The 1126703-nt window shown below is 47.9% G+C and overlaps 40 protein-coding genes and 5 non-coding genes across 169 annotated transcripts; 25 read left to right on the top strand and 20 right to left on the bottom strand.

Annotated features, from left to right (window-relative positions):
- The first annotated feature begins 14349 nt into the window (after positions 1-14349).
- PRRC2B (proline rich coiled-coil 2B) lies at positions 14350-65932 on the top strand. Of its 10 annotated transcripts, none has more exons than XR_012590029.1 (32): positions 14350-14566; positions 28484-28651; positions 29639-29816; positions 30038-30140; positions 31143-31215; positions 35404-35547; positions 36210-36451; positions 36855-36976; positions 37429-37571; positions 38179-38269; positions 38682-38874; positions 39263-39578; positions 40212-40402; positions 42925-43132; positions 43881-44097; positions 44746-46809; positions 48346-48545; positions 49376-49521; positions 50778-50919; positions 51543-51625; positions 52334-52525; positions 52665-52859; positions 53294-53380; positions 54334-54438; positions 55085-55277; positions 56559-56656; positions 57304-57431; positions 58300-58540; positions 60010-60186; positions 60471-60562; positions 60870-60961; positions 61583-61664. XR_012590029.1 is itself a non-coding variant. In XM_074608664.1 (32 exons), exons 2-32 carry the CDS (start codon positions 28537-28539, stop codon positions 62194-62196), a joined length of 6741 nt encoding a protein of 2246 aa, XP_074464765.1. In that variant the 5' UTR covers positions 14350-14518; positions 28484-28536; the 3' UTR covers positions 62197-65932. The 10 variants fall into 10 exon arrangements, 8 of the variants coding, with proteins under 8 accessions (XP_074464765.1, XP_074464771.1, XP_074464769.1 ...); XR_012590028.1 differs by having other exon boundaries at positions 61544-61664; XM_074608664.1 differs by lacking the exon at positions 60471-60562 and adding an exon at positions 62056-65932 and having other exon boundaries at positions 14350-14518; positions 61544-61664.
- LOC141751867 (small nucleolar RNA SNORD62) lies at positions 55532-55619 on the top strand. Its single transcript, XR_012590127.1, has one exon. It is a non-coding gene; the product is annotated as a small nucleolar RNA SNORD62 (small nucleolar RNA).
- A 1245-nt stretch (positions 65933-67177) lies between the features above and the next one.
- Positions 67178-82814, top strand: POMT1 (protein O-mannosyltransferase 1). 6 transcript variants are annotated; one of them, XR_012590030.1, is made up of 22 exons: positions 67178-67311; positions 68019-68143; positions 68815-68958; positions 69254-69360; positions 69950-70000; positions 70334-70480; positions 71468-71579; positions 72289-72354; positions 72987-73080; positions 73524-73679; positions 74291-74421; positions 74670-74765; positions 76138-76230; positions 77226-77322; positions 77414-77506; positions 77998-78118; positions 78392-78489; positions 79000-79113; positions 79621-79747; positions 80133-80283; positions 80423-80600; positions 80830-81165. XR_012590030.1 is itself a non-coding variant. In XM_074608673.1 (21 exons), the coding sequence occupies exons 3-21, from the start codon at positions 68837-68839 to the stop codon at positions 81002-81004; spliced, it is 2178 nt and encodes a 725-aa protein (XP_074464774.1). In that variant the 5' UTR covers positions 67178-67311; positions 68019-68143; positions 68815-68836; the 3' UTR covers positions 81005-82814. The 6 variants fall into 6 exon arrangements, 5 of the variants coding, with proteins under 5 accessions (XP_074464774.1, XP_074464777.1, XP_074464776.1 ...); XM_074608673.1 differs by lacking the exon at positions 80133-80283 and having other exon boundaries at positions 80830-82814; XM_074608675.1 differs by lacking the exon at positions 80133-80283 and having other exon boundaries at positions 67181-67311; positions 68825-68958; positions 80830-82814.
- UCK1 (uridine-cytidine kinase 1) lies at positions 81036-87748 on the bottom strand. The gene is made up of 7 exons (XM_074608678.1): positions 87624-87748; positions 87352-87511; positions 86385-86481; positions 86117-86259; positions 85924-86018; positions 84749-84797; positions 81036-84348 (listed from the first exon to the last, which is right to left on the bottom strand). The coding sequence occupies exons 1-7, from the start codon at positions 87708-87710 to the stop codon at positions 84161-84163; spliced, it is 819 nt and encodes a 272-aa protein (XP_074464779.1). The 5' UTR covers positions 87711-87748; the 3' UTR covers positions 81036-84160.
- A 954-nt stretch (positions 87749-88702) lies between these two features.
- PRRT1B (proline rich transmembrane protein 1B) lies at positions 88703-90621 on the top strand. The gene is made up of 4 exons (XM_074608641.1): positions 88703-88888; positions 89095-89404; positions 89557-89697; positions 89798-90621. Exons 2-4 carry the CDS (start codon positions 89108-89110, stop codon positions 89942-89944), a joined length of 585 nt encoding a protein of 194 aa, XP_074464742.1. The 5' UTR covers positions 88703-88888; positions 89095-89107; the 3' UTR covers positions 89945-90621.
- An 890-nt stretch (positions 90622-91511) lies between these two features.
- Positions 91512-180891, bottom strand: RAPGEF1 (Rap guanine nucleotide exchange factor 1). 9 transcript variants are annotated; one of them, XM_074608190.1, is made up of 27 exons: positions 180652-180850; positions 178830-179069; positions 146805-146944; positions 142108-142286; positions 138765-138921; positions 133576-133664; positions 133030-133182; positions 131455-131578; positions 130001-130184; positions 128990-129505; positions 122231-122433; positions 119595-119753; positions 109996-110277; positions 108532-108624; positions 106814-106902; positions 105382-105493; positions 103657-103732; positions 100335-100419; positions 98907-98999; positions 98349-98534; positions 98108-98192; positions 97785-97879; positions 97299-97377; positions 97055-97156; positions 96516-96613; positions 95358-95486; positions 91512-94761 (listed from the first exon to the last, which is right to left on the bottom strand). In XM_074608190.1, the coding sequence occupies exons 2-27, from the start codon at positions 178846-178848 to the stop codon at positions 94611-94613; spliced, it is 3678 nt and encodes a 1225-aa protein (XP_074464291.1). In that variant the 5' UTR covers positions 178849-179069; positions 180652-180850; the 3' UTR covers positions 91512-94610. The 9 variants fall into 9 exon arrangements, with proteins under 9 accessions (XP_074464291.1, XP_074464292.1, XP_074464295.1 ...); XM_074608191.1 differs by having other exon boundaries at positions 119595-119750; XM_074608194.1 differs by lacking the exon at positions 178830-179069 and having other exon boundaries at positions 180652-180891.
- Positions 180892-218638: 37747 nt separating this feature from the next.
- MED27 (mediator complex subunit 27) lies at positions 218639-313653 on the bottom strand. Its single transcript, XM_074608325.1, has 8 exons — positions 313406-313653; positions 310554-310698; positions 275646-275776; positions 247110-247203; positions 236713-236820; positions 230311-230352; positions 221394-221471; positions 218639-219143 (listed from the first exon to the last, which is right to left on the bottom strand). Exons 1-8 carry the CDS (start codon positions 313609-313611, stop codon positions 219009-219011), a joined length of 939 nt encoding a protein of 312 aa, XP_074464426.1. The 5' UTR covers positions 313612-313653; the 3' UTR covers positions 218639-219008.
- Positions 313654-343235: 29582 nt separating this feature from the next.
- Positions 343236-395010, top strand: NTNG2 (netrin G2). Of its 4 annotated transcripts, none has more exons than XM_074608321.1 (8): positions 343236-343748; positions 346382-347492; positions 366923-367566; positions 378826-378998; positions 380794-380820; positions 392733-392900; positions 393347-393481; positions 393818-395010. In XM_074608321.1, exons 2-8 carry the CDS (start codon positions 347280-347282, stop codon positions 394039-394041), a joined length of 1584 nt encoding a protein of 527 aa, XP_074464422.1. In that variant the 5' UTR covers positions 343236-343748; positions 346382-347279; the 3' UTR covers positions 394042-395010. The 4 variants fall into 4 exon arrangements, with proteins under 4 accessions (XP_074464422.1, XP_074464424.1, XP_074464423.1 ...); XM_074608323.1 differs by having other exon boundaries at positions 393757-394943; XM_074608322.1 differs by lacking the exon at positions 343236-343748 and adding an exon at positions 343798-344187.
- A 5963-nt stretch (positions 395011-400973) lies between these two features.
- SETX (senataxin) lies at positions 400974-432017 on the bottom strand. Of its 9 annotated transcripts, XR_012590115.1 has the most exons (27): positions 431833-432017; positions 430947-431135; positions 429926-430106; positions 428394-428604; positions 428090-428199; positions 426598-426817; positions 426173-426292; positions 425015-425186; positions 423424-423514; positions 417996-422546; positions 417075-417174; positions 416372-416548; positions 415469-415698; positions 414755-414922; positions 414041-414197; positions 413309-413410; positions 412698-412810; positions 411938-412009; positions 410936-411085; positions 410302-410409; positions 409242-409429; positions 408785-408877; positions 408003-408167; positions 407503-407601; positions 405001-405088; positions 404077-404170; positions 403824-403961 (listed from the first exon to the last, which is right to left on the bottom strand). XR_012590115.1 is itself a non-coding variant. In XM_074609356.1 (26 exons), exons 3-26 carry the CDS (start codon positions 430103-430105, stop codon positions 403176-403178), a joined length of 8451 nt encoding a protein of 2816 aa, XP_074465457.1. In that variant the 5' UTR covers position 430106; positions 430947-431135; positions 431833-432017; the 3' UTR covers positions 400974-403175. The 9 variants fall into 9 exon arrangements, 7 of the variants coding, with proteins under 7 accessions (XP_074465457.1, XP_074465461.1, XP_074465459.1 ...); XM_074609356.1 differs by lacking the exon at positions 404077-404170 and having other exon boundaries at positions 400974-403961; XM_074609360.1 differs by lacking the exons at positions 404077-404170; positions 425015-425186 and having other exon boundaries at positions 400974-403961.
- Positions 432018-433677: 1660 nt separating this feature from the next.
- TTF1 (transcription termination factor 1) lies at positions 433678-443897 on the bottom strand. Of its 3 annotated transcripts, none has more exons than XM_074609352.1 (12): positions 443823-443897; positions 442858-442956; positions 441817-442709; positions 440708-440958; positions 439358-439543; positions 437760-437838; positions 437356-437486; positions 436610-436838; positions 436187-436276; positions 435908-435973; positions 435148-435233; positions 433678-434704 (listed from the first exon to the last, which is right to left on the bottom strand). In XM_074609352.1, exons 3-12 carry the CDS (start codon positions 442695-442697, stop codon positions 434544-434546), a joined length of 2160 nt encoding a protein of 719 aa, XP_074465453.1. In that variant the 5' UTR covers positions 442698-442709; positions 442858-442956; positions 443823-443897; the 3' UTR covers positions 433678-434543. The 3 variants fall into 3 exon arrangements, with proteins under 3 accessions (XP_074465453.1, XP_074465454.1, XP_074465455.1); XM_074609353.1 differs by having other exon boundaries at positions 443754-443848; XM_074609354.1 differs by lacking the exon at positions 436187-436276.
- Positions 443898-443934: 37 nt separating this feature from the next.
- Positions 443935-505505, top strand: CFAP77 (cilia and flagella associated protein 77). Its single transcript, XM_074609355.1, has 6 exons — positions 443935-444246; positions 480344-480443; positions 481009-481237; positions 493958-494060; positions 495658-495753; positions 505282-505505. The coding sequence occupies exons 1-6, from the start codon at positions 444121-444123 to the stop codon at positions 505348-505350; spliced, it is 723 nt and encodes a 240-aa protein (XP_074465456.1). The 5' UTR covers positions 443935-444120; the 3' UTR covers positions 505351-505505.
- A 5522-nt stretch (positions 505506-511027) lies between these two features.
- BARHL1 (BarH like homeobox 1) lies at positions 511028-517266 on the top strand. The gene is made up of 3 exons (XM_074608635.1): positions 511028-511931; positions 515169-515391; positions 516972-517266. The coding sequence occupies exons 1-3, from the start codon at positions 511490-511492 to the stop codon at positions 517264-517266; spliced, it is 960 nt and encodes a 319-aa protein (XP_074464736.1). The 5' UTR covers positions 511028-511489.
- A 6157-nt stretch (positions 517267-523423) lies between these two features.
- Positions 523424-573559, bottom strand: DDX31 (DEAD-box helicase 31). 2 transcript variants are annotated; one of them, XM_074608320.1, is made up of 20 exons: positions 573252-573559; positions 571466-571719; positions 571205-571280; positions 570684-570727; positions 570154-570224; positions 569501-569565; positions 568618-568662; positions 567021-567062; positions 565220-565284; positions 564283-564402; positions 563774-563880; positions 563114-563349; positions 562588-562764; positions 559954-560013; positions 553969-554019; positions 551814-551953; positions 546183-546264; positions 540075-540186; positions 534341-534521; positions 523424-523847 (listed from the first exon to the last, which is right to left on the bottom strand). In XM_074608320.1, the coding sequence occupies exons 1-20, from the start codon at positions 573324-573326 to the stop codon at positions 523700-523702; spliced, it is 2151 nt and encodes a 716-aa protein (XP_074464421.1). In that variant the 5' UTR covers positions 573327-573559; the 3' UTR covers positions 523424-523699. The 2 variants fall into 2 exon arrangements, with proteins under 2 accessions (XP_074464421.1, XP_074464420.1); XM_074608319.1 differs by having other exon boundaries at positions 571466-571716; positions 573252-573482.
- A 41-nt stretch (positions 573560-573600) lies between these two features.
- On the top strand, positions 573601-587905 carry GTF3C4 (general transcription factor IIIC subunit 4). Of its 4 annotated transcripts, none has more exons than XR_012589998.1 (7): positions 573601-573966; positions 574749-576569; positions 578414-578544; positions 579477-579565; positions 580652-581103; positions 583118-583276; positions 587051-587905. XR_012589998.1 is itself a non-coding variant. In XM_074608318.1 (5 exons), exons 1-5 carry the CDS (start codon positions 573634-573636, stop codon positions 580714-580716), a joined length of 2439 nt encoding a protein of 812 aa, XP_074464419.1. In that variant the 5' UTR covers positions 573601-573633; the 3' UTR covers positions 580717-582604. The 4 variants fall into 4 exon arrangements, 1 of the variants encoding a protein (XP_074464419.1); XR_012589999.1 differs by having other exon boundaries at positions 583118-583284; XM_074608318.1 differs by lacking the exons at positions 583118-583276; positions 587051-587905 and having other exon boundaries at positions 580652-582604.
- A 1933-nt stretch (positions 587906-589838) lies between these two features.
- Positions 589839-665351, bottom strand: AK8 (adenylate kinase 8). 11 transcript variants are annotated; one of them, XM_074608310.1, is made up of 14 exons: positions 665195-665341; positions 662545-662629; positions 659645-659745; positions 658453-658502; positions 657623-657736; positions 650579-650647; positions 641540-641621; positions 639853-639924; positions 638808-639008; positions 635841-635972; positions 632893-632982; positions 619600-619741; positions 592945-593025; positions 589839-590442 (listed from the first exon to the last, which is right to left on the bottom strand). In XM_074608310.1, exons 5-14 carry the CDS (start codon positions 657731-657733, stop codon positions 590196-590198), a joined length of 1227 nt encoding a protein of 408 aa, XP_074464411.1. In that variant the 5' UTR covers positions 657734-657736; positions 658453-658502; positions 659645-659745; positions 662545-662629; positions 665195-665341; the 3' UTR covers positions 589839-590195. The 11 variants fall into 11 exon arrangements, with proteins under 11 accessions (XP_074464411.1, XP_074464412.1, XP_074464413.1 ...); XM_074608311.1 differs by lacking the exon at positions 665195-665341 and adding an exon at positions 664885-665086; XM_074608312.1 differs by lacking the exon at positions 665195-665341 and adding an exon at positions 664535-664623.
- A 42-nt stretch (positions 665352-665393) lies between these two features.
- Positions 665394-672930, top strand: SPACA9 (sperm acrosome associated 9). Its single transcript, XM_074608571.1, has 4 exons — positions 665394-665521; positions 666136-666291; positions 669162-669364; positions 669918-672930. Exons 2-4 carry the CDS (start codon positions 666148-666150, stop codon positions 670300-670302), a joined length of 732 nt encoding a protein of 243 aa, XP_074464672.1. The 5' UTR covers positions 665394-665521; positions 666136-666147; the 3' UTR covers positions 670303-672930.
- Positions 672931-675181: 2251 nt separating this feature from the next.
- Positions 675182-727835, bottom strand: TSC1 (TSC complex subunit 1). Of its 12 annotated transcripts, none has more exons than XM_074609285.1 (26): positions 727724-727835; positions 704738-704914; positions 704353-704498; positions 703236-704217; positions 696312-696374; positions 695048-695222; positions 694074-694177; positions 693283-693435; positions 691348-691492; positions 690161-690315; positions 689770-689843; positions 688136-688314; positions 687575-687684; positions 687220-687343; positions 686723-686838; positions 686336-686408; positions 685030-685128; positions 684363-684930; positions 683564-683607; positions 682783-682949; positions 681723-681905; positions 681219-681329; positions 680512-680634; positions 679321-679508; positions 679047-679208; positions 675182-678280 (listed from the first exon to the last, which is right to left on the bottom strand). In XM_074609285.1, exons 6-26 carry the CDS (start codon positions 695151-695153, stop codon positions 677794-677796), a joined length of 3471 nt encoding a protein of 1156 aa, XP_074465386.1. In that variant the 5' UTR covers positions 695154-695222; positions 696312-696374; positions 703236-704217; positions 704353-704498; positions 704738-704914; positions 727724-727835; the 3' UTR covers positions 675182-677793. The 12 variants fall into 12 exon arrangements, with proteins under 12 accessions (XP_074465386.1, XP_074465384.1, XP_074465391.1 ...); XM_074609283.1 differs by lacking the exon at positions 727724-727835 and adding an exon at positions 726326-726503; XM_074609290.1 differs by lacking the exon at positions 727724-727835 and adding exons at positions 694844-694952; positions 720302-720521 and having other exon boundaries at positions 703236-704498.
- On the top strand, positions 707455-720295 carry GFI1B (growth factor independent 1B transcriptional repressor). 5 transcript variants are annotated; one of them, XM_074609302.1, is made up of 8 exons: positions 707455-707833; positions 711001-711166; positions 713118-713242; positions 714777-714923; positions 715476-715738; positions 716010-716147; positions 716592-716757; positions 717134-720295. In XM_074609302.1, exons 3-8 carry the CDS (start codon positions 713128-713130, stop codon positions 717310-717312), a joined length of 1008 nt encoding a protein of 335 aa, XP_074465403.1. In that variant the 5' UTR covers positions 707455-707833; positions 711001-711166; positions 713118-713127; the 3' UTR covers positions 717313-720295. The 5 variants fall into 5 exon arrangements, with proteins under 5 accessions (XP_074465403.1, XP_074465402.1, XP_074465404.1 ...); XM_074609301.1 differs by having other exon boundaries at positions 713114-713242; XM_074609303.1 differs by lacking the exon at positions 711001-711166.
- LOC141751832 (bile salt-activated lipase-like) lies at positions 720625-737423 on the top strand. Of its 6 annotated transcripts, none has more exons than XM_074609294.1 (14): positions 723261-723389; positions 723680-724318; positions 729217-729412; positions 730077-730181; positions 731800-731950; positions 732387-732509; positions 732854-733051; positions 733152-733282; positions 733725-733832; positions 734052-734169; positions 735013-735199; positions 735755-735958; positions 736435-736632; positions 737154-737423. In XM_074609294.1, exons 2-14 carry the CDS (start codon positions 724068-724070, stop codon positions 737362-737364), a joined length of 2181 nt encoding a protein of 726 aa, XP_074465395.1. In that variant the 5' UTR covers positions 723261-723389; positions 723680-724067; the 3' UTR covers positions 737365-737423. The 6 variants fall into 6 exon arrangements, with proteins under 6 accessions (XP_074465393.1, XP_074465398.1, XP_074465395.1 ...); XM_074609295.1 differs by having other exon boundaries at positions 723264-723389; positions 724023-724318; XM_074609292.1 differs by lacking the exon at positions 723680-724318 and having other exon boundaries at positions 720625-723389.
- A 523-nt stretch (positions 737424-737946) lies between these two features.
- Positions 737947-748502, top strand: LOC141751686 (bile salt-activated lipase-like). Of its 2 annotated transcripts, XM_074608848.1 has the most exons (15): positions 737947-738096; positions 738573-738795; positions 739021-739219; positions 740290-740485; positions 741150-741254; positions 742873-743023; positions 743460-743582; positions 743927-744124; positions 744225-744355; positions 744798-744905; positions 745125-745242; positions 746092-746278; positions 746834-747037; positions 747514-747711; positions 748233-748502. In XM_074608848.1, exons 1-15 carry the CDS (start codon positions 737947-737949, stop codon positions 748441-748443), a joined length of 2502 nt encoding a protein of 833 aa, XP_074464949.1. In that variant the 3' UTR covers positions 748444-748502. The 2 variants fall into 2 exon arrangements, with proteins under 2 accessions (XP_074464949.1, XP_074464950.1); XM_074608849.1 differs by lacking the exons at positions 737947-738096; positions 738573-738795; positions 739021-739219; positions 740290-740485; positions 741150-741254 and adding an exon at positions 741458-742361.
- Positions 748503-749025: 523 nt separating this feature from the next.
- Positions 749026-759578, top strand: LOC141751739 (bile salt-activated lipase-like). Of its 2 annotated transcripts, XM_074609043.1 has the most exons (15): positions 749026-749175; positions 749652-749874; positions 750100-750298; positions 751369-751564; positions 752229-752333; positions 753952-754102; positions 754539-754661; positions 755006-755203; positions 755304-755434; positions 755877-755984; positions 756204-756321; positions 757171-757357; positions 757913-758116; positions 758593-758790; positions 759312-759578. In XM_074609043.1, the coding sequence occupies exons 1-15, from the start codon at positions 749026-749028 to the stop codon at positions 759520-759522; spliced, it is 2502 nt and encodes an 833-aa protein (XP_074465144.1). In that variant the 3' UTR covers positions 759523-759578. The 2 variants fall into 2 exon arrangements, with proteins under 2 accessions (XP_074465144.1, XP_074465145.1); XM_074609044.1 differs by lacking the exons at positions 749026-749175; positions 749652-749874; positions 750100-750298; positions 751369-751564; positions 752229-752333 and adding an exon at positions 752537-753440.
- Positions 759579-760247: 669 nt separating this feature from the next.
- On the top strand, positions 760248-769490 carry GTF3C5 (general transcription factor IIIC subunit 5). The gene is made up of 11 exons (XM_074609035.1): positions 760248-760441; positions 760918-761140; positions 761366-761564; positions 762635-762830; positions 763200-763304; positions 763840-763954; positions 764660-764740; positions 765308-765405; positions 766072-766154; positions 766343-766485; positions 767154-769490. Exons 1-11 carry the CDS (start codon positions 760292-760294, stop codon positions 767309-767311), a joined length of 1551 nt encoding a protein of 516 aa, XP_074465136.1. The 5' UTR covers positions 760248-760291; the 3' UTR covers positions 767312-769490.
- RALGDS (ral guanine nucleotide dissociation stimulator) lies at positions 769473-834226 on the bottom strand. 5 transcript variants are annotated; one of them, XM_074609034.1, is made up of 18 exons: positions 834007-834226; positions 780029-780139; positions 779307-779500; positions 778844-778918; positions 778477-778670; positions 777950-778071; positions 777579-777794; positions 777345-777448; positions 776906-776990; positions 776142-776219; positions 775958-776044; positions 773838-773870; positions 773252-773373; positions 772989-773084; positions 772641-772842; positions 772053-772412; positions 771794-771908; positions 769473-771628 (listed from the first exon to the last, which is right to left on the bottom strand). In XM_074609034.1, exons 1-18 carry the CDS (start codon positions 834025-834027, stop codon positions 771453-771455), a joined length of 2391 nt encoding a protein of 796 aa, XP_074465135.1. In that variant the 5' UTR covers positions 834028-834226; the 3' UTR covers positions 769473-771452. The 5 variants fall into 5 exon arrangements, with proteins under 5 accessions (XP_074465135.1, XP_074465130.1, XP_074465131.1 ...); XM_074609029.1 differs by lacking the exon at positions 834007-834226 and adding an exon at positions 797532-797973; XM_074609030.1 differs by lacking the exon at positions 834007-834226 and adding an exon at positions 797532-797973 and having other exon boundaries at positions 772053-772379.
- A 2662-nt stretch (positions 834227-836888) lies between these two features.
- Positions 836889-846751, bottom strand: GBGT1 (globoside alpha-1,3-N-acetylgalactosaminyltransferase 1 (FORS blood group)). 7 transcript variants are annotated; one of them, XM_074609036.1, is made up of 8 exons: positions 846590-846740; positions 845722-845837; positions 844897-844959; positions 844522-844615; positions 843523-843573; positions 843389-843424; positions 841209-841343; positions 836889-840750 (listed from the first exon to the last, which is right to left on the bottom strand). In XM_074609036.1, the coding sequence occupies exons 3-8, from the start codon at positions 844943-844945 to the stop codon at positions 840066-840068; spliced, it is 1050 nt and encodes a 349-aa protein (XP_074465137.1). In that variant the 5' UTR covers positions 844946-844959; positions 845722-845837; positions 846590-846740; the 3' UTR covers positions 836889-840065. The 7 variants fall into 7 exon arrangements, with proteins under 7 accessions (XP_074465137.1, XP_074465138.1, XP_074465139.1 ...); XM_074609037.1 differs by having other exon boundaries at positions 845821-845837; positions 846590-846693; XM_074609038.1 differs by lacking the exon at positions 844522-844615 and having other exon boundaries at positions 846590-846751.
- Positions 846628-875653, bottom strand: CCDC180 (coiled-coil domain containing 180). 7 transcript variants are annotated; one of them, XM_074609024.1, is made up of 37 exons: positions 875313-875653; positions 874551-874735; positions 873637-873719; positions 872991-873100; positions 872766-872894; positions 872465-872575; positions 871415-871510; positions 870995-871158; positions 870639-870758; positions 869885-869964; positions 869114-869202; positions 868473-868589; positions 867645-867818; positions 866993-867108; positions 865824-865950; positions 865358-865397; positions 865013-865257; positions 864196-864413; positions 863540-863715; positions 862241-862421; positions 861565-861711; positions 861148-861292; positions 860821-860937; positions 860309-860407; positions 859852-859965; positions 858985-859184; positions 858182-858252; positions 857282-857348; positions 856096-856170; positions 855214-855280; positions 854736-854877; positions 854194-854354; positions 853282-853419; positions 852144-852255; positions 851795-851900; positions 851081-851219; positions 846628-846778 (listed from the first exon to the last, which is right to left on the bottom strand). In XM_074609024.1, exons 1-37 carry the CDS (start codon positions 875379-875381, stop codon positions 846761-846763), a joined length of 4548 nt encoding a protein of 1515 aa, XP_074465125.1. In that variant the 5' UTR covers positions 875382-875653; the 3' UTR covers positions 846628-846760. The 7 variants fall into 7 exon arrangements, with proteins under 7 accessions (XP_074465125.1, XP_074465122.1, XP_074465123.1 ...); XM_074609021.1 differs by lacking the exon at positions 846628-846778 and adding an exon at positions 848357-849686; XM_074609022.1 differs by lacking the exon at positions 846628-846778 and adding an exon at positions 848357-849686 and having other exon boundaries at positions 865028-865257.
- A 657-nt stretch (positions 875654-876310) lies between these two features.
- On the bottom strand, positions 876311-879666 carry SURF6 (surfeit 6). The gene is made up of 4 exons (XM_074609309.1): positions 879257-879666; positions 878383-878598; positions 877657-877748; positions 876311-877184 (listed from the first exon to the last, which is right to left on the bottom strand). Exons 1-4 carry the CDS (start codon positions 879348-879350, stop codon positions 876513-876515), a joined length of 1074 nt encoding a protein of 357 aa, XP_074465410.1. The 5' UTR covers positions 879351-879666; the 3' UTR covers positions 876311-876512.
- A 111-nt stretch (positions 879667-879777) lies between these two features.
- On the bottom strand, positions 879778-886649 carry MED22 (mediator complex subunit 22). 3 transcript variants are annotated; one of them, XM_074609314.1, is made up of 4 exons: positions 886484-886649; positions 885834-885914; positions 885281-885489; positions 879778-881127 (listed from the first exon to the last, which is right to left on the bottom strand). In XM_074609314.1, exons 1-4 carry the CDS (start codon positions 886604-886606, stop codon positions 880935-880937), a joined length of 606 nt encoding a protein of 201 aa, XP_074465415.1. In that variant the 5' UTR covers positions 886607-886649; the 3' UTR covers positions 879778-880934. The 3 variants fall into 3 exon arrangements, with proteins under 3 accessions (XP_074465415.1, XP_074465413.1, XP_074465414.1); XM_074609312.1 differs by having other exon boundaries at positions 879778-881032; positions 886484-886641; XM_074609313.1 differs by having other exon boundaries at positions 879779-881133; positions 886484-886642.
- On the top strand, positions 886618-890993 carry RPL7A (ribosomal protein L7a). The gene is made up of 8 exons (XM_074609315.1): positions 886618-886756; positions 887335-887455; positions 887891-888040; positions 888795-888935; positions 889293-889372; positions 889703-889833; positions 890256-890325; positions 890824-890993. The coding sequence occupies exons 1-8, from the start codon at positions 886754-886756 to the stop codon at positions 890926-890928; spliced, it is 801 nt and encodes a 266-aa protein (XP_074465416.1). The 5' UTR covers positions 886618-886753; the 3' UTR covers positions 890929-890993.
- Positions 887749-887821, top strand: LOC141751865 (small nucleolar RNA SNORD24). The gene has a single exon (XR_012590125.1). It is a non-coding gene; the product is annotated as a small nucleolar RNA SNORD24 (small nucleolar RNA).
- Positions 888655-888720, top strand: LOC141751866 (small nucleolar RNA SNORD24). The gene has a single exon (XR_012590126.1). It is a non-coding gene; the product is annotated as a small nucleolar RNA SNORD24 (small nucleolar RNA).
- On the top strand, positions 889053-889129 carry LOC141751864 (small nucleolar RNA SNORD36). Its single transcript, XR_012590124.1, has one exon. It is a non-coding gene; the product is annotated as a small nucleolar RNA SNORD36 (small nucleolar RNA).
- On the top strand, positions 889554-889626 carry LOC141751857 (small nucleolar RNA SNORD36). Its single transcript, XR_012590117.1, has one exon. It is a non-coding gene; the product is annotated as a small nucleolar RNA SNORD36 (small nucleolar RNA).
- SURF1 (SURF1 cytochrome c oxidase assembly factor) lies at positions 890762-896104 on the bottom strand. The gene is made up of 9 exons (XM_074609310.1): positions 895936-896104; positions 894865-894946; positions 894617-894744; positions 894171-894253; positions 893772-893963; positions 893407-893479; positions 892868-893030; positions 892340-892421; positions 890762-892095 (listed from the first exon to the last, which is right to left on the bottom strand). Exons 1-9 carry the CDS (start codon positions 895996-895998, stop codon positions 892029-892031), a joined length of 933 nt encoding a protein of 310 aa, XP_074465411.1. The 5' UTR covers positions 895999-896104; the 3' UTR covers positions 890762-892028.
- Positions 896105-896112: 8 nt separating this feature from the next.
- SURF2 (surfeit 2) lies at positions 896113-899380 on the top strand. The gene is made up of 6 exons (XM_074609311.1): positions 896113-896268; positions 896634-896788; positions 897032-897135; positions 897573-897764; positions 898350-898516; positions 899266-899380. The coding sequence occupies exons 1-6, from the start codon at positions 896161-896163 to the stop codon at positions 899347-899349; spliced, it is 810 nt and encodes a 269-aa protein (XP_074465412.1). The 5' UTR covers positions 896113-896160; the 3' UTR covers positions 899350-899380.
- Positions 899381-899689: 309 nt separating this feature from the next.
- SURF4 (surfeit 4) lies at positions 899690-913745 on the bottom strand. The gene is made up of 6 exons (XM_074608651.1): positions 913526-913745; positions 905892-906078; positions 904653-904729; positions 903987-904030; positions 902825-903011; positions 899690-902577 (listed from the first exon to the last, which is right to left on the bottom strand). Exons 1-6 carry the CDS (start codon positions 913571-913573, stop codon positions 902311-902313), a joined length of 810 nt encoding a protein of 269 aa, XP_074464752.1. The 5' UTR covers positions 913574-913745; the 3' UTR covers positions 899690-902310.
- A 106-nt stretch (positions 913746-913851) lies between these two features.
- Positions 913852-930223, top strand: STKLD1 (serine/threonine kinase like domain containing 1). 4 transcript variants are annotated; one of them, XM_074608484.1, is made up of 19 exons: positions 913854-914088; positions 914622-914717; positions 915206-915250; positions 916567-916641; positions 917174-917278; positions 917486-917556; positions 918199-918314; positions 919362-919474; positions 919575-919735; positions 920186-920316; positions 920960-921043; positions 922396-922512; positions 923090-923224; positions 924155-924283; positions 925422-925550; positions 926487-926615; positions 927141-927278; positions 927597-927676; positions 929534-930223. In XM_074608484.1, the coding sequence occupies exons 1-19, from the start codon at positions 914074-914076 to the stop codon at positions 929537-929539; spliced, it is 1875 nt and encodes a 624-aa protein (XP_074464585.1). In that variant the 5' UTR covers positions 913854-914073; the 3' UTR covers positions 929540-930223. The 4 variants fall into 4 exon arrangements, with proteins under 4 accessions (XP_074464586.1, XP_074464585.1, XP_074464584.1 ...); XM_074608483.1 differs by lacking the exon at positions 929534-930223 and adding an exon at positions 928655-928964; XM_074608485.1 differs by lacking the exons at positions 917174-917278; positions 929534-930223 and adding an exon at positions 928655-928959 and having other exon boundaries at positions 913852-914088.
- Positions 928563-933981, bottom strand: REXO4 (REX4 homolog, 3'-5' exonuclease). Its single transcript, XM_074608487.1, has 8 exons — positions 933661-933981; positions 932964-933322; positions 932516-932671; positions 932104-932297; positions 931602-931690; positions 930935-931009; positions 930147-930221; positions 928563-929402 (listed from the first exon to the last, which is right to left on the bottom strand). The coding sequence occupies exons 1-8, from the start codon at positions 933835-933837 to the stop codon at positions 929301-929303; spliced, it is 1227 nt and encodes a 408-aa protein (XP_074464588.1). The 5' UTR covers positions 933838-933981; the 3' UTR covers positions 928563-929300.
- A 3-nt stretch (positions 933982-933984) lies between these two features.
- ADAMTS13 (ADAM metallopeptidase with thrombospondin type 1 motif 13) lies at positions 933985-954410 on the top strand. Of its 10 annotated transcripts, none has more exons than XM_074608475.1 (29): positions 933985-934457; positions 934773-934839; positions 935687-935970; positions 936170-936311; positions 936684-936823; positions 937578-937661; positions 937747-937871; positions 938666-938812; positions 939125-939259; positions 939802-939952; positions 940619-940723; positions 941198-941349; positions 941477-941540; positions 942084-942210; positions 942407-942555; positions 943914-944034; positions 944752-944832; positions 945111-945292; positions 945735-945870; positions 947614-947743; positions 948399-948588; positions 949301-949418; positions 949771-949900; positions 950733-950937; positions 951435-951747; positions 952127-952273; positions 952735-952911; positions 953247-953431; positions 953719-954398. In XM_074608475.1, exons 1-29 carry the CDS (start codon positions 934317-934319, stop codon positions 953875-953877), a joined length of 4287 nt encoding a protein of 1428 aa, XP_074464576.1. In that variant the 5' UTR covers positions 933985-934316; the 3' UTR covers positions 953878-954398. The 10 variants fall into 10 exon arrangements, with proteins under 10 accessions (XP_074464576.1, XP_074464577.1, XP_074464574.1 ...); XM_074608476.1 differs by having other exon boundaries at positions 934149-934457; positions 936687-936823; positions 953719-954410; XM_074608473.1 differs by lacking the exon at positions 933985-934457 and having other exon boundaries at positions 934793-935020; positions 936687-936823.
- A 1266-nt stretch (positions 954411-955676) lies between these two features.
- Positions 955677-967905, top strand: CACFD1 (calcium channel flower domain containing 1). 2 transcript variants are annotated; one of them, XM_074608726.1, is made up of 6 exons: positions 955755-956077; positions 960977-961049; positions 961538-961663; positions 961811-961918; positions 962505-962614; positions 962869-967905. In XM_074608726.1, exons 1-5 carry the CDS (start codon positions 955954-955956, stop codon positions 962596-962598), a joined length of 525 nt encoding a protein of 174 aa, XP_074464827.1. In that variant the 5' UTR covers positions 955755-955953; the 3' UTR covers positions 962599-962614; positions 962869-967905. The 2 variants fall into 2 exon arrangements, with proteins under 2 accessions (XP_074464826.1, XP_074464827.1); XM_074608725.1 differs by having other exon boundaries at positions 955677-956077; positions 962505-967905.
- A 155-nt stretch (positions 967906-968060) lies between these two features.
- Positions 968061-974635, bottom strand: SLC2A6 (solute carrier family 2 member 6). Of its 3 annotated transcripts, none has more exons than XM_074609387.1 (13): positions 974620-974635; positions 974285-974417; positions 973359-973471; positions 972948-973133; positions 972155-972317; positions 971853-972059; positions 971138-971237; positions 970388-970599; positions 970078-970230; positions 969616-969724; positions 969204-969377; positions 968766-968911; positions 968061-968677 (listed from the first exon to the last, which is right to left on the bottom strand). In XM_074609387.1, the coding sequence occupies exons 2-13, from the start codon at positions 974366-974368 to the stop codon at positions 968522-968524; spliced, it is 1803 nt and encodes a 600-aa protein (XP_074465488.1). In that variant the 5' UTR covers positions 974369-974417; positions 974620-974635; the 3' UTR covers positions 968061-968521. The 3 variants fall into 3 exon arrangements, with proteins under 3 accessions (XP_074465488.1, XP_074465490.1, XP_074465491.1); XM_074609389.1 differs by having other exon boundaries at positions 968061-968673; XM_074609390.1 differs by lacking the exon at positions 970078-970230.
- On the top strand, positions 973414-1042012 carry ADAMTSL2 (ADAMTS like 2). 21 transcript variants are annotated; one of them, XM_074609373.1, is made up of 21 exons: positions 1013215-1013590; positions 1013794-1013885; positions 1014313-1014382; positions 1015090-1015201; positions 1016259-1016401; positions 1017029-1017104; positions 1017510-1017612; positions 1019319-1019464; positions 1019576-1019699; positions 1020646-1020726; positions 1021734-1021909; positions 1022874-1023216; positions 1023921-1024302; positions 1029575-1029678; positions 1031513-1031639; positions 1034330-1034543; positions 1036580-1036735; positions 1038027-1038197; positions 1038336-1038512; positions 1039701-1039845; positions 1041096-1042012. In XM_074609373.1, the coding sequence occupies exons 4-21, from the start codon at positions 1015091-1015093 to the stop codon at positions 1041212-1041214; spliced, it is 2898 nt and encodes a 965-aa protein (XP_074465474.1). In that variant the 5' UTR covers positions 1013215-1013590; positions 1013794-1013885; positions 1014313-1014382; position 1015090; the 3' UTR covers positions 1041215-1042012. The 21 variants fall into 21 exon arrangements, with proteins under 21 accessions (XP_074465472.1, XP_074465469.1, XP_074465468.1 ...); XM_074609365.1 differs by lacking the exon at positions 1014313-1014382 and having other exon boundaries at positions 1013214-1013590; positions 1013794-1014037; positions 1017032-1017104; XM_074609369.1 differs by lacking the exon at positions 1014313-1014382 and having other exon boundaries at positions 1013214-1013590; positions 1013794-1014037; positions 1022874-1023138.
- MYMK (myomaker, myoblast fusion factor) lies at positions 996973-1004819 on the bottom strand. Its single transcript, XM_074608683.1, has 5 exons — positions 1004622-1004819; positions 1001960-1002074; positions 999738-999886; positions 998622-998738; positions 996973-997568 (listed from the first exon to the last, which is right to left on the bottom strand). The coding sequence occupies exons 1-5, from the start codon at positions 1004754-1004756 to the stop codon at positions 997422-997424; spliced, it is 663 nt and encodes a 220-aa protein (XP_074464784.1). The 5' UTR covers positions 1004757-1004819; the 3' UTR covers positions 996973-997421.
- A 1624-nt stretch (positions 1042013-1043636) lies between the features above and the next one.
- Positions 1043637-1068119, bottom strand: FAM163B (family with sequence similarity 163 member B). The gene is made up of 3 exons (XM_074609391.1): positions 1067807-1068119; positions 1045131-1045246; positions 1043637-1044948 (listed from the first exon to the last, which is right to left on the bottom strand). Exons 2-3 carry the CDS (start codon positions 1045221-1045223, stop codon positions 1044559-1044561), a joined length of 483 nt encoding a protein of 160 aa, XP_074465492.1. The 5' UTR covers positions 1045224-1045246; positions 1067807-1068119; the 3' UTR covers positions 1043637-1044558.
- Positions 1068120-1080941: 12822 nt separating this feature from the next.
- On the top strand, positions 1080942-1097150 carry DBH (dopamine beta-hydroxylase). Its single transcript, XM_074608622.1, has 12 exons — positions 1080942-1081404; positions 1084100-1084246; positions 1085622-1085879; positions 1087455-1087631; positions 1088076-1088178; positions 1089706-1089872; positions 1090607-1090750; positions 1090863-1090901; positions 1091893-1091952; positions 1092546-1092673; positions 1093787-1093946; positions 1096424-1097150. Exons 1-12 carry the CDS (start codon positions 1081024-1081026, stop codon positions 1096556-1096558), a joined length of 1899 nt encoding a protein of 632 aa, XP_074464723.1. The 5' UTR covers positions 1080942-1081023; the 3' UTR covers positions 1096559-1097150.
- A 2041-nt stretch (positions 1097151-1099191) lies between these two features.
- Positions 1099192-1125685, bottom strand: SARDH (sarcosine dehydrogenase). The gene is made up of 22 exons (XM_074608823.1): positions 1125630-1125685; positions 1125442-1125552; positions 1124328-1124649; positions 1123531-1123709; positions 1122818-1122997; positions 1122095-1122218; positions 1121809-1121909; positions 1120300-1120404; positions 1119704-1119833; positions 1117360-1117446; positions 1117142-1117232; positions 1114595-1114736; positions 1112860-1112943; positions 1112025-1112138; positions 1111344-1111482; positions 1110654-1110767; positions 1108376-1108523; positions 1107949-1108042; positions 1102956-1103118; positions 1102470-1102638; positions 1101868-1102003; positions 1099192-1099750 (listed from the first exon to the last, which is right to left on the bottom strand). The coding sequence occupies exons 3-22, from the start codon at positions 1124641-1124643 to the stop codon at positions 1099625-1099627; spliced, it is 2742 nt and encodes a 913-aa protein (XP_074464924.1). The 5' UTR covers positions 1124644-1124649; positions 1125442-1125552; positions 1125630-1125685; the 3' UTR covers positions 1099192-1099624.
- Between the last annotated feature and the right edge of the window lie 1018 nt (positions 1125686-1126703).

Here is a 1126703-nt window from a genome sequence, read left to right as displayed (position 1 = left end):
TTCCAGCCCTCGGTTGCTGGTTGTGAGAAGGAGGGTGGATGCGGTGTCCCTGTCCCTAGAGCCCTGCAGCCAGAGGAGGGGGTTCTGCCCCCTCGGAGGGCGTTAGAGGGATGGGGCTGGCTCTCAGCCCTGGCAGCACTGCCAGACCCTGGGCTCCTGTTGACGTGCTGGAGGCATTGCCCTCAGATTTAGCTGTAGGAAACACCAGTGGGTCTTACGGGCACATGTCACTAGTAAGCCAGTGGCTGAGGCCAGTAATTTTTGTGCCTCGTTCTCCCCTCCCCTGGAGCTCGTGCTGATGCTCACACAGAGGTTTGGCCCCAGCTGTCCCGGAGCAGGACGCCAGGGCTGCTCTGTGCAGATGCTCACCATGGCCATGTGGCTGTGGGGAGGCAAAAAGCCAAAGGTTTGAGCTCCTTCAGGCTTTCCCAGGAATGTGACTGTTTTCCCTCAGCCTTCAGACCCCCAGATTGAGCCATGCAAGGCTCAACGTGGGGCTTGGGGAGCAGTGGTCCTTCCCAAGCCAGGACACCCCTCCATCCCCCTGACTGGGGCATCTTCTGCCTTTCAGTTCGGCTAACAGATGAATTAAGAAAATGCCCCAGAGGAGGCAAGTGCAGCACATGGGTTTGGGGGCTGCTGCCATCAGCTGCGTGTGTCCGTGCTGCCGGCAGAGTCCCAGCCTGCAGCGGCGGTGATTTCATTTTTGATTCTGCTGCGTACAGTGAAAAGCTCCTCCTCTCCTCGCCCTAATGCTGATTATGCTCGGCAGCAAAAAGAGATTTTAATTTATTAAAAAAAAAAAAAAGGGTGCCAGGGCAAGCAGCAAATCTGGATTATATCTTTGGGCATATGTGGGAATCACAACTGGAGTGTTTAGTTCCCCCCTCCCCAGCCTAAGCTGGTGTTTTATTCCAACAAGCTGTTTTGTACCTTTGTGGCTGGGGCTCTGCTGAAATGAAGGCGGGATGAAACCCTTCCCACATCAGGGCTGCGCTGCCCTCCCTGCCATGGGGCTGCCGGGGGGGGTCCTCTCTGCTGTCCCCCAAGAAGGGGTGACTCGGGCCCCATGTCACCCCCCAGGGCGAGGCAGACAATGGGGAGGGAAGCGCGGGCGCTGGCTGGCACCCAGAGAGCAGGTTGGTGGATCTGGGGACTCGGGGGGAATTAGGAAGCTGTTACTCAAGGTCTCCCTGCGGTAGCACAGGTGTGGCTCTACTTCACCCCATGCTGGATTTTCTTGGGCAAACCCAGCCCTTTTATTCACTCGGGATGTTTCTGATGGGGGTGAAGGGACCCATGGGTTTACCCGTCTCCCAGCAGCTCGGCGCAGCAGCCCCAGCTCCTGGCACGGCCCCGGCACTGCTCCCTGCACCACCAATTCATGCAGGATGGCCCCAGCAGCCACAAACTCCTTTCTGGGACTCAAACATTTCTCCCCAGTTAGGGAGAATCATCTGTGTGATTTTCAGTTACGTTTTGATACTAAAGTGATAATTAACCATGTCATTTCCAGGCTAAAAGTTTCATATATTGGGCAAAGCCTAAAGAAGTAGGAAGGCTGCAGAAGGAAGATGCGGGATCGCAGCTGATGCCGTTTTCCTGTGTTTGGCCATCTGAAATAAAAGACGTGGCCGGTTCTTGCCTCGGCACAGCTGGCTGCAGGCCTGGGCATGGACACATTGGCTGCAGGGTGGGAGCAGGTGGCTGAAGAAGTGTTATTCTCTGGTGTCAACCCAGGAGCCCCTGGCTGATGTGCTTTTATCTGAATACAGTGCCTGATTTAAGGTGGTGTTATGGGCTCAGCACCCCAGGCAGGCAGGGACGGGGTTGCTTCGTTCCCCGCCTTGCCGGGACTCGGGGGCAGCAAAGATCTCCATGTTCGTTCCACAGGATGCAAGAGTCAAAGCGGATTAAGAGTCCCTTGGCTGATCACATTTATTTCATTATTTGAGTGAAATCCCTTGTAAATACCGCCTCCCCCCCTTTTCTTTTTATAAAAATAGAAGGCAAAGAAGAATTGGAGATTTAGGAAAAGTTAATCACAGGAGTTGCTTGAAATCCGTTAACCTCTCGCAGCCCGAGCAGGTCCAGAGCTGGCTGCAGTGGGGAGACACTGATGGCCTGGGGGGGCCAGTGGTTTCCCCCCCAAAGCAGGGTTACCCCCAGAAAATCGCTGGTTCTTAGCAGGGGAGGCCTCTCCGGCTGAGTGGCATTACAGATGCTTTTTTCACAGCTTGGCCGTGATGAACTGCTAATTGTAGTGTTGGAACAAATTGGCTCAAGTGCCCAGGCGACTCCAGGGCGCTCGGCGGCAGGGTTGCGTCTCGGCAGCCGGGAAGCCCTGTGGCAAATGCTGCTGGCCCCCGCCTGGCGGGCTCAGGGCCATTGGAAATGCCAATGCTCTTCCCTTTCTGTGGTTCCTCAGCCTCTCTGGCAGATGGGGACCTGGGCATTGCACAGGGATCTCTGCCAGTTTTTCCAAAAATTTCAAGCAGGCAGAGCTGGTTTCCACTCGCCAGAAACTGCCCTGTCCTTGCAGAGTCCCCGTCCCTCTGATACACCCTCGCCCATGGGACCCTCTCTGCCTTTCTCACTTCTCCCAGCACCAGCAGCCTTGTGTGGGACCATCAGTGCTGGAAAGTCAGACCTGCAGAGATTAATTAAAATAAAAGCAATGGGAAGAGAAGCTGAGAGCTACAATGACGGATGTTCACAAAACTCTTGCCCGGAGGCTGAAGTGCTCTGGGCGTTTGGTGCTGTTTGCGTCCAGCCAAGGAGCTGTGCAATAGTTAAACACACTTGATGTGATGGGGATTAAGGAATCAGCCTCTGACGTCTGGGTGCAGGTGCACTGTGAGGAGCTTCGATGCACCCAGCGCTGATTCCCTGTCCTCGCTGGGATCTGCACCTTGGAGCTGCCAGCACTGGTTTGTCATGGTTTGCATCCCCTGGCTGCGAGGGGTTTTTTATTTGCTTTAAATCCTAAACCTAAAGTCATGTATTTTTGTTAATATCACGGCAATGCATAGCTTTTGTGTCCAGCGCAAGCCAGGGCTTATATAAAACACAGATTAATGGGAATCAGCAAAACAGAGGAGCACGTGGAGGGATGCCGTGGGGATGTCTTGGAGGGGAGGCAGGAGGGAGCTCCAGAGGGGAGGGAAGGTGGCTGAGCAGATTCAGAGCACTTCCTGGCAGGATTTGCTCCAGTTATTGTTCTACAGTCCCCGATTCAGGACATTTCCTGAGCCAGCATTGCTGCGATGTGGGGTCTTTTGTCCCTGGGTGATGACAAGAAGGCAGAAAGGGGTCTGCGAATTTGACTGAAAATGGCTCCTTCTTTTTTTTTTTTTTTTAGATGATGTCATTTCTGCACCTGCAAACAAGCAAACAAACCACAGGCCGGAAGACAAGTAACGAGCAGCCATCCAAAGGAACGGCACGTTTTTCACTAGTTTGTAAATGAAATTCCCCCAACGTGACTTGTTTCCCCTCTCTCATCCCAAAAAGCAAGGTGATACTTGGGTTAGGAAAGGCTGGGAATTGTCAGAAACTCCTTCCCACTCTTGCTCCTCGGTGATGGGTGGGAGATCGGTGCTGGTTTCCAGGGACCACGTGCACAACCCAGAACAGCAGTGCCCCAGTTTGGGGCAGAAAAGTTCCCTCTTGCAGACTCCTCAGCCCAAAAACATTCAAAATGTGCTGAAGGGGCAAGAGGGACATTAAAGCAAACCCTCCTTTTGCAGCTCCTCAGAGCAGGGGCAGGGCAGGAGAGATGAGCAAGACAGGGAGAGCAACAGGTTTTTGGGCACCTGCCTCGGATCGTGACCTTCCCTGGGAGAGCACGACCATCTCCACAGCTCTCCCTGCTGCCGTACGGGAAGATGCCTCCCACCCCAGGAGGAAGGCACAGCTGGACTCCGACCATCAATCATATCCCGCCGGGAAGGGCTTGTATAGGTTGTGGGATTCCTGGTGGGGTGACTTTTTTTTCAAAGCCTCCTGCAATAACAGCAACCGTTGCTCGGCTTCCTTTCTAGATAACCTTTTTCCTGCTGCCCAACATGCTTATCTGCTGCAGACAGACTGGCAAGATGAACCGGAAAGCTGATACCTTATCTCTCCCTCTCAAGGAGCCTATTTAAGTGCTGGAATGTGTTGCGATGGTAAATGATTGTTAAAATCCAAGTGAGGTACATGGACCTAAGGACAGGTCCCTATGGGAGGGAGCACCTAATCAACAAGGAGACTTTGCGGGACTACAGCCTTTCTGGGCTTTTCGGTCTTTTATCTGCTAAAAGATGCATCGCCTAAAACGTAAAGTGCTTGTTTAAAACCAAAAGGCGTAGACTGGGTTTCTCGCTAATCTGTGGGTTAATGCTGCAGGCTGCTCCCAGCTCTGCGAGGTACGATGTGTCCCTTCACTCACACCGTGTCCCTTCGATACGGCTTTATCTGTGTCTCAGTTTACTCATCGTAGGAAATACACTGCTGTGGGTTGGTCTCGCAAGGGGTGCAGCGAGGGTTAACAGTCAGCGTGTGATACCGTGTGGCACATATTCCTTGCTCACCCTTTAATCTGGACCGGGTGTGGGAAGCAGCAAGATGCTACCACATCCATAAAGGTAAATAGGATTTGAGAGCTATTGGGCTAATTGAAATGAACGGGGCTCGGCTGCTCAGAGAGCCTGATACGACGACATGAGACCTCTCGGGGGACACAGAAGTCGAGCAGAACTTCAGCACTTCGCTTATTTCAGCCACTGCGAGTGGCAGCTACAGCAATAGCAATTGCAGACACTGTGACAGCAGAGGGGCCAGGGAAAACCGGCGTGGCTGGGGTGATGTCCGTAACAGCTGCTGGGGAGGGGTGAGACAGGCTTATTTTGGTACTGTCCTGGGTGAAAAAATAGACGGTGGTGCTGGGTGCCAGCCTGGAGGGAGCACAATGCCAGCAAAAGCAGGGGTGCTCTCCCTCCTGATAGGCAACTGCGTCCCAGCGCAGCCGGGGGTAAGATGGGGGAAAGGGGAGCAGGGTCAGGCAAAACCACAGGGGAACAACACCACGCCAGTAGGTTCTGTGGCCCTAAAAAGCTCTGGGTGTGAGTGTCCGGATCACAGCGCACAGACCAGCAAGCAAGGGGTACTCACATGTGTGAGGGGTCCCTGCACCTCCCCTGCTCTGACAGCGCCGCTGAGGGCCAGGCTCAGACCTGGGGATGGCTCTTGCCACTCCAGCTGCTCTTGCCCGGTAGTTGCTGGAGAAACTGTAGGTTGGCAATGCATGCTGCTACCACGGGCTGCTGCATCTGAAAGTTAATCTGTTCCACATCACCGACTACTTTTCCTTAGCGATGCATAAGGAATCACCATCCCAGAGCAAACCTCAGCCTGTCTGTGTGATGATTCTGAGTGCTTCAACGGAAACACAGGTGACCCTGTGGCAGCCAGGATGGGACAATGCGCTTTCTGGGAGATCTGCTCCAGTCCCATGCTAGCTAGAGCTGACCCATCCCCTGAAGCTTTTCATGCCTCGCAGAACCCTTGCAATTAGATGCTGTGGTGTGCGCGTCTGCAAGATCCTTCTCTTTGCATCTTGCAAGGTCCTGGGCTCCATCCCTTTGGGTAGCATCAGGACACCAACCCCACTCACAGACTTTTTGGGGTTGCAGAGAGGATCCTGCAGGGGAGCAGGACCGACAGCAAAGCCCACAGTACTCATTTTTCTCCCCATGATGTGATTTGATTATGCTGATGGGGAACGGGGCTGGTATAGCTGCTACATCCTGACATAGCTGATCAATGCTGTGTGTCCCTGCCCCAGCCCTCCTTGCTTAATTCCTTTAGGGCAGTTCTCGCATTTTGGGCACATCACAGACCCAGTCCTTGCCCGGTGTCCCTGCTGGGTGCAGTGACCGTCAGGATGGGGCCAGGCTGCCCTGGGAGGCCCAAAGGCACCCAGCTCCAGCTGCAGCCCCCACCCCACCTTACCAGTTGTCCCTGTCAATGTAAAAAGTAGGAACGGGGGGGATCCATCTGAGCCACTCGGCGTCTGTGTCTTGTGATCCTGAAACCCAAGAGCCCCCCCTGACTCAGCAGGTTATTAATAACCCCCTGGCTGTGCTGCTGCCAGTGCGCCTGCCAGCCCTGGCATCGCCTGCCTCTCCTCCACGGTGAGGCAAGACACACAGCCTGGGCAAGGTCAGGGGCTCCTTCCCGACGGCCCCCGCACCCCATCACCACCCACAGGGCTGGGCAGAAGTGGTGTGAGGCTTGTGGAGGGGCCTGGAGAGGTGCCGAGGCCCCTGCACCTCCCACCAGCACAGGAGAGGCTCCTGGTGCTGCTGAAATTAGCCCCATCGCACCCTTGTCCCAGGCCCTCTGTTTTCTTGTACCTAAAATCAGCCCTGGTCCAACCTGCAGGGCAGGTGGCTTGGACTTGACCGTGGCATCAGTACTGATGCCTGTCCCTTCCCTGGGCTGGGACACACCGGGTGTCCCCAGGCTGCTGGAGATCCCGGTGGCACCTGACCACCACATCTGTTTGGACACGATGGGATGCAGGCAGCCTTCTGGGGGTCCCTGAGCACTGGGGGTGGGGGGTGGGGTGTCTCTGACAGCCCTGGGGCACACAGACCAAAGCTGCCCAGGTCTCCTCCTGCCCGGGGTGGGCTGTAGCACACCCACATCCCCTCCACATTAAACAGACAACCCTGGCCCCAGGGGGCTCAGCAAATTTGCAAGGTGATTTGGTACGAGGATGAGACAGGCTGTGTTTACCAGGGCTGGTGCTCATTAACCAGATTCATTAGCACTCCCTGGGCAGGTTTTAAATAGCAACATGGGAGCTGCCCTCCAGGCCTGGGGTAGCCCTGGCTGCAGCTGGAGAACTGATTCCTTCCCCTTCTCCCTTCCTTCCCCAGTTCCTCCTTCTCTGCTCACAGACCCCCACATCCTGCAGCCGTTCCTGATGGGAACCTGCTCTGCAACACCCCGATGCGGAGGTGGAGGCTTTGCTCTCCCCAATGTAAATCTCCCGGCACTAGGAGCAGTGTCCCAAACTCCCCCGACCTGCCCATCTCCCTCGAAGAAGGCTGCGTCCTCTCCAGCCCTGCAGCTCATGGGAAGCTCCCAGAGCCCTGCTGGCTCCGCCCATGGTTTATTTCCCGCTCAATCTTCTCCTTCATCCTTGGCCCTTCTCTCTTGCTCTCCTGCTGAGCCCAGTGTGCAGACTTGTCCCTGCCATTGGTAGGGACCAGAGCTGGGACTGGAGCCAGGGAAGTGGACAGCAGTGATTTCCCCACCTGTACTCCGGGCTGCCCCAGCACTTTAGCTCTGTTTCATGTCCTGAGACAGGGAACTTGGTCTTCTCACCATTGATGTGTCTGTTTCCATCCTACTGTGCCCCGTTGTAAGGCCATATGGATAGAAAAGGGAACTTCTCTGCAACACAGTGTGGCCCCTTCCCTTTTCTCCCTGTTGCTCTTTCATCCCCTTCTCCTTCCTCATTTCCCTCCTAAGGCTGTCCCCCTTTTTCACCATCCCCTCCAGCTTTCTTGCCCCCATTTCCCATTACCTTCTCTTCCCCCGTGTCCACTCACGTCTTATTCCTGCAGTGGGTGAAGGGTTTTGGCCCACAGCACCAGCCAAAAACCCACTCTCACACAGTGGAGCAGCTACTCAATGCCTTAGGTTCCTCTGTGAGTGCCGGCGGTATGCGTGGGACTACCACGCAGCAGGTAAGCTGAGCTCTGTGTGTTTCCCCCCCAAAACACAGGCGTTTTGCCCCCGGGGAGGGATGCAGGGGACGGGGCTGGCTGCTGCCGGGTCCCTGCCCGCGGGACGCAGCGCTCGGAGCTCCCGGGGCACCGGGAGACACGGGCTGGAGCCCGCCCGCCGCCGGCTCCCAGGGCTGGATTTGTCGCTCCCTCTAGTGGGAAAACGGGAGGATGTCGCCGCTCCCCGGGAGCCCGGCCCCGGGAGGGGGACCCCGAGCAGCCTCCGGGACAAAAACGCCCGGGGCTGCGTTACACCCGGTGCCCGTGTCATTGCCGTGGGGAGCTGCGCCCTGCGCAGCGTGTCCCCACGCCAAGGGAGAGTCCCGCGGGAGGTGACACGCTGCGCCCTGCAGCTATTCCCAAGGGACTCCCCAGAAGGGTGTCGGGAACAAGGGGCTTCCGGTGGCTGGATCTTTTTGGGGATGAGGCTGCGTTCTCCTGAGCAGCGATAGTTAGTACCCACTGAAATACTTAGGAATTGTGTTAATAATTAAAGAAGAGACTGAACTCAGAAAGGGAATTTGTGTGATCTCATGAGACAGAAGGGACAAATCTAGTCATGAGAAAAACCTCTCACTAAAGCCTAGCATTATTTCATAAATTCCCCCCAAAAAAAGGAAATGCTGTGACTCTGGAGACGTTCCAAACAATGGCCTTTGCCTGGGGGCTCTGAAAGTGAATCCTGCAACCCCTGTTAATCACAAATTACCGTTTCTGTCTCTGCACATGTGCAGGATTCACGCGCTGGCCAGGCTGTGATCATCCCATCGCAGATCAAAGCCATGCTTGGCAGGGACAGAGAGTCTGCTTCCTTACAGCAGGGGTTGCAGTTCTACCAAAATCACTTATTCTCATCAGCTTCATCACGCTCAGAAGCAGCTGATGGTTCCCTTTGGCGGAGTGAAGCAAGATATTTTTGTACTACGAAACAACAGCTGTCTCGCAAGGCGTGGAGCAGAGGGATCGGATGGGTGGGATTGAAGGTTGGAACCATGAATCCAAATATGTCAGTGAACTTACATTCCTGCCACATCTGTGGTGATTATGAGGGTTTCAAGGTAGGAAACAAAATCAGGTGTTAGTTTAAATCTTGACTAAATATTAGGCATTGCAAAATCCATTACTTTAAAGTAGCTTAAAAAAAAAAGTATGGATTTGCCTATCCTTGTTTTCCATTATGGGGAGGTTTCCCCCTCTTTGCCAGTGCAGGTCTTGTGGCTAACTCCAGCTTCAAATATGTGGCTGAGTTTGTCCCCAAAGTAGGCTGCAGTTTTCATGACTGGACATACTAGTGAATGAAATGGCATTTTCGAGACTGGGGCTTGTTGCTAAAATATCTGGATCAGCGCTGCAGAGGTTTGGCTCTAGTGTTGTTTGGGATAATTGCTGATATAAAAGGTGTTAACTAGAAAAGCAGATGCTTCTAGCGGTGTGTTCTGGGATGAGTGTTGCATGGAAAAAAAAAAAAAACCAAAAAGATCTTCACCTGGCAAAACTTTAGTAGTTGCACCTCCATCTCCCTGTTTTCTCCTCCTTTCTGAGTGTGCTGAAAACTCAGCATGTCACCAACAATCTTTGGAGTCCTTTGAAGAAAACAAACTCACATTGTGAGAAAGATGCATGGTGGTCCTTGAATTTTTCTTGCACCTCTTGCTATTTAGGCAACCAAGGCTGTGCGAGGGCTTCTGAGTGGATGTAGTAAGAAAGAGTTTGGGCTTTAAGAGCTGCCCTAAGCACAGCCTTGTTAGCTTCTGAACTGCACAGCCAAAGGAAAAATCACCAAGCCAGGATGAGCAGCAGAAGTAGTCTTGTTTTGCAGTCACACACAAGGAAAAACTGAAGTCATGGCTGACAAAGTGCCTCCAAAATACTTGCAGTATCAGGCAACTGGTATTTGGTTCTCATTGCAGGCAAAGCTCAGTGCTAAAGCCAGCTGAAAGCAATTCACTTCTCATTGGAAGAATAGTTTCTTCCTTTTAATCAGCTCTGTTTTAAATGATTTCCTTTTTTAGTGCCTTAAATAGTCATTTTGGTTTGTCCTTCAGGCAGCCAGCATTTGCTCATGAAGAATGGTGTGGGTCTGCAGACTTTAAAAGGAGAAACAATAGTCTGGCAAACAGAAATGCTTCAATGGCATCTCGTTTTTATACAGAGCCTGAGACTCCCACGGGCCACAAAGGAATGAAGAAAAGGAACAGCATCTACCTGATCCAGCAGCTACAAGGAGCAATAACTAACTACTTGAATCTGCTTTCACCTGGTAAATTCGGGGAGAAAAAAAAGGCGGGGGAGGGGGGAAGATAGCAAATAAGACCACAGTTTGGGGCACACAGTCTCCTCTGCAGTGGGAAGGACCTGAAGTCAGTGGCTTTGTCCTGCCTCAATGGTGAGATTTGGTGGAGAGGGAGAATGGGATGCTCTTAACTAAAGCAGATTTTTTCACACCCACCTGTAAAGTACATTTTTTTACGTATAACGGTTCAGCAATCGCAAGGCCAGGGATGTATTCGATACCCTGTGAACTGGTCGGCTATTCAACAAATGCTGGGGAAAAAACCTGAGACTACAAACCATCTCAGAAAGCAGAGCCATCATAACCGCAGTGCCAGACACCGGATACTTAAAGCAGGTGCACAGAGGGGACCATGCTGTGGGTTTAGAGCAAGCGCGGTGTTGCAGTCTTTGCTTTCCCTGATCTCATTTAACCCAGTTTGGAGTAAAGGCCAAGATTCCTGGGTTTTCATACTCTTTTCCCACTCCCAGTATTTCAGCTTAGAGAGGTGAGAGGCTCCAGCCTCCTCTCTCATCAGAACACCTCTTTATTCTTCTCAAAAAAAATTTTATGAAAACATCTCTAAGGATATTAGGTCTTAAATAAGAGGGGCGGCAGAGAGGGGGAAATAAACTTTTTATATTCGAGACCCAATGGCCCTTTGTTCTGTTTGAGGTCTAGCTTTCAAAGCATTTCCTTATATTTGGATATCAGAGCATCCTACATGGGATTACAGAGAACTGCCAGAGCTACTCACCTCTTCTCTCCCACCTCTCATATATGACAGCTTAACTTTATTGATGTTCTTGCTGACTGGGTTTTGGGTCCTCAGGCCCTGTTCACTTAGTTGCAGGCTTGAATTTCCCTGCAGCTCTCTCAGATGAGCTAATGAAGCCAGCACAGACATGAGGCATTCTTGATTTAGACACAACTGAATTTGAAATGGATTTTTCATGCTTCAGGGCATAAACCAGCTCCTACCTCATGGGATTAGAAAGCATATTCTCCAGTGGACAGGTTACTCCACAACTGTCCACTGCGTGTTTCTTCTGTAGCAGCTGATGTTGGCTGCTGTCTGAGACAGAGGGAAAACTAGAAGGACTGTGACCTGACCAGGACCTCTGGAAGGGGAACAGAGCAGGATTGCTTTGCTTTTTCCAAAGGGATGGTGAAATCTTGTGAATGACCACGAGGGCAGTAAGGCCCTGTCTTGTGCTGCAGGCTGCCATATACAGCTGAGCCAAGAGGGACCAAAATGACACAAGAGCATTTAGCCTTCAGTTTGCTCCACTGTAAATCACCCTGCGTGACGCAAGCCAATGGTCAGGAATTTATAGATTCAGAGCAAATTTTTGTGGAAGCTGTAGAATATAATAGTAATTATATTATTTCTAGGAAGCCTTAGACCACAAGATGTTTCTGTAGATGCAAATTCTATACTAGAGTTGTAAGCCCTCTACAATGGTTATTTTCTATTTGATAGGATTCTTCATTAGTGGAAGGATGAAGCACACAGCAGGGTTTCTGCTCTCACTTGTAATTAATTCTGGGAAGGGGAAGCAGAACTCTTCCTGCTGCAAGACAGTTTGACTCTCTTGTCCAGGGGATAATTTGCTCAGCTCTCTGGAACAGGTCAAAACTCAGAGTGGGCGAGCAGTCCTCCCAGAATGGATTCTGCATAGAGGTGTGCACTGAACTTCATCCAAGTGAAACCTGTTCATCAGTCTCTGTCCAAATCTCTTCTTGCTGTCGACACTCCTACCTCACAGTCTGTTGCGGGTCTAATCCCACCAGCTCTCATCTTACACCGGTTGTTTTGGTTTGTACAGGTGCAGGTCTTTTGAAGAGCAGCAGAGGAATTCATCACCTTATGCCAAGGTCTGATGGTGTCCCCATGGACCAGGATGTAGTGGTCATGCTTCCCTTTCGTGGTAGGTACAGACTACTTTCTTTCACTATTCAGATCATGCCCAGCTCTGAACAGAGAAGAGAAGCCCAGCCCCAATGCAGTCCTGAGCCATGAGACTTGCAAAGCTCTGAGGGTTTGGCCTCAGCACATGGCTGGGCACAGGCGGAAAAGCCATGAGTTTGTGGGGGCTGCAGTGTATGCACCTGGTAATGAATGGAGAATTGTCTTTAATTTGTTTTCTTTGGCCTTTTGATCTCCACAACAGGTTGCATTAGTTTTTTCTTTAATTGGCGCATCTATTTCCTTGGCCTTGGATTGTTGCCTTGGAGATGCACAAGAGACCTTCGGAGAACTGCTTATTACAGCAGCAGGTGTGCAGAACACTGACCTGGACAGGCCCGCCTGAGTCACCTGCTGATGGCTTGGCTTGTAGGTGGCTGCGTGAGTCACTGGAAGTGAGGGGATCCCACACTGCCCAATCTCCTGAGGGCAACGTTAATGCCTTTGGGCGCTTCTTGTTATTGTGCATCGACAGCACATAGAACAAGATGGTTCAGCTGCAGAGGAAGGCGGCTGAATGTGGAAAGCAGCAGCCCAAATCAGAGGTACTCTTTGGAAACCTTCTCTCATGGAGGACATTGAGGTTTTTACAGGCAGGAAGCAAGTTAGAAGAGCTATTTGTGTGTGTGTGCGTGCACATGTGTGTACTTGTCTGGCCTGACAGGAAGACCAACAGAGAAGGAAAAAACAAACACACCAGACTAATGCCCTGGCTGCCCGGTGAGTGGGTGTGAATGGGAGTTTGTTCACATCAGGAAGGAGTGTGGGCTCCTCCAAGTGAGAGGCTCTAAGGAGAGAAGTGGAGGGCATTGGCCTGCTGTCCCTAGACAGAAAAAACACACTGCAGGAAAAGGAGAGATGAGACACCAAAGGGCAGGAGTAGAGTGTAATGCTTTGATACCCAGAAAAGGAGGGGATCTGACAACCAGATGATGGTTTTCAGCAGCGCTGGTGCATCTCTTGGTAGCTCAGTGCCTGGCAACTTCGCTAGCAGTGCAGATCAACTGTAGGAACATCACATATGGTCCAGAAAGCTGTTCGTGCCTTTCCTCCCTCTGCATTACTCTTGATGGTTGTTTGAGATCAGACACATCTCTCATGAGCAGAGATCCAGGTGCCAGGCCTTACGCTGTTCCTGTAACCTGGGAGAGGTGGGGACTGTTCCTCCTGAGGAGGAACGCTGCACCAGGGAAACGGCAAAATCCCTTTGGAGCCACCTCCCCTTCGTGGGCAAGGACACGCAGGGTGACAGCATGTGAATGGGGACCCATGAATAAGCTAGAGTGCACTTGCACGAGGCCAGCAAATGCCCAGGTGCTTGCCCCACATATCTATTATACACATCCCACATATATATGTGTCTGTGTGCCATTTTTGCAAACTGCTGGACAGTCCCCAAGCAATACATGCACGTCTACTTGTAGTCTGGCCTCAAGGACATCAATTTGAGCTTGTTACAGAACAGGGAAGGAGAGTTAAAGGGAGAAGGGTCTGTCCTTGCATGTGAGACCACCACATCTCACAAGCTATGAAAGATCCCCAGGGCAAAGGAACTGTGCTTCAGAGCAACTTCTACAACAATCTCTTTAGCGCCCGTTTCTGGTCAGGAGCGCTGCTCACATCGTGTTGGCCTGAAGCTCTTTTTGGCCTGAGACACCACCTTTGCCTCGTGAGGCTACTTGTATTTTATGTCTGGGTAGAGTTTTTTGAGATAGGAGCATCTGCCTTGCTCCACTGCATTCCTTTCCATCATCATTAATGAGCGAACACATTAAAAGGTATTTCTGGACTGAAGTCCTTGCAAGGGGCTGTTGCCTTTGAACCTGCTGCCCATGAAAGCTGGGAGGAGTACCAAGCAGCCTTCACCGTCGTTCTCCTGCCGGACAGGAATCCCCATGCCCCTGCCATCGCCCCGCTGCCATGACCAAGGAAGGAGGAGGTGGAAAACCTGAGGGAGAAGCCCCCTGTACCCTGCTGGAGGCGGCCTCCCTGACGCCGCTGTCGGGGGAAGGACCCTACGGCCGTGAGCTCGGGGTCTCCCTCAGCACCGTGAGGCCCGAGCCTGGCGCCTCAGGGGCTGACAGGAGCCGGGTGCGTTTGGCAGAGTCCGGCCACCCCGCCAGGCTCAGCTCTGAGGGAAGATCTCCCTCCTGGCGTGTGGGGTGGCGAGAGGGGCTGGAGGCAGCCGCCATGGCGCCGGCTCTGCCCCTCATCCCTCAGCACGCCCACCACCGCCTCCATCTTGGGCCGCCCCTGCGGCGCCGGCGGGGCCCTGCAGGGGGCGCTGTGCGGCGGCGGCCTCCCGCGCGGGATTGACAGGCCGGGCCGGGGGAGGAGGGGGAGGAGGAGGAGGAGGGAGCGGCAGCGGCAGCGAGAGCCCGTATCGCCCCGCAGCCGCCGCCGCCGCGCAATCCGCCGCCATCCGCCGCGCCCCGCGCCCATCGCCCCTCCGCACCCGGCTCCTCAGGCACTCCCGGCTCCCCGCCACCACCACAGGTGGGTAACGGGGGCCGGCGGCGGCGGCGGCCGCGGATATTTGGGGCGGTGAGTGGGGCCGAGGGGGGAGGGAAGGAGGAGGAGGAAGGGGGGGGGAGGGAGAGGGAAGGTGGGACGAGGCAGCCCTAAAATGGAGCCGGAGCCAGCGGCTGCGGCACCCCGCGGCCTCCCGGCGAGGCCCGGGGACCTGGCGGTGGGGGGCCGGGCCGGCTGTGGGGGCGACCCCGCCGTGGCGGGCTGTTGTAGCCGGCTGTGTTTATTGTGCGACACCCCCCCCCCTTTTCCTTCCTTCCCCCCCCGCCGTGGGGATGGAGGCGCCAGGGGCAGCCGCGGGGCCTGGCCGGCCCGGCTCCATCCCCGCTCCGGGCCTGGCGGGGGCCGCCGGGGTTCGGGGCCCGTTCTCCGGCCTCCTGTCGGTGGCGAGGGAGGGGGCGGCCTGCTGTGCGGCTGTCCCTGTGTACGGCGGGGTTGGACCCCCCCACATACCGCCCCGCTCCGTGGGCTGGGGGTGAGGAAGAGCGGGATGGAGGCGGGGGGGCTCCCCGCCGCAAAGGCAGGTTGTTTTTCTTCATCGTCTGGAGTGTGACACAAAGATATTTTTGTCGCGCCGTGTGTGTGTGTGTCTCAGCAAAACAAGGGGCGGGGGGGTGGCGTCCAGAAGGCTCGCTCGGTGTGTTGTTGTGGCTACAAAAGGGCCGCTGAGGCTGAAACGCGGGTCGGGGGTGTGTGTGGGGGGCGGCGGCTGAGCCGGGGGAAGCAGGGATGGAGTTTGGACGCTTTGCTGCTGGGGGAGCTCGTTAGGTAGGTTTGAAAAGATAATTTGATAATCTTTTTAATTTTTTTTGTTTGTTTGTTTAGGAATGAGTTTTTCATCTCTGGGTGGGAGCAGATGGGTGCAAGGTGGGGAAAGCCTAATGCCGGTCCTGGGACACATGTGTGTGCATCTTCTCCGGGGGGGGCCGTTTCTTTAGTAGCATTGGTCGTGAACTAGGAGGGTTTTTTCCCCTAAGGTGGCTACGAAGCCCCCCCCCCCGCCTCAATCCCCAAAATCAAAGCTGGCGAAAGGGGGTTTGAATGAGCTGGGAGTTGTGGGTTTTGTTAGGAAAGTTGTTTTGTTTTGCTTCTGCCTTCTGAACCTGCAAAGGGTGAGGTACTCTTCTGATATCAACTCATCAAATATTTGTATGTTGACATTACTGGTGTTTGGGGAAATAACATATAATAAACATAAATGTGTAGGGCTTTGGTAATTTTGTTTCTTTCTAGGAATGGTCTTAAGTATAAGCCCATTGCTGTGTCTGCATGGTCTGCTGTAGTCTGCTAAGGGGGAAGGCATCCCGCCCCTTCCAGGGCCGAATCGAGGTTTATAGTGGAAGTTTTGTTTGTGTTAAGCCTTGTCTTGCTCTTGCACATGGGGCCTCCACCGGAATAGGCCCTTTGATCCTGTATAAATAGCTGATCCCTGACTTGGATAGCCCAAGTTTGGAGAATCAGCTCCTGACAGGTAGATTGTCAGATATAAATTGGCAAGATTTTGGACCTGCCTTTTCCACGTTCAGTTGGCATTGGGGTAGATAAACCCCAGCGTCCTAAAAGCTTGTGCTCTGGGCCAAGGACTGGGGAGTAAGGTCACTTGGAAGAGGTGGGAAGGGGGAAGGCTGAGACCATATTCTGAAAGTGGATGGAAAGTGACAGTTTTGGGATGATCTCTGTCTGAAAAGTTGAAATAGGTACCTGCATCTTTCACTCCAAATGAAGTATTGTAAAATGGGCCTGCGTTTATCAGGAGCGCATCTGGGGTCCTCGAGATCTTTGTGGGTCCGTCATGGGCGATGCTAGTTCTTTCCGGACTGTGGCCTAAGAGGTTCTTCCTAATTAGCAGGGTCTATTTTTGGGGTATGATAAACAAGACCTCTCCCATGTGAGCTCTTTGAAATGGTCTCCTGTTTTTCTTGTTACAGTTAGGAAGTTCAGATTAAAAATCAAATTCAGACAAACGACAAGTACTGTTTGAGATTGATGGTTTGTTTGGGTTTTTTTAAATTACATGTTTCCTCAAGCCAGTATGAGTACATCTGCTGTTAGCTGTATTTTGGTTGTGTGCTTAATTTGATATGTACATTGAATATAAGTTGATTCCTGTTTTTTTTTTTTACTTGTTGGTCTGATATGCTTTTCTGCAGGGCTTGAGTAGATTAGATCTCACATATTTTAGGATGCTTTCAGCAGTCTTCACTGATAGGAAAATATATTTCTACATGACATGTACATGTACATTTTCTACGTGGAAAAAAAAAATAAAAGAAAGTAATAAACCATAAGTTTTATGTAGGTTTCCAAAGTTGTCATTATATAGTGCCTTGGTGCCTTGTTTTTTCTAAATTCAGGGAATTTTTATTTGGTCTTACAGTGCATTTTTTGATGAACTCTGGGCTTTTTTTTTCTTTGTGTGCATGAGAGCTTAAAAGTGAAACTCAGCCAACTGGCTGAAGCTGGAAAAGTAAGTAAATAGTCCATACAAATGCTGGAAAGGAGATGCAGGGTTTAAAAGTATTTTAGTTTTAATAAACATGAGTAAGGTTCCTAAAGAATTTTTATTAAAATGATTTAACTTTATGGTTACATTTTAATAAAGCCTTTTATTAAAGCTTTGTGTAAAACCTACTTCAAAGGCTAATTTAGTTGAACAACCTCCTTCTAAAAGCAGGGGTGGCATTAGAGTCCATATTTGCCTTGTGCCTGACGCAGCGTGCCGTGGTATCTGACTGAGTGATGGTATAAAGACAAACAATTCTCAGTCCTCATGCATGTGGCACTGATGCATTTGCAAAGGACCCGGTTCCTGTACCGCATCCTCCTCGTCCTGCGGAGTCTCGCGTCTGGGGTACAACTGGGAAAAATCAGGATGGTGGTTTTGGCATGTCTGGTAATGCTTCCAGTGTGCCTGAGCTGTACAGCACAGAGCCTGTTAGATTCTCCATTACAGAATTACCTTCCTACTTAAGATTCAAAAGTGTTGGTTGCTCAAGGCCTTCATTGTACTTACCTGAGTAATTGGAAGTATTTAAGGGTGAGCTGGGCTAACTTTCTTAAGTGGTGCTGCGTTGAAAATAATAGTAAGCCATTTTACTCTTTCTTTTATGAGGATAGTCTGCACAAAGAGATTTTGCTGTAGTGGCATTTCCACTTGTAATTGTGTTTTTTCTTGTTGTAGGAATAGAAGCAATATGGGCAGGAGAAACTTACTGAATACAGGATGGTAACTATAGGGGAGGGAGGGAAGGAGGGAGGGAGAGGGTTTATTCCAAGGGCTGGAATATCACTCTCTGGTGGTCCCTGCTCTTCTTTAGTGGATTCCTCATTTATTCTGCGACTTGGCACTGAGCGTGTTGTCTCAGTATCAGGCCTTGCTCTTAAGCTAATCGTGCCTTGTAAGTGGGTTTTATTTTTCATGTGGCACTGACTCATTCTCCTAATAGGTCGATAATTTCACAGCTCCTTATCACTAGTTTGTCATTTGGAACAGAAGAACTGCAACTGTGAGTCTGTCAGGTATCAGACAGTGAGGTGAAAGCACAGTGAACAGGTAAAGGATGGGGAGGTGCAGCTCTCTCCTTTGCAGAACATCTTTTTGTAACTGCTGAAATTGAGTGACTTTGTTATAAAAGTTACGATAGCGTGCTCCTGGAAAGCACCTTCTGAAGGGGGTTTTGCAGATATGTGCAAAACCCATCTGGTTTGGTTATAGAGTTGTTCTTTCCCACAGGAGGAAAAAAAGGGGCTAAAATGGGAGATTGTATTAAATGTTGTCATGGTTTAGGCTGGGGTTAAGCCTCATTGAAATGTAACTTGGGCTTATCTTTAGTTAGTAACTTGTACTGGTATTCAGGATGTTCTGTGTGTGTGTGTGTGTGTGCTTCCTGCGCAGAAGTAACTGAGAAGTTTGAGCTTGAGCTGTTTATTTCAGAGCAAACCTGTTTGGATGTGTATAGCTGTAAATCCTGATTTCTTTTGGGTCCATAACTGAAATGGACCAGAGGCTGGTCTAGTAGTCCTGGGTTGTTCAGTATTTACCTGTGGCGTTGGTTGTGTAGCTGCTTGACTTGCAGTGCTGTTGGGTCTGTGAGGACAGAAGGTGGTTTTGAGGTGTTAAAAGGTGTATGTGCAGTTCTGCAGCGGGTCATCGTACTTACAGTGTCTATATTTTGGTTCCGAACACTTAAATTTTCAGGAAAGTGCTGATAAACTGGAAGGGGCAAGAGAGCTCACTGTTAAATCTTTAAGAGACTATGAGTGTTAATTTGTGTAGGACTGGTGAAGACAACCATACCTTGAGTGAAAGGGCAAAGGTAATGGACAGATTTGAAACATGCAAAAGTGAAGGAGAAGATGAAGGTGAGCCAGGCTTAAGTGTGAAGAAATACAGGAAAAACACCAGGAAGAAAGCAAGAACTTGCTAACAGCAGCCTAGGATCTGGCCAAGAGGACTACTGTCTTGGACTGTAGTACTTCAAATGTCCACAGGGCTTCAATTAGCTGTTGTGACCATCCTCAACAGCCTTTGAATTTCAGGTGAGTAGCACTTAAGAGGAGTGAACTATATAGTATTTGCAGAGTTTGCACCCTGTTGGAAGACGCTTGGTGGAGGAATCCTTGCTGGGTGGCTGTTGACACATTTTGGGTAGGAATTGCAGTGATAGTGCTGCACAAAGTGGATAGAGACAGGTTTGAAGAGCTTGCAGTGGGACTGCCTCCCACAGGCGCTTCTTGTGTGGGAATATAGTGATTTTTTTGGAAGAGTTCTGCTGTGGGGTAGGCTCTTCAGCTCTTCCTACCTGTATGTGGGCTGGGAGCCCGTACAAAAGCCTTGAGTGCTCTTGTTCAGAGTTTGGAGTGGGCTGTGAAGCAGGCAGGGGAGTAGGGACATGCTCAAGAAATGCTTCTTTGTGGCTGGAATAGTATGGAGTATGGGTTTATCTTTTTCTGAAATAACCAGAGAATCAAGCTCCCACCTGGCAATTGAAACTTCACAAACGGTCATTTAGGAGTGGATTCACGAGATCTGAGTGTTATTACTGTGTTAGTGTTCTGCATCTGAGCAAAATGTTGCCTTTAGTGATGCCTGTGACCCTGTTGCAGGGAAAGCAGTGTATGGGGTGGTTCATTTACGAGGTGTTTGCAGTGTTGCCCATCCTGGCATGCAGACCAGAACTCCTCTGGAGCAGGGCTTTGTGCTGCTCCTGGTCCCACAGCATTAAGAAGGCGCTGTGATTCAGAGGGTGGTTTCCAGCCCCAGAAAGTAGGAGATGAGGGGTCTGTTTCTTGCTCTGCCACTCAGCATAGCTGCAGAGTTCTGCAGTATCATTTTCCTATCTGGAAAATAGAAGTGATGACGCTTAAACACCTTGTCAGTTATGCACTGCAAATATCCATGTAAATTAAAGCATCTGTGAAATGTTTTTACTTCCTGTCCGGCTTGGCGTAGTCCAGATGTCTCGTGCATAGTCTGAGTCGCTTAGCACTCCAGAAAAGCTAAAGATACCTAAAGATACCAAAGGCACCTTTCTTCGGTGTACTGAACCACACCGCATTTAACGTTGCGGTTTCTTACCACTTGGTACGCATGTCCTTTTCCCATCAGATTCCTGATAGCATCCTTGGAGTTCATTTGTAGTGTAAATGGCTCCTATGAATAGGCTTCCTCTATGAAAGGCTACTGTGAAATGCTGCATTGCTCTAGTGTTTTTAAAATTGGGGAATCTGGAGGAATACTTCTTGGAAGCTTCAGCATCTGCAGTGTTTATGAACTGCAGGATTGTCTGAACTGCTTGTAATCTTATTAATGGTTTGAACTGACTGCATCAGTCTTGATGGCTGTGGGAAATCTGATAGAGAAGGTTCTATTCAGCTCTTGCCAGGGCAGCTTTGTACCCTGCAGTGTGTGTGTTGGTGCTGGCCTGGCTGGCAGTAAAGATACCTGCCAGAGGAGCTCACATCAGCGCCTCGTGGAAGAACAGGACTTGAGGGAACTGCTCAGCAGGGGTGTACAGGAACCCTCTCCCTTGGGTGTGCAGGGAGGGATTGGCATTTACTGCCTGCCGATCAATAGCATCGGATTTTCTCTCCAGTCTTTCTCTTCATGAAGATAACCTTTAGTGTATAACCTGAGTGGGAACTGAGGCCCTGAAGTCAGCAGGCAGCCGGAGAGCGTGGAGAAGTGTTACCGAAGCCCAGACCTGGTAGCGTGAGGCTCATTGGCACAAGGTAAACACCCACCTCCCCATTCCAGTATGATCCTTCCTGAGACTGCAGAGAAAACAGAGCCGCTTAGTCAACAGCTGATGGCATTTGTGTGGAAAGAGCTGTATCTGTTCCTGAAAAAAGAACTGTTAACCCTAAATACTGCCAGCTTTTCTGTGATTTCATCTCTTGGAGCTGTGACATCTCTGATTTCCTCTCTGCCTGTTTGCTATAAAACCTATGTTCATTGCCGAGAGACTGAGTAAATTGCTGAGCTTGGTACCAGGTGAAGGATTTGTGAAATGTTTGACTGGAGGAATTTTTGTGGTCATTCCTCAGAATGCATCTTTTCTCTGGCAGCAGCCGATCGTGGTCCTTCTGCTGGTCCTTGCCCTGGCTGTGTAGGGCTCTCTGAGGTGAGCGATGCCTAACGATTCAGAGGCTTACATTTGGGTTCTGGAGCTGCCAGCTTAGGTGTTTCACCTATGCTGCTCTTGCTGTGTCTCACCTTGGTTACATGGGTATCATCACTGCAATGATTTTTAAAAGTCGGTGTGGCAGAAATGTTGGTACAGTGTTCAGCTTAGTTGTTAAATGATGGAAGCATCTTTGCTTTGAGCTCTGTCACTCCTAAGACCTGGTGAAGGGCATGAGAACAGTTCATGCTGTGTAGGTGCCTCCTGTCCTGGTGGGCTCCTCTGAAGCAGTGGGCAGGATTGGGTCCACTTTCTGTGCTATTGGACGGACAGTCTCTTCTACTGGAAGAGGTGGTTCTAGACATGGCAGATGTTGCAGCAATGCATTCTCTCCTCGTTTGACCCTTCTTTACAACTCTGCTCCTTTGTGATCAAGAGCTGCCTTTTCTTTGAGGGTCTTGGTGGTGCACGTTTGGGTGGCCGGGGATGGAGACCTGAGCTCTGGGCCCTCTGTCCCTGTTACTTGAGCAAGTTGTTTTCTTTGCCTTGGTTACCCAGACTGTAAAATGGGACTGATAGTACCAACCCTGTTACCCACAGGAAATCCCTACCAGCTATTGGCAGACTTGTTGTTGCTCAGATACCTAAATGCCCAGTTTACCTTACAGTTCAGCTGAATGTTGCCAGGAGCTTTCTGAACAGGTTTTGCCAACAGAGCATTGTGCCAGGGATTTCTTTTGTGTTTGGATTTAAATTGCTTGCTCATGATGAGCCTCCTTGCTTTGGTGTTGGGGGAATAGGCTGTTGTATCTGTGTATTCTCCCCAGACATTCAGCTCTCAGAGGAACCTGAACAGTGCAAAGCCGAAGGCAGAATCACCTTGGAGGCTGTAGCTAGCATGCTTCTGCTCTGGGCCTTGGCTGTGGAGGAGCCAGAGCTGAAGTCCAACTCTTATGGGTAAAGATTTGCATTTGAATGTGAGCCCTCCTTCGTGCAGGCAGCCCGCAGAGATCACTAGGTCACTTCCCTTTCCTCTTGTACTAGGGCGGTTGGGGTCTGGTTTTGATGAAGCCACAGGTGGTTCTTGCTGAACTGAGCTGCTCTGTACTCTGTTGGTTTTGCCTCTGAAATGTGAAACAGCAAAGAAATAACACTCCTTTATTTCTGTTGTGTCTTGCTGCAGAAGTGTCTAGAGGAAGTCATTGCTTCAGAGTCTGGTGAGGTTTATAGATAGGGGCATTGGAGTCAGTTTGTGCCGGAGCTGGTCTCATTTAACACCTTTATGGCCTGGATGAGAGGGCAATGAGTGTGATGTTGGTAGGCGGTGCTTCGTAAGGTACCTTCCTGCCTCCCTGCGGTAATCAGTTCCTGATTCTAAGGGGTATGAAAGCCCTGCAGCGCTTCTTCTTGGGTTAGAGGTACAGCTCTTCCTTCCTGACAAGGTGACACCATCAGTTCCTTCTTTACAGTATGATGGGGCAGATGGGCAGAAAACGGGCTCCGTTCCTCTGGAGTGATGCTGTAGACAGACACTCCTTTCAAGCAAGAAAAATTACTACACACTTTGGGTTTTCTGCTGCTTGAAAAGGAGGGGGAGTTGCATGAGCACAGGATCTTGTATGTACTTTCTGTGAGCTGTGGACGAGCTTTCTGGATGGATTTTTTTTTTTTCTCTCCATGCCGTAGCCTTGCATCCTCAAGATGAAATATTTCTTATCTTTGTCTGCATCCTCAATTACTGGAGGTTAGGGCTCCTTTTCAGGGTGTGGCGTTGTCTGTCCAGCCCTTACAGAAAGGACCACGGAACTTGTTAATGTTTTTGTGTAAATACAGTTGAGCTCTTCTCCAGACTCCAGTCTGCTTTATCTGTTTTACAGTAAGTTGCAAATCCACTCTTTCTGGCTGCCTTTCTCTGCTGCCTGCCTTCCCAGCACTGGGAAAACTGTTTAGCAGAAAGGTAAGGCTTCTGTATTTCACAGGACAAACCTGAGGTTATGGAGATCTGTTTTCTCTAGAACTGTGCAGTTGTTCAGTAACAGCAGTTGTGATTCCCAGCCTGTTGGTACATTTATAAGAGGGGGCAGCAGGTGAGCTTGGTGAAGGCAGAGCTGAGAAAATGAGGTCAGGTCATCTTACAGGACATGCCCTTTCTGTCCTTGTTGTTATATTTTATCTCTGCCTGTACAGCTCCATGCCACAGAGTTAATGATAGATGCGCTCTCCAGAAGGCTGCCTCTGCTCTTCATGGTCCTGCTGCATGTCTCAAATCCAGGGTGGTTTGGCCTACAGAGGCCTGATGATGGGGCTGGCCAGCAGGCAAGTCTTCTGGCAGACAGCCTCCAGCGGTATTACTCAGCTAGCAGCATACCTCTGCAATAAATCATGGGAGATGTGATCCTGATCTCCCATTACCTGTTTTCACAAGGACTCAGGATTCATGGGAGACGCAGAGAGAAGCTGGAATTGTGCAGAATTAAGCAAACTGGTAGTGCCAAATAAACCTGTTCAGCTAAGCAAGGAGGGTCCCCCCTTGTGAATCAGGAGCTTTGCTATGGGGTATCTATCTTTTCTCTGCACTGCAGACTGCTGACTTGCTTCTCCCTGTCTGGCAGGACTTGGCGGCACATTCAGGATCTCGGCAGGCCCTTTTTCAGGTGTACTAACAAATCTTAGCGTCTCCCTTTGGAAACAGTACAACAGAATGACAGTAGTCAGCTTCTTGTGGCCTAGACTCTTGCTACACACAGCTCTTCATTGATCCTATTGACTTTGTACTTCGATGCTGATATTCTCATGTTGCTCCCCTCCTTGCTATGCAGCCTCTCCTAGGAACTCAGTGCTCATCTGGCCCCTTGCCCGCTAGGCTGATGATCCCTGCCTGGCCCAAGCAGGCCTTCTACAGGATATAAGTGCATCTGGCACCAAGCCCCGAGGGCAGGTGGTCACACTGTTTCACCAAAGCTCTTCTAAGGGCAGCCAGTGGTGTCTTTCATCACTGAGACAAGTGGCCACCGTTTCGCAAATAGGAGATTGTTGGTGAGACACGTTCCAGGAGAAGTGGTGGTATCTCCCTGTTGACAGATAAACATTTAGCTATGAGAAGTACCAGCAAAATTGACTGTGTGTATTTAAAGAAGAGTGAACATCACTAATCTGTAAAACTATACTATGTTTTTTTAAAGGTTTCATGTTACCAGTAACATTAGAAACCACAATAGAATTCAGTTTAACATCAACTTCACTTCTTTACTTCTATTCTCTATTCTTTTGCTTTTGCAACCTGTGAGTTTCTGGACAATTTGTTTAAAATTTCAGGTCAAAAATCTTCCCGCTTCTGGAGTAAAGCCTTTTTGCTGTTAATCTCCGTCCTGTTGCTTTGTTTTGTGTTTGTGAGCGCTGCTGTGAAGTGAGCAAGGAGTGAGGGTCTGCAGTGGTCCTTTGGCTCGGTGATTGTGCTCAGCGTAGAGCTCAGTGGTGTGCGAGTAGCTGAAGTGCTTCTTTCTAGTGTGTGTGTTACCTTTCATAAATCTGTTTGCCCTGCTCAGTTAAGGCTGGCTAACTTCCAGATATTCAAGCTCCATTGAAGTGTTGTGAATAAAACACCAGCAGCCCAGCCTCCTTCGTACATAGATTTACAAAGAGCTTTGCAGACAATCCTGTTTGTCAGGAGTCTCTCCCTTTTGCTCTGTTTTCAGCTTGGGGGTTTCCTGAGTGCCAGTAACTCGAGGTTTTCTTTTTACAGGGCAGGCTCCTCGTGCTGAGTGGATCCCTGTTGTATCTCCAAGATTCACATACTCTGAAAGTTAAAATGTCATTGTTGCTTTCTGGATTAGAACATACCCCTTTAGAAGGCAGTCAGATGGGGTCAAGGCCTGCATGTCAAATCCAGGGCAACGTGGTGTGGACATGAAGACTCCTGGGTAGGGGAGCTCTCTGACCAAGAAGCAATACTGATGCAGTTATTTGTACCCTGGGGCCTCCAGTGTAGCTGGTCATGCTGCAGTATTTTCTGATTCCTCCAAGACACTCAGTATTTTGCACTCTGGTGCTGTCCCTGGATGGTACGGGAGATATTGCTAGTGCTGAGAACGGGAAGAGCTAAGCTCCGTGCTAAAACTGATAGCGAACCTTCCCCCAAAGAGCTCTATATATCCTGAGAGAAACTTTGCAAAAATGATGGTGATTGTTTATTTTTTTAATATATATATATTTGTTTATTATTTATTTCTCTGTAATGGGATAATGCTTTCTTCAGGGTCAGCTATGAGACATGGGGACCCTGAGCATAGGTCAGAGGCTTTGCTGAGGCTGTCAGTTTTCAGTTGTCATCATCGGCATGTCTTCTGGTTCTACCTCTCCCAATAATAAGCATGTAGGCTGGCAGTTCAGTTCATAATGAGCTTGATTTTTATCAGAAATGGCCTTGCTCTGCAAGACTGGAAGGCCTTGATGATCCCTGCCAGGATTCCCTGCTTCACTGTGTGATGGGAGAATACTCCAGTGTTGTAGTAGCCTTTGGAGGCTCCGTTGCCTCTCCAGAGTGCTGTGGGTGACCTGGTTGCCGAGTGATGTCTTTGGCCAGTGCACTGACAGACTAGCTCAGGTCTGCAGGTGGCTGCCGTCGGGAGGGACCGGCAGCAAGGTCCTGCCTGCGGGACGGCACCGAGGGGGCTCAGTGCCTCTGCAGCCGCTTTGCACAGTGACCGAATGGAAAGTGCCTCACCTCTCCATGGACTTGTTTTCCCCTTTGGAGCACACACATAACACACAAACAGAGCTGTGTTTCGCCTTTTCAGCTTCAAAGCCTTGAAGGAGTTGAAAGTAAATTTCACTTATCGAGACAGCAGTTGTAGCTGTCCCAGAAAGTTCAAAAAGGGGCTTTATCCCGGCATGTCCCCAGCTCCTCTGCTCTGAAGTGGTTGTTTATTCCTCCTGCATCCTTTTAATGATATGAGATGTAATCAAGAGGCAGCTGAGACCCAGTTACATAAGTGGTTGTCAGGGTTTCTCTTTGGCAGCATTACCCGCCGTGCTGTTTGCATGCTGACTTTCAGGAACTTGGGGATTTTCTGTTAACCAGCTAACTCCTAAACCTCATGTGGTAGTAGTTCTTTTTGTCTAGTGCCTACTAATTTTGTCTGGTTCCAGTTTTCTAAACCTCAAAGTGGATTTTATTGCTTGGGATCGTGTGAGGTTGGTCCAGGATTGATGTGGATCGACCCCGAGCCAGGCTCGCTCCGCAAGGCACAGTGTACCTGTGAAAGCAGGTGGCTGTGCTCTTGCCAGTGCAGCTGAGGGCTGCTGTGCAGCATCCTCTGCTATTTGCCCTGGTCCAGGGCTCCCCACCATTCTGCTGGTTCAAGCAGGTCATTGTTCTCAGTCCAGCTTCTGCGTCCCTGCCAATCCGTGCTAATCAGTGTTTTTTCTCCCTTTCTCTCTTATGTCTGTCCTACTAATAAAATACAGTGGAAATAGGCAAGTGAGGGAGGAGCTATTGTTTTCTTTGGCACATGGTGACCATCTAAGCAAAGATTCAACCAGACAGGACTCAAAGATCTGTTTGCTATTCTGTAGAAAAAGGTGCCTTGAGAATGCTGACCGGCCCTGTCGCCTCCGCAGTGCTTCGTGCTGCAATGCCGTGTGGTGATCCAGCAAAGGTGGCTGTGAGGGGCTTTTTGTGGAGCCTGCTGTTTTTCGTGAGCATCCTGGGGATGCTGTTGCTGAGTGACAGAAAATACCCTTTTTCCTCTATCCCCGACTGTGCTGCTTGCTGCCTAGCACACAGCTTCTTGCTCCTGCCAGGTCTGATTTATATCCTGCAATGCAAGAACAAGCTCTGCATGGTGCCGGGTTTATTGGTCAGAAACTTGCCCCCTGGCAGCAGCCTTTAGATGGGCTTTACTCAGCTAGTTGCAGATTGCAGTGCATTCTCAAACTGGCTGTATCCAACTTGTTTGTGGTCTGTGCTTTATTTTGTACATAATGCTTGATGGACTAATCCTCTTACGTTCAAATCACGTTTGATAAGGTGTTGCTGGTGGAAGTTGTAGCCTCTGGTCAGATACAGTTTCTTTCAGAAAGAGTGATTTCTGACTGTGTTTGAAACATGCTTTCAGCTGGATAAGTTTCAGAAAGAGCGAAGGGTGGGAAGGTCTGATGTGTGTAGTGTTTTATTACTCCAGCGCAGAGTTGCAACCCTAAGATGGGACCTAGCAGATGGTATAATAAAGCTGCCAGCAGTTTTAGGCTTGAAGTGGAGGCTTTACAACAAGAAATCTGGAAATCTAAATTATGAGCGAAAAGGTTAGATTAAGCTCCTAGATTAGAGAAAAATTAGAACAAAGAATTACGCTTGAAAGAAATGAAAGAAAGATCCATTGAAAGTGAGCAAAGTTTCTTTTCTGACATAAAAATTGACCTTTACAGTGTGTGTGTTCCCATGTCTCAGCTTTGTCCTAGGCTCCAAGAGCCAAAAAGTGAAAGTAAAGAGACTGCATGAAGGGTGTTAATCACAGCATGTTACGCCAGCAAAGATTAGAATGGAAAATGAACAAACTACATCCATTCTGAAAAGTGTATTTATAGCTAAAAAAGGTGTTGAAAGTGCCAGCAACAGAGAAATGTAATCTTTTTTTATAAAGTGTTTTCAGGGTTCCTAGTAGAACTCCTGAACTCACGGGTTCAAGAGTCTGAACCTGTTCCATTTGAGCAGTGTTTTTTGGACTCATTAACTCTCTCTCATGGCCAGCAAATGGGAAAAGGGAATCTGAAGAAATAAATCTGTTGCCTTCAAGTGATACTTTCAACGCATTAATTGCCGGTATGAGTCATTAACTGTGGCCAGCATGGAATCATAATCCTAAACATTACAAATCTGGCTACCAGTGCTTCAGTAGGAAACTCAATGGTAAATTCCAGTGTGGAATAAGATATAGTGCTTTTATGTCACTTATCTTTAGGGAATTCTTCTGCATAGCTGTTTATTGTTAGACTTATTCTTTTAAAGCAAGGACTATGTTGATCACCCTCTCTCGTATTCTCATAATTAAAGAAGCACACTTCTTTCAGCACTGGAGTGGCAGAAAAAAATGATGCTGTGACAAGTGTGTTCCTGCAGTTCTTTTAATTTTGTTTATGAATCTTAAATCCCATAAACTTCTTGCAACTAAAGAGGAGGGGTTTAAAACCTTGTTAACTTAGTGTGTCTGCTCACTGAATATCTGCAGTTCTACAGGTTGTTTTACTTCTTACTTGTCTGTGGCTGAACAATCCATTTGATGGTGTTTCCCTGGTTCTCTTTCATCAAAAGGCAGATCGGGAGCGGCGCAGAGAAATTTCCTTACTAGATGACATTTCATCGCAATGTCCGATCGTTTGGGGCAAATAACCAAGGGAAAGGATGGGAAAAGCAAGTATTCGACTCTCAGCCTGTTTGATAAGTATAAAGGAAAGTCAATAGAAGCTATCAGAACTACAGGTAAGGAATGTCTTCAGAAAGGTCCTATTGGGGTCTTCTAAGAGTGTTGTTGCAGAGCTAATTCAGGTTGTTGGCCCTCTGGGTAGGATGCCCAGTGGGAAGCAGCTGGGGTGCAGAGCTGTTTGTGCTGGTGTCTAAGCCTGTGTTCTATTAGGACTTCAAGGAAAATGTCTGTGGTGTTTTGTGCTGCTGTTATTTTAGACACCTAGAGGAATTAAGGCAAAACAGCTGGGGGACTGTTGGCCCTTTCATTTAGGCTGTATCCTTGCTGAAAAGTGGTCACTTCGCAGACTTGAGTGAAAGCCTTACTGGGGCCTTAGGCTACACCAGGATGGGGCATTTAAGCTGACTGAAGTGCCTTAAGTTGGTCAGACCTTGTGTGAGGTGGGAGTCAAGGACTGAAGGCCTTTAGGGTAGAACCTGAGTTAGTTTTGCAGTGGAGATGTGACCAAAAGTAGATGGTGGGGTCAGAAAAAATGAAACATTGCCTGGACTGGCTCTGGATTTGGTGTGGGAGTCAAAACCAAAAGAAAATAAAATACCAGCTTAATAAATGTGATCTGGTGGATAGAGCTGGAAAATCTAGACCTCAAGACTGCTGGGTTAGATCCAGTCTGTCTGCTAAGAGGTGGACTTAGATGGCCATTTCCGCAAGCTGTGAAATGGCGATGCTGCTTCTCCGTGGTGAAATGAAAGAGGAGTATCTGCACAGGTAGCTAAAAGACTCTGTGGGCATTTTATGTTCGGGAGAATTATTTCTCTCTCCCTCATGATTGTGGTAGGAGGCTGCCTGGTAGCCAGCTGCTACAACAGACGGCTGCTTCACCATGGTCCTGTGGGAAATGACCTGTATGTTGACCTAGCAGCAGTGGTGCTGCTTGTCATACAGCTCTGTTGGGACTGCACCCAGCCACAGTATGCTAATTAAGGTTACATATCTAGCATGATATAGCCCTCCATGACCTGCCGTTGTTCCTTTCTCACTAGTTATACCTAGACATGGCTTACAGAGTCTTGGGAAAGTTGCTGCTGCCCGGCGCATGCCACCTCCTGCAAACTTGCCTAGCTTGAAGTCTGAGAACAAAGGAAACGACCCCAACATCATTATAGTACCCAAGGACGGTACAGGATGGGCAAACAAGCAGGATCAGCCAGACCAAAAGAGGTAAGTAGAACTACCCTTTTCTAAGTTTTGTCACGCAAGCAGCAGCAGTTGTGTACTGCTGTGCTGTGTGTTGGACCTTACAGTGGTCAGTTCTCTGTTGTCCATAGCAGTGTAGAGCCAACGTTAGTTTCATCTTTTAGCTGCTGCTATATTGCTAGAGTTGTTTGTCTGTCTTTTTGCCTTCCTTCCCCTTTGATCTCACCTCTGCTGTCTCTTTTCAGTTCCAGTGCGACGGCTGCACAGCTGCAGGAGTCGCTGCCGCAGCAGGGTTTGCAGAAATCTGTCTCCAATTTACAGAAGCCGACACAGTCAATCAGTCAGGAGGTGAGCGCAAGCAGTCTTTGTGACTGCCATCGTGCTTCCCCTGTTTCCAGACAGCTTGAGGGTTTTCTCTTGATTGTCTGTGTTGCCTTGCACAAGTAGGAACCAGCAGACTGCAAGTCACAGAACAGTTCCTGTATAATCAATTGTAGAACTGACTGTCTTGACTTCAAGTTACTGTGCCCCAGGAATGCTGTGCTGCAGTTAGAGTATAATTCTGTGCACGTTACCTCTGTACCTTTCAAGTGTGTGCAGAAATTCTAGCTTCAATCTAGAAAGAATGGCTGGAATGTGGGATGGCTGGTTAGCACTTCTAAACTATTTTACTTTGGGTCTAATTCAAGTGTTGCTTGGTGACAACAGATCCAGCTCTTGCTCCCAGCCTGATGAGACTTGATAACAAGCGATCTGGTCATGTGGGAGAAGTTGCCAGTGTCAGGACCTGAAAAAGCTACTGGCAAGTAAGAAAGCATCCCCAGAGAGTGCAGGGACCTGGCCCCTCTTGCTGCAGATTTCACACTTTTAGTTTAAAAAGAATTTCCAGCCCTTGAGGTTCAGGGAAATCAGGACAGGAGTTATGTTTTGAAGAGGAGAAGAGTGGTTAATGCATGAGAAAATAGGGTAGCCTTTAAGCTGAGGTGTAGCATGGAAAAAATCTAGAAGTTTAAGAGGGACCATTTGGGAAAATGCAACAGAACAAAGGGAAAGCTTGATTAGAGGGAGAAAAGCAAGAGGAATGGTTTGAGGAAGTAGTTGATGAAGATGAGCGAAGGAGAGATGAAGGACAGGGCAGAGAAGAGGATTTTTGCTATAGCATCATAGTACACTGGAGTAGGGAGCGGGTGACGTTAGTCCCAACAAGAAGCTGGGGAGACCTGTGGCATCCAGTGACATCTGGGTGATGTAGACACCTGAACTGTAGCAGGTGCCAGCCAGGAAATGAGAAACAGTCATAAGACTTCACTGATCTTTGGGTGTTGGGTTTTGGTTTTGTTTTGTTTTCAGAGTACAAATTCAGTGCCAGGTGGACCAAAGTCATGGGCACAGCTGAATGGAAAGCCAGCAGGACAAGAAGGTGGTGAGTATGACCAACAGAAATGGAGCTGGGTATGTGCCTGCTTCTCCCAGACAGGCATGAGGTGAGATCGCCTGCATTTCTTCCTGCCCTCCCTGTCTAGACTGGTGCGGAATGGGACACAGCTGTCTTTGTTACAGTGCAGTGAGGCCATATGATTCTTTTTTTTTTATCTGCGTAGTGTGTTGGCTGGAATGGTGCAACTGCATCTGTTCAGGTTGGCCAGTGCAGGACACAGCTTGAACAGAATGTGTCCCGTCACCATCTTGAACCAGAATGTTTCATGCGCTTGTGAAGCAGCAGGGAGTTCTGGGAGGTGAAGGTTTTGAAAGAGAAGGAAAACATTTGTCCCCTCCTAACAATCCTCCATCAGACCAGAGCAGTGTGCAGAAGACAGTGGGAGAGGGGAGGGATTGGTTTAGGACAAGAGAAGAGAGGACATGATGACTGGAGGGTCACTAATGTGACGCCCATCTACAAGAAGGGTCGGAAGGAGGATCTGGGGAACTACAGGCCTGTCAGCCTGACCTCAGTACCAGGAAAGATCACGGAGAAGATCATCTTGAGTGAGCTCTCACGGCAAGTGCAGGGCAGCCAAGGGATCACGGCCAGCCAGCATGGGTTTAGGAAAGGGAGGCTGTGCTTAACCAACGTGATCTCTTTCTATGACCATGTCACCCACCTTCTGGACGCAGGGAAGGCTGTGGACGTCGTCTGTCTGGACTTTGGGAAGGGCTTTGACACCGTCCCCTGCAGCATTCTCCTGGAGAAGCTGGCAAATCATGGCATAGACAAGTGTACTCTTCGCGGGTTAAAAACTGGCTGGATGGCCGTGCCCAGAGAGTTGTGATCAATGGGGTGAAATCCTCTTGGCGGCCGGTCACCAGTGGTGTCCCTCAGGGCTCAGTTTTGGGGCCGGTTTTGTTTAATATCTTTATCAATGATCTGGATGAGGGGATTGAGTGCACCCTCAGTCAGTTTGCAGATGACACCAAGCTCGGTGGGAGTGTTGATCTGCTTGGGGGTAGGAAGGCTCTACAGAGGGACCTGGACAGGCTGGATCGATGGGCCAAGGCCAACTGTATGAGGTTTAATAAGGCCAAGTGCCAGGTCCTGCATTTCGGTCACAACAACCCCAAGCAACGCTACAGGCTTGGGGAAGAGTGGCTGGAAAGCTGCCCGGCAGAAAAGGACCTGGGGGTGCCGGTGGATGGCCAGCTTAACATGAGCCAGCAGTGTGCCCAGGTGGCCAAGAAGGCCAACAGCATTCTGGCTTGTATCAGGAATAGCGTGGCCAGCAGGAGCAGGGAAGTGATGGTGCCTCTGTACTGGGCACTGGTGAGGCCTCACCTCGAGTGCTGTGTTCAGTTCTGGGCCCCGCTGTACAAGAGGGACATTGAGGTGCTGGAGCGTGTCCAGAGGAGAGCGACCAGGCTGGTGAGGGGTCTAGAGACCAGGGCATATGAGGAGAGGCTGAGGGAGCTGGGCATGTTTAGCTTGCAGAAGAGGAGGCTGAGGGGAGACCTCATTGCCCTCCACAACTACCTGAAAGGAGGGTGTGGAGAGGTGGGTGTTGGCCTCTTCTCCCAAGTAAATAATGACAGGACTAGAGGAAATGGTCTGGAGTTGCGGCAGGGAGGTTTAGGTTAGATATTAGGAGGAATTACTTTACTGAAAGAGTGGTCAGGCACTGGAACAGCCTGCCCAGGGAGGTGGTTGAGTCACCATCCCTAGAGGTGTTTAAGAAACGTCTAGATGTGGCACTTCAGGGCATGCTCTAGTGGCAGAGATTGTAGGTTGTTTGGTTGGACTCGATGATCTCAAAGGTCCTTTCCAACCATGAAGACTCTATGATTCTATGACATTGGAGGCTGGAAATGTAGGCATCTCCACGGCTAGTAGCGTGGGGAGCTGCACCTAATTAGGTGGTCAAAAGTGAGGCTGTAATGATAATACCTCAGGGAGGCTGTACACAGCATCCTTGGTCCAAGGGTATTATGGTGTCAGTGGGAAGCTGTTGCAGGATGCACTCGGTTACACCTTGGCTGAGGCCTTTTTATTAAGTCTCCCTGAGTAACTGTGCTACTAATGGCTTCTGCTTGACTAAGGATCCCAAAGCAGTGTTAATGTAAATTGGGAGTTTAGTTGTCTTCAGATGCATTCATTCCTACACAGGAGGTGGCTTCCAGCTGCACTGAGTACTACCATTAAAACCGTAGTGAGAATACTTTAATGTGAACAGACCTGGAACCATTCAGTTGTCAAGTGAAATTGCAGAGAGGCTTGAAAGAATTGAGACAGGTGCAGATTGCAGAAACGGAGGGGACAAGCTTATCCTAAATTAAATGAGTCCCTTAATGAGGGGGTGTTTCTAAAAGGCTAAATGTTAAAGCGGGGACTTGTGCTTGCCTGAGGTTGGTGGCCAGCACAAAAACTGTCTTGTTTGGTTAATAGGTACTTTTTTGAGACTGTCGCTGTGTGGACCTCCTGTTTTGAAATCTGATCATCTAACAATGTTCTTAAAGATTTTTTGAAAACTCATTCTAGGTCACACTTATCAATATAGAGTTCTCAACCCAAGAAAAGAGTTGCATATGTGGCTAAGCGCAGCTTAATTAGAAGGTAATTGAAACACAGAAGCATCAGAAATGTGGCTGAAACAACTTCTTAGGCCATTCCATCCTCGCACCTCTTCTCCAGTGACATTGAACAATTGCTTTTCCTTCTGAGATAATACTGCAGACTCTGATATTATCGATGAAGAGGGAATTCTTCTGCTTTTTGCTCTCTTTTAGGTATTAACTGCTGTAAAATCTTTTTGGAGGCCGTATCCTGAAAAAATATGGTCTAGTAAATTAAGTGTGAAGTGCTCCATGCCTGCGTCTTATGTATAAGGGGCACTTGGAGGAAATAAAAAGATGCACCAAGCTTCTATCAGTGTGATGCTGCCTGGGGTTAGAGTGCAGACTCTGAATGTGTGCACGTTAACAGTCGTTATATTGTGCAGCCTTACCTGGGAGGTGGAGGTCTCCCCAAAAGACACTTAAGTGTTTTTAATATTCTCATTGCCATTCTAGTTCAGTAGAATAATGCAGTAAAAATCAGAACTCTCAGCACATCTCAGATGTTCTGTGGTGTATTTGAGAAATGTCCTTCTTGTGTATTCTCATCTGTCCAAAATGTTTGAAGATGTTACGTGCAGCAGTTGCAGTGTCTTCTCTGGAAATCTTCAGATGGAAGATCTTGTGCAGTGTGCAAGTTCCAGAAAGTGAAAATGACTTAAAGAAGGCAATCCTTCTTGACTTTTTAGGGCAGGGAAGGATAAAGATAGATGAGATTCTTTTGTCAGGTCCTCAGTACTCATTGCTGATACTTCCAGCGTGGTAATTTTGAAATGCCCATTTTAAAAAGAGCGTTAGCCAAGTAACACCAAGAAACAGTTCTCAGAAAATCAATTTTTTAAATGTTTAGTAGTGCAATAGTGGTGACAGTTTCCTCTTACTCAGTGTTATCTTGCCAGTGGATTTAGGAGAATTGGTGTTTTTTGTTTTGCAGTCACTGGCAGATCTTTAGAATGGACAGAGAGCTGTCATTCTGGGGTGGCTGATGATTCAGCAAGACAATTTGCCAATGACAAGAAATGAACCTGGCCTGATCTGGCCAGTAATCTGCATCTTAAAAATAATGCAGCAGGGAGGAGAGCGTATAGCATTTGGTCCTTATCTGTGGTCTTTTACTGAGTATATTGCCAGAAATATCAACAATGGACTTCCCCAGAGATCTGAGCAGAAAGAGTCTGAATAGAAATGTCAAATACTTGATAACAGCGTATCATCTATTAAGAGATCTTGCAGAATGAATATCTCTGCCTCAGTCTGAATCTTGTACTTTACAAAAATAATTGGAAACTGAGAAAGTTCACTCTGACTTCATTGAACATGAGAATTTAAATGAAGATCCCAAGTTAAGAGTGTGGGAGTGCTGGGTGAGGACGTGTGTTGTCGTGTTGGTGACAGTGTCTGAGAGCATTTTGGTTGTGAGCTGAGGTGCTGGTACGATAGTAATTTGGGTTTAAATATCCTGGAGGCCCAGATTCTCAGGAAACCTGTTTCCTGATCTCAGGCTGATCTCATAAGGGAATTGAAAGAGTGGAAGGATCCTCTCTTAGTCCCACACTTATTTGTCTGACAGGTTCAAGGGCCTCAAGCCGACTGTTATCCTTCTCTCCCGAGGAATTTCCGACGCTGAAAGCAGCTGGCGAGCAGGACAAGGTTGGCAAAGAAAAGGGCGCCTTAGATCCGTCGTATGGGCCAGGACCAAGCCTCCGCCCCCAGAGTAAGTTAAGGATTGTGTCTTTCTGCCTTACCCCAGCTCATAACCCCATAGACTGTCTGTTGGGCAGTGGAATGCCAGTTCGCGGTAGGATCAGATATTCCATCCCTACATTTCCTTTTATCTTTTTATGGGCTCACATGTGTCAAGCTGCTTAGCAAATGATCACAGGTTCTCATGTGTGCTGATGCTCACTGCCTGAGTTCTGTGGTCCAGACAGCCAAGTATGGACTGTCATCTACTACGTTGTTTCATAAAAATTGCTGTGTGGTGTTGCAAAGCAGGCCGCTTTCCCCTGGGCGAAGGGAGAGTCACAAGTAAAATGAGTGGGTGGCGTACCCTGGCTTCTCTTTGAGTATTTGTGCATGATCTAATTGGCCTTAATTCTGCAGGGTTAGGATGGTGGAGATGGGGAGCAGAGTTGGTTGGAATTTAGGCTTATTGACAAATAAGGATACCACTGGTGCGGCAATTACTTAGTAATGGCTGATGCTGCTAGTCTCTTAGGAAAATAAACGCTTTTGGAAACTTTTCTTGGTCCCTGATGTTTTTCTAAATGCTCAGTGTAATTAGGGATTGACCAGAGTATTTGAGCTTTGAGACTTTTTGGCAGAGTGACTTGTCTGTATTTACAAATGTAACATAATTATTAACCTCCTTTCCAGATGTCACCAGCTGGAGGGAGGGCGGTGGGAGGAACATAACCTCTGCCACATCTCTGACCGCCTCCCCTGCTGAGCTGGGCAGCAAGACCTCTAGCACGGGAGATGGAGCCCCCTCCTCAGTGAGTGCCAGTGATCCGAAGGAGCCATCTCTCCGCCCAGCTCAGCCTGTCCGCAAAGGGGCTTCACAGTTCATGGGAAATGTCTACCAACCACCTACATACCATGACATGCTACCTGCTTTTGTAAGTTGCCCTTTCCCCACAGCTGCGTGATGTCCTTGGTTCTTGTAGTACATGCGTGTGTTGAAGTCATCTCAGAAAGCTGTTTCCTGGACTCTGAATTGGTTCCCAGGGCTTGCTCAGGGATCCTTCTCTTGATCTATTTTTAGTTTCTCCTGTTGTGCATTTACCCTTTTGTGCTAGAATAGCGTAGCAGAGCCTTGCTCAGCCCAAGGAGAAGTTGATGCTTTCCTTCTAGAGCTGGAGAAGGGTAGCCATTAGCATGTGGCCTGTTGGGCAGCCAGACATGAAATGTTTGTTTTCCCTTTGCACGGATGCAGCTACTGTGCTCATGTATAACCTTATCTGGGTAAGCCTTCCTGTATCAAGGAGAAAAAACAGACTATTCTGCTTTGCCTTGTTCCAGATGTGTCCACAACAGCCATCTGAGACCCCTGCATCGCTGGACCGAGGGTCTTTCCCCCTTCCTCAGCTTCGGCTTGAGCCCCGGGTACCTTTCAGACAATACCAGATGAATGACCAGGATGGGTAAGGCTGCTGTGACTGTCTCAATTGAGAGGCAGGTTCAGGGTGTGACATGAACCTTAAGCTATGCAAGAATTTGGGCCAAGGATCCAGTGGCATAGGTGAAGCTGCAGGCAGCCACAGAGGAAACTTGAGTTTTACCCGAAGAAGCAGTGCTCTAACTCCAGCAGCATTTGAAATGTTGCAGGACTGTAAGCACTGTGTGTCTGAAGAGCAGGTAGACATGAGAAGTAGTGATCCTGGACTTGAAGGGTCGCAGCTTTGATCTGTAAGCCCTAGGCAGCAGGTACCAGGTACACAAGGGAAAGAAACTTCGCTGGACAGGGAGAGAAACTTCGAGCCCTTGTATACAAATGCATGGTAGAAAAGGACTGATTTCACTGTTACAAACCCAGCTCTACGTTCTTTTCTTTACTGTTTACTGTTTCTAACCATTTCTTTGTATTTCCCTATAGAAAAGAGAACAGGCTTAACCTGTCTCGCCCAACACGTCCACTTCGGCAGCAAATAGAGAGAGCACCTCGGCCCACCATTATCAATGCAGAGAACCTAAAGGGGCTGGATGAACTAGACACTGATGCAGATGACGGGTGGGCAGGTAAAGCGCTTCTCTTCTCTACCTTCAGGCAAGAACTTAGGAGGTGAAGCAAAGTAATTACTCCTCCCTGAAGCATGAAATAGCCAGGATATTCTGGTGGCTCTGTTTCAAAGGGAGGAGAAGCAGCAAAGAGTGGTCTGTCTAGTTGTGAAATTGCTGTTGGTGTAAATGATGACACAATGGATCCTTCTGATCCTTCCATCACGCTATGCTCAAGGAACTGGATCTGAAGACTCCTAAAAGCTGAAAACACCAAACAGCAGGAGGATAGCAGTATGGCTGCTGGGACAGAGAGTTAGTCCCACCCTTGAGTCGTGGGTTCAGTATTCAATTACACAGTCTAGCTTTGTGACTGTCTCCTCATTTGCAGCCCCCATTCCCAGATTGGTTGCTGTTCCTCTTCTGGGACCAGCCCAGCTGTTCAGCATTGTGGATCCACACTACTTGCATCATTTCCAGTAGCTGTGCCGGAAGTCTGGCTTTCTAAGTAGTTTATGCCAAGCCTGTGCATTCTTTGGTTTAATGGCAGAGAGGGCATAAGCTTTAACAGGACAAGGGACCTGTTTCTTTCCTCTCATATATCCCTTCTCCAATCCTGCCTTTGTAGGCATTCATGATGAAGTGGATTACTCTGAGAAACTGAAGTTTAGTGAAGATGAGGAAGAGGAAGAAACTCTTAAAGATGGACGACAGAAGTGGTAAGAAGCATCTGTATTCACACCTACAGTTGTTTCAGTAAAAGTAAATGGTACCATGATCTTTTTAAAACTTGCTCTAAAGGTTGAGGTTTGATCCCCCTGATTCATACTGTGACTTTATTGATTCCACTGACCTTTGTTTGAGTGGGCCTCAAGGGTGTGCATGGGTCTTGAAGATGAGTGTCAGGATGCTGGGCTTTTTTCCTCCTCCTCTTTCTGTGTCTTACCTTTATCCTGCTGCACAATAGTGGTGTTAATCCTTAAGCACTTTGAGAGGAATAGTGCATTGCTTGTTCTGGTGTCTGTTTTTTCGATCTTTCTGTTATAGTCAGTTGCCTTTGTGACTTGATAAGACTGCAAGTGCCTTTTGAGTCAAGTAGCAAATGTAATAGCAAAGCTGTTTATATGACAGGAACAGCTGGGATCCCAGAAGGCAGCGACAGTTGTCCCTGAGCTCTGCAGACAGTGCAGATGTCAAACACACCGTGGAGGAAGGAAAGAATTGGGGCGACTCTGTGGGCTTGTCCCGATCAGTCCGGAAGGTGCAGGATTCACAGCAGCCACCGAGGAAGCTGAATGGCTGGAGCTCAACATCTGAATACCAGGTAGGCCGAACTCATGTGAGTGGGCTTGTGCTGCTGGATGCAATGAATCACTGTCCCCAAGAGGCCAGTTTGACATATTATTGAAAACGGGATGCTGATGAATTTCTCAATTCTTTGTTTATACCCAGCCAGAGAGAAATCCATCTGCATAGCACTCCCACTAGAGAAAAGAAATTGAATCTGGTCCAGAGCAGTGGGATTGTCAGACAGTGAGAAAATAGAGTTATTGAATCAGATAGCAATAACTCCCCACCAAAAGGGGGATTTGTGTGCGTGAGGATAGAGGGGAGGGAGTCAGGAGGGGATTTTCTCGTCGTGGGATGCAAAGTTCAAGGTACAGGAGATGTTTGGGTCATACTTATTGAGGAATGTTTTTTTCCTTTGGCAGAAGCCCACCCTGGGAAGTATTCTCAGGCAGCAGTCCCTTGAGGATAAAGAAGAAAAGGTGCCACTGAGACAGAAGTTTGTGCACTCTGAGATCTCAGAGGCTGTCGAGAGAGCCAGGAGGCGACGGGAAGAGGAAGAGCGGCGAGCCAGGGAGGAGCGTCTGGCAGCCTGCGCTGCAAAGCTGAAGCAACTTGATCAGAAATGCAAACTGGCTCAGAAAACCAGCGAGACCCAGAAACACACAGAGAATGAAGATGTGCGACCCCCAAGCACAGAGAAAAATGCTGTGCAGGAGAATGGTCATGCCTTCCGTAGAGGTACAGAAACATTGCTTGCTTCGCCTTGTAAAAGCTGCTTTTTTTGTTATTGTGCTGATCTCTTACTGGAAGTGTGGGGGAATTCCTGGGAGGGAGCGTTCAGAGGGTACTTCAGTTGCACTTGAGAGATCAGCTGCTTCACATATTCTGCAGAGTATTTTGGATTGGTGATAAAGGTTCATTCAAAAAAAAAATCCTACTAAAACAAATGTAACCATGTTACATGCTTAGTCAGTTGTGCTGGCAGAGATCTTGTTGGAACAGGTCTCTTGATCTTTTCATGATATTAAGAAAGTGCTTATGGGCCACAGATCAGAATATCAGTTACCAGTAAGTGCTAGTAGGTTTAAGGAGTAACAGGGGAAATGGACTTTTTTCCCCAGTGCTTAAGCACAAGGCTGATGGCAGAGGGGGAATCTCGGAACTTACCACTAAAACAAGGTGGACAAAGCCCTCTACAGCTGTCAAGGCAAATCAGGGAGATTGTATGTGGGATACTATATATGATTATAATAAAGTTAACCACGTAACGCAGTCAGGACATGCCCACGCCTGGGTATGTTGTGGTGTGGTGGTGCATGCACAAGCCCTGTCATGAGCAGGGCTCATCAAGGCTTATTTTCTTCTCTGCAGCAACCCCTGAGTTTCACACACAGGATGTCTCTGTTGGCTATCTGGAAGAGGAGACTCCTGCCCCAGCAGCAGCAGCCCAAAGCAGCAGTGAGGAGGAGCTCAGAGAAGCTCCCTCTCCGGCACAGGAATTCAACAAATACCAGAAGTCTCTTCCCCCACGATTCCAGAGGCAGCAGCAGCAACAGCAGCAGGTAATAGGTGTGACATTCCCACCCCTCTTCCTTTGGACCCCCACCAACCTGTTGTGTTTGCTTGGTTCTCAACACCATCAGCACTGACCAACTGTTTTTGGACTGGGGGGTCGTAAATGGGGGTTTTACTCTGGCCTTTTTCAGTACATTTGATCACACGTGTATCCTGTCTGACAGGTGTAAAAGGGCTCTATATATGTTTCATGAATTTTACGTCCACCCTGTGATGCTGGAGCTATTGTGGTTAGGGCTTTCTGTGGCTGAGGAGAGGCGTGGGCAGGCCAGGTTTGTCACTTGCCTGGGAGAAAAATAGACACAGCTGTCAGAAATGTTGACTTGTCTTGTACAGTTGTCTGAGTGTCTCCTGATAATGTGAAATCTTAGGACTATGTAGTTTGTAGCAGAGCTCTGTTTTGCAAATGTGTGTATGCAGGAGAAGCTGGGGATATTCTCCTTCCCACGTCCAAAGTCAAGACAGCAGTTGTGGCTACCTTGGTACTTGCTGTAGGCCTGATCTAGTGAAGTCTCTGATGCCTTTGGCTGGCACTGAACCTGGTGAACATCTGTTCTGATTCCCTGGCACAGGATGAGAGAGACACTGTTCTTCAGCGCTGCTGCAGTGACAGGGAGATGAATATACAGGCCAAGGGAAAGGAAAGCCTTTGGGGACCAGCTGCTTCCATTTTACTTTGCACTTGCTGTGCCCTTACCCTGTTAGGTGCGGGCAGCTGTTTGCTTGCCAGGGGCAAACTATGCTTAGGTTGGCAGGTGGTAGGACTCTGCTTCTGGACTGAACGTGAGGGTTGTGAAGCAGCACCCTTCTCGTTCCACCTCCTGCCTTTGTTGAGTGGTTGTCTCCTACATCTGCTCTTATCTTCTGCCTAGCCACGTTTTCCTCTGTGAGGCTCTTCCAAATCATTACTCTCTTTGCATCATAAATGTTTGGTCTTCACTGTTTCATTTTTGTTTTATTGAAAACTCTCTTCTGGGGTTTTGAGAGACCAGCCTGAACTGCTTTATGTGTCTTGCATCTTGCTCAGCTTTACAGTGCTGTATGCCCTATGCGCTGTTCAGCTCTTCTTCTAGATGCAATGGGCCTCCTTAGGGCAGCAGAGTCAAACCAAAGGGCAGAATATTCAGGCTGGAGATAATGCAAAGTTAATTGCCATTCTTCATAGAATAACCAGTTGAAATGTGATATAATCAACGATGCTGCAAACCTTAGTGAAGAGCTCACATTTGGCTTTTGCTTGGAAGCTCAGTAATTGCTCTTTTATGAATGTTGCCCTGTGCTTGTTACTGGGCAGTTGACATTTTCATGATTCAAATGTACAGCAGCAAACGCTGCTAATGTTACTCTTTAAAAGAGATGCTCTTAAACTAAAAAGAATTGGATGCCTTTGCTGTCATGCTAATAATACTGCAGGTCATTGCTACTGGAAGAACATGAAATTTTCATTTTAATTTCTCTTATCCACTGTGTCATTAGTATGTATGAGGCAGTTTGTATTTTGGGTGACTTGTATTGCTGCTTTGGTGGCAATGGTTCCATGAAAATAACAAAATAATAGTGTTGGTACCATTAATGAAATATTTTCTCCAAGGTACTGGAGCACTAGATAACTCTGATATAATCTTTGCATTTATCTGAGTTTCTGTCTTGCCATAATGATGCATCAGGCCCAGATTTAAGGGTGTCTCTCTTGGTCTGCGGTAGGGGATTGTCTTTTTTTATAAACAGTTACAGCATCTGACACCATTATAAGCTTAGTAAGAAAATGTGGTGGAAAATTTGACAGGTAAATAGACATATTTCATGTTAATTGGAGCTGTTTACCTTTTGAAAGCTTTCTTTGATACACAAAGTTCCCTTCAAATATAGGTTCTTCTTGGACCTTTGGCAAAAGTTAAATGTCAAATCAGATTAACATCATGACAGTCTTCAGCTAAAGGAAGGTGGACTGGCCACATGGAGATGGGAAACAATGCGAGGGTGTCACCCATCTCTAGAGGATGCGCAGAAAATACTATAAAATATTAATAGCTCTCTGTTCTTATCTAATTGTTCAGCTAACAGGAGTAGAACGAATATATGCGCACTAAATAACTTATAATTGCATTTCTTCCAAATAAGAACATCTTCTAAAGTATTTGGTTCCAATTAGGAAATTTGTTTGACTGGAAAACCGTCCTGGATCTTATAGAAGTGTTGAGAAAATGCAAACTCCAGTCTTGAAGGTGATCCCTTGCATATGGCCGTGTAGCGTGGCCCATACTGGTGTGAGATTCTGGCTGCACTTCTGCCTGCAACTTATTCTGGCTGTTCTGGGTATTTAGAGATAAGAACAACTGCCATGTTCCCAGTTGGTGGCGAATTTCCCTTATCCACTCTACCCACCCATCTGATCTGTTTCTGAGCCTCTAACACATAGAATGTGTTCCCCTTCGGCTGGCCAGTTTGCAAATGGCATTCCTGGCACCGTGACCATTTGTGTCAAATGGCCCATCCCTCTTCCCTGCAGGAGCAGCTGTACAAGATGCAGCACTGGCAGCAGCAGCAAGTCTATCCTCCCCCATCCCATTCCCATCCCCAACGGACGTTCTACCCGCCGCACCCCCAGATGCTTGGCTTTGATCCTCGATGGATGATGATGCCCTCTTATATGGACCCTCGCATGGCCCAGAGTCGTGCCCCTGTGGATTTCTACCCTTCAGCCCTTCACCCTTCAGGTAAGGTGTTTTCAGTGTTTCCCTTTGCCGTGGCTGTTCGGTTGGTCCGTGTCTGTAAAGTTGCAGTGCTTTACCCATCTTACCTCTGTCCAGACTTTGCATCTTGGCTGGCTGTGACTGACCTTTTCTAGGGATGAGGAGGAGTCAGTTGTAGTGAGGGCTGGTGAGGGAACAAAGGAGGCTGGGAGGGAAGACACCTGCCTGTTGCTGCCCTGCCCTGCAATGGGAGATCTTCCCTAACAGCTTTGGAGCCTTAGTTGGGTGTAAAAGCAGATTTTGCCCTTTGGAGGAGAAGGATCAGTTTGGGGGTTGCTGTAATCATGTGAAATCTTAATAGACCCCCTTCAAGAAACATGATGGAAAAATGCTGTAGTTCCTGAGCTGTGTGCTCCTAGCACCTTCCTGCCTTGTTTCTGATCTTCAGAGGTGTGAATATAAACATCAGGATGTATAAATCTTTCCCTTGAGTTTGTAGTTCGTTTTCACACACCTGCTTGCTTCCAAGCCAGTGATGGTGTGTAGCGTTCTGTGTAGGCTGGGCTCTGAAAGCTGTGTCACCTTCTGTATTACTCCAGGTGTATTTCCCAGATGTATATTTCCCAAACAGTCTCCCCTCTACCAGAAAGGTTTCCATGGCTGCAGTTGCCTGCTGCCCTGGAAGGAAGGGGGGGTCAAGCTAGCAGCAGGTTGCTAATTCTTCTTGGCTGCGAGATCCTAGTGTTAATGATATGAATTCTTTTGTGACCAGGAATTATGAAGCCCATGATTCAGCAGGACTCCATTGGAGGAAGCAGTTGTCGGTCTGAAGATCAGAACTGTCAGGCAGGGCAGGTGGAAAGGAAAAGTGCTCCCTTGGACCCTGTGCCAGTGTGGGGCCAGGAGAGCTACACATCTCTGCAGAGCAAAGGGTACTCCCTGTCACATCAAAAACAGGCTGACATGACCATGGAGGGGCTGCATGCCAGGTGAGTGCAGAACTCCCCTGTCCTCATGCTGCAATGGGAGGTGCTGCCATAAGTCATCTCCTACTGAAAAGCAGGTGTAGAGTTGACCCGAAAGATACCTCTGAACAGGCCGAGTACTGATCTGGTAGCACCCTTAACACTCTTGAGTGTTTAAGTTGTGGAGGTGCTTATGGACTGAGCTATTCAGAGTTTTTCTATCTGATGCCAGTCAAGGTTGACCAGCTTGGAGCCTGTTCGGTAGGAGAGGCACTTGTCACCTACGTGGGTAGGTACAAAAAACGACGAGTCAAAAATTCTGATACTTTCTAGTTTGTCTCCTAATTTTTTGGGACTTCCTGAAATCAGTTCCTTGTTTTCAGATCTCCACATATGTTGGAGGCTGAATCTCCCTTTATTTCTTAAGTTTGCTGCCCATCATAGGAACTGCTTTCTTTATCATCCATTGATTTGACAAAGAAGGCAGTACGGCCTGGGGCCACAGCAGATCTGCCCAGCATTCAGGTATTTATAGGCTCATTCCTCATGATTTAGAACAAACTCCAGTTTATTTATTTGTTTCCACCTCTTGTGCCCAGCATGAGGCCTTGGAGTTGTGCTGTCCTCTGTGTTAGCTGACTTTCTTTTGTTTGTTTTTTCCTTCCTTCTCAGGAATGACAGTTACTCTCCTTCTTCTGGAAGGCCAGAGGGTCTGAGCACCCAGCGAGATCTCTTTGAGGAGAGAGGGGAGGAGTACTTGAGTGCTTTTGACAAGAAGGCCCAAGCAGACTTTGACAGCTGCCTGTCGTCTCAGAGGATAGGCCAAGATCTCCTGTTTCAGCATCAGGAGACCGTGCAGGAAACTTCTACTTCTGGCAACCGCCATGCAAACTTGAGGTGTTCACCTCTGGAGCCTGATTTTATCCAAGCAGAGAAGAAGCCTGAATATAATGGTTGGGATATCAGCCACCATCAGAAACCTGCAGAGACTGCAGCAGAGGTTGCTGAAGAAGTGCCCAGGGATGAGCAGTCATTCAATGCTGACCCGTGGAAGAAAGAAGGAGCCAATACCAAACAGCCGGCTGAAGAGACAACGGAGTGGGCTCCTGAGAACCGGAACACCAGTGGTCAGCACCAGGAGCAAATGGGGAGGACACGGCGGTCAGGCCCAATAAAAAAACCAGTTCTGAAAGCCCTCAAGGTGGAAGAGAAGGAGAAGGAGATCGAGAAGGTTAAACTGGAGGGCGAGGACACCTCGCGCCCACTGAAGGAGAAGGCGGCTGTTCAGAAAGTAGAAAATGAGTCAGATGATTCTACAGCCTTACTGAACTCCACACGCTATCTGCTGGATGACAAAGGTTCTTCCCAAGCCAGCCTTGCCCGAGAGGCTGAGAAATCTCAAGAGGAAGAGGAGGAAGAGGAGGAGGAAGAGAAGCCAGAAAGAACCTGGGAGAACAAGCTATGCAGAGAGTCTGGTGATCTACCTCCCACGAAAAGAAACAACTGGATCTTCATTGATGAGGAACAAGCCTTTGGTGGGAGAGGTCAGGGGCGTGGGCGAGGGAGAGGCTTCAGAGAGTTTACTTTCAGAGGCCGAGGCACTGTTGTGGGCAGCCGGGGAGTCTATAACAACCAGCGGAGTAGCCGAGGGCGAGGGCTTCGGGAGTTCAACCAGGCAGAGGACTTCCCCAGAGGCAAACCAAGGCGCCGGATTGCAAGTGAGACACACAGTGAAGGGTCAGAATACGAGGAGCTCCCCAAGCGTCGCCGGCAGAGAGGATCAGAGAACAGCAATGAAGGCTCTGTGCTGGACAGGGAGGACAGTGATTTGAAAAAGGGAGACTTCAAAGAATCTTGGAGGTCCAACAAAATCTATTCAGATGATCACACTAGTCTGGATCCTAAGATGAGGGCCCCGAGAGCTTTTGGGAGATCACTGCCACCAAGACTGAGCAACTCTGGCTATGGGCGAAGGGGTTTCATGGGTAAGGAGCCCACCCAGTGGCAAGGCAGGAGTGGGGGAGCAGGGTGGCAGGAGTACAGCCACACCTCTCCATCGGACACTTTTGGGAGCAGGCAACAGTCCGACAGGGAGTACATTCAGGATTCTTATAAACACGTGGATTCCTTCTCTAGCCGGGTTTTTGATGAGAGCCATCTGGATGACAAAAGGCACTTTTTCCAGGAAGATTACTCTGCGGATCAGGAGAACATAGAAAACAGGCCATTCAGGAGAAGGCGTCCTCCCCGCCAGGACAAACCACCAAGATTCAGGCGCCTCAGGCAAGAGAGGGAATCAGTCGGCCAGTGGAACCCTGAGGAGGGAGTCCCCAACGTGCTGCCCAGCCAGTGGCCTGGAAGACCCAAGCTGACCACCCCAGAGAAGAGCAGCATCTCGGGCAGACGGTCTCCTGAGCTGTCCTACCAGAACTCATCCGACCACGCCAATGAGGAGTGGGAGACAGCATCTGAAAGCAGCGACTTCAGCGAGCGGCGGGAGAGGCGAGATGGAGTTGCAGAGAGCGAAGGCCAGCTAGAGAGTGGCCTCGGGAACGGAAGCCTGGGAGAGAAGAGGGAGCTAGCAAAGAGGAGCTTCTCAAGCCAAAGGCCGATTGTTGACAGGCAGAGCCGCAAGACCGAGCCAACAGGGTTTGTGGAGCAGTCCGTCAGGACTGGTGTAGGAGCAGCTTCCAGATACGACAGCCAGCAGAACGGGACACTGATTAAAAGCAAAAGGTAGAGTTGCATTCTGATGTACAGATACCTCATCTGATATCGGAGGATTGCAGAAGGGCTGGGCTGTGGGTGAGGAGCTGTTGGCTGTGTTTCTTTTTATGTAGTGCGGGTGACTTCCAGCACTGTTAATCCAGCCGTATGACACCCAAGGGCTTCATCGTTGTCAGTTTTACAAACAAGTGATGCCTTTGCTTCAGTGCTGGGAATTCAGGTTTATGGAAGTTGCTGAGACACTGTGGGCTTGACGTGTGCTGCTCTTGTCGACATAAGTTTTGTGCCAAGGCAACTCTCTACTCTCTTGACTGCCTCTCACTAGAGGCATGAAAGATAAGGACCAGGATTTCCTTTGTTTACTCTAAAGCTGTTGTGTCCTTCCACTGCTATCATGGGTCCCTAGTGGAGTGTAGCAGCGCACAGAAGTGAGGGCTGGGTTTTCCTGGGATGAGTTGCTGTGAGCTGTGCAGACTGAGCATCACTATCCTGGATTCCTAGTAGCGTGTTTCTGGCATGAGTGCAGTGTGTGACATTGCCAGCCCTAGCTTTGCCTGAGCAAATATTTTCTTAGACCTTAGTGGAGACCAGTGATAGACGGCAAGCAGTGCTGTGTGTTCCTAGCCTGGTAGGAGGAGTTCCTCCTCAGAGTATTTTAAAACAGCTGTGACACCAGGGATTTAAGTGTTTCCTTGCAAGTGTCTTGTGAAGAATCTGATGATCAACAGGGTGCTGGGTTAGGTGGGCCTTGGTTCTGGGCCAGTTTGACAGCTTCCTTGTTATCCTCTAACAGGCAAAGAAGAAAAAAGGGTCTTTTTGTATTGGGTTTAAAGCACTGAGAAATAGCCAACTTGTTCGGTTTTTTTTTCTGTCCTCTTATGACCCATGTCCCCCAATTCCTTGATGTAGTAAGTAGTAGTAGTTTATGTGGAATTAAAGGAGAGGAGAGCTGATGTATGGAAAGATGCATGCAGGTAGAAAGGGAAAGTAAAGGAAGGGGGAAGCTTCCCCCCGCAACCTGTCTGTCTTGTGAGTTGCATGCTGGGGAGCTATTGGTGGATGGTGGTCAAAGGAGCAAAAAAACCACGGGAGAAACAAAATAGAACTCTTTTTATTTTCTCAATGTCGTCAGGCTCTCGCCGTCTCCTTTCCCCTCACCTGGCGCTTGTGAATAAATGCGTGTTAATTGCAAGGAGGGGCAGGGGATCTGTTAGAGCAGAGTCATAGGAGGGTAGGAGACACTGTATAGAAGCACAGAGCTCTCCCTGTGGGGACAAGCTAGGGTAATATATTGTTGCGGGGGCAGCATGTTGGTTGACTCATGAGTACAGGTATTGTTCTGTTTCCATCCCACTTGCCCAGTAACATCCTTGTAATGGGTTTTGTGCTCAGAATTTAATGTCTGCTTCAGTTGAGCAAAAGCTAGGGAAGGATGAGATGTGATTAGAAACCTGGCAAAGAAAACACAGCCCATATGTTTTCTTCTTGCTACTTTTACTCATCTTCTAGTGACAAATCTAATTCCTTTCCCTTCTTTCCTCGTAGATCTCCAGAAGAAGGAGGGGGCCTTGGCAACGCCAGTGGTGGGAGCAGCCACTCCATTTACAGCTTGGATAGGGCTTCCCATGGCAACTCGGAGAGTGCTGAGGGGCCAGGTAAAAAGACAGAGAAGGAGCCCAAATCCACTGCGCAGAGAGCAAGCGAGAAGGGAGAGGCCTTGTCACAGTTTGAACTGAGCTACGGAAGTGAGTGCCTTAGTTCATTTGTTTTTTAAAAGGGATAGTACATTGTGACAACTTCGAGCAAGGCTCATTCAATCCAGTATAATGTTAACTATCAGGTTAGATTATTTTCCATTTCCCACACAAGCAAGAAACTGAAGTGTATCTAAACAGGGAAGACAAAGATGGCTTTAAATTTTAAATGCAAACTATCAGCCAGATCTGGCAGTCTCTCTAATGTCTCTTCTATAGAAAATTTGGTTTTAGGGAGAAAGTAAGATTTTTCCATATTTCTGAAGTGTTAAATTTCAAGCCCAAAATACCTTATGTGGCACAAAGGAAGTTGAAAGAGCATCCGGAGTGGTGAATTTGAGCCTGAGCTCATGGCAAGAAGGCAAGAAATGAGTCTGAAACCGCTGGCATTAGGCCAGCTCAGCTTTTTGACATTTGTAGGACTGAGGTTTTACATCCAGAGGTGATGGGTATGTTTTCAAAAGTACTTGTACCTGCTTTGTCCTTAGTAGTAGCATTTGGAAAGGTGTGAGGTTTGTTTCAACTGATACTATACCCAAAGTTACCCGAGTTACCACACAGCTCATGTTCCTAAGCTCTCCCAGCTGGAGCATGCTTATATTGAGGCAGAGGAGAGCAAAGCTCTGCAGGATAAAGTGACTGGTACATGTCAACAGACTACCCTGGCTTAGTTTTCAAAGCTTAGGTGCAGTGCTGCCGGCTGAACTGGTTTGCCTGTAGCATGGATCCCATTTGGAATGCATTCTTTAAATTAGTGCAATTATAAAGCTTTATATGCGTTCACATATGCACAGTTTCTTCCTGGTATATGCTTTGTTCAGGTACCATCATCGATAATCGGGTGTCGAACACAGCGGAAGAGAATGAAGTAGGTTCTTTGGCAGGTGAAGGCTTCATTGAGGTTCTTACTAAAAAGCAGCGTCGTCTGCTGGAAGAGGAGCGAAGGAAGAAGGAACAGGCTGCTCAGGTGAGGAGTGGGAGGCAGAAAAATCTTAACATGATAAGCTATTTGGAGTGCAGCCAGAGGAACAGGCCCCCAGAAGTGGATAATCAGAAAAACATGCAGTTGGCCAAAGCAGGATAAATCCTGTATTACGCCCAGGAAACACATTTTGGCTTTGATGGGCAGGGGCCATTGGTTTGAAAAGGATGGATGGTTAAATTTCTGACTGTTCTTGTTTTCTAGCAGAATTGTTACTTGTGAGTTAAGGAGGGTTTTCTAAAGCAATCCTCATCCAAAGCAACTGGGCTCGCTAAGCCAAGTGGTTGGCTGTAGTTGGTGGGATATTGGGCAGCGTGAGCAGTGGAGGACCTCTGTGCCCTTGCTGTGTCAACAACGGGTTATTGGTAGAGCAGGGTGTGGTAGCTTCCTTGCCGGAGGTGTCATGTTTGTGTCTGGGCACCTGACCAGAAAGCATTTAACAAACTGGAAGAAGCGCTGACAATTTAATGTTCGTAACAGGATAAAGGAGTTGATTTACAAGAAAAGATTTAAGACTGCAGTGTCGATAGCTTAGTTAAGTAATGTTTAAGAAGGGTGCATTTATCTACACATATTGGGAAGACTGCAAATTCTAGGGGGATACGAGAATATTTTGACGTGAAGGGAGACTTAGTGAAATCTGGAGGACTAAATGCAAATGAAAAGCTTTGTTTGGAAATGCTTCCTGACAAGGAGAGCTTGTGGTTGGTTCAGAGAGTCTCACAAGCAAAGTTATAAAAGCCTGGTTGCTTGGCATATTTAAAATTCAGCTGAAGACAATGTGAGAACGTGCAGTGGGAAAGGTCTTGCAGTTGCAGGTATGTGCTTCTCTTTCTGTTCAGATCTTGGCTCTGTGAAAGAGCCATCTCTGTATTGTGAAATTATTAATTGATTTTGCTGTAGCTGGAGTAAAAGAGAGGAATTAAGCAGAGCAAGTCTGTTGTAGTGTTAATTTTGCTTTGCTTTGTATCCTATCCTCTCAACTCCCCAAAAGACAAAAACCTGATGCTGCTGAAGGCAGCTTTTTTCACTGACTGGGGGAATCTCCCTGTAGCCACAGGGTCCATTAAAAAAAAAAAGACCGGGGGGGCAGTCGGAATTACTTTGTATGGTTCTGTTACATGAGTTAGGGGCTTCTCACATTACACCATGTAGAAATCCAGTGTTTGAACTTGCCAGGAACAGGCCGTGTTACCCCAGTGCAGTGACAGGTCTTACAGCCTGTGCCTTTTCTCTCTCAGGCACCAGCTAAGGCCCGTGTCCTTCAGTCTCGCATTCCTCCTCGATTTGCTAAGAAGCAGAACGGCTTGTGCTTGGAGCAAAGTGATGTAACAGTGTCTGGAAACAGCCTGGGCACAGAGATCTGGGAGAGCAACAGTCCAGGTGAGTTTGGGTCTGTCTGTTCCGAAGTGTTTTGCAGAGCTAGGGAATCCTCTGGTGTGTGCAGGAAGGACAGGGTGTCCGTGCTTAAGAGGAGACAACCTTCTCTTGGTTGATGCTGTAAGTGGGAGGGGAGCTAGCAGGCATCTGGAGTAACATCTGTTCAAAGCTACACTGTTCAATCAGCCGCCTCCTGTTGTTGACCATGTCAGTCTCCTAATCTATTTCTTGAGTCTTTGTGTAACATTGAGATCCTACTGTATAGCATTTTCTAGCCTGTTGGGCTGGATCTACTTCAGCCATTTTCTTATTTTGCCTTCCTCTGTTTTCTCATCGTCTAGCACTGAATAGCTAGTACTTCCCTCATTTCTATCTCTGCCCTTTCTTTCTCCTGTTGTTTTCATGTTCCCAAAGAAATCTCTTCGCTGCTCTCTATTCTCGCTCTCCATACCCTGTGTTCTCTCTGTTGTATCGTGTCTCAGCTGATTAGGCAACACTAGCTTTCTGCAATGGTGAAAATGTCCTATCTCAAGTCTAGAAATGGAAAGTTAATAGTGTAACATGCACAGCATACAAGATGTGCTCACAGTTGTGTTCTAAGCACCCTGCTCTCTGTTGTCTTCCAGCTCTTTCCGTTCAGTCTCCTGGCAGTGACTCCTGGAGCAAGCCTGTAAATACCTTCAATGGTACTGAATCTAGCACCACTGAGGTAAGTGGCACCCAGTATGCCATTTCAGGTATTGTGTGTATAAAATATTAACATAGGTGGCTTATGCTTCTCATTGCTCCATCTGTGCCTAGCGACTCTCAGCTCTGCTTGTGCAATTTTAAACTGTCTCTTTGCAATTCTGATCTTTTAGCTTGATGCTGCTCAAATCTTGACCTAGGGAGCCAAGCGCTGCTTGGTGTTACATGTGGGTATAAATCTGGAGTAACTGTCTGCTAGAGCTATTCCAGGGTTATGCTCCGACCTGGACGCAGAGTGTGGTTGAGGATGGTGGAATCCCATAGGTCATGTTTGTGTGCCTGATGCCTGTGAGCAGTGTGTAGCTGTAGCCTTAATGCAGGGAGGGCGGAGGAGGTTCCTGAATGCTTCACCTCTGGGGACCAGCATTCAAATCTGGTTTGGGTCACAAGTGAAATGAGGTTGGCAATCTCAGCCTGGTTGCTGTGTGGGACACTTTTTCCTTATTCTAAAGCCATGGTGTGGTTGGTGCACTGGTTAACCTGTCTCAGAGTTGTGTAGAGCTGAAGCAGCAGCCCAGGGATGCTGCAGGTCAGGCCCAACTCCTTTGCAGTTAACCAAGAATGCGATTTGAAAAGGGGACATGGTCTTGCTGTTTTCTGGGATTTTTTTTCCTCCTTTGTGGAGCTGGGTCGGAGTCCGGGGCTTTAACACATTTCGTGCTTTGCATAGCAGGGTTTTAAAGGCAGCCAGGGGGATAGTGGCATTGACTTGAGCGCGGAGTCTCGGGAATCCTCCGCTACCTCCTCTCAGCGCAGTTCTCCATATGGCACCCTCAAACCAGAGGAGATGAATGGGGCTGGCCTGGTCGACCCAAAGCCTGACTGCCAGAAGGAGCAAGTGCAGAAGCAATCTGATAAAAAGGTAATCTGGATTTGCAGCCAAGCCAGAGCACATAGTGAGAGATCTTGTGAAGTGGTTGTGCTGTTCTTGATAGCGTTTTTAAGGCTTGAGATTGGGTTATTCAGTCTTTGTGTCTCAGCCTCTCTGCTTTCCTGTTAAGGATTCAGATCAAGGCTCAGGACAGAACAAGGAACACAAGCCTGGACCAATCGGCAACGAACGCTCCCTGAAAAACAGAAAGGGTTCGGAGGGAACGGAACGGCTGGAAGGGAATATTCCCCCTGTTAACGGGGTGGAAATTCACGTGGATTCTGTACTTCCTGTGCCACCCATTGAATTTGGAGTAAATCCTAAAGTGAGGATTGAATTTAATTTTATCTTCTTGGTGATTTGAGCTTGTTGAGATATGAAAGGTGGGTTGAGGCAGAAGGATTATTTAGAGGAAGCTTCCGGCTGTAGATTTGCCTTAGATTTTGTTACTGACACAAACCGGGTACTCAAGATGTCTTGGCAAATGTGTAATATCCTTTTGGAAATATTATCCTAGGGACCAGCTGGGGTGGTAACAGAGGTGAGGGACAAAAATATGGCCATCTAAGCCTTTGTGTGCCTCTGGGGTTTGCCTGCTGCTGCGTGCTGAGAAGTGTCTTTTTGTTCTTTTCAGCAAGGCTTACTGGAGGACAATCTTTAGTTTCTAGTGTCATGATTCAGGCTAAAGTCATTAACCATGAGAAGCAGACGGGTGGCCCTTGGCCCTGGATTTGAATTTTGTGTGTTTTGATTTTTCAGGACTCTGACTTCAGCTTGCCACCTGGTTCTGCCTCTGGCACTGCAGCTAACCCAGTCACCAAATTGCAGGATGCCTTGGCCAGTAATGTAAGTATTTATTGTTTTTGTTGTTTTGTTGGCATTGATTAATTGGAAATGCTCCTTAGTTAAACCTCAGATGCTTCCAAAGAGAGCAAGCATATTTCTTTGCAGTTGACTTCACACTTAAAGCTTAGGCAGCACATGTGACTGAAATCCATAATGGAAATCTGTGCCCTCAAGGTACCTTGATGGAATGAGCATCACTAGCTCAGAAATGACATGGGGACTAGCTCCATTATCATTCAGTGACCTGTGTAAACCAAGAGGTATTGCAGATCTCCGAGATCACCATTCTCCTCCTGTGAGACACGAAAGAGTACTGGTAATGGACATGATGCAAATAGTGGTGTGTTTGGGCCCAGACTGATGGCTTCCTCAGAAGGTCTCATCTGCCACAGCAAGGCAGAGAACTTGTTAGTCAGGTCCTTTGGGAGGTTTCCTAGCTTCTTCCAGCCATTTGAGTATTTCATTATAATATGTGAAAGAGCGACCACACTGAAAGCCCAGCTTGTGGTTCAGCTGTGGATGGCAATGTGAGAAAACTCACAAAGCTGCTTTTGAAATGTCTTTGTTTGTAGGCTGTTTGATTTTGGAGGTTTGTCTTAAAAGGTGTTTCTTTTCAGAAGTGCTCTTTCAGAAACAAGTTTTGTCTGAAATTTAGGTAGGTTCCAAGTATGGGACAGGAGGGGGAACTCTTCTGCAAATTGAAGTTACTGGGTCAAATTGATGCTTAAGTGGAAGCTGGTGTAACTCAACATAGAAGTTGTCATTGCACATCACCGAAGCTTCACTTACTCCAACAGCAGAATGGATCATGGTTAACACCTGCAGTACCACTGAGGATTAAATCCTTTGAGGTGTAGTTACTAGAGCTACCAGCTGAGTCTCTCAGCCTTAGTAGCTCATGGCATTCTCGGAAGAGTTTATAAAGTATTCACCATTTACGAATCTCCCCTCAGGCAGGATTAACGCAGTCCATTCCCATTCTACGAAGAGATCATCACCTCCAGCGGTGCATTGGCCTGAACCCGATGTCCTTCCCCACTGCAGACCTTACCCTTAAGGTAAGCAAACTGGCATGCGTGTTTGTCCTAGGTGTGGATGCCATGTCTCCGTGTAGTGGGGTATGGAGAGAGTAGTGAGGATGGAGAGATCTTTCCCAGAGTGTTCTGTTAAGTACTGCTAAATCTTTAATTAGCTTCTGTAAAAGTTGTGCATATATGCTGTTTAACATGGGTGGAAGGGCGTGTGTTTCAACAGTCTGGGGTGCTGAAGTCCTCGCCAATTGCAGAGCAAGTGCAGCAGAGCTTTCCTGCTATTTCAGTATCTGGGTAAGATGGCTGGTCAGGGATCCTAGGTGCCTGATGGTATAAAGAAGAAAAGAAAAACAAAAAAAGGGCAAAAAGCCCCCAGAACAAATGAAAGAACCCAAACATACAAACAGCAACAACAAAAAGAAACAAACTAAACCAAAACAAAAAACACCACCACCCCAAAAGCTCAGCAAATCCCAAAGGGGACTGAGTGTTTGTGAAGGATGCTTGCCCATTGGAAATTGGTGTGAAACCCCTTGACCTGAGACCTGCCGGCTTTCTGCTATGACTAGACTAGATTGAATTTCAACTAACAGGTCACAGATGAGCAACTGTAGGCTTCAGTATTGTCCTCCCTATTTGAACTGTCTGTAGTTATTGTCCTTCGTTTCCATAGATGGAGTCTGCTCGTAAAGCTTGGGAAAACTCTCCTAGTTTACCAGAACAGAACTCCCCAGGAGGTGCAGGCTCAGGCATCCAGCCTCCTTCCAGTGTTGGAGCTTCCAACGGTGTCAGCTACAGCTCTTTTGGTGGAGTTTCTATGCCTCCTATGCCTGTGGCGTCCGTAGCACCTTCTGCATCTATTCCAGGTACCTGCAAACTGCAGCAGCAGTATTTGCATTGTCTGGTTGGTATCTAGGATCCTCAGATTCTAGTAGACGAAGAGCATGGTGAGAAGGGCTTCCAAGTAAAGTAACTGTCTGGCTGGTATCTAACAGATTCTTAACAGCAATTGAGGCAAGATAGAAAGAAGGGACCGTCTGCCCGCTTTGGAGAATGTTACTTGAGTGTGACTGATATAAACTTAGCACAAGGACGACTTTCTCTGTGTAGTAGCAGCAAGTCTCTGTGATGTCTCAATAGATCCTGCTTACCCTTCACTGTGCGCTCAATAGAATAGAAGGGAAGTGAAGAAACCGATGGCTGAGAGACTTCAAAAGTCCCAATATCAACCATACCTCTGCTCATTTTGCTATTTAAATCACAGGTTCTGAGCACCTTCTGCTTTTTGTGCAGAATAAAAACTTGCTTACAGTTTGCAAAACTCTGGGAGATGGGAAGGTGTGGCTATCCTTCAGTTAGAGGGAAAGCTTAAGCTCAGTCATGTTAGATAGTGTGTATAATTAAGGAGAGCATTTGGAAAAAGCAAATATATTTGGATTCTCTGACTCCTGGATCCCGAAGAACCTCTTGTGCATGCGCTGTCCTTCTCACTCCTCAATTCAAGGATGGAGTAGAATACACTGGGCAGAAGCGATAGTGAGTTGGCCACTGTAGTGACTCTTAGTAGCTTCCACTTGGAAAACAGTTTGTTCCAAGTCAGCTGATCTCCCCCACACACACACAATTTTGCTTGTAAATCCCGTGGTTCAGATCAGATCTGCATAGAACCACAGGAGCAGCACAGCACTTTCTAATTGTTGCCACCCTTGGGGTGAATATGGTCTCTTGAGTGAAAGTCTCAAACATCATGTTTGTGCTTTCTGTCCCTCCTAGCTGCAAAGATGAGGTGATTGCAGAGCAGGTTTCTGGCGTTTAGGAACAGTTTGGAGTGCAGCACACCAGTTCCTGAACTGTTAGTGTATCTGTCTCTCTTTGTGGAGCTGGAAAATCTGGGTTTACATGTAGCCTCTTACAGAAAGGTGTGATTAATTCTTAATAAGCCCGCTGCTGTAAGTGGGCTGCTGGCTTTGGTATGTGCACTCATGAGCTTTACAGGCTCTTTTGAATGGGTACTATGTTTGTGTTGACTTGCTGAAATGGTCACTGTGAGAAGTAGGACATAGTCTTGACCTGCAGGTCTCTGCAGCATACTGTGTCTGTATCTCCCCTGTACCTTGAATTTACAGCCTGCTTTCTCTGGTGTTTAGGTAACCATATTCCACCCCTGTATCTGGATGGCCATGTGTTTGCAAGTCAGCCCCGCCTGGTCCCTCAGACAATACCTCAGCAGCAAAGCTACCAACAGGTAAGAGAAAGTACAACTAGCTAGTGGTTTCTCAAGGAGCCTTCAGGGTGGCATTAAGAAATGAGGAGTCATTCATTTCTCTGATGGCCCAAAGGAGCTTAGGTGTGGCTCCCTTTAGGTTCCTTGAATGCTCCTTCCCAGTGGGTGTCACAGGTTAGTGAAACTGAAGGGAGTTGAGGGGGATTTTCCCTTTTGGACTGGGCTTAACTGAAGCAGATGCTGAGGCGTCTGTATGAGGTAGTGACTTTCAGTAAATTCCACAGCCAGTCAATACTGATGAGCAATTTCACTAGCCTTAGTAAATAGGTTGTTAATAAGGTCGGGGAGAGCCCCTTCAAGGTAAGAGTGCAGGCAAGTGAGGGGTGGGATTGTCAGTGCAGTGCCTGTTCTGTGTGGAGCACGTTGGTCCCCTCATGTGTCCATCAAATGCCTCTTGCAGGCGTTGGTCTTCGTTCTTGGGTGTCTATGCAGTATCTTCCCCTGCCAGTGTCTGCTGTTCTGTCGAAAGATGCAGGGGCTTGGTAAAGATGCAGAACAGCTAATTGTCATGGCAGAGTGACTAATGGAGGAAACTGATGGATTTTTAACAGCCTGGGAGAGCTTCTGGCTCCTCTTGTACCTCTCAGTCATCTTATTTTCTTCTGCAGGCTGCTGCTGCTCAACAGATTCCCATTTCCCTCCACACATCCTTACAGGCCCAAGCTCAGCTTGGGCTGAGGGGTGGTCTGCCTGTTTCCCAGTCCCAGGAGATGTACAGCTCTATACAGCCCTTCAGGTAACTGCTTCCATTGCCTTCTGGTCTGAACTCTTCTGTTCCTGATGGCCATGTACATTGATCAGATACTCCACACCCATCTCTTCCCCCTTTGTTGACATCCTGCTTCCCCTAGTAACGTTGCCGAGGTGGAGAGCAAAGATATCGGGGCACATAAGTACCCCGGGGCATGAGTACCTGCATAGCAAAATTAAATAACTTTTTTTATTAGATACAAACCAGAAGACCAGAACAGAATAAGTACCTGCACTTTGGAAAAAAAATTGACAAATTCAAATTAGGAAATCAAACACAAGTCTAACAGCAACAGTACTTGGTTACAGGAACTGCTTACTAGAATTGAAGGAATGAGACATCCACTTCAGAGTTGTGCTGACTGTGGGAATCATACTCTGTACCCCCTTTCCTGCATGAGATGAGAGTGAATGATCAGAATAGTCCTTCAAGGCCACAAAAACCTAGACACTGAGGTTTAAAAAAAAAAACCCTTATTTTGCTAGAGCTGTTTGAATATGTAACTTCTTATTCTTTTTTGCTTTGCAAAACTGCTGCAGACTTCTGGTAACCTGAATCCTCCCTTACTACGAACCCAGAGCTTATTGTGCAGGATATTGATATATACATTTTGGATATGACACAATGTCATTCTGTTGAATATTTTTACAACACAAGGGGCTGGTTGTAAGAGCTTAAGAGTGGAAGTAAAAACCGCTGTAACTAAAATGGAAAGTGGCATCACAGTTTACCTCTCAGCTGTCAATTTAGTAGAGTCTGAGAACTGCTTGCTGATATGGTTTGGCAGAGTGTGTGTGTCTATAGTCTCCAGAGGTTTTCTGCATAATGACTTGAGTGTATCTTTCTTCTCCAGGTCTCAGGTGTATATGCACCCCAGTCTGTCTCAACCCAGCACCATGGTCCTGACGGGAGGCACTGCTCTGAAGCCTCCGTATTCCGCCTTCCCAGGCATGCAGCCCTTGGAGGTGGTGAAAACCCAGTCTGGGTCCCCCTATCAGCCCATGAATGGAAGCCAGACGCTGGTTTATGAAGGCCAGATAAACCAGGCGGCTGGTATGGGAGCTTCCCAGATGATGGACTCTCAGCTTACACAGGTTAGGAGCAGGGCTTGCAAGCCACCCCCTTGTCCAGGCTGTTTCACAGCCACTTGTTTCTGAGACTGGGTTGAAACTAGTATTTGTGCCGAGTCATGTGTTTGTGTAAACTAAGCTCCTTGTAAAGAGGCAAAAGAATTCCCCAAGAGGCTCTGTTCTCTTGGGGAGCAATGTTTCAAACGTGCAGCACCTTATTTAATGAGATTCTTGCTAATTACTTGTCTGTCCCTGCTGAGATGTCATGTTGTAACTTGGAAGTCCTTGCCCTCGATGTACATGTTTTGTGCAGATCAAACCTTGCAGTGCTTCATGCATAAGAGGCTGTGATGCAATAGTTGTCCTAAAAGTACCTCTTCTGAGAGCCGAATCACAATTGTCTCCAGGTTTAACTTGGCTTCCAGGGTAACTAGGACCTCTTACTAAAAAGCTCATAAGTCTTCTCAATTCATTTGTTATTCAGGCCTTACTTACAACTTGTGCTGATCCGTTTGGCGTCATTGTAGCAAGAATTTCATTGTGTGAAAAAGTTTTTGTAAAGCATGGTTCAGATAAAGACACTGAATCCTACTGTGAGCATAGCTGTTATGTGTGGACCTGTGTTCTGAGTCTCTGGAGAAGTTTGATACTTTCATTAAACTCATCTTACATTTATTTTGTGCAACATGTTAAGGTTTATTTTTTGTTTAAAGTGGGATTTTTACATTGTGACTGACTTAAAAATAAAGAGTTAATCCTGAAAGTAACTTAGCTGAGGAAAATACAGAGGCAAACTAAATATCTGAAGAAATGTTTTATCTGTCATAAACTAGTAACTTGGTCTCTTGTGTCACCCTTAGATTTATCTTTTTTATTTATTACAAAGTGTTATCATAGAACTTCCCAAACTGTGAGAACTGTCAGATGAATCGGAGGGAACAGGAGGCTCATGAGTCCCGAGCTGCACTTTTTTTAAAGTACTCTTAATTATTACCATCATCAGTTTGAAGCTCACTGCAGGACATACGGCTGAGGTCTCTATCGCTTTCTCTGGAGGTTCCAGTCCCCAAAATGCTTTGGCATGAATGTGTAGCAGACTTTCTGGTTTGGGTATCAAAGCTGCGAACAAAACGCCTGACACTGAGCTATCTGACGTTGCCATCATATAAAGAGAAAACGCGCTCATGCAGTGACCATGAGGAGGACTGAAACTGGGTGAAGGTTCTAGGCAAGGAGAACGGCCCTGTGTCTTGAGTGCAGTTAAGTTAATTTGCCATGTGAGAAGCCCAGCTGATAGGGTATTGACAGCATTACCAGAAGATGCGTTTCAGTGTGAAAGTCCCTCTGTTACACTGATTTGCATTTATTCTGTGCCAGACTGCACTGTTTGTGAGCTTCCTTTAGCAATGCTGTGCTTTCAGGGTGTTGGGAGATGACGTGTCAAACACAAGACTCTTATTGCCATTAAGTAACTGCGTGTCCTTATCACACAGCTAACAATGCCTGTGCCTGGCTCCCAGCTTCCTCTGCCCCGCTACGGCTCTGGCCAGCAGCCCCTAATTCTACCACAGTCCATCCAGCTCCCTCAGGGGCAAAACCTTCCTGTAGGAGCTCCCCGAAGAATCCTCCCTCCTGGATCCCAGCCTTCTGTTCTTGCTACCAGCAGGGAGGTAAGGATCAACTCCTGTGTGCTCGTCTTGGCATTCGTTAACCCTCCTGCATTGAAGTTCTGCCCCTTGATCTTGCTTGCTAAAGGGGAGACTGGCTCGTTTGGGATCCTTAAATATCAAAGCTAAGGACTGGTGTTAAATTGAAGGAGCCCTCTTCCCCTCATCTCCAAAGCGGAGGCCAGCAGTTTTTCAGGTTTTGCTGCTGGTCATCATTCTGTTTCCAGGGAGCCACATCCTGCCTTCATCCAGTTTGGAGTCTCCAGTTTTATTACATGTTTACACAGGTTTCCCCAGAGTGCTTGAGGGGTGGTGAGCTCCAGACACAGTTGGAATACTGCCCAGATATTTCACACTGTTGTGAAGCTTGTCCATTTGAGTAGGTATATTAATGTCATGTCTGGTTTGATGGATTTGTATCATAAGTTTGTCTATAATAGAGGAGAGAGAGCACAGCAGTTAATTTCCAGGTTCTGTATTTGCTTGTGCTGCTGGCTTGTTGATTTAATACAAGCAGATTATCTCACTTAGAAGCCTCACTTTCTTCACCTGAAAAATGTTTCTTCTTTTAACGGGTGCCCATTAATGGGTAGAAGGGCAAAGATTTGGTTTAAGTGTTTATATGAAGTAGTGAGTGATTTGTGAATGCAACAACGATACTCTCTCTCTCTCATTTTTCTCTGTAGTCCTCCCAAATGGAAATGAAAGGGTTTCATTTCTCCGACGGTAAACAGAATATGTCCTCCGGAGGGTCTGTACCAGCACCACATACGTACAGGTAAAATGTTTACAGAACTTGGCCTCTGTAGTCAGAATGGGGAAGAAGTAGTGTTCCCCATCTGCAGTGACATGGTGCACGCATCATCCCTGTACAAGATTCACTTGGGTTTTCATGTGTAGAATGTGCTTACTGTAGTCCAAATACTTGTATCAAAATCCATGATCATGGCTTTCATTTTTGGGTGTGGGCTAGTGTGTATCTGACTTGGGCCTTTGTGCTTGTGGGAAGTGCATGAAGTTATTTGTTTACTGAGTCTGAAAGAGAAATTGAAATTGGTCTGTGCTTTTGAGTGTTCCTTGTTAAGGTGGAAAATTTGAGGGACATTGAATAAAGGTTTTAGTTTCCAGCATGGTCCTCTCAAGATGAGAGGTGCTAATGTCAAGAGATACCAAACCTTCAGGTCATTGAGCTTTTTGGGACGTGGAATTACTTTATTTTTTCTCCTAACCAATCTATATGTTGTCTTTTGGTCTGGGGAGCCCGCTGGTCTGCACAGCACAGACTCATGCCCTGTCTACTGCTGCTTTCTGCTCTCTTTTTTTTCTTTCACACATGAATAAGATTCTCATTCCATTGTAGAATTTACTCCATGAATATTGTCGACTCTTCGATTTCCAGGCCTAGCTCTGCCAGCCCAAGCGGGAAGCCGGCTGGACCAGCAGTTAGTATGGGCTCTGTGCAAGGACACTATGTACAGCAGGTACTGTAGATCAGTGCTTTGTTTGACCCAACATATCTGCTCTTCTATACTGTCAGGCATGTGCCTTGGACTTAAGAGGGGTGGCAGAAAGGCATGTGTACTGAAGCTGTATGTGGGAGCTGTTATTTTCCCTGCAGTGGGGGTGGGTGGGTGTTATACTGAGAGATTAGAGGACTACCTGTTGTTTGTTGTTTTTATGGGTTATTTGCATTGCCAGACCTGTGAGACGCTTTATGAGGTGTTTTAGGACAGCAAAGTGTGACAGAATAGAAGAAATACCTGATTTTTGGAGCAAGTTTGAGGTCTTGCATGAATGATGGTCACAGTTTGTTTTTTATATCTGCCTTGAGGTCTCTGTGCTAGCTAATGCTTTGTTTCTGTATGTCAAAAGGCAAAGCAGCGGGTGGATGAAAATAAAGCCAACCTGGGAGCAGTAAAGCTGCAAGAAACAGCTTCCACAAACCAGATGAAGCCAGTGCGCACAGGAGCGATCAAACCTCAGGCAGTCAAAGTGGAGGAAAGCAAGGCCTAGGAGCACGTCTGATGCCCAGCTGGTCCTGCTGCCTGAGGGGCACTGCAGCTTAGACTGGAGCCCGCTGGATCTCCTGAAAATCTCACCAGATTACTCCCTGCCCCACGTTGACTGACTACAGTGACATCATCCAAGCCCCTCTCCCAGCAAAGCAGCTTGAAACAGTGGATATGACATTGACCTGCTTGCTTTAAAACAAACCAACCATGTGACTTCTAAGTGGCTCGAGCCATTTTATTTTTCCCACCCCCACCCCCCACCCCTCCAGCCCCATCCACAGGTAGCTGTGATCGTTCACTTGGCAAAGCCCATCCTTCTCCTTCCCTACTTCTGTCTCAGCAGAGTGGCAACTAGGGGAGAGGGGTTAGTTTGAGGTTTTTCATTTTAAAGGCAGCTGAGGTTTTTACGAAAAAGCTGTATCTTTGTTTATAGCAGAACTTTTATATGTTCTCTTATTTCCCGCCCCCTTCTTTCTGCTTCCAGAAAAGAATTCCCTTCAGCTAAAGTTATGTTCTGACAAAACTCTGCTTAGTTTTATATATGGTTCTGCGCTACGTTGAGAATCTTGACCCTTCTAAATTGAGTGAGTTTGGGTATATTTTTTCCCCAGATGGTTTAGCCTTTCGGATTATTTGATTTTAAAAAACAGGACGGTTATGGCATTCATTAATTTTTCAGTGTTTTTGTTTTAAGCTAGGAGCAGCGCTTGCATTAGAAGTAAATGTGTACTAAAGGTATATAGTAGATCAGTGGATTAATCTTGTAACTTGCACCACTTTAACTGTAGCTTTGGGGTGCCCTGTGCACAACCAAAAGTGGCATTTTTGTTTTAAGGAAAAAAACCCACCAAATTTCTGTTGCAAGCCCATCTGGATCTAGGTTTTGGTTTTGTTTGTGGGTTTGGGATTTTTTAGTGACTGCCAAACACACAACAAAATGTGAATCATAGATTTACGAACTGTAGAATCTGTTAAGAAAAAATCTCCTTACCACACATGGGTCAGAAGAGTTGGCTAGAGCCAATGGGTCTGTATGGACTACTTTTTGTAGTTGTGATGCTCTTATGCTCCCTACCTTGGCCGCTCTAATTCTCTGTGTCTCCTGAGACTTGTTCTATATTGTGTTTGTCCCTTGGGGCTGCTCTCCTAAGCTTTGCTCTTCTCCTTTTTCCCTAGATCTTGCTTTCTGTTCCTCTAAGTCATGGCCTTTTGTAAAATTTGCGTAGAAACGCATTGGTAAGGGAGCCCCTCTGCGAAGCAGCTGTTTTAGCACACTTGGAACCTCCTTTTTTGTGTTGGAAGCGCATGGTTACAGAGGCAATTTGGAATCATCCTTTTACGCTCCTTCCCCAGATGAGCAGCAAAGGATTCTTTACTTTTGACGCAGTTGCATATAGTGTGTATACAGTGTCATCACCTTACGCTTTCTTACCAATACTCAATGATCTATGAAAGGAAGGTCCCAGTGGGAGGGGGTTGGGGTTTTATTTCTTCAGTTGTTTGGTTTTGGTTTATGTGCGTGTGTGTGCGCGCGTGTGTGTGTAGATTTTAGGATGGACTTACAAGTTCCTGAAAGTGCTTGGAGTCCTTCAGCTGACAGTAGTCTTAAGTATACTCAGCTACTTTCAGCTAACTTGGTTTGTGTTGTTTAGCTGTTTCAAAATGTAAAATAGGCTGGTCACTCTGAAGTGAGGGAAAGAAAACTTCATTTCTGTGAGACATGATAGCTTGCTACTGGCTGTGCCGTCTGCGTCTGCTAGGTGGCAGCAAGTCATTTGGTGGTGGTTCCAAAGAAGATATTTTGAACAAAGAATGTATTTGGGAAGGGATCTGAAAGGTGTTCTTGTTTCTTCGTTTGCTTCCCCCCCCCCCTTTCTAGGAAAGATCCTTCATAAATTTCTAGGGATGCTTTTGAGGTTTTAAGCTAAGTATAAATAAGAATTTTATACAGTAGCTTTAAAGAGCTTAGAAACCTAAACTAACTTAGACATAGTAATGTCCCCTCTCCACAGGTGTCCCCATTGACCATGGCAGAGAACCCGAAGGGAAAGGGATAGGATGGTACTTTAAGAAAAATAAAAGCTCTTTTTTTCTTCATGTTTTAGGGATTTTTAACTTCAGAGCAGAGTGTGCCAGCATCTCTCTAGCGTCCTCCTTAAAGTACAGGGTTTGAGATTTAGCAACAAATATTTCCCCGGCCTTCAGACATCTCCCAGACCTGCATCCTCATCTGCTAGTCCTGCTCCCAACATTTTCCAAAGATTGCTCCACCAGTAAGTCATCCCATCTCCCTTTCTGTTTTCTTCCTTGGAATACCATGAACAACAGAATTGTCTGGTTTTTCTTTATTATCCTTCTGCCCAGCTGGCCCTAGTTAATATCAGCCCAGAATCTAACTGTAATGGCTAAAGAGACTTATCCGAGGCCCCCTCTTCTCATCTCTTTCCTACCCTAGACACACTACTTAAGCTTTACAAAGACACTAACCTCTTTCCTCCCACCTATATGACTTTAAAATGGTCACATGTGTTGGAGAAACTGGGTTATTGCTAGATAAGAGTTATTGCAGTCCCTCTGGTGTAAATGCCATCAGAACTACTTCCTGTTGAAAAAGGTCACCCTTCTTTCTCTTTTAACCCCTCTGTTCCTTCCCCCAACAGAATAAAACACTAGAATTTATTTATACGTATTTGATGTTGTAGGTCTAGGTGAAAAAGTAATTGTTTCACTGCTCTATTTATATATTATGTCTGAATTATTCTGTGCAGGAAAGGCCAAGAAATGCATGTGAGCTTCATTCCATTCCTCACCTTTGCGTGACTGTCAGCTGCAGTTGGCAAGACTCTCTTTCACTTAATGGAGTTTTGTGTGATGGAAAGCAGTTTTAGAGCCCAGGTTTCTTAGGTGCAATATCCTTCTTCTCTAGCTTATATTTTTGTTTGTTTGTTTAAAGCTAGTAGAAGGCTAGTGCAGTTTGTGGTGCTCTTGACTCAAAGTAGTCTCTGATCTTCAAGGTGCAGAAATGCCAGGGGTGCTGATACTAGTTCAGCTTGGGGAAGAGGAGAATGGAGATGTATAGAATGTGGATACGGTTTATACGGGGATAATTCTGCTTGACGTCTCCACTGCTGAACGGTTGGGCCCTAATGATCTATTCCTTTGCGAGTTGCTTTTGCTTTGACTGGAAATCAGCTACCAAATTGCAGGCTCCTTCTGCTAGGAAAGGTGCAGTGGGAGGGAGAGGTGGAATCCATATTTTCAGCAACAATGGGTGAAGCAGAAATATTCAGAGGCTGACTTTGCTGCTTTTTGTTCAGCTGCAGGTCTGAAGCATGTGTATAATCAGTTCTCTTAGCACGCAGTGATTCGTGGCCTAAGCAGCTGCAGTCAGTGCTGCTTTCCTCTCCACCCTGCTTTTAGCTTTTAATTAAAAAAAAGAAAAGGTTAGGGAAATAAAAAAGGAAGGAAAAAAAGAAAGAGTGCTCCAGTATATTTTTAAATGACAAGTGGAGGCAGCACAGTCACCAGTGAAACAGGTATTAATGTTGATCTTCCATAATCCGCTCCTGGCGCTGCCGTGTGGCAGCCGTGCAGCGGTCGGTAACTCTGAATGTGTTTGCAGCCCATTGGACTGCATACGTGTTTGTGTTCATGCAGAGGCACTCCATTTAACGGTTTCCTTGCAAGAATGCTGCAAAGCTACAAGCTGCTCTGTGGTTCCTGTGTATTTATAGATATATATTAAAAAAAAAAAAAAAAAAGCCTAGCATTTTTGCTACGTCTCACCTTTTGGCAGGCTGCTATATTCACTTTCAGGCGAGCACCACTGCATGCCAAGATCTTGTTCTGTTGCGTTTTGTTAACCTTCCCTTTTGCTTCTGACTGGTTAAGCACAGGTTAATTCCTTGTAGCGCAGGTTATTTTTGACATACAGTAGCCCAGTTTCCTTGTAAGGAAGACGCATTTGTGAATAAGAATTAATTTATAACAGGCATCAGGATACTTAGTTGTGGCCCATCGACAGAAAAGGTGCGTTTTGCAGAAGCAGTGGAACTGCTGACTGTGAAGAGACAGCAGCAGTCCAACTGCTTTTCTTTTTGTTGTTGTTGTTTGTTTTAATCCAAAGACCACCAGATTTTTCTGGTGGCCACAGACACCCCCTTGGGTTTAGTGGCCCGTCCCGGCTCCTCAAGATGTCTGCAGCCACAACTTGGACGTTCCCCTGGGAATCACAGCAGCGGCAGTGAGGCGCTCGCCCTTTAGCATGTCTCCAGGCGTTGTCCTTAGCTGGAATCCTTCCTCTGGTTCTGTATAAATTGCATTTGTTGTTTCTCAAGGGGATACTGTACTCCTTAAAGCTTTTAACCTCATGACATGTATAGTAAATTTTTTTTGGCCTTTCCTCTCTTTGTCTTTTCATGTAGACCAGATATTTGAAAGGGCAGACGATGGATAATTGTGTAACGTGCAACCTGTTTATATTTTTTGGAAACTTTTACTTGGACCGGAACTCGAATCACGGAATCACCAGGCCAGTTGCGGCACACTCTTTATTGCCCTTTTTCCTCGTTTCAGTACCTATTGTTTCTCCTTTCAAATATGTGATTGTATTAGCTCTTTCCATATGAAAGAATTCTCCTTATTTAAATAAAAAAAATAAAAAAAATTAAGGCAGATTATGCTTTTCTCAAATTCACTTGTACCTTGTCTGGTTCTTTCAGTGAAAGACTTGATTTTTAAGATTTTTTTTTTTTTAATTATTTTTTAAAAAAATTCTTTCTTGACCGGAGGTGGCCACGGCAGCAATGCTCGTGGCCGTGCTCTGGCGGGGGCACAGCGGGACGCTGGGGCTGTGGCCCGGCCCCGGGGCTCTGGGGGCCGCGGCGGGTCCCTCACGGCCGCCATGGCGGGGCACGGCGGCCACACGCGGGCGTTGCCATAGCAACGCGACGGGGCTCCTCCTGGCGCTGCGTGCGCCTGACGCCACATCCGGCGGCGCCAGGCTCCGCCCTCCCGGTGAGCGGGGCGGGGCTCGCCATCCTCTCGGGGCCGGGGCTCCCCGTCCCGCTCCCTCCCCCGGGGCACGGGCGGGCCGGGCGTCCTGCTGCCACCCTCCGTAAGGCTCAAGGGCGTGGGGCGAGGCCTGATGGCGGGGTTAGTGGCGCCGCTGCCACCACCCCGAGGCTCGAAACGGCGTACGAGGCCTGTTGTGGGGGGTGGCTGGTGGCCTCGCGTCTCCCATAAGCCTCGAGGGGAGGGTGGGAGGCCTGGGGGCGGGCTAGTGGTGGTCCTATGCCCCCCCCAAAAAAGGCTCAAGGGAGGGTACAGGGCTGGATACAGGGTGGCCGGTGGGTCGTATTGACTCTATAAGCCTCAAGGGTGAGGCCTGGGTGTGGGGTCCATGGTCCTGCTGCCCCTCATAAATCTCAAAAGAGGGAACAAGGCCCTGGGAGTGGTTAGTGGTCCTACCACCCCCTCATAAGGCTCACGGGATGGGATGCAAAGCCTGGTAGAGAGCTTAATGCATCCTTGAGGAGGCGTATGAGGTCTTGGGGGGCAGGTGGTGCTGCAGTCCTGCCCCAGGGTTCAAGGTGTGCCTGTGCTGCAGGGAGGAGCAGGGTCCTCTCCAGCAGGGTGTTCTTTGGGGTTCCAGGGCATGCAAGGGGATGGCATAGCGCAAGTGGTGGCCTGCCATTGCCCGAAGGCAGGTGGGGCAGTGGTGTGGTGTCCCCAGTGCCAGTGGAGAGCATTGCTTTGCAAGGGGCTTCTTACAAAAGTGTTTCACGGCGCAGTGCACAGCTGAACAGCACTTGTGTTTTGTAGGTAGTGAGAAACAAGGACGGTGGCACCGCGCTTGATGGTGGTGATGTGCTTTCTGTCTTGCTTTGTTCTCCCCTGATCAAAGCCATGCAGATGGATTTATTCTGGTAACTTTCAGTCATATTGAGGTGAGGAGATACAACACTGATGCCCTACTATTTTCTGACCTAGCTTTTAGCAATTCTAACTGGAGGAGTAGAGTTCGGCCCTGCTTCCTGCAGCGCTCCCCCCTAGGCTGTGCTAGAGCCCCACAGCACTTACACCCATGCTCCAGTAGCCAGCTTTTTAAGACACAGGATGTTTACAGGTTCTGCCCGCTGACCCCACCAAGAAATACGCTCGGTTTGCAAAGAAGTAACTTTGTTTTTTTTTCCAAAGCTGCCTGAGCGGCCTGGTGCCTGAGCATGTGGTTTGCCTGTCACTAACATCAGAACTTGGGCTGGGGGGTTTGCTTAGTGCAAAGCGGAATTTTGATTGAATTAAGCTATTGTGTTTCTGCAGAACCAGTGTAAGAATAAACAAAAGTTTCTAGCGTACTGTTGGTGACAGAGAACCATACACATGTAGAAGCAGGGCAGATGAAAAGTTACGTGTGTTAGTTTAGTAACTTCATTTTTACAGTTATTCCTGTAAATACAGCAGAAAACACATAAACGTGGAAGGTGAGAGAACTTTGGAAGATCAGTTACCGTGAGCTGACTGTAGCAGCAAATAGTGGTGCATGCTTTCTGTCAAATGATCTTCAGCCAGCTTTGAGCAAAGGGGTGACTGCTGCGTTTCTCTCTCTTTGCCCTTGGAGGTTTGCACAGACCTTTGACAGGATGTTGCGATGTCTGAAGAATCCCATTGTGGTTACTGTGGAGATAAATATGAACCTTGTGGCATTGACTGTGATTGGATTAATAAGCCGTCTTTGGGGGCTTTCCTATCCACGGGCTGTAGTGTGAGTAGAATAGTTTATTTTCTACTTGAATAGCACAGACTTTTGTTTTTTAAACATTTGTGAGTAAGAATGCAGGAGCGGAAGAGCAGAGCTTGCCTGATGTTAACCTCTGTAAAGACGGTGATAGTGTTTCCCTAATAGAAACTCCCAAGGGGAGGGCGAAGGGGCAAAGTCACTGTGCTTCACTGTGTTCTTAGCTTTCTGCCAACACATCAGCGTTTCCTTTCTTAGTATCTCTGTAGCCTCCAGGATACTTCCAGTTAGATTTGACATATTTCTGCCTCTTGTGTTTCAGTTTTGATGAAGTTTACTATGGCCAATTTGTTTCTCTCTACATGAAGAGGATCTTCTTTGTGGATGACAGCGGCCCACCTTTTGGCCATATGCTGCTGGCTTTGGGAGGTAGGGCGGCTCCTGAAGTTGGGAAGTCTCTGTTGCCTGTTGCTGTGGAAAAGAGAAGTGCTGGTTAGAAATGAGTTGTCAGATCCTGTGTCTGGTGAAAAGCACAAGATAGCTGAGAGATTTTTATGTAGCAAGAATTAGGATTTCCCTTATTTAGTATTGTTAGGGGGCTGTTGCATGAGTACTGAGGAGGTGATGGAGCCGTGTATCTATTACCTCATTGTTATCCAATCCTTTGGATAAAGAGAAAGGCAAGATGAGAAATAGTAGGCAACAAGCAGACTTTCAGGCCTGAGTTCCTTTCTGTAGCTGAGATACGCACAACATAAAAGTATCTGTATGGGAGAGATTAAATATACATGTAACTTTGTCATTGGGAATCTGTTGTTCCCAATTTATATTCCTCGTGCCTCTGCACATTATCAAGCACTGCTGCAGGCAAAACAGTATGAAAGAGGAACCTTTTGGGAAAGAGGGCTGTCATGCGTGGAAAAGCTATGTGTTTGGGAAATGGTTCCAGGACCGATTTAGCACCAGTTTTTATACTTGTTTTGAGACTGGAAATTATGAGTTGTTGCTTATGTTGTAGGTTACTTAGGAGGCTTTGATGGAAACTTCTTATGGAACAGGATTGGAGCTGGTAAGAGCTGATTTTAACTGTCTCATTCTTCTGAGAAAATAAGCAGTATTTCAGTGACTGACAGATTCCTTTTGCCTAAGTAGTGGAAATAATACTTTATCTGAGACCTTCATTTCTTAAATAAGTCTTCTGCAGATCTTTAACAGAAGTTTAAGGCATTATGATTCCATAGCACAGATTTTTTAACGGGTTAAAACAGTTTAAGGAGTACAAGACAGACAATAGGAGTTAGATTCGACAACTTGTTGTAGTCATGAGGAGTTCTGTATTGATCCATACTCTCTGCAATTAATAGTTTCCAAATTTATGCAGCACTGTTGCCTCCTATTTCAGAATATAGCATGAATGTTCCTGTTTGGTCCTTGCGACTTCTGCCTGCACTGGCTGGTGCTCTCTGTGTGCCTTTAGCATACCAGATCTTGATAGAACTGCAGTTTTCCCACTGTGCTGCACTTGGAGCTGCTCTTCTGATTCTCTTAGGTAAGGTTATTCCCCTGGGCCCCATTCTTCACACAGGGGAAGGTCCCTTTTCCCCTTCTGAATTTTTAGGGCACATAAAAGGCTGGAGTAGCATCTCCCCGCAGAATGCTAACAACATGGCAGAGCCCACTTTCAGCCCTGGCCTGTGTCAGTCTCTGCGGTTCCTCTCTTACAGCTCTGCAGGGGGCTGCCGTTCTAGGCTGAGTCTTCATAGAAGTTCATTTTATTATTGAGCAAAGTGGGCAGCCTTATCAGCCTCACAGAAAAACATGTTTCTGGTATCCAGGGAGACCTGTACTCTCTTCCTCAGAGTTTTACAGGATGAGTTACAACATACTCATTTTTTTAACAGCAGGACGACCCTACTTACAGTTAGAGCTCATCAAATTTCTTCATATCCATCTGCAGCAAACCAGTCTGTGTCCTTAGCACCATGATTTGACACTGTTCTAGTGTGTATAACTCAGTTGTGGTTTTTTTCTCTGAGGGTCTGCTGGCAGCTGCCTGAAAGGGAAAGGGCCTCTCAACAGCCCTTTAGCAGTCTGATAAGAGAAACCTCTCCTTGCTACCAGCTGCCCTGATTCTGTCTCAGGGAATCCTGCACAAAGCAGCTCATTGCTCTCTTGAAGATTTGTCATCGTGCTCATTGCTTCCCAGGGTCACCGCCTTGACTCTCCTTGCCTTAAGAAGCCCAGCATTGATTTCTTTTGCCTTTGTAGGCAAGCACAGTACCTTTATCTGCCAGGCTTTACTACTTGCCCACCTCTTTGTCCTTGGAAACAGTTACAGACATGTACTTTGCTCCTCCTGGAAGGATTTTGTCCCTTTAAACCAAACACCTCCCTATTACAGCCAGGAAGATTGCAAGTGAATTTGCTGTTCTTAAAGGGGCAGGTACTTCTGGTGGATAGTGATGTGATTGTCTGAGGTAGCACTTGCCAACAGATAAGTTTCTCTAATTTTGTGTCTGTCTCTCTTTTCCAACAGAGAACTCTTTGATCACTCAGTCAAGGTTCATGCTTCTGGAATCGATATTGATTTTTTTTATCCTACTTGCAGTTTTGTCCTACCTGAAGTTCTACAATTTGCAAAGAGACAGGTAAAGCTGGATTGTCTCCCATCCTTTTGGATATTCTTTTGGTGATTCTTTTTTTGTCACAGACTGTGTGGGGTTTTTTTCTGTAATACAATTTACCATTCTGCAACTCATTTAATCTGTCTGTAAAATCGAATGCTTTGACCCCTCATATGGCCGCCCCAGAAGTTTGCTCTTCTGAGCAGTGTTAAAGACTATTTTACTGGTAGCAAGATTGTCTTTTCTATTTTAGAATAAACATAAAATCCCTTGGGAGCACTCCTTTGCCCACCCAGATTTTTTATGGGAAGGTTTCCGTCTGTGCACAGAAACACTCTTTTGTTACTGTTTACAGGCACTGAATTTAGAGATTTTTGTTTCTTTTCTTCTGACTTCAAATGTTCTCTGATCCTTGCAGAGGATAAAATAATCTTTAGTGAAATAAAATTATCTTCAAACTGAGCCCAGCAAGTGATTTAACACATGTATTTTATCTATAGTATGAGAAGGCAGGTAGCATTCAGTTTTGCATACAGGGAAGTACAACTAACAACACCCTGTAGGTCAGGGCTGAGAGTGGTGGCATGGGAGGTTCAAAATGAGTTACCCCTGAGCAGAATAAGGAATAGTAGAATCCTGCAAGTTTCTTTCAAGTTAAATTACCTGAATTCAGGATTCGAAGAAGGTGCCCAGATCTCACCATAGCATCCTTTCCTTTGTCCTTTTATTTAAGTTTCTTCTCTGGAAGCTGGTGGTTTTGGCTTCTGTTGACCGGAGTAGCTTGTTCTTGTGCAGTTGGGTAAGTGATGACATCTTACTTTGGTTTAATAAACTGACTTTCCTGCCTGCCATCAGAGGTATCAGGGGGGCTTTGAATTTTGAAGTGCTGTTCTGAGCAGACCTCCCCATGACTTTTTAGTGACTTAGATCGTTCCTATAGAGAGGATGTCAATTCCCAGTGGGCAGTACCGGGCATTAGAGGGTACTGTCCTGGGAAGAACAAAACGTGTTTCGCAGAGATGGCTTTATGTTAGAAATTAGCATCAGCATTTCACCCCTCCCTCCTAGTTGCTTCAAGCCTCACTAAGTCGAAATTTAGGGACTCTGTGATCTACCACCTTGTTATCAAGAAGGTTCTCTGTCACTGTGTCTGTAACGTAATTGGCAAACAAATGATTTCTTCTAGTGTCAAAGCCTTGAGGCTTATTTGTGTTGTTGTACTAAACTTGTCATGGAGCTAAGTCCTTGGACTTTAATCAGAGAATCATAGAATTGTCTAGGTTGGAAGGGACCTTTCAGATCATTGAGTCCAACCGTCAAATGCATCCTGTTAATGCATCCTGTTCAAGAGAAAGTTTGAATGTTTATATCTTGTATTAGGTAATTGTGTAATTTTTAACCATGTTCTTTTTTTATGCACTTGCTTCTCAGAGTGAAATATATGGGCCTGTTTACCTATATGTTGCTCTTGACCATCGCAGGAGTCCACTTCTGGCACATGATAGGAGACCGAAACTTGTCAAATGTAGGTAGCACAATATATGAAAAATATTATGTGTAACTTTTCAGTACAGGAGCCAGCTAGGAGCCTTGCAAGCCCACAGATAACCGTGTTGTCTGTAGCTGTTTTTTGTACTAAATTCCTTGTCATAGTCTGCAGTTTCCCAGCTCAGCTGCTGGAGAAGGTGGAGTTAAATTTAAGATAAGCATGTGTGTGTGACTGGCTTTTCTGCTCTTATCCATGGCTTGGTGATTTGTGGCTCAAAACCTATACTGTTTCACATACCTCCCGCTGGCTCCAGTTCAAATCCTCAGTGGAAGTTATCCAGCTGTCCACGAAGTTACAGCTGAATAAGGGTGGTTGCGGAAACTGAAAAAAAGACAAGCAAAACAAGCCAAGTGCACTGGTATTTTTAATATATTTAATATGTGGAGCATGAAACCAATGAGTTCTCTGTGTTCTTCTAGGTTTCCTTGATGTGCCATTTTCTAGCTAGGGGACTGGCCCTCGTCATCATCCCAGTGGCAATGTACTTGTCCTTCTTCTATGTTCACTTGACTTTTCTGTATCGCTCTGGGCCTCATGACCAGATTATGACAAGTGCTTTTCAAGCCAGTTTAGAGGTAAAGGAAAAGTGGTTATGAAACTGATTTATTAGGGGAGAAGAGGGGGAAATTTGTCTTGTGTTCACTATTAGAAGAAAGGTGTGCAGTCTTGTCCTTTGATCCGGTATATTTGTTGCTTTTATGCCATTTAACTACTCTGCTGCCGTAGTACTGCTTTAAGATGAAGCAATAATGACTGAAATCCTAATAACGGATGAAAAGCTTATCCCAGTGAACCAAGAACAATATGTTCACTCTTGTGGTGAGGGTTTGTCCCTTCCTACAGGATACCCCACAGAAGTAGATACAGTACTGAACTCTTAAGTGATGATGTTGTATACTACAGGATGATAGTATAATTTTCTGTAGAAGAGTGCATAGTCTTTTAGAAGAGTCTTTTAGAACAGCATGGATTTAGGGATATTCCCTAAGATCATGTAGTCTTTCAGGGATTGGAGTATTTACTGAGTATGGTGCTACAAGACTTGATTTTTGTAGATACAGCCAAATGAGAAAGCATGGTGCTAAGATACTGCTATGCTAAAGTGACAGCTGATTCTTAATAGAATTTAAACAGCCTCTGGGTTGTTTCTTCTTCTTTCCACTTATCCTATCATTATACTTCTCAGGGTGGGCTGGCTCGAATCACTCAGGGTCAGCCCTTAGAGGTGGCCTACGGCTCTCAGATTACTCTGCGGAACGTGTTGGGCAAGCCCGTGCAGTGTTGGCTCCATTCTCACACAAATACTTATCCCATCAGGTGAGGAATCTGCTTGGGTCTGTACTGTTAGGGTGAGAGTGTGCTCTGGTTCTTCACCTGCCAGTCCAAATATCTTAGTTTGGGCCCTGGCAATCTCTTAATCCTTCAGAGCACAGTGCAGATGAACAAATTCTCTGTGCTCTATAGGAATGGAGCCAGCGATCTGGTGCTGGTTTGTATTGCTGTGACTGCTGAGCACAGAAATGTACTGTCAAACACCGGTGGGTTTTTTTTAACCTTCTGTACAGGTATGAGAATGGCCGAGGTAGTTCCCATCAACAGCAGGTGACCTGTTATCCCTTCAAGGATGTGAACAACTGGTGGATTGTCAAAGATCCTGGCACGTGAGTATGCAAGAGATTTAAATGCCAAGCTGATGCAAGTATAGCTTCTGTATGCTTCCATACCCTAACCAGGGCTTGGATTGGAAATAACTCTTCTCTGCTTATGGACGTAGAGGCCATGTGTGATCCTGAGCAAGTAATTTCAGCTCCGGGGTTGGTAGGGGTGGCTGTTTGCACAGTCCTCCTCAATATGGTAAAAGCATTATCGAGGACTCCGAAATTCTGTCTGAACCGCTCCTGCCAGAGTGTGGGCTGTGCTGTGCCCAAGGGGAACTTTAAAGACTCATGAGACCAGTGGGAACTCTTCAGGTGCTTTGCATGAAAGGGAAGTTCTGCTTTTTGAAGTGTGTGAGCCATGGCATTAGAGTGCCTTGACGAGTTTTGTCAAACTTGAGTGGTCTCAGAAGAGAGTAGAAATCACTTTTGCAGAAAGAGTATTTCTTTGTGTTTAAAGCGTGGGATGAGCTGTAGAATCTGCCACATGGGGAGAGATTCCAGGTGGGTGCCTATGCCTGAGAGGCCTAGTTCGTGCTGAACTGTTTTGCCATTTTAACTGTCAGTGGAGAGCAGGACTCTTTGTTCTTGCAGTTTTGCCAGTAAAAGCCCTTGTGTGATATTTCATACTGATCAAAAAGTACGTTGCTTTTGCACGTTTCTTATATTGCTCTGGCAACTGTATAAGCAGTCCTACCAGAAAGACTGTGTGCCTTTATAAATCATACCCACATTGGAAAGGTTTGTCCATAGTGCAAACCTTTCAAACAGGGACTCTACCAGAACCACAGAAACTGAGTATATTCTTGAAATTCTTCAAACTCAAGACTAGCATGAGCCCTGGAGGATATAAAGTCCTGCTGTAGAACAGTAAAATACAGGCAGCAGTTAGGTGAACTGCAGTGTTCCCCCTTGCCAAGGAGGGAACATGCCGTAGCCCTGTCCGGAAGCAAGATGAGAGTTTGGTCTTCATGGTGGTGATAGCCATTGATCTCTTGTATAATTCTGCCAAAAGTGTAGTACGAACACCTGGCAGACCTCACGGAAGCAGTTATTTCACAGAAGCCAGCGAACACCTGTGCGATGGGAATAGTCTGAACTCACTCCTGACTGACCTGGATTCAGACCACTGACCTAATGGCCGCAATATCAGTATCCCATTACCAGTCCTCTGAGGCATTCTGTCCTTATCTCACCTTTGCCTTGATGAGCTTCGTTTCCATTCTGGTGTAATCTATAGATGGCTTGAATTTCTCATGTTGCTGCCTAAATGTCTGTCCCTGCCTGCAGCTCCTTAACCTAACGGTTTGGTCATGACGAGGTTGCATTATATAGAAAGAAGAATTTAACCGCTTCCTCTTGGGTGTCACTCCCCTAGGCAGCAGCTGGTGGTGAGTAACCCACCCCGTCCTGTCAGGCACGGACACATCGTGCAGCTGGTCCACGGCATTACGACTCGGTACCTCAACACGTAAGTCGTGTCCTCATCCTCTGCTCTGATGAGCCTGCTGGCTCATTCTACTTTTGTGTCTCTCAGAATAACTATTAAGGAGTTGAAGCGCAGTGACCCTTGCATTCAGATATATTATAAACTGCCTGTTACTCATGGATTTTTAAAACGGTGGGGCTAGGAGGGACCTCATGTGGTTAGTTGCACAAGCCATCCCTGTGGCCCAGAGAAAGGATGCTGTATGCTTATTTATTTTTTGCAGTTGACTTGGCAGTGGGATTTGATGCTAATCACGAACTGTTGTGGCTGCTAGCTGTTTCTGGTCGTCCTGCTAGTGGCCTGTAGAGGGGCTACTGGTGGTTACACCCGTGTTCACAATTCATAATCATTCCGCAGATTCCTAAATACATAGTCCCCTTGGTGAGTCTTCATCCTTGCCCCTTCGCTGCCTCTGCTCCAGGAAGATATTTAGTATTTTGTGTGTGTGTCAGGTCCACTGACTTCGATGGCATAGTCCTGTGTGAAGGATGTGCTCTGAAAGTTAGGAAGATGTGTTGGAGAATACAGTGTGCTGTGGCTGATTGCCACGGATTCTTGCCTGTTTTGCAATGAAATTGCCTCCTGATTGCTTCCCGAAGGGCGTCTGCGTGTACTCAGATTAGGGAGCGAGGTGTTTTGAGCTTAGGTTTTTGCTATGTGCCTTCCAAACCTAATTTGTTCGTTATTGGAAACCCCAGTGAACAGTGTCTCTGTTTGTCACAATCAGTGCTTGTTCTTCACCCTGGCATAGCAGGCATCGTTGTTGGCTTCCTCGGAGCCTGTTCCTGGCAGCTCTTGGTAGTGGGGAGTGTTCTCTTTCAGAGTAAACAGTGCAATCTGTATAAATGAGTTACTAGGGTTTGCTTTATTTCTGAATCTGGTCTAAGCCAATTCAATACCTTTATGGGTTTGGTTTTATATGAACAGGGGAAACAGTGTTTTGGGAAATGATCTTTCTTACTTTACTTGTCTTCTAGGCATGATGTTGCTGCCCCTCTTAGCCCCCACTCCCAAGAAGTTTCCTGCTATATTGATTATAACATCTCCATGCCAGCACAGAACCTCTGGAGAGTGGTGAGTGGTCAAAGAGAATGGAGGAGCTCATCGTGTTCCAGCAGAGACAGCTGAGAAAATGTGACGATCAAAAGACATCTTTCTGTTGTAGGAAATTGTAAATCGGGAGTCGGACACGGATGTGTGGAAGACAATTCTGTCAGAAGTGAGGTTTGTTCATGTGAACACCTCTGCAGTGCTAAAGGCAAGTGGATTTTTGTTTATTTGCCTATAGCTTTTCCTCCATGCAGCTCTCGTAATCTCATAAACTACTAATCTTTCTGCTCTGAAATGTCTAAACCAAATAAATAAATAAAAGGAAACAATAAACTTGCTCGATGTGTTAAAAGGGCAGTGTGTGTTTCAGGTAGTCACACTCATACTTTATTCCTTTTCAGCATGCAGAGCTGTGCAGGAGGTTGTGTCCAATGTGCACAACTGGGCCTTAAATACTGCCTCAGAACCTGATGCTGAGTCTGTGTGTGGTATGTGGCAGTGGCTGGAATAGTTCAGAATCTCTTCACAGAGTTTGCCAGAATCACTGACTTTTTATGGCTGTAGCGTTTGTTGAGACAGTATTGTGTGGTGGCTCTTCACGTACTTTCTAGCAGTTCATTGCCCAGGCAGGCCTAGGAACTTCCAGCCTGAGGTTCAAATTGGCAGGACTCTCAGTTTACAGTCATCTTTCACTTTCAGCTCAGTGGAGCGTCTTTACCCGAGTGGGGATACCGGCAGCTGGAGGTGGTTGGAGAGAAGCTGTCCAAAGGCTACCACCAGAGCATGGTGTGGAATGTGGAAGAGCACAGATATGGGAAAAGTACGTCTCAGCCGTGTTCTCAAAGCACGTTTCTGTGACTGGGGGAGGCTTCATGTAGATGGAAGGTGGTATCGTGTGTATGTGTGTTCAGCAGGCTCTGGCTTTCTCATGAATCCTTACAAATCCTCTTAGAGCACTCTTGCAGTTGGACTGTGTATTGGAGAAGGGCTCCCAGGAGCATGAAGAGCCAGGGGTGTATCATACGTGCTCTCTCCCCTTTCTAGCTTTCTACCTTTTACGTGGTTATTTCTGAGCTATGCTGTTTTCTTCCAGGCCAAGAGCAAAAAGAGAGGGAAGTGGAACTCCACTCTCCCACGCAGATGGATATAAGTAAAAACCTCAGCTTCATGGCAAAGTTCACGGAATTGCAGGTGTGTCTTCTTACTCCCTTCATCTTTCCTGCTACAGAGCAGGAACCTGAGCATTTCTGCAAACTCTGAGGCTCCTTTGTTTAGTCCTTCCTGATAGAGTAGATTGGCTTCCTCACTGAAATAAAGTATTTCTGAGTGCACTTAGAAGGGCATTAGAGACCCGTGCTACCTTCAGTAACGAATACCAAAGTGGTTGTGTAAAAAAAGAAGGGGGGGAAGATCAGTTCGGCACCCAGCAGCTGTCTGAAACTGAACTGTAGTGTTGTATATGCAGTCAGTAGTGTTGATGCCCCTTACTACCAATTGTAGAAATTCACTAAGGAAGGTGTGTTCTATGAGAACAAAATAAAACCATTGGATTGCTCAGTATCCAGTATGAGATACGCGAAATCTTTCTCCACTCCCAGATTAAGAACGGGCCATCTTACATCTGGAGCTGTTCACCTGTGTTATCCCACTTATTGTTCCAATTCTGAAAGCCTTCTGTTTACTTTTTTTTTTTTTTTCTAGTGGAAAATACTCACATTAAAAAATGAAGACACAGAACATAAGTACAGCTCCTCTGCTCTTGACTGGATCACAATGGACACTAATATTGCCTACTGGCTCCACCCGACCTCTGGTGTAAGTACGAGAGGTAGAAGTAAATGTGAACCTGGTGAAGAAAACAGACTTCAGATCTGAGTTCCACGAGTGTGAGTGAGAGCAGGGCTGCGGTTCCAACCAGGAGCTGCTCCAGGATGGACTCTTCCTGTATTAAGAATTTATTTTCCCTGAGGATTGGGGATTTTTTTGGCATGTGGTACAGCTTTGACAGTAGTTGCTTTTAATTAAATCATGTTTTCTTGCAGATTTTTTTTGTAAAGGAAAACTGCTATTTAATCAGTTTCATTATTGATTCCATTTAGAAGATGAGTTCATCTTCAATAGCATCTTTTAAATGCCTTACATTGCAAAAGAGTCTTGAAGCAGCACATTTGATCAGCTTGCTTTGTTCCAGGACAGATGAGGTTACTGGCCAGGCACATGCTGAAGTTTAATTTAGCAAATCTGTGTAAGCAGTATTTAAACTAACCTAAAAGAACTGCAGCATGTTCCTGCTTCTGGCTTAGACCGTCTTCTGTTCTGCAGGCCCAGATCCACCTCCTTGGGAATGTTGTCACCTGGGCTTCAGCTAACGTTGCTGCTCTGGTCTACACGTGTCTGTCCTTGTGGTACTTGATACGACGAAGGAGAAAAATTTATGACATTCCTGAAGGTCTGATTCCTTTATATATGTGTGTGTTGAGGTAGGGGGGTTGTCAGTGGGTCTGCTATACTTTAATGGCCCCAAAGTCACATTTTTGCAACTTTGTACTTGGCTACGCTAGTGCTTTTTCCTGCCCACTAACCTTGAAATTTTTATTAGGGACACACAAACATCTAGAGTAGCCCACGAAGAGACTGATTATGGTTATCGTAACATGACCATCACCTTATGAGACAATATAGTAGCCAGCATAATATTTGAATCATTCCCTGGATCTAAGAAATCTCCAGGCATCAGATTTGGATCCTAATGAGCCCTTTTGTGATGATTTAAAAGAGGTAGGTACTGGCTGTGTAGGGAGGGGTTTATTTTAGATGTGTTCGTTCCAACCAAGGTACCATCTCCTCTGCGTGGCCGGGCAGTTTTACGCTGACCCTTCTGGCAGTACATTTTGTTGTCCTGCGGTGAAGCTGCTTCACGTTGGCTGTAATCTGTCTTGATGGGTCCTTCATAAAAGTGTGACAAAATTTAACCATTTCCCTCAGGTGAGTGTGGTCAAGTTAAACGTCATATTAGCACAAACTGTAGCCGGGGGGGAACACACCAAATCATGCAAGTTGGCAACCTCTTAGAGACTTTACGTTTCCAGGGCCTGTGCTTTGAGGTCTCTCCTGTCTCCTGCAGATGCATGGCAGCTGTGGGTGTCAGCCGGGGGGATCTGTGTTGGAGGCTGGGCTGTGAATTACCTGCCCTTCTTCCTGATGGAGAAAACACTTTTCCTGTACCACTACCTGCCTGCCCTCACCTTCCAGATTCTCCTGATTCCCATCGTATTACAGCATCTTGGCAATCATCTCTGCAGGTATTTGGCTTTAACAGCTAGATAGACACACAAGAGAAGTGCCGCAGTTCTTTTCTCCAGGCTTCTCACCTTGCCAAGCTGCTGCAGGGAAAGCAGTGATTTTTCCAGCAATGGCCATACTTTGGCGTTTGCCTTTAGAAAAGACAGGCCAGATTTAGGGCTTCCTTTTGGATGAAGTGTGTGGCCAGCCTTGATGTAACTTGACTGCTCTTTCCCTCTCTCGTACCAGATCTCTGCTTCTCAAGAGCATGTTCAGTGCATTGGTCGTAGCCTGGTTCTCTTCGGTTTACCTTGTCTATCGCACTTTCAGCCCTGTGACCTATGGGGAGCCCTCGCTGTCCGTTACTGAACTCAAGGACTTGCGCTGGAAGGACAGCTGGAACATCCTTATCCAAAAACAGTAACAATTACAGTCTTGTTACAGGCAAAAGGAAATGCCTTTTATGCAAAGCCAAGAATTTATTGTTAGTATAATTGAAATCTTAACAGTCTGATCAAATAATTGAGAGTTGTCCAGATCTAATTGTTACAGAAAAAGAAAATAAAAGAATACTGTTACAGAAAAGGTCTCGACAGTAATACAGCTGTTATGAGCACAGTTCTCCATCTCTACCCCTGTTACGTTCACCCTTCCACTGCCTCTCAGGCTCTGAAGATTGCGGACTTCAGTCAACAGCATCCCAGGTCCTTTGCTGGGAAGAGAATGCTGCAAGGGTTTCTTTGTCTTCTTTCCTGGGAGTGTGATGTTGAGTGGTTCTTCCTTGCACTGCATTGCACTTGGGGCTGTTTTGTATGGTCCCTAGCATCTTGGTCTGCAATTCACGTTACAAGTTACTATAGGTTCTTTCCAACATACCGGATACTCTTCTCTGGTTTCTTTGTTACTCCTAAAAACTGAGTTTTCCCACCTCTAAAGCTTACACATCTTTATCAGTAATTGGCCCTGCAGTCTTTAGCATCATCCCATGACGATATTCCTCAACAATGCATTATTTGCCCGCACTTTCAATGCTCTGCTGTCATCCCTATGTCATTGCATTGCAGCATGAAGCTAAGTTTATAAATAGTTCATTCTGCATAGAATAATGACTTGTTACTATTATCTATGTATAATCATTTGGCATAACCATAATTTTTATGAAGCTAAGCAAAAATAAAACAAATAATAGACATTAAAAATATCGCTGTTACAGCTAAACAAGCTAAAACAAAGCTTTAGGCAGGCCAAGAAGTCAGCCAACACCAGAAGAATCCTTCGGCCCTGCGGTGTTCACGCGAAGCCTGTGGCCTGTTAGTAGCGATGGCAGTATTGTATTTACCGGCCTGTGGGGTTACAGCCCAGGCCTCATAGGAAGAGGAACTCCGAGCAAGGTAGAACTGATCATGCCGACAAAGAAACCTGCTCTGACTTGTACACGTGGGTGCAGGGTACAAACACTGTAGGTAGCGCAGCCCGTGCCGGGGCCTGCACCACCAGAGGAATTCACAGGATCGGAGAAGGCGCAAGCGAAGGACCGGAGCGCTCAGTGGGGGATTTGCAATAGCTCTGTACAGGGATTCAGCAAGGGTTATAGTACCTACGCCACCTTTGAGGTTTTCTTTCACGTGGCTGCAGCAGCAGGATCTTGCAATACAGCTCGAAGCTGACCAAGACCAGTCCTGGGCAGAGCAGGGTGCGTTCCACTGGAGAGCTGCGTACTGCTCTAATGAACGCTATTCACGGCGGCTCTGAGCTCCCGCCTCCCCCAGAGGAAGGTATGATCAAACACCACAGTCATTCAAAGTAGGGTTTAGTGACTATGTTGCTCCTACTTAAATCAGCCCCGATAGCTAATGCTTCAGTGCAGTAGCTCATAGTCTAAGTCCGTCACCCTGAGCTAAGCAGCACCCAGCTTTCTCCTCAGCCCTACAGCAGTGTGCCACTGACCTGCCCCTGAACCGCGCTGATCACGCACAGAGCATGAACCATTACCGAGTTCCAGTGTTGAAAAGACTGTAGGGGTGACAGCGCAGACTGATTTTTTTTTTTTTTTTAGGGCTTTTTTTCCTCTAAAGCTTCAGCCCTTACAGAACTAAAGCTAACAATTCTGAGTTAAGGGGACAAAGACCTATTGAGTATAAAACTATCTCCAGAAATGTTCCTTTCTGTACCTTTGTGCTGGTGGAGTGCAAGCAGCACAAATATCTTTTATATAAAATGGTCATTTCTGCTCACTGTTTGTTCGTTTGTTTATTATTAGCCAAAGAAGTAATACACCCACAACCAACACAGCCAGACCCTGGCTTTTAGAAGACTAGCAAATATGAAAAAATTCCTCATAATAATGTTTCCCCCCACCCCCATTCTTAAAATGACACTGTAAGTCCAGACTCAAGATGGACACCACACGGACGTTGTCAAAGGACCAACCAGCACTTCATTTCAGAAATTTTTTTCCCCAGAAACTTCATGTTGCTGCAGTATCACTTATCTGGGGTAAACTATAGAAACTGGGCTATCACTGTTTATACTTCCAGCCTCTTGTCTGCTCTTTTTAGAAAACCAGACATTCTTGAGTTTAAACTCAAGATCTGCCCTGTGTGAGGGCAGAAGCGTGGCCAGAGAGCTGTGTGCCAGCAGCAGGAGGGTCTTGCACTTCACAGCTTTCCCCCGGCTGATCTTTCCACCCGGCTCTGGAAGCGGACGGATTCCGCCCAGCAGAATCTGCAACCAGCAGTACGGACATGCCCTAAAAGACACTAATACTGACAAGGTCAGGTTTCTGTTTCCATGAGCAACTCAATCCAGTTGGAGCTCACACATTCAGTAACTGGGGTAAAGGAGACTATTTGGGTACAAAAAACAATCATACAGTGTAGCAACTGTTTGGGAGCCCAGAAAGGAATAAATTAGGAACCAAAATCACACAACTGCTTGGGCCTGTCCCCCCGATGAACTGCAAGTTCCCGTTTGTCCCAGTCTCTGTTTCATCTCTAGCTCAGGGGAGAGACTCCTCTACAGGTCAACCCCCCCTGCTAAAAAGGAGGCTGCCCAGCAGGAGAGCAATGCCAGAACGCACGGTGCCAACGAGGTGGCAAAGAGTAAGAACAGCACCTGCTTGTTGAAGTTAACAGGGTGTGAGCTAGTCTTGGATAAAGAGACTGGCTTTTCTTTCTAAGAAACAGGCAGATAATATTCCTGCTAAGGAAGACCATCATCAGGGAAATGGGGTATCATCTTGCCAGTCACCTGGTAGCGCTTAATGTTCAGGGGAGACTTCAGCATTACATCTAATTTTGAAAATTAAAAAACGGCAAGTAGCACTGCCTTTAACCAGTTCATCAAGTAACAGCATAACTCCAGACATCGCCAGGAGAAAAGGAAGGGGTCTTGGAGGGGAGAGGGGCGTTAGGCCAACTCCCTCCTCTCCCCTCTGTGAGAAGTTTCAACACCAGTATCCCCTCCGCTGCTAGGACGATTTAAAGGGCACTTCACCAACCATTCTGTTGAAGTCCTTCTTTCCCAAAGTGGTCTTCAGTGTTGGGCTGGACCAGAGGCAAATCCTTCAGATGCCGAGGGGTTAGTGCGGGCGGCTGCTGGACTCCAGGTGGGAGCGTTTGCCGGCCGCCAGCACGCTGCTGCTCTCTGTTTGTTCAGGGAACGGGCGCTTGTAGGTCCGACCGTGTCCGTTCATTGCCCCTCGCTGCCACTTGCAGATGTCCCCGTTTAGGATGTCTTGAATGTGCTGCACGATGAGGTTTATCGCAACTGCAGAGAGGAACGGGAAAGAGAGGACATGTAGGCTTTCTTGGCCGAGCTATCTAGAAAATGGGGAGCATCCAGCCCTGTTCAACTCAAGTTTTAGCAACAAGCCCTTAAATGAAGCTATGCCGGCCCTCTGCAGTGAGGTCAGACCGCGACACTAACACCAGCTTTAACCCTGGCGTCCTGCTCTGCATCTCCAATCGCGTGTCACTTTTTCCAGCCCTCCCCAGGCTGAAGTTGCTCACCCCGGTCAGGCTCCGAGCAGCTCCCTCCCTGCAGCCCCCCAGCAGAACACCTCTCCTTAGAAGACGCAAACAAGGCTGTGGTGTGCCACCTCCTCCCTCCCCAACCCCACGGGTGGTGTCCCCAGAGAAATCAGACGGAAAACCCAGCTCCCTTTTACCCATGTTGTCAACTCCTCGGGGGATGATCACATCCGCATACTTCTTTGTCTGCAAAACACAAACAGTTGTGGAGACTGTTAATGGGAAAAGCCAGCTGTATTCTAGGAAGAAGCTACCAAACGCCAGGAAGATGAGAGCAAAGATGGAGGGGGTTCCATGCTCCGGGACCGTAAGTTAAAGCTCTCAGTCTAGGTAACGCCTACGCAAATTGAGAAGTCATACTGGCTGACGTGCCCTGGATTTAAGGTCAGGGGCTGTTCTTGCTGCCCCTTGGCAGAGCATCAGCAGGTAGCAGCAGCAGGTCACGCGTGGAGTGCTCGTTTTCACGCTTCTGAAGAGAACGCTGCCTTCAGACGGCTCACCCGCTGCCAGGCTGAGCTCTGTTTGCCAAGAGCTGCTTCTGATCGGCATTTCACAAGCCACTGCTAAATCTCTGCCGAGAGCCGAAGCACCCAATGTGCGTGTGAAATTCCTTCCCGCCTCTGATGACGCTTTATTGATTTTTACCACCGTAGGGGCCCCTGCTGTTTCTTTTCCCCTACTTATAAAAAGGCTGGAAAATTCAGCATTTCTAACGAGTACTTTTACAATCCCAGAACTGCTTTGATCTAGAGCAAGAGGCGCCTGAGTTAGCCTTTTCCATTTTTTAATCCACGTACAGGATTTTGTTCTCAAAGGCTTGGTTTTTTTTACAAATTAATTTGATTACATGAGCACCTAAATTGGCCCCGCATTATACGGCCTAGCAGGCAGACGCTCTAATGGTCTGCCCCAGCCTTTCACCCGGGTTCCCTGTTGAGAGCGAATCTGCTGGAAACCCAGCTCTTCTCTTCCGTCTTCCTGCGAGGCTGAAGAATAAATGCAGAGTGGGAGTGTCTGAGTCAAAGGGACCCATGGCAAAACAGCTATGGCAGCCAGCAGCGAGAAAAGGAGCACAGCCTCTAGGGATTTCCATGGCTGCAACACAAGGAACCATGGGTTTCTCATGCAACACAACCATTTAAATTCCTTAGACAAGCAGCTTGTAACGGTTAAATAGCTGAGGCAGAGGGGAGAGCAGGGGACTCATGAAAAACAAATATCAAGAGCCACCAGTGCAGCTAATCCCCAGGTGTCCCTGCTCCTTCCCTCCCCCCAGAAAACCACAAACCAAATTAGTGAAATGGTTTCGTACCGGTAAGCAGAACTCCTCAAAGGCAGGCTTGACGAAGGTGGTGTACTGGGTGAGGATCTGCTCAAGGTCCCTCCCGCGTTTCATGTCTCGCAGAACTGGGATGGGAAGATAAAGCCCCTGAGTTCTACCACCTGGCCGAGGGTGGGTGAGGAACGCGAGCAGGCTGAGGCTGCCCGTGACGGCCGAGCATTACCCCTGCGGGACAGCCGGACGTCGGAATCCGTGTCGACAAAGAGCCGGAGATGGAACATGTCCCGAATGTCCTGGCTGTAGAAAACCAGGATCCCCTCAAAGAGGACAACGTCAGCAGGATAGACCACCGTCGTCTCTGCCAGCCTGCCAGGAAAACACACCCAGAGCTCGTCGCTAAATGGGTCTCACACCAGTCAAGCCATCCGTCCCCAGGCTGGGCTGGGGACACCCACACACACCCCAAGACTTCACACAAATCCGAAACCTACCTAGAATGCGTCACGAAGTCATAGGTTGGTACCTCAACCGTTTTCCCCTCAACGATGTTTTTCAGGGTTGTATGCATCAAATCGTTATCAAAAGCGTCTGCAAAAGGAAGGCGTTCAGATGCTGCTGTATCAAGTGTTCTCCTCAGATTTTCTAGACCTGAAGGGAAATCTCTCTTCCTGGTATTACAGCAGGAAAAGGGGAATTTATGCTTTATTCTTTCCTACCAGCAGCAATCTAACACTCCCTGCCCAAGCTATAATTGCTGCACTTCATTAGAGAGATAAGGAAGAGAGAATTTGCTGTTCCTAAGCAACTACAACACAACGAAATTAAGAACCCAATGTGAAGCTGGTAATTGTGTAATTTTACCAAACCACTTGGTAATTGTATAAATTTGTGCAACTCTTTTAGCCTGTTAGCTAAGAGTAATTTAGAAAACCTCAGACATCTTTCATGCTTTTCATTATCCGCTCTGCTTGAAGCTGCGGCGGGCTCCGGACTTCAGGCAAGGGCAGGTCCCTGTCCCACTGCAACGCGCAGCAGCCCCCGCGCAAGGGCAGCAGCTCTTCATGTGGAAGAGGCGCATCAGGAAAGGATTGGGGATGGATGCAGTTTATTCCAGAGCCTCTCGTCGGCCGGGGATGAGGAGGCAGCACCGTGGAAGCGGGATGCTCTCCAGCATCGCTCTCTGCCAAGGTGCGGTTACCACCGGCCGCGTTCATGGTGGGAACGTGCCCGAGCGTCAGTCGCGCGCTGAATCACTTCGCTTGGAAAAGACCTTTAAGATCATCCAACCCCAAGCCCAAGGCCGCCCAGCCCAGCGCGCGTCTGGCGGCGGGAAGGCGCGTTCCGTTACCCGACGCTCCTCGTTTCCCGCACGCCCTCCCAGCGAACCCCCGGCCCCAGCCACCGGCCTTAAAGCGGGGGGACGCCGCCGGGCTCCGGCCGCGGCCGGCGGGGCCTCACCCGGGTGGTCGAAGTTGTACTGTCCCTTCAGCGCCTTGGCCTTCTGCTCGGCGGTCAGCACCTTGTAGAAGCTGTCCTGGCTGAGGATGAGGACCTTCCGCTGCCGCTGGTCCACCTCCTTCTGCCCCAGCAGCTCCATGATCTTCTCGCACACTGTGGACTGAGCGGGCCGGGGGGGTCAGACGGGGCCGGCGCCACCCGCCGCCGCCGCCCCCCCGGCCCCGCTCGGCTGCCCCCCGGCCCCGCGGGCTGCCCGGGCCGGCGGGTCTCACCTTGCCGCTGGCGGTGCCGCCGCTGACGCCGATGAGGAAGGGCCTGGGCCGCGGCCGCTCGGGCTCGGCGCCGCCGGCGGAGGCCATGGCGGGCGGCGGCGCTGCGCGGGGCACGACGGGAGCTGTAGTCCGGGGGCGGGGCGGGGCGGGCACACGTGCGCTGAGCGCGGCCGGCCTCAGCCCAGGCGGGCAACGGCGGGGGCGGGCGCGGGCGCGGGCGGCTGCACCGGCCGGAGACCCCTGGGCGCGGGCAGCTGTGCGGCCAGGGCAAGAGGAGACGGCCTCGAGGTGCGCCGGGCGAGGCTTAGGACGGATATCAGGAAAAAACTTCTACACCAAAACGGTTGTGGAGCATTGGAACGGGCTGCCGAGGGAAGCGGCGGAGTCGCCATCTCCGGAGACATTTAAAAGATGGGCAGACGCGGTGCTGAGGCACATGGTGTAGCGGTGGTTTGGGCAGTGTTGGGTTCATGGTTGGGCTCGGTGAGCTTAGAGGTCCCCTCCAACCCAGACGATTCTGTGATTCTCATTCTATCCCCGGTGACACACGGCTGTGCCCGTGGACGTACGGCTGCCAACGTGTGGGCGCGCGTCGGGGTGTGCGAATACGTGTCTGTGCAGAAATATGTATGTGAAGAAACATGAACGCACAGCAGATAAGGACATATAAACAGAAACACGTATAAGACATATATAGAGTGGGCACACACACTATGTGTATGGGGATATCTTTAAATATCTATCTCTATATAATAAGAGAATCGTCGAATGCCAGGTTGGAAGGGACCACAAGGATCATCTGTCCCAATATGCACACACACATTAAACATTAATAGATACAGCTACGATGATACATTTTAACCCACTTTTTGTATATCGATAGGTGAGGACAGAATACATAGACGGCGCTTTCTACATGTAAACACGATACTTTACAATAAAGCCTAACGCCACACACACAAAAATACGTTTAACCACGTGTAAACGCGCACCGGAGCCGCGCGCCGCTTCTGGAGGCTGCAGCACGACGCACGCGGCGCCGGACACCGCCCCCGCCCGCGGTGGCCCCGCGGGGTCCCGGTGACACCCCCGGTCCCCGTCCCCCCCGAGTCCCCCCGCCGGGAGCGGCCCCCGCCCGGCCGGGCCCTGGGCAAACAGCGCCCGGTCAATCATTAACCCGCCGCCGGCGCCGCGCTCCGGGGCCGCGGCGGGGCCGCAGCGGGGGGAGCCCCGAGACACCGGCGGGGGGGACCCCCGGCACCGACGTGAGTGGGGACACGGGGGGTGGCGCTGGGGGGGGCTCGGCGGTCCCGCGGCGGGAGGGAGGGGGGTAAAGGTGGTGGCGGGGAGGGCCCGTCCCAGCCCCGAACTCGGCCCGAATTACGGGGGTCGCTCGGGGCCGGTTGGGCCCGGGCCCGCGCCGCCGCCGGGGGGGGACACGGGGCAGCCCAGCGCCTCCCTGTCCCCGCAGGCCGCTCCGCGGGATGGCGGGACACGCAGCGGCCGGGCCCGCAGCCCAGGGGGCGGAGCGGGGGCTGCCCGCGGCCGGGACCCCCCGGCAGCGCGGGGACGGGCTCGTGGTGGTGGCGGCGGTCACCAACGCGGCCTTCGAGGGGGACCCGCCGCCCTACTCGCCCCCGGACCCCAAGAGCGTTCACCTCCTCTACCCGCCGTTCCCGGCCGGCTTCTCCCAGCAAGTGCCCGTCGTCTACCAGCCGGGGCCGGGGCCGGGGCCCTTCCCGCCCCCCGGCGTCCCGCCCGCACCCCTGCCCTACACCACCGTACGTACCCCCACCCCGACGGGTCACCCGTCATCCCCCCAACCCCGGGTTCGTGGCGTCCCAAGCAGCGCCTCGAGCGATGCTGGAGCACCACAGCCCTGGGGGACACACGGCGGGGGTTGTGCAGCTCTAACCCCCGCTCCGTGTCGCAGTACGACGGGCAACCGAGCACGGGGCCATCGCCCGCCGGCCACGGGCAGCCCCTGCCCAAGGACTACATGGTGGAGTCGGTGCTGGTGACCATCTTCTGCTGCCTCCTGACCGGCGTCATCGCCCTCGTCTACTCCTACGAGGTAGGGACGGTGCGGTCCTGATTCACACCGAACCCACCTCGACCCCCCCTCCCGGTGCCGCGGGTCTCCTCTAACCTCTCCCCTTCTCCCCCCGCGCCAGACCCGGGCTGCGATCGGCCGCGGGGACATGGCCCAGGCAAACGTGTCATCCAAAAAGGCCCAGTCACTGGTGCTCTTCAGCCTCCTCTTCGGGTTGTTTGCCTCCATCAGCTGGGTCATCTATGTCCTGGTGGCCCTGTACCTATGACAGGGACTCCCAGCCCCAGGGACACGGTGCCGGGGGCTCCTGGTGGCTCACCACGGCCAGGGGGACATGGGCAGGCTGCAGCCCCCATGTGGCATCACCGGGGCTGCTGCGGGAAACAGGTGACCATGAAGTGTTATTGATGGATGACCACGAAGTGTTCTCGGGGCTGAGGGGCAGCATCCGTCCTTCCTGGCGGGATGAGGAATCGCTCCAGAGCCGTACGTGCCTTTGCCCACCGGCTCTCAGCCCCACGAACCACAGCACGGGCAGGATGAACCCAAACCGAAGCGATGGTGGTGCCGGTCCCGTGCCCTGCTGGAGCCGGCTCTGGACATGGAGCCGCGTGGGAGCAGCAGCACCACGTACGGCACCCGGCTCTGCTGCGGGGTGTTGAATCCCGTTGGCACGAACTGTCACTGCAAAGGGGACGGTGTCGCAGGGGGAGCATCCTGCAGTCGGGGCTGGAGACGGAGCAAGCGCCCGAGGCAGAACGGGGAGGCCGAGGCGTGCAGAGCTCCAGGCCTGCAAGACGCCCTTGCCAGTAATAAATAATGTGAGAAAATATAAAACCACTCATTTAGCTTCTACGGTAATTTTGCACACACAAATACACACACATGCTGTATCGCCACCTTCTTGCTGCTTCCAGATTGAAATAAAATACAGGCGTAGCCAAAGCTCCTGTTTTCTGTGCACACCAAAGACCTTCTTCCAAACCCCGCCCCCACGTGGCTTTTGTCCACCACACAATTCAGGGCAAGTTCTCCTAGAATCGGTCAAATCAGGGTTTCCCGCCCCAGCAGGCAGGTGCCAGGGCTCCAGGAGACCCTGGGGAAGGGGAGCCCGCAGCCGAAGGGGAGGCAGCGGCCCCAGGAATGGGGGTGCCCCACTGAGCTGCTGCGGGGAAGGGGAGGACGAGCCCCCGGGTCTCTGAGCCGAGCGGGGATGCGGATGTGCCCCGTGTGAGGACTGCCCTCCTGTCGGCCTCCCAGGGGGCTGTGACACCCCACAACGCCGGGGCGGGGGGACGCGGCGCCGCGGTGCAGCCCCAGCGAGGGAGCGTGTGCTCGGTCCGTGTCTGGGCATCCTCCTCCGGAGCTGGCCCACGCCGATTATTTCCAGAGGAATTTTGAACCCCGTCCAGGACTGAAATAGTGCAGGAGCGTGCTCAGCCGCCCAGGCCACCGCAGGGGCTATTTATAGCCCTTGGCCACCCAGCCCTCGGCCGCTGCACGGGCTGGGCTGTGGCCGGGCACGAGCCTGCCAATGTGGGCTTTGGGGAGGGGAAGCCCCCCGAGATGGGGGACGCGGTGCCCGGAGGAAGGTGACAGGAGCAGGCATCCCTCCCCCCGGCCAGTGCAGGGCTTGTACTGGGGCGAGACCATCTCGCTGGGAGGCGAGGAAGAGGTTTATAGGGGAAAAATAAAAGGGAGAAGGGCCACGGGCAGAGGAAAACCCCGAGGGGCACATGAGAAAACACGAGGCCACACCAGCGCCAGAAGCGGATTCGATTGTCACTTTAATCCACAGACTGCTGCATGCACTGTAAACAGGATGATCAGGCGGGTTTGTTATTGGTGTTTATTTGTCTTTAATATAAAAGTTACAGGTCTGAAATGTTCGCAGGAAGATGCCACCATCAGGACCGGGTTAGTGGTAAATACGTAACACAACCGCACGGCTGGGGGGGAGGCCTGGGAGCGGGGCAGGGGGCTGGTGACCGGGGGCATCGCTTCTGCCCCACGCGCGGAGGGGATCGAGACCCCTCTCTCCCCCCAAAAAGGGAGGTGACGGCCTCAGGGATGCTGCCTGCAAGACATGGGAGCACGCTCAGGGCCGGTCTTGCCAAGGGCTGCTGTTCGGGGCTTCTGCTCCCCAGGGGTGCTGCTCCTGGAGGGGGGGTCTCTGGTCAGCAAACCTGAAGCTGCTCTGGGGGAGGGCAACCTTCGTTAGGGCCCCTCCAGCCCTGCAAGCCCGGCCAAGGTAGGGACACGGGCCAGGAGCCGTGGCTGGGACACCCCGCTCGGCTGGGGATGATGGCAGAGCAATGGGGAGAAGGGGGGGAGCCGGGGGGCTCGGCCCCACCGCGCTGGACGAGGTGCTGCGGCCGCGCAGCCCTCCCGTCCCCACGCCACGGGCCGAGCCGCCGGCTCGGGGGGGCTGAGGGAGAGCGAGACCCCCCTTTGTCGGTAAGAGGGCTCGTGGTTCCAAGCGCAGGCAAGAACTGGACCAGGGAGAGGGGGGGCGAGCCCCCCGGCAGGGCTGGGACAAGGCGCACCCCCCTGGCCCCCGTGGCATCCAGCCCCACGAGCGCTGCACCCCCATGGCCCCCGCACGGGGCAAGCGGGGCCACGGGCCGGGGTTTCAGTGCCACCAGCACACGGCACTCCTAGAAAGAGCCGAGGGCACGGCCCAGCACCGAGGGAGCTGCTCGGAGCCGGCGGGGGGAAGCCTGTGCTGGACACCGCCTGTATTTGCCTTTTCATAGTCTTGTCATATTGGGTTAGGTTTTTAAAAAAAATCTTATTTACAAAGGAAAACACAAGCATTACTTCCTGCGTGGAAGGCTGGGAAACCTTTGGGGATTGCAAAGCCTTGGCCAGACACAACACACGGCTCCAATGCTCTTCGTGCCACAAAAATAAACCTGTTTTGAAGAGTTCTGGCTCGGACGCTGCATTTCGGCACAGGAAGATCCCCGCTCTGCTGCTCTGGGGTTGCACACCACGGAGCGGTGCGGGACCGCACGCTCGCCTTCCCCAGAAGACGCCCTCGCGGGCAGGGGGGTCTCTCTGCGCTTCAGCGTTTGGCCGCTGTGCGAGTCCTGTGCCTAAATCTGCAGGAAAACAATCGAGCTGGGTATAATCCTGCGACCGGGGCAACGCCGCTGTCGCTCCCTCCGGCCGCCCGCCAGGCAGGGCTGCGTCTGCCCACAGCCGGCAAAGGCTTTGCAATCTGGAGAAGGAAGTGCTGGCAACTCTGATTCACCCAGAATAAACAGCGGCTTTAGCAAACACGGAGCTGCTATTGAGAAATAAGTTAAGGATGCTCTGCGAAACACCCCGGCTGTGTTCCTTGCAGGCTGCTGCCCTAAAACCGCAGGATTTTGTTAGAGCTCTGTAAAAACCTGTGACCACGCGACACAGTGCTGAGAAAGGCCTCACAGGCTGCTAAAACCTACAGCGTACACTCAAACCCACGATCCATGCCGTAAACCATGGGGCGAGGACAGAGGGGAGGGCTGTGAAATGGTCCGACTGGGGCCGAACTGGGGAGGAGGCGGCAGGAGGGACACGGAGAGGGAATAAGGCACACCGAACGGACTGGGGTTAACGCTGCCTGTGTGGGAAATGAGGACCCCCCTCGCTCTTCCACGCCGGGCTGCCCCTGCCCTGCTGGCTCCAGCACGGCGGGACGGGGAGCTGCCGGGGCTCCTGCCAAAGCGCGGATCACAAAGCACAGCACCAAGGGGCAGCCGGACGGGAACCCCCCGAAAAAACCATTTGGCACCAGTGAGAGCAGAGCGGAGCGGGGCGGAGGGGACAGGGCGGCTCGGCTGGGCACAGGGCTCCTTCCCGGTGCCCGTCTCCAGCCCCAGAAAGGGACCCGCTGGCTCCTTCACCCGGCTCCTGCACCCGCTCCGCAGCCAGCACCCACGCGGCCACCCCGAGCCTCCTTTCTTCCAGCACTTGGAACATCATCACTGGTTGTGAATTTTATACATACTATTTTGCACTTTTCTTTTTTTTTTTTTTTTCCTATAAACCCATCGGTATTCAGACATGCATCAAAAAAATCTCCAATGGATTCTAAACACTAATATTTACAGTCTCGTATACTACAGCATTTCCTGTGCAAAAGCTAGTACCATCGCTAAAAGATACGGGTTCACGGGCCAAGCGAACCGCGGTACCTCGGGTAGTCAATGTTTCCAGGGTTTGGAGGGATTACCGTTGCTTAAATAACGAGATCTGAGAGGAGGAGGGGGATACGATGACTGGAGATGGCGGGTCCCTGCCCACATTTTCAGTGCCTTTTCCATATCTACGACCGGTGCCTTCCTCCTGTGGAGGAGGCGCGAGAGATCTGGGGTAAACCGAAGACCCCTGTAAACACAAGCAGCTCTCCGAAAGCTCCTCCGGCAGGCAGCGGGAGACTCCTCCATCCTCTCCTAGGGATGAACACGTTTCAAGGTGGCATTGCAGGGGAGGCTCAAACCCTCGGCTTCCAGGGCTGCTGCCTGCTGAACACCGCTCCGGAGACAAGTTCGAGGGTGCTGAGCTCTTGCCGACCCTCCTTTGTGGACGAAAACAAAAAGCCGGGTATTCCCGGATGGAATCGGCCAGCAAACCAGTAACACGCTCGCACGGGACCCTCCTTCCACAAAGCTCTCTCCCCGGGTTTAAAGCTGATTCATGGCACAGAGGGACGGGAGGAGGAGGAGGGCGAGTGCAGTGAGCACCGGCTGATCTCTGCCCTTCGCGGCCGACGCGCACCATCACTTCTCGCCTGCCGCGACAGCCCGACATTCGCGCACCCAGGGATGGCTGCCAGCTGGGAGGGAGGGTGCGTCATCCAGTAACAGGTACAAACATTGAACTCCAGTCTCATAGCTGCCCTCGGTGCGTCTGCGGAGCAATTCCCCTTGCTCGCACAACCCCTCCTCCTAGGTTTTCTCTTCTCGGTCTGTTTTCCGCCTCGTAATGTTCCGAGGTTTGATTTTGAGGGACAGTTCCCACAAGGCCTCCTCAGCCAGGTGGTCGCTGAAATCGTTGAAGAATGACACTATGTCGTCATTTCTTTTGATGTCGTAATGTCTGGAAAACCAAAGAGCAGGCAGCCGTTAAACAAGGGGCCACCTGGGGCTTCCCTCTCCCAACTTCGAGCCACCCCCGCCCTGCTCTAAGGGACACCCAGCGCTGTGGGGGCTGCATTTACCTGAGCCCACTACTCGTGACTGTGGTGTGACACCAAAAAGGGGAAAAAACATCATGCCCGTCGCTGAACTGGGGGAAGAAAAAGACCCTATCACAGTGAAATCAGCTGTTAGATCTGCTGTTGTATGTTGAAGAAACCCCTCCATGACCTAGAGAAGCTAGAAACCAGCAACAGCAAGACCTGGAGGAAAAGCTGTTGTCTGAAAGAGAGCAGTGGGAAAACTTCACTGCACAGATCTCAAAACTACTATAGGAAAAATGCTTTCACAACTTTCAGTCATATCTAACAGAGAGAGGGAAGGGGACTGTGACCAGAGCCCTGTTGTTGCCACGTCTCCTTGCATCTCCATCATGCTGTTTTGACCTTAGACTCCTTCCCCTTCCACAGGGGCGTCCCTGCCCCAGCCACGACCCCCCCCCAAGTCCCCACTGTGGTGCCTCGAAGCCAGCTCTGACCCCCCTGCTGCTGCACTTACACTTGTTGGAAGCACCTCATGCTGTCCAGGATGTTAAACTGCTGCCAGCGCTTGGAAAAGTTCACTTTGCTGTCGATGTAATCAGGGTTTCCCAGATGAACAAAGGTCAGGTCCTGCAGAATCAGGCCTCTGAAAGAGAGGAAGGGGTAGCAGGGAGCAGGCAAACAGTACAGAGGTCAGTCACACAGGGGCAGCCACAGGCAACCTAATGGCCTCCTGCTGCTGCCAGCATCAGCATTGCAACTTTAAACCAGAGGGGAACGTCTCCCCCGGAGCAGATCCAGTGGTGTTCAGGTGCCAGGTGGCCACCATGCACAGCTGGGAGACCTCTGAGCAAGGGACTCACGGTCACACCAAGGGCAATGAGGTTGCTCTTTTACCCTCCATGGGAAGGAGGCCCAGGCTGGAAGAAGGTCGCAAAGTGAAGTGCCTGCTAGGCGTTAAACCTTCCTTCCCATTTTATACACGAGGGTTTCCCTCATGTGGAGGTTTTGCCAGCAAGGGGGTCTGCGCTCCCTTCCTCCCGCTGCCCCCCCGCTCAGCCTTGTCTCTGCACTCTCCTGCTGCAGCCCCGCCAGAGGGGATGCCTTGTGCCCACGCAACCTCCTCCTACGGAACTCTTTCCATGGAAGAAAGCAAGACCAGAAGTTTTACTGGTGAAAATCCAGAGCAAATCTGATATCTAGACCAGAAGGCCCTCACAGAGAAGGGTAAGGGCTTCAACCTTTCGTCTAGAAACAGAATGACGCAGCACGTTTGACAAGGCAGGCTCCTCATTTACCGGCTCTTGCAGTCAGCAGAACCAGAGCTGCTGCAGAGGAGCAAGCGGCAGCTGGAAGTTGTGTGATCCATTGGAAAACTTGTCTCCCCCCAAAAACTCTATTTAAGAAGCTAAAAAAAACCACCCTAAAGATCCAGGCACTTGCCCTTTCCTTTGCCAGAGCCAATTCACAGAAGCTTTCTTCACAAAAAGCCGCCACCCTGCTTTCCTCTGCCACAGGACAAACTGCTCCAGAGAGGCTGGGCTGGCGTGGCACATCGCCGCTTCATGTAGGGCAACAGGCAAGTGCTGAGCTGAGCAGAAGCCGCTGAGAAATCCTTGAAGGAACCTTTTGAATGTGCAGAAGTAAGGGCAGAGGAAAGAAACTACCAACTCACAGGTAAGGTATGCAGGGGGGCTCCACATCAGCCAGCGCTGCTCGGTAGGCGCGGAAGGAGGAGGAGCTGTCGATCAGTGTGCAGTACTCAGCCAGGCCCTGCGGAACACAAAGCCCACGGTGGCACCACTGCTGCAAACCTGCTTTGCTGGTAACATCTCCTCAGAGTGCGATGCCGGCCAGGGAGTTAATGCCGTGCTGCAAACGCCTCCAACTGATTTACTCAGCCTGACCCCGAGGGCGTATACACAGAGCCCCGCTGCCTTCGGCCTCACCAAGCCTTTAACTTGCAGGGAGGAGGAGGAGGAAGAGGAGGCGGCGGGGTCCCCCGTGACTGCGCTGGCACCCCTCAGCTGTCAGAACGCCCAGCTGTGCTGCAGGCTTCCAGCGCTGTGGCACTTTACCCATTGGGGAGCAGCTCTCCACCAGCCCTCCACCCTGGGGCGTTGCTGAGCTGTTAAATCCACCCAGCTGGTTCATCCCGTAACCACGGTCATCCTTTTCCCCTGAAGATGACAGCTCTCGCTGCCCCTCCCTCACCTCTGAGGTTTGTTTCTGCCACTCCAGCCTTCGGATGGGTGCAGAATCCAGTGCAGAAAGAATGGCCAGATAGGAATTAAAATTATTCAGCTTTCTTAAGTGCTGTGAAGAGGGAGAATATAGCAGTTACTCTAGAGATCTGAAAAGCTTTCTAGCATCAAACAGCTCTACCAACCAGAAGGTCCGGCTCCGCTCTCCTTTAAGGAGCAGTGTGTGTGATTCACAGCAAGAGCCAAGCTGATACCTTCATAATCTTTATGAATTTAAGGAGCAGCCTCTCTCGGTCTTGGGCTTTCTCTTGTAGCATAATTATTGAACGGACCCTGGAAGAAGAGACAGAAAAAAACCCAAGAAAGATAAATCCACTTAAGCAGATCTCAGTTTTCTTGTTGTTTCATTGACAAAACTGCTAACTAGTAGGGATGAATCAACAATACCAAAAAGTTCATGATGCTTCCAACTTAAATGGAGCACTCTAATTCACAACAAAGAATAATTCCAAGGATGACCACAATAACCCTTCACAGAGTGCAAGGGGAAGTTTGTCTGAAGGCCCCAACGGTACTGACAATAATTCCTCCGGGTTACGGCACCCTCCAAGTATTTTCTTTCTTTTCTGCTCTGGGCTCTTTAGTAAGTGCCCTGCACCTACTACCTGGCCAAAAACATACATCATCCTGTTTGTAACATGGGAACCAGCGCACACTTCAGTGCCACTGTTGCTCCTTACCAGTAGGACATGTTATTAAAGTGCTCTGTGAACTGTGTCAGGTTGGGGCTCTTCTCTTCATTTTGCTCCTTTGCCCAAAGCAAAACTTCTGGGATCTGCCGAGGAAGAAGAGGAGAAGGGGGTGGGAAAATGCCACACATGAAAATAGGATTTCTCCCTCAAGATTCCCAGTCGCAGTCTGTGGTCACAGCCGTTTGCTGACACAAGTTCAGCTGTCTCTACAAGCCAAGATGTGCTTGAAGAACCGACAGGGAACACCAGAGATTGCAGAGGGTACATGTTAAAATACCCCCCCCGCCCTTACCCCATCCTCGTCTCTGTACCTCAATTTTATAGAAGAGTTCGGCATCTAGGAGGGTCAGCTGCTCGGCTATTTCATGACTGTGGAAATCATGCAGGGTCCCTGGCCTGTAGGAAACAGGGATGAAGCGTAAAGGCTAAGAAAATGTGACCTGTTGTCTTGCCTTTCTTATATTTTGGACTGAAAAAGCTCTTGTGTCCACAAGAAAGGGATGCCCCATCTCTCAGAAGGACCAAGATACGGTTATGTGCATCTTTCCTCACCTGGCTGCCACCCCACGGGCTGCAAGAGGTTTGATGGAATTGGCGTAGCTCAACATTTTCTTCTGATCCACTTTATCAAGGATATTCTTGCGCAACACTCTGGCGAGGCTCAGCTCCCCATTGCAGACCAGTCGGAAGACCAGGTCCATCAGCAGCTTGAGAATTTCCTCCGTTAACTCCACTAAGCTGAGGGAAAGATGGAAAACCCAGGGAAGGCATCAAAGCTACGCCGCCGAGCTAGAGACTCTGTATCTGTACCCAGTCGTGTTGCTCTTTCCCACGAGCAGAACTGAGTCACTGAAATTCCTCCCCTTGCCACCTCTTTTCTTCTGAGAGATGCCCCTTTGACTAATTATTTTAAAATCACTGACAGAGACAGGACACACTGGGAACCTGCTGAACAAGAGGGTTCAGCACTATTGGCGTCTCCCTTGTCAGGGTAGAGGATTTCAGCCGTCATCATAGATGAGGATTAAACAACAAATCTTCATAACTGCCAGACCTCTGTACTGTTACTGACCCCACGTCTCCCATCCCGTAACAAGGAAGGCAACTCACCACAGCTCATCCACCACTCGCACCAGCACGAAGAAGGTGTTCTTACTGACTCGTTTCTTAAACGTGTCTGGGAAGTGGCAAAACTTCTCATATGTGGTTGCAAATTAAAGAATCAACTTAGTGTGGTCAGACCAGCGTCAGCGCAACTAGCAGCTGTCTTGAGGAACATTAGACGCACTGTTCTGTCTCGACTGAAACTGGTGTTCAGTTTCCAGGAGATAAGGGACACCGATATATCTCTAATTAACGTGGTATTAAGCTGCTGCCAGCTGCAGGTAGCAGGGGTGTGAGGAGGTGCTTACACCTCGCAGATCTGATGCTACAGGAGCAGGTGTACCCTGAAACTGTTCTCTCTCAGGCGGAATTTAATGAGCTGCACTCCTCTACTGTCATCTCCCCCACTGGTCTGTGACACCTGGTCTCAACAGATCTCAGATGTCACCTCTACCTTCCTCACTGCCCAATTTGCTGCCAGGAGAACGGTGGCAGGGGAGACGGCACAGGTTGAAAAAAGCTTCTGCCAGGTGGACAAAGGGAAAGAGAAAAAGGTTATCAGTAAGTCGAGTATTGACGAGGGCCTGCAGCAATGCCCCAGCCACTATTTTCAGTGACAACCGCTCCGCAGTGAGATCTGCTGTGTCCTTGGCCGCGCTGATCCCAGCAGGAGCAAGGGGAGCAACAGCTCTGCTGCAGATGGCAGTGATGAGCTGCGACGCAGGACAGGGTGACGTCAGGCTCCCTTTGACGTGCGTGTAGAGGACCAAAGCCCACGAGGCCTTTGCACTGCCTGAACGGAGACACTGACCCGCTCAGCTGACAGCAAAGGGAGCCACGGGAACAGAGCCAAGGGGAAGGAACTGCAGCAGGGTGCTCAGCAAGGAGCCTTCTCCATACTCTGCCAGAAATGCTAACGCTCACCCTGCCACGAAGGGGCCCTCGCCTCGTTAGCGGTTACAAGCTCGGTTCAGAACTGGGAAGCCAAGAGGACATTATCTTCTGTGCCGCATTTCTGGTAAGAAGAGAGAGAATAGGTCTTGATGGTTTAGTCTTCTCTAGTACTAAACTACCTCTGCCCAAGCAGGCAATCCCGACGGCCCCTCCAGAAGGCAGAGTGATCCCCATTGTACAAATGAGATGTCCCAAACAAATGACCAATTCCCTGGTGATGTACAGAAAACCCAAACGGCTCTTCTCCCCTGCCAGGGCTTTCAGGAGGCTACTCTCAGGTCCGGCACTCCACCCTGCCCGGACCTGCCCCGCAGCATTTCCCATTTGCAGGGTGCAGAGGTGAAGGAAGTCCTGCTTGGGACGCCTCCAGGGCAAGCACATTACTGACCACACTGTCAGCAGGTTTTTGACCAACTTGCCACCAACTCCTTTGGCTCTGATTCCTGGTGCGGGTGAACCGCCACTCATGCAAAAGGATATCTGTACTGCAGCTTCTTGATGAGCTCTTCAGGGGTAATAAATGTCCTGTATGTGGTCAGAAAGGCTTCGCAGTACAGCACCAGATCTACAAAGAAAGATAAGAAAGCCTCAGTCAACCCCGCTTTCAGAAAAAGGAAGCTTCTTGTATGGTTGAATCCAGTCTTAGAGGAAGAGGACACGACACATGTTGACACTAACGGACGTTACAGAAATGCTGTGCTGTTGTTTCTTACCAGCAGATGGACCCTACGGCATAAGAGCAACAGTGAAAGTGCCCTGTCCCCACTGGCCTGGCTCCCATTTGCAGCACTCAGGCCTGCTGCTTCGTTTACGTGACCACCAAAGGGGTCAGTGAAAAACACGTTTGTGGGACTGGAACTTTCGATATTGGGTCAAGGGAAAATGTGGTTTAGACCTCGGGGATACTTTAAAATCTGATGGTGAGAGGTGGGTGCCTTTTCTCTGTCCGTGCTTAGGCAGCGTGGAGCCAAGCAGAAAGACATGGTCGCTCTTCCCTCCTGATCAGGAACGCACGTGTTCTGACATGATGATACGGTGCTGCAGACCCTCTGCCCTCGCTATGTTCCAGGAGATCTGCCCCAGGACAGTCTAAATATAAGATCATTTTCAGCCAAAAGAAGAGTAAATTGCACTGCAAAACCCGATGCTACCATGACCATGACCCTGCCACAACACAGACTCTGACGTGGTGCACGCAGCCAGCTTTTCTTTATTAATGTGCGGCAGTGGGTGCTACGGGCCCTGGAATTGCAAAGGCTTTGGCCATAGTCATGGGCACAAAGGAGGGAATTTGAAAAAGCAGAAACTGCAAACGGGAAAGAGGATTTCAGGTCAAGACTTCGGTACACTTGCAGTCGCAGGCAGGGCTTAGTCACTGTGGACAGAGCAGCGGTCAAAATGGACACTTACTAGCCCGGCTATAAAAGCATGCAGCACTGTGGGCAGCACGTGCAGTGGCATGGCAACCTGTCCCTGTCCCGTGCACTGCAACCGCCGGCAGAGCCTTCTTAGCGCAGACGGGGAGAAAAAGCTTCTACCCTGCCTGCCCAGGCCGGGCTGTGCATGTACAGCTTCTTTCAGCCAGGACAGGGACCGCCCCAGGGCCGTGTGCTGAAACGTCCGTCCATCGCACATGAAGGGTGGGAAAGAGCAGGGCAGGGTGTGCGTGTGGTGCCCCTACCTGCGGTGTTCCCCTCGGCGGGAGCCCGACAGAGACGCCGCCTCCTCCTGCTCTTAAATCAGAGAGCGCTGCTGCCTTTTGCTTCAAGACAATCAGACGTAAGCTCTAAAGCCAGAGGCTGGGTGGTCATGTCAGGGGTGAGTCCTAGGCCTCCTCCAGCTGTAATCCTGCACTCGCAGCAAGCGCGTGTGGCTGCGAGCACTTAACTGACCATGGATTTTATTCCTAAAGACCACAAGTCTCTCTTTATCCCCTATTCCATTTAGCTCTTTTAGAAAACTCAAATGGACAAGAAGCATCATGCAACAGGGCGTGGAGTTACATTTATTCTGGGTTCCCATCTGCCCAAAAGGCAACGTGAGGTAATACAGCTGGTCTGCTCTGGCACTCAAAGCTGCCAAGAAATTCATCTTTAAAGGAAAGCCTCTTAACTATACCCCTCTGTGCCGTTTGGATGATTGATTTACAAGCCCTAAATTCTTCTCATTGTAAGCTTAATTCATTAACCCTCTCAGTCACCCAAACACTGGGTTAGCATAGCACAAATTCCTCTGTGCTCCATTCAGCTCAGCGGCTTGGCAGAGCCCGTGGGGCTACACTCGGCCACTGTGAGAAACCTACCGCGCAGAGCTCCCTCCACCCAGCTGCCCTCCCATCTGCACCGCTGCATTTAAAATCCCGCTCTAGCTTTTCCTGGTCTTGAGAGGTTCTCCCTGGCCTTCCCCTCACTGCTCGCAGCATCCTCAGAGCTCCCCATTCACGATCTGGAGGTCCAGCACACATCCCTTTACCAAGTAGCTGTCTCTCAACAGAAATAGAAGGGAAGTTCCTCCAATGTGACGACGCTTGTTCCGGAGAACGGCAGGAGTAAATCAGAGCTTCTCTATTCCAGTTTCAGCATTTTTGTAAGGGGTATTTCCACCATCTCATTTAGACTATTTTTTGTTAAATATACACATCAAGCCATGGTGCTATCAGTTGCCTCCTCCTCTCTAGTACATTCCTAACTTAGGTCCTTTCTGCCTGGATTTGATGCCCGACGTAAACAGGGAAACATAGCTGTCAGAGGAAGGATTTTCTTGCTAGCTGAATGGTGCCGGTAAATAATTGCAAATACTTTATGCTACAGTAAAACCCCTGCCATTTAAAAATGCACATGAAAGATATTTCCTCTTTGCCTATCAAACCTCTAAAACATGAGTGCTGAGTGGTTCAGTGGGTTAGTGCATTTTGCCTTGCATCCCTGGAGACAAGGAGATCAATTCTGGTTAAGGCCATCAGCACAAATGGGTTTGGCAGGTTCAAAATCACTCTCTGGAAACATTGCAAAGACTGTCTTTGCCACAGGTCTTGGAAAGGAGCTGCTTCACGTGGGTGGTGACTGGGTTTGGAGAGATAAAGTGGGGTTTTAATGAATCTAGAGCTAAGGGTTGCTAGCCTCCCTTTTCCTCTCCCACAGCTCCTTTCTTGTACTGTGGATTCCCACTCTGAACTGGTCTGGGTGCCTACCAGCATCCCAGTGGTAGAGAGCGGGACTAGGAAGGGACACGGTAAGTTGAAAATAAGGGGCGTCAGCCGACCAGCGCCCGGACAGCTTGCCCGGTGCCCACGGGTACTGCATTAGACCCAAAGCAACATCTCTCCTCTTCTACTTTGATGCAACAGTCGCTCCAGCAACTCCTCCATCATCCCTGCCCTGACGTTCCAAGGACGAGGAGCACCTCTGAGAACAGGATCCATGCCACAGCAGGCTGGTCACACCTGCACTCGCAGGAGGCAGTGGCCTACCTCGGCAAGTACAGAGCACCACAGCACTGTCACCGACTCCACTGGTGCGCCTCGCCTCCCAGATCTGGACAAGGGCTACAAGGAGTTAATACCGTCCCTGCTGCTAAATGGAATGAAGAGGCGCTTATCCAGCTTACCTCCATTTCACCAAAGACAAGCACAATCCCCCCGCCCCCCGGCAGCTCGGAGGATCATGGATGCAGTCCTCTCCTCCCTGGCCCAGCTGCCTGCAGCCACATCACGACCGCGCACACTGCAGAGACGCAGAAGACCAACAGCAAAAGGCCAGCCCAGGCTGAGCTCCTCAGCTCTGTTTTGGTGCATCCACCGTACCTTTCCTGTCGGTCTCTGTTGCGTGCACTAACAAGATGTCTCCAGACCCACCACGAACATCTGGCCCGTCATCTCCCTGCAACGAGAACAGAAACACATTAGGCATGGCCCGAGCTGCCTTCGTCCCTGGTTTACCATCTCTGGGATTCAAGCTCAGCAACAACTGGCAACAGTGCGCAATGTTCCTGGCACTGCTCACAGCACAAGCTGGGACATGGTCTTCAGTGCTGGGCTAATCCTGGAATTTGAATAAAGCGTTTGGTGTCCCAGGCAAGGATCTGGGCTGATCCTTACTCGGAGTCCCTGACTCCTTAAAGCCAGGCTGCGAAGCTCAGCGAAAGCTGAACCTTCTGGCCACAGAAGAATGAACAGAAACGTCCCAGACTCCCAAACGCTCCCAGAAGGCCACTAACAGAGCAGTAATACTGTGTGAACTGTCTCAAAGTGCGGGGTCACGTACCACAGCAGCTGTGGAGTGAGAGGTCACACATTCAACTCGCGCGTTCCTGGAACATCAAAACCTAGCAAGTTAATTCCCTAATCTGGAACTATTTGGCTAGAGGTCACCTGAAATGATCCGATAACCAGGAGCAGAAAACAGCCCCGCTAACTGCTTGGCCCCTGCCTTACCACTCTTTAAAAACATCTTTCTTCTCGCTACTGCAATTCACAACTAAAAATATGCAAAACTGATCTATCACTCAGCCAGCAGTTCCCACGCTGCACGAAACACTCGCAGTGGCAGTTCTATACCGTTTCAAACACATAGACCATAGAGAAAAGAAAGCAAAAGGAAGTTAAGGGTTGACACAGATCTGCTAGTCCCAAATGTTCAGAAATCACTGTTTTTTAATTGTTTTTTTAAAGGAAATATTCCTGTAGAGGAGAATGGAGTCGTGCCTGGCTTCCCCTAGCAATGTCTTTGTCAATTCAATATGCAAAACACTGAAAAAAACGTGGATTACAGCCATGGAGCAGCTATGTCTAAGATGTGAATTTTTCAGGTGACCCTCTGGCAAGACTCATTAAATACTACTTAAGGAATGAGTAATAGCTTCTCACTCTCTCCTGCACATCTCAGCTGACCAAAGAACACTCCTAAAGTGCCAGTAAATGACACATTCTCTCTGTTTTTCAGACTAGCCCCCTGACAGTCTGAAAGCTTCAAAAGCCTGCATATTCTCTCAAGCTGCATGTCAAGGACAGCTTGGTTTGAGAGCACAGCGAGCAAAGCCGTCTGGGAGTGCACCCAAGGCTAGAAACAAAGCCATTGCTCAAATACAGAAACGTACTTTGGCTGCTCTTCCACATCAGTAATATAACGCCCTGCTCGGGAAATCTGCTAAACCTGCCTTCAGACTGAAAGGCCAACGCCATAAACCTGCGCCTGGATTTGCTGTGGCCAGGCTCTCAGGTGCTTCAATTCAGACTGTCGCAGGCTGAAGAGGTGGGAAGGGGCAGACTGGGAAAAGGGCACAAGATGCACTGGTTTGTAGAGAGACATCTCGCGTTTTGTTAAATCCTCCTTCACTGCTGATGCTCCCTGCCCGTACCAGCATCTCGTGCTTTCACAACAGCCTGCACGCATCAAGCAGCATACCACTTCTGCTACAACCTAGTTTTTCCTATCAAATAAAAGCTGATGCCTTGCTTGTGCACACAGAAAATCAGATTTCAATGTAGCATAAACCAAAGAGTATGAAAGCAAACCCTGAAAGGACTTACCTCTTGCTTCAGTGTTAACCTAGCCATAATTTCACTGTGGTCGATGAGGGACAGTTCATCTACCTCTTCCTCCAACTGTGACGATTCCAAAGCATCTGGTGACTGCTGCTGCCTGTAAAAAGCAAATACCCATCAGTGTCATTGCCCATCCAGGGGAAGGGATGCTGGGTCCACCCAAGCTCTCAGCGTACAGACCTTCTTTAAACGCCAGTAAGTACACAGACAGTCTGGAGGTAAATCTTTTGCAAACAAGCCCAAATGTCTAGCTCTAATTCTGTTGCTTTGTGCATCTCTTGAAAAAGAGAAAGATGAACCTTTAGGACCTGAACACTTGTCTGCCCGCATTTCTGGCAGATGGGATTTTACTATGCTCTGCGTAAGTACACACTTCCATGTCTCCTTAATCCACCAAATTTTTAGCGCACACAAATCTAAGCCCTTCCTCAAATGTATAGAGACTGAGCACACTCTACACATACACATCTCATGTGCTGCTACAGGGGGAGAGGACAGGCTCTCTTTTTGCGGAAAGATAGACCAGAAAGCTCTGACCGCATTTTTGGTGTACATCCGCAGCTCCAGTATTCCTACCCCCACAGGCTACTACTCTTGTGCCTGGACGTATGCTCTCTGTACCTGTATTCCTAAAAAAAACCAACCCAAAACCCCCGCATATTCTTCATAGTTTTCCACCAAGGCACAGGCCAATATCCCGTGCACCAGTCAGTATTTCAGCAGAGAGTGAGCTCTGCAGGGCACTCTTGCATTGTCTCCTTCACTGCAGGGATTAAAACCCTCAAACCAAGTGCAGGAAAATGGGGGAGGGAAGTTGACTGTCACACACAAAACAATGCTGTTCTCTATTTTTGCTTTAGAAATGCAATTGAAGAGCAATCTCAAGCAGCAGGGAAGCACTCACTCCACTCCTCCTGAAGCCCATCTGTTACAGCCTGCATTTCTTCATTTACATACACAAATGATAGCTAAGAGCATTAGACGGGATACAAAGCCTCCTGCTCTGGGGCCTCAGCCAGCCTCTAACTAGCAGGGTTAGGAAGAAATTCCCCTCTGGAAGACTATTTCCCAGCAGCCATACAGACTTTTTTTGCACATTTCCCTGGAAGCAGGAGGGAGCAGCCAGTGTCAATGACAGGGCTGACAATCAGATGGACCTAGGGCGGCCAACACAGGCTGCATTAACCCCTACCGGCTCCCTGAGTTAAGTAACGACATCTTGCCAGGATCCTTCTTGTTCACCAGGATCTCATCGCTCACCAGTTGGGCTAAAAAAGTGGGCTTAGAGTTTAGAGAACATTGAGAAGGTTGAAGGTGGAACAGGCAACCCCAAGGACGGTTTGGGCTAACGGGACGTTGGTGAGACTCTGTGCCCTTGCAGGCTGGGAAGCAGGAGGACGACGGGAGCCAGGCTCACCTTTCAGCAGCGTCTTTGCCTTCCTTCCCCATGGCACTGCTGCTTGAAGCGGAGTCTTTGGAGTTGCTGTCTTTGACCGAGGGAGATTCCTGCGAAGAGAAGGAAGTTTTTCGTTACTACATGGAGCCCTACACCACAGCCAGTCTTGTATTTACAGTCTGACTGCCTCTAAATGGCCCTTTACTGTAAATTCCTACGGAGCGGTTAAAGATTGATGCAAGTTAATGCCAAATGCCAGGAAAACACAGAAGTTAATTAGACAGGAAATTTGGGACCATCTCTGGAGGCTGGTGTAATTAGTACTGTTTGCTTTTAACATTGCGAAATGATGCTGAAAGTTACAACAGAAGTCAGCTGTTGTCTTGGCTTTTAACCCTTTCATGACTTTTTTTTTTTTTCCTCCAGCCCTCACACTTGCTTCTTCTTTAATCAAAACGGACACAGCCAGCTCTAGGCTCTCCAGTTTCAGTTCCCCTCCTAGTCACAGCCCCCAAATCCAGCCTGTCCGAGGGGGTGGATGCACGCTGCTGTTCCTACCTCCCTTCTCTCCCATCAGAAGAGGTTACACAATGATGCAACGTTTCCACTTCACAATTCACGGCTGTGGAAATGAGGCGAATGCATAAAAGCAGAACCAGCTGAACCCGCGGCACGGAAGAGCAGGTAGAGAGCTCAAAGCAAAGATACAGCATTTTAAATTAGCCATTTATTAAGGAGAAGAATACCCATGAATGGCAAAGGGGAATATTAACCTAACAGTGTTGGAGTTCAGAATTATTTAACAACATGCAGAGTGAAACTTGGAAATTCAACCTACTGAACAGACAGGGCTGAAACTACCTACACGCTATCCACTTGGCCTGGAAAACACGCTGGTGAGTTTAGGTTTCTTGGTGTCTGCAGAATTTTTCCAGACTGTATCTGTAAAGCCCTTTGCTTCAAAGTTGAGAACCAGCCCGCAGCTGCCCAAAAGGATGGGCCTGCCAAGACGTGTCTCCTGAAGGGAAGTGATGGGAAGTGCTATCTCTTGGCGTATTTAACACCAGCCTGGATAAAGGTCTCGGAGACATCCTGTAGGAGATGTGCCTTCCAAGATGAGGGCAGGCAAAGAGATCACCACAGACCTCTGCCGCCGTTTCCTATGACCCACCAGGAAGGCAGTACCTCCCTGCAATGGAAAACGCCCTGTCTCCTCTAGAAAATATCCAAGATATGAGACTTGAGTAAAGGAAGAAACAGCGTGCGATTACAATGCCAAATCAATCACTTTGTATTCAAACAGTGAAGGAAAAAAAAAATTTAGTGCACAAGGCTTTCTGTAGTAACATGGGGAAGCCAAAGCAGTTACAAGAATAGACACGGCCCAGGACGGTGCTGGTGCAGCTTTCCGGGAGGGAACCTCTCGCGAGCAGCTCCAAACGGACAGCGAAGCACAAACGAAAGAGCGTGGCAGGAAAAGCTGTCCCTACCTCCTGCTGGGGACCCCTGACCGCAACCCTGAAAGCATCGCCTGCTCTCCGCCTGGACCGGGAGGCCCCCCGAGCCTGCAAGCCAGGGGTGGGCAAGCAGAGGGACGGCCAGCGAGGGAGTCGGGGGGGCAGGATGGACACGGGAGCTCCAGGGTGTGCAGAAGAGGCTGGTGCAAAGCGTGTCAGCCCCGGCGTGAGCTCAGCATGCACCAGGCAGCCCCTTCCCCGTGTCCTCTCCAGGTTACTTACTCCTTCAGAGCGAGGGAGTTCCCCGTTGCTCTGGCCAGAGGAATACAGATTGACGTATTCACCCTCACCAGCCTCCTCACTGGCGTTTTCACTCTGAGGGAGACAGGATGAAAGGAAATACGTGATGGTGCCCCCTGTCAGCCCTTGGTGTTAGTGAGAGGACGTGCCCATGGGCTGGGAGGAGAAGCGCTCTCGGTGGCTGCTGTCATCTAACTGGGAGCCCCTCCTCCGGCTCGGTGGCCAACACCAGCCACTGAGGTGGCACCTTCCCAGAGGTAACTATTTTCTGGTTCTTGAGGACTATCTGAAGGCCCTGAGCTACAGCAGGTGCGCAGCAGGCTTTGCAAGAGCTGCCATGGACTCCACATGAGACTGCGGAGGTGCAATACGCACGTGGGGATTTCAAGGTTACAGAAGCTGAGTGTTGAGAGCTTGACACACAAGTGCCCGTCCTACCCGTGCTGGCGTCCTGCCGCTAAATGCACATCAGCCCTGTAGCCCAGACGGTATCAAATCTATCTCCCAAACTATGCTATGAGCACAGACCAGAGCCATCACGCCAGGCTAAACCAAACTCGAGGGCTTCTGGGCTGCAACAAGGACCCAACGCAAGGAAGATGGAACAACGAGGTCAGGTCCAGAGTGTGAAAACCTCGTCATTTACCCTGCAGTCAGTGTCCCTCTTCGAAACTTCGTGAAGAGGCAGCACTGGCATGCACTGTGCTGACAGCTCTAATCCCATCAACTCGAGGCTTTGCGGCAAATAAAAGAGGAACTGCCTTGAAAACCAGGTGTTTAAAAAAGTAGCTGTGATAGAGAAACCTGCTCAGTGATCTGCAAAACTGATCTGGGACCTCAAACTAGTAGTGCCATATCAGCGTGGGAAGAGCGCTAGTTTAACGTCACCAACACGTGCTGCTTTGCAGCGACGTGCGCTGGCACCAAGCGCAGTGCCAGGGCTGCTGGTAACCGGGGAGAGCAGGAGCCTGCAGAGCGCAGGAGGTTTATGCACAGGAGAGACAGAGCTGGACCGAACCCACCGCTCCCGGGGCTCAGGAGGGAGCAGGGCAGCAACCACCACGTCCTGCCACCACAACAACTGCAGGATGCCAACCGCTGTTAGGAGCCCGTGTTTAGAAACAACCACCCTCACAAAACCCTCCCTTACCTTCCTCAGCTTCGTATTACAATCGCAGGAAGCTACAGCAACTCCTCCTCTCCCCCTCACCAGCATTTGACATTTTATGTTTCCTACGTATGTGCTAAGGTTTTCTCAAACCTGCTGAGGTTGTTCATTTTTTCTACCCGTTTTTAAATGAAATGACCTCTCTGCAATTCACACACATGTTTGGAGACCGGACTAGATCACATTAAGCATGTATTAATACGAGAGACATTTTCTTTTAAAAAACAAATAAACCCAGCCTTGCGTTAAAGGTGCATTTTCTCTTTGGATAGTCTCACCGAAGGCGTCTGGAGAGAATCAGTGAAAGAGGTTTCAGAAGGAAGGCAGACAGGAGCATTCCCGTTAAAGCTGCTCTCCTGAGAAGAGGAGTTTGGCACATCCACAGTGCTGGGTGACTGGCTGGCTGCAGCGGGCACCGCTAGGTCAGAGCTCTGGGATGGATGGACGGTTGGGAAAGGCGGGGTGGAGCAGGAGGAGGAGGTAGAAGAGAGGAAAGGAGGTATGGAGACTTGGTTGTGAGGCACAAAGTCCTGGGAGTAGGACCTAAACACAGATTTGTACTACAGGATGCAGAGACGTACAACACAAAAACAAGGAAGACGGGGAAAGGAAAGAGACAGACAAAAGAAAAAGTAATTAGATCGGCAGTAGCGTAGCAGTGACAGCACGCGGCATTTCTAACACAGGCACATCTACGTCCAGAGGCCACCCCCAACAGCAGCAGCGCTATTTTATCATCCACACGCTAGAGCAGGAATTGCTACCTGGGACACGTCAGGCGGGTTTTTTCACGGAGAGGCATGTTCTTGCACAACCAGCAGCCGGGCTGCACATCTCCCAGGGGGGCAGTGGGCACCAGGGTGCTCCCTGCAGGTAGCCAGCCTTGGCTAGGGAGGGAGAAAGCCGGGCTATCTCAGGACTGCTAGTGACAGTGACCCTGAAAAGCACTTGAGTGGATGAAAGGATGCGAAGGCATACAGGAACCACGACTGTGAGCATGCTGGAAACATCTAGATAGAGAAAAGTACTCTGAGCGCTTAGTGCTTTTCTGGGATTTTCCACAGGATCCAAATTTAAGATGCCATTTGCTCCAGCCCTGTAATTTAGCAGCTACTGTGTCAAGTCTGTTCCAGAACACACAGCTCCCGGGGAGGAGTGGCTGGATACTATCCTTCAGTGTAACTTTGAAGACAAAGGAGATTACACTGCTACTCCTTCCCATTTGAGAAACATAGGGAGCAAAAATGATAATTGCCCTCAGGAGCGATGAATTCCTTATCAAACCAATCCTTTAATGCAGTGCCTCGAAGAGTCAGCTGAAGAGATGAAACGAGATCATCTGCGTAAAGCTTTATTTCGCTATCTCTCCTAATCATCAGATTACTGTTCAGATAATATTAAACAGGGTGCAGTGGGAATATATTGTGCCAAGAAAAACAAGAGCAACCCTCTGTCTTTTAACATCTGGTGCTAGTAAGATTTGCCATCAGGGTAAGTCCAAAACAAAGCTGACACCCACCAAAAAGAAAAAAAATAAAAGACAATAATGCTACACCTGCTGGAGAGGAGTTCATTTTAAAATCCGTAGAGCTCAATCACTAGTGAGATCTGTCTCATAGCCAAGTGGACCGAAGGAAGAATCCCATCATCCCCAAAAACCCACGCTGGAATGAAGCTGTGGCGGTTGCCGGTGTGAGCGATGTGCTGCGGGACGAGGGTGCGCTGCAGAGCTCTCACCGAGCACAGACACAACTCGCTCCAATCAGGCTGAAAAGCGATGATGTCAAAAGGAGAAGGGGAAACGAAGGCATGAAATCGGTGAATTCAGGCTACGTTTTCTCAGGAGAGTTGAGCGGGCAACAAAAAGCAAAGCTGAGTCTGTCACCTGAGCCGCCGCAGCAGCAGCACCCATTCGGCAGTGGCAGTTTTGTTTCTATCTAGGAAAGATGTGAGCTTAAAAATCTAAACTGAGAACAGCCTCGGGCCAGAAGCCTGGGCAAAAAAAGCTTTGCCACTACAAAGGAAAGGAAAAGTAAAGGTCAATGGCTACACTTTACCTTCCACCAACCACCTTAATCCTCCAGTGGTCGCCCTCCGCCGTGTGTGGAGTCCGGCGGTGCTCTGGGTGTATTCTCGGGGCCCAAAACAAATTGTGGGCCGTAATACAGAGGAACAGAGGGAGATGCTTTGGAAAGAGAGCTTAAAAGACTACTGAAAAATAATTAAAATGCAAATCCCTGCTACATGCCTGTGGCTAAAAGGAGCCTGGCTCTAGGACAGGCTCCTCTCTCTTCCTGCCCGTTTCTTTCCGGATGAGCAGCCCTGGCTCCAGGGACGCTGTCAGCTTTTGGTGCTGCCTCAGTAACAATGACAAGTCTAATCTCCGTATTTACTTTCTGCCTGGATAAATGCTCTACATTTATTCATTTTCACTTGCATGGTACAAAACACTAAATCCCTCGTAAGACGCCAGGCTCATGACATCATCTTGGCTCAGCAGATTTATTATGCCTGCCCCGTCTCCCTGGTATTTCATGATCTCACCGGCGCTAATATGCCAACCATCGCCCCAGGTCCCAGGCTAGACCCCAAAAAAGAACAGCAGCAAAGCAAACGGAGAACCACTGCTGCAGCGGCTCTCGAGAAGGCACTCAACAAACTGCTGTCCCGATAATGAGATCCTCTGCTCCAGTAACGGAAATAATTTGCTCAAAGAGGACCCATGTGCCAGCTCCCCTAGAGCTGAGCTTCCTGCGCCCACAGGAGATCGGCGGCATATGCTGTCCCTCGCTTTGTAGTTGATGGACATCTTCCACCGAGGAGTCCCAAGGGGTTTTTGTCTCTGACCTGCTGAACCCAGAGAAAAAGCCAGGCTTTTGCCGAGCAGCAGCGGAGCTCACGCAGGGCACGAGTGAAAGGAAATTACTGTCCTCAATCAAGTGACTCTGGGACAGTCGGCACCCCGCGATGCTCTCGCGCCGCGTGATGGTGCCGGCAGGTTAGTTCAGGCCAAACGCCGGGCGGGAGGCTCGGCAGCTGAGATGCTGCCTGGTACACTGCTGGCAGGCTGAGCTGGAGCTCGGGGAGAGGAACTATTGCTCCTGGGGCAGGAAAACGTGCACAGCTTCTGCCTTGCATACTTCCAAAGACATTAATCCCAACTCAAAGGCAATTTAGACCTAACTATAACATAACGTTGCATAAATTTAAAAAGTTTGAATGCGGATACGTTACTACGGACGATCACTATGAATTCATCTCTCCTCGGCCTCATCAATGCACCTTTGAAAACAATATCTTGGCATGAGATGGGTTGAAAATGCCGGTTTAAGGCCCAGGTACCCAGGAGAATGCATTCATCTTCATTATGTGGTCCGCGAACAACCATTTAATGACGCAGACATGCTCTCAGCATGCTGTTAACAAAGGCAACAGTGCAGAGAAGCCTTTGGTGCACTGGCATTAATTAGCCGGGCTGCTCTCAACTTCCAATCTTGTCGTAAAGTTGCATCTTGTAGAAAGCGAGCCAGGGAGCCCCCTCCTTCCTCCGGAGCCTGCAAGCAGCTCTGGAATTCCAGCTATGCAGCCGTGCTGGGACAAGAGCCAAGAATGAAGCATACTTTTACAGGGGAAAAAAACACCCTGCGGTGGAGATGATGTCCATATGGCACCCACTCCTGCTGCTCCCCAGCCCGACCCAGCCCAGCCAGCAGCTGCAGCAGGAATTGTGGCAACGGCTTCCATGGGGTTTGGGTGTTGTACATCTCTTGGAAGCCCTGTCATCCTTTAAAAGACATACTTTTTTGGGGAGGGGACAGTCCATTCAGCAGAACTGTCACAAGAAAACTAGTCACCCTCTCATCCTCCCCCCAAGCAATCACAGGCAACACTTTATCTCGGAAACAAATCAGTGCTTGTTTTAATCTGCTTCTCAGAGGTTTCTTGCAGGGTCAGTAAGGCCTCGGTTATGGCTGTACTGACACAACCTCCTACTCCATGGCTTTGCTTTAAGTGAAGTATTTCAAAATAATCTCGGGGAAAGCCAGAAAGCAGTGTGCACCCAGATCCTTTGAGAAAGGATGCTTTCCTTTTCCCAAACTCCGGCCAAGCTGCCAGGCTCCCACCACAGGACCAGAATACGATCTCCCAGCACAAGTGATCCTGACCTACGACGGCAAATGGCCAACACAGGGAGAAGAGAGAGACCCCTCTCCTCTCACCAGTAAAGTGGATTTAAAAACACCCCAAAACCTATGTGCTGCTTGGTAAGTACTTCCACAACGCACGCTTTGAGCTTGGCTCAATCTTGTCTCCTGGGAACAGCAGGAAGCCAACGTGCCCGGACCCGAGTGTTCACCGCACACCGTGACACACAGAGGTCCTCCAGAGATGGCATCTCTCAACGTCTTCAATTTGCTGCCTTTGATTTTTTGTAACGGTCAATATTTTAGAACAGCTTTCCATCACTAGCAGCAGTGTTACAGGATGTCCCAAAGGTCAATGACGTTACGACCGTTTATTTGGATTAGATGGCAGGGGATGAGTGCTCTAATAGAAAACTTATTTCAAGAGTGACGCTCCCCTGCGTTCACTAGGCATGGCTGACCACAAGTAACAGGGAGATGGGGTGTTTATATGCGGGCAGTCACTAGTTGCGAGTAACGGCAGTCTCCATCCTAAATTCAAAGTTGCCTTCAATTATACGGCTGTCCGAGCAGCTGCAGCATCAGCAGACACAGTCCTTACCTTTTGAGCACAGCCCTCTCAGTTACCCTACGGACGACTTCTGCCAAATTAATCTGCGACCCTGCCACACACTCCCAGGTCAGACAGACCATCAGGCTTCCAAAACATGGAGCAATCAGAGGAAAGGATCAATCTTTTAGATCTCCACTGCTAATGCTATTGAGAGAGCAACGTGGGCAACGCGCCAGAACTGGATGCCCAAACTCTAACACTAGAGAACTATGTTCCCAAAATACTGGGTGTTGCACAAAACTGCTACACCCTTAGAATATAATTGCACAGACAACTATTGGAAAAGACTTCCTATCTCATGACACAATGCTGGGCTTCCAGGTACTTTTGCTAATGAGGAAGGAAATGCTCCTACAATGAATGGCTGGAAACACAAGCTGCCAACAGAACGGCTTCAAGCGCTGCCACAGGAAAGGCAGCAACTCCCCACGCTTGAAGGTTTCTCAGCAAAGGCTCTGACCCGGCCACACGGCTGACCTCCCTGCTTTTACGCAATGGCTAGCACAGCAGACGGACGGATGGGGCTTGCTGTTCCCTCGGGAAAGGGTGTCCTGGCTTCTGCACGAGAAAACACACAATCCAAACTTCTCCTAAAGCGGGAGGGATTCTTCTACACCTTTGCAACAAAACAAATAAAGGGGCAGGGATGGAAGAAAACATTTGTACGATTTATTAACGATGCTATCGTGCACCTCTCTCTTTGAGGCTATCAGGAGTTCAATCTGATCACACCTACAGTGTCAACTCTGGTTTGGCTTGTGGACAATGCCACCTTATCTAGCCAGCAGATCTCTAAAACGCTGAGCCTGGAGACAAAGACAAGACTCCTAAAAAGTCAGTCACACAAAAAACGTGGTGCGTGTGGCCGATCAAGTCAACAGGGGACTGCTTAGAGAGACCTACACAGAGATCCATAGTGCTCCAACTGCATGAAAAACGTATAAACCACCGGAGGAAGTGGTTTTCAGCAGGATTCAGGGATGCCAGCATGCAACAGCACTATTAATACCACCATCCAGGCCTGTTGTGGGCAGTGGAAATGAACACAAACGCAGAAGGAACGCTAAACAGGAAAGGCGAAACAATACCTAGAAGTCAGCAGCCGGTTAAATGCATGCAAATCTTTTTTTCCTCCTTGCCTCTGCTCTGACCTAATGAGCCAAACCCTACTTAGGACAGAAATGAACTCACACACTACAATCTCTCAGCCCGATCATGGTTCCCACCATCGGACCACCATATGAATCAAACCAGCACGGTCCCTGCTGAGGACCAGAGCGTGTGTTGCAGACTGGAACCGAGTTACTTGAACACAACTGAGGCGGGGAAAACATGCGAAGCACATGTCTGCATTGCGTGCATCTTTAAACACTTATCTGACCCTCCTTTTCCTGAACATACGTTAGTGCACGCACACGAAGGAAAAACAGTTGCTGTGAATTTTCTGGGTGCTTGCTCAATTTGCTCAAGAAGAGTGTGAACAAGTGAGAACAGAAGCGTTGAGCTGGAGCTTTCATAAGGAAATCACTCGCGCCTTCTGCTGGAATCCAACAGCCAATTTGGTTTCTGGAAAATTACTGGAAATGTTTCTTAATTAAAAAGAAAACATAAGAAAAAACAGCTTTTTGAGAAAGGCACGTTATTTCTCCATAGTGGAGGATGCAGCCAAATTTCCACCAGTGGCATGTACATGCCTCGGAGAACAACCACGTTCCTTGTTTCAGTGAGGAAAATGTTCCTAGCTGTAACGGAATGCAAGACTTTTGACAGTCTTTGGTGGAAAACCTGTGGAAGCCAGCAGTACAGCTTGTCACCGGACTGATTCCCTCTATCAGCGCAGAGTTCCCCAGCTGCCGGGAAGTAATGAGATTTGATTCCTGCCGCTTGGATACTTGCCCACCCACTTCCAGTCAAGCAGCACAAGGAGTTGAGAAACTGAAGGACAGTGTCTCTGCCTTCACAAGAAGGAAGGAGGGAAGTGATCAGCTAGAGAAAAACTACTGCCAGCAATTACCAAGGAGGATGCTTTCTTGTCGCATACCTCCTTTCCTACCGTCTAGCAACAGAAAGTACTTGCAAAAGAGATGGGAATCCCTGAAATGACTCTTGACAGTACAGTCCGGCTGTCCCTCCGATGCGCGATTTAACGTCTGAGCTGTGCACGGGATGGGGAACACGATGCTGCAGATCCTGACAGTATCGGCCCACGCTACAAACACGACCCTTCCTGGCACAGAGGCCAGACGCGAATCAGACTGGGTAAAAAACAAGCTCAACTTGCCAAACCTATGAGGCTTGATCCAGTTGCTCAAGATCTGCCTCTATCCAGTAAAAGCTATTACCTCTGACACAATTTCCTGCAAAGAAGGGAAAAACGTGATTAGCGGGCTGACAGAGCAGCAGCGGCTTCTGGACTGCAGCAGCGACTGCAGTGCTGATCGGAAAGGAAAAAGTCGGGGTTCTAGAAAAGAAATTCGTATATTAAGAGAATAAAGATGTTCTGAACAACTTCACCTCTCTTTTTGCTTCAAAACACTGTCTGAAAACTGTCTTTCTAAGCCCCTGAAATCAGTAGTAAGGCACTAGTCCCTCACCTGCAGCACAGAGCTAATGGGCTAACACGCAAAACATGGTGTAGGCTCGGCTGCGTGTGAGCAGATGGGTACAAGGCCAGGTCTTCCCTCTGGGACTGACTCCTGCTGTCCACTCCAGGGCAGGAAAAAAGCACAGGGCACTTTCTGAAAATTGGCTACGCTCGGCAAACCTGCAATGCATCGCTCACGTTGGGTCAATGGAGAGCAGCTGGTTTATCAGCGCTGGCTTCCTGGTAGTGATCTAGGGAGGTTTTTGCTTCCTGTCCAGAATGGATAACGATTAACGTAGGAGACATATCATTTTAAGAGATTTGATAATCACCACTGATATTGGGCACACAGGAGGCCAGCTCCCCAGCTGGCCGGTATGCGAAAGGCGTGCTCTCCCTCGCACCAACTCCCTTGCTGGGGCTGGTGGAAAGCTACTGCTTATTTTTTGACATGTTTATCGTTCACCACAGTGCTCACTTGAGTGGCCTTTCTCTGGTGAGAGGGGAAAAATAAAGAATGAGAATAGGAGGAGCAGAGCCATGTGCCTAAAGTGTTACTGGTGCAGCTTGTGGCATCCCCCGTGTGTAACCTCACGGTCCTTCCAGCCACTGCTCGGGAGACCCTGGTCCATCCCAGCGCTGAAACGCAGGGTGTCACCCTGGGGACGATCCAAACCTTGACAGCTGTTGCACATCTCTGTCTCATTAGGGACAGGGAAAATGGGATAAACCACGGGTATGGTATTACATCGGTCAGCTATGATGCATGTAAGGACATTGGTATTTTGCAGCTCGCAGACAAAGAGGCACTGTCGTAGCGAAAATCTCATTTTTGCCTGTGAAAAAATAGACCAGCTAGAGAATTGAGCAAGTATGAGATTATCATAATTTAAAGGCATTAATGAAAAAAATCACCATTTTTAACTCAGTTTATTTCCTTTGTGCACTGTCTAATTGTTCTCATTGTTCCTCACGCTCCAGCCATTTATTTTCCCCTCACCAAATCCTTGCAAGAACAAGTAAGGATTTTTGAATGAAGTTTTAACATTTCATAAAATAATATATTCACAATAGTACAGTCCAAAGCAAAATGAGAACAGGTCAGAACAATTAAGTAGGTAGTAACCATTTAATCCAACCAGGATGCTTTTTTAAATGAGAAGCGCCCATGTATTTTTAGAACATTATAGTATCATATTTATAGCTTCCCAGTTAAAACAAAAATAGTGAAGTGCTTTTACCAAGTCTTACAGTTGCTTGCAAGGATCACTGTCAAACAAGAGAGCTGTACAATTCAGAACTTGTGCATTACTTCAAATTTTAGAACTGTTTACCACAAATTTATGCAAGCAGTAACCTTTTCATCTGTGCAGCAGAACTATGATGCTGCTCGCTCTCACGCAAGTGGAAGCCAAAAGCTTTAATTCACTGCTTGTGAAGTAGCACTACTTGTAAAGTACTTGAATACTTTCTTCTTCTTCGGATCAATGATTACCGCTAATTTTTAGAGAATGAGTAAGTGTGGAAATGGGAAGATAGCAGTGGCACAGTGGGAGGATACCATTTTCAAATATTTAGTATTACACTAATTGAACACTTCTAAATTTTTCTCAAGTCTTGTCTGACAATTTCTTCTCCAGAAGAAGTCTAATTTACTAAACATCCAGGTCACTGTTAAAAAATAGCCTATTCTCAGTTGTCATCACACGGCAATCAGAGCATAACCACGTAGTTTTACATGCAAACGAGCCCCATACTGATGAGCTGTTGGAATCCCACGGTTAGATTTAATTTCATTACATTAACACTTTGTCATTACTACCATTTAATTTAAGCAGCTGATCGCAGATTTAACAGTGCTCTAGGATTATTCTTATTTTGATTTAAAGCATTCCCAGCTCCTCCTGCCGCTCTCTCTTCAGGCTGCTCACAAGTGCCGTAGGAGAGCAAACCCTGCTCATCTGTCAGCAAATCACACAAGCTTACTGAGCTTGTCTGGGACCACGGAGACGTGAAGGGAAGCAGACAAGCAAATACGAGATGAAAGATCTGGCAGAGGCCATTTTCTAGAAAAAAACATAATTAAGGAGCTGCAGCCACTGTTCCGTACGTTTGACTAAATCCATGTATTTTGGGGATGGCTTCTTGTTATTTCTCCAAAGGCCAGGCTCACACAGCAGCCTTTAATCAACTCATCCACATCGCTGACCTTGGCCAACGGAACAAAAAGACTTTGCAGCTCCAACGTGCAGCCTGGGGAACACGCAGGTCAACGGAGTGTGCCTGGGCACACAGGCCAGCTCTCCTCGCCGCAAATGTCAATACTGCCATGTATATAAAGTAATGAAAGCCACAACCCCCCCATGCCTCATTTAATAAGATTTACACACAGTTTTTCACACCTTGCTGATTACTACGCGGGTTCAAAAGCCCCCAGAAGGACCTTTACCTTTACCCACGTAAGCACGGAATTGGCACACCGGCGTTTCACCGACACAAATACACACACGTGTTAAAGTGCGGAGAGCAACTCACCGACTGCACAGGAAAGGAGCTGTGCCGGCTGAGAAAGGAGTTAGAGACTGACATAGTGAGGCCCTGAGTGGCACCGGTGTCCTCGGGGGTGAAGGGCACTTTAGTTTGCTGGACACAGTAGGAGACAGAAGAGAAAGAAGAGGCAGCATAGGAGGCCTGCTGAAGAGGGGGAAGAAAGCAAGAGACAGAAGACACAAAGAAAGAGAGCACAGAAAAGGCTATGAATAAAGGATAAGAAATGCTAACTGTAAAACAATGCATATAATGGCTTGCTAAACGAACAGCTGTTCACACAGTTCATCAAAGCCAGACACACCAATATGCCTTTCTTGAGCTCAGGAGGCATGACAAAAATCACTGTTCAAACCTTCTTTGTTTCACAAATCCCTTAAAAATAAAGTCTCGCCTCCCCCTTCCAGTTCACCCCTGGGCAGCTGCTGCGGCGAAAGGCAAGCTGTTCCTCGCTGCCCTTTTTCCGCCGTGGTGTGGGGGGCAGATGCCCAAACTGGCTGTTAAGCAGCCACCTCTTGCTGCTACTTTTTTGTGGCAGCCTGCAGATTGGGAACTTGGTCTTTCCAGTGTGATCTATGGACCCTCACTGGTACTGCCGAGCCATGGGATAATGGTGATGTCCAGCCATTGTTCAGTCCAATCCAAAATGATATATCACTTGCACAAGAGGGAGATATTACACTGCAAGTAACAAATACTATCAAGGAATTTCTCCTGAATCCCACTATAGTAAGGAGCATGAGGGAGGCTAAGGTATATCTAGATTTTCTCAGCTCTGACTTGGTGAATATAATGTACAACTGTTTCATAAATAACATCTGAAGCTCACAAGAAAGGACTTCCTAATTATTATTTTATAGAGCAGTCCATCCAGCAAAACTTGCCTACTGCTAGAGCAGCTGATGCCCGTGTGATCTGCTGTTTCAGAAACTCTCACGGCAGCAGGAGCAGAGGAACAAGAGTCTCGTGGCTTTTATGGTGATTGCTGAATAAGCCATCGTCTGCTTGCACCACCTCCCTACCAGCGAGATGAAGGTAAGGGTGGGAGGCTGCACTTGAAGAAACCTTCACTTCAGGGGAACTGCAAGCAACACCTCGATGGCATCAGCTTGCAAGATGACAAAAATGCCTAGTGGGCAAACCAGTGACAACTTGGCTGCCTAGATAATGATTAAAGGGCAAAGAAATGCTTTGCTTCAGCCCACAAATTCAGAAAAGGAGCAGAATTTCCTTCCTGCACAGCGGCTACAGTAAATCTGTGTGTTACACACCTCCCTCGTGACCTTGTAGACCAAGTCACCACTGGAAACCATCACTAGAGAGTAGGGCGAGGGACTACAAGGTACACGTGTCAGTGCAAGGCTCACACTGACAAAGGGACCACAGACTCTGGAGAACTCCCTGATCCTTCAGAGAGGACTCCTGTAGATGCTTCAGTGTCCCCGCAAAGCAGACGGGATGCTGGTGTTTAAGGTCTCATCCCACAAAGCAATAATGCATAATGCTCAGTTTAGCTTAGCCAGAAATGCTACTTTATTTTTTTAGGACTCCTACCTGCATCACAGGAATGTAGTAATGCAAAGCCCAAAATTAGAGTTCTCGGTTGCTTTTTCCATTTGATTAAAAAGTAACACCCTAGGGACAGTCAAACTTTAGCACAGATAGCATGAAGAAATATTGCAACAGCCGCCCTCATGATGGTAAGACCGTGGCTCTGTTCCCACATTTCCTCCTCTTTTGTTAAAGCCGTGGCCAACTTAAGTTAGCTACAACAGCACAAAAGATGCATTTTTTTAAAAAGAGCAAATCAGATAATTAATATAAACAAACCCCCAAGGCTGGAGTTTAAAAAAAAAAAAAAAAAAAAAAAAAAGAGTTAAAAGAAAGGAGGACCCTTAAAAAGAAATATGACAAAATCCCAGCTCCACTGAGGCTATTGCCATCACTGCGGCCAGGATTTCATCCCCCACATGGAAAATCACACTCGCTGTACTGTTAAACCCAGCACACATACACTTGTGGATGTGCCTTTTTGTGGTGGCAGGCTGGAAGGGCCAGCAGAGCACTGAAAAAACAGGTAAAATCCTGAATCACGCAAGGGGACTAACGTGGAGAAAACACGCACAAGTTAATGGCTATACCAAAGTTCTGCGTCTCTGGCGAAGACTGAGCCATAAAAGCAGTTATTATGTTTAAACGGTTATTATTAGTGGCATCCTTGACACCAGTTTCAAAACAGCACTGGGTACAACAGTGCAGCAATCTCCTGAAAATCGCGTTGCCCCGTGTGTCAAAATCTTCAAAGCAGCTGTCGTTACACAAGCCTGCAGTCTGGCATGGATTCAGCCACGCCATGTGGAAGACTAATGTTTAATTTTTAGGGCATTTTAGGACTTTCAGTGCTTATGGGGAACAGTCTGAATGTGGGGTTAGAAAGGAGCTCAAAGTAGATGATGCAAAATGCCTAAAAACATGTTAACGAGACGACAAGGAGCACGATGTGGTAACACCAACGAGACATCCTCCCACCACCGCAGCCTGTCAGAAACAGGAGTAGCAAGAGCAGAGCTGCTCCTGGGAGGGTGGTGGGCCCTGCCAGGGAGGGCACCGCGGATCTCACTCACCAGCTGCCGCTGTTTCGGTGGGAGAGCAGGAGGAGGTGCCAGATCTTGAGAGGGGTCTAAGCTGATAAAGGGGTCATTGAACCCATAGACTTCCATGAGGTGCTTGTTCTTCTGCTGGTAGATGTGCTCGTTCTGAGGGGTCTGGTAGAACATGGACGGCTGCGGCTCTGAGTAGTCTTCTACAAACTGCATATACGCCATCACTGCAAAAAAAGGTCACATCACTGCTGCTGGTCCACAGGCTGCAGCTGCAACAAGCAGGCATTCTCAAAATAAAGTAGCAGTAAGGCCATGCCACTCTTACTCGGGCTTTGCGGCAGGCCGGGAGCAGCAGGCTGGCAGGTAACACAGTCAGCTGCCATCCTCCTTGCAGGAAAGGATCTGAATATCCCGTCCTCCAAACCAGCGCACGACAACCAACCACAGGCCACAGAGGTATCTGGCAAGAGTTTTGCTCAAACCAGTGAGATCTCCAAACAGCTACTGGAGAAGGCTGATTCACTGCCGCTTAGCCCAAATCCCGTCCTCACATAGTCCATGGCAATTTTGAGAGTATTCCTCAACAGCTAATGCCCAAAGTCACCAAAAGAAACAGAATAACTTCAGTCTGCTTTCTAGGAGCCACAAATCATCCTGCACAAAGATGCAACCTTGACAATACATCTATAATAAATCCTGTGCCTATAATAAATCTCATATGTGTAGTCAGCAAGATTTTGAGAACAAGGAGGCTTACAGCTTTTCTCCATTCTAGCAAGCTGATAAAAGTGTTATCGGAGAACACCTACCTGTGAGACTGGGTGTACCTCTCCCTCAGCTATTTATATGCCACTGCCAATGCTGGCACAAGAGACTTAGCTTTTAAAAATGCCACTGAATGCCTTCCTACCTCCCTAGCTCAAATCCAACACCCTTTGCTACCATCTCTTTCTAAAAGCATCTTATCATCTCCAATTCTTGAATCCAACTGATTCAAACGGATTTCTGAGATGTGCTTCAATGGCAATGCTCAATGGCATCCAATCTCCTTTAGAGGACTCTTCCATCTGTACAATATCCTTCCAAAATCTATGGAAAGGCCCATGCAGGTCTGCCTACGCAGCTCTGACAGGGGATTAGTTACTGCTGCAATATTTTAGTGTTGGAGGGGGAGAATGACACACAGTGTCATAGAAAGATTACTACAAAACCCCAGAATTATTAAGGATCAGACGTGTACTTAATAAATGTAAAATAAAGAAAGAACTCTCTTCTATATACCTGGGAACGGGAGCAACAGATGTATTTAAGCATCATAAAAAGGACTAACCAAGGCTGTCACGTGCAAGATGCTCTGTGATCATTGCTCCCACCTTCCTGATAAACAAGCAGTTGTCAGTTTTTGTAAATCTGGTCATTAGGCGGCAATTATTCAGCTTCTGCTGGCATTTCAGTCGTACAGCTGAAGTGAATGGACGACTTCAGTGAAAGCTATAAATACAGCGACCACAATGCAGCACTCGCACATGGTGAAGCCGGTTCCCACACTAGCTGCAAGGCAAAGCCCTCTGTTCACCTGCCAAGGCAGCTCCCCGGGCCAGCCGATGTCAAACAGGATGCAGCCGTGCAAATGTGTTGGCAGGAAGGAGTCGCTTCGCACCTGTCTTTTGCACCTTTTTTCAGATTTCCTCTAATATTTTAAACTCTATTTAGAATTGGAGCTAACGCAGCTGCCCCTTCCCACAGAATGATGTCCCTCCTCCAAAAAAATAGAATAAAGAATTAAAAAATAATAAGAAGAAAAGGTTGTGGCTGTCAGAGCACAGGAAACCTCAGCTGACGGATTTCAACCCCCACCGGTAACAGCTGCTGTCCCCATCCTGTGACCCCACACGGTGCTGCCAGTGGACAACGTGTCCGTGTCCCACAGCACCGCCAGCTCCCGCACCACTCTGCCAAGGCTGCTGAAATTCTGACCTCCAATACCCCCGGCTACCCCAGCCCTGCTCCTCTTCGTCCCCCCGCCACCCTCCTGCCTTCTCGGCACCACTTCACAGAGGTAAGTCACCACCCTTGCTGCTTCGGACCTCTCCTCCTGGAAGGGGGTGCGACAGAGGTTTCAGACTGCAAGCACACGCGTGCCGGTGTGCGTCTGTGCCCATCATCTGCTGCTGTTGAACTCATGTTAAAGCCAAGATCAAATCTGGTCATGCAAGTGAATTTCAGCCTAACAGGGAAAAAAGAAGCACATTCTGGCAATACTCTCTTATTTGACATAATGGTGAAGGAGTCTCGATGTAGGAAAGATAGAATTGCCAAAATACTGTTTTCAAATATCAGTGATCTGGTTGACTAAGGTACTCCTATTAATACCTGTGCCCTGAAAAATGCCTTGGTATCGTACTACAACTTTAGAGGATAAGATCCAAAGAAGGCTTAGGAAAGATAATTCTCCAGCAGCAAAAGTGAACTAAGGCTCAAGACTCCTTGCAGAAGTGTAGAGGACAAGAGCTCGAGGGAAAAGACCGCATTTTGAGAGCTCATCAACTGAGCAGGACAAAAGCCAAGAAGCCAGGCTTGGCAGTCCTGGTATAACACAGCAGACATTCTAATTCAGAGCAACCCTCCACGCGGAGTTACCTACAAACCCAGTGCTTCACTGTCCACATCTGGAGACAACACTCAGGGTCACGCTGTGAGTTCCTGGGTTCAGACGCCTGCGTGACACTACAGCTCGGGAAGTGTTGGCGCAAAGGGCATCACATTAGACACTTCTGTAAAATTAAATTACTGTTAACTCAAGGTAGTAAGCCTGAATGCTGTAGAGAGCCTTAACTCAATCTGCAACGGAATAATGAAGAGCTCTTTTATCTCAGCTCTTTATGAGGCTAATGCATCCCATCGCCATGGCAGCTCCCCTGCCTTGCTTGTTACAACTAGTCCAGGGCGGGGGAGCACGTCTGCCTCTATTTTGTCATCTTCTCTGGTTTTAGGTGAAATGAAAAACAGTTGGGATGGTGAAATACAAACCTGGCTCAGGAGTAGAGACTGCAGAGCACAAATTAAAATGGGCACCCCAAGAGAGAAAGGGAGCAAGGACCACTCCTGAGACTGCTGTTTGCAAAGGGTCTTCTCTCCCCCCTCTCCCTCCATCCCCTTCCCTCTCTGCTGTGGTTTTTAACAAGGCAGAAAATTTAAAAAGCAGATGGGAAATTACATCACCAGCTCAGACCAGGCTGCACGCCCTGCAACGACTCCGAGCAGAGGGAGAGACAGGGCCGCAGCCTCCTCGGAGAGCAGCCAGGGTGGAGCGACACAGTCTGAAGGCAGAGGAGGCAGGCGTGAGAGAGACACCTCTCCCGTCACAGCACCGTGCCCAGCTTATGTCAGTTCTGAACCCAGACAGAAAATATTTGAAATTAAAAAAATAAAAGCTTGAGACTGAGGCTAGGAACACCTTCCCAGCAATCTGCTTGCAGTGCCTCGGCCATCATTTCTGAAGGAGCTGAAGCTGCCCCGGGATTTCTAGCACACACCAGTTCTTCCCACATGGTAGAAGTCACGGCTATTGCTCGGGGCGCACCAGCAATGCCCGAGCCAGCTCACCGCGCGGCCGGTGCGCTCAGCTGGGGAGAGCGGCTGCAGGAGAGGAGCGACGGCAGCGAGCCACCTCTTAGCAGGGAAACACCCTCGGACCAGCAGTTGTCGGGGTCTGCAGGGAACTGCTAGAAGCTTCCCAGCAACAAGGCACATCTGCAATACAGGTCAGGCACAGCAGCGTCCCGTGCAGAAGGCTCACTGAAGGTCCAGCCCAGCTCCTGGCGCCGTGTCAGCAGCCTGTGTTACAACTGGCCCCCAACAAGTGCAACAGATTCGTGTGCATGGGCAAGAGCCAAAATAACGGAAATTCTTAAGCTATACTGCACATCAACTCACTGGAGAAGTCAAGGTCAAATAAGCCCGTCTTTGCTGTCACCTCCGGGAGGAGAGCTGTTTTTCAAAGAGCTGGCGTTGTCCGCTGGCGAAGCCCAGGCTGCCCTCAGCATGGTTCCTGCGGTTAAATACCAGCTGCTTACGGGGCACCAGGCTGCATTTTGTTCCCACTGACAGGAGGGAAACATGAATAAGTGCCTCACCACTAGTTTCCAAGCTGTTTGGGGGGAGGATCTTGTTATTTCTGACTCTGGGCTCTTCGTGGCAGAAGCTGCTCCGTGTCTGTGTCTTGTACAGCAGGAGCACGATGCTGGAGCACGAGTCTGGAGTAATTTGCCCTTAGCACAATAAGACGTACTCTTACAGCACAGTAAAATAACAATAATTCATGCCAGACTAAAAGGCTTATCACTCCTCTGTTTAAATTATACAGAAGTCAACTCTTGGAGGTCCCTCTGAGCACAGCTCACACCACCACACGTGGTTAACTCAGGCTGGATTTGCTGTATATTATCAATTACAAGACCAAAGTCTCTGCTGCAACATTTCCCACCAGCCACCAAAAGATGACCCACAACGAAGGGACTACAACCAAGTCCCATCTGCGAGATCTCTAGATCTTTTTAATGAGTTCATGCATCAGCTCCGGACCCCAGGAGTTTGCTGGAGTTGTGGAAGCAGAGATGCCTCACGCATGGGATTACACACGAATATCTACATGCATCAGCCTCCAGGCAAAAAAATCCTGGGTGCTACCATACAGCCTGAGTAATGTTTTACTGCCCTTTTAATGTTGAAAATAAAAGTAAAACTAACAACCACAGATCTGCGGTGTGATATACTATGGAGTAAAGAAAATCTAAAACGAGTTCTCAGTGTCACCTGAATGCAATTAAAAAATCCACAGCAGTAAGGAATTAGCACAAATATTAATACAAGCTTTGCAGCAAGGATGCTTTATCAAACCATCACAGCTGACAACACAGTAGATAGCAGCTTCTACCTTCCCTAACAATGCAATCTGATGAATACTCCAAGAGCTTCTGATAGTGCCAGATTACAGATGACAATTAACTCTATTCTAACATCAAAGAAAATTCACATACAAGGCCTTGGTATTGAGGTTAAAAGTGTGCACAGGCAATAAAAGAGAAGATAGCTTTTAAAATTGTTTTTAAGTAATTCCTTGACATCTCACATGATAACAGAAAACAAAGACGTGAGGCTTAAAGAGAAAAGCAAACAGCCCAGGTCTCCCTTTCAACTGTCAGATTGGCTCTTAGCCAAGATTCACGCAGGCGGCCCCCCGCTAAAGCTGCCTACGTGTACAGGGATGCATCTCCCTGCATCCATCCCAGCCTTCAGGGTGTAAAACCACTTGGAGCCAGCCCTCGTTATTAATATGCAGAGCCCACAAGGACCTGATCCTGCAGTAAGGGGCCTCTGTACCAACCCCCTTGCAGCAGGTACTGCCAGAGAGTATTTTGAACAGCACGAGCCGTAACAACCAACCCTGGACATGCCCTGTGCCAGCATTTATTTCCTTTCTGGTGTCTACAGACAAACATCTAAGCTCCTTTATAGCTGCTTTCAGTATCTTTTAACTGCGTGCTTACTGGAGAGGGACAATAGTGATTTCCTGCGTATGGGGACACTGAACTACAAGACCTCCACTTTCAGGTGGGTCAAGCCTTGTGGTCTGATTAAAATCCCAGAGGGTTACCAATATGGACTTAAGTAGGGATAATGGCAATGCTTTCAGCCAATGATGTACTTTAAAAAAACACCTGGCTGGCACAGTGAACTATCACAGAAACAGACAGAACACCAACCCTGCTGCATGACACACCGATCTCACTTCCACCTTATTCTCAGCAAAAGAGACTATAAACTACAGAAATGAGTCAGAAGGTCAACTCAGCATTTTCGAATCAGCTCTTCACTGGGGCTGCCGGCCATACAACGTAGCGCTGTTGATCCAGATGCAACATCCAACTGCAAAGCGAGCCAGTGACTAGTAAACTAACATCGACTAGTTAAGCTAACATCTGCTGGATCTCACTATGTAGTCCACAGCCTTCCTTGGAGGATCGGTATGGCTGCTTTTTTGGCAAGAGGTTTCACATGTTTTCAGCCACGAACAGAAAATCAGGAAATCAGAAGAAGGTCGTGAGCGTGAGTCAGAGTCAGTACTGGTGTGCCAGGAGTCTGGCTGGGGATGGCGAGCCTTCGCGTTTAGAGGCTGCTCATTTTAACGATGTGGGAAATTCTTAGGCATCCAAAGGAAATGAGATCTGTGACAAAACAGCAGTACTGGACACTAGGTTAATAGTGTTGTCTTGCACAGCTATGTGGGTGACTATGTTCCTATTGCCAAGTAACTGCTCTGGCAATGCTTGGTTTTGGACAGAAAAGCAGCCCTTTCTCCGAGCTCTTGGAGAGTACTCAATTCTTTTCTGCAGTGGGAAAACATTCATAAAATGGGGGCAGGGGGGAAGGAATGGACATTAAAGGGGAGGATAAACCAGGAAGATCTGTAGGGCAGTGTGCCTTAAAGATTCGCACTCAGGTAAACAGAGAAGTCAAATGGTCTCACTGTAGTAATGAAGATGCTGCGGGATGCCAGCTCCCCTGGGCCTGGGTCGTTCCTGGCTCCAAGAGTCACTCCCTGCCCATCAAAGGACTGACACTTCCCTTCCATGCCTTTGACACTGACTGATTTTGAAACTCAGCCTCACATAAGCAAAGGCATGACCTTGGGTTCACCATTACTTAGTGGTCATCAGAAGCGCAACTGCAAGGAAAGGGAAAGGTAAAAGTAAAACGCAAACACAAGAACTTCCTTACTGTGTTTGTTTTTCTTCTCTGGCAGAGGTGGTGGCTTCTCTGGGTCACTGTTAGAATCTGGAGCAGCAAAGTCGGCAATGAATTCAACGGGTGCTGAAGAGTTTCCTTGCTGGAAAGGCAAAACAGCAGCAAACGGCGTGAAGGGTACTGATGGGACAGACACTGCATTCTGCATGTCATCCTCCGAGATGTTATCGTATTGGGAAGGGTGCCTCTCGTAGGACACCCTGCAGCCTGAGTTATCTGAAGTCTGAGAGGCTGCGCTCCTCCTCTTCTTTTCTGGTAAAGCTGGAGGAGTCTCTGTCGGCTGTGCTGCTCCCGAGAGGCTGCAGAATTCCAGCGGAGGAGAGCTGCCCTGTGGGAGCTGGAAAGCATGTCCATGGAAAGGGGAGCCAGACTCACCCAAGGACTCTGGCAACGGGCTCAGGATACCTGGCACCTGCTGAGGGATCTGGTCGGCATTTGAGAGGTCCTGCTGCAGGAATTCGTAATCCGGATCATAGTGATCCGATTGATCTGGTTAAACAGAGGGGACAGGAGAATGATGCATTAGTTTCTTTCTTTTACTGTTTAGCCCTTTTGTCAGTTCTGCCCCTCCCATTCCATCAGTTAATTAATCAGTTCATTTAATCAGAGTGGTACTTCCTTGCTGCAGGTAGATCATTGCAGAGATTATTTATGTTTCACATTTATATTTTTCTTTCCTAGTACATAGAAACAACATCGCTTTAGTCTACCAGAACTGTCATTTCTGCAGACAAGGCTGAAATCAACAAAACATTCCACTTGAGAGCTGAACTGACTTTGAACACAATCATCTATAGCTAGGGAAACACATTCCCTCGGGCTTTTTCCTATCCGACAGAATATAATTCTGCACACAACCGCCTGCAGCAACGACACGGTGACAGCTGCAAGCACAATCCATTTACTGCTGCATCACAGCTACGACAGCTCCCAAACGAGAGCGAAGGGGGCTCCTCCAGCGGCCCCGGACAACCCCCCGCTTACCTAACGTTTCACAGCTTGTGTTGCGTGAGCACTGACCACTGTCGCGGTCCAGGGAAGAGAGCTGCTCGTCAGACTTGCTGAGTTTGCCGATGCTACTGCACGGCGAGAGGCGAGGAGATTCCCCCCCGTAGGAGTGGCTTCCCCCCGACAACCTTCTCTGGGCGTAGCAGTCAACATCAAAATCCTTAAGCAAAAAAACCAAATCACTGTCATTCTTGGCAGCTTGCTAGCAAGCACGAGGTCAAGGAGCAAACACCTCACGTTAAGAAAACCAGGAGGGGAGAGGATCACTGCTGCTCACCCTCTCTGGTTAGAAAAGCTCGTCAGGAACACAGAAAACCTGTGATTTGGTAAAGGGCCCACGCCAGGGAGCTCTATGTGTTCTTGCTTCCAGGCAGGGCATGCTGTGACCCACAGTGGACTTCACAGACGCTGAGAAGATGACCATGTTCCTCACCGTTACACACACCTGATGACTGCTTGTCGGATCACTGATACTAGGTAACCAGAATGCAAGATTTCTGATCAAATACCTGGGGCTCTAGCAAACATTTGGTTAGCTAAGGTGCATGCAAAGGGGAAATATGCTACAGTGAGACACAACTTTGTGCCTGTGACTGCATTTCTATTTTGGAAATTACCTCACGCTTATCAACCTGCAAGTGAACCCCTCAAGTATTCCCTCTCCTGCAAAACCACCTAAATGTGATTGTACTAGTGACTGAAGAACTGCCACGGCTTTTTCTGGGTCAGCCAACCGACAGCAGAGGCTCCCCAAGCCAGAGCTGAGGCTTTGGGGACGAGGACAAGATTTGATGTTGGTGCTATTTAATAGGATTCAGGTCCTCACTGCTGAGTTAGTAAGTTCCTGAATGTGTAAAGCAAACCCAGCCATTTACAATCTCATAAACACCAGGCTAGCACAAGCGATGGAATATGATTAACATGTGCAGTCCCAAGTTTTCCATTTTTCTGCCAGAAAATTTAACAATTTCCCCAAAGCACCAGCAGTGGTCAGAGCAGTTGCTCAAACTACCACTTGGATTAAAAAATGTTTTAATTGTGACTGGATGAATACGGGTTTCTAATCTCAATGTGCCACACGCTCCCTGGCCTGTAAGTAAACCCTGCTGAGACCCCGGCAAGCTCAGCAAGCCCCTCTGCACCCCCAGCTATCCGACCACTCGCATCCTCACACTCTGCCACAGCTCAAGGCAACGAAGTTTGTAGCAACTTGTTAATTAAATCCAACAACACTGTAAAAAAAAAAAAAATTATCTGTTCACATTCTTTATTACACTGATGTTCCTGCCACTAAAACTCGCGCTCCAGAGCTCTCCCGTACGGGGCTGTTTGGGACGAGCAGCCGCGTGCAGGGAACGGCACCTCTCTGAGCTTCTGCTAAAGCTCACAGCACGTTTCCCTTGGCTTCCACAACGGGGTTACACCGTTACCTGTCTGTTGATTCCAACTGGTAAACTGGACCCACTGGTGGCTCGGCTCATGGGGGCCACAACTGCCACTCTGGTTGGGGAAGGTGCTGACTGCCGTTTTTTAGGGGGCAACGCTGGTGGAGGGCTGCAAGACACAACAGGCATCAGGGCTTCCATTACTCCCTCAGCAAAAAGACTTTTAGAGCCTTCACAAGCTTGTTTTCCAGAAAGCCTTTGACTTGCCAGGCTCAAAGCTGACAGGTCCAAAGCTGGCCAGAAGCTATTCGGCAAAGCGTATCCACTAACAACTATTAATTTAAGAATACCCTCACAGGTAAGGTCCTGTTCAGCGATTTATTTTTTAAGGTTGGAAAAAAGTTGGTATTTCTCAACAAAAACAACTGCTGTTTTAAAAATTATTTTAAATGGAGCTAATTAGCACAGCAATTATTTCTTAATAAAAGCGGTAAAAATCCAAATTAAATGTTTTGGTTGACCCAAATATTGTTTCCATTCACAGAAGTCCCTACTCCTCAAACCCTCCAGGTTTGAAAAATATTCAAAGTTTCAAAAACTTACAGGAAAGGAAAATTCTTTTGGTGAACTCTCTTGGTTCGAGTAAGAGAGTAAGTAAAGAGTTCAAAGTAAAACTCTCTTGGTGAACTTCAGGGAAGAAGATGGCCTGTGTTGCTCTCACCGTGTGTACCGTGAGGGCCCACGTTTTGGCGTGAATCTTTTTCAGATACACACATTAGCAGTAACTAGTGAGATTTTAACCCCTGTACTGTACTTTTCGGTTTTGCTTCTAATGACACAGAATTCTGGTAATCATTGAGCCTGCGAGGTTCCCAAGAACCCACATATTCTGTTCCTGGAACATACCAGGAAATTTTTATATAACCCGTGAGAATTCATAAAAAATGTGATTCTTTTTGCCAGCCACAGCTCTTGGTGCCACATTTTCAAATTAGCACATGACACGTATTTTTCACGCCATTCATTAGCGCCAGTACAAGAGAAGAAAAACATCATACGCCCAGACCAAAAACCTGCAAACTGGGGGTTTTCTCTTCCTTCTCAAAATAGCACATAGAAACTTTCATGTGGTTACTCGTAGAATGGGGTAAGAACAACCAAGTAAAAGATTTTTTTCACACACTATTGGCTCCTTTCACTCTTGAGCTGATAAGCAACACAGAACAACCTGGATCTGCAGGACAGAACATCTCCCATTGGATACAACAGCACAGGACGCTGCTGTACAGTGTGGTATTCACATAGTTTTAAATAAGGTTCTCATGCGTTTATGGGATGCCTCTCACATATGGATCTCAGGGCACAGCTCTATCCTCACATAAAAAGAGGGAAAGGAAAAACAGATAGTAAAGTGTATTGCTCAAAACAGGACAGAGAGAACACAAAGTCATAAACAGAGTCCAGGAGCAGGGAAGAATTACTCTGGAGAACTGTAAATTCAGAGGCATCACTGACCCTCCTCATGACCTCTCTTGTGCCCATTTTGCCAAGATTGTTCAAAAAACAAGAAGCTGGTAAGAGCCACTGGTATTTTTCAGTCAGCTGGTTGGCCAGTATTACCTGTTTTCTGCCACACGAATGCTAGGCAGAGGGGGTTTAGGTGGTGCAACTTCTTCATCCATGGAGTCGGTCAGTAGCTCGTTGGATTGAGTCATGTTAGTTGTTTTGTTGAGGATCTCCATTTCTCGGTCTGTAAGGGGAAGTTCTGATGGGCTGCAACAAGCAAAAGACAGATTGTAGACCATAAAACACAGCTGGAATGCAGCAGGCTGACAGATTAATACATATTTTAAATCATATGCAATATGAGAGGCGCCTACAGCAGAAGGTGGAATTTGCAGCTGCAGGTGGAATTCCATGTATATGCAGAATACCATGTGCACGTGTCACGGCCAAGTGATGTTTCATTGCCAGATTTTGGTACCTTCCCTATCACAGCATATAATTCTCTGTAAGTGATCCCACTGCAGTGGATGAGGCTACATAAAAGACATTACGCTACCCTCTGTGAAGAATAACTGAATGCTTTAACTCAACTATCACCAGTCAGAAATTATCCCTTCTGTTTAGTCCTGCATGCAGAAAAACTCCTTGTCAGTGACCCACCTGTCAGATTTACATGCTGGTAAACTGGGTTTAACTGGGCTTGTGGGGGAGGGATGCTCCTGCTTTTCAATCGTGAGTCTGACCAGCTCCTGATGGATGGAGAGAAGAAAAAGAGAATAATCGTTATTTGCTGAAATCTGCGCTCAAACATCCTAGGGACAGAAAGGGATGGTACTGCAGGAAACTCTCGGTTACCCAGGTCATGGATTAACGAGGGCACAGACACAGCGAGAGCTGAGCTGGGCTTAAATCTCGTACAGAGCTGTGCCGACGATGCAGCGCTGCTTCTAAGGAGCAGCTGCAGCCAGCAGTAGTTTAGCCATATTTGAGTTAAGTTCATAAACCCTGGCCCTATGGGGATTCTGCACAAACCCACATCTGTGCCTTTTTGTTGTGCTTCCTCTTTCCTCTACTGTCACAAATGTGTTCCAGTCCCCACATCACCCTAGAATAATGGCAAATTGACTTTACGTACATAAATATAAGTCTTACACAGAGTAGTTCACCTAGTCAGCAAAAAAGAAAAATAAATAATTGCTTTATATTTTATAAACTAGTATGTATTTGTTTCAAAAAGCAAGCTTTCTGTAAGATACCCAAGAACAAATTAAATAGTGAACACCTTTATGAAAAGGCCTGCTTTCCCTGAAGCCATCTTTTAACATATTAGCAATGGAAGTCTCAATCAGTCAAGGAACTACTGCAGTGTATCTGTTATAGGCAGATAAGGCTCTGGATAAAGAGATAAGGGCACGATAATCCTGCCCTACAAGTCTGCCAGCAGTCAAAACAACAATCATTCACGCCAGAAAGGAGAGAACATTTTATGGATGTTTGAGGCCGACAAATAGATCTACTGCTCACAGATACAAACACGCGCCCTCTCCCAGGCAGGCTGGAAAACTGGCATGGCTTCCCGACAGTATTGGCTTCCCAGCGTATTATGCAAAGGAAACTATAAGGGATCAATTTTAATTTATTTTTTTTAAAGCAGCCCGAATACAGTCGTCATTCCAGTATCATCTTCACGTCCACATCTGCTGAGCTTGGGAACAACTGCCATTGCTCTCCCAATGCAATAACTGCAACTGGAATGTCGTTGTCATCATCCTTCCGAGGAAGAGAAATATTCTAGCTGAACTTCCATGGGTCAACACACACACACAACAAGAGGAATACGCTACGGCACTGGATGTGCAAACGACAGCAAACACAGCCCAAGTGTCCACCACAGCTGGTACTGGTTTCCATGTTCTATTTACATTCTTGGTGTGCTCAGAAATAATTTATACCATGTCAGCCAAAAACACAACAAAACACTGAGCTTCCTAGAAGTTGTCCTGGAAAATCCCACATGTGGAGAAGGAAGGGAGAGCACAAACAGCACGTGTACAGATGTCCATGTGGGCTAACGCTATGAAGATGCTGCTGGCTGGGACAGACGGACAAGAGCCCTGGCGAGGAGCAGCGTGTTCTGAGAAGTGTCCTGATGAGAAAAAGCACAGCACCAAGGTGACCACAGCTGACCAGCCTCGCCAGCTCCCACCTCCGAGGAGGGCCACGTCCCCCAACGGGGAAACACTCTGTGAGAAGGAGCAACGGACCGACAGGGCTTTTGACAGTCTATCAGCTCCACCGCAGCAGTGTACATCTCACAGTATACAGAAAAGTAAGATGGTTAAGGCCCTTCAATCACAGAAGAACTATGGTGGTAACACAGACACTGAGCTGACCTCAGACTTCTCTGCTGAGTGTCCCCAGTTACTCAACAGAAACTATTTTTAAAAAAATGTACTTTCCTCTGTTTCATCCCCTCTTTCAGGATGAACAATCTTTAATTAAAAACTAGCTATTCCTTTTAGACTTTAGAAATTCCCATACAAAGTTTACAGAACATCACTAGGAAAAACAAACGTAGGACCTGGGAGCCTACAAACCCCAAACAAGGCTTTTCTGTAAATCAGACGATTTGGAAATCACACAGTGACACCATTTGACTCTTCTGGCTGCAGCTGGCACCACGCTGAGTCACTGTCAGGAGCGATGACACCATGGATTGCCACCTTCCTGCCTTCTGGACAAGCTTCCACCGCTGAAGAAGTTTCTGGAGACTCTCATGCACTGGAAGAGGCTCAGAGTCAGACGCCGCAAGGCTATCGGGTACTCGCCAGCAAGAACAGTTGACTCCACACAATGCTTAAGAGCACAATAAGGGAAATAAAATGTATGGGCATTCAAACCAAAAGCCAAAATAGAATGTGTTGGGTTGGAAGGGGCCTCTAAAGGCCATCTAGCCCAACCCCCCTGCAGTCAGCAGGGACATCTTTAACTAGATCAGGTTGCTCAGAGCCCCATCCAGCCTGGCCTGAGTGTCTCCAGGGGTGGGGCCTCCATCACCTCTCTGGGCAACCTGGGCCAGTGTCAGTATGTTCCAATGTCATATATATAATATATATATATATGTCGAAAATACTTCTTAAACATCCTCCTTGAACGGGCTATGGAAGGGAAAATGTAATGTCTCCTTTTCCCCACCTTTCTTCAGCATGTTTCACACCTAAAACCCAGCCACGGCCAGTGTTGCAGACCATGGTGGTGGCAGCTGTGCCACCGCGGCGCTGATGAGCCCCTGACACTTGGGGCTGAAGTGCTCGGTTTTCCTATTTTGCCAGTTGCAACGGACACATCCTTGTCCACCACATGGGAATGTACATTACAACAGGGGAGAAAAACAATCAGATTTGGCTCAAAAGTATCTTTAGAACGATTCAAACCATTGTGGCTGTGAAAAAAACCCCAAAACACCTCCCACCAGAGACACCGAGACAACATATGATTGCCAATATGTGAAAGGATCACCTGGACTCCGACTTTTTCTCTTCTCTACTAATCCCAAAGTGAGAACTATCATTTGAAAATCAAGCCAAGATCTTCAGTGTACACAGAGAGGTAATCAGCACGCAACCGAGCCAGATGCACATTATGCTATTCCTTATCAGCAAGTAAAGAGATTCCTGCAGCAGTAATTAGAGATAATTAAAGCCTCTCTACAAACTTATGCTACTTCAGCAAGCTGGAAATTCCAAAACGAGATGGATTTTTAAGAAGTTACGTAACCAAAACAAGGATTTTTTTTTTTTCTTTTTATATATGCTAGCAAGGCTAAAACCTGAGATCAAACCAGTAAGTAACACAAGTGAACAAGTGACTCCTCTATGCTCAATTTTGAAAACGAAGGGGGAAGTAAGCACTGAAATGTGGAAGTGGATCTGGTGTGATCTGCCAGAAAAACAAAAAAGACTCTCCACAGCAGAGAAGTCTCCAACTTCTCAGTTCTGCTTCCAGATCTTGGCCCTTCTAAAATAAACCTCGTTCCTCCCTGTGCAGATGAGTGCACGCCGCTCCCAAACGCTGACCTGCTGATGGGCAGGCACGTTCACATCTACCCAGACGGCCACACATCTGCTCTAACCACGCTCCGAGCTGACCAGACGTAGGCCAGCTCCAACTGAAGGCCAAAATAACTTTTAGTCTAACAACAAAGCAGAGACGGATATAACCGTGCCGCCCAGCGGGGCTCAACAGCTCAGGCTTAGCGCTGCGTGGCCGTGCCTGCGTCGCTCCCAGCCCAGGCTGGCTCCCAACTGGGAGGCAGCAGGTACCAGGAGTTTGAATACTACTTAGCGTGAAAGGACAGTGCATGTTCAAGTCTCATGCAACGAGACTACACGACTCTATCCCGGATCTGTTGATAACACAGCTCTCCGTGGGATCGTGCAGATTCATTAAGTGATAACAGAGGGAACTGTCTCGCTATTTGCTGGGTATTAGAGCTCAGATACCACAGATTTCCACAGACTGCAAGTTGCTGCTGAATTCCAACAGTAACAGCAGCTGAGACATTAACCTAAACTCCTTTTCTCTATCCTGCTGTGCAAATTTAAGACCGGCTTTACTTTTCAAATCTGGAGCTTAAAGTTAAAGGGCATAATGTGCAAAATAATCCTGGAAAATCTGTCTTCTTTAGGTGATAGGAGTGTTTTGTTTCAAAGATATTTGCTTAAAACGCTCGATAAGTAATAGCAGATTTTAGTATCTGTGTTTGAGCAACATTAAAGAGATATTCGGAGCATGCAAACACCACATCAAGACTCCTGAAAATGTGACAGCCAAACCTTGGGAGATCCACTTCACTTTCGCATTCAGCTTCTTAAGAAAAACTGAGCTGAGTTTGAGTACAGTGAAAGATGCCTCTTCCTGACACACTAATCCAGGTGAAGCACCCGCTGCAGTTCTTAAAACAGCAACCTTCCCACTGTACTTGATCTAAACATTCACATTTCGATTCAGCCCTGCTGTTGAAAGAGGCTTAACTTTCTCTACAGTTTGTGAAACAAGGTTCTCAGGAGATATGATGGTCTCTGCTGGTGCCCCGAGCCCAGCTCAAGCCAACTTTCACCTGCAGCGCCAGGACAGCCGAATGACCAGCCTCCATGGCCATCAGCCCAGAGACAAGCCCGGGAAACAGAAATAATGGGCACCAAAAGCTTACCGGGAGGTAGAAGGAAAGCCAACAGCTTTCCCCGGGTGGGGCGGGGAGGGAACGCTGTAAGCAGCTCCCACAAAGCTTACAAAGGTTTCTGTTAAACGTTCCCATTAGTTATGTAAAATTAATCTCCAGAAAACATAGCTTAGCTCATCACCTGTTCCACACCCTAATCCGACTGCTGAAAGCGGTGATGTATCACTGACGAATCCCTTGAAATTTATGTTAAAAGATGGAGCTGGAGTCTTTGATTCTCTGTGGCCATGAAGCACTTCCATTATATTTTACCTAGACCAAAAATATGCAAACTCTGTCTTGTAATCTGCATGGGAGACTGGGAATGACTTGCTAAAAATTTAATGCAATGCTCAATAAAGATTTAGCGTTTCTTCCAATTCATCCAAATGCCAGGGAGAGCATTTCAGAAGTGCACACCAGTAGCCAACCCGTTGATGACAGTCTTTGACCAGCACACCAAGCAGGATCATTTTGCTTACAGAGCGGTTGATCTAAGAGGTAGTTTACTGAAGGCAAGAATTGGATCTTTATATTTTACCGGCTCTTAAAAACCTCTTTCAACTGTATCTCTTCTAAAATACATTATTATATACTTTATAGAATATAGAGTATTTGTCTCATGTACCTTGACTCCATCCAGAACAGCTTTTATTACACCCTTCACTGTTGTCACCATCTCCTTGTCTTCTGAATTCACACCTTCCAGCATCACTTGATCAGACCAGCGAATTAGATTGGCCAGACTCTGGTACACACGGCTATAGCAGGACGAGATGGCAGAACTGGACGGCAGCGGAGGAAACAGTTGAGGAAAAAAGAACAAAATGAAATTATGGAAATACTATCAAATGTTATGAGAGTGCTTGATTTAAAATTAATTTCACACTGTTAAAAATGTGATTGTTCTCCTCTTCTCTCTGACGTTCAGAATTTGCGTTTAGCAGGTGCCAAAGCCCAGGTTTCTCCTCCGCTGCAGCTGCTCTCCCGTTCTCCAGCACCAAATGGGATGACACGACGGTACAATCAACAGCTCACTCCCAGCTAGCTGAGAATGAATCATCTGCGCTGCAGGTTAACACAGCCATGCTAAAAAGAACGTGCTTTCCCTTTTAGTTTACAGCTCCATCCTATGCCTTAACTTCAAAGGTAAATATTTAAGTCATATATTTAAGTCTAATTTATATTATTTCAGTATTATCTATGCTTTCCTTCATCCTTATTAACTTTCCCCAAAAACGTCTCAGATAATTGAGAGCTGACTGTACTCATTCCTTCACAAATCATTTCCTCACTGTTTATAATGCCTGAAATCATGTAATTAAAACCCGCTTCTGTAGAGAAATTGAACTGAATGAATTTCAGGTTTGGAAGAGGAAGGGTGTTGCTTTGTTTTGTTTTTAATGGGAAACAGAATTGAAGCTATTGTTCTGAAGGGGAAAAAAAATAATTTGGAAGGATGACAACTCTAAATAAAAGTTAACTGTAACAACAGTGCTCAGAGGCATTTCCTTGGCCATTCTGAAAACACTTACTTCATTACTAAACAAGGTGTGTTAAAGGCACCGCTGATGGCAACGATTCAACAGCTCTTTGTAAAGTTGAATCAATTTCAAACTGCACCGAAACCATAAACAGATAAGAGAAGGTGTAAACTTGCAATCATTACTGATACAAGTGTTCCAAATCTTCCCATTTCTCTCCGGTATCCCTTTCACACTGGTTTAACTCCAGTAATTTCATTCTCTGTGAGAAGAGAATCAAGCCCACAAGCTTCAATGAGGTTATTGAGGTGAATGAGGTTTGCAGGACTGGGGAAAGAACTACTGTCGACTGACAACCAGGGGGATAACAAACAGCAGCAAATACCTTTTTGTTTGGTTGTCCTTGTTGTTTTTTTTGTTTTGTTTTCTGGTTTTGTTTGTTTGTTTGTTTTGTTTTGTTTTCTTTTAAAGCATGCTGCTTGCCATTTGTTCTAGTTTCAAATGAAATTAGCTTGGTAAGAGCTATTTCCTAAATAGGGTCCTCCCCCTTCGCTTTCTAAGGCTTTGATTTCTTTGCCATTAATCTTCAGTCTGCTTCCTTCTAAGGAGGCAGTAATTGAAAGCCCATTTTGTGCTAGATTTAATTACTTTTTTCCTTGATGCAAATGCTTCCCCTAAAGCAAAAAGAAGTCCAACAATACTTGTAGGGCTTTCTTCCACACTGACACAAGTCTTGCTCACTTTTCTTGAGGGGCATTTGTTCTCAAGATCACCCCTTTGTGCCCTGCCACTACTCAAAAGAAATAAAGTGCAAAGGTAGGCGTGAAAGGACGTGGCTTTTTGAGAATGCCAGATCCCCTTTTTTTTGTGAGGCTAAACGAGGCAGAACATACATATGGGATCTGAGCTTTAATACATACCATTTCCAGAGAGACTTATCACTACGTAGAGTCACTGACTACTGACTATGAGAATTCTGCTTATATGGGTAAATACGGATATCTAAGAGAGAGGGTAAAAGAAATTTGAAGAATAGAACTGTCTGCTGAATACCATTTAGTTGATACTTATTTTCAAATATATTCTTGGAAGGAAAGATCACCCAGTGAACACCCAGTGGATACATAAATCAAAGCAAGTGACTATAAAGATAATATGTTCTATCCTAAAAATATTTGCTGACATTTTACATGTTCTTCTGGTGTACAGGGAAAGTTTGTTCTTTCTTTTATTAAGTGAAAGCAGGTGCTTGTCAGGAATTTAATGGCGGTGGGAAACCTGATAGCAACTTTTGTGTCTGTACGCAGAAGCCTGATGCATGTTCCCATTCTAACAGCTATTGCTCTTTGGAGTTCTGCAGATCTAACCCAACCTGGATCCCTCCTGTCCCCACCACTGCCTCCTTCATTCTGTAGTCAGGTACGACCCTGACCTGTGCTTTAGGGCCAAAGACAGCTAAGCATCTCTGTTTGCAGAATATTTGGCACCCTGCTGCTGTCCCGACCATCCTGTAAGCCTTTCTTGCACCAGAACTGAAATAAGCATTTTGAAACAAAAATTTTGGACATACTCAATAGGAAAACAAATAGGAACAGCAGAAAAACTGGGTGGATTTCAGGAATCAAACACTGCATTTCTCTGCCTAGATTTGTGCTTTTCTCTGTCTGTGTTAATTTTGCACTTTACAGATTATTCAACAATGTTTGCTTGTTTGGTGTAAATCAATTGCTCCAGCATCTATGGGATGAACAGCAGCTATGTCTTTATGGCTTGACAGCTCCACAAATTCTTATAATCCATGCTGAGCTTTGCTTTGCCAAATTTCTACTTCTTTTCTGGTTTCAAACCCACCATCTAAGTGGTTAAAATATAATACACATAATCTGTTAAAACATAAAATAAATAATCTGTTGAGAGCGCCCAGGAATGGACTCGGACTGGTTAATCTACTGAAGTACATCTGTTTACTCCTCTTCCGTATCTGATCCAGTAACATCCAAAAAAGCAGTTAAGAGTGCAGGCTCAGACTTCTCCACTATCAGGGTGGATAAATTGACCGCAGAGAGGGATTAGTCTGAAGATAAACTCTTTTTCAGGTAAAAGCTATTGGATTTGTTAGCTTTTAGGATACCACCATGGACTGCAGACACAGTATAGCATCTAAGGAGACTCTTCCGCTAGCAAACGATCAATTTCCAAGTTTATGCTAAGAATCAGCCCTTCCTCCTCTCTGAAACCATTCTGATTTGCTTTATCTTTGCACAGCATGGGCTTCTTCACAGCAGGGAATCTGCTTTTAAATTATGTTTGAAAACTACCACATAATTAGTAAAAATAGCAGCCACTTCATTAGCCACTGCAGCATTTCCTGTCTCCTGCGCGATGCGATTCTTCAGACACCAGGAGAGAATCTGGGAGCCTGCTGGTCTGCCACTGCCCCAAACCCAAGAAGGGTTTCCTACCCTTCCTTACGAGAGGGAAACTCACCTTTGCTGGATGCGTGGATCGGTTTGCACCAAGGGCAGGATGGCTTCCAGCACTTTACTTGCTGAGCCTGGCAGCATCTCTAACACTTTCTTATCAACTGCCATTTTGTCCACAATAGTCTTAAAGTAGCGCAATGCACTGACGACCTCCTTCTCCTTTTCTTCTAGCCATGATACATTCTAAAGGGGAGGAAAAAAAAGGAGAGAGATGTTAAAGCCTCGGGATTTTTAAGGGCAAGGTTACTTTATCTTACCCGAAGTATGACAACACTGAATGAGGTACATTCCACGAGGGCTGGAGAAAACCCCTTCTACCACAAACACTTTTAAATTGAATCACTACTCTTTCTAAAGAACAGTCACTGCAAAACTGCACCCACACTTTAGCTTTCTGAATTATGTGCATTCCAACCTGAAAGCTAATCTTGATCAGTTTTAGGCCAAGATTAACACTACTGATGAAGTTAAGGGCACTGCTTGAAACCCACGCGCCAAACGGGGAGGGTGAAAGAAAAGAATATATGAAGTGCAGATAGTAATGATAATGCAAGAAAGGAAGCAACAGCTACTGGGTTTAATAGAGTTGCCCCTCTGATGCAACCAAAATCCAGCCCCCCAGTCAGAAAAACTTCCAAACTCCAGAACAATCCAAACAGAATCCTCCATTTTTCTGCCCACCCCTGACAGTTTCAATGACACACATGATGTTGAACCTTATTATTCTGAGTAATTCTGCTGACGCCAATGAGCCTACTTGTACGAAAGTGGGCTACAGTCTTGTCTCTCCATTCACAAATAAAAACCTCCCTCCGATCAGCCCCCAACCGGAGTCATTCTGTGATGCTGCTGAACAAGGGAACTCACAGGCTTTCCGTGGGGACAGACTGAAAGCTAAATTTTGGCATCAGTGAACGAATGTTGCGGAAGGGAACAATTCATTGGAACAAAGCTGAGTTGTGGTCACCAACTTCTGTGCCACCACCGACAGCAGACGAGGAAATTCAGAAGTGATACATGATATCTTAATGGCATTCTGGACAGGGATATGTTATAAAAGTTTACCAGAGCATGCCTGGAGGACTTTCAATGCCACAAGTAGTTCCTAAGTGAGATTTAAATTAACTACTGAAGACCGCTAGAAAAGGAGTGGAGAGCTTAGCAGAGTCAGGTTTCATCCATTATCTCCTCAGTAAATTCAGCTTCAAGAATTAATGACCTATGGGCATTGTGTGCTCCCCATACTCTTGTCCGCCGTTCTACTGCCGCTTTTCTGCAAAACCAGGTCAGCAGCCCAAACAGTTTTAGGAAGAACAATTTATAGGCAGCACTGGTTAGTAATTTGGGGGCAGTTGCACAAAGGGATTAGAGTCCCAAATTCCATCTAGCTCCAACTTTAGAAGTCGAAGTCCCAACCCAAGATCTGCAAACCACCCTGTCATTTTCCATCTCATCTGGGAAGGGCCGAAACTCCGCTGCTGCTTCCACTTCTGACAATAATCCTTGCCAGGCACCTCAAGGTCTGATCTGCAGCTCCCAGAGCTCCATCCATCCCCAGCTCCCTCGCTGAGGAGCATCCTGGCAACTCGCTGATGTCAAAAATGACATTTCCCATTTTTCAGGCCCTCACCACCGCACGGTTTATTCCAGGATATGGAGCTCAGTCCCTCCCATGAATGTTTTGCACTAATATGAAACGACCACACGTTTCAGGGATGAGAGAGCCCGTACATTCCCCAAGGAAGCATGACTACGGCCCAGCGGCCAGAGCTCACAAACAGAAGTGAAAAAATGCGGATTGCAGTTCCTGCTCTGATGGCTGTTTATGTGTTTCATTCAACAAGTGTTTCCTGTAGAAAGGCTTGTGACTTAACGGCTTAAACACTCTCCTGGCCCACAGGAGGGATGGGCTTGACTCAGAGTTTGGGCTGAGAATGACAAGTGGAAGCACAAATCCTTCCTCTGAGCACATCAAGGCTTGCAACTCCAGCTACCGGACACTACTTGGGACACAGCCCTCTTTTTGCAACTTCCCTGCTAGCTCCTTGGGTGACATTCCCTAAGGGCACTTTTTACGAGGCCCAAAGGTATCAGACGTTTGCGTGTGTACACGCGCACGCAAACACACCCAAAGAAAGCCTAGGCATCCTGCACAGGATTGCAGGTTCTGCTACAGAGCTCGGACGGATAAATGTCAGTTGCTGCTACGAGGTGGACGTTTCTCGCGTTCAGTGCTTTACTCACTAAGGCCCGAGAACAGCAGCAATAAATCTAGGGAAAGGAGTAATCACCTGGTGGGATGGATGGATAATAATATATTCCAGCGTGCGCAGCTCACAAGAGCAATGATATTAAGTTTTTCCACCAGACATTTTAGTGTGTCCCTAAAGCCAAAGTACACATGCAGTGGTACCCCTCTGGGTTGGCAGAGAGGACCTGAACTAATCTCTCACTTCACGTCTCAGCTGGGGTGAACTTGCCCCAGCAGCGACCTTCCCCCGCGAGAGAGCAGGTCGTGGGAGCTGCTACTGCGGCAGGATCGCCCCGTTCACCCGCTGCCCTTTCGGGCATTAAATGAGATAAACTTAACATTCAGGAAAACAGCAGCTCCTCGCCGCTCCCCTGCCTGCCTGCCACATACAGGTATTTTCGCATGACTTTCGAAGTTTTCCCTTAATCGTTACAAATGCATCATGTATGAGCTACAGCTGACCCAGAAAGGGTTACGGCAAGCTGTACAGAACACACCCAATGACAAAAGCTGCAACAGTCCCTTTTCCCCCTGCATTTTGGCAGTGAAAAACCTATGATAACTTTGCATATGGTGTTGAAGGACGCTACTGTTCCTACACTATGCCCTGGGGTAAGAATCAAATACAGGGTCCAGGGGACAAAAGGAGGCTCTGAAAAAAACTCCCCTTAGGTTGCCCACGTCTAGGTGTCCAGGGGAAGAAGAGGAGATGACGTCTGCATGGGTTAAGCGTAACCTTCAGGTTACACGTAGTGATTTTACATTAATTTTTAGTACTGCTATTTCTGCTCTACAGTGATTAGCTACTTCAAGAGTATAAAAATAGCATCTTAAGTACTTAAGAGGGAGGAAAGGATGATATTTGGTTTATCAAGTGTGTCTTCTGACAGAAAATCTCCTGTTTGTCAACTGATGTCTGTATTACAGTCAAAGAACCTGCTGACAATCCAGGCGTATCCTCCTCTCCGCTCCCTCCCCACGAAGCTAACGAGCTGACTACATCCAAATAATTGACTATTTGGACAGTAGCTATTAAAATAGATATGGAATGAGCCAGAAATCAACAATATTTCATAGTATAAAAATATCCACGGCTTAAATAATCATGTACAATAATAAAAATTGTTGCAAGTGTTTTGTTTCCCAATAAAAAAAAATACCAATCTGTACATGAAAAAAAAAGGTTTTATATGTTGAGCATGCCTTATCAGTAAATCCTCTAGTATTGTTTTTTTAGAGAAAAGAAAGAAAAGCAAAAACTTCACCTATTATTAACATGCTAATATATATTTGCTATAGAATAGCATTTTGAAAAGGGCTCTTCATTTTCTAATTTATTTAATATGTGGTTACACATCAATTTAAAGAAATACCTCCAAATTATCTCAGTTTCCCATCCTGAAACATCACTGGAATTAAAAGCCTTGAATGAGTACTCCCAGATATTTTTTTATTTTTATGTTTTAGTAGCAGTCAGAAATACAAGGTGCTTGGCTTCCTGGAAAGCATATCCATAGCCTCCCAGGGAAAAAAAGACCCTACAGCCTGGGAAAGAAAAGCCCCATCATCTCCCACCTGACGGTGCAGAACAGGGCTAGGAAGCCCTGCAGCGACTTCTCTGGGTGTTAAGCACATCACGCACTGCCGGATAACTGTATCTTGCTGACTGCTCTCAGTAACACTCCAACAATCCTCAGCAGAGATAATCTAAAAAAGTTTGCATGTCTGGCGCTGCACACTGGGTGAGACTTTCAACAACTGGGAAAGACTTTGAATTATCATAAATAACCTTGGCTGTTCTTAACTTTTGGCTTAGATTTATACTTGAAAACTGACTGCAGCAGTATTGTTACAGAGATAGTCTCCATAATCGGGTCACAACAGCAGAGGAGATAACACTTATAGGTTTGTGCCGGGAGAAACGGTGACCTCAGCTCGCGGAGGACTTGGAGCATGTTGGGTCCGAGGAACAGCGTGCTGGAATCAGCAGCTGCCTGAGCGCATCTGTTTGCCTCTCCCTGCTGACGCCGTCAGAGATTGAACACGTCTTTGGACCCGCTTCAAGGAATTGCTCGCCTGGGTTTTGGGGTTTTTTTTAATGATCACACCCCCAAACCAGGCAGTTGTTTGGAAGCTGGAAGCATAACCATAGGGTGTGCATGTTGGGAGCATGTGTCAGGCCATAAACTACATTCCATAATGAGATATTTAAATGCCTATGGAAGGAGGTCTCATCAGGGTCTCCAAAGGGAAGTACATGCCTTGGATGCTCTTATTTTATACTACACAATGCAGCTTATAATTAACCATAAAGTAACCCTGAGAACCCCTGAAAAATGTGTAGAATTCTGCAGTCACGCACTGAAAGGAGGGCTGCACATTTTGATAAACCCAGTACCAGCAAACAAGCAACCAGCAAGACTAACAGAACACGTCCTTCATCTGCTTACTTTGTTCGCTGACTTCTCTGGTGTTTTCACTGTCAGATCAGCTTGCTTTCCTTTCTTTGAAGGGGTTCTCTTTATTTTTGGTGAATGAAACTTGCCCTTCAACTTCATAGTGAACGAGGAGAGATGGGAACGCTCAGAATCTAGAAAGACACAGAAATGCGTTACTGGATTAGGGTAAATTTGTTGAAACCGGGGAAGTTGTGTTACAGCATTATCTGGAAGACCAGCCTATGAAAAACATTGCAACCATGTAAATTTTCTCTATTATGTTTCCAACCGCAGTATCACCAGCATGTCCTGCTTCCCCTCGGAGGCAGTGATGCTGCAGCGCAAAGGCAGCAACAGCGGGATCGCTACTGCTCTCTGCCTTGGAGAGAAAAGGAAAATCAGCTCTCTCAAAAGCACTTATCTCCAGCAGATCCCAAAGTACTTTACAAAGGAGGTAATCATCATCCCTCTTTTGCGGATGAGCAGCTAAGTCCAGGGGATGAAGTGAGTTGTTCACAGACCTCTGGCAGAGCGAGCTCCCGCCCGTGCCCTGGCTGGGGTCTGCAGCCACCGCGGGCGCGTGGGCAGGGGACTGGCCCGTGCCCAGGGCTGGTGGCTGCTTCGGGAAGGGAAAACACAGCCCCATGCAATGCCCTGCCCAGGCTGCTGGTCTCCGACCCACGTGGTGGTGTCACCTTTGAATGTGGCTCCCTCTGAACAAAAAATGCCAGCCCTTGTCATTCGCACCGGGTTTCACTTCAAGTGTACCAGACAAACCAGAGCACAGAGGAACCACTTCAATACCGGAGCATCCTTGAAGAAGCTTAATTACAGAACTGTTCAACCCTTTAAAAAAATCCTCTATTTTCATAGTTTTTTGAATATCAGAAAGCAGAAGTCTCACGGGTTTGCAATAATGCCGCATGCAGACTTACTGTTGAAATGTATTTTTATCTGTTTAGCCATGAAGCTAAATAAAACTAAGCTGCCTTGTAGAGAGCAATTTAGAACGTATTTTGAGCAAAGAGCACTTTAATAAATGAAGGTTTGAATTGCTCTCTGGTGACCCAGATAATTCAGCAGAAGATACCAAAGTTGCCTTTAACTACATTAACAAGAGAAGTAAGCAGTTTTGCTGTGCGTTTCATTTTTCTTTTAGGTTATTTGGGAATTGACTGCACCGGCCGTAATGAGTCAAACGGCCCCAGCCCCACGCATGCAGCACTGCACCACCTCGTTAGCATGCGGACGGCAAACAGAAAAGGCTGCTGAGTCAAATCTAGCACCCAGAAGCTAAATACCACACTGCAGCGCAAACCCCGCTCCTCGCGCTCAGAAATTACCTAACCACAGCTCGAGGGAAGGAACCTGTGCTGGCCTCCCCAGAAGGGCTGTCTCCCTTTAAACTCGGTTTCCTGGTAGCGCGTAAAGACCCTGCTATTAACACCTTCGCCAGAGCCAAAACTCCGGTTAGTTATGTCCTCTACATCAAAATTTTGCAGGCATCCTATTAATGGAAGCCGCATCAGCACCGATTCTAATCCAGTCTGGCTGCAGACCTGTTCTCCATTTACAGGAGTAAATGTTTTTCAAAGTTTTCTTTCTATCATAAAAGTGCCGTTTAATGCACTGAGAAGGGAGGCACTAAAAACCTTGGTCGCTGCAGATAAATCCAGACATATCAGTTGGCCTCTGAAGAATCACTTAGAGCAGCTGGCACCCTAACTTAGCAACAATTTACGTCATTGCTTTACATCCACAAGGGGATCTCCAGACCTTTAAAACCTCTCCGGATCCGCAGGGTGCCGAAGGTCACTGCTGAGAACAGTTCCTGGCTGCTGTGATAATGCTCTTGCGCTCCTCCCCAAAAAATGATTCGTACTGATTTCGTACACCATATGAGAATTTCTATACATGCACGCGTAGGCACGCTTGCCAAGAGAAGTCATGGCTCTGAATTTATTTTTCAAGAATTGGCAAACAATCACAATAATTAATCTACAGGGAAATCATGGTAGCAGCAACAAATTGCATCTGGCTCCTCCATGGGCTGCATCAAGATCCAAACTGCTAGTCTGAGTAAGAAAATGTTCAATACTTAAAAATAACCTTGGTTGCTTACGGTGATAATTTTGCCTTGTAGGGACAAGACATTTGAAAGGGAGAAAGATTTCAGAAGACTACAATTGCCTTTTCTCATTCCCACCAGACATCTCTGCCCACCTCTACGGGGCGCACGCGTGAACAGCTGAACCCACGTGTGTGCATGGTCTGGGACCTCCAAAAGGAGATGTTTTGTCAGGGGAGAAAGTTCCTCTTCTGCTGACACCAAATTCCCTTCACCGCCACCCCCAGCCTAACCATTTCCCCCCGCTCTCTTCACCCTTCTGTCACATCAAACATTGAATCATTCGCATGCCAGGCTCCGAGGGGACACACACCTACAGAGCGAGGACACGAGCAAGTGGCTGGAGCAGAACGGGAACTTCTTAAAATAGTACTAACGAAGTAAACTAGCCGACACTGGCAAAAATAATAAACGTTATTGTTAGCCCTGCTGAGTCCTACTTTGAATATCACAAATTAATGCAGCTTTTTACTACCGTGTCTTTCCATCTACAAGCAGCATTTTCCAGATCTCATCTGCTCATGAGTTTCTGATGCATTTGCAGTTAAACAAATGAGTCAGAAGCCAATATTCTCTCACACTCAATTACACTTAGCACTTAAAATAGCGCTTTTCTTGTTCCAAGCACGTTACAAACATCTCTTTCTCATCCTTAAACAGTTAGGCCTTAACCTCACTCCGCAGACGGGAAGCAGGCACAAAGGTGAAGCAACTTGACTCAAAAGAGCAGCGGGCGAGCCGGTGACTCCAGTACAGCATCCCCATCAGACGGGAGGCCCTCAGCTCGCTCCCGAATTCACGAATCAAGCGGTGGAGCTACTGTGACTATATTCAGTGAATGCCACCAGACAATTATTCGGCACAATGGGCTTTAGGGTTTTCAAGCAGGTACATCATTCAAGCGTTACAAACAGAATTTACATTTTAATGAGTCTGGATGAAGTGGTATGAAAGGGAAGTTGCACTTAAACAGGAGGTATTCTAGCTCAAAGGTGTAAGTCACCTAAGCTTTTACAGATGAAGGTGAAACTCTCCTGGAAAAGGCACAGCTGAGCAAGACTTCCTAGACTGGTTACCGTAGCACTGGTCCGCTTTGAGAAAGTCCCTTTCTTTACACTACATCCTAATCTAAATATCTAATATGTCTCATGTCTGTCCAGTTTAAAAGTTCAAACAGCACAACATGCCTTTCGAGATCAAATGATTTGGTAACGTACAGAGAGAAGCAGAAAGCAGAGCCACGGCAGTGCTCAAACCACTTCTGTCCCTCTGCTCCTGCCCGGTCTCCAGTAACCAAACCCCTGAATGCAGCATTGAGGTTGTTCCTCAGCTCGGTAGTCTGCCGCTGGAAATTGTTCGATCGTATTACCCTCGCCTCTTCGTGATGAATAACTGGCAGTGTTTAACTGGAGCCTCAGCACCGGCCTTCTGAACTTCTTTCTGGTGCACAGGAGGAGGGTACCCTGTACTTCTATGCAGTGTCCAAATATTTATAAGATAAATGGGAAAAAACAGGGTAATAAACTCAATGGAGTGATTTCAACTAGAAGGGGGGAAATAAAAAAAATTCTGTTGTATCAAAGTGTTTCTGTCTCAAAGGAACAGCTGACTTTCTGCCCCCTCGTATTTCATCTCTCTGGATGCTCTGCTGCTGCACACAACTGGAAAAAGAGATCCCTTCGAAATTACTTTGCTATGGATTTGAGTTTCTTGATTTCTGACTGGAAGCTTTAATATGTCACTTGTTTCATTGCTAATTCCATCCCCCTACTAATGAGGCTCCCGCTCCATTGTGCTTGAACATGCTCCAGCTGTTGAGTCACGGCCCTGCTCACTGCTCGGGCTCGTCTCCCCCGGCCGGCACGCGTCTGGGCTCCGACCACACACACAACACCACAAAGCTCACGTTACGCGCCTGCTCCAAGCAGCCGGAGGGTTTTTTGGGACCCCCCGAGGCAGGCAGGCCACGGCCGGACGGAAGCTGCCTCATCCCCAGCAAAGCGGTGGTGCCATCCAGCTTGCTGACAGAAAGCTAAATCTGGCGAGGAAAGAACTGCAGATTTTAAACGACAGTGGATTAAGAGGCACAAGGGAAGGCAGATAAATCAGCTTATGCGCTTGTGGGTGAAGAAACTAGGCTGCTTAGGAGAAAGCTGGCAAGTCAAAACCCAATGTCCACCACTGCCATACTCAAGAGGTCACCTTCCACTTGGGTTCTAAGGAACGCCAGAAACTAAGTCCAAACATACACATGCTGGTGAATTCCACCAACCTGACCCAGCAGCGTATTACTTACTTTGAATTCAAAATGAAAGTTCAGCCTTTTAAAGAGCTCAGTCAGGGCAGAATTCCCAGCCACAGGGTCCCCCTCGCCAGCCGTATCCCTTGCCGGCTGCGCGCGACCAGCACATGGGAGGCTTCAGAGGTGGGCAATAACCCCCGGCCGCCTCCGGACCTCCTGGACACGCTTTTGTCACTACGGCACAGCTCAGCGGCAGGCAGGCTCCAGCCGCAGGGATTTGCAATTTAACTGTTTAACTTGTCCATTGCTTGCATCATGCCAGACAAATTGAAAATAGACTTTTTTTTTTTTAATAAAAAACCTCCAACCTTAGAAGATTGTACCTTTTCTTTCTTCACCTGAAAACCTAAAACTTAAACCCTCCATCTTCTTTCACTCTATGTGTTCACACACCGAAACCCTGCAGCTTTAGAGGAGACAAAGCCTTAAAAAAGTTATAGTCCATTTTCCAGCTTGAACTGACTCTTGCAGCTTGTTAGAAAGAACGAAGTTGAGTCTAAAAATCTCATCCCACAAATGGTTCCCTTTTTAAAGGCCATTTGGGTCTCTGCTGGATGCACATATTTAAAAGCTATCAGATTAAAAATAACAGCGGACATCTCTCCCCATGTCATAACGAAGCTCTTGTGCACATTTTTAATCAACCGCTCCTGCCATTTATGCCACGAGTCCTTTGAAGGCAGAGGTGACTTACGTAATGACTTACACAACGATGCCCATTAAAATGGCATTCGTTCCCTTGGGCTCAGCTCCATCATTTGTGGAAGACAAAAGGCAAGTTGCAAGGCTTCAGCTAAACCCTAGCTGACAGGGACTTTAGGAGTTCTGAAGCAAAAGGAAAAAAATAACGAGCAATAGTTCAAAACGAGCTTTCCGCTGCGGCTGTCCGTTTGGTGCTGCGACGGATGTGCTACCCAGCGAGAGGCTGCGGGGCTGGGGCTGCGGCTACGGCTCCTCTAGACCGATTCTGCTGTCAGAAACACAGGAGAACAGGCGATTCGGGATGGACAGATGGGCACGGGAGAGCGTCCCACGATAACCATGAAGCATGCTGCAAAGCACAGATCTTTCAAGATTTTATATGCATACTACTAGAACTCCCAACCATCTTCCTCCCACCCTCTCCCCTCGCCTTAAGGCAAGGGCTGTTATCTACTACATACTTTGAAGTACACAGATCTGCGTGGCCTTTGCCCTGGCTAAAGCTTTTGGGCTCTCCTGTAATGCAAACATTAAAATAATAGCGATTGACAGAAAATCAAAGCCTTTCAGCTTTGCAAAAACGCTGCTCTAACCTGAAACTCAATCAGCCTCTCCCAACAGCTGAGTTCCTCCGCGGAAGAGCTGGCAGAGCCGATGCAGGAGGAACAATGTGAAGCTCACCAGTGGGCTGTGGGCAACGGAAAGCTACCATAGGGGCACTTTTAAAAATAATTTTAAATGATTTTGTGGTGGAGGGCATCTCTGTCTTTATTGCCACAAAACATTCAAGCCCACCAGTGTGTAGCTGTGAGGATGGAGAGGAAGCACTGGGCTCTCAAGGAGGGTTGAAGAAACAGCTGAGGAGAACCCCAGACACGTTCTTGGCCCTTTCACACCCAAAATGTAACTCAGCTCTCGCATTATGCAGCAAACGGCCTCCTGCGACATTTCACGCCCTCTTTCTCCAGAAGTTCTAGGGATGTTTGGAACTCTAAAAATGCTGATATGCAGCACTTGTGCGATGCTGTATGCTCTCAAAAGGATGAACTGGGATCCTGCATACGGAAAAGACAGAACGTGAAAGAACAGAATTAAAATATCCCTTTTAAATGTTCTGAGCATCTTCTGTTGCATCACAGATGCTACAGAAGCCACAAACCTAACACTTCCATCACCATGAGTTTACTTTTTCAACTTTGTCATTATCCCCAGAGGCTGAAGCAAAGAGAATTTAATCACAACCAAAAAAAAAAAAAAAGAAAAAGACCCAGTAGGGGATCCAGAAAGGAGAAAAAAAAAAAAAAAAAAGGGAGGGTCCGGTGTCAATCAGGAAGTTTGCCCACCCTAACCTTTGTACCTTAGGTGGAGCTGTTTGTGAGTTGCTCCAAGTCTCTCTCCAGGGAATCCGTTTGCTAGGAGAGCTGCCAGGTTTTAGAGGAAAACGGTGGAGGAAGGGCAGCTTGAGAATCAAACAATCATTCTTGAGTGCTAAAGAAACTTTTCCTTTAACATCACGTCACCTTCGAAGCAGCCAGCATTTGGGAGCGGAAAGACCGACTGCCCTTTTTCTTTTTTGGCAACATGACAGTGAATGAGCATAAACCAGCGAGCATTAATGATGTGCAATGACAGCACACAAACTTCTATGGAAAAGGGAGGCTCAGTTCCCTCTCAGCTGGCCAGGCACTGCTCACTGACTCACAGGCTTCATTATTTTTTATGCCGCCCTCCGGGGCCTCCAGAGGAAGCAAAACATTTTTATTTGTCAGAGAGCACATTTTTATTTTGATTTTTTTTCTTTCTAAGCAACCATGAATGAGGCATCTCCAGCTGCAGCAACCTCATGTGGAAAGAGCTCGCAGTGTTTGCAAGGGAATGGGGAGGCACAGAGGGCAACTTATCAATTCAGCCACGTCTCCTGACTGCAGCAAAAAGGATTGGGTCAGTCAACAACATTAATTTTAGGGTGCATTAGTACCACAGCTCTTCTTCCTTCCAGCTTCATATTCAGAAGCAAATCTTCAGGTTGCGAGGAAGAGCAGATGCACCCGACCAAGCAACAAGTTCAGAGCAGCTGACCAGGTTCCCTCCTAGTCCCCTTTTAGCCTGAAGTATTTCAGAAGAGAGAAATCCCTTGCATGCAGACATACAAACCAGGAATCCTTTAGCTACTGCAAACTCTGCAGCAATGCCACCCAACCGATTTACAGGGAGAAAAGAGGGGAAAAAAAAAAGGAAAAGGTGCAATTAATTGAACAAGGAGGGATTTGAGGGAGTAAGACTTTGCTACCCAAGTTCAGTTTCCTCCAGCAGACCAAAGCTGGCTTTGAGAATTCTTTTTGAAAAAGATACTGTAATTTATTGATAAGGAGCAGACAGGGCTTTTGCTCTGGTTTATCTGAAAGAAAGGCGCTCCAGCAGAGTGGTCCCATATCAACCCACAAGCAAAAATGTTGCCGTTTACCCGATCACTAGCAAACCTTTGTGCAGCATCTGGTGAGTCTCCGGTAATTTCCCATTTAAGTACTGATTTTGCACAGCCCTGCAAGCCCGAGAGAACTAATGGGATTACAACACTGGTAACCTGACTCGTAACTCCCCCTGTGCCAGCAACACTAAAACAACACGAGAGTCAAGTAGCCTCCAACATCAACAAGCCTGCTGTGGTCCATGCTCACCCTGCTCCACACAAAAACCACCAAGGCTGTTAACTAAACATTTAAAATTAAATGGAAGAAATAATCCAGCTACAAGGCATAGCCTCCACGTTACTTCAGCAGGCAGCTCTGAACACAGAAATTGCAACGGTTGCGAGGGAATCTCTTGAATTTCTCTGTTCACCAAACATGACTTAATATGGGGTCCGTGGGCATCCCCGCTCGTCTAACGGCTTTATGAGGATATAGTCATGACAGTGATTCAGACATCTAAAAATAAAGCCCTGCAGGCACAAGAATGCGTGCGCACCACCTGAGTCACTCCGGGCTGTAGGGAGCATGTGAGCCAAAGCTAATTCCTTTCATTGACACGGCTGCCATGGCCGAGCAAAAAGCCTTGTCACTGAGCTCTGCTTAAACTCTTTCTCCCCTCCTCTCATTTTACTCGAGCACATTCAGACTCTTTCCACACTGAAAAACCTTTGCTAGACTTGGGTTTCAGCCATACGGCTGTCAGCTTTGAAACTCAGACCTGAAAGATTATAACCCGATGTTGCTGAAGCTGTTTATCCATCTCCAAGGTGACAGAATGTCGTCACTGGCACTCTGCACGACGGCAAGCAGAAACGCATTATTTTAGATGCTTTAGGGAAAAGCCTAATTGCTCACAACCTGCCCACAGGTTCAACAGCTGAAAAACAAGGTTGTAAACGAGAGTTTTGACTTTGCATCTGCCCCACAGCACTAGTTTTGAATGGGAAAAACTCAGCTCTCTCATCCTTGGAGCGTAACCTCAGCTTTCATTCATTAGGCGATGGAAAAAAAGAGAAGCTGGCTCAGATCTGCCTGACACAATTTTCAGTTGCTTTGGACATTACTAATTATAGTCATCTTTATTTTTGACCTCTGATTACAGACTCTTTGCACATTCGGTCTGAATTGCAAAGCTAACCCCTCTTTTCTAGTAGGCTTGGGAGGAACCTTATACCCTGACCAAAAGCCGCCGCCCACGCGCATCTGAGCTGAGCACAAGAAATAAGATCAAAACATGGAAAGCATTTGCTTAAACATGCTCAGTTTTATTTCCTTCTTTAGCAAGTACCATAGATTAAGGGCAACGGTCCAGGTGAGAGTGTGATGTAAGCTCTTTTCCATGCACGTTAAGAGATGAGCTAACTTCTCTGCAAGGAAGCCTCATTTCTCACTGTTCTGACTAGCACCGTATCCTCGGGGCTCAGATGCTGAAAAGCAGATATTCGGTTTGGTAGGATTAAACGTGTCTGCACAACTCCAGTGCACCATGCTGGGGGCTCACATCTCTGCCAGAGAAAGAAAAATGAGTTTCAGGAACCAGGCCAGCGCTATCTCCTAGAGAGGCACTGCAATACCAGCGTAAACTTCCCTAATATTGCTTACTCAATAAAACAAGGCATCACAGGAGGGCGATGCAAATCACTAAACTTTGAAGTATTACTATGCTGTTGCCCCAAAGGGCCAGCTCTCTATCTCCACGTACAGACAAGCATATGTGTAGTGATACAGCGGCACCGGAGGTGTGAAATTTCTGAGGTAATCAGGTCAGAAGTTGCTTTTACATATTGTTGTGTTGCTTCCATAAAGGGTTAGGAAGCTGCAGGCCATATCCTCAGTTCCATACCCTAGTCTATACCTGATAGGATCTGCAACCAAACCACCAGTTTTATTGCCTGCCTACAGGCAGTAGGAAATCTTAGTCTTCTATAAGCACAATTTGAAACATCAGCGCCTCCAGCAAGGGGAAACCGAGATGTTAATTGAACTGAACAGCCCAGGAGGGAGAGGAAATACTAGCCCTCGTCTTTGTTAGCTGTAGGGTTAGCACATCCCTATACCATCACGGCAGGAAACATGAGGTGGCTTACAGAGTCTAAGTGAGACCTCTATCTTGTACTCTACTGCACATAAACATTAGAACCTTTAGTTTTTACTTCAGCAGTAAACAATTACCTGTGACAACTCTCTATTTTATCCTGTCTCCTCATGCCTGAATTAAAACCGCCTGGTTATATCACTCCTACAGACAACAGGTTTCAAGGAGAAGGCATACTGCTAACAAACACCCATCTTCTCAGCAAATCCCAACTTTCAAACAAACAAACAAACAAATCTGTAAAAAGATACAGAACAATAAACTTCTACAGAAGAAAACTCTAGCAGATCTGTACAAGCGTCACCAGAAACACGACGGGAAGCTGAATGAATCCACGCTAACACAACTAGGCGGCTTCAGTAGCATAGAAACAGTCACCAAAATTTTACTTGTTAATTTAATGCTGAAGACAAAGCAGCTATTCCCCAGCTATTTTGGAATATTATGTAGCCTAATACAGTGACAAGTTTGGAAACCCACTTAACAAGGGGATAGCCGAGCCTGATTTCTTTGGAGCTTAATTCTTTGCTGGCATGCAACGTTATTTCTTTTATCACCCTGGCTATCTGTGTTTAAACAGTTACTGTTATCTTTCATGGAAATTACCAAAAGTGGGCCCTACTAAGAATCAGTTTCTATTTTTTAATGAGCTGCCAGTTTGCTGATACAGGCAGCTGGCCTACATTTCAAGAAGAAGCACCTTCAACTGTGTGATAGCTAAAGGCAGCTAAGCTGAGACTGTATTTTACCAAAACCAAAGTTGAACCTTATCTCAGCATCTCTTTACAATCCTGCTGAAACAATTCTTTTATCACCGAATAAATCTGGGTGAATTAACAGCTACTTGAGTGAGGTTTTACTAACAGCAGTTCCCTTATCGCATCGCATCCCATGCAGAGCATGGCATCAGGTTTCAAAAGTTAGATCTTGCCCAGGAGCAATACTTGCCAGGGGGGCACAGGGTGCCACATGAATGCATTCAAAGACCACGATTCACTCCACGCCAAAAAGCGTGTTTTAAAACCCCATGCCCAGATTCTGTGGCAGAAAGAATTTAGGATTGTATAATAAGAAATAATTCTGTACTGTATTTGTATTTAATTTTGTTTTGACAAAGCAGCAAAACCACAACTGCCAAAGCTATTTCAGTCTCTGCAACACAAATACACGATTGTGTGGCGATCCTGCCAGCCAGCCCTGAAAGGTGAATCAATACTAATTTCAGCTTGTGGTACATTGAGCAATACTTCGGGAGCTTAGGAGGGCCATTTGGAAAACAGCAACTAGTCTGTAACGAGAAAGTTCAGCTCCGTGAGGCCCCAGGACCTGCGGCGCTGGGTCCGGCAGCCCCAGGGGGCTGCGGGTCGGAGCCCGCTCCGCTCCATCGTGTCCCGTGAGTGTTGCCTCTTCCATCAGGCCAAGACCGGTGCTCTGTCAAAGCTGCAGCGTGATTAACTTTATGCTCTTTCACTGTGAAAAACATTCAGTAACCTACTGATTTCTGCAGCGGATTTAGTATGTCATAGCAGTTGGGTTCAGAAAGACATCAAGTTTATAAAAATACCTTTGGTGCCATTATTAGATGGGTAAATACCTCCCAGACCTTCTGTGCTTAATATTAGCAACTGGTAACGCACAACGCCCCTGCACAAGCTTCATCCCTGTCGGATTTTGAGTCTTCAACTGGGCCCAGCCAATGAGTCAAAAACTTACGCTGCAGTAAAGCAACAAGAAACGCTGTAAACAACTTTCAACTAATAAGCAACCCTTGTAATGTTGCAAACACAGAAGTGACTTTTTGCATACAATCTACATTTCTTAATATTATTTTGCAGTATAAGCATCATCTACCACTAAGCTTTGTGGCAGCCTAGTTAAACAAAACATAGCTTTGTAATTGCTATATAATGTCACATGAGCTAAAAAATACTTATGCCAAAGAGATTATGTGTCTGAGACACTGCAATAATTAAAAAAAAGAAAGGGGGCAGACTGGTGGCACCACAGACCTTATTTCCTCTACTCCTGTCTGAAAACTCATGGGGGGGGTGGAAAAAAAGGAGGAAGAAGAAGAGATGGGGTGCTGCTCAGCAGAAATAGCCGTGTGTCGTGGGAGGGGGCTGAGAGGAGCTGAACACTGCAGCCATTGCCTGCAGGACCTCAGCAAACATCTGCTCCCCACGAGGAAGATTTCCAGTCTGAGCCTGGACTCCATTTATTTTACCATGTTTTTCGGGGAAACTTCCCTTTCCTTTCTACCCTGTTTACAAATTTACACAACAAAATCAATTTGCCTCCCTCCCCAAACAAACAAGTAAGTTTTGCCTTTTTTTCCTCTGTGTACTCATGAACTCTACTCTGAAGCTCAGCAAATAAACTCTCAGCCACATTGACTTCTAAACTGCTGATTTCCGTAGAAGAATGACAGATGGAAGAGATGTCTCCTGCTTCATTTTTGGCAACTCTGCAGCCAGGGAAGTCTGAATACACTGGATGTGCCATCATTCTTCATTAACCTGAACACCAGCAATGTATCTATTGCAAAGAGTGCAAAACACGAAGATGTCTCAAACAAATCTTGGAAAAGGCATTTGACTTGGGAAAACCTGCTTCATTAAAATGTGCTGAGAGTCCTTAGTTCCTCTGCAGAAGGCTTCTATAGTCTATTTAAACAATACACAGCATTTCCACGTCCATCCTGATATTACACACAAGCCATAGGTACAAACCAGCCGTGACGGCTTGATTGCTGCCATTTGATAAAAAACCCCAGCACTATATATAGCAGGCACAATGTCCAACTATGAAACTGAATTCATTCATACAGAAACTTTGAAAGATGCTCCTCACAGAAGGCATTTTCAACAGGGATTCAAATCACTTCTAAAAGAGAATTAAATATATATAGAGAAAATACTTCAATACTTCCAGCACAGTTAATTTGCCGTTCGTTGGCAGAGAACAGAGCGGGTGAAGAGCTGAGCTGGTCTTCAGCAGCTGTACGAATCTATACTTGTAGGGAGATCGCTTGAAACGATAATACAGCCGTAATTTATCATGATAAAATGATAAATTCAAAGCCACAGAACCTCATAGCTCAGACTTTATAAAGAAGAGGGCTTTTCCATCCAGGAAAGTTAATTCGAATCAAGGTGAAGGGTGGAAACTCACACACAATATTCCAAATAAACTCCTTACACGGTTTCACTTTGGAATAAGACTGTCCACTTGCAAAGTGGATTTAGCTAATTAGAAGTCAAATTGTCAATAAAGGGAAATATTTAGGGATAATTCTCATATATGTGGGAACCTGTTTCCCAGATAAACTCCAGCTTTGGCAAACAGAAGCAGATGACAAACCTCCCCGGAGGAGATTTTTCTTGTAGTCACTCTCCCTACAATCCAGTGGCCTGTTCTCAAAATTGTTTGCATATATTTCCTCTTTCCCAGTTGGTAGGAGGGGGTTTATTTTGCAATTTGTATTTCTTTAAAGGACAGTCCTGTAGTACTACAAGGAATCAGGAAAGCAGAGGAACCGAACCTGTTCCTTCAACAACATAAACCCAACATTTTCCATTGTAAAGCCGAAATTCCTGTTTTGTGCTCTCCTGTTAAGAATCGCATCTGCATTTGCAAAATAACCCAACAAAGAAGTGCCAGCTCCACTGAAATACTTTGTACTTTGCATTCACCAGCCCAGTGGAAGCCAAGTCAACTGCAGACCTGGCAGCAAAGCTCTAGGCTTACATTGAGACAAGAGTCTAATCACAGCCTAACCTAGCACCAGAGAGGCATCTAGATTCTACACAGGAGTTTGCAGAACGCTTCTTTTGCCCCTTTAATGACAGAACTGCCACCTCTGTGCCTCTGAAATGACTGTGTGATGGTTTTTCATTTTACGCAGCCAGAAATACGTGGCACAAATGGGTGAGAGGTGGGGAATCAGAGCAAGTGACACTTGCCATCAGTCACATGAAACGCTAATGCAGAACAGATGCAAAAACATGTCAGTATTGGCAGAGGACCTACCTGGATGATGGCAGCTCAATTCTTGATGCCACCGTGACTGGCATTAAAGGACAAATGGACTAACTGTGACCCTGAAGCTACGTAATATTCCTATAATCGGCTTGAAACACACTGTCAGTCAACAGGCAGCAGAGAGTAAACAGTTTGGCTGACTTGTCCAAGCAATAATCAGGTTATTGTGAAAGAAATGACCAATATTCACAGCAAATGACCCAGCATAACCAACCTCACCACCCCTAACAAGCTCTCCAGATTTAACAGTATGAATGCTTATGGTCGCTTTCAACATTTCATACCAAGAAACCACTCCCTCATATTCTTAATTGCCTCCCACAGCAAGATAGACTGGGATTTGGAGTCTCCATAAATTCTTACTAGTAGAGAAATTATCCCACTAATTTTCTAACATTAAGTCTACACGGCTTATTTTATAAAATTACTAGCCAAACCAGTGTCCAATAATGAGATGATCTATTTGGAAATAATATTTTTGCTTGGAGGAAAAAAAAAAAAGCCCTCCATTTTAATCTATAATACCCATAAATCAGTTTATTTACAGGGTACAGCATGGGGACTCGGGGCCAATCGCAGTGATAGGATTTCTCTCCTGTTTGCACCATGTCAGCATTTGCTCTCTTCATGTGAAAACAAAAAGCTGCCCAAGGACATCATAGCGCTTTCACACCCTGAACCAGCCACGTCCCAAAGAGCCTGCCTAGTTCAGTCAGTTATAAGCATGCTACATTTTGCACTTCCTACCATTTTAGTACTGAAAGTGTTTAGCTGAAGATACAAAGCTGACTGTTAGAGTAGCTCTTGCTCAAACAAATATAAAACATTTTTTATTAGAAAAGGTGAAGTCAAATGCTCCAAGACTTCTTTCAGAAAGTGATCATGCGGCAAAGCAATGGGCATACAAGGGGAACACCAGCAAATACAGTCAGAAGTACACCCTCCTCTCCCTAGACATGTTCCTACTGTTCAATTATACTGTGGTAGACATGGTTTGTTAAGGGATTTTCATGTGCCCAAGGAGCCAAGTCTGGCAGTGATTTTTTTTTTTAAATTCAAATAAACAAACATTTTACTCCTATATATACATAGTGTTTTTAAAGAGAAGATCAGATTGTGCCAAATTACTGCGTCAAGAAACAAGCATCTCCAAGGCCAAAAGGTAACAGCCAAGCATGAGAAAAATCACCGCAGGAAGAAGAGAAATTGTATTCCAGATATGAGAGCAAATGACACTGCTTTCACAGCACGCTAGGGGCCATGCAGAGCCCACTTACTGCAGATAAGAATTCAGATTGAATTTTGGGGGTCTAATCTGAAATACAGCGAGTCATAATATTCCTGGGGGTAAACAGCTCCAGAGAGCATCAGTGCTACAGGATCTTATTTGAATTCACGTCTTCTGGTTGTGTATTAACACAATAATCGTGTATTATCTTAACCTCAGTCTATCATTTTGCTTCCACAGATGCACAGGCCACAAAGGGAATTCCAGAGTTCAAGCCCATTCTCTTCCTGGATCATAAAAATCACAGCGTAACCGTATCACACAAAAGGTCACCCACTGGGACCTGATGCAAAACAAGGAAAAACAAAACAAGGAAACCAAACAAGGAAACAGAACAAACAAGGAAAATCCTTAAACATAGAAGCAAAATCTTTGAAATCATCAGTCCATCCAGTTAAGTGCTGTTAATTCATAACGATCTTGATTCTTATAACTAGTTCTAAATTTTCAACAAACTATGTGTCATTTTATTTACAAAATACGACCTACATTTGAATTTCTGAATAAGAGCACAGATGTACACAATGCTTTGCATGTTAAATATGTGGCTTTCTAGTGGCTTTGATTTCACACGTGCCCACTATTTCAATGGTAAATCTGTTCTGATACTGCTTATTATTACCGGATCTAAAAAATATGGAGACACAGAGAGTGCCTAAAATGGGAGTTTTGATAGCAAACAGGCTATCTGCAGAGAGGCTCAACAGACAGAGAAGGAAAAAAGAGGCCGATCAGTCATCAGTCAGACTCTTTTTAATCAGGTTGAAACGCTTTGCTGCAGAGAGGGGGGTTCAATCTCTCCAATCCACATTCCCATCGCTCATGCTGCTTTCTTAATTAGCAGCAAGTGGACAACAGCTGTCAGTAGCCTGGAGGCCAGAAAGTTACCAGGAAAAAAGGGGCACGAGTTAAGGAGGGAGACATGGGGGCCACAGATCGGGTCTGTTAAATGCACGTGTAGTCCATGCACGCAAGAGATCTGGGCACAGCCAACATGGCATACTGACACACGGCCCCGACAAGTGACAGCGAGAGGACACTCTTCCTGCTGGCTTCAGCTTGGTTGTTTTAACATATGACTAATTGCAATTCAATCTTTTTTTTATTAGTATTCCCATAACAGGAAAATTTAAACTGAGAATAGAAGGAAATGGGAAAGCCATCCTAATGTCTCGATGGAAATACATAGGGGTCAACTCAAAGGCCCGGCATAATAGTCTTCAAGACTGTTCCTGAGGTTTTAAGCATAAAAGTTGAACTACAGGAGAGAGGGGCGAGAAAAGATCTTTTACCTAAACAGCAGAGAGAAACTCTAGCAGAACATACAAACTCAATCAGAGACAACCAGAAGCCATAACCTTAAATAGCACGAAAGACAAAAACTCTACTCAGTCATTATTATTATTAGGGTCTTAAATCCTGTGAGCCCAAGTCATTGGCCCAGGTCACCTTATTGTGCCACATACTAGCCTAATGTGGGATCAAAAAGAAACTTCTGTCCTGAAGAGGTGGTACCCTCTGGTCAAGCCACGTGCTTATGTCACAGCACAACTCCCTGACTCTCTGGATGATCACGAGTCTGTGGATGATCAAGAAATAAAACAATTGCTTCCCCGCAGGACGTACTGATTACTGTCATTTGTGGCAATGGAGGAACTCAATGCAATTGTATACAAGAAAATGTACTCTTAAAATTTCCCACTGCCCATTTGTTGATCACCCTAACTTCAACTTCTTCCAAAAAGGCAGGCTTCTTTCAAATTTGGCTTTAACCTACCCAAAAGCATAGCTTTGGAACAATTTTCTGAGGCCTGTCTGGCAGGCTGCAGTTCTGACAGTTCTAAATATAGACCAGTTTTCTGAGCTTGAACCTACACAAGGGAAGCTGGGCTGAAGATGGAAGCATTTCCCCAAGCTGCCAGTAGACTAGCAACACATTTAAAAACCCTCATCAAATTAAGTGCTTAATTACAACTCAGACTTTGAGACTCTGGAAATTAGGATAATCTTCTGGGAAGTTTATTAGTCTCCCACAAAAGACATTGCAACATAGAAGCCAAAAAAAGCACAGAGCTTGGAGAGCATTAGCCCATCAAATTACACCTTATACTGGATTCCTCACCCTAATTCCTGGAGAATATGAAGCGAGATCCATAACCTAATGTCAGATTCTTGAGCCTCAGTGAAAGATTAGGATCAACATAACCAGGAGGCTAAATAATGAACAGTAGTCTCATGTAAAAGGTTGAGAAACATTTGTTGAGAAGAGCTGACAAAAAGCTAGCTGTGCACAGACCTTCTTGCACTTGACTTGGTGAATGTGCTAGAGGCAGGGCCACAAAGGGCACTGCTTGGAGAAGGTCTCAACGTAGCCATTCACACAGCCACCTAAATTTTGCCAGCAAACCGTGGCTACAGCCTTGCCAGCCCACTCCATTCCTCTAGGTGGCATGCTCTGTGCACACAATATTACCTGCATCTTCCCACAAATGGAGAGATGCCACCACTACACAGCAGTACATCTTCTACTCTCACTACCTAATGAGTCTCAAATGCCTTAAAAACGTGAACTAACAACCCACTTACAGCATATACAGCTCCAGTGATAAAGTGAAAAGCCCACAGAAGCTTATGGAGAAGTAGATATCATCTGACCAAAGTAACAAGTTAAATCATACCAGTACATGAAACAAGGGCAGAAGTTGTACTCACTATTCTCACCTCACTACAGACAGCATTTTCCATCACCGCCCATCATGAAGTCAAAGTACAGAATAAACACTTGCCCAATGCTCTAAAAATGTAAAGCTCTAGATAAACACTAAGCATGACACGTCTTCCTTTTTGATTCATGAAATTATTGCATGAAGGGAAATTGAGTCTTGTTCTCAAAATAAGACAGAACATCCCACATTTCCCACTGCTACCACCCTCATGAGCAGTGGGCCGAGAACTACATTTGGCAGCAAGAGAAGTTCTGCTGCTTTGGCAAGATGTGCATGTGTGGCCCTTCGCTGTGACATACGTACCGCTATTTGTTGGCACATCCCTATACATCTCCAGGACAACCCCGCTGAATCAAAACCCTGTGACACAGGCTCTTAGACAGGATGCACTACAAGCAACATGACTGTATGCATCAAAAAAACGTGAATTAAGAGAAACAAAGGGCAGTGAGAAGAAGAAATTGTGTCCTGGTATCAAAGACAACAAGGAACAATACAAAATGAAAAGCAACTCAAACACAGAGCTCAAATGAAGAATGAAGGAAGGAACTGAAGTTGGGTTGGAAGTATCTCAGAAGCTGAGCTAGGGAACTACTACACCGGGTTCACCTGTGCAATGCATCAGCTAGAGGCGGAAAGGTTTTCCCCTCCAGCCGTTTATCTCTCAGCTTCCGGACAGGTTCACATTTGGAGCACGGTAGTTCTTACTTACTCTTTTTTTTTTTTTTGAGCCAAAGTCAGCAGTTTGCTACAGCCACCTGAACCCCGGTAGAGCCCAGCGGAGCCCTGCACCGCCTCTGATCAGAGGGATTTGGGCCAAAATAATAATTTATTTTTCCAGAAAATGTCAACTACAGAAATTAAATGAAATGTCCATTAATTCAAAATAAACTTTTTGGTGGAAAGTTATGGAAATCTATGCATCAGTCTCAACAAAAGCCAGCTCTGGGATTAAAAACAGCAACAGGCTATACCAAAAAAGCCCCAACTTACCGATTAGGAGACGCAGGAGAGGGAGAGGACAGCATTTAAGGCGCGTGCCCCATCTAATACAGGCCTTGGTAGAAATCCAGTCTAAGTAAAACTGGTGCTACAATGCTAGGAAATGCTAAAAGCCATGGAGCCAGTTGAGATGCCTACTTACAGAGACAGAAACTGCTACATCAACTCAACACAGGATAAATCAAATAAAGTTGTACCCTGGAGCAAGAGTCTGGGGAGTGTCCAGACAAGCCTTCACAAATATTAACTAGCCTGAAGTTAAATACCTCTCTGTAAACTATCTTACAGACTTTGACACCGTAAGAACCTGAAACTTTTTCCAATATAAAATTCCAAGCAAGTGAAACTATGAAAGCAGTTCTTGATACAGTTTAATCACACTTTGGTGCTGATCACTTAAGCTCACGTTGCTTCCTACTGATATTAAGGCTTTCACAAGATTTTTCATATGGCTTACTCATAATGAACAGCTGCTCTGGCAACTGCTGGAGTCAGCATGTACTTCCTGCCTTGAAAAACAGTCATCAATATATCTCAGTATAGAAAATCATACTCTCTTCAAAACAATTCATGACAGGGTTTAGATATCAACTGGCTACATGCCACCGACACTCCCTTGAACAACGGTTACACCCTCTATACAGCTAAAAATGAAATAGCTGAAAGGGAAGACGTTTTATACAAGTTCCCAGGGTAAAACACATCGAAGAAGCACTAGTCTGGCACTGACATTGTTCTACTAAAAGAATAAATATCTCAGTCCAAATCATACTTCCTTCACCACCTTCCCAGACTTGCTCAAGAAGAAAGTCCATGTGAGCTTTCCTTTTCCACTTCTGGTGCTCTCTTACCAGAACAAAATCCCAGCATTTTAAAAAACTATGAAACAAATCAGAAGTTCTGCAGATTATGATGTACCCTTTTGTTAACATGGCTTGTAGTGCCAGTGAGACCATTTGCCAGCTAAGGAGAGGTCTGAAACCCTTTCAATGTTGGCTTTACGCTGGATACAGATGTTGAGTGATCTGCCTGTACAGTGAGTCCTTAACCACAGAGATCTCCTCGCGTAGCAATGCTGCTCACAATGCTTCCACAGTGAGACAGGGTGTCAAGACAAACATCATTGTACTAATTGCATCTGTTGATTAACCAGCCCAAGAACAGCCTTGTTTCAATCACAGGCTTTATAAGACAGTACTGAAATGTTACTTTAAGTGTTGAAATGGATGAGTCAACAGACAAAATACAAAAGCATTTGTAAGGAGACTCTCACTGGAGTAACTTGATAAGCAGCACTGCTACACGAAATGATGGTCTTTATTGACATCGCTTGCTTATATAGTCCGTAATTTGGTTTTATGTTTCAGCCTTGGTTTTTTGCAAGCTTTCCAGTCAAAGCTGGGCAAACACACGTGTACCGTTACCTTTGCAGAGGCGAAAGATGGGTAAAGACACGTAACCAATCTGAAAATAATTTTAAAAGTTGTATTAGATGCAAACCCTTCTCACTTGGGGAGTTTCCAATGGCTCTCCTCCGTATTTTGGAAGCTTTCCTCGACCTTGTGGACTGAAAGACCTTTCAAACCACAAGGTAAATGTAACAGTGGGGGGTCAGGGGTCAGACCAATGCAGAAAACACTGGCTGCACACCACCGGCAAAGCCTCTCCTTCCGTTCTTACTCGGAGTGCCAGTGAAATGATCTCTGCGACGCCACGTAAGGTCAGTAGATTCAGGTTACTGAAAGAATGACATTTTAAACCTGATATTTCTCTCATCCAAAACCATCTGCAATTCATCTTTGAAGGCTGAGGTTATTCATTCTGGGGGAACTATCCACCAACCAGTTTTTATTTCCAATCTAGGTCCTCACGCTTGCAGCTAGTCAAGAGCTCAGTCTGGCAGAGGTTTTGGTTCCCTCTGCTCTCACCAGAGGCCACGCTAACACGCAACAGTCTCCCACAGAACAGGCTTTAGAATGCATTTGATGACAACTCCATGACAGAAGGCAGGTCTGCGCTAAGGAAACCGGCACCAATTTACCAGCTAACATTTCCCGTAGCCCAAGGTACATAGAGACAGACCAAGTTATGAACCGCCTTTACGGGGCTGGGCCTTTGTTCTTTACATCTTCTTGCACCAGGAACTGCTGCGTGTGGCTTTGCCCCACCGTGATTTTTTGAAGTAGGATAAAACCTAAGCAAAACCAGAATGCACAACAGGAAAAGGGCATAAGGACTCCAGTATTTCCCCCAAAATACACATAAGCAGAAAGTGGTCAGCACTGACTTTGGGCTCCTAAGCACACTTGCTCATTAGCCCGGCTGCTGTTCTGTTCGATACTTGTCACAGTCAAGTGTGAAACTCCAGAGAAGCACACGGTCAAGTGAGTCAATGCCCTGGGTTCTGCGAGTCCTTCTCCTCGACGTATTACAGCTCATCCTTTTGCTACAGCCCTGCCCCTTCCAGCAAACCATTTCCTACCAACTGCTCATTTGCTACGAAAGCAGTTTGCTCCATTCACTCGCCCACACTATCTACCAGCACGAAATTAATTTACATCTCCATCTCCCAGAGCAGGTATCTCTGTTCTGCAGGGGCTCCAAAATAAGATATGTCCTTCACTTGCAATTATCATGCAAAATACCCCAAAATCCAGGCAGATAAGTTGCCTCCTGCGTTTCACCCAGAAGCCAAGGCAATTACTGCAAAACTTGCAGTTTGCATCAGTAAACACAGCAATGTTATCATTTTGGTTTAACTAATTTTCAATTTTGAGGACTGTGTAAAAACAAAACCAAAACCAAACAAAACTCAAGTGGATTTCTCCTGACAAGCAAATTGTTGAACTGGACAAAAATCATATTTTACCCGCTGCAGAGGAGAAATTCTGGAGATTCTTCAGCTGATATGATTCAGGATAAAGGGTATTTTACAGCTGTACAAGTGAGAATATTTTGGGAAAACAGATATGTTTTTAAATCCCTCTAGTTCATTCAATAAAATATAAACATCATAGCTTAAAATAATCCTGACAGAAAAGCAGGACAGACCTTCCTAACCAATACAGTACAACCGTGTACTGCATCAAAACTATTCTCTACTCTCTGCTTGGGTACAGTAGCATGGATGAAGAAAAAGAAACCATTTAAATAGAAGAGCAGAAGCATCTCTACCCAGACCCATTTGTTTTACTCTGCAAGTATTGACAGATGAGTAATGAAAACTCTGCTGCAGACACAGGCCCTTCTTCAAGGCAGCATCAGTTAATAAACCACAACCACAGCTGCAAAAATATTAAGGAATTTAACTAAATGACTCCGTCAAGGGCACAGGATTGCACAAGGAGCCAGTTTTTGTGCTTTGTTATCATCCCAAAGGTTAAGATCATTGTGTGCAGCATCAACACAAACCAGTGTTACTTTTCTGGATGTAAGGGCTTTGAATAACAATGTCATCAAAGGTATACTAGTAAGTACTAATATTTCTAGCATGATTCTTTCTCCATTATGATAACACTTGAAACTTAGTATACTGTGCTCCAAAGCTTTTAGCTGTGAAGTACCTCATCAAACAAACCCCGCAGCCTGTTTACCTCTGCCCACAGGACAAGCTGCAGCACTGGTAACATTTCCAAGAATGTTTTGCATGAGTTACGGACTTGGGATGCCAGCCTCTGATCAGGTCCTCGATCAACAGCCACGTGAACAGCACATGCACGCTGGGAATAGTTTCAGAATCAGTCATGCTTTCACTTGATGCGGGAATTTTTTTTTATATATTTCCAGTGGAGCTCCATCAGACTGGGTGACCAATGGCTGTAACCTTAGATGCTGTTATTTACACCAGCCCCAAGTACTTACAGAACTTGAGAAGTATCAAAACAATGACATAAGTGATCAATAACTCTGCAACATTGTTTTTGTTGTTACTAACACTCTTACACACCTTGTTGCTACGCTCTCTTAGGATTTATAGAAAAACTCACCTGCGCAGCTGCCAGAAATAATCCCTCAGATGTTTCCTTAGATTTTCCTTCTCTATCATGTTAACTTCAGCCAGAACAAAAAGCGTAAAATACACATTCGGGTCGTGAACACAGATAATTGTGGTAAACTGCCAGGTAAGCATTTTTTCCTTACGCACATAGTAACAAGCCACAACAAGCCCAACAGCCCCAGGTAACAACGCAGGTTACACCGATGTCTGGTCCAAATGATGGGTTTTATCCCTTGGACCTTGGCTCTGCCTAGGCTTCCAGCCAAATGGAAGCTCAGCAGAGTTCTCCTGTGTATCACTTGCGGTATACCTGATGTCTCCAGGGAGCCCTAGAAGTATTACAGTGAAATGTACACCTCAGATTTGAGGTCTAATGAACAAGGCTGTAATTCAGGGTAAAACCTAAGAGTAAAAGCTGCCAACGCATATTTAAAGAATTTATACAAGTGCTTTCACCCGAGACAGACAGGAGCAAAACCATCTTTGTTTAAAGACTACCTGGAAATATACACAGTAATGAGAAACAAATTCTCTCTTTGCAAGGTTTTTAAGAGTTCATTTGCCCTGCCATTTTTACCAGGATACTTTGGCTTTTAACAGCAAGACACCCATTCACTGCCTTCAACTGGCTCCTCTGAGCTGTCCCAGGACACACATATTTTTCCACAAAGGATTTTGCTTTTCCTTGGCATTCCCCATGCCAGGCCAACCAGTTCACAGTTCAAGCAGTCTTTGTTCTAGCAGCAAAGGGAATAAAAAAAAAAATTATCAGTGTTTTTACCTTTCAGCCTGATGCCAAATCACTGGCTAATGGAACACAATACCTCGTGTCTCCCTGGGCCAAGCAGCACAAGGGAAAGCAAAGAAATTCAACTTTAAAAGGTCTAGTGTCTGTTTCATCTTTGGGAACTAACAGCAAATTAGATGAAAACGTTGCCAGCTCGCAGACCCGCCACCAGCAGTGGGGTTAATATTAAGTGAGCTCTTGCAGGCATCCCCTTTGTGGTACGTAGGGTTCTCTCAGCAGTGACTTGTATGCGAGACGGGATTTTTTTGGAGGCACAAGGCCTTCTCCTGACCCTGGTTTCCTCTCCAGAGTCACGCAGTCCGAGGGGTGGACACGGTGGCCAAAAAGCACGTTTGCATTAGCACTGCGAAAACCAGGCATGCCAAAGCCAGGGTGGCAGGGAAGATAACTATAGTATCAAGCAATTTCTAAAATCTCTTTGAACAGCTTCCCAACAGGACAGAATCTGCCCGAGGCTGGGATTCATCTCCCTGAAACTTAGCGGGGTAAATGCTAACATTAGGGTCTACGCTAGTCACGGGCACCACAGGCTTTTCCTACAGTCTCTGATGAAAGACGGGCATTTCCAAACCAATATAACCAGTACTAAATCCTTTTGATAACGGCTGGACTCCACGAGGGACTAGAAAATTTTAGAACAAAAATTATACCTAAACAAAAAATATTGTAGACTTTATACACACAAAATTGTATCTATTTCAGTATAGGTGCAATTTTGAGCCAGCTTCACAAAAATGACTAATTCTGAGCAAGGATATTCTCAAATCACCATAAATCTCTCTTTTATGAATTTATCTTACCTTCATAAATTTAGAGGCAAAAGATTAAATGACACAATCAGTTTTTTACTAATACAAGCATGCTGGTGCAAGAAGTTTAGTGGAGAAATGAAATTTCGAGGCAATAAAGAATTTATATCTGTTCATTCTTAACCTTGCCTATACATAAACATTGCGTCAATTAATCCAGATGAGGTTAAACTAGAATAGCTCACTGTGAAATTTTCTCATATTTTTTCCAAAATATAGACAGATTTATCTCATGCCTGTGAATTTTACAGTGCAAGATAAACTAATATGAGACAAGTTTAGACTGACAAAATGCCTATGCAACTGAATGAGCCTGAGATCACAACCTGAGTTAAATCACCAAACAACAAACTACATCATCCAAGTCTTATTTAAAAAAAAAAAAAAAAAGTATTTTTCTGTGAGCAGCAAAACTAATGAAACTCTATCTATTCTTCTTCCAGCACAAGAAATCTAGCTTCCTCACATCTCCCTTGGCTCCCCTCTGAACAAGAAGAACCATGTGTGTTAGTGGTTTTGAAATGACACGTGTACCAGTTGACACTGGACTGCCAAATGGAGTATGGGACAGCTACATTTTCCCTTTTGCCATACTGAAGGCACTATTTGTGGTCTCTTTGTTCTACTCGGTCTTCTTCAGAAAACATGCAGGAACTTAAATAAGTTTCTAATATCAATTCCTCTGCAAAGTTTGGCTGAAATTGGTGAATAGGTCCGAGAGTTCTAACAGAGGATGGATGAATCATCACTATTTCCTTATGAAAAGATGCTACAGATTAAGTAAGAGAGGTACAGGCATAAGCAGCAAGCTTACCTCTGAGCAGATGCCCCAAGTTATGCATCAAGACTCCGTGGTTCCTCTTTAAAGGGATGCTGTACACCTGAATATCACAAAATTGGCCGTATTTGAGAGAGCCAGCTCACTGTAAACAATGTACTTAAAATACCATTTCTTATGTTCATTAGAACATTTTAACAGGGTGGTTCTACAACTTTTTGAAGTGTCTCTCCTGTAAACTACAACAGCGCGGACTGACAGAGCAGGAGACAGAAGTGCCACTGTTTCCAGTGACAAAGAGCAAACAGCTATTCACAGAGCAAACAGGAAAACTAAGCTGAAAACAGAGAAACTCCCCACCTCAGTTTCTGTCCGTTATGTTCTCCTAGGTATTGCTCATAAAGATACAAGATTTTTTTTTTTTTTTTTTTTAAAAAAGGTCATTTGACTTTCAGGTGTCTTTTTGGGTACAGAAACCTTCTCCCATAGAGCAGCCCTAGAGAAGCAATTCCAAGCAGTAGAAGAGTAAACTCAGCCCCTGCACCGCTCTTACTGTGCTCCACCAAAAATCTGGCATCAGACTTAACGTATGATTTCATGTGACCTTTGCAAGGATATTTATACAGATAAACCACCTCCTGCACAAACCAGTGCTCTACGTTTTCTGTAAGTCCCTGTAAATTCATAGACCTGCTGGCAGACCTCCCTAGGTCCTCAAACGTATTACTCTTGAATATAATTCAGTTTAAAGCTTCTTTTAATTAGAAAAGAAGAAACCATACACTTCAAAAAGTTAAGATGGAAAAAAAAAAATGGAGCTACGTAATTTCTCTGTATACGGAAGTTGCAGCACACATCGCTCCCACTAGCGAAATGCAAGGTTGCATTGTTAAGCACATCCACACTTTATCTCCCCATGCTCAAATTGACAAACTTCACATAGAGCACAAAATGAAAGGATAATATATCACCTCAAGGAAAAACGTGTTTTAAACAATATTGTCCTGCTAACTGAAGCCCACCATCGGATGGATTCACTGATCACTGCTATCTACGACTGGTTGGAATATACCGTACAACCAGAACTAAAATATTGACTTCCCTGGGTGCCCTCTATTACATGATGTTTGGTTCATAAAGGAAACTTTCTAAATATGGAATTAAATCCTGAGGCTATTTTACCACCTCTTGGGCAGTATGGACAGAAGCACAATAAAAACATCAAAAGGTAGGGGATAAAGCAACGCATGCTGTACATTGTGAACACGCTCCTTTTGCTCCCATTTTTAATAATTAAAGACTACCTGCAACAGACAGATCGTTTAACAGATATATAGTCTGTTGCTAGAATATTCAGTTTCTTGGTAGAATTCTATCAAAGTTTAATCAACCAACTCAGTTGCAGCACCTGCTTACTCCAACTTTACCAACTATGGGTAACTATTCTTTGATTTTAACCTCTACTTATTTTTTCCTTTCTTTCCAGAAGCCTAAAAAGAAAATTCTCATCTATTTTCTTTCAAAACCCAAGGTTTTTGTACATGTGAGGGATGAAATTAAAGATCTTGTTTAGAATATAAATGGAACTGGTTCAGTGAATATGTTAAGTACTCAACAAAGGGCATCCCCACATGAAGCCTTCAGAGACAAAGAACAAGAGCACGAGAGTGCAAGCAGGCTTTAACCTTTCTCCCTCAGCAGAATAATGACTTAATATTTCCTTAGAGGCACCGACGGCCGCACCAAGATGTTAACTTGAATCACAAAACAGACGGTATTTTCACGACACCAGAAAAGCTCTACCCAAAGCAGCAGAAACCATCACCCAGGTAAAGTAAGATAATGGAAAACTTGTGTTTGCTTAATTCAAAGAGCCTCAGCCCCGTAAGTAAGAAATCTCTTCTTCGGGTGCTCAGTCGACCCTCTCAGTGGTATGAAAGGGGAACCAAAAAAATATGAAAGAAACGTCAAACCAACATGCTAGCCAAGCCTTAGAATCTCCATACAGCTCTTGTCAATTTTCAAATCTTTAAGATTACTTTTCTAAATAAAATAAAATAGAAAGCAAGTGTAGGAGAACCGATTCTCCCAGATACCATTGATATTGTTTCTTTTATCAGTGCCAATGTCATGCACCACAAGAAGAGACTGGAAATGTATTTTTAAGAGTGGATGCTATGGGTCAGGTAATGTAGCTGTAAATTTGTCAGGCTGCAGTAACGTGAATAGCAGAACTGCAGAACATTCCTTTGGCAGCACGTCCCAACCTGCAGGATTCCTGCAGCTTTTCCGGATTGCTGAAATTCATCTTCTGTCTCTTTGCCTTGGAACAGACTCCCATGAAAGCTGCCAGGAGCCTCCTGCTTGCCCGCTTTCCCTTTTTTTCATCCGTCTGTCTTTTCCTATCTGCCCTACTTGCACGCAACTGAGCCCACCATTTCTTCCTCTTCCAACATCCAGGGCTTGGGCATCCTCTCACTCCTTTTCTGGTCTTTCCAGACATTCCATCAACATCTCCACTTGTGATGTCTCTTTTTCCTTCTCCAGCCACCTTTTTATACTTGCAAAGGTGAATAAATCTAGTGTTCCTCCAACCAGCTCTCCCTTTTCCTCTAATCTTGACTAAAGCACCGAGAACGACACAATGTTCTCTATTACCATCCCTCATCCCATTATGTTCTACAGTATTTCTCAACTGTACACCATGAAAGCCAAGCTTTGGTTATTTAGACAAAACTGACAAATAACAAAGCCAATATTCTTGCAATAGCTATGTAATTTTAATACTCCTTCCATGCTACTTCCATGACAATGACTGAATCCCATAGTTTGCTAATGTTAATAAAGAAAAAAAGACAGATGTAACGCCAAAGCAGAATTTCCCAAATACTCAGGCACTTACAGCACAATAAATTTTGAATTGTTTTCTGAGAGAAAAGCCTATTCTGTCACAAATTTGAGAAGCTGAAGGATCCCTCTCCATGCACAGTTCTTCCTCCAGATAATCTAAAGTCTCCACAAGCAGAATACCGACTGGGAGGATTCATTTCACTGCTAAGCAACAGTACACAGAGGTCAACAGCTCTGCAAACCAGCAGAACACCCCAAAGCTCCATATTTCTAGTTTCAGCAGAAAAACGTTGGGATGATTTGCCTTGGAAAATGGAACAAGTTATATCCTCTACATGTATCCAAACTATGCAAAATGATGGGTGTGGTGAGGAGCCAGGGAGAGGAAGGCGGCTATTAAATCACCTTACCTGTAGCTCTGACATGTAATTTGTTGTTTATAACATACTACATATTTTCTGGAGTTTTATCTGGCACAAAGACAGGAGATGCTCTCTATCATCTTACCTTTGCTGGGGTACAAGGATCTTCCAAATTTGATGCTATGGTAACAAACAATTCCAGCTGTCACCTCTCAGCAGCCCAACTGAGGACTATTTAGACATAGTCCCATAATACACATAATGATTGAGTGCTTGAATTAAATCTCATTAGCCAGCAAATGCCTCTGCCAGGGAAAGGTATAACATCTCTCTAGTTTCTTTAAAATAAAGTCTAGAAAGTTAACACTTCACATTCCTCCACTTGCAGTTCAGATGCTGTAGGCTTCTGAAGTGAATGCTCTCCTTTCAAGGGATTTGTAAGTCAAGGGCAAAGTTCGTTTTGCCAATTCTACCCACAGGCTTTCAACTTTGTAATAAGTTAGGTGTTAATGTTTTGGGTTTGGTTTTTTGTTTTTGTTTGGTTTTTTTTTGTTGTTGTTGTTGGATTGTTTGTTTTTTTTTTTAAAAGACCCACGTCTTTGCATCAGGGTCTATCTGCACATACAGACAGAGTTATCAGAACATCAGCTGAGGTATCAATCGCAATTCAAAACTCCCAAAAAGATGAACAAAACCCCAACGAAACCTGAAAAAGTGGTCACAGCTTGACTCCCTTCCCTAGAAACAAATACCCAGGTTTCTTCCACTCACGCGATACATTGCAGTAGGTAAAGCCACGCTGACAGGCTACAGGTCCCTTACACATAGGAAATGTTCTCTGCAAGTGAAGCAACAGACCTCCACGAGGGACATTTGTGTTACCAACTTGACTGACAGTGAACTTCCACTCATCTCTCTGCTTACCAGGAGGTTAGCAAGAGCCAGCAAGAGTTACCACCACATAAAAATCACACCAATAGATATATTTAGTCATTGCGGTTCAAGGAAAACGATTGCTTGCACTGAAAATAAATTTAGCAATTGTTTCCAGTTTCTGCTTTTTCACTGACTAAGGCACAACGCAGCTGCTTCGCATTCCAGGAGACTTCAGCTGTCTTTTTTCTCCACTCCTTGTCCTCTTCCTTCGTACAACTGCTATGACCATCTCAATTTTGCAGCAGTTATCCTGCAGGCTACATTTCTGAACACTCCAGTCTTGAAGCTATGCATCAGAACACCTGTCAGGCCTACGCCAACTTAGAAAAAATGCAAAATTCTGCTCTTTGTGCCATTTTGTACGAAACATTAAATAGTCATCATCTTGTACCTACACTTTGCCTCTACACAAAACTAGACTGAATTGTTGATACTTTTTAAACAAGTTACTCACTATCCGAGCAGCATATAGTAGGAAATGTAGTAGGTGCTAAAAGCCCAACTAAGGAAGAATTGGAACTGAATTGCCTTTAGGGATGCGAAGCGAGTCTTTAGAAGAATTTAATTTTCAGATACCAGGACAAGACATTTCAAGGAGAATTTTTACTTCATTTGAAAACCACCAGCAGAGCACTTACACTGGTCAACTGCAAAACTTCTAACTTGAAAGCCCTCACTTACACTGAAGAACATGGTACAGTGGTGAACGCACAACTGAACCGAGACAGAGGTCTGCCTAGTAACTCACCTAAGCATACCTTAGACAAAGAGAAACTCCAGAAAACTGTACAGGTGTAAAAATTATGCGGGATAATTTCCATAAAATGATCCAAGAGATGACGACAGTTCAAAACATATCCTCCCCCAAAATAAGACCCCTGGGAAACTTCACGTTAATACAAAAACATTCACAGACGCACAATTCAGAATCATGTAAATTGGCGTGGAAGAACTCTGAGCAAACATTAAGTTCCTATAAAGACGGGAATAACCTGGCCTCCTGAATCATTTCTTCTGTTTTGCCATTCTCCTTAAGAACAGAGTTTTCCTGGGATTACCTCTAGATGTTTATACCATCAATACTAAAGGAGGAGACTTCAGATTTGCTATCAGACAAATGCTTATGAGCCAAAGGTGAAGACAACAGCGTTTTCATTCTGCTGGGAATAAATACATCCAGTTGAGTCCTGATCAGAACAGAGATAACTGACTGCACTCTAGGTAGCCAACGCTTGAAACGGTTATCTCAAACAACCTTTAGCAGACAGCTACTGAAAAGCAAGTTTACAAGGGATATGAAAACCCTGCAAGAAATTACAAGATTAAGATTGAAAACATCAAGTAGACTAAACCTTCAAAGTATGGCACCCATATGTTCTTTGGTTTTAATAAAGGACATTCTTGAATGGACCTGTTTCATGGAAGAGCTTTTGTTTCAGACCTGATGGTGTCTGACTGCTCCCTTATTCTCCCTGATTGATGCAGAATAGTTCAGCTCCCTGGAGCACATAATCCATCAGGTAAATAAATACAGGAGTTCATGTATTGCCATGGTAACAGGAAACCCAAGCAGAATCTATGACCTTCTCCACTCTTTCTTGGCATCACTATTTTGGATTTTAGATCAAAACTATAAGACTAACTAGTGTGAGAGCAAATATTTTCTGAAAGTGAAGATGAAAAGTCACAGTTCTAGAGTAAAGAAAAGCCAACGTTGGATGCCATTCCTTCTCTGCAAGTCAACGCAGGTTCTGCTTTCAAAAAGTATATGGAAGTCTCCTGGCTGGTGCCTAACAAAACAGGGGGTCTGAAACTAGTGAAAACAAAATACACCGTCTTATTCTACGTTACCAGATGGCTGCTCTTCACTCCAAAGCAGTGCTCTGAATTGCTCTACAGTGACCCTTCTGTTGATTAAACAGCAGTACTGAGAGGCTCCAGAGGGAGTCGTGTCCACTCTTCTTGGTGGACAGGATGGTAGCTCTTATCTCTAATCATGTATTGTTTTTTATTTAAGTGCCGACAAGGCGTTTCATTTAAGGACCCAGGGAACAGACGTATGTAAGATGTCTAGGGATCTAACCCTGGAAGGTAACACTTTTTTTCCCAGCACTCTGACTAGATAGACAAGAGAGTCAAACCAAATCCTAGGCCAACTCCCAGGTTTGTCAAGATGGCTTGTTATCAGGCAACAGGCTATTTTATTTACAACATAATGGGTTTTGCATGTATTTCTGTTCCCATAAGAAAAAAACCAAGTTCAAATGTACACAAATACACAGACCTTAGACCTCATAGCATTTGTTTCATGACTCTGTATCCTTTGTTCTGCTACTGTATACATTTTGACAGATATTATCCCAGAATTACTGTGGTATTACAGACAGTGTTTATTCGGTAACGCTATTAACCGAACTGTTTGTGTCAATCAGAAGTTCAAACACTCAGAAACAGTGATCAAGACTGTACTGCACTGAAACAGCTGGCTTCCAGCCCTCCTTCCCTCCCCTTCCCCGTCTCTTCTCCTCAGTTTATATTTGGACTAGATTTTTTTCTTAAATACCCTTCTTAAAAAAATTAAAGAAATGAAAGTACAAGCAGTTGAAAGAGAACAGTTTCCCAGATTTACAGTTTCTCTTGGTCAGTAAATCATCACTACGATACACACCCACTAGAAAGAATGCCTCCGCCACCAAGGCTTCACCCATTGCATCTTGAAAACTGTACATTTACAGCACTGACCTGGGGACGGATCCTGCATGATGTCTTGAGTTCTTCAATGGGAGTTCAGTGTGTTGCAAGGTCGGGTCTCTAGGTTGCGCAGCGTATGACTTTTGTATGGTATTTTTGGCCTTTCTGTTCTATTGTTTATGGAACCGCACTGCGTTTGTGTGTGTCTACAGAGTCATCTTCCCGCGTTTGAACTCTTCACGCTGCTTCGCTGGTGTGGAGTTATATTTACTATTCTCACAGGGTTATTTACTGCACGCGAATAAACAAAACGTGATCACTTATTTATACATCTGTAATTACTGTCTACAGTGCTATCAGCAGTTACTAAAATCCCAAGCCGAATTCACCTCTAGCATAAACAAGTGGCAATTATTTTAGAGCTGGCCCCGGGTCTATATATGCTGCTAACACCTTCCTTATTCAGTTGCCCGCTCCCCAGACAAGCAGTTGCAGTGATATACCAGTAAGCATTGAAAAGACATAGCCAAAATCCCAAAGCAAAGCGTTATGGTGCGATTCTATGTAAGGGATCGTGCATCAGATTAACCTATGATATTTCGGGCATAACATTTGTCCCATGATGTGATGCATACTTGCTAGACAGTAACTTAGCGCTAAGAGCTGGAAACATGCCTATATACTGCACTTAAAAGCCGGCTGCCAGGCAGCCAGTCTGCTTATTCCTGGAGGCCGCTCCAGAACCCCTATCACAGGAGAACATGATCGTATATGGTGCAGTGCAGAAGCCAGAACAAACCAGGACCCAACGATCAAACCCAGAAAGCACTGCTACCAACTTTACTCCTTTGAAACAGGAATCTTTCCCAAATCGGTGGCTGCTGTCCTAGAAAGCCTGAACGCTGTACTTCGCACATCCTGACTGAGACTGCTACCAGTTCCCCAGTAGGAAACTGCCTAGCTATTCCTTACAATAAAAAATACAAAACAGCATTGATTTTTCTCTGCTAATTAAATGCAACATAATTAAACTCAATAACTTCACTGCTTGATTTGCAAAACACTAATTGAATCTTTAAACGTACTACTCCCGCTACACGGAAAAAAAAGGGGCATTCAGCCATCTAAAGTGACAACTGAGAACCAGACACGACTCCAGAAGCACAGAGAGACAATATGATCCGTGCCTGAGCGTTTTCTTGTGAGAGCAGGAGGGATCCGGGCAGCCTCCCCCGGCTCTGGCTCCAGGCAAGCGCCCCAGGCAGAGGGGAGAGCTTTGCAAGAGAGAGGAAAAAATGAGCCGGTTCCCCTCTGACATTTGCCCACGGACTCATCTTTTCTGAACGTGCACAAACACCAGATGAGGAAAGTTGGAGAAGTTGCAATTAATCATTGCGTGTAGGCCCCAAAGCGTTGCAGCACGCCCCGGCTTTGCTGATGCTTGGCTACATGGAAAGGACGGTAGCGGTGCGGGAAAATAAAATAAAGTAAAATAGGGAAAAAGGAAGCGGGGGGGGGAAGGGAAAAAGCAGAGGAGGAGACAAAAAACCTGACCCACAGGGCGCCGGGCAGCACAGGGCCAGCCCCTGGCAGCGCGGCGGGGGCACCGGGCAAAGCATCCCCCAGCCCCGGCCCCGGCCCCGCTCCGCCCTGACAGGAGCCTCCCACCGGCCCGGGGCGCCGAAACCCACCGGCGCGGGGGGCCCTGCCCGCCTCCCCCAGCCCCGCCGGGCCGCGCCAGGCCCGCGGCCGGCAGCTCCGGCGGCTCCGGCGGGCCGCGGCGGCGGGGCGGCGCTGAGGGGAAGGCGGCGAGCGCGGCCGCCCCGGCGGGTTCCCCCCCCGCTGCCTCCCCGCGGCCTCCCGGCCCGCTCACCTGCTTTCTCGATCTTGCCGGACATGTCGGAACCGGGTGCTCGGCGCTCAGGCCCGGCCGCGCAGGTTGCCGGCTGAGCGGCCGCGGCGCGGGGCTGCCAGCCGCCGCCGCCTCCCGCCTGCTGGCCGGCCGGCCGGCGGCGATCGGGGAGAGGCGCTGCGGCGGCGGCGGCCTGTGGAGCTTCAGCGGCGGCGGCAGCGCCCGCCCCGCCGGGCCGTGAGGGGAAGAGGCGGCCCGGGGGCTCCCGCCGCACACGCGCTGTCCCGGGCCGCAGCGCCGCCTGCCGGCCGCGTCAGGGCACCGCCGCCACGGGCGGGGCGGGCAGGGCCGCGGCGCTTCGGGGGGGGTCCTGTCAGGGACCGGCGGCGCCTCCGGGGCGGGAGCGACGGAGACAGGCGGTGCCTTCGGCGGTGTCCCCCGGGAGCGGGGGACGGGCCGCGGCGGTGATAGCAGCGTCCTGAGGGAAGCCCGTCACCCCGGAGCTGCCGGTGTGCAGGGGCGAGGAGCGGGGCCCCGCAGCCGTGGAGCCCCGCGCAGCGTGTCGGGGCCGGGAGCAGGTCTCGGGAGGCCGCAGAGCCCCGGGCAGCGTGGCGGGGGATGCTCGGCCCCAGAGGGCCCCTGTGGGCCCAGCTCCTCTCCCCCGGGCCTCCACCGAGGGGACAGGGGAAACCCAAAGGAAAGAGACGTCTCGGGGGCAGCCCTGGGCCTCTTGGGAGGTTTTTCCCCACGAAGTGCAGGTTTTGGGAAGAGCAGGGACCCACCGTCCTGTGCTGCCCGGGGCTTGTCCCACTGATGCTCCCGGTCCTTTGGGAACTGCTTCGGCCTTCAGGCACGCTGAATTTTCACAAATTTGCTCCTACGGCAGAATCTTTTTCATAGAGGAGCCAGCAGCAAAATTACGATTAACCAAAGGGGAGCAAGGGTGGGATTTGCACAAACACCATTATGTTTTTTAGCTTTTACCGGTGCTGCCGCCACAGAGCATCCTGGCTCCCAGCATCGTGTGCGTTCCCCAGACACCAGCACACACGGCCATCTCGGCGGATGCCAGGCCAGGGGCACCCACCATTGCTGCTGGAAGCCTGGCAGGAGCCGCGGGCAAGCGCTGTGCCCCAGCTCCCGGCTGCCTCACACCCACGCATGTGCCATGCCAACCCACAGGTTTGCCATCCCAACCCACGCATGTGCCATCTGACCTACGCGCTTTTGTTTTAACATGATCCCGGGAAGCGGTGGCAGCTCCCTGGGGAGAAGTGGGTTCCCTCTAGCGGGAAGCGACAGCAGAGCCGGTGGGGATGGCCCTAGGCAACAATAAAAGGATTGCGGTCCTATTTGAAAATTAACTCATTTCTATGACTTAATTAGGGACAAATGTCACAGGAGTACTTTGACTTGCAGGTAATGCCCTGTGCTATGTGCCAGTAAATCTCTGAAGCCTGGTGAGCCGCCAGAGGCTGTTTACTTCTGCCTCTATCAAATAAATCACTCACGAGGCTGCTATTTCTGTAACACACAACTTATTTTAAAATGACTTCATCAGCTTGTTTAAACATCTCACACACCTGGGGCTGGGCACAAGCTATAGCAGGAAATCTCTTAGAGGGAGAGAATGCATTTTTCACTTGTTAATATTTTTTTTTTTTTTTAGATGCTTGTGGAGACTTCTGAGCGCATTTGCTCATAAATCTAAACAAAAAAGATTTGGGGACAGATTCTTCTCTCACTCACGCAGGTGTAAAAGGTGGCTGTCTTGTAGCCACGCTGAGCTGTGCTGACTCACTCTTATTAGTGAGTGAGAGTAACGAGGAGCTGCAGCGGGTGATGCTAATGCGAGCAGACCCGACTGTGAGTACACATGGGAAGCAGACAGATGAAGTAAGAAGCTGCTGTTCTTACGCCCTCCCTTTGCAGACTTGGGCAAGGAAGAGGGAGCGTGTGTGCAATAACGTGCGATATGAACAGAACAGCTACTAAATTGGAAGGTCTTTTCATAGTCTCTGATATAAAAAGCCCCATTCTGCCGCTGGTGTGTTGCCTTTGGGGGATGCTGGAGTTTCTCTTGTGCTTTCTGCATTAAGATGTAACTCGCAACGCCGGGAAAACCCGATGCTTCTAAATATCCCATTAAGCCAGCCGGGGAAAAAAAAACCACCCCAGAGCTGATTGCGTCAGTGTGAACGTGTTGTTATGGACAGAGCCGGGGCCAGGAGAGCTGTGAAGGGAGACGTGACTTTTCATGATGTTACAGAGCAGTGTGAGATCCCGTGGGGATGTTTCTTGCTGCAGGCTGGGGAGAGAGGAGAGGGGATGACGGTATCTTGTTACCTTCAAGAAGCATCCTGCAAGGAGCCAATTTTTCAGGTGCCAGTGCTACATCAGGAAGAAGAGGAGAAAAATACGTCGAGTCCCGGCACTGATGTGGATACCCGCTTTGCTGTCAGATAAGAGTGCGGTGCTGAAGTTCACCCTAGGCATGCAAGGGAGGTGCAACAACTGGAACCTCCTTCCGCAAATGTTTTTTTTTTTTTTTTGCTGGGAGAAGCTATCCGGCGGCAAACCTGCCAGCAGCGCTGGGCAGCCCATCGGTCTCTGCGTGCAAACCCCTCGATTGAGTCCGTTCAGCCTCGTCCGCCCGTGCTGACAGCAGAGGGAAGGCCGACAGACACCAGCCGCAGCCCCGCAGGCTCATTTCCTGCCGTAGTCACTCGACTTTACAACTGACCCACCGGAGGGGGGAAATTGTGCAAGAAATGCCAACAGAACGGCTGAGACGTGGCATTAGAAAAGAGCTCTCCTGCCCTCTAGTGCCCTTCCCCTCTCCCCGGCGGCTTCTTCCCACCCAGCCTGTGCTCTCCTGCTCTCCTCCGGCTTGTGGGGACGGGGCTGGGGGGATGCTGTGTCTGTCCCTGCAGAAACGCCAGGAGGGAGCGGCCCTTCACCCCCAAACACAGCTGTCCAAGTGGGTTTCAGTAACAGGGAACAACTGGGCTTACGTGGGGAAATGCAGTTCAGCCAACAACCTTCTTGCACAGTGGCTTCTGCACCAGCATCGGCCTTGGTAACTTCGCTGGTCAGTGTGGTTGCAATTTGGTGGAGACACAACCAGCTCCCTGTAAAAACCTTATTCGATGTGCACGAGGATCCCCAAGTGACAGATACACTGCAGTGACCCGACGTGCCCCTGCCACCACACACGCTCGGGGTGGAAAGCTTTGCAACTGGAAAGAGCTGAAAAAAACGTAGTGCAAGCAAATTGAAGCAAAAGGAGAAGATTCTCACCTCCTGTTAATGGATGCAACTCCTCCGAGGTCTGCAGTGGTGGAAAAAATAGTAGGGACATGTCGGTATATGGGGGAGGAGAGGGATTGTTCAGGGAAGGAGCACGATTGTGGGAGACAGGCTCTGGGTGAGGGACTCAGGGGAGCAATGCAGAAAGGGCCAGAGCTGGGAGCTGCGGTAGGCAAGGGCAGAGCTTCTTATCAGTCCCCTGGAAAGAGAGATACGCGATGTGGGCTGCATCGGACTTCATGAGAACAAAAAAGCACAAATGGGAGACCTTGATTTTGGGTACATCCCCGCTTTCACCTCCCTGAGGCCGCCTCAGTGTTTTGCAGGGTTTTTTCAGTGCAGCATCTGCCTGGTTGGTGGGACGGACCCCAGTACTGTGCGTGCTGGAGTGAGACACAAGGTGTTTTTTGGAAAGCTGATGGCCTGGGCAGATGGGGCAGGCGGAGAGGTGGTTTCCCCCCCGCCCCGGATTCCACCCCCCTCGCCGGTCCCCCCGTGGGGGTCTCACCCTGTACCCGCACACTGCCGAGCCCCGGGGGGGAATTTTCTCCGGCTCAGCCACTCTGATCCATGATTGACAGGACTTGCTCTCTACCGGCTTTTTCTTCCTTTAAAAAAAAGGAAGTTTGGGTGCTGACTCTAGAGGGCAGCATATGCCGGCACATGGGGCTGGGGGGGCCGCCACGCTGACACCCCCCCAGCAAGCCCGAGCCAAGCAAACGCTTCGGTGCAAGGAGGAAAATCCCGGCACTCGTTATCCCGAGCGCGCAGCCGTGAGGATGCTCCCCGAAGGCGCCCGCTGAGCTCCCAGCCCTTCCTGCATCTCAGCACGGAAGAGGGGGCCCAGGAGTGGGGGAGACACCGGGGGGGCTCATCCCCCTCTGCAGGTGGGACATCCCAACCCTGAAACATCTTGGTCCCTCCCCTGCTTGGTCACAGACTTTTCGTTTTGGGTTTTTTTTTTTTGGTTTGGGTTTTTTTGTGTTCCTCAGGCAAATCTCCAAAAGAAATGAAGCACCAAACACAGAAAAACTCAGCCCAAATTCCCAGCTGCTGCCCAGCCCCACCAGCCAGCATCCCCGCCATCCTCTGCAGCACCCCTGCCTCGGACTGTGCCCCCCAGCTCATATCTGGCTTCAGGAGGCCAAGAACAACAGATCCTTTGGCTGTTTGAGATGCGTCGCTCACTGTTTCAGGGCTCCCCACCTGTAAAAGAGAGAGAGGCTTGTGGGCAGGAGGGCAGAGACCCAAAGATGCTTAGGCCACTGGGGGGTTTGACCGAAAAGAAATATTGCACTTTCAGATCTGTTAAGGTGGCAGCTTAAAGTGAAGTTTTTTGATGTCTTAGTCTTTTGTTAAAAGAGGTACACAAGAAAAAAATTTTTGGCCTCGCACTGCCACAGGAGGATGAGGTGGGTCTGAGGAGCAAGGCTGAGAAGAACCCCAGGCCCTGGAATTATTAAAAAGAAAAAAAAGAGAGAGAGAGATTAACAACTTCTGACAACCCCCTTGTACATTTAAAGTAATTAGGGAAGTGAGGGTGGAAGGAGAAAGGCCATAAAAGGTTCTTTCTCTGGCTTAATCTTATCCCTCTACTGGGGACTATATGTCACAGTGGAAAAAGCAGCATGTAAGTCGCCACAAAACACACATTGGCTAACAGTGAAGGGGGAGGCTAACAAGCCGTCCAGTACCCCAAGGTGTTTCTGTCAGCACCTCCTTAGTGGTCAGACGTCTGGCTGTCCCTGCACCTCACCACGCCTGGAGGTTCACATCGATAGCTCATCCTCCTGGGGTTTATCGGATAGCGGCAGGTAATTCAATAAAGATCTTTGCAGTGCATGGTTGGAGCTCAGCTGCTGACTTCGCTGACCAAGTCATGTCTCCATCCTTGCTGTCTCTGAAGAGCAAAAGCAGCTCCGAGCAGGGACTCTAGAGCCTATCCTGATTCATGTGCCATGGGTTACCTTCTGGCTCTGGAGCCGGCGTCACTGACGCCAGGAAAGGTGGGAAGAGCCCTCTTTGCTCTGCACGGTATGTCCTGGGCAGTCCTTTCCACTCGCAAACTCTGTGGGCATCTTCCCGGAGACACAGATGGTCCCAAGTCCATCCCTGTAGGATGTCTTGTACAATCAGCAAGTGCCACCCTGCATCACAGAGGCCGTAGACAGGCACTGTAGTTGGAGCTATAGGATTAAATGAAAACAAAAAAAAAAAAAGGAAAAGAAAACATGGAGGTTTTTCTCAGACCAGCAGCTGCTGCTGTTGCAAAGGGGCTGGGCTGGGCTGTGGTCGCAGTGATCCACCGGCAGCAAAACCAAGAGAGAACCCAACCCCCTGAAAACAGCACCCATGTGTTTGCCCACAGCCAGCAGCCACCAGCTCTTACCGACCTTGACCAACATGTGTGCACTGAGCGAGCAGAGGAGAGGGAGCTTTGTCCTGTCGTGGCACAGGCTGCCAGGCGCGTCGGGACTGGGGGAGCTTAACCTTAGGCTCTGTCTGGGCCAACTGAATTTTTCCTTTCTCTGAAGCATCATTACAGGTCACTGCTGGAGACAGGACACAAGGAGATGGACCCACTTCTGCGGCAAACCCTCCCTTTCGATCAGAAGCTGGTCCTGCTGCCCATAGAGATCAGAGGAGCTCCACGTCCAGACCTGCTTCATCGTGGATTGGTTCACATGCACCTCCATGAAGGACCTCCTGGAGAGGGAGACAAGTCTCCATGCACCTGGGGGCATTCAGGAGGAGCCCAATTCAGAGCATCAGATGCAAATCAGCCCATACACAAGCGCTCTTCAAAACCTTGCTTTTCTTCCAGGTCATTTTCCACGGGCAAGTGACCCTTACTGCCTCACACTACAGAGCCAGCAGAAGTTGAAGGTGACCCAAATCACTCCCTGCAGGAAAAGAGTGAAACCGAAATGACTCAAAGACGGAAATAAAAATCAATATTCCAAAGTCAAATAATAAAAATTGTGTTATGGAAACAGAGGTCACCCAGAGAAAAACGTAATCAGACATGACAGCCCATGTCTCCAGTTTCCTCTCTCTGGCAGTCCCAGGTGGGGAGACCTCCTGCCCAAGCCAAAGCGTCACCTGCCCACGTTACGAAAGCGCCACACGGTTCGTACGGCTGCGAGCAGAGGCACAGAGCTGGAAGGACGGGGCAGAGAGACGCTGGGGCGCTGGGCGAGGTGCAGAGGGTCGTGGTTGGAAATAGCAGAGGCCTTGCGGGGCGGGAACAACCTGTGTAGGCAAACCCGGCTGGGGAGCCCAGCACTGAATAAACCAGGCTGTGGCGGGTCGGGATCGGGATGTGCTGAATCCTGAGGACTGCGTGAGAGCAGAGGATCCAGGCTGGGGAGGTGCAGGGCTCCCTCTGAGCAGTGAGTGGTACCAGCACAGACGATGCGCAGGGGAGAGAGGAGCTGCGTTTCCTCGTGGAAGGGCATCGCTTTCAGCAGGCTAATTTGGGGCAGGCAGAACTTTCCGTACCTCAGTTTCCCCTTTACAAAAGGGCCTTTTTGCCTTTGCAATTAGGTAAGAAGGGCACAGACTCCTCTGGCCCTCATTTGTGAGCCTGGCAGCCAGTACAAAGATGAACCAGCAATTCTCACCCGGCCCCTCTGAGGTCCCTCTCAGAATTGCGCGGGGTGATGGGCTGCAATGTCTCGTGCAAGTCCTTATTTTGGCTGTTCTGTCCCTGAAGAAGGGACTGTCCCACACCCCTGCCGCTTCCATTATGCCGCACAAGTCCCAGCGCGCATACATTTCAGAGAGCATTGTAAATGTGGGGCACGTAGCCCTGATAATGATGCAAACTTCAAACCATTATTTCTCAGCCCAGAGCGCTTCTCTTCGTCGTCAAGCCAGTGGTGATGGGCTGTTTAGTGTAGTTTTTCCCTCCTCCCCGCTCCTTTTTTTTTTTCAAATTTGACCTCCTGATTCCGCCTGGGAATTTATGGTGGATTCTTTTTATTATTGCCCTTTTTTTTTTTTTTGCACAAAGTTATCAGCAGGGAGATAAACTTCCCATGAAGTCCATTTGCCAACAAAGCTTTCTCCAGCAGAACAGACAATGGCAAAGCAAAACTAATGCTCTGGCTGGACACGACATTTCCAGCACCATGGTGACTGCGGCGGCTGCTCTCTGTTCCCCCACAGCTGGCCCAAGGGTGACCTTCAGCTCCATGAAAAGCTGATTTCCCTGTGTCCCTGTGTCCCTGCCTACCTGGGCTGAGAGTCCCACTGCAGGAGCTGGAGCTTCTCAACTGTTTGGCAGCCGCATCTCGGCAATCGCCTCTCCAATTGCTGGTACCAGCTTCGTTATCTTGTTTTGCTTCTTTTGGTCTTCAGTGCTTCCCTGCAGGCTGGGGTATTTGAGGGATGTCTCCTGTGTGCTGGATTTAACTGAGGAATAAAGAGAGAAAGTAAAAAGTGTGGTGAGATGGAGGGGTTGAAATGTCAGTTAGAGCCCTGTCTCCATTAACCAAGGAAGCTCCAGGGCACTGGGGAGAAGGCGCAAAGCTCACAAACCTGAATTCTTGCCCCGTTTGTCTCTGCACATCCAACTGGAGCCCCTCGAAGCAGCCAGTCTGCCCAGGGAGCTGGGATCAGCCCCAGCCTCCCGGCTCTCCGGGCTGCCTGCGTCCCCGAGGCTGGAGCCCTGCCTGGGGTGACCGGCAGCGTGGTCCGGGAGGTGACGGGTGGGCACAGCCAGCTCGGGTGCTCCTGCATCTCCTGCCTGGAAGGAGAGGCACAGCCGAGCTCCTCAGCCCCCGCACTCCTGCAGGTCGTTCAGCCCTCGTTACTCTTACCACCGGGCCAGAGCCTCTTTTCTCCCCAGCTTTGAGGTGGCCAGGGTTTAGCTAATTTCTGATAAAACTGACACAGCTGCGGTCTGGATGGCAGAAAACCCAGCATGCAGCCTGTTTCGGATGGACATTAAGACCCATTTCCTTGCAGCTGTGACAGGAAGAAAATAAGCCTTTCGTTATCCCCCCCAGCAAGCTGAAAAGCAGTGAAAGCCAAGCTCCAATTTGAAGGAGACCTGAGGGATAAAATCAGGGAATCATAGACCAGTAACCTTCCAATAATAAAAAAATGAACTGATTTAACTAATAAAGTATCCAGGTGAGCAGGATGAGCAGGGACAACCCCTTGGCAGAAGGGCTTGCCCCCCCGAACACCCCAACCACAGGACACACGGCGCAGGCAGTGGGGAGCGCTGCCCGCCACCCCCGGCTTATACTATCTGCCAAGGGCCCAAATAATGGTGTATAAATTGGGCCCCTTCCCCAGTAAAAGAGGGGACTGTGCGCTGCCTGTGTCCCTCCCAGTGGGCTTGGATTTGCAAACACAAGACGCTGCTGAGGCCGTGGATGTGCTGGGAGAGAGCTGGAGCTCATCGGATGATGGGCAGGAGTGAGACAAGGGGGAACACGTCGCTCCCTGTCACGCAGGGATGCTGCTAAGGCCCCATGCGGAGCAGCATCATCGCTTCTGTGTCCGGAGGGTCTGGAGAGGGTCTGGACCACACAGCAGCAAGACCTGGGGTGGGACTCAAAAATAGCTATTTGAGTCTCTGCGATGGCTGAGGAGCGCTAAGGAGAACTCAAAAAAAGAGCAAGGGCTGGGCAACACGATGGCGGATCTCACCTCCCGTGACAACTCCAATGCAAACACAGGGAGAAAAGCACAGATCCGCTCCTTCTGCTGGTGGATGGGGTCTCATGGAGCGCTCAGCTCTCGGGAAGCAGCGCCGGGAGTGCTGCGGGCAGGTCCGGGAGCACGGCAACACAAGGGGCAGAAGCAGCCCCTTCCCCAGAGCCGGCGGGTTTGGGCAGTGCAGGGAATCATAGAATCATCTAGGTTGGAAGGGACCTTTCAGAACACCGAGTCCAACCACCAACCTAACCCTGACCAAAACCAGCACTAAACCATATCTCTCAGCACCACGTCGACCCATCTTTTAAATCCCTCCAGGGATGGTGCCTCCACTGCTTCCCTGGGCAGCCTCTTCCAATGCTTAATAACCCTTTCAGTGTAAAATTTTTTCCATCTAGACCTCCCCTGGTGCAACTCGAGGCCATTTCCTCTTGTCCCACCTCCTGTTCCTTGGGAGAAGAGCCCGACCCCCCCCTGGCTACCCCCTCCTTTCAGGGAGCTGCAGAGAGCGAGAAGGTCTCCCCTCAGCCTCCTCTTCTCCAGGCTGAACGCCCCCAGCTCCCTCAGCTGCTCCTCACAAGACTCCTGCTCCAGACCCCTCACCAGCTCCGTTGCCCTTCTCTGGACACGCTCCAGAAAACCTGCAAAAGTTGCCGTGATTTTAGAAACTTCCCCTTCAGCGGGGAAGAGTCTGCTCCCGTCACCCCATCATCTCCGCAGAGATAGAGCAGGAATGGAAAAAATCCAAAGAAGGGCAACAAATAGTATCAATAATCCATGAGAAGAGATAAAAAAGATTTAGGACTATTTAGCTTAAGAAGAAGAGGGGATGGGACGGAGGTGAAGATGAGGAGGGCATGGCAGAGGCATACAAAGCAGCGGCTGGTGTAGAGGAGGTGCCTGGGAGCGCAGATTTGCCCCTGCAGCACCAAAACAAGAGACATTCAGCGCAATTAGAGGACGATACCTTTCGAACCAAGAGCAGTGAATACCAACAGGCAAAATTCCAGGACTCTGTCGTGAGGTTTCATGGGAATGTGGAGTTCAGCAGGATCCACAACGCCAGTGGCCATAAACCAGAACACCACCGGTGTTTGCCAGGGTTAAATTGAGTAAGATACAAACCGTCCTGCCCAGGATTTTGTGGCTTTGGGGTCTCTGGCATGGTCTCTGCTGAAGACAGGACACAGGTCGGGGAACAAACCTCTGGGGGTGATTCCTACACCTCCAACAGCCTCATGTTAAATAGCCCAAGGACAGGCCTGGAGCTACCGACGGGGAAACAGGAGCTGGATTTCAGCATCTGCCTGGAATAGATCCTGTAAGTGTCCTTGAGGGACTTGGCTGTGAGACGAGAGAAATACATTTGAGGACCTATAAAAAAAGCAACAGTGAATAATAATACTTGGCACCTATGGCGTGCCCTTCATCCCTGCATCTCAAAGTGACTCTCTCGTGTCTGCCTCGAGAAACTGAGGCACGATGGCACATGGGCACCCGTACGGCAGCTCAGCCGAGAGCCCACGGCTCCTGCACACACATGCAACGCGCCGACAGGTCCCCCCCCTACAGCAGCACATCTAGTTGGCAGCAAGGTACCTAAACAGCAACGCTGCAGGAAAAGGAAAGCGAATTATAAATTCGGGGCCAGGTGGCTACTGGTGGAGGGCTCGGGGATGGAGGGAGGGATGCTGGCGTGCTGGGGGGCTCCTGCGGCATCAGCTGCGTCGGCTTGCCCCACTGCCCTGCAGCAAACGGCATCCCCAGGGCGACGTGGGGACAGCAGGGGCTGCAGCCAGAGCAGCTCGGGCGCCTCCTGCAAAGCCGGGGGGCCGGTGGCTCCGGCGGGAGCAGGGACAGGCCGCGTCTGGCTCAGGGCGAGGGGGTAGCGGGCGCAGCAGGGACCACCTGCTCCACCTGGTTTGTTCGGAGGGTTTGGCTGGTTTCTAGTGAGAGGCCAAAGAAGAGGATTATACAGGAGCCTGTCAGGAGGCCAATGACATTTATAAAGTATTAATCCCTGCAGTGTGTCACTCACCAGCGTGTTTGATGGTGGCTCTGTGCTGGTCCCGTGGTCTCTCGCCTCTCTGCCGCTCGGGAGTGGTTTTGATACGCTTCAGGGGCTTGCTGGATATTTTTTTTGCCCCAGTCACTTTTTCTACCAGGAATTCCTTCTCCTCCTGTCCCACAGCTGGTCTCTCCTCCTGGATTTACCTCGTGGCTTGCTTTGATCCGCTGCTCCCTCTCTCCTACCCCAGGCCCCCAACTTCTCCCCGCCCCCCCCAGACACAATCCCCAGTGCCGTCTCTGCCAGCTCAGCCCTATTTCATCTTTAATCGAAGCTTAAAACACTCTTTACAGGTGTAACAGCGGGAGAAACAAATATTCTGCCTCCACACGTGTGCTGATTCCTGCCAGCCCCAGCCCAGCAGCACCCGGCCGTGCCGGGGCTCAGGGATCATCACACCACGGTGACACCACGGTGACAACTTCTGTCGCTTGGCCGCCCTCGGGAAAGAGAAAATGAGCAACTGTAGCTTTAAAACAAAGATTAGATGCAATTTCCCCCCCCCCCCTTTCTCTCTCCTTTTTTAAAGGGAACTTGTCAAGGTTTCCATCAATAATAGATAATGGTGCATCACTCTGGCAGGTTACACCCTCCGGCTGTTTTGATATTTTCCAGAGAATTTGTCAGCAATCTTACAGCAAAGGAGGGCTGGGGGAGGGGTGCGGAGGGGGGGGAAGGCCTCATTAATTTTTTGTCATTTGCATTCCCGCTGTTAAATAATGTATTGATTGCTCTTTCTCTCTCCCTCTTTTAATTGTCTCCCTTCTGCGGCGTCTCGCAGCTGATGGCCCTCACTCCGTGACAGATGAGTTTGTCAGAGGCACCAGACAGCTCCCGCTCCCCGGGACGGGGCTGCGAGAGCTCAATGTGACCCTGGTGCCGGCTCTAGCGTCGCCGCACAAGTCACAGCCCCTGTGGCACCGGCTCCTCGCAGGGGGACACTGACGTCTCCCTCAAACCAGTTGCCAAGACACCCCGGCCCCTGACTTAGTGATTCACCTCCATACCCAGCTCCTGCGGTTCAGGAGGTCAAGGACAACAGCGCGTGGGTCCTGGCACGCTTGGATGTCATCAAAGGAGGAATTGCCAAGAAGTTGGAGGGATAGCAGCGATGCACAAGCAGGGAAACCATTGCTCCTGCCCTCACCCGCTGCCGGCTGAGCTCCCTGGGCAGCTGCGGGGACGGCAAGGAGGAGCCGCTGGAAGAGCCAACGTGGGCAGCTCTGGCCTCGGGAGGGCAGGGAAAACAGAAACACGGAGGGGGTTTTGCCCCTACTAACTTCAGTGGGAATCTGCTTCCCCATCCCTTCCACAGACCCGGGCCCAAGGCCTGGGAAGCCAGACACAAGGTCCATTGAATTGGCAGCTGAGCTCAACAAGAATTTGCACGTGATTAGGGCTTTGCTTGGCTTAATGTGGCTTGGCTTCCTTTTTAATTAATAAATACTTAATTACATAGTTAATATTTTAATATTTCCCTTTAAAAATGTCTGATTTAATGGAGTTACTGCCAGCTATTTGTTTTGTATGACTTTTATGTTTATCTTCCTCTTTCATTTCTCATTTCCCTCTCCGCTCGCTGCTCTAATCCCCGACGCTCCTGGTTGATCTTTGCTGCTGGAAATTAGCAGCCGGGCTTTCGGCTGGAAAGGACTCTGGCCCTTGGTGCTGACATCCACCAGCCAAAGGTGCTAATGTGAGTTATTAGCACTCGGGTACTTCACCGAGAATGTACCAGCCCCTGGGGAGGAGAGGGGAGGTGAGACCCTGCTGGGGACGGGAGGTGGGAGAGGGGCCGGGGTGGAGAGCGGGTGCGGGGCTGGGGGTACCCCCAGGGCCATCCCCAAAGCTGGGGAGAGCCCTGAGCCCGTGTTTGCCTTCCAGACAAACCTCACCCGCCTGCGCAGCTCGGCTCCGGAGCAGCACAGGGGTGTCTAGTGGCACGGCGTACCCAGGCGAGGATGGAGAAGGGCCCCAGGAGTGAGGACGAAGGGGAGATGGATGTGACCTCCTGCCACGGTGACGGCCCTGCGCCTCCTCCCCTAAGCCCTTGGCTCCTTGCTCCAGGGTGGTGCCCGTGCCAAGCCCTCCCTGCACGTGAGCGGGCAGATGGATCGAGGCAGACGCTGCTTTAAAGCAACTTTGGCTTCCCACCCTCTCTTAGCCAACCCCCACCTTGCAACCAGCCCACCCGACCGGCAAAGCCCAGCTCCCAGTCAGCATTCCCAGGGCACGGGCAGGCTGAGCCATGGGCTGTGCCTCACCTGGGGTGGGACATCTCCTCCAGCCTCTCCGGGGGACATGCGGCGGGGAAAGAGGTGTTTTTGCAGGAATCTACATGAGCAGCCTGTTGGGATAATAAAACAAATAAACAGAAGAGTTACAGCCAAGGCACTTGGGGCACCATAAACCAGGCTAAAAGCACACACAGCGTCGTTAATCCATCATAAAATAACAGCCTCTTACGATCCTGAGTGCAGCAAAATGAACGGGAGACTGAGGGGGTCGCAGTGCCACCAGGGGGGTGGTGAATGTGAATAGGGCTGTAAGCGGCGACGTGGGAACAAACCCCCACCCGCCGGGAAAATCAGGACTCTGAGAACTCACACCTTCCCCCAGAGGTGGGTTTAAAACCAGTAACACCAGTTCAGGCCAGGAAGAGAGTTGTGCTGCTCTCACCTTGGTCTTATGGTCTCGCTGCCTCCCGTTGCTGAGAACTGGGATATTCCTGGCAGGGATGGCACTCGCAGAGGCCGGCCAGCTCGGTGCACATGTGCTGGTGAGCGATGTGAGCACAGCCCTGACGAGGGGGCAGAGACATCGGCGGGGTCCCTGTGGCTGGGCAGGGGGTGACCCGCCTCCCCGGCAGGACATGAGCCCTGCACTGCTGGGGGGATGGCAGGTCCCGAATCCCCGCGGCCGTGGCAGGGCCTCGCTCCTTCTGCCAGTGAAACAGGAGGCGACGGGGCAGCGTGTCAGGAAGGAAGAGATGAAACAGGTCGGGACGGAAACTTAATGGGACTCTTAAGTGCTCCGTCTTCCCCACTAATGAGGTTTCTGCATGCGCGAGGGCGAGAGAAGAAAACCCACCGCGCGCTAATAAAGCCCCGTGACTTTGCTGACTGGAGGCACCGGCGCTAATGAAGTCACCAGAGATTTGGGATTCCTTTGGCAGGTCTGACATCGTTCTGTGTAACCGTTATTTTAATTCAGTCTGAGGAAACAACAATAAAAATAAAAAAGCCATGCAGCGGTGTGACACGCCTGGGCTGCAGAGCCCGGGTGGGTGGTGGGTTTGGGAACGGGGATGGAAGGAGCTCCTCGATGGGTGGGATGCTCAGGGCACCCCTGGAGAAGCTCAGGTTGCCCCAGAGCTGGGCTGCGAGCGCCTCCCGGCTGCTCACCAGGGACACCCAAGCCCCGTCCCAGAGCAAGGAGATGCCCCGGGGCTGTACCCGGCCGTGCCAGGCGCCCTGGGGACACACGGGAGCGGGAGATGGAGTGCATGGAGAGGAGCACAGGGACAGACAGACGGACACTTAATCACGTTTGATTTCAAAGCATTTCACAAATGCCATTCGCACACTCAGCGCGGTTCTGCAGAGCCGTCCTCGGAGGAAACACCCAGCAAGGGCCGGTCGATAACCTGCAGGTTGAAGATTGTTTTCTGAAAGCAACGGCTTTATATATACAAGTGTATTTAAATATACAACCTAAACATATTAATATATTAGTATATTTATATTTAACATATTAATATATTAATAACATCCCTAAATGCATACACACATACGTATATAAAATAAGCTCGGGGCCTTAGTCTGGCACCAACAGCAACGCCTTTGGCAGAGACTACCTCTGGAAGCCTCACCAACATCCCTGCGCACCCCACTTCTCGCTGCAGCGTCTTTGATTTGAGCAGGGACGTTAAGAGGAGCCGCTTTGCCGCCCGGGAGCCACTGGTGCCCAGCTGTCCTCGCTGTCACCTCGGCGGGCAGGGAGGAGCGGACAGACGACCCCCGGGGTCCTTCGGTGCCTCTTCTTAATTAGAAACCTCGTCTTTAATTCTTACGCGCCCTTCCGGCAGGGTTAGTCGCTCTCACCTGCTTAATCCTGGGAGATTATTTTCTGGTCTCTTTTTAAAAAAACCCAACCGCCCCAAACCCTTCAGTCTTCTTTCAATTCTTTTCATTTCACCTCATTTAATTCCCTGCCAGCTTAATGACTTGGTAGTAATGAATAAGATGAAAATTAGGGCTTAATAAGTGTTAAGAAAAGACAGCTTTCTTGCTGATGAAGGAAGCACGCTGGTGGGAAAGCAGAGCCTGGGGAGAGCACAGGGATAACCCCAAAGCTCTTCCTGACCTTGAGAGACGTGATGCCAACTCCGGGCTGTGACCGGTGACGGTGACAGGCTGCAGCTGGGACCAGGGACACACCAGTCCCGGCAGAAGGATGCTGGAGGGAAGCGGGAGGGGATGGACACAAGGAGGGGCTGGCACAGGGGCTGCCGGAGGGGGGTGACGATGCCCAGCTCAGCACCCCAAATGCCCCGTCACTCTCCGGCCAGGGCAGGGGCTGCGCTGGGGACGCAGCTCTGTGCAGGGCAGCCCCGTGGGCTGGGAAAGCTCAAAGGCTGCAGCGACCCCCACGTTTGGGGAACCCCACACTCCGCCTGGGGAGGTGGCTTTGGCCCCTGAAGCCCTACAGCTTCTGATGGGGTGGCACCCACCGGGTCTGTGGCTGGGGACCTCAGAGGCCAGCAAGGCAGCGGTAAATCCAGCCCTAAGGCTGCGGCTACGGGACCGAAACATCCCCCGGCAAGACACTGACCTGCCATTGAGCCTGCCTGCAGGGCCAAATTCTCGTCTGGTCACCTCTGTGCTGGCGTTATGCTGGGATCAAACTGGGATAAACGTGATATTGCACCCGCTGCTTCGTTTTCTGGGGAGGTGCCTGCGGGTGTTCCCCCTCCGGTGCAGCATCGCTCTCCCCCGGGGCACAGCCCGGCACCCGTGGGTGGGTGGGATGGTGGGATGGCGCTTTGTGCTGACTCAGCCGAGGCAGCGCCGGCAGCACCCGGAGGGGCTGGTGGTTACCGGTACCCGAGTACCGCTGGCACCAGCCCGACCCTCGGCGTGGGGAGGATGCCGGGGTACGTGATCAGACCAGCCCTGCCTGATCTCTCTATCTCTGCTCTCAACCACGAGTGCGGCTAACGACCCGCCAGCCGGCTGCTCACGCCGCATTAGCTGACTCTGGAGGTACGCTCTAATTAACGATGATATTGGGACTGACAGGTAGATCAGGGGAAAAGAGGTGCAGAACTAATTGACCTGCCAGAAAATGTGTCCAACAAGATTCACACCCCCCCCCTCACACTCACCCAGCCCCTCCGTAACGCCAACACTCCCCTGCCGCCCCCACCCAAACACGGGGGTGTTTTGCCCACCCAAACACGGGGCAAATGCCGCCGTCGAGCTGGCCGCACCGCGGGCGATACTGATGACTTCCTAATGGGCCCTGAGAGCCGTCTCCTTCTCTGCCGCTGGCCGCGTTATTCGAGCCAGCGGCTCCTCAATCATCTCGTTCGCGGGACCCCCGGCCGTCCCCTGCTCCCAATCGCTTTTTGGTGCCGCCAGCGCTTTTTCCTCCCAGAGATTGGTTTGCTCCTTCTGCTCCCAGGTGCTGTCACTTCAGAGATGCTGGTCATTTTTTAAGTGCATTTCTTGCTCTTTCGATCTTTGTTTTACTTCTCCTGGAGTAACTGGGCACGACCGAGTGAGCACACCAGTTCTGGATCCGCAGAGGTCTCTGAGCGCAGCCTGGGTTAACTTGGGGCAGGGCTGTTTTGGAAGGAAGGTTTTAGGCAAAGGAAAAGCAGGAATCCCAACACCCCTAATTAACCCAACGAGCCTGCCGGGGGGGCAATACCAGCGGTTCCAGCTGGGGCTGAGGAGCGGGTCCGTCTCTGCTTCTCTCGGCTGAGCGGGGCCATGCCCAGAGCTGTGCATCGCCGCGGGGCCACGGAGGAGCGGTTTGGGTTCCGTGTCAGAGCGTTTCTCAGTAAACCTGTGCACTGAAGGACCGGGATGGATGCACGTCCCTACACCCACGCTGGGACTGTGCGACATTACACACATGCAACTGCAATTCCAGCCTTTCCAGCTGCAACGAGACACCAAAACCCAAGGACCGCGAGGCGCGTGCGGGGTTTGCAGGCAGAGGAGCCGCCCTCCCATCGCCGCCGCCTTTTCCACGCGCCTTTTCCAGGCTTTGGGCAACACAGGAGGATTTTAATTCCCTTTAGGAATTAAAGGGAAGAGAAGAGAGGCTTTTAAAGGGCAGGAAGAGCGGCTTTCCCAGTGCAAGGACCAGGGGCGGTTAAAGGGGTTTTCCCATGTAAGGGTCAGCTAGGCTGCTGAAATCCTTACCAAGGGTGATGCGGGTGGAAAACAAACTTTAGGCTGAAGAGGAGAGTGGAAGAGGAGCTCAAAGAGAGGTGGGCAAACCACTTCAGCCTCAGGAAATTCCCTTAGACACAAAAAGTTGTCACTAAAGGACTATTAGAGGGCTCAAACACAAGACATTAGTGGGGATCAAACACCTCGACCTGTTCCTGCTCGCTCTTGTGCACTTGCCTATGGCTACTATGGGAGACGGGAGACCTAAAAACCACTAAAAAGCCACTACTTTGTGGCAGGTTCCTCCAGCAAACCCCAGCAGGGAGGAGCATGGGGGAAACCCCGGCCGGGCAGCTGGCGGCGGCGGTGGGAGCTGCACCGGGCTGGTGGGTGCCCACCGCCGCTGTGCCCGGGCTGGGAGACGAGGGGGTGGGTGCATCTATTTCGAGGGGAGCACGTCGTGCTGGGAAAATAACTGATTTAGATAGGGAAATTTATTCCTGCTGGCACTGTGTACTATAGAGCCATAAATAATCAGCCCTTAAAAGCGATTGCCTCGACTAAATCAGAGAGGCATGTAAACATCCCAAAGCTGCATGACTAATAAGGGGAAATCACTCTGAAGAAGAGGCTTCGCTACTTGCCTTTGTGTCCACACGGCAGAAGCCATCCTGGAGAAGTTCTCCCCATCGCTTCAATCTCGGCGGCGCAGATGGCCGTGGGGCGAGGGCTCCCGAAAGCTTCGTGCTGGCGAAGGTTGCCCCGCGGCAGGGAGGGCTGGGAGCAAACCCCCTGATGGTCCCGTTTCACCAGCCATGGAGGAAACAGGAGGCAAGGGGAAAGCAAATGCTCCTCTCCTTGCAGGAAAAAGGCAATGACCCAAGAGGGGACCTGGGATCTATCCCATCGATGTTATCCTTGTGCATCCCCTGGGTGCTGCAGCGGCGCAGGGTGGGCTGTGTCCGTCCCTCTGAGCACCTCCATGCTCGAGGCTCTGCCAGACTGGTAGCAGAAGAGAAACCCCCAGACACCTTTCACCTTTCTAGCATCCTTTGGAGAAACCTCTCCTTGGGCAGCGCGGGACATCTCCTGCGAGGGAGGTGCTGGGGCTGACGTGACGGTGCACATGGGCATGCACACAATGCTGCATCCGCGACACCTTGTCGACGGCTCAAAGTGGAGCAGGGAGGAGCCTTCCCCCTCCCCTGGGCTCTGGGTGCTGTAGCATCCCCATCCCCATCCCCGTCCCCTCCACCTGGCCCAGACCCCTCTGTGCCCTGACCCACTGCTGCCAACGAGCTTTTATTCATTACCAGACCAGAGAGCAGCACTTGGATTCAAAAGGATGCTACAATCCCCAAACTCTCTTTTTAATAATTTTTTTTTTATTATAAGTCTCCTCCGAGCCTGGTCCCACTGTGACAAGCGGCTTCAAAGAGCCCCTCCACATTAAAATCAGATATTGCTCCCGCACAGCCCAAGATCAGAAACACCCGCAGAGAGGATCGATCGCCTGATTAGGGGAAATTGATTGCCCCAGCCTCATTAGCATATCGTTAGCGCTGACCCCGTGGCTGGCCCTGCTCAAGCGGGCCGTGACCTGGATGGATTAGAAAGCGCAGAGTGCTGAGGAGGGATGGAAATCAGTAAACAGGAGAGGGGGGAGGTGAAAACCCTGCTCGATAACATCCACCTCATTACCCCGCCGGGGCTCCGAGCGCTTGACACCCATCGGCCCGGGAGCATCGCAGAGGATGCAGCTCCCCTGAGCTGGTATCCAAGTAGAGCATCCCCCGTGGGGACGGTGGAGGGTTTCTTCGGGAGCTCCAGCCCTTTTGAACGTTGACTAACAGGCTTTTTTTTTAGCGCCGTGAATCAGTAGCCCCATATAGGATTTCCATCTGTGCTGTGTGAGGCCTCGCCAGACTGTGTTTTAGGCCTCCATCCAAAAGAAGCTGAAAAACTAGTTGGGTTGGATTTGTTGGTTTTCTTTTTTTTTTTTCTTCCTAAGTTTTGCACACAAAAGAAGGGGAGAGGAATCCCGGCTGTTCCCGAGGCCCCGTCCAGCCTGAACCTCCCCAGGACCCACCTCGCAAAGGACTTACCCCGGGTCAGGGGCAACGTACAGCGGAGAGCCTGGTCCAGCCTGGTGGCCACCAACAGGTGGTGGGTGGCACCGAGGGGATGGAGAGTCCCCAGCGCCTGGCTTTGCAGGAAAATCCAGGTTTGTTCTGAAGACCTTGGCTGCAGCACATCACAGCTCTGCTATCGGCATCCGAGGGGACACGGAGAGTATTTCAGTTTGATCAAAGGACCACAGAGTCTGGGAGGGGATGGACGGAGCAGCTCCATCCAGAGACTTGGGATAGCTGCTGCCCAACACCCTGGGTGACATTCACCCCGAGCCGAGCTCCATCCCTGTCTCTGGAACCACTTCAGTCCCCTCTGGGGCTTTCAGGCTCTTCTCCGGACTGACGTGCACAGGAGTCCCTGCGCATCCTCTGCTTTCAGGTGGAGAAGCAACTCCCAGCCCTGGGGAGGGCAGGAGCACTAGAAACGCAATCGAACATGCAGCACCGGCCCTAAGATCTGACTGCAAGCCGATGAAATCCTGGCGTTGGGCAGGAGCAGGCATATTTCCAAATCTCTGTGAAGCGCCTGGGGCCGTTCGGGGGGAGCCAGTGCCAGCAGCCAGCCCAGGTGGGACCCCCGGAGAGGTCACGGCCACATGTGCGAGAGCAGGATTGTCAGGAAACTCTGTTTTCAGACACCTTTTGAGCATCCAGGATCACTTCTCTCCTATTTTTTTTTTTTGTTTTAAAAATCTGATGTGCAGCGAGAGCTTTGAGGAGCCGGGATGCTGGAGACCCATGTGTGCAGCATGGGTGACCTCGCGCAGGGCAGTTGTCCCCAGGAGGTGGCACTCAGGCATGGAGACCCAGTGCCCACCTCGGGATGCCAGGAACCAGCATGGGCCGGGAAATGCTGGGAGCAGGTGGGGTCCCCCGCAGCCCCCTGCCCTTGCTGTGCTGGGGGATTGTGGGGATCCTCCTTCACCACCGCGTCGGCCCCGTCCGCAGGGTGGAGGTGCCGGTGTGCGACAGCAGCGCTGTGGGTGTTGTTCAGGTTCATGGTGTGTTTTCAAAGTAAAAGGTGCTAACAGCAAATAAATTCTGGTTTCCCAAATAATCAGCAGAGATTTGGCAAAAAAAGGGGGTTCCTCACTTCCTCGCCGCCGTTGTTTGGGATGTTGCTGCAGTGAAGCTGCCGGCTCCAGCCTCGCGTGCAGTGGTATTCCCGCGTGGAATGAAGTCCTCCACGTGGCTGATGTCCATCAGCTCTCGTTACGGTTTGTTTTCTGTGTTGGGTGAATTATTGCAGGAGACTCCTCGCCAGCAGTCTGCGTTCAGCCCTTTGCTGGGTACTCGAACACAGCAAATTAATTAGCAGCGATGTGTTAACTACCCGTGACTCTCATAACTGTAATTGCACCGCAGTGCTCCAGCGAGGAGCATTTGATCTCTGATTGATTAATGAAACAGGTTTCCCCCTTTCACAAGATGTCTCGCTGCCCGCTGGTTTCGTGCCACCATTTTTGAAGAGGAATAACTTGATAGAGGAAGAGCCGGAGTGCAGGAATCGCAGCAGCCGGCGGGATGGATGGATGGATGGATGGATGGATGGATGGATGGATGGAGCAGCCGGCAGGATGGATGCAGCAGCCGGTGGTGGTCACCCAGTGCTTGCAGCATCGGTGTGGGGAGAGATGTGCTGCCATGGACCATGCGCATCCCGCAGCGTCTCTCAGCTCCAACAGTACCCCGGGAAACACGGGACAGAGCGCTGCTCCCTCATACTTTTTGGCTGTCGAGCCCTGGGGGGCACCTCTGAGGCACCCTGGTCACGCAGCCACCGGAGGGACGAGTAAAGCGCCCCCCTGGCACCAAGGGATGCTCTTCCCCATGTCAGTTCAGGGCCATGGGTGGGGACTGGCCCCCTCTCCCACGGGATTCAGGCAGGACCATGTTTCAAGCAGCTTTTTTAAGAGGAAAACCTTCCTGAGCCTTGTCTGTGCTGTTCCAACTGCAAGAAAGGCGAGGGGCACCGCTCCCCCCAGCCCGGTCCCCTCCTGCACCGGCCAAACCTCGTCCCACTTGGCGCGGGGCTCCGCCACCCCCGAGATGGAAACAAGGAAGCGGGATTCATCTGAATTACAGTGACCCTTCCAACCCTGAAGCTTTACAGGAATGATTACACATTATTTTATGAATAAGTAATGTCTCGCCACATATTTCCACCTGTTCTGAGCATCTCCCTGTGATCTCTGTGGCTTTCAGAAAGGGAGCTGGAAACAGAAATCTCTTTCGCAGGCAGCGGAGATGTTTGAAGCCTCCTTCATCCCGCGTTTCAAGTGTTTATCTCCTTCTCTCGGCGCAGCTGTGCCTCCTTCGTGGCAGATCAAGCTCTCCACATAAAGTTTTCGCTGCTGCAGGTCCCTCTCCCGGTCCAAAGGAAAAGTTGTTGTGAACGTCATTAAGCCACTAAAGAGAGAAACAAAACCCAGGTAAACTGGGTCGGCAGCTGGATCCCAGAGACTGATTAAGTAATTAGCTGATTAACCATCCACATGTCCAACACGGGCTTCTGCATCGCTTTGCTCGGCAGCGCGGGGATGCCGGGGCCTGGGGGAAGGTGCCGGCACGGCAGAGACGCCGCGCTGCAGCAGGGAAGGCAGAAACACCCTTGTGCACTCAGCACAGTGGAGATAAATTACTGTTGTTTAAATATCTTCCTTCTCCTCTGTGTAACAGGCCAAGAAATAAACAGCAAATATTGCTTTACTGCCCCCTACCACCTCCAACCACCTGACAAAAGGCAGGGTTATAAAAACCACCGTGGTCTTCAGAAAAAAAAAAAAAAGGAAAAAAACCAAACTAAAGTCCGCCCCTGCAAGGTTCCTCTTTCCATCCTTTCTCAAAATAAGCAAATAATAATAATTAAAAAAAAGCTGAAAATGTTTTGCCAGCACCCCTAATGTCTCACACTGTTTAGGTGTTCCCCCTCTTTATGAAATTAGCATTAGCCAGATTTAGTTATTTTAACATTTCAAAACAAAAAGGCAAGATACTCCATTTTTTAAGCATTATGAAGAAACGTTTTGACACGAAACCCAACCCCTCATTCATCAATTCCTCATCTAATTCAGCACAAGTTCATGAATAATTTCTATCAGCCTGAAACCGCTTATCACTGCTGAGGCCGAGCCCAAAGCGCCCGTACGGATGTGGGCGTCCTCTCCCCTCCCCGGGGGATGCAGCAGCGAGATGCCCATCGGCTCCCGGGGGCTGAGGACCTGCAGGACTTGCTGGGAAAGGGGACCCCAAAGTCCCTGTGAATCTTCTCCTGGGACCAACACAGAGCAGACTTCATCCCGTTTTTTCATGGAATCATAGGATCACAGGACGGTTTGGGGTGGAAGGGACCTTAAAGCCCACCCAGTGGCACCCCCTGCCCTGGGCAGGGACACCTCCCACCAGCCCAGGTTGCTCCAAGCCCCGTCCAACCTGGCCTTGAACCCCTCCAGGGATGGGGCAGCCACAGCTTCTCTGGGCACCCTGGGCCAGGGGCTCACCCCCCTCACAGCAAACAATTTCTTACTGAATCTCCCCTCTTTCAGTTTAAAACCATCACCCCTCGTCCTGTGGCTCCCCTCCCTGCTCCAGAGTCCCTCCCCAGCTTTCCTGGAGCCCCTTTAGGGACTGGAAGGGGCTGGAAGGTCTCCCCGGAGCCTTCTCTTCTCCAGGCTGAACCCCCCCAGCTCTCCCAGCCTGTCCCACAGCAGAGGGGCTCCAGCCCTCCCAGCATCTCCGGGGCCTCCCCTGGCCCCGCTCCCTTGCCCAGGCACGGCTGGGCTGGTGGAACCATCCACTCGCCGTGGGATGCCGCCTCTTGCCACAGCCACCTGCCGAGAGCCTGAGGAACAAACCATGTCTGGGTGAGGAAAAAAGAAATAATTAAAAAAAAAAAAAAAAAAGAAGAGAAAGGAGATTAGAAATTATAAACGGCAACAGACAACCACAACAACAAAAATATACAGCTTTCTCCTCAAACTGTTCTTTTAGTCCCAACAGTTTCTGCTGTGCAGAGCTCGCGTCTCAAAATTCACAGCTGCTCAAAAAAAAAAAAAAAAAAAGAAAAACTCATGAATTATTTATCCCTGCTCAGATCAATCCTTCAGCGTCCTGTCAGCCAGGAATCAAAGCCCAACAAGGCAGGCAGGGGAGGAAACGGCTTCCAACCCCCCGAGTGGCCGGCGGGTCCATCGGGCGGCACGTCACACCTCGCCCCCCCCCGTCCCCATCCCTGTCCCCATCCCCGTCCCCATCCCCGTGCGGCCGTGGGGCTGCGCCGGCAGGAGGCTGATGGAGCCCCGCACACACGTCCCATTTCTGAGCTCCTTCCAAGACCCTGCGTATTAATAATTGATGGCAAATGCTTATTTTAAAGCACGTAAGTCACCTTGTTCCGGGGAGGCTTCTCCTCCTCACCCCCAAATCCAGGCTATTCCCACCAGCACGGCGCTAATCGAGGCCGCGTTATTCCCGACTCTGCCCTGCCCACGGTGACTCCATCTCCTGCCCGCAGCCTCTGAAACTCTTACAATCCCGTACCTCTGGCTGCAGCCAGCACCTCGCTCCCTGCCGGCTCTTTCCCCTGCAAAGTGACAGGGAAGTTAAAAAAGAGCAATTGCAGCAGCCGAGGGAAGGAACCGGCCCCAGCCCCACCGGCCCCCGACTCTCTGGGGCTCGGCAGGTGTCTTTCATGGACCCACAGATGCAGGAGAGAGCAGAGGACAGGGGCACACAGGGACTGGAAAGATACCGCTCGTCCCCGTCTGGTACGGAACAGGGTTGAGGGTGGGGTGGAGGGAGAGGAACCGTTTCAGCTTATTATTTTTGCTCTTCGGAGGCAAAATCCAGCCCTGCAAAGTGAGATGGGCAATGCCCCTGCACGCAGGGATGCCCTGGGCTTCGAACGGCGACCAGGAGCACTTCCAGCACATGGAGGCCGGGCTCTTCCCTCGCCCCGCGGCGAGGCCGGCTCTGGCTGGAGGGGCTGCGGGGGGAGCGCCGCGGGGCGATGCTGGCACCAGGGCTCTGGGCAGGACGGCAGAGTCGCCCGCAAACCCATGGCCCGATGCACTGCAGCAAAGCACCCCGACGTGCTCACTGAGTGCCTGGCCCAGCTGCTTTGGAGACAGGCGAGAGCTTCAGTGGGGGAGAGCATCCCTCCCCGTGATCATTTCTGAATTTCAGGACATTTTACGTCTTTACTGACAGCAGGGAAGAGCCTCGCCCAGTGTCTGCTCCCTTTCCCAGGAGCTCCACCAACCAGCCCCACTCACTGGGGGCCCTCGAACCCCTCCCCCGTTCTCAGGGGTAAGACCTTTCCCTCCCGAAAGCGCCGGTGTCAGCCTGCCTTCCCCACCCGAGCTTTGTGCTGCCCGAGCTCTGGTCTCAGCCTCCCTCCTGCAGCGTCTCTCCTCCTAGAGCATCCCCGTTTGCCAGGGCGGATGCACGGCTGCCTAATTAGCCTCCGCAGAGCGCTGGGTCCGTCGTTAACGACCCTCCTGCTCTCAGTCCGGAGCGCGTTGTGTGATGCCGCTGCAGCTCCGCTTCTGCGGAGTCCGACCGTGGCTCGGCAGCCCCAGAGAAAGGCAAGAGCCGGCGCAAGACCCAGACCCCGACCCCCGCCATGCCCGGGGTCCTGCCGCAGTTTGCCTTTGCAGCACCCTGCCAAAACCCCCGGCAAACTGCATTTCCCACTGCCTTAACCTGCCTGGACCCCCCAAGGAGGGGGCGGTGGGTGCGCGGGTCTCAGCTCTTCCACCCCGGGGTCCCCTCCCCGCTGTCCCCATCCCATCTCCCCCCGCTCCGCGATGCTCCGGGAGAGCCTCCGGTGCAGCCCTGAATTCCCGCAGCACCTTCCCCGGTGCCAAGCCATTTATCACGGCACACAAACAGCTCGCTCGCTAAAGGCCACGCCATGACAAAACGCCAATAGGTGTATTTACATTCAATATGTCCCGCTAATCTGGCCTTCAGAAAGCGTCTGCTGAATCTGTCCTTTCGTTCCTGGGCATCACCTCTTTAATCAGTCTCTCGTTACTGATCACACATTGATTTCAGTTCCAGTAGCCAATAGGTTTTCCTTTTAATTTTCAGCATCACATTTAATTAAAGCAAGGTGGGTCCGACCCCATCAAATCATATCAAAGTCTGTCTAAGCCCCAGGTGAGTGAAAACACCAGCATAAATTATTGATTAATCTTTGTTCAGATTAATCTATCACTGCCTCTCCCTGGGCAAACGTGAGGATGGAGCTCGCGAGACGTTTGTCTCGTGGCAGCTGTTTTGTGGCTGCTGAGGACACGGTGGTGTCTCCAGACGGGGAGCCCACGGCCGAAAACCTTCTCCATGGGAGCATCGCATCCCTCACCCCCTTCTCCCAACAAATCCCAGCCCAGGGGCAGAGCGGGCGCAGGCTTCACCCTGGGAGTCGCTGAACTTCCAGAGCTCGTTATCCTCTGGGAGAAGGGTGCAAACCACAGCGAGAAGTGGGATTAAAAAAAAAAAAATCCATGTTCCCGCACAAAGCTCAGATGAAAGGCCCTTGGGCTGGAAGAACAAGTGGTTTTTCCCTCATTTGGGAGGCCCCGGAGCTGAAGGGTCAACGGGAGCGATGCTCGGGGCAGGGAAACCCTTCTGCCCTGCCCGGCCGCCGCCGCCGAAACAGAGCTCCCAGCGATCAATGGAAACCACCACAAAGCTCGTACCTGCAGGAGGTTTTATGTCAGCGTGTGGAGATGAGGGATGACGAGAGTTGTCTGTGATGGGGAGAGAAAACCGAGAAAACAGACATAAAGGGTCTTGCGAGACGAGGTTTTCCCCGGGTGAGCGCCCCAGCCCCAGCCGGGGGGATTTCTGCGCCTCCCGGGCTGGGCGAGAGCCTGGGCACAGGAATGATCCCGAAATGCTAAAAACCGTCAGAGCCTTGGGGCGCTCGAGGGGTCCTCTGCGGCTCGGCCGGAGCTGGCTCCTCCGGCACTGCAGCATCCCAAACCCGGGGAGCAAACACGCCTTTGGGATTATGAATAAAGATGGAGCCGAGGCGTCGCTCCCGCTCCCGTCGGCACCGACTCTCCTGCCTGAATACTAATTGCTGCTCCCAGCCCAGAGCACTTCAACGCAGCTTTGGGGCCGGGGTCTGGAAAAGGCCACGGTGTATTTGCACCATTTGGGGGAAAAACAGGTGGCTCTGCTGGATCCAGAAAACTTCTATTCTTGGAATCAACTTTGGATGCTGCCAAAAGGCGGGAGGGGTGAAGGGCTGGCTGGAAATCGCCGGAGAGCGGGGAGGGACTGCCAGCAGCATCCGAGCAGCTCGTGAGTCAGCAGCATTAGCTCCCACCTCAACAAGCAATCTGCAAATTGTGCAAATCTGCTTTTCACAGTTCACCTCACCTGCTAAATGGCCGCAGATTTACAGCTTGGGTGTTCAGGCTCAAAAATGACTGAGTTAATGAAGGAGCAGAAGGGAAGGGGGGCGGGGGGGTTAAAAGAAACGCACAAGAATTTGGGTCTCATTTAATCTCCTTAAACGGCTGGAGCCGTCCCGTGTGAGGGTTTATGCCACACGATGCTGGGCCGAGCTCGCTTTGCAATTACATCCCCAGAAACACCTGAGAGCGGTTCCCGAGCCCGAGCATCCCTTTGACTTCCCTATTTTTCCACCTGCAGCCCCCGCCTGAAGCCCCTGCCGCGCAGGGGGGGACCCTCTGATCAGGTAAAGGTTTCCAATCCTTCTGGATTAAGATCCTCCCGCCATCAAACACAAACCGGACAAGGGGATCACTCTACGCAAGGAGAAGATGAAAGGGGCCGTGTTTGCCCTCCCTTTGTAAAGTGGCGAGATCAATACCGCCTCTCCACCGGGATAAGAGAGGCAGCTCGGCTGCGGGGGAAATTGCCTGGGAAGGAGGAGGCAGGAGGAGAAGGAGTCGGTGCAAAGAGCCACCCCAGGGTTTACCTTTAAAGTATTTTTAGCACCGAGTCTGGGAGAAAAAGCTGCAACCAAATAGCTGCGAGCAGGACGCGTAGAGGACATCGGCGTCTCGTGGAGTTACCTTTGAGCAAAGGTCCTCAAAGCAGAGCCGGGGAACGGGGAGGGAGCCGGGGAGAAGAGAGAAAGTCGCTGCCCGTTCGGCTTGTGCTGAGCTTCTGGAAAGCGTGTGGAAGGAGGGTGGTGGCTTTACAGCGTCTCTCGGGGTCTCACCCCCTGGCTTTTAGATCTTTAAAAGAAAATGTATCAGCTCTTCCCGCAGGGCTGGGTGCGGGAAGGTACCTGTTAGTCCCACGCGTGTGAGATCTCGGTGCTGAGGCCCCCTGGGGCCTATGGGAAGGATGGGGAGGGACGCTGGATGAGGGAGTGCAGTGATAGGACACGGGGCAGCGGGTTTCAAACTGAACGAGGGGAGATTTAGATGAGATATTAGGGAGAAATTGTTTGCTGTGAGGGGGGTGAGCCCCTGGCCCAGGGTGCCCAGAGAAGCTGTGGCTGCCCCATCCCTGGAGGGGTTCAAGGCCAGGTTGGACGGGGCTTGGAGCAACCTGGGCTGGTGGGAGGTGTCCCTGCCCAGGGCAGGGGGGGCACTGGGTGGGCTTTAAGGTCCCTTCCCACCCAAACCATTCCACCTGCCTGAGAATCCTCAGCATTCCGCGGAGCTGGGCCACCGTTTGTCCCCATCGGCGCCGTCCTGGCCCCGAGGCCGAACCACCCCCTCCCTGAGCAAAAGACTTTGCTGCGGGCCAGGTTTAACGCCGACCTGTGCACCAGGGGCTTCTCCATGGGCACAAGCAGTCAGTCACCTTTTCCCACAGAAACTGGGAATGTCAATCCCATTACAATCCTTAATTCAAACAGTGTTTGCTCTCTTTTGAGATAATGCCATCTTAATGTTCTCCAACTGGCTACCATTAATCTTGCACCGCAGACGGACAGATCGTTACGGGTGGGGGGAGCGGGGGGATCTGTAGCACAGATTGATCAAGCATGTTACAAAAAGGTGATGTGATTTATGTCTATATTACGCCACACATTGGGATATTCCTATAAGCTGGGCCCTGAGCAAATACAAGTACGTGCCCCACACACACCGGCGCTGTTTCTTTAGCTAGTGGTGCAAACACACTGTGGAGACATTTAACGGGGTGTAATTAAATCCTGGTGGGAGAAACCCCTTCCTACAAACAGCGGTTGGACAAGAGGACAGTGCAGTACCCCTCTCCCCTCTACTGGGGACCTGACACCTCCCTGCACACGTGGGGCGATGCGGGGGGGTCAGGTCTCCCCACGGAGTGACCCCCACACTCCTCTTCCTGAGGTCTGGCCCCCCCTTCTCTCTTTGTCTCCCCCCGGCTTCATTCCCTCTTCCCACGCAATGCAACAGAGGGATGAGCACCAACCAGTTCATCCCTCCTCATCCAGCAGCCCTCATCCCGGAGCACGCCACCTCTCCAGTGTCCCTGTGCCCTGCGCCGTCCCGGAGGCCCCTGTCACCCCCTTCGGCAGAGCCCCGCTCCCCCAGCACGTCCCGCGCTCAGGCAGGGGCCGCAGTGACGCCCCCGGAGGTGCTGTTAAACCAAGGGTGGGATCCAGGCTCTTTGCCGGACCCATCTCCGACCTCCTACTCCTTCAGGGGTTCACAGATGCCTACCCACAATAGCTACCTCCGTTTTATTCAGCCTGACCAAGCACCTCCGCTGGTCCTAGAGCATCACCTCAGGAGGGGGAACAGCTGCCGCATTCCCTCCCCGGGATGGCCGGATTGCTGCACCCTGGGACTGGCCCACGATCTGTCGAAGCCAGTGGAAAGCTCCCATTGACATCAATCAATCCAAGATTAAAAAGGGTTTGTAAAGCCCGCAATACCTCAGGGATGAAAGATAAATATATAACTATTTTCAAAATTTACATTTTAAAGAAATCCAAGTTTCCACAGCCAATAAAAAAACAGCATCGCCCGTTGTACTGAAAAACCAGGGAATCGTTCTCGTCCTACGGACCCTGAGCACAGGGAAAAGCTGCTGAAATCTAAGCGCAGCCCTGGAGGACGGAGCGGAGCCCGTGTGCCAAAACCCACCTCGGAACTCGCCGGGAAGGATGCTGCAAGCCAGGAGACTTCAGCGCTGGCGGCCTTGAGCGCAGTAAGAAAGAATCGCAAATGCACCTGGCCTGCGGATCTTCCTCAAAATAGTGGAGGAAGAGGACAAAACGCCACGTATCCGATGCACAAGTTATTTCTTTGGAACAGGAGCCTGAAAAGGAACAGCTTTATCTAAAGTTGGTAAACCAACAGGATTAAAATAGCATTAAACCAGCGCTAACGGTCTCTCAAGGGAAAGTTTTGGTTGGCAGCACCAATTTAAAAACGCAGTTTTAAAAATCAGTGACTTAGAGGCGGGGTTTTAATTTCTGGGGTTTTTTTTGGTTGTTTTTTTTTTTTTTTTTAAATTACTTACTTTGCTTTCTGAATGCCCTTTAAAAGCTTTACTTTTTCCACGCTGCGCCTCTATCAAGTAGTTTTCACACAGTGCTTGCGCAGAGCTCCAATGGCACCATACTTGGGAAAAATAAAGTCAATCCTCTTTTAATCTCCAGGGACGAAGGTGTTACTTTTTGTTTATATCACCACTATTTAATGATAAATATTTTCAGCGCGTCTGATAACGGGTGAGGACATTACCGATTTCTCTCCCTTGTGCTATAAGGCGGCTTGTATTAAAAAAGAGAGAACTCAGCTCTTTTCTAGTTCGGAGCCTGCTCGGAAAAGGCCCGTGTTTGCTTTTTAAGTAGTGGTGACCCAGCCCCTTCCCCCACCCGCAAGAAATTTTGCTGAATTTTGTAACAGACCATTAAGAGTAAAACAAGCAAAAGAATTAGTAACAGCAGGAAACAAACCGCTTTGGAAACGGAGATGTCAAAAGTGGGCGCGTACCTGAGCAGAAGAGCTAAATTTGTGAAGAAAACGTACAGTTTTACGGCTCTTGAGCGAGCGTGGGAGCTTCTTTCTTGCAGAGGGCAGTATCCCCTACACACTGCTGTCAGCTGGGATAACATCCGAGAGCTCATCTCTAATTGCCCGGTACAATTAACACAGCCGCCAGCAGAGCTTGAGCGGGACTTTTCTTCCTTCCTGCTCACCCACTGCCCCTTTAAGGATGGAAAAACGTCCTATGGCAGCAATTTGAAACGTTTCATGGCATGGCTTCACCACGGTCTTACATCAGCAATTTGCAGTTTTAATTTCACAGGTGTCTGTAATTATGCGAGTATAGCGAGGTGCACAGGAAAAACAAAAAGAAAATCTTAAGAGCTTAACAGCTTTCTTTTTTGGCATGTTTGGTTAATTACGCTTGGTTTAATTTCTTCCTGTTTTCCAGTGGGAGAAAAATATTTAATACAAAGTAGCTAATTCGACTGGAATCTCCCCCGGCCGTTGCCCCAAAACGCCTCCAGAGGTGGAAACCGAATGAAGCGGGAGGGTGCGATCGGGGGCACATCGCGCACCGGCCCCAACCGCTCCCTGGCCCAGCCGCCGCGGGGCCATGGATCCCCCAGCCGCCGCGGGTGCCCCAGCCGCCGAGGCCAATCCAGGCGGCGGGGAAGGACGGGGACGGTTTCCCTCCCTCCCCACAGCTGGGGGCACATCTCCGTCAGAAAAGCAGGCTTTGGGACATTTAGGAAGAAGGGGGTTGGAGGTGAGTGAGCGTTTCGTCGGAACAGAGTCAGCTCTCGGCTCAGAAGGAGTTTATCTCAAGAGCAGGATTTCCACGGGAGCCGGGTAAAAACTCAGAGAAAGAAAACAAAATGTAATTAAGCCTCCTATTAAGGTCCTGCTTTGTTTTAGCGATTCTTGCTCAAATCCAGCATTTTGGGACCTCACCTGCCCCCGGCTCCCCCTGCCCCCGGGGGCTGTCCAGGCTCTTCCACCCCCCGGGGGCCCGGCTTTATTCCCTCCAGCGGGATGCGGAGAACCACCAGCTCCTGGGCAGAGCTTTCATTCTCTGCCATTCTCCGCTGACATTTCACTTTCCTTCAGCTCCCCCGGCGGGTTCCAGCCTCTTCAGCTCTCGGAACCGGGGACTGGCTGGTTTTTAGACCCAGCAGAAAACGAGCGGTGTCCAGGGGTCACCTCCCCCCGCGGCCGCTCTGCAGATTGTTCTGAACCAGGGGGAAGCCACAGCCCCATTGTCATCCCACTGCCCAGGCTGGTGGGACTTCAGCACCTTTAAATAAAAAATAAAAAAAAAAGCCTTCTGCTTTCTTCTTAGCATTTTAAAGAGGGATTGTCATCAGGAGCGAGGCTATAAGGAAAGAAAAAGGGCTAAAAATACTTTAATAAACCCCAAATGCATGCAGAAGTGCAGATGGTGAGAGCCAAGGGCATCGCAGCGCTGCACGAGCACAGGCTGCTTCTCCCCGCTATCAATTTTATTTTTATACCAAGGCTACGGTGAAGTTTCCTGCTAATAACTCTTCACCTGCGGCTGCCGAATGAGCAGCCTGTTGTGAAAACTCAATAGCTGAAAGGTTGGTACCACGGGTTAATTGTAATCGGGTAGATAAATCCCAGCCTGCGTTACTCTTTCAGGAGTGTAACTCTTATAATCACATTCTTGATGCAAGTATTTGTTCTTATGAATTCGAACGAATCTCACCATTAAGATTTTTCACATTTGTTGTTTTCTGGAAATATTCCTCAGCTGATGTGCAGGAACTCGTCGGAGATGTTGAGCGATGACAGACCCGAGCGTGGTGCACACGGGCATCTTTAAACCCAAATCTCAGCATCTGAGTAACAGAACATCTCCGTCCTTGATCCCGGCCCTCTGGTTTTCAGAGCAACTTTTTGATCAGCACAAAACCCTCTATTACCAACTGCAAGGACTCTCATTTTAAATTAGCCTCCTTATTAACATAAAAAAGTAAACAAAATGAGAAACGCTCAGCTGTCCCTAGGTTCTCACAATTCAACCTGCAATAAAAGACCATTTACATTCCTGTGTCATTCTTCTTTTTTTCGTTTCCCTCCCCTTTCATTTTTACGACACAAACCTGGTAATCAGGTATTGGTGCCACTGCTGAGCTCTACAGAAGATAAAATGCCAGATGATAAAAAAGCCCCGGTTGTCGCAAAGGCATATCACCCCTGACCTCTCCTCGTGTTAACAAGGAGCACATCTGGAGATGTCTCTTGTTTTGATCACTTGGGCTTAAAAGGGGAGAAAAAAAGAGGAACTCGAAAATTCTAGCAAGTTCATGACACACACACGTCTTTATAGGAACTAATTATCTGGTATTGAAATCAGAGTCCCTCAAAGCAAGAGAGGTGACACCAGCCCCGTTGACGCGGAGCCAGCCGTCGCTCACAGAGCAGGCGGTGCCCCCCGTGCCCCGGCTGCGTCCCACCAGGGAGCGACCACGGGCAAAACTGCCCCGTCAGGAGCGGGAGAAACCCTGCGGAAGCAAACACTTCCCACGTTTACTTGCAGAAAATCTCCTCTTCTGAAGGACACCGGGTGAGTTTGGAAGAGCAAGCGCCCTGCCTAGCGATGGTGTATTCGTGTTAAACCAGGGGAATTGGGGACTTTGGCACAGGCTGTGAGGTCCGGACCTGCTGGAGGAGCCCGTTCCCCTGCGGAGCCAGGGGAGGGAGTCCGGGCCATGGATTTAGGTGCTACATTTACTGATGAAACCTCAGCCGTGAGGCTGATCCATCACCCTATTGCAGGTTTCTGAACTAAATGTATAGCCTGACTCTGTAATAAGGTCACACAGGCAGAGGTGCAGACGGCAATCGAAATGTTGGAGGTTTCCACGCAGCGGCGGGTAACAGCTACTGAATGAGACACCGGAGCCTCCTGCGCAACCACCGCGCTGCGAGCACGGCCGGCCACATCTCCCACCTCCCCGCGAGCACGGCCGGCCACATCTCCCACCTCCCCGCGAGCACGGCCGGCCACATCTCCCACCTCCCCGCGAGCACGGCCGGCCACATCTCCCACCTCCCCGGCTCGGCCCTTTCCATGTATCGGTGCGGCGCAAGGGGCGATCGATTCCCAGCTCAACACCAGTAGGCGGCTAGTCCAGGGCAGGTACGGGGCTGTAGCGATGCCTGGTGCTGGCACCGCCTTTACGCAAACCCTCCATCGGCGGTGGCCCGGTTCCTTTGAACGGTTTTGTTCATTTTTGTAATTCACAGACCTGTAGACACTGGAAGAAGCAGTCGAGCCAACCCTCAGCTGAGGATCTCGACACGTGCTACGGCTCACCCTTTGTGCTCTCCCGGCTCGGTGCTACCCGAAGGAGCAGCTCCTGAGGCGGGACGGCAGCACCACCACGCGAGGCAGAGCTCTGAGGCTTCCAGGGAGACACAAACACCCTGATATTTAAGCTGCATTTTTACCTTGAAAAGCAATTTTCAAACCCACCGAGCGATTCTGACAAGCCTCACTGAACCCACACGTACTGTTTGCAAGAGCGATGCTTTTACCCACCTGCCAGCCCTGGGATTCAGGTCAGATGAATCTCCTCTCGCTTCATCATCATCACGGCTTCAAATTGTTCGACAAGATGGGCTGGGTCTCACGTGTACCTGCAGGAACTCCTATGGTTTCAGAGCACGCAGGCAGCCGCGTGGATGGAACCCGACGAGCCTTCGGTGGGTTGAGCTGAGAACGCGTTTTGTGGTCCGAGAACCTGCAGAGGCGCAGGCGGGTGCCCGGAGCCCAAGTGCTGGAGGCAGGGCCAGGGCTGCCGTACTGCTGCGGGGGGCTCCTCTCCTCCCAGTAACATTATGATAAGGCTGCTGGGAGAGACCAAAGAGAAAAGGCGAGCACCCCAAGTCTTCCTTAGCCCTTCTCCAAAAGCTTGGGCAGGAACGATTCTGGCCTTGAAAAAGTGGACCCTGCCTAGCACTTCCCGCTCTCCCTTATTACATTTGCTGGGTTAATATTTTAACGTGGATTGCTCTCGGTGGTGCGCGGCTCCCAATTAACCTAGGCATTAATTTAAAAAATGTATTTGTTTCCAAGCAGACATTAAAAAAACTTCGCAAGAAGGCAACAAATATACAAGAAAGGGAAGAGAACTAAAAGGCTTTGGTTAGAAAATTAAAGTTGTTTGCCACGGCTTGATGGCTTAATCAGTCGATCAATATTGTTCACAGGGCAGGCAGGGAGGGAGCCATGAGCTGTGATGAAAAATGCATGAGGGGACAAGGGAGACCTGGGAGTAGAAAATTAAAAAGTCAGCCTGTTACATTTGTCCAATATTGGCAGAGAAATTAAAGTGGTTTGGGGAGGGGGTGCTGGGAGGGAAGAGGCGAGCCGGCTGCAATAGGCACCGCGCGTCTGCTGCGGGTTCCCTTCACGAGGGAAACTTTCACATTAATTAAGTTGCTTTCTTAGCGAAAAGATGGATTTTGTAACCTTTAGCACTGCAAGCGCCACAAGCGCAGTAGGTGGGGTTTGCACATGGGAAAATAAAACGGGATTTCTTGACATCAGGGATGCGATAGGCGGCGGCGGGTTCTGATCAGGGAACGCGACACCAAGATGGTACCGACCAGGGCGAAGCGATGCAGCGTTAGGTGAGATTAACACCTAATGGCACTGCAACCAACAACGCTGGAAGGATGCAGCTCCAAAACACATACAACCTGAGCCACTGAAAGCAGCACTGCTGTTGTGGCATGTGGATTCATTTCCTTTTCTCTCTCTCTGTTAAATTTGGCTGCTACCGATTGCGCAGTTGTGCTTCGCCTGCAGGAACGAGCGCGAGGAGCAATGCGGTTCTAGAAGGGGCTCCAGAGGAGGGGGGAGCCACCGCTCTTCAGGGATCACGGTCCTTGCCGTTTGCCCTAAAGACAGGAGCGGTTTTAAAATCTGCAAGAAACTCTACCCATGGAAGAAGTAAGGTTGCTCGTCCTGCAATCGAACTGCTTTTTGCCACCCCTCCCTTTTAACCAAGGGTGGAAAAGACATAGAATAATGTCCAGTATCCAAGCCGCAAAGCGGAGGAAGAACACCAAAATGCTGCATTGTGAGAAGGGATTTTCGGTCAGAATCTCCTGGTTTCTCTTCCTCACATACAGAAGTCCGAGCAAGTTTCCGTTTGCCGTGGAAATCCCCATCTCGGCAGGAATCAGGCACCGGCACCCGGCGTTCAGAGGTGCAGGATGGTAACCGGAGACAAGCACATGCTGCAGCCGCACTGCTGAAACTCAGCAGCTTTAGAAGAATTTAGGCAGTTGAATTTCATCCCCCAAAACGGAAATATTCCAACCTGTGGCACTTAAAGGCTCGCAGGGATAAAAATCACCGTTTCTCCTGGGGCCTCTAAAGGGGGAAGATTCCTTCCTTCTGCAGTTTTCCAGGACAAAGCACGTGACAAACAGGTTTCTGTTGCACGTCCATAAGACAATTATTTTTGTACTGAGGTACCTAGTGTGAATTTTATGACCCTCCATCAGGCTCGCCAATTACAGGTTTAAAATTTCAGGCTCAATTAACACACAGACTGGTTGATGCTGTTTTCTGCAACTAATTATCTCCAAGCGCCAAGACATGATTCCACATACAATACTTTTGTGAACTTCAGGATTTGCTTTCTGCGCCATTATTGAAGTATAAACAGAAGGGAGCAGACAGCAGTGCCTAGATCAGGTTGGATACCATATTATGACCTTTTTATTAACAAAACCAAAATTGCTTACACTATCAGAAACCCAGGCCTTCTAATTAGCACAGTAACGGGACGGCTAGCAGGGCTGCTTATTTACAAGGCTCTCTCTCATCTCAGATGCACACATTGTTCTGTCTTGGCTGATCTTTGTACCAGGAAGGCTACTTGGGTCAAGTAACAGCACAACAAGTTTTCATTAGGTGATTCAACTGCAGCTGGATCTAAAACGGCCATTATCCCACTGCTGTGGCCATGGCTCTGTCTGGTGACTGGAAACAATAATAATTTAAAAAAAAAAAAAGTGAAAAAAACCATCACATCTCGCTTACCAACATCCTCAAATGCTCATTCTTCATACACAACGTTGTGCCTCCAAAGGACGTCCTAAGTGGCTACTTTCTTCCAAGTTCCTCTGTCTTCTACATGAGCCAGCCTTGCATGGATTTCCATACCCAGAAAGCTGAAATTCCCACATCACACGTTGTCCTGGCAGGAGGAGCTGCTGCCTTTGGGAGCTCAGTCTTTTATGTTACCAGCAAACACAGTTAATTCAGCAAGTACGGGGCGACACTCAAGTTTCTTCATTTTTCAGTTTCCACAGCTATGAAACGGGGTGTTTCATAAATGCTGTAGGTTCAAATTAAATTAAACAAGTGCTTTGAAAAATCTCTGAACGCCTTATTTCAATCATCTGCAAGAAAAAAAAGGGGTCCCTCCCCTTCCTGCCCTGTTTTTGAGGTCCCCCCCGCCCCCTTCTTTTTATTAAGTGTGATTAACTTCACTCAACGCTCCTTGCTGAAAACCAAACCAACCCTCGCCACCAGCAAAGCCTCTGAGAGGGATGTCTTTTTGCAACCGAAGCTTTTCACACAGGCAGAAGGAACCTCAAAAATTAATCTGTAGCACAATACCATAATGTTGATTTATTTGAAAATTAACCGAGTGACAAAGCTTCTCCAGACCTCCCCTTGCCACCTCCCGAGCTTATTACCGAAGCCTGCGTGGCTTGTGAAGGAAACGAGGGTGCGCTAGCGGGGATGACAGTTGAATTAATCAAATTGGCTACCAGGAGATGACAGATAAAACCCACAGTCCTCAAGAAAACACCAGAGAAGACACTTAACCCCAGGCCAGCGAGCATTCAGCTGGGGCAGGACCAGGGACCTTCCCGGCCTTGGGGGGAAGGAAAAAGTGGCTGGGGGCTCGTAGGAGCTCACCACTCCCCCCCACTGCACGGGCAACGATTCCCGTGGGGGATCTGACTCTTCACTGGAGTGTTGCACATAAATTTTAAATCGTTTAGGAAACATGCTGTATGTGTCTGCGCTGCAGAAGCTGTGCTTGAGGGCTGAATTATTTTACTAATTTCAGTTCTAAAACATGACGAATTATACACACTGTCACTGCTCATCACACGTTTTCTAACCACTTAATACATGCAGATTTTGCTAACATTTTTCACTACAATTTTAGTAAAGGGAAACATCTGTTTCCCCCCGCCTTAGAAAGTACATTGCATCTTCCAAGTTGCCACATGCCTTTGAAATTCCATGTTTAATCAACGCCATAATCTCTTCCAGAAAAAGACCAGCACTCAGATAAGCAGCCTTGCAACAACAACCTCCCCCCATCACAGCAGCATGCATGTTTAAATGTTTCCAGTTTTTCTAAAGAAAAGAGCAGCGTTGAAAAATCCACACCGAAACCAAGGGTTTTGTTGATCAAATAATTAAATAAATAGCACAAATTCTGGAATACAAAATTTATTTCAAGCTTATAAAAGTCTTCAACATTGTAAATTCTGTCACAAAACACAAACTGTACACTGGTATTTTCATTACCGTTTAGAATAATGATTATTACTGTCAGATCTCCCCAGACATACCATTTCAGTCTAGAAGCACAGTGATCACACGCAGCTTCTTACCATGTTCTTCAGAGTGCAGCAGGCTCACGTGTTCCCTGCAGACTGATGGCTTTTCAACAGCCAAACGCATCAGTGCAAGCTCCCTACTTAGCACAGGACGGAAGGTTCAGAAATGGAACCACCCATTAAACCCTCGGCTCCCACCCGAGCCCCAGAGTGTTCACTCCTCGGGTTATCAACAGCTGGGCTACTATTGCCTGCAAGTGTCATGAAAAGCTTCAAGTGTTCGGAAATCCCTCCATGTGGGTGGCAGGCCATCCTGCAGAAACTTTCCGCAGCGCTGGCACGGAGCCTGGAACAGCTTTATGTAACTTCGTAACCAGGTCTAAAAGGAAAAGGGAGAGAAATTAAGAAAACTGGATATGGACGTTCCCCTTTGTCATCATTCTTGTCCAAGCGATAGCAAGGACAGAGACTGTACTTTGGCGAGGCCCCAGTGAGGTGTACAGTGATTTTATAAACAGAAACATGTAGAAGATTGCAAGGTCACTGTATAGCTGAATTCCCACTTTATTCATCATCTTTTGCTTTTTTAGTCACTCAAGCAAATTTGTTAATAGAAATTCATGCACTCTGAGCAGGAGGTATTCGCAGCTAGAGAATCCCGATGGAAGGCAAATATTGTAACGCTCCTCATATTTTTACTGGAATGTAATTGTTCTTGATGGGTACCTTCTCCAACCGAATATTGGTTTGTCTCTTCCTATGATCATCTATCACAGCCCTGCTGCAATCATTCCTCAACGGTCTGAAATCTTCACAGCTGAAGATACAAGGACTTTCATGGCAAGCTAACTAACTTCCTCTCTAATGAGATTTTAAGATCAATACTCATTGGTCATAAAAATACTGTACCATTTTAAATCTGATTACACTGATAAACATATACGTATACAAAAGGCTAGCGCTGAGCAACACAGAGTAGGTTCAGGTGTTCCCATGTGAAGTTCCTGCCTCCGAAGCGGATCGTTCCCATCGTCATACACTGCAATGGACATTGCATAACTCAATTCCCCCAACTCGAGGAGATACACAACTAAAAACCACCTAGACCAGCAGATTTATACTGCGAAGGATGCGCACGAATCTTGTCATTTAAAGTCCTATTGAATTACATCGATAAGAGAAAATTGTTCTCTGAAGAAGAGGTCAGCTGAGTTTATTGAAACAAATCCTTCCATCTTCATCAGAGCCTTCTCTATAGCAACCGAACCTTTGGCCGTCAATAACTCTCCTCCAGAAGAACTAGATCTTCTCTGGGTTTAGCAGTAAGTATGTGGACAAGGGCAACAGAACACTACAAGTAAATTGCTGTTATTTACTTCAGCTTGGATGGGCTTTGCTTGCACTACAGAGAAATCGAATTTTCTGAACCATAACACAAAAATAGGTAAATGAAGTTAAATTGTGCACTTGAGACATCTGTTGAAAGAAAAAAAAAAAAGTGTTCTTCATTCCCATCAGAAAATTAGGGCTTCACTACATCCTGTCATGTGGATTGCCCAACTGACGTGTGAAAGGACCAACGTATTGACACTTCTGGTGTACTTCTGGTTTTGCTTTGTTAAAACTTTTAGTAGTGTTTTATCAAATCAATAAGGCAGGTTTGGGGCTTAAACAAACGTGCTACCCATTCTATTAAACATTAATTTTCCGAAACATGTTGAACATGGATTTGACCCGTAAGAGTTGCTTTCGCCTTTCGAAACCTATTATTTTAAGATGCACTGCAGGAGAAAAGACCTTCGCAAATCTTTCATCTTAGTGGCTTTTTTATTAAATAAACAAACCAGCACAGCAGGTAAAGGAGCCTGACTGTTCTGAAATTACACACTGGAAATTACAGAACCAGTGATACTGTACGAACCCAAAGATTATGAATGGCAAAAGCAGATGTCCGTTTTCAAAAGTCTCAGTTAAATTGCCCCAGCTGAAGGGGTAACGTAATGGAAGTAAATGAAGGAAAAAGTCCGAATCGCAGAGAAAACCTGCCCCAAAAGCCTCCTTTGGGAGAAGGCAGCGGAGAGAACAGCAAGAGTCTCCACTGCCAAAATTCATCTTGGTAAAAGGAATTCTGAAGCATAAACCCTTCTTCTCACCCTCTGATTAACAAGGCTGCTTATATATACACGTTTATTTCACAACTACAATTCTAAATACGAACAGAATTAAAAGTGATAAACTTAAATCTGCGTCTGGAGGTAGAGTAGTATGTGATTAATTTAATTCAGTACGAAAACAGCTGAGTACTTTGGTAAGCATCTCCTCGATTCTCAAAACCACCTGCCGTTGTGCTGGGCAAGTACACGCCATTGCTTCGGAACAAAGCCTGGGCTGAGAGCGGATACAGCAAAACGGACTCTTCCCCATCAGGTTCCTGCCTCTCCTAATTCTCCAAGTAACACACACCACTTCCCATACCCTTCCAGGGATGAGATACAAAGAACTACCGCCAGTCTCTACTGTCTAGCTTGTTTAAACAGGGGAAATTACAACTGCATCAGATCTGCCTAGCGCAAAGCAGCGTAAGCACGCTGAAGTCTATCTGGAAAAAGGTATTTTGCAGTAGACTTACCATGAAAGATCTGACCACCACATCTGGCATTTGAGGCAGCTGGTAGTGCAACAGAGCAGTGGTCGCGTGATCTGTCACCTGTACAGACAAAGGAGAATATACCTTTATTCATGCTGTACTTCAGACAAAGCAGTGTTAATCTGTAGGAAAACAGTATAAATTCCATGGGGAAGTCACAAACCAAGGACTACATGAGTGCGAAGACATTCTCGATGTAATTTTGGGTAGCTTTTGCCAGCTAGCTGCTGTTCCCTCTACCCACTGCATACAAGAGTCAGCTGAAGCGATCATGATAAATAGCTTTGTATGCATACAGTGAAATCAAATGCACCTCTGGAAGTTCATAACATGATAAAAGCTAACAGGGTTGGTAAAAGAACCTAACCCGGGGGCTAGCGTGAGCCAAGTGATGAGGCAGGCATCCAGCTCTGTGCCACCTGGAACAACCCTGAAGCACTTTGCTTCCCACTTCTGACTACCAACCCAGCCATGGAAAGGGAAAAAAATAAATCTTCTGTACCATATAAAATAAAAGCATCCATTGCAAATTATTTGCCTAACTTTCAAATGTCTACAGCATAAGTGCAGAATCTATGCTTCTGTGATTGAAATCTCGCATATTCTGTGAAATCACGAACAAGCAAAGTCACTAAACAAATCACGTCAGAGGAAAGCACTTTGGTTTTCTCTTTCTTGGTTCCCATTTTCTGCTTTGGTCGTTGTTTATAGGCGATATATTCTCTTAACCTCTGCTGATTTGCTCAACAAAAGAAAAAACATTGTCAATAATGGAGCTAAATTAAATCCTTCTGGAAGACTACGTTATTAGAATAGAGATTATGACTTCCAAAAAACCCAAAGCTTTGGTCTGTTTTATTAAAAAACCCAAAACACCGGGATAAAATACCGCGATTTGAAAATGCATTTTAACAGAAAAAAATAGTGTGTTCCTCTCCATTTTTTAATGGAAAACTTAAAATATTTAACTCTTGTACTCCTATGTCAGGTTGCTTACACTGAACAAACAGGAATTGAGCTCTCAGTTTCATTTCCTCTGAAACCAGGAATTAATCAATATGATTATGGTTTATAAATACTTGCATTACTAAAAGATTTCTGATAGAAAGCTTTTTAATTTCCCAGACAGAGCCATAACAATATCGCACATCTGGGAATCACAGCTAGACAGAATACATATAAAAGGTGTATTTATAATAAGAATAATTAAAGAAAAACTCAGGAAAACCACCCAATAACTTGACTTTTTTTAAAAATCATTACCATTTTTAAATTATTCTGGAAATGGGCACTTTCTGACTGCTATGATACAATTCACTAGCAGTGTTCAAGCCCGTCAGCTGTACGTTTAGAGCTTCCTAAATTATTAGCACAGTCAACAGCTTGCTGCTTCTCAGAAGTTCTAGCCTTAATGCAGAAATTATTGGCAAAATTCTTTAGGCTGGACTATTAAAGAACTCAGACAACACAACCACGAGGGTTCTTGTAACTTGTGAATCTATTAATGGTCCTCATCAGTTATATCAACGCATCCAGCAAAGTACGTGATTGTCTAGTTAGTGATTAAATTGTATTTTCTAGTTTTAACACGGCGAAGTAGTGCTTTGCTCAGGGCTTGGCTATATATTTCCCAGGGCTTGTCTATACACTATAGTAAATTTTGAGTAAGATAAAGCGCGAACTGAAGTTACAATTGCTATTCCCAGCTAACTCCACTTGTCCCTGATTTGTATTTAGTCGAATTCAGCGATGTGAGTTGTGCTGAAACACCCAGAACTTTCACTGGAGAGCGAGCGCCTCGTGCCTGAAGCTATTCAGGGAGGTGAGTCTGTGGAAGATGTATTCCTGAATAAATCCATGTATAGACGGGCTCTAATTCACACCGTACAGACTTCCTCTGCAGAACACTACATCACATCAGCCTGTCCTACACTGAATCCAGTTTTAAGTTACACTACAATTTTAGAAGCAGCTTGTGCTCGCCATGGTTGGTGCACACGCCTAGCTCCGAACGCAGCTCCGTTCAGCCTGAATATGGACGTGAGATTCTGACGTTTGGAAGGGAAAACTTTTGGGACCGTGCACATTCTGGTGAGTTTGCAAAAATATTCACCAAACGGACCTCAGCCTGCTTAAGCCATTTGTACATTACCACTGAACACATTTTAAAAAGTTAGAAATAATGTGATTAGCTGCGTATTAATAGCACAGCGTAACTCCAATCAGTCATTTCTTTTAAACGCATCTCATGTAGCGTTCAGAAATGACTGTAATCCAAGCCCTACTAGCTATGTGAATTTTTTTCTTTTAAGATAGTGCTTTTATAGGATAGTACCAGACATGTCAAAGAATAGAAAGTTCTGAAGATATTTATGAGCAGCCGCTCTCCTTCTGCTGTCTTTCTACTTCTAACAGATTGTAATTTTTTTTTCCTGAACAACAAAGTTGTTTTCTCTTGGCACTGAAGAAAGTTGCTGAAAAAAATACGGCTATTAACAAATTTAAATTGACTGGCCACTTTGGCAAAGTTGCACATATGCTATTCCTATTGTAATGTAAAGCTAATGAGATTCCACAGGGAGATAAAAGCCCTCCCAGCATTGCTAGAACCATAACGATGTTTTCTGAACAAAAAGTGGCGATTTCTACCATAAGCAAGTGCTCATAGTGTGCTTCTAAAAAAGATCAAAGTGGGCGTGGAATCTGAGGAAGAGGAGTAGGGAATGACCTCCCCAAACTAGCAAACCTGATGTCAAACAGAAAAGAGCTGGGCAAATGATAAACTGGGCAGCGCACGGGAGCGAGGGAAGAACTAATCCCACCTCCCAAGAGAACAGAGATGATGAGAGAAAGCACAAACTGCCCAAGATTGGGGGGGGGGGGGGGGGGGGGAGAAAAAAAGGGGGGGGGGGGGAATCAATACCCAGCTTTACTAATGGCAATACGATTTCACACCAAAGCAAAGCAAAAGCAAAACAAACGGCATACGCGCCAGCCCACTTAAGGGACACACCTTTTCTTCCAGCCAAGTTGTAATCACAAACTAATTTATTCTGGGTCTAGGGTGACATTTTGTACATTTCAGGGCTTTATTTTATTAACTTCACTTTTATTGCCATACTTTACCTACTGCTATCAAAGTTATCCGTCACTTTCTAATTTCTCTACCTGTTTTTATATAGGAACATATTCAGAAGAGCACACATTGATTGGGACAGCTGTTGCTCTGGACCTTGAAATAGATTTTCAAGTGATCTTGCAGAAAAGCTCAATATTTCACAATTCATATATTGAAAAGCACTTGGAATTTTTGTCTGGGGGAAAAAAAAGAAAGTTACAACAAGGCAATCTCCCGAAGCCACACTTTTGCTAAATAAAATAGCTATTGTTTACCTAAGCATGTTCCCACTCTGAGGCAGAGCAAGAGAGACTGCAGTTAAACGGAAAAAAAATTCTGGCAAAGAGATGGTCTCGGTCCTCTCCTTTAGACAAACTTGGGCTGTATGAAATGATTCTGCTTTCACAGGGCACGGTCTTGTCAATTCAAACAAGAAAACCTCCCTTCTTGTTAATTATATTGTCTGAGATCTATTTTTTTTTCTTCTTTTCACTTCCAAATACAAGTTGACTATAACCATGTACTTCTTAAATGCATCTCTGCTCCCCTCTCTGGGGCAGCGCGTATTTCAAGAACACAAAACAGACTGATACTGGATTAAACCTAATCTTCAATGCGACTCTGTGCAAATGAAATCCTACGTACTTGTCGCTCTCGGTGACCGCCGGGGCCCCAGCAAGCGCGCAGGGCTGTCCGGGTACCGGCCGGCAGCGAGAAAGTCCCTGCTGAGCCCCGGGCGCTGCTCTGCCCCGTGGCAGAGGGGACACACCGGCTCCTCACTCCCCTCTCACACCCCACCGCCCAGCCTGCCCCCTCGGTACACTCAGAAATAGCTCATGATCAACACCCTGCGACGAGCAGAAAATAAAATCCCTGTTATTTGTCTCAACTGAACCAACACCAGTCATTTCTAGGGCATTTCTTTACCCAATTGATAGTACTGGTCTGCTGAAATGGGCTTTCCAAAGGGGACACATCCAAAAAAATGGGCCTTGGCGACACCTGTTAGGCATATAGCATTCCCAAAGCTGAAAAGCCATTCAAATTTTAAAAAAGCATTCTACAATTTACAGGTTGAGAAAGCTGAATAAGTGCTTCCTCTACCTGGAATAAGAAACACACAACCAAGGACTTCTGGTATAGCTTTGCTCCACCATAGACCAGGCATGTTCCGTACATGTATGAACCCATACTGGACACAAAAACTAAACCAGGGAAATACGAACACCGTGTGACTAAATTATAGAAGCTCTCTCTCTTCTAGTACTTCATCTCACTGCCAGTAAATATGCTTTTCAGAAGTCGGTGCAAAACTTCCTTGAAGAGTCATAACTTTCCTTGCCACTTACTTATTGGCTTACTCCCTCAAGTGTGGCACTGACAACTCCACCTACTATAAAGGGATTCTCTAAATCCCCTGAAAGTTTTTTAGTTGTTTTTTTTTTTTAAACCCTGCTAAGTTCATGGCCTTAACAGCGAGTTGTGGAGGATGATCACAGAACTAAAAAAGAAAAAAAAAAAAAGGAAGTTATTTTATTAGTGTTTAGACCTTTTACAGTGTGGAAAACTGCACGAGTGCCTTTGTTCATTTCCAAGGATGCCCATTATTCAGTAGTCTCTCCAGGACCACGTCTGAGTCTCTCTGGAGGGAATCCCGTGCGTAGAACCCCGTGCCCGAGAGGCACTTGGAAGGATGATAGATGGGGCCTCTACGAACACAGCACTGATGAACTCCACACAGACCCTTTACACATCCTTCCCCGCTCCCAGTTCAGTAAAGCACTACCAGACCTTTCTGAAGAGTAGGATTTATCACTTGTTTTCAGAGCTCACAGAGTGCTTAAGTTTTTATTTCGCTTGTTCTGCTTATTTGGACTGGGTCACAGAGATTTTATTTCGCCTAAGCAGGTCTTTGAGCAGAGCCAAGCACTGCTCAGCCCAGGAGCAATCACGCGGGTGACCCTGGAACAGTCCATCTCCTCTCCTTGAACAGACATCATCAATAGCCCGATATTTGCCTCATGCATGCATTCATCCTGCACGCGATTTTATTCCACGATTATTGACAAGAATACATCTTCATACATTACAATACTTATGCGCCCTTGTAGTGGTGAAAATTGTGCTCTGAGTTGCATCACTTTGGGATCACGCAGCTCACAAACAGCTGGAGAGGCTCAAACAGCTTCTCAAATTTAAGTGAAAACGTGTCTTGGGTAGAAGCATATCAAACCAAACCAAAACCAGTCTGTGGCATGCTAAAACTGATAGGCCATTTAGGTGAAAATAAGAATGGGACCCCAAGATCAGAATGAAATACACGGGTTTAAAGCCTATGCATAGGACTTAAAGAGTTGAACTGATCATATTACACAGCTGAACCAGCTACGCTGCTCTTAACTAAGCAGCTTGATAAATGAAAGAGTTGATGTCTGCCACCGTCTCCCATTTTGATCCACTCAGAGCAGTTCCACTGTTCTATATTTTTGCCTCTTTTTTGAATGCAAAGTTATGAATATTGCCCTATTCTCTCTCTATACGTATTTTTTTTAATACTCTGCACAACGACCTGGAATTACGCAGCCCCTATGTTCACTCTTCTTCCCACCAAGACTTAAGCCCCAAAATATTTCCTTTTTTTCTGGTTTTATTCCTCCTCTTGTGCTAGTGGATCAAGAGGTGCAAGGTGTTAAAATAAGGAGGTTTAAGATCAAAACAGTTGACGCTCCTGCAGAGTTTAAATGTCAGACCGACATGGAAGTCTGAAAAACCTTTTCTTTGCTCCTTGCGCTTTTGCCCTTTCAGCCTTCCCTCTCTCATTTCCCAGCTCCATTCTCTGACTCTAGCCCTGCTGGTGCATTCAATGCCGACAAAGCTTATTCACCCCAGGACCAGATTCAAGGAGTCTCCAGGGAACTTAGAAAATGACTGTACACTTTAACAGTAATGGGCCCTCTGGGAGTCGTCCCCCATCAAATTATACACACTCGGGTATCCTGCCTAATAAGAAGGAGAGAGAAAAGGCTTGCTGACACAGCCAACGTTTGCAAACAAAAAGTCAGGACAAATTTAGCTTCGTTTGACAGGGTTGGATTGAAGATCAGAGGTCTCTGGTCCTTAACCTACAAAGTCATGCTGCAGCCCTGGGAGAATTTGACAGGCCCGCAGCTACCACCGGCAGGTATCCTGTGAGCTCCAGATGTTGTTATATTATCATTGAAGACAGAGTTTGAGAAGTCGGTCCAGCTTTTAAAGAGAAACAGCGCTGCCCTTCAGAGGGATGCTTGATTTCACACCATTAAAGGCAGCAGAGCTGCAAGGGCTACCCAGCCTCCTCGGTGGGAGCACTTACTCATCCGTATTTTTCCTTCTCAGCACAGCACTTCCACATCACGTTACTGGTGACTGCCATGAGGAACATGTTTCAGGAACATTCAGATGTGCTCTGACACACTTACTGATGATTTTTTAATGGCATGAAAACATTTGTTCTGAGGATCCTGCAGTACAGATCCTACACAGTAACAGAGTATAATAGTTTCTCTACCACTATTTTATCTATTTCTTTCATTTTGCTCTTGCTAAATCACTATTCCTGGGTATTATAAATGGATACAAGTGCAGCTTCAGAGAATAAAGAGAAAACCAAAGCAAGCACAGCACCACAGAGAGAAAACTCACTATGCTGAACCACAGCATTTTCTCTCATCTCTTTGAAAACTTGACCCGGGTCCTAGCCTTAACTTCTTTAACTATCCGCTCAATACCACAGAACGTATTGATTAGAAAATCCCATCACCCTGCTTTTTTATCACATTTTTCATGCAAGAATCTGAGTGCCATGGACCCAATTCAGCAATAGCTCCTGTGAAGTCAGCAAGGATCACCCCAGCCTGAGGGATGCGGAAAACCGATCCAGAGAGAGGTTAACTTGCCCAAGGTAACGCAGTGACAGAGCTGGGAACAAAATGTACAAAACTACTATAAAAAAAAAAACGCAGACAGCTTTTCAGCTGGTTACAGGCAATCCTTTCTCCTGCAGCCTTTTCTTTCTGATTTTTTTTTCTTTTTTTGGTAAATGCTAATGCATTTGGTATTATTTACAGGGAGAGAATCAGAGAACAGAAACTTAATATTCAGCTCGCATCACATTTTAGAGGATTAGGAAGAGAATTCTTATTTATCCATAACACAGCCACAGAGGCAGCAGTAAGAGGGGCATTTCGCCTTTTCTCACTGACCTCTTCCACTCGTGGCCTGAAGGCCATCACCTGGACCCGAAGGGAAGTTTCCTCTACGTATTTACGCTCCCCAGGTCCTTAACTTGAACTTCTAAGCAACCTATACATTTACTCTACTCTGGTATCTTGCATGAAAACAACAAATAGACAATTAAAATTATACAATCAAAACCTCACGATTTATTATCATTTAGCACAAATTATGGCAATACGGCTTAACCCTTCCAAGTTATTCTAAACCAAGCCATCCAGGAGGACAATCTTATGCCCAAACGAGCTTACAACCAAACACACGCACAGGGAAACTGAGACGATGCACTTAATTACAGAACCTTAAATTTATTCCATTGCAAAAATTACTTTAAAGCACGCTGATAAACAAGTTACTAAGATATACGCCGTTTTAATTCCCGCTGTATTACCCTACTTGACACTAAATATTTTTGAGGAGCAAGAAAAAAAAGAGAAAGAATATTTAATGCACTAATCTCTGGGGTAAAGAACTGCAGCAAAATTTTGCTTTAAAGCTAGGCAGAGAGGGAGAGCAACCAACCTCCCCAAAAGCTGTCCTTTCATCTCTAGCAGGTTAATATCATAGGTCAAACGTCTTCCCTTCTGACTGCATCTGAAATCCTGGAAGGAAGATGCACAAATACAGCCAATATACCACACTTTTGACCTCCGCTTTTATGCCCTTTCGAGTCCCTGACCCCCATTTGTTACACAAACTGCAAAAGCGGATGAAAGGAAGCTGGTGCCCTCGCAGGAGACTCAAGATCCTCGAACTGTGGCTCGAAGGTAAGGAAACCAGAACTGAAACCCGGATCAATCTCAACGTACAGCATTTTGACAAGAGGCCTTCAAAAAGAAATCTTCTTTTCCCTACCTGGAAAATAGTGAGATACACATCTTTCCAAAATACACTTTAACCTTCTTGGTAGTTTTCTACTTATCGCTCCCAGTGTCTCATCGGTCTTTTCTTACTTTCATTCATTTCTATAGGTTACTCCTTTTGCTTACACCATCATGGGAACAGACACAGGCAAAAGAATGGCATGGAAAAAATTTCCAAACTCATTTTGGAAAGTGAGTTCTACTGATTTACTAAACTCAAGTCCTCAGGAGAGGGGGGCAACCAAAACCAATGAAAACAACAAAGCAAAATCCAAATGAACCCGCACCAGTCCCTCCTCCCCCAAAAGATGTAAAAAAAAAAAAAAAAAAAAAAAAAAAAAAAAAAAAAAAAGTGCTTGAAGATTCCTCATGAAATTTTAAGATTATAGTAGTATAATCTCCAATTTCCTATTCCAAACAATGGACTGGAACTACGATGGGAAATAACTCCAAATCAAATAACAGCAGAAGTGATCTCCTTTTCTACTCACAGTTTTTCATTATTACAGATTATTGTTTGTTATCTGCAAGTTGTGATGACAAAGGAATAAATTCTGGATTCTTTTACGTAAGGGCCTAGATATTTGAAATAAACTCTGCATATCTCCTGTACACATTATGTAAAGAGAAATTATGTGAGACTTACCTTCTGAAAAACCTGATAGTTGGATTTCGACCATATGTCAAGCTACAGTAGGAGAAAAAGAAAAAAAAAAAAAAAGAGTTACATATTACCACACGTGATTACAGAGAAAAAGAAGCTAAGCAGCTGTTCAAATTAAAAGAGTAAAAGAGCAGGCAAACAGACTTACGGAGACATATTTCTCAGTTCACTATTTTGACCCACTGCCTTTACCTGCTGCAGTCCAAGAGAGGGAATTAATGCTATCCCATTTCCTTTGCACTGCAGTGAAGAATCAACGTAGTTCACCACAGTTTCAATAAAAAAAATTACACATACAAGACCTGTTGAATTAATGCGTTCTCTTTAAAAACAGCAAAATCTTCACTTGTATGGGGTTGTGGCTGATCTATGCAAATATTCAGCAGCTTCAGTCTGTTTCCAAAAGGAGGGCATTTTTACCAGCTTTATGCTTGTCTTGTGTCTGAGTAAGTGATTCAGTTACGAACGACACAAAGAACGTTTAGCTGAATTAAGCCAAAGCAGTGGTCTTCTGGGGCTAAATAAAACATCCCTCAGGAAACTGCATTTACATTTGCAGACAAAAATCACACTAAAAGAGATTTAAGGTTGCAGATAACTGCAGGCATCCACGACTTAAATGTGTGCTCAACTATAGCCAAACTAAAGGAACAAAACTGAAGTAAGTTTTATTAACCCCTGACAGCAGAAGGTAAGGCTGTCCTTGTTAAACAACCAAATGGCTCACATATTAAACAATTTAAACTGACATGCTAATGCTCTTTCAGCCCAGCCCTGTGGAATATCTTGTACTCTGACAAGGAAAAGCAGCAGGAAAAAAACAGAGGAATTTCCATCAGTCCCAGACTTGCAAATCACTTCTTTCCTACAGATCCCACTGTACTCAAAAATTCCATATGCACAAAACCTGTCCCAGGAAAGGTATTTCCTACAGCATTAACCTCAGGAATCTCAGTCTAGACAAAGGAAAATATTTTTGAGTAGGTTTTTGAAGCAGGTGTAGCTCCTCTAGTGCTTGCTAACGTGGTCAGACACACTGCTTTCCCGCAATGGGGGCTGATCCCCTTCACTATAAAGTACAACTAATTATTTTAACTCTGTCTCATGGCAGTGCCAGTAAGTTCTAGTTGAATTTACAAGTCTTCTGAAAGGCATAAAAATTAGAGAATGAAATGAAGGAAGCCATACAAAGTGAGTAAAACACACTAGAGGGGGAAGGATGCTGAACCCAAATCATTAATTCCCATTGCCGAAAAAGGTCAGAACGCTAAAAGTTCCCATTCTTTAAAGAGTAACACTCGAGTGGCCCACTTCTAAATACTGGTACAGAAGTAACTCTTGAGTGCCTAGACCTCAGTCTGGACAGGAGGTGACGTTAAAGACTTTAAAAACCACTTCAGGACACATGCTTCATGTCTTAGTACCCTGACCTTGCGGTGAGACAAGGGGCAGCTGATGGCTCCGTGCCTTTCCCAGGTTAGGCAAAGACAGAAGTGCCCCGAGGCACGTACCTACAACCTTTTTACATTTACTGGCTCTTAGGGTGGGATCAAGAACCTGCGTGAACACCCACAACACTTATACTCCAGAGTCCACCGGCGGCGGTTCAGCCTGGACTTGGACCTGAGCTTGATTTACAGTGTAAGAACAGACCTGTGCCTGTCGGGAAGGAAGCATTGCATTTCCATATTAGAAAAGTCTACACTTGAAAATAGAAAATTAATGTGTATTTTTAAAAAGCTGTTTTCATGTAATTGAAGGCTTTCTTTGACTGCAGAGTTGCTATAATTGGAATGTATATATGGTTTTGCTAATCTCTAGTGATCAAACCAAGGATATGATCCTCTCTCGTTAGACTCAAAAAAAAGAGTCCACTTCAGATGCTGCATTAAGATGAGTCCAACAGGTTCTGAATGCTCATTAGTTGGTGTGAAGATTGAAAAGCTGAAAAAGTAATGAATGTCTGTCTTACAGACATGATGTTATCCAAGTTAATAAAAAAAAGAAAAAGAAAAATAAAGCTCCCAATCCCCACCCCAACCACATGCAGACATCCTAAATGACTGCCCACCTTTCCCCCTGAAACTGAGGATTAAGGCAGAGGCGGATTAAAGAATGCATCGTTATAGGTCTATTATTCTTCAACTTTTCACTTTCAATCAAGACACACATTTGTAACTAAAAAACTGCTGAAAGCACAATTTCAGGGCATCCTCTGCATGTGAATTAAACTGGGGCTTTTTTTCCCAGTGCCCCGCTCTCCCCACCCACCCCCAGCATAAGTAACAAGAGGCCATTTTCTGAAGGTCGTCTGAACGATTTCAAAGGCGATAACAAATCAGAATGTTCCCTGCATCTAATATCAAACAGGTCCGGTGCCAACACTTATTAGAGAAATCGGATTCAACCCCCCCTTCACCCAAACACACACACATCCAGCTTTGAAGTGGAAAGAATGCAGGGATCAGAAATTACCCGAGAGACAGCTCTGCCCGTCTTTGAAGCTTTCCTTTGATACTACTATTTCTTTTCCTCTCTTACGCTAGGAGGCTAAAAGCTGCCTTTTCTTATTGATATGGGGTAATTAATGAAGCCATAGCATTAACATAACCCAAGTTCCTTAACGTGATAATTCAACAGGGACACTTATGTTTCTTTAGTTAAGTCTAACGGATGCAAAAATTGGAATTTGGCTAGGCAGCGATGTTAGGTACCCGCTCTAAATACGCCCTGTCAAGGTAGTTCTTGGTCTCTGCATCCAAAGAAAAACAAGGTATTACTATGCCAAAAATTCCCAATAAGTTTTCATTTTTATTGGCAGACTTGGGCTACGAACGGCTCAGCTGACAATAAGCCTGCCCTGCAAGGGTGAGCTGCAAGGCTTCATTTATTCAGGAATCAGGACAACACTTGTAATTAATTACCATCCGTGGTTAAATTCCAGTGCACAATGAGTATGTCAGAGTTTGAAACCGAGGGTGGCACGGTGCCATCACTAAAACTACGGGGCTAATTAAAATGCATCACTATCTGGTGGACGCAATGGGTTAGTACGGTAAGCAAGAGACTGCAGAGCCAGCAGCATCCAGAACCCACGACCTGACAGAGGCTGCCAGATCTCACCTATTGTTTTTGCAAAGTGTCACCAAAAAATGTCTAAGTTATGCAGCTGGCAACTTGGCAAAGACACATTCTGCAGGGTTTGTGAATAATTCACGAGAGAAGCGCATGGAGCACTTAAGAAATGCAATGATTCTTCGTCTGTATAAGCAAGGCTTGAAAATAAAACCCCAGAATGTAGTCTCTTATTTTACTCACTGCAAGCTTAAGACTTCTATTTTTTCACCTTCGTTTTGGAAGTATTTAAATCTGTAAGAGGGAGTACCCAATTTAACTAGACTTCAGCCCAGCAGAAACGACATGAAGCTTTCCTGTAAGTACCTGCCAACCTACAGCGCACAAGCAGACGGGAAGCTACAGCAACCTGGGTAACGCAGCGTCAGCTTTGCCGTCTAACTGCTAATACGCCACCCTGCACAGCTCCACAATGACAAGAAACACCCAGGTTTGTTTTATTCTAGACTTGCCCGACTAATGGACGAGAAGACCATCAACACCTCCGTCTGCACTCATCTCTTCCCTTTGTCTTCCCAGTAATGCAAAATTTGCTAAAACAGCCATACTTTCAGAGATAAACGATGACTCCCCTGATCTGCAAGGAAATCACTGGCCTCTTCTGTGCACAGTCCATTTTTCACTTACTGTCTGTGTGATTATTCAGTCTCCTGATGATGGCCATTTCTTCTGTTGTTGAATACTGTTGAATATATTCTGTTGCCCCAAACCCCGCTCTACTTGGGGAAAGCCCCCCACTGAATTTCACTTTTGTTACTTAAAGGACCCTCTGCCTTGTGCAGCTCGAAGCGTCACTCAACAGACCCTCATTCAGCTGTTTAAGTGGAAAGAAGCAAAACGATGCTATGACTTATCCAGTGTCTCTTACTCAACATGGCCTACAGAAGAGACGGGAACTTCAAATTGTTGTGACACCACCTAGTTAATCCTATCTCTTGCTGTTTACAAATATCAAATGCTTCCTAGGAATATATAAGCAAATCCCCAAATCAGCGATTACTGTGTAAACCGCTCACCAGAAAAAGGATCACGTCCTACTGTGATCCTGAGGGTTCTCTGTATTTTTGTTATTTAATAAAGAAGATACTCGCTGATCTCCTTTTTCATACTCTTCTGCGTCTCTTCCGAATGCTAGCGCATTTTCTCTCCTATCAGGTTTCAGGTTAGAACCTGAGAAATTAGAAGAGTACGATGAAACCTCACTGGAGTACCTTCCCAACAGCATCTGTTGTGACAGAGAAGGAACTGGAAAGGACTATGTTTGCAATTGACTATAATCGCTCATTCCCAGCAGGCACAATAAGTAAAGCGAATCATTGCAAGAGCGCAATCTTATTCTTATTCTCCAGTTACCAGCGTAGTTAATTAGTGAAAAAGAGGGAGCTCACTGTTTGTCAATATGTGCTCCAGTTGGCAAAACTAGCAAGCTACGCGTTTATTCAATCTTCCAAGCCAAACTTACTCATGATTTAAGTGGCTACAACTCCAATTCTACTTAAGTCAATTGAAATGTTCCTATTTATACCTAAAACACAGACCTTCAGGTTTGCAAAAGCCCTGGGATGGCCCAACGGAATAGCAAACTGCCACATAAAGGCCACAGGTTCAGGCAGCCTCGTGAGAGCAGTCGCACAGCCTGGCTTTGGACACAGAAAGCTAAACTGGTAGAAAACAGACTCCCCTGCAGCTTGGCTTAAAGCAAGAAAAGAAGCCAGGTGTTAGCACCGACGCTCTGGAGAAGCTAGCTGCTCCCCGCTGACAGCAGACAAAGGTTAGTGCCCCGTGCCCAAAGCTGGCCTTGGTGAGTCCTGCTCTCCCCCGGCAGCCGACGATGACAGAGGAACGGTCTACGGCTCTCCAGAGAGTTAACCCTGAGCTACACAGAAGCCCAATGCCAGATGCCGAGTTTCAGAAAGGAACTCTTTTACTTAGAGCTTTTCAGCATATATAGCATTATTATATTTCAAGGGAGCTTCAAAGGAAACTGGATTCATCAGAGAAAATGAGCGCACCCAAACGAAGTGTGACACAGGAATCCATCAGGCACTGTCAGTGCTCTCTAGGCAGACTCTCATTTCAGTTCTGAGCAGAACCTGGGGTGAAGAGGGGCTGGTGCTGTAAGTCTGTATTTATATGCTAATATACAGGGAGTGGAGTGTGCAGCTGCTTCTGCAGCAAAGTGCCATTTAAACCTGCATATTTGAATAATGCAAATCAAAATCAGGCAATTTTTATTTTACTACTTCTTAGGCCAATTCCCCGCCCTTCGAGTGAGGGTCTCTCCCGTGGGAAATACAGCTGTACTATCTCCTTCAGCAGATCAGCTCCTGGCCTCTTCCAGGGAGCGGAGGTTCAGACTCAGAGCCGCTGAACTCTGGGTCAGTACACAACGTGCTTTTCTGTGCGCTAAAACACCGTTATCACTTTTAAAAGGAAAAAAAGTCTCACCTCATTATAACATGGCCTATGGGTGCCAAGTACTCATCCTGATATAATGAACTTTTTATTTTAATAGGCTTCATAACCAGAAGAGAAAGCTCCAGAGAGAAAATGTGAAACATGGAGGTATTTAGTACTGTTACTGGCAAAGGAGAGTCCTGGTGGATGTCTCACTAAGAGAGACCGTTCCACCCTGAAAAGAGAAACAAGCTGAGCTGAAGGCCGTCAGGTCCCATTAACATCTTCTGATGCGCTAAAGAGAGCCATATGGAGTGTGTGCAGTCAGACGAAATTTGAGGGTTCAAACAGGGTGACTTGTTCATAAAACAGATCACTTGTGGAAACAGGTAACACTTGCTTTAATAGCTGCTGTTCAAGATGCACGATTACTGACAAGCAAATGATTGAGGACTACCTACCGATGATTCTCACAGTTGCATTTAGCAAGTTGAGCACAACACTAGCCCAAGATTTCCCAATGGCTCTCGGAGAAGAGAAACCTGAACCTTGGGCGATTGATGTGCTGGTACACTGAGAAAAGTTTTCTCAGCAAACACTATTAACGAGGCAACTGGGGTCTAAGGTGATAAATTAGAGATTCAAGGGCTTCAGAGCTTAGAAATCAGACACTCAGGTATGAAAAATCCAAGCAAAGCATGATAAACTTAAACCGGAACATTCTGCAAAACATCCACAGAGTCTTTTGACAGTTTTATGTTTCTAGCATACTTGTGATGGGACTCCTGTTCTCTGTCATTTAAGTACCAGGTAAAAATCAAATTTAATGTTGCTGGATATGTAGCAACCTACCTTGCCATCTTCAGTATAGACGTTCTCATTGTAGCCTTTCACTATTGTCCGGTCAATGAAGAGGCTCCGCATCACCACTATCACTTTTAACACTTTTCCTAAGGTAACCTGCGAAGAACAAGAGAAGGACAAAAACGAGCTGAAGGAGAGTCGACGGTGTCTGGATTCACGAGACCATCAAGTTAACAGCTTAAGTTGATGCAATTTCAGTTTTCAATATTTTATAGACAGACCAAAATAACAGATCTAAACCCACTGCGTGTGTTATGAGGAAGAGCTAGACTATAGAGTGCAGAACAAACAAACATTCATTTGCAACTGAAAATGTATGAATTCGCAGAATTCCCTTGGGTAGGCATGACACTGCCAAGGAACTCTCAATTTTATTAACACCGCAACTCAATAACTTGTCAAAAACAATGAGCAAATGTGATTATTTTTGATGTATTTGATATTCTCCACTATAAGCCCACTTAGAGAAAAATAATTTGAAAGAAGAATTGGACTCTTCTAATGCTAGCTTTTAAAAGCATGCCATGAGTTTAATGGAAAACATTTTAGATCCAATAAAAATGTAAAATTATTTAAAAGGAAACGACAGCTAAAAAGTAAAAACGTTACATTTTCAAAGGTCTAATTGTCTTCCGTGAAATAAGTAATGTCTAAAGAATAAAACCAGTATCAAGGAAAATATATAGGGTCAGTCAGAGTATAACAACAGAAATAAGCCTAAATTATATTATTGACAAAAATGCAATAATGAAGGCATTTTAATCTAAAAATCAATTTACATTTCAAAGATGAACTCGCACTTCAATATTGTTAAGATGTGCGTCTAACAATAATTCTGTCTTTGTGTTTTGTTATACAGAGATTACTACAGAGTTTTTCCTTACCCAAAAAAACCATAAAATTGAGATATAAAAGAAACGATTAGTTCATTTTAATATTTCCAAACCAGCAGCGGCTCATTTTCCATTGTCTGTGTTCCAGCATTTTGTCCAGTACAGATTAACACACGCTAGAACAGTTGTGTTTGTACTGCTAGCCTCAGCAGACAAATCCCCACCCAGAGCACTCGGTCAATATGCATCTTTATTGATTTGTTGCGCGTTTTTCCTTTTTAACTCCTGCTAATGACTCCTACCTGCTGCCGCCTTTCAACACCACTAACCTCACCCTGTTGCTGACTAAGAGACTAACGGGCAAATCAACTCTGAAGCGCCAGGACGCTTTTCTCCCCAAGGAGGAAGATGGAAAATCTGGCACAAAGACTCCAAGCCAAAGCTGATGCAGGGACATGCTGGAGGAGGTTAGGAGGGGAAGTGGTGGTAGGTATGGGATGAGGATACAGAATTTTGCAGAACAGTTGCCCAAACTACTGTAAATACCGCTTATTATATCACTATATAGCAGGACAGTTACAAAGCCCGAAAAGAATCGATGACAACTCTTTGGCATGGGACACGGAGAAAGCCACTCTAGAAGAGAAGAGTCTAAACAACAGGGAAGGACAAGTTGACAGCAAGAGAGAAGACAGGGAAGAGAGAAGGGAAAAAAAGAAGTCAATGACAGACTTCAAGAAGACAGGCTGTTCGGCATAATTCTGTGCGAACGTGAAGGGAAAAAGCAGGTCAGAAGAATGGGTAAAATTTTGAAGAAAAATGTTACAGGCTGAAGGAAGGTAACCTGCATCAAGGCCTGCGCAATGCACATACCAGGAACAGCTTCCTCTGATTGCGACCTTCTTACAATAGATTGGGATTTTCCGAACGTGTATGGAACACCGTATTATGATATCAGGTGCTGTGAATTTGGGTCTAAATGTAGTATCTCGCTAGGACACTCTGTAATGAGACCTAGTTGGTCTGCAAATAACGGAAATCAGCAGAGTTATTTCAGCACCTCCCACTGTATCAACTAAGTTAAAACTACAAAGTCACGACCCAGAGATGCCTGATCTATGATGCTGATGTTCCACTGGAATCAGAAAGACAGTTTTGTCCTAACTGCTAAGATGAGGAAATGGAGACATTTGGAAAAAAACTGTCAGCCCATTTAGAGTTAACAGTTTTTTATTTATTTTTCTACCTTAGTTAAGACTGGCACTTCGCTAGGGTATAGGTCTGCTGACAGAACTGACTCTTGTAACTTCACGCTAGGCATCAACCACGTACAGTAAATTGAAAGGAGGAAAAGAAAAAAATTTAAACGAAAAGAAATCTGCTTAATGGAAGAGCTAAAAGACTGCCCTACAAACACCCAGACCCAGCTTTGTGCGTAATATTTTCTACCTCCGTTGCCTTCACACGCGTTAGTGGATGCTCACTTCTTTCCTATCCCCTTACGTTCTGCATTCATGTACCTCACATTGCTGCCAGGTGGAAAAAAACTGGATGAAGTTTATCTGAAGCCTGTGTGGGATGTTCCTGAAAACCCTCAGAGTGAACAGTGGAACGTAACAAGCTGAAAAATCCCATGTTTGGCACACCAGCTTGCTTGAATGTACTTATTGCTGGCCTCAAACCTCCCCACAAGATCTACCTGCACAAATGCTTCCAAAATGCTTCTGCATGAGCTCATTGCCTTTTCCCGGGTCATCTGTTTTCACAGCCTTCCAACGATTCACTCTACACTTCCAGAATCCATCACAGCCACCCCAGCTACCATCCATCATGCAATACTGAAAGGTCATATTCTGGAGACTGGATCTGGGACAGGAGCCTTGATCACCCACTTGCTTGAACGTCAAAACCGCAGGATTAGACCGTCTCCCACGTGTGTCAGGAGCTGGGCAGACCCATCCTTAGATGGGTACCGAAGACCCTGAGCTCCCTGAGGAGGCATTGTTGTTGCCATGTCGATGGTTTGTAGAAAGGGGTCCTCTCCAGGAGAAGGGGCACCCAGGCATCGTGGTAATAAAAATGCATGATAGAATACATTGCAAATTTGTCTGGGTTGTGCTAGGTTCTCTGAATTGGCTCTTACAGTGCTCTGGCACTGAAATAGAAAACGTTGCCGTGCTGCTGTTGTTTTGACATGGGATTCCTGTAGGTCTTATACTAGCTGGAAGAGAGATCGGGACTTTAAAATTATTGTTGTAGGACTGTATCATTAGTTAAGTCTGACAGAAGCAGAAATTTTGTAAAACTACATGTAGCTTAGAGAAATTATAGTTCATCATTTTAATGGCACTGAAAGAATGAGGCTAGTAGTACAAAGAATGAACAACAGCCTGTCACTAGACTGGAGGACGCTGTTAGATTTGGAAGCCAAAAGTATGCTCCACAGCTATTTTCAGGGTAAAGCACATTCCGTATTGTACACAACAAATGGGATACACTTTTTTTTTCCTCTAATAATCACGACTTGTAACTGTTTTCAGGATTTCATCTCTTGAGGTTCACCTCAACCGTATTTTAGAAATCATGTTTTCCAGCAAACCATTTTCTTTCAATGTCTGCTCAACTTAGCTAGCTGCTCAGAAAAAGATCTATGTATGGAATATAATTTACACCTATAGTCATACAACCGTGTCCCTACAGATCACCTGAAAGAAGGTAATAAAAAACTAATGGCTCTGGTAAAAAAGTAGTTTGATAGATCTCCTCTGAGCTCCAGTAGTGCAGGTCTCTCCTTCTGGAGGTCAACTCACCCAGATGCTCCCTATTTAATGGGCACTGAAATGTCCCTGCATTTCCACAGATATCAACTGAAAGAAACTTCTTTCATTATACAGAAAAGATACCTTTCAATTGTGACAAAAAGGCAACAATTTCCTTTCTAAGCCAACTTTTCCGATTAAATTTCAACTTCTTCTGTCGATATCCTGTTAAGACAGCACTTGGCTTTTTAATATTTCGCCTGAAGGATATATGCCAACTCGTCCTTGATGTAGAAAATTTTAATTCAAATCAATACATGTACAAGGTCACTTTAAAATTCAATTAATATGAATGAAAAAATATGCCCCACAGTTCTGTGAGCTGAAAATGGAACAGTTGCAAGTTAAATACTTCTGTAGCTTCTGTTTAGGTCTGTGTAATAACAATGTATTTCTAACTTCCTTTTGACTAAAGTATACTAAATTCAGACAGCTAAGCTATTCATAAATCCCCTGCTTCCTAAAACGGCAAGCTCCAGAAGAAGGTAGGACAGGCAGCTGACTGAAATCTGCAATATTATGCAGCTTTTCTGACAAAGATATATAAAATAAAAATCTTCTTGAAATATCCCAGTTTTAAAAATATTTTATCTATCACCAAGATAATTCTCAAAGAGCATATGACAGACACTGGGTGCCAAGAAAGGGGGAGAGGGAGACAGAATAATCAGTGAGGATGGCTTAGATAATTTCTTGTAAGCCTGATGAAAAAGTTCCCATTTAGCATTACTTATGATTGGAAAAGAAATAAGTACCTCTCCAGATAAGTCAGAACTGGAGTCAAAATTAGTTCACGAAACGAGAAGGATCAAAATTAATTTACCGTGCCAGAATTCTGCCTGGAGGAAATCGCTTGCAATCCCCCCCGCTTTAATTTTGCCTCCTCACTGAAACTGATACCAAGTGAAAAGCCCTTTTATAAACAATTTTAAAATGCATTAACAAATGTTCTTTCTTAAAATTTATTTAAAAGTTGGATATTAGGAAAACGTACGCTGACAACAGCAAGCTCCAACACTTTACAAAAAATTCCCAAAGCTCCAGATTTCCTCTCAGCATCCCAGGGAATTTGCTGCTGATCTGAGCTGCAGATGCTCTGCAATGCAGAGCTAAAAGAAAGAAAACATTAGTTTCAGTTAACACGGGTACCTCCCTGCTTGTATAAAAAGGAGCACAGGTTTGTACGCTTTCTTATTCGCCTTAGAAAACAAGGCGGCACCATCCACGCAGAGACGTAACCGAGCGGTTCATATTTCCAGCAAAAGGCCAGACACCTGCTCCTTGCCGTACAGCCAGCCATGAGCTTGTCCTCCCACTCCTGTAGCTATCTTACTAATCAGTACAATGCCTGGAAATCATGTTTATATATACTGAAAAGTGAGGTTTTGTATTAAAAATAAAGTAAAAAAAAAATCCCACCCGGACTTTCAACTAGTTATTTTTTTTCCTGTGTCTTATCTCTGCTGGGCTGAATGCTGCGCTTTCCCTCACATGCTCATTATTCTTTAATGATGCCTATTTGTAAATAGCAAGATAAGATGCAATTAAGCCATTAGAGTCTAAATAAACAAACATACTAATTAGGTTCTTTACAAGGATTTCCTTTTGTATGTAAGGGCTGGAATTTACCTTTCATTAGTCTAAACTAATTGCAATAGTGCATGATAAAAAGTCAACATAAATGAAGGACTTTAAATGATTTCGCCATATTAGGGAAGAGTTGGTGGATCCTCTCCCTCGGTAACATGGCATAGTCTCTTAAGGCGAACCAAGCGGCACAGAGTACTGTTCAAAGGTTAAAAGACAGATTTTGCCAGTGTCCAGCCTCACTTAGGGAGGGGTCACCCTAGTCCAGCGTTGCTACAGATGATGAAATTAATTCCGTCTCTTTTTTCATTCTAAATTATAGCACACAGGAATTTTACAGGGATGAAAACAATTTCTGATCTTGCAGAATATGAATCCACGGCAGTACCACCACAGACCCGTGAACCTTTGGGACTGGAGAGCAGCCCTGGGGAGGGAGCAAAGCTGAGGCAATTTCTCACTGCTCTTTCTCTACTTCTCCTACTCTTGCTCGCTTGCCCATCAAAAGACCCTTCCTCACTCTTCTATTAGACAAGCAGAGACTAATTTACAATGTACTTGCCACACCCTGCTCACATACTTCATCGATTCAAGACATTCATCCTCTGCACACTTGACCTCAAATACTGGCTTAATGCTTTTTTTAAATGCCGGTTCTCAGTCTTAGACGAACTGTGAAGCCACCAAGAGCCCCACTATGAGCTCAGAAGTGATTCCTCAAGATCCAGCTCACACAAGAGATCCTTAAACATCCCAGTAGTTTCATCAGACACCAAAACCTAGATAGCGTCATCAAAAGAGTAAGTTCCTAAACGAATATTCATCCTATGTGCTTAAAATTAGGTGCCTAAGCCACCAAACGTGACCATCAGATCCATATCCCCACCAGGAACCTGCCCACCTTTATCCAGTGCTGCCAAGCGCTCGTTTCCTAATGAGCCACCAGCCTGGCAAGAAGGAACACTTACACCAAGTGCATCGGAGAAAAGAGATTGTTTTGAAAAGAAGAGCATTACATTGCTTCCAATCAAGTATGACACCAATACCGATTCCAAATCACTTCGCAGCATTTCCCCAGTTCTTCCCCAGTTCCCTCCGCCCAGTTCTTCAAGATCTCCCTTGAACAAAAATCCGTTTGGTGGCTTTTCTTAACGGGCAAACGATACATTTCAGAATCCATTTTTCCAACCGAAAATAATAACGATTTTATGTAAAACACTGATAAACAAAAATGAGACACCAGAAATTATTCCACTTTAGTGAACAGATGTCTAGCCTATTTGCAATTAATACAGCCCGATTCCATACAATCAGACCATTTAAAATGCTTGGAACAAGACTTTGAAAGTTGAAATGCAAATGTGTCTGATTCTATGGAGAATTAATAAAATTGTACAAAAACATGTTTCATAGTTTCATGAAGAGATCTATTAAAATCTAGGCATCAGTATACATTTATAAAATTAATTTCTAAGATAACATGAAAAGAAGAAATCATGTTTTCTGACATAAGCTTTGGTTTGGCAGGAACAACTCAATTTTTCAAATTGGAAGTTACTTTTACATATCATTATCCTTTAGAAACAGCTGAAATTACAGAAAACTATTTAATTATCTGTAAAAATATTTACCTAGTGTTTGTAACTTCTATAGTAGTGTTTTTATATAGCTTTACAAACACCGGGGAGACAAACGATTTCAAAGACAAAGTAGTTCCCAGATGTAGACAAGAAACTAAGTTCCTGCACCTGACTCGGACGGGCCAGGTACACGACCCTGAGGAAGTTATATCTGCCAGCTGGTAGTGGTGCTCACGTTTACTGTTCTCTAGAATATTTCTGATATTAATGAATGAATTATACACGGTAATTAAGTGCTTAATACTGAAAAAAAAAAAACATTCTGAGTTTTGATAACGGAAACAAGGTGCGTGAAACAATCATGCCATCAAGTTATTAGAAAAATAATGTGTATCTAGGAATACAACTAATCATTCAAAAAAAGCAAAAATCTAGGTATTTTTCATTAATTAAAAATCAATTCATGTTTTCTTAACATACGAGATGAAGTTTATCTATTTACAATTCCTGGCATTTGACCAACAAAATCCCAGAAAAACCTTAAGGAGTCTGCAGTTCCCTCTGCTGCCGCTGGAAATTAATTTTGCATAACACTTACTAAAGCTGATATAATTCTATGTTTAGCCTTTTTTATGCATAGTGCGATTAAAAGATTAATTGAAAAATCACTAGTGAAGATTGGGATTAAACAGCACCTTGAAATGCCACGATAAACTGCTTTTAAAATCAGTTGAGGATTTCACACAGCTCCGAAAGGTTTCAATTATTTATGTGTTTGGTCTGTGCAGCATAAATCCAGACTAATGAGGTACAACTGCTGTGGATAAATCTCAGGCATAAACCCCCCTCTCCCTATTGTCTGGAGGAAGCAGTAGCCTCAGAGGACGAGGAGGTAGCAACCTTTCAAGACACAGCATTTGTGCTCTCAGGAATAGTTTATTTTCCTTTTTGCCTCAAGCTCCGGGCTGAGGCGAGAGCTGCGCCCTGCTCCGGAAGAACCCGGCGCACACCGAGGCCACTCGCCAGCAGACTCCGACCAGCAGGCTCACAGGGCTGATGATTACTCCTCTCGAAGCACCGGAGGAACCTTAGACCGTGAAAGTCTCACCTCTACCGCTAAAGACAGAAGTTGATTTCCATCTGCATATGAAGTTGTACAGGCTGGGGCTGAAACTTTCCGCATTAGGCCTTTTGTTTCTAAAGGCGATTTATTTGGCAAAGTCTCCAGCTATTCTGAAGTTGCGAAGAATCTCACAGGCACTCCCTTCCCCTTCTTCCCCATCTCCTTCCAATCATTTGCACATTCTTAAAATATGTATGCTGCTCACCAGTGCCTTTGAAGATGAATACGTGTTTTTTTCTGGTAAATGGAATGACTGTGTTTAAAGATGTTTTAAAGTAACAACTAGACCTCTGCGTCAAAGACCTTCATGAGCAACAGCAGGTATGATAAGAACAGTGCAAGGACGAAAATGGTTCAGATTATACAGCTAGATGATTAACTCTGGACAAACAGCAAGGTTGTGAATTATTTTGAAATAAAATAAGCATTATCTGAATCCTTTGTTATTGCGGTAAACCACACTGCTGAAAGGGAGCAACTCCAAATCTAACTTGGGATAAGTTCAGAGTGAGAAATCACAAGTTCTGAAGAAACCTCCCTTCTTCTGGAGGAGGTGCTCTTCACGCTGCCCGTCCTGCAGCACCTTTCACTCAATGATTTGGGGCTGAAAACAGCAAAAGCTTTTGTAGCATTCAGGGCCAGATGGAAAGTGCCATATTGGCAACATCAACTGAGACAGATGGGAAAGAGCGAAAACCTGCCTAAAAGAAAAAAATGATAAACCCATCACACAATCACATACAAAAATACTTTAAAAACAATCTTTTTGATCTCTGATCCAAGGAAAATATGCATACCACTGGTTCAACACAGGGCTGCTGCTCTCTTGTAGCAGCAATAAGGTCCTTGATTTAGAGAGCAACCGCAACACGGAATTCAGTAAATTACTACTACTTGTAGAAGGGGCTTCTTTTACAGTTACCACCTTTCCACCCTACCTGTCAGTCACATCCGAGATAATTTACCCGATTTCCTAATTGTGCCTGAATCTTGAAAAGCATCATCTATTTTCTGACCTCAAAAAGCCGTCAGAAGTGGAAGGCACTTACTATATGCGAAGAGGGGCTCCAAGAGAACGGAAAGGGTTTCAAAGTCAGGAAGTAAACCCAGACATTTTTCTATAGAAAAATAGTTAAAAGTCAGCTTAAGAGGAAATGCAAAAGCTTCCAAGACTTATAGCTTCTTAAGACTGCACTGATTAATTCAATTCTTTTCTGGAATATGTTGTTCCACTTGGCGAATCCAACAATTGCAGATTAAATGTTTTAATGCCAGCTGTTTATTTTAACCTCTGACTCAGTTAATCTCTTGCAAATTTGGGGCTGTTCAAAGAAAGTTAATAATGGGATGTTAGACAGCTGATTAATTAAAACTAAACATAATCACAGCTATACTTACTATGGAGAAATTAACAGAACCTTTGAGATCTATAAGCAAAAATCTAACCAGAATAGTGTTTTAAAGTCAACAAACTCTAAAACCAATATAAAATCTAAGCAGCCATCCCAATGTTGATTTACATTGACTCTACAATTCTATTTTGACAAAATATCTGATTCTCAGATTCATTTTACCATTTTCTTGGAAACAAGAAATTAGTCACACGCACACTACACCCAAGCCTTTTGGAACAGCCTATGCAAGAAAGGAAAAAACAAGAGGAAGTACCATGAGAAATCTGAGATGGAAAAGACTGATCCGGTCTCAGTTCTTCACCTGTGTATACAGCGTATTTTCTAGTTTTATTCAAAATTTGACAAAAGGTGCGACTTCTGCCTTTCACCCCTTCTGCCTTTCAGAGGGAAATCAGCATCCAACTGCCACGCTACAGACTCCACTTCCATGTTGCTGACTTAGAGTGGAAGCTTTAAAGACTTCTCTTGCTATAACCACAATAGCTGCCTCTGAAAATGGATGGGAACAATAGGATCTTCTGGAATGAAATCTTGCTTGGTCAGGCAGAAATAAGTCGAACGTATTGGACTTGTTTATCTCTATTCCAGCCTTTACCGTTCATTTACTTCAAAGGCAAATTCTTGACTTCATCATATAACAGAAATTCACTGACCCAAGAACAATTTGAACAAATTTAAATCATATTGGTTTCCTCGTTTCTTTTCGTCCTCTCACCACTCTTTTTCTTCTTAATTATGATGATTAAGACTCACTCATTGCCAGGACTGCTGAAAAACATAGTGAATATCTGAGTCTGCGCTCATATTTCTACAATCATATTTAACAATAAGAAGTAATAGATCTTTCGTTTAAAGGTGAAATTCTTTTTATCATTCATTTGCGTAAGAGCAAGAAAGATCCTGTAATCCTGTGACAAATGAAGAACAGTATGTTTCTGAAAGACATAAACTTCAATAACTTGCATTGTAGGAAGAGTAATTCAATCCCTTAAGAAATCCATCTCAAAGGGTTAAACGATCCAACTTACCAGAAGCATTGCCGAGGTTCCATTTGGCCGGGACAGCTGGATAGACATTTCAGGGAACATCCTATCAATGCGATTGATCACATCGTCAACATATCTGCCAAACAAACCGAAACAACAGAATTCACACATGTGCTCCTCGCCACAGGCTCAGATTATTACTGCTTTTTGACAATGTCCACAGGACTTTCCTGAATTAAATTCTCTTTGATACCTCCATGTTCTTCAAAAACACACGCAAGCATAATTCAAAAAGTTAAGAGGAAACACACCAAAGCCCCATGTAAGTTGTTCTGAAAATTACTCTGCCCTTAAAAACATGCACTCACTTCATTTTTAGTCCAAATCTGTCACCCTCAAACTCCTGCCAGCATATTTCTATACTTTTGCCTCAGGGGGTTGAAGGATACGTTATCAAAATTACTCTTCCAGCATCGGAATTCATAGGTTGTCACCTCCTCGCCCTCTATTTGATAAACTAAGCAGATAGAGGTTTTCTCAAAGTCTTTAGACTTCTTTTTCTTTCTGAATCTTTCCAATTTATTTCATGCACTGGTGACTCTGAAATTGGCTAGTACATTCCAGGAGTTTCTCTGGGGTGATCAAACACAGAGGTAAAATAACTTCCTTTCTGCTGGGCGGAATCCCTCTGCTCACGCAGGCCAAAGCGAGCCGGCATACGCTTGTCTTGGTTCCTAGGGTCATATTAAGAGCTGGCGTCCATTAACAGCAAAACCTTCCTTTCAGAGACCTTGTTCCCAGGACACATGGCCCTATCCCATGGGCATGTCTCGCATCCTTCAGCCATTCCTCTGGACACATCAAAACGCACAGTATCTGCTTTAGCAAGAGTTTACAGAACAGTCTGTATCATCTGTGCACTCATCTGGCCTTCGGTACTATTTTAGTTCTCCTGAAGTACGCAGAGAAGGGCAGGGCGCTGCTGCCTTGTTACTGTGTGCATCTACAAACTCTGCAACTTCATCAGATTGAAGGAATTCATTGATAAAACTGTTTTCATGCTAGCCCATATAAGCGCACTGAAAAACAGATTTTCAAAAAACTGGCTGCCCCAGTTAGATCAACAGTAAAATTGAGAAATCTAATTATTTCCCTTTAACCTGCTTAAAATAAAGGCAAAAAATGTTGAATTCTTGCTCTTCAAGAAAAGTAAAACAATGAGGTGCTATGCTCCAATTGCTGCTTCACAAGGAATTAAAAGTTATCAGAAAAAAGAAAATAAAATCAAGAAAGCAACGCTGACACAGCTGGTAAAGTCAGCCCACTTCTACAAGTAACAAAAGAATGGAATTAGTTATGACAATTTTGCATAAAAATCTTAATCCGCACCTCTCGTGCGGAAAAAACTTTCCCCATTCACTGGAATGACTCATTAAGAGCTTACTTGCTGATAAGCAAAGTCAAAACATCCATAAGCCAAGAACTTCCCTCGCACGGTGGAAGGGGAGACGCGCAAGACCCTGCTTCGGGATGAGTGAATTACACACGGACAGTACGCACTTCACTAGCTTTAAATATTACTGAATCCCATGCTGTTTTTATACAGCAGAGTTTACACTATTTTGTAAATGCAATTACTCTGGGCTCCGCAAATAAATTCAGCTACTGCTTGTGCGTGAATAGAGCCTGTCAAACAGGCAGGGAGAGATTCTGCGTTTCTCGATTAGTGTGAGGTTAGGAACGTGCCTTACGGCCTCGCACGCTCGGATGCAGATTATTGCATAACTTTTCTCATTTTCCAACCTTCGGGCAATAATAAGTTAAAACCAAACAAAACATGAAGTTACATAAAACAAGACCCTGACACAGTCTATATGCATTAAGGAAGGAAAATTCAAGTAATTTTAAATTATATAAACAGCAGTTGGACTTGGGCATTTAATCTGCTTAGGTCCTCCTGATAAATCCCAGCAGACATGCACATTTATCCTTTGAAAATGTGATCCAGGCTGGTTGGAGGTCATCAATTCTTCAACTCTTTCTTCAACATGATTATTTGTTAAGTGTAAAACTTGTCTGACCACGTGCCTTAAAACTTGACTCAAACCCAACTGTCACCTTGTACCACCTGAGCAGTGTAAGGCAGAACACAGGATTCACAGGGAGCTTCTGAAGAGTCTTCCCTTTAGGTGAAAACAAACGTACAGCAAACCAGAAATCTTCTAATTTGTATTAACCAGCTCCTGAAAGAACTTAAAGGTGAGTTACTAAGATACTCTGCGCTTACAAGCCTGTTAATTTTGTGCCACTCTTCATATGTCAGTTGACAAATAAAGTTAGTTAAAGTGACACATATAAGGAAATATAATGTTCTACTCTGGCAAGGCTCAGCAACTCTACCAGGACCATCCGCACAGGTAGCCTTTTGCCTTCTCTTCTCAGCCAAAAGGATGTCAGAGAAAATCCAAGACCAATGTGATAAAAGAGCATTGATGTAAATATCATTGGTTTGCCCCTTTGCCTTTCTTCAAGTAGACACCAGGGTTTCCTGAGGACACATCAGAACAGAAGGATTCTTCAGAAATGCATATATAATTACTAAATTAGCCTGACTACATGGCGGCCTCAAATATAAAATGACAAACAGCCTAATCTAAGGCAAAATTCTTCTATAGATATGCCCTTCAGAGAGGACATCTGGTAAAACATCTTGCAAAGGGATGGATACGATAAATCAGATGCGGCAAAGTAACGTAAAAGTGTAACTGGTGATGACTTTAGAGAAAACTGAAGAACGTGTGATAAAGAGAAGATAAAGTGCACTCCTGAGGCTGGCTGGAAAGAGGGTCAGAGAAAAAGCTGCTGTCTGGAACTTATTTTATAGAACCGAAATACATTAATTTAGTGCCAAAATAAGCAGAGTGAAAATTTACACATCTCTGTCCAATACGTTTTAGCTCAAAAATACGATAGTTCCTATTTATGTTACAGAACCTCTTACACAGTCTCAGAGAAGCGCAGCACTTAAAGATGGAGAAAAGTCTAATTTTACTTTGCCAATAAGCACTTCTAACTTTTAATGTACTTACCACGTCTCAGTTTTCTCCTACTTACAAAAGATGCTGGTTGGAACGAGCATTTACAAACACAGGAGAAATAACGCAAAGCGGGGAAAAGCAAATGGAAACAGACTTGCTCAAACATTTGGCGTATCTAAATCCTAAGAAAAAAAACTTCATGGCGTTCTCAGGATTAAACATGAGCTGAAATGATATGGTAGTAGCTTCCTTTCTTGACCTAGCACGCTGTTCCATCTAGGAAAGGTTGAATAGAGGATCTAGAGGAACTCCCTCCCCATAGCTCCTCTATCTTGCAAAGGATGCTCACAAAGGTCTGAAAACAGACCACAAAGGACTGCGAAAGATCATACCCAGTAGTCTATGTATTCAATTACAGAACAGTATTTAAACTCTCTATAGACGCAATTTCATCGTACTTGTTCTTCTAGACCTCAAACAACAATACATTAACATCTTATAATCGCAACGTTGTAAATTAGTTTCATTCTATTCAAAAAAGCTTCGAGTAACTTCATCAACAGCTGCATCCTAATCCAGACCTGTACGCATCCTACTCAGAAAAGACCACAGACTCAACCGACAGGACTTCTGATCATTAAATCGTACCAAGCACTAAAGCGGTTTTCAAAGGATTCAAATTTCAGAGGATTTTCAAAGAAGCCTTAATAGCAAGTTTGTACCAACTTCCCTCTCCCATTCTTTTATCCTTCTCTCCTTCACAACACAGATTCATGATTTTAAAGGAAGTTTTAGAATTACATTTTTGACAAAAAAAATCATTATTTTAAAAATAATAAATAGTATCATTCAGGGGTGTGCATCTGAATGTGCCACGGAACCAGCCAGTAAGATCAGACCTGACATCAGGCTGTCAACACTAGAAACTGTTTTCATTTTCATGGAGTAGAATACTTTTTTCTACAAACATGCTATATTAATACTGTAAAAGTCAAAACACAACACTCTACTTAATGAATGTTAGCAAAGATGAAAATTAACTCAAACTGTTACACTCCAAATGAAGCTGTGTTATGAATACGCAGAAAGATCAACACTAGAATAAAGCAACAGAGATATTATTTCAAAATCTCTGCCCTTTAGCCAACGAGCGCATACGTAAACCCTTTAGTCCACATTAGAGCAACAATGCCTGGAACAGACACTTTTGAAGCCAGTTAGAAAATACTGTTTATAAGGGACTAATTACTTATGGAAAATGCTAAATGAAAAGTTTCATACTAAACATCAGGTTGACAAGGTAGAAATAATTCAGGAGCCACCTTTGTAGAGAAATGGTTTTCTAACATCTCTTTGATTCACACAGAGGCCCCCCAAAAGACAGCAATATAGAAAAGTAATCCATTATAAATTCCTTTCAATTCCACACTGGACAGATGGCTTAGTTCTCTAATGTGACCTCTCTTTTTTTTTATTTTTACTGGATGAGATCCAGCAATCCAATGTTAGTGTGATGTTTAACAGCTTAGACAAGATTTAAATAGCATTTATCCCACACAGTGTTTAACTTGCATACTGTTCATTTTTTCCACTCAATACAACAGTTTAAAAATTAGAAATATAGGTATTAGTAATAACTTTTCTAAGGAGGTCTTTCAGAAGAAAGAAAATTTTGATAAATGATCTTGGGAAGAAAGAGAGAGAGAGAAATACACATTTGTAATAAAAAAAGAGTGTAATCTTTCCTATACGCCCAGTGGAAGACACTGCATAGGAGACAAAGAGAAACTCTACGATTCTGGGGAATCTGGATTCATGATATTCCGGACTGCAACAGGGGAAACTCTCCACACATTCTCTCACTTGCTAGATTACTTGTTCCCAGATATTTTTTTTTGGCTTTTAGTTACTATTTTTCAACACAGCTAATACGTTCTTTTCACGTGTCTGGTATTTCAGAAGCACGGGCTGGCCCCGCAGGCTTGCACAGGCAGCGTTGGCTAATAAAGGCATCAGTGCAGAGAGCCTGCCTGCACTCGGCTAAGGCTATGGAACAGCTGTTTTTCGCAGAACCAGACTCAATATATACTTAAAGCTTTTAGCAGTGGCAGGATTTTAAGTATTACAGATTTTATGAGGAGACTAAATAGTTTTCGGGCAACCTGATGAAAGAAATATTGTATTTTGTAACATACAAGGTAGTCACAGTTCTAGTGTGTTTTAGTAATCAGTGAATTAAAGTTTTAATTTGATTCAGCTACCTGCTGAGGAAGTCTCTGCAGGTAGCAAATTCAAGTTGATAGAAGGCTTTTCAGAAGCATCAATTAACAATAGTTATTAAAACAGTGACCTCTGCCAGCTTTTGTGAGACGGCACTTCCTGCTTGGCTAGGCAATGAAGAGCCTGAAAAGAAATTCAACAACCCTCACGCTGAGAACGCAACTTCAAGTCTCAAGACTAAATTAGACCGCTGGCGCAATGTGTGACATCTGTGCATCAATCCTGGAAGTCTCTGCCTCCTTCCCCACATTCCACAGGTTTTCTTGTGTGTGTGGTTTTTGTTTGTTTGGGTTTTTTTGTTGTTGTTTGTTGGGTTTTTTGTTGTTTTTTTTTTTAAATTGTTAATTGAGACTCTTGCGCTTTTAATCTCTAGAACCTCTATAAAAATGCTCATGTTTCCTGGCTCCAGTTCTAAAATCCCTTGCTTGTTTTGACCAGCTTCTCCAGCTATAAATTTCCTTGCCAGGCTGCCTTCTCTTACAGTTGTTAACATTGTCTCTTGTCCTTTCTCAAGAAACTGCTTCAGTGGTTTCTTCTCTCTTCTCACCCAGTTTCCAGGTTTCTGTTGGTGGAAGACTCCAGCCAGGCTCCTCCTGGCTCATCTTGTTTCCTTCTGTTCCCTTCCCATCTGCACACCAACTCGGTCTTCTGCTACTCCTTCAATGCCTCTGTTCCTGCTGTGAAATCTTTATTCATGACAGGTTATAAAGGAAAAATGTTACCTCTTTCAAATAACTGACTTCTAACTACCATGAGGTAAGTCGGGGGCAGAAAGGGCAAACCTGAGTCTCTCAAGTTACGCAGTTTTTCAGTCTTGGGGCTACAACACACGATCAGCAGGAGGGAGTTTTGGCACTGGAATGTCTTGGTAACATGAATCCACAGGTGTGGGAAAAAGGAAGCCAGAACGTGTGGATTGTAAGGAACAAATCTGCTAAGAGACAAAGGTCCTAAAGAACAAACTTGCTAAGATTCACGCTTAACTCCTCCCCCCTCCGTGGTGGATAGGTGAGACAACACACATCCGAAAGCACTGAAAGCTTCTACTCCAAACGTGCAAGAAGGCAGCTTTCCCTTTATTCTTGCAAGTTACCTTGTCTTCAACCTTGCTAGGGATGTTATTTCCGTCATAGACGAACTACGTTTCGTTATTGAGTGCATGCAAAAGATTAAGTTATGTGCTTAAATAGTCTCGAAGTGTTTACATATAAACACAGGGTGGTCTGCTTCAAAAGCATATGCACATATAGCTGTATCAAACACTTAACCATCTGCACTTCTCACTCACAAAAGGCCAAACCTGGTACAACACTTAAGGATACATGGGAAGTCGTTTGGACAGTTCTCTAGAAGCCAAGACAGAGTGTTTAAGGGTTGGATTTACAAAGACATTTAGAAACCTGAGGCTGTGATTCAACAATTTTCAGACTTCAGCACCAATAGTGACATAAGGCACTGACACATCCCCTCCCGCAGGCTGCAGTGCACAGCCCCCACAACTCTGCTATGCTGGAAGAGCTGGATCACACAAGTGATCTGGCTTTAAAAAAAAACCAAAAACCAAAAAAAGAACAAAAATGTATTAGTTTCAATCTAAACCGGTTTCATGATTCAGCTCCCCGTGTGGCTGCACACATTGTGTGGCAGCACAATTCCTGCTGGGACCACACATCATGGGCCAGGAATACTGTACACTGGGGTCATTCTATTACAGCACTAAAATATTGTTTGATAGTAAAATGTGTTACTTATACTCTATTGTTTATACAACAAACATAATTCTGAATTCTTCAGGCTACTGTGAATCCATTGATAAGCGACATGGTATAAACCTACACGGAGTGTCCTCAAAGGTAGAGGCTGACAGTGAAGTTAAAGTCATGCGAGGTCTCGTGCTGAATGTGTTTGAAGTGCAAACCTGCCCCTGAATCAAACAGTCTCCAGACACCTGCTGGACATTAAGTTAAATACGAACACCTCCTTAACGCACTCTGAAAGTGGGTACCTTTTGTCAGTGCATACTTTGTTATTAAGATGGAGCAGAGACAACTCTGTTCACAAAAATCAAATTCCAGTGCACCACCTTAAAAAGTGTAACTTTAATACGGAAAACTTTAAGTTACAAATAAAGACCCTGCAGTCAAATTCCCATAGATGTTTTATTATTTTGTTGAAATATCTTTCTTTGTACTTCTGTGGAACGCTCTTCAAAATGCCTTTACTTCACAGCAGTAATCAAGAGAGGAATATGGATATTAGAATGTGTGAAAGCTGGTTAACAGAATAAGCATGCATCTACTTTACGGTCATCACCGGGATCTTGTCTGAGCCTGTTACTAGCCTGTGCTTTGCGGAAAACATCATTAACTCCTTTATACATACCTCCAGAGGAAAAACAGCCCTCCCTACCTATCAGTAGTAATAGAATTTCAGAAGCAATACTTCACAGCACATACGTATTGTTTATATTTCCACTTCTTCGTGAAACTAGATGTTGCTCCACAGCCCAACAAAAAACGCTAACAACAGTAATTTTCAGGGGCCTGGATGAGAATCAGAGTTATTACATCAATGTTTATCTATAAAGACCGTTCTTAAATTACTCCTAACTTGTCAAGCAATTTGTGCCCCGTTAGCCTAAATTTGCACACACACAAACCTGTTTCCATACCGTAAAGCTGTGCCGAAAGTTCTCAGGAAAAACTCAGGCCAAGAGATTCAGCTGGCCTTTACAGAAAATTGTTTGCACAAACTGCACACAGTTCTCCTGGCCAGGGTTTGAGAGACGGATAATCCCCACCCTCTCCAGCACCTGTGTTCGAGCAGAGCTCATCCGAGGCTGCTTGGATCCGCGCTGCTCAGTGAAACCACTTCTCCTGCACTCACCAGGCAATCACGCAGAGGGAGAGAGGAGTAGGCTGTGACATGCTGATGTTCAGTAAGCACCAGACGGTGCTTTGATAAAGGACTCAACGCACCAAGTTCAGGCCTCCTTCTAGAAAAGACGAGGGGCTGGGCTGGTGTCCAGCCCACCTGCCCAGCCAGATTCCCAAATAAAGTGGGGCTCCCTGCCAATGGGAAAGGTCCCACTGTGGGGACTGACCGGCCAACGGGACCCTGATGCTGCACATTACTCCACGCTGTCACTCCTGAATTCAGCCTTCTAGAGCTAGAATTCAGTATTTTCTAACATGTTATTTTCAGCTCTGCTATTGAAGATTACTTCAATAGCAAAGTCTTCTCACTTACTTTCTTTATGCTTTATTTCTCCCTCAACAGAGCAGAAATTACAGTACTTACCTCCTTTTATGAAAAGCAACAGATGATGCATGATACCTACTCTGTATTCTATACCTATCAAAAGCAACGAGATCTTACCTTTGGGTGGAGAGATTGATGACTAGGAAACATACCCTGTTGTGCACAGTCAGACCTTTTTATACACTATGCTTGACCATATGACAAGCACTGCTGGAAGGCAGAGATCTTAGTGATCGTTTATGTTAGCCACGACAAGTCCCAGAACTTTGTGAAGGCAACACAGGGAGGAAAGGAGGAGTAAGGATATAACCCTCTGGAGAATGGCTACATATCAAAACCGGAGAGCAGAGCAGACCACCTCATAAAACAGGTTTTGTTTGTATCAGTTAAGTTACCAAAGTGCTGACAATTTATGCTTTTAAAAAAGTGTTCCCTACTTAAATGATGCTCTGATGGTTTGCGAGCAGCATCATGTGGTTTTACAATATTCCTTACATTCACATATCTGAAAGCCTGTCTCGCTGGAATTCCTCATCCTTGCCATATGCTTCTTTTAACTTAAAACACAACAGCTTATTGCCTCTGCCATGTCTGCATCTAATGCAGGCACCAGCGTGTGTATTAGAGCTTCGGCTTCATCACTCCACGCACGTAGGGTGTGCTGTGTTGTACGCTTACTGACTCTGTCACATCTAGTGTTTTGTGACCTGTTAGAAACTACTGGGATAAAGATACTCGACTTTTATACAAAATGGTTTCATTCCTATAGATCCAAGCTAAGATGTAGTGCTGTCTATTACCTTAGAATCTGCACCAGACTCTGTGATCACCTACTTAAATTTTCTGGAGTGAATTTCTTAATTAGTCCTGATTTTTTTCTCTTCAGGATTATGCTCTGATCAAGTATTTTGATCTGCCTGTGATACTACAGAGATAAAAATCTATCTTAAAACTCAGAGGTTTATCAAAAGACTCCTTCAAGGTCATCTTTACACTCCAGTACAAAACCTGCATATAACCGGTACGATTAGGCATTTATAAACTCAAGTCTCTCCCGGTACAAACAGTCAGGAGAGAGAAGCCCTTCAAAATATTATTTTCTAAAAAATACACTGTCATCACTTCTTCCTCCAACATGACAAGCTGTTCCTTAGGTTGGATTTTTATAGGGCTCATGGAAATTAATTGCGTGGCTTCCACTGAAAGTCAACGTGGGGGAGGAGGGCTAATTCCCTTAAGCAAATTCTCTGAAATTTCTCTTTAAGCAAGAGTCAGTTAAAGGAAAGGGGTTATCATGGCAGTTACTTGGGCTTGCCAAACACAGCCCAGACACCTCAGCAGAGCGACTGCAGAAAGTCGCTGCACCTTTTTGGCCCTTTTCCCACTCTTGTAATCAGGTTCCCTCTCATTTGATGTTATTTCCCCTCGCACGTAAGGCTCAGTGTGCAACCACAGCAGAGATCAGACAGGCTTTATGTTCACCGGGGCTTCTAAACGCTGGAGCCTCCGCTCTGCCTGTGTTCCTCCACTGCGCGAACAGGCAGAGCAGAGTCTGAAGTATTTCGCAGGGCTGAAACCTGGACTAAAGCCAAAGAAGTACCATGGTAAGCAAATACAGTTCTCTTCGTAAGTATATTCTTGCACCTGCATCACTTACATCACCTGCAGAGCTCCCCTAAAACAAATAACACATAAACCAGCTTTTATGCCAACTATATCTGAAGTAGAATAGAATCATAGAATCATCACAGAATGGTTTGGGTTGGAAGGGACCTTAAAGATCATCTAGTTCCAACCCCCTGCCATGGGCAGGGACACCTCCCACTAGATCAGGTTGCTCAGAGCCCCCTCCAGCCTGGCCTTAAAAACTTCCAGGGATGGGGCTTCCACCACCTCTCTGGGCAACCTGGTCCAGTGTCTCATGGTGAAGAACTTCTTCCTAACGTCCAGTCTGAATCGACCCATCTCTAGTTTTAATCCATTCCCTCTAGTCCTACCATTACCTGACATCCTAAAAAGTCCCTCCCCAGCTTTCTCGTCGGCCCCCTTAAGATACTGGTAGGCCACTATAATAACCCCTTTACAACTACTGCGGCTGGTACTATCAGGGAGAAATGCTCAGCCTATTAAAAAATAATACAATTCTGTTTATGTAAGTATACTAACAGAGAAAACGGCTTAAGTGAAAAACAAGGAATGAAGATCTCCTTAGATAAATACCAACATGATTATTAACGCTGCCTAGCTTTGTTCCTAGATACGTTTCCCTAATTCTGAGCATCCACTTCATGAATATCAAGCTGAAAACTTGTAATAAGCAAGTTCCTTTAAGGAACGTCACGTTGGTTACCCAAAGTAAAGGAATTCCAAACTGTCAGATAATTTCTCATAGTAAATAGGTAGAGACTAAAAAAAAAAAGTCTCTATGTGTTCACAGTCCTTAATTTAAAAAAAAAAAAAAAAAGAAAAGAAAGAAAAGAAAAAAAAATAGAAAGACTGCCCTCTATAATGTGTATGAGTGGCATGAAATAATCCACCACCGGATGGGACCACGGGTACATGGCCACAACCAAGAACTTGGACTCTGCCAAATGGCATCTCAAAAGTTCTGGGACAGAAGGGACAATAGAAGATTTCTTGCAGACTCGGAAGACAATACGAGCCTGATCAACCTTTTCTAATCAGCAGCCAAAGCGTCTCGCCTGTCTGCCAGTGACAGTGTCTCTCAGCAGGGAGTGGTTTATTATTCCAAGAAGATGCTCCTAAAGAGAGGGTCAGCTATGAATCGCTACCATGAGAAGATTTAATTAGATTTTTACACTGCCTGAAGACATGCCCTGCACACAGACAAAGTTTTAAATATGGAGATAAATGACAGTGTATTTTAAGGCAAGGTTACTTTTGGATTTTTTGTTTTACGCTTACTGTCGATATTTTTCCTTTTCTTGAGATGGCTGTTTACATTATACAGTTACACCATCCAAGCTTAAATGTTTCTTGTAAAAAAGATTTCAATAGTTTTTTTGATTAAAAACTCTCCAGGCGAATCTCCCAAAGTATTCCACCCAACAGAGCGCTCTATATTTTCCTAAAAAAAAGTCCGATGATAGCATAAACTAAAAAACATACCCAATTAAAAAAAATATAAAAATTTCTGCTTCATCACAGAGTAAAAGCTACAGAATAGTTTGATATCAAACAGAGACAAAATATATACCAATATATTATTGTACTACAGTGTTTTAATTAAAAATATACTGTGTCAAGAAGAGAATTGGACTCAGCTATATTAATACATACAGCTGCAAACTATCTGTGTTAGCAGACAGAACTTTTCTTAAGAGTAACCTTATATCAAAGATTTTTCTAAAAGCAACCAGAGGAAAGTTGAAGTCAACCATGAGGGCCAGGGCTATTACAGCTATTTCGATCATTACGAAACCGTTATCTCAAATGCACGCTGCTACCAGGATACAGGTTCACCTAGTAACATGACAGCAAATTATAGGATTAATTAGCTAACATGTAGCTACTGAGAGTCGACCAGTTGAAGCTGATGCCCTACAGAAACAGATAAAATATTACCAAATGGTATCTATCACCTCAAAAGACTGTCCTGCAGTTATATTGCCAAACATCAGTGAATTTGCAGATGTTTCAGGAGAGCTCTCCATTCATGCTCACTCTGCATTCACTACTCACTGCATTGACTCCTGTTTCTGTATTTGACTTTTGTTTAACCAGTTCTTTAAGGACACCTTCCATAGAGCACAAGAGCTCTTGATCTCCGGCTGCAAGAAATCAGGAAAGGAAGGAAAGAGACCAGCATGGCCGAGCCAAGACCTGCAGGTCAAACTAAAGGGCAAGAAGAAAACGCACAGGCAGTAGAACCAGAGACCGGTATCCTAGGAAGAGTATAAGGATGCTGCCCGGTTGTGTAGGGATAGAGTCAGGAAGGCCAAGGCGTACTACATACGTACTTTTTAAAAAGAGACAAAAATATTAGCTGTTGATTGTAGTGTATAACTATCTGGCAAAAGATGAACATCGCACAACATCTCCAAGCAGGAAGCATGAACATGGGAAAGCAGAAAAAGAAAGCTTGACTAAAACCAAATGAAATGTAGTTATAGTTACATCCTCAGCTGCACTACGGAGAGGTTCGCTGCTTTGTCCTTCTGCAACCCACCCCGTTATACTGAAAACATGCTTCTTTCTTCGTCAACTGCAACTAGTGAGACGTGAGCAACCCCAAAAGACAGAAAACATGGGCAAGCAAAACAAAGGGCTCGTTTTACTCTTTTCAAGGACTTAAAAAAACCCAAACAAACAAACCCCAAACCCTAAAACATTTGTTTAAATACGTGTACATACATTTCCCAGTATCACAGGTCAGTCCAGGAGCGCTTTCTATCCTCGCACGTCACACTGCGTCAGTGCTGACACGTCTGGAGAGGCTCTATGCTCAAACCGGAGCTGAACTTTTCTCAATAGATCCTGTCCTTCATGCTCAGGAGATGGAAATGAACTACTTATTTAGGATTTGAAAGCAAAGGGAGTCAACTATTTGGACAGACCTTATGTGAGAAAGAAAACATTTTTCCTGAAATTCTGCAAAACCACCAGCCAGAACAAGTCAACAGAGAAGGAAATATTTGAAACAACCTCAAAACTAAGGACCATCCAACAACCGGGTTCTCTATGTACCCTGTTTACACCAGCATTTTAAGATGTGTGGAGAAGAACTTCAGCAGAAGGTATTCAAGAGATTTGTAAAATGCAGATCTTTAAGATCCAGTACATACTGACACTTTAACAAAGCAATTAATAGCAAAAGCAAACAGCGGGCCACTTGCATAAGAGCTTGCTGGTGGAGGACCAGCCTGAGACACAATAAAAATTAAGTGGCTTAAAAACATACAAACACAGAAACAGACGATTCAACCACGGTACTGCAGACGGATGCAAAAGTACATGGCAGGAGAGAAAGAAGAATTTTACAACACTCAAGTTTCAATTTAAGATTTTCTATCCCCATCGATGACTTAATAAAAATCAGAGGGAAGACAGCAATTGTGGAATAGCAAAAAGAAATTAGTAGCAGCAGATAATATTTTAGCTGTCCTAGCAAAAATTATAATTGATTTTCTGTCTGTGGTGTTAAAGTTGCTATCTTGGTACTGAAAATAAATTTTCATTTAAAAAGCATAATCACATGTTAAAATAGGTCTACCTGGCATTTTCTGTCAACCAGCTCATTTTACAAGTGGCATACAAGAGCCACCATTGCTCTATCATGTCAAGAAATTCATTTCACTTCCTTAGAAATACCTAAGATTAGATAGCATTAGATTTCCTTATCGTCTATTACGCTGTAAAATCACATTGTTGAAGAAGTAACCTTTGGTCTAAATGAAGAGCAACTTTCAAAGTAGAAAGGATCATGGAAGCATCAACATACAAACTGCTTTTAAGCCAAATTTTAGGTGAAAAAAAAGTGATTATCAATATTATTCTAAATCCCAAGCACTCCTCCTCCTTGTAGCGCTCCTTTCAGTTAACTCATCTGCTTCTCACTGTGGTTGTTCTAAACAGGCTACTATAATCTACAGTACTACTTAATGTAGTTTCTCTAAAAATATCTGCTTCCTCCCTCCATCAGCCACCCCCCCAAACCCTCCTTAGAACAAGGTCATTTTCAAGATGTGGGTTTCCAACAGACCTGTTTAAACAAGAACAGCACTAACTGGACCTCCAGAAGCCAGTGAACTGCTTAGATGATAGCTACGAGCGTAGTCTTTCCCCCTGGAGTTTTTCAGGATTCAGTTAGGAACCACCATGGCTAATCTGATCTAGTTGTGACAAGAGACCATCTCTGAATAGGAGGCTGGACCAGATGACCTCCCGAGGTCCCTTCCAACTCGATCTCCAGCTAGAAATCAGAGGATTCAGCGTTGAGAGTCTGGAGCACCCACTGTCGCAGCAGATTTTTCCATTAACGTCTACGTGACTAGAAAATACAAAAAGCTGAGCAGGCAGAGGGTTAGCAGAGGCGGTACCTGAAGAATAAAGAGCCAGAACAGCTGGAGCAATTACAACTACAGAGTCTATTCAGTGCGCTCAGCGGACAGATCACACTTCAGGAACTGAAACACCAAACCAATGACTGTCAACCAGGAATTACTTCCTAAGCTTTCAAATTGATGGGTTACTTGCTAACCACACACCTCAGCAACATTCAGCTAATCAGCCTAATACCCTCCTTTAACTTACATTTAAAAGTGAACCATAAAGAAAGGTAAAAAGCAATAAACGTTTAAACTGAGGTATTATTTATAATAAAAGTAAAGTACTGTTAGATACGACTATGATTTCTCAAACTATGAGTCTGCTGTGTAACCGATTAGCCCCAGATTTAGATCCAGGTTTGATTTGTCTTTCAGTCCTTCACAAAAAGCTCTTTTATAAGACCTGTCTACAAGGCTCATACAAATTTGTCATGAGCAAAAGCATCATCTTTGCTGAACAACTGTCAAAATGCAAAAGCCAAAATGAAAGAAGATTCTGCATGTAAAGTAGGAAAGGAGAAGAGCCTGGTTTTTAGCTTGAGGGGAGTTCAGTTTTATAGTGCTATTTTGGACACAGATATTAAATTCTGACTTAAAATACATCAAAACAGTAGGGTATTTTTTGCCACTTCTAGAGCACATTCGATTTTAACACTAAATACTGAATGTAACAATCAGCAAAAGAGCTCAACAATTTAGAGATTCAAGAAGTCTAGGGATCTTGACACAGACTGACAGGCTCCAGCCAAGCTCGCTGTGTAATTATTTCATGTGTCTGCACTTTGTCTTCCATCACTGAAATGAACACCTAAAGGCAAGAACACAAAGGATACAGAATAATACACCACCATTCATTTATCAGAACGAACGCTGACAGTGGATAGTTAGAACTTCCTATTAGGTCTTGCAAGTAGGAATTATACGGTCATTCATTCTTCACAACGTGTCACTCCAGGACTTTGAATTTTGTAAGAAATTAACTGGTCTTCAACAACTGACAACAGCAGACAAAAATGCAAACTCTTCCCCTGCGTGAAAGCATATAGCCTTATAGTTACTGCGTTCTCTTATCCCAGCTTCGTACAAATATTACTGGAGTCACCCTCAGCACTCCTGCGCAATTCCCAGATGACACAATTCACATAGTTCACATGGGGAAACCGAGGCACAGAGCAACTCAACTAAACAGTAACTTGCACTGCAATAACTTATTCAGGAACCTCTGTCTCTGTGAGGGCCTTCAAGCATACGTGGTACAGAATGAAAAGGCCGAACACTATTCCACAACCATGTTTTGTGAGGGATGGAAACAAAGTATTACAGGTAACAGTGGAGCAAATGATCATACACAGAATGTAATCTTCGGTTCATTTCATTCACGGTGTCCAGGTAAACTCAGCAAAGGTTAAATAAGTGATTAACTACTTTACCATGATCTCTGTTCCAAACTCTTACTTTCTTTCCAAAAATAGAATTTGTAAGAACAATCCTGAGCAACACAAAATAAAAATTTAATTTCAATGCAAAAGTTGCTTCATGGAGATGTTTTTCATTGCTAAAATTAAAGGACTTACTATGGGATTCCCCTGGCCATGACTCACAGGCAATAAAGAGAGTACACGCAGCCACAGAAAGAAGTTGAAACCAAGTCTGCCGATGTTAACAAGGTCTCCTGTCCCCAGCGGTTTACTCCCTATGTTACCCACGCAAAGCTTAAGAATCAGGAAAATAAGGAGGCAAATGTATCTGTATCCAATTAGAAATGTGCATTACACTATTAATACACTTGTTTTCAAAATGACAAACACATACTACTGAGTAACATTACTGAAATTACAAATATACTCTCTATTAGGTAAAGCCTATGCAGCAAAAAGGAAGCGCCTTGCAAAATTACACCATCAGGAATAAAAATAACAGTATATTTCATCCCTGCTGTAAAGGGATGAAAACCAAGTCACCTCACCCAGTCAAACTTGTAACGGTTGCATTTTATTTATTTTTTCCACTGGCAGTTAGGACAATTATTTAGCAAAACAATTGTATCAAAATACTTCAAATCATTACAGATGAAGATTATGTTTAGAGGAAAACTCTACGAAGTCATCAGCCGGAATTTGCTACCCAAGCTTTTTTCATTTAACCCATCCATAGGGTTCCTTGTAAACACATGAATAGCCAGAGAATGCCCTGAAGTGAAATTAAAAAGTAATAACAGTTATTTTTAACATCAAGTAAAGAAAGCAAAGCAAAGCAGTTCTCCCACTCTGTATCCCTACTCGTTAGAAGGGACATTTAACTGCCTTCTCAAACTGGAAAGCCCAGTGACGGGCACTGACTACAGCCGCGGGAGGCAGCACTGCCAGCCCACCAGCCACTGGGGTCCCCAGGGAACGGAACCGCCACTGGGGTCCCCAGGCAAATCCCCATCTGCACTTTGTTACTTAGGACGACTTTCCCTTTTTGTAGGGTCACTGTCAAAACTGCAGGGGGCTTTCTAACTGCCTTTTATTTCGGGGACGAATTTTGTTTCAAAGTTTTCTTACGGTGATACACCCAGAGCTTCCTTCTCCTTACCAGTAGAGGTTGCACACTTGAAAGTACTTTTATCCCCCCTGACAGTATCGCTGTTGAGTTTTCCTCTCAAATAGCTAAAGGTTACCTGGAATCACGTAGAGGTACAGAAATAAAGTAATTAGTAAATACATTCACAATACGTTCGTATTGCATCATATTATACAATATGATTATGCAATAATGCTGTTCTTGCTAAGCCACCGGAATACAGAGACCTTCTCCCCCCACCTTATTACAGCTCTGCTTTTCTGTTCGTCGCCTTTGACAAGGGAATATACAACCAATGCAGAAGGAAACACTTGCTGTAATGCGTTTCTGAAGTTGGCAAGCGGCAGTTTTAATTTATTCTTTTCAGATTGATTGTCTGCTGCAGTAAAGCAGCCTCTAATCTCCCTCCCCCAAATATTAAAGCTAAAAAAAAAAAGAGAGAGTTAAAGCGATCATATGATAAAATCACAGCTTTAGTAAAAGCTTTGATATCATTATTAAGTTCATACAAATTTCGCCTCTTATCTAGCTTGTTCTTCACTGTCTAATTAGTCCAACCACTGGTAGTGTATGTTCCTTTTTTCTTTTTTTTTTTTTTGACACAGAAACAAGCAGTTAAACTAGTATTTGTAGTTTTTAATTACACATTAAAATCTTCATCCTTAACTTTCTTTTTTACTGAAAGTACAGGGATTCCCTACAGTGCAATATTAGTGTTCTGCTCTAAATGCTGCAAGGGCATCTTCTAACGGTTGGGACTGCAGAACAACTTTTAATTAATTGCCACCTTTTAATGGCATGGTTCTCACACAAACATTACCTTTAAGGCAAACATACATCAAAGAGTCAGAAATTTGCTCTTTTACAACAGAGCTGCAATCCCCAGTAACACTGACATTCGCGAAGGGCTCCACACTGCTCCGGATCTGCGCGTATTCTGGAAAACGAAGATGCAGATCAAGGCTGATACACGGCCCAAGGTTTCCAAAGAGATACAGCGTTTTCATCTCTCAGCTACGGGGTGTTCCAGCTAATCTTCAGCAAAGGAGACAGGAATTATTTCAAATCACTGCGCTCAGTCACACAGGGCCGAACGTCACACTCAGAGCAATCCTATTTGTGGGATTAGTTTGTGGAATATGACACCAAAATACCAAGAGCAATCAGCCCCAGGCCTCTTTTGGCTAATGGTTTCAAGACAGATGTGCTCATGGAGGTGTTTGCTACGAGGACATTTCAGCTAAGGCTACCAGTCCATAATAGCTCACAACACACCAATAAGTGAAGCTCTACACACTGCAAAGAAACGATGAAATCTTAATTACGTGCACTCTCTTTCCACAGTGGTTGAATAGAAAATTTGTTGAAAAGTGAGTAAACCAGATTTTTTCTCAGTGTTAAAATACACTGTAAAGTTCTACTGATGCACATTTCAGTTATTTCCTAGGTCTAAAGCAACCTCCAAGATCCTTGTCTCCTGTACTTGTATGGATAGAAATGATTATCGTGTTAATAAACATTATAGGGAACATTTGGCTTTAGTCAAAATCTTTTCTCTGGACAACCTGTGTTGGTCAATGCCTGCTGGTTTTTTGTAATTACTTTGTAAGAAAATATGCAGCTGTATAGTACTTAATGGAATTAAATGAAATTCAGCATATAACCATAGCCAAAAAAAGAGCATTGATCTGGTATAATAAAACAAAGAAGATTATTACAGAAACCCTGCTGTCAGATATATCAACATATTAGGAGATTAGATCAAGATTAAAATTTTTAAAAGAATCCTATTTCTAAAGATGCACAGAACAGCAGAGGTGTTGACTCAGTACTGAGTTACCAAGAGTCACCTGTCTCAAGAATGGCAGCTGTTACAAAGAAAAAATAACAAACCAAAACCAACTCCCACACAAAGCCATGTTGTACCCAAGGAAGGGCAATGCGGGTGTACCCAGATGACCACTGGACTTCTGGCAACATTCAGTGAGCTTCCACAGAAGTCACTCCATGACCCACCTACTGACTACTGCAGGAGGGCACAGAGCACAAAGCAGGGAAGTGCCTCCTCACCCCACCACTCTTCACGTCACACATACTGGGACCAAATCTGCGAAAAACCACAAGAGTTTATTATGGAACTGTTCCCTCTTACCAGTATAAGGCCCTGGTTTGGATCCTACCCAACTCCTCAAGTCATACAGCTCTACCTGGGGCTCCAACACTTCTGCTGATCAGAGATAAACATAAATGAAAATCCAAAATATATTAACACTGTAAGAGGGTTTCTCCTATTGTCTGAATGCTGGTCTAATACTTCTGGAGTGATCAAATTTACAGTGTAAGAGACAACTGGATTTATATTGTATTACAATATGCCATACAAAAATTTAGGAGCGTCAGGGTAAGACGAAGAGGAATGGTCTTAAACTGGAAGAAGAGAGATTTAGATGAGATATTAGGAAGAAACTCTTTGCTGTGAGGGTGGTGAGCCCCTGGCCCAGGGTGCCCAGAGAAGCTGTGGCTGCCCCATCCCTGGAGGGGTTCAAGGCCAGGTTGGACGGGGCTTGGAGCAACCTGGGCTGGTGGGAGGTGTCCCTGCCCAGGGCAGGGGGGGCACTGGATGATCTTTAAGGTCCCTTCCCACCCAAACCGTTCCATGATTCTATGACAAGTCAGAGATACAGAAGTGGGCTATGGGTCCCAGCAGCTATCTGTTGTAGAATGGAGCGATGTAATACATTTTTATGATCTACAAACTTAAAAGCAGATAACATTTTTTCCCCTCAGATTTCAGATTGTCGTTAAATCTGTGTTGGTCTGCTATTCAAAATTATCCCTAACTGAAGAAACAGCATACATCATTAATAAAGCACAAGAAGGACAATCAACTCACCTTGAGAACCCCACAGACCAAACAGGGAAAGAAAGAAGGGGGCAAGAAAGGAAAAAAAAAAAAAGTCACCTGCCTGCCTTCTGTATCTTTGGCATCTAAACAGGTTACAAGACACACGTATGGTTCCAAAGTTAACATAATAGTTAACTTGAGCAAACAGCAGTGAAAACAAAGCACAGACATAAAACAAATTAACAGCATCTTATTTTGAAAGTTACCTCTTACACTGAAATCGAAAGTTCAACTGGATTACCCCCTTCTCTCTTTTTTGGATCAGAGCTTGGTAAAGTATCTTTGGCTACAAACAGTAAGATGACTAATCAATGTTATATCCCTGGTAAGTTATTGGATTTGATCTCCTTGGAGTTGTGTAATAAAGCCCCTCATGAATCAAAACAGTACTTTGGGTTTTTTCTTTCCAGTTAAATTATATTGAGTGCTAAACAGTAAATGCCACAAAACTAAGAGACAGATTGCTATTACATTTAATAGCAGACTGCTTTTTCACCGCAGTATTTAAATAAAACAGTATTTAATCAAAAGAAGCATGTCCAGCAGGGCGAGGGAGGTTGTTCTCCGCCTTTACTCCATTCTGGTGAAACCCCACATGGAGTACTACATCCAGTTCCGGGGCCCCCAGCACAAGAAGGGCATGGACCTGTTGGAGCGGGTCCAGAGGAGGCCGTGAGGATGATCAGAGGGCTGGAGCACCCATCACTGCTCTGTGTCTGAGAACAGCTGGCCACTGAGCTCTACAACCATTCGTCACTGCTGTTGACACGGACTGCTAGGAAAAAATGCGATCTCTCTTCAAAAGCTTAGAATCGTCTTTCACCCAAACGATAAGGACTGGTGAACCCGTTCTTTCTGGTTTTCAAATGTAACCCAAGCAACGTGACACCCATGTGCACAGCTGTTCTCTTGATACAAATTCAAGAAAGTTTAATGATGTGTTATCACCTAGGAATTTTCCCTCATAATTCGTAATACAATATGAGCTCAATCATGGCAGACGCTTCCCCAGCTTTGGGACAAGAGTGTCCCAGCTACTGAATCTGAAAAGAAGCAGATCATTTCCTAGCTTTGAGTGGCGGGGAAACACTGTTGAGAAGAAAATGAAGAAGTTAGGATTATGTAATCAAAACTTTTCCTCCCGTGCCCTAGGATACGATTTTAATGCTCACTGTATTTAAGGAAACCAGAAGTACCCAAGGCTCTCTCTAGAACTAAAATGAAAAGTGAGCTCTGTCTCTAACAAGGTCCAGTCTCATTTCCGTAAAACAACTTGTTTAAAAGCAGCTGCTGTCATCTCTGCTTGGCAGGCAGAAGGGAAACCTGAAGAAAAGTCCCAAACAAACCAAAACATGTCTGTACAATAACTTGAAACTATCATATTTCCAATAGCCGATGAAATTCATTATGATCCGGATTTCTCAGCACTTATCTTCCTGTAACAAAGCTGTCAAAATAGTGGTTTCCTGTTTGCTCATTATTCTCTATTAAATTCTACGTGGTTTGAAAAATTCACTTGAGGACGTTGCTATTCTCTGAAGCAGTGTTGTAGGCAGCAGTTTTAACAGGTTCATATTATTCTGTAGTTTCCCCTTAAAGACACTAAATACTATATATACACTATTTGTATTCCTTTGAAAAATTCTAGAGGAATGCATACCATCCAACCGCGTGGTTACATCAAATCCCTCCACCACCACTGTATTTAGAAAAGAATGGAATACCAGCCCCTGAAATGCACAGTATGGATTTTATAATTGAAATAGATTTGCCTCTAGAGAATGGACAAACGCTCACAAACCCACCTGTTTAACAAGCACAATCCTTTTTACCAGAGGTTATGAAGAACTAGTACTCTGCTTGGCTAGATTAGCTTCGGTAGTTCAAATACCAGTATTTGAGGGGGGGGACACCAAATATTGTGGCCTTTTTGTGCAAAATTAAGGACCTTATTAAAAAGCAAGGCAAAGAATTATTTCACAAAGATTGACGGTATACAACACCACCAAATACATGGGCAGGAAAAAAAATGTTAAGAGTAAAGAAGCAATTGGCTAAAATTCTGTCAGCGAAAGTTAAGAGTTATTTAACAACCTGACGAAGTACAGTACAGAAAGTTTTAAAGAGACTTTCTACTTAGTTGAAACAGGTGAAATATTAGAGGCTTCAGTATTAAAAGATCCTGCAAGATGTGCGCATAAACTCTGAACACACTAAAATCAGTATACCAGTTAGGGACAAATGCCATCTCACCGTACGGCAACGCACTGCAACTTACACTAAAACAGCTTCACAAAACATCTGCAGAACAGGTGTTCACTAATTTACTAAAAACAAAAAAAAATTACAACGATGTGATCCAAACCGTGCACAAGATACCAAATCCTAAAATTAACGTTCAATCTACATGGTACATGGCTGCAAAGTAATTAAACCTATTCATGTAAATATTATTGTCTTACAATATAAAGAACTAATTTTTAATCTTTTTTCTTCATATAAAAAGGGATTAATTTGTGGAGCAAAAGGGTCATGCATTTCAGCAACATGTTCTTTTACAGTTCCTGTTGCACTGCCTTGCTAAAGTCAAGCTAAAGGAAGACCGTGAGAAACTTAAACATGAACAGGGATATTAAATGAGCTCCTAGTATTGAAAGTTATTGGAAACTGATCTCTTCCTTATTAATACAATTCCCCATCATGTACAAAAAGACATCTCCATGCTCCAGAATGCAAACAGAGTTTTAATCTTTAATTATATTCTCAACCTCAACTCTTATGGAGAGAAATATAGATGCGGGCCTGAGGATTATTGCTTTATTACATTACCATCTCTGTGGTATTTAATGAATATTGATACTTAATGCAGCTTTGCCAGTAGGGGGAAAGAGGTATTTTAGAACTGCACAAAGAACTTCTGATGACTTTTCTCAAAATGGAAAATATAGCCACACACTTCACTATCCTGCTCTCGAACAGTTCTAAGAGGCCCAAATGTTCACGCACAGATCATAATGCTGAATAGGATTATTGCAATAACACCACTTGCATGTTAAATAACCACATTCCCTATGGCCTGTATACCAGGTGTCGCACTTAACTGGTACGTCGGATTCTTGGTTTCAAAGTTCGCATCCCCAGCTGGGATTTCAGACCTCTGTAACACAGCGAGGTCAGACTAGATAAGCATAATTCAAACATAAGGTCTCAAAAAAATACAAAAACTATGAACATTTATTGCCTTAAACATGCTTTGCCATTATCTTTAGAATAATCTGCCTCTTTCTTTCATAATGAAAAATCCCTGAACCTAGGAAGCAATTAGATGCTGTTTATAAAACAAAATGCTGAAAAACACCCTTTCCTTCAGAAACTCTTGGCAAAGGGCTCATCAGGATATTTCTTAATGTAAAAATGATAAATTGCACAAGTTAAATTCCGAATAATTTATTCTGGCACATCTGATGACTGGGTATGTAGTTTATATATATACACATACCTTTCAGTTAACTGTTAAAAATAGAAACTTTTTTTTTTTTGAATGCTACATCACTGGCTATTTTAAATTAAATTCCTTCCTCAAGACTCAACTTGTGTGTCCTGAAGAAAGCTCTTGAACAAATACAATAGAACCTTACAGTACTACTTATATGACAGAATCATTAAAACCAATAGGGCATTAATGCTACGAAAGAACAACGCTTTGACTACGCTGGTATTCAATCAAGCTACAGTAAACACAGACTTTGGGATAACTGGAAATTTATTTTCCAAATCCAGATGAACAGAGACCTACTGAGTCAGTTAAGTTAAGCTTTTAAAGGAGAACACTCACTAAAGAGCATGTTTTGCTAATGTAGCCCCAAGGAATGAAGCAAGTATGGATTTCTTTTTAATCTATCCAACTTCTCTAAAAGAAGAATCCAGATGGATTCTGAGGCATAGGGAGGATAGAGACCTCCTCCATCTCACCCAGAACAAGTGGCAGAAACAACCTGGCCCTCCTGAGTCTCCGCCCAACACTCTATCCTCAAGTCCTTATTATCTCCTAAAACAAAAATTATCTTCACAGCTTTTCATTCCTCATTTATCTAGAACAATATCACGGGCAGTACTGCCTTCTTCTTCTTTTTTTTTTTTTTTTTTAAATAAAGGAAAAGTAATTTTGCTGGTCTGCTCCTAGCAATAGAGTACAAATTCACAGAGATTTTTACTCAATCTATTACAGTGTTTTCACTGCCAGGTTAGGGCATACATCAGAGCACAAGAGATTTACAAGACAAGTTGAAGAGCCCTAAAACGAAAAATTGGACTCTCTTTTACTCAATCCTCTCTGTCTATTGAGCCTGAAGTTGTCAAACAAGAACCAGACTTCCACTTGTTTATTGTTTATAGTGTGCTTATTTCCCCAAACCCGCAAATGTCACAACAAATGACCCTAAAAGGCACCATAAAGGGCAAGAGTCTCAGTACCTTTTGTGGTGAGCAAGTTCTTGTTCTGGCAATTTCCTTCCAGACAGAGAAGACAGATGATTAATCTGGGAGCACTGAGAAAACAACATGCAACAGAGCTATCAGAATCACAAGGTTTTCAGCTGAGACTCCTAAAAATTCCCATTAATACTGACTGACCCTCTTGTGTGTGCCAATGAACACACCTGCAAGAATATAGGCATCGTCCTGTGCTCCCTCTTTTCTTTCTTCCTCCTCATGTCACAGTGACCCACTGCTGTCATTTTCCAGCTAGACAGTGACACACCAGAGCCTGTGGGCTCGCTGCTCTCAGCCACCCCAGACTCTTTGGGGCACAGCGTTCTACTCCTGCTGGGTCACGGAGACAACTTCGTAACTGGGAACTTGAGTTTGAGATGTGGTGCTAAGCAAAACAACGCAAAATTAATTAACTCCATCAATTACTCCATTTCAAGAGGAAAGAAAAAACTAAGAGCCATAATTTCTTAACGTATATATTTATTTCAAACCAGAAGCCATGCCGGTTTTCTGAGGGGTTGCATGTATATGCTTTCCTAGTCACTTTGGAAGGAGCTGACAGCTTTCAGCACTTCAGCAAACACTGCTTTGAGAGCCTTTAACAGAAGGAAGGAACCAGCAGCCAGATGAGAAGCATGTGAAGGAACGCATCTATTAGCAAGTACAGGGAGATGTGTTGTTAATTAGAAGACAGAAGGAGGGACAAAGCAGGGAGAGAAAGAAGCCAGCAGTTAGTCATCTTCTCATACAGATACATTTGGCTAGAAGCGAGACGCAGATCAATCTAGTATTCCTTTCTGCACTTCCAGAGCCAGTGAAAACCAATACTGAAACGCAAAACTGAACACCAAAAGGCCTCTTCAAAACTGTTCAGCGCCCTTAGAAGACCTTAGAAAATGAAAACAGTGAGAAAATGAAAATCTTCCTGGTAGTGGTTGCAGAGGGCTAAGACCTTCCATTTTTAAAAATACCTTTTCGATTCAAAATTGCTGCTGCTGTTTCAGGTATCTACTAGTGAAAAACTAGAGCTGCTGTCCTCCAAACCAAAGCACATCAAAAGATGGCCTAAGGGTGGCACAGGGCAAATGAGTGGGCCCACCAAGAATCAGCTTTGCCATGAGCAAAATCCTTTCTCCAGCTCCTTCTGCAAGCATAAAGTAGGAAGAGATGGATGAGCCTCCAAGACAGGCTAACAAGATTGTGGGTTTGGTTTGGTCTTTTTTCTAAAAAAAAAAAAAAAAAAAAAAAAAAAAAAAAAAAAAAAGCGCCGTTTTGGAGAGGAATGGAGAGGAAAGGAGAAGAAAAAGCAGAGCAGGGAGAGAGACTAAGGGCTCAAGGGAACAATGAGTTGCCACAGCACAAGAATCATGTGTTGTATCACCACCCTTAAGAGAAGAGACACCATTTGAATATGTTCAGTCTGTAGAATAAAACTCAGCTCTCACTACAGCAGTAAAGATCAAGGATATGGATTAGCAAGATAATTGCTCCGCTTGCATCATTGCCATTAAGAACGTAACGTGCAATACCAAAAGTTACCCAAGCAGTTTCCTCAAGGAACAGGAACATAAATAAATAAATAGATCAGTAACATGGTCTCTAATGCTACCTTTAACTCCCATTAAAACATGCTTAATATCAAACTACCCATATGCAAAATCTGCATAAAAATAAAACGGTTTTTAGAAGATTCTTTGTCCTAATCATCACCTATGCTACCTCCTGAGCAACAGGGCTTCCTGCATTCCTTTGCTGGCTGGAAAGGATTACCGCAGTGTTGCTATTTGCTCCAATCTGCTATCCTAAAATGACATTTTGGCACATAGCCAGTTTCAACTACTTATGTTTAAGAAAAGCTGTAGATAATATAGTGGCTTTGAACAACATTTATTATATACTTGACTCATAGAAATTGTTACTCAGCCCAAAGGCTTGTCATTGAACTTAATTTTAATAGCATACATCAAAGCAAAAAAAGACAAAGAAATAGTTACGTCTTTCTTGACTAATCAATACAGCTAAAAAAATAAAAATCCCTAAACTGCCATGGGAAAATCAGTATGCCCTTTCAAGGAGATATGTAGTTTTGCACCTGGATATTTTCTTCTTTTGCACTTTATAGAGAAAGAAGAGAAAGGAAAAAATTTGGAAAAAAATCACGGCTTGATTCATCATTATTTGCATGAAACTACAGAAAAATCAAGATATTAAAATCCATTTGCCATACTTCTTTCTTTTAATACTTTTCATAAGCCTATTTTCGTAAGTCTTTTCATAATCTGCTTCTGCCCTGCGCTGGAGACACGATATTGAACTCAACAGGTATTTGATCTGACTTAATATAACTATTATTCTCTTCTTAAGACACACTAAGATAGCAAATAAGGACAAATATGGAAAGGTTAAAGAGAAGCCAGAGAGGCGGAAACCAGGGACAGATAAAGGGCCAGCTCAGCATAAACATATTCTCCCTTTGAATAATGCCGGACATGGTAATAAGATACTGAAACATAATTCAACTACTAGCTAAAGTTTAGTTACCATGCTAAAATTGCATTTTATCTGCAAATTCTAGGTAAACGCACCATTGAAAGAAAATAATCACCTGCAGATAAAAAGACATACAATGCTTTTAATTGTGTATATTGCATACCTCATATTAAGATTTATACAGCTGCAACTCTAAGTACAGACTTTTCTATGCAAAAATAGAAACAAGCTCTTTCTCTCTCACTACATATATTTCTAGTAACTGGAAAAGCCATGATTAAAAAATATCAAAAACCAAACCCCAAAATATTTTCAGACCTCTGAATAAAACCTGTGACAACTGGTATCACAGTACTCTAGTTTATAGACTTCTAGAAGTCCGTTTTAAGGTTCAGATAACCTGATACCCCAATAAAGGAAGAAAACTAATTAGCCAGTTCGTCACAATATACCCCTGTTCTTTCACATATATAAGAGAAACAACATTTTGTTTTCAAGCCTGAGGTTCTGATAGAGCTGCCCTTCTATCCATTATTCTGACGTATTGGTAAAACAATAGAACATTTTATGGATTCTTGAATTAAAAGCCTTTAAAGTTAATATATTAAGGGGAAAGCTCTGCTTACTCCGAGTTTTTTCTCATTTCCTAATGAAAAAACTCTAAACTTCTTTTGATTCCTTCGTTAACGTAGGCCTGTGGACTCTGATGACAACAGGGACTTTTAGTATTACAACTATGAAGTTTTTAGTAGCATAGTGTTTATACATCAGTGACTCTCGCTCTGTGGGAAAAAAGCACGTGGTTTCCACAAACTCCAAGGATGCTCAGTACAATGAATAATTGCTTAGCACTTCATTTTCTACATAATAATCATTTTCTTATATGTAACTAAATATTTTAAGCAGTTTATTAATTTATAAGCTTAGTTGTGGACATCTCTGTGGTTTTGGCATCAGTACACAGACTGCCTACAGTGTTGATACTCTATGTCCTCAAACAGTTTCTAAGTGTCCTCATAATTGCTTGTCACCTGTAAAAGAGGTTTAGATCCAATGCAAAATTAACATATGGTGAACAGATGGACTCAGAACAGACGTTTGTCGAGAAAGTACTCACACCAAAGACTTTTTGGCTTCAGCCTTTTAGGACCTTCAGAAAAGTCCTACTTGAAGCTCCAAGTCATACTAATCAGGGGAACATCATTACTCAATGACAGTCTCATGTTGCAAAAACTTTAAAGACCTGCTACAAAGAAAAATCCTTGCAACTTTACTTTGTCACAGTGCCCCCAGAAACAGAAGAAACAAAAATAGTGTTTCTATAGGGTATTCCACCCACCCAACAAGAATAACCCATCTCGTATGAAAAAAAGAAATACAAGCACAAAGCTGCATGATGACGATTTTAAAAAAATAATAATTACAATAAGGTGCTTAACACCCACCCCCCGCAAACTCTTCAGAAAATTCCGTTACTTACTGAGGCGGTAAGACAAGAGTCGTTGGCTGGGCTTTTGGTCTGCGTTTGGCAGATACTCCCATCTGGTTGGCTGAACGTTTCAAAGACTGCTGATTCAAAAGGCCAGACGCTAGCCCGGCATGGTACTGCAACTGGATAATAAAAAGCATATATATTAAAATACATACCACCGCAGTACTCTGTCTATGTCAGATCTCTGCTATCTGTACCACCTGATTCAAGTTACAGCCAGTCAGTAAGTTAATGTATGGTATTTCCTATATATTGCTTGGATGGAAGACGATACGAACAAAAGCGTATTAACCAGGTCTGCAGTGAAATAGGTATTACAAGGAAATTGTGCTATAGGGCAAGTAAGATGATGAATCAAATACTTCCTCTCAAGTCCCGACTCTCCTGAAGCTTGGGCTTGCTTTTAAACGTTAAGACTGTTTCTCCTCTCAAGGGATCGAGCATTCTTACTTTTTGGAAGAAGATAAGAGGAAGAAAGATGCAACCCTTCCACTGTATAAACCAGCTTTTTAGAAATAACACTCATCTTTTTTTCTTAAACATAAAAACACAAAACAGTCACAAAGAAGTTTCTACCACTGTAAAGAAAAATCTAATCTTTAAAATACCTGCTAGCACATCTCCATCGCATTGCAGAAAGATTCACATCCAGCAGCTTTCTCCTCTAACCTTTTATTTTACTTGCCAATGAAAGACATATTTATGAAGGACACAACATGAATCTGCAAGATTTTGAGTGCATTCCCACTGCTCGCAGATTTCAGAACAGCTATAGTGCTGTGTCTGTCCTGAAACCAGCCTCAAGTGCAACAAGTTACAAGCTCTAAGCACTTTCCATTTCCATTCTCAGTTCCCCATTTGGAAGAGAAGGGGGGGGTGGAGATTCAGTGTCAGACAGCTGCAATTTTCTTCATCATCCTAGTCCTCACATCAATGTGTTCATTAAATTGTCTAAAGATTTGCTCTGAAAAAGGTGAACTGTTTAACACATTAACAACTCTAACCCCACAGCCTGCATCTAAAAAGAGAATACAGTTAGGAAACAATGACTTACAAACGTTCAGAAAATAAAGTGGTCTATTCTGCAGGGTACCGCCTGAAAATGAGGGAAATAAAGCTTGGTAAAGTGATCTACTTGAAAATGGCTATTAAAATGAGCGAAGCTATCCCGTGAGCCAATTTGACTCAAATGTCAATGCTCAGAGCATCCATAAGGCTTTTTAACAGGCTCCTGATTCACCTGGCTGCTTTGCCACGTGATCTCGGCCGTGGCGCAACATGAAGACACATCACATTCCTAATGGGAAGAGAGCTGCACTCCATCGGGGAGGGGGGATTGCATTGCCCCAACAGCTCCGCTTAGACCAATGAATTCTGCTCAGATTTGTTTTTCTCCGACAGATTTCTGAAATGAAAAAAAATCAATGAGAGCGATGGACAGTACACGTTTGAAAGGCAATGTTTCAAAGTGTCAGGGGCTTAGTTTTCAATCTTCACTACCAGAATTTGCAGTGAGTGCAATATGCAGGGAATTAAAGGGAAAGACAGCTCTGGCAGGAGACCCCTCTGACTCCGGGAACACACTTTTCCCCTTTTCTTGAATCTTCTGAAGAGTAGCCCTCCTTCAACCATTTCGCGCTGCTGACACCATTCACTTCTGCTCACTGTGCAGAACGACACTGATAAGTATTTCAAGTAAGTAACATCATTTGGAGACTTGGTCAGAGATGGTGATAATCACAGGAGCTCATCATAGATGAATTTTAAATGCAACCTTTTAAAAACATTTCATAACTTCCTGGCTAATCTGACATTTATTAGTTCGGTATAAAAAAACCGTAATCAAAAATAAATATATTCTGAAAAACAATTCTGTCCTTTAAGGCTGACTCCCAGTGTTTAAGCTATTTTTATTAATTATAAGTATTTCTTTACATCTACTTTCACTCCTAGGAATGCAGATCCAACTGTCAAAATCTATAAGGGCCATTAAATATTTACCAAACCATCCTTATAATGGGAGAAAAGGTCAAAGTTAATAAAACTGACAGGCAGCTTCTGTCCAACTTGATTTATACATTATTAAAGTATCACATACTGCATTGCACAGAATGCATTCCTTTTGGGGGGCAGAGGGGTGTTAACTGAAGAGATTGGAAAATTGTTTCTTAGTCATTTGTTCTGAGGAAGAGAAACACGAGTGAAAATAGTGCCAAAGCAGTACCACTAACATCAGAACTATAGCCGGGAGATTCAACGGTCCTGATGGATAATAAACGTGCCATTCAGTTCATTTTTTTCCTCTTGCCTGCCGGCATTGGCCAAGACAGCAAATCTCAGCTAAAAAACATACCAATGCCCTGAAAATTTTTGTTTACTAGCAAAAGAATGCTATTTCCTAACATACTATCTCCACCTTAGGGGAGCCACACGAAACGTACCGTCAGAGGATACTATGGGTGTTAAAAGGCTCACGCAGGGAAGCTGAGATGAGCTCACGGGACACAAGCCATTCGAGGGTTAACGAATACACAGAAACCACATTTATCTCAAGAAGTCCCTGAGCCAGAGCCTGCTGATGGCTGGAAGAACACTGGGGAGAACACTGTATACAGGCATGTGCTTCCAGCTACTGCTGGAGATGAGCTATGGGGCAACACCAGCCTTTGGTTTGACCTGGCAGAGCCGTTGTGTGCTTTAGTGAATGTACAGAGGGGTGGTCCACGGAGGTCTGAGAGACCCTGCAACCCAACACAGACAAAAACTGGGCACTCCTGGATGGTCATGACTGCCTTTGTGAGTGTATTCCCAACAACCTTCCATCTGCTTTTGACAACTGTGCTCATTTATACCAGCAGATCGGTAAACAGCAAGAGCTTTATCCATACAATATGCTAAACACTCACTGAACTTGAATATTGGCGCAGCACTAGGTACTATCGCAAACCATTTCTTTATCAGCCGCGAAGGAATTCCCCATCATTCAGAGGCTTTATTACAGCAAGCATCCACATATTTCAGCTTTGGGGAATTCCAACTGGTTTATGTGAAGCTAAGCTCTTTACTTCCTAATGAAATATTCCTCCGTAAAATTTCAACTAGATTGATCTTTTTTCCCCCAATACATGCAGATGAAACATAAAATCATTTTCAGAAAACTAAGAAATAAAAAACAACAAGAAAAAATCAATTTATAACACTTAGCAGCTAGGATATACACCAGTGCCAACTTGTACAGTTTTATGATGAGTCTCATGATAGCTGATATTTTTCTTAAAACTGTGGTTTCGAATAGATGTGTGAATTCCACATTTTAAAATCAGAACCGACTCTAGCTCTCAAGGATGTAGGAAAAGTACTGAAAACAACACTTCAATACATACAAAAGCCTTACCTGAAGGTAAATAAAAACAGAACTTGGATTATTTTCGAGATTCATTATTTTTCTAAGTTAAAGGCAACATGACCTATGTTTTCTAGGAGAAAACATTATCACTAATGTTTTACAGGTGTCGTAATTCATGTTTTCAGTGTTCCTGAGTACATGAAAACTACATCCATATATTAACGGCTCTCAAACTTCCTCACAAAGTGAAATACATCATAACAGAGATGGCTCTTTGGAGTCACTTTTCTCACAGTTGTAATTACAAGGAGGGCAATTTCTTCATTCAAGTAAGACGTGTTTGTCTTTCATGTGAACTATTTAGAGAGTGCGTATTAGAGAAATACAGACTGCACTTAGTTCTGAAAGCATTAATATTTTTTTTAAGGTTAAGCATATAGTATCTTTTATTTACTCTACCCTGGTGACTCTTATCAGAAACAAGGCAACATTCCCTCTAAAACAATCGAAACAAACAAAAAAGAAGCCCTCCATCCCCCCTGAAAGATCACACTGTCTGCTGCAGGTGATTTTTATGGTCTGGAGCAGACAGAGACATTCTGCTACAGCCAAAGGGCTTAAACCAGGAAAATGCAGTGAGGCCCCTTTGTTCCACAGAAACGTACTTACCGTATCGTGACAGATTCTGGTTTGGTCTATAGGCTGACTCTACAACGTATGTTATGAAACTACAAGCATGTACACAGTGCTAATTTAAAACTTTTAAAATTAAAGCTCCATCATGAGAATCATGCTGGGTCTAAAGGTCTTTTGTTTCCATAATTCATGGGTTGGAGATTTTGCATGTGCTGACTGCTGACCAAACAAGTCATTACACTCCACTTACTTACAAGGCCATTTAAAGTTGCAAAAATTGGTTGGGTAGGAAGAAGGGAAGAATCAAGGGGGAAAAAAAACAAGGAAAAAAATAATCACTCAGAGCATTTACAATTCATCATGTCAACTCACAGTTGCACATTAAATTTACATATTACTGTTATTTAAAGCTTTTTAAGGATCAATAGGTTTTCTTTAAAAACTGAAATCATAAGACTGACTTTTCTTTGTGATCACATCACCCTGTTGTGATATTTTTTCCATTCTCATGTCAATACTCACAGACCACACGCACAAACAGAAAAGCATTTTCTCAGATATAGGTAATATAAAAGAAGCTTATTTCCATTTCTCCAAGCAATGGAGTTTTACAGAAGTGACTGACAGAGTCGCCCACCATGGAATTTTCTGAGTTCACTGTAATACTGGTGAATGCATGTACATTTGCCTTCTTTTAAGATGCACAGTGCTTTGCCCCTCATCATTAAATTATCTCTCCCTTGCAGCTAACAAGGGATTTGTCTATTATGATAAAACTCTATCCGTTCTTTTGAAAAGAGCAACGAGCAAGCAAGCAGGACACTCCCACAGTTTCATCTCTGCAGACTAAAGTAGGCAAGAGAGAAATTACACTACCTTAATTGATATTTTTAAGCTTCTCTCAGATAATGAGGCCGGTTTGGAAATTCTCTTTTTCTCCAAACAATGTTTGATCATTTCAGGATAGCTGAATTCTTGACTTGGCCAAAACAGCATCAATAAACCAAAAGAGCAGTCTCCAATTTATTTACGCATTGGTTTTCCTCTTGTGGAACTGGGTTGCAGGCTTTCCAATTAATAGGAAAGCTAGACATTGTGCCTTTGCTCTAGCTTACAATTTAATTAGGACACTTTGTTCTATTTTTTTTTTTAAAGGCATTTATGCCCCCAAAACACTTTCCAGTTTACAAGAATATTTAAGCAACAAATACCTTTCCATGATGGGAACAAAAGCTACCCCATTCTGTTCTTTTTTAAAATCCCTGTACAAAAGTTCTCGCATCTTTTCCTAAACACCCTGATCCAACTAAACTGAGAAACTAATGAGCTCGCACTTCTGTTAAGAGCCGTGGCGTGCGAGAGGCTTTTATTTGCATCGCATTGAGATGCACAGTGCCACTGCCTCACCCCGGTCAATAAACCGGGAGATACAGAGCCTGCCATGGACATCTACCTGCACAATCCTGCTTTTCACTTAGGTGCTTCCTCCCCCCTCCCAAGGCTACGGAGTTGAAAAACAAAGTTTAGACATTTATACATACGTGTGTATATATATATAATAAAAAGATACAACAGTAGGAAATACTTTCATACACATCCCTGTTTCTTGTAACGTCTTGTCTTCACTACATCTTTTATTCCATTGTCTTTGAAATCCTATTTTTGCTGAGCGTGCTGTTTTAATTAGTGTCAGATTTCAGCCTTAAAGTGTGCTCTTCCCATACTTTTATTTCCAAAACATTGAAGTTGTGCTGATGAATGACTGCATCAATGTTCCCTCACTCCAATACTGCTTCCAAGTCTTTGGCTTTTTACCACGCAGAGATAGCAAATCGGGAGGCACTTTCTTTAAGGAATTGGTCAAAACTTCAGCATCTGCATCCTTGCTGCCAATAAAATTATCTGTGCTGTTTTAAGTCTCTGCAAAAGCCACTAGTCCTCCTCCAGGCTGGTGTTTGTTGGTTTGTTTTGTTTTTTGTTTTTTTTTTAAAGTATTCTATAATCCATTTAATAGTTACATTGGTGACATATTCTTGCTTTTTGGATAATGTCAACACAAAGGGACACTACACAGCCAACAGCCTCTGAGGTTTAAAGAGGTTTACTACTTGGAATGGATAAAGAGGCAGAGAATTCATAATGTGAGGCTACACATTACCTTATTTACCTCTTCAGAAGCGCAACTGTATTTTATGCTTAAGATGTTTATAAATACTTCTGGGTGCTCTGAAGGGCTTGAAAACATCTATTTCCTGAAAAATAACTAAATGAACTGGCATTTCATTGGATACACAAATACAACACAGACACATAATAGAATCACAAAAAGCAGAGTAAAATTCCTACATTGCATTCTGCTCTTAAAGACAAAGCCACATGCAGTAGCACACAGTAGTATTTTCAAGCAACCCTGAGCTCAAGGGTAGTAGTTGGTACAGAGGTTGTCCACTAATACAGAAACGAAACAGTCTTAGTGTCATCCTATGTGATATGTTCACACTTGTGCGTTCGTTTAATGGATTTCATTAAAGACTAAAGACCCGAGAAGTGCACTTGATGACTACTTGACAGAAAATCTGAATTCCTTTTTGACAAAAGTACTATCCTTGCATAGGACAAATAATATGTGGCAGGGAAAAGTCATCATTAGAACTCAAGACTGAGTAAGGACACAATTAGTATCTTCCCCCAGTGCTGCTGTGCTCCCTTAAACAGCCACCAGAACTTCAAACTGAAGACACTGCTCTCACACTAAAATTAATATTTTCTAAAGCCCTAGACTAAATCTTTGGTGTCGAGGCGCAGGTGGCAGCTATGTCAGTATAAAGAATGGCCTGCTGCCTTGGTGACGGGGGATGCTCAGGTGCTTATATAAGAAATGTGAAGACACTTTAAAACTGAGTAGTAGAATAAAGGGCTGGAATCAGCTACAGAAACACTCTTCAAATTGTCTAGCAGCATGCCATGATTTGCAGCATGGTGGTTGGGCTTTACAACTCTAGCAAACAAACTACTTTTTCAGACAAATGAAGAAATGAATACTCTTCTTCAATAAAATGTCTACAAGGTGCAGCTTACATAAATCCAATTAGTCCAGTTGCACCACCAGACAAAGGGGAGAACGACAGTGAAAGAAGAGATGAGAGGGAAATCTGTTAGTGGATAAGCAATGTAGCAGTAATGACCCCGGCTGGTACTTGCATTGCTAATCTTTTTTTTCCCCTAACTCATTAAATTTAATTATTTTAACTTCTGTTAAATGCCTTCCCTTAGCTTTGGTCACTTGCACAACAATTAAATGCACCATATATTTAGACTAGCAAATACCCACACTGAGTGTCAGACAATAGCGATTAGCCTAGCTGTGGGTCTTTCCACCAGCATACGGAAACCTGGCTTTACTCAGTCTCCTGGGGCTTCTTGAAGGGAAGTTGTACTCAAGGATCAGAACTCCAGCATACAGCTCATCCCAGGTGTGCCCTGGGCAGACGGATACACTCTGCAAAGCCATACCATACCTCTCTTCTACCAGAGGTTATCACGCTACCGTGCCCATAGAATGGGTTGCATTAATACGGTTTAAACTGTTTGAGCTGAACTCTTCCTTAAATGGTTACTTTTGCTAACCTCCTCTTTCTTTACACCTACCAGGCATCCTGGAGCAATGTTACTGGGAATGCTTATTTCCAGCCCTCTGGCAAGGACAACCAATACAAGCTTGAAGCAGGGCAGTTAGATCTGGAACAGAACGTATGTGGCCTATTTCCCTATATGAACATTCATTCCCACTATAGCTTCAGAACATTCATGATCAGATTAATTCATACTCCTTCCAAGTCAGTATGAAGTAACCCACAGAAAGCATTCCTACACAAATAAAAGCAACCAATTCAGGTCACTGTTATGAGTGGTTAGAGAAAGAGGTTTAAATTCTCACCCTCCCTTGTAACAAACACATATTTTTTTCCACAGACAAACCCTAGAATCACCGTAGGTGGCTGGAAGTTAGAGATCAGCTGCATTCTGGAGGATGAGTATCAAAAAGAAACATATCATTTTCCCCCTTTAAAACATATCACATTCAGCACTGAATGGGCATCTCTAGAATCCTTGTTGGGAAAGATGACCGTAACTACTGTACTTGCAAGCACAATGCTGAAATGTAACGGTCAGCAGAACCTGAAGCTTCCCCCCACGCCCCCCAAGGCAATTAAAAAAAAAAAAAAAAAAAAAAAAAGCTTTTCTGCCCTTACTCAAGTTTTCTGTGTTCTAAAATTAATGATGTATATCTGAATTCTGTCTTCAACCTCACATTGACTTTTGGGAGACAGAGCAATCCTGACAGTCACTACCAGCAGTATGAGCTCCCCCTTCTCCGAGAAGTCTCACTGAAAATTTTCTCCAGCTAAAACAATATTATGTATTAACCAAGAACTATAAATTAAAACTCAATTATCTTTGTTTTTTTTTTTAAACCCTTCAGAATAGCCATTTACAGCTCACAGCAGGCACTTCAAGGAATTTTGTCTGGAACAGAATACCAGAATCCAGAAAAATTAGCATTCTGCATTTAATTTGGATACTTACATGAGAAGCTGGATTATCGTAAATCTGCAATCCTTGTCATTTGTACACAAGGTAGAGAAACCATCTTACTCCATACTGCTAGAGACCAAAATGTGTTTTACTACATCAGTTTGTGCAAGGCACTATTGATAATGGCAACATATGACCAAACCTGATTTTTAAAAATAAACAAACCCCCTACCCTTAGTGATTTTTAAGTGTCTCTACTTTTAGATGACCAAGCTGCAATGCATGAAAAAGCCAAATTTTTAAAAATCAGGCTATTTCAAGTTAGATATCCAAAAACTAGGTAGACATTTATAAAAGTCTTAGTCAAATTATTTCTTTAGACTTCAAAGAGTTAAATTATGAATGTTTTTGGGAATGAAAAAAGAATCTATCAAGTTTGATTGATAAAAGTGTAGCTTTTAACTAAGACTGAAAAAACTGAAGACCGGCAACATTTTTTCCAGAATAATATGCTTCCTCTGCTTTTTTTCAGCACAGTGCACATAAATCAAAGAAATGTTAAAGAGGCCCATACATCACAAACTGGCATTTCTAAACTATTTACAAAATCTGTAATAGTCAAGAGGATGGAAAATACAGAAGTGTGACCAGCAAAGTTACTGACAGAAAAAAAGGCAGTTCTACCATCCCAGCAGGGTTAATTAAGGTTGGAAACAACCCTCGATCGTAGAATTTAAAAATACTAAGCCAAAACAATCCTGATAATGCAGGGTTACAAAAAGCAAACAAAACAGTGTTATCAGCCAAAACCAAGAGAAAGTGGATTTAAGCAACATGCTTGTTCCACAATTAAGCACAGAGTTCTGGAAATAGATAAAGCAAATGCTCTAATAAGGCTTGAAGTACGTACAAAAGCAGGGCTGACTTTGCATCTGAAAAAAGACAGCCCCAAAAATATCAGTAACTCCCGTGCTAGGCTGCGCATCCATCAAATTTCCACCCCCCGACATCTAAGCACACAACAGGCTTATACGGATGAGGTCTTCCTCAACAACTCTTTCAAATGAGAATCTCATCTCCTCTTCTGAAAAGAAAGACACAGATTATGGAAAGTTTATTTGTCCATCTGTTGAAGATGTCACACTCTGACTAGTGAGTGCAAAAAGCACAGAGATGTTTTACAACCAAATCCAAAACTTACTGTAGTCTGAATTAGTGTAAGAGCCATATGCTTTGCAAAAACACCTCTTTTGCTACACTTTTTTTTTTACCACAGCACAAAGAGTAACAGTTCGAAAGCTGCTGTAATCTTTATTTCTGAAAATAGAACACATATTCTTACTCTCATCTGCTGCGCTCAGCTAAGCTAACTGATCGGGAAGGCAAGGAAATACTACAACACTGTGCAATGAAAGCTAAAAAAGACATACTCCATTGCAAGAAGTTACCCGCAGTTTACAGGTAAAGCAGCAGCGCAGAGAGCCCGAGACCGTGAGCAGGATGAGGCGCGGAGCAGAAGGGTTTGGTGGAACGGCACATAGAGCCGTTTTACAGTTTCCTCTGGCAGCGTTGAAGACTTCCAGCAGCAGCGCTTCAGACTGAGCCAGGGGACGTCAGAAATATCTTCAGGAGTAAAACAAATGGAATACACTTCATACTATTTTCTTGGGAGCTTATAATGATATTATAATTAACTCAATTACAACACAAGATTAATAGCCTTTAAAACGCTCCCAGTCATTCATTACAGGCCTAATTAAAACTCTTTTGGTGCTCAGCCAGCAAGAAAGATGAAAATACTTGCTAACTACCTAAATGTAACAATATATGGTATTATCTTTATCATGCTGTTTGTTTCCATGTTCACAATTCAGTGAGCAGCTCAGTTGTTTTATTTATTTATTTTTTTTAATATATCAAAGACAACAAGAAAAATGGACAAGATGCCGCTTTAGAGGCTTCAACACCTGCAACAGCATATCAGCTCACTACAGCTAACCAGTTTATTTCTAGTTCTGCTGCAACAGTTAAGGTCTTCTACAATAGCAGATGCCTTTCCTCCCACACATCAATTAATTTGCAAATGCACTCAGGTTGTAGAAATAATGAAGTGCTGAACGCTTTTCTATTGGCAAGTTTTGCTGTCAGGAGGTGGATGCTGTAGGCGAGGTGCTAAAATGCACTGCTGCTATATGCATGCCAAAGGAAAGACATGCCACACGAAACTTGGTCGACAGCTAACAGGGCACATCAATTATTTGATTTACCCCTCTCTCAGTGGAACCAAAAGGAAGAAACCCTCTCCAAAAGCTTTTTATTGTATTTATCTAGGTATAACACAGCATTTACAGTGAGATCTGGGCTTTTGTGCTGACCCAAGAAACATTTTGTATTTGAAGGCTAACATACAGGAGGAGGAGAAGAGTGGTTTTTCACATGTTGTTATATATGCTAAAAAAGTTACATTAAAATTGTTGAGGTTACAAATGAAGAATTCAGTAACTGGGAAATGGCTGAATTCATATTGCCTATGCCATCTATATCAGTCTGCTTATGGTAAGGATTTAGACCTTGATTACGCGCTTCTTTCCAAAGGACGTCAAGTTACCACAGTCTGCAGGATCGCCCGGACGAAGAGGCAGTTACTCAGCACCCATTTTCATGCACAGAATGTTATTTACAGTATTTCACACAATGCCCACACTTATCTTCTCAGAAATATCTTCTACGATATTTTCCTGCTTTATCTTGCTTCTTTACAAATACTGTTAAATTTACCTCCACAATTCTTATTCCACTCATGCTGGGTGTGGATCCGAGGAATCTCAGATTTTTAAGAACACTAAATGTTTTTACTACTTACTGTATTTGTAATAGAGTTTCTATAGATAATAACTGCAGTTAGACGTTCAGTAAGTCTTCGAAGCAGCCAGAAAAGGCTTTAAAGCCAGGTCATGGCAAGGCTGGAATCTCTACCCCCACTTCTATCACTTGAAATAAAGGAGTCGTCAGCAGCAGTTCACCACTACTTTCTGTCTTGATCAGACACTAATTGGAAGCGAAGAGCATCTTGCCAGCCATTCTCTGAAAATAAGTTAAAAACTTATTTCAAATTAAATTCTGTGCTCTGGAGGACAGCATGTTCTCATGGATACAGACCCTTCTCATTTTGAGTCCTCAAATTAGAAGGCATATAGTTAGTGAGCACAGAACAGGAAAAGAAAAAAAATAAAAAACCAGAGCTACGCTCTGGTGCTACGGCTATGAGTCTGGACGGTTGGAGTTGATCCTTTCCACAAGCTTCCTAGGAAATATTAAGTCAATCTAAAAGAACATTTGTGAACATTTAGTCTTGCCTCTTACTTCTGTGTTTAAAATTTAGCAAACATAGTTAGAAAAAAGAGAATATGCATGTGCTCACCTTTCAAGTCTTCCAAGGAAAGCGAGTCCCATACTATTCCTCTCCAGTTCTTCCAGTGCTTCATTACCATGTGTGTTTAAACCATGCATGTCAGCTGTAGTCTGAATTTGTTAAACTTCTATTTTCAATTACTGATTTTTTTTTGTCTTAGCTTGCTATAATGAAGAACCCTCTTATCCACTTCCTCCCCTCAATAAAGATGTTGGTACAAAGCAAGTGAGTCATCCGTTATCTTTTCTTTCATGAGTGAAATAAATTGAACTTGTTTGATCATACAGAAGGAGCATAGGAACCCATATGCTTTTGATCACTTCTCATGTCTCTCAAATAGAAAGCCCCAAATTAACAGGCACCTAGACAAATGGTAATGAAGTAGTTTTACAATTAAAATAATGCTCAAAACCATTTTCAAATGTTAATAACTGAAAACGTTATTAGTGCAGGTACTAACAGGTAAAGAAATTTGTTGTTAAAAATAGATGATTTTCTGCTTTTTAAAATATGTGATTTTCAGGTTGACCTTGTCCCTTTTAAATTTTTATAGCACCTTCAGTTCCAATTTGAGATTTTCATGGGGGGAGGCAAACCTTCTCATGTTCTATATTAAATGCAAGACACCTTCTTGGCGTGATCTGCAATATTAATAATATAACAGTACCAATTTCAGGAGCAGCAATGTAGCATCAACACACGCATACCTACATGAATGGAAATTTAACCATGTATATCACGGAAATCTCTAATCCATCCCGAAAAAAAAAAGCAGGTCTAACACAGCTCAAACACAATTTGAGATTTCCTCTTCTGCCATACAAACACATGACCTTGTCATGCTTCACAAGGTAACACCAATGGAGCTGATGCAAGAAAACATATGCTTCTCTTTACCGGACTCAAAATAGGAATAGAGGGGAAAAAGAATGATAATCAGGGCCAAAACCGGGTTTCTGAAGACTAGACTTGCAGCTGTCACTGTGATCAGCATAAAACGTCCCCACCCACACAAGCCCTACAGTATTCCTATCACTAAGTGCCACAACAGAATTTGAAAAAATACTTTTTGGAAATTATAAACACTACAGATTCTTTATTTAGTTAGGAATTTGCTCTGATGTTAGCAGAAGAATTTTAAGACTTGGAGACTGAGCCATTTTTAAGTTGCTGTGGGACACACTTAAAACCACAGGAAAACCTAAATGATTCAATTTTATGGATTTCAAAGGAGACTGACATACACCTGACTTTCCATGCATCAGCTGTCTTACAGGCACTCTTCAATAACCCAGTTATCGCTTAAATGTCTAACGTCTAACCCACAGCCATTTCACCTCCTCATCTGAATCTGGACATACCTTATTGCTACATCTTGATAATCTGTAAGAAAATCTTACCAACCAAAAAACAGCAGTTCATTAGTACCCCAGTTTAAGGTGCCAAGTAACCAAACATTCCTCTCGCTACTTTGTGGACTTCATTATTAACGAAGCTAAAGTTGCAGACATCAATCTATTGCTTCAGGTAGCCATCATAAGAAAAATAAATAGAAAGTTAGCATGGCTGGCCACAGTGGCTTATCTGGCATATTTACGGGAAGGTAAATTAAGAGCACTAATGACCACAGTGCTACAAGCAAGGTAATAACATTGGATCGGAATAGAAAATCCTTCTATACAGCTTCATCTGACCAAGAGCTTTGTTTTCTCCCTCAAACCATAAGACAAACTTCTGTCACTGTTTCAAGTACTTCACCCTTCTCTACTGAAGGCCAGGCTGCCTACAAGCCCCAAGGATATACTAGTCAGAACAAACGGACACTACTGGCCTTTTTCTCGTTTTTCTGAATGTTTCTCATTACCAAGAAAAAAAAAATGGGGAAAAAAGAAAGCATCACAATATTACTTAGTCTCTTGAAAAAAGCTGGGGAGGTTCCAAGGAGGTTATCCTTCCCTGCACCGCACGGCAGAGGCTGCCCCGTGCAACGCTCCTTGCTGCCGTACCTGACTGAAATAGCAGCAGCAGCTCACAGGGTGTCAGCTAGATTTGAGCTGTCTGACATTGCGTCTGAAATACAGAGAGGGAAGACGTGTTTTCCTTGCTGTTCAATTCATTTTTAAGGTGTATTATCAAAACCACTCCTCTATCTTGGGCTGGAAAACTCCAAAGTCCAGCTGACTTAGAGGAACGGCATGACCTCCCTATGGACAGTTTCCACTGTACCAAAATTTCAAGGTATCCACCTTGTCTTACCAACTGCTTCCCAGAGAAATCACAATGCATCCAATATACATGCCCTACTGCCCTCCAAAACTCACCCATCTTGAACAGCCACAGAATGCTGTACTCTGTATCCTCACTTACTCTTACTTTCCTTACCTCAAAACCCAAAGCAGCCCCTTCTCCTCCAACAGTTTTAAGCTGCCCAGAAGCAAACATCTGATGGAGCTAAGCACGCCACGGTGCCCACCGCTGCAGCTATGGTGGGTGCAGAACATCAGAAGACTATTGGAAGTGACTAGTTTAGCCTGAACAGTGAATTCAGAATGTAAAAACATATTATATATATAAGAAAAAAAAAAAACACCAACCAACAAAGCCCTGCATCATTTTGGTCTTAAAGCTAGACAAGGAAATTCTATTAAAAAAATTGTGCAATTGTTACATTACAATTACATTTCAAAACAGACACAAGCTGATAAATTTCGTATTAAGTTTTCCAAAAGCATCCTTAACTCTTCAGCAGCGCACATACTTACACAGCCAAAAAGGATCTTTCTGTATGAGATGATGCCGCCAGCAATATGACAAATTGGTGTGCATTTAAGGAAACTGGGGTGGTGGGAGAGCAAAATACCACTTTTCGCAAGCCGTGATTTTTTAACTTGTTTCTATCACTTCTCTAGCTACAAAATCTTTTGTAAATGAGGACACCACCTACCTACCTCCCAAAGTTTATTTTATCAATAACTCAGCAACATGAATGACCGACAATTCACTCAACTATAGTTTTTGCCTCAGGCATTAAAAAAAAAAAAAAAAGAGCAAGGAAAACTTAAAAATAGTGCTGAAGGAGCTGAAGACTTGCTGCTGGCACACAAAACAAACAGGAACAATTGAAAGCCACAGAGCAGTTAGTAATCTATATTACTGAGCCTAATGCTTGGACAGTACGCAAAACAGATGGCTCTGCAATATGGAGATGGCTCCATGAAAAGCAATCGGCACAGGGATGCTGCAATAACGTAGTAGCAGTAGTTTGTCTGGTTGTTGCAACAGCCACAGCAAACTGAATTGTATCGTTTCAGGGTATAAAAAAAAAAGCAAAACTTAGTAAAACAAAATAGCATTTCCTAGTTCAGTAAGCTTATTTATAGTCCTTGATAAAGCATGGTCTAGTTTAAGTTTTTAAGGATAGTTTGCATATCCTTATAGATAGATCGCATAGTTTGGTGCAAATAAATGAGCCCAATCGCCCAGCACTAGCAGTGTTCCTCTTCCTGTCCCGTCCCCCTCCCCGTAATTCTGCATCACACTGAACGGCTATGAACGTCAGCTATTTAGTTCTACTTTTAGTGCTGCTTTAAATAAAAGTGTGCCGAGTGCAAGCTGCATAATGAAGGCTCAAAACCATGGAGATGGCACAAGACTGCAATTGGGCAGCATCTCCAAGCTGTGGGGGTTTCATTTTTTGTTTTTCATTCTGTCACTTAGTTAATTTGGGGAACAAAACCAAAATTTGCCAAGGGAAGTTTCCAACTACATGCTGGAGCAGACAAGCCGCTGGCTGGTTTCAAATGGAAGTCCTGTTTCAGACCTTGAGGACATACTCAGAGACAAGGGACGCGCAGTGCACACGCACACATAAACATGTGAGGAACAGGCAAAGGACTTCTTGACAAATGCATAAGGAGCTCAAACTAATTTGTTTTCTTTAAGTATTACAGTTCAAGGCCATCATGACTAAGCAATATACCAGACATGCAAGGACTTTCAATAATCTGAAAATCTAACCTGCAACTTTTTAGAAAGGTCAGATCGTTATAAACTCTTTGACCACAGGAACCTCTTAAAATATACATATATATATGCTCTCTAGGGAACCAGAACACAGATAAAAACCCAGGTTTAAAGCCAAGCGTAAGATTCTTGATCCTCTGAAACTTTCCTACGATAAACCGGGTTGTTTAAAGGGCAAGGTCAGTAGCCAGAGTTAACAGAGGACGTATCATCTTGCCCTGCACACCATGACAGGTGATGCTATTCAGCTACAGACTATGCTGACACGGTCTTTGTTTTAGCAATGAGGCTATTTTAATTTAAAAAAAAATCCATTAAACCATGTGTTTTGCTGTGGAATAAGTCTATTATTTTTCTTAAATCAAAACTCACTGACACAATTGCTGATGCTGGTAGCAGGCAGTGGAAACTGAAGGCCTCAGCATGCAGTTTTACTGGTTGGGAACAGGGAACTGTCACCAAAGCATCAGCCCTCCCATTCCTCTATCAAATATTTTCCTCATCCAAACTTTCCATACTTCAGGAATTTGATTAAAGCCATCTCCAGGTATTGTTTGATCAGTAACATTACTTATCAGTGTTTCTTAAAATCCCAATGTTTCCCTATGAGGCTGCAACAACTTCTGGAATACAAATTCCAACACAAATCCTGTTGAAGATAAGAAAAGTGCAATTTGTTGTGAGTAAATACACCAACATACACATGTTGTTACAGATTGCAACTGGAGTTAAAAAAAAAATAAATTTGGTTTGAAGTATTTCCAAAGTGGAGGGACAGTGCACTGCCCGAACGCTGATGAAGGCATGAGCTCAGCACTAACACACAACTGACCGCACCTGTGTTTAGTTTGCAAAAGAAGCATGAAAGCACAAGGTTATTATCCTTCTCAATGAGCAACCAAATATTATTGTTCCTTAAAGTAATAATCAAGAAAGAAATTAAAGCAAGTTCATTTTAAGGAAGAAGATGCTTTTGAACTATATTTCCCTTCTTCTGGACTTCAGCCTGAGGAGTACATTGTACAACAAGAACAAGAGCAGAACCTGCAAACTAATTACCAGAATGTACATTCACAGCATTTTGCCTGCCATGACTGCTGCTACTGGTATTGCTCTTCTCAAGCAAGCAAACGATTAAGAATGATTAAATACCTACTTTGCTTAAATACTCTTGATAATAAAGGTATTTTTCTTCCCCTTTTCTAATGGGTATTTTATGTTGACAACTGATGGATTGTATATTAAACTGTTTTCACTCACAACAGCAATCTGCTGCTACAGTTACCAAACCAAAGAAAGGAGGGATGCTAGAGCCCTGTGATTTGAAGGGAGAACAAGAGAAAAAGGCATAAAGTTCACACAACACTATAACAATCCTACTGATGGGGTTTTGGTTTTGTTTTTTTTTTTACTTTGCAAGCTTCCTTCCACACACAAACATTCTTTTATAACCTGACAATCCCCTGTAGCCCAGAAACTCCGTGAACATATCATGTATTCTTGTTTTTAACATCTTTGAAGTCCCTGCAATATCTTTCTCATCTACTGATCAGGATAACATGCAACTGCATACATGGAGTGCACAATCAAATTTCCAGTACCCTACACACAGTACTTCTGCACTTTAGAAAATTCATTGTTTCCATAAGTATCCTTTTAATGAAGACAGACAGCATCAAGAGTTAAAATAAATAAATAAATTTAAGCAACTTACAAGAAAACAAAAACACAGTCAGTCAAGGCACTGTTTGACTTCATCACCCGCTGGGACAAACCACAAAGAATTTACTGCTGCTCTGATTTGATCATGCAAGCCTCTGAAAACTTTGCCTGGTCCATTATTTATTTAAAAAAATATTCTTTCCATATTTACCATAAGCATAGTGTACATGAGGCACTAGTTTCCCAGACTTCACATTGTGGCTGACAAAGCAAAATGCTTACTGAAATTAGAGAGCCATCAGAGCAAGAATCTCTGAAAAAGGCCACCTTAAATAAATGCACAATAAATGTCTCCTCCGTCCACTCAAGCAGAGTCTTCAGCCACTGCTGTATGTCAGTGTCTATTTTAAAAGCAGGTCATGGATGCTTACAGAAAAGCCACAGCCCCTTGATTTCTATACATCTGGGAATTGCTACATTTTGCAAGTTAGCACATATGAAAATGAACTAAGGACAGTATCTCTGAGTTCATTTAGACTCTGGGAGTTCTACTACAAATAACCTTTGTGAAACAGTCAACATTCCCTATGACAGATTTTTTTGGGAAAAGTGATTCTTAAAAAGAATCACCTTTCTGTGTACTGTTAACTCAACAAACCCCTTACTATAGCATGACCATCATCAAATATGCATTTACTAGCCACACAAAATCATAAAGTTACTTTGAAATTTGTTTGAAGATTAGCTAAAAGCATTTGCAATGTGGTATACTCTGCAGGAACAGTTCCAATACCATTAGAGTCCATTCCATTTTAACCGCTTTTTCTCCTCTGTTGCTCTACGGAAGATCCACCCAGAAGGACAGCAAGTTTACCAGTACTGGAAAACAGCAAAACTTAACGATGAACAAAGTCCTATCAAATTAATATAGCAATAATATGGTTCATGAGGGAAAAAAAATCTTGAAGAATAATGTGTTTTGGTTTAACAACTTAAATTAAATCTTCTTTTCTCCTCCATCAACCCCTTTTTCATTTCATGACTCCTTTTGCTTTGTTGTAGGAAAAATGAATTATATCTGAGCAAGTGAATGGTTTATGTCTCTGCTGCTTTTAGTTCATGCAACCTGCTATGGCAAAGCAGTTGTCTCATTTGGGTTGTTGCAAGAAATTAACAAGAAATTTATTCACCTCTGTATGCAGATACAGTTGCCTATTACATGGAAATATGAGTCTGAAACACCGTATTTACAAAAGACAGTATTACAAAGCCGCTTGGTCTCTATGGACATCTGTATAATACCAAGCTGCCGCATAAAACACTACTAATGAGATGTTCTTTTGATTTCCCACAATCAGAGGTCTCCACCCGTTATGCCATCGCTCTCTTCCATCTGTGCCGCACTTTGAATGGACAAAATCATCCCTTACATGCGTCAACGCTAGCAACTGAATGGATCGTCTAACAAGGCAGCTAGATGGCAGCTTTCCTCACAGCCTCCCCCAAAGAGGATATTTGTTTCTTCCATTTCTGAGGAGCGTAGTGGATGACTCCTCTCTGCTTCAGGTCTTCCAGAGGGAAGGAACTGGCTTGGAGGAAACACAACTAATTAGTTCCCTCATAGACAGGAGAAAGCAAGCACATTGACTTGTGCCCTTTATGTATTGATGCTCTACCTGAGTAAATTAAGATGTACACGAGAAAAGCAAAGAGCACCAGAAGCGGGTATACGACCCAGAAAAACATAGTAGCAATTTTATATCTTCTTCAATCTTCCTGAAATGTGATTACGCTTGACCTTTAAATCTAGTAGATCAACCAATCAATTCTGCTGGAACAACCCTGTATGTGTGATCTAAGAGCACACCCATACTTAAAAAACTTCCAAAGCCTGTCTGGCACTGTCATTTTATTTTGCTGTAAAAGTTACCAAGATTTGTCTCAATTGATTTTACTTGCAAGAAAAACACATCAAAACTGCAGCATCAGCAGACACGAAAGGTCTTAGCTTCTTGTAGGATGAATGCAATATCAATAGTTATTAGGATGTATTCATACAAGGTACACAAGAGGGATGGAAAGAAGATGCTAGTAATCTCACTTAATCTTAACACAGCCCCAAGTCAGGTTCTTTAGGCTGTGGGAAAAAAAAAATGCAAGGAGAACGATAAACACTCCAAAGTATTTGCCAGGCAAAACGTTGAATTTGGAACTGAAAACATATTTAACAGCTCTTTAAGTAGTAAAGCTTTCGTGTTGTGTTATATGTTAGTTGTATTTCAGCTGCTAAATTGTGCTTTAATAAAATAACTCAAGAGGCTTCTGAATGGTATTCATCCATAGTGGGCTTCCATAGAAGCAAGATCAGCAACCCCTAGTGATCCTACTCGTATGCAGCCTCTCTCAGATTTCTCGGAGTACTTATTACGTATCACACTCATTTTATAGACAGGAAAACAAAGACATGCATAACAAAGTGACTTGTGAAACCACACCCAGCAAGCTAAGGACAGAGAAAAGGATGTACAACTCCAGGTTCCCTCCAGTCCCATTATAAACTTGGCAATGCTACCACTCCTGAACCCCTCACCCTCCATCAGAAATGTTTTGAAATGTCCACACATGGCATCATCACACAGTCAACTAGATAGCAAGTTCTTTTATGCAGAAATTTGTTAACTTTACTCCATGTTACATGCTAGGGTGTCCAAAAGAACCAGAAAATTGGAAATGAAAGGTATGAAAGGTTAGCTTTTGCTTTCCCAGGCACAAGAGAGCTTACAGAGTTGATTGGCTCTGTGATCTATGAAATTTCTACAAACAGCTTTGCAAGAGGCACCAAGCAGTGCAGCCAATCCAAAAAAAAAAAAAAAAAAAAAAGAGATGTCACTGAGCAAACTGAAAATGCTACATTGAAAATTCTGAAAATACAAGATTTCAGAGTAAAACTGAACCATAAGGCAAGCCAGAGAACTTGTTAAGTCTGAGCAGAGAGACAACTGCAGAGAAAACTCTAAATAGAACCCAACTAAAAGCATATGGGTAGGGCAGGGAACATTAGAATAAAAATCTAACTAATGGTAAAACACACAGTGATGTTTTTTCTTAAAAGTCACATAGGAAGAGAAACATATATCCAACCTCATTGAGAATAACCCTGAGGGAAGGAGGCAGCTATTATTCTTTAACTGCAGCCAAACTTAATTGTACCGTCAGTCTGACCTCAGTACCGGGGAAGGTCATGGAGCAGATCATCTTTAGTGCCATTACAAGTCATATAATGGACAAGCAGGGGATCAGGCCTGGTCAGCATGGGTTTATGAAAGGCAGGTCCTGCCTGACGAACCTGATCTCCTTCTATGACAAAATGACCCCATTATTGGACAAGCGAAAGGCTGTGGATATTGTCTACCTAGACTTTCAAAAAGCATTTGATACTGTTCCCCATAGGATTCTCATGGAAAAACTGGCTGCTCATGGCCTGGATGAGCATATGATCTGCTGGATCAAGCATTGGCTGAATGGACAGTCCCAAAGAGTGGTGGTCAATGGAGTTAAATCCAGCTAGTGGCCAGTCACAAGTGGTGTCCCTCAGGGCTCAGTGTTGGGACCATTTCTAGTTAACATCTTTATTGATGATCTTGATAAGGACATAGAACATATCATCAGTAAGTTCGCAGGTGACACCAAGTTAAGTGGGAGTGTTGATCTACATGAGGATAGGGAGGCTCTACAGAGAGACTCGGACAGATTGGATTGATGGGCCAACGCTAACGGCATGAGCTTCAACAAGGCCAAGTGCCGGGTCCTGCACTTGGGCCACAACAACCCCATGCATCGCTACAGGCTTGGGGCAGTGTGGCTGGAGAGCTGCCCGGCAGAAGAGGACCTGGGGGTTCTAATTGACAAGCGGCTGAACATGAGCCAGCAGTGTGCCCAGGTGGCCAAGAGGGCCAATGGCATCCTGGCTTGTATTAGAAATGGTGTGACCAGCAGGAGGAGGGAGGTGATTGTCCCCCTGTACTCAGCACTGATGAGGCCACACCTGGAGTATTGTGTCCAGTTCTGGGCATCTCAATACAAGAGAGATATCGAGGTGCTGGAGTGAGTGCAGAGGAGGGCAACGAAGCTGGTGAAGGGCCTGGAGAATAAATCTGATGAGGAGCAATTGAAGGAGCTGGGACTGTTTAGTTTGAGGAAGAGGAGGCTGAGGGGAGACCTCATCGCTCTCTACAACTACTTGAAAGGACACTGTAGAGAGGCTGGTGCTGGTCTCTTCTCACAGGTAATTAGTGACAGAACAAGAGGGAATGGCTTCAAGGTGCAACAGGGTAGGTTTAGGCTGGACATTAGCAAGAAATTCTTCACAGAAAGAGTGGTCAGACACTGGAATAGGCTGCCCAGGGAGGTGGTGGAGTCACCATCCCTGAATGTGTTTTAAGAGTCGTTTAGATGTGGTGTTGGGGGATATGGTGTAGGGGAGAACTTTGTAGAGGGGGGCGATGGTTGGACTCGATGATCCCAAGGGTCTTTTCCAACCTAAATGATTCTAATTTGATACAAAACTAACATTTTCTCTGAATGAAGAATTCTTTTAACTTAAAGAAAAGCCAACTTCTGAAATCAGATAAGAGCCCAGTAACACTGCAGTAGTTGAGAATGTCATGATTTCCATCAAAAAAACCTGTTTTGCAGAGATTAGGAACAGCTGTTTCAAACTGAATTAGACTAAAACTAGAAACAAGCTGTCAAGACCCAAAAAATGTATTTTATACATAAAAGAACGTATTTGATTCAGCTGTTTTATCGTGGTGGTCAGCCAAAAGAGAGAAATAAAGTAACATTCTGAGATTCCAGACGTTGTCGCAAAGACTCTCTCATTTTTAACACTCTTTATGTAGATTTATTCCTTTGAGCATTTGGAATAGGAAAAATGTCAAACAGCTCACATCACAGATTCTTGAATATTTTCAAACCACGGGCAGCTTAAAACAGTTCAGAAACACCTAAGGACTCTTTCTGCTCTAGTCCACATTCTCTGCATCTTCTGTAGCAGTAACAGGACGTTGCAATAAAGAAAATACACTCAACTGCTGTTGATATGAAAAGATTGAAATAATTCACTTCAACACACCACTTGTGAGTAACATGCATACAGCTCCTTTTTGTCCATGCTTGCAGATCCTAGGAGGCTTTAAGTGCGTATTTTCAGGATCAATTTCCACAGGAATTGCAGCTTCATATAAGGAGAAGTAAATGCATCTATTTTAGAATATACTGTAAAATGTCCCAACTAGATATAATTCCTTTGTGTCCAATCACCCATGCAGTATACAGAACACCTCTTATACTATGTTGCTTGCTACCAGTTACAGAAGGTTAGAAAATCCAAGCACAACAACCAAATTAATCAAGACTGGTGCTGGTTTTGAATAGAACTATTTGTTCCAAAGCACAACTCTGAACATCAAAGACCCCTGTGACTTTATTACATGCTGTAAGATGTGGCCATTACAGTCTGCTTTCCAACCAAATCTAAAGTAGTCTTGAAAACACCCTTAGCATTTCAACATGTTCATTACTTTGCATAATAACGATATATACTAATTCTACCCAATAACTATATTAGTAATTACTGTCAGCCTGTCAGTATACATGCTTTTGAAGAAGAGGTATCTGGGAACAAGCCAGTTCATGAGCATATAAAAATACGCAGACCGCAAGAAATGCATTTTTAACTCACCAAGACACCAGGCAAGCATGCAATTGCAGTCACGCGCCATTTCAGCTTTCAGATTACTCACACGGTCTAGCTTTAAGCATTAAAATTGAGCACTTAAGTTCTCAGCAAACTCAGTGGAGCACCAGAGCACGATTGAATGCTTCACGCTAAGCCAAGAACCTTACAAAAGAGCACAACAAGATAACCGCTGCTCAGGGTACATAAACTTTTGATCTTACTGTGAAAAGATCAAAAATGTGATCCTACCATGTGCTAGTCTTTCAATCAGCTTTCATTAAATCTTGTTAATTCAGAGGACATCTTTTTCTAGGTATACTGTAACTGAACAAGTGTCAGTGGCTAAAAGATTTTATTCACGTTTTTTGTTTCTTGTACAAGTGAAAGCCTTAGATTCAGGCATTTAAAATTAGATAGAGTGAGCTGCTATACATGCTTGAGCTAATCTTGTATCAGCAGAGAAAGTGGTAACATGTACTGGTAAGTCACCTTTATCTCCAGAACTTCAGGATTTTACAACTCTCATAGATTTATATACTAGCTCATAACGAGCTGAGGTACCAACAAGTGAAGTAGCTCTGAGTGCTATGTTCATATTCTTGTCTCTGTTCTCCTATCAACCCCCAAACCTGCCCAACTGTGGCACTACTCAAGACTTCTAGGAGAGCCAAGATACGTTTCTGCAACTACCAATCAAGCCTGACAGTCAGCCATGAAGTTACATAGCCTACTGTTCTCAGCACCACATTTAGAATATTGTTTTTCCCCATTTCTATTCCCAGCTGTCCCAAGACAAAAGAGTATAATTACAGGGGGCAGGGAAAAAGAAAAAACACAAGCCCATTTCTCAGGAGGCAGCATTTTACAACAGATACAGTCTTGGTTTTCTACAGAAGAAGAATCATTCATCTGAGCTCCTGCAGAACACCGAACTGAAGTATCCCTAAAAACTGGGTCAGGTATCTGGCCAGATCTGAAACAAAGTACCCCTGCAAAACCAGACATTTTCAGCAGAACGCAAAAATGACCACATGTATTGCAAAGCATGGACTTCCTGAGTGTTATTAGTACATCTTACAACTTTGGGAAGAACAGACAACTTGCCTCAAATTATCAAGCAAAATTTTATTTTATCACCAGGAATATTTTGGAAAGAGCAAATTCACTTTGAAAGGTCATCTGAGATCAACTGCGCATCTTTTTCAATACAACTCTATGTTAAAACCAAAAACCAGGCACAGATATGAACAGTAATGATAGTGATGTCATGGTTTGTAATTTCTTATTCATATTCTGCAATTGTCACAGCATCAGAGTGACAAAACACCACCACTCCTGCAGAGTAGGATTAATCTTTCCTCCCAGGAAAATAAAAATCAGTATGCATTGATCCCAAGAGGCAAGAGACTTCAAAAAAATCACCACATATCTTCTGGATTATATGCCTTTAACATCAGAAGCTCAGTATTAAGTACTGCTGAATATAAAACTGCTGCCATGTGTTTGCCGAACGTGCATTTCCATGAAGCAGGAGCCAAACCAGCAGTCTGAACTGCACTTTTGATTCCATACAGCTCCTTACCCAGACTATTTTCAGTTTTATTAGCTTTTAGGCAATTTTCATGTTTTGTAGCCAGTTATCAACAGTATCTGATTAATATACAATGGGGAAGAACTGAGTATTGCTTATATGCAATTCAAACAATTAAATCACTCTGAACTGAGGGGGGCAACTGTAGTAACTCCAAGAGAGAACTCCAAAAAAGATTAGAGATGAGCACACTTATGCATTTAAAAAAAAAAAAAAAAAAAACAAAAAACCTCACAAATAACAGTCACACAAAAAGACCTGACAACAACAATAGCAGAGAGCAACGGGGTGACATCATTAAATTTTCCATTTTATTTGAATTCCTCTAGAAGCTATGAAAAAAATCTTTTCCATATAAAGAGTATCAATGGGAAGCTTATCACCTGTATCATTTATATTAGTGTTCATATTCCTTGAATGCCCTTCATATGAAGGTCCCCAAACGCTTTACAAACATCATTAATTTGCCTCAGAGAAAGCGAGACACAACTCTGAGTCCCTGAAAACATCCCCTGTGCTTTCACAGTAGCCACCATCCACTAGGTAAGTTTCATCACCAGTAGCAAGTCAGTCTGAGCCACCGAGAGCTGAGATAGCAGGCAAACACAAAATTCAAAGGAATGCCAGGGTTTCTTACAATGCTCTTCTTGTTCTGCAGTCCTACATTTTCGTCACTTAATCCCTAGACAACATGTATTTCCACTTACACCTTGCTGTATTTCTCAACTTCTAAAAGTAAAGCCTTTTCTTCCGACCTAATGGTTGTACTATGACTTACTCATCTACATACTGCATTTCTGTGCCTGTGCATGGCTTAGTTTGATTCACAGGCTGTTACAGATAGAGAGCAATGCAGTTTTAACCAATCTGGTTTGATGACTACATTATGCAGCTTAGAAAGTGAAACTGATTGTTGATTTACAAATTGCATAGTTCAGCCATCAAACATGAACTGTATGAAGAGTTCTCACAGAGGAAGAAAAAAAAAAAAAAGGAGTTAGGGGAAGAAGAACAGGGAGCAGGCAGAAGTGTTTTGGTTAAACTAGAGCAACATCAATCATTTCCATCCTGAAACAGGCTAACAGCTAGAACATTAATACTTATCAAAGAAAGAGGGAAAACAACCCCACTCATTAGCAAATAAAGGTGTTGTAAAGCATTAAATAATTCCCACCAGCTGACAAGGGAGTTGTGATTTATAATAGTGTGTATTGATATATCACTTCCTATAATTAGGAAAAGTGAGACTGGTACCGCTTACAGCATTATACAACAAATACTGTTGAATAACAACAAACACCAAGCACAACAATAGAAAAACACCACATCACGCTCTTGGGCTGCTTCAGATTTGAAACAAGGCATTCTAACAAAATCCAGTAAGAAAGACAAATTCTGTCCGGACACGTATAACCTGATTTCACAATAGTATCCTAGTGTGAATTATTACTAGTATCACTCCAAGAGGATCACAGATATAAAACATTCAAACTACATAAATAACAAGCCAGAATCAAATGCTAATTATTTCTCATTTTTCTTTAAGGAACAAGTTACTCATCATCACTTTTCTCTTCCTGAAGTAACAAGCTAACTTCAGTCTACTAAAATGTCAAAGAAATTCAGCTAACTGGCAGAGTGGCACAAGGTGGCATACGTGGCAAATTCTCACCTGCCACAGCATCTTTCCAGTAGTGCAAAGAAAAAATAAATTTGTAATTTTCATTTCCTTTTGTTCCAACTAGTAGGTATCAAAAACACTTTTATAGTAACAGGCTAACAATAAAATAGTTAAGATAGCCCTGGGCTGGACTTTTGGTCAAAACCAGCAGAGGACTCAAAGGCAAAGAAACACTAGAATCCGAGAGCTGAAGATTCCAGGGGCTCCCAGCTGAGGGGGGAAGATGCATTCTCCAAAAAAGACAGACATAACTGATGTTATCCATCCCCAGTGCCCCCCCATGCTGCTTTAGTCAGGATCTCTAGGAGAATAAAACCCCTCCAACATACAGTAGCTGGTGATTCTGCCTTTATTTTTACTGTAGCTATTATTATAAGCGTCCCTGTTTTCATTATGGTTTTCATTATCATTATTTTTCCCCTCCCACTACATTCACGCTTTTTTTTAAACTATAATTGCATAGCTCAGAGACCCTCAGAAAAATTTTGTGTCCCACCTTTTCCCTTCTCCAGTAAAGTATACTTAGACTGTAGTAATTCCTGTCACACACAAACACTCCCCCTTACATTTTAGTACAAGCACTTTTTTCCTCATCATAGCTTTTCCAGTGCTTTTCACTCCATCACTGTAACATGAAGGGCAATTTGCACACTACCTGAATTTGCCACCCCTGCCATTGCTGGTCACTGGAATCAACCCTGCAATAATAAGAGTCAATATTCCCCAGGCAGACAACTGAGCAATAATTAATAACTACGGCAGTTGGAAGCAAAGAGGTAACCACCTGTTTCCTATTCATATTTTAAAAAAGAAAAAAAAAGAACATTAACGTAATTCTGAACAGCAAGGGCATTTCACCAAAACATTTGCCTAAAATCGCACAAAATTAAAAGCCCATAAAGGGCACTTTTCCAGACTGCCAGGCAAACAACATTAGTCACTGGCTGTATAATACTTGGCATCTACAAAGCATTTCTGTCCAAAGAACCCAATGCACTTGAGACACGTTTAGACTAGAAACTCTCCGAAGAAGTAGGTTAAGTATTATTATCCTATTTTATCCGTAAGAAAAATGAGGCACAGAAAAAAAATCATGCATCCTGTTCAAGGTTACAACAAAAACTAATAAGAAAAGCAAGAACAGAATCCAAGTGGCCCAGCTCCTATTTTGTGCCCCGTGTACAAGAAAACACCAGTTTGTGTATCATTCATTTCTCCGGTGACAGGAATATAAACTGCCGTGGCTTATCTGCACAGGAAAGGAGTCCACAGCGGGTAATCCCGAAGAGCCTTTCCATTCCCGCTCCCTCTAGGAAGCGCTGACTCTGGTCTTACAAAGCACATCAAAATATGCTCTTCAGAGTGCCACCGAGGTATCCTCGTAGGGACTTGACACTTTGCTTCAATTAAAATCTTACTTTATTGGTTTTTTTGTTCCCTTCTGTGAGCAAACCAAGAGATTTTGGTCACTTCTAATCTATTCTTTAAGTAACTTCTTCAGAGCTGCTGTCACTGAGAATACCAGTATCTCAGACTGCACCACTAACCTGCCCCCTCTTACCCCAGCAAGCACAGATGATCTTCAAAAGCAACCTCCAGAAGCATCAGGCAAGCAGATCATCCAGTTACCATCAATTTTCCTCAGTGCCACAGGTCTGTCACTGATATTACAGTATACCTGAAAAGAAAATGTTTCCCAATTTGGGAGGATGAAATCTCGGCAGAATAAACTGGATCTCCGTGCAACAGTATGTCACAATGTTATAACACCGCATTTTTGTAGAAAAAAGTTCTGAAAGGACAAAATCTTGGCCATCTGCCTGAACTTCCAAAGAACTGCCAACACAATAATTCAGTTACATTGTCCATGCTACTGTAAAACTACATTAAACTCAAAATGTTTGAGCACATCCAAAATTTAAAATTAATGTTCCTTGGAATGAACACTTCATTTTACAATCAAGATGAACAACACAAAAAAAATTACTTCAACAGTGTTCCTCTGCTATTATGGTTAACATTTAATGTCATTTATTGTCATTAAACTCAATATTTGTGTCTAATCAATACTAAGCTACCAAGGGCAGTCGTAACAAGTCTGGACTTTCTCTACAGGCTATATCGATTTCTCTTTTTTTTTTTTTGAGACCTACAACAAACAATTTATACAAATAATTTATCAGGCAACACAAAAATAATTTAATAAACAAAACCTATATATTCCTTTTTTCTTCTGTCATGTGACAGAAAATCATTTTAACTCATTAATGGTAATCTCAACAGTTCGATTTTAAATTTATGTAAAATAAGAGGAAGCTATGAGGTAACAAATTTAAATCCAAATATTTTTCAGTGTATTTCAACATGTAGATCAACAGTAATTTTTTTCATCTTGTATTTGCCAGCATATTACTTTTAAATAAATTTATGAAGACTCCTGTCCAGCTTGTTCACTTGGAATATTTACAATACACTGATACTGTAAAGTTTATGCAAGTTGCCATAATCTTCTTTTCACAGATGAGTAAATGAAATAATTCGATGCAAGTCCTACTAACCCAGCGAGTCAGAAAAGTTGATTTTTTTCTTTCTGCTTGAAGTGGTACATAACAGCCTTCCCAAATACATGGTTATCATGTTTTTTTAAGTACCATTTCACAATGACAGAACATTGTGAGCACCACCACCACTCACATACACCTATGCACACAGGTGCAAACTACAGAAGTGTTGGAATTGGAGTAAAGCAAACAGACAAATGCAAGTCTGAAAACAGCAGAGCATACAACACTCCAGTGAAGTAAAAATCAAGGACAAAATTTAAGATGACATCACTGGTTCAAGACTACAATTGTTCTACATTTCCCCCACTGTTACTGTTGTTAATAATATTATTTGAAAGTCTGAAAACAGTTTACTGCGAGGCAGGGGAGGGGGGTGGAGAAAAAGGAAAGATGACTTAGAGAAGACAGTATTTTCACTTGGGCAAGTAAACTCTGCTAATACTGCTATCAACCAGCAACTCAGGGAAGACTTCGTTTGCTGCTATACAATGAATTCAATGTTTCTTAAGTCTGGCAGAAAGAGTAATCCTGGTGTGTTGGTTTCGTAGTTGATCATAGAATCATAGGGTTGGAAGGGACCTCTGGAGACTATCTAGTCCAACCCCCCTGCCAGAGCAGGGTCACCCAGAGCAGGTGGCACAGGAACGCATCCAGGCAGGTTTGGAATGTCTCCAGAGCTGGAGACTCCACCATCTCTCCGGGCAGCCTGTTCCAGTGCTCTGCCACCCCCAAAGTAAAGAAGTTCCTCCTCATGTTTAGGTGGAACTTCCCATGGTCAAGTTTGTGCCCATTACCTCTTGTCCTGTCACTGGGCACCACTGAGAAGAGCCTGGCCCCATCCTCCTGACACCCACCCTTTAAGTATTTATAAGTGTTGATAAGGTCCTCCCTCAGTCGTCTTTCTTCCAGACTGAAGAGACCCAAATCCCTCAGTCCCTCTTCATAAGAGAGGTGTTCCAGTCCCCTCATCATCTTGGTGGCCCTTTGCTGTCCCCTCTCCAGCAGTTCCCTGTCCTTCTGGAACCAGGGAGCCCAGAACTGGACACAGTACTCCAGATGTGGCCTCACCAAGGCAGAGTAGAAGGGGAGGATGACCTCCCTCCACCTGCTGGCCACACTCTTCTTGATGCATCCCAGGATGCCATTGGCCTTTTTGGCCACAAGGGCACATTGCTGGCTCATGGTCATCCTGTTGTCCACCAGGACTCCCAGGTCTCTTTCAGCTGAGCTGCTCTCCAGCAGGTCAGCCCCCAACCTGTACTGGCGCATTGGGTTATTCCTCCCCGGGTCCATTTTGCATATACTTTTCAAATAAACAAACAAATGCAAACAAGCAAAAAATCTCTACCAGTGATTAAAGCTCAAATGTTGGGCATGAACTACTTGACAGCAACCCAATTAAGAGAGGTGAAACTCGCCCTTCAAAAGCATTTGCCTTGTTTAGCGGACACTTAATACGCTGCATATTTTCTGTTCCACTGGAGTCAGTGGAAATACCTTAACAAACACTGCCTTGGGCATGCACGGGGCAAGGGTATACAAATGCTTTGCCAAGGGCAAAGAGGATGAACAAATACACACTACAGGCAACAAATAACCTCACTAAAGCAGCAGATGGAAAACAGAAGTTTACACCACTCAAAGAATGAGTTCAAACTCCTGGATTCCAAAAACATGCATCTACTCTGACTGCCAGCTTTACTGTAGCTGGATCAGGCAACACCACCATCACAAGCTTTAATAAGCATTTTATATATGGATAAGTATATAACACTGGCTTATATACTTTATATACTCACATCATCAAATCTTTTGGGAAAAGACTTGGGTGACAAAACCCCTTTGTCACCCAGTATTGAGAACAAATATGAAGAAACAATTATTTGCTTAGTAAATGATGGTCTTATTGATGAGATCATGGTCTTGCCTCCTGCAGAAAACAAAAAGCACCCAGGAATGAGGAAGACTAGCAAAAGGGCACTTGTTATAGAAGCGTCATGAAAAGCAACAGAAGCAAGTTATTCCAGTGCCCTGTCACAAACATGAGGTAACACCTTTAAGAAAAAAAAAATCAAAACTAAATCAGTATTTCAGTCTAATATAGCAAGCGACTTTCAACAATTCTTTTCATCTAAACTTCTAGCAAATGCATTCTCCCCTGTGGTAGTCTCCCATGAATTCCAATACAATGCAAGCAGCGAGCACCTGGTAAGTAAAGGCAAGGCAGAGAGCAGCACCCTGCAGATCCAGTCCTGACTCTTCCAAGGAGTATCAGGCCACACACACAGACACAAATCAGAAACCCTTCTGACTGCTACTGTCATCTTAGATTTCAACTGCTCAGACACAACAATCATATTACAAAAAATTCAACAGCTGAGATACCCATAATTACTCAAACCAGAAATCAACTACAATTACTAGACAGAGACAGTCCCTATTAAAAAAAACAACAAAAAAACCACCACTGATTTCTACAAATTTCCTAACTTACCGATAATACTTTATCTGCATTACCCATACAGCATGATAGCTCTTTTTTGTCTTATCTAATATTGTATCTTCAATATTACATTAGAGGGCACATATAAATACTTCTGGGAAACAGCACTTCAACTGTAATGAAGAAAACCTCTTTTCTTAAATAACATTGAACAGGAAGAGAAAAAAAAAATTATCAAGTAGACCTAAATACTGTTCCATGGCTACTACACGCCTCCATGCACCCCGCATTCAGCAAAGTAATTTACTTGTATGATTTCTACTGATACATAAAAGAAGCTAAAGCAAAGAAGAAAAAAACATTTAGCTCTTACTTGCAATAAGATCAACTTAAACTTCCTGTGTTTTTCAGCTATAGCTTGTGAGCTCTGTTAAACACCTGGAAAAGTAAAGTTCCTTTACAGCTGCATGTGTATGTAATTAAGGCATTTGACAAGCTGTTGTGTTCCCAAACAGCTGCTTCCATTATAAGGACAACTTTACCACCTGCAAAACTATTGGGTAAACTACAGTAAGTAAATATCAGGATAGCAGGTGCTAATAAATAACAAGCACTGCCAAGATAACACACTTCCGTAAGGAAAGTTTTCATTTTTCCCACACTACTTTTCTGTACCCCCAGAGCAGGCAAACTTAAGGTAATCAGAAACAGAGGAACTAGTGTTGTGACTCACAGGAGCAGCAGAACAAGGTTCAGGGCAAATATATCTGAAATCACAATTAAATGCAACCCGTCTCTACTGCACTAAAGTCAAAGAGTTAGGTCAGTAAACTTGCACCAAAAAGTGGGTCTTCACACAATGCATAACCAGCCACAGCTACAAGTATTAACTGTGGTAAAATAAACAAGTTGAAAAGTGTCGGGGAAGTCTAATCTCCTAGTACTATGCTTTAAAGAGCTTCATGTTGTTTGTGGTACTTGGAAGGTTACCATCACTATATTCTCCAAATAGTCTATCATTTCCAAAGCAGAAATACTGTGGACCAACTAAAAATCTCAACTTTTAAACAAACAGACCATTATACAGGATAACTTTTGAAATACTGTGTTGTTGGTTTTCTTCTTTGGTTTTTGGTGTTATGGGTTTTTTTAAGAATTACCATTTCAGGCCTCTAATTGTTCTTTCAATTTCAGACAAAAATAATGCAGTAAAGGGTTTTTTTTAATATACAGTACTTTCATATACTGAACAATAATTTGCTTCCCATGAGAGCAGTCATTATTACAAACCTTACTTATTATTGTTCTACAAGCCACTATTATTACAAGCCTCCCCATGTTTTAAAAATAAACAGAATGCATTGAAACATATACAAAGCCCAAGTACTCGCTTTCCCTATATTTCATTAATGTCCTTTTGGAATTGCACCACAGCCCCAAAACTCTGCTCCATCTACTCTCCCTTGGCAGCCATGTGGCTACTCATGCCATCAGTAATGCATGAACAATCAAAGAGAGAGGAAAATGCCCTTATCTCAGCTCATCAAAAATACAAGCAAGCCAGCCACAAAGGGGTCACAAATTAAAAATTAAATACAGACAGACATAAAGTGTATTGACACATCACCACATGTAAATCCCCTCTTCAAGCAACAGAAAACACCAGACACACATAATAAGAACAGAATGCAGCCAAAAGATGTAATGAAATAACACTTATTCAAGAAACATATTTAGCAATGAAGGATTAAAGCAGCAACATAAATGAGCATCAATAGGGTCTTTGTTGCTAATGGTAAATCCAGCAGCTAATACCCTCACACAGGCAGCACATCCGCTGTTAGGAACAGGGGCAACCTACCCATGCCTGCTGGTTACTGCAAACCCTAGAAAGAATGCTAGTAAATTTCAGAAGAACCATTAGGTAGAAAGCAGCTATTTAAATACAACTTAAACAGTATCTTTTGTTTTAGCTGTAAAACAGAAGTCAAAGACAACAAAAATAAAAGAAAGATAATACTGTTTTTCTCCTGGAATATTTAACTGTGTATATGAGTGCACAGGATACTAAAACTTTCTGCTTTCTGAAATTAGAATCCAGTATTACAAAAAACTACTCTTCAAAGCTCCATAATTCTAAGCTAATAAAAAACTCCATTAGAATAACTATGTCAAAGCTATCATCAACAGAGTTTACTCTGATAACGCCCTAAAGTAGTAACTAAATCACTGAAGATTTAACTGCATTACAAGTTTAGTTTTCATGTATAAACGTTAGAGGGTTTTATTTTTTTACGAAAGTAGCAGATTAATTACTTTTTCTTGCTAACAGCAAGAAGCACAAGCAAACATGAAACAATTTCTCAATTAATAAATCTCTACTTAAAAATCCCTCCTGTCCCCCATTTTCCAACCATATCAAGTTTTATCAATGCTGAATTCTACTGGGTTTAGAAGATGTTAACACACGTTTGTATTCTGAAAAGTGACTGTACAAACATTATGGTGGTATTCATACAAACATTATTGTCGTCTTCCTATTTTAAATCTGAATTACGTTAGATTGTTTGGCTCAGTGTATAACAAGAACTGGCCTATGACCTATTTGTGTAGTCAGAAAATCTTCCTCGCTCATGTACCGTAATAAATAATTTAAAGTAGAATTGTTTCTTTTAATGCCTGAAATATTTTCAGATTTATTATTCCTGCTTACTCCTGCTGTCCTGTATAAGGTTGTTAAAAGCTACTACTCTGGAATCTCTTCTTATTTCTAAGACCAGGTGCAAATGTTTTCAGCAGCAGAAAATATGGTATGGAAAGCCACTAGGACTTCTGATGATGACAACTTCCCTATATGTTTCTCTCCCAGAAATAAATTTGGAGGTGACATAAGCTCTTGATTCTCTGCTCTAATATCCCACCGCCCTCTGCTACAGTGCTTACTGCCAGATGTAAGGACACAATATACTTTCATTTTATATCTACATAAGATGCTAAATAGCTAACAGGGAAAGTATTGTCCTGCTTGGGAGTTAACACTCTCTTTGAAAAACAAGGGCACACCTCAGTATCACAGAAAAGTCTCCTCCCAATTAAAACACCATTTTTACCCTTGAAGTACATTTAGGTACTTATTAGGCTCCTCAACTTCATAAAAAAACTCAGCAATTTTGACAGTCTCAAACACTCAGAAGTCTACTATATCACAAAACAAACATTCTGTAGGAATACACAAGTAAATTACATGGATGTATTCTGTTACCTTATTTGACCATTTGTAGGCTTGAAGAAGTTGGCTGTAAAGAGGTGTTTTGTCCTGAACAGGATCTAGGCTCAACAGTCCACTGTTGTGCAGGGGGTGGTTCTCAGACGGTTTACCAACTAGGTTGCTCAGACGCTCCAGTTCACTGAAAGAAAATAGAACGGCATTTTTTTAAAGTCAGATCTGCAGATACAGCTATCTGAGATGTACGATCCTCCTGCATGGCCAGCAATCATGCATGAACTCTATTTTGATAGCTAAGTGAGTTTTAAATACCTCCCAAATTTGATAAAAAACATAATCCCTTTCATTATCCAAACAATTTAAAGTGGTCTGTTAGTCATTAAGCTCATGGCTTCTTAGGAGAGAAAGTACAAGTCAGGAGTCTTTGTAACACAACCTGGAAAGAGTCAAACTACAGCAAATCCTGTTCACAAGCACTTACAGAACCCAGTGTATCTTCTAAGCGATGCGTACCCTCAGAAACTACAAAATTCTGATTTTAGTATTGCCTGCAATACTATAGTATATTTTTTTAGCCATCAAGCAGGCAGATGCCTCATCATTTCATTAAAGAACTAGAAATTAACACTGTCCTCATATAAATATACTAAAGAACTGTCAGTAGTCCTAAACCTGGAGATGGTCCTCCAAAGTGTGCGATTACTCTAAGCAAGTATACACATTCCAAATTCTCAGGGCAAGGAAGCATCTTCTGATTTCCATGAGCAATTCATACATTTGTAGACGTGCATAAAATATTCAACTACAGCATAAGCAGCACCATTTTCCCATGAAAAATACCTCACTGTGAAATGATCTATTACTGCTTCATATCTCATTTGTCAAACACTACATTTAATAATAACAAAAGTTAAGCAATTTTTAAAACTTGCATTGATCAACTGTAGAAGAAAGACTGGCTACTTTGCACAGATATAAAACGCAGTTTTTCAAGCAACATGACTAATCAGGAGCCTTTCCTTTTGACTTCTGAATGTTACATCCTACTTCAGATGAACTTCCAGTAAATTAGAACTAGGATTCAGACCCTTCAAAGGGCAACTTCTGAAAAATCTCTGTAAAGAAAAAACCCAAATATCTCAATTTGTATTTAATGAAGGTTACAAAAATAAACACCAACAATCAGAGAACTGACAGGTAAGAGACTTCCACACTTTACTACCACAAAATTCTCCTTTATTAACCATCATTCCTTCAAGTTTCCATGGCCTACATTCTTTCTAAGCCTCTGGTGCTGCGACTGCTCATAAATATGCCTAATATTTCTTGACAAAAAAATACAATAAAATAAATGTGAATAGACATAATAACTAAGGATTTGTTGAACAGGGATGCCAGTCAACACTTTCATGATGTGAGCCAAAGGCCAACAACAACATTAACCTCAACACACCCTGGAGTATACCCTTGCTACTTGAAATCTGTGCTTCCCAAACACGTAACGCAATACATAACACTTAGATGCTATATAAATGACAATATTTTGGGACAGTTATATTTCAAAAAAGACAAATCAAATACACTACGAAATATTTAAAAAGTTATCTTACAAGGAATCAGGAAAGAAATGGCCACCAAAGCACTGATAAGCATATCCACTCCTGCTCTGGAAGAGAGAGTGAAAAAGGAACTGATGAAGTTTGATGATGAAGCTACTCTCAGGTATGGTAGTAAGGACAGGGACTGACCGCAAAGAATTGCGCAAGAACTTCACAGCACTGAAATACTGGGTGATAAAGTACAAAGTAGAGGGCTCTAAAATACTACACACGAGACAAGATGGGTCAGAGCCAACTGCTATCTACTATTGTTTAGGAACAGGATTTTGAGGTTATACTAGATAACTCTTTAAGAAGCTACCGAGCAAGACAAGGATAACCAAAGGAATGGCACAGCTTCTACATAGGGAGCAATGAAGCCTTCTCAACTCGAAAACAATAAAAGCCAAAGGGATATAACAGAAGTCTGTAAAGCTGTGTACAACATCATTCATAAGAATGACTAACCACCATCTTTCCCAACAGAAGGAAAGAAGCAGGTAACAATTTATATTGCCACAATCAGAACCAAAAAACAGCAAGGCCCATTAGCCAGCAAGAAACAGATTCTTGTACACAAGACCATGAACACTACATCTCTGGAGGCCAGAAGATGCAGAGGAAGAGGGTGACTACGCGCCCGCCCTGCCCTTGGAGACCTCCCTGGACAGTGCTGGTGGCTCCCAGCGGGACACAGCTGAACCCAGCAGCCCTCTGGCAGGATCCACAGGGACCACCCGCCTCAACTTAGTCTCTATTTACGTGAAACACACACACTGGTACTAAACGCCTATACTTATGTGTACTAACTTCCCAGCCTTACAAGTTTTGGGAATAAAATGGTCATTCTTGAACCACTTGGGTGCTACTGAATAGCCAGAGGCTAAAAAGTGATTATTTTTTTTTTTTTTAACAAAAAACTTCAGAAAACAAGAGAAAAATCTCCTGCAACCACAAGCATTCACCTTGCCAAGGTAATCCCACCAACAGCTCCTTTTTTAAAGGAAAACAAGAACAAAACTCAGGTAAACATTATGAGCAGCACTCATCCCTCTGCAGACTCTGGAATGAAACACCACGGAGACATAACACCCACGATGCTGGGAGGAATAAACGGGAGCGTTTTCTTATTCATTTGCCTAAAACTTTCTCCGGGAGTGGAAATGGCACTGCTGGGGACCTTCAAGGGGACAGGGCCGGGGGACCCCGGGACCCCTCTCCCCACCGCAGGGCCGGGGGCCCGGCTGCACCCCGAGGTGGGGGGGAGCCCCCTCAGGGCCGGCTGCTCACCCCAGGTCGCGGCTGACGGAGTGCAGGCTCTCCTGGAAGGCGGCCACGAAGCCCTTCTCCCGGCCCTCCAGGGTCTCCTTGTTCCGCATTCCATCCTTCAGGCAGTCGAAGACCCGCGTCACGCTGGAGCGCAGCGCCTGGATGGCGGCGATGGCCTGGGAGAAGGCCTCCAGGTTCACCCCGGGGCTCAGCACCCCATCCGCCATCTTGGCCGCCCGGGCCCGGCCTCTCCCCGTCAGGAGCGCGGCGAGGCCGCGGCGGCCCCGGGGCAGGCTGGGAAATGTAGTCCGGGCTCTGAGGGGAAGCGGGGCGGGAAGCGGCGCTTCCCTCAGGCGGGAGGGACAGTCAACCCTCACTTTTAAGCCTTTTCTCCTCTTTTTCTAACCTCAGGTGCTTCTTCAGCGAAGGCGGGTCAGCCCCACGCCCTCTGAGCCCACCGCTTCTGACAGGAGCAGCCGAGGAGATGTCTGCCCGGGGTGAAAAAAATGACCACTGGCATGTGTGCCTCACTGCTTCCTCAGAAATATATTTTTTCCACTCAAAGACCTCTTTTCTTTTGTTTTCCTGTGCTGTGCATCACTCTCTATTCGCAATATAGGGTATATTCCCTCCTCTGGGTGTTCTGTGGATCTGTAGCGTGTTTTCCAGGCGTAGAGACAGAAATAAAACCATTTAAAATAGGAAAAAGGGGCCCCATCCTGCTGTAGCGACTGAGCATAGCTTTAAGCAGGCAAGAATACTTCTATAAGCCTTATGCTCATGGGCAGACTAAATTCAGACCTGAAGGTTGGGCCCCCTGTGGCAGTTCACGTCTCAGTTGTGATCCCTGCTGGAATCAGCAGGACAAGGACCCACCTTCGTTATCAAATGTTTGCAAAGCACTGGGAAGTTCAAGGGTGCTGTCATAGCACCAGCAGTACTGCTTGGATTTTGCAGGAGCTGCTTCTGTTTCTGATGCCACTGCCAGTGCTTTCCGCCCTTAGAGTGCAGCTAAAATAAACAGAGCTAAAATAAATGAAGCGCTGCGCAGGCCAATGGTCACTCCACACTGAGTAAATTGCAGCACAGGACCAGCTTTTTTGTTTTCTCAACTTGTAAAGTAAATAACAACCTCTTTTATAAAGGTATTAATTAAATTCAGTAAGCGCAATCCACACAGTCAGATCCTTTAGTCAAGGATGCTTTTTTTTTTTAATATGTAAAAGGGAAATGAATATGGCAAGGCGCAGCAGATGTGTCAGTGGCCAAGTGAAGCGAGGCTTTGCCCTCCACTTAGTGACACTTTCCTGTCTATCATGCGATGGAGTCTGAAAATTGCATCCCGATCAATTAAATGTTCTCGGACAACATGCAAGGTATTGATAAGTGAATCCCTGTTACTTAGCATGAAGAATGAGAAAATGCAAAGGCTGCGGTTAACTTCTCTTGAGCTTAGTAATGCTGTTGTATCTGAGCACAGAGGTAAAGCAAATCTGGAAGCAATATAGGCTGAAGCAGTGTAGTTCAGCCAACGTAAACAGTGAAATATATAGTGGTGTACTTCAAAGACTCAGCAATGGGCTCGGCACACTTAGTAAGGCAAACATGAACGAAACAGGAATAGTTCTTTATGTAAAAAAGCACTGAATCAAGGAATAGCAGCCAGAGGCAGAAAGGACAGGACTATCTCAGCCAGACTCACAACTTAAACTGTTTGTGGACCTATAACATTAGTTATGTTACACATAAAATACCTTTCTTTGGACTTGACTTCTTGGTCAAGAAGGTAATGTGTTATTATAAGGGAATACTTGTAGGCTGAAAGATCATTCCTGCATGGCATTATTCTTTTTTCCTCTCACTGCAAAGTTCAGACTCTGGGTGCACATTGCAGATGTAACTTAGTTTACATGTTATCCCTTGGAAATGGATGAGCCTTTTCCATTTCTTCCCCACTGTTGTAATGTTTACTATTTTTAAACGTACATTTTCAGCTGTTAATATCACATTCATTTTAACTGTCTCCAAGATTCCCATCATTGTGGTGCCCAAGTGCAAGGATTTCTGATTTTACATCCTACCTGGAACAGTAAAAGGGCTTGACAGTTGTTTTACTATTTTAAAAGTCTAACGACAAAACAGTGGCCAGAAAACAAACCCATAAACGTATAAAGAACCATTTGGAACTTGCCCCTAAAGAATAAAGAGCACAGCAGAGCTTTGGCTGAGAAACTGAAAGGAGGGCATTCAGATTTTTTGCTCCAGGAATCTGCTTTTCCTTGCATAAATGAGGAGCCAAGTTCTCCTGAGCAGACAACGGGCAATTCAGAGCACTAAGAACTCCATTAGCTCTGTGGGGAGTTAAGGCAGATTCTGCTTCAACTCCTAAAGATAATGGCTGAAGAAGAGAGCAGGAGTTCCTCTTCCTCTTATTACTCCTCCTCCTGTTTTGCCACATCTAGAAGGAAAAGGCTGCATAATTTGGTATGCTCATTTGTAGGGCAATGCCTTGCCTAAGTTGCTCACTGCTTTCTGCTTTCTTTTAAGCAATATTCCTTAAGTGGCAGCTTGCCCAAACCAAGGCAGTATGCTAATTTCATCTTCATTATAGGTATATTGTAAGTGGGCATTATGGATATAAAATACGTGAGATCAGGATATCTCCAAGGTACCAATAAAAATCTTTTTGCCTTAAAATCACAAGTAAAACATAAAAGGAAGGATCCGGCTGATGTTCAAAACATCCAAAAATCTCACTATCTGACAGCTGTTGAGTGGGCTCCTGCAAAATGATTTGGGTGGCCCAATATGGGCATGTATCCACATCTGAGCAAGCGTCAGAACTGACGTCTTTTATCCTCTCCACCAGAAGTTCAAGGATCTAGTGATCTCCCTCCAAAAAAAAGATCCCATTTGAAGCATATGGGTTATATCCACATTGCACAACGCAGTGTCATGATGTAAAGAGATGCAAGCAGCAACCGCAGTCCTGGAAGCAGTCTGCTGTGTTAGTTCAGCATTCCGACCAGACTAATAAACCCTGCCTGTCAGCATCGCTAATTAGCTCTGGCAGACCACTGGGCTAACACGGCGATACTACAGCTACCCCAGTTATCTCCACACACCGCCTCACGGTGCCGTGTAGATAGACTAAGAGATGGAATAGAGAAGACTGCAGTGAACTGCCAGTTCTGGATCTGTTCTGTGGCTAAAGAGAGAATTTCATTTTGGGTGCTGTCAGTCTCGTAATGTACATAAGCTCTGAATTCACTTGGAGAGAAAGGGGGGGGGAAAAAGTCACAATCCAAGCAGGCATCGCATGCAGCTTGACAAGAGCAGTACCGTTCTCTTCCAAAGCAGAAGCTTGACTGGGGAGCATGTAATTAAGATGAACCTTTCACAGCAAAGTATGTTACGGCAATATTACTCAAATTGCAGCTACGAAGAGCCAAGTGGGCTGTAATTAATCGGTAACATCAAAGAAAAGGGATGATTTCAGAATCCTTGCAGAGGTACTGTAAACAATTTGTTAGCGAAGAAAGTACCCAATTAGAAATGCATTCTTATTTAAGAGAAATTAATTTTGTTGTCGGGAGAGACAGCTAATGGCGACTGTTGGGCTTCATACCAAGGGCAGATAATATGTCATGAAACGTCTGGACAGGACTCAACATTTGGAATAACTGACATCATAAGAAATGATCTTTAACTTCCTCTGAGATAGATAAATGCTGATATTTATTCTGTGGCAAGCTGGACTGATATTCATCACCAGGGCCTCTTCATTTCTTCATACCTCACTGCTACATTCTTGACAGCACTTCAGATAAATATAATAAACTGGGGTTTTTTTTTGTTTTGTTCAAATAATTGTGATGCTCAGTAGTGTAATTGGTATGATATTCTTGCTATTTTTACATTCCTATTAATTTCTCTCAGGTTTTCAGTCTTCAGTTAGCCACAGAGTTTACTACACGATGCATTATTGAAACCAGAGGAGCTAGGGGGTTATTGACTCATGCTTGAGGCTTCTGCCAAGAGAAGGGAATGCAACCTGCCTCCTTTTAGACAAGACTGGAATGGCAAGACGTTTCCAGATCTGGGGGAGCCTCGATCTTCAGTGCTGTTTCTTTCCTATTGTTCCCTGAATCAGAATCTCCCGCTATATCCTACAATAGCGAACGAAAACCTTATCTGAACGCTCCTGCCAGAAGAAACAGTGAAATAATGAACTGAGCTGACAATGATGTAGTTATTATCATCAGATTTCCTGTGGGATGAATAGAGTTAGCTTAGAATTGTTTCAGGCTCTCAGGCGACCCGGCTCACATTCGGAAGGATCTTCTCGCCCAAGCTGGTGAGTGGAAAACAGACCTGGAGGCCTCCCAGCCCCCTTCGGGGGTCACTGTGACTGTAGGAGCTGCAGTTTTCAGGTGGCTATTCAGTTCCTTATCCGGAGTGTTTTGTTTCGGTTTACGGTTATGAAGTGTTCACATCACACACAGAAAGTCCAGTACGTAACAGATTTGTCTGCAGAACCACTAAGGACTGGATGGATTATGACTCTTTGGTTTCCCCTTGTCTGATGAAACTGGCACCCTTGATATCAGTTTTAAGATAATTCAAAGAGATCTGCTGTTATGCTGTGCTGCTTGTGGAGTTCCGGTCCCTGGGGAAGTCAACACCTTCTCCCAGAACTGAATTTACATGAGAAGTGTAAAGCAAAATACAAAAAGTAAACCATACCCAGCAAAACTCCTGGTGTTATTTTATGCATGCGGAATTCTGTCCCAAAATATGTCAAATCTTACTTGCAAAAAATAAAAGGCTGCTGTTTTATTCTGTATGTGTGCAATCTGCAGAGAAGTATACTCAGCCACTTCTTTTCTTTAAACATTCAGTGGTCAAGTGTGGAATCTGATGTAAAACCAAACGGGAAGAAAGTATCATTATTTAAAGGCTACATAACTGCTTAAAATTAGAGCTGTGAAGGCATCAAAAAATACCAGAAATCACAGATGGTTTGCAGATAAATTCACATTGCATTTAGTCCACTCAACATCTAAAAAAAACCCTATGCTTTTGCCTTGCTTTTCAGTCTATCTGTTGATGCCTGCTCAAAACATACTTTCTTTAAATTGGGCTTTGAGTCGTGTTTTGTTGCCCTATACGTTCAGATCCTAGTCACTTAGAAAAATCTGCACAAATACATGTATTTTTAAATTATGTAGTTAAAATTTAATGTATTTTGCACATTTTCAAAATGACAACTATCCCGAGCAGGTTAAATAAGACATTAGCAGGGATGAAATAGTAGCAAGAACAGACAAGTAGTTCTGCAATATGCAAGTGGTTGAGACAGAATGACCCACTTGCTTCTTCTTGACTATATTGATGATTCTGCAGTATTAGAGTCGGTTAAACTCATTGTTTTCCCTGTCTAAGGGCTGCAGGATCAGGCTTTTATATAATTCTGGGATATTTGTGTATTCTGTAATTTAACTAGTTAAAACTGTTTGCCTTTTTTAATGCCTGGGCTGTATCGTCAAATGTTCTGTCTTGTCCCCTGGGTTTTCTCTCTGACACTGGTTTGCTCTGGGGAAAATTCCGCTTCCATTATCATGAAGGGCCAGGGTTTGGCACAATCATTCCAGCCTCACCGCCTAGCAGCAGTCAGCAGAATTTGCTTGAATATATAATGCTTGAATTCTACTCCTTACCAGTTTCCTGCGGAGGTAGGATTTTGCAGCAGGCAAGGAGAAGCTTGAAACATGATGGTTATTCAATACATGGTTGAGCACATCCACTAGCTATTGCTCTTCATTGAGCAGGCGCATGAAAGTTTTAGATGGCAGTGTGTCCGCTGTTATGACAGTAAATATGATGGAGTTCATGGTACGATATACGGTGTTTTTTCTTGCCAGGAGCAAACTCTCACGTGCAGCTTGGGAAAGCAGAGGTTGCTTTTCCCCCGGCTCTTTAAAACATCTGACACAGTAACAGTCACTGAGAAAAGTTCAAAGTGTTCTGAAGCTCCTGATTAGTAAATATTATTTGAGAAAAGCGTAATCTCAGGACAATAAGGCCTGATATGAACCAGATTCAGGCATGATTTTGGCAGCCTTCAACTTCATTCCTCCTAAATACGAATGCAGCATGCCAAGCAACCATCCTGCCTAACTCCTGAGTTCAGCTTTCCCCATTCCACCAGCCCCTTGCCAAGAGTCATTTGCTTCAGTACTTCTTACAAAAGCCAAGCTACTTCTCATAACTCTCCAGCCCAATTAAGCTACTTGCTGGCTTTTATAATCACCTCTCCATAAACCAATCAATCTCAGCAGGATTTTTAACAGATGAAACTGGGCTGATCTCCCCTTAAAGCACCCGCCATCCTGAAACAACAGGATCTTATTTTTTACTCTTTAGCTTTTCTTGCATGCCTTCTTTCATTTCTATTCCAGCTGTAAAAGAGAGATGCCAACCACAAAAATAAATATAGTCAAATGTGCTTAAGACTGTACGAGGGCACAGAAACCTGCCGTTTTCCAGACAAGTCAAGCAGTTTGAGCAGCTGCATGGATCGGTATTTTCTTTCAAGCTGTTTCACACTCAGTATTGTTCATCACTCCATTAAGAAGGGCAGGCAACCATGCTTTTTAACAGAAATGCAGACAAAACAGGCAGAATAAATCAAAGTTCCAGGATATTCAGATCTTCAGCATTTCAGAAATTCAGTACCTCATCTTGACCTTTACTCAAGAAAGCATCTGAACCAAACTTGGAGTACATACAAAGGGACTTTTAAATCAATAAGCCTTTCTACAGCCCTGCTGCCTGCTTCAAGACCCTGTTTCTCACATCTGTAGGGCAGGTAAACTGAACTCAGTTCACAGAGTCCAACCAAAAGAGCATTTCCTCTGGAGTGGGCTCCGTGTGGAAGGCACACATCCGAAAACTGCACAGAGCATCCCAGAGTCATTGCAGCACTCCACGCATTAGCAGGACACAACTGGCATTGCTGAAGTTGCCACCAGACTGCATTTACCCAGAAACTTCTACTTCCAGAGACATTGGAAAATGTCCTGCGTGAGCAAAAAAAAAAGCTACTCAATTTGGTGTTGTCAAAGGCATTCTAGTGTGTTTCTTGCTGTCTTATAATATGGGATAAAAGGGACATCAATACTTGGAGAGAGTGGATGCACCATATGATGCGGAAATAAATTGGCTTCAAATAAAAGACTACCTTCGTTTTGTCGGGACAGAAACATGAACATGTGCAGACGCGGCCGCATTGCTACCAGCATCCCCAGCAAGCATCTGCCCCGTTGGGGCGTTGCTCCACCAAGACCAGCCGACACAAAAGCAAGACGAAGGAGCGTGCGATGTACGTGCTGGCCTGCTGCCACGCTGGCATGCCAGCTAACGACCTCCATGGGCTAGGGAAGGACCGGAGCCATGTCTGGCATGGTCAGCAGTTACAGAACAGGTTGGAATTTTTCCAAAGGCTATTATCTAAAAAAGATTTTGCTTTATACTTGGGCCAATATGGTAAACTGCATCCAGTTACCTCAGGGAAAGGTCGGAAATATTTTAAAGTAAAGAAAGACCATCTCGGCAGCTGTATCCAATTCAGAGAGATATATTATCCCCAAAGGAACATGAGGAAAAAAATCCTTATTTATTTTATTTCTGCATATTCCACTTACAGTTACCCTGCTGCATTCATGCTGTGGAATTGAGCTATGTTTTCAAGCAGAATCCAGCCAGTCTTTCCTAAAATGAGGCAGAGATTGTCTAAACAGACAATCACTTCCTGGAATTTGCAGGTCTAATTCCATACTTCAGTATTTAAGGTCTCCAAAAAAAGTGACATCCATCTTCCCTCTTAAAAAAAAAAGAAAAAAAAAGATTTTCCTTCTATCTAGAGATTATTTAGTGCTCTGTTATTGACACTGCTTCTATTGAAAGATTTAAAGATAAAAATGCAGTGTATTCAAGTAGCGATCATTTTTCACCATCACTTAGTGACAGTACAGCCTGTAGTCAATTGCAGCAGATTTATCTTTTCTGCTATCGATCGTGCGTGGGGCTAAGCTGTTTGCAGGGACCTGGCTGTACCTCTTCTGAACTGCAGCAAGAAATGCAAAAGGAGTGGCCAAGAGTGGTGCCAAGCAATCTTGTTTTCATTCTAAAACTGTTTAATTATTTCTCTTTAAGTGGTGAGATAAGCTGCTAGAAGACGATTTGTTTATGGGCACAAGGCGTTTCCTGCCAGACAAAAGGAACAGCACACAAACGGCATTTCCCTGTAGCTCGGTCTACAAGCCATCACAGGGAACTGGGTTCAAGGCACTAGATGCAAATAAAAACTTCAGCTATCTGAGGGACAGATGTTTTGTGAAAAGTAGGGGCTGCCAGTCGGGTCCCTGCAGCAAACCTCCCATAACCTCCCGTGGTGAAGATGCTCTCCTGTACTCTCATGAGGGTTCCCATCACATCATGGAAAGATTCCTTCTGTTTTTTGAAGCCCACAGGGAATGGAAAGTATTATCCCGAGGGTTTGGAGCACTCCAACCTCCAAAGTTCCATGAGCAATTTTTATGCTTAAAACACAGGGATTCATTCTGATCACCTTCTGAATTTAGTGTGAAGCTGAAGGAGAAAAAAAACCCAAAAATTTACTTGCAAGGTAGAACCTGCTTGTTCTCAAACAGTACAATATTGGATCCCAGACTCCTGTCTCAAACCCATCTACTATTTTAAACAGAGCCAGACTTCTATATATGCTCTTCTTTGCTTAAGCCAAATACATCGGTAAGTGCTGATACAGAGGCTGTGAATTTGATGGCTGAATAATGCTTGCGGGAATCCTTAAGAGACCAAGAAAGCTTTCTCTAGAAGCTGTCATGCACCTCCCTGATGGATCACAGCTCACAAACCATAAATGCACTTAATGTGGGGAGCAGTCAGGACCAGGTCTCCGGCTTCCTACAGCAATCGCTCTGTTACGGAGCTAGAAGGTGCATTTGTGCTTGTTTCTCTTACCGGGTACTAGCTGAAATGTGAACCAGACAGCTTTAAAGTTTCTATCTATCAGGTATGAGTTTTAAATATAAAGGCTGGGAAAGACGCATACAAAGATATTCAGTGAATGAACAGACCGTGGTCCCTCAGTGCTATTCGCAGCTTTCTCATCCAGGTGGTGCCATTTATCGTCAGCCCCCACTGTGACTTTGGGTCACTCTCTTTGGATATTGCCCGTATGGATTAGAAGAGGGGGAGGCAAGCACTGTCTGTTGCCTGGACAAGGAGACCTATTTTACTCCTTGTGCCCCCTGCTTTTTCCTTCCACTCTTGCTGGGGAGACCCAGCAGATTAATTCATACGACAGCAAAAAGCCCCAAATATTGTAACTGCAGGACCTACCTCAAGATGAAAATCATATACTTTATTCTAGAGGAAGTGACCTAACCAAAACCAAGCAAGCTGTACAAATAAAACACATACGTATAGGTTCACCCCAAGCATGAACTTTACAGTGTTCTAGCTCTTCTCTCCTTCCTTGTTAATCATGCGTTGAGGCTCATTTTTTAATCACTTCTGTGAAAGACATTCTTCTCCTACAGACACCTAATCCTTTACACTCCTCTGCAGCTAGTTCTGACTCCCTTGTCATTCCCTGATACAGACCTTTTTGATTAATTGTCTCTTAACGGGTTTATCAATCTGTTCTGAAGCCCTTACAAAGGAACATACATGTTCGGCAGATATTTCCTCTATAACTTTCCCTGCTACACTATTTTGGAGAACTGTTCCAAACGGTGCCAGCTAACTCTTGCTATTTGCAGAGATGGGATTCTAAACCACGAGGATTTGCCAAGGTAGCTATATGAGTGTACTAGCAAAAGAATATTTCTCCAACTGTATAGCTCATTCCCGTTCTTCAAATAAACCGTACTAGTAGAAGGACTTCCACTGCCTCAGCAGAAGGCTTTTGTTAATGGGACGTTGGTTTTACCTCTTGCATTGCAAACCAATAAAGCAACAATAACACGGCTTTCCACCAGGACCGGTTGTTTTGTCCTCAGTATTCACAGCTGCCAAAAAAAGGAATGTGATCACCATCTTAAAGAACAAAAAGTGGCTTAACTCTGTCCCCCCAGATGACCTGCACTTTTGATCCATTCTGAATTCTTTTTCTTGCAAGGCTTTCCTGCACAGAAAACAACATTAAACAAATTAGCAAATTACTCTCTCTGCAAGAGCCAGGTCATATTTCCATTCTCCATTAGAGAAGGAGCCTGATTTTTGCTTGGGTGAAAATAAATCCACAATAACAGTATTTGCTATCATTCATGCCTCGACATTCCCCCTCAAAATAGTTTCATTTTGTTATATTTAATGCTTCAGCATTACAGCTTAAAATAATGTCAATAATTACAAATCTCACTGTTTTATTTTAGGCACTGTTCTCCCAGAGTGACAGAAGCACACAGATTGAAAATGTTGCTGAAAAGATTGCTGGAAGATAAGAAAAACACGTCTGAGCTTTGCCTAACTGGTAAAAAGGAAAGAGATGCTCTTTGGACACAGTACCAAGGAGATAAAAAAGTTTCTAATGTTCATCATTTGCGTAAAGCCCAAACAGGATTCTGTGACAGTAAACTAAAGCACTGCAGTATTGTGAGGTGGTGGTGTAATATTTTGGCCTTTGTGGGATGTTATACCGCAATATTGAAATGAAGGATCATACTCTGAAGTCTGCAATCTGGTGCCTCTCTCCGGCTGTCATACCTGATTCGAGGCAGAAGAAACCCAATAAAGCCTATTGATCAATCTCCGTCTGATGTGTCAGTTAAAAAACAGCCCTTCATATGTAAACAAAAAACCACACAGACCAAAAAAAATCTTCAAAAACTTCCTCTCCTTCCAGTTATTTAAGTTCTTTCTGTTGTTATACAATGAGAATATTTTCATAAGTTTTATGAGCTCCATCACTGACCCATTCATTTTCTAATGCCTGAAAAATTACAAATCTTTCCTTGCCTATTGAATAAAAAAGCAAAGCCCTTTACAAGCCTATTAGGAAAACAATACTTACAACAAAGCACCAAGGAAAATCCTCCCATTAAATTTTACAGCAATTTCCTTGGAAGAGCCCTTTCTACTGAGAACAGCTGGACTTAATTGCAAATGAGCTGACTGAAGGAAGTACGTCTGATTGCAGAGGTAATAAAATTCATGCTTGACACCTTAATTTTTTTAATATATATTGGCCACCATCAAATCACTGCATTTGCTGGTTTGCAGGCTAAAGCTATCAAAGTTCTGGCAGGAGAAAAGACAGGGAACAGAGAAGCTTGTGGAGTCCTTCAAAGCTTGGTGCTTAAGACACAGCTTTTTAATGTTATTGATTCCAAACAATCAATATTTTTTTCAATAAGAAAGTCTCATATTACCCCTTTTCCCAACCACCCTTCACAACGAACTTAGTTAGGATGAAAAAGCACTTAATGGCTTTCTTCTGAGGTTTTGGTTTTTTTTCCATGTTCACTGCAGTCTCTTTTTTCCTTACGAAGCTCGCCTCCCTCAGCCCTGCCAGCTGACACCACGGGGTGGTGGAGGCGTTGGCCAGATTTTCTCCAGTGTAACAACCTCCCATCACCATCAGGTTATAATTTGACCCAGAAAAGCTAATTTCTTTGAAAATAATGAAATTGCAACCACATCAGCTTATTGCCTTTAAAGTTAATTGCTTAGAATCTACTATAAAAAGCAAAGACTTGTGTTTCTTCCTTGTTACTGTTGTATTTCTGTGAATGACCTCGCTAGCAATGAGGTTTTTAAGTACCTTTTTACCATCAAATTTGAACGAAAGCAGTAATTTCTGTTGGGAGTCTTACACCATGACTTTTCAAAAAGTAGGGCTGGTCATCTGCTGTTGGGAAATGCAGTCCTTTTGCACCGTGAGAATAGGAAACTTTGCTTGGGGTGGGGGGAGCAGGGACTGTGATTGCTGCCACCTGAGATTGCCTAAGAACTGGGTTTCATTGCTGACTAATTGCAGGCAAATTGCTTCTGCTGGAACGTACATGGAGTGAACAGCAGAAACGGTGTTTGCCTGTAGAGCAGTAAGTTTAACAAGGATAGAATAAACACTAAATGCTGCCTGATTCCTCCTGCAGTGGAAGCACATCATCCCCTTTCCTCTTTGGTCTGTGATATGGGAGAGTGGGATCGGCATCCCATTCTCAACGTTACCCCATTTTCTGCTGAAGAAAACACTGGGGTACTCTTTGATTCCCTCCTGTTTCCTAACCTAACAGGGTTATTCTTGGACAGAAACACGCATTTCTGTGAAAGGAAAACAGTTCTCTTTCATCAGCGTGTTGTGAGCTGAAACTAATGACCAGGGCTCATTACAAACAGAGGCTGCTTTTCCTTTCATTGTTGTTGCAGAGTAACGCTGTGTGTGGCATCCCAACACTTTAAAAATAACCTGCTGTTCCACTGGTACCTGGCATGATGCTAATAAGAGCTTCATATAAAAGATGTTGCAGACTCCATAAAAACAAGCTTCGTTTTTTTAAGGGAGTAGCATTCACTGCTTGCTTCTGCAATGGGCTGTTTAACGAGGCCTAACAAACGTTGCAGACATACACACAAATGCATTTTAATCAGCCACAAAACCACTCTGTAGCATAAGTAGTTATGCAGCTATGCCCACAAGAGCGCAGGTAAGTGGGCTAGTAAATATTTGATAAACTAGTGTTGCATGGGATAGTAAACATAAATATTTAGTATAACATTTATTTACATTTATATCCTATGTTTAGAATAATATTATGTCTAAAGACAAGTATACATTCCAATGTTTGGTCTAGTAAGACTACTCATGGACATGTGCTTAGGTAAGGTATCTAATACCGTGTGATGATGCAGGCAAGAAAGTGAAAGGATCAGTTATAAGTTATGTGCACAGACACAGAACTATATACATCTTTAGTTTTCTTCTAGAGCAATTGCGCTATGAGAAACAAATGCAATATAAATATCAGCATCTCTCTGCAAGGTGGGATATGTTGGGCTTTTACCATACGCCTCCTCAGTTGGTGGGGAATGACCTTGGGGCTTGTGTTACAAAACGCTGGACTGGACGAGGGCAGATTTCCAATGAACACAGTAAGAAGTGCAAATACCACTCCCCCAAGGCGTAGCCCCAAGCGCAGGCAGATTTCATGCCTTTCTTCTAGAGGAAAATGGAGGGTTTGGGGATTCTTTAGGGAAATGCAGGATGCAATCACTGCAAAGAGAAAAATTCCTTGCCAAAAGCCCTGGGAATGCAGGAGCTCCCTGGCAGGGCTGCGACTCGCCCTCGGCACGGCTGTCTCTTGCCTCCTCCCCGAAATAGAGGTGCCGTACAGTTTGACACATTAATATTTATTACAGCTTGCGGTGCAGCAATAGTCCTATATCAGAGCTGACTCTATTAGAGAAAAGACCTGCATTATAGCAAGAGGTGGCCCTTTACAGGGATCTGGTTTTTCTGCCTGATAACACATTTTGGATTACAGAGTCTCTGAATACGTTGAAAATCCCTTTTACAGCTACATTGCATTTAAGATGACAGACAGCCCTTATCTCCAGCTGAGGGCCTTTTCAAAGGGTATCTCGAGTTATGATTTTTTTTTTTAAATTAATTAAACAAGATTTCTTGCAAAATATATATCTTCGTGTGTCCATGCAGGCTTGGGTAGTGTTTACCACTGTTTTATTTGGACCACTGACCAAAGCCGTGGTATCAGCTTGACCGGGATATTTTGTGCCAAAGCAGAGAAGTCATCTTTGGAGGATCAGTAAAGCAGTAAAAAGCATTTAATCTCTAATTCATGGGTTTACATATGGCCTGCATTGCTCAGGACCATTTTCAGGATTGCTGCCCCATGACCTCAGGGAGACGCGGGGGAGCGGTGGTTCCGGGCTTAAAGGATACTGGCTGCCTGTTGTACAAGCAACACCGTCACCGCTGATAGCTCCGACAGAAAGACCTACACGCAGTGTTGGGGTTTGCTGCTTTCTTCTTTTTTTTTCTTAGCATACACTGTCTTTTTAACAATATGCCTGCTGAATATTAACCACCCTAACGATCCCAGCACAGTTCCACAGCACTCCTGCTTCCTTCAGTCCCGGCTGAAGTGATTTGCTGCCTTTGTAGCGGTTTCAGGAGAGGGGCCAACAACTGGCAGAACTACAGCAGCTGAGGAACCTTCCTCACCGGCAGCTCACAGCCCGGCACCAGGGCTGACACTTTGGTTGCCATTTTACCTTCTGGATAGTAATTCTGTAGTGCCTGTGCCTTTAGACCTGGGCTCCGCTCTGCCGTGCGCCACACAAACAGAGGGCAAAGAGGTGCTCGGTCCTCTCAGAGCTTATGTCTGAGAGTTAAGGACTTGCTTACCCCATCTCCTCTGGGTGCAGCTGGGCTGGCTGAAATGGTGGAAGCCCGTCCCTGCAGGAGGACACCACTCTCCCTCCTGTCCACCATCTGGCCCAGCCTGTAAGGGATGAGGGAAGGGTGTTCTGGGTCCCAGGGCCAGCAGCTGTCTGGCAGGGCAACTGGGGTGAGAGGCAGAGGGTGGTGCTGGGGGGGGATTACCTCCAGCTGGAGAGAGAGGGAGTGCAGTACACTGCAGAGAGGATACAAGGCATGGTGGGCAGGAGCAGGACAGAAAAGGAGTGAGTAGGAGGGATCTGAAAGAGCGTGAGGTGGTTTCTCAAACACTGATGGAGGAATTCCCTCATGGGGATATACTGGGAAGTCAGAGAAAGGGTGCAAAGAAAGGCAGGAAAACACTTCTACCAGCAGCTTTGGTAAGAGCACGGGAGGACAAGGCTGCATCAGCCATGGCCGAGGGAAAGGATGTCGGTGTTATCAACACACGGGAATGCAAAGCAAAAGGTTAAGTCTAGGCCTGAATTTCATCTCCGTGGATGGGTACCAGAGGCTGCGTGTTAGAGGTGCTGCACACAGATAAATGTGTACAATCTGAACTGGAGGTGAGGAGAGGGTGGGGGACACAAGATGGACGAGGCACTGCGGCAGCTTGAGCGAAGGGTTGGCGTGACTCCGATGAAGGAAAGGCTGCAGTATTTGTGTTTTGGGAACACCAAATAAACTTGCAATGACATGAAAGGGAATTTGTACAGGAAATGTATCAAAGAGCCTAATCTAGAGCAAGAGGGCTAGGAAAGTTGTCGAAGAATTTTGGAAGCCGAAACAAACAAATATAGTCAAAGTAACAGAAGACCATTTGAAGTGTCTTTTCCATGAACAGGAAATACTGAATCCATAACTGTCCTTGAGATGAGCAATGAGGAACTCCTGTAGTCTGCCAGTTTCCTGGGCGAATTAGTTATTCAGTTATTAGTAGTTGTTATTAATATTAGTTAGCCAGGTAGTGAATGAAACCACAATACCATCTGTCTCGAAAAGTGAGCAGGTCTGGGGACAGAGGAGGAAGGCTGAGCACGGATGCGTTGACACAGGGTCTGTCATCCTGCTGCTCAGATCCCAGCTGCACCTGGAAGAGTTCAGGAGAAGGAGATGTGGGAGGAACTAACCAAACTCATCTCTCCCACGTTGCTGTCAGCATTTTACCCCTTCGAGTGCTTCTGTTCCTTCCACCTCACCCACCTCTTCTGTACCACCCTGGGGAAGGAACCCAGCCCAGTCTCCTAAAAACAGGGTCCCCTCTCTCTGACTTGCCCCCCGCCTCCCTCCGGGCACACTTCATTTTTCATTGACTGACTGGTAGGATTGTGCCTGACTTCATTGAGAGGCTTTTAAAATCTTAGACTTCGCTATTAGTATTGATTAGCTTTGTCCTCTTAATGGGCTATTTTTTTGTTCCTTGGCTTGTTGCATCATCGGGTTATATATTACTCTTCAGGGTTCTTCATATGGATTCATAAATGTGAGTACAGTTGGGGACCAGCTCTGAGAAGAGATGTCAATCTTCTGAACAAACCCCCCAAGCCATCTTTCAGTGTTTAGGAGACCATTCGTAATGAGAAAAAGGATAAACAGTCTGGTCATCGCATTTTTTCTGGGGGGGGAAGAAAAAGAGAAAAGAGAGCGAGCAAATTGCTCTTTCAAAGGGAGAGTATGAGTATTTAGTAACTTAGGGAGCCAATGCACCCAACATTATCCCTACTATCCCTGCTTAAAGATACAAATGTAGTAATTAATAATTTGCACTTACATAGCGTTTTTGCAGATTAACCTCGCCACCAAAAGTTCACCTAAATCTAAATGCAGCCATTTCTGGAGTAAAAAAATAGCGGGAGTTTAATAATGCATAGCAACACCATGCAAGAACTCGTCAGGAATATTTTACAGAAATAAAAATGCAGGGGCAAGGTTCATAGTGAGGGAACTCAGTTACTCTGGCTAGAATTGCTTCGCGCGGTCCGGCTAATAGCCTGCCTTGCAAAGTTGTTGCTGAATTGTTAAAATATTACAAGTAGATATTACAAGTACACTTCAGTTCCATATCTCATCTTCCAGCTAGCATCTCTCAGAGCACGGTGCCTCCAATCTAATACCACTGCATTAATCCAATATTGATTCTAAGGAAACAGAGCTCCTGAGCCATCCAAACAATGCTTTGCAGCACAGAAGGTTTCCATTGAGATCGGTCCTCAGGCCACCGAGCCGGCGGTGCCGTTAGCTTTTGTGAGCGGCCAATACCACAGAGTGAGGTGACGCGGGTGCAGCCCGTTGATGTGATGCTCTCGTCCTCATCCTCTGGGAATGCATCCATTGCACAATTCAGCTTGGATGTCAGGAAAGTACTGCGGGTGAGAGAACTGCCTCAGAAACAGGTGACAGCTTTCCTGTGTTTTCTATTGCTAGAAAATGCTCTTTGTCATTTCTGTGCCTCATTCAAAGTCCCCAGCCCTCAGCATCGTTTGCCATCGGTTGGTTGCCGTGGGATGGGGATCAGGTGTCACTTTTTGCCCTCTTCCCTGGGCGCTTGTGCCCGGGGTTGGGCGTTCAGTTGCCCCATTCACATCAGCTCGCTGGTACCCGCCGCGGGGTGTGCTCAGCGGCGCCCAGGACTGGAGGCTACGAGCTCTCCAGATGCCTTGGTCCTTCTGCTGCAATGAAGATGTGCCGTGACATCTGGAGCTGATGTTGCTCATGTACGGCGAGTTCAGCTCATGAGAGAGGGAGAATATACTACCAAGGGGGCGTTCGCTCGTTAGCTGACCAGGTATTCCTTGATTGGACTCTGCTTCCATCAAAATTCTCTCTTGAGGGTTGAGCTCTAATCAAATTAATTTATCTGTTGGCCAGTGAGGAATAGTAGTAAAACTGAAGTCCTGAAGGCTTATGGAAATTTGCCCACATGGAGCATATAATTTTAAAATACAAAGGAGAAACCAGATTTGCAAAAGAAGTTCTCAGCTGGCAAAAGGAGCTGTGAGAGAGAGCACAGCAAAAGGGAGGACGCAGCCTGGAGAATACTGCAACACAGCCTGAACACAAGGGTTTTGTCTGAGAAAAACAGTGTCTCGTCATTTTACTGGAAAGGCATTTTACTCTGAAAATGAAACCCAGAGAGGATGTTACTGATGGTCCACATCTTATTTTCAATAAATGATGAACATTCATGTCCCATGAAATATGAAAGTAGAAAGCTGCATTCTATTATATTCAGCAAAGGGGTTTTTTTCCCCCTTTTGTTTAAATATATTTGTTATCAAAGGTATAGTGCCCTTGAGAAGCTGAGGCTGTTGCTTGTATTACTGCGCAAGGAATTTAAGATACTTACTAAAGTTTTTACGAACGATGATGCAGAGACGTGTAGCCTGTCGTTCAAGACCCCCAGTCCGTCTATTCAGAGCTGACACTTAAGCTGTAAAGAGACATCCTTGTCAAACTACTTACATATTGCATATACAATGAGATAGCTCTTCATTGCTAGCACACTAGGTGCAGGAGTTAGAATTTAAAGCAGAAGGGCTCTAGACCTCTTATTTCAGACTCTTCTGGCTCCACGTGCAGAAATCACATCGACAATGATGAAAGTTCAGCATTTACGTTGAATGCAGAGTACACGAGAGGGCATGAAAATATTTTGATGAAAAAGAATCTGGCTAGATACAATAATGTTTCCATCCTGTGCTTCAGACATCCTTCGTGTGCTAAGAGTTTGGGGGGGAGGTGTGAAGGGATGATACTTGTTTGGGCTGCAGGTTATCCCCCTACGTCCTTTGTCTGCCGTTCAGCATTAACATTTAGGAAAATAAATACATTTGTATGTGCCATACAGACCTACAATGTAAAAGAGAGAAAACTATCTCAAATGGCTGATTTCCGAAAGTCAGTAAGAATAATAAGATTCAGTTCAGCCCTTAGATACATATCAATGGTTTTGTCTTATGATTCCTTTTTACCTTTTACAGTTCCTACTTTTATTTTATTTTACTAACACTTTTCCTAACTCCTACCTGTCCTTTAGACCTGCTGATTGCTATACCATATAATATTTTAATTTTTAATATGTTATACTCTCACACACGGTTTAAAAGCAGGAAGAATTATTTGTCTTCTGAAAAAATAACACTGGTTGCTAGTAACCAGATTGTGGTCTCTGCTGCGCAGTCAAAGAAAGGGGATCAAGTGTCGTATAACCCAGGGACTGAATTAACTAGAAGTCGTTGCCTAAGTCGGCAGGACGCATTCTCCCGTGATTATGTGTTCCAAAAGAAAGCACTCCATTGACGTGAGAAGTGCCCGCACCAGTCGTGGTGGGGTACTACAAGAGCTCCATCTTGATGCCATTTTTTGGCCATGACAATCGCACCAGCAGCCATGTAAAATGATGTGAAAAATCTGAAAATGGATGTTAACAATTTGTTTTCTAAATTTACTTTGTTAATGTAACTTCATAATTGCCACATACCAACAGCTTGATCGTGCCTGCTGGAGTTCACTAGTGAAGGACTTCTCTCCGTAAGAAAAATCTCGGGGTAACACGGGCATCATCAGAACCAACTACTTCACTGCCAGGAACTGGCAAGATTTCTTAGAATAACAATGATCTGTGCAGCTTTTTTGCAAATCAGTATAAGTTCGGCTCCTGTGAAAAGGGTTTTCTGGGGAATAACTCCTGGATACAGCAGAGCTCTGTTTTGGAGGCAGGCAGGAGTTTAAAATTTCCTTCTGCCTCCATGGGAATGGTGCTTTTCCCACGGCGCCGTTCAGAGCAGCGCTAACACTGCATGGCATCGGCTCAGCATCAGACAGGCGGCCTCCAAAGGCTACTTCACCAGCTGGAAATCTTTAGAGGTGCTTAATAAATATGCCTACTCTTACAGCAGGTTCCACGTCCTATTCCACCAAGGAATTTTCCTGCATCTGCTCCACGGAGAAACGCACGCGAGACTGAAGGTCACAGCTCTGAGAAGTCCTTGCGTTAAGTGACCTCGGCTGGCTCGGATGTGGTCCCGGGTAACGTCTAATGGGTTTCGTATGACTCAGGTTTTTCTCCTTTGTCCTTCCCTCTCCTTCACCAGTGTGCGTTTTGCTAGTTAGCGGTTCTGCAGCAACAGCTGCAAAGTACCCTTTGAAGGCAAATTGGTATTAATATCACTTAGCCAAATTGCCACAAACTATTGAACGTCGTTCTCCCAGGCAGCCTGGTCACTGCAGCCCTCTCAGCAGAGCGTGCCTTTTCGTCTTCACACGCACTTCCATCCCAAAGCAGTGGTGCGTGAGGCCAAGAGCCAGCCCAGGCAGGCGGTGCCCCGCTCCCGCCGGCGGCAGTTACGCTGGGAAAGAAAAACCTGCTGTATTGAGCGAAGCTTCTGCGCTGTGCTGGTTCCGTGGGTGGCACAGGAACGCTGATGCTCCAGTGCGATACTAGAGGGCACTGTAAACCTGGCAGTTTTGGCTTCCGAGTGGGACGAAGTAAAAATTTGAAGTGTTTGCTATTTGCGGTCATTAAAGCTCTCCTGGTACTTAGCGCAAAATTAGTGCTAACCCCTGGGTCTTGAGCAAATTAATTTGTGGAATTACATTCTGCTGTGGTAGGTGCCCCCCCTTACACTTCCAGTACAGCATCCTTCTCCGTTGCCGGGCCCTGAGCTGCTGCATCCCGTGCTGGAGGGGCTCCACTTCAGCAAGCCAGCGGTCGGTGTGATGCTGGGAGGAACGGGGAGCAAGAACCATTATGAGAACTCGGGAGCTTTTTTTTAAAAGCTATCACTTAATGGTAATGTGTTCATTAATTGGCAGCCAGACCGCTCCCTGACTTCATTTAAAAAAAACCTGATGGTTTCCTTTTCTTGTGGTAGCGCAAGGTTTCATCCTGTGTCTTCTGTAGATGCCAACATCAATTTTGTCTGTGTGCCTGCTTAAGGATACGCACCTACCGGAGAGCAGGATAATTCCTGCACTGCGATAAAACAAAGCTGTTTTTAAAAGAGTCTTTTAATACATATTTAAAAATAGGAAAATGCTATTCTAAATGAAACGCTCTGATCAATGGGATCGATAGATTAATGGATTTCAGTATCTGTCTCCTCAGATATTCCTTGTACACCCATCACTGTAATTTATAATTCAGTATTCGACTTAAATTAGTAAGATTTAAACTGAAACAACAACAGACTGACAAGTAAACAAAACTTCCCAATTTAAATGTAAAGTGTTTACCCAATATGCAGAGTGAAGCTCTTGGCTCTCCCAATATCACCGCCACAGGAGATACACACAGAACCGCAGGGATAAGAGGAAAAGGGATCTTGAGAGGTCACCTAGTCCATCTCCTTCCCCCGGGGTAGGATCAGCCCTAAATCGGTTGTGACAGGAGTTTCTCTAACCTGCTCATCCCTGGAGGTTTTTGAGGAGATTCCACAAGCTCCCGGGAAGGTCTATTCCGGGTGTCAGCTATTCTTATAGGTGGAACATTTTCCCCAAAGCTTAACCCAAATTTCATTTGCTGCAGTTTAATCCCATTACTTCCGTCCTACCCCCGTGGATGTGGGCAACAGCTTATTACTTTTGGAGCATCTTTTACATTTTGGGAGATTATTACTGTATCTTCGCCAGCCTCAAATAATCGACCACCATTCTTTCCTTCTTTCTTTCTCGGTAGGTTTGTTTTCTAGAACTCTGACTCTACTTTTCATTTTCTGTGTTTTTCTGGAAGTCTGATGGCCAAAACTGCTCCTCCCCAACACTCAGTGCAGATGGGAGCAGTGTGCCATACCACCCTCCCTCTACGTACCGCCGTGTCAGCTTTGCTTCTCTCACACCAGGGTACCACAGTTGGCTCAGGGTTCATTTCTTGCGCACGATATTACCCCTTTTTCCTTAGAAATCCAGCCTACGCAGCCGTTCCCTGACACACGTTTCGATAGTTCCAGTACATTCTGCTTTGCTCTTATCCCTTTTGAACACCAATCTATTCTTTCCAGCCTTTTTCTTCAGTTTGTTAAGGTTTTTGAGTCTTTCTCCTGTTCTCTGAGAGCACTTGCAGCCCCTCTCAGCTCGGTATTGTCAGCAGATGCAGCAAGTCTACTCCATATTCCATTACCCAAGTCACTAATGAAAATATTGAGTAACACCAGACCCTGCACAGACCCCTGCGGTGCCGTACCCAAGCCATCCTTCCACTTCGACAATAAACAGCCAATAGCTTTTCCATATGCTTTCCCAGCCGGTTTGGTACCTCACAGCGTTTCTCCTCCACCGTATTCCCCCACCTTACTCCTGGGAACGCCGTACGAAACAGTGTCAAAAACCTTACTGCAGACAAGACGTATCGCATCTCCAGGTTCTCCTCTCTCCGAGACCTGCTGCCCTGTCACAGGAAAATTAGATTGGTTTGACATGATTTATTCTTGAGAAAACCACGGCTTGTGGAGCTGCTCTATACCTGTTGCCCACGCCATGCCTTGCCTTTGGATCTGGTGAGAAAAACTCCATCCCCCTTGACGTAAGGGGGACATCCAGCATCCAAGAAGGACTTTACTGTGCCCAGATTCCACCCAGCACACAGAAGCAGTGGAAATACCATTGCGCTAGGGCTCGCGTGGGCGAGCGATGGTTTGATTCCGCCAAGAGACGCAGCTGCAGAGCACGGTAGCGGGATATCACACCTGGGCTTGGGCTTTGTCCACCCCGGGTACCAGCGCTGTGCGCGTACAGCCCCCGCCTCCCCGCAACTGCATTATCTGGTGCTACATCATTTCATTCGTGTCCTCGGTGCAATGGGTCAGATTCGATATAGGTGGAAGCAGGTGTAATTTACACACGGAAGGGAGCTGGAAGAAGGTGTAAATTACCCAAGCACAGACTATCTAAGTTTCACTTAAAATTCGCTCTGAATTTGGCACCAGATATATAGGAGATAATAAACTTTTCCTTTTCGAGATCTTGTGTATTTAAAACCTGCTGTGTTTAATTTTTGCAGTCACAACAATGCTCATTCATAAATATTTTGTAATGTTTGATCCTATTAGTATGTGCAGCGCCGTGTTTGATTAATGGTCTAGAACAATGGGATCAAATATATTTTGGGCTCCAGAATACCACTTTGTAATGCCTAATATTTGGTAGGATACTACAGATAGGCTCGTCTTCTGACTAGATGTGATTGCACTTGAATTCTGAGAAACTCCGATACAGACCTCGGGTAAGATCTGAATTTCAAGTGAGTCTTAATTATGCAGCATGCTGGACCAAGCCGTGGGGTCTGCGTGCTTCCAGCGCTGGATTCTTCCCAGCTCAGATGCAAATGCTGTTTCTTAGCCCTCTCTCTCAGGAATTCATAACATATTCATCAACTTGTAGTACCTAAGAGCCCTGTCCGACTGTATTTGGAAGACCTTAATTTGACTCCGGTAGGAGTTTAACAATATTAATAACTAATATTAAACTGGATCCCTAACGGGGATGCTAGGACAATACCCTTTGATCATTGCACTAATCTGGTGCGATTGTGTTTGTATCAGCCTTGTTCATCCCGCGTGTGCTTAGTGCCATCTTGGCATGAATATGAAATATGCAAATCTGGGGGATACATGTTAATAGTGGGTCCATCTGCTAGGATCTTTTATTAAAGAGAAGTGTGAATGCAGTTGCCATGCAATACACTCTTACACACAGAGACCACGAGTTACGAAAACAAGAGAAAACATCTCCTGCTTTTGCCTTATTGGTATTTCACATTCATCGTTTCTGCAGCTGATTTTCATTTTAATTTAGAAATTTTCACAAAAACGAAATTTGAGAGAAAAAGCTCAACAGTTAGCAATGACTGTGCGTACACACGCGCGCACTTCCCTTCCTCTCTAGTGACAGACAGGATATTACTTTTCCACTGCATATGAAATTAATACCCCAAGCATAAGAAAAAGCATGTAAATTCCAACCCTTAAAGCCTGATCTGGATCTCGCTTCTGCTGCTTAAGACAGTTATAATCTAGAGGAAAATTATCTGTTCGAGTTAAAAAAAAGATAATCCAGAGCTGCTGAATGGAGAGTCAAGCCCAAACTTCATCTCAGCCTTGAATATGGAGTCATAGCCCAGTGCCTCCGTAGCGTATGGATAAACTGCTACGTGCTGCTATTTCACGTTTTCTGCAATAAACAATTCTTTCAACTCTACCCAAAAAGGAAAAGCTCCTATGGCTCACTGTTCTTGTGAACCGCCGCGTCCTTAGCTTGTCTCTCCCGTGGATGTATGCTCTTCCATGCTAATAGTTTGGGGGGAGTATGCCGTAATTTATTTAACAGTTGGCAGGTCAAACCTCGGTGCCCTAGATATGCAAGTGCTGATTCGGATGTAGAGTGGAGAAGGTGTCCCGATGACATAAAGTCAAAGTATCCATCTTGATGAGCATTCTTAATCCAGGAACTGCCTTTTGTCTACAAGCCTGCGGATATGGAGAGCTTTTGTCACCGCAGGTAGTTCTGGGTCTCACACTCATCCCAGAAGGCTGGGTTGAGCAACCGCTCCTTTCTTCAAGGGCACTGAGATCTGAAGTACAAAGAGGGCCCATATTCTCCTCCTTGCTTCACAGAGATTTGAGTAGGCAGGAGGGTAAGCAAGAGGAGAGGTTTTTTCCATATCTTCAATATGCAAATAGATTAGTGAGCTCAGCTCTCTATTCATTGCTTCCAACATACATGACACAGATGATGCTGTTCCCATTGTCAGGCTAAAACCGGGGGCTTGATGACAAGAAATTCACTGAGTTTCCATCTGCATAAAGCTGAGATGATGGTTGGGTAAGGAAAGTCACTGCACTGGGATGCGTCAGCCCCACTGTCGACATCCACAATTTATTAGCTGTGTTTGGGATCTGAAAAGCCAGCTGCACTCCCAGTTATTCCTGCGTGATCAGCTCGTAGTGCTACTTGGTGTGGCTTCATTTGTACCTGCCTGAGGGACTGCCACCAGTACAGGTGTAGCTACAGGTAGAGGTGTTTCTCCCCAGTACAGGTGTAGCTACAGGTAGAGGTGTTTCTCCCCAGTACAGGTGTAGCTACAGGTAGAGGTATTTCTCCCCAGTACAGGTGTAGCTACAGGTATAGGCATTTCTCCCCAGTACAGGTGTAGCTACAGGTAGAGGTATTTCTCCCCAGTACAGGTGTAGCTACAGGTATAGGCATTTCTCCCCAGTACAGGTGTAGCTACAGGTATAGGCATTTCTCCCCAGTACAGGTGTAGCTACAGGTAGAGGTATTTCTCCCCAGTACAGGTGTAGCTACAGGTAGAGGTGTTTCTCCCCAGTACAGGTGTAGCTACAGGTAGAGGTATTTCTCCCCAGTACAGGTGTAGCTACAGGTATAGGCATTTCTCCCCAGTACAGGTGTAGCTACAGGTATAGGCATTTCTCCCCAGTACAGGTGTAGCTACAGGTAGAGGTATTTCTCCCCAGTACAGGTGTAGCTACAGGTATAGGCGTTTCTCCCCAGTACAGGTGTAGCTACAGGTAGAGGTGTTTCTCCCCAGTACAGGTGTAGCTACAGGTAGAGGTGTTTCTCCCCAGTACAGGTGTAGCTACTGTAATCCGGGCTAGAACCAGTGAAACTACTGGCGGGAGCATTCAACCAGCACATGACTCAAGGAAAAGTCAAGTGCTGAGATTGATTATACATGTATTTATTAAGTTCCAGTGGTGCAAATGGCGTATGAGCATAACTGGGTCAATTATTTGGCAATCGGCACATGTGTGCCTGGGAGGGAAGCGCCTGCATGAGTCTGCTGGTTTTGTGCTGCTGAACACATCACCTGCTTGGAAAAGAATAAAGGTGTTTATCCCAGTGCTAAGGAAAGGGAGAAAAAAGAACAAGCCAACCTTCCGCAGCTAGCTGATTATGCATTTTCCACATCAAATTGTCAGCATTTATTCAATTACTTCACTCATTACAAGTGTGTTCTTCAACCACTAACCTAAAAACCCTCCCTGCTGCTGTCAGCTCCATTAGAAGTGACACGTTCCTTCCTCAGGTTAAAAAGCCTTTGTGGAAGGCGTCTCCTCCCAGCGTGAGGCTCGGGGCTGCCGAGGAAACACGGCCCCGCGCTGGGAAGGGAGCTCCTCTCCCGGAGCCAGGCCAGGGGGCAAAGGCTGGGGCTTCCCATGGGGATCAGCCTCGGGGTTGAGGTGAGCCCTCCGTGGGGCGGCAGGAGTCGTTTCGAAAGCACAGACGCGCTCCGAGGCAGGGATTAGAGGAATTCGCAGGCCTCTGTCAAGGATACGGAGGCGATCCCCAGAGCCAAAACTGTATACTCTCAAACACTTCCATTTTAATAGTGAGTTAAAAGGAAAGTTCCCCTTCTGAGGGGTTTTTAATTATAGATCCCTCCTTTAAACACTCCTCCTGTTTTTATCCATACTTACTCCCCCACAGCTAGTAAAGATAAGGAAAGCTCTACCTTCCCCAAAATCAAATAAATCTTAAATGCTTCCTGAGCTGATTCACTTGGCTAAGCTCTGATTTGATATATGAAACAAAAGACAAGGCAAGAGACGAGGCAACAGAAAGCAACATATTTTGCCTGTGTCAAGGTGAAGTACTTCCCATCACCCAGCCGATCTCTGCTGGGGCTAATGTGCATCAATAATATTTAAATGATCAAAGTTTTTCAGCAAAGACGGTGATGGGGGTTTTTTTCTGACTTGTCATGCTTGTTTTCCTTAAAGAGGCAATGACCTGCCGTAGTCAAGGCTTGCCGTTTGGCACGCAGGAGCGTTTTGCGGAGCCGTAGCTCCCTAACGGAACAGCGGCCTCATGTTTTCCTGCACAACAACCTTCCTCAGCCTAAAATGCTTTGCATCCCATTTCCTTGATCTGGCTAAGTGCTTGCATGCTGAAAATCCCACCCTCCCTCCAGCTGTCCTTCTGGCAGGAAAGAGACAGCATCTTCTCCCTGGAGAGCACCGGCGCTGCTCCTTTGGATATCTAATCGGGGGGGGCCACGTTCACCCCAGGCCCTGGAAAAGCGCCTGAGCTGCAGAAAATGCATCCGAGGTCTTGTGCGGGAGGGTGGGAGGCGGGGAGCCGGGGGAAGCCTCCCCTCCCACAGCAGATGCTCTCTGCCATCTCCCTGGTAGCTTTCACAAAGGGAAAAAATGTGGCGTACCCCAGGGACCCCAGGATCCGGCTCTTCCCTCTCCGGCCCGCTGCGGGGGTGTGCCTAAGGGCAGGGGACCAGCAGCTGCTGCTGGCCCAGCCCCGCGGCCAGGGAGGGCAAGAAAATAAATATCCCCCCCAGCCCGGACGGCGTGTACCAAAGCTGTCTGTTGCTCAGTTTCTCAGGCTTTGTGTGGGTTTTCCAGCGTTTCTCCTAACTACAAAATATTATGTCTCTCTTCCTTTTAAAACTCGGTGATTTTGTCTTTGTACCAGGCACGAGGAACCGGGAAGCACAAACCTCCCCGTTCCGATCAAGGTGGAAGCTTTCTTCACGTCCAGCTTGCCAGGAACAAAAGGACAGTACAGGGGTGGGAGATGAGGCAAATCTCCCCCGACAAGCACAAGGTTCAAGCAGCCTTCCCCTCCATCGTCCCCAAAACAAAAGCACCTTTATGAATTTCATCTCCTTTTCTCCGCAAACTTCTCCCCGGAGGTCCCGGCTGGCTGGAGAAAGCCACCGCTGGAACAAGGGGTCGGGCTGAGCTCTGCTTGTCAAATATAACCCGAACCCCCGCCTTGCCAAGGGGTCCCTCGCCTGCTCCTGGGCTCGCAGCACAATTATGAGCTTTGTGTTTCCACCTAATAAAATGCTTACTCACTTGCAGGAGGCACTTTGACATCCTTGGCCGCACATTGCTAGATAAGGACTATAAAAGGAACGTATTGCTATTATAGGTGATACAGCAATATGTATCCTCAAATGAAAGATCCTTTATAAGCCTGGTTATTATTCTGGCAGTAATCTTGGATCTCTCTCCACGGACCCAACTCAGCTCAAGTGTTAGCGAGCGCATCGCCACCGAGAACGGGGGCTGTGAGGTGTCACGTTTACCTTCTGTTGTCTCAGTCTATCCTCTGCCATCCCAAGTCGGGAAAACACTTCTCTCTTCTCCCGCGCATGTCAAAAGCACCATTTGCCATTTAGATTTAGGGAGCCAAATATAGCCATAGTATAAACAGGTGCGAGCCTGCATATGTCAATAGAATTACACCTGCTTATAATGGGTTTACATTTGGCCCTTGAGCCCCAGGGATCCCTTTGGGAGCAGAGGCTGTATTAAATATTAAGGGCCTTATTCTCCACCCCTGCCTATGCCGTAGTAATTAAATCTCAGTGCAGACCCATTGATTTTCAACCGCGCTCTCCTTGCACGAGAAGGCAGCGCTCAGCGCCAGGGAGGGGGCAGAGCCGGCCCCTCAAGGAAAAGCACATCCATTTTGCTCCTCACAGAAATTGCACCCAGAGGGAAGCGACAGCCAGCATTAAATATTGGCAAAAGGTGCTTGGGCAAATGGTCTAAAATTAAAGATTCTCTGCAACTCTTCCCCATTCCTTCCAGCCTGCGACAGCCGCGCTGCCGGCTGCGTTGCAGCCCTTCTTTGGGCCCCGTCTCCATGAGTGCCCCAGTCGATCTCGCTCTCTCCTTCCCAGCACAAGGACCCTTGGAGCCAAACCCACCTGTTCACCCCAGGAGCGGGAGCAGCGCGATATCCCACCCTCCAAGCTGTTCCTGGGTCTCCTGAGTCGCCCGATAACCTTGGACAAGCCGCACAGCTGCTCCCGGCCTCTCCGGGGTGTTAGGCTGATTAGTTGATTCTGGTGATTTGCCTGGAGGTAGCGCCTTTTACCTGTGTCTATACAAGTCTTAGTGCTAGCTTCTGATCCGTTGAGCTTGCAGGGCTGAGAAAAACGACTTTGGTTTTTAAATGCCGTGCAGTTTAGAAGTGTGACGACTCATACTGTGCTGTTATTCTTTCCAATTGAAACCTAATGATGCGTGCATATCACTTAACTCTGATGTCAATAATCAGCACACCACTTGGTCTTTGCCGTGGCTATTAGAGGGAATGAAAATGAAATACCAACTCCTTTTTATCCTGTTACGGTTCCATAATAACTAATAAAGGAGTAATAAGTGAGACACGGGGAATTTCCAGGGGAGTCATTACTACGGAGAAGAGCTAAAGGCACAAAGTGAAATCCAGGAATATTAGCCAGCCCTGAATTCCCAGCCAGTGCTTCTCACTTAAGTAATGCTGCTGCCGTAAAATAAGTGTTTACAGAAAAAATTACCATGAGGGAAATATGAATCTGTGCCCTGACCGGAGCAGTGGAGATCAAGCCAGAATCAAAGACAGTCTTGCAGGTAAAGACCACCCTGTGCGTCGGTGTAGCGTTTAGGCTGGGCCACAGTCAAGCTGCACGCCAGCATGTCATAAATCTCACTTATGCTCCAGTCTAAGGGAAGCGCGTCCCAGAAGAGCTCTAAATCACCTCTGCCTGGTCACAGGATGGATCGTGCGTTTTCCAGGGACTCTTGGGCGGGAGAAGCCACATAGAGACCTCAGAGCAATGGGCCAAAGGAAATCATGTAACAAAATACTGAGTCGATGAGATTGCAATCCACATGCAAGTTGGACAATGCACTTTCCGGCTTAGAAATTATTGAATTCTTGGTTAGGAAAGAACAGTCATTTTTTGGCGGTTGTGTACACAGGGGGTCGTGGGGATTCTTTGGTTTTCCTCCCCGTGAGTGGACTGTCATTTACCCCTGTGCATGTCAAAAACCCGTCGCTGCTTAGGAACGATCCTGTCTCCAACATCTGCCTGGACCTTTACCTGCCGCAGTTTTATCCACCCCGTCCATCGCTGGAGCCTCCTCTGCCCCTCAGCGTGGGCACAAGAGAGTTGACCCAAGGAACGCCTATAGCTTCTGCATCCTGCCACACCTTCCAGCCCTGCGTGTTAATCCCCTGCCTTACCAAAGAAAACCAGGTTTGGTTAAATCCCAAAGCGCATTCCCACCGTTATCAAAGCATTTCCCAGCCATCTGATTTCCCCATCTCCGAGTTCCTGCTTTGTTTATCCTATTAATTCCAACCACCCCCTCTTCCCCCAACACACACACACGCAGCCTCATTTACAGCATCTTCGCCAGCAGAAGCCTCCCCAAAATATTCAGGGCACACCAACCCAGAACTTACACGTGCGGGGAAACCCTCGTGACTAGAGCTCTTATTATTTTTTTTCTTCCTCGAGCAAACATGATCTCATGATTTTTTTTTTTTTAAGCTCTTAAAGAAAAAAAAAAAAAGAAGGAAAGAAAAAACCCACCAAGGAGTGGCACTCCCGGCCTGCCGTTATCTAACCGGAGGCAGCGGGCTCTGCCCGGCCGCCGGGACGGCGCGGATGCTGCAGCCGCGGTACCCCCGGAGCCGCCGGGGCTGAAGGCTCCCCGCTCGCAGCCTCCTCTTCCTCGGGTGCTTTTCCTCCCTCCTCCCTCCCTTCCCCTCCCCTCCCCGCTCGCATCGCCTCCCTGCACCTTTAAGAAGCACATTGCTCGCCGGTGGGATGGTGTGTGCTAAAGCTGCACAGAGGAAGTTACGCAGCCGGGATCAGGCACGGAGATAAAAGCTCCGATTGTGATTGAAAGTGAGAGCAAAAGGGATTTCAGCCTCGGCATTAACTTGCCAGGGGAGCCGGGGATTGCACAAAGCTTCCCCGGCCATCTGCCCTTGGGGGCCGGCGGCGCAGCGGCTGCCCGCCGGGCTGGGGGGGGTTGTGGGGGGGTTCCCCCCGGCCCCGAAGTTCGCTGCTCCGCCGGGAGCCCCGCACCGCAGAGCTCCCTCCCTTCCTCCCTCCCGGTAAGGACCTGCAGCGCCGAGCACCGGGGCGGGAGGGGGGAAACGGGCCGGGGGAGGCGGGGGCGGGGGAGCGGCGGGCAACGCGCGGTGCCGGCACCTCTGCGCCCATCTCCCAAATACCGACGGGCGTCGTCCCTCCCCGCGCCTCTGAAGTTGCTCAGAGGGTCTCCCGGGATGTCCGTGTGTCCCCCCCCCCGCAACGGGAGGGATTTTATTTTTCCTCTCCGGAGTTGGCAGAGGAGGGCGGGATGCGGGGACGCTCAGCCCGGGGATGCTCGGCCCGGGGACGGCTCCCCGCCCGCTCCGCCGACTTCTCGCACCGCCCCGGCAGGCTCTAAAAGTCCTTTCGTGTAAAAGAAACCGTGCAGGGGGGGCGGGGGCGCGGGGAAGAGCACCGGTTTGCCTGGACCCGCGAGTGCATTGAGGAGAGCGGCTGAATGTAAGTGAGATTCACGGGTTTTTCTGCGGGGAGCCCGCTGCTCTCTGAGCTTTGCGACGGTTTTCGGAGGGTTCAGCCTCCTGTCGCACCGCAGGCAGAGCGGGGGGTTCCGAACTTCGCTTCTAAGGCTGAGGGCAAGGGATGGTCAGCGAGGAAAAGAGGGGGAAAAACTCACTCCTGGTCGTTGTAGGGGGGGAAGAGTGGTTGGGGTTCATTTTGAAGGCAACGCTTCTAAAAGAAAATTGAAAACTCCTTCATTGAGTTTACTTTCTGCACTTAATTCCAGAGCAGCTCAGTTGTTGCTCAGCGTTGTCTCTTTATTTCAATAGGGTGTTAATCCAATAATAAAAATAAAAAAAAAAAAAAAGAAAAAGGAACAAGCTAAGTCAAGATACAATCTAATTTTGTGTTTTTAATACTCTGGCTGTCAGTCCCCAGTGATTGCTGAGTACTCTTCAAAGAAAACAAAGAGCATTGATTCTATTTGTTCCCATGAACTGCAGTTTCTTAATAATATCAGGTGAAGATTTATTTTCTAAGGATCAAACCAAATCAAGGCAGGGCAGAACCTTTAATTCGGAGAGTCCCTCTCCCCCGTTTGCAGTGTGCTGGCTTCTTTCACAGCAACATCGTGCAACTATTTCTGCAAAGAGACTGTACCGGCAAAGTGTTGCACCACAGACTTCACAGGGAACCTGCACGCCTGGCTGATTGACTGACAGTAAACACATTTTTCCGGCAAATTTTTATTTGCCTGGGAATCTGTGACATTTAGCAAGCATAACAAGAAACTAATAGATAATATAGATCCTTTCTTCCTGGGTTTTTCCCTAACAGCCATTCAAGTGCAAAACATAATTGTTAAGGCAATGAAAATGGATCCGTAAACTTAGCAGCACTGGAGTCCTCATTAAAACTACCCGGCTTGTTTTCCACACAATACTGGAGTCTCACGCCCTCCGCTGCTATTAGGCACTTGGCGGGGACCAGTTTGATGTAATAATTAGGAACTGACTTGTTATAACTGAAAAGACAGCTCTGATGTCAGCGGGACTTATAAACACTGTGTCACACCGGTTTATTATTTTTGCTACATTTACTCATAATGTAAAAATAGCAGCCAGTCTATTCTTTCTATGGGAGTTTATTCAGGTCCAACGCAGCTATAATAGGCTCTTCTTTGAGAGCTGGTGATGAAGCACGAGGGAGAGCTCCTCTTTTCTGGACTCATTCATCTCAATCAGCAATCTTTCAAGCAAAAAGTGGGGAAAGGGAGATGGCAGCACAGCAGTGAAGCCCCCGGACATGGATCACTGCATCTGTTACCCTGGAGTTTCTGAGCTTTAGTCACTGAGCTTTTACGAGCGATCAAATCCTAACCAGGCAGTTGAAGCAGACACCCCTAAATTGTGGAAGAAAAGTTGGGGAACCAAACAGAAAGGGAATTAGCCAGGGCTGAATTTCTGTTCTGGATACATGCCTCCCACCTTCTCTTATGAGATCTCCCTCCCCGGTCCAATGCTGAGAGAGGGTTTGACTCTTTTTCTTTTTTTTTTTTTTCCCCCCTTCAGCTCTTTGTCATTTTGTTTTGTAATTACTTAAGACTTTCATAGCTCTACTGGAAAGACAACAAAATTGCAGAAATGTTGCTCTAACCTGCAATGAATACTGGGAAGGTCATTGCTCTTTGTATTAGGTGAACCTTAAATGTTATTAGGACTTTAAATTGTTTTTTATTAAATGTTATTGTTCAGATAAATCATATGGGGGATGCTGGACAATGTATCTGTCTCCCCAGCTGTCTTATTTATTTGCTTATCTTTTTAAAACTATCAATTTGTCTGTCTGTCCCTGCTCTGTGTCTGCATATTCTGTCTTCTAATGACCTATAGCTGCTTCTTGATATTATTTGAAGACCCATTAGAGCTCTTGTTGTCCAGCGCTGTTACAAAGCAGATACCTTAAACGGGGCAGCGCTCCTTCTCATCTCCCAAACAGAAGAGCCATAAGCATCTTGCTATAGATTTCTTTTTATTAAAGTTGTATATCTCCCTCTTACAAAAACTTGGCTTGTGGCTCGGGAAGTCCAGCTGAGGGCTGTGACTCCTGGGGGACCCCTGTTCCTACAAGTCTTGTTGCTCCAACTGTCCCCCCAGCCTTGCTCCCAGCTCATTTCTCTGTCCCTCTGTTGCAGGTGCAGCCTGACGGTGAGCCCTCCCTTTGCCCTGACCGCGAAAGAGCGGGGAGACCTCAGGGAGCAGCATGGCTTGCAGCTGAAGGCTTGGGGACCTTGATGCTCGGTTGCCCAAAGGCAGAGTCAGACAGAAATCCTCGCCTGCGAGTGCCTCGCCACCGCTGCCAGACACAGAGGGAGAAGCGGCAAGGCCAGCGCTGCTCCTGTCAACCCAGCGCCCTGCGGGGACCACTGCGGATCTCGCCACCCAACGCAGCTACATTGACACCACCATCCTTTTGGAGAAAGGAATTCTAGCTCCAAAGAGTCTCTCTCGTCAGAGTTGTACTGATGACCAGATGCTATATTTATTTTACGTACTAATGTCCATAACCCACAATAATTATTTAAGGCAGACCACAGTTTAAGGCACTTTCCACAGCGACGCATTTGTGGCAGACAAGAAGGTTGAGGAAAACCTGATCCAGCACCATCTCACGGCCTCTCCAATTTACTCCTATCAAATTTCATCAGCAACTCAGAACTTGATCTTCCTATTGATTGACTGGAGTCACCTCTAGATATTTTCATGCTGATTTGGAAGCTTTTACATACAATAAAAGGGGGGGAAATGAGGTTAAGGAAGACTTTTGACCACTGATCAGCAACTCCAGCCAAAACTTTCCCAATCAAGTGATTTGCGAACTTGGCTCCTCTGCAGAGAGAAACTTTCCACATCCGAATACAGCGTGCAGAGTGAGATCGTTCCTGTTATTGTCTGGATCTCCTTAGACTGGATCACTTTTAAATGAGGAGTTTCCATGCTGATCCCGAGAGCAACCCCTAGCCCAGTAGCTGCCTTCCTCGGGACTCTCGGCACTGCCCTCGCCCAGGGATCCCACACTTGGCCGCAGCTGCCATGCTCTACCTGCTTGCTCTCCTCTTGCACTGTCTCCCCTTGGCCATGGGACAGTATGACATTTGCAAGTCCTGGGTGACGACGGATGATGGCCCGTCATGGGAGTTTTATGCTTGCCAACCCAAGGCCATGCGGATGAAGGATTATGTGACAGTACGGGTGGATCCGGCAGGAATCACTTGTGGGGACCCGCCAGAGAGATTCTGCACCCACGTAAGTGTTTCCCTCCTTGTTCGATGTGTTCTAAGGGACTCTGCGTGTGGGTGGCCAGAGGCAGGGTCCTGCCGAGATGCTCTTAGGAGGACATTTGGGCTCGGGGTGGTAACGGTGGCTGCCACCTTGAGCTCTCAGTCTCTCTGTCTGCAAAATGGGGAGAAGGTGTCCTGCCCATCCCGGTGCTGTGCTGCCGAGAGGTCGGCCCTGGAGCAGGGATGGTGCTGGTGCGCTGAGGGGAGGGTGAGGAGGAGCTGGGGGGGTTTAGCAAGCCCTGGCTGGGGGTGGTAAGGTCCGGGTGTTGGAAAAGCCCTGCCGCCAGCGAGCACAGAGCCTGAGCTGCTGAGCACATCCCTCTGCTTGCTGCAGTGCGTGGGCTGTGTTCACCAGCCCCATCCCAACCCGGGGTTTTATCCGCGGTGGGCGCGTGGTCTCAGCGTGAGTGAAGCCGGGGCAGGGCGGTGGGGCCCAGCGCGGCTCCGCGCACCGGCAGCTCAGGCGGTCGGTCTGACGGCCACGAGTTTCACTGAAGTTCCTGAAAATGCAGCTCTCCCTCTCTTCTGCCCTCCACATGAAAAGACTCTCTGGGCAGACACTTGCCCTTGTAGTTAGAATCTTTAACTTATTTTCTCTTAAATATTAATCATTGCATTTCATTCCGTGCACCACAAAGCTCAGCAGGAACATTTGATTTATAATTCACAAGGCTTTACATTGTTAAAAAGAGTTCGGGGGTCAAAGCAAAGAGCAAAACATCGTGGCTGTACTGTCCTCCAGGAGTGGCCCAAGCCCGCATTTAAGGCCCAGGGACCAAGCCAGCCCATGCTGGCAGGGTTTCACTGGGGTGAGCACTGGGCAAGGAGTGTCTCCTAAAAACGTATATTCGCCTATTGCCTGTAATGAGAAGGGGAGAGTTCTCCTCCCTCTAAATCAGAGGGAGAGGCGACGGGAGTCCCAGTTTCTGTTGCCAGCGTCACCCAGACTCAGATACCCCATGCCGCAGTTCCCCACCTAGAAAACGCACGTACACAGAGAAAACACCCTGGGCCCAACCAGCTCGGGGTGTCTCTTGAAAATCCAAGAGAAAACTGCTGCTTTGATACCAGGAGATGCCAAACGTTTATGGCCATCAGAACATGCCACCCCTATTTATTTACCCGGTTCTCCCCAGCCTAAGGGGTCTCATTAGTACCAGGGAAGATATTTTCCCTAATTCCCAATGAGTAGCAGTGTTTCCTTTTAAAAGATCATTTGAAAAGAAAGATTAAGTCAAAGGTTGCAAATAAAGCAGTTAACTATCGACGGGTCAGTCTGGATTTCCATTTATCTGACTGGCTGCGGAAGGATTAAAGGGTGAACAATACCAGATTGTTTTCCGCTACGTTCACTGCAGCTGTTTGCAAACACTTCCCGACTAAGGATGCTCCAGGCTTCAGCTCCACTGACCTCCAAGGAAGCAAAAGACGCAAACTGCAATCAGCTCTCTACATCTCTTGGTTCAGTCAATACCGAGCTAAAATCTTTCTATTCTGGGCGCCAGCAGTATTTCCTCGTAGCGTACGCCTGCCATGTGCTGTACACTTGCAAACACCGTGTACCGCCGTGAATGGGAGTTACACAGATGCAAAACATGGATTTGCCTTCCTGTCCCTGCCTCACCCCGGGGTGCGCGCCTGGCCCGGCTCTCAGCTCCCGACACAGAAACCAGCGCTCAGGGCAGCGTCCCTGAGCAATTCCCCTGATGAAGAACCAAGCTGAGAACACGAGCAGTATATTGCAAGTTAGTTTTTTTAGATTTTTGGGCTAGGTTTATTAAACGCCCCCTGTGTTCATGGCCCTTTCTGCCCCATCTTACACCACTGCTGTCCTCTCCGGGGGATTAAAGAGTTTTAAAAACAAAGCAGAAGAAGAAGGGTGGGCAAGGAGCCCACCCAGCGCTTAGTCCAGAGGTAGGAGATGGCTGCAGGAGAGATCCAGGCTCCGGTCCAGCCCGAGGGCTTGAGTGGTGTGTGCGGGGAGGCCATCAGGGTACATTTTCACGGCCTCTGTCACCGAGAGTGACACATGGCCATTTACTGCTGAGCATCCCCTTATGGTCAGTAGAAAGTGGAATCAGCAAGAAATGGCCCTTCCCTCGCCGGCCCGGGGTGGCGAGACTTGACACCTATCGACGTGCAGAGAGAGGCGAGTGGAGCCCGCAGGGGACGGGAGCCGAGTTTTGCCACCCCTGCGCAGAGGAAGCGCTGGGCAAAAAATCAATGTTGCTGCCCACCGATCGTTACAGCCTCCGAGCGGGGAGGGCTGGTGCTCGCACGAACCCTGCGCGGCTCCTCGACTGCTCAGATGCCTTTCAACGCCCTGTTATCCTTTCTTTTCAGGTTTTAATTATTTTTATGTAACAGGTGTGTTCTCACAGGAGCCTGGCTTTCCAGCAGAGAAGTTCTTACGGTGACTATATTGCTTTCTTAGGTGTCTTTCAAAACAGCAGGGGACTGTCCGTGCAGTTAAACTGACGTTATTCAGAATTAAGCACAGCCTGGCAGGACGCCTGCGCTGCTCGGACAACTGAAATCAAAATTAAAGACAGGCAAACATCCCTCCCTGCTCAAGGCAGCCGGACAAGAGGGAGGTGGACGGTGTCCCCGCACGGGGCATGGCTGCGGGCAGGCAGAGGGGGGGACTCCTGGTGAAAGTCAGGGCCCTGTAGGACAGGGAGCGTTTCCTACGCGGCTGCACTGGTACCGAGGAGGCATCGCACAGCCCGCAGCATCACACACTACGGGTGTACCAACTTCGAGCAGCACTCGCAGAGAGTTCTGCAAAAGGAGGCGCCCGGGGGACCGCAGGAATTATTGGGAGGATTGTCCTTTCCACTCTACAGCAATTCGAGTCACATCTGGCTGCTCCCTTCTGGTTGGGAAGCGTTTTGCTACTTGTTAAAGTCGTGGGTTTTGCTTTTTTCCACAGTTTCTGAACCTTCTCCTGTTCATGTCAATGCCTTTCTGGCAGGGTCACCTGAAAAATGAATTGTACTTTCCCTCCTGGCAGGGCAGGGGGAGCGGTGGGAGCAGGAAGACAGATGGATAAGTAAATAAAAGCCTGAATGAATCTAAAAGCGTGGCTGGAGACTAATAGGGAATGGATCTTTTAACCAAGGATGCCGAGGGAAGGGTGAGACTTCAAAGGTCACATCCAGGACACGGCCCGGGGCGGCTGAATGCAGATTTCACGTGAGGGGGTTTGCAGGACAGGCAGGGCTGGGGAACGGCAAAGCTGCACGGGCTGCGTGGGGCAGAGGGGAGACGCGACGTTACTTCGTCATCCCACCCTCCCGGGGAGGAGGAGGAGGAGGGCACAGCTGACAGGGCGCTCCCAGGTAGTAGGATGTTCTGAGATGCTGAAGCACTTCTTTGACACCGTGCAGGGACCTCGGAGAAATTCACTTTCGAGCATTGGTGTTTAGCACACATGATAAAAAAAAATTATGCAGGTTTTGTGGGCAGTTTACGGGTGGGGTGGGTGGCGGGCAGCAAGCAAGCACCAAAGCCACGGACCCTGCTCCAAACAGGTTTGCAGCTCAAGGGGTTTCCAAATCCTCCTAGCAAGGTGGGGCATCCAGGAGGGGTGTCCGGAGCAGACTCCCTGTGAGCCAGCGGCCGTCACAAACGGCTTTGCTGCCTCTTGACACCCCGGCGAGAGCCCCACGCACCCCACTGGCGGCACAGGGAGCCCAGCTCGCCCCTGGGATCGGGGCCCTTTCTTTCCCCCCGGAGGTGTGGAGACAGTATTTCTTGTTCAGACACCGCTCTTTGATGCCGGGCCGAGCTCTTAGCCCATATTGATGGGTCAGGGGTATTTTTATTTGGCGTCAGCAGTGTTTCATGTGCTAATAGAGCTTGTTGATTTTGGCACAGGTACATGAAAGGAAAAGGCTTTATTTATTCATTACACATTCAGCCAAATTTGATGTTTAGTTTAATTCTTAGCTAAACTTTTCTGAATGACCTGTGGTTATAAGGCTTGTACTAAAGAACTATTTCTCTTAGTAGACCAGGTGCTAAAATTGGAAATGCAGAAAAACTTTTGGGCACAGAAACCATTTTCTCTACATTCTTAGTCCGTGTCATACAACTCTACCCAACCATACCTTCATACGCCCGTTTAGGTGCAAACAAAGGATTGTGCATTTGGAGATGGTTTAAACTAAAGTCAAAGTTTGTAAAAGAAAGAAGGAAAATGGAGTTGCTTCAGAGATGCTCTTTCAAGAGCCTTTTTAAAGATGCAGCACGATCTGGTGACTAAAGGATGGGTCCATCCCTTCTGGTACCCCGAGCAGAGGCAAAGCCCCCAGCCCACCCCTCGCAGGGAGGTGCCGCCTTTCAGAGAGGGGACCCAGGGGGACAAAGCGCGAGGGGTCCTCAGCCTTGCGACTGCCCCGGGATTCACGGGCAGCCTTTGGGCTGAGCGGAGCCCATATACAAGTCAAATGGAAAATCCTGTCCCAGAAAAGTAGATGTTTCTGCCTCCTCCTTGAATAAACCAGCGCTCCCCAGAGTTGGCTGCAAACCCGTCCTTGGCCTTGGCAGAGGGCTGGGAGTCAGAGCTCCCCTTTGCTCTTCCTTACGGGACCTATGTGGCATTGGGGACAATTACTTTGCTTTTATGCCAAAATCCAGCAGCACAAGAAATCCTCCCTCCGCTGTCAAATTGCCGGGGACATCTCGGTCAGGGTTGTGGGGATGGAAAGCCGCGTCTTTCTTTCCACATCCGTAAAGTGCTAACAGCCCCCCTTCTCCCTTGAACCCTCCAGTACCTTAAATTAACACCTGGAAAACACTCCCCTTTCCTTTGAGGAGAGCCTGGAAAAGGCAACTGCTGCCATTTCCATCTGGATGAAGGTTTCCCTCATCCACCCCTTGCACCGGTCGCGACATTGCTTTCGAGCGTGGGAGAAAAGGCTGGGGCCTGTCGGTTTTATTCCCACCCGCAGTCACTTCTCAGCGTCGGGGCTGCTGCAGAGAACACTATTTGAAGTCAAGATCAACGGCTCCATGCCCTTGGGGCCAGACCCTTGGATTGCACGTTATTAGATGCTCAGCAAATTACACGCTGCTCCTCTCCTACCACAGAGGCTACTCCGGAGTGCGGCAGGATCTCGGTGTTATAAAAGCAGAGGCTTTACAGAAAACGAAAGAATACAATTCAGCTTTAAATTAGAGAGTGCTGAGCAAACGGGATTTCCCCTCACAGTCCGCAGCAATTTCCTTAAACGCCCAGTTCGGGATTCATCTTGTTGTAAAGTGGGATGCTGCTGCCCTAACAAGGATCATTTCCACTTGCCGATGGAAGAGACACAGCGATAAAAATCAAGCTGTCAAGTAGATTTAATTGGTACAGTGAGCAGAAAGTTTACCCCCATCTTGAAAGAAATGGGGAAGAGTAAACTGCTTTTAAGCAAAGCTTTGCTCTTCAAAGGGAACAGCGTCCAGATGGGAAAAGCTGGAGAGAACTGACTCCAAAGACTTGCTGGGGAGCGCGGCCAGATCCGGGAGAGCAGCTCTTACAGCAGCTCTTACACTCGCTCATACGCCAGCTCCATGTACGAGTTTTCCATAAGCAACTTTTGAAGCTGAAGGGATTCAGGGAAGTCCTTCCTATTTATTTTTCAAGTCCATATTGTATTCTATAGCATGGATACGATCCCCATAAACTTTCAAAGGGATTCTCCCTACAGACAAGACAGTCTGAGTGGGAAGGAGCGCTGTCCTACCACACTCTGGTTTCCCTAAGGGAAAGTCCGGTTTCAACCATAGTTGAGCCCCAGTACAGTTTCAGACCCCAGACACAATCTTTTTACCATCAGAATTTTGAAGCGTGGGGTTTAGGCTGTCCCAGCCCCATGACCCTGCCCGTTGTCCCGCACGAGTGACAGCCACATCCCCTCTTGTCCCCTTGCAGCAGCACTACCAGCTGCAGAGCCGTGGGCGGTCGGAGCCATTCAGTGATCCGTCTGAAAATCACCTCTGCAAAACAACCCAAACCGCCCCGCTTTCCGCTCCCACAGCGCTGCATGCTGAGGGCTTGGCTGCAGCGCTGCACGCAGCAACAGCCGGGGCGTCTGCAGCAGCAAGGGGCAGCCAGCTGCAGAAGTGGGGTTGTAAAATCACCTATGGCGCTGGATGGGCACCTCTTCCCCCATGGTTACACTCTGGGGCAGCGCAGCAGCAAGCAAGCAATCCTGATGCCCTCAACAGGGACCACCCAAGCTCTCCATGTGGTTTACCCCATGGTTTTGGAGAACCCAAAATGGAAACATGACCAAGGAACGCCAAAACCCCACGGCACAAGCCCACAAAAGCCCATGGCACAAGTGGCTCAGCAGAGCACAGAGCTTCCGGCAACGCAGCGATGGCCGGGGGGTCCCCAAGCTTAATGAATTCCTCCTCTGACCTAGATGATGAGCTCCATCAAGCATGAGCAACACCAGCTCGGCAATGCTTGGCTAGCAGAGCCTGAATTTCTGACTTGCTGGAGTTATTATGCACGTGTGGGCTGTTGCTGACCTGCTTAGCGGGAGTTCTCCACCGAGCTGGTGTGAGCACCGCTGCTGCTCTCTAAGGCATCCACCTCCTTGGGCACCCACCTGCAGTGCTCCATGTGCCCCAGGCACTGCCTGGGCCGTTGGACGCAGCGCGCAGGTGCCTGTGCTGGAAAACTCCAAAGGGGCTTTTTCCTCTATGCACTGCAAAGCGCTCCTTGATGACCACCCAGGAGATGTCTAGGGGGAGAAGGTGATGCCTGCAAAGCCCTGGCTAGGACCCACCAGCAAACGGCAGTTTGAGCTTCCAGCCTTCTCCACAGGCAGACGTCCCATCCCCTGCAGCCTCAGACAGGTCCTGTGAGGTCTCCCCGCAAGTCCCCTCATCTTTCAGGCAGGGTCACCAGCCCCCACAGAGGGCGCACACGGCAGCACTGACCCCGCACCCACCGTGTTCCACTGCCCCAACTTGTGCTTGCTCCAGCGTTTGGCACTGGCGCCTCCGCACATCTGCTCCGCGCCGTGAGCAGGCGGGCTTAGGGAAACCTGTGGCTTTTGGCTCCATGGCCGTTTCTCCGCTTGTCAGCTGTCCCCAGACCAGGAGCTCCGTGGGCTCAGGTGTGCAGCGATACAGAGCCCCCAGGTTGGGTCACAGCCCAGCCGGCTCCCACCCACTCACATCTCTGCAGAAACAACTAACGCAGCGGCCTCCCCTCCCCGGAGCAGCTCCACGTGCGACACCACGACTCCAACCTCCGCCAAGTCGCCTGGGAAGGCGAGTGCCAGTGTGTGATCAGAGCAGCGCGGTGATGGGTGCCCGAGCGGGCAGCGCAGTCACCCACCATGAGCCCATAGCCCAGGACCAACATGGGCAATGGGTCTCTGCTCCTCCAACGCTGAGCTCCATGTGGATGCTGCCACCACTGTGTCCCAGTCCTGCCCTCGGCACCTCCACATCCCTTTTTTGAGGCAATATCCCAAATGGAGAACTAGCACAGCTCCAACTGGTTTTTACCCCCAGCCAAAGGCTTTGTGAGCCCCCATCCCCTGGACAAGTTGGCTGCTTCAGCTCCATGGTGCTGCCATTGAAAGGGTGTAGGGGAGCCCTCTAAAGGAGAGGACGGCAGTCCTGCCCTCGGGGACTGCCCCCCGCAGCAGCCAGGGCAGGTTTCGGGTTGAGCACGGCACCATCCCGGCCACCAACAGGCACCTGCTGTAACGTTACCGTTAAAATAGGGCGTAAAGCAGCCAACTGCTTCGCATGCACCAGCAAGAGCGGAGCGCTCCGCGCAGCAGCCACGGGAGCCCTGATGGGAGGCCGGGGGAGGGTGCCGGGGTATCCACCACCCAACCGCGCTCCCCCCGCCAAGGCTGTGGGGAAGATCTGCATCTCCATCTGAGGACCACGGCAGAGCCTCCGCTCCCTCCCCTTTCCCACCCCCAGCCTCCGCTCCCTCCCCTTTCCCACCCCCAGCCTCCGCCTCCTGCCCTCCCCCATTCAAACTATCAGGGCCTCTCTTACAGAATAAAATATTAATAGCGGCGTAGCGAGCCTCTCTGCAAAGGCTGCATGTATTGAGCTTACAAGGCGCACAAGCTTTTAGAGAGCAGGACACTTTTCCTACTTCCTAAGCATTTTCTTAGTCCTGAATCAATAATGCACTCGGAGCCCAGCACACAGGTCGCTGCCGCTGTGCTCCTGCTGGTAGGGGCTGCGGCCACGGATACATCTCCGTAGCAAGACACAAGGGTTTAATAATCTGGCAGCGAAGGGATGGGGCAGGATCCAAGCAGCTTAATTCATAGACAAGTTTCAGGGAAGTGCCCTGGGAAGAGCAAAGCTTGCAACTCTTGGGTACAGAAAGTCCAGGTTTGGAGACAAGCTAAAAAGCAGTCAATGGGATTAAATCCCTGTGTCTTTGAACGTGTGTCCACGGTTGGTGGCTGAGGGGTGTCTGCTTCATCAGCTTCCAGTCTCGGGCTCTAGGTCACTCCGTAATCCACAAATTCGCGAAAGGAGCGGTCGCAGGGGTGCAGCTCCGGCGGGGAGGTGAGCGCGGAGGTGAGCCCAGGGCGCCAGGAGGGACGGGGCTAGAGCGGCTCACCGGGGGATTAGCAGTTCACAAAGAAAGAGCCGCTCAAAAATTATTCCATGGGAGGCCGGGCTGCGGGCGGTGCATGTGTGTGCCCAGCACAGACGAGATTATCTGCTTAGGAGTGGAATTTTCCAAGCGGCGTTAACCCTTGTGTCGCCCACAAATGGTCTGCACACACGTTTTTCAGGACAAGGTGCCGGGCAGCGGATCCGGCAGCAGAAGCCGAGTGGCTGCCCAGCCACCCCGGGGCTTTGGAAATGAAGTACTGCCCCGAGGTCACCCTGCAAACAGCATGCTCGGGGCCCTTCTTGGAGAGGTCACGTCTGGACAGGGCTGATTTCAGTCAGGAGGTTAAAATTCACCAGATTTTCTGACCGGTCCTGGCTTAGCCAGAGTGGGCGTGAAGGGATTTGTGTGGTGCACAAGCGGTGCCGGCTGCGCTACAAAGGTGGAGAGGTGACTTGGGACGGTCCCTGTGCGTGACGGGCAGTATCCCCCTCCAAGTCCTCCCTTTGCGGAGAGGATGCTCCCCGCCTGGATGTCAGCCTCCTGCAGAGGTTGTATCATCTGCGGTGCAAAGATCGGTTCAGACCCTTTTCATGGAGGTACTACAGAGACTAGGGGGAGAGTTTCAGAGACAGAGAGCAGAGATTTCCTTGACCCTCATTCTTTGTCTTGACCCTCACATCAAGATTGGGTGAAGAAGCCACTGCTTGGCGCAGCTGTAGGTGCCTGGGGGAGCTTGGTCTTCAGAAAGGTGGAGCCTCCGATGCTCCCAGTGAAGCCCAGTCCTGCCCCTGAAATCCCTCCCTGCCTCAGTTTCCCCATCTGGAGATGGGATGTTGTGCAGCCACCACACTACCCTGTCTGTCGCTGCGATGTTTCCCCACGGCTGGTGGGGAGAAGGGCACAGCGCTGAGCTAAGATGAAATACGTATGAGATGCTTCTCGAATTCAGAAGCAGGCTGGAGGGGGAAGGGGAAGAGCAGCCGCGAGTAGGGGTTGAATCTCTTCTCCAGCAGAGAGACGGGCCCAAGGGAGCCCGAGAGCCTTGAACAAGCGGCGCACTGCTCAGTGAATGAGTATCTGCTTCAGGCCAAAGGGAAGAGGCAAAAAGCAAAGGAAAATGTCTCGCTGAGCGCGTCCCGGCGTGTCCTCGCAAAGAGCCGGTGCCGGTTTCTGCTGACTCACGCTCTCCCGAATCCCACACGCAGGCAAAGCGTGTCCTAATGCCCATGCCGAGGGGTGACCTTGCGCTTGGACAACCTCCGATCCGGGAGGAAGGGGAAGGAAGCGGAGGAGCAATCAATCCCCCAAACCGCGGCCAGGGGGGAGACAGAGGGAGTGACATTCAGCTGAGCCAGAATTAGCAGCAGATCTGTGGAGGGACCCCATTTCCACCCTATTAATAATTCATTCCAGCTCTGCCTTTACCTGCTCATAAACAGCAAACAGCTTGTTAGCGAGGACCGGTTTCTCCCTTTTTGCTGTCTCTGCCCTAATAAGAGCCCCTTGTAGATGGCTGGGGGGGGAGGTGGTGAAGGAAGGGCACACGAGCGAGAAACCACCCCACCGGCCCACCCTGAGCACCCCAACCCATCCCATCCCCGCAGGCTCCCTGCCTCCCGCTCGGGGCTGCCCTTCCCCTGCAGAGGTGAAGCTGCGAAATAACCCCTCACCAAACCTTGCCAGAACCTGCCTACACGTACAGGCCATTTAAAACCATCTCTTTGGGGGGCTACCACGAAGGAGGGAGCGACGCCTGCGGGGTGTGGGGACGAGGGGTTTGCCGGAGCATTCCCAAGCCCCCGAGCGGCTCTCGGGCAGCAGCCGTGCAGACAGCCCCTGGGAAAACTGTATCTTCTGCCACGCGAGACAGCTTCTGGTTATCCAAAACACAGAGAGCTTGACCAAAGTGGTATTTTTAAAAAATAGGCGGAAACATAGCATCTTGAAGAAAGCTATTAAAGACATCATTTCAAAAAGGCGCATTTTGCATTCAGAGCACCCCCAGCGTCTCCACAGCCCGATGCTGCGGTGCTGGCCCATGGGGGACCCCTCCCTGCACTGACAGACACCCCAAAACGGCGCAGGCAAAGCTGTTTCCGAGACGTGTGACGGATCTGAGCCCCAGCCGTGCCGCGGGGAAAGGCTGCTTGGGCATGGGCGATGGGGTAATTAGTGCAAGAGGAGCGGAGCCCGGCCAGGGAGCTCTGTGTGGCCCCCCATGGCTCCCGGTGTCCCCCCCTGTCCCTGGGGCACCGACCGGGGACGGCACGGACCTTCACCCGGGCTCACGGGGAAGGGCTGGTGCGCGGCTGTTTGGCTCGAGAGGGGCCTCTTATTTCTCCTCAATTATCTCCCTGCTCCCAGCCATCTCTGCCGGCGAGTTATGCCACTTGCCAGCTGTTGGAAATAATCGCTGTAAATTAATTATGGTTGTTTCACCCCTCTGATCCCTCCCAGCCCATGAATAGAGCAAAAATTAATTGTCAGAGAGTATTTCCAGTTCTCTGGGAGTCCCATCCTGGCCATGGGCAGGTTATGGTTTATGCCCTGAAGCATGAGATTTAATTACCCACAAATGTTATTTTTGATCATAAAATCACCTTATCTTTTCATAAATCCAGATAGAGCAGTTGACCCCTCAGGTCAGAAGCAGCAAGAGTAAAAATATCCCGTTAATGACGTTAGGACGAGCCTGCGTTTTCTCCCGGGTAAACGCGATTCTGTTTGGGACAGAGCATCGCGTCCTGGAGCGGTTAGTGGAAGAAAAGCCAAGGAACCTTCCTGAAACGTGTATCGCTCACTGTGGCCCTTGTTAAAAATTTTTGCTGCAGAAAACAGATTTAACTCAGTATCAGTGGGGAGGATAAAGGTGGTTGTCACAGGGACCAGGTCAGGGACAACACCTTCCCTGCACCGGGGCGAACCCGCAGCCCGGCCGGGATGAGGACGGAGATCCCTGCAAAGCCCCGGCAGAGCCAGGGGAGCCGGAGCAGGGGATGGAGGTGAAGCAAAGCTTCACAGCTCAGTCCCAGCATGAACTGGGGGAACTCGGCTGAGCGTAAAGAAGCAGGAAAGCAAAAAAGCAAACAGGCCGAGACGATCATTTCAGCTTTATCCTGCAGCCTCCTGAGCAAACGGATCCAACTTGGTGCTGGACGGGGAAAGGGAAGGGGAGAAAATAAAACTTAGTGGGGAACGTGTGCCAGAGCATCTGTGGGAGTGGCAGGGATGGAGCGGGCTGGCCCCCGCTCCCCTCTGCGGATTGGGGACCCCCGTCTCCCACGGCCATCAGCCCTCCCCGTGACAGACAGGTTGTTCAGGGCAGGGGAGGCCCAGGACACCCGCGGTGGCACCGGTCCCACAGCAGGGCAGGAGGGATCAGGTGCACATGAGGATTTTGCCGATGCGGTTGTTTTGCAGGATCTGGAGGAAATTTGATAGGAGTTTAAGGACTTTGCTGCCACGGAAGACAGTGTAGGGATGTTGCGAACCTCCTCGGCTAAGATTTAAGCACAAAATCAAAGGCAGGATGTCCTGCAAGAAGCAGAAGGACCTTGGGATGCTTGTTAAGCACCACGGCTGGATGGGGCGGGCACTAAGGAGGGGATTGTCCTGCCCTGGGTGGAGGTCCAGACTGAGGACTCCTCAGCCATGAGTGCTCCTGAGAAGAAGGGAAGGAGGTTTTCGTGCCACCACCTGCCCCACTGAAATCACTCGAGCAACTGCCCAACTCACCCCTGCTTCTGCACAGGGATGTTTTTTCCCCTGAATTCCTTGGGCCGCTACGGAAAACTTGACGAATACCTAGAGATAAGAGGGGCAGCACCATGCAGCCCCTCCTCACCCACGTCTCCTCCACCTCCTGCAGAGGTGGCGCATGGTGGTGGCTGCTATCGGCACTAGGAGGGACAGCCTTCAGCGGGCACCAGACCTTCTCCTGTCTGCGCCAGGAGCCTGGTTGTTAAGCAGATCTCTCATTTCAGAGTCTGCAGGAAGAACCTCCTCGTGTCAAGGGAGCCAGACGCGGCCCTCCAGGCCCTTTAGGCTGTGGAGGGGGAGATCAAACCTCCCCCAGTCCCAACCATCGTCAGTGCTTGCAGAAGAGCCTGGAGACACCCAAGGTCTGAGAGCTCTCTGGTTCAGTTTGAGAGGCAGTTCTTGGGGAAAAAACCCTCGACAGGAGAAAGGACTCAAGAGAAACCCAACCAAGAGCATAGACCTTTGTGCCAAAGAAAAACATTTAACTTTTTTCCCCTTTGATAAAATCTTCCTGTAAGATAGGAAGAATTTTACCCCACAACTAAAAAAAAATACACAGTCTGGATTTCCAAAACTAGTCTAACTTGATGAGACCTTGCCATTACTCTTATTAGGAAACTGACTGTAATTAAAAACAAGTTGATTCCAGGGTGACCTAGGTTTTAGCAGAAGCCTTGGCTTAAACAACGCAGTTTCATCAAGCAGAAGAGACCCCTGAGAGCACAGCAACCCCAGGGGGGTCCCTGGGCCAAGACACCGTTAAACCAGTCACACCAGGTTGTGACAGCTGTGATGAGCACCCTTGGCCAAGCAGTATAAATTTTCACATCGTCCACTTATTTTTCCTTGCTCAAATCTTGGGATTTTTTCCCATTATTATTATCATCATAATCATTATTATTATTATTATTTTTCTTCATTGTGCAGCTCATTGTTGTAATCACTTTCCAGCTTCCCTTTGGCATGGAGATCTCCTAAAAGCTGCAGTTTTATCTCTGTGCAGCTTTCACCGTTCACAACAGATGTCTAGTTTGTTTAAAATATTCAACTGCTTAATGATTAATCAAGTAATTTCACCTACAAAAAAATATAATTTTATGCTATGAGGCTTAAAAATGGCATTATCTGCCAGGAAAAAAAAAGCAAAACAACTTTGTGCGCTCATTAAGAGCCCTGGAAACCAGCTGGGCTTTGTAAAACCGGGGCCTTTTATTGCGTCTGTTTTCCCCCGCTCCCTCCCTCCCCAGCAAGGTGGGGAGCAGCTTCACTGCAGCATCCCGGATCCCTGTCATCATGCCTTGTCAGAGCGATACCTTGTTTCTTAAGAAATCCTCCTCAAGGAGCCAGTCCCTGCTGTCACCTTCAGAAAGTCCCTTTTGCAGCATTTCTGCCCAGCGTTGACCCCAGGCACCGAGAGGAGGTGAAACCCAAGAGCTGGACCTGCAGTCACTGGGACCGGGACACATTTCCAGCCTGAGAAACAGGCTCGTGGGAACCTCAGGAGGTTCACCAAGGCCAAGTGCAGGGTCCTGCACTGGGTCTGCGCAACCCCTGGAATCAGCACAGGCTGGGGATGAAGGGCTGGAGAGCAGCCCTGCCGAGGAGGAGCTGAGGGTACTGGGGGATGAAAAGCCAGCCATGAGCCGGCAACGTGCGCTGGCAGCCCAGAAAGCCCTCGCACCCTGGGCTGCATCCCCAGCAGGGCGAGGGGGGGATTCTGCCCCTTTGCTCCGCTCAGGCAAGCCCCCCCTGCAGCGCTGCCTCCAGCCCCGGGGCACCAACAGCAGAGGGACACGGAGCTGTTGGAGCGGGGCCAGGGGAGGCCCCGGAGATGCTGGGAGGGCTGGAGCCCCTCTGCTGTGGGGACAGGCTGAGAGAGCTGGGGGGGTTCAGCCTGGAGAAGAGAAGGCTCCAGATTATAAGAAAGATGGGGACAAACTTTTTATCAGGGCCTGTTGCGATTGGACAAGGAGTAATGGTATTAAACTAAAAGAGGGTAGATTTAGACCAGATGTTAGGAAGAATTTTTCTTTTTATGATGAAGGTGGTGAAACACTGGCACGGGTTGCCCAGAGAGGTTGTCATGCTCCATCCCTGGAAACATTCAAGGTCAGATTGGATGGGGCTCTAGATGAACCTCATCTAGTTGAAGATGCTCATTGCAGGGCGTTGGACTAGATGGCCTTTAAAGGTCCCTTCCAACCCAAACCATTCTACGATTTGCTCCCTGGAGGCACAATATTGCTGCGATGCCATTTGTTAGGACAACTTGTCCTCAACAAGGCCTTTGCAGTTTGGCCCTGGGGTTTTGCTCCTTTGGGCTGAGCCGGGGCTAAGCAAGGTGGCAGTGCTCGTTGGTACACCCTCGAGAAATGAGCAACCAGAAGAGCATGCTGGAGAGCTGGAAACCTGCAACATCTAGTTGCCGTGAGGACACTCACGACTGATTTAATAGCGTGAGACTCAAAGTGAACTGGTTTATTTTAAGATCGCTGAGACCAAGTTTGCCTGGCTAATGCATTCTGACTTTTAGATTGAAGACGTAAATATCTTGAGACTTTGGACAGATTCTTTGGAGGACGCACAGCTCGGAGGAGGAAACCATATTCAAAAATAATACCTGGAATTGTTTCAACAGCGCTATAACTGATCTTACCAGGACCAACGGAGCAGCCAAAGTATGGCCATCTGTTTCCGCTCCCCCCTGCCCTCCCGCCTGACTTCAAACCACCCCACCAGCAGAAAATGCATTGAGCATCCCGTGGAGGAAGGACAATTCAATAAACCTAAAACCAAAAAGGAACACTTCATTTTAGCAGAGGAAGCCATAGTGACGTGACTCGCTTGGTGGCTTTTGAGGCTCTCCCCCACCTTCCAGCACTGTCACTTAGAGGTTATTTTTGCGTTTGCCATGTTACAACCACACAGATCTCGAGCCACGTGCCGCCCCAGAGCATCAGGGTGGTTAAAGAGGTCTTTGCTGCCTGCTGAGCTGAGCATGCTTCCCGGCTGGGATGTACAGGAGCCATCAAGGATTGTGCACCCCCATTCCCTCATCTCTGGGATGAGCATATGGGAGACAGGCAGAGCTCTGGCTCCGCTTCTTCCTGCTCTTGACCGCTGCCAGGGACATGCCTGGCCAGCTCTGTCCCTCCAGACGGGACACCGGGAGGGGGATCACGCTTGTCAGACTCAGTTGCTTCCCTCAGTGTTCTGGGAAACCTGTCCCGCCTCCCACCCTGGCCACCCCGTACTGGTCTGGGTAATGTTTTCTTACCGCAGCTTGGTCACAGAGTCCTTCCCTTGTGTAATTTGGCCACTGCTTAAGGAAGCCTCCAAAGAACACCTTGGTAGGAGCATCATCCCTAGCCCTGAAGGTGAAGCTGGCCACTGTGGCCATGCTGGGGACAGCCCTAGCAGCAAATACTCAGTGGAGATTCATTTTACACTGGCTCGAGGGCTTTGGCAGCCCCAATGGCTGCCGCACACAAGGAAAGGAAGCCACGCAGAAAGAGTACTCTTGGCAGGACGGCTCCGTGCACGCAGGCTCCTGCTCGTATAGAGCTGCTCTGAGTAGCAAGGGGGGGTTATTGGGGAGCTTTCTGCTGCCACCTCAAGCTGGGTCCCCACCCGAGCCCACCGAGACGCTGCACTGCTGCACCCTCCTTCAGGCGCGAGGTGAAAATGGACCTCCGGGATGGTCTTTTCAGGACCATCCTATTAAGCCATCTGTATGGCCACATTGGCAGTAGGACCATACTGCAACACAATATGTTGCCTCAGCACAGGAAGCGTGCTCAGACCCCCAGCGCTTCAGCTGATGGGGATTTTTCTTCCTTTTTCTTTTACCACTGTAAAGCTGCGCTAAGAGGCAGCTACATCCCCCAGCAGGAAGCTGTGTCTCATTAGCAGAGGTAAACAATTCTTCTGAACGTGACGAGTCAGGAGAGCATATTAAATATGTCAATATCTCAGGTTTTTTTAATCCCCGCTCCAGAACAGCGCACTGCAGCAGGAAAGGACCCCCCAGCGTGGCTCAGAGCCCTGCCGCACCCCGGCTGGCATCTCCCCTTGCTCGGGGCATCTCCTCCTCTTTGGGAGAGGAGTGGGGACCTCCTGGGCAGGTGCCCTCACCCCTCGTCCTGACCCACCCGAGCAGGCCTGAGGGCACTCCATTGATTTCCCTTGCTCAACTGGCACAGCTGCAAGTGAAAAAATAATGAAACTATAGCCGTTTGCTTTTAAAACATCAACCAAAGCATTCATTTAGTAGCCTTCCTGCTCCGGGGATGGGCTCCGGCTGCAGCCCTTCCTCCCAGCGCACGCAGAGATGGCAAAAGCCCCGCGTCGCCCATGTTAAGGCTGTAATGGGAGGAGCAAATCCCAGCACGGCACTCATGGCTTTACCGTCGGGCAGATGCGTGTCTGACAGCAAGACAATGTTGAAAACAGTAGGAGTTTTGCCCCATTTTACCAACCGCCTTCTGCTGCTTTCCCTGGCAGCCGCGCGCACACACACGACAAGACATGCTTTATTTACAGGAGTGTCCCCTTTTCTCCCCAAGGCCCCCACCGCAGCCCCTGCAAAGGAGCCCGGTGCTCACGTACAGATCAGCTGCTCGCTGTTTTGTTTTATCCCCGCTGCTGGCGGAGCAGCCTTCTGCGTTATTTACAGCGTGCTACTCACACGCTGCTCAGAAGACGGAATTATTTATGTCCTCCTGAGCTTTTCTAGGCTCCTCGGCGCTGTGGCCTCCACTCGCTGTGCAAACAGTTGCTCGCGTTCAGCGTGTGTCTCCGAGCTGCGGGGAGGCACCAAAGGCCCATTTTACAGACACAAAGCGGAGAAGGTCTAAGTACCTCCCAGGACTTTTGGCTGCCCAACTCGAGGTGGAAGAGCCCAGATTTTCCAAAGCACCTCACGTTACATGCTGTTTTCCACCTTCAAAGCAACAGCTACACTTTGCACCCAAGAGCATCCATTTGTGCAAGCCAGATCCCCTCCTCTGTTTTGCCCACATGGCACCCTAAAGCAGGTCACAAGCACTGAGACTCCAACAGATTCCCAGGTCAAAGCAAGCCCATGGTGCGGGATCAGTCCCCAGCGCCACGGACACAGGAGCAGCCTCTTCCCAGGCTCACAGCGGGGCTCTCCCAGCCCTGGGACACAACCAGCCTGCACAGACCCCGGCCCCACACCCCCTTTCTTTGACCCCCGGGTAGGAGCAGCAGCACCCTGCCCCCCGGCACAGCCCCAGTGCTGCAGGAGGTCCCCCCTGCACGCTGCCCCCCGCACACAGAACCTTCACCGACTCCCAACCACGCGCAAAGCGTTCACAAACCAAACCACAAAACCCGGCTCGGTCTTACCTTGCAAGTCCGCTGTGCTCGGGAGGGTCAGACCTCACACCCCAGCAGGGTCCTCGCCTCCAGCCATCACCTCTGAGCAGCTCCAGCTGCTTTATGACCTCCTCCTCTGCCAGGTGGCTCTGCCTCCCTGACGAGGGTCCCACCGCAGCAGAGCCCGCTGTCCTACCAATCCCTCTCCCTCCCCCATCCTCTGGACTTTGAGTCCGAGAGGGAAGTAAAGCGACAGCGAAGAGACGCTTCATATGCAAAAAAGATTTGCAGTGTGTTGCAGAGTTTTTTTGTGGATGGTACCCACTATCGCACAGCCCCACGTCATCCCCAAGGCAGGTCTGACCCACACACTCCGGAGGCAGGGGCTGCAGGGCCAGAGAGACCCCAGCTTGTAATGATGGGCTTTAACACGTGTATGCTTGAGCAATAAACCCATTGGCACGACTAACCCTGATGCTCGCCTCCAAAACGTCAACATTTGGTGCGTGACCTTGACAATACGCCCTTAATGCAGTTCAGCACGTGTGGGCGCATGCCTGTCCCCTGCAAAACATGCAAGCTTGGCCGTGCTCACTTGTGGGCAAAATTGGATGGCTGGACCTTTTCTCCCATTGCCCAGGCCTGCAGGCGAGTGACGTAGCAGCGGACATTGTCGCCTGGATGGGATGAACCATCCTTCCCTCCACGGTCCCTGCGGCTGGGCGAGGACGGTGACACCTCCTGCCTGCACCTGGGGAAGGCAGCGCGGCTTGGGAAGCGCCTGTCCCGCAGGCAGCAGGACTGCCAGGCACAGCTACGTAACTCAGCTTCTGCAAAGACAGACGTTAGGTGACAGTCCCTTCTATTTGCCATGGGTTTAGGCTTGTGGGAGTCCTGGGTTCCTTCTGGGCACTGGCAGGTGGGCACAGAGCTGCCCGTTCCCTCCCTGGTTCCTTCCCTGTCGGCTCAGGCTCTGGTTAGTTCGGGTGGGTTGAACTGCGGGGTGACCAGCAATGGTCATCGCATTGGGCTGAGCAGGTGCACCCAGAGCAACTCTGCTTGTCCCCAAGGCCAGGGTGCAGTCCTGGGGACAGCAGAGACAGCAGGAGCACAAATCTCTGCTCTCTCTGCTACTGCCCAGTCCTGCCCCAGCTCGGAGATGAGGAAATCTGTTTTCCCTCCTCCAGCTGTGCTCCGAGGCGCTGGGGTGACAGTGTGTCCCCAGCCCATTTGGCATCAGGAGCCATCAGAGGCATGGATGTGCTTCGGGGATTTCAGCCATTCGGTTTTCGCAAGGGAGCAGGGGTGGGCGCAGCTTTCTGTAGGCTTGTAACTCGGCCAAGCTTAAGTGAAGTTTCTCAGAGACCATCTCAGGGAACGAAAACTCTATGAGAACTGCCCCCGTGCCAAACTGAAAGGCTCTTTCCCAAAGGGCCTGTCAAAGGGAACAGCTCAGCTGTTCTTGTAGCAAAGCAAAGCCACCTCTTTCTGTCTTAAATTCATGCTCAGAAACAGCATCACCCAGAGCCAAACCCCCAGCAAACTCCAGTGCAGCCCAGCAGGTAATATTTGACACGAGCAGCTAAAACCAGGGCCCCATAATGTTGCAAGCTCGTCTGCCTGCCTGCGATGCCCACGCGATGCCCAGCCATTGCCGCCTTCTCTCGTGACCATTGTTGTTGTTCCAGGAGAACCCGTACCTGTGCAGCGATGAGTGCGATGCCTCCAACCCGGACCTGGCCCACCCGCCCAAACTCATGTTCGACAGCGAGGACGAAGGGCTGGCCACGTACTGGCAGAGCGTGACGTGGCGCCGGTACCCGGAGCCGCTGCTGGCCAACATCACGTTGTCCTGGAACAAGAGCATAGAGCTGACAGATGACATCGTGATAACCTTCGAGTACGGCCGGCCCACCATCATGATGCTGGAGAAGTCGCTGGACAATGGGAGGACTTGGCACCCGTACCAATATTACGCAGATGACTGCATGGAGGCCTTCAGCATGCCAGCACGGAGGGTCCGGGACCTCTCCACCACCAGTGCCAACAGGGTCCTCTGCACAGAGGAGTATTCCCGCTGGGCGGGCTCCAAAAAAGAGAAGACCGTCCGGTTTGAGGTGAGGGACCGCTTTGCCATTTTTGCTGGCCCCGACCTCAAGAACATGGACAACTTGTACACCCGGCTGGAGAGCGCCAAAGGGCTCAAGGACTTCTTCACCGTGACCGACTTGCGGATGAGACTGCTGAGACCGGCCTTGGGGGGCACCTACGTGCAGCGGGAGAACTTGTACAAGTACTTCTATGCCGTCTCCAACATTGAAGTCACCGGCAGGTAACTGTGTTTCTTTGGGCGCCTCTTCTCAGAGGGATGAGAAGAGGGTTACTGCTAGAAAACTAAGCCATCAGCGTTTCTGTCGACCGATAAGATTATCAGTGTTTCTCCCTGTAATACCCTCTCTCCCCGGGCAGGGCAGCATCGGTAACGAAACAGATGTGTCCTTGCAGAGAATGGCCGGGGCACCTCCATGGCTGTGTCTGAGAGAAGGGCTGTGTCCTCCCGGAGCTGGTGTGGGGGGAGCTGGGACATGGCTTGGATGGATGGTCGGGGTCCGAGTTCCCTCCGGTGCCCCGTCCCCAGCTGTGCAAACACGGGCAGCTTCTGCCCAAAAATCCCAGGGGTGACAGTAGTGTATCTGGTGGGGTGAGGAATGATGCTCGCCCCACTAAAGTCCAGCTCGCTTCCAGTAGAAGCAGGATGGGCCATCCCACGTCAGTCCTGCACCCCCGGAGCAGCCCCAGCTCCGGCAGATGACGTTTTGGGTGAGGGTAAACCCCCCGACAGACCTGGGGCAGGGGAAGGCAGGAGGGGGTTTGTTTCTCCGGGTTTTTGTTTTTCATTTCTCTGTACGATGCCATATGTTATGTTATGACATCAACCAAAAAAGCAAAGTAAGGTGGAAAAATGCCGAGATGGCTAATTTCCCATCCAGCTTGTGGATTCAGCTTGTGCGAGACTTTCAGGCGAGAGGGGAAAAATATCTCCCCATCACCCACCCCGCGCTAACAAGAATCACCACAGCGACAGAGGAGCCGTTTGTCTCGGTTCCAAACCATTTGCTTCTGAGACGTGCAAGCAAAAAAAGTTTTGCAGGTGCCACCGAGGCTGGCTTTGAACGGGCTCCAAGGGGAAGGAAGCTGCAGCGAGGGACGGGAGAGCCCTTTGCTCTGGCGGGGGGCGGCAGGAGGCAGCGGTGAGGGCAGCAGTGGGCAGAGGCGCTTGGTGGCCTGGCTGGGATGAGCCACGGTGCCTCTTGGCTCGGCTGGCAGCGTGTCGGGGCGCCCACTGCCAGGATTGCTCAGGGAGGAGCCCTGGGGAGCTCGGGCGGGATTTTGGGTTTCGATGCATTTTGCTTCTGTATAAATATGTGCAGAGAGACGTTTCACCCCTGGCCATAGGAAGCATTGCCAGGTGTACTAAACATCCACGGTCCTAAAACGCTCAGGACAGGGCAAAATAGCAAAGGAAAGAGGGTGAAAGGAAAGCAGGAACAGGGGAGAGGAAAGGCCAGCACGTTGCCTTCCCCTCCACCCAGACACAGCCAGTCCTGCCCCCCGCACCCCAGGCTGCCAGCAGGGACGCTTGGTGTTAGTGACAGCGGTGGCAAAGCCACAGGGATCAGTTCCCAGCCAAAGGCCACGCCGAGCGGGGCGGCTGGCACGAAGGGTTGGAGCTGGTGCATCAATTTATTCGGGCTGGTTCGACTCTGGGGCTGAAACAGGGACACAGAGTTTTCAGCTCAGAAAGTGGTAAATTAAGATTAAATGTCTGATGCCCTTGTGCAACGACCTTCGGCTTCCAAGCACGGAGGTAACGGTGCAGGTAACCAAGGACTTTGCACCTACAGCAGCTTCAGGGGACCTGATGCTTTGAGGCACGTGTTGAAATACTGTCGGTGCCCCATGAATGCCTTCCTCCCCAGAGGCTGTTACCTTTTCTGCCTGGCTTCTGCAGGACGTGCCACTTCAGTACTTCTGAATTCTGGCCGTGCTGGGGGGATTCTCCACAAACCAGCGCCTTGCTGGCTGTCAGCGGTCTTCCTCCCCCCCACCAGTCCCCCAGTGTGTTTTGAACTCACTGTCCAAATTCAATACCATTTAATAGCAGCAGAAATTTCTGCAAGAGATAAAATCCCTACAAACTTTGTGAAAAGAGGTAACTAGGGCAGGGGAGGAAAGCCCCTTCAAACACCCCTGGGAGGAGGCGGGGGGGTGGGACACAACCCCTGCGAGACATCCGAGAATCCACAGCGCTGACGCAGGAGGGTCGGGCTGCGAACGCCCGGTGGAAGCTGCAATGCTGCTTTTTTTTCTGCTGGGGCCAGAACCAGACGGGTCAGGGTTTGTTGGCCGATTCCTGGCGGCCCCCCCAGCGCTGGCGCGCTGCCGGCGTGGCCGCCTGCCCGTGGCTGCTGCAGAGCAGCGGCTCCGCTCGCCTCCGCTCCCCCCTTGGCTCCGCTTGCCGAGAGCTGCCCCACAGCCGCTGCTCCGATGCAGCAGGGCCTCTGGGAGGAGAGGGCTTTTCCTTGGCCAGGGACAAAGAAAACTCTAAAAATCTGCTTTTTCCAGCCCAAACTCCAAGTCCTGAGCTACAGCAAGACCCAGGTTTGCACAGCTCTCCCCAGCTGTCCCTGCTCGCTGAGACAGTCCCCAGAAGAAGGGGATGCTCATCCTGGACGAGGACGACATCACGACATCAATGCCTGTCCTGGGCTGACCCTTCCAGCACCGATGGGCACAGGGGAGGGCAGAACGGCCGGCTGAGGAGCTGTGGATAAGTGGTGTGTAAGGTGGAGAAGCTTCATGTGAATTAACTCTGCTCCTGTGATTATTCCGGTCCCAGCAAGCAGGTTTTTTCACTGGAAAGCAATCTAATTCCAGCTGTAAGCAAAGCCAGTTACGGTGCAGGGACTAAAACCAAATTAAATCTTGTGTGTGGCTCAACAAGGGGTGGGTTATTGAGAGGAAGACAGGAGAAATCAATGTGAGCCTGACAGGAGCGCTGCGCAGGGAAGGGGGGAGGCAGGGCGGGCAGGGCTGGGGGCACACCGTGCCTCTTCCAGGACATGGGCACGATCATGTTCAAGGAACAGGAGGAAAGTGCCTAGATAAAATGGGGGGTGGCGTTAGGGATCCACTACAGGGGTCGTGGAAAATGAGAGGGAAGGTGATTGTAAAGAACTGAATGCTCAAAGGCAAAAAGCAGCCAGAAAAATCCCACCAGGAGAGCAGAGGAGCCCGTGACTTACAGATGTGAGCAGCCCCGGGAGGTCGGAGGAGCAGTGCCCGGCCGCGGTGTGTGGCATCGGAGGAGCAGTGTGTGCCACTGGAGCGCGTGGCATCGCCTGTGCCCCCTCTGCCTCCCACCAAGGAAGAGCCTTCACCACGATCTCCCAGAGCTTTTGGGAAAAGCAAAGAGATGGAGCAAAGGCCACGGAGAGAAGGGGAAGGAGTTTGCTGCCTTCTCTCCTCCTGTAGGCCAGATGGACTGAGGGGGTTCGAGAGTTTGCCAGGATCTCCAGAGGGTCTGGTGAATCCTGAGGGCCATGGCTCCCTTCCCGGTTTTGGTGCAATAGGCTGGTGCTTCAGGGTCCCCTCTGCTCGCTCCGTCTGCATCTCCTACTCCCACAACCTCAGTCAGGTCCGTTTCTCCGTTCATGGCTGGCAGTTTATTTTTACTCTCTTTCTTCTTGGTATCTTTTTCTTGTCTTTCTTTTTTTTTTTCTTCTTCTTCCATCCTGTCCCTATTGATCTGCAGAGTAACTGGAGATGCAGAGGACTCAAGACAGGAATAGACACAAGCAAGCCCTTGGCCTGTGTGCCTGTGCTCCTGCCAGCCAGGTGGGGAAGGGAAGCGGAAAGTCTTCTCCCCGCAGATCTCTATTCACCACCTAGTTTTCTCCTTGGTGCAGCAACGGGCTCGGTCGTCTTCTCGGGAATGGGTGAATGAGCTTTCCTGGCTGTCAGGACTGACAGTGGGCGCAATGAAAGCCGGTGGTTCTCTTTCCATTACACACCGTGTCTCTCTGGAGTAATTTTTTCCCCTTCATAACGTCAGTCACCACAGTGCTCAGCAGGGCACGATCCATCACAGAGACATTAATAAGCCATAATTGAAGTTAATGTGCCATGGCCAGGACATGTGGATCCAGTTAGGAGAAATCAGATTGAGCAGAAGCGAATCAATTTTAGGCTGATTATTAAGATTTCTCTCTTTGGTCCTCCCCTGCCCCAGTGCACGCTCTTCTGTCTGTCTGTCCTGCCAGTAACGAGCAGTCCCTGGAGGAAGGCAGGCAATACCCACCACCGAGCAGCTCCGTGTAGCAGTGCCTCAGCTCGGGCTTTGCTCGAGCCAAAAAGGCTCCAACAAGAAGATGAGGTTTCCAGTTTTGTAACGGCGTTTCCTTTCCTCTCTTCACCAGTTGCTTTTCTGAGGGTTTCTTTGGCTTCTCTTTTGCTTACACAAAAGAATTGAAGGGAAAGGCCCTCTGCGCTCCCCTGCCTTGATCCCTGCCTTCCCCTTGTGCGGTTGTCGGTGCCATGCACCGATGCTCTCGGGGAGGCTTTGCTCTCCACGTGACTTGGAGTGAAGAGTTTGCGCTAGCAGAGCAGAATGAATTTGCCCAGCCACTATCCTGGTGCCAACAGCCAGGATCAGGCGCTCCAGACCTGGAGGATCAAGGCCATCCCCCAAAGCACCTCCTCCAATAAATCAAGCTGGTTAATTGTCAATGGTACCCACATGCAAGGGATACATTTTTCTACATTCTTGGTGACTTTTGAGGTGTTGCGTTGCTGTTTGTTAGACATGAAGCAATTCCTGTTCAGCCTGCTGCTGCCTCCTGTTCTGTCCCTCAGGCCAGTGCAATGACGGCAGCTCAGCACACTTCTCCTGTGATGTAGCTCAGCTCGAACTGGGGGTGCCAGTGCAAAGCGCGTCCCTGTTGCCCCCAGGCTGCTTTGCCCTGCTTGGACATTCCTTCTTCTGGTTCTGTTGGTGAAGTTGTTGGAGAGCCTCCGGTCGATCTTGACTTCTCCAACAAAGCTCTCTCTAGAAGGGAGGAAAGCAGCAGGTTTGGTCCATGGGACAGCCTCTTGTTGAGGGTCTTAGAGTTTGTGTAATGACCAGTGCCCCCATTAAGCGTCTTTCCCTGAGGGTGCGACCTGCCAGCTGCACCACCGCAGCTTCCCCAGGGGGGACAGGCAGGGACTGGGGTAAATCGTCTCTGAGAGCGTGAGCTTACCCAGCTGAGCTTGCCCAGCCCCAGTGCTGGAGCATCCCCCCCCAAAAAAGCCACAGGATCACCCAAACATCCCCCAAGAACTAGCCCAACGCCCCTGCAGCCAGCCTCCGCCCACGCTCAGCAGCTTTGGGAAGGCCCCAAAACCCAGGGTGAGCACCGCCTGCGCCTGGCCCCGCTCCTTCCCCCGCAGCTCCTGGCAGCCCGGCTTCGGGTCCCAGGAGGTAACAGCATCCTCGTGTCAAGGACGGCCAAGTCTGCACCAACCCTGCACCGCATTCCTCGGCCCGTCCTCGCCTCCGTGCTGGGCAGCCCCCGAGAGCTGGATGGCTGAATTTCCCTGGCATTCCTCCAGGCTGGAATTAGCTTGAGTTCGAGCAAAATCTTGCTCTTGGTCATATAGTTAAATTAAGTTAATGCCCAGCAACTGTTTGCTTGGTTTTCCTTGAGTCTCGTAAAGGTTTATACTCCCACTGCAGCAAGATGGAGGAGAAACTTGCTGAGTGGGAGGGAGGGAGCTAGCGAGAAAGCCAGAGAGCTCCTCCTTCCCCCAGACACTCGTGACACTTTGTCAATAGCCGGAGACGGATGCCCAAGGTCCTATTACCTGCTCCCGGCTTCGGTTTGTGAAGGTTTTTATTTCCCCTCCGATTTTGTTGCCGAGTTGCGTCCGGCCCTGAGCGGATAATAGAATTTCATCGATAGACTGAGAAGGTGATGTATGTTAAAGCACTTAATATAAAGAGACTTCTACAGGAGCCCAAATTCAATTTGGCCAATGAACTCAATTGCAGACATTATTGCATTCCAGGAGAAAGACCAAGAGCATTTATACACATTACTCTGCAAATATTTATGTTCACCTATCCCTGTGATGTCCTCTTCACCCTTCCTCCCTTCTGTTGCCCGACCCCCTAATGGGGAAGTTTGGTTTCGTGTTTGCTTTTTAAGACAGCTTTGAATGTAAATAATGTTCCACCAGTCAGCAGGATCCTGACAGCTGGTGAGTGTCAACTTATTTAAAATAAATAGCCTCTCGAATGGGAACAGCCAGCTAACGTGCGCTCCACTTTGGCATCTTTTAAATTGTCTTGTCTTTGCAACCCAAACCTCAAATCATTTCGAAGGGCAGCGAGGAGGGTTCCTCCCCGCCGGGAGGGCTCATCCATCCCTACCACACAACCAAAAGTGAGAACCCGCAAGGGAAGAAAAAGCTCTCACAACGTGTCCCTCTGACCTAACCCAGGGGTTGTTTTTTTTTCAGTGTTTTGGCTCTGCAAAAAGCAGTGAAACCCAGAAGCCTCTTTCCCTGCTTAAAAAGAAACAATGCAGTAAAATGGCTTTTCCTCCCCCTTCGGCCCCTGGACCGCAGGCTCAGTTTCGCTCCCAGCCCTGCTCCTGGCATGAATGAGCCACCACTTCTTCAGCCCTTTCAGCCCAGCTCCGGCCACTGGCAGTAGTGAACCTCTGCCGGAGCGATCTCCCAGCAAGGCGAATGCTAATATAACTGCTCGCCACAAAGGGATGGTGCTTCTTCCACGGCCCAGCCATTAGAAGTTATTTTTACCTGCTTCTACATGCACAGATGGGCCAGAAACAATCCAAGCTCAGCGCCCGTTACGCTTTGCCCAAAAGATTTGCTCCCTGCTTTTGCTGAGCTGCCAAAACAGTTGCAAAGAAGCAGGTAAAAAGTGGGTAAGTCATGGCCAGGCAGCTGCCGGAGCGTGCTGCGAGCAACGGCTGGGGATGACAATAGAAAGATGGAGAAGAGTTATTCATGTTTCCCCGAGAGCTGAGATCAGTTGAAACATCGTTTTCCTCAGGGACAGAGAGGAAAGAGCTCCCTTCAAACACATCGTCCCATGAGACTCATTAAAGGCTCATCAATTACAGTGAGAGCAAACAATTCAGGGGAAAGCTATCATAAGCCTTCCTTCGGATGGCAGTCATTAGCAGCTCTCTGCCGTGCACTGCGCTCCCCAACCCAGCTCAGGCGAGCAGAAAGGGAGCAGGGGGGTACCACTGCCAAGGCGGTGGTGGGGGGAAAGCAGGAGCCCGGTGGCCTGGGAGCCAGCAGGAGGAGACCACAGCATCCCTGAGGCCATGCAGCCAGGAGGGGACCACAGCATCCCTAGGGCCATGCAGCCGTGCAGTGGCATCCTCATGGCAAGCACAAGGTGGAGAAGAGACCACAGGCTGGACTGGAAGGAGACTTGGAGAGAAGTCCACTGTAGTGGACTTCTGTTGCCCCATGTCTTCACCCAGGCTCTATTTTAAGGAGCTTGGGGCAAGGCAGGATTGGGCCACGGTGGGAGCTGGGTGAGAGGTGCATGGGGGTGGAGCAGATCTCTGGGTCTCCACCTGGCAAGCGGTTCCTCCAGGAACCCCCGTCAGGCCTGAGCTGGGGGTGCTGGCACCCCAAGGCTGGCTCAGCCCCATGGGGAGGGAGAGGGATGAAGAAGTGCCTCTGCCTTTCTCTGCCTTAATTCCCTGCTCTGCAAAGTGGGGTTATGGAAAGAAAAGAGGTTGTAAAAGACATAAGGATCCTTGGAAGGAAAGCAAAGGGCTGGGGTGGCTTCTTAAAATTATTTCAGAAGTCACTATTAAGGAAAGCTCAGGGGCAGTGGCTGCTTTCCCACTCCCAGCACAGCTCCTGCAGGTTTGCGGCACCCACCCCCGCCTGCACCCCCTTCCGAAGCCTGCGCACGGGCATCTCCTTCCCTCGCACACGGGCTTGGCACCAGACGCCTCTCCAACCGCTCGCTGCTGTGACCTCCAGGATGCTGACTTGGAGAAATGCAGGGATGGCAAACTGTTCTTTATGGCTGTAAAGAAAAAGAAAAAAAGGACACTTTCCTGTAAACTTTCCTTGGCACTCCAAGCTCCGAGATGTTCCCTGGTGGAGGCATTGGCAGCGTCTGACCACACTGCACCACTCTGAGGGAAGGCAGCAGCTGAACGACCTCCACTAAAATAAACTCTTAAATACCCTTTTGTGCAAACGGCAACATCTTGGACCACACGTCGCTCCGGCCACTTTTGCTGGGAATGGTGTGAGCCAGTTTCTATTTAATGCAAAATGCAGTTGCGTGCACACCTGTGAACAGCCCAGCCCCGGACTTGGGTGTCCCCAGGCCACGGTGGGTGCCTGTGGGTGCTGTACCTCCCGCTGGGGCTGCGCTCCTCCAGGCTGTGCCCCACCACGGCTGAATCCTGTGTGAGCTCTGAATGCTCACCGAGAAACAGCAGCGTCACCGCTAGCCTTGACCCATGAGCTAGAGAGGAGAAACGCTCCCAGCTCTTCAGGTCTCCTCCGGAGCCAAAGAGACCATATTGCAACCAGCACTTTGCTGGAGCAGCCCCGGGACTGGAGCGGGGCCATCGCTGCCTTCTGCAGGACACAGCACAGGTGTCTGCCCCACTGCTGCTCTTTAAGCCTCATTGCTAAGTAGCTCCTAACCTTTCCCTTCATCCTCTCTTTCCTGCGATGGCTGGCCGCCCGAGGAAGATGAGCCGAGGCAAGCAGGACTAGCGGCTCCCGCCCAGGGGACCGGGCTAATGTCATTTACTCCGGTCTCCACCAGCTGGATCTTGGCTGGGGAAAGACGTCGTGCACAGACCATTGGCGAGCACACGTCCTTGGGCTGCGGGCCCGGAGGAGGAGGAGGCAGAGAAGCCTGAAGAAGGGGTTAAAGCCGAGCCGCGAGCAGCAGGGAGGCCTGGATGCAGAAACCTTTGCACAAAATGGGGTTGGCAATCGGGGCTGGCTGACGGCGCTTGGCTGTTCGCTATTAAATAATGCAGCCTGATTGATTGGGCTGAAAAGTGCTGTGTTGCAGGGTCAGCTCGCTGGGGTTATAGTTCTCTGCTTAGATTGATGAGCCTCAAAGGTCGAATTCAGAAAGCAATTCCCCGGTAAAATGGATCCTTTGGATAACAAAACTTTTGCACAGTGGCGAAGGGCTGAACAGTGAGAAATATAAGTGACCCGGGCGCAGGCAGGCAGGGTGACCGGCTGCCTCTGCTTTCTTGTTAAGTTTCCTTGTTTACACCAATTAGGAAGCGAGGGTCTCCCCTGGGAAGAGCAGTGCCCCATCACCCCTACAGGCAGTGGCTGGGGATGGCCATGAGCATACACCCCATCCCGCGGGCAGAGCTGATGTCTCCACTCGGGACTGGTGGGGTCAAGGACATGTGCCTCCACATCGTCCCGGACTTCAGAGAAAACAAGGGCAATGCCAGGCCCTGCCTTCTTTTACCCCCCTCCCCTGGGGCTCTTAAACTCCCCCTCGGCTGGATTTGAAGGCTGCATCCTGCAGCTGGTTCCCGTCCCCCCGCTCCCACCAGCGATGAGAGGGCGGAGAGCTGCATTTCCCAGACGCTGTTGCTCCGATTCAGGCTGGGCCCAGAGCGGCAGCGGTGAAGCTTTGACCTGCTTTAACCCACTACCTTGCCTGCTCTGCTCTGGTATGCTCATTTTGAAGCGAGAGAAGGAGGCCGTGCTGGGCGGACGCTGAATAATTCAGAGTCAGGCTCCGCAGCACCCCAGGGCTGGGCATCGCCTCTGCAAAGGGCTGGGATGGCTCAGCCAAAATCCTTCCTCAGCAGAGGCAGAGGGGACACGGAGCGGCTGAAATAGAGCATCCCTCCTGTGTAGGTACCAGCCAAAGCTGCTTCCTTCCGCCGGACGCTCGGATTCACAGCTTGGTCCCAGGGTACCGATGCTCGGAGGCTGTTAGTGCTTTCAGCCGTGACATGGCATCTCCAGCTCTCGCTGAGACACAGATTCAAGTGGAGCATGCTGAGTGTGTCTGCCTCTGCTCCATGGACCACATCTTCTTCCTTCCTCTCTTTTAGAGACTGCAATATTCCCTCCCTGCTTGGTCAGAGACAGGGCAGGGTTGTAAGACGAGGAGAGAGACCGTTCATCCAGCTTACGCTTAGCCTCTGAGCGGGGTTTGCTAGAATTAAGGACAGGGAGGGGAGGAGGGGGGGAAAAAATCATACGTGAGGTCAGCTTATCCAGCCATGCGTGAGGAGGAGCACTGCAAAGCGGCCTCAGCGGGTCAGGCAGGAGGCTGGGGAGCATCTCGGGGGGCTCCAAGGGAGAGCGGGGGAGGCACCAGGAGCATGCGCGGCGCTGGGAGGGACCCGGCTCACGGCTCCCAGCCTAATCCAGGTTGTTTATCCCAGTGCAGACAGAGCATGAGAAGAAGCAGGCCATGTTTCCTCTATCTTCTCTGCAAGCGGGTCGTTCCCCTCAGCTCTGCAGCTCTCGTGCAATTAGTCCTGTAAAACGAAGCGCTCCCGGTCAGGCTTCTCTACGCAGTCACATAAGGCACAGCATTACTGTCTTCTAATGGTTCTGCTTCTGAGGGTGTAAATTATTACACAAAGCAGTGAAACAATGGTGGGTTATGCTAGGGACCCACTGTCTGGAACGAAATGAGAGGTTTTGGTCCCCAAAGTCTCTGTCTGATGGTCTCAGCTCGGGCCCAGGAATTGCTAGAGCCACATGTGAGTTATGGGCTCAGCCTCTGTGCTCTGCGCAAGTCACCTCCAGAGTCTGAGCGACAGGAATTATTGTGCACAGAGATAATTATTCCCTGCATGCTGCACTACAGCTCATTAAAAGTTTGTTAATGGTTGCAAATTGCTGAATAGTGGTTTTAGTTGTTGCTGTTCTCTGATGAGGCGGGGACTAAAAGGCAGATTCTGATGGTGACTCGTTCTCTGTGTTATTTTGGTCACAGCAGGCTGGGGCTGCGCTGCACGGAGGCAAAAGGGGTTGTGTTGGGCAACTTCACACCATGGGAGAAAACACTCCTATCTTTAGCTCACTGAGCAGGGGCCGAGCGGCCAAGTCCCAGCAGTGTCAGCCATGCTCCTCCAGCCCAGGCTGTCCTCCCTGCCTCCGAGTAAATGCCTACATCTGAGCTAATCACCCAGATTTCTGCAGCAGCCTGAAACGCGTGACTCCTTCCTGGAGTCTCAGCCGGAGATGCTGACTTACCATTAAATGGCTTGTGCTTCCACAGTTGGATGGTGGGAGTAAAGTGTCTCTCATCTTGGAATAGAGCATGCAGATCCAGCCTGGGCGAGGACACGGACATCGTAACCCCAGCAGCGGGGAAAACAGCTGAGTTCAGTGAAAAACTCCTACAGAAGGAACAGGAAAGGGTTAAACCGGCCCAGCACCACCTCTACATTTTCACACACAGGACAGCACTGGCCAGGGGCAAGGAGGAGTTGCAGTAATACCTGACAGCTCTTCTCCTGCGTTCCTCTTCCAGGTGTAAATGCAACCTCCACGCTAACCTGTGCACCTTCAAAGAGGGCAGCCTTCAGTGCGAGTGTGAGCACAACACCACGGGGCAGGACTGCGGCAAGTGCAAGAAGAACTTTCGCTCCAGGTCTTGGCGAGCGGGATCCTACCTGCCTCTCCCCAACGGGTCCCCCAACGCATGTAAGTAATCTGCCCTGGCCACGCTCCCAGCTTGGGTGGCACAACGCCCACAGAGGAGAGCAGATTCTCATCTTGTCCTTCCCCATCTGGAATCAGTGCGGGATGCTCAGCTTTGGAAAGGGAAGCGGGTATTTAACCTGTGTCTTGGTACACAGAGAAATGAGAGAGGATCTGAGTGGATGCAGAGGTGATTTGTGGGCTACTGGTAGATGAGCGATGAGTCCAAATGACGGTCGGGAATAGGAAGGACAACCTTGGGCCAAGATATAGGTCCGTGGCTTTGTAGCAATGCAAATTACTGTCCCTTGCAGAAGACATTATTTAGCCACAGTAGAGCACTGGCTGTCAAGTACTCCACGGGCTCAGCGCTGGCACTGCTCAGCTGCCAGAGTGCAGGTTGGTTTCTGGATTGCTTTCTGGATCCCGTTCCGCGTGTGTTGGCGTTTCAGGCAAGCGCCGCGAGCTGCGGTCCCTCTGCGCAGCTCCAGTCTCATCCAATTGCCTGCTGGAGCGAGGCACTGACAGAAGCAAAGGCGCGCAGGCGAGATGAAGGATGCATACCCACCATCGTTCGAGCAGGGGAATTGGGGCAGGAAACATCACAGATGGGCCAGTTTCTCCTGGGTTTCTGTCCAGTCCGCGTTAGCAGACTTGTTTAAATGTCACGGAGCCACAGTAGCCACTCCAGCCTTTCAAGCAGCAGCTTTGAGCATTACCAAAGAGAATCTTTTCCCTCCCTCCCCCCAAATTTTTTGAAAGATTTATGTGCTTTAAGATGATCAAAGCTGAAATTCAGGCTCCGAAGGCCGTGACGGGAATGTTTTGTGTGTGCCAGGGCTGGTAGATGAGCAGGTTCTTTGAAAGGGAACGAGCTTGTCAGCTCCCACCAAGCGGCTGCATTGCTTCAAAGGAGCCTGGGAGAGTTTCTGGTGTTGACAGGCGCAGACATGCTGTTCTCTCTCTTTCCCTCCCCTCCGTTCCTTGTGTCTCTTCCTATTTCTCTTTCTCCTCTGCTCTTTCTTCTCCCATTCGTCTCTCTTCCCATCTGTCACTCAGTCTTCTCCCCCCCACCCCTGACTCTCTCTCTGTTGCTTCCTCCTCCCCCCATCGACATCCTCTTCCTCTCCAACAGAGACAGTTCTCCGAAGCCCTCTCCTCTTGGTGGCCCTACCTCTTCCATCACTGGTCCTGTGCTTTATGTTCATGCAAAGCTGAGACTTTCCATGATTCACCCGCTTCTTACAGTAGGGAGGAGCGTGGCCATCAGCCTTCTGGGTGCCAAATGCCAGAAGCTGGTCCTTGGATGGCTTTTGACGGGTGGGTTTGAAGCCAGTGGCTTTGCAGCATCCTGTTGAGCAAGTGCTGCAGCGGGGAGGGTGTTCAACCCTTCTCGCTCCCAGAGAACTGCCCTAGGTGCAGCAAGCTGGTTCAGACCCTGCGGTTTGTACTTAGCAGAGCGAACCTCAGAAGATGTGCTTGTCCTTTGCTGGGCTTTAATGGCAGGTCAAGGAAACTGTTAACAGAGGGGAAAAAAAATCCGAAAGGACCAAGCTGGTTTTTCTCCCCAGGTGAAAAGCTTGAGATGCCAAGACCCCAGACAGCCCTGTCTGGTTGCCTCTGTAGTTTGACAAAAGTAGCTTTTAAGATGTTGCATCAAACTGACATGCCTATGAGCAAGACCCCCGGTAATTAATTGCTGTTTGGTCCCACGTCGTGTATCTGTTTGATCTTCTGCTGGTATCAGAGCCGATGGCGTCCTGCTTCCAGTGACCGGGCTTCTTCTTGTTTTTTCCAGGTGCAGCTGCAGGCTCAGCCTTTGGCAGTAAGTAAAAACATAACTGAAATGCTGGCATTTAACACCCCAGTGCATGGCCCTTGCGGATGTCACTAGGAAAAAAAATAATGGTTGTTTTCTGTCCATTATCATTTTCCAGGCAATAAGTCTTCCCTAATTGTGCCTCATTTTCTGTCCTGTCAAAGAGTCTTATATTTTCTTCCTTTGACTTCAGTAGCCTCATTTTGTCTCTTCCTCTGGCACGGTTTCCCCCCATGAGGTTCGTTAGAATGGCAGCCGGAAAGGAAATAAAAAAAGACTCTTCAAAACCACCAGTGCTCGCTGTGAACTTTTCCCCCCCAGTATTGCAGACTTCTGCTCTGAGAAGGAGCTGGGTTTGAATTACTTGGCATAGCACCCAGTCTGGGTGACCTCGGGCTATCGATTAAAAGAAAGGTATATAGAGTGTGTGGACATCTGTACGTGCACGCGTATGTACAGGAACATGTGTCTATGAAGGGTCGGCAGCAAAGACGGTAAAGCTCAGCGGGGATTTCTATTGAAAGATTGATGGTACGATTGGAGTCCTTATTTAACAAAGCTGGAGGTAGTTTGATATCAAAGAGCCTTGAGTTTTGGGTAAGCAGAAGCCTGGGTTTGAATTTTGTGGCTCGGAATTACCCTCCAGAAGAAACAATCGGAGAGCTGAATGAATAATGGATTCTTTGGTTTGCAGGCAAGTGGAAAGAAGTGGAGGAGAAATAGTTTCAGAGAAATGCAAATGCAATTAAGCAAAGTGCACCTGATTGAAAAGCGGAGGACTTTTTCTGGGTAAATGAACCATATTTAGATTTTAAGCAGTTAAATTGAAATGGTTAAAAATTTCAAGTTACAATTAGAAGTCTTCCTCAAGTAATTTAGGGTTAAAAAAATGACGTGTTTTAACAGTCCAAAATATTCTTTGCTTTTCCGGTCAAAACCATTTTGATAATTATTTTTTTACCCCTTAACAGAGCTCGGCAGCCTGAGGCCTACTTCTGTTTCACTGGAAAATGTTTCCCGTCAAAATTTTCTGCCAGGGAGAAGCCGGGAGGGTGCTGGGAGCGATGCGCAGGAGGTGGACAGGAGGGATTTGTGTCCAAGGCCAGTTAAGGAGAGATTATTTAGCCTGCATAGAAGACTAGAAGTGACCTAAATTAAGTATTTAAACTAGCTCAGGGCTATTATGAAATTAAGCATGATAATCTGCATGAAGCAGTGGGACAAACAAGGACAGGAGGGCAGCAGGTGTAAGTTAAGTAGGAATTTGTGTTCTGAGTGTTATTTTAGTTCAGGCTGTTGTGGCGAGTGCGGTGGAGTGGGCACCGCACCGGGGATGGCTCCCGCGCGGCTCCGCGGGGGCTCGCTGACCTTAAACCATCAATTAATTTCCCTCGCGGAACGAAGGGTGCCAGCAGAAATTAATACGTGCCAATGGTACGGGCTGGTTTTGGTGGTGCCGGATATTTCGCTGCCCGTGGGGTGGCAGAAGGGACCGGTGCTGTTGATGGAGCCGGGGAAGGCAGGGCTCTGCCCGCAGGCGCGTGGATGTCAGGCAGCAGAATCCCAGCTCTGCAGAGGGGCTCCTCGGCACCTCCTGCCCACTCTTCACCCCATCTCTGCCCGGGCGTGCTTCTGTTTCCCCTTTTTCAGCTTAATTGGCAATTAGTTTATGATAGAGCTGTAAGTATTTAAGCCAATATCTGCACCAACAGAGTAAGCTGATACAGCCACAGCCTCCGGCCCCTGCACGCACACGTGCTCGCTGCATCCGGCGTCATCCAGCCGCTCTCGCCTTAATCCTCTCGGTGCCCCAGTTGTAACCGCGCTGAGAAATCGGTCACCAGTTCAGCCCCAGCAGCAGCCGCCTCGCGGGCGTACGGGCTGGTGAGGAAACCCTCCATTTGGCCCCAGTAAGAGCCTCCCACCTCTTCTCTTTGCTTGCCAGCGTATGAGCGACCGCAGCGGGTTGCCACCGCAAAAACCACCACGGCAAAAACGACCACCACAACAACGTCCACCACCACAACCTCAACCACCACCACAACCTCAACCACCACCCCCCTACCTGCCACCACCACCCAGCCAGGTGGGTGCCACATTCCCTGCCTTGCCTGGAGGGCCAGCACTCCACCGCCGGGCTCCTCTTTTCAGCTGCTTCCCATCCCAGCTCCTCTGGCGGCGGTGGGCAACGCAGGGGGCTGCCGTGGCGGTGGCCCTGGTAATCTGCTCTGTAGGATGATAAAGGGACATGGATAAAAATCACCCTGACTCGGTTCACATCCCCCAGCCTCTGGGCAGTCCTGGTTTGCTTTTCTCTCCCTATTCACTCAGACACGTGTAACACAGGCTGGGAGTGAGTATTATGGTCCCTATAAGCAGGGAGCCAGACACAGCGGGTCCACTTCAAAGCCCAGAGACAACCACACCATGGGCTGACATCCTCCCTCACCGGCTGAGCTCACTCTCCTGTCACTCTGTTATCATCAGGGCAGCAAGAAGGGAAGCCAGGACTGGACGTGGGGGAAGCAATGCTTTTCCCTTTTTTCTCTCCATTTTGTTTGGTTTTTTTTTTAAAAAAAGGAAAGGTTTTCAAAATCCATCCCCCCTAGAGCCACTTGGCAACACTGTCCTGCACAGGGCTGGCACGGCTGCAGGAGATGCTCTCTTACAGCTCCATCACGTGCGGAGCAGGGAAGCAATGACGGCTCTACTGTCCCACCCTAAAATTAAACCACATACCCCTTCTTACCTGGCTGGAAGGAGAAGAGATCTGCACCCCATCCTGCTCTATCCCTGAGCTCTGATACCAGCACGGGCAGGAGAGTTGTCCCTGGTGAACCTCCTGGGTGCTGCTCCCAGGGCGGGATGGGGAAGGCTGGCTGCTGCTCTCTCCCCCAGCCGGGGAAGGTTCCCCCGAGGGAAGCTGCCGGGGAGGGCTGCTGCCACCCCCTGCGACTCACCAGCAGACTCAGAGCAGCCCCCGGGCTTTGCTAAGCCATGCCAGGGACGGGCCGCAGGGTCCAGGGAGAAGCTGGCTCTGTCCTTGCTGGCTCTCCCAGGCCTGCACCAAGTCCCGGTGGCCAGGCTCGGGGATGGAATGCCTGATGGATGGAAGGCTGGCGGCACCTTCCAGGGTAGTTTTCCCAGGGCAGAGCCGCACTCTAACATTCCCCAGGTGGCTGCTGTACAAGCAGCTGGGGAGCGTGTGGGGCTGGAGCTCACACACACGCCAGAAACACCCTTCCCTAATTTCTAAAATCACCCCGTGGAGGAAAACTTTTGTCCTTTTTTCTGGGGGTTCCTCCTTCCCTTCTCCTGTGAACAAGGAGGCAGTGTTCTCACTTGTCTTTTGGAAATGAGCAGATAAAACTTAACAGCAGGACATTTTTTTTAAGCTTCTCATGGGGGAATTAGACACGCATTCCTCCCCTTGCCATGCTTTCTGGGCCTGATATTTCCCAGGAGGACGTTTTACACCCACAGTATGTTAGTAACAGTCTGTCTGGGGGAGCTGCCAGAAGCCAGTCAAAGGGATGAGGAAACTTGATTGCATGTTTATGCAAATATAGATATATTGGTGGAAGTACCCTGCTTGAGGGGTTAATCAGGAAGCCGAGGGTTTAGCTCCAACTTCCATGGAGTTGGAGTGACCCTGGCAAGAGAGAGCAAGTCTCTGCTCAGTTAAGAAGCGCTCCTCGCCCAGAACACGTTGCACACGTTCAGGAGGGGGCTCAGCCAGCGCCCCTGCCCGGGGCTCACACCATGGCCGTGGCTCCAGCAGTGACAGGGGACCACGTCCACACCTGCGCCACGTGCTTGGGGTCATTTGATTTTTATCCATGCTCACCCATAGCAACGTTTAGGTCTCATTTTCTTGCAAGTGCTGTGTACGTGTGGGTGGTGTGTTTAGTGTCTATCTCGTGTGTGACTTGCGGTGCTCTGCATCGCTTGTGTCCTACGCCTGGGGCGGGCAGGACGGCATCTCTGTGGGGTTGGGGGTGGTGGGGGTAGTGTCTCCTGCCGAACTGCTCTGAGGGACCTGGGAGACACCGCGCACGTCCGGGTTTATTCCTTCTCCAAAAGCTGCTTCCTGGGCAGAGAAAATACTTTCATAGTGCTTTCTTTAACCGATGGCAAGCAACTAAATAAATATTTCCCAGTCCAGCCATCGCTTCTCTGGCTTGATAGCAGGAGGGCTGAGCTCTGAGCTCCTTGCCTCTGCCTAGACCCCTGTCCGTGTTTCTGCAGAGCCAGGTCTCACCCCAGAATGGTGTGCCTGGGGATGGAGACAGGCCCTGGAGGGGCTGCTCCAAATAAGAAGGTCGTCAGGGCCACCCAGCAGCTCAGGGACCCGCTCTCTGGCCTGGACGGCATGCTGGGTTTGATGCCAGAGGTCCATTGTGTGCCTTTGACCAGCAACAGGGAATCAACGCACGGCCTAATTCTGATCTGCTTTTGACCAGAAACATTCCTTCCCCTCCAGTCCCGCAAAATGTAAAGTACTTCTCTAAATACCACGACATCCCCAAGGGGCTGTGAATCTAACTCACCTGGAACCCAAAGGAAATACCTTGTTAAAGAGATGACCCTTTGAGCTCCTGGTAAGGTGCCCATTTGCAGGAGACACAGTAACCCCAGGCTGGGTCAGAGTCCCAAAGACATTCCGTCATTACCTCCCTTTTAAATTCTACACGCATTAATTGAATCCCTCCTTCCTTTAAAGCCAGCCAGACATTTTTAAGAAGTCCCTTAGAGCCCTGCCCCATCCCTGTGCTGTTTCACCCTGTCATTTACACACTGTCTTCTGCCCTCTGAATTTCTGCTTCCCACCATCAGTGAGCATCATCAGACCAGCCTCTGAGCTCGCTGCCTCTCTGCCTGTGAGGGAGACAGAGAAAAAAACAGGTATTTAAAGCCAGATCGATGTGTTTTTCCCTTCTCCTTCGTGCCTCCGCACACTAGTGGGTAGCAGCGAGGCAGAAAGCAACGTAGCACGTAGGCTAGAGGAGTAGATTAGATTTGAGTTGTCTCTAGGTTGCATGGATCTGCTAGACATCTGCTTCCCTCGGCTGCTCGTGGTGTTTTGTGGTCAAGGTGGAGCTGTGGTCATGTTTGTAGGATGTTTTTGTGCCCAGTCGCTTGTTGTGCGGTGAGAGGGGGGAGAAGAACGAGTTCATGGGCACGGTCTGCGGTCTGAAGGCAGTCGAGGCTGCCAAAACGGGTAGAGGAAGGGAAATTGCAGAGTTACCCTATGGAGGATGAATTAAGTGCTATTCTCATTTGCCTTCTGCAGTTCTGTTATTTCGAAACCTTCCTTGAAGCCTGTCAAATTCTTCCTTGCCATTTGTTACATTTTTCCCACATTCAAAATAAGGAAAAAAAAAAGCTTTTTTTTTTTTTTCTCCTCTCTCCCCCTGCTTCCATTTACCCGCCCTGCTCGGTAACCCAGCAGTTCCAGTTCACCTCTGGGAAAAACAAAACCAACCTGCGCCCCGCTTGACGGTTTAAGAGCTCCAACAGAAAGGCAGCACCAAAAGCCTGGCTTTGTGTAGGTCCTGCAGGAACAGGATCCCACGTTTATGTTTTGAGAAGGACTTTTTCAGGGTCCTTCCCCACTACACCACTGCTGTTTGCCCTGACGGTTTTCGCTGTAAAGCTTCTTGGTTCAATTTATCCTGCTTCCCCAGAAACCCACCAAGGGCAGCGGGGGCCGATACAAACACCCAGAATAAGAGCTGCCCAGTGTTTCCCATTTGCATGAACTGGGTCCGGGGTGAAACATTTCTCTCCCCCTCCTGCACTGTGAAACTGCCCGTTAATGTCCCAGAGCTACAAAGGAAAGGTTCTCAGGATAATGAGCATTAATAATTTTCCTGGCTCTGTAAACGCGATTGAGTGGAGGTATATGTGAATGACTAAAAAGCAAAATGCCTTCAGGGCTGTTTTTTATTGTGACTCTAATTAAACCCTTGCCAATTTGCACAGGGCTTTTTTCATATTCTCTTTAACACCATATTAATATCAATTGGTTTCCAGTTTCCAGCTGAAAAGGACAATGTCTATCACCTTCTCTTAGAGCTTGTCATTAAAAAAAAATAATCTTTTTTTTTTTTTCTTTTTTATTCTGCATTGTTTATCATCCCCTTGATGAGGCTGGGAAATCACATTTCTCTCCTACTCGGGTTTGTCCTTTGAAACTTGGCAACGATCGAGAGATTTTTTTTTCCCTCCTCCTCCTTATGTTACCCAACTGGAGCTTGAAATTAATAATATGGCTTTTGAAATTTTATTCCTTGGTTTGTTTTCTAGCAAACCTGAAGACTGTTACCAATATTGAGGAGACGGGGAGGGGTACGGAGCCAGTGGGGTGAGGGCTTGCAGGGAAATCAAACAAGTGATCCATACATTTCTTGCTGGTTTGATTTCTCGCCAGTGGCTTGCAAATTCTTTAAACTGGTATTTCCGAGGGAAGAGCAGAGCCTGGGGGAGGGCCTAGAAGTTTGGATTAGAAACCAGGACTTGGTGCCTCCACCATAAGACGCTTGTGCCAATTCTCAGTTCCACTGTTTCAAAGTAAAGCTCCTCAAAGCAGAGGGTGCAGATCAGCCCCCGCGGTCCTTACGCAAACGCACGGGCAAAACGCCGTGTGTTCAGCGGGGCTGAGAACGGGCAGCTCAGCACACCACTGCCCAGCCCCTCCAGTGCCCCGGGACCCGCCAGCTCCCCAGTACCAGCAGCAGCGCTTGCATCCAGCAGGCGTGGAAACCTGCGGGGCGCAGGGCTGGGTTGGGTTGGGTTTGTCCTCCAAAGCTCCGGCCCTCCATCGGAGCTCCTCGCTGGCTGCCAGCTCCCCCCAGCGCACCCAGTGACACAGGTTTCCCTTTTGATCGCTGCAAGACTACACCGGCTTGTCGGCGGCTGCCCCGCTGCAAGTGGGCTCTCCCCCGGCCAAGGCTGGCCCTGGACCAGAAGGTAGGAGGCGCGTGGCTGAGCTGGGTCCTGCCAGCGAGTACCAGCTCCCGATGCTCAGCGAACGCTTTAGTTTCTAGTTCTGCATCTCTGCTTTCCATGCATCTCTCTCCTCCTCCCGCCTGGGAAAAAAAGCTCCGGGTTTGTCTGTGCCCGACACGCAGCTGGGAATCTGGTGAGGCTGGATTGAGCCTCAGGGTTTAGTCGTATACATGAAATATGAGGATGGTAAGTGGTAGAAGAGATTGTTCACAGCTTGCTGCTGGGGTGAACAGAGAGGATCATGGAAATCCCGTCGTCTCCCGAGACCGGAGTCTGTTTGTAGAGCAGAATAACTTTGTAAATAGATAGGCCTGTGTCGTTTGTAGCATAGATGCCTTCTTTTGTATTTCCTCGCTTCAGGTCTCCTGTGTGACTGCCTAAGGTGAGCTGCTCCCGGTGGGAAACTTGGGAGGCTTCACGCTGGCTGTTGAGGCTGAAGTTTCTCCTCCTCGGGGTTCCCACCAGCACACACCCTTCGGCAGTTGCCTGTTGCCGCTCAAGTCCCGTTCCCATCCGAGACGCCTGTAGCTCACTCCAGCCGTAGACATCAGCCCCCCCTCCAGTGCAGAACATAACAACTGCTGAAGCTGGGCCCAGGACACAACCCAGTGTTGGGAAATACTCAACTGGGGGAGAGAAAGTGCTGAAGTTGAGGCTTTTTGGAATTGTGCCTCAGAGAGAGACAAAGCTGTATTCGATACAGTAACAAGAAATAGGCCTGCACCATGGGCATCGATGCCAGGTGATGCTGACAGTCTCTGCCAAACAACAGGGCCTTTTGAGTCTTGACAGTGGTCTGCAGACTCAGCTTCTCCTCATGCATGGGCAACGTAATGACCGTATGCCAACAAGTGTGCATCCAGCAGCTCCCATGCCCTCTCCTTAGGAGTACTTTTTCTGTCTCTCTTCACACTTAAAGACTCTAACTTCCGGGAGACTTTGTCTCTCATTCCTGCTTCAACACATCCTCAACCAGATGTGGCTCCACCCTCCCACCCTAGATACCTGCCTAGAGCTTCCAGTGTCCCTTTGCCACTTTTTTAAGCAAACAAGAGGAGGATCTGTATTAAATCTGATGTTCTCTCTAACTGATGCCACCGTAAGCTGCTCAGCGCCCACCAAACACAGCAGCACTTGGACCCAAGCCGAAGCCACCAGACCCTCCTGAAAACATTCGAGGTAAGGCCATGCCCGTCCCCAGGGAGGGGCAGGACAGGTTTCTCCCCCAGCGCCCATAGGCCAGGACAACCCACCATCGTACGGTCTGCTCTCCTACTCAGAGGGTCCACCTCAGCTCAGTTCTGCTCAAAGAGATCTCCATAGGGCTGGGTGGAGACATGTTTGGGGCTGGGATGTTTGCAGGGGTCTCCCTGGACCCCAGGAGAGCCATTTCGTGCCACGGGGCAAGGGACTTGCACCTTCGCCCTTGCCCAGATTAATTGGGCGAGATTAATTGGGCTGATGGGCTGCGCTGGCCCAACAGGGCCAAGCCTCATCGGTGGATCACCCTGATCCCGACACTTCGTGGAGCCTCCTCACAGCCACGGCACCCTCCTCATGAGGGATAGGCACAACCGTGGGGGCTTCTCCGCAGGGATATGGCCCCCAGGGCCACCTGCAGCACCCACTGCAGAGATGTGGGGACTTGGGCACCCTAGGGGCCCATGGTGCTGCTCCTTCACCTCTGGGCTGCCCTACTTCCCTCACAGCAGGGACAACAGGCCCTGGTCCCCCTGAACTGTGCCAGGCCACTGCTAAACACCTGTGAGAAGGGGCCGCCACGTTCCCTGCTCAGCCATCGTGCCAGGGGATGGAGGAGGCCATGGTGGCAGAGCAGGGCCTCGGCACCACAGTGGCCTGTCATGGCTATGGAGGCTGGAGAGGCTACGCTGGTGGAGGAGGGTCTGGACACTGTGCCAGCCCACCAGGGGAAGCCATGCAGACCTGAGGAAGCCCCAACCCCACAGCAGCATCACAGATGGCGTCAGAGGCAGGAGTGGGCCCACTCTCACCATGGCTGAGCTTCCCGCCTGCCCTGTGGGTGGGGAGCACAGCCACCTCCTGCCATCGCTGTCACTGTGGGAGTGTGTTCAGGGCCGGGTTGGACGGGGGTCTGAGCAACCTGGGCTGGTGGGAGGTGTCCCTGCCCAGGGCAGGGCATCTGGAACTAGATAGTCTTTAAGGTCCCTTCCAACCCAAACCATTCCGTGATTCTATGTGACCAGCACCGGTGGGACAGAGCCAGCAATGCCCACCCAGCACCTCCCTAAGCACTGCAGGGCTGTGTAAGGGCTGGTGCACCACAAACACTGGTGGGACCTGTTTCTAAATGCCTTGTGGGGTCCCAGCGCTGCTCAACCTTGACCTTTACTGAGGTTACCAAAGCACAAAACCCCCCAAGCACCAAACCCCATCAGCTCGACTTGGAAGAGGTGGCCTTTACCCCCAGTGCCCCAGTCATTCAGTGCGGGACGGGGTCCGGCTGGCAGCACAGCCCCAAGGAAACCGCGTCCTGGCTGGGGCAGCCCTTTGCCCTGATGAAATATCCCAGCCCAACCGTGCTGGGCTGGCCCCGGGAGCTCTCTCCCCACCACAGCACTCATATATTTTATTGTCTCGCGTAGCGGCTCCGAAGAGCAAAGCAGGGCGCACAGCACACTCTGCAGGCAAGAGGCACAGGAAGAAGCCAGGTACGTGCTGGCAGGGACGAGTTGGGCTGGAGCAATGCGTGCTCGGCAGGACCCCTGCCAGATACCACCTCCGTAGCATTTGTCCTCCTAGCTGTACTCCTAGCAGCTTTTTGGGTGCCAGTTGGCATGACCTCCGTCAAACTGAGGCCATGGCCCATAGATTATCTTTTAAGCTGTTTTGACTTGTAGATCCTTGGCCTGAATAACCCGATTCATGCCACCAAACATGCGTAACGGAAGAACGTACCTCCTCAGCCCCCAGCTCTGTACACGGCAATAGCGCCGTGCATGGAGTTTTTCATGCATCAAACTTCAAGGAGGGGAGAAGAAGAGGAGAAATTTAGCAGCTACCAGCTGTCTGGTGCAGAAATAGATGCCGGCACTGCCGGAGCGGTGTTCTTGGCTTGGCATTGTTCTCGTGGCAGAGCTGCTTGTGGTAGGGTAGGACGCGGAGCGGTGCTAAGCGGTGAGAAAAAGTGTGTCTTTGATTTTTCTTAAGCATCCTCAAAGAGCTCAAAACTCATCCGGCTCAAACCAGACTCTGGCCCAGTGGCTCCTATTGAAACGTATAAAGGTAAGAGGACGGAGTGCGGTGCTTCAGGGCTCCTAGTCTTTGCCCAGGTGATGTGGTCCAGCAGCCTCCAACATGGAGAAGATAGGGAGGGTTTGCCTATCCAAGTCACGGTTAGTTGTATGTAGGAGTGCATCCCTAGGGTGAAACAACGCTTGGGAATTGCAGCAGCCAAAAGTATTTGAGGTGAAATTCTTTGGGTATTGGTCAAACAGGCAGTTGTTTCACAGAAGGTAAAGATTACAGCGGACTCAGTTCCTCCTCAGGCAGCTGTGAACCATGGGGAAACCTCTGCCCTGCTCCATCTTCCCTGGTCTTCATTTCATTGACACATGTCTCCTCCACCAGTCGCACGTGCATGTCTACCCACACCCTTCCCTCCCATCCCTCTGCCATCCTTGAACGTTTAATGTTAGAGCTTGGACCAAAACCCCAGCTCCAAGCCTTCCTCCTCCCCTCCAACAGCTGGAGAAGCTCACAGCTGGCTGACACTGTCTCTGCTCACATTGTCCCCTGCCCATGCTGGCTGGGACACCTCCTGACTAGGACAGGAGGGCCACCTCTTCTTCTCCTGTATTATACTTTTAAACTTCCAGAAAGATGCAGCACCCTGAAGCCAACACTGCCAGGTAGTCACCATCCCAAGTCATGCTAATAACAAGCAAACACAAGAAGCACGTAATCAAATTCCTCTGGCTACAAATTAAACCTAGCTGGTTGTTCCCACAGCTGAGAGAGGTCTGCCCTGGGGACAGGAGCAGTGCTTGGCCAGCCAGCGGTGAGACATCTCCCACCCCACCAGCAGCCTTTGCAGGCATCCCTGTGCTGCGCCAGGCAGCCCTGGTTCAAACCCCACGCGCTTCTCCACCATCTTTGGAAGGACCCCACACAAACCACGCTTCCTTGCATAGACTCATTTTAAGTGCTTAACCTGAGAGTCACCATATTTCACAACCAGCCCATTGGTTTGGGAGGTACAACAGCAAGGGACATGCTGAGAAGGGACACGGAGGGGAAAAAGCCAGAGAAGCAGCGAGGTTTTACCTGAACACGCAGCAGCTTCAGCTCCACTTCAGCCTTGCCCAGGGCCTTCCCATTGCTGGAGGCAGCAAACACTGCTGCAAACGCTGCTGCACCCTCTGCCAGCCCCGTCCCATGGGCCAGCCCCCCCTTGCCACAGTGAGGAGCTCCGCACCCCAGCCCAGCTCCTTGCAGGTCCTACAGCCCCCCGGAGCCAAACCCAGGCACCAAGCTGGGCTCCGCTCATTAACAAGGCAGCTCTTTAGTTAACACCTGAATCCACTCCACAGCCCACTGCCAGCTCCCATGATTACACATTTCCTTAAAGAGATTGTGTCCTGGGACAGCCAGGGGCTGCCTCCTGCCCGTCCTCCCCCTGGGGGACAGAGCCCCCTGACCCCACTCTGCTCTCTGAGCAATGGCTTCCATCCCGATCCCCCCATGCCAGTGAAGAACGGCAGTGGCTGTGCGCACCCATCCTGCCCAGTCCACCCCAGTGTTGGCAGTGGCCATTGCATTTCACTGGAGCAGGAGCCTCCTCCAAAGCCTCATGGCTCCTCTCCTCTGCCCAGCGCGAGGGAGGATGCTCCTGGCCCAGGTCCCCAGCTCTCTCCTCCTCTCCGCAGACTGCGAGTGCTACGGCCACTCCAACCGCTGCAGCTACATCGACTTCCTGAACGTGGTGACCTGCGTGAGCTGCAAGCACAACACGAGGGGCCAGCACTGCCAGCACTGCCGCCTGGGCTTCTACCGCAACAGCTCGGCGGAGCTGGATGACGAGAATGTATGCATAGGTGAGCGCTCCGGCGGCCTCCATCAGCAGCACCAGGAGGTGGGACGGCTCGTGTGGGACCTCACTCTATGGGGTGGGCTTCATTTCAGCCCCTCTGTGGAGGGTGGTGTGTCCACCTGCATGCTCCCCAAGGACAGCGGCCACTATGGTCTTTGCAGCCCACCAAGGCATCTCTTCCCTGAAAACAAATCCCAAATAATATCCTTCTAATTTGATTTAGAGGCATCATTCTACCAGGAGATGCTCAGCTCCAAAGGGGGGTGGTCTTCGCACATGTGTCTGCACTGTTGGACCCTCTCATGAAACCATGCCCTCTCAGCCCCTCGGTCCCTAACAGCCCTCCCATAGCAGACAGCCTTTTCCCAAGGCCACAACACCTCCCTCGGGGCATTAGCGGGCACAAAGCCCCCGGGCAGGACAGGCACTAACAGCCCTGTCTTTGCCCAGAATGTAACTGCAACCAGATCGGCTCCATGCACGACCGCTGCAACGAGACCGGCTACTGTGAATGCAAAGAAGGTGCCACAGGGCCCAAGTGTGACGACTGCTTGCCCAACTACTACTGGAGACAGGGCTGCTTCCGTACGTACCCGAGCCAGCGGGACTGAGGGAGGTGGGAGATGGGCCCAGACAAGACGGGGATCCCCAGCATGGCCTGCACGGGCGCCCCGTGGGCGTAGGGTGCGCAGACTCCAGCTATCTGTCCCAAGTCCAAAATGACTTGACAGCTTTGCCCCTGGAGTCTGTAGCCCCCACTATGTTCCTCTGGCCTTGGGACTGCTCTAGCATTGCAAGGGTTGGATAATTTAACCCCCTAGGAGCTAAAGAAAGCCAAAAGTTATTATTTTCTGTTGCAGTCAAGGATTTTAACACACCCCAGATTAACGTCCGCATCCTTCCCTCCCTCCCACCTCATAGCCAACGTCTGTGATGACGAGCTCCTGCTCTGCCAGAACGGTGGCACCTGCTACCAGAACCAGCGCTGCATCTGCCCCGTGGGCTTCAAGGGGGTCCTGTGCCAGCAATCCAGGTGTGAAGCCGACAAAAAGGACTGCGATGGTGCCCCCAGCGTGCACAGCAGCCTCAGCACCATCCTCCTCGGGGTGCTCGCCCTCCAGCTGCGCGGCTGGGTGGACCTCTGAAGCCGCAGAGGGGGGAGCTCAGCCCCGGCACGTCACCCGAGGGACCTGGGGAGACTAAGGTAACGGGGTGGCTCTCCCCACCGTCTCCTCCGCCTTCCTTCACGCTAGGACTTGCACAACGTCTTTTGGTCCACTTTCGAAGCAGAGGTATGCAGAAAACCAGGGGCTGACTCCTGCCCATGAACCCACCCCGGCAGCAGCTGGGGTGGCCGCAGCATGGAGCGCAGCGGGCAGCGGCGCGGGGACCGCACCAGCCTGTGCCGGGACCGCGGTCCCGCAGCCCGGCGGGGACACAGCCCCGTCCTTCCCTCCGCGCAGCGACTCTCCTTCCCTGCCGCTGACAGGGCAACCCGGGGCCGGGGCCACCGGGGCCCTGGTGAAATAGTGCTGCGATCCAAGGGAAATTTTTTTTATTACTTTATTTACTTTGGTATAGGCTGGGGTGTTCTTTTTATTTTTCCTCTTCTTAGTGTCCTGTTTGGAAAGAGCCTGTCACGACACCTCCAGAGCCCCGTAACACAACAGGCAGGGGAAGGGGAGGGAGGGAAGGGGGGACTCTGGTCCATCCTTCGTGCACAGTCCCACATCCCACCATCGGCCTGGTCTGGCCACGCACATACTGTTGCCTACAACTCTAGTTGCTGCATTGATTTTGTATTTTCATTGCTGGGTTTTGTTTTCTTGCACTTAACGGAGAACGCAGGGGCCATTGGGCATATGGTACATGAGGAGTGCAGTGTCTTATCCACCGTGTACGGTTCAAATACTTTTTTTGGTAGAGACTTATTTTTGTTTGGATTAAATGTTATAAAAGAACCACAACTTAAAGGGACGTTTTGCCATGAGCATTTGATTCTGGTGTATCCTCCTCCAGTAAAGCAACTATCAACTGCTGCTTGATCACCACGTTTTCCTTTTTGTGTGCACAGTTAATTACAGGTAAAGACTTATTTTTTGATTGATAATGTCCTCTTGTGTTTTCTGAGTCACTACCAAGGTGCACCACATGGTGAGGGAGAGGGGAGGGAGAGAGAGGTTGCCTCATCGTTGAGAGCTGTTAATTATTTCTCCTAATTACTTTGCTGAACCTAGGTTAGACTACTAACTGTTGACAATGAGCAAAGCCTGAGTGATATATTAAGCACTGGGCTCGTGCGGAAAGGCCATTTCCAAATGAGAGAAGGCTGGGGAGCCCAGGGCTGCTTCCCCAGGGGCACCTCGGCTGCCCAGCCCCATTGCAGCCCCTCCCAGAGCTGGTGCCAAGATACACCTTTGCAGAAAAAAAGCTGTTTATGTGGGGTATTTTTAAGCAGCCACAGCCGGAGACTTCAGTATAGAGCTCACAGGGACTAGATCAACTCGTTTAAGGCTCACGAACAGGCCCCTATCGGAGGAAGCATTTGCAGCCAAGCACATCGATGAAGGCAGGAGAAACCAGTCACAAGAAATGATGTAGGTCACTCACAACAACGGGAATGAACACAAGAGCTTTAACTTTGTCGTGTCCAAAGATGGACCAAGCCAAGAGCTGACGGAGGGGAGGATCGGGAGGCGCCCCCCACCTCCAGCACGGTCAGTTCTGGGCTAACTCTCTGGGCAAGGGAGCAGCCCTCGGTCACTGCCCCCGCTCTGCCCAGCCGCCCCACGCCACCCAGCCTCGAGCCTCCACTGGCATTGCCGGGTCTGATGTCCTTGCCAGAGCTCTCCTCCAAGAGCTCCTCTGTCAACATCTGTTCTGTTCCAATGCTGTGTCTCCATGGTCCTGTCCCTGCAGCTCGTCCTGCCCGGGGGGGCAGTGCTGGGAGCAGCCCACGTTTCAAAAGAGCAAGAGCCTGCAGCATCTTCCAGCCTAACACTGCAGACACCACGCACACAGCCCGTGTCCCCAAAACACAGCCACCTCCATGGAGAGGGGGCCACTGAACTGGTACTTTGAAAAAGGAGAAAAAAAACAGGAGTGAAGGCGCAGGACAGATATTGTCACATCAAAGAGCAACACAAAGAAATCGCGTGCGTATTTCAAGCAGCATTTAACATCCCAGGGGCCAGGCTCAGGACTTAGTTAATCCACCATAAAATAAATGAGGGTTAAAGTCACCCTGCTGAGAGGAGTGGGCTGGCACAAGCATCGCCTCCCTTGCTTTAACGCAGCCGGCAGCTGCCTGTTGTTATTGACACTTGCTCCTTCTTTGCACTTTCTGACTGCGATATATTTAAAATTCTTATACGTTACTGTTCTTACAAGCAATAGCACAGAACAGACTGTAACAAGATCAAGATCTCTAATGGCACTTCTGGAAGGTGAAGCAACATTCTCCTTTCCCTGCACTAGTGTTTTTCTCTGGAATATTAGATTAAGCAACAGAAAATTCACTACTTCATAAAGCTGTGTACCAGACAAACTCTGCACCCAGCAGGCTCCCTGCAAACGCGCACTTTTATTGCAATACAAGCAGGAACGTGCCAGGCAGCGGCACTAACTCCCACAGAAAATAACCTCAGAAGGGCACGACAAAGCTCAGAGCAAGCACGAAGCCTGCTGAGGGTGACGCACCACTGCAGTAGACCTTTTTGGGGTTGTGGGATTTTCTCTTGGTTGACTGGGGGTCGGTTGGTTGTTCTGGGGGGTTGGTTTGTTTGTTTTTAAGACAAGACATCATTGGCTTCCCAGCTCAGCTCCAGAGATAGTACCACCTCCCTGTGGACCCAGAATACCAATAATGGACCTTCTTTAACCAAGGCCCAATGAACAGTTCAGTAACTTCAGCCAGAAGCAGAAAGCTGCGGTGCTAACCATCCTCCAAAGGACACCTGAATAACGTTGCAGATGATGGGGTGGGGGGCAAAACCAAACCAAAACACAAGTCCACCCTCCACACAACATACACCGTTCCTAGGCTTTTACTAATCGTGCAAAAGCAAAGACCTCTGTGAAATAGTAACTGCAAAGGACAAACACAACGTGCTTCATCTTGCAGAAGAAACGACGTGGCCTTTGGGCTGTGAGCAAGAGCAGAGCCAAAAGAGGGAATTCCAGGCTTCCCTCCCGCGGCTCCGCCTGCAGCCGGGGCAGCGCAGCTCATCCTCAAGCTCCGACACAAAGCTCTAGCCCTGCGTGTTGGAGACCAGGATGGCACTTTACCCGTCCAATGGTGCTGCAGAACTTACAATTGCAAAACACAAACCACTGCAAGACCAAAAAAAAACCCACCCTCTCTCACAAAACTTCAACTTGGTGTTTAAGAAAGTAATTTAAAGCTTCTGAAAGCTTCAGCACTGAAGATCCATTAACTGCAGACGTCTGTTAGCACACTGGTGTCTAGACAAAGAGAATAGAGCATTATTGAAATAACACAGAGAGAAACCGGCACAGCAAGTACCCACAGATCCAAAAGTTCATCTTCTTTAAAACAGAAACGTTTGTACATCAGTTAATGCTTCCAAATGGGAGAAGTTGTCCAATGAGCTTGATACTTTACTGCTGGAAAGGTTAACCAAAAGGTACTTCTCTTTCCGAGAAAAGCCACTTGCGCTCTTTCAAGAGGTTTTCATGTGTATCCTGTGCCCAGCATGCAGCCAGCATTTGATTCATTTAGAAAGTTTTGAAATTACACTTCTGTCTGCAAAAAAAGAGTGACCTCTTCAAACAGTGTAAGTAGAGCTTTTGATTGTCCTTGTTCACCTCCAATTCTACTCTGATTTTAACTATTTAGAGCACTGGCAAATCCAAATCAACAAAAGACCCAAAGCAACAAAAATCTGCCTGATGCGACAGAGCGCTGTGGCCAGGCTGTGTCCACCCCAGCTGCAGAGAGTCACCCACAGACTGGCTTTATGCCTGTTTGCTCACTCGCCCCGTAACACGTGAAGCCTCCGGTCCCTGGGAGCTGGAGACAGAAGGGGGGGAAACTCCATTGGCGCTTCTCAGGTATGTTATCTGGTTTTACAAAGAGGAGGAAGCAGACATCTCATCTACAGGAGTGACTCCCAGGGAGCCTTGGGGAGGCTGGAGTAGCGAGAGCGCCAACACTTGAGCAGTAATAAAATCAACGGTCTCACCAACCAATTCTGTTCTGCAATTGGGTTTCAGGAAAAGTCCCAAACATAAATAAAACAAAGTATAAAGGAGGTGCTGAGCGTTCTTGCTCAGAAATGAGCAGAGCTGGAATTTGAAGAGCTTTGTATCACCATCTTCTCATCCCTTCTGGCAGGGAGTTGGAGAGTTTGGCCAATACCACACAGAAAATGGCTAAAACTCACACGCTGATTTGAGATGCAGAGAAGAGCTTCAGACTGCCCTAAAAGCTCCTTTATCATTCTCCAAGCATCGTAACAAGTTTCACTGCAGCGTAAAACGTGTGAGGAAAGCCTAAACCCACCCATTTTTACCATGTAACTAACTTCTCCCCTGGCCAGCAACGATACTGGGCTCCAAAAGCTCCATCCTGAGCCCACACTCTGCTATTTTAGGGATTAAAATACAAAAGAGGGGAAAGCGATGGGATTTTTTTGTAGCAAAGGGAGTTCTTGCTTGATAAAACAGTGAAAGCAGTGACAAAATTGGACAGCCACACCAGTGCAGCCTGTCAGGCTATAAAACGAGGTTTTCTACGTTTTCACAATACCAAACGTAATGGGCACTCAAACCACCTTCATTTTCCTTTCTATCACTATTTGCCTGGGAGTTGGTGGCAAATTAGTCGAGGCCTTAGCAGACAGGTACGTATGGCTGGAAGGTCTCATGTGTCAGCGATATTCGATGTACCAGGCTGCTTAGCTTACATTTATTTGCACTGAAGAATAAGGCATTGGGCTCCTTTCCAAGCATCTTAAAAAGACAAGGAGACCTTATATACGGCTTGGGAATGGACCTGTTGTGGCAAGAGACTGTGTTATATCATTAACATTATAAATTCCATTTACAATACAGCAGTCATTTCATCCATCATTTATTCATGCAGACTAGAGAGAACGTCTTGCATTTTTAGGACTGTAGTTCTGCTTTATCCTTGGTTTTCTACAGGCGCTGGGCTGTGAATGAGCAGCCCAGCTCCGGTTGGTGGCTGCTCTGGTCTCTCCCTTCTGTAGGCAAAAAGGAAACCCCAGCATCTCACCATGCTTCAGTAACTGGGGGGGGGGGGGAAGTCTCAACTCTGAAGTTACTGGAGTTCCATGTTATTTTTTGGATCTCAGCTGGGACTGGGAACGTTGTTTGCCCTCAATCAACACATCTGGTCATTATATTGGTCACTCTACGTTCTTTCTTGCTCTGGAAGCACACGCTGCTCGGTGCTTCCCTAGCACCAGTGTTGCAGGGATAGGGGCGATTCCCAGCTTCGGGACCAGCAAGAGGAAAAGGCCAAGCGCCTCGCCAGTCCACACACCTCGCACCCTCTCCCAGCTCCTGTGCCTCCATCCGTTAGACCCAGCTGCTAATCAGTCACTGCACTCAGCTTATCTAGGAGACAGTTCTGTAAAACCTCACTGCTCCGCCAGTACTACCAGCGCTGGAAGGGTGAGCGTAGAGAAGGGAGGGGAGGAGAGGCTGAGGTTGTCCTCACCCCCTCAGCAGCATGGCACTCCTCCTGTTGACACTCGAGGGCATCGCCAGCTCTCGGCCTCCACTATCCCCACCACCACACCAAGGAGCAAATGCCCTCCCTGTCACGCTTCCCAGCGTGGTTAATGCTCCTGCAAACAACTGGTTTTCCGCTGGCGGGTCCACAGACAGCCAGAGGCACAGCTGATAAAGTCACGGTCATAACCCAGCACTCCACGGCACAGCGTGGGTACAACGAAACAGAGGTAAGGAGAAGAACTGATTAGGCAAGTACCTATTTGGCTAGCATCATTATACATATGGCTCTGGTTTGTTCTCACATCGCTATAATTTGGAGTAATGACAAGGAAAACAATTACAGTAAACCTTAAAGGAAAAAGGAATCACCAGAACTATACTCCACCTTTACTAGAAAGCCTATTTCATGTACAAAGAATTAAAAAAAACCCCAAACCAAGTTTTGAACACACTATAGTCCAACACTTACAAGAGATTTCCCTTCTTAATGACATCAAAGACTAGGAATACCCCAGAGTGAACTGGTTTTGTACTGAGAATTAAGCTGCCAAGCTTGGAGGAAGTGTGGAAGCCTCTCTAAAAACCTGAACACTGCTTCTTCCAAAGGTTTTTGGCACAACCTCCAATTAAACTGTTTTACATAAAGTTGCGCTGAATGTGTTTCTTTACTGATTTTTCTGACTTTAACACTCAGCAGAAGAGAACAATCAGTGAGCAACCTCCTCCAACTGTCACCGCTTCAGAGATATTAAATGAATAAAGCAAGTCTACACTCAGCTTACCAACACTGACTCTCCATCGCTACTCATTATTTTGTAACACACAATGGAAAGGGCAGAGAAGTTATGAAAATTGTACCTAATCCATTTGTTCCCCAATGCAAATTTTATTTGAGTGAGCGAGAAGCGTGCTTTGGACTGGAGTTTGCTTATTTTTCCACGTTATAGGTTTAAGAGAGGGCAGAAAAGGCTAATTAAAACTACAAACCTAAGCTGAGTAGGTGGAAGAGGGAAAAGTGTTGTAAGTGCAACAATCCAAATATTTTTTTATTAAAGAATACACCATTAACGATACAGACTGATATGGTAGCAATAAGCTACCACTGAAAGACTGACAATTTAAGTCAGATAAATCTGGTATTAAATAAGCAAAAAAGTCTGAGCCACTAACGATACCTCAAAGATGATTTATGGAAAGATACAGGCGTTATAGAGTACACGACCTACATACTGGGTACAAAATACAGTAAAAATGAAATGTTAAAACAAAATTCCTTACATTATGTGGTAAGTATAGCTCTCAGAAGAACACATTCTGAAATGCAGATTAAGGAGAAAGAAAACTAGAAGAAAACTTTCAGAGAAACATTCTTTTGACCAAATTTTATTCAATGGCCAGAAAAGCATTTCCTCATTCACACTGTTGCCAGCATCACTTTATTTACATACAGTCTAAATGGCTTCCACAGCTATAGGATCCTACAGCCGGTTGCGGAATAGCAGCCTTTTTAATGTGCTAAGTAGAAACAGCAGGCAGGCCAGCACAGCCCTGCCAAGAGGAGCCAAGAGGTTTGGAAGATGACAGCATTTTTAAGTATTCCTAGTAACATAAAAGGAGATAACACCCAGGGCATGGATTCTGTGATGTGGGGGTGACCGAAATGTCCGACTGGTGACAGATTCATTCAGGCAGCCTTCCTTCTCACACACAGTACACAACATCAAGGAAGAGTCACAGCAGTTTCAGAAGTGCATGTACTGCTGACAAGAGAAAGTCAGGGCTCACTGAAGCGATTAAGACTGCAACATAATGAATAACTAAAGCTAAACAATGCACATATTCTGATTTCACTTCACAGGCATCTCAAAGATGCTCAGTACTATGCAGCACAATGAGCTAGACAGTCTCAGACAGCAACTAAAAGCCTCCCAACTGTCCTGGTCTGATGACACCCACAAACCTACAGTGCCGTTGGTACCAGCACAGCACATTTGTTCTGGGCTGGGATGCATTAAGGATGTAAGTTGTACTGGCAATTACAGTTTGAACCGTTACCTGGTGTTTGCACGGTAAGGCACCTGTACTTCACTGAACTGGATCACACGTACCTCTTTGCAGTGGCTTCAGAGGACAAAGCTAACACTAATCATTGCAATGAAGGTGTCGGGACAGAAACGTAACTAAAGATCATGGCTGAAGTCTGGCAGCTCATTTGCTTAGGGAAAGCCACTGCTGTTATACTGGTTGAGCACAAGTCAGTCAGCAAGGGCCATCTGTATTTTAAGACAGATGCACGGAGACAGCGACCCGATGCACTCACAATGCACCCAGCTTGTATTAACATGGCGAGGTGCTGCATTCGCCGGCAGGAGCATGCTAGACCACCTCCACGCAAAACTCTGTGCGCATGAAATGTTGCTTTCACCTCCCTGAGACAGACATATACTCCAGAACAAGAAAGTGATACTTCACAGTGACCCAAAGGCATTCCGAGTAGAAATAATTCCTCTTCTATTGTGAAATTGTACAACAAGAGGAAGGCTTTCTTAAAAATAGTACGTCCCTCCCCCCCATTTTACTAGTTATATATTCTTCATCAACACAGTGGAAAAAATCCAGTAATAACACCTAGAATGAACTGCCTGCCATTTTTATCTCTGTAGATTTCCAAAAGCTCTACACAAAAGAAACTCAAGTGTCATTACCAGTAAGCATTAACTAGATCTTTGACTAAGATTCCACAGTGCTGTTGCTTATTCCTCACATGGACTCACTGGACCACAGACCTCGTAGGCTTCAACCTGCAGTTTGTGTTGCCACTGCAACAAGGAAAGGATTCCAACTGATGAAGCAGCAGCAAGAGCAAAACTCAAGGCACATTTATATAAACGAAAGCTCTTCTGTTTCTATAAAAACAGGCAATGAAATATACAAAATAAGTAGAATTCTCTCCATCCAACCCATGTACATCTGCCTTCAGTCTTTTCTGAGGCACTAGTGGAGCATGAGGAAGAATCGCTGCGACCACGTTTTCAACATTCACTCTTTGCTATCAAATAAATTAGACTTACTAGTGCAAAGGGAAAAAGCCTGGCTGTTTTTTGGATTTTGGGGGTTTGTTTGTTGCTTGGGTTTTTTTGTTTGGGGTTTGTTTGCTTTTTTTGCTTTGCTCTGGTTCTTCATAAAAAAATTGCATCACTAAGAAATTAGCATTTGCACAAGGAAACAAGAAGCTATGTATCTGCCAAATTAAATCTTAAAATAACTGTATACTGTACAAATATACATTGTTAAACATTTACAACCTTAAGTTCCTAGATGACGAAATTCACTGCTCTTCCAAGCAATGCAGCTATCCAACTTTTCTTTTCAAAAGCGCAAAGCTGTCAGGTGTAAAGTGCCCTTCACAATTAGGGACAGGACGGGAAAAAGATGGATCTACTGATAGTAGTGGTATCAATAGAAGGGAGTTCCAGGTGTACTAAATAATTTAAAATGCAGTCCTCGCTAGACAGAAACCTGGGAATAGATTTTCAGTAATGAGCCACTAGTAAAGTCAGTGAAAGGTCTTTCTTCGCTTGGCACCGTTTGAGTCTCTGTTCTCTAGCGATTCCTCTGATGTTCTCCTTGTTAAAACACGGTAGTCTTTGTCCCACTTACTGCTATTGCTTTGACCTCCTTCGCTGTAGGCTTTTGAACCGCTTTTCAATACAGAAGCTCTCCGGTCACCCTCGTGCCGAGCTGCGTAAGGTGACGTGGAAGGCATGTCACGTTGTCCCATTGTTTGGTGGGGCTGCTTAGAAGTTTCTGTTCTGGAAATCCGATCCCTGGCAGATGAGGACACGTGGAGGCCTTGCTGCGACGTTGATCCTGGACTGCTCTGGGCTGTCCGACTGCTGTCTTTTGAGGCCTGCTCCTTCCCTTTTGTTTCAGTTCTACTAGCCATACTTGCCAGTCTTGGGTCCCGTGGTTTCTCTCGATTGGCAGGAAGCGCCGGTGCCTCCACGGGTGCAGGGGCACTGCCTCTCCTGGAGTCTGCAGCCTGAGCCCCTGGGGGCTGCTGGGGCCTTCTGCTTCCTTGGGGCACTGCATGGCCAGCGTCAGCAGGGACATCCCGCGGGCTGCTGGCCTCCCTTGGATTTGCAAGCTCATCCATCTTGCTGCTGGAAGAACAAGCCTGCAAGAGTGGAGGTTTCTTTGTCCCTGCGTTGGCTGGGAGCGGTACTGTTGGCTTAAGCTTCAAGATCTTAAGAGCATCGTTCCTGTAGCTTTTTTCTGATGTCTTGATAATGGCACCTCTTTTCTGAGCATCCTGAATCAACCCATTCCAGTCCTTATTGTCCTTTAAAAAAAAAGAGAAAAGACACCCCCCCAAAGAAAGAAAACAGTTATCAGAAAGAAGTCAACACAAACAGACAGAGGTGTCAGAGGATGTACAACCTCTTTAATCAAGATACCTGACACAACTGTCATGGAAACCACTGTTATGTTCCTTCTGGAATGGAAGAATCTTATGTTTCACTTGCAAAACAGCAATAGGCACTCTGGCTGCTGTAACACAGGGAAGGCACTTTCAACCATCAGTGAGCTACTACTTCAAATGATAATGTCTATATTTATGCAGGCCACAAGAGTTCTCTCATACAGAGTGAAACAACAGCATGGCTTTAATGCCCTCTAGTGGTGCAGCTACCACCTCCCACCCTCGGACAGAGACTAAAAATCCAGTACTGTAAGACACTGCATCTACTCAAGAGCACTCCCTACACGTTCAGTGGGCCTTTACAGTCCCCAAATACGCAGTTCTGTTTCAGAAACACCTGTTTCAAAAGAGTACAGGCAAAGAGTATCCTCAGAAACCACATGACTACACAAAGTAGCGTCAAAAACAATAATATGAAAATCAGGGGAATGTTTTGGGCTGGTTTGGGTGTTCGGTTGTTGGTTTTTTTAAAATCATTTTCCTTGCTCAAATTATCCAGTGGCAACTGCAATAGCTGGAGCAACAGTAAGGATCAAGCAGAAAATTATCTCTGCCATCATTCTATCTTGTGCAGATACACTTTTCACAACCCCCCCACTTGAATTGTAAAGGACTGCATTACAATTTAGTTACTAAAAATATTGTGAGAGTAATTTCTAATTTTCTTTCTTGGAAGCAAGGAAAACAATTCTGTTTTTTTAAAGCTTGTACGACAGTTACAGCCAAAGCTTTCAAAGAGAACCCTTCAGAGGCCTGGATTGTACTAATTTAACAATACGCTATAAAGGGTCCCCCTTTCATAGACAGGAGCAGTCTGAGGATGGTTTTCACTTCCCCAACCCTGACTTGACCTAAAAGGGTGAATCACAGAAGATCATTTGATTAACACTGTACCTACCATGAGCGTTTTCAGTCTTCCAAGGATGAAGAGGCTGTATCTGGCTCGGGTAATTGTAACGTTCAGACGCTGAAGACTCGCCAGAAACCTAGGTGACAAGACAAAACGAAGCTCATAAACTACTACTTTCATGAGGTTTAAGGGTTATGAGAAAGAGAGATAATATTCAATTTCAGTGAAACGGAGATACCAGAAGCGGTTACAAAGAAAGCAGTAGTTCATGACCCATTCCCAGATCCCACTGCAGCAGCCGTGCCTTACATGTAGGGCTTTGCATGAATTGTGTTTTCTTTCTTTCACCACTCTGATTCCTCGTAGGGAATTCCAGTTCATTCCAGCTCTTGCCATTGACGTTTCCTTTCTTGGAGCAAATCCCCTCTTAATGCCAACCACTGCTTCCTTAAATGTTCCTCAAAGTACAGAAGACATCAACCTCACTTCACCTATCAAGACTTTAAGCTTCTTTTTGTCTTGAACTAAAATAGATTAATAATACTTGCCATGATTAATGGGAAAATTTTCTACTGAAATACTGAACGCTGGACGTGAATATTTTATTTTAAAGGTGACCTGCAGTAGAAGCACACGAAAGAAGACTTTTGCTTTGTCATGCTTCAAGAGTGAAATGTATATTCCTTGCAGAAGAAAATTTTCATAGTCCAAACATGACTGTCTAGTCTGGTTTTGTGAGATCAGAAATCAAGTTACTGAAACCTAAACAAACAAATGCTTAGCATATTCTTAAAGGCTGATTTCTGTTAGGGCTTGTTTACCAAAACTCAAAAAAAAAAGTTTGTGAAACTGATATCAACTATTTCTCCTCTAATGAAAAAGCTCCCAACGCCCACAGCTTATTCTATACTAACAAAGTTGGCAATACAAAGTCAAGTCTTTGTACACCTTTGCTTGAACAGGCCCAACATCAACGCCTGGTACTGTGGGCACGGCACGGATACCTGCTCTTCTCAAATTCACAACCCCTGCAGTAAAGACTGCAAAAGCCCCAGAGCCACCCCAGAAAATTTGGGCAGCACAGGAAAAAAAGATAAGAGAGGCAGAAAGCAGACGTTGGGAGTGGCTCCAGCAGCACAGATATTAGAGTTCTCTAAGTCTTGGGGTGGGGGGGAGGAAGGGACCTGGAAAGACCATAAATATTTCTAACAGCTTTTAAACCTGAAAGACAAGAAGATTCTTTTCTCAGGAAAGGGAAAAAAAAAATCCGTTGTAAGTTCTTGGAGAATTTCCTCCTCCCTTTGCAAGTTACTTTCAGTGTAAATTTAATGCTGCACTAGCAACCTTGGAGACCAAAATACTTTCCTCAGCTACAAGACCATAGGTAAGGGGGATGTAAACTTTCCCATCACACCTTGGCAATGACACCAGACCTTGAAACAGAGATGTCCAAGTCATCAGTATGTACAGCTAAGACTGCCAAAGCTTTACTATATAAACCTTCACCACAGTAAGCTGGAAAGTTAACTTCTATCTGTTCTTTTGGAAGAAAAGTCCCATGTCAGCCAAAAGAACTGGCAGGTTCTAGCTGCCTTCAGTTTCCAAACTCCATCAACCAAATTAAGAAACGTCCAGAAAGCATCATTGTTGTTTACTATAGGATTTGGATTCTTTCTCTTCCCAACGTAGCATGGATCAGCACAATTAAAAGCCCTTTATCTAGCAATTAGAAAGTTAGTATCAGAGAAACATAAGTATCTTAAGTGAAACCTGGTGTGCGAAAACAAAGATGTTTGTTTATGTGAAAGGCTTCCCATAGTTTGACTTAAAAGCCGATGAACTATAAGAAGGCACGTTTCCATTACCATTTTTTAAATTAAAATGACCTGTAAGTTAAAGAAACAAATCAACAACTGCTGTAGCAGTCTGGGGTTAAACAGCACACCCAGTATCTAGTTCCTTCTGTTTCAGGCGTGAAAAACCCATATAAAATTACCGAATTTGTGATCTTGAATCTTCCTGCAAACCTCCTAATTCAAAAGACAAGTGCCTTCACTTACGAGTCAAAGATCCAGCTCATCTGTATCACGTTCCTAGCGACACATTTAACTAGTGAACAATAATACCTTAACAGAATGCTATATTAATAGGATAGTGACAGTCACAGAAAATTGATTTAATTTTAAAAGAGCAGCATCCAGAAAGTTACAACATGTATCAAAAGTTAGAAGAAAAATAACTGCTGCAGTACCAATGCGAAGAGTCAAGTTCCCAAGACCAATCCTGCCAAACTGGAACAGTGACAGGCTAAGGCATCCATGCAAATTCCTCAGCGTGCAACGCAGAACACAATACTTAGTGTTTCCATGTCCCTTTTGTTCAGAGATCTCGAACCAGTAACATTAATTCATGCATTAAGATACCCTTTAATTTGCTGGCTGTAGTGACTTGTTCTCTAATCTCTTTCTTACTGGTCATATTAAAAATAAAATTACTATCTCCGGAGTGTCGTTGGAAATGGGATTTGCAAATCACTGAAGAGAAACATACCCAATTGACCCTTTAGTGTTGTTTGCCCGGACACACGTCACTATGATGCAGTCTTTCTCTCGTCCCTGGAATGCATCCACTGTGTCTACTTCTCCTGGGCTGTTGAAGAAAGAATTAGCAAGCTGTTAAGTTATGTTAGTTGAATTTTTAAGCAACACACTGATGCAAATAGCCTAAACACCATCCTTAATGATCAGCTGTCAAAATAACCCAGGGTAAGTTTCTGCTTCAGTGTGTGAGAAGATTCAATGTATGAACCTAAAGCCAGATTCGCTTTTCTGAGGCCAGCACCATTGTTGAAAAGCCGTTCAGGGCCATGTAGCTTGGAATTTGAGGTTTTCTTTTAAATGCACGCCTGCATGTCCCCTTTAAAGCAATGACAAAGTACAGATTTTAGTAGTACAGAAAAACGTTTGAGTTTTTGCCATTATTTCAAGAGGATAAACAAAGGACTAACATGCAAGAGCCAAGTCCCATTTGAAAATTCATGTTCTTTTTACCTGTTATTCTTAAACACTCTGTCCAGTTGATCTTGGATTTTCTTTTTTTGTGCACTGTAAGGGGTAATTATTCCAATGCGACGAAGACCCAGATCTTTCCTTTTTTCTTTAATTGTTCTAATTAATTCCATCACCAGCTTCACTTCCTGAGGATTACTAAAAGAGCTGAACGAGATAGAGTGAAAACATTGCAGAAATACATTCGACGGCTCTTTCAAAGTCAATGCTTCAGCCCAATTTGTAGGGGGATTGCGAGTCAAAGGCCCGGTCTTGAACTTCTGCAGCCACCTTCACACAGAACTTTGCAAGCAGGCCGTGTGGAGCAGCTAAGAAGTGTTAGCAGGGACAGGCTGCACTTAACATTCCCTTAAAACTACATAGCTTTGATTTCCTTACAGACTAGGTAAAAGGGAGAACTGAGCCTGACACCTTCTGGCATTACCTCAGCGTGCAGCTGTGAAAGGAAAGTCACTGATAAGAAAATAAACTGGGAACTCAGAAACTGTTATTAGAGCCATCAGAGACCGTGTAGGCATTCACTGGCACCTAGCAGATAGTCAAACCAGGATCAAACCCAGTTTCAGATTAAAAAAAAAAAAAACAAACCACTTAACACATGCTTTAGTAAACAAGTTCCTTGTAAAATTAAATCAAATCAAGTTGAAAATGCAGTTCTGGTTACTTAATGTATATTGGGAACAATAGAGGAGAGATGACAAGTCTTCTGCAGGTAATTAATTCTCAGTAAATCTAAATCTGGCAGAGTAGAACGCAGGACTTACTCATTGTCTCGCTCCTCACGACCATCTCCTACATCAAAAATAAGGTAGGGCTGGAACGGCCACTCTGAAGAACATCTGTTCTCTTCTGTTGCTCTGTAAATAACATTTTTTACGACCAGGTAACCATAAAGAAATTCTAAGAACTGATACCTCATTTATTTACACCATGGTTATCAAATACAAGAAACTTCCTGCTTTTTTTCCAAAGTCCTTAATTTTCACTGGTACCTGCATATACTGAGGCCTGAAAATGAACTCTAAGTATGCTCAATTTTAAGTGATCTACTTAACTTATGTATCACAGTCAGCACTAGGCGTTGGAATGCAAGTTCTCTCCCATTAAGCATCTTATCCTCCCCACAACCCCAAAAATTTTTAGATTCAAAGGAATATCCTGATATGAAAAGGCTTCTTTGAAACACCCCCTGCTCAGAAAGGAGAACAGAGAGATACTCACTTGTCAGTCTTTAGAGTCCTGCCATAAATATAATTGGATGGGAAGAGGCAGATGTCAGGGTGCATCCTGTACTGCAGTGTCAGCTGCACAACTGGCAGGCTTCGTAAAACATTCTTCTGCACTTGCTCCTCCAGGTGCCTGTGCAGACGTGCCATCAAGGACTGATCGTACCCGTATTCCTGAGCTTTCTGCCAGAGGGAAAACATGAGAATAATTAGGTCCCAAATTAAGAACAGGAATTTGCTTTTTGGACTTAAAACTATTTGGTATTTTCTTGTAAACTTCTAAATCATTGACAAAATGACAGCTACTCGCATTACAGTTTTCTATTTGTGTTAGTCTTATTACTTCATTACAGATCACCTTCATAAATCTGAATATTTGTCAGGTAGTCCTCAACAAGACAACTTTCCTTTGTGAGTCACAACATAGTAAAATTTTAAAAAACATCAACAACAAAAAGCAAGATCTTCCAGGTGGCACCTCATTAAACACACACAGAGCCCCCAGACAATTTACCCTTCTAGACAAGCCAGCTTTGTTTTCCTCCTTCCTTTATCAGATGTTTAAAACATTCCTCCTTACAGTTGGACACAAGGACCTATATGTTCATCCACAGAACACACCCACAGGGTGAGGAAGTCCTCATACAAAAAGGGTGTGTTCATGCTCCATTCCTTAAGGAATGTGACACTGACTGAAGCTCGCGTAACAGAGCCTCCTGCAACACAACATCCATCACAAACCAAGCGCTGAGTTGCACCGAAGTTTGTGTTACCGTAGCTATCTTAACGGTGCGTTAAATCAGTTTCAAGCTACGCCGGGAAAGTCTACAGAGGCTGCACTGACGCATCTGTATTAGTTTTATGCACACATTTGAAGGCAGTATTGCTATGGTCTCCACATAACACAGACTAAACCTGGCAGGGCAAAAGTTATTATCTGATACACATCATGATTTGACATTGAAGCATCTTTTTTCTTTTTATGCATACTTTCTGTAGATACTTTTACACTATATCCACTATATAGCGTTAAAAAATACAGTTTGAACACTTACTATTGACTTTACAGTAGGAGGAAGCTGTTTGGGATCTCCAACAAGGACCAGTTTATTACAGCGATGGATCAGTGGAATCAGTGTTTCAACTTCACAGGACTGCCCTGCCTTTTGTATACGCAAACAGGACAAAAAGTAGAAGTTGTAAGCAAAGGACTGGAGGAAGTACGTTAAATTTCCTGTAACAGAGCCAGAATAACTCAGAAATGCTTTTTAGGGCTTCTAAAAAAAAAAAAAAAAAAAAAAAAAGAAAAATTATTCTCTCTCTCTCCCCCCTGATAAAAAGACTCCAAACAGAGTTTTCTTTTATTACTAAATAAGCAGAGCAGATAGAAATACAACACAACCATCTGGAAACCTCTACAGCAAGAGTCACACTTTAGCCATGACTTAAGTAAAAGCCATCTGCCATAAGAGCACCAAACAAGTCAGAAAAAGAAGCAAATAAAAGTTATTCTTTCTTCTTAAGGCTCTACGCGGCAGGAAAGGCTCGTGATCAGTTCAAAGGTGGGGACGGGACAGTCAACCCACAATATATTACACCAGCAGCCAAAGAATCGCAAGTAGCTTAAGTAGAGAACAAGGCAAAGCTTTAGAGGTGGAACATGCTGTAGTTTTAAATAGCCTTACTGACCTCATCCACAATGACACAGCTGAAAGGATCAAGTCCTTGCCGCCAAAAAGCAGATTCCAGCAGACTTCCTCCGCTTGTGCTCAGTGTGCAGCAGATGATGTCGGACTCCAAGATGATAGCCGTCTGTACTTTCTGAGAGTGCCCCCGAACCTTCAATACAACAGGACACCATGTCTCCTCTTCTCTTTTAGTTCTCTTGAACCACCTTAGGGCAGTTTGTAACTGCCTGGACAATTCTAACAGCCAAACAGATCACGCGTAATACGTCATCCCAACAAAACTATTTCCACCATTACAAATGAAAGTCAAAAGTTTGCTTAACTGAAGTGATACTTTTACTTTAAATTACGCCACCTTTGAGGAGGCAAACGGGAAAGAAGTATTCCTGTATCTCTCCAGCTATGCAATCTACACACAGCAACTGCAAGCAAAGATTAGTTTGCCACCACATTTGCAACTCCAAGCCTCTGACCATTAAGAGTCAGCATATATTTGTTAAAGACGAACCTTCAGTTCATCTCATGGTTCATGCTACTCAGTCTTAATTACTCATTTTGCTATCAGTGCCTATTTCTACTTTCAAACCTCTCTCTTTCCACACACACAAAAAATTCTTCCAGTTGTTGCTTTCCTTAAAAATATTTAAAAGTATCTCTCAATCCCAGGAGGATTGTAAGGGGCATGAAAGCGGTGATGAAGATACATCCTAGAACATGAGGACATGCACGTTTCTATTACCTTCTTTGCTAAATATACATTTTGTTTAAAATGAACTGTGAGAGTCAATATTCCCACCTGGGTTTATTGCATTATGCAGCCAGAGCGCACGTGGATTTCACACTAGGCTAACCATAACTTAGCTCACGATCTTTATTTACCTACTACTTTATAAATACCCCCAGCCACACCAAAACCAAATCTCCACCACAATTAAAGGACATCAAATATATAGATAGATTAGTTGATGTTTATTAAAGAGCTGCCATAAAGATAAATTCCTACCTCCTTTAGTTGAGAAGCAAGCTGCTGTCTCTCCTTTGAAAGTCTGGCAATTTCATCATCTAACACTTGACTCTAGATGGGGGGGAAAGAGAAATAAAATCAGGAATAATTAACACACGTTTCCCATATACCTTTTTTCCTCCCATACCTTAATTAATTTCCTAAACATTTAGACTTGTTCAGTCTTTTAATATCAAACATGTCTGAAAAAGCAGATCAGTTTCTTAGAAAGTGGTCAATATATTTACACTTTCCACACAATACTACACTCTACATTTCTGTGCAACTGGGAAAGTGCTTTACCATCAGTAATCTGTAATTTGAGCACAAATGCCTAAATTTTAGACAAAAAAAATTGAAAACGTCACTGCAACACACATCCCGAAATCTCAGACTGCAAGGTATCTTACTTGTTCCGGTCAAGCAGAGCTTTGAAGTACACAAGTTAAATCATTAAGTTTAATAAATATGGTTACACTGGTGATAGAACCAAGTGAAGACTACTGAGTGCTAGAGCAAGAAGCGGCATGACTGACCTGCTGAAAATACCAGTATAACTAGACACACAAAAAATCCTGATGTAAAGTTCCTCATTCCCTATCACAGTGTTAACCAACATTTCCATTACTTGAAAAAGCAGGTGAAGAGACAGTTACTGCTCAGACACAGCATTAAAAGGAGGAGTTCTTCACTCACTGTATTCAGTTATGAATACAAAAAACACACACAAACAGGATTAAAGATACTATTATCTTACTACCTCCCTCTTCTCACATCTGTGCATGGCACGCTGACGAGACAGCATGTCCAGCTTTTGATCCAGAGCTGCTTTTTTTTTCTGAATATCCTGGTCATAGTCAGATGGCATTCGTTCTATAATAAAACAAAGGCAAACAATACAGGAGGAATAGAAAAACTATGTTACAATAACACTTGCTCTCAGTCATGCATCTTAATTTACTAAGAACAAATGGAAAATTTATTTTTTGTTGCATTTTAGTTTTTTCTATTAGGGTCTTATCTTGTAAAACAAAGATAATGAGAATTGGTTCCAACTGTAGCTCTCAAATGCTGCATAGCCACATTACTTTAAATTGATGGCTTTTACATACATTTATTACAATTTCTTTTAAAAAAATAAAAAAAAGCCAAACAAGAAGCTTATTTCTTTGGTTTTGCTTAGATTTTAGGCCATATGTAAGTTAACACTTTCCCACTAAGACAGAGTAAAACAATGCTTATGAATCACTATCGCAGAAAAATCTTTTACCAGATCTTCCTTCCTTCCTAAAGGACACACAGTCCCAAGTGTAAATCATCATCAAGTTCTTAAAGACGACCGAAGAAAAGTCTGATTTACATGTTACTTACTCATTCTATGTTCAACTTGCTTATCCAGGCTAAATCCCCGGACTTCACTGTTGATTGCCTTTTCAGCACCAAGTCGCACTAGTTTGATATCACCACAATTTCCTGTTTACAAAAATGAGAGTCAAAATACTTATAGATTGCTCCAGTCATCTCTGCACTGTGGTATGAGAGAAAAAAAATTAAACATCAAACAAGGCTTTTCCTTTTCTGCTTTTCAGGGGTTCGCAACAATTTATTTGCACTTATCTAAATGCAGCTACAAAAAAAAAAATAAATCAGTAACTCCAAACTCTTAAAAAAAAAAAAAAAAGGAGACATTGCCTACATTTCAGTAGTGGCTAGCAGTTAGGAATGTTACTTTGAATTAACTGAACCACCTCTTCCCTCAGGCTTCTTTATCTAAAATCTACAGAATTCCTAAGTTAGAAAATTACTGAGTACCAATCGGTAATGCAGCCGGTGAGTCAATACTGAATTAACATCGGTATTGATGTCAATGTCTATATAATGACAAAGTGCAGTTTACTTTAAAAAAAAAAAACCAATACCTAATACACCTTTTAAAAAAGCACATTAAAATTATTAACAGTATGAGGAGGTACCAGTCATGTTCTGCAAGAGAAAAAAGCTGCTCAGAGTAGCATACAAGTATTATATGTAATCCACTGTTCCAGTTTCTCCTTCAGGTTTTGTCTATTTAACATATAAACAGAATTTTAAAATAAACCATACCCAAAGGCTCCTGTTTGTTTTGGCATTTTTCCTTAAATGCAACGATGATCTTTTTCATGAGTTCATCTACAGCAGCATTTGATGGTGCACAAACTAGAAAACGGTTTGGCTTGATCTTGGAATTTGTTTTTTGAGTTGCTTTCTCATTCCTAGTGTTCTGTAGATTAATTAACAATAAACCAAAACAGGCTCTTTAGATTGTTGGAATTTGTGATTTAAAAGCCAGACTGTACACACGTCTTAACCAGCATGCAGAGTATGGGGACTACTGCACTTGAGTATCTCTTACGGTATGCCATACTTGGACAAGTCAACTGTATTAATGCTATTTGCATAAATTCCCTTCAACAATTATGTACTTGATGAATCTACTGGATGCTAATATGAAAACCATTAAATGGGACAGGCCAAATAACGCTCTTTAATACATCAAAATATTAAGGGTTTTTTATGTAGCCAAGTGTTTATACTACTGATTGTGCCTGTTTTCCTGATTTTACTTTGTAGGAAGTACTTTTTACTTTTAAGTGTTTTACAAGATGCTCAAAAGGTATTATTTCCACCTTTACACCCTACACAGATTTAATTAAGCCAATTTAATGAATTACACCCTCAGTGATTACCAATACTACACTTCCATTCAGTTTAAGCTATCATTCACTTCCATTGGGAAACCAAACACCAGTACACGACGATCACGTCACGTTCACTTACTTCTCTCAAAACACGAGACAGAAGTCCAACAATAGTTTTTGATTTCCCTGTTCCAGGTGGTCCGTGGATGAGGCAGATCTTGGGAAGCCCTGGATGTTGCTTTATCATGGCATAAGCTGTCTCAATGGCTCTCTTTTGACCTTCATTGTATTCATTCACATCCAATGCCTGAAGGAACAGACAGAAAAACAAAACAGAAAAAAATAATTAATTACTTAATGTTGATCAGATCTTCCATGCTCATTTTATGTATTTTCAGTATGTCCCCCACCCCACTAGCTACAACTCCAAAAATTTAAGGGCATGGAAGCTTTTGATTCTAAGTTTGCTCTACATGCACACCCAATCCTGACTTGAAAGCTGTAATGAAGGTTTCATTTATTCTACACACCTTTATTTTGCATTACCTTTTCCATACTACACCTTACTTCCTGAACAGACACCTCTCCAGTAATGAAAAAAACCTGAAAGCTGCTCAAAGCGCACTACTAGAATCTATGTCAATACAGCAGAAACACCTGAGGAAATTCAGACTCCTCTCTATCCACCCAATCAACCGACTCTGAAAAGCACAGTGCCTTACTGCTTTCAAAACTTGTCTGTTTGCACTTGGTCATCTCAAAAAACAGCATGCAAAACCAGTTTCACAAAACTCATGAAATCTAAATGCCTACTTTTTCATCTCCAACTACCACTTCTAGCTGCAGGACTTACAGCGCTTTCTGAAGCTGTGGTGAAATCTCTGGGACAGAAGTCACTGTAACTTGGATTTATGATGGGTTTAGCCAGGGGACTCCTGCTCAATAGTAGTAGACCTTTGAAAGTTCGGTGTGTGGTCACCAGGGAGCCAACCACCACACACTTCACTTGCTTATTTATGAAGAATGACAAGTTGCCTCGAGTTTGCACAGAAAGATGACAGACGGTATGCTGCTCCCTTTGTCCTAATAAAAGGGGACAGAGAAAAAAAAACACAAAAAAATCACAAGTTGTTAATTCAAAAGAATATCCAAATTGTTAACTGAAAGATACTCAAACAGGTCACTCAAAGAATTCACCAGAACCAGGTGCTGCCTTCTATTATCAAGGAGCCAATGCAAGAAACCCAAAACCCTTTCCCCTCCACCCCCCAAAAACGTCCAGGAAAAAAACAAAAAACAAAAAACCACCAGCCAGTACTCTGTAAAACAACTCAGATCACAGTTTGAATCAGACAGCATTAATCTTGATTCTTGGTAACACACAACTTCAGTTCCAGAAGACAGTGAAAATTTTAGTCAGTGAGACCACTGAAGTTCACAGCACTTCGTCTCTTACAGCAATGCGCTCCTGAAGATGTATGCAAAGCACTTACTCATCATTAGTTTCTGTTCTTACACAAACTATTAACACCTGTATTGAAGGAAGTCCCTAGAAAAATGCATGGAAAGGAGGTCTGTAGCTCCAGCTCCTGGCTTTTTACAAAGCTTCTAGCACAGAACAGACATGCTACAGTGGAAAAACCACCCCACTGCCTCTGAGGTAAGGGGCACGCTACAACAAGCAACAGCCAGCTATGAAGAAGCATTTTACAGTACCAAGAAGAATCCCGCTTTTATTTCAACCCCATTTACTTACTAGTTAAACAGCCAGATGCACGAGAAAATCGTGTCACAAGACCAACGTGATTCACTATATGGTTCTCCATCTCACTTTCTTCTCCAAAGGCGTCTTTTTTCTTTTGGACCACCAAAAAGATTAAGTCGTCCTCCTTTGGATGAAGCTGCTTTGCCAAATCACCTTCTTGAAAATGAGCTACCCAGAATACATTTTAAAATTAGAACATTAAAAGGAAAATGGCTACAATTACTTTCTGACTATACTGTATAGAAGACTAAACTGCAATTAACGTATTGCATATACTTCAGTAATACCCATCTGTTAACTTCTAAAGCTATTAAAAGCTATAGCAAAAGACTGCAGAGTTTTAACTCCATCCTGCACTCTTAAGCCTGAACATAGTATTGTATAAAAATAGAGCAAGTCAAGGATTATTTTATTCACCAAAAGAAGCTGTAACAAAATGCCAAATGAGTGAGATGGAAAGTATTCCAACAGCCATCAAATAACTTTTTGTACTGAACACTTAAGGCACAAATTCCCTGCAAAATCCATAGTTCTGTTATGTACATTCTGTAAAATAGCAAATTCAAGATCCTTTCTGTATTTAAAGCAAATAAAAGAAAAAAATCTATCTGTAAGTGCTAGCTCATTATAAGGCATTGTCTACTTGAAAAATAGAAGATGGTTTTTAAAAAAAAAAAAGCCACAAAACTCTTACCTGTAAAATCTGCTGTATTCAAGTCAGCACTGAAGTTCTGTAAGTAGAAGTAGTAATTCTTCTCTCTTCCTCTCTCCTTTTCTAGCCACTCTTGTGCCAGCTACACGTTGGAAAGTAAAAGCTACATAAAAATACTTTAAAAGGTCTAGCGTATCGGAAGAATAGCTTACCATGATTCAAACGGCAAGCATGCTAAGCAGAAATAAAAGAAAGCTAACAGACCATCAAATACAAGACATTAAAGAGTCTTACTCCGTTCTTTTTTTAAGATAGGCATATACATTACATATAAACACACAGGGCAAACAAAGCGCTTCCTCCCCAGCCACCGCCCACTTAACACACTTTCTTATAAAGCTCTTTGAAATAAACGTGGGTTCCCCCTGCCTTGCATTTTTACCTTAAGATATCAGTATTATCAGTATTGACTTCATTTTCTACCCTATTTCTGCGGGAGAAGTGATGCAATGACTGAACTTGAAAGCATACAGACTTTAATTGAAGGAACATGGGGTTTTCACTATTAAACTATAAAGTTAAACTGTTTAGAAAAAAAAATACTTCTCAGATTAACCTATCCTCTCACATAAGCTCTCAACATAAATCAAAACATTAGGTTCTTAGCCTCGTTTTACAGACACTGTCATTGAAAGACCTTCATTTCCTGAAGATTTCTGGGTTTAGCTTTATATACTATAAGGAAAGAGGAACCATGTCCTTTTTCCCTCCATTTGCATGCTATTGTGGATACGCACCCAAAAAAAAAAAAAGTCTAGATTATTTCCCCCAGTTCATTCCTCTATTCAGATCTGTATCCTAACGTTTTCAGAAGGTAAACAGAGGACATAAACCAGTTTACAATCTCTTGGTAAAATCGCCTAGGGTTGATGAAAACAAGCCAAGAGGCAGATAGCTACTTACTGTTTCAAAGGCATTTAGCATCATCAAGGGGAAGAACGTATTAAAATAGTCATTGTATCCATGAAATTGGACAGGAACAGAGGCTACTACGGAGTGCAGGAGGCTGCTTGGAGGTCCAAACTGGCTGGAGCTCACAAACATTTCGTAAGTCCACTTTAGGACTGCATTAACAAAGATACTGTGATCACGCTGCTGAACGCCAGAAAAGGAAGAATAATATGCTTCTCGGGCAGGTCTGCTGTAAATATTTGAAGCGTTGTCATTCTGTCTATTTTGCGGCTGGAGGACATTTCTAGAAACAGAAGGTTGAGGTACATTACTGAAACTTGGAGGCTTGCATGTTTGATTTCCAGTTGGTATAGCCTTTGCATTTGATGGCCTGGCCACCACTGGTTTTGCTGCATTCACTTTGCTTTTTGAAGCTGGTGATAGCTTTTTAAAACCTTCCAGATCCTTGCTGAAGGCTGCATTCCGTGAAGAACTTGCTGAGCTGAAAATTTTGGTAGTGGAAGGCTTTCCTGTTTTAGAAGGTGGCAGGAGAGAAGGCTTGGCAAACAAGTGATCTCCTCCCGAGCTGGTGGCTGCATGCTTACTGCAGTACTCTCCTGGGTTTTCCACTTTTTCTATACAGTCTGTGTACTTACATTTCACAATAGTCGAGGATTCATTCTGCTGAAGGCTTTCAGCAGTATCCATTTCCTCAGGTTTTTTACTAGCTATAGCAATACCTTGAACACTTTCCTCCTCGGAACATAATTCCATATCTACAGGATCTAACTGAGTTAAAAACAGATCGTCGTCATCTTCACTGTTTTCATTTGGGTTAGACCCATTTTCTTTTGAAGTTGTCTTCTCACCCTCGGGCTGGACAATGCAACCTTTTCCTGAAGGTTCATCTTTATCATCTCCAACAAGTGCAGCAGAAGAGAGACTTGAATCCATAGGCGCAGGAGGAGCCATCATGCCGTTATCCTCTGATTTTCTGCTCCACTCTGAAGAAATAGGCATTTTAGAGAGACACGTCTCCTCCTCCACAGAGGAGATTTCAAATTTTCTCTCATTGGCAGAGGGAGAGTCAGTCTCCTCCCTTTTTTTCTCTCTTTGGTTTTCAACAGATCCCAGTTGAAAACTTTTAGGTTTTTGTTCCGTAGATTTTGCATCCACTTTGCTAACTTTTTTGTTTCTACTCTCAGAACGTCCTGCAAGATTTTTCACTCTGACACTTCTTTTGGGCCTCGTCTGCCTCAAAAACTGGAGGTCTTGGCAGGCTAGAAATTTTTTATTATGTTTTACAGACAAATTCTGAGGAGCAATTTGCTTAATCTTCTGTTTCTGTGCAACCCTCCCTGCAGCTTTACCATAGCTGCGCAATTGAGCTACACTCTCTAAGGAGCGCTGGGATAATTCAAATGCTTTGCGGGGTGCCTTTTTCAGACCAAGTTTTTCTACAGTTGATGTTGGTGCAGGACACTGCCTAACCTTCCTTGGAGGAACCACAGCAGGCGTCGACCTGACAGGTTGAAAATTTTTTGATGTACTTTGAGGTAGTTTTTTATTTTGTGCTGGTTTTAGAACAGGTTTTTTAGGACTTCTTTGGATAGTTCCTGCTACCTTAGATTTTGCTATATTCTTCCGTGGGCTCGTGCTATTTTTCTTAAGTGCCAGCTTTGAAGCTAACGAGATGTTAGATGTAGATGCTCTGGGTTCAGTCAATTTTGAGTCCAGGGTGAAGTCTTTAGCAGTAGCAGCACCTTTGTCTGCAGAATTCTCCACTTGATCTTCTGTGTTTCCCTTACTAATAGATTCTTGTAATGTGGAATTAGTTACTACTTCTGTATTACCAGCTTCTTTCTGATGAGGAATATTTTCTATCTGCTTTTCTACCAAGTTTGCTTTTGCTTCCGTGCTATCCTCACTTATGTAATCCACATCATAGCCCCACTCATTTGTGTGATCGTGCAGTAAGCCATCTGAATTACTAGCATCAACCGATGTTGAAGCGTTATCTTGTTTATACTCTTGAGTTGCTTCCATACTATACGCTTGAGTATCTTGCCAAACAGAAAAGACATCACCTTCTGTTTCAAATTCAAAGTACTGAGACTCACAGTCTTCCAGTGACACGGGAGGGCTTGGCGGCGTCTTTGATTCTAATTTGGTATTACTATCAGAAACGCTGCTGGAAGTTGAAGGTTGCTTTTCGGGACACACATTTTCATTCATTTTTTTTGTTTCCTCCTTGTCAGCCACAACTACTTCTTCATCAGAAGAGTCTGAAATTATAATGACTTGATTGTCAAGGCAATCTGCATCACAGGGAGACTTAGTACTTTGGCCATCATTGGAAGATCTTACAGCACCTTTCACTTTCCTTTTAATATCACCCACATTATGATGTACTGAGCTTTCTTGGCTTGAATCAAAGGGAAAATTGACACTTTTGGCATACGCAGCTAAAGATAATTTACTGAGTTCTCTGTCAACCTGGGAGTCTGTCGAAGTATTATCTTCAGAAACCATCTTCACAAAATCCTCCTCTTTCTTCCTCACTGAATTGTTTTCTCTCTTGAAATATTTTGAAAATTTGAACAACCTGTCACTTGATTCACACTTCACTGACAGTGGCCTAATCGGAGCAGCAGCGTGGGATATATCGCTCTGGTTTTCAGAGCTAGGTGGAACATGACCATTTGCTGAAGTTTTATCCATACAGAATGTCTTTGAAATTTGATCTTTAGAGTCATATTTAACCAAGTCATTTAAATTAGGCTGTTCCCAGTCTGAAGTTTGTATGTCACTGTCTGTCTTAAACACAGACTTCAACAATGAACTTGATTTTTCTTCAGTGGATACTTTTTTCAGTGAGGTGTCACTAATCCCTGAAAGCAAAATACCATCATCTTTATTTTCCTGCACACCAGGCTCATTTTTAAAGGAGCTAATGCGATCTAGTGGTGTTTCTTTTGACACCTGTTTAGTGGGGGCCAGTTCGAATTGAAAAGCACTGTCGACGCTTTTTTCACAACTCCTTGAAGACGGAGTATCAACAGAGATTTCATTTTCACACACAGTCTGGTGTTTATGACAATCTTTGCTCGTACATGGATAGCCAGTGCACAACTTAGGTTGCTCCATCTCTGCTTTTGAAGCACTTGTTGCTAAACTGCAGTTTTTCAAGTCACGTGGCTTTGCTGGCTGCGATACTTTTGGGAGCCATCCAATTTTCTGTATCTTGCTTTTCAAACTTGAGAGTCTATGTGCATCTACTTTAAATTTTGAAGATGAACTAGGAGACGTATTGCTTTCCTTTGTATCTGAGCTGTAAACATGTTCTGGAGAACCAATATGACTTTGAGTAGCCAGACGCATTGGTGTTATGGATCCTGCTTCACATTTGTTTGCCAACTCTCCACCTCTTCCAAAATCTGAATGCTGGGCATTTGGATTAAAGTGCTGATTATCCGTATCAAATTTCCCTGCCACAAGATAATTGTTCCTACTTTCCTGAACTTTCCCACATACTTTTGTTGCCAAAGAGTTCTGTGGACAGTCGTATTCCTGAGTTGTGAAGTCATTAAGTTCCTTTTTAATATTCACGCAGAGGCCTTCTGTGGATGTCCAAGATCTTGAACTTTTAGATGCACCTCTACATTCCTCTTCTGAGGCACTCTTTGTTCTAGGGAAAAGGTTCTCTTGACAATCTTCATCTCTGCCTTCCTTCTTGACAGCAAATGGTGAACTAAGGTCACCACTACCATGTGCGCTCATCTTGCCTCCATCATCTTGTGCGCTCTTCTCTTGCTTTGTAGAAACGGTAGGCAAAGTTGCGGAGTTTGCATTGTTTCCTACAGGCACAGAGGTATTCACTGCTCTGCTCTTTATACTTCTTATAACTTGCTTTAAACACATTTGTAATTCCTGGGTTTCCTGGATGTTCAGCTGCCAACCTAAAGATAGATTTCCTCGCAGAAGAAGATTGAGTTTGTCTAGGTATTGCTTGCAAAGAGAATGCTGCCCAATTTGATAGCCTTCTCTAAGAAGGCTGCGTATCAGCTGCACACAGGCATGCTGCACAGAGTTAGAAGCTTGTAAAGATGCTGCTGATAAACCTCTCCCACAGTGTCCAGACGCTTTTTCAGTGCACCGTGTAAATGCTATAGCTGGGAGCTTAGCACATCTCACCACTGCTTCCACCCATTCTTGGGAGCTAATCCATAGCAAATGCAGGCACTTTTTATTTCTGTGTAGTTCAATAATGGACACCAAGATCAGCAGAAAAAATTCAGAGATTCTGTCACACTGCTGGATTCTTTCATTGAGAATATCTTTAATTTCCGAGCAGAGGTAGTGAATGACTTCTACTATATATGCTACACCCAAGTCCTTGAGATCCATAAGCGACTGAACAAAAGGGATGAACCACAGAAACGTGCTATGATGGACACGCATATCTCTGCCAAGATCAGACTGAAGCACATTAGCCAGTGTTTGCATATCTTCATACATGTTGGGGCAGTAGTCTGGACAAATGGCAGCCTTCCATCCAGTATCCTGAAAAATAAATTCACCACACATCATCCTCATCACACACATCTGCACAGTTCAGTTTGCCTTTTTTTTCTACCCATCAAGGTTACTTTCTCTCAAATATATGTTGATTAAATGATAGCATCTCTTATATCCTAATATAAGTCAAAATCTAAATTTAAAAAATAAAATCAAACTAACACATGTATAAGGAACTCATTTCCTAAAATGTAACCTATGAAGTAAGTGTAAAGTAGTACTTCCTTTAAAAAATCATTGTGAAACCCTCCAAAGATGTTGTTATGCAGACATAATTTAACTTCAGATAATCAAATATACATTTAAAGCCTTTAAAAGACATTTCATAAATACAACGCACCAACATCAAGAGAACACACTCACAAATGTTCCTTCTGCTTTATAACAACAAAAAATGGCGCTATTTTGGAGCATGGTCTAACATTTGAAAGTACATCAACGCATGCATACCTCATTACTCCGTACTCAATATATTAGTTTAGAATACTGAGAAACAAAAAGTAAGACACAAGAACTCTATCAGCAACTTTTCTTTTAAATTGAATGCAGAGTTTTCATTGAGGTACCAATGTTTGTTTCAATCTTGATAGGATTTCTTGGGCTTTAAAATCATCTCTATCCAATTCACAAACACATTCTTCTTTCCTCTTACAGCCTGAAAGTACCAAGTAAACAAGAAGCGACCAGACTAGCTGCTATTTAAAGTACACAACAGCAACAGAAGTTATTTAATATTTTTTCTTTACAACACCACTAGTAGAAGTAGAGCATCTTCCTCTTTGTATTTTATAGATGGTTTAAAGTCACAGTGTCATTCAGAGATCAGAGTTCAAAGAACAGGGAAATAAAATATTTTTAATACCTTTTGAGGCTTTTCTGTGTTATAATTATACACAATCTGACTGCAAGTAACCATGTCATCACCATAGTCTGACTCTGGTTCAGATTTTGTCCTAAAAAGAAATACAAATCATTATAGACTCCACACAACTAACATAAACTATAAGAAAGCCAGGTGGCCAAGACACAGATTTCACTTGTCAGATACTGACCATGTGACTATTCAAACTTGTTAGTTACAAAACATACCTATGAAAAGACATCAAATTTAAAGTTGTAGAGCTTGTTCTATCCTGCTCATAAGAGGCAGGGAAGTGACTGCCTTGGGAAAAGGAGCTTTCTACTAAGCCATGGATTTGATTACCTAGAAGAAACATCCAGAAGAATTCCATTTTCTTTGAATTTTCTATGCATAAAGGCAGCTCAATCACGGCTACATACTCATAAATTTTGTATGCAACTATTTGAACACCACACTCAAATAGTTTGTTTAACTAAAGAAAAATCTCCTTTAATAGGCCTTCCTTGGCTCTCTGTAACATTCCATACATACGTATCTGTAGCTATCTATAACAGACCGTGTGCGGATAAATATACTGACCATTTAAGACATTGTCACTCAAAGTTGATTAAAAATATATCACAGGAAAACAGTAAACGACTGGCATGGTTATTCAGGTACTATTTTCCACCAACTTTTTAAAATTACACACAGTTTCGGTTTTCAAAAACAGCAAGTGTTCCTAAAGTCTTGGGACCTGGATTCTTATCAAATCCTTAAAAGGCACAGCATGCCACAAGATGGAGACCAGGTTTACCTAACAAAATTCTGTTCTGTAGAAGCTGTTTCTACACTTCCTAGCAGTGCACTAACCAACCGCTTCCACACTGAACAAACGCTTTACCTAATTAACTTTCTGTTCAATACTGACAACACTGTCACTCAGAAGTGACTCAAAAGCTACCTTTTCATCTTAGGATATAAGCATATGAAGACAAGATGTTTCAAAACAGTATCTGATGCCTGCTATGTGTTTTCACTATGTTATCCAAGCTACTAAGGGCCACTTTATTACCTGCCCTGAAAGGACTAAAATTTTTAAATTCCCATACGGTACCATTAAGCAAATCTAAACTTGTAAAATATTTAAGACTTAACATGAGATAAAAGTAAACTCAAATCAGTTGTCATCTAGACCCACAATAAAATCTAAAACATATCATCCACTGAAAATTCTGGAATTGCCATAATTTTACAAAGAATCTCAGACGTGGCAATCTTCGTTAAACTTAGTGCAAGTTGGTTATAGCAGGAAATAAGCACTAAGCAGTTAGCCGCCTTCCTGATTCAGGAAAAAAATCCTGAAAAGTGTAACAAACATCATAGTAGGCAAAAAAGAAGTGAGCATATATTTTTTTGAAAGAACCTCACAATTTTAGGGGACCTACTTCACCTTTTCTTTGTTTGAAGTTGGCAACACCTGATTTTTTTACTTGGCATCTCCCTCCCCCAACACAAATTAATGCAGCACTGACAAGAAAACCAAGACCAAGCTACTATGCTACCTGGTATTAAAATCATAAAACTGTTCTAGTCTCTTAATAGAACTGACCTCTTATAGCTACTGCGTATATTTTTTATTTCATTGTTGTAGCTCACACTGTTGATAATGGTTTGAAAGGCTTGGACAGGATCAATAAGCTGACCCCATACTTTAGATCCGAGCTGATCCAAAATAACCATGAAACAATGCAGCGCTGGCCAGAAGGGGTCAGTAGAATCATCTGAAACATAACAGCAATATTGGGGAGAGTTGAAATGCAAGAGTCCTGTACAGTCTTAGGCTAAGCTGAAGTTGAAAGTAGCTGTTTTTCATTGATTTTTCTTAAATACTAATATAATGATACATATTCCAGTAAGTTACAACTATACTTTTTAACCCAGAAAAAGGACAAAAAAAAAGTCAACCTCACTTATCTGTACAGACACTGCTCCTTATACAGCCCTAAATCAACAGGAACCTGGGTAACTATTACTAACATTTCCCAGCTCTATGAAATGGATTCTTCCACACTGATTTTTGCAGTTGCTCTTCTAAGAAGTGGGTACAATTTACACAGCTATGACAATTTATACATCAAATTTAAGCTAGAAGCAATTGGCTTTCCTTCAAGTGTGTTCTTCCTTCTTCACATCACATCCTCATACCATGCTATGCTTATAAAGATCTGGTCATTTAAGAGGCAGCCCTGGTCTCGAGCTCATGTGCCATTCCTGGGCTATGGCATGGCATGTGGCCTACAAGAATGGCCCAAGGGCTACTAGTTTAAAATCTAAAGTCCCAAACATATGGACAGAAGAGTCGAATTTTAAGCAAGTAGCAGCAATTCAGAAGGGTTTTTTTTATTTTAGGACTCAAAATTCAAGCTTCATGCCACAGTCAAACGCACATTCCCATACGACCTGTACATTAAGTGAAAACAATATGGTAGAAATTATAGATTTTTCCTCTCAAAACCTCTATGCCAGCCCTAAGCAAAGCCTTGCCATTCCTTCTCCACTTACAGTTTGTTTGAATGTAATTTTTCACTATTTGTCAGTATCGCCCAAATATTGTGCATTATTGGTCATCTTCCAGCAGATAAGCAAGCCTCAATTAAAATCACCTCAGCGTTATACTATTAAAGATTTACTCAATTAAACAAGGAAGTTTGATAAAGATGAAAAATAGTCTCTGAACTGTCTTAATCTCAGTATCAAAGTTAGTTACCATCTGCTTCTTTCTCCATGGTGTGAAGTATAGACTGCATGAAATCATTTTGTTTGTCTGGGCCCAGTAACAAGGAGTCCATAGCTTGTTCTTCCAGCACTGTTAGCAACATACAAATTCCTACAAAAATGAAAAAGCAAGCAACCTGACCATATATTTGCAAAAATTTGTTCTGATTTTCACCAAATCAAGGATCGTTTTCCAAATGCCATTACCAGTGTAACGCTTGACCAAAGAGATCGGCAGCAACGTGAAACTAAATAAACACTACTTCACTACTGCAGTTGTGCAGTGCTCAGTTTTGCCATTTGACATGCCCCAAAATAAACAGCACCTGTGAAACATCAGGGCTCTGACTTGAAAGAAGTACTTACAACATGGGAGAGACTACTTGCAGAAATTCATTTCTGATCATAAATACTCACCTAGCCAATAGTTCTTGTAGTTGGAAGTATCATATAAGTGAGATGGCAGAAGGATGAGTTTACCCATTTCAATCATTGAAGAGCTGTAAATATCTGGACTCTCAAAAAGCCCCAACTCAATAACTTTGAACAAGCAAGTCAGTACTTCCTGTAGGTCATAGTAATCATCCCTGTCAACCTTCCCTAAATTCCTTGCCGTTAGGATGGCCCATCGACGAATCTAAGGATTAAAACAGAAACATCGCCTATCAATAAAAATGTCATGGTTTAATCACAGCCAGCAACTAAGCACCACGCGGCCACTCGCTCACTGCCCTGCGGTGGGATCGGGGGTGAGAATCGGGAGAGTAAAAGTGAGAAAATCCGTGGGTTGAGATGAACACATTTTAATACATAAAGCAAAAGCTGCACGTGGAAGCAAAGTAAAAGAAGGAATTCGTTGTCTACTTCCCATCAGCAGGCAGGTGTTCAGCCATCTCCAGGAAAGCAGGGTTCCAGCACACGTAATGGTTAGTTGGGAAGACAAACGCCGTAACTCTAAACATCCCCCATAACTCTAAATGTACCCCCCTTTCTTCTTCTTCCCCCAGCTTTATAAACTGAGCATGACATCATATGGTATGGAATATCCCTTTGGTCAGTTGGGGTGCCCCTCCCAACTTCTCGTGCAGCCCCACAATTGTTGTTGGTAACAACTGCAATTGTAAAGTCTCTCAATCTAGACACTTCCAGTGTTCCAAAATTTCTCATTTTGTTACTTTCTTAAGAAACTGGATTCAAAAAGAAAGCAGCCTCTGCTGTGTACAGTAGCATGAATGATACTAAGATCAGCTGACACTTCTAAATATCATAAAGGATGGAGCTCTCCTGTTTACGCTTTCAAATGAACTTTTGATCTGATTGTTCAATATTAAAATATTCCATACGAATTCAGACACAGGCAAAAAAAAATCTCCAGAATTTTGAGCTATTCTACCACTTAACGCACAAATCCATTAAAACACAATATTGCCTCCTTGTAAAGACAAAATTCAGTAACGATTAAAGGGCATTTCAAAGAAAGCCTACTGCTGAGCATCTCTTCTTGCAAGTAACTACACTATTCTCACTTTTTCAATTTTTAAAGCTAAAATGTGAAAGCTTCTAGAAATGAAGAAAGAGAAGGGAAGGACAAGGGGATTGATACACAAGTTACAAACCCTGGCCCACTTTAGACGAATTCCATTTGTGAGTATAGGGCATAAATTTAAAGTTTGGTTGAACACCTCTAACTTCTCCCCATTAAATGCAAAAAGTGAAGTGATTCTACAAATTTTGCAAAGGAAGAGTAACTATATTCCTACTGAAATCTCGTTTATATATATATACTGTACAGAAAATCAAACACTTAAAATTCTGAACTCCGCTATTTTCATATTCTTTTCATTAAAAATAAGAATCTGTTCTGCTGCTAGTTAAAACTAAGTTTTAGTGGAACAGAAAAGTAACTTACCACTTCATTCGGGTGTACCAAAAAGAGATAAATTCCTGGATATTTCTCAAAGACCTGAAAGGAGCTGTGACTTTGTTCCATTCTACAGAGCACTTCTACACACAGCTCACCTAAACAGACAAACAGTTACAGTAAGGACTAATTTATACACTCACAAAGCAAAATAAAATATTTAGTGTAAAAATAAATACAAATACATATACAAACATACACTGGTACTTCAGTTTCACTACTATTTGTTATTTTCACCTCCTTCAGTAAAACCGGTATCATGCCTTTCCAACTGTATACGTAAGATACATACTGACTTTCTCATGCAGCAGCAGATATGGATATTTCAGTATTTCTAGAAGAGGCACTCGCAGGTTATTCTCAAAATCCGGGCCCACATAACCCGACAGCTGTGTCTCTCCATTCTCATCCACTATAAACAACTCATCATCTTCTCCAGCTTCTTCACTCATGGATTTCTCAATGTGGGCAACAAGACGGGAAGTTTCCAACTCCCACAAGACCTATTCAGAAGGGAAAAAATAATCAAACAATGTGCATTTGTGAAGTAAGCAACGAAGGACATTTATTATCACATTCAGAAGCCTTGACTACACTTTCAAAACTTACAGCTTCATTTTGAAAAGTTTCTTTCCAAGCACAATGTGAAACAATAAAGTTTTGACATGGCATTCAGATTGTGCAAATCACAAAACTCCCGCTTCAGAATTAAGATTATAAAATCATTTTTAAGAGAGTGGCATTGAAACCAGAAGCGTTTTTATAATTCTATTAAATACTCGTACACCGTTCTAATAATTATTTCAGGCCATAGGTTAGTCACAAAACTTTGTTCCACTGGCCAACATAAAGAAGTGCACAATACAGAAAACTATCATATTGGAGATGGGAAAAGCATTTTTATAATCTTGCCTTATCGCAGATTTTGCAATGTATCAAGTGGAAGGGAGTGAATGTAAACAATGCAAACAGACCAACTGACTTGCTGAATACTCGTAGGGGATTCAGCTCACTTAACATCACTCATCTAAATTAACTGCTCCAAACCTCCATTAGAAACCACAGTTATTTCCTACAGCTAACAGTCATCAGTCCAATCGCTCCATTATACTCAGATGGGATTGCCATTCAGATAATCTAGCTGACTAATTTAAAAAGCAACCTTTTAGACATCTGCATTATGACCAATTAGCTACAAATATTCATTTCACATACATATACACATAAGGGGAAATAAGCTTTCCAAAACACAAAAATGGATACTAATGAGGGAGAATTATAAAAGGCTTATAATAAAGCGGTTTGTAACTTTTTTGATTGTTTGTAATCACAAAAATCTCACAGGCGTACAAGACCAGATCTTTGAAATTCAAGCATAGTAGAAAACTACCAATGAAAAATGAAAGCACACAAAGAGGAACAAACCCAAAGCTGAACAGAAGCCAGAGGAAGTGAACAAATACATAAAGAAACAGAGCTGTTAGTTTATGTGGCAGGTGTTCTTTTTTCCAGATGTCAGACCATCGCAGCATGAATAAAATTCAAGTTGTAATATCTAGTCAGCAACTTCCCACTACTGTTTTAATTCTCACTAATTTGAATATATGCAAAACAAGAGGGTCCTCTTGTTTTACGATCGGCTCAACTCAATATAAAAAAAGCAGACAGTTAAAAAACAACATACACTATCCCCCAAAGCCAAGAGAATACAACCCCTGCACAAAACTCCCCCCTACACTGAGGCTGGACGACAAAAGCTTCTTCTGAAGTTTTCCTTCAGTTCCAAGTCTTCCCGCTCAGTCGCCGGGGCCAAATCTTAATTACCTCATGCAACCATGGCAATTTTTCCCTTGCTTTGTGGTATTCAACCACACACTCCAGGCAGTAACAGAGATCATCGTTGGATGCTTCAAGATCTTCCTGGGACAACTGTTTAGAAGCATAGCTCTTCAGGAACTCAGTGGTGTCAGAACCACTAGGTGTACACCATCGACATGTGCTCATTCTTTGGATGGAAAGAAGAAGGAATTAACGTAAGTCCAAAGACTGAAAGCAGCAAAATACTTCCTTTCAGCCACAATAGTACTTAATTTTCAAGTGTGATGAGTTTCAGGATTTATGTAACTCATCGGCAGCATAAAAGCATGTGTTCTTGGATGTTCTTATATCATATAGGCGTATGCAATTAAATAAAGAAATACAAATTAAAGCATTAAAAAAAGTTACAGAAAAACATTTGCTGAATGACAAACATTAAAAGTAAAGCACCAAAAAGAAGTCAACTTACATAATTTGCAAACTACAAAACAACGTGTGAAAATTCACTTTACATACAAAAAACCCCCTCATCCACGCTTAACGCACGCTTTCCAGAACTACAGTGCTAATGTTCATTATGTTTTACTGGTATCTGTGGAATCTAGGTCTAGGGAGTACAAAATTTAATTAGCTTTTTTTTCTTAATCCCATGCTAAAATTTATAGGCCAACAAATCCCTGTTGTCAAATGCAAAGGATATTTATGCAGAACTTTCCTGTCTTCATTATTATAGTTAGAAAGCACCATAAAATTCTCACCACAGACTGCTTCCTCTAAAAACAAAAGTTCTTCACTAAGCAGCAATACAGTCACCTCAGATCCTGCTAGTCGGAAAAACTCAACAGAATACCGGAAAAGCATGAACACTTGAACTAACTATGGGATGTTACACTGAACTATAGGAATAACGGTAATTGCTTCTGTTATTTAGCATAACAAAAAATGCAAAAGGAAAACCTAGATAAAGCAAAATCATAAATTTCCTTGTATGTATGTACGGGGGAAAAAAAGCAACTGTGGTGTTTACCTTTGGAAGAGGAAGCTCTTTGCCGTGCAGGTGTGGCAAGTCACATGGTGGGAAAGAGAAGAGAGCTGCCCTGTGGGGGGGGAAGGGGGTCCCGACCTTCAGCCATACACGCCCCGAGTGCAGCACAGCAACGCGGCTCCTTCAACAATCCATCCCCTGGGACACGAGTCTCGACGGTACTTCAAAGACCTACAGCAGAACAGAAATCATCAGAAAGCGGCTCAGTTCACACGCTATCGATTAAGAATCGCTTTATGACTTAGATTAACACAGGTTATATTGAACACGCATTTACTGAAAGGATAAGTATGACTTGCACCTGAAACCATTCTGGCACTCAAATGGGGGCAGTACAACATCTATCGCACCTTTTTGCAACAAAAGGTGTAAAAAAAGTCCACCTACGCGCATTAAGAAGGAAACTACTTGAACAACCGCACACAGCCACGCAAACCTCAGCTGCGAGAAGTCCCCTTTACCTGTAACGCTTTGCTTCCGACACGCTTTAATAACGGCTGCCCGCCGGGGAGTGCCGACATCCGCCCACACGAACACCCGAGCGCCGGCAGTTTCTGTTTCCCGGCTCTACCCACCCCCGCCGCCCCGGGGACTCCCGGGCACTCACCAACAGCTCCCCCGCGAGCGCCCCGGCCGCGCAGTCCCACCGCCCCGTGGCCCGCCCGAGCCGCCGAACGCGCCGCTCCCTTCCCGCCGAGCAGGCCCGGCCCAGTGGGGCAGCACCTCCCCTCAGGCGGCGTGAGGGGACCGAGACAAAAAGGGAGCCGGAGGGGAACCCGGCCTCCTCGGCGGGGGAGGCGGCGTGGAGCGCGGCCGTGGGAGGGGAGCGCGGCCCCATTGCGGCCCCGTCCCGTCCCTCCTCGCTCACCTCAGCCCGCTACCGTCGCTACCGTCGCTACCGTCGCTACCGTCGCTACCGTCGCTACCGTCGCTACCGTCGCTACCGTCGCTACCGTCGCTACCGTCGCTACCGTCGCTACCGTCGCTACCGTCGCTACCGTCGCTACCGTCGCTACCACTCCCCAGCCGCCCGCTCCGCCGCGCTTCCGGCCCACTGGCGGAAGTGGGCTCCGGCCTTCACCCCGCAGCCGGCACCGCCCCCTCGCGCCAGCAAGCCCCGCCCCTCGAGGAGAGCGGCGGGGCCTTAAAGGGCCAGTAACGAAGGGGAAGGGCGGGGGGGGAAACTGAGGCACACAGGGATGGAGGGGTCGGAGCTCCACGGAGGGCACTGCCTCACGGAGAGAATTACTTCAATACTAAAGGTGACAGGGCCAACGCCACACCCCAGGCTGGGGGGCTCTGGGGACCCCAACCGATTACAGTTTTTCAGCTCCTCAATTAAGACAAGGTGGGTGGAAAAGGCAAGTTCCTGTTTGATCTTCAGCAGCTGCCCACCAGAACACACCTCAGCTTTAAAGTGCTCCTCTACTGCAAACACAACTCTTGTAACCCGGATGTCTCCAACTTTTGATAATGACACACAGCCGAGAATTTTTTTTCTATGCCATTCAGGCCATTAACACACCAGGAAAAATGTTTGCAGCAACGTGTCTGCTTGAATCACCAGAGTTTTTAGAGGACTCGCAGTGCTTTTTAGACTCGAAGGATGTGTCATGCTCTTCTTTATAATGCAGCCTGATACACAAAGTTTTGTCAGTAGTATTTCCCTCCTCATTCGGTAGAGGCTGGCTGTTGTTTTTTTTTAAATCCCTGCATGGAGTTTGCTCTGTTTTCAACAATATTCAGATACCCACATGAAACAGGTGCCTCCCCCGCCTCTGCTCCCAGGAGCCTTAATGAGATGATGGCCAAGGGGAGAACTGCTTCCTTACACCCTCTTAAGTGCCATTATCCAGCAAGCGGGAAATGACCAAGTAGCATCTCCTCCCCCAAACCATCATTTGTCCGTGTGCAATGGGGTCACAAATACCCCATTACCAAAGGGGATGCCATAAAGGAATTGTTCCCCTACTCCCTTTTCCAGGGCTGGGGGTAAGACGGACAGCGTCTCCCTTTTTTCCTGGGCAGCAGAGGTCAGGTTTAGATCCTGCCCTGGCTTACTCACTCCTCAAAAGCAATTTCTCTGCAAAATAATGTATCAACAAAAGTCCTCCTTTAGAAGTTTCCCTTTAAAGCAAAGGATAAAATAAATCTTGCTCTGGAGGCAGAAGTTTTTTTCTGTGAGATCTACTCTACAGACTCTACAACCATACCATCATCTGTGCTCCAGCCTGCAGAAAATTCAGATCATCTCCATCTTCCAGGAAAAAAACTTCAAAAATTCAAGTTCCTCAGCTTTTAGCCTTCAAACTCGTCAAGCAACAGAAGCAAATCAAAGGCCTAAGCGCCAGGGAGCTGGGATTTGTTTCCCCCACCCTGTTCCATCTCTTGGCTGGAAAACTTACCCTTCTACCAGTGGCTGATCCCATGGCGGGTCGTGCCTGTCCCACAGAAGTCACATTGTTATCTACCATCAGAGGAACTGAAGCCAGACTGTGGTTAAATATGGAAACTTCACACTTAACATCCTTTGCTCCAAGTCACAGTCTAGAAGAACATCCAACCAAGCCTTTATTTGAAGCCATTGAAAGTTCTGCGTTTCCAATGATAATTATCAGAGAAGGCAATTATCACTTATCAAAGCGACCATCACAAAGCAGTATGTCAGAGAAAGTAATGCGAGAAGACTTGGTCTAACCATCCATACAAATACTTTAACACATACGCAGAGTAAAATTTATTTTTTTTAACACATTCATTCGGTCAATTTACAAATAATCACTCTAGGAGATAGTCAAAAATATACAATGACATGCGTACAACCTCCCTCTTATCCCTCAACTGTCTTATAAAAAGGTAGAAATTGTCCTTGGCACAATAAAAATATATATATGTATGTATATATATACACACACTGTCCATTTTGTCTTTGTATTCCAAATATTAACATTCCAGATTTTAAAAACATTTTAAATGCACTGTTCTGATTAGAATGAGATAACATTACAATTTATGAACAGTAATGGACAAAAAGCCCTTTTCTCTGGAAGGGCTGACAAAAGTACAAGTCTACATCAGAAATAAAAATCGGTTGCTTTTAAGAACAAGATATCTGCTAAAAAACCCAAACTCAATGTTGTGCTGTTTCCATCAACACAGATGTCTTAAGATTTATTTATTATAGATATTTAAAGGCAAATTGAAAGCTGTCCTTGTTTGAGCCTTTTCCCAACTCCAAGAATTTATTTTTTAAAATGGTTTAAAATTCACTGAAGTTCTGAAAACCAGGTTCATGCACAGCGGGTAAACAGCAGCTTCCAACTCAACAGAAAAAAAAAAAGTGGAAAAAATACCATTTTCGAGACATTCAGAAAGCAGCTTGGATGCTTAAAAAGACTTTTAAAACCAAAGGTAATAAAAGGTGACACAAAAACTGCATGAAACAGGGAAATCAGACACCCATATCTTAAGTTTTTCCATTATTGGCTAACCTGTGTACCTGCGGTTGTTGATCTATGCCCACTTTCAGATCCATTTTATCATTAAATACAGACTAGGAATTGTTTTTAAGGCAGTCAATTAATCGCTCTCTTCGCTGGAGTCAAAAATGTCACCGAGTCGGAAAGCCTTCTTCTGTTGACTGGCTGTTGAATTGCCAGAACGAAGGCGTTTCCCCTTCCTTTTTTCTAACTGTTCTTCAAGTTCTGGAAGTTTCTCTTCAAAAAGATAATCAATAATTTCTTTGGGGAAAAAAAAATAAGAAAAAAGTAGTCTTAATTAGATCTGTAGGGGAACTGGATGCCATGGGGAAACAGGATCTCACAGAAAGCAATTCTTTTGTCAGTGTTAAATGCAAAAAAAAATCTCACTATGCCACAGCAATCACAGTGGCTGCAGGGTAGGTCAGACACATACATACAGGCAAAGATACACTGACAAAGCACAGTCATAAAACTTTTAAAGCCAAGGTATTAAAGAGGTTGATAAGCACTGCATGAAGGTATCATTGAAAGTAAACTTATTTTAAAAAAATAAATCATTTAGTAACATAAGTATAAAGCCTGAGATTTTAGCCAATTTACTTAGGGGACAGCTGACTAAGAAAGCATTAAACTAGAATATAAATCCTCTTAGATTCAAGCAAAGACCTTAAGGAGTATACACAAACAGCTGGGATACTGACCAGAAAAAGTCTTTTTTTGCCACAAAGGAACACAGGAGACTTTTAGCTTATAAAATTTTGCTTGAACGTAGGCTTTAGGGACATCTCTGAAAAGGTAAGAGTTTGAAGAATTAGTGGTGCATGGAACTATTAAAAAGCGTAGTTGTTATTGAGTTATCCATTCATGGGAGTGATGCCGGTCAAACAATATCTTAGCTTTAGGTAGAAAGGATGGATTTCAAATCCTCATCAAACCAGTTTTTCAAGACAGCAGTTGCCCTTGCAGGTAAGAATGCAAACCATCTCATCATACATCCGCGTTGTATGTCCAGTGAAAAGAAATAGTAAATGAAACTGAAAGCATGTGGGAAAAGAAAGAAAGCAGCACAGCAGAGAAAGTACAGCACTCCCAGTATCGGTAATTTCATATTCAACGCTTGCTTTGTGTTCCAATAATTAACCCTTTTGCTATGTGCTGATTAACAGCTGGAAAAGTCTTTTATCAAAGACTTTAGCACAGACGAAATAACACAGTTCTAGTACACGGAATATGCTGGGAGCAAAATGAGGGTTGCCTGAAGTGGTTAGAAGTAAGTTTCAGAGACTACAGGCATGGCTTGTTGCTCAGTGCTATGCAAGGATATACAACTCTATGTTACCAAACCAAATTACGTTTTCTATAGTTGCAGAGATCTAACAATTTTGATTCTTTTGTGGAATTTTTAAGACCATCTGCTTCAACTATCCTTTGTATCCATAAAAAGAGAGGAAAAAAGCTTACCCGATAGCATTACTGAGTTTTTCCCAGTCTATTTCATTATCATCCTCCACCTTCATTTCATACAACCTGTGAATATAATACAGAAGCAGTTTGTAGGCAGAATTCAAGAAATAATTCAATAATACTCACAGTTCCCCCAGTCAGAAGTCATGGGACATTTCGTCTAAAGAAAAAGTGATTGTGAAACCTGTATGAAACTGCAGGCATGCCGTTCTCACCCGGCAAGTTTTGAGAGTTCAGTAAGAGATACAAAAATATTCCAGTAACTCTGAACTATACCTTTTAATAAGATTGATCTTGGCCTGTAATCCTTTGGTCCCCCTATATAGCTGCTGCCCTTTGGTCATCTTGTTTGTCAAAACTGTAGTCCTTTGAAAGCACACAAAAAAAGGACTGTATCATTTCAAGAAATTCCAAGCATCAAAAGGAAATGTCTTCAAGCTGTTACTGCCACAGAGAAGCAGAAATCAGGCTTCGCTACCACAGCAAGAAGAAAACTTACCACAGATAGCAAAAAGTTATTTATTTATCTCGGACACATTTGCAACATCTCTTCCCTAGTCTACAACTTATTTATTACCTATCTTACCAAACAATCCTCATGGTAACAAATGCTTTGGCAGAATGAAGTTAAATACTCCCAAGAGCACGTTTTACTATCTCAATTTAGTATCTCTCAATATAGTAAAGGTAAAACCTTACCATTTCTGTTTACATTGTCTCCAAAAACGAGTTCCCACTTTAGCTGCAATCTCAGTCCATGGTAGTTTATGGCACAGTGCCTCACGGTCAATCGAGATCTCTCTATGGGACTTTTCCGATGATGAAAGAGAATTTCCATCTTCCTTTTCGATTCTTTTCCTTATCACCTCCTCCACTGCATGCATTAACTTCTGGGTCTCTTCCTTTGACCAAGGACCATAATTAACAGCTAAAATTTAAAAATAAGGTTAAGGCATGATCTATCATAAACAATTAGGGAAAAAAAGGCAAAAGAGCACATGCTTCACTTTGCATTACTCTTATTTACAGGACCAGCTTCTTAATACACTTCCGAGAAACTCTTCTGCGTACCGGATCTGAGAGAGGTGTTCAGCCTAATCACTAGAGAACAGCATCGATCCCTAGTTTCAATCTTTTAAAATCTGGTCGCCAAATTCCTCCTGCCTTCCCCCTGAAAACATCTATTTAGGTGCCAGTTCCATTTAATAAAGCGTTGCATTTGTTCCACTTCTTCTCCCTTTTCTGTCAGAGACTGTTCTTATCCCTTTCGTATGAAAATGCAATCAGTGGTTTGGAAAAAAGAACCACCACCACAAATTAATTTAAAAAAACAATCCACTCTAGGGATTTTTTTCCCTAAAGTTTAAGGCACGTACAACATACAGTTAAAATAACTTCTCAAATTGCAATACACAGAATAAATGTTTTTCCTTAAAATTACATACCCGACTTGATTTCAGAGTATTTCATAGCAACTGAGAGATTAGAACGGGACATCAACTCAGAGATCTTCTTCCAATTATTCCCATGCAGAGCATGATACTTCTTTAATTTTTCTTTTTCTTCTGTACTATACCTAGTTGAGGAAATGGGCACAGCTTCAGCTGTAAATCCAAACCACGCCAATATTTTAAGAGAGCTGTAATCTTTACAGGTGTTTCGATGTTACTCATCACTACCGATTTAGGACAGAGGAATTGATAAGGACTAGTCAGAAAAACAAACTGTCAATTAAGTCACAGCAACTGGTACAAATAGGGGAGATTATCTTCATTTACATCCATTTTTAATGTACAAATAAACATCAGAGACTGAGGTTAGCACTCAAAAGCTCTTTCAAATGACTCACCTCCCTTTATAATTATGTGAGTCAAACATCTTCCTTGCTCGATAATATATCAGCCTCCAGGGTCGTGGTATGCCCTCAGCTAGAAGGCAAATGATTAATTTTTAAGAAACATTTCTCACACTGGTGAGGCTGCTTCAAAAAAGCCAGAACAAAACCAAAAACGAACAACATACATTTTCATGACCACGCGTCAACGACAGATTCTCTCCATTCAAGAGAACGTACTTTACAACACTTTGGTAACTGCACAGGAAATAGTCAGAACAGAATCTCCTGAGAAGTTTCGAAGATGTAATCGTTATGAGAGTGATAGGATTGTGAATGCGGACAGCTAGTAAATAACTGCGTACCAGCACGCATATGTGTGGGTGAGTATGGAAAAACTGACCTTTTAAACTCTCAAGCACAAAACTGTTACTCATTAGCTACAAATTGCATGGCCTGGCTGTAAATTTTGATAACATCTGGATGAAATGTACATAACACACTGAATGTGCCCATTAACCGAGAGACACGAGACAGCCACAAATCAACAGGCTGATGAGATATTGTGCTTCTGCATGTAGACTATTTCAATGAGGAAAAGCAGGGGCCAGGGGTATCCAGCAAAACTAAAGTGAAAATCTTGGCGGAAGGAAAGATCCTGGAAGTGGGGGAAGATCCACAAAGACCAATTCCTGGGAACACAAAAGTTTTGGTCAGCAATGCCCAGGACAGGGGACTCCAAGCAACTTGTGTAACACTGACAAGACTTTCTGCCCAATCTTCCCAGACGGGAAGTCAACACCAGGCAAACGTGACGATGCAGGGGGAATGATTGTGTGTGTGAAATCATCAAGGAGGAACAAATCTGTAGTCTCAATGATCCTTAATTAAACACTAGTATCCAAATCCATTGCAAATCCAAATCCATCTCTCTTACCTATGCTAATGACACAGAACAAACACGGAACGGAAAGCCACTGAGAAAGTGCACTGAGTAGATTAACCAGAGATGTTCCAAAATGAGCATGTTTGCCACACGAAGTGCGTGCGTTTTCTAGCCAAGAGAAGTCTAACAAAACGAGGAAAGAGGAAGAGAAGAGATGCTCCTCCTGCAAACAGAATCTCAGTCGTAAGAATTTTATTGGTTTTCCTCACATCTTGGAAAACTAACTACTTTGGCTAATGACCTAATTTCTTTCAGCTTCTGCCATCACTCACTCAGTCCCAAACCTGCCACCTATTTATGTGCTCTAAGAACGATTGACAATTTCAGACAGGACTTAATCACAGCTCCCATTAATAAATCACTATGCTTAACTAAAGCCTAGCAAATAATGCACCTCAAACCATAAAGCCTAAATGCAAGTTTAAAAGTCTCTAAGTGCTGCTAATCATGACGACGTTTTAACCTCTTCATAACTGAGAAAAGATATTAAGACCAGTATACCGTACAGATTATCAACTACGTCATCTCAGCAGCATGCTCCTTTTTTTGCCAAATTTGGCAACATTAGTGCTTTTCAATAAAAAAAAAATATGTTAGAAAATATCCTGATATCACCAGGTCATGGAATATAACATTCAGCTATTTGAGAAGGAACTTAAATACTTACAAAGTTTTTCACAAAAAAGATGGTCTGCTTTAAGGCGATTGATAGTGTCTTTATCTTCTGGATACCTTGAGGTAAACAGGAGTTTTTCAGCACTGTCTATTCCAGTAATCAGTAAGAACTCTTCAATATTTTTCCGGATTTGATTATTTTCCTTCTGGGAAAATCTGCCAAACTTGACAGCAATACCTAAAATATAGAGAAAGTTTTATTTAAAAAAAAAAAAAAAAACAAAAAACAAAACACAAAAAACACAAAACCAAAACAACCCAACAAACCTCAAGTACCATCTCTTGTGCATTACACTTCAGGTTTTAGCAAACATAATATCCTAGTTTGATGTAAAACAGAACCAATTTTCTTTTCAGTAATTTTACTTTTCAGCTAAGCCTCTTCTAACTAACTGAACTCTCTGAAATTAACAGCACGTTTTTCAGACAGTGCAGGCTTCTAGGAGTGATTATTTATAGTTAATACAAAGGAATGGTATGCAGAGGCTCTTACGCTTACTGCTGTAACGACCAAGGTCAGGTAACTTTTTTTATATGCCCTGCTGGAGGGTTGGAAGCGGAAGAGCACAGAGGGAATACACCTGCGGGGAGGAGCAAACAGGACCCCAAACTGACCAACAGCGTATTCCATGCCATCGGCATCATGCTCAGTATAAAAGCTGAGGGATCAAAGGGGTCAGCTCTCTTTATTCAATGGCCAGCATCCAAGGAGGACTCTCTGTGTTCATCTGCCTTCGACTGCGATCCGAGCATTCCTGAATCCAGTTCCTAAGTTCAGCTCCCATCTGCTGCCGAGTCCAGTCTGGGACTCTCCCAGGGCGTGCTGATGTGATCATTGTCCTGGGAGCTCAACGTGGTTTTGCAGGTATTGCATATATTTCATTATTTTCTTACCAATATTATTATCTTCTCTTTTTATAATTTTATTATTAATATTTCATTAGTTTAGTTTCTTTTCAACTCATAAGTTCTCTCTTCCTCCCATTCTTCTCTCACTTGGGAGGGAAAGTAGAGAGCATGCGTTGTTTTAGAAGCCAGCCCAGCCCAAACCATAGCACGTGTAATGAAAGATCAACAAATTCTAAAGGTGAAAAAAGAGAACTAAAAAGAGACAAAACAAGAGCTCGGAGCAGGGAATTTACACATACACTTTGTACTGCAATTTGACAATGAGTAAGCAGATATTATGAAGCAGAGGAACAGAAAATGTGTCCGTTGGAATGAAGTGAAACAGACTCCATGCATGTGACAGACAAGATACAAACCCAAACTACTTTCTCTGTCAAAATATTAGCACAACTGCACAGTCCTTCCTCACTGCAACAGTATTTTGAGAGCTCACCTTGCTTTTTAAACTGTTTAAACCTCGCTAGGTCTCTTCCAGCCATCTTCCTGATTGAATTGTCCGATATATTCCTCACATGAGGAATAAACTCTTCTAATTCTTGTTTTGCAGTATCCAAATCTGAGACCGAACACACGGTAGAGTTCAGGAACTCTTCATCATGCAGACTAAGCTCATCAAGGGCTGCCATTTCAGTAAAGGAACTATTCTGGTCCCTCTTTCTATTTGATGCTGAGGGCTCTGGTGTCCTGATATTAAAAAAATAATTAAAAAAAAAAAAGTAAAATTTAAGAATTAAAAAAAAAAGAGTAAAATTTAAGAATTAAAAAAAAGAGAAAAATACACCACTAGAGTTCTGAAACAGATTTTGTTACTATCTCTACCATTAAAAGAATGAACATGTTCATTAATTAAAGAACAAGAAATACTTCACACATCTACCCTGCTGTACTTCCAACCTTTTAGCACAGACATAATTTATTATCAAATGTCTATACTTACAATATTCAAAGAGCTTGCTGAAGTTTTGAAAATCTACACCTTTCCCACTCACACACGGACACAGAGAAGAAATTGCATGTCTTGCCACCATTGGCAACACAGAACTTTTCCATCTGTCTCTTACTAGTGCTCTTATTGTGGGTTCTAGACACTGCAAAAGCACCAACAGCTACTTACCTGAGCATTTGTTTGCACAGACACTGAATTCTTTAGCTGACCTAAGTATTTGTTTGGCAAAAATGCCTATGTTCAATATAAACACCAAATTTAACAAATGGAATCACTTTCTTCTCCTTTTTTTTTTTTTCCATAAAAATAAATTACTTGCACATAAATTACGTCTATACCTACAGTTTTTAAATAGAAGAAAATAATCTACATTTAAGGCAATGGTATTGCATTCTTACAGATTTTATTGTATTGATAACTAAGCTCTTAAAGTAGGCCTCCATAACACCTCAATATACTGTAAACATTTTTGAAGTTGTTTTTTAAAATACATACAATACAGACTGAAGAAAAATCTGAGACCTAGATAACATGATAAAAACATATCTAGGGGTGGGAAAAGAAAACAAACAAACCAAACCAAACCCTAAACTTACATTACATCAGATTCTGAAGAGCTGTCTTCCATGACATAAGCACTGCTTTTTATTTTCTTTCTAGCCTGCACTGGAGTTTTTTGCGGAGATTGATCATCTGCTTTAGTCAGCTTTGAAAAATTAGCAGGTACGTCCACAGAATCTTCACTCAGGGCAGAAGTAGCACAGTCACCGTCTTCATACCATCGCTGGGGCGTTGCCACACCACCCTCTGCAGGTAACGGCGAGACTGTGTCTTCCCCGTGCCTGTTTTGCTCTGGATGTGACAACAGTGACTCGTCAACAGTTACATCTGTGTCCTCCTGCATATCTTGGGTACTACTGCCTCTTTTCTTCTTCTTCTTCTTTTTTGATCTTTTATTGTCGTTTTTATCATCTGTTTCTGAGGTGGACAGCTCACGTACCTCATCCTCTTCAGGCTGTTTTTCTTTTCTTTTCTTCTTAGCAGGTTGTTTTAAGTAAACGTAATCAGCATCGATCTCCTGACAATTATCAGTGCTATGGTGATTTACTGTGATACAAGTTATATCACTTTGATCATCTGTACTATCATACTTCCGCTTCTTTTTTTTCTTTTTCTTTGGGGAACCTTCCACTTCAGTTTCAATACTAATTTCATGTTCCAGTCCTACACAAGAATTATCTAACAAAGACTGTTGCTTCTCCCCCTTGTCTTTTTTTTTCTTCTTTTTACAGCCTTCAACACTCTGTGCTGCTCGATCTTCAAACATCAGTGGAGAAGCACGGCTAGGCTCTGCATTTTGTATACTTTTTCCTTCATCATTTTCATGTTTCTTATTGTATTCTTTGCGTTTTTTCTTTTTCCTCTTCTTGAGAAAATCCTGAACTTGAAAATCATCTGCACTTGCTTTTTCTGTCATATTTTTTCTTACCTTAAATAAAAGAGATGAGTTTTACTCAAGTGCTATAATCTACGTACCGTTACGCAGTAAAAAAACAAAAACAGCCCAAGACATTAAAATACTATGGGACTACTCAATATTTATTATCTTAGAAACAGATGATAAAGATACTACTTACTTTTCAATCCAGCTAATTTTGCAAAGTGACTATGAAAAAGCGGCACCTTCTTAATCAAACAGATGTGCATCACAGCTGTATTGCCTTAAAATTGCCTCCCTATAACAACAAAGATACACTTTAATAACTATTAGTTTTAAGTCGATTTTTAATAACTAAGCAATGACAGACTGCTATATACAACTCTGCTTTCAGCACTGAAACAGCCACAAGCTAAAAATAATAAAGAAACACTAAACCAATCAGCACCAAAACCAAGTTCTCTAATTAGAAGCTTCTGACTGACTTTGCCTATGTTCAAAGAGGCCCAAGCTTAGCCGAGACCTGCACGAAGTATTTTTTAATACATTTTCTATGGTCAGCACACAAAAAACACTTACAAAACAAGATTCCATCATGTCTGAAATAAAAGACCTTGAATTTCACATCCCCAAAACACTTTCCAGTGCTGACAGGTACCAGATGTTACTTCCTCACTGCCGCTGGGAAGCGGCTGCCCTGAAACCCCTGGAGACACCAGACCCCACAAACCACCACACAGGTCTGGGCACCAAAGCCCACGCCGCCCTGGGGACGGGCGCCAAACCCGCACGGGTGTGGGGACGGGCGCCAAAGCCCGCACCACCACACAGCTCGCCCCTGCACCACGCTAAGAGAGCCAGGCCGCTGGCCACCAGGCGAGGCCCCGGCCAGGCCCAAGGGCGGGCGGTGGGACAGGCCCCGCAGCAGCCCCTGCCCGGAGGCACGTCCCACCCCCGGGCCGGCCCGCCGTTACCCCCCGCCTCCCTCCGGGACCACTGCGGGCGGCGCCCAGAGCACCCACAGGCCTTTCGGTGCCGGGAAAACCGCAGTGTCGTCAGGGACTCTGACGCCCTCCCCGCCAGCCTCTCCCCTACCCTGGCCGGGCCACCGCCTCCCACCGCCCCCGGGGGGGATAACCGTCCGGCCGGTGCCGCCCGCCGTACCTCCGGGCCGCGCACGCTCTCACAGCGTCCGTCCGCAACACCGGCCCCCCACACACACGCTGCTACCGGAACCTCCGTTCCGCTGTCCCGCCTCTCCCAGCGGAAGCGGTCCCTGCCGGGCCCATCCAAGCGACAGACCGGCGGCGGGGGTTGCTAGGAGACGGGGCACCGCCACACACACTGTCCATCGTCCCCACGCTCACGGGTGGGAGCTGCAGCTCCACCGAGAGACCCCCCTCCCCACCGGATAGCCCAACGCCGCCCGCCTCGGCCCCGGCTCCCCCCGGGGGGCGGCCACATGGCGGGCTGTCCCATGGCGGCCCCGCGGCAGCCACTGTCACTGGCCGAGGTGGAGCCGGGCAGCGAGAACGAGAGGCTCGGGGTGGCCCGGGACAGCATGCTGCGCAACCCGCTCATCCTCAAGGTAAGCCCCTGTCCCTCCCCTCCATCCCTGCTCCCGGCCCATCTAACGCCGGTAGCGGCCAACAGGGCCCCCGGGAGGGGCGGGGCGGTGTCACGGTCCCCATAGGCAGCCCCGGGCCACCACGGCCGCGTAGGGGAAAAGTTTCCTTTTAAAGCACCTGGAGGGCGACAACAGTTGAAAACAGGTTTTTTCCTCCCATTAATTTATATGACAAGGAGGGAAAAAATGTGTTTTCTTGGTGCTCCTTCGTGGTTTAGCACCGTTAACACCCGGCAGCCCCAGGATGGTGACCGGCAGCAGTGTGGGATGGGTTTTCTCTCCAAGGCTCGGGTGTTTTTTCGAGCAATAGCCCCAAGGTTTGAGGAGTGCTCAGGGACAGGGACTGACATGTCCCTGGGGCTGCTCTCTGCCACCTTCCGCAGCGGGGGAGCTCGGGCAGGACACAAACTCTAACTGCCTAAATTAGGATTTTTAGACCAGCTGTGGAAGTTACGGTCACTTCACAAACTCCCAACACTTCTTAACAGTTCACTTGTATCCTGTCCTGTGGATGGGCTGGGTGGGCTTTAGAAAGCTTCAGGCATCCCACTTGGGTTGTCTCCCCCTGATCATCACCCACAAGCACAGAAAATCAGGCTTTAACCTCCCGCCTCCCCCGCAGCCCCCCCCTCCCCGAGCCGCAGCCGCGGTACATACAGCTCTCCTCCCCTGGATGGCACTCGCCGAACGGCTTGACCAGCTGCACCTCTCCTCTTCCCCTGGTGAGGGCAGCCACTTCTGCTCAAAAGCGTGGGGTTTCCACCGCGCCCGGCGGTGACACCCACCGCGGCTGCTCAGCCTCCGCTGCGGTAGTTAAGGTCTTGAGTTCCCCCGGCACCGGCAGGCTTGGAAGTCGGCCATAGAATTGTGGAATTTGGAATATCAGAGAAAATTTGAGCCTTGCAACACTGAACATCTTCCTTTTTTTTTTTTTTCTTTCCCCCTTACGAAACTCTAAAATTTGGAAACTATATCAGGAAGGCAAAGAAAAAAAGAATAGGTTATGCGTCATAACTCAAAAGCAGCTTCACTTTTTCAAATTCAAAACTTCTACTTTCTTTTCTCTGGATCCTATAACTTTGATAGGGGTTGCTGGTCTCTGCTTAGAAGTGGAGTCAGGGGGAGATTTCGCACCCAGCTGCCCCCCAGCAAGAGCAGGGTTGGACAGACATAGGGATGGTGAACCTCGGGATGGAGGCAGCTGCAGTGCTGGGAGGGAAAGGAGGCAGGCTCACATTTTCCCCATCCCTCCAAACTGTTTCTGCCTTTCTTAGAAAAGTGTGCTAGTAAACACATTTTTAGGTGGTGCATGAACATGAATCCGAAGATTATGTAATGATATGGCATTTAAGGTACACTAAGGCATAATTGCAGGGGTTGGGTTGATCCTACTTATTTTCACGATGCATTTACATTCCTTAAATTGAAATAGGTACAAAGCACCCGTCAGCACCATAAATCCCAGGTCTATGAATATAACACTGGGGTAATCCTACGAATGGCAGCTCCTCTCCTGTAGCGTATATGTCACAAGTAGATTATATGGGGTCATTAAGATTATGTTGATTTATGTGGGAGTTTTGCCTGTCTGGGCAGGAGCATTTGGCTGAGTGCTGTCTGTCCCTAGAGCTCAGTTGTTGTCTTCTCCCCTCAGATCCAGCACTTTGCTCAGCCCCAGCTTTAGGGCTTGAGTTTTTTTCTCAGCGTAACTGTTGCAGAGCATCCTGGCAGTGGGATTTCTGAGCAGTTAAAAACCATGGGATGTTTTAATAAGACTTGATCTGGATTTCTGCTATCTGGCCAGGTGAAACTACAATTTGAGCAAGTAACTGGGCTTGCTCAAATGGGGATGTTTTTACTCTTGGAATCAGTGGCGATTACACCTCAGTAACTTACTTTGTAAAAATCTGTGCAGGAAACTGCTGACCCCTTACCAAGTACTTTCCCCACATTGCATCATGCCCCACTCAATGCTGAATTTACCAGGGTGTCTGCCGCAGCTGGGAGGTGACAGTGACGGGATGGCAGTTTACTGGATAAGCACTAGCAGTTGGCCAGTCCCGCGCACTGGCGCAGGCACCAGTAGTGGCATACTCACAGCGTCAGCCCTCTACCATGTCTCTGTGCTTCCAACTGCAGCCTGGGATCTCTTCCCCCTCCCAGGGAGCCCTGGGGACCAGGCATTTTGGAGAGAGCTGCCGAAGGAGATGGCTAGCAGGTCCCAACCCTCGTGCTGTGCAGTGACACCTGAAAACCAAGGACACAAAGATGGTTTAGAAGAAGGGGACAAAAGGTTTTGGGACAACTGCTGCTTGGACAAGTGCTTCTGGCAGCCTTGGGAGGGCACTGAGGAATGCACAGCTCCAACAGCTTTCTTTAACATTCACAGGACAGCAAATACGCAAGAACCTGCAGCCCAGCTGCGATGGATGGGACATTTACTGCCCAGTCTTCCTCCAACTAGCACTCAGTACCCAAAACCACAGTGCGAGTGTGAGGGACATCCTACTTTGCAGCAGCTAACAACAGGATCCCCTACTTTCTCTCCCAGTTCTCTCACGTTATCTTCTAAATGAGGCATCACGTATCGAAACGGAGACCACTGCACAGCCAACTGCCTTGTTTCTGGCTCACCCTCCTGCCTCAGCTCTGCCCAGCCCCATCCTCCCCCCAGGATGTGTCCACACACATTGGCTATCGCAGATTAAAAACATCATCTTTTCACACAAAGATTTCTAGGGATGAACGCTCTATTATTCTCCGGTATAATGTGTTTTAATTAATCAAGGAATTAATTTAGTTTATCAATATATATTTGCTTGCAGCATAAAACTGAGGAAAGTATTTCATCTACTGATGCCAGTAAAAATCTGAGCAAAGCATTTTTGGTTGGTTTGTTTTTACCAGTAAAAGCCTTAGCCAAGCATTTTTCTCAGTACAAACTTACTGAAAACTACTGTGTCACAAAAATAAGCCAGCTCTGGGCAGGAAACAAGACTTCACCACACTTAACCCCCAGCATGCCTGACACGCACTACAGAAAAAGTGACCCACACCCGTTTGGTTACACTTATATTAGCATCTTTCAGATAACATGCCATAATTAAGCTCAACATATCGCTGCCAAAGTCCAAAGCCGTTGTGTCACCAGCCTGACATTGCACATGTCCCTGGTGTAAATGGGAAATCACAGCTGCGAGACCCACATGCCAAAGCATCCTCTTACCACACAAAAAGCGGGGAACTGCTCTCCATGGAACGCCTTCAGAGCCGAGAGGCATCCAGCTCGCCCTCGGAGCCCCAGCCGCCGCGCTCAACGGTAAAAACTTGTTTCCGAATCAGCAGTTTGGAGGAGGATGGTGATGGTGCTGTGGAGGCTGGGAAAGGCTGACACCAAGTCGCAATCCCAGTCATTCAGGCTGCTGGAGAAACAGATTTAACAAACAGAAGTTTTCAGCACTGCTGGAATGCGCAATATTTGTTTTAAAAGCTTGTTATTTACATGACAACTGATGCCAGGCTCTTTTTATTGGTCTGAATGCCAGGCCATTTAGGGTTCTTCTCCTAAGCTTTTCTCTCCAGCCCTGAGGGCTGGAATTTTTTCTTTTTTTCCAAATAAAATTGAACAAAAGCTACAGGACTCGGGCAATAAAATTTCACCAGCTACAGTCTCCAGAGGAAAAACAGATGATAAAAAAAACCTGCAAATCCACAGGAATTGGCACATTGATAGCCTTGGTTTTGGCAATCCCAGCAGGGGAAGGATTAACTGGGCCAGGGAGGCTGAACTGCCCTTTTTAGTGGAGGAAGGGGACACATGGGAGAGCTGGCCCCACGTTCACCCTGGAGCCCGCCCCATGCCCAGGGAGAGCAAGTTGGTGCAGGTGATGGCAGGGCGCCAGCCGGGCGGCTGTGGGACTTCACTCACTACGTGGGTACCAAGTAAAGGCAGAAAATCACTCGGCACATTTTTCTTTTTCCTTTTGTGCCTATTGGACATTATCATGAAGAATTTCTGAGCCGTCTGACTTGTCACAGAGCAAGGCGCTGCTGAGAGTTGTTGCAAACTCGTTTTGGTTTCTGGAACAACCCATAGAAAGGACAGCTAGAAAAGAGAAACGGGCATTTTATCAAACTAAAATTGTGCCACATCATGAAAAAAAAAAACCCCTCTAATTATGCAAGAGGCAAACGTGGACAAATGCATGGTGTGAAAAAGGATATTAAAACTTTGAGTTGTAAACTGCATGTATCACAAACATCTCTTGCAGTATTAGTTACTGAAAGAGCAGGTTTTCCATTGTTCTGGAGTCAAAGTTTTTATTAATAGACCTGCACTGTAGCTGTACAGGGCTTTTACACTTGACTGTTGTGCTCAGTCTTTGAGCCTTTAACCCTCACCTTCCTGTTTGTTTTTTTTTAAGCCTTCTCTCCAAATCCACTCATCTTCTTTAGCTCTCTGGGTCCTGGGATAGCAAGGAGCCAAGGTGAACCTGGAATGATGATCCCATCTCACCAAGCCCTTTCTCAGGGCAGAGCTGGGAGGCACCGCTCATCTTTGTAATCCTCACCCATCTTTGTACAAGGACTGCTAACCCGCACAGGAAGGGAAGGTAATAAAATAAAGCCTTCCCTAAAAATATACCCATTGCTGGATGCTGAGGGAGCGGCTGTAGGAGCCATCAGAAAGCGTGCAGGTGTAGTGTCTGCGTTATGGCTGTGACTGACAGAGAGTAAAATCATTCCCTCTCTGCAGAGCACCTACACAGGGAGTGCGCAGAGGCAGCGCAGGTCCCCACGGTGTCCACGGCGTGCCTCTGCACTGTCTGAAGGATCTGGGGGTCACACAATGAGATCTCACAGCTCCTTCCATGTTGACCGAGAGCCCCAGGTGTGGCAAATGCTGCTGACAGCATCACAGCCCCACGACACAGTCCAGAGCGTTTGGATAACTTCCCTCAGGTGTTAGCTTTGTTGATTTAAATAACTCCTTCCCTCTCCTAATACCTGCTCTCAGCTGTTTGGAATCAATTAACCCATTGAAAACTTGGTTGGGGACCAGATTTTCGTTTGTCTGTCTGAGGTGAATAAGCCCTGTAACACAGAGCAGAGTAGTCACAAGTGCTGTGCGCCGTATTTGGAATAAGGTGGTCTTTTATTTGGTGTTAATTATACTATTTACCTCAAATCACTACATGTGCTGAGCATCCTGCCTTCTGTGCTTGCTGCTTAGGGACGCTGAGGATTAATTAGTGTTTATGCAGCATTTTGTGTGCTTATTACTATTATTATTATATCACTACTACTATTATATTTTTGCAATCTAAGGCCAGTGTTGTGCTTTTAAAAATGTATTCTGAAGTGTCTACACAGTACAGCTCAATAATTCATTAGAGAAATAAACTAATGAAGGGCTGGTTAGTCAAATAATCATTAGGTTTGGTTCTGAGCTTTGTCTTTCCAGTGCTCTGACTTCTAAGGGTTTTCTTCTCAGCATGAACTCATTTAAGATTTTAAATGAATTATTTGGTACACTAAAAATTAAACTCCTTATGAGCTTTAGTGCCCTCCCATATTTTGCACAGACATCACTGAAATAAATAAGGCATTTCCAAGAGGCAAGTAAACATTCTGCATGAATGGAAGTAGTGGGTTTTTCTCCTGGTTATTTGAAGACAGGACTTAGGCTGGAAGCTGCCAGCTGTGATTCGGTGGTCGGGGCATCCGCAGCACGGGGCATGCCTAGCTGCTCACCCCCAAGATCAGCACGCAGTATGTAAAAGCAAGCAAAAGGGCATTTTGATCCTTTATGTGAACAAAACAATGCAAATTGGTGAGACTAATAAGCCCAGAAACATTACAAGGTGAATGCCTTTTATGTTTGTGAAAATCTTCTATGTTTATTTGTCTAATACAATGGAAATAAAGCTTCAAAGGCCCTTTGATTTAAAGTGCATTATTGAAGTCAGCACAATAATAACCATTAGACCGAACTGTTGCATTATGACCCTAATAGGAGCATTGTCACAGCAGAGAACGTCTGTGCAGCCTCTTGCCTGACTTGTTGGTGATGTAAAAGCAGAAATTAAACCAAAGGAAGAGAGAATGTAGGCAGAATAGGAAAAAGAATAAAATGAAAAAAGTCACAAGTAGGTCCACGCACTCACAGTGCATTCAGAGCTGCAGCAGGCTATAAATTTTTATGATGAACCTAAACCTCAGGCTTTATTGTCTGAAAGATTTAAGAAACTTTAGGGGAGAGCCAACACCAGCAGTTTCTGGCATTGGCCCCAAACCACATTAAAACAAGAGATTATTTTCAGACTAATTCAAATCAAAGACACCACGCAGCAAGTCAGGGATATTCCCAATCCCGATAACGTGCCCTTACTCGCAAACCCTTCTCCAGAGACACGGAACCCAGCAGGCTGAGAGCAGCACCAGAGCCCCAGCTAAAACCTGTTGGAGCACATGAACATCTCTGCCCTGTTTCCTCTCCATCCTCAGCTTCCCACCCCAGCAACGATAAATACCTTGCCTTCTCTGGAAGAGGCACAGGAAAACGTCCCAAGTACAGAGGAAAAGCTGGCGGAGGCTCAGTAAGGACCGTCCTGGACAGGAGGGTGGGCAGCTGCCCAGAGAAAAGGCCAAAAGCTCTCCAGTTTTAAACCTTTGCCACAAACATTTCCCCTCTTTTTGAGTGCTGCCTAGCGGAATATAGAGCAAACGAAGTACATTCACGGCGATCACAGGGAGCAACGTTTTCAGTTCTGCATTTTTGCAAGTTTTTAGCCACACTTTCCCCAAGGGCAGATTGCTTTCCATGCAAATTCTTAGAGATGCTCTTACGCTTAATTATTGAATTTGAGAAGCCTTTGTCATCTTGCAAGGAATGTTTTGTTCTTGCTTGGCTGCTCACATTGTACAGATTAGACAGAACCTGCATTTTGAGGATATTTTCTTTTTTAACCATTTGTACTTTATAAAACACTGACTTTTCTACCCACATTTATTTGAACTAGTATAGCTAAATGAAAGTGGGACTCTATTAGTTTTTCAACAGCAGCCTTTAAGAAAACTTCAATATCAGAGGAATATCTCTAGTTTGATTTTTTTTTTAAGCAAACCAACATGCTTTTTTATGCCTGAAAATCTTACAAGTGAAACCTGATTAAAAATAATAGTGTAATTCCTAAGCTGGGGTGGTGGGGAGTCAGACAAGCAAACACAGAGAACCTTGTATTGCTTACTGAAGAGCAAACTAGCCTGAAAAATAAAGATAGTTTTAATCGCCAGCTTCAGGGCTGCTCGCCCAGGTAGAAGAGCCCCTTTGTTTGCAGCACAGCTTTTCAACTTCCCAACATCCCTTTACATTTCCCTCTCCATCACCCTCCTGCTCGCTGCCCGGCCCCTTCAGTGCTTCCCAGGAGATATCAATCAGCTGGGCAGAAGGCGACTGTAACTACACTAATTACCATGTATTACGGTGTGTTAAAGCTCTAATACACGCCAAAACGCAAGTTTCCCCGCACCGGCGCGGCAGCATCCGTCGCTGCGCGCTGCCCCTCTCCTCCCTCTCCGCAGTGCCCCGTCGAGGGGCTGCCGTGCTACCTCTGCCGCCATAATCAGGGAGCTAAAATTGTTATCAGATTAGCCCCAGCAATGAAAAGCACAGTCCCAGATCACACTCCCAGTTAGTTAGCATTTAGATAGGCTGGGACGGGGGTCTGTACAATAGGCATCAAAGCTGAACTCTTGGTGCAGCGAGAGGGATTAATTTCTTTAACCAACATGCCTGATCTGGCCTATCTCATTACCCTGCCTTGTCAGTGTCGATGTTAGATTTGATTGAAGATTATACCATTTAGGCTTTTCCCCTGTTTTCCACAGAAATCAGGCCTATTGAATTGCACATTCTTCCATGGGCCCCTGTCAATACTCAGTGGCCTGAGCCTCTAATTCTGCTTCATTTAAACTTCATCAACTTTTCCAATCAAGTGGAAGGATCTGAAATAGGCTCCGTAAGCAGAAAGGCCCTTTTTCCTTTTGTCAGATAATTTATTCTGTTTTCTCTTTCTCTCCCCCTCGCTTCCCCACCTCTTTCTCTTTTTCTTCTTTTCGCTCCCTTTCCCTGATGCTGAAAATGAGATTACAGTATTTAAATGACTATGATAATCAATCGGGGGACCTTGAGCTGAGATTGAGGTTAATTTTTCTTAGCAGAACAAAGAAGCGTGATGCCATCGGGGATTTGAAGGTGCAATCTGTGTTTCATGCTTGTATTCTTCCCCCCCCAACCCGAAACTGCAGTTTTAGGAGTCTTTTCTTGTTACTAACTAGGCAGTTGTTGTGATTTTTAACAGAGGCAAGCCCTAGGAGAGAAGAAATGTAATTTTGGGTTGATAAATAGCTAACAGCCTTCAATCAACAATTTTAATAGGAAAAAAAATTCACTTCCATGGTGTGACTACAGATGTAATGGAAGTGCTATCATTACCTTATTTGTTTTTAAATACAGTTGGAATAATTTTCAGCAGTGCTATAAGTACTCCTTCCAGGCTGCACAGCAGAGTTGTGAACTTTTAACTGAATACCCCTTTCATCCAGCCACTCTTTTTACTTAGTAGCTTTCTTGGTTGCCTGGAAAAAGTCGAGACTTTTGTCATGATTTTGCTAATCAGAAATGGAATCGCTTATGTTCATCTTAAAACCCACATTGAAATGACTTGTTAAGTCTTTAGATGATGTATTTTTGGTTGTAACACGCCAGCATTCGCTCGCCTGGATCTTTCCCCTACCCTTCTCAGGAAAAGAGAAAGAGAAAAATATGCATTTCTTTGCTTCCATCCTAGCTGTCTTGTCAGTGCTGTTTTACATGCTGCCACCCAATGTTATCTTTTATTTGTGTCAGGAGAGAGGATTTGACAAGTTCAGTATACAATGTTCATTTGGCAAGGCAAATTTTTCATACCAATTTTGAGTAGAAAATGAAACCATCTTTCAACACAACGAGCAACATCATTTTTGGACAGACTTATTATGAGAAGAAGAATTGCAAAACTTTATTTCCCTGCATGATCCAAAAAAAACCCTGGAAATGAGACATTTAAACAAAAAAATAAATACATGTATGAATGTTTGAGGCCATCAGTTTGTTTTAGAAATAAAAAATAACCACCAGCTGCTGTCAGGTAGCTGTGGCCTCCTTTTTGTTAATCAGATGCTGCTGAAATTGGTTGCATCATAATGTAGCTTTGTTTCAAATCTTTTAAGCTGTCAGAAGATTGGGAAAGGCAGACCGACTTCAGAAGTTTGTCAGCGTTCGCCAAGCAAAACACTCATTAGTCAACAGCGCGTAGGCTGGGGCTTGTAAAGATGCCCAGGGCCTGAGCGAGGGAGGGACCAGGGGCATTTCAAAGGGCTCTGTGTGCTTCCCCTCCCTCCAGAATCCCAAATGCAACTTCTGGCAGTACCAAATACCCTGAACAATCCAATTAATGGAAAAAATCTCGTTATAAATTCTGCTGTCCCATGTGTGTCATGAGTTACACAGGTACAGCAGGTTCCTTGGGAACGACTCTTGTTTTTGACAGCCCCCTAGAACAATAGGCTTCTGGTCCATGACAAGGACTTGCTGGCGCAACTGCATAGTGAAGACCCAGGACAGTTAAATAAATATTTTCTAAGGAAGACAATGCTTTGATAAAAGGCTGTCAAACCTTCACTGGGTGACAAGTTCATTTTAGCACCCAGGACCCCTGCAAGGCTGGGAGGTGCAGCCTGAGAACCGTGTAGGGCTGTACGTCCTCCGTGTTCTGCAAGTCAATGGGAAACCTCAGCCTGTGGTGGGAGTTGGGATGCTCTGTGATGCCCCAACTACGACCCTCTGTGAATTCTACCCCTAACAAAGAAGCACCAGCCCCAAGGTGCCTGTTGAGCCCCACAGACTTGGAAGTCGTGTGTCTCAGGCAGTGTTTTGCTCTAACAGTCTTCTCTCTTTAAGCAAATGTTGACTCACCATGGGGAAATTAAAACTCTATTAGACATTGCCACATTGTAGAGCAGACCCCATTACAGCGGGCGAGATGCAATTAATTGGTTTCCTCAGATATTACTTAATTCTGGGAAGGCACAGATAGATGGGAAGGACAAGGCCGATCTAAACAATAATTTCCAAAAATAACATAATCTAAATAAACTAATGAAGCGATTACATAATTATTAATCTAAATATAAAGAAGAGTCAAAAGAAAATATTGGGTATGTAACAATTCAGAAAAAACAGTAGAGTTAATACCATTCTGGTTCGACTCATCATGAGGCAATCAGCATTTGTGCTTAGGGACAGATGCTGGTTTAGCAGATTAATTATATTTCATGCAAATGCCTGCCATTTCAAAGTGTCCCATCTTCTGCTTTTGCTTGGTCTGCTGTCCATGCTACTTCACTTTTTGACACGCGGATGGAAGGGGCCACAGCCTACATGGCACTGCAGGTTTGGGGCTTGTTTTTTAACTAAGGTTGCTGTTGGATTAGGAAATATAGAGCAAAATAACGATAAAATGAAAATCCCTTGCATGTAGATGGGGTAATTAGTCATTTGAAAATATTCTGGCCCAGGGAGGGCCATCCACAGGCAGCCCCTCTGCAGAGAGGCAGCGGGGAGCTGCATGCTTGGGGCGCTCGCTGTGTCGGTGCCTTGGGCGCCACAGGGTTCCTAAGAGCCGTGCAGCGTCCCCCCAGCCTGCCGCGGGGCAGGGAGCAGGGCCAGCCGTCTCCCACGCAGCTCTTCTGTGCAAAGCTCATTCGCTTGCATTATCAGGGTGAGAAAGTATTTGGATTCAGGAGAATAAATAACTAGGCCTTATAAGTCATTAAAAATGCATTACAAGAGAAATACAGTGTGGCTATAAATAGAAAACAAAGCAACTCCTGTATAAACTTTTACAATGACTGTTACTCAGACTATTCGTCACTGTCTGGTTTTAAGCGAGCGTAGCACCCGTGATCTCTGGAGACTGCTGTCCCTTGAAGCTGCGGTTCTGCTCGGGCACCGGCAGCGTGCTGCCCTCCGTAAGCCTCCCCCGGTTTTGGTGATGAGCATTTAGTGACAGCAGCTCAGGTCTGTGACCTGCTCAGCCTGTCTGAGAGGAGAGGAGATGAGACCGGGGCAAAGGGGCTGCTCAGTCCCAAACCGGAACTTAGGTGTTTTTCCCCCCCCTTCTCTTTTTTTTTTTGTTTTAAGTGGAAATATTTCACTTATTTCTAATTCACTTACGTTCACAACAGTCTGACATGTAGCAGTTACTTCCATAAAAGATATCACCTCTCCCCGCAAACCTCCACAGGTACGGACCTTGACTTAATATCAAATGAACTTTACGTAGCAATACATTAATCATTTAGTGATACATCATTACTGTCTTCCTTTCTGTTATTACTTAAACAGTAGTTCATGTAGTTAAATTCAGGTATACCCAGTCATTTTTAAACCTTTCTTGAGGAACATGCACATTTTTTGAAGAAGCCGATATTATCTCCACATTCTGCTTAGTGCTCCAACTGAAGCCAGGGCGAGCTGGCTTTCAGGGGGACATGAACTGCACTTTGTGTTTTCAAACATCAGTGTTAGAAGTTTGTCCCTTTTGGTCTGATTTTCTCTTTGTCATGTCAAGCAGTAATGGAAAAATGAGGTGGCTAATATACCTTAATGCAACTTGGCACCCAGCAGCACAGACGACACCTCAAAGTTTCAGCTAACTTCAGCTGTGTGATGCTACAGCTTTGAAAAATCAAGTCCTGACTGTGGTCCCAAAATGAAAACTCCATGATAGAGTACTCGCAGTGCTTAAACTCCTGCGTGTAGCTAATAGGTTGCTCCAAGGGAAAGCCTGGGTTGCCTTGGCTGGACAGTGATGAACAATTAGAGATCGCAGCACCCAGGTGTACTGAAGCGTCCATAGTTACACATTCAGGTCAGGGAAAGTAGGCCACAGATCTAAATGGTGAATCCTAATAATCTGAGTTGTGGTTTCTTGGGAAGGAGGACATTTTGTGCAGCTTACGTCTTAAGAAATGTGGTGTTTTCATCACTATGCTACTGGAAGCAAAAGAGGGAGCTGCTGCAGTATGGTCCAGAACAAAAATGTTCTGTTCATTTGCAAGACTACAAAATAGCCAGGGGCTGGAGACAATGTTCAGATCTTTTCAAGTGTTGGGGTATTTCAGGCCTGGGGTCACACTCTCCTCTTTGTTTCCAATTAATGTGTCTCTGACTTAGGACCCTGCAAGAGGGTGAGAGATCTGGATTTGCGTTTAATTCCTGATTGAAATGTAATGACTCAAACTAGTTTCAAAATAAGCCTGTACGCTGCAGTGAGGGTCATTCGCGTGTTGTGTGGGTGTGAGGGAGAGCAAGTTTGCTCTTCTACATGGGCATTCACTCTGGACTGCACTCCAGGTATGCAAACTGCTGGCTGGAAACACTGGCTGAGGGTTTCTTAACAGAACAGACCCATTGGGCTCATTTCTGCAAAACCATGAAATTCAGCAAGCGATGATTGGAAAAAGCAATTTCCTTTTCATGAAATGTGGGCACTCGCTTTGTTTTCATCCTAAACTCACAAGAACCTCTTTCTAAAATGCTCCACCAGCCTCCCCCGGTTGGGGTCTCGTTGATCACCTCCCTCCCGCAAGGCTGTTAGCGTGTGGCAGTCCCTTTAATTTGGGAATTTAACAAATAATTCTAAATTGGGACGGTGGAAAACCTGTGATCCTATCTACCATGTCTATCCTATCAGATGTGGTTCTGTGCTTTCACTGCCTTGAAAACAAAGGGGAAGAAAGTTGAACACATGGTATCCTCAACTAGAAAGGGCTTTGCTGTAAGAGGATATTGAGTTGTTTTATAAAGCCCAATATTACGCTTGAATTATGCCTGAATAAGGAGAAAGGACATTGTTAAAGAGCCCTAAACATTGACCATAGTGGATCTGCTTTCTTCCAAACCCTTCAGTGGTGTTGTTTTTGGCTGTTAATGATTTGGTATTGTATTTATAAGCCAGCAGGGTAATCCAGGGAGCAGCAGGAGGGGCAGTTGCCTTAAATAAAGCTTTACAATGCTGCTAATTAAAATGATCCTTCCTCTCCCTGTGATGACTAATGAGACAGAAAGAAGAACCGGGGAGGGTTAATGAAAATGTTGCCATGAGATTCCCTATTTTTAATTGGTCTTTTTAATGTTTTAATCTTCTTTACGGTGTGGGGGTGGAGATGGAGAAATTTTCTTTCAAACTTTCTTGTACCGTGCCCAATAGGTTGTAATGCATGGCATTTGAAAAGTGCATTTCTAGCTATATATTAAGAGTCTGTAACCGAAAGTCTGAGGCAGAATGTAGCCTTGAGATGGAAGAAGCAATTTTGGACTTTAATTGGGAACAGAAACAAGAAATGTGAAACCTGTTTTTTAGCTCAAGCTTCCAAAACTCCAAGGGAGCGTTCATACCCTGAGGACCGAGGCTAAGATCTGTTGTGAAGAGTTGGCACTGATGCTTAATAGTATTTAGAGCTTTAGGTCATGATGCGCTGTTAAATGCAATATTTATCGCACGAGCATGTCACAGTTCACCTCAGATGTCAAGAATTCAATTAATATTCTATTTAATAGAATGCACCGTGACCTAACCTTTTAATACTCTTAGTGTGTCTGAGCCCTCCTTATTAGTGTCGCTCTCTCACTTTCCTTCTCAGCTGATACATCTAACAACAACTGGGATGGGGAAACTGGGAGCAAGGAGAGAAGGGAAGAGATTTAAATTACTTTTGGACCTCACTGTGAGGATTCAGCAGCTTTATCCCTTGTAAAACCTGGTTCGCAGGGGGTTAGCACACCCTACTTTTCCCATTTTTATGGGGTTGACATCTTGCAAGTTTCAGCTTTCTATCGATTCAAAACCACAAAAGGCACCGCCAAATTTTTCATGGTTTGAGCCAGTCCGGTTTTGCATTGAAACAGCATAGCCCCTGCCTCACGTCGCATTATCCAACTTCGGGCCAGGGGAAGCCATTCACATGAGTGACACCTGCAAGATGAAATCTTTGGCTTGAAATTTTATCTGTCTACTCTGATGGGGGGTTGTAAGTACTCAGAGATTTTGGAATCAGCACTGTAGAAATTTCCCTGCATTGCATCTGAGAATTGTCTCTGAAAGTGGGATCCCTTGAATGCGTCATTATTTTTCAGATCGGACTAGAAAATCACAGGACTCCTCCTGGCCTGAAGTCTAGGAGTAAGCAGGGCTGCCTCCTTTCCCCTGTGACCGGCAGCAGTGCCACAGCAGCCCAGCTTCGCCCGTTTGCTGCTGAAATCAGAGATGCAGAACCAGGCTTGGCCGTCCTTGGGTCACCTCTGATGGACTATTAGGAGAAAGCCATAAAAAAATGCAGTAAATTGTGTGTTTCGGATGATATGAAATACAAGATGGGCTTAGTAATCTGGTGGGGCTTATATCTAGCTTTTTTAAAGAATGCAATTAATTTTAAAAACTCCTAATTGGGATTTACCTCAGCCCACTATCTTTTCTGTGCGAGACCTGCGTAACGCATGAGAAGTGGAAAGACTGAAAGCGAGTAAGTGTTTTAAATTATTCTGTATCATGTAGCCGTTACATTTTGAGAAGTACTAAATAGCAAAGGCTTTTTTTAAGGCAGTTTTTCCCTGACTTTAGCCAGACGGGTAGGATGGGGTTAGCACAGCAGAGAACACCTGCCTGCAGCTGGGAGGGGGCCACGCTATTACCACACCTGTGATTTCAGTAAGATTTGTTGGGAAGATCAACCAATAAATACAGACTCTGTACCCACAGCTCCTTAGCGTGGGAGGAAGAACAGACATTGTGCCAGATATTTTCATGCAACTATATTCATTATTTATGCAGAAGAAGAGATATTTCAGGAAAACAGAGCTGAACCATGAGTGACAAGGTATCTTTCCAGAGCGTAGGGTGCAGGAAAATTGCACTGAGGTTGACAGCTTTTTAATGTAGAGTCTCTATTTCACTGAATTACTGCATGTTGGCATTTCAAAAGTACAAGATGACCTATTTATTAGCTGTGAATCAAACAGAAATTACATGCTAGAAAATAAAAGAGTTGTATGTTTCTTCCAGCTGGTAAGATGCTTATCCTACAGAAATAACATATACATAAAAGAAAACCTGCAAACAAAGGACCATCAATCACAAGGCACTAAATTTCATGTCATAGGACCTATATTCATCTTGTAATATTGCAATCATATGTGCTTGTTCCCTTACATGTGATGTAGTATTAAATGTATGTGTGTCATAATACTTTAAAATTTCACTATCCCTGCTCAGCTTAGGCTCCTACCATCCTCTTCCCTTTTGAAGGGGAAATACAGGCATGGAAACTTGGCTTCAACAGTAACATGTATCCTAGAACAACACAAAATGGCTCGCTCAGATCAAGCTCTCCGTATTCCTAGCTGACCTCTTCAGGCACGTCCCCTCTCCATGTACAGGCTGGGGACAGAGATGTCCCCAGTTTGGGGATGCCAGGCTGTCTCATCCTGCCTCTCAGTACATGCAGCACTTCTTTTAGCCCTCAAAAATCCTAGCCAAGCTTGAACGAGGGCTGCCCAACATCACCTGCAGGGCAGGAAACAGCAAGTTAGGAAGCGAGAATGTAATTGCTGTGACCAGCAGCAATGGACTATTTTATACAATATCCATCTTGCTATGCCACCGGATCTTCCAAATCCAGTCATCTTGGAAAACCCAGCCACAATTCTTTTAGATAGAGGGGTTCCTACAACACATGGAGGAGGGAGCTGAGTATCACCCATCTAATGTCTTTCAATTACACGTGGATATGCTTTTATTATCCATCTAATTGACGCAAAACCCTCTGGAAATACTACTGATCTTATTTTTCAGTGGATAATGATGCTGCATTTCATTATTTCCTTAGAGATGGCATCATCCAGTGGCTTTCAGGCCATACTTAGAGGTCAGCAATAGCTAGTGGATCTCAGAGTCTCGTTCTGCAGCCATCTTTCACGGTCCACTGTTAGAAAGGCAGCTGTTGCTCAGAGAAAAGCACGTGTTTACTGCTGCTTTAAAAATGTAACAGAGGCACAGCCAGCCCTGGGGCTTCTCTATGATGTTGTAGAAAGTAGGGATTTACTCACAGCTTCTGATACCAGGAAACCACGGGTTTCTTTTATGAAAAAGCTGAATATCAATATACAATGGAAACTAAGCACCACATATTAGGCGCCTGTCTGAGCCTGGAAGGAGGTGTCCTCTCCAGGCCTCTCTTTGCCTTCCTGCTTGTAAACGGGCAGTGCCAGAGCCTCGGGAGGAAGGTAAGAAGCTACAAACTGAGTGCTAGAAACTCCCAGGCCATGCAGATGGGGCATTTCCCTGGGGGAAAGGCAAAAGTGGGAGGAAAAGCTGCCAAAAGAGCCCAAGCAGTAGCCCTGCACATTGCCAGACGGGCAAATGCCACATCGGAAGGAAATACCCGTACGAAGCACAGCTCGTCATTTGGAGAGGGGAAATTCTGCTTTCCCTGTGAACTTTGATATCTAGGATCTGAACAAAGGCACCAGAAGGAAAATGCTAAAATTGTTGAATTTGGCAACTGACATTCAAATGAAGGTGGAACAAATTCGTGCCTTCTCTTCCCTCACGTTCTTACGTAAACAATTTAAGAGATAAGTTGCAGGAGCAAGTGTCCAAGCCCAAACCTGAAGCAGCGTTAAATAAAGTTTTATGTCTGTGTTTCATATACCTTTTCACTCAGAAAGTAAATAATTTTATTTACTTTCAATTTTTCACTCCAAGAACCACAACCATCAATATGAAGAGTAATCCCCCCACAAAAAAGAGGCCAACACATGGAATATGAAAGGGTGCAGAGAATCATTCAAGAGAGACACAGACACACACGGAGTTGCTACCAGCATGCAAGTGTGCAGGAGTAACAATGTGATGTACAGATTGATGCAGGCCAGCAGCGGTCTGGAAATACAAAAACGTGCAGTATCACAGCGAGTGGGTGGCCTCATTGCCTTCCTTCGTCAATCCCTCCTGTTCCCCCACCCTCAGTACCAAGAGCACAAAGTCTCGGTGTCTTCCCGCATGGCCTGGATGCTGTTTTCCCCCATCAGAGCAGCAGGCTTTGTGGGGAAGATGAAGTGATTGCTGACTCTTTTCTTCTCATTAAGTTTGTTTGCATTGTGGACCATTGAGGTTTCACTGGCTTTGTGTCTCATGTACTCTGCTTTGAGAATCCCCAGCATTCATAAAAGTGAAGCCAGCTAAACCTGCACAACTCTTCTATTACTTAGAAAAGTCCAGTGTGAACTTCTATCACATGACTCATTTTCCTTTATTTTTAAAAATGAAACTGAAAACTACAAATTGCCTGTGTAGAAAGAAGATTGCTGCTAGGTTTATCCGCAGACCTGGCAGTTATCATACCCAAACTCATTCTGGACCAGCAGCCTCCAGAATCAGGGCTCTGTTATATCGCAGTGACCATGGCCAAAAGCATTAAACTCATCCTGACTTTGTAATAACCTAACAGGCATTTGGCCTGTGTCCTGAAGAGGACAATGAGCAATAACCTCCCAATACAATTATCATTTCTGCTAATCCATCCATGCGTCAGGGGAGGGGAAGACAGCATGAAAAACTATTGGTCCAGACAACTACCGTGGAAGGAAATGAAGAGAAGGAAAAATATTACAAAATTCCTGTTGGCTTATCTGAAACCCATTAGCAGAGGCACGTGGTGAACCTTGTAACTGCACCTTTGGCTCTGCCACTTTGCCCTTCTGGGACTGCAGAGCAATGTCTTTCACCAACCTTAAATTCAAATCAGCTTTGCAATTCATCAGCACCACTTTTATATATGTATATATATATTCTATCAATATAATTTTCAGACTTATCAGTATAGTGTCTACTTCCTCACATTAGCTAGATAAAGCTTATTTTTAAATACATGCTGATCCAAGTATATTTGCAATAGAAGCAGGGCAGTTATTTCAGCATTGCACATTCATTCCAAGTTAACACTTAGGATCTTCAGGAAAAAAAGAAAAATCTATACATTAGAAATATTTAATTGACCACTTGATATTATTCCAATCCCTCTGTGTTGAATCCTGAACGGTAAAACTTAACGCGACTCTTTTTTGCTTGAATTATCCCCCTGCTCTTGCATATATACAAGCTATGTGCTGTAATGCAAGACTCATACATTCATCTTAGTAATTTATCTCATTTCCTTTGGAATGGTGTCCCTCAGTGGCTCAGAGAAAGTGGAGCGGTTGTTTTAATAGATTTGAGTTTTATCTGCCTCTCTATTTGCAGCAGGGCATAATAATAATAAATTATGATACTAATAAGTAGGTTGTGCAGAATGGACTACAGTGGTACCACTTCCCTCCCCCTCCAAAAAAGTAATTTATGGGTACATTCTTGTGACTTTAGGGGTGTAATAAATTATCAGGGTTCGTTTTTCCATCCAATTTGAGGCAGTGCAGCTGTGTTTTGCAAGCAATAAACTCTCTTGTTGTATTTCTTAGCTAAGCACTGAAAAACACAGTGTGATTTTTTTTCCCCTCCCTTCCCAATTATTGCTGCAACGCCTGGTAGCTTCTCTGTAGTTAAGGGTTTGCCAGTGCTTCTATTATAAACCTCAATTTTCAGGGGCCTATAACTTTGCTCTTTTAAATCATAGAGGGCTAGAACTTGGTGTACATCTCTGTCGATCTATATGCTTTTTTAACTGAGAGGAAAAGCAAATTTTCTTAAGGAGTCCAGAATTCCCAAATTGGAGCCGTGTGCGGAAGTCAGACACACATGGATGCAAGTAGTCAGTAATGCTTGGATACCTCTTCAGCTCCTGAAAAGCCTATGAGTGCCTCTTCTTTTGGACACATCTTGGGGTAATATTTGGACCTTAATTATATTTTTGACACAGTGGACAGGAAGGGTAGCACCGTCTGCCACTTTGCTGCTGGAGGTTTGGGGATCAAGTACAAGTCAGCCATCTGCAGAAGCTCCCTCCTTAAAGGTGATGCCCTGCCGCTGAGTGCTGGCCCAGCGGCTCAGCCTGCCGAAAACACAGAAGGTGTAAAGGAACCTGCAGCAGTTCACCGTTCCCAAGCACCGGGTTGCAGCCTTAGCCAACTGTATCGACTGAAATACTGTCACAAGCTCTCTGAATTCAAGGAGAGGTTAAGAGCCTTTGTGGACCTGGTCCCCATTCCTGATACCTGCCCCCTTGGATTCAGCCTGAAGCAAACAACGGTCAAAGAAGCAAGGAAGAAAATGAGAAGACATAATAACAACACTAGAGTTGCACAAACTCCCTACAGCAACCTTGGAGACCCCGGGCTGGGAAGTACAGTACGTGCTCAGCTCTGCCAAGAAACGGTGCATTCCTTCCCCTCTGCAAAATCATACTGAATGGGGAAAAAAGCCACCTGATTTTCTAATACCTCTTTGTACGGGTACAATTATGTCTTGCTTGTGGTGCACAGGCACTGCTCTGCAATGGGCACCAAATACCTTCCACTGCAAGGGAGTAAACCAGCAGTGGAGTAAAAACAGCTCTGGGTTTCCAGGGTGCTCTTCGGGGGAGCATCGTGGCAGGGAAGGAGCAGCTTGCGGCCCCTTTGTGCAGGCTGCTGCTCCAGCCGCTCTCGTATAAGGCCGTACAGCACTGCCAGACTAATGCTTCTGCTAAAGCAGCCTTCTACGTGATCGGCAATTAAGTTGTGAAGTCAGCCCCTTAATATTATGTTAACATAGTTCAGTATATTAAATGTAAAACAAGTCATAATTTTTAAAGGTACCTCGGCTTACTGAGTTTAAATGAAGGCAGCAGTAGGACTATCACAGCCATATGCAAATCACCTGCATTTTAAAGCCAACAATAGATTTTGCTTTATTGTTTTGGCATTTAACGAGTGGGAAAATAATAAATTAAGCCACATGGGGAATCCCTGGTGCTTTTACAAACTGAAGCAGTGCCCATTTGGAGAGAGAACATTCCCCATTTTTCTCCCTAGCTGCATTTCTCTTAACCCACCACCTTATTAAAGCTTATAGGGCAAAATTCTCTTCTCATATTCCTCTGGCAGCTCTTAGTCCACATTCAGCTCTCCCTGCCTTCCTGGCTGTCTTTCATCCTGCGAGCTCTCTCTGCAGACAGGGAACAGAAGAAGAGTAAAGGCTCACTGGGCCATAGGGAGTCAGAAGAAAGATGTTGTCGTAGTTTTAGAAGGGTTACAATAGATATTAGAGCACGGACAGCTTTTTCTGCCTGTTGTAATAGGGGATGGAGTCGGCAGCTACCAGTGCAAGGTCTGTGGAAGAGGCAGCTCTGGTCAGCAGTAAGCAGGATCCATGCAGTGAAAATAACAGGACTCTGCAGCTGCCTGGTGTGCCACCGTGCCAGGTACCAGCTACGACACCAGTGCCAGATTCGTGGCTCAGTGGAGCGGTGTTTGTTTGTGGCTGCGTAGCCAAAAGGAGGAAGGGGATGATGAACATCTTAGCATGACCTCTCTGTTTTGAAGTGTTTTTGAGTAGGGTGTTAGACTGCATCTCACAGGGTATGAGCAAAAAAATCCAAACAACAAAGCGGGTTTTTTTCATTTTAACTCACTCAGCTCTTGATCACAGCCCTGAGCTAAACGTCAGGCTCGGCTGTGAGGACGTTGGTCATCTCAGGCTGATTGAATGGGCAGGTGTTGGTCTTGCAAATGGCAGTGTTTAGCTCACACATTGCTAGTTATGAAATGTAGCTAAAAACGAATCACAGAATGGATGTTCGCTCCTGAACACCACGCTAGACATGTCCTCTCCAGGCAAGTCACCAAAAGGAAGATACACTGCTTCATTGCCCACGCTGCTCCTGCGTGCGAACAAGCACAGATGTCCCTTGTGCAGAGCCGGCACATGAGCACGTTCAACACATGCGTGCTTCCTGTGTTATCTGCAAGAAGTATCAATTATACATGCCCGTGAATATATCCCTGTACCTGCATTCCCCCAGGAACGCTGTTTTACCAACACCAAAGGATGCAACACAAATCAGGAACCACGGTAAACCAGCCAGCCTAAAGTTAACACGACGCTGCAGCATTAACTGGCAACAGAAAATTGCCAGGGAAAGTGGAAATTTAAACAAGACAAACAACAGGAATGTAGAGAAAATACTTTGAATGGAAACCTACAAACCTCAGACAAGTTTGGAACATGCCTAGGGATAATTCATCAGGTTCCATCTCATGGCTTTGTAGAATCTCTTAGAAAAGCCCCTGCAGTCTTGCCACACACGTCTGTTTTCCACCAAATGTGCTGTTTGTCCTATTTGATGCATTTCATCTGTTGTGTATAATGTTTGCACTTACATACGTGCCATGTGGGGAAAGTGTAGATAGAAGGTTTGTGCAGCCCTCTGAACATACCAAGTGCTGCACAAGGATTATGGTTACTTTCATAATAATTCTCCACCGCTGCCTATGTTTGAAGCCAGGGATGTCTGGTGGCTGAACCAGACAAGCAGAACACACGCAAAAGCCCAATTAGCTTCTTATCTCCAAAGCTCTTGCAAACACTAATGCATTAATCATTGTAAAAACTAAGAGATAAGCGTTGGTCTGTACTCCTGGCTCCGTTCAGTCGGGATGTAACTTGACTGACGCTGAGAATTACATGACAAATCTTGTTCATTCATCCCCACTGTGCAGGAGAGGAAACAGAAACAAAGGCAGAGCACCTCAGTGGCCACCCCGCTCTCAGCCCACAAAGTCCCTTTGTAAAACCTGACCAAGTCTCAGCTCAGGAACAAGCACATCCTAGGCTCAGGTCCCGCCGAGCATCAATCCTCCGTGTGATGCTTTCTCTTACCCTGTTAGAAAATCTAGATGCTGCTTAAAACATGGAAAGTCTAAAAATGACACGTGAATAGACAAGGAAGGGCTAAACAGCAAAATAAGTGTTTGGTTCTGAAAGAACTGCACAAGCACACAAAAGGAAGCTGGCTCTAGGAAGAGCTTTTCAGATTACTTGAATGTCTCTTTAAAAAATGGATTAAAATACAGATTCCCCCTATTATTTTTCAATAATAGAAGTGCAGCACAGAACAACTCACTAGTGCCACAAACTACTTTTTCATTTCTGTTTTTGTTTCATGCTTCAATATCTTCTTCCAGCTGCTCATGTCTCCTTTTCCTTCTCCTCACTTTGATCTATTAGTTCTCCCCAGAAATGGGGTTTATAAATCATTGTAATGCAGCCCTGGGAAAGACGGTGCTTAGTGCAGGGAGAAATACATTGCAGCTAACAGCCACGGCAGGGAGGAAAACTCTCACCTCGTAGTGGGGCTTTGGCGACAGGTTACTGATGGCGCTGGGTTATTTTATGTCTGCATTCGTGCCATCAGGGGCAGGGCCGCAGGGAGCGCTGCCTGTACCCCCTTTGCAATATTTCAAGCTTCCTTCTGCAGGCAAAAACAAACTGCTCAGGGGCTCGCAAGGGAAAGGGGGGAGGAAAAATTGCGGGAAGAAGGGGAGGGGAGGCGGGCAGGTGGGGACGGATCACTTGGCTCCTGCTTTTGCATAATTGCATCTTTTTAAAAAGAGACATTTGTCTCTAATGCACCCTGAAAAGATGTAAATGTCATGCAAGACCCATCTTTTGGCAGAGTGGCAACATCCAGCTCGCCCACGAACATTTCCACCCCTTTGTGCCGAAGCTTTTCTGTTCCCATTTTGCGCTCAGGAAACTTTGTTGCTGGAGGCCCATGGGCACGACTGACCCCAGCGTCGCTGCCCGGTGAAGTCAGGGGGTACCACAGGGGGGCCGCCTCCGGCACTGCCCCAGTTTGACTCCTGTAAGAGCAGACACAGATACACCTGCTTATGGCATTCAAAAATCTTTTTGTATTTGAAACTTAAGGGTTGGGCTTCATTTTCTAGTCAGGCTTCTGAAAGTTGCCTACAGCTATTAAAAAAATAATCTAAAATATGAAGCTGGGAGCAATGCACGGCTGTGCACCAGGTCACTGAGCAACCTCAAAACAGCCTTCCCAGGTCAAGTTGGAGGAAGGGCTGTTGTGGCACTTGTGGCACGACACTGTGGCCAGCCTGGGGTGAAGGTCTGAGCGTCCCCCCAGCAAAGGGAGTTCCCCTGAGCCCCCTGCCAGGAACGAGTGTTAGTCCTAAATGCAGAAAACCCAAGATCAGCTATGGCCAGAGACACAAACCTCTGCCAGCAGAGCTTTAGGTACTTATCTCCTGCCCTGGGGTGCAGCATGGATTAGGGGAACCTATTGCCAGCCCTATTTAATTAGGGAGGAAATCTTCATAACCTCCTAAGAGCAGCACAATCACACACAAGCTATAGGCTCTTTTAAGCACTTGCTGTGTTTTTAGGATCACCAGCTCCTAATAAGACCACCCCAGGCAGACACACCATCCTTTAGTTTCCAAAGCACACAAAAGAGACACCATGCTGGAATCTTACCTCTATCTTTAACAAAGCATTACCCCCTCCTCACCCTCTTCCCCATAATTGCCTTGTTATTGTCATTGGTGCCATTGTTCATTGGCTCGGCCCTAGAGAGGCCCGAGGGAGCAGTTCTGCCTTAGCTAAACCAATATCTCCTGCAATAACCCCCTGCAGTTTCCCCTTTGCTATCCCATGTTGAATAAATCCTCCATCTCTGTTTGCTGAATGATCATAAAGATATGATTGAAGTTTCAGATTTATGGTTTCCTTCGAATCGAGGAGCAACTCCAATAATGCCAGCGCCTGTTTGCTGACTGCTTTTGACAGGATACATGTAAAAGGAGATTTGTAAGAGCAGAAACAGGAATGCAAAGATTCGAGCGAGGTATTTTCTAGACAGGCAGTGCACACACATGCAGTCACGTATAGGGGTTGAATTCACACACACGCTTCCAGAGCATCCTCCGTGCAAGGCCCTGGCTGCAGTTCCCAAGCACCCTGCAAGGCAGAGTGTGTGCACAATATTTTACTCTAACAGTGAATCTGTCTCGAGTAACCACACAAGGGAGCCACAAGAACTGGTTGCCTAGTAAAGGAGGATCCTAACTAAAGATCTCACAGAACTGTACTGGAAACTACTCTAAAGTGGTTGCTGAAGGCTGGGAGAGGGCTGTATATTAAGGTGGTCCTTACTGTCAGCTTCGCTCTCCGTACCCCATGAGTGCCCTCTAGGCTGTGTTAATGCAATCCTCTGGGTGCCCGGGAGGCTCTTTGGGGAGCATGGAGAAACCCTCCCGCTCCTACGGGAGAACATCCCAGCCATTTCCTCTGATCAAAGCACCGACATCCATAAAAGCAACCAGAGGGGTGTTATGCTTTCAGGAAAAAGCAGCTGCCTCCCGAGGACACCCAGCACTGCACCTTCCCCATTGAGGCAACAGCCTCCCAAAGCAAACCCAGGGAATGTGGTGCACGATTGTGAACTTCAAGCTGGGGACGGTTATCACCTTCCCCGGTGCTGTTGTCTTGGCCTGGGTGCCAAAACCCTCCTTTCCCCAGCAGCATTTACTGAGCCAGCTCCATCATCCAGCTGTACTCTGGGAATCACACATCGTGGGGCACAGCACTACCCAGAGACAGGCCAATATCAGTCTTTATGAATCAACCACTGCAAAGCTGAGGTGAAATCAGTTTGTGACTTGGGTGCCAAAACCTGAACAGGGCATTCAAAATACATTCCCTCCAGCCCGGTGGCAGCAGCACATTTGCTTTTCCCTGATTCACAGCCATTTATGCTCATTCCCATTTCAACAAAAACCTATAAAACTCTTACAGCACGATGCAATCCTAAATTAAATGCACTTTAACATCCCTATGTAACAAGGGAGTCTTTGCTCTTTTAAATTAATGTGTATAGCTGAGAAGGGGACCTTTCCTGGAAAATTTATTCCACTTTATTTGGAGACAGAAAACCCCACCTCGTTCTACCTTCTCTGAGAGCAAAGATTATTTTGTGTGTTATAATGAGGAATTTGTAATAACGAGTGTTGTGTGTTAGACTAACTATGAAGCGAACAGAAAAGAAGACTTCTGTGAACAGCAGTGTTTGTGTGATGTATGGTAATATTTTTCCTCAGTGCATTACAAAAGAAAAAAGCAAGATAAAAATATCTTCCATTTTCTCCCTAATTTGTAGTTTTCTGGTGTTAGCAAGGCTTATAAGACACATGCTCCCAATTAGCTGCTCCTCTTAATTTAAATGCTTCATAAATTATCTCCTGCGCTTGTGGATTATCACTTCATAATGCGAGTTAGCATTTAAATAAATAGCTGCGATGTAGGAAATTAGAGAGGTTTACAGTCTGAGGCAGCAGCATAATGAAGGAAAATACCACAGCAGCTGAACAGGGGTTGGGAGAGATGTGATGAGACAGAGATTTTTTTCTCTTTACCTTTTAGCAGCCAGACTTGGACTGCAGCAGAGAAAATATGGGTCAGAACTCCAACAGAGCAGGAGCCTTTTGTAATGGCTGAGCACGAAGGGAACATAGAGAATTCTTAAGCGCGTAAAACATCTGATTTAGCAAATATGATGCAATTACGAAGTGACTTTTTGGAGCCAACTCTTGCTTGCCTCACAAAGTAGCCCCTTTGAAAGCAATTGGGCCACTTGTGTACGTCACCTGAGCAGTATCTGACCCCTTATATGTTCCAGCCTTTCAAAAAAAAAAAAAAAATAGGACTGGAGAGAAAAACAATAGAACAAAGCAGAGCTGAAACTGTATCGAGAAAATTTGGTGGGGAAAGCAATGAGGGAGTCAGATGTAGGATTATGGGGAATTTTAGAAATATATATATCTTGCAAAGATAACGAGCATTAATTTGTAAGACAGATAACTTTTGCCATGTTTTTAGCACCATTAATGAGATCAACCCATAGGCAACGATAGTTTTTAACCACTGGCAGCTACTTCCCAGTGCTATTTCAGCCCATTTGCAAAATTATTGTCATAAATGTAGAAAATTAGGAAAGCAGGGCAGGGAAAAACCTCACGACAACCCCTTGGGCAACTCAGACTCTCTCCAGTGCTTGCTGGTCTTACCTTTAGTGTCACTGCTGCTTTTTCTGCCACAGGAGAAAACTCTGGGCAAGATCCTGCCGGCAGTCAATGACATTTGACTGCCATTGACTTCCTGGGGAGCTGAAGACATAGAGGCACTTGTGGGTTCAGGGCCCTTTGGCGTCTCTTGCAGAGAGCCCAAGGTTGAGCACTGCAGCTCTCGGGGAAGTGCAGCTATTACAGCTCCCTGCCTGCTCGCACACAGAACTCCCAACGTGTCAAAATCATGGATATTTTTTCAAAAACACATGAAAATCATAGAAACCTTGACAGCCTTGACCAAAGTCCAGCCTTAGGCAGGGGTAAAGTTATTAGTTACCTTATTTCCCAGAGAAAGTCTGACACATTAGGATTTCACAGTAACTGGCTCTAAGTGTAATGGGCAGGGTGTGATTTTGCTCGCCAGGTTTTGCAGTTAAATTTCAGCATGTTGAATACATTTTGCTGTAGGACAGAGCAAATGATTTGGGAAGATTCTTGCATTAGCACAAGACCCTCTGTGCTTAATGGGAGTTCTGTCTAACTGACAGCACAATTTGGGTCTTCATTGTATTTAATATACTTCAAGAGCGGTGGTCAAATTGTCTCATCATTTACATCCATACAACCCTGCTAATCCCAGGAGAACTGCAGAGAGGAAGCTCAGGTCAACCTCTAACTGACTCAATTTTCTCTGCGTGGCACCTTCCAGCTAATTTTTCTAGCAATGTGCTCCAAAATGCTCTTGGTTACAATCCCAGTTCTTCCCAGGTTGATAGGACTGAACATGGCAACTGGACTGAAATCTGTTGGAAGGAGATTTCTGCCTGGATGCCTCAGGACACACTAATGGAGTCTGTAGCTGTTGCTTGGATAAGATGCAGTTCACCCTGCGGAGAGTTCAAGTCAGCACAGCAGGATCCCTGTTTCATCCTATAATTTTATATTCCCAGTGTTTAGAAAGTGAAAAAGGGTCTCATCCCACTCCAACCAACATCTGAAAGGTTACAGGAGCTCTTTGTCCCTCCAAGTTTCCAGGCAGTAAAAGGCTCTGTGGGCCAAAACTGTACCCATGCTCATGGCTCTGTCTGTCCTCGGTGGCATATTTGCCTCCCTGTTGCCATCACTGTGTCTTGTGCATCGAGCACCAAACAGCCACAAGTGCTACTGGCTTCTTCTGTGCTTAGAGCCTGAGAAGTCTCTATTTTGCTAGAATAGGAGGACACAGAAACCAGCTCTTCTACCCCAGCTACAAGGGCTCTTCGGGTCTAAGAAAAACCTAGCAGATGTGTTGGGTGCTGAACGGAGAAGGTAGGACTGGAAACCCTGGGACTGGATTCCTTCAGGGAGACGGTGCCACATTTTACAGAATCACCTTTTCCTCTGAAAGGGCATTTTAAATAATAAAATTGGAAGCTGCAGGATATATCTTTCTAACTGATCTACTAATCATATTTCTTCAAATTTTATATCCCTGACCCTTGTAAAGGGATTGCAAGGAAGGCGTTTTTTAAGCTGCATTTTAATAAGTCAATATGAAAGCTCAAAATTATTTAAAGCTTCTTAAATAGGATTATATTTGATTTCTTGTGGGAATAGTGGGGGATAGTCTAGTAAAGACGTTCTGTCCTGCTGAGGTTTTATTACATTAAAGAAACAGCATCCTTTTTTAACAGCAAAAACTTTTACCTATTCTCTAATGAAAATGGAGATTATTCTGTACATGAGGTGACTGAAGCTGGTAAGTTCCTGCATCTGTGATCGAAGATTAGAGTTTCTCCTTGAGTGAAAGCTGAGAGATTCCTGAACTAGGGGTTTGCCCAAATTTAACAAGTTGTCTGTTAGAGTGATATATTTGAATATTTTGTTCTAAAAAGTACCACAAGTGTATTGACTTCAGGCAAATTCTGCTGTGAAATAACAGGGAGCTCTCAAGGCAGCCAGTGTCTCATTCGCAGCCAGGGATTGCATCTGGCCCTAAGAATGAGAGGTCTGTGCCACTGGGGAAGTATTTTGCTATACTGGGACTGTGGCTATACTCGGTCTGCTTGGAAAGGCCCACAGTTGAATTCTCACTTGCATTCAACTCCTTTAATGTCATTGTGGCTTCTATGGATGCTATGCTGGCAGCATTTAGACTAATATCTTCTATAGCCCCAAAGAAATGCAGAAGGAGAAAATTAAAGCTACCTATATCGAGTTGAAGGAGCCAGCAGCAAATTACATGGTATAAACAGCAGCTTCACTAAGTTGAGTTGTGCTGGACATAATCTGAGATAACATCTGGCCTTGAGAACATAAGGGGATTTTTCTTGAAGTAGCAGATGGGGGAGGTTTATACAACAGATATTCCTAAGGATGAAGCGCAGAGAAAAGGTCATAACTGCTGAAAGGGGACAGAAACTTTTTTTCTTTTTTAAGATGTTGTCCCGTTCTTTAATATTTAAAGAATGTTCTCTCTCAGTCCTCAAATAACCCACACCCTGCTCTCAGCTAAACCTCAGTGCTCCTGCTGAACACAACAGACACAGCAAAAGCATTCCCAGACAGAATTTGACTTCAAGGTTTGCAACACAGCAGGTATCCCCAAGGCTGTGATTCTCTGGAAAGTGACAGTCCCACTATACCCCTTCCAGCCACTCTCTGGAAGCACCACATCCTTCTGGGGAGTCAAATTCAAAGTTGCTAAAATAGGTTTTTTTGGCCAAGTATTCTGCCCACATTCTCCCCAAAGCTCCCAGAACTGTTGCCACATTCAAGACAGAATTATTCCACTGATTTTCCCACCCTGACCTATTCATACACACCTCCTTTTTTCCCCTGAGGTTGCTTATAGGGAAAGCAAGGACTCAGGGAAGTGTCTCTCCATTCAGCTGCTCCAGGATCACCCCATGCTGTACCAAACCTTTCTGCCATTGTCCCTACGTGTCCTCAAATCTCCTAGGCTCACTCCCCCTTCGAGGCGAATAGTGGTTGTAGCTCAAGAAAGAACAGGTACTGGTAAGACCTCAGTCTGGCAGTAGCTGCAAACTGCACCCGTCTTTATCTAGCCCGAATAACCCATCCTTCCTGCCAGCAGCTTTGTCTTATGACTACAGACCACGCTGCTTCTCCAGGGCTTGCAGGCAAGCGGGGGCTGCTGTGAACTTCACAAGCTGTGACACCCACTACAGAAACGCATACGCTTCTTTGACCTTCAGCGCTGGCATGAAACCTTACACAGACACAAATTTATCTTAAAGTCAGGAGCAGATTTCATAGAGCAGGAGAAGATCGTTTTCAATATTTCCATCTCAATTATAGTCAAAAACCTCAGTGAGTTTCAGCCTTTGGGGCTGTACCTGGGCTGCCTGCTCCCAGCGCTGAGACTGTCGGCAGAATCAGCAGAAATAGCACAACTGGGCAAGGAGGTGGTGATTTATCAATGCTATCAAGTAATTCATACTGACACGGAGGCGCTGAGGAGGAGCTCAGGGTCCAGCAGGTGCCCCCAAAGACCCAAGAGTTACACGGTGCCACACGCCGAAAGCGGCAGACTTGAATCTGACTCCCTAGCAAAGAGCACCTTCTTTTTTTCCCCAAGACCACTTTCAAACAGCAGAAAGAAGCAGCCCTGTTACAGAGAAAGGCAATTTTAACAGCTGTGGTACCCTACTGCTAAAATTGTCCCTCTAACGGCACATTCTCTTCTCTTATTAAAGAGTGACTAGTATTCAATGTCTCGGAATTTTGAGGCAAACAGAATTTTTCAACAGAAAACTAGAAAGTGAATACAGCCACGAAGACAAATGAAAGTATTGTGTACGCAAGGACTTTCATATCTCTCTGGCCCTTTAAAACCAAAATGATAGAGTTCATTTGCATTTAGATCTCTTTGGCTCCCTCTTTTCATCTAAAGACAAATCCTCACAAAGGCTGCTTAATTAGACCAAATTAGATTTCCACCTAGTGGCTTGTCATTCATTAGAAAATGCTGTTCTTTTTTTCTGTTTTGGTAATTATAGGCTGGTCTCACAGTGTTCACTTCAGGCTCAAAGTATGACTTGCATTCATGATTTTGTGCAGATGAGAGGAAAATTATGCAGTCGCATCAAGTCTGCCCATTTTACAAGTTGGATAAAGATCATCGCTGGAGTCTTTTATGTAATGGGGTATACTCTTTCTTAAGTCTTTAATGATTAATTGTAATAGTGTATCTCATGGCAATTTTCAAGACTAAAAGCTAAGTACAAACAGTTTGCACGTGAAGCTGCTGTACCAGATAGCAGGCGGCTTTCCTTAGATATGGGTTTCTGTGTTGGGGACCCGGGTGTGTGGCCCTCAGTTATCGGCGTTACGGCTCCGCCATGAGCAGAGAAGATGGGAAGGCACACAGGTGCCTGGGGTTGGGTGGGTAAAACCCGGGGCTGGAAGTGCCATCTGCCTTATCTAACTGCCATATCTAACCCACGAGGGGGACCCCTGTGTCCCACCTGTCCGTGCAGTCCTCTGCTGCCAGCGTTATGCAAAACGTAGCTCCTAGAGGGCAAAAATCTTTCCAATAGACCTGACATTCAAAGGTTTCTAGCTGATAAGGCTACAGCTCCCCGTGCAGGTCAGCAAGGAGCAGAAGTTAGTGCGGAACGTGCGTGTAGACGTGCTTGGGGTTACTAGTCTCTCTAACCTATCTAGAGTCTTTGTAGTGAAAGGGCTTAAACTCACAGTAAGATCCTCGCGCTTTACTGTTACTAAGTCTGAGGGCAGCAGTCGGCCCAACCATCACCCATTCCTCTGGAAGACTCTCGCACTCCTGTGGGACACTGTAATAACTTGGTCTCCCACTCTGAACACTGAGCGGAACGGTCCACTTCTCTCCCCAGTCCAAACTCCATTCCCTTTGCTGTCCTGCATGGACACATTAATTCCCTGCCTCAGTTTCCCCACTGTTACAGCAGGATTAATGCTCAGTGGAATGTTCTGAAGCTTAATAAGCCAGGGTCAGATTTTGTGATCCTTCATCAAGCAAAGCTTCCTTTGATTTTGACCTTTAATGTTTATGAAAAGCTTCAAAGATAACTGCCAACTTATTATTAATAATCTTCTTGGAAGGGGAAGTTACAAGCAGTTAGCGGCAGGCAGCCCAGCAGCCACCAGCCCCTGCTAGGATTTCTTCTGCATTAACAAATCCAGATTTTCAGGTGTGTTTTTCTAAACAACATTCTTTTTTTTTTTGAGAGAGAGAGAGGGAAAGTAAGTTTTTCCCTCCACCTTTAAAGAAAAAAAATCTGATCAAATTTGCCTTTCTCAAAACACTGAACATTCCCTTTCTCATCTACCTAAACCTGATGTTGAGTTACTGTCCCCCAGAGGCTTTCAGTAGCTCAGTTCTGATGTATCCCTGCACTTTGTAGCTCACTGCCTTCTTAGAGTGTAATCAAACATCAAGCTAAGTAGCAAATAAATCTCCCGATCTCATAAGCTGCACAGCAAGATCATGTAAATGCAAATGAAGGGCTTGATTTCAAGCTGTCGCGGGGGGAAGGAGGGAAAAATGCTGGGCCTTGTCACCGCAATCACTTCACTCTGCAAGTGCAGTAAATCTGCAATAATAATAGTAATGGCAGCGTGACGGGAGGCTTTACTGTACGAGGGGGTGTAATGAAAAGGGGAACAGAAGGTAGGGAAGGAGGCAGGGCCTGGCGGGCTGAAAATGCACTGGCGTGGGGTTTGTAGGCGTTCACGGAGCAGGGCCATCGAGGAGGCGACCGGGCAGCCCCGGCTGAGTCAGAGCAGAGAGCGTTCATGGATTTGCCCAGCATCCCCTCCCAGCAAAGGGCTGCCTTAGATGCAGGGATTAAGAATCCATGCCTCCATCTCTCGCTGTACCTCTCGGCACAGACACGTCTCCTGCCCCTCTCGCAGTCTCAGTCATCTTTAGAAAATGGATGCAACGTGTGTCGATGGGCCATAAATACCAGGGGACGACACACAAATAAGTCTTGCAACAAAACCTGGAATCCTTAAAGGTTTTGTCCTTCCTTACACATTCGCAACACGCCCACCTCTTGCCAACAGACCCATTTCCGAGCCTCCTCCCTCCTTCACAGCAAGCATTTTCCAACACCGTTAGACACTAAAATACAAATCCAGGACTCAAACCTGGGACTGCACAAATCAGAAACTACCTGGCAAAGACTGGGGAGCTCAATACACCCAACACCGCTTGCTCTTCAGCCAACCAGGGTATCCCCGCTGATAAAACACCCCCACCACTGCGCTGTGGCCAGTCTGAGTGTGGCACCCTCCAAACCCAGTTCAGACACACCCAGTTCAACCACGAAAACTATCATGTCCAAGGGGAAAGAACGCATTAACTGAGTCCTTAAAGACAGTGTGAGAGAGTAAACAAAGCCTCAGCATACATCTCTCGCAGCCCTGGGAGGAGGCGATGATCTCTGCTGGATGCTCTGGGAATGCTTCAGGAAAAAGTCTAGAGTTGTCTTTTCCAAACAGGCTGGATAAACAGTATTTAAGATGCTGGATTTTCCTCACAGAGGTCGTAAAGGGAGAAAACTTGCAGAAGGTACCCAGAGAAAATTAGGACCGCCTGGGATGTAGAGAGAGACGGTTTTAATTAGAGCCAAGAGGTGGGAAATAAGGCAGAGAAATGACATCTTAATGAGGTTTAATGAAGTTGTCTGCTGATGGGCACAGCTGTCAGACAGATCTGTATTCCAGCCAAGCAGCTTCGTGACAGGCTAAACCTGAACGCAGGAAACGGTGCTGGAGCTGGGGAAGTAAAAAGGACCTTCTACATCAGCTTCGGCTCGCTCTCCCCACAGCTTTACAACACAGCACACCTACAGTGCCCCAGGACAAACAAATGGAACCAGCCCATGAGGCTGCAACAGCCTTTTGCTAATTTATGAATGAGAAAGGCTGTAGTCTTGGGTTACACTGAGCGAGATTCATTCCTGCTACCTCCTTCCCATTCTTTGTTTTTGCGGGTAGAAGTTGTTGGCAGGCAACCAGAGTCCTCTGAGCCCGCTGAGTTTCTTCAGGCACGGGTTCTCTCCATGTTCAACATATTGGACCAGGTTGGTTTTTGTTTGTTTTTTTTTTTTTTTTTTTAATTAATTATCCAGCACCTTCAGCTTTATTTATTCAGTGCAAAATGACTGTAAAATGCCACCCGATCATAAAAAGAAGCAGCACGCGCTCATTTTGTGATGGAGTAAATCCTCAACTGTGTTAACTTCAGGTGTTCTACAAAAGGGAATCTTTAAACCCTGGAATTTCTTCCATTCTACAGAGTTCTGCATTCAAAGGTCTGGAAGCAGCTTTGCCACGGGTTACAAACCTCTCTGCTTTCCCGCAGTTTCTCAGCAAATTTCTCCCGTCTGCCACACCTTTGCCATCACGGCACATTTCTGACCTCACTTAACTGAGCCAGTATCAGAACATGGTCCCTGGAAAAAGCCTTTTCTCGTGCATCTGGGGAATGTTACACCATTTCCCTTGTATAACAGCGACAACTAATCTAAAAATAGCTAGCGTACAAATGCCTGTAAATACAGGAGAAACAGATCAGCAATGAAAGATACTTTATCATCCCTGGCACCGGTTTATACACTTTGCGCGAGCTCCCTAACTCGCACACAGCATGCACATATGGTTTAGCGCTGCCGTGTGCTATTTCAGTTGCGGTAGCACTAAAAGCCCGCTCACTCCCATCGTGCCCAGCGCTGGACACATCTGCAAGGGACAGTCCCTTCCTCTGCTAGAGGTTCACAGGAGGCAGCTGGGGGAACGCAGCCATGTCATGCACAGGCGGTGTCAGGTAGCTGAATCGATTGCTTTCAAAAAGATCTGTTTGCAACAAAGGATCTGTAGCTTCACACAGGGCAAGGAGCCTGATGGGGTTTTCAAGCCTATCAAAGGATCTTAACAAGTCCAGAAAATTCATTTTCTGGTGAACTCGTGCACGTGAAAGCCGCAGGAATACCACACCTGCTTTATAACGTCACCAGTGCATGGATTTAACAGGACCGAGATGAAGCACTTCCCTCCCAGACCTGGGAAGCAAGACCTTGGATTTATTGTAAAGCAGCACTGTATGGGCTTGCAGACCCCATGATCCCAACGATCACAGACTGGCAAAGCTGACGGCCAGCTTGCCAGGATCTGCAAAGGAGCAAACCTGTTGTCACAACACGGACAAGTTGCTCAAGCAAGAGGGCACAATCCCACCCCGGGACACACTGCTGAGGAGCCCCGTGCCACAGCCACTGTGCCATTTTCAGTTTTTGTGTAGCTGCTTATAGAGACATAAGCTGAGAAACTCCAAACCGAATGCACAAAAAGAGGCAAAAAAGTTTGAGTAATTATGAGCAAATTCTAGAGACCTCAATGCAGAGCGCTCTGGAAAGGTGCCTATTTTGGGTGGGGGTTATTAACCCTCACTCTCCAGGTAAAACTGGCTCAGTGAGAGTTTTGCCCGAGCTGAGCCTGGTGCAGAACAGCTCAAGCTCCTCAGCAGCATCACTCACACTTGGTGAGTACCACCTAACAGCACATTGGAAAGGAGCCGTCAGGCTGGCAGCCTAAAGGAGAGCCATGGCTGCTCCAAGGCCCTGGCCAGGGTTTGCACAGAGCTGGCTGAGAGCAGAAGGTAAATTTGGGTTGGGACAATATTCCTAAACAAGCAGTTCCGGTGAGCAGTGTCGCTTATCGACTGCTGTACAGCCTCAGCCTGCCACAGTGGCATGTGGAGGTTGCTCGTTTTCAGTCGCACTTTCTTCACTCGAACCCTGTGCAAAGGGCTGCATTTGAATCAGCCTCTCCTGATCCAGAGAGCGTTCACTCTGGAGTGTAATAACAGTCATTTCAATGCCAATGTTCAACGATTCATTCACCCATGAGAAGCACTAGAGGCAGGATTTCAGCACTACCATCCTCCCAGCAAGACCTGCCAACACCTGCAACACCCCAGCTTCCCCGCTACCCTTCCCATGGAAAAAAACCTTTCCCAAAGCACCCACACCAGGCCTCGGGGTTCTGGGGTGCTTGTTGCCTGACCCTACTCCAGTGTCTCCTAGCAGGAGCGCACAGACCCAGGCTGCCAGGCTCTCGCCCCTTCCCTCCTCCACCACCTCCCTGTCAAGCAGCAATAAGGTTTCAAGACACACGCATCCTGCAGCGACTTCACCATGGAGATGGGAGGGTAGAGACAAAGGGGTGAGGGGAGGTCAGTTAATCCCACAGACACCACCAGGCTGGGACACGCATGGGCTGGGGAAGAGTTCATTTTAAAACTAAATAAAAATGAGGTTATTGAGCTCAAGTTCTCTTCTTTTCTGTGCTATAAAGCCCAGGCTCTGCTCCCCCTTCTCCATCCCCCTTATCCTCCCCCTGCAACATGCCTTGCGCCTTGATTATTCCCAGGCAGGAATGGTGACGTGATTGTGCCTGGGGAAGTTTGTGCCAGTTCTCTAGGAGGGTGCACAACTTGGAAATGAAATAACAAAGGAAAGCTAAGACTCGCTGCAGAGTCTCTCCAGCTGACAGCACGGCTGGGCATCCCAGCCAAAGGAGAAGTTAACCAAACAAGGCTTCAAGTCCGTATATATTGAGTCAGGATCCCTATTTCCAGCAAGGACAGGTGACTTTCTAACTCAGGTAAAACGTGTGAAATGCAGCACTCCCTAGCCTTCAGCTCTGGTGAAACCTCATGGCTGCGAGTTCCCCTTTGGCACCATCACACTCGCTTGTGTCCAGACGGTGGGATTCAAACCTGTGCCAAGTGGAGCCAAAGCCACTCCTGGTACTTGTGCCACGTTCTGTTACAATTTTTTATTTTCAAGGGCTTTAAATTATCAGGAAAGGTCCTTACACTTCTCCTTTAACTTCACTCTTTTGCAGGCAGAACTGGGGAAGCCCCAGAGAAACCGGTACACCCTGCCAGGCTTTGATTTTTCATATGGGCTGTACATCCAGAGGACAGATGGAGGAGTCCCTGAAGGTACAACACTACCACTAAGATATAAACCTGCAACAAAGTCCTAATGCTAATAGAGACTCTCTTCTCCTTCCCAGTTCTCTTTGATACTTCTCATCAAGCTGGAGGTGAAGAACTCCAACATTCACCCACTTTCATTAATAACACTCAAATTCCTTGGGGGCTAGTAAAGTTTCTGTATCGTAATAGAAACTTTTATAGGATGACACGGAGCCCAAGCAGTGGGTGGTATGGCATCTGCAAAGGGTAATACATGTGGCTACTTTCATAACTGTGTTAGAGCTCCTACTTCATGCTCTCAGGCCAATTTTCCTGTGAAATCAGACTTGCTGAGCAAGCCAGGGCAGAGGGTGAGAAGACATCCGACTCAAATGGGAGATGGGCCCATGTGAAATGCAGTGGGATAGGATACAAAGTCCACTCCCCAGTGAAACCACGGCAAAACGCATGCAAGCCATGCAAGACCCTTGTGCATGATTCACAAACGTCAGCCTGCCTTCACAAATGGGAGTTACCTGAGATGCCTGATCTTTTTCTCTTTGCCTCTCATGTTTCCTTCCATCTCCAGCAATAGGCCACTGGAATACGGTAAAGCCCAGGACTACTTCAGCTCAGAAGATGCCTCGAGACTTCATCACCATGAACCGTGGTGCTCTGAAGGCTGGTTATACCACAGCCCATGAATTTAATTTGTACTACAAGGCCAAGGACATTCGGCGCAAAGATGATGAACACAGTCGCTTCAAGAGAAGTCCTCCTAAAGTACCTGCAGACTTCACTTATGGCATCACATCGCGGTAAGGGGGAAGGCTTGGGGCCCTGCTCAGAATGAGATTATCCCTTCCTACCCCCACATCTCAGCTACCACAGTTCCCAAAACAGAAGTCTCCCGAACCTGGACATGCAACTGAGTCGCAGCACCACTTCCATGTCTGATTGCACCTGTGTGTCAGATAATCAACTACCTAAATCTAATCTACGTGCCACAACGCATCCCCATTACACCTCTGGCACTAAAGGCTTGGAACCTCTTAAAAGTTCGTTCAATGCCAATCCTTTAACTTAAACATGAAGAGTTGTAAGCCAGAATAATGGCTTCCCAGGGTCAGAAAATCAGAGCAACAGCATTTCTACCTGTTTGCACTGGTTGAAGTACTTTGGTGTAGTTAAGGATCAGTTCAAGTTCCTTATCCCACTCTCTCTCACTTGTTAGTTCATCTCCCTGCATTGGGCAGAAACTGGTAGTACGGCAGGATGGAGGCAAAGAAGGTTTTCACTGCTCTCTTCTGCTTTCTTGCGCTCCCGCCCAAGGGCTGGAGGGGAGCTGGTACCTGCTGCTTCCCCAGCAACCCCTCTAGAAGGGCATAAGTCTACCTGTTCGTTCCTTAAAACGCAACAGGATGTTTAAGGCTTCACACTGAGTTAGGTCTTTTGCATCGCAGCATCTTTCAGAAGATTTTTATAAAGCATCCAGCGTCTGCGAGGTTCAAACAGGTACAGTGTTTAGAAGTGACCCATTTAACGTCCCCCTCACATACCAGCTCCCAACTGCCTGCTGTGCTGATTTCTCATGGGGAACTGTGCGACAGGGAATCTGCAGGAGAGAACACCAGCACCTTGCTTAGACGGACTTCTAGGTCCTTCTGCTGCCTGTCCTCCACGGGAGCACGAGGGGGGCTGGAGGGCACGGCAGTGCGGAAGAGCCCCTGTGAGTCCAGCACAAACGAGTGCTCGAAGCCTCTGGAAGTGGCTCCGAAGCAGCTCTGATGCTGCTGCTGCAGCACGGAGGGTTTTCTCGCTCTGTGCAGGTCTGGACCAGACATTAGGCTTCATTTTAAGAGCTGGATAATAATCACTACCAGAAAAATAACAGCTACAAATTCTAAAGAAAAGACATGATGAACGGCACTGTGTATTTTACATGATAGTAAATGGGCTTTGCATATGCAAATTGAATGGATTTTAAAATGGTATTTAATGACAATTTTCGTAGCAGACATTAACATTAATTGCATCAAAATGAAAATGTAGCATTAGCTTGCTGTTAGCTGCAAATGCCCCAGCTATAAAGCTTTATCTTTATCAGTATCAGCCCTCACCGATGTGACAGGGCTGCTCTGCAAATTGCAGGCAAAAGGGCTTTTATGTTGCAAAAGTATCCCCCAATGTAGACAAAAATCAACATCAATTTTGCTTTATTTCTTCATAAACGGAGGTTAAATGGCTGCCTGTAAGTAGTCTAAGCACGTTTCAAAAGTTTTAAGGAAAATCTGCAGACCCCACAACAGCAGAAGTGGTGGGAAAGGGCTTTTAATTTAAAGTTATTATTGTACAACTTGCCTGCTCCTTAATAGCTACCTTTTATGCAGACTGATTGTATTTATCCCTTTACTTTAAAAGCATGTTATACACAAAATCAAATTACTGGGATTACCAAGGAGTTGTTACAGCAATTTCGGTAAAAGTGGGAATTTAACACACTTTTCCATGACTGGCAAGTTAAGGATAGCAGCTTTGGTGAGCACTCCCCAGCCCAAGCCTGTCCCAAATCACAGCTGACCAGGTTCAGCAAGACTTGCCCTATTAAAAATGACTCAGTTCTCAATGGATTTAAGTTGCTTCTGCTTTTGGACTCTAAATCCTGTACAATTGTGTCCTTAGTGCTGCTAATTGGGAAGGCACTCACAACTAAGATACGTGCGCGTCTGGGGACAGAAGAGAATGGTGGCATACGGTCTTTTGCCATGGCTCCACGCACTTGCTTGCCTTTAGAAATGTCCGCTTCGATGAACACCTCAGGTGCAGTGAAGTTTTTCAACAAGAGCAGAGCCTGCATGTCATTCTCTAGCCCAAGGCACAGCACAGACGGTACGGCTGAGAAGGCCGGGGAGCCAGGGTGCCTTCCCACAGCACTGGAAGTCGCAGCCACCCTGTCTGCTGATGGCAATGCTCTGGGACAGTCTCTGGAGTGCCAACGCAAACCCTGCCAGTCTGCACCCACAGCCCTGTTGCAGCTCTTCTGCACAGCTCGTGCCAGCACAGAGCCTTGGGGCCGGCTGCCGCCCTGGAAACCGCAGCACAGGGCGTTATGAGCCCGAGCAGCTCAGGACCTGTCACAGGAACATGTTTGTGGTCTTGCAGCTGCCAGTGGGGAACGCGCAGGGGGCTTCTCAAGCCCTGGCAACATATGTCCAGACCCTTCTCGGGCCCTGGGCTGCACTGCTAAAAGCTTCTCTCTCCTGAAGAGACCAAGGTCAGGAGTTCTCCCCAGGCTCACAAGTACGAACTCTCCTGGATCATCCCAAATAGAAATGAACACAAATGCTGTGGTTGCTATTAGTGCCTTATTAATCACGCCCTGGCCCTGCTGTTCCCTCCAGCACGGCAGACCGCTTATGCCTCTGCTTTCTGTTCACAGTGGACGTGTGCTGCATGGAGCATTTCACAAGGCAGCGTCAGACACTGGAGTGAGCTTTCTGAACCTTTGAGGACTCTTTCCTTTCCTGGGATATTTACCTTCAAAGGTCACCCGTACCCCTCTCTTCATTCCCCATGGGCATCTTCCAGGGGAGAGAAGCAGCTCTGGTTTTTTGCTGATTCCCCCTCGTTCTCTCCCTCCCTTTTCCCACAGAAATGTTTGCTACGAATCATGTGGCCAGCTCTGTTGTGAGAGCCATAAAAAGGACATTTTTCATCTCTCCTTTTTCCTGCTCTCGCTCCCTTCTCTCTCTCAGTATCAGACAGAGATTTATTCCCTCCCTGATGCCTCTGGCATTCGGAGCTGGGAGGGGTCAGGGGAGGCACTGATGGGACGATAATAGATAATACAGTGCTTCCCCAGGGTCTTGTCCAGCTCCGTAGCCGATCCATCAGCAGGCAGCGCTTGTGCCAAGGTCAGCGGTAACGAGGATGTGGCAGGGTCCCAGCCTCCCCCGTGGGGCATCCTCCAGTCAGGCTCCCCTGAGTCACCCTCCAGCTTCTGATCTCTACAAGAGCTTGCCTTGTGCAAGCCACAATTTGCGAGGGAGTACATCTGTGCTGAGCGCAGGCGCTGGGGTAACGACCACGTTACAGTGTATGCACGCTCAACTTCACCTGCCCCAGCCCTCAGCCCCACCACAAACAGGTCTACGGGTTTTCTTTCAAGGAAAATGCCCATCGTTGGCGATGCCTCCCCTTCCAGAGCTAAACCCATCCCATCCACCTGCTTTGTGCATGACATTACATAGCTGTAAGATGTGTGCGGATTAGGGTTTCTGTCCTCCTGGACACAAGTTCTACCTCCTTTCACTCAAAACAACCCCACAACACAGTGCTACTAGCAGGTGTATACAACTCCCATACCCTTTGTGTAATTACCTTGATTTACAAGAGGGAGGATGCAGGGCACTGAGTGGTCTGGGTTCTGGTGATACTCGAGATCTAAAGAGACACAGATTCTGTGAAGACCTCCAGGATCTTCACTAGGGTCAACCCAGCTTGCTATTGAAGGTGCATTTGCAAACCCCGATAGATGTCCAGACCCACATTTATCATCCTAACCACCTTTTCTCATTGAAGTTCACTGTGCACTGAAATTAGCAGACATTAACTGGTCGTTTTTGGAACTAGAAGTAAGCACAAAGATACAGATGCTGTCTACAGCTAGATTTTAGATTATATTGATTTGCACAAGGTCACAGAAGGAGTCTGAAGCCAAAACACGCAGTTGGTACCCCAAGCACAAGCTTTCTCGCCAGGAGGCAGCAGCACAGAGTGCATCCTCAGCAGGAACACAGCGTCCAGCCTTTCCAGGGCTGCTTTTAGAGAAGAGCTTTCATTTGCCTCTTAATAGTGCAAGTTTCCTAATTCTGCATACTATGTCCCAGAACATATTCCCGGACACAAGGACGTCACTGATGTGCCATTCTCTGCCATCCTACACCTGTACCTCCTTCAAAGCCTGCATGGCCATAACCCTGCCTCCGACGTGCTGCCATCCACTTGGCAGTTGGCCTGTAGGTTGGGCTGACCTTGGGTGTGCTGGCAGGATTTCCCTGGCACTCTGTCATACCCATGTCTCCTGCCGGGTCCCCCCTACCGTATGCCTTCACTTCAACTGTCCCTTTCCTGAATTTTACATCCCATTTTCCTTCTAACTTGATTTCCTCCTAACATTCCACCTCCCGTGCTCTAAAACTGGTCTTAATCCTTTGGCAGCTGCTTTCACCATGTTCCTGCAGCAAACTCATCTCTCTAAAGCACTTGGTCACTGCAGTCTCTCTTCATCGAATTGTTACAATTGGCCAAGGGCATCATTTATCCAGTACCTCCTTTTTTCTCTGTATCATTTGCGATTGTCCTAATGCTCCGTTGACAATTGTCTCACTGGCCTTTAGCAGCTCAGCTGTTGCCTCGGCTGTCCCTGCAGCTTCCTGGCTCGACTGACTGCTCTGTCCTTAGCTTTCACCTTCCCCGAGAAGGGGGGTTTCAATACTCCTGCTTTCCAAGTGGCCTTTCCACCCAAAGTGTCCGTGATGTTTACACGCAGCCAGAACAAAGTTCAGAAAGCTGCCCAAAAGGTGCTTCCAGCATCTCTTTGGCACAGAGAGTGCACCTGTAGGTTTCTTTTTGAGACACTTAAAGAACATTTCAGGTCATTAATATATGGCCCTGGAAAAAAGCTATTCTATCTATAAGACCCGCTGCAAAGATATGTCAAAGAAACAATATTGAAGAGCAGAGGGTGTTCCTGGAAAGAACCCACCAGGAAAAGCTGGACGGGCAAGAAAGGGCAATATTGCAGCAAGCCCACATCCGATCCACGATCACTGGAAGCCAAACAAATAACGAGAGCGCAAAGCCACAAAAATCCAAAAGACTGGGGCAAACAAAAGTTTTAGAAAAAAATATCTGAGCACTGACAAAACAAATTATGAAAAAGTAACACAGTGACTGAAACCACTGTCAGGCTGAAGGCGCCAGAAAAATGCAACCAAGCTAAAAAAATATAGGACTCCCATCAGTTCAGATAATTGCATATCCTACCCTGTTCCACTGCGAAAGGCACTTTGTGTCTCTGCCACCCTTCTCACATTGCTAAGATAAGAATTTCTATTTCAAGAATCATTTTCTTCTGCTGGAGACGTTCCAGGTGGGTATGTGCTCGCATCGCTGGTGTACATTAGCTGCTGCAGAGCTCCCAGCCGCAGCCGCCTGGGCCGTGCTGCCTTGTGCCCGGGTGGCTGCAGCATCTGGTTGGCCAAAGACCTGTTACCTCCCTCCAAAAGTCCGGAGTGCATCGTGAAGATGCTGGTTCTACTTCAGTGTAGCTATTTACTGCAGTTGTAACAGTTTCTGACTACTTCAGGCTTCTTCAGACTACTTCAGGATTAAGAGAAAATAAACAGCCAAGTCATGGTTTGGCATAACGTTCAGGTCCTGCACGTCAGCCACAGAGCTGGGGAAAAAAGATCTAAAGAAAGAGATTTAGATCCCTTATTACCAATTGCATTACACTGAATAGGAAAGTAATTTACTCTCTTACAGAGACTGACTGTTGTCTGTGGATTTATCTCCAGTTATTACATCTGGCTAAAAAATTTCTACCAAAAAGCTTTTGCCGTCTAAAACTACTTCTTGCCACAGACGGACTTTCTCCTTTGCAAAATTCTGCTTTTGCAGTCTGTGCAATGAAAACCTGGGTCAGAGGGAAACAGCCACAGAATCCTTTTTGTGAAAGCAAAGCTTTTCAGCCCTCATTGACACCTCTTCCTTTCAAACCAAGTAATGTTCCCACCCAGCCGGAGAGATTCAAGCATGGGATGGAGGTCAAGGGGAAGACCTTGCTCTTTGATTTGTTTTGCTCAGTGTTGTGGGGATTTTTTCTGGGTTTTTCACTCATCAGGATGTTTTGCATTCGTTGATGGCTGCAGACTGAGCGCTGTTCACTCTCAGCCATGGATTGAGACCTCCAGGCAGAATAGCTCTGCCCCGTAATCACATCCCACCTGAGTTTCTCACAGGGTAATGGCAGATTTCCAGTCACAGACAAATGTATTGAAGACAAATCTAAATAATCTTCAATTAAGTCAGACAAAGGGTATCTCCAAGCCAAAAATTCAATGCTAATGCACAAATTCCAGCTTGTGAAGCCAGGTATTTAATGGGTAAGAGCTGGCTTGGTATCTTCACTGCAAGACACGTGTTTCCACGTGTGCATTTAGGACCATTCCAAGTACACATCTCACTCCGGGCCTGGGAGGGAATAGTAAAGCAAATCGGTGCTCTTGTAACCATGTGTACTCCTAAGTACAGCTATGAGCATCTGATAAATCTTTTAAAGTGCGTGTTTACAATGGATTTTATTCTTTTTACTGTTCTATACATACGAGCCCTCTGAGCAAAATAACAGATCCTCTGACACTTAGAAGAAGCCACTGCCTCATTGGCTGCCCACAGTGAAATAATTTATATTGTTATTTCCTCATCCAAATTACAAGGATTGTAAAGAAGCTTCAGAAATTCAGAGTAATCAGTGCTTCGACAGGACGGATCCTGCAGTTGCCACAGGGGTGAAAGACCCACTATTTCAACCAAGAGTTTTTCCAGCCCAAAGACTGCAAAAAAAAATATTGGTCCCCGAGTGTTTTCTACCAATTTTTCCTCTTGTTATTTTCTTCAGTGGTTAATGGAAAGCGAGGACAAGTGGAGATCATTTAAAAATGATCTTTCAGGCCTCTTCATGGGTTTATTGCCAGGACCTATTTAGAGGACCATAAAGCTGTAAGGGGCCTATAACTTTACCGTATAGTCCACAAGCTGCTTAGGAAAATGAAGAGCCTTTACATTCATGCCCTGCTTGTTTTGCCATCTCTCCCTCTCCTTACAAACACACCGCACACATGTGTGCGGGGACTGCCAGCGCCGCTAATTGAATTCACTCTTGTGAAAGCGTTAACAAATTGTAAGTGACCTTTTATACAAATTTCAAAGTCAAGAATTCACCACTAACTGCACATCCCTCTTCTGCCATTCACTGTTATGCAAAACCCACAAACAATTAAAAGAAATAACGAAGAGCCCAGCGGCCCTCTTTCCTAATTAGCTGCAGGAGGCAATGCTTGGGAGTGTGGCTAAGTGCTTCAATTACCTCGGCCCTCCTCGCTGCCCTTGTTAGAAGAGGCAGGTCCACTGGCCAAAGGGGAACAATTAAGGGAAGGCAGAGCCAGGCAGTTTGCAGGGGATGCCGCGGCCGTGCCGGCTCTCGCACAAGGGCCAGAGCTGTAATCATGCCCCAGATTCCTGCTGGGCTACACAGAGACAAATTAATGGTAGATAGATTGCTAGCTCCAGCCCATCAGTAACGAGGGAGGCAGGGAGACAATATAGCAGTACAAGGGAGCTGTAATCAGAGTTTTCCTGTGCTATCAGCCCCCTTTCAGGGCAGAGGGACTGGAGCATTAACACCTTACTGCTGCCTGCATTGGCCCAAGGCCCCGAGCGGAATCACAGACCCCAGCTTGTGCTTTATTTGCTGAAGATAATCTGCGCTGTCTGCACCGAGGAGCCCCACACTCCAGAGATGCTGAGGACCAAACTGGTTCCCAATAAGAAACCAACCTGAGGTGGTAGGAGATGGCTTGGCTGTCCCAGCCACAGGCCGGGGGAAGATCTCTGTACGGACACTACTACCACAGGACAAGTCCTTCCCGTCACGAAGTACACAAGAAAGGGGTACAAAGGTGGTGCCCCCTGCAGCTGTCTCCCCCATGGAGTGAAGACCCCAAAGACAGATCCTGGCTGTGCAGTAAAAGCAAGTCATCTTACATGGAAGGACACCAGCAAGGACTTGGACTCAATCTTAAAGGTCTTTTCCAACCTAAATGATTCTATGATCAAACCCCCTTGAAGCCTCATTAACCTCTCGAGAGAGGGTTAAAGTTTCAGGATAGGCAGTGGTGTTGCAACACAGTTTTAATATCACAACTATGAAAAAAAATTCAATTCTATGATTTATGTGTTGCATAAGTGCCCATGCAGGGCCAGATCCTGCTGCCATTAAAATCAGAGCAGTGGTTTTGGCAGAGCCCAAACAGCTGCAGAGCTGCCGGGAGCTGATGCTCGTGGCACGTGTCCTCTGCTCCCCCGCTCCGGTCCCCACCAGAGCCCATCCTGACCAGCAGCGAGAAGAGGAGCCACCTGCACTGGCTGGAGAGCTACCTGGAAAATCCAGGGGCTGAAGTCAACGCTAAAATATTTACAAGCCCCTGTGCTTTTGAATTATACAAGAAAAAGGCAACCACAAGTCAAGTTTTTACCCTTTTACAACAGAACTTACCAATCAAATTGATTGTACCTTTTAAGCTGGTATAAACCCCCTTCCCGAGCAAAGCCCTTTGTATCCACTTTTGCCAAGTACCTTTTTTTCAGTTGCTATATAAACCTTTGAAAATAAGTTTGAGGGGAGACTGACAACCTTGAAACCCAAGAGCAGCATGGCATTGACGGGTGCCGCTCCCCGAGCCGAATATTATAGACAGATTTTAATTTCATTTTACAAAATAGCTGTCTCCAGTGGAAGAAGCATCAAGAGCTAAATGAGGACCCATCTTGAGCTGAATCACGTTGAACAGACCTTGGCACTGTCATTGATTTTCTGGGAAGAAAAAAAACGCCTCTGGCTACTAAACCAAATTAGTAGTCACTGATGACCAATTATTTTGCCCCACTGTGAACGGAGAGGCGTACTAAAATTCCAGTTTGTCAGACCCAAGGCTCTCTTCTCAAACACCTTTCAACAAGCGTGTACCAAAAGTCCCTCAGATGGTTCTGACGCCTTCCTGTTTTCGGCAACTTCTCCTTCTCCAAAGTTTTAATGAGCTGCTGCTCTGAGGACGGCCTGCCAGAAAGGGAGCCCTTCCCAGCTCGGTGGAACACTATTTGGCATGGCACAAATCACAGCTGTCAGAATTTATACACACATACACAAAAAAGTGTCAGCCTAATGTTTGCAAATTATAATTACCATTTCTCTTGCATGTCCCTGGTGCCTTCATTTTAGATAAATCCCAGCTCTGAGGTATCAGCTGCAAAGCACTGAAGGCTCATATTGAATAGAATAGATTTAACTAGTTTGTAGCTCATTTAAGGCCTACACTGTTTTATTTTAATATTGTTAATACTTTATTATACTTTTTAAGATTGTTTTCACAGTAAAATAGCCTATTAGGGGGCTGCAGTTTCTTTTCCAAGCAATTTCTGGCAGACTAGCATACCGCATTGTATAACCAAGTTAGCAGGCGCTTGTCATTTCAGTTGAAAATAGGTCTGTACCCTGACTCTTGAAAGTAAATTAGAGAGAGAGTCTATTAAAGAGACAGGAACTGTTTCAGGGATAATAGTTTTGAAAATGTGCACAGATAAATTTTAAAATATTTAGGAAATGTCAACATTAGAAGTGGCTCCAACTATTTGACTATAAAAGGAAGCAGCTGATTATTTTTTCCACAATTATAAATAATTTGTTACATCCTATCAAAACTTCTCTCCCTTTCCTTTCTGTGGCAGGGTGCTTGTGCCAAAACAAGGAGATCCGAGTTACTCTGAACGAGATGGATTTTAATCCACAATAAGCGTTTTCAGTGGATGCTTCCCCTGCTCTCCCCGCAGCATCCACAGCCGATAACAGCAAAATCCTCCCAGTTCAGAGGAGTGACATCTGGGCAGGGTGATAAAAGGAAACAGAACACACGAGCCGTTCATTCCTGTCCTTAAGTAACGCTAAGGTGAGAGGACATTTTCCCAAAGGCCAGCCGCAAGCGAGAAAAACTGTTGCATTGCTGAGTGGCACTGGTATTGGGGCCAAAATTCCTCATCCACTCCAGTGAGATCAGTGTTTGACCTACAAACAAAAAGCCGCCTTGCTGAAATTTCTCCAGTGCCCTTAGTCAAAGAAGCGTGTTACCTCATATCCCCTGCTCTTCCCCACTTTCTCAGTATTTCTCTCCAAGGAGGCAGAAAAGCCAGACAAAGCCTCACGTCCTACAGCCCCACCGGAGCTTACGTGTATAACTAAGCACACGAGTCATTCCCATCGATTTCAAAGAGGCAGTTCATGCGTGTATTATTCCAGGCATGATTCTATACTTTGCTGGATCAGGACTTAAATGCGATTAATCACACGGCAGGGAAGGATCTCTGAAGAGCATCAACCCAAATGTGTCCTTTCAAGCATTTACTTACAAGCCAGCTGTGGACTAATCAGTCACCAACTGGCTGGTCCACTGGAGATGGTAAAAGTCACCTCCACAGAGATGTGAAAACACATTCAGCTACCACAAAAATCAATAATCAAACACTACACACAAAGGCTCAATGTTTTTCTGCATCCCTCCCTGCTATTCCTGCACGCCAGGAAAGCTCCTGCCTTGGAGAGCAAAGGGAAAGGCCAAGGAAACAAGCCCATTTGCAAGGCTCACCATGTGCTTGTGCCAGGACTACCAAAGTTTACACCATGCCACGAGACTGGAGACCCACCCAGGCAATAAGACACTCCACCGCAGGTCTTTTATCCTTTGTAAATATTTTGCCTAGCTGTCATCAGTGTGAAATGCCAAACTGGAAGGGAAGGAGCGGGGAGAAGAGGGGAAGACAAAGGGTAAATGTCGGTGTCCCCTTTGGCATAGGGTGTCTCGAGATAACGGTCCGGAGCAGCACAGCTGATTTGTAAGCAAAGCCTTGAAAAGCCCTGCAGCATGTGATCTATGAAACAGGAGGTCTGCAGAAGGATGTCTCCTCTCATATGAATGCCCCCTTGGGATGTATATTGCTGGATCGCACATCTAGTATCATTAGAAAACACGACCATAGATTAGGCTGTTTTGAAGCATGTGGTGTGCAATAATTAAGTAATAAAAGTCACCACAGGGGTGAAGGAACAAGAAACAGAAGAGTTACTATTTGCATACGCGCTGCTGGTGCCCTCTGTGATCGTCAAAGATTCTCCAGACTGCTAAAAGCTGCCTGCTACTGATCTTGGACCCACTCCTGCCAAAAGCCTCGAAGCACCAGCTCACTTCATGGCACATGGGCTCTCTCTGCAGAAAATGACCCTCTGGTGGAGCTGGTGGCCCAGAAGTGGCCCAGCAGCTAGCCCAAGTCCCCAGTGTCTTGCAGTCGGTCCAAACAGGCAGGGAAAGCTCTGCCTTTCTGTTATGGGAGCTGCAGCTGAAGGCACTGCGGGCTACAGGTGGGAGCAGAGCTGGGGCTGATGGCTCCACACTGTCATTGGTTGCTGCCGAGGTGGAAAAATCCCTCCCCAGCAAAGCGTGCAAGGACAAGGACCAATAAAACTTCAGCTTGAGGTCCTCCATCACCTTTAAGTGTTTGCTTCTGGGGGAAAAATATAGCAGCACGACCACAGCAATAAGTGATACGCTGTCCTCAAGGCAAGAACCCTGCTGCTGCCCCTGCCAGTGGCTGATGAAGTTAAAGCATCCTCACTTGCAGGGAGCAAGGCTCAACAGTTTCAGGCTGCAGCTCTGCCACAAGCTGGTCAGGTTAATGCCAGCTCAGAGCACCTGAACAGGACACCGGCCAACAAGAAACTGCCTTTCATTTTTACTGTTTTTCTAGAATCATGGTCATCTGCAGCTCCTCTCTGCTGCTGTCTGCTCCTGGCCAGGATGCTCCATGGTACCCTCTTTCGAGGAGCAAATACACCTGGGTCTGTGCAGCTGAGGCGCTAGACCAGGGCTCAGCAGTTCAGATCCCCTCTCTGCTGCAGACACCTGACCATCTGCATTGAGGCCATTTTTATCCCTAGTCAGATGGCTTAGGACAGCACCTACTCCTCTCACCCAATCCGTCATCGCATCTGTTGGCGGCTTTTTGGTATACCACGGTATTGATATTTTAATAGCAAAAGCAGTGTTATTTTAGCAAGACGCTTTGCACCCAGTGGTTCTTCCCAAGCAGGTGCCATGGCTGTGTGGGGGCGGAGGGGACCCAGCAGGTCTGCCTTCAGCTGCTCGGAGCCAGAGCTGCTCCTCCAGGCTCCGGGGTGGCAATGCCAAGGCCCAGCTCTCTGCCTCTGCACATTGCCCCATTCAGTGCTCTCATTACCCACCATCGGGTACCGGCTGGAAATGCTCTCCTGGAGCCATAGCAGGGCCCAAGGATGAGCTGCAGCCCGTGGTGCTCCACGGTCCTTCCAGCACACCAGGGCTGGAATAGAGGTGCTGATACGGGCCCTATAAAAAGTTGTGCAAAGATAGAAACTGTGCCCATTCTGAGGAATCGCCTAGCACAGTCCTGCTACAGGTTAGCACAAGTGTGTGCAGGCTGTGGTGTAGCAACTGCAAATGAATGTGGGTTGGAGTCTTGCTTGAGGAAGAGAAAGCCTTTGCCAGTGTGAGGGTTTATTCATGTTCTCACCAGTCCACACTTTTCAGGAGCAGAGATATGAATCATCATGGGGAGGTAAAGAGAGATATTAACCCTGGAGATTATATTGTTGTCTTTTCAATGTTTTCCAGGCCTTGCACTCCCTTTTTTGACCTCCTCCAACACAAATACAAGGAGCTGTGGATGGAGCAGCAGAGAGCCCTGACAGCAGCCAAGCGAGTGGAAAAGAAAAAGGTGATAATGGTCCAGCAGTGCTTTCCCTTGCTGTGCACAGCACTGCTACCTGGCATAAGGCCCCACTGTCCCACCCCACGGTGGACAGACTTCTCACAGCCACGGGGAGGGCTCTCAGCTGGGAAAACCTCTTCCCAGCTCTACCAGAAAGCTGGTGAAGCCGAACGAAGATCAGCTGCTTCCCAGCCAAGATAGTCCTGGCCTCAGCCAGAGCACGTCCTGTGGGGTGATGCCGTGGGAGTGAGCACCAGATATGCAAATCACAATGTGTGTGCATGAAAGTGCTCTGGAGACAAAAGGGGAGGTGGGGTTTTTTAAGGTATTTTTGTATCTGAAGATATACACCGGAGCTGAGCAAGCTCTCCAGGGCAGTGGTGCTTTGGCCAAGGCCTTTCAAAGGCTTAGACACCTGTCCTGCAGAGACACCTTTCTAGCTATCATCCAGCATCTGTCTGCATCAGTGTGCCTCCAGTCACAGGTTGCCCAACGAAATTCCTGGTATCAATTAAAATAGAGGCTCTGGTTCTCTTTGCATCACCACAATAGTAAAACACCCTGCTGTAACAAAGAATTACGTTTCAAATTATCTTTGGTATTTATGTCATCCTCATGCCAGGAGCCCTGCAGACTGTCCTTCGGACAGCATCAGCGCTGCTCAGGTCACCTCTGACAGGGGACAAAACAACGGAACCGCCAACAAGTGTTCCAAGGACCAGCACCAGTCGTGATCCTGCCATGGTGTGGTTGATGCCAGCACCCGCAGCAGTTGTTAGAGTGCAACGCTGGGCTGTTAAACACAACAATATTATAATAACATTTAAAAGCAGCCAATGACTGTTTTATTAGTTAATGGCTCAAAGAAGAGTCGAGCTAATATGGTAATGACCAATTTCAACGGGCTTACTGCCATCACAAACTATGCTTTATAGTTGAAGTGCAAGAATACAGTGTTCTTAATTAGCAGCTACTTTATGAATACACAAGCCTAGGATGTTGGAAAGTGCATCCCTACCTTATCTATTAATGACTGATGCTTTTAATCACTAAGTTCCCTCCATCAAGTTCCCAAAGCCTGCAGCCACCGATTACTGAATTAAGCAACACAAACCTACATTCTAGACCACAGAGCAGACAGAGTCCCCAGGGTTTCACGCAGTGGGCAAAGCATTCACCAGGTACCTGCACTGGCTTGTACCTGCACATCAAGCTGCAATTAATCAGGAGAGTAACACACACCGGACAGCGAGGAAACACCCCCCATAGTGGGGGTGGTGGAAGTGACTCTTGCAGCTAGTGATGAGCCATTGCTCTAGCTCAGAGCACGGGGCTTCCTGCGGGCAGCAGTCGTCTCACTGGGATGCTGTATAAAACAGACACTCGGAGCTGGCAGCTGCTCTTGTTTTTCTCATCAGTATCTTTTAGATATCAGTATCAGCTGCATGGACATGAAAAGCTACCCGGATCAGGCACTTGTGATTGTCAGTCCAAAGTGACTCTTAGTCTCGTTCATCCCAGAGTCATTACATTGCATGACACCAATCTGATGACTACAGCTGTGCAGCCGTTTCAGCCCATTCTTGTTTACCTTTGGTTACAGAAGGACAAAGTGCGTGAAACTCGCACCACGTTTCTGCGAAAACACCCACTACCTGCAAAGGAGGAGTCCTTCTGGCACCTGCCCCGCTTGGAGAAGGTATGGAGCGCTTGATTGAACTCAGGGACATCTTCTAACCTTGCCCACATGCCCTGATAACACCCTTAGCACACAATGAAGGTACACACAAGGCTCTCACCTCAGAGTTCCCTGAGACCCAGACCATAAAATGCTCCCTCTCTAGATGTATCCAGACATCAGCCCCTTTTGGCCTTCAAGGTGGGATGTTTTTTGCAGCCATAAGCCCTGGAAGATAGGCAGCAGTAACCCGGGTAAGGGCTTAATGACTTATTTTCTAACTTCTTGTGTGCACTTGCATGAGCTTCATCAGATGAGAAGCATCTCTTATCTCCCTGTTAGTACTGGGTGGCCTTTGTTCTATCCTGGTAGTCCCACAACTGCCCTACACGAACAGGACAGTCAAACCAAAATGGCATTTTGGTAGCCTGCCATTTTGTCAGCTCTCACCATAACTAATTCAAACCACAACAGATGTTTCAAGAAGCATTTTCACCCCAAGAATTAGAACTTTCCAGAAAGCCTGCACTCTTGATACCTCCCTAAGCTACCTGATTGACAATATGCACCCCTAGACTGAGCAAAGAGTCTAGCCAGGTTACAGATGTGTGTGACACTTCCTTTAATTGATCCAAATAAGAGCCAAGGTGAAGATTTCTTGTTCTAGCAATGGGATCTAAACATCTCCCTGAATTCATCTGCTCATCCTGCTGTGCTCTGGGGTACTTGTTTGAATTCTGTTAGCTTTGTTTGTGGTGTAAATTACAGGGAAACTTCAAGTGAAGAGCTAGGGGGCATTTTAGGAAGGAAGGGAAAAGAGCTGGGCAAGGGGAATGGAAAGAAGACACCAGAAAGTCTGAAAGCACTGAAACCCTACAGGGAGCTTACATGGCCAAAATCATATCTGGCATTGATAGATACCACTGCAAAGAGCCTCTCAGCCCTCTGCCCCGGCCCTTGTTCTGATGGGGTTTGGTTTTTTTTGCCATACCGTTGATTTTGAACCGCAGTTTCAGTGACTTCCTGAAGCTAATTTACTTGTACAAGTTGGAGAGTTTCAACCAAGAGATGTGTTTTGCACCACCTTGATGTATTCCTCTTACGTCCTGTCTAAGACTGTCCGATTAGCATATGTCAGTAATCATTTATCCCCGCTGCCTGTCAGCACAGAGCTGCTGCTGCAGCTAGTGTCAGGGAAAGAACATGACCGATCGCTGTTAAACAGATTGTGTAAGTCACACGAGATACTGGGGCAAGCCTCCTCTTTAGAGCTCCTCTCACCCCAGACCTTTCCATCACTATTCATTTTTCAGCCTGTGTTCTTCTTCATGCTTTCCCTTTTGTTTCATCCATGACTGGGGCTGGGTTCCTCCCCCAGCCACAGCCCTCAGACCTCTGAGTCTTTTCTTCTCTCTGCCTTTCCCCTTCCTCTCCTCTTCCCTTCCTTTCCAGGAGCAGCATCCAGGGGAGGAGGGACGGCTCGTTTTGCAGAACCTCTGCAGATTTTCTGTATTCCTCCTTTCTCACCACATTAACCTGGCAGATTTGCCTTGCCCCAGCAGCAGATCTAACAGGCACAGCCAATGTTAGAACTTGGATCAGGAAATGTGTTGCTCGGTTGAGTTTCAGTGCAGGGTTTCCTCCGTGGAAAAATAAGTTCTCTTGAACATCCATAAGCATTTACCCAGTCAAAAGCAGTAACAACCCAGAGAAATTTGATGGTTCCCAAAGACACTTGGTAGCCTCCAAACTGTGCTTTAAGTGTCTCTGTAAAGTTGAGTTGTACATAGGTAGTGGTGGAATGGTCTTGAAAGACAAACTGGCCTAACCCTTCAACCAAACCCAGGGACTCAGGAGTCACTCTGTCAATCCCTCCTTTACAAAGATGACAACAGAGAGCAGTGCTCCAAAGTGATGAGGGAGATTGTTCTTGTGGTGCTTCTGTCCTCATGACCCTTTCTCAGGCTCTTCCATGGTGTTGGATAACTACTTTATGGCTTTTTTAAGACTCAGTGGCCTGTGGAGGCCAGCAGTTAGCACTGACCACTGTAGGCAGTTTACCAAAGCACTACGTCTTTAATCCATATAATGCCCCCATTCTACTGTGCAAAAAGCAGTAGGAAAAGCAACCACAAATATTATCACTTTACAGAAAGCTTGTTAGCAGACTCCCATCTGTGTATTATTTCAGCTTTCCATGACACTGTGCTGCTCTGGCCACTACAGAAGATGCTCGTGACCTGGGAACAACTTCAAACTCTGGGCAAGAATATTCGGAGACTCTATTGCCCCGACCACAGCCCGACTTTGGAGTATTTCTCCATGTGATATGAGGCTGGTGCAAGGTGCAGGGGCATGACTTTCTCAAGCCACTCATCCTTCTTGTCACTCAGTCACCCGCTGTTGTCTGGCATGATGCCTTTCAGTCTGGCCTACTCTGGGCCTGGGGGAGCAATGCAAGGCACCCAGCTACTGAGATGGTTGTGACCCAAAACAGGGGGCAGCAGGGAGATTTTGTTCCTTTAGACCCATAAAAATCAACAAGGAGGATTTTTCTGTTCCCATCCTGACCCCTTACAGAGAGCTGCAGAAATGGGGCGTGGATGTCACTACTGGCTCTTAAACTGGACCTTCCAGTCGGTCCCCATAAGACAATCTCCTGGCACCATGCTAGAGCATGTGAAGGGAGTGGAAGAGAAGAAAACAAAGGAGCTTTGCCCTCCCCGCTAACTGCCTCTGCTTGCTCCCTGCATTGCCAGGGCCGCATGACATTACGTAGTCATTCAGTCAGTAAAGTATAGACAAATTGACTATATTTTCATTTGGATTTAGGTTTCAGCCCCACTGCTTTAGAATAATGGTCCGCTCTATTAAGCTAACCGGGTGATTTGCAGGCTCTCCCACACCGGGTGATCGCTCCTGCTCTGCATCTCGCTCTGAAGGACTGACCTGGCGTGTGGTCTCCTGGGCCCTGGGCTGAGACAAACAGGTCGAAGGGAGACAGTCATGTCCTGACTGCAGTTGGGTTTCTTTGTTTGTGGTGGGGGTTTTTTTGTACAAAACCAAACAGAAGTTAACTCCTTACTCACCTCAGCAAGGTGCTTCTACTGCCCTCCTCTTCCTCAGTCACCCCTCAAGGCAAATGGCCTCTGCCTGCAGTGACATAATTCCTGGGCTCAGGTTTTGCCAACATGGCTGGAACTGTGCACCAAGACTTCACTTATTTGTAGATGTGAGACTACATTCCCTGGGGACTGTACCTCAGGCAGGTAGCATGGACATAAATAAATACTCCTGCCACCATGCTCATGGGAAGTGTCCTGTCCCCATGTCACTCAACGCTAGCATCATGCCGGTCCAGGCAGGACGGTGTCCCTGGTGTCAACCAAACTCTGGAAAGGATGTTGGTGCCGAAATACACCATCCCCACAGCCTTGCCTGTGCCAGCCCTGGGTGAGGCTCCAGCTACCTCCGGCTGAGTATTTGGTAGGCACAATCCAAACCAGCAAGTCAACACTTGCTACTCCACAACAGATTTCCAGGGCTCTGTCAAGGCAGTCCAGAAGGATTCTGGTAGCGACACCTCACGCAGCACTGGTGTAGGACGGAACTCACCCATGTGTCAAAACAGCTCCATGCACCACGTGCCACTGACACCCACCAGGGTTTTTCCTTTGCTCATTAGAGAATTCCAACCAGCAGAGACATTCAAGGTGGCTTTCCAGGGAGAATAGTCTTGTTTACTTGACCAAACAGGAGGAGGAAAGAAAATGCAGCAACTTTGGACAACACTTTTGTCAACATGCGCTGCCTTCCCGAGCAGATGAAACGAGCTGCGCTTGATGCGCGATATGAATAAGCGATAAGCAATTGACGAGCAAGTGTTCGGGTACCTTGGCAAAAGACTTAATTTGCAACCTGGCACAAAATCAAAGGCTCTGTCAACGGCTGAGCGGCTCTCCTGCGTATGCCTTGCGTTACCTGGGAAAGCTCTGTCAGGTAAATTTCCACTGAAAGTAATTAGAGGAGTCCCCACTGTATAAACTTTGCAGCAAAATTCTGGGCTCCAGAATTTGATTCTCACCAGGGATCCGATATCTGCTCACAGCCTGATCCTTCATCAGAATTAACAGTTGAGGTTTAACACATACACAAAAAAATGTTCCACATTTTTTTTTAATGCCTTACCTCTATTTTTGTCTAAAGAGCTGAACTGACAAGCACAGCTCATGTAATCTTGCAACTGTTGTCTTGTCAGAAAAGCCATAGATTCTGCTTAAATAACCTAGGCTCGATACGCGCGGCGCACGGCGGGCTGGCTTTTCAGATACAGCATTTATCCTCCCAGGTCTGGGGGCAGCAAAACTTCATGGAGTTGGAGTGTCATAAAACTTGTCTCCTGTAGTGCTTAAAGAATAAAGCAATGAGTTCAAGGGCTTTCTGTCACCATGGTCAAACCTCCCTTCAGCTGGGATTTTGGCTGACCAAATATAAAAAAAAAAAATCAGTGTCACCCGATGGCTGTTCAGTGGCCCAAGTGACATGAGTTGGTAGGTCCCAGCCCAGCAGCGACAACCAGCAGCCTTCAGTGCTGACCTGTCTACAACAGGAAACAATGCAAAAAAGAAAAAATAAAATACAATACCCTGCAGGGTACCAAATAGTCAGCAGAGACCCAGCTACCCGGGCATGATCCCTGCACACCTCCACTGGGACCACAGCAGAGATGTCACCTCCCACACCACAGCCATTCTGTGACTCCAGGCTCCAGACCCTAGTCACTATCACTACATTTTCTTGCAGATTCTTGCAGGTTTTCTTGTTTTGCCCAACAGCTGAAGCTTCCAGCAATGCAGTTGCTCAAATCACTGTGAAGCATTTCCTTGGTCCAACCTTTCCCAGTATCCCTTTGCATGTGACCTGGATGCTCAGCCTCTCCATCACAACCTTACTCTGTCCTCTGCCATGCTCAGCCCCTCCTCGTGTCTCCCTCAGACATAACCCACCATTCCTCTGCTGTTTTCACTGCTCTCCAACATCTCCAGGTTGATGCAAGAAACCACCACCCCTCCCTGTGCAGCCTTATAGCCTGGGCCATCTCCAGGGCAGGTCCCACCTACATCCAAGCCCTGGTGTCCAAAGGCAGCACAAGCCACTGTTGGCAACCAATGCCCATTCCTGTTATGGAGATATTCACCCGTGAAGGAACAAATATGGGGTGCTTGCAGCACAGTAATACCACACACGCTGTGTTGGGTTACAGGTGAGCCCCTGCTGTTACTTTCGGTGCTACCTACTTTTTCCTACACAAATCCACAGAAGTGCTTTTTAAGTGGACTTGAGTTTCATTCATGGACCTATTCTGCCTTCTGCAAAGATGCTATTTACCAACAGACAGCTCAGTTTGAAGTAAAATTCTTGCCTGGCATGAAAAGGGTCAAGATTCAAATCTCAAACACACGAGGACAGTGTGAAAGCTGCCAGCACTGGCCCGACCCCGGGACATCTGCCAAGGGGGCCACACGCTGGGCTACAGCTCCAGTGGGTTAGTTCTCCTTTACTCACGCTATTGCCCAGACCAAGTGACCAGTGAACCCCAGCAAACATCTGTGGCCCTTATTTTCAGGAGGAAAAAAAAACACAAAACACCTCCCAAATCTCCATGGGGCATTAAATACAGCAGCCAAAATTGCTGAGCACTTCTCAAAACCTTCCTGGGTTTGAAGCAAATAAAGACCATTTATCCCAGAATCTCTTGTCCTAAATTTCCCTACATTCTTGGAATTAGAAAGGTGGGGAGAGAAAAATCAATGCCATTCATTAAACTGGTTAAGCGCAGTGCCGCCAGGAAAAGCCACAGTATTTGTAACCCTAATAATCCAACACACACCTCCGAGCGCAGCTCATCTTGGACAGAATAACGTCTGTTTTAAAAATACCTGCCTCTCTCTAACTTGTCATGGCATTTGTTGACAACCCTATTGAAAGCCGCTCTCAGTGCAGCTGTGAAGGATCTTTCAGCACCTCTTTCTCTTTCCTAGACAGTTTTTGAAAGGGAGGGGAGAAAAAAAAAAGCCATCAATACAGGGGGAAAAAGGCATCAGCAGCCAACATCAGCTGATGAAGCGCCTCACCTGGGCCCCCAGCGCACCGCCTCCAATTAAATCAAAATGGTTTGTTTTTAATGGTCTTTTACACTGACAAGTGGGCTATCATTCCAGGCCTAGAGAGCTGTCAGGGAGGCGAGGCAAATCCTCCGTTGATAATGCCCAATGCTTCCAATTAGGAGCCGAGGCCGCTCCTGGCGCACTAACGATTCCCCAGCCTCCCCCAAGGCCCCTTCGGCGCTGGCTGTTTCGTCTTCCCTCTTCCTCCGCCGCAAATTACTGACACAAAACGGAGGCGCCCCGGTGCCTCCTCACCACGCCGGGCCCCGGCCCTGTTGGATTTAATGAGGCGATGGAAGTTTTTGCGGATCTTTCGCTAAATTCTTTTCTTGTTTGACAGCTGCTTGAGTGTTGACCTTATAAAAGATTTAGTGTTTCTCATTATTTTCTGTCAAGCTTTACAAGCGATAGCTTCACGGAAATCATTTGCATCTCGATGTGCGCGCGCGGTTTTTGCCTGTACGGGGATGCTCGGCGCGGTGTGCGTCTGTGTGTACACCCTGCCTCTCTCTGTATTGTGTATTTTATTCCCTCCTCCCTCCCCCCTGAAAAAATCTACAAACATGGCACTGTTGTTTTGGGGGGGGGGAAAAACCAAAACAGGAGAGGACTTAAAAGGCCCAGGATTTGTTAGACTCTTGTAAATGAGGGAGGTTTTTATAAAGGAATGGAGATTGGTTTCCTGTAAAGAGAGCTCAAGAAAGTGTTTTGTCACCCGCTAAAAGGATTCGATCAAATGGATGACGGAAAAACTAGGCTGAGTCTAGGGGCAGCTTTGTTGTTACAGTGAAAAATCGCAGAAGGCTGGGGAGCTGCTTTGCGCAGGCGGGCAGAGCCAGGCAGGTGCTGGGAGAGGCGCGGGGGCAGCCACATCTCCCTGCAGCCGAGCGGGGATCCTTCCAGGGCCAGAGAGCCTGGTGTTTGCTTCAGCCCTTTGCATGGGTTCCTTCTCAACACCTCCCACAAACCATTCAATCCAATTAAAACTTCCCCCCCTCCCAGGATGACTCATCTGCCCCCCCCAGGAGCTAACCTCACTGACCCCCCGAGGGTGCTCACAGTGCCCAGCAGCTACAGCACCCACACCCCAGCACCCACCTCAACAGCAACAAGCTCAACAGCACCCACAAAGCCCCGGTCGGTCTCTGGGGTGTGTGCTCTGCTGCTGTCAGAGGAGCTCTGCCGACCTGTATCGGCTCAGCCCTGCCTTCCCGGTACCAGCCCAGCCTTTCTGCCTCTCACATGCCGTTTATTAGCCTTCCATTAACACACCTGCTTCTGCTTCCAACATGCACGTGGCTGTATCAATGCTTGACAAGTGATCATTTACGGCCTTCCAACTTAAAATGTTATCGTAACTGAGAAACCCAAACAAAAATAACCCTCAAATACATATTTAAGTTTTAGGAGGGATAAGGGTTTTTTTTTTATTGCCCCTCTAATTCTTTGAAGCAAGCACTGACATTACAACATCCCAGCTGCAAGTGTCCTGCAGGTTTTAAGTTGTCAATAACAAGTGCAAAAAACAATAGCAAAACACTGCTTCTAATCAGCAGCTGAAAACCATTGCGGTTCCATCACCCTGCAAGGAAAACCACCAAGCTTGTGCCTACAAACTATACCCCTGTCCTGCTACAGCCAGTGCTCCAAACCCATGATACAGACTAAATCCTGGCATAACAGCCCGTAACCACATCAGAGTAATGGCAAAGATCATCAGCTGTCTCTAGAGGAAGTACCTTTGGGTTCATCATTTAAAATATGAATTAGAAGAATCAGAGATGCCAGAGAATCAGAGATTCATCACTGGCATTGACTTCTCAACACCAGTCTCTGTCATAATAAGACCTTTGGCCCGAGGACACCCTTATCTTGACTCTAATTACTGGCCTGGGACTAATCCGTACTTCTCAACTGTCCCTCATTATAAGAGGGTTTCTCATTTTTTAAAATAGCACTTGTCCCCTGTCCTACACCTGGTGCTTCCCACTCATGCTGAGGGCAGAAGCTGGCATCCCTCACAACTTTGTCAAGGGCTCTGCTAATTTTAATTACTCCCAGTTGTGGCTCAGTGTGACACTTCTCACCCGGGAGCTGTACCAAGACTGGAGTGAATAAACTGCCGTTTCCTCCCCTCTGGCTTCAACCCAGTCCCAGGCAGAAATTTCCCCCTGCCCAGTTCCCAGCACTGGTGGGCAGGGAGCACGCTGGGGAGGGCAGAGGCACACTCGAGAGAAGCAGCTCAGCTGTCCTTATCTGCAAGGGACTGGATTTTTCTAACAATCCCAGCTTTGAGGGAAGAAACTCCTGCATCTTTAATGGGAGACTGGAGTTGGCCCAGCTGGGGATTGTCCCTGACAGCTCCCGGGGGCTGCCCACCTACTTCAGCAGCCCATGGTTGTGCCTCCCCTGCCTTTCCCTCCCGGAGAGGGGTTATGTCACTGCTGCTGCTTGTGAGAAAGCAAAAACATCCAGAAACAACTGTCTGAAGTTAGGCACTCAAATGCATATTTAAGTACCTGAACGCCTTCCTCCAGAGAGGGGGAATAGCTAAATACGCTTTGTTTGTCTTGATTAATGAGATCACTAGCTAGCTTTTCAGGGCAAAGACTGCTGTGTATTTTTACATACGCAAAACCTGACGCCCAGCCAGCCTGAGCAGGGTGGGGGAAGCGGGAGGCAGCTCGGCACATCCACACGAGGCAGATGAATGGCACCAGGAATTGTGTCAGGGCAGGTAAAGCCCGTGGGCCCCCGCGGTGATCCCACTCTGTGCATGAAGGCACTCCCGCATCCCAGTAACTCCGCACCTACTCTATCGGTTTGCCGCATGTGGCTCTGCGTAAACCCACCGCTCACCCCAAAGGGCCCCTGGACCTTCCTCCCCAGGTGACTTCCCCTTTGTCTATTTGTCAGGGGCATTTTTTCACCCCCTCCCACCTCAAAGGCGATTCCTGGGGAGAGGCTGCTCGTGTGTTTGTTGGGCAGGTCATGCGCGAGTCCCTGACCCCAGTGGGGGCTTCCCCGGGAGCTCTGAGCCCATCCCAGCCCCTCAGTGCAGCACACACGTCCTGTGCTGTAGAAAATAAGTCATTTATTTCAGGGTCCATCTTAAGGCATGCCAGTATTTGAAAATGTCAGACAACCGACGCACCATAGTAGGACTACAGGATCTTGTTGCTAGAGCAGAATAAATATCCTGAAGTCAATCAGAAAAGTAGTTCTCATTTTAAACAGGTTAATTTTTTAACTTCAGCTGGAGCAACGTCTCCCAGACAGGCAAAACCCCTTGCGCTAATCTGCAGTCTCTTCCCTGTTTGTGCTACAACCTATTTTCTTTGGCCGGCTGTAACCAATCGTCTGTCTGCTCCTTTCCTTATAGGTTGGGCCTCATCTCAGTACTTTTCCAGACCGTGATGCTCGTAAAAAGGCATTCAGTGCCTCCCATTGAGAAGTGCCTGCGAGACACAGTGGGACCGCAGCACCGTGCTGGGCATCACAGCCCTTCGACCCTGCAATAGCCATAGGCAATAGGATTTCTCTCTTGTTTTAAAAAGTTACATTAATGCAGATATAGCCAAATGCATCATAAATATGAGGGGAATGATTCTGTCTCAGCCTGTTCATTGCTTCACGTCAGATGCACACCACCTTACCCTGTCTGATCACCACGATTCTCACTGTGCTCAAGGTAACAACTCTCACACCGGGAACAGGGCCGTGTTCGCACCAGTACAGCCCCACAGGGAAAGCAGGACAGTTGCCTTCACTGTCTGTTCTGAACAAATATATTAAACACAATCATAGCCCACTCAATATCAAGTCTATAATATCTCATAATCCATTAGTCCTTCTCATTGCGTTGCCAAACAAGCTTCCCATCACTGCCTGATTCAGCAAAGCCCTTGCCTGTGTGAAGGCATCCAAACACCTGCTTCAAGCGCTCTGCCAAACAAAGGCCTCACCGCAGAGCGACACCTTCGCTTGAAGACAGCCCCAGCCGGTTCCACACTCGCCCTCAAACAGCTGCTGGTGCCTGGTGTCCCTCAGGGCTGAACCTCTCCAAGGAGCTGCCAAACAAGCTCAAACTCCACCAACACCAACTCAACATCACAGCACCCAAACCCCAGCCTGGTCACCAACAGGTGACAACAGAGGCTCAGACAGGTGCCAACACGTTAAAATCCATCTCCTCCCAACAGGGTATTTCATCTTAAGAAAATACCACTGAGTAATAACTGTGATTGCTTTAGTTATATAATATTTAATTACTTCTAAGTAGTCTGATTCTCACATCTACTGTTAAATCTCAGATTGCACCAGATAATCCTTAAGTCCAATGTTAGCTTTCAGTCTTCGTATTCCTCATCCCATTGGCACTCAGAGAGCTCAGGTGTGCACGCCAGGGCCATGCTCCAAGGGGGTGACATCTGCATCCTGGGCAGCCCCACTGTATCCCCAGCTCAGGAAGGAGCCGGTAACAAGCACCGCAGAGGGGTGGATGTGCCCAGCATGACTTTGCCCCACACGCCTCGGCACTGGGGCTAGCCCAGCCCTCCTATGCAGACCCACCAGCAACCAAGGGGCACAAATAAGCCACGCCGAGCCTGGGGCCTGTCCCCCACCTGACTTCCAGCCAAACTTTTAAACCCGAACCTCAAAGATCAGAGCGTTTCATAACATTAAGCTCCATCGCTCAAGACACAAGAACAAAGTGAACTGCAGGGGCAGCTTTTCCTACCTCTCCCAGGACAAGGAAGACTCTGCACCAGCTGCTCTGGTATTTCCAGCACTCCCTCCTTAGGGGAAACTTGTGCCTCAACCTGCCCTTTATATAAGGAAGCAGCTGTAGCAAACTCCACCCTGCCCACACCTGAGCTGAGGGAGGAAAGAAATCACCTGCTCCACACCAGGGAAACCCTTGTATTTAGTTCTCTCTTTTTAGTAAAGGCCTCTAAATAAAACCCATCTAAAATAACTAGGAGGGTAACAGTAGGGTTTGCCATGCTGGCAGAAGTGCACTATAACAAGAGACTTTTCCCACCTCCCTACGGGGGAAGAAAGCCGGCCCTTAAATGACTTGTCTTGCTAAAAATGACAGTGTGTACAAGTGTGTGAGAAACCCAGGCAAAGGTTTGCCCTACTGCCTGGGGGGAGCCATGTGCAGCTCTTGCTCCAGCCACAGCATCTGTGCCCACCTGCAGCAACTGCTCAGGTCCCCGGGGCGTGCAGAGGGAAGGAAGCATCTCCAGCGAGTCCTGCATCCCCGGAAAAGGGCTGGCAAACAAACACAGTGTGAACCAAGCCCACGCAGACCTGCTGATCTGGGACAATCCAAGAAGCCACCAAAGAGACCAGAAAGCCAGAAAACAACAGCCGAGTCAAACACAGTGTGTTCAGGAGGAGACACCGCTGCGTGGGGCTTGTAGCCAACAGACCTGCCCCACTGCGCCCCGAAATCCTGGGCAGACCCGCGCCCCAAACGCCCCGAGTCCCACGGTGCCACCTCGGACTCGTCCCCATCGCGGCGCCGCTCCCCGCCGCCCCCAGCCCGTGGCCAGGCTCGCTGTGGGGCACAACCGAGCCGCAAACCGGGCATCCCCCTCCGCTCCCCACTGCCCCGGCCGTGCCGGCAGAGCCCGGTGCCGGGGTCCCGACCCGCCGCGCGGCGCCGGACGCTCCTTGTCCTGCAGTGACACCCACTGGTAAAGGGGGTTTTAACGCTGCTGCAGGTTCCCCGCCGCCGGGCCCTGCTCCTCCCCGTCGCTGAGACCCGCCGGCTGACTATCGCCCCCTCTTTCTGCCGTTTTCCCCCACCCCGAGCCGCCCTACCCTTCTCCCTCTCATGAAGATCCATTCATTTCGCTACCGGCGCATCCCGCTGAAGCCTGACGCTGCTGAGCATCCCTCTCTGCGCCTGCCTGGGCATGGCCTTTCCGAGCGCTCAGCTTGGGTTCAGAGAGAAATTCAGTACAACAGCCTCCGGGGATTTTCCTCCCTAAGCCAGACCCCTTCAGGATACCAGTCGATGCGCCCCCAGCAGATAATTCTAAACTAGCTCTTGCTACAGCCCCCCACTGCAGACCATGCCCTTCGTCCCCTGGCCCAGACATGGAGGCCAGTCCCTGACGTCCCCCAGCCCCGTCAGGACTCTCCCCACACCCCAACCCTCCAGGAACACCCTGCCCCATGGCCTCATGGCCAAACCCGCACTGGCCACTGGTGCCAGAAGTGCCTGACCCTGTCTGTCGGCAAGATGGGATGCACAGCAGCTCCCGAAGCTGTCAGAGTCCTAGAGCCAACCCTGGGGTGCGACTGGGACTTGTGAGGAGGTGAGTGGAAAAGCAACTGGCATCAGGGTTCTCCTCTTTTCTTGTCCCTGCCTGTTGTTTGTGAACAGAAACAGACTACAGACTAAGAAATGGGTTTTAAAGGCAGATGTGCACAAGGAAGGCAGCGGACGCTGGCTGGTTGTCTGCACACAGGATTTCCTACCCGTGCTGAGAGCCACGGAAAAATCATTTGGAAGCCACTTCTCCAGGGTCCAGTGATGTACGGGGGGGACACCACATATGGGCAGAATGGGGCACGTTTCTGCCTTGGGGAGTCTAGTTCTGAAACGACATAATAATAATAATAATAATAATAATAATAATAATAATAATAATAATAATAATAATAATAATAATAATAATAATAATAATAATTCTTCATTTTTATATATGTCAGCCACACCAACATTAGAACATGAGTAGCAAGTGCATCTGTAGCTGCTGGGAGCTCCAACTGTGGCCTGGGAGTGACCGTCTGTCCCCAGGGCCTTGGCTGGGGATAGCAAAATATATCGTCTGCTTAGGAACAAGGATTGGACCCCATACACATACGCCCCCAAAATCTTGCACAGCATCAGTGAGTGCATCTAATCTGGAAACTTCCTTGTGGTTGTTTGAAGGCAGGTGCTTTATTCAAGAGAAGGAAATACAGCAGTAGACTCACCAACTGAAACCTGTGCCTGCATGGCTGATCCAAATCCCGATTCTAAACCCACTCCTGATGCCAGCCCCGCTCCCTCTTCCGATCCCATTCTTGGTCCCAAACACAACCTCAGCCCTGGTCCTAGTCTCAGTGCCAATCTCCATCCCAAATGGGGTAGGACAGCAAGGCTGCCAGACCCATGAGCCAACACAGTCACACTGCAAAGAGCTGGGAAACCCCATCGGGATCTCTGCCCCATTTCGTACCGGGACCAGTTCCTGCACTTCTGTAGCTCTGGGACAGCCCAAAGCGGAGCTTGGGCCAACCCTGCCTGGGGAGGCAGACGATGCAAAATGGACCCCCAGCAGACCAGGACCCATCAGCCTGTCCCCAGGTTCCTGGCACCGGGGCAGCACCTTCGTGCTGGGAGGGAGACGGGGCTGAGCGGCAGCAGGGGTCCTTCACAAGGGACAGGGAGGACAAGCAGACCCCTGTGCCCAGTGTGTTGCACGACAGGGTGGGGGCAGGCTGGGACCGGGGCTGATGCTGATTTTGTCCCTGGTCTTATCCTCCTGTAAAGATCTTTTGTTCTCTGCCCCGATCCCAGCCGGCCCCGAGCCTGCAGGGCCGAGGGCAGGAGGTGCTGGGGGCCCTGCCTGCGCCGCTGCCCGACAGCTGGCAGCCGGGCTTCCCGGGGGGGGAGCCCTTCTCGATCGCCTCCAAGCTGCCGGCCAAGGGCGGCTTTGGAAGAGGGACAAGGTGCAGCTGCCTGTCCGGGAAGGGGGAGAAGAGAGGAAATCGAGTATTTGAGAAATAACCAGAGACATCTCTCCAAAGTGGCGCAGCTTCGCGCACCCGGGTGTGGACATTTTCCTCATCTCCGCGGCGAAGGGTCTACCCCCAGGAAAAGCCCCTAAATAAACCCCCGAGGAGGCAGGAGTCCCTCTGACCGGGAGGAAGGTGGGAGCCATTTCCGGAGATCAACAGCAGCAAAATCCCCCGACGGGGCGGGAGGGAGGAAACTTGGTGTCTCCGAGAGAAACGGGCAGGGAGCGGGCAGGGCTGTCCGCCCGGTCTGGAGCTATTGGGGTTTTATTTAAAACGGTGTTGACGGCAGGAAAAATCCGCCCTGTGCGCGGTCCCTTCCCAGTTGCACCAGTAGGTACGGCCGCTGGGCGCTGGGAGAGCGGGAAGAGCGGCCCCGGCTCCGCCGCGGCGGGCGGGGGCGATGCCCGGTCCCCGCCGTGCCGGCAGCGCTGGCTGCCCGCTGCCCCGCGTCCGCCGGCGCTAAAGGACCTGTCCGCTCGTTCACAACCGATTTCGAGGGGATTCAACGAAATTCGCAGCTCCCAGGCTCATCTCGGGCTCAGAGCAGCCGCCTCTGTGCTGGGGCTTTGGGGAAGGTTTCGGTGCTTTTCCTTTTCTTTTTCTATCCTTTTTTTTTTTTTTTTTTTTTTTTTTAAATTCTAACACCCAGCAAAACTTTCCCTGCTTGGGAGGGACCGGCAGATCGGCTAATTGCGGGGGGAGGCGAGCAGAAAGCAGCAACCCCTCGGCAACCCCCTCCCCGCCTCCCCTCCTTGCCCCCCCCCGCTGCTAATCACCCCATTACGAGCCCCATCAGCGGGATAATGACAGCAAAAGAGGGCGGAAACCGCCCGGAAAGCGCGGGGATCCGGGCGGCAATTAATTCCCGTTAATCAAGCTGCAAGGTGTCGCCGCCGGGGGAGTGACATCCCCCAAAACACCTCGCGGCCAATGGGCGCGTTCACACCGGGGGGGGTGGAGAGGTGGCGGGGAGGGCGCCTGGTTCCCCGAGCCGGAGTGGCACAAGTTCATTTTTTTCCCCCCATTTTCCCTATTTCCCCCCGTTCCCCCCCCGCGGAGGGCGCGGCACTCTTGCCGCTGTCCGAGGTGCTGAAGGCTCCGGAGTGACTCCGGCGCCGGGCTCTGTCCGACGTGCTGAAGGCGCCGCCGGCTCCGGAGCGACTCCCGTTCCCCTCCCGGGGCTGTCCGAGGTGTTGGCGGGGAAGGCGGGGGGGCGCCGCGGCGGCCCGACGGCTGGCCACCCCCTCCGCCCTCCCCTCGCCCTTCCCCATTGATTTCTGGATCATTAAGTGGTTAAGGCTCTGCGAAGCACCACTATCGATCGCTGCCTCCCCACCTCCGGCTGGGAGACCCCGGGCTGCCCCCCAGCCCCGCGCCGCCGCGGCTCCGGGCAAGGGTGGGGTGGCCGGGTAAGGGGCCGGGACCCCGGGTGAGGTTGGGGTCCGTCCGCCCACCCCACCCCCTTCGCGGCCAAAGTTTGACTCTGCCTCCCTCTCCCCCCCTCTTCTGTCTGTCTGTCTGTGAGTGCAGCTGGGCGCGATGCTGAAGACGGAGCAGCCCTGGATCTAACGCGCGTCGCCTCGGAGAGCCTTGCAGCAATTGTTGCCCGGATCGCAGGCTGAACTTTGCTCTTTTAATATATTTTTTTAATTTTACTTTTTTTTTTTTCCTTGTTTTCTTTTGCCTTTTTTCGCCCCCTCCTGTTATTGTTAATTATCATTATCAAACCGCTTCCGCCGCGCCCTCCCCGCCAATGCCCGTGTGAGCGCCGGCACCTCGCGGGGGCCATGGAGGGCTCCACTGGGTTTGGGATCGACTCCATCCTCTCCCACCGAGCCGGCAGTCCGGCCGTGCCCAAGGGGGACTCGCTGGTGGGCGACGGCCGGTCCCCGCTGGAGCTGAGCCCCCGCTCGGAGGGCAGCAGCGGGTGCCCCTCGCCCCGCTCGCCGGGCCGCGAGTGCCTGGAGGCGGCGGGGCCGCGGCCGGGCCTGGATGCGCACCTCCAGCCGGGACAGGTCTCGGCTCCCTCCCAGTCCCGGACCGTCACCTCCTCCTTCCTCATCAGAGACATCCTGGCCGACTGCAAGCCCCTGGCTGCCTGCGCGCCTTACTCCAGCACCAATGGACCTCAGGAGCCAGCGGGCAGGATCCCCACCAAGCCCGGCGAGGACTTTAGGGAGAAAATGGAAAAAAGCACCAGCAGCTCCTCCTCGGACTCGGAGTACAAAGGTAAGAGCCGCGCACCCCGCTGGGCTTTGCAGGGCGGGCAGGGCGGCCCGGACCCATAGCCTCCGGCGGCCCCGAAGCCTCCCGGTGCGCCGGGAGCTCGCTGCGGAGACGGCTCCATTGATGGGGGGGTCGCGGCACCGGTCGCCCCCGAAATGACAGCGGCATCGGCACCAACTTGGGAAAACTTGGGGGTTCGGGGCTCCGTGAGGCTCGTTCCGGTGGAAGGGATTGGGGCGATCGGTGCTTCGCCAAAAGCGCCCGGGGAATCCGCCGGGCTGGTTTCCGCGGAGAAGACCCGTCGGTTTCGTTCCTACCCGCAGGGAAAGGGGAGAGGAGAACCGGGGCCGCATTTCTGCCCAGAAAAAAAAAGAAAAAAAGAAAAAAAAAAAAAGACAAAATAATCACGGAATTGCCGGGTATTTCCCCTGCTCCGGTGAGAAACGAACAAGAAAGTCGGCGGGGTTTGATTCGATTTGTATTATTTGTATTTTTATTTCTGAGATGGTTTAAAAACGAGCACGGCAGCCAGGGAGCCCCGGGCGTCCATGGCGCCGGAGGGGAGAGGGGCTGGATGCGGCGGCTGCTCGCCCCGGGCCGGGGGCTTGGTAGCCCCTTCCCTTCCTGCGGCAGCGGGGGCGGAGGGAGGCACAGGAACAGCACAGGGAGGGGGGGGGAATGGGGTCGGTCCTGGCCCTCCGGAGCAGTTTATCCCAGGTGCCTTCGCCCATCCCGCCCCCATCACCCCTGCAAAAACTTTCACCTGGGGAAATTCTTTGCCGGGTGTTTGCGAAGGGAAGGCAAGGCGACCCGGCTCGGGGGGAGAAAAGGGATGCGATGGCACCTTACAGGGCCGCTGAATCTGGGGGAGCTGGCACGAAAAGGGGGGACGGGCCGAGCCCCGGCCCGGCTGCAAATACATCCTCGGCCCGCCCGGAGCTGCCGCGCTGAAGCCCGATTAATGGGGATAAAAATATTCGCCCAAAAGAGCCTCCAAAGGCGGCGGGAGCCGCCGGGCACCGCGGGGGAATTTTCGCTCTGAACGAAGGACGGAGCCCCGGGCGGGTGCCGGGGCTGGAAGCGACCCGCGAGAAAGGCTGGGATCGGCTCCGCCGGTTTCCAGGGCCGGGATTGAAAACAGCCGCGATTCCCACCTTGGCGTTTTGTTTTCGCCTCCTACATCCCCCTCCCCGAATTCCTTCAGCTTTTCTCCCCTTTCCTCAAATCGCCGAGACGCGACAGAAGCGAGGGAGGCGGAGAAGAAACACGAGTTCCCCGCATCCCCCTAAGCCGGCCGAGCCCGGGCTGGGGGGGCCGGGTTTGGGTGGGGGCCGCTACCGCAGCCGCGCTCGGCTCCTCGCCAGCCCCTGCCATGGGGCAGACACAGCCACAGCCACGGTAAAAAAGCGCTTAAATGGGAGGAAAAACAACCCTTAATTAGGGAGTGGAACGCGGCTTAAATCGGGGAAAAAAACACTGTTTAAAAGGGGTAAAAAACATAGTTTAAATGGGCGGGAAACCAGACCTTAAATAGGGAGGAAACCACATGTTAAACGAGGGTAAAAACAGCGCGTAGATGAGGGTAAAAACACCACTTCAATGGGGTAGTGGGTGAACGACCCCGCTCCCAACGCGATCCTTTTTTTCTGCTTTGGAAGTAGCCTTTCCTGGGCCAAAACGCCCCTGATTTACCCCGCAAAGTGGCTGCGGAGCCAGGCCTAACCCGCAGTGGCGCGGCAGGATTTGGCCCATGCCAAAATGCCAAAAACCCCGTAATATTTATATATATGTATATTTATTTTTTTTAAGCTAGGAATAGCCAGGGGAGAGAGACGGAGCCGGTCGGGAAAGCCGCCGCGGCCACCGAGCGCAGCCCTTTGGCGAGCAGGAACTTTTTAGGAGCCGAGGACCATGCGGGGGGCCGGGGGGGGATTTTCCTTCCCCGGGGCGCTGGAGGCCGGACGCGGCTTTTCTCCTCGGAAAACTCCGCACAAACTTTCGGGCCTTTCCCGGGAGCGGGCGGAGCCGGGACCCCCCGCCCTGCCCGGTCCGGATCCGGCCCCTTCCCGGGCGGTGCCGGGGCTGCCGCTTTCCCCGGGAACCGGAGACGGGTCTCCGCGGTCGAAGGCTCGTCGCCGGCTCGGGCTCTGCCTGCTTGGCCAGAGCCGGGATTTCTGGTTGAAGGATTTCGCTCCCCGGTGGCTCAATTAACCGGATTATTGTCTTCCTACAGAGAGAAATCAGCTCGCGTTCGGCTACAGCCCTGTCCCTGCTAACCCCCGCCGCCAGTAAATTTAACATAAACCCCCGTAAAAAAAAAACAAAAAAAAACAAAAAAAAGCAAAAACAAAAAAACCAAACGCCGCCGAATTGTATAAACTGAGCCTTTTTGCTACATAATCTCCTCCAGGAGGATGAGGGAGGCGAGCACTAACAGGGATTTATTTTTCCTTTTTTTTTTTTTTCCTGCTCCTATGTTTCCCATCACTTACTAATGTAAATTCCCGCGTCGCTCCGCCGGTGCGTATGTACCGGCCGCGCGAATGAACCGCCGCCAGCCCGTCTCATTCGGAATTTTTTAAGCTAAATAACAGGACGGACACGGGCTTGAGAAGCCCCTTCCCCAGTATTTCGTTGTGCGCCCTGGAGAGGGAGGTTTGATCCGTGCCCCGGCAGCATTCCCGGGAGGATGGAGGCTTCTCCGAGGAGAGAGAAGCAGCGTCACCCCGGCGATTTTCCCCTCCAAAAATATGGGCGTAAAATTTTCATTTTGGGTTGGTTTTGGTTTGGGTTTAAAAAAGAAAAAAAAAAAAAGGAGAGAAAAAGGAAAGAAAAAAAACTATCCAAGCATCGAGAAAGCCGTTGGGTTTTGGGGAACAAACCCAGAGCAGGGTCCTGCCCCGTGAGAAACGCGGGGCGAGGGACGTGCGGGGTTTTTCTGAGCAGGAGCGCGGCGGGGCCGGGCCGGGGCTCCCCGCAGCACAGCCCGGCGCTCCGGCCCCTCTCCCAGGCCCCTGGGACGGGAAAAGTCCAGGCCCGGCTCGGGAACCCCGGGAGTCCCCCGTGGGCAGCTGAGGTTAAAATTTATGGGGTTGTAAAGCAAATGCGCCGTGAGCCCGACTCGGTGCTTGAGCCCTTCTCCTCCGGTTCATGGCTGCAGTGCGTTACCCCACTCTTTTGAGGGTATTTCCCCTTCCCTTCCTGCCCTGACCTGGCCTCTCTTCCTCCCTCTCGGCCCAGTGAAAGAAGAAGGGGACCGAGAGATCTCCAGCTCCCGGGACAGCCCCCCGGTGCGGCTGAAAAAGCCGCGCAAAGCCCGCACCGCCTTCACCGACCATCAGCTGGCCCAGCTGGAGCGCAGCTTCGAGAGGCAAAAATACCTGAGCGTGCAGGACAGGATGGAGCTGGCCGCCTCTCTCAACCTCACCGACACGCAGGTGAAAACGTGGTACCAGAACAGAAGGTAAAAAATGCACCGTTCCCTCCTGCCCACAGCGCCCGGGTCCCGTCCTGCCCCTCTCCCCGGCCCCGCACCCCCAAACCGGACAGGGCTTTTGCACCCCACAGCCACCCCGTCCCTCCTGGCAGCAGGAAAGATGCGGGTCCCCTCCCGCCCCGGGGGCCTTTTATCCCAAAGCTGGGGGGAGAAAAGTGATGCCGGGGCAGGGCAGGTTTGGGGCGGGAGTGGGGGGGACAATCCGTGCCCCCAGCCCCAGAAAGCCGGGGAGGCAGGACGGGGCTTCTAGCTAAACACAACAGCATAACACATCGGCCCATTAATAATAGATACCAATTACTGCTTTGGGCATCAATAATTAACACCCCTTACAGTAATTACACAATTATTATTATGATGAATAATTTACTGGTGGAAATAGGTTTAGCGCTTCAGCGACAAATCTGTAAAAGGGCTGGAGACGTGATGGCTTCAGTGGATTTACCCGGGCGTCCCCGCCGGCGCTTCCCCAGCGCCGACCATTGCCACCGCCACCAAACGAGGGACCCCCGGCCGCAGCCCCCACCCCGTCCCCTCGCTGCCCCCAGGTTTTAACCCCTCCTCTCCCTCATTACCAACGCTGTCTGCAAAGATCCGCGACTTATCAACACGTCGGGGGTTTGGGGGAGTTTAGGGGCGGCGTGGGCTGTGCGCTCACCCCCCACCCCCTCCCCAAATCTCTTCCGCAAGGACACGCCGGAGCCGGGCCGCTGCCCCCAGCCCCTTCCCCTTCCCCAGCCCGGCTCCACGGCCAGCCCGGCCCGACGTGGGCCCGTTCCCGGGGCCGGGGCTTCTCCATGAGATCCCGCACATACACATATATATCACGCATACTTATACGTACGTATATATGCATATATATTAAATAAATAAATAAATATGTAAATATCTATATTAAAAAATATATAAATATGCATATATATATATATATATGCCGCAAACGAAAGCCCGGGACGCTGCCCTACACCCGCAGCCGCCCCGGCCCGGGGAGGGGTCCCGGAGCCCCGGGCGGCGGAGCGGGGCCGCGGCGGCCCCGGGCCGGAGCATCGCGGCGGCAGCAGCATCCCTGCCCAGCGGCGGGGCTGCCGGGCGGAGGATCCCCCGGTGTCACACACGAGATGTCAATTCTTAATCTGCTGTTAATCTGCAATCTGGAATTCACACCCCGGGGAGGGACTGAAATGTTTGTCGCGATTTATATCGCAGGGATTTACGCCCCGCCAGCGGATCCCGGCCGGGCTGTGGCTCCGGTGCCTCCGGGGAAGCTCCGTGGGCGCTCACACCGGGCTGCCGCGGCGGGGACGACAGGGAGAGAAGTTCCCTCGCCCCGTTAATGGGGTCTACGACCCCCTGCACTGGGCTGGTCCCCCCCATCCCGTCCCTGCCGTGCAGGGGGGACCGGCCCCGGGAGCCAGCGACGGGGAGAAGGGATGCACAAGGAGGCAGAGCCCGGGGAATGGGGTTGTGCAACGGGTAAAAAGAGCCCGAGGCGGCTTTTGGAGCATCCCTCCCTCCTTGACACCCTCTCTCGGCTTGTCGTCCCCCAGGACCAAGTGGAAAAGGCAGACGGCGGTGGGCCTGGAGCTGCTGGCCGAGGCTGGCAATTATTCAGCCCTCCAGAGGATGTTCCCCTCGCCCTACTTCTACCCGCAGAGTTTGGTCTCCAACCTGGACCCCGGCGCCGCTCTCTACCTGTACCGCGGACCCAGCGCGCCCCCCCCAGCCCTACAGAGACCCTTGGTGCCCCGCATCCTCATCCACGGACTGCAGGGCGGCAGCGAGCCCCCGCCGCCCCTGCCCCCGCTGCCCGGCGTCCTGCCCCGGGCCGCGCAGCCCCGGTGAGCCCCGGCCGCCCGGGCAGCCCCACCGGCACCCCACCGGGCCGGGGTGGGGGGCTGAAGGGGGCCACCCCACCTCTGGGGCCGCGAGCAAGCGACAGACTCCCGCTCATCCCCAAATATATATATATATATATATAAATGAGACCTCCCCCCCTCCTTTTTTAAAATATATATAAAGAATGCAAAAAGCAAGGGCAGGTTCGGCAGGACGGAGAGCCGGCAGAGCTGCGCCCCCCCCGCGGGGCACTCGCCGCCTTTACCCCCTTGTGCCCCCGCGGGGCAGCGGGGCCGCTGCGGTGCCCTCCCCTCCGCCGGGGACTGAGCCGGGAGCACGGGCAGGGGCCGGCTGCTGCGGGGGGCCTTTGCCTCTCCGCCCCCTCCCCAGGAACTGCCGGGGGGGGTCCGAGCCCCCCCCCTGCCACGGGCGACTTCGGGGAGCCCCCCCTCCGCCTTCCCCCGGCTCACAGACCCCGGGGCACCGGCCCCGGCGACGGGAAGGGCCGGGGGACGGGGGGCAGGTTGGCGGCCCCCGCCCGCCGCAGTGAGAGTTTGGGACGTCCGTAACTTAAAGAAAAAAAAAAAAAAAAAAAAGAAAAAGCGGCGAAATGTAAATACGGTGCGCAAAATGTATATGAATTATTTATTTGTGAACCCTGAGGGCGTATTTGTGTAAGTGATTCTTGTCAGTCTGTATCCCGGGGCCGGCCCGGCCGGGGCGGGGGGCGCGGGGAGGGGGGCTCGGGGCGCCGCGGCCGCTCCCGCTCCCGTTCCCCTCCCCTTCCCCCCCCTTTTTTAAATGTGGAAATAAAACTTCTTTACAAACAAACGGGTCTCGCCTCCGCCGGCCCTTTCTTCCCCTCCTGCTTGTTTGCTCTGCCGGCTCAGCCGCCGCCGAGGGAAAGGGAAAAGCAAAGAGCAGTTTTCCCACCTCCCGTCGCAGGGACCCCCCCCCATCCGGGGCTCGGCTCCCCCCGGGCCGGCCCCAGTGCCGGCATGCGGGGCCGGCCGCTCCGCCGCGGGGCTGGGGGCGGCGGGGAGGGGGACGGGACCGGGGCGATGCTGGCCGGCGCGGTGGTAGCCGCGGCGCTGGTGAATTATTAACGCTAATCTTAAGTGTATAATTGCCTAAGTGCTTTAAATGATCGCTTTGGAAAATGGATTGTTTCCACCCTTTAAAAGTGTCGCTCATCTGGCCGCGGCCAGCGAGCCCGGCAGCTGGTCCCCGGGACAGCCGGGCAGCGGCTCGCCGTCTCGGGGAGCCGACAGATGGGCTGCGGGCTCAGCCCGCCCGGCTCCCCGCTCCCCCCGGCCCTCCGCCGCTCCCCCCGGCCCTCCGCAGCCGGCGGGCCCGGCTGGCTGCAGAGCCGCCCCCCCGCCCCGACACCCACCGGCCCTACAGCGTCCCCTCCCCGCGGCCGGGTCCCAGCCCCATGCCCCCGGCCCGGCTCCGTCCCGGGAGCTTTGGCCCCGGCACCCCCGAGCCCCGCCGGGGGGGGGTTATTGTCGGCTCGGCCAAATGCACAGCCACGCCTGGAGGCGAGAGCCCCCCGGCCTTTGTGGAGGGGGCTTGTTCCTTTGCATGTGAATGGGGGAGTTTGGTAAATCCCCGGGCCTCGGCTGGGGCGAGGAGGAGGAGGAGGAAGGGGGGGGGGTCGCTCCCAGCTCGGGGTTAATGAAGTGGGAAAGGAGTCTTTCAGAGAGGCCTGCAAACAACCCCCCTCCCCGGGCAACAAACCCCCGTCCCAAATCCTACATGGATTGACTTAAACCCAGGGGATAAGTGCTTTAAATTAATCTCATTGAATAAGAATGAGGCCAAACAAAACTCTTTAAAATCATATTAAAAATCTATCAAAGGACAACTTGCAGTGGGTGTGCTTTTCATTTTGTGAGCGCAAAGGCAAGGAGCATACAGCAACCTTCCTTCCATTTACACAGCAGGAATGTGAATCAAAGACATTCTCTAATATTTAATTGTCCTTGTAGCCGTAGCAGGTTCCTCCTCTTACATTAATGAAGTACAAGCCTTCGTTACACGTTTGTAATTGCAATATTTAAATTTGCCATTTTACATCTGGAAGAAGCTGGAAACTCTTCTGCAACAGCGGGGCTGAGCCAGCGCTGTCACACAGTGACGGGGTCCGGTTTGGGTCACAAGGACGGTAGGAGAGAGCGGGGCAGAGCCCCGAGGAAACCTCTGCCCTGGGAAGGGGGAACGGCTGTGCTGGGTCTGGCCGGGAAGGAAACAGAGCAGGGGGGAAGCGAGGGCTGGAGCCATCTCCTCCAGGGAGATCTCAAGCACGGCAAGCTTCAAAATAAATCAGTTTAGGGAAGACACCACACGCTGTGGGCTCTCGTCAGAGCGCACCGCGCTTGCCACAAGAACAGCATCTTGTGCGGGAGGATCTCAGCAGCCTCAAAAGCTGCCGTAGGACCAGCCTCGCCTCCAGCTCGTCTGTGGGGACTGAGGCGGCACCCCGCCGCCCAACAGCAGAACCCACCAGCACCGGTCCCGCACCTACAGCAGACCCAGACCAGGCTGGAAACTCTACTCATTTCCAGAGGCTGGTACCAGGCAGGCATGGTCCTGGTGGGTCCTCAGGGCTGGGACAAGCTGTGCTGGGGTGAAATTTGACGAAGCAGTAAAAACGGTGCAGTTGAGAAGGAGCACCAGTTCTGTTGAGGAAACCTTTGCTATATTGCACTGGTTCTGCTCCACCAATTTCTCCCGGGATACAGAGACTCCAACAGACAGGCTGCTGGTGGTTGGTTTCTATCAGCTCCAGGCTCTGGATCCAAGACACAAACCAGTTAGTGCGGTGGGTTTGCCAGGACCAAACACAGTCCTGGCTCTCAAGCACCTTCTGGGCTTTCACCCAGCTTGAGGGCCATCTTCCTCCTCTCCCAACACAGCTTTAACCAGGAACACCACCCTGGGAGCAGACAAAGAACGAAAGCTGCTCCTCTGAACATGCCAGCACACGGAAATTCAATGAAATCAGCAGAATTGTTTCTAGCTGAGATATTTTATGGTTTCATCTGAACACCAAAATTATGCCAGAATGAAAAGCCCAGAACAATCGGTGCTTTTCCTGTCCTCTCCCTAGGCTTACAGAGAAAATAAATTGTGGTAAACAGGGAAGTTCTGTTGCTTTCTACCCTGCTTATTTACCGGGTGCTTCTCAGTGGTGGGCTGCCACTGCTAAGGTGTCTTGTGTTTGACCTAGACACCCAAAGTGGGTGTTCAACTGTGACTCTGGTACCCAGGTGACCTCCTCACTTCTTCCTATCCCGAAGCCTCGGAGTGTAAACTCAAGATGTTCCAGCTGCAGAGGAGGGGAGGATGGGGGCTCCTATCACCACGAAAGGACACAGAGATGGAAGAGAGCTGAGAGAAGGCACAGGAGCCCCCCTGGGGAGAGGCAGGACCCCAGGCACGAGAGCAGGGAGCGGAGGAGCAGCAAGGAAGGCAAACCCAAACTGACTCCAGGTCTGACCCACAGGAAGCTTTATATAAAAGCTCCATAGTGACATTATTTGCAGACCAAATGCAGAAACCTCAGGCTGCAGGGCAGCAAGGCCCCTACAGTTCACCACAACTAAGGTAAGGAAGCAAACCTGACCAACGCCAACGCCGGTGCAGTCAAACGAAGTTGCTCTTTCACCAACCACTGCCAAGAGCCGATCTCCGCGCCATCACGAGCTGCGGGGGCAGATCCCACCCAGCCAGGCCCCCCGCACCACACGGCACGTACCTCAGAGCAAGAGGGGACAAATTCAGGAGCAGTTCAGGGTGACGTCCGCCAGCTCCACACCAGAGCTGTGCCAGGGGAAGCCACTGTGACCCCCAGCAGCTCCGCCAGCATTCGGGTGCTCGGGGGACCCGGGAGCCTCGGCACCCACAACATCCCTCCTCCGCGGCAGGTACCACACCCTGCCCTGATGAAGAGACGCTTTGAGGCAAGTAAAATTAACTCCAAACCTACGAGGTTCTTCCCGAGTTGAGTGATGCACGAGGATAAAGCCAGCTCAGAGCAGATCCAGAGCTGCTGAACTGTAAATAAGGGCACAATTTGGTTCCTGCTGACCCAGCTACAATTCAAACACATTTTGCACATTGGCCTTCGAGTTTATTAAGAGCAAACTTGGCTTAGCTTCAGGTGCGAGGGCATTTCTTTTACCACTTTCTCTTTCTTGTTTAACAATCTCCTTTTCCCTAATCACACAAGTAATCCAGAGCTATCTGCTAAAAGATGGTGAAGCTGAAAGAACATGGCATTCTAGCTTTTTTTTTTTTAAAAACCCATTATTCATAATTGTTTGCAACACTACATGCCCAGTTAATAGAGACAGCAATGAGATTTCCCAGCGTCTCACTGATGCGCTGTTGGCCTTTATTCCTATTATTATGAATTTGCCAATAGCCCCTATTAATTCATACGTGACAGTCAGCCAGGAAAAGGTCATATATTTTCCCCTCATGCACAAGATCAGCTCTTCCCAAACTTACACTCTCCGCATCACTCTCTCTGAGTCATTTTCATCCTCAGGGGTTTCTTTTCTGCTTAAGTTGACATTTGCCTTAAACCTGATTGCTCTTCCAAACAGTAATCACAACTAAATCAGGTGGGCTTTGTTGTTATTTTATCTTAATCTAATAAATGTTTGCACCTTCATTCTCTCCGCAAAACCACAGTTAATTTTATACTTGAGCCTTTTAAACATCTTTCTTAAGAGTTCAAAAAAGCACTGCAGTAAAATCAGCATGTTTGGTAATTGCCTGTGAGGGGAAAAAAAATCATTTTAGTTCTCAAAAGTTACATTCACTTCAGAAACCAAACACTTTTGGGCTGATTGTTTCCCTCCTACAGCCCTTAGTATGACTCACTACAGCCCGAAGTAGGTGCCCTCAATTCTGTATTCACAAAGTGGGTATAATTTTCACCTGGTTATGCTGCTTTTTCAGTACTTTTTCCCTCCCAGCACCTGAAATTGCCATTGGATTTGGGCGCTTTCTTGGGTCATGGGTGGGCTGCTCCTCCTCATCTCTTGCCTTGAGGAAGGCAGAGAAAAGCTGTGTTTTGGCAAGGTTCTGCGCGGTTGTCCCACACGTACCGCTTGGCCTTAGTGCTACGGGAGCTGCTGGGAGCAGCACAGTCAGGGGCACGGGCAGAGGGAGGCGGGTGCTCACCTGTCGGTCCTGCGGGGGTTTGTCAGTCTCCCACGGGCCTCGGGGAGCACCGCTCTGCCCCCCGCAGCCCCCCCGCCTCGCCAACTCAAAGCGGGCGTTTGTCACGGACCTCACTAGAGCTCGGCTTCCATTTCACACACGCTGGACAACGGGGAATGAGTGCTCAGCCCATCCGGGGCCACACCGCACCCCTTTTTCTCAGCAGTCCCAATTCTGTGCCGATAAACAAGTAAAAAGGCACATGGGAAAAGCAAGAAGTGAAATCCATTAGCTTGGGCCGTACCACAACAGGCCCAGCCAGAGCAGGGAGAACCCCGAAAGCAGGTTACTGCTGGCAAGCGTTAGCAAGAGCCTGCAAAGGCTTTAATGTTCAGAGAGGTGAGACATTTCATACATACTCTGCGTCTTATAATTAGGTATGACAATACGCTGCAGGCAAGGAGAAGTTTGGCGACTGCTGGATTCCACGCTGGCTCCTTCCCACCGTGACAACGTTTGTTCCCAAACTTAGGAGTTTTGACATGAAGTTTTGTGCCCATGAGCTCTGCCCCAAAGGGACCATGTGTCATTACACTGAAGAGCTCTCCACAATCCTACCACTTGCACTGCACTCGGGGAGATTCCTTCCTTCCAGGTGGCAATATCTGATTAACAGTCAGTGTCCAGGGACAGACTCTGCCCCGGCGCACAAAGGACAGGAGGGAAGGTGGCAGCAACGTGGCTGCGTGACCTGAGACAGGAGCAGAAGTGTCCCTGCGTATAAATGACAGGGGAAAGGGCAGCCTTCTCTCCTCTCCTAAGTGTGCTCCTGGAACACCTCCTCTGCCACTACTGCTTATCTGATTAAAAAAAAGCCAGCAAACAGATCGTGGAGTGTTTCTACAGGTCTTTTAAACAGGAAAGCATCTCCTGTCTGAGTACACTTGTCTCACTTTCGTGTTACAAAGACATCACATTTCTCTGAAAACCATATTCAACCTTTTTTATTTTTCTTGCAAAAACCACCTTAGAAACACGGTGCATCTTCAGGAAGCCACGTTTAATTGCAGCAGTGCAACAGGACACGCCTGGATTTGATTCCATTTGGACCTATGGAATGAGGGGGAGGAGGCCAAGATCCCCAAGATCCCTCCCATGTTTGCCTGAGAAACTGAAACGCTCCTCAGTTGATTTGGCAGGTCACTCCGACCCCCGGCTGAGGCGCTCAAGCAGGTTTTGCAGCCAATGACTGGAAGGTCCTGGCTTATGTTGGAATCTGCTGGTTGCCAGGTTTTCTCTGTTTTTTCTTCTTCTTGACCTTGGATACACCAGTGTCCATCCCACTGGAATATTCGGATCGCAAGATCTCAGCGAGGCGATGTTTGCCGTGGGTCTTCTTGCGAAGGTCAGACCTGGGCAGAGGGAAGAGAAGAGGAATTACATTTCCTTCTCTCTGAAATGCTGCTAGGTGGGTTACTTATTTTACAGCTGTGGAAAGTGACATTTGCGCATTAGCAGAAGAACAGCTTCCCTTTCTTGAGGCTTGATTTGAAATTCTGTCTCATGCAAAATTAGATATTGTTGTGACAGGTTTTCACAAAGGTGGCAAAATATCATGCCGTTTTTAAAAGCAAGCCTTTGTTCTGTACAAATGCTCTTGCAGGGGTGGCGGGGAGAAGGAGGGAAGGTTGTGCGCTGAAGGTTGATGAATTAGGTGACACAGCAGTTTGAAAATTATAATAATAATAAAAAACCCTAACAGCCTTAAACATTGAACAATGGAAACATTTTATAAGCAGAGCTTAAATCCAGAGCTTGAAAACAGAAAAACCCCAAACAAACAAGCAAAAAAAAATACGTCAGGAGTCTAAACCCAACAGGCTCTTTTCTCGCAGTGTCCTGCAGACATCACATGCACCTTACAGCCTCCCTCTCCAGAGAGCAGCTTCTGCAAAGGTAGCTGCGTTCCGCCCAGCCACTAAACTCCAACATGGATCTCCCTGCAGCCCTAAACTGCCAGCTATAAATATAAAAACCCACTCAGCGTTTTTCCACCACAAGTTCTGCCACTGTCCTGCTCTGTGACCTTGGGCAAATGTCATCCTCAGTGCTGCTATCACCCTCACTTATCTGCTTTAACTGCAACCTCTTCAGTGCAGGACCAAAGAACTTCGGTGCAGTTCCTTACCATGTTCCCTTGGTCCTGGGCACAATGTCCTCACGTCCCACTCTCCTCGTCATTATAAAGACCAGTGGCAGATCTCAAAATTTACCAGAGAAGTGAACAGAAACGTATCTGTCTCTAAATATGACAAGTGAATTGAACAGAAGCCCCACATCCATGCCAGCGTGCTTTTATGACAATACACGGACCTCAGCACTCCTAAAGGTTGCAGCCCCCTGGCATCGCCCCTCATAGCTCCTTCAGGTGCCCAGAAGCATGTTGGGGATGACAGGAGAAGGAAGCAACAGATCAATCCATTCATCAGGCCAAACACACAAAGAAGGGAAGGGAAGCAAACTCTTGGCCGTTTGAGGTATTTGCTTGCCCCCTTTTCCACAGCTCATTCTCCACCCCTGTGTAGGCTCCACGGCTACAGTGGGTTTGGAAGGATGGATCAGAATCATAAGAAGGCTGGTGTGATGATTACCAATGAAAGACAGTTTGCCCTAGAAGAGAAAGCCTGGAAGACATAGGCAAGAAGACTTTGCTGCCTTCAGTGTAGTCTCCATTCTCGCACTAACTGAACAGTCAAGCTCTGCGTTGGCAGAAAGGCTAGAGACTGGACATACCAGAGAAATAAGATGCACAGCCACCCTCCGGTTTGAACCCACAGAAACTATGGGAAAAAGACTGAATCAACTCAGAAGCGACTGTGCAGCTAACAAAGCCAACGCGCTGTTGGTAAAGCCGTACCTGCAGTACCTCCACAGCAGACGTGCCTTGTCAAACTGCCTTCCTGAATGCACAAGCCGCGGCAGCACGGAGGGGTGCTCGTGGGTGCACACACAGCGCCAAGCCAAGGTGTGCCCTCAACCAGCCCGGCTCCGCTGCCAAAACTTTGTAGTGCGGCTGTATCCTCTGCTCAGCCCCCTCCATCCCCTGATAAAGTTTCTATTTGACACCTTCACTGTGTCTCCAAGCATTTACTACAGTAATTTGAGGGTTACCAAGCAACAGATCAGTTTACTTAACAACAGAGAACTATCTGCTGCAAAAGGATAAGGAATCCACCAGTAGCTGCCAGACTGAGCTTCATCTCAGCAGGGAGGTTGTCCAACACTTTATTACCGATCAGGTGAAATCATTGCCCAATTAGTAAATCAATACCCCCTGCTGTGGTGATCCGCTGCACAGAGAAAAGCAAGGATGCAGGGAAAAGGGAGGTTTCTCCCCCTAACCAGGGCCACAAAAATCAATGGAGCTGTGCTGTGGAACCTGTGCTCGTCACCAAGAGAAGCAAAGCAGCTGTCAAGGCCCTGTTTAACCACGAGATGGAAGAGCCACAGGCAACAGTCTGCAGTGACAGCACACCAGGAGAAGTGCACCAGGTCAGAATCCCTGGCCGGATCCTGATTCCTGTTGTAAACCTGTAAATTCCCTTCTCTGCTCAACTGGTAAAAGTCTCTGGAGCTCTGCCAGAGCGGGCACGATAACATCGCAGGGAAAGGCGCTCTGTGGTTATGAGACAAAGCCCAGGAGAACAGAGCAAGACCTTGACACTCACCCTCTGAGCATCCTTGGGCAAGGTATTTAATCTCTTTGGCCTTCATGTCCATTCTCCCACCTCATAACCCAGGATGACTGCATTTTCCCTGTCGCCGAAGGCTGGCGTGATGTTAATTTAAGAGAGCTGTGTGGCGATACTGTGGCAAAAAGCTCCACAGAAAGGCTGTAAATGTAAGATGCATTTGCAACACAGACAGAACCCATGTTCCCATCACTGGATAAACACATGGATTGTCAGCATCTCTTTCTGTGATCTCACGTCTAGATATCACACTATATTGAGCCCTAATGAGAACACATCATGTCGATAACGGGCAGAGAAATCCCCAGCCCTTTAAATCCCTCCCTCCAAACGCAACAGTCAGTCTTTAGGCAGGGAACTATAAAACCAGTGCAGCTAAGGGGAACTTGCAGGGAAAAAAAAAGATTCACCGACGACTGACCCATCCCAATGTGCTACAGTGCCAAGATTTCGGCAGGGCTTAAAGGAGACAGGAATGTTCAAACGGATGAGAAAATAGCCACTTTTAGTAGCTGGGGGAAAATGAGACAGGAATAGAGAAGTCATAACTCGGAAAATGAAACAGCCCCAACACCCGAGTGAGGAAGAACCTGTCCCTGAACAGAAGCTATTTGACTTCTCTGTGCTACTGTCCAGCACAGCGGGTGTTGAGTGCCGTCACATATTGGATGCCGCGCAGAAGCACCACTGGACGACTACCCTTTTACGCTAGATATAGGGTTCCAGGACTCCCATAAAAGACAGCTGGGAATTGATAAGTAGTCAGAGGAGCCAGCACCACCTTCTAACTTCAAGTTGGGGACACATCATCCCTTCATTTGCAAGGCTGAACCCTAGACCCAACCACTGCTTTGGGCTTTATGTTCCAGGTATAGGGCTAAAACCGTATCACCCCAACCTCTATCTAATCACCTCGTTATCAAGGGGAGAGAAAGGTGCTTTGCACAGTGAGGAAGGGAAGGCAGAGAGCCTAGTAATTGCTTGGTACGGTCTGAGAAAGGCCCCCTCCTCCTCATGGAGGCATAGCAAGGAATAAAAGACCCAGGTTTACAGCTGCCTGTGCACATCTGTAATTAAGCTGCAACCTCACAAAAGCTGGTACCAAGAGCCTCACCAGAGACAATAAGGAAACAGAGGAACTGTCCCCAGATGACTTTTTTACAGCCTGAAAGGCCAGGAAAGACCAGGCCAGACACAAACTTTTAAAGACAAAAAAAGCTCTGCCCTCCTCCAGAAAACTGGAATGGTTTTATTTACTCTTTAAACACAAGAAACTTGTGAATCTTGCTAAATACATCACTGAATGATGAAAAGGCAGGAGAGGAACACCTGGAAGAAACAAGAGACAAGAAGTGTCCAGCCAAGGAAAGAGAATAAAATCCTCTTTCCTCTGCTTCAGTCTCCTCCTACCTCCATCTGCAGAGCTGCTCCCGTTCCCCAGCCCACTCGGGAGCTGCAGTGTCCGCAGGGTGCCGGTGCCACCCAACCCTCCACCTCAGAGGAAATCTGAATGATTTGGACCTGTCTCTTTTCTGCTCCCTTGACTCTCAACTCTGCTCTGCTCAAGAGTATCAGAAAGGATTCAAGGCAAATCTTTTTTCACATCATGAAAAAAAAACCCCAAACCCAAACAGGTGAATGCAGTGTAGGGGATCTGCCCAAAACCCTCTCTGTTGTTTCCAGCTCTGTCTTCTGCTCTTCTACATGACACTAACGCACCACGGAAGTCCCACCTAGCTTACATGCAACACACCTTCAACACACTCAGTTTGTGACTTCCACACATCTTGGGCGATAGGTGGCTTTGTGAGCTCTGAAGACACCATCTGCTGAATCCCACAATCACTAGCAACAAGATGGTAGAGTAACAGAGACTATACTACAGCAAAAAACCCCAAGACAAGTATATTGAACTACGCTTTGAGGATGTTCAATGTAGCTGAGATCCTGTGGACAACTCCAAGGCACAAAGAGAAGAGGAAGAAAAGCATACTCAAACTGTTCTGTTCCTATATAACATCCCATTTGTCTCTCAGGCATTACTGATAAGATCGTAAGAATGATCAAGCTTCACCAGCCGATCCTGTCAGATTGAATTTGTTACAACACACAAACCAGGATCCTGGATGTGGAGACTCTCAAACAGGTGTAAAAGTACCAAGTGACAACAGTAAGAAAAGGAATGAGTACCGACACCATTTTTCATTTCAAAATTCCAATACGTATGTTTCATTGACACATCTGCTTCGTTAGAGAACTGAATCACAAGCTGATGTCCAAGCCAAACACTCCTACGTGCCAGAGTGGTGGTACATACACACATGCATGGCTTCTTGGACACCATTTGATGGCTCAGCCAGTCTTTTTATCTAAATAGTGAGCGAGCTTGTTCTTAGAGATGTCTCCTTCAACTTGGTTGGCCCTGCTGTCTGTTCCTTTGTCTTGAGCTGTGTGAAATGCTGGTGCAATGCAGCGCGGCAAGTGCAGTGACCTTTAACCAACGCACAGCATCTGCGGCAACCAAAGGCTCCCAAATTGCTCCAGCTGAGGAAGAAGGAGTATAAAGTTCTGACGCACAGTCCCAGAACTCATGGTGTGTCTTTGGAGGAGACAGGAGTAGGCTGTTTCATTTATCAGAAAATATTTCAACATGGATCACGCTATCAATCTGCCTGACAGCATCTCCAACAGCTCTCTGAAATTGTGCCAGCAACAGAGCTGGGTTACCTCTGGGCCAAGGCTGCTGCAACACCTGCTTTTTCTACTTACAGTGTTGGATGAACCATCTGCAGCCAACGCAACCCTGTTTGGGTTGGGTTTTGTATTGTTGTTTTTTGCGGAGTAGGGGCAAGAAATTCATCAGCAATCCTACACCGCTCTCGACAAGTCAACAGATGGCCTAGGTACTCTGTTATCAGCCGATGCGAACACGAGCTTGAGAAGATCAAGGAAAATTATTACCCAGTCAGACTGAGCATCAAGCGCTGCTCAGTGGAGCTGGAGCAGAGCAGTCTTCATGCAGAGACATGCTAAACAGCAAAGCCCACCTTACACCTATTGAAGTCAACTGTATTTCAGCTACACAGAAAGAGACAAAAGCCCATAGCTTCACCTTCACTACCATCCCTTGGTCTTCAGCCTAGGCACCACTGGGGTGTGAGAACCTCCCAGGATTCTAGTTTCTGTCAGGCTCTTTCCCAGCCTAAGAAGAGAATGTATTTCAATCAGAGAGAGCTGATCATTTTTTTGGTGCGTACCAAACAGCACAGAGGTTTTCCAGCTCCACGTACAAGCTCACTCAAAGATGCAGCAAAGGCTCTGTGCTGCGGCTGTGGTGGAACAGGACAGCAATAAAGGGCATTGCTGTATGCAGATAACAATCAGATGGATTTCACAATTATAAAACTTTAATTTTATAACAGGACTTTTTTATAACATCATGGCATAGTAAGCAGGACTCATCTGTGTCCCTGAACTGCCTTTATGAAGAGTGATGGCAATGTTTCTTTTCACAGCAGCCGTGTCTCTTACCCTCATTTTTGGATCCGTTCGCACTCCAGTGCATGAATCCATGCTCTTACCTGAGCTGCAGTCTGGCTTTCTAGAGCAGACTGCTCAAAACTAGTGAAATTCCTAGTGGGCAGAATTCCAAACTTGCATTTTGACTAATTAAGTGATATTAGGAAAGCTGTAAATGGCACGCAAAAACTGGCAGGCAAACTGCTTCTAATGATTAGACAATTGCTGTGCAGAGACACCCAGCTGCAGCCGTGATTCGCAAGCCCTGTCAATAGAAGCATTAGTCTTTCCAAAATTGTCAATGCCAAGACGTTCAAAAGTGGAATCAAGGATACGAGGTAGGATAGAAGGTAAAAGGCTACTAGCTTTCATCCAAAGGAGACTGCTGCTCTCTCCGTACACAGGAGAACACACAGGGCTACAAGGTGTATTCCCCAACAGGAGTCTAATTCTGTCTGACCACTAAATGCTGAAGAATGAATTCATACAATAATTTTGCAGCTAAAACCTTAAGGGCATGATGATATCCATATTCAGAGCAACGGCAGTGTAATAATGATGTAAATCAATCCCCTCAAACAACAGCACCCTGGATACCTTTTCTTGATCCCATTTTAGTTAAGAGTTAGACTTAAATTCTGAAGCATGAGGGGATTTTCACCTTAATTTTTATACTCATTTTTTGCACATGCTGTAGCAGCTATGAATATACATATACGCCTATGTAAAGTCAATCTTTCTGAGCATTTCTGGCATCAGAGACATCCTGTAGCAATGAGTTCCACAGAAACTACTGAACTTAAGGATTTATCTCTTTCTTTGTAATGGCATGAATTCATAAACCAGGCAAATTAAGTTGCAACTCCTCACTACAGTGAAACCCTTTGAGGACATACAACAGTCTTCCAGAGTGCAAAAGGAGAAAACGGACCATCCGTCGCCACAGAATCCCATAAAACCACACTGATCCAAAATGCAAAAGATTGATCGGCACAGGGATGCTTGGTGGAACGGCAATAGGTCTTCGTCAACTGCATTGTGAAGGAACCAAAAGACACGTCTATCTGGCATGTCAGCTACTTCCTGCTCATGCTGCTTCTCTGCGGTGAACGAAAGACAGTTAATCCCTCAATGGAAGAGGGATCAGCTTCCTTGCATCTACCCTCAGTAAAAGCACGAGCCCAGACACTTACTAAGCTGATGTACTGTAACTTAATACACAGTATCTGGTTCATGTGCTCATCTCTTACCTAAATACAGCATTTCAACTTTCCAAAAAATCACGAGCAATTATTTTTTACTTTTCAGACTGGGTTTTGCAGGAACCACTACAGCTAAGGGGACAGTTGGTTTGCACAAAGAGGTTTAAAAAAATACATGAAAGTTTTACACGTGCACCCAGGAGGAGAGGGCTGCTTCCACATTTCAGCACTGAACCGTCGCACACCTGGCTGCTGCGTCCTCTTCTCTCACTTTCCCCAAGCAGGCTCTCTAAGGAGGTGCTAAGCACAAAAGGAGACTTCAAAAGAAATGAAAAGTTTTCTTTGTCCTCTTAAGGAAACGTTTAATGATTGCCTTTACCCCACTTTCAACCTGGACTGCCTGTTCTTTATTCTCTGGGCAGGTGCTGAGAGATGAGGCTTTAGTGAGCAGACTGACTAAAAACAAGTATCGGATGTTTGGAGACAATGTGTAATTCGACAACCAACACTCACGGTATCATGTGAGAAATATAATTAAAAAGATTGCTCTGTGACTATGCTGTTATCATTTCAAGCCTTGCGTTTTACAATTAAAAACCCTCTGTCTTCCAAATGGCAGGCTAAATTCTGCTTTCTGCTTTGTCAGTGTCAAATCAAAAGCACTATCTTGAATTCATGCTAGTGGAGACTGAATTTAAATCTACTTTCACTCTTTCTTGAAACTATCCTATAAATACTAATATATCTGCTCTTTGGGGTTTTTTTGTTTTGTTGGTTGCTGGTTTTTTTTTTTTTTTTTTTTTTTTTTAAGCACCCACAGAGAAAGTTGATTAGAAAGTAGTTTCGCAGGCAAGAACAATTGTTGCATGTCACAACTTTGGCTATTTCTGCAGGGTCTTAACTTTCCAGATGCTCCCAAATTTGAAATCTGGAGCTTGAGCCGTGACAAACCCGTGCAAAGTCTGCCCACTTTCCCTGAGCTGCAATTATACGATCCACGTGCAAATGAGCTTTCGAATCACTCTCAGACCGTTTGTTCTAACACCTCCACATCCCCAACCCCACGCGTCCTGTGCGTAAACTACCTACTGGATCTTGAGCTTGCCTGTACTATAATAGGATGAAGACTTGGGGAGGAGGAACGCCATCTAAGAGGTGCGTAACAAGAAAAAAAGTAGCTCTAACAGAGTAGCAACATCATAGGAACAGAGAGAGGCATTGTTGCAGGCCAAGTAATCCTGTGACACGCTACTGTCAGTCATAGCTTGACACCCTGCTGGGCCAGCAAGACATCAAAGCCCACCCCATACCATCTTACATGCTCTTTATCAGCTAATCAGGCTATTCTTCCCAAAATAAAGCTCTGTTAAATCCCCTGCTCACAGGGGCATTCCCATCCTGTTGCCCATCTGCTGGTGAGGGTCAGCTGAAGCAGGAGGCAGATCAGTGGCCCGTCCCTGGTGGCTTCTCAAAGCAGGACAATGCTGTCTCCAACTTTTTATTTTAAAATCTCTTCCCCTTGCATTTTTTTTTCTTCCAAGATATGTACATGTGCAAGAGATGCCACTAGCCCAGGAACAATTATGTGGATTAGTGCTTTAATTGCACAGCTAAGGTTTGTTAATGGAGTCTGCAGCAACAATTACATGGGAAGAGTCAGAACTGATACCAATAAAAGAAAAAAGACTTCGCTTCTTTGAATTATTGCAGTGATTTTCCAGGCAAGCCAGAAGTTGGTATTCTGCTGTTGAGCTAGGGAGGACAGCGAGACCTTAACATTGCTATCTCAAACGGGAGAATTATCTATCCTGTGGAAGGAACTCCAGGGAGCCAGGATGGGACACACTGAACACCTTCAGCTCCATTTCAAGCAGAGGAGAGGATTTGGGGCTCTGCACCTCCAGGAGCATCAGGGAGCCTCAGATTCCTCACACAGTACCCAGGAACAGCCCTGTCCACACACCAGACGGGACAGAGCTGTAACTCCAAGTTTGCTCCCAGACTTTTCTGGGAGAAATCCCACACAGAAATGCTTTTGCCAGAACTACTGAAGTCTACAGGCAGCAGAGCACAAGTTTGTTCATTCCTACCAATAGACCTGCCTTTTGATTTGGGCTTGGACTTACACAACTATAGTTGATCATTTAATTAATAACTTCGAAAATACACTGCAGTCCTCCCCCTTCCTTCAGGTACTAAGCTCATGTCTTAGGGAGAAGAAGTAGTCCAAGCTGCAGCTGACCGTTCTAACAGGATGGACACAATTTGTCCCATGGCAAATCCAACAGCCAGGAAACTGCTGGTGCAACTGCAGGAGAAGGCCTACAAAAGACTGTCTGTCTAGTGTAGAAAGGGTGGAAAAAAGGTCAGGTCAAAAAGGGTCTTTATAGACAGTAAGACACATACTTTGCTCCCGATGCAGTCATACGAGCAAAGAGAGGGTGATGCGGTCAAAAAAGACAAGGCAGGAAGATTCTGAGATTATTTCTGTGCAGCAGATCGGAACAGGTGCAAGAAAGAAGAACTGGTATTTCTCAAGGCCAGGGAGGAAGAGACTATCTTGTGAGGTAAACAGGCACTCAGTCAGTCAACTTCAAATTGGAGAAGCAAAAATGTTAATTTCTCTGCTATTTCCTCGACGCTTTTAGGGCAAAGAGTTGCTACTGCAGCTGATCCTGGGCCAGGGATCACAGCTCTCTGTAGGATCATGCAACTGGACGTGGGGATGAGAATGGAAGAAGTCTGGCAGCTTCTACTATGGAGGTGCTTGGCCACAACAACAGGACTGCTGCTGGAGCTCTAGCAACCAAGACCTGTGCAAGAAAGAGAACCACTCCAAAATACGTGGAGACTCCTGCTTTGCTCTGAACACTGCCTTATCCTTCAAGCTAGCTCTGGAATGAAGCCTAAATAAATAAAAATCAGGCTGCTTCTGTTCATAAGACTCACTGGAGCTGGTGTTTTCAAGTGCTTAGAAAATGAAAAAGCTACAGCAAAACCCAGGCTGGCCTACGTAGGTGCATCCCCACACTTGGCAGCTTCCTTCAAAAAAAGAGTATCTTTATCAGAAGTAAAACTACAAAGTGAGCTGCTTGTTTGGTTTTGCTTTGTTTTTCTTAAATTGAGTTCCCACTCAAACGTTCCACCAAGTTGACTTAATAAGTGTAATTTTTAGGCTCTCTAAAGCCATTGGAAAAAGGGGAATGAAACGGCTCAGAGAGCAATGCAACCTAAGCCAATGGCTCAACATGATTTAGCCTCTCAGGAACAATCACACGTGACCTGCCCATGGCAGGGGGGTTCAACTAGATGATCTCTGAGGTCCCTTCCAACCCATTCTATGATTCATGGAGAACAAGAACCTTGGGGAGCAAAGCACACCATAGATTGTCATGTGGCATTCCTCGGCTCGAGAGCATCAAGTTGGCCTACCTTTTTGGTCTTGGTTTGGTTTTCTTCTTTGAGCCAGCAGTTGGAAGAGCGGTCAGGTTCTGGGGGGCATCTCTTAGGCCAAAGCTCTTGGCCACATGACCCAGGTGGAGAGATTTGATGTGGAAGATGTGCTTCAGGTTCCTGGGATACGTGGTATAGGCACAAAGGAAAGACTGCAGTGCTGAGGGGAGGAAAAAAAAAAAAAGAAAAGAGAAAAAAGAAAAGAGTGAATTCTGTTTGCTACTGCATTTTTTTTATATATACACATGCTTAAAGATTCAGCTGTTCCAGCTGAAAGGACACTGGGCTCGTCCTTTGGGACACCTTCTGGTCAGCAGCTGGTAGAAAAGGTTGGTATGTTAGAACTCTGTGAAGGTTGTGTAGTACTAGTACAATCCCAAGAGGAGAAGGTAGGTGGTGGAGAAGTGTTAGGGACCAAAATAAAGCTACATGAAGTTGCACTAGGTTTGCCTCTTGCAAGGATGCCCCTTCTGCCGGAAAGGGTGATGTTTGTAGCACGTCTCACAAGAAGAATCATTGACACCAAATGGCAGCAGACAGGGGGAGGGAGGGAGGGAGGGAATAGAGACACAGGGACGAAGAGAGGGAAAGAGAAGCATGGAGGTGGCATAGGAAGACTCCTCTGATATTACAGTCCCAGTAGTCCACGCATTTTTTTTCACCAGTTACTCGCTAGTCCCTTATAAATATCCAAGAGCCAGATGGATTTCCTGACTCATCATCACACTGAGAAGAGAGCTCACTTTCTCAAAAGGGAAAAATAATAGAATTGCGTGCAAATTTCCCTTCACATCTTTATATTCCTGTAATGCCCTTCCCTCAGGGATCATTGCTCTAAAGACAATCATCCACTAATACGAACACTACCACTGTTCCTCCACGTACCCAGAACGTTAACTACACCCAGGCTGTCCTCGCTGCTATGGGGAATAGAGGGACTCTTAGTAAGGAAACTCCACAGCTCAGAAAACGCCTCCCTTCAGTCCCCTGCTGCTCCTCTGCTTGCTAAACCTCCTGGGCCTCCCCAGCCCTGACTCCAACCACCACCTACATCCTTCTCTCCCCCTCAGCCCCCGACAGCAGCAAGCTCTAAACTCTAACCTCTCCTGCCCTTGCCTGTTGAGCCACCGGACCAGCAAGTTTGCCCACAGCTTATGTCTAATCTCTTGGCAGCAGCCGGAGATTGGAGTTTATGAACAGTAATAAAAATGTCATTTTAGCAGATCAGCTCCTGGAAGGACCCAGGGAATCCATCAAAGCTCTGTTTACTGAGTAAAGCGAACTCCTTTTCCCAATCGATGAGAAGAAAAGATTGAGTTTTTTGCACCTTCTTCCCAATTTCACAACGCTACTCTTTAGAAGCATCTCAGCATCAAGAGACCTGTGTTTTCCCAAAAAGAGAATGCTAAATTCCAAATACCCCATCTCGGTGTCTCATCTGAAGGCCAACCCTCTGAGGGCTTATAAACCACCTCAAATGCTCTCAAAAACCCTATTCTGCTGCTTTTTTTTTTTTCCATAAAGTTATCAGTCAAATTCACCTGCTATGAGAAGGTGTAACTCTTCAAAAGGAACAATACGCACTTGCTCCCGCTAAGAATTTGGTCCCGTTGGAGCTAATATAGCTGTCTTTCCCACAAGGTTTGAAATGGTTGATACTAAAGATCTGTTATTATGAAGGCTGAGCTCACCTTCCACAGTTCTTCAGATAGGAAAGGCTGCTGGTACCAACTCCCCAGATCAGAGTTAGAGAATCAAAGTGTCAAAGGCCTCCCTCTTCCCAAAGTCCTGACAGACAACCACCAGATCCAGTCTTGACTCGGAGCGTGCAAAACCAGGGAGAGCTGTAAGATTCTAACCCAAAGCTGAACTAACAGCCCTGCCGCACCAGCAGGTCGAAACCTCCGCTCATGAAACTGTCTTACCTCCCAGGAGCTCAGAGCTGCCAATGTTCGTTACAGCACCCATGAGACTTAAATTAAGACCTTTGTGGGTGAGATTCATTTTTTTTAAATCTTTACTATCAGGTCTTTAGACCCGTCAGCGTTGCCAGGGTCTTGTTTTCCGGCTTTTATGTGCAATTATGGTGGCGAAATATTAAAAGCTTTTTTTTTTCTTTTAAGTTCAAATTCTTTTATAATTTTGTGATCAAAGAGATAGAGCTTTACAAAAACACAAGGAGACTGGTAATAGTGTTGGTCAGGCCATAATTCACATAAAGGGCACCTCATCTTAACGCCACAGGAGCAAACTGCCCGAGCTGTTACAGTTTTTGCCACACCAACATGAGTCTAAGGCAACACTTACTGGCCTGGGGGGCGAATTCAGCCTCGCACTTGTGTAAGAGAGGGGATTTAGACGGGGCCTTTGCACCTGCGCATCCCCACTTTTCTATAGCAAGTGTAAGTGTGGAAAGTCAAGGGTGAAAAAAAGAATAGAGCTACATATGACAGAGGTTAGATAGGTTGGTTTGCTGGTTTTTTAAACAGGGGATAAGAGGGCAACGAGGTATGAAAGTGAGACAGGTGCCATAACCTGTTCACCATGCTCTCAGCTGGCAGACAGTTCCCAGCGCTTGCCCCTGAGCGCAACCTCAGCCACACGGCAGGATAAACCGGTGGAGGCATTTTGCCAGCGTATAGAGCATGTGGGAACGGGAAGGAAGAACGCACCAAAACCACCATGGATCCAAGCATCACGCCACAGCAGTGGGCTCCTGTAACTCTGCTGTCCCTCTCGACACACGGGTGGGTGCTGAGGACAGAAAGGATGAGGCAAAACGCTCAATTATAAAAGGGAGTAGATTCGGATTATATATTAGGAAGAAATTCTTTGCTGTGAGGGTGGTGAGCCCCTGGACCAGGTTGCCCAGAGAAGCTGTGGCTGCCCCATCCCTGGAGGGGTTCAAGGCCAGGTTGGACGGGGCTTGGAGCAACCTGGGCTGGTGGGAGGTGTCCCTGCCCAGGGCAGGGGGTGGCACTGGATGAGATCTTTAAGGTCCCTTCCAACCTGAACCATTCCATGATTCTATGATAAAATGGTGAAACACAGAGAAAAGCAGTTTGCTTCCTTCCCCTCTCTGTACCCGAGTGGCATGAAGGATCAGAGTCTCCTGAGCTCTACCTGTCCTCACAGCTCCAAAAGGGAGTACCTATCACCACACAACCCGCTGGATGAGAGTCCTCCATTTCCCAGAAGGGGCTCCACACTTCATGAGGATCTGTCCTTCAGGTAGCAGGGCCCAGCCGTACCCCTCCTCCCAGCCAGCTCACCGCTGATCAGTCAATCAAGTTTGAAGGGCAGCACCTTCACTGACCCATTTGATTTGAGTTTGGAAAACACGGGACCGAGAGGCAGAAGGGGTGAGTGGGCAGGGAGCCACTCGCCTTTTGAAAGCGGGCTGCAGTCAAAACACTGCTTATTAACATTGACTAGGTCAGAAAATGGGGAAAAAGAGAAAAAGAGAGAGAAACAAATGCATCTCTGGCACAGTTTCCAATTGATTGTCTGCCATGAAAGCAAAAGCCAGCTGCCGTGTTAATTATTCATGATGCCTGGCGCAGAGGGGAGGAAGAGGGGGCTTATGGAAGCCACTCATCAGTGGCACATTTGCATATGTAGATAGTGGAGTAGGAGAAAGAGGTAGAGTGCTCCTGTACAAGATAAATGGGATGCACAACATTTCAGCATTTTCTGTCCTCCTTGTCTGTGGATAAAGAAGTTATTAGTGCTGAGGGCAGCAACAAGTGTGTGTGGTGTGTATGTGTGCGCGCAGTGACATACGCTGTAGAGAGAGACCACAGAGGTTTTCTAAGTGTGACCAGAGCCATTCAGTTGTTCTCCCTGTCACAGTCATTTTAGGTTAGAAGTTCACATGGGGTATAAGGAATCCCAGGGGAGCAACAAGAAGCTCATCCATGCAGAATCAAGGATTTGATCAATTAGTCACATGCTTTGAGACTGTGGACTTAAAAGTGCAGCTATAAAAGTAATTACACCAGTCAAGCAGCACAACACACCTGAAAATGGGCGCAAGCAAGCTGCGTGTGTAGCGAGCCTCTAACACCGCCACTATAGAGGAAAGGCATTTTGAAACCCCGAGGAAAAAAATCAGCACTGCAACTGTCAGGGGTGTGCGTGAGAATCGGTACAGTGACATGCAGTGGTGGGGAGCAGAGCAAAGAGTGAAACAGCAGGATTTCAAATACCTCGCCCATCAGTATGGCCGTGCGTCATTAAACGCACGCAGAGTAATCTGGGGTAAGCAGGCAGTTATAGTATGAGCTCTAGTCGTTCCGCTATGTCATCAACTAACACGTTAGTACACGGTACACACCCATTCAGAAAAAAACAGCACCTCTGACCTCTTGAACAATCACTTCTCATGATTCCAAACAATTTTAATGCTGAACTTAACTTCCATCTTGAGAACAGCCTCCCCTTACCCAGTTTCTGTGATGACATTGTACAGCTCAAAGGCAAATTTCCCCATTTGGTTTTGGGCCCCTCAGTATGTGATTTACGTAGTTTAGGACGGCAGGTGTATATATAATGGTAAACAGAAATGACATAGATCATTAAAACTCATCTCAAGACCCCTCTCATCCAAACCTAACTGGAAACATTGCAGAACTGAAATCAGCAGGACTTCTACGCAAGCTTAGACAGCAGGATTTGACTCGGAGCAAAGTGACAAATGAGGTGAAAAAGAAAACGATCCGGAAGGGAGATATGTGGGAAGAGGAGACAAAAAAAAAGGGGAAAGGCTCTAGTCCTATATATTGTAAGCAAGAGCGATTTAGTCTCTTGCATAAAGAGCTTGCATTTTGTGGACTCGTCTCAATATTTAATAACCAAATTCCAAGTAATTGTCAAGGACCTGTGGAGCCTGACTTCCCACATTGCCCTTACAACAGCCATTCAGTTTTCAGGTGCACCCAGATCAGCCTTATTGGACATCAGAACTGTAGGTAGAAGAGTGATGCCTACGTTGCACCACCTTTCTGGCTCCTCTCAGGAGACTGTTTAGTGTTTTTCATCCCTGGCAAGTTCTTAAACTTTCCTCCAAATCCACCTTCCTTTGGATTTTCCAAACTGAGAAGCAGAAGCAAAGAGCTTCTTGTACTGCTCAGGGACAACTGCTGCGCATCCTGCTTGGCAAAGATGGGAGACCAAATCCCAGATTTGCACCTAGCTACACTTATTATTAAATCCATCCCAGTTTTTCTTATTCCTGCCTTTTTGAGTAGTTGCCCTCTCTCTCATTTTTCTCCCATCCCAAGCAACAACCTCCAGTCTAAGATCCTTGCCTGTTAACAGTTGCTCCCAAGGCATCCCGTCCTGGTACACCCCTCATCCCTGGTGTAAACTGAAAGCATCTAACGGGTATTGCACCAGGATGCGGGTAGGCAGGTCACCCATGACCTTCCCAGCAGAACACACATCAGCTATTCGCTCATGCGATTCGGTCAGAGCCCTTGGATGTAAATCCTATCAAAAGCCAAGATTAAACCTCATTTGCACGTAATATGGGAATGCAAGAAATTAACATTTAATATCATCACAAAGCCTTCTGGGCCCACCTCAACCCCCTACAGAGCCCAATGGCCCCAAAATGTTTCTTCCAGGCCTTTTCCTGAAGCTCTCCGCCAGAAGAAAACCTTGGCAGCTTCTGTGAGTCCTTCTGGAATAAGCTGAAAAGAAACACACTGACCTTTCTTTGCCCACCGGACAGTGCCCTCATTGGAGTGAACGTAATTTTCAAATTTCGTCTGCAAGATCGTGGCCCGCTCCCGGACTTCCTGAGGGTCTGTGCCACAGGATTTCTGCAAGGGCGGTGGGAGGATTAGAGGAAAGAGAGAATTTGAGTCAGGAATAATGAAGCAGTTTACAATAGATTTAATAACAGTAAAATCACACAGTAACCACCCAGGGGCCAACAAAGGTAATCCTCTCAATATTACTAGAGAAAAAAAAAATATAGATAAAGATGTTAAAGTCAAAGCAGCCAGTGAGCGCTGTGTGGTGAGGAGAGCAAATCAGTTTTAATTTTGTGTTTTCTAACATCTATCATGTATCTTCCCCCCCCACCCCCCCCGCTTTTTTTTCTCTTTCCCCAGATTCAACAGCTCAGATACCCCTGCTTATTTCTACTGGAGTTATCTGGGATAATTCCCCCCAGACTCTACACGAACAGTTTTAGACTGATGTTGCAAGTTCCCTTGTGCAGGTCACCAAAACACCTGGTCTGTTCTAGGCACGTGTGGGGCAGGAGAGCTACATTCATCCCCAAGCTCCAGAGAATGGACCAAATTCAGCACCTGTGAACAAAGCCAACTAAATGAACTTCTCACTATTGATGCCTACATGAAGTTCTCCCGCTGTCAACGAGTCGTACTTAACTGTAACTGCCATCACGCGGTTCCTCCAGAATAACACAAGTCCCTTCCATCAAAGACATGGCAGAAGAAACTTTCTTAGACCAAAAGGGCAATTTTGCATGTGCTCAAGCTTTCTCAGGATGCAGTTAAGGAAGTGTAAAGCAAACGCTCCTGGGAGCAAGCTGTAACTGGGAGGAGAAAAGAGGCTGTCTCTCTCTCTCTGAAGTACCCAGGCAGAGAAAGGAAATGTGGACCAGAAAACAAGAGAATTTTTGATGGAAAGTTGACAGCAAAGCGCAAAGCCAAGAATCCATGGATGTGAACCTCTCCCAAGAAAGGACCACTGTTCTCAAAAGCTACTCGGACAGGAACCAGCATCCAAGCCTGAAAGTGCCAGATCCAAGGCAGTAACTTGATACTGATCAACCCCCTTATCGGACCAGGGCTGACTGAAAACAAACATCCAGCTCCCAGGACTCTGTACTAGGCCTGTGCCAAGGCAACAATCCTGTTGTTCCTCCCTGGTAGATTTGCATGCTAATGCCGTAGGAGCCTCCTTCCCTTGCAGCTACGAGCATCACCTCTGCGCTGCTGCCAGTCCAGGGGAACGGTATCGCACTGACACCGCGAACCCCAGCCATGGTGGAAGCCAGGCAATGCTGCTGGCACCCTACACAAAATGTGCTGTTGACCCAGATCTGCCACTCCACAGCCTAACAGCAAATCTGCCCAGAGACGGACCCCAAACGCAGTCTAAATTTCCTGCACAGTGCCCTCTTTTGAACTCAGGATCCCACAGCTTCCAGCCATTGGGTTATTCTTCAGCAAAGCAGATACAGGGACTAGAGCTCCTGCTCGCTCACCACCTGGAATCACTGTCCATCTGCATCTCCAGCAAAGACAACGGTGGGTATTTTAAGGCTAGGTGAAGAGTCTCCCAGATTTCTGCTCTCTGCTATCTGTCTCCCAGTCCACTCAAGAAAGACAGCACAGCCCGTTTCACAGCCGCCTTTTCGTTTGACTTAACGTGCACCTATTGATCAGCTGAGACAGTCTCCAGTCGAGGGGCCTCTGTAAAGGTTTAACACACTACAAGTGGAGCTGCCTCCCCGAAGTGGACACTCGTCGCTGGGACTAACAAGTTTCCATTGACGTGAAACATAAAACTTTCTCCCCCCGCCTGCTCCTCCTCGCCCCCATCACTTTTCTTTTGTTAAGCCTCCTGGCAGCACAAAGTGTCACCTTCCCAGCGTTTTTTAATATGAATGTGAAATTAGTGAGGTTTGCCCTTTCCCCTGGCGGACAGAATCCTCTGTTATTAAAAAGTAAAGCACTTTAATAATGAAAACTTTTTCTCTTTTTCCTGTGTTTTAACTGTTTAAAATTAATGAGAAGGGCATAACGGTTGTCAAAGCGATATTGAAAGCCGGGTAGCCAGGACCGAATAAGCACGAAAATCCCTCCAGAGTGTTAAATAAACAGTGCTTCAGCCCCCTCTGAATCCCTCTGTTGGTTATTGTATACATTCTGTAACAGCACTCAGAATAGATCTGAGCACCGGGGAGGCAGAAAGGTTTCAGAATTCCAATAAAGGCCTCAAATTAAAGACAGCCTGGTGCGAATTCCAGGAGAAAATTAAAGAGACCTCAAGCTTAAGTGACAGGTGACTTGCTTCTGTGTCACAACTGTCAGGGGATTTAGTGATAATATGGCAATATATTACAAAGGACTTTTCTTATTCCCCCCTTTAGGTTTCAAAATGAGGCATCTCTTCTTCCTGGTGCTGGGGGAAAAAAAAAAAAGTAAGACAAAAATGAGGGATAAAAAACTAGGTGCATAATTTCCAAAGTGTGAGGTCAGTCCAAGAGAAATAAATGAAAAAAAGCAAATGGCAGGAAATATAATGTACTCGGAAAACAGCTTCTCCCCTCCTCCCACCTCCACCTTGTCTTTTATCCGCTTCAGCCCCTTGAGACAGATCTCATTTTAAAATTGCCCCCTAATGGGCATGAAAAAAAAAATATCTGTGTTTGATTCCTGCCTTCCAGAGAGGTTCATCTTAAAAAGAAAAATAAATAAAAAATAATTAAAGAAATCTAAATTTAAAACTGACTCAGAGCCAAACTGTGAAAATAAAACCTGCACATCATGTGAGTGCCTGGACAGATCAAATAAAGCAGTGCCACTGGAAGCGCACTGGAAGCCATCCTGTACGCACTAGTCACACAAGCAAGCTTTAATCTTGCTCGTATCCCGGTTCGGATGAACAGGACAATTAATTTGAGACCTTACAGATTTTTCCAAGACCCAAAAGATAAAAGCCTACCCCAGAGGTTTGCCTGATCTACTCTCCACCTGGATGAATGTGTTACATGTGTTAAGTAAGAAGCATTATTGCCATTATGGAGAAATAGTGGGACAGGGGAACTTTTTCTACCTTGTGTTTGCTTAGAGTTAGAGCCTGTTCTGGCAGATCCCTAACCACGAGCATAACGACCGTGATCAGGAACAACATCTATAGGCTAAAAGAAGAAATGGCCCTAGTTACAGTGTTATTTAACCGGTTTCAAGACATCAGGGGGACTCCTCCAACCACCAACTACACACGGAAAAGATGTTCAGAAGAAAGAAACTTTTGATTATAAAGACTGCAGCTTTTAGGTTTGAGAGGATGGGATAAGCCCTGAAAGCCTCTGATTTCATTAAGAGAATATGTTAATGGGAGAAGGGATTGAAACACAATAAAACTAGACTGAGGCACAAAAGTTCTTTCTTAAAACAGTACCAAAAAAAAAAAAGGAAGGAAAAAAAAAGACACCAAAAACCCAGGCTGTAACATGTCCTGCTTCCATTATACTTCAAAACAAAATGAAGGATTTTGTTTTAATAACAACTTTTTACTAACCTCCACACACCTTCTCTAGAACTCACCAAGTCCCCCTGCCCCCCTCCATAAAAGTTGAAAGATCAAATTTATTCTCTTTGTAGGCAGGTGAACATTCACACACCCAGACATAGCCACATATATATTTTATACACCTAAATATAAAATATACATTTTACAGGCTCTTCAGCTTGCTCCCTGGCTGCACACAGAAGCCCAAAAAATACATGTTCCAACGTGGTACTTATAATGGACTTCAGCTGAGGCATTGAGAACCGAAGAGCTTTATAATGAGGTTGCTGTGTGCACGACTGTAATATATACGTGCCTCGATGCATGCAGAGCTGGTAAGCAAAGCTCACGCTCTCTCGAATGGCAACATCACAAACGGACCAGGTTCAGCCCCTCATAACAAGTCCTCAAGCACTCCCTGTCCTCTGCAACGTCCCATAGCATTCCCAGCTTATTGTACCATCTTTACGGCCAACTTAAAGAATTTAACAGAGATTAACCCTCCTCAAAAGTTGGAAACATGCCCCTGCAGCTTCTGAGAACTCAGTGCAGACCACTTCTAGAGCCTCTGATGGCAATAAAATACAAAGCTAACAAACAGAATGAATCCTTGATTGCATTTAAGGTATTTTTCAATTCCTGAAGAAGCCTATTTGATACTGACAGGACTATTCCATCCCCATTAAATGGTATAGAATTTTTTCCATGAAGAGAAACTCTAATTCTCAGTCCCAGTCCTTTCAGATTCTGAGTCATACAAAAATAGGTTATTCTGTATTTATAAGTCCCTGCAGCAGATTCAGACCATCCTACGGCCAGAGTAGATATATCTCAGCCCCAGTGAAGTCAACAGCAAAATCCCGTTCACTTTGATGGCAGAGGGAAGAGAGGGAAGAGAGGAATTCAATCCCACCTTTGACTGCAAGAGAAAGGGACCAGCTCCTTCTGTACACGTACTCACGTACAGCGCCTGGCACGTTCGGGCAGCGCTGCTGAGCGGAAAACAGAGGAACAGCTACCTTCAAATACGGTTGGAGTTTTTATTTTTTGGAAGGAAAGGGACAAAGGAGGAGCATTTAGAATATTCTGTGCTTAAATGTGTAGAGTGTTTTACAATTTGAAAGCACAGTAGAAATACCAATTTGATCAGTTCTGGCAGCAAACAGGCCTGTTAGCTTTCTGTTGCTGTTCCAAAGGCAAGGATACAAAGGCACGGAGATGTTTAGGTGAGAATTTTCAAAATGTATCAACGATTTTGAACCTCTGCAAGTACTGGGCTCTGACAGTCAACAACATTCAGCAGGCATTTTCTCCTCCCACTTTTCAAAAGTCCAATCATAATTTCGTAGAAAAAACATGCTCTCTTTTTTGCCCACTTTCCGTGAAGTAACATTTGTCCTCAAGCCCAGAATAGATAATATTCAATCCCACATCGGCAACCAATGCAAAGTGCAATTTCTGCATAAATGTAATTGTTGAAAAACTCTCCAAAGGAAACCCGAAGTTACCTGCCTGTAAGTACATTCGGGAGAAAAGGAAAGTATTTATACACAGAAGAACTATTTAAAATAAATTCTGCATTAACAAAGCGCAACTAAAGTTACACATTTTTGCTGAACAAGTTAAGAGGTCGTATCCTAGGCACGCTCCAGACATTTAAAATAGAGGCATTGCAGGCTGATTGCAGTGAAAAACCGTGCAGCGGTGGGAAAGAGCTTTAAATAGAGCTGTATCTCAGATGAGCCACAGATCTGGCTTCCTGTGAAATATAGGGCACGTAGGAAAACTGAACATCTTTCAAAAGCATGTTTACCAAGAACACCACAGTTCGTAGCAGTCATTCACAGGAAGCGAGAAGGCTCATACATGTATAACAGAAAGAACGAGCAGGCAAAACAGCAACAAGAGAGGAAAAAAAAAAAAGCATGCTGCATCACGCTTGACACATTCTTAACTTCCATTCAAAATGAGCTTTCTTGGAGGATTTAATTCACCAGAATGCAGAAACACTCGAGACATCAATTGGAAATGACTGAATTCTGTGAATTAGCAACTTGAAGGCAGACCCGAAGCTTGCCAGAGTCAATGAAAAGGTGCCTGTCAACCCAGTGAGCTTTGGTTTGGGCTCCAAGTAAATACAGATGATAAAAGAAAAAGCCCTAAGTAACACATCACCAAATACATTCTCCTTATTTCTTCAGAGAAGTTTTGTGTCGTTTGTGATCACCAGCAGTATTTAGTGCAGAAAAGCCAAGGAGAACAGAAACATTGTTGGGGGAAAAAACACAAAGTTTTTGAAGCCAGAAACCTTTACTGTCTGTTACAAAAATATTTGCTGAAGATTTAGAAGTGACTGCTTTTTGGGGACAAGAGTTTAAAGATTGGACAATTGTGATATAAGGCAGTTCTATAATTACTTGCACTGCCTGACATCAGGTATATACCAACCCTCGTATTGTAAAGACAGAAGCTAAGGGAGGAATACTTACGATGTTTAGCTGGTAAATGAAAATTGGAGCAATTCCACATCAGCAGAATAACTCACCTTGCTTCTTGGTCTGTGCAATTTGAAGCGATCATCTTTCATCAGGCTGGATAACACCTTCTCCATCTTTATCTCTGAAACGCTGAAGCAACAAACACAAAAAATTACCCATTTTTCCTACTTTTCAAATATAGAGTGTAACAAGCCTCAGGCTGATAACAGATAGCAAAAAGATTGAGATTTACACATTCAACTTAAGAATTTATCCCTGAAATACATGAGGCCTTATCCCAGACGCTCACTCAGCAACCCTAGAAGTGTAACTACGGTAAAATCTCAACCCCAGCTGAACTGGTGCTTTCACTGGTAGAGACACAATTTTATCCACAATCTTGTCGCCGTTACAAGTCACCACCACACACTCCAACTCTAACACAGCATCAAAATAACTGAGGGTCGGCTTTCATTTCACTGAAAGTCTCCTCGGTTCTCAACCAGAGTACCTGATTAAAGAAAAATGTTAGGCTTTTAATTATATTTCTGTTGTTTTCATAATTTTTCTTTCCTTGCATTGAAAAGCACCAAGACAACTGGGAAGCATTTCGTTATGTTTTCCAGCAAGAGAGACTCAAAACAGAGTTGATGCAGCTCGTAACATTAATGCTTCTTGTAGAGCTTAACAACTACAAACAACAGCATCTGTAACCTCCACTTTGAACCCACAGGGCGCCAAACATTTTATTGTACGTTAGGTGCCACGGGCAAGGAGCAGAAGGCGTCTGCCTTCCTTTGCTTGTGCAAGCGTGAGCAAGAGACTGACTGAGACACACACACACAGGCTGGAAAGATGTGCTCTTCTTTTGCTGCTTCTACCCCTTGTCTCTCACCACAATTTAACACAATTTAACTCTGGAATCAGAGACACTGCTCAACCCTCGTTCAAAGGAACTAATTGCCTTGACGTTTATACACATTTTTTCCACCCAACTATGCTCCCCAAACTAAAGAGCTAAAACTAAAGCTGTGTAAAGACACAGCTCCTTCCTCTCACAGTGACTCGGCTTCAGAGGGTAACAACAGGATCCCAAGGAACTTTTCCTGTCAAGCGAACTCTCCCGCAGCTTCCTTCCCTCTGGACACATCGCTGCTCTTTCCCACAAGATCTTACATCATTCCAACTTCTTGCTAAGTTTCTTGGGTCAAAGCTCAGAGAGATGCTTCCTGACGGATACACTCACCCTTCAATTCATTTATAGCTTCAAAAGCCACCTCTGTCACCAAATACACGGCTTGATTCCCTTCCCCATTCTGAGAACTCACCTTCCCTCTCATTTGAAGTGTAACACCAAAGCCCGGCCCATTAGGGACCCCATAGCATTTTTTTTTTAATACAGGAGACTCAGTCAGCTGTCCTAGCCAGGCTTCACACTGGGCATTTATTTTCATTCTGTCAACTCACGTTCCTCCTGTAGATTCAACCAGATGATTTATTCTCCTGTCCTGCTTGCGAGACACTGCTGGGCCCAGATCCTGGAAACGCTTACCAACCTGCTTCATTTTAAAGCGAGCGGTCCTACTTAGAGGTGCATTTACAGAAGGCTACAAATTCTCCTCCTCTTTAACACTGTCTTGCAGGGCACATGCACGCCAGGTGACACAATACAGGAACAGCTGGGCAGCTCCAGGCCATTAATATTACAGCTGCATCCAAACTGGGTCCTATGTCCAAGGGAATTACTCAGACGATAAAAGCTGAAGTTTGTGGGCCCAAATTTTCAGCAATGGGCAAAGGTCATCTCTAAAAAAGAGATTATTTTCCTTTTTATACCAGAATAAATCATAAATACTGCATGGAAGCCAAGGAGTTCATTTGGGGTTATATCAGTCTAAGGCAGAGAGAAATCTAGGCGGTCCAACAGCTCTCAGGCTCCTGAATCTCAGATGGTCAGAAAGAGGTATGCGGTTTCCGAAGGAAGCGCTGCTGATATTCTTTTAGTGTAGAAAGAAATTATAATAAGGACACTCCTTTTCTCTTCACTCAAAGACCTCTAAATGCAAATGCCTGGCTGGAGGAACAGATGAGTCTTTGCCATACCGTGTAACAGGATACCGTGATCCTCGCCCCTTCCCCAGTCCTTCCCAGTTAAAGCAAGAAATACCTTCACTTTTGCAACCTGCCTTTTCAACCTCGGCCAGCTCACCACCGCAACATAAGGAAAGGAAAAGAGACGGTCCAGAGAAACAGCCATCCAGCTGGGAAGGTACAGGCCAGCGTGGCCATACGATGTCCTATATGGGAGACAACCCCATCGCTGTGCAGCTGGGACTCCCGCTGTAGCGGATTCCTCCACAGAGGACGCAGAGAGAGACAGGCGGGGGGGTGACGGGGGAGAAAGGGAAACGGAGCATAAAAAGACAACTGAGGGTTCCTCTGTTTGTTTTTGAAAAGTCTAACAGTAAATTAAAACATAAATGGCAACCACTTAAACGAGAGAAAAGTATACCACCCCATCTCCCCCCCCGCCAAAGGTTGCTTTGACACCGCTATGAATGAAAACGTCAAACCTTTGACATTGATTTGTCTGAGATGTCACCCCCTCTCCCATCCTCCTCCCGCCTGGCGCGCCGCCAGCCCGCAGCCTAACAGATACATGAACCTGGTTCCCAGCGGGGAGCATCGTGTGAGGGGAGCAGGGGAGGGGGGGCAAGCACAAGCGGGGAGAAGGGAGAGAAATGACTCGTGCCTTCACGCTGATGCGTTTTCCTTTATAAATTAGTTAGGCCGCCGTTAGGAGATAAAGAAATTATCTGATAGCTGTCGAGGCAGGTGCTGCTAGATTGCAGTTGAAGGCACTAAAAGAGACATAAGGAGGAAAAAAAAAAAGTGAACCTCACTGACTTTCTTCTGCTTCTTGCCTCCTCTCTTTGAAGGAAAATCTGTTAGTTACGCTTAGAGCTGAGACAGAACATTTTCGAATCTAACATTAAAAAGAAAAAAACAAAAAAGAAAGAGGAAGTGTACAGAAAACATGAGCGTGCGTGTGCACACACACACACATTTACAGTTCGGTAGAAAAACCACAACTTCAAGCCAAATAAAGACCGAAAAGTAAGTTGCAGAGAGGTGTGCAGCTTCCTTGAGCCCCAACGGGAATTACTGATCTCAGCAGAGCCAAAGTGAGATCGTTTTGGCAAAGGCTAACGCTGCCTTTCCACACTGGAAGCCAAGGAGAGGCTTCAGGTACCGGTGAAAATTAATTGCGAGCGATTTCCAATTTCAAAGGCAGTCATCCCTAATTCCGAAGTGAATTTTCATCCAGGAACAAAGCCACGTCTGCTCTCATTACTTCCGACGCTCAACATTTCTGGACTTACTCCCACGCATGCTGGGGTGGGTGGAGGGGCTTAAGAAAAACTCTGGGTCGGATCCTCATCTACTGTACAATCAACATGGCACCGCGCATTTACACCAGCTGAAGACTGCGGGGACCCGTCTCATGCTTTGTCTTCTTAGAAATACATATTTTATGAAGTATTTACATTTCAATAAACCCAGCGGGAATTTCATTTTAAAAAGAAAAAAAAATTAAAAAAAAATTCACAACACACACTCATCCCCAACAAAAAGCAAGAGATTTAAAAATTAAGCAAAGAATAAAAAAATGCAAACTCCAGTAACTTGTGCGGTCCAAGGCAAAAGCTACAAAGACGTAGGATAAAGAAACAAAAATTATCCGTGCTTAAGAGGATCGGTGACAGTCCAACACATGCTGTCTTTCGCCCTCACACTGAATTAAATTGTCAGGATTATCACCATAATGCTCTGTTTATGAAGGGTAACGGCAATTTGTGCTGATGGCACTTGCTGCCTTTAGCTTCAAGCTGCCTTCCTGCATCTTCTCTGTAATTCATCAGCTCTCTCTTCTATCCCGTTGCCCCTTCTCACACCATGCGCTCCTATGTAGGAAGAGCGGAGGACACATGACTGCAAACGGGCCGAATCGCCCACCCATGCCAATTAGACACTCATTTTCTTCCATCTGAAGACAGGGATCAAGGACGGCAGATTACACTCCTTTTTTGGCAAGTCCCTTATCTGCAGGGCAGCCCGTTTCATGAAGAACATAAAACAAACAAACAAGAAAAGACAATCCCCAGAGTTGTTTGGCTCTACTCATTTGAGAAGTGGAGAAAAAAAAAATAATAATTCACATAAACCTCCCTCTGCTCATTCAGCAGAGTCTTCTACAGGCTCCTGAAGAACAGTGGCCAGCCCAACAACAGGTCTCCTTAGCAGATCTAATTAGCAGCGTGAGTGATACTGCTCCTTAAACTTGCTAAAAAACAACAGAATCGGATAAGAACATTAACATTTAAAATAAAAAAAAAAAGGGGGAAATTTCCCTCTCCTTCCTCCAACACTTCCAAAAATATTATAAAATAGAAAAATAGAACTTTCCACTTGGAGTTAAAAATTCACAATTATGTGGGATTTCACCTTTAAATGTCAGTGCTGTTTGTTACATGAAAAAAACCCCTGTCAGCTTAGCCCTCCATGTCTTGCTGGTGTCTGCTTAATAGATAGTTACCTGGGATGATGGATGGCTCTTTGTTAGACCACTAAATGGCTCACAGCCTAGAATAAGCCTGTATTTACTGCCAACATTTGTTTGTTTCAAGGATGCAAAAACCAAATTCGACTCCAAGTAGCTCCACCCGACATAAACACAAGAAATAAAAGAGAACTAATTTGTGCCTGAGTTTACAGGGCTCCATCAACACTAGTACAACACGAAAGGGACTCTACTCGGCTGCTGTTCTGAAGCACCGGGAGGCAGCAGTGCAGGGAGCAAGGGGAGGCACAGAGATCCAGCTGACTGCTGAGGAGGCTGGAGACCCGAGAGCGCTCCTGACTAGCAATGCTGAGCAGCGAGTTGTGTTTTTATCCACAAAAGGACTGTTGTGCAAGCAGAACCGGAGTAAATTCTCATCATGTGTCAGCCATCAGGTAGCCGACTGCACGTTGGGCTGCTCCTTACCCAGCCTGGCTCGCTCTCCTCACCGTCTACTCCCAAGTCCAAGCTAGAGGCGGTGTAAGAGAAGCCTTCTCAGCTAGCTTGGAAGCACACCCCACTTTTGGTCTGCAGAGTCCACCCCCCCCTTATTGCCTTCCAGGACCATACCGGGCACCCACCACCTGCAAAAGCCTCTACTATTCCTGTCACAAGCCACTTACACAACACATCGCGGCCAATTACCTGCCAGATACGACCCACGGCTCCCTAGCTATTTCTCTGCCGGATCTCTCCTGAAGAGAAAGCACAATCTCTGACAATATGGTGCTATGCAGGCAGATGGCCAGTTAGCATCTGACAGGCTTGTTTGACTTGTGATCTCCACATAGCCACAATTTGAACCCAGGGCCGGAGAGATAACAACGGAGTGCAAAGGATCTCCGACTATTGTCTCCTCTCTGCCCCTCACCACACACACTCACTCAAGCACAATCTGTCACGTTGATGATTTTCACACACTTTCCTTCTCTCCTTTTGCTAGTCTGGGGCCGGTCCTGGATCACAAGAATTAATAAATTCTTATTAAAACCTGCACGAGACACAGTCCCGCTGAAAGTGCCATAGAAGGTTAATTAGCAAGGATGAGCTGAAACTTTTGTTCGCGTTTCTGACTCACTTAATCTTGTGAGAAGCCAGCAAGCTGACATATTCTGCCTCCGAAGGCGCCAGGACAAGCAGGCTGTTCCCGTGACAGCCAATGCGAGCCGTCCTCCCGATCCGGTGGATGTATTCCGCAGGTGAAGCTGGAGCGTTATACTTCAAAAAGGGAACACGAGAAGGGAAAGGAGGAATTAACAGAACACAGCATGTTAATTATAAACGAGACACTCAGCCCGCTCATCTGAAACAAAAGGGATCTTAGCGAAACCCACATGCTGTACCTCCCTCGGAACTGGCCTGTTTATAAAGAGCCCATCGGGCTCATCCCTGTAACCATCACTCAGCCTCCTCAGCCACAGCAGCTTTTTTGACATGTGAATGTGACACATTGGCCAACTTTCAGATAATAGGACAGTTTCCCCATCTCAGTGTCTCTCTTCGCCTTTTACATTTTATTTCTATACAGGCATGTCAGGAAGCTGTTTGCTTCCCTTAAAATAATAAAAATAAAAATCATCTCACAAAGACCTCAAATCAAACAACCCCCGGGACTGCCCATACAGAGCAGGAAGCTGCCTGCTCTGCGTTTGGGAGAAAAGCCGTAAAATAAAAGACAAGAGATTCAAATTTGGATGTGGGCTAAATTGCTTTGTTTTGATTAAAGGAAGTAATAGTGGTTACTGGATAGAAGAAATCTAAGAGAGAGGAGGGAGTAAGTGCTTTCGGCAGCATATGACAGAGGTAGCAATTGTCTTCCCATGTACAACTATCAGGCACTATGAAAATGTTGCTTAAAGCCCCCCCTAATATAGCGGTGCTTCTCATTTACTTCACTGGGAATGAAAACTGCCCAGCCATTTGCAAGATCTGGTAAAGGGTGACATATTTCCCCCCCTTTAACCTCCCCCTATTCTCCCCCCCCCAGCGTTTTCCTGGAAAAATGAACATGCACAGAGATACTGCTCAGAAATGAGCCCTCAGCAGTTTAACTGGAAAAAACCCAACAACCAAAGCCCACTCTAGTGTTTATACCTGTGCCCTCTGGCAAAGTTTCTACTGGCTAGAGGTGTGAGTGAGATGCTGTGAGCAATCTAATTGCTCCCTGCAGGTCCTTGCTCTTGGACACAGCTCTCAGGACAGCTGAGATTTCGCCTTCTGGACACGCAGAAGTCTCCCAGGGCTTTAGGTAATTTGCACTGCATTCTAACACTGGCAACTATATCTTTGGTTAAATTATATTAATATACAGATCTGGGAATTAAAGACTTCACTTCCCCAGCCTTCTCCAACTAGCTAGCTGCCTACACAATCTTTTTTAAAAAACACAAAATTAAAATCAAATTTGTTACCTGAAGCAATGAGGTAGAAATGAAGAGGCTTGGTTAAGGCTCTGTGACCTGTTCGTTTTACCCAGGTGTCACTCGATACACAAGAATCTCTGGATCAGTTTTTCCTCCATTCAACTAATGTTTTTTTAATTATAAATCTTTTATAAGAATGAAACCTGCCTCATGCCCCCAGCTTCCTCTTTGAAATGACAGGCTGCTATTTTTAATGTTCAATCCATCTCCCTTAGTTTCTGTTTGTTTTTTTTTCCAAAGACAATATTTCTGTCAACAGCAATGCAGCAGCGTTGCATGGGGTTTGGTTTTTTTTTCCAGGGGAAATGTGAACTATGCAGTTCTACTGAAAGCCGAACGCTTACAGCTGCCCAGCCCAGCAAAGCCTCACTTGAAACAGGCAGGTCATTGCACAGACGCTATTGGGCTACTCAGTGTTTAACATTAGCATCGCACTTAAATTCCTCATGGAACTGCCTCCCCAGCAAGCTCAGAAAATTAGAAACACAGAACTGCAAGAGAGATGGCCAGTACTTCACAAGATTTGGCTTCCTGTGGGGGGAAACGGAGGGTGTTTCCTCCCAGCCATTACACAGCTGATAACACTGGAGTTATTGAAGAGGAAAACAGACTGTCAAAACCAAACGTATGACAGCAATGCTGTATCCTAGCAAAACCCTGAGCCCCAGTCCTGCAGCCAGGAACACGCGGGTCTCCCACACCTGTAGGCATCAGCACAAAGCAAACTGCAGAAAGAGGGTCTGGACTGGAAAGGGATTTCAGCTGAGCAAGACTGCACTTAACACACAGACACACACACAGCAAACCTACCTGCACGATCCATGTAACTTGAGGCAGGTCTAGGCCACGTGCTGCAACATCCTTTAACATTAGTAAAGAAATTACTTTAGTAAAAACGCTCGGAAGATATCAGCAAAGTAAGCCCTCTTCTGGGATGGCAATTATACCAGGAAACAACTGCCTATGCAGGCAGGAATTTTTTGTTCCTAGTCTGGGGAGACATGGACTGAAGGTCAGAGATAATGTTGAGGGTTTAAAACACAAGGAATATTGTTAACAGACTAATACAATAAAAAATTATCTACTACTATGGCCCAAAGCCTGGAGGATATAAAAACACCTATTTCAGGAGAGTGGTGTTGAATTATAGAAGTCTGCTACAGTCCCTTTACATTCTATCCGAGAGAATCAACCGCCCTAATGACAGTGATACCTTTGGTTCTTCAGCTTGTTTCATTGATGACAACAGATCTGCTCACAGGCACCTACTGCCCAAACAGTGAGAGAGGCACAACGAAACCTCTGGAGGGCAACACCACTTCTGAGCACACCTTTCTCCACAGCAAGGGTAAGAACTAAAACCAGGCTGCTAATGAGGGAGAGGAAAACAGCCATAAAGCAAACGGTCAAGGATTCTAGGCCTTGAGCAGAATGTCCAAAGATGCACTGATCTCTACCTACAAGTAATTAGTTGTTTCCTAGGTGATGGTCTGAAGCTGAGGAGCAGATGACTTGCAGGTCGCCTGGCCCTATGATAAAAGGCCAACAAACAATTTATCAGAATCTGCAGGAAGCTGGAGTACAGCTCGAGGAGAGGGGACTACAGGAGAGCTCTCCCTTAGATTTTCACCACTCTGGCTTTGATTTGGAGAAATAAAACTCAGCCCCAAAGAAAAGGGTCTGAAGCTGCTGTCAGGAGTGTCATTTGATGTGCCAGCTGGTGAGAAAACCCATCAACTTGGAGAAGGACTTGAACGAGACCCCTCAGTTATCTACAGCCAGAATAGCTTAAAAAACATACCCTTTCAAAGTGAAAAGAGAGTTTAAATACTGTTCAAAATGGAGAGGGAGAGCACAAATACGTTTCAATCTCCCTTCTTGATTTTCTGTTCATTAGCAATGTCCTCACATACTCCTTGGATTTTACATTCACCACGCGCAATAACAGAGCAGGTGTGCAGATTTAACTCTGTTAGGAAATGTTTTGGAACACATGTATCTTTTAGCTAGTTGCAAAATAGAATATATTAAGAACGTAAGCAGGAGCTTAATGTACTAAAAATGTGTCAGCCACCCACTGAAGTGTTTTCATGCAACTCCCACACACGTTAAAAGACTAGGAAGCTGATGTTTTGGCAGCAAAGGCCTCCCCATAAGCACTAGCCAGGTTGCTTTGTGGCTCCAACTGCAGTAAAAGAGGAGACACTTTCCACAGCGCCCACTCTGAAGTCATATGCACTTTTGCTCCAACACGCTCATTAAGAAACGACTTGTTCCCGGAGTCAGAGTGAACAGATGTACAAAAAGCCATTTAAGGGAGGTTGGAGAAAATAAATCAAGAGAAGTCAGGGAACGTGTACAGCAGTTACCAGGATAACAAGATTATAAACTCTACAGCATGATCAGACAGGAGTGCTGACGTCTGATCCTGATCTGGCTGGGTCTGTTAGATACTTCCATGCTGACAAGTCTTTGGTCTTTTCCTATACTGTGCTCCTCACCTCCAGTATTCTGGGAAAGGCTGTGTTTGACGAGAGGGCTCTGACCTTGGGACAGGGTCAGTTCCTCAAAAACAAACAGATAGCCAAGCCGTCCCTGTGTCAGGAGTAAGCACCTCCAACGTGGGGAGAGGCAGACGGCAGGGGCAGGAGCCACCCCTCTCACCCATCAGGAGTTTTTCCCTCCTCTTTTAAGACACCTTTTCTCTACCCCTCTGGCTGGGAAACTACTGCCGCAGACAGTATTGTTCTCATGTGCGTTTGCCAAAGCAAGCGGGGAAAGCTGAAAAGGTTAACAGAAAGCCTAATAAATAGCCAGGGACAACAACATTTTAGGCGGTGGTGCTCTCCCATCATCAGCCTTGTATTCACTATTGTTTTCACAATGCCACCAACTCCACTCAGCTGCTACTGACACATATCAGCAGCTATTCTCCTGGGGTTTAGCTTGGCTTTCTTTCAGAAGTGTCTTGGGATTTACTGGTAATTGGAGTGTTTTGCAAACTCTCAAAGATTCCTCACTATCAGTCCACCTGCGTCTCCTGTAGCTCCTTTTCCTCAAAGACCATCATGGAGATCAGCAAGGTAGAACTAGGATAAAAAGTTTGAGTTGATTTGCCTTCCTCTGCTGGCAGAGCCCATGAGCTTCTTGCTTCTCAGATCTTTAGCAAATACTTGTGGGTCACTTTGCCAGGAAAGGGAATACAACTCCAGCGACAATTATGCTTTTATACTTGCACTACATTTATTCCAGCAGCAGTAATCTGCTGCTGGTGCACTTTGAAGAGGCTCAACAGATTTCCAATGTACAATGGACCACCCTCCCTTCTTTTCCACTGCCCCAGACGGCATTCCCCTTTCCATGCATGACCTCACACCACCATTCCTTAGTAACAAGGAAATCAAGAATATGACACCGCAGCAGGTCACTGCTGATTCCCTGCAATGGGCAATGGAAGGAGAATTAAGTGACCACCTCACAGGAGCAAGGAGAAATAATCTACACCAGCGTAATTTTAAAGAAAACCCAAATGCCAAGCAAACACGATGATGTGAAGCCTTAATCGTGTTCCTGCCCTGACTCCAACGGCAAGCCACAGAATGGCACAGTATCGAGGTACAATCCACCCGAGGGCCCCCAGAAATGATGAAATTTCTGCTCCTAACAATTCATGTTACCAGCCTGTGCTCCTCGTGGTGGGGTACGGAGGGGTGGGTGCAGGGGAAAGGAGGGCAGAAAGGCCACACCAAAAGCGAGGTATATCACTGCAGAAGATCAGAACCAACGCTGCCACAAAAGTTTTTGCAAGGGCCTTGGTTTGCTCAGTCCCTCTCACACAATTTAATTAGGGCAAAGGAAATTGCTAAAGTTGCTTTTGAAAGACACTCAATGGTGAGGTCTTGAAGGCCCTGAGCTTGACAATTGGCTGCCTACATGAGGCCTAGAAGTACAGATGGAAGGCAGCTTGCTCAGGTGCCAGGCTGTCAGTTGGATTAAAATGACTCATTTATTTACCAAAGAACCTCACAAAGTGCTTTAGCTAACAGGCAGAGAGGGCCTAACGGCTCTCCAAGCTGGGGAAGAAGCTCTCGCGCCTTCCCGGCCTGCCAAAAGTCATTACTGCCGAGTGTGGAAAGCCATCAGCAGGGTAGAGACCCCCGTCGGCAGGGTGACAGATTGGGCTGCGTAATCAGAGGAGGAAGGAGAGAGCACAGAAGCTGTCAGAGGCGAAAGCTCTTGGCTGGGGCCGCCAGAAAACTGGCAAGATGAGTTAGCGTGACTGAGTAAACAGCAAACAATCTCCAAATGATCTTTCCTCTCTCCCTGGAAGAGATGAACTTGTTTAAAAGGCACATCCCAAAGGAAGCCGCAAAGAACTTCAGTGAAGGAGAGAGAAATAGATCTGGATGAGACCCTCTGAGATACACGGCCCTTCTTTATTTTCTTGTCTGCCAGCTTATATTGTCTGGCAAAAATATTTTATGGAATATATTAATATACATATGACACAGAGCAAATTAATAAAAGGAACAGCAGGTCCCATTGCTTACTAGAGCGGAAAGATGGGTGGAGAACATGGCATAAGGGACAAGGGAAGGACGGTAACGTTATTGGTGTTGCTCTTTTGTGAGCCAGGTTTCAAAATTTTGTGGGCACAAAAGGCGATTTTGCAGTGAAAAGAACAGAACCACCTTTCTGCAAAACATTTTTGCTGATATGAAGAAAAGTGTCAGAAAAAGCAATGCCCTCAGAGGCAGAAGGTGGTCACAGTGCCTGGCTGCCCTTTGGACATCTGCGTTGGGGAGGCACCTGTAATGTGGGACTAGCGCAAAGTGTATCTCTATATTAAGGTGTCCATATGGTCCCCATTACTGTGGTAACAGGCCACCTCCTGGTTTCAATGCATTTGTCCTCCCAACATCTCTGTAAGATAGAGCAGTGCTACTATCCCCATTTTACAGATGGAGAGATGAAGCACGGAGAGATTTTGGACTCAGACACGCAACTTACTGTGCTTAACGTGCTAACCATGTGCCAGCTGAGCCATAGTAACCATAACTGCCAGGATTTGCATCCCTGCCTTGCAGTAAATGCAAAGTAGCTTAGATCAAAATGAAGGAGGGTTACGATAAATGCATTACCTTACAGTACCTTCATGGCAACCTAGGTTAATTCATGTTACCTCCTCTTTATGACAGGTCAGGAGCAAACACACAACTATCGCTGCTCAGCTGACATGCGGCTACTTGCCTTGTCGTCACAATTCCGCATCCACTTGTACGGAGCCTGTAGCATGGCAGGAAATCAAACCACATCTCCAGTGTCTCAAGAGGGGGATCCCATCCACTGGGATTTCTTCATCCAACTTATTTTCCTTCCTACCTTGTCAACAACTCTACATTTCCTGGCAGATTTTTCCTGCCACAGGCTGCATTTCCCCTTCAAACGGTCTCACCCAGGAACCGATATCCCAGTGATTCCGTTTTCTCTTTGTCCGAAATCGAGCATTTACTGTCTTTCCAAACTCATTAAACTGAAATTTGAGTAACAGGACACGTCCCTGAAATTTCTCGGTTATAGACAGCATGTGCATGAAGGATAACAAAGTTTAGCTATTTATTATTTAGAATTTGCCCAGCACTTTTTATGTTCAAAACACTTAACCTACACCACTGAATGATTAAGCTTTGCTATCCTCCTCAGTTGAGATACTTAAGTATTACCTCTGTATACAGGGAAATCAAGTTATAGTTGTTACACTTATGCATTGCAATGATGCATTTTGACCTTGATCCAATCACTGAAGGGTTGCACACACAAGCGGGACCAAGACTACCATGTAACAAGTACAGCTTTACAGGTGATAAAATACATAATTTGGCAGTGCAAAATCAAACATTCCTATATACACGGCAGTCCTATTTTGATAAAATTCAGCCCCCACTCTCTGAAAAAAATTGCAACTAGTTTCCTTTAAGAATAATGTGCTGCAAGAACAGGAGTCATTTCAGAGCTGGAGAGGGTTTCTCAGCTCTAATTACTCCCGATCGCTGTAATTTACAAGTTTGCGGTGGGTAGAAATCGCCAAGATTCACACATTTTCAGATCAACAGCTGCCACTATTAGAGAGCAAATCGTGCAGCCTTCTGCACCACTGCAGCAGGCTAGCTGTGGCACCGACAGGTCAGAAACGAGAAGTGGAAGGTGCCACCACAACACAAGGGTGCCAGCAAACTTCAGTAGAGGACAACAATTTCTCCCTCAGCACCCTTGAAGGAAGCTTGAAGGGCAAAGCATGGAGAGCAGCAGAGCATGTGCATTTCTAATGACACCATTCTCTGGTTGGGCTTCCCTTCCATCCCTGCAGGTTTTTGTTTTTAACCTTGGGGTAGTCATTAAGATGGGAAATATCACATTACATCCAATTTACCTGGCAGTTATGGGGCACACTACAAATTAGGACTGCGTTCTATTGACTGCATGTAGAGGGCAAGGTTCCAGATTCAAATGAACGGATTTTTCCAGGCGTTAAGACCACGCAAAATACTAAGAGGCCTCTTGTATAAGACATACACTTTTTCTGTATACAGTACCTTGCAGCAAAACATCATGTAACAGTTTGCAAAGAAGGCACCAGGCCTTATTTAACATGTGAGATGCAGAGAAAGAAGATGACTTTCCTCAAGGTCAGACAGTGAGCTTGAATTAGAGCTCAGTGCCAAATCCCCTGTTCTACCATTAGATATCAGACAGGCCCGTTAGCATGGAGCTGCAAAGGAACTCTAAGTTACTTACAGTGCAAAGCAAGATGCCGGTCTTGGATTTTAGGAACTCCTGGAAGACCTCCGTTCTTTCCTAGAGGATTGAAACAGAAAAATGAAAAGAGTGCTTATGCACATTACAATCAAACCTAAAGCAAATCAGCTAACGTAAGAATTTAACAACTACGCCTCATTCACTCTAACATGCACAGCTTCAAAAGCAGAGGAACTGACTTCACGAGTTCCAGTCAGACTCTTTCTGCAAATGGAAAAAAAAAAAATCTATGGCATATAGGTGTGGTCCCAGGCAGGAAGGCACAGCATCTGAATGTGGCAAGCCTGAAGGCATTTGGTCAAATCAAAGGAGCCAAGACCTCCATGGTTTGCACAGAAGCACGGCCTGTGTATGTCAAAAAGGAATAACTGTTTTATGCGGAGAGAGGATCCACAAAGGATTAGGCAGCAGCAACAGAATAAACTATTTCAGATGGAAGGGGCCTACCATGAAGCACTGGCATACTTTATGGGCAACAGAGGCTTTTGTGAATGCAAGAAAAAGCTGGACATCTTAACTGCTGTCTGTCCAGTCACACGATGGGCAGGATAAGCCCATTTTGTTGACACAGCGATATAGTCACATCACAAGAAATCAGCCTCATCACGTGCCCAATGGGGCGGGCAGACAGTCACTGGACTGACTGTGCAATTAATAAGTATCGGGGATGCTCAGCTGCACAGTTGCTCACGTGAACTGTTGTGGGATAAGTCTTCAAAGTAACAGGGCAGGAGAGATGAGACCTTGGCCAGAAACTCCTGCCCAAGGGGGCAACGAGACAGGACTCCTGGGCCCTGCAGGCAGCTGCCACAGAGCTCCCAGGGCACCCTCCCATGGCCTTCCCACAAGAAAACGCCTTGTCCTGGTGAGGGCCACCGAGGCTGCTGAGACAGGGATGGAGGTCCTCCCTTCCCACAAGCATTGAGGCAGGTGCTTCCCAGTCTTGCCCTCGCTGCTGGTCTGCACCAGCAGGCTTCCCACAGCCCCCACTTCTAACACAAGCTCGACCTGCATTGTCGGTCCCAAAACCTTCCTAAGCACACTACAGTTAGTTAAACTAACTACTTTGGGGTGCGGGTTTTTTATCTCAATAAAAGCAACATAAACTGATTCTCCAGCCCACACTACTACTATGGTTACAATCTCTGAGCATCAGTAACCAAAGGCCTCAGTAGCATCTGGGCTTCCCTTGCCAGTACCACCTAATCCACCTACACTCCCTGTCCGTAGCTGTGAGAAACAACCGCACGCTCACACTCCCTTGATCCGATTCCATTTACTCTTTTCCTTGTCAGAGCTCAGGCTGCCTCCGGCCTCAGAAACACCATACCCGCTTCCTTCCTGTTCCATTTGCTTCCTCCTTCCAAAATATCCTTGTTTCCATGTTTCAAGCCTTTTTCCTCAGAGTTCTAGCTGGGGATGAAGTCAATGTCCTGCTACGTTGATGATACAGAAGCAGCCTTCTGTACTTGACTCCCAGCTAGGGGTACTGCTCTAGGAAAGAAGGGAAACTTGGGCCTTGCCGACACACTGAACCCTCTGCTGACAAAAATTAAAGAAGAGAGCACGCTGTATCTTGTTGACAATGACAGCAGCCGTGCTCAGCAGTACCATATGGGATCCACAATTTAGCTCCATTAATGCTCTTAATTTGAAGACATCAAGCACTAATTACACACTGGGTACTAAAAAGGCAAAACCCTTCCCCTGGTGCCAGCTACTTAGTGGTGTTCTGTTGGCTTAACAGCTGGTCAGGGTAGAGTTGGGCCAGACCAGGCCTGCTCACTCGCTCAGGCAGGCAGGTTGAGGAAAGGCCAGACTGCAGGGACAGCAAAGCACATGTTTCTGGTCTCCACAGGATGGGAATGAGTGAGAAAAAACAATGGCTCTTCACCTCTTGCTTCCTCAGAAGAGCTCTATTCATTTACTATCTCTGCTGCACAGCTCAGAGTAGAGCGGTAACTCTCTCCATCACAGAACAAGGGAAGGAGCAGGGGTTGAACTTTCAAGGGAGGTCCCTCAGCTATTGAGAGGAACGCTGCAGTGACAGGTCATTTGACACTCTTTTGGCCTCTCAGCCCTCTGTAGCAAGCTCCAATCTCATCATCCAGGTCTATTCAGCTAAAACCTAGACCTATTTTGGGGTAATTACTGTTATATTGCTATTATTCCATCTCAGGGAAAAGAGCAGTCTGCCAAGACACTGTTCTTCAAAATCAAAGCCCAACTCCTCCATCCTTATCTAATGGGGGCAAGTTTTGAGGCTTGGATGAGGTTTTCCTTTGGCATTAAAAGCTTGTCTTGACTGCACGAGAGAGAATCATGGATATATAAACGGTTTAAGCACACCCACTGGGAATACTGAACGGCTGCCTCAGCCTGCTGAAATAACACCTCTCGCCTCTTCAGCTGTGTTTTTCAGATATAGCTACCAAGGTACTTTCCAGAAGTGGGACAATATTCTTATTCTCATTAGCAGATGGAAGACTGAGGCCCCTAGAGGTGAAATGACTCTCTGTCCTCTCTTCTGCCCTCCTCCCCAAAATAACCACACAATAAATCATAGGGAATAAGGAATAAAACTGCGTATCCTGACATTTTGAGAATGCTTACTTCCTGTTCCATGTTGCCGTGCAGTCGTAGAAAGTGTAAGCATGCAGAGGAGACAGATGAACGTTCAGGCTGTTCTGACTCTAGCCCTCCTGAAAGGACCTTCAGAAGCAGCTCATAGTAGAATTCCACTTGTTCACAGCTGGAGAAAAAGATGATCATCTTGTGGTGTTTTTCAAACTGCAAGATAAACAAGAGAATTGCACATGACCATTTCCACAGGCCTCTCCCAATTCCCTGATTATTATAAGATCTAGATGGCTTCCACTTCTAGAGATATGATTATCCAGGAAAGGATTACAGAGTTTGACACCAACTACTGAGCCCACAAAAGAAGCACAAGCACATGCTGCAGAGGTATCTCAGTGCCAGCACGCGAGACACACCTCAGCTCTCTTGTGGCTCCCTGTACACTAGATGCACTTCAAAGCCCTAGATCTAATCCATGCTACCCTTGACAGAGTAACAGATAAAGGAGGTGGAAAGGACAAAGGGCTACTTCGTAATATAAATGCAAACAGAGTCTCACCTTGCATTTCTCAAGGATAAAAGCTGCTAGCGTGACAAGCCTCAATTTGCTGGGGACCATCATGACATACTGCTTGAGCTTCTCCGGAACAGCAAAGTTTTCCTGGCCCATGCAGTTTGATGAATTATTGGGTTCTGTATCCATTTGTGATGCTGGTTTGATCCCCTTCTGGATTTCATCTGCTATGGAAATGCTGACAGGATCATTCAAACTGATATCAGCCAGCCGTGTTACTCCTGAATCACAGAAAATGAAAAATACGTGAAGACCAGTCTGGGGTGCTGATGGGGAGGGTGGTGATATATTCAAATAAAAAACCCCAACTAACACAATTCCAGTGAAAAACCGTAAAGGGCAAGGAACTGATGAGCCATGCCTCAGACACGACCGAAGACCTCCACAAACTTTGGTTTAGGGCTTAGCTGCTGCAGACTCCACCAAAAGCATCACAAGATGCTGCTTCAGCCAACTGTGTTATTTTACATTATATAAATGTCTTGACCAGATAGAGAACATTTGGCAGTCCTGTGTTTTAACCACGTATGCAGAAACCCCCCCCAGATCTTCACTCTATCAAGAGTGCAAGAGTCGTGCGGCCTGGCTCAATTCTTGCCTTAGCAACTGACTTCTTGTATGATACTGAGCAGATCTATAACCTACCTTCTGTGAGGGTGGCTGAGAGCAGGACATTCTGACGTCTCTCTCTCTCAGTGTTTAAAGCGTTGAGTATCACCGCTACGTCCTTCTCAAAGCCCAGGTCCAAGATCCTACAAAAACAGCAAAGGTGATGAAAGGTGTTGTAGGAATGAATGAGGAGAAAGTCTTAAGGCTACATGAGCCAATTAGGAGTAGGAGAAGTGCTAGAGCTGATCAGATCTTGGGCCCATTTAGCTTCATGTTCCATCTTCAACTTTTGCCAGGGTCAGACACGTCAGAAGACACTGAGAGAATCTCTGCAATTAATAATTGTACAATAATCTGTCCGAAGGGGACATTTCTTCCTAATCCCAATAATCTGGTGCTTGGCTGAGGCCACTGAGCATGAATTGTTTATGATCATGTGCACACGCGCTCTCTCACACTTTTAAAAAAAATATTTAGTGAGGTATCAAATACAGAGGCAGAGGGTATCATAATTATTTTCCATAACTAAACACTCAGAAGTTTACCTGTCTGCTTCATCAATAATCAGCCACTGAGTGCGACGGAAGTGAATACATTCTGTGGACTTGATGTGATCAACCAGGCGACCAGGAGTTGAAATGAGGATATTTATCCCTTTACGTAATCTGTTTAGATTAAAAAAAATAATAATCCACAAACATCCAAACCAACAAAAAAACCCCAAACCCCTAAAACGTACAGATCAGCAGTAACTCTGGAATAGGAACTCAGAGCGAGGAACTGGAATGTACAGAGGAAAAATTCTTGGCCACAGTAAAATTAGCAGGGACAGTATTTTCCCACTGATTGCAACAGAAATTTCTTGCACAGCTAAATTTTATCCTTGATCATCACTGACAGGTGTTGAAAGGCATACTCAGTGATAAAGGCTTGGTGGAAAGAAATATTAATAATATTAAAAAAATTGAAGCCACCGAAGCTAGTTTTCCTTTTCTAATTGAGTACTTTTTTTTTTTTTTACTGTCAAGCGTAAACTTCTTTTTGTGTATGCTTATACACTGAGAAATGAAAATTCCATTTTGGATTACCAGCTTACAATTCAATTCTTGAAAAGGGAAAAGAAAGAGACTTTTAACACCAGGAAATCTCTTCTCCAGAAAGCAATTTCCCCCATAACAAATACTGTAGACAGCACTCGGTGGTAAGCAAGTACAGGTGTTTGTCAGAAGAGGGGGAAAAAAATACTGACACAAGAGATCATCTTCTCAGAAGGCTCATCAACATTTTAGAATAGATGCAACTGGGGGAAGTGAATACTTCCTGCTGACCCAGTCACTGTGTCTGTGTAAGATCCAGGGGGATCACAGCTTGATCCAAACTCACAATCCTCCCACTAAGAAAAGCACTCTAAGGAAGAGTAACAGATAAAAAGGCTGGAGAGCAGAAGGACCCAAAATACAATTTAAGAAGTTGGCTTCCTACCTGGCTTTTTCCGATTTTCTCTTTTCTCCTCCCATTAGCACACCAGGCACAATCCAGGCAAATGGCTACAGAAGGAAAAACCCAAGACCAATATAGATTCTTCTTAATAAAGAGACAAAGCCTAATCCAAAAATTATGTTTCCTGACAAAAAGAGAAAAGACTGGAGCTGCCAGCAGCGTGCATCTGATTTGATCTAACAGATACAGTCTCCGTGCACTCTCTCACCCACAGCTACATATCAATGGCACCTTTAGTTCTAACCACGTAACTTGCTTCCCACATCGTCTAGGAAGATAGAAATGCAATCATTTTTGCACCACTTCCAATCACATAATAATAATAATTCTTTTCCTTCTCCCCATGTAGCCTAAATGTTCAAAGACAAGCTACAATGCTATTTCTTCATCTTGCCTTTAAGCAATATCTTCCTGCGGCCAAGGAAAATTTAAGAGAAGCACAGGACCTATAAAGTTTATATATGTAGGTACACAGACCTCCACGCACAGCAGTCACCGTGTCTGTGAACATTAAATGTCAGTCTCATTGATATTGGCAGGAGTTTTTGCCACTTACTTTAATGAGGTCCAACCCTTCATTGAATCCAATATTGCCCAGTATTTACAGGGGAGGTAATCAAAGCACAGTACTGCCATTGCCTCACTCGAGAGGACACGCAGGACAGACGCAGCGCACAGCTTGTATGGATTGCACAAATGCGTGACTGGTAAATAGGCTTAAGTTTGCACGGGTCACTGCTTGCCAGAAATGCTCCAACAAAATAGTTTCTACAAAAGAGTTCCTTTTTAAGGTTTAAAATAAGGAAGGCGTCTAAGCAAGATCCATACAATATCAACTCAGCAGCTGGCATTAGAGTACTTGCATCAAGAGCAGCTCACCTAGCCTTTTTCTCTCAGTAATGACACAATCGTATCACACCCTTCAGTTGTTCAGCCCTTCCAAGGTTCAGACAATCTAAATCTCCTGCTTTGGGTCACAATGACAAGTTTACACTGGACTTGATGGTTACTACACATTACACGTAACAAAGAAAAATTAAAGGGTGGGGGGGTGTCAATTCAGACTTCATCCTTTGAAGGATATCAAAAGTCCACTCATAATAACTTCTAATTACTATGGAAGAAGACTGAAGTACTTCAAACCTCAGCATGACACAACAAAATCTTCCTTGGTAATTCCAGCACTAAAAAAAGACTTGGAAAGTGCTTTATTATTTCAAAGAAAAAACAGAAGAGGGAGTGGGACTAGGGATCAGATAAATGATTTAGATACCTTCTAGCCCCACCGTAAGATACTCTGCCTCAATTAAAAGGAAAGCACTATCATTTAACGATTTTAAAAGCCTTCTAATTTCTCCAGCCATTCAATTGGCAAAGCAGTTCACCAGGTTCTACTCCCCGTCTGAAACCCATCTGTCCAGTATTAGTTTCAGTAAAACGGTACTTGTCATTGTGAGAGTTTCCATTCATAACTCAGACTGAAACAATGGTAGGCACTTCTGAAAACAAAACGCTGTGAAAATCAACTATGCTTGTTTATGAAAACACGGGCAACTAAGGTGCCATAATTAATCACTTAGTTGTTCATTTAATAGCTTAAAACATGCTACAGGGAAATCACACTTAAACGCACTTAAAGACAAACAGATTTATCTTTAAGTACCATGTATCTTGCCAGATGCTGGATTTCCTTAAACATCCAGTTGAATTCACGTGAATGAATTGTTTAGCATCCTACAGCAAGAGGCTCAAGGAATAAAAAGACAGAGCACTGAATTCTTACCTTAAGTAGTTTCTGCATTGTATCAAAACTCTGGAGTGCAAGCTATGGAAATCAACAGAAGAAAGTGAGCTCTGAAGAAATCCCGGGACTACAAAAACAGACTATAAGCCCCTTTGGCTCAAAAAGTAATATAATCTAGTTACGTATATTATCAGAATTCTAAATATGTCCTTAATTTTTCTTTGAGAAGCTGTGTATTATTTTATTCTCTTGCGTAATCCTTCTTTTATCATCTTTGGACCTGTTCAAAAACCTCTCTACTGGCTCAGCTCCACAAGCCAGCTCCCAGGACAGTACAGAACTTCTGCTGGCTTCTGTGAACGCCCCAGGCAGAAAACAAGCTGAAGCCACAGAAAATTTTGCTCCACTTGAAGGGTAAAAGGGAAAATGGCACAATTTCTGGAAGAAAACTACTATGAAAAGGAAATGCAGCCCAGAGGTTAGTTATCTTCTGGTGGTCAGGGCAGACCACTTTATTCCTTCACCTGACCCACGCAGTGATCATAGCACTAGATCTAAGTCTCCATTTCCCAGTCAGCAGAACAGAGGCGGGATGTACAAACCTTGTAAACCTGAATGTCTGGTCAGTAGCACGCATTTAGCTGTTGAGTTTCATGGCAACGAAGACAACCGAGAAACACAATGGTGCTCCCCTGATTCATTCATGGAATGAGTATGTGAGCAGGGCTTAGTTATGGGAGTAAAACTATTTTAAATGCTCTGACTACACATGCTACATGCTATTATTTGCCAGGCTCTCAAGAAAGGCCATTGCTTTCAATACAAGGTAAAAGTAATACCAACTGTGATTACAAATTATCTTCATAAGTAGTCTCAGTGGCAGCCCTTTAAGCAAGCTTACAAACACTTTCTTACGTGCTTAGTGTTCATACAGCATCCTAGAGGGGCAGTAAGTTTGCTGCTGTAAAAATTTAAACAGCTTCAGAGCTTTCTCCTTTCACGAAACTGAGCTGAGATACTGCACCGCAGGTTGTATAAAATATTGTGCCCCAAACTAGATACCTGCAATCAGTTCTCCATATGGAAGTTATTATCTTTTGACATAGGAAAAAGAAAAGAAAAAAAAAAAAAGGTTGATACCATCCTCTGAAATTGCCTTTGCAATTGCAAGTAATATAAATCAAATAAGAAGGGAGTTCAGTGGAGAAACCAACTCTCGGTAGCCTCATCTTCAGCATTCACTTACGGACTTGAAAATAGGGCTTTGAAAATGAAACGTATAAACCTACACATTCACAAAGCTGATTTTGTCGGTTTTACTCAATGCCCTGTGTGAGCTAGGCAAGCTTCTCTCTTCCATGCACTGAGCTAGAGAGTTTCTCCAGTCTTCCCAATTATTTCCCATTGCATGAGGAAAACTTAGAGCTTCCTTCTCACTTACTTTGGTATGTCACTGAACAGAAATGACAACAGGCATCCAGAGAGCAAACACTCTTTCTGTGAGGGCAAGATCCGAGTAAAAGGACAGACCACACTTTCAAAGACAGTCCCTGGTGGACACACATCTACACACTAAAAATCAGTGTTCATAAACACCCAGATTCAGACAGAATCAGAGAGAAAAAACGTCACCTACCTCTCTTGTTGGGACTAATATGAGTGCATAAGGCCCATCACTGCGCTGCAAACAGAGAAGACGAGGTCCACTAAGAAGAATGTCGCACTGATCCACAGAGCAATTCCACTTCTAACTGTTATTAGGGGACCAAGTGAATTCTGAAGGGTTTTGTACACAACAGTTTGGGGTATTCCCCTCCCAGCTTTTTTTAAAAAAAACATCAACAGTCTTTCAAATATCAATACTGCATTGCCTTCTCTTTCCTGCTTGGAGACCTACTCACAGTCCTACCCAACATTTTATTCCATACACATATTGTTTAACTCTTGTACTTCTGAGTTGCAGAAACACTCTCATGTTTGATGCACAGCAACAACCTGTAGGTAGCAGCTGCAGAAAGTAACAGTCCAGGATGGGCTGGAAACATTTCAACCCATAAGGAAAGTCAGGATAATCTCTTTCCAAAAAACACACACGAGATAGCAGATCTGCAGCAGTACTTTTTGGTCAAACAGACCATCCAAACTGGGAGCTATTATCAAATCTCCCTCCATGTCAGAGATTAGAAACTTATTACTCCTAAAGACACGGCAGTAGCCTTTGTTTTCAGTTCTCCCAGCTTCCAAGCCATTGCCTCTTTTCTGATCTACCTTCTCCAAACTTGACAATTTAGCCTGTTTAGCCGCTGCATGAAGCAATGGGGAATTCATAACATTGTTCCTGCATCATCCGTATCTCAGCAGTACAAGGGGATCACATAAGCCACATGCACAAATAAGAAGAGAGAACTGTTTAACCTTTGTGTCAAGAAGAGACAGTGATGACTACGCGATAAGAGCTGAATTTCATTTTTATTAATCTTAATATCAAAAGCAGATACATTTAATTCTAATGCGCCTACCTGTATTTTGGATTCCATTCCTTGCAAAGACTGTACAAGTGGAATCCCATAGGCAAGAGTTTTACCTTTTTAAAAGAGAGAAAATTGTAAGACTTTCCATCAAAAAAAAGTGGCAATTACAACACTCCAGTAAATTAAAAACCATTCATCCTTCCATTCTTAAACTGAGGTCAGAGTCTGGAAAAGTTTTAATTACCTAGAAAGTTTCCAGAACGGAAGATTGACAGGCAATTCACCAAAGGGTTAAATTAAAATACTGAGGCAGTGGTATCCCACTAAGATCTATCTAAATAAATACCCTCAGCCCCCCAAGGAAACGAGACATCCAGACAGTTTGCTGTAGAGCAAGTACGTAAGTTTGGATGGTGAGAGCGTGTGCTGCTCAGCTCTGCAGCCCTCCTGGATCAGCATCCCCAGCACGAGCCTCGGAATCGGCACACGTGCAACGGCTGGCAGCTGCACACCAACACTCAGCCCCACCACTGCATCCTTACAGAAGCGTGCACAGCATCTGTCTGTGTCACGGCAGTCCCATGCCAGGCTTCCCAGCCTGTCACTTCCACGAGCTTTACTGGTAACGTGAGGTTTTGGTTCTGTATTTGGGATCCAGCTGAATACACCCCAGGAAAGGAGACTGACAATTAAACACTGACCTGAGCCAGTCTGAGATCTCACTAGAGCATCTTTGCCTTGCAGGAGCACAGGAATTGTTTGCTTCTGAACGCTGTGTAACAAACAAAACAGGTTAGGAAAAATGAATGCAACACAGGATACAATCCTAAGGTTTTAGCCTACAATGACTGTTTCAAAGCTGTTTACCCCAAATTCCACGCATTTGTCTCTGCTGTGTAGCTCCATCAGCAGAGGTGATTTTGAAGGGAAGTCTCTAGATAGGCATCAGATGTGATAAATTGAAAACAGCTAGTTTTGACTCAAGTACCAAATTAGAAGGCAGGACTACATGGTTCCATCTACAGCTGTGAAAGCTGACTTACTGTCACAGTAAGTAATAACTAACAAGTTATTTCTCATCCCAAATTTTGAAAGCAACAAACCCTAGGGCGATTGGAACAGCTTACTGGGTACTGTGGTCGTCACAAACCAATTACAAGTAATGAAACAATCATAGATGATTGGCTTTAAGGGGGAGTGAAGGGTGAAGTTTTTATATGAATTTGCTTACCTGGTCATGCTACTTATCTTCAGGACATTGTTTATTGTGGAGATCTAGAGAGATAATAAAGAGCAGTAAACAGGTTTCGTTGTCAACTGTTCCTTTTGTTACTTTCTGCAGTACAAGACAGAGCAAAAACCAGAAGACTGATACTTATTCTCTACATTACTGGACTGGGGCAACTGGATGTAAAAGTTCCCATGTCCTCAAAATACTTCTTAATTAATCAGAATTACACCATTGCTGGTACATCATGCAATATCGGACTTGTTAAAATACTGCACTCCCAAATAGTTCTCTGTGGTTTTTTGGTATTACAACTGCAAACAGTGAAGGGTGCTGGGACAGCGTGTTTGGGGACAGGTCAGGACACTGGCCAACACGTCGAGCTAAGAGACTACAACAACATCAGGCAAAATACCGGCACGCCTGCCCAAGTCACCAGGAATAACGGTGCATCTCTCAGCTCTCTAACCTGCTCCCCACCCAGAAAAGAATGCTTCAAGGCGCACAGCTTTCCTGCCACTCACCAGATGCGGATGGAGGTCCAACTGGCTAAAGCAATCTGTAGTGAAAACATTTTCTTGCACCTGCTGCACTGCTTTTCTGAATTAGGGGAAACAAACCAAACAAAACACATGCTGTGGTTAAAAATTATACAGTATTCTATGTAAACAGCAATGAAAGTACTTATACCAAGCAACTACTTTGCCCAAGCAAGGGCAAGAATTCAAGACACTGAATTTCAAGGCATCGAAAGGGGTTTTTTTCCTCCCGCTTATCTAAAATACCTGTGAATTTCTGGGATATCGGGGTTGTTTCTAAACAGGCTGGATGTCTTAACGAAAGGTTTGGTTTTCTGGCTTTCATTTCGGTTGTCAGTCAACTGCTTCTTAGGAAGAGATTTTTGTGATGAACTTCCCTTCTCCCTGATGTCAGCTTCCGGAGCACATTTCTTGAAGGTGTTTATTGACGGCTTACGTTTACGTTTCAAAGGTGGGTTTCCATGTGGTGACTGGAGCTTTCTTTTCAGAGCACTAGACTGCTTTAATGTTAACAAACAAACCAGATAGCAAGAATTCATTGATGACTGAGAATTAACAACATGATATCACGTTCAACACAAACATCAGCCCACAGATATATCCCTTATTTTCAGAATGCCCTACCCCACGACTAAAGAAATTAAGTTTGATTTTTGCAGCTTCTTACTCTTAACAGATTCACCGCCATGCCTGAGACCTCTGAACACTACTGAAATGCAAAGAGAAATCTAAAGTCATCTCTAAAGGATTTCATCTGGCTTCTCCAGTAACTGAGCAGAACATGCTTTAAAAATCTCTCTCAAAAGCTCTGCAAATCTCCTGATTACATTAAAGCCATCCCGGTAGGCTTCTTTCTTTCTTGGGCAGGAGGCATGGCCTGTACTTCACTCCAACTTATGCTTCTGCCAACTTCCAGCATTTCTGAGCTCTTTATTTCTTCTTCCGTAGCAATCAGTTTATTTTACTGATCTTCCAATCATCTTAAGAGAAACTTTTGCTCTACCTGTATCTCTCCAGGAACAGTGAAGAAGAAAATTAAATTTACCTTCCTTTGGTCCCCAAAGCCCTTCAATGTCCCTCAGCCCTTTTTCCCTAAACTTGCTTTTCCCAACACGATTGCAAAAGTCCTGAAACGTGTGAAACGCCAGCACAATCTTGCTCCACTTTTTTCTCTCTCTTCTCCACTCCTAGTTGCACGCACTGATTTTCTCTGTCCTCCTAGGAACCATATTGTTCTCAAACTCTATTACTTTTTTCACTTCTTTCTTCACATTTTTGGCAACCAACCAACCAAAAAATCAACCTCCTACCACCAACATTCACGATCAGAAAAATGATGGTGGCGCTGCCCTACCTCAAAGTACCCATTATAACCTGGGCAAGCCCTGCCAAAGACTTAACTCTCACACATCTTTGCACAATGTTTTAAGAATGATTTAAAAACGTGCGAATAATAATTGAAACAACCCGGAACTACTGCAACAACAACTCTGATATTGAAAGCGTCTATTTAACCCATTCTTGTTCGCCTTTCCTTATGAGAGTAAGGCAGTTATTCCTGCAGCTCATGACAAGCCCACAATTAGAAGTTTACTCTAAAATACAGGGCTTCCCCTCCCCGGCAGCATTTCAAACATCCCCAAAGAGGCAGAGGCCTGTCAGAGCGTTGCCCGCAGCCCCAGCAGCCAGCCCCCGACAACGCAAACCAGTCAAACAAGGGCTGGCGAGCTCAGAGCGACCCCACAGCAGCCCACTGAGAGGGACCAGCCCAGCTCGCCCCCGCCGCGGCTCCCCCTCCTCAGCGGCCCCCCGGGGCGGCCGGGCCCGTCTCCCTGCCGAGCCACCCGCGCAGCCATCAGCCCCGTTTGAGGGGGGGGGGGAGCCAAAAGCTCCATTTAATAACTTTTCTGACCCTGTCCCCCCGCCGACCGCGTCTCCCCGGGCCAGCCCCCAGCCGGTGCCTCCCCCGGTCCAGTCAGGGCAAGCACCAGGACCTGAGGCCGAGCCCTCAGCCTGTCCCGGCCGCACCTACCCGGCTGGGGGCGCCGGGCCCGCGGCCCCGCGGCGCCGAGCTGAGGTTGAGGAGCAGCGTCCCTGCCGCCGCCATGGCCCGCCGCCTCCCGCAGGGCCCCGGGGCCGCCCCTGGGGCCGGGCCCAACCCGCGAGGGCGGAGGGGAGACGGACACGGGGGGGTCCCCCATGGGAAAACGGCCGCTCGCCCGGCACCTCCAGCCACAGCCGCCCCCGCTGCGGGGGCTCGGCGGGGCCCGGCCCAGCCCGGCCCTCCCGCCCGGGCCCCGTGGGGCGGCGCAGGCAGCGGCGGGGGCAGCCCAAGCCGGGGCGGCCGGGGGCTTCAGCGGCGGCGGCGGCGCATGCGCGCTGCGGGCCCGGGCGGCCCGTGAGGCGGCGGTAAGATGGCGGCGGCGGCGGAGCGCGGGGGCAGCCCCTCACTGTCGGCGGGGGAGGAGGAGCCGCCGCTGGGGCTCGACTCGCTGGTGGAGGAGGCGGCGGCGGCAGCAAGCGCCGGGTTCCGGCTGACGGCCGTGCGGCGGGAGCCGGCGGTGCGGCTGCAGCACGGTGTCAGCGGGCTGGAGCCGCTGGCCTGGTCGGAGGATCACCGGGTGTCGGTGAGCACGGCCCGCAGCATCGCCGTGCTGGAGCAGCTCAGCGACGTCCACAGCGGCGGGCAGGAGATGGTGATCCACCGCACGGCCGTGCCCGCGCCCTCCGCCGCCTGTCTCCTCAAGGTGAGGCGGGCAGCGGCCGCCGGGCCCGGGGCCGCCGCGCCAGGTCCCCCCGGGACCCCCCTGGAGCTGCCTTCCCCCCCCGCCCGCTCCTGCCCCGCACGCCGCACTTGATGCGTTTCAAAGCACGGGGGGGGGGAACATAAATAGCCCAGTAATGCCAGGGTGCAACGTGATCCAGTATCAAGTGGATTTCAGGGATTCTAAAGTTTAGCGGTTTTTCTAAGAATTACTTGAGCTCCAGTACTTTGATGACAATTACTTCATTACAATTTTAAGTAGAAATCTTTCTTGGTTTGCTACCTAAGCTGGAAGGTTTTTGCAACAGGGACTGTTTGGGGCTTCAGGGGGGCTTCTGGCTTTTACACTCCTTAGCACAGAGAGGTGGCAAGTTTGGGTCATTATCTTATGAAATAACAACTCTCTTGTTGCGGATCTGAATGTGTTTTCCAGAACAGTGCTGACAATATGTAATAACTTCAGTTGAAATACTGAGTGCTTTACAGTTTGAACGTTACGCCAAGTACCTTTAAGTACACAGTTGAGAAACAGAAGTATGAAAACAGGCTCTCTGATTCAGCAGATAGAGATTCAATAGCTGAGAGTCAAAACTATACAAATTCAGGCCAACAGTGAAGTTTATGTCTTATTTAAGAGTGAGGTTAATTAGCCATTGGAACAGTGTAGCATCAGTTGTGATAGGAGTTTCAAGTGGGAATTAATTCTGGGAAAGTCTTCCTAAAAGTTCTACAAGTGTTTTAAAAGTTCTTTTTGTTATCTTTTAGGTTGGTCCAAAAAAAGAGGTAGCAGAATGTAAGGAAAAATTCGCAAGTTCAGTGGATCCAACGGTTAGCCAAACTTTCATGCTAGATCGAGTATTCAACCCCGAAGGAAAGTCCTTGCCACCAATGCGAGGATTCAAGTATTCCAGCTGGTCACCACTGGGCTGTGACGCCAATGGAAGGTGCCTCCTCGCAGCTTTAACCATGGACAATCGGTTGACCATCCACGCAAACCTCAACAGACTACAGTGGGTGCAGCTGGTGGACCTGACAGAAATCTATGGGGAGCGTTTGTACGAAGCCAGTTACAAACTTTCTAAGGCTGACGCTCCCAGGGGAGAACTAGGAGACTTCTCGGAATTTCAGCGGCGGCACAGCATGCAGACGCCAGTGCGCATGGAGTGGTCGGGCATCTGCACCACTCAGCAGGTTAAACACAATAACGAATGCCGGGATGTCGGCAGCGTGCTCTTAGCAGTACTCTTTGAAAACAGTAACATTGCAGTTTGGCAATTTCAGCTTCCATTTCTGGGTAAGGAATCAATTACTTCTTGCAATACCATAGAGTCTGGAATAAATTCCCCAAGCGTGTTGTCTTGGTGGGAATATGAACATAACAACCGAAAGATGAGTGGACTTATTGTAGGGAGTGCTTTTGGACCGGTTAAGATCCTTCCTGTCAATCTAAAAGCAGTCAAAGGCTACTTTACGCTGAGACAACCCGTAGTCTTATGGCAAGAAATGGACCAGTTACCAGTGCATAGTATCAAATGCATTCCTCTTTACCACCCCTACCAGAAATGTAGCTGTAGCTTAGTGGTGGCCGCAAGAGGAGCTTACGTGTTTTGGTGTCTCCTGTTGATATCCAAAGCAGGTCTGAACGTCCATAATTCCCACGTGACAGGGCTTCATTCTTTGCCAATCGTATCTATGACTGCAGACAAACAGAACGGCACGGTGTATACGTGCTCCAGCGATGGAAAGGTAAGGCAGCTGATTCCTATATTCACAGACGTTGCCTTAAAGTTTGAGCACCAGCTGATTAAGCTCTCGGAAGTGTTTGGCTCTGTCAGGACTCACGGAATAGCTGTTAGCCCGTGCGGTGCGTACTTAGCAGTTATTACGACAGAGGGCATGACTAACGGTCTGCACCCGGTTAACAAAAACTACCAAGTTCAATTTGTAACCCTTAAGACTTTTGAGGAGGCAGCTGCACAGCTCTTGGAATCCTCTGTTCAGAACCTTTTCCGGCAAGTGGACTTGACAGACCTTGTACGCTGGAAAATTTTGAAGGATAAGCATATTCCTCAATTCTTACAGGAAGCACTGGATAAAAAGATTGAGAGCTGTGGTTCTACTTACTTCTGGCGGTTTAAGCTATTTCTCCTGAGGATTTTGTACCAGTCAATGCAGAAAGCTCCCTCAGAGGTCATGTGGAGACCTTCACACGAGGATGCAAAAATCTTGATATCGGATTCCCCTGGGATGGGCAGCACTGAAGATGATCAAGAGGAAGGAACTTCTAAACAAGCCAGCAAGCAGGGCCTACGTGACACAGGCAAAGGTATGGACATAGATGACACTGCAGAGGATTCACTTCCTCAGTCAAGTGACATAGGAGGCCGCGAGCCAATGGAAGAAAAGCTTCTTGAAGTACAGGCACAAATTGAGGCAGTAGAAATGCACTTGACACGAGAACACATGAAACGGGTGTTGGGAGAAGTTTATCTACACACATGGATTACAGAAAACACCAGTATTCCCACCAGAGGAGTCTGTGACTTCTTAATGTCCGATGATGGCTATGATGACAGAACAGCACGAGTAAGTGCACCTCTATGCTCTGGGGATTCGGTGTGACAAGTGACTTCTTTCTCCCCCCTCCATATCTGTCATGACAATACAACTTTGGGATGGGAAAGAGAACTGTAATCATGTCATCCTTGCCAGGCAGCGTCTATAGAACAGACAGCTTAAGTTGTCCTTCCTTGAAATTGTGGAGTAGGAGGGAATGTAAATACAGATGTTGAAATTTGGATGAGGTACAATAAAGAATAAGCATGCCTGAGATTTTGCAGAACAAGGGAGAGGACCACGGTTATTCCGCTGCTGTTCGTGGGTTTAGAACTTGTACTGATTGAGAGGGATGTTTGTTTTCATGGCTAAGTTTATTCAATCTATCCTCTCTACAAAACTAAACTTAGGTATTTGCCGTAGTCAGTTACGCCTGTAGTTCTAATTTTAAGAGTTGCAGTATCACTTCTTAAAGTATTTATAATTGGAAGTGCTGTGACTGTTCGGGTGGTACATCAGGTCTTGTCATTGCCCCTTGAGCCTCCAGTGGAAAGATCAGTTACAGAGTTTCAGAAAGTGATTGTGTTTTATGAGTTAAATCCAGTGATTCAGAACTTTATGCAGGATTTTCAATTAACCAAGCTGACTGAATGTCTTCGTTATAACATACATGACTTGAACCTTCGGGCACGCTTGCATTTATTTAACTATAATAAATAAGCATAACTGAATGCTTGGCTGGGCCAGGAACTCTTCCCAAAGTTGCAATACTCCCTACCAACAATAAAAGCATAACTACAAGGACAGTATCCTGACTATTGCAATGTGTAGAGTAAGCATCAGTGTCAGGAAATAAGTGATCATGAACCTTGCACTGAGCAGTGAAGTTTTCTCTGTATAGACATCAGACAAAGGGAGCTTCAGTGGGAACACTCTGCCATCAGCCTCCTGGCCCTTAAGACTTGATGACAGGAATGTCTCAGATATCTCTGTACCTCTTTGTATGAGCAGGGAACAGTTCTTTGCAGTACCCAAGCCCTTGAATCGCTTGAACTCTAAAAATGAACCCTTGCATTGCATCCAGAAAGACAGAGGAAGGAAGCACGTTCCCGTTACTGAGGTAGTGTGGCGTTCTCTCTGCTGGACTTACAGCCAAGCAGGCCACACAGCACGCCCGTCAGTAACTCACTAGGAGGGTATTCTGGCAGAACTGCTGTGTTTTTCTAGCATCCAATTACTATGAATTGAAGGTTTGAGAGGTTGCTTTTCTTATCTTGTAACAAGATTCTTGTTTTTATAGTGATTAAAAGCTGACTTCCAAATTCTATTTTATCTGTTCAGTTTGCTGTCACATTTTAAAGGTCCTTGGAATGTGTTTTATATCTATTGAAATGTCAAAGACAAATTTGATCACATAAATGTTCTACTATAAACATTATGTATACTTTAAGATGACTGCTGAAGACGTGCATCCAGGTAATTTCTGAACAGGATTTTTTTTAGCGCATCCATTGTGATAGGCATGTGAACGTGAAAGCATTTCTATAATGGTCAGTGGCATCCTCTGAAGTGGTGTGATACCAGTTTCTTCAGTACTTTTAAAATTTGCAAGTAGCTTAACATAACACTATTGCTCTTAAGTTCTGTGTCCCTTTACTGTAGGACAGAAACCTTTAGATGATCATAAAATGAGGCTAAATTAATACTTATCGATGTATTCTGTATCTTCTGCTTTTATTTCTTCAAATTCAGTGAAGAGCATAGATCTTGAATCCTGTATCATATTCTGAGATCCCAGTATCCTGAGGGAAGTTTCCACCTTTCAGTAGGCAGCTGTCTTGCTGTAAACAACGCTGACTGCTCTGTGTTCCCAGGTGCTGATTGGGCATATCTTAAAGAAAATGAACAAACAGACTTTTCCAGAGCACTGCAGCTTGTGTAAAGAGATCCTGCCATTCACTGATCGCAAACAGGCAGTCTGCTCCAACGGACATATTTGGCTCAGGTAATTGCTTCTTAAAAGAGTTTTTGCTCTCCTCTGGATAATTTAAACATACTTAAATAGCTAACATAACACACTTCCTAGTGTTGGAGTAAAAAGACATGAAGTATGTTATCCATGCTGCAGGTAAATGCAATTTTTGCTGGCTGTTATCTGCCCTCTTGCACGAGAGAGCAGGCATTGTAGATTGGATTTGGTTCTTTTACCAGTACGCTGTTTTTTAAAAGAAAATGCTTTTGATCATCTTTTTTCTTCAAGCAGGGGGGGAGCAGGGGGGAAGGGAGAAAGTAGGTGAGAGAAAAAATCAAGCACAAGTCATCCTTTGGAACAGCACATGGAGGAGGAGGGTTTGGTCTAGCTACTGCAGCATTTGAAAGCAAAGTAATTTAACAAGAAATGATTGGAAACAGCCACATTGAGAAGTCAGACAAGTTCTGGAACATCTAGAAAAGGAAGTCTTCCAGTATCACTGTATCAGATACATGGTGATTGTCCCTGGAGACTTGGCAAGTCAGTAATCTGTCACAAACGAAAACCTTTGCCTAGCGGATACAACGTGCTAGTTTGGCTAAATAGTCATTGCCTTACAGACACCGTGCTTCTTCCCCACTGCAGTAACCCTCAAGCCTTTCACCTCTTCTACTCTATGCTAAAACTTTTTGGCCAATGATGAAACTTTTTTCGATGGTATATTGATTTTTTGGCCTTTTTCATTTTTGTGACCATATATAATTGGGTAGACTTGTGAAATTTCATTTACCTGAATTAATAAATTATTAATTTTCATGTTTAATGTGTCTCATTACTGCCCTTGCTCTCAGCAAGGAAGGTCTGTTGGGAACAGAACTCAGCCTCCAGTCAGGGCGTAGGATCAGGTCACAAAACAACAGGACAGAACCCCAAGCCTCCTGATAAAACTACTTGTCCTTTCACAGGTGCTTTCTAACCTACCAGTCCTGTCAGAGTTTGGTGTACAGGAGGTGTTTGCTTCATGACAGCATTGCACGGCATCCAACCCCAGAAGGTAAACTGTTCCTGTGGCCAAAAGGGGCAGGATTATGTATTATTAAGATTTATTTGCAAAATGACTTGAATCCGTTTCACCGACTTCTCTCTTTCAGACAGTTACCATGTGAAGTACTAGTACTCTGCATGTCAGAGTCCTGTTGTTGTCCATGCATTAGTGGCATACGTTAATTACAAAACAGTGACTGCAGAAATTAATTTATAAATATGACATTTTAATGAGAGCTGGGTAAACACATAATCTGTGCTGGAGTGCTACAACCGTTAGTTTATATTCAAGATGAATATATTAGCATCCAGTTCTGCAAGAGCTGAGGGTCATTGAGATTCTATTTCAGTGCAAGCTGTATTGATCCAGCACAGATTAAGGAATAGTTGTCACCTTGCTGGCTTAGGTCCCAAACCTGCCAAAAGTAAGTACATCGTTCAGAGACAATAATGGCAGGCTGTGGGGGCCAGTCAACCTTTTGGCTTTGCATTTTTAGAGTTTGAGGAAGGACAAGCTGTGCAGGAAAATTGTTTTCTTCCCAACTGGTACACTTAAAAAAAATAATCATGGAATACTCTAACAGTTTGTCTTAAAGTGTAGGTGATACTTTTCCGTTTCCCATAATATGTGGGTATTCCAGTCAGCGCTAAGGATCAACTACAGAACTTAAACCTCTGTGGAGAGAGGCCGTAAACTTACTTTCCTTAATATTGGAGAGGGACAAAGAAAGAGGAACCAAGGACTGTGAAGGATCTTATATGAAGGATCTAATTTCAGTTAAGAAAATGAGAACGATGCATTTGTAGCATAGTGATCCTTTAAATTTTTTTTCCTATATAGCTATTTAGATGAGTATGTAATATAGCGTGGACTGTTTCACCTTAATTTTGTCCCCTACTGAAGGGGGTTTTAAACTGGCATTACTTAAAATGTCAAGACAGAAATGGAGGTGGATTCCTCTGAACTCTCAGTTAATCCTGCATGGTGAATATATACAAACTGTTTCAGGATTACTATTTAGTTTGTCCATCTCAGTCGTCATTCCTGTGTTCATCTCTACCTGCAGCTTTAAACAACTTGTTTTCTTATTTGCAGATCCCGAGTGGATCAAGAGGTTATTGCAAGGACCTTGCACGTTCTGTGATTCTCCTGTGTTTTAGAGAAAAGCTATGTAAAGATTGAAAGTATTTTCTCTATTGCATAAGCTCCCTTCAGTCTCGAAGGATACAGAGCAGAGGAGTACAGACTTTACTGGAGGGGGAAGACGTTGTCCGCAGCCCTGTAAATAGAACATCGGAGGTTCTAGAAACTCCTTAAGTCCAGAGCCCATTCCATGCTCCAGAAACAGGAGTACATCTGGAAAAGCGAGTTTATACAGCGGTTTGGAAATGCACCCCATTGAAGCAGCAGCAGCTGGACACGCTTCCTTTTACTGGAAGGGAACTAAAGTCTTAAGCACGCAGTGTGGACTGTCCTTTCTGCCCGACAACCGTGCGATTCCCCAAAAGCTAGGACGGGAACAGCGGAGCTGCCTTTGAATGGTCTTGGTGGGTAGAGAAGGCTTCAGCTTGTAGTGCTCTCTCTTGCTTTTTAACAAGCACCGGCACTTGGTGCAGAATATTAAATTATCCAAATAATTTGTGGTTCTAATTTCTTGCAGAGTGAAGCATATGCCAGTTACAGCCATATGAAAGAAATTGGCCATTATATTAATTTCACTTAAATCTAGAAGAATAACTGCCTCTTAGCTGTTGTAACAGTATTGCAGTCAGAAGGGTAATATTGGCTGCCTGGTCAAATACGGATCAGTAAGAATAATTTTAAAATGTAATCATTATTAAACTAATAGCAATTAGATTAAGCACTAATATATATATTACTTTCCAATGCTCTTAAGTCTCTTGCCCCACTTTCTTTTTCTGAACTAAGTTCTAATCAGTTCCTAGCTTTTGCCAATGCGTATGCCTTTTGTTTCACTTAACCCTCTACCAACAGGAATCATGTTTTCCAGTGTAACTCAGTTACCAAAAACATTACCCGTTTACCTTATTTTCAATTGAATTGTATGGCAAGCTTCTGTAAAACTCAATTACTGTATGAAGGAGACTCTCAAGTAATCACTCCCAGCTGACATTTTCTTTTTTCATAATAATGCAGTAAAAAAACCCAAACAGAACACCACAAGGCCCACCATGGCAAACATGTCATAGGTAAAGTTTCCACAGGTGGTCATGGAGTCTGGTGAAACCATTCTTGTATAATCCTGACTTTCTCATCAAGAGATTCCTAAATACGCCAACGATGTAGCATGGCTGAGCCCAGAAATTTATTCTGCCTTTTAACTGTCCTATCAGAAAAAAAACACCTTTCTCTCTTTGGCATCCAGTTCCTATGGGGAGCAGGAGAATCCTTTTCAACTTCCTATGCAGTGTTAGAGGAATATTACCTCCAAAATGTGTATAGTTATTTGGTACAGTTTGTCTTGTTAACTTAAATCCATGTCGTCCATTCAAAGTTTCTGTATTTACATTCTTCAGAGAACCAATCTGGACACTGGGATGTGTTGCCCGGTTCGTGATTCATGACACTTCTAATTGTGTGTGAAGTCCTCTTTAGCTATTTGAGAAATCAAGGAATTGTCCTGACGGTATCAGTCTCCAATGATGCATGTGTGGATTGGTGCTTAAGTTTCCTTGATTCAATGACTATGCATATTTTCTTAACGTTCCTTCACCTTTAATAGGAGCAATTTTTTTCAGCTAACATTAAAACGAGTCAGCTGTCCTTACTATTCGGTGTTTCATGCATTAAGCATGATAGTGCTTGGAGAATAATATTAATATAGTAGACTAGAATGGCAGAAGCACATTCATCTGTAAAATAATTAGCCTTGTTTGTAAATATCCTTGGAAGTGATACCATAATTGTATTAAAGAAATGTTTAGTTTTTTATTGCTGTTCATTGAAAATCGAAATTGCTTTAGTGTGTCTGCAAAGAATGAAAATGTAGATTGTGATAGCATCTAGTAAAACAAAGAGTAACCTCGACACCTAACGTGTGCATAGTTTGGGGCCAGGTTCTGTACCTGGGGCAGCATTTATCTTCTCCTTCCCATGGGGATGGGGTTTGGGAGGGACAGAACATCCATTTCCAATATAAGCGGAACAGAAGGTTTATTCATGGTGGCAGAGAAAATGTTTCAAGTGGAAGCTGCACGTCCTTGTCCAGGCAGCCCTGACCAGTTCATCAGTAAGTATTCGATTCAGAAATTCACCTGACTATGGAAGAGGTGAGAGCTCTCCGGACCCACGTGTAAGTGCTTTTCAAAAAAAGTCAGAGAACATTTCTTTGATACTGGCTTAGAAACCATAGTAATATCCTGATCTGCTGAAACGTTTAAGTCTGGCTGACCGAAGGGTTCAGCGTGATACCATTACGTTAACTCCTGCTGATTACGTCTAGCCGTTACCTTGAATTTCCCTGGATTGAGTTGTAATGCTTTAGCCACATAGAAGCTGTAGTACACCTAGCATTAATGTTTATTTTCCTTGTCTTTCAAGGCAGTAGATACTCAGTATACCATTGCCAGTTTATTTAACCTGATTTATGACTGCTGGGAGAATGGAATTTTAAAGCCAATGATGTCGGCTTTGTCTGCATGCCAGTGGAGATCCTTTAGCACAAAGCTTTCACTTCTCACCCTGACCCATTCACAACAGGTAAAGAGGTATTGTGATTTACTTTCTTTTTTTACAAAAAAACAACATTACTGGTTCCTAAGTGTATTTTTAACTAGCGTAGGCTTGCGTAGCACTGCACACCTCAGACCAGTAACGTTTAACCTCTGATGCTGATCTTACTGGATTTTTCTGCCCAGCTAACAGCCGAGACTTCCTTCAAGAAACCTTCTATCTGTCTTGGACTCGTGACTCGCAGTTTGGGAATGTGGAGGTTAGTCCCACCCCTGTTGGGGTACTGTAACAACCTGCAGGGCTGCAGCAGCGCCTCGATGCCTCCTCCCTCACGTTGTCCTAATCAAACCCCTTGCTTTCGGCCCACACAGGGAGGGCGAGCGGGTGAGGAAGGTACGAGCACCTGCTGCCAGATGCTCATGCCGTTCTGCCGTTAACAGAGCTGCCTTCTCGAACTAATACGTAGTCGAGCTATCCAATATTAAGGCCCAGTCTGTTTTGAGAAACGAAGTATTCAAGGAACACATCCCACAAAATCAGTTTTTTCTCACTAAGCTTTTGCCCTGAGTTTTGTGAGATGTCTTAAACAAGTGAATAGTTAAAGGCACTCGTCAACCGCTTCGCCATTTGGTGGTAAACACTGTGGCTGTTGATGGTGCCTCGTCTCCAGAGGAAGACTAACACCCCAGCAGAGACACTAAGCGGTTCTTCATGCACTGCTTTTTTTTTTTTTTAAAGGGTTGTGGTATTTGCTGTTGCATCTGAGAATTAATAGCCAGAGATGCTCTGTTCTGTGTCAGAAGCCAATCTGTCATTGTCCCTGACAAGTGGCTTCTGATAGCATTTAAGATTTGCTGCTCATGACGAGGACAGGAGTTTATCCCTCCTCCACTGGGACGAAGAAATCCAGGCTAATCCAGGTTCGATGGATAAGCAGAACAGCTCTGGACTGGGCAGCTGCTTAGTGCCTTGGTGCTAGATGCCGTTGTTGGAACCAAGGTGAAAGTCTGGGGTCATGAGGACTCTGTCCTGGGTCTCCACACTACACTCCTGCTCTGGAACTGGTGACAGTGGAACTCATTGCGGCCTTTTACCCCGTTCAGCTGTGGCTTGGGGACTTCATCATTCAATCGTCCTTTCCTTTTGTATGTTCCCCCATCCCGTTAATCCTATTGTATATTTCTAGAGAGGAAATACTATGGTTGCTAATGCAGACATACAGGCAATAAATATTTCCCTGATTTTCTTGAAACTTACCAGGTTTTCTACTGGCTAGTGTATCATCAGTGATTATGGGCAGCATAACACCGTTTATTCTATCCTCATCAAGGGTTCCTCGATGTAAAAGAAACGAATGCAAACATTTAGAGTCTAAGCTAAAGGCTGACAAGTCACACTTGTCCTGTTACGCCCTAAACTAACATTTACAGGAGACTTGTTTGTAAAGCTTAGTTTCTCAAAGCCAGAGCCCTTCCTTTATGAGTTGCCCAGTCTGTGAAGCAGTGGCCAGCCCTGCAGGCGGCTCAGTTGCCACCTACAGCTCCGGCATCAGAGAGAGGAGGAAGGGAGCCCATCCCCGCTCCTCAGAGCCCCACCGCGGAGCAGCTCGGGGTTAATCACTGAAGCTATTGCTCTTTTGACAACACCTGACCTTTGTGGGCGAGACAGAGGTGCAAGGCCAGTTAGATGGGGCTGTCGAGAGAGTATCTTCAAGGGGGCAGGACGGGGGCTGCAGGAAGAAAAAGGTACCTCTTCATTCTCTCTACTCTGCCTTCCTGCGCGAGTGGAGCTGGGGATGGCAGCGAGAGACCACCATGTGCCCGCTTGCTGCTGGCAGGCGTCATCAAGTGCTTGTTGGCATTTTACAACCTAGTTCATGCTGTTTATTGAATCCTTTCTGGCAGTCACCTTCTAAGGGTGTAGTTAGTAGCAGTCCAATACTTAACAATGTAATAAACTTCAGAATCTGTTACTGCAGAGCACTAGTTCATATTTTTGCAGCTGGATGTAAGGGCAATAGCAGTCTTAGCCTCAAAGCGTTGGTAGTCATGGCAAAAGTTGGATTTACAGTAAGCGTCTAAATTAACTGGAAGAAGGTGTTTATGGGCTCTCAGTACATAAAGGCAAAATGCTCAAAGCAGTTACCAGTACTACGTCTGTCCTCATCCCCCTCTTGTATTCCCTTTTGAAGCTTTCTGTATCGGGTCTGTAAACGCACAAATGACGCTGGTTGTCCTCCAGGCTCACGTCGTGGGGGGGGTTTACTCTTTAACCAGAACTGGTGCAAATGCCTGTGTGGAGATGGCTGATAGCTTACAGCTCTGCTGGCAAATACCAGGTTGGAAAACTGCTTTTTTTCCCCTCCGTGTGGGTAAACAAGGACAACTTGAGCCTGGCCCTTCATCTGGTGTCCTGTCCTGCCTGTCGAAGGAGGGGGAATCTTAACACAATGGAGCTGAGCCTTCTCTTGGAAGTCTCGATGCGGGATAGCTTTTCACAACGTGCAGAGGGTAGGAAGTGTGCACAGCGATGCCCACAGAGCTTTAGTTTTCATTTCCAACCGAGAAGGGCCTCGTATACATACTCTCACTGAAATGTCTGTCTGTGCTCATCTTTGGCTGTACTCGGTTCTCACTCCTACTTTACACTGGAGATGTTCCCAGACCCTTCACGTCAGTGGGAATGTTCCTATTCCATCACTATTTTTTAACGTGAACTCAGTTGTTAGTACTTTTCCCCCTGAAGACCTGGAACTCCTGCTGCTCTGTCCTGATGCGGGCGGTGACCTCAGGAGTGTCACAGCTGCCTGTGGATATTGGTTTCGTTGTTGCAATGCAGTGGGTACACAGGGCGCTAATTATCATTAATTACACTACAGTCAGGGGCAGAAAGTGGAGTGGCTCCCTGTGCTGTCCTAGGCTGTAGCTGAATGAACCCAAATGTGAATGTTTGGAGCCCCTTCATCACAGGAGGACTCGTGCACTACTGAGAGCCTACAGCAGGCGGCACAGGGCAGTGCCAGCCCCGCGCCATTCTTATTTAACACAAAACTAGGAGGCTGGCCCCAAAAAGGGAAAACCCAAGAGCCATCCAAATGGAACTGTTCGGAGGAGAGTTTAATTGCTCGCTAATCTAGTCGATCTCGTCGTGCTGCTTTAATTCCGTTCTGGGGTGTGAGTGTTGTAGCTGTCCGACCGCACGGTCACCAGGCTGAATGAACAGCAAAGTTGAGTTTTAATCTTCAGTTTGGGGATTTTTTCCTTTGAGACTTAGTTCATGGGAGGGTCTGACAAAGTTGCTGTGAATACTGATGCTGTGTATATGGCACATTTTGTAAATGTGAAGCAAACCTGGATGAATGCTTTCTATACTGCGACAGTAGCATTGTAATCCTGCTCCTTTTTTATTCTAAATAAATAAATAAAGTACTTGTTTGTAATGTCTGTATTTTAAGGGACTGAATTCCTGGGAGGGACCTGGGGTGCCAAGAGCTGAGACTGGCAAAAGACAGCAGTGTAGTTAAAGCACTCAGACCTTCAGCAAAAAACTTCACATTTAAAAAGAAAAAAAAGCTTAATAATAAAAATCTCACTGTGGCCAGTGTCAGAGAACACCGGTGGTAAAGCCTGGGAGGGGACCCGGCGTCTGATAGTGCCCTTCAGCCACACAACCATTCCCTTCTCGCCAGCGGAGGTTCTTTTCCCTGGCCTCCTGAACTCCAGCGCCAGAAAACAATTACGCTAAAGAACCAACGTTCTTTGATGAAAGGGGCCTGACATCACCTTTTCTTTTCTTCCGTAGAATCAAACAGTTCTTGTTGCAGGAAGAGGAGGATAACCCAGGAGAGCCTGCTTGTCGAGGGGAATAGACAATTTTCTGTGCCATGTATGACAAGGCAAGAGTCACCTTTCAGGTTCAGTTTTGGCAACTGCGACACAGATGGGCAGTTACAGGTTTGTAACCAGAGTTTGCTCCTACTTCAGATCAACTGGGCTCCAGCTGCCCCTCCGGGGAGCAGAACTGAGGCACGGGAACCCACCGGGCCTGTCTTTGCTCTAAAGCAAACCTTAAGGACCTGTACGAACGCCTTGCTGGCCCTTCCTGCATTACAGTCCCACGGCTTCTGCAGCACCTTCTGAGTGCGTGGTGCCAAAGCCACCGACATTTAAGGTTTTTCTGCTGGCGTCATCACCCAAGCAGCACCCAAGCCTTACAGGGAAAGGTGAGAAACCAAAGGAGTCGGCAGGGGGAATCTTTCAAGAGCTACAGGGGGTCCTTGCAGAGACGGTGCTGGGGGATTGGGTCTCCTGCCTCCGTTCAAGCATCCTTCCACCACAGGGCACTGAAGGATCTAGTGTTTGGAGCTGGTGGATACAGAAGTTTGTGGAAGAGCTGGACATACTCATCCTGTTGCTGAACTACGTAATTAACAGCATAATATATAGGGTGTAGCACAACCTCCAAGCAGCCCTCTCTGCAAAGCATCTTCGGAAAGCAGAGAGATAAAAGACGTCCATTTCAGAACCGGGCAAGCTCTGCAATAAGTAACGTCTGGTCCCTGCTGCGTTCTTACCACCTCCTCTTCACCTTGTTTTTCTCATTGCTCAACATTTGTTTTGCCAGAATAAGATGCTAATAAAATCAAGCGCAGTTACCAAATTGCTTTTCAAGTGTTGCATTCCAATTATAAAAGCCTAATTCCTCCTTCCACCCACTGAACCTTTTTGGTATTAACAGGCTTTACTATGCAAAGTGATGCAGGGGCTGTTTCGTTTACAGTAATTAAATGAATGTCAATTGTTTTAGTTGTTTCCGAGGGAGAGTTCTACATGAGTATTAGCATGTTCTGCTAACCCTTACGTTCTGCACTTCAGGCCTGCTGCAAACCCTTGGGGGTTGACCATTGACCTGAGACTCCGTACCCAGACATGCCAAGCGCATCTCAATGAGAGGAGCTCTTTTTCTCAGTTTCTATGGAACCAGCAGAGCGGAACTAATATAGCGTCCGCATATAGATGAAAGAATGAAGAGGAAAAAGGGCTTTACAGCTAAATTAATTAAGCAGATGTACCTGTCTAATTAAAGATGCACTGTCCCTTTTGTACCCTAGCTGCAGTACAAACAGTATTTAAATACACTCTCTATCCATTTCATCTATCAAAATATTTAGTAGGAACACTGAGATGAAGGTGATATTAGCAAGATGAGCTTCCCATGTATTATTAATAGAAGGGCTCCCAATTATGCATGAATGCTACAGCATATCTTTATAGCGATAGCATAAAAACCAGCTGCCCAAGTAGGTTACCAAACAGCACATTTGTAACAGGTCGGACTGTTAGAAATGCCCTTGCCCGGCTTTGCAGGAGGGCTGGGGCTGGGCCCTGTGCCGGGGGAGCAGCCGCTGCCTCAGCCTGGCGCTACGAGCCGGGATTTCTCAGCACAAGAGGCACGGAGGACTCAGCTGGCGTTGCTGGTGCCAGAGGATTTGGCTTTCTTAGATTTCAAAGATATTTATTCTGAGATTTTTTAAAGCTGCCCTCAAGGCTGGAAAGTCCAACTCCCATTCACTAAACCACCTAAAGGTAGTGAAAATTCTGACCTTAAACTCTCCCAAAATATCCTCATAGCCATCTGGATAACCAGGGTATTCCCACCTGAATTTACTCTGCAGGTGTGAGAAGAGAGCTCGGCATGCATACCCCACAGCACCTCACATAGACCTAGACACACACGATCAAAGACAGCAACAAAGACCCAAACTTATTTACAGCAATAGGATCAGAGAAATCTAAAACCAAAAGGCTCCTGGAGGCCTGTCCTCTCTGAAAGGAGAAGGCACGTGCCTCCTGCATCTTCTCAGACACAGAGGCTTCTAGGAGAAAGACGAAGCTCCTCCCCATGCCCAGGCCAAAGGGAATTCACACTCATACCCAAGGGAGAAATAGAAGGAGACATAACAGAGGCATCAAACTCAGGGCTCCTCTGAATCACAACAAATCACGCCCCTTTCTTAGAAGCATTAAGGATGTGCCCGTCCATAGCCAGAGTCTGAGCTGGTTAACAGTGCTGTGCTGTTCATCATGGATTTTCCAATTAAGAAAGACTTACCTGAGCATTTCCTGCAGCCAGGTCCAGCCAGAGCAAAAAAAACCCAGGCACCAACCTGCCCAGCCGCAGCTCGGTCAGGGCAGCCACAGGCCGAGGGCCTTACTCCCCGAGGAAAACAGGATTTAGTAACCTATCTGCTCCTGCAGCTCGTTATGTCCTTAATTGGGTTCTGAAAGAGATGAACCTGCAACCAGTTTTATATGGCTCTGGGTATTTTTTCCAGTTGATCTGAGTCTTCCAGCCTGGCTGCGGGTTTGGAGTGCAGAACAGGGTGACTGTTTTGTCAGAACTTGTTGAACAACCTGAGTTAACAAAGGAGTGCAAACCTCCTTACCCTGGCCTCAAAGCACTGCAGTTGCCTGGGGGGAGCGCTGCAAGCTTCCTTTTTCTATTTGCTTCCGTGTTTGCCCGCAGCAGAGTGTGCCAGTGAGGTAGGTGGGTGGTGCCCGTGCAGTTTTGGTGGAAAGCACTGAGTGAATAAGGCACAAACACATCAAACAGCTTTAATATCGCAAATTGGCTTCGTGGGTATTACACGGTTAAGGCAAAACAACTATTCACTGAACCAGAGAATCAGAAAAAAGATACTTGACTTAAACACAGGAACTTCCCTAGCCACAGTGCTTCATACCTTGGACCACAACATAAGAGCCAAAACAATTTCCCATAAAATACAGGTTTTTTTACTCTCTGCTTTGATCAACCTTGGTGAGCTTCGAATTTAACGCAGCTTGGCTGACTGCCTGTTCACTTGTGACAACTGCCACTTCAGTGACTGGACTGCAAACATAGGGAAAAGTTCAAAATCAACTGTGCCGTAAATAATCCTTATTAATTATAAGCTTTTTAATTTTTTGCATGGAAGAGGCTTAATGATACAGCTTTCTATAAACTCAAAGACAACATGAGGGTCTTGGTCAGCATTGACATAAAAAGCGTCTTCATAAAAATCCTCCAGTTCCTTGACATTCCTGTAATAGGTTTCCAACTGCTTCTCAATATTTTCTTCCTTGTCTCTAGGGTGCTGCCTGAGACGGGCTTGGATCTCCGGTGTGGGTGCTGGTCTGAATGTAGTGTGGTATCTGGAGATGAGACACAAATGCCACCGCTTCAGCTCAAGGTGAGGACACAGTGGCTATTTCCTAAGATTCAGAGCAAGTAATCTGTCATCCCTGCTCTCAAGAACGCTGGATGCTCAAAAGGCAAGAGTTTCTCTTGAGGTGACCCAGAGAGAGTGCTGCTGGTGTTCATACACTTCACACAAGGTGTGGAGAAATCCCCATCACGCGCCAAGCGCTCCAGGTTCAGAAGCATTTCCAGATCTGTTCCAGATCCAATCCCAAGGTATCCTGTTTTACTTGTAATCTTTGATTTCTATCTTAAAAAAAAGCATCCAAAAAAGCCCAACCTTAATCCTTAGCACCTGTTACAAATCTTTGCTGTGCTTTACTGTTATGCTGATGCGGGACATTAGTCAGGAAAAAACTGCCAAACTTTGCGTGCTTTCTTTGCATCGAATCAGAGCCCAAACCCAGCCCTGTGCCCAGCATGAAGGACCTGAAGGACCCGTAACTTAAAATGTGTTTTAGGCTCTCAGACTTTGGAGACTTCCCTGCCCAGATTCAGAAGTGCAGCAACACGGCGGGGATCACCAGTATTAAATTTTGCAAGTATTTCCTAGCAGCGGGCATGCGGCTGAGCTCCCAGCACACGGCAGAAGGGCAGCGGAAGCACAGCCCTTCCTCCACACGGTCTCCAAATCACCACAAGCTCGAGCTTGAAAGATTCTTCCTCTTGATAAGCCACTACGAGCAGGGTTAATACTGTTAGTGCTAAAGATCACTGGAAGAAGTTAAGAAGACACAAATATTCTACTTTGGTCTCTATTTCTGGGCAGATATCTGGTAGAATGTAATTGCTAACATCTTTATATAGTAGCTGAAGATAAAGAGAGGTTAGTTCACTCTGAGGTAGGTTTTGGCTATTTCTAATTTTCTGATTTCCAAAATGCCAGAATTTGGCTTCCCTGAATTCGCAGCTGTAGGTTCACCCAACTACTCAGGAGGCTTCAGCGAGACCGAGGGGTTTCATCCCCAGAGCATCGTCCTGTAGCAGTGCCGCAGCCCGGCTCCGCCTGCCCAGAGAGCTGACGCCAAGAAGAATTCTGACCATGTTTCTGCGTTGCCAAAGGCTCCCAACAATCGCCAAAAGCTCTTTTGCAAACACGTATTTAACTGTCCTGCCACGGTAATTCTACTTCTGAGTAAACGTCTCTTCTGCTCTAACACAAAACCAGTTTATCCCTCTTCCCGTACAGCCAAATTCCCCGCAACTGTTGGGATAGAAGCAAAACCGAGGAGAGAAGCGGAGTCTCTGTGTCTCTGCACAAACTGCATTACAGCTCGCGCCGGGACACTGATGTGGACACAGAGTTTGTCCCACATTAGGATTATGTAGAGCACAGCTGAAGGCCACCCTCTTCACAGCACTGTAGCCAGTGGTGCAGCTTTAATCTTTAGGATTAGATACAGCATCTAAAACAATTCAATTCACAATGAATTTGGGAGGAATAAAACCCAGCGTTTGGAAGAAGGAAGCGTGTTAACTGGAGCAGATACTGAAAAGGCTAATCCTAATGATAAGAAATGCAAAGATGTGTGAATGATTTGCTTCATACTGTTCACTTCTTCTGAACAACCGCATCACTTATTACGAAAACAAAGAGAACGGTTACAGCAAATCACGGTTGCTGTCACAAGTTAATGTGGCACCTCGAGTGAGACGTCTGAATAATCGTGTATCACTTTGGGACAAATCCAGTATTTATGGCCTTAATCTTTGAGGGTTCAGTATTTGTCTTTGATTCAATAGGATGCATTTAACCATTAGAAGTAAAATAGCGGTTTAAAATTTAAGTGTGGGGAATCATAAAAACAGAGCATAAGTGAAGTTGCAAATCCTCACCAACTCCAGCAGGTATTTGGGGAGATATTTCATTGTTACTTGTTCCCCAAAAAACAGGGGTGGAGCAGACAGTAAACCTGAAGGTCGCTGCTGAAACCAGGTGAGGTGACTGCCAGTGAGATGAACTGCCACGTCTGAGAACCTCAAACGACTTTGCTCTACTAAGCAGGAATTATATTAATACCTCACAGCAGACAGAACCATCACAGGGGCTGGGGGAAGTAAAACGCAGCAAGTTTTTCATTTTCCCCAGCTGGGAAGCCTTCAGAATTCCCATGGGAATGTCTGAAAACCATCTGCATTTAGGCGAGGTTTCAGACGTCTTCCCTCAGCATTATTTTACCAACCAATTTAGTTATCATTAAAATCTCAGACCTGAGCTACTTGCTACTGTAGATTTCGGGCTCCACAATTTTAAAATGCCCTATTCTGAGAACGGGAGAAGCAGGTAGGTGGGTTGGTACTCGAGTAGCTATGAACGTTTTAACTTTTCTTTTAAGGAATCCCTAAGCAAGAGTACAATATTCCCGAGTTTCCTTAGATTTCCATGAAGTCTATCTGGTGCTTTCATCTCGCTGGCAGTCTTGAAAAACGTTAAACATCAAGACACGAGTGCTAACCTTTCCCCGGTGACGGGATCAATCCTCCGTTGAGACAACCGTTCCATGATGGATTCATACGGGAGGTTAAAGAAAAATACCCTGTGGAGAACATAACAATTAAGTGCATTAACACCCTGAGAACATCACTTGTGACCTTCAGAGTAAGTTAATCCTTACCCAAATGAACAGCACACACAAATGTGGAAGTGACAGTGCCACTCAAAACTGTAGCACCAGAAAACATTAGTATATGGACAGGACCTCTTTCCTCTGGTTCTTCTCCTCACGTGGTGTTTAGTCTCCAAGCTTCTCAAGGCAGAAGCTCTTTGACACATGGTACGTGTGGTGCTGCGTCACTGATGGGGCTCAGTGGACAAAAGAGTGTGGACACCAGTGACCGAATTACAGCTGGGTCTGTCGTAGCTCCCTCACAATCCAGCAGCTGCCGCTGAACTTACGCTGGATTCAGCTTCTCAACCCAACTAGCAAACACAATGTAAATTACAAAGGTAAATAAAAAATTTCTACTGTGTCTGTCAAGGACAGAAAAAGAGCTTGTCTGCCAGTATTATGCATTCTTCCCTAATAACAGCACCGCGCAACTCAGTGCCCATGAAAGGGGTTTCCCTCTTGCTGTTATAGTGCTCTGCCACTTCTTTTGCCCTTGCCCCCCGCCCACCCCCGCAGTGTAAGTCCTCCTGTCTCCCACCTGCCTCCTGCATCCTTAAAAGCAGAATGAGTAATAAGACTTAGAATCATAGAATCACAGAATGGTTAGGGTTGGAAGGGACCTTAAAGATCATCTAGTTCCAACCCCCTGCCATGGGCAGGGACACCTCCCACCAGATCAGGTTGCTCAGAGCCCCCTCCAGCCTGGCCTTAAAAACTTCCAGGGATGGGGCTTCCACCACCTCTCTGGGCAACCTGGTCCAGTGTCTCATGGTGAAGAACTTCTTCCTAACGTCCAGTCTGAATCGACCCATCTCTAGTTTTAATCCATTCCCTCTAGTCCTACCGTTACCTGACATCCTAAAAAGTCCCTCCCCAGCTTTCTCGTCGGCCCCCTTAAGATACTGGTAGGCCACTATGAGGTCTCCTCGGAGCCTTCTTTTCTCCAGACTGAACAACCCCAACTCTCTCAGTCTGTCCTCATAGAAGAGGTGCTCCAGCCCTCTGATCATCCTCGCGGCTCTTCTCTGGACACGTTCCAGCACGTCCATATCTCTTTTGTAGTAGGGGCTCCAGAATTGGACTCAGTACTCCAGGTGGGGTCTCACGAGAGTGGAGTAGAGGGGCAGAATCACGTCCCTCGACCTGCTAGCCACGCTTCTCCTGATGCAGCCCAGGATACGATTGGCTTTCTGGATGGCTAGTGCACACTGATAGTTCAAGGTGAGCCTCTCGTCTACCAGCACCCCCAAGTCCTTTTCTTCAGGGCTGCTCTCAAGCCAGTCGCTGCCCAGCCTATATCGGTGCTTGGGATCGCCCTGACCCAGACGGAGGACCTTGCACTTGGTCTTGTTGAACTTCATGAGGTTGGCATGGGCCCACCTCTCCAGCCTGTCAAGGTCCCTCTGGATGGCATCCCTTCCCTCCAGCGTGTCAGCAGCCCCACACAGCTTGGTGTCGTCGGCAAACTTGCTGAGGGTGCACTCAATGCCACTGTCCATGTCGCTGACGAAGACGTTAAACAAGACCGGTCCCAGTACTGATCCTTGAGGGATTCCACCCGTCACTGGCCTCCACTTGGACATGGACCCATTGACAGCCACTCTTTGGGTGCTGCCGTCAAACCAGTTCTTTATCCACTGAATTGTCAGTCCATCAAACCCATATTTTATCAGCTTGGAGACCAGGATGTCATGCGGGACAGTGTCAAAGGCTTTGCTCAGGTCCAGGTAAATGACGTCAGTTGCTCTCCCCTTGTCTATTGATGTTGTGACTTAATACGTGCCACATTATGATGCTGACAATTCCCTGTCCCTTTCGTTAGCACTGACCTGCAGAGAACAGTGCCGGGGCACGGAGGCAGCTCAGTACGGCAGAACCTACTCAACAAGCCTCACTGTTGAGACTGCTAAAGAGGAAATATAAATGCTTGATTTTAAGATCAAAATCTGCAATTCCCATTGAGTCTGAACAAGACATAGTTGCTCAGCATCTTAAAAAGTCAGGCCCTCAGTGTGGGTCCCGTGCTATGAACAACTTTTCACCAGAGGATGGGATGGGACTTGCCAACTTATTTCATCCAGTTACAGAAAAGCCTTGATTTGAATCAAGACAACAGAACCAGAACACACCGTACACCCCTACTGACCCCAGTCACATTACACTGTTGCATATAAAATGTTGTGCCCGTCTCACATTGACTCCTCCTTGGCACTATGGTTCATTATAGCAGCCCTGTTAATTTTATATTCTAGTTCAAAAGCTTTTCAGCAGAAATTTCTCAACAAGCTGCTGAGAATGAGCAGAGATGTGAGTCCCATGTCCCCCAGCTATTGGAAGAGGCCACCGCAATAGGAGCCTAAAGCAGATCTGGACAAAGATCCCGTTCAAGGACTAATTCAGAATGAAATAAAAAGTAAGGCTTCCTTTGAAAACTTATGCAAAAAAACTTTTACCAACTGAGCACAGCCCTAAGGCTGTAAACACATCTTTCTTTATAATACACCTTCTCCTGCTGTTGCCTTCAAGGCCAGGCTTCCTATTTTCGTTTTTGTCTGCCTCTCACAAAAGATACTGTTTGCTTTAGACATTCACCAAAGGAACATTTTACACTGACTGGGTGGGATCAGACCAGATGAAAGGCTGAGCTTTACCTTGGCATGCACATAGCAGATTACTAGAATCCTTTGTAGGATTTAAAGTTATGAAAATCATCTCTCTTTTCAAATGTTTACAGATAATGACTTCTACTCACACTGTGGTAACAAAATAACAGCCGGGAATAAAACATTCAAGATCTCAGAGATTCCAAAGACAGGAAAAGAACAACAGTTTCAACACTCTTTTATCCCTTACACTCTTAACATTTTGTTTTTCTTTGTTTCTGTTGCCCAACAATGGCACAAAAACGTGATTGTCAGAACAGGTAACATCTGATGATATGTCTCAAGATGAATATTCTAGTAGAGAGGAACAACATTTATACAGTCATAATAATTGATATGGCTTCCTATTATATTCTGAAATAAACAAAACCACTAAAGGATTATAACCTGGCATATCAAGAAAGCTTGTCGTAATTCATAGTTACTAACTCAAAAAGTATTATGGTATTTGAAACAGAAGAGCCTAAAAAACTCCACTTAAAAAGCTGCCAACAAAATGAACTCTGAAAGCCTTGTCTGAGATTCCCTTCTTTTTTACACAAGATGCTTCTTATTATCCAGCCTGGTGTCACCATTAAAGAAGAGTGTAGGGGGAAGATGTGGGAGAGTATAGACATCCCTGCTAATATGGATTTTTTTTCCCCCACGTGCATTGTATAATGGCACACACAGAATATACTATACAACAGCACAAACTCCTAATCCAATGGTCCTTCCAGCGGAAGGTGGGATGCCTTACCCTGCCACGCCGTACATCTGTAGATAAGAGAAAACTTCACTCCCCAGGGCTGTCAGTTTAAAATCCTTCAGAAGCAGGAAAAAAAGATGAAGGGGAAAAATACTGACAGAACCACCGTCTAGACTTAAAATACTTCCAATTAGAAAGCTTTATTATCATTTTGAAGGAGACACATACCACACACAGTCTATTATGCAGCCCCAGGAGGCTTACTCACATGAGTAAAGCCGATTTACACGTATGCACTCTCTGCGAAGTGTTAGCCTTGGGTATACGACACGTCTCCTTCAGCTCCTCAAGGCACGTCTGAGCAACGTTTCACCCACATCCCCCTCTCGGGCTGCTGTGACTCAGGCCACATAAGGAACTTGACCCTCCAACAGTCCAGGTAACCTGTTTGATGGATTTCTCTTGGAAATCCTCGTAAGATAGAGGGCTGCATCCATGACCTCGATCCAGCGTTTAGAGCAGTAATTGGAACAACTCCCTATAAGTACTGGATTTGCCTCCAAGGAGAGCTTGGCCCCTTTCACGTACCCAGTGTAATTTTTTTCCACATAAATGCATCCTCTGTAAAGCTCGCTTTAGGAATCAGCCAGGCTTTGTATGTTGTAATGTGTCACAACTTCTATCAAGGGGAAATATGAAACAGATGTCATCAGAATTGGTAGACAGGGAGGCGAGGAAACACAGCCTCATATCAAAGTATACTACATTATACTGCTAGATTAGCATCTAGCGCAGCTTCTCTTTCAGAGTTGGCAAGCTGTTAGCTCAGCTCCGCAACAGGTGAATAACGTCAATCAGCAGCAGTGTGAGGTGCGCGCCGGGGAGGGCTGGGCCGAGATGCACCAAGAATCCGCACTCCTGCATCACCTACCCAGCGGCAACCAAAGCTCACTGGCATCCGGTTACAAACTGGTGCTCGGTGGGGTATAACTCGGTGGAGCCTCTCAGCCCAGGTCTCTGAGGACGAATGTCCCCCTAACTACCACCAAACGGCAACATCGCTGCCAGACGCAGGACCGAAGCCAAGTGATTCGTAAGCAAAGCTCCGTCCTCTCTCCTTTGTTCTCCCTCCCCGGAGAAGGATGTGAAAGAAGGTCCAGTCCCATCAGCCAGCTTTCACAGATAATAAAACCATGAACACAAATATTAAAGGGAAAAAAAAAATCTTGTGTCAGAATCCTGCCTGTCCCTCACTGTACTCGACATCACTTATCTAATCTATTATAGCTTTCAGATACATTAGAGAGATTAAAATCCAACAAATTAATAATGTTGATGGCACCTTCGCTGTGTACCTAGTCAAATGAGAACTAGTCGCCTTTGGACGACGTGAAATATATAAGGCCCCTAACAGCTGGAATATACTGCTGTTTTCCTACCAGCCATCTGGCATTCCAAAAGGGTATTCCAGTCGCTTCTGGCTTCTGACTATTCAGACAGCGTCGTCTACGATCTTAGAGGTCACCAGGGCATCCTGATGGCTTCCCTTCGCAAACGGAGAGAGGAGAAGGTAAAAGGATGGGTGGTAGAAGTTTTATTTCATGCCTAATCATGACACAGCCTTTTTGGAAAAATGTGTCCTGACCATACAATAAGTGAAGGAAGGTTTTTTGACGTACTCAACAGCATTCATCTAATCTGCATTTGTTCCAGATGGCAACCAGCCTAGTAAATCCAAGTTGTTAACAATTGACAGTGCTCAGAGTTGTCCTCAGGAGAATATTTTTGGTGGTGGTTTTCCTGTTTTGTGGATATAATGTCACTGAGTCAAAGCACCTATTATGGAAAAACTATGAGTATTGCCATTAGAAAAGCAAATGCTGTGTGCCTGAATTGTGATATCACTGAGCTAGGGATTAAAGCACGCTCCTCCTGTGTCACCTCCCAGGATGGCTCCGCTGCCTCGCCAGCTGCCTTCACAGCTCAAGAGAACTAAAGCTCTCCCTGTAAGCCACGGCATTCCACTGGTTTAGGTCCTGTAATTTAAACACAGCTGTTTTATGAGGCTGACCTAGATGGATCCAGATGTTGATTGTTCTAGACCGGAGCTATTTGCTTAGGTCAGATTCTCATCCTTGGCATTTCCCATTACCTGGAGTTGCTCTGGATTGACTTTGGTGGAGGGGAGCCCAAAGTCTTTTTTTGTACAAAAAGGAAAATTATTGTCTGTGAAATTTGACCTATACCATTAAATCTAATTGAATTCATACCTTGTTTTCATTTAAGGATGACAAGTGATGCAACACGATATCTGAGACAGAATCCTGACTCCCTAGCTGGCTTTTAAAAACAGAGACTACTGACATGCCTGTGGCTATACCGGGGCTAGATCAAGCCTTGAATAGACTTAGGATGCTTTAATTAAAAAAAAAAAATAAATACACCACCAAACAACACTGGGACACTTTTAATGTAGCATTTAAACTTTTGGGTTGAAACTACAACTTTAAAAATAGCAAGCTATTAATCTTTCCCTTATTTTCTTGACTCCTATATATCTTCTCCCTCGTAGGCAGGTACCAGCTGCCATATTCCCATTCTTCACGCTCTGCACTCTGCAAAAAAAAAGAGGCCCCTGCTGGCCAATTCTTGTTTAAAATTGTGCATAATTGATAGTGGCAAATCTACCCCAGCTGTGTCTAAAACCTCTCCAGGGGCAAGAAAAACACTCTCTGTGACTGTCATTAACTACTAAATTAGCAAGTGCTCCTGGCAGTTTACAACGTAGCACATCAGTCTGCTTTAAAAAAAAAAAAGAACGTGAAGATCAGATGCCTGTGTGATCTCAAAGTTACAGCAAACTTTGCTGGCAGAACTTTGACAGAGCCCTAGCTAAATCAGAGGAAAAGAGAATACAAAAGAGAGAACGAAAGAAAGAGAGAAAAAGGAGTGAAGGAGGGAAAGAAGGGAAAGGACAGGAACACGAAGTTGCCCTATTTTCCAGGCAGACAAATAGAAAATGTCAAATTCAAGGCTATAAAATTGAGCCTTTCATAAGGCTCAAAACACCTTACTCAATATGGAGATATCAATACAGTCTTATCTGATGCTATGGCACAATTCCCCATGGAAAATAACTCTCCTGGAGGATTAGTTCTGGCAATGCAATGGTTACAACTTTTGTAATTGAGATACAAAGCTGTAAAGGAGATGAGCTGCTGAAGTGTACGGATGCAGTAGCTCTCTGAAAGGCTACCACAGGTAAAATCCTTCTGTGATCATTGGCACAAACGCAAGCTCCTCCCTTTGGTTCATAAAACAGAGCCAAAGCAGGCGGAGAAGGAAATAACACAGCTCTCGCAAAAGGATGGAAAAGCCGTGGGGGGCATTATGGACTGAACTGGCAGAGAGACAAGTACCATCTCCAGCAACTGTCCTGAATTCGGCTAAACTGTAAGACCCATTGTTAAAACTGACCACACTTTTTGGTTTTAAAATTTCCAAAAATGCATAAAACTGTACAAACTTCTGGATCATACAGGGACCACAAGCCAGAGAGGGATGGGATGGCAGGCTTGACCAAGGTACAACACAAATCTGCATTGCAAAAAGGTCTTTTTCTTGGGTAGCACCATTGAATTATCACAATAAATCAAGTTAGTGGTTCAAGCTGACAGGTACAAGGAAGTTCAGATTTGAATCCAAGTGACTAATCCCAGGTAAAACCCAGGTTATCTTGTCTTTATTGATTTTCTAGCCAGAGATACCTGACTTGGATCAATCAGTTCCCCGCAAGAATGCTCCCTTTCCTGTAGCATAAAGACACCTTGAACCTGAAACCTTGGCTAATCCTCTTCTTAAGAACTAGGGGCCTAGCCACAGGATCCTGAGCACATTATATTTCCATAATTACATTCTGCATCCCCAAATCCCCTCTTAAAAATTAAACTGGTTACATAGATCTACGTTTTGCCCAATCTTGTTCAGGTTTCTCTCAATGCAGATATAAACCAGATATTTTGCCCATGGGTAACCAGACCGCAAATGATCTTCTGAGGCTGCACTACTGACCGGACACGGATCTTAGTTTAGTTTCTACCCTAAATACTGCTTCTGCATGTCTCTGCAATGGATGAAATGATCCTTATCTCTTATTTATGGAAGGAGCTGTTGGGAGGTTTTATTCACTGATGTCTTTCAAATTCTGGGATATCTTCTGATGAAAGATGCTTGATTTTATTTTGGGAAGTAATTTCACCCTCTAGGTTTTGACCATAAGGGAAAATTCATTGCATAAATGCTAAACCACAGGTTAATCGGCACAAGCGTTTTGCTCATTGAGCTCCTATAATGATTCATGTGATGACAAGCTGTTTCCAGACACTGGATCTTTCTTTTCAAATGGATGCTTTTCTGTCGAATAACTACAAAAGGCAGCTAAGTGGGGCACTATTCCCAGGACATGGCTTCTGGCCAGGGGAGCGAGATGAACAACATCCTCCATAGCTGCAGATGTTCCTGCCCTCCACCAGCAGCGCAGAGTAATGACTCTGTTAGATGTTTTCCACCCACCGGTTAGATGTGTTCAGCCTCCAACAGCCCAGGCAGCGGAGGTGGCAGGGTCCCTCCCGCATCCCACCCCACCAGCCTGGTATCTCAGCAGCATCTCAGCGGGCGCCACGCCGGCTTACGCAGGGGGAAAGGCGCAGCCCTGCGGTAGCACTGTCTGTCTGTTTTACAGAACAATGGGCTGGATCTCGAGCTGGGATCAAGCAAAGTAGCTCCACTGGCGTCACACAGATTTACACCAGCGAAGAACCCCAGGCCTTTTGGCAGCGAGAGCCATTCCACGCGACAGTGGCCTGAAGAGCTACCGGCTGTATAAACGTTACATAGGCACAGCGGAAGGCGCACACGTACAGCGCAAATGTTTTCATACTAGGGGCTTCAACACATTTTTAAAGCATCTTTTGAGAAGGCAATATTAACTCTTCCCATAAAATAAGTGGCTTGGATGCATTAGTACCTCCATTCAGAACTGCTTTACATTTCTCCCCTCATTTTTATTCTTTGCCTCCTTCTTACTCTCAGCTGTTATTCTAGCATCTTTGCATTCCCCCTGGAGTTCATTCCAGTGGTGCTTTATGAATCACAGAGTAAGATGGCAGCCAGCACTGCTTTAGAGTAATGTGGCTGGCACGGTTTCCACCACCCGCAAGGTTAATCAAACTCAGTCTCAGATAATCGAAAGCCTCTGCAGCCCCAGAGGCCCGAGGTCAGGAACCTGAACCCGCTTCCCCAAATGCAGTCATGTTTCCTCAGATGCTTGCAACCCTCCCCTGCAATAATTAGACTCTGCAAAGCAAATCTTGAGTGGAGCAAGAACTCCAGGGTTAAGCACTAGCAAACTCATATCAGAACTGATGCCTTTGCTACCCGTCTGCAGCTTTTCTCTAGTACCTCCTGCTCCTAACAAGGAAACCTATACTCTTCTTCCTTATTAAATAAATGGAATCAAATTTATAGTAAATGACGTTTAATCTTAAGTGTTCCTATAAAATGCTACATTAAGTTCCCCCCACTCCCATCATTTAAACGCTAACTTTTGTTGTTGGTAGGATATTTGGTATATAAAATAAAATAAAGAACTGACACCAAAAAAGTGTATGATTTGGGGGCAAGGGGAGGGAAGAAAAGAATGGATTATAATGTGTCATTTTATATATGTGTCAAAGGAAACCAATTTCATAATAGGGAATAAAAATTCCCTGTTTAAATACTGTCAAATAAATCCTCAAATGTAATAGGGTTCACTTCTGGGGAAAAGAAAACTAAATCCGATTAAATATTAATGTGGCGTAGTATTAATTAAGAGAGAAAAAAGTCCATCAAGAGAACCCCAATATGTTTACTGTGTCCCCAGGAAGCTGGAAAATTTCACAATCAAGTGTGTAAATGTTCTAAAAAAGGGTCCTGAATATTTTATGAATATTTGTCATAAAACAGAAATAATAACCACTGTGCAGAGCTATTAGAATTAATATTTATGCTGCCCGCCATGAAATATTCATGGGGACAGAGAAAGGGGGGCCCGTAAGACAAGAATTAATTTACATTGGGCTTGGTTTACCCGCTGGCTTGATGTTTAAAGACGGGTTGACAAGGCTCCGTATGAATCCGTCAGTCACTTGCAGCAGTAGGTGGGGTGAAGGCAGGGGGAGGCGGGGGAAACGGGTCCAAGCTGCTGACAGCTCACAGATTGAGTTTCTGACAGCCCTTAAAAAACCTAAACGGCCCCCCACCTTTTTTTCCTTCTTCCATTGCCCAAGGCGCTCTGTACTGCCACCGTTCATCCGATCTCCCCTTCCATCTGCTGAAATTAAGGAATTAATGAGCGCTATACACTTTACAGCGGGCCCCAGGAATGTTTACTGGTGATTAAATTATAATGCAGCCAAGCTGTATAATTCATGAACCAATTAAAGGAAGTGTTAGTTGATTTGATGGGATGAGGACGTACAAAAAGCATTTAACTAATAGGGAACCGTGGGCTGCCGGTCGCTTTGGCTTTCTCGGATTACGCGGCTAATTGCTCTGCTTTATAGGGCTGTCACAGATAGCCATACATATTTCATTGTTCTCAAATACTTCAATTGTTTGCTTTCGTGTTGCTGCTGTAATATGTAGGAGCCCAGCCAAACTTCAGTGTAGTTAAAGCACTACTCTGCAAAGGCAGGTTGCTCCGGGAGGAGGGAGGAACGAGAGGGGCAGAAGGAGAAGGCTGGCTGACAAAGGAGTAACTTAAAGCCTCAGAGTTAAATGTCACTCAGCAATTACATGATTAAAAGGTGCAACATATGATAGTCTTTTGTTTTACAACTTTTTGGACACTAATATTCTATGCTGACTTCACCACAGAGAAAATATTGGTACACTAAGCTGCATTTTTTTTAATACTGAGGAGCAAAAGAAGAAGGTGGAGAGGGAAGTATATTTAAAAAAAAAACCAGCAGGGAGGGGCTAGATTGCTGTGGTTATCAAGAATAATAATACATCGTGTTTTAACTTACATGGTTCGATATTCTAAAATACATGAGAGATGAAGGAGGTTGATTTCCCATCTGGGAGAACGCTCAGTGTCTAATTCAGAGAGCCGCTGAGTCGTGCTAGCTAGTCATACCAACAACTTCAGTTTATTACTCAAGGAATGGGGGAATTTACCACTTTCTGCTGTTTACAAAGCACTCCCCCCTCAGCTGACAGGCCACAGGATTTGATGAATCGGATTCTCTCTATATCAGTCAAGTTACTCCTGTCCTCAGTCAAAAACAAGCACGTTCTTCTAGCAAAGAAAGCCCCAACCCACATATAGAAGTACACGTATTGCTGAAGAAATTAGGTACTATCAGATAAATACCACAAACACGTGCACTGATTTGTGGTTAGACCCTGAAATCTATTGAATAAAAAAAAAGTTGGGTAAATATGCTATCTCCGTACCTCAGTAACGAAGACTGTGAACTTCTATGGGTCCCTATTGAGGTATATTGTCACCCACCTGAGGAACACTGTGGTAATCCTGACCTCCTGTCTAATTTAGAGCTTTACATCTCAAAGTGTTGTACAAACACCAACTCAATGACTTTCAAGATATCCTGTTGTGTAAAGCTCATAATCTGGTTCATCCCTTTCCTCGCACCCGTTCCGTCCAGGATTTGGCTTTGGAAAGCAGTCCCTGCGGAGTGCCCTCACTGACACCATGGTTTGTCCCTCTCCTCCTCACGTACTCCAGCCTACGGCGCAGAGCACAAGATCCCCCCTCCAAACCTGCCCGCTCCAGAGAAAGCAGAGTGTGCTGGTCTGCCAGAAGCAAAACTCTGTGCAAAACCACACCGGTTTCAAGAAAGGTTTCATTAGGTAGGGACAGCCAACAGCTGGTGCTCAGGATAACTCTTCAAAATGGGCCAGCTTCACTTTGACTTTCTAGTTGTGAAGCATCTCCCAGCCAAGTGCCACAACACCAAACTAAGAAAATCCATCTTAGCGCTCCTGTTGGAATTCTTCTGTTTTGTATGAAGAATTACATCAAATCACAAAAGCAGAATACCTTTGCAGTCCAATGCAGGTGTTCACCAGGGAGGCAAGAGACTTACATTCAGTGAATACTTACTTTTTTCTAAAAAGCAGGGCAAGCCTGAGGAGACCCAGCACGAACCATAGAATCGCCTAGGTTGGAAGGGACCTTTCAGATTATCTAGTCCAACCACCAAGCTAACCCATTTCCCAGGACAGCACTCAGGTATAGCAGGCTAGGGGTTGTCCAGGTGGAGAAACAGGTGAGAAAAAAAATCTTGGGATACTAAAGAAAAAAGATTTCTCATATAGCTTGACCCTGATGTTAAAAAGGTAGTATGCCAAAAAAAAAAAGAATTATTTTAAATAATTTCCTTTATTCAGAACTACTATATATAGTTTGTCCCTAACTCCTGGGTTAAGTAATGCAAAACTTTGGCTTAGGACATGAGTTTAATAGGTGGTCTCCAAAATAAGGGATAATGTCACCGGTTACACGGCAGGAAAACTGGCCATTAACCCACTGCCTGGTTGAGTAAAATGGAAATTGGACTGCCTGCTCCAGAAAATAGAAAGGTTATATTGCCTGGGAGATGAAGTTGATCTTAAATTCACCTGAGTGGGCAGTGCCTCGCATCTGGAATCTGACTGCCCAGATAATCACCTGGACAGTTATACACACAGCTGGGCGCCAACACGGGGTCTTGGCAGGCTTTGAATTAGACCATTGTTGGATTAAACACTCTGCAGTTTGGTAAAATCCACTAAATACATTCATGACACTCAGCACCTGGGATCACAACAAAGTGTGTGTGTGTGCCCATGTGTGTGTGCCCACAAACTAAATGACCTCACGCGCTGGTCCCAGAAACAGCGAGCTGCATCAGCGCGGGCCTCACATGGGGAAAAAGCAGAGGGGAGAGCAAGCCCAGGAATCGCTTTCTGCCAACGACTGCTAACAGGAAACGTCAGAACTTGGCAATGTCAAGAAATCAGAAGCACTGCAGAAAGTATTTTCTTTGTTGCTTTTGAAGTGCCCTGGATACAATCAATCATACCAAAAAAACTCCTATATTTTGGTTCAATGTGGAAAGGGCTATTTGCATTTCAATATGTTCAACTTATCCTGCCAATAAAAACATGGAATCATGAAGAAGAGATCAGGCCACTGGAGTGAAAAACAAGAGATGACATCCTGCAGACCTTTCAGATAAAACAGCTCCTTGCTTGTAACATTTCTGTTGACGTCCCAATATTTCTGAATGATTGGGTTTTCAAATGAGATCAGTCAGCATGCAAATGAGGAAACAGGATCAAGACATCTCCCGTATCTGATTGGATAGAGAAATTATCAAAAGACCCTTTTTTCATATCAAATTTCCATCACAAAAGGTCAAACTTTCAACTCCCATTACTTTTGCTAACTGCATTTCACTGTGCCTGCCAGCTCATTGCTGCTGCTGTTTTCAGAGGAAAAAAGAGAAGTAACAAACGATTACATCTTCTCCCACATCTGTCATACAGGATGGACAAACATTTTCTAATCTTATTCTATTTTTCTCTACAGCCCTCAAAATCCTTGCAGCCAAAACATCACTTCCAACCCGATTAGCTATTCCCAGGTCGGTTTTACTTTTCTTACTGTTTCTCTTCTTATTTTCTAGCCTACAGACTGACAAGAGCACCGGCTGCATCGCCAGAATGTTTTGTTCTACAATTTGGCCATTCAAAATACTTTTTGATGCGTGCTTTTCTGAAATTTATTTCCTTGTGTTGTCTGGCTGGACAGACGCCTAAATACTCAAGTAATGGATGTTCCAGAAAAACAAAAGACAGAGAGCGAGCATCATTTCCCCTCAAAGCCTCACATAGCCGTATTTTCCCTTGCAGTCCACCCCTGACAACGCCTGGCCTTCTGGAGATTTTGATCCATTCCTCTAGTGGACATCTGATCACGGCCCGAGACCCCAAGTCTTTGCCAGAAGATTTACACCCTTGTGTCCAGAGGAGCAGCTCAGCACCCCCAGGTCTCATCCACGGCTCTTCTAGCTTTAAAGCTGAATTTTGGAGCAGCAGAGACAGCAAGTGGGGCAAGCACAAGGAGGTGAAGACATTAGTAAAAAGTGCAGGACTCAATGTATTTGTTGCTACTGGTCCCATAACAATTCTCTCTCAACATTATTATCATTGCAACATATATAACCCATCCGATTATTACCTAGAGATTTCTGCTCTTCTGATTTTCTCTGTTCTTCTTATTACTCAACAACTAAATGTTTCACAAAGCCATTTCCTACAGAAATATTTATGTTCCCAAATGTTTATTGGCCCCTCTATCATGATCAAGCTTTTACGAGCACTCTGTACAGAACTCTGAATTAAATACATAATTCCTGATCTATCAGATCTTGGCTTGATACTGGGTTTGTCTATTTTATACAGCAAGGCACTGTAGTGAACTACAGAACACCTTACGGAAAAACTAATTTATACAGTAAAGATATTTCTATCCAACACTGACTGTGTGGGTTAGTGATTATAGAAAGCTAATGAGGACCAGGAGGATGTAGGGTTTAAATTCCAACAAAGGCACTTATTCATTGTGTTAGGTTTCCTGAACAACCTTTTTAGGTAATTTCTACGCAAGTACAGACATTAGGTCCTGTGCCACCACGTGCTGGAAGGAGATGGAAGATGCTCCTTGTAAATGTTACACAAACGCTTCTCCCTCACTCGCTCCACATCACGCAGGTGCTCACAGCCCCACAGAGCAATTCGCCCTCCATCGCTGGTAACTGGTTGGACTCTATTCTTGCTGGCAGCCATGGGTCAGAACCAGTAAAGAGAGCAGACAGCTAGCTGGCTCCAGGAGCTGTCCTCCCAGAGTGCTTCCTTCGTCTTTGACTTTTCATTTTTCTTCTCTTCTTCTTCTGACCAAAAGTGCCAGGGGTGATTTGTGAATATCTGCATGTATCTAGTAAACGAAAATTTTGGCGTCTTTACCACATCAGATCAAGACAATGTTCTCAGCCCCTCTGTACCCAACAAATGCCAGTCGCAGCATGCAGGGAGACTTTGTGCATGTAAGTTTTCCAACATCAAAATAACGGTGATTGTATTTTATCTATAGGTCTCTGCTCTTCACAAATCTATTACTATCGAAACACAAATCACCAGGCCACCTAAATGGATAAAAGGTAATTCTCCAAAAGGTTAAAATTAGTAATGTTCTCTTTTTTCCTGGCACAAGTCTGGTCAAAGGTTGTTCCAGGGTATCTTAGCCACTAGGTAAGGTCTGGAGTTCACATGATTTAATAATGGTCTTTTCAATATAGCTAAAAACATCTGCTGACTGGAAGCTATATTTGACATTCAGATACAGTCAGAACTCAGGTGTGGGTTCTAACGATGAGTAACCGCGGAGCGAGTTCCTCAATCTTGGATTGATCGCACAGGCAACTTTTAAACAGTGATTTTTTTCATCTAAAAGATACTACAGTTCAAACAAGACTCTCTCTGAATCTGTTGTGAATTACAATGTGTTTGGAATTAACCAGACAGAACCCGACGTTTAATCAAAAAGAAAAAGACGGATTTTTATTCTTGGAACTGTTTTAAATAAAAAAAGATTTCTGTTCCTGAAAAGGCCTAACAACTTTGCATAACTTTGTACCTAGAAATAAATTGAAGGTAAGGGCACTCACCTTCACTTGCAGTTTGTACATACCAGGAAAATGTGAAAAGCCGAATGTTTATAGTTATTTTCTCCCTAATATAACACAGAATCCCGCCTAACACCATAATGAAAAAAACCCTTTTACAAAATCAAATCATCTGGCTCTTTCAAGGGCAAAACTCCGCAATTATATAACAATTAAGGATTTTCAAAATACACAAATTCACTGGCACAGCCGTACTTCATGCACCATGTAAGAATTAGGAACATTTAGAAAGATCAGACATTCACAGCACATTTTTGCAAGGGCAGGGAGGAACCCAGAACAGGTTTTTGTGTAGGCTCCCGGTAAGGAGCTTACACTGCCATTACCATAAATCACCCCAGAATATCAGCAGTGATACAGCATCTTTCATTAAAAAAAATACTGCGGCTTCTTTCAGAAGGACTGCCACTTGCCATTTCTTTTAGGTAATCAGATAGCCGTTAATTAATAAACCTGTCAGGTGAATCATCCTGCTCCGGTCATCATTATCCATTCTGTAACAGAATCCTGCTATCATCACCGCTATCCACCCCATAGCTTCCAGCTCAATTAACTTAATGCTATGCAAATGAGAGGCTCTCCTCATCATTAGCTTATAGCCCACAAATGTTAATAACATAATTGGGCCTTCAACAGGGTAATTAGACACGATTTCTTCCATTAGTCTTACAAGGCTAATTATTGTTGATAGGAGAGAGGGGATGAGTCCCAGTGCTGCATGCAAAGAGGGGCATCTGGTTAAAGCAAATATAGACAAAACATCAACAAGGTAAAACAACAGTTCAGATCTATAGCAGGGTCAGGTAGGGGTGGGGGGAAGGAGGACAGCAGGAGCAGAAACTTAGGAACTGCTGGAGAAATTCTCTACCAGGCAGGAACTAAAAACAAATATTCAGCCTGAATATGGAGCTCTCCTATACTTAGCAGTAAAACAACATGACGCTTAATAAATCAGAGGAAGCTACTCTCCAGTTTTTGCAGATGGGACAATTTGGAAGCTGTACTGATCAAACTTCCTATGTTTGCAATGCAAATACACAGCCAAAGAAGGACACAGAAGAGACTTTAAGAAATTAATCTGTTCCTAGTTCTCCCATGTCATTATGTCTGAGCTTCTCTCCCACCGTCGTTGGTTTTACTGTGTTTTATTGGATAATTTTTCTGAGGAACAGCTACTTACCGTAAGAATTACAGAATCGGAATACAAGGATTCTTTAATAATCACTGAGCAAAACGCATTTCAGGTATTAATGGAAAGTTAATAAAAATCCGGATTCAGTATAATGGACTGGCATTTTAAACAAAAAAATGGCAGCAAGTTTTCAAGCTGAGATATATTTTGAATGGTGGAATGGAAGCCAAGGGCTTGCTCCTACACCAGTTAATTCTACGCAGTCTCATCCATGGAGGGTAGAAATGTACAACTGGAGTCAGAATTCTGTGAGGAAACAGTACTTTTAAAAGGAGAAAGTAAGCTTTACGAAAATACGGCAAATTTACCATACCAAACACTTAGCTTTGGCAGTTCAGTGTTTTACTGCAAATACTGCTAAGGAAAATATATGCCAATCTGAAGAGTCCAAAGAACTCAAGGGGTTGAAAACCCACGTGATTTCTTTATTTTGTTTCTGTTTTCTTTAACTTTGGGGCACATTCATGGCCAATACAAATCCTTCAATTCCACCGCAAGTATGTCAGGAGGAACTCTTCCTATATACTTGGCCTGAAAATCTGCTTAAATTGCGTTCACAAAAGTAGCAGCACTTTCTAGAAGGTTAAATAAAATAACTGGTTTTTAACCTGCTGCACCCTTGACCTTTGGTCAGTTATAGCAAAAGAACAGACTGTCCTCTGGATCACTCACTCAACGTATACCAGTGGGATATCAATCAGCATTCATATCAGAACAATATTAGACTACATTTTTTAAAAAAAAAATCATTTTTATCATGTGCAAAGCATGATAGCAGTCTTACTGAGCGCAGAAATGCAGCACATGCTCAAAAAGGATAACATTTAAAAGCCTCTGTGGGACAGATAAAAGCCTTACTCAAAATGTATTTCAAGCCTTACAAAGGACAGAGTTCTGTAATACAGAATTTTGTAAACGTAATGTATTTAGGGACGGAAAACATGATCCTTATGCAGCACAAAACCACTGGGTCACCACTTGCACCTGAGCCAAAGGAAGCCAACTCAAGTGATGGTGATGAACACATTTACGTGACTGCAGGTGATCCAGACCAATAGAATTAGATCCAGTGCATCTGTCAGACACGAGGGATCAGTCCCACATCCTTCCTGCAGAATAAGCTACGACAGTATTCAGCTCCGCTCTCTTAAATTGCCCTGCACTGGCTGAATTTACTTACTAGAAAATTCTGAGCAAATATCTTGTCCGAAGGCAAACAGCAGTAAATCCACTGACGTTTTAATGAAGGTTACACTTTCTAATCCTCATGGTAATGACAAACCAGTCCCCATTCAATATGCAATAGTACTTGACAGTTTTAATCACCCAAGCCGTATTATATTTGCTACAGACTGATGCACTTGTCTTCCCAGATCTTCAGCTTGGAGAACCTAAGCAAGAGCAGCGTAATGCCTGTTCTGGCTGTGGTTTCCAGTATGGGCCCGTTTTGCCAGCCACACCAGCTCTGAGCGATGGGTCACTCTGGGATTAGTCTCAAAACCAAGGAGGCTAGTAAATCAGAACACAGCTGGCACAATCTCGTCCTAAGTTTTTACTCCAGAACCCCTGAATTCTGGTAATCGTGGAGTTCAAAGGTAATGCACAGTTGTAATGTAGTTCCTCTAAAAGTACTGCCCCTGTGCTCTCAGTATCAGACAGCAAATGCAGTGACAGGCTTTCATAAACTCAGTTTTAACCTGTACAGATGTCAGGGTGACCTTTCTACATTTACTCAGAATAACGTTCAGCCAACTTTTGCTACTACACTGCTGAAGTAAATGGCAAGAGATCAACACAATTTGAGCTACCTGACAACACTGGTCAGCTCTCCTTTTCCTGTTGCGCTTTCTCAGACGCTGTCTCCATCCACAGTTCTCACACATGCAAAACTCTCATTAGTTTTATCTATATGCGTTCTTTTACCCAGTGCAAATTAAAATGCTACCACACCATTGTATTTTAGGTTTTCCTCCCTCAGTTACTTTTCAATTTTTTTTTCTGGTTCCAATCAGATCTTGAAACCAGTATCTTCCTTACAAAAAGCTCCAAAATCCTATAAAATCAGACTTGTGTGTATATGGTTCTTATTTTTGTGTGAACCACTGAGGAAATTAAGGTAAAATTGTGAAAATGGCTGCTTTAGTCCCTGAAGAACTCTTCAGAATCGACAAAGCACATCACGTTTTACCCTGCTGAGATCAATCAGTGTTACATTCCATGAAACGCACTGACGGCGCAGGACTGCGTGCAGCTACATCTTTCCTGCATACCAGTCTTAGCAGAAGTGTTCGTTAAAAGTGACTCTATACCAGACAGCCCCAGAGAAGAGCTGCAGGACGGCCCCCAGGTTCAGTGCTACAGCACTCAAACGGCACCTTGAATACTGCTGGAGCCCAACCCAGAGAGTCAGTCACAGAGCACAAGATGAACAGGGCGCAAACTGGGAGACCCGAAGGAACCCGGCTCTGCGAGTTCCGTGAGCTCTCAGGGATGCTCGTAGGTTTTTATTCACACATTTTCATCACCAAAGCAAAAAGACTTCAGAGGGGAAAAGCACAGGTTAGATCACTTGACTACTATTTAAATGGTAACACTTTGATTTCCCATGACTGTTTTGTTTCATTCCTTAAACAAAAGTTGTGTCTCAGGTGAATGCCCTGAACAGAGATTAGTACCATGAAGTTGTCATTGTGAATTAGGATGTTACAACCCTGGTTCTTCTTGCAGGCAGTTCTCAGATCTCCTCTCAGAACAACATATTTTCCCCTGACAAGAGGGAAATGTGCAACTTCCCCACACTGACCACAGATACCCTTCATCTCAGCTTCCTGAGAAATACGGGAAAGGTTTTCACTACAAATGTGTGAGAGCTTGGCTAGTTGGTTCAGTAAAAACCTTCGGTTTCTTCTACAAACTACAGACAATGTCAAATAATAATACCCATAGTAAACGGTTTTTCTCTGTAGGGATGCAAGCCAGTCCTTTGCCCTGAAGTGGCTGACACCACGTAAGGGCACAGGACTCTTGTGCAGCCGACCGAATCAGGCCTTTGGGATCTTGACTCTTTCTGCAATGTTGCCTGATGTAGCTAGCTCCTTCCAAACTGCAGAGTCGAGTATTCAAACAGAAAGTTTCCTGTAATGTTGAATTTGACATCGTTCAAAGTTCTTTGACTCTTCAAGATTCAAATACTACCCAATGCCACCTACCCAAAGTCACCTCGTTCAAATTGCTGCTGCCACACAGGCATCTAATTTTGGCAGCCAAAGGAGGAGCTAGGAGCTCTACCTTGCAAGTGTGGATACTTCATGGCACTTCGTGAAGAAGCACCGAAAGCATTAAGGCCAAAGCTTTCACAGTTTGACTGTATCTGTTCCCATGTGGAGAAAGCAGAGACGTTGCCGGTTTGGTTTGCCTTGTCTAAACCTTGCTGCCGTTGCCAAAGACCTGAAAAGTAGCCCAGACTCCACTGCCTTCAGAGTTCTCTCTCTCTCCATTTAGGTATTGAGTTCAGAAAGGCAACCTTGTAACCGGTGGCATCTTCCGAGAAAAATGGTTTCAACATAAGGGCAATCAGGATAGAAAACCTTCAGGTTTCCTAACATCTCATTATTTGTGAAAGGTTGCTACTGCAGAAAAATATCCCTCCTTTCAGCAGCAAAAAGAACTAAATGACATGGTTTTGGGTCCTTAAAAAATAAAAATATTGACTTAGAAGTAGAAGCTTTTCTTCTCTCTCTTCCTGGAGACTTAGGAAGCTTGCTGAGATCAGAGATCTCCTTAATTGCTGTATCCACGACTTCACCAAACAAACTCCAGCCATCAAAAGGAGCTTCTATGAGGTAACTTCTAAAAATAATACCTGCCTCCCACAACTGAAGCCAAATATACCTCCTATTCTTGTTGAAGCAGAATAAGAAACAAGACACGATGCTTGTGACAGCAAATGCAACATCCTACAGAAAGCCCATGGACGGATTTTAAATCTGCATTTGATGTTTTGCTGTTGTTGCCTCAAGATGCACATTAACGCCTTTCCCCAGGATAGAAAGGCTCTTTTGGTACCAATATAGGTCAGGCAGAATGTGCAGAGAAGTGACAATCTTTTTATTGTAATCATCCAATTTTCTATCTATTGGATTATTTAATAGCAATAGCTTCTATTTGGATTAGTGTTATGTTATGTGGGAAGAGAGAGCACAATGTACTAAGGACAAGAGGGAGAATGGAGAATAAGGATTTCCCACCTACGGCCAAACCTCAGAAACTGGGTAAGGAGCTGCTTCCATCAGATTTGTGTGGGGCAAAAGACTGCATGTGTGTGGCTTTTTGCACTCCACGTGGAGAATTCATTGTCACTGTTAAGTAGCCCATGGATGTGACTGCTTAGTGGAGCCTTCATGCCAGAGCAATGTATACGCTTTTACGCACAGCTGTTACACATACAGTAGTGGGAGCTTCCCAGATATATTCTGCCCATTATAGAGTGCTCAGCGATGCCTCTTGCAATAGAGGCAATTCAAGAAACAAAGGTAAATGACTTAATTAAAATCTTGTCAATGAATGGGGTAAGTCTCAAAACACTTGCATCAAGAAATAACACAATGACTGAATTACTGTAGCTTGGAAAAAGGGGTAGCAACTGTGGATTAAACTGATCCCACTCGCCCAGCGAAGCAGAGTCCAGGTGAGAGAAAGAGTTGTTAATTTTGCCCAGTAAGCAAAATCTGTAGCGGGTTTTCTTTGGGAAAAAAACTTGTAATTTTTATCACTTGGCCAGGGTGTTCTGCTGCTTCAGAGCGTGGCTACGTGTGTACTCGATGTACAGTCAGCATAGCTGAGAGGGTGAGCGCCGCCACTGGGGCGGGGAAGAAAAATAATTATTCATCACCTAAAACACACTTTCCAAAATACATTTCTATTTCATAAGCATACCATTGACCTCAAGAAGATCCGGCGCCTTTAGCTCCCACTGTCTTGCCCCTTGGTTTTTACTGAACTGGTCAGTCCGTTTGACTTTGAAGATGTGAGGGAGGAGGATGAGACTAGCTGAGACGGGAGCACTGATGTGCAAAGTGATAATAAAAAGGAAACCAATTAGCATTAGTGAAGACAACAGTCAGTAAACCAGCAGCCATATAATGGCTCTGGTAAGAGCGAGCTGCTTTCTAATCAGAAGAGACAAAAAATGAGAATAATTGAAACATAGAATTGGTCTGCCTATTATTTTTACTACTTTCTTTATAAATTAAGCTAAATCCTACATAGGTCACTTGGACTTTTCCTGCTGTTTGTCCCTCTCCCTGGTGCAAGCAAATTTTACTGTACTGATTTAGTACCTTGATTACCACATCATTTTTCTGTTTTTTTTTTTTTTCCCCTGAAAATGAGGAGAAAATAAGTAGATATAATTATAACATTTCTTCTTTGTTACTCATCAGATTTTTGTATGCCATCAATTAAAAACACATCTATTATAAATACACAATATCCATCATTTAAATTAGGCCAAAGTTTTAAAAACGCCCTGTAAGATTTTTCCATGTCAGAATAATTCAATCACTATTATGTTTCCTTGACGCAACTATTTTGGGACTTAGCTTGTTCCTTGATAGGATTTTAATTAAGTCATTTACATTTAATTTCCAAATATGTAGCTGTTACAGAAGGCATCAAGGCAATGAAAAGACAAAAAGAAACCTGACGACAGCCAATGTTTAACAAAAATATTTCCGATATAAAAATGGATCTGAGGAATACATATTCAGTGATAAGTATTCCAGTCCATGCCTGGTAAACTCTCAGATAATGGCAGCATGGTAGGGTCACTGGGGTTCTATTAGCTCAATTAATGAGGAGTAAGATAAGGCTAACACCTAGCTCTTCAAACGGCTAAAAAATAGAGCTGATAGTAATGGAGTTATTAACCTTCGCCAGCCATTGAATTTTGCTGCTGATTCAAACTCCATTTCCTAGTTCAGGCCTCCATTAATAGGCTGTTTATTATCCCTAATCCACACTGGGATCAGCTGCAGAAATAGGAAAGCCCCATGTAAAGACCAAATAGTTAAAAAAAATATATAATCTTTTTTTTCCATTCTGATTTTTCCCTTTTCAACATATTCAGATTCTACCTTAGACATTAGGAACTTCATTATCCTAAACTGTTTGAATATAGGTTCTTAGCAGTGTGATGAAAAAGAAGCTTTAAATATATTATGTAAAAAGATGACATAATTGGGGATACAGCTACATCGTTTTGAAGGCCAATAAAGCACTCCTGGAAAACTTGCATTTGAGAAGAAAGTGCTGTTTATTTTCTCTATTGGGAAATAAAAAAACTTTAATATTGGAAAAATGGGTATTTGAAATATGTTATATATGTATTGTTAGGTCAATCCTCAGGTTCATCCCTCCCCTGCCCAGCTTTGTCTTTCCACTCGTATTGTTTGTAGATGCTGCTTTAATGTAATTAATCAATACTGAAATGTAAAACAATCGACCCCGGATTCAGATCAGATGGAAAAAAAACCCAAAGGAAATGATGGAATAGAGGAACTGGAAATCCCAGGACACACTTTGCAGTAGAGCCCATTGGCACAGATGGAAGGGCTTGCTTCATCGGCTCGGGAACTCTAACACAAACCCGGCTACAACTGGAACTACGGAGGTCTTGAGTTCGAGGGTCTTTAGGCTCCTTGCTGAGGTTGCACATGCTCAATTGAGATTTGTGACACTTTGTCATTTTTCAGTATATTTTCAATGAAAGACACCCTGTATAGTTACCATAGTTTACACACACAAGACATTCTTCCAAAATCTATCACAATGACATTTAACAGCATAACAGCAATGACGAGTAACGGAGTTAAGATCAAAATAAAAAAATGTTTCTGGCAATATCACACAGCGCTATCCTCAAAACCGAATGCAGTTCTGGTTGTCCCACCTTACAAAAGAAACAGATAGAATAACTAGAGAAGGTAGAGAACAGGGGTCAGGATGATCAGAAGAGTGAAATGACTTTGGGGAAAGGGAAGGATAACCAGATCAAGGTTCTTTGCCTGGGAAAGAGATGACTGAACAGGCATATACAAGAGGCTTATAAAATCGGGAACGTTAGGAAAGCGTGAACAGAGAAGGTTTATAATTGAGTTTCATAGAAGAAAGAAGCCTGCAAAAATCACTGTGAAGTATTCTCATACAACATCCAGTGAAAAAGTAAAACCCGTTTCCATACAATTTGGTGGAGGCCAGAAGTACAGCGTGTTGAAATAGAGACTATGAAGTCAAGGAAAATGGGCTATTAGACAGTTGTCCAGATAACCCTCTGGCTCAGGGAATCCTTAAACTGCTGATTGCCTTAAGCTGGCCTGCAACCAGCAGACAGCTGGTCATGAACCAGCTGAAGCTAACGACAAGAGATATGTAACAGATGACACTGTTGCTGCTGAATCTTATTTTAACTGTAAGTTTGAGAGAGAGCAGAAGAGGATAAGAAAGATTTTGCTAGATATTAGAGTTTTCTGTGTACTATCCATGACTATACCGTATATTTCCTGTTGTTGCTCAAGCATTAACAATACAAAAGGCTAAAATACCTATTTGTACTCATTTGGATGAGAAACTGAATTCAGCCCTTTGCCTTAGTAGTTCTGAGCTTCAGACGCCAACCTGTAATCGTGTTTGGATTCCCACTTACCGTAAGCACTACGTGGTTAATGGCGTTCTTTTACTAGATAGCTGAGAGACCACTAATAGATTCAGGTTCTTATTTGCCCTAAAGGCTGCCACAGTTCAATAGGATTAGGATCCTGTCCACTTAAGCAGTAACCGCTTCATGAGGAGGAACACAGAAAGCAATACACGTCTTCTCCGAGTACAGAAAGAGCAGTTCTTTGGTAGACAGGTTTTGTCTGATACAGAAAGATTTTCATGTACCAGTCTGTAGGAAAGCCTTTGCTCTACTGCAAATTCCAATTTAAAGAAAACCCTGTACCTTACTTTTTCAGTGGAAAATGAATTATTTTCTTTTTTGTTCCAGGGCAGTTCTTTGGATGCAGTGGCTGATGCTGTATGAGTTTTTTTATTATTACATTTTAACAAACTTTATAGCCCATTTTGTTTGTTTTCAAATAACTTTATTTTCCTTCTTTTCTACCATCAATTACTAGGTTTGTTTTTCTTTTCATAAGATGGAGGAGTCGGGAGACTGATCCTGCTCAATGCTGTATAATTTAGTATTATGTGTACTAGCTTTATGAGGTGGGAGTCAGATAAAACATAGTATTTGAACACTAACCATTTTATTAGCTCTAAGGAATAGATTTATGACTTGACAAGCAGACAATAACTCTGTGTTCTGATCAGCCAAAGAGGTCTACTTTGAGTTCAAAACACAGACTAACATACTCTTTCACAAATAATTTTGTTTACTGATGTGACTAGATTTTAATAATAAACTTGATATATATGTAAATTTATTTTAATCTAATTTCATCAACAGAGCCCTCCTAAAAATGAGACTTTGTAGATTGTTCTGTGTCTGATTTATAGATTTCTGCATCCTATTCCCAGACTGATTTCAAGGCTATAATTCTATCAGGTTTTTCTCCTGATGTCAGAAACACCACCTCTGCAGATAGTGTTTTATAACTAGCATCACAACCGAAACTGAATTACTGCCCTGCTATCCTATGCTGCAATATGTCCTTTTGTTTATAATCACCCTCTCTCCCTTGTACACCTACTACTTCAGTTTCATGGAAAATACCAGCTCCAAAATCAATCAGGTAGCGTGATGTCTGGTTTTGTCCCTTACTTCAACCCCTGTATAAAATAGGGGACAAATTCTTAACTCAGACACGAATGTGCAGAGCTCTTTAATGAAAACGGAAGCTGAGCAAATGGATCAGTGCCAAATTTCCACACGTACGATTTTATGATGAGTTGCTCTTCCCCACTTGATGAGGTCTTGATCTTCCTGTAAAGGAGCACGTGGCACACATTTGAGCATCCACACTGATCTCAGCTACTCGGATACATTTTTAGGGACTCAGGACCTACCTTCTAAATGCACATGAAGAATAATCCACGGGAACTGTTATTTAACTGAATCTAGCATGTTTCAAGATTCTTTGTCCATTTTTCCATTAAATGGATTCCTGTTTAAGATGTATCTTGTCTTACTTTTAGTAAACAAAGCTACTGCTATTTTCACATACTTTAATTTTTAAACCTTGATGGCATGACTGCTAGCTCCCCCCCTTTTCACTCTCCTCTTTTCTCTCTCCAACTCAGTCTTCCCCTTTTACATCTTTCCACTGTACGCTGTACGAGGAGCGGGGGATGGACTGACTCCCACCTCATACAGCAAGAGCAACTTTACCAACGTAAACACTTCTGTGGGTAATATACCTTTTCCATCACTAGTTTTTAGACAAGAAAAAGCTTCCTGGAAGCATAAAGACTACGAATTTCCAACACATGCCTCTGGAGTGGCCATGGTGTCAGCCAGTGGTATGGACCGAACCAGGAACCGCTGGAGGGGAATGGAGAAGCCTCTCAGCTTTGATGAGTACAACAGCATTTCAAATCCTCACCACCCTTGGATCAGCTGTAAAGAGTAACTCCATTTTATTTGCCTGGCATTCATAACAATTCTCTTTTGATGCTCCTTTCTCTTATATTACATTTCTGAACACTTCATTATAGCTCAAATAAAATATAATTCTCATGTTGTTTTTAATTATTTCACAAAACCCAAAAGTCTCATAATGAGCTCTTCTAAATACTAATATATTTCCATGATATTATGCCGATGCTAAAGAAAGAAGATGCAGATCCCCCCTCCTGCTGCAAATAAAATACACCTTCTGATATAATCCAAACTTTAATCCATTTCTTATGGTTTGCCTTTAGAGGCAACTCAAACAAATAACCAGAAGAACAAACCCCTCTCTCTCCCACAGTTTGGCCATCTGGAGGATTTGTAAGGCCAATGCTCTATTTCCTACACTCCAGGAGCAAGACCCCTTTTTACAGTTAAGGAAGGAGTAAATAAATAAGACGCAACAGCCTATGCAATGTCAATAAAGACCTGTATCTTTCCATAAACAAATTTTTCACATATGTAATGTCGTGATTGCTAAATTTATAGCTTACCTGTTTGGAATAATATGCGATTTCTGCAGCTGTTCTCCCTGCTCTACGTCTCTTGGGAAGCCATAAAGCACCCAACCGTTGGTCACGCAGTCTAGCGTGTTTAGGCGTTCTGCCAGGATCTTCATAACAAGGTTGTCTGGAACTGCAAAGGATTAAAAAGATGACATTTATTTTGTATGCTGAGTCCACAATTAGGGAGGATACAAACTACTTTTTCTGGTTGGACTGCTACAAGAAGTAAAACACAAAGAATTACTCCTGTTTATGATTGATAGATTTTGGAGAGAGGAGTTATTGTTGACTTTGCACATTTACTGTGCTATCATGAAACCCCCAAACTCACAAGGAACTGTGGGACTAAAGCAAAGTATTTGGTAAAAACTGACGCCTACATAATTTTGCAATGTCCTTTTTCTCTCAGCCATATTGGGCTGACGTCACGATGAAGTGTGACTTAATCTTACCAAAATGCAAAAAATAATGACCTGAGTTGTGTAAAAGAAATCCTTAAACAGGAAAGAAATTTCTGCAGCATTCTGTATTTAACTTAGCAGATTATAATGGTTCTGCCACAGCAGGCTAGATGCGATATTTCTGCTATTTGCCCAAAGGCTTGAAGCTTTTATAACCGAAAATAAATTTCCAAAATGTATTTCAACTACTGTAATTACTGCATTGATGACTCCCTAATTTCAGAGACAGAAGTTCTCTTTCCTCTATTATTATTATTTTTCTTTAAGTCAAGAGAGCATATCAGCAAGGTGCTGACTGGGATTCTTATTACAATGCAGCTTTTAAAATTCTATTTAATGGGACACAGTGGTAAGGAGGTCTCCTGCATATTTTCACTACAGCCTTCATAAAGTAAAATATTTCAATTGAGATACTTAAACTTGTGTATCTCGTATTTTTTTTCCCTTTTTACAGAAAAATTAAATGATTGGGTTCAGTAAGAGCGACTACAAATTTTGCAAGGACTCTCGCAACGCAGCGGGTTTAGTGTCAAATATGCACAAAGAAAGGTCAGCAAAACCACCTCAAGCTACTTCCCCAAAAAGCAGCCAAAACAATTTTCCAGAAGCAATGAGAGTCCCTTCTCGTTATTTGTACAGTATGTCTAATACACTGTTGCCTCTACTGGAAACAAGCAATAAAAAACGCTACATAAATCCACACCGTGGAATGTTGATGTTCTGATACTCACCCTGCCATTGCATCTGCATACAAAAATACAACAACAAGTGCTCGTAGGAGAGCGTATGCGTCAGGTTTCTAACAATGCGATTCGCTTTAGGAGTAGCTGACAGCAACGCGACCATATTTTAGTGAAGTATATTATTATCAGTGCACATTTATACCCCAGGTACAAGCAGGTTTTAAACTGCAATAATAGAATCTATTTGCTTCCTGAAATTTAGCGTTTCCTAAAGACTTACACCTCTGTCATGAAATTCATTGCTTCTCCTTTAAGTAATCAAATTACCGAGTTTACAGAATTGCACTCAGGATTCAATGTACCAGCAAAAAGGGAGGAAAACCGCAGGGAATTAATTAGAAAACAGATTAGTGTATTAATTGAGGATACCCACTTCACATTATAAAAAAACAAGTTAAGGAGAGTAATATTCTCCATCTGCTAAAAGAAAAATGGAATGGAATAAAACCAGACACTTCTCAGAGAGCAAAATAACAATGCAAAACCAGGCATTCTGTTAAAAATGGGATTCATAAAATTAACTATACAACAGTGCAGCAACAGCAGGCAGAAGTGTTATTAGACAGATGATACTTATCTAAGACCCGAGCTGCAGGCAGGCATAGAGGGGATAACGGGAGAATTTCCGTGCTCTTGCAGGGCACTTCTCCCTACTCTCCAGGTTACAAGAACTAATACAAAACCAAGACATCCTGGTCAGAAGAAAGAAAAAACCCAACATCCCACCTTCTCTTTCCCCAAACTATATTCCATACAAAGACCAGTGGAATTTGCCTGGTAGTCTTGTATTTCTGGCTGCAGCACTAAACTTTCTGTCTTGATGCGTGTTATTTTATCATGATTCCTACTGGAATCATTAACATGGATTTACAAAGCCAAATTGTATGGTTTTTTGACACATTTTCAGAATGCTTAAAGACAGCTTTGCAAGGGATTTGAATGAAACTTGAAAACGCGAGAGTAAAACTGCACTAAGGTAGGATTCTGCTGGAGCTGACGTCCCTGTGAGATGAACCAGGAATCAGGGCAGAGGCTGAAAGCCCCGAGAACGGCACAGAGAAATAAGTGGATATACAGCACTGTTGAGCTTCCAGCAGATCGTAGGAGATTCTCCAGTTCCGGGAGCCAAATTGTTTCCATCCTGCGTATGGGAAGGAGAAACACTACAGACTACAAGAAAATTAAAAAGCAATTGTGATGGGAACTGGGCAGCATCTCCTCGATCTGATCACTTCCCATAGGCCTTCCGTGAATCCTGATGATCAAAATCCTCCACTTCAGTCATTATTTTTGAACAAAACTGAAGCAATCACAAGAGGAAAAAAAATAAATCAAGATGCAGTGACAAATAATTAACAGTTTATCTAACGGCATGCCAGGTTTGGGGTATTTTGAGTAGTACCGGGGATATGTGGTAACCCTGGCACCTTGCTAATTTCAGGATGACTGACGAGAAGATATCAGCAATGCACTTTAAGTTGTTTCTACACTCGTATACACATATACATCACTGAATAATATAGATGCTTACACATTTTCTGTGCCTCCCTCTAAAGCTTGATGGTGAGAAATAAAACATAAACAAGTCAGACAGCAAGCTCTGCTCTCCTCTTGATTAGCAAACATACCTATCACTTCAACACAATAGGGGAACATAGCTTGTTGGCTGTTCAATGGCATTACAAAGTACATCAGCTGCCCTTGAACAGGAACAGTCACACTTAAAACAGCTGCATTAAAACTGTAAAACATCTTCCACAGACCAGAGGGGAAAAAAAAAAGACAGAGAGAAAAAAGGAAGAAAAAAATCAGTATTATTCTTATTTTGCTGCGGTACAGACAGAGTGGGTAATGAAGAACTCTGCAGTAGGGTATTCCTTTTCACTCATGTGGAACTGTCTCTTGAATGTAAGGCAAATTAATAACCTGTAATTGGAGGGGCACACAGTCTGTAAGTAACTAGCCAGAGGTCTCCTGGCCTTAAGCACATGACCCAATGGGCTATATAGCAAAATAAAATTTAGAGCTTTTCTGGTGAGACAGTCAATCTACATGTTTTAAGTAGATTATGAAGCACAAGAGCTTTGAATAATCAATTCCTTTTCAACATAAGCTTGTGTGAGCTTCCAACTCTGAAAGTTGGGGGAATGAGACTCTGGAGAGGTTTTACTTTATCATTAGAGAAGTCCAAAGATGAGTTTCTTGTAAAAATTACAATGTGCTACAAAGAGATATCCAGATTAGGTAATGTGGAAGCACATCTCTATTAAGGCAAAAAATCAAGGTACAGGAGTAAAATTCAGCCCTCAAGAGTAATGCTGCAGAGCTACAGTGATACCCTGTGCTGAGAGCACCACACAGAGCTGCGGACCAAGGTCGCGGTGAACCTCAGAGATGGCATATGTGACAGAATGAGCCCACAACCAGCTCCATATAGAAATGTAATTCATTCATGCGTACATTCTTGCCTAACATCAACACCACACACCGTATCTCCCTTATCTCCCAGCCTGTCTTGACCATGTTAATGCTCTGGACTATGCAGCTGAATTAGCAGCTGTGGACCTATGAAGTGATCGAATAAATTCAAGGGTATGATCAGGCAGGGTACAAGGAACAGAGGTTTAAAGTGCTGCTGTTGATGCTGGAACTGCTGCCTGGACACCTGGAGATTTTCTGTCTCCAGGGCTGTCAATCAGCACCTTCCAGCAGACCGTTTAAAAAATAAATTTACTTCCCAGAGCTTCAAAGGTTTTCACAAGCATAAGGTAGTTCTCATGGAAAAATACGTCCTCATGAAACTCATAGGAGTGTGGCCTATTAGCTCTTACCCAACCCATAGATCTGCAGGACTAATAGAAAACCCTATCAGGCAATCAGTTGACAAAATCATACCATCTCCTCAAGACAAAAGTAAGAGAACACTAAAGGCAGTCTGAAACGCAAAAACACTACTTGAGAGACTACGGGGCACTATTCTCCAATAGCTTCAATGTTGTCAGTGCTCCAAGCTATACAATTATCATATTTAAATTGATCCCTCCTCCATATATTTCCCTTTATAACAGGCTTTTGAAGGTTATTGACTCACTTCTCCAAACCTATAAAACCTCAATTCTAAGTACAGCATAACTGTCGACTTTGTGCTGTAAAAAGTTTCAGGTCCTTTTGACAATATTGTCCATTTACCCTTTATCCTTCTCTTGGAGGTTTGTTTTTTTTTTTAGCAAGGTCTGAAGACTTTCACAGCTAATTCAGATGCCTGAGGCTTGATCCCAGTACTTGACAGTTAACATCTTGCCCAGACTATTAGCTACCGCCAAAGGCTACTTTCCTGGATTGTCCTGTCAATCCTAAATTTAGCAAAGCATGAGATTTGCTTATTTTATTGCTCTATAAACTCTGGATTATTCACAATGGGCCATTTTATTTGGGTCTTTCAGAGAAGTATTCTATTCTCTTGCCCACCTTAAGGTCCTGAGAGACTGTATCAATTTGGCTTTAACGTGTTTGAGAATGATTTAACACGTAGGCTGATCGATATTTTAATTTAATCCTGCCAACACACGGGATTGGTGAGAACGCGCCAGTTTCCATTGCAGACAGACAATTTTGCTTACTGTAAATAATAAAAAATAACAATCCAAGTGCGTCTTCAAGGCAAACCGGGGGGAGGCGGCGGGAGGAAAAGGCCCATTTTTGCCCCGAAGGCAGGCGAAGGGCAGGGCTTCCCCCCGGGGGGCGTCTCGCCCCGCCGAGCCCCGGCCCCGCCGAGCCCCGGCCCCGCCGAGCCCCGGCCCCGCCGAGCCCCGGCCCCGCCGAGCCCCGGCCCCGCCGAGCCCCGGTTGGTTGTTCTCTAGCGCCACCTGGCGGGCGCGATGGGCAGCGCGGGGCGGCGGCGGCCGGTACCGGGGCGGCGGCGGGGCCTTCGCACCCCGACATCGCGGGGCCCCGCGGCAACGGAGAGCGCTCCGCCGGCGGCTCCGCTCCTCCCGCATCCCGGGCGCCGGCGGGCCGGCACGGCAAAGCTGCAAGCGGCGCCGATTCGCCGCGTTTTAAAGCTAATCGTGAAGCCGGCAAATAAAGAGGCGACGTCGCGAATAACGACATCGACGGGGCATTTGCACTTACTCGGCGATTTCTCCAAAGGGAAGATTTGCACGGAAGAAGTCACCACTCGCGCATTGTACCTGCACAGCACTGCGGGGAATGGCTTCCTGTGAGCACCGGAATAATTATTTTAATACAGTAAGATAAATAATATGATAAAGTATTTCATTTCCACATTTTAAAAATTTTTGTTTCTTCGAATATATTAGAACCTCTCTTTTTTTTTGAGCTTTTTAGTCACTTAAAATAGGAATTAGCTATATTAAAGAGGAAGTGATGACATTTTTTAAAGTGCGTACGATCCCAAATCATTGATGAAATGACACGTGATGAATGAAGACCTTCAGAAACACATGTTAAAGGAGTGCATCGTTCTTACGCACCATTACAAGCCAGAGATTCAGGAACCTACATCTGACCACGTTTAGTGACTAGGTAAGATTCCAGCCCCTTACACTGCTTTACCTCCTAGTGGCATCTTCAGATTTAGCAATGGAAATTCTGTCCAAATCAGGTATCCAGCATACAGACACAAAAAGCTCTTTTCCCCCCAAAATAGACTCTGCTGCCGTCAGTAGCTGTGTGTGTTTGCCTGGTGGCACCGGCTGTCGGTGAGTCCCAGGATGACCCAGTGGGTGACATCAAGGTCAAGATCCACATACCTGGGGTCCCATCCACACTCGCACACTGACTGCAGCACGGCACGACTTGAATTAGGTTTCCTGCCTCAGTTTACCCATCTGCAAGAAAAAAGCTACTCTGAATTACTTCACAGGGATGTTTCTCACCTGAAAGTTTCTAAAACTAGTAACAAAATGTGTATTTGCACTATTTCTTTTTATTCCTTCAGTTTCCGCAGAGAGAATACAGCCAGACACAGGACAGCAAGCTCAGTTCTGACCCAGCTAACACGGCATTTCCATTATCAACCAAGTTCCCTATTTCCTAATAATCTTGTTGAAAAACATCTTGTCCTCCTATACCAAATACTCATTTCCCATGTGGTGAGAAGAGAGGACAGTAAGGGGTCTGTTGTCCCTCACCAGTGATGCCTGCTGCCAGCACGCACTCCAGATCCCCAACAGCGGGATCGGCTGCCCAGTCCTGTGTCTCCTCTTGACGCTCCTCCTGACACCTGCCAGCCACGTAGAATCACGGAATGGTTCGGCTTGGAAGGGACATTCAAAAATGTAAAGCAGCACACAAGAGCTATGAAATGTTTTGCTTGTCATAAAAAAAGTCTGTTCCACACAGGAGCCTGATTCTGTATGTATGGGACCCAGCGAAATAGAGCCAAAGCCAGAATTTGATGTCAAACTCCAAAGACCATAAAAGGGGATGCTGCCAATATGCAACGTGCTTTTCCTTCCAGTTTTCTTATAAAAACTCATGTGATTTCCCCATCCCAAACTGCAAACAGAAAACCAAACAGAATTGAAGTCAGCAGCTCTTTGCAGAGGAGCTCGTGCTGCAAGAAGAATAGCAGGAAAGGAAACACCACAGTTCTAAGTTTTTAAGAATGACTGTCACCAATAAAGAATAAAATAAATATAAAAGATTAATACTTAGCATTTATATTGTACTTTGCTGTTTAAAAGTCCCTGACAACCACGAGGTCCTGTATGGCCAAGGGCTACAACCTCACTCAAATCCATGAGGATTTGTGGCACCACAAAGATGTCTGCTGACCAAAAATGGGAACTTTGGCCATCTGATAATGGTTTAACTTACAACCTGTTTTATTCCCTCCCTCGTGCAAACCCACAGACTCTAGCAGCACTACCCCTGTGAGTTATGATGCCTAATGTTATGTTGGATTATCGATACTCCAGTAATAATGGTGAATACTGCTACAAAACCAGGAGACTGTCGAAATTTAGACAGGCAGGACCATATCCACTAACTGACTGATCATAGTTCCTCTAGAAAACTACCGCACTAGACTCTTAAGTAAAATCACATTTATTTTGTCTGGTCTGGCATTCAGTGTTGGTTTTTGGGGGTAATTTTTTTGGGGGGGGGGGGGTGGGGGGGGGGGTGGTGTTCGTGGTTTGTTGTGTTTTTTTGAAATCTTAAGTGGGACGGCCTTTAAAAATGTCTTTGTAGACTGAGCGTCCCCAGAGTTACTTCAGCCCTGTATATCTGCCAGCCAGATAAATAAAGAAAAATATATCCTAGATATTCAAATAAAGGAAAAAAGGGATTGTAATGTATCATATTGTTGTTATTCAACACATAAAAAAGTAAAATTTAGGAAAGAAGATGACAACCTACTGCCTATATGCCTTCATGTAAAACTTTCTATTCTACAACCTTGCATCTTTTATTAAAATATGGACACCTAAAACAGAAAAAAAAATAATTTAAGTTTTATTTAGTTCTCTTGACCACCAATTTTCTCCTAGTAGGAAAAAGACTGCTACCTATTTTCCATAAAAAAACCTTTGTAGCAGTCCCAGAGGAAAAGTCAAAAGTTTGACTTGAAAAACGGAGCTACTTCAAAAGCATTGTCAAACAGAGGTGAAGGTTTCTTAAAAATGCATAAATTAAAGTGCGGTGTATTCATAAATATCTCTGTAACTTTACACGGTATATTTGTGATTGAGGTGCATATATAGGTGAACATATAGCATCGTTCTAAAACTAACTTAAATAAAGTAGAAAATCAATTTGTTTATTAGCTACTGTTTGGGCTCTGTGTCTGTGTGTGAGTGTGTGTGCATGTGTGTGAAAAATGAAAGAAAAATGGAGAGTTTTTTTCAATAATAAAAAGGGAGTTGCACTGCAGGGCCCCTAAAGCTTGTGAAAAATTAAACTCGACGGATTCAAACTGTCCTATTTCCACTTCAAAAGAGAAGAGGCACTGAGCTCTTCCCAACTTATCTTCAAACGCCCAGCACCCTAGAAAGTTTCTTTAAAAAAAATAAAGTCTCTAGTTCCCCCAAGCACTGTACCCGTTACTGTAGCTGCTGTCTCTCCCTCTTCTAATTATACCCATGTGAGTCTATTAATCAACTTGTAAATTATTTAGAGAGCCATGCGCTGTCTTCAGCTAGTACAAACACACTGCATGCAAAGACTTGCTGAAAACCAATGGAGCTCCCAAAGGGTCTCTCTCCAATGTTCAGACAGCTTGCGGCTCGCCAGTACAGCGCTGTTAAAAACAAGAAATAACACTCAGCTTACCTCCTCAGATATAAAGATTTACTCAGCCTTTCAACTCTGAAACTCTTTGCAAGTTTTTAACAAAGAGGAAGCCGCTCTATTGTCAAATCTTTACTTCACACTTAGTGATGAGAATATTAATTTGATGTCAAAAAAACCCACAACCCAAGTGCTTTCAGTGAGACTGTGATCACAATCACCAGGGGACCCCAACTTTCAGAGGCTGCACCAAAAAGCACCCCTTTAAAACCATTCCAATTTAAAATAAGGGTAAAAAAAATTGTACATTTGTACAGTAATAGTTTTTATTAGAAAATAGGAGAAATTAGGGAATTCCAGATTCTACCCCCCACATGCAGACTGCCATCGGGGACAGCTTCAGATATTACTACTTAAAAAATAGCAAAAGGAAGGGGAAAAAACAACACCGATTGTGTGTGTTCAGCCCTAACAGGCTGCAAACAGTGCGATGTTATCTGTCTTCCACGAATCAGCTCTCTTTACCACCTCAATCCTCATTTTGGTGGAAAAACCAATTACCCAAACTAATAGCAGTTCTCCCAGCTGAAATGCAGAATCTTACTGGTTTAGGAGTGGTTCTTGTTTTTTCCCCCTGCTCTTCATGCTGTTTTTCTGTCATTTCACTTTTCGTGGCTCCATTTATTGCAGCCTTTCAAACATCTATTAATTAGCACTGACCACTCCATGCTATTTCACCATGAAAACACAGAAAATCGAAGACACAAAATGGCACGCAAATTTCTTTTCAACCGAGTGCTGACCTTTCCTATTTTTTGTGATGCCCCCAATGCCAAAATGCTTCTGCTTCTACTTTCATTAAAAACATGCAAACATCTCAAGGGGAAAACACCAGGGACATTTAGGGGGGGGAAAAAAAGCAGAAATGCTTTCTGCAGGGCTTTTTTTTTTTTTTTCCCCTCACGGGGTATCAAATTCTGACAGACACCTTTAAAATGGTGAATGTCGATACTGCAGATGGAACTTAAAATGAATGCGTGCCCGTGTTTTCAGTGAGGCAGGTCCAGAACACAGGACACGAATTCTGCACAAAGGTTTTCATCAAGCCGGTGGGGGCTCTGAAGGGGCTATCTCCATACGCATCATTTGCCCATAGCCTGAATCACCAGAAGGGGAGGAGCAGCCTACGGAACAGTCTCTTCACAACATTTCAGAAGGAATCAAACTGAACGAATTAATTAAGGTGAGCTGCCTCGCTGTCTCGGTAAGGGTTCTGACCACTATGCTCACCACTTACCCCAAATGGAAGTCTTCCTGTGCTGCCCAAGCAAACGGCGTGTGCTAAATTTAGCATTACTGACTAAGATCTAAACTGAGTGGAGTTAGTGACCAGAAGACTGGTATCAAACTCTGATGCTGGTAAATTTTCTGCCCAGAGTATAGTTAGCAATAATTGCCTAGTTTCAGTGAAAACCCCAATATCCTAAAGGAAAACTCTGTGCATTTCAGTCTGGTTGTCCAAGGAACAAGTCCATGTTTATGACAGACAGAAAGCAGGCAGGTTGCTGAACTTTTCACTGAAAACGCATTTTTGAATACCTAGTGTGCACCAACTGTAGAGTAGAATGTCCTGGGAATTAAAAAATTAATGGGCTCAAAAATATCTATGCTACCTTCATCAAGCAAAATAAATCACCATATACAAAATTGAGAAGTTTGATAAAGCAAGAGACAAGGACCTTATGAGACAGCAAACACTAGAAAATACAGGAAATGGGAATGCGCTGAGTTGCCTTCTGGGGTGAATAATAGAATTGCCTGGGCTGTTCCTGAAACACATGTTGTATACATGAAGCAGCATTACAGGAAAAAACAATGCAAAGAATGTTTGTGAATCCTAAAACTAAGAAGAAATCTGAGTTAGTCAACCAGAACTAGAACAGAATAGACAGTGGACAGCCTCAATAACTCAACAGTAAGGAGTTATGACACCACAACATAGCCCCTTGGCACATCTTAAATGACTAATTGTATGCAATCAGTTGTGTCCACAAGAAGGGAAACCACACTGAGGTCACTCCCCAGGGCAAGTATTTTAAGAATAATGAGGCGTGCCCTCAAGATTTTACGGCACTTGTTTCATTTTGACTAGTAATGATTTGAGTGCAACATTTCACTTGGTCTGTCTTTGGTTCCAGGGTATTGTGTGACAGTATCACTTGCATGATTCCTTGCCCAAAGGAACAACTATGCTTACTTGGTATGTAACTAGAAATGCAATGGAAATTTTGAAGTTCTAACTGTTTTTCCAGTTATACCACTGTCTGCTATTGACTAAACTAACTCTATTCAAATGTGATTTTCTTGAAACTGAACGTAGTCCATAATAGCATGAGAATCTTTCCTTTGTATTAACCTGGTCGTAACTCTGCAGCAAGACAGTAAGAATCCTGAATTCTTTGCTCATCTTTCCTCTTCAGTACACTATGTTCTTTCATTTTCTCCAAGCCTCTTGTGAGGGCAGTAATGAATTCTTGTTAGTGTTTACTAATGTAAATTCATTCTTTGTTATCCCTGGGAGAGGAGGATTAGCAAAATGACAGAACTTATTATTTCTGGTATTGCTATATAATATTTACTTTTATTCAGCCCTTAATTTTGAAGTATGTCCCACCAAATAAAATGTAGGTGCATACAAGCAAAAACTAAGGGAGCATATTTTAGCACAATTCACAGAAATATAGTTATGATTCCCATTAACATTCAGCAGCATTGTACAGCTTTGTCCTTGCATGCTATATTAAAAAAATTAATCTAAATCTGAAATAAGTTCTAATTTGGAGAAAGAAAGGAATTACAACTTCAATTTCATTTCTCTGAAATGAAAGCAGCTCCCTTGGACTAAGGATGTACACATATTTTAGGACTGGATAAAAATTGCAATCTATGCAATTATTTTACTCTACTGGGAATGCTTTTGGTACCTCCTTTAAGGAACTTCAGTGGTTAAGATGAAGTTTATAAAATACACAAAGAGCATTTTAGTAAAGAAAGCTCTTAAAGGAGCTTTGAATAAATAGATCATACAAACTCACATCTCAGCCATAACTGAAATCTAGAGAGCAAGGTATTTACAGTGGCTGTCCTCTACTTCACAGAGATGAGAAGAAAGGGACATTATGGTATAAACATAAGACTCTGAAATTAACAGATACCATAAAAAAGGCACGGGCCCAGAGCTTAAAACGATCTCCACACGTGAGTTAGACTGCATACATAAGTAGCCACATTCAGGTCAGCCAGACTATACACATGAAGAAGTTGCTTCCATACCTAAAGATCTAGGCTACACTGCAATTAATATATGCTAAGATCTCTTGCCTTTGAGCTAAATGGCCGTTCTGATTAGCAGTATCTCGAAATCAGAAAATCCTCTCCTAGATCTCTGTGCCTGTGTTACAGAGGAGCCAGCGTCTCTCTTCCAGGCTGCAGAGATTGATGCTTTCCATTCCATGGTTCCCACATACGCGCCTCGTCCCAGCAATATGGTGGCTGCCACAGAAAATTAATGCGTTGAACTAGCTGAGTTGCTGTATTAAGAATAAATGCAATCCATTCACTAGAGATGAAGTTTAGAGTTAAAATGTATTACCTTGTGGCTTGATAAAGTGACTGACAGAGGGATAGAATACCCACAGCTGCAGGCTGCCAAAGGTCTTTTGAAATGCTTAGAAAAGTACTGAATCTCTTGGTATGGTATCAAGGGAACCTCAGTTAATTTTATGGGCTCATGTTTCAGATCTGTGTAATTCAGTCTCAGAATTAAGCTATTGTGCAAAAAAGGGGACTTTCAAGCTCTCCGCCTCACCAAATGGCTTTCCTCGCCAAAAATAAAAGACAATGAAGATTTCTCTTTGCTCGGGGGGTTTGCTCAAAATTCCATTAATACTGAAGCTTAACCGAGATTTCGCAATCTTCGGCAAGATTGTCTCCTTATATTTGTATCACTGGTAACCATTTGGCCTGTTGCCAGAAACGGGACTCAAAACTCCTCTTCCAGGCCATTGTAATTGGCTAAATAAACATTTTTCCACCCTACTGAAATACAACTTATCCTTTACAACTACAAATCTTTTCTGATTTTTAATAGCCACCACATACAGAGAGCTATCCTTGTGCAAGACAACGAACAAACAGGTAAGTTTAAGCTGCTGCCCTAAGGAGCTTACAGTATTTATGATTTATCTGAAATCACTGCGGAGCATTTCAAAAGCAAAGTATGCTTAGATATTCTTTGTGGTAGTCCCCTCCTACAACCAAAAGTGCTGATAAAAATGAAGTGCAAAGAAACTTTACTTTTAAGTTAAAAATATTTGCGTGAAAGTAGAGGAATCTACAGTAGCATTCTACAAGTCAAAATCGACATATAAAAGCAGAGTCTTTGTTACAGCCCACTTGAAATAAAGATGGAACATGATTTTGTGCTTTAAATAACAGTTTAAACATTTTGAAATTATACATCTCTTTCAGAATTCCGATTTTGATTTAGAGATAAAAACATGGAAATCAACTTTTGGAATGTGTACAAAAAGATCTGAATTTCACAGGAACAGTGAACTACTTGCTTTGAAGATATCGAAGAGCTTCAAAATCTAACTTCTGTTATGAAGTGCTACAAATCACACGTAATGAAAGGAATTCATCAACTTCCAGAGTACTCTGACGTAACTCGGATTAGAATCTGACCAAGAAAAATTCACTCACAATTTAATTTTTGCCAAAAATTTGTAACTAGAGTGTAATGAGACAACAACGTGCCCTACCTGGGTATCCACTGTCAATATAAGGCTTAACGAGTTCTCCAAGTTTTGTCTTGTCTGCAACAGCTTCCTTTAGCAGTTGCCCACAGCAAACTAACAGGAAGGAACAAAACAAAAGACACAAGGTTAAATTTTAAAAAGGAAGCAACAAAGAAAAGAAAAAAAACACCCCAGAAGCTGCATACTGGAATAAGGTCACTGAATAAAATAAAAGTTGTAGGTTTTCTGGGTTTGTTGTTAGGATATTATTTTTTTTTTTTGGCCAAGCAGAGCAAAAAGCAAAGATACTGAGCAGGGGAGAATATTGAATAAAAAAGAATACATTTGGCAAAGAACGTATTAAAAACAGAGACAGAGAGAAAGATATTAATCAAATAGGTTCCTGAAATAATAACTCAAGGGATTGCTAGCATTTTTCACTTTTCATAAACTTATAATTACTGAATAAAGTTACACCTGCTGAACAGCATCTGAACTGCACTGTTGGAGGTGCAGGATAATACGCAGTTCAAGGAATTGACTCCCTGGATCATTTAATGATCATGCAAGAATTATATTTAAAAACCTGCACTAATCCAATATTATCATTGACTTCAAATAGACAGAACACCAGGAGATGCGGATTTAAAGTTTTAGTCAGGACAGTTGTATATGAAATGCTGCTACTTCAGGTTTGGATAACACTTTCTGACCAAAGTTAATGAGTCTTATCGTCCCACGCGAGTCAGATCCAGCAGTCCTGAGCCTTATTTGACAGGGAGGGAAGTAAGGCATGGAGAGGTTACACAACATCACAACCAGTCCCAGTTTCGACTGAGTTTTGGTAAATATTAGATAACGGTCACTGTATGCATTACTGCATGACCTTTCAATTAATAATCGTAAGTTGGTTCCACGCTTCCTGAAATCAATAGCACCCACATCTGCAGCTGTACTGACTTCAATGGAAAAGAAGCCGTCCCTTTCATCTGCTTTACCGCTGTTAACCACACCCACCGTTTGGCAAACAAGAGTAAGAATACTCCAATATTTCTTGGACAAAGCTGATAAAGTTTAACCTTTAAGTGACATGGCCTGAACACAAATTTTAACAGTCACTAATTGTCCTGCAGAAACAAATTCATATTCACAACAAACAGTGTAAAAACAACAGAAACTCTGCACAGACCCCACCTTCAGACAACTAACATGCGTACACCTAAATTCAATCCAATTCAAGAGACTATTTAAACACAGGATTAAATTTTTAAGCCTGTGGTTCAATCCCAATGGCCTAATTGGAAATTAAGTATATGCTAAGTACTCTTCAAAAAAATGATGGTCTTCCAACTTTATTTTAAATACTTAATTCTTATAATATTTGGTTTAGAGTATATTTAAAATAAAATTCAACACAGGGTAAAGCAGTGGTAATGTATTTACTGAAAAGAGTTGCAACTCTCTTATATAGTAATTACTTAAAAAAAATGCAAATTTTGACCTAGATGAAAACACTATCAAACTTGCAGTTTTAGAAATAAAGTTCAGAAAAAATATTCAGAAACACAAGAACAATACTTTAACACAATCAGACACGTTTTATTTTTCATTAAGCCAATTACACAAGTATTAAAAATATAGCTTTGAATAAATCTACAAATATTTATTTTTAATATGAAATGACAAAACACAGCAATATTAAAATAACTGATAGCATAAACATTTTACCAATTTTATTTGTACTTATTAGTACTGCAATACTGATTTTAAAATAATTTACTTTTTTCAAGTTCACTGGATATCATTTTAATCATATTCATGTATTTTTTAAAACACTAAAATAATAATAAAGATCTAAAATACAAGAATACTAAATCTAGAACCCTAAACTGAGAGGTAGGCAGTTTCACAGCTGTTTCTACGCCTTTGCCAGAACTGCACAAACCTACGATCTAGCCATTAATTGGAATGATCATATGGAAAGCAGATGGCTTTTTCTGAAGTTTCAAGTTTGAACTTGAAAAAAATTTATTTCAGATCTACTAAAATGGTAATTGAAAACAATACGGCTCAGATCCTGAAGATATAACGCACATGTAAAGTCAAATCCAGGCCCAGTGAGACCTTTTGACTTCATCAGGACCTCAGGGAGGACACGAGCACATCGCTATGGACAACGCAGTGAGTTCCACTCATTTAAGAATCTCCTGAACACGAACACCCACTACCTACTTAATTCTGATTTTTCCATTTGGTGTACACTGGAAGAATACTAATGAAATTAACTTTCATTTTACTTAGAGGATATGACTAATCAGCAAATTTTACAGATATCAGATGTCTGATGAAAATAATTTATGGCTACTCCACTATTGAAGACATCATAGAACATGGACACATATTGCATTGATCCTATCATCAAGCTGTGGATTCACGTTATAGGAATTTTTAACATGAACATGCTAACTATGAACAAGCCTCATATACAATTTTCTGGGTCTCCATTACAAAAGAAAGAGAATCCACTTTTAAATAATTGCTTCCTTTTCTAATACATTACTTCAGACGCATTGAACCTGAGTCTTCATTAAAGTTCAGAGTAAATTCTATTGTAGAAATGCCCCAATTTTCGTCAGACAGTTGAAACTGCAAAGACATTACTCATGATCCACTCATCCACAGAAGAATTCAGAGCACTGCAGGAATCTAACACACAGAAAAATACTGATGTAAAGGGTATAAAAAATGGTGACTAAAAAAATGTTACAGCTGGTTTGTCACAGAATATATGCTTGACTGGTTTATATTTCTTCATTGAAATACTTTTCACTTCCCTCAAAAATTTGACATCCATACCAACGGACAAACAGAGAAATTTTATGAGCAAGTAAGAAAGACAGACAGCAAAAGATAAATGATCAAAAAGAGAGAAAGGGGGAGTTGAGCAAAGTGCATATTTACTGAGAACTTACTGTTGACAACACTGTATTTCTGAGCTATTAGTGCTGCCTGCAGGCTCTTCCCACTGCCTGGGGGTCCACAAAAGAGAATCCGTGGTGTAAAGGGGGCGGCTGATCGGTGTCGTGTTTGGACATAGGTAAGAACTAGAACATGAGAGAAAGGCAAGAAATACAGGTGTGGTTTTTTTTTTTAAATTAATATAAACATCGATTAACTTCTCTTTTTTTTCAAAGGTCATTTTGGTCATCATTTATCTTATCACTGAAACATCTAGATACTCCAACCAAAATCAGGACTCAGAAAAAACTGCCACATCAGCAACTTACACTGAGAGGCACTTGAGAAATCTTACTATCATTATGCTCCTATACTATCTTTCATCAGTAGATGTCAAACCGTTTTAAAGAGCAGATTGAATTAATAATTGCTCTTTTATCATGTTGTTTTTAGCAGAAGTAATTTTTGCTTGATAGGTACAATTTTACCATGCAAATTATAGAGGGATATAATTACATTTAATACTTTCTGCAGTTTCTGAACAAATATTTAAGTGTAAAAGCTCAGGATGTTAAATTAATATGACATTTATCTGTCTCTGTGTGTGTGATTAACAGACTCCTAATCACAATATTCTAGACTTGTAGCATAGGATGTCACGACACAATACGGCACTGACAACACATAACTGAGTATGATTTTATTCTTTTGTCCATCATTTTTGCATAACATGTAAAGGCGATTTGAGCTTCTCTGTCTGATTCCACTCTATTTGCTGGACATCATTCTTTTATGTTTTGTATTGCATATGAAATATTACATTCAGGTTAATCTACAGATTAGAAGAGCTTTGGAAAGATGACAGGACATAGAATCACCAGGGTTGGAAGGGACCTTTCAGATCATCTAGTCCAACCATCAACCACCTTGCTGTATTGTAGAGACCTGAACTTTGTTACAGTCTCAAAAGAGAACCTGATAGATCACCAAGAAGCTACAAGATGACACGGGCTGGCACCGAGGACAAATTAGGATTGTATTTGGGCACAGCCAAAGACTCTTCCTTCCCATGCCCCTTTTATGCCTAACGATACTAGTGAAGTGAGCAGCTCAAGCTCCAGCACGAGCTATGCAAACTTTCCAGGATCATAAATTCAAATGCCAAGGCTAAAGCTCGTGCCACAGCATCCCCATTGCCACTGTTACCCATGATTAAAGCAGCATGGGCACGCCGGCACGGGCTTTGACTTCCCCTGTAATTGCAATGGATACAATTGTTAGCCCAGACATCTTCAGTTCAAATAAAAGAGTCTCTAGACTAAAAAGTCCTTGTAATAAAATAGTATTTTAGTCTAACAAATAGGTTGGGCTTAGACATTAATGTTTGTATGAATCATAAGCCACATTAAAAAACAAAAAAACCACAAAAGGACTGATGGAGAACATCATGAGGATCAGTATTTTAACTACTGTTGTTAACACCTTGCTGTATACTAAGTAACATTTTTTTCTGAGGACCCTCTGCTAGACACTTCGGTATGGTTACAAAATCTTTTGTAATAAAGAAGCATCTCCATCAAACTCCAGCCCTGCTATTTCTAGATAGCGAACCTAAAGCACTGAGAAACTAACGCAAGCTGCAACCACATGGGATCGTATCCATCTCTTTCTGCAGGGCCACAAGCTGTGCTGGGATACGACACCGTACAGCTGAATTTGATGTCACATACACCAGTTAGTAGTAATTGTATTAAAGGTTAAGAGTTTATAAAATTTTATAATCGTATGAAACAATCCACAATAATACTAATACTGATGAGAGATCTCCTCTTTCTTTTTTAACTCTCTCTGTAACAATAAAAATACTCAACAAAAAACCTGGAAAATCATAACAGAAAAGAGTGTGTTTGCTGCATAACCTCCTAAAAAACAAGTATTAGCTACCCAAGCAGTGCTCTCGTTATTCTGAACGTTTTCCATAACCCAGTGTATTGAAAAGCACAAACACTACAGGCAAAGCACCCTGCTTACAAATGATGCTTAATTTGCAGTAAATAACCAAGTTAATTAGGAGTAATGATCCCCTAGACAGTCTCCACATCTAATTATTCTTTAAAAAAAATCTGCCTGCTTGATGCACTGCAGAAAAAAGATCTAGAGAGGATTTTTTCATTCCAGTTTTCAATTTATCTCACTACATTATTAATTAATAATAATTAATATTCAGGCACTCACATTTTTATTTACAATTCAAGGCATGAATTCTTTATGAATGATGATATGAACTTTTAAATTTAATTAAGTAATTTAGAGGTAATTAATGTGTAAATTCAGAATATAAACTTCCTACTTGTTTATCTCAAAAGTGCAGCACTTGTTATTAAAAAAAGACCTTTTTGAGATGCAAAATTACTGGGATATAACAGATCATCTACAGACTGACAGCTATGAAGTACATTATCAATTGGTCTTTCCCGCAGTTTCCTTATTCTCTTCTTGAAGAATCAACATTAAAAGTCAGATTGCATTACAGTCAAGCAAAGGCAACCAAGAATTGTTGAACAGAAGAGCTACCAGCACAAACAGCTTTTAAATAATGAAATGTTGCCAGCTTTGAACTACTCCTACTTCTTGTTATCAGACTTGTGGAAGGTACTGGCCCTTTGGGAATTAACAAGTGAGCCACAATGCAGCCTTTTAGAAGAGACTCTTGCAGAAGTAACCACGACATTTGCTCTACTGAGTCAGCTGTTCCTTGGCAGGCCTGTGGAGCTAAGACTTGCCAGTTATCCGCACTTATTCTAGTCCTGTAAAATAATTTTCAGGACCAGCCCAGGTGCTGTACTAGAGAGAACACAACTCAGCTGGAAGCCGGCTGTGTTGACTAATCCTAATCCTACAAACTGTCTCTAACAGCTAGGAACTACCTTTCAAATAAAAGTTTATTAAATATCAGATTTACCATGAAGGTACATATTTACCCCGTGCGAGGACATCCACAGAAGGCTGGTCTGCATTGATGGATCTCAAAACTTTTTGGTAGATCTGGAAAACTCCAGGGAAGTTTCTGTGATACTCCAGCAATTTCTTTGATATCTCCTGTTCAGATAGATCTTCTGGTTCCACCAAACGTTGCTGTACCAGCAGATCACTTGGCCAGTTAAAGGTCGTATGGTAGACCTCTAGAAGGTAGACACTAATTAGGAACTAAGACGATGATTTGATAGGTCTTGCTCAGCTCCAAAAGTTTTCCTAAACAAAAACCAAGGTCTTTTTTTAAGCTTTATATTGTGGCACAAGCAGTAACTTGTGCTCTTCCCTCGCTACCTGTACTGACAGTTGACTAATACTCTGCAGATGCACAGATAGGAAGTGGCCAAGGTAACTGCCCACCCATGTAGCCAAGACAGAATGACGAACAAGAACCAGAACTGAGGATAGCCCTTCAAATTCTTAGACTGAACCTTAAGCAAGACCTTTGATTAGGAAATTTCCCTTATAGCAAATAAAACCATTTCTTCAGTTAAGAACATCCCTCCTAATTCCACTCCTAAAACATCCAATGTGATTTTTTTTTAAATGAGCAACATCAGGATTTTATTTCGTGATGGATGATTGATAATGATACTTAACAGACGATACAGAGCTAAGTCTATCTGACAGTCATTTAATGGAAGATACCTAAAAGCATACCCGCATTTCAGAAAAAAAACCAGGATCTAGCAAAGATGTATAGCAAAATGTAAGCTCATTCGGACAGATCTAACATTAAATATTCTGTACTGGCATAGTCTACTGCTTGCAGGCTCCACACTGAGCTTTACATTTTCCCACATTTTACTGGCGCAGAAAATAATGCAATGTCAACAAATACTTTTTCCAAACAGTTTAAATTTATAATTATAAATTCCTACTATTTCTTAAAGGGAAAGCATTTAAATTTTAATCCCACTGCTATTGCAATGTTTCTGAGACCAAGCAACACTCGAGTTTCTAGTGGAGATCAGGAACAAACACATACTACACCTTCTGTGAAGGGATCAAGCCTTTTCCCGCTGTTCCTCTCAATCAGCACAGTGTCTGGAGCATAAAGCACAACTAGGCACAAACAAAAAAAGAGAAAAAGAAGAAAAAAAGGAAAAAAGCATAACTCTTGTTAGTTACTTGCTTTATTTCCTGTAGCTGTTAAGATGTACCCTAGTATTAAGGACGGATGAATGTATTTCAAGCACATTTGCCTCATTCTCCTTTCCCAGTATTCTATCTGCAAATACTTTACTTCACTTTTAATCAGAATTTTGCTCCACCTCCTAAACAGTAGAGTGGGATAAAAAATACATTAATCCAGTCCGGTACCCATGAGTACTAGCTGTCCCCGTCATCCATACTAATTAACAAGGTTCTCCATCAATTACATTGTATCTGGAGCCTAGGACAGAAGTACTCACAGATCACTCGAGACCAATTCTCTTCTACACCACAAACAATTACTTTTCACCCAGGTACCTTGGTAGTGAGACCAGTGAAACTTATTTTTGTTAACCTCACAGAAAAGTGTTCAAACTTGATTAGAAAGCATCAAAAGATGGAGAATCTGTCAGTCCCCTAGGCTGCTTTTGACCAATCATCCTCACAGTTAAACACTGTAATTTAATTACTATTTTCAGTGCATTTGATTACAGGTTTCAAACAAGTTCTTCTCATTACTTTCTTCTCTGTATCGAATAGCTCTTTCAGATGCTTTTCTCCCTATTAAGGTATTCATACACTGTAAATCTCATCTCCTCTCAATCTTCTTTTTGATTAACTAGACAGACTGAGCTTTAAGATTCTCATTCAGGTCTTGGTTGCACAGATATAATTGTGAGCAAAACTCAACTTCAGATGTTATTAGCTATATTAAAAATACATGCAAGTACTAGACATTAAACATTTTTGCCTAACTCTATTGCAGTGATTCTGAATTCTTCATTAACAGTCGAATCTCACCCAAATCAAATCCAAAGTGACAATTCATCAAGTTCGCTAACATTCTGTTCACTGGCAAGCTCTACATTTATCATTTTACACTGTATTCCACACAATCGTAATGATTTCTTAGAATATAAGAAGTAGGTCCTCTAACTGTATTTATTTGGGACAACTGGCTGCTTCTAGATGGCAACGGCAACTGTCAAGGTCTTGTCTATGAGCACTTTGCCAGTAAATAAATGTTCCCCTCAAATCAAGTCAGAATCCACCCACGCTCTGAAAGGTCAAGCTTAAAATCATGTTTCCACTTCACTTAGTGGAGGAAAGTTTGCTAAGTTTGTGTTCTCTAATTAAACAGAAGGATGAATTTCTATTTAGTACATGAGGAATTGTTTTGGTCTGAGGAAAAAGGCTGATTTCTAGAAATGTAAGTCACAGAAAAGTTAGACCCATTGCTAGAACGGAAGCGAAGCTACATGGAGCTGCTCAGAGACACTTGCTGGAGTGGTCCTGAATTTACAGAACTCTAACGTGTAAGAAGAAAAGGGTTCACATGTGAAAGACAGGGTTTAAAGTCTCACAGGTTACCCCAAGTTTTTGAGTGAATCTGAACCATACTGAAATATTCTGCTGTGACTCCAGTGTATTCATTCTCAGTATTGAGTTTATTAGGATTTTTGGGGAGAAACACTTCTATTTTTTCCTACTGGATGCAATCACACCTAAACCTCGTGCTGCTTACCAACATGCCTGGGAATGATGCCAGATGATTGCAGCATCCATGCCTGTTCCTGATTTTCAGGGAAGCCTTCCAAAATCCATCCCTATTGAACAAAAACATGAAACAGTTATTGATCCTGGAAGAGAAAAAACAAAAATTAGCACTAAATATGAGTTCTATCCGCACATAAATTACCTTATTCTGATCCCACAACAGCACAGTATTTGGTACGGATTCTTGTGAGAGAAGGCGGCAAACACGGAGCAGTGCTATTTTTGTGAAATGGCATGCACTAATACCACTGTCACGGAGCAATGGGAACTTATGGATTGTAGCAATGAATTTTTTTTTCATGCTTCAATCTTAAAAAAACCCCACTTCTATCTTGAATAAAAACAACCCCAAACAATTTCCACAGTTTTGAAATATTCAAAAGGATACCAGCCCACACTGTGTATAAAAAAGAGGCTAAACAAATCTAAAGACAGATTTAATGCCAAGAACGCTGAGGAAAATATGCACGCTTTCATTATTTTCTTAAATTATACAGGAAAACTCACAGTAATGGAACCAGCGTTCCCAAAGCTAATGAAGCAACAGAGCAAAAGAAAGAAAAAAGAAAAAAGAGCCTTTTGCTCCCTTAAGTCCTTGTTATAGCCAGCTAAGTGTTGGATTGAGCATCTTTAAAAAAACATTTACAGATCTATGAAATACCGTAGGAGAGCTGCAGCCTCGCTCAGCTTCTGTGTGATGCAGGATTTGAAATCTAAGCCACTTCCCCGTCTCAAGTCTGAATCTTCTAAACTTTCTCTAATTTATCTGTTAGTTGCTTAACCACACGTGTCCCTGTCACTATATCCTATACCGCAAAATAACTTTGTAATACTACAATAAATCTGGAAATCATCTTTGTATTGAAATAAAGAGGATATTTTAATATTGCATTAGCTAGCAATCATTATCATCTCCCACATAAATTTGGAGCTCTGTCAGTATGGGGTCCAAAGGTTTTAGAAGTATTTCAGGGAAACACATCTCCATGACTTCTGTAGGAGGAAACTGGGACATTCCAATTACACAAGAAAATAGACTAGACTATTTAAAATTCCTTAATTAGCTTGGTTTCAGGAACATGTCATCCTGCTGATATCTGTAGAAAATAAGAGAGTCAAGTAACTGCAAGCCATTTTTGCCACTCCCCGTGTTTGCTCTATCGAATTAGAATGAACCGCTGTCTAAGGTCACACAGGTGCTGAGAAATCCATTTATCCCTCGGGACTTGCAGGAGGCAAGGCTGCACAATGTTTTTAGTGGTATGCTAGGAACTTCAACACTAGTTTTGAATATATTGTGCTTGTACAACGTATATATAGGCCCAGATCCTCTTCTGGGGGGAAATGGCATCAGAGGTCTGAAGCTAATAAATCTATGCCAACTTACACAGACTACAAATCTGCCTCATTTTCTCCGCTCTACTTTTGGAAACTAAAATAAAATAAACAAAAAAACCCCACCCCACAAAACCATTGCTTCTGATGTCAATACAGCTTAATGCTCAAAATCACATACTGAGCAACAGACAGTAAACACACAATATTGTTTTTTTAACAATGTATAGCAAACTTCAAGAGGTTTATGTACAAATTTCAAAGGTCCTTAAAACAGGCAATAAGCAATTTTATAGCTAAAAGTTTTTGCAATGTAAGAAAACATAGCTCAATAAATAGCTTCCTGCAAGAAATACGTTTTAAGGCATTAAACAAATGCAAAATAAACACACACTACAAAAATAGTTAGCATTTTGGATCTCATTTCCAAAGGTCTCTGAGTTCCAGGGTATCAGTCAGTCCCTAATTAGAATACATTATCCATCTACTTGACACTTCAGTGAAATGTCTATTCCACCACAGAGCTGCAGCTTTGTTCAGAACAGGTTTATTGATATTCTGCTGCATTCCCTCTCCATACCCCCAGTGGCTTGGTTCTGTTTTATCACACATCAAAAAGGCCGTATGCTCAGGGCACCCCATGCACAGCTCAGAGCTGGAGGTCTGAACAGCTGCAAGTAGTATGGTATCACAGGAGGGACAAGCTCCAAGCAGATGTCACAGATTAAAAAAAAAAAAAAAAAAAAGAGTAAAAAGGGAGTGTAGCTTGGGAACGAAGCAAGAGGAAGCAAGACACAGCAGAGCAAGACCTGACTTAAAATATGCCTATCATGCTTTATGCAAACACTGGTCTTTTTTGCCCTCCTGACTATCATTAAAGTGTAATTAGTAACTTCACATGCCATCTATTTTTGTTCTTGATAGCAGTAACCTTACATCCATGCATGGATTGCACCTTATCACGTCAAGGGTGGAACAAAGGCTAAAAGTGAGTAATTCCACGGTGTCTTTATGCGGTGGTCACTGTTCCCTCCCTTTCAGCTGGAAACCTCAGTCCTTTCCCACCTGAAGACTGCTGTAAATACAGCATTTGGCTGTTGCCCTAATGCCAGGTGAAGTGCTCCTTGGAGACCCATGCCATGCTGAAAGTCAGCAACAAGGAAGTACTTTCAAAGCCATCACTTTCCTCTCCGGACTTAAGGAATCTGGAGAAAAGGAAATGCTCAAGGTCATTCCCAAACGTAAATCTCATTCCTTTGCTGGTGCTACTCTCAGCTATAATACCAAGCCTACACACTTTCACACTTTCCACCCCCATAACAATAGCTTAGGTATTCGGTTATCCCTTGCTATTTGACCTGCACAGTCTGATTTTTTTTTCTTTTTAATTACAGAATCCAAAATTGACACAGAATAATGAAAAGGGGTAGCGCAAAGAAATAATGCTGAATTACATGGCATGTCTGAAAGAAATCTCAGCCACAAGCATAAAGATCAAAGGTCATGAATACTGCTGCCTTTAGGAAAATAGCTCATCACAACAGTTTTTCCATATCACCATTCAGTATTTTTGAGAACATATTACATGCCTTTCACTCCCATCTGAAGAAGGGGGACAGACAATAACGCAAAAAAGGAATTTCAGTAATAGCTTTGCCAGTATGGATGTAAAATTTCTGAGATTTTCAGAAAACAGCAGACTGAAAAGTGCAGTAAAAATATTGTCTACCCAACTCCTGCAGTCCATCAACATTAGCAGCCTGGGTGATGCTGCTCCAACTTTACCAAATTTGCCATTAGAAAGAAACCTTTTATTCCCCACATTAGTTTTGTATGCTGTGTGAGCTGCAACGCTATTAATAAAAAAAAAGCCACATTCTTTTTGGAAAACAAAAAAAGATGGTGAATAGTCAGATTCTTTCCCCAGATAAATCTATGTAACATCACTGTCCTTGAATGGAGTTGCACAGAGACAACATGATGATCTTTATCTACCGAGGTAAAACCAGAAAGAACCAATAGCCATTGTTCTCTTTTCCTTCCCTTTAAAGGATAGCCACTGCCCTTCTAAATGGTTTAACACCAATCAAAAGTAATTCTGCCACTACTCATGTGAATCACTGGCCTAAGCTTAGTTTCTAAAGGGTCCTAAGACATGCGTAAGGCTGCTCAGCTCTCTCTCTCTCACAAATTCACCATGTAGCAATCACTTCACCAGCCTTCCCCAGTTCTATAAATTCCCTTACAACACCAGCAGTCAGAGGTGCCGTAGCCAACATGTACTAACCCTGTAAGATGAAAAGTCTTCATATCAGCTTCACAAGTCCCAGGTTCTAATATAATGCTTGCAATAAGTTTTCTGCGTGTGCTGGAAGACCTACCCGTCTGATCCCTCGCAGTCCTAACCACATTTGTATTAGGAGAACACACAACGCTGACTCTCAGCAGAGCTGTTGATCAATAAAAATGTTCTCCTTAGAGAATGCCTGTGACATCTATAAACCTGTGAGTGTCAAAACAATGGCACAAAAATTTCTGCATTCCTACTGTCAGTGGGATGAAAGCTGTACAATTAATGCCAAGCCAATGACACCACAAGGAGAAATAAAACAAACAGCTGGTGGTACTATGGTCCAACATATTGCTCCTAATCTATTAACATTCGCCAGAAAAACATGCTGACTCATGCTTTGAGAGAAATGGCGTAAATCAATGACGTACAAAATCCACAGCATTAATTCTATTTCCAATCACACAAGGAAAATACTGCAATTAAAATGCATAGGTCCCCCTCAAATGGAAAAGACATACACAATGTGAGGAAGTTTTAGTGACCATGAATTACTATTAATTAAAAGATTTTTAATAACCTTCACAACTTCAAAAAGTCAATTATGTGTTTCTCCTAAAAATAGCTGAAACCTTAACTAGATCAATAACATCCGCTCAATTCTTGCTGAATGTCAGGGAAGCTTTATAAAGGGTTTTTTTTCCCCTTAGTTCTGTAACACATCCAGCACTGATTCAGTGTTGCTGGTGATAACAACAGGAACATAAAAGGTAGGCAGGACACTACGCAGCTGTTGGCATTTTAACCATCTTGTCACCTTACTCACAGTTTACGTGACCTAACGCTCAAAATAACAATATCACTTTAACAATATCACAACACTGGAAAAGTTAGCTGTTGAAAACATACCTTCATTTAACCAGGCGAAGAGCCTTATGTGAAAGAATAAGCATGTTGGAGAGGTTTTAGAGCGACTGTTATAAAAGCCCTAAACTGAAGAGTTATTCACCTACTTGCTAGTTCACAGCAACTACTGCTGTCCCACGGCTCTCCTCCAGATAGCATTAGAGGACAGATTGCCCCAGCAACTACTACCTTTGAGATCACGTGAGAAAATAGTTAACCAAAACTACTGAAAATACCAGGGGTACCCTGGCATCTTCCCTACCCTACCTGCTAACTAGTCGTAGCACAACCAGAGAAGCTGACAGTGTTAAGCTGAGGGGGGCTGTGTCTGGGGACTGGAACCAGCCTCAAGCCTAGCAGTCAGCAGTCAGAAGAACAGTTTCTCTCTTGGCTTTATCATCTTTTTAACTTACTTTCATTTCTACAGGTTTAAAGATATTTTAAACGTACGCACTAGAGCAGAAGTTTAAGACAGATGTTCACATCTTGCGACAAGGACAAGGTAGTAAATCATACAATCACCTGACTTGCTGTATATCCATGATATCTCATTGCACTACTTACATAAAAAATGTTGACGTTCATAGTCTTTTTTTGCTGCTCATTTGCTGGTATATCGAGAGCTGACAATATTGGTTTCTCAAGTGTTCCACAGCTACACTCTTTAATTCAAAACGCCACAAAAATGAACAAGATGATACACCACATGCATGTTTTTAAAGAGGCTCTCCTGCAAATCGAAAGGCCTAAGTCCTGTGTGAATTTAGTACAGACAAAAAAATACATTAACTACTACCAGATATGTGATCTGGAGTGGTAAATAATACATAAATAAAATGGCTCGGCTAAAAAGACCTTGAAGAGAAACCTGACAGACCTATATAATTCAAGCACAGTGACTAGCAATGCAAAAGTTTGAGTCTACTTTGCAAATTCAAAATTAATAGATCGAGTATGGAATAAGGTGTACAGTATTTTATAGAGAAAAATTGATAAGCCTTAGGTTTTCTGCCAATCTCTTTAATCCCTTCTTTCTAAGGATCCAAAAATCATTGTTTCAATCTCCTAGATGATGAAGCACGGAGCAAGAAACACAGGAACCTAAAACCACAAAAAAAATGGTCCACTTAGAAAAGAAGGGGAGCGGGTCATGTCCTTATACATAATGAACTAGAAAATTCTTCCACAGTCTTCCCAGGCCTCATTTGTACCAGTGTAGGAAGGGAATTCAAAGAGAAACAACAACAAGGTTTAGGAATAAAATAAGAGCTTGTGTGCATTTTGCCTAAAACCTGTGTCATATCTGCACAGTGAAGTAGATTTTATTAGTTGACAATAAGTGGAAAGAAGGCAGGAGTGGGCATCAGAAAAGTCCACACTTAGCAGTTTAGAGTTCCCAGTACATTTTAAATCCTAACATCTAATTCCCTGTGAAAGCAAATACTGGTGTAGTTTAAAAGCAGAGGGTTCGGCTCATCACTTTGTTACTCCAAAGTTGCAAGAATTCAACCCCATGAATGTCAATGGGATTTATATTTGGTATAAATCTAGACTAATTTAGAGATGAGCTAGGTTTCTGTTCCATTAATTTCCCTTCATAAAAACACTTCTTGGAAGGACGAGGAGTCCTATACTGTCATTTGTATATATGTACGGAAGCTAATAATGCACCCCAGATTTTTGTTACAGTAAGTCTCTTGTTTAACCTGGATTTAGCTAAAAATGCAAGGAAATGTTCAAAAATCACCCACCTTAACTTATTTTTACTCCTTCAGATGTTTCTCTACTGATGCAAAAGGAAGGACTTTTACAGCAAGATATTTCCCTATGCTAATAAGGGCACTGCAATGCAAATAAGGGCTCTGCCATGCACTGTTCTATGATGTGGGAAAAGAACAAGATTAGCTGGGCACGGAAAGGTTTGGTTTAGCTTAATGACTTTTCTCGGTAACATTAAACACCAGCAGGTAGTATTCTAAATTAAATTCTCTTGCAACCACCGGATTAGATAATGGGATAGGTCAAAGTTTAGCTATTGCTAGTTCTAAGCTATTGCTTAAAGAGAGCAGTGTACTACCTATTTTGCTACAGCTATATGCTTGCAATAAAAATATGACTCAGACAGATGTCCTCTAGCAAACCTGTCAGGCAAGAACAATTTAAGAGATTACATCCCCAGCTATTCATTACCCTCCTGATCAAGTTATCCTTTCCACAGTTCATACGCTGTAATTGACCATCTGATCTAGCTTACACAAGGCGGCGCCATTGAAAGCCACTTCCATCAGTGGCTTGTCGTGGTTTTGGCCAAATCAGCCAAGGGCCGGCGACAGATGCTCCACCCCAGCCACTCGTGCACGGAGAGGAGGAGGAGAGATAAAGAGATTTATGAGTTTAGAAGAAAACTAAACTACTTTAATGAAATATTAATAATAAGATAAAAAGGAAAATAATGAAATAGATACAGTATATTCAAAACCGTATTAAGCTCCCAGGATGATGTCACCGGCAGCCGCTGGGGAAGTCCCAGGCTGGACTCAGCGACGGGTGGGAACTGGGTTCCACAGATGGAGTCAGGAACACATGGATCGGGATCAAAGGCAGATGAACAGACGGGGTCCTCTTCAGACATCAGCCATTGAGGGAAGAGAGTTGACCCTTTGATCCCTCAGGTTTTATACTGAGCATGGGGCAGATGGGATGGAATACCCTGTTGGTCAATTTTTGGTCACCTGTCCTGTCCGCTCCTCCCCACAGGTGGGACCCCTCGATGCGTTTCTGCTTCCGACCCTCCAACGGGTCAAATAACGAAATTAGCTGACCTTGGTTGTCATAGCAATAAGTATAGGTAAGAGCCTCACTGCGTACCATTCCTTGGCACTGTCTTACCACTCGGAATGAACCGTTCCAGACACAACATGCTGTTAATTTCAGAGAGTTAGAAGAGGCCCAGCTAAGAAATAAAATTACTGAACAGGAAGTTGGTTCCATTTTACCTCAAACCAGGACAGGCTTAAGCTAAGACAGTTGACTTCACACTGATGCACATGAAGACTTCTTTGGCAATCATTTACACTAGCTGAGTTTCAAAAGCAGAAACCTTCAATTGAGGCAGAAAACATTTTTTTTTATTATTCTTGCTAGTTTTGTTAATGTTTGTCTGTACCTATAGACACTTCTGCGCTACAGAATTACCATTTCAAAACCCACAACGCAATGGCCCAGCCCTCAAGACGATTTTACATGGATGGAAGGACCCAGTCTGCAGATCATTGCAGACCACATCAAAAATCATGGAGAAAGAGAAAGAAGTACAGGATATAAGGTTTTCAGCATTTTCAGTTTCTTTCAATGCCTAATGCTAAGAAGCTTTAGGAAGCAATTTTCACACTTCAATGAAATGTTAATTACCAGCCCTGCTTCTTTCAACCAAGAAGGCAGATGATTATGTTGAGAAGCAACAGTTTTACACAAAACTATGAGCCTTGCAGTATCTCTATGGGGTTAGGAAGTACTAGTTAGCCCCTGACTCAAAGGTGTGGGTGTGACAGAATAACTGTTTTGAAAACATGTACTATTTATCTGAAAAAAGTTGTTTAGTCCTCCATGAACATAACACCTACTTTGGACTATGGACTTTTTCATCTCAAGAAGTGATCAAATAATCTGCAGTCCGTATTGTGGCACTGTTTAGAAACAGTGTTTTATCCATCAGATTAACCTGTCTCGTACAAATAATCCCTTATAATGGGCCGATTATGGACTCAATAAACCATAAAAACATCTGAGATTTTAAAGGAAACACATAAAAGAGATTTTGCTTTCCTTGAGTCCAGACATTAATTTCAACCAATATTAATCTACTGAAGTTCTCCTTTGGTTCTATGTTAAAAGTCTCTACTTACATTAAGGGGGACCGGGGGAGAAAGGGAGAGGAAGCTACACATCTGTGAATACAACGAAACCTATTCAGTTGCCTATTTGTGTAAACTAACACTGAACATATTAATTATTACCTAGAAGAGAATATATTCAAATGCAGTTTTTCCTAACAGGAAGAAAAAAAGACACAATGAGAAATAAAGATAATTGATATGATTGATATGACTTTTTTTCCCCCTTTCCTCAGTAAGAGTTAAAATCTTAACTCAAAATATTGATTTTTGTATATTTTCTGTTTATCTGTTTTGTCCACTATAACTCTGCCAGTTGCCCCAGGCAATCAACAAAGCTCTGCTTGTTCAGCCTTTGATCATCTCTGTGCTAGAAGATTAGCATATGCATACTCTCATCCTCCCCTTTATCCTGTTAATAAAGCTCCAAACTCCCTCTGCTGATGTTCAAGAAAGCAATCCGCTCCAGAGCCCCCAATGATTTGCCCCCATTCCCTCCTCTGCTCAGGACTCGGAATGCTAACTACTATGCACGAGTTGTGTAAGTGCTTATCCACCGGGCCCTCTGAGGAGCAATTCTTACTTGTTTGATGCAGTCCACGTTTGACAGACGTTCCTGGATCAGATTGGCCCAAAGCGCGTTGGGAATTTTCTAAAGAAAGAACAAAAAAAGGCTGAATATTCACAATTGAGTTCAAAAGGAATTTTACCATGCAGGCCTATTCCGGTTAAAGGTGAACTGAGATGTCGTCTTAAAAATAAATAAATAAATAAATCTGTGCAAGTCCCAAGTCATTAACATAATATATCAGAGAGTTAATAAGGGCACGATAATCAGTGTTAAAGGTAAGCTGAACATAAAGCCTACACCTATGCTTTTTGCACACTAGCATGGAAGCGGTGCCAAGTTTTGCACACTAACACACACGTTGGGCATCAAACCTACAAAGGGATCCGTAAGAACATCACATCCAAAGGTAGTCCTTTTTACCACAAGCATCTGACCCACTACTGCTTCTTATGTCCGTGGACTCCCCATTAGTGATCTCAACAGCTACCCTGTGAGACAAGCTGAATCTCGAACACAGAGAAAATAACAGGAAAAGTCTGATTTTCAGGAGATTTATTTCATAGTATTAAGTAACTCGCACTCTTTCATCATCCAGAAAGCTTATTTAAAGCACATTTTAATGTTAAAGTTATTTTATTTTTAAACTCAAGACCATGAAATGGGATTGAAACTGCACGTGCCAAGATTTTCAGAAGTGCTGTTTCTTTCGGGGCTATTACTTTGCCCATATCTAGAGATGTTTTGTAAGACAGTTATTTGGTGACAGAACAACAAAGTTCCTCTACATATTTAGCATTCCCCCGCCCAGTACTTCTTCCATTATTATTAGATTTCCTGACAATAAATTAACAATACCCTTCTTTTGTTCTTGTAAGAATTTTCTTCACTATCTTGCTAATTTAGGCCTTCATTCTATGCTGAACCTGGTTGAACAAACTCTGTCAGTCAGTTAAACTTGGCCATGCCAGTCAGAGCAGCTGTTAATCATTTGACTAAATGCCTTGCCTAGATCTCATTCACTTCGTCATTATTGGTAAAATGAATACTCAGAAAAAATTCGGCACTCAGATTCTGTACTTCCCAAGTCAAAAAAATTCTTTCACTTAACAATGTGAGCTTGACTCTTTGTTCCATGCAGTTCCGTACATTGTGGTTTCCCAACTCTTTTTCTAACCAAACAGTCTGAAGGGCATAATCATGAAAAAAAGAATATTTCTGCAGGTTTACGCTATACTACAGAATATAGACAGATATAATGAAAATGTGACTATGTGGAAAGATTTAATAATCTTCTTCATTAGATCACAAAACAATTTCACCAGGAGTGGTGGAAACGCTACCACACAAGTCACTTTAAAGCGTAGCAGAGCAAGCGCTCCAGAATACACAGCAGAGATCAGTCCTCGGCTAGCTGTGGAACAGAGAAGGTGGCCCAGTCAGGCAGTGGGTTTTCTTATTTTGTTTATCTCTACTGTCCCCAGTTCTCAGTGCCTTTCCTACTATCAGCCATTCATAAGGCAACATTCAAGCAGGTAAAAAAGAAAAAGGGAAAGAAATTGCTGTGTTTCTTGAAAGTCAGCAGGTCCCACAGGGTGGTGCGTCAAAGCTTCCTGCAGCCTCTCGCTGCTGGAGCTGGGTCTGTGGCTTTCAGTCTGTCACCTTCCAAAGGTGCATCATGCTGCTATCAGAAACAGCTAGCGTCTTGCTTACTTCTTTGATGTGTCATGTCAAGACAGGCTAGCAACTGCCGGGGGTCCACTCTGTTAAGCCTCGCCAAACCAATTTAAACCAAAATTATACTAAGTCCTTTCAGTGCAGTGGTATTCTTAAGTCCTCTCTTTTAAGCGGGGCTTATTGCACAAAAATAATCAAGGACACACATGCGGGTATTTCAGTGTTTTTGTTCCTTCTGCTCTCTGTGGCCCAATTCCAGTCTCATTTCCTGGATGGTTTTCCTCCTACTGAGCAGTGGCCTACAAAATAATTTTCAATAGGTTGCTTGTAGAATGCCTAATTATTCAACTAGAAGTCATTAAATTTGATACATATCAGATAGCGCATTTATAATTTGTCTCTCATAAACACTCACATAAATATATCGTGAGCCTGGTAGAAGGGACTTCACCTCCCAGAAGTCTGCAGTAATGGACAACGACACACATACATTTGATAACTGCAAAACCGTGTCTTATTTAAGGCACTCTGAGCCTGTCCCAACCTCCAGTTTAGCTAACGGAAAGACCTGCTGCTTGAATTGTTAAACCTTCCAAAAGCCACGGTATTTTATGTTCAGACCACTTTTCTATACGCGCTGGTTTAATCACTATTTCCATACTCTGAAAAGCGGTACTCAATCCTGATTAATTTTAAACATTCCATGTTACTTCAGGAGCATCATATTTCATCTCACATGCCTGATCTACTCAGAGCTATGTTTTTGCAATCTTTTCATAAAACTGCTACGCTTTCTGTTGCTGGGGTGGGGGGAGCACTTTTCCTAGACATTTCCTTCGGAAGTTTTGGATATATTTGTCCTGAAAACAGGTATGGCTAAAAACTTCTGACTTCATTTGCTTTATAGTTTGTACCCCAGACAGAAAAGCAGTCAAGTTTGAAGAAAAGCAGGTTTAGTACTTTGAAAATCATGAATGTTTAGATTTAGCTTGTTCAGAAAATACAGGTGAAAGGCCATGGTTTTTTATGTATATATAAGACTGTATATACACTTAAGACTATTCCTTTGTAGTGACTTCCTGAAACAGATTAGAATGCTGAACATACATAGATAAGGACACCTTCAGTTTTCCTCTCTTCCATTATATTTCTTCTTAAAAAGCATGAGGATCTGATGCAACAGTAGTTTTAAGTCACTACATAGTATGCAAACACCTTAACTGTAATTTAATATAGCATTAAGAGCACACCCATCCCATAAGCCCACAATTACCACAGTTATTTCAACTTCTTATTTTATCCACTTAACAGGAAGAGTGAAACATGCCATAGCTCATCATTAGACTTCACTATAGGAAAAACCTGAAGGTGCTTCCTATTAACATTATAATAACTAGAGATGAGGGAATAATTTGCAATGATTTATCCAAAAATGTAGCCTCTTTTTCTGTTCATGGAATATTTATTGATAGCTCATGGTTCTTCAAATTTATTGAATATTCAAAAAATTTGACTTCTTTTTGGAATATTTTTACATGCAGAATGATCACATTTTGCTTTGAACAGTCAGTATTTAAAATTCACTACCTGAGCTGTGCTCATTAGTAAGTGGCCAGGTGTGTGTGAGCGAATGATTGCATGTCCAAGTTTAAAAATTGAGCTTCAGAGAATAATCACGTATTTTAAATATGCCTTCCATGAATTCTTGTGCCAGGAACACTCAAATGTTTTAATGTTCACTGGAAGCGAACACAAAAGAGATGAAAGCTTGGCTAAAGGTAAGCAAAATATGTGAACAAACATTTGCGGATCTTTTTGCAGCATTCGCCCAGATCTAGTAACATTGGCCTACTGACCTAAAAATGAATGACCTTTGGCACTGGGGTTAATTTAGCCACAGTAACCTTATATGCATGAAATGGTCCTCTAATAACATTAAATTGCGTTATATGATCTTCGCACCAGACTTTCAAAAACATAGTCTTGGTTCCTGCTTTTCCTCTTTCCATTTATTAAATTGCTTTGGCCAGGATGACAACTTTTTAATGCCCTGGTTGTATCAAAGACAGTATAAACAGCTATTGTTCTGTTCCTGAACAGACATTCAAACCCTATTAGTGCTGATGGATGTTATGTATGCTAAAGGAGTCAAGTTTACCACTTGCTTCAGCAGAACTTGGGGTCAGTTACGGCAACAGTTGATTTAGCCAGCAGACATCAATCAGTAAGGGAAAATATAGCTCAAGGTGACAGTTTGGCTACATTTTAAGTAATTGTAAAGCTTGCATTGATTTAGAGGGAGCAAGGAGTTCCCTCCTAGTTTTAGGAGTTACATTTGAAGAGTCAAGCTCATATAAAAGACCAAAAGAAATGATTTAGTGAAAATGTTCTTCTAGGATCTAACATCTCAAAAACAAAGGCAAACTGCACAGTACTAAGCCACCACCAGATTCTGCTCTTTGGGCACTCCTTACTACCTGATTAGCCTTGACATTTTTGACTTTCATCTTCCACACCATCCATCTTTTTAAATCAAATAAGCCCAAAAGGACACCCTTGAAAGTGCATCTGTATAGTCTGAAATATGTTAATAATTACAGTAATTAAACCAAAGGGAATTTTTGTTTTAAATTCTCCCCCTCCGAGTTGAAATTTATGAACCTAGCAAAACAATCTTTAATAATGAGAACAAAGATTTCAAAGTACATATTCTTGATAAGAATCATTTTATATCATCCCAGCCAAAAGCAAACCTTTTTGCCAGAAGTTCAGGGAGTTCAATGAACTCTTTCCTCTCAGATCTTTAAGTATATTACTTGAGCCATCTCCAAACTTCCTTCACTAACTCAGTGTAATAAACACTACCCTATTTTCAGCCTAATTTTCTAAGGAAAAAAAAAAAAAAAATCTACGTATCACACCGTCTACCATTTCAGCAAATCATGAATTTGTTGGCCAATTGCAATCAAATTTAGCAGGGGTGTAAAATTCTCACAGATATGAAATTGCTTCATTTTTATGAAAATAGGTCACAAAGGATAAAAGATAAACTCAAATTAGTGGACTTATAAATATCTATGCTTATAAATATCTAAAGGGCAGGTATGAAGAGGATGGGGCCAGACTTTTCCGTGGTGCTCTGCAACAGGACAAGGGGCAACAGGCACAAACTGAAACACATGAAATTCTGTCTCAACATGAGGAAAATCTTCATTACTTTGAGGGCGACAGAGCACTGGAACAGGCTGCCCAGAAAGGTTGTGGAGTCTCCTTCCCTGGAGATACTCAAAACCTGCCTGGACACATTCCTGTCCAACCTGCTCTAGGTGAACCTGCTTTGGCAAGGGTGTTGGACTAGATGATCCCCAAAGGTCCCTTCCAACCCCTTACCATTCTGTGATTCTGTGACTTGCTAGAGATGGAGTCACAGAAAACCAGTCTTCTTCCATGCTATTACTCATGGAAGACCTTGACACAAATCATTCAGCTGAAAGGAATCAGCAAAAAGGGCAGGAATCAGAAGCAGAGATGATTCTGTGTATTAAGGATATTCTTTCAACATACTTTTCTGATCTACTTGTCACTAGCCTTTAATATCATTGCTGATCAACTACTCCTGTGAGTCATGACATCTGGAAAAAACATTCTTCCGACTAACTCCTTTGAATCATAGAATGGTTTGGGTTGGAAGGGACCTTAAAGATCATACAGTTCCAACCCCCCTGCCCTGGGCAGGGACACCTCCCGCTAGACCAGGTTGCTCAAAGCCCCATCCAACCTGGCCTTGAACACCTCCAGGGATGGGGCAGCCACAACTTTTCTGGGCAACCTCTTCCAGTGCCTCACCACCCTCATAGTAAAGATTTTCTTCCTAATATCTAATCTAAATCTAACCTCTTTCAGTTTAAAACCTTCATACCTCATCCTATCGCTACACTCCCTGATCAAGAGTCCCTCCCCAGCTTTCCTGGAGCCCCTCTTTTAAGTATTGGAAGGGGCTATAAAGTCGCCCTGGAGTCTTCTCTTCTACAGGCTGAACAGCCCCAACTCTCTCAGGCTGTCTTAGTAGGAGAGGTGCTCCAGCCCTCTGATCATCTTCTGGCCCTCCTCTGGACCCACTCCAACAGGTCCATGTCCTTCTTATGTTGGAGGCCCCAGAGCTGGAGGCAGCGCTGCAGGTGGGGTCTCACAAGAGCGGAGTAGAGAGGCAGAATCACCTTCCCCAACCTTATTTTGTTGCAGCTCAGGATGCGGTTGGCCTTCTGGGCTGCCAGCACACATTGCCAGCTCACGTTGAGCTTCTCGTCAACCAACACTCCCAAGTCCTTCTCCCCAGGGCTGCTCTCAATCCATTCTCTGCACAGTCTATATTTGTGCTTGAGATTACCCCAACCCACATGCAGGACCTGGCACTTGGCCTTGTTGAACTTCATGAGGTTCACAAGGGCCCACCTCTCAAACCTGTCAAGGTCCCTCTGGATACCATCCCTTCCCTCCAGCATGTCTACTGCTCCACACAGCTTGGTGTCGTCAGCAAACTTGCTGAGGGTGCACTCAATCCCACTGTCCATGTTGCCCACAAAGATGTTAAACAGCACCGGTCCTAATACCAGCCCCTGAGGAATGACATTCATTGCACATTAGTTAGGAGGCCCACAATGAAGCATGAATGGATTTTAAAACCTGTCTGGAGCAAACTGGGTACTCAGTTGGGTAGAGCGCATCAACTGAAGAACTGAACAGTCTCCTGAGTTGGCTGCTATTGCCTCAGCTTGAGAGCTTCTAGCGTTTACAGTAACTTAATCCTTTTGAGTCATACTCCTTTTCAGTTAATGCACCAAGTAAGTTATTTGTGTTGTGATACAGAAAAATCAAGCGTGCACAACTAAGTAGCACTATCAGATCAAAAAAAGTTATTTGGGTATATATTTTCCAGAGCATTTTATACCGAAGGAGACCTCAGAGATTAATGCTTATTTTATTGAGATTATCAGACATGGTGAAACAGAAGACACTTTGTTTAATGATACGATGAACCATTCTTTAAATTGCATTGTGCATACCTGGACTTCTCTCAATTCTATTGCTTATGTCTAAGGTTAATGTTTTCAAGACCTCCATTACTTCACGTCATCTTCCTCTCCTGCCCCTATTCTATGCCCTGACACATTTTCATCTTTGTTCCTATCTCCTTTTCTAGCAGAGGTTACCCTTCTTCTCTGAAAGACCCTGTACCTACATATACACAAACCAATGTACAAACCATAGATATAAGAATATTTACTCTGATTTGCTCAACTCATAGCAGTAGAAATCATGGGAATGCCATATAATTCCTCGTCTGTGACATGAGAACTACTATTATTATATCCTCTTACACACCTGTTTTCTTTCTTTACATGCCTTTGCTTCCTTTGTCAGCGCTAATATTTCCTTGAATAACAAAGTCTCCTGAGAGATACGTATGGCATCAAAATGTTTACAAAGCCACATCGCCTGAGGGAAGAAGAAAAAAAAAAATACAGGTCGAAATATTTGTAAAGAAAATGAAGCATTTTTTCAGAAGGCTGCAGAAAGACAGAGTTTTCCTAGCCTTCCACTTAAACATACAGACTATATGTGTAACTTTAAGCAGTTTCTTATAAAGATGTTCAAGAGTCTACAGCTTTGAATAAGGACTTTTTCATCTACTGCACTATAACACAGATTTTAAAAAAGAAAGCATTCTTCCTAGCACACACCACCACCATCTGCAGTTTCTGTGGTCACTTTTTCTGCAATTCAAAAACAACTTGGACATTTTCAATTAAGTGGTACCAGTGGACATGACAGACAACTGGCCATACAGATGAAGCAATCCACAATATGGGAATACCACAAACATGTAACTATGGTACTCCTCCCAGATTAATTAATCCTGCTAAAAAGCTGGGAAAACAAGGCAGGCAGAATTCTGTTGCATTACAGCAGTATCACTACCACTACCTGAGCAAGTTCTGGCAGAGCTCACTTGAACCTTTCTGTTTAACCTGTAGTGTAATACACAGGTGTATCCCTTAGGAATGCCACCCTTCAATTTGTCTTGTGCTCTTCTATCACTTAGATAATTCTGAAAATTATTTTCTCAGAATAAAATTGTCACAAGTGCTGAGCTCAGTAGAAAGTGAAAAGGTGAGCGGACAGTATTGTCACATTGAAGGTAGTATACTTACCACTGTAGTTTTCCCAGAAGCAGGGGGACCAAGTACACAGATTCTTGGAGCTACGAAACAAGAATACATGAATGTCAAGACGCAGAACAGCAAAAAATGCAACCAGTTTCCCACTATGGCATTGCATAATATAAATGTAATCACAACAAAATAATTGTTTCAGTTGGAAATCTGCCTGAATGGAGACTTCAGGATTGAGCTCCACTGAGGGGAAAAAAAGGGAGAACACTAAGTCAGTGCCAGCTGGGTCTTCCTTTAATCTCCACAGTCAATGAGATTAATATGCTGACTAAACATGCCACTTAGAGCGATATGTAAGGGATATATATATAGATATAGATATAGAGAGATATATATCTCAATCAATTTAAATACATGGTTAGTTTAGTGGGTGAACCAGAGCATAAGATGCGACCATTTCCTTATCTGGGCTTGACTTTTATTCCCAAAACATTGGTTTAGACCTAACACATTTTGTGATGAAAAAATATTTTAGCTTGTACATGCAGAACAGGACTATCTAAAAGTGACTATTATCGTAATCATAGAATGGTTGAGATTGGACGGGACTTCTTGAGATCGACTTATTCCCCTTACACAGTATGGTAGTAAAAATACTTTTTACTTCGGCAAAGTTTTTAGCTCTCATCACAAGAAATGCAATTTCACCTTTCAGTTTCATCTAAATAGGTTGTGTCAGGGTTCAGAGAAGATTTAGCTATTGCAAAATTAAGCACTCTCTCTACCCTTTTTGACAGCTACCTTCAATTTTTCTAGTCATGATTAAAAGTAATTTTCTTCATCTCTGTATCTTGTGTTTCTCTACTGCATGTCCCTCTCCTTTCCCTGAGGGGCAAGGTGGGAAAAATGCATCCCGGTTCTGAGGAATTCTTAATCTAATGCGTACAGACAACACAATAGGCATTACCATTGTAAGCTTCATTGGGAATGAGTTAGAGGCAAGGAAAACAAGGGGAAAAGGAGTAACTCTTAGGAAAGTATTTGAGACTTTTTTCACGAACACACCTTGGGCTGCAATCCCTTGAGCTGTCTTTTTATATTAACATCTTTGATGCTTTTTCCTCTATACCTCAGGGGAGAAAAACCAAAGCAAAATAGACTATACACAGAAGAGACTGATGACTATTTACTGCGAGTAACATAGGTCAAAACAAAGGAGGGATCTACTCACCCAAAAACCTCTTCAGCTCTTGATAACCAAGGGAGATACAGTGTCTGATGGCAGCAGACAGGGAAGGATGTGAAATGTATTTTTATGAGGCCTTCCATGCACTTAACAGTTATTGGGCAGGTGCAATTTTTAAACAGACATGAAATCCAAATTACAGATTCATCTTTACAAAGTTATCCGACTTAGAAGGTTTAAGAAAAACTCCCCCCTTATTGGTTCTTGCAAGTGCAACAGAACTAGTACACAATGTAGAAAAATACTTTAAAAGGATACATCAGCTGTTTTTATCACCTAATTTCTTTCAAATGTAATGTGATTAAATCCTAGGGTTTTTTTTTAATCTAACACCTTGAAACTCCAGCCCGGTACTTAGGAATTATTTATAAACAGCGTCATAAAAGAGTGCTCGGGTGCCAACACTAATCAACTTCTTCAAACCACTTCAAAGAAAATCAAAAAACCTTTCCATCCACAGATCCTTTTGAGGTTTAACTAGGAGCATGATTTAAAATTCACAAGAAAACCCTTAGGTATTGAAGCTTTAATACACAGCTTTCTTGGACAAACGTTTGATAAAAAACGAAACATACCATTATATACACCATATCATGCTTTAATATTGCCCAGGGCTACTGTAAATGCTCACTTTGTACTAAATCTGGTTTTCTCTCTGCTTAGTGGCTGGCAGCAGATGGGGCAGTGTAATTCACTGATTTACTCATTTGCACACTTGTAAGACTCCTGTAAAGCATTCTCCCTAAACATACGACACAAGGGCACAACCAGGACACCACTGTATGTAATGTTTAACCCCCTCCATTCAGCAAACAGTCAGTATTTAATACTGGAGATCTGAACCAGTAGCTAAACGAAGTCCGGAAAAATCTAGAAAATGCCTTTTTCTTCAGTAACAAATCATATTTCATTCTGCGTTTTGTCTTGATGAGATGTTACAGGATTTACTCTTCCAAGTAAAGTAAGTTTTAACATTCAACAATTATTTTAGTAATAACAAAATTAAACCTGGAATAATGCAAAAGAACAGCTGGACTCACTGAGTTGCATTTAAGTCCAAAAGGTTCTATGATTAATATTAACATGACAAAGTTTGCTTAACTTGTAAGAGAAATCCTTTGTCAAACAGGAAAAGCACATAGTACACGATGAACGTTCTTGCAGAACTTTTTTACGTCTCTTCAGAGGTTTGACTGTAAATTAAGAACTCACAGAAATGCCGCTTGGATCCCGAAAGCTTTTTTTTATGAGCAAAACCAAGATACAATGTAGAAAACTAGCGTCTTTGTATATGAAAGGATTATCAGTTTTCATATGGTTAAGGCTTTTAGAAGGATCACATGAAAGAACAATAGCACGAAGCCTTAAGCACAAACACTTAGCCACACATTCGACCTACAAAATTTTCAAGACAGTTGTAAGCTATAATCATCATTAGACTTGTTTATATTTTTAAGAGTACTTTAGATCCTATTATTAATTAAAAAGGTTTTCTAACTTCACACCTGGGATAGATGCAATGCTTCTTTTCCACACATCTCTGTTTGAAATTTCCTCTAGGGCTAAAACTGTCTAGCAAGGCAAGATCATGAAAATTCATCGCTTTACTGATGGCTCTAATAAGGTTTTTTTTCTTCTAAATAGTCAGCACCTTACGCCATGATCAAAAAGTAAAATCAACTCTGCTACAGATTTCTGTTACATTATTTTCTGTATAATTTATTCTTAAAACAACATTTATGCTTTAATTTTAATTGGAGTTCCTTCCCTTTCTTAATAGATTTTTCCAGACCAAAAGCAGACAGCATTTTTCCTTTGACAAACAACTGCTGTAGTTCTGTCTTTAGCCTCTAAATACTGAAGTAATGAAATGGAAACCTGCCTAATTTTGTTCAAATAATACTGTAGGGCTTAAGGACAAATGTTAGCTCAATGTGAAGAAATTTTATCAGCATTCTATCAAACCACAAGAAATTCTTCCACATATTTTCCATGGGTCTATAAAACAGACTGATTACTCATGCTGCCCACATCACAAAAGGCTGGACACAATTTGCAGAATTTGATTTTTTTTTTTAATATATATTTAGCAGCATTTCAATCAACATCCATCTGATCACCACCACTAAGAGCTCACAGCACCTCTAGCGATAATGATTTCATTGATGCTGCAGCAGAACTTTCATAATGGTTTACTATGGTTTTAAAGAAACATCAAAGCAACATGACACCAGCTATCCCTGACAGCTCATGCAGAACAAAAATTATAGTTCAGTTGCGCATATCCAAATATAATCTGCCTAAGGGTGAACAGTTTGTAAATCAAATAATTTGATTGAGTGTACATGCTTTTATTGTGCAGAATACAGACTTCCTATTCAATTTACCAGGTTTTGTTATACATACAAGTAGGCATGCTCACTGTTCCTTCACGTGAGATGCCACCGAGCAGTGGAACTCATTAACAGCAGATAGTAACTAACTAATCAAAAAAACCAGAGAAATCTGCCAGCCCAGGTAGAATAGGAAACCAAATTTACACCTGACAAAAGGAGTAATTAGCGAGCTTAAAGACAACAGGAAATATCAGATGGGGCACAGAACGCATTAATAATTGATACACTAGAACTCTTTGTTATTCCCTTAGAGGGTTTCATTGTTATAACTGTTAAAGTGCATTTTTTATTAGATTACCCACTAAAAAAAGAAATTAAAAGCATCTTACCCATAACTATTCCAAAATGCTCACCTTTTTCTTCCCCCCCCCCTCGCCAAGACACAGTCTGAAAAGTTTTATCCATCATTTGCCAACTGAAGCACAGCTTTCAAAGAGCTGTTTACAAATAAGGAACTGAACTATTTATGGTGTCTCAGTTTTCACTTACCATCATCATTGTTTTGCTTTAAATGGTTTATCATATACTGAATGGGATCATCTGGCTTATGAATTAATAGTTCTTCAAGCATGTTCTGAAAATAAATAGGACAAAGTCAGAGGAAAATTTAACATAGCTATGCAGTCATGATAAGACTGCATTTTTACGGCAATGTTACAATGAGGATCTTAAGAAAATGAATAAGCATTTATAAACTCTTTAAGCCCCCTTTCATAGACAAAATTGAGACTATGAAACCTATTTTAGAGGATGAAAAACTGAAGTAAATCATGGTCAGAAGATTGCCAACAAAAAGAATAAGCCATTTGCTTTAACTTATTTATGATAAATACAGACACCAGAAAGGTTTGGCTTGAGCAGTCTGGCGTCGATAACGGTTGAGTCAGCATTGACATAAAAATCATACAAGGAGTTTCAAAACTACAGTCAAGTTAAATTAGTATCTCTGCAGGGCAAGTTAAAGCTCCTTCTCAAGCACATTCCCACAAGCTTCCGACTAGGCTAGGGGACTGCAGAACCGACAAGAGCTGCAGAAAACACAAAACCAACAACCAGTCAAAGGCACAAAAGCAGCACATCTCACTTTCGTAACTGTACTAGTCCTCCTCCCACATGAAAAACAATGGGGGGAGGAAGGGGGAAAAAAAGGCTTAAAGCATTTCCTTGAATGTCCTCGAATTAAATGTTTGAGGTTATACAGGGCCTTGCTTCAGCTCCCACCGATAGCAGTGTGGATCTTACGCTGATTTCAGTGAGGTTTGTAGCTTTACGGGCAGAGAAAGGAATAACGGTAAGAAACACTAACTCCATAGACTTTCTCACAAGACATTTCAGCACAGCCAAGAATTCTGCAATTAAAAATAAACATCAAACAGCAGCTAACGTTTTGACTTAAATTACCTACTGAAATGCTCACACTGGAATAGGATGTCTTTTTCTAAAAAATCAGTCATAACACTTTAATATTTGCAAGTAAATTCCATAAAGTCTGTATATTCCATAAAATTTTATCCTCTAACCAACTGGTTGTCTTTTATTGGAGTGGTCTGTTTTCCTTTTCTGCTTCATCCACTTCATTAGAATAATTAAAACACTCAATTTTGTTTATAAACTGTTTAAGGTGCAAGTTCTGATGCTTCAAGGTCTGGGTAGCACATAGCACAATGCAGGAAATTTGTATTTTTATTGGAAGCTGATTTAAAAATTATTACTTTCCAGCAACGTTTATTTAAACTAAGAAATCTGAATTTGGGACTACAATTACCAGCAGCTTTAAAAATAAAATACCTAGAAAATCTGATCTTACTGCAGTTCAAAATTGTTCAGGCTGACAATGACTGATACTTTCACTATTTCGTGCCCAAGTCCTACCCCCACTTCCATGCATGCTTCATTTCATCCAGTGTAATTTTACACGAGCAGTTCTGTTAATCTCTGGGGGAGGTTCACGGTTTGGGTCTCGTGTTTTAGGTTTCACATTTTGGGGTTTGTAAATGTTTAAGTTTAGGACAATAATTTCAAGTCATATGTGTTTGTATTATTATGTTGCTACAACACAATTGAAGCATGAAAAGAGCAACAGTGAGTAAATCCCATAAGTGTTTTATGCAATATGAGGACCTACAGCTGCATTCAATGCCTCATAGCATGCAAAACACACCATTTCCATTAAAAAAACCACAAATATTATGCCACACTGGTCATACTAAATGGCCTTGAAGTTACATGAAAAAAAGAAGAGAGCAGAAATAAGAAAAGGAAAGAAAAATAAGCATTTGTGTGCTTTCCAGTGAGATTTGAAAAAGCAAAAAGGCCTTATACATATAAATCCAAGTTTTGAGTCGAGTTCGCACCAGCACGCAGGGGGAGTCGTCTCCAACAAGTTCTAACAGAACAGCGCCTGGATATTTAGTCGCTGGCACAAATCTCCCCATGCTCGACAAAAGGGCTTTTTCCACACTTCTAGAACAAAACGTACCTTTCTCTAAGGCAGGGAAACCAATCTTGCTATTTACTGAAATCGCGATGTTAGAAGCGTGCTTCTTTTTCTTTATTTTAGACACGCATCTCCACAGAAAGGCCACAACCGCAGCAGGAACACATGGAGAAACAATTTTAAACGCATAATGCGGATCAAGGGGCTGCAGTGTGTCACCTCAGCAGCCTCTGCCTCAGGAAGGGCAAACCCCTTCATCTCGGCTTTTCCCGCTCGATCTGTTACTGCCGCCGCCTCCCTGTCCTGCCAAGCCTGCCTTGCCTTTCACGGAGCCAACACCTTTCCCCCACAGCCTGACACTTTCTTCCGCAAAAAAAATAACATATACGAACCCCAGCAATCCACAGGGTATTATTAAAATAAGTTAATTAATTAGGAGAGCCCCCGGCCGGTGCACCTTCCCTCAGACGGCGTCACCCATCCGCCCCTTTCCACAGGAGCCCGGTGCCGGCCGCTGGGGGAAATGGCGGCGGCGCTGCCCCCCGGGCGAGCCGCCCCGGCCGCCAGCGGAGGCCGTGAGGAAACTGGGCCGCCCCCCGCAGGGCCAGGCCGGCGGTGGCCCCGCACTGCCTCCCCACGCCCCGGAGGGGATGGAGGGGGGGAAGCCCCGCGGTGCCCCCGGGGCGGGCGCGGCCCGTTCACCTGCAGGAGACGGAAGAGCTCCCGCTCCTCCGCGTAGGCGCCCACCGGCGGCGGCCACGGCCGGGCGGGGGCGTCCATAGCCGCCCCTAGCAACCAGACCCGCCGCGCCGCTGCGTTGCTAAGGAGCGCGTCATCTCCCCGCGCCGCCGGAAGGCCCCACCCCACTCACCGCCTCCCTAACAGCAACGGGGGTGACGTCATCACAGGGCGACGCGCAGCGCCTCCCCGGCGGCGCGGTTGCCAGGGAGACGGCGGCGCGGTTGCCGGGGCGGCCGGGAGAGCCCGGCTGGCCGCTGCCCGCACCGGCCCCTCTCGGCGGGGCTGCCGGTAGGGAGGGCGGGCGGGAGGACGGGGCCTGGGGCGCTGGCGGGTCTCCGGCCGGCAGGCGGGACGGCGGGGGGGCCGGCGGCAGGGCCGGGAAACGCCAGCCCCCTGGGCAGGCCCGGCCTGGGCGGGCAGGGACGGGGGTGAACGGCGCCCCGGGCCTCCCCAGCTCCGGCGCTGCCTGTGCCGCCTGCCCAGCCGGCTTCACTTCGTGTCGGAGTTTTGAAGCCGCTTGGGCAATAGTTTTACAGCGGTAAGAGAAGCCGTGTGTCCCTCCGGCCCTTTCGCAGCCCTGTGTTTGATGCATTGCCACATTATGTTTACAATAGACCCACTAGGGTTTATGGCATCTGATTGTCAGTGCTCCCCTCTGGGTTCTCTACCTCTTTTTGCAGCATCGTTACTACCTCATTGACTTACTGTTTGGGGCTCTGGGAGTGCAGAGCTTTGACACAATGTATCTTCTCTTTTTTTCTTCTTTTTCCTTTTTTTTTTTTTCCTAAAGTTTTCCACTAACCTACACAATTCCAACTCAAGTGACAGATAGAGTTACATGTATAGAAATGCATAATTTCTAAAAAGTAGCTTCCTTTCTCTCCTTCTTTCCCAAAATCCAGGAGGGAGAAAACATGAATGAGGCAAAGGAGGCTCTAAGAAACATAGAGCAGAACTACAAGCTCTTCCTGCAGCAGCAGTTTACGTTTATCGGAGCACTGCAGCACACCCGAGAGAATGCACATGACATGATCAGACCTGTGGCAAGCATCAGCCAGGTACAAAGTATACAGCAAAAAGTTCTCTGCCGACGAGACCAGGGACCAATGCAGTGCTGTCACGCACTTGGGTCCAGTTCAGGGATGAATAAATGTTTTTACTAAGGGAAGATGCACAAAAACTCTCTAGTAACATTTGTGTGTAACTCTGCAAACCAGTGGCAGAAAGATTAAGTAGGGGAGAGAAATACCTGTGTTAGGTCTTCTCATTTGCAGAGAAGAAATTTTATTGCTGAGCATCACTTTATGATTTAGTTTAACGCCATCATTTCGCTGCTGAGGCATAGCCAGAAATACAGGGTACAAGAAAACAATCAAACCAAGCGTCCTTCCCCAGCCACACATGGAATCTGTAATCCTTAACTTGTAGTAGCCAGCATACTTGCCTCTTCCCCCTGGTATTGGTGCTGCTGTAGCTTTCTATAGTGCTTATTAAAAATAATGGCTGTGTTACAGAGGTAGGATGATGGATTGAGGGCTGAAAGTCCCAAGAGTGCTAGGGGTTTTCTGGGCTAGTAAGTGAATTGTCTAGGAATTTTTATAACATGGGATGCTTTAAGTAGTGCAGAGAACTTAGACCACCGGCAGACAGAGGGGGAAGAAAAATCTAAATAAAATTAGAATTGTGGATGTGAGAGAGCAGAACCCAGGCACAAAACCCAGACGGATGCCAAAGCCAGAGTGCAAGCCAAGCTGTTGTTAGGATTAGGACGCAGAAGTGAGCTGGTTGTCTTTGCTACGGGCTGACTTTCTTTAATGTAAGGGCTTTGCTCGTAACATTGAAGAGGACTGAGACAGACATTACACTGAACCATTTTTTTCCAAAAATAGGCATTGAGATTTTGTATAACATTATGCTGTTTTTAAAAGTGACAATATTTCAGTGGTATCGAGCAAGCTTGGACTCTACTTCTTGGCAAGGGTGGAAGGCTTGCTTGTTGCGGGGGGAAGCTCGTAGGTGACTTCAGCAATTCCATTGATCCACGGCACCATTTGTGATAGAGTAACAGGTGACATATTGGTGGCAAACTGTACTGCGGGGATAGCCCTGAGGGTGCAGCCACGTTACTCCTGGGGGAGGACGGGAAAGGGAAAAGAACAAGTTACTGGTGAGAACAGGGAGCAACTGGTGCAGCACGTACTGGTGACGCATTGTGCAGGAATTGAACCACTACCAAAGAAAGCTCACTGGGGACAAAACCAGACATCCATTGTATTTCACTGCCATTCTCCTGAATCAGCCCAACCCTGTTTTTAATTTTGCATTGGAGGGCATAAGAATAAAAGCAACAAATGCAGAAATATGCGTGCTTTCGGCATACAGCTGGCTTGACTGCCAGCTTTCTTGGGGTGTAAACATGGAAACTACAGGGGAAAAAAATGCACGTAGATGGGAATATACTGCATTTCTAGCCCCTAAAAGCTGTACGTGGTACCCTTTTCAGTGTCGAGTGACGACATTTCTCAGAGAAAAGAGGAGAGCATAGTAAGGTGGAAAGGTCGAGGAGCACACCATGGTAAGAGAATGGCAACAGCTCCTGAAGTCTTCTGGATGGAGTAGGGTATAAAATCAAATCCCAAGTGGTTTTGTGAGATGAGCTCCTCAGCCATTGCTTCATCCAGAGGCTGAAATCACCCAGCGAGTCCCTGCCCTGCAGAGCCTGGCTGTGCTCATGACACCGGCCCTGCGCAGGGGCTGTCAGTGAACTCCTCCGGCTGCAGCTCAGCTGCTCATCAGCAGGTGGGTAGTGCAGAGCTGGAGCCCTTGCAAGCCGTTGTTCCTGAAGTCCTGGTCCCCATCCTGGTTATACACGTGCGTTAACACTCTCTTGTTGATGCGGACAGCAAGGAGTCCTGTTATCCCATTGGTGAACATCCAGGCTAAAACGCTATTCTCTTTAGGACTATTTCTGCTCACAGCAGCAATAAAAAAATCCTGCCACTCACATAGACACAACGCTCAGCAAACAGTGTGGAAGGAGGAATCTGTAGTGGAAATGGACCCTTAGGGGCCATTTTTTATTTTTCTTACAAACCTGCTGAGGATTTGCCCAAGCACAGAGCATGACTTTTCTGTATGCAGGAACTGTACCGATGGTGGAACAGCTACTTCATTCTTGTCTTGAAATCTTACAGAAAGCACTGGAGATGTTAGAGTCCAGCTGACTAGAGTCCAGCTGCTCAGTATTTTGTATTCTGACCACTCGTGTCTGAAGTGCCTGTAATTTCTTTGGAGAAGATACTTAATCTCTTGGCATAACGTTTCATCACGCAATGCCATTCACTCTGAGTAACAAAAATGCTCAAGGCGAATAGGGAGTATCATTGCTGCAATAGGTTAGTAAGGACAATTTAGGTTAAATGGGTTTAGTTTGCAGTCACATCTAATGATGCCAAATAAAGAACCACAAAGAACACGTGATGCAAACCATCACTCTAAACCATTCCCAGTTTGGCCGCTGCCCTCACCTCCCACCCCACTCTGCCTCGGCAGAGCCATGGCAGTGGCAGAGGGTGCCCTGCTCAGAGCAGACCGAAAACTCCCCTCACACACAACCTGTTTCTGCAGCGCTTGCAGCGGAGCTGTGGTTTTGGCTGTGGTACTCCTACACGTCTTCGAAGAGGGAGGAAGGCTCACTGGTGTGCTGATGAGCAGATCCATCACGCCAGCCTTCTTCAATCGTGATGAATGACAAGCAAACATCTCAGGCATGCTCTCGAAATCTCAATACCCGCCGCTGTATTTGTAGTTTCCGCAGTGGCTCACACCTGCAGAGCCACAAGACAAAGCAGCTTCTTGGCATTAACCTAAGCAACTTTGCAGCACAATGTAATTTAACGTGCATGACCCTGTCTTTCCCCATGTACAGGTACAGTCCTACATGGACCATCACTGTAACAATTCCACGGACAGGCGCATCCTCAGCATGTTCCTAAACATCTGTAACGATCTAAGCAAGCTCTGCCACAAGCTGGAAACTGTGCATTCTGGTAACAACATAACCAACGGCATTTTGGAGAGATGCAAGATGCTCCTTAGCCACAGCAACGATCTGAGCGCCATCCGAGCTAAGTAGGTCTCTCCATCAGCTTACGTGGAGGCAGGTGTCAATGCTGGGGGACTGTCACAAGAACGCATATTCCCACTTCATCAATTCTGTTACGGCACCTTTCTGGCTTTAGTGAGGGTACAAGGTGCTACCCAGGTTACTATTCCAGCTGTTGGGAAAACATCGCAAGCCTCCGTTCACAAAAAGGGAGTTTGTTTGTTTATTTGATCCTTTTATTGGTGCATGGAAGGGCACATACAGGCAGGTTAGTACGCTGAAGTCGCATGCAACGCTCAGGCAGTTTACCTTCTCCTATTCCTGCTCTGCACGCAGCTAATTTTTGTAAGGCAAGTGTCTACATGCTCTTGAACCCTTCCAGGTCTAGCCCAGCAGCCAGGATGGTGCGTTTGGCATGACTCGTTTAGCAGGACGTAATTCTATCCGTGCCTTTTTGTTTGGGGGGAACTGGCTGTCTGTGCATTTCTGCTCTCCCAGGGGCTCTCCGGGTGCCCCTGTGGGCTCACCAGGGTCGCGTTGCTGGGTCTGCTCTGCCAACTGTTTCCTTCTGTCCCACAGATACCCCCACGCTGTTGTGAATCACCTGAGCTGTGATGAAGCAAAGAATCACTATGGAGGCGTGGTGAGCCTCATCCCCATCGTTCTAGACTGCGTGAAGGAGTGGGTAGCCCACGCTGAGAAGCTGCCACGGCGCACGCTGTATAATGTGAGTGGTGGAAGTGCTGTCTCTGAGAAGAGGGCACCCCAGGATGCAGCAGCTAGGGCAGCCATTTCCCAAACACCACCTTCTGTGCACCTCGAGGCTCAGGTCTCAACTAGTAACAAAGATAACGTACAAGTGCAGGAGAGTGTGCATGTCCGGAAGAAGAACCTAAATGACACAGAAAATCACAGCGGGAAACTTAAAGGTCCCTGGAAACCCCCAGGTAGACACGCCTTTTAAAGGATCAAGGTTCACGCATCTTCTGCTTACCATCTTTAATCAGGTGCCCGATTCAAGACAGTGAAATGAATACTAGAGATTCTGCCTATCCGAGTGTTTCTGAGGAGTTAGCTCTGTAAGCCAGCCCTGACCAGACACATACTCTCCCTTGCTGATGTTTCCACTCTCCTACTTAAAGTCGTACCCCAACAGAAGTAGCTGTAACACTACAGCTGGTCCCTTTGACCAGCGCTGTGGTGAGAGCAGGGGACAGTCAGGAGCAATCAGGTTCTAATCGCTCAGATATGAATCTTAGGCAAGCTGCTTGAAATGGGATTTCACACGTTCTCATTTCTGAGGAGCACCCGCTCACTGGCTGAAGCCGGAGGTGTAAAGAACCTGCACGTCTGAAGGACAGGATGCAGAGCAGCAAAAGCCTCTCAGTATAGATTCAGATATTTGTTTGAGGTTCGGTCTTGTCCCTGAAGTTCCCTCACCCCCAGTGAAATTGCCTGGTTATTTGGATCAAAGAATCAAAGTCTACAGGACACTAATGATATCTCCCTTACATGCCACTGGCTACGGGAAAGGTCAGCGCGCTTTAGCTGCACCGACCGCGCTCTGCTGCATCCTCCTTGCAGGTTCTCACGCCATCGCCAGAACACACCTCTCAGAACATCTTCCCTTAAACGTTTGACTCCTCTGCTGCCAGAGCTAGAGATGCAAAGGAGGACAAACTTCACTTTGCTCTTAGTTTGGTGTACAGACAATATCCCAACTTGAATAAAACACCCCTGTCCTCCCCAGAGCTCTGCAAAGCCAACAAAGTCATTTCTCGTCGATGCGATTCATGGGAATCTGGCGGGAGCAGAGAGACTGAGAGAGCTGTGGCCATTTTCAGACCATTCCTTTTCAAGTTGCAAGTTAAAATGTCTGTGCTTTCCCTTTTTTGAGATGAGGACCTGGCTTGCCTGGCTTTCAAGGATGTTACGAGGCTTAGTTCATTAAAACTGCAAGGCGTTTGAAACAGTCTCATGCTGCTTTTATACCAGCACTTTGCGATTCCAGCACAGTGACTTTGGATCAGGGCTGAGAACAGCTTTACTTCCAGTTTGCTTAGGGAGGGTCAGCAGAGTCCCAGCTCTCCCCAGTCCCTGGAGCTGGTGTGCGTTTTTGGTGGTGCTTCTATTCAAGCACTGTTAGGTACAAACTTCAGATCTCAGTAATGCGGCGTCTTCCCTGTATCTGACTGCTCTTTTCCCCTCACACAGGCAAATTAGCTCCTGTTCTTTGCTTCTTGCTGGAAGACACTCCTGAATAAACAATTTCCCCTTGCGTAACTGGCTCAGTTTGCTAAAATTGTGAGATAGCTTTTGCCTTAAAATGAGCAGATTTTGGCAACAAGCAGCCAAAAAAGAAGGGAGAATTAATGCAGAGGAGGGAGCACAGGAAGGAACGTTAGCTCAGATGAAATGGGAAGTATTTTCAGGAGCATTTGTATTCCTCACATAACCCCACCTTCTTTGGCACTTTTTTCCCTTCCCCTATCCACGTGTGCTGCAATGCAAGACATCTGCCCACGCTGCAGCAGAAGCCTATTTTTAGGAGACATCATGACCTGACTGAATCGAACCTCGCTGAATTCAGAACGGTAACGACGTTTGCCAGGGTCACACAGAGACTCCCAGGCACTGCTGGGGCCACGGCCAGCAAAATGTGACTGTCGCCCTCTTGGGCTTTAGTTGAGCGCCCTGTTGCAGAGGCAGCTTCAGGCAGAGGCATCAAAGTTGCTCGCAGCCGCCCTGTTGTGTTTCACGCTGCAAAGACAAGTGTCCGATGACAGCTGCTGTCTCGGAAAGTTTTTCAGAACAAGTACACGCTCCGTGGGCACCGGGGGACACAAGAGACGCCATTCCCAGATCTTGTTTCCAACCTTCGTCACCCCATCATATAGTTTAAACTTGAACACGCAGGCTCTGATGAGACCAAAATTATCCTCCAGTTTGTAGTTCATTTTCAGCTTTCACAGCACAAATTGAGGGTCAGGACAGTCCCATCGAACCCTGCCTACCACCTCCCCACCCTGCTGCTCAAAATGCTGATGCAGTTGTCCATTTGCGCTTCATCGAGGTCGCGATACATGCAAGAAACACAATTCCCAAACCTTAATAATAATTTCTGCCCTGGCCTTATCCTTTCAATCAGTCTTAAGCAGACAAAAATTTAAGACACGAGCAGAAAAATGAGTGCATAAAACTTGCAATCTGAGGCTTGGTAATGACATGACCAGAATCTGTTGGAAGACTGCGAAGTTAAGTCTCACAAAAACATCTAGACAAATTACTTAATTTCCATACAAGTTCCCCTCTTCCAGAGTGGATGGACACTTCAAAAGACAAAAAGATACAGCAAGAATTGTTTTTCTCTATTACAAATCAAGCTGTTTGAAGAATTTACATAAACAGGATGTAAATGCCAAACACAGAAGTGCAATAAAGTTCTACTTTAGCCTCCGTGAGCATAAAATTCCAAGACACACAGTAAGAAACCAGGCAGGGCACCAAACTGACTCACCTAGGGATCTGCCAGGTGGCCCGGGAAATAAATGCTGCTTTTTCATTCAAAGACTGAAATAAAAACATGGGCTGGTAGTAGACGATCTCAACAGAACCCTGGTGTCTGCGGGCTATAAATTACCTCTGTGCTCCCCTGGATTCAGCGAAGGGTCAAGCCAGGCTTCTCTCAGCCTGTAGCGGGGCCAGGATGCCCTGTACGTTACGCACCTGGTCCCAGGTCCCCCAGGCCGAGCCGGGGGGGCTCAGCTCGGACCCCGCGGAGTGTGGGGTGCTGGTGGGCTCTGACGGGAACGGGGGGGGCGATTCAAGGGGGAGGGGAAACTCGGCATCCCCAAAAAATGTCATTAAAGCCGACGCGGAGCGAAGTGGCGGCGTCGTGGGGCCTCTAGTGGCCGCGGCCCGCAGGCGGCGGGGCGAGCTGGGGGGCGAGCGGGGCCAGGGCTGCCCCGGGCCGGGCTCCCCGCACCCTCCCGTTAGCGTGCAGCGGGCAAAGGCTCTCAAAAGCCATTTTTAACAAGTTCCGACAACCCGGCCCCGAATCGAGAGGGACTTCTGAGGTTTGCACAGGGGCTGCGGCCCCGGGAGACGGGGGCGGCTGCGGGACCACCCCCCCCGCGGCCGGGATTTGAGGAGCGCCGCGGGCTGTGCCCGTCCCCGTCCCCGTCCCCGTCCGTCAGGTCGCCGCATGCAGCGGGACGGCTCTGCTTTCCGAAGCCTGCTGGCCTCAGCGCGGGGCGCAGCACCGCTCCGAGCCGAGTAACGGGCCAAAGGCGAGCGGCGGCCGCTGAGGCGAGGCAGGGAGCGCCTGGAAGAATCCCGACACAGAGCCTGGCAGACGCTGAAGATCGGCCAGCGAGTCCCGCGCTACAGCCTGCGCTTGGACTGAAGAAGGGCTTCAAGGCCAAACCAAGCAGCGCTCGCAGACACCGAAATCACAAAGACCATCGGTCCAAATTATTTGGAATAAAGTTCTGTCTGAAAAGTAAAGCCTATGTGAACGTTAACTAAGCTTTACTCGTGAAGCCCCTGCACGGATGATATAGCTCAACTCCCGCTGATATTCTAAGCTATTTTGTAACCACTTGCTTTTGAAATCCACCATTGCACCAGCAGCTAGGTAGCTTCAATAAATTAAGATCAATGAGCAGATACTTTAAATTCAGGAAATAAAATTATTTCCTTCCCTCATGACTACTGCATGTTTACTGCTGGGTTATGAGCTACCAAACGTACTACCTCGCAGTAGTAAGGAAGGTACTCTGTTTGTACCCTGGTGCATATATTGCTGTGGGAGATATATATGTAAAGTTTTTTTGGTTTTTTTTTTTTTTTTTTTTTTTTTACACTGACACATGCAGCTTTTCCATGCTAAGCTTGTTCAGGGATATGCAAAATGCATTTAAAATAAAGTAACGGCAAGTCAAAGTCCCTTTCTGCTTTGTTTTCATTTTACTTACACCATGCTGTGGAACTCACCCCAATGCAGAAGGCCCAAAGACAACCCCAAGAAAACGTTTATGGTAACTTTTACATAAAGTTCTCCATAAGCACCAAAGCGTGTTCACAAACAGAGTGTATGTCGCTCCCGCCATCCCCCTGCACGTGTTGTTCAAATTTATGATTTACACTCAGTCCTCAACTGGAATGGCGAGGTTCATGGATGAACTTCTAAATTGCTTTGAGCAACCTTTCAAATATTCATTTATTTCAGAAAAAAAAAACAACCCAAAAAACAAACCAGTAAGGAAGTGCCAGGCTGGAAAAAAGAAAAAACCAAAATAAGAAAATCCCCTTAACCTACCGGGTTAAACTTACAGTAAAATGGCCCCAAAGTTCCTTCGGTTTGAGAGACTGTTCTCCTGCGTGTGCAGTGACTCTTGAGCAGGTACAGACGGGAAAAGCACGTTGACGGGACAGAGCGGGGCGGCCACATTCCGACAGTGTCCCCAGCTTTGCAAACAAGAGTCTCCGACATTTTCAGCTATTAATTTGTCTCATCACTGTGCAGTCTCGACTACACGAACAACGCCAGGCAGAGAGCTAAAACGCAGATTTGCAGTACTGGATTGTTTGCAGTTAATTTATGGATTATACCGGCATGTCGTGGTTGAGTTTGTTTTTCAACAGAAGAGAAACGGCTTTGGCTCCATGCAGAAAAGTGAGCTGCTAACAAAGAACCCTGTGCAAAAAGGGGCAGAACCACTTCTCTGCTCCGTACGATGCACATCCTGGAAGACGCTTCGCTACTGAACTTGTTTCTGCACGTTTTGTCTCAGCACGGCCCGGTCCCAAAGAGGTCGGCTTGCAGGGAATTTAACACAGAGTAGTGCAAAACAATACATTTTATTTGTTCACAGTTAAACACAAGCAACTGCCTTGACATTTTAGAACATTCTAATAAGGACAGCAAAACCTCCTTTTGGTTTAAGTTCTCTTTTAGCTTACGATTGTACCATTTCCTCGTATTTCATATTTATGGCATTTAATGTGGATTGTTTAACATGCTTACAAAGAGCGAGGCAGGGAACAGATTAACTTGACAAAGACAGCAATTTTAGATTTAACTAAAAGCAGTCAGTTAAAAAAATCTGTTTCCACTTCACTGATGGGACCCCTTCAAACAAACTGCAAGTTAACTACATACAGCAGATCCATGATTTTTTAGAGACTTACAAAAAAAATTGCAAAATTTGTTCCTCCATAATCTTTGTGGTCCATAAACAAACCTAAAGTGGTTTCCATTACTATCCCGGTGCTAAAATCCTTTTTAAAAGAAGAAAAAAAAAAAAGCCACCTTATCAATGAGCTTGCATTACCGCCAGGGCATTTTTGTAACCGACAACAAAAACCGCCTCTCCTCAGAACAAGTGAAGTCATCGCATACAGCAAGATACCTTTTTGGGCTCGGCAAAGCAGAAGGACGGGCTAACGAACACAACGGCATCCGACAGCTGAGCCGGCCCTTCACGGGCAACGAGCAAACCGTTCACTCCTGGGGCTGGGACCCGGTGGGGCAAGGGGCAGGAAACCTCCAAATCTTACCGAAACATACGCTACCACGTTTGCTACCACTAAGTCTTAGAAAGCCTATAGACATGTCGACAAAACCAGTCTGTCACTTACAACCAACTCTCTATTTTCTATTCCATGCAGATTCGAGCTTTGACAAAACCACTGAAGTTCACCTTTACTTTCAGAGTTAGGACTGACCAACCGCAAGGACACTGAGAATAATTCAGACAGGCAGAAATGTATTTAGACCCTCGCTGTTATGGAAGAAGCAGAAATGGGAGGAAAAGTAGTGTCAAGTGCAAGTTAGCATATTGCCAGCCGCTTTGACAGAGTCCTGTTCCTACTCAGGTTAAGAAGGCATGTGGACTACAAGTGCAAGTGTACTTGGACTCGATCCATATGTGAGACGACTCTTCAACAGCAGCTGCCACCCACAGAATGTTTAAGAAAAGAGGCCGCGTGTGACGCAGGGTAGCTGTGAAGCCTGATACGTCTAAGTACGCCCGGACCCAGACATATCTAACATTTAAAACAAGCACACTGCCTTCCTAACAGCGGGCTCTGTTCCGTCTTGAAGGAGATTGAGTCTGACCACTGACAAGCCCTGATCCCACAATCCTCCTTCACAGAAGGCTCATCATTGACTTAAAACATGATTAACGCAGAAAGGCTTCACGACAGAATTCTGATTCTCAGTTTGAGCAGGCTTCCTCCTCAGCCTTGTCTTCTAAGGAAAGAGGATGAGGGTGAAGGGGAGATACCCAGAGCCAAACTGACACTGCTGAGCTGAAAAATGTGCTGCAGTCTGAGCAGAACAGCTCTCAAAGGAAACCACAGTCCGTAAGTCAAGCCTGAAAACCTATTCCCAGGAAGAATTAAGCCAATTTCTTGGACTCAAAACACCGTGGTCTTGCTCAGACTGGGAACAAAGACCAGAACCATGAAGGAGGGTCAGGCGGCACAAGTATCTCCCTGATTAGAGAAACCAATGCTCTTCTGCAGATCTTCGTAAGCTTGCAATTCTACACACGTGTTCTGCACGCTCCCCCTACTTCAGTAAAGCTTCCTTTTCCCTCTTCTCCCACCCCAACTGCTTTCCCACACGAACCAGCCTGAGGTCAGGACCGGTCTGTCAGGCAAACACTTAAAATACCAAAAAGATCAGAAGCTAGTGTTTTAACAAATCTTCAGCACATACGGTCTTGTCTGCATTACAAGCTCCAGCTCCTTATTAAGTGTCTGTTCAAATGCAACTTTCCAGGAAATGTTAAGGACAATATAAACAATGATCATGAATTAGGGTGAATTAATCGTTTTGCAGAGGTACACTGTTCTTTAAACATTTAGGTATTCAATCAGAGTCCAACTTAGTGAAGACTGGGCTCTGAGGGATGTGGGACAGTGGACAGGCAAAACAGAGACCTTTAGATGAATGCACTAGAAATTCTAGTGCTGCTTCTCTCCAGGATGAAAGCAACCGAAGTCACCCGGACAGGCAGCACAATTAACTGCTCTAAATTGGAAGCTTGCAAGGAAATACAAAGCATTCAGAGTGGATTCACAAATGTTAATTTGGCCTCATATTGCACTCAAGTTCATAAACGCAGCCACTCAACTAGGGACAGGGAGAAAGGGAAAAAATACTTGCAAATGCTAACAGTTGTCCCTTCAAATTAGTACACGCTGCTAAGGCCTGAATTTGAGAAAGAAGCAGGAGTTAGGCTGGGCGTTTCACTTCCAGACCCAAAAATCCACTTTGCATTCGTTCAGCAGCCTTTTTCCGTTTCTGGACATCAATCCTATTCCGCTGCACGAGCTAGCTGCTCAGACCAAAGAAACAGAAAAGCTTTTAGTTAAACTTGCATTCACGCCTCCTGTTCTATGCCAAGAATATGAAAATAACACTGATTGACTATCTTCCTTTTTAACTGTGGTCATGATGAGTTTCATTGTAGTCCATGATATGAAGCTGTCCAACACTGCTTTCCTGGATCTTAGGCGAGAGGCTAAGGTTATCGGGGCTTGGAGGGGCCTTTGTCTCCATGTTCGGATCTTTACATAGTTCAGTCTTTAGAGCATCAGAAAGCCTGCTGATGGTTACACCCTCCTCATCACACTGGCTCTCACTCTTGTTGCGAAATAATTCTCGTGCCTTCATTCCGAGGAAGCTCTTGGAGCTGGGGAGTGAACCTACAGTCAGTGGGACAGTAGTCGAGGGCTCCAGCAACACGGATGTCTCCCAGCGGCTGCTGAATCTCTGATTCTGGGGTTTTTCTGGGGTGGAGAGCTCACTGCTGCTGCCACCCTTACTGCTACTGCTACCTCGAGTGCTGGGAGGTTTGGTCTCTCCATTTCTACCAATTGTTTCTTCACTGTATCCCGCCACAGTATCTTCGTTACCACAATCCAGCCTGTTTTGGGAAGAGAGAGGATTCAGTGCCAAGAAAACTGCAGCAACCGTGTACAACTGAAGGAGAAACGGTTGGGAAGGCAGGTTACTTCGATTACTTTCCATTTCTGCCACTGCAGAGGTACTTTAACAGTTTCCCTTTCACCGTTTTGTAGCAAAGCAGAAGTGACAGAGGATAACCAGAAAGGTAAGTGTCACACACACAGCTTTGCAACACCCAGCGTTTCAAGTCCCAAACTGACAATAATCCCAAAGCAGAACGGAACTGGATCCTGATCCGTTTAGGTAAAGGAGGATATCTATACAGCTTCCTTGGATCCTAGACCTTTCTTTTACCTAACCCAAGCCCAGGTGATCACCATAAATCTGCTGGCAGTGCAGGAAGTTCTCCTGATGCTGTAGCAGAATTTGGTGTAGGAAGAAAAGGTATGAACTGAGGGAAAGTAGAGCACTCCCAAGACACTACAGGTCGACCTATGTAAAACAGCTACTTAACAGAAGGGTAACAATTTGAATGTTAAAGAGAGCGGTCTATGAGACAAACCAGAGGTTTCTCTCAAACTTTGAGTAACGGTTCAGCTGTCTGAAAAGTACTTCATGAGCACTTCCAGTTTTGTCAACGACTCAGTAACCTGGGCAGAGTCTGTAAAAGGGGGAGTAACAGAAATATTTTGAGATGACGCATCCAAGTGCTGGGAATTCCACAAGGACATCAACTTCCAAGGAGCTGGTCATGAGTCCAGCATATTTTACATCATCACCCTTACCTTTCTTCTGCTGCTTCAGCTGCTTCTGCTCTTTCATCTTCAAGTTTTTTCAGTAGGCTGCTCTTCTCCAGCCGGCCAAACAGATCCAAGATCTCCAGCTCAAATGCCTGTGTGATTCTTTTCTGGGCCTTGTACCTACTTTCTACTGCTTGCAGCTGACCTCTGAACAGAAAAAGAAACCGAGAACCATCAGGTTCAGTGTTTCCAGATTCTGCACAACTATGACGGTGCATCTGTCAACGCACAGTTAAAATTTTACATAGGAAGCTCCTACCTTGCTTGGATTTTGACATCTTCTAGGTATTTCTTTTGCTCCAAGAAGAGGTGGTCCTTTTTAGCAAGCTGAGATTCCAGTTCAGCTATCCGTTTCTGGGAAGCATCAAGCCTTTGGCTTTGCTGTTGAACACACAATTTTGCCTTCTCCAGTTCTTTCCGAAAAGCAGCGTGCAACATTTCAACCTCCTCGAAGGAAAGAACACAATGTTAAAGTATAATTTGTGCATTATTTTCATTAATATTTAGACATGTTTCTGATGCTATAAATAGACACATTTTTAAGCAGGACGGAATAAAAGCAGCATTTCTAAAAACAGATACAGAAAACTGGATACTCTGAGGATGTACACTATTAAGTTACTGTGAAAATAACTATACATCACTGGAATTTATTAGCACATTAATGTTCCTTATGAAATGCCCTTTTCAGCAAAGCAAACTTGCCAGTTCTGCACCAGATTAGGATAAACAAAGTCAATTTTAAAACCATTTTTGCAACACGACCTTCATTAAATACCAGTGAAAGACTTTTTTTTTTTTGGCTTATTATCCACCTTCTTTAATTACTTGCTCTCACGCAGAAACAGTTATATTGTTGTGTAATTTACTTGCTTCTAATTAAAAAAGGTTTCTTTGAAGTCAGGAAGTAAAACCATATGAACCACAGAAGTTTTAGTAAAGTTAATACTAACTCTTAATAGGAAAATGACCGAGTAAGAAGACTACTTTTTTTCAAAACAGAAGATCACAAAACCTGGTAAAACCTTGGTTAAGATCTTTCTACAAATTCTAGCAACGCTACCCTGCGTTACACGCTTTCACAAATGTAAGAGCCCAATGTTACTTTACCAGCAACGGTCTGCTGCCAATCACCTTAAGAGCACAGTAAAGTCTTGGTCTTTGACAAGATAAAATTGCTAAGAATTTACATGAAGTGGCTAAAATTGACTTCAGGTGTACCCTAAGTCTTAGCTCTCAAGCACAGGGCACTCAAGAGATTCCATAACAACACGGTACCCAAAAATAGCTGAACAGATTAAATATGAAATCCAATCCCTGAAAATCATATTTCAAAGCCAAGTATCTGTTAAGTAATGAAGCATTTCCTTCATTCTGAACACAAGGCTGAGAACAGCCCGATGACGACCTCAAGTGATGTCTTCCCAAAAGGCCTCCTCTGGAATCATACCTTTGTAGTGTCTGTGTGCTTGTGCTGCAGCTGCTCCAGGTACAACTCATTGACCTCTCCAAGAACCAGAAGTTGCCTGTTCAAGAACTCCATCTGCTGTTGCACCGATTCACTGTTGGAAAGCTTTAAAGAGAAATTGAACAGAATCAAACATTGCAATGAATAGTCCAGCAGGAGAGCCATAGCTGATAGGCATTGTGTTCACAGGATATTTTTATAACAAAGGCAGACAAAAACAAGAATCCAATGCATCATAGGTAATAGGTGTTGAATAAATTAGCTTTCATAAAGCTGGTGACGGTCCATACAGAATGCCACCACATAGGCGTTGCTTCCCTTAAGACAACCATGTTTCCACTTACACGAGAAGTCCATTCAATTTCTGATATAAACAAGATCTCTAAGGCATCAAGATTTAGCAAAGCTTTAATACAAGTTCATATTGCTTAATCTGCAAATTTCTACTGTGCAAAAAGCAGACAAAATGAGACGTTTCATAAGCCTTTGAACTGAGTTCAAAGTTTCTTCACCAAAACAGGTTTCTCTCTGTTATTTTGGTGCAATTTATATCGGATTCTATGGAACTAAGGACAGGCTTCTTTCAGAACAAGCAAGAAAAAGCACCTGATAAAAATTATAAAAAAACCCCAACAAACCAGAAAGACACAAAGGGACAAAGGGACCCTGGGAACAGTAGCTATTCTTACCTTTTGAGAAACTTGGCTAAGAAGCAATTCAGTGTGACACACCTTGTTGTTAGCCTTCTTTAATTCTAACCTCAGATCTGCAATCATATTCCGGCAGTCTTCCAGCTTGGTCTGTTCAAATCAAAAAAACAACAACAACCCCACACAACCCTCAGTCAGGGTTCTGAAACTTTAGTAAGGACTAGCAATGGCATATGGCTGGAGGGCCATTAACCCCAGCACCATAAATCAAGTTATACTGAGTACTTGTGAAAGTCACAAAACCAGCTAAGAAACTGCATTTTTCTATTTCCAAACTGAAGACGGGACAAAACAGAACCATAAAAGGATGATGACTAAGTTAGGCATTTCCAATTATGCACTGTCTTACTCTGAATTATGGCAATACCTATTATAGAGATATATAAATTTCTCTCAGATATTTCATGCCATGTTATTAGGAAGGTTATTTTTAAAACCACAGTAAGTAGATAACATTATTTTGTTTGGTGCCACGCTTCATACCTGCAATTCCTGGCTCTGGTTGTAGAATTCCTCCCGGTCGTGTTGCAGCTGTCTGATCTGGCTGTGAAGCTGAGCCACTATATTTTCATGTTCCTCCTGAAACTGGTGGTACCTTGCCTGTTCTTTCTGCAGACTCAGTTTCAAGGCCTGGATTTCTTTTTCCTGTAGTTTCAGCTGATCTTTCTGTTAAGAACCCCATAGGAAGCATCAGACAAGACACCTGCTTTATCAGTTAGAACATCTGTCCTAAGTTGCTAGCTAATAGCATGCAGGCATAACACTTCTCTATTGATAGGACATTCTATCTAGAGCATGTTTTTACAGCTTTTGGGGTTTGGTTCAGTTTTTGGCTGAAAAATGGTGACAGAGTGGGCAGGCTGAAAACCCTGGTCACATCCAAAGGCATAACGAGCAACAGCAGATTATTCCACTGCAGCTCATGCTCTCAACAGGCACTTGGGCTTCATAGCTGAAGCAACAGTTCATCTTCCAACACCTATTTGGAGGTCTATTTTTGGATCTTCTACTGAATTATCAAAAGGTGAAACTGTTGATGGAATTAGCTATAATACGGTGACACAGAATGAAACATCCCTAAATCTGTAGTGAAACATCTTTCAACGCACTTAACTTGGAATTTTACCATAGTGAATAGCGCTGAAAAGGAACATTTGACTTTTCACAGTTTTTGCTATTACTCCTCAATTGAGGAGAGAAAGGACAATACCTCTTCAAATAATGCAATAAGGTGTCAACCTAGGCATTAAGTAACCACTCCACTAACTGTGAAGCCTTTAACATTATCCAAAGGTAAGTGCTGGCAGTGGTCAAGCATGCAGGCATCCATGATTCAGTTGCCTACAGTCAAACAGAAACTACTGGTTTTAATAATCACAGTGCACGTAACTCGTCCACAAATCATTCCACAAACACTGACTTTAATGAGGTGAGAAGTGAGGCTCCTTTTCTGACCAGTACTGAAAAATACTGGCCAAACCAATTAACATTTGTTCTATCATCGCTGTATTTAAATCACTGCTAGAATTGTATCCCTGCTCACCATGGCAGCATTATGTTCCTCCAGTGCTGTTGCTTTGATCACTTTTCGCAAGAGTCGACGGTTCCGAAGGGCATGTTGCTGTCTTTTGAAGCGCTCGTACAATAACTGGTTGTGCAGCAAAAGCAATTGGTTGCGCAGGGTGTGAATCTCATCTGAAGGGGGAGAACCTGGATTGGAGCGAGACGGCAGAAGATGTTACTGAACTGTACCGTCCCTCTTCCAGATATGGGAAGTATTTTTTTAAAATAGGCAAATTAGCGTTATTTGAAATTACAACTTAAAGATGTCTGCTCCATTTGATGCCCAATACAAAGTCTCAAAGATTTTTCCCAGAGCAACACGTACATGCTTCAAATACTCCTTCTACTGAGAAAAAAAGCCAAGCTCACCATCATCACAGAAGCCTAAGAGCACAGAACTATGACACACATGAAGCAGCAAGAAAAACAATCACAATTTTTAGATTCTAGTAGTATTTCAAAGGTGGAAGGGTCTGTTAGATGTTCAGAATCATTCTGAAGGCTAGCAGATCTTAAGTGGTCAAAAGCAGAAATATCTAGAACTGTGGGGAAGGCAGCTTTCACTTTTCAAAGATGAAAAAAAGCAGCTCATCTCACTGGAACACAGATGTCCATCTGCTAAGCAGATAATCCATGACTCAATGGAGGGCACCATTTTTTTTTTCCCTCAATAACGTGGCAGAAGAAGTATGCAGGTCATTGTTTAAGCAAGTCTAATAATAGAGGAACAGATTGCCAAAACACATGAGAAACTTCCTCACCTCCAAAGTGAGTCCAGTCAGCAGATTTACTTGGCAGAGACAATCTGAAAAATGAAGATGCAGCATGAAATAGTAAGTTTAAATATACAAACACTCTGCAAGTCACCTTAAAATGGAATGCCCACCTCAAAAGAGCTTACAGCCTAACAAAAGTGCAATTACACTCAGTCAGTCAGTATGAAGCGAATAAGGAGGGACCGTGCAAGCAGCAGGTTGCAAAGGCAGATGATGGAGGGCATCGTTTCTTGGAAGTTAGAAAAATTCTCTCAGGCATAGAAAACAGCATAAGGACAAAGCAGACTACAGGGTAAAAAGATGGAAAGAAGGAATACAGCAGATACACCTAAACTTTAAATCTGGTTCTCCAGTTTTTAGCTTCATATATATTAGAAAGAAGAAAATGTCGATCTCCCCTTGGCCTCAACATTTGCTTTAGACCATCTAGTGAGGGACTTAAACCTGATAACGTAAATAAATCTCACTAACAGTGGTACCAAACCCACACTTGTAGCACAGCCAACAGCCCTACTTCTTCATCCCAAGCTCTGCAGTGAAGCCAGTAAGAGTCCTAGTAAAAGTCACAGCCCCTTGTTTTTATATCAAAGCAACCACATTACCACTGCAAATATAAAAACCCTCCACCCAGAACCCCTAGCTCAGTAACAGTAACATTTCACAGAACACAGTTTCATTGTAGATTTCCAGACAGGCCTGCTTTTCAGGCACAGCTATTGGAGAAAAGACAACACAAAAAAGAAATAACAAGAAAGTATGCAAAGTAAGATCTTCAGTCACCTACTTGTTCAGCTCCTTAGTGTGTGCATCCGCTCCTTGCTGTATCAGTCTGTCCAGTACTTCCACAGGAGAAGTAGAGGACATGCAGTCGTCATCCTGGGTTCCCTTGGCTTTCTTTAGCAGCTCCTCAGTCTTCTTGCCAACAAAGAGGTAGGCAGTCTTTGGTAATGCAACCTCAAAAAGGTGCTCATATAGGGGAGGCTGCCCGCTCCCAAACACCACCCTTCTTTGTGCTGGTACTTTGCAAGGGCTGGGAGTGAGAATACTCGTCTCCCCAGAGGTTCCTTCTCTGTTACCAGCAGGGCTTTCACCAGAGCCTCCACAGGGCTTGTCTATGGGAGTAAATGTTTGTTTGGGTGTTTCCCGCGCACTCTCAGGCCCAGGCTTGTCCAGAGATGTTAAAGGCTCAGAGGTCTGACTGTGTCCCTGAACACTAGAGACTACTGAATGGGTCTTCTTTTGAGAGCCTGACAGACTTTCATTTGTGCGGTAAAACGGAGAGTCAAATCCTCCTCTAGGCACCATGTGTTCAGCATCGGTTGTGATCTCGGAGATCTCTTTAGATATTGCATCTGAGAAGGATGGGAGGGGGAAGCATAATTATGCACCTAGTATTTCGACATTATAAACATTTCCTTAGCTAAGGTTTATGTAAGGATGACAGAAATTACCTTCCTCTCTGTCCTTTTCAGCACTATCTTCAAAAGACAAACCACCTAAAAACTCTGGAAGATCACTTAGGGTTACTGAACTTTTACTACCGGGTGTGTCTGAAGAAAAGAAAAGAAAAAAGAAAAGTTAGTTGTAAAAATGCTGTTTTCTCCAGCCTTATCACAGCACAAACCAGAAGTCTTTTACTGCTGTAAGGTCCTTAGAATAAGGACCTTAGAATAAATGACTGCCTCTGTGAATAGGGATGTGCTGTTTGCAATTTAACCCATTAAATAAATTAAAAAAAAAAGAAAGAGGCGTAAGTGTAGAGTGACTACTATACTTCCACATCAGCATTAAACTCCCCTTTAGCTTCTCATCTGGCTACACAAGGACACCAACCGACGTAATACAAACTTGACAATATGAGACTACTGATCAAAACTCTGAGACAGCTGCCAGGGGGATACACACTAAGGCATGCAGGACAGAAACCTCATGCTCGCGGCTCAGTCACAGCTTAGGAACCCAGTGAAAAACCTAGCCTGTTCTTAACTTGTAATTCAGAAAGTTCAGATTCCAGTGTTGCTATAAAACCTCACCAAGAAAAACCAGTTTTAAATATCACTATCACCTCCACTTCGAGGATGGTAAAGATTCACAGTACAGAAGTCTCAATACAGTGCCAAAAACTTTTCTACAGCTGTCACAGATGTAGATGACAGAGAATGGAAAATGGAAGCTAGATTTACCTATTAGAAGCTGAGTTCCACAACCATCCACTGTTGATTTCAATATTCCACAGGACTTTAAAAAAAGGTTCAAGTACAGCAATAAAATTGTAGATAGAAAACAAAGTTTTTCCAAGCGCCTTTAAAAGGGAGCATCGTATCTATCCTTATGTGCAGCCTTACAGTTTAATCCAGATATGAGACATAAAACTTGTTAAAGACTTCATATATAACTTGCTGCTTCCAATAAAAAAATTCACCCTCAAAGAATCAGCTTTTTTAAAAAAAATATCCTTTTTCAACCTTCAGTGCTGATCTGCATATTTAAACATGCATAAGTATGCAAGAGGGCAAGTTAAAAAATTCTGCAAGCTATTTCTGAAGATGAATAAATAGAAACAAAACTAAAAGCATCACAAGAAGGTTTTAAGTTGAATCACAGGTTAAAGCAGGATCCTGGAACTACGAAGAACTCAGGAAAAAAAAAGAAAGAGAAAAACTTGTGGAAAAGTGTTTGGCAATTGGAACATCTGTCAATAAAACCAGGATTTGTTTACAACAGGTTATTGTAATGGGGAGAGGAAATGGAATTTACCCAATGATTTATCGCTGTTTGTGACATTTTGCTGTCGGTAGAGTAAAGGCCTCCCAGGATCTGGTTTGTCCTCCTGAAAAAAACAAACCAAAATAAATTCTTCACCTCAGGTATTTATTGGAAATTAACCTCTTGGACAGTTTCATAGAAAGGAAATTCCTGCAAATAGATGGCTTAAACAGCAAACCAGTATTAAAAGTCTTAAAATTGTGCAACTGGAAATGGCAATAGTTGTCTAAACTTAGAAGGAAAATGAGTTTTTTGCAATTAAATGCAACGTTTTTTGTCAATCAGTTACTCTAATTTTCCTTTCTTAGTTACGGTCACTGCATGTATGACAAGTCAATGAAAAAAAAATCAGATTTGTTTGGCAGAATTTTGTTATACCTTTTTAGGAGGCGTGGCAGCAGCTGAAGGGAGTGAAACATGCACAAAGTCATCTGAAGTGCAGGGTGGAGGAGGAGATGTGGCTGGCGTTCCCAAAGGTGTTCCTTTCCCCCCTGCTGAAAAGGAGGAGCAAGTTTTCTCAGCAAGGCTCCAACTTACTCGTTTCAGCTGAATATTGTATGTGAAGAATTATACGTTTATACACTATCTCAACCATTTACTTCTTAAATCTCTTTCAACTATTTACCAAGATAAATGCGCACAGTTTCTAAAAGGCCTGTTTCAGACTTTGACACTTAATTCACTGTAACTTATTTCTTATCTCAGTGTTTGCGCTCGTACTGCTCTGGATGACCAGGTACTCAGTTCACAGAAATAATGACTTAAGCCTATCAAATGGCATGGTGTGGCATTCCCATTTAAGAAGCAAAATTTACAGCCAGAGTTTCTATTACAACAAACCTTTTGAAGGTCTAATTCCAAAATGCAGCACGTACCAGATGTGCCAAAAGCTTTGCTGTAAGGTTGTGATGCAGACTGGGATGACTCTGATGGGACAACTCCAGGGGAGGTTGGTGGAGTGGTCATACCACAAACTGCAGATGGACTCCAGATGGTAACCTATGTAAAAGCAATAAGTACAAATCAGCGAAGCTCAGAAAAGGTGTATGTGAAACATCTGCATCCAGGTTCCGACACAGGAAATCAGATGGATATAAAATCTGAAACGCACACTGAGTTCTGAAGAATTCACTGTACTTCTCAGAAACGTCAATTTTTTAGACTGTCACAAGAAACTACGAACAAAGTGCAAAGAATTAAAAGCACGCTGGGCTTTATCTTCTGCTTTACCTGCTGTGGCTCAGTTGATGGCTGTATTGACTGTGGGCTCAAAATCTGAGGTAGCTGCCCTGGCATTTGTAATAGTGTTAGCCGAGGAGTGGAATATGGGGTAGAAGTCCCTGAAAGTTTAAAAAAAACAAAAACAAAAACAAACAAAACCAAACTTAAAAGTATCCTACACATCAAATACAAATCAACTATTCTTCTGGTTAATAATTAAAGACTTTTAAACGAAACACTTCAAATTCATTCAATATAGACAGTCACAGCTAGCAAACAAGAGACTTTTCTTCCAGCCCAAGAAAACAGCTATTGAATATTTTATTTTTTTGTTTGGTTCGTTGTTTTGGGGCAGGGAAGAGGTTGGGGAAAGGCAACTTTGCCAACATTCTGTATGTCTGCATGACCAGAGCATACATCTGTATACTTGGATTTTTTTTTAAATGATGGTTTGTTTTCTGGTGCCTAAGATTTAGACTTTAAGCGGGATAAGTTAGTAAGATGTCTTTTTCCAAAAGGCCAATTTTCCTCCAGGAATTGGGTATTTGTTAGCCGTCAGGCAGGTCTTACCATAGCTGCTCTGTGTGTCAATGTAATAGCTGGCACTGGGGTCAGTTTGATGATGTTTTAAGCTTGTGCAGAGTTTCCGAGACACAGAGTAATAGCCATCTTCATACGAGGCTTCTGCAGGGTCCAGGGAGATTTTGGCACATTCTATCACAACATCGTGAGTTTCTAGTCTTTTCCACCTGCAGACAGTTTTTGGATCCAAAAGAGTAAGTTAGTCAATTATTGTTACAAACAAAGAGTTCCTGGAGATATGAGGAATTGGATTGTTGGATGGCTCATTTGTTCCAGACAGCTTTGCATGCTCCCAGCCAAAACTGGAACAAGGCACCATATAGAAATTGCAACCAGATGACTTTTAAGAGGGGGTTTCAAAGAGGACACAAACAACTTTGACACAGAGATCCATAAAGGTCTGCCATGGAGCACTCTGGAAAGGAGGAACAGCATACGAAGACTTGGTTGGTCCTGAGCTTCAGCAACTGTAGAAATCAGCTCAACTAGACTCAGATGTTGGTAGTCAAAATTTAGACATGCCAGCAGCAAGGGAATCTTGTATTATTTAAGCAAACACCATCTGCAATGACAGTTTCAGGACTGTGTTTTCCCTCCCAACATTTAGGAATGTTTTTTGTTACTACTACCTCCTTCACTCTGAAAACTTTTTCTCACTAAACTAAGCAGCCAGATTAGATTTGCCCAATATTTCAGGGGATGGAAGTTCACTGTGAAGAAGAGAAAGCACATAAGGCTGCCTATTAAAGGCTGAGTTGCTTCTGAATGTAAGATATTATGTGCAATATACCAAATCAGAAGGCTTTGACTGGTAGTTTTGTGCCAATTGTACTCCTTAGTGCTGCCACCCTCCCCCCTGTCTGGGAGAAGTCTGCAAAATTGAGCATTGTGATATTCAATAGGTTCCCATTTAGTAGTGTTTTCCTAGTGGCTCTGAAAAGCAGGGCAAGAGCACTACTGTGCAGCAACAAGAGTCAATTTCTCCTCTTCAGTGGCTGGGCCTGTGGAGACAAGAGAAAAGCAGCAAGTGGTGCTGCTGCAGGCAAATGAGCCTATTTCTAAAGAAAACTAATACAGCTGATAATGTTAAGACATACCTGTTAAAAGAATTGATCTGTTAACTGAACCAATATCTAGGTACCAAAACAAGACACACTGAAGCCATTTTAAACACTTAAATCCCACCAAGTACTTCAACAAATGGAAAAAAAAATATGACCCAAACCTTAAGGCAATGAAGCAGGACAGTGGTAGTTTCTCTTTGTTCATTAAAAGCAAATTCTTTTAGAACTTTATGAGGACATTTGATTGTTAAACCATAAAATTAAGACAAAGTCAACTGTTAAGTAGAAGACAGATTCTATCCCAGACACAAAATTAATTTAGAACCCCAACATTGTTGTTAATGGCCTTTCACAACAGTTTTTGCTTATTCATCCAGCTGTAAGCTTGCATGAAGAAAGACTACATGTTTACCTGGTGTACCTAAGAATATGGGTGGCAAAGCACCACTGACACACACTGTTGCTGACAGAAAAGGCTTTGCCGTAAGCCTTCTGAAATAACCCAGCTAAAAGCTTCTCATTTATAGCCTTTCCTAATAGCAGAGTGAACATATATACCTTCGTGGGTCCAGTTCATGGTCCTTAGATCCAGTCACTAATTCTGGATGAATTCGCACATGTTCCATCATTGGCTGGATGAACAAGAAGTATGTATTATCAGTATAGCATCTTTTGATTGCACTAAACTATACAAAGCTGATGAGCAATCTACTGATCCCAACAGCACATATTGTTACATTTAACAGATAAAGCTAACACACATCATTACAGCTTCAAGAGATGATCTTGCTCCCAACCGATATTTCAGTCCTCCAATAGCCTGGTTTTATTCCATTTTGTTGAGCAGCCCTCAGTTAAATCCATGTAGTGTATTAAATTGGCAAATACCTGCATTTATACAGCTATGAATTCCTTGTCTCAGGTAATAGAGAGATAAGCAGCACTTTACCTTGACTACCTCTTCAAAGGTCTCCAAGTTTTCCTTCATACTGTAGTGAGAACGCAGAAAGGAGACAAAATTGCAAGGATACATTCCATAAAGACGATGAAAGAGAGCATAAACACTGGCATGAAGATGGACAAGATAAATCTCTGCCACGTGACCTGGAAAAAGTAGAATCTTTTTCATTACATCGGAGAAAAGAACAAGACTTTTAAGAATGCAAGCAAAACACTTTTAAGTTTAAAAGGTTAATTGGACAAGTCTTCTGAGATACAAAGAGCCCCTAGGAAAACCGTGAAGTCTTCTGAGAGAATAGGCAACACTTACTCACCAGCTCACAGCAAAACCAAAAATTATGATATGGACCATTAATTCCAACTGGTATCCTGTCATTCTCAAAGCACAGCATTTTTTATTCAAGTTAAAACCTGAAACTCCTCTAGATAGTGAGACAGAGTCCGCAAGACTGAATGATTAAAAATGACTAAGGTTTGCTCCACTTCAAAGGTAAAAACTAAAAGCTCGTACCCACAATAAGCAATCACAACAGACTTGAGTCTTACTAGCCATCTTCTAAGTTCCAGTCCTACTTGTGATGCAAAATGGCTCTCTAAATAGCATCTCTGTGTGCTTAACACAGCATTTGTTCATACAGCCATAAGACACATACACAGATAATGCCAGTGTTAGATATCAGACACCTTACAACAAAATCAGCAAAACCAATTCATCAGAACCAATGCTATAACTGAAAAGACGAGTTTGCCAACACTTTAATGACTATTGATAGTTGCATGTTAAAAGAAACTCTTAGATGTTGCTTCTTCCCTCTCCCCATTCGTACCTGGGAATCTCAAATTCCCAAATATCTGCCTCAAATGTCAGCATTTTCCCTCCTCTATCCATTAAGATCCATCTCTGCTTTTCGCTGACATCAGGGCAGCATTTCAGTCCAGTGAAACTTCACGTAGTAGCAGCACACAAGGAAGAATCTAAGAGACTTCTATGTTTTGAGCAAAGAAGCGCTCCTAAATGCTATCAAAGAACAGAATAGCTTGTCGGCTTAATACATTGTTTTCTGCATTTAAATAATCTCAGATCATTAAGAGTCTGAAGAACGTGCTCACCAACTGCATAAGAGTCACAAGGATACTACTAAACCATAACTGCATGCAACAAAGTTGAAATCTCACCTGGATTCGGCAAGCACCAGGCTGAGAGACGCCCAAAGATACCAAAGAAATCATGAAGGTACTGTTTGCCAGACTGGGGAATCATTGGCAACATGGTTATTAGCACTAGGACACCTGTGGTGAGTACTACTACATCTGTGTCAGTCTGCAAGAAGGGAAAAAACCTGCATTAGTCAGTTAAAAGTGTTGAACTTAAATTTTCCAAGGATGAAGCGAACACTGAATCATCATCATGGAAAAAGTTCTCTACTTTGAACCAGTCCCTCCAAAACCTAACATAACTTAATGAACCAAGATTATTGTCACTTTCATCCAGAATAACTCTTAAGAAAAAATATTTGGGATTCTTGCTCTTGGTCCTATTCTGCCACTGCTTTTCTGTACAAAGACTTGACTTAGTTAAAAAGGGAACATCACCAAAGTTCCACAACTGGGTAGAAAAAAAATTACTGGTATTTGAAGCATCTTATGTACTGCCTCCCTTCTTTCCCAGAGCTAAGAACACACAGCATTCAGAGCCCAAGAAACTGCAAATCTGATCATGGTATTCAAGGATGTTGGACAATTAACCGACGCAAGGGTCAAAAGCTTTCCTAGTAAACCTGGTTGATGACTCCGTCTGTGGAGTATTTCATAAAGCAGTAATTCAGACAATAACTAGAATCCCATGGCTTACACCAAGAGAAAGGGATGTGGCAGTAAAAATCTTTAGCTAGACGAAACAGTAATAGAGAATCAGATTTTAGGACAGGACGCAGAAAACATTCAAATGCTTTCCCAGTTGGGTCCCTATTTTCTTCCCCAGCTTAATGAGCATTTTCCTTGCTAGTACCTCTGCCTTGTCAGGATAGGGGTGTAAACAGCACAGGCATGCCTGTGGCCAGATGCCACTGAGCTGTTCTTGCTGTCTCCCAAGAGCCACTCGGCCTGACTGGACATACTCAGTGTTACGGATTTTTCTTCCTCTGTGTATTCTATGGCCTCTCTTCTCCCTGTCAGACATAACCTTCCGCAGCACATTTCACGTCCATCGCTATCGCTCTGTACACAACCCTAGCACTTCCACGTCTCTGTTCTACTCCCACCAGCTTTCTGACACACTTCGCTCCTCTCACAATCAGCCAACACTCCCATTGAAAAGGATAACAGAACTCGTCAATCACATTAGGAGTTCCAGTAACAGCACTTGCAGCTTCGTCTTTGGCAGTCACAAATTTTTTGTGGTTTTGTTTTGAAGAGCACTGGGCACTTGACTACATCATGCATTTAAATGTGACTTAAATAACTAACATGAATTCTTCACTATGCTATTAAATGATATTACTGACAATGCATTCCAGGTCTCAAAACACTTCTCATTCTTTATTCACTGTTGCAAAACTGTCCAGTATTGTAACTGATAAATTTGCAGATACGAAAAAAACAATCAAACAAAAAAACCCAAAGCATGGTGAAACAGCTACCTCCTTGTAATCCGGCATGTCTGTAGCTAAGAAGGGAAAGACTGCTAAAAGGTAATTTCACCATGGAATACTCCATTGCACGGCCCATCTACACGGCAAGTACAGTATATTACTTAACATGCACAAATTTCAGGATGCACTAATGGGAAGTTATTCTATTTCTCATTAAGTTCACATTCAAGATATCCACCAATTTCACCTATGGCCCTCTGTCTTTAACTTACTTTCAGAAAAGTTTTAGTAAACTTTCCTAACTCAAAGTTATACAGTGACAGCGCAGTAAATAATAGGATCAGCACAGAGTCTTTAGTTGATGCAATTCCACTGTGGCCCAGTATTTTAATCAACATTTTATCTCTTCTCACAGCTTAACTAAATGACATCAAAAAAGAAAACAAATGCCTTGCATTACAAGTACGTATGTTTACATCAGGTGTACAAGTGTTTTATGGACAACACTGACAGTTCTTACCTTGAGACATTTAAGCAATGAAAGTAGGAGAGGTGCTTGAGAAAGCTTATGTTTCCAAGATGGTTGTCGTCTTATCACGTGTCCCAGCAGAGAGAGAGTGGGTAAACGGGTAGCAGCTTTGCCCATGTATTCATTAATTTTGTCCAGTAGATGCTGATAGAGGATTTTGCAGCGTGGTAGAAAAAGGTATTTATATTTAACTGGTTTATATTCTTTTTTTACCAATCTATATTCAGCAGTTTGCCATTGCCAATTACGGAAACTATGGGCATTTTACAAACATACAGGATACAAGAGCAAATAAAACCCAGCAATAAGTTTAAGTCTGCTGGTAGTGAAACACAAACTATTCAATCCAGAATCAGTCACTGCACTTCAAAACATTTATCATAAATAAATAATAGAAAAATTCTGGTCAGCAGAAGTAAAACAAATTTTAGTGCCATTCTCTCAATCTATTTAAAAATCCTTACTTGCTCTCAAAATACCCAACTTGTTTTAGGCTAACACATCCAGCATTGAACAAGCAGCAGCAGCATTGCCAAGAGACAACATTAGTCCTCAGAACACTTTTATTTATAGGGGTTCTTTGCTTAATTGGATCAGTTTAAGCAACCCAAGAAACAGAGACTTTTGAAGATTTTTTTTTTTTAAAAAACTTTACAGAGATACTACACCTCTACAACAGTGTAATTCTACACCAGAATGGAAAAACAGAGTACTAACCGATGCTATTAAAAGGCTGCTTCAATACCAGGCTAAAATCTACTTAATAACAAGATTTTTTTTACCTTGTCATGGGGCTCTTGCAGTGTGGACAGTATATGCAGTGCCTGCTGAGAATTGGTTTCCAAGTAATAGTCCACCAGGTTGTTCACAAGCATAGGTCCACGGTCTATCAGTTTGTGTACAGCAAGAACAAAAAAAAAAAACATACGTTCTCAATACACTAAAAAGGAGGCGTTTGTTACAGGGACATTAGACAACTTTTTAACAACTATTACACAATTTATAACACAAACCAGTACTTAGTGTTTACCAGACCTGTAGGGAAATGAGACCTCTCAACTACATTTTCTAGTTCCTAACCATTCAAGCAACTACATTCGGCTCAAGAAGAGTAACTAGTTTTTTTAAAAACAATTACTGTCTAAACTTAAAAACCTAGAGGCACCTGAACTGCAAGAGTGTTTTACCCAGTATAGATGAAAAGTTCAGGAATAACTTTATATTCTCTCCCTTCAGCAGGTAAAGGAGAACAAATTCAAGGACAAGGACACTGACGATGCTCTCATTCTCTGAAAAGGCTCCATCAACATAAGGAATGCCTTAATAGCAGCGATCATTTTTTCACAAAAGTCTGGGTCTGCTGTTTGCGGGTTTTTCGTTGGTTTTTTGTTATTTGAATTAACAAAATCCCAATAGTTCCCATAATGTGAATAACACCTAATTTTTTCTAGATACACTTTACAAAGAAAGTTTCATCAGCTCACAACTTGAGGTTATGCCCCAGGAAAAGCCATTCATTTTATAATAGCCTTTGAACAATTATGTAACATACCTTCCAAGAGACATGCCATTAAACAAAACGGACTGAAGAGAAGCCTCAATCCTTAAAGCAATTTCAAACCCAAGTATCAAGAGTTTCTTTCAAGTTGCATTTTCAAAGACTGTGTTTGATAGAAAAAAACCCACCATGTTATTCCACCTCTATTGGTGTAAAAGCAAAAAACCCTTCCTTGAATTACGTAAAAAGGATACATACCGCAAATGAGATTATCTTTGAATGCAGCTGTTATATCTTCCAGGACACCCAGAATTGGAGAATCCAGCATTGAGAGGAGCTCACCAACACTTCCCTGCTGTGCCATGATGCACGTACTGACATGAATGTGGAGGTTAAAATTTCAGAAGTTCCTCATTGGTGCCTCTCTACCAGACTAGGAAAGAAGAGAGAGTAGATAAATGAGCTTTCCTTTTTCCCTTTCCATCTTAAATCTTACATCATTTCCCTATTTCTTTTCTGCAGTATTGCCCATTTAACAAGTTGTACACTAAAAGGATTGCTACAGTTTACACACCTGCAATAAAGGCTGTAAGAGAAAAGTTTACAAAGAGGCCAATGAGTCATAAGCAGGGTTTTCTTCACCTTTTTTAAAAAAGACATTAATGTGTTTCGCAGAAGCCCTCAGCTAGCACATACAGACTGTCACAGCACTCTGTTACGGTATTTTTTTAATTTGCTCTCCAGGTCAGTCAACCAAGACTAAAGTTTTGAATGAAATGCATATAGGTCCCTGGAATCAATTCATTCTCGCTTTCTTACAGCGATTCCTCCTCAACCAACCTTTCAAGTCCTTTGCATAGTGGTCTACACTGGAGAAAATATGCATCTCAAGATCGTTCTCCACTCCTGTGGCTAGATTAGAAATTCACTGCCCTCGGCTTTGTGTTATTGCATACCAATAGATTTCTGCTTTAATACTTGCAATGTGGCCAAGTTGCAGCCATTAGGAAACTCAGTAACTACAGCTGCTGATCCTCAGCCACCTTGTGCATACTAAATCAAAAGCTTAGCAGCACGACACACCTTGTTTTCACATGTATAACTTGTGCATTATATATTAAAAACCCCGCAGTGCATAAACTTCAGAGATTATTAAATGCAACAGTGTGCAGATAACATGATGGTCAGCTTCACAGTACTAAGCAGGAGTAAGCCTAAGCCATTTCAGGCTTTTAAGATGCCTTCCTCCCATGTACTAGCAAGGGAGGGATTCAGGTATCACATCTATTTATCCATCACAAAATGAATCAAGTTTTTCTTCATCCATAAGAATCCTATGCTGAACCTTTCCCAGTGGCAGAAAGAATATGGCTTTACATCACACCTAATTTTATTAGCAAAGGTTTCTTCTTTCCTCCTACTTCCAGCTAGTGTGCATTTTTCACTTCCTCCAAGGAAGGCAAGACTGACATGTATGAAGTTCACACACAAGATTTTTTTACTTCAATTGTGTATACAGCACCTGTTCTGTGGACAAGTTGAGCTTCTGTCTGCAATGCTGTCAGCCACACACCTTTCATGATCACTAATAAAGAAAAAGCATGAAGAGGTTAACAAAAGGCATAATTTACTTCTTCCTTATCAAACCTTGTATATTCAGAACAGCATTGAATTCTTTACTAAGAATAGCAGAGTTGTGTACCTCCTGCAGGAGGAAAGGGAGGAAAGTCAGCCCTTCGTCTGAAAAACACCCCAAGGTGTTGCACAGTTGCCCTTTCCAGAATTGTCCACAGGTTAAGCCGTGCAATTGCCTCCAACTAGACGGCTTTCACAAGATTGTTGTCTTGTACTGTGAACCCTCAAATGCTACTAAAGAGTTTTATTTATGGTAGGTAAAATATTACACACAAAGAAATCTTCTCTTATCCTACCAAATTCTGAACGTAGAATAACTACTGTAATTGTTTAAGTCTTTAGATTTCAGGCAAAACATTGTTAGACAGTAGCCAAGAACCAAATATCAGTGCTCTATTTTAAATCATAACTTTGTAATTACTTACAGATATATTACTTTCTCAGAAAGTTATGTTTAACAATGTTACTGAACAGCAGGAGTTAACCTGTCTACCAGTAAACTTTGTCATTTGCAACATACCACTCTGTAGTTGCAGAACTGCCCAAGGTCACTTTTATTAGGGCCACAAGACATCAGCTTACTTAATCTGGCACTGATTGCAAATTCAAAGGTGATAATACAGCACCACATTCGCAACAGTCATTTCATTAGCAACAAACTTTCTTGAACTGTTCCAGAATTACAGCTCCAGAAGACAAACCCCCCCCTTCAGTTTTCAGTGATCATAGCTGCATAGCTGAACAGTCCAAATAAAACTGCAGTTCATCGACAAGCAGCTAGCAGAGTCTGCTAACTGAAGGGTTTCAGATTTAAATGCTATTTCTTTTCACAATCCATGCTGGCAAGACCTTAAAAACTGCAGACTTAAAACTGGCTGGTAGCGTAAGCAAGACTTTCAACTAAGGATAATAAAATAGAAACTTGGGGTGGGGGAAAAGAGCTGCTTTTTACTCAAACACAGACTGGATCTCTCCAAAAAGATTAGAACTGGGATTTGTTGTGCTTTGGGCATGCGTTTTTGGGGTTTGGTTTTTTGTTTGTTTGGGTTTTTTTAACTCTACATTGTGCAGACTTCCAAGCTTCAACTTCTTCCTCAAAGAGCTTGCTGTTTAGAAGGCAAGGAATGTTCAAAGAGTGACACCATCCTTTCAGAAAGTTTAAATCCACGCATCCATGCAACCTAAGGAGTCAACCTTCCACTTTGTTACTCATTTTCAGGAGTCAACTGCTTTTTTAGTTTCTAGTAACTGCTGTAATATTTAATTTACTAAATTACAGTTATACTGGGATACCCAGAATGCATGCAGAACTATATAAGGGGAAACAGTTTACTACAAGTAATCTATTCCTTTATTTCTGAGAACACTTTCTTTTACACCGTAAAGAGCTTGCTAACATAGGTACCTCAATTTCTATCAGGATACAGTCTCAGCTATGGTTAAGCAATAGATTCACCAGCTTCCTAAGCAATATGAATTAGTTGTTTAAAGTCTTGTTAACAAAAGAGATGCATGACCACACCCCCAAACCAGCTGCAAGCAAAACCTGTTTTGAGAATTAAAGCAGCATAAACGCTAGTCTCTCCTTTTTTTTACCCCATAAAGACCGTGTCAACTCTCTTTTCTTTGATTCCCCGCCCCCCACCAGAGTGAAAAGAATGCTTTTATTTCTTATTTTCCTCTAGTAATACTATTATACTTGGACTGGATCTTCATCACACCAGTGAAAACCTCAACGGCAGGTTTCGCTAATTCTGATACTGCCAGAGGAAGAACTATAGCATGGCAAAGTCAAGAAACATGCATGTTTCTGGAAGTCAGGTTCAACAATACACTTGCAGACAGATGGGAAAAACACCGGTTTAAGTGTTCAGTAGGTAAAAGGATTTCAAACTTTATGCTATTGGCCTGATGGCACGCACAAACACTACAATCAGATAAAAGCAAGTTTGATAACGCAAGCTTAGCTGCCAATAACTATACACTTAGGTAACTAGTAATTTCCCAAGCTCCCTAAACTAATTAAAACAGATGGCTCAAGTGACCTTGTGGCAACAAATCCAGCATAGTTTAAATGAACTTGTCAATCAGTCGATCATGCACTGAAGTACTTTATGTAAAGTGGAACAATCTCCAGACCAAATGCCAGTATTCAAAATATTAAAAGTACTCCAAACCACGTCTAAAAATGGGACGATATTACACATAGGTACTCCACTAGGTGGAAAGTTTAACTGCTGAAGTCGTATAAACACCAATATAATGCTGTCACCCTGATATACACAAATAGTAACACTTTTAAAAAAACAAATCACAGCTTTCTCATAGCAGGATCTCTTGTAAAGTCATTTGTGACTAAGACTGAGATTCTCTAATCATACTGAGTCCGTGATGCCAAACACAAATGAACAAATCAGGAAATTCCAGCAGAAGTCTTAAATTGTGTCACACTTTTCTTAAGCAAAGACAGCTGAACAACTCGTTTACAGGCAACAGGCTTTTAACTTCAACCAGAAAACACTGTGTTCTGTACAGTTCCCAGGGCTCGTGGTGTCAGTGTGATTTATGACCAGTCCCACCAGTAACCTGTCATGCAATTTTCAAATCTTGTAGATAAGGAACCTGGGACAGACCAGGTTAAGGAACTTCCATTACCTTGTAAAGACAGATTTTAGTAAAGAGTATTAATTTTAAGTACCAATACAACTTTGGAGCCAGCTTACAGGAGAAAAAAGGAGAAGACAACAAGCCAAGAACCAATTTGTTTTAAAATTTTTTTTCAGTACCTGACTTAACTACAACACAATACAGTTGAGCTACAAACTCAAGACAAAGGAAAATACCGTAAAAATACTAATTGGAAAAGGCTAAATAGAGAAACAGATAGCAGTGTATTTCAAAAGATTATGACTTCTCTAAGTATTTCTGTCAAGAGACGTTCTTCTGTTCAGTGTATTTTTATCTCAAGCCAAATGAAAAAGCAGCTGGTAGTGCCAGTTATGCTTCTCTGAGGGGTGGGGAGGAGGGGGACACACTCAACACAAACGCACACTCCTCCCAGAACGTCCTCAGCATTTGCTGTAACAGTGTAGAAATTCAGACACCAGAAGCACTTATTCTGGAGGGTGACATGTCGGGGTTCAACATCAACATTTCATCCCTTTTCATTAATTGGAAGTTAAATTTGGGACATGCCAGTAAACGGTTATTCCTCTCCTGCCCCAAGAGAAATGGGCGATTTCAACAACACAAGACCACTGCTGACAGCAATGAAGTGAAGCCAGACCTCAAGGCTTACACTTTTCCATCTGATTTCTACTGCAGGCCTCAGACACTGCTTTGGCAGAGGCCGTGAATGAGGACAGAAGTATTTTACAGAAATCCTTGTTTTCAAAGAAAAATTCAGATTGACAACAAAGTAGGCCTTCTCCCTCAAATCTTTGAAATGTTTGTCATGAAAGGATAAGTCTCACCCTCCCCCCCCATCTGATATACAAAACTGCAGGCCTGTTTTATGTTTCCTAACAATACCCAATTTGTGTTTTCTTCACAGGTAAACTAAACATTACCATTAGAGAAGTGACATACGCAATGAATGAAAAGTGACAGTAGAGAGAAAAACCACTGGTGGCAAAAGGAAAGTAAGCAGCTGATCATTCTCTTTTTTACCATCCAGAAATAATAACTCTAAGCAATTTAAATCTCTGTTCAAACTGATCATTACAATTGGCAGTATAATTAATTTAATTTATTTATTCATATTTAAAGAATGAAGGTGTCTGGCTTCTTCTAGCAGTCCATGTTTTTCTGGATTTTAAGATCAGATTTTAATATCTGATACGATTCCTGAACTTGATAATTATTTATAATTATAACTCGATATTATATACATTCTCCCGTACTTTGCTACAACTGCTTAACTAATGCAGGAACAGGAAGATCACAAAAACCCAATAACCCTAAACAAAGAGAGAGAATCGTATTCAGCAGTTTTTAAAATTCTTTTGAAACTATGCTGTGCTAATACACTATGCTAATTGCTACCCATCAAATTTCTGTCAGAGGGAAAATTGTTTAAAAGCAATGCATGCCGAAAAAAGCCCAAACATGGTAGGGCTGAAACTTAACCCTTTGGTAGAAACCATGCTAACAAGCCAGTTACTAACATGAAAAGGAATCATTTCAATTCCTTACACACAACTGCATATATTAATAGCAAATAAATAAATAAGAACAAGCACTGGTTTTCTATGCCAATTCAGTTAACAGTACACAAGGAAAATAAGTTCAACTAAGGAATCTTTTTAAAACTATGAACAGGTAAACAGAGAGCTCTAGACTTTGCAGTAACACAAGGAGTGAGACCTCCTAAAACTCTGTAGCAGTTTTTTTTGCCACCAAGAGAAACCTTTAAACATATTCAAAGAGTTAGCCTGTAACTCAGTACATCTCGAAAGCACTGCAAACTACCTCGTGTACTCAGTCGAAGCATTTTAACTACTCCAAGAATTAAAGTAGGCATTACACAGAACAATAGCAAATGATGCATAACTTTTTAATCAAAAACAAAAAAGAAAAATACCCAGGCAAGGGACAGCAGTTCACCACTGCAAGAAGTTTGTTCTGTATCTTTACCTGCTACCCAAAGAAATGCTTATGCTAACAAAGGAAGTATTATTTGTCCTCATTATGTTTATTAAACTATATGAAAATACAGCAGCAACATACCAGACCAAGATCCCAAGCTGTAATATTCTTTCATAAAATAGACACCTGCCTGCAACATGGCATAAAATCTGGTACCTTTCCCCTGCCTCCACCATAAAAATGTGCTTTGATTATTTGATTTGCTTATTACAGAAGGTATCTTTTCCAAAGATACATATATATATATATGTACATTTGTGCATGCATTTGTGTTATAAGATATTCAGTTCTCATAGAGACTGACTTTGGTAATCACATCACCAGCTCCTATAAGGTGTTTGGCAGTTGCAAGAATTTCAGGGATCAGTACAAGTCAATATCCCAGCAGTCCAGCTCTAAACAGGGCCAGCATCCATTTTAAACTACAAATCCTTACTAAAGTCAAATGTTTGTTCATACACCAAAACATCTGCAATTGGACACTATATGTCACATGGGAACCCTTTAATAATGCCACTTTTTATGAGTCACCATAAAAGCAAATTTGCAAGTAACTAAGAGTTAAGGAGCCAGGATTAAACACTGCCAAAGATAAAACCATTTTAATTAAAGATTATCTCATGACACATTAGATATTCTGATTATATTTTTATCTGAGTAAGTCCGTGCAATTCCTCATAAAGGCAATTTAGTACGGGGTTGACTAGGCTGTTAATAAATTAAAAAAAAAAAAAAAAAAACAGAAGAAGTGAACAAGTAAAAAGACCCCTAAAGGAGTGTCTTACTGAGTAAAGGATTTTAAGCCCATGATTTTAACTGTGGCGTAGCTGTTCCTGATAAGCAGAGTACCTGACTGATGCTTAGCAAAGCCAAGTCAACTGCAGACACAAGTATGTATTCCCAATGCTTGCACTAATTATTAAAACTTCCTGAGTTTCCAAAGATTCGGTTTCTAGTTGATCATACATTTAAATTGAAGAGGAATTTTTCCACCTAATGGGATCATTTCAGTAATGCTTCAATTATGATGGATTTCTAACAACTTTCCACAGAAGTTAACCTCAGGAAACTACAGGATCAGACCAGACAAAGACCGCAAACCTTCTGTATTAGCATCCACTGGAAGGTTCTCTGGAAACAGCAGTTCTGGAAAAAGTTCCACACACAAAACCTGATCCCAGTTTCGGTGTTATTTCTATGGGGTTTGAATCATATACTCCTTTAAGGCATGTTCTTTCTTTCACTCATTGCCTTGTAAAAGACTCATCAAAAAACAACCAAAAAAAAACAAACCCAAAAAAACGAGGAGAGAAGTACTAACTGAACTGATAAAACAATGATAGAAGCTGCATCCATAGCAAACAAAGGGTGAAAACTTCAGAGCTGCAGCCATCCAAGTTCTTTGTGATAACAGGAAGTAAACTGTTTTCTTGTAGAAGTAAACAACATCCTGACTTCACATTACCTACCCACGAGCAAGGAAATAAGAAAAGCCTTCCTCAACAAGGGGACAGACTTTTAACAACTGCTTCAATGCCTCACCCCGGATGAGGGAACCTCCTCAGCAAGTGACCGAGGCAGGGGAAGTCTGGAAATCGCTACCCAGTGTCTGAAACGGAGATGCTGAACCTTTTTCCATAAACCCCACAAAATTAAAGAGGCGCGCTGGCTGCTGGGGGGGTGGAAGAGGGGGGTAGAAGGGGGGGGGCAGCGCCCCCAGCCCCCCTCCCCCAGGCAGTCGCGGTGGCGACCAAGGCCAAGTTTGGCTGTGGGGAAGGAAAGGGGCCGGGGCGGGGGAAGAACATAGCCCCCACCCCACCACCAGGCTTTACCCTCGCCTTCCCCATCCCCCCGGCCCCTTCCCTCTCTCCTGCCGCCTCCCCCCCTCTCCGTTCTCTGTCTCCTTCTCCCCGTCCCTCCCGTCTGCCTCCGCTCTCGTCCCGCTGGGGGAGGAAGGAGGAGGCCTAGCGCACTCACCTCTTCTCCTCCTCCCCTCAGCTGTTTACCACTCAGGGCTCCTCTAGCCCACAGGGCGCCGCCATCTTGGCCCTGCCTCCCCCTCCCATTCACAGGTCGCTTCTCCCCTCGAATCCCTCCGCCTCGCAAACTAGTCCCACCCCACCGATTCACTCCCCCCTCTCCCGACGCCGCGCCGGTCCCTCACCGCCCCGCTCGTCTCTTCCCCCTCAAGGGCCCTTCTCCCCCGAGGGGAGCAGGGGTGGGGTGACGGCCGTCGCGCCCACCCTGTCCCCCGCGGCGGAGGTATCCTCGGCGCGGGAGCGATGCGTCCGCGAGGAGGTCGCGTGATGCGGGACGGGGGGGCGGTGCCGCGCGGAGCCCTGGGCGGCGGGCACGTCACGGGGGCGGGGCCGGGCGGCGGCCGGTAAACAAGGCCCGGCCTGAGGGGACGGTGATGGCCCGGATTTGGTTTTCGGTGTCCGCCATAACGGCCTTGTGCGGTCCCTGTTTCTCCTCAGAGCCGGCCGTGGCGCCTGGGGCCCCGGGTGCTTGCGGGCCTCGGCTGGGCCGCCGTCGGGACAGGCCTGCTGAGGCAGCCGTGGGCTGGGCCGGGAAGCCGGTTCCAGGCTCCTGCCTGAAAGCGGTTTTTTAAAGCGTGTGAATGTGGTGAAAGGGAATAAAAAAGGTCTCGGCAGCAGCTGTGTGCGTGTGGAGTGACGTTAACGGGGGAGAGGTGCTGGAAGGAAACTCCAGGGCAGGCACCCAGAAGTCGATTGCTTTCTGCTTGATGAATATGCAAAGTTTGTTTAATAATTCCCATTTTGGACCCCATAACGCTTCATGCAAGCCATGGACAAGGATTATTTTCTTTTTTTGCTGGAGTGCAACAACTATGTGACATAAAACATTGCATCCTTCCTTCTAGATGAGGTTTATTTTTCCTGGTGGAAAATCCAGAGTTCAGGAGAGAAGAATGAAAATGACCTCAGGGCAGGTTCTCCAGCCTTCGTTTTTTTGCCACACCAACAGGTTTTCAACTCAACTTAGTCCCCAGGCTGGCGGGGTCTTGGCATTTTTCATTCTCCAAGCAGAGGCAGTTTGAAAGCTGCTGATCGAACTCTTCAGTCCATACGAATTGTCCTCAGATGCCAGTAGGAATCACGGATGTTAAATTTGCAAGGTAGAAACTAGGTATAAGAAAATAAAAGCAGATTAGTACCCCATCTGAGAAGTATCGGTTGATTTTTAACTTCTGCAGCATTAGTTGTGGTGTTTCACAGCTCTCATCCCTGCAAGGCTGAGATAGTTCCTTCACGCCCCACCTGCAATGGGTCATCCCGCTTCTGGATGAGATAGAGTTGCTTGGAGCCAGCGTGTTTTTAATCGTGCATGGCAATTAATATTTAGTGCTGTCTGGACTGAGTGATGGCATTTTTTTCCTGCTGTGCAGAAGACGTGTTTATTTAATCTGCCACAGAAAAGAGTGGAAATTAGGATGAGCTTCAGAAAAGAGCTGGAAGCAATTAGTTGTGTTATTTTACTGTGACTTAATTACCGTAACATTCAAATTGACAAAGAAAACATGGATGCTACAGGGGGGGTTTGCTGCTAGATTAGAAAGGGAGGACAACTGCATTAGAATGTACATGATGTGCTATAATTAACCTGTTTATTATTACTGAGTTAAACATTTAATAATCTATTTACTTAGGATGCACTGGAGCATATGCCATGGTAAGAACTCGCAGCAATACACAAAATTAAACTGTCGTCGGAGGGAAGCAGAACTCGCTGTACATCCACCGTGGCCCGTGTGGGTGAGGGTCAGTTCGAGCCTATATGAGCCCAGATAAGCCCTCTGTGGCTTTCCCTTCTCTGCTGACCCTGAAATGAGAAGATAGAACAGGGAAAATTGTATCACCAGGAAGAGCATAAAATAAGAATGACCACACGGGGTCAGCTCAAAGGTCCCTTTAGCCCAAAATGTGTCTCAAGCACTCTGGGGTTTTTTTCAGCTTGTGTAAAACCTTTTGCTGGTGATTTCAATGGAGAGAAGAGGTGACAAGTTTAACAGAAGCCAGAAACAGAAATCTAGGGAAGAGTAAGAACACAGCAAGCCAAGGCAATAGCTGACTGTGCTCCCATCCTGCAACTGTTTGCTCCATAGGAACTCCTGAAATAAAACAAAAGGAGAAGGGGTGAGTGAGAGCTGAAGCAGGCACAGCAGTGTCCCCGTCTCTCTTCAGGCATTCTGGTGCGGCAATAATAGTGATACTCATAAAAGAGAGTATCTGTGCCCATTATCTCAGGGATCAGTTTGTATGCAGTTACATCTGGGCTTTGCGAGAGGATGGCTTCTTCTTGGGGAAGCAGAACAGGTGATCCAGATGTTTTATTTGCAGCTGCTCTACGCATAGGTTACTGACACAGGGAGATACAGTCGTCCTCCTCCTGCAAAGGCCTGTGCCCAGTGCTCTTTGTAGCACCTCTCAAATCAGCGAGCTGGTGAGGTTTTGAACATGCTATTAGATTTTTTGCATAACTTGTTTCTCATAGTTTTTTGTGTGCCTTATTATTTTTTACTGTCTCTAGTTTGAGAGCCACATTCTGCAGCCATTTGCACTCTATGTCAATGGGAAGCCTGTGCTCAGGGGTGCTGGCAGAAGCTGGCTCCAATGTTTCATAAAATAACATCTCAGTCCTTTCAGCAGCTTGTCATTTTCCTGATTTGTTTAATTCCTGTAACTGTCTTCATATGAAACCCTGAAGCTGCAATGTACATTTTGGTTTTCTGTTACAATGCTTGTTTTTGTAGCGGGAAAAATAATCCTTCAAATGCCCGTGTTTAAGAGGATGCAAATCAGCTTGCTAGCACAATGCCTTGGGAACGTTTCTTTCATGCAAAACCCAGCTAGATAAATAAGGAGGGGAGGAGGGAGAAGGAAAGGGGATTGTTTGCTTCTGTAAACAACAAGAATTAATTACGTTCAGTAAATGACAGATGGGTTAAGATCAAAATCTGAATCTTTCTCAATGTGGGTGAAATCTACACTTCTGTCTCCAAGTTGCATCAAACCCGTGGCCTGCCCGGTGCCATGGGGCAATGACAGGGTGCGATCACAAGAGCTGTGACTTGTGGCTGTCCAGGGAGAGAGCGCTGGGACCAGCACGCCTGGCACCGCCACGTGCCACGGCGAGATACAAAATACCTCCGCTATGAATCTGAAGGGTTTGTGGACCACACTTGTTCCATCAGGGCAGCGTCACCCACCGCCCACCCCGTTGCAGGGCACAAAGAAGGTTATTTGTTCCTGGTGCTCTTCCTACACTGAGCCGCAGTGGGAAAAGGGGCCAAACCGAGTCCTGGTTTAGTGCAACCAACTGTAGAAAAGAGTGAAATGCATTTGAAAGCTCACAGTGAGGAGAAAAAACCCAGGATACAAATGCATTTCTTTGGTGGCGGTGTCCCAGTGCTTGGCACTCGAGGGCTGGGTGCATGCTTATTTTTATCTTAAATTATACACTCCTGGGAAGGCACCTTTGCTTCCCACTTCCAGCCATGCACAGAGTGTGCTCTAAGTGCAGGAGGGAATAACCAAGGGCACATACAGCTCGTGCCACTGTGCACTTGCACAGTCAGGAAGATTATGAAAATCAGAGAATAGGTGAAATCAAGGAGTTATTCCCCACTCCTACCATTTGGGGAGATCAGCTCTCCGTGTTTGTCCCCACGTCTCATCCAAGGATTCTCAAAAGAAAATCACTGCTCTCCAGCTCCTGCTCCCACCTCTGCTACACAACAACTGGGTGATCTGAGAAAAGTCACTTGGCTTCATTCTCCCTCCTTCCACCCTGCCGCTACAGGGGGGGTTGGCACTCAATTATTTCACATTTGCAAACCCATTTTCAAACCTTTTTTGAAAGCAAGCGATAGAAGTGCAAATTCTTATTATTGCTCTTGAAGAGCTTTTTGCAAGGATGCTTGTTAATGAGCTTGCTTAATGAGCTTTCTTAAATCTATATTTATATCCTATATACAGCTGTATATAGATAGGGCAATGCCTAAAATACGTGTGGATTGCACACACATATGCCTAGGAAAATGAAGGCTGATTAACACACATCTTTTTCAGTTATTACTGTGCAAGTATTTATTCCTTTTTCCTTGGAAATTGGAGAGATAAAAGATCCATTCTGGAGTAATTTTGTGCATATGTGCTAGATGGTTTTGTTTATGAGACTGAAGTGTGTGAGTGTGTGTATGTGAGACAGATGGTGTGTCTGTTTGTGAAAGATACGATGCGTGGATGAATGTGTGTAAAAATACAGGTTTCTTAAGAGCTTTTTTTAAAAAAAAAAAAAAAGACAAGGCAAAATAACAAATGCTGGCTTGGTACATTATTTCCCTGTGTCATGCTCTTTGTCAATATGACAGAGGAGTATTCCTGCAGAAGGCGAAGCTGCCCCAGAAAGCGAAGGGTGCTGCCCCTAGGGTTTCGAGCTGGGCATCGTGAATTCTCTTCAAGTTTTCAAAGTCCTGGAAAGTTTTGATAAGCAAATACTTTCTGGGCTCTGCTTCCCTATTGGCTGTTTCTTCACCGCCAGATTTTGACACAAATAATCTGATTGAAAAATCAGGGAGGGGAACAGGGGCAAAAAAACAGAGAGAAAAAAGGAGAAGTATCTATTTCAGCAGACTGCGACTCAGTGAAAAAGTGGAAGAGGAGTCCAGAGAGAAGACGACGACTCGTTTGTCTGGGGAGATTTCCAGGCGAATCCAGTAAAGCAAAGTCCCCCAAACAGGTGATTGATTTATTCTTTTAAAGACTTTTAATTTCATTGTTTTTCTCATTTCTCTGATGTGTTTTTCTAAGCTTTCTCTTCTTCTTTGCTTGTGGTTGCAAATACATAACATTCCACTGCGTAAGTCACTTGTCCTGGGGATTCCTTTATGATAATGATTCACTTAATTCAAATGAGTCAAACCTTTTAAATTTATATACCATATACTTACTTCACTCTCACATGTGAAAATGGTAATAGTAGAACAAAATATAAAAGATGTGACAATGGTCTGGGATGCCTGCGTCCCAGCAAGCTCCGTGCAGCAGGAGCAGTTTCCAGATGTAGACTTTGTACTTGGGCACTGAGGAGAGGGGGTACTGTATTTTCATTTAATTGCTCTTTTACAGGGCCAGACCTTTAAATTCAGAAAACGGCACACCTCAGCTGACTTAAATTGATCAATTTTGCTAGATGAGAAGTCTGTCCAGGGTTTTTGCTTCAAACCTATCTTTTATTTTATTATTTTCCCGTCCTTTCTAAGTATATGCTGATTAGCGTAACAATTTTTAGCATATGGAATTAGCTATTTATAGACGCTTCTCATATACCACCAGATTGATTCAATACATTTAGCAGGAAAAGAAATGATTTGCAAGTTCACACAGTAAGTGCATGTATATATTAAGGGGACATGGAATTTGTTAGATTGCACTATATAAATCTATTTATCCATGGAAGCCTAAGGCAAAGTTTGCTAAAGCCAGTGGCATTCCCAACATCACTAGGAGCTAAATGAGCTTTCTAAAGAAGAAACGCTGCAATTATAAACATTTTTGCTAGATACTACAGATGTACAAGCATTTCCCTTCCACTTCTTGGACAAGATTTCCACCATAATTTTAAATCCCTGCCATAATGTCCATTTGTCCAGTTTTACTGCAAGAATGAAAAATGTTCTGCTCATTTTTCCACTAAAAAAGCCGCATTCAAATTACTTGCCCCAAGTACATTATATTTGCAAGGGTGGACTAGTGAAGACACGATTAATTTTGTTGTAAAGAACTGAAATTCATTTTGAATATGATTCTATATTTAAAGAGCCAGGAGTCCATAAAACCTCTTGTTTCATTTGGGCTCTTAAAGGTTGTGTTCTGTTTTGTGCTTTTCTTTTTTCTTCAAAAATGTGGTTTTCTGAAAAACAAACTATTCTTTATTTTTGGAAGCTTCACTTTTGCTGGAAAGCAATATTAAGATTTAAATACAAATTAAGCAATGGGGAGGAAATAAGCCTCTTTAGCCTAACATTTTGGACACTCATCAACTTATATGAAGACATATATCAATTTTAAGTTCAAATTAAGTATTTCACTGAGTATAGTGGGAAAAAGGGTTTCACCTCTTCAATTAACCTTCTAAATTTGAAAACAGGATTACTTGAATTTAGAGGAAAATGAAAGTCAGCTTTAGAATGGAACTTACGCTGAAAAATTGGGTTCTTGATTCAGCGTGGCACAACCCTGCAAACACCTGTCCTAACTATGGTGGTTTGTGTTCTGAATCGTCTCTGAAGGAACCAGAGAGAACACCTCCATAATCGCGTTCATCAAGAATACAGTTTTCTTCGAAACTGTATCAAAGGACCCAATCCTGTATTTTTGGGTACTGTGGGCTGCCGTGCAGTGAAGTGGGAGTTGGGGCTTCACGAGGAACATAAGATCAAGTGAAATTAGGATCCTAAAGTCATAAACCACCCTGTAAAAACAAAAACCCTTTTAATTTGGTTCTTGCACTATCTCCAGTGTTCCGGTATTACATTCCAGTTTTACGTGTGATACACTGCACAATCACCAGGGAGCATCACCAAGGATGAAGGAACTTTGAGTCTGAACGTAGGAGGGGAACCCACGAATGCTGGGTCTGCTTTCAGATCTGACGGGGGAATTTATGGCTGGTAAAAGAAGCCCTTCCAGGGTGCTTCAAGTTAGGTACACAAAATAGCGAAGCAGGTTTTTTTTCCCTTGGGTCCTTTTGGCTGTCTTTTCCTCAGGGCAGATTACTACATTATTGTGCAGCTACATGAGTGGCAAACAAATAAGAATGTCAATTCTAGCCGGTTACTGATTTTATATTCAGTATTGAATCCAAAAAGCGCCACGACACTTGCATTTTGAGTAGGCACTCCTGCCCAAGCAATGAACTCCCTTGTGCACTTGCCACTCGAGGTAGAAACCACTGCCACAGGTGCTGGCAAGAACAGATGCCATAAAAATGAATTTTAATTTTTAGCAAAAGGTTGAAGCTAAATTCTGTCGGAAGCTTCAACGACTTTAAGACGTAGTGGAGTCTGTTGTCTGTAGCGCTACTTTCCCTGTGAAATATAGTTAGCCATTAGTAGCATCTGATCACTCGCTATTGATAATCTTAAGTTTTAAGGAGAGATAGTATTTTCTCTCTCACAATCTGTGCTTCCAGCTTTCCTCGAACCTGGTTGTGTGAATCACAAAGACAGTTCAATGCAGTTGTTAATTAACTATGCTTTGGGCTCCCAGTTCCTGTTTTCTCTGTAAAATGGGGTGGGGGAAGGTAACTTCCTTTTGTAACGTTCAGTAGTGCTTTAAAGATCGTTGGGCTCAGTAGAGGCTCTTATCAGCAGGCAAGATACTGGACCAAATTTGACTTTTACATAGGCTGAGGCAAACACATCCAGAAAAATCCCATTGATTCACGTGCCTCTACTTTCACCCGCCATCAGAAAAGAGGGGCTGTAGGCGGTGGGTTCATGTACTTAGTGTGTGGGTACTACCATAAAACACTTCAAGATTGCTTATGCCACCCATCTCCAGTCCTCTAACTGGCCTTGGAAGCTGTCGGGCGAATGCCATGGGGTTCTCTAGGCGGTGGGCAGAGGGACTCTTCCAGCAGGCACTGCTGGGTGCGGGCTTTTGCCCTGCATTCAGAGTTACCTGCTGACGGAGCCTCTTCCTCCGCGGTGGAAGAAGCCCAGGGAAACTAACTGGTTAATTCAGGCAGAGAAATCAGATGTCTAAAGCTTGCTGGTATGAATACCCTCCATTGTGGGCACAGTCCTGCCCCACCACATGGGAAAATCCCTTTGACATGAGTGGAAATTCCATGTCTAAAGAGCTTGTGGCAGGACTTTAACTTGGGGCATGTCTATATTGCAGAGTGCGGCTCCACGCACAGATACTCCATCCGGGACTGACCAAGATCAGGGGGACCCTCTGAGCTGAGCACTTCTGCTAGGATGTGAGGTGCACGGGCTGAGCAGAGCACACTGCTAGAAGGATTCTGCCCATCGCAGAACACTCCCGTGTTCGTACCGAGCTGGAGGTATTTCTGTGCCCACAGCCTTTTCCCACGCAGAGAGACACTTTACAATACTTAGGAAGAACCTCATTAGAGAGTTACAGAAGAGTAACTACAGCAATGTACTTCAGCGTCCCTTCCCTCAAGGGCATACTTATGGTTCATTCTCAGTATAGTTTTGTCCTCTTTCTAAAATTAAATTAACAAATCTACTCTTAGCCACTGTTTTCTCTTACTCATCTCAAGTTACACGCAAATTTCTTGGAAAAAGATGAAGAAAAACAGGTGAGTCATTTCAAAAGAAAAAATGGCTAGAGACACCAAGAGTTATTCCTGAAGTCATAGAAGAGGCAGTGGGCATCCTGGATCAGATTAAGAAAAGCAGCTATAACTGCACTTCCAAAGGCAGCTGGGCTGGGGAGCAAGAGCGGGTGGGCAATCCACCTGTCCACAGCACACCTCGCTGTGCGAATCCCACCGTACACGTACCTGCAGCCCCAGGCACCACTGTAAACGTGGCCCTCGGACCTTTAAACAAAGCACCAGTGGGCTATGTAACTGCATTTAGCATAGGGGGTGCTGCAGGCACTTCTGGACCTTAAGGAGCAGTCCTTTTCCATCCCTGGCTGTTTGGGATTCCAGGAGCCCACACTGCTCTGTCCTGACTTACACAGACGTTTCAGGTCATTCCTACTTTACAGGAGCAAACTTTGTTGTTTTTCAGTAAATAAAGAGGCTACACTTAACTGCTCTCAGGAAAAAAAAGGGCTTAATAACGCACTTTCCCATCAACAGAGAGCCAGGATTTACTGCTGACTTTTCATATGAAATATAGCAAGATTTGTTTTTAGTGCTACTATCCTGAACAATTACAAGGGAAAATGCAAACACATATGCAAATAAGGCGCCAGCTGATATTGCTGTAGACAGCATCGAGCCTGTTGTCATACTGCCTACATGAGGACAGTTACTAGCCATGGGGAGTGGGCACAGGGCGGGCTGGCTTCTGGGTAGTAAAGATAACAGATGCATTGCAAGAGAATTTGGTGTGATTAAATTTCATCATTTTATGTTTGTTCCTAACCCGTCATTTCAACGGTCTGTGATATTTGAGACGGATCCAAAAGGTAACCCAGCACTTCTGCTCTGCCTCTGCTCGACTGTTTGTAAGCCAGAACACAAAATACCAAGCCATGGCCAACAAGAAGGAAACCCACCACACATCATGGCTACAGGGATTTTCCACTGCATCCCTCCTATTATTGGTGTTATTTCTATAATTATTATTTGTGTAGCAGTTTCAGAGAGGAGCCCGTGTCATGGCTTAGGACTATGCTCTTCTAGGCGTGGTACAAACACTAAGACAGACCCTTTCTCCAAGGGGTGATCTCCAACCTGCAGTCCCCACTGCGTCCTCTCAGGGAGGGTAAGGTGGGAGATGCACCATGTCCTGTAGCCAGGACAGAGAGCTGCGAGAGAGAGATTCTGGGTTCTGATGGATCGTTGCCACAGAAGGAGTTTTGGTCTGTAACACAGCACTCGATTTAAGCATGCCTCTATTTCTCCACCTACAATATGAAGACAGCAGGATTCCTTTGCCTCAACCTAGGGGTAGGTTATGAAGTGGAATTCTTATGGGGTGTACTGTAACCTGCAATCTCATCTTCAAACTGCATTCCCATCTCTATACTCAGTGGCAGAGACTATCTGGCAGTAAGTTATTTTGCTTAGCCCCCTCCACAGCTACGTATTTTCCCCAGAGTTGAGATCCATGAAGCACCTACACTCAAGCAAGCATTCCCTGCCCGTCAGCTGGGTGGAGGGACCTTTGAGATGAACTCTGTCTCCACAGTAGAAGGGTTTTAATTCTCATCACTGTTGCATACAGAGCTGATGTACTGCGGGAACAAATGAGAAATTACCCCATAAATCACAGAGATTTACCTGCCGTTATTCTGTGTTTCTGCCCAGGCAGTGAATGGAAAATGCCACGTTCCTTTTTGGTGAAAAGCAAAAAGGCTCATAGCTATCATCAACACCGCTTTGTGGAAGATGACCTGCCATTACTCACGTGGGATCCAATAACCTCTCCCTTCACTGGTGAGTCAATTCATCCACTGGCCTTGTAAGAATACACCAAGGCAAATCAATAATTGAGTAGGCAAGCTAAGGGAGTAGGATGAGTGAGCTAAGACCAACTACGGCCTTCCCCACAGGGATGTCAGTCTGAGGACAAACTGATCCCCTACTGTGTGCGCTCTTTCTCTAGGCCAAATCTACACTCTCACTGAAACCAAATTTAGATCCTCCTTTTGTTTCCTTGCTGGGCAGATTTGAGATATAAGATTGCTGTGTGGAGTTGGTCGCTTTTGGGCAACTTCAGGCAACTGACAGTTGGGAAAAGAGCTTGCATTTGGTTGTCAGCCTTCTACACACTCACAGCTCTCCCCCCCCACAATCTCCATGTTTACTGTCCAGTTGTGAAGTTCACTGTCCACATTCTCTCTGGACCTACATCTTCCCTACCTCAGTGTGTTACCATCTCCTCCCAGTGCGAGGGAAGAAGGTTACAGCTAGAGTGAGAAGATACTAGTGATACCCTAACACTGACTGTGAAAGGAGTCCTCCACACTCACAGGTGAAGGGCTGGCTGCTACGTTCTATATTGACACAAACCAACACTGCTTCTCTGTGCTTGCTGTCCTCCCTCAGCTCCTGTTCTTGCTCTCCCACAGCCATTCATGCAGCAGCGGGGCCGGGGCAATTATCTTCTTCCTTCAGGCACCATTCAAATTTTCTTTATTCAAATCTAGGATCAACTTACCCTTTGTTCTAGCCTTGGCTATCAAACTGGAGTCCAGCCCTATGATAAGTTTGATAAAAAAGAAGGAAGGGGACATTTTCATTTAAATTCCTGCCATCTTCCTTTGGCCATTTGTTGCGTCTCTCTGGCACACAAGAAGGTTTGGACGACAGATGAATACTGTCCTTCAGCAGCTCAGTCCCATCTCCAGCAGAAAGGAGGCACATGTATTGAACCTCTGTCCATTTTAAATTCTTACTATAAAGTCTACTTAAAATAAGTGCTGGCTGGTCTCTTTAAGGGCTGGGACAAACATGGAGAAATGGGAGTGTGGGCAGGAGGAGACGAGGCTTTGTGGTCACCTTTGCAACTGCATAAGAAGTTACCTCCCCTCTCTGCTTCCCTACTTGGCTGTCCATAAATTCAGGTTAACAATACTGAACTCTCTTAGGAGAGGGGTGGGGAGGTTAATAAGTTAGTGATTGTTAGTTACGCACGCAAATTAAAATGGGTTTAAATAGGGAAATAATTCTTACAGACATATGGCCTTCTAGGGTTAATTTTAGCTAACTATATATGGTATCAAGTGTCCCATCATTTCTTCCTGCCCCCTTCTACCTTGTCTGTCCCATCCTGCTTGGAATTTCCCTTTGTCAGCAATGGACAGACCTTGATTGCCGTGCTGATTGCGCCACTCTGCACTCCTTCAGGCAATTGAGCACGGGCTCATATATCCAAGCATGAGTTCATACATAAGTGCAAACCCATCTCAATAGACTCTTCTCTTAACAGCCAGAATAAACTAACTGTGACTCTACTGTGTCATTACAGCCATAGGAGACAAGAAACCGGAGGACATCACGAAACAGGACCTAGAATGCGTGGTTCCAAAACAAGAAAAGGACCCATCTCAACTGAAAGAAGAAAGCGTCCCTGTCCAGTACTTGAGCAGGATGCTGCCAGGCCCTTCAGCTCAAGGTCTGCTATCCAAATCCACAATTGCAAAAGACATCAGGGCTGGGCTGGCTTATGGAGCCCCTACAACTGGGTTCAGATTTTCAGTAAATGGCAGCTCTTATTTTGACATCAGTGGTCAAACTTGTCCCAGGCAGAGCTCATCAAGAGCCTTCTGTATTTCCCTTTACAATTCTGGTCTAGATCAGCATCTTCCAGGAGGATGATCCTATGATTCCCAACGAGTGAGCCTCCAGATCTCAAGGACTAATGCAATTCCGTGCTCCATGGGTCAAGGCGGGTGGCCCATGATACTTGTTCAAACACCACATGAAGGAGGGCTAGTAGGGTGGTTAACATTCTCTTAGCATCCCCTCTCCCGTAAAATTTCCTCAGACTGAAGTCAAAGTCATAATAGGAACTTTGTATGGGGATCAGAGGAGGAGTTAACAACTGCAACTCCTAAGGTCAGGCAGGACATTTAATGGGGGAATGGTACCTGGGGAGCTTTTTTACTGGGGCCGAGCTGCAGGCAATGGCATGACACTCACTTCTCCCTCTTCTTTGCACACTCAGAGATGGCCATCCCAGGTCTGCAGATCAAAGACTGCACTAACACAACAAGCACCCCTACCTTCTACAAAACCGGCTTTTCTTGGGATGCTTTCCCTTTGCCATACAGCTACCGGCAGATGTCTTCCACCATGCAGTCAGCCCTCTTGGAGCATCCAGTTAGCCTGTACGGAAGCCACCTCCTGCCAAGCACTGAGCCCCCTCTGGATTACAGCATGCATTACTCCTCGGACATGGAGACCTACCACTGTGTGAAGTGCAACAAGGTGTGTGTCAGACAAGAACCTCAGGGATGGGGAGGGCCTGGAGTGATTTTCATTGCACATGTCAGTGTTTCACTGGGTCGTGACAAAGTGCAATGCATGCAGCTTAAAATGTCTACCTGTTTGTTCTCCTGACTGGGGACAAGGGCGCTAGGAATGATGCAGTTCACATGACCAATGAAAGGGAAGAATCAAATAAAAAGAAGGAATTGAAAACCGAGGTGGAGACACAGCTGCCTCATGTCAAAAAAATCACTGGCATTTTGTTTTGCAGGTATTCTCCACTCCCCATGGGCTGGAGGTCCACGTCCGAAGGTCTCACAGTGGGACCCGGCCCTTTGCTTGTGAAGTATGTGGCAAAACCTTTGGACACGCTGTAAGCCTGGAGCAGCACACCAATATTCACTCCCAGGTGGGTGGCATGTTTCCAGAGAACCAGCTCTCCAGTGCTTGGACCTTAGCTGTTGCTTACTCCATTACAAGGGAAGTGACAGTTTCTAGGTTACAAACGTGATGGTTTTCCTGTAGCACCCAGTAACAATGACATGGTCTTCTGAGCTCCTAGATCTTGGTCTCAAGTCTCAGACTGCCCTTGAGAATTCCTTGGGTAGGAGGGGAGGATCTTGCTACTGGTTCTTCTGTGCCTCGCCTCCTCGTAAAGGGCCCAGGAGTTTAGATCACAAGATGTAACCCATTTCCATAAGTAACCCTCCCCACATTCTCTTTGTACTGCACCTAGCATACCAGTCCATGAGCTGAGGAGATTTGCTTATCAAATCTACTATTCTCAACACTCTTCAAGCTCTGTCATATGTCTTGCAGCCACAGACATCCCATGATTTTCTTCCCCTAACAGGAAAGAAGTTTTGAGTGCAAGATGTGTGGGAAGACATTCAAGCGTTCCTCCACCCTCTCCACTCATCTCCTGATCCATTCAGACACACGGCCCTATCCCTGCCAATACTGTGGCAAGCGGTTCCACCAGAAGTCAGATATGAAGAAACACACTTACATCCACACTGGTAAGAAACAAAATATTCCCAATACAAAAATGCAAATTAGAGTCCATCATGTTGATGCACACACAGTCCCCAGACACAGACATATTGGACTAGGGATAAGACAGCACGTCCTCCTCTGTGCAACAAAGAGGTGGTTATCGACCAGCCTCCAGTGCGTGTCATGGCAGTACCCAGCCCTGCATGCAGACAGGGCATAGGTCACGCAGCTGGAGAGGACTGAGTCTGGTTCTTCTCACCCTCATATCGCAGATGCATTAACAGGACAGCTGGACTGGCAGCACGCTGATGCCAGTCAGGTCTGAGTCTGCCAAAGGGCATTTCTACCTCCCTTCCCTGGTCTGTTAAAGTGTTTCTTACCATTTTCTCTGCCCTGCAGGGGAGAAGCCCCACAAATGCCAGGTATGCGGCAAAGCCTTCAGCCAGAGCTCCAACCTCATCACCCACAGCCGCAAGCACACCGGCTTCAAGCCCTTCAGCTGTGAGCTCTGTGCCAAGGGCTTCCAGCGCAAGGTGGATCTACGGAGGCACAGAGAGACCCAACACAGTCTCAAGTGAGGGATGGCTCCAGGTCTTTGCAGGACCCCCCACTGCCAGTGCATGCTCCAGGGAAGAAGCCTCTCCCCAGCATCTCCATCCACCATGGGGCTGCCCACCTCATAAAGCCCCTCTAGTGTCCTATCTTCTGAGGACTGGCAAAGTCACATCATTGACTTTAGTGTTCTGGCACCCCAGAGCCTTGCACATCCCAGTAGGTGACAAAGAAACCTGTGGGAACTCTTACTCTTCAATTACAACAAGTACCAGCCCAGATCTGACAGCAGCTGCTCAAGTGCAAATCCAGAGGAATTCCTCCAAGGTCACTATTGCTCTGGATTTACACCATGTGCAGACTCCGGTTTATCAGACTGACCAGCAGTGAGGTGGGAACTCCTGGGCTAGCGGCAGCAGCAATCTGTGCCAAGCTAGTGCCGTAACCACGTTCTGCTTTGATGGTTAGGAAGATAAGACTAGGGCATGCAAATAAATTGTATTCAGTGAGTTGTGTTCAACCTGGACAGCGCTTCTGCAGAGACTTGTCCAGGTCATAAGTTCTGGCAACAGGCACCCAAAGTAATTTTCTTTCAGCAAAGCATTTACTGTGATCAAATGACAAGTTAACTGTGCTGTATTTTTAGCTTGGAGTGGGAGGAAAACACTGAAAAAACAGCTCCTATCCCTAACTGATAACAGGGGTCTCTAAATGTATTCCTCATATGCACCGTGCTGCAGAGATCCCTGGGTTAGTGGCAACCAAGCAAGCTCCAGGAAGAGCCACGCCACAGCACTAGGCATAAGCTAGTAAAGCCCATGCCTCAGTAGCAAGCCAGAGAGACCAGCTGCTCTTGGAATCCGAGTTGGTATGTCCCACAATATTTCACTGCATGCTGGACATACTGACTTAGAACTGTGCTGGGCAATCCTGTGTCACTGTATGGTCAGGAATGGCCCTTGGATATCAATGTCAAGGTCCAGAGTTCTGCTTTCCAGCCACTCTCTTAAAGGAGGAAGCGACCGAGCCTGTACACATTGGCATAGTGTGCAAGTACCTTACAAATATTGTACAAACAGAGCAGTGGTATTTCCTCCTTCTTCCAGGTCTAGGGGTTGAAGCAAAGCACTGGAACAAGTGAAGAGCCAGTTCCCCTCCAAGCTCTGCTACGTTCTCACTGTGTAACCTCTGGCAAATCACTGCGCTGGGCTTTTATTTCTCCACCCCTCCTGGGGATGTGAAATCATTCACTCAGGTTTGTAGAGTCCCCGGAGTTCTTGAGAGGAAGGACAAAGTATTATTATAGCATTAAAAAGATAAGGGCTTTCAGTTAAGTGGGGCATGGCAGCAGAAAACAGCCCACTCCATAGCTACATCCCTGAACACGTGGCCTTGGCCAGTGACACCAGTGGGCAGTAGCCTGGAGAACGGGCTGTGGCACTATCCAAATGCTTATGAAGGAAGGCTGCCATCGCAGGCAAAGAGGAAACAGTCCAAGTGGAGAATTCATTTACTGCCAGGGGAGAAGAGCTCTGTCCTGCCCTCAGTTACACTGCTGTAAATCCAAAGTTATTCTCCTAAGACCTAAAATGTACTTGCCCCTCTTTTATGCTGTGCCTCAGTTGTTAGTCATTAATATGCATTCTGGAAGCTCAAAACAGAGTCTGTACTCCTGGCTTTACTTGTACACTGTAAATATGTATTTATACTTATTCTAATGTATATTTTTATTGCACTATACCAGACAGTGACAACATGTACAGGCCTGCTGGAATTTATCCGATAAATCTGTTCCCTCTCAGTAACCGGGCTAACACAGTGTATTTCATGTTAAAAACATCCATTTCAAGAAAGGCTCATACTTGTCTCTGGAGACGCAGGCAGTGGGGATGGAGGGGAAAAGGAGAAGGGAAAGAAACAACAGTGTAGCCCCAATAAAGTTAGTTCCTATGTTGGGGTTCCAGCACACACAAGTGGAAAACAAAATGGGAGTTCACGTGCAGAACGGGGCTCCCATCAGGAACATGGGTGCCAAACTTTGAAGTGAGAGAAGAAAAGTTTGGGGAGCTGGGGCCTGTTGGCTACAGAACAGCTGTGAACAACGCTCAAAGCCTGGGATCAGGGGACATTCATCTTCAGGGACAGGCTAGTGCAGAGCCCCACACAGGAGCAAGAGGGCTGTGCAGGTACAACCACATCAGATGATACGGTGTTACCAAACCCCCCATTAAAACTCTGCTGTCCTTTCCTGGTTCATGCCAGAACCCAGTCAGGGCAGGGACTCCAGGGGAGGTGCATAACCCGTGACAGAACTGGCCTTAGGGAACTGGTCCCCAGGTCCTGACCGTGACACCAGGTTCACACACACATGTGAACACACTCACGCATGTACAAGCCTTACTCAAAGTCATTTCAGATTATTAAAACTGCTGCCAAAAATGCAAACTGTGATTGTTACCCCCCTCGTCCTCCACATATCTGTGAACAGAAATATTTAAAGAGCATGTCAGCATCTAAGCTGCTTGGGAGCGAATACCCTCCAGCCCCAAAACACATGGGCACACCAGCACAGACTTCCCCATCTGTGTCCTGGGGATGGCAGGTGTGTCTGACTCATCTGAAGTGCCCCAATTTTGGCCATTCTGGAGGGAAGTGCTGGCACACACTGATCGGCACCGTGGCAAGACTGCCTGTAAAACCACTCATAAAAACAAATCAGACAGCTGGTTCTCCTGAGCCTGCTGAACAAGGGCTGCTGTATCCATTAGATTTCCATTCCTATCTTGGATTTCCATGGGATGGAGGAGGTATAACCCTCAACGGGCGGCTGGGGTCTTCTGCCCTAAGGCTGCGCTCCTCCAGCCTGCTCCTCCCTCCTGACAAAGCACAGATCACCCCAGGCCTGTCTTTGGTTTCCCCAGGACTCTAGGCCAGGCAGCTGCTTTCACCCCTATTGGGGTGAGCCCAGAGGCTACTGAAGAGCAGTCACACCAGAGGAGACAGTGTCAGCCTTACCCTTACATTTGCAAGGAGCCCGGTGAGCACATCCCCGGGAGATACAAGGACTGCTTTAGCTGGATGGGTAGCGAGTAGAGAAACACACTGGGATGTCCTTAGGCAGTGTGCTGCTGCAGAGCCGCGCTCAGGAAAACATGTCTGTGGCCAAAGCAGCGCGGGGGGGCCAGGCTGACCCGCTCCCACAGGCGCTGGGAGCATATCTCCAGAAACACAGGCTGTGGATGGAGGCCAGCTGGCAAAGGCGCCAACGAGACAGCATGGCCAGACTCAGGAGGTGACCTGAGAAGGGAGGGAGGAGAGGGAATTTACTTGCAGAGTTTTCCCCTGAGGCACTAGTTTCTTCCCCTAGAGTAACAAGGTGCCGCTTTCAGACCAAGGGGTAACGCTGCTTGAGCACTGTCCTTCCTTCAGGACTGTGACGTCAGCAGCCCAAGGAAAATCCATGCAGAGCCCCACAGCCCCATGTTCCCTGCAATCCCCGATGAGGGACAGCTATCTCTTGAGGAAGAGGATGGAAGGACCCAGCTTGGCTCTGCTCCAGAGCAGACAGCAGCACGCTGCACAGTTCCCTGGGCTCTCATCTGCACCCCCTGAAGCTCTGGAAATGCAGGGGAAGGAGCAGGGAAGGAAGCAGACCTGGCATTATCCAAACCTCACCACACCAGGCCGAGGGAGAGCCTTCCACTGCCAACACGGCACCAGCCATGGGCAGCCTGGCCGCATGGAGCGGCCAAAGGGCTGCCCTCATCCTTGGAGCCACTGAATCCACACAACAGGTACCCAAAGATGCTCAGCACCTGTCAGGATCAGGCCGTGGCTGGCACCAACTCCAAACACACCTGGCCTTGCTCTCCAAACATGCAAATCCTCCCCAGTTCTGACCACTCTGAAAACAACCCCTTTCCCACCATTGCCCCTTGCATCAAAAAAACATTCTGGCCAGTCAATCAAGGAAACAGATAACAAAAAGCAAAATCTCAACTAATCTTTGTGGCTGAAGAAAGAGCTGATTGTTTCTGCTTCTCTCCAAGCCCGCCCCATATCCTGCACTTCCCAGTCCTCTTCACACCTTCTTCCCTTTATTGCCAGGGAAAGAAAATCCTGGTCTTTGGGCTGTTTTGTTTAGCAAATGAGGGACATGCAAAGCAATAACCCCAGGCATCTATCAGAATGAGAGAGGTGCCTCTGTGTCTTCTAGACAGCCTTCAGGCACTGAGAGCAGCAGCCCAGAAATACTATGATCAAGGGTGGATTTAAATTTGGACACGGGATGCATCTTTCTCTTCCTAATGAAGACAGAGGCACAGGACACCTGCAGGAAGCAGAGGCGTGCTCCCAGCTAGCACAGCATTACGCTGGAGCTTATCCTCAGGTTGTATTAACCTCCATGGAGTGGAATCCTAGAGAAGGCAAACCCCTTCACGTTGTGTTGGCAGTAGTTAGGGAAGGGCTAAAAGGAAGTATAAGGACAGGGAAGAATTAGGCTCCAGTTGGGTATGGGTTGTATTGGGGGAAAAAAAAAAAAAATTGCTGAATCCAGTTGCTTCCCACCCTAGACTTCACGAGAAAATGTTTTCGGTGAAAATAAGATAAGAGCAGAGTCACTTGTCCTTGCAGCAGGTCATTCCCCCAGGACCACGCAGTCGCAGGAGATGGGGTCACACCAGCAGGTTAGTTCTAACCCATCAGCCCAGCACACGAGGGGAAACCTGAAGGCTTTAGAGAATCTCCTAGCCAGAGCTGCATACACATGTTTTCTTGCAAACATTCCTGCCTGCTGTTAAGGGCCTAACCTGGGGACAGATGGGGAGTTTGACCTGTGAAGCTGCTACAGAATAAAAAAAGATACTATAAGCAATTTTTTAATCACTTATTCTGCTCAAAAGCAGAGATGTTTTTCCACTTTTGCCCTGGAATAGCACATGCGCACAGAGGAGACAACCAGAACAGACACACCAAAATTAACAAGGATAATTAAATCAGTCGGTTGCCCCTGTGCTGGATGAGGCCTAAGAAAGTGCAGATCCCTGCAGAGTTCCTGACCCACCATCTTTCAACTAACAGTCACACGGACGCACGCTGATCTTAAGGCTGCAACCCCAAACTGAGACTTGAGATCTGCCATGCGTTTCCAGCATGACCTTGGGCAAGACGTGAGCGCTGGATTTCTGAAGTTGTTTAGCGCACTACAAAGCTCACAGAAAGCTTCACTCCATCTGCGAGAGGAGGATAATAATTCCCTCTCTTTCCTTCATTTCACTTGTTTATTTCAACAGTAAGATAGTCAGGAGTGGGACTGCCCCTCCTTATCTTCTACATACAGCACCACGCACAATGGAGTCTTGATCTCAGCTGGAACGCCTAAGTGCTACTGCAATACTAATAATGAGTGACAGAAACTTAATTCAGCAAAGCAACCTAATTCTGGAACTGGCTTAGAAAGCAATCCTCCAAATGTACACAGCAAGACCCCTACATTAAAACCACTAAATTGCCAAACAATAGGAGAAACAGGGCGAGCAGAAACACACAGAGGGGATAAACCAGACATGAGCAATGTTTCCACTGGTGAATAATATTCCAGGGAGAGAGACAGAGCTGGGTATGGAGGCTACGAACATCCCACTTGACACCCTCATTTTAAAGGTGTGGCTTCAAGGCAAGCACTTTTCAATCTGGTCCTTGGGTTGATTTTGACCTGTTGGCCCCAGGGTGATCTGTGTTCACCGTACCAGACGGCAAGGCGGGCAGAGAGCAAAGAGTCCCCAGGAATGGGGAAATCTGAGGCTGGGGACAAGTTGAGCGCGTACTGGGCTCAGCTTTGGTCTGATAAGTTTATCAAGCGCTGCCGGCTGCTAACTGTCAGCCGGCGAAGCAAGCCTGTTAGGGAGGAGGAACAGCTCCCAGGGCAAGATAGGACAGCCCATGCCTTATCGGAGTGCCTGAGCCAAAGAGGGAACTGGAGAGTGAGCACTTTCCAACCACTTCATCTGAACAACAGACAGATTGGCAGGAAAGGCCTGTCAGCCCTTCGCTCTGCCACCCAGGCATCAACAGGGAGCCCCCATCCATGCAAACAACCCTGGTAAGTGCAGCATGAGAGCTGCAAATGTGAACGCAGGGGCCTGAGGGAAGGTACGGGGCAGGTTTTCTTAGGAACATTGCCCAGCAGGGAGTCAGATTTACAGCAAACAATTCAGGTGCTTGCGGAGCAAGCTGCTCCTGTTCAGTGCCCTGAGCAGCAGCTCTCCCCCATGCTGCCTTCCCTAGCTTCTGGAGGGGGAGGAGAATCTAGCATTTCGAAGTAACACTAGCCACTAAGTTTTGGCATACAGATATTCACTTTGTTTTCCCTTTACTGTTTCTGAAAAATAGTTTAAAAAACCCCTAAGTGAACAGAAGAGGGAAAATGTAACTGTCGCATCTGGGCTGCAAAAGTATGGGCCAGCAAATACCCCTTTGCACCGACTACTGGGGCAGCAATAACCCAATCAATACATCTGAAGATCGTAGCAGAGAGACTCTCCCATGTTTATATGGCCTCCCTGGACAAGTACAGCCTGTGCAAGCTCCCCATCTGCGTACCTCAGCCATGACAAGGAGGGCGATACAAGATTCCCACATGGCACACCCTCCGCTTGGTTTTCCTGCTGAGGATGTGCCATGCAGGACAGAACCAGTGTAATATCAGCAACTTCAACACATTGTGTTTCTTCAGTCTGTCAAACCGAGCTGTTAGCGGGTCGCTGCTCATCCAGACCACATGGACAGCTGTCATCCTGCATCCCGCCCACCTTTGGGTCTGTGGTTGTGTTCAAGCTGCCTATATCAGGGGATTTTACCGAGAGCTGACCTCAGTGCAAGCCCTGACCCTGTGCTGGGAGGACACGTTCACTCTTGGCTGCCTGGGTGCAAGGGCTGTCCCAAGGCCTCCAAGGGATATGAGGCAGGAAGCCTTCTGCAGCCGCTCATGTATCTCCAATGTGAGCTAGTCACTCAAAGGCTTCCTTTCTGGTAAGTAACATATCTGGGGAGTTATTCAGCTCTTCCTAAAGCACATATCTAAAATACAACAGAAGTCATGCCTTCAATGCACCTACTTCTCTCACTGAAGAGAATGGGAGCCTAGTATCTATAGACATCTAGAGTTACATGAGATGAGTCACACCCCTGTGGTTTCTGCACCACTCTCAGGCCAAGTTTCTCACAGCTGTTTCTGCTCCAACCCATAATCTCCTCCTCCCCAGGCCATGAGCAACCTCTAAGCTGTTTAATTCCTCTATGCTTCAAGGGTTTGTAAGCAAGTTCCAAGTACAACAGCCACATTCAGCACTGGCAACACAACTCTGAGGTTCAAGGCTTCCTCGTGAAGAATGAGGAGTTAAAAAAACCCTACCCCATTGATTCTGCCTTCCTCTCGAATAATTTTAAGGCAATGGGACTTTATCTTACATCCCAGGCCCTTCTATATTAGAAGCTTTGGTGGGATTTTTGGCAGTGGTCAAGTCCGCTGGTTTCTTCTCTTTATAAAATAGAAGTTATCTCTTGTCTCAGTTGGGGAAGGGGAAGTCAGAGATGATGGAGCATTCTTGTTCTTGAAAGGGGCCCATCCTGAGTGTGGACATGGTGAACCAGCATGTCAGTCAGACATCCCTGCCCCAGCTCCTTATTTAGATCCAGCCTCTAGTAGCCTGACTGTAAATCAGTCAGGCTCAGTGAACACTGGGGTGTGACACCACCTGGAAAAGGAAGGCCAGGAGCTGCAGATGCATTTTCTGACATCATAGCATCATGGACAACGCTAAATACGAGACTCAAAGAAGAAGGATTGTATTCCTGGCTTTGCCATTGCCAGCTGATCTGAGCCAGTCATTCTCCCTCTCTATCTCAGGTTTCCCATCTGCAAAGTGGGAATAACAGAGGCATGTTCTGAGATCTACAGTAATAGAAAAGTAGAATTGCTTCACATGCACAGTCATCTTATACTGGAACAGCAGATATCATTGTGAAAAATCCCACAGAAAATGCACAAAGCATCAAAGCAAAGTCTCTGCATTGTGATCTGCCAACCTGATTATGCGTTTTCCCACTTTAAGATATTAGCCCAAATTTGAGTAGGACAACTAGAAATGGAACTCAGGTCACCTGGACTTCCGGTCTTGCTTCTTAACCAACTTTCTATCTTACCTCCTTGAAGTAGAACTCAGCAGAATATCACACATTAAAACTGTGTTCTTAGGAAGAGTATCATGTACTATTGGTGAGATTTTATTTCTAAGTTCTGGAAGATACTTACAAAAATATACAGAAAACTGATTTTCTAGGGCTTTACGTAAGGGGCAGAACTGACAGAGCAGGAGAAGGACTTTGGTTTCAGCTTAGGTTTGCTGTCTCAACTGGAATTTAAGAAAACTATTAGCTAGAAAGTCAGAGAGCCATATCTGTGTGCCTGCTGCATAGTGTCACAACAGTGGTGTTGGAGGACTCAGAAATACCAGTGATACTTTGCATTTAAATAGCCCATTCCGCCTAAAGATTTCAAGATGTTCCACAAAGATGGAAGCATCTTATCCCTGTTTAACTGCAAGGAAACCAAAAGCCAGGGAGAGAGGAAGTAACTCAAGGTCATACAGAGAGGGAGTGAAAGACCTAAGAAGTGAACCAAGGCATTTTAGCTCCCAGCTCTTATTTCGATCATTAGGCAATTTGATCACTGGGCAAAATCCAGACCCGTTGTGATGAAAACAGCTGCATAATTTGTACCAGTGGAATTCGGTGTATCCTCTCCAAATAAATAGGCACGAGTGCCTTGGAGCCCTGGCATGTCCTTGCTCACACTACACCTTCCCACTGCACATCCGGAAGCAGCCACTACACACCATCACCTATTTCAAGCCAAACCCCTATTTTCTTAATTACATGTTCCCACTGAAGTGGGCACAATGTTGGCAGGATGTAGCCCCCGGCCTGCAAGTCCTCTTACAGCATCATTATGAATTTTGCAGGAGATCCAACACAAACCTTGCGGTTGTCAGAATCAATAATTTCTATTTTCGGTGCACCACCTCCTCAGCCCCACTTCCACAATCCCAAAGTCCCCAGCAATCTTAGCTCGGAAGGGAATGTGACTCAGGCCTTCAACTGAAGCGCTGTCATCTGCAAACCCTGAAGACTGGATGTGGCCATGGTTTTATCACTGGCCACCAGCTGCCTCTAGAGCTCTTGCCTCCTCCCCAATGATTCAGCAAATCTTCTTTGAGGAGAAAAACAAGCGCACAAGTGAACAAATCACAATGTCAGATTACCAAAATGAGCGGGGAAAACCTGCAGCGCAAAGGAGGGAGATAAAAGCTGGTGAAGTCGCACGATCCAAGGACTGAAAGGCCTGGCAAAGACTTGTTTTTGGAGAAGAGGCAATAATAATGTGAAAAATAAGACTGTAATTTGGAGTCTTTACCCCACGAAACATTGCTAACAATAAAAGAGAACACAACGTGGAAGGAAATGAAGCATATTCTGCCCTCCGGTATCTGGGTATTGCACAGGGCTGATAGGGATTTTTTACGGGTGTAGCTGAGAGCTGAATAGTCCATTCTGGTTTACACTGGAACAAAGTTCCCTCAAGCAAACTACTTCCAGAAGGAGTTTCTGCTCTTCATAACCAAGACTTTCAATAGTTTGAACTATTTTGAACATTCTGTGTCATTTGGTATTTAAGACATAGCACAGGGCAGTTAGAAACAACGTTTTAACTGCTACAGTTTTGGCCACTGTATCATCTTTATATAATATAACCTTTTTCCGTAAAAATTTTGTTTCCTGCTGTTAACTGCTCCTGAGGTGGAACACAGTAACAGCTTAGCAGCTCACGGTACACAGCCTATAGAATAGAAAGTAAAGGAGAAGCTTTGGCCAAACCTTAGCGAGGAGGTGTAGCGTTTCCCCTAATGGCATTGAGCCCAGACACACCGGTCAGAGCCCAGCCTTGCAAGAATGCCATGAAAGCCTAATGAAAATAAGAGTGCTTGCAATTCATGGAGAGCTCACGTCATGCTTGTGGAGCCTCTCAGCCCAGTGGGTCTCTGATATCTGTGAGAAAGAGATACAGCCTTCCACTAGATCAAACACAACACAAAAAATAAGCGCAAAAAGAAGAGGAGCTCAGGAACTGTCTATTGTGGATGGATAAACTGAAGCTGACTTTAATCTCATATTGCTTTTATACTTTTCCTGATTTACGTCACTAACCAGCACAGAGATCAATGACTTGACACTAAAGTACAGTAAGCAGGACTGACTTACCCTACTATAGGTCTGTACATTCTCCATGAATATTTATGTATTCACCCCACCAACAACTTACAGCTCACAAAACCTCCTTGCTCCTTCTCCAAGGGAACAGGGTCTTCGTGTACATACCTACAGCGCCTACTGCTCTTCCCCAGGAAACATGAAGGAGGCAACCACAGCACAAGCCAGAAGACCTCTCAAGCTCACCCAGGGAGCTAACACCATCTAAACCATGCATGAATGATTCTGGGGATGTCTCCTTTTAAAGCCTTTCCCTCTGTAGTGCTGCCACCTGCTCTCACAGGTTTGGGGGTTTCTCTCCTCTAACAATAATCAGGTGTGCTCTTAGACCTGGAGTGGCAGAGCCAAGGGAATTACGGTTTTTAAAATAAAAACGTGGTACTACTGCACCCTACAGGCTGAAAACAGCGAATATATAATTATATATTTTTTTAAATCACAATTTCTAAGCCAGTTTCATCACTTTGAGGAGGGAGACTGGCTCCCAGGTATTTGGGGCTGGGGCTTTCGCTTCTGCCCCATCGCGGATCTCTCACAGAACGAACACACCCATTGCCCACCCTGTGGGATGAGCAGGGGCAACAGCAGCAGCTGTAACATCAACACAGGAACATGCACACCCCCCACACACCAGAACCCCTGACTGAGGTGGGGGGCTGTCCCAGACACACTGGCGGCTGTGGCAGGGCACCCACAGGAAAGGCGGAGCTCAGGGACTGAGCAGAAGTGGTTGGGGGGAGAAGGTGGGATGGAGACCTTCACCAGTTTAAGCTGCCGCCCTGTTCTGTTCTGTCCCTCTTGGTTTGGCACAACAGAGGCGGGCACACTTGAGAAACTGCCTGGCAGCAGAAACCTCGGCAAAAGTCCACTTGAGGCCTTGCCAGGTGAGGGGACCTGGAGATGTGGTGAAGATGACTGCCTCCCCCAGCACAGCATGTGCAGCGTGGGGTGCAGTGAGCCCGGCTCTCTGCCTGCTGCCAGTGGGCTGGAACGTGCAGGAGTCAATGCCATATGCTCCTGTGACCACGTTCATGGGACCTGTTCCCTCCTGGCCCACGGCTGGTTTTGCCGGAACAATCTGTGAGATCTCCCACAAGAAACATCTTTCATTTTCTCACTGTAGTCCTTCATCGGCACTTTACAAGAAAAAAAAATTAATCTAAACTGCATTTCCATCTTGGCTTGTCCCTGGACCCTACTGAGCTGCAGTAATTACAGTAGAGGAAATGCAGAGGGTGAAGCCTTTTGTGCTGCAAACGCATTTCTTACAAACCAGTAGCCGATTGCCTGAGGGTTTTCTGTCGGATAGTACAGGGGACCTCTGTCATTGTGCAACTGGATGTAGCTTTGCTGGGGTTTCTTCAAATTTAAATTTTCTTGCCTCAGTGATGTCACAGGAGTCTTTTACGGTACCAGGATGTGATTCCAAAATCCATAGGGAGGTGTGGCCAAAGATAAACCAACCCATTGCTCACATGGCTGAGTCCCTTCTCTTCCAAAATCTGGGGCACAAACTTCCATTTTCGCATGTTCCCGTGAAGGCCCCGAATCCATGTGTGCCACAGGCAGAAAGCAAACCCGATCCTTTCCCCCTTTCTTAGGGAGGGATACAACAATCCCCAGGTGTCTGGTGAGAACCTGATTGGCCTCAGCAGGGCCCGTCGCCCGCACAACGCTATCTTTGTGAACTTTGATGATGAAGAAATCCCAACTAAACCCCTGGATGCTGCTGTACAGACCTGGAAGAAAGTGTGCACCAACCCTGTGGACAAAAAGGCGGAGGAAGAGCTGAGAAAGGTACGTGCCATAGTCCTGCCTTGAGCACGGTACTGTGGCATGCAGACCTTGCTGAAAATTGTTGTGGTTGTAACTAGTCTTGGCTTCTCTGAACGTTTTGTGTTTACGTTTCCTGTTTAACCTTGTTAACAAGTGAGATATGGGCCTGTGTAATTAGGCCAGGAACCTGAATCCAGGCCTTTGGGTTCCACTCCAGTGGGATATCAGCTGTCCTTTGCCCTTAGCAAAACACGCATTTGCTTTTTCTGCTCTCTAATCTATCAAACGAGAAGGGCTCTACTGGCATATTCTGCCAGGGATACAGGAATTTTTGGTGTCCTGAACAGCTGCGGCTCCCCTTGAAATGATGGATGGGATAAGACTTTGTCAAGGCATGACAATGTCACGTCAGCAAAGTGAGTGAGTGGCATGTACCTGAAATGCCACTGAGGGCTGTGAAATTTTCTACCGTAGAGTTGTCCGTGTTCTGAAAACGAATTATGCGATGTGCCTTCTGCAGGGCTCTCCAGCCCTTTTGGAGAATAGTCTGGCTGCTGGGTGGACATTGTCTGTTTTTCTGAGGATAACAATGGGCAAATGCAAAGTCTGACTGATATAACAAGTCTCAGTAGACACTACTGGGACGGCTGTATTCAGTTCCACCGTTGTTTCTATAATATTTTAGCTCTTTGAAGTCCCTCCTGTCTGGTCTCAGAATGCAGTAAAAGCCAATATCAGCGTTCACCTCGCCAAGCTGGAACTTCTGTTGCCGTATTTGGCCTATTACATGGTGAGTCTGTACATCTGCCCCTGTGCCTGTCTGGGGCTGCTCGGAGGCAGAGCAAGGGAGCGTCACCTGGGTGTTCCTGGTTCTCTTCATCTTGTGCAGGACGCTTGGTCTCAGACTTTGGGACAGAGGATTCCCCTGCTCTGATTTTGCAGAGAGTAAGGCGAGGGAAAGGACTTTCTGAGGTCATCTAATAAATCCGTGACAGAGCTGGCATCCAGTCATTAAGAGCAGATCACATCTCCCTCTTTCCAGGTTAAAGGGTTTGGTTGCTGTGACAGCTCTCCTCTCCCCACCTTGCTCAAGTCAGCATAGCCCAAAGACCACCCTGCCTCTCACACACCAGTCCAGCACCTCTGTTTCTGAGCCAGGGATATTGTGCAGGGTGCTTGCCCTCCGTTCATTGTTGGTTTTCTTTTTTCACCTCTAGGATACACTCCTAATGTAGTGTAGATTGTCCTCACTAGCTGCTGCACTTCTCAATTCCATTTTGACTTCCCCAGTAGTTAGCAAGGACAGAAGGAAGCAGGCAATGGGGCAGAGCTTCAGGCCCACAGAGGTTGGCCACTCATTAGTCTGCCATTGCTGTCTGGATTGTTACCACCCCATCACAGAGATTAAGGATCTGCTGGCATTTTCTAAACCTTGTGTATTCCCCAGTGTGTTACGAGTGCAAGGTTTCTCGTTAGTGGCTGATAATACGCTCTAACGCATGGTTCAGTCTGATTTCAGCCTCCTGCTCTTGTGAGACGCTTCTCAAGGCTTCAGCATTTTTTAACGTTTGCTGGAGTTTTGTTAGACTGAGATATTTCCTTGGGTTTGGCCTCCAGCCCACAAAGGCAACATCTGCAGGGCTCTCACACAGTGACGCCAGTCTACCTCAGCCATGGTTTGGCCTCAGCCTACTGAAGGACAAGCGTGTAGAGGCTCCACTGGTTTACCTTAGACCCAATTCTGGGTCGTGGCATTGACACACAGCGTCACTCGTAGCTATATATACGTAAGTCTCCACCTGGGGACTAGCTCCTGAGGAGTGCAGTCACCATGGCTCGCTGGGAGATCCTGTGCTTTGCCTTGTGCTGCTACCTCGGGGTAGCACGGGCTGCAACCGTAAGTACAACAGCACTTCTTAAGGCTTTGCAAGACATTTTGTCTGTTCCTCTCTGAAGACGCAAACTCCTGCTACGTCTGGTCTGGAGCCCATGAAAGAGGGCCTGCAGACCGTGACAGCCGAGGCAGGGTGTTCTCCTGCCCTAAACACGGCCAAGTCTCTCACCAACATTTTTCCAAAAGTCCCTGCACAGTTCTGTGTCAGGTCTGGCCTGGTTTACATCTTAAGACTGAAGGTCTTCTACCATTTATCTTTGGGAGTGCAGGAGAATTGCTGCTGCCTGTCTGCTTGAAAGGGCAGCTTGCAGGACATCCGCATGGGCACATCTCCAGTGGCAGACACATGTGGGCTTTCCACAAGGGTCCAAAGGGACGGCTGGGGAAGGCAGACTGTGAGTGGGTCCATCTGGGGAACTGGGCAGGGCAAAGTGTGTGTGCTGGCAACAGGGGAAGCCAGAGGTGTGAAGGACTGTGCAATGGATTTTTCTCTTCTCAATGGTACCACGTGTAGCTGGGTGTGGTGTACACCGAGGGCGGTTTTGTGGAAGGCGAGAGTAAAAAACTGGGACTCTTTGGGAGTTACATCGACATCTTCAGAGGGATCCCCTTTGCTGCCCCTCCAAAGACTCTGGAAGACCCCCGACCTCATCCTGGCTGGGATGGTAAGATCCAACTTTTGAATGCCTTTGGTTTGGGGTTTTATTTTCACTTCTCTCTCTTTAGTCCATTCTTGACAAGCAAAGATGTTGTTGCCTGCTTTCATCTACTAAGCAGTGCCAAGAAAAAGTTCTTAGTCTCATGGTGGGTGTGAGAGTCTTTGTCTAAGTGTTCCCAAGCAATGCAAGTAACCACATGAAGTAACAAACCCAAAGCATGGCACCTGCATCTCCCCTCCCCATGCCACTGCTGCCCAGAGCTAGTTCACACGGGAAGGGATCCCTCTTTGTCCGGTCACAGACCGGCCACAGTGGCTGGGGAAGCGTTGCTGCCTCTGCACTGGACTCACAGAGGAGAGAATGGATGGACAGACAGCTTGCAACCAAAGGATGGAGTCGATACCTCTAACTAGAACCTGCCGTCTTGCCTCTCTCCTCTCAGGGACGTTGCAGGCAAAAGAATTCAAAAATCGCTGCATGCAGATGACGCTCACACAATCTGACGTCCGCGGGAAGGAGGACTGTCTCTATCTGAACATCTGGATCCCTCAAGGGAAGAGACAGGGTACGTGCTTGACAGAGATCTGGGGAGGAGATTTCCAGTTGCCTTTTGTAGACACAATGCTCTGGAGCATCTCTCAGCGGCTACGCTGCCATAGTGGGCAACTGCCGGAGCGCTGATTTTGAGAGGGAAAGGTAGGAGCCATGTCAACCAATGTCCCTCAGCTGCAGCCTGTTGGGAGTTTCAGCCTCTTCTACAGAGCGTGGACTTTCTTGGCCACAGGCTATTGCAAAGCATGTCTGTTCATGCCCAGGTGGAGCGATGCTCAGCGAGTGGGTGTGGGGATGGATGGGCAGCGCCTTCTAGCTATGTAGTGGCTCACACTGCTTTTTCTCCTCGTCTCCCAGTCTCTACCAACTTGCCGGTGATGGTCTGGATCTACGGCGGCGGCTTCCTTGTAGGAGGGAGCCAGGGAGCCAACTTCCTCAGTAACTACCTCTATGATGGTGAGGAGATCGCTGTGCGGGGCAACGTGATCGTGGTGACCGTCAACTATCGCCTGGGGCCCCTGGGCTTCCTGAGCACTGGAGATGAAAACTTGCCAGGTACTGTAGCTTCTCCCTCTTCAGGGGACCCTGTCATGGGTCCCCAGTTTATCAGCTTTGCTGTGCCCTTGCTCAATGGTGGGTGCTCTCTATTACTCAGGGAACTATGGGCTGAAGGACCAGCACATGGCTATTGCCTGGGTGAAGAGAAATATCAAGGCCTTTGGCGGTGACCCGGAAAACATCACCATCTTCGGGGAATCAGCCGGTGCCGCCAGTGTCTCCCTGCAGGTGTGTTGTTCTTGTCAGAGCCTACCAGAGCCACTTCTCTTCTCTGTAAATGGGAGAGGTGGTCCCCTTGGCACTCTGCCTCTTTCCTCCACACACGCTTCCCCATTAACATCCTCTCTGCCTGGGGACAGCAATGCTCAACCTCTCTGCTTTGTAGCTGCTCCTCCTTCTTCAGTTCAATCAGTCTCACCACTGCAGGCATGTGTCCTCACTTTTGGGACCTCTGGTGAAATAGCATTTACTTGCCACGTCCCCCTGCTCTGCTCCTCTTCTCACCCTGTCACCTTTTAACTTTAACTGCTGAGACTGTTCAGTAGCACGAGAGCTGGTGGCTTCCCTGGGCCTTGTGCCGAAGGTGTGAGGCGATCGGCCGGGTCTGGCAGGCAATGGGGTCTTCAGGAGTTTGTACCTGAAACTCTCTTATATCTGTTTTGCTCCACAGACGTTGAGCCCAAAGAACAAGGGTCTGTTCAAGAGAGCCATCAGCCAGAGCGGTGTCGGTCTCTGCAGCTGGGCCATCCAGAGGGACCCACTCGCCTGGGCTAAAAAGGTAACGTGCAAGTCTTGCTTGAGAGAATGGAAAACAAAAAAAGGGATTCCCTAGAGAACAGCATTACTAGCAAGGGATTCGTCAGGAGTCATGCTGCCAAACATAGAGCTTTGGAAAGACGCTGCTTTGAGATAAAACCAGCCTCTGCCCCCGTGAAGCTGGTAACGAAGCCTGGCTTCAGAGGGTAGTGCTGGGAGGTTTCTCTCTCTCCTCCTGCAGCTTGGACAAAAAGTCGGCTGCCCCCTTGACAACACCACCGTTTTGGCTGACTGCCTGCGCACCTCCGACCCCAAAACTCTGACGCTGGCCTACCACCTGCAGCTGATCAACCTGCCCGGTAAGTCCCTCAGCCTGTGCTGTGGTCCCCTACCCACCCAGGGCTCACCATGCCTTTGATGGGACACTGGGGCGACTGTCAGGAGTTAGAAGCCATGCTTTTGCCCTTCAGAAAGGGGACAATAATGACAGATCTTGCAGTTGCCCTTCCGCAGGCAGGTGCACGTTGCGCTGAATGAATGTTGTTCGTCGTGCAACGGCAGCGGTGGCAGAGGAATTAGCCAAGGGCCATGCCTCAGCTCCAAACAGCTCTTTGGGCTTTCTCTTCTGTGAAAGCAGCAAGAGCAATTCCGGAACACAGCTTACAAAAAAGATAATTGACCGCAACCCTGCTATTTTCATTTGAGTCGCTGGGTGGAGTGTAGGACTTCTCACAGCAGGTAGGGAATGCTTCTGCTTTTGCTGCCTGTGAGAACTTTCCCAACAAGACTCTCCTCCGCTTGCTCTCCTCCTGCCCCGAGTAAATAGCCCCAGTATTTAGCCTTGCTCAGGACAGAGAGTGGCCAAGCAACTCCTGTGCAGCTGCACTGGCCTGAGCGGGTTGTCCGTAGCCAGCGGGGATGGGGAATTCTGCTCTGCCCCGGCTTTTTGGGAACAGGCTGCAGGAAGGAGGAGAGACGTTGTTACCTGCCGGTACTTGGCTGGCAGATCTCTCGTTCTTCTCCCTCACCTACAGGCATGAGGTTTACCAAACGTGGTCCTGTGGTCATGCTGAAGGCACCACCCAAGCTCTCATTCACCTCAGCCTATTCCTTCCACAGTTCCTCGAGCCATGGGATACGCCAGGCTACACATCTGCCTTTTCTCAGCTCCTAACAGACTCTGGTTTTGTCTCCTGCTGCAGTTCCACTGGTTCACACACTCGCCATCACTCCTGTCGTCGACGGAGACTTCCTTCCAGACATGCCAGAGAACCTCTTTGCCAACGCTGCTGACATTGACTACATTGCTGGGGTCAATGACATGGATGGGCACATCTTTGCTGGCATTGATTTACCTGCTATCAACCGCCCATTTGTGAAAGTCACTGCGTAAGTGAAGGATGCTCTTAAAACTCTTAACAGGAGGAACCTTATCTTTAACGTAGTCCCCAAACTCCAAGGACTTAGTCCTGAGTGGACAGGGCACTACCTTCAAAACAGGATGTCACTCTAAGCCAGGGTGCCCAGGGCATATGTTGCCAAATCCAGAGCCTTCAAGAGAAAGGACCAGCTCGTGGCGAAGCTTCCCCGTATACCTTTAAGGTGCTCCTGAACTCAGCACCAGTGATAGGCTTGGCAGCCCTGATGCTCTCTGGCCAGAGCCGGTACGTGCCAAACATGCTGGATACCCATCCACAAGAGTCCTTTCTGCGGACAAAAGGAGCTTATGGCCAATTCAGCCCTAAGCTGTTCTACCGAGAAAGCTGGGAAGCACATGCCCTCCATCTAAGACTAGGGATGAAATCACTGGCTTTTACTCCACCAAACCATTGCTAACCACAGGGTTGGATGTGAACGTCAACAGGAGCTGGGATCCGTTTCCATGAGGCCTGACCCCCTTGAAGCTGCAGATCTGCAATTCATTGATACTATTTGTCTTTCCAGGGATGAGGTCTATAATTTGATCAAAGGACTTACTGTGGACAGAGGCGAGCGCGGAGCCAACGCGACATACGATCTCTATACGCAACCATGGGGTGACAACCCGAGCCAGGAGCTCATAAAGAAGACAGTGGTGGACCTGATTACTGACTACATCTTCCTGGTTCCCACACAGTGGGCACTGAACCTGCACCTGCAGAATGCCCGGTGAGGAGCTTTTTGGTACTGAGTACACGCTTACACAGCGCTCATACAAACACTGTTTCTCTAATGCTGCAAAGGGAGTCGTGCTAGGAATTTGTTTTAAATTCCCATTCAAACAGGTGTTTGCTTCCTAAAAACTTCAGACTTCATCCTAGCAATGTTTGATGCCACGAGACATGGCAGTTGGATGATACCACGGTTAGGGTGAAAATCACAAATGGAAGTTAAAAATTATCAGGTAGAAGGATGTTGTCGTGGTTTGCGCTGGACTGGCCACTGAAACGAACGACAGATGCTCTCTCCCACCTCTCTCTCTCTCTCTCTCAAGGATGGTCCTGAGACCACCTCTTAGATGCATGTGAGCATCTTCCAAGGCTGAATCTCTGCCTCTGCTGGTATTTCTAGCATAGTTATGAATCTGCACCCCTTTCTGTGCTCTCTGCTCACAGCTGCTTAGCCAGTCTCTTTTATTTCCCCAGGAATGCCAAGACGTACAGCTACCTGTTCTCCCAGCCATCCCGAATGCCCGTCTACCCAAGCTGGGTAGGGGCAGACCATGCTGATGACCTGCAGTACGTGTTTGGGAAACCCTTTGCCACCCCCCTGGGCTACCTGCCCAAGCACAGGACTGTCTCAGGTGCCATGATTGCTTACTGGACCAACTTTGCCAGGACAGGGTGAGTGATTCCAGTTCTGTATTTCAGGCTTGCTGCAGCACTTCAACCTGCTGCTTTTGCCTATTAACTTCTCAGGAGCAATTCCCAAAGCGGGGTGTCCTCTGCCTGTACTTCTGCTGTGAGTCTCGTTCTTCGTCTCCCAGGGGTGGCGTTTGCTCTGGGTCCTCCTCATCCAGGGAACACCTGGGGACAGCAGAAGCATTTCCAGAACTTGTGAACTCTGCTTAAACTTAATCATGATATTTGTTTCTGAATCCTGACATTCAGACAGGAGTTAAGCCCCTGTCTGCAGCTAGGGACGATGGTAGCGGGGACCAAGGGAGGAGACTGCAGGTCAGCAAGTCACTCCTAGCAGGCAGAAGTGCTATTGCTTGACTCTCTCTGGCAATGTCAGACTCTCTCTTTGCACTCGCTTAAAGCCTCACGTGAGCAGATGCGGGCCCTGCCAAACTCCTCGAACCTTGCTGTGTCCACAAGTTTCCCTGATAAAACTGAACTTCTATTTCTCATTTTTTCCCCAGTGATCCCAACAAAGGGAACTCAAAGGTGCCCGTTAACTGGCCGCCCTACACCAATGAGGCCAGTAACTACCTGGAAATCAACAACAAGTTGAGCCAGAACTCTGTGAAGCAGAATCTGAAAAGCCAGTATGTGACCTTCTGGAACACGGTCTATCAGAGTCTGCCACAGGTTGCCAACATCTCCCTGGCTAATGAACTGCTGTGGAACTAAGAAAAAACACCTTTTAAATATTGGCCCAATTCATTAAAGGCTTGCTTGTTACTGAGAGATTCCAGGTTCTCTGTGTCTTTGCCGTGACAGGATTTTCTCCCTAACATTATGGTTGGCCCCAGAGCTGGAGGCAGCGCTGCAGGGGGCTCTCCCCCGAGCGGAGCAGAGGGGCAGAATCCCCCCCTCACCCTGCTGCCCACGCTGCTGGGGATGCAGCCCCTGGTGGGGGGGGTTCTGTGCTGCCAGTGCACGTTACCGGCTCACGTTGGGCTTTTCGTCCACCAACACTGCCAAGTCCTTCTCCTCAGGGCTGCTCTCCAGCCATTCTCTGCCCAGCCTGGGTTTGTGCTTGGGGTTACATCCACTCTAATAACAAACAGCTCTAAGGTAATTACAGTTGTAATATATGCACGCAAACCAACTGGTGAACTGTTGCCATACAGTTGCACCTCAGAAACTCAAAGAGGGGAAAATAAACCCAAGGGGGAAAGGGTATTATTCCACACTGATTTATGGGCACAAGTCCCCGCTTGGCAGAGGAATATTTGTGCCGTGTCCGGGAGGGACCAGGGCGGGGGAGCGATGGCGGCGGGGAGGCGGTGGGGGGAGCGGGGCTCGGCCGTGCTGGAGCTGCCCCGCACGCCGCGGATGGTGTGCGTGGAGTACCCGGGGCTGGTGCGCGACGTCGGGGCCATGCTGCTGACCCTGGGAGGAGAGCAGGGGGTGTCGCGGGTGAGGGGGGCCCGAAGGGCTCAGGGGGGCCCGGGGGGCTGAGGGGGAGGCCGGGGGATGGAGGAGGGTTTCCAGGGTGAGGGGTTGGGGCCCTGAGGAGGGGGCTGGAGGCGGGGGTTGTCGGCGCCAGGGAGCCCCCCCTGCTGTGGGACCCCTGTGTCCGAGCCACAGGGGCCCAGCAGGCCCCACACAGGCCCCACGCGTGGGTTCGGGGTGACACAGCTCACCTGGGCCGCTGCCGTCCGTGGGCGATGGGGCAGGAGGTGTCGGGCGGGATGGCAGCGGCTGTGTGTCCTCATGATGTGCTGCCCGTGTTGGCGGAGCGGGGGTTGATATCCCTGAGGCAGCGTGGGAGGAAACGGCTGATGCCCACCGCTGAGGGTGTGGGGCCGGTGGCCTGGTGCCAAAGGGAGTCCAGGGGAGACAGGCTGCGCGGGTGCAAAGCTAACAGGGACGGTGCCTACCTTTGCCGACAGATCTACGCGGACCCTGCCAAAAGGCTGGAGCTGTATTTCCGCCCCAAGGATCCTTACTGCCACCCGGTATGTGCCAATCGCTTCCCCACCTCCACCATGCTGCTCAAGGTGAAGAGGAGGACCAAGAAGAAGAAGCAGTTGGACACTGAAGAACAAATCCAGCCAGAAGTCCAGTTTGAAATGGAAATTCTTGGGACTGTCACCACCGTTTACAAATTCCAAGGTAGTACTTGGATTTGTGTCCACGTAGCTTAAAGACAGCTATGTCTGATGGGAAAGGGAAGTGCTTCCCTCTAAGAATTTAGGACTGGAAGGACAATCAAGTCTCCTTGCTGTATAAAGCGCTGCATAAAAGTATCGGACTCCTGCTCCTGAATGTTGAGTGTTGTAAGAGATGTTGTGGTATTCACAACCAACTTCACAATGTTTTAACCTTTGTTTCTCTCAGGAATGTCTGATTTCCAGTACCTGGCAATGCACTCTGGTCCCGATGGCAAGCAAACCTCCATGTATGACAAAGTCCTAATGCTCAAACCTGAGAAGGAAGAATTTTTCAATAGAGAATTACCTCTCTACATCCCGCCACCCATTTTCTCACGTCTGGACACTCCTGTTGACTATTTTTATCGGCCAGATATACAACACCGGTTAGTGCCTTTTCTCATAATGTAGTAAATAGTTGTGTTGGTTCTGGAATGGACAGGCAGTGAAACATTCTGCTGGTTTGATATACACTTGTAAGAGACAAGTCTCCAAGTTAAGATTTCCTTTTTCATCGCTTGAAGATGCATCAAATCCATTCTGACTTCGGTGTTGTTACAGGATTTGTGCTCTTGAAGCATCACAGGAGCACTAACTACATCATTCATGTGTTTTACCTCTTTAAGCTGCCGCCCTGTTCTGTTCTGTCCCTCTTGGTTTGGCACAACAGAGGCGGGCACACTTGAGAAACTGCCTGGCAGCAGAAACCTCAGCAAAAGTCCACTTGAGGCCTTGCCAGGTGAGGGGACCTGGAGATGTGGTGAAGATGACTGCCTCCCCCAGCACAGCATGTGCAGCGTGGGGTGCAGTGAGCCCGGCTCTCTGCCTGCTGCCAGTGGGCTGGAACGTGCAGGAGTCAATGCCATATGCTCCTGTGACCACGTTCATGGGACCTGTTCCCTCCTGGCCCACGGCTGGTTTTGCCGGAACAATCTGTGAGATCTCCCACAAGAAACATCTTTCATTTTCTCACTGTAGTCCTTCATCGGCACTTTACAAGAAAAAAAAATTAATCTAAACTGCATTTCCATCTTGGCTTGTCCCTGGACCCTACTGAGCTGCAGTAATTACAGTAGAGGAAATGCAGAGGGTGAAGCCTTTTGTGCTGCAAACGCATTTCTTACAAACCAGTAGCCGATTGCCTGAGGGTTTTCTGTCGGATAGTACAGGGGACCTCTGTCATTGTGCAACTGGATGTAGCTTTGCTGGGGTTTCTTCAAATTTAAATTTTCTTGCCTCAGTGATGTCACAGGAGTCTTTTACGGTACCAGGATGTGATTCCAAAATCCATAGGGAGGTGTGGCCAAAGATAAACCAACCCATTGCTCACATGGCTGAGTCCCTTCTCTTCCAAAATCTGGGGCACAAACTTCCATTTTCGCATGTTCCCGTGAAGGCCCCGAATCCATGTGTGCCACAGGCAGAAAGCAAACCCGATCCTTTCCCCCTTTCTTAGGGAGGGATACAACAATCCCCAGGTGTCTGGTGAGAACCTGATTGGCCTCAGCAGGGCCCGTCGCCCGCACAACGCTATCTTTGTGAACTTTGATGATGAAGAAATCCCAACTAAACCCCTGGATGCTGCTGTACAGACCTGGAAGAAAGTGTGCACCAACCCTGTGGACAAAAAGGCGGAGGAAGAGCTGAGAAAGGTACGTGCCATAGTCCTGCCTTGAGCACGGTACTGTGGCATGCAGACCTTGCTGAAAATTGTTGTGGTTGTAACTAGTCTTGGCTTCTCTGAACGTTTTGTGTTTACGTTTCCTGTTTAACCTTGTTAACAAGTGAGATATGGGCCTGTGTAATTAGGCCAGGAACCTGAATCCAGGCCTTTGGGTTCCACTCCAGTGGGATATCAGCTGTCCTTTGCCCTTAGCAAAACACGCATTTGCTTTTTCTGCTCTCTAATCTATCAAACGAGAAGGGCTCTACTGGCATATTCTGCCAGGGATACAGGAATTTTTGGTGTCCTGAACAGCTGCGGCTCCCCTTGAAATGATGGATGGGATAAGACTTTGTCAAGGCATGACAATGTCACGTCAGCAAAGTGAGTGAGTGGCATGTACCTGAAATGCCACTGAGGGCTGTGAAATTTTCTACCGTAGAGTTGTCCGTGTTCTGAAAACGAATTATGCGATGTGCCTTCTGCAGGGCTCTCCAGCCCTTTTGGAGAATAGTCTGGCTGCTGGGTGGACATTGTCTGTTTTTCTGAGGATAACAATGGGCAAATGCAAAGTCTGACTGATATAACAAGTCTCAGTAGACACTACTGGGACGGCTGTATTCAGTTCCACCGTTGTTTCTATAATATTTTAGCTCTTTGAAGTCCCTCCTGTCTGGTCTCAGAATGCAGTAAAAGCCAATATCAGCGTTCACCTCGCCAAGCTGGAACTTCTGTTGCCGTATTTGGCCTATTACATGGTGAGTCTGTACATCTGCCCCTGTGCCTGTCTGGGGCTGCTCGGAGGCAGAGCAAGGGAGCGTCACCTGGGTGTTCCTGGTTCTCTTCATCTTGTGCAGGACGCTTGGTCTCAGACTTTGGGACAGAGGATTCCCCTGCTCTGATTTTGCAGAGAGTAAGGCGAGGGAAAGGACTTTCTGAGGTCATCTAATAAATCCGTGACAGAGCTGGCATCCAGTCATTAAGAGCAGATCACATCTCCCTCTTTCCAGGTTAAAGGGTTTGGTTGCTGTGACAGCTCTCCTCTCCCCACCTTGCTCAAGTCAGCATAGCCCAAAGACCACCCTGCCTCTCACACACCAGTCCAGCACCTCTGTTTCTGAGCCAGGGATATTGTGCAGGGTGCTTGCCCTCCGTTCATTGTTGGTTTTCTTTTTTCACCTCTAGGATACACTCCTAATGTAGTGTAGATTGTCCTCACTAGCTGCTGCACTTCTCAATTCCATTTTGACTTCCCCAGTAGTTAGCAAGGACAGAAGGAAGCAGGCAATGGGGCAGAGCTTCAGGCCCACAGAGGTTGGCCACTCATTAGTCTGCCATTGCTGTCTGGATTGTTACCACCCCATCACAGAGATTAAGGATCTGCTGGCATTTTCTAAACCTTGTGTATTCCCCAGTGTGTTACGAGTGCAAGGTTTCTCGTTAGTGGCTGATAATACGCTCTAACGCATGGTTCAGTCTGATTTCAGCCTCCTGCTCTTGTGAGACGCTTCTCAAGGCTTCAGCATTTTTTAACGTTTGCTGGAGTTTTGTTAGACTGAGATATTTCCTTGGGTTTGGCCTCCAGCCCACAAAGGCAACATCTGCAGGGCTCTCACACAGTGACGCCAGTCTACCTCAGCCATGGTTTGGCCTCAGCCTACTGAAGGACAAGCGTGTAGAGGCTCCACTGGTTTACCTTAGACCCAATTCTGGGTCGTGGCATTGACACACAGCGTCACTCGTAGCTATATATACGTAAGTCTCCACCTGGGGACTAGCTCCTGAGGAGTGCAGTCACCATGGCTCGCTGGGAGATCCTGTGCTTTGCCTTGTGCTGCTACCTCGGGGTAGCACGGGCTGCAACCGTAAGTACAACAGCACTTCTTAAGGCTTTGCAAGACATTTTGTCTGTTCCTCTCTGAAGACGCAAACTCCTGCTACGTCTGGTCTGGAGCCCATGAAAGAGGGCCTGCAGACCGTGACAGCCAAGGCAGGGTGTTCTCCTGCCCTAAACACGGCCAAGTCTCTCACCAACATTTTTCCAAAAGTCCCTGCACAGTTCTGTGTCAGGTCTGGCCTGGTTTACATCTTAAGACTGAAGGTCTTCTACCATTTATCTTTGGGAGTGCAGGAGAATTGCTGCTGCCTGTCTGCTTGAAAGGGCAGCTTGCAGGACATCCGCATGGGCACATCTCCAGTGGCAGACACATGTGGGCTTTCCACAAGGGTCCAAAGGGACGGCTGGGGAAGGCAGACTGTGAGTGGGTCCATCTGGGGAACTGGGCAGGGCAAAGTGTGTGTGCTGGCAACAGGGTAAGCCAGAGGCGTGAAGGACTGTGCAATGGATTTTTCTCTTCTCAATGGTACCACGTGTAGCTGGGTGTGGTGCACACCGAGGGCGGTTTTGTGGAAGGCGAGAGTAAAAAACTGGGACTCTTTGGGAGTTACATCGACATCTTCAGAGGGATCCCCTTTGCTGCCCCTCCAAAGACTCTGGAAGACCCCCAACCTCATCCTGGCTGGGATGGTAAGATCCAACTTTTGAATGCCTTTGGTTTGGGGTTTTATTTTCACTTCTCTCTCTTTAGTCCATTCTTGACAAGCAAAGATGTTGTTGCCTGCTTTCATCTACTAGGCAGTGCCAAGAAAAAGTTCTTAGTCTCATGGTGGGTGTGAGAGTCTTTGTCTAAGTGTTCCCAAGCAATGCAAGTAACCACATGAAGTAACAAACCCAAAGCATGGCACCTGCATCTCCCCTCCCCATGCCACTGCTGCCCAGAGCTAGTTCACACGGGAAGGGATCCCTCTTTGTCCGGTCACAGACCGGCCACAGTGGCTGGGGAAGCGTTGCTGCCTCTGCACTGGACTCACAGAGGAGAGAATGGATGGACAGACAGCTTGCAACCAAAGGATGGAGTCGATACCTCTAACTAGGACCTGCCGTCTTGCCTCTCTCCTCTCAGGGACGTTGCAGGCAAAAGAATTCAAAAATCGCTGCATGCAGATGACGCTCACACAATCTGACGTCCGCGGGAAGGAGGACTGTCTCTATCTGAACATCTGGATCCCTCAAGGGAAGAGACAGGGTACGTGCTTGTCAGAGATCCGGGGAGGAGATTTCCAGTTGCCTTTTGTAGACACAATGCTCTGGAGCATCTCTCAGCGGCTACGCTGCCATAGTGGGCAACTGCCGGAGCGCTGATTTTGAGAGGGAAAGGTAGGAGCCATGTCAACCAATGTCCCTCAGCTGCAGCCTGTTGGGAGTTTCAGCCTCTTCTACAGAGCGTGGACTTTCTTGGCCACAGGCTATTGCAAAGCATGTCTGTTCATGCCCAGGTGGAGCGATGCTCAGCGAGTGGGTGTGGGGATGGATGGGCAGCGCCTTCTAGCTATGTAGTGGCTCACACTGCTTTTTCTCCTCGTCTCCCAGTCTCTACCAACTTGCCGGTGATGGTCTGGATCTACGGCGGCGGCTTCCTTGTAGGAGGGAGCCAGGGAGCCAACTTCCTCAGTAACTACCTCTATGATGGTGAGGAGATCGCTGTGCGGGGCAACGTGATCGTGGTGACCGTCAACTATCGCCTGGGGCCCCTGGGCTTCCTGAGCACTGGAGATGAAAACTTGCCAGGTACTGTAGCTTCTCCCTCTTCAGGGGACCCTGTCATGGGTCCCCAGTTTATCAGCTTTGCTGTGCCCTTGCTCAATGGTGGGTGCTCTCTATTACTCAGGGAACTATGGGCTGAAGGACCAGCACATGGCTATTGCCTGGGTGAAGAGAAATATCAAGGCCTTTGGCGGTGACCCGGAAAACATCACCATCTTCGGGGAATCAGCCGGTGCCGCCAGTGTCTCCCTGCAGGTGTGTTGTTCTTGTCAGAGCCTACCAGAGCCACTTCTCTTCTCTGTAAATGGGAGAGGTGGTCCCCTTGGCACTCTGCCTCTTTCCTCCACACACGCTTCCCCATTAACATCCTCTCTGCCTGGGGACAGCAATGCTCAACCTCTCTGCTTTGTAGCTGCTCCTCCTTCTTCAGTTCAATCAGTCTCACCACTGCAGGCATGTGTCCTCACTTTTGGGACCTCTGGTGAAATAGCATTTACTTGCCACGTCCCCCTGCTCTGCTCCTCTTCTCACCCTGTCACCTTTTAACTTTAACTGCTGAGACTGTTCAGTAGCACGAGAGCTGGTGGCTTCCCTGGGCCTTGTGCCGAAGGTGTGAGGCGATCGGCCGGGTCTGGCAGGCAATGGGGTCTTCAGGAGTTTGTACCTGAAACTCTCTTATATCTGTTTTGCTCCACAGACGTTGAGCCCAAAGAACAAGGGTCTGTTCAAGAGAGCCATCAGCCAGAGCGGTGTCGGTCTCTGCAGCTGGGCCATCCAGAGGGACCCACTCGCCTGGGCTAAAAAGGTAACGTGCAAGTCTTGCTTGAGAGAATGGAAAACAAAAAAAGGGATTCCCTAGAGAACAGCATTACTAGCAAGGGATTCGTCAGGAGTCATGCTGCCAAACATAGAGCTTTGGAAAGACGCTGCTTTGAGATAAAACCAGCCTCTGCCCCCGTGAAGCTGGTAACGAAGCCTGGCTTCAGAGGGTAGTGCTGGGAGGTTTCTCTCTCTCCTCCTGCAGCTTGGACAAAAAGTCGGCTGCCCCCTTGACAACACCACCGTTTTGGCTGACTGCCTGCGCACCTCCGACCCCAAAACTCTGACGCTGGCCTACCACCTGCAGCTGATCAACCTGCCCGGTAAGTCCCTCAGCCTGTGCTGTGGTCCCCTACCCACCCAGGGCTCACCATGCCTTTGATGGGACACTGGGGCGACTGTCAGGAGTTAGAAGCCATGCTTTTGCCCTTCAGAAAGGGGACAATAATGACAGATCTTGCAGTTGCCCTTCCGCAGGCAGGTGCACGTTGCGCTGAATGAATGTTGTTCGTCGTGCAACGGCAGCGGTGGCAGAGGAATTAGCCAAGGGCCATGCCTCAGCTCCAAACAGCTCTTTGGGCTTTCTCTTCTGTGAAAGCAGCAAGAGCAATTCCGGAACACAGCTTACAAAAAAGATAATTGACCCCAACCCTGCTATTTTCATTTGAGTCGCTGGGTGGAGTGTAGGACTTCTCACAGCAGGTAGGGAATGCTTCCGCTTTTGCTGCCTGTGAGAACTTCTTTCCCAACAAGACTCTCCTCCGCTTGCCCTCCTCCTGCCCCTAGTAAATAGCCCCAGTATTTAGCCTTGCTCAGGACAGAGAGTGGCCAAGCAACTCCTGTGCAGCTGCACTGGCCTGAGCGGGTTGTCCGTAGCCAGCGGGGATGGGGAATTCTGCTCTGCCCTGGCTTTTTGGGAACAGGCTGCAGGAAGGAGGAGAGACATTGTTGTTACCTGCCGGTACTTGGCTGGCAGATCTCTCGTTCTTCTCCCTCACCCACAGGCATGAGGTTTACCAAACGTGGTCCTGTGGTCATGCTGAAGGCACCACCCAAGCTCTCATTCACCTCAGCCTATTCCTTCCACAGTTCCTCGAGCCATGGGATACGCCAGGCTACACATCTGCCTTTTCTCAGCTCCTAACAGACTCTGGTTTTGTCTCCTGCTGCAGTTCCACTGGTTCACACACTCGCCATCACTCCTGTTGTCGACGGAGACTTCCTTCCAGACATGCCAGAGAACCTCTTTGCCAACGCTGCTGACATTGACTACATTGCTGGGGTCAATGACATGGATGGGCACATCTTTGCTGGCATTGATTTACCTGCTATCAACCGCCCATTTGTGAAAGTCACTGCGTAAGTGAAGGATGCTCTTAAAACTCTTAACAGGAGGAACCTTATCTTTAACGTAGTCCCCAAACTCCAAGGACTTAGTCCTGAGTGGACAGGGCACTACCTTCAAAACAGGATGTCACTCTAAGCCAGGGTGCCCAGGGCATATGTTGCCAAATCCAGAGCCTTCAAGAGAAAGGACCAGCTCGTGGCGAAGCTTCCCCGTATACCTTTAAGGTGCTCCTGAACTCAGCACCAGTGATAGGCTTGGCAGCCCTGATGCTCTCTGGCCAGAGCCGGTACGTGCCAAACATGCTGGATACCCATCCACAAGACTCCTTTCTGCGGACAAAAGGAGCTTATGGCCAATTCAGCCCTAAGCTGTTCTACCGAGAAAGCTGGGAAGCACATGCCCTCCATCTAAGACTAGGGATGAAATCACTGGCTTTTACTCCACCAAACCATTGCTAACCACAGGGTTGGATGTGAACGTCAACAGGAGCTGGGATCCGCTTCCATGAGGCCTGACCCCCTTGAAGCTGCAGATCTGCAATTCATTGATACTACTTGTCTTTCCAGGGATGAGGTCTATAATTTGATCAAAGGACTTACTGTGGACAGAGGCGAGCGCGGAGCCAACGCGACATACAATATCTATACGCAACCATGGGGTGACAACCCGAGCCAGGAGCTCATAAAGAAGACAGTGGTGGACCTGATTACTGACTACATCTTCCTGGTTCCCACACAGTGGGCACTGAACCTGCACCTGCAGAATGCCCGGTGAGGAGCTTTTTGGTACTGAGTACACGCTTACACAGCGCTCATACAAACACTGTTTCTCTAATGCTGCAAAGGGAGTCGTGCTAGGAATTTGTTTTAAATTCCCATTCAAACAGGTGTTTGCTTCCTAAAAACTTCAGACTTCATCCTAGCAATGTTTGATGCCACGAGACATGGCAGTTGGATGATACCACGGTTAGGGTGAAAATCACAAATGGAAGTTAAAAATTATCAGGTAGAAGGATGTTGTCGTGGTTTGCGCTGGACTGGCCACTGAAACGAACGACAGATGCTCTCTCCCACCTCTCTCTCTCTCTCTCTCAAGGATGGTCCTGAGACCACCTCTTAGATGCATGTGAGCATCTTCCAAGGCTGAATCTCTGCCTCTGCTGGTATTTCTAGCATAGTTATGAATCTGCACCCCTTTCTGTGCTCTCTGCTCACAGCTGCTTAGCCAGTCTCTTTTATTTCCCCAGGAATGCCAAGACGTACAGCTACCTGTTCTCCCAGCCATCCCGAATGCCCGTCTACCCAAGCTGGGTAGGGGCAGACCATGCTGATGACCTGCAGTACGTGTTTGGGAAACCCTTTGCCACCCCCCTGGGCTACCTGCCCAAGCACAGGACTGTCTCAGGTGCCATGATTGCTTACTGGACCAACTTTGCCAGGACAGGGTGAGTGATTCCGGTTCTGTATTTCAGGCTTGCTGCAGCACTTCAACCTGCTGCTTTTGCCTATTAACTTCTCAGGAGCAATTCCCAAAGCGGGGTGTCCTCTGCCTGTACTTCTGCTGTGAGTCTCGTTCTTCGTCTCCCAGGGGTGGCGTTTGCTCTGGGTCCTCCTCATCCAGGGAACACCTGGGGACAGCAGAAGCATTTCCAGAACTTGTGAACTCTGCTTAAACTTAATCATGATATTTGTTTCTGAATCCTGACATTCAGACAGGAGTTAAGCCCCTGTCTGCAGCTAGGGACGATGGTAGCGGGGACCAAGGGAGGAGACTGCAGGTCAGCAAGTCACTCCTAGCAGGCAGAATTGCTATTGCTTGACTCTCTCTGGCAATGTCAGACTCTCTCTTTGCACTCGCTTAAAGCCTCACGTGAGCAGATGCGGGCCCTGCCAAACTCCTCGAACCTTGCTGTGTCCACAAGTTTCCCTGATAAAACTGAACTTCTATTTCTCATTTTTTCCCCAGTGATCCCAACAAAGGGAACTCAAAGGTGCCCGTTAACTGGCCGCCCTACACCAATGAGGCCAGTAACTACCTGGAAATCAACAACAAGTTGAGCCAGAACTCTGTGAAGCAGAATCTGAAAAGCCAGTATGTGACCTTCTGGAACACGGTCTATCAGAGTCTGCCACAGGTTGCCAACATCTCCCTGGCTAATGAACTGCTGTGGAACTAAGAAAAAACACCTTTTAAATATTGGCCCAATTCATTAAAGGCTTGCTTGTTACTGAGAGATTCCAGGTTCTCTGTGTCTTTGCCGTGACAGGATTTTCTCCCTAACATTATGGTTGGCCCCAGGGCTGGAGGCAGCGCTGCAGGGGGCTCTCCCCCGAGCGGAGCAGAGGGGCAGAATCCCCCCCTCACCCTGCTGCCCACGCTGCTGGGGATGCAGCCCCTGGTGGGGGGGTTTCTGTGCTGCCAGTGCACGTTACCGGCTCACGTTGGGCTTTTCGTCCACCAACACTGCCAAGTCCTTCTCCTCAGGGCTGCTCTCCAGCCATTCTCTGCCCAGCCTGGGTTTGTGCTTGGGGTTACATCCACTCTAATAACAAACAGCTCTAAGGTAATTACGGTTGTAATATATGCACGCAAACCAACTGGTGAACTGTTACCATACAGTTGCACCTCAGAAACTCAAAGAGGGGAAAATAAACCCAAGGGGGAAAGGGTATTATTCCACACTGATTTATGGGCACAAGTCCCCGCTTGGCAGAGGAATATTTGTGCCGTGTCCGGGAGGGACCAGGGCGGGGGAGCGATGGCGGCGGGGAGGCGGTGGGGGGAGCGGGGCTCGGCCGTGCTGGAGCTGCCCCGCACGCTGCGGATGGTGTGCGTGGAGTACCCGGGGCTGGTGCGCGACGTCGGGGCCATGCTGCTGACCCTGGGAGGAGAGCAGGGGGTGTCGCGGGTGAGGGGGGCCCAAAGGGCTCAGGGGGGCCCGGGGCGCTGAGGGGGAGGCCGGGGGATGGAGGAGGGTTTCCAGGGCGAGGGGTTGGGGCCCTGAGGAGGGGGCTGGAGGCGGGGGTTGTCGGCGCCAGGGAGCCCCCCCTGCTGTGGGACCCCTCTGTCCGAGCCACAGGGGCCCAGCAGGCCCCACACAGGCCCCACGCGTGGGTTCGGGGTGACACAGCTCACCTGGGCCGCTGCCGTCCGTGGGCGATGGGGCAGGAGGTGTCGGGCGGGATGGCAGCGGCTGTGTGTCCTCATGATGTGCTGCCCGTGTTGGCGGAGCGGGGGTTGATATCCCTGAGGCAGCGTGGGAGGAAACGGCTGATGCCCACCGCTGAGGGTGTGGGGCCGGTGGCCTGGTGCCAAAGGGAGTCCAGGGGAGACAGGCTGCGCGGGTGCAAAGCTAACAGGGACGGTGCCTACCTTTGCCGACAGATCTACGCGGACCCTGCCAAAAGGCTGGAGCTGTATTTCCGCCCCAAGGATCCTTACTGCCACCCGGTATGTGCCAATCGCTTCCCCACCTCCACCATGCTGCTCAAGGTGAAGAGGAGGACCAAGAAGAAGAAGCAGTTGGACACTGAAGAACAAATCCAGCCAGAAGTCCAGTTTGAAATGGAAATTCTTGGGACTGTCACCACCGTTTACAAATTCCAAGGTAGTACTTGGATTTGTGTCCACGTAGCTTAAAGACAGCTATGTCTGATGGGAAAGGGAAGTGCTTCCCTCTAAGAATTTAGGACTGGAAGGACAATCAAGTCTCCTTGCTGTATAAAGCGCTGCATAAAAGTATCGGACTCCTGCTCCTGAATGTTGAGTGTTGTAAGAGATGTTGTGGTATTCACAACCAACTTCACAATGTTTTAACCTTTGTTTCTCTCAGGAATGTCTGATTTCCAGTACCTGGCAATGCACTCTGGTCCCGATGGCAAGCAAACCTCCATGTATGACAAAGTCCTAATGCTCAAACCTGAGAAGGAAGAATTTTTCAATAGAGAATTACCTCTCTACATCCCGCCACCCATTTTCTCACGTCTGGACACTCCTGTTGACTATTTTTATCGGCCAGATATACAACACCGGTTAGTGCCTTTTCTCATAATGTAGTAAATAGTTGTGTTGGTTCTGGAATGGACAGGCAGTGAAACATTCTGCTGGTTTGATATACACTTGTAAGAGACAAGTCTCCAAGTTAAGATTTCCTTTTTCATCGCTTGAAGATGCATCAAATCCATTCTGACTTCGGTGTTGTTACAGGATTTGTGCTCTTGAAGCATCACAGGAGCACTAACTACATCATTCATGTGTTTTACCTCTTTAAGCTGCCGCCCTGTTCTGTTCTGTCCCTCTTGGTTTGGCACAACAGAGGCGGGCACACTTGAGAAACTGCCTGGCAGCAGAAACCTCAGCAAAAGTCCACTTGAGGCCTTGCCAGGTGAGGGGACCTGGAGATGTGGTGAAGATGACTGCCTCCCCCAGCACAGCATGTGCAGCGTGGGGTGCAGTGAGCCCGGCTCTCTGCCTGCTGCCAGTGGGCTGGAACGTGCAGGAGTCAATGCCATATGCTCCTGTGACCACGTTCATGGGACCTGTTCCCTCCTGGCCCACGGCTGGTTTTGCCGGAACAATCTGTGAGATCTCCCACAAGAAACATCTTTCATTTTCTCACTGTAGTCCTTCATCGGCACTTTACAAGAAAAAAAAATTAATCTAAACTGCATTTCCATCTTGGCTTGTCCCTGGACCCTACTGAGCTGCAGTAATTACAGTAGAGGAAATGCAGAGGGTGAAGCCTTTTGTGCTGCAAACGCATTTCATACAAACCAGTAGCCGATTGCCTGAGGGTTTTCTGTCGGATAGTACAGGGGACCTCTGTCATTGTGCAACTGGATGTAGCTTTGCTGGGGTTTCTTCAAATTTAAATTTTCTTGCCTCAGTGATGTCACAGGAGTCTTTTACGGTACCAGGATGTGATTCCAAAATCCATAGGGAGGTGTGGCCAAAGATAAACCAACCCATTGCTCACATGGCTGAGTCCCTTCTCTTCCAAAATCTGGGGCACAAACTTCCATTTTCGCATGTTCCCGTGAAGGCCCCGAATCCATGTGTGCCACAGGCAGAAAGCAAACCCGATCCTTTCCCCCTTTCTTAGGGAGGGATACAACAATCCCCAGGTGTCTGGTGAGAACCTGATTGGCCTCAGCAGGGCCCGTCGCCCGCACAACGCTATCTTTGTGAACTTTGATGATGAAGAAATCCCAACTAAACCCCTGGATGCTGCTGTACAGACCTGGAAGAAAGTGTGCACCAACCCTGTGGACAAAAAGGCGGAGGAAGAGCTGAGAAAGGTACGTGCCATAGTCCTGCCTTGAGCACGGTACTGTGGCATGCAGACCTTGCTGAAAATTGTTGTGGTTGTAACTAGTCTTGGCTTCTCTGAACGTTTTGTGTTTACGTTTCCTGTTTAACCTTGTTAACAAGTGAGATATGGGCCTGTGTAATTAGGCCAGGAACCTGAATCCAGGCCTTTGGGTTCCACTCCAGTGGGATATCAGCTGTCCTTTGCCCTTAGCAAAACACGCATTTGCTTTTTCTGCTCTCTAATCTATCAAACGAGAAGGGCTCTACTGGCATATTCTGCCAGGGATACAGGAATTTTTGGTGTCCTGAACAGCTGCGGCTCCCCTTGAAATGATGGATGGGATAAGACTTTGTCAAGGCATGACAATGTCACGTCAGCAAAGTGAGTGAGTGGCATGTACCTGAAATGCCACTGAGGGCTGTGAAATTTTCTACCGTAGAGTTGTCCGTGTTCTGAAAACGAATTATGCGATGTGCCTTCTGCAGGGCTCTCCAGCCCTTTTGGAGAATAGTCTGGCTGCTGGGTGGACATTGTCTGTTTTTCTGAGGATAACAATGGGCAAATGCAAAGTCTGACTGATATAGCAAGTCTCAGTAGACACTACTGGGACGGCTGTATTCAGTTCCACCGTTGTTTCTATAATATTTTAGCTCTTTGAAGTCCCTCCTGTCTGGTCTCAGAATGCAGTAAAAGCCAATATCAGCGTTCACCTCGCCAAGCTGGAACTTCTGTTGCCGTATTTGGCCTATTACATGGTGAGTCTGTACATCTGCCCCTGTGCCTGTCTGGGGCTGCTCGGAGGCAGAGCAAGGGAGCGTCACCTGGGTGTTCCTGGTTCTCTTCATCTTGTGCAGGACGCTTGGTCTCAGACTTTGGGACAGAGGATTCCCCTGCTCTGATTTTGCAGAGAGTAAGGCGAGGGAAAGGACTTTCTGAGGTCATCTAATAAATCCGTGACAGAGCTGGCATCCAGTCATTAAGAGCAGATCACATCTCCCTCTTTCCAGGTTAAAGGGTTTGGTTGCTGTGACAGCTCTCCTCTCCCCACCTTGCTCAAGTCAGCATAGCCCAAAGACCACCCTGCCTCTCACACACCAGTCCAGCACCTCTGTTTCTGAGCCAGGGATATTGTGCAGGGTGCTTGCCCTCCGTTCATTGTTGGTTTTCTTTTTTCACCTCTAGGATACACTCCTAATGTAGTGTAGATTGTCCTCACTAGCTGCTGCACTTCTCAATTCCATTTTGACTTCCCCAGTAGTTAGCAAGGACAGAAGGAAGCAGGCAATGGGGCAGAGCTTCAGGCCCACAGAGGTTGGCCACTCATTAGTCTGCCATTGCTGTCTGGATTGTTACCACCCCATCACAGAGATTAAGGATCTGCTGGCATTTTCTAAACCTTGTGTATTCCCCAGTGTGTTACGAGTGCAAGGTTTCTCGTTAGTGGCTGATAATACGCTCTAACGCATGGTTCAGTCTGATTTCAGCCTCCTGCTCTTGTGAGACGCTTCTCAAGGCTTCAGCATTTTTTAACGTTTGCTGGAGTTTTGTTAGACTGAGATATTTCCTTGGGTTTGGCCTCCAGCCCACAAAGGCAACATCTGCAGGGCTCTCACACAGTGACGCCAGTCTACCTCAGCCATGGTTTGGCCTCAGCCTACTGAAGGACAAGCGTGTAGAGGCTCCACTGGTTTACCTTAGACCCAATTCTGGGTCGTGGCATTGACACACAGCGTCACTCGTAGCTATATATACGTAAGTCTCCACCTGGGGACTAGCTCCTGAGGAGTGCAGTCACCATGGCTCGCTGGGAGATCCTGTGCTTTGCCTTGTGCTGCTACCTCGGGGTAGCACGGGCTGCAACCGTAAGTACAACAGCACTTCTTAAGGCTTTGCAAGACATTTTGTCTGTTCCTCTCTGAAGACGCAAACTCCTGCTACGTCTGGTCTGGAGCCCATGAAAGAGGGCCTGCAGACCGTGACAGCCAAGGCAGGGTGTTCTCCTGCCCTAAACACGGCCAAGTCTCTCACCAACATTTTTCCAAAAGTCCCTGCACAGTTCTGTGTCAGGTCTGGCCTGGTTTACATCTTAAGACTGAAGGTCTTCTACCATTTATCTTTGGGAGTGCAGGAGAATTGCTGCTGCCTGTCTGCTTGAAAGGGCAGCTTGCAGGACATCCGCATGGGCACATCTCCAGTGGCAGACACATGTGGGCTTTCCACAAGGGTCCAAAGGGACGGCTGGGGAAGGCAGACTGTGAGTGGGTCCATCTGGGGAACTGGGCAGGGCAAAGTGTGTGTGCTGGCAACAGGGGAAGCCAGAGGCGTGAAGAACTGTGCAATGGATTTTTCTCTTCTCAATGGTACCACGTGTAGCTGGGTGTGGTGCACACCGAGGGCGGTTTTGTGGAAGGCGAGAGTAAAAAACTGGGACTCTTTGGGAGTTACATCGACATCTTCAGAGGGATCCCCTTTGCTGCCCCTCCAAAGACTCTGGAAGACCCCCAACCTCATCCTGGCTGGGATGGTAAGATCCAACTTTTGAATGCCTTTGGTTTGGGGTTTTATTTTCACTTCTCTCTCTTTAGTCCATTCTTGACAAGCAAAGATGTTGTTGCCTGCTTTCATCTACTAGGCAGTGCCAAGAAAAAGTTCTTAGTCTCATGGTGGGTGTGAGAGTCTTTGTCTAAGTGTTCCCAAGCAATGCAAGTAACCACATGAAGTAACAAACCCAAAGCATGGCACCTGCATCTCCCCTCCCCATGCCACTGCTGCCCAGAGCTAGTTCACACGGGAAGGGATCCCTCTTTGTCCGGTCACAGACCGGTCACAGTGGCTGGGGAAGCGTTGCTGCCTCTGCACTGGACTCACAGAGGAGAGAATGGATGGACAGACAGCTTGCAACCAAAGGATGGAGTCGATACCTCTAACTAGGACCTGCCGTCTTGCCTCTCTCCTCTCAGGGACGTTGCAGGCAAAAGAATTCAAAAATCGCTGCATGCAGATGACGCTCACACAATCTGACGTCCGCGGGAAGGAGGACTGTCTCTATCTGAACATCTGGATCCCTCAAGGGAAGAGACAGGGTACGTGCTTGACAGAGATCCGGGGAGGAGATTTCCAGTTGCCTTTTGTAGACACAATGCTCTGGAGCATCTCTCAGCGGCTACGCTGCCATAGTGGGCAACTGCCGGAGCGCTGATTTTGAGAGGGAAAGGTAGGAGCCATGTCAACCAATGTCCCTCAGCTGCAGCCTGTTGGGAGTTTCAGCCTCTTCTACAGAGCGTGGACTTTCTTGGCCACAGGCTATTGCAAAGCATGTCTGTTCATGCCCAGGTGGAGCGATGCTCAGCAAGTGGGTGTGGGGATGGATGGGCAGCGCCTTCTAGCTATGTAGTGGCTCACACTGCTTTTTCTCCTCGTCTCCCAGTCTCTACCAACTTGCCGGTGATGGTCTGGATCTACGGCGGCGGCTTCCTTGTAGGAGGGAGCCAGGGAGCCAACTTCCTCAGTAACTACCTCTATGATGGTGAGGAGATCGCTGTGCGGGGCAACGTGATCGTGGTGACCGTCAACTATCGCCTGGGGCCCCTGGGCTTCCTGAGCACTGGAGATGAAAACTTGCCAGGTACTGTAGCTTCTCCCTCTTCAGGGGACCCTGTCATGGGTCCCCAGTTTATCAGCTTTGCTGTGCCCTTGCTCAATGGTGGGTGCTCTCTATTACTCAGGGAACTATGGGCTGAAGGACCAGCACATGGCTATTGCCTGGGTGAAGAGAAATATCAAGGCCTTTGGCGGTGACCCGGAAAACATCACCATCTTCGGGGAATCAGCCGGTGCCGCCAGTGTCTCCCTGCAGGTGTGTTGTTCTTGTCAGAGCCTACCAGAGCCACTTCTCTTCTCTGTAAATGGGAGAGGTGGTCCCCTTGGCACTCTGCCTCTTTCCTCCACACACGCTTCCCCATTAACATCCTCTCTGCCTGGGGACAGCAATGCTCAACCTCTCTGCTTTGTAGCTGCTCCTCCTTCTTCAGTTCAATCAGTCTCACCACTGCAGGCATGTGTCCTCACTTTTGGGACCTCTGGTGAAATAGCATTTACTTGCCACGTCCCCCTGCTCTGCTCCTCTTCTCACCCTGTCACCTTTTAACTTTAACTGCTGAGACTGTTCAGTAGCACGAGAGCTGGTGGCTTCCCTGGGCCTTGTGCCGAAGGTGTGAGGCGATCGGCCGGGTCTGGCAGGCAATGGGGTCTTCAGGAGTTTGTACCTGAAACTCTCTTATATCTGTTTTGCTCCACAGACGTTGAGCCCAAAGAACAAGGGTCTGTTCAAGAGAGCCATCAGCCAGAGCGGTGTCGGTCTCTGCAGCTGGGCCATCCAGAGGGACCCACTCACCTGGGCTAAAAAGGTAACGTGCAAGTCTTGCTTGAGAGAATGGAAAACAAAAAAAGGGATTCCCTAGAGAACAGCATTACTAGCAAGGGATTCGTCAGGAGTCATGCTGCCAAACATAGAGCTTTGGAAAGACGCTGCTTTGAGATAAAACCAGCCTCTGCCCCCGTGAAGCTGGTAACGAAGCCTGGCTTCAGAGGGTAGTGCTGGGAGGTTTCTCTCTCTCCTCCTGCAGCTTGGACAAAAAGTCGGCTGCCCCCTTGACAACACCACCGTTTTGGCTGACTGCCTGCGCACCTCCGACCCCAAAACTCTGACGCTGGCCTACCACCTGCAGCTGATCAACCTGCCCGGTAAGTCCCTCAGCCTGTGCTGTGGTCCCCTACCCACCCAGGGCTCACCATGCCTTTGATGGGACACTGGGGCGACTGTCAGGAGTTAGAAGCCATGCTTTTGCCCTTCAGAAAGGGGACAATAATGACAGATCTTGCAGTTGCCCTTCCGCAGGCAGGTGCACGTTGCGCTGAATGAATGTTGTTCGTCGTGCAACGGCAGCGGTGGCAGAGGAATTAGCCAAGGGCCATGCCTCAGCTCCAAACAGCTCTTTGGGCTTTCTGTTCTGTGAAAGCAGCAAGAGCAATTCCGGAACACAGCTTACAAAAAAGATAATTGACCCCAACCCTGCTATTTTCATTTGAGTCGCTGGGTGGAGTGTAGGACTTCTCACAGCAGGTAGGGAATGCTTCCGCTTTTGCTGCCTGTGAGAACTTCTTTCCCAACAAGACTCTCCTCCGCTTGCCCTCCTCCTGCCCCTAGTAAATAGCCCCAGTATTTAGCCTTGCTCAGGACAGAGAGTGGCCAAGCAACTCCTGTGCAGCTGCACTGGCCTGAGCGGGTTGTCCGTAGCCAGCGGGGATGGGGAATTCTGCTCTGCCCCGGCTTTTTGGGAACAGGCTGCAGGAAGGAGGAGAGACATTGTTGTTACCTGCCGGTACTTGGCTGGCAGATCTCTCGTTCTTCTCCCTCACCCACAGGCATGAGGTTTACCAAACGTGGTCCTGTGGTCATGCTGAAGGCACCACCCAAGCTCTCATTCACCTCAGCCTATTCCTTCCACAGTTCCTCGAGCCATGGGATACGCCAGGCTACACATCTGCCTTTTCTCAGCTCCTAACAGACTCTGGTTTTGTCTCCTGCTGCAGTTCCACTGGTTCACACACTCGCCATCACTCCTGTCGTCGACGGAGACTTCCTTCCAGACATGCCAGAGAACCTCTTTGCCAACGCTGCTGACATTGACTACATTGCTGGGGTCAATGACATGGATGGGCACATCTTTGCTGGCATTGATTTACCTGCTATCAACCGCCCATTTGTGAAAGTCACTGCGTAAGTGAAGGATGCTCTTAAAACTCTTAACAGGAGGAACCTTATCTTTAACGTAGTCCCCAAACTCCAAGGACTTAGTCCTGAGTGGACAGGGCACTACCTTCAAAACAGGATGTCACTCTAAGCCAGGGTGCCCAGGGCATATGTTGCCAAATCCAGAGCCTTCAAGAGAAAGGACCAGCTCGTGGGGAAGCTTCCCCGTATACCTTTAAGGTGCTCCTGAACTCAGCACCAGTGATAGGCTTGGCAGCCCTGATGCTCTCTGGCCAGAGCCGGTACGTGCCAAACATGCTGGATACCCACCCACAAGACTCCTTTCTGCGGACAAAAGGAGCTTATGGCCAATTCAGCCCTAAGCTGTTCTACCGAGAAAGCTGGGAAGCACATGCCCTCCATCTAAGACTAGGGATGAAATCACTGGCTTTTACTCCACCAAACCATTGCTAACCACAGGGTTGGATGTGAACGTCAACAGGAGCTGGGATCCGCTTCCATGAGGCCTGACCCCCTTGAAGCTGCAGATCTGCAATTCATTGATACTACTTGTCTTTCCAGGGATGAGGTCTATAATTTGATCAAAGGACTTACTGTGGACAGAGGCGAGCGCGGAGCCAACGCGACATACAATATCTATACGCAACCATGGGGTGACAACCCGAGCCAGGAGCTCATAAAGAAGACAGTGGTGGACCTGATTACTGACTACATCTTCCTGGTTCCCACACAGTGGGCACTGAACCTGCACCTGCAGAATGCCCGGTGAGGAGCTTTTTGGTACTGAGTACACGCTTACACAGGGCTCATACAAACACTGTTTCTCTAATGCTGCAAAGGGAGTCGTGCTAGGAATTTGTTTTAAATTCCCATTCAAACAGGTGTTTGCTTCCTAAAAACTTCAGACTTCATCCTAGCAATGTTTGATGCCACGAGACATGGCAGTTGGATGATACCACGGTTAGGGTGAAAATCACAAATGGAAGTTAAAAATTATCAGGTAGAAGGATGTTGTCGTGGTTTGCGCTGGACTGGCCACTGAAACGAACGACAGATGCTCTCTCCCACCTCTCTCTCTCTCTCTCTCAAGGATGGTCCTGAGACCACCTCTTAGATGCATGTGAGCATCTTCCAAGGCTGAATCTCTGCCTCTGCTGGTATTTCTAGCATAGTTATGAATCTGCACCCCTTTCTGTGCTCTCTGCTCGCAGCTGCTTAGCCAGTCTCTTTTATTTCCCCAGGAATGCCAAGACGTACAGCTACCTGTTCTCCCAGCCATCCCGAATGCCCGTCTACCCAAGCTGGGTAGGGGCAGACCATGCTGATGACCTGCAGTACGTGTTTGGGAAACCCTTTGCCACCCCCCTGGGCTACCTGCCCAAGCACAGGACTGTCTCAGGTGCCATGATTGCTTACTGGACCAACTTTGCCAGGACAGGGTGAGTGATTCCGGTTCTGTATTTCAGGCTTGCTGCAGCACTTCAACCTGCTGCTTTTGCCTATTAACTTCTCAGGAGCAATTCCCAAAGCGGGGTGTCCTCTGCCTGTACTTCTGCTGTGAGTCTCGTTCTTCGTCTCCCAGGGGTGGCGTTTGCTCTGGGTCCTCCTCATCCAGGGAACACCTGGGGACAGCAGAAGCATTTCCAGAACTTGTGAACTCTGCTTAAACTTAATCATGATATTTGTTTCTGAATCCTGACATTCAGACAGGAGTTAAGCCCCTGTCTGCAGCTAGGGACGATGGTAGCAGGGACCAAGGGAGGAGACTGCAGGTCAGCAAGTCACTCCTAGCAGGCAGAATTGCTATTGCTTGACTCTCTCTGGCAATGTCAGACTCTCTCTTTGCACTCGCTTAAAGCCTCACGTGAGCAGATGCGGGCCCTGCCAAACTCCTCGAACCTTGCTGTGTCCACAAGTTTCCCTGATAAAACTGAACTTCTATTTCTCATTTTTTCCCCAGTGATCCCAACAAAGGGAACTCAAAGGTGCCCGTTAACTGGCCGCCCTACACCAATGAGGCCAGTAACTACCTGGAAATCAACAACAAGTTGAGCCAGAACTCTGTGAAGCAGAATCTGAAAAGCCGGTTTGTGACCTTCTGGAACACGGTCTATCAGAGTCTGCCACAGGTTGCCAACATCTCCCTGGCTGATGAACTGCTGTGGAACTAAGAAAAAACACCTTTTAAATATTGGCCCAATTCATTAAAGGCTTGCTTGTTACTGAGAGATTCCAGGTTCTCTGTGTCTTTGCCGTGACAGGATTTTCTCCCTAACATTATGGTTGGCCCCAGGGCTGGAGGCAGCGCTGCAGGGGGCTCTCCCCCGAGCGGAGCAGAGGGGCAGAATCCCCCCCTCACCCTGCTGCCCACGCTGCTGGGGATGCAGCCCCTGGTGGGGGGGGTTCTGTGCTGCCAGTGCACGTTACCGGCTCACGTTGGGCTTTTCGTCCACCAACACTGCCAAGTCCTTCTCCTCAGGGCTGCTCTCCAGCCATTCTCTGCCCAGCCTGGGTTTGTGCTTGGGGTTACATCCACTCTAATAACAAACAGCTCTAAGGTAATTACAGTTGTAATATATGCACGCAAACCAACTGGTGAACTGTTGCCATACAGTTGCACCTCAGAAACTCAAAGAGGGGAAAATAAACCCAAGGGGGAAAGGGTATTATTCCACACTGATTTATGGGCACAAGTCCCCGCTTGGCAGAGGCTGGGCTGGGCTAGGGAGCTCCAGCTCCGAGCCCGAGCTGGCAGAGGAGCACGACGGCCCGCTGGCCTCCACCTCCACCTTCTCCTCCATCTCGACCCACCCGAGACCCCGCGCGGCCCGGATGGCCTGTCGCCGCCGCAGTAGGAACCTTTCTGCGGCGGAACCTTTGTGCCGCGGCCGGGACGGACCGGGCAGGGGCGCTACCGGGAGGGACCGGAGCAGGGGAGCGATGGCGGCGGGGAGGCGGTGGGGGGAGCGGGGCTCGGCCGTGCTGGAGCTGCCCCGCACGCCGCGGATGGTGTGCGTGGAGTACCCGGGGCTGGTGCGCGACGTCGGGGCCATGCTGCTGACCCTGGGAGGAGAGCAGGGGGTGTCGCGGGTGAGGGGGGCCCGAAGGGCTCACGGGGGCCCGGGGGGCTGAGGGGGAGGCCGGGGGATGGAGGAGGGTTTCCAGGGTGAGGGGTTGGGGCCCTGAGGAGGGGGCTGGAGGCGGGGGTTGTCGGCGCCAGGGAGCCCCCCCTGCTGTGGGACCCCTCTGTCCGAGCCACAGGGGCCCAGCAGGCCCCACATAGGCCCCACGCGTGGGTTCGGGGTGACACAGCTCACCTGGGCCGCTGCCGTCCGTGGGCGATGGGGCAGGAGGTGTCGGGCGGGATGGCAGCGGCTGTGTGTCCTCATGATGTGCTGCCCGTGTTGGCGGAGCGGGGGTTGATATCCCTGAGGCAGCGTGGGAGGAAACGGCTGATGCCCACCGCTGAGGGTGTGGGGCTGGTGGCCTGGTGCCAAAGGGAGTCCAGGGGAGACAGGCTGCGCGGGTGCAAAGCTAACAGGGACGGTGCCTACCTTTGCCGACAGATCTACGCGGACCCTGCCAAAAGGCTGGAGCTGTATTTCCGCCCCAAGGATCCTTACTGCCACCCGGTATGTGCCAATCGCTTCCCCACCTCCACCATGCTGCTCAAGGTGAAGAGGAGGACCAAGAAGAAGAAGCAGTTGGACACTGAAGAACAAATCCAGCCAGAAGTCCAGTTTGAAATGGAAATTCTTGGGACTGTCACCACCGTTTACAAATTCCAAGGTAGTACTTGGATTTGTGTCCACGTAGCTTAAAGACAGCTATATCTGATGGGAAAGGGAAGTGCTTCCCTCTAAGAATTTAGGACTGGAAGGACAATCAAGTCTCCTTGCTGTATAAAGCGCTGCATAAAAGTATCGGACTCCTGCTCCTGAATGTTGAGTGTTGTAAGAGATGTTGTGGTATTCACAACCAACTTCACAATGTTTTAACCTTTGTTTCTCTCAGGAATGTCTGATTTCCAGTACCTGGCAATGCACTCTGGTCCCGATGGCAAGCAAACCTCCATGTATGACAAAGTCCTAATGCTCAAACCTGAGAAGGAAGAATTTTTCAATAGAGAATTACCTCTCTACATCCCGCCACCCATTTTCTCACGTCTGGACACTCCTGTTGACTATTTTTATCGGCCAGATATACAACACCGGTTAGTGCCTTTTCTCATAATGTAGTAAATAGTTGTGTTGGTTCTGGAATGGACAGGCAGTGAAACATTCTGCTGGTTTGATATACACTTGTAAGAGACAAGTCTCCAAGTTAAGATTTCCTTTTTCATCGCTTGAAGATGCATCAAATCCATTCTGACTTCGGTGTTGTTACAGGATTTGTGCTCTTGAAGCATCACAGGAGCACTAACTACATCATTCATGTGTTTTACCTCTTTAAGCTGCCGCCCTGTTCTGTTCTGTCCCTCTTGGTTTGGCACAACAGAGGCGGGCACACTTGAGAAACTGCCTGGCAGCAGAAACCTCAGCAAAAGTCCACTTGAGGCCTTGCCAGGTGAGGGGACCTGGAGATGTGGTGAAGATGACTGCCTCCCCCAGCACAGCATGTGCAGCGTGGGGTGCAGTGAGCCCGGCTCTCTGCCTGCTGCCAGTGGGCTGGAACGTGCAGGAGTCAATGCCATATGCTCCTGTGACCACGTTCATGGGACCTGTTCCCTCCTGGCCCACGGCTGGTTTTGCCGGAACAATCTGTGAGATCTCCCACAAGAAACATCTTTCATTTTCTCACTGTAGTCCTTCATCGGCACTTTACAAGAAAAAAAAATTAATCTAAACTGCATTTCCATCTTGGCTTGTCCCTGGACCCTACTGAGCTGCAGTAATTACAGTAGAGGAAATGCAGAGGGTGAAGCCTTTTGTGCTGCAAACGCATTTCTTACAAACCAGTAGCCGATTGCCTGAGGGTTTTCTGTCGGATAGTACAGGGGACCTCTGTCATTGTGCAACTGGATGTAGCTTTGCTGGGGTTTCTTCAAATTTAAATTTTCTTGCCTCAGTGATGTCACAGGAGTCTTTTACGGTACCAGGATGTGATTCCAAAATCCATAGGGAGGTGTGGCCAAAGATACACCAACCCATTGCTCACATGGCTGAGTCCCTTCTCTTCCAAAATCTGGGGCACAAACTTCCATTTTCGCATGTTCCCGTGAAGGCCCCGAATCCATGTGTGCCACAGGCAGAAAGCAAACCCGATCCTTTCCCCCTTTCTTAGGGAGGGATACAACAATCCCCAGGTGTCTGGTGAGAACCTGATTGGCCTCAGCAGGGCCCGTCGCCCGCACAACGCTATCTTTGTGAACTTTGATGATGAAGAAATCCCAACTAAACCCCTGGATGCTGCTGTACAGACCTGGAAGAAAGTGTGCACCAACCCTGTGGATAAAAAGGCAGAGGAAGAGCTGAGAAAGGTACGTGCCATAGTTCTGCCTTGAGCACGGTACTGTCACATGCTGTGCAGGAAAAAACTGCTCGCAGACATTTTCTCTGAGTTCCCCAGAAATTCTTGCTGACTGCAACTGAATGATAGAGCAAGTATCAGTAGACATCACCGAGACTGCTGTGTTAAGCTCGGTTATGCAAGTCAAGATTTGAATCTGCCTTTGCAGCCAACACAAGTTACATTCCTTTTTGTGCCACTAGTTCTTATGTTACCGTTCTGGTAGCTCATTCTAAGGGCAAAAGGCCCTGATACAAAAGAAAGTCTACTTGCAGAGCTGAACTGCCATTAGTGTAACCCACTTCCCACCATTTCCATGATTGTTTCTGTATTATTTTAGCTCTTTGAAGTCCGTCCTGTCTGGTCTCGGAATGCAGTAAAAGCCAATATCAGCGTTCACCCAGACAAGCTGAAACTTCTGTTGCCGTATTTGGCCTATTACATGGTGAGTCTGTACATCTGCCCCTGTGCCTGTCTGGGGCTGCTCGGAGGCAGAGCAAGGGAGCGTCACCTGGGTGTTCCTGGTTCGTCGCAGTTTCTGAGGTCCCACCACTAAGTACCTGAGCTTCGCGTTATGTTGAAAGAAAGATGAAAAACTCTGCTTTTTAACAGAAGTTAAAACCATGGAGGATTCAGTAACTGTTCGCTCCGTTGGTTCGATTTGGTTTTGCACTTCAGTCAGACACTCAAATTGACTGTCCATCTGGGAATGATAGCAGAATTTTTCCAAACTTTATTAATGTGACCTTGCAAGTTAGTTTGTAAAAGCATGCAAATATTTGGGCTTTGATGCACTGATTGCCCAGGTTTCAGTTGTAAATACTGGTGTGGCAAGTGAGGAAGAAGCTGGTAAAAAAACCAGTTTTGGGGCAATGAGGGGAAATACAAGAATTTTCTAAGAAACTGCAACACTGTACTGAAGAAACTTTGCAACACTGTACTGTTTTGTGTAACCATCTCCCCCATGTGTGTTTATGCAGTTAACAGGTCCTTGGAGAAGCTTATGGGTTAGGTTTGGGTATGACCCCAGAAAACACCCTGAAGCAAAGATTTATCAAGTACTGGACTTCCGAATTCGCTGTGGAATGAAATATGGTAAAAGGGCCCAAACCACAGAAACGCTCCCTCTGCTTTCTGGTTAATCCTGGTAGTACTTTTCTTTTTACTTGTTTTTCAAACTCTTTTGCCATATTTCTGCTCTGTTGAAGATGACATCTTTTGAGTTCATTGCTTACAGTATTTCTTCCTTAAACTCCTTTAATACTTTATTTCACAGTATGCAGTATGTCTTACCTCATGTGGCACATTCCAAACCCAGTGGACAGCTTGATGACTTTCCTCCTCCATGTGTTCAAAGCTGAAGTGGATGCAGATGACCATCTTCCCTCTCGCTCAGGGGAGGCAGTGAGCAGTAGATTCTGATGCTTATGTAGTAGCGTTCCCTCAAGGACCTTGTGCAGGATCTTGTGCAGGACGCTTGGTCTCAGACTTTGGGACAGAGGATTCCCCTGCTCTGATTTTGCAGAGAATAAGGCAAGGGAAAGGACTTTCTGAGGTCATCTAATAAATCCGTGACAGAGCTGGCATCCAGTCATTAAGAGCAGATCACATCTCCCTCTTTCCAGGTTAAAGGGTTTGGTTGCTGTGACAGCTCTCCTCTCCCCACCTTGCTCAAGTCAGCATAGCCCAAAGACCACCCTGCCTCTCACACACCAGTCCAGCACCTCTGTTTCTGAGCCAGGGATATTGTGCAGGGTGCTTGCCCTCCGTTCATTGTTGGTTTTCTTTTTTCACCTCTAGGTTACGCCCCTAACGATATGCCTGTGAAGGCGAAACGCAGCACGTATAACTACAGTCTGCCCATCACTGTCAAGAAGCCAGGTATGCTGTGCCAGCAGAAGGGCTGTCTGGCTCTTCTGTTTCTTTGTTTACCCCAGCCTAGTAATAGGTAACGAAGGGTCTTCCTGTGTTCCAGCTGAGACAAAATTGGAGCTTAATTTCTCATTATAATATGGTGCTGCTGTTAAAGCCTGAAGAAGAATTTTCTGCTGGGAAATGTGGGAGTCCTGGATGCATGTCTGGCTGAGCCACAGTATGTGTTAGCAGACAGAAGGGAGGTCTGCAAGCAGTGCTGTGGGAATTCAGCATTCACTTCTGTTTGGTGATGGTGCAGAGTAAGGGGAGAGCTGTTCCTTTTTCTTTGTCAAGGGAGAGTAGAAACGGTTAAAATTATGAACAAATGCACTGCGGAAAAAGCCGCCAAACTCACCACCTTTCCTGTGACTGTCCACTAATGTCTCTGAAGAATGAGCAACACATGCTCAGCTGCTGGGTTGGTCTGTTTTTTGCTGACCAGCGAAGTGGTATTAACATGGAGAAGTGACAGTACAACACCACGGAGTGAAAGATGTCCCTAATAAGGACTCTTTTTTTGTGTGTGTCTTTCAGTAAGCCACACAGTCAGTGTACACGATCTGAAACAGGGGCTTGGTACGTCTGGTGCATCCGGTGCAAAAAAGCCTGCCTCCAGCAGGTATAAACTGAAGGTAAGAATTACTGTCTTTTACCAGAATCTTGAAATAGCTGAGTGAAAAAGGTGTGTTTCCTGTTTTGTCAGTCATTAAGGCGACAGTTGTGAGTGAGTTGATGTCCTCAGGTGTACCTGGGAAGCTGCTAGTTGTACATGTCACTACAGAACTTCACCTGCTGTGCGCTGAATGTATTCTTACGTGCTGCAAGATGGGATTGGTACTCTCAGCACTCATCTTATATGTTATGAGCATTTTGTTTCAATTGATAAAATTGGAATTTTACTGGCAGTGAAGTGCAAAAAATCACCATGTGTTTATCAGGCCATCCTGAAAAATCCAGCAGGGCAAAATAAATATATAAACAGGAGTCTTTTGTTCTTCCCTTTTTGCTAGAATGAAACCTGTGATCCACTGTTACACGGTAACAGGCTGCAGACAGAGCCACAGTTTGACGAGAGGAAGCGTGTCCTCTGCACAACTGCTGTTGTGACTGACTGTAGTGAAATTTTGCTGCATTCAGCTTTATCTTTTGCCATATGCAGACTTATGCCTTGGAACTGATTTGTGTTGGAATTGCCTTGTTCTTGAATCAGCCCATCGGAAGTACTTCTCAGTTAAGCCAGAGTTGTCCTGTTACACCACAAAATGCACGTTAATCCTTTCCTTCTTTCCTCCTCTTAGGAATCCATCTACGTTTTCCGAGAAGGAGCCTTACCCCCTTATCGGCAGATGTTCTACCAGCTCTGTGACTTGAATGTGGAAAGGTATTGCACGCTGTCATCTGAGTTTTCTGTTAGAGCTATAACATTTCTCATAGGACAATTACGTGAATAACCAAATATGCTATTCCAACTCAGTAAAGTAAAATGGAAGTAAGCCATAGTCTGTCTCATTTGAAGCCTGCATCTGAATGTAGAAGGCTAGCGTTTCCTTCCCTTTTGCTCCTTTTTAGCCTTCAGAAAATCATACATCGGAATGATGGCACAGAGTCAGAATGCACAGAGCGGGATGGGTGGTGCCTTCCAAAGACTAGTGATGACCTGCGAGATAGCATGTCTCTGATGATAAAGCAGATAATCAGATCCACAAGACCCGGTAAGGATGCCTCTAAATCGCAAAGTGTATTGCTACCTTCCTGATGGTGTTGAGACGACATGGGCTGAATAAGGATGTTGCAGTCAGCACTGGGGCAGTAGCATTCCTGTATTTGCCTCCTCCTTTGTGCTGCATCTGGTGTTCTTTGTGCTGTAGCTCATTGCAGTGCGTGAGCTGAGGCTGTTGTCCTGCAGCATGAGCGTGGGTTGAGATTAGTAATGGCTGGGAGTAAAGGTTTTCTCTTTCATCTTTCCAGTATCACAGCCTTCAGGTTTTAAATGTCTTTGCATAGTGATAACTAAGATCTTATTCTTACTGCTGTATCTGTTGGTGGCATTTTACTTTTTACTGATGTTATTAATTGTCCAAGAAGTGAGGAAATAATTTTTGCACGATGCTGGGCCAAAGCGGTATCCCAGTGAATTAGGGGAGAATCAGCTAGGAGAGGAGGCACAGCACTGCAGATCCGCTGCTGTTCTGCAGGTGTTCTGGGAGTATGAAAACAGATTGCTTTAGGCTTGTTCACATTCTATTAAGATGTGCAACATCAGCTGTGGCCCTCTGGCGTCTGCCTTCCTCTCACGCGTTTTATGAACTCTACTGCAAATGCCCACAGGTTTCACTGAGAGAGGCATCACAGTGTGTTTCTTTCATTCTTCCCAATTAAGCTCTTTTTTCAAACACAACAAACAGTGAAGATGGCAAAGAGCAGCTGGCATATGAGTCTGGAGAGGATGAGGATGATGAAGAGGAGGAGGAAGAGGAATTCAAGCCTTCTGATGGGAGTGAAAATGAAATGGAGACAGAAATTCTGGACTATGTGTGAACTCAGTGAGCAGTCTGGCTGCTGTTGGAACAGAATCGTCTCTGCTCTTGTTCCTTAAGTGCTGAGGATTCAGCCACCATGCCTGGGATGTGGGAAAGAAGAACTTGCACTAAGATGCCGATGACCTGTCTGCACTGGCTGTGGTGCCTGCTGAGGGGCGTCATTCCAAATGTTAGGGAGCCAGTGTCTACGCTTTCATAATTGCTGGCTAATAAGCCCTCAGGCAAGCTCAACAAACTCCCAAGAAAGATCCCTGAATCCAAACCAGCTGGTAATACACCAGAAAAGAGGAGAAGTTGCATTCCTGGATCTCTCCATGTGTGGGAAGTTCACCTTGGCTGGGTTGGTGGCCGTGTGGAAAACAGAAAAGGTGCCTGCAGAGTGCTGGGGCAGCAGTCTAGTGCCACTGGAGGCCCTAAGGCGGGTGCTGCCCTTTTGCTCACCTAAGGGGAATGAAATACTGTGCCATGACGTCAGCATCGAGCCTTGCTCGTGATCTCAGAAATAAAGCCAGCAGGAAAAAATGTTTTCTGTCAGAGAATAATTCCTTCTGCGGGATGTAGTGTAGATTGTCCTCACTAGCTGCTGCACTTCTCAATTCCATTTTGACTTCCCCAGCAGTTAGCAAGGACAGAAGGAAGCAGGCAATGGGGCAGAGCTTCAGGCCCACAGAGGTTGGCCACTCATTAGTCTGCCATTGCTGTCTGGATTGTTACCACCCCATCACAGAGATTAAGGATCTGCTGGCATTTTCTAAACCTTGTGTATTCCCCAGTGTGTTACGAGTGCAAGGTTTCTCGTTAGTGGCTGATAATACGCTCTAACGCATGGTTCAGTCTGATTTCAGCCTCCTGCTCTTGTGAGACGCTTCTCAAGGCTTCAGCATTTTTTAACGTTTGCTGGAGTTTTGTTAGACTGAGATATTTCCTTGGGTTTGGCCTCCAGCCCACAAAGGCAACATCTGCAGGGCTGTCATACGGTAACACATCCCGTGCTCCTGGATACGTGTGTACATACACAGAAGCTGCACTTGTGGACTGGCTCCTGAGGTGTGCAGTCACCATGGCTCGCTGGGAGATCCTGCGCATTGCCTTGTACCTCAGGGTACCACGGGCTGCAACCGTAAGTACAAAGCCATTTCTTACGGCCTCAAGTCTTCATGAGGGAGGCTGGGCATCCATGGGTCTGTCTGGGGACGCCTCCCCCCAGGGTAAGGTGTAGGTCCTGGCAACGTGGGAATCCAGAGGCATGAGGGGCTCTGCCACAGACTTACCCTTCTCAGTGAAATGCAACAATCAACTAAGAAAAAAGGAGAGATGCAGTGGACAGTGGTATGTATGCGCTCAGGTATTAGCAGGCACCAAGAATAAATACTCTTAGAAATGTTACGAAAAACACCTGAAGCAAAGTTTTCTATTAACAGGAGGCCCAAGGCCAAAGCAGCCAGAAATCATTTGTGCCAGAGTTCATTTACTTCCCAACTGTTTTCAAAATTCCTCTGTCTGGGAAGACTGCAATAACTTGGATGTTTAATTCGGCCTGTGCAGGTAACGGCATTACCAGCCCTGTCTGTACAACGCACCCTTTCATTTCCAATAGCCCAGGCTTTAAACTAATCTACGTAGCCAAAGGCACAGAGAAATTCTGGATAGTGCAGCTGCATCTTTAATAGCCACACTCAGAATCGCCACACCATCTGAGTAATCTCCACTAATGTCTGTGCAATTATAACATAGAAAATAAACACGCTGGCCGTGTGAGAAAACGAGCCCTTGAGCACCAAAGCAACGATGCCTCAAACCAAGGCAGACTGCCGTATCCACACCATAAGGAACAGCCGTTGCATTTGCTCTTAAAACCATTGCTTATACCAAAAGTAGTAAAACCAGTAAATTGGATGTCACATTTATGCAACTGGAAAATGTGACAGTCCCAATAACTCGCAGGTTCAAATGAACAGGGTTCATTTGAAAATCAGGTACCGGTCCCTCAAAACAAAAAGCCTCTATCTTAATTCAAGCACAAAACAAAGCTCAACTCCGCAGTTTACATAAGGTACGAAATGCCACCTCCTGCAGTCAGGTCCACTCCTCTTTCTCCAGGAACGTGCCGGCATTTTGGGAAAGGAGGACAGGACAACCCCTGCCTTGGGGCAGACACATTTGAGCATCAGTATTTTATTGCAAAGACTAATTACATTGCTGTGTACAAGTCACACCAGGCAGTGTGCTCCTTCATTGAAGTGGTACAAAATACATATGGTACAGCCAGTCCCTGGGTGACGCTGGGCTGCTGGGGACACTGGTGGGAGGGGAACGGGGGGGAAACAGCGTGGCCCCGGGGTGGGCAGGAGCTGGCAGGCATGAAGCAGAGGGAGGACCCTGGGGTGCTGATGCCCGAGGGCAGGAGCCAGGCTCCAGGCAGGGTGGGAGGCAGGAGGCTGCCCCTGCGTCAGGGAGCCAGGGGCTCCCATCATGTGCAGCGATGGGCGACGCCACCCGAGGGGACACGGGGCTGGGAGAGCTCAGTGCCAGCCATGCTCGCACCCAAGCAGCCTCTCCCCGCCCAGAGCCCGCAGCCCAGCTCCTGCCACCAGCCCCCCAAGTGTGGCCGTGCAGCATTGCTGCATCCCCCAGGCCCCTCTCCTGGAGCCGGGGAAGGTGTTGCACCCGCCCGGCAGCGCCGACAGACGGGAAAGAGAAAAGATGTGCTGGGAGGAAGCGCTTAAAAAAAAAAAAAGAGATGGAGCCAGGAGCAAAAAAAAGTCCCCCTTCGGTTAGTGTTTCCTACAATGATTAAAACAAGCATCTCTGCCCCTGCTCGAGCGACTTAGTGGTAGAGAAAGAAGGGAGGGGGGGGCCGGCGGGTCTGCGCCCCACGAGCACAGCAGAGCAACGCTGCTGCTGCCACATCCCTCCCAGGAGGCTTAAATAGCAGGGTGGGGAGAGGAGAGGGACTGGGCTGCAGGGTCGGGGGAGGCTGGATTAGTAAAATGTACAAGTTCGTCTCTTCTATTTACAACCAATAAATATTGCCAAAAAAAAAAAAAAAAGAAAAAATCAGTAAACTTTTGTTTTATACAAAAAAAGTCTCATTGCTGCTTCTCCCATGGTCAGTGTTTGAAAAAGTCCGGTTAAAGCCCAAGGTGAGTGGCACTTTCTGCAGGTCAGGCGGTGGCAGCCAGGGCACCCGGAGCACCCCAAGCTCTCCAGCTCCTCGCCCGCCTGCGCAGACCCAAGGTCTCTATTTACACAAGTTCAGACAGAAATTCGCTCTCCTCCTCCTCGTTAGGCTGGCAGCGCTGGGGGCACAGCGCAAAGCTTCCCCCACCGGCAGAAGAGACACTGGCGTTTGATCTTTGGTGCAAGTTTGAACGCGGGCCGTCGAAGCCCAGCTGGAGGACACGCTGGATCGGGGAGAGGAGCGAGACCACGCAGGCTTCCAGTTGTCAAGAGCATGAGGCCCCCGCTCCATTGCAGCGCGGACACAGCCCTCCTCCACGGGGCTCCGAGGGCAGAGCGGGGCTGCATCCCTTCCAGCTCGCCTCCCAGCCTGGGGCGTCCGCGGCTCCTCCCACGGGAAGGACAGGCAGAGATGCGCAGCGGTGGCGATGCCCGTTATCCCGGGGAGGAAGGACGTGGCGGTAAAACAACGCCAGGAAAGCGGGGAAGGAGAGCACCCCGCCACGTGGGAGGCTTTGCAGCCCCGGGGTGATGGCTCGTGCTCTGCTCCTTGCAAACGGCCCCTCTGCGAGTCACCGCTCCCCGGCTCGCTCGGACACAAGGCACCTACGGCAGAGGCGGGCTCCAGCTCTGGGCTGGCCGGCGGCTGGACTAGTGTCGCACCGTGGAACGTAAAAAAAAAAAAAGAGAAAAATAAAACGGAGATATCCCCCCTCGCTGCCTTCCTGTGTAGAAAAAAAGACCTGATTGAAACGGGAGCTTGTGCAGAGAGAGGCGGAGGCCGACACCGGCTGCCAAAGCGCCCCAGCTCTCGGTGCGGGAGGGAGGTGCACGGCCGTCCCCCGCGGGCGAGGGTCGCTCCTCTCGCCGTGCCAGGCGGCACAAGGACCGGCCGCAGCCGAGCTCGGAGCAGCCTGCCCCCAAGGCCCCGTCGGTGATGGGTGGCAGTGGGGCTGAGGCTAGAAGATGCCTTTGGCGATCTTCAGGCCTTTCTGCTTCATCCTGGGCAGGGTGGAGCTGGAGCCGTGCTTGATCTTCACCCCCTTGGAGAAGCCCCGCTTCTTCAGCACGAAGTCGTAGTTGGCGGCAGAGTTCATGGCGTAGAAGACGTTGGCGTTGTCGGGGATCTTCAGCTCTGGAAATAACCAAGGAAGGGGGTGAGTCAGGCACCCTTTCTCTGAAAGACCCCTCTGCTGTCACCTCCCAGCCCAGCTCTGACCCGCTGCTGCCCAGACTGCAGGGCTGCGTGGCCGGCTGGGGACAGAGCCCCCAGGAAAGCCCTCCGCTCCCCAGCACACACCTCTCTCCTCTGAGATGATCTGAACGAGCTCATAGTCCTCAGGCCGGTCCCCGTCCAAGTTGTGTTTGGCCATGGCCTTGCGAATAACGACTGGGGTCTTATCCTGGCTCGTCACCTGTGAACGCAGAGTGTTATTAGCCCAGGGGGTATGAAACACTGCAAAGCCTCCCACCACCGTCGCCTCCCACAATGGGCCACGCCTGCATCCCAGCAGGGCAAGCCGCCCCTCCACCCATCACCGTGGGTGCCCCGTACTGACCAGGATGCTCTTGTACATGTTGCCGTTGTCCACAGCCAGGCTGACGCGGATGATGCAGCAGTCGTCGACCTGCTGGTTGTAGAGGGGCAGCGAGAGGGATGAGTAGCTGGAGATGCCGGAGACGGAGCGCTTGTGGGTGCGTGAGGCAGTCACCGGTGTGGAGGAGACGGAAGAGGACGAGGCACTGCTGGAGCCTGAGCCGATGCCCGATGTGTCCAGGGAGGAGAGGGAGGTGGATTCCCAGAACTGGAGGGCAGGGAGGAGAGGGGATGCGGAGGACACAGTGGTTTTAGCTTCTCCATCGGCCACAGACGGGGCGTACCAGCGCTGGGGGAGGGAGGCCAGAGGAATCTCACTGACCTGTGACAATGGGGGACCGACACGACTACAGCCGCCGGAGGCACGAGAGCCCTGCCACGCTGCCGGAGCAGCAAAGGGCAGGGGCCTCCTTAGCCCCGGCGGGTGAGAAACAGCTCCCGGGACCCCCACCCACTCCCCCCAGCCCCAGTGCCAGGGCAGAGGTGGGCAATCCCTGCGCGATGGCCGCACCTGCCTCCGGAGGCCCGGACCCCACGAGCTGCCCCGTACCTTCTTCTCCTGGCAGTCGGGAGACTCGGGGATGAAGCTGATGTTGATCTCCTCCACGTCGGAGCTGCTGGAGCCAGCAGAGGTGACACTCACGGAGTCGGTGGCGTCCCCGCTGCACAGGTACTGCCCGCATTTGAGCTGGTCGAAGGATTTCGAGTGGGAGCTGCCGCTGGCGCAGGGCTCGGTGCTCGGCGGCTGCCGGCTGCCAGGAGAGACGCGGGGCAGGTGAGAATCGCGCAGAGCAAGGACAGCGGCCACCCACGCCTCGTCCCCTGCAATCCTCAGCCGCAGTTGCCCCACACTGGCCCCCACCTCCACCCCGCACCCACCAGGGACGAGCAGACTCACTCGCTCCACCGCTTGATGATGCCCGTGTTTTTCTTCGCCTTCAATGTGTTGCTGGCTGACTCCGACAGCGGCTCGATCTCACACGACAGCCCATAGCTGGGAGGGGAGAGATGAGGGTCTGAGCTCTCTGTGCTGCCGCGGTGAGCACCGTGCCGGCAGGGCAGGGAGCGGAGCTCGGGGCAGCTGCTCAGCAGCTGGAGATGAGCGGTGGGAGCTCCCGATGCACCAGCGGCAGCACGGCCCCAGACCCCGCTCACACTCACCTCTCGGCCTCGCTGAGCCGCTCCAGGCTGTGGAACCAGTCCACAAACTGGTCCTCCTGCGTGAAGCTGTAGTTGTTGCAGGCCGACTGAAGCAGCTTGATCTGGGCGATGACTTCAAACTCCTACAGTGAACAGAAGCCATGAGACCAGATCTGTCTGCCAGCCCCAGCCTCCTCCATGAACTGCCCAGCCCCATACACAGAGACAGATATGAAGTCATGCCAGGGAGGTTTCGGATGGATATTAGGAAAAATTTCTTCAACAAAAGGGTTATCAAACATTGGAACAGGCTGCCCAGGGAAGCAGTTGGGTCACCATCCCTGGAGGGATTTAAAACACAGGTAGACGTGGTGCTTAGCGACATGGTTTAGTGGTGGTTTTGGCAGTATTAGGTTAATGGTTGGACTCAACGATCCCTTCCAACCTAGACAATTCTATGATGGACCAGAATCCTCCCCAAAAATGAAGAACATGACAGCAAAAAAGGAGAAGGATCAACCCCGAAGCAACTGGCACAGCCTGGGCTTGCACCAAGTCACCGTCCTCCCTCCACCCCGCTGTGCTGCTGCCAGGGCAGAGCTCTCACCTTCCTTCTCTTCTCAAAGTTGATCAGCCCGCCCTGGAAAACAAGGAGCCGAACGTCAGCGTGCAGCAGGCAGAAAAATATTGCTCCCATGCCTCCCTGCCCCCCCGCTCGCTGCCACTGCAGTGCGGGTGTCCCGGCCAAGGGGCAGAGCCAGAGCACCCCATTTCCATGGGCTGACAGAGGTGGGTGCGCAGGGTGCAGTGTCGGATGCAGGGTGCAGTGTCGGATACAGGGTGCAGTGTCGGATACAGGGTACGCAGGGTGCAGTGTCGGATACAGCGTGCAGTGTCGGATACAGCGTGCGCAGGGTGCAGTGTCGGATACAGGGTGCAGTGTCGGATACAGCGTGTGCAGGGTGCAGTGTCGGATACAGCGCGCAGTGTCGGATACAGCGTGTGCAGGGTGCAGTGTCGGATACAGGGTGCGCAGGGTGCAGTGTCGGATACAGGGTGCAGTGTCGGATACAGGGTGCGCAGGGTGCAGTGTCGGATACAGGGTGCAGTGTCAGATACAGGGTGCGCAGGGTGCAGTGTCGGATACAGGGTGCAGTGTCAGATACAGGGTGCAGTGTCGGATACAGCGTGCGCAGGGTGCAGTGTCGGATACAGCGTGTGCAGCGTGCAGTGTCGGATACAGGGTGCGCAGGGTGCAGTGTCGGATACAGGGTGCGCAGGGTGCAGTGTCGGATACAGCGTGCGCAGGGTGCAGTGTCGGATACAGGGTGCGCAGGGTGCAGTGTCGGACACAGCGTGCGCAGGGTGCAGTGTCGGACACAGCGTGCGCAGGGTGCAGTGTCGGATACAGGGTGCAGCGTCGGATACAGGGTGCGCAGGGTGCAGTGTCGGATACAGGGTGCAGTGTCGGATACAGGGTGCGCAGGGTGCAGTGTCAGATACAGCGTGCAGTGTCGGATACAGGGTGCGCAGGGTGCAGTGTCGGATACAGCGTGCGCAGGGTGCAGTGTCGGATACAGCGTGCGCAGGGTGCAGTGTCGGATACAGCGTGCAGTGTCGGATACAGCGTGCGCAGGGTGCAGTGTCGGATACAGGGTGCAGTGTCGGATACAGGGTGCGCAGGGTGCAGTGTCGGATACAGGGTGCAGTGTCGGATACAGGGTGCGCAGGGTGCAGTGTCGGATACAGGGTGCAGTGTCGGATACAGGGTGCGCAGGGTGCAGTGTCGGATACAGCGTGCGCAGGGTGCAGTGTCGGATACAGCGTGCAGTGTCGGATACAGCGTGCGCAGGGTGCAGTGTCGGATACAGCGTGCGCAGGGTGCAGTGTCGGATACAGGGTGCGCAGGGTGCAGTGTCGGATACAGCGTGCGCAGGGTGCAGTGTCGGATACAGGGTGCAGCGTCGGATACAGGGTGCGCAGGGTGCAGTGTCGGATACAGGGTGCGCAGGGTGCAGTGTCGGATACAGCGTGCGCAGGGTGCAGTGTCGGATACAGCGTGCGCAGGGTGCAGTGTCGGATACAGCGTATGCAGGGTGCAGTGTCGGATACAGGGTGCAGCGTCGGATACAGGGTGCGCAGGGTGCAGTGTCGGATACAGGGTGCAGTGTCGGATACAGGGTGCGCAGGGTGCAGTGTCGGATACAGGGTGCGCAGGGTGCAGTGTCGGATACAGCGTGCGCAGGGTGCAGTGTCGGATACAGCGTGCGCAGGGTGCAGTGTCGGATACAGCGTATGCAGGGTGCAGTGTCGGATACAGGGTGCAGCGTCGGATACAGGGTGCGCAGGGTGCAGTGTCGGATACAGCGTGCAGTGTCGGATACAGGGTGCGCAGGGTGCAGTGTCGGATACAGGGTGCAGTGTCGGATACAGCGTGCGCAGGGTGCAGTGTCGGATACAGCGTGCGCAGGGTGCAGTGTCGGATACAGGGTGCAGTGTCGGATACAGCGTGCGCAGGGTGCAGTGTCGGATACAGGGTGTGCAGGGTGCAGTGTCGGATACAGGGTGCAGTGTTGATACAGCGTGCAGTGTCGGATACAGCGTGTGCAGGGTGCAGTGTCCAATGTAGGACGCGTGGGGGACCAGCCCTCCACTTGTCAGCCTGGGCTCCGGGGCGGCTGTGCGGAGGAAGGAGAGGAAGGGGAGGGTAGAGATGGAGGTACATACGTCCAGAAAATCCTTCATAGCGGTGTCGAGCATCACCAGGTCCGTGAGGAAGGTGCCAAGGTAGGGAATGGTGCCCTGCATCACGCCCTGTGGGGACAGCAAGGGACAGCGGGGTCAGCAGAGCGCCGGGACCAGCCCGGGCAGCCGCCGGGAGGGGGCACGGGGGCGGCTGTGCCAGACTCACCATCTCTCGCTGCTGCTGCTGCCGCTTCTGAGCCCTCTTTGGGTTGATCTCCAAGGTGGCAAATTTGGATGTGCCCTCCTGGATGGTGGGGAGAGGCGGGGATCAGTGTGGGTGGGAAACTGCACTAATAGAGGAGCTAAAATTCACCCCTGTTTTTATCGGTACAACTTTCCTTGTAGAGGGAAAGAGGGATGAGGGGACGAGGAGGAAATCACAGCTGAGCTGCGGCCCACAGGGAGGAGAGGCTTAGTGAATAGGAACTGCTGCTCCCATTTCCAGCTCTGTATAAATGGCTCCTCAATGGGATGTTTTGTTCCCTTTTGCATTTTGTGTCCTCTCAGCCCTCAAACGGGAGCTAGGCTGGGAAGCCACGGAGAGGTTCCACTGGGAGGAAGGACGTTTTTCCTGCAGCCTTTCATGAACCCTAAAACCCCACCTGAAATCAAGAGGACTTTGCACTGAGCTGTTAAAATGCAGCTGCCTCTGGGGAGAAGCCGTCACCTGGTGCACTGGATCCTATCCCCCTGCTTATCTCTGCTTGCTGAATTGCTCTGCAAGCTTCAGGCAATGACGACATCTGGGCGGAGAAGCAGAAAGCCCAGCCTGACGCGAAATCCCTGCCTGCTCCCCAAACTCAGCAGGCCCTGCCTGCACCCACACCAGCAACCCCGGCGGCGCTGCCAGGGCTGGGGCAGAAACTGCTGCCAGCATCAGCCCGAGCTCCCTACCGGGGACAGGGCGACCCGGGTGCCGCTTCCCCATACCTTAATGAGAAGCTCCCGGCTCAGCGAGTGGTTGTTCTCGTCAGAGAAGATCTCGGAGAGCTCGTGGAAAGTGCGGAAACTCTCCCTGCTCAGGGAGAAACACGGGGATAAGTCAGCAATGGTGCCACCCTGGGGTCTCCTCCTTGGGCTCTCTTCTGCTCACCCAAAGGACCCCCGCCATGCTCACAGCTCCAGCAGGGCCTTGCTTTTGGGGTCTATTCTAGGGTGTTTCGCACGGAAAGGAGGAGGAGATCGTGGTGCTTCTATTTCCTCACCCTCCTTAGGTCCCTGACCCCTTATGTTGGTCCCTGGGTTTTGGGCACACTCCAAGAGGCAACGGTGGAGCCAAGATGATCCCATCTACACGTTCAAGGGCCACACCACAACCTCCCCCTTGAAACTTCCCCATGGCTACAGAAGCCCAGCAGGCACTGCTTACCGTAGGACCTCGTCCCAGGTCTTCTTCAGCCGGTGAACGGCGTTGCACTGCAGAGCTGAGAGGATAGCTCGGAGGGAGGAGAAGTTCTTCAGGATGCGGCACTCCTGGGGGGAGACAAGGGGAAGACAAGACTCAGCATCAAAAAAAGCCCAAGGATCTGCTGGGATTCACACAACACAAACCCTCGGCCCTTGGGCCGGGGTGGGAGGGGAGCAGGATGGTGGGCTGTCCTACCCGAGCCACTTCGATCCACCGCTCCACCACTTTAGCCCTCTGCTGCGGCTTCAGGGACCGGTCTCCGAGACACGTGGCGATGACACAGTTGGCCACACTATTGAACTGCGAGACTGTGGCACGGATGGTGGGCGCCAGGTGCTCTTTGCCTTTCTTGTCTCGCTGGGACCAGATGCAGCCCAGGCAGTGGTAAGGCACCACTTTCTTAAACAGCTCCTGGAAGATAAAGGGATGGAGATGGGTCTCTTTGGGGCCCTGGGAAGGGAACGGGCCAGGAGGAAAAGGTGGAAGGGAAGAGACAGCCTGTGCCCAGAGCGGTAGGTAGCAGACGGGCAGAGCACCATCGACCCGGCTGTCGAATGAATACTCACAGCATCCATCAGCGTGAACTGTTCTGCCACCATCTCTGGGGAGAAGGAGAGGAAATCCGGCTTCCCGTCCCCAACCCCGTTCTCCTCCACCAGCTGGAAGGTGCAGCCGCCGTGGTCCACAGCTATGAGAGACGGCGCAAAGCTGAGCCCCGCATCGCTGCCGCCAGCCGGGGCCCACCCTGACCCACGCCAGCCCCCTGCCGACACCACATCCCACCTCCCAGGCTCTTAATTCCCATCTGGCTTCACGCCTCGAGAAACGAGGCTCAGATAAAAGGACGGTCATTTTAAACCTGGGCACAAGTGTCTGCAGAGGATTAAAGGCAGATTAGCTAATCCATTTAGAGATCCCACTTCTGGTGCAGTTGGATTAGCTTCCCAGTATACCTCCATGTAAACGCGGGCAGGGTTTATGAGGGTCGGCCCCACGGCGAGACCCAAGGTTTTGGAGACCCTCGATGCCAACCAGTTGCACTCCCTCCCCCTGCAGCCCCAAACAACCCCCATAAGCAGGGAAAGGACCCCACCTTCCGCCTCCGACTCGCTCTGCTCTTGCTGCTGGAACTGGGCCAGTAGGATGCGGGCTCGGCGCTCCAGGTCCGAGCCGGGGATGTTGTGGCGCACGTAGGAGATGAGCTGCTTGAGGCAAGCGAAGTCCGGGGGCTTGCGGAAGTCCTCTGAGTACTGGTCCAGCCAGGCGCCCAGGATGGAGGAGATGGTGCTGTGGGAAGGGGGGAAACTCAGGCAAGCCTGCAGGAGAATTGGGTGCCAGGAGAAACCCGCGTGCACCTGGAGCCCCAGGCATCAGAAGCACCCCTGGGACAGCACATGCCTTTGTACGAGAACCAAAGAGCTACCATCAGAGCCACCCATCTTGTTCAGCCACAGACTTACTTCTTCAGCTCCATCCTCTCGTCCACAGCGTGCCTGGCATGGTCCCCATTTGCCTGCACGTGGAGTTTGCCGTACCTGGTGGGGCACAAAGAGGAGGCAGTGAGCATCCTGGACTCAGCTGTGTCTCAGAGCTCCCTCCACATCACCCTCCGCTCTACCAGGGGGTCAGGATGAACGTCTCCTGTACTGTCCTGCTCCCCTGGTCTGCCACGGCCCCTGTGTTAGCGGAAGAGGGAAGCAGCCAGCACTGGCCACCTTGCAGCGGGGCACCAACTGGAAGCGCTCCAGCTCACTGGGAAGTTGTGTCCTCCCTGCCCTACCCCAAAACCTTCATGCTGATGGGGTCGGAGAAGCCCACCAGCCCTCCAAGGCATGGCAGCAGAAGATGCTGGGACTCTCCTGGTCAAAGGGGCTCAGACAGCGGCCACCCCCAGCTGCATTTCGGGGCTCAGGGCAGCCTCACCTGTTAAGCAGCAGGTCCAGCACTTGCTTGGTGGTGGCGAAGGCCCGGTAAGTGCACAGGAAGATGGTGACGTAGGTGGAGTCATTGCCCTTGAAGGCTGAGACCAGGTACTCCACCAGCTTCTCCAAGGTCCCAGCTTTTATCGTCCGCACCTTACACGTCTCATAGAGGTTTAAGGCCGACTCGTTCTCAAACTGCCGGGACAAGAGCAGAAGTCAGGGGGCTGGATGAAGACAGGCACGTTCAAGCGCAATGCAGTCCCACCAGCTTTGCAAGCTGCTTTTGGGTCTAGGCTGGGACCACAGAGACCCCCTACAGTGCCTGGGCCTGGGGAAGGGGAAGCTGGGTCTCCTCTGACACCAAATACCAGTAACGCAGCTGAGAAGACTTGAGCATTTGGGAAATCCCAGGAAAGGTCTCAAGGTTGCCAAAAATCTAGATGTAAATCAGGGTTACCCTATTTTGCAAAATGGGGCTTCAGCTCATTTCCCCCGTGCCCTTTCCCATGGGGCAGAGGCCAGCAGGTGCTCCCAAATAAATACATGATTCCCAGATAAGGCGTGGAGGGACCCCCCAGGACAGGAGCGTACGGGGCAGTGAGAAGAGGGCAGTACATGGGCTGGGATCAACCCTGCCAAGCCCTGGCATCAGGTCACCACACCTCTGGCAGGGTGTATCTGAGAACGCCCCGTGGCAGCAGGCTGGTGGAGTGCCCAGCTTACCCCCAGCCACCGCTGCCCTTTGTTGGCCGTGTGATGGAGCTGCACTTTCCGGAGCGATATGCTGTAGATCACACCATCCTCCAGCTCTTCTCCGATCTCCTGTGTGGAGCTCTGCATGGGAGGACAAGATACACCATGAGATAAGGAGGGTGAAGTGTGGCAGAGGTGCTCTTGCGGCTCATACGAGGCATCTCAGCAAGCCAAAGGCAACAGCTGGCAGGCAGCGAGAGTCTCCCTTGCCTGCTCAGAAATGCAAACCAGGCGACACCAGTCCTCCCGGCCAGATTAACCCTGGGCCCACCTGAGCCTGCACACAGGCAGAGCCAAGGCTTCGGGAAGCCGCTCTCAGTCTGCTCCGTGTCCCCTGCCTCTGCGTCTCAGCCCTTCTGCAAACCGCCGCAGCGCCAGGCGCCGAGCAGAGCAGGGACCCCTTGCCAGGCAGCGAGGGGGCGGGTGGCACCCCCACACCCAGCCCTGGCTGCTTCCCCCTCCCCAAGCCTTTGCCTTTCCCATAAGGTGACATTGCCGCCCGGTCTGACCATAATCTCGGTAATCTGCCCCTGCGGGAACTGAGCACCTCAGTGCACCTTCGGTAATAAATACTAACCATGAAACCGAGCCGCCCATGAGCTTTGGCCACGCGCACAAGGCAGAAATCCAAGGGAGGAGCTCAACACTGGGGGGAAACCTCAGGGAGCGGCACTGGGGTGGGCTCGGGCACAGCCGGGACAGGACCCTGCACCCTTGGGGACAGGCACCTCCGGGTCACAGCCCGAGCTACGAGTCTCACGTTTCTGCTCTAGGGAGATGGAGACAATCTAAAATTCGGTGAGGAAAGAGGGGATGCTTCTTGTGCTCCGCGTGCCAGCGTGGGGCTTGGTGGCTGCTCCAGCCCCACAAGGATAATTCGGTTCTCTCCTCCTCCCTCCTCCTCCTCCTCTCTCACCACGCTCTGCTGAGTCAGCGCCTCTCTTAAGAGGATTTATTCAGATCCTTTTAAACACCGCGGGGATCTCCCCCACCCTCCATCCCCCACGCCAAATGGTGGGACGCAGTGGAACATGCGGCAAAACCCACTGCTCAGCAGATGGGGAAAATGCCCGAAAGCAGTAAGCCGGTTAGCGGGGGGAGGTGATGATGCACTGGGGCGCAGGGGCTCGGGGACAAGTCCCCCCGCGTAACATGCTGCTCGCCAGGGGCCAGAGCCAGCCCGCAGCTCTACCTGCAACCTGCCTCTCAGGAGCACAAAACCCCCGAGCAACGGCACCAACATAGGGCTTGCCGGGGAAGAAGCTGCCATGGGGTGACGCAGGATGGAGCCCCAGGAGCGCCGCTGCTCCCTGCAAAAAATCCTCCTCCCAAACTGCTCCCCACGAACATGGGAATGGCCGTACCCAGGGCCCCGGCTTCAGACAACGCTGCACATCTCGAGAGACACTGAGCAGACAACGCTGAACATGACCCTGAGCTGATGTGCACCTAACACACTCTTTAACCATCCTTTATCGTCACCATCACAGCAGCGGTCACCGGGCTGTTATCATACCCTGCTCAAGTCAAGTGATATGAGCAAGGAATTAAGGCAGGGAACCGCAGCCAGCTCAAAGAGTGAGGGGAAAGCTTTAAAAAGCCTCTCATTCATGGCTGTAATGCATGAGGACAGAGAATGCCCCTGGGCAGGGTTACTGGGCTTCTTCCTCGCTCTCTGCTGAACCTGCTCCTCTCACTTCGTGCCAGGCTACCGAGAGGTTTGGTTTGCTGAAGCTCGAGGGGGTGTGAAGCTCCTAACTCCAGCTGTGCTGTGAACATCGGAAGTCCTTCCCGGGCTGCGCTGCCTTCCGGACCAACCCTGACAGCACCCGTGCAGGGTGGTGGACAGACAGACATCCTTCTGGACGTCTGCATCAGCCCCCTCTTGTTCTTTGCCCTGGGATAAATTATAGCATTTTTGTTCATAGATTTATGTTCAAGTATAGACAGATCTGAACTTCAAGAATGGAAAAGGCACCCAGCAGCACGGCACGCCCTGTGCCTTCATAGACACCGTGACATGAAAATACATCTCCCTCCTGCCTGGATAAGCCCCCCGGCCTGACGATGCTGGCTGCTGGGGCTAGTGCAGATCTGAGGCTAGTTTCCCCCAGCTCAGCTGGCCCAGGCGCAGAGGGGCTGGCAGCCCTGAGCCCCCATGGTTGGCACCACCCGGCCCAAACACCAACAGTGGCACGAACAAACCTCTGAGCCCACCCCGCTCCCCACTCCTCTGCAGCCCCACGTCACGTCCACGCTGGGAGCACCCCCAGAGCGGCCGCCCATGGCCGCAGGGAAGACGAAGCCATTTAAACACACGAGCGAGGGGAAGGTGAGCTTGGTGTGCAGCTAAAGGCACCAGGAGCCAAGAGAGCTGGGCTTCTCCCCCATCACCTCTCAATCTCTCCACCAAAATTCATAGGAACGAGGTGCTCCTGAGACAGGTGAGTCACCCCCGACCCCACAAGCAGAGACACCTCAGCTGGGAATCAAGGGCCTGGCACGGCCTCGGGAGAGCTGCCGGCACTGGCAACACCTCGCGTCCGTCTGGATCAGCCACCTACAGTGATGGTACCTAACTTGAGCCCAAGTCAGTCAAGTTGTCTTTCTTCCAGCTAGAGGTGCCGTTTCCAACAAAAAGAAAGAAAAGCTGTGGGAACTCTTCCCAGTTTCTCCTGAGAGACCCCCAGACGCTGGTGCCCACAGCTATGTGCTGCCCTCCAGAAGTGACAGCAGTAGATGCCTCTTGAGCGCGCGAGCCCAAGGGGCGGTGACAGAGAAGGGGGATCGCTACCAACGGTGCTTCACATCAGCCCTCCCGTGCTCTCTCCCAGGCTTTACTGCCCAACCTGCCGAGCAGCCCTACCCTGCGGATCTTCCCGTTAGGCTGACCTTGGGCTGGAGGAAAGCTCTGGGTCCAGCGGGACCAGACCCCCGTGCAGCCTAACTCAGAAAAGAGATTTAGCCGGGCAGTTGTAAACCCCAGGCACAAATACCAGGAAAAATCTGATGTTGGGGGAGATGCAATTAAATTAATAAAGAAATCAAATCATACGGGAGGACAAAATGTCCCAGGATCAACCCATGAATCATTGGCAGCTGCTGTGCAACTACAGTGGAAAGTATTGCCGTAACCGTGCAGGGGTTTTCACTCTGTATTTCGTGTCACGTGCAGCGGATACACCCAATTTTGATGTGCGTAGACGCAAATTTTGTTTCCTTCCCATATTCAAAACTGTCAGATTCATTCATTTTTTGTCTTGCTGACTTGTGCGATATCCCCCAAAGTTCCCCCTTTGCAAACCACACACGAAGTACGCGGCTTCCCAGCAGTCTTCAGCCAGGCTCATGCCAAGAGCCAGGCGAGCTGCTACACTGGTACATTTTAAAATTTGGCTATTTATATTCTGCGTGAGCTTCCTCTTTCCTACCGCTGCTTCTCCAAGACGCTGATTGTGCATTCCGCACATGTTGGTTAAAAACCAACGAAGCAAAAAGCAGCAGCAGGAGGACGGAGCCAGTGAAGTCCCACTCCAACACCTGCCCCAAACGCACGTTTCTGCCTTCGCAGACGAGGAGACACGGGGTGGGAGCAGGGCAGGGAGAGACACAGAACCTCGGCCTGTGACTTACGTACGTGCTGGCCACCAAGGACCCTGCGATCCTAAGTCTGGCACGCACACAAGGGTTTCCAGCAAGTCAACCAAAGACGAATGTCTTCAAAATAGTCTCTAAAGAGCTCTGACAGACAAGTGTGGGTAAATATTACCACTACAGCTCCCCGTTGCCTGCCCTACACATCTGCTAGAGTTTTCTGCCCCTCACAACAGAAGGGAAAGCGAGTCGGGCCTCAGCCAGCACCACCACAGCCCAGCACCCGCGTGCAAATCCTCCTCCATCAGTGGTTCAACCTGAATAACTGAGCACCGCACCACGGCAGAGATACAGCTGAACGTCCCTTCTGCTTGCTGCATCGCGGTGGTAGGAGAGATGCGTCCAGCAGCCCCTGACAGCGCTTTAAATGGCTGCAACAAGATCCAGTAAAGCTTTTCTGTGAAAGCACTAACTTTGAGCACGTCGACGGTTACGGCATTGACACCTTCCACCAAACTCATACAGAACAGACTCCGCACCCCGGAAAGTGAGATCCAACGCACTCCAAGATGGGCAGCACAAAAGGGATGACATAGAAAATGAACATTTGACCATGATTTCTCCAGCTCAGTGTGCAATCCTGCTCCTCTCCATACAGCAGGAAAAGGCCTCTCGATGGAGGGGCACAAGGAGAAACCACATGTTTAACTTAGGGGTATGAGACGCCCAATTCTGCAGAGTCGGAGGCTTTTGCAAAAGCAGCCGTAAGTGAACTCTGCGGGAGTTCATCCCCTGAAATATGAAACTGGAGGTCTGCACCAGATGGCTCGCCTGGTTTTAGAGAGGGCCTCTTCCAAGTGCAGATAGCCCCGGGCTGCGTGAGCGAGCTCCCCACGGAGAGTTCAAAGCATTGGTGACTACACCGGGGAGGAATTCCTGCTCCGTGCAATAAACTCCTCTACTCTCTGGTGAATGTTCTAGTACACGGCGTGGTGCCGAACCCCACGTCTTCACATGGAGCTTTAATAACGAGCTCTAAGACGTAGCCAAGGTTTGCGAGCCTGGAGGAAGGGCTGCGGTGCGAGGGACCCTCGCAGGAGCCAGGCAGAGAGCAGCAGGGAATCGGCCTTCGTCTCTTCTCGCCGGCTGAAGGGAGGGGAAAACGCGAAAGCCAAGCAGCAAAGCAAAATATTGGCTAGGGATCTGCATTTTAGAAAGTGTTTGAGATCAGTCACAAAGGTGGTTTTAGTAAGACAGGAGCAAAGTACGGGATTAAGTGTGAGCATGACAGCATCCCTGCACGTTACACACAGACAATTATCCAACAATTACCAGGACTTAAGCGCTCTGGTCCCACGTGCCCTGGGTTAGCACATTGGCCTCCAAAGACACAAAATAATGAACTGTGATTGGAAAAAGGTATTAATTTCAGCACACGTGGAAGAGGCAAAACTGCTTAAAGTGCTTTTACTGATGCTCCCTGGACAACAGCTGGTTTAAAGATCAAGATGTTCGTGTTGCTCTGTTCCCTTTCGGCTGGGCTACACAAAACGCCTGTTCTACAGACAGGTACAACACGGCACCCACAGCATCTCTGCACTGTGATTTCAAGGGCTGTTGCTACCAGCCACGAGAGAGAAGCAGACGCTAACCCTGCCCATGGGAAGCTGGGAACCGGCGTCACTTGGGAATTAACACTCTCGCTGGCTAATGAGACAAGAAAAGGCAGAGCGGAGCCTCAGGGACATCACCAGGAGTTTCGCATTGAAGCTCCGTGTTTGCACAAGTTTGAAAGGACTTGAAGGAAGCTGGTAAAGCCAGAAACAGAAAGTGGGGTTTGGTCTTTGCAATCCCCAGTCCCTTCTCAGAACAACCCCTTCCCACCGGTAACGGGAAACGGGCCTTTCCAGAAATGAAAGGAACCGGCTCCACCAAGGACCACGTCCTCCACAGTTGACACAAACCCCGAATTAACTTTCGTTTCACTCCTGGGAGAAAATCCCGAACCCATGCAACGAACTGCAGCCGCTTTGGGGCCTCTTATGTCAACCGAAGCGTAGGGCTTTATGTAAAAGGAAACAGGAAAAAAGCCACCCCCATCTAGTGAAAGGAAAACAACTGCAGTTCCGTGAAGCAAAGATAAAGACCGCAAAAGCAGAAGTACCGTCTGTCCTACGCATCCAAAATAAGTGCACGCAGCACAACACCCTTCCTCACGGGGACTTCCAGGCAAAAAGCCCCACAGTGGATGCTCCCTCACGGCTCCGCCGGTCACGATCGTCCCGTCCACTCCGCACACTCTTCAGCAGTTTCCTTCCCCAGGCTGCGCTCAGGAAGGTGACAGAGACTACCCAAGGCCAGTGAGGAAGCTGCCGAATACCCGCTGTGTTCAGGGGAATGAAAGGTGCCCCGTGCTGGCGCTCGCCTACCCCGGTGACCCACGGCACGTGCTTTGGACTAGCAGCCCCATGGAGGGCAGGAGCACTCTTGCTCCCCAACACCATCCCAGCAATGGCCGTGGTGGCACTGGGGTACGATGGTTCTCTCCAGCCAACGCTGGCCTCGGGCAAGTTGACGTCCCGCTGTCTCCATTCCCACCGAGCCGCGTTCCTGTTGCTGCCCACAGAGCTCGAGTCCCCCGCGGCAGCTCGGCTGCCCCCTGCCCTGGGCACTGCTCCCTGTGCAGGGCTGTTCGGCAGATGGACGTGGTTCCTTTGGCTTTTCAGCACTCTCCGCCTTCCTGCCTGCCTGCCCAGAGCCGCCTCAAACCAGGACCGATTCCAACAGCCCATTAAAACACAGCGACAAAGGGGGGAAACAGGAAAAGAACAGAAAAAGGGCCAGAAGCTAAACTTAAACCCGCTATGAAAAGGGGGTGTTTTTGCCAGGACACCAAGACAGCGGCGACAGCTGAGAGCCTGTTCTCGCCCCATCAGCTGCTGGGCTCTGCACCCGCGCTTTCCTGACACCCTGAGCTCCGCTTTCTCTCTGCTTCAGGTGTTTCAGCCATGGAAAGCTGCACCCAGCACCCGCGGGGAACAGCCCCGGGGCCGTGCATCACCCAACGGGACGGGGCAGAGGGAGGGGACACGTCACCCCTCTTGTGGGGATTTTACACCTCCCCCCTCGGGGTCTGAGGCTGCCCGAGGTTGGCAGCAGGTCTGATCCTGGGTCCGTAACCCAGAGGGGTTAGAGACAATATTAAAAGGCAGCCTCCTCCACCCTCGCAGCTTAGGAATAAGAGAAAGCAGCGGCTGGCGGATCGGTTACAAAGGCATCTTGTGACTCGCACGCAGTGAGTCAGTGGCTGGAGCGAGGATTAGGAGCTCAGCGCTCGGGTCCAGAAAAGAGACAGAGCAGATACACAGGATTCCTCCCCCGTTTGCTTTTGTTTTGCTTTTAAAGAAAACTAAGAGCCTTCTCACACATAGAGACTTTTTTGCTCTTTTTATGGTCTGGAAACCAAGAGTCGAAGATCTGCAAAGTCGCTCCGTGTCCACTCCACGCCTCCCGGCCCCCAAGGGGCAGGATCAGGCCCCCTGACGCAGGGGCTAATGCTGGCGCTGGGGGATCGGCCTTGCTGCAGAGACTCCCCAGGGAAAAACAAACTTAATCTGCAACTGACAGTGCCACAGATGCCAGAGATGACTGTTTAATTCCAAACCCTGTGTTTCCTACACCCGGGAGTAGAAAAGACCACCAGCACCTCTAGACATTCGCATCCTATGTGAGAACACCACCGGCGCAGGACTTCCCTCGTGTTTCCTAGCAGGGGATGTGCTGGGATGGGCTCCCTTTGCAGGCTGCTGAAGGTTAGAAGAAAACTGAGTGCAGCAGGTTTTGCTTCCTCTCTAAGTTGATGGAAAAAAGATCCCGCCGACACAGCAGTTCTAGCTCTTGCTCCACAGTCCTTAGCTTTGTGTTCGTGAGCGCTTCGGCGTGCGTTTCGGCAGCATCCATGCTCAGCGCCAACGCCTACACAGCGTCAGGCTTGCCTACGAGGGACGCAGCTGGCCTTCGCTTACAGAGCAATTGCTCCGCTACAAACTCGCCTAGAGCCCGGAGCGTAATTACTGGAAGTGAAACCATAACGACATGACTGGTGAAAACTGGCGTATAAAAAATTAATACATATTGCTTTGTAAGGTTAAATAAAGATAGAGTGGTTCATAGTAAGTCATTTCAGCTCAGAACAAAGGTCTGTATTTTACCAAGATGGAACAGAAAAATCTGCAAAAAGCATAATGGAAACAAGTTCAAAAATGGATTGTGTGTGTGTGTGTACAGTACCACCCGTAAGTCACATGCAACACGACGGCTCTACAGTGCCCTGTTCAAATGCAAAGAAAAGCAGGTGCGTGTCCCAAAGGGGTACGGTTCAAGCCCTCCTGATCTAGTGTTACCCTATTGATTCCACTGCTGAATCTGGGCCCTTTTACCCCAGGCGTGTTATTTCTGCGGCACGAAATACTGCTGTATGTATCTGGAAAGGGATGGCGATGAGGTTGGCGTTCAGAGCTGACGTACCTTGAAACCAACTGGTACGCTCGCTCCTGAAATGCCAGCTATGTCTTTACACGTGCTAACCAGAACTCACAGGCTTGGCCGTTGTTGCAACTCCAGGGCAGTGCTTGTCCCTCGCACGTATCAGCACCTGCAAGCTAGTGAGTTCATCTACCCCAAAAGTCCAGTCTTCACATTCTCAGAGACGCAAAGCCTTGAATAAATCTTCTCCTGCTCTCAGCTCGTAGCCCACGTGCCAGTCCAGCCAGCCAAAAAATTAATTGTAAGAAGTATCTGCCGCTCTAAACCCACCTTCTTTTGTCAAACCTCCCCCGTAGCACGTACCTGACCCGCATGTACGAAGCTCACACCTGGGCACACACCTGCGGCACCAGCAAGGCCTGTGGAATATGCAGAAACAGCAGCACAACAACCACGGCTCCAGCAAATGCCAGGCGTAAAACATCAGCCCAAAACATCAGGAGGCGGCTTTCAGCTCCTTGTGCTGGGCTGAACCATCCCGCCAGCCCCACGCCAGCATTCCCAGGGACCTTCACCACACACCATTCCCGAGCAGGCTGGATAAGCTGTAAACGACTGCCTAGGCACTAACTCACCTGCTGTAGCTTACAGAGGGAAGAGAAAGCAGAGCCCTGTCTTTCTGCCGTTTTGACGGTGCACAGATTGGGATGGACACCCTGGAGGCTGCCCAAAAGCCACGGCCCTGTCTGGCTGCAGTCTGGCTTACGGTAACTGTGCCGTCACCCTGCGTTTCAATTTGAACAAGGTTAATTTCGATTTAGCTCAGACACATCCTCTAGATAAGCTGAACCAAAATAAGCCCTCGAGAAATAAATGTGTCCACCCATGTGTTTACACTGCCTTACGTCAACTCGCATTCCCTCTGTTTAAAGCTGGTGCGATGGAAGCGTGGGCAAAGCCGACAAGCCCAGACCTCTCGGGTCCCTCTCCCGAAAATCCCGTCTCCCCAGTCTCTGCAGAGGAGGATGCCGGGGGGGCTCCGGATGCCCCCGGCCCAGCCTGACCCCGGGGCAGAGGCTCGGGCTCTCTCCCAGCCCGGTTCAATGGCACCACTGTGCTCCGGGGCCGGAGAGGGGCTCGTGGTGCCGGTGGCAGAGGCACAGCCTCGCCGGATGGCTCGCTCTTTGTGTGCGTGTCTGCATCAGGGTGACCCAGTAAACAGCTGAAGCAGAGAAAATGCAGGAACAATCCAGCGCGGGGAGGCAGCGAGGGGCTGCCGGTGAAAGGACGGGAGCAATAAATGCCAGCCTTTGTTCTGCGGCCGTGTCCCTCGCGCCCGACTCCCACCCCGGCCGGGATGACGTAGGAGCCCTCCATTTGCTGCCGGTGTGTTCCCGGGCTGCCCCGCGCCGAGCTCAGCCCGGCTGATCCCAGCCTTCTCCTGACACCCACCACCCCAGCGTGTCCCACCGCATCCCAGCTGCGGGTCTCAGGGCATCCCCTTCGCTCCGGGGAAGGGCTGGGAGAGATTCTCCTCTTGCATGGACCCCCTACTTGTTCCCCTCCCCGGGGCGCCTGTGGGAAGCTGGATGGGGGAAGAGCAAGCACTTTTGCTTTGTAATCAAGAAAATCTCACCTTCAGAGCATTACTCAAATAGGTGTACACGAGGCAGGAGGTGCTACACAAGCAGGTACAGGGGCAGGAGTCGACAAGCCGACACCTGGGGGGCCTGCAATCAGGATGCTCAGTCAACTAAGTCTGATTTCCACAGCTAAAGCAACTGAGAGCTTAAGTTTAATTGGCACCTTTGGGGAGAAAACAACTGAAAAAAAAATTTAAAAAAAATCCAGCTGTTGTCAAGTGCCTGAACATGCACACCGGGAACCCAAGCAGTGAGATTTGGACCCAAGCCCTGCCCTGAGAGCTGGGTGTGCCGGATCCTGCACATCCAGAGGGTGGAGAGCGGCTGTGGTACGAGGAACGTGGGTCCAGGCAGGGCGCGGGCAGCCAGGGTGGTGGGATGAGTTCCCACCTCGCACCCTCAGCCCTGCACTTGCAGGTGAGGGTCCTGCCGTGGACCACGTCCAAGCATCAGCCAGAGTGGGACCTGCAGGCAGCTGGACCCCGGGGGTGGCAGGGAGGGAGCAAGCAGCTGCCCGCAGGGCTGTTCCGCCTTCCCACCGACCCTGATTCAGCACAGACTTGTGGGACCATGTTTTCTCCCGAAGACACAGCCCTTCTCCAGCAATGGCTGATGACGAGACATACCAGCATCCGCAGCAGCGCACCTGCATCTGCTCGGGCACATCGGGCATTGGGATTTCAGCCCATCACTGGGTCACTGCAGGCGTCTGCAGGCAAGCGTTCCCTCATGCTCTTTCATGGCAGGTGAAACACCACCCGAGGAAGCCTGATCCCCCTGGCCATGGCACTTTGGCGAGCCAGCACAGGCACGCTCCCACCCCGACTCGTCTGTTCCTGCCACCCTGCCCCGTTCATCCTCCGGGATCACCAGCCGCAGCTGAGCATCCCTGCAGCTCGCCCTCCCATTTAAAATGCTTTGGGGGCACGATGATGTGCACAATGACCATGGGGCAACAACAGTGTGAAGGGGGCAGAGGTGCCCACCTTCCTTCCCGGCTCCTTTCCTTTGACGTTGCCTGGACTAAGACAGGCCAAGCCTCAAACAGCCCCATCCTCTCACAGCCGAGTTTTGCTGAGGAACATGCTGAAATCCATAGGAATGAGGACCGGGAGAGATGGAGTTTGTGGGACACCCCCCCCTCCCCAAGAAGCACCTCAGGGAATACGTGTTTGTTATGACACTGGCGTGAGCCATAGCTACGCTCTGAGTCACCCCCAGCGTGCTGCGAGGGAGGGACCAGCCTGGCCCGTCTTAATGCCAGTTCCCACTGTCGCAACTGGGACTGAATCTAGTAAACGGCATCATCTAGAAACCCAGTAATCCCAGTGACAGTCACCAGCAACGGGCACCGCCGCCGCATTGCTCAGCGCGGGGATCCGGCCAAGGGGTCCCGACCAGCAGAACTGCAGCTGGGACCAAATATCCATTAAAAAAAGAGAACCAAAAGCAAACAAATAGCAACGTTTGGAGAAAAGCTGGGCTGCTTTAAGGTGATAAACCAAACCAAGCATTGGCCTTGCTCTGAAAAGCCTGCAGTTATCACTGGGGTTGCAGCATTGGAGGAATGGGGGTGACACCATCGGCCCCAGTTAACACCCCCCACATCCTCCAGTGCCCGCAGATCACTGTCTCTGCTGCTGCTCTGATGCACAGGGCCAGACCTAGCCAGCAGCAGGCCACCCGCTGAGCCTTTTAGGCAAGTGTCTTTGAACAAAATCCCTGGGGTTTTGCCCTAAACTGGAAGGTGAGGTTTGGGACTCGAACCCCGCTACCACGCGAAGGTGCGCGCTTCAGCATCCTCGTTCACTTCCCGCAGCTGAGTTTTGACCCTGCCAGTCTCGGGCAACGTGCTTCGCTTTGCCCAGCGTGGCCAAACGATGGTTTCCTGAAATTACTTCCAACTCTAAGAAGCCAACCCAAACCAAACACATCATTTCACAAACGAGGACGCTGGAGGCCGGAGTGGGGAGCCTCGCACAGCTCTCGGCTTGCGAGTCTCCATGGAGACCCGACCACTGCAAAGAGCAGGGAAAGGCCGCGTGGTTTTGCTCCATCGCATGAAAAGAAGTTCTGGTAAGACGGGTAGCAAAACCCTTTGAAAAGCAGGTTTCCACACAGGCCCTCAGCTCAGCTGCTGTTTGTTAAAGTGTGGTTAGCCGACAGAAAAGCCGCTCTAAAAATAATGCCTCAGCATTCCAGATGAAGTTGCCTCCGATGAGTTTCCTCTCCAATCTGCTCTGTTTGCAAGTTAAAGCAAGTTTTTTCCTCCCCTGTCAGCTCGGAGGACTCGGGTGGTGCCTGGCAGCTGGAGCCACCTCCATCCTGCCTCTGCCGACCCCGGGGCTCGGCTCGCCAGGCAGCCGTGGCCACCGGCCCCGCTCCACGGGCACCCAGCACCCCACGCGCGGAGCGGGCAGATGCCCTGCCCCATCCCAGCGTGTTTCTGACAGCAGGGCTCATCGAAATACCAACCGTGCAATGAAAACAAACCCACTGCTGTCAAGCTATGCAAGTGAAATGGGCCACGCATGTGCCTCTGCACGCGCTTAATCTCCACTGACATTTAGCTGTCACATAACTCCTGACCCTCAGGTATGCTGGAGAGAAACTCTCGGCGGTTACCTAATGCAAAAGCGCTGCCCTGTAAGAACCTGTACCAACGCAGCCCCAGGTACATAACCAAAGACTTTAGAGTTTATTTGCATAACACCATAAAAACAAAACAAACAAAATCAGCTGAGGAGGGACAGAGGTTTTAGGTGCTGCAGAGTTGTCACTTCACCGTAACCAAAAGAGACCGCTGTTTGCTCGCCACAGCCCACGCGGCGGCATGGCCCACGCAGAGGTTTAGGAAAGGACTCCTCACCTCTGGGAGAGCTGTTCCCAGGTGTGAAAAGAACAAAAGGCCCATCCACAAAAGCCCTTCTGCAAACACCAGATTACACCGAGCAAAGCCACCCCTGTGGCAGCCCCGGCGTGGGCTCAGGGCAGGCTCGCGGTGCAGCTCCCTCGCGCCTCTGCCCCTGCTCCCGTCCCCTCCCCTGTCTCCATCCAGAAGGCCAGCCTGGGAGGCAGAGTCCCCGGGGAGCGGCCGGGATTACTCCGTGCCGGAGCTCAGCGCTCTCTTTGCCTAACGACTCCGGAGCAAAGTCCAAATGCATCTTTAGGGAAGCTCTGCGAGCCAGGCGGGCTGGGGCTGCCGTGGTGTGCGGGTGAGTCCCCACACGGGGACAGGAGCGAGACAAACCGACAACTGAAGTAGCCAAACAGCTCGGTTCTTCCCCTGCTGCCAGAGGCTGCAATACAGTTTCCGTGTGATGTTCAGCAGGTTTCCCTGGGCACCAAGTCCCTCCTCGTAAGAGCCCTCATGCCAGCTTCATCCTTCAGCCTACAGATGCTTCCCGCTGCAGAATGAAGGCCCCAAAGACCCCCGCAGCAAACGACACGCGTTTTGGACAGGCCAAGGATGCTGCTGCCGGGTCTAACCCAGCACCGCATGCGGGACAAACAAATTAATCTACGGAGGGTATGAGCCCCACAACTCAGCTCTTTCTCCCCAAACCCAAGCGATGCTCCAAATCCGGACCCACCCCCATCCAAGACCCCGCAGGTGCCGTCCCACCGAAGGGATGCACAAACTCTGACCCGCCACGAGCTGCGCAGGAGCCCCCCGGGCCCCCTGCCAGCAGCTCGGCCAGCTTTGTATCCAAATCCCGCTCCTTAGCAACGGCATTTTTTTCCCCCCTCTTGCTGGGTCCGTGGGAGATGAGGAAATATTTGAGAACTAAAACAGCCCTGCCGCAAGTAGATATTTAAATAAAAGGAACACAGCCGCTTGAAAACAAGCCACTAGGCAGCTCTGGAGATAACGGCGTTAGAGAAAGTACAAGCAGGGGATGCCCAGCCTTTAAATGTGGTCTAGGGTGACCTAAATGAGCCCCCTGCTCCTTCAATCACACATGCCTCAGGGGACAGAGCGGCTGGCGACTAGAGAGCCGGGAAGGGTGATGGAGGAGCCGCTAGTGGTGAAGTCCCTTCCACGGCCGGACCAACTCAGGTGGCCCTAAAAACAGACAGTGCTCTGGCCCCCATTGTGGTGTGGTCACAGCCAACCCCCCCAGCTCCGAAACAGCAGCGCCAGCGGAGTGAGACCCGTCCCCGCAGGCGTAGCCGGCCTGACGCTCTTTCTGCTTGCCGCACCCCAAATCCAGGCAATTTTCCCCTGGAAATCCTCAGAGATTGCACTTGGTTGCCCCTGCCCCATAATCCCACCCCGACGGCTAGGAAACAGATGGCTGTAGATGAGGAATAGTGTGATCGGGGGGGGCTGGAACACCCCAAACTGCAGAGCACGGGACCTCCTGCCTCCCCCGTTGCAGGGAACCCCAGGAGTGAAGCCGGGGCGTGGGGGTGGCCTGGGGCGGGGGGTTGTTGACCATCTGGTCTCTGGATAAACAAAGATTTCAGTTTCCAGGGTTGCCAGTCTGGTACTGAATCCACTAAAACCTCAGCGAGATCCCAATGCTGGAGGTTTCCCACCCCTATGGAAACCTGGCACGGCAGCCTCCAAGTAAGAGGATCCTTAGGCAAACACATTTAGAAACGTCTCTCCAGCTTCTCTCCAACCATATCAAATAATAATTAAAAAATCCTTCCCACCTCTGCTATTCCCATCCTGCAGCAGCCACCAACAATCAGCATCTCAGCCTGCTCCCGGCCTCACTGCCGGCTCCAAACCCTTCTGGAAGGGAGCCAGAAGGTAGGTCCCCATCCAAGAAATACCAACAGATGATGTTCATCTGGCAAATTGCAAGGGCCATATCAGGTTGTGCCTGGGGGAGGAGAACAGGCTGGGAGAAAACGATCTTCTTCCAAAGGCACCATAGGAAGCTAAAAGAAAATGGCCTTTAAGAAATATCTTTGCCCCTCCCTTGCCTCCTTCCCGGCTGTAAAGAACAAGCACTGACCTCCAAAGCATCTGGGCTGAGCAATTCAAGTTTTCGAGGATGCATTTAGCAACTGAAAATCTCCTAATTGTTCAGAAAACAAATGGAGCCAGAATAGCAAGGACGTAAGCTTTTTTGGATCTGTCATCCCAGGCGCTTATCTAGAGGTTCGGCAATATCAGCCTCGTGAAAGCTTCAGTCTGTGCCATCTGCAGGGGGGTCCATGGCCTGCTCATCCAGCAAGGACCAGGAGGTCCAGGAGGAGGACCACCAAATTCACTTTGCAGCTGCCACTGGACAGGAAGGACGGACACTCGCTGCTGATTTGGGATGGATTGGAACTGGAAAGGTCAAAGCAAAAGGTCTGCAAAGCTGGTCCATCGCTTGAGACAGTCAGCTTAAGTTTTCCGTTCCCCATGGTTAAAATCAGGGCGAGAGCACTTGGCAACACGTGGCCATGAGACCTCGAGCAGGACCTCAAAGCGATGCCTGGGAGATCGATACCGTTGCTGTGGGATACAGGCAAAGGTCTGCCCTGCTGACATCCGCAGGGGCTCAGCCCGAGGAGTGGAAGACGAGATCCACATTCCCTGCAACCTGCCCAGCAGCTTTCCAGGGATCCTCTATTCCCTGTGGGACCTGACCATCCACCCCATAAGCTGGCCCAGTTCCACTGAAACCAGCTCTGTCCCAGGGACCAGCGGCAGCGCTGCGGGGTTATTAACGGGGCTTAGCAAAACACTGATGGTCTCTGGGGGGGTTTCTTATTCAAATAATCTCCCTTCTTCTCCTAGCGCGCATCTTGCAGAGTAACTCTACCCAAGCATTATAACCACGCCAGGCTGCTGCCAGGACAGTTGTCACAACACTGACACTCTTTTATTTTTTTTTCCTTTCCCCAGTCGTGCACTGCAATGCCGGCAAGCGCAACCCATCCAGGGGGGACTTAGAGAGCAACGGGGAGCCCTTTGCACGAGAACACACTAGAGCTTAGCGGCTCTCCGAGCATCTCAAAGCTGCTCAGGAGACAGCAGGTCACCATACCCAGCTCTGGGATGCACCTTTTCCTGCAAATGGATGGTGCAGAGAAAGGAGGAATTTGTCTGCAAGTCGTTCAGGGCTGGGAGGAAAGCCCAAGCGGTCAGATGCTGGGACTGTGCTCTGGCCATTACGCAGCACAGACCCACAGACAGAGCAGAAATGTGGGCAAAGACGACTTCAGAGGAGGTCTGTCAGGCAGCCGTCTCTCTCTGCCATGCTCAGGTGAGCGGGGGCTTGCTCAGCGCCGGCGGGGGCCACACAAAGCCACCCTCAGCACCTCACTTTTCCTTTGCAGCCCACATCACCCAAGATGCTGCCAAACCTTTCCTGAGCTCCGGAGCCTCCTCCGGCCGGGGTGCACGGGTGGGCTCATGCGTGTCAAGCTTCTCGCCTAGGGTGAGAGGAGCAGCGCGCTGCATCGCGCTGCATCACCCCCTCTTTTCCTCCCCACTCCTCTCTCTCTCCCTGCCAAAAGCGCGGCCCCCTCGGCCTCCCGGAGTGCGGCGGCCGGAGAGGCTGGACTTCCTGCCAGGCATAACACGAACCAGATGATGTACTCCAAACAATGTCAGAACGCCCACCCCCAGGAGAGAGAAGCAGGGAGGGGAAAGGGGGGAAAAATAAGCTGGATGGAGTTTTCATGAACTCTCGGCAGAGCTGACGAGCCCCTGCCACCAGGCCAGAGGTGAACCGATACAGCCGGAGCCTGAGATAATCCCTTCCCGTCCCTGGCTGACCAAGACTTTCCATCGCAGGTTATGGGGTAGATTGTTTAGCACCGGGACAAGGAGCCATCGCCCCCTGAAATGCTGGCTGCCCTCCCCGGATATCTGCAGAGTAACTCAAAAGGGTTTAGCGGTGTTTCCCCCCGCCTCCAGCGGGAAGCATCCAGAGCAGAGAAGCACATCTGCAGCTGGCTCTAAATCCCAGCAAAGCCAGACTGGCTGACCCTTGCTGATATTAACCCCTGCACCACCAGCCCGCAGGGCTCAGACCCTGCCGTTAAAGCACCACCGCTGAACACCAAAACCTTCCTCCAGCCAGGCTTCTCCTAACACACCATTTGCTCAGAATCAATGACATTCCTGGCACGCCAAAGATGATCATCCATTACTAAGAAAAAAGGCACAGCTCTGACTCAGATTCCTTCGGGTGCCGCACGCCACTGCCATCAACAAACCGCTCAGGCTGAGACCTCCAGGGGACCAGTCCGACTCTGAACCACCCGAGGTTGAATCCAAAGAAGCACAAATATTTTGCATCCTCCAGCAAAGTCCTCCCAGTGCTCGTAACCTTCCCAGAGGATGCTTTTGTGGTTTGGACAAGCCTGAAGCCTTTACAAGCAGCTCAGATTTGAGCAGACTCCTGCCTCCAGCAGCCAGAGTCTCAAATAAAATATTAAAATCCCCCGGTTTTAGCAATTGGCCCCCTTCCCCGGTTGCCTTGAGGGAGAGCGTCTCTTTGGTTTCTCCCAGCAGAGAGCCTGGCAGCCTGCCTGCCAGTCAATGGCACAGGGACACGGAGCAAAAAGACTGAGCAGGGGCCACCCATTTATTAAAACGAAAGAGTGCTGCGTGTCGCAGATTACCCACAGCCATCCCCTTACCAAACATCAGGCCTGCTGTAGCCAGCCCGCCAGCGAGGCGGAGAACGCCAAAACAGAGAGGGGCGACGCTCCGGGGCCCGCTGTGCAGCGGGCTGAGCCCCCCAAACTCCTCGCAGCAGTGATGCCCCCCAACCACCCCCCTCCCCGGCACTCACCTCCAGCGGCGGCAGGTCGGGGTCGAGCTGGGTGAAGCTGTGCAGCACCACGGGGCTGCTCTCCCCGGCCACCTCCAGCCTCACGCCGCCCCAGAGGCTCCGCGCCCGCCGGCAGCCCTCGAACATCCTCTCGGGGGCGGCCGCGGCGGCGACATGGTGCGGCGGGGACCGCCGGCGGCTCACCATGGGCAGCACCGCCGCATCCCCCGCGCCGCGCTCCGCCAGCGCCCCCGGGATGCACCGGGGAGGAGCACCGGGGGGATGCCCGGGACGGGAGGGAGGGACGGACGGATGGATGGATGGATTCCCGGGAATCGGGAGCCGGCCGCGCAGGGGGAAGGGTTCGGCGGGGTCGGGAGGCGGCAGCGCCCGCAGCAGCGGGGCAGGCGCCGGGAGCCCGCAGCCGCCCCCGCCGCCCAGCAGCCTGATGTCACCGCGGGGCCGGGACGGAGCCGGCCAGGCTGCAAAACCAGGCACTGGATTTCCTCCTCCCGCCGCCTCCGCCCGCCCGGGGGCCGGCCCGGCTCGGCTCTGCCCCCGCCGGAGCGCGGGGGGGCGGACACGGAGCCGCGGGAGGCGGCCGAGCTGGGAAAAACCCCACAAAGACGCGGGCGGGAGCGGCGGGGACGGGGAGCTGCCGGGAGGAGTGAGGCTTCGGGGGGGCACCGGGATGGGGAAAGGGGGGGCAACGCTCGCTGGAGAGCCAGCTGGAGGGGCGAGGGCCGGGGTTTTAGCTCGGGGCAGGGGGGAGCAAAGCCACACAGGTGACAGCGGCTCTGGAAGAGGCACCTTGTCTCACCAGCTGTTCAGACAGCACCTCGGTCTGGGGGTCACACACCACCACCCGAAGAAAAAGTATTAAATTCAAGTGCGTGAATATTAACAGCACGTGTTTTTGTCTGAACAGACAAGTTTTATCTTATGACATGAGCTCAGCCCCCACCAACAGTGCCGCAGTGTTCAGAGAACTGCCCATCCCTTCGCACTCCACAGCTGGGGACTCCAGGGGGTGACACGGTCACGGTCAGCGTGGGGGCAGCAGCCAGCGTCCCCCAGGGAGATGAAGGGACATGACCGAAGCCCCGCAGCGAGTCAGTGCCGGGAGCAGGGTCTGACCCCTTCCCTGTGCCAGGACCCCGATGCGCAGCAAAGGGGCGGCAGGGACCAGGGCAGCTGCATTCAGCCCCGCAGGGGCTCAGGGAGCGAGATGAGCCTGGGGGACAGGGGGGCTGCAGATCCCGCTTTAAAGAGGCCCTGAGCCTCTGAGGTGATGCTGAAGCCCCTCAACATAATTTTGTTTCCAGAGGCAAAGAGAAACAGGCAAAACTTTGTCATTCATCATCCCCCCGCACAGAGCACAGCGTGCTCTCACCCTCCCCTGGCTCTTCCCTTCCCCTCCTCACACGCTGCCGATAAACTGTATCACAAGGTCCAGGCAGTTGCTGCTGACAACACCAAAACCCAGACTTTTACGCCTCAGCTCCCCGAGCAGCTGAAATAACATCACCCTCCCGGGGCCTTCCAGCCCCGCGGCTTTATTTCCAATGAGAACACGGAGCCGAGGCTCACACATCCAGCTCTGCCGAGGGCACCAGCAGCTCCTGCCCGGGCAGGAAAGGATTAACAAAGCTGCCAGGGATGAGATATGCTTCAAACTTGAAAGTTTACCAGGCAGGAAGATGAGCGGGGACAATGTGGGCTATTCTCCTGCTTATCTGGAGCGGCAGAGGGTCAAGGGAACTTCCCGGGACACCCTGGGAAAGGGGACCCAGCCCTGCACCAGGGCCTTGTGCTGCCCGAGGCAGCCCCGCGCCTTCAGGATGCTCTCTTGGAGGCGATGCAGGTTTTGACACTGCCCGGGCACCGAGCCGTGTCCCTGATCCCTGCCCAGGTTTCCCCACAGTGCCAGTCAGGTCACCGGAGCTGCCTCCGCTGCAGCAAGGATGTGACGATGCTCCGCACAGAGCTGTCCTTAGACTCACCGGCGCGCCATGCAGCAACCGCGTGACAGTGCAAGAAGTGCTATGACATGAGATCGGTTGCACGCACTGTTTCACTCGGTACATACAGAAGTGGGAGGCAGCGCCCGGTTCTCTGGCAGAAATCGGTGTTACCTCTCTGGGCTGTAGGGATGGACTTTGGGAGGGAGACCACACTTTTCTTCGGTGTTTATCTCTTAGGGCAGTGAAATTATGGCCCATCACTGGAACTGCTTGGCACTGGCTGAGTACACGTAATAAATAAAAGCACTACTCATTTTCAGTTGGCAAAGCCCTTGAAAATCCTCCAGCTTCGTCTGACCTCTACAGAAAGATGCAGCTCTCTTTGATGGGCAATTTTCACTGGTCCCTTGGTTGACCACTAAAGATGGTTTCAGGGGAGAAACACTTCTGATAATGGATAATAAATAATATAAGGCAGGAAGGCAACTGTGAGGGTTTAAAAATAGCCCGCCAGTTTCCTTTCTCCTCTCCTGGGAACCTTCTGGGTCTGAAAAGCAAAACCCTCAAAGCGGGGTCAGGAGCCCAAGCTCAGGATGTTTGCTCAGCGCAGCTAACCCCAAACACTCAGCCGTCAGGGGCCAGGCCCTTGAAAATCGTGAGATTCAAAACAAATAATTTATTTACCTCTAAGCACAGAGCCAAAAGGGAACATGCAGATCATACCCTCAAGGTTTCTCTCCTGTACCCCTGAAGGACTAGAAATTGTTGGAAAAATGCAATTATTTTATATGCACGTGACTCCAGAAGCAAGGGATTTAAGAAAACAACCAACAATTGAGTGACTTGTTAAAAAAATAGTATCGTTAATTTACACTTGGCAAACTCTGCGAGAGCTTTTCACAACATACAACACACTGAGCATTTTGCATTGATGTCAGCTATAAACGTCCCATCGACTTCAGCAGGCGCAGGAGCAGAGGTGGGCGCAGGAACTGGGTGCTGCAGGAAACCCCTTACTCCATCTCTTTTCACCACTCTGCAATCGGCACTTGGCTGAATAAATACAAACCCGCACCGCCAACAGCGGAGCCTCTACAGATCACAGACCCACGCTGCTCTGCCGCAGCCCCCAGCCCGCAGGCTTCCCCGCGCGGTAAGTGATGCAGAGCAGGTAACACAGAGGGGCTTTTGCAAACTCTCAGCTGGTTTCCCGATTCAGTCCATTTGGGCCAGCACCCGCAGATTCAGACCTTAGTTTGTTTCTTAACAACAGGGCTCAGCGCGGACCTCGAGTCGTCTCTCCCCAGCACGTACAAGCTCGTACACGCAGCCTTTGAGCATCCCCCTCAGCTCCATCCTCCAGCCCTCCCAGCAACTGCCCTCCTTCGCTTTCATCTCACTGCTCCACTCCCGAGAAGGGCTTTCCAGCATATTTCCTATAGGACAAAACTCACGGTGACCCAGTTCCCGTGCTCTATATTGCTGGGGCTCCCCCCCGCCCCCCCCTCCATCAGGCCACGGGCTGAGGGAGCCAGGCTGCCCGCCCCAAAGCACCACTCAGAAACGCTTTCACAGGGGCTGCCACCTCCTGCACGGCGTCGGGTTGCCTGCAAACACCCTCAGTGCTCCTGCCACCACCCCGAGGGCACACACCGGCACCACGCGTCCCGAACACGTGTTTCCTTTGAGCCTCGGTGAACCTCCAGCGGGAGAGATGCCAGAGCAGAGAACTGAAAAAAGCTGATCTCAGCCCCGACCACAGAAGACCCCAAGAATCAGCCCCCCCGGCCTCTAGCTGAGCCCCTCTGGGAGCATCGCGCACCACCAGCTTTCGCTGTTCCACAAGCGAGTGAACCGGGACCCAAACCCCAGCCTCCGATGGGAACCGGGCTGGTTTATGTGGGAGTTGCGACATTACCCGGCCTCTGGCCCAAGCTCTGGCACCAACTCACACGGCGCGTCGGGTAAATCCCCGCAGAGCTCTGTGTCAGGCCGCTCGCTATAAAATGGAGACGATAACACTTCCTTCTATTGTAGGGGCTGGGGAAGCCCTTTTCGTCACTGTTTGTAAGGTACTTTGGAGGAAAAGCGCTATGGATAGAAAAGAATTATTAACTAAAAGTCAGGCTGTTCATTATACTTGCACTGACATCAAAACTTTTTGGGCATTCAGATTTTAGTTTGAAAGACTTTCATTTCCACTGCTCAGGCTCAACTGGAAGATTATTTTATAACAATAATAAATTAGTACTATCTCTTCCGCTTCAGGACCAGGAAAAAAACCTCCAAGCTTGTGCAAGAAGGGAAAATGATGCCAACGCTCCGTTCAGTACAATCTGTATAGAGATGTCAGATTAGACCCGTTGCTCCAAAAATTTGGGGACCAAGAGATCACAGCCAGCCCTCAGTCCCTCACAGACCCAATTCTCACTTGCAAACACGATCAATGCCCCTATTTAACCAGATTTTAGGGGTGAGCCACACACCACTTGCCACAGCTTACAGGAAGAATGGATTTTAGAAAATTCTCTGCCAAGTGTTTTGGATCCAGGGCAGTTGGATCACTCGCTCTGCCTCCAGGTTTTGGGTGTTTCTTGGAGCCGTTTCCCTGCGGTGAGGCACCGCGAACTCTTTGTGCTGGCAGGAGGAAGGCTGACTCAGGCTCTGCTGCACTTTGTGCCCCTTCTGCTGCTGGCACCTGTTTTCCAGCTGCAACCCCCCCCCTGCCCCCCAACAGCCCCCCATGGGCAGCTACCGATTAAGTGCCGGGTTAATTCAGGAACGCAGCTCTCCCCGAGCCTCTCTGAAACACGCCAAATGTCTAACACAGCAAGGCAAGCTCCTAATTATTGTCAGTTCCTAGCAAAGGAAGCACACCAAATCCCCAGGCAATTAGGATCTAAAAGTCTCCATCCAGCTATTCTGTGTTTCATTTCCTGCAGCCCCTGTGCACAGCTGGGCTACGGCATCTCCTGCCGAGACTGCCGGCTCCTGAAGCTCAGCGACGGCGATGCAATTATGCCACAAGCCTTGAAGTCTCAAGAGCCTGCAGGAATACTCCTCCTGGATCCTACTTCTCATGCCATCCATTTGGGTGTACTATTTGAGCATCTTGCATCGGGGCAGCAAGTAACAACACAAAGCTCTGGTTTTCGAGCTTGCTGACCTCTAAAAAACTCCGCAGAACAAGGCCAACGTGGGGGGGCTGGGGGAATCAAGACACTTTCTAAGAAACAACAGCCCACAGCACGCTTCGCGTGGGCGTTTCTGGGGTGAGGTGCCTTGACTCCTTCGCAGCAAAGTGCTGCACAGCCATTTACAGTGACAATAATCAGAAAAAATAAGAGGCAAAATATAACTACTAACAAAATACGCTCAAAAAGTCCAAAACAACAAGGTCCATCTTCTGAAAAGCACGAAGAGACCTTACAGCATTTTGCAGGGCACTGGTGGCAGGGGGATGCAGCAAAAGAAACACAAAAGCTTGCCCAGAGCTCGCTGTTCTGAGAGGACCGTAAAATACCCAGCGAGTTTTGTTACAGACCATCCCTGCATCGAGGGGGAGTTGCAGCCGCGGCTCCGGGTCGCAGCGTTCTCCTTCTCCACGTGCTTCTCGGCCGCGGCGCTCCCCCGAGTGCCGAGTTCAGCAGGCATTAAGCTGCTGAAGCCTGACATGCCGTAGACACGCCAGAGCTCCTCTGGTAAAGACTATTATTTCTTGAGCTGTTTGTCTTTAAAGGCAGCTTTTATCTCCCTATCACCTTTCTGCCAGAACGTTTCAGTCAGCTCTTTTAACAAATACCACCTAAGGTGCTTGTAACCGGAAGAAAAACAGGAAAAACATTTTTCTGTGTTGCTTAGCGATCAGCGTACGACAAGTTCAAGTCTCCCCGGCGCTCAGAGTTACTCTAATTTCCATCCTTGCTTGTATGGGTCCCCTGCACAACAGCTGGGGAAAGAAAAATCACCGGTAGAGAAGAGGAGAAAGGTTATGAAGCCACAAAAATTGGCAGGGAAAGATGGGAATGGGTGTAGCCCCTGAAGATAGAGGAAACTCCTTTCTGAAATCAAAACAGCCCTTCTTATCTACCAAAAAAATGAAATGACATAGTGAGATTTCATTATATATTGGAAACACGTATCTTATTGCTGATGTTGGGCAAGGTCCAGCGGTGGCGGTTTCATTGGCAAAGCAGCCCGAGCCTCGCAGGGTCCCTCAACAAGTCCCCAACAGCTGCAGTCGCTTCCCTGCCGTCAGCGCAGCACCCCGAGCCCCTCGCTTCCCGGGGGGCACCCCGAGCCCTGCCAGCCCCTGTCCCACCGTGCTCAGACACAGAGCGGCTGGCGACTGTGCAGATGCACAAAGCAAAGCCCACCTGCCTCCCAGCTGCATCGCTTCCCAAAAGAAACTCAACCTATCAAGGAATTTACCGGGCATAACATTCCCCTCACTACAGCCTTCGGCGAGGGAGGTTATGTGCTGGATTTTCTGTGCGCTAGCTCAGTCCAAAACACCACTCTGATAAATACGCAGAGTACGTACTGCAACACCCAGCTGGTGACTGCCTATGGAACAGGGAGCAGCATCACCCGCCGTTATGGCTTTGGGATGCTCGTGTCTTTGCTTTGCGTAGGGCTGAGCAGCCCCATCCCTCCCCAAACCCCCTTTCACCCCAGTGCAAATCCCCCGGGGAGCAGCGAGTGCCCTCCCTGGCCAGGCTCCTGAGCCGGGGTGGGAAAGAAACACAACGAAGCTCTGGCTCTGCTCACCTTTCAAAAATACATTCAAGGGCAGGCAGTACATTTTTCCACCAACGATAACCAGCCAAAATGACACGTTCAGCTGAATCGTGTAAAAGGAGACTCTCAGAAACAAGAGGCCCTGGCAACCGATCGATACAGGAATCCCAGCGGATAACCAAGAAACTTTGCTCACAGAGTGCCCATCATCATCTTCAGCTCCTATGCCAGCACGTTCTCGAGCCCTGCTCTCACTCACCAAGGCAGACGGGCTGCGCTGCTGCAGCCACAAAGCAACACGAGCAGCTGCATCCCTGCACCAGGCGACAGACAGACGGGGAACACGGACCGGCCTTGGGTCCCACTCTCCAGCCAGGGGAGCGGGAGGGCAGCTTTGGTCTGGCTGTCACCCCTCTGGCTCTCCTCCTGGGCTAGAGAAGGTGGAGAGAGGCTCACCCCCGGCCGTCTGCCCGGGCCATAGCTCCCACCAGCACGTATGGGGCATCGCTGAGCGCCTGCACTGTGCTATAGCTGGGGACGTCCTCTGACCCCACGCTGCTTGTTCTCCCTGGGGACAGGGATGCAGGTTTGCCATCTGTGTGACTACCACAACTTATGGAAACGTTGCCCCACCACGCTCAGGCTCAGCTCCCTGAACCCGATCAGCACCATACCCTATCGCTGGAATGACGCCTCTGAACACACGTAGGGGAGGGAACGGTGCCACAAAGCTGCTAAGAAGTCCAAGAGAAAGGCGATGCCATAGCACAAGCACAGGGAAGCAGCACATAGAGTTGATACACTGCACGAGATTAAATTATGTCCAAAAACCAGCTTAAACATGGGAGCCAAACAGGCTGCAAGATGCTGGGCTGCAGCGCTACAGGTAGCGGAACAGAACAGAACAGATTCACATGCAGCCTATGTTGAGCACAGAGAGTTAGCCCAGTGTAGGAATACGGTGGAACAGATTTAAATGCCAGATCCTGAAAATAAGTGAAGCAACAGTACAGTGTACCACACACATAAGGTTAATAACACAAGTAAATAGCTGAGGTTACTTAAAATAATAAATCCAGTTAAACAGGAACAAGGCCCCTTAATGGGGGATATGGAAAAGGATGTTCCAACAATGGTCCTGTATCTCCTTCGGCTGCACAAACGTCAGGGAAAGCATACATCAAAACCCAGACGCGTCGGAAAGCCGCCGTGAAAGCCGCAGGAAAGCTGATTTGATTTGAAGTGAGGAGTGAAACCTTGGAGCCAGGCTCCGGCGGAGCGAAGAGCTGATGTGATTGAAAGCGAGCGGCCGAGAGAGGAGCCAGAGGGCCTGGAGCAGACACGGGGACGCGGGAGAGGAGCTGCAGGAGCGGAGCTGCAGGAGCGCGGTGGGAGAGACATCCAGCAGCTGAACCAGCAGTCGCCGACGCTGTGCGGCCCCTGCCAAGTCATTTGGGCCAAATTCACCTCAGTTTGGGCTGGGACGCAGTGAGTGGACATGAAAATGTTCTGCTTTAACATCCCGAGTACATGCTTACTGGTGTCGGCCACGTGAGAGTCAGGAAAAGGGGCTGGCAAGAGCTGGAAAGGGAAAGTTTCATCGCCCAGCCCTGAGCCGGGTACTGCAGAGATGAAACAAACAGTCACATGGCTGAAAAGTCAATTAAGAATTGTAAAAGTCTTTTAGTATTCCCAGGTATTGTTAGACCCTCAGACAAAGGATGTTTAAAAAAAATAATTTTCCCTTCGGTAATTACCACTTTAAAAGGTTTCCGCTCCACATTGTTTTAGCGGGGAAGTTATTCCAGCGCCTCTCTCAATGGCCAGCAAAACTCTTTTTGTTGTGGGTTTTTGGCACGGAGGAGCAGTGTTCTTCCAAACAATACTGTACCCCGGTGGCCAAGGGCCAGATTTATCTCTCTGTTACAGTGGCACAAATATCAACAAACTCGGCAAGTGCCGCTGAGTCACATCATGTCGCTGAGTCCGGCCACGGCACTGATGACCCTCCCAACTTTTTGCCTTCAGTTCCATGATTTATGCTGTTTTTCCTTCAAGTCTTGGCTCCGGGGATCACGTTGAGTGCCGAAGAATTTTAGTTTTCATTAAAATAAAAAGGTCATCCCGTGAGCACTGAAACGACTTGTGTTGTTTCCTACGGTTTTGTGTCTCGAGACAGTCTTTGGTGCCTAAAAATGTATGAACTGAGAATGAAACTGGTTTTGTGGTTAAAGTGTTTGTAAGAAGCATCTCCCATGTGGATTTTCTGGTGTCTAATAATACATGAACTCATGCTACAGATGTTTTGGGGCATTTACAAGATTCTTTTCCTCCTCTCAGCCATCTTGTTTAATCATATTTGCACAGACTTAATTATTTGCGAGCCCTCGGCCAAATTTGCATGAAGCAGGCCAGCAGGTTCAGGAGTCATTTGGGGAGAGAGGACCCAGGCAGACAGACACCATGACAGCATTAGCCTCATTTTGGTGGGAAATTAGATTTTAAGAATTTTCTGCCCCTCTAATTGCAGGGGGAAAAAGGCTAGAAACCACCACCCGAGCATCGGGAGGAGGGTCAGGGACCAGACAGCGAGTGAAACAAGCTGCTCCCTCAGGGTCTCATCCAGCTTCAGCAAGACTTTCTGCAGCAGCGAGGCAGGTTCTCCCATCTTCAGCTCTCATGGCACAGAAAGGATGGGCCGATTAATCCGTTCCTGAACAGCGATCATCATTGCAGGTCAATTTTTTTTTTAATCTCAGCAGTGAACATCACATATGTATCACTGTTTAATTACCCGTTGCTATTTGCAATGCGCTGGTAAGGAGCGGTGTCAGTGTTTCCATCACACGTGGGTGCGTAACCTGGTGGCACGCAGGTGCAACGCCAGCCGGGACACGCACTGAGTCACCATTTTGCAAAAGCCAAACCCCCGGAGAGCTTCCCTTTCCCCCCTTTCTTGCCCCGGGCCCTGGCGGAGATTCACCGCCCTTTACAAAGATCTTTTCCGGAGCGGGCTGGTGGCGAGAGGGCCGGGGCAGTGGGTACGTTTAGCAATCGAGGGCCTCTGGAAATTGAGGTTTGTTCTAGGTCTCGAATGGAGTCTGGTGCCACGATGCAACCGGCTGGACTGTCAGCAGCAGCCAGGGCTCCGGTGCTTGGACACAGGGCCCCGCCTTGTGCTGACTCCAAAATCACTGGGGATGGATGGGCAGGGCCAGTACCCCCAGGGCCAAGGGCTGTGGGTGCAGAGGCATCAAGCGCTGTGCAGTGGGAAAAGGTGGAGCTGTGCCCCGTAGCTTGTCTGCCCCCTCCCTTGTGTTTCCCCCCATCCCTCCACCAAATGAAAAGGGAAATCTGGGATTTTCAGCTGCTTTTGATTCCGTCTTGCTCTGCACACAGCAGGGCGGGAAGGGATTAGTCTCCATTTCCCGGCTCCAGCCAGCTCAAAGCGCTGCCCAGGCGGGACCCCCGGGCAGGGGCTCCCCGACCCACGACCGCGACGCTGCTGGACCCCTCATCGCTGCAACAGCTGTCTCCATCCTGCCTCCCCCCGGCCGCGGCGCATCTCCCCAGAGCCCCCCGACGTGCCTCCCAGCTGCTCTGGTCGGTCAGCCCCGGGTCTGGCACCACAAACCACCTCCTTCCTCACTGGGTTGCAGTTTCTAACTTGTACTTAGCTTCCAGCATGGGAAGTAGAAGTGCTGGGGAGGGTACTATGATGAAAGAAAGGAAAACCCCAGACTCACAGAGCAAGGCACATCGTAGCCTAAAGGGAGAAGAAAAGGATGAGCAGAAACGGGCTATTTTTAAGGTGTGTTTTTGGGTGCTGTTTCCTGGCAGGCAGGAGGGCAAGCCCCCCACCAGCACTACTGGGGGTGTTGCCCTGCATTTGTTTCCCTGTCACCAACACCACAGGCGGGCACTGCCGAGACTGTCACACTGCTCATCCCAAACAGCTCCTTGACATCTCCGAGTCAAGGGTCTGGATCCTGCTGGCTGTTCTCTGGAGCTCGCAGCACCCAGCACCAAATGAAAAAGGCAGATGTCTGCTGTCAGCAGGAGGGGATCGGGGATTCCCCACTCCCACGGGAGCAAAGACCCGAGGTGCCCAGCTGCTGAGCGCTGCCACAGCCCCGGCACACCCAGATGCAGCCCCAGCACAAGCCCAGAGAAGCAGGAAAGGAGCAAGGACACAGGGCAGAGGAGATGCCTGCATGAGTCCGCACATCAGATGACAGAAGAGAAATCAATAAATCAGCCTTTGGATGTAAACAGCCTTTGGGGTTCATCGCATCAAGACTTCACTTTAAGACAGAGGACGTTTCTTACCATAGAGGCACAGAGGCGGACGAGCACCTGAGACACTGCTCACGACCAGCATTTGCGTGGAGGTAATGCCTGAAAGCCTCAGCCATGGGCGATACCAGGGTGCCCGCTGCCGCGCCAGCAACGCGCTCCCCTCTCCAGACACCATGCGTGATGCCACGCACGTGACTCTAGGAGCCGGGAGTTAAAAAACCCAACTATCACAAAGTTCTGCCCAAACCAAACCACCAGCCCGCCTGGCCCATCACGTTACAGACTGTCATATGACAGAGCGAACAGCTCGCCAGGCAGGAGGACCTGGTGAGAGCCATCTCCTTGGGGCGAGATGGAGCCAATCCTTTCAGTGATATTAATACTAAAACAACGCAATTAAAGCAGTCGAGGTTCACACTAGACAGAGCCAACACCAAGCTGCATCTGGCTGTCCTCCCTTACTGTAGTGTTTTACCACCTCACAAGCATGTTGCAGTGAAACCAAAGATGCAATTTGCATTAAAAGGGCACCCAATAGCCAGCACAGTGGCCAAATAAAGCTGTTTCAGGGCAGGGCTCCTGGCAGGGTAGTTCTTTAGCATTATTTGAAGCTCACACAGCTGAGTTCAGCCCTATCTGAATACAACAGCAGCACCCACCTGTGCTTGGAGATGATTAAATAAAACAAAACTGCTGTTTTACGCATAGGGACAGTGAGGGCACAGCGAGGGTCAGTGGATCCGCTGGAGCCACGCATTGGCTTTGGAGAGGTGCTGAAAGCCCCAAGGCATGTCAGTGCTGGCCAAGGAGCAGCCATGCACCACCTGTTTGCTGACCTGAGGACACTTCAGCAGCACCACGGACCGCAGGAGCGGAGCTTATGTCAGCAAGGAGCGGTGCCACCCGCGTCTGCGGCAGCAGCCACATCTGAAGGCAGGCAGGGTCCAGCTCAAGGCATTTAACTGCGCGTCAAGCGCAGACAGGGCACACCTCTGCTTCAGTAGTGCCACTCCTGGCTGTCTCAGCTGCAGCACGGCCCCAGGGCTCACCGTTTGCTGCTGAAATAGGGCCAGCTCTGATGGAGCCCCTGGATGGGAGATACCCAGGGCTACATCCATGCTCTACTGCCACATTTGTGGCTGTGAATGGGGCAAAACTTCCATTTCCCCTGTGTTTGCAGCTGGCATACTCCAAATCAAGTGGCTGTATTGATGACAGCCTCATCCCCGGGCCAGCCCTGCTGCAGGACGCTGCATGGAAGCTGGGCAGAGGAGGGATGGGGCCGCGCTGGGAGGCAGGAGACACCCACACCCACCGACCCATGACCTCTGCTTAGGGAGGGCAGGATAGCCAGGGCCACAGTGCCCCGTGCTCTTGAAAAGACCCTGCGAGGGCATCGCAACCCGCCTTTGATTGCCTGTAACGTGCCAAACCGGTCAGTAAACCGGACTTGCCTTATTTGAGCACACGTGGGCACTGAGCAGCACTGGCAGCCCTCGCAGCACGCTCCCGCAACAGCTGCTTCTGCAGGCGCTGCTCTGAGCCCCAAGTGACAGATGACAGCAAATTGTATTGACGGGCCCTTATTGAATCAAACCGTCAGGAGGCAGCTGCTCTGCAGCCCGCTGCCGATCTGCCGTCCATCGGGATGCCCAGCCCCCGGGTGCAGGGATGGAGCCAACGACAGCCACACGTGGGCACCGGGACCCGACCGTGCATCTGCCTCAGCGGCGCCTGGAGCCACGAAAAACGCTCTGCCGAGTTCGAGGGTCCCCATGGTATCATCAGGATGAAAAATGAGAGCAGAGAGTGAGAAAGCCTAAAGCACAGAGAAGGGATCCCATTTCACTTGAGAAAGGGAAAACGCAAGGGGCAGAGGCTGTACCTCTTGGAGATACGTGTCTACAGAGGAAAAGCTGCAAGAGGAGCAAGCTCTTGCTCGCCCTCAGATTTCAGCTGGTGCTGAAGGATGGGGAGGAAGAGCAAAGCAACAGAGAAACACTCTAGGATGTCACCTCGAACATCAGTTCACATCCTTAGCTGGAGATAGGTGGTAACACCACCAAAATTGGTGGGTTTGCCTTGATTTACACCAGTAGAGGATAGAGCACACAGTATTTTACCTAATTTTCTTTGCAGTTTCTGACACGCAGCTAGTGCTAGCAAGCACAGATCCAGCCAGGCCACTTATAAAGATATACTGAAAACAGATCAATCGAACAATTACTGGAAACGTCAGCTCCTTCTGCACTTGCAATAGATGGAGAATTAGCGTTGCTTTAATTGCACCGATCACTCCATCAGTGTGGTAGCAAGAGTTGGTTGGGCGATTCCTGCCCCTGCAGCCACGGAGCGCTGGCGAGCACCCAGCGCGGCAGCACACGCAAGGCAGCTGCCTGGAGACAGAATCACAGAATCATCTAGGTTTAAAGGGACCTTTAAGATCATCGAGTCCAACCATTAACCTAACACTGACAGAACCACCACTAAACCATGTTCCTCAGCACGTCTACTCATCTTGTAAATCCCCCCAGGGATGGTGACTCAATGCCTTCCCTGGGCAGCCTGTTCCAACATTTGATAACCATTTCGCCCTAATACACATCCCTAAACTTCCCCTGGTGCAACTTGAGGCCATTTCCTCTTGTCCTATCGCTTGTTACTTGGGAGAAGAGACTGACCTCCCCCCTCACTACACCCTCCTTTCAGGTAGTTGTAGAGCGTGATAAGGTCTCCCCTCAGCCTCCTTTTCTCCAGACTAAACAACCCCAGATGCCACTGGCTTGACAAGCCCAACCTGCCAGCTACATGTGGGCCAAGCACGGATGCTTGGTGACCACCAGACATCTCAAAATCTGCAACTGGGACTTGCCAGAGGCGATCGTATTTGGGCTGTAATGACAAAGCCTTGGGCAGGCTGTACCCCAGGGAGCTGTGTCAGACACCGGTCGAGGCTCCAGAGGTCTGGGTTTTCATTTCGCTTTGGCAACCCTCGTCTGCCTGGCTGCACCAACACAGCCCTGCTAACTGCTTATTTAAAGTGTAACCCTGATATTACTGGCCTGGCACTCCCATGGCTGTATTTCACTTGTTTATTCGGTTGGTGAACATATGCACAAGCAGAAGTGAAGACTCTGGACGCTTCAGTACCAGTGAACCAAACGTAGCAGCAGTCAGTGACCCTTTTCCCCATCCCTTTAAGCCAGTGTAAATGCTCAGCTTATCACACCAACCGTTCCCCCTCCACAGCCTCACCAAGGGCTGGAAGTGGGGACTACAACCACCCCGAAAGTTCCTGGGACAGCCACTCGCAGACACTGCCCGTGCCACCGGCCAGCCAAAGCTGCATCCAAGAGCACTCATCACCTCGCACACTCACATTTGCAGCTCTTGGGGTTTAGCGAGCTCCTGGGGCACTGGTTCGATACCCTCCCCCAGGACTGATAAAACCAGCACGGAGGTACGGACGTGGCAGAAGGGTTACGCAGGCTGCCGTGGGCGGCTGTGGCAGCACCTCACAGCACTAATGAGGGAGCCATGAACAGGCTCGAAGCTGCCCTGTACATGCACACGAGGTGTCGGATGGGCTCAGTCCTCAGCCTTGCTGGGGCAGTTCCCAGAAATCCCAAGACTTTACAGCACGCTCCTGAATTTCTGCCCTTACAGATGAGAATTCAACCTGGGTGACACTTCCCATAGTTTCTAGTTTTCTCCAAAGAAACCAAGTGACCATTTGCCCCAAGGAAAAGGAGAGCTTGGCCAAGAGCAGGGATGGAGGGATTTGTTGGTTTTGACTGTAATTGTGGTCAGGAAACAGTCCCAGCGCTCATTTTCAGCTCCTTCCTCTCGATAACATCTACCATACGCAGGCAGTGGAAAAGAAACAGCCTTTGATATAAACACAACAGAGTTTGATTCATTGCAGGGCTGTTTGCAGCTTCACCCCAACGCTTGGTGCGTGGCTTCAACCTGCGATCGACGCAAGCACCAACTCCCCGGCTCCGCTTGGCTCTCGGTGAAGCCTTTCCACCCCCACCGCACACAGGCTGGCAGAGCCGCACCGAGGGAGCGGAGGGATGCTGTCGGGGCAGCAGGAGATGTCAAGCGTCTTGGCCCCGGCAGAGCTCAGCTGCCAGCAAGCGTTTAACAGCGGGACAAGAAGATTTCACACCGAGCAACCCACCCCGCTCACCAACTCACCCCATCACCCGAAGGCACCCGCTGCGTCCGTGCCCCACGTGCATCCCCCGGGAGGAAGCTGAGCCCCACTGACCCAGCACGGGGGAAGTGTCTGCCTCCCGGTCCTGGGGATTCAGCCTTCCAAGCCTGGCGAGGAAGGTGCATTTCCAGTCCCTTTTCAGTGCCATCAACAGGGCAGCCGTCATCCCCGCTGTGGGACACGACCATCGAATGCCGGACTGAAGCCCAAGGCTGGCTCTGGTGCCCATTGCCTGAGCAGGTCCCTTCACCCCTTGGTGCGTGGGAAGTAACACCCTTCCCACCCACTCCCAGGAGGATTAATTAGTTGCCATTTACGCAGGACTCCAAGGTGATACCTGTGCTGCAGACAGGAACAACAAAGCTGGAAATTAGTAGCTCGTTACTGCTGATCGGAAGTTTTTCTTCTACGTGCCAGAGGACAACATTTCACCCAAGATGCCCAGGTTGCAGTCAGCTAAAACACTTAAAGCTCAACTGAATGAGATCTCGAATGCGGCAGGGAATAAGCCTGTGCTACAGCAAACCTGGGAAATAATCGTTTGTTCCCATCTCCAGCTCCTCTGAGCCTGGCTCTAAGGTCAAACTAAGCTTTTATCTTCTCTCCTGTATTCTGGTACACTGGGAAAAAAATAATATTAGAGGAATAAATTAGCATGTGAAATGTAATTTAACTAATTAGCCCACTGGAGTGGAAAATATTTGCTAACCACTTTGAAGTCAAACCTACTGCACTTACTAGGACGTCAGAGAGGAGAAAGGAAGGAGGCAAAGGGGGGCAGATCTCCAGGACGGGCTCCGGAGGATGCAAGTGCCTAAGCAGGACACTGAGAATTTCACCTGATCGTTTCTCTTTCCTTCTCACTCTGTAGAGCTGCATTAAGTGACCAGCTCAGACACGGCTGGGCTGGAGCAGACCAAAGGCTGCGCTGCGTTCCCCTCTGACTTGCCATTTACTGGACATTGCGACAAGAGGGTACTTCCCAGTGATTTTTCCCATGACGCAGGGCTGGGTCAGCTGCGCAGTACTAGCCTGGGATGCCCTGGGACGCACGACCGACCCGCTGGGCAGGAAGGATGCACCAGGACTGTGCGAAATGGGCCCGGGCAGCAGCACCCACCACCGCGGGACATCAGCTCACTGTCCCTCCCAGCCCTACGGCTCCCACTCGCAGGGAGCGGAAATTGCCAATTAAGCTGGTAAAACAGCGTGCCATCAAGCTCCATCACATTAGGGAGCTGCCCGAGATGCCACAAAAAGCCGTTATATCACTTGCAACAGTCCGTTCATTGATTTCCTCATTTCCCAGATATAGAAATTGTTGCTCTTTTATTAGCAAAGCTTTGGAAATCCCTACCCATAATAGCAAGAAAGGTACCCTGGGAAATTTTGCAACTGCTGTGGCTGAGTTATGAAAGAGAGGGATTGACAGCCCCATCGAAAGCTAGCAAGGGAGTCAGAAACGAGAGCCTCCTCTGCCCCACACGAACCACCATGCTGTGGGTAGCCTTGTGGGGGTTGTTCCCTTTCCAGCTGACCACCCAGTGAACACAGGGACAAGCAGCCCACATCTCTCCATCACCTCCAACGGTCTGCTGCCGGCTGGTGAAACACTCCCCAAAGGTGTCCCGCTCCATGCTGGGGCAGGGCAGTTTTCCTAAAAACCAGGAGTATGAGATGTTGACCCAACAGAGTTGCTGTCCTGGGAGAACAGGCTTGAGCTGGGGTCTCATGTCCCCGCTCTAGGCTTTGCCTGGCTCCCTTGCTCTTTTTCGAGGCTAAAGCCCTGCTCCCCTGGGAGCCCAGCCTGGAATGGATCTGCAGCACGAAGAAAGCCCATTTTTCAAGCCAGACCTTCCCACAGCTACGGTCCAACTGGTGATGGAGACTGACAGACAGGATCCTGCAGAAGAGCTCCGCTGAGGTTATTTCCATACCGTGACTTGCAGGCACGGGAGATCCAGGCCAGAGAGATGGCAGGATTTGTCTCCTGGGGAAGGCAGAGACCTGACAGCAACCCAGGCATGTCAGGTCTCAGCAGGAGCACATGCAAGGGTGCCCAGATGTGGCCACATCAAAGCAGGTGCCAATGGGAATCAGGGATGCAGCAGAGCACAGCTCCGCTTCCACAGCTTTCAGCTTTGCTCTGCACATCCTGTCCCGCTGCGCCCTCCTCCTCCCGCTGCAACACCTCCATTCCACCTCTCCTTCTGCCACCCTGTCCCTTCGCTGCCACAGGAGCCTGCAAGGCAACTCCCACTCGGGGAGATGCAAAATACTTATCCGAATCCTCACCCACAAAACCAAGCAGGGTCCTGACTGGAGGAAGGTTTCTGAGTGATCGGGAAGCACAGCTGGCTCTGACGTAGAGCATGGCACGCAAGCACATGGCAGCACATGGCACAGCTCCTCTGGTAGTGGTACCAGCCACGGGGAGAGGAGGGCAGGGAGGGCTCACCACAAGGGCTGCAGGGTGTTTTGGAAAGATGGGGCTCCTTTTGCAAAGGGCAGAAAGGGGCTGAGCAGGTTGCAAAGTGCCAACTCAACTGCAGAGGAACACCCGCCACCCCAGAGCACCTTTGCAAAGGGCAGCGGGACTCGGGGCAGGGGTTGATGCAGCCAAGACCCATGGTGCTGGGAAAACCTCTGACTCCATTCCTGTGAAGCTGATTTGTTTTACCCTCTCTCTCTCTCTTCCCTGCCTCCCGCAGACCTGCTCGAGCACTCCCGTACTTGCAATGGGTCAGGAAGGCAGCACCGGGCTGAGGCCGGCCCAGTGTGGCGCAGGCAGGGTTCCCTGGCTGAATCAATTTCTGGACCCTCATGTCTTATTAGAGCTTCCTTTGGGTGCAAGCACCCAAAGGTCCTCATGTAACACAGCTCCTAAACTTTTCCCAACCTGCTGTGCCATCTCCAAGAAGAAAGACAATTCGCGAGCCTGAAAGTCCTGATACAGAGGGGGAAATGCCAACACGGCTCCCTCCACCATGCCCACGCAGACTGGCAGAAGCAACGGCGGGGAGATGAGCAGGTACCGGCATGCGGGTAGGCGTGAGACACCAAACCCTGCCTGGCTGGGGGAACCTTTCATCTGAGAAAGAGGAGTTTCCCCAATGCTCCAGACAGAAATGCTACTCGGGACTTCCCCGGTGGCATTATCCCGCTGGTCCATGCTTTGCAGTAGAGGGAGGTGCCAGCTCTGCGGGGGTGCGTGAGATGCTACGCCCCCACCTTCCAGGAGAGGAGAATGGGGCGAGCATCCTCAGCCTGGTAGCGGCAGCACCTGAGCATGGAGAGGCGGAGCAGTCCCTAATCCACCTCCTGCTCACGGGTGCTGCCAGCCAATGCTCGCCCCGGGGGTCCCATCCTGCTCTGCCCAGTGCAGGAGAGGGCAGGGTATGAAAGCACCAGCGGAGCCCCGGGCTGGGGTAGGTGACCATGGCTGGGAAACACACACAGAGCACACGCGGAGCCTCAGTTTAAGTGGAAATGTGGATGCTGGAGACCATACTCCCAGCCTGGCCCCATGGCAGTTCAAGTTTCCACAGGAAAGCTCTAACCCTTTCCGTCCTGCACAATGGAGCTAACGCCCCAGCGATGGCCCGAGGGCTGGGGACACCCCAATGTGCCAGATTACTGACCAGTGCCTCACCACGACACAGGTCCCGGGACTGGCCGTGACCCAGCAGCTGCCAAGGGGTTAGTGGGACTCATTGAAAACCCATCCAACCAAACAAAACAAAAAAAACCCCACCTCTGATGCAGTGTACATCCCCCTTAAAAATCATTTTTCTTTTCTGCAATCAAACCAGGAATAAGATTGGCAAATGGAGATCACTCCCAAGCAACCCAGGCCAGGGCATCATCCCCCGTGGCCAGTGGCAGACGCTGCCCGGGTGAGCACAGGTCTCCAGCTCTGGCTTCCCCCTCTGCAGGCAGGGAAGCCTCCAAGCCTCCACCTGTGTCGGGCAAACCCTGAGGATCCCCCGCGCCGCACCACGGGCCGCAGGGAAATCCAGCGCCAGATTGCACTGCTGAGCAGGAATGGGTATCACACAGCGTAAGCCTTGAGAAATCTGCTGCTTGAAAAGCAAGCTAAATGAGAATAAAGCATCCAGCCGCTGGTTCACCCGCTTCATCCCATGCTCCAGCCGCCTCCCAGCACCCGCCTGCCCCCTCTCCTTCCCACGCATGCTGCAGGAGGCTCCCGCGCTTTCGGGGAGCATCTCCCACCCCCGGCACACCCCACCAGCTCTGCAGTGTCCATCAGAGGTATCCTCATTAGTGCAGCAACACAGCAGATCCCGGCAAAGCCCTGAGGTGTTTCTAAATATAGGAGGCTCCCTGCAAGTCCCCTGTCCCTGCAGAGACACTTACGGCTGCTGAGCCGGGGCTGGGGCTTCCCGCCCCTGCCGAGATCCAATACATCACCCTGCAGGAAAGTCCTCCTTCTTTCAAGGGAAGAAAGCTCATTTCTGTACCATCGTTTCACCTCTTTAAACACGCACAACGTAGAAGACAAGATAACATTAACCATGACATATTAATCGTTTGCCGTCAAGAAAATTCAGATTTAAGGCTCCTGCAGTGACAGTACAAATACTGAGTACACACAGCAAGAACATGGGCTTTCCCTGCTCCAAAATCAAAGGAAGTTTTGCCTCAAATTTTAACAGCACCTGGATCACATTCAAAACCCTTGCACAGGCAGGACACCAACCACTCACCACCCACCACCTCGGGAACGCATTGCCCCTATTTCTGGTTCTCTAAAAGCTTTATCTCAGGGTCCCTTCTTGCACCATCAGATTGGTGGTGTATTTCTGCGAGGGGCAGAGTTAAGGTGACAAGGGCAGCCCTCACCAGGAATCCCCTGACCCGAGCACATCAGGAAACCTCCGCCTCAGTGCTGCAACCAACACCAATTTTTGCATCATAGACCAAACCCTGCACCTCGTTGCAGCTGCAGCGCAGCAGCAGAGCGAGAGGGCAGGATCGATGCCCACACGGACGGCAGGACCGGGGCAGGGCAGCCACCAAGGTGTGTGAAGGCAGAGTTGAGCTCCGCAGCCCATCGCTGCCTCCTGGGTTTTCACACCCATCAGCCACCCCAGCGCGGCAGAGCCAGGACACACACAGCAAACACTCCCTTTTGCACCGAGAAACAACACAAGTCTTGTTCCATATAGGAAGGCTTCCCCTCCCTCCCAAACTCCTCCTTTCATTTTGGTACCCTGGATTTGGCAGGTGCAAGACATGGTCTGCCTCAAAATACAACGCTTCAGAGAGGAAACAGTCACATCTGGAGGCGGTGCCAGCTCTTGGCATCTTTAACTTTGCCAGAAGTTCACCACCCCCGGATAGCGCCGGGGTGGGGTCACGGCACCTCGCTGCCCCTTGCACACCCACCCCGTCCCTGGAGCCGAAAACGGGCTGGCTGCTCGCTTGCCTTCTACTTACATCATCGTCCTGCACGCTCAGGGGGATATCCAACATGCACATCTGCACAGGCTGCACCAGAGCCTTCTGCACGTTGAACAAAGGTTTTGCCTCCATCTTCCCGGGGATGGAGGGGCTGCTCATTCTCCTCTCTCTCCTCTGCCGCTCCTCTTCCAAGAGCAAGTCCAGCCCAGGCAGCGAAACAGATTGGAGACCTCTCCCTGCTCAATTTTGTCAGCACATCTTGCCAACAGCTGCTGCCTCTGCTGCTCTAAGAGGTCTTATTTCCTTCCTTGCAAATCAAAGAGCTGCGAGGAGCTGCACCAAGAGGCTGTGTGTGCGCGTGTGTGAGCAAGTGCGCCTGTCTGTGTGTGTGCGCGTGTGTGTGTAGCCGGCGATGCTCCTGAGGTCGGTGAAACAGCCCTCTGCGAGCATGCCACGGCACGCTGCCTTCCCCCTGCCTCTCCTTTCTTTCAGGGAAATCTCGGTGCTGGCTCCAGCTGCTGCTTTGCACTGGCGTGAGGTTTTCAGCCTCATCTACATGCATGGCACTCGCAAACCCCGTGCATTGTCTCAGAGACACAACAGGTCCTGCCTGCTGTGGATTTCTGATTATGATCAAACTGTGTCTGCAGCAGCTACAGCATTTCCCTCTGGCTGTTGTGGCCGACAAACAAGCAGAGCTGGAAGGATGAGAGGGTGTGAGACAGAGAGCATGAATGATCGGAGCTAGAGCCTCCCCTTTTCTTTCCTTCTCCTCTCCCATCCCCGCGTTCCATCATCGGAGGCAGTTTCAGCTCAGTGCCTTCCTGTACTCCAAGGACCACAGTAGGGCTTAAATAATTCACATCCAGAGAGTGCTTGGGAACCTTATGGCACTAAAAATACAGCGTGGCACTAAAAGGCAGTGAATATTGGTGATTCTTTTGTTTGCCGATCAGTTCTGCGTGGAAAGTTTTGCCCAGGTGAGCATGGCACCAGCTGCCTTTTCCACCAGAGAGAGCCTGCAGCTCTGAAACGGAGTTTTGCTAAAGGAAGTATGGCACAAAATGGAGTGGTTTTGCTACAAAAAGCATCTTTCTGCAGAATTTGCACCAGCAGTAGGATGAGAGTTGACATGGAGCAACATGTGCATCACCTGCACACGCACATCGCACAGACTTTATTGCTCTCACTAACAAGAATAAACCCGGGGCCAAGTCCATGGGCCATTTTCTCACCCTCATCAGCTCCAGAGATCAGGCTTAATAACTGGGAGAAGCACCCCAGGTGTCTCTCTACAGGGGGGGCGGCAGCAGAGGAGAGAAGCAGTTTGGTGGGTTCATCAAGCTGCACCCAGCGAGGTGAGTCACTGGGGCCACCTAAATACCCAACAGAGGGGCCACACAAAATGCCAAGGCCAAGTCAACAAGAACTCCTCATTGCCCCCAAACAGACAGGAGCTTACACCCTTACAGCTGCCCTTCTTGCTGGGCTCAGCAGGGATGGCATAAATGGGGTGGAACAGCCCCCACTCGAGGCATTTCTGGGTGGTTTCCCACGTCTGCAGGCAGCAGTGGGTCCCGCTCTGGGGCTGCCCATTGCTGCACGCAGGGCAAAGCTCCGGGACGGTGCAGCCCTGTCCCGGCTTTCCCAAACCCAGCCGCTGCCCGAGGCCACAAGCCCAGCTCATGGCATGCCTGGGTTTCAGAGCAGCGCCGAGGAGCCCTGCTGAGCCGGGCATTCCTGCGGCATTAGGTAAGCTGGGCTTGGCGAGCCCTGCTCAGCGCCCAGCCAGCACCAGCCCCGCATCCTCCTGGCCTCCCCGTCTGGGCTGAGTCATTCGCACAGGAGCCAGAGCCGGCCGAGACGCTGGGGTCACACAGGTCTCGCACACACATGGACCCTTCGTGCCGCTCGCAGTCAGAGCTGGGCACCTGCCCAGCACGCTGGGGCAGAGCGTGGGACTGCAGCGGGGTCTAGCCCATCGTTCCCAGGAGAAATGCAAGGGTGAGAAAACCAGTGCTTATATGCTGCAGGAATGGGAACTAGTGGACAAGCCTAGAACGTGACCAGGTAGGGATAAACCCACCATAAATAATTTTTAACTGGAAATTAGACAGAAGTTCCAAGCACCACGTGGTCAAGGCGAGCAGCAGCACAGGATGCAGAGGGCAGCACTGCAGCAGCCCTGGGAACGGCCTCGCAGCAGAGGAGTGAAAGGAGGTCGCAATTACAGCACGTCCATAGACAAAGCACTATTTCCAGGTCCATCTCCCAGCTTCTGGCTGACAGCATTTTGGCGACTGTCTGGCTCTTTTCATGGCAGAGAGGTAGTGCCACAGCCCAGGAAACACCCTGGCATCCCCAGTCACTGCCCCTCCACGTAAATGATGTCTTAGTGAGTCAATACAATCTGCACTCCCATGGAGGGCAGTCCCACATTTCAAATTACCATCACCAGCAATGAAATTTGCCCCCAGCACGGGCAGCACCCATGGCTCTGGTTCCACAGAAGGTGATTCAAACCCGTGCTTCAGCCCCAGCTCAGGTTACTCACCTCCCCACAACAACAGGTCGGCAGAGCACAGATTTCCAATAACAACTTTCCAGTAAGAAGCTGGCCAGCTGGGATTGCACCAACACCCTGAGAAGGACACAGATGAAATCTGTGGCACTCTGTGCCAGAATCTCCAAGGGCCACCATCCCCAGGAACCCACTTATCATCCTGTTCGGCAGCTAATCTTTCCCACAGGAACAGGAGAGTCTGCAAAGGTGGTGTGGAGGTATAGGAGCCCCATCATCTGCTGGTGCCTGGGTCTGCAGGGCTCCCCCAGACCTCACGGTAACAGCAAGGGATAGAGGGCAGAGGTACCCCAAAGTACACACTTCTGTCAGGGGCTCAGTCTGCCCTGCTGGTCCCCAGAGCCCAGCGATCTCCCACCAGGCAGCCGTAAAGATGCCAAGGGGATCACCCTTCTGGAAAAGTCACAAGCCACACAGGCAGACCGTGCAGGAAAGCAAAACAAGTGCAGAGTCCCAGGAGAGGTGCCAGGCAGAGCAGCAGCAAGAGGCTGGATGAAAGAAGAGCAGCTCCAGAGAACCATCTCAAACCAACAGCAGCGGGACACGCGGGGGCTGACGGGACGCGAGAGTTGCTGTGTGTGGAAGGCTTCAGCCAGAGGTAACCAGCCAGATGTTGTGGGCATTCGCACAGTCCCAGGGACAGCATGAAACCTTCCCCTCCTCACCAGGGGCCAGCTCGTGCACGTCCACCCACCAGTCTCCCCAGACACCTGCATAAGTCCCTAGGGAACGTAACGGTCCTTCAACAGAAAGCAGCAAAGTGGTTTTGAAAAATTTCCCATTGGGAGATTTTCAGCAGAAGTACAAGGTGAAGATTCCCCCAGCAAGCCAGCCCAGACAGGCCGATCCTACGCAGATATTTGAACGACAGCCTCATCCTACTCCTCCTCCAGTCTGGCTGGCACGAGTGGAAACCGTGCTACGATCCCAGATCCTCCAGCAACAGCAGCCGAGCACCTTAAACATACCGCCGCATGGGTAACAGAAGAGCCATGCCCCCAAGCACAGGACTAACACTGCTGGAGCCCAACGGCAGCAGGCGCCAGCCCAAGGAGCGGGGAAGCCCTGCGAGGGGTGGAGGAGAAGTCTCCCCCTGGTATCACCTTACCCCAGCGGCCACTTCTGGCAGACAGGGGAGCCCCAGCACAGCCACCGATTCTTCCCCATTTCATTTTGCACTGGAGGTTTATTGTTTCCTGCAGATACAGCTGAGCAGATAAAGCCCATCATGAGACCTCACTGCTTAGCAACCATTACTGGAAAAACACTGTTTTCCAGTAACAGTCTTGGCAGGAACAGAGCAACTGCAGGGCAAAGAAATTGCAATCCCTGGGCCGGGTGCATCCAACTCCAAACTGCTCCACTGCCGCCCAGGGAGATACCAACTCCTGCACTGGGAAGTGCAACCGTTCCTTAAGGTCCGAAGAGCCTCCGCTACCCTGCAAGCACGTAATTTTGGGCACACTGTGACGGACCACAGCTGAGCCTCTGCACAGGTGGATGCAGGCTTCAGGGACAGACTCACGCACTGGAGGATCTCAGTACCCAGCCTAGCTGCTACAGCGTAAACATTCAGAGCGCTCCGAGAACTGGTGACCAACCTCTCTCACCACGTTGGCCATTCCTTACACCAAGTGACTCGCAAGGACAAAGGCCCACCTAAGGAAGGCTGACTCCAATGCTTGATGCAGTCAAGCATCAAAGACTTTCACAAAATTAAAGAAATTCCACAGAAATAACAATGGCGAGTTTGTTTTTCAAAGGAAATTGCAACTCCATGTGTTGTCCGCAAGCCCAAACATCGCTGCATCCTGTACATGCACAAGAATGCTGTACTTGAAGAGAAACGACTCAAAACTGACTGGTTTATTTTCACTGCGTGAGGCTGACAGAAAGGCAAAGAGGAAACAAAGCACGAGTGAAAGGCAAATGGAAAATCCCAACAGCTCTTCCCCTTTGATAGTTATCAGTAATAGAAAGAGGAAATCTGCTTTTGAAAACACAGAAATCCCAACCTGATGGCATCCCTCTGAAGGAATCTGGCACTTAAAAAAAGCCTACGGGTAGATTTAGAGAGCCAGAAACAGGCGCGGACGTGAAGGTGGATGCCTGGTGGGACTTCCAGGAGACCATGAGCAGGTAGGACACCTATTTCCCTGTGAAAATCAAAGGCACCTTGGTATCTAAGCTCATGGGTGCTTCTGTATATCCCATTCGAAATCTGTCTGTCTTGTCACAAATGAGCGATGAGAACAAACCCCATTGATTTGTAACTGCACCCTTGTTTTTAGGCATTAATTTGAAGAAGCTGCCCTCGTTCCCTCAAAGTTACTCCCAATAATGGCCACAGCCTGTGCTGCACCTCATGTCTCTGGAAAGCCCGACTGGCATTCAGCATCGTGAGACGAATAAATTCCCATGCTCCCCAGAATAGATATGTATGCAAAATTAATTTGCAATCAAGCCCGCGCGAAGCATGAGACAGCCTTTTAATAGGTGCAGAGCAGCAATTACCAATGCAAAGTGAAAACCAACAAGCATTAAAGGGGGAGTTGGGGGAAAACCAATTAGTTTTCTTGGGATTCCTCCACACATTTGCCACTGGAGGTATTTCAATTTTCACGCTCCCCTGGGGGCCGAGAGCGCACCCTGGGAGCCATCACGTCCCCATGGGGTGGGGACGCTTCCCCACCGCTTCCCCCTCTGTGGTCCCATGATGCGGCTGTGCTGGACTGGTCTCCATGGAGACGGTCACTGCAGCAACGGAGACCAGAGGTGCAGCTGATGGGGCTGCGAGAGGATGCAAATGAGACCGAGGACCACCTCTCCACCACAGGAGAGGGACCGTGAGGTACCCACACGCCTCCTTTCTGCTTCTGAGACTGTTTCCCTGCATCGCCAGGATAAAAGGGCTCTGCCGCTTGTGATCCAGCTGCCTCATCCCATGCTGAAAGCGCTTTATCCTGTTGAAATCAGTCCCACAGGAGCTGGTAACATCGAGCTGTCACGGTGGGTACGGCATCGGGAGGGAGCTGAGCTCAAGGCTGTCATGGCAACAGTTTATTGAGTTTCCATAACCGCCCTCCCACCGGAGGTGGGGACAGAGCCCAGGCCGGGGGCACTAATGCAGCAGCCCCAGCTGCACAGGGCTGGGGAGTCCAGGGTGGGCAGAGCTGCCCAAGGAGGGGTGCCCGCCACTCCAACCACTGCGCTACTGCCCGTGCACCAGGTGGAGGAAGGACCCCATCCCTGGGCAGACATCCCGGAGCAGCTCCCCAACCCCTCTTGCCCCAAGTGGCACCAGCACCCTGTACCACGACGCTGCTGGAGGACAAGCAGGACAGCCACCATGTAACTCCTGCAGTTCACAGCTGCCCCCACCATCCACACCACAAAAATAATCTTGGTTTCCTGCTAGACTGAGGCCATTTAACATCCCCTTAGCCTCCCCATCCCACACGCACCCACTCTGTGCTGCCAGAAGGACCTGGGCACAGCGCTCAGGCAGGGAAATCCCTGGCACAAGGCCTGCACCTTTTTTTTTTTTTTTTTTTTCTTTTTTCTTTGTGTGTATTTTGTTGGGATGACTGCGTTCATGCACGGGTGCCCAGCTCCTCAGGCCGGGCATACATGGCAGGCTTAGGAGCTGAGGGCTGCAGAGGTACCGGCGTGGCAAGATGCCACAAACTGCCACGTGCCCTTTACAGCTGTTCCCTGCCAGCTCCAAACATGAGGAAAAGCCCCATCATCTCCCAAAATACCTGCCCGTCAGGAGGCCACAGCACTCCAGCACAAACAGATTTTAAGAGAGAACAGGGCCAAGAATAAGCTCCCAAAGACCAGCACACCGTGCCTCCTCTAGGGCCAGCTCCGGACCATGCCCTGGCAGTGCAGCCAGCCATCGCACTGGGACCTGGGCAGGCACAGTGCAGGGCACATTAGAGCTCAGCTGTCCCCGCACTGGACTGGCAGCATGGCTAGGCACTTCCCACCGCAAACAAACTCTTTGCTGGAGAGGAGAAAAGTGCTGGGGGAAACAGAGCTGAGGGTACCGGCAAGCCGTGACAATCCCCGCCGTTAACAATTATAATCTCTCTGCAAGGGTTTATTCCACCTGCCAACCAGACCACAGCAGCAGCCGTCTGCGGTGAGAGACCAGGCTGGCAGCAAGGCCGGGGCACCTCTCCAGGCATATGTCTGCATGCATCCAGCCCCGCATGCAAAGAGAGGGCACACGGATGTGTTGTACAGCACAACACACTACCTGGGGCATTTACCAGAGACAAGAGCATCCACTAATTCACGCACCTGGCTGAGCCTCCTGCACTGGGCAGGGTTGTTCCCTTCAGCGTATTTTCCAGAGTGTAGCTGAAGCTTAAACAAACCCGAAGGAGGAGGTTCTTGTGCCCTCATCCCTGGAGCCTGCTCTCGTCTACAGGACGCCGTGCCATGGGGTCTAAAACGCTCTCAGCTCCTCATGCATACTTTAGCCTACATAACACATGACCAAGAGGTTATCTGCAGATCCACATCACTGCTCGGTGTCACTCGGCAGACAACGAACCGCAGGCTGAGAGAGATAAGAGACACGCCTGTGGCAGCTCGGAGGTCTCCAGCCCTATGCACTAAGCCGAAGACTCTCACGATCCTCCCCCTTCATGCTTGCTTTGCAGGGTTTAAAGAAGTTTCCACCATGTGCTGTCCCCTCTCCACTAGCTTGTGTTAGCCAGGGGGATGGGAAACACTTGTTGCATGGACAGATTCCTGAAGCAGGTTGACTTTCCTGGAAGTTTCCTTCAGGATTCCCATTCGGCAGCTCCCCATCCTCCTGTTATGACAGTGAATGGTTCGACATTGCTTCCTCGGCTGCAAGGGCAGCCAATGCCTTTGGCCCACCTCTCCCAAGAGGCATGGCCCCGGGTCAGAGCAGGAGAGGCATTTCAGCCTGGATCCCGCCTCGCGGGAGGGTGAGGGGGGCAAGGACACGGCAGGGCGGGACTGACCAAACCCGAAGGCTGTCAGCTTTGGTGGACACAGTCCAGAGCGTGCAGAGGCCCTTCCCTGACCTCCCCGAGGGCTGCAGTCGGAGCTCAGCTTTCCCAGGCCTGGCCCCCGCACAGCACAGACGTGCAGCCTGCCATGCAGGGGGCTGCACCCCCCCGGCCCCATCCCCTGCCAGCTCTGCAGCCCCTGGGGGCTGGGAGCCTGCTGCATTTTGGGGACAGCGAGCTCTGAGCTCACTTCGCATTGCACAGATTAATGAGCCATCCTACCAACCTGCTGTCTCCAGATGCTTTCTTACAGCAGAGAGGAGAGAGAAGCCCCCTCAGGCGTTGCAGAGCAGTGCCTGCTCTCAGCTTTTAGGCCAAGCCACCATTTTTGGCTGCAGAAAGGGAAAACGCTTGGGTCTCCCGCACCAGCCCAGCAGCGGACGTGGAAGCTGGGAAACACCGTCCAGCGCTTTGGGACGTGCGGCCCGCACTGCCGGGCTGCGTTAGCATCCTGACCACCCGTGTGGTCCCAGACCCTTTGCAGCAGGAGAAACACGTGGCTGGCACCGGCAGACCGAGAGCATCCTCTGCATTTGCAGCAGGCCCCAGCAGAGCAGCACACCGCACAGGAGGTAGGACCAGTCTTGCCGCACACCCAGCACAGCCATCTAGTGACTGCGCTGCAAATCGGATGAAACTCAGCCCTGGAGGCCCACCATTGATTTCCGTTGCCTAACGACAGGAAAGCTTTATAATCCTATTAACTAAACACCCTTTCAAGCAGCCCTGGGAACAGCACAAAGGGGAGTTGTATAAGCAGTTAGAGCCACCCAGTGCAGCGCCTGGCTCCGGTAGGTGCTGGGCGAATTCCCCAAAAGCGGGGCTGCGACACCTGCAGCGGCAGGCGCAGTGTCGGTGGTGGCCCCCGCAAAGACACTTTGGATCCTGCCAAGAAACACGTGCTTCGGCTGCAGGTCACTGGCCAGAGCGCGAAGGAGCTAGGAGGCCTTGCACAGGAAAATGGTGCCCACACATGAAAACTTACAAGACTTGGCCCCCGAAATATTGACAGGTATCATTGCATTTCGATCTCTTCTAATTATTACCACCCTGGTCATACTTACAGATGTTGCCCAGCAAAAGATACACTGCTTTGGCCAAAATATATAAACATTTCACAGAAGAATGTGAATTTCACTCTGACTTCCTAGGGAGAAAGGATTATTTCAGAATACTTCTATTTACAAAATGTTTCAAGATTGTACCCGTCTCCCCTAGTTTGAAAAAACAGCCAGTGTGAAAAGAAATAAATAAATCAAGCTCGTAGAGGACGTACAATCCCAGTTTCCCACCCAGCCCCCGGTACCCCAGAACTCCACTGCATTTCCGTACGAGAAGCCTCCGTGTTCCGGTGAGCCCCACGAAAACGTCGCTGAGCCACACGCAGGGACGGAGACCGGAGCAGCCGTGGGCCCTGCGGCCAGCCCTCCCTCCAAGTGCCACAGGAAGGACTGTGCCACTGTGCAAGACGCAGACCCCTGGCTGATGCCTCATCTGACTAAAAGCCCTTCGGGCCCAGATCTCCTCCAAACGGCACGGTCAGGATATCTGCAGCGGTTAGCCTGAGGAGGAGGTTCTGTGCTGTGGAAGGAGGGAGATAAATGCCTTTCCACCAGCGGAAATGCACCTTCCCCGGATCGTGGAAGCATTAATCAGTCATCTTCCCTTCCCATTAATTAGTTATTCACACAGCATTGCAAGTTTCCAGGCCTAATATTTTCCACAGCGGGTTATGAATGCAGAGGCACAGGCTGAGCTCTTTGTCAGGGGACATGACGCTGCAGGCTTCCCCATCGGTGCCACGCGCAGTGACGGAGCAGGAGGCCAGGCACAGCTCTCCTAAACAAAACCCTTCCTCCTCTCAGTGCATATCCCAAAACAGAACTGCGCTCCATGAGCACTGGGGAAGGAGTGTATCCCAATACTGGGACAAGGCTGTGGGGCCACAGGCTCCGGCTTGCACACCAAGGCACAGCGCTTGTACCAGCCTCGTTATTTTGGTGCCACTGAGGACAGCACAGCCACCAGAAGCGCCTGCCTGTCACCATGGAAATGCTGAACGGGAGGGTTTGAAGCCTGCTGGGACTTTCAACCTCTGCCAAGCAAAACAGGGCCCTTAAACAACCGCAAGCCCTCAGCATTTGTATGAGGAGGAGACTTGTGCTCCCCTTGGCCTGCTGAGCACGGGGCAGCTAACGCGGGACTTTTCCCAAGAAAAAAGCCGCCCAGAGAAAGGACACCCCCTGCTCCTCCAGCCTCCACACAGACCAGCTGCCCTCTCCCAGTGTGCACCCACCAGATCTGCCCCGCAGACACCCCACAGCTCAGGCAGCAATGGTTTTCCAGGTCTGCACAGGTTTTCCAGGTCCAGCCAATGCCTTCGCATTTGCTGTGAGAGACTCCTCCATCCCCTCCCGGCAGACCTGATCACTGGCCCTCCCGCTGGGGCTGCCGAGCCTCTTTGGAGAGGGACTAGAAAGCAGCCAAGGGCACACTATTTTCCTGTTTCCTGTAACTTGGAGCAGGACACGCAGCAGCAGCCACCCTGACCAGGGTGTTTCCTCCTGCCCTGGACCTTGCCACGCCACCCATTGCCGTTTTTCACGCCATTGCTGTCTCCTCCAGGGAGGCGAAGAGCCATGACCGCATGGGACACGGCACCGAGCAGGATGGGCAGGAAACACATGGTGAGAAATCCGCTGTGAGAGGGAGATAGCGGGGCCAAAAGACCAGGGCAGGGCGTCTGCCAAAGATTTCAAAGGGGCCTACGGGCTGCCCTGTGAAGTGACCCTGACCTCCCCATCCCGTGCCGATGGCCCGCACGGAGCCAGGCGGGCTCCTTTTGTGCTGACCGTGGCCTTTGCAGTGTTTGCTTCCTGCCTTCAGGCCGGGCAGGGAGTTTATAGCAAGGGAGTGGGAAACAGATTGGGGCAATATGGAGGAGGAAAGATGAAAAGGAACAGCGGATGTCCTGAGAAACCCACAAGGGTGCAAGCCAGACACAGTTTTCAGGGTAATATCAGCCAGCACGTGCCTTCGGGGAGGCTGCAAACAGGTTCACATGGCCACATCATGAATCCCGGGCACCGCACTGCCTTTAGGCTGTGCCAGCGACCTGTCCCCCAGCCGCACATCCCCTGCTCTGGTAACACCAGGAGTGCTTCTCCAGCCACACAAGTGATCCCTCCCAACAGCACCAGTCAGCCTGCAGCAGTCAATATCTACACCACACCTCGCCCATTGTCTCTCCCCCCTCCTCCCTTTCTTTTCTAGACCCTACAGGGAGCTGTGGAGCCTTATCTGGGATGCCCTGACATCCCAGAGCTCTGGCGCCACATCTAAAGCCTCGCTGATTTTCTCCAGATCCTACACAGCAGCATGACAGACCAAGGGAAGGCTTCTCCACCCTCTCTGAGCTGCAGCAGGCGAGCAACCCATCAGGGCACTGCTGTGCCCCTTCCTTCACCCCATCCCCCTCGCCTTGCTTCTTTCCTTCCTTCCCCCCATCTTTGAAATTTCTCTCCACAGAGCGGTGAAGGACATTGTATTGTAGCTACAGCTACTCCAGGGACCATGCAATGTTCACTAGCCCCAAGCGCAGGAGGGCAGGAGCCTGCAGGGTCATGCCAGAGCACAGCTCAGTGAACCCAGGGGCTGTAAATCTTTGCAGAGGATGAACTCCCGCTGCGTTCCCGGGCCTCGAGGGAGCAGAAACTCTGTCCTGGAAGCCTGTGATGCCCCAGCACGCCACCACCAAGCTGCCTTTGACGTCAGCTCATGTCTACAAACATTGTCTTTGACCCACGGCCAAAACTTGCAATGCAGGGGAAAATCGGTGGAGAAAGCGAATATCCGCAGAGATACCCCGCAGAGAGCCTGCTCCAAGAGCGCTGGGTGGCGAGGGGCAGCGGGCCAAGGGCAAATGCGCAGGCGCAGCCGGGGTGACTTGGGAGCCAAAAGGGCCCCAAGAAATCAAGCCATCTGAAATGCAAATCCCCAAGGAAAACGGATGGGTGAACCCTCACTACAGGTCACGCAGGCTGGACTCGGGCAGTCCCAGCAGGGAAACCTGCTAACATCTGGAGGCTCTGCCGCTGCCAGCGGATCCCGCAGCAGCCAGGGGCTGGCCCCAGGCAGAGCACACTGGACATCTGGGAGACGTGGGGCAGCTCAGCACCCAAACAGCTGCCTGCCAGCGGCTGCCATGGCGACTCCAGCCACAGGGCCATCAACAGAGCATGTTCAACCACACTGCCCCACGCACGTATTTAAATACTACTATACCAACACAAAGAGCACAGATGTGGCAGCCTGGAAAGCAGCAAAGGCACTTCTCCCAACCACTACTGATGGAAAGGTCACGGGTTTGCCTGTTGTTTACTGAGCACTAGGGAAAGCTGGGGGATGGGTTGGCTGGTGACAGTGGGAACAAGCACAAAAGGGATCAGGGTTTTCTTTTTATAGGAGGGACACAGTGATTGACATGGTCTTGCTGAGGTCTAACAGCAGGCCCACGGTGGCCTTGGGATCGGACCTCAGGTCACCAAGGATGGAGCTGGCTCATATTAGTCATCACCAAGGAGTCAAACACAGCTCCTCCTCGGTCAGCAAGACGCAAACACCAAGCTCCGCTGAGCAGATCTGCTCCCGCAGTGGAGCCCAGATTGGCGAGCGCTGCTTTCCAAGAGAGCCGGGCGCCTGCCATGCCCCGGCTCCCATCACCACTGACCCTTCTGAGCACTGATGAAGGCAAAACCCAATCGCTCATAGGGAAAACAACAGTGCCATCTGCTGCACAGCCCCGCTCGGCCCCGAGCAGCCGGACAGGCCATGGCCTGCCCACACAAGGCATTCGCACAGGCTTATACCGCTCACAACAGTATGCGAAACGCATCCCCGACCAGCACCAAGACAGGCACGGAGGCAGCAGCAAGCATCACTGGAGTGGGAAGGCAACCCTGCAGCAGTCCTGATGGCTACCCGCAGCTGAATGACTGGGGACAGCCTCTGGTTTGCACAGAAGAGCTAAGGACAGCAGGATGGGGAGGCGGAGCAGAACAAGAGAGTGCCCCAGAGCCCATTTAGTGACCACAATCCGTGAAGGAGATGGAAGAAGAGGCAAGCTCACTTGGCAAAAGCAGGCAAACAACCCCTTTCCTCCATCAGCACCCTGCAGGTGAAGCACACCTTCCAGCCTCTCTACAGGCGAGGGGAGGAAGAAAAAGGCAAACTTCCCTAACACCCACCAAGCCTTGGCGAGACAGCTGACACCATGCCAAGCTTCTCCTTTGGAGAGAAATCCCAGATTCTGGCATTAGATACCACATGTACTTTGTCACCATGATATCCCAGGGAAACTCCAGGTAGTGGGGCCACCTGGGAGAGCAGGGTCAGCCCGAGGGAGCTAATAGCAGCTTCTCTGCACCTCCAGCCCCAGCAGCTGTGGGTAGTTGCCAATTAGCCACCCCAGCTCCACAAGTGATCGCGGTTTGGTGGCAGGTGAAGCAGTTTCTCTGCATACACCGCCTGGAAAGAGTGCTGGCATCCTCCGTGAGACATGTGTTGCTATAGCAATGGGAAAGGTATCAGAAGCAAAACGAGCGTTGATGGATAGCGCAGATTGCTTTTAAGATTGCCACGCAAGATCAGGACTCCTGCTTCTCGAAGTCCAGTAGCCAGGCACCATGTAGGGAATGCCACAGTGAAAACACTGCAAGGAACTGAAAAACACAACTCCAAAGATGCTCGGAATAAACAAACTCCTGAAAGGCCCCGGCTTTCTTCACATAAAGAGCCACCTCAAAGCAAACTGACCCCAAAGATAAATTGCACTGAGCTACAGGATGTCAAATCATTACAGTATCCCAGAGATTTATTCTGGAGCCCACAGCAGTCGCTGCATCCTCTGTTCACGTCTGATCAGCCCTATTTGCGGGCACATACACACTTGCATGAGTGGGAGCTCCAGATGGAGCAGCTGAACCACGCTGAGGAGGGACTTTGCATCTCTCCACCCGCTTCCTCCCAGACCCTACTGCCAGCTGGACTCTCGCTTGCTGTCACTTGTTGCCAACTTGCCCTCCTACTCGTGGCAAAGCACCACCGAGAGTTAACTCCTGGCCATTGGAGTCACTTCAGACACAGGTCCCTTCTCTGCCTCAGAGCAGATGACAGAGACAGAAACAAATTCAGGTCCAGCCCTGCTTGCCTCGGGCTCTCAGCATCCTGCCCTCAGCCAGCCCCAAGACTGCTTGTCCACCATCTGCTCCCTTCTCCAGCCCAAACGGCCAGCAAGGGGGAGAGGGGACAGTCTGGGAGTGTGGTTCAGGATGGAAGCCACCTTTTGACTCAGCTCACGTGCAGGTTTCAGTTTTAAAGGCTGAAATTCAGCCTTGCACATGAACCTTTGCTTTCACATGTCATGACACCCTGAACAACACACCTGCAGCAATTAGATCAGAGATGAAAAAAAATCTCCTTGTTTGCTCAGCTTATTTACTTTGCAGCAACTCAGTTTTCCCAGTTGTTTGTGTGGGTCTTTCCCTTAGCAACCAGGGAGAGACACATTTATGAGGCATGAAAAATGTAGCTGTACAGCCATAAGAACTGGCAGGGTGCGGCTGCGGGTGCAGCTGGAAATTCCTCTTAACTGGTAGTCACAAACGATGGGACTTCAATGAATTGCACCCCTTAAACAGCACCGTGGCTCCTCCTCTTCGAGCAAGACAAGTAGGCAGATCAGGACTTCTAACTAACCTATGCTCTCCACCTTACTACCAACCACGCAGGATCCTAGCCTTGTAACAAATACCTCTACGTGCCTCAGTTTACCCATACGTAAAATGAGGGTAAGTATAAAAAGCAACAGGAAGGCTAAATTTGAGACCTTAATACAAAGCGCTCCATAGGAATTGCAACGTGCATTCCCCAACAAGGAAGGGAAACTGAGGTCTGGACATTTTTTCTACACAGCTTTACACCTATAATTTTCTGGATCTCCCAGCAAAATTATTCACCCCAGTCCACAGCCATGGTGACAGAGTACTCTTGTTCTTGACCCTCGGCAGGGTCAGGATCCAAACCCCAGTATTTTGGTTGCCAACCCCCTTTCTCAAAGAGACATGCTACAGCCCAGCATGCACGCACGCTGTCACTAGCTGCTGCCACACACACTCACCCCCAATAGAGCTAATTTAGCTTTTTTTTTTAATAGGGCTGGATCAAGGCAAATGAGACTCAGACCAAATGGACCCACTGGGTGCAGGAGGCGGCTCTGGCATGCGTTTTCCAATCCAAAAATGGATCCCAGCCTATTTTTCCATCACAGCATCAGCCCTTCCCTGTATTCATTCTTGGGCCCACAGGAGCCATCGCTGCCCATTTACCTTCCCACCGCCCCCACAAGGGCAGCAGCACAGACCCCCCCTTCCCTTCCCAGGGTTGGGGTCAGGAAGGGAACACAAGAAGGGGAACAGAAAGTATAAAGTCAGATGAGCATCAGGACCAGAGAGCCACATTCTGATGAGACCCCCAAATTTCACGCCTTTGCTTCATCCTCCTCTGCCTCAAAAGCACCAGTGGGTTTATGGGTAGGATTTTTGTCCACCTCAGCTCAATTTAGCTTCATTTAGCCTCATAAACACACCAGGCAGAGACAAGGGACCTCCTGGTGCCACTTGGCCTAAGCGCTGCGGCCCTGGCTCGCTGGCACCGCACACAGCAGCTTCGCAGCCTGCCAGCAGCCACACAGCTCAGTAACGGCTGCAGCATCGCAGCGGCAGCTAGACCCTGTCCCAAACTGTCTTGCTTTCGTTCTCAATCCTTCAGCCCCACTTCTACATTACGCAGACAGAAAGCAAAAAAAAAATTTAAAATTTCTCCCCCCCTCCGCAAAGTCTGCTGTTTCTCCTTTGCCAAATCTCACGCTGCAGACCAGGGGTCAGGATCGCTGGCACGTACAATGTCCCCCTACGCCAGCAGGCAGCAAGGGACCGGCACCTGCGGCTACAGACCCCCAGGAAATCGCCGACAGAGCCCACCCGCCCCCTGGCACCGCGCACGCATTAGTCCCCCGTCGCGGGCACGCGTGGGCCGCCGTGAGCCCCTTCCCGCCGGGGCGCTGAAGGGGACCGAGCCCGAGCCGCGCACCGGAGCTCAGGGGGGACACCGTGAAAGTGCTCCGGGGAGACAAAGCCGACGGGCGAAACGCGCAACTCACCTGAGTGTCGATCATCATCATGCCCCGCGCATAGCCTCCGCCGGCCGCGCAGGGAGAGCCGCTGGCCGCCGCCGCCGCGGGGCTCCGCGGGGCCGGGCTCACCGCCCCTCCGCGCTGCCCGGCGGCCGGGGCCGCACCGCGCCGGCCATGGGGCCCCGCCGCCACCGGGGAGCCGCCGCCAGCGCGGAGCGCGGCCGGGAGAGCCGATGGCGGGGCGGCACCGTGCGGGGCGGGGGCGGGCGCGCCGCTACCGGGAGGGCGGGGGCCCTGCCCGGCTCCGCCCGGCCTGGCCGCCCGCATCCCCCGCTGAGAGCCCGCAGGTGGGTGCGCGGCTGCAGCCGTGGGCGCACGCACGGGCACCGGCACCCCTCCAGACGCGCACCCCACCTCTGGGTGGGTGCCCCCTCTCTCCCCCCAGAGGGGGTGCTGGGGGGTGCTGCGGGTGCCGCCGGGGGAGCAGGACCCGTGGGAAAGCACCTTGCAGGCCTCGCCGGGGAGCGGGGAGCGGTTCGGAGGGTTTTTATAGCTGTGCAAGCTATAAATAGGAGAAGAGCTTCAGGACAGAGAAAGGGGTCATTTGCTGGGCGAGATCCCTCTGCGCGCACCGCTACCGAGCTCTCCCCAGCAAGACACCTCTAACCAGGCGAGCCCAGCACCCTGCCGCATGGGGACTGGGACACCACTGCGCAAACATCCACCCCCGGCTGCCCCTTCTCTGCTCAACCCAACACTCAAAACAGGGGCACGCAGGGAGCCGGGGAAAAAGCTGCTGGAGATTTCGGTGCACAGTCGGTGTGCCGGAGCGTGAGCTGGTGAGACAGCGCAGGCTGAGCGAGCAGGGTTGCCCTGGAAACAGAGAGGCTGCATGTGAACGGCTCCGGTACCCACAGTTTATATTTATGAGGCCGATGACATGTGCCATTGCAGAGTGATGTCAGGAGAAGCAGGAGCTGAGAGAAGGCTGCGTCACTCTCCATGGCCGAGTGCACCCAACCGGTGCAATGCTCCCGGCTCAGGGGTGCAGCGCCGGCCACCGCAGTCCTGGGGACCAACACACACACCCGGCACCCACACCAGTGCCACCGTGTCTAACAGCCCCCCGCCCCAGCAGCCACCGAGCGGGAAGAACCAACTCTGCCAGGGTCGCGATGGGAATTAGTGACAAGGCACAGTCCATCACATCTGGCCGTCCCGCTCCGCCGTGGCTCCAGGCCAGCACAACCAGCAGCTCTGGACGGGGAGCGTAGCCAGGAAAGGAAAAGGTGCTGTCAGGCCTCTCCCTCTGGCACTAGATGCTGCTACAGAGCAACATCATTCTAATTATAGTAATGGTGTCAGTGCTGAACGGTGGGAAAAATACATACTTCAAAAGGTCTATAACTATGTAATTTGCTGCTGGCAAAACTCACTAAAAAAAAAAAAAAAAACAACCCAGAATGAAGCACTTTTAAAAAGTAATTTGTACTCATCTGACTTGCTTTAAATAAGCTAAAGGTTCAGCTAGGGGAGCAGGGGTGATGAGGTGGGCATACGAGCAGCAGAGATTTCTGGTTAGAACTGCCTTTCTATTCATATGGCTTTATACTAGTTTTACATGAAACAGTGACATTTGGTGAATCTATGTTTAATCTAAATATAGCCCAAGAAAAGTCAAGTCAGTACAGCATTACTCTTAGAGAAAGGAGGGAGTCGGGTGGGTAGGCAGACATTTAAAAGTCACTTCTTCGATGTGTTTTGCTAGCAATGCTTTCCTAAATTATTTGATTGTGTGGACCTACGTGTGGAGCAGAACTGCAGGATTGGGGATTTAGTGTGAGTAAAGCGCAACCCACTCCTGCAAATTCCTTCTGCAGTTCCTGCTGTTCCTGAAAGCACCCGTCACTGTCATTGTCACTCCGCCTGGAGAGTTGCTCTCTGCATGTTTCACCCCTGGGGATCCCACGGGGACTCGCTGTGGCGGTGAGGTGAAGCAGAGCAGCGGGTGGAGAAAATAGTAACCCTGGTGCTTAGAGCTGCCCTTTGAGACCAGAGCAAACCCCTGCTCAGGAGGAAACTCATTCTGTGTATCTCACATTCACTAGTGAGCAACCACGACTAGTCCCCGTGCGGACAGAGAACAAGGGACAGTCCCTTCCTTGGAAAGCCACAGGCTAAACAGGTAAGACAAGGGTGGGAGACTAAAACCAGCCGTTCCGGCAGGGAGCTCACAGCCTTCCAGCTCCTTCCCACCACCGTGCTGCTTTTGCGGCGTTAAACCAGCCAGATGCACACAGCTATTCCCCAGGCTGGTTTTGTGCAGGGGAATAGCTGATGTTCTTATCCTTCCTCATCTGTGCCTGCTCAAAGACCATCTCATTTCCGTGCCCCCCAGCCACAGATCTCACCCAGAGAAGGTTTGACTGGGCCAGTCCTTTCCTAACTATTGCTGTGCACCAAAGTGGTTCAAAATGACATTTCTGGTCAATAATGTCAGGCAGCAGCACCTGTGGGAGGGTTAAGGGAAATCCAAACAGGAGTGAAAAAGGCTGCAAGTCTGGCTTTGTGGAAATGATTCTTGTTCTATCAGCGGGGAAACGCGAGGATCATGGTCTGTCCCCACCTAGGATCATATTCGGTGCTGGAAGTTTCTGTATCTTGCCCCCCAGAGAAGTTTTCCCTTTGGGGAAAGGAAAGTCACCAGCTGGGACAAGGAAAGAAAAAGCCTGTCAGATGGGTTCTTAAATTAGATGGACAATGAATGATGAGTCTGTTCCAGCCGAGCAGAAAGGGACGGATGGAACAAGGGGCCCTTGGGAAGGCAACAAGCTACTGATCTGAGGCTTGGTTAAGGACAAACAGGGCTTGAGTCAGAAATACCTCGAAAGCACGATCAGATCCTCAGGCAGTGTAAATCGGCCGATGATTTATTTACATGTGGTGATTCCCTTTTCATGCAGTACTATGTGCGTGTTTCCAAGTACAAATTCCCTTTGCACGGGGACACATGAGATGGCATTGACCCCCTGTAGCAAATGGAGGAAGACCCCAGATGCAATAGTGCCAATTTGCTCCCTTGCTAATTGTCTGCCTCAGTTTCCCCACTGAGCAATGGATGCTGGTGGGGAATTCAGATCAGAAAGTAGGTCCTTGTGAAGCTGCCACACTGCCCACAAGTCTCAGGCTGCACAATCCAAATGAGAGAAGGAAAGCTTGCCGCTGGTGTTGGGGGAAGGGGATTAATCAGCAGGGGATGACAACAGAAGTCCAGGCTTTCATTAATTAGAGGAGGGCATGAGCTGATTCAGGGAGCATCTCCCACACTGCACTGGGGAGTGTGTTTCTGCAGTCACATTCTGCTGCTCCCTGGAGACATAGGGAGTTTCTCGGTACTGCCTCAAATCACAGCCCTGTCGAGCAGAACTGTGTCAGGTAACGTGACATAAGACCTTCCCCCGGGGAGAAGCTGCAGGCCTGCCAGGAGAATAAACATGTTTGGCACTGCACAAATCAGGCCATTATCACGTCAATCACACGGTCTTGGATTCAGCCAAAAGGTGTCGGAAGCAGAGCTGGAGACCAAGCCTTTCACAAAAGTTTTTCAGAACAGGTACCCCAGAAATATAGCCCACTCTCTATCACACAACATTTGTGCTGGAGAACTTCCTCTCATGGTGGATTTAGTATAGGCTATGGACACCTGCACAGGAATTCAAGTCATTTAGTATGGCAGAATGAAGCCCAACGGCTGCGAATACAGGCTGCAAACACAGACCAATTTAGAGCAGAATTAAGGCATAAGGGGAATTAGCCATTGGCACAGCTGATCTGTGGACTTGTGGCTGCTACATCACTTCACGTTTTTAATGGGTCTGAAGGCTTTTCTAAGCTAGCACAGCCCAGCCATATATTGTGAGCTTGATACTGACATTGGGAGATAATTTTATCTGGCTTGTCCTGTGCAGGAGATCAGACTAGACAGTTCCTTCTGGCTTGTAAAAGAATCCATATACGTGTATATATATATATATAGCAACTGGCATAATGAGACCCTGGTTTCGGTCATGGCCTTCAGACACAACTGTTTTACGAGTAAGAAATATACAGTATTAATCCTGGCTTCAGTCAGAATATATCTTTTCGGAAATATTTGGATAAAGATCTTTCTTCACCCTTTTGGCTTAACTGAGTTGCCTGGTTACCAAACGCAGACATCTTCACGGGAGATTCAGTTCTGGTTTAGTTATGAAGCAGGGTATCTTCCTCCAGCAGCACGGCACTAAGAACAGTCTGGAGAAAATATAATAGGGCAGACCCTTTGCGGGATAAAGCAGACCCATCTGCCACTGGGGGTTTGGGGCTGGAGATATTTTGTGTACCTTATCTATATTATGGATACCGTGAAAGCTTTTCTAATTAGTCGTCTGGAAGATGAAATGCCTACAATGACACTGGCAAGTGCCATTTTCAGCCTGCTCACACAGGAATGAAATGGCTCGTTAAGTTCATCTGCAATCAGTGGTGAGGCCCTAAAGCTTTGAATACTTGATACACTGCCATACAGCAATTTTCTCATGTGAGGAGAAGCAAGAACAGTCAGGCACCTCTTCCCCATTTTCTCTCTCTGACAAATGAGCCTTTTTTTTTTTTTTTTTAAAACTGTTCCCTTAGAAACAGTCTGCTTAGCCCTTTCACCCCCGCTTCTCCTCTCCGTGCCGTACAGCATGGCAGCAGCGCTCAGCATGGCCATTCCCCACTGCTCCTTGTGCTCTCTCTCCCTGCTGACATTAAAAGAGCATGGCACAGACTCGCACAGCCCTTTGGTAGCACGCCTCGGGAGATAACAGAGGAGATGTTTATGGCAGCCGTGCTGCGGCAAGGGAGGTGGCACATGAACCTCCATGCTGTGACCTCAGTTGACAATTATACAGTCGTCACTGGCAAGCCGTGGCTGTTCCCCTGTGTCTGGACCCCCCTCGCCTGTTCACGCGAGTGAGCTGTCAGGCTTTAAAGGCTGCAAAACGCCCGGTTCAGCTTCTCATCGCATTCACACAAAGAAAATGTTAACCCCAGCTTACTTCCAGCTCTAGACTGAACTCACAGTTTCACTAGAGCATTTCATTATAAAATGAAATCATCCCGTTTGCTGGAAACGCATCAGCTCTTACTGTCGGTTCCAGCAGCTTCTAGCCAATTTACTTCACGGAGCTTAGAAAAGTTGGGAAGGACTGAAGCAATGAATAGGAACATGAACCTCTCAATCCCAGATTTTCTGTGTTGGAAAAGATTACATGATCTACAGAGACACGTGAACCAGGGAAAAGGTTCAGAGCACATCTGTGATCGAAATAAACCCAAAGAATTTCAGTCTGGGTCTGAGCTGTGCCAGTTCTGTCTAAACGCAGGTTTCCATAACACAGATTGGAATTTGGAAGATAATTGCTATAAGAATTCACACTATTTGTCCTGTCAGACCAGGGTTCTTACTGGTAATGGCTGGCACCAGCTCTCAGCTCTCTTCTGAGAAGGTCCAAGAAATTCTGCTATAAACTAATCAGGGATAACTTGCTCTGAGTGCAAGTTTCCTCCTGATCCTGATAAAGGGTGTGATTTTAAATCACACTGCATGAAAATTCACTGCCCTGCCAAATTCATATTTTTTTTTAAGTGAAAAGGTCTTTACTAAAACTCTAGGTCTTCTCCTTCTCCACAGGAATGTCAAATACCGTTTTGATCTTCGTAAGTTTTTGCTAGGCCTCAAGAAAACACGCCGCAGCCTTGCTATAAGGACAGCCTTGCATTTGATAATGGGCCTTTGGGGTGCCTTTCTGTGTGCTGCAGCCTGAAGTGGGATGCTTATATTTCCAAAGATTAGGAACCTGGAAACTTTTTCATTCTCACCTCCACTTTGGCTGCTGCTTCTGAAATGCATTAAGACTCCTGTTCTCCAGAGAAACTATCCACATGTTCCTTTCTCAGTTTGTTCACACTGGGAACAAAACTTCATGGTGGGGCATATTCTGTGGGAGCTAATATTCAGTGGGTTTGGTTGTGTGGAGAACATCTCTTCAGGGATCAAGTGGTCAGTCTCTTATCTCTTTGTAGTTCTTATCCACTTTGGAGAAACGTATGAGGTGAATTTCAGGGGGCTTTGGCTTCCTGTCATCCCATAAATACTCTGGAGAAAGAACCTTGGAGGGTTTGTGGGAGAGGAAGTGCCTGTTGAGATGGCTTTCTTCCTGCCAGGCTGCCATGATCTCATTGGCTTTGTCTGTCAGGATGGTCATGTGGCAAGTCCTGGTGAACTCATAAACTTTCTTGACCAGCCCTCCAAACACGGCTCCTCCGTAGTAGAAGTCCCCTTCTCCATCAGGGATGTAGGCTGCTGAAGAGCTCCTCCTCTCATAAGGGAACTGGCTTCGAGGGACATTGAAATAGCCAGGGTGTATGGCTGCTACTATATCACCCAGGGTCTCAGGCCCCCAGGAATTGTAGAACACCATGTCAATGTCCAGGCAGAAGAGGTAGTCCACCTCCTGATGGCTCGTCTCCGCTATGTGCTTGTTTATGGCCTCCATCCTGCGCATGGAGATCGCTTGCCAGCTAGGGTATTTCTTGATGGGGACAATGACAAACCTTCGTCCAGGCTGCAGCTGGACATTGGGAATTGTCTCAGGGTTGTCAGTGAAGATATAATAGTTCACTCGATAGCCTTTCATGAAATGTTTCTCTGCTGACTCCAAGAAGCGGCCCACAAACCTTGTATATCTGTGCAGACACAACATGTGAATAGCCCAGCATAGACAAAGGGACGCATGGTGGATCATGAAGGGTGCTTTAATGAATGGAAGATGACAAGGGATGAAGACTATTGACTACCTATTGCTGCAAGGATGCAAACGCTATACATGCAACAGGTAAAGTACAGAGGAAGACAAGGAACAAGTGGATTATCTCTGCTTTGAGCAACCAACTACCTATCTACAGCTCTAATTCCCAAGACACATGCTAGTTCCTCAAAAATACTGACCATGCTTCAGGTACCTTGGGTGCCAAGTCTATTATCTTATAGGCCTGTATGATTATGGACACGACACACGAGCATAAAAGTTTACTACAGATTGGGACAGATTTCAGCTCTGCTGAAGACAACAAAAGCCAAAATGGTCTTTCCACAGAGGAAGTACACCAACCCAAGAACTGGGCCCACTGAGTAGTTCACTTACTTTCCAATGGCGAAGGCTGTCACCCCTATGGTGAGATTCAGCGGCCTGTAGGCACCGTCTAGGATCTCAGAATTGAAGGTTCCTTCCCAGATGATGGGGGCCAGCCATGGCGTGATTGTCAGCACATCCTGACGCCTGAAGGAAAAGAAAGGGAATGTTAATGAAACGTAACTGTTCCTTTTGGTTTCAAGGCCAGTAAACGGGAAAGAAACACTAAAAAGGCAGCTAGAAGAAGAGTGTGAGTATGAGCATTAACTCATTACGGATGGTATTCTCTTCAGATCTTTTTCCCTGCCCTCTTATTTAAGGTTACCAAGCATGGACATTTCAGTTCCTGGGATGAAATTAAGCACTGTTAAATGAATTGGCAAAACCCGAGGATCTACTAAAATCTCATTTAAGCTCACGGGGCTTTTCTGCTGAGGGGAGTTTAATGACCACTGAACTCACAGAATGAGAAGCTACGTGTGCTTGCTATCAGTCTGATGCATATTGCTACATACAGATTAAAACACAAGTAATAATATGAAAATTACTATAAAAATATACCCCATTACTGTGTTATTGAAACACAGCTTGTGGCATGAAAGTTTCTTTTTCCAGTATTTATATATAGCTTTAACACATTCAGATATAATTTAAAATTCTGTACGTGAGGCAGCATTCAAATGTGTAACAAAGCTATAGAAAATCCTTAATCTGCTGTGTGGGTAGCGGAAATACTGAATATCCATGCAGCAGAGTCTGATTATGCCCTATTACAGCTATGCAATGCTATTTCAACTTTCTGCTTTGTTTTCAGGTTTTCTTTCTTACCCTTTTGATTTTAAAACAAGATGTCATTTATGATGTGTAATTTACTCTAGCCCGCTCACATTCGCCCCAGACCGTGATCTGTAGCACTCTGCTAATGAAATTTGTCATGCATGGCACAGGGGCACACTTGGAGACTGAAGCAGTTTCCCCTCTGACATGGTCCCAAGGCAATAACAGCATAAAAACCAAACCCAGGGACCTGTGGGGAGCTGAGGCAGCAGTACACTTTCAACCCAGATTTAATACTTTCAGTCTGAATGCATACGAGAATAAAAATTTCACTCCCTCCTATAGTAATCCATATGATTAAAAGATTAAATTATACAGGAAAAAGAATTTGGTTTGTAGAAAATGTACTAACTGAACTGTTCTCTTTCTGGGTTAATTATCTGGTTTTGGAGGAGGGGAGAGAGAGAAGGAAAACTGCAAGTTTGTTTCTCTAAGCAGGGCTTTTTTAAATTTCATTTTACAGGGCTGCACTGGGTTTTCCAATGACTCATTCCCATGGTATGCATCCTCTCAGTGCGTGCTAGTGAACTCACTTCAGAAGACACAGAGCACTAAAAGCTACATGATTCTCTCCTCATTTAGTCCAGCATATACTAGCTGATTTCTCACATTAATTCATTGCAATACGGAAGAGAGAAATATTCAGCATGTCCTGTTGAAAACAGCAGGATACGCACTAACAGGGTGTGTTTACTAACATGCAAAAGAATGGTGGCTGTTGAAGGTGAACTGCTAGAAATAAGAGTCAGGTCATAGAAGCTGGACCAACAGAGACCACTAACAAACTCGAGCTGCCAAGGAGTGTTGGCCTAAGTCACTTCTTAACTGCCTGAAACCTTCCGTGTCTGTTTAAACTCACTGGTTTGACTGCTTCTCATAGAGACTTGTCTGTCTGAGTGCTTGCAACTTGTTCCAGCATATGATCCAGCAGGTTAGCCGAAACCATTGCTGAAGGTCATACAAGGCACCTGCTTGATTTTGCCCTGAAATGTATTCAAAGCTCTCCCACAGCTGGTAACAATTACGACACAGTTCCAGAAGGTATTTCTCACTGTCTTCCAGCTATTGTATCTCTCCCATGCCAAGAGGCGGCCCTGGCAGCAACCACGTAGACAGGGCTCTGTGTGTACTAATGTTTTAATTGGGAATTTACAGTAGGTGTGTTAGCAGTATACAGTGACTAAACTTCACCTTATAGCAGCATAGACAGCTGTAGAATACCCATACGGTTACGCTTCTCTTGGAACAAGGTACTGTTCAGTGTGTACCAGGACTTTGAAACTGTGAGTGCCACAGAGCACCCAAATCAAAAAGTCCGCAGAAACAAACAACAAAGTTCAAACAAAGAAACTTACTCTGGAGCCAGCACTCTTGGCTGCTGATAAAATAATCTGTAAAAAGGAAGAAATATCCACTGAATAATACACGAATATGCCCAGAAGAGAGGAACAACAGTTGAAAGGTCAGGACATAAAAAGCCAGTACTTACTGGGGAAAAAGCTGGACTGGCTTCTCTTCTGTATATTGGAGTTTCATGGAGCTGCATGATGAGGTAGGAAAAGAAAGGGATTGTAATACTTTTCCAAAAACAAGAACCTGGTTCAGTTTCAGGACCTGCTGGTGTACCGACAGCTGTCCGAGTTCTCGCTCCAGCTGCTGCGGACGCTACTCTGCCTGGTACAGAGAGACGCTGCCTGTACGCCCCTTCAAGGGCTGTCAGGCGAGTAACACTTTGGAAACAGCACACAACAGAACAGGGACAGAGAGAAACTGGCAGCTCTCCACGTCTAGGCAAGTCAAGTCAGAGTTTAGGGGTGAAAATCAAGGGAAGCACATGCTTGCTGGGGACTGCCACTTCTGGTCACATACGTGCTGCATTCCCTGCATACCTGTTCCTGTTCACCCGGAGGGCTGAACTACCTGAAATATATCACACTTTAAACAGCATTCACAGAAATAAGCATCTTACTAGACACAATGTTTTTTAATGACTTGAAATAATCAGAATGCTTCTGTAAGAGATCACCTTTCCTATTTGCATCTTTTTGTTTTGTTTTTACAAGATTAGTAGGTCATGACAAAGGATGGGAAAAGCCGTGGCTTGTCATGTTACAGTTATGGTCGGATATGGCAGTGAAGTCACTTAGGCCATATAACCTGTTCCTCCACAGTGTAAATTCTCTTTTATGCAGTTTTGAGGCAGATTTTAGGACCAATGCTAAGTCAGCTATCCGTACATTAGCTTGCGTGATGCAATGAAGCTGACCCCTTAAACTGTAAGATTTCTGGGGAAGCATCTTCCCTTTCTTTTTGTTCAAAATAGGCTTCTGGTCCATGACTCAAGTGCTGCCACAACGCAAATACATTCATAAAGCAAGTGAAAAGCACAGATCATAGAGTGAAGAAGATGAACACGATTAGGAGACTGGGGGATTATTTCTAACTCTGACAGAACTCCTTATAGGATCGTTCATGTCACCTCTCTGACCTGTGTTTCTCCATCTTGTGAGCTGGGATACTTGATCCACGTCTCAAAGCACAGTGAGATCCTGTGTGTACACGTGCACGTGTGTAATTACACCCTGATAACAAAGCCAATGTTAACCTGTTAGTCACGGCCTCTGTGATCCGCAATAGACAAGGCCTCACTCACGCTGTACAAATACAGAGCTGTCCTGAAGGGCAAGCAGACAAGTTTGCGTTAGAGCCATGTAGTTTTAAGAGACTGACTAATTACAGATTCATCATTGCATAAAATAAAGAACAAGTGACTACTTGTTAATAACTACTTATACTGTCAGTGAAGTACAGCTCCTGTAACAACGATCTGTGTTATTAATTACATACAAAATGGGACACTTACAAGATTTCCGGGCAAGGAAGGTAATATGGGAGGTAGCGTACTTTTCCATTCCCGACTGTAATCCTGGGATAGCAAAGAAACATTTTAAGATCAGTAATGTTGAAAGATATCTTCCTAGGATTTTGCAAGATCTCAGAATCTGGCACCGATTTTGAGAAGTAACTCTAGCTAACTGATTGTCTACTTTACTAATTAGCGTAGGAGCCAGTGTGTTCACATTTTGATGTAATATATTGCTGCTAAGGCATAAATGGGAAGCTCAGGACAAAACGAGTGGAATTAAGACTATTTTAACAATTAATAATGAATAATTTAATAGTTAATAGAAATGTTTGATCTCAGACTCCTTTCAAACAATGTTTGAATTTGCTCAAGAGAATCTGTAAGGCATACTCAGTATTTAGCATGCTCGAAGCTACAAACATTCTCAGGGTCTGAAAGCAACAACGTTTGATAGCTACAAAGCAATCCCTAGTTACACTGGAGTAAGCTTGGACTGTTTGAAGAGACAGGTAATCATCTCTTAAGGCCTGAACTGAAACGTAACTGGAATATTCTGTACCTGAACATTTGTTTGTGAGTCAGATACAGTGTTAGCACTGTAATTTAGACACAACTGGTCTTTTTTTCTCTCTCCCTTCAGAGGCTTCTCCCTCTACTAGTGTTACTTTGCGTATTGTACGAATTACTGTTCTTTCTTACAGCTCTAACGGGGACTTTCCATAAAATGCACTGCTCATATTTTTCTGCTGCTGTGGTTTTTACCACAGCATAGACATAGGCAGGATGTTTTAAATATGACCAAGCTTGCCAGCAAATGCTTACCAGATAAACACAGTAACAACAGACAGACAGAGAAGAGACCCTAACACTCTCCTGGAAATCATGTCTTCTAGAATAGAAGAAGGAAGGGCAACCACTTACTCCCAGCAGCTTTCAATCTGCAAAGAACAAAAAAGCAAGGGAAATTGGCTATAAATATCTCACTATAAGAGAAAAGGATTATTTTATTATAGAAGCATGAGGTTCCCCAAGCAGTTTCATTTTAATTCAGTCTTTCTGAAATCAGGAACGCCAAAGGAACCAGACTGTAAAAGCCAGGCCAGTTACCACTGAGACAGTTCCTGTAAACCGTTTGAGAAACCTCTCCATTTCAGTAAGATCTAATCACAGTTATAAGTGCATGGGGAGCCTTTTTGATTTGATTCTAGTTTCTGTATATTCCACTTATTCGTCTAAAGCACACACCCTTTGCAATTTAATAAACTCACCAAAACAAATCAGATCAGGTGATATGTAGAGCTAATACAATTACCATTTTAGCTGATAAACCCCATCTTTCACAGAAGTAACTGCCAGAGACAGCTCCCTCCAAAGGTGCATGTAGAAGAAAGGTAAACTGAGGTCCGATACAAGCAAAGAAACATTACATGACAATAATAATGCATATTTGGTAACAGTATTTCTCTGTAAGTCAAAGAAATTACTCCCTTTTCAACAGCCATAAAAATCAACTTCCCCTAGCTCAGCTGTCTCACCTTAAAGCTCAAATTAATCCCTTTTCTGTTCACAGAGAAGTAAAGGTTCCCAGAGCATGAACCACGGGCCCTGTGACAAACGCACAAAGCCTTTGCATGTGGCCTCCAAAGGGGCTTGTTACAAGCACATTGTTACAGGCTACGTTCATTATTACCTTTAGTGAACACAGGGCTGTGGTGCTGCAGATGAGTCTCTCGTGTGCAAGCTCACTTCCGTCTCCGCAGCATCCTCTGTGTCCACGTAAAGGGCTCTTCTGCAAAGCAGGCCCTTCCAGGCTGCTGCTGTGGGGACTGTAATGCAGTCTCGAGTTAGAGGAAAGCACTTTCTAGCATGTGACTGGAGCCTGGGGGAAAAAAAAAGTAAGGCTGTTTGTCAAAGTCCTATTTATAGACAGTCAGTAGCACTGATGTTGGTGGGAGGAACCGGTACAGGGTGCTTCTTTAGGGGAGGCCGAAGTAAGCATCACAGAGATCTTTTCTGCCCTAGCCCTTGGTAAGGCACACAACAGTGACAATGGATCTGAAAAGTCAGTGGTGATTTTCCCACTTCAATTTCTTTGGTTATTAAAACACATGTAGCAACATGTTCTTTAATTTGCTTTATCATGCCATATAGAAATCTGCTCTGGTGCTTCTTCCTCACTTTCCTGTCAACCAATCTAATCAGCTTTCACCAAGAAGCACCACAAAACCCCACTTTTAAAAAAAAAAAAGACAGAAAAAAACTTAAAAAAAATGATCTCAAGGCCTTCTACCATTTAAAGCCTTCATGGATTCATGCTGAGCAGTTCTGGATTCTTGCCTAAAAATGCTGCAGATCCACAAATGTAGAAGGATTTGCAACCAGCTTTTCCCCTCCAGCTGTTATCCTATGCTTTCACTAGTTTTATCTAATTCCTGTGCTAATTCTGTAATAAGAGCTGTGACACCAAGGCCAGGATTTTCCAGTGCCACATATCTGACCTTGTGCTTGATGCCTTTGGCAAACGCAAAATGGACAAGTGTGCAGAGGGGGGTTCAAACAGTTGCTTTTCAATCGTTCTTTGAGAGATGGCTAGAGATAGGGTGGGTAGGCAACCTATGCCAATGCTTTACTGTCCTTCACATCACGAGGCTTCCTCATTTCCAACCAGGATCTCACTCGCTGCAGTTTAGGTCTGTGCCTTTTCATGGCAGTGTTCATGCACCTGGAGGTTCCCTTTACGCACCTGAAGTTTTATGATGTTTCCTTCCCTATTCGATTCTGTGAGCTCAACCACCACAACTCCTTCAATTTTTCTTTATAGATTGTTAACTTCAAGACACGTGATTGATTATTTCTGTCAGTTGTTTGATCTCTAATCAGTCCATTCTCATGAAATGTGGTGCCAAACCCAAACCAAGTACTTCTGCTGAGCCCTCAGCAGTATTGAGTAAAGCAGGATTACCCCACAAAACTGAAGTGCCGTGACAGTTCATACATTCCCGTATGACACTTGCCTACTTTGCAAGAACACAGCACGGTGATGACATTCAGTTGGTGGCCAAATGTAATCCACACATCTTTCCTACGGAACCTCTCCTAGCCAGGTCTATGACATATAAAACCTTGTACTTGACTTTATGGAACCGTACTCCATTTTCAGGGTATTTGTTTTTCTAAAACATCAAGCTTTGACTGAATTCTATTTTCTGTGGTGCTTGAGCCCCTCCCAGCTTGATACCACTCTTCAATTTCATAAACATCCTCTGAAAATTTTCTCCCAAAGCATAAATGAAAACATAAGACAGTACCACTTTGCAGATAGTCTCCTGGGGATTCTCATTTCCTGCACCTGACCATCCTCATGCGCTTATCGCCATGGCGTACTGAGAGAGAGAGCATAGCACTTGGGTGATGGGGAAGGACAGAGGATAAGGAACAGATAGAAGAAAGGAGAATAAAAGTTATCCTCAAATTTAATAGTACAGTTAACACAAAAAAAAAGAAAACATGGGCGTTCTGATTATTTTAGTGCAGTTTCAGCTATTTTAATAGGCATAGTGTTCTTCCATGTGTCTTTACAGAGTAAACATCTAATCCCTCAGGAAAAGTAATACACATATTTTGAAATATTGCATCATTAGGAGCACAGCTGATGCATTCCCCCCTTGCTTCAATCTCTCTGTTACAAATCTGCAAGAACACTGGAGCCAGATGAGTCTGGAACATCTCCTTGCATCTAAAACTATCTCTTTGACTTTTACCGTATTTGTCCTCAACTGATTTACAACTCTAGGGCTCACAACAAATGCAAACAAAAATGAAATAGATGTGGTTGCAGTTAGTGACAGAATCTCCTAACAAACGGAAAAACAGCTAAAGCAGTTTTAATAGTTATCAGGTTCCTTGAATTTGTTCAGAGAGTTTTTTAAAAGCAAATGGTTGAAAGTAACTATATTACTCCCAAATGAACTCGCTTGACCTCCCAGAACAAAGCAGTACTTTATTTTCAAGCCCTGCCTTGGAAAGCATTCTGGATTGCAGATAAATACCTCACTTGTAGACCATTCTGTGGAAAATATTCTTTGCAGATCAACTATTTTGGATTTCTAAACCTGTTTTTCATATTTCTAAAACTGAAGTAGTGAGCTGCGAGTACAGTGTTGTTCACAATGTGAAGAAAGAGAGGATATCCGTGGGAAGGGCTTCATCTGCACTGAAGAAAAAGTTTCCTTGCTGGACTCCATTATTAAACAGGCTGCATTTAACCGTTATAACTGTGCCACGACACAGGCACACTCAATCATGCCCGACTCTAGAACGTGAACTTCCGTACAAATCCACTGCTTGGGCTTCCAGCTTTCCAGATTCTCCTATTCCAGCCAGAACCATAATGAGTTAATTTTACTCTGGCTGAGATCCAACTAGGAAGCACTGCACAGAGTTTACATTTCATTTACAGCACATTCATCAGATTTTTTATTTCAGGAGGCAAAAAATAGCTCCTTTCACCATTGCACTTGTTCAGTGCAACAGAAATTTAAAAAACAAAAAATAGACAATCCTGTTGGACTAAATCACTGACATTAGTACAAACTTGTCAGTTTACACCAACAATGATCAGAAGGACATCAGCAAGATTTGATTGTTGATTGAGCTCATGTATACAGTTGCTTAATCTTCTGGATGGATTGTTTCCACCATTCTTCCCAATGCTGGATTGCCAGCAGCTGAGCTGTACTTTCTTCCTTGATCTGGGCAAACTGCTGCTCAAGTTTACATTTGTATTTCTGTATAAACAACAACAACAAAGGGTAAAATTGGTAGTGATGAAGTATAATTTTATTTTGTCTAAATCCAGGTCCTGATCCACTGTATCAGAAGATTGCATACAGGCCACTTATTTTCTGCCTTTGACAACAGAACTATATGGACAATGAATTATTCACTGCCTTCCTTCTGTGTTCCTTTTAAAGAATTCTGAAACTAAATTATCTGCAATATTTAAATTTTGTTAAAAATGCAAGATCTTCATCTGACTTCCATTAGCTCCTAAGATTAAAGAGCTGCCTCCTCTAGAGAAGAGAGAGGAGAGCATGCATCTCAAACACAGAAGTTCCAGCAAGAGGCAGAGTGCATTCTAAGTCACAAGTATGAACTGAACTATTACAAAGCTGCTAAAAAGGTATTTCACCTAAACAGAAACTTGTAGACTACTATGAAAATTTCAAGGCACCTTAATTGAAGAGTCCATGCTCCAAAACATAAAATACTGTATTTTTAATGCAACATACATTCAGAAAATATTTCTGTGGCATGCATTTGCTGTATCACACCCTGCTGACAAACTACGTTCACTTCAAAACTGTACTGTAACCAGTGCTTAGGTACCATAACTAGATACATAAAACACTCATGCAAATTTATAGTTTTGATGGCATTTGCCATTGTTGACAGTGTATTTTATATTTCCCAATAAAAATATATATTTGAAAAATTAATTCAGTTCACTGGCAGGCAGTACAATTATTTCCAGGACGAGATGCATAAATTCTGACCATTTATTTCCAAATTATTTACTGTAAGAATATTCTCCTAAGTTCTGAACACTACTGTTTCACAAGCTATTGTCAGTGCCAGGCAGAGTCTCAGACCTGTCTGGAATGTGCTCATTCTGCTAGCAGACTTAGTGAAGAAAGAGTGATCATTTTTATGGTGGAAACAATGATCTGTGATGGTTCAGGATGTAAGTATCTTACAGAGCTTCACCTTTTATGGAAAAATCAGCCTTTGTGATCTAAGGCTAGACCTGCAGGCTTTAGAAAGAAAGGTGAGTGAAAGCAAGCAGTATTGAAACGGCATTGTGGCAGCAGCTACTTTTTGTATTGTGATGCTGCTGAAATGCATGAAGTGTTCTGTTTCTGACACCATCCGTGCTTCTCTGCTGAAACAATTCCCCATTGTAATGTATCTGAGTGAGAGGGCTCCCTGAGAAACCAACTGTCTGCTTTTGACAACATCACAAAGAAACGGACATGAGAGAGGATTTCTGCACATGGTTAATACGGCTTTAAGATCTGAAAACACTGTGTATACTAAAAACTTATACATAGCTATACTTTTCTTAACAAAGCAAATCCACAACAGTAGCAGCCCCACTCACAATCCTTTTCCACAGACCAACCTTATACGCCGCATCTCTTGCTTCTACTGCTGCTACGTGGCCCAGCGTAGTCTTCGCTGTTGTAACTGACGCAGTTTCTCTGCAAAGGATATAGTCTGAATTGTCTGTAAGAGCAGTCATGGGTATTCCTGGCCAAGTCCTTTAAAAAAAAACAAAACAAAACAAAAAAAAAAACACGTGAGAAAGTTAGATACAAGAGCAGACTATACTAATTCATGTTACTTGCACTTAAAGTACAAAAGATTAAATGTGTTTTTTTAATCTCCACAAAAGGATTACCCAATTAGTGTACAACAAACTTTTTAGTACAACAAACTATTGAGTACAACAAACTATTCTTTTAGAACTTCAGGATCCTTGCACAGTAAATATAATTCATATCTTCTGAGTGAAAATAAACAGTATATTCATAGATTTGAAAGCGTTGAAATGAAAAATACTGGCTAACAAAGTAGCATAGCAATAATACTGAAATTGTATTGCTTTACAATATAATAGATAATTCACTTTTATTTATTTGGATACATTGCTATTCTCTCTTTAAGATCATTTACCCACCCAAGCTGCCCCACAGCTGGTTAAAGGACATCACTAATGATGAACATAGTGTTCAGCAGTTTCAACAAGGCAGCAAGAAACTATGAGGACAGTTTCTGATACCAGTTTAAAGAAGAGAAATGACATAGAACAGTGTTCAGTATCTTCAAATATTACCTGCTCCCACGGTCAATTAACTGCTTAACTTCACAGATTTCTAGAGGAAGTCCTGCTTGTTTACGACGAATTAAAGTGGATGTCTTCTCTCTTGGTATATCAATTTCTGGGAGATAATAGAAGATAGACTCAGCAGCAACAAAACAGTGGCAGTAATAGCATTGCTTTGAAGTAACTGTAAGCAGCTAGATGCTCTTCACTTTCAAGAAATAGCTCTGCATGCTTGATTGTGCAAATCTTTCAATTTAAATTACCATAGCACATAAAAGTCTCCTCTTCCTAGGGATAGTCTGCTGCAATCTTTGAGAAGGAACTGGAGGCCTGAACAAGCAATCTCTTCTTTACTTACTTGCTACTTGTACATCGTTAACCGTGATACTTTCATCTAATTCCAGAAGCAGCTTTTCGGTGAAGGCAGCTAGTGCAGAAACAAAGCTCTGAGCACACTCAGCAACACAGTCCTGTTGGGATATTGGAGACAAGTGAGAGAAATTCCTGTGATAATTCGATCTCCTCTCCGTTTAGTTTATCTCCGAAAGAACTACGCAAGTATCCAACCTTGACATTTTGCAACAGCTGCAGATAACAGACATAAGGTCTAAGTTGCACATAAAGTGCCTCTCTGTAGTATTCTCAACACTACCCGATACCTAAGGTAAAATACAAAAAGCTTTAGAGTTCCCTGCATAGTTCCCAGTAGCTGTATATTTGTGTTAAGCATCTAAACCTGACGAATGCACCTGTAAATGCATCCTTTCGCCCAAAGCAAAGGCCATTTTGGAATATGGGTACTTTGGGTGGAAGTGCTTTGACCAGGTATTATTCTAAAACAGGGTATGTGGGCTTTTGTGTGTGTATGCAGAGCTAAGAGGAGAAGAAAATATTACCTCAGAATTAAAAATATATATGCTCTGCAGACAGTATAGAATTTTGATTAAGTGGCATGAGAGAAGTAAAAAAAGAGCTTTAATACTGGGGAACTGACCTTCAATAACCCTAGAGGATGGAGAGGAAAAAGAGTTTTGATTCCTGAATCTCTCCTGTAAAATTATGCTTATTCCAGTTTTTAATCTTGTGTAGAAAAATGTCAATTATTTGCACTAATGAAACGCAGATAGAAGGAACCTTTCCAGGCATCTGTTGTTGGCAAAGTAATGTAACTAACCAGAGGATGTCACTGTTGCTCGCAATTTAGACTTACATCCAATAGTTCTACCATTAAGATATGTCATCTCTTCCTCAGCGTGTTCTATGAATGATACAAAAGATTAGCTAGTTCCACAATAAATCTATGCATGTGTGTATGTATTTATTGGTCTAATGCTGATAATGCATGACTTAAAGTTAAAAGATATATGAACGGGATTGCCTAAAACTGAAAACATTTTCCAGTTTACTTTTGATGGGGAGGAAAAATGTATCCAAGATCTACTCTCCTTTCCAAATGCAACATCCAAGTTCATATTGTGGAATGGCTTTCCAGTTACCTGCAGCATCTGTGTGTTGAGACGAATACCATCAGCTTGCTCTTTTTGCCTTTTTATTTCCGCTTGGCACAAAGCGTCCAGGTGAGGTAAGTTGTCTGGATGTCCCAGAGAGGGATGTAATCGATTCTTGTGCACAGCCTTTAAGTAAATACATAACAAAGAAATGCCTTCTGTAAAGAATGTGCAATTGAATCATAGTAAGAAAGAAGTATAAAAATACTCAGAAAGACAACTTAGTGTATTCCGTGGCTGTCTACAGATAAACCTGGCAGTGCAATAAATATATACCAAATTGCCTTTCTGCTGGAGAACAGGGCCTCTATCTCATCTTGGGTTTTGTTTACAACAAATAATCTCTCCTACCAACTGGTATACAAGATATTTTTGATATCTTTATATGCGTATTTTGTCCTGATTTTAACTTAATACTCAGATCTCAAGATACTACTCTGTAACATTTTCTGCATAATCTCCATTATGATTCTATTATTAGTTCTGATATTAATGGACAAAATACACTTCTTTTTTGAAAGACAGTAAATAATATTTCATTATCCGTATGTCATAGTACCTACAAACGAGTGCACCCATACAGTATGAGCTGTATAGCCATACCACAATGTCACAGCCCTTAAAGTGTTTACAGTCCAGGTGTAAGATGACCGGTGGAGCCGTACAAGACTATAAAGAGGCAGCCCAATGCTGGAAGCAGTGAGAGAAGGGACTGAGTTTCTAGAAATACAAAGCTTCCAGTAAGAACTACACAGACTAACTGCAAACACAGAAACTAAACTGTGGCTAGCTCAGCAGCGAGTCATTAAGTAAATAGATTAATAAAAAGAAAATTTTATAATTCTGGTGCATTTAGCATTGCTTACACCGGAAGCATTCCAGTATGTCCATGATACATACCCTTACATTCTCCCAGCCTTCCAGCTGTTTACTGAAGAGATGCTGAATCTGACCAGTGGAATAGCTGAGCTTCTGCTCGTGTTCTTTTAAAAGACTATCGATTGCCAACTGGGAGACATAAGGGAGCTCCTTCTCAAACATCTTCAGCTGATCCTGAAATTCTTTTGGAAAAGACAAGGTGTTTATGTGACACAGAAACATTCATTGCAAGGAAAAAAGCCAAACACTCAGCAGAGTTGAACGTACACTGCAAGGGTGAAACAACCTGGAGATTCTGTCCCTGACTGAGAAACATACACTTGCTAAAAGATGTGACCCTGTGCAGGTCTTTCAGTTTACTCAAGGACCCTTCTGCTACGCTTTTTGTAGCTGGTAATATATAAAAAAGAATATTGGTCCAATTTCCAGTAAAATCAACAGATTTTCCACTGAGTGTGATGGATTAAGAAAGCTACATAATTCTCGATCACTTCAATTTTCAGTTTACATAACTGAAAAATTATATACACAAGAAATTAAAAGTCTTAACTGTATGAATTTACCTATAAGACAGGAATTGTAGTAATCATCTGTCTGACTTTGGTATGACAACAGATTCTGTTTGAACACTTCTGCACAATGGTCAAATGTCTCTGGGAGATCTTCAAGCATTGCGATTTGAGGATTCTCTTTTTGGTAGAACTCCTTCGGGAGGTAAAGATAAAACAGAGAAGTGGTTGATAACATAGTCAAACAAATCACTTCTAGGCATATAACAGCAGCAGAGATACATAAGGCTATCAACCATCCTCGTATTTGAGACCAGTTTTCTTCCTCTGATTCTGAAATGCCTAGTTTATATTTATAAAGAAATCTGTGATTAAAAATATGCTGTGCCAAATACTACACAACAGATGCATTGGTGAAGACAGGAAAATTTTTGGATGGCCATCCAAACATTGCAAAGAACCAAATTATTTAGCTGACACAGAAGTAGACCTACGAAAGCAAAAGTGACTGAAGAACACTGGGTTCTCTTACCTCGGCAAGACAGAGCAAGCTGTCATTACCCGTCCAAAGAATATTCATCATAATCCCCTTAAAAGTGCTGAAAACAAACAATAATAAAAAAAAAAGACAACCACATTGTAAAATGATCACATTGGCAATATTTACTGTTTTTCAAATATTCTGTTCAGGCTTATTATAATACATTTTTACACAAACAAATATTCAGAATGTCTAAGAACCACCACTCCCATTAGAACAGCTTCTCTTCAGAAGAAGCAAGGACTCTGAGACATTGTAAATGCTTACAAGAGAATACCTCCACATCACTGGGAAAAAAAAGCAATCTTAGCCAACTTCCTGTGCTGAAAACTTACCTTAAGAGCTTACTATGTATTTTAGATAAACCAAAAATATTTGAAGGTAGGTCTGGACTTTACTGGAATTATTTTTAAATACAATGTGGAACAAAATTCCCACTTAAACATCTTGGGCATCTTAGGCATTAATTTTAATAGTTTTGCTATCATAGTTTTCATATTCAATGTAATATTGAGCACAAGAATGTAAGTATAAAATTTATTGATCTTCTTAGAGGTGAAAATAACTGAACGGCAGGCTGTTTTATATTTTCCAACCCATTTTTTGTAAATGTACAAAATGGACTCCAATGATGCCACCCATTCCATTTCAGACATTAAACAGAATAAAATGCATGACTTTTCCATTCACTATTATTATGCTGCAAAAAGGAACTTCCTGTAACCACTTTGACCCATAAACATCACGGTTAAATACCTCAAAACTTAATGGTGAGCCTCTGTACTTCACAATGATAAATAAATAGATAAAAAGATACACAGGTAGGGTTTTTTTGCAGATTAACTTATATTTATGCAAATACACATGACTTACTCAGACTCTGGAGGCTTCTCTCCAAATATCTGGAATCTCTTGTCACTGAGGACTGGTCTGGTGTTTTTCTGTACCCTAGGGAGGCAAAACACGAATTTGAAACTATCATCTACAAGCATTTCCCTTCTCTGACTATTTGAGCTAGTCAGTCATATGACAGTGTCCTGGTTTCAGTTGGGATAGAATTAATTTTCTTCCTAGCAGCCACTGTGTTTTGGATTTAGTATGAGTATAACGTTGATAATAAATATTGTTTTAGTGGTTGTTAAATAATGTTTATATTAAGTCAAGGACTTTTTCAGCTTCCCACAGAAGCTGGGAGAGAGCATAGGCAGAAGCTGGCCAAAGGAATATTCCATACCACAGACACCACGCTCAGTATATAAATGGGGGTTGGCCAGGTGGGAATCCACAATCACTGCTCGGGACAGGCTGGGCAATCCATCATCGGGTGGTGAGTGCAATCAATACTGCATCCCTTTATTTTGTATTTTTTTAAATCATTGTTATTACTCTCTTCCATTACTGCTCTATTAAACTCAACCCATGAGGCTTTTTTCTCCTTTTTCTCCCTCTGCTCCCCACCCTACTGAAGAAGAGGAGTGTGAAGGAGCGAACGGCTGCGTGGTCCTAGTTGCTGGCTGGGTTTAAACCACGACAGACGAACATGACACTGAAGGAAAACTGGGAAAAATGTAGCTCTAAAACTAGTATTATGTTTATGTTCATATTAGTGTATGAAAATATTTTTTTTGATGGAAAAAAATTCTCAGGATTCTCTCCTCAAAAGCTCTTCAAATCTTTTCTGTTGTTTTCACTATTACAGTAGCTCGTTTCATTTATCTATGGCCTAAGTTGAAGACATACTATTTAGACACCAGACCTGAAAATTAAGCCATATTGATCTGAGTGTGGGGTTAGTCTATATTTCAACAAGTTCACTGTACAAAACAACAGCAGATGAAAGAAAAAAGAAGAGTGTTTGTCCAGCCAAAATCTGGAAAAAAATGCAGTGCTGATCATGAGGACATAAACAGCAAAGGGATCCCAAAGGTAGACACAGATGGAAAGAAGGCCAATACAAAAAAGCATTAAGAATTTTTCAAGGAACAGGCAGTGGACAGAGTTTAGGTAAATTTCTGCACAGGAATATCGTAAGTGGAATTTCTCCTTTCAGAGTTCTTACCTTCCTCTTGGCATCTTTTTCATAAAAGATGACTTCTTGGTGATCTGAGCTGCAGAGTTCCGAGGACCTTAATCAGATACATTTAAGTGAGAATTCTTCTTTGATATGAGAAGAATTGCTTTATATTTAACAAAGAAAGGTGAAGAACACTGTAAAAATGACACCTGAAGTCTTTTTTGTATAGTTATATAGTTTGTGTTCTCATTTCCATAATGTTTCCTTACAACATTAAGGGGACAAGTGCAGGAACAATCATTTCTGGCAGACAGAACTGAAGTAACTCATTAGCGGCAACAGCAACAAAGGTTGTGCATTGGGGCATGAGTAATGGGAATGTCATAGAAAATCCATGGTAGGTGGGAGGAGATTTAAAACAACTCAAAGGCGGGGAATAAGAAGGAGAATGAACGGGCTCCATTCATAGTCTCGGTTGTGATGGGGACTTACGAATGTGGAAGAGAGAGGGGAATATCCTTGGAAGTGACTGGAGGAGTCAAGCTCCGGAGAAGAGAGATGAGGAACTGGGAACACTAGGGAGAAGTTGGGGCCACCTCTGCACTCACCTTTGAGTGAATGATAATACACTGAGAAGGATCCCCGATCCCCTACATATTTTCATTACTTCACTTCTAATTCCTTTCTCCACCCCTTTTCTCTTTTGCTATCACAAATGTGGGTATTCTTTACAGAATTATTATCTCATTCTGCAGCTTTCATTGGTTAAGAGCCAAAAATCCTCTTACTGCAAAGTAAAGACATCCAAGAAGAACAGCTGGGACCCACAGCTCTCTCAGACCTAGCACGTAAGCCCCTGGCCTGGAGCATGCTAGACCTGCTCAGTGAAATGCTAGGAACCACAGTTTAGATTAAAGCAATATATTAAAAGAAATGCTGACACACCTGGTCCTAATGAATGTGAACGATCTTTTCTCTCCCGATTTAGGCCTGAAGATTTTCTGTATGGCTGAATTCTGAAACAAAGAAAGCGGCTACTGAATACCCTGCCATTTGATGTTAAACATTAGACTATATGGAGAATTATGTAAGTTCTCTATCCCTACCATGTGCTAAGTGAAGTTAAATTTCTGCGATAATACTTAACGGATAGGATAACTTTTACAACTGACAGTGCAAATATGAGTACCTTGATGGGAGTAACTAATTGTTTAACTGGAATTTCAGAATTTCTACAAGCAAAACCGCATTAAAATATTTATTTGCAAGTCATATGCTTGTCATACTGTTCATTTCACACTGTTTATGTTCATTCAACTATGCAGCATGTAATCACCTTCTAACTAAAATAATACTATAGCAGACATAAATTTAATATGTAAAATTTATCATAATGCTATTAACTAGATGTCACATTACTCGCAATGGGGTGTTTTTGACTATTAGAAATCGTGCTTTTAAAAAGAACGTAGTCTCAGCTAGACTGATTTTAAACCTAGACTGATCAGAAAGCATTTACTAGTATTACCTATGAAAAATACATTCAATTGTTCTGTATAGGCAAAGGTAAACCACAAAATATGAATTCAGGAAAACCTTGATATGCTTCTGGAATATAAATTTTAAAAAATACTGTAGTGAAGCCCTTTGTAGTGTTATCATGAGGCTCATGAATAGAAGAGATGTATATATAGCAAAGAAAATAAAGACAATGACAGAAAAATACCTTTAGATAAACAACTACTTACTCAAGTAAATTTTTGATAATGCTTATTGATAAATCATCAACTGCAGACTTTCCCATTCTGCTTGGATTTAACAAAGGATATTTGACAGGATCCAGCCCCATCACCATCGCTTTGTTCTCATCTCTGACACGCTCTGTTCGAATGGCAACAGCAATTGGACCTTGTAATGTAACATCCATTGCAGGAGGGGTAAAGTCCTCCTGAAATGGGAAGAAAAATGAAACCCTGTTGACCGTAGCAGGAAAGTAGTGAAAGCATTACAGGTAGTTACTGATAACAAAAGCAGATCTCCCAAACATACATTATTTTTCTTCACAGGCTGAAAGAAAGTTTTTTATAATTCTAGTAGTAATGTTGTTAGAGCTATACAACTCTGAAACACTTAAAAGTAGTTACGAGTGGATTCTCATAATTATTATAAGCAGTATTTAAGTATATACCCTTAAAAAAAAGATGCACAAAATAAAGACAGACTTTCCAGACAAGGAAGGAAAAAAAACAACAACAAAACAACAACACTTGAAAAAAATAAATCTCCTCAGGACACATTTGTTTGGGTTTTTTTAAATTATTTAAAGAAACCCAAGAAATATGTACCTATGAATAGTGCTGCACCTTGAAAATCAACTCTTGCAAAGGACTGAGCATCACAACTCATTGCGATCCTGCGCATCTTTAACATTTAGTAAACTCAGTGCTGACTGATTTACTCAGCCTCTTGAAAAAGCTGACCTACTGTTACAATGTCTTGGACAGCTTGGCATAATGCAGCATCTTTATTCAAAAATTCAAAGCACAGATTCTGAAAAAAACTTTAAAAAACATATACACATAAATAAAATACAGAGAATTTAAGTGCTATCTTACATTATCGTGAGGCCTCATTGCTTTTACTAGCAAGCAGTCAAGATACTGGCTCCTCTTTTTCAGTTCTTTCAACACTTCTTTGGCAAAATCATACCACTCTTCAGATGTCAAAGCCTGAAAGATATGATAATGTAGATGGTATTTACTAAGCTAGCTATTTCAGACTTTTCAAATATGCTGACTATTGCATACAACATCACTTGATTCTGTTCTGTCACCATTTTATTTACACGGATGTATAGAGGCTGAGGTTTTTCTTTGGCAAACAGGAAAACAGCTACAGGACCTTCCTGAGCAAAAATTCTGTGGCAGGGTACTTCTTTCCGCCCACTCCCCAGATATGTATAAACATAAGTCTGCCTGAAAATTACTAGTTTATACATTACACAAACACGCACAGTGAGTCAAATAAATACCAAGTCAAATTAAATACTACTTTGTGTTGATTAGAACTTACTTCTTTAACCGCAGTAGGATGAGCACAAGCATCTATCTTCTGATGGAGCTTCTCCAGATAAGAGTTTAATGTCCCTGCCTGCAAATTGGATTTTGCTACCTAAATCAAAAGCAGATATTGGTGAAGTGAAATCTCAATCAAGGAATTTTCAGAGGCTCCACTTTGAAACCACTAGACTTGCTGGTAAAAGCACTCAATCACTGGTACTCAAAGAAGCTGAAAACAATAATTCACAAAAGCAACACCTCATGTCCTTTACTGCACCACACAAAAATGCTGGTATATTCAGGTGTATGTACTCAACATGCTGCAAGACCACAGTGTTCCAGCATAGCTGCAGCAGTAGTAAAAACATAGTTTTAAGCTGATAATGACAGAAAGCAGGTTTTGAATGAATATAAAAAGTCACTTAACGTTTATCCACTCCAAATTCAGACAAAAATCTCTTCAATTGAATAAAAGAGAAATTATTATAATTCATTTAAACAAAGTTCTGATGTTTCTGTTTGTACCTCTGATTTGATTTGCACTTGTAGGTTTGTCAAAAATCGTCGGACCTTCTCCATAAAGACTCGATTCATGAAGAGATAACCGAACTTTGCTTCAGACTGGTTGATAAGTTCAGTAGCCTTTAAGAATGCCAGAAACAAGAAACAGTACTAATTGATTTTCACTTTTTAAAACTTAAATAATAGAACTCACCATTTCTACTTATTTTTTCCATCATGTAATTGCCATACAGAACAGCCTTACAGTCACAATCTGGGAGCAGGTTGATTGTAAACGACACCAAGTATGCCAATATAATACATAATTTGAAAGAATAAAACTCTGCACACCTGCTCCAAGCAGCTTGATTCCATTTTCTCCAAATCTGTCTTGATTAAACTCTCAAAAGAGTCAATACGCTTACTTTCTTCCTGAAGACACTTGCTGAAAGACTTTACCTCCTCAGGAGAAAAGTTACCTCCCTCCAAAAATAATCTGAAATCAACAAACAAAGTAAAAGCAATTGGCTATGAGTCTTCCTTTTCTCAAAGACTGTTTTAGCTAAGCAGCTCTAAAACATAGATATCAACACAAATGTGATGAAAACAATTTAATAATTGTGGCTTAAGAATTTATTTTTTTTTTAAATAGCAAACTAGATGAACAACAAAATAAACTTTAATTTTACCGTTCTGCCTATGCAACAAACACTGAAGCCCAGAAACAGTTAACTATTTATAGACAGCCCTCCAATGAAATCTCTATACCTGCAAGCTCTGAGAAAATCCACGTTTGAATCCCTTAATTTTCCTAAAGCTTCCTCCAAATAGTTCCGGTAACTCCTCAGGGAAACATGGATCATTTCCAGATGATTATGTAGCTCTGAGTGCAGATTGCTGCTGAAAGAAACTAACCTAACAGCAAACAATAAAAAGATTGGGAAAACATATAGGAAGAAGCACATATGTTACGATTCAGAGACTGATGGCTGTAAAGACATGAACGAAATCTGAGAACTCGAGAGTATTTTAGTGTTCTGAAAGCAACTGACTGAACTGCGACTGTTGGGATGAATGCTCAGAAGATATCAGCCATCAGTTGAAGCTATTGAAGAGGATCTTTCAAAACCAGTTAGTCAATTGCTATTACTGTGCAGGTTCAGTAAACTGGATAAAATCTAAACAGACGAAACATCTTTTCTACTTTAAGACTGCCAGCACTTTGAAAATATATTAAGATTATCATCCATTCAGTAGTGATTTTAATTTCTTCAGGGAAAGATAAAGGAAACAAAAATTCTTTACATTTTTTAAGTTTCATGAAGCAGTCATCATTGAATAGTAATGACATAAACCAGATTCAGAATCCAATCCACAGACAGAGAGCAATCAGCAGTATTTAACTATGGGAATTCGCAGCCAGCAACACCTGTAGCACACTTACTTCTCAGTCATAGGAGCACTGAGGAAGACAGATTCCATGTCACATATTCGTGAATGTAAGTTTTTGATGATGTTATTTTGCCCATCACAAAATTTGAGAAAATCAGCTCTCTCCTTTTTCAGAGCTTCCACCACCCCAGCGCAGTGGCACTCTAGACGCTCTTTGTGAAGCAACAGTTCCGCTGATAAGAAAAGAAATTTTACCATATGGTCATTATTCCCTGTTGACTGTAGACTATCATGACCACCAGCCAACCTATTATCAGAAGCAGTGGTAAAACAAACCAAGCCAGATCTCAGAGTGGCTAAAACATTAGAAAAAAAAAAAAATCTGGTTCTGTTTCTTTGACTTTTCTCCTGTGTTTGACATATATCCCTGGTAGCTCCTAATCCACTCATGTCACAGATGTCTGTTGTTTGCTCTAAGCCCTCTTTTTCCTTTATTTTTGGTCACTGATGACGCCTCTATTATCTCCCTGTTCTTAGTCTTGTAAGAAAAGCAAAGGTAAAGGAGGTTTTTTTAAATGGAAAATACACTTCTCCCTATTTTTGTGGAAAAAAAAATGATATAATTTTTGGTCTCCCTTCTGGAATGATAGCTGGATAAATCAAGAACTAGCCAATCAACCTCAAGAAAATTGCCAGAAAAGGCACTTGCCCTCTTTGCAGGAAAAGGTGGAATTGAAAAATTATTTTCCTGTTCTCCCAAAAGAGAATTTTTTCGTTTATATGTTAAAGACCAACAAACCTGTCTTAAATAATTTTTTTCCACCAGAAAAACCTGTCATTTCTCATACAAAAAAAAAAGAGTTCTGATTAGTGGCCAATCTGTATCTGCTCCATAATATTTCATACAGCTAAATCCTTCCTCTCCTGTATTCAGAAGCCAAGCCCTTGCATTTTGTCTCTTCCAACACTTGCTAATTCTTTTTCTGCAACACTTTAAAAATTATGTTTTGTACATTGCAAACTCTTGTTAAATAATTTCAAGCTGAATGAGCATTCACAAATATTTGCAGTGGAAAGTGAATGTTCTATATCTTTTACAGTCAAGTCACCGATCAAGGCACTGCTGGATATTTTCCTAACATAACAACACAGAAACCAGTATGAGCTATAGAAAACAAACATCTTTTTAAAATATATGCGTAATGTATTATACTAGGAATTAGTAGAGTCTCAACTGCTTCTTATTGTCCTCTACTACTGAGACAACTAATGCTGAAACAGATTTTGGTCCACTTATGATCATCTCTAAATGAAGATGTGTAACGCTCAGAGTAAAAAAAAAAGTCGGTACCAGCTCTAACGTTGTAGATCTTTATCTCTATGTCCTCCTGCCTTTGTTGATGCAAGTGGAGACGCAGCTGAAGTTCTGAATTCAGCTCTTCTTTCTTGGCAGCTACAATGGCACAGGAGTTGGATAAGGACTCTGGAAACCATTTCTCCAAGTGCTCAAAAAAGCAGAGGCGAATTCTATGATTAAAAAATTAATATTACATTGAGGAACAGTAAGTAATAAATTTGAATTTATTAAATATATTAATTCTAAGAATTTAACTTAGGACTATAGGAAGATACAATTTCATTACCATTTGCACAATACTAGTAGAATTTTTAAGCTGGCTGCATACTACTGAATACCAGGCATTTTACCTTCACGGTTCTGCAGAGAATTTGGGCACATTACTTGCCTTTCTGTAACATGTTTTGTCACTAAATAATTATCTGTAAAATATAAATGTTCTGTAAGAGGTAAATGCTTGTGTGGTACTTTGAGAGCCATGGATGAAAAGCAATATAAAAATATTCTCTTATTTTTATCATTTTAAAAGGAAGAATAACATCAAAATAATTAGATAATTTTTGCATCTTTAGTCTAATATTTCTTCCAAACAGCTGAAATTTGACTATTACCTAAAGGGAAATGAAGAACGTAAACTGTTTTCTACTAACCGTTTCTTCAGCTCTACAAACACGTTTTCTTTGATAAATACATATTTCAGGTACATAGGAAGCGATTCCTTTTTTTCATATTTTGTAAAATAAGTCTCCTGGATGTCAGTCTTTTCTGTCTCTTTAACTCCAAGAACTGTGTAAGTGTTTCCACTAGAAGTGGAGAAGGTCTCAACATCAATTTCAGGGCTTTCTGCCTTGCTGCTGTCAAACACAGCCTAGGAAACAACTGGAAATCATCATCTGTTATCTTTAAAGCTATAAGCATAGAATCAACAGTGCACAAGCTACTGTAGGAACCCTAATGATATTAAGAATAGTGTTCTGGTTCTCAATTTGAACAACATCCATACAGAGAACACGCTTGCAACTCTCAATAGGCAGAGTCATTAAAGTTTTAAGAAGTTTTTTGTATGGTAATAAATTCATGTAACTAAAGACCTGAAAAACTAATACTTAGATAAAAATACAGCTTAAATCATTCACCATGGGTTAAGAACGCTATGATGAATGAAAGAAAGAAAGAAAGGTATTTAAAAAAAAAATATATGGAAAATGTTTTTACAAGGGCAAAATCAGTGCATAAGGAATTGTTCTAAACTGTTTTATACACTCCATTTCCCCATAAAAAGGATTTAAAGCTCTAATAGTCCAGAAATAAATGAAAACAATAGATTCCTGCATACTTTGTGTACAAACTAAATCTAATGTACTTTAAGGAATTTAGACTTAACCTCAGCAAAAAGAAGATCTCCTACGCATCATTATTTTGTGCAAGAATTCTTTCACCTTCCAATTTATTGTCTTGTTCACTTACCTGTGTAAAGCTTACCCCCTGTCCTGGTTGCTCAGTTCCTTCCCTTTCATGAGGAATACTCTCCCGATATTTTTTTTCCTCTGTTTCTTCAGCTTCCTGAGCAAAGATCTCCTCATTCTCAGCTGTGTTTGTTTCTTCATTTTCTTGTTGATGACTATCCATCTTTTGCTTTCCTTCATTTTCTTGCACAATGCTCTCAGCTTGCTGCTCCACCAGATGTTCAGCTTCTGAAGCCTTAACTAGTTCTTTCCAGTTAAAGCAGAGTTTTACTGGTCACAATCCAAAGAAATACAGATTGAAAAACAAAACAAGCAAAAATACCTGTTTGTACCATTGAGGTATTACCTTGATCTTGAAATGTGAATTCTATCTCTCCTTGCAAGTTCTAGAAGAAAAAGAACAACCAAAAACCACATACAATTTGAAAATAAGGATTTGCTTGCTTAGAATAAATTAATATTCCTTCTCAAAATATATGTTTCAATAAGATACGATAGTCTTGAATGGATCACTTTCTAAAGGAGCTATAACACTCAAATTGATTAATGTAATTTTGTTACTTTGCATTTTTCTGTTTAAAAGGCATGGGAATTTGCTGAAATGCTGTTTGTAACAAGGACAGAGTTAAAACTGTGGGACAGAGAAAGGTTTTGTGTTTCCTCCTCTCTATTTCTACCAAAAGTACTTCAGTCCTATGGCTAAAATAATGCTTTAGTTTATATAATCTAAATTCTAAAGCTAATGTAAATTTTCCCAAAAATGAAAAATTAATACACCATTTTAAACCAGAAGTTGTTTGTTCTCTTTATACCTGTTTGAAGATTTCCTTTACGTTAAAATATTGGCTGATGGATATACTATAGGAAATCAATTTCTGCAAAATAGCTTCTGGGTAAGCCATAAGTTTATCCATTAGAACTTGGTTGAATGTCTCATACCTGTCAAATTTAAGGTCACTGTTTAAGAGACTCAAATATATATAGAAATAAAATCAAATATGACTACAGTGTCTTTAAATCCAAATTTAGCTTTTTGACCAATCTCATAAAACCTTTAGGCTAAACATTGCACTATATCTGTTTAGCCTGAATACAATCACATCCTGGCTTGTTAGTAGAGATTAGATCATTACAAATACATAAATGCACAGAAGTTAAGAAATATTCACAATTAAGTATTTCAGATCTTTCATGCTTTCAGTATTTTCACTCACATAAAAGGTGCATTACCTTTGTGTTTTCTTTTAAATCTCTCCTAATGACTATAAAGGCTACTGAATCAATAGCTCTAAACACAGTTACAGCACGAGGTGTGTGCCTCTGACTCTCAGGTCAACACCACTCTTCCACTGTCCCTCCAATCAGACAGACAGAAAAGACCTGCTGGGTGTGAAAATATAACTGCTTCCTCTCTCACTATTTAATCCTCAAACCTTCTGCTACAATCTTCAGCTGAGAGTGGTATGTGCCAATTTTGATGTCATTTTTAAAGATGCAAATGCTTGATCATGGGAAACGCAATAGAAAGATTACCAAAATATAATCTTTGGCTATCTCAAAGTTATTAGTAACTTCTAGTCCTTGCAACTTTGAAAGGGATCAAATCTGGGAGCACAGGTGGTGTGCTTTCTGATTCCTGAGATTCAAGAATCTGAACTACTACTTTTTCCTTCTGAAAATAATTATACTATTGGCATGGGTGACATGTTATACTACATAATAATACTTATCTGGTATCTTTTTAAAATGATACCAGTATTCCTTGGTCTTCCTTAGTTCTACTTCTAAAATGTGTGTATTTTATATATATATATATTTATATATATATATGCTCAATATGGAAATTTTATTTTACTTTCTTACATAAAGTATCAAGCAGTGTTTTTCCACACCTTTACACTACAGCATAAACAAGACCTAAGTAGTACAAGCAACATTCAAATATGCTTTACTTGCTAATTTTGCAGTACAAATCTCATACCTAGCTCTAATGTCATCTAAAGAACAAAGTGCATTCTCCAAATATTTATTCAGCTTTTCTTCAGAGCTCGCTGTTCTCATTTCATCCAAAATTTTAGCCAGATTGTCTTCCATCACCTAAGGCCATATAAAGAGAAACCAGTAAAAATGATTTAGTAATTAATAAAATGCTCCATAACTATTTAGAAAACAAATGATTTAACTATGTACATATATTCTACATCAAAAAAGGAAGCTACCTTACCAAAACTTGTCTATTATGAAGATCTTTCATAGATAATTAACAACATCTTTGACATTGACACCCCAAGTTGCATGATAGATCCATAATATGAGAACTTGACATACAAACAAGATTCTATACCTGCACGGTATCTTATGAGTAATAAAAACTTGCAGACACTTAATACAGAAAATATAATCTTTATCACCATTGCCATATCAAGAATAAGATATGAATGCTCATTAAGTGTCAATCAAGCAGTTCGCAAAAAATGCACCTGACAGGATGAAACTACCCTGTAGAAATTCCAGTATGAATGCCAAAGAATACATTTAAATTTTATACCAGGTTATTTCGAATTCCAGAGTGTTCTCTCCATTAAGAAGCCCTTTCTTTACATCACACCACATCCTAAATTTTATGTTTATACCTGTATTAAATTATGCTGTTTCCATCTGCATTCATCTAATTTCTTCTGAAGTTCACCTTCCTGCTGGGACAGTTTGAGTTGATGGACATCCCAGAGACCCATCACCTCCAGAAAATAGCTGCCCAAGTCTTCACAATTCTGCTCATTGTGTTTAGCCAGCTCCTCAAAGTCTCTCTAAAGAAATACATATAAGTGAAACAGTTATTAATAAACCGTTTGCTGGAAGGTGAAATGAACGCGTAAGGGGACATATGACATGATAAAAGGCTGTCTGGAAGTACAATATCAGTATTCAACACACTCTCTTATATTTAGAGAGGAAAAAATAGTCCAAGTAAGCTGGATAAGAATGCGGATTTTTATTCTAGAAGCTGAGATATAAAAACTTTCATTTATTCTTCTGGTACTGTGAAGCACAGAATTACTACGTTCTGCATCTGCCCTGAATTATGGCGATCTATCGTTTTAGGAACAACTGACCAGTCATTTTCATGTATGGAATCATAAAAGATAGGATTGAAAGAAATTTGGGAGATCATTTAAATCTATCCCTCTGCCTCCAGACAGGATGAGCTATACCTAATTCATCCCTGACAACCTATTATAAATATAAACCAAACAATTAGGAACTGTTACTCCTTGTTACTCCAAACAATTACTCCTTGAATCACACCAAACTTCTTTCATTTGTGGGGAATTTGTCCAGTCACACTATGGACCTCTTTCTAACATGACACCAATAGCCTAAGATGCATATGGCATCTCAGGGAGTATGCAGGAAGAACACACTACTCCCACGAGTAATACAACCAGATGTAATAAACGTACATCCATATGCTCCAGTTCTTCTTCAAACTGACTTTTTAGTTTCTCAGTCAACTGAAGTAACTCAGAACTCACAATTTCTTCAGCTTCTTTTTTTGTGCAAAAGTTCAACAGGTTATTCTAAATGAGAAGAATGCAAAGTTATTGACAGGAACATAACATAACATAAATCGCTGTGTGGCTTTTAGAGAGTATAGCTAAACTTAGGGTTTCTTCTTTTCTTGTGAACGGATAGAGAAAAATTCAGCCTCCTAGATCTCACATTCTGTGAGTAAGCAATACAATTCTATTTGGACACAAAGGAAGAAACTGAAGCAGGGAGGTGGAATTTCTTTCCCAAAATAAGACAGATTCATCACAAAGGCTGAGGGTTCTGACCCCGAGTTGTCTACCTAAATGTGGGACAGTACTCCTTTCATTACTGGTATTTCTTACTGCTTTTACACATTTCAGGTACAAATACCACACCCTACTATGAAGCAAAATGGACAATAAGTTTTCTAACAGAATAAGACAAAGGTTAAAAAGTAATTTCATTCCTTATCTCAATGTTTGGTGGATCCTCAAACCCATATTACTGTGACAACACATTCTATACAGTTACCGACAATCCTTCCAAGATTTCGCAAAGCTGTGATACTAACCATGCATAACTGCATTTCTGCCAAACATTTTTCCAGGCCCCTCTCATACTGGGTGTGTATTTTGATCATGCACTGCACATTGTGGGTATCTGAAGGATATGGAAGAACAGGCCGTTGTAAGCGCAGTGTGAAATGGAAACACGACAGAGGACCTCTGTCTCAGCACATGCATGAGTCTCAGCACAGATGATACCTCCCAGTAGTGTCTTCACACTACCAACCAATAAAATAAGATGTTTTAATACAAATCCTTTTATCATTATGCTTACAAGTAGTGACTTACTTACAATTGCTAGCAACTACCTTGATACTATACAGGCTGCTAACATTAAGAGAGGATGTGCTCTGGAGAAACAGAAGATAGACACACAGGGGGAAGGCACACTACAGGACTCAGAGAAAGGAAGCATCTGAAATACTTCCCCTCTCGTTCTCCAAGAGATAAAAAGGAGTATTTTTGTATGATTGAGAAATGATCTGATTTAAAGTTAACCTTCTATTTTCCCCAGATGAATTCTAACCAAGTCACCTCCTGACTTATCTCACCATGCAAAAATGCTTGCGCTGGCAAAAGGGAGGTGATGCAATAGACAGCTTATTTTGATTGTATCGGTGCTCAAAGCGACTTAGAAGGTACATGGAAACACATGGAACACAGAATACAGCAAACATACACTTTCAAAGCAACCCTCTGGCTCATTACTGCACGGAAAAAAAAAGGAAGAAAGAATTGCTTGAATTCCAGATTGTTTTTCTGATTTCCCATCTTACCTATACTTTTGTTTAAATTCACCAAAGATCTGTACCATTCATTTATGTCAGCTTTCGTGTGTGTTGGAGGCAACAAATCACTACCAAAATAGGAAACAAGAGTCAGATATCTTCAAATATAATGCAGTCACTTCTTAAAGGATAAAATTATGAATCAAAGTAACCATACTACTGTGCTTTATTTTATTTACAGTCATGTCGGCAATGAAAATAAAACAAGATGACTGCTGTTTTTCAAGGCCGCTGTTTACTGACAAGGAACTAGCTGTAATTTATCTTGTTGATACATAGATGGTAAAAGAAAAACTGTAAATATCATAATGCATTGCACACAAACCATCGTCTTGTTGTCAGGATGGACATTCAAACATAGCAGTGTTAGATTTCTAACAAGACTCCTTTCTTAATTTACTATACAAATTAAACTCCCACACAGAAATGATCCCTTGACCAGATCACTAATTTTTACTTACCTACCCATCCTTGTCTGCCCCTTCCTACCACGTTTCAAATGTTAGTATGATTCACTGTTCTGTTCCTGCATTTCTAGCCCTTGATCACCCCCTGTTTAGTGTAATGGTGCGTTGAAAACCAAGAATGCATCTTTTCCATTAAAAGAAGTTTAGGCCCTACCTTATTGCTACATTGTACAATCGCACACTGAAAGGGAGCAAAGTGTATTTTGTAGTCAAGTCCCTCTTAACTCTAGAAAGAATTCTGTTTTCCTTTGTTCTTGTTCTCTCTTTTGTCATACCCAAGGTGCTGCAGAAACTCCAGTCTCCTTTCACTAAGTAAAATCTGTTCTGTTATCATATTTTCCATTTCTGTTTTCACAGTTGGGGGATTCTGTATTTCTTCATTTGCCATAAATTCTCTGTAGGATGGAAGAATACACTGAAATAAATATATGTTTGGGAAAATTTCATATTTGAAATACAAATACAAACTACATTTTATACATACCAGGTAAAAAATGAATGCTAAGTTCTTTTAGCATTTTTGGTTTCATAACAGAAAAATTATGAAATATTACTGCTTATAGAAAACACAAGTGAACACTAGTCACTTTGTGTTATTCATACTCCAAATTATAATTGTAAAATTTCTGACCTGAAAGCGTGAACTAAAGAGTTCTTATGTATGAGCTTCCAGTCCTTGACTCTATCTTGCCATCTCAATCGATGTGATAATTCCCTCTTCATCTCTGATTTCATTAGATTAAAGAACAGCTTGGCAATTGCCCTCTGATTAGCCAACAGTGCTCTGTTAATCAGCTGCATATTAAAAAAAAATAAAACCAGGAATAAAAGCAGCATATAACATGCAAAAAAAATAATTGTCTGTTCTATGTAAAACAAGAGAAAAGGAATACAAGTGATAAATAACACTCTGCAAAACAGAAAACTCTCCTATATTGCAGTGATTGATAGGTAGAAATAATGAATTACATTTGGAAAAAAAGACATTCTGGGAATATTCAGATTGCGATCTTCTCACAGGTAAAACAGACTCTCAAAATAAAAGATTTACCATGGCCTCATCATTCATGAGCCTGTAAACGTCAGCTGACAAGAAGAAGGAAATTCCCTCCAGTTTCACAGTATACTTCCTCAGTACATCTGTTATCTGTGCAATAAAAGAATACAGAAAAAAAATAAATCTGTATAACTCAAACGCCAGTTTCCCAAGTTAAGCAACGATATGAAGAAGACAATTTTTTTCCATTACAATAAATTCAACTGGCTGATAGACAGATTGAGAAATTAATTTTAAAATACCTATCTTAAATACTGAATTTTTAATCATTCATAAAAATAGTAACTAAAATATTCCGTTTGGTTACTACTCGACTGATTTCTCTTTAATGATAATAGAGGGCTCCTCAGGCTGCAATCTGAATTTAAAAATCAAAACAATTTCCTTTCAGATATCTGCAGTGAATCCACCAGTGGTTGTTTTAAGCAGACACAAAATTTAAGCAAGTGTGTTCATCTCTGGTGTATTCATAACTAATCAAAGGGAGAAGTTACTGGTGATGCTGTTGGACGTTACAAAGAGAGGACAAACTGACACAGGTATAACAGACAGCTTCAGCTTTTGTTTGCCTACAAGGACAAAGCAGCAAGGACTTTCTTACGGACTATCCATTTATTCACCCAAACATTTACTGTGATGTCCAATGACTTTTACAGGTCAGGCTGAACCCTACATAACTGCAGCATCTCTGCTATGGATACGCAGCCTAGCCAAACTAAAATTAGCTAAGGCACATCTGTGCACGTTCTCAGCTGCAGAATAGGTATGTCCCAACAAAATAACACTAGATCTGTTGACAGTTTGACCTAAATAACCCTGCAGGAGAATAAAAGCAGATCACATATTCTTTGTGTCTTTATTATAGGTAATTATGGAAGAAACAAACACCTTGTAACTGGAAAAGACAGTAATCACCTACACAACAGAAATCCTGGCAGACCTCTTTGACTCCTGTGGAAACTAGCCTCTCTTTGCTCTGCATCCAGCATTACGAGCAAATAATAATCTTATGCTTAATTAACACCTATTAAAACTGCAGCTCACTTTATCAGCTCGACTCCATTCAACCTTTTTTAAGGATTCATCCATTTCCCTAATCCAGTTCCTTCTGGTCAAGGATTCCTGATGGATGACGTTCCACAGTTCTTTCAAATCCTGCAAGAAGGATTTACTCTCAATCTCACTGAAAAGTAATGTCAAAAAGACCCACAAACAAACAAAAAAAACCCCACCCCAAAACCAAATAAGCATTTATATCTTAAAACTACAGCAAGACATCAGAAGCTATGTTATGCAGGCCAGGTACAAATAACTGAAGATGAGACAATGGCATGGGCTGCCTTACTTCAATCAAGAAACCTTCCAGAGTAGCATCGAACTCAATCTTTTTAAATAGAAGTTCAATTTTTCTATCAGATTCCATCAGTTTTGTCAGAAGGAATTTTCCAGGCTCCAAAACAAAGGGCTCCAGCTCCTAAAAAGGTACAGAGGTCAGTCTGATCTTTTGAGTATTAGGCCCTGACCTTAATATAGCACTCTAGGCTACCTGGATTACAAAATCCAGCCTTACCCTGGCAATGCAGGCAAGCTCACGATACATTGTGGTTAGTGCTTCATCGTGACGGCCTCGCCGGTGTTCTGACAGGCATTCCAAGATATTACTGCTTGTTTCCTCAGGAACTGCCACGAAAGAAATGAGGATGATGTAGCTTGGAACTGTTGCTGCAGAATACATAACGCATGCACAATGAATCACTAAATCCACACTCTGACCCCTGCAGTTTGTGCGGTTATTACAGTGCACGACAGCTTTCCTGGGGAAAGGAAACCTATGCAAATGTAGGTTAAAAATAGTAAAGCATATTTTAAAATTTCCTTTGATTTTAGTAATTTGTGATTTTCAGAAGGATAAAAGCTTGGAAGCTATGAATTAAGTTCAAGTATGATGCAAAAAATTGCAACTTCCAAGAATGAGATCTGCTTACATCGTAACTGGAATTTACCATCTAAACACGAACTGTGATTGATTGCCAATTTTACAACCATTTTTTCTATGCGTAGACTCTTCAACTTCAAAATTACCTACAAATCATCAAAAATGTGTCAGGTCACTTCTGCGCTTGATCTCATACCTTGGTCAGCTAAAACCATTATAAGAATGGTGGCTCCTAAGAATGCAAATTAAAATATTGGACATTAAAGGAAATAATTTTTACCAACAAAATCAGGTAGGGCTCTGACTTCCTCAGCTGCATTTACATCTACACCTTTCCAAGCCTTTTGAAATGTTGTGGCTTCTCTGAAACCCAAAGAGAATAAAGCTTTGATTTGTACTAAATAGGAAAGAGGAGAGACTTGCAATGGATATGATATTCAATTTAATTAACAAAACGTAACATTTAAGTGAACATAAGGATCATTCTAACTTCAAAGAATATGATTCAAAGAATCAATGTTGCTACTTCTGAAACGAATTGAACTGAGTAATTATCTAGCCTGGGTTGATCACAACCTCAAATCTGTTATGATGGCACAAAAGAAATAAATGCTAGATTAAATACATGTAAACTACAAAGACACACATATTATCTCTAAAAGGTATAAAACTCTATGAAGTGTTAAATCAGAACTAGCAAGAAATGCGGAGTTCACCTCTATCTGCCCGCTGCTCTTCCCATCTGCTGGGCACTGTGTTTCTACTTGGGAGAAGCGAGAATAATGGTGTTGTCATCCAGCAGAAGTGTTAGAGTGAAAAGGATGGACACACTAATTTCTTTTCTTGCTCATTACATAATCGTTACTGTATCACCATGTAAACCATTAACATAGTTTAAAATATAGGTCAAAAACATGTATCGGAATGGGCTTATATCTAGATTGCGTTGAATAAAAAAAGACATAAAAAGAAAAGCCATACAATATGCATGCCATTGCAAATATTGGCTTGTTAATCTGCACTTTAACAGGCCGCACCTCATTATGCTCAATTTACATCTGGCAAGGAGACGGTCTATTACAAATCAGTGCTCTGACCAAGAATTCAGGAGTGTCTAGCTCCCAGTTCAAATCTTACAACTTCATAGCTATAGTCATGAACATATAATTGAGGTTTTACGCTTCTGTTCTCTACCTGTACAGTGGTGGCTTTTCTGTGGAGTCACTGTAGGGAGTTCTTTCAACCCGCCTCTGCTGGTAACATGGTAGTAGCTCGGCATCAGTAGAAATTTCTGAATCCCTAACCAAAGCGAGCCTTTCACTCTTTGTAGAAAACCTAGTCTTGTTCCTTACTTCATCCAAAGAGCGCACTAAACGAACCTTCAAAGAACCGTAATCAAAATGGTTAGAATTGTTTCCAACATACTGAACAGAGAATAATAAGAAAATAATTGAGAGAAACTGCTGGGGAAAGGCGGCAGAAGAGAAAGATAAAATAACGAACACTGCTTGGCAAGTGCATAACAATTTTCATCCAAGGCTGTTTTCAAAGTGAGAAAAAAAAAATCCCTTTCCTCAGAAAGGAAAATTGAAGAGAACAGGACTTTGTGCCTTGCTTATGGTTACAAGGAAAGTCAACAGCAGAGGGAGAAATGCCTGAATCTGGCTTATTACGCCTAAGTTATTTTCTACTACTGGGTTGTAATTATAATCATTCTGCTTTCAGTTAATATATCCCGATACACAATAAAGACACAGGAACACCCACAGATGTATTGGAAAGCATATGCTGAAGATCACACAATTATTTTCTAGTAAAACAAACAAAAACCAGAAAGGTTGCAACTGACCTCTGGTTTCAGGTCACCACTTTAACAACCAGCAAACAGCTGACCAACAAAATTAACTCATTTGGCTTTTACTCGTTGTTTTTTTGTGTTTTTTTTTTTTCTTTTACCTCATCCTCAGAGATCTGTTTGTAGACTTTCCCTCTGGGAAGGAGGCGCACAGCCCCCGCCCGCCGCATGCCGCCCAGGCCCGGTCCCAGCAGAACTGCAGTTTACGAGCCGGGGGCCAAGGGGAGACGAAACGTTTCAGTTCGGCAAAGTTCTCCTCCCGGAGGGCGACACTGCGCGCCTACCGCGTGGCTCCCACTCTCCGCTAACGCTACCGCAGGCGAAGCGTTCGGGTAATTTAAAAAATAGGTACGTGACGATTTACCGGCGCCCCCGCGTCCCCTCAGGGCAGCCGAGGTGGGCCCGGGCCGCGCTCACCTCAGCCGCGCGCCCGCCGCGCAGCAACCGACGAGGGGGTGTGACGTCGCCATGGCAGCGCGGGGGGGCGGGGCCTAGGTGCGCCACGCCCCCCCCCCCCCCCCCCCCCCCCCCGGCTGCAGCCTTTGCAGCGCAACGGCGGGGATTGCGCCCCTCTGGGGAGCGCCCCCTGCAGCGCTGCCTCCAGCCCCGGGGCACCAACAGCAGAGGGACACGGAGCTGTTGGAGCGGGGCCAGGGGAGGCCCCAGAGATGCTGGGAGGGCTGGAGCCCCTCTGCTGTGGGTTCAGCCTGGAGAAGAGAAGGCTCCGGGGAGACCTTCCAGTCCCTAAAGGGGCTCCAGGAAAGCTGGGGAAGGACTCTGGATCAGGGAGCGTAATGCTAGGACGAGTGGTAATGGTTCTAAACAAAAAGAGGGGAGATTCAGGCTAGATCTAAGGAAGAAATGTATCACAATGAGGGCGGTGAGCCCCTGGCCCAGGGTGCCCAGAGAAGCTGTGGCTGCCCCATCCCTGGAGGGGTTCAAGGCCAGGTTGGACGGGGCTTGGAGCAACCTGGGCTGGTGGGAGGTGTCCCTGCCCAGGGCAGGGGGTTGCAACTAGATGCTCTTTAAGGTCCCTTCCCACCCAAACCATTCTGTGATTCTATAAAATAATAATTATTACAATAAATCAACCAGAAGGTTTTTCTTTGGGATGGGAAATTTAATTAACAAACATACAGCAGGCTTTTTGTTGTTATAAGTTGGGAGGCCGCAGCAGTTACTGCCCCGCAGGTGGGCTTCCTCAGGTGCTGCCTCCGCCCCGGCAGCACTAGCCCAGATGCTCCCACAGCTCCCCACGGATCCCCCCCAGGCAGAACCCGCAGGGACCAGCTGTGTTGCTTTCACTTTAAACCAGCTTTTTTCAAGTCCTCTGGCAGAACCCGGCCTTTCTTCCGGGCCCTGGCTTTCTTCTTCTCTATCCTGTCCTTCTTCTTCTTCTGAATGTTCTTGCGACGCTTTTCCTGACGCTGTTGCATCTTTTCCACCACTCTTTCTGTACGCTTCTCCCACTGCCTTTGGCGTTGAGCTTTACGCTTCTCCTTACGCTTCAGAGCTTCTTTCAGACGCTCCTCATCATCACGAATCTTCACACCTTCTGCCTTATAGAGAACATTTGTCCATTTCATCTTGTTCTCCAGCTCCTCGGCTTTCTTCTGGTCCTTATCCTTGAGCTCCTCCAGCTTATTCTTCCTGGTCTCCAGCCTGCTCAGCAGCTGCTTGTAGTTTTTGCCCGTCAGGGGAGTGATATTGCCTTTCACCGCTTTCCTCTTCTCTTTCTTCTTCTGGATCTTGTTTAACTCATTCTCTTCATGGACTTCAACCCTGTTAAAGACAACCTCAGCTGTGCTCTGCTCCTTTTTGCTTTCTGGCTCTACTGGTACCTCCTCAGTTTCTTTCTTCTCCATTTTCACCTTCATCTTCAACTCCTTCCTTCGGCGCTTCTTTCTCTCTCTCTCATACTTCCTTCGCTGCCTCTTCTCTAGGACTGCAGGCGACAATTCTTTGGCATCATCCTAAAAAGGAGGGGGGACATGAGTCAGGAGCCTTAAAGGGATAAAGCAGAATTAAAAGTGGGATGTCCTCAAGTTCCTGATTTGAAACTTCTCCTAGGAAACACACTACTTAAGAAGCCACAGGCTCAGTTTTTAGAGATACTAAACACAGCAAAGGCATTTCAAACCCTTTCCTCTCTCTCAACACCCCGCACCTATGTTCTCTTCCAGGCTCTTAGTGCTATTCTCTTTCCTACGCCCCCCCAGAGCCACGCTCTCCTCCAGGCCAAGCCCTACCTCTTCTCACACATTTTTCCAGACCACCGAACATACACAGGTCTCCCAGCAATACCTACAGACACTTCCTTAGGAGGTGGAATTAGCTCAGACCCTGAGCCTTGTCAGATCATAGTCGTGTCCTCACATCCCCTGGGAGGCTAGGGAGAACTTATATTGCATAAACACACACGGTAAGCATTAGGAGTTCTCGTACTTGTCCAGATGCTTTTTTAATCTTCTCATGTAGTCTCTGACGCAAGAGATTAATTGCAGAAAAAGAAGGGGAACCCAGCTCACTTTTGTTCCCTGAAAACAAGAAGAAGAAAATAAAGACACTGAAAAGAGAGCACTAGGTAAACAGAACTTTCTACGGCTACAGAAAAAGCTCTGAGAACTCTTTAGATGCTGTGAATAGAAGAGCCATTCTAAAGAAACCAAGAGTTTCTATTTCATTGGTTTCTTTAAAATTCCCCCTTTTCTATCCATATTATCATTCAACACTGCCAGCCAGAGTAGCCTGGCACGCCCTGTGGCTGCCTAACAAGCCTGAAGACAAGTACCAAGCTTGTGGGACGACAAGGACATCTCTTCTTTGTGATCAGGCTTTTCAGATTCACAATGGAAAGCCGGCCTGGCATGACAGAGATTGCATCCACACAACAATTCCCAGAAGTTACCCAGATAAAGTGATGTGATTCAGTGATGTGATAAAGTCTGTGATTCAGGCTAAGTGCTATTTCCAGAGAGCCACCCAGTGGTGGCGTTACAAATGTATGTACATATGAAAAAGCTTTTAGGGCACACAGAATAAGCAAAGATATTTTCAATGCAGTTGGACTTCTTAAAGGTTTTCCAGACTATACACATGTGAAGAAAGTGAAGAGCAGCCACCTCAGCTCAGGGCGCTTTAACCAGACCACGGCAACACTGGTATTCTTACCTGTAACCAAACTCTCATTGCTGCTCTGTGCAACACCCTGTGGAGATGATTTGCTGGCTTGAGGCGCTGCTTTCTGTCCTGGAGTAGGTTTATTGGTGTTAGAGACCACCTGTTTGACTGAAGAAGCATTTATCTTCTCAGCTTGCTTCCTGGGTTTCTTCCTCTTCTTTTTCTTGGGTGGCCCACCGGCATCCTCAGACTGGCCTGGTTTAGACACTAGAAGACAAAAGACAAATTACACAAACAACTCTCTCTACAACTCCCTGAAAGGAGGTTGTAGTGAGGTGGGGGGGTCAGTCCCTTCTCCCAGGTAACAAGCAATTGGACAAGAAATGGCCTCAAGTTGCACCAGGGGACGTTTAGATTGGATATTAGGAAAAGTTTCTTCGCCAAAAGGGTTATTAAACATTGGAACAGGCTGCCCAGGGAAGTGGTTGAATCACCATCCCTGGAGGAGTTTAAGACACAGGTAGACGTGGCACTGAGAGATGTGGTTTAGCGGTGGTTTTGTCAGTGTTAGGTTGATAGTTGGACTCAAGGATCTCAAAGGTCCCTTTCAACCTAGGTGATTCTATTCTATGACAAAACAGGACAACACTACATCCCCACTTCACAACACTCAGTTACCACTGAAGGCTTAAGTTCCAGCATTGCAACGCCACATCTCAGTCTTCAGAAATTCCACAGTTCTCCCACGTCCAATCACCACGTGTACAGAAGTGCTCAGAAGCCCCGCATTTCAGAAGAAATTATTTTTTCTTAAAAAGCGGCACATCGCATTGCTCCAGGCCAAGCACCCCGCGGTAGGCCTGTCCCCAGCCCACACCCCCACGCACCGGGAGAGACAGAAGCCGAAACTCCGCATCTCCATTACCAAATTTCCTCTTCCGCGACTCCGGGGAGTGCTGCACGCCGACCTTCCTCGCCAAGGCCTGCAGGTAGGAGTCCTGGGCGGCCAGGCTGGCCATCCTCGGCGGGCCCGGCTCCCTCAGCGCCGGCAGGCCGCGGAGCCCCGGCCCGGCACCGGCATGGAGTGCCGACAGGAAGTGGCCTCAGCGCGCCGGGCAGGAAGTGACGCCATCCGCCGCCGCCGCCATGCCCCGGCAGGCAGCCCTGCGGTAGTTCCCCCGCCCCGCGAAGCTCGGGTCTGGAGGCCAGAAGCCCTTACGGGCGATGAGGGGGCCGGAGGAGAGAGACCCGCCCCGGTTCCGCCTGCCGGCCCGCAGCCGCCAACACGGCCGGTTGAACTACCGGTAACGGTGGTGTCCGGGGCACCGGGAGGGCGGCAGCCAAGGAGCGGGGGTGTCTTTAAAACCCGTGGGGGGACACTCGGCCTAGCGCACGCTCAATATTGTCGTATTTTCACAAAACCTCGCGGCTGAAAACACACGCTTTAAAAATTATACAAACGAGTTAGTTTTATTAAACCACCTAATTACAAAAAAATAAATGGAATGGAAGAAAAATAAAACAAAAAATTACACCGAAATTCACATCTGAAGAAGCGAGACATTACAGCAGGAGGCTGGGGGAGCTCGGCTTGCCCGCGATGCCGACAGCAAGCTGCCCGGACCCTGCTCCCTGCTCGGGTTGGGGCGAGGCAGAACCCCTGGAGCCGCCACACAGACCCACCACGCAGGAGAAGGGCCGGAGCCGCACCAAGCTGCCAACAGCTGCAGACAAAGCACCAAATACATTTCTCGGGAAGGGAACTGAGAGTAACTGAGCGTCCCTCACTGCTCCGTACACCCCAGTCACCTCGAGATTGTTAGACAAAACTATTAGCCAACATCAATGCTGGCTTCACGTTAGCACAGGCTGTGTTAACACTGGAAAGGGAACCAGACTAAAAGGTGTCGCTGCTTCTCTCTGCAGCCTTCGGCAAGCGGCACCAATACCTCAGTCCGATTCCTCAGTTTGCCCTTTTCTCCTCAAACAGGAAAATACCACTCATCCATAAGGGTCTCCTAAGAGCCTCCTCCCAAACGACTGCGAGTAAACGTTCAAGTTTGTGAAGCACTCTGACAGTGAAGACTGCTGTGTAACAAATACTACAAGATTCTTACTCTAATTAAGTAGAACAGAGGTTGTCAGATGCCATCCTGAGAGAGCTTCAAAGCAGCCAGAATGTCAATAACCTTGGGAAGCAGGGTAAAAACCCCAACACCATCACTGCCCCCACATTTGTCTCAAGTTTATCCCAAAGGAATTCAACTCCCAACGCTCCAGCGTGTACTTACTGAGATACACATGGAAACAAACTGGATTTCTAATGAACTCTACATGTAACAATCATGTAAAAGCAAACCTAACTCTAACTTGTTAGATCAACTTTGTATTTACTTATCACGTTCTCTTAAGGGAGAGTAACACTCATGGCAACGTCCCGGGGGCGGAGAAAGCACTGTGGCCATCCAGTGAGCAGAAACCTACAAATACAGCTCCAGTGCTTTCTCCTGACAGCGGGAGACGCTTGCTCAGTACAGCAGGTGGAAGACTTCCAGCAGCGCAGTGCCGCTGGGAGAAAGAGGTTCGGCAGGAGAGGATCCTCTTCAGGAGTGCTCCGTGGGGCCTGCCCCGTGCCCGTTCACGTGAGGGTGCGATGGTGTCGAGCTCTGGGAGGTAGCAACGCTCTGCTCTGCTGTGGCAGCTGTCAGAGGCATGGAGAGGCTTTCAGGGGAGAGCGTGGCAAAGTCTTGTCTCCAGTAGGCTTCACACAGTGGAAGATCATTGCTGTCACACAGACTGTAGCTTTCCAGAACAAACAACCCCAGTGAGGAGAGACAGCGGGTGCAATAAGAGAGGAAGGGAGTTAGGGGAAGGGTAGGGGGAGCAAGACAGAAGCAAAGCATTAAGAAAATGGCAAAAAGACGTTCATGGATGTAAGGTCTGTGTTCAGAAATTCATCACACGTCTTGTGACACTGGCCTTCCCTAAGACACCCCTTAAGGACTGGTCTTGAACCTCAAGGGCCTGGTGAGGATCACAGGAATTTCAGAGTCAAAACTGTTGCTACAAATTCAAACAGAGGCTCAGTTCTAATCCAGACGCTCCTAGTCCCTGGGAAGATCTGGGCCGAAGTCCTGGCACCCCAAAGATGGGAGTTATACTGAGTGAGGCAAGGACCTCATCCATAATTATTTTACTTGGAATTAGATCACATCCTATGTGAGGAAAAAAAATGTAAATCCTGCTCTAAATTTCAGTTCAGCAAAAAAGCTATCACAATTGTTTTAGGGCCTGTCCCTGTCATGATAAAGAAGAAACCTATTTGCACCTTTGCCCTTTCAAAAAAGTGCTTCACAGAAGGTCTGAGTCTTCTATTGGAAGCCCCCCAGCCTGACTACAAAGTACCGATGGCTCCTAACGGTTTCAGCAGAAGCTGAGTTAACAGTTCTTCTAAAAGCAGCTTGCTGGATTTGACCACCGTAGACTACAGAGCTGGATGAACCAGTGGGAAAGTAGTGTTTTTAAATAACTGTCTAATTCTCGCCTGTTCTCTGAGGAAAACACAACATGGAAGGGCCAAAACTAAAAAGAAAAATTATGGAAGAAACTGGAACAAAACCAAAACAAATTCCAAAGAGAAGAAGGAGCTGCACACACAAGAGACACCCAAGACAAAGAGCGCTGAAGCAGAAAGCAGCTTGCATTCAGATAAAAACAAACCCAATGGGTCAAGTGATTTTGTTGTTGCAGCTTTATTTACATTTTTAATGTATGGACTTGAATAGATGCTTTGGAAAATATTTTAAGTGTATAAATATGAGACACTTCAAATTGCACAAACATGAAACATGTTGAGATCTAACCCCACACTCAAGACAGCTCCTGTGATCTCAGAGGAGGGAGCAATGGAACATAAACGCAAGTTTGGGGTTTAGGATGAGAGAAGGCAAGCTGGACTTGGAGTTACCACTTTGGGGAGTAAGCGCACAAAGCACTAGTTGCAAGCATCTATGTTTGAGCTCTTTTCTGGCAACATCACCCAGCTGGTTTTGCAGTAGAAGTAAGAAGGCAGTGGATACAGGTTTTATATTTGGGGCCTTTGTAAAATCCCTTGGAACATCACCCTTCCGTACAGTCCCAAACACACAGTGAAGCTGGGTTCAATTAGCAAAGACCTTGAGGATTGAACCAGAACTACGACTCCTTTTCTGTCAGTCTTAGACCTCAGGCCATGGTTTCCAAGGAGAACCTGGCCACAGCATCCACCACATCTTGGCAGGTGAGCTACTAAGAAAATTTCAGCTGCGTCAGAAGCATAACTGCTTCTCTTGCTGCCCCAGTTAGAACAGTCCCAAAAGCCTACGCTTTGCTTCTCATGTACCACTCCTCAAAAGTCAGGGCGAATGAGCAGCTACTACACAGCCCACAAAAAGCACTGGCCAGCCTGCTACTCTGTCCTTTGACGGAAGGTTCCTTCACTATCGCCCTGAGGGCATACAGTGCAGTCCACGTGCAGAGGAACAGCTCTAGAAAACTACCTGAACACAGGGACTGAAAGCAAAGATTCCTTCAGAACTATCTACTCAGCTTTAGTTTCAGGGACCTGCTTTCAGGTCTCTTCAAAACCCCCACACACCCATAAAAATCCTAGCAATGAAAGCCAACCCTACACCTGAGGCACATCCAATTAGTTACTCACTATGGGCAAGGGGCTGTCTAAGCCCCTTTAACACAACGGCAGTGACAAACGTTGGGCAGGAGACAGTCCCTGCCACTGGCTTTTCACAGCAGCTGGGAGCAGTGCACAGGAGCCAAACAAGCTACGCAGCAGCAGCTCTCAGCTCTGCAGCTATGCTGTGCCAGGGAGTTCACTTTTCTACAGCCTTCCCTGGAGGGACAACCTAAAATAAACTAACCAGTGAACTTCAGGGAAACTGGAGCGTGGGAGAGCCATTTGGAATCCACGTCCTGGCCTCAGAGGACTGCACACCTCTTTAGAAATCCTGTGGGATCAAGCCCCATGAGAAAGTAACAGATGGTGCAGAGAGGCAACCCCAGCTGGGCTCCCAGGAAAGCACAGAATGCCCATTTGTGGGCAAACCAGATATCACATTTACAGCCATTTAAACATGATTATCGCTCAAGACATAACAAAAACCCTTTTTCCCAGATGAGACAATAAGGTTTTGTTAAAAATATTTTAGCGCTCTAATTATAAAAGGATTCTGATGAAATCACTGTTTCTATATTTACACACACACAATTTCTTTGGTGTAGAAAAAGACAGGAAAGAGCACAGGAAGGCAGTAAGTGCTAAAAGCAAATGACTAAGTGCTACATGATAACAGGTTTCAGCGGAGGGATCATAGCTCTGTAGAGCTGCCAAGATTCCTACCTTGTGACCACTCATAAGAAAGAGCATGAAGGCAAATCCTTTTGGTGTATGCCTACGTTTGTGCTTAGATGTTCTGTTACAAAGGGTTGCTTTACAAGGCATCTGGTGCCAGGCAGGTGAACAGACCACGGTCAGAGCACCTTAGTCCAAAAGTTAAAGCTCCTGACCCACAGTGGTGGCAGCCTGGTGACAGTGTGGCACGCATGAGGCACTGTGATCGCACACAGCATTGTTTTGGATACAGCTCACTGCCACGCTGTATGCAGCCTAGGTAGTGGATGCACCTTGACCTCTCAGGGCCTGGACTGGTGCTTGGGTTTGCGACCATCCCTTTTCCAATTCTGAGATACTTCTAGGATCCCTTGCCACCCCCCAAAAACCTCTTAAAGTTTGAAAAGCAACTGTAAACTTTTACCTCAAGTTTTCTTCCAATGTCATTGCAGTTCCTAAACTACGTAATATCAGTATCTTTTTACTCTTAAAATACATATATTATCCATAAATAATGGCCTAACTTCCAAAGATATTGAGCATTTAAGGTTTTAGTTGACTTAGCTGGCGTTACAGACATTCAGCATTTTTAGAAAGAAGGGAAAGGCAAAAATAGAAAAGCTGGTCACTGAAATTTTAAATAAATTTTGTAAAGTTAAGTTTCTGTTTAGAAGTCATAGCATTATTGCACTGACTTCACTTAGCTTGGATAGTGCAGCCAAAATAATCACAGAATGGTTTGGGTTGGAAAGGACCTTAAAGATCATCTAGTTCCAACCCCCAATCAGGTTCTCATTTGTTTTCTCCTGCTTTCATTTACTGCATCATCAACTATAAGTGCTGGAGTGCATGACAGAAAATAAAATTAAAAAAATAAAGTGTCTGAATTCTCAAAAGTCTGTTTTCTAAGAGTCTTTTAAAAATATTAAAAATCCCAGAAATCACTATTAGGTCTTCCTTAGAAAATCCTATCACAATACTTCATAATTCAATGAAATGGAGCATGTCTTTTTTGCTCATTTCAAATGTTCACCCCAACAGGACTCCAGGCAGCTGGGGCAGCCGACTACAAGGGAAAAGGCACATGGTGAAACCAAGTCACTTGTGGAAGAACTCACCATGAAGACATGGTGATCTCATCTAAGATCAGGACCCAGCTCAGCAAGCTAGTCTCTCTAGGGAGAGAGAGAGGGGCTCCTCCAGAGGGATACTCAGACAGAAGCCTATACCCACAAGGAAATTCACCTCCTTTTACAATGATTCACTTCCTTTTACAAGGAAGCCTAAGCAAATTATCTGTCAAATCTACCCAACTAAAGCAAGCACCTAGAGCTGGATGCTGTGAGTACCTCCTCACCATGACACTTATACCCTGTAGGATATCTACAAGGAAAAGGCAGTTGCTTTAGTTGCAGAAAAAGATTCTGACCTAATTAAAAACAGGAGTGAAATTTTGTTGGGAACATTCTGAAGACCTATACTCTATGAACTACTTGTTTGTCTAGATTAACTACCCCAAAAGGGCTGGAGTCATAAGGCAGAAGTCCACTGCCCTATTTGTACCTGGAAGAGTAATATTCTTCTTCTAGCTCGTACAGGTCAATGGAGATCTCATCCCGTAGCGCAATCAACTTCTTGTCACATTCCTCCTGCAAGCTTCTCAGCTGCTGGTTGCGCTGGTTGATAGCTTCATTCACAGAGGGGAAATCATTGAGGATCAAGAACTGCTTCAGGTCAGACACAAGTTTCATCAGGGACTCACCAGCTCGGACCTTGCAGCAAAGAGAAAAATCACATAACACATAGTATATCAAAACAGCGCTTTGCTCCAATTCTAAAACAAGATCTCCCAAGCTGCTCCTTCAGCCCAAGCCTTGAATAAAGTAGAAACTCCCACATTAGGTGAGCATTCTGACAGAAGCCTGTAGCTGACAAGCCAGGCTACCCAGCTTTCCCCCTAGAGAAGGAAATCGCCCAACAGCCACTCCAATTATCAGATTACTCTTCCAGCTGCAGCCCTAGTGAGTGTTATAAAGGCTGCCCTAGATGCAATAATGAACCCAACGGTATCTGAAGGATGTGCTGCCACCAATTTGAACAGCAGGGTGCTACTCACAATGTTTGCAGCTCTGACATGCATCTCATAGTTATCTTGTTCACCCTGGGTTGCTCGAGAGACTTGGGTTTCATCCTCAATCTAAAGAAAAAAGTATATGTATCCACCTTTACATACTAAAATCATGGTATGTGATTACTACACTATAAGGCTTCTCATTTCAGTTCAATCCACACCTGGAATCCCCGGAGCGGCCTCTGCATTTTACAGGCACCCGCAGATCGTCTTTGCTACCCTCCCTGCTTGCTTCTGCGGTTCTCCCGCGTTCAGCAGCACCGCTTGGCTGCCCGAAGCGCAGAGGCAGAGAGGCCAAGGCAGCAGCAGCTGAGAGCTGACAGCCACCTGCCCTGGGGAAGGAAGGAACCCTCTTCCCTCACGGCCGCCCTCAGCAGAACCGGGAGAAAGGTCCCCCTGCCGCCTCCCACCCTCCCCTCAGGGGCTCGACCTCCCCCCGGGGCTGTCCCCTCTCCCCTCGGGGGCCTTGCTCCCCCCTCACGGCCATCCCTTCTCCCCTCAGGAACCCTCGTCCCTCCTCAAAGCTACCCCCGGGGAAAATCCGCCCCTCTCCCCTCAGGAGCCCGGCCGCTCCGGCGGGCGCGGCCCTCTCCCCTCGGGGCTCGGCTACGGCCCAGGCCCAGGCCCAGGCCCACCTTGGCCGTCTTGATGATTTCGGTGAAGTTGTCCATGATGGACTTGATGTCATCCTTGAGGCGCTTGTTGTAGGACTGCAGCAGGGTCTCCTTGCTCTGCGGCAGCACCCGCTGCTGCGCCATGGCGCCCCGTCGCCCTCCCGCCCCTCTCGACCCGCCCCCCCGGGCCCCGCCCCGCCGCGCGCGACGCCGCCGTCCTCTCGCGAGACCTCGCGCCGCGTAGATATTTCCCAGCATGCGCCGCTCCGCCTTTCTCTTCCTCAGTCCAAGATGGTGAGTGGCGGCGGGCGCGGGGCGGGGGCCGGGCCCATCCGCCGCCATCCGCCTCCATCGCTGGGCCGCGGCCCGGCGGGGAGCGCCGCGCGGGTGCTCGGTGGCCCCGGGGGGGCGGTGGAGGAGCGTTTCGTGCCCGGTTTGCGGGGTCCGGGGCTGGTCCCGGGGAGGTTGGGTCTGGGCCTACCCGGCTGCGCGGCGCCGCCCGGCTCTTCAGTGCGGGGAGCGGGGCGGCTCGGGCAGGCCGCAGCGTTTTTCCCCGTGGATGGCGGATCCCGGGCCGGGCTCGGTGGCCGGTAACCTGCGGTGGGAGTGTCGCGGGGCTGCGGGGCGCCAGCCGCTCGTTGGACGATTGCTGCCGGGCCGAGGCGAGAACGTGCGGTTTTAAACGGCCTCGCTTTCTAGGAGGCTCATAAACCTTATAAAGTTAAAGCAAAGGATTTGCTTTCCGCGGAAAAGCGAGGCAAGGCTGGGAGGCTGCCAGGCTGGGGAGATGCGTTTTCAAGCTGGACTGAAATCTCTGTTAAGTACACGAGTATTGGAGGCAAAAGAAGGAAGAGTGTGTTTCTTACTTGCAGCCGAAAGGAAAGAAGGCCAAGGGCAAGAAGGTGGCACCGGCCCCTGCTGTAGTCAAGAAGCAGGAGGCCAAGAAGGTTGTCAACCCCCTCTTTGAGAAGAGGCCCAAGAACTTTGGCATTGGTGAGTAACTGGATATTGGGCTGCTCGCTCAACACTTTTTTTTGTTTTATAGGCAGATGTCTAAATTGTAAACAGAAGGGTATTTTAATAAAGTTATGGAGTGGAGAGAGTGATGGAGGCAGTTGACTTGCAGTTAAGTGCTGTCCTTTGTTATGTATATGAAGGTGGCTATGGACAATCTGTTGAATTTCCCATATTCTGAAGATTCCTTATATAATTCTATTGTGATTAACCTTGCTGTTTTGCGTGTGGTAAATCAATTCGGATTTCTCTAGTGCTATTTTTATACAGTGTGCAGATGATGTGAAAGAATATTTGCTATCTGAGTGATAGTGCTGACATACAACCACCAAGATCACTGATGCACCTGTGCCTGTTCCATGCTGTTGCTCTGTGGGTTTGGAACAGCTTTGAGTTAAAAGTCTGTATTTTTAGGACAGGATATCCAGCCGAAGCGTGATCTCACCCGTTTTGTGAAATGGCCACGCTACATCAGGCTGCAGCGCCAGAGGTCCATTCTTTACAAACGCTTGAAGGTGCCTCCTGCCATTAACCAGTTCACGCAGGCTTTGGACCGCCAGACAGGTAAGGATGTGCCCCACAAAATTAATGGAATATGCCTCAAAAGAGGAAAGAAACCAAAATAAAGACTTAAGGGAAGGTGTCTTTGGAAGCATTTTAGGGAGGCTTTAATAGTCTCAGTTTGCTGACTTATGTCTTGATAGCTGTTATGTACTTTGCAAAGTGGTTTAGAAAATGCCAGAGCTCCCACTTAATGAACCAAACCAGAGTTATCTTAACTGTATGTTTCCATTGTAAAACACAAAGGGTTTTTCTAGCTGTGTAAACAGATAGTTTGAGAAATCTGTGTGAGTGCAGGCTTTGGGGGGAAAGCCAGCATCCTGCAGGCTGACATTGAAGTGGGGGAAGAAGAAACTTCAGGGTCTTCTGTGAACAAGTAAATAGTATTTTTCAGGTGACAGTGTCTGTGCAAGAAACTTTCAACCTATGTAGAATAACTCCCTTGTAGATGTTGCCAAACAAGTTGCTTGCTTTAAAGGAGAAGGTGCATCACCTTTAAGGATAACTGCTGTGGGGGTCCACAGGCATTTCCTCATCCAAACAGTGAAGGAGCTCTCATTGCCAGCAGAGGTAAATGTGGGCTCTGGAGGTGCTCCGCTAGCTCTGCTCTTGCACTGTGCAAATGATGCTGACTTTTTGCCATCTAACTACACTTGATGACAACCACCAAGATCGCTGATGCACTTCAGTATTTTAAAAAGTAATGTTTAGATGTTCAGGCCATGCAACTAACTAACTAGTAGATGTTCTCTTCCAGCTACACAGCTCCTGAAGCTGGCGCACAAATATAGGCCAGAAAATAAGCAAGAGAAGAAGCAGAGGCTACTGGCTCGTGCTGAGCAGAAAGCTGCAGGAAAGGGAGATACTCCAACTAAGCGGCCGCCAGTCCTCCGAGCAGGTAGTTTTGTACATGGACTTGTCTGCTGGCGTATGTGGGAGTGTGGTGCTTTGTTAGAGAGAAAACTGATGAGAAGAGTTGGTGCTTTGCTCCAGCCAAACAGGATTGGACGAGCTATTGCAATGATGTATGAATTTCTTCACCTGAGCTCAAAGTGAAGAGCAAAATAGACGAGCTTTTTAACCCTGAGCTTTAGCAAATTGTCCATGTAATACCTTCTCTGTGTTACTGAACGGATGTGAGAAGTTTTCATAACGAAGCTGTGCTGTGGAGTCTGAGCTGGCTGTATGAGGCTTATATGAAAGCTCTGGAAATAGACTGACCGGAATCAAAGCTTTTCTATTACTTGTTTTTTAGGTATTAACACTGTCACAACTCTGGTAGAGAACAAGAAAGCTCAGCTTGTGGTGATTGCCCATGATGTAGACCCCATTGAGGTAAGTGTTCTTGCTGGTACCTGGTACAGGCTACCTGTGTGACCTAAGCTGAGGTCAGAACTGGGCATGGGGTGAAAATGCATTTTAGGACAATTTTATTGCATGAAAAGAGAATGCATAAAAAGACTTACTTAGCTATGTATGTTCGTAGTTGTCCTGGCATTACAGTGAGGCTTGGCCCTTGCAATGATGTATGAATTTCTTCACCTGAATCAACAGTGAAGAGCAAAACGAGCTTTTTAACACTGAGCAATTGCCACAGCCCAGACTGATTCAAAGAATAAAAAGGTGCTCTCCCTCAATTACACGGCGTGCTCCCTTTCTTTTCAGCTGGTGGTCTTCTTGCCAGCTCTGTGCCGCAAGATGGGAGTGCCATACTGCGTCATCAAGGGCAAAGCCAGACTGGGGCGACTGGTCCACAGGAAAACTTGTACCTGTGTCGCTTTCACCCAGGTTAACCCGTAAGTGTTCTGTGTGCCGACTGGATTCGCTGTAGCGGAGAACGCAAACTGCCTGTCAGCACAGACTGTAGGTCAGACGGAGAGCAAACTTGGGGGTCTCTAGTTTGAAGCAGTAAAACTAAAATACTGTCTCTATATAGATGTTCTTTTGTATGAAGAGCTCTATTGGTCCTGAAAATACAGATTACTTTGGTTTACCAAAAAGCATAGTTACTCTAAAATACGTAGATGAAACTATTAACCTTGATCTGAGCAATGGCAGTGCAAGTTCCTAAAGCACTGGTGGTTGGAATGATTAACCCTTTGCAATATGCTTAACCAGAAAAATCACATTGCCACTATGAGCTCTTAAATCCTGAGGCAAAAGGTTTATGGAAAAAGTTAAATTGAGGCTCTAAAGGAATTCAAACTGTCACCAACAGGGAGGATAAGGGAGCCCTTGCAAAGCTGGTGGAGGCTGTCAAAACCAACTACAATGACAGATATGATGAGGTAAGATTCTCTCTGCTGCTAGCCTTGTCTTTAGTTTGTACTGTAAACATCCCTGAAAGCTTGCCAATGAAATGCCATTTCAGACATAGTGACATCATGACATCACCTTTAAGCGAGTTGGTTGTGTTGTACGTAGATTTGCTTACAGTTTATACAGATTATTTAACTGAGGATGGGGTAAAATGTGAATGCTGTCACAAGTTACGAGTAAACAGAGCTATCGCAGGGCTAAGATTGTAGAGAGGGCAACACCTTCTGCGAGGCTCAACTGTTTACCCCATGTGTCGCGTCTGAATCCAGCACTATTCATGCGGAAAGACTTTAAACTCCTGTATCTCTCTGCTGCCCTGAAACGTAGTTCGCTGCTTGAAATATGTAGGACTTGCACATTGAGGGAGCTCTTTCCCTTGTGCAGAAAGGAGTGTCATGAAGCAAGTTGTATGAATGATGTATTAAGAGATTGTATGAGGCATCTAACCTGTTGTTACTTCTTTGCAGATCCGTCGTCACTGGGGTGGTAACGTCTTGGGTCCAAAATCGGTGGCTCGCATCGCTAAGCTTGAAAAAGCAAAGGCTAAAGAACTGGCTACTAAGCTGGGCTAAAGATGTACTGGATTGCTACCGTGTTTTCTGTACATAAAAAGAATAAACCCCCAGATTAAGTTTCAGTGGTCTCTATTAATGGGAGTGTTCCAGGCAGTGGTTAGCAGATTAGCATGGCTTTCCAGCAAATGATTGCATGCAGGTTGTTACTTGGAATGACTGCCCTTAATTAGTCCTGTGTAGTAATTCCTCTCCTTCGAACACACAGCCCATCAGCAGCAGCTCAGCAGCACGTGGTGTGTGATCATCAAGTTGGATGGGCTGGGCTGGCTCTGCCTTTAAGCCTAGCTTGCTTACGCAAGTACCTCTCATCATCCATGGGTTTTAGAGGGTATTACAGCATTTACCAGGCTAACCAGGTAGGGACCTGTGAGGAAGTCTGTAATGCCTCTTCTCCAGGCTGAAGGGTAGGGGAAGAATCTAGATCTTCTTGTCCTTCTGTTCTTTCCTGATTTGTGACTGGATCTTGTGGTGGTGTGGGAGGTTACAAAGCTTGATATGGCTCCATTGGAGGTAGCTCCTGCTTGGGTTTGGTAGCCCTTACGCTCTCATGAAGCCACAGGCTACCTTACCCAGCTAGACTTGAGTATCCACAGTAACCTTTAATGCAGGTGTGTGGCTGTTAAGATGTAAGATGTGCAATACAAGGCATGCATCTCTAAGCCCTCTTTATTTATTCTGATGCAACTGCTGTGAACCACTCCTGACCTCAGGAATGACTACGCAGTGCAAAGAAACTTGGATTCACAAAATCCCTCACCAGCTTTTGGAAAATACAGCAGTGGAGAAGTTAAAGTGGTGTAGGTTAAAACCAATGACAATAGAAAAATATATCCTTGAGATTACTGCATAAATGTGCCTCACTAGAAGTCTCAACAGCCATGTACAATTTTGAAGTTTAATACTTCCAAGCTGCAGCCAGAATCGCACCGGTAGGAGCTCAGAGTCTGTTTGCAGCTTGAGAGCTGCATGCATTGACTGAACATGTTGCTCTGAAACTGTGTGCTTCAGATAGATAGTTCAGGACTGATCAGAGTGCTGTCTTCTATAAAAGTCTGCTCTTGACCGCAGTACAGAAGAGAAGTCGTCAGCCCTTCCCCTCACAGAGGTATTTTTTGTATAAATTTTCTGTACCACAAGAATGAAGTTGCAGCACATAAGCCATACCTATGAAAGAAAACAAAACCACATGTTTAAACCTTCATTTCAAGATGGACTGAACCTCCCTAAGTCAGCTGTGGTGCAATAAAACACAACTATTTCAAATCACTGTGTAAATGTTACTTAAAACTAGGCTCTTGTAGCTTAAAAGCTCATCCAGCCTCACTGATGCAGGAGCAAGAATGCCGGGCAAAACTTTACATTCAGAAGAAACACGCGGAAGGTCAGTCACGCTGTCTGGGTAACTCACCAGGTGATGATGTACTGCATGTGCTCGTTCCTCAGGCTCACTCTTGTCTGGCCTCCAATGGGTCCCCCCGGGACCGTGCTTCCTATAGGCACAACACAGCACACAAGTTAGATCTCCAGTCCGCACTGCGAAGAGCTGCCCTTGCCGTGAGAAACGGGATGAAGGTGGTCAGTCATATGAATGCTCTGCTCCTCTTCCTCAGGAAACCTGCCCCACATCCGTGGGGCAGGTGGCCCTATGGCAAGTGGCTGGTTGTGCTCGAGGCAGCGAACACCACCTGCACCTCCGAGCATCCTACCGTTTCCCAGGGCTGGCTGCCCACCACCTCCAAAATAGTAAACCTAGCAGAGTACACAAAGGTAAGAGAAAGATGCAATATCTTGCTGGACTTGATCTGAAAGGTCTTTTTCCACCTAAACGATTCTATGATTCTACCTTTACAAATGCCATGGGGAAATAACTAACTGAATGGAAAGGCGGGGAGAGCGATGTAAATTGGAGGTGGAGTTGGGTTCCTCTGCGACTTACTGAAATCCGCATCGATAAAGATGGGCTCGGCGCCGGTCACCTTTGCCATAGCCTCCAGGTCACGGTAGTGCCAGCGGTTTTTCTCAATGTTATTTTCAGGCACAAAAGGTTTCCGGGTTTCTGATAACCTCACCACCCCGGTGAGATCAATTTCATCTTCAATCTGAAAAGAAGCGCAGAAGAGAAAAAAGGAATTTTTCAAGACTCATTACATACTCTGGCATACCACGTCCTGGTAGAAAAATACAGCACTTTGTGGGGTCTGATCATAAATCTACTGGTTGTGCCCTGCAGTGGGGCAGGGCTGTAACACAGCAGGGAAAAAGGCAGATCAAGAACAGCTCCTTGTTTGAAAAACATCGTTTACCTAACAAAAAGGTGGGAAGAAAAGGTTTGCCACCTTTGACAAGTGCAATGACTATATAAGTAGCCTCCCATGATGCTGAACACGCCTACCGCCTTTCTTGGTTTGTCAGCAGTGCCTCTGGGTAATCACAGGGCAGAAAGTAATACGCAATATTTCCTGTATCCCCCCTTACCTGTCCCTTCAGCCTGGTCTCCGGTTTCAATTTCTTTTTGGGCACAAATCCTCGGTTGACTAAAATCGTGACCCTGGAGTTACATAAAGAAGTATGGCTCATGAGTGAAAGGAAATTTATTCTTGCCGCTGCCGAGAACTAGGTACCAAAGAAAGAAGCAACCCGTATGTTTGGTGGCACGGTTTTTGTCATCTGAGTGCACATTATAAGGGAATTTAAATACAATTTTGAATCAAGCCTCAGTGACATAACAGACTGCGAGAGATGCCTTTTAAGGTAGAGAATGACTTATATAAACCCAACCACCATGATTCAGCTTTTCAAAACAAGTGAGCTGCTCACATGCTCGACTTTCAGTACCTTACCCTAGCTCTGTGCAATAGAAAGGAGTAATGACATTCGCTCCGTTTTCCGGGTGGGATGTCAGACGCCCGGCTTCTCTGGCTTCTCGCTCAGGGTCCACAAGTGACCGTGGCAAAATATAGAGCTCCTTGGAGTGGTCAAAATGCCCTCGGACCTTTACAGGTCTGTACTCCAGTTCCTTCAGTTCCATGGGGCTGCATGGAACAAGAGGAAAACAAAATGGTGTCTGTGATAGGCAAATCAAACTAGGGGATTTTATGTTAGGATTCTCCTTCTCCCTAATGCTTCACTCTAGAGCCAGTTGCAAACAGAAACAGAACACAAACACTTCATGGAATAAGCAGCTGGCTTAATATTTTGTTACTATCACAATGATAGTATCACAGTCTCAGTTTCCTTACTCTAATGTCAGAGGGATGGGCTCTGATGTAATTCTTGATGCCAGTTGTGCAATCAAGTCTAACTTCCACTTTCGTCGCTGAACCTGAAAGCACACAAACACGAAAGCAATTGCTTATGGTAGAACAGAGCAATGTAATAACCCCAGCAAGCCTTAAAATCATCATAAGTTTCTCCTCAGACTTGGCCTAACTGGGACAGGGTAATTGGAGATACAGAAATGGCTACTGACTTTATTTTGAGGAAATACTTAAACTGAAATAAAAGTGTAAAAAATAAGACTCTCTCCTTTAAAGACTTACAAATGTACACCTGGAAAACAGAAAGGTAAAATAAGAGCAAATCTTTACCCTGTATGTGATTTGAACTAGATTAAACAGCCAGAGATGGAAAAATCTGATAGCCCTCAAGTGCTCATCTCTTCAAAAAATGAAATATTTGTTTGTACCTGCCAAGTGCCGAGACAGAACGTGGTCAGAGGGACCAGGAAAAGGCCCCATTTGAGTACGATGTCCTCTCCAGATGTGCCAGCAGCTGTTGTAGAAGTTCGTGGTCTGCAAAACCTCAAACAAATATCTAGAGAAAAACAGAACAAGGAACAGGATTTGTACAGGAGAGGAGATGCCAAATTCCTGCAGAGAATGTCAACTCTTGGTATAAAGTTGAAACAGGGCAGAAATCCAAATATTTTCTTACCTTTAGTCTTCTGGACCAGACCAGAATCTGCTTTAGTTAAGGGATACCCAAAAAATGTTCTTCTGATCAAGCAATGTGACACCTATGTGAAATAAGAAACATCCTTTGTAGCATCTCTGCTTTGTAAAATGTATATCTAAATGATATGAGTTGTCTCAACGAGACATATCAATGGGTAAACCAAATTTCATGCAATCATCTTCATCTGAGCAACCACTGGTGAAACACTACAGGTTAGGTTATAATTAAAAAAAAATAAAATCACATTCGAGTTACAGAGCTGACGATAGCCCAGGAAATGATCTTTCCCTTTCCATGCACGCTATCAGCCAATGTACAACCATCTTAATTTGGTCTTGAAACAAGTGCCAGCCAAGCCCCTGCCCTCCCGCTTCCTCCCCTTCCTGCCATGCTGGAGCCGCACAGGGACACATTTACAGAGGAAGGGGGGAGCCCGGCGGGTGCAGGTACAGCGCCGAGCACCGCGGGGGGACGGGCTCCGGACAGGATCAGGATCGGGACCTCGACCGGGCCGGCCCCGCTCCCCTCGGCCCGGCCCGGGTCCAGCCCGATCCCGTTCCCCTCGCCCGGCCCTGTCCCCTCAGCCCGGCCCCGCTCCCCTCGACCCTCACCCGGCCCCACTCCCCTGGGTCCGGCCCCGGCCTCGGTCACGGCCCCGCTCCCCTCAGCCCTCACCCGCCCCGGCCCAGCCCCGTTCCCCTCGGCCTTCACCGGCCCCGCTCCCCTCGGTCCTCACCCGGCCCCGGCCCCGCTCCCCTCGGCCCTCACCCGGCCCCGACCCGGCTCCCCTCGGCCCTCACCCGGCCCCGACCCGGCTCCCCTCGACCCTCACCCAGCCCCGGCCCCGCTCCCCTCGACCCTCACCCAGCCCCGGCCCCGCTCCCCTCGGCCCTCACCCGGCCCCGCTCCCCTCGGTCCTCACCCGGCCCCGGCCCCGCTCCCCTCGGCCCTCACCCGGCCCCGACCCGGCTCCCCTCGGCCCTCACCCGGCCCCGACCCGGCTCCCCTCGGCCCTCACCCGGCCCCAGCCCCGCTCCCCTCGACCCTCACCCAGCCCCGGCGCTCCCGCAGCAGCCGCGGCCCCGCGTGCAGCAGCAGCCTCCCCGCCGCCATGGCAACGCCGCCACCGTTCCCCGCGCGCCTCCGGCCCAGACAGCCCCGGCGCGGGTGGGCGGGCAGGCCCCTCTCTAGCCGCCCCTCTCTATGGTGCCGGCTGCTACCCGGCGGGGCCGGCACCGGAAGTGGAGGCGAGCTCCTCTCTGGCCGCGCCTCTCTATGGCGGGGCCCGGGCAGGCCGGCGGCGTGGCCATGGCTGAGGTGCCCGAGGAGGAGCGGCTCTTCCTGCGGCAGCACCCGCTCCTCAGCCTCGCGGAGCCGGGCAAGGTGCGGCTGGGGCGGGGCCATGAGGGGCTGAGGGGTTCGTGAGGGGGTGCCGGGGCCGCGTCCTCGGGGGGGGCCGCGAGGGGACAGGGGCCGCCTCCCTGAGGGGTTCGTGAGGGGATGCCGGGGCCGCGTCCCCTGAGGGGGCCGTCAGGGGAGGCGAGGTGGTTGGTAGCAGGCCGGGGAGGGTACTCCGGCAGATGGGCTCGGCCCCGGGGAGCTCCCTGGCCCGGAGGCTTTTCTCCCGCCGTGGCAGTCAGAGGAGGGCCGGGGGGGGGGACGCTGGCGGGCTCTTGAGGTCCCTCTTGCCCTCCCCTGCGCTGGGGTAATCCCCTGAACTTCCCTGACCAGAGATCGTTTTTCTTCAGGTGAGATGCAGGCTGACAGGCCACGAGATGCCGTGTCGGCTGTCGGAGCTGCAGGCTTATACTAATGGCAAGAGGTATCAGCGGCTGATAAAGACAGCCAGGGAGTTTGACTATGGCAAGTTTGAGCCCCATATAGTGCCCAGCACAAAGAACCTGTACGTATTTTTCCTCTTTGTGTGTTATGCTTCACACTTGTTCAATCTCAGACATAAAGTGGTTGAGCTTTCTTGAGTGTTTATGGGTTTTGGGAGACTGGGAAAGCCTTTATAAAGTATTTATCAACTTTGAGCACAGTGCTTATAAGTGAAAAGTTATTAAATAATAAAATACTTAAACTTTGTTGCTGGTTCTTTCTTTCTTATTTTCTTTCTTTCTTTCTTTCTTTCTGCGTCTGTCAGACATCAGCTGTTTTGCAAACTGACTCTCAGACACATCAACAAGTTTCCAGAGCACGTGCTGCGTCATGTCCAAGGGAAGCGCTATCAGAAGGCCCTAAAAACATGTAAGTGGCTTTTCTGAAGATACAACCAGTTGAGTTTTTCCCTCAGCTGTTGAGATTCCAGTAGCTCTACATGAAGGAAGGGAATCCATTTTCTCTACATTGACAGTAATGTACTCTTGTTGCTGTGTGTGGTAGGAATGAGGATCCCAGGTATAGGGAGCAGTCGGCCTCTAGCAAATACTTTGGAACATCCTTACTTGAGAAGAGTGGTTTTAGAGCTTCCCCAGAGAGGGTGGTTCACGCAACCAGCACAGTCTCTGTGTTAACATCTTTCCCGTCCTTTGTGGCCCATAGTATCGTGACAGATTACATGAATGTGTGTTAGAGTTGGTGCTCGACATACTTTTGAGTTGCATTTAATATAAGCCAGAGCTGGAAATTAAAAGGAGTAAGGTGACCGGGTGGCCTTGCTAAGTGCTGCCCGATCGCACTATTAGATGAGGAGTGCCAGAAGGCAGGAGTGGAGTACGTCCCTGCCTGCCTGCGACAGAAGAAGCAGCGGACGCAGCATCCTGATGACCAAATGAACGGGAGCAGGCAGCCTTACAGAAAAGAGGAATTCTGGGAGCCAAAGTCCAGCGATGAGGATGGCGAGGAGACGGACGACAGCATGAGTGACCTGTACCCACGTGAGTAAGAACATTGGTATTATCTACAACCTGAAAGGAGTTTGTTGGCTCATGTTCTCCTGGCTCTTTTATACTGCTCCCTGCTGCTCATGTGCCGCAGGCGTGTGACTTCCATCCGGGTGGGGGTTCTTGGGTTCGGAAAAGCTTACCACCACCAAGTAAGAAATAGCAGTTATCTCTAAGAAATAACCAGAGTTGGATCACATGAGGTGTGAGAGGAGGGATATCACAGGGATTTGCTGCTTTAGGTATCTACTTTCTTCATTTCTCAGCAAGTCCTTGAGTCTGACAGAAGTAGGTCAGACCATTGTGCCGACTTACACCTGGAGGCGCTGCCTTGCTGCAGGAAGAGCAGAGGTGTAACACCACAGCACCGCCTGTGCTGAACGGTTCCCAGAACGGGGCACACTTCTAATAAAACACCAGTGTGTTTATTTCCCAGGTATTTCAGCAGTGACACGTATATGCTCAGAGGCTGGAAATAGCTTGGCAAATCACCTTTAAGATGCCCTCAAAGCATAGTTAGGGGGAGGCAGAGCCTGTCTGCACAGGGAACTGATCCTGAGCTAAATCTTTGTATTTTAGCTGCACTCTTCCCAGAAAAAAGCCCAGCAGCTCCACAAACGACAAAGGGCAGCGATGACTTTGCAACAGACAGTGAGGATGACGGGACCAAGCAGAATGGTGACATGAACGGAGAGGCTGGTGGAAGAATGGATGTCAGCAGAGCAGTTGGCAACAAACGGGGAAAGGTGGGAGTCACATGCTGTGTGCGGCAGCAGGGGAGCGTGGGACCGGGATCCCATCCTGTAGGCGTTTGTCTGATCTGTTCCTGCCTGAGAACCAGCAGAAGGTGCAAAGCTGTTCAGGAGAACAGACGTTCCCCATGTGCCAGCCACTGACTTGCATCCTGTGAGGTGTGAATTACTGCCAGTAAACATTTATCCTGTCTGGCAGCCAGGGATGTTCCTGCCTGTATAAACAGCTCATCTTTGGTGTGATCCCCTTTAACAGGGTTCTATGATCTTCCTCCCCATACACGCACGAGTTAAACCCTTTTGAAGTCACAGGGTCCTTCTAGATCCTTTTGAGAAGCTGGCCAGGTCCTGCCTTACAGGACGTACCCCGATCCTTCTCAGTTTGGGAAGCAGGCAGATGTTACGGACATAAAGATGGATAAACCTTTAACTCTCTAAGGCAGCACCTGAGGGAGGGGCCGGATCATTTATAACCAGATCAAACTGGAAACTGAAGAGTGGTTGAAGTTTAGGTTTGTTTCTATGAGGGGGCCGTCACTGTATCTAATGGAAGCACCTGCCTGTCAGAGAAAGGGCTGCTCGCTTGCAGGACAGAGCAAGGAGAGATCCTGGCTGGCTCTGCGACCAGGGCTGTGCTCCTTCTGTCGCTGTTGGGAGACCACACTCAGTTTCTCTTTAAGCTACCTTGGGCAAGGCTGGATTTGGGGTTTTAGAAAAAGCTGATTAACTTTTTTTCTCTACAGAAACAGTCAGGCCCTTTAAAGAAGAAATTCAAGTGTCATCATCGAAAACCCAAGAACTTCAAGAAAGTGACCAATGGCAAATAACCAACAGCAAATAAATTTTATGATAAATATATGGCCTGAAGCCTGTTGTATAATAATTCTAGAGGGTGCACAAGGCTGGCTGAAGTGTTTACCCTTTCCATTAACAGTTACAGCTGAGAAGGGGAATAGGCGGGTGGAATTAAGTTGTATTCTAACAGCCTTGTGCTACCCCCCACCACCACGGGAAGGATGATGACCACAGTCAAGAACAGGCAGCCCAGGGCTCAGACCTTTCTGGGAAGATGACTTTCAGTAGGTGGGAGAGAAAGCACCCAAGACCACTAACCAGCATTTCCAGGTAGCCCATCTGGAGCGTCATCGGTCACACACGCCAAGTGGATACAAAGATGCCATTGTTTTATTTTGATTGTTTCCAAAAATCAAAACATTTTTCAAACACAACTAAGGTACAAAATACAGCATAAAATGAGAATTTATACTTATTTCTTTTTCCACATAGAAAGCAAAAATATATTCAGAATGAATTCCAGAACACTTTGCAGAGCCAATTGACAGCTGACATCCTGCTTGTGGGAGCTTCTCAGCCACAGGGAGCGGTCACTGTATTTTTTGGAGATGCATGAATACAGCAGTGTATGTAGGAAACCAAAAGTCTTCTGCATCAGGACTCACAGTTAGTAAGCCTGCACATTGCGCTGCCTAGAAATATCTTAAAATGCCCTCCACCTAACTGGGCCCCTTTAGTACCAAAGTATTTCTGCTGCAAGGGACAGTATCAGTTCCTTTTCTGGGGTCTTTTGTTGGGAAGGGGACTCGATTTTCACAGAGGAAACCAGTCAATATTTCATCACCCAGCTCCATAGTTAGACAGGACACGAAGTTGAGAAAAATCAACTTAAAGGCTACTTACAGGAGTTGTTTCTGTCATTCCGTTTATAAACACTGTGAACATCAACAGCAGTTGGGATATCTGAGAGTGGCTGCCTTGATGTAGCCTAAAACCGTTCTAGGATCTGCAGTGAAACTGAGCAAAAGCATCCTGGGCTGCGCATCCGTAACAGAAAGGACCAGTTTGTTTTGCTATGAAGAGACAGGCACAGTGAACACTTGAAGCGAAAACTTCTCTTGCAAAACCTATTTAAACAGGAAGCCTTCTATGTGACCTGAACTGAAATGCTGGCATCCCCTCCCACCTACCCCCACATACGAATTTATTTCCTTCAGCAGCAGCACGTCTTGCTATGACATAGGCTATTTTCCCCTTAAGATGATGAAATCACTGGTTTAACATTCAACAGTGCTCTTCTATTTGTCATCAGTTCTTTCAGCCTAGTTTTCTCTCCTAAAATGCAACCGTTAAGCTGAACTGTCCAGGTTAGTGTCCTTACCAGGAGACCCTGGTAAATAGCTCCTGCTGGAGGTGTTCAGCTGAAAAACTCCTTGAACAAACGGTTGAGCAGCTTTCTCAAGGGAGACAACAGTGCAAGGAATCAATGTAATGTTAGCAAGTTGGTAGGGCTCATGCTTTCTAGAATTCTCTCATAATCTAGCGAAACAGGTTCACCTAGTTGACTAGCAGAGGACAAAACACCTCCTCTGAGCAGCACTAAGCATGTTCATGGCACAGAGGTCGTGGCACTGAGGTGAGAACAGGGCCTTCCTCTCTCCTCACCACTACACTGAGGAGTTCCTCCCTCTGAACACGCAAGTTACATCCCTGGCTACTTATTCACTGCACAGACTTCGCACTTGCATTCTTCAGCTATAACCGTTTGCATATGGAGTTGAGAACTGGGGCTGTGGCAGCACAGAGCTGACTTCCACGTCCCCTCCCTACGCAGCCCAGGTGTAGTCTGCGACAGCAGAGAGAAGGGGCTGCACTCGAGAGCGCTGCACCCCAGCTCTTCCGCTGTTCAGTCACCTGGGACTTTTACAGCTGAGAGGCCGACGGAAGTGAACCTAAGCAAAGACTACAGATTAGAAGGTTGACTGCTCTCATCTTGCATCTGAGTGCAGGGAAAAAGGGGAATTTCTGCAATTCTGAAAACACTTTCACCAATAACCTGCAATTCAGATATGAATTTGGGGCATACATGGATGGAAGCTGGTTAATAGCAGAAAGGAGCTTTTATTATGGAACCTGCAGCACAACTTGGCTCCCTTCTTGGGAATTCAGGAGGGGCAACGTTGGGGAAAGAATGCTGAAATAAAGAGTTCTTTTGGCACAGAATTTTAACAGAATCTAACATTCTGTCTCTTCAGGAGTATCTCCCCCCTTCCTTCTTGAAATCTGACTAGCCATACAGGATTCCCAATTAGCAATATAGGATTCTCCCTTGTTCCCCTCAAGAGCAGAACTGGGACATGTTAGAAAACCCTCGCCCTTTTCTTACCTCGAGGAGGGTTCAATTACTTTCCGGTTTTCTTTTTGCCTTTTATTTGGGGGCAGGAAAGACCTCATCTCTTGTTAAACAAAAATGGAATTACAGGCCTCTGAGCAGCAAAATAAGAAGTGATATATTTTTTTGATGCTGCTTTCCACCTTGATAAGCAATGCTATAACCAGCAATGGAACTCCTTATGCACAAGACAGTTTTGATGAGGGTGAGAAAGGGGATCCACTTTTTTTAGTTATAGCTAGAACCCAACAGCACACTGAATGATACAGCTGTATCTGCTCACAGTATTTCAAATTTTAAAACATTGCTGACATTAAAGACAGCAACTGTTCTACTGCAACTCACTGAAGCATCAGCAAAATGCAGGTTCCTTGGGTTAGTTCCAAATCTAGGAAGTTAGAATAAGCCTAGGCAACATTCCTTGAAGAAATAGGGTTTTATCTATTATATTACCAGTGCCACTGTAAATCAAATTCAAAACATCTGTGCCTTTAACTGGAAGGGGGCATGTACGTGTAAAATGCTGGCAGTTTTTGTTGAATCCATAGAGAATCAGTTCCGGACTTAATACATTATGTCCCAAGAAGTGTTGCTATTCCTGTTACCACTCTTTTTTCTTCTCATCCATGGAGACTCCACCAGGGCCCAGTGCAACCACGAGGAGGAGCCCTCCAATTACAGACATGGTCTGGAAGAAATCGTATTTGAGGAAGTCGTGCATGGGCTTGTAGGCTGGGACGGTCCAGAAGGCATTGAAGTAGATGTTGATGCCAAACAGCCAGATGACTAGAGTCAAGGCAGCCAGCTTAGTCTTGAAGCCAATTGCCACCAAGATAATCAGAGCTGTGCCCACAATGTTCTGCAGAATCTGCAAGGAAAAAACCCCACAAGCTTACATCTGCGTCTTAAATAGATGCACAAACATCAGAACAGAGCATGGATAAGTTTGTCAGAACAAGCTGTCATGGCACAGATTATTTAATAGCTTTTCCTAAATATTAATTCTACTAAAAAGTAGACTTTAATGATAAGCATTGAGTAGGTCCCGCAGGCAATCTGGGAGCTGCCACTATATTTTAGTTCCTTAACTCATACTTTTATATTTGGATACTTACAGAAAAGAAGTTCATATCAAAATGTAGCAGTGTCATGAACATGAGGACCAGCAGCACACGCCCCCCCAGCTGCATGTACTGCTTAGGAGAGCTTTCCCGCATGGTGGGGACACCAGCAAACATGCTCTTCCCCTCCGAGCGCGACTCAGCCAAAAGCAGCAGTAAGCCTCCCCCAAGGGCAAGGTTCCTACAGGAAGACAGAAATGGCGAAAAAACTCCAGTTTATTACAGTTTGCACTGATCTATAGATTTAAAGTCTTATCTGACAATTTCAACTCAGTAAGAATCTGCATGCTAGTGAGGAGTGACCTACTCTGCACCTTGCAATGCGTGTCTGCATTAGACCTCACAGCTGGAACAGCAGCATTGTCCACAATGATTTACACAAGCTTGTGTAGACATGTACAGCCTGCCAGAGAAGTCCAGCACCCACAGCTCAGGCACGGTAGCTTAGCATCTGTTACAGCATGAATTTAGTCGTGCTGAAGTTACTCTGTACCTCAGGTTTAGCCACACATGCCAAAGTAGTTCAGAGGTTGCTTTGAGAAAACAGAACAGCAGCACTGCTAGAAGTTACACATTTACAGGGTTGTAGTAAGCCCAGAGTACAGTTCCTGTGCTGCCCCTGCCCTCCCCTCAGAGGAGAGGGGTGAAGAGGTAACAACAACCAGCCATCACTCAGGATTTGACAAGAAAGCTCACATTTAAAAACCCTGTCTTTGCTTAGAGAGAAGGTGTTAGGCATTTAAAATCCCAGAAACCACTCTAATATCTATGTGCTTTAGTTTTCTTGGAAAATGGCTTCAGTCATGCATAAGCACAGCTCCTACTTTAGCCATTTAGGAAATAATAGCAGCTCGCTGATCCAGTCTAGACAATTTTTGTGAGCTCTCAACAAGGAGGTTAGTACCTGAAGCACTTAGATCCTGGTGGGTTAGGATCAGTCTTTCCTTTCTGCAGCACTGAGCCTGCTGTCTGCATTTTAACTGTGTGGATATTATTTTTAAGTGCTGTCATTTCTTGTTTAATGTAAGTGCATCATCTATAACATCTTTCTAGTAAATACTATGTACAAAGATCATTTCCTGTCAGAGATTGGCAGTGACAGACAAGTTTTTATTCCATTTTCTACTTCCATTTCTACTTTAAGAAGTAGACATACCTCATCAAGAACTTCAGGTCCCATAGAATGCTGTATGCAATAGTCTAGGCAAAGAAGAAAACAGATTAAAACACCACACAAGTTACAGGGAAGTTCTGAATTTGTCCTATGATCTCAAGCCTGTACTATCCATAGCAGAAGTCAATTAGAAGTACACTATACTGAAGGAAATAAGGTGGGTTACATCACTGTGGTCCGACGAGTCAATGTAAAACAGGGAAGGGAAGCCAGAATTTGACTTGTGCATTAGCGCCCACAAAAATTCATCAGTTTTGAACAGGAAGGATGCTATTAGCTAGGATCCTCCGTGATGGGGACAGTCCTTTATAGAAGCTGTGTGCTGAAGGCCAAAGCAACTACAAGTTCCACATTTGGCACATTACTGACATACAGTTAAAAACTGCAAGCTACTTCTGCTAAATTGGTCAAGGGCAAGTATTAAATCAAATCTCCCAATCAAAGCTACCTAATTGCAATTACAGCCAAGTATCTATTGGGCACACAGAAGATCAGAAGCAGTTCAATGCCATTGAAGGCTGGCACTAGGCCAGGGTGGAGAAAAATTCCAGGGTTGCATGTTGTATTTACATATGTTGGTAGTACTGGGGCTAAGAGAGAAGACTTGAAAGATATGATTTAGAAGGACTGAAGACTTAAGCCTCCTACCTGTAATGCTATAATTCCAAACAGTCCAAAGCAGGCATATTGCACAAAGTTCCTACTCAGCACCAGGATACAGCCGCCTGAGTTGGGGAAATTGAACACAGTTACACTTCTGGCTTGCGCAGGAAGAGATGCTGCAGGAATGCTAACTTGTTTTGAACTTAGCAGACTCCAATTTTTTTCAACTGTGCCACAGAGAACATCAGGCAGGAAATTTTAATGGCACATTGTCACAAATCAGTTTGAGAACCAAAAAGTTTTAGTGCATTTTGAAGTGTTTTCTAATTCCAGAAGTATCTTTTATTTTACAAAGGGTAAGCACATGCTGAATGCAGTCCCCAACACATAGCAGTGTACAGCAGCTATTAGTGTTAAAGCATTAAAAGGTGTTAAAAAGAAACTCAACTCATTGTGGATTTTCTTTTTTATTTTTAAATGAGGTAACTGTTAGGGCAAACATGCTGCACTCCTTTTCCTTGAAAGTTTTTGCTTTATATCCTTCCTCAAGTCTTCTGTCACAAAGCACTGACAGCCTTTGCCACTTTGACATGAGGACTGGTAACTACATTAAATTCGAAAATATGAGGGTAAAAAAAAACCAACCGTAAACACAAGACAAGAAGTTGGCAGAGTAATCAAGAACTCAGAATCAAGATCAGGCATATAACATAAACCAAAAGGAATTTTACTTCTTTCCATTTCTGATACCCTAATTCCGCCTAGCACAAATAGAGAAGCTCTGCTTCTGGGATTACTTTGATTCCTGGGCTTTGAAGGTCTGACACAAGCACCTCTCTCAGGCTTAAGCGTACCAGCTGCAGGATAAGACTTTGCCATTGAGACTAATACCCATAAAACCAGCAGGCTGAGAAAGTCTTAACACTGCCCAGTTTAAGAAAATATGAGTATTTAATTTAGAGAATTCAGGGTGTGTAGTATGTGTTTATAGATCCATGTACAGAATTGAAACAGATTGTCCTAATGGACTCTTGGCATCTCTGACTCAGAGGTAGTGTGTCACAAGAAATTCTCCAGGACTATTTCCAGGAAAGGCTGAAGCAGGTGAATTAAGAGTTCCTTTCATTCAGCCCATGTAGTACTATCAGTTCTAATCTGTCAATGGCTATTAAGAAATCGGTGAGGCATCCCGTGCTTACATGATTCACAGGGCTCAAACAAGCCACAGTGGCTGACACACTGGAGTGCTCTGGCATCCACCTTAACAGCATTAAAGCCACTTACTCAGCTGTCCGAAGAGATTTATGAACACAAAGATGGAGGCCAGGAAATAGCCACAGTTCCACGTGCCATCAATATAATCCCTCTGTTCGCTCCACTGGAACCACATGCGGATGCCATCCTCCAGGAAGGTGCTGATCAGGCAGAGGCGGGCCACGTGTGGGAGATACTGCTTCGTCACCCTCAGGAACTGCATGGGCAGACAGCATCGTTAGCAGGGAAAGAAGGCAAGTAGAATCTCAAGGCATAATAGATCCACGCACTCTGCAGACTGAGGTCAGCAGTTCTCAGGCACACAGGGTCATCAACATCTAGAGAGAAACACGCATTTGGGATTTCGATTTAACAAAATTCTTCTCCAGTTTAAGAACACTTGGGAGCAGTGGGGGAAACCTGTTGTCATGCTCCACCCAAAGAACATTTTGGACAAGGACTTGGAGAAAAGCAGAATCCAGCCAGCACCTTTCTACATAACAGGAACGGTGTTTTGAGGGAGATCTTTCTAACTGAAGGCTGACCTTGGTTTTAGTTTGTCTATCTCAGGGTTTCATGTTACAGCTCAACTATCAGATAGCCAGGAGCCGAAAGGGCAATCCTACTCCCACCCACAAGCTCAGGCACTTAACACCCTGTAGCAAACTGATTCATGGAGTCGGGCTGACAGAAGACTAATTCCATACAAATTAGAACACATTAATAAACTTTCTGCCAAGCTATTTCCCTCAACAGCTCAGAAAAGCAATGGTGCAAGGCACATGTACTTGTGTAGCAGCAGCTGTTAGATCAGTGTAGACATTGCATGAAATTGCACCCTCTATCCTCTATGCAAGTGTACAGTTTCTATTTCCATTAAAAATAGCATCTTCTGCAGAAAGAAAATAGGCATTTATGTATACAATTCAGTATAGTAGTTAAGAGAAAATTATATCATCATGCAACAGATGCTGAGCCTTAGTTCTTGGGAATGCAAGATGTATCTGGTCCCACATACCCCTTCATCCTGCAAGCCCATCGGTTAGTTTGCTCTACAATTACAATAACTATAAAGGAACAAATACAGAATTGCCAAACAGGGCCTAGACCAGCATGCTCTTTCAGACTGCGAGGTGCACAGGAAAGCTTCCTGCCTCTGGATTATGATAAATTCTTAACCGTCACCCAGTTTGCTAAACAGCACTGGTTATTACTTAATGGAGACTTCCATCAGGCTCTGCACTGTCACTCTTGAATGCAAGCTGGCACCTGGCTGGCCTGTTTCACACACAGGTTTGGCTTCAGCAGATCACCAGAAGGACACGCTTGCAGTCAGTGTATGCTACTGTTTGAGTAAGTGCAATCTAGTAGGAAACAAACCTAAGTTTAATCTAAAACTATCCACAAGATTATCCAGCAGGTTTCCACCTCCAGCTGACAGGCACAGTTTGGGCAGGCTGACACTTGTAGCAAGCCCTCATGCAGAGCTGCCAGACTCCACAGCGATCCCTGCGTTAGAACTAGGAGGAGCCATTGCACAAAACCCCATGATCCCACACAAAGTTCAATGTGTTGTAAGGCACATTGATTCATGCAGTTTATGCAATATCACAATACTTCAAGCCTGAAAAGGTGTGGGGGACATGTGTATAGGTGTCTTCCAGACAGCACTGAACTGTATTATATAAAATAAAATGGACAGAAGAGCCACACAAACCTTTTATTTCATAATTCAGTATTAACATTGATTTCAGGTTAAACAATACAGCTGATTTGTTTCTTTCTGGGCAGAATTTTTTTTTTTTTAAAGTTTTGGCAGCTTTGCATGCTTTTAGCATATATGGGAGTGCTAAAGGAGACTAAAGCCATCCCTGAAAGTTTATTCTTGTCACAGTAATTAGTAAATACTAAAGGCTGTTCCAAATCCTATGCAAATGAAAAGCCTTGCTTACTGTGTAACAGAATATTATAACATGGAAAAGAACACAGCAAACATGCTTAATAGTTAATTGAACAGTTAATATCAGAATACACTACACTAGCTGTACTGCATGCATCTAGAGTCTAAGGGTCAAGATCCAAGCTAATCAAGTGCATTTTAAGTGCAGCTGTACTCTGACTCAGGGCTGCCACCTCAGGCTTTTTTTAAGCCATGTCAACAGTTGAATGAATGAGTCAGAGGAGAATTTGTGATCTTTGTCACTGAACGAGACACACATCTTGGTTTAAAGCTTTCTTCTCTCCTAGATTTCACTGTGCATTTGGGCAAACTTGCTGAGGAATACCAAGGATAAAGTTATTTTGGAAACAGTGCAAAACCAAGACTGGTTTGTAAACTAAGTCTGCCTTGACAAGATGCAGGACAGGCAACTTTGGTCTAGAAGGAAATTAAAGAGAAGTGTTGGGCATCTGTAGGAAAAGGGAAAACACACTGCTGTGGAAGAGCTGAAAAAAAGAAGCAAACATTAGAGAGGGTATCTGCCTCCAGGCCTCCTCTTTGCTGCTTCTGAAGTGGGTCACGTGAGCTGATCTCATCTTCCCCTTCCCTGAAACCACATAACTGCCAACAGTCCAGGCAGAGAAGACATTTAACATTTACCTGTTCTAGTGGCATATAGAGGGAATTTAATACTATCTATTAAACATGAGTGTGCACATCCAATGAGCTTAAGACAAGTCAGAAAGACCAAAGCCTGAAGCAGCTGCAGTGCTAAGCAACCTTATCATGACACACATCATCTTCGGACATCCGTAACTCATGCATCTGCATTTACTGAGCTGCACACAAGCTGAAACCCCTGGACACAGCAAGCTTAAAGTAAGCAAGCTTCAAAAAAAGACTGTATGAACAAAAATCCAAGCCAAAAGAACTAGCTATGGAGATTCAGAGAGAAAAAGAGAACAATTACATGATAACAACGTGAGAGCATAACAAACATCAAGCAATTTTACAATTAGAGAATTCAGGTATAAATCACCAAAGTAATTTAACTAAGGACTGAGTGACTTTAAGAACAGGAGATCTCTAGAAGTGTGACTAAACTAATAGTACCAGACACCCTGTTTTTGTCCCTACACATCACTAGCAACATGTGGCTCCCTCACTGCACCCTGAGACCACTTCCTTTATGATTCACACAGATAAAAGCGGCACATACAGGAAACTTGGTAGCTGCAGTTAAGAAACATGTCCAGCTAAGACATGGGACTTGAAACTCAGACTCCACTAAGCACAATTACATGTAAGCCAAAACAAAACTGTTGAGATTGAGGGAAACAGCAGTGCTAAACTCATGACATGAAGTAACGGAAGGGCTTATTCTGCTATGGGCTTTGCATCAACTGTTCTTAGCACATACTGCCTCTTTGCAAGAGGCAAAGCATCTTCAGAAAAGACAACTGAATGCTATAGGGAAACTATTTTAAAGAAGAACAGCTGGTTCTGTGTTGGCAGCCAAGTCACTAACATACACCAGAGGGACTTTGTGTTGGCACTTCCCCTTCTAACAGGATTATAAACACAAAGATAAATTTAAATGCTTCTCTCAGTTTAACGAGCAAAGATACACAGGAGGATCCAGCGATCCCTAAAAATCAAATCTCTGCTCAGAACCTATTTTTCAAAAGGAAGCTTGAAATAGTCAAATCCATAGAGGCCTGCCCAAAGTGAAGTGATTCTGTTTTGACTCTTATCATGCTTTCTAAACTACATCCCACCTCTAACTGCCTCAAATTTGTTAAAAATCCAGTCCTTTTGTTTGAAAAGTATATATACCCTAGCATAATTACAGGTATTTTAGGACCAAAACACAGCCAGGAGTTGGGAATTTTTGCTGTCACCTAGGGATATTCTGTCCAAACACAGAAGACTTTTCTGTGTGCGTACACACATATGTTCTTGGATCAGAGAAGTTATGATCATGGTGATGAGCAGCAGTCTGCTAATCTACACAGAAAGCCCTCTTGTGGGCTGCACAGCTTTATTAGTCTAGAGCTTTTGATAAAGGCATATCTCAAGTATCTAGCTTGTATTCACTTAAGGGATTGCTGTGTTCTGGGAGGACAGAGACCTCTAGCAGCCTGGGACACCAGTGATCTTTTCCACAGTACAATGCTCAATCCTCTGGCAGAGAGAAAAATCACTTCCTTTCACCAATGTATCCATTTAAAGAGATACCACCAGAAAAAAAATTAACAAAAAAAAATCACGAGGACAGTAGCATCCATCACATTGGGCTAATCAATGTCTACAAGTTATTTGTGAAAACTGGGAACAGAAGCTTTCCCACTTATTTCAAAAGGCAGGAAGAGAGCTCTGACCCACCAGAACATTGCCAGTGGTCTTAAGCAGGTTTTTAATTGCAGGACAATTTCTCATGGCAATGCTTCTCACTCCTAAAGTGTGCTTTATACCAGTCTCCTCTCCCAAAAGGCTATTTATTAATCAAGTATTTAAAATGGGATTTATTAGTCATGTATTGCATTTTGCTATCTCTCTTCATTGGAAGATTCCCCACCTAACCAGAATAGGCTATTTGGCTTATAATGATAAAGGATCAGTGCACTGACATAGCTACATTATCAAGGGAGTTCCCAAATTCGTGTTTTTTTTAACACAAAAAATTTCAGACTAACAATGAAATGTTTTCCTCTTCCTTCTATTTTCTGCAAAATAGGATACAGAGATGTCAGAACTAGCTGAACAACATGCATCAGCATTTATGTTGGAAAATCAAATAAAACCCCCAGAGTCTGGATCTCCCTTACAGCCCTTTCACTGCAGTACAATGACTCAATAGTTTCCTTGCATTTTTGTCCATAATTTTTTTCAGAGTGGCAGAAATACCAGGCACCCACATTCCTAAAGATTACTAGAGACACCAGAACGTGAGATCTGCTCCCTCTTATGGGGATTACGGAAGAGAGAGAACCAGTGCTATAATCATAAACAATCAATACAGACTCCAGATACAGCTATTTTCAGTACAATAATGTCAGCAATACATGACTGCAATGAAAGGCTTAGCATTTTAACAAGAATCACTAAAAAAGGGCTTAACTTCTGAGTATGTAAATTATTTAATTAATAACATTGGGCTAGTATTATGGGGCTTAAAAGCAAACCACCCTGCAAAACCTGTAGCTGGGCATCATTCTGAACCAATATCCTGATTTCCTTGGACTACAAATCACCTAGATTTTGAGAACCCTTAGTAGCTTTTCCCACCTTCCCCAATATTTAGTAAGTTGCCTTCTCTGAAAGCAATAGGACCACCCCCCAGCATCTACCGAGTAGCTGACTCCTCCACTGCAGTCCCTTGAAACTGCCAACAACGCAGAGAGCAGAACAGCTCGCCAGCCGTACTAGACACCTGCAGGCTACAAACTCCTGCTACAGCCAAGCTAAACTAATAGCTAGTTCTCATCACAAGTGGTTCCACCACCAGCATTGGTGCTCACTTGACCTAAACAATGAGATAATTGAACTAACAGAAAAAATAAACTCAATTTTTTCTCCCCTACCAGTTGAGCTCTCCAGTCCTGTGACAGAAAAGCTCTAGTGTGAGAGAAAGGGGAACAAAGCCTTGGAAGAAGTAAGACAACCCCTTTCACTGACAGTTAGCTGTCAGGCAAGCTTAGCTGCCTTGTAAAACCATGTCTTCAGTGCACTAGTTCTCCTCTGGATTAAGAGCCACTTGTTACTACTGAGAGTCTTGGCATCTAAGGCACAATCTACTAATTCAAAGGGAAGTTGTAGTATTCAAGAAAAATTAAGCTTTAGTGTTTGAGTTTAAGGAACAGTTTATTCTTACTTTTTGTAAGAGACATTCAGTACTTACTGATAAACCGGGGAAGTAGTGTGACACTTTCCCACAGGGCTTTTATGCTACAGAAATTAAGACTCATTAGGTCTTGAGCACTAGTACAGGGAGTGGAGAAAGCAAGGTTACAATGGGAACACATTCAGCTTCCAGGACAGCCATTGCCCAGCTTCACTTCCTCCGCCTCCATCAAGGGGAATTTCAACATAATTTCAGTTCAAATGTTCCAAGTTTGGGGTTTTTTTAAATCCAAGATGAACTAACAGTTTCCTTAATGCCAAGTGTTCGCAATATATACCAAAGGTTAGTGTTCAGTAAATCTCCCCACTCCTACACTGGTGTGATACTGAGTTTTAGCCACCTATACAGTACTGAAAGTATCTGATTGAGCTATAAGGCAGCTATTTGGAGGGAGATTTATCAAAGGAGTTAGTTACTTGGAAAGTTGTAAAAATTGTTTTGCAATCTGATGGGTAAGTGCTTGCAAACACCCCAAATTCCACAGCTAAAGGAAAGACTAGTCTTTAAATAGAATGTGGCTAAGCACAAATAAAGTTGTACCATTTAAAACTCATTTCAGGAGGAAGCAAACCGCACTCTAGCTAGACAAAAGAGCTTTCAGTACGATGAAAAAAGGGGTGTTAAAGACATCTAGAAATAGTCACACAGGAATAAATAGAGAAGTGTTATAAAGAGGTCAGGACAAGTGTTGTAAATTTTGGCAAGTGATTTGAACACTGTAGTGATAGTTTAACTTCTCCTCTAAAAGGAGTGAGAGGAGAAGGTAAACAGAGGATGACAAAGATGATCCAGACACCCCTTAAAATTGAGTACTACCACACACCATAAGAAGTTCTGTCTCTAAAACAGGTCTTCCATCTGGGGCTGGGGAGGAAGTGCAGAACAGGTTTTCCCAGTGAAACTCAGTTAAAGACACAGAGGTAGCACAGCCCCCTCAGAGCTGTGACGTGTTATGGTGCACCACACAACTCACACTGCTTCAATAGTCAGAGTTGTAAGCCAGGCAGAATCAGATTTTCCAGAAAACTTGCTAAACGTGATTAGATGCTGCCTCTTATTTTCAATTAGATGAATCACCATGACAGTGAAGATCGTTCCAACACCATCACCATCAGATCTACTTACTTACACTCAAAATATTCCTGCTCTCACCTATAATAAGAAATCACAAACTTGTATTTAAAAGAAAAGTCTGTAAGGACTTCCACTGAAATAAATCTAAAAAGAGAATTACAAGACAACATCAGCTTGCTTGCTCTCCTTCTGCCCCAGTTCTAAGCACAGCACTATGGTGCTGGCAAGTCTCTTCCAGAGATGGCTCAGGATTTAGATTGTAGCTTCCCTGCCGCCTCCCCCCCACCCCACCCCGGGTCCCCACTCCCCTTTATGCCCCAATTACCAACCTGGACGGTTTGCAAGAAGACAAGAGCAGCTCGGCCTCCTGCCCTCCTTCCGTTTACTCGCTCCCCAGGAAAAGCCCAGTCCCCGAGAACCCGCCTGCTCGGCTGTACGACTGACCCCAGAGCTCGGCCGAGGGCAACCACCCCCGCAGAGACCCAGCTGGGAGCCGGAGCCCCAAGGGTCCCCCCCTCAGGGGCGTCGCGGCTAATAGAGCCCACAGCCCCACCACAGGGACAAGCCAACCCCACACCAGGCCGCCGCCGCCATCCCAGCCTGCCCTAGCTCTAGGCCCCTCAGGGCGGCGGCCCAGCGGCCTAACACCCCCCTCAGCTTGGGGCCCGCCGCGGCGCCCCCTCACAGCCGGCCCCAGAGCCTGAGGGAGCGGCCCGGCACACAAAGGCCCCTCGGGCGGGCGCCTACCTGGTCCGCGAAGTCCTCAGCAGTGCTCATGATGTCGTTCTGGCCCATGGCGGCGGCAGGAGGAGGGTACTACCGGCTGCTGCTGCGCGCCCGGGGCCCGGCCTGGCTCTGGCAGACAGCGGCGGGAAGGGCGGGCGGAGGGAAGGAGCACCGGGCCGGGCCGCGCCGCCGCTCGGCTGCTGCTGCCACGTAGGCCAGCCCTTAAAGGCGCCGCGCGGGCGGCAGCGCCGGCGCAGGCGGGGCGGGGCGGTGGCACCGGGGAGGGCGGGGCGGACACGCCCCTCCCACGCCGCGCACTGAAAGCGCCCGCCCGCCCCCTTTTCGTCTCTACGGTGAAGGGACGCGAGGCGGGTGTGGGGTGGCCGTTTCATCCCCCGTTCTGTCCCTGCCCCAGGGGCTTGTAACGGCGGTTTTTTGGTCTGAAAGTGTAAGAAAGGGGAAACGCCCCTTCTCTGCCCTACGCCTGCTGCTGATGGCTGAGGGGCTGCTCTCGCCCCTGCCCTAGGGGTCCCTCCAGGCATCAGCGGGAGGCTAGGCCCTGTCCCATCATGGAGAAATACGAGGTGCTGCTAGAAGGGCCAGGCCCTTCCCGGTGCTGTAGGGTGGTGTGGGTGGTGCTGGGTGTGTGTGTGTGGTATATGGCTCTGGGGAGGGGTCTGTGGCCTAGGGGAGGGGGCGTAGGTACCCCCGGGGGTAGTACACGACCATTGGGAGGGGGTGTAGGTACCCCTGGGGGGGCGCATAGGCCTGGAGTGCGGGCAGGTGGCCCTGAGGAGGGAATGTGTGGCCTTGGTGAGGGTGTAAGCTGCTCTGAGAAAGGGGCCTACAAGGCCCTAGGGAGGGAACTGCTGGGTTGTGGATGGCCCTGGGGAGATGAGGGTTTTGTGGTCAGCAGGGGGGAAGTGAGGGGAAATGTCCTGGAGGGGAAGGCCTGTGTGTCTCTGGAGTTGGGGTGCAGATGGGGGTGCCTGTGATCCTGCTGCTGGACTGGAGGTGTGTGCTGTGTGGAGGGTGTCTGTGGGAAAGTGGTTTGAAGGGATTTTCTGCCTTGGTTGTTCCACTTCTTAAAGATGAGTGTCTCTCCTTTGCTTTGCAGGTGCTGGAGCAGCTCCAGCCTGGAGCGCTGGGCACTATGCTGGTAGTTGAATTGAAAACGGAAAAGGGTGCGGAGAATAAATATATAATAAAGCAGGTGAGAGAGTGGTTGCTAGGAAAACAAGAGTCCATTAGCACGTTTGTCATCTGTATGGGCCATTCTGACAGAAACAGATACAAACATGTTAGGCAGCTTGGCCACTGGGTAAGAGTAGGCTTACATCTTACTGTGCTGCTGTTTGGAAATAAGAAGATTCAGATCAGTTTATCAGAGTATTGAGGTTAGAAATGGGGAAAGAGGAGCGGCTTATTTAGGGCCATCCAGTGTGTTTTCATCTTAGCTTACTGCTACTTTGACCATGCAGGAGAAAGACTGGCTAGCTGTTGCGGGCTCATTTAAAGCCCTGTTTCTGGCCATCTCCCAACAGCAAGACAGCTCCAAACATTAGACATTGGAGCTATCATTGAAAATTTATGCTAGTTCACACACAATTTGCAGTTCCAGTCATTTTGGCAAGATTGTTCTGGCTTAAAGTTTGGCTGTATCTATATTACAATCTCATCCTTGTATTTTGTTTGGTGCAGGTTGAATGCATTGAAGAAAACCAAGCAAATGAGGCCTTGAAGGAGGTATCAGTGCAGTTTTTCTTTACTACCTTGCTTACAAAGACCAAAGTCTTAACAGAACAAAGTCTTTTATCTACAAGGATTAACTAAGTAAATAGTCAAGATGTAAATCAGGTAGGACTGAGGGGTGTTCTCCCTGCCTTCTGCTTGAGCTCAGGCCAGGATTTTGTATTAATTGTTCCTGTATTTGATTATGTATATTCAAATGGATAGCTCTTATCAGAGGATAGCCCTTTTTCAGGGTTTGTATTTGTTTTGTGATGAAGACAAAGAGCAAAGCTCATCCTTTTGGCCTTTAAGCTGAAGGAGAACCTTAGTCTCTTTATAGTTTATTATTAATAACTCGATTTCTAGTTAACATATTTCATTATGTATTAATTTCTTAGAGATGGACATTTTTTGATGTGAATTATTTGACTAGTTTTCTGCCTTTACAATTTTGTGCAAACTTGTTTCAATACCTCAGGTAACATGCAACATCAGAAATACTATTAAAATAGCACAATTTGCTTCCACAAAATATGTGGAGTAACACCTGATGGATTAGTCTCACCGTTTCCAGTATGCATGACGTCTGCAGTTGAAAATCAATGAGAATACATGTCTGTACAGGTGCTTCATCCTACTCAGGAGAGGTGACCTCTTTAGGCACTGAGACTGGCTTTACTGATAGAGTTTGATTCAGTTTTTCTGTTGATGTACATATCTATTGAAATAAATGCAGTTGTGCCAGCTGGGAGTGTGGCTCTTCTTAGTTTTTCTCTGGTGTCTGCACAACCACAAACACAACTATAGGAGGGTGAGTTGAATTCCTTTTACCTTTCACATCATCAGCAAATTTGTTAAAGTAATTGTTAGAGCCCCGTACGGAAACCAGTGTCAAGGAGATAAGCATCTCACTAATGTCATCATATTTTCTGCGGTTCGAGCTTGCATAGGGATTACTGGAAATAACGTCTACACTAGAAAAATCATCTTGTCTTTCATATTCTAAGATGTGTTTTCAGGTTTGGATGTTAGGAACTGATGAAGAGGGTTGTTTACGTATCATCTCCCTAAGGATCAGTTATATCCTTCAATCTTACAAGGCTGTTCTGGCATTACATTTAGTAGAGTCTTGCTGAAATATTTTCCTTAACTTGACACTTGTACATGCAAATATATAACAGAGCTTGCACATTGAAAGGATTTGATCAAACATGCAACATGAACAAGTCAGAACTGGCTTAGGATATTATTTAAGGTCCTGTTCAGTGGGAAGGACTGTATAGCTATTTCGAAAGCTCTCTCTGTTTATTTTTTTTTTTAAACCTATGCAGGCAATGGATTTGCTAAAACTTCATCATTCAAACATCTGTGCTTACCAGGAATTGTTTGTGACTTGGGATAATGAGGTGAGATTTGAAACAAACCTGCTTTTTTAACTCCTGAATAAACATGCTGAAAAGCTGTGAAGATACATGGATTGGAGTCCATCACATGGCAGTATTGCACCCTGACTCACGGATTCTGATGTGAATGAGTGTGCAATACTGATTTTCATGTTCGCATGAAAACCCTTTTATAGGGAGACTATAGGAAGCTGAAAGCCCTGACTTACTTATTTGCAGGTTTTATTCAGTGCTCAAGCAAAATTTGTGTTGATTTTACGGATGTATATTTGACTTGAATTGTCCCATATGGCTTCGGATAAGATGCTTGATAATGTTTTGTGTTTCTTTTAAAAAACAACAAACATGCTGTATTTTTAATAAAAAAAAAAAGTAATTATTGTCTCCTCTGGGAGAGATTAATCATCTTGGAACACCTTGGTATTGGTGAACATCACACCCATCGGTTTGGCCAAGTGCTCGGTTTTATCTCTCTTACTGGATATGTTATTACCTGCGAACAATTAGACAATTTTGATGTAATGTTTTATTACAGATATCATCTCTGTTCCTCTGTCTGGTAATGCAGCACTCGGGCCAAGGAGATCTTTCATCTGTAATCAAGGAAAAAAGGCAGAAGTCAGAAAAAATAACAGACGTGGTAAAAAGTACAGAAGAGGCATCTGACTGAACTGACAGTCTCTCACTGCTTTTATATTTTTTCCCTTGTATTCCCTCTTTCTCAAAGTCCTCCCCAAAATATTGGAAGCACAGTGTTTTAGTGAAGGGTGGTTTTAGAAGCTATCTTCCAAAAGATATTTGGAAGTTATTCTGTTTGTTAGACTTTCATGTATATTTCCTTCAACAGGTGATTCTGAAGTTCCTGGGACAGATGGTGGATGCTTTGTTTTATATACACAAACAAAATATTTTCCACAGGTGAGTGGAAATCTTGTTCTCTTTGTCTGATAGGTCATTGTTCGTTGCAGTGACTGTTGGTTCAGCACAGCTGCTTGGAGGCAGGGAATTTTACAGTTCCAAAAGGGCGAGTAGGAGGTAGAAATTCCAGACTTCGTATATAGATTCATTTTCTGTGACTTCTGAGATCATCTGTTTCTTGAGTTTTTTCTAGGATTATCCATTTGAGCAAGGTGTTCTCTCTGTTTGTTTTTTGTTGTTTGTGCTAAAAATCTAATACTAATTTTAATATTAGGATACTGACCGTATCTGTAAATGCATACATTTTGGTGGCTGTGATGGACAAGGTATACTTGGTGTATCTAAAGTAAGAGACAGCCATTGCATTCCATATTCGGATAAATTTGTGTCACAATCACAAATTTTAAAGCATTTCACAGTAATAGAAGAAAATAATTGTATTGCACTTGATTATCACTTCTATATAAAAAAAAAATAATCAAAAACCACAAACAAAAAAAAACCCAGACCCCTCACCACCACTCCATCTACTCTCCCCCCAAAATACCCCAAACCTTCTGATGTGTGAGGAGGCTGGGAACCTGTAGTTATGTAGCATTAGACTCTGATTTCACAGGCTGACAGAAAATATTTGTGTTGCAGAAATCTCAAGCCGTCAAACATTCTTGTGACTGGTGAAGCATCCTTCATGCTTAGCGACTTCAGTACAGAAACACTTATGACAGATGAGATGAAATGGAAAATAAGAGTGGAAGAAAGTAGATACTTGTTTTACTTTTTTTTTTTTACTTTATGTTTAAAAGATTCACTTATGGTTAATATTTTTAGTTCTCAGAGTAAAATCAGCCAAAGAGGAAAAAAATTATCTTCCCTGCCCTTTCTCTGCGTTGTACTATTTGTCTACTGAAGTATGAATGGTACATTCATAGGCAGTTGACTGCAGCATTAACTGTGTTCACAATTGAAAACTATAGATAGAATCATAGAATCATAGAATTGTTGAGGTTGGAAGGGACCTTTAAGATCATCGAGTCCAACCTTTAGCCTACCCTGACAAGAGCCACTTCTAAACCATGTCCCTCAGTGCCCCATCTACCCTTTTTTTAAACACCTCCAGAGATGGTGAATCCACCACCTCCCTGGGCAGCCTATTCCAATGTTTAATAACCCTTTCAGTGAAAAAATGTCTCCTAATATCTAATCTAAACCTCCCCTGACGTAACTTGAACCCATTTCCCCTTGTCCTATCACTTGTCACCAGGGAGAAGAGGTCAGCCCCCATCTCTCTACAACCTCCTTTCAGGTAGTTGTAGAGGGTGATAAGGTCTCCCCTCAGCCTCCTCTTCTCCAGGCTAAACAACCCCAGCTCCCTCAGTCGTTCCTCATAAGGTTTGTCCTCCAGGCCCCTCACCAGCTTTGTAGCCCTTCTCTGGACACGCTCCAACTACCTCAATGTCCCTCCTGTAGCGAGGGGCCCAAAACTGAACGCAGTACTCGAGGTGGGGCCTCACCAGTGCTGAGTACAGGGGGATGATGTGTCTGTGAGTCTCGGAACTCTGCAACAGATACAGCTGGAATCCTTTTAGCTTGATACATATGCCGTAACAACTTAGAAAATTGTTCATTAGTTAGAGCATGTTTCTTAGTCTTTTGTGGCATATCACCAGTAAAAATTGTCTGATCTCTGCAGAATATCTCTAAATTATTTTTAGATGTAAAATGATTGCCTGCAGTTCATGCATGTGCAAGCAAAAACTGTATAGTACAGTGTCAGCAATGTTACCATATGATTCTTATTTCAACAGATAGCAAGTCTTGGATGGCTCCAGAAACATTTGGTTTTTCTTTTACTGAGAAATCTGACATCTGGTCTCTAGGCTGTATTCTACTGGACATGATGACCTGCTTTGTTCTGAATGTATGTAATAATGTTTTATTATAGATTTAAAATGTCATTTGCCCACCAGGATATCTCTAAACAAGCGTGTGAAAGCTCTACTGTTACTTACTCTTTACAGGCAGAAGAGATAACTTCATTACTGCAGAACATCAGACAGGATACCAGCCGCCTTGAGGGAGTTCTGGCACTAACACAAAATGGAGATAACAGCTCTTTGCCTTTATTTCCAATTCTACTTATGATGCTACAGATTGAGCCCAGCATGAGACCCACAACAGAGTGAGCTCTGGATGCTTTCCCTTTATTTTTTGTCCTAAACCTCACCTACCGTCACAAAGATGGGAGTGTTAGCTACTCTTTAAAAGAGATTGAGTTAAGATTGCTGATATACTGCCTTGACAAATTGAGTTATTAAGAAAGTCAAAGATTTGGTGTTCATTCAGAAGTGGCATTCTGATACGTGTAGATGTCCTTTTTTGAAGATTATAAATTCATATTGTACACAATTTTATAAGCCATTAACTTGAAGCCTAAGCATGGCTTCTCCACTGTAAGTTATTTCATTAGCCGTTTTGAAGTAAATTGCTTAAGTTCTGTCAAAAATAACCCAGTCTTCAAAGAAGTATTACTAGCTTTTTATATCAAAATGAAACAAAGCCTGTAGAAATTTTTTTTTCTAACTTACCAGTTCTAACTCATTGGTGCTGCTTTTCTCTCTTGTAATTCTAGGGATCTGACTGATGTTCCATTTATTAGGGAATGCCTGACTGTTGCTCGTGCCTCTTCAGTAAAACTGAAAAAGTCTTTGTCTCCTAGAATAATAGATACACTCCTTGAGGGAGGAATCGAAAGTGTTCTAGGTAATAAGGAAAGTAAGATTAATATTATGGTGATTTTCGTAGGAAATAAACTCATATGTTTTCCAGTCAGCATATATTCTACTTGAAAATGAATTGTTGGGCATTCATTTTACTTGAAATAAAATGGGATGCTATTTGGAGGAAGGATCACTCTGCATCCTTTTCTATAACTGGTAATCTTACCAGCCATACCGACTGCAGAAGTGAAATGGAGTCAGAAATCATTCTTAGAAAATCAGGGAGCCCCACTTTGTTGGCCTTCTAACATGTTTGCCAGCTTATGCCAACAAAGGACCTGTTCCGTTATTTTCCTTCTGAGTAAGGAAGATATTCTTTTCATCTGGAAAGGCTATTGGAATAATGCATTTAAATTTAATCCATTTAATGCATAGCCCTGCCCTGATTTAATATTCCATCAGGTCTCCAAAATATATAATACCAAAAACTTAGATTATAGAGGTGAATCATAATATTTTGTAATATTAAAATATTTGATGCATTAGGGGAGAAGTTTTTCTCTTTTCAACAATCACAAATTATATTATTTTAATTTATATGAATTCACATCTTGCACAAAACAGAAAATTTTAGTGCTTTTTCTAAGTGTTTGTATCAAACAGAAGAATTTTCTTGGTTTATGTAGAATTCATGCAGGCTTTCTGGGATATAGAAGCAGCACAGGATAAAGCCATTCAGCTCCTTGCCAGCTTTGTAAGAGATAAAAGTGGTAAGGCACTAATTTATTTATGTATTTATTCTGCTCTTTTCTTACATCTTGAGATGATAGGAAGAGGAAAAAAATTCTTATGAAAATAAATAAGAATGAAATTGTTCTCATGCTATTTCTCATTTTTGTAACGTACTGGAATAGACCATTAGTTGATGTGACTGTGTTGATGCTTGTTTTGTAAATGCTTATGTTGAACAGCAGCTGTTTTGCTGGGTAAGAAAAACGGGCACTGGAAAAAAAATTTACTGATATTTTAATTGGAACCAAGGTGAATTGGCAAACTGACATTTGAAGAAGGTAATTCATATCAGTGTTTGGGCAACTTGCAGGCAATGCCTAGGGCTATAAAACTGATAGAGCAAAAGGAAGCTACGTGTGTCTGTGTTCTGTGTGTCCAGTAAAGCTGCGTGAGTGAAGACTGTGTATTTTTTCCCAGCATCTGCACATTTTTCAGACTACTCTTTCAGATCAAGATTAGTATTTTCAAAGCACCGTGTTAACTCAGTTATAAAACGCACTACCATTTGGTAGTGGTAGCATTTTAATGCTGGCATTGGCTTAGATGTTAAAACACAGGGGTGCTCATAACTGTAATTGATAAGGAAAAAGAATAATTTGGTTTTTTCCTTAGAGTTACCTGTATCTTCAGATCTGTTCATGAAGAAGTCTTTACTCAGTAATACAGTGGGCTTTGATTTATCAATAACAAAATCAACGTGTCTTTGTCATTTCTCATTCCAAACCTATTGACAGTGATACAAGGCCATGAACACATCTGACTTGATTAGCGCTTCTGCACCATGGCTTGCTGTGACTGATGCGCAGATCTTTGAAGGTGCTCAAAATGGATCCCTAAAAAACATTTTTTTTTTCTCAACATTTTACCGTGTATTTGTGGTTACACTGAATAGCTGTATTAGCTATTGCAAAAACTCACAGTCTTCTTAGAACTAAGAGATCTGGTGAAATACTTCCCCCCACAGGTTCTGAAAAGCGTGGTTTTGGACTCATGCACAATGTTCTACCCCCCCAACTTGCTTCATGCCCAGTGAACAATGCCGGTGTGACTTAATGAGGAAGCTGCTGGCTGCACTTAGCTTGCATAGCTTTTTTTTGTCTTTAATAAGAGACATTTCCCATAGAGACTACAAAATTCACTCTGTATTGTTCCATCTGTACTTCCATTTTGTTCTCTTTGATTCAGGAATGTTGTTCTGCTGTATCACGTTACCCATAGGGACTCAAATTTATTTGAAACTGGAACTCCTGTGTTTTGGAGTATAGATAACCACTGAGCATTCTAAGCTGTGTAACTGAATGTTATCTCAAATCTTCTTTTTTCCCTGCAGCATTGCCCTACTTGCTAACGTTCACGGAATTGATCACTTTTGCCATGAAGACTCACGCAGATTCTCTCAAGATACAAGTAGATGGTTGCAGTTTATTGCTTGAAATCCTTAGTCAAGGTACAGTCATAAGACTTCCAACTTACGCTGGGTAGTACATTCTATTTCTTGTGAAGTTAGACGTAGTAGATAAGGTTTGAAATAGGTTCAGTGGTGATTTTAGGAAACAAATTTAAAGCAGTAGAGGAATTTAAACAGCTTTAATAAGAGTCTGAATTCTCATGGACTTTCTTCAGGACTGGCATATGTGAATTTGGTGTTAATTTTAAATACAGGCCGCTTGTCTTAGGCTACCAAGTTTGTTTTCATGTTATGTAGAGCGTTGCTAGAATGTATAAATAAGAGACTCTCAGTGTTCTGGTATTTGATTTTCAAACCATAAAAGTGTTTTTTGGTCTCTTGTGTGGTCCTTGCTGTCATTTTCTTGGCAATTTACCCCAGTAACACCTGATAATGATAACAGCTTGAAAATAGCAAGAATTGTGTTTCAGAAAAAGAAAACTGAAAGTAACTTTTGGATATGTTATGTGAAGAAATGCTGTTAATTGAATGTTTTATATGTGCTGACATCAGGGGGTTCAGACTTCATTCAAAGCCACTGAAATCTGTGTTCTGTTCAAATGTTTACTTTTGACAGCTCTAGAACAGGATGTGGTGGTGGCCCTGGATGAGAATGTGACCAGCTCTCTGTTAGAGACAGTGAGACAACACTCTGAAAATGAAGAGTTACTTTCGTTAGTCTGCACGTTATTGATGATGATTTCAGCCAGTGGTGGGTCGCCTTGTTCATTTTAGGGGAACATTCCTACATTTCTACTTTTATAATCTAATCCAAGATATAATGCAGAACTCATGTCTTCACTGAGAGATGTGGATGTCTGTAGGTATTAGTGTAACAGTGGTAATATTGGTAAGATTGACTAGATACTGGCAAGATAACACTCCTGAAAGTATAAGACATACTGCAGAGGCTTCAGGTGCTTACAAAAATATATCTATTAGAGTGGTCCTGTATTTAATTTTGTTTTGGAAGCAAGCACAAACTGTGCAAATAGTAGCCCTTGGGAAAATGAGGGCATAGAACCTGGATTCTATTTCTGTCTGTGCCATGGTGAATTGAAACCATTCTACCTAATTTTGCTACTTTGTTTTTTTTCTCCTGAGATTGTAATTGCCAAATATTTATAGTAATTTTTACTTGTTTTCAGTGTCAGTTCAGCAGTCATCAGAAGATTGTTTTTATAAATGGTCACAGAAGTATTTAGCAGCAAGGGGATAATCTTAAAAAAAAAAAAGTACCAAGTTTCATGTACAGATAAACTTACCATCTAAGACCAAACTATTTTTAAACAGCGTTCCCTAATTCTGAAGCTGAGGTAACTTGAATTGCTAAACTGCAAACATTTGAAAAATAGTACTGTATACCCTTTCAGTTCCTTTTCTGCCCTAAATCTCAGGGCTGTAATGAAAAAGGGTGGGTAAACATCCATTTGAAAGGGTCGCTTGTGCCAAACACTATGCTCAGGTGCATTTTGTTAAAGAATTTAGTCTGTTCTCTTACTTTCTTTTGTCCAGCTGATGGTATCATGTTACTGGTTTGTAATCACTGTTTAAATATGGTTAGTAGTGCTGTCCGTTGCGAGAACAGCGAGTGGGACAAAAATAGCAGATTGTATAGAATTTCTTTTTCTGTGTTTTTCAGGAGTTGCTGCAGAGAATCTAAGGAAAGTTGGAGTAATTCCAGACCTTCTGTCAATTTTAAGAAATTTTCTTCGTAATGAACAGATCTGCCTCTCTTGCTGTGGAGTTCTCTGGAGCTTGGCTGCGAGTGGTAAGTTAAACACAGCAAGTATTGTGCCTGGGTTCATGTGACTGAAAGGCAGCAGGTATTGTGCCTAATTGAGTTCACACATTCCTGTTGCTGGGAGTGGTTTGTTCTTCTTTCTCCCGTTCTGGAGAGCTGTCTCCAGAGCACTACTAGAATAACTTTTAAGTGATCCAGAGTTAAGTGAGATAAAACTAAAAACTAATCTAGACTTTTTAGCAACCCTTTTTGTGATAAGGTGTCAAAGTCAAATCTTTAGTGTTTAGGCCAAGATATGTCTTATGAAGGCTGTCAGAAACAAAAGGGTACAGGCACGTTTCTGCTTTGTCAGTCGCGTAGTTTTGCTCCGCGCTTAGCAGAGCAAGTGCAGTGCAAGCAGCATATTAGATTAGGTATCAGAACAGCATTTGGAATGAATAGCATCTTATTTCTTTGCATCACACTTCTCTTGGCAGCACTGGGCTAAATCTTGAGTTGGACATCTCCTAGAGAATCGCTTTTCCAAAAGAATTGTGATTGACAAGGTGGCAAGTGTGCTCTTCCCATTGCCTTAGAACTAAACCAGCATCATCCCCACAGTGTTGGAGAGCCATGGGTGGTTGCTTGAGATGACCCCTTCTCATGAGACCACACTGGGAGTTTTTTAGGGGATTTGTTTCTCTGACATGTTCTTGTGTAAGTGTATGGTGTTCTAATCATCAAGGAAGGCTGAAAGCACAAAATGTGCACGATTGCACTTTGTGTGTTTTATTCCTTCTGCGCAACAAACCACCCACTTGATTTATGTGACCAGCTAAATAGCCATCCTGCAGACCGTATTCTGTCAGAAAGGTGGCTACTTTTGGAGGTTTCTTGCTGTGATCTCCATGTACAATTTGAATGGCAGAGAAAACTAGTTCTTGGAGAAGTTCAGCTTTCTGCAATAAACGATACTCTTTATTAGTCCTGTAAAATGCGATTTGTTTTTGTACATATTAGGTTCATTCCCTCTGCTGTTGTCCGTACTAAAATAATGTTGCATTACTCCAATGCCATCATGCATTAAGGTTTTACTGATACAGTTTGACATCCAATGTGCTTATGATAGTATTAATTGATCAAGTAATTCTGCTTGATGCCTTTCCTTTTCATTATGGTAATTCAGAGAATAACGTGGACCAAGCAGTGATGAAAAGTGCTGTCCCTGTTACCTCTGCGGTCCTTCAGGAGCACCTCCGGAATGGAACAGTTACGGAGTCTGCTTGCTCGGCTCTATGGGCGTTGTCACTCCAAGGTGTGTTTTCCCAGTCCCCTTGTCCCTTGTGCACGGAGAAGGCTCGTATGCCAAACACGTCTGTCTGTCAGTGGTGATCCCTGAAATCCAGGCTGCTTGGCCTTAGCAGGCTCTGCAGATGGCAGCAGAGTTAGGAACTTGCATCCCTCTTAACCAGTCTTCCCTACACTTGCTCGCTGACACTCCCTAATGAAGCTATTTTTGACGAGCCGTAGCAATTATATAACTAGATGCTGCTGATGGGCGCTGTAACAATGGGCGGCTACAAGAACCTTGTTGTGCAGAGCATTATCTCTGGCTTATCTCTTAAGACCAAGAAATCCCATTTGTGTTACTCCAATGAACACAGCATTAGTGTTGTGCAGCGCGGCCTGGGAGGTTTGTTTTTATGCTGTTTGCTTTGCAAATTTGGAACAGTATTTCAGATTAAAAAATAAAACGCAAATCTCTATCGTGTGCACTAAGGAATGTATCCTCGCAGTACTACTCTGTCCTATTTCTTCCTCATGCAAGAATATGTTTATCTATTGCCCTGCGCTTCTGCCATCGCTCCAGTGGGAAGAGCAGAGTAAAACACCCCAAGCAATTTCATTTCTAGTACCCACCAGCAGAATAGGTTGAGTATTCAGGACTCTCCCTTCCTTTTGGCTTGGAGAACAAAAGGGAATCCTGACATAGAAGATGTGTGGGAAGTTTCTCCTAGACCCCTGGATCAACTCATGATAAGACTTTATTTGGCATTTTTTTACTGCAATGCAGGTTTTCACATGCTTTCTTTGTAATTTTATCACATAATTTAAAAGTTGTTCCAGAAACAGGGGGCAGAAGTTGAAAAGCTGATGAGTATTTTAAAGGTTTTTCAGTATATTGAAGTTTTGAGATTTTTGTTGTGTGGGTGTTTTTTTTTTTTTTTTGCTTTTTTTTCTTTTCTTAAAGGTTGCTTGAGCGAAAATGACTATGAGCCCACAACAGCACTTTTACTGGATGCGCTCAGGATGAACCCAGAAAGACCAGTGCTGGTGAAGAACGCCTGCCTGGCATTAGCAAGCCTTCTAAGGCTATCTGGTAACATTCAGCAATTCTTTTTTTTTTTATTAATTGCAAATGAGCTCAGAAGTGGATGTTTCTATGTAGTTCAAGAGTTCATAATGGGATTGGGATTGACACCTGCTCTCCTAAATTAATCTTTTCTTGCAGGACTGGAAAAGGAATTAGTAAAATTGGAGGTGTGAATTTTTTTCTTCCCATGGACCCACCGTGCATGTATGAGAAGTACTAGATCAGCATAATCTGATCTATTAATAACTTGAGAGTGTGTTTTGGTACTTATTTTATGATGAAGTTGTTTCAACTGTGTAAAAGGGAAATGCACAATCAATGTGAAAACAATAAACATTAAAATATCATTTCTGCTGTGCATGAGGGTGTCAGCTGAGTATATGGTCTTCTAGTTATTGCCCAGATATGCTTTAGAATAGCTTTTAGGAAGACTGAAAATAATGGGTAGTGCTAGCTGGAGCAGGGGATTGGAAAGCAGATAATTCAGTCTGCAGCTACCACTTAGCTTAGCAGTGTTTGTCTCCCTTTCAGAAATATCAGCTTTGAGATTTATAATGGATCCAAAAGGCAGTGGAATAAACCTGATCAAATATGCCTACCACCTTCACTTCGATGATCCAGAAGTGGTGGAATATATCTGTATGCTGATTAACGAGATGGTTCAGTATGGTGAGATGATGGTGGTGTTTGTCAAGTCTCTTCCTCTCCCCCAGCCCCAAAAGATAGTAAAGAAAACCATAACAGCAGCTGCTCAGGGATGTGTTAGTTGCTCTCAGGAGACTTACTGTGTACCTGAGAAAGGAGGATAAATCGGAACTAAGAGTTTATCCCACTTGTTCTTGAATAATTATAAATGCCTCCCGGACGTTATAATGTTGTAACTTCATCTCATCTGGCCTTCTCTTTGTGTAGATCTGTCCCCTCCCTGCTCCACTTTAGCTCCTGCCGAAACCATTTCAGCAATTATTCTGTTCATTTGCATTACAGATGACATTGTGCCGAATATGCTGTCCCAGAAAATGGAAGAACTGCTGTCTGAAATAAAAAGCTCTTTTCCATCTAGCATGGTATGTAGAAGTCACTGTGATAACAAAGGGTGGATGCTTAGTACGTTATTTCTGGTTATGGACTTCATCACTCTCAAATATCTGGAATTACATAGTGCAAAAATTTACAGAATTATATGTATATGGGGTGAAGAGTGAGTTTTTAAGAATATTTCTAACTACTGGAAACAAGTAGTTGGAAGGTTTTTTCCTTCACGCTTTATGCTGTAATTTAAAAAAAACCCACAACCCTATGTTCTGGTCTCTTGTGACACTGCATTGCATTAATTTACTACATTCTTCATACTAAAACAGGGTAAAGTTTACAGGAATAAACTGTTGAAACACCAGAAACAGTAAAGTTATTCAAGCTATTTAATGTGTTACCCTAGTATTTCCTTTGCAATGACTTGCTGTCAAGAAACCAGTAATTACAAGTGTTCTCATCAAATCAATGAAAGTGGTTTGTCTTATAACTTTGCTTTTTTTAGTTACGCAGTTAGCCTGCTTACCTAATTTGCCTCAAAGACAGCTGCATGTAAACTTGTTCCTCCGTGTCTCCTGCAGGCATTGCCTGCACCACTTTAATGGACATGCAGCTATAAGGTAGTGCAGAAAAAAATGACAAAAGAGAAGAAAGCTCCCTCTTCTGTTGTGAATGTAATTTGTTGTTCCCTGTCCCCTGTTGAGACAGCAGAGACGAGACCAGAACGCTGCTCTTCTGCCAGTACAGTGTGTGATGTGCAACTGCTAAATCTCTGAAACCCATTCCTTGTTACCTTCCAGTAACTATTTAGATTATTTAAATCACAGCATTAATATTCAATCTAGTAATTACAGTTGCTTTGGATTTTGAGGAATGAGACTCCACATATGTTTAAAACACCACTCACTTTAAAGGCCTATATTAAACACAACATTTTTATTAATAAAGGAATATAAAAATAAGTGAAGCAACAAGGTAAACTTGTATTTGACAATTCTCCCATTTCTCTCCAGGAGATAACGACCCTTGTGGATTCAGCACTTTTGAAACTGCAGGAGTAAAAGAACAACTTTTTGTATAAGAACAAGACTTGTTCACTTCTGGTTCAGATATGAAAGTCTGGATCCTCCAGAAATACTTTAAAAGATTTTTCTCACCAGAAAGATTAAAGTTGGGCCATTAATAATACATAAACAGTTACATATTCTGTTGATTTAGATACCACAACTGTGAGACTAACAGCAATAATTAAGAAGTCGCCTTACTTTGTAGACATTAAAATATTTGAAATAAAGATTTTAGTCTTGGGAATTTCAGCAAAGCAATGACAGTTTCTTCCTTCATCTATCTTAATTAAAAACCACTTTTTAAAACTTATTCAGTGTGTATATCCGTTGCAGAAATCGAACTGATGAAGTACTTCACAAATGCAGGTGTGCGTTACAGGTATTGTTTAAACACAGTAGTGGGCATTAGGCTTAGGTATCATCCAGAAAGGGGATATTACCAGGATTCTTGTCAGCAGCATTCACGTACCAGGTTAGGAAGTACTGTCTTTTGATTGATTTTACAAAGTAGCTGCTGTCAGTTCAGAGTTACCTCTACATTTGCCCTGGAATGTGACATGAAACCAGCAAACGCTGCAGATAAAAAAACCATTCAAGTTTTACAATTTTTGTTGTTAGGTTTGTTCTTAACAGCAGCTTCCCATTTCTTTTTCTCTAAGGTATACAGTCTCATAGCTGCTTGTGCATCCTGAATCTAAAAGAACAGAACAGGAGGGTTAATGAAACATAGCTGACGTGGCTTTAGAACATTCTTGTTAAGAAGCAGCTAAATCTTCTATCATTTTAATGCATCCTTTTAATTAACATTTCATAATCTCTTTCTAGCTTTAGGTTCTGTGCCTAGTGGAAGGGGATGAATATGCATTCAGAATGCATGGGCCACCACCAGGCTATGCACTTCCCTTTCTGATCGTGACTTGGAAAGCCATCATGAAAAAATACTCTTGATACAGCATCTTGGGGATACCCTCATAATTCCCCCTGTTTCTTCAGTCAATTCCCCTGTTATATCCCCCTGTCCACCAAAAGAACGGAACTAACTGCTGCGATTCAGTAGTTGGCTCTCACGCTATTTTATCCCACCTGCTGTAGTACAACAGTGCAGAATGCTGCTTTTAAGGTAAGCAGTTGATACTTTATAATTACTTTTTTTCCCCTGGGGATCTTAAAATAACAAGAATTAATATTTAAACAGAATAGAGTTGACTTGTGCAAAAGTTTATGAAAATAAGGATAAAATCCAAGCGGCATGAGACACGTAACAGTAAGTAAGCTTAGATGGCATCCTGCTGCGTGCTGGTGTCCAAGCAGAGCCTGCTAACTTTCATTGCGAGATTCGAATGAAGCCACAGCATTCTGAATTGAGCCCAGATCCTGGAGCTAATGTGTCGTACCTTACTGACCTACCCAAACATGTATGTTCTGATGAGATACGTACCGAGCAGTGCTCTGATGTCTGCACTTGAACATTTAGCAGTTTCTCACAGAGCAGTTTCAATGATGGCCGTGCAGACTAGAAATAGAAAAGATAGAATCATGCTGTCTTGCACTACTTGATAAATATATGTGTGTGTATATATATTTTTTTTTAAAAAAATATTAGCTTAGGTGTATTCTTTAATAAAGTATAGCACATCTCAGCTTCTGCTGGTGAACTGGCAAGAATACCTCATGAATTATGAGATCTATGCATGCACTGCTGAGAGGATTTTATGTGTATTACCACAACCCTAAGATTTCTGTTTGGGGTGCTTTGTTGTGAAAAAGAAAACCTGACTATATAGTTACGAAACTTAAAATATCTCCCTATAATCCGAACCTTTACTCCACCAGTCTAAGCAGAAACTTGAAGCCATCTGTTTTTATATCACTACGGAAAAGATACCATTAAGATGATAAGCCTTACTGTAAGTGGAACTCTAATGTTTTATTTTGCTGTCCAGAAAAGCGTTATGAAGACCATGCAAGTGATAAAGAATGGGAGAGCCACTGAATTTTGTGCACAGGTATTACTGGTAATGTTTGTACTGAACTAAGTAACTTACAGATGTATTTCAAACACTAAGTAAGCATTCAAGTCGACTAGTATTTTCAAAGAACAAAAAGCAGGCGTCCCTGTTTCAGGTAGGAAAGAAGGAACAGGGTCAGAGAGAAGCAAGTGTAGGAGGAGAGAGCTAGCAGCTGGGACTCGGTTAATTGAGGTGCACCTTCCCAACCGTTTCTTACCTTGACCCTCTGTTTGAAGGGCTTGTATCTTTGCGTGTCACGTATTTTCTTCTTAGGATGATCAAGAAATAGGACCTAGAAGAGATCACAGTTCCAGTCCAGAGTGTACTGTTGCATAAAACTTCATACAGCTGAATGTACAACTTCCTGCTGTTTCCTTCCGTCCATTATAAGAGATAGTTCAAAACCATGAATGGACAAGACCAAGATCATCCAGACAATGGCTGGATTCAAGAAACACAGTTCTACTTTGCATAAGAAATAGAAATGAATCTGGAGGCACCACCTGCAGAGACTACCTGCAGTGCTGGTACAGCATGACATGATGCCTGTCTCTTGTAACGATGACCAGACTGCCGAGCTTTGGGCGCTAAGCAAAGCATGCAAACAGCAGAGTTTTTCATCGTTCTGTTTCTTTCCTGGCTCTTCAGTAGGAGATCAGTGCTATTAGCAGCACAGGTTAGAAGTGGAATAACTTCAGTGGGCAAGTGACTAGGGCTATACTTGGTGCAGCATGAAATGACAAGAAACTGAGGGAAGAGCGATAAAGCTGTAGTTTCTAGGAGTTCAGGTGTGTTCATCTGATCCAGAAAGATGTATTAGAAATTTAATCAATCTTAAATTTTTGGAGCCTTGTCTTCAAAATAACAAATCTGCAGCCGTGTACCTTTAGATCATTGCGTAAAGCATGTCCAACTAAAATCCTTCCATGCAAGATGTCAGCGACCTCCTTCTGAACGGTTTGAAAATCTTCACCTAAAAATACCAAAGGAAACACTTTGCATTAGACACATCAGACTACTAAGCAAGCTACAATTATAACACTGCATTTTTTGGTGAAAGCAATTGTATCCTTGGGCCTGCGGTTACATGAATTTGTACAGTACACTAAACCCTCTGCTTGTTACAAGAGGACAGCACTAAAAGGAAATGTACTTACCATTATTCCCATACCATAATCCATGACTTAATTTCTTCTAGGGCATTAGCGACCACTCTCTAAAGACGACTACTTCTCACAATTTTTCTTAGCATTCAGATTTCATTTTGTTTTTCATTAAGTCTAAGGCTTATCCAGGCTCAGATGATGAGGCTTCTGTGATAGCCTGTTAAATTCTCCCTCCTTAAAGAACATTTTTGCAGAAAAAAAACCAAACCCCAGCTCCTACCTGTATTTATATTCTCAGGGCGTATGCCACTAACAGCTGTTCTGTAATCAGTCACCTCTTCTGTAGGCTTGACGTACTTGTCATAAATGCACTTTCCAAATTGGTTCACAAGGGACACGCGAGCCACAATACTGTCTTCCCCCTTGGGTCCCACTCCCACCATCTCACAGTCCATGGCTACAGCCTGCGTCAGCCTGAAAGAGAAAGGACAGCTTGGTGACACCTCTGGCACAGGGACCACACAGTGGAATTCACCAGGTTCACGCGTTGATACAAACGGGAAAAACTCAGCAGTTTGTCTGTCAGCAGACCCAGGGAGATGTCAGCTTACGTTGTGTACCTGCAAATCACAGTTACTAGGAGATAATCTCAATGCCTCTGCTGTATTCCTTCCCGCTGGAATGCCACTCACCCTTCAGAAGCCTTTTCTTTAACCAGCACCTGCTCCACAGACTCTTTGGATTGCCCTGGTTCAAGTCCAAGATTTCTTCTGGCAATTTTTGCTGCTTCAGGTCCTATTGCTGCTTCGATATCTTTTGGATCGACGTCATCAAACCAGATTTCAGCCCTAGTAAGTACAGATTTAATTACATTTAACGGTCTTAAAGCTGCCTTGAATCTTTATAGTGTAGGAAAAGCTTATTTATTTTTTAAATTAAGAAATCAGCTCTGTGAAAATTAGTCTAGTACTGTCACTTAGGCAAGTTTGTTTCTGTATCTGAGGAGCAGTGGCAGCACGCATCTTACTTCTCCCAAAATTTAGTTTGGAAGAGTGCAGCTGTTTTGAATGTACTGGTTGGTGCTCCTGAGGTACACTTCCGAAAGGAAATACTCAGGTGTTCGATGCGTGAAGTACTCACTCTTTGGGTTGCTGCTCCGCTTGCTCTTCAGCTTTCCTCCTCTTATGTTTTATATCACCTTTCTCCTTTAAAATATTGCCGTTTTTCTTTTTTTCTTCGCAGCCTTTTCCACTGCTTTTGGTGCCATTTAAATTCTTATCTGTTGCAACCCTCTTGGCTTTCGGCTTTGCCGAAGGAGGATTGTCTTTCGCAGAACCATTGTCCGTTTTACTTGTGGATTTGGCCTTCTCCCCATTCCCCTTCCCATTGATGGCTGGGACTTCTTGGCTATTGCCCGCCTTGAGTGGGTGCTTCTTTTTGCTGTTTGTTTGACGCGTAGAGAGAGACTTGTTGGAGCTGTCTGCCTTTTGTTTCAGTAGCTAAAGAGACAAAAAACAAAAGGAAAGAAGGATTATTTCCCTCTGTTTTTGGAGGTCCTGAGGGCTCCTGGCATTCTGTCTCAGTGCTAAATGGCCCTGGACTCTCTATCTGGCTTTAGGGGAATAACCTGCAACGGGACATCCCAGATCCCTGCCCGCACGACTTTACTTATTGGCGTAAAGGTTATTATTTTTAAAAAAATCACCACCTACACCACGGGACGGCACGCAGAGAGGGGCAGCATGGCCGCGGCCGCCCCGGGCCCCTTCCCCGGCCCAATGCCCCTGGGGGCAGATGGCTCCGGCTGTCCCCAGGCGCATCCCGACGCCCCCCTCACCTCCTGCAGCGCCTTCCAGTTGGAGGAGAACTCCCGGGGGCTGCGGGGGGGAGCCGCCGCCGCCGCCATGTCGGGGCCTTTCGGCGCGGCCGCCGCTTCCCCGCTCCCGACCTTCCTCCTCCTTCTCCTCCTCCTCCTCCCGCCCTTCCCGCCGGCCGCGGGGCTCTGCTTCGCCATGCGGCACGACCCCGGGGCAAACGCGGCTCAACCGGGCCGGGGCTGCCGCTCCCCAGCCACGCCGGGACCGGGACCGCGCAGCGCCGCACCGGCCCGGCGGGGAACGGCGACCCCGCGCTCGGGTTCCGGGGCCGCGGGGGCCCCGTCGCCCCGGTGCGGGCCGGGCGGCCGGTGGGGGTTTACCCCGCCGCCATGGCGGGGTTGTGGGGCCTGTCAGGGCACGGGCCGAAGGTCACGGAGCCCTTTTTCCCCCCCGCCGATCGCCCCACGTGTGTTTGGCTGCTGAGACTGGCTCAGAGCTCGTTATTGCCGGCGCTCTTTGGCTGCAGTAAAGTTGCAAACATTGCGCAAAGCCTCCCTTCCTTCCAGCTGTTCCTGTGTTCTTCACAGGCCGTTCCCCCCCCGGCTGCCCCTCTCTGCAGAGGATCAGCTCCCCTGTTTGTTTAAACCCTGCACCCTTTTCCCTTCCGCTCCACGTGATGCCGTGGGCCAAACATCGCCTTCATCACCCCTGGGCCGGCGCTGGGCGAGACTCCTCCAGCATGATCGTCGTCAGCTTGACGATCCGGGCGCTCGTGATGCTCCCCTTGGGGTTCTGCTGGCCGTCAGCTTTCCAAGAGGTGAGTCTGACCTCCAGAAAACTCAGTTTCCAGGAAGCCTTTTGTATTTCTAGGAAAAAAAAAAAAAAAGAAAAGAGACAACACAGTGTGTTCTAAGCCAAAATCCATCAAACCTCACTAATCAAGAAGATAAAGCTGTTTCCTCTGGGTGGCTGTTGCGCAGCCCATGCTTAGCGCAAAATAAAGCCATGAGAACTTGGCATCGGTACTTGTTGTTTGCTGGCGTTCCTTCCAGGTTAGGTTCAGTTAAGCGATAGTCTTGTATCCATTTGTTTTTCCTAAAAAACCGTAAAGCTATTCTTCTTCTTCTTGCAGAAATTTCTCAGCGCTTTGGATGCAGAAGATGTTTTCTCTTATTTTGGAACCAGCTCAGTGTCTGATGGTATGCAGGGCTCCTTCCTTGATTTTGGAACGCATCTGTCAGTTTATTTCTAATCCTGTACATTTGATAATGCTAAGAACATTTATTAATGAACCCAGATCTGACAAGCATTTAGCATTTCTGAGTCACATTACTCAGGGAGGCAATCCATGTTTCGGCGTGAAAGCAGTTGAAGAACTGGGTCAGTATTTAAAGTCTGCCACGGAGGTATGATAAATCTTTTTGCACATTTCTCCTGCGGTCCTCGTTCTCTGTATTGGTATTTTTCTATGAGATTAACATATTCAGGTCTGCTGAGGGGGTAGCTTTAGACTAAGAATAGCTTTAAGTGCACTTGATAATTTTTTTTTTTTTAAATAAACACATGGAAAGACTAATATTCTGGGTCTGGGTTGATGGTAGTTCAGAATAAAGATGCATTTTAAATTCTCAAATCCTGAAAGCAAGAATGTTGTCTACTTGTGTGTTCACCAAGTGCTCATCCCAGTGTCTCTGTGTGGATTATGATAATTCTCACTCAGTAATACTTAACGTCTGAGGAAGTAAAACTGTCTCAGCCTTTGTTAAGTGAACTGTTCTCCTTATCGAGAGAGGAAAAGCGCCAATAAATCAGGAGCCAGTTTCAAAGCTGTTATCCGTTCCCAAGCAGATTACCCTCGTTTTGGAATACATGAAAGCATAGAAGTTCTTTGTTGACCTGATCGATGTTGATGATGATCCTGAAAGGCCACAGTTGTCATTTGGAGAGTATTTTTTCCTGGGGAGATAGATCATTACATTTGTTTTCTGTGTATCATTGTTTCTCATAACTGTTCCCCTTGTTCTGGTCTTGCTTCATTTCTTTCAGTGCCTGAGTTTGTTTTTGCTGAGCCAACTTGTCCTTGTAAAGAAGAACAGATTGGGCTGATGTCCTGTCGGATTCAACATTGCTCCCTTGAGGCCTGGGGGGAACTCTATGCCTTTGAATTTCGAGAGGACCATGCCCTCCTTTCCTCTTCTTTTGTGAGCAGTCAAGTGGTGAACTCTTCCTTTAGCTTACTGAAGCGCTTCTCAGGCAGCTGCTTTGCAGGTGGAGACTCACTGCAACCTCCCGGGGCCAAGTGTAGAGTCACTTACTGTGAAGGGCAGTTGGTGAGTATGGACTAAACTTATTCTTACAAGCGTGCATAACCTTTGTAGGTTTGCAGCTTGATGCACTAAACATGTGTGAACCATGCGTTTAATAAATCTGAGCATTGCAAAGGAGAAACAGGAAGGATATGGCACACAATTGTCCATTGATAGCAAATGTCTTTGGAATAACTCAGAGATGGAATTTCATCTCCTTTAGCAAGGAGTCGTTGTTGCAGATGAGGAAAAGATTCATATCAGGCCTGTCAGAAGCAAACATATGGCCCTGCTGAAGGACCTCAGCTTCTCCAGACCCCACGTTGTCTTCAGAAGTGCGGCAAGAGAGACAAATGCAGCAAGAGGTAATGTACGTGGAGAGGAATCCCGGCTTGTTCTGCTTGGAAAAGCTATCTCCTGGTAATGGGGTTGCTTGCATGGGCTCAAAGGAAAAATTTGTATCTGCAAATATATGAGTATACTTAAATATGTTTCTCTCCTCACTGAGGTGTAACTGGTGTGTTTTCATTTAGGTATTTGCTATTTTGGTATCATAGGTGTGTTATTAAGGATGCTGGCAGGCAAAAGAAACCAAGAGTGGTGGGAAACCTGAGCAAGCAACTGGAGGAGCTGTCTTCCAGCTGGATTATTCCAGTCTTTCAGGAAAAGGGAGTGGATCTGTAGGACCCTTTATGTTGTCTTGCATTTTAAACTCTGTGTCCCTTTGTGCTGTTCAGCAGGGCGGTTTCCGTCTCGCCTGCAGAAGAGGGCTGAGGGAGCTGTCAAACATCTGGAGCTGATGGTCGTAGCAGGTCCAGATGTTTACTTGTACCACAAAGAGGACACAGAGCGATATATTCTCACCAACTTGAACATTGTGAGTAGCTTTCTGTTTGGGTTGCTGTCCCAGTGTGAGAGCTCACAGGCTGTGTCACGGGCAGACGGGCCTCTCTGCCCTTTCAGAGGTGTTTGTGGTTCCCTGCTGCTAGTACCAAGCGCTGCTTATGTGCAGGGTGTTCCCCTCTGGCACTGCCTGGCAGGCTTTCCCTTGTACAAAGAGCTGCACGAGGTAAAGTGGTTGTTAGAAGCTTTGGGGTTGTAGCCTTAAAGCCCATGTAGAAAACGTAGCTCTTTGTTGCATTACTAATATTCTTACATGCCAGATCCAGCAGCAAGAGTTTTATCACCAGAGCCTTCCTTGATCCAGTCCCTGTACCTTTTCAGATCCACTGAATTAATCTTACGTTTTACATGTCAATGTTTTATTTCTGTCACAGAATTTCTCTGTCTCCCTTTGCTATTATTAAGAATTTGTTTATGCATTCTCTGTGTGTGTGTATTGCAAAAAAGTCTTTAGCATACACTCTCCTACTCTATGAAACTGTTTTCCATGCAGATTTTTCTCTCCGCTTCAGTGTATCTGACAAGTGTATCAACAGTTCTCATCTGTTGACAGATTTATTTACATTTGTAGTGCATACTTTAATGTTGTACTTGCCAGTGATTTTACAGTTGCCCCTTGTGGTTACCAGGTGTGTCACCTTTGGCGTGAATGTAGCCCTGTTATTGCAAACAGGTAGTGGGGGTCACCGAGGTGCCTTCTTTATTGAATCCTTTCTGTCTCTTAACAGGGGGCAGAGCTGCTGAGAGATGCCTCACTGGGTGCTCATTTCAGGGTTCATCTGATGCAAATGCTTGTTTTGAGAGAACCAGAGGTGAGCAGGGAGGCCTCTGTTCAAGTGTTGTCTAAGGGGTTGCTAAAAGCTGGATGAAATGTGCAAACATGTGCCTTCATTCTAGGCAGAGGTAAACATCACAACAAATGTCACCTCCTCGCTGATCAGTGTTTGTGAGTGGAGCAAGAAGGTCAACCCCCAGAATGACTCTGACCCCCAGCACGCTGACATTGTCCTCTACGTCACCAGGTACCGAAGCTGCCCTGCCCTGGGAGGGGACCGGAGACAGGGCTGATGGTGTCCAGCTGTTAGCGCAGTGACAATGATTTGTACTGGGTCTTCCAGCAGTTGGGCATCACAGAGTCTTTGGAAATGGGTTGATTCTCCTGTTTGGGGTTCATTCTCCTGTCCTTAGTGTAACGCAGTTAGTCAGAGGTGCGGTTTCTTCAGTTTCGGAAGGAACAGGACTATTCCCCAAGCTCTGACCAGCCAGACTTGAGCGGACGTTGTGTGCTTCCAGAGCAGCACAGCCAAACCCACTGCAGCTTTTTGTGGGCAGAGAAGTCGAACAGTAACTGGAAGTGAAAACCCATTGGTATTTTCTATGGAAGATTCTAATGCTACTCTGACTCAGACATTTTGTCTGACTTGCAGGCTCCTTGCTTTAAATTGCCTTGGCTAAATTTATCGAAGGCAAACTTTTATGAGTGTAATGGCTTTGTTTTGATGCTCTTTCTTCAAAGAGATGATGATACTGCTCTGTCTTTTGCAAATAGGATTAGGTCATTTTATTCCATTCTGCTTGTCTGGGTGATGGGGATTTTTTAATGTAGAATCACCACAAATTTTGAATAGTGGGCACTCATGGGACCCTACTGCTACAGTCTTGCCCCAGGGAGCTCCGTGTGGCAAAAGACATGTTAGGTAGCTGGCAAAGTTAGATCAGGAAAGTGCAGATAAATTCAGTTGAACGTCTGGACCTGACTTTATTAGCTGCAGTGGTTCTTTGTGTTTTCTTCTGTTATCTGTCTCACTTATGTTAGGTTTGACTTGGAGTTACCTGATGGGAACAAGGAGCTACGTGGAGTGACTCAGTTAGGTGGAGTCTGCTCCTCCTTCTGGAGCTGTGTTATTACCCAGGACACTGGCTTTGACCTTGGAGTCACCATAGCCCATGAGATTGGGCACAGGTCAGTAAGAAAGCCCCAGAGCAGCCCATTATGTTTTACTCGGGTAAAAACACTCCCCAGTTTAAAGGATCTCGTGACATAACAGGGGGCTTCCCATAGATTATGCAAAACTTTTGGAAAGAGTTCCTTGCATTTCTTGCATTCTTGCATGCTCTATGACAATTAGAAACTGCAAAGAGGAGAGAAAACCTTTGTGACAATGGTAGAAGGCAAGGCTGCAGAAGGGGCTCAGCCCTTGCTTAGAGAAAAGAGGCTCTGAGGGACCCCGGCCTCTGGGTTTCTTCTCAGGGCACTGTGCTGCTTCTGTTGCAGTCTTGGAATTCCCCACGATGGCGAGGGGAATGGGTGCAGCAGCAGCGGTTACATCATGGGTTCAGCAGGAAACCACAACAGCATCGACCTCTCCTGGTCACAGTGCAGCCGAGAAGAGTTCCTGGCCTTTGTCAGGTAGGGGAATGGTCCAGTTCTGTGCGCCCCTGTGGGAGAGGTTCCCTGTGCTGGGGGCTTAGGAGAGAGGAGGGAAAGGCAATAAAATAGGACAGTCTTGGAAAATGAGGAACTGTGAAAAACTTGGGGTTTGTTTATTTCTTATCACTTGTGTCTGTTGCTGAGGTTAAACTCAGTTTTTGCTTCAAGTAACTGGAAATCACAGAGTAACATGCCTGTGCTGTGTTGGACTTCTCAGACACTAGCTCAGCCTGGAAATTTTATTTAAAATGTCAGAGCATCTAGGTTTAAACACGCATTGCGGGCTGTGAGCTGGCTGGGTGAGGAACAGGCATGAGTTTCTGTTTTAACTTCAGCAGCAGGGAACTGTGAGCATCTCCAGGCAGCTGCTGCAGCTAAATCCATCACAGCCCACAGTAAGCATGTGTTGTCTGGGAAAGCAACAGCCAACTCCCAGAATGAAACTCAGCACAAGTTTGCAAACATGTCATTGTCCTTACTGCCCACAGCTGGGAAAGTGATATTTCTTATGTTTCTATCAGCACAGGCCAAACAAACTGCTTAAATGACCTGCCGGACACGGACAGCAGCATCCCTGGATGGAAGCCTGGCTTGTACTATGGAGCAGATGAGCAATGTAAAATAGCCTTTGGGAGTGTTGCCACAGCATGCACCTTTGCTGACAGCAATGTTGTAGGTAGAAAGTTGGTCTGTCTTGCTAGGGGCAGCAGGGAAATGTTCTGGAACTGAGATTCAGGAAGAGGGAGCTGGGAATGTTTTTACTGTAAAGGGATGGAAGGTGCTTTCCTGACACAGATTTCTTGGCAAAAAACAAACCTTTGAAAGGATTTTAAAATGCTTCCCTCTCTCCATCAACTCCTTTGTCCACATAAGTCTCCTTTAAGGTTTGCACAGTGCCCAGAGCCTTCTGTCCGAACAGGGGCCTGGTGGCACTAGTGCTGGGTACACCGACTCAGGGCCCTGTCTTAGGGAGCTTTTGTTCATGGAATTCCTTCAGCTTCCCTGCCACTGCCCAAGTCCCCATGTCTGAGCAATGCAGCATGGCTAATAGCTGCCATCTGGACATGTTTTGTTAATGAGGAAGCACTAAGGTGGGTGAAAATTTAATTGCTTCAGTTGATCATCTCCTAGTATTACAGCTGGCAGTGATGGTCTTTTGACATGCCCACAACTTTCGCCCAATAGCAGGAGAAATGGAGGAACTTGCTTGCATTGTTGGGTAGCTGTGGGAAACCAAACATCTGGGACAGGCACCATTTAAACGGAGCAGCTTTTGGGACTGCTGTGTTGATGAGCCTGAGTGACTCCCCGAACTCCCTGATTTTCTTGTCGCACCAGGACATATGTGAAGTTCTCTCATGCCATGTACAACCAGGAGACAAATCCAGCTGTACTCGGCTTCTTGTCCCCCTCTTGGATGGTACTGAGTGTGGAATCAATAAGGTAAGGAGGCTGCTGATCTGATGGTCAGAAGTGGGTGTGGGTGCTGTGGAGCTCATTAGAGAGCAAGACATTGGTGGTGGCTGGAAGGTACGTGGCACTCCCTGCCTTGGCCAGGGAGCTAAGGCCGGGCACTCCGGTCACAAACTAGTACCGGCCGATCTTGCTGTTTCCACCTTGTCTGTATCTCTGGAGTTACTTTGCGGGTCTATAGCCTCACATCTGAGCTCTCCTCCAGGGCTTTGCTTTCTACTTGAAATGGCCTCTCAGGTCGTTGTTTTAATCCCAGCCTCACGTTAGACTGTAATTAGGAAGGAGACTCTTCTAGCCTTTTGAGAGAAGGTGCCTCATTCATCTTGCGATTCTGTTAACAGCAACTGCAAAAAGATGGGGAGTTGTGCCACCCTTGTGGATCCCAGCCAGCCCTGCTGGCTTCACTGTGGTGCTGCTGCCGATTTTGTATATTCTTGGTCTTAGTGGTGCTCCAAGGGACAGTGCAGCTCTCTGGAAGAACTGAACCCAATGGCTGTAGTCCATGGGCAGTGGTCTGGCTGGAGCCCCTTCTCCTCCTGCTCTCGCAGCTGCGGAGGTGGAGTCGTGATAAGGCAGCGGTTCTGTAACAACCCCAGGTACGAGGCGGGGAGCTGGGCGTTTGCAGTGCCTCTTGGCCGACTCAGGGCCACGGGGTCTGAGTCTTGCTCTTTGCTTCGCACAAAACCCGCCTCTATTGAGGAGTACTTTTCTTGTCATTTCCAGGCCTGCTTTTGGGGGACAGGAATGCCGTGGCACCAGCATCCAAGTGGAGATGTGCAATACTCAGGTAATGGAGCTGATTGCATCTTCTAGGCTTTTTTCTTAATGCCATTTAACCCTTTGAGAGCTGTATGGTTTTGGGACTTACTTCTCACAGCTGATTGCTGTGGGAAGGAGGACTAAAGATTTGTATTACAGCCGCCAGCTGTCTGACAACAGGAGGGATATTTGTTCCACTGTGTCTGAAGACAGCAGTATTATTTAATGGCATTGTTCACATGTAATCAAGCGTTTTTTCTATGCCTTCATAGCAGGAGAGACACTGAGAAAACAGTGACTCACTTAATGATAGTTTTCTTCAGAGGGACATTCTTATATTGTTCCTGTTTTTCTTATCCGTTTATTTTGTATAAATAGCAAAGATATCAGCTTCCAAACACAATTCTCTGCATATCCCGCAGCCTCCCTTTGAAGAGGTTTTCTTTATTTGCAGTTGTTTTGGTGTTTTACTTACCAGCTCTCTGCCCTTAGCTAGTGGGTAAAATGCTGTTTGGGATTCTGTGCTCAGTCACTTCCTTTCGTTACCCATACGATTCTCTCGGGGATGTAGGCCTGTTTGATGACCCAGCAGGACTTCATGGATGAACAATGTGCAGCAACAAATCTAAAGCCACTGTATCTCACTGTAGAAGCACCATCCTTTTATACCTGGACTTCTGCTGTTGGCTTTGCCAAAGGTAAGGAAAGACTGAGAAACTGTGGTTTCTTTGTGAAGGGGAGCGCTCACGGACCTGTCCGTACTGTGAAGTCAAAAGGGCATTTCGTTGATTGTTTTAGTTTTCCCGTGGAACCTGGATACCCTTTCCGTTACTTGATGGTCAGCCACGTGCCTTTGTGGAAGAGTGACTCCTTTCTTCTGTCTGCCTCCTCTAGGGGACATGCTGTGCAAGCACATGTGCAGGGCCCTTGGAAACGAATTCATGGTAAGCCGCGAAGACAGTTTCGTAGATGGAACCAGATGCGAGCAGGATGACTCTGAGCACCGTGGGGCTTTCAGTCTGTGTGTAATGGGAAGCTGCAGAGTAAGTGACTGGGGAATCCCCGTGAACCTCTGAGGTGTAATCTGCACCAAAGGGGTCAGTTTACTAGGAGCAGGGGAAAAAACCCCAGTGTCCCAAACAACAGATCGAGCTCTTCTCAAATGAAGAGAGTTTTGTTCTTAGCTTATTGGATGGACTCTAACAATCTACTCTTCTATCTGTGCATCCAATGCCCTCTAGATAAGGCATTCTGCTAATTATGCAGTAAGTACGTAAGGCTATTCATCTTTAATCCCAGAAGCAATTGGTTTGTGCAGTGGTTGAGGATACTTCATTAGCTGTTCAGTTTGCATGGTATAAATAACCCTATAAAATGCCGACCCTGTTGGAGAAAAGTTACATGATTTGAACATACAGGTCAGTGGCAAAATGAGGAGTAAAACCTGGGAATCGTAAGTCAACAAATTGATTGTTGAGGTATCGCTAATCAAAACTGAAGTTAACTTTTTTCCCCCTCTGGATTGGACATGAGAAAGGCATTCTTTCATGATGAACTTGAATATAACTCCCCCGCGCTGTCTGCATTTTAGTAACTGCTCGATGCTGCCCTGGTTGTATGTTTTCTGTTGTTTCTTTACATTCCCAGAATACACTTTTAACGTTTTATGTTTTTCTCATTATCCTCGTGTTCACAATGTTTCGTAATGCGTTTCCACCTAATGAACAGCAGAGGGTGTAGGCATAATCTATTCTGATTTCTGCTGTTCTATTGGCGACAGTGATAAATATGTATGTTACGGCAGCATCCAAAGCTTGGGATCCGTTCCTCTAGCATAAATTCAGCAGTTGCACGTGTTCTGCTGCTAAGCCTGCTGAGATCCTCCTGTAGCTTTGTGTAAATTAGTCTTGTTCATGGGAATGAGGGTAGAATCTCTTTTCTGAGCTCCGTGGGATTGAAGGCCAGGCTGGAGGATGTGAGCTAGATTTGGGTTTGCGGGTTGGGGAGCTAATGATTCCTTTAGAACCTGCCATTCATGTTTACAGTTCTCCTGGGCTTTTTTCCCCCCCCTGCACCTCCAGAAAGAGTTCATAGAAGAGAGGGAGTGCAGAGCCTTTGTTTTAGGCCACAGGAGAAATCTTTCTGGGCTACTTCATATGGGAAAGAAAATGTCACACAATTAATGAAACTTGTGCTCTCAGCTAAGACTTTCCAATCCCTGGCCTTGCATACTGCTGTACAGCGGTAGATCTAGGCACAAATGAATCTCTGTCCGTGTTGGCTTCTTAAACTCGAATTACAAATGAAAAAGGCAGTTTCAGGAATTCAGGCAATGTTGCTTTCATTCACTTATTTTCTTCTCAGAATAGGCAAATCTTGACAAACTCTCCCCTTTGCTCAGGCTTTCGGGTGTGATGGCCAGATGGACTCCAAGAAAATAATGGACTCTTGCAAGGTCTGTGGGGGTGATAATACCACTTGCACCAAAGTGAGTGGATCTTACACAGAAGGAAAAGCTAAAGGTGTGTAGCCCTTACCCTCAGGCACAACGTCATGGTGCTGTTTGTAGGATACATACTTGTATTAATGTTCAGTGTTCATAATCTTCTGTATGTGACTTCTTGTTTCTGGTTCTGCTTGATTTTATTTTATGGAGGATATGGTGGTGGAGTTTGGGGAGTCAACAGAGAAGACAGCTAAGATCTGCAGCAGGGAGGTAGCTGTTGTGTAGGCAGAGGGACTTTTTTGGTCATAGTTCTTCTCTGGACATGGACCAGAAATGTGGCCGTCTGGGAAATCCAGCAAATTACTGGGAGCTGGAAGCTGTATCAGATGCTTCATGAGATGTTAAACATCCATTTGGTAACTGATCTGGCTCTTGCAGTAACACATACAGATATTAGCAGAGAACGTAAAAAGAACAAAAGAAAAATGAGAACGGGACGCAGAATTCAGTTCAGTTTTGTTTGCTGTGTTCACCATCCCTGTGTTCAAGCCAAGCTGATAGAGCTAAGGTGAGTGTGAATTTCGCCTGCTGGCCATCGCTGTTGTATCCTTATTTTTTTTACATTAGTTATATAACCCCTGTCTGCAATTAAACCAGTGCTGCCTGCAAGGCTTGTCCTCCAATGGATGGCATGCTAGTAAGGTAAAGAGGGGTTGATCGGTAATCCCCAGCCTTTTTAACAGAGGTACAGTAATGGAAGGCAACCATATCTTCTTTCTTTCCATCCTTCCAGAGTACGTTACATTTCTCTCCCTGCCTTATAATACCACCTTGGTCCATGTTACCAATCGGAGACCGCTCTTCACGCATTTGGGTGAGTTGGATGAAAAGGAGAGGAGGGACTTACAGGCAGGGCTGAAAAAAACCTGTAAAAACACAAAAATGGAATTCAGGAGGAAAGTTCTCGATGACGCAGCTTGTTTCTTCTCAGTCACTTGTTTCTTCTCAACTTGTCACTTCTCAGTGAGAAGTGGTAGAAGCCATGCTCTTTGGGAAGCCCGACTTAGATCAAACTGGTTTTTAGCAAATGGGCAGTCTGTAGTTGCCAGCACAAGGCGATCCTTAACCTCACTGTTACTTTTGCTCCTCTAGCTGTGAAGGTTAAAGGAGTATATGTGGTTGCTGGAAAAGGAAAAATATCGCTGAATGTCACCTATCCGTCAGTTCTGGAGGACAGCCAGATCAAATACAAAGTGTTTCTCACCAAGGACAACCTGCCAAGCCTGGAGGAAGTCCATGTGGATGGGCCAACACAAGAAGAAATTGAAATACAGGTAAATTAGAATAGCAGAGTTGGAAAGGGGTCAGTCAGAACTGGCCGGGCTGAGTTTGTGTAGCTCTGCTGCGGTGCAGAATCGAGGTGTAGTACGCGTCATGTCCAAGGCCAGCGGAGGTGGTGCTAACTAAGAGTGATGGCGTTGCTCTTCTTGGGAAAGGTTGAGGATTGGCTGCCTGTAGGCTTTCTGCAGGTCTGGCGGATGGTTGTGTGGGGAGAAGCAGGCCGAGTTAAACCTTTTACTTGGCCTGCTCTTTTTTTCAGTGTCCCGTCCACAGAATTCACAGAGTGAGTGCCCTGACTGCATCTGGCAAGAACTGAGAGTCATAGTATTGAGGCTCAGGATTGGATGGAAAAGGGGGACTACTTTCTCCTGTCTCCATTCTGAGAAGTAAGTCTGAGTTGATTGGTGCATTGACCACAACTTTTTCTTTCACCAGGTCTATCGAACGTATGCAAAAGAATATGGCAATGCCACCAACCCAGACATCACCTTCAGCTATTTTGTCCCCAAAGAGAATCTGACTTATATGTGGATTCCTCAGCAGGGGCCATGTTCAGTGACCTGTGGGGAAGGTGAGACAGCAGTACTCAATCTTTACTTTTTACGGAGTAAAAGTAGGGCAGACTTCTAGTTTGGCTGGCTGGTAGTCACCTAGATCTTACTCCATCCATGGGCTCTCGTGGAGAGAGCCGTTTCTTTCTTCCCGACTGAAAGAAAAGTGACATCAGTGATAGACACTTCGTTAGAACTTATTAAACAACTGAACTGAACTTAAAAGCAAATTGCAGAAAGTGAGCTGCAGTTGCCAGTGTTAAACTGAACCAAAGAAGAGAGTGGTACAGCTTTTGAATTGAATTAGCAAGTCAGCAAATGAGACGAATCATCAAAATGATAGTGAAAATGTTTGATTGTGAAGAGGATTTTTAAATAGGTTTTAACCAAACTTTTGGTTTTAAGACTAAATAATTTTCTCAGATCTTTCGAAGTTATTGAAGACTGTAATTTGAAGTTGGCTAAACATCAAAAGTCTAAGACCAGAGTGGTATCTAGTGTCTGACTAAAGCCTCAGAGCTAATTATGAAACTTCCCTCTTAGAATTCTATTCCTGTGCCGTGGCTAATCCTTTCTGTCTCCCTGAAGAAATCATAATGCAGATTGTAACAGATCACTCTGGTAGACAGTCTGACATCTTGTTTACCAGACAATACAGATGACACTGGCAAGCCTTGCAAGATTTTTGTGACAAGGATTTAGAAAATGCATTAATGAATACTTACGGAAGTCAATCTATAGGACTGGTTATGTCTGGAGAGCTTTTCTCCAGCAGGTTCCCCAGGTGAACTGATGGCTGAAACCCTGAAGTAAGGAGCTCAAAATGCTCTAGGGCTTCCCAGCTAATGCGGTCACAAACAAGAAAATGAAAGCTGGGACTTAAAATAACAGAAAGTTGAGGATCCAAGTTGAAATGGCATCTTGAGAGCTGAAAGTGATGCTCAGGCCCTCCTTACCAATGGACGTTATTCGAAACCAAGGAGGGTAGTGAAAAGATAACGTTGCTGATTGATTCTTGACATGTGCTTCTCAGGGTCACGCTCTTTGAGATTCAGGAATGCCTGTCTCTCTGTGTGGGTAGCTCAGTCACTGCGACTCTTTACGGCTTTACTTGTAACTTTTTAGAGTTTGGATTTTTACCTACTTAACCTGTTAAGTTCAGTATTGTTAAAAATCTTGTTTATAGCTGTAGTTTATGAATATTTCATTTTTTGCATGCCACAGGCGATGCAAGCCTGCAGTTTCTCTCCCAGTACCTCTAGTCTAGTTCTGGAAGTTGGTGATCACTTTGAGGACGTGGGCACGGTGCTGTCTGGGTACAAAGGCTCCGTGATGTTATTACATGATTAGTTCTACTGAATGTCATTTGAAAATGGCTGGCTGCTAGAGCTTATTTTCAGCAACCTGTCCCTCATCAGTCAGACATCAAGATCATTAGAAGTAATTTGGACCAAATTATGATTGATATGCTTGTTCTAGCAAATGGCCAGTTTAGAGCAGTCTTTCCATTTTGGCAGTGGATTATCCATCAAACTTCTCATCTTCTGGGGTGTTCATCTTGGAAAGTCACTTTAAAACTCTTGAGGAAAAGTTATACCAGAGAGAAGGTGCTTCTGTGTTTATAGAAAGTCTGTATTCCCAAATACGCCGTTTTCCTAGACAGGTGATTTGAGTAAAGCGATATTACTGCATCGGCCTAGCATAACAGAGGTGAGCTGTTCGCTTTGTTGATGACTTCCTTTCCTTTTCCTTTTGTATCCCAGGGACACAACCAGTGAATCATGTGTGCTTTGACCAGACAAAGAATGAAACAACAGAAGATGAATGGTGTCTGGGGCTCCCACAGCCCCTTTCGGGGCACAAGCCCTGTGCCATGGAGCCATGCCTGTACAGGTTGGTGTTCCTGGAAGCTCAGCTGAATTCTTGCTTCGCGTGTCCTTTCTCTGGCAGCTAACCCCGTCTCTGCAGTCTCATTTGCACTGCGCAAGGTGAAAAAAAAGGAGAGGTATGACGTAGTTTCTTCCTAATTATAATGGCTTAGTGGATCCCAAGCCATGTTCTGTCTTTCCTGGTCGCATGAGGTAATTGAGATGTCAGCTGAACGAACGGGAGATAGTCCTTCCAATATTTTACAGTAGTCTGCTGAATGAAGATACTTTGAGGGCATGGCCAGAAGATGTCTGCTCACATTCTTTCCAAGATTGCGCCATCAAAGATTTGATCTTACTCTGGAGGAGACCCTTGTGTTAATTAGTCTGGAAAGAGAACCAAGAGCCAAACCTGCCCAGGCATTGATCTCATAGACATTTTAGTGTTTAATAAAAAGTGATTACACTGTAAATTATAGCTCCTTAGCTTTTAGCCCGAGAGAGCTGTCATTGCAAGGACTTACATTTCCAGCAGTTGTCCTCTCAATCACATCCAGACAAGGCTCTTGAAGTGGAGAAGCTGAATACTCTGTATGACCCAATTCTGTGATCAGTGGCATGAGTAATAAACCTCCATGATCCAGATGAGAAATAGGGTGATACAATTACTTCCTGTTTAGGTGGAAGGTGTCTCAGGTAGATGAATGCTCTGCTGTCTGTGGAACTGGAGTTGCCCAGCAGAATCTGACCTGTGTTCAGTTTCGTGATGGATTGGAGACTGCTGTGGATGACAGCTTGTGTCCAGCAGAAGAAAAACCTCTCTCCGTTGTGCCGTGTGTGGTTAACATCTGCCCTTTGGGCTGGGACAAAGTGAGTTTATTGGCTTGGCTTATTTCGGAAGTCTCACTGGGAGCTTTCCATTTGTGATCCACAGGAGGCTACCAGTAGGAAGAACCACCTTATTACTGGAGTCTGGGAGGGCGGTTTACACCAAGGATGTCTGCTCAGTTAAAGGTTCTTCCTGTCATTTTAGACAGCTATTTCCCTCTTAATTTATGCTGCTGGATTCATCAATTCATAGTGGTGGTTTGTGTAGGGCAGCTGTTGACTATGTTTCTTCATTTCTCCTCGCAAAGTCCAACAAAACCAGAAACAGAAATAACCCCTGGTCTACTGGGAGATGCCTCACTGGCAAACAGAGAGGTTCTGACATGGTGGGGAGGATTGCTAGCAGGGAAAAGGGCTTCTCAGCTCAGGATCACTGGTGCAATTCCGTACTGGGGAGCCACTGCCAGGTTTACATTTAGAGGTGGGGAAGATACTGCTTTAGGCATCTCCAGTCTCAGGTATCTCTCTTCAGGTAGTGTGAATTAGACAGGGTTTGGCTGTTGGATGTCCTTAGCTATTCGTGGTACTTATATGTTCTGCAAAAATGGAGAAAGTGCTTAAATGTGCCTCTGTCTTCAGTGACAGCAAATATCTTGTAGGCTTGATCTGGAAGTATCCTCTGCCTTCATTAGATCGGGACCAGTGTGGAAAGCAGGTGCCAATGTCAGTCTGGGTCTTTTTGCTCTGTTCTGAGGAGGAAGATGCACACTTACTTCAGACTTCGGAGTCACTTGGGCATATCCAACTGGAAAATCAGACCGTGTATGTCTGGACCCCTGTAGCTGGAGAGTGTTCCGTCTCCTGTGGTAGAGGTGAGATCTTGCAGTGCTGCAGGGAAATGTTACTTGGCTGTAGGTGTGAGCTCAGTGCCTAGGAACCTCAGGAACCTGGTCTCTTCCCCCCTACAGTTCTAAGTGCATGTGTAGCTGTGCCCACAATTCTTTTGAGTCTGGAAGCGGCAAGGGAGTTTGTCTCAGAGAGGGAATAGTTTAGGGAGCTGGCTGGCTGCTGCTTTGTTTCAGAGTTGGGGGGATGAGTGCAATAAGTGTGCCTGAGGCTTGGGCAAAGTTGGCTTGTTTTGTGCACGCAGATGTGACTGACACTCCTTGGCTTATTTTCAAGCCTTGCGTGCACGCCATGCAGTAAGATCACTTTGCTTTCTAGGTAAGACTCAGCTACAGTATGTGTGTGTGGCTTTTGACACCAAAGAAGAAACCCAAGAAGAAAACTGTCATCCAGTGCCAAAGCCGGAGAGCAGGATGGAAGTCTGTGATCTCAGTCCCTGCCCACCAAGGTAAAGCAGTTACCAGGAGACAATGAGCCAGTGAGAGGTCTTCCCTTCCTCTCTCTATCTCCAGGGACATGGCAAAGTAAGGGTCAGGCTACTCTGAGGATGTTATCTTCCTCTCCCCTGCTTGGAAAGCACAGACAGCTGCAAAAACAGTAACACTGATCCATACTCAGCAAATTAATTGAGAGTCTTTCCTGGGCTGGTATATTCTTAGGCAGAAGTAAGTGAAGTCTTTGGAGTTTGAGTCCAAGGAAAAACTGAAAACCTCTTGATCCCATATTGCCCCAAATCCATAACTGCAAAAGATGGTGACACATTTGCCTTGTTGTCTGTGAACATGTATGGTGTGATCTAGGATATGGCTCAGGGTTGATAAATTTGCTGTGGGACTGGGAAGCCACTGGCATCTGAACGTTTTTTGTGTGCTACAGGATGCCATTCCCAGGGTGAAATACCCTGGGTCGGTTTCTGATCGGACTGTTCAGTGGTGTGTGTTTTGGAGGGAGATAAGATTGTTTTTGCAGTTAAGCCTGTGTATGTCACCCTGGGGAAGACTGTAATGGACGCAGAGTAAGAATCAATGTATTTTTGGAGTCTGTGGGCTTACGCAAAATGTGAGTGCCCTCTGTTTGTGTCCAACTCCAAAGCTGCTCCAGCCTTGTTTCAAAGGCTGCCTTGTAAGTGCCATAGGCAGCAAAGCGTGTGAGTCGGAGGGGTGAAGAAAGCTGCTGAGAAGCAGAAGGGGGAAGGATGCAGTGCATTTTCTACAGTGAGAGATAGTAGAGGGTGGGGATTCATCACTAACTTAATTTTTCTCCTCCATGTCCTCTGTCAGATGGAAGGTAACTCCATCTGGCCCCTGCTCCTCCAGCTGTGGGCTTGGCTTAGCCGTTCAGCTGGTCACCTGCGTGCAGATTCACCAAGGCAAGGAGATTCTGCTGGAGGAGCGTTTGTGTCCTGTGGCAGAGAAGCCCCTTACCAGCGTCCCCTGTGTCATCCGAATGTGCTCTTATGAATGGAGCTTCAGTGAGTGGACAGAGGTATCTGCTCCTGTTCAGATGCAGCATTTGGTGTCTAGTGCAGCGGGCTCATAGCCGTCCACTTGCCTAAAGCGCGCGGTGAAGAAATACCACTTCTGCCTTGTGTATTTACTTCCCACAGAAATGCTAAACTGTTTCTAGGGATGTTTTCCACCCTTTCCACTGCCCTGTGTTTAGAAGCCATAGGTTTGCTTCCCATGTTTCTCGGGTTTTGGCTGCAGTTTAAAAATGGTCTTTGGCATGTTTTCTTCTGGAATGCCTATCTTTGTAATTTTTGGGAAGTGGTTCTGCAATTCAGAGATATAGTTTGGAAGATCCCATGGGAGGTGGGCCATCTTACAGCCGATGAAACCAGACCACTGAAAGGGCAAGTGATAGGACACCATCGGTGAACAAAAGATCAGCCCCTCAGATCATGCCTGAGCCAATAAGTGTATTTATTTCTAAATACCAACTGAAACACATGTATAAAGGCCTGTGGGTTTCTTCCTCTGCAGTGTTCAACTTCGTGTGGGAATGGCATTCAGACCCGGCAGGATTTCTGCCTCAACCCGCTAACCCGTAAGCACGTGAACCCCATCTTCTGCAGGCACTTCCCCAAGGCCATTGTGGTACGTGGCTGCTCGGCAGGGCCCTGTCCCGAGCAGGCACTGGGGACCGGGTCCCATGGAGCAGAACTGCAGACAGTGACACCAGCCGCACATCTGACGGCAGCTGCAGCCGCCAAAGAGGCGAGATACAAGGACCTGGATCTCCCACTGTCTGCTGTGCCAGCTGTGACTCAGGAACAGGCAAAGGAGACCAGTGGAGGTGAGGAGGACACTACCAAAAGGTAGAGATGGGTGCTTACTGCATGCGGCTGGATTGTGGTGACCCTCCTGCCATTCAGGGACAGGAGCGTGGGAGGGAATACTTCTGGTTAGGGGGGACAACATGCTGCTGCTTCCAGCATGCCATGAGCTGTCCGTGTTCTCTGAGCTAGGAATAATGACTCCTTTCCCTGGGCGTCCCAAAGCTCTTCTGACTTGGGACCCCTTGGGACAGCAGCTGACTCTTCCTGTGCTTTACCTGGAAGGTGGGCACGCTGTTGGCATTTGTCTGTTCACGGTGCCAGTAGGGAAATGGGAACTGTGTTTCAGCAACTCTACTTCCTTCTGGATGTGCTTCTCATCCGTCTCTTGTTGTACAGGTGTCTGTGGAAACCTCTTTCTTAATGCCACTGGGGTCATCAACATGACAGGTGTAGAGAGCAGCGACTGCACTGTGGCCATCGGACGTCCTCTCGGGGAGGAGATCACAGTCAGCGTCCTGCAGAGCTCCCTCAACTGCAGCGCAGGTACTGCCCAGGGATTTCCTTTTGGGAAACCTGCAGCTCATTTGCCGTGTGCTTTTGGTGCCCTGAATGGTTCTCGCTGCTTTGAAGCCTGTGTAATCTCTGAAACCATTTTACAAGATTTTCTGTCCCAGCAAGTCTTTGCCAGACAGGACTAAATGAAGGTGATGCCTTTCCTCCCCCTGTATAATGGTTTCTACCTGTTTTGTTGATAGATATTGGATGAAAGGAGTTTATGGGTTTAAAGAAGCTGATTGCTTTGGCCTGTTATAAACTCTCTCTGTAATATACCCTCTTGCTGGAATCGGTACAGTTAGATTAGTTAACTGGGCTGTTTTCATGACGGATTTTGATAAGATAGGGACAAGATGCAGAAATTACTTGATTCCAGACCTATGTAAAATAGGTTCCAGCCTTTTACTTAAAGTAAAAGTGTTTCTAGTCCCGGTGCTCATCCATTCCAGGTGAGGTAGTGCTGTTTTCCGGGCGAATGATGTGGCGGACAGGCTGCAGGAAGCTCCCTTTGTCACTGATAAATTCCAGAACGAATACACTGATTGTGAAACAGCGCGTTTTGGTGCCAGGAAATGGAGTCATTCTTCAGTACAACAGCAGAACTGCAACTAAAAAATATTACCAAGGTACCCTACTGAAAGCTTTGCTATTGCTTTAGATTAAGGCGCTCATGACAATGCCCGCAGAATTCCACGGATCATGGCTGCCTGTGGAAATCTATGGAAACCTTGACTCATCCTTAGCATCTAAAAAGCCCCTTCTTGAGGACTGTTGGAATTACTTGTGGATTACCCCTCTGTTTTAAAGGCAAGCCCTCTGCAGGTGTTTGCTGATGCTTGGAGGTTCCCAGATGAAAATCCTTAGAGAAACTTTTCTGCCTGTGTTTAATTTAAGTGATTTCTTTCTTGGAGATGCTGATTCTCTAAATCATTCTCTTTTCTGCTCCCTTTCCTCCTCTCAGACTGTGACAAGCAGCTGTTTGGTCCCCAAGGTGAAATAGAGAATCCTGTACAATTGCCCGATCAAAGGGAAGAAGTAGTGTGTCGGACCTTCATCAACGTGGCCCCGCGGCATCGCATAGCTATCCGCGCCCTATCTATTGACCTGGGCAATGAGAGCAACCACACGCATTTTAATTACGTCCTGGTGAGTCAGAAACCTAAAGGGGTTAGTTTCCATGGGTATGAACCCATCTCCTCCTTAGACGTTTCCATCCAGATGCAAAGTTCAGTCACAAATCCTGGAGGGTCAGACTCTGATCTCTGTTTTGTAAATGTAGACGTGAACGAGCGCTACTGATGTCTGCTGTATTTATTCTGACCTTTGTGTAGGGCAGCTTTTCCCCGAGTGACTGATTTGCCAGCCCCCAGTATTTTGTGGGTACTTAACTTGCAGGCTGCTAGGATGTAATGGTTTGATCTTGCCTTATGCAGGTCCGTGATGTAAGCACCATGAAGACAATGGTGTTCCGTGGGAAACAACAATTCTTCTGGCAATCAACAGGAAGCCAAGCTGAAATTGAATTTCATGAAAACGTTAAGGACCGCCGAAACAGTTTCTGGGCTGAATATCATGCTGTTGAGCCCAAATAAAAGGGTCCAGGGCCACTGCGCTGAGAAGGGCCCTGAGCCAGTTAGTCACTGGTGTCTGTTCGAGTCATTTAATCTTTTTGCAACTGCCTCCCCATCTATTGAGTAAGAACAATAATACCTACTGATTCCTTTGGGATCTCAGTTAATAGCTATAAAGGTTACGCAAAAGACATGTAACTACGAAATATTTAGCAAATGGTCCTCATACGGATTTTCTGTCTGCGTTGATTGGTATTAATGCAGTTTACATGTCTGCAGTTAGTGACTTGGGTGCTGAAGTCTCAGGGTCCTGCTTCTGTCGTACTCTGTGACCTTTTAGGATAGTAATTTGATTTCCGAGTGGCTCAGTGCTCCATCACAAACCTCTGTACACCTCTGGTGACAGCTGGTTTTGTATGGGAGGACTAAGTGACATCCGGAGGTCCCTCCCCAGCTACCCCTTCTGTGGTTCTACTATCATATAAGTGTCAGTGATACCAGTACTACTTTTCTATGGGAAAATAAAATAATTCTGTCTCTTACGTCTTGGCACCAAACCCGTCATTATTTACTTAGATGAGAACAGTAGCTGTGCTATTAATCGGCTTGTATCTTCATCTCACAGGAACTGTGCACTGAGAGATTGTCGAAACTGCATAATACAAGTTGTAGCGGGAAGAAATATTTTACAGTGGTCGCAAATATTCACTCAAGTTTGATTTAAATACGTTTAAAAGTTGTTTTTATTTAATAACTTGAACACTGGACCATGCTTTGGTCCAAATCTGTCATCCTCCTCAAAATCACAATGTACTGCTTTAGGGGCTATTCCGCACCTGGAGCCGGGCTGGACGCGCCTGCCCTCGCTCGTCACGCTGGATGCAGTAAGTGGTTCTGCCTGGGCAGTTTTAACCTTGCTTCTGCTTTCTTTCATTTGAATTCTCTGACATCTTTTAACAACCGCAAAAATCTTATTTTCTTCTGTCTTCTTAATGGTTGTTTTGTGCTGGTTAAGCCTGGAGTTTTTTGCTTGCCAGCCTCCAGATTTACGTTCCATTCCTGGGAAAGCTAGAAAGTAGATTCTTGAAGCGAGATCCTTGAGGAGCTGGATATGTCGGCTATCCCGCTGCAGTGCGTGGGTGATGCAGGCACTGGGCCTTCATTTCCTGTCGAACAGGAGATGTTAATGAAAAGACATCCTTTTCTTAATCCTTTTTTGTAACCTTTTAGCAGATGGGATCTGTCTTCCCACTCTGCTCTGGATCCCAAGTCTCACTGCTATTTATTTATTGTTCCAGATCAGCTATGCAGAGTCCCTGGTCTGCAGAGATGGGCTCTGCTTACTGACTGTATGCTCCATGTTAATGTGCAAAAAATGCAGCTGTTGTCTTTGTAATTTAAGAGAATTAAGGCTGTTTTCCTGGACCATTTGTTTGGATACCAACAGGCTGCCAACTGGGACATCTCTAACTTGCAAAGTTCTACTCCCATTTTCTAGGGAGAAAACCCGTTTACGTTCAGATTTAAGGGGAGTGTTTCCCTCTTATCTCAAGGGCAGAATTTTGTAACACTGTGAAATTCTCGTTAATGCAAAAATTCACGTTTCCTTTTCTTCTGAGCACACGCCGGCTGCCTGGATAACAGCATCTTAGCCAGGGGAAGCGGGACCCTGAGCTCCGGTGCCCCCCAGACCCTGGCGTGGAGTTCATTCCTGCGCGCCTGCTTATGAATATGTACACGACGGGCTCTGCCCACCGGCCTTTTAATGAGAGTGACATCAAAGCCCGGCCTGCTGGAGGAGGGGACCCACAATGCAATACGCAGGCAGACGTGGAGGCAGCTCCCACGGCCGCTGGCATCGCTGCTGCAGGCAGAGACCCTCCATTGTCAGCCCTGGGGGGGCCGCCGGGGGCCAGGCCCTGCATGGGGGTGCGGGGAGAGGCCCGGCAGCGGCGGGGCTGGGTTTAGGGGCTGTCCCCTGGGCTGGCCGGAGGGGAACACCGGGAGGGGTGTCACCGGGGGGGTGGCATCCTGCGCTGCTGGGGCTCAGGTGGGGAGCGGGGTGCTGCCCCCTGACCCCCCAGGAGCAGGGGTGCGATGAGCTCTCAGGATGAGCAGTTCCAAGCAGGAGCCCCTGACCCAGCGGCTTCCTCCGCCGATGATGGCATGACCTGGTGGTACAGGTGGCTCTGCAGGATTGCCGGGGTCATCGGGGGCCTGTGTAAGTATCCCCTTCCCTTGCAGCCAAAGGTGCCCCCTCGGCGCCGCTCGTGCATGCGGGAGCGCGGGTCAGGGGTCCTGCCTGCCCCGTGTTGGGGTCATGTCTGTGCCGCGGGGGCTGTGCCATGAAACCATCGTTTGGGGTTATGGGAGTCGCGTCTGCTCTAGACATTAGTTTGCCGCGTTGCGGGCAGGAGGAAGAGCCGTGGACGTGCCTGAAGCGGGACGGTTTTAGCTGGCACACGAGGCATGTGCTTTGTGCTCACCGAACTTGGGCACCTGGGAGAAGGGATGTCACGGGGGGATCCGCAAATCCTCGAGTTCCTGCTGGGATATAGAACGCTCGCTGGCAGTGGGGGGAGCAGCAGCCGGCCCCGCTCCTGCGGGAGGGCTGTGGGCACAGAAACCAGACGATGCTGTTACTGCGAGCGCCGAGCTCGGGGCGCTCAGCGGGGTCAGGTTCAGGGCTTGGAGAGGGGCCACGGGATTTGGTTCATCCTATTTCACTGTCAGGTGTTCGTACGTTCCTGCAACTTATTTTCTTTCCCCGTCCTGAATGTCGGAGCATGTTTCCCGTTACTCCTGTTGTTGATTGCAGAGGGCCTGGCTGTGTTGTTTTTTGAAGGCAAATAACGGAATTGGTTTTGTTGTGTGTTTTTAAGAGGTTTAGTCTTGGACAGACAGAAGAAGAGAGCCGGCGTACAGCGAAGCGAGTTGGCTGCGCTCGGAATTACCTGCTGCTGAAAAAAATTTTCCCAGGGAAAGAGTCTTTGCAACTTTGCCAGAAATCAGCCTGTCCCGTAGTGCTGTTTTGCTACATTCTATGGAGAGATTAATAGCTCTTAAAAGCAGGAGGGACTGTTATGACCGTTTAGTCTGATCTCCTGCAGAGCACAGGATGGAGAATTTCTCCTGCTTCGGGTCCACGACTTCTAGTAAAACAAGAGTGTTTCTCAGCCAGTGCAGTCAGCCCTGATTTATTCCCTCGGCTGTAGCCTTTCGTCCCATCCCCTCTCTCCCTGCCTGTCTCTTGCCTCGGCATTGACTGCACAGGCCCACGGCGTTTTTGCAGCTGACCTTGCAAGGTGGTGTCGCTGGTCAGGCTCGGAACAGCCCTCTTTGGCTGGGCTGGTCAAACACAAGCTGCTCTTGCTTTACGTCTTAGGTGCTGAAATTCTGGAGGTGTGAAAGGATTTGGTAGGACTGCTCTCACAGGGCAAAACGTACTGTCCTCGCCATGCTCTGATGGAGGCCCCAGCGCTTCTGGTCCCGGCAGACGGCCAAGAGACCAGCTGGGACGTGTCTTCAGCGCAGGTCCCAGGTGGGGGTTTGGGTAGCGGCGCCTTTCCCATGGGCTGGGGCTGTAGCTGGAGCCTTGGTGCCTTTTACGTGGCTTTGGCCCATGCAGAGCTCGGGGGGATGCGGATGGAGGGTGAGGAGCTGGAGAAGGGTGGCTGCTGGGTGACATTGGTGGCATTGCCCACCTCGTGCTGGAGCAGCTCATGAGTGGCTTAAAAGTGCAAGTCTTTAAAGACATTTTTTTATCCGTCTTCACGTTTCAGAGCAGTTGAATTATACTTGGATTATTTTCCCAACCTTTTGTCCGCAGCTCTGAGAACTCATGGCTTGTTTTTAAAGGAAAGCTGAGAGTTTTACGTATTTGGGTGAGTCTGGGAGAAGAAGCTTTTGGAAGAAGAGGATCTTAATAGGATCGCTGATGATTTGGGGAGTCGGACAGCTTGGTCTGTAGCCCTGACAGAATCCCTTCATGAGGTTCATCAGGCGGAGAATGGGGCAGCGAGAGACACAGGCTCCTCTCACAAGCAGGGAAATGGGGAACCGTGGAAAGAGACAACCCTCCAGTGCCCCGTGCTGGTGGCAGCCCTCTTCAAAACACCCCTTGTTCAGCATCGCCTCGTTGAAGGTGGCCAGTTTGGAGAAGGGGGTGACTAATAACACAGCAAGGCTGCTATTTTCAGAGCTTGCTATGAAAGAACAGAAATAGTTTATAAGGATTTTGAGCAACTGGATTGTGGTCCTGCTACGGGGCTGGATTATTTCTTACAGAAGGAAAAATTCCCAGTAAAAAGGAAGAGAAACTTTGTCAGCGGAGGTGAGACCGGCAGACATCATCTACCACATGCAAACACCTGCAGCCCACAACTGGCTGAAGCCAGAAAGGTCCAGGGGCCGGAGCAGGAACAAGACGAACAAGGTTCAGGTTGTGTTTGCGGCTCTTGCGCAGGCTGGCTGGGTGACCTCGGCCAAGTCCCTTCTCTCCCTTGTGTTCCTGTTTGTAACAGGACGAGGAGAGTCTGTCGTTTTTGTAAAATGCTCTGGGAGCAAAAATAGGCTTGTGTTGAGGAGAGTGAGTGACCAGCTGCTTGAAATGAATAGAGCCTCTGTGGGGGGTGGTGTTCTACCCCCCCATTTTAGCTCCCGGTTGTTTGTGCTTCCTCAGGGATTCGAGATGGGACAGCAGTTAAACAAATGTCAGAACTGTCTGTCTTCCATAGCTTACGTGCCATTGAGCATTATCTGCATTTTAAACCTATTGCGAGGCCTCTGTTTTGCAAAAAGAAGTCTCTGGCGTGGCAGCTCCAGCCCCTTTTGGCTATTGCGGCGGGAGCCGGTCCCGTCCCGGTGGGACAAGGCTGTACCAGGCTGCTGTGGGATGTGCTGCTCTGCAAAGGAGACTGAAGGTCACCGAATCGTTATCTCTGTGGCTGTTGGCAGTCGCCACCGAGTGCAGTGTTCCTGCCATTATAAACCTTTGACTCCTTTCCTGCTGGCTGGCGCTCGTGCTGACGTAGGGCCTTGCTCAGCTCAGGCTCGCTGGGTCATTAGTCCATTGGCAACCAGGGCGGTTGCTTAGCTGAGACTTAGTGCTCGGGGGTTGTTTTGGTGCATTTGCAATCAAAACCAAACCAGAACCCTGACAAAACTATCCCTGGTTGGCTAGATGCAAAAAAAGACTAGGGCCAAAAACCTGCTTGAAAAAAAAAATATTCATAGAATCATAGAATCCTGCCTCCCCGGGTTTGTTGTGTGGCCGAGGTGAGCTTGTAGCCCTGTGAAGCTCTTGGACTGCTCTGCTCCCCGTGCTGTTAAACAAGGCAGGGCTCTGCCCCAGCCCCGGCTGCGTTTTGAGGGTAGTCGAGATGCAGCTCATTTCTGCTAAAGCGCCTGAAAGTCACTTAATACGATAGTGAGAAGGTGAGAGCAAGTGTCACAAGCCGGCGGTGCTTCCCCTGAGCTCCTCTCCCACCAGCATCCAAGGGTTTGTTGGTCAGAGAAGAATTAGAAACCTCCATGTTGCGCCCCCCTCTCCGAGCTGCCCGCTGCTCCCAGCAATCCTGTTTGCCATTGCTTTTCCAGCTCTCCAGTTGTTTTCATGCGTGACCCCGAGCGGGTCATCCCACCCCAGTGTCCCAGTTTCCCCTGCAGCGTGGGGACACTGACACTGGTGCCTTTGCATTGGGAAGATGAGAGGTGCCCTTGGAGCATGGTCGGCAACATGTCCTCTGGCATTTCTCCTCTCTTGGCTGGTCTTGTTCGTGCAGGATGCTCCGAAATGTTTTGGGTCCTGTGGACTAGTCCTGGGAAGCCATTAAAAACCACCTTGTTTGGTTGTTTCCTGAAACCAGGGAGTCGCTTGCTCGTGGGATGACTTTAGATCGGTCTTATGTGGGCCTGCAGCTGTGTTTCCCAATCCGGTAAATAAGGGTAACTATCCTTAAGGGAACTTCGAGGATTCAGCAGTGATTGCTTTGAAGAAACCTTGAAACGTGTGCCAGCCTTTTGAAGGTCAGGACTGCTCGCGGCAGCGCTGCTCGGGGATCCCCTTAGCAAAACGCGAGCAGAGACCTCAAATACCCAAACCCAGGCTGGTCTCATTCTCCAGAGGTGGACTCTGCTGCTCTACGTTACGCTGCTAAACATCCCCAAGACAGCCTTTAAGGGCTATATAATTTTAGCTGGAGTTCTGTGGGGCGGTGTTGGTTACTGTGGCCTCAGCCCGGGTCTCGCTGCCCTCCCTGCCGGGCTCGGATTCCCGTCCGAGTCGTGGCAGCCCGCTGGTATCGGCGGAGGAAAAGGGCCGTATCAAGGGCGTATCAACTTGCTCTGCAAGTTTAATGAGGCAGGAGGGAGGTGTGTGCCACCTCGGCTCAGGTGCCGCTGCCTGGTTCCTCTCCTTGCGTTACAGAGTCAGGAGTGCTGGGCTATTTTGGGCTCTGCTTTATCCACTTCCATTTGTATTAGCGGAGACCCAAACTTGGCTCTTTTCTGCCCATCTCTAGCGCAGAACCAGCAGCGTGTGGCAGAGACCGGGTTCGCCTCTGCTTTATTTGTTGTTTGCCTGTGTGCCTTGGTGCTGCGAGTCATGTTTTTGCTGAACGTTCCCTGTGCTGCTCCGAGTCGGGGGCCTGCTGGGACCTCTCTGCTCATGCCGGGACAAAGCAGTAATTCCTTAGCGAATAAAAACTAGGGTGCCGTGTACATGACTCCACGTTAAAAGCAAATGGTCTGTTGTGAAATAGTTGTGCGAGTGCCACGCTGAGACCCCAAACGTTCATAGAAAAAGGATACCCGGCCGGAGGAGCTGGGAAGAAGCCCTCTGCCCTGCACCCCCGGCTCTTCTTCTGGCCACCAGCCCTTTCCACCCACCCTCCTCTGATGGTCTGGAGAGGCTGCTCTGCAGTGCCAAGAGGTGCCGGCCAAGGCAAGGGCTCTTCTGGGCAGCCCTTGCTCTGCAAAACAGCCCAAAATACGGGAGATGGAAATCGTGCTGGTGTGGCTGCAAGGTCTAGCTCCGGGGCAGAGCCGGGAGGAGCAGCCACCCCTCCGTGGGACCACTGGGTTATTCTTCACCGTCACTGAAAGCCTCTTTGCTTTCCAGCCTGTGCCTTCGCTGGTCTCTGGAACTGTGTCACCATCAACCCCCTAAATATCGCGGCCGGCGTGTGGATGATGTGAGCAGAGTTTCTTTTCTTTTTCCTGCCAGGAGGGAGGTTTGGTTAATTAGACACCACTGGGCAAGGGGCAGAGCTGCCCCCCTTGGGCAGTGGACACGAGTGAAACGTCCGTCAGGCTCTGTCAATTGCCAGATTTTGTTCCATCGGGTGGATTGAGATGCTGGGTTTATTCTATTTGTATTCTTTCTTTACCCTATCATAGAATCATAGAATGATTAGAGTTGGAAGGGACCTTAAAGATCACCCGGTCCCAACGCCCCTGCCCTGGGCAGGGACACCTCCCACTAGACCAGGTTGCAGTAAATACTTACCCAAAATAAGTCTGGGGCACCGGGGTTTGGGAATTATCAAGAAGCGGGGAGGGAGCACAGGGGGGTCCAGCCCCGCCATTCCCTTCTGCCTGAGTTTGGCCATGGGGGGCGGCTGGTCTCTGGGGGGCCGAGGTCACTGTGGGCAGGATTAACTCTGGTTTTCTCTGTCTGGAGGCTCAACGCCTTCGTGCTGTTCCTGTGCGAAGCCCCCTTCTGCTGCCAGTTCATCGAGTTTGCAAACGCCGTCTCTGCGAGGGCGGACAAGCTGCGGCCCTGGCAGAAAGCCGCTTTCTACTGCGGGTGAGGATGCTGCTGGGGGCGGCGTGGTGGGTGGTGAAGCCATCCCAGGAATCACCTTGGGGTGCCCGTGGGCGTGCTGCGATGGACGAGCAGCCCGCATCCCCTGGGGAGCGGAGCCTGGCTTTGAGGGCTGCCTCTGTCTTCCAGGATGGCCGTGTTCCCTGTCGTGCTCAGCCTGACGCTCACCACGCTCTTTGGGAATGCCATTGCGTTTGCCACCGGGGTGCTTTATGGCATGTCCGCGCTCGGCAAAAAGTAAGAGAGACCTGTCTGCTTGTGGAGGGGGAGGGAAGGGGAAGGTGGACCTCCAGCCCTCACCCCCATCTTCCCCCCTGAGGCTACGCTTTCCTCTTGTACTAACCGTGCTTTCAGGTGCGAATGCTGCTGGAGAACATCTCCCTGCCACCATCTCAAAGCCCTGGGAGGGAAGGTGCTAGGGTTGGCTGAAGCTCTGAGCTTTTCCTTGGGAGCTCAATCTAGGTTGCCCTGTGGGTCATAGAATCACAGAATGGTTCGGGTTGGAAGGGACCTGAAAGATCTTCTAGTTCCACCCCCCTGCCCTGGGCAGGGACACCTCCCACCAGCCCAGGCTGCTCAGAGCCCCGTCCAGCCTGGTGGGTCCCAGCTCTCTTTCTGGAGCCGTAGGATGGGGGGGCCCGGCTCTGGTGGCGGTGAGCACCTTTGGTGGGCTTGGACAGGGGCCAGCAAGTCTCATTTCATTCCTGGCATCCCTCGGTGCGGAGAGTCTTGGGCCCCGGTTGGGACACCTTTGTGCCAGGCACTCACCCACCATGATGGGTGCCCAGAGCTCACGTCCCCACGCTGTCCCTTCTCTCTGCAGGGGAGACGCCATTTCCTATGCCCGGATCCACCAGCAGCAGAAGCAAATGGATGAAGAGAAGCTCACGGGGGCGCTGGAAGGACAGGCTCTCTGAAGCACGAAAGCTCGGGGTAACTTCTTCTGGACACTGAGATGGTGAAGATATGGAAATCCACTCCGCCCTTCCCTCTGCCCGCTCCCCTCTCCATTACGCCATGATTTCCCCGGACACTGCAGCAGCTGGAAATCTCAGGGGCTGGGGCAGGCTGTGCCCTCTTCTCACACCAGCAGCCAGACCTCAGCGCGTTGGCCTCCCTCCTCCTCGACCCTCAACCAAATATCTCAGTCCCTCTATTTTTTAATTTATTTTTTTTTTCTGCTGCAGAGGTGCTGGCTCTTTGTGTGCTGCTTTACAAGCCCGACTAGGTAGACTTTCTTTGGAGTGACGCCTGATAACGAGCCGAGGATGCGGTGCTCATTTGGGATCTGCTCTCCGGATGGGGTGAGGAGGGACAGAGCTGCCGTGCCAGCTCCGTGCCTGCGCCGGTCTCCTGGGAGTCAGGGAGCCGCTGGCCTCGTGCCTGGGGATAACCTGCCATTGCACATTAGGTGTTTTTAGTAACTTCTCTGGCGTGGCCCTTCCCAGGTCTAATACACTAATCCAGGGTTTAACAATACATGGTGATGCCTGAGCTTGGTCGTCTTCTTCCATTGAGTATGTTTTACTGTGGGTCCAGTTAGGCCAGGTGTCAGGGGCATCGCTGCAGGGGAAAGGGCTTCCAGCAAAAGACGCGAATAAAGACAGTAACCGCCTCCGCACAGGAGCTGCCGGAGGCGCTGGGGCGGATCCTGGTACCCACGAAGCACAGTCCCCTCTTCCTCTGGGTGCAGCTGCGGGCAGTTACTGCAATTTACTTGAATTCTAAGAATTAATTTGTCTTAATAAGGGTACTTTTCTTAAGCTTCACTCTTTTAACTGGGGAAGAAGGGAAAGAAGGATTGCTTTACCTCAGCAAAAAAATTGTGCTATTGCTTGAGCCAAGCGGGACTTTTTACTGGTGTAAGCGTTACTGATGTGCAAGAGCATCCTTCGCTCTGAGCCCGGGCCTCTGCTCTGTTCTCTCTCACTCCCCGCATCTGCTCCCGTGACCCATCCCTCTGCGCAAGGGACCTGCTCTCGCTTCTGCCTGGCACGGCCTTTCTCTTTGGGCTCATGTTCTTTTTGCGCCGGTCCTGGGCTGGTTCTGCGTGGGAAGGTGGCATATCCTTCCTTTGCAAACCCAGAGAAGTCCGCACCGTTTCAGCGGGGACAGCTGGGGCGTCTCGCGCCTCCATCCCAGGCTCCATCAGTGGCTCTCGCATTGTATTTTCTGTTTGCTTTGTACCGTGCAGAACAAAACCGCTAAGTCCAGATCCCCCTCTTCTTGTCATGCCTTCTTCTGGGTTTGATTTATTTGATTTTACATTATTGCTTTTTATTTTGATTAGGAAAAAGGGGAATAATTTATTTCTAGCTATTTAAGCATTTTCATGGGACTTCTTTTCTCCGGACACAGGAGAAAGGAGTGCTCTGTTCCCTGTCCTTCAAAGGACCACCTCCTTTCATTGCGGGGGGTCTCCGGACCCAGGGAGAGCCCTGGCTGCGGTAACTGGGATGCTATAACTGGGATACTGTAAAATCCTATTTCAGCCTTGGGAGCATTTCTCAAACTTTAGAAAGTGCGTTGACAAAGTGTATTGACGAAGTTTGTTTCCCCCCCTCTTCTGGGACCGAGAAGGGAGGAAAACCGGGCTGTAACTGCTGGGCTGGAGGTTTGTGCTCGGCTCAGCAGCCACGGCAGGCAGCGGCTCTGGGGAGCCGTGACAGCGGGGAGCGCGGCCTGTTCTTGCTCCCCTGCCCTGGGAGCTGAGCTCCCGCTGCCACCAACGTTTTGTGGTCCCAGTTGAATCACGGGGGTACCAGAGAGGTGGTGCTGTGGCCTGAGAAATGCTGCTGGAGGCTGAGCGCCGTCTGTCAGAAGGGTCCGTCCTCCAGCCACTCTGCGGCTTCTGAGCAGCGTTGTCTTGGAAAATATCTATATAATCCTTTCTTTAGGCACGGTGCATATTCGCGTTAGCAGAACGACACCAGCAGCTCCCTGGCAGAGCCCGGGATGGAGCCGCTGCTGGAGGGGGTGGCAGGGTAGGGATGCAGCAGGAGCAGAGTGGTCCCTGGAGACGGGGGGCTAAGCTGCCGGCCCGCGTTAGCTGCTGTTTCTTCCTTGGAGCCCAGGGAGGTGTGAGGATTTACACCAGTCAGGAACGCGGCTTGGGTTTGTTTAAACACGCAGGCCCGTGCAGCTGGATGCTGCGTAGCCATGTTGTGCTAAGCCCCTTCCCGCCAGGCCTCTGGCCCGTGATTGCTCTGACACCGGCCTGTCGGGGACACAGAACAGGCACCGCAGCCCAGGTGCAGCTGGTTTCAATAAAGACTGAGCCATTTCAGAGCCCCCAGCTCCGGGCTGATCCCCCCAATGCATGGGGCACTGGCCTTTTGTGTGTGTGTGTATGCGGGGACCGCAGGCTCCTGCGTGGGTCACGCTGCCTGCGGTGATGGGGTGCTGCAGGAGGAACATACCGCAGCCCGCGGCATCTTCAGGGTGAAAAGAGCCCGTGCCCCTGCGCTGTACCTTTACCGGGTGGTTCACGTGCAGAGTCCTGCCTGGCACACAGGACACCTGCTTTGATTTCAGGGGGGTTTGGGGCGTTAAGTAGCGTGTAGTAGAGGAACGTCGCAGGCCGATGCACGTAGCTACGAGCATGTCTTTGGTAGTGGCTGCTTTGCTCTGTGAGTAGTTCCACGGTAGCTTTAGGGACAGGAGGCGCAAGGCAAAGCGGAGGCGACAGAGGAGCGCCCGCAGGCTGAGCTACGCCCGCGGGGATGAACCGCGGACCTGGTAGGACCCTAAAAGGTTGTGGCCCTGGTGCTGCTGGTCTATGGCATTAGGACAGTCCCTGGGGGTGGCACAGGCAGACGCTGCTCCAGGTCACCTGGAGGGCTCATCGGCATGGATGGATCCCCTCTGGTCCCTCGGCAGAAGTCCCTTGGACGCCAGCAGTGCTGTCACGCTGTGTTTTGTGGCAGCTGGGTCTGGCACTGGGGCCAAGGCAAGCGAACAATCCGCACCAGCTCTGCCGCCCTTGGCGGGTTGCAAAGCTCAGCTCTGAGCTCGACGCTTTTGTTGAAAATCGGCCTCAGGGTCGCTTCTGCGAGAGCTGAGCTGGAGCCTTTGGCCACAACGCTTGAAGACGGCGGGACTGTTCAGTGTCTCTGTGCCTGCCGCAACAGGAGGTGTCTCAGATCCGTGCTCCAAGAGTGCCGACTCCTACAGATGCGTGTCTGGAGTGGGAGCTCTTGGGAATTGCGGCTGTCTCTGGTGCAGCTGAAACCAAGCCAGAAGCTGCCATCATGGCAGACGTGGCCTGGTGACAGCACCTATGGCTTTGTAGAGTTGTAGTGACAGTTAGCGGATGGTCTCACCTCCGTGTGGGCCAGGCACTGGTTTTGTGGAGATAGAAAGGACCTTTAGAGTAGTAGCATCACAGTAGTTAATGTGCCCGTTCACAGTGCATGGTGGTTATTAATTGTGTTTAGAGGCACCATCAGGGTGCTTGGAGCTGTGTAAGGATAAATGATTTAAAAGCCCTGCTCTAGAGAGTTTGCAGGCTGAACCCAATCCCCACTGACGGCATCCAGGCTGGATGGCTAATCCATGGGGTCTCTATGGAAGAGGTTCTGCTTGCCAGGTCTTGGGAAGGCCCCTTGGGAGACGATGGGACAGAAGTTTTGTTACATGGGAACTCAAGAGGGGGTGATGCAGTGACTGCAGCGAGTTGTTGGTGAGTGTGGAAAGACACCTGGGTACTGGCAGTGTGTGTGCACTTGGCGATGGACTGTTACACCACGCACCGCCCGAGCCGTGCGCTCCTTACCCACGGGCATTTATACAGCGTGCGGCTCCTCCCTGTCCCATTCAGCCGTGAAGCTGACAGCACTTGTGCACGTCCCCTGGGGGTGTCCGTTGGGCGTGAAGAGAAGAGCAGAAGCTCCACTTTCTGCTGCGTACCCAGACCTCGCGGCTCTGGGCAGGAGCTGATTTTGTAACACCGACTGATTCTCTGTGTGTGCAGTGAATAAAAAGACCATTCTACCTCTGGAAAGAGCCACTGTGGTTTCTCGGACTCTAAATGTTGTAGCAAAAACGCTCAGACTTTCTATATTGAAGAAAGGATGTCACTCCGACAGTACTTCTCCAATGAGGTTCTCACAGAGTCCAGCCTCATTTCATATTTGGGCATTTCCTCCTCAGGCCAAGCCCTGGGAAGCTCAATTTATCTCTGTCATTTTTTTTGTCTTCAGGGAAGGGTTTCACTGAAGTGAAGATATCAAGACTTGGTCCATAGCCATGTGAGAAAGCGAATGCTCTAGCACAGGGCTGCCAGAGATCCTGATCTTCAGAAGGTCAGTGGAAACCAGAGGCTCTTGAGACCTCTTGTAATCAGGCCATGCTTAGAAATAGTCATATTCCAGCCAGAGCTGAACATCTTTCTGGAAATGGGTCTCAGCTGCAAAGGTTAGGTCTAATTCTGAGTTTTGTCTGTCGTTTTGATTTTTGGCCCATCTCTCCTCCTCTGTCCCAGGCTGCTTTAAATTAATCTTCTGATAAAGCACATCTTCTCAGGTGATTTCTCTCATCTGCTCCTGCAGGGGATCTGAGTAGTAGCTGGCATATCTTGAGATCTAGGTCAAATATGCTATGTTACCCCATGCTTCCTTGTCACAGCAGGCTGAAGGTTCCAGGGACGGGAGGACACAGGCACCACCACCAGCCCTCGGGCTGCCAAGTGCGTTTCAGGAGCTTGGGCAAACCATCTCCCAGCTCAGCCTTTGTGCTGCCCTTTTGGGAGGAGTTAGGTTGGACGTGATACTCAGCAAGACCATTTGTTCCTTGCAGCCATAGCCACCTCCTGCAGCTGTGTTTTACTTAAGGTTAGGCTCTAAAAAATTTTTTTAAAAGTCCTTAGTCTTGCAGGACACGCAGGAAAGGGGTAAGAGCAATTTGCTACTAACTATGCAGCTGAAATCTCGGAGTGATGGAGGTGGAGGCTCCACGCACAGCTGTGACGGAGGCGCTTCCACCTTCCTTGTTGTGGATGAGTAAAACCCTGGGGTGGGAAGGACCCATCCCAGTACAAAGTATTGGCAGTACCCACTGTGTCTTTCCTACAGCGAATCACTTGCACTACAGCTGAATGTTTGTCTGTTCCTGTTCTTTGTTTTGTCCTGGATTTTCTTTGTGAACTGTATTTGGTCTTGTTCATTAGGCTTCTAGTGTAATGTGTGTTTTTAGAGCAATAAAATGTGGCAGCTTTTTATACAAAATATCCGGCTCTGCCTCTTTCCAAGTCCTCAAGTACCTGAGACTCATCGGGGAAGCTGGAGGCTGCTGTGGTCCCCTTGTCACAGTCCTGGTCTGCCTCTCCCAGCCCACCCGCCTGCAGCTCCCTTCTCTGCGAATAAAGGCAACACCTTGCAGCTGGGAGGCAAAAGTGTTTTATTCTCGCAACTACATGAGGGACTTTTGCCAAAATGGCTACAGCTGTTAACTCTGTTCCAGCCGAACCCTCGGGCTCTCAGGCTGCTTTGGTGGCTGCTGAGCGAAGGACACGCGTGGTCTCTTGCCCACAGCCACGTGTTCTGTTTCCCAGGACATCTTTGTCCCCAGGCTGGCGCTGGTTGCCTGGTCCTATACCTTGGGTTGACATGTGGCCCAGAGAGCAACAGGTAGTGTTGAATGATGGGAGGAGAAGGTAAAGTTCCAGTTGGCAACTTCAGCATCCAAAGCAAGATGGTCATTGCTGCCCATTCCTCTCCTATGGCCTTTGGAGAGAGCTCCAGCCTCCACCTCCAGCAGCACAACCCTTTTCGTTTTTGTCCATTGTCCTGGTTTGAGATGCACGTGGACTGGTGGCCCAGTGCAGCTGGCAGATGGAAGCTCCTACCTCATGAAGGACCTCCGGCCAGTCCTGAAGAAGGCCTCAATCTGTTCCAGGGACCTGCCTTTGGTTTCTGGAACACAGCAGCCTGTGAATAAGACGTTCGCGGCGCAGATGATAGTGAAGAATAGGAAGGGCACCTCGAGGCCAAAGGCTTCCTGGGAAGCAGGACAGAAAGAAGACATGAGCTGGTGCAGGGAGGGTCTGAGGAGGGACTGACGGACACCTTCCTGGGGCAGTACCCACCACGACCAGGAGGAAGAACCGGGTCAGGGTGAAGGCTGTCAGCCAGCTCACAACAACGCAGAGGCCCGAGGCCACCCCGCGGGCTTTCAGAGGCAGGATCTCCGACATCAGCAACCAAGTGATGGGTCCCCAGCCCATGGCATAACCTGCAGGGAGGGAGGGGTAAGGTGAGACTGTTGAGGCCTCGAAGCCAACAGAAGAGCCCTGTGCAATCTTGCCCTGCTCCCCTGTCAATCATTATTCCCCTATTCATGCTGTCATTCCTCAAAGTGACTTCAGATGCCATCTTTCTTAGCCTTCCAGGGACAACTGCCTGCCTTCCAACTCCAACCCCAAATCTCCTTGCTCCGTATCACCCTGCCTCAGGTAAGAAACATCCCCCCAGGCTGGCACCCAGCCCTGTGCTGTGGGTCCTGGACTCCCGTTCTCTGCACCTACCCATTATGAAGAACATGGTTGCCAGGAGTGGGATGAGGGTGATGTAGTGGGTCGGCTCAGCAGGAAGGTTGGCAAAGCTCACCAGTGTCTTGTTGGCAATGGTGCCATTCTGAGAAGCTGGCACGAAGTGGATGTAGAGCCCCATGGTCAGGTTGGAGATCAACATGACACCAGCTGTGGAGATATGCAACAGCATAGTGGGATCGATGGGTGAGTGATCCCATCTGTGCCAAGCACTGAGCTCCTGGGAACGCCTCTGCTCAGGAGCTGAGCCACCACCAAAGGAAAGAGACCTCCCCTACTCCCTGCCCAAGTCCCATATGGCTGAAGTTTCCACTCCTGCACATTCGCAGAGCTCCTGGAAATCCTTAAATAAGAGCTTCCCTTGCACAACAGTGGGAGAGAGACATACCTGATACAAAAAGAAGAATCTTCCTCCCAGCTTTATCCATCGACACAGCAGCGATCACCACCGAGAACAGACGGACCAAGCCAACAAGAGCTGCATCGTACTCTGGCTTCTGCAATGGCAAAAGCAGTGGGGACGCTGAGATGGGAGAGCCAGGGACAGGGCAGGTTCCTACCTGCGTTGCCTTGACTCTGGCTGATGACTTTGTCAAAGCTATCCGCCCATAGCAAGAGACGGGAGAAGAGCCTGAAGCTCAGAGGATGAGAGCGGGGAGACAGTAGGGCCAGTCCTGCTCCCCGTCCTCATGCAGCCTTTTGCAGGGCAAGTGCTTGGCAATTGCTGACAACCAGGTGCTTTAAAAAAGGCTTCAAAGTTGGGGTCTTAGAGCTGCAGGGGATTTGGAGCATTGGGCAGCCATCACTGAAGACAGAGCCATCCGACCGTGGGCTGGAACCCAGGGCTCACCAGGATGACAGATGTTTTCTTGAATATTGACTGCAGGTACACAAGGACACAGGTGACACCAGAGAGTTGCTGCAGGAACCTCATCCCCACCGCAATCAGGAGGGGCTTGTAAATGAAGGGGTCCTTGATCTCGGCACAGGAAACCCGCCGGTTCTGGAGGGGACAAAGCCAGAAAGCTGAGGCGTTACCACCTCTGGGCACCACCACAGCACCCAAAAGATGGCTCAGGAGTTGCACAAAGGAGCCTGGATTTTGCAGTTTTCACGTTACATCTGCCCCGTGCTGGAGGTGAGCCCCGTCCCCTCCTCACCTGCTTCCTCACGCTGTCCTTGATCTGCTCATACTCCCGGGCGTAGTCCGTGTCCCTGCCCCGCAGCCAGCACAGTGACCTCAGGGCCTCGTCATCCTTCCCCTGGGAGAGCAGGAACCGGGGCGAGTTGGGCATGAAGCAGAGCAGGACAATCATGGCGAGCACGGGCACCTCCCCTGCGACGGCCAGCCAGCGCCACTCCAGGACCAGCCCTGCCGGAGCAGCACGGTTAGGAGAGGAGTCCTGGCCTTGCCTCCACGTGGGCGCCCCAGCAGTGGAGATTTAATAAATCCACGGGGGAAAATTCCCAAAAACTAGAGACAGATTTTTCTGTGTTTTTCTCCCAGCAAAGAAGCATTTTCAGCTGTTGTTCAACACGGGTAAATCCCAGCGAGCTCCCCCAAATCTTAGAGGATCCAGCAAGACCCTGCAGCGACCAGGGCACATGCTGGCAGGAGACGCGCACGCAGTCCATCGCGTGCTGCCCTTCAGACCTGACGAAACCTTGGCAGGACCCGGTTCTGCAGGCGTGGTGATGGCCACGGGTCCGTGCAGGTTACGGATTTACCCCTCTAAGGGTGGGTTATGCACAGGTGATCCTGTCCAGACCCCCTTTGCACACCCATGGTGGTGGTTGTGAGCTAGCCGCAAGGGGACGGAATCCATCAACTTGCTGAGAAGGTTGTTTAAAATAAACTCCCCTAAGGCCTTGCTGAGGGTTTCCTGCCCTCCGAACACCGAGATACTTGCCCAGCGCGTACAGGACGAGGGAGCCCAGCACTGCCATGATCTGAGGACAGGCGCCCAGCATGCCTCTGACCCCGGGGTGGGAGATCTCTGAGATGTAGACCTGGAGCGGGACAACACACGCTTAACCGAGCTGCAATATACAGCTGTCACCACCCAAACCTGTCCTCTGTCACCTCGCAGTCATCCACTGCAGCCAGGGGAACCCCGAACTGCTGAGAAACTTCCTCTCGGGGTGGAAACCTGGCCAGTCCAGCAGCGTGAGCTGGTCCTGGTGGGAGGAGAGGACAACCTTGCAGGCACCACTGCTTCCCTCCCTCACCCCAGTGTGGGAGAAGTGCTCCAGCGGCACGGTCAGCCTCCCATTACTGGAAAGACATGCCCCGGGGTTACTCAATTGCTGCCTTCCCCTCTGCGTGCAACGTGCGGTCCGCATTCGGTAAACGTGGGAGGAAATAACTGTGGGGTGGAACAGGGCAGGGATCGAGGACCTGTCTTCCCTTTTCTGCAGGCAAGAAAGTCCAGCACCACGGGGGCAGCTCGGGCTGGCTGTGCCAGGGCCGTTAACCCAGTGCATCCTCCCCATTCCCAACCACGACCAGCCCTGGAGCTCTGCTGGTGCCTCCAAAAAGCAGCGGGATGCCCCAGGCTCAACTACAGAACCACCCCGTCTCCCGCCCTGCAAATCCCTGGCAAACTCCTTCCCAGGGCACGTTACCGGGATGGAGGCGGACGTCACGCCGCCGGCGTAGCCCGTCAGCACGCGTCCCAGCAGCAGCATCCCGATCCCCTGGGCGCCGGCCATCAGCGCATATCCCACGACGGAGGGCAGCGCCGAGAACATGATGCTCAGCTTGCGTCCCAGGCGGTCATTGAGGAGCATGGCGCTGAGCCCCCCCGCCGCCGCTCCCAGCGTGAACACTGACTGTGGGGAGACGCGGAGAGGGGCCTCGGTGGGTCCGGGCTCCCCCCGTCCACCCTCTGTCCCCGGCCCCCGGCAGGGACAACCCCGCTCCTTACCCCGAACCAGGATGCTGTGTACTGGTCCAGCCTCAGCGCAGGGCTGGGGTGAGCCTCCAGGGCGGGGATGACGGGCGAGGGGTAAACCAGGGCGAAGCCGAAACTGAAATTCCCCAGGACAGCGGCAAACACAGCCAGGTAGAGCCGCTTGTTGTGGAGGCTCCTGAAGGAGGGAGCAACCAAGAAGGACGTGTTGGGTGCTCTTATCGCACCCGCCAGAAACGTTAACTCTATCTCGTGGCTTCCCCCAGCCTTCACCAAGGCTCTCGTGACACCCACGGGGCGGGGGGGGGGATTTTCCCCGGGAACGGCCCTGCAGAGCCCCCGGCTGCTGGGATTTCTCCCAGCAGAGCAGCAGCCGCTCCTGCCCTGTGGTGGGGGGCGAGAGCCTGCCCCCCGCCCCGGGCACCGCCGATGTTTCCTCTGCGCCGGGCGGTTTTCAGCAGGTTGAACAAACCGAGAAAAGCAGAAGCCGGAGCTGGGCGGCACCACGGACCCAGCCGGCAGCTGGCTCGTCTCAGCGGAGCAGGGAGGGGGCTCCATTCAAGACCCCCGTGCCCCCAGCAGGATCTTATGCTCCCACAAGAGTTGGATGCCCAAACGCGCGTGCACCCACAGCTCTGCCAGGCGGGCTCGTCCAGCACCGCGCGCCCTGGGCAGGATGAGACCCCGTCTCAAGGCAACTCGGGACTGACAGCAGCGTGAAGCCGCTCTCCCGCCAGTCCCCCCAGCCCAGCGCTCCCGGGATGGGGGGCACAGCCCACCCCGCAGCCAGTCCCAGCCCGGCCCTTACCGCAGGTACTCCTTGTCGAGCCTCTGGACAGCCCTCTCGGGGAAGGTCTGATATGAGAAGCTCGTCTTCCTCACGAGGGGCTCCCGGGCGCTCGGCTCCATGGCCATGCCGTGGCCGGTGCCCGTCCGCTGCTGCGCCTGGGTGCGGATGCTGGGGGCTGCCTCGGGGACGGGGAGGAAGAAGCAGCTGAAAGCGAAAGGGGAGAGGCTGCCCCGGCGTTGCCTAATCAGAGAAATCTGTGCCTCGTGGGCTTGCGCCCAGCCGGCCTCTGGGGAGGAAACTGGTGGGGCCAGAAAACCAGCAGACAAACAGCCACGGGGAAACGACGGTGCCCTTCGCCCCGCGCCTGCCCAGGTCTTGTCCCTCCCTGACCCCATCGACACCAAAACCCATCTCTGCAGCGGCACTTACAGGGATGATCCTTGCAGAAACTGTTCCCACTGGCAGAAACGTCCCCTTGCCAAGGCCGCGTCTCTCCCCTCAAGGCACTGGTTCCCGTTGGAATGGCTAAACGCTGCTTCTTTCTACAAGGGTAAATTGCGTCTGCGTGAGCCTCCACAGCCACCCTGGGGAAGGGTTTTCAACACAGACCAGAGCCGAGGAAGAGGAAGGAGAGGAAACAAGAGGGAGGTGAACATGGAGGGGGCACAGGGAGCAGGTGAGGGGGTTGGAGAGTGCTGATGAGGATGGAAAAGGGGAGGGTGGCATCCCTGCTTCATTGGGTGCAGCTGCTGGAGACCCCGGGCTGCCTATGGGTGCCTTTGTCCTCTCACTCTGACCCTTCCAACCCCACGGGGCTCAGGGGGCAGCGTTGTGCCGGGCCATCTGCAGGTCCTGGGGGGCTGCAAGGGACAAACTCACCCTGTAGGAAAGCGAGGGGAGATATACCTCCTGGCTTTGTACTTGGATTTAATTAGCAAAAGATGTCTTTCCTTAAACTATTGTAGTGCTGCTCTTGTTTCCATCATTCACCTTAGTCCCTGGGGCTTTTGTGACCACCCGGGTGGTTTCTGCACCCCCAAGCCTGCCTGGGGGCCCACGTGACGCTTTGGTGTCAGCCAGGAGCTGTTATGTTCTTCCCTCCGTGCAATCTGGTTCCCCTTCTGCAACCACCAAGCGCCGCATTTAGTGTCTGATCAATGCTGGGGATTTACAGCTGACTCAGGCACTCGGGGCTGTGATTGCGGGAAGAAAGGTCACGGAGCAAGGGGACGCCGGGGTGGGTGTCAGGCCAGCCCACCCAAAAAAAAATAAATAATTCCAGTGCTACGTTGGTCCCCCTGGAGCTGGTCCCTGCACCCTGGGCACCCCCTCCATCAGCAAATACCACCGGTCACCTCCCTCGTGTGCGTTTTGCTCCGTGCCTCCGGGCTGGCAGTGCCTGTTCGGTCCCACGGTGGCAACGCTCCATGCAAGGTCATGGTCCTGCATGGGGCAGCAGGGGCTGGGGAGCATCGCTGCCGTTTGCACCTTGCAGACCAAGGAAAACCTACAAATGAGCGGCCTTAGGGAATTTGAAGAGGAAGGATGCTGCAAATTCACGCAGGGAATTTGCAGCATCCTTCCTCTTCAAATTCCCTAAGGCTGCTCATTGAGAAAGTTATTCTTTATCCCCCCTGCCCTTCCCAAGCCTCAGCTTTCCCCCCTCCCCCCTCAAACCAGGTATACTGACTCTCTACAATACAATATTTGCCACATTCCACCCCAAAGCAGCTGCCTTTCAGCACTATGAGTTAAAAAAAAGGACCCCCAGAACAGCGATGCTGTAGTGGAGGGAGGGCAGGCTGGGGGTGGAGGGCTTTAGGGTGATGCTGGTGGGGCTGGTCCAGGTGAAAAGTGGCTGCAGGTGCTGAGCAGGATGGGACTCACTGGGGAATGTGGCTGCAAGGTCTTCAGGGGTTGAGGCTTCTGCAAGGTAAGAGCTTGCCTTTTCTCTTTTTCCTCCGTGGTTCTTGTTTTTGCGATAAATATCTCGAGCGAGGAAGAAGCTGTGGGCTTGCCGGTTGGTTATCTCTGGCTCGTTCCATCATGGAGCTGCTTGGCTGCTGGTTCTTTTTGGGACGGTGGTGGGGCTGAGGGTGCTGCCCTGTGCAGGGTCACACTAGCTCTCTGCTTGTGTCTCTTGGAGGGGTTTGCGTGCTGGGTGTGGGTCCCTGCTGAGAGCCAAGGTGTGAACCCTGGGCTGTCGTGTGCCTGGGGGCGAGGGGGAGAAAGGCTTCTGTGCCTGTTGGTGGGTCTGCTGTCTGGGCATCCTTTGGATGGTCGCATCCTTCAAAGATGAGGGCTGGGAGCTTCCCATTTGCAGAGGCCAACGCAGAAGCAGGGAGAAACGTTGTGCCCTGGCAGGGTGTGGGGAATGGGTGGCAGCGCTGGGCGCTGACCTGGCTGCGTGGTTTGGTGGCTTGGAGAGGGAGAAGGTGACTCGGAGCTGGCTGCCACGCGAAGTGGCCGTCTGTGCGCTGCAACGTCTCTCGCTAATTCATCTCCCCCCTTTCGTTTGTATTTGGAGACCAATGCACCCTGTAGTGAGGGGCTGCAGAAAGCAGGATCTGCATCTCTCCTTTCTCCAGGGCTTTGTGCTCTCTCAGGAGCCGGGGTGCCGAGCCCCAGGCCCTGGCAGCTCCTTGGGGCTGGGCTGTGCTTGGGGGCACAGGCTGGGGGCTGGGTGGCTGGGGACAGCCTGCTGTAGCCCCTGGGACCTGGGACCTTCTCTGCTGCTTCAGTGGGGTGAGCCCGGCCGTGCTGGTGCAGCCAGCATGGGGGTACACCGGGCTGGAGCCCCGAGTGCCACCTCCTGCCCCGAAGGAGGTCTACTTTAATTCTCATGCCTCTGGCTAAAAAGCAGCTATTAACTGAAGAGTCATCAAGCCCCTAACTGTGCAGTAGCTGGTTTTGCTGTATATATGTGATAATTTAATGACGCAGGTTTTTCCTCAAATAGCCCGGTTTGCGGGAGGCTTGCGGGAGGGAGCAGGGCGATGCAGCGAGGGCTGGCAGCGGCCGCTGCGTTTCCTGGGCTGGGAGCGGCGTGAGGATGGGGCCGGGGCTGGGAACCCGCTGCGGGCTGGGGCACCTCCTGGGCACGTGGCCACTGCGTGTGCTTGCCACAGACCTCGCAGAAGGACACGGTGTCTCTCCTAAACCTGAAACCACTTGGACATGGGACAGAGAGGGGTGTTCAACCCAACCTCCCTCCCCTTACACTTTTGTGGAAAAAAAAGTCCATTGTAGGGGAGCTGTGAGCCGCAGCCGTCGGATCTCCCTGAGACGCGAAGGGTTATCCAGTTTCTGTGCAGATTTGTCAACTGCTTCAAACAGGAAATTACTTCGTGTCTTGAAAAACCTCCAAGCACCTGTAACGCCGGGGAGTGCGGGGGAGCCGGCGCCCGCGCTGCTCTCGGCTCGGGGAGCCGGGGCTGAGCCCCTGGGCAAGTCTGTCCCTTGGTGACAGGGGGACGGTGTCCCCCGGAGGGAAGGGGGTCCCTCAGCCATGGTGTAACAGGTCCCCGCGCTCGCTTTGGCTGAGCACCACATCCTCGCTCTGCCCTCCATGGTTTCTTTCTAAGCGTGCAGTCTTGGTAAGGAATAAAGCACCCACCACCCCGTCCCCGCTCCGCATCTCCGTGGGGACTCTCCTGACTTGCTGTAGGTCCTACCAAAACACGCAAGGGGAGGAGAAGGTGGAAGAAAATGGTATCAGCGGTGTCTCCGGTGGGCTGTGCTTGGCCATCGGCACGGGGAAGGGGCTTCTGTCCCCCTCCCCGCCTCTGCGGCAAGTAAGGGCGCTCCAGGCCCTCGAGGGTGAACTGGGGAGGAAGGAGGCGCCCGCTTTGGGAAAGCGGCAGACCAACCCGTGGCCGATAAAAGGGCAATCTGGTTTTGCTGAGAGCTGTTGGCTGCCTCTGCCAGAGTGATGCATTTCTCCGGCTCAATAGGACCTTCCTCCCCCTCTGACAGCTGTGCAATAGATCATGAACATATGCAAAAAAATAAACTGCATCAAAGCCACTTGGCAACTTAACTAACCCAATTCATAAATTAATTTCTATTCCTCTTGTAAGGGAGAAATCAGTCACTCCTCAAGGCTATTCGTCTCTATTGCTCATCTGGCCACATCCTTTCATAAATCTTCCCCGTAAGCCTGCCCTGGTGATTGCTGGGTCAGGATGCCGCGATGCTCAGGGGCAGCCCCGGGGCTGGTTTGCCCTGCGCTGGGGCAGGGTTGCTTCTCTCTGCGTCGCCCGCGTCCCGTAAGGCTGTAGCAGAGCTGGTGCTTTGCAGCAGGGTGCTGCTCTGTGGGTGATTCCTGGGGAGCGCGTGGTCCCCGTCGGGGTGGTGCAGAGGTGTGATGGTGAACCAGCTCCTCACAAAACGCTGGCAAACAGCGTGTGCTGGGTTTCCAGAGCCGCTCAGGGCGCAGATGGTGGCTGCAGGGTGCTGGGGGCACGCGGAGGGAAGGTGGGTGCCCGGTGGGGGTTGGTACTGGGGTGGGTGCACCCCTGTGGCGTGGAGCTTGTAGACCTGGGGGAGCCTGAGCCCAGGAGGCAGCTACGGCTGCTCCCCCTGCAGCTTTCCAGGACCCCACGGCTTTGCAAAGCGCTGCCTTGCACCCCCGGCTCCAGACGGGCATCGTTGCCGGAGCCCAGATTAACTTTTCCAACCAGGCAGACAGAATTCAGCTCTTCCCGGCTGCATCCCTTGCCCCGGCTCCCCCCTCACAGAAAAAAATCACCACCTTTTCAGGCTGCCATCTGTTTATTTTGTTGGACTCGGAACTTGCTGAAATGTCTTTCGATGGATGAAGCAACGCAGAGTAGAAGAACAGAGCCTGGCAGGCTGCATGGTGAGTGGAAAATAGTTTTTTGGGACTTTCTGGAGTTTGAAGGCCCGATGATGGATGTGCATGCGAGGGATGGTAATGGCTTTGTAAGTATCAAAACACAGAGCAAAAGAATAACTCTGCCGAATAGACTGAGAAACGTTCGTCGGACGGGATCCGCTCCGCCACGGGCGAGGGCAGCGGCGCTGGATGGTGGAGTGCTGTGGGGCGCGGGAGCAGAGGCTTGTATTGGTTTAATGTATTGCAAAAAAAGGTACAAGTCTTGAAAAAAATATTAGATACTCGCTCTGAATGTGTTGGAAAAGGCTGTGTCTTGCCTCAAAATGAATCTCAAGGAGAGCCGTGGTGTTTGCAGGCATCCGTCCGAGGGCCTCGCAGCCGCCCGTGGGTCTGACCCGCTGGGCAGAGCTGCCGGTCCCTGTGCCCCCTGGCTCCCCTCTCGCTGCCTTCTCCCTCTGCTTCTGCCGTCCAGACCTACTGACAAAAGTGATGGCTTTATGTGGAAATTTTGTGGGGATAAATATTTGCCTGTCAGCAACGCTAGGTCAGAGCGTGATTTCTCATGTGCAGTTTGGAAATAACATTTCCAAACAAAATTAGAATTTCCCATTGAGGTTTGTTGTTGTTGTTTTTAAGTTGAAAAAGGGTTGAATTTGGGGGGGGGGGAATGTTCCTGGTTGCCACGCAGATGGGAGACTTGTTCATCCCCCCATGCTTAGAGCAAGGGGTTTTGGTGTCCCGTTTCTGACCTGGCTAATGCAGGAGCTGGGATGAGCTGCAAGACATGTGTGTGATCTTCAGCTGGGCAGGGGATTTACCAAAAGCGGTATGGTTTTTCCTGCTTGTGGGGCTTTTTTTTCAAGTCACGTGAAATCTTGCGACCCACAACTTCCAGTGCCTGCAGGTGTAAGTGCAACAGCGTCAGTGGATGAACGGGGGATGTGGGGGCGGATCCAGTCCTTCCCATGCGATGTGGTGGCTTTGTCACTCGCTGTATCTTCTGCCGCAGCTTCTGGGTGGCCGCTGGCCTGGGCCGGTGTGTGTGAGCGGTGTCAAGGCAGCGCAGAGCCACGCTCTTCTGGAGCCCAAATTTCCCCAGGGCTGTGGTGGCCCCCAAGAGAGGGAGGGATGCGGCCAGCGGTGCTCAGAGCTGGTCCCCCGCGGTCCTTGCACCCCATAGATCTGTGTCTTGCCTTGCTGGGATGATGCGGTCGATCTTGATGCACACCTGTGCAGCGATGCTGCGTGAAAGCAGGGGCTGAGTATCCCCAAGGGTGCTGTGCTTTCGGATGGGCCAGCCTTGGAAACAGCTCGGGTTTTCCACAAATCCCAGCGGTGGGTAGGACAAGCTGGGATGCGGCTGCCTCCAGGTGGGACAAGCCCCAGTGGCTCTCGGTGCTTTTGTGCTGAGCCACAAGAGGACACTGGCTGCTGGTGGTGATGGGGGAAAACTCGGTGAGTGAGGGGTGAAAACGGGCTGCACCGCAGCGACTGCGCCAGCCGGGGTGGAAATGCAGCCGAGCTCTGCCGGGCTGTGGGGACGTCTCGGGGGCAGGCATTAGGGGCTGGATGTTGTCCCTCCGGAGACCTGATGGCTTAGGTGCCCTGCAGCCTTGGGAGGACGGTTCTGCCATCACCCGGCTCCGCTCACAACCAGAACGTAGCCACAGGGGCTAAAAATCAAATGTAAAGAACAAGCACAAGGAAGTTTCCTTTCTGAAATACCCTGTACGTCGGGAGCCACATTAAGGTACCAGCAAGGTTTTTGACACCCTGTGTTGGTTGAGAGGTGGCAAGGTAAATGAAAGCACTTCCAAGAAGAATTTTTTTAAGAAATTTTTTTTTTTTAGTGTGTCCAGTTGAACTCCATGAGCTGCTGGGACAGGCTTTGAAGTGGCGCCTGTTGCGGTGCCATAACCTGGGTTTTTTTGGGTCCCCCTTCCCTTGCCCATGGGCATTTCTGCTGGGTATTTTTGGAGTGAAGCTGCTTCTGCTTTGATGGCAAGGACTGGATTTCTTTATGCATGGGACACAAATCTCCCCCCGGATTCCTGAGAGCTGCTGCCTGCTCCTTCCTTGGCTCTGTGTGGGTTTTTCCTGTTTAATATGATTTAAAAAAAAAAAAGGGGGGGGGGGGCAAAACAAAACATATCATTTCCTTGATTTAATGTGAGCCAATTATGGCTCACAGGCTGTTAACTTCATCACCGCTTCTTCCAAGAAAGACCTTGGTAAAATAAACCACCACGCCAGCGGAGCAGAGCAGAGCTGGCAGCCGTGCTGCTGCGCCGGGACCTGCTGTCGGGCTCCGCGTGCGACCGGCAAAGCCTCGGCTCGAGCCACGGTGTTTTATCCCCCCCTCTCAGCTGGAAAAAAAACCCTAATGGCCCTGTCACACACATGCCCACTAAAATATCCGACCACTTGTTGTACATCTGCTGACGGATACCAACTGGAAAGGAGATTAGGGCTCAGACTCCCGCGCTGGGCTGTCTGCCCCTCCTAATGAGGAACAGATTGGAGCCCTCGCCGGCGCTCGAGCGCGGCACGCTGCCTCCAGCGCCCGGCAAATGGCAAAATCAGGAGGGCTGGGGCGGCCGGCGGATACCAGGGTACGGGCCAGTGTTATTAGACTGCGCTGGCAGCCAGGCACAGCCGAGGCTGGGGCTTGGGGGGACGCTGTGTGGGGCGCTGGGGGTCTGCGGTGGGGCGCTGGGGGTCTGCGATGAGGCGGTGGGACGCCGGGAGGTGGGGGGCACGCGAGTTGATGCAGGTTTGCAGGAAGGGCTGGCAGCGGGTGCTGGGGATGCTCTGTGGGATGCCGTGCTCCCCCCAAGGGGGAGCTTGTCACCGTGTTGTCCCTCCTGTGACCCCCAAATGGCAGCGACTCGCGCATCTGGAGGCAGGATCTGAGCCCTCCAACCTGGGCAGCGCTGGCTCGGGGACCTGGAGCCTGATGGTGTCCAGCCACGGTGAAATCCCACACAGTATGGGTCACCTTTTGCATGGCGTTTCCCAGCCGCTTTGCCTTGGGTAGAAAAGCGCTGGTGGCATTTAAAAGCACCTCGGGGCCGCCCCCGGGAGCGGGCAGCGCGGCCCAAGCTCTTCCCACCCTCGGCCACAGCCGTTTCCCCGGAGTTTTGCGCGCCGGCTGCGGCACCGGGACGCGCAGACCATGCGTGTGTTGGGCAGTGACTGCATCGCCGTCTCCTGAATTGCTCCAGCCCCTGGCCGGGGGCCAGTGCAGGAATGTTAACGTTTTTCTGCAGCTAATTCGGGGCTGTGGGCAGGCCCAGCGCTGCCTGCTCCCTCCCTCCCTCCCCACCGCTGGCGCTTGTTTTATTTCATGTTTCTTTTCAGTAGCAGTTGAACTGAAAATTAAGATGTGCTGGGGCCTAATTCCAAATAAAAATGCCAGTGTGTTCCCTGCGGGACCCTTGGTTTAACCTCTGAGGTGGGCAGCCCCGCCTGCGGCTCGGCCGTGGGGACACATCCCCATCCCGGGGCTGGGAGCGAGGGCAGAGGGAAACCCGGATCCTTCCCTTTGGCAAAGCGTTTTCCACCAGTGGTGGGGTGGGGGTCGCTCATGAATGACTTGTCTCACTGGGAGTTTGGGGATGGCAGCCTGCGGGATGCCCTCGCTGAGGAGGAGGATGCTCTCTCAGGTCCCATGGGATTTTCGTGCTGTCCACAATCTGCCAAGCGCCTGCCGCCGCCCGCACCCTGCGGGATAAGGGACGAGGACATGGCTGTGTCCTGTCAGGGGCTGTGACACCACGGTGTCCAGCTGCCACCGATACCTGGCCGCTGGCAGAGAAGCGCAGGAGAGGAGCAGGATTGCTGCGGTGGCCTATAAAAAGGCGAAGATGGGCTGGGATTCCCATACAAGGGGGGGACAGGAGGCAGCTGCGTCCTCGAAGCAGGAGAATAAGGAGCTTTTTATAAGCCCATTTTTGCAGGCACCTTTTAACCCGTTTATCCTGCCGACAGAAAATCTCGTGGATGAAATTTGGAGTGAAAGCAGAGACCTGAAAGCACATTTCTGCTCTGCTGGCGATCTGTTAACGGGATAATCTTGTTACAGCCACCTGTTAGTCCTGGAGTGAATCTCGAGTATTCCTGGGCAGATATTAATTTGTTTTATTGGCATAACAGTACTCTGCCCCGTGATCCTGGGGTGTCCTCCAACACCCCGGCCCTCGATTGCTTTCCTATTGAAAGTGGCACTAAATACTTTCAATTGCTCTTAAGCGAAAGGAGCTTTGAGGTTTTTTGAAGATCAGGATGCAGCAGATGGACCAGGATTTTATTCAGGGGCCATTGGCCTAAGCCCTACATGCATTAAAAAAATATCTTTACGCATCTCCACGGCCTTGAGTTTCTCTGAGTTTTGTGAAAATCTGTGGCTGGATAGAGGAGAAAAAACCCAAATACGTGTCCCTGCCATGGGGGGAGACTGTTATAGCCGGCCTGTGCCCACGTTGAGAGCCGTCTGGCCGCTGCCGTGGCTCCTTTCCCTTCCCACCAGCTTTGCTGCAGCTCCTCTGGGGTTTTTTCATTGCACATTTAAACCCAACGTGGCGTGTGTGTCCCCCCCCCCAGCCCCTGAACTCTCCCTCACCCGCCCACAGCAGGTAGGGGCAGCCCTGACCCCTCGCTCCCAAAATTCATTTCCCCTGGGAAAGCCTCCTAAGCCGGTGACACATCCCGCTGCCCCCTGGGTACCTGACGGGCGAGCCAGACCTCGCAGGAGGATGAGATGGGAAAATTTGGGAGCGAGACGAGCAGGGTTTATACGGGAGAGCGATGGGAGGTGCCATCCCTCCTCAATCCCCGATTCCTCCCAGGGGCTCCCTGGCTTTCAGGGAGCACTTTCCTGGGTGTCCGGAGCCCCTGGGGCTCTGCCCGTGTCTGGAGGAGCTCACGTGAAACCCATTAAAGGCGTAAGGAAAGGGAGCACGACGGTTGGGAATCATTTTGTTTGGGTTTCTAAAACGTGCGCATGAAAACACTGTGTGGTTTTCTGACAAATTTGAAACAGCGCTGCTCAATTCTCTCCAGCGCTGCTACTGTTGATCTAGCAGACTGTAAAGCATTTATTGGAGTTGCTTGAGGCGAACTTAAGCATCTGTGGAATAACAAGTCCAGGAAGTAATTGCATCCACAAGGAAAATATTTTTATGTATAATTCAGTGACCCATTTTATAAACATTGCGGTTCCACCTTGGACTTTTTTTTTCTTTTTTTTTCTTTTTTTTTTTTTTTTTTACATCCGCAGCCTTCCCTGTCCAAGCGTCTGAGGTTAGTGAAATATGCAGGGTTGTGTTTGGTGGCTCCGTGTTGGGTAAGGCACGGCGCTGGGCGGGAGGTACGGAGGAAAGCCCCGGAGCTGCCAGGGGAGGTGGGGGTCCGGCTCTGGAGGTGGCACCACGGCGGGGGGACGCCGGCGCTGGGCACTCCGGAGGAGCAGAGAGACAGCGTGGATTGCTCCTGCCGAGCTTGGCAGGCGCGGAGGAATTGTTTCAGGGCAAAGGCTTTTCTTTCTTCCTTAGCAAACCAGCTTTACGAGAAGATGAGTCATTTACAGCCTGGGTGGCATCACACTCGGTGCAGGGCTGTGGAGCCCGGGGGGCTCTGTGTCCAGTTTGGGGGGTTTTTTGGGGGGGTTTAATTTCCATGCAGCACAAATGCACCCCCCTGCCCCACCTTTCTCACCCGTTCGCTCTCGCGGCACAGCGCAGGTGGGAGCTGGAAGGAGCCACGGCACAAAGACGCTCTGGAGGGGACTGGAGGGTCCCCAGTGTGGCAGCCTGGGCACGGCTGGTTTGGGGACCAGCACAGACACCGGCGTTTAAATAGGCGATAGCGTAAGAACATAGACGTGCTCTAACAGGACAAAGTATTGAACAGATAAAGCTGCAAAGCACCGCATTAAAATCGCGCTTAATTGTTGGGGGGTTAATCTCGTGGGGGTTTTGTAGGTGCGCTGGCACCTTAGCCAGGGTAGAGCGTCCCCTCCTGGGGCAGGGGGTGGGATTGATGGCACGGGACCTCGCTCCCCCGGGTCTTGCTTTGTGTGCCATGGATTTGTTGGTGTCGTTATTCCTGGGGGGGAATAGGCTGACCCAGTCTGGATGGCGAACGGCACGTGGGTGCTGTGCCATGAAACCAGCTGGCATCTTGTGGATCCCCCACCCTCCCTGCGGCACCCGGGTGCCTGTGCTATGGGGGGGGACCCGTGGCCCCCCAGCAGGCAGCGAAGCTCCGGCTCCTGCCCCGCTGGCTCTCCCTGCGCACAAGGCATGGCTCCGCGCCAGGCAGCGCTGAAAACTGGAGGGCAAACCTCAAGTCGGAGGTGCCAGGCGGAGCCTGCCCTGCTGCTTCCCCTTGTTCCCGTCGCCCCCAAAGCGCCGTGCCCCGGGCGCAGCCTCCCCCCAGCCCACGGAGCGGCGATGCCGAGGGCAGCCACAGCCCCAGGGCCGGGCCCCCCTCCAGGAGGGAGAAGAAAACAAAACAAAACAGGCCTGGGAGTAAATATTATCTGAATATAAAGGAACGCGATGTTTCTTCGTATGGGTCTAGAATTTCTGCCTTTTAACAGCTAACCTTGACTCAGCCAATATCCACAACATGCAGCCCTGGCCAAAATATGCTGGGCCTTAAAGTACCACAACAGCTGTTTTTCTTGCTAAAATATGACATTAAATTTTTTGGACGGCTGGATGCTTCCTTGATGAAAATGGAATAAGGGGCTATTTTTCCTCTTTTTCTCTCTCTCTTCCCCCTTTCCTCCCATCTTTCCTCCTCCTTCTGCGCAAGGCGGTAAAGCCCGAGCCTTTGCAGACATCCCGTGCGGGCAACCGGCCGATGCGCCCGCGGGGCCGGAGCCCCGGCTGCAACCTGAGCGAGGGGGGCTGCTGCTCGCTGAACCCCCCCCTTGTTATTCCTGGATCCCTCCCACGCCCCGGCAGAATCGGTGCCAGCAGCAGTTACAGCCCTGACATCTTGTTTTGCTGATGGTTTGTAGTATGTCAAAAATGTTCAGCCCTTAAGACGAGGGCACCGGCGGTGGGGCTGGTGGGTCCCCCAGTGGGTTTTGCACTTTGGACCCCCCATCCTCGCAAGAGAGACAGTTTGGGGCTTTTCAAGAGCTCCAGCTGCAGCCAGTGGTGCGGGGCAGGAGCCCAGTGGCCACATCTGGCCCCATGAGCTGGTGCTGGTCCCTGTCCCCAAACCAACCTGAATTTGGAGAAATCTCCGGTGGCGTGAGCTGGTGCTGGCCAGGATTTGGCCCTCTTTCCCCCGCCATGGCAGGGAGGGTTTGCAGCCAGGCAGGCACCGGGGTGGGGCAGACAACGCTGCGGTGGCTTTTGGTTTGGCAGTGCCACCTGGGTGTCACCTGGCATGACGGGTGGCTTTCCAGACAGTGTGTTTGTCCACGGGTGCTTTTGTTGGAGGAGCTGCGTTCCCCAGTCACTGGGATGGGGATTTGCAGTGAAGTCACTGCCCTGGGTCTTAAAACATGGGAATGGCCGCGGTGGGAGCAGGGATGCGTGGCGGGATGCGCCCTGGCTGGTGCTGGCGAGGTGGCTCTGCTTGGCAGCGCTGCAGATACCCATGACGGCATTGCCCGGTGGCACCGGGGCGTGGGGCAGCTCAAGGCACCCTGGTACGCCTGAAACCCACGCACGGGTGAAGTGGGCAGCATCAGGATGGAGTGTCCGCTCCCCTCACCCCTATCCCCACCTCTCTGGTTCTTGCCCGGCTCCCCATGCGCTGCTGAGAACAAAGTCCCTTCCCTCCACGCCTCGCCCTCCCCTTCTTTTTCCTTTTTTAAATGACCAGTGGGATTTTCAATGGGAGACAGACGAATTCTTAAAAGGAGGGAGGTGGGAACCAAAGCAGGATGGGGGTTTCACCGTCCAGAGCCTCCCAGGCTCTTTTATTTTGACTGGGGTCTGACATATCACGGGGTGATGAACCGGGAGCATCGGGGAGGTGCTGCACGGGCAGCGTGGCATCACGGCCATGGGGTCGGGCTCGGGGGCTCCATCCCTGACTTGAGGTTACTCACTGCTCTTCCTATTTATCAACAATTTTGCTGCAGTACCTTAATTATACCTAACACCGGATCCCTCGCACTTGCTGTGTGTGTATTTATTCACGGAGACCCGTGAGTACTCAGGGGGATGGGGATGCAGCCAGGGGGTGCGCGAGGCGCCGGGCAGGGTCCCCGCCGGTACCCGTGTGTGTGTGTAGAAGGTACGTGTTCCCCTCTCCCCGGCCGGCGAGCATGTGGTTGGAATTAGCGGCGCGGCTGCAGGGGGAGCGGGCAGCTGGGTTTCTCCGGAGCGTTTCAGTGCTTAATCTCTGAAGAATGCAGAATGTCTGTCTGGACGCCCCGGCCAAGATCAACTCCACGGCACGGGGAGGCCAATATAAACGTTCATGTTTTGTGTCACCGAGATTTCATTAGATGTTTTTTATGTAATTGCATAAGTCGAACTACCGTGATGAAAATGCCACAGCGAACAAACGAGATGAATTGTGAAACCTCTCCTTCTAGGAGACGCTGGCCTCCTCCGGACTGCGGGGATCCAGCTCCAGCCTCTTCCAAGGCGCTTGTGACCTTTTTGGATAAATAAGAGGCTGTTTGCCTGTGTCTCCCCCCGCTTCACCCCTCACCCTGACGTCAGGGCGAGCGCTGGCCTTGGCCGGGCAGCAGGTCTCCCCGTGGCCGGCGGAGGGGCTGGCTGACCCCGCGATCCCGTGGGCTCCCAGCCCTCCTCCGAAACCCCGGGGGAGGCGGTGGGGCAGGGGGAGAGGAAGAAAAATCTCTCCCGTTTCTTGGCCGCCCGATGTCCGAGCGCTCTGCCGTATCTGAGTGATATCACCGGCCTCTCGGTTTCTCGCTTTAAACCCCTGGTAGAGGCGGGGAGGGCGAGCTGCAGGGCTCGGCTGGCATTTGCAGCCATGCTGTGCCCCGTCCCTGTCCTCTGACCCTCTCCACTAATGATAACGACTTAGTTAACCTGTCCCTTAAGGGCCTGGAGTGTTTCCCTGATGATATACATTAATTAGGCCTTAATCAGTGCCTGCTCGGTTCAAACACAGACACAGTCCCTGATCCCAGGCTGCTGAGCGCCAGGACAGGATGGTACCGCTCCTCCCTGGGATGCAGGGGCTCAGAGGGGCGGCATCTCAGCACCCGCCACCTTCCCCGGCCGTTCCCCCATCCCGATTCTCCTTGGTGGCCCGGCAGCATGGACACCAACATGGGACGAGCAGCCGGGCCCAGCAGGACGGCAGCCTGGCACAAAGCCGGGGGTTTTGGTCCCAGGGGAGGTTTTTCTGCAGATGCCCAGTGGGGATGGGGCCAGCGGCCGGCGGCACGGGAGCCCCCGGGTGCTGTGCCCCTGCAGCAGCTTCTGCGAGACGGGCTGGAACGGTCGCCCTCGCCGCAGACACATCTGCTGGGCGGGAGGGCTTGGAATTTGGGATATTGTTTTTCTGGCGGGGAGCGGTGGGTGCCAAAAGCCTGATAAATTAATCACCTCTGACATGGGTCAGTCCAGCTTCTGGCGTGCGCGGGCTGGGCCCCCCGAGCCGCCGAGCAGAGACGGTGCTGCTGCAACACGAAAGTTCATGACGCAGCGGGGCTGGGAGCAGCTGCCCTGGGAAGGAGCAGGTTTTGGTGGGGCTGGGAGGGGGCAGACATTGCCGGAGCGGGGCTCGGCCATCGTGCTCCCCGGGGATGGCCGGCTGCGGGAGATGCGGCGGCACGACTCCTGCCAAATGTGTGTGCCTGCCGATGCCGCCACCTGACAGTGCTCATCGCCTGATTTGGAGCAGGATGCTGCACACTGCTGGCCCTTGGGAGATGGGGACGTATTTAGGATTTGTACAGCTCCTGGCACAGCGAGGTCAGGGGTTGCTGCAGTCCTACTGCCAGGGGGCACGCAGGGCCTGGGGGAGGCTGCGTGGGACGGGGATGTGCGGCGTGCAGGAGATGTGCAGGGCGTAGCAGCTGCTGCAGGTGACAGGCAGCATACTGCAGTCCCTCCCCGCAGGCAGGTCTTTGCTCCTGGGAGCTCAGGGCTGGGTGTCCCACCTGGGAACTGGGCCTGTGGGGTGATGCTGGTACAGCCCAGCGCACGGTCCATGGTGGGAACTGTGCTTACCCCCTCCCATGATGAGCGGCATCGTGGACCCGCCGCGGTGGGGCTTTGCTTTGTGGAGATCCCAGCAATCTGGTCCCTTTGCTGGTTGCTGAGGCTCAGGCTGAGCCTGCCCCTCACCACGCTCCTCCTGCCCTTGGGGAGGGGATGGGGGCTCATGGGGCTGTGCCGGTATAGGGTGTCCATCCCTGGGGGTGGCAGTCCCCGACCCTGGAAGAGTCCCCACTGCTCACGGTCATCTCCAGTGAGGTGACGGGCTTTGCTCGCCCACTCCTGGGGTCTCTGCGCTGCTGGGAAACCAAGGGGATTTTTCTGGTTTTAATGATTCCCCTTACCATCCGCCTCCTCCACATTTTACTCTCCTCTCTCGTTTGCTGCTTCCTTTCCCAGTAACCACCAGCATCTCTCCCCCTGCCAGCAGCAGAATTTGCTTTATGTTCCCCAGTCTTTCTTGGGACCATTTCTGCTCAGGAAAGGAGAAAGAGGGAAGCGGAGCGAGGAGCAAAGCTGGGAGGAAAGGGTCCCACTGGGGTCTTTGAGAGCGTTATGGGCTGCGTTTGTCCTTCTCATTCACCAAGGCGTTTACAGGCACTGCGCAGGGCAGGACTGCGCTGCTCTGGGTGGCAGGAGCCCCTCAGGGCAGGAGTGTTAAGACACACGGCATGTGCTGCCGTCTGTGTTTGGGATGGGAGCAGGTCTCATCAGGACGATGCAGAAGCCTCCCTCCATCCCTCCTTTCTTCTCAGCTTGCTCTCCTTCTCTCTTCCCCCCTCTTCTTTTTTTTTTTTTTTTTTTTTTTTTTTTTTTTTTTTTTGTCCAGACATAATTAATGTAAACCAAATGCTTTGTGCACAGCTGCTGGCATCCTGAAACCGTTTTGTGTGTGGTCTTTCCTTTAGCCTGGACAGAGATGGAGCAAAACTCTGAGCGCTATCCCAGACCTGCTTGGGTAAAGAGCTGCATCTATTGCACAAGAGGCACCTTGAGTTCCCCTCCTGGGATGAGCTTATGCGATGGCTGGTTGAACTGGTTTAAATAAAACCATGGAGCTGCCCAAAAACTTCATCTCCCAAATCCAGCCAAACCCAAGCTCAACTTTTCTTGCTGGTTGGAGGAAATTTTCTTAACTGAAACCCCAAATGTCTGTCTCATTTTCGTGGCTGCCTCTCTCTGTCTTGGTTCCCCAGGGCTGGATGTTAAAGTACCAAAGCTGCCGCAGGAAGGATGTCCTCGTGCTGCGTCTGGCACCTTCGGACCCGGGGAGCAGCAAGATCTTGTGATTTATTTTTTTCCAGCCAAAGGGACAAGTTCTGGTCACTGCTATCACTCGATACTGCCACTGGAACTTTAGGACATGAGGTGTGGGGGAAAGAAAATATCTGGCCCTACCTGTTAGGCTCCCCAAAGCCCAGGCAGCGGCGGAGCATCTTGCATCCCGAGTTGCTCCCAACCACCCGCAACCCCTGGATTCCCTGTAGCTCTGGTGCCAGGGCTGAGGGGCTCCGCATCCCACGCTCCGCTGCCAGCCGGGCCCCTGCGGCCGCCCCTTCCCACTCCCTTGCAGACGGCGCTTTTCTCCTCCATTGCTCCGATCGCTCCCTTAAAACCCCAGCGTGGCATCTGGGATCATCAGCCACAAATAGCAGCTTGCACGTCCCATGTCCTGCTTGCTCACCGGTAGCACTCTGGGTGTGCTGGGACAGGTGCAAAGTACCAAGGGATGTTCGACTTTGGAAAAATTCCTTTTTTTTTTTTTTTTTTTTTTTAGCGGACACGATCCTGCCGCGGTGCAGCGAGGGCAGCCGAGCGTCTCCGGCGTGCCAGCTCGTCCCGGGCCCTGCAGTGAGTCAGTGGCTGAGCATTTTGCGAACGTTTAAGCTAAATGGGAAGCATCTGAGGGCCCTGCCGTGGACGTGCTTTGGATTCCAGGGTGATTAGGATGCTGCAGATGCCTGGGCGAGAAGGTGGGCCGGGTGGTGTTTCTGGGAGAGACCGCTCTCACGTTTCTGCTCAAAAACTCTCCCCGTGTTGTGGCTGGGAGCTGGGGGGACTGGAGGGGGTGACACCTCTTGAGTGCATCCTCCCCATGGAGACCGGGGCACGTCTTGCGGTGGCTTCTTCTGGGGCGGCTCTGAGCAAAGAGCTGCGCAGAAAACCCTTGTGCGATGGAGCAGTCGCAGGCTGGGGCGATATTCGCAATTTACTTTTCCCTTCCTCAAACAAAGGCGTCAGTCTGTAGAGGGTGTGCATGCGTCCACACAATATTTTAGGAAAAAAAAAAAAAAATAAAAAAAATCTGACTTTCTGTGGAAGACTAGTTTCCGTGGAAAACTTTCAGGCAGCCCATGGTGGGGGGCCTGGAGAGGTTCGCGTATCCAGAAGGGGCGATTTCTGCTCTTGGCGCTTGGTCGGGTGATGCTCACAGGAGAGGGGAAGGGTCCTGACTTGCAGGGAAATGGTCCCCCCCACCAGCCCCGCATCCCCACACCCAGCCCCGCTCCGGGATGCTCCGGGACCGTGGGGCTGGTGAGCACCAGAAAAGGAATTGTCTGCACCAAGTGCCCCGCAGCGCCCCGGCGATGACAATTTTAAATGAGTGAGATGTTGAAAAATAGCGAGTGAGATTTTTTAAAAGGTCACCTTGGCCAAGGAGGCAAAAATTCTTCCTTGCGCGAGTGAGATGCTTTAGGAACTGCCTTAAAATTAATCCAAAACATGAGCCCAGCTCCAAATGAGTGGGACTTGGCAAGACGGCTGGACACATTATCTTTAAATATAGGCAGGCATCCCGGAGGGTTTCTGGTGGTTTTCCTGGTCACTTCTTATTCCTCCCTCTCCCCCTCCGCTCCCCCCTCCTTGCATAATTCTCTCTATTTTAATGCCTCTTTCCACATTTTGGGTAGTCGTTTGTTTATTGGTATGAAGTCTCCCTGAACCAGGCAGGGTTGCGACACTGCAAGAGCTTTTGTGCTGGGATATTTTGCTGGCACCATCCCTTTTCCTTGGGAGGGCATTGCCCGGGCGGCCCCCGGCCTCTGCCCAGAGGAGGCTGCGGCTCTCAAGGGATGACAAAGGTTTTCCAAAGGTGGAAATGCCTCTGGTTTTTGGGTTGGGGCTCTGATGGACCCCAATCTGTGCAAAATTAGGGTGAGACCTTGCGTGCTTCTGACCCTCTGTGCAGCGACCCCAGAGGGTCCTCATGGGCCCCAAAACTCCTGTGCCGGGGGCAGCGGTGCCTGCGTTACAGGGACGGGCTCTGCGGGGCTTTCCTGAGCTATTCGGCTCCCTTTATCCTCTTCCCACCCCAAACCCCAGGCTGGGGGCATACAGAAAGCGAAGGGGACTGGCTTTAGGCTGGGCGGGAGAAGCAAGCCCCTTACCACCGAAGCAGGGAGGCTCCGGACCCGCGCGGGCTTTGAGGAGGGCTGTTGGACATGTCTGGACGTACAAAGACACATCTGTCTTTAATCCTTCCCTCTGTAAGCGAGACCGGGTCCGGGCAGAGCCACAGCAAACCCTCGCCGCCTGCTGCAGGTATGTGTGCGACTGCGTTTGGAGGGCCTTGGCAACGCGGCGGTGCTAGACCGTTTTTAGAGCCACATGTTCTCGCTAAACGCAGCTTCCTATTGACTTGTTAAACATTTGCTATTTATCAGATTTTGCTTTTAAACTGTCTGTAACAGTCTGGGAGAACTTGTGTCAAAATCCCTTCCAGATGTGAAGGTGCTACCCGATACTTTGGTTATAACCTGGGCCCTTGCTCCTGCTCCGTTCAGATTAGCTCAACTACTGTGAAAACGAAAATGCAAATAAAGACACAGAAAGAGAGGAGAGACGCGTGTAAAACTTCCCCCAAACCTTCCCTTTTACAGGCAAAACAGATCCTGCCTTTATAAGGAGATTGTGAGTTTTATCAGCGAACATTTGCTTTGCTGGAAAACCACAGGTAAGCAGGGGAGAACAGCCACCCTTCCCCGTCTGCCCACGCGGGTGTTTTATGAAGCATTATTGACTTTTTTTTCCCCCCTGTTGAAATAATGTTTCTTAGGGTCTGGGGCTTCCAGACAGATCAGTTCGTTTTATGAGCATCAGATGATGTGTGCAGTTGGAAACCCGAGCGGTTCCCTTGCATTCGGAGCACACGGATCAGATAACGACGGTTCGTTAAAGGCGGTTGTTAAGGTTGGGAACTTTTCTTAGCGGCACCCGCTCTGCGGATGCGCTGCCCAGTCTGTCTCCAGAAGAAGCTTTGGGGCCACAAGATATTCCCAGATTAAAACAACTTCTCTCGCTCCATGGTGTCTGTCAGATCGTATACGGCCCGAGCCAGCTCCCATCGTAGCGAGGGAGGGTTTTTCCACTGACTTTAAGAGGCGCTGGACCGGGGCCATCCTCTGTGTAATGCGGATCCGGGAGTGTGCGTGATGCACTGCATGATGACAGAATTTCTGGGAGATTGGCCTAAACCAAAAACCTTGGACCGCCGTTCCCTGGGACCGCTCCGCCGGAGGAGCAGGGAGGCTGGAGACACCCAACCTGGACCCGGAGCGAGTTTTTGCAGCTGCGAAAGCATCCCCGCAAGAGCTGAGCGAGCCCGGCTGCTTCGCATCTCCCCTGCCCCGGCTCGGGGACTCGGCGCTCGGGTTTGTTCGCTTGGGTCGAGTCCACCATCCGCATCCGTCTCCGGCGCTGCCGGGGGGGAGCGGACACCTGCGAGTGTGCGAGGGGCTCCCTGGCCGACCCCCCGGGAGCCGAGCGGCTCAGCCCATCTGCGGCGCTGCAGCCGAGCTCCCCCCTGCCCCCAAAATACCTCGTCGCTGCTGGAGGCTGCCGAGCTGCTCCGGGATGGGGCTGCCCTGCCCGTGCCAACCAGGCTGGAAAGTTTGGTTGGAAGTCTTGCTGAAGGGCTGAGAGGAAAGAAGAAGAGAAGAAAAATCTCCCAGGATGTTTGTATGGCGTTGTTTTAAGCAAAATCCCGATGAGTTGATGTTTTTTTTCTCTTGCTGGTGCTGGGTTGGGCAGCTCTGCACCCACGCAGGAGGTACCGCTGTACTGACCCCCCGGCTGCATCTGCTCTAACTCCATACTGCGCCGCTGCAGAAAGGTGTTGTTTCTGCAGAGCAGCACCAGCCATGGCAAATCCCACCCGGCAATTCTTGGCTGCCCCCCGACTCCTCTGAAGTGCAGGAGATTTTCTTTGTGCACCCCGAAAAAGATATGCGTTGGGGTTGGGGCAGCTGGAGCGAAGCTGAGAGATACCGAGTGGCCCCAGATAGGTGCTTCCGTTGCTCCATCTCCCCTTTTTTCCAGGCTGATGGATGGGGCTGGTTTCTCATAGTGCATCTGTACCATGTCCCAGGGCTCCACAATGTCTGTGTAGGACATCGGTGGGGAGTCCCTTTCACCCCTGCATCCCTGTTACAGGACAGACATCTCCTGCACATCACAACTGGAGGGTGATGGAGGAACCCAGGTCAAGACCTCTCCCTTGGGCTCCCCACAGAGCTCCTGCCTCTACCTGCACAAAAAAAATCACCGGTTTTGAATTTCCAGGGAAATCGGGTTTCTTTGGTGCTCCCTGGGGGGAGGCAGGACTTCACTGGTAGTCCTGGTGGATGCATCTCCTTGGGTTGTCCATCTCTGCTTCCCATGAGCTACATCTGCCTTAAGCTGAAGCAACGGCACTTTCTGAAGCAGGGTAGCATCAGCACGGCATAAAGGGCATAAAAATGGTTAGAAGGAAAGCCATGGTCTGTGAGTTCACCTGGGAGGGCTGGCCAGGCTGTCTCGCAACTTGAGTGTGCATGGAGGAACGGCGGAATGAGGGTGAGGAGGGAAGAGCAGCGCGTGGAAAATAACCCGAAGCGGTCTTTCAAAATCACGGGGTGATAAGGCATTTTCTGGAGTGCCCCATACAGCTGGCAGCAGAAACCAGGCTTTTATGTTTTGGTCTGGCTAGTTTTTCACTTTCTGCAGCCAAAGGGATCTGGATAAAGTTTGCCTGGAAGATTAGCTGGCACCGAGCCCGACTAGACATCTCTGGAAGCCTCCCCTGGAGAAGGAGTAGGTCCTAATTCCCCTCTCATCCTGGCCCTGCTGCAGGCAAGGATGGGGGAACATGTGTCCCCTAGAGGGGACGGTTCCACCCCATCATTGCGCGCTGGCCCCTGCGCCTGCTGCGAGATCCCAGTGGGGCCAGCCCTCTCCCGCTCAGCAGGCCAGGTCCCCGTTCCTCCAGCCGTGGGAATGCCGGGGAGCACGCAGAGGGGAGCCAGGTCCTGCGAGACCCCTCCAAGCCCAGTCCCTGCGTGTGGCGGAGGCGATGCCCCGCAGCCCGAGGGGTGGGATGGGAGCACGAAGCCTCGGCACCGGCGCCCGGCTCTTGTGGCTTTGCATCAGCCCTGGCCTGGGGACACGCATCCTTCATGTGGTCTGTCCTGACGCTGAAACCCAGGGGGCAAATGGGGTGTGCGGGAGCCCCCCCGAGCAGGGCTGGCGTCCCCCAGTGCCAGCACCGGGTCCGGCACCGGCTGCAGGGCCCGACCACATCTGAGCGGCTGGCTGCGGGGCAGAGCCGGCAGGGGATGGAGGCCGTGCGATGCCGTCCCTCCGGGGCCAGCGGGCACCCCACGCTGTCACTGCGGCCCAGACACGAAGCAAATGGGCTTTTGTGCTTGGGGAGACATGGTGGAGCAGGGGGGAGGCTGGCAGGCTCCTGCCTGCCCTTCTTGCCGCTCTCTGCCGCTGCGCTGGTAGCAGATGCCGATGCCTCCGGAGCAGAAAGCCCCGTCCCTCCTCTCTCATTCCTTTTTTCCTTTTTTCTTTCTTTTTTTCTTCCCCTCCCCCCCCCCCCAGGATGATCTTAAAAAAAGCCTGGGCGGTTTGGGCTTCGCAAAACCCAAATGCCTTTTGCAGCATCAAGCCCGGATCCCATAAGTAATATCCCAGCGTTCGAGAATAAGACAGTATATGAAGTAGACGGGGAGCTATAAAGGCGCTTTAAAAGGGGCAATAAAAGTTTTGGGTTTCATATCGTCTTACCAAAGAAGAGAATAACAGAGAAGCAGGAAATTTCAGTAGCAGACATGACAAAGGTCACAGCACTCAGACTGCACCTTAGACGAAAACACCTACTCTTATGAAAACAGCAAGAATTTTTGGCAGGGGCTCAAGAGCTCTTACAGGCAAAGCTCTCGGCAGCGCTAAAAGGTTACAAGAGACTGTTTTGTCTACGTTGCTGTAAATGTTTATAATATTCCCCCCCCCCCCCCCCCGTTTGTATTGCAGGGGATATCCTGCCCCTGCGATAGCGAATTCAGCCCCGTCCACCTTCCTCCCGGGTGCTGGGGTGCCCGGTGCTGCCGCGGCGGGGGCTGATCGGGCAGGGACCCCGCGGACGTGCCCGGTTGTGATTCGGCCCCGAGGATGTGCGCTGGTCCCACAGCGGGTGCAAAGGGACGGATGGTTTGCATGGAGCGGTGCCCTGGGGCATCAGAGGGGAGAGGGAAAAAAGCAAACCTTGCCTGGGATTTTGTTGTATGCAATACACTTTTTTTGATTTTTTTTTTTTTTTTTTTTTTTGGCGTCACACCTGAATGCATGGCAGGTAGGAGCAGGAGCTTTCATTTACTCAGCTGGGCCTTAGCGAACGCGCCCTCCTTGTTTGCAAGGGGTTTGCCAACCTGTTTTCCCTCCCGCTCAGCTGCAGTAAGGCATCGCGGTCACCCCCTGCCTCTCCTCCCAGCGCTTCATCCGCTGGGCTCCCCCCGTGCCCACGCCGCCCACCAGCTGCCGGGGTTTGCTGCAGGGTCAGGCACGTTGGAGGGACCAAATAGCCACCAAATGAGTCGGGGGGGTCAGGGTGCCTCTGATCAGCCGCTGCAGCAAGTAGCAGAGGGTGTGTGGAGGGATGGAGGCTGCTGGCGGTGCTGGTCAGGCTGCTGGGGGGGGGGTCAGTGTTGAGATCTGCACGTGGGGTAATGCACACCGTGGGGTAATGCACACTGAGAGATGTGCTGAGAGACGACTCAGTGAGAGCCAGCGAGGTCCTGGCCATGGGACGCCCATGTGGGTGACCCTTTGGGAAGCATCTGCGCACCCTCGGAGCCGCCTCTTGCATATAGCGCCAAGGTGCTTCTTGCATTCAGCTCTGAATTAGGAATCAAAGCACTTGGGACTGCTTTTTGGGGATGCCCTGAGCAGTCCTTGTGTGGCAAAGTACCCCAGTATTGTGCAAGCAATGGGGGAAGTGTTGCACACAAACCCTCAGAGCATCTTGCAGAACGTCCTGGGGGCTGGATGCTGGACAAGCCCCGGTGCGCTGTGTTGGTTTAGGTGCTGGGGAACCCTTTGAAAACTCTTTGCTAGCGCTGCCTCTGCGTGCAGCTGCGGCGGCTGTGCCACCCCTAGCCAGTGACTCTTGGATGCTCGGGGGTTCATAATTCATTTATATTTTTGTTGGAAGCTCATTCAGTTTTGGTTGTTGCCCCGTCGCAGGAAGTTTCTCTGATGAATGACCGGGGTGGATTTCTCTTCCAGAGGAACCCAGGCTTAATGTGGGCTTTCTGTGGACATCACTGTATATCAATACTGCTCTAATTGTCCATGACATATAGTCTTGGCGTTTTTCCCAGACAGTCTAAATAAATCATACACTTCTGCTATAGTAAATAGTCTGTTAGAGGAGATGTTATAGGCTTACAGCCCTCCCCCCTCCCTCCAGGAGCTTCTTTTCTCTGCCTTTAATTTTCCATGTACTTTCCATACTAAGGAGGCTCTCCGCAAGCGCACCTGCTGCCGGCACTGCCCGGGCAGGTCTGCAAGGACAAAGTGCCCGCTGTTGAAGGTCCCGCCAGGCCGGGGATGGCTGCGGGCAGGGGAAGGGGTGGCCGTGCTCCGAGCTCCACTTTGGGGCTGGCATCTGCCCTCGACCGAGCGGGACCCGAGCTGGGAAGTTTCTTGCACCGCGCAGGAGGCACTGGCACAGCACACTTGCAAAGTCTTTGTTAGTATATATTATTTACATCGAGAGAATGCATAAATAAAATAGTGAACATCTCACAAAAAATAACAGGTTCTGTTAATCGGGCATGAAAAATGAAGCCCTGTGTGCTCAGGCTGGGAGAATCTGCACAGGGGGGACAACTCACGTCCTCCGGGGACAGTGCAGGGGACAGCCCAGGTGGTGACATGGCCCGAGAGCGAAGTGTCTCCTGAGGGTTGCAGCCCAGAGAAGCGCTTCTCCAGAGAGAAGCAGAGATAAATGGCAAACTGCAAGCGCAACCTCTGCTAGGGCTGATGGCGGAAAGGGAAGAAAAGCCCAGGGTGTGCACGGAGCTGGTGGGAATTGATGCCGGTGTCCCAGAGGAAAACACAACGGGCTGGCATTTTGCTTTTGCTTGCGCCCTTCCATCACCCTAGGAGCGGAAAAACAAGTGCCTCCCTCGCCCGGGTGGCTCAGACGCAGCAGCAGAGCGTGGAGCAGTCCAGCCTGGCGGGCGTCCCGGCGCTCCCGGCCTTCTTGTTCTCCTTGGGCAGCAGCAGCACGAAGGCCATGGCCAAGGCGCAGTGGTAGAAGCTGTGCACGTAGGTGTAATCCCATTCCTGCAAGCGGGGAGAGCGTTAGTGAGACCTGCTGGGGCCGCGGGAGCAGCGGTGCCCGGGGAGGCGTCTGCGTTAGGTGCAAAACATTAAGTTTCTGCACATAGTCAAAAGGAAAGGAATAAAAAAAAAATAAAAAAAATTCCTGAGCATTCTGCCTCTTTTTGCTGTCAAAGAAGAAAGGATTTCCAGCCTTAAAAAAAAAAAAAAAAAAAAGTCAAAGTGGATTTAACACATTCCAATTTGCACATTTCCCAATTCTTGAATGAAGTGTTTCATTACCCCGCAAAGGACGCGGCGGCGAGGCCGGGACGCGGGGGGAGGCGGTTTCTGCTAAGTGACATTTTTATGTTCTGCTAGAATTTGCAATTACTAAATGCTTTGAAAAATAATCCTTGGGGATGACTGTGAGGTTGTATCTAGCAGCTCCCAAGGCACAGAGCAGCCATAACGGCAGGGCTGAGCGCAGGCGCGACCGGCAGCGCTGCCGGGGGCGGTCGCCAGCCCCGCGCGGGACAGACGGACGCTTTTGCGCAGGACGGGCGGACTGGCCAAAGTGGAGAGAGCAAAAGGTTATAAACAAGGGATCGAGTGCCCCTGGGAGCCAACGGAGAGTCTTTTCTCTGGCGTGAGCCAGCTTTGGATCCGGCCATGCCTGAGTCACATCCAGTCCCTGCTGTGGCTCTGCGGGGTGTCCTTAAGTCACCCACGCCCGGTTTCCAAAAAAACCCCGCTCGCATTTGACAAAGCCATTTTGAGGACCACGTGCGGCTGAAGAAAGCGTGGCCTCTGTCCTTGTGACTCACTTAACGGGGGAGAAAGAGGGCAAGCGTCACCCTGCGCGTCACTCGCAGTTAACGGGCCAGGGGCTGGGATGGGGACAAGCCCTTGTCCCTGCCACCAGACCCCGGCAAGCCAAGCCCAGAGACCCGCCTCTGAGCTGGGTTTTTGTCCGAGGCTGGATGCAGCCCGGCGGTGCGAAGGCGGAGGTCTCCTGTCTTGGTAACGTCCTTTACACCTTGTAAAGTCAGAGGGATTGCGTGCGCAAACGGGTACCTCAAAGAAGAACCGCAGCATCAGCGCTAACGCCCCGAAGCAGAAGCCAGGACCGATCTGCTGGGTGTAGACGCTCTTGTCTGGATAGAGCCCTTTCTTCTCTTTCATCTTCTGTAGCTGGAAGGAAAAGAGAGAGCACCCCAAGTGTATTCACCTGGATTTAGCCGGTTGCTCCGCATACAAAAGATCCCATAAATGCTGAAATAAAAGCCCGCAAAGCCCGCAGACCCGCCCCCCCAGGCTGTGGGGCCTGCCCGCACGTGGGAAGCACCTCTGCCTGCCTCCTGCCAGGGCTCCTCCTGCTTCGTTCCCGTTTTCTTAATATTCAGCCCCAAACCCAGCTCAGGGAGCGTGTGCCCTCGCAATCCCAGTCTCTGGGAGAGCGGATCCCAGCACAGCATCCTCAGGCTGGGGGATGCAGGGTGGTCCCCTGCCTTGGTCCCCTCCTTGCCCATCCCCTCTCTGTCATGGCCACTTGCTTTTAGCTACCGGCCAGGTGGTAGACGGGGCTTAGGGACAGTCCGTAGCCAGGACTTGCATCGCTGCATTTCCATGATGCTCATCAGCATCTTCCTGCAATTTTTGCCCCATTACTTCTCTTTTCCCTTTTATTGCCATGCCCATTCCTGCCCATGGCTCTGCCACCCGTGCTCCCACCCGGGTCACAGCATCTGCTGCGCGTGGGGCACACGCTGTGGCACGGTGCCCCACTGTCCCAGGAGCTGCCAGCCACATTCAGGCAGACTACAGGCAGATTCCTTCCCACCTTATCACGGTGTTTTATCCCCGTCTTCCACCGGCTCCGGGGCAGTTGAGCAGACCCCTCTGCCTCTGAGTAGCTGTAAAAACTCCATAAATACGTTCCTCCTGATTAGAAACGCAGGGACAGATGTGGTAGATTGCTCAGACCGATCGAATCTGGCGTTTATCACAAAGGCTGCTTGCTGTCTGCCTGCTTTCTGCTCGGGCTGAAGGAGAAGTGATGGCCTGTGCTGCGAGAGCTGGACCTCGAGGAGGAAACCTCTGGTGGATGTCGGAGCCCTCTGTGCAGGGCTCAGCCCCTTCCCCACCACGAGCATCCTGCAAAGCCCCGGCACAGTGCCCTTCCCTACGTACCCATTTCACGGTTATCACCAGGACGGCCGTCCCGATGGGTCCCGAGTAGACGCCGTATCCCCAGCGGTCGTGGTAGATCCTCACGGCGATGGTGAGGACGCCGAACATGACGAAGGTCGATCTCTTCGGCTCGTCAAACTCTGCCAGGGCTGCACGGCACCGAGCACAGGGAGCATCAGCTCACCCACCCCCTTCCTCGCCTGCTCCCCTAAAGCCTTTCTGGGGCTGTCTGGGTGCCCTGGGGACACTCAGCATTGCATCCAGGTCCCGTTTGCCCTTCTTATGCCTCACAGCTGGGGAAACTGAGGCACACAGGGGTGAAGAGTGCCGAGGAATCGGAGTGGCGGGACTAGGAGCTGATTTTAGAGGTCTTACACTCAGTGTTGCGTGTGGAAGTTAAAGGAGATGTCCCACCCATATTCCCCTTTCTGCCTTGACCAAGAAGTCGGAGGTGATTGCAAAGACTTGCACCCGCCGTTGGCTCTTGGGTTCGTCCTACACCTCCAACCCTCCCAAACATTCCGGCTCACCCCGATGCTGCCTCCATCACCCCGCTCTGGTGGGACCGCGCTCGCCGGTGCGACGGGGAGCGGGCTGCCCGGCCGAGCCGGCACCTGCCTGAGGTTTGCAAGCTGGAAGTCGCCAGTGCGAGTAAATTATTAGAGGCTTTTGTTTAGCACAGAATGGGGTAATAACTGATAAAAGTTATGGATCCCAGTGGGCTCCATGCTTTTCCAGCTCGCACAGCTGTGTTATGGCTGTCCTGGATTTGCATTCCGGGAAGCGTGCCCGAGGGTCTGCGTCCGCACATGTGCGCTCGGGCTTTACAAGCCACGGCGAGAGGCTTCCCTGGGCTTCAGTCACCACACCTTCCATGTCCTTGGATCGTGGTTTTATAGGGAGTTTGGCTAAGGGATAATGTCCGTATTTTAATCTCTGTTGTTTCCCCGCGGGTCAATATTTTAAACATCGTAGTCCAGGATTTGTATTTTTTTGCAAGGTTTTTGAATGCAGTAATGAAGCAATCAAGTTGAATTTTGCTGCAAGGAGCCAAAGTGTCTGGATCAGCTCTGACCTACCCTGACACTGCCGTTATCCACTGAAAGCGCCCTTCGGAGGGGATTTGCCTCATTGCCTTTTCTAGCCGAGCAGAGGGAACACCGAAGTGCCGTGGGCAGTGTGGGAGCCCACCATGGGACTCGCGCCTTGGGGGAGCAGAGCCATTTTTAAAGTTAATATTTCCCCCACTCATTTTTTCCCTGAATGCAAGATTTATGCGGTCGCATGCCCTGGAAGGGGATGCTGCTGTCTGCGCTCCTTGGCAGAGAACGGAGGAGGGACAGACCCGTGCCTGGGACAGCATCCCCTTCTTTACTTCTGCCATATTTTTTTTCACCTCTCTTATACCTTGTCTCAGTGGCAAGTGAGGAACAAACTGAGAAAAAAAGCAAGCGAAGAGAATGTGGGAAAAGGAAAACCGAGTAATAGGGAAAGCGTCAAGATTTTTAATAAAAAGGAAGTGAAATATATTTCTGCTTTTTCCGAGCAGATCTAATATTTCCCGTCAGCCCAGACTAGGCTTTTGATAAACTAGGAAGATATATTTGTTTTGACTAAAGCACTTTGGTTTGCATGCTACCGAGGGAAGTGGCAGGTTCTGCATTTCTTAATGCCCCCGAGCCCGGACAGGACGAGCTGATGGGCTCAGTGTGGGGAAAACAAGGAGGAACAGGAGATCCCCTGATATATGAGGTTTATGACTGAGTTATCTCATAGTGCTGTCCTGCCTTGAACTAAAGCACAAGGCTGCACGTGTTACTTGCCAATTTGAAATAAATAGTTCTGCTGTTGTAAGGACACGCGTAAGCGCTGGTGAAGGCAGAGGAACACCCGACTGACACAAACACCCGGCGCCAGAGCTCTGTTTGTCTCCAAGAGCAAAACCCCAGCCATCACTCAGGACAGTTTTCACGTGTGTTCTGGGCCCCACCGAGTGCAATGGCTTCCCAAGGCATGAGCGAGACAAAAATGGATTCACCCGTAGCACAGGCTGGCTTCCATAAAGGACTGTCTCAGAGCTAAAAGTCTTGCAGACGGGAGCTCAAAGACAACAGCATTCCTGGGGACTGTACCCACTAACCGTCCCGGCAGCGATGCCGAGAGATCCTGCCCGACCTGCAAACGTCGGTGCCCGGTAGGAACGCCGAGAGAGCGGTGCTTACCCATCAGGGACACCCAGATGGAGAGAGCAGTTCCATAGATGCTGAAGTACTCCAGGATATCGTAGCGCATGAAGCACAGCACTGATAAGCCGGGGCCATCACATACATGGTAAAACTATTTTAAAAAAGAAAAAAAAAAGAGAAAAAAGCATTAGAAAACTAGTTCCTTACACACAAGGCCAGGCTGGATGGGGCTTTGGGTGACCTGGTCTGGTGGGAGGTGTCCCTGCCCGTGGCAGGGGGTCGGAACTAGATGATCTTTAAGATCCCTTCTAACCCGAACCATTCTGTGATTCTGTGCTTCTAAGGTAAAGGCTCTTATCAACTGGCCTGAGACAGCCTTTGCGTGGCTGTGGAGAGGATGGCCAGCCAGAACAGAACAGCCTCCAATACGCCAGGGTCACCGATAGGCGGTAATGAATGTATTTGAGAGATAATGTCACCGTTCCCGATTGCAAATTGCCTGAGAATCAGCATTCTTCTCTCTTAGTAGAATTATTTGTGGACGAGCTGTAGTTTGCCTCTTGGTCTGTGCCAGAATTTGCAATCTGATGGCCAAGCTGCTTCAAGCCAAGCCGCGGGCGGCGCAGGGACGTCCTCTCCAGCAGGAGGAGGACTCTGGGGTTACGGGTCTAATTGCGAAAGATTCTTGTAAAACAATTCAAAATGAGTGTCCTGATGAAATGTGCCTGGGTGCCAGGTCACTGTCCAGGCTAAAAAGGGTTTATATGGCCAGACTGAATACTGGGGAATTCACTCATTAGTGCACCCCCTTAAAAGCCGCTGCTTTCTGCCCATTAGCTCATTGATTAGGTTATTTGCAAAAAAAACCTCCATTGTCATGCAACACAAATGCAGACCAAGCCAAGAGAAATTTTCCAGTGCGATCAGAGGAATGCTCCCAGTGTTTGCCTGGCGCTCGCCTTTTCCTCCGAGCACTCAGCCCGGCGACTTCTCCAGTGGTAGCACCACCGTCCTTCGCCGTTTCTGAAGAAGTCCCTTTGCCGCTTGGCAGGACGCCCTTGGAACAATCCTGGCTGTCACGGCCCAGCGGGGATGCTGATATTATTTATAATGGGAATTGCTGCGAGTCCTTTGGCTCGCTGCGGTTTCTCGAAAAGATTGCACCACGGCCGTAATTCTTTTCTCTGCTTGAGATTGGGTTCGGGGAGTCCAGAGACGGGGCCAGGGGGTGGAGGGAGGGAAGAAAGGGTGGAAGACAAAGAGCGTGTTTCTGGCTGGCGTCGCAGCACTTGTCTGCGATGGACATATGCTTTCACTGCTCTGATGAGGTCTCCTGGGGGAGCAGGAGTGGGATGCTACAAGAAAGGCAACAGCAGCAGCTGCTGCCCGTCCGACACCCCCCGGCCATGCTGGCAGCTGCCTTCCCTTCCCCTCCCCACGCACAGACATTTTGCCTCTTCAACCTCTTCGGCGAGGACCTGTTCCACCTTCCGTCAAAACACGTGCCAATTTTCCTATTGGCTTCTCGGGGCGGTGGAGCAGACACAAAACTGGTGCAAAATGAAACCCTAGATGTCTGGCTTCCCTGGGGTGCTGGGGGGGGCGCTCAGCTGGGATGTTTTTAATAACTAGTTTTATGGAACTGGCAGAATTCCCCCCCCTCATTGTGTTTTAATTGGAGGTCTGAGTGGTGGATCCTTAGGAAGAAGAGCCTGCCCTGGTTCAGAGCCCTCCTTTACCCAACCTGCTGCCGCGGATGAGCTTTTCACACCGGGAAGGTGCTTTATCCTGCCTCAGTTTCTCTGACTCCGTACAAGGGACACGACAACCCTCATGAGATGCCTTGAGATGGGTGGGGAGAAGAGGTAAATGCAATATCTGTTGGGTTGCTGGGCTATTTCCTTCGTATCCTTTAGCAGAGCATTGCCATGGCGTTAAATAGGAGACTTTCCAGTGCAGATGCTGCTTTAGGTCCCCAGCCCGTGTGTGTGCAGAGGCACTCAGCAGCGACGTGACGTACAGAGCACATACTGCTGGGAGAAGGAATATGAATTATTTTGTATAAGTACGGACAACTGACTTTCTCCACCCGTTATTCCCACAGGAGGGAAGGCAGGGTGATTCTGAGCCTGGTGAAAGACACGTTTTCAAACCGCTCTGCCAGGGTGGAGGCTTAATCGTTATTTTTCTTGATAACTCAGCAGCATGTTTCAGTCTTTCCTTTCCCAGTGCAGACGCTCCCCTGACTCCAGCATTGCTCCCATCACCAGTTAGCAATTGCAAAATCAATAATTTGACTACGTGCTTTTGGCTAAAACAACAGAAGCATAGCAAGAGGCTCTGGATACAATTTAAACCCCAAATTCAGCGTGGCCACTCACCAGCTGTAAAACAAAGAGGAAAACCGGCTCCAAAACATTGCACATCAATCAAGTGGCTTTGCACCCAAACCTTCTCCCCAGCCTCACAACCATAAAAGACCATTAAATCTCTGTAAGGCCACCCCTTAGGACATCCTAAACTGAAGAATCAGCTACTCAGCACTGCAACATAGTGGGGAAATAACTGAAAATGGACATTCTGGGGGTCGTGCTCACTGCTGTTGGGTGAGGTCCAGCTGCCCTTCCCGGTGGAGACCCGGCTCAGCGGGTATTCGGGGGGGAAGGAAACATGCAGGGGGGGTAGGGGGACACCTTACCGCCACGAAGAACATGGTGAAGAAGTAAACCATGGCTTCCATGTGGAAGCGCCGCTTGGCCGCGATGCTGATGGTGGGGAGGAAGACCAAGGTGCTGATGGTGGGCAGAAGGAGCTTGGCCACCAGTGAACCCATGGGTGCCTCGCGGGCCGGCGGCTCCCGGGGACAGGGTCTCTGCGAACTGGATGAGGACAGTGGAGAAAACAGCCGTGGCAAGTGTGCTTTAAAATTTAAATGCCCTATGTGGGCAGGGAACAGCTGCCGCTGCCGCAGCCGCCCCCTTCGCTCCTGTCTCTCACCAACAGCAAAATTCTTGACGCAGCCGGCGGCTCCCGGCAGCAGATGCTCCGTGCCCCCGAAATCGCCCCGGGTGTTTCTAAAGGAGCGAAGGGGAGTGTCGTCCTTGCACGCCTTGTGCTGGGTGTCGGACCAGGGTGTGCGGAGGGTGAGGACTGGGGGTTTGCTTGCTCCCCACGGGGACACCCCACCTCTGCATCCCGCTGCCCCCGCGGGTCAGTGCTGCTGGAGCAGCCCGGCAGGGAAAAACCATCTGCTGCTCCGTGCTGGCACAGAGTAGGGAAGAACTGGTATGTGGCAGGTACCAGAGGGTTTTAAAGTAGGGGGACGTATCCTGCTACCTTTGCTGCACCTGAGAAATACACACCAAGCTCCGAATCTGCCTTTTATTTCCCCCGCGAGGGCAGACGCGGAGCACGGGCGTCGGGGCGCTGGGCTGAGGCAGTGTCGGACGCCCGCCACGCGTGCCTGCCTGCCCTCCCGTGCGCTCACACCGAGCTCAGTTTCTCAACCATGCCCTCAGGCTTCTCTGCGTGGACGCGTCCAGGAGATCTCCCTGAAATTCAGGAGCCGAGCATCGGTGGGGTGGAGGAGTTTGAGCAGATCACTGTGCGGCACAGAAAAGCTGGAGGAAAGGAGATCAAATCCAAGCAGCGCTCGGGCTGCTAATCTACTCAGTGGCTTCTCTCTTTTATTATGACTTTTTATTATATCGCTGCTGCTCCCCTCCTGAGTTAATTTCTTTTCCTTGGAGCCTCGCAGGGATTCTCGGCATCTTTTCGGTACAGCTGTTCCCGGGACGCAGGGAAGCAGGAATGTTACACTTGAGCAACCGGCTTTGTGGCTGCGGGTTCGGGGAGGAGGCTGTGAGCCGCGGTAGGAGCCACCGACTATTTCTGAGCCCCATCGGATGGGCTCGGCTGTCCCCCTGGGAGGGGGGAGGGGGGGTCCGGTGGAAAGGCAGGCATGTACGGAATCAAAAATGCTCCTTAAACCACTCTGGCGAAGTTGGAAAGGGCTCCGGGAATGGGAGCGCAGGGGCGTTGTGTGTGCAGTGAGAATGGCACGAGAGCGTTAAAGCGCTGACCCGAGAGGGCTGTGCCGAGAGCCTTCCCCGGGCACAGCTGCGATGAGCTGCGCAGGGCTGCCGTTTTCAGCTGATATTGCAGGAACCATCCACGTTCCTTGGCCGGCTGCAGGCAGCGTCGCTCCGGGGGACGCTGCCCACACCACGTCTCCAGCCGCCCTCCTGCCTGGGCAAGCCGTAAACTAACCACAAACCCCTGCAAAACTGAATGTCTACCAACAAATAGTGAAAAACTCTGGTGCCCCTAATAACCATGAAAATTAATCCCTCCAAGCCAGCACATAAATACCCTGCTTCTCCCCGCGCCTCCAGCCCTGAGCGGGAAGCGGAGCCGAGTGCCAGCCCGCCCCGGAGTACCCTGTTCCTTTGCTGTGCCATATCCTCAGAGGTATCCGTTATTCCGCGTTATTCTTGCAGGAGCTGCTTGGACCAAGGAAGATGCTCAGGGCCGGTGCGTGCTGCACGGCGGGGCTTGTCCCCGGGAGGGTTTTGAGTGGGGCTGGTGTCAGCTGGTGGCACAATCCGCTCCGGATTCCTGGCTAAGCCATCCGCATCCACCCTGCTTTTGTGGCCACGAGGTCGGTGTCAGAGAGGTGAAGGCGCAGCTCAAAGTGAGTTGGCGAGGACAAACTTCCGCCTCTGGGTACAAAGCAGCCCCCCTCGCCCTCCTGGGACCACTTGCAAGGAGGTGGCAGTTGTGCCACAAGCCACCGTTCGCGAGGATGCACGAGGCTGGTGCTCGTGCCAAATGGCATCAGTTGGAAAGTACGATCGAGCAGTTGTTAAATGCTTCCCCCTCGCCCCCATCCTTTCCCCAAAACCTAGCTGGAGCCCACTGGAAAGGAAACCCCGTTGGCTGCCGGATGCAGCAAGTGCCAGCCATGGCAAGCGCTGCCCCGAGCAGGGAAGTGTTGGAGCTCTCAGGAGCGAGAAAACATTCCACAGGTTGTCGGGTCGGGGCTGGTTGTTGTTTTTTTTTTTTCTCTCCCAGCTGCACACCCTGGGCTGGCGTTTGGTTTGCTGCCAGCGCTGTAGGCATAGAGGGGAAAAAAAAAAAAACAAACCACCAACCCCACACCGGTTTGCACACGTGTTCCAGCTATTATTGAAAAAAAGAGAGCCCGAAGTAAGCCGCGAGGCGAGGGGCAGGCAGGTGGCGAGCTCCTGTCGGGAGCTGCTGCTTAAAAGGTCTTTGTTCAGGCTGCGAACAAACCGCAGCGTCAGACATGGGCTTCGCAAACCTCCCCGGGAAGGAACCTGAATAACAAAGGGCCGGGGCTTTGTTCCTTCTCTCCTAAACAGGTAGGAAATGTAGAAAGAGCAAATTTTAGCTCCTGCAGTTAAGTACTTCTGGCAAGCGGATTCGAAATCCACATTCCACAGGGCTAATTTTGTGTGGACCGGAGCGCACGCAGGAACGGTGATATATATGGCTGAAAACCGGTTCCCAGACGCCAAAACCAGGTCCTGGTATGCCGTCCTGGATCCTTCCAGGGTAACATTAACCATGACTTTCTGTAAGAGCTTCTACCCTTTCAACTCAGACACTGCAGGGAAGGAGAGAGACGTAGATAGATTTGTTTTATTTTTAATATGGGGGTGATAGTTTGAAAGTAGTATATATTGGAACCGAGGATGGGGGACCCGTGCCAGTTGAGAGCACTGAGAGTATATTCTCCTTGGATAGGCATAGGATGATCTTTCACCCGTGTGCGGTGTAGCCTGTGTCGGAATTGAAACCTGCTCCATTGTGTGTCCCCGGCTACCGCCAGGTTTGAAATAATGGTGATAATGACACTAAAGTGGAGATTTAAGGTTGCGGCTTCTAGGCGGGTTTGCCATTTGCGGTGCCAAAACACAAGCGTCGGTGTGAGCGGGTGCGCCCGGAGGGCTGCGCCAGTTCAGCGCTCACCGCAAAGTGTTAATTACCATTTCTGTTCATTCGGAGTCGAGTTTTTCATCTCCGTAACACTTTGACTCGCACGCTCTGGACTGAGGGATAACGGTGAAAAGCTGGATGTTGCCCGGTTTCAGCAGGATGATGTGCTCTGGCTCAGCCCCGAAGGAGCCCCGAGCCGTTTGGCGAGCACGGCACCGTCCAGCTTGCAAAGATTTCTTGCCGTCTTGCCGCTCTGCCTCGGGAATTTGCGCAAGAAACCTCCTGGTGTGAAAGGGCCTGGTGCAAGCGTGGAGCAGCCCGTGGGCAGGAGCCCTTCCCTGCCCAGCTGGAGAAGGGACGGCTGTAGCGTCTGGATAAAATACCTCTCGTCGCCTACCGCAGCCGTTTGCAGGAGGCGCCGGGGCAGACGGTGCTTTCTGGAGAGCTGAAATCCTCACCCGGGCCCTGGCACGAGGGAACGGGAGCCCCATAAAGGCAGAGCCACCGGCTGTGCCGGAGCCCCTTGCGCGGCCGGCGCTGCAGACCCGGCTCTCATCCACCCCGCTCCCATCCCCAGCCCTGCCAAAGCACCTGCATCCTTCTCTTTTTTTATTAGTGGAATAAATTGCCACTTAAAATATCCATTCTCTGAAAGGCCTGGCCCCATTTTAGGCAGCTTTAGCTGAATACTTGCCCTTAAAAAAATTCCCCCCTTCCCGTCTCCCTCTTGAATAAACCTATTATGCATATTCCTCATCGGTATCCTCACTTCTTTTTTCCTTAAGGGTTTTTTTTTTTTTCACTCTTCCCTTCTCCTCTACACTCTTGTGGCCCATTACAAGTACCGTTAATGGTGGGGACACGTCTTTTCTTGTCACCAGTTTTCCATTGCTCATACCCTTCGGGGTGTCCCGGCTGCTCGGGGCGGCCATCCTGCTGCCAAATTTGGGGGGGGGGGGGGCAGGCAATGCAGGGGTTTATTGCATGTTTCATGGTGTTTAATGGGGTTTTTTTTACAGTCCTGACTCCTGGAGCCCGGTAACGATGTGAGGGTCTCAGCTCTCACCCCGTTGGTCAAAAATGTCATTTTCTGAAGAGAAAAGCTTGAAGCTGTGGTGCTTCAAGGCTGAAAATCCAGAAGGGAATGAAACCAGTCTTAGGGTTTTGGGGAGTCTGACTCATGGTTTTTGAATGCCTGTGGTTGGCAGTGCTGCAGAGCTGATGGCCCTCAGCACAATACTGCACAACTTCCATGCGAGACTCATTCCATTAAAAGAAAAAGCTTTCCTTTTTTTAATCTTTGCGTAGCTAAAATTTTGAACTGTGCGACTTGTCCAGAAGCTCCGGGGACGTTTACTCTTTGGGGACAGGCAAAATTAAAGTGAAAGAAATCTCCAGGAAAAAAAAGAGGGTTTTAAAGTTGTTGAAACTCTGGCCATGACCGTACCTGGGGTCACTGTGGTCGCTTGTGGCTTTCAAACTGCCCAGAGATATTTTTTAATAGGAATCTGATGGCGAGAGCAGCGTGGGGTCTTTTGCTTGTTCAGTTTGACTCAACATTTTGCAAACCTCCATGGATGAAACCCTCACGCCAACATGGTATAAATCATCGTCATCCACGTACATGGAGTCACGCAGGCATGAAGTGCCTTGCCCAACACTGCACCGTAGGTCACTCTGCAAGGGACCGGGACTGTCTCTAAAGGACCCTTTTTTTGGACTCCTCTTGCTTGTTTTAGTTACCCAGTGGCAGGCCATACCCACAACTCTTGAGAAGAAGGTAGGGCTGGCTGCCAGGGCCTTTTTTGGGGGTTTTGCCACATTTTGATGCCCCTGGCAATGTCCCGGCCATGCAGGGACCTCACCCACTTCGTGGCTGGCTCCATGCGCCAGGCTCGACTGGAAGTAACGTTGAACAAATGGGTCACTTCTGTAGGCAGTCTTAAAAAAGAAAAAAATCAGTTACTCGTCTTGCCCCCGAGCAAAGACAAAGCTGCTGGGGGGTCCCAGGCCAACAGACTCCAGACTACACTCCTGCTCCTCCTCGAGCCTGGCTCTCCTGGACCTGAGCAGGTGTTTTGGTGGGGCTGACTATGGTAGAGCTGTCCCATCTGCCATGCTGGCGTGGGGGCTGAGCCAGAAAAGGGCTAATTTTGCTGGGAAAGCAGTGCTGGAAACCTACAGCCCATGGCTGGGGCATGGCTCTGGCTGACCAAGAGCAGGTCCTGTGGTACGTTGTTCATGGAGGACCTGCTCTAGGGATATGCGTGGGGCTCAGTGGGTCCAAGGGATGGTGGTTGGGTTGGGATGGGAAGGTGTCCCGTGCTGGGGACCACAGCGAGACGGCCGGTGGCTTGTGCCTGGATCAGAACTTACCGTCACTCTCTGCTGCAGGTCAAGGATGGAGGTCCCCCTCCGCAGCAAAGGCTGCCCTGGCAAACGGACCCCCCAACCCCTCCCCAGATGAGAGGGCCTGATCCTGCAAAACGCAGAGTGCCTCCGCTCGGCTGAGCAGCCCTGGCTCCCGCTGAGCAGAGCCAGTGCCCAGCCCAGCACTTTGCTGAACTCGTTTCAGCCAAGGAAACTCCTTTCCTCTGCAGGCACTTCTCCGGCCAAACCAGCAGCCAGTCGCCGGCGTCTCTCCCCCGGCTGGAAGAGGTTATTTTGGAGTGTCTGTCGCTCCTTTTATTTGCACGGCACCGGTTTGGGATGGAAAGCCTGGCAGCTGCCTGCCCCGCAGCTGCCGTGTGTCCCTCGGGGAGGTTGTCAGGGTAAGAGCCCACCGACCCCACGCCGTCGCAGGGACAGGCATTGCTCCGGTGGCTCTGAGCAGTGCCGGGAGGGGAATGCTCAGCACTGGGACCTCCAGAATGCTTTGCCAAAGAGTGCAGGATGCAGGGCTGGCTCAGGGACCCTCGCCCGAATCCTGAATTTCCCTGGGAAAGTCCAATATGAGCCCTCAGCGACCGTCCCTGGGTGGGAAAGCCTCTCACTGTCCATGCAGGTGCATCTTGTCTCAATTTACTCCAAGCCCAAAAGCAGTAAATAACATCTGCAAATCATTTCTAACGCTTATGCCAAAAACTGGGAGATAAAAAATGCTGTCGTCTGAGCCCGGCCGTCGGTGATTAATGCCGTACCTGCCGGCAGCCTCGGCGGCGGCAGCAGCACCCGCAGCCCCGCGATTTTGGGGGCAGCGCTGGCCCCAGGGGTTTTGGGGTGGTGGGAACGGGGGCTGGGCCAGCCCCACGTTGGAGCCGTGGGGGTTTGGCCGATGTGAAGCTGGATGGAGGCTCGTGTTTTGGATCTGCTCTCCGGTGCGTTTTGTTTTCGGGGCTGTTTTTGCTCCCACCGAGGCGATGGCATCGCTCCTGCTGATTTCACGAGGCCGGGCCGGGGCTGCGTAAGCCGCGCTGCTGCGGCCAGGGATAACACTGCGTGATTTATGGGAGCAATCAGTTGCCACTAGGAGCCGGTTAGGAATTTTCCGATGAAACGGGGATTGCGTCAGAAACCGCTGAGTCATCTCAACTGTTTCATAAAAAAAAAAAAAAAAAAAAAAAAATCCTTTGGCTTTGATGAACTTTTGGTGAAGCACAGGGACCAAACGCGTCTCGCCTGCTGCCGGCTCCCCCAGCGCTTGCCTCGGGGACAGCCTTCCCCCACCAGCCCGCTTTCCTCCCCCCGGTGCTCCCCAATCCCGGGGTGTCCCTGTGGCAGAAGGGGGTGTGGGGTCACCCGGGGATGGGCTCTCCTGGGGTGCAACCTCCTGCCAAATGCCAAACCCCAGGGCTGGCAGGAGCGCACCGGGGCAGGGGGGGACGCAGGGGCTCACACGGACCCGGGCAGCTCTGGCGTTTTCAATGTGAAATATTTTGATGCTTTTAAAACCTCTCGTGTTCAGACTTTTCCCTCCTGGTTGTTCCAAAACGGAAAGGGTTTTCTCCTGCGTGTCTCGGGCTGGGATATTTTGAAATGCAGAAGTTGGGTGAACTCAAGTGCTAAATTTTCCCAGTGTCCTGGTCACAGCCAACCGATGGAAAATTGAAAGTTGCAAATCAACCTAGCTGGGTAAATTAAAACAGGCTGGCAGACATTTAGCCAAACAGAAAAGGAGACTTCATTTCCCATGTAAATTTTTTGGGACAGATTCTCCACTCAGCTTCACACAGCCATCCCTGGGAGGACTGAGTCCCAATTAACACCACCAGGGACCCGCAGCGATTCCCGCAGGGTGCTGGGAGCTGTGCAGGGATCCGTGCCCCACGGCGGGGTCAGAGCATACCCTGAGGCCCCGCAGATGGGAGCTCCTGGCCCACCGAAGATGGCGAGGGGGCTGAACGTTGCCACCAAGGGCCAGGAGCAGCCTCTGGCGATAACCGCGACAAACTACAGTGATCGCCCTGGGTGCAGAGCCAGTGCCGGGGGGCAGTGCCCCGCTGGGAGCACTGGTTTTGCCCTGTGTGGGGCAGGTCTAGAGGGGAAGGAGGAAAGGCTTGAGCTGAAGCATCTCTGGTGCGACGAAGGAAATGGTTCAGGTGGGCTGCCCAAAGCTGCTGGGATGTGACCACCGCGTGGGCAGGGGGGATGTGCGGAGGAATGTATAGCAACGTGTGTCACCACGTAGGCGAGGTGTCTCGGCAACCACATTTTACATGTAAAGACCACAGAGAACAGACCGCATATGCCGCAAGTAGGTTACATACACAGTATAACTGTGTCCTTCTTTATGCCATGGGCTTTTCTCTCTGACACACACATAGATGTCACATACTATACGTGCATGGCTGTCACTGAGCCAGGGGGACTGTTCTCACCCCAAAATGGCTCTTCACATGCACCAAGCCCATTTTCTGACCGCCGCCGTTCTCCTGCGTGGCAGAAAACTGTTTCAAGCAGCACGACTTGACGCCGAGCCTTGCCAAGTGACACCAAAAGCAGAGGATCACGGGGATTTGCTTTATTTTTCAGCAGAAAGGGCAATTAAAAACCTGGCAGACCGTACCCTGCCAGCCCTCCCTGCACTTCCAGAGGCAGGATGCGGCCGCACGGTCCCTGCTGAGGTACCGGGACTATTTTGGGCCACCTCACTTTGTGCTGGCGATGCGGGGGGAGGGGTGTGGGGGATGGAGGGGTGGGGGGCAGCGGGTACCGGGGGTCGGAGGGGGCGCAGCATCTTCCCGGGGTGGGGGAGTTCAGCATCTTCCCGGGGATGGGAGCTCAGCATCTCCCCGGGGGATGCCCGGGGGCGGGGGGGGGGGGCCCGGCGCTGCGTGTGCCGGGCGGGCGGCGGCGGGGACGCATGCGTGCGGGCTCCCCCCCCGCCTGTGCCCCCCCGGCCTCGCCGCAGGAAACCGGCTGGCGGCCGCGGGCCGGCGCCGGGGGAGGCGAGGGGTTAACCGGGGTGGGGGCATCCCGGGCCGAGAGGTGTGAATTCCGCCCGCTCCCCCCCCCCGCTTCTCCATCCCTCCATCCCTCCACACCCCCCCCTACACCCCCCCCGCCGCTATAAGAGCGGCCGGCGCGGGCTGGGGGGAGCCACTGCGGCGGCTCCTCCTCGCTGGAAGCCCCGGCGCTTTTGGCTGCCCTTTGAAGTCGGAGAGGGAGAAGGAGGGAGGGAGCGTCTGGGGCCGCCGCCGCTCCGCGCCGCCGCCGCTACCGCCCGGCCCCGGGAGCATCGTCCCCCCCCGGCCCCGCCGCATCCAGGTACGGCCCCGGCCCGGCCCCGCGGGGGTCCGGCCCCGTCCCCGCTCCCCCGAGCCCCGGCAGCGCTGCCCGGCGCCGCTCTCCGCCCTCCGGCATCGCCCGCCCGCCGCCGGCAGGTCCAGGGGCTCCCTCCGGTACCGCGATGCTCGTCGGCGACATCCCTCCCCCGCTTCTTTAATTTTTTCTTCTATTTAAACATGCAGCTCTGAGCGACTCTAGGATAAACCCTGAGCGAGCTCGGTTATTGGCTTTGAGTCAGAAGTGTCTGGAAGCCTTAATGAAAACCAAGTGTAAGGCAAGTCTCAGCCACCTGTCCCCGGGATCCCCAGCCAAGCGCTCTGGGCTTCCATTAATCAATGGATCTGCCTCTTGGAAAGTGTCTTTTGCATGTTGGACCTCTACCCTGGGGCGATCGCAAAGCGGAGTTGGGGACCTGGAAGCCCTCTGGTAATTTCTCTAAGCCAGATACCAAAGCCGTGCTGGCACTGCTGGCGGTTCTGCATTTCCAAAACTGCCACAAAAACCCTTGCAAGAAGGAAAGAGGAAAAAAAAAAAAAGGGGTAGGAAAGAAGCTCTTTATGTTGCAGGTCTGCAGTCCTGCCCCCTCTCCCCAGGAGCAGCCCCTCTCCCTCCTCCCTACTTCCCAAAGACACTGTCTAGTTACTTTTCAAGGGAAATTAGCTTAGGGGAGAATATTTTTATTTTTTTTCTTTTTCTTACAGACATGAGCTGCTTTGATTGCCTGGAAGCATGATTTCCTGAAACCTGCTCCTTTCTGGCTCTTGCAGTGAGGTTCACAATAAAACGTATTGTGGTTTTGAGCTGGGTTTTATTTAAGAAAATGCCATTCTGGGTTGCTCTCTTTCATGAGGCAGATGGAGAGAGAGATGAAAGGCTGACACTTGGGATACTTCATTTCTGCTCTTTAATTGTGGGTGGTTTCTTTTCTATAAGAACAGGCTTCTTCCCTGGGAATCGGTGGGAATTAGAGTGGAACAAATGAAAAAGGGAAAAATAATGGCTGTTAATTGCATTTTTTTGTCTATGAAGCCTTTCACCTCATTCTTCCAGGAGCAGTTCTGTAAACGAGGATATTTAAATGCGCTGCTTTTATAGATCCAGGGACGCTTCTTGTTACTCGCTGCCTCCTGTGCAACGCTTGCTTTGGTGTGAGCCACGTTCTCTTCCAAGGCAGGCTGGGAGCCTCGGCTCGCACTGGTGGTATCAAGCGCAGCCACTGGGAACCAGTGCAAAGTTGTGGTTTGGAGGATAGCAACCGAGACGGGATGCGAACCTGTACCGTGTTAATGCTGCCATTAATTAAATATAACTTCAGGATGGAGCCCTTGCAGTCACTGGTGGTTGGTGTCACTTAGCTGACCGGGAATGCCGAAGAAGACACGTGCTGTGTAACCCAGGCTGCGAAACGGCCCCTGCTCTCGCCGGGTGGTGGGGCTGGATGGGAGTTTTGCTTAGTGTGGGGTCTGGTTGCTTTCCAGGATGAAGATATCTAAGTGGAGGTGGAGCAGCATCTCCATCAGTGCGCGGTCCCAGCTGAAAGGCACCCTGGCCCTTCTTCTCGTGGGCAACGTTGCCTTTGTGATCGCTCAGGTAAGCCCATCGCCTTGCTGGGACATCCCTGGGCTTTAAAATGGTGTGGGGTCTGGGATGGGTAACTCCTGGGACTTGCAGGACTGGTCTGCGCGTGAGTTGGCTCTCCAGCAAATGTGAGGATGTGTGACTTGGCCCAGCTCTTTAGTCTGGGCTTAACTCAAGTTGTACCATCCATGGCTAAGAGGGGGCGCAGATCACTTCCAGGGCTCTGTAAGGCCGTGCCCTGTTCTGGAGCAAGCACCGCTTCCCTGGTCCCTGCAGTGGTTGGAACTTTCATGTACTTTGCCTGGAATATTATTATCCCTTTCCCAGTAAATACAGAATTAATAGAGCTCCCCTAACCAGCTGGTGATTCTGGATGGAAAAAGACATCCCTACCCCGTAATGAGCAATAGCTGGGACCCCCCCAGGAGGTTCTGCGCCCCTTGTGAAGGGATGCAAATGCCTTACTGAGCCCAGGCATGTGGTGGTGACACTGCTGGTGGAGCAGCTCCTTTGCCCTCTGATGCATGGTCACGCTGCTGCCTGAGATGGGGGTGTCAGGGACCCTCCTTGACCCTCAAGTGACAAACCTGTACTTGCAAAGAGAGCACATGGCCTCCTCCCGCCTGCTAGCGTCCCCCGGCATGGTCTCCCACTGCAGAGTGGATTTGCAAGGGTTTACTCAAGCTTTCAGTGAAGCTCTTGGCTGCAACAAGCTCTTCAGCTCCCTGAATTCATGGTGGAGCAAGAATCAGAGAGCACCAAAAGACTTGGAGAGTTTGGGGTTGTTTGGGAGCTCTGTTTTGCCAACTGAGAGAAACAATGAACATTTCCTTTCCCGAGGAATCCCAAATATTGCCATTTCATTCCAATTTGTAATGAAAACACAATTGGAAAAATCCAGGGTTTCTTGCGAGATGGCAATCTCGGGCTTGACCTCAGATGGAGAAGGAGATGCGCCGTTCGCTTGGGGCAGGTTGGGCGAGGGATGCCCTCAGCCCCCCCGCGCAGGCTCTGAGGTGCGGCTGCTGACTGCTGCTTCTCTCCCTGACCCACCTGGTGCCTCAAGCAGGACCTGGCGCAGACCTCCAACAGCCTGGAGGAAGGGGCAGACGTCACCGCGTACTGGTGGGGCGAGTGGACCAAGTGGACGGCGTGCACCAGGACGTGCGGGGGAGGCGTCAAGTCCCAGGAGCGGCACTGCCTGCGGCAGAGGTACGGCGCCCGCCCGCCAGGGTGCGGGGAGCTCCAGCTTGCTGGAGGTAGACTTGATCCAGAAGGTCATCGCTCAGTAGATAAGCACTTGGTGAGAAGGTGTTGTCTGTCAAACGCTGCTTGTGGAGAAGGTAAGTATGTCCCTGAGCGTGCTGCCATGAGGATGCTGTGCCCGGAGGACCAGCCAAGCTATTCCTGTGCTGGCCCTGAGGTGTCTCCTGCGGGGATCGGTGCAGATGGGCAGCAGACATGGTGTAAGCCCGTTCTCAAGGCTTCTGGGCACAGGGGCCAGGACACTGTGGTGCAGGGTTGGTTGGGGACCCGCTGATCCCGGCTGTTCTGTGCATGGCTCTGCCTTCTCCGGGCGCTGTGGTTGCCAGAAGGCACCTTGCAAATCTTGTCCCCAGGGCCTTGTCCCCATGATACCTCCTAGGGAGCTGTAATAAGAATAATTGTTGCTGCGGGTAGCCAGAGAGACCTTTGCTCTCAGCTCCAGTGAGACTGCCCTAGATGTCTGTGTGGCTCTGCTACATGGAGGCCGAGCTTACAGAAGCAGGGGACAAATATATTTAAAAAAGGGAAAAGAAGGCTTTCTGACCCCTGTCTAACCATCGTTTCTTTATTCAGAAGAAAGTCAGTGAGTGGGCTGGCTAATAAAACTTGCACTGGAACATCCAAAAGATACCAGCTCTGCAAAGTACAAGTAAGGATATCCTTTTTCTCATCAGGAACACCCGATATAAACCGTGGAAAATCATGCTCGCTTCCTGCGATGGCATTTCTGGGCCCCTTGGAGAGGTGACACCATTTCTCCTGTAGCTGTCACCCTGTTGTTCCTCCAAGCCAACAGGAGTTCCCTCCTTTGGTGCCCATCACCATCGTGTCGGGGCTTTGGGCCTTTTGCCTGCGCTGGGGGCCATAAAACCCAGCGGGTAGTTCTTGCACCATCTCCCGGGGGGGTTTCTCCTGGCTGTCCCTGCGGCGGGAGGAGGAGGATGTGGCTCTGGATGGGGCAGGCGGTGGAAACGCTCCTTGCAGCCGGTCGAGATGTGCCAGAAACCTTTCCCGCGTTTTGTTTTCATCAGGATATTAATGTATCCCATTCTAGGAGTGTCCTGCGAACGGAAGGAGCTTCCGAGAAGAGCAGTGTTCATCATTTAACTCCCATGTGTATAACGGCAAAACGTATCAATGGAAACCTTTATATCCTGGTAACAAGACATTCTTTGTGTGTTTCATAATGCTTAGCCAAAATATTTTGATAGTGATGATGCTATAGCCTGCGGGAAGGCTCCTCCTCTCCTGTTTTAAAGTGATTTTTCAGAGACACAATCAGCTGCCTCCCAAGTTCAAAGGCACGTTTTTGCAGCTGCAGGGTAGCTTAAAAATGAAATAACAACACGAATTCCTGGCTGTAGCTTGTGTTGGTCACAGCTCCCGAGCACCAGAGAGCTGGAAGGCTGGAGGAGGATGCGGGAGCACGGGGTGATGGGCTGCGCTGGCAGGGAGAGGCCGGCTCACCCCAACAAGTGTCCTTTGAGCTGGGGCCATCGCTGGCTGCGCTGCATTTCGGTGACATTTGCTCCCTCCCACACCCTTCACGGGCTCTGTCAAATGTCACCGAGATGCAGCCAGTGGGTTGGTCAGCCGGGGGGAGCGGTGCAGAACAGCAGGAGTAACGTGGGAGTCCGAGACTGAGATTTTTATGTTATTCCTAGGCACCTCACTCCCATTGAAATCAAGCATTAAACAAAAATCATGGCCAATTTTTAGAGCTATTGGGAATTCGGGACCTTTCTCCTGAGGAGGAGGCTCCTGAGCGCTGGTTCCTCAGATCCACGGTGCCATTTGGGTTTGGAAATAAAGACGGGGTCCAATGCAACTTTCTTGCTTTAGGGGTCTCTGTACATGCCTAAGAACAGCTACGCTTCATGAAATTACTTGTTGCCTCCTTTTATGTGAAGCGAGCCCCTGCCTCGCCAGCCTTCTGGGCAGGGTCAGCGTGGTAGAACTTGGCCCGTGGCAGGCTGGGTTGACTATAGCTCCTCGGCTGCTTTTGTCCCTTCCCTATGCCAAGGGGACAATTTCTTTAAAAGTATTTGCTCTTCAAGATGGTTCACCAGAATAGTTACAGTGAATTGTTTTGTTTTTTAGCAGGCGTTCACGTGGCTCCTGGGGGATTTGCAGAATAATGTTTTGACATTGATGCTGCCTTGCTTGGGCACGCGGGCCAGTGGGTATATGACCGCTCGCTAGTTGGCAGAGCTCCGCACTTAGCGTTGGGTTTCTGATGAAATATGAATCTGTCATTTGCTTCCTGCGGGTATTACAAAGCGCGGGACTGCCGTGTCAGTGGGTGCAGCCAGCCAGCTGCCTGCAGAAAGCAAAGGGTGAATGGAGTCCGACTTGAGTGAATGTTTATGGAAAAGTTCTTGTGTTTTAAGCTGCTATGGTTTTGAATATAGTCTTAATTATATGTATGCTTGTATCAGTATATCTATATTAATTTAAGTCATGTATTAAAAGTTGATATGTGAGCATGCATATGTTTTTGTGTAATGTGTACGGGTATCACTACTGCGAGTCCTTGCACAGAGTGGTGGCTCCTCCCGCTTCGGTGCCTGCCCTGGGCTGATGCTGGCGACGCGCTGGCATCCCGAGGTGCGCCCGTCCCTGGCAGCGGGGAGGACGGCCTGGCTGTGCGAGGGCTTGCAGCAGTGGGCTGGCACGCTCTCAGAAGTGCCATCTCCTGTCCGGCCTGAAGCACAAGAGATGGGAACTTCTGAGCTGCCGGCTGCTCTGCAATTGTGCTGTTGCTGCTGTTGTTTAGCTTGGCAGAGATTCGTTGACATTGGTAGGATGAAAAGTTATTGTGTTTCTGCTGTTTTGAATATATCTTTATATCCTTTCCCCTTAGATGACTATGTTCACATTTCTAGCAAGCCCTGTGACCTCCATTGCACCACTGTGGATGGTCAGAGACAGTTAATGGTTCAGGCTCGGGATGGAACATCCTGCAAATACACTGATTTCCGAGGGGTTTGCGTGTCTGGAAAATGTGAGGTTGTTAAACATTATAGCAAAAATATTGTTAGTAGCATTCAGAAAATTACAATGGGTGCGACATTTGCCTGACCCTCAATACTCTATTTGTGCATTATTTTTTGTTTTTAGCCGATTGGATGCGATGGCATTCTCTTTTCCACCCACACCTTGGATAAATGTGGAGTTTGCCAAGGAGATGGGAGCAGCTGCACTCATGTGACCGGCAGTTACCGGAAAGGAAATTCTCATCTTGGTAAGGCTTTTGGGGATCTTCTACTTTATTTGTATGAGAGGTTTTTTTAATTTTTTTAAAATGTATTTATTTTCTGATAAACTGCTTTCAGCTCTTACCAACTGCCCTGCTCCAGTTTTTCCCACGTGTTCTGCGCGTGTGTCAATGCCACTTGTAAATTTGGGCAGGGAAAGCCACCTTTAAAGAAAAACAGTAACTTTGCATGACTCGTGTCAGAAGCCTGAGGTCTGTGACGCTGAATGCTGCGAAAGGGTTATGCAAGAGGCTGGCGTCTATTTTAGTCTTATTTCAGTCTTATTTCTCATGACCCAGTAAGACTAGAAATAAATGGTTTGTAATAACAGGAAGCTGGGGTGTTCTGAAAGACCAGGATTTCCAAAATTAGTGTGAAGTAAAGCAACAGAACCTACTTGCCCTAAGTATAGCGACCTAACTCGGGAATAGTGATTAACGCTCCCTGAGGATCAGTGTGAGACGGAGCACGCTGCGGGGACTTCGGTGGCCTGGGGAGGACTCGTCCCATCACTTAGTGCCAAGCAAAGGGGGAACCGAGCTGGAATCTCTTGCTGGGGCTTCGGGAAGACCGGCTGGCGCAGGGTTCAATACTGAGCCCCAGGGCAGCTTCTCTAGCTGACAAAGCAGTTTTCAGAGATCTTTTCTTATACCAGTTTACCTAAATCTGTTATTTGTGCGTGTAAAGATTGCATTCTTTTTCCCCTTGGCTGTGTTTTTCCACCATAAACCAGGATTTTATCTTCTATTATCAATAAGGTCCTGTTTGCAGCCTAACAGCTGTCGACATTAGGGTTTTTTTTAATCCCTAACTCCTTATAAATAATTTTGGATCGAGGCCAGCCTGCTTGATATATTGCAATACTGACTACCAAGTGTTTCATTCAGATTATTCGTTACAAAGTTCCTTTCGTTAATCTGTAGTTTCCCATAGGCTATTCTCTGGTAACGCACATTCCTGCCGGAGCAAGGGATATCCAGATAGTAGAACGGAAAAAATCTGCAGATGTTCTGGGTGTGTATAACCTCTTGGTACTTCCCTACAATGCATGCCTATACTTGCTAATGCTTTTTCCAATGCGAAGATGAATGTAGTTTTATTGCAGACATGAGCTAAATCCATAGTCAACGTAAATCACCACCACGTTGTCTAAGCCAGCGCGTTTCTCCTCGCTGCAGTGGGAGCAGCCGGGCTGCACATAGCAACGTTTTGATTGCTTTAACGCAGACGCTGTTGGTCAATACTGTTGCCACTTCAGCGTGTTATGACAAACCCGCCTGGTGCCAGGTCACAGATGGCAGGGTGACTTCACCTCTCTTGTGATCCCCTTGACCTTGTTGCGCTTGGGGAATGTGCAATGGCCACGTGGCAGCAGCGCCAAGGAGATGGGACCTACACGTTGCCTCGCTGAAGTGTTGGTGGCCACGCCATCTGTCTTGTGATGGAGGTGGCAGAGCTGCTCAGGAGGGGGGTGGAAAAATCTGGGCTTGCCCAGAAGAAGCGCATTTGCTACTGTCATGCTGCCGTCATGGTCTGGTGCTGCCTCAGAGGCCCGTGGCCATGGGCAGGAAGGCTTGAATGAAAAAGGCTTGGTTTAGTGCAGCTCCTCAGTAGCTCTGGCTGACCTGTCTTGGGCCACGGCTGGGTCAGGTGGCAGCAGCTCAGTGCTCCCAAGGAGGCAAGTCCTGCCATCGGCCATCCGACGGTCTGCTTATTGCCTGCGGAGCTGGGATTATTAAATGCTCATGCTGTGCTAGTGCCAGAAGGGGGAGAGGAGCCGTGGGCTAGCATAAGCCATAAGCCAGGAGCTTGCGATGTAGAGGGACGCATGGCCCAGAACTCTGGGCATGTAATCGCATGACATGTGTTGGAAGTAGGCGATAAATGCATTGTAATGGAGGAGAAACACTTGTTTTATTACTGTGACACCCTAATAATTTTATCCCCGAATGCACAAGTGGCAATATTCCATACCTCCGCTCTTACATGCGATGGCACTGATTTTTTTCTCTTGTTTGAAGCTGTGGCTGATGAAGCCGGGTACTACTTCTTCAATGGGAACTACAAAGTTGACAGTCCGAAGAACTTCAACATTGCAGGCACGGTGTTCAAGTACCGCAGGCCCATGGATGTTTATGAGACCGGCATAGAGTATATTGTCGCCCAAGGACCAACAAACCAAGGGCTGAATATAATGGTGAGCTTTGACTTTTCAAGTTTGCAAGGCTGAGGGTGATGGAGAAGGGAAAATCTGCGTTGGATCGAGGAAAAGGTGGGCGTGGGAGCAGAGTTCTGCTGTGGTTTCCCAGCTTTCCTGGGCAGCTTGGGGAGCGGAGTGGGAGCAGTGACTGTGCCCGATTCCTTGCACGAACCTATTTTATTTGCGTCAGTGCTCTCGAGTGCAGGCAGGGCTGTGAATAATGAACGTGGGCTTGGTGACCCCTCGCTCTGCAGGGAGAAGATGCCTCAGGCATTGTGGGGGCACTTCTCTTCTACTCCTCGGCATTTTTATCCATGTTACCTGGCAGGAAAAGTAAAAATAAGAAACTGGGACAGACAGCTTAGAGAAGTGCACAGAACTTAAACCCCAACCCTTTCTTGAAAGCAAACCATCTAACACCAGGCATGTGAAGAAAAGTAATTTAATTTTTCTTCTGGGCAGCCAGCCAGAGGCCCAACTCCTGCCATCTTCCATGCAGCCCCGGGCTCCTCCGGACGGGGAAGGGATGGTTGCTTGGGTCCTTCTAAAGCGTGAGACCAGGGAGGGGTTGTAGCGCGTCAGCTGTGAGTGCCCATCCCCAGCAGGGATGTAGTCGCTGAAGGGGTGTGTGCACATTCCTCATAAAGCCACAAAACATGGGTTTGCAAGTGATGGTGGGTAACTTCTGAAGTGGCTCTCTCAAGTCTCTGGTGGCTCAGTGGCAGAGGGACCGTGACCTGTGGCTCCCAGTCCCTGAGCTGGGGCTAATCACCAGGGCGGTGCTGCCAAATAACCCTCGGAAAATTGTGCTGGGCTCCAGTTGTAAGAAGCTGGCCATACGACAGAAAGCAGATTGGAAATAGCAAAGCAGACGCTCACCAACTGTCAAGTCCACAATGAATCACAAATTTTGCATGCTGTATATTCACTGCATCCGCTAATAATTTAATTTGTTTGCTAGGTCTGGAATCAAAATGGCAAGAATCCATCCATCACGTTTGAATACATCCTCCTGAGGAAGCCACACTCAAAAAATCTGCAGCCCATCTACTACACCTTCTCTGAGTCAGATAGCGAAGAAAGCAGAGAGTTCGATGGAGACGTGCCATTGGGTTTTATCCAGCACAATGCAACCTATTTTGGGAAAATCTCCAGGGAAAGGATAGACTTGGAGAACCAGGTGTTTGGAAGGCAGGACACGGAGGAAGATTTAAACTTGAGCAAAGGTCAGGAAACCAATGAGGTCTATGAAAGAGCAGAAACAATTGACTGTGAGCCAAAACTGAAGGGCAAACAACCCCAAGGTAAGGAGACTTGGGCCTCACCGTTCTGCTTCTCAGAGCTCTTGTTGAGAAATGCTCTGTTTCTACCTCTGGTGATTCTGCTGGTTTGTGTTTTGGAAACCTTGGAAAGTTTTTTTTTTTTTTTTTTAAAATGTCTCTGCTCATAAATCCTCTTTGCCCTTCAGGTTCTGGTTTCTGGCGGGTGGGGGGGGTGGCCATGGGTAAGGTCTCCTCGCTGGTGCCCTGCCTTGCTTTGCCTCATGCCAAGGACAGGAGGGAGCCCTGGGTGCACAGAGATCCCCGTCACAACATCTTCCATCACCTCCCACCTCTGCCCAGCCCCCAGCAACCTCCTTCCCATTCCAGTCCCTTGGGCATCCCGCCACCAAAGTGCCTCGGGTGCTTTCCCAGCATGGCTGCATGGGCTCTGGGGCCAGGAGGGCATCTTCCTTTCTGACCTCTGCTATTGCTTGGGGCAGTGCTGGCAGGTGCTGAGCTCTCTTCTGGCCATGTGATAGCAGGATGAGACCCACAGAGCTTCACACTCTTCCCAAACGGATACAACCCCATGAGATTCCCTCTCCCCAACCCATCTCCTGCCTCTACCCTCCCGGCTGGCTGCTCAGGCTCCGGCGTGCCCCCACTGCTCCAGGCTGCTTTCGCCTGCCAGCCTGAATGCATTTTGTGGTTGTCACTGTTGTTTCCCCCTGTTGGCTCCAATCTAGATTCAAACGTAACCAGGTCTACTTACCAGACAGACCATGACGACAGAGACCTTGACCCCAGGTTCACCTCCAGGGAATTCCTTTCGGAGAACGCCATCACAGACAAGCTGCTGGACAAGACCTCGGACTCCAAGGAGCTGGTGCTCAACATGACCATGAACAGCATCTTTGCCCAGGGAGACCCAATCAACTCTGTGGGGTCACACATTGACAGTCTCTATGTTGATTATGAGGACGCTGATGGTGTTGTGACCTACACCATTAATGGCACCTACATGGAGCTGAGCAATGGCAAAGCCATCAACACGTCTGCCGAGACACCGTTTTCAAATGCCACTGTCACCATGACCAGCCCTCAAGGGAACAGAACCCACAAAGCAAGGTAGGAGACATGTCTTTATAGTCAATCCTAGTTATTGCTGTTTTTGACTCGTAATAGCCCTGTGCTCAATGTAGGCCCCATGGCATGGTTTCTATCTGCTTTGGAAGTCAGCAGGTAAGTGGTGGTAGGATGCTGTATGTGAAAGTTTTCTGTTGGGGGTTGATTTGGAAGGAAGGGCCAGAGGTTTGGGAGCAGAAAGTCAAGAGAGCATTTAAGCAAGAGGAAAACTCACTGCCCTGGTTGTTGGGGATGCTGGCAAGGCCATGCTGATGGCTGTCAGCTTGTGCATTGCTCTGCCTGTCATAGCTCATTATCAGAGCCATGGCCATAAAGAAGCCTCTTCCTTTTGTCTTCTCTTGATGCCCTGCTCTGATTCCCCAGGCCCCTTCCTCAGAGTTCTGATGCAGCAGAAGTTGGTCCTGGCCCCTTTTTACCCACCCTGTTGACTGCCACCCACCATCCTCCTCACTTGTGTTGGCGGGAACGTGCTTCCAGCAGCTCCCAGGCATGGCCCTGCCTGCTTAACTACTGCTGGAGAGGCAGAGCAGGACGACAGGAGCTCTTCTTAGGGCCTGCAGAAATAGCCTGGGTTTGATATCTTGATGGATGGATGCTCAAGCAGTGCAATTAGTCACTGCTTTGACAAGGATATCAAAAGCTCTCCAGTGACAGCTCATTGATTGATATTAGGGCTGTCACTTCAGGATTCCTTGAATGGCTGGTTTGGGGTGGTAGTGCTATAAAATGTAGTGGGAAGGTAAAAAAAGGCTTAATCTATCTTTGGCAGCAGAATTCATCCAGGCAAGGATGGGCTGGGGGAAAGGGAGCGTCAGGATAGTGGTTGTCCACGAGCCTGTCTAGGGTCTTTTGGGGTGCCCCGGGTCTCTCTGGGGAGCAGCCACAAATCAAAGCAACCTGCAGGTAGCTGGCGCTGAAACTGGGGTCTTGGGAGCGATCCGTGTCCCAGACCCACAGCTGTGCATCTGGGTCCTGCCATGCACTGCCATGGCTTGTTTGGGGCCCACGGCACCTAAACCTCCCATGTGGGTCTCCTCCTGGCTCTGCTGCTTTGACTCTTTTGTCTCCCAGTCTTCACCACGAGTAAAACAGGAGTTATGTTGCTGAGTTTCAGAAGATGTGAAGCACTGAGCAGCTGCTCGCTGGTTATAGTTAGCTGTATTTACCCAGAACTTAGACTAGCTTATGCTAAAGAAAATGTCCATGCAGCCAAACGTACCAACAAACTTCTTAATGATAAGAACATTAAAACAGTGCCAAGGGCTTGAGTCTATCACCTCTTCTCGTGGCTTGGCTTGGAGACTCTGCCTCCAGCTGCCAAAGCAAGCATTTCATTAGCACTCTGACAGGCGAGGGCAGCGCCGGCAGCTCCCCTGCCTTCCCTTCCGTGGGGGGGAGGAAGGGGGCTGCCCCCCCTTGGGCCTCCTCTGGTCCCCCCCACGCTCCCTGGGTGGCCTCGGCTGGCACCCCGTGCGCACGCGGCTCTCCCAGGAGCTGTTAAAGGGGTCTCGTGCTTTCCTGCCTCCTGGGAATACAGGGACCTTCACATGCTCTAAACTCCGGAGCAGTTTGGCTGTTACAGATCAAGCACAAAAGACGGTCAGTGGCTCCAGTGCCGATTTTTGTGGTGCTAAAAAGCTCCTTGCACTATCGCTGGCTCCTCTGCTGAAGACACAGGGCAGGGATTTAAATGCCTTCAGGAAGGAGACCCAGCACTGCCATTTTTTTTTCTCTGCTCTTCCCTTGGTTTTGTTCTACAGTGTTTCTCCTTCTTCCACACACTGTCTCTAGGATAAAACATGAACTTTTCAGACCTAAACGTCGCTATCCAAAAAAGTTTTGTGCTTGCCAAAAGGCTGCATCCAGGCCCAGCTGGGGCTCTAGCCTGAGCTGAGGGATGCTCAGCTCCGTGCTGGCTCCGTCCCTTGCTGTGAAGCCCTGGGGGGTGGCTGAAAGGCCAGTGGAGGCAGATGTGGGGCAGCTGGGCTGCAGGAACCATGCTCTATGGAGGCATGTCATTTTATTAAAAAAAAATGAAATAAAATGGGGGGGGCAACAAGCAACCTCATGTCAAGAGGCTTCACCCACTACATGGAGGCATTGCCCAGTTCAGAAAGTCCCGTAATGTCATCGGTGATTAGAGCATCTGCATGTGTGGGACCTGGTGGAGCAGGGACGTGACTGCCATCACCACAGGGATGGGCGATCCTCCCTTCCAGGGGACAGGGCAGGAGGGACCATGTCGGGACAGCCAGCTTCTGCCCATGCCTCTGCTGCTTCCTCCAACTTCTTATTTGTTACGTTAAGCCCAGTTGCAATCCTAACACCAATCTGTATCTCCTGGGTGGGAATGACGGATGAGGAGCCCCAGCTCTGATCACTGGGGCCAGGTTAAAGCTCCTGCTGGCACCCAAGACAGCAGGACGAAGCCTGTGCTGAGAGCGGGATGGAGTTGTGGGTTTGGCGTGTCGTGGGCAGGGTGCTGGAGCAGGAGGCCCGTGAAGAGCATGGGGCATTGGACGTGTTCCTCCAGGAGGAAGGATGATGGAAGGGGCAGCCAGAAGCTGCGCTGAAGGAAATGGCAATGGGGTACAAGGGGAAAACCTCTTGCCCTGGGCGTGGGGCAGGGTGGGGGATCTCCAGCCTCGGAGATCGACAAAACTGGACTGTGCAAGGCCCTGTGGGACCCAGACTCTTACTGGGGTCAGCCTAGTTCTGGGCAGGAGCTTGGACCTGAGACCTCCCCAATCCTTCCCAGGCTGAGTTTGGGATGGACGGTGGGTTTTTGCTCACTTTCATTCCCTGTCGATGAACAAGCACAGGGGGGTCATCTCTTTGCAGCCTGTAAGCAGCCATCTGCGCAGGCGGGACAGCCTTGGTTGGAGGTGGGGCAGTTTATTTCTTTCTAAACTCTTGCAGCTCTTGGTGTGGATGGAGTTACCCAGCTATAGGAGCACCTTCCACCAGCGGGGCATTCCCGCTCTGGGACCGAGCTCTGCTGGCACGGGAATGGGTGGGGGGCTCTTGTGCCGTAGTAGGCATCCAGTGCTCTTTTCCTCTCCCGGAGCAGTTAAAGTCTTTCTTCTGGGGCATGCCAGGGCAGATCCAGGCACCCTCCATCCTTCTTCCCATACCCATGCTGTCTCGTGTAGCCAGGGCTGATCCTGCAACAGGAGCCATGACTTTTCCCCCTTCGCTTAAAAATAAAAACTGAAATAAATGAGAGAAATGTGAGCCCGGGGACTACGGACTTTGATCCGTGGTGTTTGTGTGCACTTGTTAAGATTATTCTTCTGCTATGGGGACTGTTTTGGGAAGACGGGCAGCCCACACCTGGGCTGGGAGCGAGGGACTGGTGGTAACTTGTGGTGCAGTTGCTTGCTTGAAAAGCAGGAGCAAAATGCAGGCAGGGGAGAAAATACTTCACTTTATTATAAAGTTCATAATAAAGAGGAAAAAATAAAAGAGGAAAACCCCGCCAGCTTTGTAGCACAACGTGCTGCTGTTTGCATTTAGAGGAGAACAAAATGACAGTTTTGTCTTTGCTTGAAATGGCCAGAGCTAAACGCTGCCCTAGGACCAAATGTCTGATTTATGTGGAAAGAATTGTCCCTGCAACCTCATTACGTGTAGAAGAAGCTCTTTATTTAGGATCACATACATTAAAGGGGCACTGTTGAAAGATTTTCTGTCCTCAGATGTAGTATAAAATTTATTTTGAAGCTTATTTTCTCCTTTCGAGGGAGCGGAGTCCCGGTCACAGAATAACTTGCTGGGTTTTTCGGTGCCTCTGAGAGCAGGGTGTAGACCAGAGGATCTGGGTAATACCCTGTTTTCCAGGCAAATTGAAGCCCCAAACCCAGATGTTGACTCTTTTAATCGATCTTACTGGAAACTGTCATCTTGTGAGCCCTCTCCTGGCTGGGTGGCAGCGGGCAGCACGCCGCCGGGACGGGGGGCTGACGCGGGTCCCCAGGCAGAGCTGTTCTGGCAAGATAAAGCACTATTTATAGTGAGCCGAGGTTGTTATTTTTCCACAAAAAAATAGTGACGTTCCATTTCAAACGCAGGAAGCGACCATTTGCCAAACTGACAGAGCAAAATCAACAGGGGAAAAATGAGATTGTTGTTGTTTTTAATCCTTCTGGAGGCTCAGTGCTGGCGGTGGAAGGAGGGTGGGTCCAAAAGGAAACGGCTGGATTCTCAACAGTGTCCTTTTAAAGGTTGATTTGATAGACTGGACCTCAACTTTTTCTTATGAACTAAATAAGGCAATTTCAGAGCTTCTGCTGCCTAGAAATCATACACGCTGCATATCTCGCCAGGCCAGAGACAACTGGATGTCAGGATACAACCTTGTACGCTATTTCAGTGTAGCCGTTTCAAGGGTTTGAACAAAGGTATGAGAACAGAATTGAAGCCTTTTGTTGTAAAGGTGCAGTATCCCTGGCCTGTTACAACCTTACAGCATGTAGGATGCACTGAACTGGGAGAAGCTGTTATTCTTGCTTTGACAAATGCTTTTTCGTACACCAGGCTGACTCCGTTACTCCTTTCCTGATGGCATTACGTGTTTGAGCACAGCGTGGATACGAGAGATGCAAATTACCTCTCTAAAATAAACCAAACCAAAACAAGAGTGGCAAAAGCAGCGGGTAGGCAAATGGCATGCCTCGGTGTTTAAAAGCAACGTGTGCTTTGAGAAGCGAGCTCATAAACTCCCGTGCCACGTGTAGGCTTGCGGAAGGAGTGAGCTGCTGAGATTTGAGCAGCCGAAAGCTCTGCCGCGTCGAGCAGCACGAGTCGGCGTGCCCGGCCCCGGAGACGCAGGGGAGGAGATACTGCACCTTTAGTCGCTGTATGCTGAGGGCCAGGTGTATTTGAGCAGAAAATGCAAACTTTGTTAAATTCTGAACTGTTTCTACTTGTGGGTATTTTTATCCCATTCTCTCTATTTCTAGACAGTGGAAGCTCTGCCTCTAACCGGGCTGGGGATTCTACTTGGGGCTCAGGACAGGTATGTTGTGAAACAAACCAAACCGATTAAAACAAACAAACAAACCCCAAAAAAATCAGAAAAACCAAACCCAACCGCCAAACAAAGCAAATCCCCTCCCAAACCCGAACCCAACCGAACTGCAGCCTGCTGGCAGATGTGTGTGTCTGACGTGGCCTATCACCGCTCGCCTTGTAAATGCCTTTTTTTTTTGTTTTGTTTTGTTTGTTTTTTTTGTTTTTGTTTGCTTATCGCTAGAAACAGATTGAAGTTGTTAAGAAAGGGCCAAGGTGTGAGTGCTGCTGACATGTACAGGTGGAAGCTTTCCTCCCATGAACCCTGCAGCTCTACATGTACCACAGGTAGTTATAAGAAGCGGCCAAATTCTTCACAACCGCTGAAATCACCGGGTGTGTGAGTCACTTTTATGTCTGTTAGGGATGGGAAGGACGTGGTGATGTGTAGGGGAACTCGTGATCTCTGGAGCTGGTTTAGCACGACCCCTGAATCTGCTCCGCCTGGGCGCGAATGTGGGGAGAGGAGCCGGGGGCCGAGAGCGTTCAAAGCCCACAAACCTCGCGGGTGCGTCGAGGACCAAGATTTAGTGCCCAGCGTGTCCATCATCCTCCAAAACAGCATTCCAGGGGGGAGCTCTGAACGCCTCCTTCGCCTCCCAGCCCAGCAGCGACGTGCTGGGGCTCGGCAGGATCCCCAAACCTGTGCTGAGTCGCAGCATATTGCCTCCTTTTTTTTTTTTTTTTTTTTCCCCTCCCTTTTTTGACTGTTCAGAAGGGTTTGAAAAGCTCAGCTGCTTCCCCGCGGAGTGAAATTTTGAAGATTGTTCAGCTCTGGCAGGAAACAAAACAGCATTTGGCTTTTTGATTTTTGTTTTGTTTCTCCCACTCCTTCTACCCTGGAGCCTGATCTGGGCTGCGAGGGTGTAAATCTGGAACAGTGACATAGATGCCAGGGGTATCAAAACCAAGCCTGTATTCTTTTTGCATAAATTCCCCCTTTTTGACCCTCCGAAAACCTTCGCGCCACCTGGTCTCTCAGGCCTGTGGGTCGTGCGCTCGCCTGCGCCGCTCCCCCGTCCGTGAAATAATCCAGATCCTGCGGTGCTTCTGGAATTAGAAAGAAGGAAAAAAGAGGGGGGAGAGAGCTGCAATCTAAAAGACATCTCTTAAACGAGCAAATGCAAGGATTTTATTTTTTGAGGTGTGCCAGAGCATTTGTTCTTGTCCTGCCCACAGCGGGAGCTTCGCAAGCCCTCCCTTTCCCGGGATCCCATCAGCCACATGTTCCGGGACATTTTTGACTTCTTTCATTCCCTCTGAACAAATTTCCCCCTTGACCAGGCCAGGCTGCTCTGCCTCGGTTTGCAGCTAGCAGAGAGAGGTTTTACTTAAATTTCTCCCTTCTCATTGCCTTTTCTTGATGACATAGCGCAGAGAAGCCATACCATGTCAAGAGCTGTAGATCTTTTTTTAGTTTCATGTAAACCATATGCTCCCCAGAGCTGCAATTCCTGTTACCTGTAGCCAGAGCAGCCTCCTGGTCCCCAGCCAGGTCCCGGAATGGACTTCACAACATTTACTCTGGCACGGCGGGCTGCGGGGGAAAAGGTCTCGCTCTGACGACACTGGCTGCCTCTGCGGGCGGCGGGGGAGCAGGAGGGGCAGGTGCCTCCTTGCAAAGCCCCTGGGAGCCCTTCCTTGGCCCCGAGGGCTGGGGGCCACCTGGGTGAAAATGGGGTGTAAAGCAGAGAGAGAGAGAGGGGGGATGGAGCGGGTCGGGGACCGTTTTCTGTCGCCTCCACCCACGAGCTCGAGAGGGTGGGAGCTGGTGGCTGCGAGGCGGAGGGAGCAGCCGAGCAGACTCATTGCCCCAAGCGTTTCCTATAAAAACGCGTTAGTCACATATGGATCTTGGTGGCAAGCCCTGGCAGGGGTGGCCGTGCCCGCTTTCGGAGCCGGCCAGACTCAACCGCGCTGCCCATGTTGGCTGGGTGGCCGCTGCGGTCCTCCCCTCCCGGCAGCATCCATCCCGCGGGCCAGAAAGTCCGGCTTGCTGCTTTCCATAGGGAGGAAGTTTTGGAAAATGCAGCTCGAAAAAGAAAAAGAAAAGAAAAAAGAGTTTGGATGTCAAAGTCACCAAGCGTCCTCTGTTGTGTGTGTGTATTCTCTTTGAAACTAGGAGTGATGTCCACGTATGCTATGTGTGTTCGCTATGATGGGATCGAAGTGGACGATACGTACTGTGATGCCATGACCCGTCCCGAGCCCGTCCATGAGTTCTGTGCTGGGAGAGAGTGCCAGCCAAGGTACCGCCTCCACAGGGCGCTCCCGGGGGGCTCCGCGCTTTCTCCGGCATGGTTGTATTTGCGGGAGGGGGTCAGTGTGGATTTAGGGGGGGGGGGGGGGGCAACAGGGATGGCCCGTAGGACCCCTGTCCCTCCTCCCCCAGTTGCATCTGCCCAAGCTGTGCTGGGACTCAGCGAGACTCTTCTGAGTGGTTTAGCTCATGCTGCCAGGTGAAAACTTCCATAAATCCTGGCAGAGTTTGCCCCTGGGACTCCCATCGAGTCCAACCTCTACCAGTACAGGCAGTATCTGTCCCGGCCAGCGCATGGAGGAACGTGTGTGTGAATTGGGTGGTGGGGATGGGTTTGCAAACTGTGCCACAGATCTGGCCCTCTGGTCCCTTGGGCATCCTGAACATAGAATCATGGAATGGTTTGGGTGGGAAGGGACCTTAAAGCCCATCCAGTGCCACCCCTGCCCTGGGCAGGGACACCTCCCACCAGCCCAGGTTGCTCCAAGCCCCGTCCAACCTGGCCTTGAACCCCTCCAGGGATGGGGCAGCCACAGCTTCTCTGGGCAACCTGGGCCAGGGGCTCACCACCCTCACAGCAAACAATTTCTTCCTAATGTCCAATCTAAACCTCCCCTCTTTCAGTTTAAAACCACTCCCCCTTGTCCTATGGCTCCCCTCCCTGCTCCAAAGTCCCTCCCCAGCTTTCCTGGAGCCCCTTTAGGGACTGGCAGGGGCTGGAAGGTCTCCGCGAAGCCTTCTCTTCTCCAGGCTGACCCCCCCCAGCTCTCCCAGCCTGTCCTCATAGAAGTGCTCCAGCCCTCAGAGCATCTCGGTGGCCTCCTCTGGCCCCACTCCAGCAGGTCCATATCTTTCCTGTGCTGAAGTCTTGTATCAGGGAAGGAGCTGGTGCAGCGAGCAACCCGTGCTGGAAGTTCTTCAGAAGGTTTCTCTTCTGCTGCGGCTCTTTATCTGAAAAGCCTGACCAGTCCAGAGCCAGGCTGTCCGGCCCGGGGCACCTCGCTGCGGGTTTGTAACCCGGGGAATGCGTGTTGGAGGGTTTGCAAGTAACAGGGCGGGACAGAGCGGTGTCCGTCAAAGGCAGGAGGACTGTGGTGGTGTCAGACTATGGACAGGGCAAAGGGAGAAGTAAAGGTCTCTGGTGCATGCCCTGGCATGGCGTCACCTGTCAACAGTGCAAAGCCAGACTGGAGGGATGCCAGGGACCAGGTATGTGAGGCCCAGCTGGAGAGTGCTTGCTTTCACCTCGGTAATTGTGGTGGAGGACGGGGGAGGAAAGCGTGTCCCCTTTGCCGTGTAAGATCTCGTTGAACCTTGCACGTTAAGGCTGAAAGCCAGGGCAGGCTGCAATGGAGGCAAGAAAAGTGTGGGGAGGCAGATGGTGCGACTGCTGGGAACATACCTGCCCTGTAGACGCCATGGAGGTTTTAATCTCTATTTGCATGAACTTTGTAATTTTTTAGCACAAGCATCAGGGCTCTTTTCATGCTTAGGTTATCCCACTGGTCTTTTATAAAGCTGCCCCTCCTTGTAGCCGTGCTGTTCCAGCTCCGTGGGCTTGCGCTGCAAGAGAGGAGAGCTGCTCTGCCATTTACCGCCGGTGGCAGCTCGGCGGTGGGGAAACCAAGGAGCTGCCGGCAACTCGAGCGGGGCAGCTGGGCACGTTCGCTAGCACTTGGGCAGACGGGATGCCGCTGGGGCTGGCAACACTTTTCCAACAGAAAGCGCTAAGAGAATTTTGTGTGATCTAGACGGGAGAGACCTTGGTTTCATTTCCCTTCTGAATTTAGGCGGCACCTCTAAACGTGTGACATCTCCCTGCGGCTGCGCCTTGTGCCTGGAGCCCCATGTGGGACACGAGGCCGGCGTGCAGCCAGGGGACGTGGCTCTCCCGCTCGGAGAGACGGCCCCGGGGGATGCACGAGGTAGCCCTGCGTCCAGAGGAGCTGTGAATTCTGGTCCATTTAGATTTTTACATTTGTAGCTTATTCTTTAATTCAGAATTGCTATAATGTTACTGTACTATAAGAAAATCTTGACTTTTTATGTCTTTTCCCTTGGTTTACAAGCTGCTCTCCTCTTGTAACGTCAGGACAGTAGTGCCAGGGGACAGTAAGGGGCAGGCAGTGTCTCGGAGCAGATCCCAGCTCTTCCAGCCCATCGCACGAGGTTGGCAGAGTTAGACTGACGGTGGTACGTGAATGTCTGTCCCACCAGCGCTCAGACAGCTTTGTGTGACGTTATTGCTGGGATTTGCAGGGTGATGGGTGGTTGCGTCCTCTCTGTCCTTTAGCTGGAGAGGCAAAAAGAGGGGTCAAATATGGGCCAAAAGCAGGGCAGAGAAATGTGCTGGCACACGTGGGGTCGCAGCTGGGGAGCAGCGTGTGCAGCCTGCGGGTGACAAACCGCTCCGTGCCTCGCCGTGCCGGCTCCCTTTCCTCTTGGCAAACTGGTTTTAGCATCCACCGCCATGGCCATGAGCTCAGGTCTGCTGGGTGAAACCACCACACGTCAATACATCCCATCCCTTGGGAAAACCTCTCACACGCTGGCAGCCTGACAACAGCTCGTTCCTATTGCAGCCGTCTCCCTCCAGCCGAGAGCAGGCAGGGGTTTCCATGGGATGCTCCAGCCCCGGTCCAGCCATGCCTGGTGTGATGCCTTCTCTTGCCTCCGCAGGTGGGAGACGAGCAGCTGGAGCGAGTGCTCCCGCACCTGTGGGGAGGGCTACCAGTTCCGCATCGTCCGCTGCTGGAAGATGATCTCGCCCGGATTCGACAGCTCCGTCTACAGCGACCTCTGCGAGTCCGCCGACATCACCCGGCCGGACGAGCGCAAGGTCTGCAAGAACCCGGCCTGCGGCCCCCAGTGGGAGATGTCGGAGTGGTCCGAGGTAAGTCCCAGGGGGCTGCGCTTCTCTGTTCCTTCTCTGTTCCTTTTCCGATTTAAACTCATCCGTAGCCATCAGAGATTCTGCCTTTTAAGCCGCTGGCTGCAGTCATTGCATGTGGGCCAACGTGCATCAGTAATTCTTTTCCCAAAAATGAAGCCCTGGGTCCTCTCCAGGATGGGGAGGCCACCACCATCGGTCACTCGTGGTCTTTAACCGCACGCAAGGCGCTGGCATTGCCCGCAGGGATAGGACAGGAGCCCGCGGCACAGATCCTCCCACCACTGGGGGTGATGTGTGACGTGCCACGGAGGAGGTTCCCCCTCACACATCAATTACGTTCCCATAAACTTCCCTTCCTCACCTCCAATTTCACTGCACCACGTGGAGGATTAAACCCTTTCCTGGCCGTGCCTTAAGAAGATCCCCAGAGCGGTTGGAAGAGGGTTTTCGGCAGCGCTCTTCCCGTAGCTCCTTGGTTTGCCCAGGCAAACCCGTGAAAGGATTTGTGCCCCTGAATTTATTTCTGGGCACAGCCAGCGCTCCAGCACATCGCTTGCAAATGGAAATCCATGGACACAACGAAACCGTTGCCGCTTCCTTGGGGAACTGGGGTCTCGGAGCTCAGATGGCTTGGGAGCCAGTCTCCTGGCTGCCACCGGCGTTGCGCTGGGCTGACACCCGTGGGGCAGGGAGGGGACCCGGCACGGCTGGCAGCCAACATATAAACACACGGGGGGTGTAATGCCCCCATGCGTGGCCAGGGAGCAGCCCTGCCTCTTCAGTGGTGTTTGTAAGCAGACATATATGGAGAGAGTGAGATTTTGGGTCTGTGTCCATCTCCGAGCTCGCCTGGGGTGCCCCCGCCAGCCCCCATGATGGTGACGGCTGCGCACAGAGGGTGGCGTTTGTGCCCTGGAGCCAGCACGCACGCCGACTCTCCGCAAAGGGGCGAATGTCGTTCCTGCTCCAAATGGAGCCCAGGCGCCTCTAAGCAAGAGCAGACTGAGCTCCGAGCCGAGCCGCCCGCGGGGGCGAACCTGCCCCAGGGTTCCCACCACGAGGGATCGGACTCTTCCTCCTGGGAGGCGCCCCAAAACCTTCTTGGTCAGGATTTTAATGTCTCTTTTCCTCTCCAAACTGGGGTGAGCCGTTTCCCTGGAGCCGACGGAGGGGCTGGTGCATTCCCGGGTGTTGCAGGATGTTTTGACTTTCCCAGCTGGGTAGAGAGGAGCTCCCTGCGCACGTGCTGGCGCGTTATTTTGACTGGCGTAGCAAACCAGAATGGCTTATTTTACAGAAACCCGTATTCTCCTCCAGCATGTGTCAGGGACAGATTGCTTGAGACAGTCCTGGAGTAGTTCGTTCTTAGCCAGCAGCAAAGCTAATCTCATTTGGATCCCATCTGAAGCAGGGTGCCAAGTTGGCTGGGGAAATAGGCATTAAAAAAAAAAAAAAAAAGCACATTTCAGGAATCTGAGGATTAAGGTATCAGCGTGGTGTGGCTGAGCGCTGTGCTGTTGACACTTTCCCTGCTTTACGTTATGCATGGAGCAAATGTGCGTATGTGAGACTGTAGTAACTCAAATCCAGTTCTAAATAATGTCACGGGGCTGCGCGGTGCCAAATTTATCCACAGCATAAAAATCTCAGTTGTGCGGTTTGGGGAAAACATTCTCCAAAGAGGCGGAAAGGAGCTGGCTGTTCCTGGGAAGGAGGTGAGGAAGATCTCACCCCGTCTCCAAGTGACAGCTAAAACTTCGCAGCTCTGATCGGGCCCTTTTGGTGCCTTGGGTTTTCGCCCGCTGGCATCACCCGGCGGAGAGTTTGCACAGCACCCGGGCAGGATACAGCCCTCCTGCACCTTATCCCGGCTGCTGAAGCTGTTGAGGGCTTTGCTACGGGTTGTTTTACAGACAGACACCTATGCCTTGTCAGTGTGTTTTTAGAATTTCAGGTTAAAAAAGTAAAAAAGCCGGAAAGCAGGTCCCGGTTCCCGCCACAGCGGGAGCCCCTGCTGACGCCGTCCCCTCCCGCAGTGCTCAGCCCGGTGCGGAGAGCGGAGCGTGGTGACACGGGACATCCGCTGCTCGGAGGACGAGAAGCTGTGCGACGCCAGCGCCCGGCCCCTGGCCGAGAAGAACTGCACAGGACCGCCCTGCGACCGGCAGTGGACCGTCTCCGACTGGGGACCGGTGAGACCCTGTGGTGGCCAGCCACGTGGCCATCGTGACCCATTGCAGCAGGGTGGCTTGCAGGCTTGCTTGTGTCTCCGGTGCTGGGAGTTTTGGGGTCGGACTCATCCTCCCCAGCAGCTCCCAGCTCCGATACCTGCATGCAGCCCACAGCTGGAGCCGACCTCCGAACGATTCAGCCGCTTTGGCTCTCCTGGTCCCCGTGCCACCTCCCATCTCTGTCTCATCACCAGGACCTGCCTACCAGCGCCGTCACCCTGGGCCACCCTGACCGACCCCCCCGGCTCTGTGCCCGGGGCAGCACCCGGGTCTGGTGGTGTTTGTGAGCGCTGAGCACTCCTCTTCACGGGGCTCCTCCTTGCGCGGGGCAGGGATGAGCTGCCGGATGTGCTCCGGCACTCGGGCGATCCAGCATCCCAGTGGGTCCCACGGCTTGTCCCTGGGGCTTCTCCCTCATGGGGGACAGAGCACAGGAGGGGCTAAACCCTGAGAGCCCCCTCAGCTCCTGCTGCCATCATCTGCCAGAGAGCCTTAGCAGGCGTCAAAATCATCCCGTCTGTCTGCTGCACGGTGTACCTTAACAATGCTGATGCTCTGTGCCCAGAAAATTAACATTTCCCCCTTTCTTTTCCCCTTCTCCCCTTTTTTCTTTTCCCCTTTTCCTCCCTTTCCCCCCCTTTTCCCCCCTTTTTCTTTTCCCCTTTTCCCCTTCCTGCACAATTCTGCTACAGAGAACCCCTCCATCCCAAGCTATTTTTACCCAGGTTTTGATACATTAGCATCAGCTAAAAATAAGTAGTTTCCATGGCAGCAGCGGCGCTGTGAAACACCCTGCGTCTCTGCAAGAGCGACTGCAGACGAGCCGGGGAGCCCTCGCTGCCTCCACCGGCGTTCGGGGCAGTGCCTGCCGGGCCCTTTGCATTTTGGGGGGGAAATATTTGTACCCACTTGCTCGGTCTCTTTGAGAGCCACCCCGGGGGTCCCGGCTCACGGTGCTTCCCTTCCTGCCTGGCCCAAGAGATGCTGAGTTTTGCTGGGCGCCAGCGCGAAGGGACCATGGGATGGGTTGGATGTGGCAGGGCTGCCCAGGGAAGGATGCGCTGGGCATCCCTGCAGCTATTTAAACTGACCCTCAAGGATTGCTCCATGATTTGGGGAAGGTGGGGTTGGGGAGGCGGCTGAGCCCCATGGAGGCATCTTGGACCCTGTCCTGGGGATGCTGCGGGGATGGGGATGGAGCCGTGCTTCGTTCCCCGCTGCTGACCGCCTGCCGTGCCCCGTGCGGTTTCAGTGCAGCGGCGGCTGCGGGCAGGGCAGGATGATCCGGCACGTGTACTGCAAAACCAGCGACGGGCGGGTGGTGCCGGAGTCGCAGTGCAACCTGGAGACGAAGCCGCTGGCCATCCATCCCTGCGGGGACAAGAACTGCCCCTCGCACTGGCTGGCGCAGGACTGGGAGCGGGTAAGTGCAACTCCCCTGGGCTGGGGGGGTGCTTGGGGCGGGGGGTTTGGTTTTGGGGGGCGATGGAGGAGGGGGACGATGCGGTGGGGATGGACGGGGGCGCATGGCTCTCAGCTGGCCCCGCTTGCGCCCCTGCAGTGTAACACCACGTGCGGCCGGGGCGTGAAGAAGAGGATCGTGCTCTGCCTGGAGATCGTCAACGGGAAGATCAAGACCCGCAACCCCGCCGACTGCGACGTCGCCAAGAAGCCCGTGGAGGAGACGACGTGCTTCGAGCGGCCGTGCTTCAAGTGGTACACGACCCCCTGGTCGGAGGTGAGCAGGGAGAGAGCTGAGGGCAGCTTGGGGGGTCTGTGGGAGGGAGATAGGGGTGGAAAATACCCTTCCTTCGAGATGTGCTTGCCCTGGGCCTGCGGTGCTCTCGTACGAAGGGCCACATCACCTGAGAAATAGCCCAAGGAGATGGGTGAAGCTCTGGAGGACGCAGCCCATGAGGGAGCACCCGGCGGGACCCTTTCACTGCACTGGCAGCTCAGGGCATAGAGCCTGCCCTGCCGCGGTGCACTCCGGACTGGCTGTGCTCCAAACAGGAATGAGAGGAGGTGTCTGGGGTCAGCTTTGGCTTTTCTTTTTTCTTTTTTTCTTTTTTTTTTTTTTTTTTGTTTTCCTACTTCCCCCACCCCGACCCTTACCCTGCAGCTGCTGGTGGGGTGTGCATGGGACCCCATGGGATGCAGGGGTTGGGGATGCGGAGGTTGGGGATGCGGAGGTTGGGATGTGGTTTGTCCCAGCATCGTCTGGTCCACGAAGGCAGCCCGGGCTTGGTGGCTGTCAGGACAAGCCCGGCGAGCATGGGCGAGGGGCTGTGAAGGGCTGCGGCCGGCTCCCCGCAAGCCCTCCCCGTCGCAGCCCTCCTCATCCATGCTCCAGGCACCTCCTTTTGTTTAGTCTTGCAAACCCGCGTGGCAGCCTATAATTAGCCAAAGCGGCCCTGCTGTAATCCCAGCCTGACGAGGCATCCAAAGGGCAGCCGGCAGCGAGTACCGGGCCCAGCAGCGGCTCTGCAAACCCACAGTGCGATGCACAGGGACGCCGGCTCCACAGCCCCACACCTGGGGTGCTGGTGGGGGGGGTCCCGTGGCCTCGGGGGGGGGGCTGCAGCCACCCTGATACCCCAGAGCAGCATATGGACAGGGTCAGCTCGTCCGTAGACCTTTGCAAAGGGCGGCAGGAGGAGGGAGGATCGCAGCCGCAGGGAATGGGAGCGTGTCCACGTATCCCCGGGCAGAGGCTGCTGCAGGCAGCTGATGTTGCTGGCAGCAAAGACGGAGCAAGAGGCCAGCAGCGCAGGGCTGAGGCACGACATTCAGCCAGGGGAAGTGTTTCACCTCCCTGCCCTGACATTTCCAGCGAACACATTATTTTTTGGCTGGTCCTGGCTTAGCACAGACCCCCGCGATGGCAGGGTCTCACCTCACCCCCTCCCCTCTCTCTGTTCCCCAGTGCACCAAAACCTGCGGCATCGGTGTGAGGATGCGGGATGTGAAGTGCTACCAAGGGAAGGACATCGTCCGGGGCTGCGACCCGCTGGTGAAGCCGGTGGGCAAACAGACCTGCGACCTGCAGCCCTGCCCCACGGAGCCCCCAGGTGAGCCCTGCCGCCCCCAGCACCCCCGGCGTTCATTTTCCACTGACCCCCCCCTGCAAAGAGCACTGCCCAGCATCTTAGCTTCCGCCAACCCCCCATTTGATAACCCCAGGGAGAACATAAAGGGGACGACGCTCTTTCTGTGCCCAAACGATGGGGCTCTTGCACTGGCTATTTCTGGAGGTAACCCCATTAAATTAAGGGGAGAGTTCAGAAGCAGCGTGCTCTGACCTTAGGATAAAAGGGAGCTTCGGAGAGCTGACTCGGGTGCCGCTTCTGTGTGATTCCAGATAACGTCTAGGAAGTTTCGTCTCTGCCATTATTTTAATGATTTCTGGTCTCCAGATGTCCTGCGGGATTTGTAACTATCTCGTTATCTGACTCGTCTGCTGGCTCAAAGCCCCTGTGATCTTTAGTGAACACACAGTTCTAATTCTTTAATAGGATTTGGGAATAAGGATGGTGTGGGAGAAAAGCAGGAAAACGGGAGGCAGATTTGGGGCCAGCTCCTGGCTCAGCTCCGGACCCGCTGGGTGCCCTTGGCTGGTCTCTCTCGCAGGGTCTGGGATGTGGCGCGGTGCTCATGAGGTGCCCCCTGGCCCCCTCGTAGCAAGCTGCCTGCCCTAGGACCAGCCTGGCTTCATGTATCCTGTGGATTTTAAGACAAATATATATATATATATATTATTGTAATCCTGTGAGTCTGAAGAAAAATATTGCTTTGAAGGGAGCTGGGAGAGTGTTGAAGCCGTCTTCTGGCCTCCTCCCTCTCTCCAGCAGCTCACCTGCCCCTAGCTCCCGCTGCAACACTGCTGGATTCCCATTCCCTTTCTCAAACGGCCTCTTTTGGGCAGAAATTGTGACTTATGTTGGGGTCACCCCGTTCCATACCAGGGGAGGCCCTTGGCTTGGGGGCAGCTCAGTGCGGGGCTCCCTCGGCGGCTCCAGCGATCCCTGGGCAGCTCATTTTCGCAGGAACGAGCTCGAGGTTTGGGGCTGGGACCAAACGAGACTCAGGCGTGACGAAACGAGTCAACCGTCTCGTGCCTGTGCTCAGGTTGCCGATGGTATTTATGGAGAAGCTCCACGGCGTTTTCCAGGGGATGCTCTGCCAGACGTCAGGGAGCTGGCAGTCGCTGGGGTGTTTAGGGCCGGCTGCGCGTGGGGAAAAACGATCTCATGAGCTCGCAATGGTTTATTGTTTCCTTTTTCTTTTCCGTATCGGTGCCTTTTGCCTTCTCTTCCCCCAGACGACAGCTGCCAGGACCAGGCAGGAACCAACTGCGCTTTGGCCATCAAAGTCAACCTGTGCAGCCACTGGTACTACAGCAAAGCCTGCTGCCGCTCCTGCCGCGCGCCCCACTCCTAGTGCCCGGCAGCACCCAGCGCCCGCGGCACACGCCGGGCCGGCACCCCGGGGTGCCTCCCTTCGCACGGGCTCCCTCTACCATTTAGTAAGCGCTACGCATCCCCCAGGCCGGCGTTAAGGATGCTTTTGGGTTGGTTTTGCTGTTTTGTTTTTTGTTTCTTCCCACCGATGCAGAACTACTATCCTTGTCCCTCTCCCGTGTAGAGGAGCGGTGCCGGCACGGCTCGACGCAGAGCCGTTACTGCCGCACATCGGGAGCCCTCCTTACCAGAGCTGTACATAGTCGTGTATATTTGATTTCCCCCGAACTAGCAGACACGTGCACGCGTTTCACAAGGTCTTGTCCTTCGGTTTCTTCCCTCGCTGCAAGTCTGGGGTTGACGACGGGAAGGCGTGAACCCCGCGGAGCGCAAGTTTCCCTTCGCAAAGGGGGTTGGCGCCTCTCTCCTCATTTACCCCCCCCTCCCCACCTGCGCTCTCTCGTTAGCTGCATTTAATGCGGTGGGAAGCTGATTTTCGTTTGCTAAATGAACTCAAGCCCATTTTTTTTGTAATATGTAGGTGTATACTTTTTCAGAGAACTTTATCTTATAATCAAATGTTAGTTCCATAGTCCTTACAACCCCCCCGTAATGCTGACATATTGTATATAATATGGAAACATAACTGCACTTTATATCACAAAAAAGACGTGCTCTTTTTTAATATATTTGTTTACAGACAGTGAACTTTATCCATATAATCATTAATTTGTACTCATATGTATATTTTAATAAAGTTGTCATATTTATGGTGGTATCTGGTTTTATTCTCCAGTTTGTAGCGGGTGTTTGCCGCGGGTGCTGGGAACACAGGAGGGGGGCTATGCTCCTGCTGGTGATCTCGGCTATGATCTTGGGGGGAGCAGAGCAGCTCCGAGTCGGGGAATTGCGGCTGCTCGGACAGTGATGCCAGGAAAAGTCCCAGGAGGGGGGAAATGGGGGATTTTTGGGACGGTTGCTCTGGGTTAGGGGCTTTTTGGGGCTTCGTGTGAAGCTTCTTGGGAGCTTGTGAGCAAAGAGGCTTGGTGCCAGGGAGAAAAGGGCCTTTCCACGCTCCCAAGGGGAATTATTGCTCTGTGTTTCTGCGGGCATGACTCACCGAGACCGGGCCAAAGGCTCTTTGTCATCCCCGTATTGGCGTGTGCACCCCAGTTACCGCTTCATCGCTCCCCGCAGCAGCAGGGCAATCCCCGCACCCCGCTGAGGGCTGGGCAAACAACGCCCCGTGTTTGAAGATGCAGGGACAAAAAAAGGTCAGCCTCAAAAACCCATGTCAAAGTATTTTATTTCTTTTTAATTATTATTTCTTTTGTTGGTTCCCCCCCACCGCTCCCCCGTGTTTCCCAAAGCCCTGTACAACAGATCACCAGGTGAAGGTTAGTGAACGCCGATCGGTTGCTTAGTTCCCAAGCTACATGGGAAGGAAAAAAGAAAGAAAAAGGAAAAAAAAAAAAAGGGAGAGAGGAAGGCTGGGGGGAGACGTATGGTCACGAAAGATGCAAAGAAGAGGAAGGCTCGATGCGTGGAACCAAACCCCGGTGAGAACTGTACAAGGAGCGCGGCCGCGGCGGCTGCCGTCCCCCCCACCCCCAGAGCAGAGGCGTCATGCTCCCGGGACACGGCGCCGCAGGGACCAAGCCCAGACTATTAAACATGTACGAAACTAAACCCAGCCCCCACTCCCATCCCACCACCCCCAACAGAACCCCCCCGAGAAAGTCAAAGATACTCATTTGCAAAGACGGACTTGTACTTCAAAAGATTTCCTGCGGAATTAAAAGCCCTCGCAGTTAAAAGTAAAATATCTGGCTGGGCTGCAAACAGTGTTCGGGAGCCCACGGGGCGGAAGCCACGGCTTTTTTCTTCCTGTCGCATCTTTAAAAAGAAAAGCTGAGCCGGAGCACAGCGCTGAGGCCATTAGAGTCTCTTTGCAGCCAGTCCACCCTCCGCCGGCCGTCCCCGAGTCCAGCGCGATGCTTTTAACCTGAATAACGCAGAATCCGGGAGAAAGAGGGTGTTTTGTCAGACAGACTGGGGAGTATTGTAGGGTTGGAGGGGAGGAATCGAGACGGTCGGGAGAAAGCAAAGCACGAGTCCACGCAGAGGCAGCGCTGCAACGCGGGATTCCTCCTCCCAAAGCACGGAATTAACCAAACGGCTCCTGTGCCGGACATTTAGCGCAGAGGGACTTGCTCGGTGGCCGGCTCTGCGCAGCCCTGGCCCGACCCAGGGTGGCCAATGGAGCCGGGGCCGAGCCAGGGCCGCAGCCCTGGCCACGGGAAACTGCACGATGGAAAACGCAAAAGAGCTGGCTTTGCCTAAATCTAAAGTGTTTTGACACATTCCTGAATGGGGAGAGTGTCCCATGGCTTTTTTTTCCCCCCCCCCTCCTAAAAAAAAACCACAACCCCAAACACAAATGTGAGGATGTGCATGCAGGAGCCGGGGGGGGCATGTACATGGTCTTGGTCTTGCTCGCCCAGCCCTCAATCAGCAGTCAGGTATGGCATTGTTTGGAGCGGGGAGGCTGATTATTCGGAGGGGGCGGTTAGGGGCGCATTCCTCCCTCCAAAATTGCGCCGTGTGTTATTTCCATAGCCAGGCAATGCAATGGGTTTGCAAAACCCCCCAGCCCAGCTTCACTGGGGGGGCCGTAGAGCGGCTCTGGGGGCTCCAAGGACAAGGACAGGCTGTGTGCCCACCAGCCATCCTAACCCCGAGGGGATCGCGCCTGTCACCCGGCAATGAATGACCAACTTGAGGAGTGCGACAGCCTGGGAGCGGGGCAGGGCTGTGCACACACACACAGGCGCAGGAGGGGGTGGCAGAGGGGTGGGCAACAGCAGTCCTGCTTTGCTATGGGACCATGGAGGGATGGGGGGGGTGGGGGGTATGGGAGGGGGTGTCAGCCAACCCTGTGCCCCATCACTTGCTTGTCACCACTCAGCGCTCCAGCCCAATGGTGAGGAGGGGCGTTTGCTCTGTATAAAAGGATGCGCAATATCAAAATCCTCTTTATAAAAACAAACAAACAAAAAAAATGCAACGCAGCACTAGGAAACCTTGTGTCCTCCGCTGTACTCCCCTTCTGGGTTTGTGCTCTTCCTACCCCTTTATATTGCCATTTCGCACGTCTCTGCCTACAGAACGTAGAAATACATTCTTTTTTTTTTTTTTCTCTTTTTTTTTTTTCTTTTTCAAAACTCTTCCACAAATTTCAAAAAGTTCTCCCCGCTGTTAAAAGCCCCCTTGGCTGTGGGGAGGTGGGACGCGATGTTCTGGGCTGGGCGGGCAGCCAGCGCCTCACACGTCGGTGCTTATGCTGCGGCTGCGGGAGAAGGCTTCCCGCATGGCCGACAGCCGGTTGGGGTTGAGCGCCTGCAGGTTGGCCACGCTCACCGGCAGATCGAGATCCTCCTGGCTCACCGTCTTGTAGCTCACCCGGTCGCCCCCATTGTGCAGGTCCTCAGGGGGCTCCTGCAGGAAGAAGGTGGGGGGCTCGTAGGGCACGCAGCCGGGGCAGCTGGGCCGGCTCGGTGTTGGCTTCTTGCCGAAGGGTGAGGAGGAGTAGAGGGACGGGCCGTTGGTCAGCACTACGTTGCGGTTGCAGTGGAGCGGCGGGATGTGGGAGTGCACGGCGAAGTCGGGCTCCTCCTCATCCTCTTCGGACTCATCCTTCTTGCAGCAGTAGTACTGAAACGGGATGGCCCCGTGGGGCCAGGGCTCAGCCGGCATCCCAAACCGCCCACCCTGCCACCGAGGGGCTGCTCCGTGCACGCCAGCCCCTGGGGACCGGCAGGGAGGGGACACCGGGCTGCTCATGGGCTCCTCTCCCCATCGCAGCACCCTTTGGGGCCACATCCCCCCGGCCTTACCTGGAGCCTACAGTAGCAGAGGACGGCGATGATACAAAGCAAAATGACAGTCGCTAATATTCCACCTGTGATGACCACGGTCCCGGCTGTCATCCGCCCTCTTCTCCATTAACAGCCTGCAAAAGCGAGTGCACGGGGTGACGGGGGGCGGTGGGGGACAGGGAGCGGCTGGTGCTGGGCGATGCACCGGGCTGCAGGTCCCCAAACCCTCAGCCCACCCCCGTTTGGCTTCTAACCAGGAGACCTCTGTGGGAGGTGATGGGCAGGATCAGGCCAGATCCTGGCACTGGGCACCCGTGAAAGCCATCGGGAAGTCCCTGTCCCCCGCTAAATGCCACCTTGCAGGTGCAGGGGGATAAAAAGCTTCACGCAGTGGGTGAGACTTAGTGCGCAGCAGCTCTGGGGTCACATCGGGCTCTTCTGCATGCAGGAGGGGGGGGCCCAAGGGAAATAAAACCTTCTGCCCAGTGCCTCTGGCACCCAGGGCAACCCCCCGGCTCCTGCCTGGTGGCAGAGAGCTTCAGTGATGGGAGAAGGAGCTTTGCAGTAAGGATTTCTGAGCTGTACACATTTTTCTCTGAGCCTATAATCCATTTTCCCCATGAAAACAATGTGGTATTTTAATTTGGAATAACGGGAGCTGCTAAGTGAGCCTCTAATGACTGCGGGGACCGGCGCTCTCCCCTCCCTGAGCAGCGAGCTGAGGTAGGGGATGTGTCTGCAAGGAGGCACCAAGCTCCTCGCCTCTCCATGGCCAAGCCACAGTGTTGGAGGGGCTGGCGGGGGGGGCACCCCAGGATGATGACTCTGACCACTTCGGGCGAGCTGTTCATTCCCGTCGCGGCAAATGCTGCGGCTGGGACACAGTGTCCCGGACATCCCAGAGACGCCGTGGCTCAGCTTGGCCCCACGCTTGCGTTTTGCGGCACCACCAGCACCCTTCTCTCCCCGGAGTGCCCCTTAGAGGAACCTGGGTGCTGACACAGACCTGGTAGCGGTGGAAGGTCCCTGCTCTGGCCCTGCTGGGCTCACCCAGAAGGCAGACGCTGTGCATCACACGAGCCCCGCAATGCCAGCACGGGTCTTGCTCTGGGCATCCCTGAGCTCGCAGGACGGCTTCGCAGGACCCCTCCATCCCACGCAGAATAAGACCAAGCTCTTTGCCACAGGAAGGATGCTGGGGAGACGCGTACCTGCCTGCAGACACCTGCTCGCAGCTATGCAGACGGCGGCACTAACACCAGCATCGCTCTGCAGCTAAAGCTCCAGCAGCCCTTTAGTGCCGCAAGATTCGGGCTGACAACAGCAGAAGTGACATAAATCAAGAGAGAAATCGTATGCTGACCACCTACTCTACGAGCGCTTTAACAAAGCTGGCCTCCAGCTCACGCTATCAGGTTAAAACAAAAAAACAACCACCCCAGCCCCAAATTACTTCAGCACCCGAGGAAAAGCAACCCTATCTGTCAGGGATTTAACCCGCTTCCAAAGAAAATAAATCTGTGGCATATTTTCAGGCGCTTAATGTCCTGCTAAAGTTGGGTAAGTGCTGAATGGATAAAGCAGTATCACATTTTATGTTGCTGCTGAGCGGCGCTGTAGGAGGGAAGGTAATTTATAACGATGTCTGAACGCCTCCTAGCACCGCACGGCCATGGGGCAAGCGCCGGGCCAAATCCTGCCCGGATGCCTTGGTCAAAATGCTCTGAGGAGACGCAGGGAGAGGAACACGGTCAGGGGGAGGGTTTGCTAAAAAAAAAAAAAAAAGTGCATTAGTGATTTAGAAACTTTGATTCCTGTTTAAAGAGGGATGGAGGCACACGGCGGCACCGGGTGCTGTGGGCACAGGCACCGGCCCGGCAGAACGGGCTGGAAATGCCCATCTGTGGCTCCTTTGCTGCTCCCGTTTGCAATCACGGCGCCAGCACGAATCTCAGGGCAGGGGCAGGCGCAGGACCCGGCTCTGGAGTGACTGGACTCAGCCCTGCAGCATCTCGGGGACGGGCGCTGCACCCATCAGAGAGGATCAGCATCTTCGCCAGCTCCTTGCCAGCCCCAGATGCCAGGCGGCAGGCAGGGCTCGGGCAGGGAGGGCTCCTCGGCTTCCTCGCCGCTTAATTAAACGGCTGCCTTCCCCGGGGGTACAAGCCAGGGTCACACAGAGCCCGTTTTCAGGGTTTCTTTCCAGGCCCAGTCAGCCAAACGTGGCATCGCAGCCACTGCTCCCTCCAGAGCAGGACCGTTTGCATTTCCTTCTTTTTTTTTTCCTCCCATAACATACTTGTCTGATTAAAGCTGCGTACCTGGAAGCATTAAAATCTCCAGCGTGCAAAGGGGGAGGAAAGCAGAGCATTCGGAGGCCCATAAGCAGAACAATTCCTGTCTAGACCTCCTTTTTACATTTGTTCCTAATTTCACGCTCCACAGGCTCCCAGATTCATATATTTAGTAATAAATATCCTGGTAAAAGGAAGTGCTTTGCAGCTCCACTGTGGTCTTGGAGAAAGTATTAGGAACGCAGGTACCGAGAGACGCGGTCCCAGCAGACGGTCGCTTCGGTAACATTAGGAGCCCTCCAGCTACCGAGGATGCCGGACCCCCCCAGCCCCTCTGCCCCGTCCAACTCCAGCACGTCCTCCATCGCTGCCAGACAGCCGGGAAGGGGCGGCGGGGGGACGGTAACTCCACACAGGCTGTTTGCCCCCGGCCCAGGAGCTCTTTTCTGTAGGAAAGAGGTCCCCAGTGCCGTGGGGTGACTGGGAATGGTGCCTCTTGGGGGTTACTGGGAACCACCATGCTGGTGTGGGCGCACGGGAGCTTGGGGGCAATGCATCCCCCTTCCCCGACACCCTGCTTTACTTTCCCAGCGTGCAAAGGACACGTCGTGCCGCAACAAACCGAAGACACGTCACTGCAGGGTTGCTACAGGCTGCTCCTGGATGAGCTGTTCGGTTTTGGGCACGACCCGCTGCCGCTTGCCTGGTTTCACCAGGGCAGCTACTGCTGCGCCTGCAGCGGCGCCATCCCCGCAGCCTTGCGGCGGCTGGGCACTCCCGGGGTGTGAGAAAATGCCCTTTTCTACTCCTTGCAGCTGCAGAAGACACAAGCAGAACTCCCATCGGCTCCAGTCCCGGTTCGGTGACCCCCTTCCTCGCTGACAGCCCCTGCCGTGGCTGAGGACGTGGGCTTTGAGGTTCGCAGCTCACTAGGAGCCAGGTCCGCATCAGCCCCTGCCCCGCACGTCGCGTGGGCACTGCCACGAGGCACTGACGGACCTTCCCGACGTGCTGCAGCCTGGCCCAGGGGCTGGAGGGGGCTCGGGGGAACCTTCCCACAAGCAACAGAGAATGGGACAGCCCAGAATTGCACTTGACAATGCAGAAAGGAGAAGGGGGGGGGGTGAGAAATCACCCCAAGTCACCCCACCCCAGCATCCTGAACGTGGCCCCTGGACGGCCCAGGGTGCCCGGTGCGGGGAAAGGCTGCTCACGGCTGCGCCTCGCGGTGGGGGCCACGCTGGGAGCGAGACAGGGCAGGCGGCTCTGCAGCCAGCGCCCCTCGGGACCTGCGTGGGAGGAAGGCTTCGGAGCAGCCGGGGGGGGCTGAGCTCAGCCCATCCGAGGGCCCCAGCGAACACCCGGCTAACCGCGGCTCCGCAGCACTGAGCTCCAGGTGCTGGAGCACTCCAGCCACAGCCGGCTCCCGCGGACTGGCCTGACCCTGCCTGTGGAAGCTGTGGGAGAAGGAGACCTGGGGACTGCTAAGGAGACCACTCCAAGGTTTCTTTAAGAGACCCTCAAGTGCCTAGTTAAGCCAACTCCTAGAATTTGCAGGTGTTATGATCAATCCTCAGGCCAGACCTTTAAATGAATGGGGCCTCCATCCATCCCATCCCATCCCATCCCATCCCATCCCATCCCATCCCATCCCATCCCATCCCATCCCATCCCATCCCATCCCATCCCATCCCCAGGGCAACAGAGTCGCCCCCTAAAGCCTTTTGCACCAGCTGAAAGGGCTGTCATGGCAAGCACCAAAAAAACAGGAACGATAGTCCAACTGAGACTGTGCCTGCACAAGGAGACCATGTCTTACCTGCCAAGAGCTGGGGTCCCCGGCTTGTGGCACTGCCTGCGTCCCCCCAGCAGCCCTCGGACCTCCTTCCTCTGCAGCCAGGAGCAGCACAGCCTTCTATTTAATAAGGAAGTTGGGATTTCCCATATTCACCTGACTCCAGAAGCTGGAGATTTAAACAAACCAGCCAAACTAGGTATGAAACAACAACTGGCAGCACAGACGTGATTGCTCAGGCCTGGTACCTCAGCACTGGAGCAGGCAGGAGCCTGGACCCCACCATAATAAACACACAGGAATAAACACACAGCCACAACCACCCCACACCGGGCTCAAACCTTCTGCGTGAGACCTCTGGCCCTCGTCCTAGCCCTTCTGCTGATCACAGCGGTGGTCTGACATGTGCAGAGGGTAGCGGGGATCAGCTCTGCCCTGCCCTTCCAAATGGCCAAGATGGAAAAAGGAGAGAAAAAAGGAAAAAAAAAAACCCCACCCCACCCTTCCCAGGGAGCGGAGGAGGCCAGCGCCGTGTCCTGAAGTAACACCATCCTGCCTTGTCTTGGCTCTGCTCTGCGCTAGCACATCCCTGGCCGAGCTGTGTGCTTGGCTGAGCCCTGCCGCCGAGCGTGGGTGTCCTCCCGCACCCGGGAAGGGCCTCCGAGGGGGGAGCCACCTTGCAGGCTAGCACGGCCCCCCCGGGCAGGGTCCCCATGCTGCCGGCGCTGACCCTCCCTCGAGCACCACGAGCGATGGCTGGTGGTGGGTCAGGTTATTTGGGTTGCTCTGGGGAGAAGACCCAAGGGAGGGACCTCAACGGGGTGAATGTTCAGGTTGGGAAGATTAAGTCCTACGTGGAAACTGGGGGTTGAGCAGCTGTGTACGGGGGAGAATGAGTCTGACCCTCTGTGGTGGAGGGTCACGAGCTCCATGGGTCTTGTCCTGGGTGGGCGACACTGCCATTTCCCATCTCATCCAATTTCCCAGCCCATCCATGCACAACAAACCCTGACACCGATGCTTCTGCCCGAGCCACACTTCAGAGGAAAGGACAAGAGGTCAGCAAGAGGCCGGGGAAACGGGAGAGCACGTGAGCGATGTCCGACATGCCGCTTCCCCGAGCTGCTGGGTCTTGCTGCCGCTTTCCTGGGTGCAGACAGCATTCGGGACCCAGGAGGAGGGTAACAAGATGACACTATAAGAAACTGGCCAGGGCAGAGCGGACTGGATCTGAGCCCTTGGTGCTGCAAAGTTTCAGGGGGAGCCTGGCTTACGCTCACCTATTGCCCCCCCGGCGCCACGCAAAGGGTAAACCCCAGAGGGTGGGTGCGAGGGAAAGCCACCGCCCAGCCAGCAGCCACCAGCCTGGGAGGTGGGAAAGCAGCAAATAAGTTAGAAGCCAAAAACAGTTTGGTGGCAAATACAGCCTTATTTCTGCATTTCCCCCTGTTCCTGTAATCCTACCCAGTCAATGAATAAGAGCCGGGCTGCTAGGAACAGCCGGGCAGCGTGCCAGCAGAAGACTTTGCATTTACGGAGCCAGCGGACAGGGCAGCTGCCAGAAACACAGGCGGAGAACGTGGCTTTCCATACGAAAAACACTTTAAGCAGAAGACCTGCATCACTTTTGTTTGCTTTCTCTCTCTTCACCCCGCGACGGCAGCGCTCCTGGCCTGGGGGCTGATGCTCTGCGTATACAGCGGGGATTTAAACAGCCAGGCCTGGCCGCGGGTGGGCTGGGGAAGGGGCGCACGGGGGCTCGGTGCCTGCAGACCCATCGCTTCAACAAGACCATCTGAGCGCTCCTCGACACCAGGACAAGACGAGACGCGTCTCATCAATCAATGCTTCATCAATCAATGCTTCCCCATCTCAGCACTAATACTTCCCATGCGGGGACCCCCCCTCCCCCCGTACCTCCAGGCACCAAGTTTCTTTTGAACTTTTTATGAGCCGACGGCACTTAACTCCCTGCTGTCCCCTCTTTGGAGGATGCTACTCACAATTTCCCAGGCTGATCCACAGCAGATGGGTCCTCCTGGGTGCTGTGGATGGCTCAGGGATCCCAGCAGCCCCATCCTCCCATCTGCACCCACTGGGACCACACTCGCCCCCATCTCTGCTCAGACACTGGCCCTTTGCAGAGCGGCTCCTGCGCTTGGGAGGTGCTTCCCCTACCAAGAAAATGGGGGTTTACAACACTATTGATAGTCCCTGGAATAAGAAGGAGTTTTGGAAGTGAGTCGATGGCACATAGGAGAGGGCTCCCACCGCCTGGGAGCTCCAGCCAGGTCTGGGCCGTTGCTGTCAGGCTGCTGTGGGCTTTTAAACAATAAATCAGGACAGGGAACAAAACACTTCACACCCACCTGGAACTGCATGGCCCTTTCTGGCGGCCTTAGAGCCGTTACCTGGTTTGAAGCCAATTGCAGAGGTCACCGATGCTCTTACTGAGGTAACTCACAGCTACGCCTGCAGTGACCCCTCCTGCCCTCTGCGACAGACCCCGATACTTCAGCTCCCGCTGATGTCTGGACCAGAAACAACACATTCCAAAGGCAATTTATACACAGTGCCTGATAAATTATTCAGCAGATAGGACATTGCTGGAATAGTGCTGAGCTCTGCAGAACAGGATCCCAGCCACCTCCAGTGGCGTACGGCACGGCTTGGGCAGGGCTGGGACGGCAGCTCGGGGCAGGCTGTGCTGGGGACCGGGGCTCACCGGGTGCCTGGGGGGCCGAGGGCAGGAGGACAACACTATGGCCAGAAGAGGTGACAAGAGCTGGGGTGTGAGAGAGCCCTCGCCACCTGCAGGTGTGTTCTTGCCCTGGTTTTAGTGCCCTGGCAGTGAGAGTTAAGCCTGGAGGTACATCAGGCTAATGCAAGGTGAGCGTCGGGCTGATACCAGGATGCACCCCCTGTATTTCATAGAATCACAAAATGGTTTGGGTGGGAAGGGACCTTAAAGATCATCCCGTGCCACCCCCTGCCCTGGGCAGGGACACCTCCCACCAGCCCAAGCTGCTCCAAGCCCCGTCCAACCTGGCCTTGAACCCCTCCAGGGATGGGGCAGCCACAGCTTCTCTGGGCACCCTGGGCCAGGGGCTCACCACCCTCACAGCAAACAATTTCTTACTAATATCCAAACTAAATCTCCCCTCTTTCAGTTTGAAACGGTTCCCCCTCATCCTATCATTACACTCCCTGATCAAGAGTCCCTCCCCATCCTTCCTGCAGGCCCCCTTTAGGGACTGGAAGGCTGCTATAAGGTCTCCCCGGAGCCGTCTCTTCTCCAGGCTGACCCCCCCCAGCTCTCCCAGCCTGTCCCACAGCAGAGGGGCTCCAGCCCTCTGCTCTGTCAATCATAACCCACGATAAGCTCCTCCCGGGGACTGGAGGGGCTGGGGACTGTCCTCCTCTCTGCCCGTTCTCAGCTCAGCCCTTCACAGCCAGAAACTGTCCCCGAGCCGTGCCGATGGTTGGGCTCAGATGGGGAACGGGGACAGTCAAATATCACAGTGATCCGCTCCTTCTGTCTGCTCTTATTATCGTCCGATATGACGCTATATAATAACAATATTATATATCATTAAAAACCAGACTCTTAAAATCCAAAGCGTTATAACCCAAAGTGCACGGCAGCCAAAAGACTTGTAGAAAAGCCACTGCTTTTCTGATAAGTTGTGTAAGTTTTTTCCATATGCTGAGAACACGCTGTCTTCGTGTCCCTGCAGGTGTCCCTGCGGGCAGTGGCACCGCCGGAGCGGCCAGGCTGTCCTGCGCGAGAGCAGCTCATCAGCTCGGAAACCCAGCAAAGGGGGCTCGGGTTATTCGGGAGATACATCACAAAGCAACTCCACATTTCGGGTTTTCCAGAAGCTTAAAAAAACGCCAAAGTTCACAGGACAATTAGGGATCCCCTCCCGCCGGTTACCATCGTTAGTTTTTAAAACAGAGACTGGCACTTAGTGAGGCATCTGAATTTTCAGCACGCTTAAGCAGGCTGCCTTCAAAGTGCATCGATTTAGGGGATGCCTGCCCCAGCAGCGCGCGAGAGGGAATATGTGCTCTGCAATAATGAGGCAATAATGTCATTTAATACAACCAAATCACGCCTAATGAAAAATAATATTTGCACAGCTCATCAAAGCGGCATTGAGGCTTACTAAGCACAGCTCCAGGCATGAATTTAAATGACTGCAAACGCTAAACGGAGCGCGGCGGTGCCGCTGGGGAAGGACGGGGCAAAGCGCTGAATCACCTGGACGGTGTGTGCTGCCCTTGGGAACGTCCCCTTCCAGCGCCCCTGGGGCCGTCCCAAAGGTGCTGCTCTCTCCGTCCCAAAGGGACTAGGGAAGGTGTCTGCGGACACCTCGGCATCGCCTGGAATAAAGCAGGGTATGTTCACCCTTCTCTGCCTTTCTGGCTGTAAAACTGTACAGCCGCATCCTAAAAGGCATCAGTAGGGATGCCACTGGTATCGATGGGGATGCTACTGGGATCGATAGGGATGCTACTGGTATAGACAAGGATGCTACTGGTATTGATAGGGATGCTACTGGTATCGATAGGGATGCTACTGGTATAGACAGGGATGCTACTGGTATTGATAGGGATGCTACTGGTATTGATAGGGATGCTACTGGTATAGACAGGGATGCTAGCGACTCGGTGCCGCCCAGCAGTGCATCCCTGCACACCAGCCCTACGCTGGCATCAGTCCAGGAGAGGTAAACCCAAAAACCACGTCCAAGGAAGGAACTGGCACAGACGCCAAGGAAGGAACCAGTACAGACGTGATGGACTCGCCTCGGGGTCCGCGCAGAGCGCTGCCGCAGCAGGGGCTCCCAGCCAGCCCGTCTCTGTCAGGATTTGAGAGCTGCTGTCAAAGCACAGCAGAGTGTGTGCAGGGTTTAACCCTCCCCAATCCCACCTTTCACTGCCCAAACAAGCACACTCTGCTAAAGTACCAGGAATTATTTCCTTACATCAACTGGAGAGACGGGCCATAATCCCAAACACACATAAGCTGCCTAAACTCCTTCAAAAAAAAAAAAAAAAAAAGAAAGAAAAAGGAAAGAAAGACAGGCTGTCTTTCCACCCTGCATCATTTAATCGCCTCTTGAATTATAGTTTAGTCAGCCTGAGATATTAGCAACAGAGAGAGCAGGTTTTGGTATTAGCAGCTTGAGATAAGCTACCGCAATCACTGCTGAGCGGGGAATAAGTCAGAGAGTGGGGGGCACCCACCCAACCCTGGGCACTTCTCCTCGCAGGGCAGTTTTGCAGGCTGGAAACGTCCCCTGGCCAACCTGAAAAGCTAGGGTTACCTTACTGAGAGCTAACGATAAATCTTACTCCTGATCAGTACTTTTTCCTGCCCAATTCACTGAGCAGGCATTGCTCCCCCTCCATCACCGGCCCGCGGGAGAGCTCACCGCAGCCCCCCAGCGAGGCACAGTCTGCTGCAGTGCCGGTGGAAAGGTGAAAAAACCCTAATTGTCAGAAAACGCTGCTGAAATGATGCGCCAAAGGTGGAAAAAAAGGGAATCTATCCTTCTGAAAGCAATTCTGGAAAGAATTGCTCCATTCACCCGGATTTTGCAAGCTCCTCAGGCTGTAAACCAGCCGCTGCTGCCCCGAGAGCCCGACGCAGCCAGGGGAGCCCATGGGACCCGGTGCCGTACATCAATAGCTCCCCCCAGCTTTCCTCACTGTCGCATCTCCCTGCAAACGCCTGGGGAGCAGGGTTTTGTTGCTCAGACGGGACTGCTGGGGCATGCGGATGGGGAGAGACTCACGCAGAGCTGCCGGCTGAGCTCTCGGCGGATTACGACCCTGGCCGGGGGCTGGAGCCGCCTCCTGGCCCCAGGAGCTGGAATGGATCCAGTGCTCCCATCCATGGTGGTCCTGGGGAGAAGGCTCTTACGGGCCAGGGGCACCGCGCAGAGGGAGAGGAAGGTCTGGGTACCCCCTGATGGCCGTGCAAAGCAACAGGAGCAGCAGCTCCCATGGTGGCCCTCCCAACAGCGGCTGCTTTAGCGCCGGGGGGATTGTTGGCTCTGGCTGTGCAGTGGTGTCCGCATGGAGCTTCGTTCTTATGGGAAGACATTGCAGCAACTGGCCTGGGGGAGACGGACTGAGTCAGCCCTGCCGGGATTCAGCCTTGTGCTATTAGGAACACCACATGCTTCAAAGCTTGGGTTTGCGCCTTTCAGCTTTTGCCTTAGTCAACCAGAGAGCCAGGCAGAGCCCATGCAGCCAGCAGCCGGCCCCAGCCGCGCGTTCAGCCTTTGTGCAACATCCGAGCTGAAGCCCTGGTTCAGCCCACGGCTACTGGCCCCGGCTCCTCTCTGCCTCTGGCAAACGAAGCAGCGCGGTGCCCGAGAGGGAAAGCATTGCTCTGCCAACACCCATTTTACAGACAGGGAAACTGAGCCCTGGGCTGGTTAAGGCTCTGCTTTTGAAGCTAGTTTGCTTGAAATCTATCCACTATCCAATATCTATCCATTTCCAGGCTAAGGCGGCTTCCACCAGGACAGGCTCTGGGTAAGCAGCGAGCTGGGATCAGCCCCGCTCTCCTTCCACCCCCTACACCGGTGGCTGGGAAGGGTGAGTCCCCACCCCTGACCTGGTGGCCCCTGCAGATGTCCTGAGACGCAGATGAGCCATCGATCCTGAGATGCCGATGAGCCGTCGATCAGGGGCTGGGGAAGGAAAAGGACACGTACCGCGTACATTTCCAGTAAGCAGTAAATCCAACAGCTTTGCACTTCCAAGAAGTATGAACGCAGCTCCGTGGGACGGGAAGATCCCCAGCAGATTAAAGCCTTTGCGAGCTGCGCAACTCGCTCTCGTTTGCTCGGGATTCAGGGACCCAAACGGGCTGGGGTGGAGGCAGCAGGGAGCACCATGTCCTTGGTGCTCATTAAATGCAGCAACCTGAGAGCTCCAGGGACCACCCTGGCAGGGGAGGGACCAGCACCCCTCTGTCCTTGCCCCCCCAGCTGTGGGTGGGTGGCTGGTGGCCGGTGACACCTCCAGCAGCCCCACGCTGTCCCCACAGCACCCTGCTGTCACACACTGGTTCCTGAGCCGCCCTGGGCTCTGGCTCTCCGTGCGAGCCGCTTATTCCTCATCAGTCCCCGCTCCTCTGCCCTTGTGACACGAACTCCCTGCAGCGTGACCTGGGTCTGCGCTGCTGCGTGGCACCCGGTGACTCCGCAGGTGCTGGCTGCGACCACCCAGCACCTCCCAGGGACGAGCCCTCGGGGCTGCCTGAACAATCCCGCGGGCACCAGCAGCCTCACCCGGGATCTCCACAGAGGTATAGGTTGCTGCCTTAAAAAAAAAAAAAAAAAAAAAAAAAAAAATATCACACAAAAGGGTAGGGAGTTTCCATAGCTACAGCTTTACATTGCTCTGGCAAAGGCGCAGGTTCAGCCCGTGTATCGAGAAGCAAGCAGAGTGTTTTTCCCACCCCAGCCCAGCAAGGCAGCATGGCGCGTGAATAAAGAAGTGAAGAGGGCAGCGAGAGCCCAGCGATTCTGGAAGTAACACATAAATGATAAGGACTGGCAGCAACACACGAACGATAAGGACTGCCATGTGAGGCTGCCTCTAGCTCTGCGCCCCCTGCCCTGCCCGACCCATCGCTTGTGTGGGGCACGAGTTGCATTTGCGGGTGGGGAGGGAAGGAGCCCTCACAGCCCCCCTGTCATCGGCACCGCGAGCGTGACATCCACCTCCACACCGCTCGGTGTAGTCAGAAACCGCTTCATTTGAGTTATTGTCTGCGTGCTGCTCCCAGGGCTGGACTTCCAGAGACGGGGAGAGAGCACAAGGAGTGAACCCGCAGGGATTTACTGCTGCTGCCAATGCAGAGCCACTGCCCACAGGACCTGGGGACGTGGGACTTGCCTCGCTTCCTATCCGTGCCTTCCACAACGCAACGTCCTGCACTTCGGGCTGGTGGCAGCACCACGGCTCACGGGGAAGGACACGGACGTTTGCAAACCGCTCTGGTCATGAACAAGAAGGCGATGGGCTTCCTCATTGCTTGCGACCAGGCGCTTTCCTACAGGCAGTAGAATCTCCTTCTGTTATCCTTTTTAATAAGGATTTATCATTGCTGCATCAGGGGAATTAATACAGACCCGTCTGAGAGGGTAATTTCAGATTCTTGGCAACTTACGCTGAATCTGTTCCAGTAAATTTTCCTTTTTTCCTCACCTTAATTCTGTTACAGCTTTTCCTGGGAGATGAGAGAGGGAAAGATTTAACTCAGAGGAAAAAAACCAAACCCTCAACAACAAAATCATGAGCAAAAAAGCAGAAAAGATAAGGTAATTCATACAGCTCAGCTGAAAACCATCATTAGGCAAATAAAGAAACAGAAAAAAAACCTTCGCACAAATCGCTCCACTCGAACCATGTGGGCTTCACAGAGCTGCTGGGATCAAATGTTTGAAATATCGACTGTTCCCAGGGACAGCATCTTTCAGAAATCAAAACACATGTGATGGATCTTTTTGCCTAGCGTCAGCATTGGGGCGACGCAACCCTGCCTTTGAAATGACTCCTGGATGCTCAAGAGGCCCTTGAGAGCGATGCGGCGGCTCGTGCTCCCCCCACACGCACCCCACCGTCCTCTCGCCATCCCCGGGAGCGAAGCAAAGCCACCGCCGGTACCCAACGGCAGGGGAAACTGAGGCAGGCGAGGCTGGTGGGGCAGGGCTCTCCCACTGCTTCTGCCGGCCTTTGGTACCTGCAGGGATCGGGCTCCACGCACCCCGGCCCCTCGTGTTTGCAGCACATCGGTGCTGGCATCTTCCCCAGCAGGCTGCAGTTGCTGCCTTCCTCGCTTAAATGACGCCTGACTCGCGGCACCTCGAAGGACTAGAAAATGCCAAGGAGCTTCTCCTTGAAAGCCGAGCCTTAGACCCGCGCCCTGGGTCACCCCTGGGCGTTTGAGCCCTTCCTTGGCCTCGCCGAAGGGCGGATGGGCCAGGGCACCAACAGCAGCTTCCCGCAGCCCTGGGCGGGGGGGGCGGTCAGATCACGTAACCCCCCGGGGATGAGCACACAGAAATGCCTCCATCCGTCCTGGAAAGCTGGAGGAGACCCACACGCCAGCGCCGCCCCACTCCACCCTTCAAATCCCAGCTGAATTTCACCTTTCTTCACTTGCGCAGTGAGCTCACTCGGCTCGAACGCGTTTGCTTGAACTCCTTGGGTCGTAGGTGCGTTACGCTGTTATAAATAACACTTTCTGCCCCAGAGCTAAGCGTGCCGATGAACTGGGAACACACCACCAAGAGAGCAAAGCCTTTCACTGAACTCGGCTGATTGTCTGAGCTCTCTAGACATCACCCTGCCCACGCCAACGCTGTAGGACCACAACGAGCACTTCATTAACAGCCCCCCTCAACGGTAAACCACACAGAAACCCGCTTAACTGATAAGTTTAAGTCTTACAAAACCCAGACCTGCAAACGTGAGCGTCTCCACGGCCCTGTGCCTGGTTAGCAGAACAGAGCCCACCGAAACGCAGGCGCCCGACTCGCGACGGAGCTCTGCCTGCAGGAGATGCCCCTCGCGAGGATAAACAGACCACAGGTCTCCTCTGGGAACCGGGAATACATTCATTCAAGCCACGGGCCGGTTTAACAAAGCAGCCTGCAACCTTCCTGCTCCTGGGCTTGACAGCGGCGAGCTTGGGAGCCCAGGAATTTCTGCCGTGATCCCAGGATGCCTGAGTTCTGCTGCGGGTCGGCTGAAGTAGGATATCACGAAATAGCACAAGACTGTGGCCCTCGGGTTACACGGCGATGCTAGCATTCCTATCAAACAAAGCACTATTTCTTTGCGGGTTCCTGCAAACGTTCTCATCTGTATGCATTTTTGGAAATCGTCTCTTTTTGAGCAGAACCCAAGCGCTGGCTACAGCACCAGGGTGCCAGTGTTACGCGTTTCTGAGGCTGGGCGACTCTAATCCTCTGCAGGCAACAGTCCCGCCATAACCCAGCAATATTCAGGCTTTATATTTACTACCAATGAAGCCAGACAACATTTTAACGACCTGCCCTTTGCCTGTCGATCCTAACATACAACAATATAACATAATATTTACACAGATATCCCAGAAAGCAAGTAAGATCAGCGCTTGGTTTCTCAGAAACCAGTATCGCAATCTTGTGTTTTCTATAACCTATGTTGTTTTATTTAAAAATACAACAAAAACAAAGATGTGATGCCAGAAACACAAGGGAAAATATGTGCGACCAAGAAAACCCGACTTTCTGTGGGCTGAATCTGCTCCCACGAGCTACCGTGAGAATCGGGAATAACTCTTGAGAAGTCAGTAATGTTAAACTGTTGCAAATCAGAAAAAGCAAGCTGGAACTGTCTAATATTAATTGTATAAATATTGTGATTGTCTTTACCTCAGGGGGATGTGCCTGCCCACAGGATGTCGCATCCGGGCTGGCCGGGGGGATACCCGCAGGCCTCCTCTGCAAAGCGCAGCCGGGATTGTCCTGGACGTGAACCCACGTCGAAACAGCCGCGAATAATCACAGAATCATTATGGTTAGAAGAGACCTTTCAGATCATCGAGTCCAACCGCTAACCCAGCGCTGCCAAGTTACCACGAACCCACGTCCCTCAGCACCACGTCTACCCGTCTTTTACACGCCTCCAGGGATGGCGACTCCACCACTTCCCCGGGCAGCCTGGTCCAATGCTGGATGACCCCTTCCCTGAAGAAATTTTTTCCTAATATCCATCCTACTTGAGGCTGTTTCCCGGCTGCGGCTCAGCCTGCCCCGCTCCTCTGCTCCGCGACACCCTGCACAGCGGGCACCCCCGGCACTTCTTACAACTTAACACTTCTTACACCCTGAAAAAATCAGGGTTTGTGGCCTCGAGGTGCCAAACGCCCTGGGAGCTTCTGCCGGAGCTGGGACGAGCTCAGGGGCACCAGCACCCAGACTGGAGCTGCCCTTCCGCGGGTACGTCTTTGGCTCCGGTGCAATCGGTAAGAAAACGGCTTTGGTGACAGCTGGGTCACCTGGAGGGGCTTGAGAAACACCTTTTGAGCGCTTTAACGTATTTGGATTGGGAAGGGGGGGCCGCCAAACCACGCAGCTTTTTGCCCTATCCCTGTTTGCACAGGGAAAGGCATCTCAAAGGAAAGCCACGGGACAGACGTAAGTTTGAACGATGCCCCCAGCCTCTCCTTTGTGTAACGCAACAATAAAACCACAAAATTCACCTAACAGCAAGCCCAAATCAACGCTTATTATCCTTCCCCTCCCAGCTCCACTCCCACTCTCGCAGCAAAGCTATTTTTCCCCCAGATCCCACCACTAATCTTCCCAGGGCTTAGCTACCCAGCAGGCGACACCAATCAAACCAAGACACCTCCTTTGCCTTCCACGTGAGAGCCTTATAAAAAATTGCATCCCTGGAAATCCCCGCTCGCCGAGGGAGACGGGGAGAGATCCCCAGCAGCGGGGCCATGCATTTCCTAGCCGCGGCACCACAGCACTTGCTCAAAACCGAGCCTCTGGCAGCCTCGATACTCTATTTTTCTCCCCAGGAAGGGAGTTTAGCTTGGATTGCCACAAAAGGCACCATGCCTCGCTACGTGACTCACGTATATTGTGTTAACTAAAGAGTGTCAACGTGCACGCTGCTGTTCTGCAGATGCAAGGGTGGGAAGGCAGGAGGGAGAAGGAGCGTCGCTGCCTGCAGGGACAATGCACCGGCGAGGGAGAGCTGCCCGCGCCGCACAGCCGGTCGTCTGGAGATGAAGCTGGCAACAAAGGAGAGAGCTAATGGTTTGCCAAAGCTCAGGCAGGAGGAACCCACGACTGGTCTTAAACCAAATCCCCACTCAGAGCAAAGGGAATCCAGATGCAAACCGTGCGGCAAAGCCCAAGCAACACCCTCGGCTTCAACGGGGAAGGAAACGGCGGGTTTCAGAAAAAGAGCTCTGTACTGGGATTGCACCGTCCCTGCTGGTCGCGGCGGAAAATACTGTATTATTTCCTAGGGAAAAAAAAAAAAACAACCAACCAACCCAGAGGAGCAAAGGTGGAATATTGGGAATAAAAATGAGCAATGCTATTTATAGGTGGGTTATTTTTCTCACGGGAAACGGTGCCTGTAAGGGGATGTTTTAGCAGAGCTGCGATGTGCAGGCTGTAACGCTGCCGCTTTGGGGTCCTCTGGCACTCGCCTGTGAAGTCCCTCTGTCTCCAGGCAGGCTCCCGCATCATCACAGCAAATGCCAGCTGCGATGGAGCCTGGCTATCATCTTTTACAACAAAGCCCAAGACATCGCGCTGCTGTGATCAGTGCTGCTGTGATGAGTCTTTCAATCTCGAGACATTTTGACCCCCTTCGGTTGAAATGACCCGAGCTGGGGAGAGGTCGGGGGAGACAACGACTTCTGAATCCTTCATAAGGCTGTGGCCCGTCCCCAGAGAGTTTTCAAAGCAGCCACATCACCCAGCAATCTGGGTATTTATCTACGCCCAGGCAGCCAGTTCCCTTTCATTAATGCCGATGTGTTTTCCCCTTTAAACTCAAACAGACCGAAACTCTCTGTGAGCAAAGAGCCAACCTGGCCTCTGCTGATGCCAGCTCTGCAGGTCCCCGAGGAGCAGGCAGTGCTACAAGAGGCCACCTTTGTCCATGATGGTCCAGCCTAGATTTTTTCAGGCAGCTGAGGAACAAGGGATCGCTCTGCACAGCAAAAAATGAAGCCACAAAGGACTTTTCCTCACAGTTTCCCCTCCAGCAGAAAGGAAGGAAATCCCAGCCGTGTGGCGCGCCCACCGCTTGCAATTCCCCCAATGTAATGAGCTTATGAGCTTCTGCGGCTCAGACCCCCGTGACGAACGTGTACCTAGAGAAAAGCCATAGCGTGGCCTCAAAGCCATACCTAAAGCTGGCAGTGCGGAGGGCTTCGTCCCCCGCCGGGCGAGAAGATCATCTCCTTTATCCCCTGCCCAAGAGAGGCCAACCAGTGCAGCCTTCAAGAGCCTAAGCTGGAGTTTAGTGGCAATTTAAAATAAAATAAAAAAAAAAAACCTAAAAGCTTTTCCACCAAAGCCTATTTTTCAGGCTGGCAGCTTCTGATGGTTATCTCACCACCTAAGTTGTCTGTAATTGGTACCTCGGACAGGAAGGGAGACGAGGATGGGGCTGGAGAGCAGGAGCAGCGAGTGGCCGGCGGGAGGGCAGGGCTGATGAGGAGGAGGAAGGCAGCGGATAGGGAATAGGGAGAGGCAGGCTGGGGTGTGTGGGCTCTGAACAGCTCGGAATGGCTCGGAATGGCTCTGAACAGCTCAGAACAGCTCTCGACGCTCCTCTGCAGCGTTGACACAGCCTCACGGCAGCACCAGATGAGGAGAAAGAGGGCTGGAGCCAGCGCCCGGGACGGGATGGTCCCGCTGTGGGCAGAGCGCTCCGGTCGGCTCCAGGACTCCACGGGCACCCCCCGATCACGCTCCCCCCATCCTCCCCTCAGAGAAAATCAGCGGCAAAACAAGAAAGAAAGATGTGGGAGACCACGACGTGATTTCCTCCCCATCACGGCTCTCCGAGGGGCATGAAATTAATGGTGACAATTAATTCTGTTTGCCCTGGGGACAAGGTAAGAAGCCAGAGGTTATTTCTGGCAGGAGCGCCTGCAGGTGCAAGGCTGGTGTGAGTGACAGCAAAGCCACGTCTCTTCCCTCCTGCCACATGCGGGCAGCGTCCTTGTCACCTGGGCGAGGGAAGGGGATGATGGCTGGCACTTGGCTTCTGCCAAAAATTCACTCCCCCTTCTTTTTCTTTTTCTTTTTCTTTTTCTTTTTCTTTTTCTTTTTCTTTTTCTTTTTCTTTTTCTTTTTCTTTTTCTTTTTCTTTTTCTTTTTCTTTTTCTTTTTCTTTTTCTTTTTCTTTCTTTTTCTCCATCAGGAGGCTATTAACTGAGCGGGGACACGATGAATAAAGATGTGGGCTGCAGAGCATCTCCTCCGGCGGCCTCATCGAGCCCTCCAAGTGCTGGCAGACCCTGCCAGCCCCCCCGCTCCCTGCAGAGCCTCCCACCCTCCTCTCAGGTGCTCACAGCCGGTTGCTTTATCCGCTGCTAATGACATTTATTTTCTTTTCAGAGGCTTGGGGAAGACTCTTTCTCTCGCCCTCCCTGCTGATGAGAACCCTGCTGCCCTATTATGCTGCTCTGAGACCTTTTTTTACTGTTGAACTGCTGGTGGTCTCCCCTGCATCCCCCATCTGCGCCCCCCAGCCTGCTCCTCCCACAGCCAGACACACGCTTCCCCAGCCTGATTCAACCAGCATTGAAATAAAGAGAAAAACTCACGTTTTTCAGGTTGGATCAGGTCCCCCTGGCCTGGCGAGGACGGGACTTGCTTTTGGGTTTTTGGTAACTCACCTCTAAAATGTCCTTCAGAAAAAAGGCAATTATCACAGTGCCATTAAGGCTTTCCCCATCGCACGGCCAGATAACTCGCTGGGAGTCTTTTGAAATAACCTTTAAACAATAGATCCTGCCTTGTTTACTGAATGTTTTTGAACTCAACAGTAATGCATCCAGATGTCACCCGTGTCTACTGTAGGCCTGACTATTTCTGGAAACACACCAAGGGCAAATTGCTTGGATAATGTCAGATATGGTTGCAGAGAGAATGTGACAAGTTTCCATCTCTTTGATAAAAGCTGCGGAGCAGAGAGATGTTTCCCAGGGCGGCAGAGCCGTGTCCACCTTCAGCTCAGCCCCACGCGGGAGCCGCAGCCCTCCCCGGGGCTCCTGGGCAGGTACGGGCGGCACTCGCTTTCCAGCTGGGGAGAAAATCAGTGTTACTGTCAAGCAAAGCCTGGCAAAGCTCACGAACCGCCATGGTGGGTGGTGTGTCGCTGCGGGTGGCTTTTGTCCCGGAGGTAAGGGATGGGGAGAGAAGCATTGGAGGCAGCGAGGAGGGGCTGAGCTGCGCTGGTGGCCAGGCAACCTTGGGGAAGATGTCTCAGCCCGTCCTGTGCCATTATTCTGGATGAAGCCGAACACCAGCTCTGACCCATCACAGGTACTTGCTTCAACAAGTGAGATAAAACTCTGTCTGCAGTGAGAGGGTAAACAAAAGTCCCCCAGCCCCTGATTCATTTGTCTTCACTCCATGGCCTGCCAAGAGGAGCACCAGCACACGCTGAGGGAGATGCCACCATCTCCCAACAGTGTCCAAGGCTGCAGCGTACACTGCTGCCCTCCCAACTCCAGTGAGAAATCCGTACTCCCAGTCATGTAGGATGGGGAAAAATCATAGGCTTTGTGATTTTGGCCTAAATCGGTTCCGTTCCTATTCCCTCTCCACACTGCCTCAGCACAGGCACCTTGAGAACTGCACAGTCGACAGGAGCCAGGTCCTTTCTGGGGTGCCCTGAACTCTTATTAATGGGTCATGGCTGTTATTAAGCTTTCCAGGGTCCAAGGATGTTTCAAAATGTTATTATGACTTTTAATTTTGTTCCCCAGCCTTTCCAGCTGACCTCTGCCCTGGGCTGTTCTTGAAGGGATCGCAGGGCTCGCAGGTTCCTGAGGTCCCAGCCTGGTCTGGGTTGGCCTGGAAGGTCCGAAGAGGGGCAGAGTCCACCACCCAACCAATTTGTCATCCCTTTGCCAATCTATCTGTGGTGCTGGGATATATGCTTTTTTCTCAGGCACAGGGTGAACCAATCCTGCCTGCTGTGATAGATTAGATCATGAGGAGAGAAGGACATAACAGGCGACGACACGGGAAGAAGTGTAAATTAGAATGGGAACGAGTTGCAAGTTCAACCCCAACACCTGCCACCTCTCCTCCACCCCTTCCCTGCTCTTCTTCAATGGCGTACGTTGCCTGACAAGCCGTGGGTGCGGGGCCCTGCCAGCAACAAGCACCTCTTCACTGGCCATGTCCTTATCCATATCCATGACAACACGACAGCCAGGTACCAGAACACGACGAGCGAGAAGGTGCCAAGTTATCCCCATTTCTTACACCAGCACTAACACAGCTAAGCACTGCGCAGCCAAATGAAAAGCTCCGAGGTACATAAATAAATATCTTACAGCTTGGCCAGTGGCAAAACCCCTCGCTGACCCCCACGCTGGGCACCGAGGACATACCCTGATGTGCCCAAACGTCAGTGGCACGGACTTCTTCAGCCTGCGAGGGTGCCGCTAAGCTCTCTGGGCTGCACATAAATGCCCAAGGGCATTAAGCACCTTTACGTCTTTGTATCTGTCCCCCAGCAAAACTTTTAAAGGAGCCTAAAAGGGGTGCTTAGGTATGGCTGCGGGGTCAGCAGGCGTTCTGAGGCTTTAGACACGGGACTACCTTAAAAAAAATTGGATTAATACACCACCGGCAGTGAGCAGGTCCTCTGTCACTTCTGAACATGTTCTTAGATTGTGAAGCCCGCGAGAACAAACCTTCAGGTTTGGCTCTTGTGTCACCTACACAAGGTTTTGGGGACTGCTGCAGCTGCAATGGAAAAGGATCAGGAGGAGACATGACAGCCAGACCAATCTTCTCTTTGCTGGAAAGCGAAGAGAAGCACAGCAGAGATACAGCCAGTAACCCCAGTGCTGGTAACGTTCTGCAACTCTTCTGTGCTCGGGAAGGCACGGGTATTTAAGAACTGCCTGTATTCGTAGTCTGTATTCACTGACAAGAAAACAGAGAGGAGCAAATGCTGTTTCCTTCCTTTCCCCTCACATCCCTGCATCTTTCATAAGTGAGAACCAATGTACCGAGGGGTGACAAATCAACATCAGTCACTTTGCGGGGGATTTTGTTGAAGTTCTTTATATCTACTGAGCACCAGCACCGTTCCCCAAGAGGTCCTGTCATCGTTCTGCACGGAAATCCTGACACGCAGAGGAAGGAGGTTACACTTCTAATTACAGCTGCACGGTCTTTAAGGTGTTTGAAATCTCGTTTCATCCGCTGACAGCCGTAATGCATCTTTCTGCTCGTTTCAGACGAGATGAAAACCAACCATAAAAGGCTGCAAACAACCTTCCATTATTCACGCACCATCGCAACAGGGCAAGTGCCTAAATCCAGGTGTGCGGATAGTTCAGGCGCTTACATGTAAAATTGACATAAACTATTTCCCCTTAACAGCATTATAATTTAGTTGCTTTCTCAGTGAAGACAAGATGCAATGACTAAAAAAACCCCATCACTCTGGGTACTTTTGCTCCAACGAGGTCACTCAGGAGCACTGTCTGCACTCTAAACATCGGGATATCTGCCAGCTTTCCTAAAATGACAGGCATCCATCACGAAAGACTGAAGCGCGTGATTTTACCATCTAGGTTTTATGCTGATTTCACTGCTCATTTTAGGCTAGAAGACAATCTGTTGAACCTCAAAGTGCAGTTTTCTCTTACCTTTAATTTATTCTGTCAGAAAACTGTCTACCTTAATGAGTATGAGCACACCCCCACTACCTTCCTAGTTTGGTGATCTGTTATGTCAAATATAAATAATCCTGTCTGAAACCAGTCGATATGGGGAAATGAAAAGCCATCTTCCCTTGGGGGATTTCTCTCTCCCTCCCACAGCCCCCCCGAGCCTGCAGACTACCTTTAACATACCGAGCAACGTCCATGTGCTTCTGAGAGCACAGACCTAGACAGCTGTTGTGTTAACTAAATAGTGACAAAAACAACCCACAGATAATTATGCTTCCCCCTTCCTTGCATTCACCTCTGGATTCCTCCCCGTCACCATCGCTTTGTGGTGTGTGAGCTGGTTTGCTGCCTAACCTGGGGTGATCGCTACAAGCTCACCTGGATGCAGTGGGGGGTTCCTACATCCTCCGGGGCCAGGACATGAGATAGATAGGAACAAACCCTTGTGCTAGACACATGGCTCCGGGTGAGAAGCCCAGACAGGCGACCAAGAGAGGCCAGTTTCAGCCCCATGCCAAGCGTGCAAAGGAGGATGAGTTGTCCCCGGGGCAGAGAAGGACATGACCCACACACCCAGCTAGGGCATGGGATGGGGGCAGCTTTGCCACTCCACCCCTGAGAGATGCTTTCGTGACCTCCTTCACAGGCATGGCTTTGAAACTAAAGGCACTGCAGGACGAGAGAAAATCAAGCCTGGAGCATCCCGGTATTTTTCAGCCTGGTCTAAGGTGGTGGGGCTTGGCCAGTCCCCCTGAGACAGGCTATCGGGGAGCAGATGCTGTGCGATTCTCCGTGTCCCTGTTTGCTCTGCCTCCCCTCTCCGAACCCCTTCCCAGCTCCAACTCTGGCAGCCGGGGCTACTCCTCTGCCTGCTCTCCTTCCAGGCATTCCCCCGGGACCGGGGGTTAGCTGCCGGTTCCCCCACCGCTGCTGAAAGGCAGGTTAGGATGCTCCGGGAGGAGGACGAGGGAGGGGGGAGAGAAGTAAACAGGAGGAAAAGCACCGCAAAAGACCCCACCGTTGGGAAGGACGGCGAGAAGGAGCCCAGGCAGAGCCGGGGGAGGTCGGTCCGCCGGCGGCGGAGCCTCCGCGCCGCTGCCCGCTCCGCGCTGCCCTCCCCGCTTACCTTCAACCGGGGGAATTGTGGCTGGATCGCTCAGGTGGGGACGGCGTCTCCCGAAGTCTCGGAGAGCATCAACGCGAAAACAAACCAATTAAAAATAATAATTTTTAAAAAATAATAATAATAATAATAATAATAATAAATATTAAAAAAATAAGGATAGGAAGGCGGACGCCAGCTCAGGGTGCCGAGCAGGCGAGCCGGCAGCAGACACCCTCTCGGCACATGGCCGGGCCCGGCAGCGGCGGCTCTGCGGGGGAGCGCTCCCTCCCCGCCCCGCGCCCCAGCGCCGCCGGTGCCGCCAATGACGGCGGCGCGGAGCCGAGCGGCGCCCCCCCGAGCCCCGCACCGGGGCCGCACGGGCAGCGGCGCGTGCTGCCGGCACCCCCCCTCCCGCACACACACACACACACACACACACACACAGACAGAGACCCCTCGGACCCCCCCCCCCCCAACCCGGGCCGCGGCGCGGCGGGGGGCGGCCGAACGGTGTCGTCCCGTCCCGTCCCGTCCCCCCCCCCCGCACCGGGATGCGGGGCTGTCCTGGCCATCAGGGCCGGGCCGCCGCTGCCGCGCCGGGGGGAGAGGGGGGATGGTCCCGTGGAGCCGCATCACCCCCCACGGAGCCGCATCACCCCCTCATAGAGCCAGGCCACACTGTCACGGAGCTGTGTCACCCCATCACAGAGCCATGTCACACCCCCCGGAGCCACATCACCCCCTCATAGAGCCACATCACTCCCTCACAGAGCCATGTCACCCCCCACGGAGCCACATCACCCCCTCATAGAGCCAGGTCACCCCTTCACAGACCCAAGTTACCCCCTCGTAGAGCTGTGTCACCCCATCACAGAGCTGGGCCACCCCTTCACAGAGCCACATCACCCCCCCCACGGAGCCACATCACCCCCTCACAGAGCTGGGGGATGCCCCAGTTTGGCCGAGGGAGCCTTCACCCCCAGTCCTGGCGCAGGGAAATCATCCCAACCCCCCCCCAGGGAGAAAATGAAGGCAAATCCTGCAGCGTCCCTCATTTAGCCCCCCAAAAGCGTCCCGGGGTATTTTACATATGACGTGACTTTGTCCTATGCATCGTTCATCAGGAGCTGTGCTGAGGTTTTTGGGTGACAGCCACCCCTGGGGCAGGGAGCGTCTCTTCCCAAATCCATGCCCATTCCAGCACAACCAGCACTACTTTAGAAGTCCTTGTCCACGGCTTTCTCCACAGAAGCCGACGCTGTACGGGGCACATTCGGCACTAGCAATGGTGATCCATGAGACTTAGTTAGTGTCGGGGTGGCGATCACGTTCCAGAGCTGAAAAGAGCAGTGTTTGGTAATAGCCGAACTTGGGACAAAACCTGGCAATTTGAGTCGCCGCTACCCCTCTAGCCAGTGGGCAACCTGCAGAGGCACTGGCACGGAATGGACTGTCACAACCATGCACGGAGGTTGTCCCCTCTCCCCAAGATGGTGTGACAGGGAAGAAAAACTGCCTCAACTCTCCTGCTGTATCCCCTGGGCTTGTCCACTGCTTTCCCCGGGCTCTCTGCAGAGCAGCGCAGCATCTTCGCCCCCCCCGGGCACGGAGGACGCTCGGCATCTCTCGGGAGGCCCTGCCAGCCCTGCCTAATTGCACCCCCTGCCATCAGCCTCGGCTGCTGTCACCCACGTCGTCTGCAAGCTGTCAAACTCCTCGGGTGGCAGGGACCCTTCTGCAGGCCACTGCCTCTTCCAGCCCCCCAGTAACGAGCCTGGGAAGACGCGCTCATTCAGCCCGGAGTCCCTCTGTCTGTCAGGACGTGACTTTTGTCCCGCAGTGTTCATTTCCCAGGCCTGACTTGCGTTTGCAGTCCCAAAGTTATTCCCAAGAGCTAACTTAATTTTTGTCTTCGGCAGTTTTAGCCCATCGATACTTGTTCTGTCCTTGTTGACTGATGAGAATAATTAGCGTCTGGTCCTTTTATAGCACATCTGCTCTTTTTAAGATGGTATCGCTTATAGCACTCTTTTAATCTATAGAGAGGGAAACAGTTGCATTTAATTAATTGCTCCCTAAATAAACTAATTACTGCCAGTAATTTCAGAACACTTTGCACGCAGTTCAAACGCCCGTGCAGGGATCTGAAAGGCAGCCGCTCAGTCTAATGCCAAGAAATGAAAGCAAGGGGGCAAAATACAGTTTATCTTCAGAGAGTCTACTTAAGACTATTAATCTTTAATTATTATAGACTGTATCGGTTAGTACTGAACTGACTATGTCACGGTTCCTGTTCGGTTTTGCTTCAAGGTTGCTTGGACTACGTGCAAAAGATATTGAAAAGCTATGCCAGGAAAAAAACAGTTTTAGCTTTTTATTACTTTTCTGGGTCAAAGGTCATTGCCTAGCAATTCATCATTGTATCTTTGCACAGAAATACGAACGATGGAGGTCCTTTGCTCGGGCCATTCATTTCGGTTTCGATGCCTGGACTCCCGTACTGCAATAACCATCCTCCTCGCTGCCCGCTGCGTACGTCAAAGCAATTCTCCACTAATCTGAGCCCAGGACAGAATCAAGGAAAAACAATGTTATGACAAGGACTTCGCAAATACTTGGGCTGCTTTGAGCAAATACAGACTTTGTTTTTCCAGACTGACACGAGGTCCGCTTACTCCAAGAGCAATTATCCGAAGATCAGTTACCTGTGAAGGAGACAAAGGGGTTTATAATACATTTCTGCATCGCAGCGATGGGCAAGACCTCTGTGGTGAGCACGGTCTCGTCATGGTACGGGCTGCACAAACCCAGAGCGCAAAGAGCCCTGATCCCGCAGACTTTGCAACATACACTTTTACAGAAGGAAAGTGCTAATTAGTATCCGCAGTTTGGGAGCCCGTCCATGGCCTGTGGAGCTGGCAGCTGGCCACCCCCAACTTTTATCAACCCTTCTTGCCATTTGGGAAGCGTCCGGTGCCTGCCAGGTTTGTGGGATAAACACACCAGCAGCAGCCAGGAGCCAAATCATTTGTAGGTTTTAAATACAGCGTTCGGGTTATAATCACCTGTTCCCTCCACCACCACCAATGGGTTATGCCCAGCATAAATCCTTCGGTGAGTTCACGCATTCACACTCCTGTGCCCGAAAAGTCTTGGTTTCCTCACACATGCCTCAGGACTTGGGATCAAACCGCCCAGAAATATTGTATGATCTTCCCTTCGCTCAGCATCTACGGCCACTCTCCAGTTTTTTTTCCACCCATCTCCAGCTGGTTCCATCCCTAGGGAACAACTAGCAACGTGCTGCCCTCAGGAAGGGCAGGTTCCCACCTGGTTGTCATGACCCTGGAGACACTTTCCCTCTGAGACTCCCTTCGCCTAGGGGTTATGTGACCACAACCCCCGACCAAACCTGGGCATTGCTGGGAGCGACGGGCTGCTGAAAGGCTTGCCCAGCTTTCTGCCTGTATTCCCAGTGCTCCGCCAGCCTGGGGGACGGTGGTGCCATTTCTCGATCCCAGCCTCTCTCAGCGACTGCCGTTGGCGGACGCGACACAGCCCAGGTGCGTGGCCTGCCGGGGATGCAGTAGAACACACGTACCTCTGAAATAGGGCTAACGTGTAGCGGAGGGCAATTAATATCGCTAAAGGATGACACTGCTTCTGCCAGTGCTTTGCTCCAACGCAGGAACCCAGCGTTAGGGCTCTAATAAACCACCCCCGCGTGTTTTGCAGACACACACCAGGCACCTTCTGCCTGTCGCAGACCCTGGGAGCGGGTTTGGCTACAGCAGCCAGGTACAGTGACAGCACGACCTTGTCATCACCTGCCGAATACTGTCCTTTTCCATTCCTAAGGGCAGGGCCTTTTCCTTTGCTGCTCTGTGGCATATTTTTTTTTTCCTTTTGCTTTAAGCCCCCCAGCAGTAAATAGGAGGCTGTGTGTGCTCTTTGCAGGAGGAGGCTTACCTCCTCGCGGTGACCACTGCTCTCCGGTCCCAATGGAAGTGCCGAGCACTCTGCTCTGCCTCTTCTCCGCGATTACGGAGGTGCCTTCTCTCGGCCAGTCTCCAAGCTGATCCCAAGTATTCACAACAACAGCCTGGAAGGGTTCCGCTGCATCATCATCATCCTCCTCCTCCTCCTCCCCCTCCTCTCCCTGGGACGTGAGTACCTGCTCACCACACCTCAGTGACCTTTGCTGGGTTTAAATGCAAACTTTTTCGTTTAGGTGAGAACAGCAGCCTGACCCCCAGGTGTGTGCTCTTCCATAGCACCCTTTCTCCCCCCTGCTTTAATCACCCACGATGCAGGAACCACCCGGCTCATAAACACAGCCCTACCAGCTGCCCCCGACCGGGACCTTGCTTGGTGTCCCCCTTGCACCTACTGCGGCATCGTAATACCCCGCTGCTTCAAGTGGGCGCGGAGATCATGATGCCCTGGGGCCCTGCCGTAGGGCACTCTGAGAGGTTTCTGTCCTTGAAGGTGACAACCTCAGAGTGCTGAAGGATGCATCTGCTTAAAAGAGTTAACAAACCAACAACAGAGAGAAACTCCTTCTTAAATAAGTGGTTGTAACCCGAGCAGATGAATTACCCAGTGCCGTGAGCCGGCGTGCTCCGCACTCCCTGTGTTAAGCATCCCCAGCCCGCGCCCGACAGCACGCCACGGCTCGGGGTAACGTCGGCCTCAGCCAGAGCAAGGCGGGTCAGGTCAGAGATGCTCTGAGGGAACATGTGCTTAAAAGCGGCTCCGTGGCAGGGCTTGCCCGGCACATCGTGTGGTATCGCAGCCATCAGCTCGTGCCTCTGCACCCGGGGAGACGTGCCAGACCCGCTGGAACGTGATCCTGGGCAGCCGCTGCTTCGGCTGGAAGCGCCAACAACAGGCAGGGCTTAGAGAGGGGAAGGGGGAAATTCAAGGATGCTCCCCACGGATTCCCTCATCTCTCCTTACACAGGGCGGTCCTCGGCCCAGAGGCATGAATATCGGGGGGGCTGCTGGCTTGAAGGGCCACGTGAGCAGCTGGGGGAATAATCCTTCCATGGGCCGTGGTGGGAACAGTGCAGAGCCTTCTGTCACAGCCTTGGGAAGCCAAAGAGACCTTATCTCCTGGAAACACCTTCCCCTTCAAGCTTATTGACCCCTTTAAGGTTGTCAAGAGGTTTGTAGGGCAAGCACTCCCTGTACAGAAGCCATGTTGAGTTTTCTGAAGGAAATAATATTTTTTCACTATTTCTACCGTTCATTAGATCTTTGGCTAACATGTCTGTCACAAACCTCAAGCGTGCAGGGCCTGCAGCCTCTGTCATTCAATGCGCCAACCCTTTTGCTAAGCTGATAAAGCTCCATCTTCAAACTCCTCAGGCTCTTTTGGCCCCACGTCCTCTCCTGGATCGGCTCCTCTTGATGCTGATCCTGGCTTGCTGTGTAATCTTCAGGAAGCAGCTTAGTGCCAGAAAGCGATGGCTGGAGGAAAAGCAACAAGAAAGGCTGGCATCAAAGAGCAGAGCCCAACGCAGAAGGGCTCAGCACCAACCCACCCCCCTGAGAACTCACATGGCAGACAGCCCTTCCCTTGGACTCACGCCCACGGAAGATCCCAGCTCCCTCTGCTGTTCTTTCCTACCAAATCAGAGAAGAACTCTTCCTCACCGCTCCGGAGATGCGAGACGTCACTTCATGAAAATTAAGATGGGTCCTGCAAAATCAGGGATGGAAGGTAATGCGGAAAGGTAATGCAGGGTGTCCTACAGCACGAAGAGCAAAAGCTGGATTTGGTGTGTTTTTACACGATAAAGCAGATCTTTCCTGACCGAGTTTGGTATTCTCCACCACACGTCAGATAATGAAGCATGGCAAGATGTCTGCTTGCACTCACAGGGAGAGCCACAGGAGAGAAAACAAGCGGATGAATGGTCGTCCCACAGTGACGGGGATCTGGAAGGCCAGAAGGGAGCGGAAACAGCCGTGGCCTGGGGACGTCACCCACTGGCGAGTGTGGAGGATGGAAGAGGAAGCCACTGATGGAGACTGGGAGCCTGGGGAAAGCACCTGCTGGGAAGAGAGGAGCCATCCCCATGGTAGGACTGGAGCAAGCTTGTCACGCCTCTCTTGGAGAAGGAGCTTAGAGCAGGGTTTATCCTGCTTGGAGCTTCTTTTGCAGGGACACGTGAATCTGTGCTACAATGCGTGGAGATGGTTATTGCAAAGCCACTTTATTTATGGTGGTTTTATTGGCAGGGGAGTGGGAGTGCAATACAATTTTAGCCCCTCTGATGTCTCCATCTCCCTTACATCCCACCTCCATTTCTAGAGCAGGTTTTTTTTTTTTTTCCTTCAAATTACATGAACTGTGCGAGGGACTTTCTGTACCTGAGATGGTACAAGATTAGCCGGATGGTCTTGCTGAGCAGGGTGAGGTGTGGGCAGTTCGGGGAGAGCTGATGACCGTACGCCTCCGCCACCATCACCAGTCCTGGCCCCGCCAGCTGCAGGCAGCAGGATCTCCTTGTATATGGCAGAAATTGGGTAGGACCAAGATCTGCGTGAAGCTCAGCTGGGATGAACTTGAGCGTGAAGAACGATGTGCTTCACACCGTGACCTGCAGGGATCCCAACTCTTGGGCATGAGCTGGGTCGGTGAGCGGCCCAGCCAGCAGCACTTCTTAGGATAATTTTAGAAAGATCCTGTTGAAGATCGGAGGGAGTCTCCAGAGCTACCAAGTCTGAGACCACTGCTGGGTCATGCTCCACTTCTCAAAGGGAACACAAAGCTCTCCCACCTCCCGCTGGCACCATCCACTGGATCACACAACCCTTTATAAACAAACCCAGCGAACGCTTTTGTCTCTTCCTGTCCTTTTCAGATATTTTGGGTGTTTGTGGCAATCTCTCCTGTTTATATAACAAAGCCACAGCCCAATGTTTGTGGCACCATATCCATGGTAACCCTAATATAGCATCCACAGGCGACTAGATTTCATTAGGTGGCTCGGCTGCGGCAGCACTGGGGAGGGAATCTCTCTTACGGATGCGGGGCTCCGTAAGCACCCGGGTGGGAAGGGGCCTGGCTGCCCACCCGGCCTCGAGCGCCTGGCAAGGCAGCACGTCCCAGAGAGCAAGCGATGCTCTCCTTTCTCTGACTTTGGCCCTTCTCCTGCTCTCCCATCACCACGGCACAGCCCATCCACCTGCCTTTCACTCCGCAGAAGAGCCGCGGGTGCACGGCTGGACCAGGAGGACAGGCAGAAGAGATGGGATCTGCTCAGCCTCCCCCATGCGTGGCAGTCCTCGCCGGAGCAGGAGCAGTGGGAATGAGCCATAAAAAGCAGCTGAGGTCCAATTCTGTCTCCAATTCAGGGAAACACCTCTGGTGGCGGTGGGGAGGTCCAACTGCACGGTTGGGGCTGGATCCCCTTCGGATGCGGTCCTCACGGGGGGATGAGGCAGGGGCATTACTTGGTTTAAGAGGGAGAAAATTTGGTCCTGAATTTGGTCCTGAGGAAGGCAAAAAAGAGAAACAGGTTAGGAAAAAGCAGGAAGGTGGAACGAGCAAGGGGGATGTTACAGCACTTGTTGCTCACGTGCTGTAAGGCACAAACTCACGTGCAAGGAGTAGGGAACGCTATTCCCACCCACCGCTGTGGGTCACGGTCTCCCCCGAGTGTCTTGTCTCAGTTGGCACCCAGCCTGTCCGCGGGTTAAACAGCAACTGCTGCAGCCACGTGCGGAGATTCCCATGCAAAACAATGGAGCTCAGAAACAACCACCCCGAACCATTCACACCCTTGGCCCAGCAAGGCCCAGGTGACATTGAGATATTAAATAATTGCCTGTGCCTCCACTGGGCAACTGCAGACTCAGATTTTCAGCCCCAGCACCCTCTCGGTGCACGACGAAGCCAAGCAGCAGCCTGCAGATCCCTTCCGATCCGTTATGGGAACTGGACTGAGCAAAGCGATCCTTTTACAAGGATGATGAACAATTCCCCCCATCCCTGGATGTGTATTGAACAGGTCCTGTGAGCCGCGAGGCCGGTCCGTGCTCTCCGGCTGTGGTACGAAGGGTGAGAGGTGGCTCTGGGCAGTGGAATGGCACAGAGCATCCAGCAGGGCTGGGGTCCCTGGGACCCTGCGCGATTGCCCGTCCACGTGAGCATCTCCCCTACGTGCCAGCCCTCTCTTCCCCCTTCTCATGCCGCGTCGGGTCCAGCCTGAGTCAGACACTGCCTAACCTCGTCAGCACCGAGGCAAATTCGATCCTGGCGCTGGCTGGCCGCGGACGGAGGGGGGCTGCGAATGGCAGAGCCCCCGGGGCACGGAGAGCTGCACGGGAGCAGACAACGAGCTTCCCTCCCCTCCCTGCCCTTGCCCAAATTGAATTTCCATTTATGTTAGCAAGGCAATGGATTATAGCTTGGGGGGGATGCTGCCTGCTTCAGTCCCTAATTCGGTGCATCAATTGTGTTTAAACCTACTTACCTGTAAGTCAGCCTTTGTTCCAGGCAGGCAGCCCTCGCCTCCTGCCGATGGAGGCAGCTGCTTCCCTGAGCTCCCTGCCACAAATATCAGGCACTGCCGCTTCCAGGGCTCTGGAAACCACAGCTTAGCTGCCTTTAGGGACTGGCTTTGCATCCGGGGTCGTCAGTGGCAATGCAAGGCCATGGCAGTTTTAGCACGTCGACAGGAGGGTTTGGACACGTGGCATCCAGCACAGCCAAGCTGGGGCCTGGGGGACCCATCTGAGCACGAGCCATTAAAAATTGCCCTTCTCTGGGGCTCACAGCATGCTCCAGGTATTCCCTGTGCGTTACTGCGCCCTTAGCTCCTTTCTGCCAGGGGGATCGTCCGGCTCTGCCTGGAGCGGGGTGTGCGGGGACACCTGAGCCTTGTCTCCAGCCAGGATGCTCCATGATAGCACCAGCGCAATCGTGCCGGCATCAGCTCCGGCAAGAGCTCCCAGATGGGCAGAAAGGCACTGCTGCTGCTCTGCCTTCAAGGAAAAGAGCTGAACCCACAGCTCCCGTCCCGTGGCCCTCCTGGTGCTCCTCCCGGCAGCCGGCCCACGGGAAGCCACTCTGCGGCAGCCCCGAGCGGTCGGAGTTTCAGAGTCAGGAAACTGGTATTTCTACATCTCATTGAAGTCTTAAAATAAACACCCGGAGCAATGCGTGGAAAGCTGGATCCTCGCTCCTCGCCTGGATTTATGAGCAACGACTGGGGAGAAACTGAAGGGGGGAGAGAGAGATATACATAATTTTTTTCTCTTTAAATAAATTCTCACCGCTTATCTGCAAAGTTCAGCTGTTTTCAAGCTGACCTGCCCATGTTATGCTGTTCCACTGCAAATTCCTTCTGTAGAGGAAAGCTCTGGAGCTCCACTTGCACATGCCAGCAACCTGGGGTTTCAGCTCTAATAGATGGAGGCAGAACTCGTTAGCTAAGGACCCCCTCCCGCCCCCTGGTGAGGATCATTTGCCTTCCTGCCATGCTGGCAGCTCGGCTTCTTTCCCCTTACAATGAGGACACAAAGCCAGGAGAGGAGGAGAAGTGGGTGAATCTGTACTCAGAGGAGGTTAGAAATGGGGCAAGGCAAAAAAAAAATCTGTTCTCCGGGGCTTTTGTAACGCAGCCAGACGTCTACCCATGGAGGCAGGGCTGGAGGACAAGGGACATCCATCTGACGCCTTCAGACAAGGATCTCGGAGCACAGTGCGTCCAGGAACCAGCCCAGGAGCCTCAGGCAAAGAGGGGGATGCTGCCTCCTCCTTCGGGAAGATGAGCGGAGCCGAAGACCAGTTGAGCCGTGGAGGCGCAGACCCAGCCCGGGGCACCGCAGGTGTTCGGTTGGCACCTCCAGCGAGGGTGGCCCCAAGAGCTGTCACCGTGGGAGCCTTCCCAGATGGCTCTAATGGCCTCCCACACATTAAACTATCCGGACATGTGCTTCTAAAGCTGCCAGCAGCGGCGGGAGGGCTGGCGTGGGGCCGGGCTGTGCTCCGGAGTCACTGCTCCCACAGGGCACGGGATGGGGACGAGGGATGCGCTTGTCCGGGAGAGCTCAGCTCTCCGGCTTTCTCTCCGCTTTGGCCTTTTGCCCGACAAAGCTGAATGAGAGAGCAAAACCTCTAACCAGCAGGTCACCCGACAAGGAGAGACGCTCCGGATCAATTGCCGCGTTCCTGGGTAATGGTTGTGTTTTAGGACAGAGAAACCTCATCGAATTTAGCGTAGGGATGCACACATTGATGATTCATTAAAACACCCGGGCACTGAGCTGAATCTATTTCCTCGCATTACGCAGGGCTGGGAAACGTGGATCTGCCCCCATGACATTGCTGCAAGGACCACGAGTGAAACCCAAGACCCAGCGGGGACCGGAGGGGACTCCGCACAGAAGACATCTGAGAGCATCGCTTGTCACGTGAGCCGGCATTAATAAAACAAGACCACAAACTCCGAGATAAAGCAAGGCACTGTGTATGTACCAAAGAGCTTGAGGCGGTTCATTATAATTCCAATTAACGTTGAAAAGTTAATAACCTAAAGAGAATGCATCAGACTTTAAACAAATGAGAAGGGGGAGGGGGAAAGACAATAGGTATCTTTAAACTGGATCCAAAGTCCCAGCTGCTACAAAAGCAAAGAAATAACAAATATTTAACATCTCCGAAGGTCCAGGCAGGCAGGACCTTCGACGGGAGACAAAGTGGTGTGGGAGAGGAGCTGGGCTTCACGTGGGGATCCTTATCTTTGCTTAAATGCTGGGTTTGGGTGGGCCAGAAATAAATCATGAGGAGAGGAGAGGAGAGGAGAGGAGAGGAGAGGAGAGGGAAGAGAAGAGAAAAGAGAAGAGAAGAGAAAAGAGAAGAGAAGAGAAAAGAGAAGAGAAGAGAAAAGAGAAGAGAAGAGAAAAGAGAAGAGAAGAGAAGAGAAGAGAGAAGAGAAGAGAAGAGAAGAGAAGAGAAGAGAAGAGAAGAGAAGAGAAGAGAAGAGAAGAGAAGAGAAGAGAAGAGAAGAGAAGAGAAGAGAAGAGAAGAGAAGAGAAGAGAAGAGAAGAGTTGAATTTAATTTCTGGCTGTTTGGGGGAAATCATCATTTTCTCTGGCATGCAGCTTTGCAGGAAAAATATTTCAAACACTGTCAATATTACTTAATGCCCAGGAGCTCAGACAAGGTCCTGCTCACGATCAGGGATCCTTTGTGCTAATTGCATCATTAGAAAGCAGAAGAGCAAATCTCAAAGCCCGCAGCATCTACCATTTGCCATCCTATTCCCGAAATACTCAACCTCATGGGATAATTACCTAAATAATCAGTACAGCACAGATATTCTCTCCTTGTCCCACCCCAGAGCAATCCCATCTGAAAGGAGAAGCACCTCCCAGGTGCCGGACACCCGATGTTGAACTCTATACCGCACCGATGAGAAATTCGCAGGAGGAAAACGCAAGCTGATGGGGACATTCACTGGGCTCTTGTTTCTCCTGGGTGCTCTCAGGGGTGAAATCCGGGGAACGCCAGCACCACAAAGCCCCCGGGGCCGCCAGGGTGAGGGAGCCATTCCCTGGCACTGCTGGATGGGGGAGAAGAGCAGCCTGGAGCTGCCAGGGCAGGAGGCTGAGAAGGGCTGAATTCAGTTCCTGTGACAGTTATTAAGCAAAAATGTAAAATTTCCACCTGGAAAAGTAAATTGAGCCCCTGAGGTGCCCTCCACAGGCAATACATCCCTATGGCATATTTTGGAGGAGGATGGGAGAGGGAGTTTGCCCTCCCCTCGCTGCAGTCCCCGCCAGCTGCCCCCTCCAGCCGCTGCAGCTGAGTCCATTCATGCTCCCCGTGTCCCCCGAGGCGCTCCCATGAAGAATACGGCATGCTGTTCATAACCTGGCACTCATTCTACGTTACTTCCCTGATTTCTCTGAGCATTAACAAGCTGGGGTGATTCTGCTCTGGTTTGTACCCTTTCTGTCCCCGCCTGCTGGGAGCCTGCGGGGCCGTCTCCAACGCTGGGGGGTGCAGGAAAGGCCCCATGAGATGCCAGGACCCCAGCTCAGCACTGCCAGGCCAGCCCTACTCTGCTAAAATAAACTCTTGCAGCATTTTCCTGGAGGTGTGATCACGATTACATGTAAAACTATTATTAACAGGTTAAAAAACGGACGGAGGCTGAGATGGGAGGAGAACAGCCATCTCCCACGCTGTCTGCAGCTGAGCTATTGGGCTGGAAAAAGCACCGTTGCCACCACCCAAAACACGGGAAGGACATTTCCTCTCCTGGGACCCTTCTTCTGGACCTGCTCTGTCACCCATGAGAGCTCCAGCAAACGACACTGCCGTCGGCTTGGAGGGGTTCATTTTAAACCCAGCAGCAACTAAAGGACTGCGGGGCTACGGGTCCCTTGACTCGGCTCCGCTTTCGGCAGCATCTCGCCCAAAGGTGTCCCCAGGGAGGACAGCCTCCACAAACAAAGCAGCACAGAAACGGCTCCATGGGCTTCGTGCCATTGGCGGGGTCCCTGGGAGGGAACGTGCAGCCGGACGGGTCCCCGCGGTGCAGCCGGAGCTCGGCACAGCCTGAGCAGCACACGACACGACAGGGCTGGGGCGGGCCCAGGGGTCTCCTGGGTGTGCTTGGGCCAGCTTATCTGCAAGCCACCGGTCTGCGTGGTTACTCAGAGGAGCAAAAAGAAAAGGGGGATGCAGACAGTGGTACCCTGCCCGGCACCCAGCAGAGCGTGGGCAGGGAGAGGGACTGAGATGCCCCATCCACCTGGCAGCTGACCCTGGGATTTGATCCCTCCCAGGTTGGCCACCTTGCTGGTGATAAGTGATCCCAGGCTGGGGATGTGGGGATCTGTGGCTGGGATTGCTCCTGGGGCTATCCCGGAGCTTTCGCCTCATGGAGCACAGGCAGGGACGGCTGCAGAGCTGGGTGAGAGGCAATGCAAGCAGGGCAGAGCGTGTCCAGGCAGGGCTCAGCAGGAGCAGCTTGCGAGTAAAGAGCCCTTTCCAGCCACTAAGGAAGATTTAAGAGTGAATAACATCAGCCCAGTCGAATTAAATTACTATTGATAATGTCCATGTGCAATTAGACCCAATTAAGGGGAGGCAGTGAATGACGAGTGTTTGGCCAGGAGGTGGGGGGGTCAATACACCAATCCAATTTCCCAACAACCAAATGCAATTAAAGAGAATCGCTTACCCGGTTCGCCCAGGAGGGCCAGCACATAAATGGGCAAAGCCCGGCGCACGGGTGCCGTCCTCCCCAGGATGCAGAGCTCCGGCAGCAAGCCCTGCCCCTGCCCCAGCTTCAAGCTGCGGGAAGTGGCATCCATGTACTTCACCATGATCGCGGTGTTCCTGGTCATCTTGGTGGTGGCCCTGCAGGGCTCGGCACCCCGTGGGAGCGATTTTCCCTACAAGGTGCCCCTCGATCCCCAGGGGCTGCTCGAGCTCTCCTGGAACGTCAGCTATCCCGAGCAAGTGGTGCATTTCCAGCTCCTCGTCAGGGACCTGCGGTTCGGGCTCCTCTTCGGGATGTCGGACAGGGGCGAGTTCGAGAACGCCGACCTGGCCGTGCTCTGGAGCGACGGGCACAATTCCTATTTTGGGGTGAGTCGCTCGTGCCTTTGCACGGCTGCTTTTTTGGGGTCGCCTCCCCGCGGGTGAATCTGGCTCGTGGTTTGAAAGAGCGGCGCTGGTCCAGGGCACGGCACACTCTGGACCGTTCCCGCTGCCCGGGTGGACAGGGTCCAAAAAGGGCTTTGGGGGTTTCTATTTCAGAGGGACCCACAGATCAGGTCTACACTATGCGTTTTGCACAAGATCTTCAACCCAAAAAGAAAAGAATAAATAGAGCAAGGCTGAGTGGACCCAAAACCTGGATGTTTCTGCTGTACTTAGCTACCCAGAGCTCTACAGCTGATCCTACAGACCAGCTCACGCTCCCACTCCCACTCGCACACACACGCAGGATGCATCAACACCTTGGTTCGCCTGTGCGCTGCTCTCAGTCACGTTAAAAATTAACCACAGCTCCCATTAATGACTTTGAGAAAAGTGCAAAAGTTATCAGCCAGAAAAGCCTGCTCCTGCCAGCACCAAGAACCCGACTGCGGGTCGCCCTCCCCGCTATCGCAGCGATCCACAGGACACAGGGAAACCCAGCCTGCCAGCAGCGCGGCGTTATCAGAAATTAAGCATGCAAATGTATTTGGGTGGTGCGTAAATGCCTGGTGGTAGAAGACTGGGGAGGGGGAAACTCATTTTCATCTTGGAGAAGGCTCCGGGGAGACCTTCCAGCCCCTTCCAGTCCCTAAAGGGGCTCCAGGAAAGCTGGGGACGGACTCTGGAGCAGGGAGTGTAATGACAGGACGAGGGGTGACGGTTTCAAATTGGAAGAGGGAGATTTAGATTAGATATTAGGAAGAAATTGTTGGCTGTGAGGGCGGTGAGCCCCTGGCCCAGGGTGCCCAGAGAAGCTGTGGCTGCCCCATCCCTGGAGGGGTTCGAGGCCAGGTTGGACGGGGCTTGGAGCAACCTGGGCTGGTGGGAGGTGTCCCTGCCCAGGGCAGGGGGTGCCACTGGGTGGGCTTTGGGGTCCCTTCCCACCCAAACCATTCTGTGATTCTGTGATTTCTAATTTTGCTGATTGATTTTGCTACTGCAAATCGCTCTCCTTCCTTACACGGACCGTTTGTCCAGGTTCTTGTTTGGTTTGTCTTTCCGCCGGGGCAGCAGTTGCAGTAACTACCCCCGTGCTCCCCGGAGGGTACCTATCCCCAGACCACCACGTCAGGCTCATCGCAATTGCGCTTGGCTGCAGAAAGCAATTCACATTTTTCCCCATGTGAGGCTTTCCAGTAAGTTAAATTTTACCTCTCTGCTTACTTCAAATTAACCATAAAATACATTCTCTCACAATCAGCTGCAATGTGATCTGCAGCGTAATGAAAGGCTGAAAAGGAGAGCTTATTATCTGTACTGTTTTCCTGCTAATTACCAGCCATTCAGGATGCGTGGTGGCCCAAATGCTACAGTATTTCACAGCATCATGTTAAAAAAACATAAAGGATCATTTCTAATCTGCCTTCATGTGCTCGCTGAAAGACAAACGGCACTGAATCAAACACGGGGCAGAATGTGGGCTTTCTCTTTCAGTTGGTGCTGAACAGCATCCTGCAAGGAGATTTCTGTAAGTCTCTCCAGCCCTGGTTTTCTCTCTCCCAGCAACCTTTCTTCTGGATAAGTATGTCAGCTGTTAGAAAGATCCAAATTTGCTTAACCCCCCATGTACTACGAGATTCATTTGCACACCATACTCCTATAAAAACAAATGTCATGCTAGCTTCATGTAGCTGATTTTACTCTCCCCCTCTAAGGACAATATGTTCTCGAAATACCACTCCATACTTCTGGCTGAAATGGTGCCAGAATGCTTTATTCTTTTTCTGCTGCTTTTTCCCCCAAGATAAGAGAACCGATGCCCCTTGTGTGCATACAGCGAGGTACTTCTTAGATGCCTTTTCTCAGTAAACAAAAGATATCAATGGGAGTTGCAAAAGATCAAGACAACACCGCTGTTCAAATCCAAATTATTGCAGGATTTTACACTCCAAACCTTCAAATCCTTAAGCACAGGAGTGACCTACTGCTTTGCTTCTCGGCGTGGCTTTGTCACCATCGTCAGCACTGAGCAGTTTTTGGGAGGCCTTGCTGGGGCTGCCGGAACAATCTGGCCACAAGAAACTAAGGATTTTGAAGAGGGGTAGTGATTTCTAGGGCTGACCTAAGGCCCAGCAAGGGCGCGATCTTAAATTGTGAGCAGCTGGTTTGTGGCAAGGGTCTTGGAGAGCACGTCACCCCCCCCTCAGAAGGTCCCTCAGCCAAATACACCCAACACACAGCACAGACCGATGCTACACCTTCGCGTGTCCCTGCGGCTTTCCTCCCCCCGCATCCTTTCCTCCAGTCGCATCTCAACTTGTAAAGGTCTTTCTGCAGGATATTAATGCTGGGTCACCTGTTTCACAGGTCTCCCTGTGCTCTTCCATGTGCCACCACCAAGGGTCTCGTGGCAGGGGCCGTGCCAGCACGGTGGTGCCCAGGGGCTGCTGGAGGGGGACATGGGGCAACCAAAACACAGGCTCCCTCCACCTCCAGGACATGGAGGATGAACCTACCAGAGGGTGGACAGAAGGAGGACCTCAGGACTCATGGTACTGCTGGAGGTCACCGCCGTGGGCTCCTCGGGCTGAGCGGGGCTGATGGAGCCTCCTGGCTCAGCAGGATACTCTTCTTCCCGCAGGATGCCTGGAGCGATGCTCAGGGGCAGCTCCACATGGACTCGCAGCAGGACTACCAGCTCCTTGGGGCTCGGAGGGCTCCTGAGGGGCTCTACCTCCTCTTCAGAAGAGCCTTCAGCACCTGCGACCCCAAGGACTACCTTATAGAGGTACGGCTTCGCCCTCACCCCGCTACAACACTCCCCAGCCCCATCCCAGCCCTGGGGGACCAAGCTGGGCTGCAAACCCCAACCTGCGTGGTTGTACCTCACCGGTGTTTTGTCTTGGGGACAGCATCAGGCGTTTGCGCTGTCTAGGGCAGAAAGGAAGCATGCTACAGATGTCAGCCCTGGGACATGAGTAATGTTTGGCACAATCTATTTACAACCTCTTATAAACCTCTATGAAGTGTAGATTTTAGCTCGTTTGCATCATCAGCTCCTGTTAAGCGTGTGTTAGGTCTATATAAATACCCTCCTGCATCACTCCGGCTTGCAGTCTGGAGCCAACTGTTTGGAGTGTTACAAGGAGATGTTGATGTTGTTCAACAGGAGGCAAAGAGGAGGGGTTTGGCAGGAGCCAGAGCAAAGGGACGGCAAACAGAGTCACTGCAGTGTGCTTGTCTGTGCTTCGGTCAAGTCTCTCCTCCACAAGAGGCGATTTGGGGGAAACCTTCCCACCAGTGGGGATGTTGAAGAGCTTCAGGGTCTCAAGCCTTGGACCCCAGGTGCGGGCACGGATCGGCACAAGGCTCATTTCAGATGAAAGCCTTTGCTGGGCAGGATATTTTAAAGCCAACGTGGGCACAGAACATCCTTGAGTTTTTGTTGCTCGTTTTCAAAAGCTTGTCTTGCGGAGAGAAATGTCTACTGTCTGCCAAAACACAGAGAGCCCTGGAGGAAAAAAAAGAAAATCTGTGTGTGAACCGGGAAAAGACTTGCAGGTCTCTATTCCCTGATCCTTAAAGAGAAAATTATTCTCTTTTCCTTTCTTCCTTATCTCCTGTCCAGAGCTCGCTGGGTTCAGCAGCACCTTCCTTGCTTGCAGCAGACTTTCAGCAGAGCCTCTCTCCGTATCCCCCAACAGAGGCTGGCAGAAAGGGAGGATTTCAAGGAGAAGGTTTTTTCTGCTGTTCCCCCCAGGCTGCTGCCCACAGCCATTGCTGGGGCTGGGCTGCGGGTTGGGATGAGCTCTGAACCAATGCGGCCATCCCAGGCTGGAGCTCAGGAGGGACGAGGGGCTCTGACAGAGCAGAGAGGAGACGTGACCCTTACAGAACCGACGCCATCTAGGGAAAACTTTTCAGACTCTCCCAACTGGTAGGGAACCCGCTGTGATTACGTCAGCCAAAGAAATGCCCCTACATCTACAGTCTTTCTGGGACAGATGAGCAAAGGGAGCTACTCATGAAGTCAGAGTGGTTTCCCATCTGGGGAGGGGTCCAGGCCCACTCCTGGATTCATGCCACCGATATTGGTGCTAATAGTCCATGCAGTTCACATTCCTGCATGAAAAACCACCCAATATACTTTGCTCTCGCTTCAGGATGGCACCGTGCACCTTATCTATGGGATCCTGGAGAAACCGGTTCATTCCCTCCAAGCCATCAACGTCTCTGCCCTCCACAGGGGACTGCAGAGGGTGCAGCTGCTAAAGCCCAACATCACTGTCCCTGAATTGCCCAGCGACATGAAGACCATGGAGATAACGGCCCCCAACGTTGTCATTCCCAGCCAGGAGACAACCTACTGGTGTTACATGACAGAGCTCCCATACGACTTCCCCAAACATCACATTATCATGGTAAGAGGCAGCAGAGGGTTGCCTTCCCTAGTGCAGATCAGCAATCACATTCACGTTCAGCCATTCTGCAAAGTCCACCTCTTCCCTGCCCTTTCACAGGGGGGTTTCCAGACCCACACGTCTTCTCCAGCATGGTACCAAAACATCTCCCAGAGCCATCCCCCCAGCCAGTAGCATCCTCATGTCTCCTAGAGAACCCGAAATCAGAAGTTTCTCAGCAGGAGGTGGCAGGGTGATGACTTTCCACCTGGCACAACGAGCAAGTACCAGGGCAAGCTCAGAGCAGCTCCCTCACAGAGCTGTGCCCCGCAGAAGGCAGAGTTGTAGCCATCAAGGACAGACCCGTGGCAGGATTATGGCACGCAACGAGCCACGAGGAATACCATCCCTGGAGGTATTTAAAAGACGGGTAGACATAGTGCTTAGAGTTATGGTTTAGTGACGGTTTTTGTCAGAGTTAGGTTGACGGTTGGACTGGATGATCTGAAAGGTCCCTTCCAACCTGGACAATTCTATGGTTCTATGAATACATAAAGATGGGAAACAAAGGAACAGGGCTGGCAAGAGCAGAGCCGAGTGAGCCAGGATATGAACTGGATTCTAAAAGATCAGGCATACTCCAAAAAAGAAAAAAAAAAAAAAGGGTTAGAGACATAAATGCAACTTGTGTGCATTGCCCAGATGTGTGGCACGTGCTTGGGTCACCTCCTTCCGAGGAGAGGCAGAAACCTGCAGGCGGCCTAGTGCTGGGAAAGGCAGGCGTAACACCAGTCTGACTGCCTGTCACGAGCTGGTGGGAGAGCATTGCCCCATCAGGCGTGGAGGTGGCTCGGCAGATGACCTGGCACACCCAGAGTCAAAACCACACAACGGGGAGAGGGAAAACCTGACACACGAGGCGAGTGCTTAGTGATTTATAGGGGAGAGACGGCGTTGCAAAGGAGAACTCAGAAGGAGGATTTTCTCTCCAACAGATGGTGTGAAATGAATCATCCCTGTGTAAGTAAAAAGTGCGTAACTCCCGATACCTTCCCGCTGCTGCAGATCGTTTCTACAGCTGGCACTTTTAGCCAGAGCCGGTCCTCAGGCTTATTTGAAGTCACTCTTTCTACCCCAAATCCCCCTCCCCGTGCCCCGAGCAGCTGTTGGATAGAAACAACGCCCAATAGCTGCAGGCAGAGCTACCACAACATGGCCAGGACCCTCTTCAGGAAAAAGTCCCCAGGGTCACTTACACCTGCAAAACTAGCAAAGGACTCAGTCATCACAAAGCAGACCAAGGTCTTCTCCTGATCAGGTGCATCTGGCGCTTGAGAAGGGACAAGATGTTTCTCTATGAGCTTTGGTAGACTCTGGGTTGGTCCCAAAGACAACCAAGAGCTCTTGGCCCTTAGTGCCTCATGCTCAGAACAGCCTTCCCTCCCCATCACACAGCAGAAACCATCTCCCATTCAGTAACGGAGAGCAGACACACCTACCCTGGGCTCCCTGTGGAGCCTGCACAGGCAGCAGCCCCCGGGGACGGCCTCAACAAACGGTCTTAATGTGTCCTCCTTCTTGGATGCTGCTTTGCAGTACGAGCCAGTGATCACAGCAGGCAATGAAGCCCTGGTCCACCACATGGAAGTCTTCCAGTGCACTGCTGAGTTCGACAGCTTCCCCCATTACAACGGACCCTGCGACTCCAAGATGAAGCCAGACCGGCTCAACTACTGCAGGCACGTGCTTGCAGCGTGGGCCATGGGAGCGCAGGTGGGTGCGAAACGGAACCCACCACCCTGGGTGAAAGCTTTGCTCCTGGGTGCTTTCCTGCTGCTTCCCAACCTTTCCCCATCCTATCTTGGGATTTTCCCATGAGGGCTACCCCAACTCCGGTATCTGCTGGGATTGTGTCCAGCCCTGTCTGAGCTCCTCCCAGGCGTGTCTGAGTTTCCACCTCACCCCAGCCCATCTCCTCGGTGCCGTAAATGGGTGTGATGCCCCTGCTCAGTGGTTATGCCATTGCATGTGCATGCCGGCATGCGAGAAGCCTTTGGAAGCAAGACGAGCTCACCAACCACAACCAAGAGCACAAGTCCCGTCCCTCAGCCCACGGTGGGCGTCAGGATTATGCCCAGTCATTCCTCTTACCCTTTTCGTCCTTGACCCCAGGAAAGCCACCCCACTGCTCCCCTAACATCCTTGCTCTGCCTCCAGGCTTTCTACTACCCCAAAGAAGCAGGTCTTGCCTTCGGTGGCCCAGGCTCCTCCAGATATTTGCGCCTTGAGATCCATTACCACAACCCCCTGGTGTTCAAAGGTGAGTGGGTGCGTGGCGATGCCCGGTGCCTCCCCAGCGAGGTGCTGGCAGGAGAGCTGGGTAACACCAGGGACTGCCACCCTGCTAGGGAGGGCTTCCTGCAGAAGAAAACTTGGCCAAAATCATAGCCCTGTTTGCAACTTTCTGGAGACCTCATGGTCCAGATCTGCACTACGGGGAGGAATGCTTTAAATCCTCACCATGTTGATGCCTTTCTGGTCTCAGCAAAGTCATCCTCACCAGAGGCTGGACCCCATCCTCGCGCATGCCCGGTGGTGGGGAGGGATGCTCAGGGACGGGAGCCTGGCTGAGCCCGCAGCCCCCTGGGCAGAAAGCTGCCCCTGCACATGATTCCTGCTGGGCAATGGTCCAAGGCAACACTGTTCTTTAGCTGGGCTGTCACAGGTTGTCCCCCCCGATTTCTGTGCAAAGTGGTGTGGGGGGGTCTGAGCTCCGAGCCAAGAGCCACAGTGGCGCCAAAGTCACCAGAGAGCCAGCACCAGCCTGGCTGGGGATGGGGGAATTTAGATGTTGTTTTACTGGTACTCCTGCTTCGATAACATTGTCAGGAGACACACTTAAAAAAAAAAAAAGGATGGCAAACAACCCAGTTTCTTCATTAACATAAAAACAAGTAGCTTCTTGACTACCCAAGTATATTTTTAGGAGGCCAGAGCATATGTACTGTAGATCAATCATAGCACATTCGGCAACTTGAGAAGAAACACGTCTATAAATAAGGAGCTCATGTCTTTCATAATTTATTTGCTTTTGCGTGTTAACCAATAGTGTCTCCCCCGTTATTCTTGCCTCTGGGCGGGCTCCAGCCCGGAGACAGGGAGTTCAAAGCCACCCTGAAGCCCTCCTGACCTACTGAACCTGCCCCTTCCCTTTGCTTGCAGGGCTGGGTGGCAAACGGGAGCCAGAGCTCGGCTCTGCATCTCAGCAGAGCTCGCTGCCCCGTGCCCAGCACCTGCCAGGGGCACACCCTGGGCACAGGGGCTTCTCCAGCTCCCACCAGCTCCCGGGGGGAAGTTAAATGGAGCAATCATCTCAAATGTAAGAGAGACCAGAAGCTTTCCAAATGCAAGGAGTACTTGCTCCATAGGCATTTCTCCTCCTGCCAGGCCCCCAGTAACAGCATGGCCCTTAGTTGTTTGGATGCAGCAGTTACAAATGCGATGAGCCATAACTCTGAGGGGCTTCTCCAAAGCACCCCGTGATCTGTCCTGCTTTGGGCTCTCCAAAGGCACTACTTACCTCTCCTGGGAGCAATTCAACCTCAGGCCGGCGGCCTCTCTAGGGGACCAGGAATGTGTTTGGGGCCACTCGGCAAAGGCTTGGATGAAAATATCTAGGATTTCAAGACATTAAGAACTGCACACATGAAGAAAGCTGCGAGTGAGAGGCTGGAGCAACCTCTCCCCTCACCCACTGCAGCACAGTGTCGTTTTTCACGCCTGACCTTGTCCCAGCAGCCGTCACTTCTCCCACGGTGACTTGCAGCCTCGTCCTCTTGCCTGCCAGGTCGCCACGACTCCTCGGGAATCCGCCTCTACTACACAGCCACCCTGCGACGCTACGACGCTGGCATCATGGAGCTGGGCTTGGTCTACACGCCGGTGATGGCCATTCCCCCAGGCGAGGACGCTTTCATCCTCAGAGGGTATTGCACCGACAAATGCACCCAGCTGGTGAGTCCCCATCCCCTCCGCCCCGGCTTCACCTCTGAGAAGAGAGGTTGCAAGTGGTTTTTCCCAGGTCCCAGGCAGCAGTGATACGGCACCAAGCTCCGGGCTCCCAATTCCCAGTTTTAAACTCCCCGAATCCCTTACCACGAGGCTGTGCTGGAAAGAAAAAAAATCTGCCGCGTACAACAAACAGCGAGCAGCTGGTTGGGATGCGCTGAATCCCCCTCGAAGCAGCTCTCCTGGGGTGCCATCTGCTCCGGCTCCCCAGGGTACCATTCCCATAAATCTTACTGCCGAGCTGGCTGTGTCCCGGCGGTGCTTTCCCCCATGGAGATGGGAAAATTGGCCTCTGCTTCCAAGGAGCTTGCCAAGAGCTCTCTCAAGTACGGTTTCAAAATGCCCACCTTGTTCTCAAGGAAGTTTTAGTGGATGTTTTTGTAGGGCCTACCCAAAAGGAATCATTTGTGCCACCACTAATGAATGCGGGGAGGCAAGCAGCCTCTGGCTCAGCTGCTCCTGCTGGCTTAGGGCACGGCAGCACATAAATTGGTTTTGGCAGCAGACCGAGTCTCTGTCCCTCTGCAGGGAGCTCGCTTCTACGCTGCTCCAAGGGCACAGCCATCCCCAAAGCCCCGTGTGGGGGTCAGGGGTGGCCGGTCCTGAGCACGCAGCACGGGGATGCACGGGAGGGGAGAGGGATGGGGATGGTCAAGGGGCTTGAGCCGTCCTTCCCCCAGGCTCTGCCCGCTGCCGGCATCCGCATCTTCGCCTCCCAGCTCCACACTCACCTGGCAGGACGAAAAGTGGTGACTGTGCTGTCCCGGGACGGGAGAGAGCGGCAGGTCGTGAACGCCGACGGTCACTACAGCCCTCACTTCCAGGTACAGGGGCCTGCGGGGGCAGCGGGGGTCCCGGCCAGACGTCACCCATGGGGCTGCCCCGGGCACAGAGCCACGGCATTGCTCCGACACGGCCCCTTTCCTTCCTTCCCAGGAGATCCGCATGCTGAAGGAGATGGTTGCCGTTTTTCCGGTGAGTAGCTCCAAAAACCGTGGTGGCTTCCAAATAGTGCAAGACCTTCACCAGACCCCTGCAGCCCTGTGACCCCCTGACTCCTTTACACCACCTCATCCCCGCCCGCGCCGGCAGCCCCTGCCCACGCACAGGCACCCACTGCCATCTGGGACCTGCCGGGGGGGCTACGGGAGGACACGCTCCCCGTGGTCCCCGGGTCATCGCTGCCACCTCCGCGCAGGTGCCTTGGGGACACTGGAACTCATCTCATATGGCACAAAACGGGTGTGTGGGCAACCGAACCATGCCGGGAGCTAAATTAAGCATCTAATTGAGCTGGGCTTCCTCTAGCAGAGGGAGGCTCCTGGGGGGGTGAGGGCGAACCGTGCGCACACTGGAGGTGCCCCCTCCCTGCTGGCTCGATGGAAGGAGAGGAAGAGATTTGGCAGCGAATGCGGTGGGCGTGGGCGGTAAAGCAGAGGCTGAGCGTGCCCCAGGGCCGTACGGGTGAGGAAGGACCCGGCTGCAAAGCAGAGGGCACCTCTGGGAGCCATCGCGTCCCAAGAGGCTGCTCAAAAGCCTCGGCACCCATTGAAACCATCCCCAGGCAGGGCTGTGCTCTGGGGTGTCCCCACGGGCCCCGGCACCGACAGCGGAGCAGGGGGTTAGTTGCGCCATCAAGTTGGGTGGAGGTTTGTCAATGCAAATCGTTGCCCAAGCGGACTTTTTTTAGGTGCTTCAGCCCTGCAGAAATTCTTAGAAAGTGAGGAAAGCGGGAAACACCGTCCCTGGGATACGGCCCAAGGGAATCTCCCCAGGGGATGCAAGTTTAGCAAGTGCTCCTGTGGCACTGCGGCCGGTGCTGGTGGGGAGAGGGGCTGCCCCCGGGCTGGCACCGCCACAGGGTGCATCTGCTACGGAACACACTCCCCAATCCCAAATTTGCCGATCGGAAAGGGGAAACTCTGCACTCTCACACCTACACGCGTCTGTGTTCGACCTCCCCCAGGGTGATGAGCTCGTCACGACCTGCACATACAACACGGAGGACCGGAGCCGAGCCACCGTGGTGAGTGCGGGGGCGAGTTCACTGCCCGCCTGGGGCACCCCAGGGCTGGGGGCACCCACAGAGGGGGGGGGAACTGCATGAACCCTGATGAATCGCAACCAGAAACAAGAGGGAAAGCGTCAAAAGAAGGGAGCCCACAAGGCTCCGCTGCCTGCAGCGGGGACGCTAAGGTGCTAATTGAGAAGTAGCGTGTGTCACTCTAATTCCCATCACAAACTGTTCCACCGGGGATTAATTGTAATTAAAGAGAAGTGGCATTTTTTTGACAGTGCATGTTATTTTCTTACATAGGCAGCAAAAAAAAAAGAGCCTGTCAGAGGTACCATCAACAGGGACAAAGCTAAATATAGCAGAGGGATTATAGGAAATCTGCATTTTAATGTAAACCACACCATCTAGCCTGAAAGTCTGTCCTTGCATAAAGGGCGGATGAGCAGACTGTGGCCCATCCCATCCACCTGAGGGGGGTGTATATATGTGTGTGTGTGTGTGTGTGCGCGGGGGGGTGAGCTTCGTGCCTTTGCAGCCCCCCTGCCCTCCCTGGCAGGGCAGAGCCGGACCCCGCTGGCAGCAGGTGTGTGTCTGTGCCGCAGGGCGGGTTTGGCATCCTGGAGGAGATGTGCGTGAACTACGTGCACTACTACCCCCAGACGCAGCTGGAGCTGTGCAAAAGCGCCGTGGATCCCGGCTACCTGCACCGCTACTTCAACCTCGTCAACAGGTACAGAGCCCCCGCACGGCGGTGCTGAGGGAAGAGGGACCATGGCAGAGCCCTTTGGTAGTAACGCCGGGAAAAAGTTTAAAAAGTGGGGTTTGGGACCCTGGCTGGGCAGTGGGTGCGCGGGGGCGCGCAGGCAGTGCGGGTTTCGGGAGCCGTGGCTGCCCGCTGGAGCGCAGTCCTGCCCTCCCCTGCCCCCAGAGCCGGCAGCCAAACGCGGGGCTTTGGAGTCCTCGGCACAAGAAGGACATGGAGCTGTTGGAGCGGGGCCAGGGGAGGCCATGAAGATGCTCCAAGGGCTGGAGCACTTCTATGGGGACAGGCTGAGAGAGCTGGGGGGGTTCAGCCTGGAGAAGAGACGGCTCCGGGGAGACCTTGGAGCCCCTTCCAGTCCCTAAAGGGGCTCCAGGAAAGCTGGGGAGGGACTCTGGAGCAGGGGGTATAATGCTAGGATGAGGGGTAACAGTTTCAAACTGAAAGAGGGGAGGTTTAGATTGGACATTAGGGAGAAATTGTTTGCTGTGAGGGCGGTGAGCCCCTGGCCCAGGGTGTCCAGAGAAGCTGTGGCTGCCCCATCCCTGGAGGGGTTCAAGGCCAGGTTGGACGGGGCTTGGAGCAACCTGGGCTGGTGGGAGGTGTCCCTGCCCAGGGCAGGGGGTGGCACCGGGTGGGCTTTAAGGTCCCTTCCCACCCAAACCATTCTGTGATTCTATGATTTAAGGATGGCTGTGCAGTGAGAACCACCAGGAAGGGAGAGCATTCCCAGGGAGGGACTTCCCGACAAGAGTCAGTGCGTGGCCAAGGACTTATGTGCAAATTACTTCGTATAACCCACGGCAGACGCCAAGCGCCCCTGCCGGAGAAGCAGCCTGCAGCTCATTCACCCACAGTGAGAGGGGCGAGATGCTGACCTTGCACAGGGTGTCCTCCTTGCAGGGAGTCCGGCTGGCCCCAAATCTTCCCCCACCGATGCTGGCTGCATGAGGCTCTCCCTGCTCCCAGCGCTGACTTCGGAGTCGTTCCAGGCCCAGCTTTAGGCAGGGAGGGATTAGACACATCTAGGGATGAGAGGGGATGGCGTTGCTGCGTTTCAGCGTGGCATTTCTCCTGCCCCAGGTTTAACGACGAGGAGGTCTGCACGTGCCCGCAGGTCTCTGTCCCACAGCAGTTTTTCTCCGTCCCCTGGAACACCTTCAACCGCGACGTGCTGAAATCCCTCTACGGCTTCGCTCCCATCTCCATGCACTGTAACAAATCCTCAGCCGTCAGGTTCCCGGTAGGTACCAGCTTCACAACCAAAGCTTCACAGCAGAACTCCTGGCTATAGGTGAAAAGCAGCTCGTCAGAGCTGTGCCGTAGGGTGATCCCGATGAGACGGGTCAGGTCTCCGGTGCTCAGGACACGGACGCACCCGGCGGGTCAGGGCAGGGACCTGGAGCTGCCCAGGGAACCCCGGCATCCACAGGACACTGAGCCCAGCCCAAACCTGGTGCTTAGAAAAATACAGGACGAGCCCGCGGTGGATGTGCTCGGCCAGATTCGATTTGGGGATGCATTTGCATAAAGCGATTTTGAGGCCGCTCTTGCTGAGCGTTAAGGCAGGGCTAGCTCCAGAACCGAGGAGAAACGCGAGGTGGTTTTTAGGGTTTTGGCAAATTACATCAGGTCCCAGCAGAGCGAGCTCATTACGCACAGCATCTGTGCGGTCTCCGAATGCGGAGATCCAGCGAAACCTGAAGGATGAAGGGGCGTGAGATCTTTAAAGAAAAAAAAAAAGGCCCAGCCATGGTGGTCATGATGATGAAGATTTAAAACCCCTGATGGTCCCGACCACCATCAGCTCCCGACGGCGTTTATCAGTGTAATAAACTCACACGACACGTTATTTCTGGATCCAGCGTTATCCCCTGCAGCGCCGGAGGATGCCAGGCGGATTGCAGGGAAGACCATCAGCTTTCTGCCCCAGTAAAAGCCCTTCGGCAGAGTCTGCTCTGGAGGGGGCAGAAACCTCTCCAGTCCCCTGGAACCGGAGACCCGGCACCTCTTGGCCACACAGAGCCCGGCTGCAGGGACAGCAGTGGCGCAGAAGTTTTGTGCAGCAGCTGAATTATAAATTAAGCCTCTTAATTACGGCCCAGACAACTCTCTTGATTTCAGCGAGGTCTGGGGGGTGGCAGGGAAGAGATTCGAGCGGAGCAGATCCGACGCTGGCACAAAGTGGGTCAGGATCGTCGCAGCGAGGGCGAAGGAGCCGAGCTGCCCCTCCTGCTCTGCTGGTGTTTTCAGAGCGAGCCCGATTTTAAGACATCTCATTTATTCCACACGGTTTCTGCCAAGAGAAACGCACCAGCTTCTAATTAAGCTCGTGCTTTTGCAGTTCAGCGATCCCAAACCTGACGAGCTTTCGGGAAGGACTGAGTGCTGTTAATTACGTGGATGTCACTGTCCCCGAGTCCCCTGCACCTGCAAGGGCTCGCAGTGAACTCCACACTCTCTGTGTTCAGATTTCCGCTCAAACGCACTGAAAACAACAACCATCGAGACACTCCGAATGCCTCTGATCTACCCCAAAAGCGGGGTGCTGGTGAGGGTTTGGGACGTGTCGGCAGGGCAGGGTGCTGCAGCAGACGGGCTCAGGGCTGGGGCCAAGCCCGGGAGCAGGAGGACCCTAAACATGCTTAACTGCTCTCGTAAGCCATAAGGGTACAGGAAAACGGTCCTTTCTCCAGCTGGTGCTCCCCGCAATGCTGTCCCCTCTCCGGTCACTTCCCATGTGAGTGGTCCCTCCATCCCCCTCCACCTTTTCCTGGCGCCAGAGCAGGCTCTGGCCCGTTTCGCTTGACATACGACAAGGAATTTAATCTGAAAACACAAATTCAACCTTCCTCTTCTTGCTGATGACTCACGGCTCTACCTCTCCTCTCCAGACCTCCCTCCTCCTGCTCACGCTGCGGCTCAGCCTCTCGCTGACGTTTCCGCATGAGCGCGCAGCCGGCAGCCAAACTGTAGCATCACCGAACCAGAGCAAAGCCCAGGCCGAGCGCCCCTCCGCCATCGCAGCCCCTGCATCCGTCTCACCCGGCCACTAACCTGGACCAACAAGTCACGTCTGAGCTAGATCCTGCCCGGCGGGCTCAGCCCTCGGCGCTGTCTGAACCCGACAGATTGCTCCTTGCAGGGAGCATCCTCAAGACAAGGTGTCCCCATGCATGCACGGAGCCGGGGGTTTCGTCCTGGCCATGGTCACCTTGAGCCCTGATGGCTGTGACAGCCCTTCCCTGGCTCTGCCCCGCGGCACCTCATCCCGGCTGCTGCGTCCCTCCCGTCCGGCAGCAGCTGCACATGAAATCCACGCTGGCACGATGCAAACATCGCCTCCAACCAACCATCCTGCCAATACCTGGGGGAGAGGGAATCTCAGGGCTGGGCTGAGAGCGCGGTGGGTCGGTGGGGCTCCCTGATTGGAACTGTCACCATCTGATCTGGTGGGCAACACTTTTTGGGCTGGAAACTCCCTACCTGCGGTGGGTTTGTGCAACGTGGTGCACCGCAGACGTCCGCGCCGCTAAGGGGATGCGTAGGAGCTCCTGCAATACAAATAATTAGTAACGTCTCGTAAGAAAAACATCCTGGTGTGGGCTAAAAACACTTTGAACATTAAAGATCATTTCATTTTTACAAGTAGGGAGAAACACAGAGTCTCCAATTACCTGAAACCCCGACTCGGTCTCATGGTGCCGCTCTCTCTTGCAGGGCAAGTGGGAGAAGCAGCCGCTTCCCACCATCACCGAGAGGCTGCCGGAGCCCGTCCCTCGCTGCCCGCCTGCCCCGGGCCCTCGGCCTGCCGCCCCCGTCCCCCTCGACCTGGGCCAGCTCAGGAGGGACTGACCCCGCACCCGCTCCTTCCGTCACGACGGGAAGCGCCTCCAGGCAGGAGCATCCACGGGGAACCTTGTCTCATTGCTCTCCTGGCATCCCTGCCCGCACGGCGATGCCGGCCGGTGCCCTGGCCCCTGTCTCTGGAGGAGGTTAGGGCTCACAAGTTAAGAGTTCAGAAAGTACTCTGGAGCTGGAAAGCGCTATATTTAGTGAGTTATTAACAATCCCGGCTCTGAGTAATGCTGCTTTCCGCCCCCAGAATAATAACGTGGAGGTTTGCTATTGTGCCAAACCCAGCGCGGCCCCGGGGAGGGGGGGGAGAAGCCTGTTTTCCCACAGGGAAACTGAGGCACAGAGCAAAGACCTTGCGTGGGAGCAGCGTACAAGCCTTCCCAGTGCCCCAGGGTCCCGTCTAGCTCGGGGAGGCTCCGTGGGCGCTCTCCCACGCCGGCACCCTCGGCGGGGATGGAGGGAGGGATGCTGCGACGCCCACCCGGCGCTCGCCTCCCCGCTGCAGGGACTGCGGCTCCCCGCCGCGCTCCTCCTCCCACTCCCCCGCGCTGGGGATTATTCGTCTTGACGCTACCAGATGCCAATGGCCGGGAACAAATGATACCTCTGTGATGGGGTTTAGAAAGGGAGAGGGATGATGGGGAGGAAAACGGGGCGGGGGGTGGGGGGGTGGGGAGACAAACCTTTTGACAGGAAGAATGACTCTATTAAATACCTAAATGTGAAAAGAAAAAACGAAAAATTTGCTTTTTTGCTGTTGAGCTCTAAAGGGAAAATAGTGGGGAGGAGCAGAGGAGAGGCCGGCGGCGCTGCAGGAGAGCCCGTGTCCGTCCCAGCCAGGCACCGGCCCCTCGCTGTCCTGGGCGGGGTGGGATCCAGGGAAGGGCGGCAGCCGACACCTGCCCTCCCGGCCACTTTGGGATTAAGGAAAAAATCCCAGGTCAGAGCACTGGGGATCAGAAAGGCTTTTTTGAAGCAAAACATTATCTTCGCAGGAACGCGGCGGATCCCTGGCATCCCAGGGAGGCGTGTGTTCCTCGCACCTCTTCCCTTTACCAGCTCCCTCCTTTATTCCCAGGACAAATGGACGGGATTGTGGCCACCCCCTCCCTCTGCCCTCCTCCTGGGCAGCGTCTGCGAGTGCAATCACCTCCTATTCAGAGGAAAATTCATCCCAACCTTGTTTATAATGTTACCAGTAAAACCAAAGCATTTGAGGGTTCAAACTCTTGCCCGTGGCTGAAATCAGCTCCAAAGAGGGTGTGAACCAAGCAAACCTGGTCAAGGGAAATAAAGTGAAAAGCGTGGAATGTGGTTATATCTTCAGGTGGGTGAAAGCTTCAGCAGAGACCAGGCTGCAGTGCTGCTGATGGAGCCCAGCAAAGGGACCAGAGCAAGGGACGATTATGTGGACGGGATGGGTGGGGAGCAGCTGCCCCTTCCCTTTAGCCGCGGGGGGCTCACGGGCTGCGTGCGTGCAGTGAAAAACCTTCCCCGACGGCTCCGAGACCGGCTCTGCGCTGCCAGGGGCCGCGGGGCCAGCAGCATGCCGCTCAGCCTCCGCCAGCATCGCCCCCTCCGTCGGGAGAGAAAAGGAGCCGGCTCCAAGGTGACCTTCGGGAAGGTGCCGGCAGAGCAGAGGGGACCACGGAGCCACCAGGGGCCAAGAGCCGCCCTGGTGTCAGTGCCCCGGTCAGTGGGCTTACACCACGGCACTGAGCTGGTCCTGCCCGTATCGTGAGCAGCCCAGGGGACACACAAACACAAACTGTACCGGCAAAGCAGCTGTGGGCCACAACTTTCATCAAACTCTTTTTCCTTCTCCAAATTCAAAGGCCACACACACACGGGGCAAGGACCCAGATTCCAAGGGCACTTGCCTTTGGGAGTTTCTTTTGTTCTCTGGGGCACAACAGGAGCATCTCTCCCCCATTAAGCACCAAGGGGACAGATGGCGCCACCGTCTTTTCCTTGTGTGAGTCCCAGGGGCCGGCGCAGGCTGGCAGCACCCCCTGCCCACCAATCGCTCCCGTCGCCACGGCTGAAAACCGGGACTTGTCTTCACTCTTGCCCTCCCACAAACGGACACGACCATCGTTCAGGTCTGGGGAGGATCAGCCCTCCCCGCCTTCCGCACAGCCGCCGCACACCGAGGCAGCCCGTGAGCACCACGAACAAAATCGAAGCAGGTACTGAACGTTTCGCACCCCTCGGTTGATGTTTTTAAAGGGCCTCAGGTGCCAATCACCACTGAAGGCAAGCGAAGTTGGTGCTCAAACTCCCTCTGAACTTTGGAGCCACAACGAAGCATTTTGCCAAAGCAGGACCCGAAGCTCTGGCTGTGACCGGGATACGATGGGACGGGGGGAGGAACCTGTGCTTGAGGAGATGGGAAGAACGTGCCTGGAAACCCCCCGGGTAAAGCCAACGATTTCAGGGTGCAGAAGAACCCTGCAGTGGGCAGAGCATCCACGGTGTGAGCCTGGGCAATGGCCCTGGGCCCCCTGCCCCTTCCCTCTGTGCCCCCACGAGCGCTCCCATCCCAGCAGCGGGTCCCCGGGCACGGCCAGGACGAGGTGACACCCATCACAGCAGGGACGGACGCAGCGAGGGACCGCAGAGACGGCAGGTTTGGAGGCTACAGCTGTTATTAACAGCAGAGTTAGTTTAAAAAAATTCATTTCCAGGCAGCATGAAACTACATTTGGGGGGAAAGGGTTTCCAGCAAAGTCAAAAATTGAAACCACTTCATTTGCAGTCGAGCAAAACGCTGTTTTCAGGCCAATTAACCCATGGAAAAGAATTATTGCTGTAGTTGTACTGCTTCATTTAGAAAACAAAGGAACAAAATCTTTGGACTTTTTGGAACCTCTTCCTCCTCTTCCCCTCCAATTTGACCCAAATTTCCGGGATGAGTTCGCTGCAGACGTTTGCCCGGCTCTCCCAGCAGACCCTGGAGCCACCCCGGGACTGGGAATTCAGCCGGCAGCTCCTAATGGCATTTTCCCTCTCCCCACCCCAGCGCCCGCAGCACCCGCTCGCCGGCCCCACGCTGCCGCACGCTCAGTAAAAGCCCTTCACTCGCTTGTTGTCCGGGTCGAACGGGGACTTGGTGTGTGCTCGGGCAGGGTAGGTCACCCCCATCCGCTCCAGCTCGTAGCTGCCGCTCTTCACGAAATCCAGCGAGACCTGCAAGGCAGAGCCACGGAGAAAGTCCCGTTGGGCGCTGGGAGGTGCTGGTGGGGCACCAGCCCCCTGCCACCACCCCAGCCCCATGGCTGGGCAAGCCTCCACACCACCCCACGGATACGCTGTCCATGGAAAACCCAGCTCTGCCATCCCAGGAGGATGCACGGAGGGGAGGAAAATAGAATTTTAAAAGCATTCCGCTAAAAAAAAAAGTAAAATAAGAAGAATGCAGTATTTAAATTTTTTTTAGGGTTATTTTTTTTTTTTTACTGTGAATTTTTTCAGTGCCACCCAGCGCAAGGTGCAGTGACAGCCAGCCTGCGGGAGCTCGCTGCCAGAGGGGCCAGGGCAGGCAGGCTGGGTGGGGGGATGGCACCCCAACGGGGTCAGCCCTGGCTGCGGGACGGGACCACGGTGGCAGCCAGGATGTCACCGCTTGGTGTGAGGAGCGTGAGCTGTCCCCTCCGCCCGCAAGGGTCACCCAGGGCCAGGCAGAGCCAGCGGCTGAGACACCCCAGCACAGGGAATGGCTGGGGAGGGGGCGGTCTCTCAATGCCGATGGGTTTTTATCACCTGGAAATTGTCAGCAATTCTGCAACAAACAGAATTTTTGTTTCTCTCCTCTCCGCCTCACCCCTTGCACCTCCTCTGCTCCTCTGGCTCTTTAGCCCCAGTGCCACAGTGACGTCCCCATCCTGGATCGCAGAGCCGGGGAACATCACACCCGGTCACTGAAGGGCCGTATCCAGGGGGAGGAAACTGAGGAGCCCCAAGAAACACAGCACGGCCCTGGGCAGCCGCGCTGGGCGCCCCGCTGTGGGGAGCTGGGAAGAGGGGGGCTCTGCGTGCCCTCCTCCAAGGGCTCGGCATTGGTGTGGGGTTTGGGTCCAGCACCAAACCCCCGATGGGGAGAGCGTGGGGCAGGGTCCCGGTGCAGATCCCCCAGTGGACCAGCCCTCCCTGCACAAAACTCCCCCCTCCTTCCGCAATTACTGCCCCAAGCAAGCGGGAGTTATGCCAGGGAGCAGGGAGATGGGGGCAGCACGTTAACGTCTCCTTAACGAGCGCTGCTTCCCGGCTGCAGCCCGCCGGAGATGCCGCGCAAAGGAGCTGGCAGGGCTGGAGACCCCATGGCGTGACCACCCGTACGTGGTGCCAAACCCCACCATTGCCATTTCGGGCCCCCCCCTGAAGCGTGGCAGGCAGGTGCCTGCTGCCAGCCCCACAGCAGGCGGCGGCGGCAGAGCTTTCCCTGCGGCGGGTGTGCGAGGGGGGAGAGCGGCGCGATGGATGCACCCAGGGGGGATGCACTCAGCGCTGCTTTGCCGCATCGGTGCCTCGCCGGAGGCAGGAGGGGACCGGCCCCCCACCACCTCCGTCACGCTGCCTGGGGCAGGCGGGGGCGGCCGGGGGAGGGAAATGGAACAAGGAGGAGAGAGTTGGAAAGGGGGAAAGGAAAGGAAGGGCCCGGGGGGAACGTTCACGATGGAGAGAAAAGGTGGTCCCCAGGGGCTGAGGGGGCAACTGGAACGCAAAGCCACTCGACCTGGGAGTCCAGCGCTGATGCAGGATTAAAAGTCAAGGCAAGCAAGAGGATGAAAGCACAAGCACATGCGCTGCTCTTGGTTTGCAACAGAGAGGGTCCCTGGGGACGTCATCCCCAGCCCTCTGTCCCCACACGGGTTCCCTGGCCACTGCCTACAGCCCGCTGCTTAATGAGGGCATCTGATTTACTATCCAGAAGTCTCCCAGGGTTAATTAACAGCCTGCTGTGCTCCGATTGGCCATTGCTCCCTATAACATAAGTTAATTCACTGCTGCAATTAAATACTCGGTTGCAATTAACATCCGAGGCAGCTCTTGAGCCAGAGAGCACTGCTGGGACCACACGGAGCGACAGCTGGTGAGACCGACCTCGTCACCGAGCCATGGCATCCCTCACCCTCCCGCCTCCCGCGGGGACAGCACGGGGGGGCTGCCCTGTCTCACTCCCCAGAGGACAGCGGGTTTGCAATGGGTTTGCGTGTACGGCTTCAAAACCAAACAAGCGCTACGCTCCCCCTGCCAGGAAGCCCCCGTCCCCAGGGGGCTGGCGGCGGCAGGGCGTCTGTACTCACCGGGCCCCCCGCGGGGTCACGGATGTAGCCGTAGGCGATGGTTTTGTCAATGGCAAAGCCGAAGTCCGCCCGACGGATGTGGCCGACCACCTTGCCGTCCCGCCAGACCGCCTCCAGCCCGAACATCGGCACCTTCCTGCGGGGCGAAGGCAGAGCTGCCCTCAGCAACGCCCCACGGCGGGACCCCACGAGGAACGGGGGCTCGGGGCGGACTGGACCCCGGCTCTTCCCCAGGCCACCCCACGTGCCAGGGCTCCCGCTGCCCACAGGTTCATTACCCTCCCCGCGCTCATCCCAGGCGCTGGCAAAGCCCCTCCAGCCCCATTTGCAAAACCTCCCGCTGCTCTGGGTGAAACAAGATAAACCCACTCCCTGTCACACCGCTTCCAGCTCCCATTAAACATCCAGCAGGGAATTCGCGGTGGGATTTAAATTAGAGATGGAATTAGAGCATGGAAAACAGTTGAGCTGGCTTGCAACCGAGCTCCCCGAGCGTGCCCGGGCGCAGGGGTGGATGGGGATGGCTGAAGATGCTCGTCCCAGGGTGGCCGCTGGCGTTGGGTGCTGCCCGGGGCTGAGCGGGGCCCCGCAGTGGTACTCACTCCTCGGTGGTGAAGCAGACGAGACGGCGGAAGACGCCCTTGGCTTTTTGAGCCTCCACAGCCTCCCGGCCCAGGAAGGGGATGTTGGATTTGAGCTTGCAGGTGAAGGCCAAGCCTGATTCCAGCGGGGTATCGTCGGGGCGCAGGTCTGCGTGCCAGTGCCTGTACCCTGCAGAGAGCAAGGACGGGTCGCCCAACCTCTCCCTGCCATGGCAGCAAGCCCCGGGGGGCAGCATCAGGAGACCAAGACACCACCCCTGCCTCCTGGACCCCCCTGGTGTCCTCGATTCGCTTGGCCCTGGACAAAGCACCCTTGAGAGGAGCCCGTATTGCGGGAGTCTCAGCAAAGAGCGCTGGGGCCGGTTGCAGCTCTGCCAGTAGCTGCCAGACCCCCAGTCACACCAACCCGCCCTTGAGGCTGGGAAAAACCCTGGTCCCCCAGCCAGAGGCAAAGCAGCAAGCGCTGCCGTAAGGAAAGCAAGAAACCTTTCTCGATGCTGAGGCTGTCGATGGCTCTGTAGCCGGCGTTGGTAATGCCGTGCCGGGCACCCGCCTGCATCACCGCCTGGTAAACCTTCACGCAGTCCGCCTTGGGCACGTGCAGCTCCCAGCCCATCTCCCCGACGAAGGACAACCTCATGGCACGGACCTGTGAAACGCAAGAGCCAAAACACCCCTGTGGATGGAGCCGGGCTGTGCAGCGCGGGAGAGGCTGCGGAGCCACATGCCACCATGGCGGGGAGAACACCAGCTCGCCCAGGAACCTTGTGCGAACGCCCTGCTTTGGGGGAAGGCATTTCTTCGCTCTCCTTCCTGCACGAAGCCAGGATCAGACTGAATTTCTCGTCTCTGGACAACCTAAGCTTGGCACCACAAACCCAGCTATTGTCGGCACCCAGGAGGGACGGCCAGTGGGCAGAGGGGGCTTGCGTTCAGCATCCTCCGGCCACCGATCCCAGGGCTGTCACACCAGCGGGGATGGGGTTAGAGACGATGCTCCGTCTCCAGCCGGGCTTTTGTCTCCCTCTGCTGATCCATCCACACCAGAAGAGAGCCCACAGGCACCCCCAGCCCTGCGCCTCCCTACATCAGCCCGTCAGACGGGGAAGCCAGCCCCCAGCAGGACTGTCCTGCTTTGGGGCACTTCGTGGCTGCTGTCCCCTGGGGATGTCCCCCACTTGGCATGGGGGTCCCACGGCAGAGGCACCCAAAGGCCCTGCGCTCCCGGGCAGGGGCTGAGCCCGGCATCCAGACCCATCTCCCGCTCGCCCCAGGGGGATGCTCAGGTTTCCCCAGTGGAGGTTGTGCCCCCAAGCGTTACTCTCAGCTGCCAAATTAGCTCCGTGCCGAATGCATGAGGCTCCAAAGAGGAACGAGCAGATCAGCACAGGGGACTCGTGCTTCCCGGGGGAAGTCTCATCCTCGGAGATATGCCTGTCTGCCTGCGCTCCCGGGGGCACAGACCTCCCAGCTGTGCTGGGACTGGCCATTTCCCCCCGCTTCTCATACAGACAGGCTTGCCTGCATCCTCCTGTTGTCCCTACTGAAATAGTCTGCATTCCCAAAGCTTTCCAGGCCGGTTGGGCCCACCCCAGCTCGGGCACCTTCCCTGAAAATACCCCTTGAAGCCTGAGCTGCTTCATCCCTATGGATTTCTCTGCTTCCTCCCCCACAAAAACCCTTCTGGTTCATCCCTTCGGATGCACATCAACTGCAAATGCGTACCTCGCTTTGGGAGGGAGAGCAACTCAGAGACTTTCACGCCAGATTGTGATCTGCAGGCTTAATAAAGCAGTTTTCAGCTAGGAAGAGGCTTCCAGGCTGGTTCTGTCGGCCAGGCACGCTCCGCGGCTTTGGGGCTGGTTTGCCCATGCTGGCTCTGGACGTCGTTGGGGCAGAAGCTGCATCGTGCCACGTGCTGAGCTCGTACTACAAGCGGGAGCTGCTGTCAGCTGCGCTCTCTAACCCCGGCTATAAACAACTACAGACAACAGCAGCTGCTGCCCAAAACAGGCAGCAACAGGCAGAAGCACCAAAGGGGTGCCCGGGCTCTCCGCTGCGAGAACAGCCAGCGGGCGACGGGCTGAGCCCCCAAATCCATCCTTGCTTCCCCACAGCACCCCTGCGCTCTTCCAGCACTGCAAAAATAGTATCCTCAAGCCAAGTTTAAGGCAGCTTTTGAGACACGATAACCTCTAGAACAGAAGTGGAGAGGAGGAAGGAATGCGGTAGGTATTGGGAATTTATTTGGAGCCCCCTCACCAGAAGCCATGCCGGGGAGCCATGCTTCCTTCGCCCCCTCCCACAGCCCCCCAAGCGAAGCACAAAGGCTGGCAATCGCTCCCCGAGGCGCACAAACACAAGGGGCGCAGGGAAGCTTTTCGCGCCGCACAAAAGTGTCATCTAATTAGGGAACAGCCAAAGATGAAGCCGCTGCAGCCGGCTACCATCTTCAGCGCGGCAGGAGATGCTCCGGGGATTGACAGGCAACTTCCCGGCTCATTAACCCTGCCTGCGACTCTGCAGTCAGCGCTGCAGCTAAAGCGCGCTTTACCCTCAGGGGCAAGTTACTCCTGGGAGAAACTTGCCCCCACACCACCCCTGCTCCGCGGGAGCGAGCATCCCGGCAAGAGCGGCGAGGTAGAAAACAGGCATCCTCGGGACAATCGGGTTACCAGTCACGAGCTTTGCACTGGCAGGGGTTGGGGTGGCACCCACGTGTGCGTGCCCCCGGCGGGGGTGAGCACCCCACTGCGGAGGCCAAGGGGGGCGTCAAGGGCTGGGCTCAGCCGCTCCAGCCGGCTTTCTGCTACATTCCCCTAGGAACAGGTTTTTGTGTTAGATATCAACTGGAGCTATGAAACAGCATCAATTCCTGGGTCTTTCAGCAGCCATTCAAAGTCTTTTTAAGTATTCTAGAAAATGAAAACCTGAACTTTACCCTGTATCCAGCAGCGAAATTCAAAGGGGGACCTTTCTCGGCTGTTCAATACAATGAGAGACACTATATATAAACTCACCAACCAATTGGTAATTTCCAGAGTCATTAACTCTGCTGGAACTCTCCTTTCACTCCAGCTGATTTTGCTCAACTACTGAGTTAATGCAGGAAAATCTCAGCGATAACTTTTAAAAGATGTCGGGTTCGGTTTAACCCCCCTGAAAGGCGATAATATCAGAGAAGGCTTCAGCCTGCTGTCCTGAGAAACCCTCCCACTCTAATTTCGGCGTGGGACGGAGTCCCCTGTGCTCACTGTGTGGCAGGGGCCTGATGGAGACCTCCCGAAGGGTGGCCCCGGCAGCAGGCAGGGTGACGCCCCCACCCCCCCAGCCCAGAGCCCTGGGGCAGGAAAGCTTTTTTTCCTACAGTCAGGGTATTTACACCCAAAAGAAGCCACAAAATTTCTACCAGCTATTTCCTCCTTGCAGGACCGGATTATTTTTTTGTAAACTTGAAGCAAAAGGCAAATAAATTTATCAGGCTCTTGGAGATGGGAACATTTATACACCTTTCCCAGGGGATAAGTAGATTATTACGAGATGTTATCAGCTTGCCACAGGCGTGCCAGGGGAGGAGGCGGGGAGGGTTATAACTCACCAGTGGAGACTAAAATGCAACGTGTTGGACAACCTGCAACAATGGATTGGCCTTCGGGTCCCCTGTACCACTGTCCCCGCCGAGGGACACCGGGCACACTGGGTTTTCGGCACCCAGAGCACAGGGCACGCTGGTGGCGATGGTTTGGAGAATTAATCCGAGTTGGGCAAAATCTGTGGCTTAGTTAAACCGCCCTAAACCCTGGCAAGTCTCTTGTTCACAAATCAAGAAGCCTTAATTTGATTTAGCAGCAATCCCTTCAGCAGCCAGCTGCATTCGAATTAAAGCCACTTTAATTCCGAATGAAAAGTGTCTGCACGCGGCTTAACCCAATTGCGCTAACATCCAGCCCGCCTCCAGCTCCCTGTTTTCCTGCTGCCTTTTGTGAGATTTACCGCTGCACCTCCACCCCCTTCGCCTCCCATCGGACACCAGCCGAGAGCCAGAGCCAACGCTGGGACGGTCCCGGCTGCTCCGGGCAGAGGGGGATGCCCTGGGACCGCTGCCTGCCCAGATCTCCCGTGGGAAAGCCAGGGTACCAACTCTACCCCCTCTCCCAAAGAGGTGTTTTTGCAGCAGAAGGAATAGTTCCTACGGGGTAAACATCAACAAGAAACCAAGGCAGAGCTTCTCAGGCAAACCTTGCAGAAGTTTTTCCCTGATACCAAACCTTGCCAGCAGCAGCTCTTCCCAGAATGTTTCTCTTCTGACAAAACGACACTTCATGGTCACCAACTCTTCTATTTAGGGTGTTTCAAGCGGGCTCAATCAGCAGCTTCACACATGACAAAACTCCCCCCAGACCTGCCATCACCCCCTTTCCCCAGGGATAACTTCAGACCATGCTGATCTCCGCCGGGGAAGCTGGGGGAGAGATTGAGGGCGCTTTTCTCGCTGCCCCGCACCCGGCGAGACGGAGGAGTCCGACCAAGCGCTGCGGAACCGCACAGCAAACCCCGGGGGACTGACCCGCCTCTTTGCAACACAGCAAAGGACACCAGACCTGAGCCTTCCTCCCTCCACACCTCCGAGCCATGCCCCACGGTGCGTTAAACCCATCGCTGTGGCTCCTGGCAGAGGTGCCGCGCTGCCGGCCTGGGCAAGGTGCATTCCCGCGGCTTGCTGAGGCCTGTCGCACTCGGGACAGCAGTGCATCCCCAGGCGATGCGTCGAGGGGCAGGAGCCGGCTGGAGCACCCCCAACCTGTGACTCCCTGCTGAGCCAGGCAGCCGTGCTGGTTGCCACCATCGCCCCAAAGGGCTTCTCGTCCCCTCGCTGTGACGCTGAGGGGCTCAGCCTGCGCAGCATTACCTTTTCTGCGCTTTTCTTGCATAACCGCTGACGTGAGCCCTGGAGTCTGGGCAAATGCAGGATGATCTGCGCTTGTACAGAAAGCTTAAGGTTGTCAGACTTCTCCTGTGATCAAATACACCGGCTCCGCAGGCTGCCCAGCCCTTACCGCCAGTACTTGACATGCTTTACATTAGACAGTCCCTGGTTTTTTTATGAGTACAGGGAAAAGGAGGAGATCTAGAGCGTCAAATAAATCTCTCTATCACCAGCGCTCGCCCCTAATCTGTGGGAGGCGTCTCTTGTTCTTCCGACAGCGCTGCAGAGCCATTAAGTCACCACGTCCCTTCCCCAAGCTCAGCCTGGGCTACAACACTGCTGGACGGGCTGGGAGGGCAGGCTGGCGCCTGGCAAGCAAACGGGCAGGAAAACACCCAAGTTTTTGGCCTTTTCCAAGAAAAAAAAAAACAACAACAAAACCTCCCAGCTGCCCACCGCAGCAGTGTGGGGGCAGACGGAGCAGAAGATGCTCGCTGCGCGGTCGCCCCAGTGAACAGACCTCGCTGGGGAGGAGGGACAGCCCCGTCCTACCGTGCATCCTGCGGCCGTGGCCAGTTTGTGGGTGGAGAAGGGGAAAGCTTCATTGCTGAGGTCGGTGTCGAGGACTTCTTGGAGGACGACGCGGCTGTGGGGAAACAGCAAAGTGGCCGCGGTGGAAGGACGTAGCATTCTCTGAAGGTTATCACTAAAACTTGCTTTCTTGTCTTGTCGGCAAGACAGACCTCTCCCTCTGAAGGGGAGCTGATGTGGGTGATACGCCGTGCTGTGAGACCCTCAAAAGAAATGCCAATTCCCCCACAAATGGCCCATCGGTCCAGACAGACCATTGCCTCGTGCCGTGGGGCTCACGCCAGGACCTGGCATCCCTCCACCCATCCCTCCCTCCATCCCTGCATCCCTCCACCCATCCCTCCGTGGGCCAGGGATCAGGGTGCAAGGAGGGGGCTGCGATGCTCACCTCAGCGGGCCCTGGATGCTCATCATGCCCAGCTCCTCCGAGCAGTCCAGGAGTTTGCACTGGAGCTTCATGTCCTGCAGCACGGCGGTGATGTGCGACCAGTTGTGTTGAGCCACGGCCCCGCCGATAGCCAGGTAGTAGCCGTCCCCTGGAAGACACCCCCCGGCAGCCTTTCAGGCTCGAGAGCGTTGGGCTGGGGGCGATGCCCGGCTCAGCTCGGGGCTGGTCTTGCTCTCCAGAGGCTGAGCCACAGCCCTGAACCTCTCCACAGCTCTTGCACAGTCGGGGGGGGACTGCCAAGAAACAGGAGGGGGTAAATAGTGCTGGGGCAAGGGAGGGCTTGGGGGCTCTGCTAACATCCACGCTGCCTTTTACTCGCAGGGCTCAGCACAATGACAACCAAATGACCATTAAAACCTGAAAGAAGAAAAGTTAAAAAGAAAAAAAAAGCCGTCTGAGCCCTGGGGGTGCCTGTGCAAGCGTGTGAGCATCACCGGGAAGAGACAAAACTCCTTGTCCCTGGAGACCAACAGCAAAAGCATCTGCTCCTTTGTCCCAGCACAGAGCGTGGAGGGAGCTGGGAACTGCAGGGGGGAGCAGGGAGGGCTGCAGCCAGCGGGCCGTAGCCAGTGCAGGGCTGTATATGAGGAAGAATTTCATCTCGTCTGTAATCCTGCGTGGAAAGTCCCCAGGGACGGGGTTTGAGAGCTGATTAATACGTAATCAATTTTCCCTCTGTCTTCCCCGACACTACAAAATCGCTCTCTGATAATCTGTCATAACGGTAATCACTGCAGCCACCTACTGTAACTGGAAAAATAGACTTTGCTGTGATTAAACTCCTCCATCGCCCGCCAAGCCCTGCAGCTCTGCCATCCGCTTCCCGTCACCCCTCTGCCCCCCGCCAGCTCCCCAGAGGAGAGGGATGCCGGATTCGCCCCCGGGAAGGGAAGGGCTCTCCGGCACCCGGCCACCCCAGGGAAAAGGCGAGACTTCGCAGGGCTGGTCCCTCCCCTCTGAGGGTGACACTGCTCGGGGACGGGGCTCCGAGGGCACCGGGCAGCCCAGTGCGAACCTCCCTTCTGGTGGGATCACTGGTGCTGCTGGACACGGCGCTCGGCAGCGCTGCCAGAGACGGCTCAGTGTCCGCCTCCCCTCCCTCTGCTGCTGCCTAATGCCGTTTCTGCCCTCCGGGCTGATGCTCTGCTCCCTTTCAATTCCGCTTTATTGCAGCTGATAAGGACCCGGGGAGAGGTCAGAGCCGCCAGCCGGGGCTGGACAAACCCAATAACGCCAACGAGCAGTGCAGGCCCCCGGCGACACGGGGGATAATTGGGTTACAGGGAGCAATGGAGGGGTAGAGGTGGAAAAAGCCAGGTGGCTGCCATTAGGTAAATGCAATTAGGTAAATCCCGCAGCCCCTGAGCGTGGTAGGGATGGAGGAAACGCTGGCAGGACTTGGACCAAACCTGCCACCATGGCTACCTGGGACTGCGCCCTTGTGGCCAAGAAGGCCAAAGGCATGATGGGGTGCACCAAGAAGAGTGTGGCCAGCAGGTGGAGGGCGGTCATCCCCCCCCTCTGCTCTGCCCTGGGGAGGCCCCATCTGGAGCGCTGGGTCCAGTTCTGGGCTCCCCGGTTCCAGAAGGAGAAGGAACTGCTGGAGAGGGGACAGCAAAGGGCTACCGAGATGATGAGGGGACTGGGACATCTCTCTGATGAAGAAAGGCTGAGGGATTTGGGTCTCTTCAGTCTGGAAAAAAGGCGACTGAGGGGGGATCTTATCAACGCTTGTAAATACTGAAAGGGGGGGTGTCAGGAGGATGGGGCCACACTCTTCTCAGTGGTGCCCAGTGACAGGACAAGGGGTAACGGGCACAAACTTGACCATGGGAAGTTCCATCTCAACACGAGGAGGAACTTCTTTACCCTGAGGGTGGCAGAGCCCTGGCACAGGCTGCCCAGAGAGGTGGGGGAGTCTCCATCTCTGGAGACATTCCAACCCCTCCTGGACGCGTTCCTGTGCCGCCTGCTCTGGGTGACCCTGCTCTGGCAGGGGGTTGGACGAGGTGATCTCCAGAGGGCCCTTCCAACCCCAACATTCTGTGATTCTGTGACTGGAAAAGTCTTTGTGTCCATTAACACAGCTAAAAAAGGCAGCGGGAGAGGCTGGGAGCTGAACCGCGGGAGGGTAAACCCACCCGGTGATCCCCCCATAGCCCCACGCTGGCTGCAGAAACCCACCCGCCCCCAGCATCCCCGTGCTCAGGGCTTTTACCTTCGAAGGCGGGGGCCAGGGGGGAGGACGGGTCCCCGGGGCTGATCCGGCTGACGGTGAGGTCGCTCTCCACGCCGCCCCGCTTGTTCAGCATGCAGGTGTACACGGTGGAGCCTGGGGAGGGAGACGGGCACCGCTGCCCATCAGCCAGCCCCGGCACACAGCCACGGCCCCGGCGGAGGGAGGTGGCGAGCAGGAAAGTTTGTCCTCGTCCTTACATCAGCCTGGGTATGCCCTGACCCACCCTGGGTGTCCCAGCACCAGGAGGGGGAGAGGAGTCATGCTTTTTCCCCTTGAGATCTATGTGAGGAGCTGCAGCTGCATCCTCAGACATGCCATGAGCTGCCTCCCGTCCCCGGAGAAAGGGGCAGCTTCTCCCCGTTCGAACCGCGGCAGGCGAGGGTTGTGCTTGATTCACTCCAGCACCCATCACATCTCCAGCTGTGAGCCACAGCTGGAGCCAGAGGGCCGGCAGAATCCAGCCCCCGGTGAGGACAGGGAAAGCAGACACTCTCACGCGCTTCCCATAGCCCCTGCCGAAGCAGCATTCAAAAGAAAAGCCAGTTTGGGTCGCCCTCGGTTTGATTTGGTGTGAGACGTGGTTTCCCAGGGCATCCTTGCAGGGCAGCAGGCGATGCAGCCGAAATAAAGGGGCAGTGCGCGGCCGACATAAAGGGGCTGAGCCAGTACCTGGTGCTTTGCTCACATCGGCGGTGAACAGCCAGTTCGCCGCTTTGGTCGCTTCGGGACCAACCAGGTAGAATTTTCCAAAATAAGACATGTCGAAGAGAGCCAGGGCATTCCTGCACGTTAAGCATTCATTCTTGATCTACAATTAAAGAAACACATGGCTGAGACTGAGCCACGTTCTCCCTCCACAAAGGGAGGCACACATTTGGACCATTTCGGAAATGAGAAACACCGGGACACAGGCCTGGTGCCTTTAAAGGCTGCAAGGCTTCAAAAAAAGCAGGTATTAAACGAAGCGAGTCTGAGAGGCCATCCTGTATGCTCAGTCCCATTCCTTACCTCAATAACACAGTGACAGTTATCAATAATAATAATAATAGTTAAATTTTATCAAATTGGGTATTTCCCCCAAGCTGGTCTCAACTCTTTCGTTTGGGAAAGCAGCAGTAAAACTCCCGCGGCCTCTCCGCTGAGGTTTCCAAGCACGGGCCACACATTTCTCTCAATCTTTTAGGAACATTTTCCCCAGTTTTGGGCAAAGCTCGGTGCTTCCCCTCCCTCTGAGCCCCACCAACTCTACCCAAAGTGATGACATGGCACAGGCTCTGCTGCCTCTAACCCGCCCTGTTCCAGATGTGCCCAGCGGTTTCAGCCAGGGGAGACACTGCCCCCCACACTCACGATGTCATGGTGTGGGGGGAAGTCGAAGGTGTACTCGTCCCCCAGCAGCCGGTTGTAGGTGTAGTCCTTGTGGCGCTCCTGGCCGTACGCTCCATAGTAGTCGTAATCCAGAACCTGGCAGCGGGGGAAGCAGAAGGGATGGGGGCACTCAGGAAGATGATGTGAGGCCGAAGGCAAGGAGCTGCTCCCAGTCGCATTCACCCCATGCCAGGAGAGGAGCGGGTCCATGCAGGACCTGCCTGTGGTGATGGGTCCCCTCCCTGGCATCCCTGCTCATGGTGATGGGTCTCCACCCCGACATCCCTGCCCGCAGTGATGGGTCTCCTCCCCTGCATCCCTGCTCATGGTGATGGGTCTCCACCCCGACATCCTTGCTCGTGGTGATGGGTCTCCTCCCCTGCATCCCTGCTCATGGTGACAGGTCTCCACCCCGACATCCCTGCTCATGGTGATGGATCTCCTCCCCTGCATCCCTGCCTGCAGTGATGGGTCTCCACCCCGGCACCCTGCCCATGGTGATGGGTTCCCTCCCTGGCATCCCTGCCCGTAGTGACGGTTCCCCTCCCTGGCATCCCTGCCCGCTGCTCTTCAATATACAGAAGCGAGATCGGTGCCTCTCATTGCAGGAAGGTGCTGCCTGTTGCAGAGGGACAGGCAGACACACACACACAACATGCACACGTGGATCTCCCTTTTACCGCTCTTACAGCGAATTAAAGCCCAACAGCTTTTACGGACCCGTTTTGGTGACAGGCAGCTGCCTGCAGCATATCGCACACCCTGCAGACGCTGGTACCCTCGTGCTGAACGCCCCCAAAATGCGTGCCGTGCTTACCGGGGCTGCTCCCCCGGGGCTGAACCAGCCGGGCCTCTCCCAGCCGTGCCGCTCCTGGAAAACGCAGCCCTGTTGCAGCAGCTCCTGCGCAAGCAAAGCCGGAGAAATGGGAACAAAGGGTTAAAAAAAAGCCTTTTCACTGCTTTTTGAGCCGGCGCCCAGGCTGCCCTCCCCAGTTCGTGCTCAGGACCTGACTTGTGACCCCTTGGCTTTGGCTATCAGCAACCAAAATCAGTGCTGGTTTTTGTCTATTTAAAACAGTAGTGGCAAACCCCATCTGCCTGCAAATTGCCTGATATTTTTGTCCTCCCAAGAAAGGTATTTGCTGGTGGGCAGGGGTCCGACAGCCCAGCTGTGCACCCACCAAAGCTTGTGCTACGGTGCACGAATTACCGACCGAGAGATGCTAAATCCAGAGAGCAAGATTCCCCCCGATGTTTACAAGAGCAATTATATAATAACATTTAAGATTTATACGGCAACCTTTTCATTCCTCCTCTGTGCTCTCAGGAAAATCTCCCTGCACGCAATTAATTAGGGATCCATTAAGATATTTTTGTTTGGTGCCTCTGTTCGGAGAAGAATAGATTTTGTTGAACATCTCAGAAATGATTCAGTGCCTATTTATAAAACACAGCACATGTTCTGGAGCTGCATGTATAAATACCAGGCTGTCAGTCAAATGGGCATTGCTTATTAGACGTGCTATTAAAAAATAAATTGCATCCTCGGTGACAGAAAACAACCGAGCTGTCAACTAAACACCGGGGGACGGCGGGGAGGGATGTCTGTTTTACTGCTTGAGCCTCTGCTCCCCATCGGAAGAGGAATGGTGTGATAGGAATTAGCGATGACCAGAAATGGGCTCGAGAAGCGTGGCTGTTCCCTGCTGGGGCTGGGGGCCGGCAGTGACGGGGTGGGACGAGGCACCGGCCCTGGGTCACCCCCGGCATCTCGGGAGTGGTGGGTGGTTTTGGGGGTGGCTCTGAGCCGTGGTTGCTGCAATGCTGCCGATGCGGCAGAACCACTGGAAACTGGGTTTTTTTCTTAAGTGCTGCGTCTTGAAAGCGTTCACCTATGGAGATTTACGCAAGGAAGCAGCCGGGGAAGGTGGGAGCCGGGAGGAGCCCAGGCTGGCAGCCACAGGGAGCAAAACCAGCGGGGACTTAAGGGGTGCCAGCAAAACCGCCTCTGCGGGGGCACAGCAGCTCCCCACCCTTCCCGCATCCCTCCCCGTGCCCCGGCCTCGCTCCACATTGCGAGATGCTGTTTTGGGGTGGAAAAGTTGCTGCTGAGCTGCAAATGCAGCATGTTGAGCGCGGGGCAGGAGATCCCCGCCAGCATCCTGCATCCCGCATCCCACAGCCCTTGCAAGCGCCCCCGAGCCGGACTGGCAGTGAATGAAATAAAGCCTCTGAGCCCTTCCCTCCACTTTTCCCTTGCCCAGCGACCATCACCAGGCTCTTAAGCCATATCTGCTAAGTTCAATATTATGGGAATGCTTGGCATCTCTACCATTAAACTGTCCATGGCCCCAGCAGCCTTGCAGCATGCACCCGGTGAGCTTTGGGATTCGGCAGGGATCTTCCCAGGATGGATGGATGGGAGCAAGGATGCAGCACCCTGCTTTGGGGAGTGATATGGCTGCGGCCACTCTTTGCCCCCTCTTTTTTGCTGCCAGGGTGCTGTGAGGGTCTCCTCACAAGGTAGCCCAGCTCAGGGTGCGTGTCCTCACCTCGTGCAGGGGGTCCTTCCTCACGTTGCGCCCCGCCAGCGGCTCGTCGTGGGGGAAGACGACGGAGTAGTTCTTGGCGTAGGACTCGTGGCTCCGCTCCCGGATCCAGCGGTTGTTGTCGGTGAGGGAGTGGTGAAACCTCCTGGAAGGCAGGGGTAGGGCAGAATCCGGATGAGCCCACCAGCTCGGGGGGGGCTTCCTCCGCCGGTCATGGCCCTCTTGGCCAGACCCAGATGTGGATGCAGCTGCTGTGGTGTAAAATTGCTATTCCTGCACCCGTTTCAGGGGCAGGAGGAACCGAGCAGGGCTCGGTGCTGGCCGTGCCGCAGCGCTGCCCATCGGAGCCGGGCGCTTGCCGCAGCCCCCGCCAGGCTCCCCAGCCCTGCTCCAGGCACATCCACCCCCCGCAACTGGGAGCAGGATAAAGCCCTGCTGGGGGGCAAAAAGAGGTAGAAAACGAGGAGAGTTAAGGTTAATTCTGCTTTGCTTCAGCGCGGGGCCGGCCTCGGAGCGTGCCTGGTGCACAGCCTGGATTTAAACGCAGCCCTGACGAAGGAAAGAGCCTGGGGCATTCCTTACATTTTTCACCCAGTTCTCCCCAGGTTGAAAGATAAATAAAAACCCAAGCATTTTAAATTTGTTTGACATTTTTCATCTTTCAAACAGAAAAGCTCCTTGAAGGAATGTGCCAGCTCAGCACACGCTCAGGTTATTACTACCAGAGACCTATAACTCACGGTGGCACCTTTCCCGTCCGCCGGCTTCAGCAGGCGGGGGACCGCGGCTCCCCGAATTACCACCGGCTCCTCTCCAGCCCCAAGCCCCCAGGTCTGGAGAGAGAGAGGCGGGCAGCGGGGGAAAGGCAAGACAAAATGCCTTTTTATAGGCCCTTTTATTTTAAAATAATACTTTCATCTTCCCTCCCGGCTGCCTGGGTGCCACGGAGAGGCAGGGCACCGAGGGTGAGCGGTGCAAGCGATGCTCCCCAAAAGCAGCCGTGGGCTCGCTGCGAGGGCAGCGGCCTCTTCTGCCGGCATGGGCCAGGCAGCAGGTGACATGCGGCATGTCACCGGCACCCCCGGCAGCCCCAGCCCCTTCACCGTCACGCTGAATTTTTGACGGCGGCAAGAGGAGCAACAGCTGCCAGATGAAATATTTACAAGCGAGTGTTTTGAGAGGATAAATATTATAATGTGCAGAAAAGGGAGTTATTTAAAGAGGAGCTTAGTAACCATCGCCAAAAGAAAAGAAACAGGACTGACACCAGCTTGAGGATGGGGCAGACGGGACACGGGGGATGTGCGGGTAATCCAGATGCTGGAAAGCCCCCGGCTGCTCTCTGAGTGGGGCCGGGGTCCCACGGCACAGACCAGCCCCACGACGGCTGCGGTTGTGCCAACCCACCCCTCTGACGGTGCCTGTCCATCCCGGGGATTTCTCCTTCCCGGGCTTGGCCCATCGCTGGCCCGGCCGCCGCGCTGCCGGAGGCACCAGCACCAACTCTCCCGCCAGCCCGAGCCGACAGGGCGTTCGCCAGCACCGAAGCAACACGATTTTAAAAGCTTTGTCCCTGACAAGGTGGTTGCTGTCGCTAGCAGCCCTGTAAAAAAAAAAAGCCCAAACCCACTCAAATGCAATCAAGCAAGTCACAAGCAATTACGGAGCCAACATCTGCACAGTCAAAACTCCCGGCCCACGTCGTGCGGCAGAGAGGGGGGGGAAGCTGGTCTTTCTCCGGTTGAAATCATCACCCCCCGATTATTAACTTAGAGGATTAGGCACGGCACTAATTGAACAACAACAAAACCCAAACGTAATTACCCTGTCCTTTCCCATCACCGCAATCTCCTCGCGACTGATGGAAGCTGTTTGCGTAGAAGCAGGGTGAGCAAATGAGATAAACCCCACACGTAAATTCATTAAAGCCGTCGAGCATAATTGATTCCAGCCCCTCGGAGGGACACAGGCTGCAGCACAGACGCTGCCCGACACCCGCTCCCGCTGCCAGCATCCAGCCCTGCCTTGGAGCCCATCGCCGAGGACTTATAAGGGCTACGAAGATGATGAGGGGACTGGAACATCTCTCTTACGAAGAAAGGCTGAGGGATCTGGGTCTTTTTAGTCTGGAGAAGATTGAGGGGGGGTCTTATCAACACCTATAAATACTTAAAGGGTGGGTGTCAGGAGGATGGGGCCAGGCTCTTCTCAGTGGTGCCCAGCGACAGGACAAGGGGTAACGGGCACAAACTTGACCATGGGAAGTTCCATCTCAACATGAGGAGGAACTTCTTTACCCTGAGGGTGGCAGAGCCCTGGCACAGGCTGCCCAGAGAGGTGGGGGAGTCTCCGTCTCTGGAGACATCCCAACCCCGCCTGGACGCGTTCCTGTGCCGCCTGCTCTGGGTGACCCTGCTGTGGCCGGGGGTTGGACGAGGTGATCTCCAGAGGGCCCTTCCAACCCCTACAATTCTGTGATTCTGTGACCACCCAAGGACGAGGGGTATCAGCCAAGGAACCCACGGCCCTGGGGCAGCCAGGGTGACTTGCCTGATGTCGTAGCCGTACATGTCCTTCTCCGGCCGGCCGTGGATGATCCAGTGAGCCAGCTCCCTCCCACAGCCGCCTCCCAGCATCATCCCTGGGGAAAGAGGCGAGGACGCAGATGAAGCCAGGAGGCCACGTGTGGCTGCGGGTGCCGGGCTCTGCCCGGGATACGCTGCCCGCGTTGGGATGCCCGAGGTGTGATCCCTTCGGGTCTCTCTTACCGGCGCTGTTGAAGCCACAGCCAAGGAAGAAGCCTCGGACCTCTGGGGCTTCCCCCATCAGCGGCTTGTGGTCGGCAGTGAACGACTCTGCAAGACAGAGAGGAGGTCGTGCCAGCAAGGCCAGGACAGGCATTTTGGGGACACACACACTTTGGGAGCAGGGTTCCTACAGCTTCCCGTGCTGCCCTTGGCCCGCTCCTGCTCCCAGAGAGGTCGATGGGGCCAGAGTTGGACCAACACCGAGGACTTCCCAGCATCTCAGCTCGGGCATCCCCACCTGCGCCGCTCCAGCAGTGCCCAGGCAGCAGAGGCCAAAGGGCTGCCCCAAAACTGGGATGCCCAGCATCATGCAGGGGTCTTGTGCAGACTCCTGAAGCAAATATATGTACATATATATACACATATTTGCTTCAGAAGGTTGCATGAGTACGCACACACACAAACACACACACACACATATATGCGCACATCGCACCGCCGGTGGCAGAGGCAGGCGCTGGTGGCACAAGGCAGCTCCTTTGCAGCCCCGCGCGTTGCACGGGCTGTCCCTGCACCGTCCAGCCCCCGGGCTGGGGGTCCCGGCGCCCTCCGCACCCCCAGGAGCTCGGCAGCGCTTGCTGAGCGCCGGCACTGCGGGAGGAGGACCTGCGTGGTTGGGTTTTAGGCTGAAAACCTGTGAATCAGTGAATCCCCAAGGTGCACGAGGTGCTGCGGTGGCTGAAGCAGCCTCTTGCTTCCTCCCAGCCCCCCAGTCAAGGGGGCACCGACCCGCTCACTGCCATATTTCATTATGATGACTACTTTTCACCTTCATCGATTTCTGTTGGGAAATGCCATGAATTTAAGCTGCTTTATTCAGCTGAGGGATTGCTGCTGGTGTCGCCCAAGGCTCCTGCGCTGCTGACGTCTCATGCTGCCAGTTCCTGCTCCCCCCACAGGGCCACCAACCATGTCCCCACGCAAAGCCCCGCTAGGGAGGACGGAGCAAAATACCCTGACAGATGCATGCAGTCCTTCTCCCTGTTTTACGGTGGTTTCTCCATCCGAGAGAGGGAAGGCAGAGCTCAGCCTGCTCCATCCCTCACCCCCAGCAACTCCCAGCTTGTTTCCCACTATCTCCGTGCCCAGGAGAAGCCAAGAGCAGAGCCAGAAGAATATTTCCACTTCCACCAAAGCGGCTTCTCACATGCCAATATCCCCATACCCATGGGGATATTTGCCGAGTTAATGGAGCGACACCCAAATCACCTCCCCGTCACCAGTGGCGCCCGCCAGCCCTGCTGGTTTGTACTGGGGCGGATGCTGAGTGCTCACACGGGACCTCGGCCCGCTCGGCTGCAGGGCTGGATCAGCAGCCGGAGCAGAAACAGCTTAAACCACCCCAATTGGGGCTGCTTTCATCCCCTGCCCCTGGAGCACAGCGCGGTGTCCGTTCTGCTGGTGAAATATTTACCGCGCAGCAGAAAGGACAAGTGTTTGCGATTTGACTCAGCTGTCGCAGGCAAACCAGCTGCTGGTTTAAATCAAGAACCAGAAAAGAAGCAGCACCGGCCCCTTGGAAATCACATTACCGTACTACAAATACTAGACATATATCTATAAGAAGTCAGGTCCCCTCCGGAGGCCACCAGCTCTGCTTACACCGCGGTTCCATCAAACCCGCCGCACCCAGGGCCACGGCCTCCACCTTGTACGTGTCATGTTCTATCTGCGCGGGGCAGGAGATGTGCCCTACTTTCCCCTTGTACAGCAGCTCCCCTCCCTCCCCGAGGGCCTCGAGGGTTTCCCTTTAAGTGCTTCAGCAAAAAGGGAATTTTTAATTTTTTATTTTTTTTTTTCCCCCCTGGCACGCGGTGGATTTCAAGGCCAAACCAAGTGTGCAGGGCTCGGGTTCGATGGCTGGCATCACCTCCAGCTGCCGCTGCAGCGACGCTACGGCCTTTAACGCCACACCAGACAGCCTGGGACAGAAAACTGGGTAAATCTAATATCATCGGCCCCAGAAGCAAGTAGTAAAAATAAAAATGTAAGATAACACTTGGCAAAACAATGGCCACTGCTTGAAAAAAATTTGCCCCGTAATTCCCCAGCCCAGTGGCCGCAACCTCTGCTGCAAATCTGTGCTAGTCACTCCCAGCTTGGACCAAGGCACTGAGCTCCCAGGTGTTTCTCCACCTCTGCTGAGCCTGGGATGCCACCCCTCGGAAGAAGACACCATTGCAACCAGACCACAGCCACTTCCCCTGCGTTCGGAGAGTTTTTCTTCTCCCCAGGTTATGAAGCTTCCTTGGAGGAAGGTCCTTGGAGGAACACAGCCGCCCCGGTGCCACCGCAGACGCGTTACCTGGCCCGCAGACCGTGGATTTAATGCCCGTTTTCTCCAGCACCGGCACCCTGTTCACGGCACCTTCGATGTGCTGCGTGAAAACATCCCAGTCCAGATCAAAGAGGCCAAAAGCGAATTTTTCAGATACCTGAAGGTAGGAAACAGCAATCAGGACACCAAATAGAGTACAGCTGAGGGTGTAAGAACTGCTCAGCTCTGGCAGCCTCAGAGGCCGTAGAAAATCGAGGCTGTTTTGCAGACTCTGGCTTCTTCGGGCTTTCATGAACAGCCCAGCCAAGCCAAAGGTCTGGGGCAGAGCCCGAATTGAGACACCTGGATAAAGGGATGATGCAGCAGGGCAGGGACCGCATGGTGGCCTCTAAATTCCCCCAGCCCAACCTCTTCATCTCATTCCTGCTGCCTCTGCATCCCCTATCTGTGCCACAGGCAGACCCAACGGGAAGATGCTCTCCTGTGCATTCCCCACCTGCCGCATGGACGTTGGTACCCGCAGGAGCCGGGGGCTGAGGCGCTCCCGCCTGCGCCCACCCCTCCGAGATGGGTTCCCTGGAAACCTGCCTCGTTCCCCCGGAAAACCTCCCAGCACGGCTCACCTCCTCCCAGAAGATGGGGTTTGACTCATATCCACCCACGGAAAGGGCATCGCCTTGGAGACGGAGATACACCGAGGCGTCGTGATCGCGAACGTTCGGCATGTTCTGAAAAACGGGGAGGGGGAGCGGAGGGGTGAGAGGGGGACAAGAGCTGCAGGGAGACCCCGACACCACCCCGGCAAGGCTGAGCGGGATGGGCTGGGGGTCTGGGGAAGAGGGTCAGCGCCTGCGGCAGTGACCCACCGAGGACGGGAGGAGCGGTGGCTCCGGGGATGTTCCCACAGCCCCAAAATTTGGGTGTCCACCTGGCCCCGAGGGGAAGGCACCCGACCCAGCTCCAGCAAACCTGGCCAAACCCCAGGCAAAGCGGCTTACGCGGGCAGCGATGCTGCGGGCAGCGTGCCCCCTCACCACGCCTGAGCCCAGGCAGCCAGGCTGGAAGCCGACCCTTGCACAAATCCTGCCTAATTAGCAGCTGACGAGCTCCAGCGCTGTGCGCAGCAGCTGCGCCGTGGGTGCATTTTGCACGGGCACCGGGGAGAGAGCAGCCTCGGCTCTCCGGCTGCTCCTCCGTGGCGCCGGCAGCACCGGGGATGCTCGGGGGAGCGGGAGCAGCCGCTGCGGTTGGTGCCAGCTTGGAAAAGCATCACTCCTCTGCCACCCACCTCCGCAGCAGGGTGCAACAGCACAACAGGCAGGCAGCAGCCCGCAAAGAATGAGGGATTTGTCCTCGTGAATAACGGACAGAGAAACATTTAGGCAGCACGGAGCTATTGGTGTAGGGCCTACTGCAATCCATGCTGGCTAATGCAATTAAGTGGACTGAACGGGAGGCACCGGGGTGTGCAAGCTGCAGCCTCTTCTCTGAAAGGTCCCCTTCTCACCGCGTTTGTACGGCACAGCGGAGTCACTGGGATATAAATGTAATCATTGACACCAGCACGTTCTGAAATGAGACACCTCGCACTGAACAGTCAGACACAGGCTGTGTCAGTGGGATGGAAACTAAATTATGTGTCACCCTCAAAGCCCTGGTGCCTGAGTGAAGGAAGCCTCCTTCGACTCCTGAATAACTCCCTGCAGCCGGATGGCAGGAACGGATTTCTTGGGAGAGTTTAGGAATGCTTGGAGAGCTACACCTCTGCCAGCCAGCGGCTGGGCCTTGTTCAGAAAGTGTGTGGCACCTTTATGAACGCTGCTATCAGACACCAAACACATCAGGGAGCCTGTAACAATTCTACCGAGGTGAAAAAAAAAATGAAGAAAATTATCCTGCTAGTCATAACATTGTTAAATATTAAATACGACACTATTAAAGGTGGTCTGATTGCTTGGAGGAGAAGCTGCTGGGTGCGCACCTCCCCGGGTGCAGAGCTTGACCCAGCAGGAATATGATGGGGGTCCCCCAGGTCTGGGGGTGTTGGGGGGGGGGTCTGTCCCGTCTCACCCTGCCACGTGCAGCGCTGCCCCCGGAGCAGAGGAGCCCATCTGCGGCTGCAGGGCACTCACCTGGATGCCCTCGATGCGCTCGGTCACCACGTAGGCGTGATGCATCCCCACCAGCGGCACGTGGACGCCGGCCAGCCGGCCCAGGGCTCGCGCCCACACGCCTGCAGAGAGAGCGGCCCCCGCTGAGCACCTCTCCGTCCCCCGGAGACCTGCCGCGGTCTGGGGGTGACAGCCAGATGGGGGGACAAGGGCTGACGCGGACCCTCCAGCTCAAGAGATGCAAAGCCACTCCCTGCGGCCACAGCCCCCGTCCCCCGCCTTCCCCGCCGTGCTCTGTGCCCCGTACCCGCGCAGTTCACCACACAGGGAGTCTGGATGGTCCCGTGGGCCGTCTCCACCGCATACACCCTCTTCACCCCAAAATCGTCAGCTCTGACCTGGATGCCGGTGACCGGGCAGTTCTCGATGATCTGGTGGCAGAGGAAGGGCAGCAGAGTCACGGCAGGGGCACAGGGGTGGTGGGACAACCCGGCTCACCCGACATCGACCCCCCAAAACTGGGAAAGGTGAATCCCAGCAGCAGTCCGGCACTGGCCATCTCCCTTTCCCAACAGCTATTACTGCTGGCGCTGGTAATAACACACCCCCCGTAACCGCAGCATTAAACCGTGCGTCCACAGCCGCAGAGGATGTCTATTATTTACATGCACATGAGCAACGCATCGCACCAAGGATGGGCTCACAGTCCCTGCCTCAAGGAATGGATTGTTACCTGACCCTAAAACCTCTCCTCTCCCAAGGAACCTGCCTTGAGCACTGCCTCTTCTTGCTGCTAAAGGTCTTGTTTTTCATCCTCTACTTTCTCTGGATCTCATGGATCCTGCCAGCTTTGTTGCTGTGACCCAAACAGCCATCAAAGCCAAACAAGACAACACCCTTCTTGGGCGAAGACCTGACGCTGCAGGAGCGGCTCTGCTCCAGTGGGGAAGGAGGAGATGGGGAACGCAGAGGACGAAATCTCCTCCCAGGGTCAAGAGGCATTAAGGAGTAATTACTAATTAGGAACTACCGTAGCGCCTCTGGCAGTTGCTGCTCTGGCAAGAGTCGAGCAGGTACCAGCTGGATCCATGGTGCCATCCTTGGGGACGTACAGGGTGCCGTACAGATCATCAATGTTCATCAGCGGGTACAGGTCCTTGGTCTGCGACGGGGTCAGGACGTAGGACTCCACGCCGTACACCTTCCCCAGCTGCCAAGCGGACGAGAAAACCAGGAGCTCAAGCAGGCAACCAAAGCTTTGCCCAGCTCTTGCTGCTGCAGGAGGAGGAGACCCCCAGGACACGTTTAGCTCCCAGACGGGGCAACTGCTGCCCCACGGCAAGCCTGAATTCCAGTGTGGGGTGGGATGCTCTGTGCAGATGTCAAGGAATGTGGTCCCATATTCCCACATGAGCTGCCTGTGCAGCTGCAAAAATGATGCTACTGCTATCCGAAAGGACAAAAATCCATGGCTGACTTTAATTTTGCCTACTTTGCCAGCATTTTGTGCGATTCCAGCAGAAGCCAGGAGGCTGCCCTGGAAGCATAACCCTGGCATGGTTACGATGGTTATAACCATAACCCAGCAAGCTCCCGGGGCAGGAAGGCAGGGAGGGACAGGCCATTGGGACACTGGGGGCTCCGCAGCCTTGGGACCCCCAGCCCCGTTCCCATGGGCAGGAGATAAACGCCACCTCCCATGGCCCACCCGGCTGGGGGACGCAGCGAGGGGCTTCTCCCTACCGACATGAGCCTCTTGTACTCGTCGAGGCGCTGCTTGTTGGAGGCGATGAAGAGCCCCCCGTTCTCCACCCAGCCCGTGTGCAGCCCCGTCTCCGCCGGCAGCTCCCGGCTCACCACGTCCCGCGTGTGGGCCAGCAGCTCCACCTCCACGTCGCTGGGACGCAGCTGCCACAGCAGACCTGGCAGGGGACACAGACACGGCCCACGGGTGGGACGAGAGGCTCCGCCGCCCCTCGCCGGCACCAGACGCGGGATGCGGGGGGGACCCCCGTGTCCCACGCCCGGCGGGGGGGACCCTGCCGGGGCTCTCGCTCCATCTCGTGGCGACGTGGGAGCGCTACAAATCCGCGATTCCCATTTTCCTTGGGCAGTAAACGAATGGGGGGGGAAAGGGTTTGTGGAGCAGACTACCCCAAAAGAGACAAAACCCCCAAAGAGCTTCTTGAATTAACCTCGTCTAGTTCCTCCCTTCCTGCCAAAGAAAATCGGGTTAAAGAAGAAAAAAAAGAAAAAAAAAGGAGCATGGAAATAAACTGTTTAGTTTTCCTATGGTCATATAAAAGTTTTCTTAAAAAAATAAAATTTGGGGATGTTTTCTTAACAAAAAGCTATGCCAAAAAGAAAAAACAGAAACCCTGAAATTCTCCAAATTTAAAGGCAAAACTCTCCGACACATCCAGAGCCAGCCCGTGCAACGGATCCGCTCCGTAGACTACAGAGCATCCCAAGCCGTGGGCATCCCCAATGCCCCCACTGCCCCCACCCCAGGGACCCCCGCGTTGTGCCCACCACCTCACCGGCCGTGTGCCACGTGGTGCCCGAGGTCAGGCGGTCCCTCTCCAGCAGCACGACGTTGGTGACACCCTGCTTGACCAAGTGGTAGGTGGTCTGGCAGCCCAGGCTGCCTCCCCCGACCACCACCACCTCAGCTGAGGACGGCGGGGGCTGGCTGGGCTCCCCGCTCCCGGAGCCTTCCTCCTTCAGCGTCTTCTGGTACGGGACGCTCTTCTTCGCCGTGGGACCCGTCGCGCTGCTGAAGGGCCGGGGGCTTCTCCAGGGGGCTGGCAGGCGGCGGGGGGCGGCTGCCCGCAAGGCACAGCTCACGTAGGACATCTCCACCTGCAAATCCCCAAAACACCTCGCTGGCAATGGGTGGGGGACCCCCGGAGAGCCTGGCTGCTCACCACCGCTTCGGTGGTAGCAGCATCTCTGGGTGCTGTGCGAGGGGCTGAGAAGCTCGCGATGGCTGGATCGAGCCCCAGGGCACGTCCCAGAGGGGGCTGCTGGGACCCCCTTCCAGCAGGGAACCGGGATCCCCGCTGCATGCCTGTGCGCTCCCAGACGCCCTTACGAGGGGCCCCACTTAAAAAAGGGGCTTGGAAACACACAGAGTAGGGCAACGTGCTCCGTCACGCCTGCAGAAACCACTTTTTTTTGTTGTTTTTTTCCCTTGCGTTCAGGAGCTGCTTGGCCACAATGAAGGCGCAAGCTCTGCTCCCTGTCTGGGGGGGTGGGCAATGGCTGCTGGTGGGGGACGGGGAGAGATCCTGCCTGCAGACGCCCCAGCCCCTGTGCGCAGGGCTCCCAGCCGGGGACACGGCTCGGGGTTTGCTCCGGGCACGTGGTTTGGGTGCACAAGTGGGGTGCAATGGGGTCTCGCAGCCAGCGCCACCCCCTCCCACGCCAGCCGTGGGCCGGGGGCTGCCCCAGAGCTCACCTCCCAACCGAGCCCCCGCTCGCTGCCTCCGAAGCACCCGCTGTCCCCTCGCTGTCCCCTCACCGTCCCCCCTGCAGCCCAGCGAAGCTGTGAACTCCCGCTGGGGAAATCCCGCGACACCCGCGGCCGTTCCTCGGACAGCCCCCGGCAGGTTCCCACCGCCCGCGGCCACCACTCGCCGGGACTCCACTCACCGGCCAGGCTCCTTCTGGGCTGGCTTTCCCTGCCGCGATGGCTGTGGGGCCCCTTGCCTTCCTCCGATGCTCTCCTCCTCCTCCTCCTCCTCTTCCGTGCACGGCTGTCCCCTGCAAAAAACATTAACCAGCTGGCGAGCGGAGCCAGCCCAGGCGGCCGGGAAACAGGGAGCTTGCCTCCCTCTTACCCCTTCTCCTGGCTTTGCTGCTTCTCGACGGAGAAGAAAAGTCAGGCAGAGCTGAGAAATTTGAAATAGGGAGGAAAACGCTGCTTTTCTTCCCGGCTCGGTGCCCGGCAGAGAACAAACAGCCCAACTGGGGCCAGTGGGGACTCGCAGCCTCCCGGGCTCGCTCGGCGCTGGCTGGAGCCGTCAGCTGGATGCCAGAAAGCAAACACGGCGAGGAAAGGCACCATCTGACCCTCCTGCTGCCGTTCCCAGCAGTTACATTTTAAGAGATGAATTAAAATGAATTCACACATTTCCTAAGCCAGACCCGAGAGCTCCAAGCGAAGGTGGGAACACCAAAAAAAATTTAATTTAGAGGGGTTAGGAAAATAAATGTTTGATTTCGATCTCCCAAGCTGAGGGTTTATTGTTCCTCCTGCTCAGGACTCACCCCTGAAATTAGGGCCTGTTTGGGCAGGATACACAAGCAATGCATGTTCTTTAAAGGCGGCTCTGAAGGGCCTGATTCGGGTGTCTCGGAGCAGCAGAGGTCGGGGTGGAGCCGGGGTTTGGCCGGCAGCTGGTGGTGTCAGGGTCCGAGCAGCATCGCGGTCCCTGCAGCGTCCCCTGGACAGCATCACCCACCCATGGCCCCACGGAGCCCCAAACAGCCCAGGGACAGTGTTTCGGGAGGCTTTTAGCATTCAACATCACCATGACGCTGGGAAATGCCCCCCGCTGCTCCCCACCACCCCATGCCACTGCTCTCGGACACCGTGGTACCCGGTCTGCATCCAAATTCCCCCAGTTTGGGAAGGGTTTGAACAGAAGCGGAGGAGTTCGCTTGTTCCAGCATCAGCCCCTGTCTCAGGCAGCATTTCTCTCCTTCTCCCAAAGACAAAACGGGTTTCTAAGTTTTAAAGAGAATGCCCCAATTCCTCCAGACTTCTCTCCATGAACTAATTGCTCAAAATAACCACGGGGATGCAAACAAGTCTAAACTCCTGTTTGCAGTGGGGTGTTTCTGTTTGACAGGCCAGAACCATTTCATCAGCATGTACTAATTATAAATACGACCTTTGGGTTAGACCAGAC

Source organism: Larus michahellis, chromosome 15, assembly GCF_964199755.1.
Source record: "Larus michahellis chromosome 15, bLarMic1.1, whole genome shotgun sequence".
Lineage (NCBI taxonomy): Eukaryota > Metazoa > Chordata > Aves > Charadriiformes > Laridae > Larus > Larus michahellis.
This window is presented reverse-complemented; position numbering and strand designations above follow the sequence as displayed.

Excerpts from the sequence above, each read along its gene's own strand:
- PRRC2B (XM_074608664.1), top strand. The coding sequence starts at position 28,537 with ATGTCCGATCGTTTGGGGCAAATAACCAAGGGAAAGGATGGGAAAAGC. Across the intron at positions 38,875-39,262 it reads GCTCAACATCTGAATACCAG|AAGCCCACCCTGGGAAGTAT; the intron begins GTAGGCCGAACT and ends TTCCTTTGGCAG. Across the intron at positions 52,860-53,293 it reads AATTTGGAGTAAATCCTAAA|GACTCTGACTTCAGCTTGCC; the intron begins GTGAGGATTGAA and ends TTGATTTTTCAG.
- POMT1 (XM_074608673.1), top strand. The coding sequence starts at position 68,837 with ATGTTGCGATGTCTGAAGAATCCCATTGTGGTTACTGTGGAGATAAAT. Across the intron at positions 69,361-69,949 it reads TATGCTGCTGGCTTTGGGAG|GTTACTTAGGAGGCTTTGAT; the intron begins GTAGGGCGGCTC and ends CTTATGTTGTAG. Across the intron at positions 72,355-72,986 it reads GCTTGTTCTTGTGCAGTTGG|AGTGAAATATATGGGCCTGT; the intron begins GTAAGTGATGAC and ends CTTGCTTCTCAG.
- UCK1 (XM_074608678.1), bottom strand. The coding sequence starts at position 87,710 with ATGGCCTCCGCCGGCGGCGCCGAGCCCGAGCGGCCGCGGCCCAGGCCC. Across the intron at positions 87,512-87,623 it reads GCGGCACCGCCAGCGGCAAG|TCCACAGTGTGCGAGAAGAT; the intron begins GTGAGACCCGCC and ends CGGCCCGCTCAG. Across the intron at positions 86,482-87,351 it reads GTACAACTTCGACCACCCGG|ACGCTTTTGATAACGATTTG; the intron begins GTGAGGCCCCGC and ends TTCCTTTTGCAG.
- PRRT1B (XM_074608641.1), top strand. The coding sequence starts at position 89,108 with ATGGCGGGACACGCAGCGGCCGGGCCCGCAGCCCAGGGGGCGGAGCGG. Across the intron at positions 89,405-89,556 it reads CACCCCTGCCCTACACCACC|TACGACGGGCAACCGAGCAC; the intron begins GTACGTACCCCC and ends TCCGTGTCGCAG. Across the intron at positions 89,698-89,797 it reads CCCTCGTCTACTCCTACGAG|ACCCGGGCTGCGATCGGCCG; the intron begins GTAGGGACGGTG and ends CCCCCGCGCCAG.
- RAPGEF1 (XM_074608194.1), bottom strand. The coding sequence starts at position 180,676 with ATGTCCGGCAAGATCGAGAAAGCAG. Across the intron at positions 108,625-109,995 it reads ATTCTCTCCAGACGCCTTCG|AGTGAAAACGCCAGTGAGGA; the intron begins GTGAGACTATCC and ends TGTCTCCCTCAG. Across the intron at positions 98,193-98,348 it reads GCCCGTGGGGTGGCAGCCAG|GCCAGGGACCCTGCATGATT; the intron begins GTGAGGAAAGAT and ends TGTTTCCTACAG.
- MED27 (XM_074608325.1), bottom strand. The coding sequence starts at position 313,611 with ATGGCGGATGGGGTGCTGAGCCCCGGGGTGAACCTGGAGGCCTTCTCC. Across the intron at positions 230,353-236,712 it reads TCTATACTGAAGATGGCAAG|CTTGACATATGGTCGAAATC; the intron begins GTAGGTTGCTAC and ends CTCCTACTGTAG. Across the intron at positions 221,472-230,310 it reads ACTATCAGGTTTTTCAGAAG|GTGACAGATCACGCGACCAC; the intron begins GTAAGTCTCACA and ends TTGTCTGTACAG.
- NTNG2 (XM_074608321.1), top strand. The coding sequence starts at position 347,280 with ATGCTCTACCTGCTTGCTCTCCTCTTGCACTGTCTCCCCTTGGCCATG. Across the intron at positions 347,493-366,922 it reads CAGAGAGATTCTGCACCCAC|GAGAACCCGTACCTGTGCAG; the intron begins GTAAGTGTTTCC and ends TTGTTGTTCCAG. Across the intron at positions 367,567-378,825 it reads AACATTGAAGTCACCGGCAG|GTGTAAATGCAACCTCCACG; the intron begins GTAACTGTGTTT and ends TTCCTCTTCCAG.
- SETX (XM_074609356.1), bottom strand. The coding sequence starts at position 430,105 with ATGAGCACATGTCGATGGTGTACACCTAGTGGTTCTGACACCACTGAG. Across the intron at positions 428,605-429,925 it reads AATTGCCATGGTTGCATGAG|GTCTTGTGGGAGTTGGAAAC; the intron begins GTAATTAAGATT and ends CCTTCTGAATAG. Across the intron at positions 414,198-414,754 it reads TGTCTCGTGTTTTGAGAGAA|AACACTAGGAATGAGAAAGC; the intron begins GTAAGTGAACGT and ends ATTAATCTACAG.
- TTF1 (XM_074609352.1), bottom strand. The coding sequence starts at position 442,697 with ATGACAGAAAAAGCAAGTGCAGATGATTTTCAAGTTCAGGATTTTCTC. Across the intron at positions 437,487-437,759 it reads TCACATAATTATAAAGGGAG|GTATAGTACAGAAGAAAAAG; the intron begins GTGAGTCATTTG and ends TTCCTCAACTAG. Across the intron at positions 435,974-436,186 it reads AAGATCAATCTTATTAAAAG|GTTGTATGAAATGAAGGTGG; the intron begins GTATAGTTCAGA and ends TTATATTCACAG.
- CFAP77 (XM_074609355.1), top strand. The coding sequence starts at position 444,121 with ATGGCGGGCTGTCCCATGGCGGCCCCGCGGCAGCCACTGTCACTGGCC. Across the intron at positions 480,444-481,008 it reads AGATGGAGGAGTCCCTGAAG|CAATAGGCCACTGGAATACG; the intron begins GTACAACACTAC and ends TTCCATCTCCAG. Across the intron at positions 495,754-505,281 it reads ACCTGCCCCGCTTGGAGAAG|GTTGGGCCTCATCTCAGTAC; the intron begins GTATGGAGCGCT and ends CTTTCCTTATAG.
- BARHL1 (XM_074608635.1), top strand. The coding sequence starts at position 511,490 with ATGGAGGGCTCCACTGGGTTTGGGATCGACTCCATCCTCTCCCACCGA. Across the intron at positions 511,932-515,168 it reads CTCGGACTCGGAGTACAAAG|TGAAAGAAGAAGGGGACCGA; the intron begins GTAAGAGCCGCG and ends CTCTCGGCCCAG. Across the intron at positions 515,392-516,971 it reads ACGTGGTACCAGAACAGAAG|GACCAAGTGGAAAAGGCAGA; the intron begins GTAAAAAATGCA and ends GTCGTCCCCCAG.
- DDX31 (XM_074608320.1), bottom strand. The coding sequence starts at position 573,326 with ATGGCGGCGGCAGGGACGCTGCTCCTCAACCTCAGCTCGGCGCCGCGG. Across the intron at positions 563,881-564,282 it reads ATTATTGATGAAGCAGACAG|GATCTTGGACCTGGGCTTTG; the intron begins GTAAACTTCTGA and ends CTGTTTTTGTAG. Across the intron at positions 534,522-540,074 it reads TGTCCGGTGGGCAAAGAAAG|CACTGCAGTCTTTCCTTTGT; the intron begins GTCAGTGTGTTT and ends TCCTCCCCTCAG.
- GTF3C4 (XM_074608318.1), top strand. The coding sequence starts at position 573,634 with ATGGCGGCGGCGGCGGAGCGCGGGGGCAGCCCCTCACTGTCGGCGGGG. Across the intron at positions 576,570-578,413 it reads ATGATGACAGAACAGCACGA|GTGCTGATTGGGCATATCTT; the intron begins GTAAGTGCACCT and ends CTGTGTTCCCAG. Across the intron at positions 579,566-580,651 it reads ACGGCATCCAACCCCAGAAG|ATCCCGAGTGGATCAAGAGG; the intron begins GTAAACTGTTCC and ends TCTTATTTGCAG.
- AK8 (XM_074608306.1), bottom strand. The coding sequence starts at position 665,272 with ATGGACGCCCCCGCCCGGCCGTGGCCGCCGCCGGTGGGCGCCTACGCG. Across the intron at positions 641,622-650,578 it reads ACGTGGACTGCATCAAACAA|GGATGGATTTTGGAAGGCTT; the intron begins GTAAGAATTGCT and ends TTTGTTCAATAG. Across the intron at positions 632,983-635,840 it reads GAAATACAGTGTTGTCAACA|TTTGCTGTGGGCAACTGCTA; the intron begins GTAAGTTCTCAG and ends CCTTCCTGTTAG.
- SPACA9 (XM_074608571.1), top strand. The coding sequence starts at position 666,148 with ATGAATGAGGCAAAGGAGGCTCTAAGAAACATAGAGCAGAACTACAAG. Across the intron at positions 666,292-669,161 it reads CTGTGGCAAGCATCAGCCAG|GTACAGTCCTACATGGACCA; the intron begins GTACAAAGTATA and ends CCCCATGTACAG. Across the intron at positions 669,365-669,917 it reads CTGAGCGCCATCCGAGCTAA|ATACCCCCACGCTGTTGTGA; the intron begins GTAGGTCTCTCC and ends TCTGTCCCACAG.
- TSC1 (XM_074609285.1), bottom strand. The coding sequence starts at position 695,153 with ATGGCACAGCAGGGAAGTGTTGGTGAGCTCCTCTCAATGCTGGATTCT. Across the intron at positions 688,315-689,769 it reads CATGAACTGGACCCACGAAG|GTGGAAAAGACTAGAAACTC; the intron begins GTATATATGTTC and ends AACTGTCTGCAG. Across the intron at positions 682,950-683,563 it reads TGACTGGACTCACTTTGGAG|GTTCTCCCCCTTCAGATGAG; the intron begins GTGAGGAAGTTT and ends GCTCCAATCCAG.
- GFI1B (XM_074609303.1), top strand. The coding sequence starts at position 713,128 with ATGCCACGTTCCTTTTTGGTGAAAAGCAAAAAGGCTCATAGCTATCAT. Across the intron at positions 715,739-716,009 it reads ACTGTGTGAAGTGCAACAAG|GTATTCTCCACTCCCCATGG; the intron begins GTGTGTGTCAGA and ends TTTGTTTTGCAG. Across the intron at positions 716,148-716,591 it reads ACACCAATATTCACTCCCAG|GAAAGAAGTTTTGAGTGCAA; the intron begins GTGGGTGGCATG and ends TTCCCCTAACAG.
- LOC141751832 (XM_074609292.1), top strand. The coding sequence starts at position 723,076 with ATGGGGAAATCTGAGGCTGGGGACAAGTTGAGCGCGTACTGGGCTCAG. Across the intron at positions 723,390-729,216 it reads CATCCATGCAAACAACCCTG|GGAGGGATACAACAATCCCC; the intron begins GTAAGTGCAGCA and ends CCCCTTTCTTAG. Across the intron at positions 729,413-730,076 it reads CGGAGGAAGAGCTGAGAAAG|CTCTTTGAAGTCCCTCCTGT; the intron begins GTACGTGCCATA and ends ATAATATTTTAG.
- LOC141751686 (XM_074608848.1), top strand. The coding sequence starts at position 737,947 with ATGGCGGCGGGGAGGCGGTGGGGGGAGCGGGGCTCGGCCGTGCTGGAG. Across the intron at positions 746,279-746,833 it reads CCATTTGTGAAAGTCACTGC|GGATGAGGTCTATAATTTGA; the intron begins GTAAGTGAAGGA and ends TTGTCTTTCCAG. Across the intron at positions 747,038-747,513 it reads CTGCACCTGCAGAATGCCCG|GAATGCCAAGACGTACAGCT; the intron begins GTGAGGAGCTTT and ends TTATTTCCCCAG.
- LOC141751739 (XM_074609043.1), top strand. The coding sequence starts at position 749,026 with ATGGCGGCGGGGAGGCGGTGGGGGGAGCGGGGCTCGGCCGTGCTGGAG. Across the intron at positions 755,435-755,876 it reads CCGCCAGTGTCTCCCTGCAG|ACGTTGAGCCCAAAGAACAA; the intron begins GTGTGTTGTTCT and ends TTTGCTCCACAG. Across the intron at positions 757,358-757,912 it reads CCATTTGTGAAAGTCACTGC|GGATGAGGTCTATAATTTGA; the intron begins GTAAGTGAAGGA and ends TTGTCTTTCCAG.
- GTF3C5 (XM_074609035.1), top strand. The coding sequence starts at position 760,292 with ATGGCGGCGGGGAGGCGGTGGGGGGAGCGGGGCTCGGCCGTGCTGGAG. Across the intron at positions 761,565-762,634 it reads CGGCCAGATATACAACACCG|GGAGGGATACAACAATCCCC; the intron begins GTTAGTGCCTTT and ends CCCCTTTCTTAG. Across the intron at positions 763,955-764,659 it reads TCGCTGTGGAATGAAATATG|GTTACGCCCCTAACGATATG; the intron begins GTAAAAGGGCCC and ends TTTCACCTCTAG.
- RALGDS (XM_074609029.1), bottom strand. The coding sequence starts at position 797,717 with ATGGTGAGCCGCCGGCGGTCCCCGCCGCACCATGTCGCCGCCGCGGCC. Across the intron at positions 777,795-777,949 it reads AGTTCACGCTGATGGATGCT|GAGCTGTTTAAGAAAGTGGT; the intron begins GTGAGTATTCAT and ends TTTATCTTCCAG. Across the intron at positions 773,085-773,251 it reads CGGCTCAGCGAGGCCGAGAG|CTATGGGCTGTCGTGTGAGA; the intron begins GTGAGTGTGAGC and ends CTCCCCTCCCAG.
- GBGT1 (XM_074609036.1), bottom strand. The coding sequence starts at position 844,945 with ATGGAAAAGTACGCTACCTCCCATATTACCTTCCTTGCCCGGAAATCT. Across the intron at positions 843,574-844,521 it reads CACAAGATGGAGAAACACAG|CTCCATGAAACTCCAATATA; the intron begins GTCAGAGAGGTG and ends CTCATCATGCAG. Across the intron at positions 841,344-843,388 it reads CCAAGAGTGCTGGCTCCAGA|GCGTCAGGATGTGCTGACAA; the intron begins GTAAGTTTCTTT and ends CTTTTCCTTCAG.
- CCDC180 (XM_074609021.1), bottom strand. The coding sequence starts at position 875,381 with ATGCGGCGGGCGGGGGCTGTGCGCCTCCTTCCCAGAGGGAAAGTCTAC. Across the intron at positions 861,712-862,240 it reads AGTGCTCCTATGACTGAGAA|GTTAGTTTCTTTCAGCAGCA; the intron begins GTAAGTGTGCTA and ends GTTTGCTGTTAG. Across the intron at positions 854,355-854,735 it reads CTACAATTCCTGTCTTATAG|AATTTCAGGATCAGCTGAAG; the intron begins GTAAATTCATAC and ends CTTTTCCAAAAG.
- SURF6 (XM_074609309.1), bottom strand. The coding sequence starts at position 879,350 with ATGGCCAGCCTGGCCGCCCAGGACTCCTACCTGCAGGCCTTGGCGAGG. Across the intron at positions 878,599-879,256 it reads GTCGCGGAAGAGGAAATTTG|TGTCTAAACCAGGCCAGTCT; the intron begins GTAATGGAGATG and ends TTTGTCTTCTAG. Across the intron at positions 877,749-878,382 it reads CAATGAGAGTTTGGTTACAG|GGAACAAAAGTGAGCTGGGT; the intron begins GTAAGAATACCA and ends TCTTGTTTTCAG.
- MED22 (XM_074609312.1), bottom strand. The coding sequence starts at position 886,606 with ATGGCGCAGCAGCGGGTGCTGCCGCAGAGCAAGGAGACCCTGCTGCAG. Across the intron at positions 885,915-886,483 it reads AAATCATCAAGACGGCCAAG|ATTGAGGATGAAACCCAAGT; the intron begins GTGGGCCTGGGC and ends TTTTTTCTTTAG. Across the intron at positions 881,033-885,280 it reads GAAGAATATTACTCTTCCAG|CTGCCACAGCAGAGCAGAGC; the intron begins GTACAAATAGGG and ends TGCCTCTGACAG.
- RPL7A (XM_074609315.1), top strand. Across the intron at positions 887,456-887,890 it reads GCCCAAGAACTTTGGCATTG|GACAGGATATCCAGCCGAAG; the intron begins GTGAGTAACTGG and ends CTGTATTTTTAG. Across the intron at positions 888,041-888,794 it reads GGCTTTGGACCGCCAGACAG|CTACACAGCTCCTGAAGCTG; the intron begins GTAAGGATGTGC and ends GTTCTCTTCCAG.
- SURF1 (XM_074609310.1), bottom strand. The coding sequence starts at position 895,998 with ATGGCGGCGGGGAGGCTGCTGCTGCACGCGGGGCCGCGGCTGCTGCGG. Across the intron at positions 894,254-894,616 it reads TCTGTCTCGGCACTTGGCAG|GTTCAGCGACGAAAGTGGAA; the intron begins GTACAAACAAAT and ends GTGTGCTTTCAG. Across the intron at positions 893,480-893,771 it reads TTCTATTGCACAGAGCTAGG|GGTCACGATTTTAGTCAACC; the intron begins GTAAGGTACTGA and ends ATGTAACTCCAG.
- SURF2 (XM_074609311.1), top strand. The coding sequence starts at position 896,161 with ATGGCGGGGCCCGGGCAGGCCGGCGGCGTGGCCATGGCTGAGGTGCCC. Across the intron at positions 897,136-897,572 it reads TCAGAAGGCCCTAAAAACAT|ATGAGGAGTGCCAGAAGGCA; the intron begins GTAAGTGGCTTT and ends TCGCACTATTAG. Across the intron at positions 897,765-898,349 it reads CATGAGTGACCTGTACCCAC|CTGCACTCTTCCCAGAAAAA; the intron begins GTGAGTAAGAAC and ends TTTGTATTTTAG.
- SURF4 (XM_074608651.1), bottom strand. The coding sequence starts at position 913,573 with ATGGGCCAGAACGACATCATGAGCACTGCTGAGGACTTCGCGGACCAG. Across the intron at positions 903,012-903,986 it reads GACCTGAAGTTCTTGATGAG|GAACCTTGCCCTTGGGGGAG; the intron begins GTATGTCTACTT and ends GTCTTCCTGTAG. Across the intron at positions 902,578-902,824 it reads TTGATATGAACTTCTTTTCT|ATTCTGCAGAACATTGTGGG; the intron begins GTAAGTATCCAA and ends TTTTCCTTGCAG.
- STKLD1 (XM_074608483.1), top strand. Across the intron at positions 917,279-917,485 it reads CAGAAAAAATAACAGACGTG|GTGATTCTGAAGTTCCTGGG; the intron begins GTAAAAAGTACA and ends TTCCTTCAACAG. Across the intron at positions 925,551-926,486 it reads ATGGGCGTTGTCACTCCAAG|GTTGCTTGAGCGAAAATGAC; the intron begins GTGTGTTTTCCC and ends CTTTTCTTAAAG.
- REXO4 (XM_074608487.1), bottom strand. The coding sequence starts at position 933,837 with ATGGCGAAGCAGAGCCCCGCGGCCGGCGGGAAGGGCGGGAGGAGGAGG. Across the intron at positions 933,323-933,660 it reads ACTGGAAGGCGCTGCAGGAG|CTACTGAAACAAAAGGCAGA; the intron begins GTGAGGGGGGCG and ends TTGTCTCTTTAG. Across the intron at positions 932,672-932,963 it reads GCGGAGCAGCAACCCAAAGA|GGCTGAAATCTGGTTTGATG; the intron begins GTGAGTACTTCA and ends TGTACTTACTAG.
- ADAMTS13 (XM_074608472.1), top strand. The coding sequence starts at position 934,801 with ATGTTTTCTCTTATTTTGGAACCAGCTCAGTGTCTGATGGTATGCAGG. Across the intron at positions 939,953-940,618 it reads CCTTTGCTGACAGCAATGTT|GACATATGTGAAGTTCTCTC; the intron begins GTAGGTAGAAAG and ends TTGTCGCACCAG. Across the intron at positions 941,350-941,476 it reads CGGTTCTGTAACAACCCCAG|GCCTGCTTTTGGGGGACAGG; the intron begins GTACGAGGCGGG and ends TGTCATTTCCAG.
- CACFD1 (XM_074608725.1), top strand. The coding sequence starts at position 955,954 with ATGAGCTCTCAGGATGAGCAGTTCCAAGCAGGAGCCCCTGACCCAGCG. Across the intron at positions 956,078-960,976 it reads CGGGGTCATCGGGGGCCTGT|CCTGTGCCTTCGCTGGTCTC; the intron begins GTAAGTATCCCC and ends TTTGCTTTCCAG. Across the intron at positions 961,664-961,810 it reads AAAGCCGCTTTCTACTGCGG|GATGGCCGTGTTCCCTGTCG; the intron begins GTGAGGATGCTG and ends TCTGTCTTCCAG.
- SLC2A6 (XM_074609387.1), bottom strand. The coding sequence starts at position 974,368 with ATGACCTTGCATGGAGCGTTGCCACCGTGGGACCGAACAGGCACTGCC. Across the intron at positions 973,472-974,284 it reads GCAAAACGCACACGAGGGAG|AAAGAAGCAGCGTTTAGCCA; the intron begins GTGACCGGTGGT and ends TTACCCTTGTAG. Across the intron at positions 971,238-971,852 it reads TGACGTCCGCCTCCATCCCG|GTCTACATCTCAGAGATCTC; the intron begins GTAACGTGCCCT and ends GTCCCGCTCCAG.
- MYMK (XM_074608683.1), bottom strand. The coding sequence starts at position 1,004,756 with ATGGGTTCACTGGTGGCCAAGCTCCTTCTGCCCACCATCAGCACCTTG. Across the intron at positions 999,887-1,001,959 it reads CATCTGGGTGTCCCTGATGG|CCCTGGCAGAGTTTGACGAG; the intron begins GTAAGCACCGCT and ends GGTGCCGTGCAG. Across the intron at positions 998,739-999,737 it reads TGGTGATAACCGTGAAATGG|CTACAGAAGATGAAAGAGAA; the intron begins GTACGTAGGGAA and ends TTTTCCTTCCAG.
- ADAMTSL2 (XM_074609364.1), top strand. The coding sequence starts at position 1,013,868 with ATGAAAACCAAGTGTAAGGCAAGTCTCAGCCACCTGTCCCCGGGATCC. Across the intron at positions 1,017,105-1,017,509 it reads ACCAGCTCTGCAAAGTACAA|GAGTGTCCTGCGAACGGAAG; the intron begins GTAAGGATATCC and ends ATCCCATTCTAG. Across the intron at positions 1,029,679-1,031,512 it reads CAGCTCTACATGTACCACAG|GAGTGATGTCCACGTATGCT; the intron begins GTAGTTATAAGA and ends CTTTGAAACTAG.
- FAM163B (XM_074609391.1), bottom strand. The coding sequence starts at position 1,045,223 with ATGACAGCCGGGACCGTGGTCATCACAGGTGGAATATTAGCGACTGTC. Across the intron at positions 1,044,949-1,045,130 it reads TCTGCTACTGTAGGCTCCAG|TACTACTGCTGCAAGAAGGA; the intron begins GTAAGGCCGGGG and ends ATCCCGTTTCAG.
- DBH (XM_074608622.1), top strand. The coding sequence starts at position 1,081,024 with ATGGGCAAAGCCCGGCGCACGGGTGCCGTCCTCCCCAGGATGCAGAGC. Across the intron at positions 1,092,674-1,093,786 it reads TACTTCAACCTCGTCAACAG|GTTTAACGACGAGGAGGTCT; the intron begins GTACAGAGCCCC and ends CTCCTGCCCCAG. Across the intron at positions 1,093,947-1,096,423 it reads CCTCAGCCGTCAGGTTCCCG|GGCAAGTGGGAGAAGCAGCC; the intron begins GTAGGTACCAGC and ends TCTCTCTTGCAG.
- SARDH (XM_074608823.1), bottom strand. The coding sequence starts at position 1,124,643 with ATGTCCTACGTGAGCTGTGCCTTGCGGGCAGCCGCCCCCCGCCGCCTG. Across the intron at positions 1,112,944-1,114,594 it reads GGAAGGACCCCCTGCACGAG|GAGCTGCTGCAACAGGGCTG; the intron begins GTGAGGACACGC and ends TTGCTTGCGCAG. Across the intron at positions 1,103,119-1,107,948 it reads CCACGGCCGCAGGATGCACG|GTCCGTGCCATGAGGTTGTC; the intron begins GTAGGACGGGGC and ends TGCGTTTCACAG.